The 1,046,684-nt window shown below is 47.4% G+C and overlaps 2 protein-coding genes across 4 annotated transcripts; one reads left to right on the top strand and one right to left on the bottom strand.

Annotated features, from left to right (window-relative positions):
- Positions 1–193,821: 193,821 nt before the first annotated feature.
- TRMT1 (tRNA methyltransferase 1) lies at positions 193,822–492,583 on the top strand. The gene is made up of 16 exons (XM_069604303.1): positions 193,822–194,333; positions 195,591–195,646; positions 196,283–196,407; positions 266,659–266,846; positions 310,079–310,194; positions 310,309–310,421; positions 375,687–375,835; positions 415,478–415,561; positions 417,179–417,248; positions 420,770–420,904; positions 421,210–421,295; positions 421,390–421,498; positions 439,085–439,161; positions 439,887–440,006; positions 440,887–441,001; positions 492,389–492,583. The coding sequence occupies exons 1-16, from the start codon at positions 193,972–193,974 to the stop codon at positions 492,479–492,481; spliced, it is 1,998 nt and encodes a 665-aa protein (XP_069460404.1). The 5' UTR covers positions 193,822–193,971; the 3' UTR covers positions 492,482–492,583.
- A 91-nt stretch (positions 492,584–492,674) lies between these two features.
- Positions 492,675–985,913, bottom strand: LOC138447860 (lysosomal alpha-mannosidase-like). Of its 3 annotated transcripts, XM_069604300.1 has the most exons (24): positions 985,770–985,913; positions 981,843–981,945; positions 936,424–936,597; positions 934,194–934,387; positions 923,691–923,823; positions 913,152–913,297; positions 912,341–912,457; positions 886,405–886,487; positions 886,085–886,205; positions 885,681–885,759; positions 870,163–870,272; positions 854,622–854,729; positions 852,574–852,690; positions 781,062–781,259; positions 779,223–779,320; positions 737,050–737,167; positions 686,591–686,709; positions 677,666–677,767; positions 644,438–644,525; positions 642,404–642,484; positions 555,500–555,736; positions 505,585–505,734; positions 496,210–496,312; positions 492,675–494,125 (listed from the first exon to the last, which is right to left on the bottom strand). In XM_069604300.1, the coding sequence occupies exons 1-24, from the start codon at positions 985,854–985,856 to the stop codon at positions 493,998–494,000; spliced, it is 2,994 nt and encodes a 997-aa protein (XP_069460401.1). In that variant the 5' UTR covers positions 985,857–985,913; the 3' UTR covers positions 492,675–493,997. The 3 variants fall into 3 exon arrangements, with proteins under 3 accessions (XP_069460401.1, XP_069460402.1, XP_069460403.1); XM_069604301.1 differs by lacking the exon at positions 912,341–912,457; XM_069604302.1 differs by lacking the exons at positions 737,050–737,167; positions 779,223–779,320.
- Between the last annotated feature and the right edge of the window lie 60,771 nt (positions 985,914–1,046,684).

Raw genomic sequence — 1,046,684 nt, 5'->3', positions numbered from 1 at the left:
TGCACTTTGTAGGCTTGTTAATAGCGTCTGCCATGTTGAAATGGCACACACTTCCATTCATTCCTGGAAGCCGGAAGCGTCCACATTTAAAAGAATTTCAAACTTTACAATGCGTTCATTTTTCATTACAGTGTAACAAAATTAACAACGGTTAATAAAATATAGATTTACCTGTTATTTTTCCTTTTTGGCCAGCGCTTCTGTTATGTTGGCAGCCCTCGGCCTGCGCGCGCGGGGGCTGGCAGAATGCTGGTAGGCCGCACGGCCTGTTGCGCAGCTCCAGCGGGAGCCGAAGAATCATACACCCACAAAGGTTGCTGGTCGGCCCCAGAACTGCCTCCCGAACGCGGGGGCGGGGCTTTTATTTAGGACGCCCTGCGTCACCACGTAGCGGGACGCAGGGCGGAACTTAACATTCCTCCTTTATTATAAAACAAACAAACATAACGCTAACTACCAACAACGGCGAAGTCCAACATGAACTTACAGTCTTCGACACCCAGCTACCCTGCCATTGGGGTTCATGGCACCGGGGCACTAATTACCACACATAGTCACTTAGCTTGGCTGGCGGTCTCGTCGTTGTTCTCAGCCGGTATCGCCCTTCTCGGGGAGCACTCCCCCTTGCTTCATGCTCTGGTTCACCTTCGCTGTTCGGGCCCTCGAGGCCGGGTGCATCCAACGGCTCCCAGGTTCCATCCACCGCTCCTGTCTCCTCAGGGATGGCCTCCGGCTCTTCTTCGCTGGGCTGAGTATCCTCGCCTTCCCGATGGCCCTCCTTATCGGTCCACAGGGTACGGGGTACGGCCTTGAACCATGACGAATTCCTCGTCACTTGACGGCGTCCTCGTGTCACAGTCACCATGGTTCCATGCCGGTCACTGACGGTCCATGGAAGTTCCTCGTACCTGGTATCAAGTTTTGACTTGGAGGGGTTTCGTTGCATGATGACTTGGTCACCCACTTGATGATGGGACGGCCTCGCTCTCCGCTTGCCACTCATGTGTGCGTTAGCATCCCTTCTCCTTCTTTCTGTGCGTTCCTCGTTGACCGCGTCCGGGGTCCTGCTTGGGTGATGCGGGATCGAAGATCTAATGACAGTGCCAAACATGAGGTCCGCTGGTGGTATGCCGGTTGTGCTATGGGGCGTGACCCGGTAGTTCCGGAGGAATCGGAAGAGGTCAACCTTCCAGGGGCTGGCGTTCGCCTTGGACACACTGAGACCTTGTTGATGGTTCTCATAAACCTTTCTACGTCCCCATTTGCCTGGGGGTGTCTTGGTGTGATATGATGATATTTTACATTGAGGTCCTGTAGATAATTTTTGAAGTCCTCTCCCGTAAACGATGGCCCGTTGTCGCTTTTGATTGAGGTCGGTAGCCCGTGAGTTGCGAACATTTTCTCTAGGGCCGGAATGACCACTTCAGCTGCTGTGGATTCAACTATCTCAACTTCCGGGTATCGGGAGTGATCATCCACGGCCACCAACAGGTGGAGGCCCTCTCGTAGCTTGCAAAAGTCAATGCTGATGGCCTCCCAGCGAGAGCGGCCACGTTCTGCTGATATGATTGGTTCCGGTTCTGGCGGGGCCCCCGTTATCTGACAGGATAGGCACGTGCTAACGAGTGTCTCGACCCGCTCCTCGATCTGGGGAAACCATACTCGGTGCCGAATACGGGCTTTTGTCCTTACCAGTCCTTGGTGTCCTTCATGCGCTAGGGCCACTATCCTGTCTTGTATTTTGAGAGGGATTACGATGCGGTTTCCTCTTAGTATCAGTCCACCTTCTGTGATTGACAAGTCTTGCCAGACTGTGAATATGCCGGACAAAAACCCTTTTGCTTCCGCTGTTCTGTTGTGCGTGTGTCTCATGAAGGTCTTCCAGTCACCTGAGAGGATGGCATCCTTCACTAAGTCACAACACGGGTCCTTGAGCGTTTCCGCCTCGATTTCCTCAATGCTCACCCCCTTGGGTCTCATCGCGTGCACCACTTGACATATGTGTTCCTCCATCTCTGCAGCTACTTGGATCTCTTGTTGGGTGGCCTCTCGCGGATGCCTGGAGAGAAAATCCGCCGGGTTTCCGCTGCCCGGTTGGTAGATGAGATCAAAGTCATATTGCTGGAGGTGTAGTAACCACTTGGTGATTCGTGCCGGAGGGTGTGCTGACGTCCCCATGAAAATGGGTAGTAGGGGCGTGTGGTCCGTGATCGTCGTGAACCGACGCCCATATAAATAGAGGTGAAAATGCCGGCACCCCCACAGCACAGCGATGGCCTCCTTTTCGATGTGTGAGTACCTTTGTTCGGTCTCTGTGAGGGTTCTCGATGCATATGCTATCGGTCTCTTCTCCCCTTCCTTCGTGACTTGCATTAGGATGGCTCTGAGCCCCACGGGGCTTGCATCCACGAACTGTTCTGTGGGCAGCTCGGTGCTATAGTAGGCCATCTTGGTGTCGGCGGACAGGGAGTCCTTGATGCTCTCGAACGCGTCCTGGCATGTCTGCCCCCAATCCCACTTGACGTTGGCCTTGGTGAGTTCCCGCAACGGCTCAGCTAGTGTGGCCAGGTTTCGGATGAACCTCCCGCAGTAGGTGGCCATGCCTAGGAAACTGCGCACTTCTGTGGGGGTCATCGGTGGGCTTGCAGCCTGAATGTCTGCGACCTTCTGCGGGTCAGGGGAGATGCCTGTGCTGCCAGACTTGTACCCGAAAAAAGTGATCTCCGATTTGAGGAACTCACACTTCTCCCGGTGTATTGTGAGCCCAGCATCTTGTAGTCTGCCCAGTAAAGCGTGAAGCCTCTTGATATGTATTTCTTTGTCGGGGGCGTGAATTAAAATATCATCGCTCACGTTGAGGACACCAGGGATGCCTCTGATGACCTCCTGGATGGTTTGCTGGAATACCTCAGCAGCAGACGATATTCCGAAACTTAGGCGTTTGTATCTCCGCAGCCCCAAATGCGTCGAGAACGTTGTAATGTAGCGAGAGTCTCTGTGGAGTTTGAGTTGATGATATCCCGCCTTGAGATCAATCTTTGAGAATACACACGACTCTGTGAGGTCAGCCACGATTTCGTCGATCGTTGGGGTGATGTGGCGTTCTCTTTTAATGGTAGTGTTGGGGAGACGCATGTCTATGCAGATCCGCACCGTTCCAGGCTGCTTAGGCTTCCGTGCCACCACCATTGGAGAGACCCACGGTGTGGGCCCTGTGACCTCCTCAATGATGCCCGCTTCTTCCAATGCCTTGAGTTCCTGCTCCACTTGTTCTCTCATGTGGAATGGCGTTCTCCGGTGCCTAACGGCTTTCGGCTGCACTGTTTCATCAATATGAAGTTTGATGGTTTTCCCTTTTAAACAGCCTATTCCCTCTTGCAAGTCAGGGTATTGGTTCAGCATCTGCTCCACCTCCTTGTCTTCGTTGACATGGCAGATGAATTGGACCACTCCCAGTCTCAGATTCAGTCTGATCCTTGTTATCTCCACCAACCCCCTCCTCACCTGAAGTCTTTATGGCTGAGGTACCGTCTGAATCAGAGTCCCAGGATTCATCCGTTGGTATCTCCTTTCTTCTCTGTCTCCAAGAGTCGCTGGGCTTCTTGGGCGTCCTTACTCCTGGTTTGGTGCGATGGGTATGGGCTCCACTAGAGGCCACTTTGCCTGAGATGCAATTTGCCTGGCAGTGGGGACCCCAGGGAGCCCACCCCAGACCAGGGAAAAAGCCTTGCCGAAAAAACCCTGGTAGGTTGTGATATCTTGCTGGGACTACTGGTCCCAGAATGCACTGAGATACTGAAGGAGTAGGCAAAGTCCACAATGGCTCCAGATATACACCAGCAGCAGCAGCAGGATACTAGGAGTCCGGAGGGCTAGGTTGCAGAAGAATAACAGGTTCCTCGCAAGAACTGCGAGTTAGGAAAGAGGGAGTTCCAAGAAGGTAAGGTAAGCAGTAGACAGCATACAGCGGAACAGCCGTCCGAGAACGGCAGAAACGGAAAGGGGAAGCCGTTCGGAAAGCGGCCAGGAGGAAAAAAGGAAAATAACACACGAGCGCTGGGAAACACTTTCCAAAACACTGGAAGTTGCAACGCAAGTGCGTTAGCAACTTCCGGGAATATAAAGTCAAAAGACTAGGACGCGTATAGCGATTCCAGGGAAGGAGTCCGTCTTCTACCTTCTCTCCAGTCTCCATCTTGGGTATAGTCTTCACGGCGGGCGAGTTGTGACACCCAGGACCTCCGCTGCGTCCCCACTCAGGAGGCTCTCAATTCCTGCCTTCACGACATAGACCTTGGACCATAGTCTATTTTTTCCATGTTCCAGCGTAGTGCGGAACCTGCCAATCACCGGCAGGGGCTTTCGACTGCCGTATGCATACAACAGAGTGTCTGTGCCTTTCAGCTCTGGTGTAGGGTTTAAAGTCTGAGAATGCACTGGTTTTGGATGGTGACCATGCACTTGCGCCTTCGGACGGCTTTTCTTCGTGGTCCCCGACCTTGGCACAGTGCAGACACCAGGTATACCTTCCTCCCTTTTCTCTCGATGTCCTTGGTGGGGTCCTGCTGCATCGCCGAGACATCATCCCCTTCATCCTCCGTGGAAGAGTTGGCCACTGCGACCCTTCAGGCGCTGGCTTGCTTCTTTTTCTTGGTCGCGTTCTTCTCCGGCGGGTTTTGTGGGGGCTGTATGGGGGTGTCCGCTGATCGGCATACCTTTGCGTAATGATCCTTCCGGCCGCATGCTCCACATGTGGTGCCTTGAGCAGGACAGTTGCGACGGCCATGTCGTGGGCCACCGCACCAGCCGCACTCTGTGGGCCCCGGAATGCGCGGTTGCCACCTGTTTTGGCCGTAACCTCCACTGTTGTCGTCTCTCGAGGATTGTCTGTTGGTGATCCGGGCCACCATAGCTGTGTTGAGAGCAGGTTGGAGTCTGTGTAGCGCGGCCTCCATGTTGGCCGCTCTGGTGTGGGCCAGTTCCCTTTGACGTCCTAGTTCAAGGATCCGCTGTAGGGGAATACCCTTTTCGCTAAGTATCAGGCGCCTTAGCTTTTCCGAGTGTATCCCGTTGATGATTTGCCTCCTGATCTCCCTCTCCACGTTCGTGAACTCGCAGGACATGGCTAGCTTTCTCAGACGGGTGTGATATGCATCAAGGGTTTCCTCCGCTGCCTGTAAGGTGGTGCAAAAGAGAAACGTCTCATAGTCTGGATTTAGTTGAGGGAGAAAATGAGCCGTGAGGGCATCTTTCGCGCTTTGGTATGCATCCTGTCCATCATCAACGTTCAGGGAGTTGAAAATGCGCAGTACCTCGTCACCCACGCTGAGTAGTAGGTGTGCCTTCATTTTCCTGGGCGCCGTAATCTCTTTGCACTCCATCGCCATCTCAAATTTCTGAATCCACAGCTGCCATCTGGGTCCGCTCGATGATGGATTCGTGAATGGGTCAAACGGCTGGACCAGTGTCGACGAACTCCCGTGTGTGCGAGGTGGAGGTGACATCATGGACAGGTTCGCCGGAATTCTGGACGGCGTGGTGGGCCCAGGCGTGGACGTGCCGGCCGCCACGTTGGCGTGGACCTGATCGGTGTTGTCGTGAGTTCTTCCGACGACCACCAGCGCCGCGACGTCGGGCCTACCTTGGAGGTGCTGCCGTTCCCAGGCGCTGTGTGGGACAGTTCAGGGCCTGGCGCTCCCGTCACTCCGTGTTGCTGCCCTCTGGTGTTGGATGCCAGATGCCACCAGGTTCTCCAGTGCCCAGAGGAAGAGCTTTGTTCATGGTGGATGGGGCGAAAAACAGAGTGGCAGAGAGAAGGAAGAGAGAACATTTTTTTTTTTTTTTTGGGGTGGGGGTCACGTTGTGATTCCACCCCCACCGGGTGTCCAAAAGTTTCGCTGCGATGGCTGTAGGGCGTTAGGGTGCCTTCAAAACACCGAGTGTGTAGTGGAGTTCATCCCGCCTCGTCGCCATTGTTATGTTGGCAGCCCTCGGCCTGCGCGCCCTGGGGCCGGCAGAATGCTGGTGTGCCGCACGGCCTGTTGCGCAGCTCCAGCGGGAGCCGAAGAATCATACACCCACACAGGTTGCTGGTCGGCCCCGGAACTGCCTCCCGAACGCGGGGCGGGGCTTTTATTTAGGACGCCCTGCGTCACCGCGTAGCGGGACGCAGGGCAGAACTTAACAGCTTCCTTATTAAAAACTGTTTACCAAAAGAATGGCCATGAATGTATCGGATCCCATCTGAGGCATTTTTGAATGGAAAATGGGAGAAATACATTTGTCGATTAAGATGAATTTGTGGGGGCTGTTTTGGGTAAAATACACAGCTAATATGTTTTTGTCTCAAACAAGTCGTGAAAATGTTCCCTCTAAATAAGGAGATTTATGGAGAGGCTCACTGAGACAGTTGAGAAGGTAGTGGTAAAGGTGAACAGTCATTGAGAATCAGGGTGGCTGACGAACCGCCACTGACTCACGCTCCCAAGACCTCTGAAGGGCAGAATGTACTATAATAACAGAACAGGACACATTGTACCCCATAAGGAATAGAAAAGAATAGGGATTACAAACAAAAGAAGCATCCTGGTACAACATAGTCCATAGCTCTTGTGGCGTTGGCCCTTTAAGGGCACGCACGCGACGGGTTGACGTACACTCCGTCGCGTGCGCAGTTAAATAAACGGGGCGTTCCCCGTGATGACACAGTCACCGGGGAGCCCACACTTGCAACACTGCTGTCTCCGTGTCTCTATGTCACGGGGGGTGGGGGGCTCACGGACGGCGGCATCCGGAGACCGCCAACAGTGGCGACGAGTGCCGGGATCACTTCCTGGAACAGGCGGAGACATTTGCTGGGAGCGTAGATGATCCTACGTGAACGCTCCAGCGAATTCTGACCGCGGAGAAGGAAGCGACACACGCGGCCGGCGGCCATTTTGATGAATAGGCCTTGGAGACTCACGGCTTCATAGCGAAGCGTCGGTGAGCCATCCGGACATAATTTTTGGATATTTCAGCGGCGGACAGTCGCTGGAAACAGCACGTGTCAATTTCAGAATGATTCATTGACATTTTCACTGTTTTTCACCAAGTAGATGGGTGAGACTCTATGGGAAGCCTGCTGAATGCACTAGGGGTCTTTCCCCCCTGCTCAATTTTTGGACACTTCATTGTCTGCCTGCTGGCTTGAGCGATACATCTGCGAGGAGCGCGCCTGGTGAGAAGCAGAATTCAATCCAGCTCTGGAGGCTGACTGCTGGTGGTGAGTTGCGGCCCCATCAACTATATCTTCTGGGGTGCCTGTGCGCTATCCACCATGAGCCAAGCTGCTGCTGCTGCCGCTGCTGCTGCGCCTCCGCCTGCTCCCCCGCTGAAACCACCTGGGTCCCTACAGCCAATGCCTGAGTTTGATACCTCGGGTGCTCCATCAAGCCTGGGACAGAGGTGGAAGAGGTGGATGGATAGGCTTGAGATGTACTTCAGGGCCACGATGGAGACAAGCGACGACAGCAAGCTGGCCACTCTCCTGTACTCTGCTGGCCCAGCAGTGCATGAGATATTTCTGTCCCTGCAGCCGGCGGATGGGTCGTTTGCGGCGGCAAAGGATGCACTCCATAATCATTTTCTGCCAATGGCCAACGCAGATTATGAACGTTTTCTCATGGGAAGGGCTCGACAGAAGGATGACGAGACTCTGGATGTGTTCTATGGGCGGCTGCCGAGACTGGCCGCGCCATGTGCGTGGAACGACCCTGAAGTCATGATTCGCAACCAACTCATTCAGGGGTGTGTCTCTGGGAAACTGAGGCGCCAGATATTGCGCGAGCCTGGCATCACCCTTCCTCGCATCCTAGAACTGGGAAGGTGCCACGAGGTGTCGGAATTGCGGGCGACCAGAATGGAAGCTGGTGCCCGCCCAGGCAAGGTGGAGGAGGTCTGCGCGGTCGGAAGAGGTCGTGGAGCGAGGCGCCCCATGAACACTCAGAGCCCGCTCCCGCTTGGGACCACTTCCTCGTGCCCAAAGTGTGGGTACGATCTCCCGCACCCAGCTGAATGCCCTGCGACTGGGGTTAAGTGCGGTAGGTGCGGAGGCGCGGACCACTTCTCCAGGATGTGCAGATCGGCAGCTCCCAAGATAGTGCCTAGGGGGCCTGTTCGAGCTGGTTTCTTCCGACCCCAAAGGACGTCCAACGTCGCTCAGGTGGACCAGGGTGACGAAGGGGCGCCTCAGGAAGAGGAGGAGGAGGAAGAGGACGAGGAAAACGTTTTCTTCGTGTCCAGTGTGAGCATGCTGAAATCCCGCTCCAAGAGACAGCCCAGGTGCAACGTGCTCGTCAATGGTGACTCTGTACCAATGCTAGTGGACACCGGTGCGTCCGTGAATGTGATGGCCAGAAAGCACTATGATACCATGCAGGCCCCGCCCACGCTGACCGCACCGAGAGCAGGCATATTCGCCTTCGGCGGCGATCAGCCCCTCCCTCTGGACGGCGTATTCGTGGCTGATGTTCAATATGGGAACTCACACATCCGGGCCAGATTCTATGTCACCCCGGTGAGCGACAACACCTTGCTTTGCTGTGCTGCGGCTGAGGCGCTGGGAATTGTCACATTTGCATATTCAGTGTACTTAGACGACATTCAGGTACTCCTGGCCAAACACAGCTCCCTGTTTGAAGGCATCGGACAGCTGGTGGGTGAGCCGGTCCGGCTCCACATCGATGAGTCAATCCAACCAGTGGCGCTGAAGCACCGGCGAGTTCCGTTTCATCTCAGGGATCTGGTGGATCGAGAACTGGACAATCTGGTGGGGCTGGACATTATTGAAAAAGTTGAGGGCCCCACCCCGTGGGTGTCTCCCATTGTCATCGCGTGCAAGCCCAAACAGCCGGATGCGGTGAGGATCTGTGTGGACATGCGACTCCCCAATAAGGCCATAAAGGGGGAGCGACACTTGACCCCTACCATCGATGACATCATAGCAGAACTGCAAGGGGCGAGGTTCTTTTCCAAACTGGACCTGAGAGCAGGCTATCATCAGGTGGTCCTGCACCCCGAGTCCCGCTATATCACAACCTTTACCATTCATCGAGGTCTTTACCGATACAGGAGGTTGAGTTTTGGGGTGTCTTCCGCGGCGGAGGTCTTCCAAAACATCATAAGAGGGGCACTAGCAGATTTGGATGGAGTCCTTAATATTAGCGACGACATTTTGGTGTATGCCAGGTCGGAGACGGAGCATCTGGCACGCCTGGCCAAGACCTTTGAACGCCTGCGCTCGCTGGGACTCACCCTGCACAAGGACAAGTGTGAATTTCTGAAAACAACGATCGAATTCTTTGGGTTCGTGTTCAAGGCGGATGGGGTGTCGCCGGACCCCCGCAAAGTGAGGGACATAAAGGAGGCGCGTCCGCCAGAGAATGTTGCGGAGGTGAGCAGCTTCTTGGGGATGGTTACTTACTGTGGCCGTTTCATCAGGAATCTGGCGTCCCGTTCAGAGCCGTTGAGATCGCTCACAAAGAAGGACACCACCTGGCAGTGGGGCCCCCTTGAGCAGGCGGCATTCGATGACATCAGAGGTGCCTTGGCGGTGGACGACACCATGGCGTTCTTCGATCCGAGTCTGCAGACAGAGATCGTTGTGGACGCCAGCCCATATGGACTGGGGGCAGTACTTACACAAGTGGGGAATGACCAGGAGAGTCGACCCATAGCATACGCCAGTAAGGCGCTCTCCGACACCGAGCAAAGGTACTCCCAGATTGAGAGGGAAGCCCTGGCGGTGCTGTGGGGTTGCAGACACTTTCGCCTCTACATTCTGGGGCGCCCCATGACTGTGGTCACGGACCACAAGCCGTTGTTGCCGATCATGGCAGGCTCATCATCCCGTCTACCCGTGAGAATAGAGCGCTGGATGCTCGCCCTGCTCGAGTATGGAGTGTCGTTGACCTATCGTCCAGAGGCTAACAACGCGACAGACTACCTCTCTCGACACCCAAGAGGGGACTCGCAGGAGTCTGCATCAGCGGAGGAGGCCGACGAACATGTCCGCCTGGTTGTGGAGACGGCCACCCCAAACTCCATTCAGGTGGAAGAGCTCGAGGTTGCATCAAAAGGCGACGAATGTTTCGCCATCCTGAGGGAAGCCATGCAGAGGGGTACCTGGAAGACAGTACTAGAGGCCGTGGAACGCAGGACATGTGAAGCCAGAGTGGCCCTCGAGCAGTTATGGAGAGTGAGAGAAGAACTGACATTCTCGGAGTCGGGCTGCTACTGAGGGGTGAGACGATCGTGGTGCCCCAGGCCAAAATTGCACAGGTCATCATCTTGGCGCACCAGGGTCATCAAGGGGCGCCCAAAACCAAAGCTCGCCTCCGCCAGAAGGTGTGGTTTCCGGAACTCGAGCGGAAGGTGGAAGCATTTGTGGCGTTGTGCGTATGGTGCCAGGCTGCGGCTGAAGCAATGCCCAGAGGGACCAGACCATGGGCAGTGGTGCACGCAGACTCCGGGTCCACGTCGAGAGGCACTCACTTCCTAGTTGTGGTGGACGAGTGGTCTCGATACCCGGAGGTCGAGTTCATAGAGTCCGTCACATTTGAGAACGTGGTGGTGGCGCTGGAGAAGATTTTCGCCACCCATGGCCTGTCCTCTGTGCTGTGCTCCGACAACGGGGCACCATTCCAAGGCGAGAGTTTTGCCGAGCTCATGAGGGAGTATGGCATTCAACACCGGCGGGTAACCCCACTGTGGCCCCGGGCCAACGGGGAGGCGGAGCGCATGATGCGCTCCCTCAACAAAGTGTTCAGGATCGCCCATGGAAAGGGCAAGTGCTTGCAGAGGGCCCTGTACGTCTTCCTGCGGGGATATCGGACCACACCTCACTCCTCAACGGGGGTGGCCCCGGCGGAGGCTCTCTTCCAGAGATGCCCGAGAGACGTCATACCGGAGGTGGGGGACAGAGACCCTGCCGTCATTGACAATGGACCGGTCGAAGAGGACAGACGAATCAGGACGCAGATGGAAAACATCCGGAGGGGCCTGAGACTCCCGCACATCGCGCCGGGAGATGAGGTTTTGGTGAGAAATCGCCACCCACAAGGAAAGTTGTCCCTCACGTATGAACCCGCTCCTCTAGATGTCGTGGCGGTCAAGGGCTCTATGGTGACAGCCTCTGACGGGATGTCGTCTGTAACAAGGAATGCTTCATTCTTCAGGAGGATCGGCGACCCGAGAGTGGACAGCCCGGACAACCGAGAGGGTGAGGGTGCCTTGGATGAAGGTGGGGGTGAAAGCCCCGCCGTGGACTCTCCGGCTCGAGGCAGACCAGGTCAAGAGACACCGGCCAGGGACATTGGCAGGAGGTACCCCCTGAGAACAGGGCGTGGGAAACCTGCCCGTCTCACAGACTATGTGACGGACTAAGCTGGGGAGGCTGACCGGGGGTAATGGTCAGGCCGTGACAGGTACCCGCGGGGGATCCAGGGTGGCTGTGAATAAATGGGGGTTTTTGGAGTTGACAGAGTTGTGTGCTTTATAAATGTGTGATAGTTAGTCCCTCCTGTTTCCAATTAGTTGTTATGGAAAAGGATGAGTGTGGCGTTGGCCCTTTAAGGGCACGCACGCGGCGGGGTGACGTTCACTCCGTCGCGTGCGCAGTTAAATAAACGGGGCATTCCCCGTGAAGACACAGTCACCGGGGAGCCCACACTAGCAACACTGCTGTCTCTGTGTCTCTGTGTCACGGGCGGTGGGGGGCTCACGGACGGCGGCATCCGGAGACCGCCAACAGCTCTCAACCATTTCTGTAGGAAAGGTGGGTGAAAACACCCAATTTTGTTTTTGGCGGGTGAGAGCCCATTTAAACTAATGGGCATGCAGGAGGCTTGGCAGGTAGGTCAGCTCTTTACAAGGTGGGTGACATCCGCCAAAAGCGTGTGAGTTCAGAACTATGATAGTCCAACTTAGGTGGCACTCCTTCCCCTTATGCAGCTCCTCAATCAATAGCAATGGCTTCAGGCTCTGTGCTGCTACTTTCAGCACAGGTAGAGACTGACAGGAGGACCGGACCTCTGTGAGGAATCTACACGTTTAACATCACCTCTATGGTCATGCTTCCCTCTAATAATGTCAGTCCTAGGCCACTAGATCCCGTGGCTATTGCAGGTGTTGGGCACTCATACACCCACCCTGCAGTCCCTTTGTCACCATTATCAAGTTTCATGGAATCACCCTTGCACTCCACCACTGCTGGGGACCTCAGAATCTGAGAAGGGCTTTCATCAATTTACCTGGCCTCTTTATATGAACCCATTCTCCCTCCACAATAACATTGGCAGTTTTGACAACCCGTTTCATGTCCGTACAGACTTTGCTGGCCTGTTGCTTCTTCAGAACACTGACACTCAGTTCATGCTGCCTATTGTTCCACTTGAAGGACCACCCCTTGGAGCGCAAAAAGCCCTTGGACTGCAACCACCGTGGACATTGGTCAGTGCCGGGAAGCCTTCCGTTTATGATCTCAAAGCGGTTGATCCCTGTTGAACTGTGTGTTGCAGTAGGGAAAATGAGAAGTTCCACCTTAAAGTTCAGATTTTCAACACTAGCGTTATAGAAAGTCATAATTCTATTAAAGATACAGAGGCAGAGGATTATGCTTTCAACTCTATTTCTCGAGCAGCAAAATATCTGAACAATGATATGTATACAACAAAGCATTAAACTACAAATCCCAATAGAGTTTGAGTCTTTGGTAGTCCATATATTATTGGTGCTTCATAAAACATGTGACTTCATTAACCAGTCCCATAGACTTCAAGTCCAATAAACACTGTATGATCTGTGACCTCACCCTCTTTCTTTCACTGGTCATAACTCTTAACCTTTTCGCCCCAACCGGTTGATGCCAGCTGAATATTAGCTTCTAACCACCACTTCAGTTCCCTGCCGGCTTGCTATCTGCATTGGATCCTACAAAAATAAAACATGTTTCAAAGTCTTGATCCACTTGGGGTGGGCAATCGTGAAACACCATTACATACAGGATCACAAATCATCATTACATACAGGATTATATACATTCCCTATTGCTGGGGTGGGATAATCCCTTGCCTCTGTGTCTTTAATAGAATAATGACTTTCTATAACATTAGTGTTGAAAATCTGAATTCTATGTCAAGACTGTAGGCTCGGATTATGCTTGTTCAAAGCTTACCTACCACCAACGTTGCAAACCTCTCAATTGGTTTGAAGTAAACATTCTTGAAGGCCAAATTCACTTGACTAAATCTGCTGCCTTCATACGCTTTAGAGGCCACTGCCCCCCTCACTGAGGGCGCACCATAGCTTTCCACGTCAATACCCCCCTATTGCATCACCCATCTCGCCAGGGTCACCACCCCAAAGGGCTTACGCAACGCTATGAGCAACGGTGTCACTCCGGCAGGCTACAGGTTCCTTGTCATGCTCTCATAGGCCGTCAAGCATCATACTGGACAAAGCTTAGGCTGGTCCGGGAATGCGTCATAAGACACTGACCTCAAGCCAATCTTTGTTCTTTTCATGATAGTGAACGTCACTCCCATTGGTGATACCAACTTCCTGGTAATCTCGAGTGCTCTGACATCAGATACTCCATTGCACAACGAGAAATAGAGAGCATTGTCACTTTGGCTGAAAGTTCCTTTCTGGCTAGTTCGGTGTTGTCAAGCAATCCTGCTGAAATCGCTGAATGTGCTGTAATGATTGTCCTATATACCTTCCCTTGCGCAGCTAATTGCGCTAGGAAATTTGCTACGTGCACTAGTGGAATGCACATTTCTCTCCATACACCAGCTTTACCACTGTGTCCATGCTGATCTACATGCCTTCCTCGTCCCAGGAGCCCATGGCTCCTAGATGATGTATTCAGCCTCTCTCGATAGTCCCGGCCTAGCCCAGGATCGCCAGAAATTGCACACGCAATCAGGTTGAGGCTGCCCGCCTGTACCAATAGGTGACTAATCCCCATGGGTCCTCACTACATCTTCTCCCATCTTGGGAGAGTTATTGGATTGTTGTACGCCATCTCTAGCAGATGGGGAACCACACTTGGCCCTTCCAATCTGGTCCCACTAACACCAGCAAGGCCTTCTGCCTCTTTGCTTGTGCCAATGTCCTCAATATCAAGAATGGCGGGAATGCATACTCTCTGTCCAGACCCCAGGACTGGAGAAATGCATCCGTCCCTTCCGCTTACAGATCCGGTATCCAACTGAAGAATCGAGGCAACTGGTTGATTAACCTCAAAGCAAACCAATCTGTCCAACAGTGGCCCCTTCGTGCCATTAGCTCCTGGAATGCCTCCACACCCAGCTTTCAATCGCTTTCATCCCTGAGGTACCTGGAGTTCCAGTCTGCAACTTCATTCTACAATCCCGGTAGATATTCTGCTGTGACAGACATGTTTCTCTGTAGGCATAAATGGCAAAAGATCTTTGCTAACTCTGCTAGAATTCTCGATCTCGTTCTGCCCAGCCGGTTGAAGTATCTGACTGCGGCAACGTCCATTTTGAGCACTACGCAACATTGTGCTCTCTCTTGGGTCCAGTATCTCACTGCAAATTACCCTGCTAGTAAATATAGGCAGTTGATGTGTAGATCGAGTTCCCGACCCAACCATCTGCCTCCCGTCATCATATATCTGCAATGGGCTCCTCAGCCCCACCAGCTAGCATCGGGCTCTATTACTAGGTCGGGGGATGAGCCAAATATTGCTCTCCTGTTCCAGGCTTCCATATGCTGGAACCACCACTCCAATTCCACTCTTGCTTCCTGTGATATCAGAATTTTTTATTCGCATGGCATGCCCATTCTGAGATGCTCAATCTTCAGCCTCTGCAGGGCTTTGTAACGGAGTGGAACCAGGAAAATAGCCTGAATAGATGACGCCAGTTGCCCCACTACTCTGGCTAATTCCTATAGAGATATAATTTCCTGTGCCACTGTGGGTTTGATCTCTTTTTTGATAGTGTTCACCTTGCCAAACTGTAAACTGAGAGTCCCTTAGTTTGTGTCTACCACGAAACCCTGAAACTCCACAGCTTGTTCCGGCTGAAGATTTCTCCCAGTTCACTAGGAATACTAGTTGCTGCAGTATATTGACCGTAGTTGTCACCTGATCTCAAAGCAGCTCCTTGTCCTGGCACATTATACATATGTCACCCAGGTAAATAATCAAATGGATGCCCTGCTCTCTTAGTCGGATTACTACAGGCTTCATCAGCTTGGTGAAGCATCAGGGCGCTGACACCAGACCAAATTGCAGCCACACGAACTGTTGCACATTGCGGGAGGTGGTCTCTGTGGGCTCGTAACTGCTTGTGCGGTACGCTTCACAGTACGACTTCCAGGAGTAATGCTCAAGGTGATCTCCGAGCTGAGGTTAGTAGTCTAGTCTTTTCACATCTCCCGGAGACGCTAATGACCGTTCACGTGATCCTTTAGCCGGAACGAGAGCCGACAACTCTTCGCGTCGCTTCTGTTTCTACTGATGCTCCGTGAGTTCGTTACTAGACTTTCTACTACCCACTAGTTCTTCAAACTTCTCCGCTTTACTAACTCTGTACTTTCTTACTTCCCAGATCTTGTCACCAGTTCTCCCCTTCGAATCTAGCTTTTCTAGCGTTCGGATCTACCCGCCAAGCCCTTGTCTCCGTCGGCTATGCAAATGCTCTAGCCCCGGCTTTGTCATTTCTTTGGCACCCGCTAGGAGTAAGTGCTTTTATATCAGGGTCTTTCCCTTCTCTCGACTTTGGCACTTACCTGATTGTGTATTGTAGAGCTCCCGCCTTCCAGTCGTCTCTCTCCTGAGACCAAAGATCGATCATCCAACTCTCGAGTCCCGCTGTCTCTGGTGAGAGAACTCTTTATTCAACTTTCCGCTATACTATTCAGATTCCATCCTTCTCTGAAATACTCTTACCATATTCTTTTGTGCATCCAGAAGAAGCCTTCCCGCCTGCCATCCACTGCCACGAATCGAGGACAGTTCTGCATCCATCCCGATCCACGAAGCTCCCGCACTCGACCAGGGTTTTCTTCCCACTCGAGGGTTTCCCTGGCAGCCCTGTTCTTTCCCCTGGTTACTCCCATTCCGGGCCGGAGATGGCAAGGCAGTTACAAGGGAACTTTCACTGCAGCATTTGATTGTTCCCTAACGGACCATTCGATCTTTCAAGGTGAGATTGTTAAAACATTGTTACTTCAGTTAGGAGAATTAACAGTAATCGACGGCAAAATACTGACAGACAAAATCCTTATGAACAACAAATGCAGCAACTAATGGCCGCCATGCATGCCATGTCCTTAGAGGTGCAGTCATTAGTCACTAGAGCATTCTCGGACACTCCCCCGTCTACTTTACACACAGTCATGTATGATGGCGATCCATATAAGCTCAAAGAATTTCTCGACAGTTGTACGGTCCAATTTACATTCAACCCTCGCTTTTTCCCTACTGACAAAGATAAAGTGGGGTTTGTAATTTCCCATCTATCAGGCCCTGCATTAGCATGGGCTATGCCTTTAGTGAAATCCAACAATGTTATCCTTGATTCTTACCCAGCTTTCACTAATAGTCTAAAGACTATGTTTGGCAGAAAATAATTCTCTGTAGCCACACAGGAAAGGCTCCTCGACCTGAAACAGGGTAATAAGGATTTATTAGGATATATTGCACAGTTTAAACAGTTGTCTTCCGAACTAGGATGGCCAGTTGAGGGTCTTCTCACCCTTTTTCGCAGGGGGTTAACTGACAAACTCAAATACGAGATATCTAAAGTTCCTCGCCCGGCTAATCTGGCCGATATGATAACTCTTACCATGCAAATTGAATACCGTTTACAAGAACGTTCCTATGAAAGAAAGAAGAATAAGGGAACACGACCACATATTGATTACCCTCCGTTAGGGAGTAAACCACACGTCCAAACCAAAGAGCCTATGCAGATCGGGGCAGTAAGGGGACCACTATCCGCTACTGAAAGAGAGAGAAGAAAGACTCTTGGACTCTGCATGTATTGTGGGTCCTCCTTACATGTTTTGAAGGACTGTCATCTTGTTCCCCCACGGCGCACTCCAAACCCGAAGTCGGGAAACTTCAAGGCCCTACCGCAAGGGAAAGAACGGTAGTGGCTCCGAATCCAATTTCCCCATATCGAATGGGAACGTCTCTTGACACTGCAACTAGCCAGACTATGGTGGTGGTGTCTTTATCCATGATACTTCCTGAACAAGTACTGCCAGGCATTCCCGCCTTAATTGATTGTGGAGCAGCAGGGAATTTTCTGGACAATGCTTGGGCTACAAAACATGGGATAACACATGTATCCAAAACCGCCGTTACTCCCATCCGAGTGGATGGAAGTCCTTTGAGTTCTGGTCCTATTAAGGAACAGACCGGGCCGATTACCTGCATGGTTGCCAACCATAAAGAGACTCTGGTGTTCGATCTTATTAAAGCGGCACATTTCCCTATCATCTTGGGTCTTCCGTGGTTACGACCCCACAACCCGTTCATCAATTGGTCAGCTGGAACTCTATTCCTGGGGTCTGAGTACTGCGTTCATCATTGCCTATCGCAGGAGTCAGTAGGCATTCATGTCCCTACGGAAGCAACAAATCTCCCAGCAGTATCCACCATAAATCAACTAGAGATTATTCCTCAATGTCATCGGAAGTTCCAGTCAGTTTTTGAGAACCCCGTTTTTCCTACCTTACCTCCGCATAGGAGGGACGATTGTCATATTGACCTACTTCCTGAACAACCTATTTCTTTTGGTAGAATGTATGTTCTTTCCCAAAGAGAAAAGGCAGTACTGATAGAATACCTCCAAGCCAACTTACGTAATGGTCTGATCTCTGAATCAGTCTCTCCAGCGGGCGCTTCTCTTTTCTTTATTCCCAAAAAGGATTCTGATGAACTCCGTCCCTGTATTGACTACTGGGGTCTTAATAAAATAACTATACCCGACAAGTACCCCATGCCCCTTATAACTGATATCATCGAGGCTGTCCGGGGGGCTTCCCTTTACACGAGACTTGATCTTAGAGGAGCTTACCACCTCATTCGTATAGCTCCAGGGGACGAGTGGAAAACAGCCTTCCGTACACCTTTTGGGCACTATGAATACCACGTTATGCCATTTGGGCTGGTCAATGCACCGGCAGTGTTCCAACGATTCATGGACCATCTGTTTGCCGACATCTTGTTCCATTTTGTCATCATATACTTGGACGATATTCTGGTGTATTCCATCAATCCAGAAGACCATATTAAACATGTTAATACTGTTCTTGATCGCCTCTAGTCTAACCACCTCTACTGTAAAGCCACAAAGTGTGTATTCGATCAGGAGCAAGTAACTTACTTAGGATTTGTACTATCGTCCCAGGCCATATCTATGGATCCAAAGAAAGTGTCAGCAGTTTTGGATTGGCCAACTCCTTCCTGTATTAAAGACATTCAGCGATTTTTAGGATTCACAAACGTCTACCGGAAATGTATTCCCTGCTTTTTGGAAATCATTCTGCCCATTACACGACTACTAAAGAAGAGTGTCTCCTTTTCCTGGAACACATCTGTCCAAAACGCCTTTCAAATTCTGAAAGAGTTGTTTACTTCCGCTTCGATTTTGATCACCCCTAATCAGACCAAACCATTTATCGTGGAGACTGATGCCTCTCAATATGCATTAGGAGCCATACTCTTGCTACTCTTAGATCAGGGGGAAGAAAGACCAGTGGCATATTTGTCTAAAACATTTAACACTGCAGAAAAGAACTATTCAGTTCTTGAGAAGGAACTCTTAGCTATTAAGAGGGCCTTCGAAGAATGGAGACATCTGCTGTTGGGATCTTCCTTTCCAATCAAGATTCGCACCGATCATCAAAATCATAGAGTACTCCAGAATGCCCAAACCACAAACAGTAGGCATGCCCGCTGGGCATACTTTTTTCTTCCCTTCCGGTTCGAATTCACCTTCCTTCCTGGCAAACATAATTTGAGGGCAGATGCTCTTTCCCGAAAGGATTCCCATACATCCAACTTCAGTACAGAAAAGATGTTTCCCAATGGTAGATTTATCGCAGTCCTAACTGATTTTCTCCAAGAAGTACGAACAGCCACTATTCAGAACAAATCATTATGTGAGAATATTGCCTCCAACCATCATCTCACTGAAGAAAAGGACTATTATTTCCATGAAACCCAAGTCCTGATTCCCATTCCTTCATTACAACAAGAAGTTTTACAGATGTGTCACGACTCACGAGCAGCTGGTCATCGGGATTTCTATCAACCATGGAGTTAATACAACGACATTTCTGGTGGCCAGGGATAAGAACTGATGTCCGAGATTATGTTGCAGCATGCAATATTTGTTCCCAAGCTAAGACTCCACGAATGCCCCCTTTAGGATTACTCTCAAAGATGCCTATTCCAGACCAACCATGGCAGATCATATCCACCGATTTTGTGTCGGATTTACCTCCTTCTGAGAATAAGACCACCACCATGGTCACCAACGATTATTTCACCAAACTAGCGCATTTCATCCCGTTAAGTAAACTGCCTGGAGCAGCCATAATGGCCAAAGTCTTTCTCTCAGAAATTTTTTATCGACATGGACTCCCGGAAACTATTGTATCTGATCGAGCTCCTCAATATACTTCACTTTTCTGGCAGAAGGTTTGTCACATCTTGGGAACTAAGCGAGCCCTAAGTTCAGGATACCATCCCCAAACCAACGGTTAAACTGAACGTTTAAGCCAGACTTTGGAAGGCTATTTGAGATGCTTCGTATCGGCTGCCCAGGACAATTGGGTCGAATTGCTCCCATTTGCAGAATTCGCCTACAATAATGCTAGACACTCTGCCCTTCACACCAGTCCTTTTCATTGTTCCTATGGTTATCACCATTCATTTGTACCTACCGTGACTATTCCTGCTTCCAGCTGCCCTCGGGTAGACAGTCTCATCTCAGACATTCAGGAAGGCCAGAAGCTAGCTAAGCTATCTCTGCAAAAGGCTCAAGACCGGGCTAAGAAGAACGCAGATCGACACCGACGAGAAGCCCCAAAACTTACCATAGGAGACTCTGTTTGGTTGGCATCCCGATTCCTTCCTCGTCATCTTGTCCCGTCAAAACTGTCTCCCAAATACTTTGGACCTTTTAAGGTCTTATCTTGGGTAGGGTCAGCCGCTGTCAAACTCGCCCTACCGGCTTCTTGGTCTCGAATACATCCAGTGTTTCATTTATCACAAATCAAGATGGTCATTCCGGATCGTTTTCAGCGGACGAGGGTGACTCCACCGTCTCCTATCCTTACTCATACTGGGTCTGAATTTGAGGTGGCTAATATTTGTGACTCCCGATATAGGAGGGGTAGATTGCAATTCTTGGTTGAATGGAAGGGCTACTCTCCTACAGAAAGATCCTGGGAACCCACCTCTGGGGTTCATGCTCCCAGATTGATTCTGAAGGTTTTTTCGGCTTCATCCGGAGAAACCAGGGTCTCCGTCCAGAAGAAGGGGATATACTGTTACACATTGCGGGAGGTGGTCTCTGCGGGCTCATAACTGCTTGTGCGGTACGCTTCACAGTACGACTTCCAGGAGTAATGCTCAAGGTGATCTCCGAGCGGAGGGTAGCAGTCTAGTCTTTTCACGTCTCCCTGATACGCTCATGACCGCTCACATGATCCTTTATCCGGAACGAGAGACGACAGCTCTTCGCGTCGCTTCTGTTTCTACTGACGCTCCGTGAGTTCGTTACTAGACTTTCTACTACCCACTAGTTCTTCAAACTTCTCCGCTTTACTAACTCTGTACTTTCTTACTTCCCAGATCTCGTCACCAGCTCTCCCCTTCAAATCTAGCTTTTCTAGCGTTCGGATCTACCCGCCAAGCCCTTGTCTCCGTCGGCTATGCAAATGCTCTAGCCTCGGCTTTGTCATTTCTTTGGCACCCCCTCGGAGTAAGTGCTTTTAGATCAGGGTCTATCCCTTCTCTCGACTTTGGCACTTACCTGATTGTGTATTGTAGAGCTCCCGCCTTCCAGTCGTCTCTCTCCTGAGACCAAAGACCAATCATCCAACTCTCGAGTCCTGCCATCTCTGGTGAGAGAACTCTTTATTCAACTTTCCGCTATACTATTCAGATTCCATCCTTCTCTGAAATATTCTTACCATATTATTTTGTGAATCCAGAAGAAGCCTTCCTGCCTGCCATCCACTGCCACGAATCGAGGACAGTTCTGCATCCATCCCGATCCAGGAAGCTCCCGGACTCGACCTGGGTTTTCTTCCCTCTCGAGGATTTCCCTGGCAGCCCTGTTCTTTAGCCCTGGTTACTCCCATTCCGGGTCGGAGAGGGCAGGGCAGTTACAGGGGAGCTTTCACTGCAGCATTTGATTGTTCCCTAACGGACCATTCGATCTGTCAAGGTGAGATTGTTAAGACTTTGTTACTTCAGTTAGGAGAATTAACACAAACTCCCATGTCTGACCTTTCCAGAGAAACTGCATCCACTGTTATGGGTACCGTTAGATAGGCATCCCTGAGATCTATACTGGCAAGTGTAAGGAACTCATGGTGGCAACAGTAAAGACAGACACAAGCGATCACAGTTCAAGGGTGTTTATTGAACAATGAATGCAGGGTGTAAAAACACCTTACCTAAATCTAAGATGGGAGCAAGCGTCGTCCATCAAATGATAAATATGGGAGTCCTAGTGGCGTTGTGTCAAATAAAAGGGCCTATACTACAAAAAAGACGATTGCCAAATCCTTACAACAAATTACAGAAAGAGTGTGGAATAGGATTTTCAATAAAAAAAGAAATGTTCTCAAATCATAAGTCTGAATTGGCTTTAGCCAGTGTTAGGGAGAATTCTCTCTTTAGGCTGAATTTCCTAACCTAGTGAGTCCCCCAGCAGCTTTGCTGGATTTCTGGAGTTTGTTTTTTTCCTCCTGCCAAGAGTGAGACTCTTTTTCTCCCACTCTTGGACATGATTCATGGTATTCCTTTGATTGGTAATGTGTTTTATGGGCTATGGGGTCCTTTACTCCATAGGGTCTCACATGTTTTTCCTATGTGTGTTACACAGCACCCTCCGTGCAGTAACACAGGGGTGTCATAGTGACACCACACCATAGACTCCATACCCTGGGACTGACTACTGTCTCCCAGGGCATGTAAAGTCACCATTGGCTTTACTAGTCCCAATTTATTAGCAGAAACCAGTACAAACCATCATATTGTGGACGTACTGGTCGGGGCAATTCGATTGCCCCGGGGTCTGTTAGTCGAGGGGGCACGTCTCAGTCCCCCCTGATCAAAGTTTGGCTGGTGGCAGTAGAAACTACTTTTTATATTCGACCGCAAATATTTTCCTATGGGATTTTCCCATTGTTCGAGGCTACCAACTTTAATTATTTAATTCTCATAGCCCCGAACATACCACCGGTTTATTTAATTAATATGAATTCTCCGGTTGGTATTTTTTGCCAAGATTCGATTCTAAAATGGCATTTGTGTTCTCTTCTGTGACTCCAACCCAAGTCCAGCCCTTTGTTCCACTTTCTGGCGGGCTTCTCCACAGAAGCCTCCAAAAGTGCTGCCACTCTGTCTGGGTACCACAGAGGGTGTGGGAGGGGGTTTAGGCACCTTGGACCGAGTTACCTTTTCTTGTGTGATTGGCCCAAGTGGTGAGCCGGCCGGCTCACCACTTAGCATGTTTGAGTGACAGCTAGGCTGAGTGAATGGGGGTTTTCTGCATAAAAGCAGGGCTTTGGGGACTGGAACTTCAGAAGTCGCCACAGGAACTGAGAATCCGACGAGTGAGAAGCTGAGCCAACCTACCACGACAACACCATCGGTGGAGCCCTGCAGAACCGACTCACCACTTCCCGACGACAGAGAAGATCTCCCGGCTGGAGAGGCTTCTTCCCCTGACTGGTGGGCACAACCAGTTTTCCTTTCTTTCTTCGCACCCCAGCCCGGTTTGTGGTTGAACTGCCCGTGCCAAGCTCCCCGGCGCTGGATAGCCACTCACCACTGAACCGCGAATCATCGGACCGCTCCTTGTACCTGAGAAACTCTGCGGCTGGTTTCTTCCCTGGCAATGCAACGGACTCCTGTCTTCCTCCACGACGAGATCCTCTCTTCCCCCGGACGAAGCACCGACCTGCACCCGCTGCCAGGAACAACTGCCCCCGCTGAAGCGTTCTCACCACTTTAAGGTACCGTGTCTGCCAGGCCTCCCTTTCTAAAGATTGCTACAAGGTAATAATAACTCCTTAACCTTCTGGACTGGGTTGGCCGCCTTGACCCTCTAACTGCTCCCTTTCTGTGGTCCAACTCCTTTTTGAACCTTTACAAGACCTTTGTGCACTGCAACCGTGTGAACTTGGGCACATTTCGTTTGGATCCTCTGAAGGTGGATCCGGCCTCTTGAACTCTAACTTCACGGTTTTACCTTGCCTTCCTCCCTTGTTATGTTCTTGAAAAAGTGTTGGGATCTGTTTCAGTTTGTTCTCTGCTTTTCTCTCCCTTTATAAAACGAACTATTAGAGTGCCATCTACGTTAAGCGCTCACTGCTGTCTGAAAATAAGTGGGGCTTTACTTAAGACTTGTCTAATATTCTTTTAAGGGAGTGTATATCTTTTAGTGACCGTGTTTCTGAATTGCTTATTATTAGTGCCTGTGTGTTTTTCTAGATGTGGTTTTAAATAAATAATTATATCTCTTTTACACCAAGCCCTGGTCAGCGTTTACTTGTTCTATTGTGTGCTCTTGACCTATTGTGAATACTCTGTATACTGCCTAACTCTTCTTGAGGGAAGTCTGACTGCTCAGCCACAGCTACCAAGTGAATCTGTGTGGTACAGACTGCTACCAAGTGGGTTTACTGCCAAACACCTGTAGTCCTAAATCTTTTGCAGTGGTCCCAGAGGGAAATGCAAAGGTTTCTGCCTAACACTGGTGGCAGCGGTGCGATTTGTATTGAGTATACACTTTAGAGTGCTTGTTGGACACTTTAGGACAACTAACCACAGAGCTTAGCACTAAAAAGCTGTTTTTCTAACTATGTCCGCTATGGAGAGTTATACCCTAGAATCATTGTCTGCCAAAACAGCTGATTGCTTAAAAGTATTGTGTAGACATAAGAACCTCTCTGAGAAGGGCAAGAAAATGGAACTTATAGAAAGATTGTTAGAAAACCACAGTCTGGGTGGTACAGAGGAATCTACCCCCCCCCGGCAAATGTAGAAAAGTAGAAAACAGTGATGGTATTGATCTGAATCAAAGTCTTGAGAATCAGTCAGAAGAGGAAAGTGAACCTAATGAAGTTAGCCACTCTGAGCCTCTGTCTGCCTTACCTACTGTACCTACTGGGCCTATACCAGGTCCCACATGTAACCCTGCTTAATTTGAACTTGAAAAAATGAAGCTTGAATTAGATTACAACATTTTTTAGCTCTATCTGAAAGAAACCAAGAGCTAGAGTTCAGAAGAATGATTGCCCAGGCTGAGCAGAAGCAAGCTGAGTTAAGACTCAGAGAAATAGAGCTTAATCATGAGTTAGAAATGAAAAAGTTGTCTGTGGAAAATGCTTCTCTCTCCTCTGGTTCTTCTAGGAGTTCCAGTCCCAAAAGACCCCGGATGCCTAAGGAATTAGTGGGTATGTATGAACCTAGATTGATGTGTTGGATTGGTTGACAATGTGTTGGATTGGTTGACAATGTTTGAGTATAATCATGGGCTCAAGGACATCACAGGGAATGAGTTACTTCCCTGGTTGTTCTCTAGGCTTCCTCCTGTTGCAACTGATGTGGTAATGGAGTTGGGGGAGGTGGATAAGAAGGATTATGAATGTGTGAAGCTAGCTTTGATAGCTAGATTTGGGAAGACCCCTTCCCAGTACCTTAAGAGGTTTAGGACCCTCAAAAAGCATGATGGTACCCCTTGGGCTACCTGGGTGAGTGAACGTTTGAAAAATCTAGAGGGATGGATTAAGGGTTACAAAGTTAACACTTATGAAGGAATGAAGAATCTTGTAATGTTGGAGTCAATTTATGATGCCCGCTCTCCTGAGCTCAGACAGCACTTGGCTGATTCAAAGCAATTAGATTCCAGGAAGTTAGCTAAGGCTGCTGACTTGTGGGTTGCCAACAGGGCCACTCACAAGGATTCTGGGGCTACTCAGAAAAAGGATGAGGGGAAACAGCCGAAAAAGGACTCCAAAGAGAATGTCAATAATTCCAATTCCAAAGAGGGCCCCAAACAGAACCAAAAGGGTAAGCCACCAGGGAAACCAAATCAGGCTAGTGTACCTCCTGGTACCAAACCAGAAGGAGGTCAGAACAAGCCACCATTCCAGAAAGCATTTGGTAAATGCTTTGTTTGTGGCTCTACTGGCCATGTGAAAGGAGATCCCAGATGTAAGGGTAAACCTTCAGGGGTCCAGCTTGTCTCCTTAGCCTTTTCTCCAGAGGAGGAAGTACAAATGGCAAGTGGAAACCTTCTATTACTAGGTGATGAACCCATTGGAGTTTCAGCTAGTGTTTCTTTAGTGTCTCTGGGTCTGTGGGAACAACAGAACTTAGATGTCTATAATTCTATCCCAGATAATACTAAAGAGTATTATAAGGACAGTGTCCAGGTGAATGGTCAGGTGACATTAGGGACACTGGGGCCAGCATAGCTGTGGTGGACAAATCATTTTTTCAGGCTGAGGATGTTGCTAAGGCACCCAAACGCCTCACCAAGTTAGCTGGAGGGCCTGTGCAGATGCTTCCCCAATTACCAGTTCTCATCCAGTGTAATGACATGACTGTGAAGATACCTGTCAGCATACAAAGTGAGGTGCCAGGAAGGGTTCTGCTGGGTAATGACTTGAAAACTCTTGGAGTAGTGTCACATACCCCCAGACCTCCTAGTAAAAGGTTACAGGAGCTCACCAGACCTGCAAGGGAGAGAACCATGAGAGGTACTCCCAAGGAGATGATTAAGAAAGAGATCACTCCTGCTCCACTAGAGATGTCAGCTGCTGTCTCTAAGAAACCAGAAGCAAAGGGGAAACCTAAGACTTCTAACAAAAAACCAGCAGTCAGCACTCCAGTGCAGCCAACAAGGACTTCCCCTAGGTTTTCCAAAGTTACACCCGTAACTCCCCCTCCAGCTGAGGCTGAGAGGGAGGTACAATCCTGTGTGGTTGAACTAGACTCTGAAGAAGAACTAGTGGAAGGCCAGGAACTCATTGGAGATCTGGATCCTGTTGACCATCCTGAGCTGCAGTCTTTACTGGCAGAAGGTGGACCCAACAGGGCAGACTTCAGTAAGGGACAGAGAGAATGTCCAACTCTGGAAGGTCTTCGCCACCAGGCAGATGCTCAGGCTGAAAGGCAAGAGCCTGGGAAATATAGGTTACACTGGGAAGATGGCCTCTTCTACAGTGAACCAACCGGGTCTGCACCTGGGGACCACAAACGACTTGTAGTACCCCAAGAGAACAGACCACAGTTCTTTCAGTTAGCCCATGAGATTCCTTTGGCTGGTCACTTGAGTTTCAAGATGACTAAGGAAAGGCTCTCACTCTACATCTATTGGCCAAAGATGGGGGCCGAAGTAGATAAATACTGCAGGAGCTGCCACACCTGCCAGACTTCTGGTAAGGTTGGCTCCAAGAATGTGGCACCTTTAGTGCCTCTCCCAGTTGTGGGAGTCCCATTTGAGAGAGTAGGGATTGACATTGTTGGTCCCCTTGATCCTCCAACTTCCTCAGGCAACAGGTTTATACTTGTTGTAGTAGACCATGCTACTAGGTACCCTGAGGCAATTCCTATGAGGACTGTTACAGCGCCGGCTGTGGCTAAGGCCCTCCTTGGTATTTTTTACCAGGGTTGGGTTTCCTAAGGAAGTAATCTCTGACAGGGGGTCACATTTTATGTCCCACTACATGAAAGCCATGTGGAAAACCTGCAGAGTTACTTACAAGTTCTCAACCGCATACCACCCTCAGACAAATGGACTGGTTGAAAGGTTCAACAGAACCATGAAGAGCATGATAGGTGCTTTAGAGGACCCCCTTAAAAGAAAGTGGGACCTTCTACTGCCATGCCTTCTCTTTGCTTATAGAGAAGTCCCTCAGGAGGGAGTAGGTTATTCTCCCTTTGAACTTCTCTATGGTCATCCGGTCAGAGGTCCATTGGCCCTGATCAAGGAGGGGTTGGATAGTGCTCCTTCCCCCAAGCCAGTCAGAGTGACTGACTATGTGATAGGTCTCCGCAGGAGAATGTCACAAATGATGGCAGAAGCAAGTGATAACTTGAAAGCTCGACAAGCATTGGTCAAGCACTGGCATGACCAAAAGGCTAACATGGTTGAGTTTACTCAAGACCAGCTAGTTCTCGTTATGATTCCCACAAGGCAGAGGGCCTTGCAAGACAAATGGATGGGACCCTTCAAAGTTGTGGGTAAACTTGGAGAGGTCAACTATCCGGTGGACTTGGGAAACCCCAAGGAGGCTCCAACAGTCTTCCACACCAACAGACTAAAAGCGTATGTCTCCAGACCTGATGTAGGAGCTTTGCTTCTAGCATCATCAGAGGAAGAAGAAGAGAGTGAAGCTCTTCCTGATCTCCTCAGAGGCTTACCTTTGGACGAAAAGTTTGAAGGAGTAAATCTCTCTTCAAATCTGACACCTGAGCAACAGGAAGAATGCAAATCTATGTTGAATCAGTTTGCCTCTCTGTTCTCACTTTCACCAGGCTTGACCCCTTGGGGACAGCATGACATACTCACTGGTGACTGTCTGCCAGTCAAAAGCAGAGGTTATCGAATGTCAGAAAATGTAAGAACCCATATCAAAGGTGAGGTCAACAAGATGCTTGATCTTGGGGTAACAGAGCCCTCTACTAGTCCATGGTCTAGCCCAGTTGTGTTAGTACCAAAGGCAGGATCTAAAGAACTTAGATTCTGTGTGGACTACAGAGCTCTTAACGCAGTCACCAAGACTGATGCCCACCCTTTGCCAAGGACAGATGAGTTGGTGGATAGACTTGGTGCAGCCAAGTTCCTCAGCACATTTCACTTGACGTCAGGCTATTGGCAAATAGCCCTGACAGACCATGCCAAGGAGAAAACTGCATTTTCTACCCCAGTTGGCTTATACCAATTTAAGGTTATGCCTTTTGGATTGGAAAATGCACCTGCTACGTTTCAAAGGATGGTAAACCAGGTTCTGAATGGGATGGAGGACTTCTGCATGGCATACCTGGATGACATAGCAGTGTTCAGCAATTCCTGGGAGGAACATGTGGACCACCTATGATATCTTTTGCAGGCTATTGGAAAGGCCAATCTGACCATAAAGGCAAGTAAATGCCAGATCGGACAGAGTAAAGTGGTCTACCTTGGACATGAGGTAGGAGGTGGAGAAATATGGCCTTTGCCCAGTAAGATTGAAGATGTGCAAAATTGGACAACACCTACTACTCAGACCCACGTGAGAGCCTTCTTAGGTCTCACTGGGTATTACAGGAATTTCAATGAGAACTATGGGTCCATAGCTTCTCCACTGAATGTCATCTCCTCTCCTAAATTCCCTAAAAAGGTTAGATGGAATGCAATCAGGCCTTTGAAACCCTGAAAAAGGCTCTTTGCCAAGCACCAGTACTCAGAGCTCCTGACTACTACCAAACTTTCATTGTGCAAACAGATGCTTCCAATGTAGGAATAGGTGCAGTCCTCAGTCAACTGGATGGGAAAGGTAGGGAGCACCCCATTTGCTTCATCAGCCGAAAGCTGAAGGATCCTGAGACAAGGTGGGCAACAATCGAAAGAGAATGCTTTGCTATTGTGTGGGCACTGAAGAAGTTTAGACAAACTTGTTTGGATCTACTTTTGTCATTCAGACTGACCACCAACCCTTGAGATGGTTAATGCAAATGAAAGGGGAAAATCCAAAACTATTGAGATGGTCAATCTGCCTTCAAGGGTTTGATTTCACCATTGAGCACAGGTCAGGGTGTCACCATCAAAATGCTGATGGACTCTCTAGGATGTATGTCATCGACTAGAGGTATGAGGTTCATCCAGAAGTGGATTAAATTCTCCTGTCCCTTAGTCTGGGGGAGGGAGGGGCGAGTGTTAGGGAGAATTCTCTCTTTAGGCTGAATTTCCTAACCTAGTGAGTCCCCCAGCAGCTTTGCTGGATTTCTGGAGTTTGTTTTTTTCCTCCTGCCAAGAGTGAGACTCTTTATCTCCCACTCTTGGACATGATTCATGGTATTCCTTTGATTGGTAATGTTTTTTATGGGCTATGGGGTCCTTTACTCCATAGGGTCTCATGTGTTTTTCCTATGTGTGTTACACAGCACCCTCGGTGCAGTAACACAGGGGTGTCATAGTGACACCCCACCATAGACTCCATACCCTGGGACTGACTATTGTCTCCCAGGGCATATAAAGTCACCATTGGCTTTACTAGTCCCAAATTATTAGCAGAAACCAGTACAAACCATCATATTGTGGACGTACTGGTCGGGGCAATTCAATTGCCCCGGTGTCTGTTAGTCGAGGGGGCACGTCTCCGTCCCCACTGATCGAGTTTTGGCTGGTGGCAGTGGAAACTACTTTTTATATTCGACCGCAAATATTTTCCTATGGGATTTTCCCATTGTTCGAGGCTACCTACTTTAATTATTTTATTCTCATAGCCTCGAACATACCGCCGGTTTATTTAATTAATATTAATTCTCCGGTTGGTATTTTTTGCCAAGACTCGATTCTAAAATGGCGTTTGTGTTCTCTTCTGTGACTCCAACCCAAGTCGAGCCATTTGTTCCACTTTTTGGCGGGCTTCTCCACAGAAGCCTCCAAAAGTGGTGCCACTCTGTCTGGGTATCACAGGTGGTGTGGAAGGGGGTTTAGGCACCCTGGACCGAGTTACCTTGGTAACTCAGGTCGCACTCTTGTGTGATTGGCCCAAGTGGTGAGCCGGCCGGCTCACCACTTAGCATGTTTGAGTGACAGCTAGGCTGAGTGAATGGGGGTTTTCTGCATAAAAGCAGGGCTTTGGGGACTGGAACTTCAGAAGTCGCCACAGGACCTGAGAATCCGACGAGGGAGAAGCTGAGCCGACCTACCACGACAACACCATCGGTGGAGCCCTGCAGAACCGACTCACCACTTCCCGACGACAGAGAAGATCCCCCGGCTGGAGAGGCTTCTTCCCCTGACTGGTGGGCACAACCAGTTTTCCTTTCTTTCTTCGCACCCCAGCCCGGTTTGTGGTCGAACTGCCCGTGCCAAGCACCCCGGCAGCCGGATAGCCACTCACCACTGAACCGTGAATCACCGGACCGCTCCTTGTACCTGAGAAACTCTGCGGCTGGTTTCTTCCCTGGCAGTGCAACGGACTCCTGTCTTCCTCCACGACGAGATCCTCTCTTCCCCCGGACGAAGCACTGACTTGCACCCGCTGCCAGGAACAACTGCCCCCGCTGGAGCGTTCTCACCACTTTAAGGTACCGTGTCCGCCAGGCCTCCCTTTCTAAAGATTGCTACAAGGTAATAATAACTCCTTAACCTTCTGGACTGGGTTGGCCGCCTTGACCCTCTAACTGCTCCCTTTCTGTGGTCCAACTCCTTTTTGAACCTTTACAAGACCTTTGTGCACTGCAACCGTGTGACCTTGGACACATTTCGGTTGGACCCTCTGAAGGTGGATCCGGCCTCTTGAACTCTAACTTCACGGTTTTACCTTGCCTTCCTCCATTGTTGTGTTCTTGAAAAAGTGTTGGGATCTGTTTCAATTTGTTCTCTGCTTTTCTCTCCCTTTTTAAAACGAACTATTAGAGTGCCATCTACGTTAAGCGCTCACCGCTGTCTGAAAATAAGTGGGGCTTTACTTAAGACTTGTCTAATATTCTTTTAAGGGAGTGTATATCTTTTAGTGACCGTGTTTTTGAATTGCTTATTATTAGTGCCTGTGTGTTTTTCTAGATGTGGTTTTAAATAAATAATTATATCTCTTTTACACCAAGCCCTAGTCAGTGTTTACTTGTTCTATTGTGTGCTCTTGACCTATTGTGAATACTCTGTATACTGCCTAACTCTTCTTGAGGGAAGTCTGACTGCTCAGCCACAGCTATCAAGTGAATCTGTGTGGTACAGACTGCTACCAAGTTGGTTTACTGCCAAACACCTGTAGTCCTAAATCTTTTGCAGTGGTCCCAGAGGGAACTGCACAGGTTTCTGCCTAACAGCCAGGGATGTTAGAAGGCTCCCAAGGTCCCTCTGGATGAATTTGAAAAGACACTATCGCTGCTATCTAAAACAGAAACCAAAATGGAGCCTGCTTGATTCCATTTCCACGAAGCCTGTGTGCAGGTCTAGTCCTTCTCAAGATGGCGGCAATCAACGTTCCCATTCCTATATAGTCCCTGCAAAGGAACAGGTAGGTGCGTTGCTACTTTGCTCCACTTTGTGAATCTAAACTTTCTGAACTTGTTATTGCTGTTGCTTCCTTGCTATTCCTTCCATCCTTTATTCCTGTTCCCCCTTTTTTCGTTCGGATTTCGGTCCGACTGTCTAGCGCTACATTTCCCCTTTCTTCGTTCTCTGCTATTTTCCTTCTTATCTTATTTAATTCCTTTCATCCTTTACCTTTTCCTTCTTCTACAGCGCTGCAGAAGTTCCATTCTCTTCTGCTTCTGTCTTGCTCTGCGGTGCTGCCGCTTCTTTCTTCACAGCATCGTTTCACTGCGGCTCTGTTTGTCTTTCCGGCACCTGTCCACGCAGTCTTTAGTACCAAACTCACTCCAAGGTACTACATCGCAGTTTCCTGACAGACCAGCGGAGGAGGAGTTCAGCCACTTCACTGACCTCTATCGTTATTGGAACCAACTACGACTCCTTCCAGCTCCTCAGCCTCGTCTTGTATACGGCTGTTACGGAACTACATCACAGTGTCGAACAAGACCATCTCACCTTGACTTTATGTTTTTTTTTCCCCAAAAGGGTTTCCCGAGGGTGCCGCCCGCAGGGTGCACAGAGTCCAGCTGCTGGCCTCCGAGCATCTTGTGGGAGACACACCTATCACTCCAGCCCAGCCAAAGGAAAATCATCTTTGAAGAAATTAGCCACATACAACTTCAACGTTATACATTGCACACTGTTATATTGAGAATGTGATAAGGGGTCTCCCTTCCCCACGTTTTGAGCATGGGATAAGGTGAGCACAGCACACGCTCGAGCTTTCCCAGCACAAGCCGACAATCCTTGTACCAGCTATCAGGTTCTACGATGGTTAAGTCTCTTTTAACAAAAGTCTCTTGTCTTCGAGGGCCTGATGTATTCAACAAACAAAAAGTTCTGTTCCACATATACGTTGGGTGATAGCTTCACCCCTTGGGTCCCCCTCTTCTGGGCGTAGACTCCTCATGAATTGTATTAAATAAATCAAATTAACAGTTTCTTTTCCAATGAACTTTGGGTGATAACTTTCCACCCCGGATCTCCCTCTTGTCATGAACCGCCGAATATGTCCATTCTGGATTTCTTGGTCCATGATGCACCGTAGTCTGAACTCTGTGATCCTTCCAACATGGCCGTCAGTTTCGAAACGCTGCATACCAGCCCTTACGCGTTACGTTCAACTTCCTACTAAACAGCCACGCCCCCGCGGCTCTGCGCGTCTCAACGCTACTGCTTGGGGTAGTTAGACGTGTATTGTCGGAGTACGCTCCGTGCTCTCTTTCGAATCCTAGTTCCCATTCGTTCCCTTTCCTTTCCTTACCTTCTCCCGTGGTTCATTCCTGGATCTTTTCTGTGCTCGGTCCTACTATGCTTCCGAACCTCCGAACCTGGACACTGATTCCTTCCTGGTTCCCCGTCCTGGATGCTGAACGCTACCCAGCAAAGGACACTAGTAAAACTCACGCTGTAGTCCGAAGACCCGCACACGGGCCTGTATAAATCTCGGACAGCACGGAAGAAGGAATCCACTTCCAAGAAGGTCGCAAGTAAACAGAAACAGGTGAGAAGGGGAGAAACTTGTGACAGATTGAGATGCCTCAAACCTGATTCAAAGGCAGATATGAAAGCCGCAGTTCAAGACTTCACACGAGGTATGCAAGATTTAACCACTGAAGTCCAGAACCTCAAGGCTGAGAATGCGGCATTAAAGCAGTTAGTCTTATCTCGTGACTCTGCAGCCAAAGAAAGTGTCCTGTTGTGAGGAGTAGTGGACAAATACGATGAGTCATCAAAAACCATCCGTGCCTTCCTTGATTCTCGTTTAGTACATTTTACCTTCAAACCGTACTATTTTTCCACCCCAAGAGCAAAGGTGGTTTTCATGATATCTCATCTCGCTGGCAATAGCTTAACCTGGGCAACTCCCTTAGTCAATTTGGGTGATGCTCTCCTGGATGATTACAATGGCTTTGTGGTAGCCCTTAAGGCCATGTTTGATCGCCCAGAACTTGTTTACAGTGCACAAGAAAGACTGCTTGAATTCCAGCAAGGAACTCAGGATATGCTCACTTATGTGACTCACTTTAAACAGCTAATAAAAGAAGCCGATTGGTCCCAAGAAGCCAGCTTAACCCTCTTTCGAAGAGGCTTGAATGACAAGATAAAGGATGAATTAGCTAGGGTAGCTCGCCCAAGCTCCTTCCAAGCTCTCATGGACCTCTCCCTACAGATTGATTTCCGGATCCAGGAAAGAAAGGCAGAGAAAAGGAAGTCTAAGTCAACATCCCCAAAGGCAGCCTGTTGCTCACCACTCCGAAATTGGCCGAAGATGCAGAGGAGTGACCTTGGAGATGATGGTGGTACAAGAATCGATATTCAGCCTTCCTTCCCAGCTCCCCTGAGCACAAGACTCAGGCTTCCTCAAAGAGGGGCTCTTTTCTACAATGGACCTCTCTGCTGTTTCAGTTGGGACGGCCAGAGGTGTCAATTGAATAAAAGAGTGGGGAGAACACACACGCCAATACCAATGCTGCAAAGGAATACAAAGATATTAGACAGTGTTGAGGTTAAGGCAAGTAAGTAGAACAGTTGAATTAAATGGGCAACTACCTAGATAGGTATTGGAGTGGAGCTTCCCCGGGGTGGATCTACAAGGAATAACACAAAATGAGTGGAAAGGGTCTAATTAAATATCGGTCCCAACTATATATATAGAATTTGGTAACAACTAACCTGAATAAGGATATTTTGAGGAAAGGAATCCAGGAAACAGAAGACAACGACAGGAGAAAATAACAAACAGGGATGTTAGTATAGGGAAGTAGCCCCGGACGGCACGAGGGTCGCACTAGTGTCAGGTTGGTGCAGTTTCAGGGAAGCGTTTATATGCACTTGAAGACAAGCTCACAAGATAGTCACTCAATGTCCCAGTATCCAACAGAAGACAAATATCCAAACAAGTTGTGGAGATAAATAGTAGCAGAGATGGGGTTTGCCAATTAAGTATGTACCTGAGCACACAAGTATCCAGAGGAGGTGTAGAAAGTTCCAGATAGTTGACAGCAAATCTCTACTTTTGGTTCCGAGTGCAGAAGCAGCAACCTGGAATGAAGAACCGCAAGAGACGGAAGGGAGCCAGATCCAGTAACGTTCCGAGTCAAACAACCAGACGAGCACAACAGGAATAAAGGAGAAAAGGCAATCCAGTAGTCAGGCAAAGGTCAAAACCAGGAGTTCAGATGAGGAATCGTGTAGGAAGACACGAAGAAGTAACGGACGTAACCGCGTGTACCTTGTAACGCTAATTAGCAGCAACGAGCCCCTTGGAAGACGGTGGTTTTATAGTCGTAAGAGGGGCGTGTCTTGCCGTACGTCTTCCATGTACAAGACGTGTCAGCTGACCCGGAGTCCTTCGTAGTTTGTACAGGCGCCATGGCAGCCTGTATCTGGTCCCTAGAGGAGCTTGTAAAGAAGTTGTATTCTGCAAGGAGGCCCGCGGGGAAGCCTGAAGTGTAACAGCATCCTCCCCCAAAGACTCCGGCAACCCCTTGGCGGAATGAAAACTCCTCAGAAGATCCGGACAATGCAAATTGGAGAGAGGCTCCCAAGTCCAAGTATGGTCCTCAGGCCCATACCCCTTCCAATCCACGAGGTAGAACAGTGTACCCCTAGACACCCTGCAGTCCAGGATACGCGAGACCTCATATTCCTCCTCACCATCCACCAAGACTGGCGAAGGACGAGTAGGCAGACGGGTCCCCTGGATGAAAGGCTTGATCAGGGAGACGTGAAAGACAGGATGTATGCGCCATGATCGTGGCAGGGAGAGCTTGACTACCATGGGATTGATAACATCAGTAACGGAATAGGGTCCCACGTATTTGGGCAGAAGCAAGCGTTTGCCCGCAATTCGCAAATTACGGGACGACAACCACACCTTCATGCCACTCCGATAGACTGGTGCAGGTGAACTATGCACATCAGCATACTTCTTGGCACGATCTTGAGCTCGGAGTAAATGACAGCGTACATCCCGATGAATCTTATCGAGATCTCTCATACAATCTCTTGCTGCTGGATTAATGGCCGGTAATACCGGATCAAGTGGGAGTGCCCTAGGATGACCACCATACAGGGCAAAAAAGGGAGAAACCCCAGTTGATGTATGCATAGAGTTGTTATATGCAAACTCTGCATAAGGCAGAGAAGTAAACCAAGACTGTTGGAACTGAAGGCATAGGCAGCGTAGGTACTGTTCGATAGTAGCGTTAGTTCTCTCAGTCTGCCCATCCGTTTGAGGATGGTAAGCCGAGGAGTACCTGTCCTCAATACCCAGAGAAGCTGTAAGAGCCTTCCAGAATCGTGACGTAAATTGGGTGCCACAGTCGGAAACAATAACAGAGGGTAATCCAAAGAAACGAAACACATTCATCAAGAACAGTCTCGCCAATTCCGGAGCCGCAGGCAAACCAGAGCAAGGTATGAACAATGCATATTTTGTGACCTAATCAACAATTACCCAAATGGTGTCATGGCCCTGAACGTCAGGAAGTTCCACAATGAAATCCATTGACAGCATCTGCCAAGGTTTGTACGGAACAGGAAGAGGTTGTAACAAGCCGACTGGTTTGGCTCTAGAGGTTTTACACTGAGTGCATATGGAACAAGTCAAAATGTAGTCCTTTACATCACGAACCATGGAAGGCCACCAAGCCCAACGCCATAAGGCTTCAAGAGTTTTTTGACTTCCTGGATGTGCAGCAATCAAAGAATCGTGAGACCACTGGAGCGCTAAAACTCTAGCTTGACCTGAGGGTATATGGACGCGCCCTTGAATGAATGGCATACCCTGAATTACTTCCAGATTGAAGTCAGTGATCTCTTTTGGATGGGTTGAGACCCAATCAAGGATGAAAGAACGCAAAGAGGGCTGAACCGAACAACCACAAACAACTTTGTTCGGTAGAAGAGGAAGTGCTTCGATCTGTTGAGACTGGCCATTCGCATGTAAGCGAGAGAGAGTAACAGCCAACACTTGAGCTTTAGCAGGACGGGAAGTGATAACAAATTGATACTGTGAAAAGAATAAATGCCACCACGCCTGTCTAGCTGTAAGACATTTCATAGATTTGAAGGCTAACAGACTGCGGTGATCCGAGTATACTGTTACAAGGTGTTTGGCCCCCAGAAGGTGATGTCTCCATTCCAAGAATGCGTCTCTGATGGCTAAAAGTTCGTGTTTGGTGATGGAATAATTTCTTTCGTAAGCTGTCAATTTACGAGAGAAGTAGGCAACAGGATGAATCTCTCCCGAATGTGGACAGGTTTGAGACAACGCCGCCCCAAGAGCATAACCCGAAGCGTCAGCTTCAACAAAAAATGGAAGCTCGGGATCAGGATGTTTGAGGACAGGGGCGGAAGTGAAGGCTGATTTTAATTGATCAAAAGCTTTCTGAGCTTCTGGAGACCATACACATGGCACCTTGGCACTTGTCAGAGAGGTAAGAGGTGCAGAGATTTCAGAAAAACCATTGATGAAGCGTCTATAGAAGTTTGCAAATCCTAGGAATGATTGTAAAGATTTGACTGAATTGGGCACAGGCCATTCCAGGATAGCACTAATTGTGGACGGACTCATGCGCACTCCATTGTTAGTAAGATCATATCCCAAAAATTCCACCTCTGAGGCATGAAATATGCACTTTTCGGCTTTTACAAACAATTTATGATCTCTCAGGCGTTGGAGTACTGTTTTGACATGTTTTTCGTGGTCTTCCTGGTTTTGTGAATAAATCAAAATGTCATCCAGGTAGACAACAAACTGATCAAGGATGTCATAAAACAAATCATTCATGAAAGCCTGAAAGGTGGCCGGGGCATTACATAACCCAAAGGGCATAACAAGGTATTCAAATAGACAGTAATATGTTTTGAATGCGGTCTTCCATTCGTCCCCCTCTCTCATACGAGATTGTAAGCTCCTCTGAGGTCGAGCTTAGTAAATATTTTGGAAGATCCCAATTGATCAAGGAGGACGGAGATCAAAGGAAGAGGGTACTGGTTTTTTATGGTTGCCGCTTTCAAAGCACGATAATCAATACAGGGACGTAAATCCTCTTCCTTCTTAGGAACAAAGAAAAGTGGTGATGCAATTGGTGATTTGGATGGACGAATGAATCCCATGGCCAAGGCCTTGTCTATATAATCTGTAAGGACTTCATCTTCTTTGAGAGTAAGGGAGTACACTCTGCCGGATGGTATCTTTACTCCCAGTATTAGGTCCATTGGGCAATCATAGAGCTATGTGGGGGTAGAGTCTCCGCCATCCCTTTGTCAAAAACATCTGTGTAATCTGCATATTGAGAAGGTATCACAGAGACAACATTTTTAGAAACAGCTCCAATATGCATAGTAGGAGAAACCAGTGCCCTGACCGGACTATCCTGGGTAATACCAAGTAATGTAGTACATCGAGTATTGCATATATTGGAAGGGAACTGAATCTGAGATGTCGACCAATCGATGGCAGGGTTATGAAGCTTCAACCATGGAATACCCAGAATGACTTTATAGGCTGGTGCTTTGATAATATCGAATGATATGTCTTCAGTATGGCCTTCATCGGTACTCATATGTAGTGGAACCGTTTGGTGAGTTACCATTCCTGAGACAAGAATTGAACCATCCACTGCATTCACTGTTTCAGGCATCCACTGCATTCACTGTTTCAGGTATAGCTTTGCGAACCAGTGGTATTCTTGACATAGAGGCAAAGCATTGATCAACATAATTACCTGTTGCACCTGAATCAATCACGGCTGTTGTCTGGAATGAAATACCATGATCTAGAGAAAATGTAACAGGTAGGCGGACTAAATGACTCAGATTCTGTAATGTAGAGTCCAAAGGTGAGTTTCCTGACATAGGGACTCTGTCTACTGTCGGGATTTGGCGTTTCCCGCCTTTCTTTTGGGCTTTTTGGGACATTCAGGAAATAAATGGTCAGAGGCCCCACAGTACATGCAGAGATTGTGTGATCTACAATATTCTCATTGAGCAGGGGTAAGTGGTCCCCTAACCACACCAATCTGCATAGGTTCTGGCGCAGGAAGTGAAGAAGACGAGGCCTCTGCTGAAACCGTGCTGAACAATGCTGGTTTCTTTTCACCACGTCTTTCGGATTTACGGGCATCAATCTGAAGGACTAAATCTAGCAGTTCCCAGAATGCCGTGGGAACTACAGGAACAGTGGAGAGAATGTCCTTTAGTTCATCTGAGAGACCTTGATAGAAGACGGCTGTCTTCTTTTCTTCAGGCCAGTCAGTTTCTGCTGCCAACTGATTGAACCGGGCCAAATAGACCAATAAAGAATTGTTCCCTTGTCGATGCTTTAAGAGTTCCAGGTCAGTAGCTTGAGTAGTATAACGTGTATCAAATACTTTACTCATCATAGCAAGAAGGGCATCACAATTGTAGAGAACATGACTATTGGATTCCAACAATGGGTTAGCCCATGCGGCTGCAGTGCCTCCTAAATGTGACAAGACAAAAGCCGCTTTGGTTGTAGAGGTTGGAAATGAAGCGGGATGGCACAAAAAATACAGTTTGCATTGGTTAATGAATGTTCGGTATTGTTTAGGGTCACCTAGGAAGCGTTCGGGAGGAGCTAGAGGAAACTGGGTTGTAAGCATGCTCGGGTTTGATTCCTGCTGTGGAGGTGGAAACCCTGAACCTGATGCTGTAGCACCAGCACCGGCCATCTGTGATGCTGGTGTGGTAACCAAGGCCTGAATGGCTTCCATACGTTGGCGCAGTGCCTCTTGTGCATTAGTCAAGTCGGTTCGTAGATCCGTGACCATTTGCACGATTTGATTCAAAGCATCACTGGACTCCGTGGACATTTTCGTGGCTGCTAATTCTGTTACTCACCACTCCGAAATTGGCCGAAGATGCAGAGGAGTGACCTTGGAGATGATGGTGGTACAAGAATCGATATTCAGCCTTCCGTCCCAGCTCCCCCGAGCACAAGACTCAGGCTTCCTCAAAGAGGGGCTCTTTTCTACAATGTACCTCTCTGCTGTTTCAGTTGGGACAGACAGAGGTGTCAATTCAATAAAAGAGCGGGGAGAACACACACCGCCAATACCAATGCTGCAAAGGAATACAAAGATATTAGACAGTGTTGAGGTTAAGGCAAGTAAGTAGAACAGTTGAATTAAATGGGCAACTACCTAGATAGGTATTGGAGTGGAGCTTCCCTGGGGTGGATCTACAAGGAATAACACAAAATGGGCCTCATTACGAGTCCGGCGTTAACCGAGGCGGTAAAACCGCCTGGTTAACGCCGGACTCGTATTACCATTCCGCCTCCGTGATTCCCGGAATTCCCGGGGCATTACAACCCCGGTTTTCAGGGTATCATTTAGGCGGAATGGTGTAAATCCCCATTCCCATTGAGTCCTATGGGACTCGATGGAAATGGGGATCATGGAAACACCGGCAGCATCTCGTAATGCTGCCGGTGTTTCCTCGTCTGCCTGCATGTGGGAGGTGTTAAACCCGCCAAGTCAGACCTGGCGGGAACATCACCTCCCGGCTGCAGGGGTCGGACTCAGGCAGTCCGGAAACAACGGTGGCGGCGGGTTTACCGCCACCGTTATTTCCGGACCGCCTGGGTCGTAATGAGGCCCAATGAGTGGAAAGGGTCTAATTAAATATCGGTCCCAACTATATATATATAATTTGGTAACAACTAACCTGAATAAGGATATTTTGAGGAAAGGAATCCAGGAAACAGAAGAAAACGACAGGAGAAAATAACAAACAGGGATGTTAGTATAGGGAAGTAGCCCCGGATGGCACAAGGGTCGCACTAGTGCCAGGTTGGTGCAGTTTTAGGGAAGCGTTTATATGCACTTGAAGACAAACTCACAAGATAGTCACTCAATGTCCCAGAATCCAACAGAAGACAAATATCGAAACAAGTTGTGGAGATAAATAGTAGCAGAGATGGGGTTTGCGAGTGCAGAAGCGGCAACCTGGAATGAAGTACCGCAAGAGATGGAAGGGAGCCAGATCCAGTAACGTTCCGAGTCAAACAACCAGACGAGCACGACAGGAATAAAGGAGGAGACAAGGCAATCCAGTAGTCAGGCAAAGGTCAAAACCAGGAGTTCAGATGAGGAATCGTGTAGGAAGACACGAAGAAGTAACGGACGTAACCGCGTGTAGCTTGTAACGCTAATTAGCAGCAACGAGCCCCTTGGAAGACGGTGGTTTTATAGTCGTAAGAGGGGCGTGTCTTGCCGTACGTCTTCCACGTACAAGACGTGTCAGTTGACCCGGAGTCCGTCGTAGTTTGTACAGGTGCCATGGCAGCCTGTATCTGGTCCATAGAGGAGCTTGTAAAGAAGTCGTATTCTGCAAGGAGGCCCGCGGGGAAGCCTGAAGTGTAACACAGCCACAGGTAATCCCTGCCAAAAAAAAACAACTGAATCACAAGCCTCAGATCCAGAACCCATGCAATTAGGCGCCTTCCAAGGACCAATTTCTCCCCAAGAAAGGATCTGTCGGATTAATACAGGACTGTGCATGTACTGTGCCTCTGATAAACACCTGGTAATAGAGTGTCCTATAGCGCCACCTCGGCGTTTGGGAAACACCGCCTCCCGATCCTAAGTGGAGCACAGTTTCAGGAGAAAAATGTCTGCTTCTCATTTATTCCTTATTTGAAATCACCAGGACAGAACAATCTCGTGATTCTACAGACATTCCTGTCACCTTCCAAAAAAGAATCCTACCCCATCCTGGCCTTGGTGGACTGCGGAGCCATGGGCATTTTTCATAGATCATGATTGGGTTGTCAGCCATCACATTCCCCGGGAAACCATAGAGATAGTGCAACCTGTTGAGGCCACTGATGGCAGACCCTTGTCTTCTGGACCCATATCTCACCAGACCAAGGAGATACTACTTTCAATAAACAACCATCAAGAAATGATTAGATTTGACATCATAGAATCTGCCCACTACCCCATGGGTTTAGGCATGCCTTGGCTACAGAATCACAATCCATACATCAATTGGGCAGCAGGGACCTTGTTTCTCGGTTCAGAACATTGTATGTTCCATTGTTTATCTCTTGCCACATTGCAAAGTCCTTCAGCAGACTTCCAGGAGCCCAAGCAACCAGTCATAACTGTTTCCAACATTATCCAGATTCCTCAGGCATACCAAACTTACTCAGATGTGTTTTCAACAGCCATTGTTCAAGCTCTTCCACCTCATAGACCCGAGGATTGTGCCATTGATACAGACCCAGCTGTGGTAATTCCTTTCGTGAGAATGTTAATTTTGTCTGAACCTGAAAAAAAAGCCCTTCGAGAATATCTGGGCACCAATTTGACAAACGGTACTATCCGACCTTCCAAGTCTCCTGCCGGTGCTTCTCTCTTCTTCATTCCTAAAAAAGACACTAAGGAACTTCGACCTTGTCAATGCACACTCAAGGACCGCTATCCATTACCACTTATTTCAGACATTCTGGAGGCAGTGAGAGGTGCTGTCATTTTCACTAAACTCGATCTCAGGGGTGCTTACCACCTCATTCGCATAAGAGAAGGCGATGAGTGGAAAACTGCCTCCAGAACTCCCTTTGGCCACTTTGGTCTCGCCAATGCCCCTGCAGTATTTCAACGCTTCATGGATCGGGTCTTTTCTGATATGCTGTTCCTTTTTGTCATAGTCTATTTGGACGATATACTAGTTTACTCCAAAGAACCTCAGGCCCATCAAGACCATGTACAAGCAGTTTTACAACACCTATGTGAACACAAGCTCCTGGCCAAGCCTGAAAAATGCCTTTTCCATGTATCAACCGTTCATTATCTTGGCTTCGTGCTTAGTTCCAAAGGTATCGGAATGGACCCATCCAAGGTTGATTCTATCCTGTCTTGGCCCGCCCCCACTTCCGTAAAACAGATCCAATCCTTCCTGGGACTTGCACATTTTTACAGGAAATTCATACCCACGTTTCCTGACTTAGTACATCCCATTGTAACACTCTTAAAGAAAGACACTCCATTCCATTGGTCTGCGACTCAAGAGACGGCCTTGCAACAACTGAAACAGGAATTCACTCGCGCTCCAATCCTAGCTCAACCTGATATAGATCGACTCTTCTTGGTAGAGACAGATGCATCCGACTATGCCATTGGAGCCGTGTTAAAACAAGAACTTTGAAGACAAGATGGAGCATCCTATTGCATACCTATCCCGCACCTTAACTCCCAGTGAGACTCATTATTCCGTCCTGGAGAAGGAACTGTTAGCTATCCGACAAGCCTTCACCGACTGGCGTCATCTTCTTTTGGGTGCCAAACACCCGGTACAAGTTTGCACGGATCACTGAAACTTACAAGTCCTACAGTCCTTGGAATGGAGAAATAGCCATCAGGCCCGTTGGGCCTTCTTTTTAGCCCAATATCAATTTCGAATCCACCACTTTCCTGGAACACATAACATCATAGCTGATGCCTTGTCCTGACGTCCTGATTATGAACCCCTTGAATCTCGGACCCTTCCCAAGATGTTTCCTAACACAGTGTTCGTAGCTCAAGCCATTACTCTCCTGGAGGATATTCGTGCCAAGACACCTTCTTCCGAACTCTGGAAGGAATATAAAGGAGGCAATCTAAGGAACCTCATGATGAAAGATGGATATATCTTCAAGGAAACACGGCTGGCTATTCCCACGCAAGAGCTGAGACAAAAGATCACAAATCTATGCCATGATACCCTCCATTCAGGACACAGAGGGATCACCAACCCCCTCCGTCTTATACAGAGGCAGTTTTGGTGTCCAAGGATGAAAGACGACGTAAGAGCCTATGTCCAATCCTGTGCAGTGTGCAATCAAAATAAATATGATAACAGAAGACCAGCGGATCTCCTATACCAACCAGCAATGCCAACACGACCTTGGGAAATCATTGCCACAGATTTTATCGTGGAATTACCCACCATCCAGAGGGTACATGACCATAATGGTTACCATCGATTTGTTTACACATATGGCTCACTTTACACCCTTGTTCAAGCTACCATCCTCATCTGAATTGGCTGGGATCTTCCTGGAACATATACCTAGGCTTCATGGACTACCTTCCAAAATCATCTCCGACAGAGGGCCCCAATACATATCCAAGTTTTGGAAACAACTATGTCAAATATTGGGAATCCAGCGTGCGTTGTCCTCGGGGTATCATCCACAGACCAATGGAGCAACTGAACGAGTCAACCAGACCCTAGAGCAGTACCTTTGTTGCTTCGCCACCAAAGTCCAGGATGATTGGTCACTCTTGATTCCTGTAGCTGAATTTGCTTACAACAATTCGGATCATTCAGCTATCAAGACCAGTCCATTCTTTTGCAGTCAAGGATTTCACCCTTCATTTCTACCAACCGTTCTTCCACATCCTACCCCAGTTCCTGCGGTCGATTCCTGGATTGAAACACTGATCAACGTATACAAGGACGCCAAGGAACGTCTGGAAAAGGCCAGAAAAGATGTCAAACAATATGCAGACACGAAAAGGAGGCTTAGCCCTTCTTATGAAGAGGGAGTTAGGGTTTGGCTGTCTTCGAAACTCCTTCCTCGAAATCTGCGACCAAATAAACTGGCTCCCAGGAATTGTGGACCCTTCTCCATAAAGGAAATTATTAATCCAGTGGCTTTTCTACTCGAACTTCCAGAGTCGTGGAAAAGGATTCATCCAGTCTTCCACACTTCCTTGTTTAAACCATTTGTACAATCCACTTGAACTGCTCCAAGACCTACTCCAGTAATTGTCAATAATCAACTTGAATTCGAGGTCTCCAGGATATGTGGCTCCAGGTACAGACAAGGTCAACTCCAGTATCTGATGGAATGGAAAGGATATCCTCCCAGCGAGCGCACCTGGGAACCTGTCTCAAACATGAATGCCCCCCGATTGATACAAAGATATCATCGTATCTACCCAGGCAAACCCGGTGGTGCAGGGTTTAGGAGGAGGCATACTGTCATGAACCATCGAATACATCCATTCTGGACTTCTTGGTCCATGATGCACCGTGGTCTGAACTCTGTGATCCTTCCAACATGGCCGTCAGTTTCGAAACGCTGCATACAGCCCTTACGCGTTACGTTCAACTTCCTACTAAACAGCCACGCCCCCGCGGCTCTGCGTGTCTCAACGATACTGCTTGGAGTAGTTAGACGTGTGTTGTCGAAGTCCGCTCCGTGCTCTCTTTCAAATCCTTGTTCCCATCTTCCTATTTCTAGTTCCTGTTTGTTCCCTTTCCTTTCCTTACCTTCTCCCGCGGTTCATTCCTGGATCTTTTCTGTGCTCGGTCCTACTACGCTTCCGAACCTCCAAGCCTGGACACTGATTCCTTCCTGGTTCCCCGTCCTGGATGCTGAACGCTACCCAGCGAAGGACACTCGTAAAACTCACGCTGGAATCCGAATACCCGCACACGGGCCTGAATAAATCTCGGACAGTACGGAAGAAGGAAGCCACTCCAAGAAGGTCGCAAGTAAAGAGAAACAGGTGAGAAGGGGAGAAACTTGTGACACCTCTTTTGGGATCGGACCCCTTCCAGACGTTTGCCTCCCTTCTTGGGTTTCTCTGTGACTTTTCGTACTTTGACAAATCTTATTGTCTTTTTAAACAGTTTTTGGGGATTTAGACCCCTGTATAACTATTTTGACTTCTTTTCGCATCTTCCCAAGGGCTTCTGGTTACAGTAGTTTCTACCATTGGGCAATTGCCCAGAGTTTCCTACTTGAGCACCTACATAGTGCCGGCCTCCTCTGTTTCTGGTTTTCCCCCTCTTTCCTCAATCGTATCTTTAATTCTTTCAATGTTCAAATTAGCCATTGATTACTTTTCGTTCAACACAGTTCGGTTTCTTATCAATTCTCCCCTTGCCTCATTGTCTGTGATGAACTGCTTGCCTTTCTTTATCCTTGGAGTCAAGGTTGGTACCACCAAGACCAGCGTCCTTCCCCGGTTTGGTTATCAGCGGAGGAGGGTCTTGCGTACCGTAGACATCTGCTGCAAGACACGCTGGCTATTGTTTGCGGTCTTATGGTTCCTTCTGTGGAGGATTCACAGGCCTTGGTTTGAAAGGGCAAGGTCGCTTGTCTCCTTGTCACCCTCTCGGTCTGTGCCGTCTTTCTCCTCCTCTTGAACTGCTGTGCTGAGTTAGCTCTCACCTTGTGCGGTCTGCCTTGCTCGTCTTGTGCACTTGTGCTCCACCTTTTATCCCTGTGGGGAAAGGAAAGGGCTGTCAGGTGTGTGTGATTCAGGTCAATTGCCTGACTTTGCCAGACCCTTGGGTTATGTGAGAATGGTGGCAACAAGTAAGACAGACACAAGTGATAACAGTTCAAGGGTGTTTATTGAACAATAAATGATGGATGCAGGTTCGACAAACACCTAATCTAAACCTATATCTAAGATGGGAGCCAGTGTCGACCATCAAATGAAAAATAAGGCAGTCCTATTGGTGTTTTGTCAAAATAAAAAGGGCCTATACTAAGACACCTATTCCAAACCTCAAAATTTATACAAAAAAGGGATGTGGGATAGTTCTCAAGAAAAGAAAGAAGTGTTCTTAAAGAATATGTCAGGATGCGGTAGTCTGGGTTACCCTTCCCCCCGTTTTGGACTCGGGGTAAGATGGGAGCATGGAGCACAGTAGTATCGGGCTTCTCCAGCACGAGATAACCATTTCAATGGCAGTTCTCAGGACCGTCGATGACCAAGTCTCATCTCCTTTGAAAGTCTTTTGCCTTCGGGGCCTGATGTGTTCAAATAACAAAAAACAAAAGTCCCTTCGATAAATGAAAGTTTGTTTCCAATGTTCGCTGTGTGATGTTTTCACCCCTGGGTCCGCCTCTTCTGGGCGCTGGCCCTTCTCAATTCTTATAACCGCAGTTCAGATAGGGTGATGGATTCACACCTGGGTCCCCCTCCTCTGACCCTTCACATATCGTATTCCAAAATATATCACAGTTCCTTTATCAATCAACTTTGGGTGATAGCTTCACCCCTGGATCTCCCTCGGTCGGGCTCGGACTCCTCTTCTCTTTACATTCTTGGGTGATGGCTTCACTTCTGGATCTCCCTCGGTTGGGCTCAGACCCCTCTTGACTTTAGCGGGATTCAGTTCCCTTGGTTTCCCAATGTTTACTCTCACTACAGGATTCACTTCCCTTTCTCTCACACTGCTTGTAGATCAAAGTCTTTTGATCGTACTGGGATTTTGCTTGACCCTCTGCATGACCACTTTGGCCTATTTAGCTGGCCCTCCTATGGCCTTCTGGTATCTGTAGTTTCTCTCATATAAGGCTCGACCAGAGTCTCTTGAGTTAGCACCCATGTGGTGCCAATTTCCCTCGCCAGCTGGTCTCCCCTTAACTCTCTTTACAGTTCATTCAAAGTTCAACAGCTTTGGGTCAAAATTTGCCACTTTGCGATTCTCACTCAACATAGTCTGGTTCTTATCAGTTCTCCCCTCGACTCACCGCTTGGCTTTTGGCTTCTCTGGAGTCAAGGCCGGGACCACAGGCGTGGGAGCTTCCCTCGCTCCTGCCTATCGGCATAGGCTTGCTCCATGCACTGTTGACATCTGCTGCAGGACTCTTGTGCTATTGTTTGCAGTCTTAGGTTCTCTTCCACAAAGGCTCCGCGGGTCTGGGATGAAAAGGGAAAGGTCACTTCTCTCCTCGCCGCCGTCTTGATTCTTGCCGCCTTTCTCCTTCACTTGAACTGCTGCGCCTGCTTAGCCATCTCATGGTACTGTCAGCCGTGTTCGCCTTGCTCATACTGTGCTCTCTGGCTCCACCTTTTATCCCTGTGAGGAAAAGGAAGGGCCCTCAGGTGTGTGTGATTTAAGTCAATTGCCTGACTTTGCTTGACCCTTGTGTCGGGACATGTCAGGTAAGCAGTTTTATTACAAGTCCGTTGTGTAAAGGTGTTTGTGTCGGAAAGGGGGGGGGGGGGGAGTCAGAGAATTCCAAATATCCTACGGGGTAAGATGGGGAAGGTTTGTGAAATGGACGAGAATGACCGGGATGTAGAACAGAACATAGGGAATTGTGGAAATGGTAGGGTTTGCGGGGTAAACGGGAATAGCTGGGATCGAGACATGAACAAAGGGGATTCTGGGAATTGTAGTGTTTTATCTGAGCCTGCTGGGAGTGTGGGAAACAATAATCAGAGGGACGTGCAGAAGGATAGTTGGAATCATACAAGTAGGAATTAGAAAAGCAAGGATTCTGGGATAGGTAGTTTCCGCGAGCAATGGAAATTGAGATCGTAGGGGATTGGTTATATAGGAAGGGGTTGTTGGCTTTTAGAAAAGGACATTTATTGGATTGAAGGGAGGTCGATTTGGTACAGCCTATAAAGGCTTCATAGACTGCGTCTTCCTCGTCCCTCTCTCCTGTATAATACTGCGTCTCACATAGGGTATCCCCCCCCAAGTATGTCCCAGGGTTCCCCAACCCAGGTGATCCTCCCTCGCTCGTTGACCCCCAGGGTTGGGATCTGAGAGCACCAGCCCTTCCCTGGCCACCTGAATAAGGGATTCTCGAGGTCGTATTGGGAGAATTTCCTCAAGTTTCTCACAGCTGGGACATGTCAGATAAACAGTTTTAGGGTATGTCTGTGGTTTTCTACAGTGTGAATAAGTGTTTATATCGGAAAAGGGGGGATTTGGAGTGTCAGTGTATCCTACGGGGTAGGATGGGGAAGAGGTTTTATAGGGAATTACAACCCTTATATCAGGAGGGTTGATGACCTTAGAAGGGGGAGATTGATATGAATGACCGGGATTGTTATTGTGAAAGGATCAGTGGGGATTGTGAAAATGGTAGTGTTTAGTCCAAGTAGAGTGGGTGTTCGGGACAGAATAACCAGAGGGACGTGGAGAAGAATGATTGGGAGTATTTGGATCAGGAACAAGAAATCAAGAATTCTGAGAGAGATGGTTTCTGAATGCAACAGAGTGTTCGATCCTAGGGGATTTGTTATATACACAGGGGTCAGCAGATTTGCGAAGGAGAGATTTAATGGGGCGAATGGGGGTAGATGTGGTAAAGTCCACAATGGCCTCAGGGATCTTACCACCCCCTCCTTCTTCCCCGGCATAATACAGCATCTCACCTGGGCTATTCCCCCAAGCATAACCTAGAGTTCCCTTACCCAGGTGATCCTCTCTCGCTCATCCACCCCCAGGAATGGGATCTGAAAGCACCAGCCGTCCCTGGCCACCTGAATAAGGGATTCTCAAGGTCTGCCTGGGAGAATACCCTCAGGTTTCTCACATGCCCTTCCCCTATGCTGGTTGCACTGCATTGTTTCACTAAGATATTCTACTGTGGAACACCCAGATTGTTGGTTCAAGTATTCCAGCATATGACCTGGATTCTTATTATTGGGCCTTTCAACCCTTTTGCGGTTGATCAGGGTTTGTGTAGGAGATGATTTTAAGAGTTTCCTCACCTCTCTTTCTCTCTCTATTTTCTTCCCCCTTTCTCGAATGCCCATGAATTCTTCTTTTATTTTATCATGGCATATTTCCCTACAACGGCCCCACTCTCCAAAAAATAAGCACTTTTCGAACTGAGAGGTTTGTGACTCATCTGAGAGATTCAGTATATGTTGACCCTCTTCTGGGCTTATTCAGGGGGCTAAAAAGAAATTCCAGGGTGTTATGGTTCTCTAGTTTTTGCTCTTCTCGCATTCTCTCATTTGAGTCTCTTACCTCTTCTCTTATTTGTTCGTCCTCTATTTTCCCCTCTAAATAGTAAAGATGGGATTCCTGGATTTCATTTTCGATAGAAGGGGCTTGAAGACTTCCTCTTGATGTTTCACGATATGGTAATGCCCCCAAGATCTTATACATTGGGTTCTGTGTGTTTTGTTTTGTTTTCTACCTTTCCTTCATCTTCCTTTGCCCTTAAGAAGTTGGGACTTGGTAAATCCTCTACACTTCTTCGTTTCCCCTGGAATTAGTTTGCAAGTAACTTCTCTAGCGACAGGATTTAATATTTCCTATGCCCAGAGATATGGTGCGTTATTAGGGCTTTTAATTCCTGTGTTCCAGGATTTGGGTCATCCGGGGGAGAGGAAGGGATGGTCTATCGGATGTTTATCAAACCCACCTGGGTTTTGAGTGGTCCTTTTAGAGGGAGGGTTCCATAGGTGGTCATATATAAGAGTCAAGAACAAGAACTAGTTCCCAATTAGGGAACTCCCGTCCCCTGCACACTTTCAATGGCTGAAACAAAGCCCAACAGTATAGAATACATTTTATTTGTTTAAGACCAATGTCAAGAATACATTCAAAAATTATTTACAAATAGTACACTTAATCAGTAGGTTCTGAATTCACATGCTGTTTTATTGATATATTGTATAGCCCAATGCGTTTCGAGATGATTCTCTTCTTCAGGGACGGGCAATGCTTTCACATTTTTAATCTACAGAACAAAATTTAGACAAAAAACTACAATTAATCAGGAATCCAGGTATTCTGGATACATGTTATTTACATTACTTTCAAATAGCAATATGTAATTGATTTCTAGCGACAGAAGAGCAATGTGCAGAGAATCCACAATTTTAAATCAGGTGATCCCCTCCTTAATTTGCTTTTTAGTTTTTGTCAGAAACCAATAATATCCAGCAACTGTCAGAATCCGAGTCCTCGGATTCGTGACTCACCTGTTTGCTTCTTGTGGATTTCTTCTTTGAGTTCGCAGGTTTCTTTTTACTGGACGAGCGTGCCTTATAAAGGTAAGCTCTAGAGTCTTCTAAATCCAGTCTGCTGGGCTTTGGTGAGCGCGCAGTTCAGTGACTCCAGGTCGCGGCGGCCCCGGGGCTCGGATAACCTTCAATGTTCCAGGAAGGGTCCAGGACGGAACCAGGATAAGGAAGACAGGGCAACTAGGTTCCGAATAGAGCACGCGAAAGGAATAGTAAGGGTGGACCAGGAAGGATGGATGATGGTTACAAGGATTCACAAAGAAAAGGGGGCTTGGTACTAGAACACAAATTGCCGGGCGAGGCGCAGGCAAGCAAAGCGTTGAGATGCACGGAGACGCAGGGGCATGTCTGTTTTCAAGGGAGCATGTGATCCACACAGACGACTAGACCGCAATGAAGACATGGTGTCGGCCATGTTGAAGGTGAACGGAGTAGTGGCTATTGGCTGAGGGACCAGGCAGACTAGAAGGGTCGATATCGCTGATTCATGACAGCATGCCTTCTCCTAAACTCCAGTCCACCCGGCTTGCCTGGATGAGCCCAATGAAAACGTTGCAATAGGCGTGGTGCATTTCTATTGGAGACTGGTTCCCAAGTTTGTTCGCTAGGTGGATAGCCCTTCCGTTCCACCAAATATTGGAGACAACCTCTTCTGTATCTGGAATCACAGATCTGGGACACTTCAAACTCGATTTGACTGTCAACAAGGGGTGGAGGAGGTCGAGGACTTGGCTTGGTTGACTGGTGGAAGGGTTTCAGCAGTGATGTATGAAAAACAGGGTGGATCCTTTTCCAAGTGGTGGGTAATTGGAGTCGAAAGGCGACTGGGTTGATAATCTCTATTACTGTGAAGGGTCTGTAGAAACGAGGAGCCAACTTGTTGGGTCTCAGATGTCTGGGTAGATAATGCGATGAGAGCCAAACTTTATCTCCGACAGTGAAAGAAGGTCCAGGACGTCTTTTGGTATCCGCAAACCTCTTTATGTCCACCCTGGCCTTTTCAAGATGTTCCTTAACTTGCTGGTGAATGGAGATTAGTTGAGCAATTCAAGCGTCTACTGAAGGAGTCAATATGGGTGGTGACAAGAGTGTGGGTAATACTGAAGGGTGGAACCCTTGGTTACACAAAAACAGACTGATCCTTGTTGTGGAATGATCTGAATTATTGTAGGCAAATTCAGCTATAGGAATCAGGAGCGACCAGTCATCTTGTACCTTAGATGCGAAACAACGTAGATACTGTTCCAGGGTTTGTTTTACTCTCTCAGTAATTCCATTTGTTTGTGGATGGTAGCCTGATGACAATGCACGTTGAATACCCAATTGTCGACAAAGATGCTTTCAGCACCTGGAAACATATTGTGGTCCGCAATCAGAAATTATTTTGGAGGGTAGTCCATGCAACCGGAATATGTGAGTGACAAAGATCCCTGCCATCTCGGGTGCTGAAGGTAGTTTGGTTAAAGGGGTAAAATGAGCCATGTGGGAAAAGAGCTCTATCGTGACCATTATGGTGGCAAATCCTCTGGAGGGAGGAAGGTCCACAATAAAGTCTGTGGCAATGATTTCCCAGGGTCGAGATGGTAATTCTGGTTGATGAAGCAAACCTACTGGCTTCCTGTTGTCGATCTTGTTCTGGTTGCAGACTGAACAGGCTTGTATATAGGCGCATACGTCAGAGCGCATCTGAGGCCACCAGAAGGTTCTTCTGATTGTCTGTTAGATATCGGCCCCGTCCTGCAGTACCTCCCATTTCTTGTGGCCACATGCGGGGGCAAGCGCGTTCCAGAACTTCGTTGTGGCTTCGTTATCGGTTGCCATGGCATCTGGCCGTGCAGCAGAGAACGTCGCATCAGCTGAGACGTCCCGTGCGTAGAGAACACGTAAGGAGGCTCCGCCCCCCTGCACCATAAAAGCCGAAGGGACTCAGCGGCTTGTTGCTGCTAATTGTGGCATAACGTACCTTCGGTTTCATCCCGTTCCGGTGCTCATTCGCTTTTTCTTCTTGATAACTTGACTTCCTGGATCTTTGACCCACCTTTGTCTACTTGGATTGTCCTTGTCTGTTCCTTCAACCTGACTTTGAACTCTGTTGCCGACTTCGGATTGTCCTTGGATTGCTTTTTGCTTTTTCCTCCATTCTGATCATTTAACCTTGCTGCCGACCTCGGACTGTCCCTGGATTTCCACTGTGCTTTCGCCCTGTCTGGTGAGATTACCTTTTCTTGCTGCTCTACGCAATTTGAACTATCTTCCTACGCGGAGTACCACGCTGCACATTACAAGACTGCTTCACCAACTTGGCCTGTGTTTGTGCAATTAAGGTAAAATCCATCCAACTCTCTTGTATTGTTCACTACATGAAAATCATCAGTCTTTCTCATACGTGCGGATTCCTGGAACTATATAATTTATTCTTGCCTTTTCTACCTTAACCGAGTGCATAGTAGTGATGCTTTCCAGTGTATGCACCAACTAGTGCGACCCTCGTGCCGCCCGGGTACATTATTCCTTACTAACCTTCACATTTGTTGTTTTGTACCTGCCGTTGTTTCCTTTCAACTGGTACCCATTTTCCCTAGGAATCCCACTTATCAGGTCTGCTGGGTGTTGTATTAGTCATAGTGAGTTTGCGGTTATCACTTGTGCATACTCATTGTCTTGGGTTTGCATACTCATTGTCTGATTGTCTAAATAAGTCCATATTGTCTGATTGCTTCTAATCATACTGTGTTTTCTTTGCAGCATTGGTTATTGGCGGTGTGTGTTCTCCCGCTCTTTTAGGCGATAGACATCTCTGCTGGTTTTTACTCAAACGGCAGAGAGGTACATCGTAGAAAAGAGCCCCTCTTAGAGGAAGCCTGAATCACAGAATTCAGGGGAGCTGGAATCCTGGAGGCTGAACCTGAACCTGTTAAATCCTACCTCCCTCCGCGAGGTTGTTTTACCTAGGCTCCAATCAGCATACGGAGCGGTAAGTAACAGAATTAGCAGCCCATAAAAATGTCTACAGAGATAACCGATGCCCTGAATCAGATTGTGCAAATGGTCATGGATCTACGTACTGATTTGACCAATGCACAGGAGGCATTGCATCAACGAGTGGACGCTATTCAGTCTTTGGTGACTACTCCAGTCTCACAAGCCAGTGGCACTGCAGCTACGGCTTTGGGGTCAGGGTTCCCAGCTCCCAGTCAGGAATCAGCTCCGGTAATGCTTGCCCCTCAGTTTCCTCTGGCCCCCCCATAACGTTTTATGGATGATCCCAAGCAATACAGAACTTTCGTCAATCAATGCAAATTGCACTTCCTCTGTCGCCTGGCCTCTTTTCCCTCTTCCACCACTAAGTCCACGTTCGTGTTGTCACTCCTAGGTGGTACTGCAGCCGCATGGGCAAATCCATTGTTGGAGTCTAACAGTCATGTGCTCTATAATTGTGATGCCCTTCTCACCATGATGAGTAAAGTATTTGATACGAGATACACCACTCAAGCCACCGATCTGGAATTACTGAAACACCGACAGGGGAATAACACCCTACTGGTTTATTTAGTCCGCTTTAATCAGTTGGCTGCTGAAACCGACTGGCCTGAAGAGAAGAAATCAGCACTCTTCTATCAAGGTCTATCTGACGAACTGAAGGAAATTGTGTCCACTGTTCCAGTCGTTCCCACTGCATTTGGAGAATTACTTGATTTAGTCCTCCAAATTGATGCCCGTAAGGCCGAAAGACGCAAAAAAAGAGAACAACTGTGTTCGCCCCGGCAGCCGCCGAGGCCACGTCCACAAATCTACCTGCCCCTGAACCCATGCAGATAGGAGTGGTTAGGGGTCCGCTGACGCCTGCTCAACGGGAATATCACAGGTCACACAACTTGTGTATGTACTGCGGAGCCTCAGATCATTTGTTACCCGAGTGTCCTAAAAAACCCAAGCGCAAGGCGGGAAACGCCAAATCCCGACAGTAGATAGAGTCCCTACGTCGGGATGTTTTACTCTGGACTCACCTTTGCAGGTTCCTGTTCAGCCATTTCATCTCCCTGTTGATTTTTCCTCGACCCAGAGATTGTCATTAAAAGCTACAGCGATAATAGATTCCGGTGCAACAGGCAATTATATTGATCAAGGTTACGTCTCTGAGTCAGGAATACCCTTACTCCACAAAAAACACCCTGAAACTGTCAATGCCGTAGACAGCTCTATTCTTGCTTCTGGCCAGGCCACCCATCAGACAGTTTGTTTAATTATGAGTACTGAGGATGGACATATGGAAGAAATCTCCTTTGACATTATCAAGGCTCCAGCTTATAAACTCATTCTTGGTATTCCGTAGTTACAATTTCACAACCCTGCCATTGACTGGTCAACGAAACAGATCCAATTCCCGTCAACCATTTGTAATACCCAATGCACTTCATTGCTTGGGATAACCCAAGACGGTCCGGCTAGAGCACTAGCCTCTCCATTCATGCATATTGGGGCCATCACTAAATCTTCCACACTTGTGGTCCCATCTCAATATGCAGAATTCATGGACGTATTCGACAAAGGAATGGCAGAACACTACCCCCACATCGGGTCTATGACTGTCCAATAGATCTTGTACCAGGGGGAAGAATATCAGCTGGAAGAGTGTATTCCATCACTCTCAAAGAAGATGTCGTACTCAAGGAGTACATAGACAAAGCACTTGCTATGGGCTTTATACGGTCATCAAAGTCTCCAGTCGCTTCTCTTCTCTTCTTTGTTCCAAAAAAAGAAGGAGATCTGCGACCTTGTATTGATTACCGCGCCTTGAACGTGGTAACAATAAAGAACCAATATCCCCTTCCGTTGATCTCTGTTCTCCTCGATCAATTGGGTTCATCGCAGGTTTTTACGAAACTTGACCTTAGAGGAGCGTACAATTTGGTACGCATGAGAGAAGGGGACGAATAGAAGACCGCATTTAAAACACGGTATGGTCTATACGAATACCTGGTGATGCCCTTCAGGCTTTGCAATGCCCCGGCCACTTTTCAGGCTTTCATGAATGACATTTTCCACGATGTTCTGGATCAATACGTCATGGTATATTTAGACGACATTCTAATATACTCACAGAATCTCACCGAACATGTCCAACATGTCAAAACTGTACTTCCACGCCTGCGAGACCATAAGTTGTTCGTAAAAGCAGAAACGTGTATCTTTCATGCCTCCGAAGTAGAGTTCTTGGGCTACGATTTAACTAACATGGGGTTCGGATGAGTCAATCCAAAGTGAAGGCTATCTTAGACTGGGCCATACCTAAATCAGTTAAGGCCCTACAGTCTTTCTTAGGTTTTGCTAATTTTTATAGGCATTTTGTGAATGGCTTTTCTGATCTGTCAGCTCCTCTGATCTCCCTGACTAGTGCCAAAGTCTCATATGTATGGTCACCAGAGGCACAGAAAGCATTTGATCAATTGAAATCTGCTTTCACTACCGCTCGTGTACTTATGCATCCAGATCCGGATCCTTCGTTCTTTGTAGAAGCGGATGCCTCAGGTTATGCAGGTGGTGCTGTTTTATCACAACAGTGCTCTCTTTCCGGCGACATACATCCCATCGCTTACTTCTCTCGCAAGTTGACACCATATGAGAGAAATTACTCAATTACAGAATGTGAACTTCTGGCCATCAGGGATGCCTTCTTGGAATGGAGGCATCATCTTCTTGGTGCGCGACATCCTGTAACCGTTTATTCAGACCCTAGGAGTTTATTGGCCTTCAAATCCATGAAATGTCTCACTGCCAGGCAGGCATGTTGGCATTTGTTTTTCTCACAATACCAATTTGTTATTACCTATCGTCCTGCCAAGGCTCAGGTATCAGCTGACGCTCTCTCTCGCTCTTGTGCGGGTGACCGGCTCATACAGGCGGAATCTAAGCTGCTTCTACCGAACAGAGTCATATGTGGCTGTTCTGTTCAACCCTCCTTTCGATCCGTTATTACGGATTGTGCCTCTACTCATCCTAATGAGATTGCAGAACTGAACTTGGATCTGGTGCAAGGTTTACCATTCATTCAGGAACATGTTTTCATTCCGCCTCGTCAAGCTTGCACTCTAGCCCTTCAGTGGTCTCATGATTCACCTGTTGCTGTGCATCCAGGTAACCAGAAAACGTTGGAAACATTACGACATTGGGCTTGGTGGTCGTCCATGGCATGCGATGTACAAGACTACATAACAACATGTGCCATATGTACTCAATGCAAAACTTCCAGAACCAAACCTGAAGGGTTACTACATCCCTTACCAGTTCCATATAAACCCTGGCAGATGTTGTCGATGGATTTCATTGTCGAATTACCAGAGATACAAGGACACGACACAATGTGGGTAGTAGTGGACTACTTTACAAAGTATGCTATATTCGTGCCTTGTTCCGGGTTGCCTTCAGCACCCAAATTGGCCAGGCTGTTCATGTCTAATGTGTTTCGCTACTTTGGGCTACCGTCTGTCATTGTCTCCAACAGAGGAACGCAGTTTACTTCACGCTTCTGGAAAGCTCTTATGGCTTCTCTTGGAATTGATTATAGATACTCTTCATCTTACCATCCACAAACAGATGGGCAAACTGAAAGGGTTAATGCTACTATTGAACAGTATCTACGCTGTCTCTGTCTCCAGTTTCAACAAACCTGGTTTACGGCATTGCCACAAACTGAATTTGCGTACAATAATTCTATGCACACCTCTACTGGAGTTTCTCCTTTCTTTGCCCTTTATGGATGTCATCCCAGAACATTACCAATTGATCCATCATTGCCAGATTCCAATCCGGCTGTGCGTGACTGCGTCCGCAATCTGGATCAAGTGCACAAAGCTGTATGATGTCATCTCCTTAGGGCTTAAGACCGTGCAGAGAAGACAGCTGATGCACATTGTTTGCCAGCACCTACCTATCAGATCGGTATGAAGGTGTGGTTGTCTTCCCATAATTTACGGATTGCCGGCAAACGCTCGTTGTTGCCTTGCTTCATGGGGCCAATAGGAATCCTATAACAACTAGACCGTTCAGAGAGGTGTTCTTTATGCTTTCTGGTGGTGTGTTCTTTAGAAGACTTGAACATTTGATAGTCTTTGTGTCATTGGGCACAGAATGCTTCTAGTTGGTAGTTCCCAGCTTTCTCAATCCTACTTTCCAGGACATTGGTGTCATTAGGACATGTAGATTACAAGGTTGATGTTGCAACATATCCTATTTGACTTAATATATGTTGGTTGAATACGTAACTATATGGAATTTACTTATACAAGAATATCTTTTTTCAATTGTTTATAGAAATGTGAACTAGTCAAGACTCCTGATGAAGAGATGAATTCTCGAAATGCGTTGGGTCACTTGATTCAAATTATTCTTTTGATTACAAATATTTGCTTGAATTGTATTATGTTTGAAATTACTTGGGATTCAATCATGACAAAAAGCTGTATCTGAAATATTCATGTCATTGTACTAAAACTCTCCATTGGAAAATGTCTTGTGATGGAAAGATATTGACAGTTTGGCTATCTTAGCCTGTGAAAGTGTGCAGGGGACGGGAATTCCCGACTTTTAGGAACCCATCTCTTTTATACTATTGTTCAGCCCATGTGCCAGGACTCATTTTCCCCCTGCACCTTACATTCATGAAATATTAAACATCATCTGTTCTATTATTTGAATTACTTACCTGAAGTTCTCATACCAAGGTGTGCACTGTGTAGCATTTTGGTATGGCAAAGGTACATGGAAACACTAGGGAAGGTACTGGTGGGAGGGTGTAGGAAGGACCATGGGGATACCGCGTTCTCCCCATGTCTGTTATGTCATGACTGTCGTGTAGAACGAGGATACCTCCATCCACAAGTGCCGCACAGGGAGATTACAAATGTCACTCTCTGAGCAGCCTTTGAGGCCACAGGTGGGAGATGATCCTCCGGAGCCATGAACTTCTGGGAGCCTCTGGGCCACTGCAAATAAACACTGGTTAAGTAACTAGCCACAACAATAATCACAAATCAAACAACAAGAAAGGAACGGTCTTACCAATCGCTGATGGATGCGGTTCAGTTAAACCTATTGAGGGATTCCAGGACCCACCGATGTCGTGCCTTCGATGCAGATTGTTCCTCCAAATAGGTAGGTGAAGTCCTTGAAGGCACCGGGCCCACCTGTTGATGGAGTCCACCAAGAAGTCCAGAAAAAGCAAAACCAAGGTGAGTACCAGAATGGAAGACCAAAGGCAGTCCGTGATTCATAACCAGAGTTCCAATATCCAAGAGCCAGAACACAGGGCAATCCAAGAAACAATCCGTGAAACTATCCAAAGGTCGAATTCTAAATGAGCCAAAAATGAACGTAGCGCCAAACAGTAGTCACGAGAAGAGCTGTAAAGCACTGAACACTCGTATCCGAGCATTTAAATAGTGGCGCTACGTTTGCTCTCTGGTCATGTGGTCCGCTCCGCATCACGTGATCGTGTTGTTGTTACACGTGAGTGGGAGGTGTCAGCCACGTGATGCGGAAGCAGGAAATGAGGCCGATACTGCAACCGCCACGGAATACGCCAATGGAGCGGGCGTCCGCGGTGGTGGGCTGGCCGTTGGCGCTGCCGCCCTGGAACACGGGAAGAAGGCAGCGGTGGGTCCTGGATCCTAGCCTGCGGATGGGGCATAGTGGAAGTATGGGATCTGGGGCTTTGAGGGGTGACATCTGGGGCAACGGGAACTCCTAGGGACGTGACAATGTCGTCACTAATCCCACAGGGGGCTTCCCTCCCCATGAGATCCAGCGGCTGAGTACCACCCCCAGGGGGACTATCGGGTAGAGGCCTCAGCTCCCTAGCCTCATGGGAAGGGGCTCCCCCTCAGAGAGCAGTGATGGCATCTGAGGATTCGTCACAATAGCCAGGCACAAAGTAAAGTTCTAAATACACATAAAGTACAGGTCCATCATGCTTCATTCCTTCATTCAGAAATCGCTAACGAATAGCCTAAATGACCCTCCACCCATAACTAACTGCCCCTTAGAGATGGACTATCCCTAGACGGAGGTGGTGGGCCAACTATTGAGGGCGAGGGGACAGAAAAGAGACTGTCCCTCCTTCAACTATGGCAACAAGTACAGAAGCATGAATATTTGTATGAAATGTGTCTCAAATAAATATCTGGTGGGGATATCTGGACTGTGAGCACAAGGGGAGGAGAATATGCTTTAATGCTCACATGTCACTGCTCAAAAACAGTGTAAGAACATATTCAAATATTGATTTAATCAAGGGTGTCCAGTCATTGACTGAACATCCCACCTTCCCTGCAGTTAATCAGTTTCAGTAGGTTGTTTTATCTCTTTTATCCCACTTTCTTCAGGACCCAATTGATTGGAATAGATTTAGAAATACCACCCAGCTGGTCACTGGTTCAAAGGCTTGGGCCATTGTGTCTCAATTACGAGTTACCTGGAAGATGCAACCGCACTGGCTCCTCACTAAATGGGCTCTTCTGGCTGCAATGCGAGGATGGCAGCTGTCTGAATTCAGGCTGCTTATTACACTTCGTTATTAAACCATGAAGGACTACGGCCGCGAATGCATCATTTCTTGGTGCCAGTACAGGGGGCTCTGCGGTCAAGGCTGCCACATCTAAAACAGCTTCCCTTCTGGCTACGCTCTGTCTTTACATCCAGAGACGTTTTACTGAATACATTCAGAGTTCTTGTGTTTGCTCTTGTGATGCTGGAAATGCCTTTAGAAGTACAGGCCTCCTCGTCCTTGTCCTACCACTTATCGGTGTTTCTTGTGTTTTACTCTGCACAGGACCCCTGGCAGTTGGGAAGAATCAGAGATGATTCTTCCCAGAAACCTGGTCTAGCACTCTCCTCATGTGGCCAGGTAAGGCAAACGCTCACTGATCTGACCCCTGGGGGTGGTGTACTGTGGGAGGATCACAAGTGGGGGGAAAAGACCAGGAAGACTAGGATAACCCGCCCTCTTTAAATGCCCCCGTAATCCCACACTGTTGGTGGATGTTTGCCAAATAGCAGAAGTTGAAAAACCTAACTTTTTGGAAAAAATGAGAAGTCCCAAAATCTGATGGATTGAGACAAGGAAGAGGGCTGAAGAGGCATGCAGATGTAGTAGTCAGGCTATTAAGCCTAGTTGTCATTGCAGTTGTCAGGCAATTGAGGCTAATAGTCCACTCCTGAAAACTATCGGGTGAACATGAGAGGCATAAAAGGCACCCTCAGGGAGAGAAAGGAGTAAGGAGCTGGAATGATGGCTGTATGGCAGGCTGTGCCAGTGGAAGGAGAAGGAACACACAAGGCTGGCAAACCAAGCAGGAGTGGGAGAACAAGAGGGAAGCTGGAACGAGGAGACAGCAGACTTCACCTGCATGTTCCGAGACAGTCCTGTCCTCCCAAACTCTGAAGTGCAGAGGCTGCGCACCGGAAGACGTGCTGGAGAAATTATTTTCCTCTTGTGAGTCTGATTGGCGTTGTTGCCGAGCTGCTGGCATGTCGAATACTGAGGCAAGAAGCACTTGTGAAGTCGAGGGTCTGGGAAGCAAGGGAAACTCCCAAGACGTGTGGCTGGACCAGAGACACCTGTTCAGGAGAAGGGTGTTGGTCCTGTAAGAAACCTGAGGGAACTCTTCCAAGTAGACCTCGAGAATCCCTTATTCAGGTGGCCAGGGACGGGCTGACACTCTCAGATCCCAACCCTGGGGGTGGACGAGCGAGGGAGGATCACTTGGGTAGAGGAGCCTGGGGTTATGCTTGGGAGAATATCCAAGGTGCGACACAGTATTATACCAGGAAAGAAAGAGAAGAGGACGAGATCCGTGAGGCCTTTGAAGGCTGTACTACATCTGCCTTCCTTCCTCCCATTGAATCTGTTTTGACCAAATCCCATAAAACCGCCATACATAACCAATGCTCTAGAATCCCAAACCCTGTTGTACCCAGAAACTATCTCTCGACAGACTCCCTATTTTCCTGGTCCTTGCCCAAATACTATGTATACAAAAGAGGGACTCCCAAAGGTTCAGGAACTTAATGGAGCACAAAAAATCTTGAAACACAAGGGTGTTCCTGAACGAACTCAAGTAAAGGTATCATTTACATTAGCTATCAGTATTTATTCAACTGATAGCCTAAACAGCACAATAAGTCAAATTGTCAATATTTGATTTTCTGGTATCTCACCAATCAAAGTGACCCTATAAGAAGGGAATAGGTACACTTATTTGAAAATAACATTTCTGTTGTTTTATTGTTTGTAACAAAAATAGACCAATTTAATAACTAACAAACAGAGCGACAGATACACATGAAGAATACAATTTACAGAAAAAAACAAAACTATTTGGTTGATAAGGTTAATGGAAACAAAGTCATACATGAATAAAATTAACAGGAGTAGGAGTACAACCCCACACCGGATTGTACATATGCAGACAACATATGGACACTAACGAAAAAGGGATCAATGATGACAAATAGCAATAGATATTCATACAGTGTAACTAAGTATAGCAAAAGTATGAAAATGATTTAATATAAACAAAAAATGCAGAGATAGCTAATGAGAGTTAAACTATCCCTGGCTGACCCTTACTGTCTAAGGGATAGAATTAATCCAAACATTCGTGGCGAGTCTCCTTGTTAAAAGAGACAGCATCAGTGACACAAATCATACAACAAACAATAAATGCTGAGTATTGAGCCTAATTCCGGCTAAAGAAAACAGCAACATAAACAATATCACACAAATATACATTTGTGAAATTGAAATATACAATTGCTTTTAAGTTTAACAGTTAAATAAGTGCCCAAATACTCCCAACCATTCTTCTTCACGTCCCTATGATTATTCTTTCCCGAACATCCAATCTACCTTGAAAACACACTACCATTCCCACAATCCCCTCTGTTCAGTTCACTATCCCGGCTATTCCCATTTACTCCATAAACCCTCCCAATCTCCTCCCTCTGATTGTCATTTTTCGAACGCCCAGTCGAATGTGACCAACAACTACAGTTCCCACAAACCCTCCTACTCATTTCACAAACCCCACAAAAACCACCCTTCCGAGATCACCACAAACCCTCTAGTACGAGGCTTATAATCCCATGCAACACCTCTTCCTCTCTATACCTCGTAGGATACTCTGACACTCTAACCCCTCCTCTTCCGACACAAATACTTTCTGACAACACGAAAGACAATGGACTAACACCTGAGCCGTTTACCTGACATGTCCCAATACAAGGGTCAGGCAAAGTCAGGCAATTGACCATAATCACACACACCTGATGGCCCATTCCCTTCCCCAGAGGGACAAAAGGTGGAGCACAAGAGCACAGGTGGAGCAAGGCAGACCGCACAATGTCAGAGCTAACTCAGCATGGCAGTTCAAGAGGAGGATAAAGACGGCGCATTCCGAGAGGGTGACAAGGAGAAAAGCAACCTTGCCCTTTCCGACCAAGGTCTATGAAACCTCTGCAGATGGAATCATAAGACCGCAAACAATAGCCAGGGTGTGGTGCAGCAGATGTCAACGGTACTCCGCTGATTACCAAGCCGGGGAGAGATGCTTGTCTCTGTGGTACCAATCTTGACTCCAAAGAGAAAGAAAGGCAATCGGTTCATCACAGCCGGTGAGTCGAGGGGAGAGTCGATAAAAAACCGAACTATGTTGAATGAAAAGTAGCAAACGGCTAATTTGAACTGTGAAAGGCTTAAAGAGCTATTGATGAAAAAGGGTGAAAACCAGCAACAGAGGAGTCTGGCATCACATGGGTACTCAGGAAGGAAACTCTGGGTGACCACCCGATGGTAGAAACTACAGTAACCAGAAGGCCTTTGGAAAAGGTGAAAAGAGGTCTAAGTGGTCATACATGGGTCTTGTAAAATACTCTGTATCATCGAAAGTCTTCGACCGACAGATGATTGTGAAGCAAATGGAAATGAATCCTGCATGGTGAAAATTAGCGCATGAACAGTGTGTCTCAAAGGTTATCAAGAGTGAATCAGGCGGAGGGATGCTAAAAAGAAGGGGTGAAGTCCGAAGTCCCGAAATGGAGTATGTTGGCAAGAGTGTACCCGACCGATGGATGTCCACAGTGAACTGTTGTCATAAGGCGAGGGCATCGTTGGTCAGTTTGGCAGTGTGGCAGCGCTGGAGATGTGTTTCAGTATTGATTCATTGTGTGCATTGGGCCCCACCCCCAGAGCTGCCGGGACTCAAACAGAGCCGCATCCAGAAAATCGATGTGTAGGTACTCTGCTTAGTAAGCCATCGTGAGTTTGTTACCCAGCCTTCCTGCTTTTCATACTTATACTCTATTGCTCTGTCTTTCTATTAACTAGAAATGGTATTGCACATCTCATACTGCCGTATGGCAGGTCCCTCCTTCCAACTCTGCCCTTCATAAACTGCATTTCCGGGTAGGGATTCCGCGTACCCGTTACCTAGGAAACCTGACACTTTTTTTCCCGTTTGACAGAAAGTCTTCTGCGTCCTCTCACCCATGGTGTGAACCATTACATGCCCTGCTTATTGTGTATAGCGGACGGTGTAACCAACACCACTATTCGATCCTCATCACTTCGAGCCATCCGACCTTACAAACCAGACACCCTACGTCAACGGGTAAGCTATGAAGTCCCTTACAAACTAGGGGTTCCCTCTTTCCTTCGCTACTTTCCCGAACACTCATGCTGCTTTCTCTCCTTTCCTCTTTATGAATCACAGACCGTCTACGAGCCAAACCTCTTCTCTCACTCAGTCCCTGGCACTGTTAAGAAACTATCACAGCCCTTACTGTTCCCAGAAGGACTGCACGGTAATGTATTAGTGATTCAGCTTCTCTTATGAAGGTGTGTATCTTATTTAACCCAGGTCCTTCTTCTTGCAGTATCCTGGACCTAGGTAGACTACGTCCCTCCTGCACACGTCGACATAGACATCGCAAGCCTTAATGGACCTCGAAGTTGTAGACATCCAGACTTCTGCGACAAAGGCTTCACATGGCTTTATTCCCCAGAGTGTTTCCCTGGAAACTCTACCCCTTCCTTGCTATTTTCAGCAGGACGGTGCAGGGCAACCAGGAGGATTCTCCACTTTTCATGGGCTGCACCTGTTCAGGTTAGTGCTGTATCCTTTGCTATAATCTCTACTCCATGGTCCTAGCATTACAACTGTTTAGTAAAAGTTGGCAAGAGTGAACCCGGCAGAGGGATGCTAACAAAAGGGGGTAAAGCCTGAAATCCCTATGAACAGTGTGTTGACAGGAGTGAACCCGATCGAGGGATGTCCACATTGAACTGTTTTGCAAGAGGGAGTCCGACAAAAAGGGGTGTAGCGTGAGGAGCTGTTTAAAAAGACATTAAGATTTGTGAGTGAATTATTGTAAGGCCAGGTGAAGTGGATTGTCCCCCTTGGCATTTGGATCCGAGCCCGGCAGAGGGAGATCCCGAAAGAAAGGCCTGAGCCCGATCGAGGGAAGCCTAAAGGTCTGAGCCAGCCATGGGTGAAAAGTCATCACCCAAAGTCTATTTGGAAAGGAACTTGCTGTTTGTTTGTTTTATTGAATACATCAGGCCCTTGAAGGCAAAATACTTTTTCAGTGAAAAGAGACTTTAACTATCAAAGAACCTGATAATTGGTACAGAACTGTCGGCTGGAGCTGGGAAAGCTCGAGAGTGTGCTGTGCTTAGGAGATCCACTTTGTCCCCTGCTCAAAACTTGGGGAAGGGAGACCCCTGGCAATCGCATCCTGACTCATTATTGAACACTTCTATCTTTATTGAAAACCACATCCCACACTCTTTCTGTAATTAGTTGTACAGATTTGGCAATAGTATTTTTTGTATAGGCCTTTTACTGTGACAAGATGCCACAAGGACTGCCTTATTTTTCATTTGATGGTCGAAGCTTGTTCCCATCTTAGATTTAGGTTTAGGTTAGGCTTTTTCCCACGCTGCATTTACAGTTTAATAAACACCCTTGAACACCCTTGAACTGTGATCACTTGTCTCTGTCTTTACTGTTGCCACCATGAGTTCCTTACGGTCCCTAGCGAGCCAGAAGCAGTAGAAGTTGTAGCTGAAGTTGGGGGAAGCAGCCCAACCCGCAGAGGAAACGCTTTAGAAGCAGGTGAGTGAAACACTGCGTTCTAAAGCATTGCACAACCCTTGCCAGAAACAATAATCAGCTCGTTCGCAACTCGTAAGTGGACCACTTTATTCAAAATCCCATGAACAATGGAATTGTAACACATGCAGATAAAGTCAACATTTTCTTGCTCGCATAGGGAGCTAACTCTGTTAAACATGCCTAGAAACACTTGTGTACAGGTGCATTATAAATGCCACATCATATTATATCAAACCCGGTGTTCTAATAACCAAAGACTATAATTGTTCAAAGACTGGTCATGTTTCCTTAATTAAGAGAAAGGAACGCTGCAAAGACCATCACAGAACACTTAATGGTGACAATATTAAAGTTACAATCTTTACCCTGGGAAAACGACATTAATGAAGGGTCGTGTGAGCCTTATTGTGATTCCCCAAGGAAGCCCAAACTCTATCTGTTGCTTCTATAGGAATAAAATTTCACAACCACCTTTAAAGCTTGATAAATAAATCAAAGAGTGGCTGTGTGTGCCTAATTGTGGTTTCACTTGAAATACTGAATGTTATACTTTGTATATAAGTGGCATACCTTTCATTCAAAAGAGTATAACAGACTGAATAAGAGAACAAGCATTGTCTAGAGCCAAGAGGTACCCCATATTAGCTGTGAAGCTGAACCTTTCTCCAAGTTTAAACCAATTTAGCAATACTGTGAAGTTACTAACAGTTCATTGACATATGTAGACAAACACAGGTTACCACTGTTGACAGGCAAGAGAGGCTAAGAGGCTGTCCCTTTGAAGAGTACCATTTGAAGGAAGAGTGCCAAACTTACCTGAAGAGGTTGAAGTATTGTCAAAGTGATCTTGTCAAAGTCTGTCTAAAAGTCATTGAAGTTGGGGGGTGCTCACAAGCCCTGACAGGATGGCTGATGAATCCTGTGCTCATTGAATAACAATATGTCCTTTGCTGCTGCCACCTTCGAAACTCTGTCCCTGTCCCGGGAATCACTGAGTCATAGCAAAAGAGTGGGACGAATAACCGGCATCTGTGCCGCTGCGAATGAGTTTGTTATCAGCCTATGGCATGTGGCCGATGTGGAGCTCTTCGCCGCGGTGTCAGACCTGAACGGAAATGCAGCAGAGGTGCAGGGTCCTGGTGTAGGAAAGACTGCGTAACACACTGTCCTGCTAGTCGAGAGACTGCGGCTGCAATAATGAACCGGTGGGCAGCCTCAGAGCTAAGATAGAAGCCGAGGCACACATGTCTAGGGGCATACTAAGGGCGAAGCGGCTGGAGCGGGGCAAGTCCATTTGGATGCGTGCCTCACGAGTCAGAGGCTTGCAGTGGTATTTCTGGCATGGGGTCCTCTGGGCAAGGATTGGGATACTCGCAAACAGGCACACTCTGCTCTGGTCCGGCGAGCCGCACAGCCCAACCAAGCTGAACAGCCTGTTCTTGCCGCCGCACGAATCAAGCCAGCAATGGGAACATGTGAATTCTGGTGCGCGAGTTGAGCCATATCACTAGGGCTGGAAGAGACAGGAGAGGAACAGACCCTGAATGGTGGCCTTTGGTGCTTGCTGAGAGCTGGTGACATTCCAATTGTGCCCCAGGGGGAGTGCACTCGCCTGTAGGGGCCATCCATGCATATGAATGGGTTCCCCAGTGTGCCTTGGACTGTCCTGAATACGTGCTGACTGTGAATCTCTGCCCTGCTGTGTGCTAGATAGCTGATGTGCATGTTGTCAGAGGGAAGAGGACTTCTCACGCTAAGGAGCATAATTGAGTGCCCATTACCCCATAAACGCGAGGCAGTGATAAGGGGACATGGTGTCTGGAAAGTCCAAGAAGAAACCCAGTGTGGACGACACAGATATATTTGCACCCCGTGGGGGGCAGCATGGTTCCAAGAAACCCCCTCCCCAGTACCCTGTCATGGCGGTATTGGGTCGTATAGAACAGCCCATATCCAGACTGGAGTGCAAATTTGACAAGTTGACAGAGAGGGTGGCATAACTGGAGACAAAGGCATCCACTCTCGAACAGAGGACCAGCGAGCTGGCGCAACAGTGCAGGCAAGCTATACCGCAGATGGAGAAAACCAGGCATGAGGTGGAGTCAATAGTGAGAGGTAATAAAATAGTGGATCACAGATTGGAGTTTCTGGAAAATGCACAGTGTGCTTTGTAACTGCGGATCATAGGTTTTCCTATGGGAGTGGAGGGTGAGGATCCCATAGATTTTGTTTCTACTTGGCTCTCTGAACTTCTTAATCTTGAGGTGGTGGAGGATCTGATCTACATAGACAGATGCCATAGGTTGAAAACAAACGAATCCGCAGTGGCACAGATGCCGGTTATTTGTCCCACTCTTTTGCTATGACTCAGTGATTCCCGGGACAGGGACAGAGTTTCGAAGGTGGCAGCAGCAAAGGACAGCTTGTTATTCAACGAGCACAGGATTCATCTCTTCCCTGATTTTTTCACCAGCCACAGAACAAAAGAGAAGTTCCCGGAACATGATGAGGAAAGGTTTCCTGCACCAAGGGTGCCTCCTCTGTCCTGCCAAGCGTAGGGTGTCATAGCAGAGGAAGGAATACATTTTATGGAAGGGTGAGGGGGCTGAAGAATTGTTGAGATCCATTCTTGGCGACAAACCGCAAACTGAAGAAACCAGACACCTACTTCTGCTACTGCGTGCGCCACCACCGAAGGTTATCCACAGAAACCAAAGAATGTGTCTTTACCTCCCAAGCCTTGTTGAGGTCCACAGCAAGTTTCACCTTCGTAAGACATCCACACTCGTCCTAGCAACCCAACTAAGGAGACCACTGCAACAGACTGCCTTTCCGACACTGCTTGGTTCTTTTTTCCTGCTCATCCCAGCGACTCCTTCTTCCAGAGGCGGTTCATCCTCGAGCGGCATCGTCGAGTAAATCCGAGAAACTCCACCACTTCGCTCCTTGTTGAGGTCCACAGCAAGTTTCACCTTCGTAAGACATCCACACTCGTCCTAGCAACCCAACTAAGGAGACCACTGCAACAGACTGCCTTTCCGACACTGCTTGGTTCTTTTCTCCTGCTCATCCCAGCGACTCCTTCTTCCAGAGGCGGTTCATCCTCGAGCGGCATCGTCGAGTAAATCCGAGAAACTCCACCACTTCGCTCCCAAGGGCCTCCACGGTACTGTGATGAGGAAGATTGTCTTCCATCGTCAGGGTTCATCCATGGGTATCAGATTCATCCTGGATCTGGTTCTCCGGTGGCTTCCCAGGTACTTTGGGTTGGTGGGATCTGTAGAAACAAAAGCACACAATTACTGAGAATAAAAAGACTGGGCATTGTTTTAAAAGCGAAGTGCAACTTACCTTTTCCATACAGTTTGCCCAGGTGGCGGGGGGATGCTAACACAGTATTGCATTTTTATTCTTAAAGAAAGCATTCTGCCAATGTTCTAAATATTGCCTACATTTCTACTTTAATGTCTTTGTGCCTCATTACACGGTAGGCGTTAAGGGAATTCCGTTACCGGTAACGGAATACCGGTAACGGAATTTTCCCAAGCCGATCACGACCCGGACCCACCGCTATTAGCGGACCCGTAAAGTACGCCGCCACCAATAGCGGCGTGGCCGCTTGCGCGCGACCACCACACCGTAAATAGCGCCATGGCGCTAATAGCACGCAATCACAACCCATGCGTACACGGCAATACTGGCATCCCAAAGACCCAAAAAGCATGTACCGGCATGGCGCTAATAACAGCATCGAAAACCACACGTTAAGAGTCCTGAGCAGTGTTCCCATCTGCCCCAGGTGGACACAACCAGCACAGGTGGAGACAATGGAGACAGCCAGCACTAAAGAGCACATCACACCCCTTCCCACACCCCTTCCCACAGCAAGATGGTCCCAACACCAGCAGCATGACATGGGCCTGCGTACATGACTGCAGTGCAGCACCAACAACAACAGGCAGCACCGAAGAGACGTAGGAGGAGGAGGAGGAGGAGGAGGCCGAGACTTGCGCAGCAAGCACCACCGGGGCACCCAGAAACACCACAAGGGCAGCCAACAAACCCCCGGAATGAAGGCGAAGATGACCATGGTATGTGTAAGGCACAACCAAATGTGCATCTGATAGAATGTGCCCATGGCACCATGCAAACACCAGATGAGCATGATGTGGATGTGGATGAGTATTGTCGAAATGGCCAGCCCGGACATGCAAGAGGCGATGGCATGGCGGGACAGGATCCGCGTCAGCATCGGAATCAGGAATAGCATCAGGAACAAAGGTGGAATATCATGCATGGAGAGATGTGCATTGTTGCCCTTGTGGCCGTCTGGAGGCCCACAAAGGGCCCTCTCCCAAAGAAATTCACACATACACAATGATGGAGACCATGCCTGTTTTTCAACTGCAGAAGAGTGTATTTTCAACATAACGTGTACAGAAAGTGCATAACCCCAACTGTGCAAACACCCTCCCTCCCCTCCCCCCACAACACCCCCGAACACACCCTTCCCCCACCTCCCCCCACAACACCCCCAAACACACCCTCCCCCCCCTTCCCCCACAACACTCCCACGTGAGTCCCAAGGCGTGAACATGTCCTTCCCCAAATGTGGCCGATAATCCATGTTGGCCCTATTTGTCCGCTCCTTCTTCGGGTGTTTGAGATGTTGTGCGCCTGAGGTTGCGCATAGAGCGGCGTAGGGGGCTTGTCTGCCGTGAACTCCCAGAGGAGGCTGGGCCTGTTTCCTCCTGGGTAGGGAGTGGACATCTGTGCTCAATCGCATCCGCAATGCGGATCATGGCCTGCCTGAGTTGCCCCATCTCATTGCATATGCGATTGGTGCATGCCTCCATGGCCTCCCTCGTCTGGCGTGCGAATGCACCAATGTCCTCCCTCAGGTGCCCTGTCTCAACCACATGTTGACCTACCAGACCAGCCATTTCGGTCTGCCTCTGGTAGATGGCTGATAGGTCAAGTTCCACGGTGTCTGCCGGTGGAATGGCTGATGTGCCTGGATGAATAGCGCTGGCATCAGGCGTAGGTTCCAGGGGGCTCCATGACACATCATGTGTGTGGGCGGGCGATCCGCCTTGGCTGAACGGACCTGGCGAAAACATTGGGGATGAGAGTAAGTGGCGTGTGGGGATGGGGCTCTGACTCAGATCCTCATTCACCGGTGCTTCCTCCGCATCGGAAAGTGGCCCAGTGGCTGCTGCCTCACCCGTAGAGCTGGTGGCAGCAGAGTGCACTCCCTCCATGCTGCCTTCAATTGATGGGAGACACACTCCCGTGGTTACCACAACAGCGGCAGGCATTGCCTCTGGCTGCGTGGCACTGCTGCTCCTGCTGCCTTTGTCCCGGCCACTACTCTTGGGTCCCCTAGAGGTTGATGCGTGGTCCCCGGTGGCATCCCTCCTGGCTTTCTTCATGGGTGTGGGAGTGGGTGCTGACGTGCGTGGCTCCTCATTTTCCGTGTGTGATCCTGCAGGGGTGATAAGAAGGGTAAATCATCATCTATGGGTCTACCTGCATCATGGCAGATGTATACGTCATGCAGTTTGATGCATTTTGTGGTCATCATTATGGAGGCATGGAATGGGGATGTTGGCTGGCTCATGCATGATTGGCCCAGTGTTGGTGGGTATGTGATGATGCATGCATGTCTGTTTGTGGCTGGATCCACGGCATTCATACACATGATTGTGGGACCCCTCACCCTTCACTGCGCATTTTTGGGTGCATACACTCACCTCCATCCGATGAAACGGCCACGCCATGCTCCATATCGCCGACCCCCTCTATCGACTCGACTCCTATTGTGGAGGCACATATCTCCTCACACTCCTTCATCTTCAAGGGGGACTGTGCCCCACCTCCTGTGGCCATTGCCATGTTTCGGTTCACAGATAGAATGTTGCGCACACGCACCCGGAGGTCGTCCCACCTTTTGCGGCATTCCCTGACACTCCGGGTGGTGGTGCCCACCGCACTGACTTTTAGCGCAACTTCGGCCCAGATGGCCTTCTTCTTCAGGAGGGCCTCCCGCCGCATATCGTTCGCAAATACCACTCCTGCATTTGCAGCAAGTGTGGTGGTCAGCATCATTAGTTCCTAATTGGTGAACTTTTCTTTGCGCTGGCGATCAGCAGTTTTTTTAAGCGCCTTCGGCATCCTCGAGCTCCCCGGTGTGCTTCCTGGTCGGTGTTGCCTGGATATATGTCCTGGATGCAGTGGATGGCAATGGATTGTGTTTTTGAAGATGGCCGCTGTGCTCTTTCCCGTTCCTGTGCGACGACGTAATTTCCGGTTCCGCTTTTTAACGGTGTGCGGTAATGGCGGTGTCCGCTATTTACGGGTAGCGGGAGGGCGGAGGCGCAATCGCTGGTTTTGCGGACGCCGGTAAGGGGCTTTTTGGGGTATTTAGCGGCAGGGCGGAACGGTAATTTACGGCATGGCGCTATGCTCGTGTCCGCGTACTCGTGATGGGACGCTATTAGCGGCCTCTTGCGAGGGCGGACACGCTAATGGCACCATGCCGTAAAATTCCGATTTTTACCGCCTACCGTGTAATGAGGCCCTATGAGGCTAAACATGGCCTAATAATTTTGATCATTTTAATAGCTGTCAGCAGTTATTATTGAATCTAAAGGTAACTGTGGTATCACGTAGAACTGTATATTTTGAGTTAACAATTTGATTAGATTACAAAGTGAGTCTTATTTATTTGTATATACCCACCTGACCTTTTATCCTTTAATCAAAGAACTGTGTTAGAACCTAATTCCCTTATGTGGGGCCTGGGGGATTCGCTGTACCTAAGAACCAGACTGCATCACCTCCCTTGAGTCTCACCCTTGGTTGCTCGCCCACGTTTACCCATTGAGAGCCTTGGCTGGGGTGCCTCTGTGCCTCTACCCAAACCATGAAGTGGGTAGCAGTACTGACACGCCCCTCCAGTCTTACCAGCTCTCCAACACTTCTATGTTTTCTTCTGAAGCTTCAACCGCCAGAGCTATTTCTATTGGATTACTTCCTGTCCACAGTCGCTCCCTTATTTTATTATTGTAGACATGCCTGAGTATTCGATCCATCAAGGATTGCTTGTGTGAGGCTACGTGTGTACTTCCTCCTTGTGTATGGATTTGTTATCCAGATGTATGTACTGTAAAAGGTAAATGTAAACACAAAAACAGCAAACGCCGATTTATCATACTGAATGCAGAGGAAAGATCCATGAAAACAGATGCATTGTATTGTTCAAATAAATGTATTTGGTAATTAAAAAATATAAATACATTTTTAAAAAAAGACTTGCTTTGGTGTAATATGTTCGAAGCCACTCTTGGAAGCCAATGTTCTGAGTGCTCCAAGATATTCCAATGTGCTGCTGTTTCCTCAAATAGAAGTTGAATCTTTTCATTACAATGTTTACCTTATCTGCAAATATTTCCCCCATGTAGAGATCCTGGTCCTCACTGTTGCCCGCCGGGCAATGTTTAACGGCACAAACAGCCTCCTCCCTAATACAGTTTTTTTAACATTGATTTCTTTAAAGCACTAAATAAGTCAACATCATGCAGGTCAAGATAAACTTCAAAAGTTCTCTCCAGAGGTCCTACGTCATACTAGGTGCAGTGCTGCAGCCATGGAGGAACCTCGCTGCTGCTTCACCCCTTCACCTTCTCTATCCCCCATTATGACTCTCTGAAATATGTTAATTTGAAATGAGACACAATGGGCCTCATCACAAGTTTGGCAGTATCCGGGCGCATATACCACAGAGCCGTATTTGCGTTAATGCTGTTGAATTGTGGAGCAAACAATGCCCTATCAGGAGATGGCGGGCACGTGCCCCTGGAAGCCATCCACACCCAAAAAAATTAAATGGAGCATGTGAGGGGCAAGTCTGCCCTGGACAGGGTGCCGAAACCCAAGTTTGCTGACTCAGAACTGTCAATACTGGTGGAGGAGTTTATTTCCCACCAGGATGAGATCTATGGCCCATAACAAAATAAGACGGGCTCACAGCGGCGCACCCAGATCTGGACATCCATCAGCCAGAAGGTCACAGTGGCGGGCCGTGTCCCCAGGGATGGAGAGGACTGCCGCAAGCGATTCAATGACCTGCCGGTCTGTGTCCAGGGCCTCCTGGCCCAGCACAGGAGTGAGTCCAGTGTGATTGACGAAGGGCCACCACCACCACCAGAGCTAACACCATGGGAGGAGCAGTGCACCACCCTCATTGACATGACATCCATTGAGGGAGTGGGAGGAGCGGAGGCAGGCACCGGCACTCAGGAGGCTGCAGGTGAGTCACCCCCCCCTTGCAAATACCATTGTAACTAGACCAACACTCCATTACCGGTGTGAATGGCTGACAGCCGGGCACTGTGAGCGGGTGCACTTGTGTAGCTTATACAGATCAGGAAGATATATCAAGATGCGTGGAAACAATAGTTCAATTCTCTATTATCTGTACTCCGCACGAGTGATGAGGGAAAGCAACAGAGTCCCACAAGATTAATAACAAGTGTGGGGAAGTATTGGTAATGCAGATTTCTGGAAGCGTCCGTGAGGACTTAGAGGCAAGGTAAACTTCCTCCCAAAAGGAATATAAATGAGGGTTATGAATGAGGGATCAGTAGATGCCTGCCTGCTCGGAGAACAGGAATGCTGAACGGCAGGCGACTTTGAAGTATAACATGATACTTTGTAGCAGGATGTATCCGCAGCTTCGGAACAGGAAACAAACAACAATCAGAAGGCGCGAACGCCACCCGACGTGATTCTAAATACATTCGCTGTAACACCACATGACAGCTGGAACGTGGTGACGTGTAATTCATGCACGGGGTCCCTGCTGAAAACGCTGTTTCCCAGGCAACCTGTCATACAGACGCCAGCGCGATTAGAACGGCCTGACAACACGGGCTTAATAGCAGAACCAGGGGGAGACGCTGCGGCAGGCATGACATTAGCTTCCTTGATTCTCGGTGAGTGGACAGAGGGAAATATCTCTGAAATTAGCTGGAAATAAACACAATTCTCAGACATTTCGCTCTGGCCACCCACCGAAACACGCTGCCAACAACACATGGCCTACCGTCCCGCATTCCCACAGGTGTCCGGACCAAAACGGTACCTCACATCTGTGGGTGCACCTACCTGGGCGCAAAGGGGAAAGCCTACAACACGGCTAACCCCAGGTCTTTCGGCCCAGCATAATTTCAGGAATTCTGCGCATGCGCACACCCTACAGATTTGGGCCTAGGGTGTCCAAGCCACCAAGGAAAACAGGGAACGCCATGCATTTCTGAAAAGAGGACACCGGTGGGAATCCGCAGAGGGCTGCCTTGCGCAAATTGCCCCAGTTTTTATTAGCCACAATCCCTGACAAGTGTTATATTTGGTGGGGAAAAAAACACAATTTTCACTTTGTCGGGGGTTCTGGGTAATACATTCTGGGCTGCTTCGCGCAAGTCAGACCTCTGTGCATTCCCACGGTTGTCCTCTTTTCAGAGATGCATGGGGTTCCAACTTTTTGGATCATATCTTTTGCTAGCTGAAATGCTTTCTCTTGCTTCTCACCCCATTCAAAGTCAAATTTCTTTCCTGTCACTTTGTAAAGAGGTGCTAGAATCTGGTCCAAATGTGGTATATGCTGTCTCCAAAATCCAAACAACCCTATGAATTGTTGAGCTTGGTTCTTATTCACAGGTGTAGTGAACTCTAGCATCTTTTGTTTTGCACCATTTCACAATGCTCATTATGCCACTGAATTCCCAGAAAAATCATGGTCTCCACTGGTGTCATGAACCGTCGCCTGTGTCCATTGTTGACTTCGTGGTCCCTGACCCATAGAGGACTGAATGCAGTAATCCTCCCAACATGGCCCCCTGATATGGAACGCAGCCTGCCAGTCTTTGCGCTCCATGCTTTGCACACTACTAAACAGACACGCCCCTGCGGCACTCCGTGTCTCAACACTACTGCTCGCTGTAGTTGGACGTGTGTTGCCGGAGTTCGCTCCGGGCTTTTTCCTCACTCCTGTTTTCCAGTTCCTTGAATCCCCTCCTTCCTTCCTTCCCTCTAACTTACCTCCGAACTTCCTGGATTTTCGCCTGCGCTCGAGTCACAGCGTTCCGTGCCTCCAAGCCCGGACACTATTCCTTCCTGGTTCCGTCGTGGACTTCTGAACGTATCTTGGAGTTGAAACATCTTTCTCACGCTGGAATCCGAAGACCAGCACACAGGCTTATATAAATCCCAGACCGTGCGAAAGAAGTCACCAAAGAAGGTCACAAGCAAACAAGAAAAACAGGTGAGAAGGGGAGAGACTTGTGACAGATTGAGATGCCTAAAGAACCATACAGATACAGAGATGGAAGCCGCGGTCCAAGACCTCATGCGAGGCATGCAGGAACTCACCAAAGAAGTTCAAAATCTTAAGGCAGAGAATGCTGCTTTAAAGCAGCTAGTCCTGTCTCGCGATTCTGCTACTAAGGAAAGTGTCTTGTTGGGTGGAGTAATGGACAAATATGATAGTTCTCCAAAGACCCTTTGTGCCTTCCTTGATTCATGTTTGGTACATTTCACCTTCAAGCCCTACTACTTTTCCACTCCTAGAGCAAAAGTGGGGTTTATGATACCACACCTCACTGGTAACGCCTTGACCTGGGCAACCCCCCTAGTCAATTCGGGCGACGCCCTCCTGGATGATTACAATGGGTTTGTGGAAGCCCTAAAAGCCATGTTTGATCGCCCTGAACAGGTTTACAGCGCTCAAGAACGTCTACTTGATTTCCGACAAGGATCCCAGGATATGCTTACATATGTGACTTGTTTCAAACAACTTATGAAGGAAGCTGATTGGTCCCAAGAGGCCAGCTTCACCCTCGAAGAGGCCTGAATGAAGAAATAAAGGACGAGTTAGCCTGGGTAGCTCGCCCAAATTCCTTTCCCTGCAAATCGACTTTTGAATCCAGGAAAGAAGGGCGGAGAAAAAGAAGTCTAAATCTTCATTCCAAAAAACTGCCATAGACCATCCTTCCAGTCCAGAGCCTGCAGTCTCTCCGACCTCGGATCCAGAACCCATGCAACTAGGGGCCTTCCGTGGACCCATTACCCCTCAAGAAAGGATGCGCCGTATTCACACTGGTCTCTGCATGTATTGTGCCTCTGATAAACATCTTGTGAGAGAGTGCCCTATCGCTCCCCCACGGCGTTCGGGAAACGCCAGCTCCCGATCCTAGATGGGGCACAGTTTTGGGAGAGTGGTGTCTGCTCCACATCAATTCCTTCCTTGAACTCTCCTGGACAAAACAACCTTGTGATTCTACAGGCATTCCTATCGCCTTCCAAGAGAGAATCCTACCCCATCATGGCATTAGTGGATTGTGGAGCCATGGGCATATTCATAGATCATGATTGGGTCACTACTCATCACATTCCATATGAAACACAAGAGGCTATGCAGCCTGTTGAAGCCATCGATGGAAGACCCCTGTCTTCGGACCCATAACCCTTCAAACTAAGGAGCTTCTTCTTTCCATTAACCACCACCAAGAGAGGATTACATTTGATATTATAAGATCTGCCCACTATCCTATGGTTCTAGGCATACCCTGGTTACAGAAGCACAACCCCTACATCAATTGGACAGCAGCCTCTTTGTTTCTTGGTTTGGAACATTGCATGTCCCACTGTTTGTCCCTAAACACCTTACCAAAGCCCCTTGATGACTTCCAAGAAACTCAGCAAGCACCAGTCACCGTCTCTAGCGTCATCCAGATTCCCAGGGCCTAACAGGCTTACGCAGCTGTGTTCTCCACAGCCATTGTTCAAGCCTTACCACCCCACAGACCTGAGGATTGTGCCATCGATACTGAACCTTCGGCAGTTATTCCTTTCGGAAGAATGTTCATTTTGTCAGAACCTGAAAAAAGTGCCCTCCGGGAATACCTGGATACCAATTTGGAAAATTGAACTATTCGCCCATCCAAATCCCCGGCGGGCGCTTCTCTGTTTTTTGTTCCCAAGAAGGATTCCAAGGAGCTTAGGCCATGTCTGGATTACCGCGGCCTTAACCAATGCACTCTCAAGGACCGTTATCCATTGCCTCTCATCTCGGACATCCTGGAAGCGGTCAGAGGTGCAGTCATCTTCACAAAATTAGACCTCAGGGGCGCCTACCATCTTATTCGTATAAAGGAGGGTGACAAATGGAAAACAGCCTTTAGAACACCCTTCGGCCATTTTGAATACCTGGTTATGCCCTTTGGACTTGGTAATGCCCCAGCAGTCTTCCAACGTTTTATGGATCGGGTATTTTCTGACATGCGGTTCCTCTTCGTCATTGTATATCTAGACGACATACTAATCTACTCCCAGGACCATACAAAACATGAAAAGCATGTAAGGGCAGTCTTACAACGTCTACGTGAACACAAACTCCTGGCCAAACCCAGGAAGTGCCTTTTCCATGTATCTACCGTTCACTACCTCGGATTCATTCTTAGCCAAAAGGGGATTGGAATGGACTCTTCGAAGGTTGATTCCATTCTTTCTTGGCCTGTTCCAACTACTGTAAAGCAAATTCAATCCTTCCTGGGGCTTGCTAACTTCTACAGAAAATTAATTCCAACTTGCTCTGAGATCGTGCATCCTATAGTTACATTACTAAAGAAAGACACTCCTTTTCAGTGGACCTCAGCCCAAGATTCGGCGTTTCATCGGTTGAAGTGGGAGTTCACACAAGCTCCTATCCTTGCTCAACCCGACACTCACCGACCCTTCAATGTTGAAACTGATGCCTCCAACTACACCATTGGAGCAGTCCTGAAACAGGAACTTGCTGAAAAGTTAGAACACCCCATCGCCTATCTTTCCCGCACCTTGACTCCCAGTGAAACTCATTATTCCGTCCTGGAGAAGGAATTGTTACCCATCCGTCAGGCCTTCACTGATTGGCGTCATCTCCTTCTAGGAGCCAAACATCCAGTACAAGTCTGCATGGACCATCGGAACCTTCAAGTCCTACAATCCCTAGAATGCAGAAACAGTCGTCCAGCCTGTTGGGCTTTCTTGTTTGCCCAATACCAATTTCAAATCCACCATTTCCCTGGAAAACATAACATTATAGCCAATTGTCCAGACGTCCTGATTATGAAACCCTTGAAGACCAGATCTTTCCTAAGATGTTTCCCAACACTATATTTGTTGCTCAAGCAATTACTCTCCTGGAGGATATCCGAATCCAAACTCAGTCCTCGGAACCTTGGAAGGAGTTTAGGAGAAACAACCGATGGAAACGCAAAACAAAAGATGTATATCTATTCAAGGATAATTGATTGGTTATCCCTACTCCTGGATTGAGACAAAAGATCACAAGCCTATGTCATGATACCTTCCATTCAGGACACCGTGGCATCACCAACACCTTCCATCTAATACAAAGACAGTTTTGGTGGCCAAGGATGAAGGACGATATCAAGATCCACGTCCAGACTTGTGCAGTCTGTAACCAGAACAAACACGACAATAAAATACCAGCAAGTCTCCTGCTCCAACCAGCAATACCAACAAGACCCTGGGAAATCATTGCCATGGATTTCATCGTGGAACTACCGTCTTCCAGAGGCTAAACAACCATAATGATTACCATAGATCTGTTCACACATATGGCTCATTTCACACCTTTAAACAAGCTACCATCCTCATCTGAACTTGCTGGAATTTTCCTAGAACACATATTCCGGCTTCATAGACTACCTTCCAAGATCATTTCTGACAGAGGACCCCAGTACATATCGCAGTTCTGGAAACAGTTATGTCGTATACTGGGAATCCAACGTGCTTTGTCTTCGGGTTATCACCCACAGACCAATGGAGTTACTGAACGAGTAAACCAAACCCTGGACCAATATCTTCATTGCTTCGCCACCAAGGTCCAGGATGATTGGTCACTCCTAATACCTGTGGCCCAGTTTGCATACAACAATTCGGATCATTCAGCTATCAAGACTAGTCCTTTCTTCTGTAGTCAAGGATTTCATCCTTCAGTACTGCCGTCCATTCTTCCTTATTCTACCCCAGTTCCCGCAGTTGATTCCTGGATTGAGACATTAATCAATGTGCACAAGGAAGCTAAAGAACACCTAGAAAAGGCCCAAAGAAACGTTAAACATTATGCCGACTCCAAAAGAAGACCAGGACCTTCCTATTCAATAGGCGATAAGGTCTGGTTATCCTCACAACTCCTACCACGTCACCTACGGCCAAATAAATTGGCTCCCAGGTTTTACAGACCCTTGTCTATAAAAGAAATCGTCAATCCAGTGGCCTATCGACTCTGTCTACCAGAATCATGGAAGAGGATCCATCCAGTCTTCCACACTTCTCTGTTGAAACCATATGTCCAGCCCTCTCGAATTGCTCCAAGATCTACCCCAGTGATTGTCAATGACCAACTCAAATACAAGGACTCCAGAATTTGTGACTCTAGCTACCAACGCAGTCAACTACAATATTTGGTCGAATGGAAAGGGTATCCTACTAGTGAACGCACCTGGAAACCCATGTCAAACATGAATGCCCCCAGGCTGATTCGAAGATACCATCTTATCCATCCAGGCAAACCAGGAGGAGCTGGGCTTCAGAGGAGGCATACTGTCATGAACCGTCGCCTGCGTCCATTCTGGACTTCGTGGTCCCTGACCCATAGAGGACTGAATACAGTAATCCTCCCAACATGGCCGCCTGATACGGAACGCAGCCTGCCAGTCTTTGCGCTCCACGCTTTGCACAATACTAAACAGACACACCCCCACAGCGCTCCATGGCCCTCATTACGACCCTGGCGGAAAGTAACTGACCTGACCGCCATAGCGTAAATAGCGTTTCCGCCATTGCACGACGGAGTAAAGTGCGGCTAATTCTGACCCATCGGGCACGAGCACTACGCCATGGCGGAAGTGCAAAGTCCGCGATGGCGGAAATGTCCCCAAAACGCCCCTCACCGCCGTCGTACGGCGCCCTAGGTGCAATTCTGCCACCCTTCATAGCGGTCACCGTAATGAGCGGTAATCTGAAAATACGGTGACCGTAAATATACGGAAACGGAAGTAAAAACATGGTCCCGGAACGGGAAACATCACGCCGTACACCTATAAAATCAGAATTCCCACACAACCATTAAAAATACTACCCTGAGACACATCCCAACCCGTCATCCACCCTAGTGAAAACAATAAAAATGGGAAAAGTAGCGAAGAAAGCGTGCGACCGCAAGCGGCAGGTCCACTTCTCCCGTGAGGAACTCACCGTGCTCACAGAGACCCTCCAGGAGAATGCTGCCGTCGTCTTCTCAACACAAATGACCAGGACGGCACTTGCGAACAAGAAGGCCATATGGGCCCTGGTGGCACAGCGGGTAAGTGCGGTGGGAACCGCACCCCGCAACCCACAGCAATGCAGAAAGCGATGGGACGACTTGCGGATACGCGTACGGAGCATACTATCCGCCAACCGTAACATTGCCACAGCTACCGGGGAGGATCGGAATCACCCATCAAGTTGACCCCCTGGGAAGAAATCTGTGCCTCCACCATTGGAATGGAGAGTATCGAGGGAGTCGGAGGGATGGAGAAAGGAGTGCAGACATCCGAAGAATCAGGTAGGTGGGCCAAATAAAACAATGCTAAATCCACAATGTCCAATCATGTGAAGTACCATGTGTCCACATAGTGCAACAGAAACACATGTCCAGGAGAACGTCCACATACATTGGCCTGATAGTGCACTTTAAAATTCACATAAAATACATAAATAATTAAAAATCCTAAAAACACCCTCTACACGTGCAGCAGGCACACCCTAACTGCAGGCTGCAAAACAACTGCATCCTCAATCCACACAAAAATGAAACCACCTCCAAGGCCCTGACCCAAATCACCCTCAGGTACCACCCCAATGTATGTGATACATTGCCATTCCAATTTCCACAGACCCATTAATAACGCTCGCCCTCCTTTACTCCACCACAGGGTCCGATTCAAACGACGAGCTCCAGGACACCCCTACCAGCACACCTGCAAAGAGGGCCAAGACCAACGGCCAAAGACCCTCCACCTCAGCTGCACGGATCAAGACACGGCAGCAGCACAAATCGAGTGGCAGCACACAGGAGGGGACTTCAACAGGCACCCCAGCAGCCAGCATGCCCACAACAGCACCACCACAGGTCCCCCCAATGGATGCCACAGAAGGCACTGCTTCTGGTGGCAGCAGCACCATAGGTGACACTGCATTAATGGCAGCATGCTCCGACACAGAAAACGGTGATGTCGATGTAGGATCCATCCATGACCTGTCTCAATCCACCTGTTTGTTTCATCCCGTACACCATGAGGATACCACGCAGGGGCACCCACAAGACGACGACTGGCCATCCCCCACAAGCCCTGTGTCAAGGCAACCTGAGGTGATCAGCCCCTCTGTGACACCACCGCAAATGGCCATGGCCCAGCAGAGGCAACAGTCCCTCGACCAGGTGATCGTGCAACAGCAGCAACTGGCCACGCTCCTCAAGGACCATGCTGATGAATGTGGGGGTACTAAGGCAGCCATAGAAACAGCTACTGAGACACTTAGGGCAGAAATGGAGAGAAGCACCGAGAGCCTGAGAGTACAAATGGAGAGAAGCACCGAGAGCCTGAGAGTACAAATGGAGAGAAGCACCGAGAGCCTGAGAGTACAAATGGAGAGAAGCACCGAGAGCCTGAGGGGGGAACTGCATGCGACGTCCAAAGACGTATGTGCTGAACTTGCCGCTGTGCGCCGTGTGCTCACTGAGCTCTCACAAACCCTTAGGGACATGCATGGACGTGAGCAGGCAGAGACATCATCCGTTGCAAGTTCCGTCCAGGGCAGCCCCCAACGTAGATCTGGGAGGAACCTGCGCTCCACAGGCAGGGGTGCCCCTGATACCCGCAGAGGGGGCTTGCAATAGCGTCTGCCCACTGACAATGAGCATCTTTGGACACTGGTGTTCGGGGGGGAGGTAGGAGGGTGGAGGGGGTGTGTTGGGCTTACTTGGGTGGCGGGTCGATGGGGTGTGTAACATAATTTCACATATGCTATAAACATTTCACAATCATCCAATGAGATGTGTGGACATTGATCTGTGTGTACGAGTCCTTTATAGGCGTACAGTCCATATTGTGCTTGTTCCAGACACACACAGTGCCACAAGTACCGTGTCCATGTATCAGCCACCAGGCGTGAGTGCTAGAAGCATGAATCTATGATAATCTGACGAATTTCACGGCCCTCCTGTGCCTCGCGGACTCCTTGAGGTGCTGCCACATCCCCACCCTCATCATGACCATCTTCAGGTGCTTGCAGTTCTGCGTCAGGGGGCATGGGCACATTTCTACGTACGCACATGTTGTGTAGCATGACACATGCCATGACCATCTTTGCAACCTTCTCATGGCGGTACAGGAGTGCCCTGCCAGACCTGCTGAGGCAGCGGAAACGACCCTTCAGTACCCCGAATGCCTGTTCTATGACTACACGGTTACGTGAGTGGGCATGGTTGTAGTCCTCCTCATGCTGGTTCTGTGGGTTCCAGAGTGGTGTAAGGAGCCATCTCTTCAGTGGATACCCAGCATCACCTGTATGTGGACAATAAAGGATGTTTGTGGAATGACATTGCTACGTACGCATCCCCCCCCCCTTCCTGCCAGGTCATTGCCGCATCACATACACCACATTATCATGCATGAAATGAGACTCACCGAGTAGCCAGGATCTGTTCCCTGCGTGTCGCTCCATGTAGCGTGGTATTGTAGAGTTCCTCAAGACCATAGAATCATGGGTTGATCCAGGAAATCGGGCACAACAATGTGTAATGATCCTGTTGGAGTCACACACCATTTGTACATTAAGAGAATGATATTGTTTTCGGTTGCGGTACTGGGCCTCCATGGCATGTGGGACAACCAATTCCACATGGGTGCAGTCGATGGCACCAATGCAACCCGGTATGCCGGCAAGTGCATGGAATCCCACTTTGGTGTTCGTAATTTCCTGCTCCGAGCGTGGTAGAGAGATGTAGTCGTCTGCGTGCTTCAGGAGGGCATCGAGCACTTGCAATAGTGTCCGTGACAACAGTGGCTGTGAAATGCCATGCAACTGTCCGACTGTGTGCTGGTAGGTGCCTGTGGCCAGGAAGTGGAGTACAGACACCACCTTCAGTAGGGGTGGGATGGCGGTTGGGCTATCTATCATGCTGACAAGGTCAGCGTGTGTCATGTCCACAATGGCGGTTATGGTGTCCCGGTCCAAACGGTAGAGGGTGTGGATCTGCTCATCAGTGAGGTTGAACGGATGTGCTCGGAGGCGTGGGATTGCGGGCTGCCTGCGTGGTGGTAGTGGTTGTGCTGGTGGGCCTTGCTGGCCCTGCCTTGCCCTCCTCCTCCTCCTGCGTCTCCTCTGTGCGGCCGGTTGTTGTAGTAGTTGGTGTTCGTCTTCTTCTTGAAGTTGGAGTACTTGCAGTGCTATCAGGTCCCCCAGGGCCAACATCGCTAGTCCTGCCGGTAGCATTTTGGAGTGGGTGTGGTTGTGGGAGGGGGTTGGGTGTGCAATTTATGTGTTTTCAGGCTGTATAGCCTCCACCTGTGGTGATTCATTCCACCTGGGCAAGCTGCAATCCCCTTTGGGCGAGCACGTCCCGCACACAACGCTGCAATTCGACGCATGGCATCTTGCTATTACAATCATGTATTTAATCCCGATGGCAGTGAAATATTGGTTCATATGTTCATTCTGCTATGGTCCCATTGTTTCACATACTATCTTTGCAGTCGCGAACAAACTTGTGAAGGGTCAGTGGAATGTAGTACTCGATTAACGGTGGACCCTCATGCAGCACTGTACCGCGGTTCACCGACGGGCGGGGCGTCCCATTTGTGAGTGAAGCCAGTTGCCATTTTCACACACTGCCGCACTACATGGATGGATTTGTGATTTCAAGCGGTCACAGATGCCTTTTTCGACGTGATGTTGCAAATGAGGAATTCGAAGGACAGCGCTTTCGGTTTTCAGCTAGCGGCGAGGAGACGCCCACAGGTCTGACTGCAAATATAACGTTCTATTGTTTAATGTCCTTGGGACAGGGGCCATGGCGAGAATGCGATGTTTGATATGAATAGTATGGGATGCGCAATAGCGTAGTGGACGATAAGGCAGGACGTTCCCAAATACATGTTACTTCACAACACTAGAATTCCGGGCTGGAGCACAGTGGATTTTGCAGACTGCATTACGCACAGACTCAATGGAAATTTCAAATGTTATGTGAGTAAATATTCAGGCGTTTTAATACCGGGATGAGGGAATGATGTATGGATGCATGGACAGATGATTTAATAGTGACTTTGCCATGTACATGGCTTTTGGGAATCTATCCCCTTCCCCTGCGCTATGTGATGCAGGGCTGCCATAGTGGGACCATCGTCTATCTGCCCTTGTTGAACCCTCCCTGTCTCGACGCGCCTTCAAACACTTGTGTCTATGCACGTTACTAATCCCATCTAATGGATTCTGTTTTAACAGACGCATGCACACAAACACTCGTTTGTAATAGTGTTTTCACCTCGATTTATATAGTTCTGATTCGCAAGTGATTTTTGGGTGGGGATGATCCTTTTGAGTGGGCTAGCATGCATATGGCTGTAGATTTAGTGTGATCATTAAAGTGAGTAATACAAATGAAGTTCTGATGCCCATACTATTCTTTTTCATTTCATTTGGGTGACAGGTATCTCCTCCCCTTTTGCCGCTGCCATCTGTATGCCACTCCTGCAGATGGCTTTTACTCCCGACACCTGCTGCTTCGTGTTAATCAGAGGAGCACCATTACGATTTTATGGGACGATCGCCAATGGGCCACATGCCCTTACGCAGTACTAGTGGCTAGGAGCAACATATCGACCTTTCAGCTGGACTAGTGCCTACCTAATGGGACGGGCCTGCGGTTCTAGGCGCTTCCATGTTGCCTTTTTGAACATGAATGTAGCCCCTGTGTACCATGAAGGAACAGGGCGTCACACAAGAAGAAGCTGGTCATTTATTGCGGATGCAGCCCACAGTAATGAAAAAGTATTTTGGAGTTCATGGCCTAATAGCTGTATGGGCTTGGTGAATTTGATGTGCATTAAATTTTTATTCTGATATTAACCGTGTAGCGTTATTCTTTGCAAGTAATGTGGCATATTCCTATTTGTGGAGCGATGTATTGTGAGAAGATCTGCATTGGGTTCCGGCTTCTGAGTATAGTTGCGTGGTACTGTACTGGCCGCGTTTGCCTACGAAGCACAGTAAGGTCAGGGATAGGGGCTGCCATTATGACTGTTTTAATGATGTCATGCTCAGGGGCGGGGGATTAGCTTTTGTGTAACAGATGCCGGTCAGCCAGGTTGATTGGTGGAATGATGTGATTATCAGCATATGGATGGTCACAGGTGCCTGTGTTTGCGTGCGTTTCTTGGAGGGAGACTGAGGTCATGTCCGTTGGAATAGCTTCTGTATTCGTGCCATCTGTGCCCTGCAGCTCCCATTGGCCCCTCTTGAGATGAGCCTGGCTGCTCAGTCACTCTGCGAACTTGTGTGGTACATGCTTATGCTGATGGTTGGTTTGTTTACTGGCAGGAGTACAGGGCTGGTGCAGTCTCACTCAGGATACTGCTTTGAATGTTGCCTTACACTGGTGTCAAGCAATGGGGGGCCTGTTTTTGTTTGTCTCGTGTTTCAGTTCATGTTGCTGTACTTGAACCTTCACATGCCTGTGCTGCATCAGTACGGCAATGGTGCGATGGCAAATATGGATGGCCACTCACAAGGCACTTGGAGCCCCGACATTCATTTGTTCGTTGGCATGCATGGGTGACTTGTACATTTCACTGGTTGCATTGTGTGACTTCATTGCACCTACGAGGAGTTGTGCAATGTGGCCAGGGAGTGGTGTACAGGCACTCAGTAGGGCCTTTTACGGTTGGTTCACGATGCCGTACTTCTCACCATGGCGGAATGGTACTTTCCGTCATGCTTGATGGCGTTAGGTAAATGTCCGCTAGGGTCAGAATTCGCGTACCGTTGCGCCATGGTGGTAATTACGGTTTCGCATGGCGCGCGTGCGCGTACTTGGTGCACTTAGCGTTGGCGTTCACTACAGTGTCGTTAATGGCATTGTACTTTACGGTGACGGGTCATAATCGCACCGAGCGCTATTCGATGGCGGTATTGCATTTCCGCCATCGTTTTTCGATTTCCGCTAGGGTCGTAATGAGGGCCCATGTCTCAATGCTACCGCTCACTGTAGTTGGACGTGTGTTGCTGCCGGAGTTCGCTCGGGGCTTTTTCCTCACTCCTGTTTTCCAGTTCCTTGAATCCCCCTCCTTCCTTCCTTCCCTCTAACTTACCTCCGAACTTCCCGAAATTTTCGCCCGCGCTCGAGTCACGGCGTTCCGTGCCTCCGAGCCCGGACACTATTCCTTCCTGGTTCCGTCCTGGACTTCTGAACGTATCCTGGAGTTGAAAAATCTTTCTCACGCTGGAATCCGAAGACCAGCACACAGGCTTATATAAATCCTGGACCGTGCGAAAGAAGTCACCAAAGAAGGCAAGCAAACAAGAAAAACAGGTGAGAAGGGGAGAGACTTGTGACAGCTGGACCTTGAATTTTAGTTTCATTAATTTCCCATCCTTCTTTTCTCAGTCCTTCAATAATTACTTCTAGGTGTGTGTCCGCACAGTCTGTTCATCCTTTCCTTGAATCAAAATGTCATCAATATAGTTTGATATCTGTACATCAGGTTTGCATGGTATCTTATCCAAATGTTTTGCCACCAGCCGGTGACAGATACTCGGACTGTGCACGTATCCCATGGGCAAACATCGAAACGTATACTGCCTCCCATTCCAAGAAAATGCAAACTGCTCTTGACTCTCTTCTGCAATTGGCACAGTGAAAACTGCATTTGCCAAATCTATCACAGCATACCAAGTTCCCTTCGAAATTCTGCACATTTTCAATCAAAGTAACAGCGTCTGGGACTGCGGTATCAATGGAGGAGTGTACTTATTTAACTGACGATAATTCAGAGTTATCATATAGCTCCCATCTGGCTTCTTAACCGTCCAGACCGGGTTGTTCCAAGCTGTGGTTGCAGGACGCAACATGTCTGCTTCAATATATCTGTTGAGAGTATCTGATATTTCCTTATGCCGGCTGGGAATATGATATTGCTTCATCGACACAAGTTTTGTATCCAACGGAACCTGCTCTGGGGGCATCTTCAATATTCCCACAATGGCAGATATACACCTCAATGTACTCACCCCAAACTGATAAGTCTTACCTTCAGGCCCAAACGCCAATCCCCAGAATATCAAAGCCAATAATATATTCAGGAATGGGAACAATCAACACTTGATATTTATTCCTTTTCAAATTTCCAATTTTTATATCAACTTTCGTTTGGACTGCAGAGGTCCTCCCAGCCAAGTTATGGTAAAATGTCTACCATTAAATCTCAAGGGATTACCATGGATCAATGAAGCCTTTGCCCCTTTATCAATCCAAGCTCACACCTCTTGTCTAATCCTTGGTCGCCAGAATAGTTTCACATTCACATGAGGCCACCTGTCTACCTTAATCCGGGTAGACGCTACCAGAGTTTGAACACAATCCTATTCGTATTTTGAATGCCTGTATTTGGACTCTGTCTCCAACATCGCACTCACCACTTTTCGTAAATCAGCATAAGTCGGCTGATATGGGGAATGAGCCCCATGGACTCTTCATCCCTCTCCTCTTCAGTTGGCGCAGAAGGGGTCTTATGCCCAGCTCGCTTGTTTACCTCTTGCCTTCTCACTTGTTTGTACCGTTCTTTCCCTTCAAGCCTTTGCTTTTTACGCAGCTGGTACATTTCACAGGTTTCAATTATTCCATCAATGTCTTCTTGCGGCACTCCATCTTTTAGTAGCGCCAAGAACATGTCTTTTCTTGATACGACGAGAATCTCTGTCGGACCTCTTTCCAGGGGTCCGTTTGTCACTTCGTCCCTCTCTCTTTCACAGGGTCTCTTGTCAGCTTTATCCCATTACCCTAGGTCTGCTAACTGTCTGATAGCATCCACCACCTCATCCGTTAGTTTACTCGTCATTCCCACCAGCAAAGTCATAATTAAATTCTTGTAATCCGGTGGGGCTGTTCGAATGATTGTATTTCGTGCTGAGACCATTAATGCTACCACCCCCATATGATCTGTATCATCAATATGGATGGCCCCTTTCATAGCATGCTCCCCAAGCCTTTGAATTGCCTCTCTCAATGTGTACCGCCTCTTCTCGTTGCTAGGCCAGTCCGACATAATCGGATACTTGCGATTACACCCTTCAGCAGCTAACTGTAACAAAGACACTTGCAAATCTCTCCCTTGACCATCCGGAGGCGGCCCTGAATGCAATACTTGAATATGGGTCTCATTTGAGAATGGCAGAAATCTTGCACAATCTGTCGAATCTGTCGAATCTACAAGAAGGCCTGCCGCACCTCCATCAAATAACCTAACCATCCATGTCAACAGAGACCCACCAGCCCTCTGGTTCAATTGACCGATTATTTCCCCAACCTCTTGTTGAGAATAATCCATCAACATTATCAAATCCACCAGACCACCTCCAGGATTATTCGGATGTGGCTCATCTCGTCTACGCGTAACCGGTTTAACTGTCACATCCTTCCTGTCAGGCTCTGGTTTAGACAGTGTTTCCCTGTCTGAACCACTCTCTGAACTAGTTCTGTCAAATATATCCCAGTCCCGTTGGTCGGGATCCCAATGAACCCCTGCAGAGGCAATCACTGTTGCATCCTTGTGGGAATTCACTCGGCCTCTTCTCTTTTGATATTTATATCGAGCCACTCTTACAGCAGCTCTTTCGGCCACTGCCTGATATTTATCTGCCTTAGCATGATACAATTTCATCTGCAGTGCTGCATTAACGCAATCTGTTTATTAGCAGCCAGATCTTTTTCCAACCTCAAGACACTCGCCTTTAATTCTACATTCCCGATGTGGTTGCCAGACATTTGGTCGAAAACCAAATGGTCGAATTTTTTATTTTTTTTATTTTAACCCTTTTTTTTTTTGGGGGGGTCCCCCCCAACCCCCTTTTTTTCTCTAAACACCCCTTTTTTAATTAAACGAAAACCCGAAAAATAAATATATAAATAAAAAAAAAATTCGACCATTTGGTTTTCGACCAAATTGCGTCGACCAAATTGCAGTCGACCAGTTTTTTTTCGACGAGTTGACTGGACACTGCCGATGCGCCTTTCTGAACACATGCAACGTGCAACTCAGACCTCTTCTGCCCAAAGCTGAGCACTCCTTTCTCTTCTCTATGAGTACTTGTTGGAAGCAAGCTGCCACCTTAGCCGGACTCGCTTCTCCTATACTCGTATACTCGTATCCCGAGGATATCACTCAAACCTGCACCACATGCCCAAGTCTGTGCAAGTTTATCATATGGACTCTTTGTCCACCCTGGAATCACTACTTCGGGACAATCTCCGCCGGCGGAACTTCCCTTTTTCCTAAATAAGGAACTCATGATTTTGATGGATTTTACAAGTCCCCTATCAAAACCTCAATGACAAACACACAATTCACGAATACAAAACTCAAGAAATTGCCTTTCTGTGTCCAAGTTACCTTAGAATTACTCCACCGTATTACACAAACTAAAAGTTCTTCGATACAGGAAAGCAATAATGCACACTTTGACCATTATAGAATAAATGCAACAGGTTATACATGGATACATGAACGAGAACACGTATGATATATATACATCACCGTTAGTGCAGTTGTAGGAGAAAACTTAATCTCGGCCATGACAACACTACCCAGTCCCAAGGCCGGTAGGCCGAGGGATCATGCTTCAACTAACGGGGTCTGGAGCAGAGCGTCCTCCCTCTCAGCGAGACTTTATCACCCGGGTTCCAATACTTTGTCTCCTCTCGGGATACCTCTTTTCTTAAGGGGGACAAATCCCTGCCCCTCATAAATTGCAGACTGCCCCGGGTTGATGGACAGACAGCAAGCATGGGAGGCAAGAGTGGAAAAATCCAGACAGTAGTGGAAAAACCCAGCTCGGCTCTAGTGTGGTCATTCCCAGCACCCCTTATCAATGCACCTGCACATCAGTGACTCCCCTCTGGGCTGGTCCTTGAGCGAACAATGCGAAAACTGTGCTCCGTAGTAAGCCCATCTGCTTCACACTAAAATATTGCAACCGTTGCAGAACTCATGTCTGCCTTCTAAATGAACTCACAGAAATGGAGACTTTCATTGCGGTTTGGACGTGAATGTAAAAAATGGCTGCGCCATGTTTTAGCTAATTTTTCGCACATCCACTCCATCCAAACGCATGCTCCCGAGTTTCTATCACATCACATTCCCCATGAAATTCACCAGGCAGCGTCTCATTGATGCAAGTGCTACCTCGCCTCCCTGCAGCCCATACAAACCGCGCCAGCGTCTCCACGTGCTGTCTTCCTCCTGCCTGCCACTCCTGGGCTCCACCGGTCTGGACTGCATCCCCAGCTCACTAATTTTTGTGTGCATGACTACACCTTTTATAGTGAACCAAACTGTCAAGTGGAGTCAGGTGTGGGTAGTTACTATAGAGCGCCTAACCCTGCCCGACTCTATTAATGGGACAACCTGAGTTCTTTCTAGGGTAGGTCTCCCTTACTTTCCCCATGTTATTCCTATGAGTAATCTTTACTGATCTTAGTTGCCTCCTCCTCGTCTCAGTATTTGTTGGAAATGGGGAGGGGAGATGAGGTGAGATTTTCACAAGATTTAGACTGAGTTCTGATCACCTTATCAGGGTGTTGGCAAGGGGTGTGCGAGGATCTCCTGATTTGCTCTACCCCAAAGGAGAAAGTTGTCCCCTCCTTTATGTCTGCAGATGGTTTATGTGTGTAGGGTTCTAGGTGGCTTTGCCTATGATTTGGAGAGGACGAATAACCCTTGTTCTCAGTGGTCTGCTCTAATCATCTCCTTACCTTCTCACTCTTGGGTCATGACGAATAGAATGAGATCCAAAGATCTTGTTACCAGGACTTGGGTTATGGGAATCAGGATATCCCAAGAATGCATCTAGGACTTCATCCTCCACTGTCCGGTTAGAATACTGCGTCTCTCCTAGGGTATTCTTCTGAGGGGATCCCCGCCCTCCCCTACTCAGGTGATCCTCCCTCGCTTGTCCATCCCCCAGGTTGTTATCCAAAAGCGATGGCCCTTCCCTGACCACCTGAAAGAGGATTCTCGGGGTCTGCCTGGGAGAATCCCCCAGGTTTCTCACACAATCTTCTCAGTATTGACAATATAAGTTTCTTCATAGTGAACTACTGGTGTTATATCACAATAACAAAGAGTAGTGTGTTCTTCTTGGTGTCTTCGCAGGTTGTCTGTTATTAGTGGGTTGTGGTTGAGTAAGTTAGGGAGCTCCTCTTCAAAACGGGTGTCCTTGTACCCAATGGGGGGAATCTCTCCTGGTGAGGTCCTGCTTGCCCCTACCGCTAGGGAGGGTATTGCGTGGCAGACTCACCTCCCTAGCCTCACAATGAATCCCGTGATTCATCACATACCCTTTCCCTAGGAACGTTGGCTTTCCTTGTTCAGAGATGGGGAATCACGGTGAGGAAGTCTACATTCCCTTGCTCTTGTTCGTTCCATTGTTCCACTGTGAAACAAAATGGTTGAAGATCAAGAAACCATCTCATAATTCAGGGGTTTGTGTTTTTCATCAGGCTCAAACCATGTGAGAGCAGAATGGTCTGTGACCAGTCGGTACTTCTTTGCGTTGATATTATATTTGAAGTGTGTTACTGCTCACTTGATGGCAAGGATCCCCAACTCTACAGCAGTGAAGTTTTGCTCCCTTGGGAAGCATTTTCTACGGGTTGCTCTACTCTATCGTACTCCTGTGACAACACTCCCCCAAGTCCTGTTTTGGATGCATCTGTTTGTACAAAGATTTCCATGTTAACGTCAGGGATTGGTTGACTACAAAGAATCCTTTTTAGCCCATCAAAACTGCTCTGTTCTTGAGAGTCACACACCAGTGTGTTGGATTGTGTGTTCTTCAGCTTATCGGTTATACTTGCATCTATGGAGGAGTAGTTTGGAATGAACCTCCGATAGTATCCTGTTAGTCCTAAGAACGCACACAGTTCTTAGTGAGGCCATTTGTTGCAAAGCTGTAACGTTTTCATTGTAAGGTTGTAGTAAACCGTTCTCCACAAAGAACCCCAAGTACTTAACGACCGATTGGGAAATATGACATTTTTTTGGATTGGCCGTTAATCCAGCTTTTCTTAAAACCTGGACAATTTTGTAACGCTGGAATACGTGATCCGGCCATGTCTCACTGTATATTTATTTTATTTAATGTATTTCTGAAGCACTAGAGCCAGGGGACCTGAGGCATAAACGCACTGAAACACGACAAACAACAGAAAGCAGGGATCTTCAACTTCTTTAAGGGTCTTAAATAGTTCCTTTGTATCTGAGTCATCTTCATTAATCCTCTGTTTATAAATTCTTTGTTTAGCTTCACATATAGCCTCTTTATGTTCTTTAGCTGTGAGGCGATAATTGGCCTTCTTTTCAAAAAATTGTTTTTTTTTATTTTTATTGTTGCATTCACAGTTTACAGAAAACCTTACACAACATAAAAGGTACAAAAAGACTAAAACATTCATCACTCATGGAACTATTAAAACTAAAAGAAATAAAGTAAAAATTCAGAATTCACATTTCAAATACACACCACTGCATGACATCACACCCTTTTTTGACTTTTGATTGATGCATCGCTATCACTATACTCTTATACTAAAAACTGCATTGTGAAATTTAGGCCACCCCCACTATGCAGGACTCTCAAATCTAGGTGTGTTGTCCCTTGCAATCTTGTACCCAAACTGCATTGTGAAACTGCATTGTGAAACTTGAACTGCATTGTTAAACTTAGGCCTCTCTCCCACTGTTCATGAACCTCAAACATAGGTGTGTTATACTTTGCAATCTTGAACTTATACTGCATTGTGAAACCTGAACTGCATTGTGAAACTTAGGCATGTCTACCACTATACTCTTCCACTCAAACTGCATTGTGAAAATTTTGCCTCCCACTATACAGGATTCCCAAGTCTAGGTATAGCGTCCCTTGCAATCCTGTATAAAAACTGCATTGTGTAACTTGAACTGCATTGTGAAACTTGAAATGCTTTGTGAAACTTGAACTGCATTGTGAAACTTGAACTGCATTGTGAAACTTAGGCACGTTTACCACTGTGCTCTTGCACTCAAACTGCATTGCGAAACTTAGGCCTCTCTCCCACTATGCAGGACTCTCAAATCTAGGTGTGTTGTCCCTTAAAATCCTGTATACAAACTGCATTGTGAAACTTGAGCTTCTCTCCCACTTTTCATTATCCTCAAACCTAGATGTGTTGTCCCTTCCAATCTTGTACTCAAACTGCATTGTGTAATTTGAACTGCATTGTGAAACCTAGGCACGTCTGCCACTATACTCCTGCACTCAAACTGCATTGTGAAAATTAGGCCTCTCTCCCACTATACAGGAATCCCAAGTCTAGGTATATTGCCCCTTGCAATCCTGTATACAAACTGCATTGTGAAACTTGAACTGCATTGTGAAACTTAAGCCTCTCTCCCACTGTTCATGAGCCTCATGTATTGTCTCTGGCAATCTTGTACTCAAACTGCATTGTGAAACTTGAACTGCATTGTGAAACTTAGGCACGTCTACCACTATACTCTTGCAGTCAAACTGCATTGTCTAGGTATATTGTCCCTTGGAATCCTGTATACATACTGCATTGTGAAATTTAGGCCTCTCTCCCGCTACACAGAATTCCCAAATCTAGGTGTGTTGTCCCTTGCAACCTTGTATTCAAACTGCATTGTGAAACTTGAACTGCATTGTGAAGCTTAGGCCTCTCTCCCACTATATTCTTGCATTCAGACTGCATTGTGAAACCTGGGACTCCCTTCCAACACTTTGGGATTACCAAATCATCTAGGTGTGTTGTCCCTTGCTATCTTGTGCTCAAACTGCATTGTGAAACCTGGACTGCATTTTGGGACATAGGCCTCTCTGCAACTATGCAGGAATCCCAAATTTAGGTTTAGTCTCCTTCTCTGCCTATTACATCGTGAAACTTCCAGCCGAATAACTACCAAACCTACAGTACGTATACACACCAAAAGTGTGGACACAGGAGGCAGGCACGGCCATGCACCCATGCACTGTAGAATACTGCTATGGCTAAGAACATCCGGTCTAGCAACACACATAGCCGTCCAGACTAAAACACCAAACTTACCTCAACACCTCTGCCACTAGCATACAGCGAGTACCATCTGAAAGGAACTCGGTATAGCTGGCACACATCGACTTTCCACACAATAGCAGTCTGTCGCAATCCACCAACAGCACCCACCCACGTGCCTGGCCTCTTTTTGGGCGGCTTAGTCGAGCCTAGCCAGCCACATAAATCCTAGACTGGCAAAATGCACACACGCATCTCCTAAACTAAACCCATTTGAATTTTCACCACAATGACTACGGTCACTGAGGGCGTTCCCACCAGAAAGCGCATTGAGGCCACACAAGTGGGCAAAGAGCGCTATATAAATAACCAAATACAATACAATACAATACAGTTCAGTTGTATCAGACTTTAAGCCTTTAAGGCTACAATCAAAGAGATATTATTACCCCACATACATCTGCACCAAAGGAGGTTCATAGACACATCCGTGTTGTAGCCAATGTTATCCTTGAAACACATTAGCCATTTGTTATCAAAGTAGGAACACACAGTGACTAAGTGTCTCAAAGTTACGGTGGAGTCCTTGACCCCACAAAATCTTCAGATATAGTTACACAGTGCTCCAGATAAGATTTTGAGGTGGGAGTATTTTACTCCCTGTTTTTAAACTTTGAGAGTAAATGGGATTTTAAGAGAGTAAAAAGGACTTTTCTCCTTTGCAAGAGAGTAAAATGTATGTGACATCGACCCGACGCATGCACAAACTGTATGGAAATCATTACCGTAGGGCAGCTTTCTGCATTGTGACAGAATACACCTTTCATTATTTCTTTCAAGGTCTGGCCATTTGATCTCTCCTTTATATATTTATATGTTGAAATCACAAAACCCTAGCCAATTACATAGTAAAGCAAACATGAATTGTATTGTGTGTTTTGAGGTTCGATAGCAGAATTGTCATTTGATGTTTAATGAGTCCTCATTTCCTGGAGCTATTACTACCTAATGGTATGCCAATGTTATGATACAACAGTGCAGCGGGGCAAGGACTCCATGCTAAATTCTACATTTAATCCAATGCTCAAATGGTTATTTATATAGCGCTTTTGGCCAAGTGCTGTACATAGAACATATTTATCACAATTATCACCAAACCAAAGTCGGTACTCCTTTATCGATCTCGAAAGGATGAAAGGCTGAGTTGGACTTGCCGCGATTCGAGCCTGCAACCTACAGATCACGCACAGATTGCAGCAATGAGTGCTCAACCGATGTTGGACGAACTATTTATGAAGCACTACATGAAGTTAAATACCTATCTGGATTATCACAGGGACAGGTTTTGCTGAGTTTCTATTTCAATTACAAATGTAACTTTAATTGGTTTGTTTTTGAACAGAGCTTGCACTTCCTGGAGAGTCAGGTTTTGGATGTTTTAATTGTAGTCTTGAATATTTGAGAGGCTAGAACACCTGTGATTGGTGTAATGACAATCACTCACCCTTGAGCAAAGACTCTGCTGCCACGGACCATTTATAGTAATGTACCCCAAGGTTAAATTGATGTAATCTAGACTGTGCATAGTCATCATTTTACACACTTATAATTAGAATGTAAATTAAATTATAAGTGTAAAAATGATCTGCCTCCGCATGATTATGCACACAGCACCAGAACTCTGAAAAATACAATTGTGCAATACTGGTTTGCTTTCACTGAAAAAAATACATAATTGGTTACAAAATATTAATTTTCAATTGCAACTTAGTTTTCCATCTAATTAATTATACAATCCTAAAATTCTAGGAAATTATGGACAGTGCTTCTAAAGCTGAATGGAAAGAAGCCATTCCTTTTATCACAGTGTGCAGTTTCTTTTTTTGAAAGGCTTCAGAGAAATACATTCTGTTTCAGAGGTGGCTTTCAATTACAAAGCACGTCTCCGGTAAGTGCTCTGTTTGTGATTGTGTGTCGGGTTTGTTTTGCTTTATGTTTGTGTGTGTATGTTGAGATGCGGGGGTGGGGAGGTGTGTCGGATGTGTATGAATGTTTGTATTTGAATGTATTTTGTGTGCTGAGTTGGGGGGTGGGGGGTTTGGAGTTGGGGGGGGTTCGGGTCTTAATGGGTGCATGTTTGTGTGTGTGCTGAGTTGGGGGGTGGGGGGTTTGGAGTTGGGGGGGGTTCGGGTCTTTATGGGTGCATGTTTGTGTGTGTGCTGAGTTGGGGGTGGGGGGTTTGGAGTTGGGGGGGTTCGGGTCTTTATGGGTGCATGTTTGTGTGTGTGCTGAGTTGGGGGGTGGGGGGTTTGGAGTTGGGGGGGTTCGGGTCTTTATGGGTGCATGTTTGAGAGTGTGCTGATTTGGGGGGGTGGGGGTTCGGGTCTGTATGGGTGCATGCTTGAGAGTGTGCTGATTTGGGGGTGTGGGGGGTTTGGAGTTGGGGGGGTGGGGGGTTCGGGTCTTTATGGGTGCATGTTTGTGTGTGTGCTGAGTTGGGGGGTGGGGGTTTGGGTCTGTATGGGTGCTTGTTTGAGAGTGTGTTGATTTGGGGGAGTGGGGGGTTCGGGTCTGTATGGGTGCATGTTTGTGTGTGTGCTGAGTTGGGGGGTGGGGGTTTCGGGTCTGTATGGGTGCATGCTTGAGAGTGTGTGTGCTGAGTTGGGGGTGGGGGGTTTGGAGTAGGGGGGGTGGAGGGTTCAGGTCTTTTTGGGTGCATGTTTGTGTGTGTGCTGAGTTGGGGGGTGGGGGTTCGGGTCTGTATGGGTGCATGCTTGAGAGTGTGTGCTGATTTGGGGGGTGGGGGTTTGGTTGGGGGTGAGGGGGCCATGGGGTGAGGGGTTTGGTTGGGGGTGAGGAGGCCATGGGGCATAGTGTTTGGTTGGGGGTGAGGGGGCCATGGGGCATAGTGTTTGGTTGGGGGTGAGGGACATGGGGCATAGTGTTTGGTTGGGGGTGAGGGGGCCATGGGGCATAGTGTTTGGTTGGGGGTGAGGGGGCCATAGGGCATTGTGTTTGGTCTGGGTGTAAGGGGGCCATGGGGCATAGTGTTTGGTTGGGGGTGAGGGACATGGGGCATAGTGTTTGGTTGGGGGTGAGGGGGCCATGGGGCATAGTGTTTGATTGGGGGTGAGGGGGCCATAGGGCATTGTGTTTGGTTTGGGTGTAAGGGGGCCATGAGGCATAGTGTTTGGTTGGGGGTGAGGGACATGGGGCATAGTGTTTGGTTGGTTGTAAGGGGGCCATGGGGCATAGTGTTTGGTTGGGGGTGAGAGACATGGGGCATTGTTTGGTTGGGTGTAAGGGGGCCATGGGGCATAGTGTTTGGTTGGGGGTGAGGGACATGGGGCATAGTGTTTGGTTGGGGGTGAGGGGGACATGGGGCATAGTGTTTGGTTGGGGGTGAGGGGGACATGGGGCATAGTGTTTGGTTGGGGGTGAGGGGGACATGAGGCATAGTGTTTGGTTGGGGGTGAGTGACATGGGGCATAGTGTTTGGTTGGGGGTGAGTGACATGGGGCATAGTGTTTGGTTGGGGGTGAGGGGGCCATAGGGCATTGTGTTTGGTTTGGGTGTAAGGGGGCCATGAGGCATAGTGTTTGGTTGGGGTGAGGGACATGGGGCATAGTGTTTGGTTGGGGGTGAGGGACATGGGGCATAGTGTTTGGTTGGGGGTGAGGGGGACATGGGGCATAGTGTTTGGTTGGGGGTGAGGGGGACATGGGGCATAGTGTTTGGTTGGGGGTGAGGGGGACATGGGGCATAGTGTTTGGTTGGGGGTGAGGGGGACATGAGGCATAGTGTTTGGTTGGGGGTGAGTGACATGGGGCATAGTGTTTGGTTGGGGGTGAGTGACATGGGGCATAGTGTTTGGTTGGGGGTGAGGGGGCCATAGGGCATTGTGTTTGGTTTGGGTGTAAGGGGGCCATGAGGCATAGTGTTTGGTTGGGGGCGAGGGACATGGGGCATAGTGTTTGGTTGGGTGTAAGGGGGCCATGGGGCATAGTGTTTGGTTGGGGGTGAGGGACATGGGGCATAGTGTTTGGTTGGGGGTGAGGGGGACATGGGGCATAGTGTTTGGTTGGGGGTGAGGGGGACATGGGGCATAGTGTTTGGTTGGGGGTGAGGGGGACATGGGGCATAGTGTTTGGTTGGGGGTGAGTGACATGGGTCATAGTGTTTGGTTGGGGGTGAGTGACATGGGGCATAGTGTTTGGTTGGGGGTGAGGGGGACATGGGGCAAAGTGTTTGGTTGGGGTGAGGGGGCCATGGGGCATAGTGTTTGGTTGGGGGTAAGGGGGCCCTGGGGCATAGTGTTTCGGTTGGGGGTGAGGGGGCCATGGGGCATAGTGTTGCACTCCAAGAATGAACCCAATAATAAAGCTAAAACAGGCACAGTTAGGAGATGTTCATCTTTGGCTTTTTGAGGAAACCTGACTCAACGAAGGCCATACTCCTCTTGGGCAACCCAAATAGCAAACTGTAGCAGTCCAAAATAACGGCATGTCCAATCTAGGGTCAATAAAATATATATAAGTTAATTAAACAGGTGAGATACAATAACTAAATATAAATAAATAACAATGGAAAATGTGTAGTACAAAATGTAAGTTTGAAATGCAAATAAAAATCGTTACCCCTCAAACATTCTTTTTCCATGTGTTAAGTACAACTTGGGGGTTTAAAAAGCCTCCTGCCACGCCCCGCCTACCGCCCCGCCCACATTTACTTTTCGGCCCACTATAGCCCTCATGTAAGGTACTTTCGGCCCTCTGTCAAAATCAGTTGTGCACCCTTGCTCTAGATGAACTGACGGAGATGATCACCCTAGAACAATTTACCAACTCCATACCCCCTTTTTTGGAAAAAGCCGCCCTTCAATTAAATTGGCCTACTCTAGCCATGGCCATTGAGATGGCTAAACATTTTCATCTAGCCCATCAGTGGGAGGATCAAAGCGATCATAAGCCTATCCATCGACCTCAACCCCAAGGAATAGACAAATCAGGGGGCTCATACAAGAGTAAGGAAGGGGTACAGAGAGAAAGATTATAAATCAGGAAAATTGACCCAAAGCCAAAAGAGGAAAGTAGGAGAGAAGAAGCAAAAGGGAGCAAACCATCCCCTCTAGTCTGTTTTTCCTGCAGAGGAATCAGACATCTAGCCAGACACTGTCCCAAGAACATAAAGGAGAAGTCTAAGGAGGCTGTTTGAAAGGACAAGAGTATTAGGAAGCAGAGGAAGTGTTAGAAACCTTTAGTATCTGTTCATGTCAAACCCCTGCTGAATTCATATACGAAAAGGCATGTGTAAATGGGAAAAAGGTACAGGCCCTAATCGACTCGGTAGTAAACAGACCGCTATATGGGCTGATTTAGTTACCACAAAAGACCTAGATTATGTGGCCCTGGTCCGAGTGACTTGTGTACATGGAGACAACAAGGTATACCCAAAAATTCCAGTGTGCATTGAAATCCGGAGTGAATCCTGTGAAATACCATCAGCCATCATTCCAAGGCTTCCTGAGGAAGTTATCCTGGGACGGGATTTTCCCTTCTTCTCTACACTCTTACAAGAGCCTCCACCTCCATTTGGAGATTTTCTACCCCAGAGATCTTGGCAGGAAACCTGCATATCCCCAAATTTGCGTGTGTGGGACTGGGAACATCTAGAACCTACAAAATCCAAAATAATCCCCAACACCCAGTTCACAGGTTATTGCAAAGAGAGTGTTACAACCACTATCCTTTTACCTACGAAATTCAATCAGTGGAATATGTGAGAGTACATGGACATCTCTCATACCTGTTCTTTGCATGCTCCTAACCATAGAAGACCTGACCAAAGAACAGGCATATCCACCTCACATAGGGAAAGGATATGTGAGAAACCTGAAGGTGTCTCCCTGTCTAATCCTTGAGGATCCGTTATCCAGGTGGCCAGGACACGGCCATCACTATTGGATCCAGTTCCTGGAGGTGGGCCAGTGAGGGAAGATCACCTGGATGGGCGGTCCTCGGGGAGTAGGAGTGGGACACCGACGGGTGGCACGCGGTATCCCCTTTCCTTTAACAACTTTACCCCATGCTCTGACGTAGGACTTACCAAACCACTGCCCCCATCCCTTTTCTGGCTCTAACACTTTCACACAACACAAAAGACAATGGACGAACACCAGAGCCTTTTACCTGACATGTCCCAATAAAAGGGTCAGGCAAAGTCGGGCAATTGATCAGAATCACACACACACCTAACAGCCTTTTCCCTTCCCGACAGGGATGAAAGGTGGAGCCAGAGAGCGCAGAGCAAGCAAGGCGAGCACGGCAGACAGCACAATGAGACGGCTAAGCAAGCACGGCAGTTCAAGCGAAGGAGAAAGGCAGCAGGAATCGAGAGGGTGGCGAGGAGAGATGTGACCTTGTCCTTTTTGTCCTGGACCTGCAGAACCTTCGTGGAAGAGAGCCGTGGCCGTGAACAATAGCACAAGTCAAATGGATTCGACCCTCCCACCATGGTTGGCATGGGAGCCTGATGTCAAGACCACAGGTAACCATGTGGCAGCCAATGTGGGGAAGAGGGATTAGGGAGAGGTTGTGGATAGGATGGAGGAAGGTAGGAAAACCGGAACGAGGGTAAGGAAAAACACAGTTGGACAGGTATGGGGGAGTATAGGTAAAAATACATATGCATAACAAATCAGTCATAAGTCTCGTACCCCTGCTCCTACCTTCTACCTACCCCCTACCAAGATCCTAAAATTCCTATACCCTAGACACTCTGCAGTATCATAGTCTCATACCACCTGCATATAATACCCCCCACAGTAGCCTATCCTTTTCTACTGAAGGCGCATCTTGTGAATGACCAGACATATTGTTATGAATATTACCATTCGATAAGTTTAAACAGTGGAAATGACAAGGAGAGAATCCAGGACAAACTCACCATCAGTGAAGGAGGCTAGTATCACTTGAAACTGGAGATCAGGAGTAGCGATGCTGATGTAGATTCCACTGATCCCCCCCTTCCTCCCCGGGGTCAAGCCCCAGGGACGGAGAGAGTGTCCAGGGAAACTCTCAGGGGGAAGAAAACCCTGCGTCTCAGTTGATCGTCTGCTTCTGAATTCTTGAGGAGGGAGAAGATTCGGGATAAGGTTATCTCGTACCATAGGCTACAAGGAAGTAGACAGAACACAATAAGTAATAGTGTGTGTTAGTGTTAGAACAAGTAAGATAAGAGGTATCAGTAAGCACCTTGTTGCGAACTGGGAGATAGAGGTAAGAGATGCCGGAGTCTCTGTTTCTCGAGAACCTCGGAGGACTAAGATGAGAGAAGGGGGTTAGTTAAGATCCAAAAGAGAAATGGGGAACGGGATTAAATGCTCAAGAGGTACCTGAGGTAAGAATTGTCTGCACGCTTAACTGAGGATTAGACGGAGGTTCCGTGGATAGACGGAAGAGTAAGACTGTCTGCAAGATAGGGAGATACAACGTCAGAAAGACCTATAAGTGGAATGAGAATAAGGAACAGTCAGTCCGGCCTGGGTACCTCAGTTGAGATTGAAAGACGACTGTTAAAGAACTTCCGCGGCGGTCCGGTTGTTTTCCTCGGGAGTGAGAGGAAACGAGCAGAGAGCGGGAGCGAGGCGGTAGGCGTACTGCAGACCGTGTATTTCCTGGGAACGAGCGGGAGCTGGTAGTAAAGGAGACAGAAGGTAAGTTAGAAGTACAGGATGTGACAAGGACAGGTAAGAACAAACCCTAGATCCGAACTCACGCAGCATTGGTAGCTAGGAGTAGCAACGCATCCGTCTGTTGTGCTCCGATGTTGATATACAGTGCCCGGCCGGGAGGGAGGAGCCGAGTGGCCATGTTGAAACCAGGCCGCTAGACCGCAGCTGATCACAGCAGCGGCCATCTTGGGTGTCAAAATGGCCGCCGTACTTCTCCGGATCCAACGGTGCCACAAAGACCAGCGATTTCTGAGAGGCGTGACACATATAACATTAAACAAATGAGCATGGGACATGAACAACACTTAGTAAGCAGTATGAAACACACAAGGATACTTTCCCATATGAATGTACGAATGCATGGCCTCAAGGGCAAGCAAAGCAAACATGACACAAACATAAATCAACTGGTAAGCCATTAGCATACATCGTATTAAAATCTACTGAGTAAACTGACACGTGTTATATAAACACACGAGTCAGCATAACCCCAAAGAATACACTACGTCCTACAGCGGCCTCTTAGCCCTTTTGTTATCTTTTCCTGACCCAGGGCGTTTTAGGTTTAAACAAACACACATTCTTTCCCCAGACACACTGTGTTGTAGCAGTTCAAAAGGTAATGTCGGATTTCCGACCAACTCATATGCATGCGATATAAATGAACTATCATGCAATTTAGCTTTCTGTCCGGGAGCTCCACGGGATTACACATACTGGAAGAAGTTGTGCATTAGCATCGGAAAGCCTCCAGTCACCGCAGGCCTACCCGGTTCATTCCTTGGCCCACCAGACATCCGGGGTTCCGCTTTCCTCTCCATGGATCTCCTCCATGCCGTAACTGCCCATGCTGAAACAAAATAATCTGCACCTGGCACGGTCGGCCGGCGGGCTAATAAACTCACTGTAATTACATACAGCTGCTGCCGTGCATGCAGTAAACTACAAAGTTCCCAAGTCCTGCTGGGAAAGGAAGTCGCTTATTCCCCCTTCCATTCCTTTAACAGTTTCCTTGCTGCAAGCGTCCTCGTCTACTCCAGCCCTTAATCCTGACAGTAGCTCCTCTCCCAGGGCCGTTCCCAGGACCTGGTTTCTCGGGGTGTCGCAAATGAAATTGTAGCACCAACTTTGGAGCATGCACAACCCCTTCCAGTTCCCATGAACAGTCTTCAGGCACATAACCGAATCATTGAATGAGATATCACAAACCATGTTGCTTTCTCTTAGAATCCATGATCCGTTTCACCCCGTATTCCAGTTGGCCTTCCTTCAGAATCGCTGGTGGTCGTTGCATAATCATCCCAGGAGCTGCGGGTTTAAGCAAAGACACATGGAACACTGGATGTATCTTTAAAGGCAATCGCAACTTCATAGCAATAGGGAATACGCACTGAATGATCTCATAAGGCCCAATGAATGGGGGGGGGCAAACTTGTGAGGGGCCACCATGGAAAGATTCTGAGTAGACAACCATACTCTATCTCCTGCCTTATACTTGGGAGCTTCTTGACGTTTCTTGTCAGCCTGTGCTTTATACACAATCTTAGCCTGTTCCAAATTCCATCGTGCCTTCTGTCTGATATCTAAAAGCAACTGGTTGCGCTCCTGAAGAACAGGAATCTGTTCCACCTCTGGTAATCTTTCAGGTATCATATTTTGCTCATGCCCATGCAAACATTAATTGGGTGCCATGCTCTGTGACGCGTGCTCTGTATTATTGTATGTAAATTCTGCCAACCACAAGGCTCTCACGCAAGATTCCATACCGTCCCCCAAATAACATTGCAGATATTGTTCTAATGTTTGATTGACTCTTTCCGTCTGGCCATCAGTGTGGGGGTGATAACTGGTCGACAGAGTGCAGTTGATTCCTAACATCCGGCAGAAGGCACGCCAAAACTTAGAGGTGAATGTTGACCCTCTATCAGAGACAATACTCCTAGGGAGACCATGCAGCCTGACAATATGCTGTAAAAACAACTCTGCCAATTGACCTGGCCCCGGAATTCCTACACACGGAATGAAGTGAGCTTGTTTAGACATGTAATCAACTACCACCCAAATAGTGTTGTGCTGGTTGTCTGGGGGGGGAGATCCGTAATGAAGTCTATGGAAATGTGTGTCCATGAACTCTCCAGGATAGGCAAAGGCTGTAACAATCCCAATTTTTTCGTATGGCCCACCTTGTTGCGAACACAGTTTTCACATTTCGGAGTATAGGTAACAATATCCTTCTTTAAATCATGCCACCAAAAGTACTTCTCCAACATGCTTTGGGTCTTTCTTTTCCCTGAATGACCAGTTAAAGGTGATTTGTGGCACCAATACAAGGCTTTGTCTAGTAATTCCCTAGTGGGCAAGAATAACCACCCTGCATAATAAATAAGACCCTCCCTTACCGTTCTTAGCAGGTGACTAGTCCCCCACTCTTGTAAGTCCTTCTGACTCAACCATTTACGTACTTGCCCCAGCACATCCTCTGTAACTGCCCCAATCACTTTCTCTGGAGGAATGATCGCTCTTACTTCAGTCACCACATTTTACAAATTCTGCTGCCTAGTCAAGGCATCTGCCTTCCCATTCCTTTTTCCTGGCTGAAAAGTTACCATGAAGTCAAATTCATTAAAGTATTGGGACCATCGTAATTGCCTAGGACTAAGTGTCTGGGCTGTCTTAAAATACTGTAGATTTTTGTGGTCTGTTAGCACCATCACTTGGTGGTTAGCCCCCAACAAATAATGCCTCCATTACAAAAAAGCAGCGCAAATGGCCATCAACTCTTTGTCAGTGATGGAATAGTTCTGCTCACAACTTGTAAGGGAGTAAAATGCCACAGGATGCCAGATACCTTCTTCATCTTTCTGAGATAGTACTTCCCCTAAAGCGACATTGAATGCATCCGTCTACACCTGAAAAGGCTTACTCGAATCCAGATGTCTCAACACTGTTGCCTGAGTAAAGGCTCCCTTCAGTTCTTGAAATGCCCTCTCCGACCTCCTCACTCCAACTAAAACGAACTGCATTCCTTAGTAACTGGGTGATCAGGGTCACAATTTGAGATAAATTACCAATAAACATCCCAATGAAGTTGGCAAACCCTAAAAAAGACTGAATGTCCTTTATACACTGAGGAGAGGGCCAATCAGTAACCGCCTGCACCTTTTTCCTGTCCATCAAAATGCCAGTAGGTGTTAGAATGAAACCCAAAAGATTCCACCTGTGTAGCGTTAAATACACATTTTTCTAATTTAACATAGAGTTGGAATTTTTGCAAGCGTTGTAGCACCACCTTTACGTGCGCTATATGTTGTTCCTGAGAAGCGGAATATGTCAAAATGTTATCGATATACACATTACCAAAAGCATCAATGAACTCTGTAAGGACTTCTTGCATGAAAAACTGAAATACAGCCGGGGCGTTGCACAACCCAAAGGGCATAACCAGATATTCAAAAAGGCCAAACTTTGTCCTAAAAGCAGTCTTCCACTCATCCCCATCCTCCACTCTTATCAAATGGTAAGCTCCTCTCAAATCCAATTTCGTCTAGACAACTGCCAACTTTACCTGATCTAGTAGTACCAAAGTCAACAGCAAGGGAAACCTATTCTTGATGGTAACCTTGTTTAATGCACGGTAGTCAATGCAGGTTCTTAGTATCCATTCCTTCTTAGGCGCGAAAAACAATGGCGAGGAAACCGGTGATGTAGAGTGCCTGATTAACCCCTTTTCCAGCATCTCATCCAAATACTCCCTCAGATGTTGATTTTCAGTTTCAATGAGGGCCTAAATCCAGCTACAGGGCAACTTGGCTCCTGGTTCTAAGTCAATAACACAATCATAAGATCAATGAGGTGGCAACCTCTCCGCCCTAACCTTGTGAAACACACCTGCAAATTCTAGATATTGCTGTGGGATTCCTGTTACCACTGCCCCCACGATCTGTGATGCCTGATCCTTTTCTGCCAATAAAGTTGCAGGCCCCATGCCCTCCTTCATATGCGCCTGGCACTCATGGGTTTATAGTGACTTTTTCGACAAAGTCTTGAAATACAAAAGTTTCGACAACAAAGCATCGAGAAAATAAAAATGCGAATGCATTTTTTTTATTTTAATGGGGGGGTCCCCCCAAACCCCTGTTTTTTTTTTTTAAAAACACTTATTTTACTATAAGAAACTAAAATAAACCCTTTAACATTAAAAAAATGCATTTGCATTTTTTTTTCTCGAAACTTTGTATTCGAAAGTTTTGTGTTTAGAAACTTTTTTGGGGAAATTATAACTGGATACGCTCTCATGAGTCTCAAAACATACCTCTTCGATACCCAATCAATTCTTGGATTATGCTGCACCAACCGGGGCATCCCTAAAATGAGATCAAACTGAGGAGTCGCTATTAAATCAACAGTAATCTCCTCCTCATGTCCTGAAGTACATACCATTCGCAAAGGTTGGGTTTGTTGCTGAATGGGTCCTCCACCTGCTGTTGTTCTGAAGAGGTAAACCCAGTTGTTCTGCCAGGGTTATGTCAATATAGTTACCCATGGCCCCTGAATCCACTATTGCCAACACTACTTGCTTGGTAAGGGCAAACAAGATAATCACCAGGATATATAAATGAGAGGTCTTATTACCTACTGTATTTGCCCCCCAACTGGGGAACCTTGATTCCATCGGGCCTGTCACCTGAGTTCCCCCTAAGACCGGCCCTGTCATTTTCCTGCCTCCACCTTGCTCTGATCCCCTACTGCACCCTTCTTAGGCGTGTTGGGACAGGTATGAATAAAGTGTCTTGCTTGCCCACAATAAAGGCACAAATTATTTAATTTACGCTGTTCCTTGTCTGCAGAGGACAATGGCCCCCTCATGCTCCCAATCTGTATGGGTTCTCCTTCACTAGTTCTTGCTCCCCTGCTCTTAACAGACCTGACAAACCGTACCAACTTGTGTCTCTTCTTATCCCCCTTACGCTCATTCATGCAGTGATCCATTCGTAAAGCCAAGTCAGTCCTGGTGTTGCAACTAGCCGACTGTGGCTCAACCGAGTCCTTCAACTCCTCCCGTAAACCTTGGTAAAATACAACTATCTGCGTGCACTCTGGCCAGTCTCTTTCTATCACCAATTGATTAAACTGTGTCACATATATCACCAAGTCATGTGCCCCCTGGCGAAGAGCCAATAACTCCTTGTCCTGCACCACTGATACCTCTCGCCTATCGAACAACCTCCCAAACTCAGCCAAAAAACCATCCCAATTATACAATAAAGGATCATCCAACTGGACCAACTGCATAGCCCAGACAACTGCATCCCATGTCAAATAGGATATCACAAAGGCTGTCCTCACCTGGATGGTTTCAAACGCTGCAGGTTTACACAGGAAATGTAACCGACATTGGGTCAAGAACATCATATATTTCCTTGGATCCCCTTAGAACCTTTCAAGGGTGGCCAGCGGAACACTACTTGCTGGCTGAACTATGATGTGGAGCCTCGATTAGTCGCTGCCCCCAAAGAAGGACCAGCCCTAACGCCTTCCAATGGTGTCCCTTGTGCACCCAATCCACGTACCTGGGCCTTCAACACAGTGGATTCCTTTCTTGCATGTGCTAACTCAATTGGAATGTCCTGGAGTGACCTTTAGCACTTCAGCTAGAGGCAGAGTAGTTGTATCCATTTGTCTTGGGTGGTGAACATTTTCCCGTTATGGGGGTGGATTATTATGTTAGACTCACACAAGGAAGAGAGTATCAACACTCTCCCCCGAACCACAGAAGCCAAATGGATTCGACCCTCCCACCATGGTTGGCATGGGCGCCTGATGTCAAGACCACAGGTAACTATGTGGCAGCCAATGGGGGGAAAGAGGGATTAGGGAGAGGTTGTCGATAGGATGGGGGAAGTTAGGAAAACCAGAAAGAGGGTAAGGGAAAACACAGTTGGATAGGTATGGGAGAATGTAGGTAAAAATACATTTACATAACAAATCAGTCACAAGTCTCGTACCCCTGCTCCTACTTCCTACCTATCCCCTACCAAGCTCCTAAAACTCCTGTACCCTAGACACTTTGCAGTATCATAGGGCCTCATTACACGGAAGGCGGTAGCCATGGCGCTATTAGCGCCATGGCTACCCCCTTACTGCCGTCGGAGGCCGGGTTCCCAGAATAGGGACTTACCGGCCTACTCCGACCTTTGCGGGACCGGTAAGTCCCCATTCCAGGAACCATTCCCCATTCCCATTTGAGCCCCCATAGGGCTCAATGGGAATGGGGAAGGAGCAAATAACGGTACCGTTATTTGCACTGAAGTCCCTCAGCGGGTCCTGTCCTTAATGTGTGGTCTGACCACACGTTAAGGACAGGACTCGCTGAGGGACCTCGTAGTAGGGCGGTGGGGATTACCGGCACCAGTGCCCTTACCGGTGCCGGTAATCCCCTACCGCCTTCCGTGTAATGAGGCCCATAGACTCATACCACCTGCACATAATACCCCCCACAGTAGCCTATCCTTTTCTACTGAAGGCGCATCTTGTGAATGATCAGACATATAACATTAAACAAATGAGCATGGGACATGAACAACACTTAGCAAGCAGTATGCAACACACAGGGATTCTTTCCCATATGAATGTACGAACGCATGGCTTCAAGGGCAAGCAAAGCAAACATGACATAAACATAAATCAACTAGTTAGCCAGTTACATACATCGTATTAAAATGTCCTGAGTAAACTGACTTGTGTTATATAAGCACATGAGTCAACATAGCCCCAAAGAATACACTGCGTCCTACAGTGGCCTCTTAGCCCTTTTACCGTCTTTTCCTGACCCAGGGCGTGTTTAAACAAACACACATTCTTTCCCCAGAAACACTGTGCTGTAGCAGTTCAAAAGGTAACGTCGGATTTCCCACCAAATCATATGCATGCGATATTAATGAACTAGCGTGTCACTTAGCTTTCTGTCTGGCTGCCCCACGGGACTACCCGGACTGGAAGAAGTCATGCGTTAGCAGAAGAAAGACTCCAGTCACCACCGCGCTGCCCAGTTCATTCCTTGACCCACCAGACCGGCAGCATTCCGCTTTCATCTCCGTGGACCTCCTCCACGCCATAACTGCCTGTGCTGAAACAAAATAATCTTCACCTGGCACGGGCGGCCGGTGTTCTAATAAACCCACTGTAATTACATACAGATGTCGTCCACGTGCAGTAACAGTAAATTACGAAGTTCCCAAGTCCTGCTGAGAAATTAAGTCTCTTATCCCCCCTTACATTCCTTTAACAGTTTCCTTGCTGCGAGTGTCCTTGTCTACCCCAGCCCTTAATCCTAACAGGAAAAGCCAACAGCCAACCGGTTCATCACAGCTGGTAAATTGAGGGGCATACCGATAAAAACCGGGCTGTGTTGAGCAAGAATCACAAAGTGGCAAGTTTTGAACCAAAGCTGGTTAACTTTGAATGAACTGTAAAAAGTGTGAAGGGGAGACGAGCTGCAGAGGGAAAGCGGCACCACGTAGGTGCTAACTCAAGAGACTCTGGTCGAGCCCCATATGAAAGAAACTACAAATACCAGAAGGCCGTAGGAGGGTCAGCAAAATAGGCCAAAGTGGTCATACAGAGGGTCAAGCAAATCCCTGTACAATCGAAAGACTTTGATCTACAATCACTTTGAAATAAAGGGAGGTGAATCCCGAAAACATTGAACTGTGTAAAAAGGAGAACAATAAAAGTAAAGGGGTATCAGCACCCAAAAGAGGTGGACCCAAGGGTGAGCCAATATAACCCTGATCGAAAGCCACAGTAAAACCAGTGAGGGGAGGCTAAGAATCAAGAGGAATTGGAGCCCGGCACAGGGGGATCCAAGGGTGAAAAAGTTGTTACCCCAAAATTAAGGAAACTGAAAGCAAAAGTTAAGAAACGGCAAGGGTGAATTCGAAGGATGGATGCCAGAGATGAAGCTATCACCCAAGTACTAGCAGTCAAAAGAGATGCGAGAGACCGGCCGTGGGAGATCCAGGGGGGAAGCATCACGCTAGTACTGAGAGTCAAGAGGGGTCCAAGCCTGACCAACGGTGATCCAGGGGGAAAGCTATCATCCAAACATCAAGTAAGAAAAGAACTGACATATAAAGCTAAGAATTTGATAGGTGAAGGGTCAGCGCCCAGAAGAGGGGGAGCCAGGGGTGAATCATTATCACCCAAACAAACTTTCATTTGTTAAAGGAACTTTTGTTTTTGATATTTAAACACATCAGGCCCCGAAGACAAAAGACTTTCTAAGGAAACGAGACTCGGCCATCAACGGTACTGAGAACTGCCATTGGAACCGTTGTCTCGTGCTGAAAAAGTCTGAGACTTTATTGTGCTCCAAGCTCCCATCTTACCCTGTGCTTGAAACGTGGGGAAGGAAGACCCAGGTCACTGCATCCTGACATATTATTTGAGAACACTTCTTTCTTTTCTTGAAAACTATCCCACACCCTCTTTTTGTATTAGTTGGGAGGTTTGGCAATAGGTTTCTTAGTATAGGTCCCTTTTTATTTTGACACGACGCCACTAGGACTGCTTTATTTTCATTTAATGGTCGATGTTTGCTCCCATCTTAGATTTAGAATAGGTGTTTTTCCAACCTGCATACAGCATTCATTGTTCAATAAACACCCTTGAACTGTGAGCACTGGTGTCGGTCTTACTTGTTGTCACCATGAGTTCCTCACACATCCCACACCAAGGAATCAGCTAACCCTACTCCCTTCTCCCCACCCACCTCCACTGGATGCAGGCTGGCACTTCTCAATTCTTCGACCTCTGGCCTTACGGGTTTTCTTCTGTGGCATTCCCTGATAAGAGATTCCAAAGTAGTCTTCAGAGAATTGGCATTTGCTTCCAGACTTCTCTCGTAAGTGTCGCAGGTTTCCCCTCTTCTCACCTGTTGCTGTTGTTTACTGGAGCTCCTTGAAGGAGTTTTCTTGCGTACTGTCCAGGTCTTGTACAGCCCTGTGTGGGCTTCTTCGGGTTCCAGCGTGTGATCGGCGCTTCGACTCCTGGAACGTTCAGTATGTCTGGGAAATCCAGGAAATTATGATGTGTACTTGAGACGGGTACACGGGGGTCCAGGATACAGGAGGTAAGGAAAGGAAGGGACTGAAGGAGGAAGAACAAAGGGTCCAGGAACCGGGAACAGGTAGTCAGCGAGAGCGAACTACGACAACGCACGTCTAGCCACTGCAAGCAGTAGCGTTGAGACGTGCGGTCCCGCAGGGACATGGCTTCTTTATAGAGTGTGCTACGTCCGACGCGGAAGCTGGTAAACAACGTTCCGTGTCTGTCAGCCATGATGGTAGTACTGCTGAGTGCAGGCCTCGATGTGTCAGGGACCAGGAAGTCCAAAAGGGACGCATCCGACGGTTCATGACAGCATGCCTCCTCCGAAGACCCGTCCCTCTGGGCTTGCCCGGGTGTATGAGATGATACCTTCTGAGTAATCTGGGAGCATTTAAATTTGAGATTGGTTCCCAGGTGCGTTCACTAGGAGGGTACCCTTTCCACTCAACCAGGTATTGCAGCTGACCACGTTTGCACCTGGAGTCACATATCCTGGACACTTCGTATTCCAGCTGGTCATTGATGATTATAGGATTAGGCCTGGGGCAGTCAGGGAGGATTGGATGTATGGCTTCATTAAAGACGTATGGAACACTGGGTGGATCTTCTTCCAAGAGTCTGGTAGTTTGAGCCGGAAGGCCACTGGATTAATGATTTCCTTTATGGAAAAAGGGCCATAGTACCGGGGAGCCAGCTTATTAGGTCGTAGGTGGCGAGGCAGTAATTTTGAGGATAGCCAAACTTTATCACCCACTGCGTAGCGATGGTCCTGGTCTTCTTTTGGAATACGCATACTGCTTGGTGTGATTTTGGGCCTTTTCTAGGTGTTCCTTGGCCTCCTTGTGTACATTGATGAGAGTTTCGATCCAGGTGTCGAGTGTGGGTACTGGTGTAGGATGTGGAAGAACGGAAGGTAAGACTGAAGGATGGAATCCATGGCTGCAGAAAAAAGGGCTGGTCTTGACAGCTGAGTGGTCCGAATTGTTGTAGGCAAATTCAGCCAAGGGTATTAGGAGTGACCAATCGTCCTATACCTTAGCAGTGAAGCAACTGTTCTAGAGTTTGGTTCACCCGTTCCGTAGCTCCGTTGGTCTGTGGATGATAACCAGAGGAGAGGGCACGTTGGATCCCTAGTATTCGGCATAAGTGTTTCCAAAACTGAGAAATGTATTGGGGCCCTCTGTCTGAAATAATCTTGGAGTGGAGTCCATGAAGTCAGAATATGTGTTCCAGGAAGATTCCAGCAAGTTCTGATGAAGATGGTAGTTTATACAGTGGAGTAAAATGGGCCATGTGAGTGAATAAATCAATGGTGACCATGATCGTCGTGTATCCCCTGGAAGGTGGTAATTCTACTATGAAATCCATAGCAATGACTTCCCAAGGTCTTGTCGGTAATGAAGGTTGAAGTAGGAGATCCGCCGGCTTCTTATTATCATGTTTATTTTGATTGCAGACTGCACAGGCTTGGATATACAGCTGAACATCAGTCTACATTCTTGGCCACCAGAATTTTCTCTGTATCAGACGGAGGGTATTGGTGACGCCGCGATGTCCTGAGTGAAGGGTATCTTGGCAGAGATTTATGATCCTTTGTTGTAGTTTCTGTGTGCGGATGACCAAGCTGTTATCCTTAAACAGATGCCCGTCCTTAGTTTTTAGACTCCAGCGATTCTTCCCTGTAAATTCCTTCCAGAAGTCAGAGGACTGTGTTTGTATCCGAACATCTTCCAGGAGGCTGATTGCTTGGGCTACAAAAATTGTGTTGGGAAACATCTTTGGGAAGGACCGACCCTCAAGAGTTTCATAGTCTGGACGCCGGGATAAGGCGTCAGCAATTATGTTTTGTGTTCCAGGGACATGGTGGATCTGGAACTGATACTGGGCAAAGAAGAAGGCCCAGCGAGCCTGACGGCTGTTTCTACATTCCAGTGACTGTAAAACTTGAAGATTCCGATGGTCCGTACGGCCTTGTACAGGATGTTTTGCTCCTAGAAGTAGATGATGCCACTCTGTGAAGGCTTGACAGATGGCTAACAATTCCTTTTCCAAAACGGAATAGTGGGTTTCGCTGGGAGTTAGAGTTCGTGAAAGGTAAGCAATGGGATGTTCTGATTTATCCTCGAATTCCTGCTTTAGAAGAGCTCCAATGGCATAGTTAGAGGCATCAGTTTACACTAGGAATGGTCGATTGATGTCAGGTTGAGCCAGGATGGGGGCTTGTGTAAACTCTGTCTTTAACCGTTGGAATGCCTCCTCTTGGGATGTGGTCCAGCAAAAAGGAGTATCTTTCTTCAACAATGTAATGATCGGTTGGACTATCTCGGAAAAGGAGGGTATGAATTTCCGGTAGAAATTGGCAAGCCCCAGGAAGGATTGGATCTGCTTCACAGTAGTCGGAACAGGCCAAGACAGTATAGCCTTTACCTTTGATTGGTCCATTCCGATTCCTTCTGGGCTAAGGACGAATCCTAGATAGTGAACAGTAGAGACGTGAAAAAGGCATTTCTCGGGTTTAGCCAGGAGCTTGTGTTCACGTAACCGCTGTAATACTGCCTTAACATGCCCTTCATGCTGAACATGGTCCTTTGAAAATATTAGGATATCGTCCAGGTACACTATAACGAAGATGAACAGCATATCAGAGAACACCCGATCCATGAAACGTTGGAAGACCGCTGGAACTTTGGCGAGCCCAAAGGGCATGACCAGGTACTCAAAGTGACCAAAGGGCGTTCTAAAGACCGTTTTCCATTCATCTCCTTCCCTAATACAGATCAGATGGTAGGCACCTCTGAGATCCAGTTTTGTAAAGACTACAGCTCCTCTCACTGCTTCCAGGATGTCTGAGATTAAGGGCAAAGGGTAGCGGTCCTTCAGGGTGCACTGATTTAACCCGCAATAATCGAGACAAGGCCTAAGCTCCTTGGTGTCTTTTTTAGGAACGAAAAACGATGCTCCTGCTGGTGATTTGGAGGGTCGTATAGTGCCATTTTCAAGGTTGGTATCCAAGTATTCACGGAGGGCTCTCTTTACCGGTTCGGATAAAATGAACATTCTTCCAAAAGGAATCACGGCGGAGGGTTCTGTATCAATAGCACAATCTTCAGGTCTGTGAGGTGGTAGGGCCTGAACTATAGCAGTTGAAAACACATCGGTGTAGTCCTGATAGGCCCTAGGAACCTGGATGATGTTTGAGACCGTGAATGGCCCTTGCTGTTCTGACGGTGTACCTCCAGAAGATGTCGGCAAGGAATCCAGGGATAGACAATGAGACATACAATGCTCTAAACCCAGGAACAAGGAACCTGCTGCCCAGTTGATGTATGGGTTGTGCTTTTGTAACCAGGGCATACCCAGCACCATTGGGTAGTGAGCAGACTTAATGATGTCAAACTTGATCAACTCTCGATGGTGATTTATCGAGAGTTGCAACTCCTGGATTTGTAGAGTTATGGGTCCAGAAGAAAGGGGTCTTCCGTCAATCGCCTCTACAGGTTGCGTTATGCCTCGAGTTTCATAAGGAATGTGGTGGGCAGTGTCCCAATCTTGATCTATAAATATCCCCATGCCTCCACAATCCACCAATGCCAAAATGGGGTAGGTTTCATTCTTGGATGGCGATAGAAAGGCCTGTAAAACCACAAGATTATTTTGTCCAGGAGAGTTCAAGGATGGAATAGACGTGGAGCAAACATCTCTCTCCCGAAGCTGCGCTCCATCTAGGATCAGGAGCTGGCGTTTCCCGAACGCCGTGGAGGGCTAATGGACACTCTCTCACTAGGTGTTTATCTGAGGCACAATACATGCAAAGCCCGGTATGAATCCGTCGCATTCTTTCTTGAGGGGATATGGGTCCGCGAAAGGCCCCGAGTTGCATGGGTTGAGGTTCGTTAGCGAAGGTAGGAGCCTTCGAGGTAGTTTCCATGGATGTCTTTTGGAAGGACGTTCTGGTCTTCTTCTTCTCTGCCTTCCGTTCCTGGATACGGAAGTACATCTGTAGAGAGAGATCCATGAGAGCCTGGAATGTGCCTGGACGAGCCACTCTGGCTAGCTCATCTTTTATCTCTTCATTTAGTCCTCTTCGAAAAAGGGTAAAGCAGGCTTCTGAGGACCAATCCGCTTTTTTGGCCAATTGCTTAAAGCGTATCACTTATGTCAGCATGTCTTGGGAACCTTGTTGGAAATCTAGTAGGTGTTCCTGGGCACTATAGACCTGTTCTGGGCGGTCAAACATGGTCTTTAGAGCCTGTACGAATCGGTCGTAGTCATCCAGGAGGGCATCCCCAGAATTAACTAAGGGCGTGGCCCAAGTCAAAGCATTCCCAGAGAGATGCGAAATCATGAAGTCCACCTTTGCCCTGGGGGTGGAGAAGTAGTAGGGCTTGAAGGTGAAATGGACTAAACATGAGTCAAGGAATCCGCTGAGGGTTTTTGAAGAACCGTCGTATTTATCAACTATTCCGTCCAACAATACACTTTCCTTGGTCGCGGAATCCCGGGACAAGACTAATTGTTTTAGCGCGGCGTTCTCATCCTTAAGGTTCTGCACTTCCGTTGTTAACTCCTGCATGCCGCGCATAAGATCTTGAAGCGCCGCCTCCATGTCTGTGTCTATTTTGGTTCGTTGGCGTCTCAATCTGTCACAGGTTTCCCCCCTTCTCACCTGTTGCTGTTGTATACTGGAGCTCCTTGAAGGAGTTTTCTTGCGTACTGTCCGGGTCTTGTACAGCCCTGTGTGGGCTTCTTCGGATTCCAGCATGTGATCGGCGCTTCGACTCCTGGAACGTTCAGTACGTCTGGGAAATCCAGGAAATGATGATGTGTACTCGAAACGGGTACACGGGGGTCCAGGATACAGGAGGTAAGGAAAGGAAGGGACTGAAGGAGGAAGAACAAAGGGTCCAGGAACCGGGAACAGGTAGTCAGCGAGAGCAAACTACGGCAACGCACGTCTAGCCACTGCAAGCGGTAGCGTTGAGACGCGCGGGCCCGTGGGGGCGTGGCTTCTTTATAGAGTGTGCTACGTCCGACGCGGAAGCTGATAAACAACGTTCCGTGTCTGTCGGCCATGATGGTAGTATCGCTGAGTGCAGGCCTCGATGTGTCAGGGACCAGGAAGTCCAAAAAGGACGCATCCAACGGTTCATGACAGTAAGAGCCTTGAGCTGCGGTCACAAACCCTTCTATGAAGATCAGCTTTGAGTGCATCATGGCCAGCATAGTTGAGTGGTCTTTTAAGTTGTCATTAAGAACCTCATATAACTTTAGAAACTGAGCCAGAGTTATATTTAAGGTTGACATCATGCCCACATTCAGGCCTCTGCCTCCCTCTTCTCCTCTTTGATTAGGTTTGGGTTGGCTGAAGTTCCTCCTCCTTTTTTTCCTGGTGCGACCAGCCACCGTAGGGGTGTTGTATGCTTCAGAGGATGGCGTGCTCTCAGAAGAAGTTGAGGATGACCGCTGCGGTTACAAACCCTGGACCCAGCTTTCCCTGGAGGATCCAGGTAAATCAGTAGGGGCATGATGCACTTCCATTACGTCCGATGGTAGACACCCCCTATTCCAGGGTATTTGTCCCACTGTAGTGGGCTCAAATAGAGACCCTGGAGATCCACAAATTAGGAGGGGCTCCTCAGTTCTGCTTCCCCCCACCTTGGCAGGAGTCCTCCCTGTGGACTGAGTCTCACTGGTCCCACTGCTCTCCATAGTTACAGTTGCTGCTTCAGATGAGCCTGTTAGGACACTTACCTGGCCTTCTCGTCGCATCCGTTCCCGGACGTGGCAGTTATACCCTTATTACCGGCTTGGGAAGCGTGGCTGTGGGCAGCGGGCCGGCGCTCGCTTGCATGCGCGAGCCTCGCGGGTAACCAGGAACGGGCAGGCAAGCTTGTGTTCCAAGCCTCGTTCTGGTGCCCGCTCGGCCGTCGCGCATGCGCAGTCCCGCTAGCGTTCCACGCCTCGCTTTCGTGCTGGACGCTGTAAATAGCGTCCAGCCCTCTACTGTTCGCGTCTTAACGCGGTTTGTTCCCCACTTACCGTCGCTTGGTGCCTCGCATCAGGTTCCTGCTCCTTGGTTCCTGTTTCTTTGTCCCATCCTACGGGCTGCCTTAGCTCCTGTTGCCCTCCAGTTCCTCTCCCCTTCCTGAGTCCAATTCTATCGGGATTAGCTCCCTTGGCTCTGTGGCTCTTAGGAGGTTGGGGGGTTCCCATCTTGGCCATCTCCCTCTCCTTGGGCCTCCCTGTTCCCTGGGTCCACTCTCTCTTCCTGATCTCCTTGTTTGCCTGGAACTTCTTGTCACATTGGCTCTGGGTGCCAGCCCTCCGGATTATCAACTGCCTTGGTGGATCGTGCCTGGACATCTTTGAAGACCTCTCATCCTCCAGTTGTGACTCTCTACCGGACCGCACTGGCTCAACACCTAGTCACCTCCCTGTCAGTGCTTGCACTGTCCCGACGTCACTTTAATCCGCAGGGAGGTGAGCCAGTGGCGTTGGGAGGTGATTCCAATCCATCCCTGTTCCATTAGGGTTGGGTCGGGGTCGCTTCCTAGCGTTGCGATATCTGCATTCAGTTTGGAGTTTACCAGTCTGGCGTCACCGGCGAGACCAGCAACTGAAACCCCAGGTACGCAGCGCTCCAGAGACGCACAGCTTAACAGATTAAGACGCCTAACAACTAGTTCTGGTTCTGAAATGGAAGATTCTGAAGAATTGAGGAATGAGATCAGGGCACTACGCGCCGAGATGACCGTATTGCATCAGGAGAATGTGGCCTTACGTCAGCTGGTAGCTCAAGGGACTAACCCCAGTACCTCCGCAGAGTCTGTGATGGCTCAGACCACCCCAATAAAGTTTGACGGAGACCCCAGACGGGTGGCAGAATTTTGCAATCATTGTAGAATACATTTTTTGTGCCGTCCTACGCATTTCAACCAGGATAAGGCTAAGATTGGGTATATTTTGGGAAATCTCACCGGAAACGCATTGGCCTGGGCCACTCCTTTGGTAGCTGCCGCCTCTTTTGAGCAACTAAGGAAGGCCTTTAGCTCCGCGCCTATCTTACATCATCCCCAAGAAGACCAGCCATTCATCGTGGAAGCCGACTCTTCGGATTTTGCTGTGGGAGCCGTTCTGCTTCAGATGGATCCGAGCGTTGGAATGGAGTTTCCTGTGGCCTACTATTCCAGAAAACTTACGGCTAGTGAACGGAACTATCCCATTATTGAAAAAGAACTACTGGCCATCAAGACCGCCTTTGAGGAATGGCGCCATCATCTTCTCGGAGGACGCTTTCCAGTGGAGGTTCGCACTGACCATCGAAACCTGCAATTTCTACGCTCCCTGCAGTGTCGGACCTCCCGCCAAGCTCGATGGGCCTTTTTCTTTTCACAGTATGATTCCTAGCGTTGCGATATCTGCATTCAGTTTGGAGTTTACCAGTCTGGCGTCACCGGCGAGACCAGCAACTGAAACCCCAGGTACGCAGCGCTCCAGAGACGCACAGCTTAACAGAGCCAGAAATTGAATGGGACGACAGCCGTTCCTGTGCACTCCCGGCCCTTATTTTAGAGTCGTCAGTCTTGCCCTTTGCACCTTCGCCCCCCCCCACTCTTTCTCTTTCTCTCTCTCTCTCTCTCTCTCTCTCTCTCCCTCTCTCTCCATCTCTCTCTCTTTTGAGAGAGAGAGAGAGAGAGAACACAGAAGGAAGACTCTTCTGCAAAACTAACGTTCTGACCTTAGTTACCTCTCCGTGGCTCCTTGTTGCAACGGTTGGGATGCTCCAGGTCTTTGGCCATTCTCCACAATGGGAATGCTGCTGAAATAAAAGTTAGAAGGTAAAGGGTAGACTTTATTTTTTAATATTTTTTCCCGCAAACCCCAGCCTTTCACCAGGCACTGCAGCACTTCACGTTACACCAACACTGTCGACTCCAAAAGAACACGGTGAGCTATTTCATAACAGTCAGATTCCTCCATGCTTCCAACAGGTTTTTTGTAAAAGAAGCATTTTTTCTACAGTAGATCATTATCCCCCTCTGAGAGCGCTGGCAGCTTTCTCTTCAGCTGGGACGCTAGGCAGTATGGCCATGACTTCTCACTTATACACTTGACGCCTTTGAAGGGTTCTGCCGACCTATCCCTTATGGCTCTGGCAGCCACCTCAGAGGGTCCTCCCCCTCCAGTCTTTTTACAAGTTTCCAAAGCTAAGAGATGTATCGCCGTGTGTCAGTTAATTAATTGTCCGGCTAAAACTCTCGAATCCCTGGAGGTGTCAGTTGGCTTTCCTGTAATCTGATTCCACTTCTCTGTCTCAGGCTGTTGCAGCATAACCTCACACACCGCCACAGAACAGGTTCCCTCCAGAATTACTTCCACTTGTTCCATTGTCTTTTCCTCATCCACCCCCTTTGCAGCGCCCTCCTCGTGCTCCACCCTGCCTCCCGCAACCAACTGGGAGCACACAGACACTGTTCCTAGTAAGTTGTTGGGTTCCACAACCATTACCTCCACATTCCTTTTTTCACAGTCTCTTGCAGCACCTAGTCACTTAGCAGGCAGAGCTTACCCCTCGTGCGGGGAAGGGAGTCCAACTCCATGTTCCAAAATCAGAGGCTCACCAGGAATTTTCAGCTGGCCGCTTTGTAGGGCCTTACAACGGCCCAGCTCCTGGTTCCCCCACGGACCACACTCACTGCACACTCTGCGCGTGCTCCACGCGGGAGTGGTGGTTTTCAGGGGTGTGACCGGATCAGGATCAGCAGAGAGTGTAAACAGACTCTTGGCACCACAGTGTCTCACCTCCACAGCAGACCACACTCACTCCACATTCTGCGCGTGGTCCGTGCGTGAGTGGTGGTTTTAAGGAGTGTGACCGGATCAGGATCAGTAGAGAGTGTAAACAGACACCACAGCGTCTCGCCTCCACAGCAGACCACACTCACTGCACACTCCAATTCAAAGTTAAACAATAATGATTTATTAAGAAAATGTCAGGATGGAGTAAGGCCGATCTTGCCATAAGCTAAGGTGGGATTTCCCTACCTAAAGAAACTAAGGAAAGTCTGTCTCAGAATGTTCAACTGAAAAGTCTTTATGTTTCCAAAACCTATGCTTGCCCTCAAAACGAATACACAACAATGTGTAGGGATGTCAACCATAAACTAAGTAGTGATTCAAACATAAAGTTCTGGGCTTGTTTTGCAGCTCTGGCTTGCTCTTCAGCTTCTTTTTACCCAATGTCCATAAATTCACCACAATGTTACATTTACCTTTGTGTAAACTTCAAGAAATACAGTTCCACACTGTTGCAAAGATCTGGGTGTTCTTCAAGTTCAACACAATTCCAGGGGGACGCAGTTCCAAGGCACCAATATTTAGGGATTCCGTCCCCAAGTGCAATGTTCACATGCAACACATGAAGAAGTATCTTGAAGCTTTATCTGTAGCACAAGATTTTACTACTCAGGGCTCCCTTCTCCAAGTCTGATATTCACTGTTTGCTGTTTTCCTTCTTTCACCAAAGCAAACTTCCTTGTTAGCTTCTGGGGGTCCCCTGGTCTTCATGCAGTTCCAGACCACACTGTCCACCCATTACCGGTCACACAGCCATGAACTTAGCATTTGCTTTCAATAGTTCTCGATTCACCATATATTAGTTCTCTGGTCTTGACCCCGTTTCAGACCACACGGTCCACCCACTACAGGTCACGCATCCGGGAACTTCCAGATTTCTTTCAAAGTTCAATAGTTTAAACAATAGGCAGTTTCTTAGGCCACAGCTTCATCACTTTATCACATCTGTTGTTTCTAAAGCTGGATTCTGCTTCATTCACAGTTTCTTACTTTCAGACAAGCATGTTACGCTCACCTGGCTCCCACAGAGGCGTCGATCTGAACTGGACAGCTGCGGTCTCCACCAATGTGACGCGTAGTGCCGAGATGATGGACTGGACTGGCCCACCTAGCTTCGTTTGCTTGGCCCGTAGGAATATTCTTCTGCAAATGGAGAAAGGGAATTAACCACCCGTGGAGTTGAGCGTTAACCCCCCCCACTCCCGCTGATCTCCCCACTGATCACCTTTGATGTCCCCTCTTAGAGTCTCACCTGATGGTTTGGAAAGATGAGCTCTCCATCCTGCATTGAGCGCAGGATCGCGTAGATAACCAGTTGCTTCACTGGCTCGAAGGAATTGGTGAGTTCCAGAACAATATTGACTCTGAGAGTCCCGGCAAGATGCCGTAAGTATGTAGTTCATAAGAGTTCAAATGTCTGACTTTCACTCTGTCCGATTCCTTGCAGGTTGCAGCTTGACCCTAGCGAAGAGTTCCTCGTGGCAACCGGTAATATTCAGGTAAGGATTTGTATTATCCAACACAGTTCGATAAAATAATGTCCATATGTAACCTGTTGCTTTCTCCCTTATTCAGGCGCTGAGAGAAAGTATGAAGTCTCGGGGAATAATATATTGGATACTGCATTGGAAAACGATTGGATCAGCAGTACAACCAAAGCCTACCTATGGACCCAATACCCTAAAATGCCACACTTATACATCCTGCCAAAGATCCACAAACAACTCATAAACCCCCCTGGGAGACCGATAGTGGTTGCTACCGAAATTATATTGCAACCCTTAGGCACATACATCGACTATTTCTTGCAGCCCATCATTCAGCAAACTTCTACGTATGTCAAGGACACTACACATTTTTTGCAAATCTTGGAAGGAATCGAACTAACAACAGAAGACATTCTCTTTACTATAGATGTTGCAAGTCTCTACACAAGCATACCGCACGACTCAGGACAAAAAGCGGTCGATCAATTGTTACTAGATGCAGGGAACATAGGAGCCAACAAAGAATTCCTCCTGATCTTGCTTAAATTTATTTCAGAAAATTCATGTTTCAAATACAAAGAAACATACTATAAACAACTTACTGGAACAGCAATGGGAGCCACCATGGCACCATCCTACGCCAACACGTTTATGTATGATTTTGAAAGCAGATATATTATCAATCATCCTCAATGGAGTACACATTTGAAAAAGTGGTATCGATATATCGATGATATATTTGGGATCTGGGCAGGTGACAGAGAAGAACTTAGCCATTTTCTACTATATTTAAACAACATTGACAAAAGAATACAATTTACCATGGAAATAGGCAACCCAGATATCCACTACTTGGACGTTCAAACAGCTATCAATGGCACCAGGATCTTAACCAAATTGTATTCCAAACCCACCGACAGGAATAATTTATTACACAGAATGAGCTTCTATCCACCCACCATTCTTCGTAATTTACCATTTGGCCAAATGCTGCATATCAAAAGGATCGTAAGCGACCCAATTGAATGCGACTTGGAACTTAATAAATTACACATGAAACTGAAAGAAAGAGGTTATCCAGAGGACGATCTCTTAGCTGCCAGGACCAAAACAGACGCACAAGATCGTGCCCAACTGCTGTCCAAAAAACCAGAACGCAAAAGCCCAGATTTAGTCTTTGTGACAAAGTATTCCATTCAGAGTCGACAAATTAAAGACAGTGTGCTCAAAAGATGGAGCATTCTGCAAAACAAGCAGAGGACCAAAGAACTGTTTGCACAACCACCGGTGTTTGCTTATCAAAAAAGTAATAATCTTCGTAACCTATTGGTGGACACAGATGGCAAAAAATCCAGACAGCGAATCGCTGAGAAACACCCCGGAACATATCCATGCATGAGTTGTGGAAATTGCAATAACACCATCAAAGGATCCTATATATCACATCCCAGAACAGGAGAGAAAATTCAACTTAAAAACCATGCCACCTGTCTATCTGAAAACGTTGTCTATGCAATAAAATGCCCATGTGCTAAGTATTAGGTCGGTGAGACTGTACGCAAGGTACGCATACGTATCAACGAACACAAATCCTGTATTCGACTTAAAAACCAAGCATCAGCAGTGGCAAGACATTTCACTCAGAACGGCCACACAGTAGCGCAACTAAGATTTGCGGTGCTGGAGGTGATCCCCACCAAAGGACAGAGTGTCAACATGAATAAATTGAGAGCCCAAAAAGAAGCATTATGGATTGAAAAATTGGGGTCCCTAAATCTGGATGGGATGAATGAGGAACTCGATTTGAGTTGTTTTTTGTAAATAATTGATATCATCTGAATTGAAGTGGAACAGTACGCATACATTTTCCACCTACTTCATCTTGACACTAATCACGAAAGAGTTTTCTGTTGTGTTTTGTTTTCTTAACATTCTGGTCCATATCAATATTTTTTGTGCATATATTTTTTCTCATATTTTTATTTATTTTTTTAATTTAGAGTATGATGTTTATTTTTGATCGTACTCAACTATCCATTTCTCTTTCTTCTTTTTTCATACGCATTTTATTTTACATTTTTTACCCTTGGATCATTCGATCTAGCGTTTGTTCGCTGTTTCATATGCAGTACATCATCTATACTTGTATTCTTACACCACCTTAAGATGGCCGCCTTGTTAGCTCAGAATATTAGGCTCATTTCCCCGAACAAGCAAGCATTCTGGTTACCATAGTTACCTCCTTTGACTAAGCTAGTTTCGTTTTGCACGCGCGTGTAGACAGCGTTTAGCCGCCGTTCCGCGCTGCACGATCATCACTCAGGTACTGCCTCCCTTTTAACACGGCTCTTGCCGTTGTTTCCATTCCATCACATCCATTTCCTGATAGTTTCTTCTACCGTTCTATAGATTCGCGCTAAGGCCCAAGACAATCACGGATGCGATTATCCCCATCACAAAAAGCCACCTTAGATAGCAGTGAACACGCGAACAACAGGTCAGTCACCTGCCTCCATACATTTTTTGAGCAGCCAATTTTGTCTAAGCATTCTAGCTTGACCAGTATGGTTTTGCATATATGCACAGTCTCATGTTAGTCTACATCTTTTGTCTTTACTTTTGCTTTTTATTTATGAATTTCCACAATCTGACGAACTTCGTGATGAAAATGACTCGATTACACATGACCCATTTTGATGTCCAATTGGTAACGTACATTTTTTTGTGATACACATATGCATACTTAATTCATTGATTGTTGTTTTCTTTTGCTGTGATTGTATTACTGTTTGATTACATTCTTGCTTATATATTTACTATGCAAGCAGATTTGACCATAAGGCAATTGGAAATCATATGTTTATTACAGGCCCTAACGAAGGGTTCATTACCCGAAATGCATAGGCCTTCAATGTGACATTTTTTCAGCCTCAGAATTTCAACACCCCGTGAGGGTTCCAAGCTTATGCGAATAATAAGCAACGAATAAAACTATATCTGAACTAACTGTTTTTGACCAAAGCGAATAATTCTTACTATTTGAATTCAACCACTTATCAGTGGTCATCGGGTGTGCAGGCCAAGGTCTTTTCTTTTCCATTTCTCGGGGAATAATGCCTCCGGCAGTAAAATCAGGTAAGTCTATTGTGGTGAGGAGGTTTCCCCTTGTTTGTCCCTTTGCTTCACCTTGCTGTCCTTTTGTTTCCCCTTAGGGGCTGGGGTTCGGCGAGGATGCAGTGGAAGCTGCGCCGACCCGTGAAGAGGAATAGTACCCCAGGTGGTAAAATCAGGTAAGTCTATGGGGGGTAACTAATATTGCCTCTGTGTATTCCCTTGGCTCACCTTGCTGTCCTTGTCTTCCCCTTAGGTGCCGGAGTGCGGCGGGAACATGCAGAAGGATGCGGTGGAATGTGAAGATGCTGCGAAGGCCGGTGAGTTCAGCGCGGCGCTGCAGCAGGCGAGACAACGCGCATAAAATAACTTCTTTCTTCCAGCTCGAAGGCGCAATGGATCGGGAATTCAGGTAAGGATCAAAGCTATTGCTCTTGTTCTAACCTTTTCTCCTTCTTTCTCCCTTTTTCTAGGAGCTCCAGACTCGAGGCGGGCGTGGCTGAAGACTGGATGCAGACTTGCAGGCACGGTGAGCGTTATGCTGCTGGATGCAGAATAACGCAAAGCATGTGCTTCTCTTCGGGCGTGTCTTAAATAGCCTCCAAAGTAGTCCCAGGTAAGTATTCCTCCCCAGCCCCACCCGAGTAAAAAAATAGTCCCTAGGTAAAGTAGTCCCTTCTAAGCCTCTTTTGGCTTGGAGCTCTTGCAGCATGGTCTGCATCAGGTGAGTTTGCAGCATGGTCTGCATCAGGTAAGTTTTAATCTATGAGCCTGGCCCTATGGCACCAGGACTGACTCTCCATATGAGCCTGGCGCCATAGGCGCCAGGACTGCACCCAAATAGCCCCTAGCAGGGGTTGTTGGGCTTGCTTAGAATAACTTGATGCCTGCTTCCGTAGTTGCTGGACTTGGTCTGGGTCCCCGGGGGTAGGCATCATGACAAAATGGTCCAGTTTGCCAAAGATGTTACTTTCACTTGTAAATGTGGCTTTCCCTTAATAAAGTATACCTTTGTTTGTTTCTTTTCACTTCAGTAGTCAATGGTTCATGCTGCTTAATTAAGTGCCATCTGGCATGTTTCATTCAGTTTGGAAGTGAATAGGAGTAACTTGGGTTACTTTCACTTGTTTCATGCAGTTCGGTATTCAATATGGGTAACTTGAGCTACTTGCACTTGTTTCATGCAATTCAGTATTAAATAGGAGTAACTTGTGTTACTTTTACTTGTTTCATGCAGTTCGGTATTCAATAGGTTGTAAGTTAATTTGGTTCCATACCCCGCTACTGTATTCACAGGTTTTCGGAGCTTCCTGGTGAGTAAAGTGGCCTTGACACTTACCTGGTGTCAGAAACCTGACGGTATTCTCCCACCTACTCCCTCATGATCTTCCATTCAGGTGGCCAGGGAAGAGCCATCGCTTTTGGATCCCGACTCTGGGGGTAGACAAGCGAGGGAGGATCACCAGATTTAAGGGTCATAAGGGATTAGGAGGAGGATACCCAAGGGTGAGAAATGGTACTCCCCCATTCCCAATAATACCCCAACCCACTCTCCCTCAGCCTTCATGGGGTATTTTCAATTGCACCCCATCGCGCTCTCCCCATTTCCAGCAAATACAGAGACGGGGAAGATGAAACTAGAAGCAGTGAAGATTACCCATAGAAACAACATGGGGAAAGTAAGGGAAACCTACCATAGAAAGAACTCAGGTTGTCCCACTAATAGAGTCAGGCAGGGCCCAGCATTTAATAATGACCACTCACACCTGACTCCACTTGACTGTTTTTTCAACTATACAAGGTGTGGTTTTTCATAAGGGAGAGAGCGAGCTGCGGACACTGTCCAAACCAAAGAAGCCAAGGAGCAGAGAGCAGCAGAAGTTGAAGCCTATAGGAGAACACATGCTGTGATGCTAGCCTGGTGTTTGTGAGGGGCTGCAGCGTGGCAGCGAGCCGTGCCTCCAAGTAGCCGGAGTAAGGCAGCCTGTATCCTGCTGGTGGCGTTCAGTAAAATGCTCATTCCCTTGGGATGTGTACCGGTCCCAACGGTGTCAGAGGGACAGGTGGTGAGACCCTGACCTCAACCCTGTGATCCAGTGAGAACGCTTGTCGAGGCGACGCTACCCGGTGAGTAAGAGAGAGAAACTCAGGAGCATACGTTTGACTGGAGCGCAGAGGGAGAAAGATACAGTTTTAATGCATCACGGAGTGGAAAGAGAGATGAAGTGTGCGAAGGACAGAAAGTGTAAGAAATAATCGGAATAAGAGAAATAGAAAGAAGGGAGTTGCGCCAGCAGCGCAGAAGAAAAGGAAAAGTGAAAGAAAAGCATTTGAAGAGTGCAAAGAAATAAAAGTGGAATAAAGAATTTTGAAAAGTGCAAAGCATGCACGTTAAAGAGAGGACAGTGTGTCAAGTGTGTAGGAAGCACGAGAAAGAAACGGACAAGTGCAAACGTGCACGTTAAGAGAAAGGATGTGTGTAAAGTATGCAAGAGGCATGATAAAAAAGCAAAGGAAGCTGCAAGTGTGCACGGCAGAAAAAAGGGAACAGAAAAGAGAAGGTGCAAGTGGGCACGAGAAAGAAGCAAAGGAAAATAAGAAGGGGTGCAGGAAGCACCTAAATGTGAAAGGTTACAAGGAAGAGCAAGGAATAAAGAGAGTGGTTACAGATCAGGGTGGTCACGCCTAAGAGGAGCAAAGAACCTGGCGGTTTCGAAAGTCTCTGATTGTACCCGTGAGAAACTCATGGTGACAAAAAGTAAGACAGATACACGTGATCACAGTTCAAGGGTGTTTATTGAACAATGAAAGTGGTACGCGGGTTGGAAAACACCTAATCTAAACCTAAATCTAAGATGGGGACAAGTGTCGGCCATCAAATGAAAAATAAGGCAGTCCTAGTGGAGTCAAAGTCAAATAAAAGGGCCTATACTAAGAAAACCTATTTCCAATTCCTTACACTAAATACAAAGGATGTGGGGTTAAGTTTCAAAAAAGAAAGATGTGTTCTCAAATGATAAGGCAGGAGGCGATAGCCTGAGTCTCCCTTCCCCACGGTTTGATCACGGGGTAAGGTTGGAGCTTGGGGCACAGTATAGTCTCTGGCTTCTACAGCACAGGACAACAGTTCCAATGGCAGTTCATCAGGATGCAGTGGCTTGGGTCTCCCTTCCCCACGTTTTAGACATGGGATCGGATGGGTGCCTGGAGTACAGTACAGTCTTGGGCATCTCTAGCACGAGATGCCAGTTCCAATGACTTCTCTCAGGACTGTCGATGGCCAAGTCTTGTTTCCCTAGAAAGTCTCCTGCCTTTAGGCCTGATGGTGTCAAAGTCAAAAACAAAAGTTCCTTTAACAAATGAAAGTTTGTTATCAACGTTCCATATGGGTGATGGTTTCACCCCTGGTCCCCCCTTTTCTGCGCTGACCCTTTTTGTATTGTACTTCACAATTTCTTTAGGGTGACGGCTTCACCCCTGGGTCCCCCTCTTCTGGGCTGACCCCTCTTGACTATCAGTACTTGCTTGCGAGCTTCAACTCTTTCTCAATAGTTTTTCTTATTAACTTTGGGTGATAGCTTACCTTCTTGGGTCTCCCTCGTTTGGGCTTGGACCACTCTCGACTGCCAGCCCTTGGGTGATGATTTCACCCCTGGATCTCCCCTGTTTGGGCTCAGACCTTTTCCCGACTGTCAGTGTTGATTTCAGCTTCACCCCGGATGTCCCTCACCCAACCTCAGACCATTCTTGACTTTAACGGGAGTCAATTCCCTGGGTTTCTCAATGTTCAGTTTCGCTATGAGATTCACTTCCCTTTCTTTCACAGTGCTTGTGGATCAAATTCTTTCGAGTGTACTGGGATTTTGCTTGACCCTCTGTACGACCACTTTGACCTATTTGGCCCACCCTCCTATAGCCTTCTGGTACTTGTAGTTTCTTTCATATGGGGCTTGATCAGAGTCTCTTGACTTAGCACCCACATGGTGCTGCTTTCCTTCTGCAGCTGGTCTCCCCTGCACACTTTTAACAGTTAATTCAAAGTTCAATAGCTTTGGTTCTAAACTTGCCACTTTGCGATTCTCACCCTCTGCATTGCCCACAAGGCTTTCTGGAGCCTGGGACCTATCTACCTGCAACGCTGCCTACTTAAATACTGTCCCTCAAGAGCACTCTGCTCATCTAGCCCCAACCTTCTGCGAGAGAGCTGGTTCTGAAAGAAGAGATTTGTAGGGAGATCCCCATCCTCAGCAGGTGCCTCTCTCTGGAATAGCCTCCCTGCCGCCCTCCATCTTGAGCCTGACCTTCTTAAATTCAAGCAACTCCTCAATACCTTCCTCTTCTCCTCTGCCTTTGCTTTCCCTCTACCCTCCTAACCTTGATCTCTGCTCTCTCCATCTCTCCCTCCTCTTCCTTACAGCTTGCTAACTGGCGGCCTGGTGTACCTCAGAATCTCACAGGGCCCGGGCACCCCAGCAGTCCTCTCTTGCACTTGCCCAGGGCCCTACGCCCACTGACCTTCACAGCACTTAGGAATAACCCAAGAGAGTGGCTCTCTCTGCACTTATCCCAGTCTCCACCGGCTGGGTGCACTTGGACCTCCCCCTCCCTTTTACCGTCTATGCACTTGCACAATCCAAATGAAACATGCCAGATGATCGTCTATCTGTTCTCCCCTGTCTTCTCCCTTTAATTGCACTGGTAAAACTGCAGTGTCAGGCCTATTTGCTGTGTCTCAATTGTTAAACGTATGTTACGCACTTACTCTGCCTGTGCAGACTATTATTGTCTCCGAATTTCAAGGGCTCTGAGCGACTGTTCCCCTTGTTCCCACCCTCCTTGAGCGCTTTGAAACACTTTCCTGTGTATAGGCGCTTTATAAATAAACAATCCAATCCAATACAACACAGCCCAGTGCTTATCGATTCTCCCCTCAACTTACCGGCTGTGTTGCACCGCTCGGCTTTTGGCTTCTTTGGAGTCAAGGCTGGTCCAACGGGCGCGGGAGCTTCCCTCGCTCCTGCTTTTCGGCATAAGCTTGACCTGTGTACCGTTGACGTCTGCTGCAGGACACTTGTGCTATTATTCAAGGCCTTAGACTTTCCTCTACGAAGGTTGAGCAGGCCGGGGACGAAAAGGGCAAGGTTACTTCTTTCCTTGCCACCCTCTCGGTTTCCGCTGCCTTTCTCCATCATTTGAACTGCCGCCTTTTAGCCGTCTTATCGTGCTGCATGGTGTACTCGCCTTCCCCGTACTGCGCTCACCTGCTCCACCTTTTATCTCTGTGGAGAAAGGAAAGGGCCGTCAGGTGTGTATGGTTTAAGTCAATTGCCTGACTTTGCCTGACCCTCGGTCAAGCCTGTTGTCTATCACAGTAACAAAAAGTATTTGTATTGGAAAAAGAGGGTGTTAGAGGTTTTGAGTATCCTATGGGGTAGGATGGGGAAGGTTTGCGAAATGGATGAGAATGATCGGGATGTAGAACGGAACATAGGGGATCGTGGGACCGGTAGTATTCTGTCATGGAAGATTGGGGTTTCAAAAGATGACAATTAGAGGGAAGGGATTGCTAGGGTTTGCAGGGTAAGCGGGAATAGCTGGGGTCATAACATTAACCAAGGGGATTGTGGGAATCGTAGTGTTTTGTTTGATCAAGTTGGGAATGCGGAAAATGATGATCAGAAGAACGGGCAGAAGACAAATAGGGAGTATTTGAATGGAGACAAGGATTCTGGGAGTTACGTATTTTGGATGTAACAGGGTTTACGATGTTAGAGGATGGATGACCCACAGAGGAGTTGTTGGATCTAGGTAAGGGAGATCTTTTAGGTGAAAGGGAGGTTGAGTTGGAGTAACCTATGAACACTTCAGGAAGCTCTACTTCCTCTTCCTTGCCTTCGGCATGATACTGTGTCTCACACTGGATATTCCCCCAAGCAGAACCCTGGGTTCCCCTACACAGATGATCCACCCCCACTGGTCCACCCCCAGGAACTGGATCCAAAAGCGATGGCTGTGTCCTGGCCACCTGAATGAGGGATTTCCGAGGTAGAACTGGGAGAATACCCTCAGGTTTTTCACATACCCCACAAGTGAAGTATGGGTGAAAGAACTGTATATAAAAAGAAAGGCACATCCTGACAAGCTGAACTTGTGTTTGAACCCAAAAGGGGCCTAAGCTTGGGGACGGGAACCCTGAGAGGCCTAACAAAGTGGAATACCTATTATTTTATGATACAGAAGGAATTGAAGCTTGGGGAAGGGAACCCCAAGAATGTGAAAAAACTGTATGAAAAGAAAAGTGCATCCTGACAAAACTGAATTTGTGTTGGAAACTGATCGGGTCTAAACTTGGGGAAGGGAACCTTGAAAGGCCTAGAAAAGTTGGAGACTTATTGTTTTGTAGTGTTGAAAGCATTGAAGCTTGGGGAAGGGAACCCTGAGTAGCTTCAAAAAGAACTTTGTTATATTTCGTGTGTGGTGTTTGGAACTTGGACAAGTTGAAGCTTGGGGAAGGGAATCCCAAGGAACCAAAGATATTGAAAGTATTTGAGAATATTTCAAAGGCCCTGTGGAGAAGGCTTTACAAACAGCCCTTTTTTTAACTCATTTTTGTGACATTGACCAAACTACACCTGGTGGGAAGACCACCTGAAACCAATCTTGGTTTCCTATATTCTGTTAAACCACTATTTGTACTTTTTAAAGACTCCCTAACACATTTTTGTAAAGAGTGAGGGCAAACAAAGGTTTAGACACAGTGGGGGTCATTCCGAGCATGGAGGTAAGGTAAAAACCATGCCGGTAATGATTTACCGGCATGGTTTTCCGCTCCATGCTATTCTGACCCCTCAGACCATTAATTACGGCACAGTAAACTACAATGCCGTAATTATCGGTCTTGGGTCTTGCACGCGCACGACCATGCCGAAAATTAGCAGCATGGCGTAAACGGGGGCTGATCGCAAGTGAGGAGCACACGTAAATAACGGCCTCCCCAATGCCGCAAAGTACCTTACCGGCATGGAGTACATACAGGCATCTCAGAGAAGGAGTAAAAACCCTGAGCAGTGGTTCCCAGAGCCACAGGTGCACACATACATCACAGATGGAGGCTATGGAGTCTGCCACAGCAGAAAAGGAACAAACCCACACACCACCCCCCTCCCACACCAAGATGGCACCAATAGAACAAGCAAGGCCACAACCACACAAACCTCTGCAACAACACCACACCTCCCCACTGAGGAGACACAGGGGTAGAAGGAGGGGGAGACAGGCCCTGCATGCAGCACCAGTGCAGCCTCCGTTACCACCCCAGCAGCCCCCATGCACACGCAGCATGTCCGGCCACTCAAGGAAAAGTCCTACCAGATAGACACCCCTGACCAGCTAGACTGTGACACCGTCACCACCATATTGCGCCACAGACACAAAGAAAAGCGAGCACCATACAAATGTACAGTGCCAACCTGGCACAAGTGACGGTGTTGCCTGTGCCCCACACCCTACCAGCACACAGTGGCACCAATGCATGGCATGTCACAACCGTCCATTAGACGGCCACATATACAAGTGCCGTTACACCTCCCCAAGCACACAAGGGCCTACCAATCCCCAACATGGACCACCCAGGAGATACACAACAGTAAAGCTGGACCCAATGCAAATGGAGGCATGCCAAATGACGATGGTGCCCCTGACAGCACCCACAGCTCGTATGTGGACCAGCATGGCATGCAGGCGGTGGACAGCAACTGCAAACAATACCACTCCCCCTACGTGCAGATGGAATCCAACGCAACCAAGAACCGCACTCATGGGTGGGCCCGACACCAAACAACTACACATGACTCAAAGGGCCAGCAGTTCACCACGCTACCGTGCCACATGGTCCAACATGCAGGATGACCTGCCTGGCTGGCTGTTGAGTCGTCTGACTGTGTCATGCAAGTGCACTGGTGCCATGAGGTGGGTGCCTGCATGAACCAACTGGGTTGAAATGATGAAGCCATCGTACGGTGTTCACCCCAACAACAAACCTGCCACAGAACCAGTGCAACGGCACATACGAACAGCTTCCCACTTTGATTGAATAAGGCACTCACAATACACTACATCTCCACCATCTGACAAGGGCTAATCACACCACACTAGCACCACTCATTGGCGGACCCCACAACCGTAAGCGCATATTGGAAGACATACTGCACATGCACAATGTGGCAGCCCCCAGCATGGCACCACATTGGAGACCCATCCCTGGGAGTGGAATGAACGGAGGGCAGCAGGGATACCACATCACGTCACCGGCATGGCACACCCATAGGAGTGTTGGGAATCACCATAGAATGGATCAGAGCAGGATGATGACCATGATCCACGGACTACAGCCATCACACCCAAATACGATTCTACACAGTACACAGCACCACATGGATCTAACATCAGGACAGCAGCATGCAACAAAGGAACATGTACCACAAGATGTCCATACCATCGTACACGGACCATCTTGTAGAAGCAACCCCCCACTGCATTCCATTGTATTGGACACATATTTGCGTCCATGATTGTGCGCAATACATCCATGGACATGTGCAGATGGCCATCATTGAAACCCTGCCATGACAGCCAAGTACTGTTCTCCACCATGACAGTCCAGACACTCACCTTATTTGGCTACACATGCAGCTGTTGGTGGCTGTCCCTTGACAACAAGCCACTTGACCCCTGTCATGAACCCCCTGAACAGGCCCATGGAGCACTCAAACAATGGCCATACCCGTGCATGCGTGTAGATGAAGCAGTCACCTGGCTTGCTTGAAGCACATATGAGCCGGCGAAGCAGGACTGGTGGGTGACCCATCCACTGATATCTGGTGTCGAATGAGCCCATGTCATATGTGTAGATGAACAAAAAGTGCATCCCTACATGAGCGGCTATCACCCCTGACATGGTACTGCTACAACCACATGACGATGCGGTGAAGGTGTAGAGTGAAGTGGCAACAAAGCTTCATGGAGGCAGTGCACTTGAGGGACATGTAATGCTCTAAACTTACAGTGGACAAGATCTCCAGGACACAAGTCAGTAGAGGGTGGCATGACATGGGCACACAGGGCACTGGACTTGTGTATACTTGTACACCATGCACTGGCAGACATCAATAAACAAATGCACAATGATGAATGTCCACAACGGTTGAAGTTTGCGACACCAATAGTGTATTGTGAGAAAAATAAAATAGTGAAAACATCACCATCACCCCCCTCCCCCCCAACTCCACAACAGACCATCACCCCCCTCCCTTCTCCCCCCAACTCCACAACAAACCATCACCCCCCTCCCCCCACCCCCCCAACTCCACAACAAACCATCACCCCCCTTCCCCCCAACTCCAGAGCAGTCGTCTCATGTAGGATGTGAAGCCCACATGTCGCAGAAATGGCTATTGTTTCTTGCCCCCCTTGTCTGGGGGAGGCATATCCCGGTGACGCATGGAACGCCGAGTGCGTCTCTCCGGGCTGCCTTGTGTGGCCTCACTGTTTGCGGCCGTGTCTGCCTGCTGTGGCTCGGAACTGGAATGGCCTGCCTCAAGGGCATTTGCTATACGTCCAAGGATGTGACATAGACGGGTCGTGCAGTCTGTCAAAGTGTCACACAATTGGGTGGTGCAGTCGGTGAGGGACTGCCGCATTTGTCTGAGTCCTTCATGCCATTCTGCCTTGGCCTGGCGGTTGTCCTCAATGAAATCTTGTATGAGGTCTGTCAGCTGATTCACTCGCTGCTGGCCAAAAGATGGGAAACCATTGGAGATTCCACTTGGTCCAGCATGCTCTGCAGAGGGCGGTACAGGTGGACTGGGGAGATCCGCGTAATACCCCTGCGGGTCGAGTTCCGGACTGTGCACAGGTGCAGGGGCATCCCCAGAGTCACTGCATGAGGCCAGTGGTACAATGCATGGCTCTGGGCGGCTGTGCACTGTGTCTTGGCCCTCCTCCGACAAGGCCCCACAGATGGGTGACGGCTGTGCTCACACTCATCAGGCCCTGTAGCAGCAGCCTCCCCTGAGATGCTCGACTGTGCCGAGTTAGGGGTTGGCATAGTGGCTGCCGCCGATGCTTTGTGGGATGGTGGTTCGGCAGCATCCAGTGGCCTTTCCGTAGGCAGGGGGGTGGTTCTTTTTGGTGCTGGCTTTGGCCTGACCCTGCCACTACCCGTGGAGGTGCTTGGCCGGCTTGATTGGGGCTCTGTGCTGTCATGGTCAGTGCCTGTGGGGGTAGAAGAGAGGGACAACATGAGTGAATGTGCAATGTCCTATTTGCATACATGGCTGCATGGACATTTCGGTCATTTGACGTTTGTTTTGTTTTAGGGGTAGCTATGGCAGTGGTACATGTGCATGGTAATGGCATTTACGCATGTTTGGGAGTGACTCATTGTGACCTGGTTACGTACATTTTGGCTAGTACAATGCCAAACACGCTGGACAGTGTGCATGATGGGCTGTGCAAGTCAAGGCACTATGGTTGATGTGCGTTTTGTGCTCGCACTTGGACCTTCGTTAGGCGGCACTTGCCTCAGCATTTGTTGGATGGGGGGATGCATTGGATGGGGGGAGGGCAACACGAGAGGGTGCCTTCGATGGCCCTTGGGTCAGTTTTCATCATGCAATGGACATTGCCAGTGTACACTGTGGACACTCACCTCCTTCAGCAGAAGTCGTTCCCCCGCACTCCATGGTCCCCACGCCCTCGATGGATTCTGTGCCAATGAGAGCCGCACAGGTCTCCTCCCACGGCTCAAGTTGGACTGCGGTGCTTGGTCCACCTCCCGTCTGCAGGGCCTGGCTGCGGTTGCTTGAGAGGAGGCCCCGCACCCGCAGGTCATCCCACCGCTTGCGGCAGTCCCTGAGGGTGCGGGGGTGTTGCCTACGGCGCTCACCCTCTGTGCCAGTTCGGCCCAGATGTTCTTCTTACGGAGGATTGACTCCCTCCGCATGTCGCTGCTGAATACAACATCGGCATGCTCAGCCAGGAAGTCGACCATGGCCTGGAGTTCCTCGGGGCAGAATCTCCTCTTGCGGATGCGATCCACAGCCCTCTTTGGTGCCTTGGGCATGTTGTGGGTTGTCTAGTCCTGTTCCCGACGTTAGTTGACTCACAAGGGTGCTGGCGGGTGAGGATGGCAATGGATTGTGTTTTTGAAGATGGCCGCCGCTCTCCTTCCCGTTCCTTTACGATGACGTAATTTCCGGTTCCTTTTTTTAGCGGTGTCTCTAATTTACGGTGTCCGTAAATTACGGTCACCGTTATGTACTGACGCAACAGCTTCAAAGGCGGTGTTGTTGTTTACGTGTCGCAGCATGCCGGTAGGGGTTTTTCGGGTCGTTTTGCGGCAGGATGCTCGGTTCTTTTCCAGCATGGCAAAAAGCGCGTGTCCACGAGCTCGTAATGGACCGCAATTAGCGGTCTGGTGCCAGCCCGGTGTCGTACTTTCCGCCATGCCGGAAAGTACCGGTACTTACCGGCATAGCTCGGAATGAGGGCCAAAGACCTTTATTTTGGACTATCAGACATTGACGGCCCTTAGAAACATCAGTTACGGGAACCATCCCTTTAGAGTTAGGGCCAGTGAGGCATTACACCAAACCAGGAACTTTAGTGAATAAAGGTTTTGAAACTAACATCTTTGAGTCTAGCTATGGTGCCCATCAGTAGTTCTTGAGTCCAAAAGAAAAGAAAAATCTCTGTCCAAATCTAATCTACTCTGTTCCTACCTAAAGCACAGGAGAATGACTCCCTTCTCCTGTGTTCTGCTTGTCAGCAAAGTCACTTTGGTAGTTCATTCGAAGGTAGTTCTGGGTAACTACTTTCACTAAACTCATACAGTTCAGAAATAGGATTCTTCAGCTTCTCTGACGTGTCTTTGACTTCGTGCTTTGCCCTTCTGAGGTTCGTTTTCTTTCTTTGTTGGTTTTCTATATTTATTATTCTTTCTTGACTTATTGTCCACTCTCCTCTATTACTGAGACAAGTAGGGAGGTTCCAGTAATGATTCTCAGTTCAGTTGCACTCTTCATTCATACTATAATTTGTCTTTTATGTAGCGCTTTTAATCTAAAGCCCTTTATATAGGACATATGTTCATAAATTACTAATATTACCCAATCGAAATTGGTACTCAGTTATCGACCACGGAAAGAAGAAAGGCTGAGTTGGCCTTGCTGGGATTTGAACCTGCGTCCTGCAGATCAAACACAGATCACAACAAGCGTTTAACTCGCTACGCCATTTTACCAGCATCTTACCGGCTTACTGGGACGAGTATCATTCATATACTCATTATATTAATGATCCCTCTATCACTTTAATACTACTCTTCACTCTTACTGGGACGAGTATGATTGTGCCAGTAATGATTATGACTTGACTTCCACTCTTCATTTTTACTGGGGCAAGTATATTTCATATACTCATTATATTTGTTATCCCTCACGGGTCTCCCGCTGTCTCCATCACCTCCTTTCCTTGGGCAAGCGTTACTGGGTCTGTCTGCAGGACAGGAAACTCTTCTCGCGCTGTCAGGTTGGCTTCCTCTTTAGAATGGGAGTCCTTGTCCCCGAGGGGGGAGTTCCTGCCAGTGAGGTCCAGCTTGCTTCTACCCCAAGGGAGGGTATTGCGTAGCTGTCATGCCGCGGCAGGGTTGGCGGGTGTGGAATCGCTGGCGTTTTTGTCCGCCATAGAGTTTCCCCTCACTGCCATTCACCGCACCGTTCTAGTCATTGCACGCGAACGCGACCGGTAGTATAAATTACTCCGCTTCCGGGTCACGTACGCGTTGCAACGTTTCCGGGTTCCCTCCTGTGTTGCTGCCACTCCCGTTACTGGTGTTTACTCCGCCGTCTACTTCGCCTCTTGTTCCCGTGCTTTTCTGTTTTTCCGCCTTTTCTCCTTGCCCTCGCTCTGTGCCTCTTAGCCTTGTACCTTCTTTCCTCTTCCTTCCCTGTTCGTCTGCATTTTCCCTCTCTCTCCTCTGCCTACGTCTTGCCCTTGTACCTGATTGATCTGCTGCCTTCCAGACCCTTGCCTGCTTACCGGACTGCCTTTGCCTATCCCTGGTACTTATTTGACCTGCTGTCTACCAGACCCGTGCCTGCCAACTGGATTGCTCTCCCATTACCGAACTTCCTCCAGCGCACTCTATCATCTTCGCTTATCCTACAAGAAGGACACCTTCTAGGGGGTTTTTTGTGCCTCTTGGCTTTTTTCCCCTGAGTGGCGCTCCCGGTGGGATAACCCCCGTGCCCCTATTTTTAGGGCCACGGTGGCATCCTATCGAGGGCGTCCTTACCTGCACAAAAAAAAGGAGAAGCCTCCAAGAAGCAAGGAAGGGAAACCCAAGAAGAAAGTGGAAGGTGAGGAGTTGGGCGAAGGGGGAGAATCTGTCTTTTCGTCCGACGAAGAGGCCATCACCAACCTTTGTGACAGTTTGCAACGCCCGCAGGAAACTGAGATGGCAACACCCCAGCAAGTACAGGAACTTGTAGCTGCCGTCCAAAATCTTAACCTGGAGGTCCAGAACCTCAAGGCAGCCAACGCAGTCTTGCAGCTAAGAGTGACTGAACGAGATCGGCCCTCTGCTGACCTACCCTCGCTCCCTTTGGTGTCAGGCAAATTCGATGGATCACCTAAGCGAGTGAAGGAGTTCTTAGACGCATGCAATCTCCACTTTTCCTTCCGCCCACAGACATTCACCTCAGATCATGCCAAGGTAGGATTTATGATTACCCACATGACGGGTAACGCTCTGGCGTGGGCCACACCTCTGGTTAACCAACCTGATCCTGTGCTGCAAAACTACGAGGATTTCAAGACTCTGTTACAGCAGACATTTCTACGCACAGAAAGTACCTTTCTGGCATCTGAGGACCTCTTGGACATCCGACAAGGAAGCACAGACCTACTCACCTACATCACTACCTTCAAACAGATAGCTGAAAAAGCGGGCTGGCAGGAACAGGCTCAATATGCCATTTTCCGTCGAGGATTGAGAGAGGATCTCAAAGATGAGTTGGCACGTATTGACCGTCCTACATCCTTTTCGGATCTCATAACGGCCACTCTTCGGATTGATTTCCGACTCTCGGAACGGCGGTCAGAACGAAAAAAGACCAAATTCTACAGTCCCCCTCCCCTAGAGGCTCAGTCACCTTCCTCTCAACCACCTTCTCGTCAAGGTAAAGAAGAACCGATGCAAATCGGAACAGCTCGCGCACCGCTCACCCCAGAGGAACGTAAGAGACGACGGGATGGCAATATGTGCATGTATTGCGGAGCCTCTAACCACCTGCTTTGGGACTGTCCCGATGTCCCTCCGAGGCGTTCAGGAAACGAGCGCCCTCGGTGAGAATCAGGACGCACTCCCGAGGGGCCGTTCCAAGTCCTTACGCAACTCTATCGGTGTCATCTTCAGGTATACCGGAGGACTCCAGGTTGATGGTTCTCACAGTTACTCTTACTCTGGGCAAGACCGATATCTTAACCCAGGCCTTACTCGACTGCGGCGCAGCCGGCAACTTCATCAATACCCTGTGGGCAGAACAGAAGGGTATCCGTCGTCTGGCTAAACAGGAGGATCAGAAGGTCGAAGGAGTCGATGGAGAGCCTTTGAGCTCCGGTATGATTACCCACACCACCGAAGAACCGAAACTAAGCATTCAGAAGGAATTTCATTTGATATCATTCGAGCAGCCCACTTCCCTATCATACTCGGGATAGGCTGGCTCAGAAAACACAACCCTCACATCGATTGGGCAAAGAATGTGCTCAGTTTTCAGTCCGCCTTTTGTAAGGCAGAATGTTTGCCAGGACCAAGTTTCGAGACAGTTCAGACCACCAGTGTTTTCGATTCCAGACTCATCAATTGTCTACCTCATTATCTTCAGAAATACGCCGAAGTGGTGACAGAAAAGACACATAGCGACCTTCCTCTTCACCGACCAGAAGACTGCTGCCTGGATCTCGTTCCAGGTGCACTAGTACCATTTTGTAGGATGTTCCCTTTTTCTCTCAGGGAGAAACACGTCCTCCGGGAATACCTGGATAATAATCTGGCCAATGGGCTCATAAAACCTTCGAAATCCACGGCTGGGGCTTCCCTGTTTTTTATCCCAAAGAAGGACTCACAAGAGTTGAGACCCTTTATTGACTACAGGGGTTTAAATAAGGTGACCATTAAGGACAGATACCCAATGCCACTTATCACTGAAATCATTCAAGCCGTTCATGGCGCCAAGATTTTTACTAAATTGGATCTTCGGAATGCCTACCATCTTCTCCGGATTCAAAAGGGGGATGAATGGAAGACAGCTTTCAGGACCCCCTATGGGTTATGCGAATACCAGGTGATGCCCTTTGGGCTTGTGAATGCCCCATCTGTATTTCAGCGATTTATGGACCGACTTTTTTCAGACCTGCTATGTCAGACCACAATAGTCTATCTTGACGATATATTGGTGTACTCAAGAACTCCGGAGGAACACGATGTCCATGTAAAAGAAGTTTTCCAGAGACTTAGAGACAACCACCTCTCAGTCAAATTGGACAAATGTGTGTTTTCCGCTACGTCTATCCCTTACCTGGGATTCATACTATCCAGTCGGGGTATAGCCATGGATCCCCGCAAGGTGTCCGCCATCCTAGAATGGCCCTCTCCTAAATCCATCAAAGATGTTCAAAGATTCCTGGGACTGGCGAACTTTTATCGGAAGTTAATTTCCAGTTTCTCCCACCGGATAACCCCCATTACCACCTTACTCAAGAAGTCTTCCAATCCGTTTTTCTGGTCCAACGAAGCTGAAGACAGTTTTCGCAATCTTAAGGAAGCTTTCTGTACCGCTCCCATCCTTCAACAGCCAGATCAAGATCGACCCTTCATTGTCGAAACGGATGCTTCTTCATCGGCCATCGGAGCAGTACTTTTACAAGAACGTCAAGGAGTGGAACATCCTGTCTCATATTTTTCCAAAACCCTCAATACCAGCCAAAAGAACTACTCAGTCATAGAGCGTGAGCTGTTGGCCATGAAGTCAGCCTGTCTGGAGTGGCGCCATCTTCTACAGGGAGGCAAACATCCATTCTCCATAAGAACCGATCACAAGAACCTACAGGTCCTACGACAATTCGAGTGCTACAACACGCGTCAAGCACGTTGGGCCCATTTCTTTGCCCAGTTTGATATCGATGTTACCTACATCCCCGGGCAACAAAATCTTGTTGCGGACTCTCTATCTCGTAGAGGAGACTACATGTCCGGACCAGACGAATCACACGATCTGATGTTTCCATTACCTAGACGAATAGGTGTTCTGTCCACCTTTCTAAAGCAGGTGAAAGAGGCTTCTGAAGGCAGTTTCAAATCCGAGAACCATCCTCAAGACATCTTCTACGACATCAAGGAAGGACTCCATTTTGTGGAAGGCAAGTTGTATCTACCTACCCCTGAGTTCCGGAAATTGGCATTAAACTGGTGTCACGACTCCAAGTTGGCAGGTCATAGAGGCACCAAGGGCACTTTGGACTATCTGCAGAGACACTTCTATTGGCCGGAAATGAAATGAGATGTGGACTGTTATGTACAATCCTGCACTACGTGCCTTCACAGCAAGGGTTCCCGTCTCAGAACATTAGGACTTTTGGAACCAAATTCTGTTCCCGATGGTCCTTGGGAAGTCGTTTCCACAGATTTTATCGTAGATTTACCTCCTTCCCAAGGGTTCATGTGCATAATGGTGGTAATCGATTTCTTCACAAAAATGGCTCACTTCTCTCCGTTACCAGGGGTTCCAACAGCGGCAGGTATGGCCGAGACCTTTATCAAGGACATCTTCCGCATCCACGGAGTTCCTAAGAAAATCATCTCTGATCGAGGTAGTCAATACACCTCTCGATTTTGGAAGAATCTATGCAACCGTCTAGGCATTGAGAGAGCCTTAACGTCCGGGTTTCATCCCCAGTCCAACGGACAGACGGAACGCCTAAATGCCACCTTAGAACAATACCTACGATGCTATGTGAATCTCCAACAGGACAATTGGGTCTCTCTACTTCCCTTGGCTGAGTTCTCTTATAATAATTCCTTTCACTCTACTCTCGGTTTCACCCCTTTTTTCTGTAACTATGGTTACCATGCACGGTCCATACTGCCCGTCTCTGGCCTCACCACCAGCTTACCAACTGTTGATTCCGCTCTCGCCATATTGCGAGACGTTCACCTTCAGGCTAAACAAAACCTTAGCGAAGCACAAATGAGGTACAAGGTTCAGGCTGACAAACATCGCAAGCCAGTCCCTGATTGGGGGGTAGGTTCTAAGGTTATGTTATCCACAAGATACTTACCTCGATGGGCACACCCTTCCAAACTTTCTCCTAGATTTCTGGGACCTTACGAGATCATACAAGCTATCAACCCGGTGGCTTTTCGTTTAAAACTACCCAAAAGTCTTCATAGGGTTCACCCCGTGTTTCATGCTTCACAACTAAAACCTTTCCATGAAGACATCTGGTCCCGCAAAAAGATAAAAGCCCCCTTGCCCGCTACTTCGACCCAGGAGGAATTTGAAGTGGCTCAAATTTGTGATTCCCGATACCGCCGGGGAAGACTGGAATACCTGGTGCGATGGAAGGGATATCACTGGTCGGAAAACTCTTGGGAACCAGCCTCTCATGTCCATGCCCCACTTTTAGTGCGCAGATTCTATCACTTTCACCCTGGCAAACCGTGGGGGGGGCCCCTAGGAGGGGGCATACTGTCATGCCGCGGCAGGGTTGGCGGGTGTGGAATCGCTGGCGTTTTTGTCCGCCATAGAGGTTCCCCTCACTGCCATTCACCGCACCGTTCTAGTCGTTGCACGCGAACGCGACCGGAAGTATAAATTACTCCGCTTCCGGGTCACGTACGCGTTGCAACGTTTCCGGGTTCCCTCCTGTGTTGCTGCCACTCCCGTTACTGGTGTTTACTCCGCCGTCTACTTCGCCTCTTGTTCCCGTTCTTTTCTGTTTTTCCGCTTTTTCTCCTTGCCCTCGCTCTGTGCCTCTTAGCCCTGCACCTTCTTTCCTCTTCCTTCCCTGTTCGTCTGCATTTTCCCTCTCTCTCCTCTGCCTGTGTCTTGCCCTTGTACCTGATTGATCTGCTGCCTTCCAGACTCTTGCCTGCTTACCGGACTGCCTGTGTCTTGACCTTGTACCTGATATATTTTGCTGCATTCCAGACCCTTGCCCGCTTACCGGACTGCCTTTGCCTATCCCTGGTACTTATTTGACCTGCTGTCTACCAGACCCGTGCCTGCCAACTGGATTGCTCTCCCATTACCGAACTTCCTCCAGCACACTCTATCATCTTCGCTTATCCTACAAGAAGGACACCTTCTAGGGTTTTTTTTGTGCCTCCTGGCTTTTTTCCCCTGAGTGGCGCTCCCGGTGGGATAACCCCCGTGCCCCTATTTTTAGGGCCACTGTGGCATCCTATCGAGGGCGTCCTTACCTGCACAAAAAAAAGGAGAAGCCTCCAAGAAGCAAGGAAGGGAAACCCAAGAAGAAAGTGGAAGGTGAGGAGTTGGGGGAAGGGGGAGAATCTGTCTTTTCGTCCGACGAAGAGGACATCACCGACCTTTGTGACAGTAGCAGGCTCACCGCCCAAGCCTCAAAGGGAAAGGCTCCCCCTAGGGGAGAAGTGACTAAATCCCACGATTTGTCGAATCTCACTCCCACTCGGTCACATATGCTCACTCTTTGTTTACTGCTTCCAATTCTTTTTTTTTTTTTACAAACTTTATTTTGTATTTTATTTCAAGAGCTCTGATTACAAACATGCATATCGAATGAAAGCATGGTATAGTTCATTTTGTTTCTTGTGTTCTTACAATTGTCATGCTATTACTTATGCAGTGGAGTTCTTGAGCTTAATAATTAACTAACAATTAACAAATTAACAATGAACAGATATTCCCTCCCCCCTCCCTCTCCCTGCTTGTTCTCATATTAGTAAGGTTCGGTTGAGTTAATATAAAACATGTCCATTTGTGTGTCCATGCGGTTGCTGTCCTCGGGGTGATTCGCCTTGGCCTTCTCAATCATACTATGGAGACTTTACGTAGTGTTCTAGGTTTAAAGTACATTTCTTCTTTGTCTCTAGTGAATTCATGAAGGGGCATCCACGTATTCAGGTATTTCCAATATGAGCCGTATGCCAAGGCTGTTACCTTTTCTATATAATAAAGACCCATAATTTGACCCACCACATAGCTTCTAAAGGGCCTTGTTTGTTTTTCCACATATGTGCCAAGTTAATCCTTGCCATGCTCAACATGTGGGTAATGAGCATGGCATTGTTCCCGGTGTTTGCATAAATATTCTCGATTGCCGCCCCTAACAATATCACCACTTGGTCCATGGGGAGCTGCACTTTCGTTATCTCCTTGATATGACTCACGATTTCCTTCCAATATGTCTGTGCCCGGGGGCAGGGCCACCACATGTGAATCATGTCTCCCTCTTCTCCGCAGCCTCGCCAGCACAACGGGGAATAACTAGGTTTGATAGAGTGTATTCGCTGTGGAGTCATGTATCACCTAAGGCACAGTTTGAATGCTGCCTCTTTGATTGAGGCACATTTAGAGCTCTTCACTGCTCGATGCCATATTTGCCCCCAAGTCTCTATAGGAATAGGCTTGCCCACCTCGTCCTCCCATTTCCTCATATATGTGAGTGTTTCTTCTGGGTCTGCTCCACAGAGCAAGCGGTATATTCGCGATATGCCTTTATCAGGTATCCCCTCTTACATGGTAAGTTCCAGCCCTATAGATTGTCGAGATGCTCCTTCTTTCACCTTTGTGTTTGTGATCCAATGCCTAATTTGAATATAGTGATATCGTTCAGTTTCAGGGACCGAGAACTTTTCATTACATCCTTCAAATGTTAGGGGTACCCCGTCTATGTAGAATTCTCTTAAGGTAAGATTCTCCCCTCCTTCCTAGCAGGACTAGAAGTGTGGTTGTATACCTGGAGAGAAGTCTGGGTTATTGGCCATTGGTGTAAGTGGGCCCCCCCCTAATTTTAGCTTCTTATTCCGTAGGGCTTTATCCCAATACCACATAGTAGCTTATGTTGTTTCCAACAGTGTGCCTCCATTCCCTCTATGTCTCGGGCACAAGAACCCCAGGCTTCCCAGCAGGGTATTTGTTGCTTCTCTTTCTAGATGTACCCATCGATTCTGGTTCTCCCTTGGAGACCATTGTAACATCGGTGCCACCTGTGCTGCCCAAAGGTATCTACGAAATTCCGGCACTCCCAGCCCTTCTATTGCCTGTGTTCGTAAAAGGACTTTTTTGGGAATCATTGGCTTCTTTCCTTTCCAAATGAAAGCCATAACTTTCTTTTGTAGATTCTGGATTGTTGGGGGGGAGGGGATTCTCAGTGGGAGAGCACCCATTACATATAAAAAATCTGGGGATTAGGAACATCTTAACTGCCGCTATCCGCGCCGTCCAGGACAGCTCTTGCATATCCCATCTTTTCAGGTCTTCTATCAAGGTTGTCAATAATCTCAGGATGTTGCCCCATAGAGCTTCCTGTAGGTAGGTGCTAGGTTTATGCCTAAATAGGCTATGGATCCTTGACTCCATTTTAGCAGATATTTCCTCTCCCACCCTGCCACCATCTCTGGGTTTTCTGTGATGTTAAGTGCGCTAGATTTAGGGTAGTTAATATGGAACCCTGACACTTCGCAAATTTCTTTAGCATTCTAATTGCGTGGGGGAGAGAATGCTCTGTGTCCTTTAGAAAGAGAAGGACATTGTCTGCATATAAAGCTATTTTCTGGGTTCCGCAGGTCCCCGTGTCTACCCCCATGAGGCCTTGTTCTGCTTGTATTCCCTGTGCCAGCGGCTCTATGGCCATTGCAAAAATTAACGGTGAAAGGGGATACCCCTGTCTAGTGCCTTTGTGAATTGGGATGCTCTCGGTTAGCTGGCCATTAATCATCAATCTTGTCGGTGGGTGTATGAAATTGGCCAGTACCATGCAAGAGAAAAATCGGACCGGATCCAAATCTCTCCAAGACCAGCTGGAAAAGCTCCAGTCTAGACTATCAAAAGCCCTAGAGGCGTTCAATGCTATTATTGACATAGGCTGGCCTGTTCTTCGTGCCCATTCAATGATATTTATTGCTCTACGAATATTATCGTACGTATGGCATCCTCTTACAAAGCCCGCCTGATCTGGGTGAATTATTTTAGGGAGGACTTTAGCTAACCTTTGTGCTAAAACAGTGGAGTAGATTTTTGCATCGCCATTTAGCAAAGAGATGGGACGATAACTTGCACATTCAGTTGGGTCTTGTAATGGCCACTATGAGCAGGAGTTAGGTTAACAAAAATGTGTCTTTATTGACTTCAAAAAATGGTAACAAAAGAAAATTAAGTTGGGTAAAAACCCCTGTTTAGAGTCCAAAATTCATTACCAGCAGGCTTGGTTAGAGAATAAAGAAAAAAACGTAGTTTAGTCTTCATATGCCCACTGGAACCTCTCTGCTGCTTCCTCACACTCTGCTGACCTCTGCAACAGAAAGGAAACAAATCCATCCGTTTTTCCTTATCTCCTCCCTTATATAGGGGCTTGGACATTTCCACCCAATCAGGATGCTTCCCCGCCCGAAAGCTTGATAGCCCCTCCAAGCCCCGCCCCCTTCCTTGGAGGATCCTGGTCGCCATAATGGAGCCCGCACTGGTGCCTCGTGGAGAACGCTGGTTTTCATTGTAAAAGTACACAGTAAGTTCTGTGATACAATAATGCTGTCTTCTACAATTTTCTGTGGCGCATTCTTTTGTTTACTAACATGCTCGTATGGTTTTCTGTTTCGGTCATTATAACTGCGGTTTGACTTTGAAACGAACTTGCTGCCCTTAATCTGAAAACAGTTTAAACCAGTTTCTCTCTCGGCTGCCTGAGCCGGCGCTGACTTCAGAGGGAACCTGCTGCCTTTGATGTGTAAACTATTTACATGAGTCATGTCTTTTCCCGCGGCTGCCTGAATCAGTGTTTTTATGAAGTCTGTAATCGTACGGCCGCGGCCGTGAATTTCAGGGTATGGGTGTGTATTGTTTTCTTGATCCAGCACTGTTTTATTTTCTGTCTCTTGTCCCCACCAACCCTCCTTTGGGTATTCCGTGCCTGGAGCTTCTGTCAGGTTGTCACAGGTCTCTATCTGGTTTTAAGAGGAGGACCGTGGTGGCTGGACTCATTTCCCCCGTGACTTGGCCAGTGTCTCTTATATAATTGAATAGGTGTGTTAGTGGGCCAACCAATACGTTTTGGAATGTTTTGTAGTAGGCATTACACAGGCCATCGGGGCTAGGGTATCTGTTCCCTTTCAAGGCGTTAATGACTCCCTGCACCTCCTCTTCTGATATAGGTGCTTCTAGCTCTAGTCTATTGCTGTCAGTGATTTGTGGCAGTTCCATTTGTGCCAAGAACTTTGTTTGCGTCTCCCTTTGTAAATTATCCCCTTAGGTGTCTAACGTAGAATGCGTGCATGACCTCTGCTATCCCTTTTTCGTCTTTGGCCACCTTCCCCCCTGCATGTGCTAATTGGGTAATGTAGTTGCGGCTCCTGTGCTTTTTCAGTTTGGCCGCTAATAGCCGTTTGGCTTTATCCCCTTTTATATAGTACATTTGTTTTGTTTTTAGGAGGAGTTGTGCGGATTCATCCGCGTAGTGAGCCTCTAATGCGGCTTTAGTTTGTTTGAGTTCTATCCAAGCTCTTTGGGATTTTTTATCTTTATATTGCGCTTCTGCTGTCTTCACTTTAGTTTCTAGTTCCTGCCTCTCTCTTTCTTTTCTCTTTAGAAAATTCACTGTGTGCGCTATAAATTCCACTCGGACTACTGCCTTGCTAGCATCCCATAACATCCCCCAATGAATGCCTGGAGTGGTGGTTTCCGTGAAATAATTCCTTAGCACCTGTTCAATATCCGTTCTCAAAGCCAGATCTTTCAATAGCAGTTCATTTAGTCACCATGGTTTGCGTGTTTGTGGCTTCGAGCGCGGCATTTCCATGGTCATAGAGACCGCTGTGTGATAAGATATACATCGCACCCCAATCTCCAACCCTGTGACCTGTGGGACAGGTGTATCAGAAATTAGGATCATGTCGATCCGGGAGAACCCTTTATGTACTGCTGAGTAAAAGGTGTAATCCTTCTCTTGAGGACGAAAGAAGCGCCAAGTTTCAATCAACTGTAAGTCTCTGAGGAATTGAGCCAAGGCCCATCTGTTCACATTGTCGCTGGGTGTTGCTGGAAGAGTTTTAACCATTGAGGCGCCCATAACGCAGTTGAGGTGGAATCTCCCCCTATAAGGATTTGTCCTCTTCCCCACTCTGCTATTTTTGGGAGCAGCTCCATCAGGAACCGATCTTGCTTTTCATTGGGAGCATAAATCGCCACCATAGTCACTTGTTGGTTCATTAGAGTTCCCCCCAAGATTAGGTATCTCCCTTCCCGGTCTCTTAACAAATTGCTTCTCAAATTAGACTCCTTTAGCTATGAGAATTCCACCCCTCTCTTTTTTGTCCTGCTCGAGGCTAAGAACTGCGTTGGGAAGGCTCTGTGCCTCAGCCCGTGTTCGTCTTCCGGGAGCAAGTAGGTTTCTTGCACCCATAGCACTGAAGCTTGTTATTCTCCCAGGCGTCTCATAATTGACCTTCTTTTTATAGGGGAGTTTAGCCCTTGAACGTTAAGCATAAGAAATGTTAGGTCAGCCATGTTTGGGGCTAGACATCATTTTGTTACTCGGTCTCCTGTCCCACATGAACTTTGGGCACTGCATTTATGTAGTTTTTGTCCTCAACCATGAGTTGTGTTTTGTATAGAATTCTTTTCCCTCCCCATGTCTCAACTTCCCAAAACCTTACAACAGCAACAGGTAACATAAATTGTCACACAATTACAACAATTCACCAGGAATTAACTTTCCCAGAAGTAAAGGGTTCTGTGTTTCCCTTCCAGACCCTCCTCCCCGCTCTCTCCCCCCCCCACATCGCTCCCATCTCTGCACCAGACATCTTGCCCTCAATGGAGTGCTCCATTAGTAAAAGTTAATCTGCCCTCTTCTCGGTTATTACCTCTACAGGGCTGCCCTTCAAGCTCTCTCGTCCCAAATAGGTGCCCAAAATTCATAGCTTAGAAGCAGCACTTTACTCCTTTGTATGGGATCATAATGCCGGGTTTATCGCCTTATGTTCTTTAATATGACCTCGTAAGCGGGATCGTGCTGGTTTCCAATGTTCTCCCTCCCGGGCCTCACTTTCTTTAGAGTGATCCGACGGAGACCTCCCTTCTGTAGTTCTTTCCTTCCCATCCATGTCTCTCATGAGTTCCTCCCACTCTTCTTCCTTCGTGATTGTGTATCGCTGTCCTTCCCAGTCAAAGCGGGGTCCGTACGGGAAGATCCATCGAGATTGGATAGCCTTATTCCTTAACCAGTCCGTCACCACCCGCAACCGTTTCCGTTTCTGTAGTGTGGCTTGCGCTAGGTCCTGATAGAGCTGAATGGGTGTTGTCCGGAATCGGATGGGTTCTATCTTACAAGCTGCTTTCATGATGTCTTCTTTTAATTGATACAAGTGTACTCTGGTTAACACATCTGGGGTCAAATTTCTGTTGATTTGATAGGTGGAATAGACCCTGTGGCTTCTGTCCAGAATTGTGTCTCTCTCGGCTTCGGGCCCCAGTATTTGTCGAAATAGTTCAATTACTGTTCGTTGAAGCTCAGAGTCTGGGATTGATTTAGGCATGCCTCGAATTTGTATGTTATTGCGCCTCTATCTATTTTCGGCATCCTCTTATTTGTTTTGGACCCGGTCCAGTTGTTGCTCCAGTTCCTGAACTCTTCTGGATAACACATCTTGTTCATGTCCTTGCTCTGCTAATGTCGTTTCTGCTTCATCCATCCGCTTCTCTACTGCTGTGATCCCTTTATTGAGGTCTGATATTGACTTGGCCAGGTCAGAGGCACTATCTCTAATGTCTTTTTTAAGCTCCTGTAGCTTCTCCAGCAGGTCAGACTTGCGTTGCGGTGGGTGCTCTTGTACCAGTTTGTCTCCTTGGGTAGGATAATGTACCTGCGCGGTTGTCTGCTGCAGGGTGCGTTTCTGGGTGTCTGCAGCTTGCATGAGTGCCTTGATATCTCCAGAAGAGGAAAGACCGGAATATTGAGAAACTGAGAGAGTTGTGCATGCGAGATAACACCTGGCAGGATAGTGAACTAGGTTTAAGTAAGAGACATTACAGAGCTGAGAACGAGGTCTGGGACCCACATAACGAGAAGAGAATACCTTGGGGGGAAAAGGGTATCCTTTGGCAAAAGACAGAAGAAGAACAAATGAGAAGAGACAGGCTCTCTAACAAGAGTCCAGAGAAGACATGGGGAAGAGAAAGAGAACCTTTGGCACAAGTTATGAGAAGACCCCAAGAAGGAAGACATATCCTTTGGCAGAAAGATAGACAACATTGATGCGATTGAAAGAGAGTCTGGGAAAGGCATGGGGAAATGAGACATCTTCCCAATCTTGTTTTGGAACTATAAACAAATCACCTGAAAAGGTCTGGGGAAGAGAGATCTCCTCCCCATCTATGTGGAACAATACGGAAAAGCCTAGTGACGGGTAGGGGAAGAAGGATATCCCCCCATCTTTCATGAACTGCCTAAAATATCCCAAAGAAGGGAGTCATCACTATTATTAATGTTATTATTATTATTTTTACTATTACTATTATTATTATTATATTTATTGAGTGCGAACCGAGCTCTGAGAAGCAACAGAGTGCTTTGCAGAGATATACAACAATACAGATACATAACAGAGTGCTTTACAGCGGTATCCAACAGTGCAGATGCATAACAGAGTGCCTTTCAGAGGTAACAACAGAACAGAAATAAAGCGGGGGTAGGATACACAGGGGCACAGAGGAGAGGTACAGCTGTACCGGGTGGAAGGGAGGAGAGGGGCGGGCGGTATCTAGTGACTCGGGAGGCACGAGGGGTGCTCTTTTCTGAATTGTAGGAGTTTGGGGGCGTGTTCTGATGCTGATGGGGAGGAGGTTCCATAGTCTTGGGGTATAGTGAGAGAAGGCTTGTTTTCTGGTGCTTCCCTTTTTGCAACAGCGTATTTCAAGTCTGCACGTCGCCTGGCCTCTGGTGTTGCGCTGTCCACCGGAGATGCTGAGTATCTCTGTGAGGTAGCTGGGTGACTTGAGGGCGACTGCCTTATACATGATGCAGCAAGACCTGAAGTTGTTTTGTGCATGCAGTGGGAGCCAGTGAAGGTCGATGGGGCCGGAGTGATGTGGTTGTATCTGCGTAGACCCTTGATGAGGCATGCAGCTGCATGTAGGACACTTTCCAGGGGCACAAGGGTGGATGACAGGAGGCATTCAATGAGTGCATTGCCCCCATCCAGGTGGGAAAGGACCAGTGCTTGAACACTGGATCTAAAGCTGTCCAGAGGGAGGGCTTGACTTTCTGCAGGAGGGGGAGATGATACCAAGCTGTCTGAGTTTTCTTAGCTATGTGTGTCTTGAAAAAGAGGTATTTGTCAATGTGGAACCCAAGGGACTTGGCGCAGGAGTTGAGCTCGGGTGTGAAGTCCTCAGAGTTCATGATTGATAGCCAGGTCTGAATGACAAGATGTTCAGTGTTGTTGGTGAGGAGTTGGAATTCGATCTTGGAGGGGTTGAACTTCACGTATGCATTGGACATCCAACACTGGATCAGCTAGGCAGGTTTTAAGCCTATGGAGTCCATCTTGAGGTATAGCTGTGTGTCTTTGGTGTATTGGTGGATGTGCTGTGTGGATAGGAGGGCTCCCAGCGGCTCCATCTATAGACTGAAGATCACTAGGTAGAGGATGGAACCCTGCGGGCCTCCACAGGTGACAGGTAGCATTGGCGATCTAGAGGAGCCAATCTGAACAAACTGTTGGCGGTTAGAGAGGTAGGACTTGAGCCGGCGTAGGACAAGGTTGCTGATCCCTTGCGCCGATGTAGGGTGTCTGTGGTGGTCTACTGTGTCAATAGCGGCCGAGAGATCGAGTAGAACCAGGAGGCAAGGGTGGCCGTCGTCAAGGATGTTGAGGGCGTTGTCAACCACCTGTATGGTTGCTGTCTCCGTGCTACATCTGGGTCTGAGCCCGGATTGGTAGTTTTGGAAGAGATTTTTGGTGTCGATGTGTTGCTGCAGTTGTGCGCCTACCACTTTCTCGATGATCTTACCTAGGAAGGGAAGATGGGTGATGGGGCAATAGTTACCTAGGTTGTCAGGATCCAGTGTGGGTTTCTTTAGTAGAGGGAAGATTTGTCCTGTCTTTAGGGTCGATAGGAAGGTGCCTAGACTTCCGGAGCTGTTCATCATCTCCAGGTAGGTAAGGAGAACTTCTGCAGGGAGGGTATCGAAGATGGATGCTGGGGGAATGTCATCTGTATACGATGTGGCTTTGAGGGTGGCCAGGATTTCTACCGAGTTCTCTGTCGAGAGTGTCTCGAATGCTGTCAAGGGTGTGGATATTTTGCAAGGAGGGACTTGAGGTGGGTCTGTGGATGCAGAGCTGGTGTCCATGTGCTGGCAAATCTTGCTGATTTTGTCGATCAAAAAGGTGTTGATGGCAGTGGATTTTTCGATGGAGTGTGGTATGGCAGGGTTAGGTAGTGGGTTAACGCAGTGCTTGACTATTTTGTTGTTGGCTTCTGCTATGGTGTTCTGATAGTAGGAAGACTTGGCTGTGTTGATCAGTTGTCGGCGGGTTGCTCTGAGTGCCTTGAGGGGTGCCAGGTCAGATGCGGTCCTGGAGCGGTGCCAGGTTTTCTCTTGTTTCCTGATGACTCTTTTGCTGAGGTTGAGTTCTTGCGTGTACCAGGGTGCTGACGGCTTGCAGTTAGCAGGTGTGTTGTTTCAGAGGTGAGTGTTGGTTGAGGGAGGCTGAGAGGGTGGTGTTGGGTGCTTCTAGTAGAGAGTCACAGTTCGGTTGTGGGTGCTCGGTCCATGTAAGGTGGAGGTTGGCGAGGTCTTCCGTGTGGGCTTCCAATGGGAAGTCCTTCAAGGACTTGAGGGTTTGTCTGATGGGTATCTGCTGGGAGTGCTTGACTGGGTTGGTGTGCAGGATGTTGAAAGGCACGGCTAGGTGGTCAAACCAGTCAAGCGGGAGAGGGGTGCTGTAGTGGAGGGTGCCTTGATGATTAGGTCGATCTTTCATGTGCTGTGTGAGGCTGAGGGTGTCGTGAAGGCCGAGAGAGCTTTCTTCATCGGTTTGGTGGAGCATGCAAGTCGTGTGAGGCTTGCGCTCCTCCTGCCTCGCGGGGCCTAGTGCGCCTTTCTGATCCCCGGCCGGGATTTCGGTACAGAAGCGCGAAAGGACCTGCACTTAGGACCAGCTCGGCGCAGCCCAGGGCGGAGAGGCCGGAGGGAAGCCCCCGAGGGAACGCCGAGGACAGTGGACTCCCCGCGCCCAGGACCCCATGTGCGCCACACCGGGCTGAGCAATCGCCCCCCCGTGTCCGGAGCGGGGCCAGTGGTACCGGGGACCCTCCCCACACCCATAGGACACTCACGGAGGACCGGCGCGGGTAGCGACACCACTGCGCCCACAGCCACGGACGAGGACCTGCGGGGGCCGGCCACGGGGGGAGTCACCACCCGAGGATAGCAGACTCGCCGCGCCCAGGACCCCATGGCCGTCACATCGGATTGATCAATCGCCCCCCCCCCTTGTGTCTGGAGCAGGGCCCGTGGTGCCGGGACCCTCCCCACACTCATAGGACACTCCCGGAGGCCCACAGCCACGGACGAGGACCTGCGGGGGCCGGCGGCGGGGGGAGGCATCACCCGAGCCCCCCCGCACACAAGACACACAGGAGCAGATGAGGGACAGCTAACCCCAACGACCCCCACAAAAGCTGCCCGCACGAGCGGAGCGGGGGCTCCCCCTGCCTGGTGCCCAGATTTGGGTGGCCCCTGCGGGAGACCCGCGAAGACGCCGGCAACCCGATCTTACGGGTGCGGGGGACACCGGAGACGTTCCGCAACTCAGGGGGATCGCTGCCCACTCCCTTCGCCTGGGCCACACAGCTTTGGGCTAACGACCACAGGAGGACCCCAGCCCCCCGACCCACACTGGAGTGAAGAGGCCAGTGGAGCTACATCCACGTGGTGGCCCCAGTGCAAGGAGAACTCCGGGCCTAGAACACCAGCTGGTCCTGGGAACAGCAAGGAAAGGAGGTGAGGAGGCGGGGAGGCAAGGGGGGCATCTGAGGACACTGGGCTGGGCCTCCCCCACCCCCGGCGGCCCACACCAGGGAAACAACACCCCCCCGGCTTCCCCTGATAGACAAAAAAATAACAAAATAAAAAAAGGGCCACCTCTCCCTAGGCCTATATAGCAGAAGCCCGCAAAAACAAGCAGGCCCCAGCCTCACATCCTGGAGGCCCCACAGGCCCCCCAGCACCAAACCAAGGACTTGGGCTGGACACCGGACTCTCTGGCAATCTAGAGGGGCTGGGGCTGCCCCATCGAGCTCTGAGATCCTTATAGGCCTGCCCCAGCAGAGGCACCACTCCAAAAGGTTATATAAAGAGCGACACCCCGGAGCGTCCCTCAGCCACCGGGGCAATCCCTTCCCTCCAACGCTTTCGCCGCTTACAATCAGCCTCGAGCAAGACCCACGGAGCCATCATGCCCTCGGGCGGAGACCCCCCCTCCGCATTGCTAACGAAGGATGACCTCAAGGACATCCTCCAGGAAATCAAGGCTATCCGCACCGACATACAGGCCTCAATAGTGGACCTCAGAGGAAGAGTGGACACCCTGGAAGAAAAAATGGAGGGAATGGAAAATAACCACCTCCAGACGGATCTGTTGGATATGAAATATGAGGCGAGGCTAACAGATCTTGAAATAAGGGATGAGGATATAACTTTGAAGCTGGATGATTTGGAAAATAGAGAGCGCAGAAATAACCTACGCATAATGGGGGTCACTCAACAGAGGGGAGACGGCGGCTGATGGTTCAGGGCCTGATCAACCAACTCTTCACTCTGGAAGGGGGCAAGGAGGTACAGCTTGAAAGGCCCATCGAGGCGGCAGAGGCAGAGGAGGGGGCCCAAGGTCCATAGTGGTGCGCTTCCTCTGCTACAGAGAAAAAATGGAGGTCCTGGAGAAAGCAAAAATGCTTGAGAGCTTTATCTTCGAAGGGGATACAGTTAGGATCTATCAAGACCTCTCCGCACTCACGCTCACCCACAGAAGGGATTGTCGACCGCTCACCCAGTGGCTCACCAGTCAGGACATAAGGTACAGATGGTCTTTCCCGTTTGCCCTCTCCTTCGAGCGATCTGGTGTAGACTACAGGATGACCAGCGGCAAAGAAGCCACACAAGTCCTCCAGGTGCTCAAGAGCGACACTCCAGAGGGAGGGAACGAAGAAGGCACACAAGTAGGGCCCAAACTCCGTAGACAACCAGAGGGGCCCTGGTCCACAAAAAAGAAGACAAAAGGCAGAAGAAAATTCAGGAAACCAAACACCCCCACATCGGAGGCTGGGGAGGGGTAGGCGAACAAGGTCCTACTCTCAGGAAATGTAGAGACACCAACTTGACTATCCCGGCCGGGGACTTGGAGTTCATTTATAGACCTGCGGGGTATGGACACTCACTCATCCTGGTGGCTTGCCCATTGGCAGGTGTCCCGCATGGGGAAGGGAGGGGGGAGGAGGGTGGGGAGGGTATGGGGGTTGGAGGCCCTCGGGCCCAGACCAAATCCGGCACCAAAGAGGAGCAGGGCAACTCCCATAGGGCCGAGGAAAAGAGGAGCGTAAGGCAAAGAACCAATGATGCACATTGAGAGGAAGGGCCGGGCGGAGTCCCTTAGAATAGGCTCCCTCAACGTCAAGGGGCTTAACTCACCAACAAAGCGCTCCCTTCTGGGAAGGGAAATGAAAAATGCTAGAGCTGATATCCTTTTTGTACAAGAAACCAGAACAATCAGGGGGGAGGAGAGGGTGATCCCGAGATCCCATGTGGGTTAGACATTCTGGGCATCTGGCCACGTTAAGAGGGGGGGGGTGTCGGAATCGTGCAGCACAGGCATCATAACCTAACCGAGGTAGCACGATGGGGCAGGGAAGACGGGAGGGCCATGGTAGTATCAGGGAACCTACATAACTCCAGAATCACACTTGCAGTCATATACTGCCCCAACATGGCACAGATGGGATTTATCCAAGAAGCCCTCGCAGAGGTGTTGACCAGAGCAGAAGGACTCCTCCTCCTGGGGGGTGACTTCAACATGTGGGCGGAACGGGAGTTGGACCATAGTGGTAGGGCTAACCCACCAGACAGTGGAGGGGGACGACCTGGGGGGGGGGGCTCTGGGACTTAATGTGGGAGAAGGGTCTGGTGGATGTGTGCAGGGAGCTCCATCCAACGGAGAGGGGGTACACCTTCTACTCCGCAGCCCATGGTACGAGGCCTCGGAGATCCGCCCTGTTAGTTGGTCAGACCACGATCTGATCTGGTCCGACATTAGCATATTGGGCTTAAAACCTAGGAATTCCCTATGGAGGTGTAACAACTTCCTCCTTAGGGATGTGGTCTTTAAAGAGGAAATGATAGCGGCAATCAAAGAGTACTTTGAGCTAAATGACACTGGTGAAGTCGACCGGGGGATAGTATGGGAAGAGGCAAAGGCAACCTGGAGGGGCAAGCTGACTAGTGAAGGGGCTTCCAAGAAGAGGGAGAGGACACTCGTGGCCCACAGGCTCGAAAGGTCTGAGGGGGAGGTGGAAAGGGAGAGGGACCTGGATATGGCAAGAGGGAAGAGGCAAGACCGGAGGGAACTAGAAATGGGCAGAATTGCGGCAAGTCTCCAATACTTACGCCAAAGATACTATGAAAAAGGCGATAAGGCGGACGCTATGCTGGCAGCCAAGCTCCGAGGTCAACGGGCTGAGAGATGGGTGATTAAAATCATGAGCGGGAGTGAGGGGGAAAGTTCAGACCCCGAAGGCATAGCTGAAAGCTTTGCAGGCTTCTACGAAACCCTGTATGGAAGGGACGGGGGAACAGAGAAGGAAACACTTGATACATACCTCAGGGGGGTTACCCTCCCCGCCCTTCGAAGCCCAGAAGTGGCCGCCCCTGCCCCGATAACAGAGGAGGAGGTACTTAAGGCAATATCAGGCCTAAAGTTGGGAAGGGCCCCGGGAGAAGACGGGTACACGGCAGGCTTTTACAAGGCCTTCGCGGGATACCTAGCGGGATTCCTGGCAAGTCTATTCTCCAACATCATGGCCACAGGGAGGGCACCACCTTCATGTGGCAAAGCCTTGATTACCGTGATCCCAAAGGAGTGGAAGGACCCGACCGACTGTCGATCCTACAGACTGATCTCTCTCCTGAACGTGGATGCAAAACTTTTCACCAGGATCATCGCTACAAGATTAGACGGCCTTATGCCGGGGTTAATTCACTCAGATCAGGTGGGCTTCATTCAGGGGAGGCAGGGGGCGGACACCCTTTGAAAGACTCTGCACGCCATGAGAGAGGCGGCACCGAAGGGGGATAACCCGGTTCTGGTGTCTATTGATGCCGAAAAGGCCTTCGACCGGGTGGACTGGGGGTTCCTGCAGGGGGTACTTGAAAAGTTGGGCTTCGGGATAGGGATTAGACAAGCCATCATGGCCCTATATGCAGCCCCCTCAGCTAGGGTTACGGTGAATGGTCATCTGTCACGCATATTCGCCCTCCAGAGAGGGACGAGACAAGGCTGCCCCCTCTCCCCACTCCTGTTTGCCATGACCATGGAGATTCTGGCAGAATACCTTAGAGGCTCCCGGGCGGTGCAAGGTATAGACATAGGAGACCGCACCTTCAAGCTAGGCCTCTATGCAGATGACATTCTGCTGCATTTGAGGGAACCCGCCAGATCTGTCCCGGCCGCATTGCAGGTCATCGAGCAGTTCGGTTGCTTCTCAGGCTTCAGGCTAAACATAAGCAAATCCATGATTTTTCCCTTTGATCCGGACGGAGAAAGGAATCTTGCCAAACTGACCCCTTTGGGCCTCCAAGTCTGTACCGACGGTATAAAATACCTGGGGATCAATATAGTAAGACCAAATGAAGACCTGAGTCAGGCGAACTACCCCCCTCTGTTCGATAAACTCTTCAGGGACATGGAGGTTTGGGCGAAGGGACAGATCTCATGGATGGGAAGAATAAATGCCATAAAAATGAATCTCCTCCCGAGTGTGTTATAGGTTTTCCAGATGCTCCCGCTGGAGGCCCCTGAATCCTACCTCAGTGAAGCCAAAAAACGAATAACCAAATTAATTTGGCAAGGCCATTGACCCAGAATAGGATATGAGACTCTCACCCTCCCCAAGGAAAGAGGGGAGTAGCCCTCCCAGACCTGCAAACATATCATAGAGTGGCCTAGCTTAGGGCCCTGGCCCCACACCTTAGGGAGACCCCAACAAACAATGGGTTATCTTGAAAACTTCTACCTGCACCCAGTAACGGTGGGGGAATGGCTATGGGTCCCACTGAAGAAGTTGCCAAAAAGAATCAGGGACCATCCCATACTCGGAACAATGTGGAAAGCACTGGCAGGAAAGGGAACGAGAGAGAGGATAACCACCTGGCCCTCGCCACAGAGCCACATCTGGTCCACAACGGTCTTAGAGGAAATCCCAGGCCACGAACACTACCAGTCCTGGTTCGAGGCGGGACTAGCCAGAGTCAGTCAGCTGGTGAGGGAGGATACCTTCATAACCATTCAGGAGCTTGAGGCGGCCCTGGGGATCGGTAGCCTCTCCCCGCTCCTGTATTTACGACTCAAGGGTGTCCTTATGAAACCAAAACTAAAACCCTGCATACAAAGAAGGCTCCCCCCGGTCGAAAAAATTCTTGACTCCCACATAGAAATGAAAGGTCTCATTTCCCTCCTTTATGGCGCCCTCATGATCCCCCGAGAAGGCACAACCAAAACCTTCAGAAGTAAATGGGAAAGGGGCCTGGGCTGTAGGGAGGGGGATGGGCTCTGGGAACGTATCTGCAGTAGGGCTTTTAAGACATCAATCTCATGCCAAGATGCACGCTGTTAAACTTCTCCATAGGTGGCAGTACGACTCAACCACCCTCTCTAGGATGTTCCCGGACGTGGACCCGGAGTTCTGGCATGGATATGGGGAAAAAGCTGTCTATTGGCATATGTGGTGGTCATGCAGGAAGGTTCAAGCCTTCTGGTCCGAGGTCCTGAGCTGGCTTAGGGGGCGGGAGAGGGGGCTTACCCACAAGATCCTATCCTGCTAATGTTTGGCCTTCAGCTACGGGAAGAACACTGGGAAACTCCCGGACCTGACACACTCGTTACTCTTGGCTGCCCAGGCAGCTCGGGCTAGAACTTGGAAGAGGGCCGCCCTACCCACTAAAAGAGAATGGAATGGGTAGCTGTGGCCAAGGATATCTACTTCATGGAAAGACTCACAGCGGCCATACAGGGCTCAAGCACTCAGATAGAGATGGACTGGCTGCAGTTTATGGAGACATTTGGCCACACAGAGAAAATGCCCGGAGAACTAGGGGGTCCCACGACCCGGTCTGAAACCACACCTAGCATATGACACTACGCCTACGTTTTGGGGGAGTCAGCTAACCACTGACGGCCATAAGCCCGGTCGGAGTTGCCCCAGGGGAAGTGCCAGGGACAAGCAATGTTTACGTCCCGAGTCAAAGGTTTTGGGGGTGGGGGCGAAAATTTCAGGGACTTATGTTTTGATTGCGGTGTTATGATGGGCGCCTGCCCAAAAGCTTACATGCTATAAAAACTCTCTGTTACAACTAAATACCAATAAAGATTGATTTTTAAAAAAAAGTCTATAACCAAAAACATGGAGAAAAAAAACGGGGAACCCGTAAATTCACTAGGCTTCGTGACGGAGCTTCTAACCTCACCATTGCCAGTCTACAGGTTTTGATATCTCCAGTAGCCGGCATATAAAGGTAGATCCTGGACAAAGAGAACTTGTTCCTACCTATCTGATACTTATTGCCCCTCCAGGAACATATATCTGTTAGTTTAGAAAGCAGCTTTGGCGTGGAGACATGGTCTAGGCGTAATGGCTAGAGTGGTCGATCCTGATTATATGGGGGTTGTAAAGGTGTTAATTCACAATCATTTTGAACACACTTATCATATAAAGGCAGGAGAGAAGATTGCCCAAGGGGTCCTGGAGAGAGCCCTATTTCCCAAACTCCCTCGAGGTGGAAGAAGAATACCACACTGAACAGGGAAAGAGGGATTTGGAGAGGCTGACCAAGACCCTTAACCTCCCAAAGCATCTGACTTCGAATATACTGAGATCATACCAGATCCAGCTAGCGTTTGCACAGAGGAACAACCATATCCTATCCGAGGCATTCCTAAAGGTGAGGAAGAGGGTATAGGAAAAGAAGGATCATTCTTTTTAATCAAGCAAGGGATACTGTCTAGAGGAGAAGACAACTCTGGGTGAGTTCCTCAGTCTTAAATTGTTTCCAGAAGTCACTGTAGAGTGGTATTAGTGTTTGCCCACTCTCATCTTACCTCCGGACATCTGGGAACCACTAAGACACAAAGGTAAGAGGTGAATATGTTTTATTGGCGTGGGGGTTTATGCAGATGTAACAAGTTTCATTGTATCCTGTTCCATCTGTCAGAAGACTGCCCCAAATTGGCCTTCCCTAGCCCCTTTAGGACCCTTACCTGTCATAGGGATACCTTTTGCTAGGATAGGTATGGATATTATAGGACCACTTGAACCATTGTCAGGAACCCATGGTCTCAAACATTACTGCTTAAACATCCGAACACATGGATAGATATAGTCCATACAAGACACTCTAAGATGGCCAGCAGAGTATCATTGAGGAGAAATCCAACATGGCCATGTTAAGTGCCAGGAGTTGTTTGGTATCAAGACAATGCAGTGTTGCACAATCTTTGGCTTTAAAAACCCTAACCAATAGGGAACAAGTGCTGAACGTGTTTTGCAAGTTTGTTTCATTGAACTTGTCAACGCTTACCGTGAAGTCCTGGATTTGTTCCATGCCTGCAGAATCTGTTAATTAGAGGCTTGCACCTGTCGAAAAGATATAAAGGATTCAGACAGTAAGACAGCCACCAGCGTTCACAAGTCTTGCGCCTTGTCTAGCTTGTGCTTTGGGAAATATTGTGGTTGCTGCCTTGTGCCAACGGTCGTTCTGATGTTAGTAAACCTTGAGGATTTAAGAACACGGCTCCCGTGAGGTCCGTGCAGGTCTTGGGTTAACCTGACACTGAAAAGCTAACGCAGGTGTTAGACTCACGATAAACTTTGGGCGTTTGTTCGGACACTTTGCTTATTGCTGCCGTAGCGGTGTACACATGAATGCTTCCTGCCAACGCACATAACTGCTCCCTGCAAGCGTCCATGACATAATAGACTGTTTTTTTCCAGAGACAGTGAGGTTGCTTAGTTCTTCAGCGATTCTGGTATCTGTGTAGTAAACGGATTACATATTTTCGCCCGTTCGTTTCAGCGCATATGTTTTTCAACCTTGCCAATTACCCGAGTCGCTCCACAGAAGTTACTTTATGTTTTCCCCTGCACATAAACTTACCTGGGAGATTCCTGCGGACGCACAATTTCACTGAAGATTTCATCGACACATCTGAAAAGGAAAAAGACAAATGTGAATCAGTCACACAAGCACAAACTATAGATTCATTGGTAAACAAGAACATTTTATATTTGGACTGCCATTGTTAAACAAGAACATTTTACATAAAAGATACGGATTGAAACAAGGAACTGTATTTTGACTAATTACCAGTGCAAATACACAAGGAAGTGTGAGCGCTACTTTTAAATTCCATATTCTGAGGAAACTGCATTGCAGACTACTAGCCTCTGTAGTCTACTTATGACTACATGAAATAACACCGGTAAGCTTTGTTCTAGTGCTTCAGTTATATCTGAATAGCCAAGAAGGCTTGAGTGATTGCCCCTATATGGAAGTCTAAATATAGTATTTCTCTTATGTGCAAGATGCAGTTCTCGTCCATTACAAGAGCACCGAACACCAGCACCCATATTGCAGTTATCCTCTCACAATACACAAACAATAATCATATCTCTTTGGAGGCAAGTGTGAATGTCATCAGTTTAGTGCCACACACATTTGTTCCATCAAGAGGTGTGGGTATTTATCATCAGTCCAGAATTCGTCAGTGTTCACACAGATCAGGTAGATCTACATCCATCCCTGCGAGACACAAGGTAAGCATTACAACCATCTAGACTGGGGAACAAATATATCCTTGTCATCCTTGATTACGCCACTCGGTACCCTGAGGCTTTCCATATTTGCAACAACACATCCCATTTGATATCAAAACCCCTTATCCCTTTTCTGTCCCGTGTAGGCTTTCCCAAGCAATTTCTAACAGATCAAGGCTCTACTTTTATGAGTAAGATCACAGGAGGAGTAAAAAAGAAATTTCGGCAAATGCAAACCCTACGATCATCCGTAAACTAGCCACAGTTGGATGGCTTAGTAAAATGCTTTAATAAGACTGTTAAGAGCGTCCTAAGAAAACCCATAGAGGCAGACAGTGCAAATTGGGACATGATGATCCCATGGCCCCTATTTGCAAGAGGAAATGCCCCACAGGCCTCCTTAGGATTCTTCCCATTTGAAATCCTGATGTGTTAAGAGAGACAAGGGAGGAGAGAGAGGGGGCTATTGTGCTGTTGTCCCAAACAGCATAAATGATCAAAGAACATATGACCTCAATGAGGGAGATTGTCCATTCCCATTCGTCCAAAGCACAGGAACAAGAAAAGAATCACTATAACAAAAAAGCAGTAGCTTGTTCCTTTTCTGTCTGACAGATGGTCCTTGTGTCCCCTTCCACTTCAGACAATAAAGTTCTATCTCGTTGGCATGGGCCATACGAAGTGATAGGACAAACAGGACCATGTAACTACAGTATTGCCCACCCTGACCCTAGAAATAAGACCCAGATATATTACATTAATTTGTTAAAAGAGCAGAGAGAGGACCCCGCAGAACAAACCTCAGTTGTAATGGCCAGTCTTCTGTCTGAGAAACCCGAGAATTATCCTCCCCTCTTTTCAACCAAAAGACATACAAGATCTGATCAATTGTTTCCCTGATGTCTTTAGCGAAGAACCAGGAAGAGTGCAAGAAGTCTTTAATTACATCAGCACTCCTACTGGAAAGGCTGTTAACTTAAAACCCAAAAGGATTCCTGAAATCTGGAAACAAATAGTAATTCAGGAGGTGGAAAAGATGTTGTCTTCAGATATCATCGAACCCTCTCAAAGTCCCTGGTCATCCCCAATAGTCAATCGTGGAGATTATGCATTGACTTTAGAAAGCTCAATACAATATCTCAGTTCAACAACTATGCCATGTCAAGGATGGATGAGTTTTAAAAAAAAACTTTTATTTAACTTGCACAGGTCACATTATCACAATTATCATTTAGCATTACTCATTGTTACAACTGTCCAATGCCGTACATTATAGGAGCATCTCTTAGTCACATTTTACAGTTCGGCTGAAGTTTCCTCTCTTTCACATTTATCAGCGAGATATTGCCTGTAATAGCCCCATATATCTTTCAGGCGGCTTGTCATAGGTAGTATACCAATATACACCTCTTCACAATCAATCACCAATGTCATATCCTTTTCCCAATCACTCAGCACTAGTGGTTCCTCACATTTCCAACACATTAATATAACACGCTTCTGGTGGGGTTCATCCTGCACACAATGCCAGTACACATGAACTTGGGTACCAATTTATTGGCTGGTCTGACATCTCGTCAAGCGCCCTGCACATATCTGTCCAATATCCGGTTAACCTCGTACATGATCACAGCATATGCAGTATGTCTGCCCCCTTGCTTCCACACTTTGGGCACTTCCCAGTTGCTGTGGCATATAGTTTCTTGAGTTTGGCAGGGGTGTAGTGGACTTTTTGTAATATCTTATAGTGTATAAAACGGTATCACGAGTTGTGCGATATATTCTTCGTCAGTCCACATAGTTTTGCCCAGTGTGTATCAGTAAAGGTGAGACACAGGTAATGTTGCCACTCTCCTCTAACATCTGGAGCTGGCAGCTCCCTGGTTGTCAGTGCAATTTTGTACAGCGTAGCGGATGATTTCTTTATTGTGCTTGGGGTGAGTACATACTCCAGGCCTTGGTGCAGCGTGTCAGGGTTCCATTGTATGCCCCATCGGAGAATCAGAGGAGGAGTTCACGTAATAAACAACTATCTAGTAAACCCAGGGGCTCCTTACCTCGCATCTTGTTTTCTTGGCTTCTTGTATCCCCGGCCCTGTCTTGTTACCTGCATTACCTCCTCCTTGTCATTGTTACCAAGTCTTACCTGCTTGTACCTGACCAGGAACGGCCCCGGACTGCTTTTGTCTGAATCCTCAAGTCTTACCTGCTTGTACCCGACCCGGAACGGCCACGGACTGCATTCGTGTCAGGAACAGCGGGTGGAAGATCTGGAACCGTTGGAGACATTAGCCCTCATTACTGGCACTAAACCATGGTGCTGTTAGCACCATGGTTGGTGCCGGTATCGTAACGAGTCCGCCAATGTTCAATGGGGAATTACTACCCCATTCCAAGGTTGGCCGGGCGGTAATTCCCCATTGAACATTGGCCCTGCCCCATTCCCATTTTTGCCCCATGGGGCTCAATGGGACTGGGGAAGGCGCTAAGTACGGTACGGCAAATTGCGGTACCGTACTTAGCACCAAGGCCCTTTGCGGGTCCCTTCTTTAACGGCTGGTCTAGACCAGCCGTTCAGGTCGGGTCCCGCAAAGGGACCTCGTAGTAAGGCGCTAATGGGTTAACGGCGCCGCAGCCTTTTACGGCGCCGTTAACCCATTACTCAACATGGCGGGTGTTCCTATAAATTCCGACCCCGGCCACGAGCCGGTGCATTGTATCTGTGTTTTCCAGCTTCAACGCTCCGTTGCTTGTGTTGTGTACCTTCTTGTTTCCTCCTGAGGTTTTCCTACTGTGCCGTATACTCTCCCTTGCCTTTTGATCCTTCCCCTATTTCCTCCTCCTCCTCTCTCTCTCTATTGAGCCGCGTTCCGCTTCTTTGCGGCAACTGCTCTACCTCGGCTCGTTTCCTTTTGTCTGCCTTTTCTCGGCGTCGGCCCCCTCTGCCCTAGGCGGACGGCGCCGCCTAGATCGCATACTGCAAACTCCTCCTTCCTCCTTTTATATACTTACCTCATTCCGCAGGATTTCTTCGGCCTCTCTCTTGAGGCGCTTGCCATCTTTTCTTACTGACTTCCCGCTTTGGTCGCGAATGGCTACTCGCTCCTCCAGCGACTTCAATTTCTTCCTTTGCGGCGCCTTCCATTTCGCCGCTCGTATCTTGCTCGTACTTACACTCGTGCGGCAAGTCTTTCCATTCTCTGTATTTTCAGACACACTATTCACTGCTCCTAGGTTACGCACTTTACTTATTTAACTTTTATACCTCTTCTATTTTTTTTGTCATTTACAGTATACTACTCTCTTTCCTCTTTATAGATTTCCCTTTTCTGCCTTCCTGGTGTATATTTTTTCCCTCCTTTCTTTTTTTGCTTACCTTGGAACTTTCTTACTAACTAGGATTGGGAATCTAGTAGTACTGTTATGTTTCATCCGCTGGACTTTTATCTTTGGAAACCTGCACCATCTCATTTGAACCCATCTTATTACCAGGGTTTTTTCTGCCTCTGTGCTTTTTTCCTGGTATTAAGGCTGGCCGCCTGGGGTCCCCCGAGGACAGGTTTCCATCTCTGCCAAGGTGGCCTCCGGAGGGGCCAGACCTTATTTACACAAACGGAAGATTCGGACACCCAAGGCCAAGACTCCTAAGAAGAAGAAGGACCGTAGAAAGACCGAAGCTGCTCTTAAGGAGCTAACCTCCGAAGAATCAGTTGAGGAGAAGGGGGAGATAGATCTGAAGCCTGACAATTCGTCTGAATCCTCAAGTCTTACCTGTTCTTACCCGACCCGGAACGGCCACGGACTGCATTCGTCTGAATCCTCAAGTCTTACCTGGTCATACCAGACCCGGAACGGCCCCGGACTGCATTCGTCTAAACCTCCAAGTCTTACCTGCTCATACCAGACCCGGAACGGCCACGGACTGCATTCGTCTAAACCTCAAAGTCTTACCTGTTCATACTCGACCCGGAATGGCCATGGACTGCATTCGTCTAACCCTCCAAGTCTTACCTGCTCTTACCAAAACCGGAACGTCCACGAATTGCAACTTATTCATCCCACAAGTCTTACCTGTGTTTAATATTCTTTCTGGAACTGTCAAAAGACTTTTTCGGACATTCAAGGATTATCGTGCATCGGCGCAAGGAACAAAGGACATTGGCACATCGGCGCAGGATTTCAGGAACATCAGCGCAACGGCACAAGGATCAATAAACTTTTTAGGCATCCTCGTGCCGGCGGGTATAGGAAAACCAAAGACATTGTGTTTCCCGGACTACCAACTTATTTCCCACATTTTCTGCAGCGACTATCCAGGACACTCATTTGGTAAGCACAGCACTATTATTTCTGCCTTCCTAGTTATTTCTTGTACTCTTGGTAATAGTCCCCTTTTGCTTTCAGGGTACTCACTGATCTAACTTGGAACATTCGGTCCCAGTCTGATTTTCTTGTTTGTGAGTATCAGTTCAGTATTTTGCTTTGGAGTTCTCATTACATTTAGCTTCATGTTAATGCCCCATGTTTATGTACACTTGAGGGGTATATTGTCAGAAAGCCTAAATTGCATCACAACGTGTCAAGCCACCAATACTATATTGCGTTCCTGGCTCCTGACACAGCTGGGGTTCGGCTGCGAAATCTACCCATACGTTCGTCAGCGCTGAGCGCAACCGGAGATATTGCAACTTCTGCATCGGGCTGTCTCCTATGATTGCTTTAATTTAATCACAACTGATGAATTGTTTATTAACGAATAAATACCCAAGGCAGTTTACACCTTTACTTCTCCAGTGTGTAACCAGTGTCGTGTCTTGTGTTGGGGGTAGGTACGAGGCATCCCAAGTCATCATGCTAGGGTTATATAACACAGTATGTCTGGGGATACTCGTCAGCCTATTCCATTCTCTGCATGTCACCAAGGATAGATGAGTTGATCGGTCAACTGGGAAATGCAGTATATCTCTCCATGATTGATCTCACTAACGGGCTATTTGCAGGTGCCAATAAATCCAGCGGACCGGGAGAATAAATCTTTTCCACCCCTAGGGGTCTATTTCATTTTAAAGTCCTCATTTGGAGCCCCGGCCACTTTTCAGAGACTTAAGGACCAGGTTCTTCGTCCCAATTCTCTGAATTTTGTAGCACCTACTTGGATGATATTGGGGAGTACATATCGTCCAGCTACATAAAGTAATTCAGGCATTGAGACAAGCAGGTCTCACAGTAAACCCCAAAAAGGCCCATCTCGCACAGTCTGCATTGTGTTATTTAGAGTTCTTTGTAGGCCCACAACAATCCTGTTAGATGAAAACTGTTCAACCTTGTAAGTTCTTCTGTTACAAAAGTTCCTTCTTTTAACACAAACACTGTTTCTGCTTGACACTCCTTGTAGGTTTGTAATTTGCCTGGTATACTCCCCTGCCAGGACTCTTTATGCACTTCCAACTGCTTGGTATACTCTCCTGCCAGGACTTCTCTTGCACTCATAATTGCCTGGTGTACTCCCCTGCCAGGATTGATCTCGTCTTATAGTTTCTCTTTATATTCAAGTAGCATATGCCTTTCTTGTTGGCTTGGTATATCTACTTGACAATCTTCTTATTACTTTACTTTCTGTAATTTCACAATGTTCAAAATCTTCTGCCTTTTCGATTCATAAACAATCTTCTTGTCAGTTCACGTCTGTAACTTCACAATTTTCTAATTCTCCTTGGCGCAGTCGCCGAAAAGCCCCAGGGTCCCCACTCTGCTCTCGCAGACTCACCGGCTCTCTGTATCATTTTCGGGCATGCTCGCGCTTATGAGGCGTACCTTTATGCTTGCTTCCCACTTTGGGCAACTCAAAAGACTCTCCAGGCTTTCTTGCGGCTCCGCTGCTGCACGCTGACTTCTCCGGTAAGGATAACACTGCTTCCACTGGCTGCCAGACGTCCAGGGACACTCTTACAGTTTCTGGCATCTCCACGGCATGCCTTGCACGCACAACATTCCTTTCCTTCTCTGCCGGTGACCTTCCTCGCTCCTCCAACTTCTGTACAATGATTTGTGCCTCCAGCTTCCGCACACTGGCTCTTGCCTCCAGCCTCCGTCTGCCTTCACTGGAGCAGTCTTCTCCTGAGCTCCTTCTCACCATTCGGTTCACATTTGAAAAGATTCCGTGCACAGGCGCTTTCATCCAACAACTAGCGCACTCATTACGCTTGCTGCTCTGTATCAATTCATTCATCATCCTCGTCTCAGTACTTAGGTTGTTGTGGGAATTGAAGTCCACTGATATTAAATGAGGATTTAGGTGTTTGTGGAAATTCAAGTCCATTGATGGTTTCTGATGCATAATTAATTCTTGGAGGGTCTTTCTCCATGATTCCACATGGAAGATCAGTTCTACATGAAGGAAAACTATAACTGAATGTTTTATTTTTTTCGCTTTTACTCTTCAGGTTATGGATGGGAGTTTGGCCTAAAGGATGTTGGGAAAATATTTCTTTACTTTTCTTATTGTGGGGGAACAGATGTATGGCAATAGGCCATAAGGGTATGGAGTAACAGGGAGTCTTCCTCATGGGGAAATGGGGGATACTGCGTCTTATCCAATGAAGCCATCACATCTACTCCCATGCAAACCTCCCCCATATAGCCACTCCCAGGGTCAGGATCAGGTAGCGGTTGCCGTTCCCTGGCCACATGGAAGGAGGTTACCGCTGGTGAATCCGTTATGACTCCATCGGATTAATCACACCTACTTTATAGATTTCGTTTGAAGTGTAAAGGACAGAAATAGGTTTGGGACATAAGAGAGTGGACTTTTTGTTTTTGACTGACATTCTGACCTTATCCTTAGTTTAGTTTGCGGCAGGGAAACAACCCCTCTTAGTTACAGGGACAGGTAGGGTTCTTCCTTATTTTCTGTTAAATAAAAGCATGCCACCTTTGTGTCCCGCGTCTACTTCTGCACCCGTATACTAAAGAGAGTGAGAACCATTACTGGAATGCTCATACTCGTCCCAGTCAAGATGAAATAACTGAAAAGAGTGAGAATCATTCCAGGAACCTCATATTCTTACCAGTCAAGATAAAGTGCTAAGAATAATTGAAAAGAGTGAAATTCAATACTGGAACACTAAAACGCGTCCCAGTCAGAAAAACAGTCAAGAAAAAGAGTGGACATTGAATAAGGGAAAACCCTTAAATCTGAACGGGAAGAAGGCAATAAATCTATTTTCTAAAATGTTTGGTTGAGCCGCCCTTCCTTTCTGCCCTCTTTTTTCATGTTGTCCCGCCTTCAGAAGTCTCTTATGTCGATGTAGTGCCCTGATGCTCATGGGCTTTGGCGCTCTATAAATAAACAAACAAAATAGTCCATGGAAGACAAGGGACAAACAGAACTAGAGTAAAAGGTGAACAACAAGGCAAGAAAGACTAATCGAGTTAAAGAGATGGTTGAAACCTTGAAGAACCCAGTATCTGAACCATGTGATTTAATAAACGTAGTTATCAAGAACTTCATAAGGATACTTTATTGAACTGAACGTGGTGAAGAACCAGCCCACAGGAGATGGGAGTCATTATCCGGTACTTTTGTTATTCGAATCGTGGTAGGGTTAGGACAGGTTAGTTTGGACACTGGACGGATATTGATTTGGACTCACTCTGACGACTAACGTGCACCCTAGTTAGTTTGTTAGATAGGGAACACCCATAGGTGTTCCCTATCTAAGATAGGAATTGTTTACCGTTCATTTAATAAATATCAACGGTGAGATGGAAAATCAAAGTCAGTGTTGTTCTTCTGACCTGCCACAGCTCATTATTATTGACACCTGAAATATAGCGTCTCCCACCGTGCCTTAGGATACTTCTTCCTTCTCCCGGCTTGGGATGTTTGTTGCTCAACCCATGCCTTGAGGTTCTGCTTCTCGTACCACACCTTGGTGTTTGGCTTCTCAACCCCTGGCTTGGGATCTCCTGTCTCTCAGCCCGCCTAGGGTTTTAGGGGTTGCTGTCTCTCACACCGCCTTGGGCTGCCTTGCCTTTCTCTGGATATCATATATCTAGCCCCATCTTGGGCTACAAATTTCTCAACACTTCTTGGTTTATCATGTTTCTGACCCCCTCTTGGAGTATCTGGTTTCTTATCCAGTCTTTGGCTATTTGATTTCTCATCCCTTCTTGGGATATCTGGATTCCCGCAGCGTCTTGGGCTAACTGGTTTCTTGTCCCTTCTAGGGTTTTCGTATTTCTCAGTCCTTCTTGGGATATCTGGTTTCTCAGCCCATCTTGGGCTATCTGATTTCTCACCCCTTCTTGGGGTATATATTTCCCGCCCCGTCTTTGGCAATGGCTGGGCCTCGCCACCCTTCTCCCGGTTCCCTAGGTGCACCCCGTATCTCGTTCTCTGCTATGGCATTCCTCCGTGAACTTGGTCTCCTCTGCCGGTGCAGAACCGCTATTCCGGTCTTTCTAATTGATTTGTTTGTGATGCTTCTTCCAGTCGGGGCTTGCCGGGACTTCAGCAACGGCTCCAGCAGACACCGGTCAACCACCTTTTGCCCGATTGCATGTCTTCTTCGTTCGGGGGCCTGAGCTCCTCTGGCTCCCGGCCTTGTGGTACTTATCAAAAAATAGAAATCAAATGATTTGAGGATATGCATAGACCCCTACAGCCTAACCAGAAGGTAGTCACTGATAGCTATCCCATACCAAGCATTGGTGAATTAATCTTGATGATGGAGGCACAATTTATTCATTTATTGTGCATTTGTAAGGCGCTTATCCAATAAGTAAATTGTGTTTCAAAGCACCCACAGGGCAACAGGGAGGTGCAAGGGAGGCATGGTACCAAGAATAAACAGACAAGTAATCACAGTTCAAGGGTGTTTATTAAACTGTATAGGTAGGGTGGAAAAATGCCTAATCTAAACCTAAATCTAAGATGGGAGTAAGCTACGACCATCAAGTCAAAATAAGGCAGTGCTAGTAGCGTCTTGTCAAATAAAAGGGCCTATACTAAGAAAAACCTATTGTCAATCTTTACGCTAAATACAAAATAGTGTGAGATAGGGCTCACAAGGAATAAAGAAGTGTTCACAAATAAGTCAGGGTGCGGTAGCTTGGTCCCTCTTCCCCACGTTTTGAGCACAGGAGAAGGCAGGCCTCTGGAGCACAGCACACGCTCGAGCTTTCCCAGTACGAGTAGCTGAAAACGGAACTATCAGGATCTTCAATGGCCAAGTCTCTTGTTCTGTAAAAAGTCTCTTGCCTTCGAGGGCCTGATGCATTAAAAATAACAAAAGTTCCTTTCTGCTTGTACGTTGGGTGGTGCTTTTTCACCCCTGTATCCTCCTGTGTGGTATTCACAAATCTTATTGTCTTTCTAAACAGTTCAAGGTGGACAACCCTCTGCCAGGTTCACTCTTGTCAACACACTGTTCTTTGGGACTTTAGACTTTGCCCCTTTTCATCGGCATCCCTCCTTCGGATTCACTCTTGCCAATCTCACAGCTCCTTCTACTTTCCTACGATGTGGGATTCACTTCCCTTATTCACAATCACCTGCCGGTCAAAGACTTTCGACTGTACAGAGGATTTTACTAGACCCCTGCATTACCACTCTGACCCTCTTTAGCCTTTCCCAAGGCCTTCTGGTAATAGTAGTTTCAACAATCAGGTAATTGCCTAGTGTTTCTTGTTTCTTGAGTGAGCACCCACGTGGTGTCTGGCTCGTCTGCCGTTGGCATTCCCCTTTTACATTTAGAGTTCTTTGTACATTATACAATCAGCCGTTTGGTTTATTTATCGGTACTCCTCTCGACTCACCAGGCTGTGATGAACCGCTTGGCTTTCTTCATATCTGGAGTCAACGCCGGTACCACGGTAGCAGGTGTTTCCCCCTGTCGTCCTTATCAGCGTAGGCACACTCGTGTACAGTTGACATCTACTGCAACCCACTTGGGCTATTGTTTGCAGTCTTACGATTCCTTCCACTGAGGTTTCACAGGCCTTGGTCGGAAAGAGCAAGGTCGCTTCTCTCCTTGTCACCCTATCGGTTCATGCTGTCTTTCGCCTCTTTTTAAACTGCTGTGCCTGGATAGCTGTCTCATAGTGCGGTCTGCCTTGCTCATATGGTGCTCTCGTGCTCCACCTTTTATCCCTGTGGGGAAGAGAAAGAGCCGTCGGGTGTGTGTGATTCTGATCAATTGCCTGACCCTTGTGTTGGAACAGGTAAGGTAAACGGCTCTTGTGTTTGTACGTGTAACGCTCACCTGATTCTCGCAGAGGCGCCGGTCTTGACTGGGCGACTACCGTATCTTCAAAGGTGATGTGTAGCACCCGGTTTGGCTCTTTGGGCTGGACCTCTGTGCCCTGTATGCCTGACGTGCAGAGTAAGATGTCTGCAGATAGAAAATACGGGGTTAATGAACTGGGGTTATTGGGGTGTCCCTATCTCTTTCCTCTTCTCCTCTCCTGTAGACCCCCACAGGTTAACGCTCTCACCTTAGGTAAGTGAATGCCGAGCTCTCCATCTGCCTCGGGGCAGGGTGCTGTAGCCAGTTTCTTCACTGGATAGGTAGCGCAGGCCTCTTGACTTCAGAGGACTGCTGTCCGTCGTTTACTGCACGAACGGTAAGTTTCGAGTAACTCAAATGTCTTTAAAGTCTTTAATAATGATGTCTCTTGTTTTGCAGGGTTCCGGCGATGGCGGATGACGGGCTGAAGTGAGTTGAAGATGGAGCCTGTGTGATGAATAGAAGCGCCTGGAAGCACGTAAGTTTTGCAGGTACAAGTTCGGAGCGGCTGCAGGGTGCCGGGATACCCACTGGGTTAGATGTGGAAAGGAGTAATGGCACGTGAGTATTAAAGTTCCCCAATGTCTTTAAACGCACCTTGTTTTGTCTTTCAGATGCGAGATGCAGCGCCGACGGCCTCCGGAGCGTGCGAAGAGTTGGTAAGCTTTTGTCTTTCAGATGCCGGAATGCAGTGTGAAGACCTCCGGAGCGCACGAAGAGTAGGTAAGCCTTTGCCTTTCAGATGCCGGAATGCTAACCTGTTCTTTCTTGTCTTTATAGGTGTTGCTGAAGACTGGATTCAGGATGGTAAGCCTTTTTCCTTAGGCCCAGGACCGGATGCAGAAGACACGATGAGCGTTCTGCTGCAGAGGGTGCAGAATAACGCAAAGCAAGATTCATCCACCGGGTGTGGTTTAAATAGCCTCCTGTAGTGCTTAGGTGTCTCCTTCCACAGCCACGCCTAAGTAAGAAAAGAGTTCCTGGTAAAAAAAGAGTTCCTGCCTTCCAGAAGAGTTCCAGTGTTCTGAATCTAGGGAGTGGCTCCAGCCCCACCCAACAGGAAAAGTAGTTCCAAACAGAAGAGGATCAGAGGCTCAACTGGCAGGCAAGTAAGCAGCATGGTCTGCTGCAGGTAAGTCCACCCAAGCATTATGAGCCCGGCGCTTCCAGCGCTGGGACTGGGCATATTTATGAGCCTGGTGCCACTGGCGCCAGGACTGGGTCCAAAAGGTCCCAATTGGGACTGGTTGGCACTCGGAACCTGGGTTATGGATCTGCTTGCAAGGGAGTTGGGAAAACCCTGACCTTTTGGAAGCAGAGATCATGACAGTACCCCCCCTCAAGGCCCCTCCCAAACCGGGCTTCTCCGGGGGTTTTGGCTTGTCAGGAAATGTTTGGTGAAATCTTTTGATTAGGCGAGGAGCGTGGACATATTCAGCAGGTTCCCAGGATCTCTCTTGGGGGCCGTAGCCTTTCCAGTCAATTAGGTAGAATAGTTTAGATTTGGAGATCTTGGAGTCCAGAATGCTTTTGACTTCAAACTCGAGTTCTCCATCAACTAGGATAGGTTTTGGAGATTTGGTTAGTCGGGTTTGAGGTTGCACGGGTTTTAATAGAGAGACGTGGAAGACCGGATGTATCTTCATGTGCGGGGGCAAGTCCAACTTGACCGCTACTGGGTTTACTATGGTAGTGATGGAATAGGGACCAAGGTATCTTGGGTTGAATGTGCGTGGCCCTTTTAGAGATAGATATCTGGTGGATAACCAGACTTGATCCCCTACTTGATAGTGAGGGGCTTCCTTCCGATGTTGATCTGCTCCTTTCTTGTATTGTTCTTTAGCCCTTTGAAGGTGAGAAACAGCTTCCTTAAAGGCTTGGGTGATTGTAGAATGCAGGTAGTCTACTGCTGGTGTTTCAAGATCTTGGAGGGGATCCAACTCCGAGGTTCGAGGGTGACTGCCGTACAAAAGAAAAAACGGGGTTTTCCCAGTTCCCGAATGGACAGAGTTATTGTAGGCATACTCGGCTATCCAAAGGATATCTTTCCAAGTTTTTTCAGTTTGTTGCAGCATGCAGCGTAAATACTGTTCCAGAGTTTGATTGGTCCTCTCGGTTTGTCCGTCGGTCTGAGGGTGGTGACTGGTCGATAGTCTCACATCAATTTGAGCCGACCGACAGCAACTTCGCCAAAAATGAGAAATAAATTGACTACCTCGATCCGAAATTAGAACCGAAGGAAAACCGTGCAGTCGGACGATGTTTGCGAGAAATTCTCGGGCCAGAGTTGCTGCTGTTGGCAAGCCTTTGAGCGGAATGAAATGCGCCATCTTGGAGAATAAGTCCACGATTACTAGAATCGTATTGTATCCGGAGCATGGAGGTAGATCGGTGATGAAGTCCATAGAAAGCGTATGCCAAGGGCGAGGTGGGATGTCAATAGGGCGTAAGAGGCCTGCAGGTCTTTCCTTTTGACTCTTGTTTTGGGCGCATACTCCACAGGACATTATAAAGTCTCTGATATCTTTTTTCCAAGACGGCCACCAGAAGTAGCGCTTGATCTTTTCTGAGGTCTTGGCTATACCGGGATCACCTTCCATTAAAGAGTCGTGATAACAAGAGATTACTTTTTTCTGTAAATCTGTGCTGGGTAGGTATAATCGTTCTTGGAAATACAATAAGTTGTCCTTTACTGCAAAGTCCTTTCCCTGCAGATGGCAATTCTGTATGTCTGCTGGAGTTACAAGTTGCCTGGCTTTATCCTTAACTTCCTCTATGGATTCTGTGGTGATTACACCCAGAATTCTTTGTTCGGGAATGATTGGTACAGGTTTAGGGTTGATCAAGTGTTCTTCCACTCCCATCCGAGAAAGGGCATCGGCTTTACCGTTCTTGGTACCAGGTCGATAGGTAATTATGAAGTCAAACTCGGCAAAGAATAATGCCCAACGGAGTTGTCTAGAGGATTGGGCTTTTGCGGTTTTCAAATATTGCAGGTTTCGGTGATCCGTAATCACAGTAACGGTGTGTCTGGCCCCCAGCAGATAATGCCGCCAAGCCTTAAAGGCAGACTTGATAGCCAGAAGTTCCTTGTCAGTAATCGTGTAATTGACTTCAGGAGGCGAGAATTTGCGGGACCAAAATGCCACGGGATGCAACTGATTGGTTACCGGGTCCTTTTGTGATAGAACTGCCCCCATGGCAAGGCTTGAAGCATCAGTTTCCACGATATAGGGGAGTGTCACAACCGCTGGGTTCTGGCGGTTATGGAAGAGGTGGAAACATGGCGGTCGTCAGGCTGTGCCGCCACGTTGTGCTCACTAGCGCTGTTTACGTTCTAGTCCTTTCCAACATGGCCGCCGCTGTGTGTATTTCTCTGTTCAAGCTCAGCGGTTCGGCGCGTTGCAACTTCTGAATTCTTCTTCGTTGCTTGCGCTCCACAGTTCGCTCGCTTAGCGGAGTTCCGCTCCTATCCTTTATTCCTCTTGTTTGTCCTTCCTATATCTACCGGTGCTCCTTCTTGGACTCGGGCATGGTTGCGCTCCTCCCTTCTTCCATCTCTCCTTACTTGTTGTAGTTGCTCTCTCTGGCCTCCCCCCCCCTTGCTCTACCTTGTTTGCCTCTCCATACCGTCAGTTTGCCCGGGATCCGCATTCCAGCTGGCTTTGGATATTCCTCTCGTTCCGCACCATCGGATACCTACACTCCAAAGGGGTTTTTGTGCCGTTAGGCTTTTCCCCTTGCCGCACTTGTCTGTCGCGGGGGGGAGTCCCCGCGAATTCATTCCCAAAGGGTCGCGGTGGCTTCCTCCCGAGGCCGACCCTATCTACACAAGGAGAGAAGGACTTTTACTCGTCGACCTCGTGGAAAGAAGTTGGACTTCCCGTCTTCATCAGGTGAGGAGGAAGGGGAATTGAAAGACTCTCAGGGTTTGAGTGGGGTGGACCACATCACTGACAACCCTGCAGATACACCCACAGCGTCAGACATTGCTGATAGCTTGCAACGCCTAAATACAGACATGGCAACTCCCCAGCAACTTCAAGAATTGGTCGCGGCAGTACAAAACTTAAACCTGGAAGTTCAAGCACTTCAAACGGCAAATACCGCTCTCCAACAGAGAGTCACCGCCAGAGAACAGCAAGTCACTGATTTACCGCCTTTGCCTTTGGTGTCGGGAAAATTCGACGGATCTGAGAAAAAAGTCAAAGAATTCCTGGAGGCTTGCAATATTCATTTTACATTCAGACCGAACACTTTTTCCTCTGATCATGCCAAAGTGGGGTTTATGATCACTCACATGACTGGAAATGCCCTAGCATGGGCTACCCCTCTGGTGTCCCGGTCCGACCCAGTATTACAGGACTACGTAGCATTCAAAGATCTTCTCAAGCAGGCATTTCTTCGCACTGAAAGCGCTCACCAGGCTAGTGAAGACCTGTTGGATGTACGTCAGGGTGGCTCTGACCTACTCACTTATATATCCTCCTTCAAAAGACTAGCTGCTGAAGCCGGCTGGCAAGAAGAGGCTCAATATACCATCTTCAGGAGGGGTTTGCGCGAAGAGCTAAAGGACGAGCTCGCTAGAATCCCTCGCCCTGATTCTTTCTCGGATCTCATAAAAGCAGTGGTACGAATCGACTTCCGCCTGTCTGAAAGAAGAAACGAAAAGAGAAAGAACAGTAACGTCAGTTCCTACCCCGAGACTCACCCATCGACCTCCTCACCTGCTGCTCGTCCATCCACCCGGGAAGAACCTATGCAGATAGGAACAACCAGATCGCCCTTGACTGCTGAAGAAAAGAAAAGGAGAAGAGAAGGCAACCTATGCCTATACTGTGGCTCCTCCACTCATCTCTTGAGAGACTGCCCAGATGTACCTCCCAGACGCTCGGGAAACGAACGCCCTCGGTAGTTGGTAGGACGGACTACCGAGGGGCTTTTCTCAGTTCCTATGTAACACTTTCTGTTACTTCTGCTCAACCCTCGGAGGACCAACGTCTTATGGTGTTATCCGTCCAGCTTCAGTTCAGAGGAAAGGAAATAGAGACCCTGGCCCTGCTGGATTGTGGAGCAGCCGGTAACTTCCTGGACACCCTATGGGCCGACAAGATAGGCCTTCGTAGGATAGCCAAGAAGGTAGACCAGAAGGTAGAGGGTGTAGATGGTACCCCTCTGTGCTCCGGCCTCATCACCCATACCACAGAGGAAGTACGAGTATCCATTCAACAACACACTGAAGTACTGTACTTCGACATAATCCGAGCAGCTCATTTCCCAGTCATCTTGGGGATTGGATGGCTCCGACGACACAACCCTACCATCGATTGGTCGGCAAATCTCCTAAGTTTTCATTCGGCCTTCTGCCAGGAGAAGTGTCTTCCAGGACCCTTGTTCGAAAGTGTCAAGACGGGGTGTGCCCCAGAAAGGAGCACGATCCACTGTATCCCAAACAGTTTCCAGGAGTACGCCACAGTGTTCCAAGACCAACAACCTATGGAACTTCCTCCTCACAGACCGGAGGACTGTAGGATAGACTTAGTCCCTCAGGCTCTGGTTCCGTTTTGTAGGATGTATCCCCTTTCAATGTCGGAAAAAGAAGTCCTTAGACGTTACTTAGATGACAACTTAGCCAATGGGCTTATCCGACCGTCCAGATCACCAGCAGGAGCATCTTTATTCTTCATTCCAAAGAGGGACTCCAAAGACCTAAGACCTTGTATCGATTACCGAGGGCTCAACAAACTTACCATCAAGGACCGGTACCCTATGCCCATCATCGCTGAGATCTTGGAGGCAGTCCAAGGTTCGGTAGTGTTTTCCAAACTCGACCTACGGAATGCCTATCATTTGCTCCGCATAAGAACTGGTGACGAATGGAAGACGGCTTTCCGCACTCCCTATGGACTGTTCGAATATCAAGTAATGCCGTTCGGTTTGGTCAACGCTCCCTCAATCTTTCAAAGGTTTATGGACCGTATATTTTCAGATCTCTTGGGTCAAAACACCGTTGTCTATTTAGACGATATTCTGGTTTACTCCCGGCAACCCAAGGAACATACCCGTCATGTGAAAGAAGTATTACGCAGGCTGCAACAACATCATCTACTAGTCAAGCCGGAAAAGTGTGCTTTCGCTAAGTCCTCTGTCTCCTATTTGGGCTTCATCTTGTCCAGCGAGGGAATCGCCATGGATCCCAAAAAGGTCGAAGCTATACTAGACTGGCCCTCCCCTTCATCGGTTAAAGAGATCCAAAGATTTTTGGGTCTGGCCAACTTCTACCGGAAGTTTATTCCCGAATTCTCCCGACTCACCCTGCCCATCACCTCCTTACTGAAGAAAGCCTCCAGACCATTTCAATGGTCCAGGGAAGCCGAAGAGAGTTTCATCTGCCTGAAAAAAAGGTTCTGTTCAGCCCCTATACTGAGACAGCCGGACCAACTGCTCCCCTTTATTCTGGAGACTGACGCCTCGGCGGGTGCAGTTGGCGCCGTTCTTCTACAAACAAGTCAGGGTCGAGAACATCCCATCGCCTATTACTCTAAAACCCTCAACCCTAGCCAACAGAACTACTCCGTGATAGAAAAAGAACTTTTAGCCATGAAACTGGCTTGTCTTGAATGGAGACATCTTCTCCAAGGAAGCTTACACCCGTTCCTGATACGGACTGATCACAAGAATCTACAGATCCTACGCCAATAAGAGTGCTATAACACCAGACAAGCCCGATGGGCACATTTCTTTGCACAATTCCTTTTTCACATAACATACATACCCGGAACCCAAAATCAGGTCGCTGACGCATTATCTCGCAGAGATGAGGCCTCTCTGGGATACGAGAAAGAACTCATGTTTCCCCATATCAAGATCATTTCCGCCATATCGTCTTTCCTGGAAAAAGAGAGAGAAAGTTCTCTTTCCCCTAAAGAAACACTCATACAAGTGGGGGGGACTCCGGTGGATCTTAGGGACGGTCTATACTTCTCACGAGGAAGGCTTCTCCTTCCTTCACAGGACCTCAGAATACAAGCTCTCCAGTGGTGCCACGACTCAAGGGTAGCCGGACATAGAGGGTTACGAGGGACCCTGGAATTACTGCAGAGATCTTTTTACTGGCCCGGTATGCGAGCCGACACTCAGGCATACATCCAGACCTGTCTCATCTGTATGCAAAACAAGCATTCCACACAAAGTCCCCTTGGCCTGCTTCAACAAGACCCGATTCCTCCAGGACCCTGGAAGCACATATCTACTGATTTCATTGTAGACCTACCTAATTCCCAGGGCTGTACCTGTATTATGGTAACTGTGGACTCCTACTCGAAGTTGGCTCATTTTTCCCCCCTACCCAGAATACCTTCGGCCTCCCTTATGGCGGAAGTCTTCATGAGAGATGTCTTCAGAATACATGGTCTTCCCAATAAGATCGTGTCTGACCGTGGGAGCCAATACACCTCAAAGTTCTGGACAGCCTTGTGCAGACTACTGGGTATCGAAAGGGCTCTATCTTCTGGGTTTCACCCACAGACCAACGGGCAGACAGAAAGGCTAAACGGTACTCTTGAGCAGTATTTGAGGTGTTTCATCAACCAACAACAGGACAACTGGGTCTCCCTCTTACCAACAGCTGAGTTTTCTTATAACAAATCAGTACACAGCGCACTGGGAATCAGCCCTTTCTTTTGTACGTATGGGTACCATCCTAAATCCATAGTACCTACCTTCTGGACTGAGACTCCCATACCATCCTTGGAAAACTCTTTATCCAGATTAAAGGAAGCCCATAACACCGCCCATCAAAGTCTTCTAAAGGCCAATACCCGTAACAAACTACAAGCGGATAAACACCGGAGACCTGTACCGGAGTGGAAAAGAGGATCTAAAGTCATGCTATCCACTAAGTTTTTACCCCGCTGGGTACGCCCTTCTAAACTATCCCCCCGATTTATTGGTCCCTTCGATGTTCTATCCAGGATCAATCCAGTGGCCTATCGCCTCAAACTACCTAACAATCTTAGTCGCATACATCCGACCTTTCATGCCTCTCAATTACGTCCCTTCAATTCAGGGAACAGGAAACAGAATACCCCCAGTTTCCCTACTTTACCTGCTCCTACCTCTGAAGAATACGAGGTCTCCCATATCCGGGATTCACGTTATCGCAGAGGTCGCCTTGAATATCTTATTCATTGGAAGGGGTATCCTTCCTCGGAAGATACCTGGGAACCTAGGATCCATGTACATTCTCCCCGCTTGCTACGTAAGTTTCACAGATTACATCCCGGCAAGCCGGGGGGAACCCGACTTCGAGGGGGGCATACTGTCACAACCGCTGGGTTCTGGCGGTTATGGAAGAGGTGGAAACATGGCGGTCGTCAGGTTGTGCCGCCACGTTGTGCTCACTAGCGCTGTTTACGTTCTAGTCCTTTCCAACATGGCCGCCGCTGTGTGTATTTCTCTGTTCAAGCTCAGCGGTTCGGCGCGTTGCAACTTCTGAATTCTTCTTCGTTGCTTGCGCTCCACAGTTCGCTCGCTTAGCGGAGTTCCGCTCCTATCCTTTATTCCTCTTGTTTGTCCTTCCTATATCTACCGGTGCTCCTTCTTGGACTCGGGCACGGTTGCTCTCCTCCCTTCTTCCATCTCTCCTTACTTGTTGTAGTTGCTCTCTCTGGCCTCCCCCCCCCTTGCTCTACCTTGTTTGCCTCTCCATATCGTCAGTTTGCCCGGGATCCGCATTCCAGCTGGCTTTGGATATTCCTCTCGTTCCGCACCATCGGATACCTACACTCCAAAGGGGTTTTTGTGCCGTTAGGCTTTTCCCCTTGCCGCACTTGTCTGTCGCGGGGGGGAGTCCCCGCGAATTCATTCCCAAAGGGTCGCGGTAGCTTCCTCCCGAGGCCGACCCTATCTACACAAGGAGAGAAGGACTTTTACTCGTCGACCTCGTGGAAAGAAGTTGGACTTCCCGTCTTCATCAGGTGAGGAGGAAGGGGAATTGAAAGACTCTCAGGGTTTGAGTGGGGTGGACCACATCACTGACAACCCTGCAGATACACCCACAGCGTCAGACATTGCTGATAGGGAGTTCTGGGCGAGGGTGTTTTAAGATTGGTGCAGAGATAAATTTAGTCTTCAAATCCTGGAAAGCTTGTTCCGCCTCGGTAGACCATTCAAAACGTTTGTTTATCTTTAACAAGGCAGTGATGGGCTGGACTATTCGAGAGAACTCTGGGATAAACCTGCGGTAAAAGTTAGCGAAGCCTAACATGCTTTGCACACCTTTTACGGAGGATGGTGATGGCCATTTGAGAACTGCATCGACCTTCTTTGAATCCATACACACTCCGCCAGGTGATAATATGAATCCCAAGAATTCAACTTGTCACGTTGAAAACACATTTTTCCAACTTAGCGAAAAGTTTGTGTTGACGCAATCTTTCGAGGACCATTTTCACGTGTTTCCGATGTTCAGATTCCGATGAAGAATAAACGAGAATGTCGTCGATGTAAACAACAACACACACATCTATGAGCTCTCTGAGGACATCGTTCATAAAATATTGAAAGGCGGCCGGGGCATTGCAAAGTCCGAAGGGCATGACCTGATATTCAAATAGCCCATACTTGGTGCGGAAGGCCGTCTTCCATTCATCGCCCTCTTTTACTCGTACCAAGTGGTAAGCTCCTCTAAGATCCAGCTTTGTATATATGCATGCTTTTCTGACTTGGTCCAGGAGTTCAGGGATCAAAGGTAACGGATATCTATTCTTAACGGTGATCTGGTTCAGGGAGCGATAATCGATACAAGTTCTAAGGTCTCCTTCCTTTTTTGGAACGAAGAACAAAGCTGAAGAGGCAGGGGACTTGGAGGGACGAATAAACCCATTTGCCAGGTATTGATCCAGGTATTGTCGAAGGTGAAGGTTCTCAGGCTCGGTGAGGGCATAAATTCTACTACAAGGAGGAGTAGATCCAGGTATCAGGTCTATCTGGCAGTCATAAGACCTATGAGGAGGTAGAGAGTTAGCCTGCTCCTTCCGGAAAACATCTTGGTATTCTAGGTATTCGGGAGGTAACTGGGGAGTCTCTGAAGAAATTGCTGCCAGTGCAACACCAGGTGGCGGGTGACACGTAGAGACACATTCTGGAAACTGGACCGTTCTTGCTCGCCAATCGATCAGAGGATTGTGTTTCTCTAACCAAGGTATTCCTAGAATAATCTGGAACTGAGGGGCCTTGATCACATCGAACACGATCTTCTCATGGTGTCCATCTTGACTTACTAGCGTCACCTCTTGAGTGGTGTGCGTTACTGGCCCGGAGGCTATCTCCGTACCATCCACCGTAGTAATGACGTCCTTTACAGCCTTGGGACAAAGAGTTAGATTCATCCTCAAAACCATTTCATGATCCACATAATTGCCGATGGCACCGCTGTCGACGTAAGCTTCAATTGCATGTAATCGACCCGGATTATCAGGGCTAATGAGGACCATAGGTATCACGAAATGCGAGGTCACGGAACTGGTTTTCACGCTCGGCAAGAGGACCTCTATTCTTGTCGGGCGAGGTCGTTTCCCTGCTCAGTGTTTGTAACTGTGGTAACTGCAGCTCCTACTGCCTTCTTGGCAGGTTTCACCGGACAGTCTCGAAGAAAGTGCCCTGAGTTTCCGCAATATAGGCATAATTGCAACTGTTTTCTCCTTTCCCGCTCCCTTTGTGTTAGAGGACCTTTCAGACCCCCTATTTGCATGGGTTCCCCGGAGTCTACTCCTTTGGAAGGAGTTGGCGGTTTGGAAAATACTCGAGAATCAAACTTGGAACGATCGGCCTTCCTGTTCTGCAGTCTGTGATCTATTTGAACGACCAAGTCTATATAATCCGAACAGTCTTGTGGGGGATTCACTACTTGGGCTAAAACGTCTTTGAGCTCTCCACGTAGACCTCTATAAAACAGCGTAATCCTTTTGTCCTCAGGCCATTGAGTTTCCACTATTAGTCTATTGAAAGATGCAATATAAGCCAAAAGGTCTTGATTACCCTGTCGCAACGAAAGAAGCTCATTGTCCAAGGCCTGCCCCTGTGCATGTCTTGCGAACAGTTTTTCCATACTAAGCTGAAAGGCTTGAAAATCATGGAGAACCGGATCATCTTGATTAACTAGAGGGATCGACCAGTCTGCCGCATTGCCACTAAGGTACGAAAGTACAAAAGCTACTTTAGCTTGATCAGTTGGAAAGGCTGCTGGCCGGCATAAGAAGTGCAACCGGCACTGATTGATAAATACCGCAAACCTCTTTGGGTCACCAGAAAATCGTTCGGGCGGAGCCAGAGGTACATTCCCAGGTAGGTTGATCTGCACTTGATTCATAGAGGATGTTGAAGGAAGATTTGCCCCTGATGCGGGTAGCGGGGTCTGTCCGGCTTGTGACTGTAGCAATTGTCTAGCAAGATCATCTGTTCTCTCCTTGGAAATAATTAGTTTCCTTCTTAGAGCGTTCGTTTCCTGACGAGCTGCATGCACTTCTGCCCTTAGTTCCCCAAATAACCGGGCTAGGTGGTCAGTATCCGAGGTTTCCATAGCGCCTGGGCGAGAGTTTTGCGGTAGGCTTTGCGTTCTGTAACGCTCACCTGATTCTCGCAGAGGCGCCGGTCTTGACTGGGCGACTACCGTATCTTCAAAGGTGATGTGTAGCACCCGATTGGCTCTTTGGGCTGGACCTCTGTGCCCTGTATGCCTGACGTGCAGAGTAAGATGTCTGCAGATAGAAAATACGGGGTTAATGAACTGGGGTTATTGGGGTGTCCCTATCTCTTTCCTCTTCTCCTCTCCTGTAGACCCCCACAGGTTAACGCTCTCACCTTAGGTAAGTGAATGCCGAGCTCTCCATCTGCCTCGGGGCAGGGTGCTGTAGCCAGTTTCTTCACTGGATAGGTAGCGCAGGCCTCTTGACTTCAGAGGACTGCTGTCCGTCGTTTACTGCACGAACGGTAAGTTTCGAGTAACTCAAATGTCTTTAAAGTCTTTAATAATGATGTCTCTTGTTTTGCAGGGTTCCGGCGATGGCGGATGACGGGCTGAAGTGAGTTGAAGATGGAGCCCGTGTGATGAATAGAAGCGCCTGGAAGCACGCAAGTTTTGCAGGTACAAGTTCGGAGCGGCTGCAGGGTGCCGGGATACCCACTGGGTTAGATGTGGAAAGGAGTAATGGCACGTGAGTATTAAAGTTCCCCAATGTCTTTAAACGCACCTTGTTTTGTCTTTCAGATGCGAGATGCAGCGCCGACGGCCTCCGGAGCGTGCAAAGAGTTGGTAAGCTTTTGTCTTTCAGATGCCGGAATGCAGTGTGAAGACCTCCGGAGCGCACGAAGAGTAGGTAAGCCTTTGCCTTTCAGATGCCGGAATGCTAACCTGTTCTTTCTTGTCTTTATAGGTGTTGCTGAAGACTGGATTCAGGATGGTAAGCCTTTTTCCTTAGGCCCAGGACCGGATGCAGAAGACACGATGAGCGTTCTGCTGCAGAGGGTGCAGAATAACGCAAAGCAAGATTCATCCACCGGGTGTGGTTTAAATAGCCTCCTGTAGTGCTTAGGTGTCTCCTTCCACAGCCACGCCTAAGTAAGAAAAGAGTTCCTGGTAAAAAAAGAGTTCCTGCCTTCCAGAAGAGTTCCAGTGTTCTGAATCTAGGGAGTGGCTCCAGCCCCACCCAACAGGAAAAGTAGTTCCAAACAGAAGAGGATCAGAGGCTCAACTGGCAGGCAAGTAAGCAGCATGGTCTGCTGCAGGTAAGTCCACCCAAGCATTATGAGCCCGGCGCTTCCAGCGCTGGGACTGGGCATATTTATGAGCCTGGTGCCACTGGCGCCAGGACTGGGTCCAAAAGGTCCCAATTGGGACTGGTTGGCACTCGGAACCTGGGTTATGGATCTGCTTCCAAGGGAGTTGGGAAAACCCTGACCTTTTGGAAGCAGAGATCATGACAGTACGTCATCTTTCGCGATGTGTGAAAGTGTTAAGAGTAGGAAAAGGGGGTAGAGTGTTAGTATATCCTATGGAGCAGGATGGTGAAAAGGTGTTATGAGAAGGGGAATACCCATCAGTGTCCCCCTTCCACTCCTCGATGACCCCCCATCCAGGTGATCCTCCCTCACTGGTCCACCCCCAGGAAATGGATCCAATGGTGATGGCGGTGTCCTGGCCACCTGGATGACAGATCCCCAGGGACTAGTCAGGGAGACACTATCAGGTTTCTCACAGAGGAAACATAGGAATTAAAGTTAAATATAACAATGAAAGATGGAGGCAGACCTTAGGCCTTGTGAGCATTCAGAACGTGCACGTGCAGAGAGAGAGAAGGGATGAGGGGTTGGGGGTATAAGTGCAAGGTGTACCAGGAGGGAAGTGCTAGGGAGTGAGCAGCTGTGAGATCCTAGGTGAGTGGTCAGCTGCCAATAAATATGTAAGTGCAAACCAGTGGTGGCATAGGCCAGTGGATGCCAAGGCAAGTGCTGGGAGCGGGTGGCGGCTGAGGGCCCAAGAGAACACATAAGGGCATTGGTCACCAATCTCAGCAACCGTGGGGTTTAGCAGAGGAGGGGTGAGGGGAAGAAGGATGTGAAAAGGAAAGTCTTGAGGAGCTTCTGGAATTTGAAGAGATCAGGCTCAAGACGAAGAGGAAGGGGGAGGCTATTCCTGTTTAGCGAAGCGCTTCACACACAGAAAGTTGGTGCCAGAGGAACGTAAAGATGGAGGGAGAGTATTTAGTGAGATCAAGTTGTAGATCGCGTGGTCCCTGGCCCCAGACAGCCTTATGGATAATGCAGAGGGATTTGAATTTGATCCTTACAACAGCCGGGAGCCAGTACAGAGATTTTAAGGCTGGAGAGATGCGGTCCCTGTGCTTGAGGCCTAGGATAAGTCTTGCAGCCCTATTTTGGATTAGCTGGAGGGATCATAGAGAGGAAGAGGGTAGGTTAAGGAAGAGGCTATTGCAGTAGTCTAGCCTAGAGAGGACCAGAGGTCGAGAGACATTGAGCTTCTGGGGGAAAGTGAGGAAAGGAAGAATTCCTTTGAGGAGGTAGAGTTGAAAGTGGGCCTTCTTGGCAAGGTCCAGAACATGAGGGAGAAAGGAAAGGGAAGAGTCGAAGATGACACCAGGTTTCTGGCTTCAGATGAAGGAGAAGGGGAAGAGCCCATAGAAGATGGCCAGCGTGAGGGGAAGGAAGAGGGAGCAACATTCCCAATAAGAAGGATCTCTGTCTTGCTGGCGTTGAGATAGAGATCCTTGGAAGTGCAGCAGGATAGGATGGCAGATAGGCAGTCACAATTGATGGAGGAAGTAAGTGGAGAAGGTGGAGATGATGTGTGCAAGTGGGGCAAGATAGGTGTTAAAGAGCCAGGGAGAGAGGTTGGAGTTCTGGGGGACACCGCAGACAGAGATAGATGTGGGGGAGGAGAAAGAGCTCAACATAACCTGGGAAGGACGGTAGGTGAGGAAGGAGGTCAGCCAGTGCAGTGCTCGCTCCGAGATACCTAGGGTGTCATGGAGCCTTTTTATGAGGATGGAGTGGTTGACCGTATGAAATGCAGAGGAGAGATCAAGTAGAACGAGAACAGCTGAAGAGTTGTCGTGAGATGCAAGCAGTTGCTCACGGATGATCAGAAGAGCAGTTTCCGTGCCTCTGGATGCTCGGAATCCAGATTGATGGTCGTGGAGGCAACCACCTAGTTCAGTGTGCTGGGTGAGTTGGGGGAAGACCAGCTTCTCCAAAAGTTTCACAAGGAAGAGAGTGATAGATATGGGGCGGTAGTTGGCTGGGGAAAGGGATTTGCAGAAGGTTTTTTCGGGAGGGGAGCACAAGGGAGTGCTTGAGGGAGGAGGGGAAATATCTAGTAGCAAAAGAGTGGTTGCAGAAATCAGCAAGTACAGGTGCAAGAGAGCCAATATTGTCCTTAATGGTTCTGGAAGAGAAGGGGAAAACCTGTTTGGAGGAGACCTTCATGGAGTGGACAACTCTGGTGACCTCATCAGGTGTGATAGGAGAGGAGGAAAGGCAGAGGGAGGATGGGAAGCCATAGGAGGCAGGGGGTGGGGAAGGGGACACAAGGGGGCTCAGGATTTCCTGAGTATTTGCAGTGAAGTGTGTGGCCAATGCGTTGCAGAGGGCCTGGGAGGGAAGGTGAGGGGAGACTGCGGAAGGGTTGGCTAGTTCCCTGCAGATTTGAAAGAGTTCAGCCGTGTTGTTGGATGCAGCGGAGACACAGGCCTGGATGTGGACCCTTTTATTGGTGCAGATTGAGAGTCCGTATTGTCTTTGGAGCAAGCAACAGGCCAGTTTGTCAAGAGGGTGAGCCTCAGGTCTGCCACTTCTGTTCCGCAACTCTGCACTTGCGTTTCAAGGCTGCAAGTTCGTACCAGGTGTTATGCTTGGAGGCATGTTTCAGGCGAATCATCATGACTGAATGAGGTTGGCAGGGCTGAGGGAAGTGCTGTCAGAGGGCCAAGATGACCCAGGTGAGAAGAGAAGAGGGAGTGGTCTGACCAGGAGAGTGGGGTGATCAGTGGGGAGGAGAATGAAAGATCAGTGTGGATGAAGGCATTAGTCAAGAGTATGTCCAGCCGTGTGGGTGCGGCCAGATGGGAGAATGGAGAGGAAAAGCAAGGTGAAGTCACGGAAGAGGCTGGATGCCGTGATTGAGGAGTCAAGATAGATGTTAAAATCACCCACGAAAAGGATTTTAGATGTTGTGAGGTGAGAGGAGAAATCAGCCCATTCAGAGAGGAACAGGGTGGCAGAGCTGGGTGTCCTGTAGATGGTGGCAATAGTCAGAGAGGAGGTGGGAGGGACGACCAGCTTGCAGACCAGGCTCTCGAAGGAAGAGTAAGGCTGGATGGGTGGGTATGAGGGAAGCAGTGACTGAGCTGGCCTTGAACCACGTCTCGTTAAGAGCAAGGGTATCGAGGTCAAGATCTTCAATGAGGAGGCCGATGTCCGCAGAGTGTTTGATGGCAGAGCGAGTATTAAGCGTGGCTAGAAGCAAGAGGACTTCACCTTTGAAGGTTTTCCGAGGAGGGGTATAGGGGCGTGGTACACCAGGCAGAGGACTTTTGAAATTAGGTATGAGACATGTACCACCTGTGACGAATCCAGGGAATACATCCACTCTCCCCAAGATGGAGTCACTGACCTTTAGGACTATGGAGGTGAGCCTACTAAACTGAGCACCCCTTAGAGGAGAGGGCAAGCGGGATCCCACTGGGCGTAAACCCCCTTAGAGGACAGGCAATTTTATCCTTCCTTGTCTCAAGAGCCTTATAGTTGTGTTGTTTGTATGGAAATTAAACTGTATTATAGATTCCCACTTCCTACACAAATGCCTGCTATGATTTCTGATCCTTTTCATACATTGTCCTCAATTCAGCAGAAAGACTGGAAGATAAACCCACACCCTCGCTGAGTGAAAGATAAAGACCCAATCAGCACTGTAGCCAAAGAGGAAAGCACCCCACGGAGCTACAGAGGAGAGACTTCCGCCTGGGAGGAGTCGCCGGAAGAGGCAAGTGGCCGCTCTGCATGGTAGATCCAATCTTGAATGAACCAGAGGATGCCGTCAGACATTGAAACTGCATAATCTGCGAAGGAGCCTCGCAACGAGGAAGCAATGCCAAAGCACCGCAGAAGGACAGTGGGAAGGGAGCAACTTCGGAAAAGAGCTGGGAGAGACAACTAGAATCAGTCTACTGGAATGCCTGCGTGGACGACCACCGCACTGTGAAAGACGTTACTTGGGCGGAAAAGGCCAAAACTGATCCCAATGTGGGGTAACAGCAACCCAATCTCAATACGAGGCACAGCAACCATACCCCCAAGACGAGGTAATAGAAACTATGTCATGAAAGCATACCCAGAGTTCTGGGCAAGTCTGCTAAACATCTTGTTCCAGAAAATATTAAAGACAGGTAAAATTCCCTGCTCATGGCAGACGGCAATATTAATACCAGTTTTTAAAAAGGGCGATAGACTCGACGCAAGCAACTATAGGTTGCTTTCCATGCTTGATGCCACTGGAAAGATATTTGCCTCACTTCTGCTTAAGGAGCTACAATCCTGGGCAGAGGGCAGAGGAGTACTGTCCAGATTCCAAAGTGGGTTTAGACAAGGTTACTCCACTGCCCACAACATCTTGATTATGGACATACTGCGAACCAGAGCCTTACGAACTGGATCGGTCGCGCTTTACGCATTATATATAGACTTCACAGCGGCGTTTGACTCCATACCCCGTAGTCGGTTATGGAACAAACTGTATACAATGGGTTGTCCCGATGGCCTAATATACTATTTAAAACTCTTGCATTCAAATAACTCAGTTAAACTGAAATTAGATCAAGATGGCCATACAACTCAAAATGTTATGCAAAACAGGGGTGTCAAGCAAGAATGCGTAACGGCTCCTTTAATTTACAACTTATATACCTACGACATCCCTGAAGCACTAAATAAGGTGAGAAACTGCCCGCCGAAAATTGGGAAAGCTAGCTGCCCAGTACTAGCATACGCTGACGACTTGGTGATATTTGATCACACCATCAGTGGGATGCGAAGATCTGCGGTTGCACTATGGGAATATGCTGAAGAGAATGGCTTAAGCATTAATCTAGGAAAAACAAAGATTATGAGATACACAAGAAAAAAGGTCACCCACGTGCAACTCTCAGTAGGGACAGTGAATATTTCATATGTCCCTCAATACCGTTATTTAGGCATTGACTTTGAAAATACTGGGGATTATTTGGCATGCAAAAAAACACGCTGTATTAAAGCTGCACAGTTGACTGCCTTATTTCATAGATTTACGATCAGCCATAGTGGCTTTACTCTATGGGGTATAAGGCAACTCTATATACAGGTGTTCGCTCCGGCGATAATATATGGCCTGGAAGCACTATTAGAGTCTGATCTTAGATGGCTTCAGATATTAGAGGGTAAATTCTGGCGTCGTGTGCTTGGTCTACCTCCCTCAATTCCGATGGCCATCCTTAGATTAGAATTGGGTTTAACCTCCCTAAAGGCATTGGTGTTAAAGAAGCGAGCCGCGTTATATCTCAGAATGGTTCGAGATACAAGTAACGACATATTACTAGCGGTACACCAGGAAATAATAAAGGAAGGAACAACCTCTTCAATTGTTGATCAGATGAACAATCTGTTCTCCGAAATAGGCTGGCAATCCAGAGATGGTAAATACTCAGATAAAGTAAATAGAGCATTGAGTAAACGTATCGACCTTTGGGATTGGCTGGAGAATTTTGAACATCTTAAGAGTTTGAGCAGCTACCAGTATGTGCAATATAGACTATTTGAATTTAGGAAACCCCAGAGATACCTGAATATCTGTCCATCTATCAAGCTTAGACGGTTTATATTACTGCTTCGCCTAGAACAACTACCTACCCTTAGTAATACGGGGAGAAAAGACTGCATGGCTGCCGAGGAACGTATCTGCCGATTATGTAAAGTGCATAAGCATTTGGAGACTGCAAAACATTTGCTGACTGAGTGCTCGGAGATGGTTGGCACTTTTACCCTCCTTCTCGGCAGTTATGTGCATGAAACTACATATATTGGGGAAGCTCTGTTTTGGCATTATTGCCTCAACTCCAACAGTCTACGTCTCTTAATAGCTCTGTATACTGTTTGGTTGCAAATTGAAACAAGATTGGGTATAACTCTGTAGAGGAATAGGTTTTATGAAATAATTCTCATACAGATGCTATGAAATTTTATATATATCTGAGTATAATGTGAATTATTTGTTCTTTTTAACATAGTATTTTGTATTGCAATTCATGTATATTTAAAAATTGTATTTGAAGTATGTTAGACTTTTTATCATGTTAGTTGTGTTAAATTTGTGTAAAGTTTATATTTTAAACTATAGCACAATAAATATTAAATTAAAATAGAAACTATACCCGCCCAAAGGTGGGATGACGGAAAGCAAACCCCCATGTTGAAGTGACAGAAGCCAGTCCGCAAGGTGGGGTGTCAATCACGAGACCCCAGGGAGGGGTAAAAACCAGGAGGTAACTAACTGGAGCAAATACCAGAAGAGCAGGGCTTTCAATTGACCGGGGCTGAGCCCTGGCAGTCTCCAAAGCCTTCAATCGAGCCATTGTGCTGCCGGGGTTCCCCTGGGTCTCCAACGGCAACAAAATGTGCTTTTTGTATTTGTATTTTGTTATTCAAACCTGAGTCTTGCTAGTGACATGGGATTACAAAATGTAAATTGGTTTTCCTTGGTGCGAGTGGTGGGTGATTAGAAGGGGAAACGGCATACTGTGTGGAGACAACGACACACTAATGGTGGTAATTTAAAGGAATATTCTTTCAGCTCATTCCCCATTTTACACGACTAGTGGGGCTAGCCTGTAAGTGACGGGAGTGCAGAAACACAAAAGAAATAAAAAAAACATGAGTTGGTGTCCAATTCTATCTTCTTACTCTATAAGAAGATAGACTTATCGTCTTACTCTGTAAGAAGATAGACTTAGGTACTAACTTGTTTTTGATGTTTCGAAAGAGCACGAGACTTATGCTATTTTGTTAGTCAATTGTTAATGTGTGCAGATTGGTGCTGGTGAGTATTAACATTATTAAAAATGTGAGTTTCCCCTCGTTACAGCCAACCAAGCTCCAGCTATTGGTGGGGAGCCCAAGAGACTGAGCCAAAGCCTGGTAAGCAAGGGAGAAAAGAGATTAATCAAATATGGATACTCAACTTGAGAGAAAGATGGAAGAGACAATTGGTGTCTTTACTTGAACTGTGTAACGGGGCAAGAACCTGTTTTTTTGATTAAGAGACATTACGTCAAGGTTAGAAACCAGCCACCATTCCTTTGTTTCAGCAAAGGCCATTAGTGTACCTGTGTTAACATTAGGCTCTTTTTTTGTTTTGTTTTTAGAGGTAGGGATAGAAATCAGGTTAGGACGGATGAAGGCCTTTGACTATTTTGTAGGGAATTTTGACAAACACTTTTTTCACTCCTTTTCTTTTACCTAGAGTAAGGGCAACAATCTTAGGAACATCCTAGGTTTTTGGTATCCAAATAAAATACCTAACCCAAAATGCCACCTTGTGTCTCCTGACTCGGACTTACAAAAAAAGTGGCATGTGTACGAGTCAAACCCCGACCAACCTCCATATGTCTAGGCTTATTGAAAAACTACCCCATTGGGCAAGGAGAACAGAAAGAATCGATCATAAGTGAGGAGAAAATAAAGGAGAGAAACTGATGGTTCAGGACCGGTCAGTGAATTTGAGGAGCTGGTACAAGAATGGGGCATCCTCTAACAGGTTTCACAAGAGCAAGAGGGTCCAGAGGAAATGTATTTCAGGGGAGAATGGAGAACTGTGAAACACTTGTGAGCCCGGGACTATAACGGCTGCTCACAAAAAATGAGACAGTGAGAGGAGAGCGAGGGATGGTCGATTGTGTGGCTGGGCTGCAGATCTAGGAATAAAGACAGCACTACTAGTACGTGCACTAGTACTTACCTGTGGTTTATCCTTAAAATGGGTCAAATAAACTTTGTTCACATGGAATAAGCCTTCAATGGCCAGTCCACAACAGCCACTCTCCTTCCCCTTAGCATCCACATCCTATTTCTAAAATAAAATGTATTTTTCTTGCAATTAATCTCTTGGCATATGCACTACAGATTCCGCGTTAAGAAAAACAAGTAGGAAAAGTGATGGCGAAGTGGGTTTGGGGGAAGGCGGTGGGTGAGGGTCCCTGTGAAACCTGGCTGGGGATTGGGAACAGGAAGGAACGTTCTCAATCGCTGGGGAAAAGAGCACAGGGCAAGAGTGAGATGTGCGCACGTCACGCGCACGCACAGAATGCACTTCCGGGTGACGCACGGCTCTTCCTGATTGGCCAGTTGAGGTCAGCCGATTGATCTCCACGCTGGTGAAGATGGCGGCGCCCATGAAGGGGCGGCTGTAGAGACAGGGAAAGGGAGGCCCATGCTGTCAGGCAAGTGCAGCTTGTTTGTGCGCGTTGTTCGAGCCATCGTACCGCAGTGCACCGGTCCTCTACAGCAGCAGAAGTGCCGGGGACCCAAGGCCGTTGGCCATCACTTGGTCAGGAAGGTTCTGGCAATGTCTACCATGGAATGCAACCACTCGAGTGATGTCAACACGAAACACTCCAATTCCCAAAACACGGATGGCATAGATTCTCTCGCCAACAGCACTCCACTAGGCTGCAGTGCACCAGGAGCTGGTGTAGGGGAGACGGTGATCGAAGAGGGGACTGCTAAAATCATATTCCCGAATGCCAACGAAGTCTTCTACAACCCTGTGCAAGAGTTTAACAGAGACCTGACGTAAGTGATCGCTATTGTGTGAGGTGCAGTCCCCGAGCTAAAACGTTCTGGGATAACGCTTTCTTCCGAAACAATTCAACCCCGCTGCTCCATTCCAGGCATCCATCCCTCCTGGAACTTTATTTAGGTCTACTCTTACCGCACGGCTCCCGTTTCAGCACGTGTGTGTTTTCTTCTCGACAGCAATACTACTGTTAATATTCTCTCTCCCATGAAGCTTAAACATTGAGTAAGTCCTGTCATAAGCTTGTAACCAAAGAGTCCCATAGATGGTGTCACGTTACAATCTCTTTTGTTTTCTTGATTTTCGACATACTGTGATCACTGTCCGCTCACTGTCTCCATAAATAATTCCTGGAACTAAAATAAAGTATTGGACTGTCTGCTCTTAACTGCTAAGCTCATTGTAACCAGTAGCAATCTTTGTACCATGTAACTAACGCATTTTGTTGGACCAGCACCTCGATGCCCCAGGGCTGCTAGTGCGCTTTATAAATTAATAAAATAAATACTGTTTATCGGCTAAATTATCCACATGCTGTGGGCTTAAAAGGGCTATGCTGTGTTCACGAGGCCAGGCTTCAGAGACCTTGGTTTATTGGGGACGCAGCTATGCAACTAAGTCAGTTAGACATTGAGGGTTGCAATACAAAAATTGTATCTCTTCACGACTGCATGTATTTCGGTTTTCCTTTCTGTAAATGAATAGATAATTGTGCAAATGTCCATGGAAATGGTGGTACAGAGAGTGGCTGCACCAAGCATATGTGTGGGGGATTGGGGGGGGCGCGGGTTTAGTCATATGGGTGATCTGAAGAGGTGCCTTGACCAAAGACTGCCTGATTTTGAACCATGGTTTATATGATGGTGCAGAGAACTGGCTCCCTGATTCTGTGAGACGTGATATAAGGAGGTGCAGCACCCCAGATTATTGCTCCACCATGGGTTGTAACCTCAACACAAAGAGTTTGGTGGTCTTGTGATAGCTTCTCCCTAAATGGTAGACACCATGGTATGGGAACCCTGATTTAACAAGGTGCAGGGGACAAGTGATCAGCAGCCGCTCGGCATCAGGTGCTCTTGAGACTTGACCTGTGGAGAGATAACGACCAGGAAAGCACCTGAACACCCGAATCTAGGCATGAGGCCGTCCAGGACCACCTATAAGTAGAAATTAGGTGGACTGAGGAACTTATTCTCAGGCCATTGCAATAGTGGATCCAGCAACCTAATCTTATTGGAATTTTTTTCTTCCAGGTGTGCGGTGGTCACAGAGTTTGCTAGGATGCAGCTTGCAGCAAAGGGAATTGAAGGTGAGTTAGGCTTCATTTTTCTGTTGTCTTTCGGATATGGCTCTACTAATGCAAAACAAATCCCACTTTAATTTATGTACTGTAACACAAATAAAGCTTTTCTTATGGAATTCAGTTTATACTGATTTTTGTTCTAATCCAGTAGAAGGGCCCACACTGAGCCTTAATATTGCCCCTACATCCTGGTCCATAAGGTGCAGAGTGAGGGTATCTCTCCTTCTGTCTCTAACTCGGTCACTCCCCAGCTTCCACATTCTTGCTCTTTCTCACCTTTCTCCTTTCTCCTTTCTGCCTGCTCTTCTTCTGTTCCCTCACTCCCCTTTCTCTCTTTCCACCACCCGACTCCCCTCCGGTAATCCTGGTGGTAAATCCTTCTTTGCTACTAGATTCTGTTTTGCTGACTAAACCCATGCACACTTTCCTATGACTTGTTTCGATGGCTTGGTCTCTTGTATATGTGTTCTTTTTTAGAGAGTTCAGCTGGTTAATGTACCTGCTGCAAAATGTGTGTAATATCACGTCTAAATTTGAATGTGACAGATTAGACTAAGCTTATTATCATTCTGATTTTGACTACCTGGTCAGTTTTAAGCACCAAGTTATTTTTACTACATTCTGTTTTTGCTTGCTGTTCAGTTTCAATTCCGGGTGAGAAGCCACTATCTAGGGTTGTGGTGGAACTTGGCGATACCCAAAAGGAACACTCAGTCGCCCAACCTGAAGAAAATCAGCGATTGGTGACAGTCGGAGAGAAATGTGAGGTATGGCTGTAAAAGGACTGTTTACAGAAGTAGTAGAGGTGGCGGACACCCTCTCCATAACCTTTATTTTTTGTGGTTGTGTTTAATTTAGTCTCTATTGGGATGGTTAATGGAACCTTCCATACAGTAATCATTAAACATAAAATTACATCGTTTTACATCTGGTCTACAATTGTTGTACTCTACACCTTCTTTCCTATTCCGTCTATAAAATATTTATCTTTTGACTTTGAATCAATCACTATGCAAGACTAAACATCTGCCACACGGGTAAACCTTGGTGATCCCTCAACACACAAACACCATAGCTCCTCCTCAGATTATGTATTATTATAATGATAAAATTACCTAACAATATGCTCTTCTCCAGTTGCTTGGCCATAAGCAGTAATCTGGTGGGAGATTTCGGAATGCTGGTTGAGCAGGAAACAGCTTGAAATCAGAGCTCCTGTCTCCCTGATCTCCGATATTCAAACGATACAATGAATACCCAAAAAAAGATGAGGCTCAGGAGAATCCTGCTCCCCAAAAAAACCCAAAGCTGATATGGAAGAAACGCCCAGTGCCCAAGACATTTATTCTCTGCGTCTGAAGGTGGCCCAAGATGTAGGTGAGATGAACTCCTCTTATGCTGACTTGAATGTAAAAGTGTCTAACCCGGAGGGAAGGATTGTCCAGGTAGAAAGAGTCAGCAGGTCTTTCAATGGAGATCGATGGGAGCTATGGAGCTTATAATGATTTAAGGAGAGATCTGGATTATATGAAAGGTAAGAACCTGACTCTGGATTGCACAATTTCGGACTCGTGGGTCTACCCGAGTATAGCTAGGGAAGGTCAACTGTAGGATATTTTACAAGAAGTTCTGTTGTGGGATTTATGGTCTGGATGTCATACGCCCGGGAGATCGGGATTATGCTTTTAGAGTTGGAAAACCTGACGGCACTAGACCTAGACAAATTTTAATGGTTTTCACAAAAACAAGTGTAAAGGAATAAGCACTGAAGGCTGCCCGGGAAAATGGTTGTTTTTTTAAATTTTTTTTAATTTTTTTTTTACAGTAAGGCACACATTGCAATATTCCCAGATTTTCCAAAGGCGCTGGAAGAAAAATGGAAGCTATTTAGAGGCAAAGCAACTAGTGAAGGAAAGAAGACTTCATTAGTTAACCCAGCAATTTAAGATAAGTTGGCTAGAGGTTGGGTAGGTCAGGTGTTCCACTCATCTTATTCAACAAACTCAAGTGTTGTCATAATCATGTTCAAGAAAAATGTTCAAGATACAATATTACATTCCAAAATGGATAAAGAGGGACGGATGATTTCAATTTCCGTACATGTCCAAGATATGGTTATGACAATATCTGATATGTATGCTCCCAATATAAAGTGGACCTTTTTCCGAGCAAAGTGGAATGTCATTTACTAGATACAGTTGGTAAAAATCTCCTTCTAGGGGTCGATTTCAATTTGGTCGTGGACCCTTTTCTTGACCGTAGTAGCCATAGTCTCAGACGGTAGGAAAAAGGACAAGGAAGCCCTGGACCTGCTGATGCAGGACTTTGGTTTGTTGGATGTAGGGAATACACTTTCCACTCAGGGGTGCATGATATATACTCAAGAATAGACCACATCTTGTCCTCCGGATTAGTGACCCTGCATTTTAAGTGTTGAGAAATTGAAAGTATTGCGAAAATAGAAAGTATTGTCATCTCAGATCACGCTCCCATTAAGATGTGACTAGCTCTTGATTATTCATCGTATAAAATACATTTGGAGAATGAATACAACCGTATTGAAAGATGATGAAATGAGGGAGGTTTTGGTGACGGAGGCAGAAGAGTACATTAAAAATAATTTGAACTGAGAAGTGGAAATTAACACAGTGTGGGAAAGTTTGAAATGCGTCATGAGGGGGGTGCTCATGAGACTTTCTGGAATTAAGAGTGAAAAAAAGTATGCAGAATGAGTGTCTGTAAAAGAGTTGGGAAATGATGTGATGGGCTCATCTAATTAGGGAAAAAATGGAAGCTCTTGAAAATGAAATGATTTGAATAAACGCTGATAAGGCAGAACATGCACTTTTTTGATGTACCTATTATGAGGGAGGAGAGAATATAGTTGCCTGTTGGCTCATCGTCTGCTAGTGAGGGATGAGAGCAGACCAATCTGTGCGATAAAAAGGGAAAAGGGTGGAGTCACTTATGACCCTAAAGAAATTTAATGAAGAATTTAGAGGCTTTTATGAGAGTCTATATAGTGAGTCCCAGACAGGTGACCCAGATCAGATAGAGATTTTGTTGGCAAATCAATCCCTAGAATGTCTTACAGATGGGGGTGAGGGGGGGTAGTTTGTAAAATGAAATTGCAAGGGTTGAGATTAGGAAAGCAATATATGACTTAAATATAGGAAAATGTCCAGGTTCTTGTAGTGTAGGCTTGCATTGCGTTAGGCAGTGCAAGCGATGGAATGCCGGAGTAGCCTGGAGCCTTGTGTTCCCTCAGAGTTCTAGGAAGGACAGGGACTTCAGGATGGCAGACGCTGCTGGAGAGATGTACACGCTTGTATCTCCCTATTTTTTTCTAGCCTTATCCCTTTAACTAAGAATACAACTCTTACCTTTTTATACCTGCCGGCTCCTACGTCCTCACTGTCTACCTTCCTGGACCTCGGACACTACACGTTTTGGCGACGAGGCTGGGATGTTTCAAGTGAGGCGACTCCAGAGATACCAAAGTGAAGTAATGTGGAGCCTAGATAAAATACTAAGCCTAGATGACAGAAGTTCCCTGAAATGCTGAATTGATGATTACCAATGCTGCTGCTTTGTAAATGGCCGTGCCTCCATTAACACTGGAAAAAGACTGCAACTTTCTACGATGGCTCGTCTGTGTCTGGGAAGAGTCCCCTGGAGTACATGCTGCCTGATTACATTAATGGACAAATAGAGTGATGTGCGGACCGCCGCTGCACTATGGATGGTGAAGCACAGCATCATGGAAAATGTAGTCCATGCAGAACCTGGGCTGATCTTTCTTTAAGGTACTGTACTTTTAAATAAAAAAAACAAGAGGTCGGTCGGTTCCCTGGTGGGCATGGGGTAGTGTGCGCCAGCAGAGCCCCTACGTTTCAGCCATGCCGTTGGTCTGGAACGCATACGAAATGGCACAGTACCATTGCAGGCTTTCCCCGAATGCCGAGGGAGAAATGCTAGAAGAAAGGCCATATACGCGTGTACCAATGTTGTGACGCACATGGAAGCGATTGCTCCGAGCCCAGAATGTCAAATATTTACATATGCGCCAGCCGTGTCCCGCAATGAAGTGAAAGGAAGTTTATCAGTTTCTCAGAAGTTGCTTTCAATTCGCATTCATCCCTATGCATGGATTACAATGAGGATTTGCATTCATCTAATACAGCTTTAGGTGAATTACAGAGAGTTATGAAATGCCATCTGATATCCAGAGGTACTGTCGATCAGGCAAACCATATGGCGCGGCTGCAGAGATTTTTATTTTTTACTGCTTGTTGTGTTTTTTTGTTGTCGATGTAATACTCGCAGTTGCGTTATCATTGTGCGCTAAGTGGCAAAATCCGTTTTGATGCCGGCATTTTAATGAAATGCTTAAAAATGGTTGGTCAGTGAGAGCATGCTTGCGATCTTTGTGATTTACGGTCTAAGTGTTTTATGACTTTGAAAGTTCTACGCCTGGTAGCGTTTGTTTATGTTGCTTCAACTCGTAGCATGCCTGCATCAGCCGTGCGCCTACCTGGTGAGGTGCGGTTGCAACGTCATAATAAGTATGTTCCAGGTTCTTTCAATTTTATTTAAATGAATACTGAACTCTGGCAATTACATCAATTCTGTGTGGTTGGGCACATTCAAAGGTTCATTCAACATCATTTGAAGGTTCATTACCTGAATGTTTTGTTTTTCTTCAGCTCTGCTTAGCTCCTGGAAGCACATAGTGAAATATTGCCAATACATTTTCATTGCTGGTGGACATTTACTGTCAATTCTTAATGGCGGATACATTTTTGGTGTAGGTGGACTTTTATTGTATGTTCATGGTGTGTGATATGTTACATCATAGAAGTTTAAATTTAATTGAAATAGGGCACAGGTCTTGTGTTATGCTGGCAATTTAAACTAGGTGTATCGTAAAGCATGCTCCATCCATGATTTCATTTTACATTAATATTATTTTGGAGGTTACTATGTCAGTGCAAGTCAAAACGTTGAGCTTTATTTTATATGCAAACCTTTGTGCAGCGGGCGATGCTGCCATCAATGTACAATTTCACCTGGTTTAAGGGTAAGGAGAGCCGATTCGGTACTTTACCAAGACAGCGGAGTAGAACGTATACGGGTTTTGGTGCACTGGAGATGAAATAAAAAAAACAAAACAAATGCCAGTACTTTGCATGGTATTTTTTTTTTTTTAAGCTTAATATTGCTGGGGGGAGACGAGCATGTATATCTTTCCAGCAGCGTCTCCCACCCTGAAGTCCATAACTGTCATTCCTAGAACTCTGAGGGAACACAAGGTTCCAGGCTACTCCCATTCCATGGCTTGCACTGCCTAGAGCAATGCAAGCCTACACTACACCCCCCCCTTCCTTATAATGAAACAATCAAACAAACTTGCATCATAAACTTGCACAAAAAAACTTCCATCCTGCACACCCAACGACAACCTCCTGATACAAACCACATTCACAAACAACATAACGTATACCACAATCGCTGATCTAACAATCCAGACCAGCCCACTAACATACCACCAACTGTCCAGGACTGCCACTCCGAGAGCCAAAAAATGCAACCAAAGGCATAATCTACACCGGCCATGAAGAAAGTACCCAGGCCCAGGTTGATTACTCCTGTGGAGTGTACATAGGATGGAATTAAATATTCCATGCAATCAACCAGTAAAATGTTAATAATTATTTTTATAGCGCACAAATGTAGCTGTCCATTGAGCTGAATTTATGAAAACCCTATGGCGGGGCGGACCCGTAATGGGAACATTTCATGTACATTTTTATTTCATCGCAGGACTTGCCAATGTTGTCCGTTGTCACCCATGCTTTTTGTATTTTCAATAGAACCATCGACGGTGGCAATCGGATCTGATAACAGAATTTCCGGAGTTAACTTTTACGGAGCTACACAGAAACTTTGGCTTTATGCAGATGATCATCTTGTTGTACATGATTTAACATTTTCTATCCCTGCATTGATGGATCTGATTGAAACATTCTGCTCAATTTCTAATTAGAATATCAACTGGTGTAAGTCTGAAACTTTAGACAAAAAAATGATGGGTATCCCCTGAACCATGGACCGGGGGAGCAATATACATAGAGAACCAAAGACTAGGGTCACATGGGTGAGTATGAAAATTGTTCAAGTACTGATAGATTCAAATCAATGTGGAGAGAGGAGAGGCTAAGTCAGGTAAGCAGTCATAACTTCATATTTTAATATTAATCAAACCTCATAATAGCATAACAATCATTAATATATTCACACAATAACATCCATAAAAAATCATTCAATTGGCACCTAGCACTTTCTGTGATAGCATTTCAATCATGATTTAATGAAATTAATCACAACATAGATGGTTATGCATCACTTTAAATAGCAATAGAGATGTAATTCCTATTCTTTTTCTAACATTTTTTGATAAAATTACTTTGTAATATTATAGAATTGAATGATTTTTATGGATGTTATTGTGTGAATATATTTATTTTTATGCTATTATGATGATTTGATTAATATTGAAATATGAAGCTATGACTGCTTACCTGACAGCCTCTCCTCTCTCCACATTGATTTGAATCTATCAGTACTTGCACAATTTTCGTACTCGCCCATGTGACTTGTGTCTTTGGTTCTGTAAGTCTGAACCTTTGCCACGCACATATTTGAGTAACGTTTTTTTACAAAAACAATGCTTCCAGTGGTACCCTCAAAAGGTGAAGTTTCTCGGAATATGGCTTACAAGAGTCATTAGTAAAATTATGGAAGTAAACTTGAAATTAACATAAGATGGATATCGGAAGAATTTGAGCGATGGGAATCTCTTCATTAGGAGGCAAAGTAAATGCCATCAAGATGACGACTCCAAAAATAACATGGGTTATGAGCATGATTCAGCTTCCTGCCAAGAAATCTCTATTGAAACAACTAGATGGTCTGATCCAATCATTTTTATGAGAAGAAAATACCTAGATTGAAGTTATGGAAATTACAACTTGAAAATGAAAGAGGAGAGGATTAAATATCCCACATTTTGAAAGAGATCATCCAGCTTTAATGACGAGACACTTTCTACCATTCATATCTGAGAAGTTGGATGAGTGGGCCGTTGCTGAAGCAGGCATGGTGGGTTCACTAAACACGTTGGCAGTTTTGTCAACCACAACAAAGATTGGGGTGAGAGGTCTGCATTGACTGAGTTTCTGACATAGACATGGAGAACCATGGCAACGACAGTATAGATGGTCCCAGGCCTAACTAGCTCTTCCTCAATAGGGTTAAATCTCTTAATCAGAATAAAAAAAATCTTTTTTGGCCGGATTGGTTTCTGGAGGATTGATGACCTATTTGAAGGAGGAAAGTGGCAATCATTTCATGATCTGAAAAGAAAGTGAGAGCTAAATGAATGCACTTAAGGGGAGTATCGGAAACTAAGAAGTGCAGTGAATTTGTCAGTACTTGAATTGTCAGATTTATTGGTTACAGTTAATTATAGGAGGCCAAGACCATATGGCATCCAAGATGTATAATCTGCTGAGCAGAAATACAGGAGGGAATGACCAGATCTTGACGTCTTGGTCGCAATGCCTACAAGTCGAAATGACACACCAGCGTTGGGAGGCACTGTGTAAAAACATTCAGTGAATGTCCTTGAACATTGGTGAAAGAGCATGACAAGTGAAATTGCTGAATAGAGTATTTTGGACTCCGGACCATATGCACAAGCAAGGTTGAGTTTAATAAATGCATGATGTGGTCATTCGCGCGGCTCTCTTGAACATCTGCTTTGGGACTACTACAAGTAAGAGCATTTTGGAAAGGGATCACCAAAGTGATGAATACAGTTCTGAAAGAAGAGAAGGAATTTACTTTTGAAACCTTGATTCTGGCAGAAGACACAGATCTGCATGATCTACGGTACCACCAAGTAACATGGATTTTGGAAATAGACTGCATTCCAACAACAGAATCCTGGATGGAGGAAATGTACTTAATATGTACTCAATATGTTACATTGAAAAAGTTGTAATGTTCCTGCAGAATGAGGATCAAATATGGGCTGGTTTTCTGAGTATGGAACCATATTAAACTGGTAAAGATCGCGAAGAGATGAGGACTTGTTGAATTCTGTAGGTCAATATGTAATCATTTCATGAATCTGCACTAATCTTTATAGATTGCAATATGTATTTGACAACATGTAGTTTGTCGTTTTCCTAAACAGAGAGGATGCCCTAAGTGCTGAAAAATGCAATAAATGTGTTTCAGAAAACGCATGCTGAGGACCAGAGAGTGTGTTCTTATTAAAAATATATCATTTTATTCTGTTACAATTTCATAAAATACATAATTTTAAACAATTATAAGACAATTCATTTCCAATCAACATATTTTTGTGAACAATTTTTTTTTTATGCAAATAGGAGAAATGTCTACACAAAAATGCGCTATGTGTATATCACTAACACACCATTCTACCATTCATCTTCACAATCAAATCTAGTTTGTATAGAGACATTCTAAATAACTTTTACAGTAGTAATATTCCTACTTTGACAGTCCACCATTTATGTATCAACTATAAGTATCCAAGATTATTCTAGTAGTATTCCTCTCATCATTGGATTTCCTTTTGTATAGTTTCGACTTGACATCAATTGGCCAGATTTTACAGAACCATTGGTCAACGTCTTCTTCAGGATTAGTAGACTTATTCAAAGGCTTTATCAGTGCTACAACATATAAAACAACACTACCATGATTTAAAACATTAAATAATGCTTAAAAACATAGACAAACAACATTGTTAAAAAACACAATCGCTGGGCTCCCTCCGTATGCTACCTTTATTTCATAAATGGAACTTCTATTTTGTTATAAACTCAGACCCAAGATGCTCGGGGTTAGATAACCTCCTAATGCAAAAAACAGGGATAAATGACTTGCCATTGTTAAAATTGAGCCACTAAATCCCCAACTGTCTTCAAATAGAAACCAAGAAAACCCCCTTACTGTACATTCCTGTCAGTTTAAGCAATTATAAGCCCCCAAAGGGTGCACCATACAGAGGGCGAGGGTTAAAGATATCTGTAAATCAAGGCAATCTCATTTGTACCTTTTTTAAACGTCCATTTAGAAAAAGTTTTCTATTTTCAGCTTTGCAAAAAGTTCTGATTCCCGTGGTTTTCCCACTGTGTCTTTCCACTAGCGGTCAGTAAGCGAGTGAAATATTTATAGCTCCACCTCAAAGGCATCGTATTCCGCTAAATACAATTCCTGTGAATATAATAGTATAAAATAGATAAATGTTAGCTGAAACATAGTGTGTCTCTAGTTAGCAAAGAAACGGTGTTGTACAGTATCTGATTAACAAGAACGGTATAGTACCATTGTGCTTTTGGTCTTTCCAGTGCTAGTGTTGATTTTTGCATAGGAAAAAAGTAATTTTACCTTCAATAAGTTTCTACCGAGCTGGGGCACACTTGCTTCCCTGCTACCGAATTCGCTCAACAGTAAATAACCAAGAGAAAGAGGAGGGAAGAGAAGGAAGAATAGTCAATGGGCTTATTATTTCTAATGTTTGAAACTACATATCCCATAATTCCCTTTCCATTTGCTTAACATCCAAATTCATGCAAGAAAGGGTACTTTAAGTCTTTCAGTGCTAGTGTAGATTTTTACATGAAAAAGGTCATTTTACCTCCAAAAAGTGTTCTAGCATGCTGGGACACACTTGCTTCCCCGCTGGCAAATTCACCACCAGTATTAGACTAAAAAAAGGGAAGGTGGTGGGAAAGAAGGATAGTCAATAGACTTAGCCCTTTGTTTAGCATCAACATTCGTATGTGTGAAGGGGTCCTAGGTTAGCTTACCTTGAATGCTGGCTTCAAAAACAAGGGCCTCGCCTACTCAGGAACACACAAAAAACGGCAGAGCAACAGACCGGGGGCAGTCAGCTGTTCCGAACTGGACATTAGGTTTACTTCCTGCTTCCTTTTAAAGGGGAACTTGCATTCTAATCTGCCAATTGTGCAATTGCTTCTTCGAACATAAAGGAGATAGAAAGAGGACTAGGCATTGCCTCAGTCTAACCCAAGCTCAGGGTACACTCATAGAAACAAAAAATGGACTATTTCCTCAAGATGAATTTAGAAAAAATGCACTCTAATGCATAAAGGTGGAATACAATAAAGGCTAAAAGATGAGGACAACCCAAGTTAGTCTAAAAATAAGAAGTATAATCATCAATGTAGATTATAAAAAGGAAAAGGAAACAAATAAAAAAAAAATAGAATAAAATAGAAAAACGAAAATAGATTGAATGAAATGAACTGAATAAAGCAGCCCAGCTAGCGGCGATCCTTAACCAGAGTGGAAACCTTAGGTCTTAAGGAAAGGGTCTTATATTTGAAAAAACACCCCCGGGGACAGCCGCCTTACTCCCAGCATGCTGCACAGAGCCAACAACGTTTCATTAAATGGGAAAAAGAAATGGGTATAGAAGGGCTAACTACTGTTGCCTAAGAAAGAGAGAAAGGGACTAACAGCTGTTGCCTAAAGAGAGAGAGCAGCTCCTCTTAATCGTCACTATCTAAGAAGGACTTGCCTAGCATCAAAAGGCAAACAATGTCTATTGTATCATTCGGGAACAACAGGACCGCCAAAACTGGTTCATGATAGTTCGCAGCATTACTAAAGACAGGAGTATAACCATAGCAGATATATTAACTCCATTCCTCCTGCGAATTAAGCCTGTCAGTGTAACATTTGGTATGGTAGATATACCATCGTTTCCTTTGCGAAAGCCTTTTCGCAGTGTTTGCTAGATCTGTGCCTCTTACTTTCTCAATGGCCCACCATTTTAGGGTATCGGGGTTATGATTAAATTCTAGAAAATGTGCCACAAGCGGAACATTAAGCTGTTTATTCCTTAGTTTTGATCTATGTTCAGTGATTCTTAATTTCACTGGCCGCGATGTTTTACCTATGTATGTTTTACCGCAGGAGGCATACAATAGCATAGATAACGTTACTGATATTGCACGTAGTATGATCCCTCGGGGCCCAAGTCCTCTTATTGATAGTGATGCTTTTACAGGATGTGGTGAGGTTACAATTGCAACATCCCCCACAGGGGTAATGGCCTAGAACTACTGGCATACCCCAAAGAGTAGTAATTAATGGTTGTTTGTCCTTTGCAGATCCAACTTTTTATATTCTTTCCTTTCTTAAAGGCAAACATAGGTTTGGCTAGGTTAGGTAGATTTAGTTGAAGCAAATGCCAATGCTTGGCTATAATCTTTTTTATCTTATTTTGATGTGTGTTGAATGTTAATGCACATACAAGTCGATCATTTGATGGTCTTTGTTCATTATCTTTTTCAGATAATAATATCTCCCGGTGTTGGTACCTGGCTCTTTTTTTGGAGTTTCTAAGTAGTTTAGATGGATATCCTCTCTCCTTTTAATCTGTTTTCAATAATATTAGATTGTTTTCCAAAGTCCTCTAATTGGGAACAGTTTTGGCGGGCTCTAAGAAACTGACCATATGGGATATTGGATTAAAGCGCCTGTGAATGGAAACTTACATGATGGAGGATGGTGTTCCTATCTGACTCTTTCCTAATATAAATCCACCAATAAATCAACCAATAGAACACCATTGGCTTCTTTAATCAGTAGATCCAAAAATGGGATCTTCCTGTTATTTGACTGTATTGTGAATTTCAGGTTAGGATTTAACTCATTTATCCACTTAAAGAAGGCAAGATAATCGCCTTCTTTTCGATCCCATATTATAAGGATGTCGTCAATGTATCTCTTGTAGAATTTCAACACTTTTGTGAAAGGATTGTGGTCTGCCAAAATGTTACTCTTCGAAGGCCCACATATATAATGTTGCATAATTAGGGGCAAATGCTGCCCCCATCGCAGTACCTTTTTAATCTGCATAAAATGCAAATTCTTAAAGCGTAAGAGATTTTTTGTCAACGCAATCTCTAAAAGCTCAACTAAGAAGTCACTAGGTACTGTATCTTTGTCTGCCCTTTTCTCTAAGCATTTCTTAATGACTCTTAATGAGTAATTGCGGAATGTTGGAATATAGTCTCGACATCAAGAGTGATCAAAAGGTCACTATCCACCTTAAAAGGTAATAGTTCCACAGCTCTGATCACATTGGTGGAATCTGCTAAGTAGGTAGGTGTTAATCTGGCCAAGGGTTTCATAAAAAAAGTCCAGATATTGGCCAATGGGTTCTAAAATAGACCCACAAAGGGATACGGTGGGCCTTCCTGGGGGGTTTAGTTGTACTCTTATGTACTTGTGCCAAAATATATATTAAAGGAGTCCTCGTCTTGTTAGGAGTTAAGAACAAAAATTCTATTTTGTTTAGAATACCCTTTTCTAGAGCTATGTTGCATAATTTGCTAATGTCCTTCAAAATGGACTCCGTAGGATCACCTTGTAGTTTGACATATATATCAGTATTGTTTAATTGCCTCATCATTTCTTCATCATACTTATGTGCATCCCAAACAACTATTCCTCCTCCCTTGTCGGCCTTTTTAATTACCACAGATTTGTCATTTCTTAAAGATTGCAGGCATTTCAAATCTGTTTTGGAGAAATTGAAGCTATGTTCTGTATTTTTTTTTTTTCACTATTTTTCTTTTCATAGATGGCCCCAAAGTCCTGTAATACGGCTTTTTCAAAGGTTGCTGTCTCCTTTGAAATCATATTCAAAGTGGGGATAAAGGAGGAAGCTGGTTTAAATGGGGTATTAGCCCCTGTCTTTTGACTATTCGTTTCATTAGCACCAAAGAAATCTCTAAGTCTAACTTTACGCAAGAAGGCTTGTAATTCTATTTCTGTCTCCATCTGGCTTGGGTTCTTCATAGGAATAAAGGAGAAGCCCTTTTCAACTTTCTTCTAATGAAAGTGTTCTATTAGAGAGATTAAATACTGAAGGTGAACTTACCTTCTGTAAGACTTTCTTCTTGTTTCGAACACATTTTGTAAGGACGGTGGTCCTACCTGCTGAGGTGGAAAAGGGAGTTCCTGGGGAGGAAAAGGCAAACCTTGACCTTGAATATTGAACCCTTGGGGATAGCCGTACGGGGGGAAAAAGGGGAAGAAATTCTGGAATCCTCTCCTGCTTCCCCTTGCACGCCCTCTATTTCTCTGTCTAGGGTTGTACTGGTTGCCTCTTTGGCCCCTTTGGCTACCATCTCCGTCATCTAAAGACGTGTCAGAGGAGGTCACTCGCTTAATTCTGGTTGGTGCACCCGTGGTGCTATTGTCTTGGTCCTTCCAATATTGTGGTCCTTGATAGTCGGGGCTCAAATAGGGATTTGCTAGCTCCTTGGAGAAATTCTTGATATCCTTAGCCAATTTTTCCACCTCTTTAGTTGTTGTTATTTTGATGAACTCATTCACTTGTTTTTCGATAGTTTCTAATTTTTCTTTGATATTCAATATGGTTTTGTCTGTCGCAAAGGCAAAAGTTTGTTGTTTTCCTTTCAGTGTAGTGTATGGGGTAGGATCTGTTATTTCTTTTTCTCTTTCCATCCTCTTGTTCTCACTCCTTCATTTAACTTCTATGTTTCTGATTGTATTAAATGGGTGCGGGGGGAGAATTATGGTTTGATTTATAGATGGCAATTCTAAAGGTAGGATGTATTAACTTTAAATGTATTCTGATCTATATTTTTACGATGGTAAATTGAATAAACACATTATAAAAAAAAGTAATCAAGTGTTTTAAGATTTTATAGGATTAGGCCATACACATAAATGACAGTTGTGTTTTCAAGGGGAGATTTACTCCAAGCTCCTCTAATTTCTCAATGTTTGCAGTTCATTCAATCTAAATTTCAATTGTAATGTTTTGCATTCCCAATACCAGCCCTGCATTTGGACACAGCATTAATTGTGAATCAAATTGCATTCCTCATCTCCAATTCATGTTTGACTCGTGTTCACATGTATATCCTAGTAAAAACTGATAATTTGCAGCCCATCATAAAATCTTGCATTAATCTCTTCACTTTATTTTTAAATTCCATAAACTTGTTAAAATGTTCCAATTCATCATTACATTCTCTTCCTCTGCCAAGGTCCCACTACCATATTATATAATGCATATGGGTACTTCCCTAGTTTTTGATTTTGGGGTACCTGTTTCTAGATGTGAAGATTTTGGTCACACAATATACAAAGGGGAAACCCGTTACCCCCTTCTTTTGCACTGACCTAGTTCACAGTAGATCTAAAACAAAATGTTTCCCAACAAGAAATGCACTGGAATGAATCCCCATATATTCTAAGGAGGGCATGGTGGTATTTGGGCATTCATTATCCCCAACCTGTCTAATTAGACCCAATTGCATGACGGTCTGCTAATGGAACAAATTCATCTTCTTTACAAGTCTCATAACAACCAAAGAAGATACCTATTTTTATTTTACATTGGTCTGACATACATTCACGGTAGCACACAATCAGCCGAAAGCTACAAAAATCAGCTTTTTAGCACCATAACATTATTTTGTCCAAAAATAAGTATCAAAAAAATCTTTGTATCCTACTGTATAGATTACCTTACAACAATTTGAAAAAACATGGACAACAACTTTTGTGCCAAGGGGTTAGTATCCACAATGTGTTTTGTCTTTACTACAGATATCAATCAATGCCAGACAGATGTTTAAAAAATCTTGAACATAAAATGACCACACATACACAATACATTGGGCAGAATTTAGTCAATGTCACACAACCTCATCCTGCTATGACTTTTCTCTTAATCGGCTCTTAATTTAATGATGTACTTTTGTTAAATGTTGTGGTAAAGAAAAACGATTGTCCTTGGTGAAAATAGGCTAGTCAATCGATGGTGTCTAGTCAGATCTCGGTCATCACGGTGTGTTTTGGTCCTTTTTTTGACATACACCTATCCCCTGCGTTCTCATGTATTTTAGTATCTGGCCTTCACCAGGACAACATTGTTTGCTAGATCAGGGATTAATGGCTGGTGGCAGTAAACCTTTTTACAACCTAACTGAAGTTGGTAATCGGTTACTGACCTCGGAAGGATGAAAGGATGAGTTGGCCTTTTTGGGATTCAAACCTGCGACCTGCATATCACACAAAGATTGCAGCAGTGATCACTGAACCGACAGAGCTGTTTTACTAGCTAACATCCTACAGAGGTCAGTACATCAAACATCAACTGAGGTATAATAATCAGTGTCTAGAAGTTGGACGAACCATGCATGGAGCACTACATAAAGATCTGGATTATCACTACAGGGGCGAGTATTGTAGAGTTTATATTTCAATTACAAATGTGACTCATTTTTGTTTGTTTTTTAAAGGCGCAGGCCTTTTTGGAGAGTCAGGTTTTAGAGGTTTTAATTGTGGTCTTGCAGATTTAACAGAGGCTGTGACTCCTGTGATTGGTGTAAGGACAGTTGCTCGCCCTTGAGCAAGGACTATACTGCCATTGACCATTTATAGTAATTTACCCCATTGACTGCAAGTTAAGTTTGAATGGATGTAAACTAAATGTAACCTTGCATACCATTTTACACAGTTTTTATAATTGGAGTGTAAATTATAACAGCAAACATTATTTGCCCCGACAAGAGTGTAAAAAGTATGCAACAAGCAACCAAAATATGATAAAACTTGAAAAAGAATAGGACCTATTAGAAACAAAACAGTTGTTCAGCAAAAATGTCTGGTTTCAAACTATTTATTACATTGTGGAAAGCCTTCTCCTACAGAACGTGTATAAACCCACCACATAGATGCACCTTGGTAAATGAACACCGCACAGGAACTCTGGAACATACTTTTGTGCAATACCTGTTTGCTTTGACTGAAAGAAGCATCATTTGTTAAAGATAATGCTCGGTTTTCCAACGTATTAATTATATGATCCTATAATGCTAGGAAAATAAATATGCACAATTCTTCTCTTTGTTCCATGAACATCTAGACGACAAACACAGCAGAAGCGAAACATTAAAAAAACATTCCTGATATCATTGTGTTCGGTTTCTTTCTGAAAGGCTTCAGAGCAAAAATGGTCTGTTTCAGAGGCTTTTCTGCATAGCCTGCAATTACATCCATGCAGATAAAAGCAATAGAAGCGTTTTGGTTTCTGTCAAGTAACCTGACCTTTACACTGCCCTCTACTCTAAACTGATGCGTATCATTATGCAGGAAAAGATTAGAGATGTCGTATTTAAAGGATTTTAATGCATAAAACGGCCTGGTATGATTATCTGGAGGCGTGTTGCTAAGTGCTTGTTTCTCTGAAAGTCTTGACTCTAGCATTTGTTCCATTTATTAAAAGCGATTATCTTTTTTAATAACTAATGAGTCATCCCCCAGCGGGTCAATTTAATCTATACTTTTCCTTTGATAACCGTATTAAATGCTGCACTAAGATCTAAAAAAACAGCAGACCGTGAGTGGCCTTTGACTTTCTTTTTATCTGTAATAAAAAGAGTAAGAGCTCTGCAGTTGACTATAGTAGAAGTACCTACCCGAATACCGGTTTGGATGAATGGTAAAATATCACTATTCTTTTCTCATGATGCCAATTCTTATAGCGCTATCTTGATTTAAGATCTTCGCCCGAACATCTACTAAAGCAATTGAATATACTGCTAAATGCTGAAACTTTATCTAATTTTTTAAATATAGGCGTTAGATGAGACTTACAAGAAGTAGGTAAAAATAATGGAAGAAGAATATGCACCCAAAGAGCAGGTGCTTGTGGCATCGTGTGCGCGGTCTATTGTAACTCCTACTTTGTGGTTTATAGGCCTCCAGTTATTTCACTTACTGGCTGGATTTCTTGTAAGATCTTGGGGTTTTATCTTTTTTGTTTCTCAGTTTATTTGTAGCTTCATCTGCTGCTATGCTTTCGTTGATGCCACCGTTCTGTACTTCTCATCCTCCAATCCTTTCTTTCTCGTAATCCTTCCAACACTTATGTTCCTGCTCTGCTTTTCCTCCACCTATCAATCTAGCCTTGTAGAATGTGTGTTCCTTCTAATAAAACGTAGAAACGTTTCTACGCTTTCATCTTGATTTCTTTGCATAGCTGAAATGTGGCTTCTACCATCTAATACTATTACTCCTATCTTTACCTCCAATGCAGCTTTTGTACACGTGCCTCGCCCTTCTGGGGTTGCGGGTATCGCTCATCTTTTATTGTTGCTCTGCCTTTCTCTTCTGTTCCTGCGCTAACTTTGTTTAAATATCCGTATACCTCGTTTCAGAAACCTCATTCTTTGTCTTTTTTTTATCGATTTATCGTCCTCCTGCGCCTATTCGTTCCTATTGTGAGGACCTTTAAAAGTCTTGCACAATGTTTTTAGAAATGTTTGTAGACATAAGATTCACTTGAAGGGCCACACGCTGTGAGGCTTGTGAGGGGCAAAGCTGCAAGCAACTCTGCAAGGGCAACCAAGTCATGTCTCAACTGATAACAAGTAAGGCTACACCAAAATAGGCAAGTCCTCTTAACTTTACAGTACCTTTGTTTAGAAGAAATGGTTCCAGCTGGCTTCTGTTCCTGTACAGCTCTGCATATCCTGGTGTTCCTGGGCCTCGGTCGTGGGGACAAGAGGGAGGACGTCGCAGGACTCCTGCACTGCAATGGGAAGGTCAGCAGCAGCAATGGCCAAACTTCCATTCAGCGGCACTTTGCGGTTTCAGCTCATCGCATCTCCAGCAAATGGCAACACCGCGGTTCTCGGATACCACTTCAGACTTTCCTCGCATCTGGGGTCCAGCACTCTGTTGAGGTGGCTCAGACTTGGTCAGTCCTGCTTCAGGGAAGTCCGGAGGATCTTCCTGGCACCCGGGTCTGACTTAAAATCGATCCACCCAGCTTGGTGTTCCTCTCCCTGGCACTTCGGTTCCAGCAGCAGCAGTGGAAGTACAGCCAGCTCCGAGAGGCTGTCCAAACGAGTTCACTTTGGGGTTGATTGGTCCCACCAACCCAAGTGGAGAAGTGGACCTTGCAGGGCTTCTCTAATGAATTCGGAGCTTCAGCACAGCAGCAGGGCTTCACCGGACAAACCAACAGCCCAGGAGTTTCAGCAGGCGTATCTAGATCTTCTTCGGATTCCTTCGTCCAGTGGTTGACTCTGCCTTCCCAGCCAAAAAGACTCACCTTTTCTGCAGGTTTCTCCCCTTTCCAGCCTAGCCGTCAATCACACAGCAGGGTGGCTGTCAGGACAGCCAGCTGGCCAATCACCTTTTGGGTGCATTCCTGTAACCAAGGGGATTAAGCACAGGGAGTTTTGGGCACCTCCCTCACTTCCAGCCCCTGCCAGACATACTGGAGCCAGAGGTGGGCTTCACTCGTGAATTCTGCCAAAGGCAAAACTTTCACCAAGAGAAGGTAGTTAACACCTTTGGGAAATCTAAGACTTCTCTGTGCCACTGCACTGAAGGTGCTGTGTGACACAATATAAACGATGATGCCTATGGAGTTTGTCAAACTCCAAAGCCCAGTATAAATCACAGAAAAATACATGACAGTGGGGGAAAAAGGTCACTCTCTCCCCAGGTTAGAAATTTTAAAAGTCCTAAAGTCCAGCTTAAGAGCTGGGGGTTTCTAAGGTAGAAGGGGAATTAGCACATTTCTGAGAATTCTCCCTAACACGCCGTCACACTGGAAAATGCTTCCTCATCGCTCTTATTTTTTCCTATTCATCTTCTCTCGAAGGTCATCTCTTGTACTGCAGTCATTTCTTTTGTGACCAATCATATTGTACTGTGAAGTGTTGATTTGTACAGTGCTTTGGCGTATAGCGCTTAATAAATGCAAATAAATACAAATGGAACTACTCAAACCATTTGGGCCAGAGGCACTTGATGATGATCACTGCAAAACGTCTCCCTCGTCTATTGCAGCAATTTCAATTGAATTCATATACCTGCATTCCTTGTTCTCATTATGATTAAGTGTGTCTTCTATGAATGTCATGGGACTCCGGCCTAGTTATTGAACTGAGAGTGCCTGCGAACGACGCCCCCCCCCCCACCCCCTGTAATCAGTTGTGGCCGCCTGCTCTTTACCCAGCCCACCTTCTGTGGGTTTATGTTTGGCTCCTGCTCTGTCAAACTAGTCTTCGGGGACGAGCAACTAACCAGGGAAGGATTGGGAAGTTCTGGGAGTAATGAACGGGTATTCAACAGTGGGATAACAATCGGCACATGTTCCTACCTGGGCTTTGTTGGCCCCCCTGGAACAGCCCCAAATAACAACTATCTGGAGCGAATCTTATACCCCTGGGAAAAAGATCTCCTGGAAACTAATTTGGCCTAAGGCATACATAGTCTGGAATGTTGTCTCATGCTTCTTCAACCCCTTCCTATGATTTGAAAGGATGCCCAACTGTATTTATTAAGCATGTATGTATGTATGTATGTATGTATGTATGTATATGATAATAAATTGCTTTCATGGCTTCTATAGCCGAATAAAGTTAGGTTTGATGATAATGTCTCCTGTCTAGCTTTGAATATTTCTTTTTTTTAAACTGTACTTCATTGAATTTTAAAGCCTAAACAAAACGGACATCCCGTGTATCCCAATCAGACGACCACCACATCTCTTCCCCACTTACCAAAGACTTACAGCTGAGGAGGAAATTAAATGGAAAATATGAAGACCTACATTTTTGTGAGTTCAACGGGTGGAATGATGAACAGACCCTGCCGGTGTACCTCTGCTGAGCGACCATAAGCAAAATATGGGCCCCAAAAGTTCTTCGGCCTCAAGGTCGGGTGCACATAAATTCCAGAGTCCTTTTCTGTTTCAGAACAGTATAACATGTTAGACCTCCACTGTTGGACTGATGGAGAGCCGCTCCTACCCTACCCTACCCCACACCATAGCCACTCTCCTCCTAGCCAGTAGTAGGAAAAGGTCCAATAACCTGTGGTATGCTTGGGTAGATTGAGTGTGAAGCCCAGCAACGCCACCGTTGAAAATGGGGCCACTCGTTCTACTGCAATATCAGTGAGCAGTTCAAACACTTGCCCTCAAAAGGAACTGATTTGTAAGCCAAATGTGTAAAAGAAGCCCGGGCAGGTTCACATCCGCAGCACGAGTCGGGAGCCTCGGGGAAGACTCTATCTGTCCTTTGAGGTCAGATGACTGGTGTAAAGTTTTAACAAAAATAAATAAATAAAAGTAAAAAAATGGAAACTGGACTAATTTACAGGTTACTATTGAAGGCTGAGATTTGAGAGGGATCTGGGCCAGGAGTGAAAACTCATCACCCAACGTACATGTGGAAAGGAACATTGTTTAAAACTCATCCGGTTCGAGCCTTTAAAAAAATGTTAAATTTTTTTTTTAAAAAAAGTGCCTTACCCACTGATCATCCTAAATCTGAGAGCTGAACTGTTGTCTCATGCTTAGCTTGAGCATGTACTATGCACATGAGCCCCACCTTGTCCTGTGCTCAAAACGTGGGGAAGCGAGACCCCTGGCTACCCCATCCTGACTTATCATTTGTGAACACTTTTCTTTCTTGTGATTCCTATCCCACACTCTTTTTGGTATTTAGTTGCAAGTTTTGGCAATATATATATGTATTTCTTTTTAGTATAGGCCCTTTTATTTTGACAAGACGCCACTAAGACTGCCTTATTTTGATTTGATTGTTGTAGCTTGCTCCCATTTTGGATTTAGGATTAGATTAGGCGTTTTTCCAACCTACATAAACTGTTTTAATAAACACCCTTGAACTGTGATCACTTGTCTGTTTATTCTTGATACCATGCCTTCCTTACACCCCTGACATGTCTAGGGAGGGGAGTGCCTCATGACAGCATTAAAGTCCCTCGCCCAGCATAACTTTGCCATTGGGATATTCCTAAAGTGTTCCTCTATTATGAACTCTAAAGCATCAGGGGAGTCAGTATTAGGAAGTTTACAAAGGTAAAACCTCACCTCTGCGCCAGATCTGTAAGGATCAGGACTCCTGTGTCCCTCCCCCACTTTCTTACATCACAACTCCACTATGCCCCTAATAAGAATCACCCCTCGGGAATATCTAAGGTATGGCAAGCAGTACCTGTGGCATCCCCAGGATTTAGCCAACACAGCCTTACGCGCCCCCCCCCTTTCGAGAGATGTGGTTATTGAAGAAAGGCAATGTCCACTCGGTGCCGCTGCATGTAAAGTAGGAACTTCCCTGCTTTCGAAGGCATTTCAGGCCTCGAACGTTCCAAGTCATGCATGCGACATACCCCCCCCCCCCCTCACCCGCCATTGCTCCTGTAAAATGAGAATCACACCTGCTTGGCCATGTCAAGTACTGCGCAGCTCACGCTTGTCTTGGGCCCCCAACCAGTGATACCACCCATACCCCCTGCTCCCAAACCAGGTGAGATATGCTCATTTCACATCCTTCCCGCCAAGACCTTCCCCTTGTGCGTCCTTAATGAAGCTAATGGGGGTCTGAGGACCCTGTGACATCTGAATTAACCCACCCCAATCCCAACCTGCCAGTAAAAACCCTCCCCGCCAAAAAACAAAAACCAGCAGCCGGAGCATGGGAGCCTCTCAAGGCTTAGCCACCCCCACCCTCCATTTCCACCAGAAAAAAGCTAATTGGGAGTGTCGCTGTTAAGTCATAGTTTTAGTCCGGGCCCGTGGGCGATTTCCTCTCTGGGCCAGTCCTGTTTCTCGACAGCCCAGCCCCATTATCCGCAGTGTCTAGAAAGTCGCTCTCCTCTTCCGGGGAGTGAAAGAACAGGGCTTTTTCATTGTGTTAGACACATAGGCGTGCCAGGAACAACACTGCATATTTGAAACACTTGGATTTGAGCTGTTTTTTCACTTCAATTAAACTTTTCTGCAAGGCTCGCACTTTGTTAGAGAAGTCAGGAAAAAGACAGATCTGGTCCCCCTGGTAGTTGAGGGAGTTCAACTCTCTCGACCTCCGTAGAGCGTGGTCTCTGTTCCGGTAGTTCAGGAGCCTGGCGATAATGGGTCTGGGTGGCACCCACCCAAACCCGCTGGCCCCTCTTGATTATGAAGGCCGTCTAAAAATCCAGACTCTCCGAGGACCTCCCGCAACAGCGCCTACATCTGCTCCATGGACGTCCCCCTCCCCAGACTCCGGAATGCCGACTGTCCTTGCAGCTCCTTGACCACCTTCCTGAGTCTAACGATCTCTCTTGATGCGGTGGAGAATATATGCTCCACAGCAGAGATGCATTGCTCAGCTTCATCCAGCTTGTCTCCATGCCTGTTGAGCCGGACCTGAATGTGATCGACCGAGCGTGTCCTCTTTATTATCCAGCGAGCTAATACCAGCCTACAGGAAGTTGTTACTCCATAGCAACAGTATGATTTTGTCTAATCTAGTTGTTAACGCAAAGGGTGATTCCTGCGTTATTCCAGATGACTGCAACATGCCGATTAACATTACAAAATGTGCTTTTAGTCATGAAGCCGCTGCTGGTGCAGAGCGGGGTGTGGATAATGGCTCCAGGGAATAATACTCCTTGTAGGGTTCGGGAAGGCCCTTCCTGTACTAGAAGCAGGATTATGCCAGAATCTGATTTAAGATTTTTGCTGCTAAATCCAATATCACTTGTAAAACATGCAGTGGAGGTAGCAACCCACATTGAAGAAAATAGTATCGACGTACGCGCCATTACAGAAACTTGGGGCCACAGTGCATCGTCCCCCTCCCTGAATCTGGCAATCCCTTAAGGCATGACAGGCGGGATGGGAGGTGGGCGGGGGGGTTGCGCTGATCTTTAGATCATTGCTTACCATTTGGGAAATTGGAGGCCAAATTATGGACCGGACTGAAACCTTATACATCAAATTATGACTCAACGTGGAATCAACCATTAACGTCCTACTGATCAATAGGCCTCCATCAATGTCAGACGACTTTATTCAGGCCATATCAAACTTCCCTTTGCCATTGCTGAAACCAAATACCAGCTTTCTTCTATTGGGAGATTTTAAGTTTTGGTTTGGGTGTGAGGAAGATACTATAGCCACTGATGTTCAGCTGGCCCTGTCCAATCTAGGCTTTGATCAATTGATTTGTGTACCGACTCACTATTTAGGGCACACTCTGGACTGGGTATCCACTCCCAAGGTCGCCTCCAAGGATTTCAAGTATCGCCCTGCCCTTGGTCTGATCACTTTTTTGTGCAATTTATTGTGCAGGCTGGATTTCCCATTAAAGTGAAAAAAAGGAGAGACAAGGGGTTGCTGGCAGACATCTTAATAACTGCACTTTAGAGCGGATTGAACCCCTTTTGAGCCCAAGGGATGACCATTTGGACCATAAATCTTCGGATGAGCTATAAAACTCTTTCCTCTAACCTGGAGCATATTACTAACTTCTCGTTTTCAACTGAATTGAAAATGCTTAAATCCTTCACACACACTTTTCTTTAAGTAAAAATCTAACTCCACCCCTCTAGCATTAGCAGCTTATAAAGGAGCAGCCAAAGGCTATAGGTTAGCTAAATACATTGAAGCTACATTTTTCTTGTTGTTTTTAATACTACAATACAGAATGCCCAGTCAGATGTTTCAGAGCTTTTTAAGATTTTAAAAGAACAAGAAAATACTCACGCTCCAGACTCGGGATTGTTGGTTAAGGATGCAGCCTGGTGCACAGCAATTCAAGATAAACGGTATTAGGGCAGACATTACCCAAAAAAAAGAGAGCCTATCTAGAGTAGCAGAAGAAGATCCTAGTAGGGATACCGTTGGGTGCCTTTCCATTCCTCAATTTAGCTTCTCTGCTATAACGGTAGCCGATGTAGCTATTTTAGTGGAAAAGTTGAAGGCCACAAAATGTAAAAGTGACCCTTGTTCAGCCATTATTATTCAGACTTGCCCTCCTACTCTGTTAGAAGTCATCTGCAAGGATGTGAACCGATCTTTTTGCAGAGGGCTCGGTACCTAAGGACTTAAAAAAAGCATGGATATCCCCAATTCTTAAAAAAACAGCATTATCCGTAGAGACACCGACTAATTACAGGCCCATCACCAATACCCCTTTCCTGTTAAAAATTGTAGATTGGGTGCTGTATTTGCAAATTGCAGAGCTTCTGAATAAATATCCCATTCTCAACTACCACCAATCACGATTCAGACAGGGGTTTGGAACAGAGACAGCGCTGATTGAATTGAAGGCCAGGCTCCTGGATCGCATGGATAAGAATAAAGCGTCCATGCTGATGCTGTTGGATTTGTCAGCGCCCTTCGACCTGGTGGACCATTCCATCTTAGTCACCAGATTGAGGGATCTCCCAAATTTTACACCGGCAGCAGCTCAGTGGATCGCTTTGTTCCTCTGTAACCCGGATAGCAGGGTATACTTCAATGAGTCTGCGGTAATGCATTTAACCTTAAAATTCGGTCTGCGGAAGGCCTCATGTATATGGCCATGACTGTAAAATTCTTTTACAGCAGCCTTCTTTGCTCTTATGGTACAAAAGGGGGTGGTGCTCATAAATTATGCCGATGACATGCATGTCCGGGATCCATGATATTGCTGAAGCTCAATGCTGTAATAGAGAATTGGATGGTCGTAAATAAGCTTAGCTCTGAGCAGAGAACACTGAGCTTCTTATTGTTGGATCTCCTCTTTTGATACAAAAACTTGGGCTGGCTTATGAGAGCTTTCTCATTGGAGACTCTAAAATAGTACCTTTTAAAGAAGGTTAACATTTTAGGTGTTATATATGATGAACACCTTAGCATGAAGGCTCACATGGGGAGCTTGGTGTCGGCTTCAGTGTATTATATTAAACCTTTGGCCCACCTTCTGTCTCTTATTACCCAAGCACATGCAGAGACCATTGCCAGAGCAATTGTGCGGGCCAAGATCCACTATTGCTGTAGCCTGCTTGTGGAGAGCCATCAGACCCTACTTAAGTGAAGCAAATGCGGCTAACATCGCAAGAGCGGTCATTCTATCCCGTCTTGACTATGGAAATGCACTATTAGTGGGGGCCACCAAGAAAGAGTTGCATCGTTGTCAGGTCATCCAAAATGAGGCAGTCCGTATTGTTAAGGAAATCAAATTTGGAAACCATATTTCGGAGGCAAGGAAAGATCTTCACTGGCTCAGAATCGAAGAAAGAGTCCACTTTAAGGCCATGATGATCGTGCATAGATGCCTATTTGGCACGGCGCCAGGATACCTAAAAAAGAAATTCGCACCTTATACACCTAAAAGAAACCTGAGATCAGCCGACACAGGCCTCTTGGCCATCCCCAGGGTGAAACGAGCAGCAGGGGGGGGCCGAGCCTTCCCATTTATGGCAGCCAAATTTTGGAACAACCTCCCAGGGAATCTTAGAGTAGAAGGAAATTACGGCAATTTCAGGAAACTTCTAAAAACATACCTCTTCCAATAACCCCCAGTGATTTCAGAACCTCTCACTGGTATCTCGACCCTTCCGGCGTTCGACAAGACTCCTTTCTCAGATGTTCTCCGCGCCCTGATGCCTGCGGGCTGTCGGCGCGTTATAAACACATAGACATAGACATAGACATGGGTATCAAGAAATCAATCTGTAACAGGCTGCAGGTTGTTCAGAATAGGGCAGTGCAAGCAGTTAGGGGACTTGCTAGGAGAGATCATGTGTCAGTGGCTAGAAGAGCTCTTCACTGGCTCCCTATTGAGTCATGGATCCAGTATCGCCTGTTGGTCATCACGCATACATACATGCAGGCAGGGCAATATGCCTGCCTTCTTTCAGGAACTATTAACAGAAGAATTTCACAGGAGCTCGATTTAGATCTAGTAATTGGGTGCTTTTGGTGCTCCCCAGGTTTAGGACTCTGAAGGCCTCAAAGGGTGCCTTTCACAATGCAGCCCCCAAGGCATGGAATGACTTTCCCCTGGAATTAAGGTGTATAAAATCGACAGACTTGTTTTAAGAAGAAACTAAAAACACTTCTGTTTGCCTAATGTGCCTTTGCATGTTATAACCTGGTCTGATACACTCCTGCTTATTTTATCTGTTTCTATGACTGTTACGCCCTTAAGCCCAAGGGTTCATGGCCTGCGCAATACAAATTCATTAAAGTAAAGCTGGGTCGGAATCCGTTTGTCCGTAGGAGTTTGCACCCTAGCCTCCGCCATCTCCACCTTTTCAGGGGCACCCAGTGTCACGTTCCATGCCTGCAAAGGGGGTGCTTTATGGTAGCTTAGACTGGGTTTTGTCATGTTTCCCCATCGTGATTTCCTATGGGTTTATTCCCCACTGGGGCTGCAGTGGACCGTAACCCTATTGCAGGTGCAGCTTTTCCGCTACCACTCAGTTTACCAGGCCAGGACCACCAGAGAGAATCGGAAGATGTTTGTGTGTGATTGTTTGCTGAAGCACACTGCTCAAACAGCGCCTTGCTTGCTCACGCTGGCCCCCTTGCAAGATCATGTTTTTGACTAGAGTGTAGGCTCCCCCAGCACCAGGAATCGCTACTGTGCGTGACACAGATGGGTTGTTGGGTGCCCCCCGCCACTACATTTTCATATGATTTTGGGCCTACCTGTGAGATAACATCGCTTGCGCCCTGCTTTGGAAGTTTGCCTTGGCTGTCTGTTCTACTAAAGTACTTTAAAGTAGTGTGTAACCCATATGGGTGATTGGGAGTTTATTTTATTTATTACATTTGTTAAACGGCCAGACCCTGGGGTATCACGGTGCTGTTAGACATCTTATGGTAAAAACAAGCAGTAGTACAATTGCATAAACAACATTGTTACAAACATTTCCATAGGTGAACACTAAGCAGGGTAACTTGCAATAATTGGGATTCTAGTGTTGGTCTACCCTAGGGAGGCCTCTGTCAGTACCTGTGGAGGGTGAAGGTTTATAGGCTGTGCGGGATAGCTGGTACTTGTTAAAGAACCAGGTCTTTAGTGATTTTTATTTTTATTTTTTTATTTTAAACATTGAAAGGAGGCTTCATTTTTAATGTTAAATGGAAGCTCATTCCATAGTTTTGGGGCCATGACTAAACGTTCTCGTCAATTCTTTTTTTCTGATCAAGTTATTTAAGTAAATGGGAGCTTTATTGGCAAGGCATTTGTGGGCGATACACAGTGCTTTAAAGATGATTGTTGCCTTGATGGGTAGCCAGTGTGTGTCTCTCTTAATGTTTGAGATGTGGTCAGACTTCTTGATTCCTAGGGCTGCTCGTAGCGCTTTGTTTTGCATTAATTTTATTTTCCCTAAATTGGCATTGGAGGTCCCTACTAGGAGTATGTTACAATAGTCCAACTTGGATATAATTAACGCTCTTGCTAATGTGATGCAGTTAGTCGGCGTGAGGTACTGGCGACTTAATGCAATCAGTTTGGAAGTGTAGGAAGTGGATGCCGATAGGGTGCTTATTTGTCCGGTCATTGTAAGATTAGCATCCAAATAAACGCCTCGGGTTTTGACCTGTTTCAATACAGGGATCAAGGTACCGTCAATATTGATAGCTCGGTAATCCGAGTGGAGTGCGCTGATTTTGTTTTGGGAGCCCACAATGAGAATTTCTGTTTTTCTCATTATTGAGGCAGAGGCTGTTTAGCTCCATCCAGTTTTGGATTATAGCATATATCTTGTTGATGTTCATGGTATCCTGGTCATAGTCACCTGAAATCGGAATGAGGATCTGGGTGTCATCTGCAAAATTTGTGTAGAGGACACCCATAGCATCCAGTGCCGAGAAGAGAAGCTTTAAATATGCTTTATATAGAGCTGGCAAGAGACGGGACCCTTGGGGTACCCCAATGGGGACTGGTATGGGATCGGCCGCCTCTTTACCAATGCTTACTTTAGACGTGCGTTCCGTTAGAAAGGATTTCACTCATAGGGTGGCATCATTAGAAAAACAGAAATCATTGGCTAGCGTGGCGCAAAGTTTGTCATGGTCAACCAAGTCGAACGCTGTGAAAAGATCTAACGGTAGAGCAGAGTTTACCTGAGTCCCTAATGGTGTCTATCTGGATTTTCAGATCCAGGAGAGCCATTTCTGTACTATGGTTGGGCCTGAAGCCAGATTGTCTATCTCCGAGGAGTCGATTATGTTCAAGATGGGCTTGAATTGAAGCTATTTTGTCAGTAATCTTGAGCAGAAACGGTACCGTGGTTATTGGGTGATAGTTGGTTGGTACTGATGCGTCAAGAGATGTTTTTATTTAATAGTGGGGTCAACCATGCTTCTTTTATGCTTGCGGGGACTTAGTATTTAAACGAGGCATTTACAAAGTTTGTAATGATGGGGGTGAGAAGAGGGGCGCAGAGTTTAACTAGGTGGGCAGGAAAGTTGTCTCCTTTGCAGTTTGAGGCTTTCAATTTTGAGCGACCTTATAAAAATCTTAATGATTACACACAAGTACAAATAAAAAATGTTTTAAAAAAAAAAAAGAATTTGGACATAGTGTCTGCCACTATATCTTGTGTCAGTGGGGTAAATTGGAAGCTTAGGTTCGCACTTTCCTTAGTTTTATTGAAGTTTGTATTCAGTGCATATTTTTCAGCTATGTCTTTTCTTTTTGTGAGGATTTTCTTTTGGAGTAGCTCAATTTTGGAGGCGGCGTGTTTTGGATGGTCATGCACCAATCCTTGCTAGAGGTAACAGGCGAGGTGGCTGGGATCAGATTTTCCAATTCTTTAAGGATGGAGAAGAGTTCTTTGGAGTTAGAGGTTGCATTGCTAATACATGTATTATAAGCCTTAGCCTTATGGGTAATAATTGCATTTTTGTATATTTTTATTAGCAGCTCTGAAGGCAATGGCAGAGCCTATTGAGGGGATTTTCTGTTATATGTTCTAGCGATCTTTTAGCTTGTCTCAGCCAGACTAATTCCTCATTAAACCAGAAACTCTTTCGTTTGTCTGCACAGCGAGTTTTGATTGTTAAAGGTGCTACCGTGTCAATAGTGGTGATAAAGCACTTATGGTAGGTCTCTCCTAGGAGACCAGGCTTGTTGCTAATAATCGTCTTGGATGATAGTGCATCAGATATAATGGAAGCTATGTTCTCAATAGTAAGCTTACGGGCATGTGCTAAAGTATTCTTACCTATCTTATGATTTTTTTTAAAGTGTGCCTTAGTGTAGTATTGTAAATGTGAGAAACCTGAAGGCATCCTCACTTCTTTCTCCCCAAAATTCTCTAATAGAGGTGGCCAGGGATTGGGAATGGCCATCGCTTTTGGATACCGACACTGGGAGTGGATATGCTAGGGAGGATCACCTGGGTGGAGGAGACTTTGGGAATGGATAGAGGGCGTCTTTCGGTGAGGCGTGATATTCCCGGTTTCTGTTCCACCATGAGCCTTCCGTCCAGGAAGCCTTCATAGGGTATTGTCAAACTCCTTCACTTTTCTCCTGGAAAAATGGACCCCCAGATAAATCATCTCTATAGAGGGACAAGGAAGAAAACAAGGATCACCCCTCCTTATGTGGACAGACTAGACCCACATTTACCCCCTCTGATAAAATCTAGAAACTGGCAAAATCCATCCTATCCTTCCCCAACCTTCGTAGGTAATTAGCACTCTTCCACACGATCACACACTCCCAACTGTATCCCGTTCAGGTCCCTTTAGACTGAGATGAGGAAGAGGCAACTAGGAGTAATGCACACTTCCACCTGTGAACACCACTTTGGTACTAGGAAGATGACTGTAGAACATAATTCGAAAGGTCAGTCATGTCCCAGTGATGGAGGTAATTGTAGTCAGGCAAAGGACTTTCACTTTCAGCCCCCTGAGACCACAGGTGCATATAAAAAGGAGTGACCCACATGCAGAAGGGAAACTGCCTGAGAAGCCAGGGCACTGTGAACGGAGAGGAGAAGCCGGTGAAAGGACACAGGCTGCTGCAGGAAAGCAGGAAGGACGGTGTTCAGTAATTCTTTTGGAGTACAAAAGTTTCGAAAGGCAAACTTTCAAATCTTTTTTTTTCAAAATACAAATGTTTCGAATGACAATTTATTTGAAAAAATTCGAAAGTTTTCCTTTTGAAACTTGGGTTAGGGTTGGGGGTGGGAGGGTGTCAAGGGGGGTACCCCCCAATATACACTAAAACCTTGAAACGTTAGATGGAGCTGTCCATTGCTGAAATTACAGGACTGGACAGCTCCATGTAACGTTTCAACGTTAAAAAAAGGCATTTTAATGCCAATATACACAAATAACTTTGAAATGTTACATGGAGATGGCCAGTCCTGTAATTTCAGCACTGGACAGTGAAGGCATGCGTCCCCAACCAGCACGATCCTCCCCGCAATGAGAGACAATGATGGACTCTCCCAGAATGGGAATAAAGCCAAGACAAGTGCGGGTGAGCGTAAATGGGAGTTTATCAATCAGAATAGGGCATGCAAAGAACTCTGCAAACTCCGAGAGCGCTCTGTCTGACAATAGCAAAGACAGGCGTATATATTTACAAAAAACGTCATCAAAACCTACACACTATAGGGGGCACAAGTTCAATGGGATTGGGTGGCGACGACTAGCTATAGGTGTTGCTGTGATGTGGTTGGTCTTGGCTGGAGGACGTCACTGGTCAGCCTCGTGGGTTGGGCTGGGCCTGGCGGGTCAGCTGGGTCCATCTGGGCGGTGTTGTTGTGCCATTGTGGCCAGTGTCAGAGATGAATGTCTTTTCCTGACTTCTTTGCCCTAGGCCATGCACACCGCAGTCATTCAGTCATTTGCAATATTATCCTCTTTTTAGTAAATCTCCCAATAGGTTATGCTACAGGTTAATGCAACACAGGAGGAATGCACCTTGAGAGGGGTTTAATGGCAATTCATCAATACATGGTTACCAGTGTCCTGTTGACCGGGTACCATAGGTCTTGGGGCTGGGTCTCAGGGCATGGGACAGACGGTACATGTCCCCCTGTCTTGTTAGAAGTCGTTATGAATGTGTTGCTGTAATGTTGCCATAATATTGGGTGTCCTAATTTTACAGGGGCCATTAACCTAAGGTGATCCGGTGGATTGTGGGGTTTAAGAGAGGCGCCTCTGGATTTGTGTATTCAGGCAGAGGTTTACTGCTGGGCTGTAAATAATGCAGGTGGCGGGCCGTGGCCTTGGGTGCTGCAGAGGGAACTACAAATCTTTGAAGCGGCTCCAGCCTAGTTGGGGGAGGTGGAGCAGCGCGGCGCGGCCCTTTGCTCTCTCGTCTGGCAGGCTTCGCAGGGAGGGAGGGGGAATGGCCTTGCACATAGTCACAAAAGGTATCTTCCTCGTGTGTTGCCGATTTTAGGTGAAAGCATCATAAACATTCGAATACTATACAATACTCATTGAATCATTCCAAAGCTTACATTTTAACTTCGCTAAATACCTCTCAAATATAGCCAGTCCGAGCACATTATTTGTACACTATGTTTTAACAACTACAACATTTTGTTATATGCATATACATTTGCAGTAAGTGAGGTAGTAGTGAGGTTGGTGGAGCACATAGAAAACGACTCGCCACCGTATGTGACGGTAGTGGCACATAAGGGGCTTGGACATACACACATGAGGGGTGCATTCCCGCGCGTCCTTCACATGAGCCCTCAGTATGGTTGCATTTGTCTTTCTTTGCACTCTAGCAGCATTAGTTCGGTTATGGCGCGGGACCGTGGGGTGCAAACTTTTCAATGATACGCATAACAAAATAACCCCCGGGACGCTTCTACTATTTGTACATAACTGTAGTGGTGTGGGTGCTTCATTGCTAATGCCATGTAAACATGCATTCTACCATATTTATACATTTTACAGGTTTTCTTAATCAAAGAGGTTTGTGGAGAAAATGCGCCTATCGCAGGTAGTTTTGGCATTAGTATTTGGGAACTTTTGCTTTTCTCCGAGGGCCATTTTACAATTCTTTTTTCCACCCAGGCTCTGCTGGCCGGGTCATGTTGGGAGCAGTGATACACTGCGGAAGGTGAAATGCTACAGTGTTGGTATCTTACACTAGCTCATGTCCGTCTTGCTCGTGGGAACGGGCTCACAGCGGATCTGCCAGGGAGCTGTGACCACAGGGATAATTGAAACTCTCCAGAGGTGGGGGCCGCGCTGTAGTGCGCCGAGCTCACACCATCTTTATTAGACAAAAATGGTTTCTGAGGCCTAGCTAAATTCAATATGTTTGGGCAATCTCTTCAACAGGTGAGCCATCCACCACCTCGGCCCTGGTGGTAAGGAGGGGACGCCTGATGAGCCATGGCTCTCACCGGGGGAGGGGATGTAGGCAAGGGGGGGGTCCTTTTGGACAAATCCTCCCCTACAACAGCTCCATGTAACGTTTCAACGTTACAAACAAAACCGCATTGAAATGCTACTTTTAACATGTAAAAGTGCATTTCTATTGAAACCAATCCATGACTATTGTCGACGGATTGGTTTTGAAAGAAATGCACTTTTGCATGTTAAAAATAGTATGTCAAGCGTTTTGTTTTTCGACTCTTTTGATTCGAAACTTTGAACATAAACCGGAAGCACGCCAAGGCTAGAGAAAGCCACAAGAGAGTCAAGAGCCCTGCAGAGCTCCGAGCCATGTGTCCCCAGCTGAAGCTGGGGGGGGGACACAGAAATCTTCACTATGCTGCAGGAGGCAGCAAGAATGTCCGAAAGCGGCAAGCGTGGCTCGTCTCGCCGGTGCACCTGATTGTGAGAAAAGGGAGCGGGCGTAAGCAGAAGGATCGCGCAAGCACCCGGAGGAGCTGCTGCACATCACTGAGTGACGGGGAGAGAGCATTCAGACAGGGGCGCTCCGGGGGCTTATGGTCCAAGGAAGTTGCGGAACAAAAAAGAAAGCCTTGCACAATATATGAAAAAACTACACGAGTGGAGAGAAAGTGATGTGTATTTACGAACGGAATGATAATCAGGAAAAATGTGTCCACAATGTGAAAGTGGAATGCCAAGTGAAAACCAGTAATGAAAGTTGGTGAAGCACATGAAAGGCAGATGAGAAGCTCAATTTGGTTGTTTTGCAAGCAAGGTAGTTACGAGGAATAAACCCCACGAAGGGAACTGTATGAAAGTCACATGTTAGCAGAATCAAGAGACTGCCAAGAAGAAACCGGAGTACAGAGGGACTAATGTCACAAGTGCAGAAAGGAAACCTATGGTGACAAATAATGAGTGAACATTATAAATTGCCCAGGGTTATCGTTTGCGTGACCTGTGATGGGTGGACTGTGTGGTCCAACAACTGCGCCTAGACCCAGTGACCCCTACATGCAGTGAGCCAAGGACAATAATATTTTTCTGCATCAGTCCGAAAGTAACTAAAGGGAAGGAAAGCCAGGTGAATGGTTGGAATGCCTCAAAGATTACCATTCATACAGAAAGCCGACAGAGTTGAATTACCTGTGAAGTGTGTTGAACTTTGAGAAGACCTTTTTGTGAAACCGTTTTGAACCTGAGGAAGGAACTGAAAATAAGGCAGGAGCTGGAAGAAGCTCAAAGCTTTCATTTGAACACTGATTGCTGACATCCCTACACATTGTATAGATTTAGTTGCAAGGGCAAACCTAGGTGTTCAACTTTTAAGGTGACTTTATGACACAGACTATGTTATGTTAAAGGACATTTGTACAGTGCACTATCACCACCGGAGTGGTTCCTTGACGCTCTGGTGGCTCTGAAAGAGGAGGGAAGGTTGAGTTAGTGGGAGGAAGCAGGAAAAGTGCAAGAGAGCAGTGATGTGCTTTTGGCGGCCTCCTTAGTTTCTTTAGGTATGGAAATCCCACCTTCGCATAGGGCAAGTTAGGCCTTACTCCATCCTGACATTTGAGAAATAAAGGCTTTATTTTAGAAAGGCGAGTCTGTTGTCTGTGTCTTACTTCATGATGCCTTCACAAAGAGTGTAATCTGATAACTTACCTGTGTGGGTCTTTTACTTAACTGGTCTAAGTGTTAACTGTACTACACTGTGCCTTCTTTCTCCATAGTTCAGCCTTGCTGCTTGGTCATTTTGGGGTTGTAAGAAACTTTGCTAACCCTATGTTGGCTTTCCCAAGTCCTAGTCCAGATAGAAACTTTTGGAGTTGCTGGTCAGAAGTTAGAATTTGAAATTTAGTCACTGATGCAGGACTGTCTTGCATGGAGGATATCATGCCTCACTGTTGTCATCACTCAGGGTTTCCAGGTCGCAGATAAGAGGGTGATAACCAATGGTTGTTTTTTGGCTCCTCTGGATCGGTCCCACAGCAAGGCATATACCTTCACAGATGGATGTCTTGCATTGCTCCCTGGCAGGGTCCATGGCACTTGGCAGTTCTGTGTTTGAATTTCAGGGAACAACGTTAATCTATCTTTTGTTTTCGCTGCCCTTTTTGCTGAAGATTTTTGGACGGGGGGGGGAATATCGGCGGGGGGGAGGTGGGGGGGGGGCGCTGCAGCACAACAAACTGGAGAAGCCCATAGCTGTCACGACCCTCGCCCAAAACCCCCTCTGGCAAACCCATTGGCCAGGTGGAGTCAGGACTCTGGCCTCTAGAACCTGGCATCCTTTTCCAAAACCCTCTTGGGGCCACTCCTGGCACCATAGGCGCCAGGCTCATACACCATGAAAAACATGTGCTTGGGAACTACTTAATGTGTTATCAGCCAACATGGAGGCTTCCACATAGCTTGGTTCCAAAGAACCAAGCTATGCTGTCTAGTGTTTTGGGTGTGGCAGCCTAGGGACTACTTTACCTGGACTATTTTCTTGGGGCTATTTAAACCACACCCGAGCAAGACAACACACTTTGCGTTACTTTGCAGCTTGCAACGTGACACTCACCGTGTCCAGCTATTCCTTCGAACCTCGGAGAAGCCGAACCTGCAAGGAGACAAAAGGAACATCATTAGCAGCAGCATCTTACCTGCAGTCTTCATCTTTAGCCACTCGCAGCTACTGAGAACAGCTTCCTCGAATCTGCACGACTCCCGGACAGAACAACCTGAAAGAGGAAGATAGAGGCAACATTAAAAAAAAGCAGTAGAGACATTTGCAAGTTACGAACTGCTCAAAAGGCTTACCTGGCTGGTTGCCTCTCGGCTGGCACCACTCCGGACATTTCACTCGCGCTGAAGAACACCGTGACCTACAAGGAAGGAAAACACAGGTTAGCAAAGGCAAGACTTCGCAGCGCTGCGCATAGCGCTTACTTACCGCATCATAGCGCTCTTAATACGCCATCATTTACCAGCGGGGCTCAAACAAGGCAGTTCGCCGCGCTGAAGCTCTGCATACCTAAGGGAGAAACAAAGACATTTTTAAACAAAGAAAGGCATGGAGGATAGCAACAAAACTAAAGAACAGCAATAAGACCTACCTGAACAATATCAAACGTGCCGGCGTCAGTGAAGGAACTGGTCCGCACATGCCCATGAAAGACAACGCGCCCCTGCAATGAAGGCAGGACGGAGAGCACGCCTAACTCTACCACAAGGTGAGGAGAGGGTCCCAGAGGGGCTGAAATCATACAGGGGTGGAGGGAGGATACTTACCGCGGTCGGTCAGGCTTGAACACAGTCCTCCTGTATTTTCAGGCAGAACCTTCCCCGCAGACCACATCTGGACAAAGCTGAGAAGCATACCAGCGAGTAACCCGGCTGGGTGGTGTCCCTGTGGATACCAGGTGAGTGTAACAAGAGCATAAGCACGCAAGACCGGCCGGAGCACACGGGCAGCGAAAGGTACAGGGTTTGCTGAGATGTTTGGTGGGGGCACCAGAGAGTCGTGGAAGACTCTTAACCCACAAAGCAGGGGTGAGGAGGAATCATCTTGGGGAGAAGAAACTTTAAGAGCGCAAAAACAAAACTAAAAGACGTTGGGTCTAGGACCCATCCCCCCAAGATCCATATAAGTCCTCATCTTTGTGGCAGTAACTGGCAGGAAAGTGAACCAAATCTACCATATCAAGCCAGTAGAGAAATACGGGTATGGGACCTGCACCCACAAGAAAAGAGGCGTACAAACCATCTTCCTCGGGGCTAGTACTTGGCAGCAGAGTGAACCAAGTCTGCGGCAGTCTGAAGACTGAGGTGCCTGGGTCTGAGACCCTCAAACTGAAAGACTGAAAGTGCTAAACTGTGAAAGAGAGGCAGACGCAAGGGAGTCATTCCCCCTGGTGGTGTTGAACTGTGGAACTGTTATGGAGATTTTTCTTTTTTATGCCAAATCCCCTCATCCTGTCAGACCCCCCAGCCCTTTTTTTTTCTTTTTCTCCTAAATAAGGGGAGCCTTTTCCCCTCATGAATTCTTTTTGCTCTGACTGTGGGTACCCAGTTCATTGTGTTTTTACTTTGGTTTATGGAGTCTTGCTTTCCTCCTTACATTTTAAGGCATCTGTGTTTCACTTTTGCAGCACACAGCACCTTTTGTGCCGTGATGCTGGGAGCCCTTTGGAATCTCCTTATATTCTTTTATTTTCCTTAAGTACTACTGTAGCCCTCTTAGCTTTTCCTTTTGTGAGATCAGCTCACACCACCCTATGTGGAGTGCTGAGGGGGTTACCTTGTATCCCCTTTCTCACTGCTTCTGTAACATTTCTGTTAGTGACAAGCATATGATAAGTCATTTATAACGTGCCTGTACTTAAGTATTTCTAGGCGCGACCAGACAAGCAAGGAAGGAAGGGAGGACAGAAGGACAAAACAAAGATCTTACTAGTCCTTGTGCCATTCAGATCACACAAGTGCGTGGGGGAGGGAATCGAGTGCAGAAGTGGCAGGGGCAGAGGCGTAGCCAGGATTGTCTAACAAGTGGGGCCTTAAGCTAATGTAATTGGGCCCACCACACTGACATTAAAATCTGTGAAAGCCCCAACGGTGCTGCTTAGTGGGCATTTACAGATTTTGGGTGGGTCTTGCCCGCTCAGGCCCTAACCTGTCTATGCCATTGGCCATGGGGGGGAAGGGAGATTGCAAGTAACTAGTAAGTGTAGCTGGGAGGTGGCTCATAAGTGCAGAGAGTCAGGGGACTGTAGGGTTACAGATACAGTCCCTTAAGCGTATGGGAGGCCCGGAGGCAGTGCAAGGGCAACTGGTCGTGCAGAAGCCTGGTCCAGTAAGTTCAGTGGGTAGCCAGGTAACCAGTATCTGCAGCAGACGGGGACATCAGCAACAGGGAGACAGAGGAAGCGAAAAGGAAGGTCTGGAGTTGCTTCCGGCACCTTAGGTGATCGTGCTCAAGTTTGAGAGGGGCTGGAAGGCTGTACCAGAGGCAGGCTCAAGCCTGAGATCTAACCCCACTCTGCCTGGAGAAGCGTCTGACCCTCAGAGAGTTGAAGGTAGATGAGCAGAGGGCTCGAGAAAGAAAGGGCTTGGGAAGAGCAAGTTGGATGTAGTGTGGTTCCCGGCCCCAGAAAGCCTTGTGGACGATGCAGAGGGTCTTGAACTTGATCCTCGCTGCCAGAGGAAGCCAGCGGAGAGAGTTCAGGGCTGGAGATCTACAATCCCTGGGCTGCTGGGCTTGAGGCCAAAGACAAGTCTTGCAGTCCTTTTCTGGATAAGTTGTAGAGGGCGAAGAGTGGAGGTAGGCAGATTTAGAAAGAGGCTGTTGCAGTAGTCCAGCCTAGAGAGGACCAGGAGATGGTGAGGCTCAGGGGGGGGGGGGAGTGAGAAAAGGAAGAATGCATCGGAGGAGGGGCGGCTGATAGTGTGCCTTTTGTAGAGACTTTAGAGATGTGAGGACAGAAGAAGAGGGTGGAGTTGAAAATGGCCCCCAGGTTCTTAGCCTCACTGGAAGGTGTAGGTAGAGGGCCCAGGGTGTGCGGTCAGAGTGAGAGCCAATGAGGCTTATCTCAGTCTTACTGGCATTAAGGCAGAGATTGTTGGCGGCACATCATTCCTGAATTGCGGACAGACACTTCCGTATGAGAGAAGGTGCAGTAGAGACTGAGGGGAGCCTGAAGGAGAGCTGGGTGTCATCTGCATAACACTGAAAGATGGAGCAGAAGGTAGCGATGCGGTGGGCCAGTGGTTCCAGGAATTGGATAAATAGCCAGGGAGAGAGGTTCGACTCCTGGGGAACACCACACATAGAGAGAGAGATGGCAGGGAGGAAAGACCCATGTTGGGCCTGGGTGGGTCCATAAGAAAGAAATTATGTCACCCAGGCAAGGGCCTGACCAGAGATATCCAGTTTGTCTCAGAGACAATGGAGCAGGATGGCATGGTTGACTGTGTCGAAAGCAGAGGATAGATCAAGGAGAATGAGAACAGAAGGAAGGTTAGAGTCACGATTGGAGAGCAAGTCTTGACAGTGTTCAGAAGACCAGTTTCCGTGCTTCTGGCTACTCCAAAGCCAGACTGGTGATCATGGAGCCAACCAACCGATTCAGTGTGCAGATTAAGCTGGGAGATGGCCAGCCTTTCCAGGAGTTTGCCCAGGAAAGGACTGATGGAGATCGGGCGATAGTTCGCCAGAGAGAAAGTATTGGCAGAAGGCTTCTTAAGAAGCGGGTGCACAAGGGAGTGCTTAAGGGGGAGGGGAAGGTTCCAGTGGCAAAAGAGTGTTTGCAGAAATCTGCCTACGCTGGAGCAAGCATGTCATTGTGATCCTTAATGGTTCTGGAGGAGCCGGGTAGCACCTGCTTTGACGAGACTTTCATAGATCGGGCTTGTCTAGAAACCTCATTGGGAGTGAACTGGGGGAAGGAGGAGAAAGGAAGAGAAGCGGCAGGTCAGGGGCCTGGAATGGTAGGGGTAGAGAAAGAGTGGACAGGATGCCCTGAGTTTTAGTGGTGAAATGAGATGCCAAGGTTGTGCAAAGGGACTGGGAGGGAACAGGAGAGCTAGAGACTGCAGCAGGATTGGCCAGCTCCTTGCAGATTTTGAAATGTCGGCTGAGTTGTTAGAGGCCGCAGAGTCGCAGGCTTGGATGTAGGCTCTCTTAGAGAGGACGGAGAGTCTGTGATGCCTTTGGAGCAGGGCGGCAGGCCAGTCTGTCAGCGGATGTGCTTGATGCTCTCCACTTCCTCTCTGCCACCCTACACTTGTGCTTAAGGGTGGCAAGGTCAGAATCATACCAAGGATTGCACTTGGATGGGGGCTGCAAATTGATTCTCATGACGGGGACAAGGACATCAAGAGTGTTAGAGATAGAGAGGTTGGAAAGGCTGTGTCCGAGTGTGAGTCAGCCAAAGGTGTAGGAGGAGGCAAGAAAGTAGAGGCAAAAGCCTCCATTGACACGCTTCATGGGCCAGATGACCGAGAACGTAGGTGGCAGTTTTGGGGACGTCTTAGCACGATGGGCAGAGAGCGACAGATGAGATGAGAGAAGAAAGTGCTCAGTCCAAGAGAGAGGAGTTGTGAAGGGGGGGTTGTAGATGGGGAGGTCTGAGGAGATCCGAACATCAGGGTGTGTCTTGCCGAGTCAGTCGGGCCAGAAGGAGGGAGGGAGGGAGGGAGGGAGAGAGAAAACAAGGGAGGGGGGGAGAAAGCGACCCAGAGGAGGGGCTAGTAGCATCCAAGTGGATGTTAAGGTCTCAGAGCAGGAGAAGGTGAGAGATGGAGGAAGAGAGGTCTGCCTACTCGGAGAGGAAGAGGGGTCCTGGCCAGGCGGCCTGTAGATGGTGGCCACAGTGAGAGGCCAGGAGAGATGGAGAGCCTGCAGACCAGGCATTCAAAGGGGAAGGCCTGCGGAAATGAAATGATATTTTATTTATATCACGCTCATACACAAGTGTTTCAGAGTGTGACCAGGCAAAGGGAGGGGGACAGGGGACAACAAAAAAAAGCAATCTTACTAGGCCCAGTGACATTAAGAACGCGCAAGCGCATGGCATAGGGAAAAGGGTGATGGAAGGGGGAGAAGTGAAAAGTGCGGATCAGAGGAGAGCACAGAATAAATATTCATAAGTAAAATGAATAGGGAGCGTGGCTTGACAGCCATGGCATAGGATGTCTACTTTTGTAGCTCCTGCAGATACGTTATTATCCTGATACACACGCATCCTGTAACGCAACAGAATCGCACCAAAAGCAGATAATTAATTGTGGAGTACATCAGAACAGTGTTTGTGAAAGTCCCAGCAAGTCGGGGGACACGGAAGAGGCGAGAACCCGACAACAGAGGAAGGACGGAAAATGGCGGCACCTACAGAACAAAGGACCGGCGGTGGCTACGTTGTGGCATGATCAGGCACTGAGGTGCAGTGCTGCCCGCGGCCGCGCAATCCCGCGTAAATATAAATAAACTGTAGCGAACCAGCTGATGTATGCTGTAGCGCAGCGCTGGATTGTGCTGCGCGGCCCCACCATCAACGCAGGGGAGGAGGAGCGGCCTGCGGTTTGCGGCTGGGGTGCGACAAGGACGAGGACTGTGTGCCCGCAAGGCCGGTGAGGAGACGCGGGAGCAGCTCCAAGCGAGAACACAGCGGGCAATGCTGGATGGCTGCTGGCCCTACTGATAAGACGAGGAGGTGGCCCAGGGATGGACACCGGAGGGCGTGACTCCAGCACTGGACTGTGGTGGCAGGAGCGGCCTGGAGGCTGGTGCCCCTGCGGCCCTGTCAGCGGGCGTGCCCCCCCATCGGGCAGAGTGGATAGCGCGGTAGTCGGCCCATGCTATTGTGTATGAGCCCCCCAGTGGTGCAGCAGGGAGGGGGCTGGCGGCCGCGATCGGAGGGAACCGAAGCTTTAATGAGAAGAAGCCGGGGGAGGGGCTGAGCCGGGGGGGGGGGGACGAAAAGGAGCCGCAGAAGCAGCTGGACGGCACAAGTTTACTCGTGGTGCAATACAATAAAGGGCTTAGCATCCACATTATAACAAGGAACGCCATTGAAGATTCACAGAAGACATACCCAGTATTTATGCCATAGCGGCCGCCAGGCACACACATGATGCTGCAATGGAAGCACGCCAACCGCAACGGAAGTGGTGATGAGACCCTGTAGGAGCCCACATACTTGGCATAACAAGAAATAATACCTCGAAACATTGGAGATGGGCTCAAGACCAAGCAAGATCAAAGTAGGGATACCTGGGGGACAGGGGGAGGGGACAAAAGAGCTCTGCCACCCAAGGACATAACATTGGCTGAATCTGAAGTCGTCTATGTGGTAGACCACCCGACTACTAGGAATGGGACGGATAGGTGAGTGCCAAGTATAGACCCAAGCGGTCGCAGGTCAAAGGGTTGAAACAGAAGAGGACATCATAATCCTTCCATGAGATGGGCCGAACATAAGTGCATAGTGACAGAAAATAGGGAAAAAACAAGGGTGACACTAAAGGGGCATATCAAAAACCAACGTCGGGACCAGAACCAAGTCAAGCTGAGCCTCCACACCCGTCCTATGTCCCTGTAAGCACACAGAGGACGGTGAGTTCCTTCAGACAGAGTGTGACAGACAGCCCTGTGCCCATAACAGTCCCTGGACAAACCGAATAACCCACAGGGCAGGCCCCAATCAAGGTAAACCAGAACCTTGGGTGCAACTACAATGGCGTCCAAGATGACCAAAACCAAAAGAAAACAGCCAAAGTTCACAAAAACCCCACCAACAGTGGACCATCCCAGGAACAAGGAGAAGAACCCGCCAACAGACCCCATACCGGGGCGTAACAATGAGCAGATCCTAGACACGATTGCTGATCTAAAAAATACATGGGAGACCAAACTGGAGGCAGCCGTGGCGGAGCTCAAAACAAGACTGGACCTTAAAATTGGGGAAGTACAAGAAGACGTCAACTTACTGAGACAGGATGTCAGGAAAATATCAGAGCGCACCGGCGAGCTGGAGAAGAAAGCAACCTCGAATCAAGTGACCAGCACTACACACGCCTCGGAGATCCACATACTCAAGCAGCAAGTGACTAACCTGGAAAACAGGGCAAAGGAGGTGGAAGGGCGGGCCGAAGGAATATTATACACATTGTGGGGCTCCCAGAGGAAGAAGGACCGAACCCAACGGAGTATGTCGAAACCATGCTATTACAGGAAATTGGCAGTGGGGTGCTCACCCAAGAGTTTGCGGTGGAGAGAGCACACAGAGCCCTGACGAGAAGACCTCCGCCGGGCGCTCCTCCGAGGCCCCTGATCGCAAACATTTTGAATTAGCGAGACGGAGAAGATCCTGAAATTTTTCCGGAAAGGGGGCACGATACAGAGAGCATCCGTGTCAATTACGGCGTACCCGGACTATACACTGCTAGTGCAAAGGCGGCGATTGAACTACGTGACAGTGAAAAAGAGGCTGAGGGAGGCGGGCCTCAGGTACATGTTGCTGTATCCGGCGAAACACGAAGTGCTCCATAAAAGTAGAGCATTGTTCTTCAAAACCCCAGAAGAAGCGATGGAGTGGCTAGATGCACAGAATTGCCCATCGGGGAGAGACAAACAAACGGAAGATGGAACATAGAGGATCCATTTACAGATGTGCGGTATTCTTTCAGACACTGGGACTTGAATATAGAATGATATAAAATACATTCAAGACTGATGCGGCAGGGATACAAGGGTGTGCATGATACTATGACATATTTGCCGGAGACACAGAGGACCTAATCCAACACCCCCATAGATGGATAGTTTAGATAGGTTACCGATAGGGTGGTAACTTCCTTCAGTGTACCTAGTACTGGCTTGCCGAGAAAGGCCTAAATGCGGGAGTGCCTGAGATCCAGGGAAGGGAGGGGGGAGGGCAGAGAGTTTGGGGGTTTGAAGTGTTAAAAGTTGGGGAACAAGCCTACAGACACGAGCGATGGCCTTCAGGCAAGACCTGGAGTCCTGCAGAGGGAGGAGTGGGATGTTGATGGATCATGGGGGACCTTAGGGTAATCACTTGGAATGTCAGGGGGCTCAATAGCTACCTAAAAAGGAATAAAGGTATGATGTTTCTGCGCATATATAGATATCTGCGCAAAATAGATACTGCCCTGATACAAGAGACTCACCTCACAAACGAAAGATTAGATGTGGTCCGGAAGAAGTGGAAGGGCACTGTTGTCGGTGCAACATATTCAGCTTACGCTAGAGGGGTGATCACCTGGGTAGCACTGCATGTTCCATTCCAGCTACTACAGTCCACAGTGGAAGCAGATGGGAGGATGGTTGCAATAAGGGGGCTAGTGGAAAATAAAGAGATATGCATCATAAATACATATACCCCCAAACCAGGACACAGTGGCGTATTTCAAGACCCTGTACACCAAAATGAGTATGCATTTGGGGGTGGGGGCGGTGATCTGCAGAGGTGACTGTAACTGCACACTAAACCCGAAAGTAGACAGATCGGATAACAAAATAGACCGACCCACCCCGGCTGCCAGGGCGTTGAAGTTATTTGACGGACTTCAGATTCGAGGATGCATGGAGGGTACACCATCCGCGGGACAGACAGTATTCACATCACTCGGCCCCTCAAAATGTTCACACTACGCTAGATTGTATGTTTGTCACACAGGAGTTAATGGCAGAAATAGTACAGACGGAATACAAAGCGAGGGTCCTATCAGACCACTCGCCATTGGTCCTAATATGGCAATACCGACCCCCAAGAGCAAGGATCCCAACGTGGCGCCTCAGAGCCGAGGCACTAAAAGATGCAATGTTCAGGGAGGGTTTGAGAGAAGAAATGAAAAGTTATTTCAAGACCAATACTGGCAGTGTTGAGTCAGCTGGCTCGCTGTGGGAAGCCTTTAAAGTGGTAGTAAGGGGGATAGCCATAGCTAAGTCCAAGGGACCACAAGGAGGGATATTAATAGATCTACAGGAAGCGGAAAAAGAGCTAGAAACGGCGTTGAGCAGAGAGGGCACCACCAAGGAAGATATTGAAACCATACTCGGGCTGCAACAGAAATGCGTGGGACACTGGGAGAGACTGCAATCTAAACTATAAAAAGTATGTAGAGAGACAACATGCGGGAGGAGATAAACCAGGAAGGGTGCTAGCATGGTTATATAAAAGTGAGACCCCCCAAACCAACAATCGGAACAATAATAGAGGAGGATGAGCGTATAGTGGACACCCAAGAGGGCGTGAACCGTGAATTTCTGAAGTACTATCAGCAAATGTATGGGGATAAAGGGGGAAGCGACTGAAGGGAAATAAGGGAAACGCTGGAAGACCTAGGCATGCCACAAATTAGCGAGGAAAAGCGTGAGAATTTAGATGCCCCGATCACACTGGAGGAATTGGAAGAGGTGGTAGTGCAGCTACCCACCAGCAAGACTCAGGGGCCTGATGGACTCCCTAGTGAATTCTATAAAATGTATAGAAATGAAGTGCTTCCCTCGCTTTTAGCAATGCTAAATGAGGCATACGAAATAGGAAGGTTGTCAGAGTTCCTGAGAGAGGCGATATCATACCGCTCCCTAGACCCAATAAGCCTGGCAAAGATTGCGGAGCATTCAGACTGCTGTCAATGCTTAATCAAGATAGCAAAATGCTCACAGCGGTTCTGGCAAACAGAATGAGACGGATCATTAATAAACTAATGCACCCCGATCAGACCGGATATGAATCTATCCAATAACCTTAGAGGACTTCACCGAGTTATAGAACATACGAAAGGGGATGCGGGCGAAATTGCAATTGTATCGTTGGACGTAATAAAAGCCTTTGATTCAGTCAAATGGCCTTGGCTGATTGCAGCCCCGTCCAATTATGGGATATAGCCTCTGTATCTTAAATGGGTCAAACTGTTATATAGCGCACCACTGGCTAGGGTTAAAACGGGAGCAATTATATTGGAGAGGTGGCAGCTTGGTAGGGGTACTAGACAGGGATGCCCGTGGTCCCCTATGCTGTATATCTTACCTCTAGATCCCCTGACGATAGATCTAAGGCAGCTGTATGACATAATAGGGATTAACATAAAAGGGGAGCCGCACTTAGTCTCCTTGTAGGCTGACGATATGCTGTTGTATGAACGATACCCTGAAGAAAACCTCCAACATGTTTTGGAAGTGATGGAGCGATTTGTATTGCTATCTGGCATAGCGATGAACCCCAAAAAATCATGTATATTTCCGCTGGGTAGGTATGTAGGGATCTCGCAAGATCAATTACCAGCTATACAAATAGCATGGGAGGTCAACACGTCCAGATATCTTGGGATAGACATTTACCATACGGTAGAGGCAGAGCACCAACATAATACTGAGAAAGCGGTCAAGAGCATAGTAAATAGAATGAAGTACTGGGCAAAGCTCCCCTTGGCGATGATGGGTAGAGGGGCAATGCTGAAAATGGTAGTTCTCCCGAGATTGCATTATTTCGGGAACATACCAAGGCGATTTCTTTTCTAGGATACATAGCATATGCAGGGAATTTCTCTGGCATGGGATGAGGAACAGAATTGCACTTTTGGAAGTTACAAAATTAAGAGGGTATAAAACTGCCAAACTACGAGATCTACTATCTAGCGAGCCAACTACAATATGTGGCAAAGTGGCTGTCAGAAGACCCAACCTCAGAATCTAGATTGTTTAGACTCGAATTTTCCCCATTCTTCCTGAGAGAAATGATATGGCTGCCCAAATGAGACGTGAAAGAGCGTTCAGAGATGATGGAAAGTATGGCATAAGGCCTGTCAGGTAATGGAGAACCCATCCCTGTGTTCCCCGCAAGTGCCACTTGTCACATTGACGGGAAAAGAAGGCCAATTAATGAGGATGATCAGGAAGCACTGGGAACTGGTAGGGATTGCAACAGTGGGAGACATATGGCAAGAGGGGAGGATAAAAGAATTTGGGACGTTGGTGTAGGAAACGAGGTTGCACACGGGACAATATATTACATATCATAGGATGGTGAGGCGAATCTAAGAGAAATGGTCCGAAATAGTACTAGAGGAGCAACCAGACGCCGCCATAGAAATGATATACGATACAGCAGAAGGAGGGCACGAGATATCCAGGATATATGAGCTGGTGATGTCCAAAGTGGGGAAGGAAGTGGTACAACTGAGACGGGACTGGGAGGAAGAAGTTGGTGCCCCTATGAGTGATGGGATGTGGGAGCGGGCTTAAGGGTACCACAAGAAAGTATCAAGGAATGCGAGGCTACAGCAAATACAACTGTATATAACAGGGCTTATATGACACCCTAGAGGATAGGTAAATTTAAAAACGCGGAACGACAAACATGCCCCAAATGCGCCGGGATAACGCACATGTTCTGGGCATGCCCGGAAATTGAGAAATTTTGGGGAGAAGTAGCCCACAGATTAGAAGGAAAAGGGATTAAGATAACTGTTGAAATAGATGGGCATGTCTGGTAGGGGGGTTTCCCAGACCACGTAAACTTAAACATGTAAGTAAATTAAAGGACTTGGCATATATACTCGTGAAACGAAAAATTGCCATGGGATGGAAGGCATGCCACAGACCAAGGATAGAAATATGGTGGAAAGACCTTCAGAAATGGGCAGAAGCTGAAACTGCAGTGTAGCAGGAAGCTAGTAATACTGGAGGCAGATGAAGAGGTAGAAACCCTGATAGCCTGGAAACATTTAATAGCCACACTGTTTGGGACCTCTCAGGACTGGTCGAGCGACCAGGACCCAGCAGAGAATACAGGAGAGGGAACGCCTCTGAAAGATGAAGAAGCAGATCGCAAAGTAGTGTAGGCTTGGATGGGGGGAAGGGAATGGGAGACGCAGTAGACATTGTTTGAGTTGCAAAAATTTGAAGTATTGCTAGTTTGGTTGGTTGTTGCTTGTTTGAAATTTAATAAAATTGTTAAAAAAAAAAAAGTAAAAAAAAATAGTTAAGGCGATACAGTGGTAGTGCAGCCGTCAAGTGCTAGGTTAGTCAGATAGGGTATATCTGATAGATGCAGAAGAAAAGTGGATTGGGGACTGTATGGGTACAGATACAGGCCCCAGTGCGTGTAGTGGACCGGAGGCAGTGCAGGAGGGTGGCAGGGTGAGCAGGTACCTGGGCCTGAAGGACCGCGGGTGGCCAAGTGCACAGTGCCGAGAGAGAGGAACGGATCAGCAGGGGAGAAGAGGGGGGGGGGAAGCAGAGCCGAGGAGAAAGGTCTTGAGGAGATGGTAGGAAGGGATTCACTCCGGGAAGATCAGGGCAATGCCCCCACCAGGCCTGTTGGTTCTGGGTTCGGAGAGTATCTTGCACTCATCAGGAAGGAAGTGTCAAAACTCGTGACAGAGCTGGCCGTGAACCAAGTCTCGGTGAGACACAGTACATCCAAATCCAGCTCTTCCAGGAGAAGGCAGATGGCCGATGAGTGTTTGACAGCGGCATTAGTGTTAGTAGTGACGTGGAACAGATTGCCCCGTTTGAAAGCCTTCCGTGGAGGGGTACAAGCATGAGAGATGCCCTGCAGAAGTGTTAGAGGTGCTCGAGAATGCCCCAAGGAGGAAGGATGAGGTGGAAGGGAAGTCCAGAGAGGAAGCGGAGCATGCCGGAGAGGTGGTGGTGGAGGAGGAAAAGGCAGAGCAGCCAGAGAAGCAGCGGAGGTGACAGAAGAGGAAGTCGGCAGAAAAGCCAGTGAGGGGTAGATAGGAGTAGCAGGTTAAGAAAGAAGTTAAGACGCAGGAAGCTTCTATCGAAAAGGAGGAGATTGGCCTGAGGGCCCTGGACCAAGACTGTAACATTTAAGTAGATATTAATGATGGTCTTGGAGGAGTGGAAGGGGTCCAGGAGAGCATCCCACAGGGTGCCACCATTAATGGGAGAAGAGGAAAAAGAGAGAACTGAGTACATACCTTAAGTCATTCGGTTGCTCTTTTGCTGGTGGTGTGCTGATTCTGGTGTTTGGGTGTTTGCCTATACTGTTCGCCCAGACCCAATGCTTGTGCAGCTACAGCATCTTGTAATTGAAGAATCCTCTAGAACTTTGCCTTTTCTGCTACTTTACTTCCAATCTGACTTTGAAAAACTCTTACCAAGATAGGGATGGACTGCTACAGCCTTAAGGCCTCTGAAAAGTAATAAAAGTTTTTAAAGTGTTGCCCTGCAATTCATGGTGTAGTTTAACCTTTTTATGGTTGTATGTGATCGTAAGAAGTGGCACATAAGAGTGTACAAAACATCGAAAAACACTGATTTTCTTTTTTCCCCTCACCTCTGCCCACCTTTTTTCCACTCTTTTTTAAAGCCACCCCATCCCAACCCATTTTAACCCCTAACACCACTACTCTATTATATATTTAAACTTTTCAGTGTTTTTCTGTGTTTGTGTCCACTCTAAAATGTACTACTCTGTTTTGTTTGCGATAAAAGACTGGATACCCTTTTTATTCCTACAACAGAACATTTTCTGAGTTGCTATAATAAGTGAACTGAGTTCATGAATTGTATAATTATTCACTTACGGTTTACTCACCTGAAGTAGTGCATTTGTTTTCTATTGTGTTGATTAGTTTAAATTGTACTTACTCAAATAACCTTACTCTGTGTACATAAAATATCTATTTTACTATAACTATGTGTGTAAGAGTCTCTTTGCGCCTATGTATTTACTGAGTTCATTGTACTTACCTACAACTCCCATCTCCCTCCTAAAATAGGCCTGGCTGCTCTGCCATAATACCAAAACCTTGAAAAGTACAGACATATACTAGAAGTTGGGGCTTTTATACCAAGGGATAGTTTTATAAAATCTTACCACAGGTAGACTTTAGGAAAACTCCCCTAACAAAAACCAAAGTGAAAGAGAGGCCTGTTGTCATGGGTACTAGCATGGGAACACAAACACACGGGGTAAAGCATGAGGCACAAGTAGGGGCTAGATGGGTAAAAGCCTGGCAAGCAAAACATGCACTTAGAAACTGTTAATACGAACACCTTCTTATAGGCCTTGTTTTTCCAGCCACTTCCTGTGCTCCCAACATGGATGCCTGGGGACATCCAGAAACTGTAAAACTGTAAGGCACGCTCTAGTGTTTGGGTGTGGCTGCCTATATAAGCCACACCCAAGAATTGGTCCATGCTTTATGTGCCTTCTGTTGCCTTGTGCACACGTTCACAGCCACCTGGATTCCTGCCTGTTTCAGCCGCTCTGCAGCTTGGAGCGAACCTACCCGTTTCCTCTTTCCCATCGGTCGGATATCCTGGGATCACCGTCGGCTGTTTTCTTCGCGATCAGGTGAATCTCCGCTCTTCTGCGCTTCCAGACACGATCTTCAGTTCTCCAGCGCTCCGGACCCGCTCTGCAGTTCTTCTGTGCTCCGGACAAGTCCTACGGAAGAAAGGAGAAAACTAGTCAGAACAAGTAAGCGCGCACATGCAAAATAAACCTCAGTCTCCAGTGCGACCACAGAACTTATCTTTTGAGGCGAGGCTAGCGGAACTCTTCTCTCTACACTTGCAACCGGCTGGCAGCCCACTTTGAAACCTGTAAAAGACAATAAACATCATTACAGCGCTCAGCTTTTTCCCAATCAACCGCCCACCTTTAAAAAGCTACACGCAATTCAGTGAAACAACTGGTTCAACTTGCCACTCAAAGTTGGACTTACCAGTGGGCTCTTCATTCATTGAACTCACGAACATACCCAGTGCAGTAACTGGACGAACTCTGGAAAGGGCGCCTCACACGCACCTCTGACTGAACTTAGTGAGCAATTAGCTCTGAATCCCAGACTTCAGCGCCCCTGCAGATGCAGGATGGAGAGCGTGCCATTCTAATTGCAAAGTTGAGCCACACCCCATTAAGGGAAGACACACCACAGGGACACAGGGAGGGCGGAGGGAGTTTTAGAAAGCCTATTCACAAAACCCTTCTAAACACCTATTCTCTTGGCAGGTCTGCTTCCCAGTCCCAGGGTTATGAGAGGAAGGATCCGGAGGACTCCATTGCACCTGCAGAGACCCAGGTGAGCGTGACAGAACACGAAGCCTACCGTAAACCACCCTCCTGCGCAATTGAAACCTCGGAAGTGGATCAGTTTTCCCAGCTTCTGGGGGAGTTGCGAGCTGAATTGCATGCAGCCTGCGCTGAGACAAACGCCCTGAGGTGCGAGTTGATAGTCAACAGAGGCAAGACTGATGAGATAGCCCGGCAACTGCTCCAAACCCAGGCAGGGCTGTCATCATTACCCGGAGGAGCTGCTGCTTCCTCAATCCCACAGACTCAATCCGTAACCCCTGTACAGGTGGTACTTCTGGGTAATATCCCATTAGCGCCACCAGAGAGATTCGTGGGAGACCCGAAGAAATTTGGAACCTTTATGAGCCAGTGCTGTTTGCATTTCTTGTGCAAACCCGGGTTGTTCCCCAACGACCAGTCCAGGGTAGCCTTTGTGCTATCATATCTTGGGGGCCATGCAGCGGACTGGTCTGTCCCGTTAGTAAGTAGGGACGATCCCTGATTATGCCGGTTTTCATCATGAGATGGAGAAGCTCTTTGCCCGTTGCACGCAAGGTCAGGCCTTAGACCATGAGCTGTTATCACTCCGACAGGGCAGTCAGGATCTTCTGGCTTATGTGGCCACGTTCAACTGGCTAATTGCGAGACAAATTGGCCAGAAGAAAAACAAGTTACTTGTTTTACAGGGGCTTATGTGGGGAATTGAAAGATGTACTTGCACAGGTGGTAAACCCCCCGGAGGGTTGCGCTAAGTACATAGATCTAGCTCTCCAGTTTGATCATCGGCTACAAAACCGGAGAACGGACCGTGCCCGTTCTGAGAGCAGAACATTCTATGTACGACCTAAGGAGTTGGCCCGGCCCTCTGCAGAGGCGCGTCCTGAACCCATGCAATTAGGCGTAGTAGGGGGCCCTCTCACTAAGTCGGAGCAGGACAGGAGGCGACAAGAGCAGCTATGTCTATACTGTGGTCAATCAGGCCATTTCCTCTGCAATTGCCCAGCAAAACCACCTCGGAAGACGGTAGGTGCCATGGATGGAAACCCAGACACAGAGGAGGTGGAAAACTCCAACGCCCGACAAGACGAGGTTGGTTTGTCGAGCATGGTAAAGACTCCTCAGACCTCCCACTTTGCTATGCCAGTTATCCTGAATCCACCACACTCGCCCACGATGCATGCAATCGAGGCCTTCATCGACAGTGGGGCCGCAGGCAGTTACATGGACCTAGAGACTGCCGACAGGATGGGGTTATCAGTTAGCCCAAAGACCATGGCCGACAATGTAACTGCGGTAGATGGTTCCCAATTACTTTCTGGCCCAGTTACTCATTGCACTACGGATGTCCCGCTCCTCTGCCAAGATGGTCACAGATAAATAATCTCCTTTGATTTAATTAAGGCTCCACAAGTCCAGGTGTATCTGGGTATACCTTGGTTGGAGGCTCACAACCCCCGTATAGACTGGCGAGCAAGAACACTAACCTTCTCAGAGGACTGCAGACGCTGTTATGAAAAATACCAATCCTCAGAATACCCGCTACTCGCGTCCCCTAAATCAGTGCTGGTGTTAGGGATAATTGGAGTCCTACCACAAGAATACCAGGCATTCCAAGATGTGTTCACTAAAGAACAAGCTAATACTCTTCCACCTCATCATTCGTATGACTGCCAAATTGATTTACTACCTGAGGCCCAAGTACCATGCAGTCGAATCTACGTCTTGACCGAAGAAGAGAACACCCATCTAAGGAAGTAAGTATCTGGATCAATATCTAGCAAACGGATTAATCCGTCCATCAGTCACCTGCAGCCTCACCATTATTCTTCGTCCCCAAGAAGGAGGGTGATCTCCGCACATGTATAGACTACAGGGCGTTGAATCAAGTCACCGTAAAAAGTAGGTACCCACTGCCATTAATGCCAGTCCTGTTAGACCAGGTACGACAAGCGCAAGTCTTTACGAAATTAGACCTACGAGGAGCCTATCACCTGGTGCGCGTTAAAAGCGGTGATGAATGGAAGACCTCATTCCGCACCAGGTACGGCTTATATGAATACCAATTAATGCCGTTCGGGATATGTAATGCTCCAGTGGCATTTCAACATTTCATGAATGTTTTACGGGAGTTACTTGATGTGTGTGCTGTAGTGTATATTGACGATATTCTCAGCTACTCGTCCAACCTGCAAGAACACATCACGCATGTGTGAGCGGTACTCCGTAAACTGCGTGAGAACCATCTTAACGCCAACCTTGAAAAATGCTCTTTCCATGTCACGGAGGTGGAATTCTTGGGGTTCGTGTTGTCTCTGCAAGGCATCAGGATGGACAGCAGAAAGGTTGAGGCCATACTTACTTGGCCTTCACCCACATCTCTAAAAGGGGTTCAAAGCTTTTTAGGCTTTTCAAATTTCTATCGATGCTTCATACCCGGCTTTTCACACCTGGTGCATCCGATTACCTCACTTCTCTGTAAACACCGAAGGTTTGAGTGGACGCTAGCTGCCGAAGAAGCCTTCCGTGCATTGAAAGACAAGTCCACCTCAGCCCCTGTATTACAGCACCACCAACCTGTCCAGTGTAGCCATGGGGGCCGTCTTATCTCAGCGGAATCCGGCAACCGGCCACTTACATCCTGTGGCATTTTGGTCAAGGAAATTTTCTCCAGCGGAGCTAAACTATGCCGTTACAGACAAAGAGCTCTTAGCAATCAAGGATGCTCTCAAAGAGTGGAGGCACTATTTACTCGGCGCTAAGCATACCATCACAATCGTAACCCATCATCGGAATCTACAATACCTACGCTCAGCTAAGGCCCAATCATCACGACAGCTTCGCTGGACATTGTTCCTAACTGAATATGACTTCGTAATCACTTATCGGCCAGGAGTCGAGAACGGCAAGGCAGACGCGTTATCTCGCATTGGCAAAGGAGAAGAGGCCTATAACAATCCAGATCCAGTGGACATAATCCCCAGTGAAAAGATCCTAGGCATTTGCGATAGTACTCTCTCACCACTGGATGCGCTCAAGAAAGAAGTGAAGAATAGCATTCCCGCTGAAGAGCTAAGAACTTGGGACCAGAAGGGGACTCACTTTTCCATACAGGACGAACTCCCCTATTTCCATGGGCGCCTATACCTACCTACATGTGCTCTTCAAGATGAGATCCTCACCAGTTACCACAGTTCGCCCCTGGAAGGTCACCCGGGAGGGGCTAAGAAGCTGGCCAAAGTAAAGAGACACTATTGGTGGCCGACCTGGCGGAACGACACACTGAATTTTGTGAACTCATGCGGGATATGCGCTCAAAATAAGGCATCAAGGCGAAGACCAGCTGGTCTGCTACAAACCCATACCTCCTGCTCCTTGGCACACAGTGTCAATGGATTCTGTCACAGATCTACCTTCCTGTTCCGGGTACACCACCATCCTGGTGGTAGTTGACCTCTTTTCTAAAATGGCCCACTTTATACCCTTAAAGGGAATACCTTCGGCTCAAGTTTTAGCCCAGAAATTCCTAGACCACATAGTGAAATTGCATGGGTTTCCATCCGTGGTAATATCTGACAGAGAGAATCAATTTTATATCACAATTCTGGAAGAAATGCTGTGCTTTAGCAGGAGTAGAAATCCGCTTATCCACCAGTCGCCACCCACAGACCGACGGGCAGACGGAATGCACAAACCAAACTCTGGAGCAATACTTTTGCTGTCTGCTACACCAAACAAACCATGCTTGGTTGGAGATCTTATGGATGGCAGAATATGCATACAACAACTCGACACATGCCTCTACTCAACTGACTCCATTCTATACTTTATACAGACGGAACACACAAATTTCAAAATATGATCCACCGGAAACAGTTGAAATGCCTGCGGTCAAGACCTTGCATGAACATATCACCCAGGCCGCCAAGGAGGCAGTGACACATTTACAAGTTGCCAAAGAAATACAAAAAAGGTATGCAGACCAACACCGAGGAAAGGCCCCAAACTATCAGATTGGAGATTCGGTGTGGCTGGCATCAAATTATATAGCGCTAAGAGGCCCAAGGAAATAGCAACCTAAGTTCTTGGGCTTGTTTCCAATCGAAAGCAGTAATCGCCCCAGTCAGTTTGAAACTAACCTTACCACCCCGCATGCACATACATCCAGTGTTTAAAACCTGTGCACCCGGATACACGAGTAGCAACACCTCCAGCTCCAATAGTAGTAGAAGGTGACGAACCAGAATATGAAGTCAAAAGTATTCTGGACTCTTAAGATAACCAAGGGATCTCTATACTATCTAATAGACTGGAAAGGATATGGGCCACAGGATAGATCATGGGAGCCAAGTGAGAACCTTCATGCCCCCCAGTTACTGCGTAGATTCCATCGGGATAACCCCACCAAACCTGGACCAGGGAGAACACCTTTGGGTGGGGCCTTGAGGAGGAGGACTTTCATGGGTACTAGCATGGGAACACAAACACATGGGGTAAAGCCTGAGACAACATAGGGGCTAGATGGGTGAAAGCCTGGCAAGCAAAACATGCACTGAGAAACTGTTAATACAAACACCTTCTTATAGGCCTTGTTTTTCCAGCCACTTCCTGTGCTCCCAACATGGATGCCTTGGGACATCCAGGAACTGTGAGAAACTGTAAGGCACGCTCTAGTGTTTGGCTGTGGCTGCCTATATAAGCCACACCCAAGAATTGGTCCATGCTTTTTGTGCCTTCTGTTGCCTTGTGCACACGTTCACCGCTACCTGGATTCCTGCCTGTTTCAGCCGCTCTGCAGCTTGGAGCGAACCTACCTGCTTCCTCTTTCCCATCGCTCGGATATCCTGGGATCACCGTCAGCTGTTTTCTTCGCGACCAGGTGAATCTCCGCTCTTCTGCCCTTCCGGACCCGGTCTTCAGTTCTCCTGCTCTCCGGACCCGGTCTTCAGTTCTCCAGCGCTCCGGGCCTGCTCTGCAGATCTTCCGTGCTCCGAAAAAGTCCTACAGAAGAAAGAAGAAAACTAGTCCGAACAAGTAAGCGCGCGCATGCAAAATAAACCTCAGTTTCCTGCGCGACCACAGAACTTACCTTTTGAGGCGAAGCTCTTCTCTCTACGCCCGCAACTGGCTGGCAGCCCGCTTTGAAACCTGTAAAAGACAATAAACATTATTACAGTGCTCAGCTTTTTCCCAATCAATCGTCCACCTTTAAAAAGCCACACGCAATCCAGTGAAGCAACTGGTTGAACTTGCCACTCAAAAAGTTGGGCTTACCAGTGGGCTCTTCATTCATTGAACTTTCGGACATACCCAGTGCAGTAACTGGGCGAACTCCGGAAAGGGCGCCTCGCACGCACCTCTGCCTGAACTTAGTGAGCAATTAGCTCTGAATCCCAGACTTCAGCGCCCCTGCAGATGCAGGATGGAGAGCACGCCATTCTAATTCCAAAGGTGAGCCACACCCCAGTAAGGGAAGACACACCACAGGGACACAGGGAGGGCAGAGGGAGGTTTAGAAAGCCTATTCACAAAACCCCTCTAAACACCTATTCTCTTGGCAGGTCTGCTTCCCAGTGACGGGGTTACGAGAGAAAGGATCCGGAGGACTCCATTGCTCCCGCAGAGACCCAGGTGAGCGTGACACCCGTTGAAGGGAGCCATTCCCTCTGGTTGTGTCAAACTCTGAAGCCAAGCTACCTGCAGAAGGGAGTCATTCTCCTGGTAACCTCTATTCAGTGCAATCCTACCGCCTGACTTCCTACTTCCACTGCAACCATCTCTCCTGCTTACTCAAGCAGAGTCCACAGATCAGAACGATTGCATAATGGACGCCCTACCTAACTCCCCTCTCAGCCCTAAAGAATGGATCCATCTCTTTGCATCACCTCCCACATCGTGGACTCCCTGTCCAGTAAAGGTGTGGAACCTAAGAATAAACTGTCGGACACCTCATTGTAGGACACCTCACAGGAGAGACCTCCAACGCCGGCCACATAAGCCCACAGTCAACAGCCCAACTCCTCGCCCACTCATAACTTCTAAAGTACCCGAAAGACTTACCCCAGCTAAACAACCTTTCCTAAGAGGCGCACTCATTAATGCCCGATCCCTAGTCGCCCGTGCGCTAGACATTCCAGACCTCATTTCTAGCAATGACCTGCACTTCCTGGCAATCGGAGACCTGGCTGCATCAGGCAGCAGGCCAAGCATGATCACTAGCCATCCCAGATGGCTACTCCTATAATAAGGAAAGATAGTGATGAGAGCAAAGGAAGCAGAGTAGCATTCATTGCTCAAACGTCCCTAGGCCTTAGAGCCGCCCCCATTGCAAGCCCCCCCTCAACGGAACTAATGTCAGTAAAGATCCCCCCCTCTCAGCATCCCAAACAATCCTTATGCACCTCATCTACTGCCCCCAGGTCATATCTCTTCCTTAGATTAAGATATCTCTGACCTACTGACTAATAACACCAAACCAGGGTCACAAATAATCCTGCTTGGTGACTTTAACTTAGGCTTCCTTGATCCTAATGACTTCAGTGCCACATCCCTGGAAAATTCAAACTCCCAGCTCGGCTTTAACCATAGTGTCACGGCTCCGACACAAAATAAAGGAAAAACACTGGATTGGCTGGCAGACCTCAACTGTTCTACCACCATCCTTCAAAATGAACCTACCACCTGGTCTGGCCATCACTTCATTTCCTTTACCATCCAGGGATATGCACCCACCACTCCAAGTCCCCACATTGCTCCGCAAGTCCTCACCAGAAACATCCGAAACATAACGCTTCAAAGCTTACGCCTCTGATACAGAACATCCTAGGCCTGGCCAACTACAAGGATTAAGACTGAAACAAGCTAGTTGACCTTTACAATGACACACTTGAGGTTGCTGTGAACTGCATCACCCCCATTAAACTATCCAAAGCTAAACCGATGGCACACCTCAACAAATGGTTTACCCCTGTACTAAAAATCCTCTGCAACGCCAAAAAGAGCAGCAGAATCCACATAGAGGAAATCGCCCAACTCCACCAACAATGCGTTATTCACCTCGGCTGCCTCCTCCTAAAAATCCGCTATCCTCGACGCTAAAAAGGAAACCTATGACAACCGAATCCTCAATGCCAAATCCAAAACTAAAGAGCTCTTTAGTATTCTCAAGGAACTTTACTTCCCAGCACCTCCATCGGAAACTTGTGTGAAAGATGCAGATTGTTGCGCTAATATACAGAAAGCTCTTGCAGACAAAATTGCTATGCTCCAATCTAAAATGTAGCAAAAAAAGAACAGCTTGGCCAAGAACGCCAACCCTACTCCCCCTCCTCCTATCCACTGCACCCCTGACTGCCCTTCTTTTTCCTTCTCACTGGTCTCTGCCAAAGAAGTGGGAAAGATCATTAAAAGCCTCAAACCCTCCAGATCTCAAGGAGAACTCTGCCCAGCTGCAATCATTCAGGAAGGCGCAGAGGACTTGGCCCCCTTCATCTCAACATTAATTAACTCTTCCTTCGAGACTAGCACGGTACCTAACGACCTTAAGGAGGCATGGGTCATGGCCCTCTTGAAAAAACCTATCTTAGACCCCAATACCCCACTAACTATAGGTCCATAACCACCGTTCCCTACAGCCTAAGGATTTTAGATGGTGGCCTATCCAGAAACACCTGGAGGATCACATCCTACTGGGCCTCAGACAATCGGGCTTTAGGCTAAGACATGGAAAGGGAACAGCCCTCTTGGACCTAAGAACCCAAATGGATGAGGCCAAGGACAATGGCAAGCTTGCCATTCTCCTGCTGTTAGATTTATCTGCAGCATTCGATATTTGTTGATCATTAGATCCTCACTGATCACTTGTCTACAGCAGCTGCCTTCTCCAGCAACGCCTCTACCTGGATACAATCATTCCTTTCCAATCGCACTACTAGAGTCTTCACACCATCTGCCCCAGCTGACCTAATTCCTATCCACTGTGGCGTACCGCAAGGCTTGTGCGTCTCGCCAACGCTTTACAACATCTTCTCGAAGCTCCTTTTTGACCGTCTTGATAACCTGGGTGTCACATACACAAATTACTCCGATGACACCCAGGTTCTCATCACGCTATCAGGGTGCTATGAAGATGATTCTAAACAGAGATATACTTGGAAATCCAGGCGTGGATGGCAGACCACAGCCTTTGCCTCAACGACGAAAAAATTGAGCTCCTGATCATCTGCTCTTAAACACACCATAACAAATTAGACCTCTGCTATGCATCCATCAACATTGATGGAAACCCAATCAAAGTGGCCAAAGAAATCAAAACCTTGGGGGTATACTTACTCTACTCTCTCTCTCAAGAAGCAAGTGAATGCCACTGCTTCCTCCACTGCCTACACTAACAAGCTAATTAACGCCTGCAAGTCCTACCTCTCGCCTAGTAGCGGCATTACTTTAGCAAGTGCACTAGTGTTTTCCAGAATTGACTACTGCAACACCCTCTTCCTAGGCACCTCTGAACGGAACCTCAACAAACTCCAGGTCCTGCAAAATAATGCCTTAAGATCAGCATTAAGCCTCCCTAGATCTTCTCGCATCACTAGCTTCAGACAGGACGCCCACTGGCTACCAGTATGTGATGGAATCGCCCTCGGCACGCTCGTCATAACCCACAAGTGCCTCTCAAATTCCGCCCCCAAGTACCTGGCAGATAAAGTCAATAAACGCCAACCAGCTAGACCAACTAGAGCTGTGTACTCACACTACATTACCGTTGCCAGATTCCACCTAAAAAGAGCAGGGGGGAGCGAGCTTCCCTGTGTTAGCCGCCAAACAGTGGAACGCTTTACCCCTTAGCCTCTGAATGGAACCTTCTTTTTGGACCTTTAGAGTCAAAGTAAAGAGCTGGCTCTTCGGTAAGAAATATGAGTGACCGGCGATATCACCCTTCAAAATACCCTGCCTGCTTAATCTCAACTTTCTTGTGTAACACTAGCAGCCTGGTATTGTAACTGATTCTCTCGTGTTGTAGCTGTTTCTCTCGACCCCCTCCCCCCCATGTAACCTGCACCTGTTGTTGTTTTTGTAGTTGTTTTAAAGGGTCTGTAACACTTGCATATGTTTTTGGCACGCAGTTACCTGAGGGTTCAATGCCCAGTACAAATAAAGAAACTAAACTAAACAAGATCAGGGGAAGGTAAGTTATTCCACCTGGTTGTGTTGGTCTGTAGAATAAAGATAACAGGAGAACGGAGTCATTCTTCTGTTAACCAAAGTTGTAAAGACTTTCTGATACAAAGTGTTAAACGATAAGCAGTCGGTCTACCAAAGGAAAGTGCTGGAACTTTTTTCTGGTGCAAGACAATTTTGACCCGGGTGAGGGAGACATTCCTCTAAGAAGGGAACTTTAATCCCCAGTCCAGAGGAAGGGAGTGTTGGGCAATATTTTCACAGAACTGGTAAATCTTCCTGACCTGGGTCAACCCCAGAACGTTTTGCTTTACTAGTGGGATATTTTTCCTTAATAGCTCTTGATTTTTATTTTGTTTATTTGTTTTATTATTTATATTGCGCGCCAGACCTGAGGGTATCTGCGCAAAAGGCAATGAGAACATTTTCAGCTTTGGTTGCATTGCTGTGCAATCGTATACAAATATATACAGATTATACAGATCGTGTACACACAGAATAGAGGCAGAGAGCAGGAAAGGTGGCGTAGGTAACAGGCTATTAAGATGTTATCAGTCATTTCCTTGATATAGTGAATGAGATTGTGCCTAAAGTGTGGGTATGGCTGATCTACTCTCGGCGCTGGGGCAAGGGAGTTCCAGTGTTGGGCAGCTTTTACTGGGAAACTGCTTCCTCTGGTTTTGACACAATTGAATCTAGGCACCGTCGGTAGGTTAGGGTTGCCAGTTCTATTAGGGCAGTTGGAGGATTGTCTCTGGAATCTGTCTATGAGGTATTGTGGGGCAGCGTTAAGACGTTTGTGTGTGAGTGAAGCTACTTTAAGTGAGATTTTGTCTTTTGTGGTGAGCCAGTTGTTAGATCTCCTTATGTCGGAGATATGAGCTTTTTTAGGGATGCTCAGTGCTGCTCTAAGAGTATTATTTTGTAGAATCTGGATTTTGTTGGTGATATTTTGTTGCTCCCTAGATAAAGGGTGTTGCAATAATCCAGTTTTGTCAAAATTAATACTCTTGCCAAGGTGGTGCAGCTGTTGGTGGAGAGGAAGGGCTTGGCTACTCTGATTAATTTGCATGTGTAGGGGGTGGAGGAGGCCATGGAGTTGACCTGTCTGTTGAATGCAAGGGTGGCGTCTAGGTAGAAGCCTAAAGTTTTGACTTCTTTGGCTACTTTTATGCTGTTGCCGTCTATGATAAAGTTTGTGTAGTTGTGACCAAGTTTGTTGTTGTTCGAGGTGGTGCCCAGGATTATGAGTTCCGTCTTGTCATCATTCAGGCATAGACCAGGAGAGGCCATCCATGCCTGATGCATGATGACATACACTCCGTTTACCAAGGCCAAATCCTTGTTGTCTCTCGTCAACGGTATGAGGATCTGGGTATCATCGTCATAGTTAGTGTAGGTGATACCAATGCCCTCGAGATCATCAAAAAGGGGCTTCGTGAATATATTGTACAGGGTGGGGGAGACACATGATCCTTGGGGCACTCTGCAAGTTATGTGTATGTGGTTGGCGGACGCTGAGGTTGAGAAGACGTGCATGGTCCTGTTGTTTAGGAATGATTGTATCCAACCTATCGCTTCTTGCGAGAAATGAGCGGGCCGAGTCCAAGTGGTTACAGAAGATTTTGTGGTCTACTAAATCAAACGCCGCTGATAGGTCGAGGAGTAATAGTAGAGCCGCTTTGCCATTGTCTCGGAGTGTGTCAATTTGTGCATTGAGGTAGATTAGTGCTGTCTCAGTCCCGTGTTGGGGTCTGAAACTGGATTGGTGGACTCAAAGGAGGTGATTTTGTTCTAGGTATTGTTGTATTTGTAGGTATGCTACCTTGTCTAGAATTTTAAGTAGGAAGGGGACTGTGGTAATGGGTCTGTAATTAGCGGGTATAGAGGGGTCCAGTGTTTGCTTTTTGAGTAATGGGAAAACCCTGGACTCTTTGAGGTTTGGAGGGCAGCTACTTTATTGGAGAGGGCTTTTTGGATGCTGGTGCACCAAATTTTAGCCTTCACGCAGGTGTCTGGAATTGGGATGGGAGTTTCCAATTCTTTAAGGATAGTGAACAGTTCTTTTATACTTCAGTTCGCTTGGGAGATTCCTTGATTGCAAGAGCCTTGTTTAGCAATTAACATGTCTTTATTATAAAGGGTGGTTAAGCTCTGTGAGTGGGAACCCTTTTCCATACTCGCAGAATCTTTTACTTTTTTTATGGGTGTCCATGTTATTTGACTCCCCATAGTGTCTTTCTAAAGTTATCCTCTTTAACAACTTATTGGCAATAAGTGCTTGTTGTTGCTGGGTTGCCCTAGGGGCCCCCCTTTTAACTTTCTTTTGCTAATCTTTAGAGAACTACAGTTCCCAAGCGTAGAAAGGATCTTTGGCTCCCTTTTACATTTTATTCTGTGAAGCCAGCAGACCCCACCTTATGTGGAGTCCTGGGGAGATGCAATGTATCACCGTTCACATTAAAACTGTATCAATTCTGTTACAGGGACAAGCTTACCTTCAATGGCTGGTGGCAGTGATACCTTGTATTAATTTGGTGCACCTTTACCGGGGGGCTGTGTGCAGAGCTGCAGTAAAGGCCCCTAAGGGTGCTCCTTTAACAAAATGGCCCTCATCTTCTTTTTTCGCCAGTTTAGTGTTTCTTCTTGTTCCTTCCCCTGACATCCAGGGCAGGTTTTGTGTGATTTTTACCTTCTGCGGGAGTCCCTCTGGACTCCCCGCCCAGGCTTCAGTCTGTGAGGGCAGGAAGCGAGGGAGTAGTCCGAAACTTCAGTCCTTTGTCTTCCACCTTGTCTGAATGGGGACAAATCCCAGTAGGGGGCTGGCTGTCCTGATTGGACAACCAGAACACCCCTTGTAAAATGCAGGGAGAGAATGCAGAGGTTGGGCTGTAGTTCCTGATAAATACTGCTAACATGGAAGCTGAAGAGTAGTTGACCACTGGAACCGAAAGCAAAGACGATGATGAAGGAAAAGTGGCTGAAATGATTTCCAGCGACCGGAGAGCCTGCTGTGTAACTGGAGACTGCTGTAGCCCTTCCTTCCAATCGACCTGGGTACTCCAAAAACAATGTCCACGACCCAGACCCACTAGACTCGAGACCTGCATTTTGAGCCATCCCACGCATTGCTGCGACCATGCGTTGCTGCAATACCCCGGGGCCTCAAGCCACTGTGCGTTACACGGTCTTCCGAATTCCGAATCTGGCTGAAACTTCGTGGGCATCCTGGTGGATCTCCAGAGACACGGATAGTCTGAAAAGTCCCCTCAACAGAGTGCTGGACCTTTTGTAACAATGAGAATTCGACTGCGATTTTCTGTCTTCTGTGCTCCTTGAAAAGGCGCCAAATCCGCAGAACCGCATTCAGCCATGAGGAAAACCTAGCCTAGAGCCTTCATCATCGATCCCTGCTGCAAAGTTCCTTCTGAGGTCTTGTTTTCAGTCACCACGACAAGGAATCCACTGACCGGGTATTTGGCTGCAGATTCTGAAGTCCTCCTGCTGCAAAATCTTCAATGCTGAGATACTGTTTTGGCTTGGGTATGTACTTACCCTAAGTCTCTTAGGATTTCTGTGTAGCTGTGGGGTGTTTTCTGTGATGGGGAGGCCTCTCATCCAGTGCACCCACTACCACTGCTAGAATCCTGCTAGGGTGTCTTCTATGAAGCCCCTGGACCCTTTTCACACTCTAAAGTACTCGTCTGTTTACCCGGTTTTCCTAACGAAACTGACTTTTGCTACTAAAGAACCTACTCTGACAATGCCTGTTGGACACTAGATCCTAGTGACCCCCCTTCTGACACTGAGAACACTCATGCTCCAAGAATAAGGGAAAGACTTTGAAGGGATTGGGCCTTTTGCCTAGAAGAGAAAATAAGTGTTGGTTGGTAACTGTAATTTTAAGAACAATTACAAAAGTTCTTACTTACCTTGGATGTGTGAAGCACTATTCTTAAAAGCATGGTTAACGTCTTTTTTTCCTTAGAAACTGTTTTGCAATAGAACGTAGATGTGAAGGTATGTTACTCTCCTGTGATTAGGTTGTGCCTCTTCCCAAAGTAAAGTGTTTTCACCAGATTATTCCTGCAGGGTAATTGTATGAGTGTCCCCCAACTGGGTCTTGCTTCCCCTGACTTGCTGCTAGCCTGTCCAGAATAAGTCTGCCTTAGGTTGTTGCCTACCTAGAATAACTTGGGGTTTTACTTTCCCTGTGCTATGTAACCTATAGTCTGTGGCTCTAACTGTCCCTGATAAGTGATACATCACTTATCTTTACAGCTGGGAAAGATCTAACCTAGAATGCTTGTGAGATATAAAAAAGTATATGGGGTTTACTTACCTTGAGTTGGCTGTGTGCCTTCCCAAAAATAAGTTACAAGAGTTACTGCTTATCTCTCTGTGGTTCACTGATTTTAAAAGCACCTGTAATTGAATATTACATCCTTAGGTTTTACTCACCTCGTATCACAAAAGTAGTTAAAGGGTTTTACTGTACCTGGAATAAGTGTTCCACTATTCACAAAAAGTGTATTGTCCAGTTGATTTGATTATGTGATTTGTACAGAGTCACAGCACAACTGGTAGGGTATGCTGCTCTTGCATTACTGAATATAATTGTGAAAGTAACCATTGGTTTTTACTCCCCAAGAATAGGTGTGACCTATACTGAATGTGTATGAAAAGGTTTTGACTTCCCTAGAATTAGTGTTATGTATTCCAAATAAGGTCTGTACTTTGGTCTGTGTACCTTCAAGTATATTGTGTTTTTATATTGTGATTTCATATAATGTGTTAGTGCTTATTTACCCCTAGATTTATCTGGGACTACCTTTATTTAGATAAATCCTTTATTTTTACATACATAGTGTTTCAGTGTTTCTTTGGATCATTTGTATCACAATTTCATTTGTACAGATTCTACGTTAGGTTTTTCTCTTTATTTTGTTGACTAATACAAGTCCTATATCAATCACCATGCCACCTGTGTGTCCGTCTCCTCCTTCTGCACCCTTAAGGTTACGACGCATAATGACCCACTGCAAGGGGTTTGTGTTCCCTGCCGCACAGAGAGCCTCGCATCCGTGTCAATGGCGGTGGGAGAACACAGTATTTGCTTCCTCCTTTACCATCCCCATTGTCCTTGTACCCCACACTGTCCCCCGCACCTCTGTGCTTTAGTAGAGTAGGGGACTTCATTGGTTATTCTGGGATAAGGAGAAAACGAGGCTTACCCATGGCCGAACTTTCTAATTTTAGTATTTGAGTGCAGCGTACTCCCGAAGGCATAATGGGGCCAGAGCAACCTGCAGGTAGTAAGCAAATGGGGAGTTATTTAAACAGCAAAGTCTTCAAAAGGCGACCGAACGAAAAGTGGTCCTCCAGTAGCGCTTGGCGGCTGTGAAAGCGAGTTCAACAGTTTAGCTGCGGCCACGGAAAAAGCACGGCCGCCCACCTGGTGAGCTGCACCCAAGGCATAAGAGATTGTTGAGATTGCAGGGGGCGGCTCAGCACATGGGGGCAGAATTTGAGCTGAAGGTATTGCGCTCCAGTGCCATAGAAGGCCCAATACACTATGCACACAGATTCAAATTGGATTCTTTGGTTAACAGGGAGCCAGTGCAGTTGTCTCAAGATGAGGGAAATGTGCATGGAGAAGAGAGTTACTGATCTGGCTGCTGCTTTTCGTAGGAGCTGAAGGCGGCCTTCCAGATAAAGAGGCTGGGCCAAGTATAAGGAATTGCAGTTATCAATAGTACTCCGCACTGAACAGTCTACACGATGGGATAAAGGGAACAGCCTTGCGCAAGACCCTTGTGATGCCCAGATTGCCGAGAGGGAGTATGAAAGTTTCACACCTAGGTCTCTCGCTGACGACACAGGTGATGGGAAGGAACCTAAACCACGGAGGAAGCAGAGGGGGGGGGGGCGGGAGGGGCACCACCAGGACCTCCGTCTTGTCCCCATTGAACTTTAACCAGTTGTCGCTCATCTAACAGCCTCAAGGCACCCTTTCAGCTGAGACGCTGGACCATATGTTGAATAGGGTGGTGGACAAGGCAAAGCCTTGAGGAATACAACAAGACACGGGGTGGGAAGAGGAGCGAAAAGTGGGGAGTGACGGAGATCGAGCACGATCCAACAGGAAATATTTAAATCCAAGCAATACATGCCTGGCAAATCCAGCCCCGGCTAGGCGATCAAGCAGGATGGAGTGGTCAATGGTATCAAAGGAAGCTAACCGGTCTAATAATATTAGTGCCCCCACTCCACCCTGATCAGTGGGACGTGTTAGGTCATCTACAACAGATACCAGCGCGCTGTCTGTGGCATGGCCAGGGCGAAAGCCAGATTGAAAAGGGTCAAAGAAATGGGAGGATTCAAGAAATAGACAGAGAATTGGACAAATTAAGGACTAACCGTTTTTATGAAAAAACAAAGTAAGGAGATCGGACGGAAATTAGTCAAGACTGAAGGATCCAGTGAGGGTTTCTACAGGAGGGGTGGGGGTCAACATGGGCGTGCTTGAGATCAGAGGGAATGACACCTGTGCAGCAAGACTGATTGACTGCCTGAGCAACTCACAGGACAATGGAAGGCATTTTTACAGATGGCCAGGGGGATGGGGTCAAGCGGGGAAGATGCTTTTAGTTTTCCAGGAGCCGACAGTATGTCCTCTGTCGAAAAGGAGGGGGAAAGTAACCATGAGGCAGCTGGGGCAGATACTAGAGGAGCAGAGTCCTATTTGCCAATCTTTAGGTTGGACAGGGAGATTTGGTTGCTAATGGATACAACTTAACTTTTTTTGTGGAAAAGGTGGCTAAGGAGTCACACAGCTCCTGGGATGATGCAATCCTTGCCTGCTCAGCTGGGGGAAGAGGAGAGTACACAGATAACCTCACCCAGTTCCCTAGGTTGATTGAGGCCAGATTTAACTACCAGAATAAAACATTTTTTTGCCAAGTTAATTGCAATGTGACATACCAGAGTCGCTGAACAAAGTAGCATACGGTCGAACAGATGGTACGACTTCCTCCACCTCTGCTCAACCTGCCTCAGCTTTAGCCTCAAACATTTTAAATCTTAATCATACCAAGGTTCCGAGTGACGGCCTCGCTGTTTACACCATTTAAGGGGTGCAAGACAGTCCACTCTAGAGGAGAATAATAAGGCAAGAGAGGATAAGGTCGCAGTTTGCAGTCCCTTCTAACTGAGCTGACCGAGCGCCAGTTACGTTTCAAAGGCTTAGGTTTAGGATGGAATACAGCCTTTCAGATCTGAGTTGATCATAAAATGGTCAGTCCGTTCGAGCTTCATAGCCACCAGATTATGAGATGAGAAGTCACAAGTACTTCCCCTAAGGTGGGTAGTCCGTGTAACAATTTGCTGGAGACCCTCTTGGCGGAGATAAACTGAGCAGCAGTAGCGTCATTATCCCTGTTGACCCTTAAATTAAAATCCCTCACTACCGCCAAACCGGTGTATTTAAGTTAGAGCTCTGCGGCCAGTTCAAGAAAAGCATAGCGGAAAGAATCATAAAGAGGAGGCCTATACACCGAACATAAACAGACACAGAAGCCCTTACACGAGGTGGACCAGCAAGGCTTAAATATTTAGTGTGTGCTCGAGGTGTATTACGCCGGCAGGTACATTGAATGTATAAATCAGCGCAACCCCACCCCCGAGGGGAGCAGGTGCCCGATCTGCTCAGATAATAATGTAATTAGCCGGAAGAGCCTGCGCCACCAAAGGGCCGGAATGATTTGCTAACCAAGTTTGTTATGCAAGCCACATCAGGAAGATGATCAGACAGAAGATCATGACCTTCTAGTGAATGTATCGCTAACGAGCGGGCATTAGGCTGAACGCATGATACATTGTTAGTGGGCCGTGCTCCTAGGGAGACTAGGTGTGGGAGCAAAGCATGTGGGCCAGATGGTGTCACTGGGTGTTAACGGTAATAATCGCTCCCATTACTTATCGCTTCAGAACATACTGGATGTACTTGGAGGACCGGGTGGTGAAACCAAAAAGTTAGATCTCCTGTGGACCCCCAGGAGAAAGACGCTGACCAAAATCTTCGCACATCCAGTTTGGGAACGATGAGAGATTTATGGAAAGGGAGGGTGAGCAACAAACTTTTCACTGAATTCTGTTGGGAAAACCGATAGTTTTGGCTACAGTATGGGGAGCAACTTCCCAGTAATTATCGAGTGCAGGCTTAGAGAGAGTTGGTCAACGGTTCCCAAATAGAAACCTAAAGGAATATGAGCAGGTGGCGGAAATGCTGGGACAGGGCAAGACCCAGTGTGCTCCAATACCTGAGGTTCCATTTTAAAAAGGGAATGGAGGACAAGGGAAACCGTGAGTTCTCAAAGCTGAAAACTGTCTGGAATACAGCCTACAGGAGGAAAGGGATAATTTCTCTGCTTTACAAGGCACTATTAACTAGTGAACCAACAGAAACCACCATATTCAAAAGGAAATGAAAATTGGCTTGGGGCTCAAACTCCCAGAACGGCTCTAGAGGATCTTCAACATAACCTTCTGGGATAACCTGTCGATTAACGCAGTGGCCCTCAAGTGCAAAGATGGCACTATGGCCAGGTCAAAATGCAGAAAATGTGCCTGTCATACACCCCAATGTGCCCTAGAGAACGTGGTATGCTACGTAACTATTTCACATGTGGTGGGAATGCCCACTTATGCAGATCTACTGCCGCAAACCTCTGATCTGGATAAAGGATATTGCAGGCGAACTATTGGAAAAAACTGTGACAGTGTTATTTGGGGTTCCCTCAAAAGATTACACGTCCTCAAGATTCCCGGAAATGTTAGAAGACCTGCCCAGAGCAGGAAGCTTCTCTAGCTCAAATATGTTAGTCTCCCATGCTCGTCGTGTAGATCCAAGTGGCTACTTAAGCTACGGGATGTGCTTATAATGGAAAACCTCGCTTATATAACCCATGACAATATGAGCAAATTTGTGGAAGAATGGTGGTTCTTCCTTGGGAAATACTGGAGCTTATACTAATGCATGGAAAATGGCCTTGTTCGCAATTCATTGTTGGCGGTAGCAGAGGTGCGAATTGTGCAACCAGGAAAAAGGGTAGATAATTTAAGAAGGGCAAAAGGTGGACTCTCTCCAGATACCCCTGTCGCATTTAAGAAAGAATGTCGATGCATCCTGCTTTCATATGGGAGAACAAAAGGGGCATTCAGGTGAATACTAATGAACAGCGGACATTCCCAGACACGAGGAGGAAAGAGGAAAGGGAATAAAAGGAAAGAGAATGGGATCAATTAGAAGGGGGACAGAGGTTACTTCCTGTTTGGGTTTGGTTTTACAAAGGACAGGGTTTCAAGTTCATTTGTTTGTCAAACCAGTTTCAGGTGGGGATAAAGGGCAGAGATGGCTTACCGTATGGAGGGAAAACGGGGTACCATGATGGATCCATGCACTCTGGGTCTGGTGAGGGTTGGGGAGAATTCTCTTTTCTGTGCTAATTCCCTTCAACCTTGGAGACCCCCAGCTCTTTTGCTGTACTTTAGGACTTTTTAAACTTAACTTTGGCTGAGAGACCTTTTTCTCACTCATGTGTTTTTACCTGATTTGCATTCTGTGTTTCCTTAGTTTTTGGAGTCTGACAAACCCGCTAGGCATCTACTTTTTGTATTGTGAAGCACAGCACCTTCAATACAGTGTCGCAGAGAAATCCTTTAAATTTCTCATAAGGGTTAAATACCCTTTCTTGTGCGAACTACTGTTCCCAAGAATAGTAAAGTGAAATTGACTTTACTTTTTTTCTCTTTGTAGGTCCAGCAACCTCTGAATCTGCAAAGTATATCTAGTGTGATACATAAACGCCATTACTTTCCTTCTTAATGAAGTCACCTCAGGGTGTAGGACTTGTGTAATAAGCATATCCAAAGATTATCCACTAATTTATTCTGATTCTGCAAAGTGATTTTAAAGTGTATTTACAAGGTTAATACACAAGAATTGCCCTTTTAAAGAATGCTTATTTAAAACTTGATGTTAATTAAATAAATATCTATTTATAACAGACCTTGAGTATAAGTGTTACTTGGTTACTTGTATTTACGGATTTCATTTGTACAGCTCTACAGCTCCCATTTACCCCTCTTGAGATAGGCCTGGCGGCTCAATCACACTACAACTTGTGTAGTGCAGACCTATACCAAAAGGTGGGTTGCCTAATACCAAGCAGAAGTGTTGTCTCACACAGTGTGACTGCATCAGTTCGTACCTAACAGTGATATAATACAGGACGAGGTGACCGATGATGCAACCTGGTTCTTTATCCACGTTCTTTGTGGGATAATGTTAGCTTTCTAACGGTATTTGGATGTGTGTTATGATGATACTCTATTGGGACAGATAATGGTGTTTAGTTTGACTGTTCACAAACTTCCTGTGGAAAAGTAAGTTTAATAAAATGCAAATTGGAAAAGAAATGGTGCCATTTGCACCTTCCGAAGAATTCTGTCCCATTAACTGCCTACCTCTGAAACTCACTCCACCAGTAGGTCTAATCCTGTCCTGTTGATGACCACCTTTCACTCTCACAACCTTTACTTCCTATGCCCCCGATAGGCTGAATGTGTGTTGTGGCATTGGATATGATTTGTAAAGCGCACCACTGCCATGTGCATGACCTTGCAGCACGGATGAGCTTCTCATTTGATCACTGAATTCATGAGCTGTGGTCGGGAGTCAAGCTGCGTACCTGAGTGAGAGGTGAGTGGATGGTGTTGGCAGGGTGTTGGAGGGAGGGGGTGTGGGTTTGTGAATTGTTTGGTGACCTAGAGTAGCCTTAGGATCCTCCTCCTTATTGAGTTGTGATGGTGTGTTAAGGAGGGTTGGCGAGAGGGGATGGGTGACCTGTGGAACTGGAAAATGTGTACCTGTATGGTATGTTTCCTAAGTGCTAGTGAGATAGCGAGGAGGCTGTGTTGGCAGGATATCGGGAACCTAACGGACCTCCATCACCTCCCATTGGTCATTCTTCACATCTACTCTAGATGTCGCTTCTACCACAGCACCCCTAGTTAATGCCACAACAACCCACTTAGCCATTTCTTTCGATATACTGTGTTTTGTCGGTCTGCTGCTGGAGTGGGCTCCACACTTGAATTTAACGGTCAGTTCCACAGTGGGTGCCACCTTCAGCCATCGTTGCCTCCACTCCCTCCAAATTCTGACCAGACAGTTCTCGCTGCAGGAGCCAGTCGACAGAATGGGGTTTATTTAACGGTTTTCCTTAAAAGGACTGGTTGACTTCAGCTTCATACCTCCTCCACCTCCAACAACCTAGCAAACAGCATGTACTTGAAGTCATTAGTACAATTACAAGCTAGGAGAAATATACAAAATAATAAATATTTTTGAAACCGAAGCCCTGTTACCTGGGTAACCGTTCTAGCAGTAGATATTGTGCTCCCACTTCTGTGCTTCTGACTAATCCCTTTGGAGACCTGTTCTGTTCCTGTAGACCTTGCCTCTTAAATGCAGAATGTATTTCTGAGTCATTGCTGTGCATGTCTCTGCCAAGCATAGAATACCCAGTCTCAAGATGGTACAACAAAGCTAATGCTTCTAAGCACTGTAGTAATAGCTATTACCCAATTTCATGGTACGAAGTATGTCAAAAGGATGAAGGACTGAGTAGGCCTTTCCAGATTCGAATTGGCAGAGTGTAGCAGCCCCCATGTCAGATGTGGGTGCTTGCCTCACTGCTCACTGCTATCTTTCTGGATATACTCGTTTAGGTACAACATAAAACTGATTATAACTGTAACACAATGCCTAAGGAAAATACAAATATGTTCTTGATGAAAGCAAAAGGGTGTGTGCAGGTTGCAGCGAATAGAAATGTGTGATATTCCTCCTTCTGAATTTGTAATGAGTCAGTGGCCTTGTATTCCTCTTGCCCTCCTAATTTATTCCCTTAATCTCCCTGCAGGAGGGCCTGCGGATCTTCGAGGGCCTTGCTGCGTCTGGCCTACGCTCCATTCGCTTTGCCAAGGAAGTACCAGGCGTTCACAGTATCGTTGCCAATGACTTCTCATCGAAGGCTGTGGACCTCATCAGAAGGAACGTACTGTTTAACAGTGTGGAGGACCTGGTAACCCCCAGCCACGCAGATGCCAGGTAGGAGCAGGACATTCACGAAATTTCCCTTTTTCTCTGTTTTTCTGTCTTTCTATTTCTCTCCTCTCTCTCTTTCCTGTCACTCTCTGACCCTGGGGCTATGTTGTCCCCAAAACTGCCACCCGCGTTCTCGGTCATCCGGCCCAGGAAGCGTGTCAGTGGAGGCTTTCACAAAATGTTTGTGAGCCTGCAGCATGAGTAATTGCATTGAATGTTTTCAGTTTCAGGGTGCAGCTTATACCCCACCCGCCACCACTTCTCTCTCTCTAAACGGACTGATTTTATTTCTGTGTTGCTAGTCCTCGCTGAGGCGAGCCTAGAGAGGGACAGGGGAATGCTATACCTGGCAATGGCATATGGTGGATCCACAATCAATACTTGAGAGAAGTTCCTGAGTATAACCCACAAGGAAATGTATTAAACGGCGGGTGAATAAAGGTAGCCTGTAGTATGCCCGTCACATGCGCATGGCTTTAGAGGAAGGAAATCGAGAGAAAATGTTTTTACTGGGAACTTGTACCATGTCACATATGATCTCAAGAACACACAAACTCCCGGATGAACTAAAAAAGGTTTTTATTTCTAATTTAGTAATGTGTCTAGTGGCTGTCCCTTGCTCACTAACCTAGGGATGGCGGTCGCAGCCTATTCCAGGCTTCCCTTAACCCCGGACTGGTACCAGTGGTTGGGGGACGACTCCTGTCTGTTTATAGGTGATGGCCTAAAGGCAAAAGCCTTCTCTATCTAGTTGACACCTGTCCGGGGACCGGTTGGATAGTGCCTTCCACTTGGGGCACTCACCTTGTCTTCTACACCCTTCTCCTTTCTTTCAGCGCACCCTCCTCTTTCAAATTGACCCACCATCTTTCATCTCTCCCCCTACTACTTACTGTCCTGTCTCTCCGATAGTCCTCCACGCTCCAATCTTATTTCTTCTCTACTGCCTGTTCTCCCTTCACCCCACCACTACCCTCTCCGTCTCCCTCAACTACTACTCCCACTTCTACACTCGCTCCTCCCACCTTGATGCAAATACTACAATGCTCTACAACTGCCTCCTCCATTTCACCATGCCTCCCCACCTCCGAATTGTTACTGTTTCACTTCCACACCCTTATTTCTCCCTACTCTACTACTCTTCACACCACTACTACTCCACCCCAACCTCTTCTCAATCACCCTCCTTTCAACCCTTCAGTCACTCCCTACTCTACTATCACTTTCACTCACACACCTTACATGCACACTCACAGCAAAGTACCACATTCTTTCATGACCCAATAGCTCAACTTCTCTGTCAACCTACTATACGCTCATTGCCACATTTCTTTTTTTAATAACACATTTTATTGTTTGTTTTTAATCACATTTTACAACAACAAACATTACAATGGGGTCAACGGACCCTTAACAACTAATCGTTCACACCTTTGAATTGGGTCTCGGGAGCAACCCCATCGTTCATATAGGGATCTTCCAGGTCATATCTCACATCGTTTAAATCAAGTTATGTACATGCGGTCACCTGATTCACTGCATATCTTCCCATTTCTGCCATATCTTTTCCACCTTATTCGGGCAGCCTCTGGCTGCGTATACTCTGCGTTCCATCATCGCGCACATGTCCACATCCGCAACCCATTGTTCGTATTGCGGGGGTGACGCTGAACCCCACAGTCTCGCAATGTTCCTTTTGATTAGTGCCGTGGCTGTGGACAGAAACAGTTTTTCGTATCTGGACAGGTCTTCTTCACCCTCCATCCCGAGTAGCAGTACTTTCGGATCTTTGTGAATCTCTTTCCCCATTACTCGTGTGAGTTCATCGCAGCATTGTTGCCAGTATTGTTGGATCTGATCACACACACGAGGCTTCTACCTCAACTCCACTCCCTCCCTTTAAAAAAACAAGCCAATGCCCTTGCCTCATCTACAGCTTACACCTGTAAATTAATTAGATCCTGCAGACCCTACCTCTCCACAACTAATTGTATCACATTAGCCAATGCCCTAGTAATGTCTAAATTAGACTACTGTAACGCCCTCTATGCAGGTGCTAGTAAAACAGTCATAAACAAATTGCAAATACTCCAGAACAATGCGCTGAGAGCAGCCCTGGACATACCCTTTAGAGCCCAGATCTCGAACATTAGGAAAGACTACCAGTGGTTAAAAATCAGCGATAGAATCCTCCTCAAGACGCTATCCCAGTGTGTCCTCTTTCCTTTCCTTCTGCACCCCCTGCAGCAGATTTTCCAGCTCAGTGGCGAGGTTACCACTCTTCAAGACCAACTCGTCGCCAATGAGAAGCAGCTCCCAGCCTCCTTATGTTGACTTGCCAGGTTTATTAACACCTTCATAGACATCTTCACAGGCAATCATTTAAGTTACTTTTAAGTTACATATATAGGACAGAAACACTGGCGGCCCATCACCCAGGCAGAGGGCTAACCAACTCACCCTGGCTAGAACCTTCACTCACACATTCCAGCACTCGGACATCAACACTCCACATGACATCACAACATTCCTGCTTACCCAAGCAAGCCATACACAACACATCATTTAAAGAAAACTCTGTGCAAACCATTCTCAAGAATGCATGGATCACTCCGCTTCTAAAAATAACAGGGTTGTGCCCCATAATGCCAGGTGACTATCGGCCCATAACCAATACATTAGTTTTATAAAAAAGATTGGACCATGTTGCGTATACACAAGTTGCTACCCATTTGAATGACCAGATGATCCTTATTAAATGGCAGTCCGGCTACAGGCAAGGCTATGGGACAGAGACGGCCATGATTGATCTCAAGTCTAGGCTTCTACAGATTATGGACAGGAGGCAAGCCACAATGCGTATGCTCCTGGACCATGTGTGGAGAAGTGGTGGGTTTTTCGGAGAAGTCCGCCCTATGGATAGGCTCTTTTCTGAGCAATTGTTGGTGCAGTGTAAGCGCATCCCACTTTATTGGTATAGGGTGTGCCCCAGGGGGCTTGCTTATCGCTGGCCCTGTACAACATTTTCACTGTACCTTTTTCGATTTGTTGGAAGAACTTGGGGTCGGCTTTATGAAAGATGCGGATGACGCTCAATGTGTCATCCCACTATCGGTTGTTCATCAAGATGATGAAAAAACATCAATAAGATCTACAACCTCATTCAGGACTGGATGATGATGATGATAAACAATGGTCTAGCCTTAAACAAGGAAACAACTGAGCTAATGGTGATCAGCACGAAGACAGAATCCGGAATCTCGGAACAGACTATGGTTTGTTTCAAGTGGCAGGTAAAGGTGTGAAGGTAAATACTTTAGGGTCTATCTGGACCAACATCTTTACGATGAAGACGCAGTGTAAGGAGAGACCCCCAGCTCTTTTCCTGGACTTTAGGTCTTTGAAAGTTGTATCCTTGAGGGAGTGAGACCTTTTTTCTCACTCTCTCATGTATTTTTATCTGATTTGGACTCTGTGTATCTTTTGATTTTTGGAGTATGACAAACTCCATAGGCATCACCTTTTGTATTGTGAAACACAGCACCTTCCTTGCAATTTCACAGAGAAGTCCTTTGGATTTCTCTTAAGGTTTAAATACCTCCTCTTGGGTAAACTACTGTTCCCAAGAGCAGTAAAGTGAAGTTGACTTTACTTACCGGTTTTTCTCTTTTTTTCTTATGTAGGTCCAGTGCAGTTCAACCTATGTGGAAGTACGGGGGGGGGGGGTTAGTAACCCCTTTCCTTACTTACTCATGTAACATTTTATATTGCCATCACTACATTTAATGGCTAGTGGCAGTGGTTTCATTTTCCTACCAGTGTGTGTTTTTACCGCAGGCTGATTCCTCAGCTGCAGTATTGTCCCCATGGGTTCCCATTTTGTCAAAATGGCCCTGGCCTTTCTTTTTTTTCACCATTTCTTGTTTGTGTGGTCCTTTCATGTGTTTTACTCTGTGAGCCAAACCAAGTTCGGTCCCTCTGTTTGTTTTGTCTTTGGCGGGCTTCAGTGCTGAAACCCGCCTCTGGCTCCAGCGTGTCTGGCAGGGCAGGAAAACGAGGGAGGTTCACGAAACTCCCTGTGCTTCGTCTTCCTGGTTACAGGAATGCACCCAAAGGCTGGCTGAGTGACAGCTATGCTGCGAATGAATGGGAGAAACCTGAATAAAAGGAGAAGTCTCTTGGAGAGAAGGCAGAGTCAACCACTGGACGAAACCACCAAAGAAAGAAACTGGAAGAGCAGCTTGTTGCACCTCCTGGACTGTTGGTTTGCCCGGTGAAGCCCTGCTGCAGTGTTGAAGCGCCAATTTTCGTATCGACTAGAGAAGTACGGAATGGACGACTTCTTCCCTGCTGGCTGTATTTCTTTGCTGCTGCTGGAACCGTGTGCCAGGTGTCATGATTCCTGCCCCTCATGTCCCCAGCCCTCCAAGATGTCAGGCTGGAGCCAGGCCACAATCACCTACATGGCCATCAAGGGCCTCTCCATCCCTCCAAAGACCCAATCTGAGTAAGAGTTGGCGCTTGTGGCACCAGACTTACTCACTCCCATAGGATAACATTGGGGATTGGACTTGTAGTGCATTGATGGGGACAAGATGGATGCCCCCACATATTTCGGTTCCCAGAACTGCATGTGCAGTCTAGTCTTTTGGGTGTGGTTCAGCCCAGAGACACCTGGGATACCCAGACACTATTTAAGCCACGCCCAGGCTGAGAAACATGTTTTGTGTGTTCTGCACCTCCTCGTGTTCGGATCGGTCTCCAGTAGGCCTGCATCTTTCTTCTGCGCTCAGCTCCTGCAAGAGCAAGAATACAGTTAGGAACAGCCTTACCTTGCGGCACTTCCGCCTATCATTCATCGCTCCTTCTGTTCTGCGGGCATCTTCAGCGGTGTCATTCCCATCCCGGCACGCCGCTTCCTAAGGAAAAGGGAAAAGAACAAAAAAAAGGCATTAGTAAGCATTCAGCAAATCTTCGCTTATTTTTAAAGACTGTACGAGGTTCAAACGCTTACCTGAATCCCAGCCGCTCTGGGGGAACTCTGTCTCCGGAACTTCTCATCCATCTGCAAGAGGGAAAGACACTCCAGGTTAGCGTGGAAACATCTAGAGGTGCTGCATACTGCGCTTATTCACAGCATTTCTTCTTCATAACCGGCATCCACGCTGAAAACGTCGCAGCACCTAAAAGACACAGAAAAAGAACTCTGTTCAATACAAATACGAAAGGGTCGCATCTCGCATTGCGCTCTCACTCACCTTCAGCACTACTCCTCTCAGCAGCACGTCGCCATCCCCAGACGCCGGCCATCATCTAAGGAAGGAAAGGAACGAAGTTAGAGAACTGTTCAAAAGACTCATTATACTTAGCTGTCGGACTCTTGCCAGTGAAGTAACTAGGCAGCAACGAGCCCGCATCAATCAATGCGCCCCTGCGCTGAAAGCAGGACGGAAAGCACACTTTCCAAGAAAACAAGGTGAGCTGTGGATGAAAGGGAAGAGTTGGACTCCGGGGAAGAAGGGGTTCAAGCACACAGACAATAGGGAGTTAAACTCTACCAATCCTGTGTTTCAGGCCCAGTCTCCAGTCAAGTAGACTCCAGGGAAGGGTTCGAGGTCGTAAGAGGTCAGAACAGGCTGAGGGACGTCCCTGTGGATACCAGGTGAGCGTTACACCAGGAACGAGTGCATCGTCTTTAAGCCAGAACCGAGCTCCAGGAAGATCCTGAGGACCCTCCCAAAGCAGGGTGGCACACTCCTGAACAACCTCAGCAGAGTGCTGGACCTCAGAGGGAGGGGAGCCCACAATGTGTCCAAGAACTGCGGTGGTGCTATTTGCCGGTAACTGAAACCTCGAAGGGCTCTGATCTGGAGTAAGCCCATTGCTGCTGCCGACCTTCAAACTCCAGTGCAGGAGTCCTACAGACGTCCTCCCTCTTGTCCCCACGATGGAGGCCCAGGAACTGCAGGACTGCAACCAGAACAGAAGCCAGCTGGATCCTTTTCTTCAGACCAAAGGTACTGTCTAACTAGGGGTACTTACCTCTTGTTGCTTGTAGCTTGCTTGCTGTCACTGGAGATTTGCATTAGCTGCCTTTTACAGGTTGCTTGCATCTTTGATTTTCACAAGCCTCCCAGCTTGTGGCCCAACAGTGATTCCTTTCTACAAAAACTCTATATAACCTTTTGTGCTATCTACAAGAAGTGGCTCAGCTCCCTTAGACTTTGTTCAATTGACATTGGCTTTCCTGGCTCCCTGCAGACTCTTCTGACCCTTTGACTTTTGTGTTTATCTGTCCCTCATAGGTCATACATAAGTTACTTATATTGCTGGGAAAGGGTTAACCTATACTTCATTGGGGGATTGCAAAGTACTCACCTGTTCAGAAAACTTGTTAACCCTTGTTTCCTTCCCTAACCTTAGTCTTTTTCCACAACCTCACTATTGCATTAAGTGATATATCAATGTCCACAGTGTCCCAGCAATTGAGGTCACCTAAGGGTGTAGGAGGTGTGTGGTTGTGACATCCCAAAAGGTATCTACTTACGTAACTGCAGACTGAGGAAGTGTATTTTTGAAGTGTACTTTGTTGCCGATTTTAAAACACTGTTAAATTAATAAATCATTATTTTACTAGAAAACCTTGAGTATAAGTGTTATTTGAATACTTGTCATTGTGGATCTCTATGTTGCATCTCTACAGCTCACAATTACCCCTCTTAAGATAAGTGTGGTTGCTCAGTCACTCTACCAACTTATGTACAGAGCTATAACGATAGTTGGTTTTCTCTTGCCAAGAGGACAAGGCTGGTGTAGTCTCCTACAGGATTACTACATACAATGTTACCTATCACACATGTGAGTGGCCTAGTCTCCTCCACCTCCTATTACATGAAACTGCTGGCCCAGCTCCGCCCGTACATTTCTCAACCAAATTGTGAAGTCCTGGCAAGAGCGATTATAGGGTAAAAAATGGACTACTGCAGTAGCATATTGGTTGGTATTCCTAAATCAGAATGTGCCAGATTACAAACCTTGCAAAATAGTGAGGTCAGAGTTGTCATGGGCCTCCAGACAAGAGACCATGTGTCTGAGGGAAGACAGTCTACCCTGGTTGCCAAGAGAGGCAAGAATTGAATTTCGACTTCTGCTGATCAGGCATAAGTGTCTTACGGGCCAAGTCCCGTCATATTTGAGTGAAGCTTCGATCAACAGACCCAGCACTAGGTGTCTGATATCCAGCAACAGGAACCAGCTCAAAATCCCAGCCTTTCAATTGACTGTTGCTAAGAATTTTTATTTATTTATTCATTTCATTGGCAGCCCAGAGAACCTTGAATGCAATTCCACTGGACCTGAGGTAAATGCAGTCCACTGCTGTGTTTTGCTAAAAGCTAAAGACATACCTGTTTAGATAGATTTTGTGTTTGATCTCTGGATGTTTCGCTCCTAACCAGTCCCTATATGTTTCATGTATATGTTGTTCTCTATACTTTGTATGTTTGTCAGTGCCCGTAAGTCTCAGGGTCACCTGGTGAGCCTCATAAATATATTAAAGTAAAGTGAAATTAAGAGTGGTACCATTTTACATCACATGGGTACTCCCGATTGCCACCTTCCCTCTATGGGGTAAGACTGGCTCTGACTTCCACCCTGGTAGTCCTCCCACCTCATACTGAAGGGGGTCCCCATCCCTTCTCGACAGGTTCCGGCTACTGACCCTGTCACAACAGTTTGCGTATACTTGGGAAGTCGGTTGCTCACTTTGGGTTCAGACCGCAAGGCCTCTTGGGAAATGGGACTCTGTGGGGGACTGTGCCTCAAAAGCACAAGCCCTCTAATGGATCGGAGCTCGAAGCCAAACGAGAGATCCATCCTTATAAAGACAGGGAAACAAAGTATATATGCATTGCGCAGACAGGTTATCCAAATTGCAGCAAGCTAGAGCAAGTAGCCAAAGCAGCGTAAGCCCCTTGAGTTGTTGTGATGCCGTAGGATGCTCTGTTAAAGTGCTCGTCCTCCAATGCCAAATAAATGAGCCCTCCAGGAAAAAAGGCAGCGCCACTTCGGTAGGAATGGATCCATTAGACCTACACCAATGGCACAAACCCCAACTATACTCCCCAATCCGAGCTCTCAGTGGAACAATTGGCAACCAAGACAGCATATAAAAAGAGCCAAAAACCTTCCGACTTTAGGGCGGTGTTGGGCCAGCAATCTAGTTGTGGTCTCCTTTTGCTAAATTTGGTAGCCCCCTAGATGTTTTGCTAACTCCTTAGTGTCCCGACTCATGTTTGCTGATGGCTGTAAACAGCAGCTGCAGTGTGGCGTGCTGGCTGCCGCAGCCTAAATGTCTTACAAGGCAGGGGTATTATTTATTCCCACATGTTTGTCCCCTCGACCAACAGGCTGGTTACAGCTCTGAACTTTTATTTTAGCTACAGGACTGTATAGCCTTTTAAAAAACCTGTTGAACACCGTTGGTGGACACATGCTGCGGTTCCAAAGTTGTTTTAAGCCCGGCGACCTGGCTTATGTTCACTTTAGCCCTTTGTGTGGTTTTCACTTGGGGAATTGACCTTTTGGGCGTTTTGTATGTGCGATACGAAGAGCTCACGAAGGCTTCTTTGTGTGAATGGAATCCAGTTCTTGACTGGGTGTGGGGCTTTCAGACGCATTTGTGATAGACTCTAGCTGCTTCCCACTTTTTTCCTCCATATCTTACCTGCAGGTGGAAGGGTGCTACCCAAAACGCCCTCCTTTCCCCCACCCCTGCCTCCAACACTCCCCTACACCTTTTCCAACAACTAATTTTTGTTTTGTTGTTAATGTTTAATGTTAATTGCATTTTTCTGGAAATTTACTCTTAAAATGCAATTTGTAAACTTGAAGTCAGGATTTTGACGACATCCCTTAGACGCCTCGGTCTACTTCCTTGTCTCTAAGGTGACACGAGGACTACAGTAGCCCTCAGCCCTCGTGTATGGAGAATTCAAGGCGTTCAACAGAAACTACCTTGAATCAAGTCCTGTGTAGCTGTGTTGCTCAGTCCTGAGGAAAAAATATGCATCTCTTTTGTCCAATGGAATATTGTTGCAAACTGTTCCTCCTTCCGATACAGCAGAAAGAGTTGGATCCTATGGCTCCATAGCCTTACAAGCTCCCATAGAAGATCCTTGTGCCATGTACTCAATGGACGAAAGAAGTGGGAGCCCCTGCAGAAGTGGGACACCCGCTGCTTCCTGGAAACTAAACCACATTTTATTGCTGGTTTTGGGTGTTTGCTACAACAAGGGACAACCTGGGCTGGACCAAAGCAGCTGTCCTTCCTGAAGCGACGCTTCTGCCCCAGAGCATCTTGTGACCTGTTTTAAAAGGTTGCTAGTATGCCTCCTCTCTGCTGCTGCTGTCCAGCTCTCCGTCAATAGCCTTCAAGGGTTCTTCCGACATTGACCAGTGTTTTTGTTCACCCATCTATCCCCAGGGACTTTACTGCAGATCCTGCTACATGAACTGGTGCAATGAAAACACTAAACCCTGACACTGAAATGGACCGCTGCACCTGCAACTCCTGGGATTTGTTGGCTGCTCCCAGCAGCCTAGTCCATGTCCTAGGGCTTTTTCTGATATCCTTTAAATAACTGGCCCTGTTCTGTTGGCTGTTAATCTGATAAATATAAGGGGGCCTGGATATTATCTATGGTCCTCCAGGTAAGCAAACATATAAACAAAAGTAGGATATGGACCACTAGAAAGGAGATGACAGGGATATATTTCAATCTTCCAAAATATAATCTTTATTTTACACATAAGTAATGAATACTTCACATAACATAAGCTACGTGTCCTTGTTGATGATTCTCATATATATTTACTAAAAGGCTCATCCTATGAACAACTCTTCCCATCATACATCATTCATACCTCACTCATGCATAACATCTTCCTATTATCACCTATTTTGAAAAAGGGGTAGTGATTGTCCCCAAATGTCAACACCAATTTTTGAGAAATAAAGTCCCGCACTGTCGTGTTTTTCAAGATGTGCCCCTCTGTATGATTACAGCGGGTTGCTTGTCTACACGTGTTTCGGTTGTAGTTCATAGGCGGCGATTGCCTCACCTCGATATTTGACAGGCTCTCCAGTGCAGTGTCACAGAGAAATCCTTTAGATTTCTCTGAAGGTTTAAATACCTTTTCTTGTGAGAACTACTGTTCCCAAGAATAATAATGTGAAATTGACTTTACTTAACCTTTTTCAGCACACCCCATCTTATGTGGAGTTGCCGGGTGGGTTATTTAGTAGCTCCTTTTTCTACTTACTCATGCAACATTTTTTATGTTACTCTGATGACTTTAAATGGCTGGTGGCAGTGCTTTAATTTTCGTACCATTGTGCTTTTCTACCACAGACTGAATTCTCAGCTGCAGTATAGCACCCATGGGTGACCATTGTGTCAAAATGGCCCTGGGCTTCTTTTTTCACCAATTCTTGTTTGTAAGGTCTTTCTTGGTTTTTACTCTGCCCGCCAAACCAGGTTTACGCCCTTTGTTCGTTTTGCCTTTGGTGGGCTTCAGTACTCAAACACGCCCCTGGCTCCAGTAGGTCTGGCAGGGCAGGAAGTGAGGAAGTCTCCTTGGTTACCTGAATGCTCCCAGTACTGATTGACTGGTTGGCTGTCTTTGCAGGACAGCCACCCTGCTGTGAGTTAAAGCTAGGCTGTGCATGAATGGGAGAAACCTGCATATAAGGCGAGGCTTCTTGGACTGAAGACAGTCGACCACTGGACGAAACATTCCACAAAGGAATTGTGAAGGGAAGCTTGCTACATCCTCCTGGACCGTTGAGCTGCCCAGTGAATCCATGCTTCTGTGTTGAAACTTTTTCAGAATCAACAAGAGAAGGACGGTTTCTCCCCTTGCATTAGTAGGACCAACTAACCCAGAGAATAACTCTGCTGGAAGACCTTTCCCAACTGGCTGTACTTCTTTGCTGCTGCTGGAACGGAGTGCCGGGGGTTCGAGAAATCCGTAGTTTAGTGCAACATCTGTAAGCTGGCCAAAAGCTCCAGGAGTCTCCTGAGGACCCTCCCGAAGCAGGACAACCAATCTCGAGCCACCTCACCAGAGTGCTGGACTCTAAGAGTGAAGGAAGCCCAACCAGTGTGCAAGATCCACAGTGGTGCTGGTTACAGCGCACTGAAACCGTGAAGTGCTGCTGAATTGAAAGAGCCCGTAGCTGCCTCCAGACGTCCTCCCTCTTGTCCCAACGACTGAGGCCCAGGAACACAGGATCTGCATCACTGCAACAGGACAGAATCCAGCTGAACCACTCTTCTTCTAACCAAAGGTACTGTTCTGACTAAGGGGTACTTACCTCTTTGTCTGTAGCTTGCTTTTCTCAGTTGAGATTTGCAGTAGCTACTTTTCTAGACTTGATCTCGGCTCTAACTTTGACAAGTTTAACAGCTCGTGGCCAACAGTGATTTTCTACAACAAACTCTCTAACTTTGTCCAATACTTTTTTATGCTATCTAAGAAGTGCCTCAGCTCCATAGACTTTGCTCCAATTTGCTTTGGCTGTCCTGGCTCCCTGCAGCCTCTTCTATACCATTGACTTTGATTCTAACTGTCCCTCATAGGTGATGCATTGATTTTTAACTAATATTGCTGGGAACGGTTTTATCTAGACTTCATTGGGAGATTTAAAAAGTGCTCACATGCTCTGAGAACCTGTTAACCTTTTTCCTACCCTTAATGTTTCCTTTCTACAAACCTCAGAATTTTACCAAGTGCAAAAGTGATATTTAAATGCCATTACTGTCCTAGTAATTGAAGTCACCTCAGGGTGTAGTAAGTGTGTATGAAGCATCTCTAAAGAGTATCTACTTGCTTGACTTTGATTCTGGGAAAGTGTTTGAATTGTATTTTTATTGTTGCACGTTGCCCTTTTTAAAGAAGGCTTATTTAAAACTGACCGTTAAATAAATTAATAATTATATTACTAGAAAACCTTGAGTGTGTTATTTGGATACTTGTATGTGTGGATGCTACAGCTCTACACATACAAGTATCCAATGCTACAGCTCTACAGCTCATATTTTTTCCCTCTTGAGATGGGTCTGGCTGCTCAGTCACACTACCAACTTGTGTGGTACAGACCTATACCAATAGTTGCGTTTCTCTTGCCAAGGGGACAAAGGTGGTGTATCCCCACCCTATGTGAGTGCTGGGGAGATGTCATATATCCTCATTCTCATTTTAAATGTAACTTTGGTTAACATGTAGTTTTAATGATTTTAGTTTTGCACCAATTATCTTCCTTTTCTTGGCCCGTGTTTTTTTTAAAGGATCTGTTTAAATTTGTGAATTGTTTTGTTAAAGGTTTGTAGTAAACCAATAAAAGAAAAATAAAACATAGAAAAATGTTACTTTTATGTTACAAGGACAAACTTACCTTTAACGGCTGGTGGCAGTGAACCTTTTTATTAAAGCGGTGCACCTTTACCGCGACTGTTTGCGCAGCCCCGGTAAAGGTACCCATAAGTGCAAATTTTACTTAAAGGTCCCCGTCTTCTTTTTTTTTTTTTTTTTCCTTTTTTCTTTTTTTCTTGTGTGTTCAATTTTATTGTTCCTTGTCCTTTCTTGTTCCTTCCCCTGACCTGCAGGACTCCGCTGCCCAGCCGCTGGACGGGGCAGCGAGTCCACAGGTCTCCCACCAAAGATTAAAAAAAAAAAAATCACACAAAGGAATTTCCCACCCTGCAGGTCAGGGGAAGGAACAAGAAAGGACCAGGAACAATAAAATTGCGCACACACAAAAAAAAAGTGTCTGTGAAGGCAGGAAGCTAGGGAAGAGTCCAAAACTCTACAGTCCTTTGTCTTCTAAGCCTGAGTGTGAGAATCAAGTGCGAACTGGGAGGCTGGCTGTCCTGAAAGGATTGCCAATCCCCCCCCAATGAGTGATACAAGGCTGTTTGATTGGCTGGGTTTCTACATAAAAGTCAGATCCTGGACGCTGAAGAGGTAGTCGGCCACTCGAACTAAAACTGAAGAGGAAGATGAAGGAAACGTGACCGACTATTTCCAGCGACTGGAGAGCCTGATGTGTTTCCGGAGCCTGCTGTAGCCCTTCCTTCAACTCGACCTGGGGACTCCGAAGACAACAACCCAGAGCCTGCAGAGACGCACTAGACCCAAGAAGACCTGCATTTTGAGCCATTTCATCCCATGCCATTCTGCGACCTTGTGGGCTGCAATACCCTGGGACCTCGAGCCATCTGGCGGTGCACAGTATTCAGAATTCCGAATCTCCCTGAAACTTTGTGGGAAATCCTACTGGATCTACAGAAGCATGATTCAGGTTTGAAAAATCCCCCCCATCAGACTGCTGGACCTGCACGACTATAATCTGACTGGTGACATTTTGTCTTATTCTGTGCTCTGAAAAAGGGACCAAATCCACAGAGCCGCATCCAGCCATGAGGAAACTGTTGCCTGGATCCTTCTCCTGTGATCCCTGCTGCAAAAGCCCTTCCAAAGTCCTGCCTTCCATCTTCTTGACTAAGGAATCCATCGACTGGGTTTTTGGCTGCATATCCTGAAGTCTTATTGCTGCAACTCTTCTCTGCTGGGGTACTGTGTTGGCTCAGGTAGTTTACCTACTTTTTTTTTTTTTTTTAAACAGTTTTTTATTGATTGTTGAAACAGTCAAACAAAAACCAAACCGTGAACCTCCAACGTATTTTATATACAACATCAAGATATGTCCACCGTTTACCTATTACCCCCCGCTCCCTATCCAAACCTACTCCATCTCATCACCCTCTGCTACTCTATCCGGGGGTACCTCCTCCTACTCCTCTTCCCCCAGGAAATCTTCGTTTTCGTCTTCTAGACTAGTCTGGGCAGGCTCAGACAGTGTAGCTACCAGGTGCCTCCAGGCCATCAATGTCCCTGCCTCTTCATCTCCCCCTCTATTTGCTGCTTCGCTCCACACCACCGTTTCTGCATCCGCCCATTTCTGGAGGTCATGCCACCAAACCTCTACTTTTGGTCTATTGCTTGCTTTCCAGCCCATGGCGATTCTATGCCTGGCAAGTATGTTAGCCAAGTCTTTAAGTTTACTTACATGTTTCATCCAAACCAGCCTAGAACCCCCACCCCCCCCCCACCATGCACGCCCACAAAGATTCCACCTCCAGCTTCACCCCTTTCTCTGCCAGAAGGTGGCTCACCTCACCCCAGAATCTCCCAATTTCCGGGCATGCCCAGAACATATGTACCAGTCCCGCGTTCACCTCCCCACATTTGGGGCATGTTAGAGTTCCTGCATTCTTGAACCGTGCAATCTTCTGAGGGGCCATATACGCTCTATGGATAACATATAACTGGATCTGTTGTAACCTTGCATTCCCAGACACTTTTTTGGGGTATCTCTAAACCATCGCCCACAGCCCGTCACTCATGGGTCCCCCGGCCTCCTCTTCCCACTCCCGTCTTAACTGAAGCACCTCCTTGCCCACCCTTGACATCAACAATTCATAAATTCGGGAGACCTCGTGTCCTCCGTCTAATATATCGTAGGTTTCTATAGCCGTATTGGGCTGACCTTCCAGTATTATGTCTGCTCAAGTGTCTTTTACCTTCCGCAGAAGTTTAGTGTAAGTGATAATCAGAAAAGGTATCCTCACTAATCGCGCTTACTTTCATAAGCAATAGACCAAATTTGTCATATGGGCACCAAATGTGCTGGGTTTATTAAACAAAGAACCAAAAAGAACAACAAAGCACATAAGCAAAAATAGATCACCTGCAAGGGGTAAATAATACATACAATGTATGTTCACATTTGGACCGAACACTAAGATTAGTATTGCAGGTGCAATTGATATTTGGAAGTCGCCACACCAGCACGTGTTTCGGCCCTCTGGCGTCGTCTTCAGGGCGTATGGTAATTATGTTATTACATGTACAATCAGACATACACCAATTGAATACAGGAGAATAATTAGAAAACCTATTTAGTGCATCAGATAGTATAGAGGAGAGAGAGGGAAACAAAAAAGAGAGGAAATTTGAATTAGTTGGTGTTGGCTGATGCCACAAGAGATAAATAAAGCTGTTGAAACATATCAGTTAAAGACTAACTTTAGTTGGTCTTGTAATTCCAAAACTGGCTATTTTACACATCTTTGGTCTGAAGCTGTATTTGAACCCCTAAGGCATAATTATTTCTGCTATCTGTGTTGACCTCTTGGGTGCATAGGACCGAGAAAACAAGGTCACTTGGAGGGAGGCAGATTCGTGTTTTCACATAGACCACAGTTGAATTTAATACCAAAATGGCAGTAGAAAGTAAATACATGCAAATGGTCAAGAAGCGCAGATGGAAAGGAGATTGGAACTTGTCCAGCTCTGTTGCTTGTTGCCTGGCTGTAAACTTTGCTAGCTTTGTTTGTTGGAATCTAATTCCACTGCAAAAATGAATAATGAATTGGGTGTCATTTAATAGTCCACCTTATGTAATTTAAATTGTAGACAGTTAATACATATTTGGTGAATGGGTTTGTTTAGCTGAAGCGCCAAGATAATATTGGCTTACCTGCCATTTAGAAATTGTGAATACTGTGGTTACTGGATTAGTTTTCAGTGCGGTATTTCTGTGACTTATTTCAAAGCAGAATGGTGTTCGGTGAGCCGGTCCTGACATGTCTGTAAAGACATTGAAAAGATAGTGATCTGTGAATTTTTTTCTGATGTGGAGCTCTGGAAGTACGGCCGTGAAAACAATCTTTATTTTTAAAATTTTTCGTGAGGACATTTGTCTGTACTTACCACTTTTGTCGCATTGTTGCTTTGATGCAGAGTAGAGAGAGACGCCGTAGTGAGACAGGGAGCATTGGCTCCCGCTGCAGGTTGCCAAGTGAGTAAGTAGCTCACTTCTGGTCACGTGAGTAGTCACGTGACCAGCGCGTTGCATGGCAACTCTACCGCATCCGGAAAAGATGTTTCCTGAATCATACTGACTTGTCGGGACAGAGGAAAGTGAAATGTTGGAGCACTAAAAGGATCGCTACAGCGCGCTAACGTGCATGATATGCACACATATTGCAAAACAGGTGTAGACAGGGCAAAAGTGTCCTCTATGATTAGATATCGGGATGGCTTGGATCTGTTATCACAAGCAACGTCTCTCTACTCTGCATCAAAGCAGAGTTCATCAAGCGGTGTAGGCCAGTGTCTTCCACCAGTGTGTCAAACTCCACTGCCTTCCCTTCTTGCCAAATATCCCCCAGTGTTGCTATGCTCATTGGTTCCCAATACCTACGGACTATCCTCTTCTGTTGCTTGTCTACTCCCTTCAGTTCCACTAACGGCATCTGTGGGGAACACGGGGTCGGGTTCTCTAAGGCCCTACAAGCCCATCTCCATATCTTCCATCCCAGATCCAACGTTCTTGTCCCCTCACCTTGCTGTGTTTTCGGTAACCATATCCACTCTCTTAGAAAAAACGGGACACATTCAGCCCTCAACAGTCTGGACTCCGATGTAGAGTCCTCCGATAACCACCTAGCCACATATTGTAGCTGGCAGGCCAGATAATAAATCTCGAAATTGGGCAAATTAATGCCCGCTCGGTCATGCGTGTTTTGCAGTTTCCATAGCGCAATTCTGTTTCTAGTGTTGTGCCATATGAATCCCCTGCATATACCCTGGAGCTTTACAAAGAACCGCTTGGGTATCATATATGGTATATTCACAAAGACGTGTAACAACCTAGGTAGCACCACCATCTTCAACAATGCCACTCTCCCCATCATGGTCAAAGGGAGCTTGGCCCAAAACCTCATGCTGTTTTCAATATTGGCTACCGCCTTTTCAGTATTATGTACGTATTCTGCCTCTACAGTGTGATATATATATCAATCCTTTGGTATCTAAAGGTCTCAGTCTCCTAATGTATTTGTAATATCGGCAGTTTCTCTCGTGGTATCCCCTTATATCTACCCAGTGGGAATATGCATGATTTCTTGGGGTTCACTCTTATGCCTCACAGCGTCGTGTATTGCCCCATTACTTCTAATATATATTGTAGGTTTTCCTCAGGATATTTCAAATACAGCAGCATATCATCGGCATACATAGATATCAGGTGTTGCCCACCCTCTCGTGCTGATCACCCCCACCTCTCCATATTGTTGTCTCAGGGATATCGCCAGAGGCTCCAATGCCAGAATAAACACCGGGTACCACAGGCATCCCTGTCTAATACCCTTGCTGAGCTGCCATCTATCTGAGATGGTTGTTCCCGTTTTAACTCGAGCCAATGGCGTGTTGCATAGCAATTGGACCCACCTCAAGTACGTGGGTCCAATCCCATATTCTTTCAAGGCTGCCATCAACCAGGGCCATTTGATGGAGTTGAAGGCCTTTACGGCATCTAATGAAATAATTGCCACTTCTTGTGGGTCCTTTTCTGTTTGTTCTACAACATGATGGAGCCTTCTGAGATTGTCAGATATGTTTCTGATTGGAACATACCCGGTCTGATCGGGATGTACAAGTTTACTTATAAGCGGTTTCAACCTATTCGCCAATACTGCCTTAAGTATTTTGCTATCTTGATTAAGCATGGATAGTGGTCTGTATGACCCGCAGTCCGTGCTTGGTTAATTAGGTTTAAGGAGCGGGATAATAATTCCCTCCCTCAAAGATTCCGGCAATGTCACCTTCTCTAACGCTTCATTGAACACAGCTATTAGCGGGGGGGAGCAACTCTGTCTTATATATCTTATGAAATTCACTAGGGAGTCCATCCGCCCCTGGAGCCTTACTCGTAGGCAAACGCTTAATTACTGCGGCTAATTCCTTCAACGTGATCAGGGCCTCTAGATTATCTCTCTGCTGCCCCTAGCTTGGGAAGGCCAATATCCTCCAATGTTTCCTGTACCTCAATCTCCTCCCCCCTCTTCAACTTCTCTATACAGCTGCTGGTAGAACTCCATGAAACATTTGTTCACTCCTTCTTGGGTGTCTGCTATATGTCCATCACTACCCTGCACTGCTCTTATTGTCGGTCGGGTGCCTCACTCTTATATAACCAAGCCAACAGCCTACCTGGCTTATCCCCCCCCTCTGCATGCTGCCTTTCCACGTATCTTTTATAGTTCAGGTTGCATAGCCTCTCCCAATACTCACTGCAATCCTGTTGTAATTGTCGTATGGTTCTGATCTCCTCAGGGGAATGTGCACCCTTATGCATCCTTGTCTCTAGTTTCTTTTCTGTTTCGTGTAGCTTGTGCGTTATTCCACCCTCTAGACCCCTAGACTTGGATATAGCCGCTCCTCTTACCACTACATTAAACGCCTCCCACAATGTTCCAGCCGATTCTACGCTCCCGGTGTTATGTTTAAAATATTCCACTATGTCCTCCTTCAAGCCGTCTCTGAACGCTATGTCCCTCAAGGCTTCGGCTCTAAGTCTCCACATATCGGGATCCGCTTCTGGGTGGCGAGTACTGCCATACAACGATCAGTGGCGAGTGGTCCAAGAGGATTCTCACTTTATATTCCGAGCTCACTAGTTCCCCTGTCAACTCCGGTGCCGCAAATATATATCCTAACCGCATATACAGGTTGTGTGGGGCCGAAAAATGGGAATAGTGCTCATATAGTGAGTGGGTGGTGTATCCTCCAAACGTCCGCTAATTGGAAATCATTCAAGAAGGTTCATAGGGCTTTAGCCGCTGGGGTAGGCCTTTCCAACTTCTCGTCTGATTTATCAACTCTGTGATCCAATGTGCAATTGAAGTCCCCATCCCATATGACTGCTCCCCCAATGTATGGGCTAATCTTATCATATAGGGTCTTAAAATAGCCTGTGGTATCTTGGCTCGGGGTATAGGTGTTAATAATGCTCAGTTCCCTATTTTCTTTCCACAATCCTTTTATTATCTCCGTCCTCCCATCCGGCTCTATAGTAGACTGTAATAACTGGAACAGAACATGTGGCACTATCCACGTGATAACCCCTCTGGCGTACGCCGAACATGTTGCCGCTATGGTGGTCCCTCTCAATTTCCTCCCCACCACTTCATGCTTTTCCTTTGTTAGGTGAGTTTCTTGTAACAGAGCAATATCTACTCTTTGCCTTTTCAAATACATCATGACCTTGTTCCTCTTCAAATAACTATTAAGCCCCCCTGACATTCCAGGTCACCATCTTGAGATCCCCCATCTTATCCGTACCCTGTTCTGCCCCTGTCCACTCTGGTTCTCCGTTCCAATGCGCAGTGGTGTATAGATGTAGGCTTGTTCCCTAACTATTAACGCCCCATTAAACTCCCCAACTCCCTCCCTCCACTCATCCCCCAACTGATGCCCAGCTCCATCCCTGGATCTCAGGCTATCCCGCATCTAGTCCTACCCGTAGAACCCAGCGGGGGGACCACCACCCTACTGGTATCCTAACTCAACTAACTACTGTGGGTAAAACATGCCGTCTCCGCTTCGCCCGCATTCATGTTACAATTTACTACGCACACTTATTTCTGACACCCACTCATGCATTATGTTTATCAAATTCCAGTTCTGGGGTCACCCCATCGAGCGTACCAGCTGTCAATATCTACTTTCTCCTATATATGCACAGTGGGCCCATTTGGGTGTCGATACAACCATATGACGAAGTCAATACTAGAACCGCTAACTTAACCTCAGTCCCAGAACAAACAATGGGTAGCTGTTTCACTTAACCTCTCCATTCTGATCACGATCGCCTGCATCAGCCGGGCAACCCTGTGCGTCCAACCAATTGGCCGCCTCCTCGGGTGTCTCAAAGAAGAACGCCTTTCCTTTATGTAAGACTTAGTTTTGCCGGATACAAAAGCATGTATTTAAATCCAGATTCCTGCAGCCGTTTCTTGACAGCCACATAGTGTAGTCGCTGCCTTTGTACCAGCATAGTGTAGTCTGGGTACGCTGTAACAGTCGCTGATGCTCTGCTTATCGTTCCACCCTTGCAGAAATATTCTAGGATCTTTTCTCTATATTTATAGTTCAGAATCTTAGCAATGATCGCTCGGGGAGAGAGAGGCTCCTGGTTGGGGCCTTCTAAGCGGAGCCCTGTGTGCTCTCTCGACCATGAACCCTTGGGTGAGCGCACCTGCTCCAATCTCCTGTATCAACATGTTTTCCATGTATTTTGCAGGGTCCATGCCTTCCTCTCGCTCTGGCAGGCTCAACACTCGTATGTTGCGTCGTGCTCGCCCTTCCGCCTCCTCTGCTCGGCTTTCCAAGTTGCGCACTTGTTGCTGTAATATATGCACTTCCATGACATTGGCTGTGCTGACCTCCGCGTTAGGCTTTCACCTTGCTTTCCAGGCCCCTCGCACGCTCCACCAGTGTCCTTACATCCTGTCTTAAGTGGATTCACATCTATGCTGACCGCATCAATTTTGATTTCCAGTGCAGATTTCAGCTCCGCCATGGCCACGTCGATCTTGCTCCCCATGAGGATTTCAGCTCTGCTATGGCCTCTAGGATGTGCTGGTCATCTCGTGGTGGGGCGATTGTCCCTCGAGTGTCCCCATTTGCGGGTGCAGACTCCTCCTGTGACTGACGGTTTGGTAAAGGTGTCCATTGTAGGTTGTTTACTTTTTGACCTTGCTGTTTTTGAACACCATTTTCTATGCCACCTCACTGGCCTTCTCAGCGTTCTGCTATTCTCTCGTGTCTCAGGTTCCCATCCGCTGCTCGTTCAGGAACTTCTTAACAGACTATATATCTGTCTGACAATTAGGAATGTCCTACAACTTCCCCGTGATTGACTGGTGGAGGGTGGGCGAACCATGTGCTCACCTCTCGTAGTGTTGCAGCTTGAGACTGCATGTGCTAGCATTTTGCCTCACGAGTAGTACAATGGGCCGCTGAAGTGGTTGTTCGCTCTGGCAGGGCCCTCGTCGTGCGCACAATCAGACTATCCACTGGCAGCAGTAGCCGTCCCTCGTTTTTTGGCTGGTCTCAGCACTTTTGATCTTGGCTTTCGCGCATCATCCCACGTATCTCCATACCTGCCCTTGGCATCAGCGTCCGGCTGTCATGGTCAGAAGGGTTCAGCTTCCGCATTGGTGCCTTATTGTTCCGCCATGCGTCCTGGACCTTAGATCACACTTCCGCCCCGTGCATATAGGGCAGTATAGTTACTGTAGCTTATCAGCAGTGGGTATAGTGTAGAGCCCTGGGGTGGGGGAATAATCTCAGGTGACTGTTTCCGCGATATGCCAGAAAGCTCCCCACTTTCCTAGTCCATCTCACTACTGCTTCAGTTGACCACATGCAACCTCATGATGGTTACATGCAATGCCTATTGTCCATGTGCTCCTCATTTGACTTTAACACTCTCTCCTTGTCCTGTTGTTGCACATGCAACAGTGCCTGTCCCTTGTACTCCTTGTGGTAGACAGTGTCTCTTCCTTTGCCTGGATCATGCACTAGTGTCTCCCTTGTCCTTTATGCACACCTGCCAATTCTCTGGGTACAACCCTGCTTCATCACCTCTGTACCTTGTTGACTATTGTTCCATTGCGGCTTGTCCATGTGCCTTGTCCTCGTGTGGGTTGTTTGACGTGTTGGGGCTGTGCGCACCTCAGCGGAACTGCAGCCTTTCACAGTTCTGTCCCTTCCCCGTCCAGTGGGGGTTACTTAGTGTCTGGCAATCCACTTATCAATCAATCTGCTGTACGTCTACTGCACCGCAGGCAGGCACTGGTCTTTCCTGATCACTGTTGCCGCCCGCACTTCATCTGAGATCTACTTTTCAGTTTGTTTCTTGGCAGTGATCTGCCACTCCGTGGGGCCCACCGTTCCCATATGACAGCTTGTTGCGTACGCTCTGAGGACTGCCTGCCCTCTGCCCTTGTCTTCACAACAACTCAGCTGGCATATGTGCACTATGGGTCTTCGGTGCCTTCCTTTCACTGTGGCATCCTTTTCTTTTCTTCCCTCAGCGAACCATGCCACCCTTCCATCTTGCCTTCACTCCGTGCGGCGTAGCGCTTGTCGGGGCCACCTATTGTGACCCTGAGCACGCCACCCTGCCCCCTTCTATCGGGCTTGTTTCGTCTCACTGGAGCGCTGTCCGCCATGCGCAACAATGTAACTTTGCGGCGTGTGTGCCTCGGAAAACAACCAAAGGCAATGTAATCCTCGTTGTGGATACAATGTATTCACCCCCGCCAGTTGTATCTGAGCCTCTAGCGCTGTTCCACAGCCAGCGTCTGTGTCCCTGTCACTGATCACATGGATTCCTTTGTCCGAAAGCGTCCGCCATTTTGGTTATGGTTTCAAGGGACCAAGCCTTTTCTTTACAGTTCCACAGCGATAGTTTCATTCAGCAGTTCTGCTCCTTTGGGCGCTCAACGTATGCCCCATGCATTCCGCCTGCTGCACGTCCTTTTATATTTTATGTCCATAGCCTCATTCCTTCATGCCCATCAGGATCACTTCTCAGGTCTGCAGGAGTTCACGGAAAGAGCAGCCTATTCCATGGCTGTTAAACCACGCCCCCGCGTATTTTACCTACCTTAAGCCTTTGTAATTGCTCTATAGCTTTGGGGCGTTTTCTGTGATTGGTAGGCCACTCATCCAGTTCGCCCAGGCCCACTTCTGGAATCCTCCTAGGGTGTCTTCTCTGAAGTCCCTGGACCCTCAACTAACTTTAAAATGAAATACTTGTTGGAACAGTCTTCCTCTGGAACTCTGACTTTGCCTCCAACTGAACCCTATCTCTCACTGCCTACAGCTGGCACCTAGACCCCTAGGGACCCTCTACTGCCTCTGATTGAACTGATGCTATAGAATAAGGGACGTGCTGGATAAGAAAAGGGTTCTGCCTTGAAAAGCATAACAAGTGAGCAAAAGTAACTTGCTTGTAAAAGAAGTTGGTTAGTAACTGTAAATCTGAGAGTGAGCAGTTACAAAAGTTCTTGCTTACCTTGAATGTGTGTTGCATTTATCTGAAATAAGGTATATAAGGTTATATTACTCACCTGTGGATTGGTTGTGCCTCTTCCCCAAAGGTAATGTTGTTGGCTTCACTTTACTGTTCCTGTTAGGATAAATGTATGAGTGTCCCCAATTGGGTCTTGCTTCCCCTGACCTGCTGTTAGCCTGCCCAGAATAAGTCTCCATAAGGTTATACTTCCCTTTCAGTTGCTGATAGCCCCTTCAAAAAGTATATAGGTTTTACTTACCTTGAGTATAACTGTTATTCTAAAAAAAGTTAGTTATTGCTTCCTTTAGTCTGTGAACTGAAAAGCAACTGTAATTGAATACACCCCAAGGTCCAACTACCCTAGAATAACTTTTATCCTGGGTCAGACTTGTAGGTTTATTCTGTCCCTAGAATAAGTGTGACACTATTCAGAAAAGTATATTGTCCCATTGTGATTTCTTGCTGTGCGTCACGCTACAGCTGTTGGGGTCTACTAACCTTGTATTACTGGAAGTAATCTAAAAGTAACTTGGTGTTGACTTCCCTAGAACTACTGTTGGGTTTTCCAAATAAGGTGATATGCTTTGGTATGTGCACCTTCAAGCATAGTGTTGTATTTTTATAATTGTGGTTATATATAATGTGATAGTACTTATTTCCCCCAAGACTTATCTGGGCCTACTTGTATTTAAATAAGCAATTTATTTTTTTCAGTCTTTCTTTGGGCTATTTATATTGCAATTTCTTTGAACTGATTCTACAGTCCTCTCTCCCTCCTAAGAAAGGCCTGGCTGCTCTGTCTACGCTACCCTGAACTCAGGTGGTACAGCCTTATACTAAGAGGAGTCTTCTACTGCCTCAGTTGAATAGTTTTACTAAGCCCTTAGTTGGACTTCAGAGAAACTGTCCTCACAGTTTCCCCACTGTCTTTGAGGGGCTACAGCGTGGCGAGGGAGCAGTGTTTCAAAGGAGCCTGAGTGAAGCTGCCTGCATCCTGCTGGCGGCGTTCAGTGAAATGCTTGTTCCCTTGGGACATGTGCCGGCCCCATGGGTTTCTGAGGGTCAGGTGGTGAGACCCTGCCCTCAATCCCATGTATCCTGAAGGGGCTGCCTGTCGATGCAACGCTGCCCGGTGAGTTTTGTGAAAGTCAATGAGCGAGAAACCCCAGAGCGTGCTTGTGACTGCAGCGGAGTGGGAGAAAGGCACAGACTGTAAAGCAGCATGTAATGAAAAGCAAGCGACATATTGCAATGAGGCATGAAACATAAAGAAAGTGAAGAGTGTAAAGCGACACGAAGCAGGAAAGCGAGAGCAAGTCCTCTTTTTGGAAGGGGCATTGTGGCACTTGTAGTGAGAAGCCACATATATGAGAAAGTTAAAGGGGTCTGGAACGCATGTAATTAAGAAGAAAATGAAGCCAGCGTTGTTTCACGAAAAGGCATAAAGGTGACGGTTAGGCAGGATTGGATGCAGTAACCCTGTGGGAGTCTACACCAGTCGTCTTCTTGGTATTGGGTAACCCATCTATTGGTCTAGGTCTGTACTACACAAGGCGATAGTGACTGAGCAGCCAGACCTGTCTCAAGATGGGTAAATGTGAGCTGTAGAATCGAAATCCACACATACAAGTATCCAAATAACACTTACACTCACAGTTTTGTAGTAAAATAATGATTTAACTGTCAGTTTTGAATAATCATTATTTATAAAGGGCAAAATGCAAAAATATAAATACACTCAAAATCAAGATAAGCAGGTAGATACTAGTTAGAGATGCTTCATACACACTTCCTACTCCCTGAGATGACTTCAATTACAAGGACAGTATTGGCATTCATATATCATTTTTGTACTTGATACAATTCTGAGGTTGTGGATAGGTTGGGTAAGGAAAAAGGTGAACATGTTCTCATAGCATGTGAGCACTTTTCAATCTCCCAAAGAAGTCTAGATAAAACCTTTCTCAGAAATACCTAGCTAAACCAATTTACCACCCATGAGTGACAGTTAGGATCAAAGTCAATGGGTCAGAAGAGTCTGCAGGGAGCCAGGACAGCCCAAGTCAATTTGAACAATCCCTGTGGTGCTTAAGCACATCTTAGATAGCGCAAATGTCTTGCGCAAAGTTAGAGTTTGTAGAAAATCACTTTTGGGCAACAAGCTGTTAGGTTTGTGAAAGTCGGAGCTGAGATCAACTCTTCAAAAAGCAGCTACTGTATGTCTCAAGTGAGATAATGCAAGCTACAGACACAAGAGGTGAGTACCCCTTAGTCAGCACAGTACCTTGGGTCAGAAGAAGAGGATCCAGCTGGCTTCTGTTCTGGTTGCAGAGTTGCAGATCCTGGGTTCCTGGGCCTCCGTCATGAAGACAAGAGGGAGGACGGAGGATTCCTGCACTGCACTTCGAAGCTCGGCGGTTGCTACAAGCTCTTTTCAGTTCAGCAGCACGTTGCGGTTTCAGCTAGCGGCAAATGGCACCACTACGGATCTTGGCTGCTTGATGGGCTTCCTTCACTCCTTGAGTCCAGCACTCTGGTGAGGTGACTCAAGCTTGGGTCGTCATGCTTTGGGAGGGTTCTCAGTATCTTCCTGGAGCTTCCGTCCGGCTTGAAGATGTTGCACTCTACTACAGAGTTCTCGACCCCTGGCACTTGGTTCCAGCAGCAGCAAAGAAGTACAGCCCGAGGGGGAAGGTCTTCCAGCAAAGTTCGTCTTGGGGTTAGTTGGTCCCACCGACCCAAGGGAAAAACTCGTCCTCTCCGGCGTTTCTCTAGTCGATTCGGAAAAGCAGTTTCAGCACAGCAGCAGGGCTTCACCAGGCAGTTCAACGGTCCAGGAGGATGCAGCAAGCTTCTCCTCATGATTCCTTCATCGGATCGGTGGTCGACGCGGTCTTCTTTTCAAGAAGCCTCGCCCTTTATGCAGTTTTCTCCCATTCATACACATCCTAGGCTGTCATTTACACAGCAGGGTGGCTGTCTTGCGAGGAGAGCCATCCAGCCAATCCGCACTTGGTGCATTCGGGTAACCAGGGAGACTAAGGACAGGGAGTTTCGAGCACCCCCCTCGCTTCCTGCCCTGCCAGACACACGTGAGCCATAGGCGGGTTTCAGTACTGAAGCCCGCCAAAGGCAAAACGAACAAAAGGGCTAAATCTGGTTTGGAGCACATAGTAAAACCCAAGAAATACCTCACTAAGAAGAAATGGCAAAAGACCAGGACCATTTTGACACAATGGTCACCCATGGGTGCTATACTGCAGCTGAGGATTCAGCCTGTGGTAGAAAAGCACAATGGTAGAAAATTAAACCACTTCCAACAGCATTAAAAGTAGTGAAGGTAAGATAAAAATGTTACACGAGTAAGTGGAAAGAGGGGCTACTAAGTAACCCCGAGAGAAAAGGCAAGTAAAGTCAATTTCACTTTACTACTCTTGGGAACTGTATTTCACGCAAGGGAAGGTATTTAAACCTTAAGAGAAATCTAAATGACTTCTCTGACACTGCACTGAATGTGCTATGTGCCACCATACAAGAGGTAGATGGCTATGGAGTTTGTCAGACTCCAGAAACAAAGGAAATACAGAATCCAAACTGGTTCAAAATACACGCGAGAGTGAGAAAAAGGGCTCTCTCTCCAGGATGAAATGTCCTAAAGTCTGCAAAAGAGCTGGGGGTTTCTAAGGTTGAAGGGGAATTTGCACAGAAATGAGAATTCTCCCTAACAGTGACTAGAAGGGTGCGAGTGACTCGAAAGGAAGGGTGCAAGAGATAAATAAGTGTGTAAGAATCAGGAAAAGGACAGGTGCAAGGGTGTACAAAAGTAAAGTGAATCTAAGGAAGGTGCCAGGGGCACAACAAGGTGATGGAAGAGAAAGCCCAAGAAGGTGTCGGAGGGCACAGTGAAGGGAAGGATGAAAAAGGGGTGCAGGAAGCACCTGAAGATGAAAGGATATTTTAATTTACTTTAGTCACTTGTATAGCGCACCATAGGACCCGCAGGCGTGTGAGCGCGACAACCAAAGATCATGTACCGAACAGATAGTAGATTGCTAACCTTATTTAAAGAGCAGTGTCTTAATCTTTTTCCTAAATATTGCTATTGAGTCAATATATCTGAGGTTGGGGGCGGGGGAAATATCATTTCATGCTTTGGGAGCAGCCATGAAGAACTCTCATCAAATGACCTGAAAAAGATTGCATTTGGAAATGTGTAACTAATTTGTGTTATTAGACCTCAACGTCCTGGCATTAGATTTTTTGTGAGTGCTCCAATTAAGTAACGTGGACCCAACCCCTTTAGACATTTATGATATGATAGTTTATTTATATAGCGCCTATACACAGTGTTTCAAGGCAAGGGAGGGAACAAGGGAAAATACAACCACATGCTTACAGGCCATGAACAGTAAGGATGTGAAATTAACTATCGTACTCAGCCTGGCGACATTTCAGATAGTGCAAGAGCTAAGACATAGATAAGGAAGGGAGGCGGAGAGTGGGAAGGAAATGGAAGCAGACAGATGACTACCGTACTAGGCCTGACGACATTTCTGGTAGAGTCGGAGAAAAACAAAAGGTGAGGGAGAGGGGTGCAGAAAGGGCGGGGAGGAACAAAACAAGCGACTTTCATACTAGGCCTGACGACATTTCAGATAGTGCTGGAGGCGTGGTGGGGAGGAAAAAAACAGTAATGGGAGGTTGGAGGAAACAGACGAGGTTGCTATCATATTAGGTCCAGGTACAATTCTGATAGAGTAAGTGCATAGAAGAAAGTAAGGGGAGCAGTCATAGTCGGCAGACGAAACTGAATCCTAGTTTCAACGGGGAGCAGTGTAGTCCCTGCCTGGCCTCTGACACCTGGTCTCTCATTTTTAGGCCAACAATGATCCCAACCATACTGTTTTTCAGTGTCTGAAGTCGAAATGTCAGTCTGGCTACTCCAAATAAAAGGCTACTGCAATAGTCCATCTCTGACCCAACAATAGCCCTAGCAGTAGTCTCACAGTTGGTTTGAGAGATGTAGGGTTTAAGTTGGGCCAGCTATTCAATGTGATATGCCATAGACGACATCAAGCTGCCTATTTTTGCTTTCATGTTTAAATTCTCATCCACATCGACGTCTAGGCTCTTCACTTTCTTTTTAGTTTCCATATCACAACCAGCTATTAAAAAGTGTTTAATCTTTGTCCAATTTCTTTATTTTATTGCTTTGTGCCCGTTCTCATCAGCTCAGTTTTTTCTTTGAGCGCCAGTCCATTTTCCATCATCCACGATTCGATGAATTTCATCCGCCTCATGCCGACCTAACATAGGAATGGCACACTGGGTGTCCTCTGCAAAATTAGGGAACCCAATGTTATTTTTTTCCAGCAAGTTGAAGAAATGCACTGTAACATTGTTGTATAAAGATGGAGACAAACATGCTCCCTGCTGAACACTTCAAAATTACAGGAAGAGCCTCTGCCTCCCCACTCGCTACTCTACAACTTCGTTTGCTTAGAAATTACCTGGTCCAAAGGGCCACATTATCTGAAAATCATGCTACCTCCTTTAACCTGGTGACAAATGACCATGGTCCACCAGATCAAAGGTGGCAGACAGATCCAGCAGTATCAATGTCACCATCTGCCCTTAACCATATGCTGTAGCAGCCGTGATTTTAAATCCAGTAAGGCCGTCTCTGTACTGTGTCCCTGTCTGAAACCTGAATGCCGCTTATTCAAGATGTCATGCTCATTCAGGAACAGAGAGAGTTGCATATATGCCACAAGGTCCAAAATCTTCAACAGAAAAAGTGTATTTTTAATAGGACGATAATTTAGAGCAGTTGCTGGACAGAGACAAGGCTTCTTAAGCAGTGGAGTAATGCACACATTCTTTAGCTCTCCTGGAGCGATTCTCCAAGAATGATGTATTTACAAATTTACAAAGTGCGCCTATCAGCTGTTCCGTATTCCTTAATTACCATGAAATTGAATGGGTCTCCCTTGCAATTTGTTGGTGTCAAATTAGTAATAATTGCAGCCAGTTAGATTTCTGTAACAGTTCTAAAAATTAAACCAGTGTTCTTGACTCTCTGGTTGCTGAGTGGGACCATCTGTCAATATTTTATGTATTATATGATGGGATTTTCTGTTGGCTTCAATATTCTCTTTTATCGTATCAATTTTTCCCATCATAGAACCCTGAATAGTGTTACACCATGCAGCATTCTTTATAATAGTGTATGTTGTAACTTTACAATAGAATAGCAAGTGCAGGAAATACAGAGAGGGCCAAACGATCAGAGCGGTCGCGCTTAGGAGGAGCAAAGGAACCTCTCTGATTCTGCCCCATGAGTAGGTTATTTGAGAAAGGAACTGTATAAAGAGGAAAAGGTACATCCTGACAAGTTGAATATTGTGTTTTGAATCTGAGGCAGCCTGAGCTTCGGGGAAGGTAAGACTGAGAGGCCTAATGGAGGTGAACTTTTATTTGGTGAAACAAGACGATATAAGCTTGGTGAAGGTGTTACGGAGAATTCTCATTTCTGTGCTAATTCCCTTCTACCTTAGAGACCCCCAGCTCTCTTGCTGGACCTCAGGATAAAAATTAAAGTCCTGGAGTGAGTGAGACCTTTTTTTCACTCATGTTCTTTTATCTGATTCGGCCTCTGTATTTCTTTTGGTTTTGGAGTCTCACAAACTCCATAGGCATCACCTTTTTTTTTATTGGGACACCCAGCACCCTCTACGCAGTGTCACAGAGAAGTCCTTTAGATTTCTTTAAGGTTGTAAACTACTGTTCCCATGAGTAGTAAAGTGAAGTTGACATTACTCACCTGTTTTTTCCTATGTAGGTCCAGTACAGCCCATTTTATGTGTAAAGGACCGGAGGGGGGTGCCTGTACTTCTGCTCTCTATATGGTAGAGGAGAGGCACAGAGGACCCTAGCTTCTCAGCAGGTGATCCGGGCTGGTTCTTAAGTACAGTGTAGTCCCCAAGCACCCACAAAGGAATGTCCGCACACTGTATTGGTTAAAACAGTCTTTATATGATTAATATTCAAGGTTATATACAATATCACGATAACGCACTTTGTGCTCCGAAAATCAACAATGGTAAATATATACAGTTCTAAAGTGGTACCACAACAATTATTAGATCTCATTAAAGTGCATCAACTATACTGTCAAAATGTCACACAGATCAATAAAGAGGAAACCAGCAGTAGAGAGAGGAAGGAAAGCAAGATGGTTGAACAATTGGCAGAATACTGGTCACTACCGTTAAATACAGCTCTGTGTGGAGATCCCCCCCCCCCCCAGCCCCACCTGGGCAACCTGTAGAATAAAGATACAAGCCCAGTCCATATATTGTTCATACTAGACTTCCCAATAGTTCTGCAACCCCAAAGTACCTGGCGATGTAGTGTTCCTCGGTGGGGAATCGACAGCCCTTTTTGAGTGCCCTCCCTTTAAGGCAGGAGTCGCGGGTCGTCGAACGTCCGAAGGAGAACAGGATGAGCTACGACGGTGAAGTGGCAGCTTTGTTCCTAGCGGTGCTCGTTGACGGGGAAGCGTAAACGTCCTGCAAGGAAGAGGTGTGCGTGGCACCTCGGTGTCGCTAGTTCTGGACCACAAAGAGTTTGAAGAACTGTGGCCCAGCAAGGGCGTAGAGTCGTCTGCGTCTCTGTGGTCTTTGGGTGGTGGGAAACCCACCGGTGGATGCTCCTCGGCGCGTCGACGGTCAGGCCTTCTCCAGCAGGATACAGCGGCGACGATGCGGACGAGAGCGTCCTTGGATTCGAAAGTTCTTAGGCAAACGGGAGACGGTAGCTCCAGTCGGCGATGGCGGTCGTCGACAGTGGCGGACAACAGTCCGGGTGCTTCTCCTTGGCATTCCGCAGCTGTCCCCATATTGGATTGGCAGGCTGTCAAAGGTCTGTCTCCCAGGGAGCTTTGGCAAAGATCTGCTGGTGCACGATGGTCCCTCGTAGCTCGGGAAGAGGGCGCCTTACCTGGTCCTCTCTGGTCCTTGGAGGCACAGCAGCTTTCAGATTGTGAAGGAGAGCAACAGCAATTCTTCTCGTCCAGCAGGACTTCAAGGTCAAGCTTCAGTTGCTCCAGTTACTCGTCGTAGTGGACTTCAGCTTCTGAACACGATTCCTAGCAGTGAGAGGTCCCCAGATATACTGTTGATCTCCCATTCATTCCCCTGGGTCATACTCAAGCATCCAATCACGACTAAGGGCATTCAGGCAGCCAATCAGGCACACAGTGCATTCAGGCCATTCACTTCTCTCCAGACACTCACAACAAGTTATGTGTATTGGGACAAGTACCCAGTCATTCAACACGCCACACTGCATTCGTACCGGTTTCGGGCAGGGCTGTCTCAGTCATTTTGTCAAACACCAGATACTAGACACCCACAACACAGAATGCGTATTCGTCACACACTCCATTCACGCAGGTCCCACCCACAGGCGTGCCCACAACATACGGTCGTTGAGAAGGCTCCAGCCAGTCTGGTCAGCACTTCCCCACACTACCATATATGGAACTTCCACCCAACAGCCAGTCAGGGGGAAGGGACAAAGTCAGGGCTTCCCGGGACTTCGGCAAGATCAAGGTAACAGGCGATGGAAGGCAAGAGGCCATGGGGGCCATTTTGTCTCCATCAGGAATCTACCGATTCCAATGACCGGGTCTGGGCATCCCAAAATGGAGGACGCTCGGGACATTAGTCAATTCAGCACGTAGCTGCCACCAGCCCGTACCCTGCTCTGTGGGTCCCACACGTGCCCAAAAACATACCCTATGTGCACAGGGTTGCACCCCTACCCATGGGTGCCATAAGGGTATCCCATGGATCTGTTCACCAAACCAAGAGAGAGAGCTGCACGAACTCCTGCGCGGAAAACACAACAGGACACACGATAAAAAGCAGTAAAGGACAAGGATACGGAGTCCCTGTCCCTCCGATGCATTTCCAGCATCACACTTATGTGGAAGTACTGGGCGGTTACCTAGTAGCCCCTTTTCCTACTTACTCATGTACCATTTTTTATGTTACCCTCACTACATTTAATGGCTGGTGGCAGTGGTTTAATTTTCCTACCATTGTGTGTTTTTACCGCAGACTGAATCCTCAGCTGCAGTATTGCACCCATCAGTGCCCATTTTGTCAAAATGGCCCTGGTCTTTTTTCACCGTTTCTTGCTTGTGAGGTCTTTATTGGGTTTTACTCTGCGTGCCAAACCATGTTTGGTCCCTATGTTCGTTTTGCCTTTGGCAGGCTTCAATGCTGAAACCTGCCTCTGGCTCCATCGTGTCTGGCAGGCTAGAAAGCGAGGGTGCCAGAAACTCCCTGTTCTTAGTCTCCATGGTAACCTGAATGTACCCAGTGCTGGCTGGCTGGCTGTCCATGGAGGATAGCCACCCTCCTATGTGAGTGACAGCTAGGCTCCGAATGAAAGGGAGAAACCTGCATAAAAGGCGAGGTCTCTTGGAGTGACGGCAGAATCGACCACTGGATGAAGAATCTGAAGAAAAAAACTGGGTGGCTGACAGGGCGAAACACATTGTGTTGACTGTAGGTGATCCCTTTGTCATAGATCTGACATCTGACATCTTTTTCTCTACCTGTGGCGTCCCCCAGGGATCTAACCTCCCTCCCTGGCTTTTCAACCAGTATCTGGCACTCCTTGCCCACCGCATCGCCGCTCTCTGCCCCAACTTTTAGTGCTATGCGGATGATACCCAGTTCATTTTCAGGCTACCCTCGGCCTCCTCCTCTCCTTCCCTCATCTCTGACTGTCTGCTATCCAGGAATGGTGTGCCGCCAATGACCTCTGCCTTAATGCCTGCAAGACTGAGATTCTACTCATCGGCACCCCCACTCCCTCCTTCCCAGCAGCTCTCTGGCCGGCCTCTCTTGGCCCTCTTCCTGCTCCTACCTGCAAGGCAAAACACCTCGGTCATCTTCGACTCCACACGCTCCTTCTCTCCTCACATATCTGACATCTCTAAGAAGTCTCACTACCAGCTGCACCTCCTCAGAGGTATTCTTCCTTTCCTCTCCTTCCCCCAGAAGCTCACCGTCTCCAGAGCCCTAGTTCTCTCTAAGCTGGACTACTGTAACAGCCTCTATCTAAATCTGCCTACCTCTACTCTCCGCCCTCTGCAACTCATCCAGAACAGGACTGCGAGACTTGTCCTTGGACTCAAGCCCAGGGATCGTATCTCTCCAGGTCTGAAATCCCTACACTGGCTCCCAGTGGCTGCGAGGATTAAGTTCAAAACCCTCTGCATTGTACACAAGGCCTTCTGCGGCCTGGGGCCAAAATACCTTCAACTCTCTCTTCCTGAATATCTGCCCTCTTGTGCTCTTCGCTCATCCGCCTCCAACTCCCTCAGGGTCAGCCGCTTCTCCAAGCAACGAGCTGGGGGTAGATCTCTCTCCTCGGCAGGGGCCTCCCTCTGGAACAACCTTCCTGCTTCCCTGAAACTTGAGGAGTACCATCTCTGGTTCCGGAAGCACCCCAAAACCTTCCTCTTTGCTTCTGCTTTCTTTCCCCCTCTCCCCTGCTAAATTCCTGACTGAAATTGCACTGAATCTGCAACTGGGCCACTCTCACCAATCCCGGCCCTTGGCCCAGCCACTCTCCCCTTGCACTGCCTCCCTGGCAACCCCTGCACTGCGGCACTGTCTCTGTATCCCTACAGCCCCCCTTCCCAGCACTTGTCTGCACTTACCTTGCACTTGCCACCAGTTAGCCCTTATTATTATTTATCTTGTTATTCTACTTCCCCCTTTACTGCATTTTCCCCTCTCCCTTTCCCTTGCACTTTTCCCTTCCCCTCTACCCTTGCGCGATCTGAATGACACTTGGCCTAGTAGGATCGTTGTCTGTCTTCCCTTGTTCCCTCCCCCTACCTCGTTGCGCCTTGAAACACTTGTGTATAGGCGCGTTACAAATAACATATCATATAGATCTGCACACCTATGCCCTGCAAAGTCACTGACAGCAATTTTGGTTTGAAAGGAGTGTACACATTGTGGAACGCTGTGTATGAGTTCAATTTCACCGATATGCATGCCCTTTGCTAAGACCTTGCCACTTTTGCAGCAGTAGATATTATCGTCATCCACTATGGTGGCATGCATATGGGTTACCTGGCTTCCTTAGATTTGTTCTGTAGACTGAGGAGATTGCTGGATGTCGTGAGGATGTTTTTTCCCACCCATAATACCAGTAAGAGTATGGGCCACCGCTCATGGATGTTCAGAGACAGACGCAGGAAGGTGTCTCATCAACAGAAGCATGTATACTTTTTTTGTCCACTCGTGGATGTTCTTCTGCAACAATTACCTAATTAGTTGTGGAAATCCAGAGTTTTTCCCAGAAAATGGCATTTTGTTGTCACCCATTGGCAATGCAGTTTTGTTTGCTTGTCTACAGGATGCGGTTAAAGTTTACTGTACTAATGTGAGCACAAGAAAACACAAAAGCTAATAAAAGCCAAAAAAAGGTGTTTCTGTAGAAGCATCTAAAATAAATGAAAAAGGCCCTTACCACGAACTCCCCCTACCCCAGTTGAAAGTTATTCCCCAATGCCCGCACACAGCACGAAAGCCACAACTGGGGATTTTGCGGCTGGCGGCCACGGAAATGGAACTGTGGGGATTGTCCAATCGGATGCTTAGGGTGTGCGGCAATAGGAAGATGGACTGCTGCTTCATTCGGGCCCGGCCCTCAACATACTTTGGGGACCCGCACGTGCCACATTCGGTTCTTCTCACCATGCTGGCCTATGGAAATGGGATTGTAGCGATTATCCTACCAGGTGGTGCACAGGGTGTGTGTCACAGGAAGGCGCGCCAATAGGAAGAAGGACCCCTGCTTTACTGGGGCGTGGCCCTCACGGTACATGGAAAAAGGCACATGCCACAATCTGCGCTTCTCACCATGCTGGCTGTCCGAAACTGGCAAACCCTCCCGAGACTCCTCCTCACCTCTGTCTTGAAGTACTATGTTGAGAGTCCTCTGAGATTCTTGATCGGGACTTTCGATCTTCCTTGGGTTTCCCCTTCGTAACCTTCTTCTTCTTGTCGTGCAAATAAGGACGAGCTCCTCCAGAGGCCACCCTGGTGGGATCTGAGAACCCACACCAAAGGGAACCCTAGGGAGCCCGGCCCAATACTAGGGAATAATCCTCCAAGCACCAAAAAACCCTGGTAGGATGGTGAGTGATTCTCGTGGATAACAATAGGTACATAGTTCTTGAACACTACGATACTGTCCTCTTCCAAAAGGTGATCGTAAGGGCAGAATCCTTTCGTAGCAAGATGTGATTGGCGTGATGCAGAAGGAGTAAGTCTAAAGATTGTCAGCATGTAGCAGGAGAGGGACTGAAGGTAAGACTATGTCAAAGAGATGAGGTGGAAAAAGAAACTGATGCAACGTATTCCGAAAGGACCGGAATCCGAGAGTGAGAGAGAGAGAGTCTGTCAGGTAAGTAACGAGACTTTTGCAGATAGAATGCTGAGAAGGCGGCGAGCACAGACGGGTAAAACAGAATGCAGACGAGAAAGAGATCTCTCGTTGCTGCGATATGGCTAAAGTAAACCACTGCTTCCCCAGAAATGTAAATAAGAGCGCAACGGTAAAGCCCTGCAACCGCAGAATACGGCTACGACAGGAGAGATGACCAGTTCCCCGAGAGGGAGAACCGTAACAGGTAACAAGTGGCAGTTAAGCCAAGAAAAGGGGAAGGAGAAAGCAAACCCAGCGGAAAACACTGGTGGATAAACGGGAAATACGGAGCTTAGGGTGATGGAAACAGCAAAAGCACCGAAAAGACTGAAGGATCTAAAGCGAACCGAGAAGGGGAGAATACAGAGGACACAGAAGGCAGAAGGAATAGGGAGCTCCAGTTGGGGGAAAAACAAGGATGGTCCAGAAGTGGATGCAAGGAATAATGAACACAGTTGCAAAAGCGAAACCAGAACAGCGAGTTTCCAAAGACAGATACAACGCAATGTGCAGACGTCACAGACCGCAGGTAAAGACAGTGGAAGCCATCTTGGGTGAGGACTGGACCGGAGCAGTCCAACACAGGAATCTCCATCTATGCCAATGCTTCCAGGACTGCGGCATGACGCTGGCCAATGGAAATGGGACTATGGCCTTTGGTCAATCAGGTGCTCAGGGTGTACGTCACAGGAAAGGGCACCAATATGGAGGAGTCCTCCTTCACCGGGGTGAGGCCCTTGCAGTAATTGGGGAAAGGCACGTGCCACATTGTGTGCTTCTCACCGTGGTGGCCAGTAAGCACGGGAATATCGGGTGCTCAGGGTGTACGTCACAGGAAAGGACGACAATTATTTGTTACTTTGTGTAGTGCGTCTGGCAAACATGGCAGTACGCACAGTTTTCATCGTGGGTGATGCCTTGGTGGAAGATCTGGTCGTGTATGCCATCCAAGAAGGCTTTTTTGGCAATCGGTTTGGAGGGAATGGAGGCTTTGTGGCGCAGTGTAGAAGCGTGCTGTTTTGGCAGAGTGCTTGTAGAATGTCAGCGCATGGCCAGCACATTTTTCCCACTGCCAAGGGGCTTTTCTCATGTGTACCACTGAGAATAGTGTGGAACTATTCCAATGATTCCTGTCGCCAGCCAGAAGTCTGAAGGGGTCTCATCAACAGAAGCATGTGTGACTTCTTGAGTGCTGCTGGGATGTTCTCCTGTGAGAATGACATTTGTTCTCGCTATATACACCTTTTCAAAGGAAATGCATGTCTTTGTCGACCAGTGGCAATGACATTTTCTTTCACAATCTACAGGCTGCAGTGAAGACCCTATTGTAAAAATGTGAGCTGCCGTAGAAAACACAGAAATATTTATAAAAACTGCACAAAAAGTTGCTTTAAAAAAAAGAACTTTTAAGAGCCACAACTGACAATGTCCCCTATCCTGGTTGAGTTATTCCCCCACTCCCACGCGCGCACAGCACGAAAAGTGCACGAATGTCGCGATAGTTGCAGGGTGGCATGTGTTAGATATGCCCCTTTTGGAGGTGACGGCCATAGAAATGGGCCTGTAGAGGCGACGGGATTGGTCAATAAGGTTTTTCGGTGTGGCGTGTACGCACAGATTGTGGTACACGGTGTATTTGTGGACAGAAATGCAGAGGGTGCGCTTATGGCTGTGGGTATCAGGAGCCACAGCGTGCGGGTTCTATGGGCGTTCGAAATACATTGATTAAAGTGAATGCAAAACACTGTGCAGTGGCTGCTCATTTTGGAATCTATCGTGGATGTGTAGTGCTATGGAGCACCTACAATGAAGTGACTGATTTTGGTTTGTCTGTGAGACACTTTTGGTGGCACGCAATCATGCTGGCATTATTGGTGTTCATTGTGGAGGGAAAATTGCACAGCATGTTACACGCGTTCCAGTGCCATTTGGGATGAAGGCGGCACTTACACAGGACATGTTTGTTTTCGATCTTTTGCATAAGTTTCTATCGCATTATGGAGCCACCGATGTGGCAGCGTTATTTTCTATTTTGTCCGTGAATGCAGACAGCGTGGTACATTGCAAAGAAGTGCATTTGTGCCTTTGTTCGACGTGTGCCAATGTCATACTTTGCCCATGGGAATATGATGTTTCCCAGAACGAATACTTTTCCCCAGCTATAACGTTCATCTTACAATGCCTGCCATCCCGATTTCTGCACACCCCATCTAAATTGGCTTGGTGCCCTTCTTGAAAGTAGTGATTTTTTTTTTTTGTTGTAGTAAGGGTTGCGCACTGACACTCTTCAAAACGCTCTGCAACACATAAAGAAACCTCTTTGTACAGCAACCCCCTTTCTAACCGATTGAACTGCAGTGTTTAGCACACTGCCACGCCTCCCGCTCTGCGTGCGTGCATTGGCTATTCCATTGTTGATCTGTGAAAGGTGCTTTCTTTATTTACCTTTTTTCCTTTCCCAGTTTATTTTCATTTATTATGGTGTTCTCACACATGCCACACAAGGAATGGCAGGAAAGAGGCAGCACCTGCATGGATACTATAGGGGACGTGCCGGGCGATGGAATTATTGGGTGGCCCTAACCTACATAGGCACCAGTCATTGTAATGTTCCTGTAAGGACCGTTCCCACACACTTCCAAGTACCTTCCCAGTATACAGTAGCGCATTTCAGTCCATGCACAATACAATACACTTTGCAGGGTAAGGGTCTGTAGCGCGGCATATGGTTTGCAAAGGTTGTTTTACAGCTCCGCTGCCCTACAGGAGTACCCCTCTTGTTGCCCGCAGCAGATATGGCAAATGCTGTACATGAAAGTACCCTACGTAATTGTTGGAAGGGCGGTAGCCTGCCCACTGGTCCCTTGTGCTTTCATTTCAGTTGTCGTTACATGCAGTACAAACACTACGCCATTAATGTTAAGGGTAGCATTCACGGATGTACTTAAATTGTGGAATACAAGAATGTTTACAACAAGGCGAAATACAGCTTCATTACGTGCAGCAGGAAGCCATTTATTTTGTGCGACCCATGCAGCTATGGCGCTTTTCTAACCACCACTTAGATTGTTTGCGTTCTGCATAGTCTGCTGTTTCCATACTTGCCTTTACATGCACTAGTATGTGCGTAAACATAGTGCACCAGCTTTGCCATTTTGCAGACTTACTACAAACTGTCTGACCTGCAGTTACATGTTTTCTTCAACTGTACGACCGGCAGGCGACCTCTTGATACTTTCCATCACACTGCTGAGTGCAGACACAATGTATCCGTTTCATGGAAAGGCAAGCAGCAGATAAATCGAAGTAATGCAACATTTAACATGCCCACGTGACACTGCAGATTGGTGTTCCTTGTTTACCAGTGGCCGTTATACAGTTAGGAGCGCTTTAGCCACACATTGGTAGGTTTGCAGAGCCACCCACAAAGTCGCATTGGTACTTTAAATGCAGTAGCCTACTGCATGAATCCGAAGGGCTGGCGACAGGTGTTACCAGCATACAGTGGATGACCTATGCATGGGTCTAGGTGTGGAACGGAAACGCGTGTGTGTGAGAAGGTCACTGAGGCAATGGAATCAGTGGAAGCTACAGGTCCAACGATCCGGACCAGGCAGGAGGGGGGTTAACACAGCGGACCAACGTCAAACTCGCGAGGCACCAGTCCTAAAGGGAAGGACTGACGATTTGACCCGTCCAGTAGAGGAAAGCCTGAACCCTAGAGCTGAATCAACCCCTTTACGTACTACATGTCCCAGAAACCACCACGAGGGACAGAACCAGGGAGGCCGGAAAAACTAAATGAAAAGGAGAACCCTACATAGACATAAAACAGCCCTACCGTATAATTGCGGGTCCACACAGAGGCGAGGGGTGGCACATGCCAAAGTTAGAAACAGAACTCTGATCTGGGCGGAAGGGAGGAGGGAAACTCACTTCAGGTGTGAGGAAACGGAGGGAGGGACGGGTGGAGGCTGATTGGATGGGAGGGGTGGAGTTTGGGTTAAAGTCTGTAAACAGGAACTCAAAGGCTGTCTCTCATTTCAGCAGCAGACCTGGCCTGAAACCAGAGTAGTGGAGCGAATCTCCGTGTGATATCCATTGGGCATACTAGGAGACGAAAGGGCAGGCATCGAGGGGCTCTGTACCCTTTTCGCCCACAGAGAGGCGGACCAGCTGAGAAAGGAAGCCATATGTCGTTGGCTGGAGAAAGTGCATTTTTTTTGCGGAATACCAGATTGGACGGCTGACTAAAGAGCAGCTAGCTAGCATCCGCGGCAAAGCATTATTTAGGTGTATTTCTTACTTTACAACTCCAAGAGGTGGGAGTACCTTTAGGGTCCCGGGTAACCACAACGCCGAACTGATTTTCTTTTCTGTATTCATCCTCGCAACTAGAGTACTTCCAGAGTAAGCAGACGCTACCTCCTATGTTTGTTCAGCGGGTCTGTTTCGAGTGATGTGAACGCTGTAATAAAAGTTGATTGTTAACCCGATACCCGACTCCAGCCTACTACATTACAGTGCACTTCCACAACTACTTAAAAGTGCATTCGAAGATGCGGACATGCAGTCACTAATGGAGTCCTGCGGATACTTGCAGTGTGATTGCACATATGCCAACCAGGTGCAGTCTCCCTAGAAAATGTCCATATTGCTCATCTGTAGTCATCTCGGCCAGTAGTGTGAGGCACAGATTTACCATGCACTGTTAACACAAAAATAGAGCCTACTGACCCACTAAATAACATTTACAGTGTACATCTGTCATTGCTACGATACACCAACACTATTCGGAAAAGTAAGGGGTAGCGTAAATGGATACATACACCAGACAATTTGCCCTTTCCACACGTTTATCATGAGGGCAGCCAAGGAATCGGTAACAAACCGTTGTTAACGGGACGTTATGGTCATGTTGCCGTACCAAATACCTATCCTCTTGACAGAAAACGCTATGCTAAAGCAACGTTCTGCTTAAAGTGCCCTACCAAAAACCTATGAACATTGTTAAAGGGACGTTATGGCTAAGTTGCGCTAGCAAAAACCTATGAAATTCAATGGAAAAACGTTGTTACAGGGACGTTATGGTTACAGGTAAAACCAAAAAAAAACCTGAAATTCGACAGTTATGGTAAGCTAAGCAACCATCACTCGTGTAGTTGAGGTAAACTTTAACAATGGTCTTAGAGGAGTGGAAGGGTCCTGGAGAGGGAACAACAAAGAGAATGGTGGTGAGGGTCTGTCTGGAGGAAGCACTGGTGTAGGTATCAGCGATAGGGAGGCCTTGGTTGGAGACCAGGATGTCCCTCTTGACCTTCTTCTTGCCAGACTTGGTGAGAAGGATAGTATAGTCGATAGAAAAGCAGTTGGAAAAGATAGGCGAGACAGAGAGCACCATAGAGGATGCAGGAAGGAAGAGTGGGGTGGGGAGAAGGGAAGTAGGAGGGGGTCACTGGGAAGCAGGCAGGTGGGAGGAAACACTAGGGCAGGGGGGGCGACGCGGAAGGTGGAGGGGCACACAGGACAGAAAATCGGATGTAGTACATAGCCTAGAAGTAAAGAGTGGGCACAGCAGGCGTGGAACAAAAACTTAAGAACAGTAGACAATAGGTCAGGGGAAGGGGGCTAGGAAAGGGGGATGGAGAGGGGCTGCAGGAAATGCGGGGGGTCCAGCGGTCAGGAGGGGTGTGCGCGGCCGAGCAGAGAGCACATGCAGCCTAGAGTTGCGAGGGAGCGCAGGCAGCCTGAGAGCGCCCGTGACCTAGGATGCGAGGGAGCACACGCAATCGAGAAATGCGAGGTAGCGTACACACCCTAGATGGGAGGAAGCGCACGCGACCTAAGATGCGAGCTAAGATGCGAGGGAGCGCAAGTGAGCAGGGAACGAGGGGGGCAGAAAGGACCGGTTGCAGGGGAAAACAACGCCAGTGCAAGAATGAAAAGGGCCACCAGGTCAGGGGGTTGCGTGGAGTGCAGAAAGCTAACTCTCCCTGTAACTTCTTACCTGGTGGCCACAGACAGGAGGGTGAGGTCGTCCACACTTGCTGACTACGCCACAACCCCATTGTCGCCCAACACCTGCATCGCTCAACACCACAGGCTTGTCCTGCGAGGGCTTTGCCGCAGAGGGGCCGTACCTCTGTTCTAATGGGCACGAAGCATGGATGTAGCAGAGTGTGCTACATTAGTCGGGCAGCTTCTCCTATGCACCTGCATTGCTCAACACTGCGGCTTTGTCCTGTGAGGTCCTTCAGGAAGTTCTTTGCTCTCTCCCCACAAATCTCTGGATACATCTAGATCCATATTTAAACAGATTCTTAGACCATTTGGTAAGGATATTCGTGTAAAGAAGTCCTGTATGTCGGAGGTAACTGAACCTATTTTAAAAGGTCTTGTGATGGATCAAAGAAACATTGTTATTATCAATGTAAATAAACCCGAACGAATGGAATTCAGAGAGGTGCTGAAAAACAATTATCTTTTTTGGTTGCGTTCCAAAGTTGGGCATGGCTGTGTTAGAGCCCGGGATCTTGGATTCTCACGAAGGGTGCAAATTAAAGACTGGTGTGCTGGAAATTGGCACTGATTGTATCATCATTGGTTGTGGCCAGACTAATTTGTCTTAATTTCTGAGTCTATATGACCATGTGAATAGTACTTCCCCGGCCACCAATTCAAGACTCATTTTGAACGAATGTTTCTCTTTGTGTATTTTTGCCTTACGTTTTTGGGTTTGCTTAGTTATCAGTGCCTCTATGCGTATGGACTTGTGTGTAGGCGCAATATAAATACATTTAAATGAATAACCTTTCCTCTGAAGATCTTCATCAGAACTGGAACTGTTCATTTGACTGTGGCATTGCTGGTTTCCCAAATGTCCTTTTTCTGATCCTACTGGCTTTGGCAATGTTAGTTCTTCCATAAAGCTTAATTGTGAACACTTTTGTAGTTTGGAAACAGACTGCCTACACCCGTCTGGGAGAGGTTACCTATTAACAGTTGCTAGCTGTGTTCTGTCTGAACTTAACTTTCCCTCCAAACTCAATTTTACAAACGTGATGCACACAAGTGCGGTTACTGACCTTAACGGACGTCACTCTGTGCGCTGGATATGTAAAGCATAGGAAAACTTACTCGCCTGCATTATTGTCCCTTCTATAATTTTCTTCTATTTTTAATTCAATGTTACTGATAGTTGCTGCATTTTAGAGCTGTGTGTGTGTGTGTGTATGTATGTGTATATATATATATATATATATATATATATATATATATCTTTAATTAATTGTTTTCTTGGGTCTATATATGTACTGATTGTACTCCTCTACAGCTCACATTCCTCTCTCCTAAGATAAGCCTTGCTGCTCTGCCACTCCATCGACTTGTGTAGTACAGGCCTATCTGAAGAGTTGGGGCCCTAATACCAAGAGGTAAGTCCTATGAAGTCCCACACCAGTTGGACTTTAGAAGAACTTACCGAACATGTGCTCTGTGGTATCCTGCCATGGCCTCAGCCAATGCTATAGTCTGGTGTTTTTTGTTGTTGGGGGGAAATGGGTTAATGGCTGCACCTGTGCCCGCTTGCTGCAAGGTGCCCACAGCTCACCACATTGGTGCAATGCGATCCTTCACTACTGGTAGTCATTGTGCCCCTTGTTATTGATGTACTCAGGCTTTGCTTCTTCTCAACTGTGGCCTCTCTTCCCCCTTGCAGGATGCTGATGTATGAACACAGAGAGGCCAAGGAGCATTTTGATGTCATCGACCTTGACCCTTACGGCAGTCCCTCGGTCTTCCTTGATGCAGCGGTGCAGGCGCTCAGTGACGGAGGTGCGCGTCCTGTGGTCTTGATCCCTTGTGTTTCCAAATGTACTTGCAGCCCCAATCCTTGTGCCAGTTCAGATGCTCAGCTGCAACAACCCGCTTCTTTTTTGTGTGTTTCAGGTTTGCTGTGTGTCACATGTACAGACATGGCAGTTATGGCCGGCAACAGCGGGGAAACTTGTTACAGCAAGTATGGTGCCATGTCTATCAAGGCCAGGTTCTGCCATGAAATGGTGAGTCACAGCTGCTTCTGTGATATTCTATTGTGCTGTTACTGTTAGAAAGTTGTTGCTTTCCTCCTAGATACTTCAATGGGACACCCTTTCATTTTGCTATGGCTTGCTTGCTGACTAAATATTTTGGAGGCAAGTAAAGCCCTCTGTTTTACTTCCCTTGTTTTTTGCTCACGCTTGTGGGGAAGCTGAATAGTTCCTAAGACTATCGCAGGGTTCGGAATTGAGGGGAGCTTGGAGCGGTTTAGCTCCTGCTTGTGGTGTAGAAGAGCCTGGTTAGCTCGACACCTGTTAAGTATGTTTTTCTTCAGACCAATTGGTTTTGGACTCTACAAAACGTAACCCTTGGTGTTAAAGCCCCCAACTTCTAATACAGGCTGGTACTACCCGAGGTTGGTAGAGTGGCAGAGCAGCCAGGCTTATCTTGGGACAAGGAATGTGAGCTGTAAAAGAGTACAAGGAAATTGAACATGCATGGACACAGAGAAACACACAGTTGCCGTTATATTGAATACTGATTTATTTTATATATACACACAAGGCAGTTATAAACTCAGACATCTTGTATCAACTAACAACATCAAAAGTTCATTTAGAATAGTAAGGAAATAAAGCATGTTAAGTAAGTTGTATACTTTTCTTATCCACACATGGAGTGGCTTCAGTTAAGGTTGGTAAAAGCACTTATTGTAAATCTGCTCTGCAGTACTCAAGTTTATGTAATTTCAATAATGGTAAAGGGCAACAATCACAAGTAAGCAATACTAGTAGCAACTCTTATAAGGTTTAGGTCATCTTTTTCCCTAATAAGAAGGAAGGTATGTTTGGGTTTTGGAGGGAAACCAGCAATGCCTAAGCCAAGAGGTTCAGAGGAATTACTGTTAGGAAACCAACACTGCCCGATTCAATAGGAATACAACAGTTCTGATGCAAATCTTCTTAGCACAATCAGTTAACAAGTTACATTGTCTTGCAAAAAGGTTCATGAGCTTAGAAGCCTTCCTGGAGGGTCATTGGCTGTGAGGCCTGGGCGACTGCAAATGGGTAAACACCCAAACAGTAGAAACTGTGCTCCAAAAGCAAAGGAGCGACTCGAACACCTTCAGGTAAGTTTACCGCACGGCTGCAAAACCCAGCCTCCTAGTCCTTGGTCGTGGTGACGAAAGGGGGGCCTCGGACAGTGCCATCTTAACAGTTTTGGGGGCCCGGGTCACAGACAGCCTTGGGCCCCCGCAAACCATGTCCTACTCCCTCCCCCCGCCAAACCCATGTCGCCGTCGCCCCCCCCCCTGCGACACAACACCCATGCTCCCTCCCAATGCTTACCTTCGAATTGTTACATTATTCAGAAAAGTAATATGGGTGTAACTATCATTCCTGAAAGAAGATATGCATATTGTTAGGGCAAATTTCCCTTTCTGTGCTAATTCCCTTCAACCTTAGAGACCCCCAGCGCTTTTGCTGGACTTAGTACTTTTTAAATTGAACCCTGGAGTGAGTGAGACCCTTTTCTCACTCTGACGTGTTTTACCTGATTTGGATTTTGTGTTTTCACTGTTTTTGGAGTCTGACAACCTCCATAGGCATCTACTTTTTATAAAGTGACACACAGCACCCTCAGTGCAGTGTCACTGAGAAATCCTTTAGATTTCTCTTAATGTTTGAATACCTTTTCTTGGGTGAACTACAGTTCCCAAGAATAGTTAAGTGAAATTTACTTGACTTGCCTTTTCTCTTTGTAGGTCCAGCACACCCCATTTTATGAGGAGTGCTGCGGGGGTTGAGGGGTGGGTTACCTAGTAGCCCCTTCTACTATATTCTCATGTAACATTTTCTGTTACCCTCGCTACTTTAAATGGCTGGTGGCAGTGGTTTAAATGTGCTATCATTGTGCTTTTCTACAGCAGGCTGAACCCTCAGCTGCAGTACAGCACCCACGGGTGACCGTTTTGCAAAATGGCCCCTGACTGATTTTGCCATTTTCTGTTTGTGAGGTGTTTCTTGGGTTTTACTCTGCGTGTTGAGCCAGGTTTGAGCCCTTTGTTCGTTTTGCCTTTTGCAGGCTTCAGCATTGAGGCCCGCCTCTGGCTCCAGTGCGTCTGGAAAGGCAGGATGTAAGGCAGGTTCCCGAAACTCCCCTGTCCTTTGTCTCTAGGAATACCTGAATGCAATCAGTCCTGATTGGCTGACTGTCCTTTCAGGACAGCCACCCTACTGCGTGATTGACAGCCTAGGCTGTACATGAATGGGAGAAAACGTACTTAAAATGCGAGGGTTTTGGGACTACAGGCAGAGTCAACCACTGAGTCGACACCCAATGAAGAGACAATGATCGAAGCTTGCTGCAACCTCCTGGACCTTTGAATTGCCCGGTGAAGCCCTGCTGCTGTGCTGACTTCCTTTTTCACCTTGACAGAGAAGCTACGGACGGAATGACTTCCCTGAGACAAACTCCACTGGATCACCATCCCTGACTTGCTGTGCTTCTCCGTTGCTGCGAGAGCCCAATACCAGGGTCAAGTGTCCGTAGTCGATTGCAACGTATGCTGCAGAATGAATCCGGGTAGAAGCTCCAGGAGTCCCCTAAGGACCCTCCAGAAGCAGGACCTCCATATCCAGAGTCCTCTCACCAGAGTGCAGGAACGAGGGAGTGAAGGAAGTCGCACCAGTGTCCGAGATCCACATCTGTGCTCTTGGCTAAGCGCTGAAACCCTGAAGTCCCGCTGAATCGAAAAAAGCCTGTAGCTGCTGACGACCCCCCCCCCCCCCCCCCCCGAGTACTGCCGCACAAGCCCTCCAGACGTCCTCTCTTTTGTCCGCACGACTGAGGCTCAGTAACCATGGTCTGCACCGCTGTAGCAAGACAGAATCCAGTTGGACCACTCTTCTAACCAGAGGTACTGTTTAGGCTTGAGGGACTCACCTTATTGCCTTTTAGCCTTGCTTTTCTCACTGGGGAATTGTATTGGTGTTAAGATGGATTTCTGAACTCTGACCTTGTGGGCAGAGGTTCAGAAGGCCAGCCTAGTTTCTTGGAACAGGGTAACCTGGACAAGCCATACCAATCAAGGTAGCACTGGCGGCGGTCAAGACTAGGTCTCAGGAGGGGTGAGGGTGACTGAAATACCTCAATGAGCACACAGAGTAAAGGACACTTACAAACCACTCCCAGTCAGGTGTATAAATATCAAAAATACAAATCCATTTATTCCAAGGCCTTTGCAATTCAACACACAGTAAGAAAATCACAGTAATACTATCAAACCAATACAATCCTATCTATAACCATATATACAAGACCAATTTATTTGTATTGCGCCGAACAGCCCGCAGGCATCGGGGCGCAGGCGAGAAGACAAAGGCGGACAATAGACAAACAGCTGTCACAAGACAGTTACAGGTATCAGAGTAGTTAGAGCAGTTCTCGGCCTAATTCTCCATGGAAAAGGAGATTCTCTGCGGGGTCCCTCAGGGAGCCAGCATGTCTCCACTACTTTTCAACCTCTACATTAGATATCTATGCTTCGTCCTAGATCATTCAGATGTATTCTTTACCAACTATGCGGACGATACGCAGCTGGTATTGGAACTTAGTGGAGACCACAAAACTGACAACGACAATCTCCCCAGAATATATAACATCATAGAACAATGGATGGACTCCAACTGGATGTGCCTGAATGGAAGTAAAACCGAGTTGATGGTCTTTGGATCCACCCAAGCCAGAAACTCATTATCCCACGACTACGCAAACTTTAAGATCAAAGACACAAACATCAAAGTACTTGAGAAAGTGAAAACCTTGGGAATGATGATGGAAGCATCCCTAGGAGCAGACGCTCAGACTCAGTACATAAAGGAAACATGTAATTACTATCCGAGACTCCTCAGAGCCATCAGACCCAACCTATCTGAGAATAACTGTGCCACAGTAGTCAGAGCAACTATGCTATACCGACTAGACTATGGGAACGCACTAATGGTAGGAGCCAACAAAAAAAGCCTACAGGCGTACCAGATTATCAAAAACAATACGGTTAGGATAATCAAACGCAAATCTAAATTTGATCACATCAGTAGCTCGAGAAAGGAATTATATTGGCTCAAAGTGGAAAGTAGAATCCACTTCAAGGCTCTTACAATAGCCACAGATGCATCCATGGGAAGGCACCAGGCACTTAAAAACCAAAATACGACCCTATGTCCCAAGCCGTGCCTTAAGATCCACGGATCAAAACAGGATAGCAATAATGCCACACAAACGCATGTCCGGACTGGGGAAATCCTTTCCAGTCATCACAGCAGGTATCTGGAACAGCCTGCCAGTCCTCATAAGGAAAGAATCAAACTACTTACGCTTTCGTAAGCTAGTGAAAACGCACCTATTCAACTGAGATCGCCACCCCTGACCCACTGATCTTGAGATTCTATTAGGAACTGTCCTGCCACATTTATGTTTGTCCTTGTGTCCTTGTTTCTGCGCCCCAAAACTTGTGAGTTACCGACGCAATACAAATAAATAAGAGGAATTTCCTCATGAAGGTTTACTTGAAAAGAAATGTTTTAAGCTTCTTCCGAAAGGTAATGTGGTTAGTCTCCAGCCTAAGGCTGGTCTGAAGTTTGTTCCAGCTTGCCGCTGTGCGGTTTGGGAATGCTCTACCCATGCCGTGTCCTTTCTTATGCATCCTTCCAGTTTTTAGTCCCATTGGATCCAAAGGATGAATGCACCAAATGGGTCCACAGCCTAAACGAGAGAGGAAGCTAGCGGTGCTAATAGTCTTTAGGCCACTTCTGTATCAAACACAATCCTAACTGAAAGGCAGTCAAATCCGTAAGATGAGAGGACCCTAATGCTCAAATGTTCTTGCGATGCTGGCGCACACAGTAGTTCAAATTGGCAAAGCAGGGTCTTTTGTAGGGGCTGTAGTAGCTCGGGACGGTAGGTGAGGTGATGCAGAATAGGTTCCCACCATTCGAGGAGGGCCTCCACTTGAGGGCAGAGTCGATTCCAAGAGATGGGAATAGTTCGCACTAGCAGTGGAAAGGAGAGGGGCCCTCAGGGGCCACTCGTGTGTAAAAATGGATGGATTCACTAGGGGGCCACTTGTTAGGGTGACGATTACTCACCGACCCCTGGCGCACTCTGGACCAACCTACGACCGTCGAGTCCACTTCGGTTGTAGGTTCAAATGCGTCAATCTCGTGGCTCTGCGGCTTTCAGCGACGAAGTTACAGCGTTGATTCCCCTACGGGACAGTGGCGATTTCTCCGCTCCTGGTGGATGGATCAGGCCAGTTCTGCTGTAGCAGACTTCAGGGCGCAGAGGACCACAGCTGCAATGAACTTGCAACGTTCGTCACCATGGCTGGGCGACACGGCAACCGCGTAAACTCCGGTTCAGGCGCTCTCACTTTACTCAAGACCTGGGAACGCCAAGTGTACGAAATTCGGTGTGAGAGTGCCGTGAACACCGAGCTTGCAATGTGCCAAGTTTCAAGGGCCTCCTCGAAACGGAGGTGGCATCAAAGCCCAACGTCTGCGCAAGCTGGTCAGTCCACTGGATGGCCCAGGGACACTTCTGAAAAAGGCTTACTTGCAGGTTAAGATGAAGGTATTTGTATTTTTTTATTTATTTATAACGCGCGAACCAACAGGCATCAGGGCGCAATTTGTACAAGGTTACAGATATGCAGGTATAACAGAGAATCATTACACATGGGTTCCGATATGCAAGTCTAGCAAAGAATCATTATATACATTTGCAAGAGGATATTATATACATATGTACAGTAGTTTCAGTGCTGATAGGTGATAGTAGCGGTCGGCAAGTCAGGGTAGGTCGGGAAGAGGCGCGAAGCCGGCCTTAAAGCTGGTTGAAAAGCCAAGATCTAGTATTGGCTTTGAAGGTATTGAAAGAGTCTTCCGCTCTAATTGAAACAGGGAGGGAGTTCCATAACTTGGAAGCTAAGACGGGGAAACTTGAGCCCCCTGCTTTTTGCAATTTAAATCTGGGGATCGCTAGACAGTGGGATTGGGCTGTTCTTAGAGGTCGTGAGGTAGAGTGGCGCGATAGTCGACTACCAAGGTAGATCGGGGCTTTGTTGGCTAGGCATTTGTGCGTAAGGGCGAGTGTTTTGAGTGAGATTCTCTGTTTGACAGGTAGCCAATTTAACTTACTTCTGGTTTCTGTGATGTGGTGGTGTCGGGGAATGTTTAAAGCAGCACGAATGGCGTTGTTTTGTGTCGTTTGAAGTCTGTTCAGGTTCTCTTGGCTGGTGCCAAGATAAAGAGCACTGCAATAATCAATTTTAGCCATAATGAGGGTTCTCGCTAGCGTAACGCTGTTAGACGTAGTGAGGAATGGTCTGCAAGCTGCGATAAGTTTGCATGTGTATGCAGACGCAGATCTGACAGCATTAGTTTGTCGGGTTAATGAGAGTGTGGCATCAAGGTAGAAGCCTAGCGTTTTGGTATCTTTTGAGACACAAATGATATTACCATCTATGTTGAATGACTGATAGGACGGCTCTAGTCTGCTCAGGCGTTGTGCAGTGCCCAAGATCAGGAGCTCCGTCTTGTCATCATTCAAGCACAACTGATGTTGGGCCATCCAGGCTTGGATGACCAAGTAGACGTCGTTAAGGGCCTTGGTGTCACCTAGATAATCACCAGTGATGGGGATGAGTATCTGGGTGTCGTCCGCATAGTTGGTATAGGAGACACCCAGATAGTCAAGCACATCAAAGAGTGGTTTCGTGAAAATGTTGTAAAGTGTAGGTGACACACAAGATCCCTGAGGAACGCCGCAGTGAATCGGGGAAGGGTCCGCGGCTGCGGATGGGGCAAAGACTCTCATGGATCTGTTGCTCAGGAAAGATTTGATCCAAGCCGCAGCTGAGGAAGAGAAGTTGGCAGCTGAATGGAGGTGCTCGCACAGGATCTGATGGTTGACCAGATCGAATGCGGCTGAAAGGTCGAGAAGTAGTAGCAATGCTAGTTTGCCTTGATCCTTTAGAACCTCGATTTGAGTTTTAAGGTCTAATAATGCGGTCTCTGTCCCGTGTCTGGGGCGGAAACCAGATTGTCGTAGACCTAGCAAGTTATTAGTTTCCAAGTAATTTTGGATCTGAAAGTATGCAGCACGGTCTAGGATCTTGAGCAGAAATGGTACAGTGGTGATAGGTCGAAAGTTAGTGGGAATGTTAGGGTCTAGGGAAGGTTTTTTAAGCAGTGGGATAACCCAAGCGTCCTTCAGATTGTCTGGGACAATACCTGTTTGAAAGGAGGAGTTGATGAAGGCCGTGATGAATGGGGCCAACTCATGCGCTGAGTCCTTGATAGTAGGGGCTGGGCACGGGTCACCTTGGCAGTTAGTTGGCTTAATTCTAAGAATTATATTTTCTACCTCTGCCACGGTAAGTGGAGAGAATGCGAATGGTGTGATATTGGTAGAGTCTGGCAAGGGGGCCTTAGTGAGGGAATGAACGTGGTTGTCGCGCTTCAGGCTGTCCTGTTTATCTTTGATTTTGTCTTGTAGTGTGGAGATTTTATTTAGTAAGGCTGCTTGGATGTTGGCACACCATTTACTATCTTTCACGCATGTGACAGGGGGGGCGACTGGAGTTTCAAGCTCTCTTAGGATTTTAAAGAGTTCCTTGGTGTTCGAGTCGGCTTGAATAATGCGGTTGTTGAAAGATTCCTTTTTAGCCGTGATGATGGCATCTTTGTAGGAGAGTGAGGCTAGAAGGAAACTGTCTTTATGCTCGTCTGAGGGGTGGCTTTTCCATCGATTTTCGGCACAGCGTTTGGCTTTGCGGAGCAATCTTAACTGTGGTGTGAACCATGAGTTAAGATAAGCTTGAGGTTTAGCCTTTCTAAGTTTGAGAGGTGCTATACAGTCAATGGCAGTTCGCATTGTTTGGTTGTAGGTGTGTGCTAGTGAGGTTGGATCAGAGTAAGAGTTGGTGGCTGTGTTAAGGGACGGGAGTAACAATGGGAGGAGTTTCTCCTTGGTTATATCTTTTTTGCTTCGAGTTGGGAGAGCTGGGGCTAATGGTGAGGGGATTCGTGGTGTGGCTTCAATGTTGAAAGTTATAATGTGATGGTCAGACCATAGACAGGGGGTATTGTTAAGGACCTTGATATTGCAATTGGAGCCAGCTACCCAGTCAAGTGTTCTACCTTTAATATGGGTAGGCTCTTGGATGTATAAGGTAAGGCCAAGGTCAGATAGTGCGATCTCCAGGTCAGAGGCCACAGGATCTTTTGAGTCACCAAGACCTAAGTTAAGGTCGCCTAGGATGATTGTTTGCGAATTGATCTTTGTATTGTTGAGGAGGAGAGTGGAGATTTCACTGACAAAGGTTGGTGCGGGTCCTGGGGGTCTATAGATTAGGTGCATGGTGGCTGTTTGGTTAGGTGTGAGTGCTAGTTTAACAGACAGCAATTCGGCTGATGTGAGTTTGGAATCAGGTAACACTCTTAGGTCAAGAGAATTTTTATGGATGAAGGCCACACCGCCGCCTTTGGAAGAGGCGGTGGAGCGGTCACATCGTGTGATGCCGTAGTTTGGCGGTAGGGCTAACGGTAGTAAGGGGCCAGATGCGGCATGAAGCCATGTTTCGGAGATAGCTAAGAAGTCAAGGTCGGACGTGGTGATGAGGTCAGCTATGTCAAGTGCGTGTGCAGTGAGGGATCTGGCATTAATGAGGGCACCTTTGAACATGGGCAGTTTAACCTCGGTGGTGGTGGGTTTGCATGTGGAGGCAATTGACAGAGATCCAGGAGAGAAGGGGGTTTGTTTCCTGGTGGTGTGGCGGGTGTGGCGTAGGCGTAGGCGTAGGCGGAATCTGGTGCCTAGTCTCTTATTTCTAAGAGAAAGGGGGCAGGGTTGGTTAGGTGTAGGTTTCCTAGCAAAGTGGTCCAGCCATAAAGCAGGGTTGTTGAGGTATTGGTTGGTATGGCCTACAGTGGGTGCTGCTGGGCTTATTCTAGGTGATGCGAGAGGTCGTGGGGATGACGTGCTGGTGGAAGGCTGGTCCATTTTAATCCAGAGTGTGGAGGTTGTTACTGTAGGTAGCTGGAGAGCTTGGGCAAGTCGAAGGGATAGTGTGTACAGTAATGGGAGGAGTACACTGATGTGCATGATGAACGTCCTGGATACCAGGGTGAAAGATAAGAGCTGGGTGGCACAACAACCATGTACATAGACAGGGGCCACCTAAGATCAGATTGGCAGTGAGAGGCAAGGGCCAAAGACTAAAGGCGCAACATAAATCAGGGCAGAACACAATCAGTTGTGGTCTATTTGTGTAATGTAAGCAAGCAATGTAAGAGGCAGCTTCAGGGGACAACTTCATAATCTAATCCCAAAGTTCGTATATATCTGCAGTCCATAAAAACTAATTTGAATTGGCATTACCTTCTAATTGTGAAGAACCTGGAGTGGAAAGGGCAGAGGTCCTGGCCCCTGGCTCCTACGGCTCCAAACAGGCACCCAACAGGCCTTAGTATGGCCTTCGTGTGACCGCCGGCGTCCGCCTACCGGCGGATGCAGAATTCGCCTTAATGCTGCTTATCGAGGCTGAGCCTCGTTTTCATGCCGCGTTGCGCCCGGCATATCAGGGTCAGGCAGGGTGGTGAGACAGGGTCAGGCAGGCCCCTGTATGCTGCGGCTGTGGATATGGATGCCGCTTCTGGGAGGGGGAGAGAATAGTTGGTCCCACTATTCCAATGGGTCGAAGCACCTTCGCAGACCTTCTAGGATGATCTGATGCAGAGGGGTCCAGCGGGACGACAGCGGGCTCATGGTGCCAAACCTTCCAGCGGGTCACCAGCGGTTCCTCGACTTGGCTTCTTAGTTTCAGGATACTTGGATCCTATCCTTCGTTCAGTGAGCACTCCAGAGATCGAAATGGTATGGGTGTTTGGGGAATCTCCTTTGCACCAAAAAACGAAGAGGACCCAAACATTGTTGGTATAACTATATTATTCCTGAAACTGAATAAGTAACTGCTTACCGTTGCTTACCGTGAATTACATCCTGTACTTCTAAAAGTCTACTAATGTGGTTTTACTCCATTTACTCACCTTGAATTGCATACTGCTATTCTAAATAATACTTGGGTTTGCATACCATAAGTGTAAGTATTGTGTTGGTTTTTATGATTGTGTTTATGATTTATAATGGTATTTACCTCTCATAAGAATTCTCTTGATTTGTTTATATACAATAAATCATTATTTTTACAATTGGAGGCATCTGGGCGCTGGTTACAAGAAGGCTTAGTTACAGAAAGGTTACGTCATTTATAGTGCAGGTGATACAGGTAAGGCTGGTACCACAGATTGTCGTTTTTGGTACAGTATGTTGCAGGTGCACTGTGGGCAATAAAGGCAGGGTGGAATGGCGTTGTTTCAGGATTGAGTTTGAGGGAAGATATAGAGTCGTTGGTGGTTTTTGATGTCTTGTGAAAAAAAGCCAGGTTTTGAGTCCCTTGCGTAAGGACCAATAGGAGTCATCTGATCTTAAAGCCCAGAGGGAGAGCATTGTAGGATCTGACCGCAAACACCGGGAAGCTATTGCCTCTGGATTTCTGGCACCTATATTGGGGGTGACGAGTAAGTGTGAGTAGGCAACTCGAGTGAGCCTGGTTGATTAGGCCTTCGAGAACCTTTTCGATAGGTAGGTGGGGCAATGTTGGTGATACATTTGTGGGTTAGTGGTAATGTTTGGAAAATGATGCTTTCTCGGATGGTGAGCCAGTGGATGTTGCGTCTTGCTGCGGATATGTGGTCTTTTTTGGCAATATTTAAGGCTGCTTGTACTGCGTTTTGAATGATTTACAATTATGTTGCGGGCATTGGTGCCCGCAAAGAGGGAGTTGCAGTAGTCCATCCTTGGTAGTATGAGGGCTCTGGCGAAAGTCGTGCAGCTGTTGGTAGACAGGAAGGGTATGCAGGCATTGATAAGTTTCGCGGTGTGGGTGTGTGTGCTGCTGCGGATGCTATAGACTATAGAGTGACATGGCTGGTTAGTGATGGGCTGGAGTCTAGATATACTTTGCTTCTTTGGAGACAGTGATGGAGTTCCTGTCAATGGAAAAGGATTTGTATGCAGTATTAAGTAAATTAAGCTGAGATTGGGTGCCAATGAGGAGTAGTTCAGTTTTTTTTCATCTTTGAGGCATAAGTCGTGTTGTGCCATCCAGGCATGGATGGTTGGGTATAGTTTTCTGTGTACATTAGTATATAAGTGTTTCTTTAGACCTTATTGTTAGGTAGAATTCTCAGTAATGTGCTAATTCCCTTCACCTTGGAGACCCCCAGCAACTTTGCTGGATTTTGAGGACTTGATTATTTTTTTTTACCTGGAAAGAGTGCGAGCCTTTTTTCCCCACTTTTTTCATGTGTTTTGATATGTGTTTTACATTTGTGTTCTCGGATTCTGGAGTTTTAGATGCCTCCCATAGGCATCATCTTTTCATGTGTGTTACACAGCGCCCTCAGTGCAGTGACACAGGGATGTCCTTTAGACTTCCCAAAGGTTTAAATACCTTCTCTGGGATAAACTACTGTTGACTTTACTAGTCGTTTGCAAGTTAACAGACCCAGCACACACATCATCTTACAATGGAGTGCTGGAGGGGTTACATAGTATCCCCTGTGTCTAAACACTCATGTAGCAGTCAAATGCTACCCTTTCCTATTGAAAAGGCTGGTGGCAGTGGTTTTACAACTAACTACCAGCCATGTTTTTCAAGATTGTGCTTTAAGCCCCTTTGTTTAAATGGGCCCCGGTCTTCTTTTTTTGCCATTTCTATTTGGAAAGGTCCTTCTAGTGCTTGTCTCTGCGTGCCAAACCAGGTTTGATCCCTTTGTTCATGTGCCTTTGGCCGGCTTCAGGACTGTAGTCCGCCCTTGGCGTCTGTGTGTCTGGGGTGGGCAGGAAGTGAGGGGAGGTGCCCGAAACTCCCTGTGCTTAGTCTCCCAGGAGATCCGAATGCACTCTGGCGTGATTGGCTGGCTGACTGTCTGGCAAGAACAGCCACCCTGCTGACAGCTAGGCTGGAATGAAAGGGAGAAAACTGTTTAAAAGGCGAGTCTTTTGGACTGGAAGGCAGATTCGACCACTGGAACAAAAGAACTAAAGATGAGCTGGAAGAGGACGGCTGCTGCAACCACTGGACCGTTGGTTTACCCGGTGAAGCCCTGCTGGAGGTCCGAATTGCCAAACTCCGTTCGACAGAGAAGCTCCTTCAAGGACGGCTTCTTCCTTTGAGTTGGTGGGACCAATCAACTCATAAAACACCTGGATACCATTCTCAAGGCTGGTTAGGTTTAACCAGGGAGGGGGACATCAGTTCTTGTTCTTGAATCTAGAGCTACTGGAACTGAATTGACTCCATTTTGTTTGCTTTCTTCGATGATCCTGTGCAGTGCAGGATCCCCCGACATCCTCCCTCTTGCCCCCACGACTGAGGCTCAAGAACAGCGAGATCTGCAGGAACTGCCAGGAACCACAACTTCAGCAACATTTGTTTTCTTCATACAAAGGTACTGTGCCAACCCGATTGAGAGAACGCCACTCTCGCTGAGAAAGTTTGTGAAACTTTCCCAACTTGCAGGCTTAATCAGCTTGTGACCCCACAAATGATTCTTTTCCACATAAACTACTTCTGAGAACTTTTGCAAAGACTTTACCGTTTGAGACCAGAACTGCTCTTTCCTGTCCAGAACACTAGCCCATTGACTTTGGCCTGTCCTATTGACTTGAATTGAACTATTCTGGTGAACTGAAACTATTTGCACTGCCTAGAAAGTATACATAATCTATTTTACTTACTTTTGTCCTTTTTGCCCACTGCTAAGTAACTGAAGTGCCACTTGACTCCTTTTTCAGACGAGCTCAAACTGTCTCAAAAACTTGTATTGAAGTGTATTGGTCTATAATATTAAGTTGTCTTCTAGTGAAATGTTTTTATAAATGATTGTGTAAATAAATTGAGTGTTTTTACCAAGAAACCTTGAGTAGAAGTGTCTACTTGAGCCACTGTGATTGAAAGTCCTTTATGTAACTGCTTGTACTGCTCACATTCACTCTTGAGATAGGCCTGGCTGCTCAGCTATCTACCAACAAAACTGTGTGGTACAGACTTATACCAAAGGTTGGTCTTGCTTACAGCTGTAGTCCTAATTGTGTATGGTGGTCCCAGAGGGTACTGCATGCAATTCTGCCTAACACATATGTATTGTGATGAATCTGATGGTGTCATCACTTTCCCAGTGGTGGCCTCTTATGTGGTTGGGGGACGGCAGCTGCTACCTGGTCCTGACACTTTCTGTGCAGAAGCCCGCCAAAACTGGAACAAAGGGCTCGACTTGGGTTGGAGTTACAGAGGCGAACACAAACGCCATTTTAAATCGAGCCCTGGCAAAAAGACTCAACCGGGGAATAAATATTAAATCAATAACCCGGCGGTATCTTTAACATTGCACCAAAATAGTGGTGTGTTTAAAATGAATGGGACAATCCCATAGGAAATATTCTGGTGGAATATTTTGCGTGGTAACCACTGCCACCAGCCAGAAGCTCGACGAGGGGGGACTGCACAGTGCCCCCTCGAAAAACAGACCCAGTGGCAATCTAATAATCCCTTCCAGTACTTCCACAATATGATGGTTTGTATTGGTTCTGTTCACAATTTAAGACTAGTAAAGTCAATGGTGACTTTACATGCCCTGGGAGACAGTAGTCAGTCCCAGGGTATGGAGTCTATGTTCGGGGGCACTATGACACCCCTGTGTTATTGCACTGAGGGTGCTGTGTAACACACATCCCAAAAACACATGAAGCCCTATGGAATAAAAGACCCCATAAAACACAGACACAGTCAAAGGAACACACTCAAATCATGTCTAAGAGTGGGAGGAAACGAGTCTCACTCTTAGCAGGAGAAAAGAATAAACCCCAAAAATCCAGCAAAGCTGCTGGGGGACTCACTAGGTTTGGGAAATTAGCATATACAGAGAATTCTCCCCAACACCCTCCTCCGCCATCCCCCAAATAGTGGTACCTGTATTAACATAGTGGTATTAACGGATCTGTTATTACCGGCACCGGAAGCAACGTCATCGCACCGGAACAGGAAATGCTCCGGCGGCCATCTTCAAAAACACAATCCATTGCCATCTCTACAAACTGAGCCTGTGCAGGCAAAACCCCTAACTCACCTTGGGGAAGATGTAGAAAGCAACCCTGCCTGCTTGCGCAAACCCAGATTCAAGGATGGGGAGCTCAACATGTTAGCTGACACGCTAATGGAGCATGTGGATGTGGTCTTCTGTGCTGACCTGAGGCGTCCAGCACAGCTCAGGAAGCAGATTTGGGAGGACGTAGCGAGGCACCACCGCACGCACCGTGAAGGACTGTAAAAAGCGGTGGGACGACCTGCTCCTACGAGTAAGGAACATCCTCTCGGCCAATCGCAGTCAGGGGTTGGCAACAGGCGGCGGTGCCCACTCACCCATAAAATTGACAAGATGGGAAGAGACGTTCAGCACATTAATTGATCTTGAGTTCATCGAAGGAGTTGGTGGAGCGGAGTTCGGAGTCCCATTATCGGCGGATGAAGGTGAGTGTCCCCACAAACACCTGACATCCAATAATCATAGTTGTCCAACAAATGTGATTGTGATGCGAGCCAATACATGGCCCATTATACACACATTCACATATCCCTGTACAGATGCTGGCCCCACCACTGTCACATCAAAATGCATGCTGCTCCCATACCCAAATAAACACCTGATACACAGATGAACTGCACGTGTCAAACAGATTGCAACACACAACACACCCGTAGGACCCACAGCAGACCCCATGGTGAACATGTGAACAGCTGAGGGATGGCAATACCCCCCCCCCCCCCAATCGTTGCACACACCCTGTCAGCTACAACAACAAGCATGCAACTATCCACATGGCACTAACTGCACAAATACCAATGCATGCATGTTGCAAGTACTAACATCACTGATGCCCTGCCTCTCTCTATCCCCCATAGGAACGTATGCAGACAGCGATGAACCCGATGCAAGTGCACAGGCCAGGACACCTGCCAAAAGGCCCAGGGGCCAGGGTGAAGGCACCTGGCCATCCACGTCGAGGGGAACTGGGATGGTCCAAGTGCCACACAAGTCACTCACCAGTGCCCAACCAGCTCTGCAGCCAACAGAGGACCAGCAGACACCTGCTCCTGCACCCCTTGAGACACAATCCACACAGGGTGAGGCCACATCTGTGGAAACAGCATGACGGCTCACAGTCTGCCGCCAGCTCGGTTGGGGAGACAGCTGCATCCGCACCTCATAGTGGCGATGAGGAAGAGGGCCGTGATGACCACACCCATGTAGGAGACATCTTGTCTGAGTATGTTGGACAAACCACAAGCCCCCAGGTTACCCCAGGGCACCCCTCATGTTTCTGAAGGAGAGGGCATACATGGAGAGTGGTCTCCAATAGAGGACAGCCCCATATTGGCCGCATCCACACCAGCAAGCCAACCATCCACCTCCACTACCACAATAGGGACGTCGAGAGACGTCTGTCAAGGATGGAGGGCTGGCAAGACGAGATGCATGGATTAGTCAAACAATATGTTGCAGATGGTGAGGCAACACGCTGTGCAATGCGTGAGAACACTGCGGCCGTCATCAAGGCCATCAACACAAATTCAAAGCGGGTCCATGATGGATTTGCAGCTGTGGCCCAGATCCTCACGAGAATAGCCAACACTATGTTGCAGCAGCATACAGCGGCATCCAAGCCACAACCATCGACCTCATCATCTACCACGCCTGCCAGTTCTACTCACACCAGCCCTGTGCAGCACGCAGCGCTCGGAGATGCAACCCCCTCCTCCGAAGAGTGGTCCGCAGTAGCAGGGGCACTCTGCACATGTTGATTGGCAGTGCATCCGGACACCTGTTGTGCCATTGATGTTTTGGGTTGAGAGGGGTGTTTGAGTGGGAGGGGGGAGGAAAAGAGGAGTGTGGGGGGTGTTGGGGCGGGTGTGTGGGGGTGGAGGGTTCATTCACATTGTGAATACCATCTGTACAATACACCCGTTGTGTAAAAAAAGAAAAAAAAAAACACATGACTGGACATTGCTTCTTCGGTGTGTGTCAATTTATTGCATGACAGTGCACAGGGCCCATATACCCCCACACCCAGTGCCCAGAGTCCCACATACATAGCACCCTCTGCATCCCAGTGCATCAGAGAATGGTCTGACTGATTGGCACGTCCCTCAAGTGTATCGCGACCTGGCCGATGTCCGACATCTACTTACTCTTCAACTACACCTGGTGGTGGCTGGTGCATCTCAGTTGGCAGAGGTACGTTCCACCGGATGCACATGTTGTGCAGCATGGCACATACCATGATGATCTTGCCCACCTTCTTGGGCCCGTAAATGAGGGCGCCACCCGACCCGCTGAGGCAGCGAAACCGTGCCTTCAACAGGCCTAAGGTCTGTTCTATGACCACACAAGTGCGTGTATGGGCATAATTGAAGTCCTCTTTGTGCCTGTTCTGCGGATTCTTGACAGGGCTGAGGAGCCACGTCTTAAGGGGATAGCCAGCATCCACCTGCATGGGAGCACAAAAAGGTATGTGTAACGGTATTTCTCAATTTCCATTTGTGCTCGGCCTGTACATGGTTCATGCTCACATGCAGTATTTCGTCAATGGCAGAAATTGACTTCACATCTGCACAACTATCTGCCATGTACACTACTTGGCAATCCATGGTGCTGGTCTTGGGTGACGTACACAACTTGGGGGGCCTTGACCTTGGAATCACCAGTCACCCAGATTGAGTGACAAGGTCCATGATGTACACACATGTGAGGGTTGTGTGGCAGGGGATGAGACCAAATGCATGTTGGGCAATGTTTGATGCATTAGGCTGATGGACTACATGATGCTGCTTGTTTAGACAATGATGCATATGGATTATTGTAGACGCCATGCGTCTTCACACTAGTCACAATGGCACAGTGTGATTGTTGGTAATGTCCGCCAGTGTAGGGAAGAGTACCTTAGATGATGCAGGGTGTCGACTTGCATGCTGGTACTCCTGTGCTGTGGGCGATTCCCGCACCAATTGCACCCATGTAGGTGTTGCTCACTACTCGATGGGTTCAATTTGAAGCATCCTTGTCGCATGTGTTCTCCCATTTGTATTTATCTGCACATGTTGACATGGTGTTATGCAGTGTTACGGTCGGGGAGGGCCAGTGACCGGGGATTTCCCTGAGTGGGAATTCATACTGCGCACTCATGGATGGATGACCTGCGAGGTACTTCGATGCGGTCATGTGTATTCAGCTTTGTGACTGCATGATGGTACATTGTGGTGCTGTGGCTACGGTCCGGTGATGTCCAGTGGACAAGTTTAGGGGTGTGCGCTGATTGTGAATCTGACATTTACACATTGGTGTGTGGCTATAGTGCGTCGGCCTCCATTGTCTGTGTCATGCATCTTATTTGGTTGATTATGGGCACAGTGCTTGGCAGCATGGACAGGGTCCAGACACCCCATTGAGAGCACTCCCATGGCCCAGAGGGCTGACTGCTTGCGTATGCATGTACACCCCCCCCCCCAACACTCTCCCACGGCCCAGAGAGCAGACTCACCCAGCAGCCAGCCACGTCGTACAGCCTCTCCTTCCATATAGCGGGGTAGCAAGGAGTTCTGCAGCACCATTGCATCATGCGTGGATCCTGGGTATCTGGCACAGCTATGTGTTATCATCTTGCTGGCATCACACACCAGCTGCACATTGATGGAGTGCAATAGCTTCCGATTACAGTACACCACCTCCACGGCATGTGGGACTACCAACTTCACGTGGGTGCAGTCGAGGGCACCAATGACAATGGGCATGCCTGCCAGTGCATGGAATACTATTTTGGTGTCATTCGCCTCCTGTGGTGTCCGTGGTAGGGATATGTAGGTCCTTGCGTGCTTTAGGAGTGCATCCAGCACTTGGTTTAGCACACCGGAGAAACATGGTTGCGAGGTGCCATGCAGCTGGCCCACTGTGTACTGGTAGGTGCCTGTGGCCAGGAAGTGGAGCACAGAGGCCACCTTCAGCAGAGGGGGGGCCAGAGGGGGAGTGTCAGTGCGGATGTTTATCAGGCTGACCAAGTCTTCATGGGGTTAAGTTGAATGGATTGGCCCTTATACGTGGGATTAGCGGCTGCATGCGGGGAACCACTGCCTGCACTGGTGGGATTTGCTGGGCCAGTCTCGCCCTCCTTCTCCTCCTGCGTCTCCTCTGTGTTGCCTGTGTACTGCTTTCTCAAGGAGTAGCGGTGCAGGGTTTAAAATATTTTACCTAACCCCAAAAGTTTGACTCCCAAAAGTTTGACCCCCAATTTCCTGCACATAAATATATTTGTGGGGGGGGTGGGGGGGTAAAGTATATAAAAAATGTATAGGGGTAAGGTGGGGGACTGTGGGGGGTCTTTGCGGGATTTTTTTTTAAAAAAGTCGAACTTTTGGAAAGTCGAACCTTTGGGTTCGGTAAAATCACTTAGATTTGCAGTGCAGGCATGTCCTCCAGCTACAGTATGGCGACTGCAAGTGGTATCATTTTGGTCTTGGGAGGGGTGTGGTGTGTGCTCCTTTTGTTCAGGGCCAGGCTCCATTGCCTCAACCTGTGCTGATTGTGTGCACCTGTGGCAGTTGGGAACACAGCAGTTTCCTATTAACGGGTGATCTGCGATGCCGGTATAGCTGGCATCATGGTGGCCCTTCTTACCGGCATCTGGATGCCGGTATGTGCATGTCCATGCAACTCGTAATGTCCTCTTCCTTGTGGCATGCTGGTATTACAGGCACGGCTCCTGCGTGCAGGCCCGTACGGTGGTGCACGGCCACAGCGGGTATCTGTCGATGCCGGTAGGAACGGCATTGCAGGTCGTGATGGGCCGATCCCGTAAACTATGCCGGTAATGCCTTACCGGTATCGTTATTACTGGACCGCCAACCATGTAACGAGGCCCGATGTGTTCTATTGTTTCGCTGAGTGTTTTCAGTTTGTGGTTGGATGGTGTGAGACTCTGGTGCAGAGCTTGTGGTGGTGCGTGGGGTATGTAGCCACGGGTATTGAGGTGTGTAGCGACCAGTGGTGGGCTGTAAAAGGTTCCCGGAGATTGTTCGAAGATTACTGTGCCAGCAAAGTGTCAACTGGTTCCCTGACTTACGTTTGGTGGGGATGAAGTGCCAGTTTACCTTGATGGGTGTGAGGCCCCAGGATGAAGCGATTGCCGAGATGGCTTTATTAGTAAAGTGTTTAACTGCTGCAATGTCGTGTTTTGCGACGTTGGGTACTCCAGTGAAGGTGTCGGAGTACCTTGTGGATGGAGGCCTGAGGGAATGATGGAGCGAGACATAGATCGTGTGATCTGGCCTCAGTGAAGGACATGCTCTGCTTTGGTGGCCAGCCGTAGTGACGGTTGGGGCCACAGAGCTCCACTCCATTCCTCTTACTACCCGATACTGGTGACATCAGTGCAGTTGGCTGGGGAGCCGGCGATTACATGGAACGCCATATTCCCGTACTGTTGACGGCTGCAGAGACTGTTGGTGTTATGAGGCTTCAACCGCAAAGATTAGAGGAAAGCACCTAGCAGGACGGGCTAACGGGACCAGGATATAAGCCGTGGTTTTATTGTAGTTACCAAAGGAGCCGAGTGACTAATGATGAGGTGTTGGTCACAGGGTCTCGATTGCGCCGGCAGCAAAAGGAGAATTAATAAATGAAGTCAGCTCTGGAAGTTCGGCTACGTTCTGCACAGTTGACAGAAACTTGTCCCGCGTGTCAGCGTGAAGTAGCCTGCATATCATGCTGCTAGTGGGCATGATTTTTTAACTTTGCTGTGCTTTGTCGGAAGTGCGACATTGGGGAAAGAGGAATGCCTTTACCCATAAAATAAGTGCAGCGCTGAGAAGAAAAGAGGCTAATCCCCTTACACCTTGCTGGTGCGGGAAGCTGCAAGTTGTCTGCGGTTTTGGTTTTGCTCTGCTCACATGGCAAGTCATTTTTGGAGCCAAGTAAATAATGCATATTATGGACGCTATGCTGTTTTGGGAGTCACTGAGTTTGTTGGTTCACTTTTCACTCATGTTTCATTTAGGTGGTAATGGGATGTCAGTGCTTTGATTAGAGTGTGTGGTGAGCGTGTTAGAGGATCTTTGGTATATGTTTTGTCGGCATGTATGTTGCAGTGAAGGTCAAAATGTCTGCATGATAAGTGGGAGGTTAGAGCTAACTTTTTTTTTTGGAGGTTTTGCAGGGTGTCTAGGTTGCAAGTAAGCAACATGGACTCTTAGATTTGGACTCTTAGATTTAATGTTTACAATCTTACCAAGAAGAGTAATCTTATTTGAGGTTTTGCAGAAAATCTTAGGTGGGTATGATTTCCACATGGACTTTTAGGACAGTATATGTATTACTGTGTATTTTCACAGTGACCTTTTGTACAGTTTGTGTATTACTGTGCATTATTGTTTTGGGAATTGGAAGTTGCATTTTCCATTTTTTGTAATGGTGTTCATTATTGTGCAAGTGTGGAGGAGGTGTGGGTAGGGACCTGCCCACACCCCACAGATCAATATGACGATGTGTTATATTGTTGCGCTGAGTGAGTGTTTGCAGTTTGTGGTTGGATGGTGTGAGAGACTCTGGTGCAGAGTTTGTGGTGATGCATGTTGTGTATGCAGCCACGGGAGTTTGATGTGTTTAGTGACCAGTGATGGGCTGGTCGGGAATGGTTCTGGTTGAGGTTACAGCATCCAGTTGTGCATTCATTGGTGCAGTTGGTCATTGGATGGAGTCCTTCTCAGTAGTGGTGTTTCTTTAGGTGGGGTTTTGGGTGGTGGTGTTGGTTACGCACACAGTAGTATTATGCCAGTACCTCATCTAGGAGTTGTTTTGTGTCGATTTTTCAGTGTGTGTGTGTGTGTGGTGTGTAGATGATCCTTTTAGCCTTGGTTTTATGGTCTGTCTTTGTAGGTTAGAGATGTTTACTTATATGTGTTGTAGTGGGCCACGTGTCAGCTCATATTGGTGGCCGTTTGTGCTCAGGTGTGGCAGCCCTGAAGTTCGCCAGTAGCAGTGGTGGACAGGAGGTGTTTAGATTTCCAGGATGGTTTGGGTTTTGTAGTTTGGTAGGCCAGAGGGGCAGGTAGCCCTCGAGTCTGACAGGCTGGTGATCCGCTGGTGGCAGTGGTGGGTGGAAGGTGTCTTGAGTGGTTGTTGAGATGGTAGTGTTTGGTTGCAATGTTGGTGTGGTGGCAGAGGTTTCACAGCTGTGACACGGAGTGTGGTGCTGTCGGTTTGTATGTTTTGTAGCAACGGTAGGAGGTTGCTGTCTGATTGTGACATGTGTATGTTTTGCAGTAACGGAAGGAGGTGTTGAGGCAGTTTTGATTGGGAGGTGTGCTGAGACATACTTTGTCAGTTTGGTTGCTTGTTATGGTAACGGAAGGTGGTGTTGTGATGGACTTTCCTTCCTGTGCCCTGTACCCTGCTTACATGAGGTGTGTGTGTGTGTGTGTGTCTGTGTCTGTGTCTGTGTCTGTGTGTCAGGACTTTGTTTTAAAACCATAATCCTGGGTTGGTGGTGGTGTGCAGGCTCCATTTGCTGATGCCGAGTTAACTCGTATAACCTCTGCTGCATCCTTTTCCTTTATGGCCGGTGTTCGTGGCACCCCAGTGATACCAACAGTCTTCTGCAAATCAGGCTTGGACCCACTATTGGCATTATTAAGGACACCTTTCTGTTTTTATGTGCTTGATTAATATTATTTTCTTGTAGGGATTTATTGATGTGTTATCTTGGAGTATATTTTATATTTTTCTGGAGCTACATTCTGTGCACCTTCCTTTGTGTGTATAAACTGTGCTTTAGGATCAACCCCTCCAGTCCTAGGTAAGAGTAAAGCTGCACTGCTCAGTCACGTTCACAATTGTGACAGTTGGATCGATCCCAAGGGATTCAATAACTAAGACTACAGATTGTATTCTCCAGAGTACTTCTGTCAATTAAGTGAAGGTTGAAGAACCCCCAAGGTTTGACCTTGAAGTCTGTGGGCCCAGGCAGACCAGCAAGCAAGAAGAGGACCGAATCCTGATCATTTGTGACAGGCCAGCAGATGCCTGGTCTGGACTTGGCAATGAGGGATCCCTAGAACAAACAGCAGTTGCACAAGGTTTGGGATGGAGGAGCTCAGGACAGCAGCAACTCTGTCCTTCCAGTAGCTCTGCAGGGGTAACTGCTTCTGTGTCGCCGATGGAAAGGATCTACACGCTTCAGGGGAGCACACCAAGACTGCTGTGGAGGAGGATCACACTATTCCCGCCAGGTCAAGGAAAAGCATTACAAGAGCGGAACAGGGCTCCTTCTGGTGGACAAGGAGGCTAACAGCAACAGAGTGTCCAGCAGGATCCTCAAAGTAGTCTTTTCTCAGCTCCTCCAGGAACAGGTCCAATTCGTCGACTGAAGTTAATAGGGTTTTTATTTTCAATAGTTGATTTCGGAAACCTAAAAGATTTAAAAAAAACAAGACGTGCACGAAAACAAACATTTGCAGAGTATTGTAAATTATGAACATCAATAAAAGCTCAGATGCGGTATCTGTCTATTGCATTCTCGAATTTTGGTTAGATTTACACAAATCTAAGGCTTCCATTACAGTGCGGATTTCAAAGTGCTTACTCATTGTAACCAGCCTAGTTTTGTCGAAGATCATTCAGACAGGGACGCCACAGTATAAAGTGATGTATGTCCCCTGTGCTTCTTTTGACTTTGGAGTCTGACCAACTCCATCGGTATAATCTTTACATTGTGACACACAGCACCTTCAGTGCAGTGGCACAGGGACATCTCTCAGATTTCCCAAAGGTTTAAACACCTTCTCTTGGTGAAACTACTGTTTCCAAGAACAGTGAAGTGAAATTGAATTTACTTTCATTTTGTTCAAAGTGACGTCACTCTAAATAGACGAAACATACTAAAGCTACTGCATAGTATTCCATCACTCCGTTCCATAAGATCAGATGACGTGGCTTTGGTTGAATATATGTCCGAAGATCGGTCTGATTGGGTAACCTTGCATCTTAAATCTCAATCAGTGGTGGAAAATTAGTTGAATGCAAAAGATGATCTGACGTATTTTGGCTTTGACATTTTAGCTGCAGAGGTCGAAACCACAGAGAAAGAAAAATCCTCAAAATGTCCATTTGCCAAAACATCAAACTAACAAAGAAGAGAGGATTTATGGAAACATCTCGCATCAAAGTGTCCCTCATTTGCAAACGACCATCAAAAGTCTACATGTCATCAGCGCGAGGACGCAATCGGTAGCATAATGTGGATGGAAAGGATTTCCTCTACATGTTAACGTCTTGGAACACACAAGGCTTTGTACATCTGCTTCATGATCAATGGGAATTATCAAACCAAAATGCTATTATTTGCCTCCAAGAAACGTGGCTCAGAGACACCCCTGTCTGTGACGGTTATACAGTTCGGCTAAATCCGGCAGGGAAAAACTTGTTTGGACGTCCCTTCTCTGGGCTGATTAAGAATACCTGTAACTGGAAGGTGGTTTCCACAAAAAAAACAAATGTTTGTACAAGGGACCACCTTACTATCGAGTACTCTAGGCTGCTCCAAACAACAACTGCTCCTTATAATCAACGTATGTTGGAATCCAGCCATGATCCTCCCCCCAAGCTAAATTCATTTCAGAGGTAACTGCCCTAATCGATGATTGTTTGTTCTCCTCAGATGACCCTGAAATAATATGTGGTGATTTGAATTACTCCTGGTTCACCAGCTCAAATGAGAAGAAAAACATCAAGAGCACAAATGGCGCCGAACAGACGATGGATAGAGGCGAACGCTGGTCAAATGAACTTTCATTAAGAACATGCTCGATGTTGAACAGTTGTACTAGAGGAGGCACTCCAGCCGCGCCGACATGGCACCGAGGCGATAGCTTTAAAACCCTCTACTATGTTTGGGCATCAAGAAACTTACTGGCTAAAATCTCAAATTTATCTGTATTAAGAACCAGCAAAAGTGACCATGATGCACTGTCTCTCTCATGGTTGGGACCTCTCAAAACGTCCTGTGAAAGATATTCAGATTTCGTATCAATGCTAACCAGCTAAGTAAACTAACATCTGCCTTTTACCATGCTAATGGAGAATCCTCAATTGTCAACTATACGCTCCTGTTGTACTAATTTGTAGTGGGATCTAAGACCTACAAAAGAGATTACATAAAACAAACACATCCCTTAAGTCTCGCAGTGAGGCAAAAAAAGCACTGCGAACAGACCTAAGCCTTCTGAAAAGATCTCAAATCAAAAATGGAAGTGTCCTGAGGAAAAATCGGCGGCTCCGCTACCGCAGTTGGTTAAAATCTTTTAACATTATGTGTGACCAAGAACAAGCGGAAACAATGCTCCAAATAATCACTCAAAAAGACAGCAGACATATTTGGGAAATTATAAATACTGGTTCCCTAAAACACGACTATTCTATGTCAAATAGTGTGAATGGTGTAAAGTGGGTCGAGCACTTTACCTTGGTAGTTGATAATCGCAGTTGTTCTTCAGCCAATTTCTGCCCGTCATTGCAGCAAGTTGGAATGTTGTCGAAACACATGAGGACATCGAATTAGCGATCCACAATTTAAAGAACTTGAGGGTGGCTGGCCCAGATGGGATCTCGAACGTGTTGCTAAAAACACTGCACGCAATGGGCAAGGTTCATCAAGGCCCTCTTCCAAAGAAGAGCGACCATGAAGTCTGTGCCTGAGTCCTGGACCAGTGCAGTTGTAGTTCCAATATTCAAGAAGGGTGATCGGGACGATCCATCCAACTACCCCCCCGATCTCCCTTCTCGATACAATAGGAAAGGTGTTTGCGTTATTTCTTCAAAAACGCCTTACATGTTGGGCTGAAGGTGCTGGAATTGTGGACGAACGGCAAATTGGTTTCACAAAGGGTGTTGGCGTGGAGCTAAATCTGCTCCTCTTGAACATGACCAAATTGAACGCACTGAAGCAGCAAAAAAAGCTCTTTGTCGCTTTTATAGATCTGCAACAGGCTTTTGACTGTATAAATCGGAAACTATTATGGTAAAAACTGCAAGCCTGGTGCTGTCCAAGTGATTTGCTGCAACCACTAATAGCCCTACACACAAACACGACGATCCGTGTTCGGCTGAATGGACTGGGTGATCTATCTGAAGAGATCCCGACAAAAAGAGAGATTAAGCAAGGCTGCCCATTAGCAGCTCTTTTGTTCAAATTGTTCATCTCCGACCTGCCGCTTTCCCTAAAGGAGCCAAGGTCTTTCCCCCCACTATAAAAGGCCAGAAATTAAGTTGCATGATTTACGCCGACGACATTGTGATTCTAGACACAACCCAAATTGGCCTTCAAAGATTGCTCACGGCTTTTCAAAGATACTGTGAGATAAACTATCTACTAATTAACATCACAATGACATTTGGCACCAATAACAACATGCGCAAACACAATTTGTCTGGCGATTAAATAATGATCTCTTGGAGTCAATCAACAGTATCTGATACCTAGGAATACTATTGAATACCTCAGTCCGAGAGTGGGAGTGGACTCAAGACCTATTTGCTCGCATGACGATGTTTGCTTTACAGGGGGCAAAATTGCATGCCTCGTATGGGAAGTTTAACTTGAAACCAGTCTTGACTTTTTATCTTCAAAAGGTGGCTCCAGCGATCTCATTCGGTAGCGAAGCAGGCTGGAACATCTCCCACCATATTTGGTCAAAATTGGACAGGAAATTCTGGCGAAAGGTGCTGAAATGTAAACACCTGAATATCGGCCATTTGCTACGAATTGGGTATAGAGTCGCTATATAGCACTGTTTTGTGGAAAGCTATATCTGCGCTCTGCAAGATCCTACGAAATACTGAACAAAAAATCAAACCATCCAACAGCCGAATTGTTGATTCTTGGGAAGCAAAATTGCTGTTCATAATGAAAGAGGCTGGAGTTTCGTTGGATGTGGTATGGCAAACACCACAGATCGCAACAAAAAAAATGCGCCAGTACAATTGGATCCTAAACGACGAAGCTCGGAAAAAACTAGCCACGATCCAAGATCTAGGACATGTAATGAGTAAGCTTGATGAAACTCCAAAATACCGGAGTAAGTTTCCTTCACGTCATCATCGAGACATGTTTCTAAGGCTACGCCTCAATCTTCATAAGACAAAAGAAATGCTAAAGTTGAAGCAGGATCCGCTTACCCTAGATAACCAATGTCGCTTTTGCATGAACTCAATAGAATCAATCAAACATTGAGTGACTGAATGTACTGTGATTTGCATCCAGCGCTCGCTACACTTGCTGCACCTGGCCCCCAAACTGCCAATATGGAGGAGTGGTGGAGCTACCTGATGGCAGGCACAAACACTTGTTTGACTTGTGCAGTAATTGACTTTTTGGACGCTCTCCTGCCATCTGTCTAAGCAAGGGGGCTTACACAATACTACATGATATTATATGAGACCACAGGATGCTTTCTTTTGTCTTTTTCCTTACGGATAGTGATGTAAAGTTTGTCTTTTTTTCGTACTAAACTAATATTACTTAATAATAAAAATAAAATTGGTCCCCCTGTCTGAGATAACTTCCTTAGGAAAACCAACCCTTGTGAAAATACCAAGGAGGACCTTAGCCACTGCCTGAGCAGTAACAGTTCTCATAGGTATGGCTTCAGGATACCTGGTAGCACGGCCTACAACAACCAATTTAAATCGGTTGCCTGAAGATGTGGGAGGGTCCAGGGGATCAACAATATTGATCCCTGTTCTCTCAAAAGGAAATCCCACCACTGGGAGAGGCACCAAGGGTGCCATGTTCTTGGCTCCACTCTTGCCAGAAGTCGGACAAGTGTGACAACTTCTACAGAATTTATCTACATCAGACCCCATCTTGGGCCAGTAGAAATATAGAGAAATCCTTTCCGTGGTCTTCTTAAAGCTTAAGTGACCAGCCAATGGAATCTCATGGGCTAACTGTAGAAACTGGGGTCTCATCACCTGGGAGCACAAGTCCTAGGGTGGACTATGGGCTTACTGTAAAGGAAGCCATCCTCCAAGTACAGCCTGTGCTTCCCTGGCTCTTGCCCTTCCAGCTGGGAAGCTGCCTGTTAACGAAGTCCTTCAAGAGTAGGATACTTGACCTCTGCTAAAGTCTGCCCTAGAGGGTCCACCTTCTGCAAGTAAAGTCTGCAGCTCCGGAGGGTCTTTAGGATCCAGATCTCCAACAGGGGGTAGGGCTTCTTCCAGCTTTGTTTCAACAGTAGCTTGTTCACCATCTTCTGGTTGGTCCTCCCACTCAGCCTCAGCTGGTGGAGGGGTCCCAGGTGTGACCTTGGACTGTCCTCTCATGGATGTCCTTGTCTTATGTACAGGTGTGATATCTTTCTTCATTCCTGAGACCGTGGGTTTCCCCTTTGTCTCTTGCATTGTCCTGGAATTAGAAGGGTGACCTTCCTGCAGACTGGGAGTTATAGGTATTTCTGTAACTACCCACTGAGAGTCATCTAAAGTTGCCTCTCTTGCCTGTCCAGTCTGCTCCTGCTTCCTTTTACTGGGAGGCCTGGGGGTGCTTGATACAACTCCAAGAGCTTTTAAGTCATTCCCCAATGGGACTCTCCCAGGCACCTCATTTTGTACACTGACCGGTATTATTACAGTCAAGTTGTTGCACTGGATGAGAGCTGGTAGTATTGGAACCATCTAGACAGGGCCCCCAGCAAGCTTAATGTGGCCTTTGGGTGCCTAAGCAACATCCTCAAATTTGAAAAAGGTTTCATCCACCACTGTAAAGCTGGCCCCAGTATCTCTAATGGCAGGGGTCTCCTGACCATTCACAAGAACACTGTCGTTGTAATATTCTTTTGTGTTATCTGCAAAAGTTATACACATCTACATTCTGCAATTCCCACAGACCCAGGGACACTAAAACACTGGCTGAGATGCCAATGGGGTCTTCAGCCAACAGTTGAAAGTTTCCACTTGCCATATGAACTTCTCCCTCAGGGATGAAGGCTAAGTGGACCCCTGAAGGTTTATCCTTGCATCTGGGATCCCATTTCACATGGTCAGTTGACGCACAAGCATAACGTTTGCCAAATGTTTTTTGGAATGGGGGCTTCTGCTGACCTCCCTTTGGTTTGGCACCATGGGTTTCACTAGACTGACCTGGTTTCCCATATGGCTTACCCTTCTTATGTTTGTGGCCCTCTTTTGGGTGGTTGGATTTAGAATTCTCTTTGTCATCTTTCTTATGCTGCTTCCACTCATCCTTTTTGTGAGTGGCCCAGAATCCTTGAGTGGTCCTGCGGGCAACCCACAAGTCGGCAGCTTTTGATAGCTTCTTGGGATCAATCTCATTTGAGTCAGCCAACTGCTGTCTCTGCTCAGGCGAGCAGGCATCAAAAATAGATTCCAACAAAAACAGATTTTCAATTCCTTCAAAGGAGTTCACTCTGCAACCCTAACCCATCCATCTAAGTTTTTCAAACATCACACACCCAGGTAGCCCAAGGGGTACCATCATTCTTTTTGAGGGTCCTAAACCTCTTCAGGTATGGGAAGGAGTTTTCCCAAATCTTGCTATCAAAGCCGCCTTCACATTCTCATACTCCTGTCTTTCAAGTTCACCCACCTCCATTACAGCATCAGTTGCAACCTGGGGAAGCCTAGACAAATGGCCAGGCATCAACGGATTCCCTGTGAAACCCTTAATCCCATGATTGTATTCAAAAGCACCTAACCAATTCAAAATATCACGTTTCACATCATACATACTCATTGCTTCTTTAGGCAGGCGAGGCCTCTTGGGACTCCACATTTTCAAGTGACAACCTTTTCATTTCAAGAGCATGTTGCATTTCCAATTCCCCGAGTTTGTTGTCCTGATGTTTGGCTTCAGCTTGAGCTTGCAACTATTTTGAATTCCAATTCCAGTCTCATTTTCTCAAGAGATACATATTCTGAACTCAGTGATGGACCTTGTGGGGTCCCAGTGGCTATAGATTGAGGCAAAAGGGCCTGCTGAGTCAAAGAGGGGCTCCCTTCCTGGATATCAAATGGAAGCAAGTAAGAAAGTAACAGTCTTAAAAGCTTATTAAGAGTGAAAGCAGAGAAAATCAAAGTGAAACTACAAAATCCAGAATTGAGAGAACTACAAATACCAAGAGCCATTTCCAAATACCTGGCAACTCTCGCCCACTGCATTGCCATTTTCTGCTAAAATTTCCAGTTCTACGCTGACGACACTCAACTCATTTTCAGGCTGCCCTCTGCCACCTCCTCTCCCTCTCTCATCTCTGATTGCCTAATTGCCATTCAAGATTGGTGTGCCGCCAATGATCTTTGTCTGAATGCCAGCAAGACGGAGATCCTCCTCATCGGCACACCTTCACCATCCTTTCCCCTCACTCTCTGACCGTCCTCCCTTGGCCCTCTTCCAACCCCCACCTGCGAGGCTAAGAACCTCGGGGTCATCTTTGACTCCACCCTTTCCTTCTCCGCCCACATCTGAGGTCTCTAAAAAGTCAAATTTCCGACTGCACCTCCTCAGAGGTACTCTGCCTTTCCTCTCCTTCCCCCAGAAGCTCATGGTATCTCAAGTTCTGGTTCTCTCTAGCTTGGACTATTGTAACAGCCTCTATCTAAATCTACCTGCCTCTACTCTCCGCCCTCTGCATCTAATCCAGAACAGGACGGCAAGACTTGTCCTTGGCCTCAAGCCCTGGGATCGTATCTCTCGAGCTCTGAAATCTCTCCACTGGCTCCCAGTGGATGCAAGGATTAAATTCAAAACCCTCTGCATTGTCCACAAGGCTTTCTGGGGCCTGGGTCCAAAATACCTTCAGCTATCCCTCCGCAAAACCTCCCCTCTCGAGCTCTTTGCTCCTCTACCTCCAGCTCACTCGGGGTCAGTCGTTTTTCTAAGAAACAAGCTGGGGGTAGATCACGGTCTTCGGCTGGGGCCTCCCTTTGGAACAGCCTCCCTGCCACTCTGAAACTTGAGGAGAATCATCTCCGGTTCCGGAAGCACCTCAAGACCTTCCTCTCTACTTCTGCCTTCGCTCCCCCTCTCCCCTGCTGATCTGTTCTCTCTTGGCACCGTGCACCTGGCCACCCTCTGTCTTTTGGGCCCCAGGTACCTGCTCATCCTGCCACCCTCCCGCACTGCCTCCGGGCCACTCCTTGCACTGGGGTCTGTATCTGTACCCATACACCCCCCCTTTTTCTTTTGCATTTATCAGACCCACCCTGTCTGCTGCCTTAAACCTAGCACTTGCAAATTGCTGGCTGCATTACCACTGTTTGTTGCCTTTATTATTTATTTATTTATTGTTATCTGTTTCTCTTCTGCTTCGCACTTTCCACCTCTCCCCTTCCATGCACGTTTCCCCTCCCCCCCTCTCCCATGCACTTGCGCGTTCTCAAAGATCGCTGTTTTGTTCTCCCCTGTTCCCCTCCCTTGCCGCGCTCTGAAACACTTGTGTACGAACGCGATAGAAATAAAATATCTATCAATCAATCAAAGGGTGGAGAATCGTGTTAAGAGAGAGAAATACCGAATCTACCTTACCTGAAATGCTCGATCCCAGCGGAGAGAAGCCAGAGAAAGGGGAAAGACTCCAGCCCGACAGTGTGAAGTCTATTTGAACTGATCAATGAACTGCTTTCCAACGGAAGGTTGAAGTGGTCATGAAGAGGTCTGAGTAAAATCCTTGCAGTCTCAAAAGTCTTTGACAACGTTCAAGTGAAGCAGCACGTTTGGGGGAAGGGACTCCAATGAGGTAAAGAAAGTATAACTTGTAAATCAAATCGTAAACTGTGGCATGCTTGAGCCTCGACTGACGGGAGCCTATGTGAAATGATGGCGAGAAAGCTTTGCTGCACGCTAGAGCACGGCAGAGGGAAGCGTGTAGGATCTTGTGTTTTAAAGATATTGCGAAAGATGAACTGTTCATTGATGGCATGGCTAGGGAAGCTTAAAAGACTGATGGACTTATTGAGCTGTCCCAGCAAGCCAGAGTGTGTTAAACCTGATGAGACTGTGCCAGCCACCGGTCCATTTGAACTCTCAAAAACAATGTGCCGCATTCAAGATGGCCGCCGGCAGCAATTAGACGTGCCGACGGCTGCTCCCGCACCCTGAGTCCTTCGATCGGGACCCACCACCCCCGAGGGCACTTGGCAGCTGCGGAGGAGTGGTGCTGCGCTGGGGGAGGCCGTGCGGCACGGGACACCGGGTGCCGCGGACCAGGATTCTTTACAGCGGCGGCAGCGGCGTGTATTGGCTGCCGCAAGCGAGTGTGCCGCCCGCGGCGGTGAGAGCCGGTGACCCGCCCTCGGTGGGCGAGAGGGCTCCTGACATAGGAGGAACGGTGCCCCCCCCGGTGTCTGCCCCCGGTGGGGCGCTCCGCCGCAGAGGGTGGTAGCAGCGAGTGGAAGGCGTCCCCGTGCGAGCGGGGCAGCCCGGCACTGTCCCGCGTCCCGGGAACACACGCTGGAGAGAGTGGGCTGCCCGGGGCCTGGGCCATCCTACCGAGGGGAGTGCTGCTGGATTCGCCGGCGGTTCGGCGGCGCAGCAGCGAGGAGAGGAGCCGGAGGGGATTACCAGACGCCCGAGCAGGTGAGGAGCGGGTGAGGATTGGAGGTGCCCCCCCCCCCAGCCTGCTCTGGACGGCCAGGGGCAGGCGAACCGGTGCGGCCGCCCTCAGGAGAGTAGACGAGGAGGGAGAACGGACTTCTGGAGGCCCTGACCCGGAGCAAGAACTGAGGGGGGGGGGCCTGGGGAGCCACATTCCGGGCGCCACGCCCATCCTGATGTCTATGGAGTCCCGGGGGGAGGGCGGCATTGGTGGAGGAATTGTGCCGGGGTCTGGGATCCCCTGGCTGGGACTGCTGCAGGAGGGGGGGGGGCCCTTATCGACGCCGTTTGCGGTAACTACTGCCCCGACCGGGGAGTCAGCTGTGGAGGGGGGTCTTTCACAACGTGCTGAGAAGGACTTGGGGGTGTGCTGTGACCCGCTTGGGAGAGGGCAGACTTCCTTCTCCCACATCGCCGGGCCCCCCAGGAGCGCAAAGGAGCTAATGCCCTCCAAGCCCAAGAGTAGGGCGCTGCGCTCCAGCCAGCAGTTGGGAGACCCCCTAGGCACCCTCCCCTCCTTGTGGTCGGCGATGGATGACAGGGGTAATGATGGGGTGGCCAATGGACATCACAACATGCACACGGCTCGCGAAGAGGCCGAGAGCCGGGAGCCTCTGACGAGGGGGGACCTCAAGGGTGAGATGCACGCCCTAGGCGAGACTTAAGCTAAAACCTTCCAGGATCAGTTCCAATGGCTGCGATCCGATTTGAATATGGCTCTGGGGGAGCTGAAACAGGAGGTGGCCCACTTGGGTGAAAGAACGGGCATACTGAAGAGGGGCCTGCAGGAAGTGGAAAAGGATGGTATGGCCAACGGGGAAGCTATCGATCGCCTGGACCTAGCGACTCGCAACCTAGAAATCCAACTGGAGGACCTTTGAAAATAGGTCGAGACGGGTCAATGACAGAGTTAAACTCTTGCCAGAGTCGGTAGCGGACAGGGACTTGAAGGGAGAAGTTCAGAGAATTTTCATGGACTTGCTGGGCGAAGAGGACCCCGAGGCAATTGAGCTGGACAGGGTGCACAGAGTGGGCCGGCTCACCCGCGGCCCTGACGCTAGACCCCGGGATGTTCTGGCTGCGTTTGCACGGTATGCCCAAAAGGAGGCGGTGCTGCGAGCTGCAAGGCGTCGTGAACCGGTGCAATATAAGGGTCAGGAGATCACTCTGTTTCAGTATTTGGCAAACAGTACCCTATTGAAAAGGAGGGCCATGCGACCTGTCCTTCGAGAACTCGCTAGGTAAAACGTCAAGTACAGGTGGACTTTCCCGTTTGGGCTGGTGTTTGAGCGGGAGGGTGTTCAAAGGAGGGCCACTACTTTGCGGGAGGCGGGTACTGTCATCCACCTTGACCTTGAGAGAGAGGGGGGGGGGACGCTGGGGGAGCCCACTCGACCCAATCGATTCAAGGAGACAGGGTCAAACCTTGGGCTTGGTCGACCGTAGGGGATAAAGCAAGGAAGAAAATGGCCTGAAAGCGTCCGCAGGAGGGGGGAGGGGAGGCCGCTCGAGGAGGGGAAGAGGGAAGGGAGCCTGGCCTGGGATGATCCTGGAGATATGAACTAGGATGGAATATTAAAAGGTGGTGGTGGGACGACGGCTATTAGTGGAGATGGGAGGGGAGCGGAGGCACATTTCTTGGATCATGCAAGGACAAGTGAGTCTGGGGGAATGTGGGGGGGGATCTCGGTCCGCCCTCCAAGTTGGGGTTGGGAGGGCTAAGGGATGGGCAGGGGAGGGGTGTTTATTGGGCGAAGGGGGTGGGAGGGGGGGGGAAGGTTTGAGGGGTGGTCACAGCACCCAACATGGAAGCGTTGCCCTGCGGTACCGGTAGCGGGGGAGTGGGCGAGTGTGGAGGAGTGGGGGAGGGACCTGGGTCCCGTATTAGACAAAAAGGGGGGGGATATTGGCCGGATGCCTTCTTGATGCTCTGGAAGGTCGACCGGTAACGGCGCAATATGCCCGCTCGATACCTTTAAGTGGCAAACACATAATGTGAGGGGGCTTAACTCCCCCCTTAAGCGCACGAAGCTGGAACAATTTGTTAGGTCTCACAAGCCAGATGTGCTGGCGCTGCAGGAGACTCACCTGAGGAGGCAGGATCAGGCTCGGCTGCATCTCAAGGGTTATCCCCTGATATGGTTCGCGCCTGGCCCTACGAAGAGGGGGGGGGGTGGCCCTTGCCTTTGGAAGGAGTATTGACTTTAAGCTGCAGGAGGTTCTCGGAGATAGTAATGGGAGATACGTTGTGGTAAGGGGGACCATAATGGATTCTTGTTATACCGTTTCGTCTATATACGCACCGAATGTGGGTCAAGACCAGTTCTTACGAGATACCCTGAGCACCATCGAGAATTTCGCCAGGGGCCAGGTGATTCTGATGGGGGACTTTAACCTGGCTTGGGATAGGGCTGGAGACCGCTCTAGACGCGGAGAGGGGTGGGGGGGGGGGGGGGCAGTGTGGCCTCCCCCCAATTGAGGGAAAGATGGGCAGGGGCTGGCCTCCGCGATGTTTGCCGTTCATTGCGGGGGAGCGAGGAGGGCTTCACATTCCTGTCCGATGTTCACAGGACACAATCCCAAATTGACTATATTTGGATATCCGCCAGTCTAATGGGAGGGGTGGAGTCGGTGGAGGTGGGTCCTCTAAGAATTGCCGATCACAGGTTGGTACAAATGGATCTGAGGCGCAAGCCCAGGGTATGGGGGTGGAAATTCCCGGGGGAGCTTCTAAGGGACCCGGTGATATGTAAAGAGCTGGACGACAAGATTCAGGGCTTCTTTGTGCGGAACACGGCCACGGATACAAGTTTGAGTACTAGGTGGGACCTCATTGTCTTGAAGGCGGGGAGGAATAAAAGGTTGAGGGATCTGGAGATCCAGCTTGAGCGGGAGGTGGAGGCGGCTAGAGTCCAACTGCGGGAAACCCCCACGAGGAAGGTCTTTAAGGCGTATAGGCTGGCAGAGGGCCAACTGGGGATTTTGAGAAATAAGAAGGCGGAAGACGCCATGCTGAGGGTGAGGCAAACATTTTACGCCAAAGCCAATAAAGCAGGCTCTCTCCTAGACCGCCTCTTGAGGGGACAAGGGGAACAGAGGGTAATCACGGCCCTTAGAGACCAAGGGGGTGGACGACTAACCCGTGCTAAAGAGATAAAGGAGAGAGTAGTGGAGTTTTACGAGGCCCTTTACTCCTCTCAGGGACCGGCCCCCCTCCCGCAGAGAGTTCTTGGGGAACTTCCCCCTTCCGCAGGTTTCCAGGGAAGTGGCCGAGGAGCTGGGCCGTCCTATCACAGAGGATGAAGTGAGAGCAATTATTGTCTCTCTCCCCCGGAGCCCGAATGGCTACCCCGCCTCTTTTTATAAAGCATTTTCCCACCTTTTGGTCCCGCATCTGACGCAATTATTCAACTCGTTTTGCGCCGAAGGCGGAATTACACAGACGATGGAGGAGGCTAAGATCACCCTCATTCATAAGGTTGGGAAAGATCTGGAGGAATGTACCTCCTATCGCCCTAATCAATACAGAGGCAAAAATCTTCACAAAGATCTTGGCAAGGCGGCTAGAAAGGCACCTTCCCTCTCTGATCCACCAAGATCAGTCGGGTTTTGTAGTAGGACGGCAAACCGCTGACAGCATTAGGAGGGTGGCTCATTTAGTAGAGAAGTCCCGTAAAACAGCCACCCTGGCGATCCTCTTGGCGCTAGACGCCGAGAAGGCGTTCGACCGGGTGGAGTGGTCGTTCCTATTCCAGGTGATGGAGAAAATGGGGCTCGGGGAGGGATTCATTAATCTGGTTGCTGCAAACTATAAAAATCCCACGTCCCGCATCCTAATTAATGGGGAGATGTCCCGGTCTTTTAGGCTTCGGAGAGGGTCAAAACAGGGGTGCCCCCTTTCCCCGTTGCTCTACGCCATCTACCTAGAACCACTTCTGTTGGCGATACGCCAGACGGCAGAAATCAGTGGGATCCCTTTCGGAGGGGGGCAACATAAAGTAGCAGCTTTCGCCGATGACATGCTGCTTGCACTAACCAAGCTGAGAGAATCTCTCCCAGCATGCGTAGCTCTACTAACCACTTTTGGAGAAGTTTCGGGTCTGCGGGTTAACTTCAGAAGTCGGAGCTGATGAATCTCTTTGGGTGGAGGGGAGGCGAGGGAGGTAAGGGAGATGTCCCCATTCAAGTGGAGCCCCTCTGGGTTGCGGTACTTGGGAGTGAGGATCACCCCCTCACTAGCCGGCTGGTATGGCGCAAATTACGAGCCGATGCTCTTAGCCATTAAAAAAGATCTACGGAGGTGGGGTGCCCTTCCTATTTCATGGCTGGGTAGGGGGGCTGTTCCCGGGTGCTCTACCTTTTCCAGGCCATCCCGTTGAGGGTCCCGGAGAGCTTCTTCAAGAGGCTGGACAGGTTGATTAGGGTTTTTGTGTTCGGGGGGGGGGATATCGTGATTATCCAGGCAGCTACTAATGGCTTCTAGGGAGAGAGTGGGCCTGGCCTTCCCCGATTTTCGTCGCTACCATGACGCGGCACAGCTCAGGATAATCAAAGAATGGTTTTCGAAAGATTACCTGAAGCATTGGGTGAAGATGGATAGAGCGGTGGCTCGGCATCATCTGGGGGAAGTTCTTTGGCTCCCGCGACGGTTGCGACCTCCACACCTCTATTTGAGCGATATTACGAAAAGTGTAGCGGATAGCTGGGATCGGGCTGTAGGGAGGTGGGGGACCACGACTTTTCCATCGCCGTTCACCCCTATTTTTCAGAATGGGGATTTCACTCCGGGAATGGAGAGTGGAGCGTTTCTGGACTGGGAGGAGGGGGGGATGTAGGACCTTGAGGGACATGTTCATTGGAGATAGAGTGAAAACATTTCAGGAATGCAAAGTTCAGCTTGGGAGAGAGGGAGAGGCATCGGTATTTCCAAATCAGGCATTGGGTGATGTCTCCGGTCATAAGGCGGGCGGCGACTAGGGATCTAACCCACTTTGAAAAGTTCTTAACATCCCATGAGGGCACTAAGGGGCTTATCTCAGACTTGTACAAGCAGTTAGAGAAAGGTCGCCCGTGCACTGGTTGGGCTTACATGGCCGACTGGGAGCGGCATTCTGGGGTCCGAATGGAGCAGACTGACTGGGAGAGATTGTGGGCACGGATCCCCAGGATCGCGAAGGCAATCCAGGTGCGGGAGGTTTGGTATAAGTGCATGATGGGATGGCATTACACCCCCGCCCGCCTTCATGCAATGTACCCTGCCACCCCGGGGGAGTGTTGGAGGGGGTGCGGGGAGAGGGTTACGGCCTCACAGATCTGGTGGGATTGTCCCATCATCCACCCATTCTGGGACGGAATCACACGGGCTACAGCCCAGGCTCTGGGGGGGTGCCATTCGGGACCCTCGGGAGATCTTGCTGGGGAAGAGTGGGCTGGAGGAGGAAGGCGTAGGACACGGACGCACCAAGGCGTCAGTGATATTCACTTTGGCGGCAATGTCCCTCATTGCGCAGAGGTGGAAGGGGGCCTCGATCCCTACGGAGCAAGATTGGCTGAGGAAAATGTGGGACATCGTTTTGCTAGAGTGGGCCACATATGCTGCGGATAATAAATTGGAGTCTTTCTGCGCAGACTGGGGAGAGACCTTGGAATATTTAAAGGGGGACTTTCGAGAACAATGGTGCCCACAAATACTTAAACTACTGGACATCTTTGGTTAAGAACTCAGTGGGGGGGGGGGGCAGCTGCGAAGTGAGGCCCATGGGTGCTGTGCCACGGGGGTGGGGGTGGGGGTGTTGTTCGACTCATTTCTTTTTCTTCATGTTTTTGTCACTGTTGACTTGTACTTGTTTCTTCCTAGTTAACGCAATAATAATAAAAAAAGAAGTTTAAAAAAAAAACCAATGTGCTATTAAACGTGGGGAAGGGAACGATCATTTAAGCCATTCTGACATTTCTTTTACGGACACATTTCTTTGTTTACTTTCCTACACACACTTGTTGTTTAAGAAGGAGGGCTACTACGTTAGGTTTATTTAGTACAGTCCTTTTTGTTTTGACTAAGACTGGCGGGGACAGGTTTTTCTTTTATTTCATGGTCAAGATTACTCCCATGTTAGGTTTAGGGCCAGTTAGTAATTTCTCCAACACCAACCATTATTTAATAAAGGTTTTGGAACTTGCATCTTTTATCTTGTGTTCTATACTGTTGATACTGTGCCTTCCTCGCATTACCTTGATCCAAGAACTCGCTCCATAGTGTTGCAGTGCACATATAGGTGTCCACTCTTATCTCTGAACCAAGCTGCCAGCTTGTGCCCCTTTTTCGAGTCCTGTAACAGGGTCTACACCATTGAATTATTCTTCTAGTATCCTTACCTAGAGACTGAAAGTATCCACAGGAACCTTTGCTGTTCTGCTGCTTCGTGAGACTTTGAGCCCTCTTCAAACTGACTTTTGCATAGTTAGGGATCAGACTTCTAAACATCTGCTAAAACTGCCTCTAAAACCTTAAGCTCTGCTACTGTTTACTAACCAACTGTTTTCCTTCCAAAAAGACTTTCTTTATGGTTTTGCTAACTAAATACAATTGCTGTATATCTTTGTGTGCGGGTTATCGGTAATACGGTAGAACTCTCATTAGTGTCAAACTCTGTGACAATTGTAATCATAAGCAATAACCAACTAAGCAGTGGCCTTTGAAAAGTATCTAAAAGTATTTCTATGTAAGTTGGTTTAATTATCTAAGCATTTAAACAACATTCCTTGTGTAAATATAATAATATATTGTTATATACATTTATTGGTGTTATTTTGATCTGCTTTACTGAGTTCAGTTTACTTACAGCTCACATCTTCCTCTTATGATAAGCCTGACCGCTTTGCCGCTCTACCCAGGTCCCATGAGTAGTACAGACTTGTACTAAGAGTTGGGGACCTGTTTACTATTGGGATAGTTTTATGAAGTCTTACCTCGAGTGGACTTTAGGAAGACTTCCTTAACACTGATCTACAGCCCTCCCTCCTTCCTAAAATAAACCTGGCTGCTCTGTCTACGCTACCAAATGTTCTCAGGTGGTACAGCCTTATACTAGGAGTGGAGCTTATGTGCTGCCTCTGATACGGTTTTATGAACCCCCTAGTTGGACTTTAGAAAAACTGTCCTAACAGTGGTCACTGGGTTGAGAGACGAGACACTCCCCCATAAGACTACTTGAGGATCTGAGCAGGAGTGCTCTGAAATCCCATGTCAATGTTGCACTTTACAGGAAATATTGATGTGTGTTTTGGGGATTTAAAAGGTGCACACAATTTCTACTTTGTGGGCAACATTGTAAGAAATTCGGCTATTTTCCATGTGTTCATGATTCATCTTCTGCGGAGTGAAGGGCAAATGTTTATGGGGCTGAATAAAATGCCCCTCTTACCCTCCCCCAATTGCTAGTGGCATCCCCCCAGTAACAAAGTCAATTTCAACCACTGGGTGTTGCAAGATATTTATTGAGTGTGGTCCTAGCTTCAGGAAGCAATGGAGCACTTTACAAGTCACAGGTAGAAGTACACATCAAGGGAAGTAGGTCTCAAAGGAATCCATACAAGTGTAGTGGGTGCTAACGATGGAGAGGAGGGCGGGCAATTGGGTAGCAAGGGATCTGCAAGCAACCATGGGAGGAAACCGGGGGGAGCAGATCACCCATTCTCAGTTAGGTGGAGATTGGAATCTGTAGACCTAGGTGTTAAGCAGGGGCTTTTCTTGAAAAGGAGAGGTCTTGATCTCCTTCCTGAAGTGAGAAAGTGCCTCTGGTGGGTATACACGCATTTCGTCGAATGATTTTACATCGTGGGACTTTTCATCGCCAACCCTTTCATTGCCAAAAACTTTTTTTTTAAAACTTTTTTTTTTTATGGGGCGGTGTTTGTTGCGGTTTGGGGTATGATTATTTAAGTAAGGGGGAATTGGGGGGGGTGATGCCCCCCCCCCATAAATAAAAAAAAAGTTTTTGACGATGAAAGGGTGGCGATGAAAAGTCCCATGATGTAAAATAATTCGGCAAAGTAACGTAGAACCCTCTGGTGTTGACTGGGACAAGGTTCCTGAGTCCGGGGCTGTAGACAGACTAGGTCGTATGTAAGGACAGTTTTTCTAAAGTCCTGCCAGACTTCAGAAAAACCATATCTGAGGCAGAACATAAGCGCCACTCTTAGTATAAGGCTGTACCACCCGAGAATGGGGGTAGCATGGACAGAGTAGCCAGAGGGCTGTAGCTTGGTACAAAGAACATTTAACATACGTATGGTGCAAAGAAACACATTATGCTTTGATGAAATAAAGGGTTTATTCAAATACAAGTAGACCAGGATACTTTTTGTGCAAGTAAGTACTATAACATCATATAAACACAATCATAAAAACCAACTCGATGCTTAAGGGATACAACACAAAGTATAACCTATTCAGAATGCAATCTGCTATTCCTGGGAGTACAACTAGGCTAGATATGCTTTAATAGTACAGTAAGCAATTCAAGGGTAGTAGACCCATTCAGTCATGCAGTGACTCGGTTATCAAATCACATAATAAACCAACTCTGTTGCAAGGTGTATACTTGTAACATTACTTTTTAGAACTCTGTTCAGAGCTAGTAAATCAACTCATATACTTTCTTGTGGGACCTTAAGCTACTCAAGGATATGTATGACCACTTAACTATTTTTGAATGTACTAAGCAAATCCCAATTACACTTTAAGAAAGAGACAATGTTTTTCAAGTTAAGTAATTGACCCTATGACTATTTTGTAAATGCTCTAGGCAGTTTCAGGGGAGGGACAGCCCAGTGTTAGAAGTTTAGAAGAGCAGCAGATATACAAGGTAAGTAACCATATACTTTTTAAGACGGGCTTCAAGTAACTCATAAGACAAGTATTAACATCTAGACTGTTTTGGGTCTGTATAAAGCAGATCATGGGGAGCAAACCCCAATTGCACTTAAAGAAGAACACAATTTTATTCAAGGCAGGTAAACCCTATTGGTGATCTTTTACACTCATTCATTTAAGCAATGATAAAACAGTAACAACGCGTATTACTTTTCAGAAGGGGGCAACGCCATTCAAATAAGTAAGCAACCTCTATACTTTTTAGAGGGCACAATGCAACTACACTTCTTTTTACTCAGAGATACAGTTGCCACACTAATTCGATCAGCAAGTGAGCACGTTTACACTTGTTGTACTTTTCAATACAGAAGACTTTTCCTATCCAGCCCTTCCCTAGTCTATGCATGAATCATCTTGGAGGCAGAAGAGGGACCCTAGTGGTCTAGGTGCCAGCTGTAGGAAGGTTGAAATAGGGTTCAGTTTCAGGAAAGTCAAAGTTGCAGAGAAGATCTTCTTAAACAAGTAAGTATTTGTTTACTTTCAGAGTTAGTTAAAGTGTTCAGGGACTTCACAGAAGGCTCTACATGTGCGTTCCAGCATTAGGCCTGGGAAAGTGGTATGGGCAAACTCCCAACCAAACGAATCACCCACTCAGCCTCACAGGATGCACATCAGACTTGAGGTAAGTATTACCCAAGCCCACACCGTACCTTAGGAGAAAAGAAGAGCTTCTGGGTGGATGCCTGGAGACTGGATGGGAACTTGCGTCCGAGGAAGCTTCCACAAATGGTTTCTTCATGGATTCTCACAGCTCTGTGGATTTGGCACCTTTTTGCAGCAGCCAGGCGAAGAACGAATATCGCCAATCACATTCTTCTCACTCTCTCTGTCCTGCACTGAGAGGACTTCAGAATTTCGAATCGTGTCTCTAGAGAGCCAGGAAGAGGCCACCAAAGTTTCAGACGGATTCGGAGTTCATAAGACCATGCACTTCACAATGGCTCGAGGACCCAGTCTATTGGGGTATTGCAACCCAGCAAGGTTGCTGCACACTGTTTGATGGCTCCTCTGGATAGGAGTAGTTACATTCGGGACCCCCGAGTCGATATGAAGGGTTACACCAGGCTCCGGTTACACAGCAGGCTCTCTGGTCGCTGGAAATCCCTACAAATGTTCTTTTTTTCATCTTCCTCTTCAATTTGTAGCTCCAGTGGTCGACTTGTCAGCAGCTTCCAGGTTCAGAGTATTTTCTGGGGAGTACAGCACAGCTTCTGCAACCTCCCCCTGCATTTTATAGAAAGGGGCGGTCTGGCTGTCTAATCAGGGCAGCCAGCCTCCCCCACTGGGAGTTGGTTTCTTTCTGGCAAGGAGGAAGTCAAAGGGCTGCAGAGTTTTGGACTCTTCCCTCGCTTCCTGCCTTCTCGGACACTTCGGAGCCTCCGCAGGGAATGCAAAGAATTCCCTCTGAAGACAACTTCCACTGAGGTCATTCCTCCCTAGAATGGCAGGGGAAGACCTCGGGAACAACAAGCACCCGAGAAATGGCAAAAAACGGAGGAGCCCACCATTTTAACAAAATGGTTGCCCTTCTGTGCATTACTGAGGCTGATTTAACAGCCTATGGGGAATGATGACTAAAAGTCATAAATGTACTTCCACTGCCACCAGCCATTCAAGTAAACTTGCAATTGTAACAGAAATTAAGAAAGGGGGTACATTGTATCCCCCCCACCCAGCACTTCCCTTAAGGTGGGGTGTGCTGACTCACTTAGCCAAAATATTAAGGGGGGGGGGAATCCCTCTTTACTACTTGGGGAACGTTCACTGAAGTACATGAAAGAGAAATTCAGGGTAGCCTAAGCCCAAATGTTATAGGAAACTAACTCCAAAAACATACACTATGGAGAGACTTTAAAAAGGTCACCCTTAAAAAGAGTAAAAGACTAGGTGACGGGGGGGGGGGGGGACGAGATTCCCTTTCACCTAGGGACAAGGGAAAACCAAGTCCAAGCAAAATGTTCCGGGGTTGCTACGGGCCAGGAAGATCTATCACAAACATGACAATCTTTTTTTTTTTTAATCAAAAACTTTATTTGGTTTTGAAAACATGCATATAACATTACAAGTATCCCATCATAACAAAGAAGGGGGAGGGGGGGGGAGGAGAGGGGCTAAATAGCTCCAGGGAAAGGGAAAAGGAAAAGAAAGCAAAGAAAACAAAGAATGGGGCTTTAATTCTCGGGGTCATCAATTCTGCGGTGAGGAGGCTCGTGAGGCAGTTTGTGCGTTCCAGGTTCGCTAGCCTGGCGTCGCCCGCCGATATGTCTCGTTACACTCGTTACACTCGTTACATCTCGTCTGGGACTCAGTCATCCTCTTCCCATCTCTGCCATATCTTGTCTGCTTTCTGCGGGCACCCCCTTGCAGCATACACCCTGCGTTCCATTATCACGCAAATGCCCACATCTGTGACCCACTGGTCATAACAGGGTGTTCTCTCGGATCCCCATAGCTGCGCAATGTTCCTTCTGAGGACTGCTGTTGCGGTCGACCAGAGCAATTTCTCGTAGCGGGTCAGATCACTTTCGTCGGAGATCCCTAACAGGAGTTGTTTTGGTCCCCTTTGCACTGGTTTGCCCATGGCTCTGGATAGCTTGTCACAGCATTTCCTCCAAAATTGCTGTATTTTGTCACATTCCCATATAATGTGGAAGAAGGTGCCCTCTTCCCGTTTACAGCGTAGGCAACGCGCGTCCGGGATTCTGCCCCAGCGGAAAAGTGCCACTCTGGGATAGTAGATGCGGTGTAGGATTTTAAGTTGCACCAGCCGGAGTCTCGATGAGATGGCCACTTCCCGGGGATACATCAGTGCTTCTGTCCAGTCCTCAGGTTGGAGCGAGCCCACGTCGCGCTCCCATCTGGCTTTCAGGCTGAGCAATTCAGGCGTAGCAAAGGATGTGATCACGTTGTACATGGTTGAGGTGACTTTGCGCTGTATACGGTCTTGGACAATGTTTCGTTCTATCGGGGTGCATTCCGGGATATCGCTGATGGTGTGACGGTGGACGTGCAGTGCGTGTTTCAGTTGGGTATAGTGGTATTCCTCAGAAGGAGGGAGGGCGAATTCAGAACATAGTGTTTCAAATGTGACCAGTGTCTCCTCCCTTATTACGTCTCCAATTTTGGTGATACCTCTACTGGCCCATGCGTGCCATTTGGGGAGTTTTAACATTTCGGGGAGAAATTTGTTGTGCCACAGAGGTTGGGCTAGAGTCAGTTTCGCGTCCCATCCTATGTGGCGATGCGCTTCCGACCAGATGCTTGTGATGCTAGTGTCCATATCTAGAGCTGGTCTGCGGCCCCGGCCGCGATACAGAAGTTCCAAGGGGGCAGCTCCACTCTGGGAGTTGATCCTTTTGATGTGCGGCAAATTCCTGTCCCCATGGAGCACGTCGTTCACCACCGCCATCTGGCTGGCCCAGTAATAAGTTTGCAGTCTGGGCAGCCCAATCCCCCCTTCCCAGATGGACCTTTGCAGGGTAGAGAGGGCAATCCGCGGATGACCCCCGCTCCACAACAGCTTTCTGAGGATGCGGTCTATCTTCAGGAATTCCTGGTGTGGGATGTGTAGTGGAGCGTTTTGCAAGATGTACAGAAACTTTGGGAGTGCAATCATCTTGAATAGGGCTGCTCTGCCCATCAGCGTTAGTGGCAGGGAAGACCAGTGGCGAGTGTCCTCCGCAAACCTTGTCACAACCGGGTGTAGGTTCAGCGATGTGTAGTCCATCAGGTTCTTCGTGATGATTACCCCCAGGTATTTAATCTGATCTGTCACGACCTGGTAAGGGCAATCCGCGGGGCTAGCAGCTGCCACGTTGCTGATGGGAAAAAGGGTGGATTTTGACCAGTTTACCCGCAAGCCACTGAAGTCTCCGTATTCCTTCAACATCTGTGTGACGCGGTGGCAGGAGTTGCACGGGTCTTTCAAATATATCAGCAGGTCATCCGCATAGAGAGATACTCTGTCTTCCCATGTCTCCGACCAGCGGAACCCTTCCCAGAGCAGCGTTTCACGTAGGAGGATAGCCAAGGGTTCTATGGCTATTGCGAAGATCATTGCTGACAGGGGGCAGCCCTGTCTTGTGCCTCTGCCCAGACTAAACGGATCAGATTGCCAACCGTTAACCTTAGTCCTGGCCACCGGCCCGCTGTACAGCAACTGCACCCAGCTCATGAAGTTTTCTCCAAACCCCATGCGTCTCATTATGTCCCAGATGGCCTCCCATCTCACTGAATCGAAGGCCTTCTCAAAGTCGATTGATAGTAAGGCCAGCGGCCCTTGAATGCTGTCAGTTTTTTCCAGTGCCGCATGCAGTCTGTGGAGGTTCATGCGCGTCGATCTCTGGGGCATGAACCCACACTGGTCCGGATGGATCAGCGCTGTTATCACCTGCTGTAAACGGTCCGCTAGCAGCTTAGCTAGAATTTTCGCTTCGCTGTTTATGAGTGAAATTGGCCGGTACGAATTGCAGCTGTCCGGGGGCTTGTCCGGTTTGGGCAATACTATTATCGTGGCTTCTCTCAGGTCTGGGGATAGGGTACCCCGTTCTTTTGCATGCTGGTACATTCTCAGGAGATGTGGGGCAATTACGTTGGTCCCCACCTTCCGCCATAGTTCGATCGGAAAGCCATTTGGGCCTGGGGATTTGCCAGATTGGAGGGCGGACATCGCACAAGCCACTTCCTCTTCCGTTATATCCCTGTCCAGTAGTTCTTGTTGGGTCTCGTCCAAAGTGGGAAGGTTAATTTCATCTATTATTGACGTGTTCATGCAGGTTGTGGGCTCTTTGTAGAGATCAGCGTAGTAGTCAGCGAACCCTTGTGAAATGGCTTGATCCGATAATAGTGGCCCTGCACTCCCCCCCTGTAACTGATGCACGTGCCTGCTCCCCTGCTCCTTACGCTCCAGCCACGCTAGCAATTTGCCAGCTTTATCGCCTGTTTCATAAACACGTGCCCTCATTGCTGTGTGTGCTTGTTTGGCGTTGTCAAGTGCTGTGTTCTGGAGCAGCTTCTGTGCTCGGAGTAGGGCTCGGTTCGTCTCAGGCGTGTCCTGGGCAATGTGGGCTTCCTCTGCCAATTTAACTTGTTGTTCTGCCTCGTGTACTTTGAGGAGGTGTTTCTTCTTATGTGCGGAAGTCCATGAAATGAGTTCCCCCCTTAGAACTACTTTATATGCCTCCCACAGTAACCCTGGATCTGCTGCAGACTCCGTGTTTAGCTCAAAATACGTTTCGGTCGCCCCTTGGAGTTTTTCTACCAGGTCTGGGTTTCCCAAATAATAATTATTCAGGCGCCAACTTGGCGGGGGTGTCGGTCTAGAGGTCATAATTTTCAGCACCACTGGGGAGTGGTCAGAGATTCCCCTGGGTAATAGGTAAGCTTCTTGTGCTCTATGAAGGTCTGTTGAAGGAATGAAGAAATAATCCAGTCTGGAGAGCGAGGCATGCGCCCCAGAGTGGAAGGAATATTCCCTGGAGTCGGGGTGGAGCTCTCTCCACACGTCACACAAGCCTAGGGCGTTCGTGAACGTGGCGAGTTTGGTACGTGTCTCAGGGTTTCTATTGCGTAAGTGTGAGCGGTCTAGGGTTGGGTTCATGACTTCATTAAAGTCACCTCCAAGTATCGTGATGTCGGAGTTATCCTCCGTAATCATGGGGGAAATGTCGGTGAGTAGTGGTGTTAGCAAAGTTGGTGGTGCGTAGGCAGCGAGCAATGTGATGGAGTTTCCCCAGAGCGTGCCTGTCGTGTGTATGTACCTGCCTCCGGTGTCTTGAGTCACCGTATTCAGATGGAAGGGGAGGTTTTTATGTATCAGGATCAGGACACCTCGTGAACCCATTGTGAAGCCCGCATGGAGTGCAAGTCTGTAGTTAGTGCGTTTGAAAAAAGAGCATTCTGTGCCTGCGAGGTGTGTTTCTACCAGAAAAACTATATCTGGCGTGTGCCTTTTCAAGTATTGCCCTACCAGTCGGCGTTTGATTACATTGCCGAGTCCGTTGACGTTCCAGGTCATGAGGTTAAGTGACTTGGTCTTGCTGGTCCCAAAGCTATTGGAGGCCATGACTATTTGTAGACGAGAAGGTATATGCCACTGGTGGCGACGCCTGGCGCCGGGATTCCGTGTGTTTGTTTAGTGCTGCCCCTATCTTGAACTTTCGTATCTCCCCTGCTTGTCTGGCCCCATTCATAACTAAACATAACAAACCCATAACTACCCACCCTATACTCCTCCCAACTAGAAGCATCTGTCGCCCGAACATGAGAAACCAAGTTGTCAACTGGACAACTCACATGAAACAAACTACCTTAACGGTACAGGTGTCTACCTGTAACGCGGGTGTGGCTTGACTTTAAGTTTAAGAGAAACTCCAAGAAGGGACCTACCCAGGGGGGCTCTCCTTCTTGTGCCGTATGTTGGTGTTTTGTATGGTGGGGTGTCTCCCGTGGCTCAGTCGTATGCTGCGTTTGAACGCTCTTTCTCTTCGCTGCCGGCTTTGAGCGTTTTCAGTGTGCGTCCTGCTCTGCTTGTTGCTCCGGAGCTTCCTGCTCCCCTCGTTCCGGAGCTCTCCTCGGGGAGATTTGCCGTGACCCGGGTCGGACCCTGCCCCTCTGTCGTCGTGGTCTCGTGGACCAATCCCCTTCAATGTGTGCCTCGGCCCATTTCCAGGCTTCCTGTGGGTCTGTAAAATGCACTGTCGTCCCCTTATGGTGAATCTTTAGTTGGGCCGGAAAGAGAAGGCCGTATTTCACCTTCAACTGCGCCAACTGTCTTTTGAGAGGCTCGAAGGATTGCCTTGCGCGTTGCACCTCTCGGGTGTAGTCTGGGAAAAAGGCTATTCGCGACCCATTATGTGTAATCGACCCTTGGGAGCGGGACAATTGCAGGAGTGCATCTCTGTCACGATAGTTCAGCAGCCTGGCAATTATTGTTCGGGGCGGAGTGCCCGGTATCGGTCTGCCCGAGGGCATTCTGTGTGCCCTCTCTACCGAGAAAAACTTTGAGAAAGAGTAGGGTTCGAAAATGTCAGTGAGCCATTGTTCTAGAAACAGTTCCATGCACTGCCCCTCTTCCCCCTCGGGGAGGCCGAGGATGCGAACATTATTGCGACGAGACCTTCCCTCCCCCTCATCGACCTTGGCCTCTAGGGACTTCAGGCGGGCCAGTGCCTGGGACATCTGCCTGTTGATCCCAGTGACGTTATCTTCTACTGTTGAGATACGGTGCTCGGCCTCACTCGTTCTGGAAGTTAACTTTTGTAGGTCGTGCCGCAGGAAGGAGACATCTGCTGCTATACTATCCATCTTAATCTCCATGGAGGAGCGCGAGCTAGCAATAGCCGCCATAATGTCCCGCAGTGAGAGAGGTTCATCCTCTGGTTGAGGGAGCGCTCGTGTTGTTGACGCCGCGGGAGCCGGGGCCGTGGCTATCGCAAACTGATCCATACTGCTTTGGGTAGATGCTTTTCTCTGCCTGTCCTTCCCCATCGTGCCGTGCGTCGAAGACCGCGTCTCCCACTAGGCCCAACGGCGAAAACCTGGCGGGGCAGGGCGCCGGCGGTGTGCTTCACCTCGGTGATTCTTACCCCAGTTATGCTCTGTTCCGTGGCTCCGCAGGGAAGGGCCAGTGCCCCGGGGGTCCGGCGGAGAGTACTCGGTGTAGTCCCTTCCCCTTTGTTGGCTTGCGAGACCCCAGGCGCTCCCCGGGATAGATGGGGTGGTTGGGGTGGGAAAGTCCCACTTACTTGCTTGCTGCTCCAGAGGGCGCTTTCCGATGCAGGCACACTCCTCACGCGGGGTCCCCTACGTACGGCGTCACCGGGCACCGCAGGCCATCCTGGACCAGGGCCGCCAATTGTCCGCAGTGATTAGCCCTCCAAGTTACGTAAGCACCGGTTGCTGGGGTGCCTGTGTGCAGGAGACCAGCCAGAAGGTGCCTGTTCTAGCTTCTCGTGTGATCTAGCCCCGTGGGTCTTCCTCGCCGGTGCGTGCGGACAGCCCGACCTCCGTCAGTCGAGCGTCCTTCCCGCTCACAAGGCGCCACCGGGCCCCCTCGCTCTCGGGGACAGCTCCGACAGTCTCACAACTCTCCTTTTCCCAGCGACCGGGTGTCGGGACACAGCATGGCACACCGCTCCGGGCTAGGCAGCCGAGGGTTCCTCCCCCTTCAGGAGTTCGGTCTAACACAGGGATCGGGCCGCGGCGGCCATTTTGAAGTCAGCTATTCGCGCCCTGCGCGCCGAATCTTCTCTGCCGTTCTCCTTCGCCCAGAGCAGGGTTCTTAGGGTGAGAATGCACACGGCGCTTCTTCTGGCATTCATGCAGCTAATCCTGAAGTTGCAAATCGTATCGCCCCACCAAACAGGATAATTTCCTCAGGATGTTGTCGGCGGCAAGAGGAGCTCACGGAGCTCACGTCCTCTGCGCTTGCATGTTGGCCACGCCCCTGACAATCTTACCTAACAGCGTGTCTTCTGGCGGAGTTCCAGTCTTCACATGTCCTGGTGGATCCGTAAATGCCCCAGCGCTGTAGCTTGTGGACAGAAAGGAAAAGGCCTTGTAGATGATGCAGCAGGGTTTGTATACGTTTTATATATAATCCCCAAATAGCTGTTTTTCTTCATGCCAGGGAGTAAGTGGCTACCATTGCGGTGAAATAGCTGCACCATGGTGTAAAGGAGCTGCCAACCGACTAATACACTGAATTGCCAGAGTGGGAGTATTATGGTAGCCTTATGGGCATAGAAAATGCAGCCGCCACTGAAGTTTGGATTTAGTCTTATGGAGAGACAAGTGAGCCGGCTCTCACCAGGACGGCGCCAAACCCTCCCAATACTGACCACCCTTTCTTTTGTTGGTTCTACAAGACCATATATACCTGGAAGGTCTGTGCCAGTACTAAATTTGCTTTTTTCTCGCTATCACACCAGGCCTTGTTAGTGTGACGTTTTACAGATGGCCCAGAGATTCAGGGGCTTTTATTTGAGCATTCAGCAGGGCGCTAGGGCCGTTCCCTTTTAAGGTATGCATAGGCTTGTTGAACGGTTGCTGCTCTACGTCAAGTTCCTGAGGGTAGCCACGGCGGTTTTGCTTCGATGCATGCCTGTTAGGCAGAAACCTGTGCAGTTCCCTTAGGGACCACTGCAAAAGATTTAAGACTACAGGTGTTTGGCAGTAAACCCACTTGGTAGCAGTCTGTACCACACAGATTCACTTGGTAGCTTGGTGGCTGAGCAGTCAGACTTCCCTCAAGAAGAGTTAGGCAGTGTGTAGAGTATACACAATAGGTACAGAGATACAGTAGCACAAGCAAACACTGACCAGAGCTTTGGTGTAAAAGTATATCATTATTTATTTAAAGACCCATTTGTAGATTACACTAGCACAAAAAGAGGTAAGTAAATTCAGCACACAGTCACTATTATATATATATTTCTGAGGCTTGTGGAATCTGCTTAGATCACATGCTGTGCATAGGCCGACATCTAGTGGAAGCTGCGGAGTATTACAGTTTGTTTTTCGAAACTCGAAAATGGGCGTCGACTCAGGGCGTGCCAGTAATACTATCCCTAGTATGACGTCCACTGTACCCAAGATCCCTCGCGCGTCTAGGATCCTCAGATTGTTTTTTTCCGCCATACTGGTCGGAAGCATTTTGCGGAGTCCCCTGGCCTTAGCCATACTTTTGCTAAAAATTTAAAAGATTAATCTATTCACATCCTTCCCCACCCCAACTTCAACACTCGACGCAGGCTGGAGAAGAAATCGACCGTCGGCTGCTGCACAACGGATTTGGGCCTCGGAAGGCCTCGGCCCGGGCCTTGGAAGGCCTCTGGCCTCGGCCCTGCAATTAAGGAGAGTGGGGGGTGGTACATACTCTACACTCTTGGTATATAGGTACACCTTATACATTTCCTACACTTAACTGCCCGCTGCCTCAAGGTGCGTATGGAGGGTACCCCTTTTCAATTCTGCCCCAAGTGCAATCGCAAATACCCTTGGGTCGACAGGCACGCCACGTGCAATCTCTGCTTGCCGAGGGACCACCCCAAAGCGAACTGCAGAGCGTGTAGTAGGTTTAAACCTAAGACACTTAAGGACCGTTCGACGAAGCGTTGGGCCCACCACGCCAGGCAGGCGGCCATGGCAGCGGAGGGCACCTTCAGCGACGGCAGCGACGCCGTACTTTCGGACGGCGAGGGCATTACGGCGTTGAAAGACAGCCGAGCGCACGTCCCCGACCTCGGAAGGTCGTCCGGCAGGGCGGCTATGGGGAAGACCCCCGGCGACACAAGCGCTTCACATACTACACACACTAAGTCCAACCGAGACTCGATGACGTCGAGTTCTCGGAAAGAGGCACAAACAGAACGGTCCAATTCGGTGTCCTCTGGGCGCTCTTGATCAAGATTGCCGCATGACTCCAGGCAATCATCCACTCTTGCCAAGAGTGCCTCGCTCCCTAGGCTAACAGAAGTTCGATTGTCGGAAGACGAAGACGACTTCCACCCCCAGGCCGCGCTCCAGGAGTCGGAGCCCGCAGTCAAAGCCAGCGAGGCCCCACGCTCGAAGGACAGGGACACCACCCCCGATCCTCGACAAACTCCGGAGCCACTAAAGGACAGGGAAAACATTTTTCCACGCACGGGGAGGGGGAAAAACAGCAGAAGAAACTACCTGTACATTCTTCCACACCTGTGAAACACTCCACTCCCCCTAAAGACAGACAAAACCAGGTCTGCTGATAGGTCTACAACCAGCAAAGCTACTCAAGATAAATCCCATAGACTTGCTGAGAGAGTCCTTCCCAGTTCCAAAAAATGGTCCAGTGAAGACATAGATAGGGCCATGTCAAGAATGTCTTCTTTGGCTGATTTTTATGATAAAAATCCAGAACATTTCCTCTTGTATGATCCACAAGGGGCCACACCCTCAGGCTCTACTGATCCTATCCCCCCGAGTAAAAAGCCCCGGTTTGAAACTCTGATGAGGTCAGAACCCTTCGAGGTACAGCCTTACGCAAGACCATACTCACGGTATCAAGGAGAGGCTCCCTTTGGTGAGGACCAAGAATTTGGTATGATAGAAGAGCAAACTGGGACGGGCTACTATGGGGATGATGAGGACCAGGAAGAAGAAGAGGAGGACCCTGAAACATACAGAGTAGATTCCCCGGTAGAGAACGAAGCCCCGGTTACCGACTCCCCGGTCGATAACCAACCCCTCCTAAATGAGGTTCTCGCTCGCGCAGCAGAACATTTCCACATCGACACCCACGGTGTCCAGGAGGAAAGGGACTTCGCAGAAGAGTTAGTGGGAGAAAGGAGGCCTGTTGCCCAGACCATCCCTATCCTTAAGTCCATTCAGCGGAGAATAGATCCGTCCCTGGTGAACCCGAACCTCACCAGAGCAGTCAATCCCAGGGTTGGAAAACTTTTCAGGGCGGCCCAATCTGACCCTCTCTATATAAGAGGACATCTGAAGCCAGACTCCCTAGTTGTCACCAACACTCGTAAGAGGGCTGGAACACCCTTGTCATCGTCCGAAGCTCCTCCCGACAAGGAGAGCAAAAAACTATACGGTTTCGGCAGGAAAGTAGCCTCCACGTCCGCCTATCAAGCAAGGATTGCTAACTCCACCACCCTGTTGGCCAGCTACAACTGCCATCAGTGGGAAGAAGTCGCGACACTCATAGCCTCTGCTCCTGAACCTTTAAAGGGCCAGTTAGCTCGAATTTCCGCAGAGGGTAGAGCCGTGTCTGGTTGCATTTTGAAAGCAACCTTCGACGCCGCGGACAACGCAGGCATATTGATAGCGGAGGGCACTGTTATCAAAAGACATGCGTGGTTACGGCAGTCTGGTTTTAAGGCAGAAACCCAGGCATCATTGTTGGACAAACCGGTGGAAACCGATCTGTTGTTTGGTAAGGCGGTCGAAGACGCACTGAAAAATGCCAAGGACGAATACGAAACACTCAAGTCCCTTGGCCAGTTAACCAATAAACCCCCTAACCAGAGAGGGAATAGTAATTTTCCTCGCCCACGCGGCCAAAATTCCCAGAGAGGATCTAACTATTCCCAGGGGCAGGGTACACAGTGGAACAACCACCAACAGTCTACCCAGGGTTACGGCAGGGGTAATAGGAGAGGTCGTGGTAAAGGCAGAGGCAGCCCCAGCAAGGGAGGCGGCACGCCTCCACCAAAGCAGTGACGCTCAGTTCAGGGTCCCTTCTCACGCAACCCGAGTAGGGGGACGCATTTCCAACTTCACCCAGGCTTGGGAAGGGATCACATCAGACAGATGGGTGCTGTCAACAGTATCCACAGGATATTGTATAGAGCTACTGCAGCGTCCCCGGAACCATCCTCCACGACAAAGAGTACACTCCTTAGAACATCAGAAGATTCTCCTCGAGGAGATCGCCATTCTGCTAGAAAAGGACACGATAGAACTCGTCCCGGGACACCAGGTAAACAAGGGTATTTATTCAACTTACTTCCTTGTGCCAAAGAAAGATTTGACAATGCGCCCAGTATTGGACTTGCGGCCAGAATGTCAAGCCCCAAAAATTTCGTATGAACGCGCTACAAGAGGTAATCCCCCTCCTAAAAAAGGGGATTACATGGCAACCTTGGATATGAAAGATGCTTATTTTCATATTTCCATGTTCCCAGCGCACAAAGTACTTGCTCTTCAAGGTGGACAGTCGACACTACCAATTCAAGGTACTGCCCTTCGGGATAGCTTCAGCACCAAGGGTATTTTCCAAGGTACTGGCGGTGGCGGCTGCACACCTACGCAGGGAGACAATCCCAGTGTACCCTTATCTGGACGACTGGCTCATAACGGGGGAAACCCCAGTAATTTGCAGGACAAACATTCAAAGGACTATCGACCTCCTCCACGAGTTAGGCTTCTCAATCAACGAGAAAAAGTCAAGCCTGGTGCCAAGCACCTCAAAACAATTCCTAGGAGCAATCCTAGATACCCAAGAGGGGTTGACCTTTCCTTCAGAAGAAATAATTCGGAATATACTACTGCAAATTCCGCATTATCAGTCCGGTCAACAAATAACGGTACGCAATGCGTTTACTGGGCATGATGGCGTCATGTATTTACCTGGTCCCCCACGCGCGCCTGCGCATGCGTCCCATGCAGGAATGGTTGGCGAAACAGTGGTCTCAGGCAAGTGGTCAGTGGGACGATCTAGTGGTCGTTTCGCCAACACTGGTACAAAGCCTTCACTGGTGGACAAGAGAGAATCTCGCACAGGGGAAACCCTTTTACGATCCCGAGGTACAGGCAGTAGTCACTACAGATGCATGTCTGACGGGGTGGGGAGCTCACCATCTCCACCACACAGCTCAGGGTCTCTGGTCTCACTCAGTGGCCAAGAACCACATCAACCTGCTAGAGCTTCTGGCAGTATTCAGAGCGCTTCAGGCGTTCGAGCCCCACCTACTAAACCTGTCGGTGCAAATCCGGACGGACAGCACAACAGCCATGTTCTACCTGAACAAGCAAGGAGGGACTCGCTCGCCAAATCTGTCCAAGCTTGCCCAGAAAATCTGGATATGGGCACTCAGACGGAACATCTTTCTGTCATCACAACATGTTCCAGGGCAGCTCAATTCCCTAGCGGATGCTCTGAGCAGAGACTCCCTCCCAGAGGAACACGAATGGGTTCTACACAGAGAGGTCGTAGAAGATATCTTCTCTCAGTGGGGTTTCCCCACTATAGACTTATTCGCCACAAGCGAAAACAGACAATGTCCAGGATTTGCATCCAGGTTCCCCCAACCAGACTCCCAGGGGAACGCCCTGTGGATGAACTGGTTAGGGATGTTTGCGTACGCTTTTCCACCAACTCCTCATCAGGAAAGTGGTGAACAAGATGAACAGGGAATCGATGACGCTCGTCCTAGTTGCTCCCATGTGGGCAAGACAACCGTGGTTCCCACACCTATGCAGGATGGCGGTGTGCAAGCCCATCAAACTTCCAGCCTGGTACAACCTACTGTCCCAGCACCAGGGTCAAACAGTGCACCAGCAACCCAACTCATTGAACCTGGCAGCATGGCTCCTGAGGTCATAGAGTTTGGACATCTCTATTTGCCACAGAGGTGTATGGACATCCTAAAGGAATCTAGGAAACCAAACACAAGGCACTGTTACTTTGACAAGTGGAAGAGGTTCGTTATCTGGTGCCAGAGTAGACAAATCAACCCGGTTGATTGCACTCCTTCCACTATTGTTACATACATGCTCCACCTGCTAGATGCAAGATTGGTTTTTAACTCACTGAAAGTACACCTGGCAGCCCTGTCGGCTTACACCACTTCCCATTGCAAGGTTTCATGGTGGAAAGTACCAGTAGTTAAAGCCTTCATGGAAGGAGTAAAGATACTTCACCCTCCTATTTCAAACCCACCACCAGGGTGGGACCTTAATGTGGTGCTAGCCAAGCTCATGGGCCTCCTTTTCGAACCCATGCATAAAAGCAGTCTCAAACACCTGACTTATAAAACGGCCTTCTTAGTAGCTATTACTTCTATAAGAAGGGTCAGTGAAATTCAGGCTCTGTCAGTGCAGGATCCCTTCTTTACTGTCCATAAAGACAAACTGGTTTTACGCACACACCTAAATTTATATCAAAATTCCATGTAAACCAGTCCATCGAGCTTCCGGCTTTCTTCCAGGACCCGCAAAGCTCGGCTGAGGTGAAACTACACACCCTAGATGTGCGTAGGGCGGTCCTCTACTACGTAAATAAAACCAGACCGCTAAGAAAAACAGATCAACTGTTTGTCTCCGTAGCTACAGGCAGAGAGGGGGATCGCGTCTCTAAAGGTGCCATCTCGAAGTGGATTATTAACTGTATCCAGCTGTGTTACTCACTCTCTGAAAGAACTCTGCCTTTCACGCCAAGAGCCCACTCTACTAGAGGCATTGGGGCCACTCTGGCTTTCATTGCAAATGTACCCCTTGACACCATTTGCAAAGCAGCTACTTGGAGCTCTATTCACACTTTTACTCAGCATTACTGCATTGACACCCATTCCAAGGCAGATACACAAGTGGGACAAGCGGTTCTAAGACACTTATTTGCTCATGACCCTTCTCGCATCCCACCTCCTTCAGGTACTGCTCGCTAATCTATGCACAGCATGTGATCTAAGCAGATTCCACAAGCCTCAGAAGGGATACATTACTCACCGTAATCGTATTTCTGATGCTTGTATCTGCTTAGATTCACATGCGACCCATCCTTCCTCCCCTCTGAGCGAAGGCGCATGATTGCTTGTAGTCTTACCTTTCTGTCTATCTGCTTGGATTATCTGTACTCACGCTACGCCTCATGCTACCTCATGTCAGGGAAAATACAATCTGAGGATCCTAGACGCGTGAGGGATCTTGGGTACAGTGGACGTCACACTAGGGATAGTATTACTGGCACGCCCTGTGTCGACGCCCATTTTCGAGTTTCGAATAGCAAACTGTAATACTCCGCAGCTTCCACTAGATGTCGGCCTATGCACAGCATGTGAATCTAAGCAGATACAAGCATCAGAAATACGATTACGGTGAGTAATGTATCCCATATATATACACAACCCTAATTACTTATTAGACAAGTCTTAGTGAGAAACACCACTTATTTTCAGATAGAGGTGAGCTCTTAACATAAGATGGCACTCTAATTAATTATAAAAAAAGGGAGGGAAAAAGGCAGAGTTATGGAAGCACACAGGTTTCAATACTTTTAAAAGAACCACAGTAAGGCAGGATAGGCAGAGTTCTACTGGAGAGCAAGGAAGTCAATTGCAAGGCCCAGCTCTTGGAGAGAGAAAGCAGAAGGGGTCCAGGTTCACAGTGGGGTTATGCCCAAAGAGTCTTGTAGATAGTTTGCACAAAGGATGAAATTAAAGTCAGGAAAAGTTAGCTAGGTTGTCCCAGGCCAGCCCAGGTTAGAAAGTCGAGGCTTTACTGTCACCCCGAACGATCTGTCTCAAGGGAAGCCAGGCGGGACACAGTACCTTAAGTGTGAAGGAAGCTCCAGCGGGGGCAGTTGTTCCTGGCAGCGGGTGCAAGTCAGTGTTTCGTCCAGAGGAAGAGGAGGTCTCGCCGTGGAGGAAAGATGAAGGTTGTTGCCCTGCCAGGGGAGAAACCAGCCGCGGAGTTCTTTGGTTAAAAGGTACTACCCTTCTCTTTGCGGTAGTGGTAAGCCGTGGTATTTCGGTTGCCGGGGTGCTTGGCACGGGCAAGGCGGCCACGAGATGCTCCAGGAAGGTGAAAAGAAGGCAGATCTCCTCTGTCGTCGGGGAAAAGTGGTGAGACGGGTCAGCAGTGCTCCACCGGTGGTGTCGTCGTTGCAGGTTGGCTCAGCTTCTCCCTCCTCGGATTCTTAGGTCCTGTGGCGACTTCTGAAGTTCCAGTCCCCAAAGCCCTGCTTTTATGCAGCAAACCCCCATTAATTCAGCCTAGCTGTCAATCAAACATGCGAAGTGGTGAGCCGGCCGGCTCACCACTTGGGCCAATCACACAAGAGTGTGACTTGAGTTGCCAAGGCAACTCAGTCCAGGGTGCCTAAACCCCCTCCCACATCCCCTGTGGTACCCAGACAGAGTGGCACCACCTTTGAAGGCTTCTGTGGAGAAGCCCGCCAAAAAGTGGAACAAAGGGCTCGACTTGGGTTGGAGTCACAGAAGAGAACACAAACGCCCTTTTAGAATCGAGTTCTGGCAAAAAATACCAACCGGTGAATTAATATTAAATAAATAAACCGGCGGTATGTTCGAGGCTATAGGAATTAAATAAATAATTAAAGTTTGTAGCCTCGAACAATGGGGAATTCCCATAGAGATATATTCGCGGTTGAATATAAAAAGTAGTATCCACTGCCACCAGCCAAAACACGATCAGGGGGGACGGAGAAGTGCCCCCTCGAACAACAGACCCCGGGGCAATCTAATTGCCCTGACCAGTACGTCCACAATATGATGGTTTTTACTGGTTTCTGTTCATAATTTGGGACTAGTAAAGCCAATGGTGACTTTACATGCCCTGGGAGACAGTAGTCAGTCCCAGGGTATGGAGTCTGTTTGGGGGTCGCTACGACCGGGTTACGGCACGGAGGGTGCTGTGAAACACATGAGACCCTATGGAGTAAAAGACCCCATAGCCCATAACGCATGGCAAGACAAAGGAACACCTCAAATCATGTCTAAGAGTGGGAGTAAAAGAGTCTCACTCTTAGCAGGAAAAAAAAAAATAAACCCCAACAATCCAGTAAAGCTGCTGGGGGACTCACTAGGTTTGGGAAATTAGCCTTTACAGAGAATTCTCCCTAACAATGCCGAGCCTGTGCAAGCTCTGGATCCTCTTGTGGATACTTCCTGTTGGGACCGTTTTTCTAAAGAGCACCCAAAGGACGTTTATAAAACTATACCTTGGGCAATACAGAAACTCCAACTCATGGTAACGGCCTGTACTACCCAGTAAAGTGGTAGCTATGGCAGAGCAGACGGGCGTATCTTGGGCAGGAGAGAGGGCTGTAGGAATTTACAAAGAACTTGTAGCGTACATGTGATCCAAAGAAACACTTTTTGTAATACTTTTTCAGAATGGTAGTGAGCAAAGGTAAGTAATACCTTTGTAACACTTGTAACTTTTTATATTTTCACACTATACAGTTACAGCACTAACACATAGCAAGTAAGCACTTTGCCACACTTGCTCTATTTACTAAGCAGAGGCCTTATGCCTTAGATTAGGGAAAGACTGCTAAAGTAGGAGTTTTCTTGGAGGCAGAAGGGGACACTGGTGGTTCAGGGGCCAACAGTAGGCAGGTGAAGATGAGGCACAAACTGTAAGAGTCAGAGTTCCAGTAACAAGTAAGTAACAGACTTTAGAGTTGGTAGTAGTGTTCAGGGATGTTGAGGAGAATTTTCATTTCTGTGCTAATTCCCTTCAACCGTAGAGACCCCCAGCTGTTTTGCTGGACTTTAGGACTTTTTATCCTGGAGTGAGTGAGACCTTTTTCTCTCACCCTCATGTATTTTTGATCTGATAAGGACTCTGTTTCTTTGTTTTTGGAGTCTGGCAAACTCCATAGGCATTTACTTTTGTATTATGACACACAGCACCTTGAGTGCAGTGTCACAGAGAAGTCCCTTGGATATCTCATAAGGTTTAAGTACCTTTTCTTGGGTGAACTAGTGTTCCCAAGAGTAGTAAAGTGAAGTTTACTTTTCCTACCATTGTGCGTTTTTACCGCAGGCTGCAGCTGCAGTATTGCACCCATGGGTGCCCATTTTGTCTTTTTTCAGGTTCTTGCTTGCAAGGTCTTTTTCTTGGGGTTTACTCTGCGCGCCAAACCAGTTTCAACCCATTTGTTCGTTTTGCCTTTGGCGGTCTTCAGTGCTGAAACCCGCCTTCGGCTCCAGTGTCTCTGGCAGGGCAGGAAGCGAGGGAGGTACCCAAAACTCTGTCCTTAGTATCCTTGGTTACATGAATGCACCCAGTGGTGATTGGCTGGCTGGCCGTCCTTGTAGGACACCAACCCTGCTGTGAGTGACAGCTAGGCTGTGCATGAATCTGAGAAACCTGCATAAAAGGTGAGGTTTCATGGACTGGAGGCAGAGTCGACCACTAGACGAAACATCTGATGAAGGAAGGACACTGGAAGAGAAGCTTGCTGCACCCTCCTGGACCGTTGTACTGCCCAGTGAAGTCCTGCTGCAGTGCTGAAGCTCCAACTCTGAATCGACTAGAGAATCCCAGAACGGACAACTTCTTCCCTTGGGTTGGTGGGACCAGCTGACCCCAAGACGAACTGTGCAGTCTTCTGGCTGTTCCTCTTTGCTGCTGCTGGAACCGTGTGCCAGGAGTCAGGAAACCCAGAATCGAATGCATCGTCTTTAAACCGGACCCGAGCTCCAGGAAGATCCTGAGGATCCTCCCAAAGCAGGCGACCCAAGCCAGACCCACCTCACCAGAGTGCTTTGTTTGTTTGTTTATTTTATTTATATAGCGCAGACCAGGCCCAAAGGCAACCGGGCGCATATCTTGGCAGAAAGTTACAGGTATAACATATCATCACATTGGTACCAACCGATTGTGAACAGAATATACAGAATATACAATTGACGTTACAAAGCAGAGCAATAAGCGGAACAGTAGTGCCGGAACAAAGCAGAGCTAGGTCCCAGATGGCCCAACAGAGTCAGAAGGCGGTTGTTAGTGAGATGTAACTAGCCAAAGCTTGGCTTTGTGTTTGAATAGGTTAAATGACGGTAAGGATCTGATAGTGAGTGGTACACTCACTATCAGACCCCAGAAGCAAGGGACCCCAGAAGCAAGGGAAGCCCATCAGGTGTCCAAGAACCGCAGTGGTGCTATTATGCGGTAGCTGAAACCGCGAAGTGCCGCTGATCTCACAAGAGCCCGTAGCTGCCCCCGACCTTGAAACGGCAGTGCAGGAGTCCCCCAGACGTCCTCCCTCTTGTCCCCACGACTGAGACCCAGGATCTGTAAGACTGCAACCAGAACAGAAGCCAGCTGGATCCTCTTCTTCAAACCTAAGGTACTGTGTGGACTAAGGGGTACTTGCCTCTTTTGTCTGTATCTTGTTTGTTCTCACTGGAGACTTGCTGTAGCTGCTTTTTGCAGTGTTGATTCCATCTCTGCCCTTCACAAGCCTAACAGCTTGTGGCCCGACAGTGATTACTTTTCTACAAACTCTTTTAAAACATTGTACGCGACGATTGTGCTATTTGAAAAAGAGCCTCCACACCCTAGACATTACTCAAATTGACTTTGGCTGTCCTGGCTCCCTGCAGACTCTTCTGACCCATTGACTTTGGTTCTAACTGTCCCTCATAGGTGGTGCATAAGTTTAACTTGTATTGCTGGGAACGATCTAATCTAGACTTCATTGGGAGATTGAAAAGTACTCACATACTCTGAGAACCTGTTAACCTTTTTCCTTCCCTAACCTTTTCCTTTTCCACAACCTCAGAATTGCATTAAGTGTAAAAAGTGATATATTGATGTCAAACATTGTCTTAGCAATTGCAGTCACCTCAGGGTGTATGAAGTGTGTGTGAGGTATCCCAAAAGGGTATCTACTGGCTTATCTTAAATCTGAGGAAGTGTTATGAAGTGTATTTTTATTGTTGCATATTTCCCTTTTTAAAGAAGGCTTATTTAAAACTGGCCATTAAATGCATAACTATTTTACTAGAAAACCTTGAGTATAAGTGTTATTTGGATACTTGTGATTGTGAATCTCTACAGCTCACATTGACTCCTCTTGAGATAGGTCTGGCTGCTCAGTCACTCTACCAACTTGTGTAGTACAGACCTATACTAATAGGTGGGTTACCTATTGCCAAGGCTGGTGTAGTCACCCACAGGTTACTGCATCCAATCTCGCCCAACAAGAGACTTCGTCGAAGGCTCCCTAGATGCGTTCCAGCGTTGGCCTTGGGAGAACGATTTTGGTGAACTCCAAACTACACGAATCGCCACCCTAGCCACACAGGAGTGACGCAAAGACTTTAGGTAAATATTACTTCAAGCCACACAGTACCTCAGTAGTGAAGAGCTTGAAGAGGAACGCCTTCACGATGCAGCAGCACAGGATCCGGTCCCTGGATTCTTGGCCGTGGTGATGAAAGAAACGACACTGGATGGGAATTTGAAGCAGCAGTCCAGAGGAAAGGCTCCCAGCAGAGGATTCTTCAGTGCCTCGCGCGGTTCTGTGGATTTGGTGCCCTTTTCAAGCTACTAGATTACTCGGCGGGCTACACAAAGGGTTCCTGCCGAAGACCAAACCAGAACTGCAGAAGGACCAAGAAAGGACAAGCACACTAACAATGGGGAAAGAATACAGCCACCATTTTAGATGAATGGTGACCCTTCTGTGCATTAACTCGACTGAGTTGACAGCCTGTGAGTAAAAATCACACAAGTCGGGAGAGCACGTCCACTGCAACCAGCCATAAAGGTATGCTTGTCACTGTACCATAAATGTTACAGGAGCTGTGAGAAAGGGGATACAGAGTTTCTTCTCTACCCTTGAGAACATGTGTTCTGCAAGGTAAGAAAAGAACTGTGACAGAAATGTTACGGAAACAGTGAAAAAGAAGATACTATTTGTTTATTTTATTGTGCATGTGTTAGGCGCTTATACCGTAAGACATTGCGTTTCCACAGGGCAAGTGAGGGAAGATGGGACAAGGCAATAGAATACAATAATGAACGGGATAGAGGTGGTCCTACTAGGCCTTGCGAGCATTCGGATCATGCAAGTGCAGAGAGAGGGAGGGAGCAGCAGGGGTGGGGGTGTAAGTGCTAAGGAGTTTCCCTAGGGGGAGGAGAGGGTACCAGGTAGTGAGTGAGTTGCCAGATACTATATAACCCTCTCCGCACTCCACTTAAGTTGGCATATACTGTTCTCACAATGGGGATTGTCAGAAAGTATAAAACGTAATAGTTCGGACAAGGATGCCGAGGGATGCCCCAGCAACACTGCACATGTAGTATTATGCGCTACAATAATAAAATGCAGATGCCCAAAATGTTATAGGAAAGTATGATTCCCATGCAGAGAGTAAGAGAAATGGTTGCTGGTGAAGATTTTCATATTGATGATAAATCTTCCTGACTTGTGTCAAGCCCAAAACATTTTGCTGGACTGGTAGATAATTTTACTTATATAACTGTGAGTCGGAACCTTTTTCCACACTCCATCATTTTCTCTTTTAATGGGAGTCATTTTTAATACTCTCCATAGTGTCTTTTAAAAGTTAACCTCTTTGACAACTTTTGGCACATACTGCCTATTGTTACTGGGTCTCTTTTGGGGCTCCCCTTTTTAACTTTCTCTGCTTGACCTTGTGAGAACTACAGTTCCCAAGGGTAGAAAGGATCTTTGGATCCCTTTTACATTTTTATTAGGTGGCACCAGCACCACCCACCTTATGTGGAGTGCTGGGGAGATGCAGAGTATCCCCTTTATCATTTTAACTGTAACATTTATGTTACAGGGACAAGCTTACCTTTAATGGCTGGTGGACTGCAGTACTCCAATACTCTGGGACCTCAAGCCATCTGGTGGTGCACGGTCTTCCGAATTCCGATTCTCACTGAAACTTTGTGGGCATCCTGCTGGATCTCCAGAAGCAAGATTCCTGTCTGAAAGTCCCCCCACCAGAGTGTTGGACCTTGCAAACGACGAGAATCCGACCAGCATTATTGTGCCTTTTTTTCTGTGCTCCTGAAAAGGCACCAAATCCACAGAGCCGCATCCAGCCGCGAGCAAACTCCTGTGATCCCTGCTGCAAATGTCCTTCTAAAGTCTTGTCTTCTTGACAAAGGAATCCATTGACCGGATTTTTGGCTGCAGATCCTGAAGGCTTCTGCTGCAACTCTTCTTCTGTACTGTGTTGGCTGGGGTATTTTACCTTCCTTTAGCCTTTGTGAATTCTGTGTAGCTTTGGGGTGTTTTCTGTGATTGGGAGGCCATTCATCCAGTTCACCCAGTCCCACTGCGGAATCCTCTTAGGGTGTCTTCTCTGAAGTCCCTGGACCCTCAACGTATTTTAAAGTGAAATACTTATTTGTTTGAAAAGTCATCCTTTGGAAAACTCTGAATTTGCCTGCAACTGAACCCCATCTCACCCTGCCTACAGCTGGCACCTAGACCCCTAGGGTCCCTCTACTGCATCTGATTGAACTCATGCTATAGAATAAGGGACGTGCTGGATAAGAAAAGGGTTCTGCCTTGAAAAGAATAACAAGTGTTCAAAAGTTACTTACTTGTAAAAGAAGCTGGTTGGTAATGAACTCTGAGAGTGAACAGATACACACATTCCTACTTACCTTGAATGTGTGTTGCCCTATTCTGAAAAGTATATATAAGGTTATTTTACTCAATTGTGGATTGGCTGTCCAAAAGTAAAAGTAATACTGTTGGTTTCACTTTACTATTCCTGTTAGCATAACTGACCCCAATTGGGTCTTGCTTCCCCTGACTTGCTGTTAGCCTGTTAGGTTATATTTACCTTTTAAGTTGATGATATCCCCTTAGTATATAGGTTTTACCTACCTTGTTAAAGAGTTATTGCTTATCTCAATCTGTGTTCCACTGATCTTAAAAACAACTGCAATAGAATATTACAACATTAGGTCTTATCTGCCTAGAATAGCTGTGTGCTATTCCTGAAAAGTGTTCCTTTAGGTGCAGCTAACCCTGGGTTGCCTGGAGCATCCAAAATTAGTGTAAAGGTCTTGCTTAATTTAGACACTGAGCTGAAAGCAACTGTAATTGTATATTGCACTAAAAAGGTCTTACTCACCAAGTATTAAAGGTAGCAGAGGTATATATACTGTTCCTTGAATCTGTGGTCCACTATTCAGAAAGGTATATTTGCAAGTTGGTTGACTATGGGATTACCTTGAGTGTCACTGCATAACTGACAGGCTATACTATCCTTGTATTACTGTAAAGTAATCTGAAAGTAATTTATGGTTTACTCCCCAGGAAAAGGTGTAACATATACTGAATGTGTATACAAAGGTCTGACTTAACTTGAAATATTGTTAGATTTCTACATACGGTCTATGCTTCAGTCTGTGAACTGTAAAGCATAGTGTTGTTTTTATAATGTGTTTATATGATCTATGATAGTACTTACCCAAGAATCTCTTGGTCTACTTGTATATAACGTAACCCCCTTTTCTTTTTACAACACATAGCGTGTCAGTGTTTCTTTGGACCATATGTATAATACAATTTCTTTGTACTGATTCTACACCCCTCTCCTCCTCATAAAATAAGCCTGGCTGCTCTATCTACACTACCCTGAACTCATCTGGTACAGCCTTATGAGAAAAAGTAAGAGTGGAGTCTTTTACTGTCTCAGTTGAATGGTTTTACTAAGCTCTTAGATGGACTTCAGAAAAACTGTCCTAACGAGGGTGAGCAGGGAAAAAGGTTCCCACTCCCTCAGGAACATAGAAAAAGAATCCACAAGTCCTCCAACACATGCTGGGTGTGTCACAGGCCGAGGGAGATTTAGCACGAGTATGAAAATCTAACCTATCACTTCCTCTCCAGTTTTTAGCATTACACAGATTCTGTAGGACCTTGGAAAAGCTTCATAGGAGCTCAGCTCTCCCTTCTGGGGGCCTCGCTCTCCAGGTCGGATTGCGTGGGGCACTGATAGGTTATTGTCCTGTCCTGAGGGTTGTGTATTTGTTTTGGTTGTTGCTTCTCTGTGAATAGAGAACTTGTTGTAATCGGGTATGGGGTGGTGCTACACATATAAAGACTGGCACTTGAGGAGGGGACAGAAAGTGGGGCTTTCCCAACTAGCACTGTCCCCGTGTGGCGTGGGACTCTCTTGTTTCCACCCTTGTAGGTCTTGCGCATATAATTTACCATTGCAGGGAATGCCCAGGGGACTGGTGTGAGGCTAAACTACAGTGTTTCTTCTTGTTCTACCAGGCGCTGAGGATCATTCTGCACAGTCTGGACCTCCGTGCCAACTGTTACCAGCGCTACATTGTACCGCTACTGGCGATCAGCGCGGACTTCTACATCAGAGTGTTTGTGAGGGTCTTCACCGGACAGGCCAAAGTCAAATCCTCTGCAAGGTGAGTGCATGGCAGTGAGCAGGCTTCTCTCTCTGCTAGAGCTTGACCCAGTATGAATGCGCGTGCCCATCTCCGCTCCTGGTGGGATAACCCTCTACCCAAACCCTTCTAGCCAAGACATTTCAGCCAGTATTCCAGATTCATCATGTCACCCCTGTGACCAATGACTGCTTCCTCTCTGTCCTCCGCAAGCTTTGCTCCTATTGGGTGCATTTTATTTGTTGGGTGCATTTTATTTGTTGGTATTTAATAAAAGATAGGGATGTCATTTTGGGCATAGAATAATCTTACAGGTGATGAGCTGTCTTTACTGTATGTGAATGTGATTAGTTTTAGGGCAAAACAGTGGATGGAAGGGTAGTAACATGACAGTGGCTAGAGAACAGACCTAAATGTATAGAAAGAGGGCACTATATATTTATAGCGTGTATCAGGAGAGGTAACTCGTGGGTCAGTTTGGAAGGGTTAGAGCAACCTTGGGGATCTGCCCTTACTAGTTTGCAAGTGGAGTTTGAGATGGGTTTTGATCAATTGTGCTGATGGGCTGTCTTTTATAGGTGGTGGGAGAACATTCCAGAGAGTGGCATGTAGGGAGGAGGTACAGGGAGGCAGGGTAAAAAGTTTTGAGGTGATGGGACGGATTGTAGCGATTGAGGGGGGAATATACAGTCAGCATCTTATTGAAGGGCGAGACCATTGATCGTTTTGCAGACCAGGAGTAGTAACTTGAAGAGAAAGGGATATGTGAGACAATATGGATAGGCTGCAAAGGATGTGTTGGAGATATTTTTCGGGAGAGAGAAGGGGTAGACCAAGTAGGCTTGAGCAGTAGTCCATTTTAAATGGGTGGAGATCAGAGTTTTAGCTGAGTGATGTGAGATGGGGGCGGTTATCTCTTTTATATGGAGAATGTTTTTCCTAGCAGCAGTGGCCATGGTCATGATAAACTGCTGGAGGCGACAGTCTCTGTTGAAGAGGATCCGAAGGTTTTGAGCCTTGGGTGATGGAGTGTGTTGGGCAAGATTGTATGCAGTACCCTGTGGGAGACTGCACCAGCCTTGTCCTCTTGGCAATAGTTAACCCAACCTTTGGTATAAGCATGTACTACACAAGTTGGTAGAGTTACTGAGCAGCCAGGTTTATCTCAAGAGCGGTCAATGTGAGCTGTAGCGTTGTAACATACTTTCACAGTGTCACGTTTCCAAATAAAACTTGTACTCAAAGTTTCTTGATTAATTAAATACTTGTTTGTCAGTTTGAATAAGCCTTCTTTAGAAGGTAGCAAATATGTAACACTTAAAATATATTTAAAAAAATACACTTTCAGTTTCAATGAATCAGATACCCATTTGGGATGGCGCACACACTTCTACACACTGAGGTGACTTAAATAACTAGGACACTGTGGACATTGATGGATGACTGGTACATTTAGAGCAATACTGAGTTTGGTGTTAAAAGGAAAAGGTTAGAGGGAAGAAACCATGGTTAACACATTTCTAAAACTGGTAAGTACTTTTGGATCCACCCAATGTAATGTAGATTAACCCTTTCCCAGCTGCACAAGTTATAGAATTTGACACTTTTTGGAGGGACAGATCAAAACACAAAGTCCGAGGTGAGAAGAGTTTTCAGGGAGCTAGGACAGCCAATGTCAATTGAGCGAACTCTAGGGGCCACAAGCTGGGACGCTTGTGATGGGCAAAGCTACACGCAACTCTGCAAGGGATAGCAAAAGCAAGTCTTAACTGAGAGCTAGCAATGCTACACAACAAGAGGTAAGTACCACTTAGTTTACAGTACCTTAGGTCTGAAGAAATTGGTTCCAGCTGGCTTCTGTTCCTGGGCCTCAGTCATGGTGACACTACTGCTTGAAGGTCGGCGGCAGCAATGTGCACACTTCAAATCAGCTGCACTTTGTGGTTTCAGCTTCTAACAAATAGCACCATCGTGGTTCTCGGATATCTTATTGACTTTCCTCGCGTCTGAGGGCCAGCACTCTGTTAAGGTGGCTCAGGCTTGGTCAGTACTGCTTCATGGGAGTCTGGAGGATATTCCTGGAGCTTAGGTCTGACTTAGACAACACAGTTGATTCTGGTGTTCCTCTCTGTAACAATTGGTCCCTGCAGCAGCAATGGAAGTTCAGCCAGCTCCCAGAGGATTTCCAGATGAGTTAGTCTTGGTGTTGATTGGTCCCACTGTTAGGCAGATACCTGTGCAGTGTTAGCAGTAAACCCACTTGGTAGCAGTCTGTACCACCCAGATCTACCTGGTAGCTGTGGCTGAGCAGTCAGACTTCCCTCAAGAAGAGTTAGGCAGTATGCAAAGTATACACAATAGGCACTCAGACACAATAATACAAGCAAACACTGACCAGAGCTTTGGTATCAAAGTATATAATTATTTATTTAAAAACACACTATTTGAAACACTGCAGCACTCTTATTGTAAAACACTCTAAACACAGTTACTATTATAATATATACACCCCTTATTCCTTATCAGATAAGTCTTAGTAAAACACCACTTATTTTCATACAAAGGTGAGCGCTTAACTATAGATGGCACTCCAATAAGTTTGTGAAAAAGGGAGGAGAAAAACGCAGAAAGTGAAAGGTACACCACTCTAAGATTTAGGAACACTATTAGCAAGGCAGAAGAGCAAAAGTCACTTGTGAGCCAAAGTCCATAGGCTGGGCCCACTCTTAGAGAGAGCAGAGCACAAATGCGCCCAAGATCACAGTTACACTAGGCTTAGAAAGTCTTGCAGAGAGTTCGAAAAGAGTTTAGAGAGGCTTAGAAAAGTTTAGCCAGGGTGCCCCAGGCTAACCCAGGTTCAAAAGCCGGGGACTAAATCTACCCCGTACAGTCGGTGGCAAGGGAAGCCAGGCGGGACACGGTCCCTTAAGTGGGAAGGATCCTCCAGCGGTGGCAGTTGTTCCTGGCAGTGGATGCAAGTCGCGTCGTCGTCCAGGGGAAGAGAAGATCTCGACTTGGAAGATGAAGGTCGTTGCACTGCCAGGGAAGAAACCAGCCGCGGAGTTTTCCGGTTAAAGGTAGTACCCTTTAATTCGTTGTTGTGGTAAAACGTGGTATCCCGGTTGCCGGGGTGCTTGGCACAGGCAAGGTGGCCACGAGATACGTCGGGAAGGCGAAAAGACGGTGAAACTGGTTATCCCCACCAGTCAAAGGAAGAAGACTCTCCGGCGGGAGATCTCCTCTGTCGTTGGGAAAAGTGGTGAGACGGTCCTGCAGGGCTCCACCGGTGGTGTCGTCGTGGCAGGTCGGCTCAGCTTCTCCCTCGTCGGATTCTTCGGTCCTGTGGCGACTTCTGAAGTTCCAGTCCTCAAAGCCCTGCTTTTATGCAGAAAACCCCCATTCACTCAGCCTAGCTGTCACTCAAACATGCTAAGTGGTGAGCCGGCCGGCTCACCACTAGGGCCAATCAGGACGGAGTGCGACTTGAGTTGCCTAGGCAACTCAGTCCAGGGTGCCTAAATCCCCCTCCACCCCTCCTAAGTACCCCAGACATAGTGGCACCACTTTGGAGGGCTTCTGTGGAGAAGCCCACCAAAACGTGGAACAAAGGGCTCGACTTGGGTTGGAGTCACAGAAGAGAACACAAACGCCATTTTAGAACCGAGTTTTGGCAAAAAATACCAACCGGAGAATTAATATTAATTAAATAAACCGGCGGTATGTTCGAGGCTATTGTAATTAAATAAAGATAGTAGCCTCGAACAATGGGAAAATCCCATAGAGAAATATTCGCGGTTGAATATAAAAAGTAGTATCCACTGCCACCAGCCAAAACTCGATCAGGGGGGACGGAGACGTGCCCCCTCGACTAACAGACCCCGGGGCAATTGAATTGCCCCAGCCAGTACGTCCACAATATGATGGTTTGCACTGGTTCTGTTCAGAATTTAAGACTAGTAAAGTCAATGGTGACTTTACATGCCCTGGGAGACAGTAGTCCGTCCCAGGGTATGGAGTCTATACTGGGGGGTCACTATGCCACCCCTGTGTTACTGCACTGAGGGTGCTGTGTAACACACATCACAAAAACACAATAAGCCCTATGGGGTAAAAGACCCCATAGCCCATTAAACACATCTAGATTCAAAGAAACACACTCAAATCATGCCCAAGAGTGAGGGTAAAAGAGTCTCACTCTTGGCAGGAGAAAAAAATAAACCCCAAAAATCCAGCAAAGCTGCTGGGGGACTCACTAGGTTAGGAAATTCAGCCTAAACAGTCGTATGGCTGTATACTGCCCACACCTGTAGTCTTAAATCTTTTGCAGTGGTCCCTAAGGGAACTGCACAGGTTTCTGCCTAACACCTGGTTTGACGCGCAGAGTAAATTTAAAGAAGGACCTTTTCAACAAGAAATGGTGAAAAAAGAAGACCGGGGCCATTTTGATGAAATGGGCACCAATGGGTGCTTTACTGCAGCTGCAATTGCAGCACGCGGTAGAAACACTCAATGGTAGAAAAAAGGAAACCACTGCCACCAGCCATTAATGTAGAAAGGGTAACATAAGTGTTACATTTGAAATTAGACAAAGGGGATACCAAGTAGCCCCTCCAGCACCCCATTGTAAGCTAGTGTGTGCTTGGGTCTAGAAAGTTACAAATGTAAGTAAATTCCACTTCCCTGCTCTTGGAAACAGTAGTTTATCTCAGAGAAGGTATTTAAACCTTAGCCGAAATCCAAAGTATTTCTATGTGATACTGCAATGAAGGGGCTGTGTCCCAATGTTAAAAGATCATGTTTATGGAGTTTGTCAGACTCCAAAACCAAAGGAAACAGAGTTCAAATCAGAGAATAATACATGAGAGAATGGGAAAAAGGTCTTTCGCTTCAGGCTAAAAATTAAAAGCCCTAAAGTCCAACAAAAGTGCTGGGGGTCTCTAAGGTAGAGGGAATTAGCACATTTCTGAGAATTCTCCCTGACAGAGGAAGAGGGTCAGCAGAGCAGGAGAGGGGAGAGATGGGTTGGCATTTGATGCATGGAGAAGGAGGATTTCTGTTTTGGAAGAGTTTAGCATCAGGCAGCGAAGAGCTATACAGTGCTTTCTAGCTCAGAGCTGGTGATTTGTACCAAGATGGCAGGAATTATTGAGGGACAGTAGGCAAAAGGATCTGGGTGTCTGCAAATAAGCCGTATCGAAGGCCAAAGGACAAGATGAGTTTAACTATGGAGCAGAGGCAGAGGTAGAAGAGAAGTGGTATGAGGACTGATTCCTAAAGGATGCCCACTGGAAGGGGCGTGGTGGAGGAGGCATTGGAGTCCCATGATGTGGAGAAGTGGCCAGAGAGGCCACCCAGTGGGAGACAGGGATGGTCTACAGCACGGGGTAAACATTCAGGTTGCAAGCCATGCACATCTACTGAAAAGCTAAGCTACAGTGCCAAAGGCTGTAGAAGGTCGAGTAGAATCAGGATGGGAAGGAAAGTGAGCATTGTAGGTGGTGGTCAGAAGATTGGAGACTGGGTTGCAGCACCTTCAGTGGCCTGTCTGAAATCCCCTCCAATCTAGATTTTCAATCACTGTTTAACCTCAACTTTGTTGACAGTGGATAGGGTAACCAAGATACAGATCTGCATAAAAGAAAGATTGTTGGGGTCAGCAGTGGATTGTATTGGTATAGAAAACAGTCTGTTTTGTAGCAGACAGGGAAGATGGAGGGAGTGAGGATGATTGCTGCATGCTCTTTACAATATGTTTGGTGCAATGGAGTCAATGGGAGCAAAGGATGGGTATGTGTTCAGTGGGAGGTGGGATTGAATGCGAGTATCTGGAGGAGGAGAGAATGAGGGAGTGGTGGCAGAGCTCAGATGGAAGACAGTGTTGCGTATTTTAGTGTTTGTTGGTGGGAAGTAGGAGGCAAAGCCATTGGCAGATAGTTTGCTTTTGGAGGGGGTGGCTAACAATCACTTGTATGGACATGGATAGTTTGGATTTGTGGAAGGATTGGATGGTTGGTAAAGTAAGAGGTTTTGGCAGAGTTGAGCAGTGATGATGGCAAGGAGAGAGTATTGGCAAGTAGAGGGAAAAGCGGTTGAGATTTTTGTACCAGCTGCAAGTTGGAGGGGCATGGCCATCCTCTGCTGTTGGATGTCTGGGGAGATACATAATTGAGGGCAGGGATGAGGGAGCAAGTGGGATATTGACAGACGAAGGAGGTGGCACGTTCAATAGATTAAGCAAATGAAGGAGAGCAGGTCTTGAAGGGGAGGACATGACTTGGCCCAGGATAGTGGACTATTGAGTTGCGGTTCTATTTTCTTTTGGTAATAAATGAATAAGGGGGAAGAGATTATAAAGTGGATACATGAGTGATCGGGGGTGAGAGAGTGGTAAGTAGCGTAAGTAGAATGTTAAAAGTGGAGGATAAGGAGATGAGAGGGAGTTCTTGGGTGTAAGAAAGTATTTAGGATGACTAGGGAGTGAGAAGCAAGAGTGGAGTCCAGCTGTATTTAATGGGCTTTCATCATGTTGGAGACTTTGAGGTCACCCATTATGGCAATGGGAATACCACCTGGAGTGTTCCGACCAGCAGGTCTAGGCTGGAGAAAATACAAGTGCTGCCAGGTGGGAGGTAGATGTGCAGGATGTTATGAGAGGTAGGAGCAAGACGTTGGGCAAATCCATGTTCAGGTGAGGAAGGAGGAGAGGGGATCATGGTGTGTCCTTGCTGATTATTAGCCCAACATCGCAGCCTTTTTTTTAATAGTTTGTCAAGAGGAATGAGAGAATGTAGCGAAGTCCGAGTGGAGGGCAGGCAGTGTCATGCAGAGGTTGTTGGGGGAGTTTTCCTAAAGTCCCACTTGGAGGTAATAGTTTAGCAAGCTATGCCAGTGGTTTGTAGATCCCCCAACGTAATTGGGGCACTCCAACTGGTGTGGGACTACACAAGCCTCATCTCCTTGGTATTTGAACCACCTTTTTAATATAGGCCTGTACTACACAAGTTGGTAGTGTGACTGAGTGCCAGGCTTATCTAAAGAGGGGTAAAGTGAGCTGTAGAGCTGTGCAATGAAACTGGTAAATACAAGTATCCAATGAAACACTTACACACTTAGTTATAATACATTAATGTATTTAAAAAGCAGTAATTAGCTGTTACATTAATCCCAAGTTACAACTAAATTCAGAAAGTGAACAATAAATTCCACCAGAATACCAGAAATCTAGTAATGACCCACTATGTCTCCTTTATTGAATTTCTTGTATTTTGTAAAGGTGCACACCGTTGGGACAGCTTTTCCAAGAGTTTAGTAAACCCATACAACTGAGACAGTACAAAACTCCACATTTAGTATAAGGCTGTACCACCTGAGTATATGGTAGCGTAGACAGAGCAGCCAGGCTCATTTTAGGAGTGAGAGCACTGTTGGAACGTACAAAGAACTTGTAGTATACCAAGGGTTCAAAAGAAACACTGGCAACCGGAAGTATTCTACAAAATAAAGGTTTATTATGAATGCAAGTTAGGCCAAGATAAGTCTTGGGTGGGTAAGTACTTGGTCGGGTAAGTACTTGGTCATAGAATCATAAACACATTATACAAATACAACACAATGCTTTAAAGTACACATACTAAAGCATAAAACTTGTTCAGAAAAGAAACCGTATTTCTAGGCATGTCAAACTTTATTAAACACATTTAGTATAGGACACACCTTTTCTATTCATGGAGTAAAACCATAAGTTACTTTCTGATTACTTTCAGTAAATACAAGGGTAGTAGACCATAGCAGTTGTGCGGTGACACTCAGTTAAGAAATCACATAGAAAACAAACCGGTACATATACTTTTCTGAATAGTGGAATACTTATTCATGGAACAGTAGAAACCGATAACCACATTCAGGATAAAAAAACTGTTCTAGGCGAGTAAGACCTTTTGGTGTAATATACAATTAGTTGCTTTTCGGCTCAGTGGAACACAGACTAATGTAAGCAATAACTCTAACTTATTTTGGGATGGCACACCTCTTGGTATTAGGTAACCCACCTTTTTAATATAAGCCTGTACTACACAGGTTGGTAGTGTGACTGAGCAGCCAGGCTTATCTTAAGAGGGGTAATGTGAGCTGTAGCAATGAAATCCGTAAATGCAAGTATCCAATCAAACACTTATATGATATGGCATTTATAACGTGCCTATACACAAGTGTTTCAAGGGGCGAAGAGGCAAGGGAGGGGAAACAGAGGGAAGACGGAGACCATGATCCTACTAGGCCAGGTGACATTGAGATTGCGCAAGTGCAGGGGACTGGGGAAAGGGGAGGGGGCAGTGCAGTACATTGGATAACAGTAAAATAAATAAAGACAATAAATAAAAGTGCCGCCAGCTGGTGGCAAGGGTAAGTGCAGAATCTGGTGTCAAGTGCTAGTAGGGGCTTTAGGGATACAGAAACAGTCCCGAATTGCAACGGTTGCCAGGGGGGGCAGTGCAGGTGTGCAACTGGTGGGGAGGGGACCTGGGCCCATGATCAGAAGGTAGCCAGGTAACCAGTGCAGTTTCAGAATCAGCCAGGAGATCAGCAGGGGAGAGGAGGAGAGAAAGCAGAAGCCAAGAGGAAGGTCTTGAGGTGCTTCCGGAGGCTGTGTCAGAGTGAGGCCCCAGCAGAAGAAAGAGATCTACCACCAACGGCTGCTTGGAGAAGCTACTAACCCTGAGGGAGTTGGAGGTGGATGAGTGAAGAGCTTGAGAGGCGAGGTATTGAGGAAGAGAGAGTTGAAGGTATTGAGGTGCCAGGCCCCAGAGGCCTTGAGCATAATGCAGAGGGTTTTAAACTGAATCCTTGGCGCCACTGGGAGTCGGTGCAGAGACTTCAGTCCTGGAGAGATACGATCCCAGGGCTTGAGGCCAAGGACAAGTCTAGCAGTCCTGTTCTGGATGAGTTGCAGAGGGCGGAGAGTAGAAGCAGGCAGATTTAGAAAGAGGCTGTTGCAGTAGTCCAGCCTAGAGAGAACCAGAGCTCTGGCGACAGTGAGCTTCTGGGGAAGGAGAGGAAAAGAAGAATACCTCTGAGGAGGTGCAGCTGGTAGTGTGACTTCTTAGAGACGTCAGAGATGTGAGGAGATAAGGAAAGTGTGGAGTCGAAGATGACACTGAGGTTTTTAGCCTCACAGGTGGGTGCAGGAAGAGGGCCAAGAGAGGCCGGTCAGAGAGTGACAGGAAAGGGGGGAGCAGGTGTGCTGATGAGGAGAATCTCAGTCTTACTGGCATTGAGGCAGAGATCATTGGCGTCACACCACTCCTGGATGTCGGAGATGAGAGAATGGGAGGAGGTGGCTGAAGGGAGCCTGAAAATGAGCAGAGTGTAATCCGCATAGCACTGAAAAGTTTGGGCAGAGAGAGGCAATGCAGTGGGTAAGAAGTGCCAGGTATTGGTTGAACAGCCAGGGAGAGAGGTTAGACCCCTGGGGAACACCACAGGTAGAGGTAGAGATAAAGGAGTGGAAGGCCCTGAGTTGGACCTCGGAGGGTCAATCGGAGAGGAAGGAGGTCGGCCAAGCCAGGGCCTGATCAGTGATACCCAGGTTATCACAGAAACAGTTGAGCCGGATGGCATGGTTGACCATGTCAAAGGCAGAAGAGTGATCAAGTAAGATGAGGACACAAGGGGTGTTGGAATCGAGGTTGGGAGAGCAGGTCTTCACTGATGTTCAGGAGAGCAGATTCCGTATATAACTTAGTTATATAATACATTACTTATACGCACAGATATTTAAAGCCTTCTTTAAAAAGAAGCAGTAATTGGCTGTAATATTAATCACAAGTTAAGATTCAATTAAAAAAGTGAACAATAAAGCAGGGGAGTAATTCATTTGTTACACCTGTTCAGGCCACCGTGTATTGTCTGCAACAGCTTGTATATCGTCGAGATTCGTCCTTGATGTGGGGGGTCTGCTAGTGTCAGTTCTGTAGGGTCCAAATCTCGTGGAGCTGCCAAGCGAATTGATGTATGGGAGCACCAATGTCGTAATTGCGCATATGAAAATCTGTCCGTTTCCCTTAAGCTAAAGGCGCTTTTACATTTTTCAAAGGTAAGTGGCTAACCCCTCTCAAAGAGCTGACCCAAGGAGCCAAGACCTTCCGCGATCCAGTTTTTAAAATTCGCAGGGTGGGCACCTGGTGAGAACGTCAGGTTATGGAACACTGGGGCGGATGGGCCCAGGTCTCTTGGAATGACTCTGTCTACATGTCCATTCCCATGCTTTCAGAGTGTGCTTGGTTGAGGATATAATGGTGGGCCATGTTCTCCGTGAGGCAGGAGGCAGATGTAAGAGGAAGCGGAGGGGAAGGGGTAAGCAGGATTGTTCAATCTCTGCCCATCTTGGTGGATTTGAGCTAATCGTCCATGCCTGAGTGCGGGCTAGTTGAGCCGCTACCTGATATTTCTGGAGATCCGAGACTCCTATGCCACGTAGGTTTGGACTGGTCAGCAATGTTTTCAGTGGGATCCTCGTTTTTTAAAATTGTGTTTTTTTTTTTTTTTTTTTTTTTTTTTTTATACCCCTCCAGATGAAATGTAGCATCTTCCTCTGGAGGCGCTGAAGCGGGGGCCTGGGGATCATAATGGGAAGAGCAGAGCAAACATAAAGGAGTCGCGGGAGGAGGTTCATCTTACATGCCGCTATGCGGCCCAACAACGAGATCTCCTGTGAGCGCCAGCGATCAAGGTCTTCTTCTAGGGACTTAAATAACGGCTGGAAGTTCGCCCGATAGGTGTCTTCAGGACGGGCTGTAATAGGTTATCGCCTTTTCAGTCAGTGGGATTGAGCAGAGGGTTCAGAAGGACACTTTATCTTCCGGTTGCAGTCTCACCCCTAGGGCTGATGATTTCGTGAAGTTTATAGCAAATCCTGACACTCTACCAAAGGAGTGGACTTCTGCCAGGGCGGACCTCAACGATTGGGCGGTATCTGTTATGGTCAACATCACATCATCCACGTATAACGCTATTTTATGCTGTGAGTGGCCTATTTGCGGGCCTTTGATTCTGGGGTTAAGGCAGATTCGTTGGGCCAGGGGTTCGTAGGGCAAAGAGCAGGGGGGATAGAGGACATCCCTGCCTGGTTACACAGGATAGCGGGATCGGGTCAGATAGAAGGCTGTTGACTCGAAGCATGGTTCTTGGAGCTTGATAGTTCGGCAGGATGAATTTCTGGAATGCGGGGCCGAAGTGAAAGGACTCAAGGGTGAGCCGTAGAAACGATCAGTCCACTTTATCGAAGGCCTTAGCTGCATCGAGAGCCAGCACTGCCAATTTTCGAGTGTCTCGTTGTGCAATTTCAACCAAATTCAGGACTCTGCGTACGTTGTCTTTAGCAGATCCATTCATTATAAAACCCGTTTGGTCTGGGTCAATAACGTCTGGGAGCACCTTCGCTAACCGATTAGCCAGGACTTTTGAATATATGGTAGCGTCTAGGTTTAATGGGGAGATCGGTCTATACGCCGAGATATCTCTTGGGTCTTTTCCTGGTTTCAATGCGAGGACTGTAATTGCTTCCTGCATTGATGGGGTAATTGTTTCAGAGACGGCGAAAGAGTTAGTCATCAGAGGAGCTACCAGCTGGGGGCAGAAGATTTTGTGGAAGCGGGTCGTGAACCCGTCTGGGCCTGGGGCCCTTGGTTTGAGACTCTTGATGGCTTTGTCCACCTTCACTTGAGATCGGGGTTTCCAGCTCGTCTCTAATCGCAGGGGAGATCTGGGGAAGAGCTGAGTCTCGGAGGTAAGATTGTTGGTCTCCTAGCGATCTCCGGGACGCCGTAAACGTGTCCGTGAGATGTGTTACTGCTATATGCTGTTTGTCTCCCTCTGCAAATTGGACTCTACCTTGGGGATCACGGAGGCCTAGAATTGCATTTCTCTTCCTGATCTTTGCCAGCTTTTCCACCAGGAATTTGTTAGCCTTGTTTCCTTTGGCATAGAAGCTTTGTTTTGTTCTAGCTAGGATCTGGGCTGTGTCTTCCGCATAGTGTGCTTCCAGCTTCTTTCGGGCTACCTGCAGAGTCTGATGAGTTCTTGGCGTCCAGTTCGTTGCTTCCGCTTTCTCCACTTCTTCCTGTAGGGCCAGGCGGATTTGCCGCTTCTTTTTATGATAAGCTGCTCCTTGCGAGATCAAGACCCCCCTCACCACTGCCTTCATTGCTCCCATGTGGTGGCCGGTGAGGTGCCCTCGTTCTTATTTTCCTTAAAGAAATCTTTGATAACTCTCGCTGTCACGTCCCTCAGCGACATGTCACCCAACATCGGGTCGTATAGCGACCACTTGCGTTTTGGGAGCGGATCAGGGTCATGGGCTCTCATCGTCAAAATGATTGGGGCGTGATCCGACAAGATTCTCGGGTCAATGGTGACATCGTCTGTGAATGCCAATGCTCGGGGAGAAGGCAGAAGCAGGTCAATGCGGGAGTAGGTTCTATGTACATACGAATAGTATGAGTAGTCGCGGGTCTCTGGATGTAGAACTCTCCAGGTGTCCACCACATCCAAGGTTCGGAATAATCTAGGTAGGGCCGTAGCAATGCTGTAGTCTTTACGAGCTGGAGGGTGAGTCTTATCACTAATTGGGTCTGGGACCCCATTGAAATCCCCTCCTATTATCGTCTGGCCTTCTATAAATTGCGGTAAGGCTTCTTCTAGTGATGAGTAGAACTCTTCCTGTTTTTCATTTGGGGCGTAGATCGAAACTTGCGAGTATAGCTGGCCGTAGATCTGGCATTTGATCGCTACGTAGCGGCCCTCCAGACAGTCGGGTGTCTGGGATTTGTGGACGAAGATCCCTGGCGAAGAGTATTGCGCCCCACCTTTCTTGGTGCCATTCGATGCCAGAAACTGCAACGGGAATGGTCTGTCGTGGAGCCTAGTGAAATCTGCTGGAACCAGGTGGGTCTCCTGGAGGAACACCACCGAGGCCCCTTCGTTCTGCAAATGCCGTAGCAGGGACTTTCTCTTCTGCGGCGCATTTAAGCCTCTGACATTTATCGTCAGAAATCTCACTTTCCGGTGTGGTTGTGGGGTTTCATGCTCCTCGCTCATCCTCTGAGGTGACGTTTGAGGGGAGGGACGGTGGGTTTCAGGCGTCATCGATGGACTTGACATCGTTGTGGTTCTCCAATGGTCGAGTTTTATGAACCCTCCCACGGGAGGGTAAACTTGTCATTTTGAGGGAAGCCGTTTTTACCTGTTCGCCGAACCCCCTGGCCAACTGGGCTGGGACCGTCAACCATAACTGAGTATGTCTCCAAGGGTGGGATGATGGCAAACACCTCGGAGTGGGGGGTATGGACTGCGCGGGTCCCGCAGCATCATTATTGACTTCCAGCAATCAGCGGGTGGGTGACCCATGAGCAGAGGTCATCATGGGTCTATCTCATTTTCGGCATCTTTGCATCTTTGACCAAGTCGGTTGTGTCTGCTTCCGGGGAGGCTGGTGTAGGTCGTCAGGAGTGGACGTCGGACTGCGAGAGGGCGAAGTCCTTGGAGAAGCTGGGTGGAGAATCGATTCAGCGTCTTCCAGGTGACTTATCGAGCGCTTAGTCCCTTGATAGGTGAATTGGAGGGCCATGGGGAATAGCCATCGATATCAGATCTTCTGGCTCTGGCGGAATAGGGTCAGGGGCTTGATAGCTCTTCTTTTTTGTAGGGTCATCAGGGAGAGATCCTGGTAGATCTGGAGCGGGGTGCTAATGAAGGACAGTTCGTCTTTGGTACGGCTTATTGCTGCAAGCGCTTCTTTAGTAGTATAAAAATGGACGCTTGTTATCACATCCGGTGGGGCATCTACATCCACCCCCCATCTCGGAGGTAGTCTATGGGTGCGATCAAGGATCAGTTGAGTCTGGTCCATCTGTGGGAGTAGGGTTTGGAAGAAGTTTCCTATGTATTCTGGGAGTACCCCCTCGGATGCGAAGATTGGTTCTTCGGGCCCTATTTTCTAGGTCCTCCTGCTTAAATTCTAACACCTCACTCCTGTTCTGGAGCGCCTGGATCACTCGTTGCATCTCTATCAGGGTGGCATCATGACTCTGGGTTAAGTCCTCGACCTCACCTAGTCTCTGCTCTGCCTCTGTGATCCGTTGGTCCGTTCGTTCTAGTTTCGTGGTGAATTTGGCTATGCAGGATCTAAATTCTTTCTTGATGTCCAGTATAAAGGCCTGAATATCCCCTTTCGTTGCCAACTGTCCCTGTTCCTCTGAGGTCTTCTGAGGGGTGAGTCTCGGAGGGTCCGATTTCTTTGTCTTATCTGTTGCTAACAGCATTGTGGAGATATCCGTGAGTTTGGTTCCCTTAGCGGACTTTGTTATTGCGACGGTCTCGGTGCTCTATATTAAGCGTTCAAAGAGGGGATCTGCAATGTGCCAATCAGTAAGCTCTCAACTAGCTGAAAATCTGGTGGCTAGTAAAGGGATGTGCTTTCACGACAGTCAGCATGTGCCCCTCCAGGCGAGATCCTTCGTGTTGCTTGCCTGATCTCGGCGACAGGGGGAATACTCAGCAACTGTTGATATGGCTTGCTTCCGTGTACGGCCGCCTGGGGGGGAGGAAAATGGGCTGGGGCGCCCCAGGAAGTCGTTGGGCCGTGAGGCCTAGCCCAAGTATCATGGAGTGGGTTCAGGCGATCAAAGGAGCGGGACAGCTCGGGCCAGCTGTAAGATGGGTGACAAGCTGGCCAGGATCCTTCACCTCAGCTGGGAACTCACTGAGAAAGAGGGGGGGGCCAGGCAACTGCTACCACTGGGGTGGCCTGGGCAGCGGGGAGACACCCAGCTCAGAGGCTTCACTGGCACCGGGGTCTCAAGGCGGCGGCCCGCTGCAGGCACACCAATCTCTGTCACTGCTAAGGGAGAAAGTCCAGGGCCTCCCCCAATTCGCTTTGTTGTAGGTCTCCACTTCCGTCCAGGCCATTCAGCGCAATGGCAACCCCTAGGGGGACTTGGAGCGGGGCTCACCGATGCCGAACCCTCACCCCGCCAACAGCAGGAGATCGACCGCAGGCGTAGGCTGAGTAACGCCCCAAAGGCGCCTACCTGGATCCAGAAGCAGCCGCCAGCATCTCATCCAGGCGTCTCATAGTTGTTTCTTTCCGTGCTCCGCGTTGTTGCCGTCTCCCCGGGCCTCAGCACCACACCTCGCTCTTCGGCCGCTCCTTGAGCTGTTCAGGACTATGGCGCCCCGGGGATCTGCCCGAATCAGGTAGGGGAGCAGGGAGGGGGCCAGGCCTCTTCAGTGTCAATCTGTCGTCTGCCCCCAATGCTTCCCCGGCTTCACTGCTGCCCGCTGGGCTCTCGAGGCACGGGTGCGGGGGCTGCAGGGGCCAGGGCTCCACCTCATCCGCACCAGCCGCCCCAGGGCTCTGCCTGCCCCGCCTCCGACGAGGGCCAAATACTGCTTCGGCGGAGTCGGCCGGGACCTCAGTGCGACTCTCGCTGCTTCCCTCTGGAGCCGAGCCGGCCCCGCACAGAGGGTCGCAAGGGTTCCGCCTCTCCTGGATTCACAGCCCCGCTCTATTCTGATTGCAGGCCCGCCTGTGGCGGGGGTCCGTCAGCCCTCGGGGTCTCGCCACTGCTTGCGCTTACGCCGAGCGAGAGAGCGGCAGGGGGCCCGCTTTCTCGCTAGTCAGCCAACTCCTCTCCGACTCTACAGGGACTATTCATTTGGCTCTCCCTCCTCCTACTCCACCATTAGCCAGCGCTGCAGCCTCTTTGCCCGCCACTCTCGTAGTTGGACGTCGGCCATCTTGACAGCATTTTGCTGCTGGACTGCCCCAGGGCAAGACAAAAACTGAGATGTTTGGGATATTTCTCCTCTGTGAAAGATAGTGAGCTAAAGACTTTGGGTAAGGCTCTTGTAACCAGGACTAATGTCTGGCAGAGAGTCTCCCAGGACCCCCCCTTGTTGTTTGTTTTATTTTTTATTTATTGCTTTGGTTTATTTACAAACCTTTACAATATCACAAAATGCAGTGTACAATATCACAATATTTATTAAACAATGATTATACAAAAAGTTTAAAAGAAATGCATAAAAGTACCAAACATAGAGTACAGGTTAATCCTTTTGCATCAAAATTTCCATATCAAATTAAATTTACATTACATTCACAAAGTAAGAGAAAAACACAAATGAGAGAATTATCCTCAGATCCTGATCTACGTAAGTCAAAAACAAGTAAAATCTTTACCCAGGTTAACTCATATCTGCATAAATCAAAACATGTAAAATCTTTACACAGGTTAACTCAAGTCACAAACATTTCTCAAAAAGGTTGTCACAGATATTTTTTTATTTTTTTATTAAAACGTCAGTCTGAAATGTCACAACGTTATCGCTGTGGCATCAGACTTTTATTAAAACATTTGTTTACAGTTGATCACAGTGATCCTCTTAAAAAAAAAAAACCCGACAGAAAACGAAAAAAAGGAAGGGAAACAGCCAGTGCCAACATTCAATCGCTCATCAGCATCTTAGTTAAATATGTTGTAGTTAATAATTTGCCTCCAATTCTAATGAGTCCACAAAGTCAACTATCGCACAGCATAATTTCACGGAATTGCCAGCCATGGCATATGACCACCAGTCTCGAGACTTTGAGCTTGCAGAACTAAAGTTTCCAAGGTGCAGCATTCGTTTTGACGTAAGCTTTGTGCATTTTGTTAAGAGATGTTCTATGGATTCAGTTTTGTTCAGACAAAAGCAACACTTATCATCAGTTACTTTTTTTAGATGACGAAGCCGCAGCGTTGCTCTAGTTTTTATAGTATTTAGGCGAATTCGCAAGAACTGTTCATGGTGATGTCTAGACAGGCAATTTATTAGGTAGCTACATGGAGCACCCAGCTTGTGTTCGCCTATTCCGGAATCCAAAGTCGATGCCATCTTAAGCCGTAGCTCATTGTTCTGTATCCAATTCGCAATTTCAAACTTTTTTTTCACTGATTGCAGTCTCATTATCAGATCATCGATATTCAACTCAGCACAAGCTAAGATCTGTACCAGGCGTTGTTTCCACTCTTCAAGAAGATTTGATTTACCCGGTCCAGGTCTTGTTGAAAAAATCTGATAAGCAGGTGGAATGGGCGTAGTAATCATATTCCGGAGTGCCATCAAGGATTTCCACATGACTCCGGCATGTAAGGAAATTAAGGACAGCTCATATCTTAACTGGATCATTGAGATGTAAGTTGGCAGCTTCAAGACACGCCGCCAGAATATACCTTCCAGTTTCTGCCAAAATGTGACATCAATGCTCCAACCTGCTTCTGATCCGAAAGTGATTGCAGGAACTACTTTTTGAGAGTAGAATGTCAATATCAGGGTTAGAGTAATTTTCCCATAGGATTTATTTAACAACTGAGCTTGAATACTGAATTGAATCATACGATTTGTCAAATCAGTTTTCCAATGATGTTCACATTAAAAGAAATTCCCAAATATCTTATTGAGTCCACTACGTCAAGATGTTTTTTATCAGCTTGCCATGTGAAAGAACGTTGTTTTTTGGGGTTTGTTTTGCCAATGATGATGATCTTTGTTTTTTCAGTGTTTATTGCCAAGTCGTTGTTGTTAAGATATTCATGTAGGTTTGCCAATTGCTGTTGTAGGCCTATCTGGGTCTTATCTAAGAGGACCACATCGTCAGCGTAAATGAGGCATCCAATTTCTGTGTTTAAAATTGGTGGAAAGCATCTCACGTTTTTATGGTGCGCTGGAGTATCAGCAATAAACAGTTTGAATAACTCGGCGGCTAATGGGCAGCCTTGTTTCACACCCATATTCGTAGATATTTGTTTGGATAAGGTCCCTTGATTGTTTAATCTTATACTAATGACTGTATCTGAGTATAGTGCTCGTATTGGCTCAATCAATTTACTTGGACAGTTCCAATTTTTTAGTTTTTGCCATAGTTTTGATCGATTGATACTGTCGAAGGTGCCACATAGATCGATAAACGCTACATACAGTCGTGTTTTGGCCCTTATACTTTCGAGTTTTAAGATGGTCATTATCAGCAAATTTACTTCAACCACAACTCCTTTAGTGAATCCAGTTTGTCGAATGTCGGGAATTTGTTCCACTACTGACCATTGTACTAACCGTTGACGTAAAAAAGACGCAAAGATTTTACCAATGGTGTCCGACAGGGCAATCGGGCGATAGTTGGTTGGATCTGCCCGATTGCCCTTCTTGTAAATGGGAACTATTATTGCTTCGCGCCAAGACGCCGGTATCGTCATTGTTGATGATAATCTTGAGAATAAAGATTCTATGAATATAGCCCATTCGACTTCGTTGTTTTTCAGCATTATATTGGTTATTAAGTTTGGACCGGCGGCGTTTGAATTCTTCAAAGACCGAATGGCCGTTTTTATATCTTCAGCAGATATTTGCATATCCCATGAAGGAAGGTTTTGTTCAACGCAACCTTCCTCTTCGTATTGTGGGTTGCTGAAAAGTTTTGCAAAATGAAGTTCCCATTGCGCTGAATCAATCCAGTTTGTTACGATGGACTGATATTTTGAGTTACCAGTGTGGAGGATTGCCCATATTTCGCGTGTGTTCCGCTGGACTATCTGTTTCATTAGTAACTCTGCCTTGCCTTGTTCTATTATGAATTTCTGAGATTTTAGCCAATTTCGATACAGTTGGCGACGTTTGTGGATTGCGATTTTAATGGAGGTTGTGTTGTTGGCGATCATATGCCACTTCTTCAGGTTCCTCACATTCCGTCGCATCGCTTTTTTGGCTTGCGTCAGTATCATTGATGATAGATGTTTATGTTTTTGACCCATAATAGAGTTTGACGCTCGTACAGTTGCAAAATCTGAAAACAAGAGAACGTACTCAACCGGCGAGTCTTCGTCATTAGTGAAATTCTGATGGATTTTTTGTATTTTTGATCTATCGATCCTAAGACGATTTCCACCAGCATTCACTAAAACAGGAATGTCATGGGATATAGTTTCTGTTGACCATTCCACTGTACAGGTGAGCCGCATAAGATTGTGGTCACTATTTGGCATAGGTAGAATTGATAATGACAATTCTTTTTCAATTAGATTTTGCGAAACCCAAAAGTAGTCAATGATTGAGTGAGCCTTGTTATTCGACCATGTTTGTCTGGGTGGTTGATCTCCTGACACATGTCCATTGACCATTTGACAGTTCCGAATATAAAAACGCCTGACTCCACTTGTGCCCACGACAGACTATTTTGTTGATCGGAGCTAACTTGTATATCTGGTTAGCATGATCGTATTTAAACCATGTACAGTTTAAATCACCGGCGCAAATGATTGAAAGATTCTTGTAGTTCAGTATGGCTTTATCAATGATCTAAATCATTGAATCAAGGAAGGATTTTGTATTTATTCGGGTTCCAATACCCATTTAAAATGAGCAAGTGCTTCCTTGTCCCTGTATTTTGGTTGTTTGATTGCAGTAAGGCTCCTTGCACAAACGGGTTGGGAGTAAATGAGTCTATAAGCTGCCACCATGTGTTTATCCTGATCATCATCAGTAGGCCAGAGGAAAGACGACCCTTTGCATTTTTAATTGCTGGATTTAATAAGATCACAAATCCATCTCTGACCGGGGGCACACTTAACCATGTCTCTTGTAGGCAGATGACAAATACCTTTCCCAATTCCACGTCAAATTGATTGAATAAATGGGTGAACCCTCTGGTATTCCAAGAAAGAAATTCTCGCAAACATTCATTTGCGATGGCTGGTGGCTAATGGCAGTTTACTTTTCCGTTTCGCATGTTGTGTTTTGCGGTCTGATTCGAACGCGGTCTTTGAGAATCCGCGTTATGCAGGTTCCGGCGTAAATCAACACTTCTTTGTTCCGCTTTGTTGAGAGCGACGTGCTCTGGACTGGACTTTGACATGGCGGAGCCGGAACTAGATGGTTCAAGTGAAATGTCGAATCCAAAGCTCAGTAGTTCATCTGCAGCATTCAAGATGGTGTTACGAACTAGAGCTGACGAGATGTGCAGTAGAACTTGGTCGCAGCATCGTTCAGTTGCATACTCCCCAATTCGTATGTCGTCCGACGTGATTGTTCGAAGTGAAGGAATGCAGGTAAGTAGTTTCATCACATTGCTGCGATTCAAGTTCAAGTCGTCGTCGTCCTGATGGAGATTTTGCAATCTCAGTTTACAAGTCGCAAAGTTGTTTCCAGATCCCAATGATGTAGAGGCCCGTGATATGTAGCATGCTGGCTTGTTTCTTTGAGAGCTAGTGTGTTTTGGATTCAGTCGTGATGGCATCTTTTCCTTATTTTCCTGAGACGTCCCTGGCCTATGATCAGGCTTCTTGTTCCTGTTTGACTCAGAGGTGAAAATCAATGGGCGTCGAGCTTGAGGGGCTTCCCGAGCCACACCAGGATTAGATGTAGGTTGTTCATTCGCTATGTCATCGGAATATGTGGAAAGATCACAGATGTCGATCGTAGATCTGGGAGAATTGCTTGTGATACTTTCCAGATCAGAGTCAACTCTTTGACGCTTACTAGGAGGAACTGCATATGAGCCAAGGTCCTTTGTTGGATTTTCTCCATTCTTAATGATGTTCGGGGCGTTCAGATTAGACGTCTCGACCTGGTCAAATAGACCTGACTTGGCGTCTGCAGGTACATTTCGAATAAAATTTCGTGGTTTGAGACAGTGTTCCTTTCCTGATTGCCTGCCCTCCTTTTCCATGTCTTGTTTGAGCCAATGGTCGCTTCGAAAAACTGTCAACCTTCTTTAAAGTTTCCTCTAATGATTTTGCTGGTCCTTTGAAAATTCCAAAGGACACCGTAGACATCATAGATGTGTGTTTTAAAGTTTGTTCATTCATTGGTTGACACGTTGATTGAACTGGACCTAGGTCATTACAAGGTATATCAGAGTTTATTTTGCTTGCAAAAGAACCTAGACCAGAATGAGAAGTTGTTTTAGAAATCACCTTGGATGTTAATTTTATTTTAGGTCTTTTTATAGACTGTTCTTGTCAATTATTTGGGTCCTGAGTCGTGGGTTCAACAGTGAGGGTTGAAGTTACATCAGATCTTCCCTTGCACAATGGGACAGTTGGTCGAGATTCGGTTTTAGAATTCATCACAGCAGACGAATGTCGCATCCACTTCACTGCCTCAAGTAAGCCGTCAGATAAAGAATCGTTTTGACAATGATGGCGTGCGGCAAGATCGCTTAGGCGTTCTTGCCACCGCAATGTTCGTTCAGCTTCCTGCGTCAGCTGAGCTTGTAAGAAGTTTGTGACTGAGTCAAAACTGTCCATCTTTTCTTTTAATGAAATTATAAGTGAGGTCTGATCCTTATGAGCCTCATGAAGGGACTCATACATCTTCAAGAATGGCAAGAGAGCTGCAGATGAAGCGGCCAATACATTATTGTATATATGCATAGCAGCGGCTGATGAAAGACTGGGTTTCGACTCGACACTGAGCTTGTCTGCTGAATTTGAGTGAATGCTGTTAGCTGATTCTGACTGGGGATCAGATGTTAATAATGAATCCCCAGTTGCATTCATTGAAGCGACTTTTGATGAGTGTAATTGAATGGAACGCGTTCCCCTGATTCTCGGTACACACACTGGAGGTGTCTTGTGATGTTGAATGCAAGATTTATGTGACAAGTGGCTTGTTTCCTGGGTTACTCCATCATTGGAGGAACGGTTGTTGCCTGTTGGTTGACCGGTAAGAATGATATTTCCTGTTAAGACGTCCCTCTGCACCCCACAAGATGATTCCGAAATTTCATTGCTGGATTTGAGGTTGCGATGAAGTGAATCAATTTGAGGTCTTTGATCTACACGAACTGATACTGAACCGCTAGTTTGTTTCATAGCGTTGTCTTTCTCAGAAAAATAGGGCCGTGGATATGTGAATATAGCATATGTCGGTGATTCTGTAATTGTTTTTGTTTTAATTTCTCAACGTGGCACTACTCTTAGTTCTTTGTTATCAGAATCCATGTGTTTCTTGGTGTTTAAATTGGTTACTGTTGAACTGCCAGCCAGGATTGTGTCGTCGTTGTCAGCGATGAAAGTTGCAAGTACTGACGAGGCCTTCAGCAATGTTACGGCCGAGTCATTCAGTGATACATTATCCTCCTCATCTTGCGAGGCTTCCATTAACTCTGCATCTGTTAGATCGAATGCAGTGAAAAACTCATCACCCATTTCAGATTGGTTTTGATTAGATGGGGCTGATCTCGCTGCACTCCGTTCAAAAGGTTGTAAATCAAGTAGAGATAATAATGGTCTTTGTCGAGGACTGGCGGGGTGAGCAGCCTCATTGTCCAAGTCTGCCGTTGCAGCTGTGGCCTCGACTTCGCTCTCAGAGGCGAAATCGGACGCACAAGGATCCACAGGATTATTTACCTGACTCTGCCGCACCTCATCGACAACGAGATCGTCGGCAGACGTCGCGTCAATACTTCGGTCAGCGTGGTCATACAGCGACGGACAGTTTGAGGTGTCGGCATTATCGAGTGGAATGGTAAGACTCATTGAGCCTGCAGTTTCGGCCCGATTCTCAAATATGGATGTTTCTGCACTGGCTTCAGGTATGTTAGTAGATAAACCTTCCAAAGTTTTGTTTATTATCACAGGGGGCGTACCGTCTGTGTGCAATTTGTTACAATCAATGGAGGTCAAGTGTGTGCAAGACTCCAAATGTTTCTTTGGCGCACGTTTACGTGACGCAGAGCTTACCTTCAAAGTCTCGAGTGACGAGTCCGCTTTAAGGGCAGTCCAGGGATTCTCCATCCTATGTTGCTGGATGGTCTTTCGTCGGGTTACAGGGCCATCCTGGCCTCCTATGCCTGATTGAGCCGTCATGACAGTCGCAACACTCCGCTGTGGTCAACTTAAATAAGCCGCCTAACAGCCACACAACAGTCGTCGCCCTTTACCCCTGACGGGCTTAACGCCGCAAGGGTGACTGTGGCCGGCTTTTACAGCAGAAAAAAGTCACATGATACAGCACGTGACTGCCAATAGGCTCCGCCCCCTCCTGGGAGCGAGCACAAGGCAGCAAGAGTCTCGGAGACTCACAGTGCTGAGCTGGATTCAGTGAACACTCACACATGTTCCTTCCTGCAGCGTAAGTACAATTAAACAGAACGATATTTTTAAACTTATGCAGTTATCATGCAGCATTCTATACCATATGAAGTCTCTATGCACTTCATATATAGAGACTACAAATTTTGAGAAGTACTTTATCCTCTGAGTCTTTAAAGAAGGGCAAACAAATAAAATATGCTGGAGAGTTTCAACAAAATCATTGTATTTGTTTAGTAGATAAGACGTTAAAGCGAAAGCACATGAAGTCACTGCGCAGCCTCTTGCTCGGGTATTTAATCAGATAACCTTCCATATCAGCTTGCCATTTCCAAGTAGAACAGGCAGATTTGTACAATTTTGAGTCTAGAATTGTAGCTTTCGTTGTTTGCCAATCAAAGCCCATTAAGCTGAACTCTACTTTGCCCGGTTTGTTGCACAGTGAGATCATGTTTGTACAATGTTTCATCCTTGCTAGTTTTACATTTTTACCAAAGGCAAAGTCTCTTCCAAACCGCACAAGAAGCTAGTGAGTGCAGACCTAGTTCATATCTTATTAAAGCTAGTGGTACGCATTTAGGCAGAAACCATAACACAGCTCTCCAGATTCTTCCTTCAATAGCAGTCAGATATGCATGCAGTTCATTGGTAAATAGTTCAATCCCATAAGTTAAGCGTGGTATGACCTTTTTGGTATAAAATTCCCTCAGCGGGACCATCGTAAATCTTCCAAATTTGTTGTCAATAGCCCTCAGCTGTTTTATGGCTATGTCTGCTTTCAGGCTTAACTGACTTTTTATTAGGCTGGAGGAGTCCTGACCAGAAAAGTAAAAACCCAAGTACTTAAATGAGGGTTGTGCCTTAATCCTTTTACCTTCACAAGACCATGTGTAAGCATTCTCCTTTTTGTTATTTTTACCAAACCGAACAATAACTGTTTTTGCAGGGTTTATTTTCAGCTTGAGATCATCTATAAATATTTCAAATGCTAGTAGTAGCCTTTGCAGACCAATTTTGGTTTTGTCCAGAAAAAGAAAATCGTCAGCATAAGCCATCCAGTCAATACACATGTTATTCAATTTAGGACTTACCAGACCTTTACTACCCAGAACGTTTTGGGCACCGCTTACATACAGATTAAAGACCGTAGGGGCCAGCATACAACCCTGCCTTAAGCCGTTCGGAATACTGATGACCTTGGAGAGTAAGCCCTCAGATGTCAAGCGAACGTTCAAACTAGTGTCGGTACATAAAGCAATGATAATCTGCAGTAAATGGGTAGGTATTTCAAGTTCTTGTAGCTTAAACCAAAGGAGTTGCCTATCAACGAGATCAAAGGCTGAACTAAGGTCCATCAACGCCACAAACAGGGGTCTCGTCCTCTTTTTCATGGAGTTAGCTATTAAAGTTTTCAGCACTAGACCTCCACAGTCTGTTCCAATATGTTTTTTAAAACCAATTTGTTTTACATCAAGAATTGATTTTTCTGTAATCCATTCTTGCAGTTCTTTTAGGACCAAAGAGCAGAATATTTTAGACTCGGGGTCTGCAATCGCTATTGGCCTGTAGCTGGTAGGGCACATACGTGCACCCTTCTTGAAAACCGGAATAACTATGGAGACCTTCCAAGAAAGGGGTATAACCTTGGTCTCTAGAATGTTGATATACAGCTTGGACAGGATTTTTCCCCAAATTACCGGGTCCATTTTTAACAATTTATTAGATAAATTGTTCGGTCCCGTTGCTCCCGAATTTTTAGATTTCTTGATAATTTCTGTCACGTCATAGGTAGAGAAATTCAAAGACCAAGACTGGCTTTCAGCAATTATCAATTTATGATTCACCTTATTAGCAGCATATAACTTTGAAAAATGTCCCTGCCATACATCCGCATTAATCACATTCACCGCCATATCCTGTTGAGGTTTTTCAATTTCATTTATCAGATGCCAAAAATTAGTACAGCCATGCCCAGGAAGAGCTTTTAGCATAGGCTCACCATTATGCTGCATACGTGACGCTCTGTATTGGATATGCCAGTTTTTATAGGATTGCTTGATTTTGTTTTTTCTCGTATTGTATTCAACAGGTCGTTGAGTTTCCTTATTTAATTTTCTAAGTTCTCTTCTGTATAAAGTTTTACGTGCATGGACAACTAGGTCCATGGGGTGTCTTATTTTTTATCTTAACTTTAGTAGCCATAGTGGACCGAGGGGCCAGATTAACAATGGTATCTTTTAATATAGTTAGAAAAATTTAAGGATGAATAGCAGTCATCACGATGAAGGTCAGTCATAGAACAATAGTCGTTAATCATTGTCGACGTAAACTTCACATTTTTTTTGTGAGACCACTTTATTCTATTACCTTGCTGATTTATCAACACCCCATGTGTATACATTTCATTAGTTGGGGTAAGGAAATTAAAGGCCATTTTACAGGTGAGAAAACAATGATCAATCTTACTGGAATCAACAACCTCAATGTCATACACACCCCTAAAAATACCAGAAGAGACAAAAATGTAGTCTAAAGTAGATTCAAGGCCTCTGGCTTTCCAAGTATGGTGGCTCCCTCTGAGAAGATCTAGCACCAATGATTCCGCAAAATGCATCCACAGTCTTCCACGTAGAATGCCAGAGCCGCCTACCCGCACAATTTGATCTGCGTTAGCCATCATTTCATCACCCACTAACCGTTCACACAGACAGTTAGCATTCAATCACCGGTCAAAACAATTTGTCCTCCCTGATTTGCTTCACGCCAGGATTCTATTATTGCTCCGTTTGGGAAGTTCATTTCCGAGTTGTAGGTCAGTCAATTCACTGGGATTCCAGTAAATGTTAATAAAAAGAACGGAGAGAGACTCTTTGTTTATTTCTAGTTTGAATGCGGCAGCAAGAAAGTGATGATCTAAACACCATTCCCCCATTTTGGAGAGCAAATTTATTTGTTGACGGCTATCAGTAGTCCGCCTTTAGGGCGACCCTTGTTGGAGCCCTGAGCACAGGTGTTAACCACAGTAAAACCTTCCCAACACAACTGCTCCCTTGACCATGTTTCCTGAAGAAGAACAAAATCAAAATTGTGACAAAAAGCTCATACATTTTTCATTGTTCAAAAGGTTCACACAGCCCCGTGAGTTCCAACTCACCAGTTTAAAGATCGAGCATGAGCTAGAGCGGTTTACCAAGTTTCCTGAGTGAATCGATAGATTCCCTCAGAGTCAAGGCCAACCACCTCCATTCCTGCTTGTTCAGATTCGATTCTTCATCACAAGACTTAGTAATTTGACTAGATTGTACTAGCCCAGCCTTGTGCGCCCTGGGTTTCTGTTGTACAGCCACTTGAGATTTATATTCGTAGATGTCGAACCCCAGTTTTTGAAATAATTCGGATCCCTTCAGCAACACCGATCTTATCAGAGCAGAAGGAATTACAAGTCTAACGTAATCATATCTGAACCCATGAATGAAGTCAACCAGGGTGATATCTGCAGAAGGGATCAAACTGAGTTCAGGTATAGTAGCTAGTAAAGATAAGATGTATGATCTATTTAGTGATATGTGAGCTTGATCTTGAAATAATACTGTCAATATCAGACCCGGGATCTCAGGAGAAACGGGTTGTTTTAGATCAGTACCCATATTGTCAAAGGAGGAGACCCTATTGCCAAATTCTTGTTCACGGAGTTTAACCACATTATCAGTTCTTACATTCCCCTGGTCAGCTCTTACCGACCAATTCCGTACATACCCCTGTGTTGAAACAGAAGCCTCGTCTATAGGTATGCTCGGTAGGTTGGTTCCCAAGGTGCAGTTATTCGTAGGAGCATGGTTCTCCCCCAAAACCTTCAAGATAATACACCTTAGTTCACACTCTTTTTCCTCTTCAGAGGTACCCAAAGACCCTTCATTAGTCTCGTGGGTAACATTAACATTCACATCATAAATCGCGTTTGTATTGCATTCAGTTCTCCAAACTCCCTTGTTTCCACTCCAGTCTACACTGCCCAGACCAGTATTCACTGTGATTTCAGATTTGTTGAGACCAGAGGGAACCATAGGGTGCCTTTCATAGTTCAATTCACTGGTGTAGCCAATAGAATTCATTACAGTGGGGTGCGATAGTTGTGCAACCTTGGGAACACTAATGGTAGTATGCCCTTCTAGATGTTTGGTTCCCCAGACACCCTTGAGGTTTGGGTTTCCTTTACTGAAGTCAAGTGAATGAGGGCCCTTAAAGATTTGATACATGACATCAGAATTCCTTTTTAATTCTTCACTCAAGGTATTTTCCCCTTCTATGAATGTACCCCTTTGAGTACATTCCCCATTAGATGTTTGTCCCGTCCCATTGGCGGTTAACAGAGCGTTATCCCTAGAGTTAGAATGAGTCAAAGTAGGATTCAAAAGCAGTCTTCGTTGACTAGCTATTGAGGATCCACTTTTCTCATAAATGTTTGCAACATTTTGTTTCTAGCCGCGTTATTTTTTTTCTTATTTTGCTTGGCCAATTTCTTACTTTGTCGTTTGGAAATTTTTACCTTGTAGACATCGTTGTTAGAGGTCTGTGAGGAATCATTTTTTTTCTTTGCCAAAATCAGCCTCGGGCTTTGTCTCATTAGTTAGGTTTTCAGAGAGCATGCCACCCCCAATTGTTTGTGTAGATGGAATAATAATTATCTCTTACGACAAAACAGTTTGTCCAGGACAGTGTTAGTGTTGTCCTTTCAATAGTTTTAAAACCTGAGCCATAATACTGGGGGTTTCACCATTTAGTACCTCAGCAAAAGACTTAGTTATATAATGAGGCATTTTTGAGAACTCTTTAGTTAGATTGGTCAGCACCTTTTTCTGTTTTCTCATTTCCGATAGGAGTAGTCTGTTGAATATGCTTAGTGTTTCAATAGAGTCAGAATCTACTCCCCTGTCGGAAACCAGGTTTTTGGGTATCGCATCAGGAGCAGACACATGCCCTATAACTCCATTGATGGACTAAAAGGTAAGTCAGCAAAGTTATCGTAGCAGAAACTGCTTTCCTTTAGCCCATTAGGATCCTCCATAACGACCTCACCCTCAGTGATGTTATCTCTCCCCACAATAAACTCAGGTAATTCCTCTTCTACAAAGAGTGGTTGCGAGGGATCGATGGCATCTTCTATTGTTTTACAATTTGGGGAACAATCCTGCGCACATTGGAGCAAAGCTTCTTCTTCGTCACTAAAAACCGGGAGAGGAAGAGCAGCAGCCCGTGCCAAACCTGCACGACGAGTGCTGACCGCATTGAAAAAATCAGCTCCGATGTCTTTCATTGGAAGGCCTGTTTTCTTTCTCCCCATCTTCGAATACACTTTATAACACACTTAAACAAAAATGACCCTTAGAGTACACTAGTAAGGAGTCAGTTAGGTCTGTCAAGGTAACACACGGGTATAACAGAACTATCAGTGTTACAGCTTTTCCTTACCCATTAAAGGACCACAAGGCATGTATGCTCAACAAGACGTAGTAAGTAGCAAATAATAGTGCTACGACGCACCTCGCACTGTTCACAGTGAACAGTAAAAAGTGCTTTCTGGTGCTTCACGGTGCACGCGCAGGTGCGCTGCACCCTGTGTATTTGTAAACAGAGAAAAGCACTTAGGGAAAGTAGAGGGCGGAGCCAGTGACGCTCGCTGTAAGAGGAAAAGAAAAAGAAAAGAGGTAAGGTACTAAGTTTACCTAGTGCTTTGTAGAGAAGTGCAATCTACAGAGTCCGTACAGAACAAGTCCAACAGAGTTTAGATAGAAACCAAACTCATTCTATTCACCTCCAGGCAGCGTGGTGTCACAGACAAAGACGTCGTCCTGGTGAAAACAATAGCAGCTGCATACAAACGAACAGCACTCCTTGCATACGTTCCTTCCGTCCAGTAAAAAGTGCTTTCTGCTGCTTCACGGTGCGCGCGCAGGTGCGCTGCACCATGGGTATTTGTAAACAGAGAAAAGCACTTAGGGAAAGTAGAGGGCGCAGCCAGTGACGCTCGCAGTGCAATGGGGCAAGTAGCATTCCAAAAATGATGAGTCCATGGCCCGGTCTGCAAACAGAAGAGCACAGGTGGTCGGGACTTAAGCGTGACTTTGGCGCACAAGGTACGCGCCTGCTGCGCATGTCCCCCCTTGTTGTTTGCTTTAGGGTGCCAGGACAGCCAACATCAGTGGACAAAGTCAAAGTTCTGATACTCTTCTTCTTAGAAAAATGTTCTTAAATAGTCAGTGTTATAAAGAGAAATCGCAGCAAATCAAGAGACGTCACCTTTAGAAAGCACAAGCTATAAAGCCAATGCAGGTAAGTTGAGGTCATCTTGGTGTAGGGTTAAATCGCAGTCCCAAAGATAAGAAGCACCCCCAAATGGCATAAGGATGATGTACCGCAAGCTCCACAGTACCTTTGAACTGAAGTTGTTCCAGCTGGATGCCTTCCTGTTGCAGTGCAGCAGATCCTGGTCCTTGGTCATGGTGACGAAAGGGAGGACATCTGGTTGGCCCCTACGGCAGCACTCGAAAGAGGAATTCAGCAGCAATGGATTTCCGTCGATGCAGCGGCTCTTTGTGGTTTTGGGGCCTTCTCCTCTGCGCCAGCGAAGAACGGAAAGCTCCGGTTAGGATTTCCTTGCTCCCTCGGTCCTGGATGTGGATTTCTTGGTTCTGTAGGGTCCTCTGGATGCCCAAGAAGATCTGGCCGGATTCGGACTTCGGAAGACAATGCGCTCACAGATGGTCGAGCTACCCTGGGTATTGGGCTTCTGCAGCCTTGGAAAGTCGCAGCAAGTCAGGGGTTGCACCCAAATAGTTTGTCTCAAGGCTAGTTGGTCCCACTGTTAGGCAAGATTTGATGCAATAACCCTGTGGGAGACTACACTAGCTTTGACCTATTAGTAATAGATAACCCCCCTATTCGAATTGGTCTGTACTACACAAGTTGGAAGAGTGACTCACAGCAGCCAGACCTATCTCAAGAGGGGTAAATGTAGCATCGAAATCCACACGCACAATTATCCAAATAACACTTAAACTCAAGGTTTTCTAGTAAAATAATTGTTTATTTAACGGTCCGTTTTAAATAAGCATTCTTTGAAAAGGGCAAAATGCAACAACACAAATATAATTCAAATGACTTTCTCAGAATTAAGTTAAAGCAAGTAGATACTCTTTAGAGATGCTTCATGCACACATCCTACACCCGGAGGGGACGCCACTAACTAGGACAGTATTGGTATTTATTTATCACTTTTGCACTTTGCAAAATTCTGAGGTTGGTAGAAAGGAAATGTTAAGGTAAATAAGGTATATAAGGTTATATTACTCACCTGTGGATTGTTTGTGCCTCTTCCCCAAAAGTAATGCTGTTGGCTTCACATTATTATTCCTGTTAGGACATGTATGAGTGTCCCCAATTGGGTCGTGCTTCCTCTTACCTGCTGTTAGCCTGCCCAAAATAAGTCTGCATAAGGTTATACTTCCCATTCAGTTGCTGGTAGCCCCTTCAAAAAGTATATAGGTTTTGCTTACCTTGAGTATAACTGTGTTATTCTAAAAAAAGTTAGTTATTGCTTCCCTTAGTCTGTGAACTGAAAAGCAACTGGAATTGAATATGCCCCAAGGTCCAACTACCCTAGAATAACTTTTATCCTGGGTCAGACTTGTAGGTTTATTCTGTCCCTAGAATAAGTGTGACACTATTCAGAAAAGTATATTGTCCCATTGTGATTTCTTGCTGTGCGTCACGCTACAGCTGTTAGGATCTACTAACCTTGTATTACTGTAAGTAATCTAAAAGTAACTATTGGTTTTGACTTCCCTAGAACTACTGTTAGGTGTTCCAAATAAGGTGATATGCTTTGGTATGTGCACCTTCAAGCATAGTGTTGTATTTTTATAATTGTGGTTATATATAATGTGATAGTACTTATTTCCCCCAAGACTTATCTGGGCCTACTTGTATTTAAATAAGCAATTTATTGTTTCAGTCTTTCTTTGGACTTTCTGTATTGCAATTTCTTTGAACTGATTCTACAGCCCTCTCTCCCTCCTAAGATAGGCCTGGCTGCTCTGTCTACGCTACCCTGAACTCAGGTGGTACAGCCTTATACCAAGAGTTGAGTCTTCTACTGCCTCAGTTGAATAGTTTTACTAAGCCCTTAGTTGGACTTCAGAGAAACTGTCCTCACAGTCTTTGAGGGGCTGCAGCGTGGCGAGGGAGCAGTGTTTCAAAGGAGCCGGAGTGAAGCTGCCTACATCCTGCTGGCGGCGTTCAGTGGAATGCTTGTTCCCTTGGGACATGTGCCGGCACCATGGGTGACTGAGGGGCAGGTGGTGAGACCCTGCCCTCAATCCAATGTATCCTGAAGGGGTTGCCTGTCAATGCAACGCTGCCCAGTGAGTTTTGTGAAAGTCAATGAGCGAGAAACCCGGGAGCGTGCTTGTGACTGCAGCGGAGTGGGAGAAAGGCACAAACTGTAAAGTAGCACGTAATGAAAAGCAAGCAACATATTGCAATGAGGCATGAAACATAAAGAAAGTGAAGAGTGTAAAGCGACCCGAAGCAGGAAAGCGAGAGAAAGTCCTCTTTTTGGGAGGGGTATTGTGGCACTTGTAGTGAGAAGCCATATATATGAGAAAGTTAAAGGTGTCTGGAACCCATGTAATAAAGAAGAAAATGAAGCCAGCGTTGTTTCACGAAAAGGCATAAAGGTGACGGTTAGGCAGGATTGGATGCAGTAACCCTGTGGGAGTCTACACCAGTCGTCTTCTTGGTATTGGGTAACCATCTATTGGTCTAGGTCTGTACTACACAAGGCGATAGTGACTGAGCAGCCAGACCTGTCTCAAGATGGGAAAATGTGAGCTGTAGAATCGAAATCCACACATACAAGTATGCAAATAACTCAAGGTTTTCTAGTAAAATAATGATTTATTTAACAGTCAGTTTTAAATAAGCATTCTTAAAGGGAAAAATGCAACACTAAATATACACTTCATAACACATACTCAGAATCAAGATCAGCAAGTAGATACTAGTTAGAGGTGCTTCATACACGCTTCCTACTCCCTGAGATGACTTCAATTACAAGGACAGTATTGGCATTCATATATCATTTTTGTACTTGGTACAATTCTGAGGTTGTGGAAAAGGTTGGGTAAGGAAAAAGGTGAACCTGTTCTCATAGCATGTGAGCACTTTTCAATCTCCCAAAGAAGTTTAGATAAAACCTTTCCCAGAAATACTTAGTGAAACCAATTTACCACCTATGAGGGACAGTTAGGATCAAAGTCAATGGGCTAGAAGAGTCTGCAGGGAGCCAGGACAGCCCAAGTCAATTTGGAACAGTCTATGGAGCTGAGCCACTTCTTCGATAGCAAAAAGTCTTGCACAAAGTTAAAGAATTTGTTTTAGAAAATCACTGTTGGGCCACAAGCTATTAGGCTTGTGAAAGTTAGAGCGGGAATCAACTCTAGAAAAGCAGCTACTGCAAGTCTCAACTGAGAAAAGCAAGCTACAGACAAAGAGGTAAGTACCCCTTAGTCAGAACAGTACCTTAGGTTAGAAGAAGAGGATCCAGCTGGCTCTGTCTTGGTTGCAGTGATGCAGATCCTGGGTTCCTGGGCCTCAGTCGTGGGGAGAAGAGGGAGGACGCCTCGAGGACTCTTGCACAGCAGTTTGTAGGTCGGCGACAGCTACGGCCGCTTTTCAATTCAGCAGCACTTACGTTTTCAGCGTGCGGTAAACCGCACCGCTGCGGATCTTGGACACTGGTAGGGCTTCCTTCACTCCTTGAGTCAGCACTCTGGTGAGGGGACTTGGAGCTGGTTTGTCCTGCTTGGGGAGGGTCATTGGGCGACTCCTCAAGATTTTTGCCGGCTTACAGACATTGCACTCGACTACGGATTTCTCGACCCCTGGCACTCTGCTCCAGCAGCAGCAAAGCAGTACCGCCAGTTGGGGAACGCCTTCCAGCAAAGTTCGTCTCAGGGTTAGTTGGTCCCACTAACCCAAGGGAAGAAGTCGTCCTCTCCAGAGCTTCTCTTATCAATTCGGAAAAGGAATTTCAGCACAGCAGCAGGCCTTCACCTGGCAGCTCAGCGGTCCAGGAGGATGCAGCAAGCTTCTCTTCACGGTGGTACTATTTGCCGGTAGCTGAAACTGCGAAGTGCAGCTGAACTGAAAAGAGCCCGTAGCTGCTGTTGACCTTTGAACTGCAGTGCCAGAGTCCTGCAGACATCCTCCCTCTTGTGCCCACGACTGAGGCCCAGGAACACAGGATCTGCAACAAGGACAGAAGCCAGCTGGATCCTCTACTTCTAACCTAACGTACTGTTATGACTAAGGGGGTACTTACCTCTTTGTAGCTTACTTGAATCAGTTGAGATTTACAGTAGCTTCCTTTCTAGAGTTATTCTAGCTCTAACCTTTCACAAGTGTAACATCTTGTGGCCCAACAGTGATTTTCTACAACAAACTCTGTAACTTTGTGCAAGAAATTTTGCTATCTAAGAAGTGCCTCAGCTCCATAGACTTTGTTGCAAATTGACGTTGGCTGTCCTGGCTCCCTGCAGACTCTTCTAACCCATTGACTTTGATCCCTCATAGGTGATGCATTGGTTTTAATTAATATTGCTGGGAAAGGTTTTATCTAGACTTAATTGGGAGATTGAAAAGTGCTCACATGCTCTGAGAACCAGTTAAACTTTTTCCTTCCCTTAACCTTGCCTTTCCACAACCTCAGAATTTTCCAAGTGCAAAAGTGATCTCTAAATGCCATTACTATCCTAGTAATTGAAGTCACCCCAGGGTGTAGGAACTGTGTATGAAGCATCTCTAAAGAGTATCCACTTCTCTTTATTCTGAGAACGTGTTATGAAGTGTATTTTTATTGTTGCACATGGCCCTTTTAAAGAAGGTTTATTTAAAACTGGCCGTTAAATAATTATTTTACTAGAAAGCCTTGAGTAGAAGTGTTATTTGGATACTTGTATGTGTGGATTTCGATGTTACAGCTCACATTTACCCCTCTTGATCAGTCTAGCTGCTCAGCTCACTCTACCAACTTGTGTAGTACAGACCTATACCAATAGGTGGGTTACCCAATACCAAGAGGACACGGCTGGTGTAGTCTCCTACAGGTTTACTGCATACAATCTTGCCTAACACCGTTTTTTTGACTGCATATCCTGAAGTCTTTCTGCTGTAACTCTTCTTCTGTGCTGAGGTACTGTGTTTGCTGGGGTATTTACTGCCTTAAGCCTTTGTGATTTCTGTAAAGCTTTGGAGTGTGTCTTGTTATTTGAGCCAGGCCCACTTTGGAATCCCTCTAGTGTGCCTTCTCAGAAGTCCCAGGGTCCTAACTAACTCTAAAGTGGTCTACTTGTTTTGCACAGTCTTCCCGAGGAACTCTGACTTTTCCTGCAACTGAACCCTTTCGCACCCTGCCTACAGCTTGCATCTAAACCACTAAGGCCCTTGTTCTGCCTCTGAGAGAACTTGTGCAATAGAATGTGGAAGGGCTGGATATGAAAAGGATTCTGGCTTGAAAAGTATAACACGTGTTTAAAAGTGTCTTACTTGTGAAAGAGTTGGTTGGCAACTGTAACTCTGAGAGTGAATAGCTACAAACGTTCTTACTTGCCTTGAATGTGTGTTGTGCCTTTCTGAAAAGTATACAGAAGGTTGTTTTACTCACCTGTGAATTGGTTGTGCCTCTTCCCAAAAGTAATTGTGTTGGCTTCACTTAATTATGTCTTTCAGAATATTAGTTTGCAAGTTCACCAACTGGTTCTTGCTTCCTCTGACCTGCTGTATAGCCTATCTAAACTAAGTCTGCCTTGGGTTTTACCTACCTTGAATAACATTGGACCATTCTTAGTGTAACATTGGGTTTTACCTGGTCTGTTTTATACAGATGCTAAAACAGTCTTAGGCTTATACCTACTTTTAAGTTGCTGGTAGCTCCATTAAAAAGTATATGGGTTTTACTTGCCGTGAATAGCTGTGTGCAATTCTTAATAAGTTACTGTGGGTTTTACTTACCTTGTGCCATCCCAACGTAAGTTGGAGACGTATTACTTACCTTAGTGTCTGTTCCACTGAGTTGAAAAGTAACTGGAATTGTATGTTACACCAAAAGGTCTTATTCGCCTAGTATAACTGTTTTATCCTGAATGTGGTTATAGGTTTCTACTGTTCCTTGAATGACTGTTCCACTATTCAAAAAAGTAAACTTGCAGGTTTGTGTAGCAAGTGATTTCTTAACCGAGTGTCACTGCACAACTGCTAGGGTCTACTGCCCTTGTGTTTACTGAAAGTAATCAAAGTAACTTATGGTTTTACTCCCCATGAATCGGTGTGTCCTATACTAAATGTGTTTGATAAGGTCTGACTTGCCTTGAAATACTGTTTAGTTTTCTGAACAAGGTTTATGCTTTGGTCTTTGTACTTTAAAGCATTGTCTTGTATTTTTGTGTTTGATTATTTGACCAAGTACTTATTCATCTTGCCCTAACTTGTATTTATAATAAACCTTTATTTTGTACACTGTCAATGTTTCTGTTGAACCCTTAGTATACGACAAGTTCTTTGTACTTTCCTACAGCCCTCTCTCCCTCCTAAGATCAGCCTGGCTGCTCTGTCTACGCTACCATATACTCGGGTGGTACAGCCTAATACTCCAAGTGGAGTCTTGTACTCTCTGTTGTATGGTTTTACTTCAGAAAAACTGTCCTAACAGTGTGCACCTTTACAAAATACAAGAAATTCAATAAATAAGACATAGTGGGGTCATTATATTCTCACGGCAAATCCAGCAAAATACCAGAAAACGGACTTACAAATACCGCCACTCAGTCCGGCGGTATTTCAGTCAGATTACTAGTGGTGGTAAGTCCCCATTTCATGGAGTCCCATTGGACTCCATTGGGGATTTTGCTGTTATTACAGATGGCGGTATTACCAGCACCTGTAATGCCGGCAATTTTTGCCAGTAAATTGGCGGAATAACCTCCAACTCTTAGCTGCATTAGTTTAGTTGAGTTTATTTACTTGTATAGCGCACCCCACCGAAGGGTATCTGGGCGCTTATGCTTGGGTACATGGTAGGTTACAGAAAAACTTTACAGTTAAAAACAACAAGATTCACAGATAATCAGTTTCAACGGATGAGGTGGGTTACAAATCACCTTGCAAGAAAGAACAACAAGATTCATAGAAACGGCTAAGCAGGCAATCATATTTACAAACAATAATACTTCTACAATATAATATCTAAATGTACGAGCTCTGTGCCGAGGTTGCCCATGCTAGATAGCCGTTTGAGCTAGGAGCCATGCTTTGGTCTTGGCTCTGAAGGACCAGAACGATGGCTCTGTTCTGTTGTCAGGGGGGAGGGAGTGCCAGCATTTGGCCGCTAACACTGGGAAGCGCCAGTTGTTTTTAAGTTCTAATTTGGAATAGTAAGTTGGTTGAGGTAGTTAGATCTTTTGGGTCTGTTGGACTGATGTCTCGAGAATTTAACTGTCAAGTAGTAGGGGCCGTGTTCGCCATGCACTTGTGGGTGATGACAAGCAACCATATGTGATTCTGTCGCGAATGGGTAGCCAATGAGCTTCTCTTCTAAAAGATGAGGTGACTGGAATGAGGGATATTTAGGGCCGATCTTAAGGCATTGTTCTGAAGAACTTGAAGTTTCTTTAGGTTCTGTGCGGATGACCCCAGAACTAGAGTATCGCAGTAGTCAAGCTTTGAGAGGATCAGTGCTCTAGCTAGAGTAATGCAGCTGTTGGTAGATGAGAAAGGCTTGCAGGCATTGATAAATTTGTTATTGTAAGCCGTGGAAGAGGCTATGGAGTTAACTTGTTTCTTTAGCGCAAGAGTGGAGTCTAAGTAGATCCCAGTGTTTTGACTTCATTTGAGCCTTTTATGGTGTTCCAATCAATGAAAGATGAAGCATAGCATTTGTCTAATTTGTTTAGTAGTTCGGTTTTATCACAGTTTAAACATAGACTGTGAGTGGCCATCCAGGCTTGGATCTCTAGAGGGATTTTGTTGATCATTTTGGTGTCTTTAGTATAGCATCCAGTGAGTGTGATGAGAATCTGGGTGTCATTGCATAGTTGGTGTAGGTGACACCCAGATAGTCGAGAGGGTCAAAGAGGAGCTTCGTAAATATTTTGTAAAGCGTGGGCGAGACACAAGATCCTTGTGGGACTCCACAATTGATGGGAACTGGAGGCACAGAAGCTGAGTGAGAAGACCCTGGTGGTTCTGTTAGAGAGAAAGGATTGGATCCAATTGGCTGCGCTTGGAGAAAATGCGGCTGCTGAGGTTAGGTGTTGAGTCAGGATTTTATGGTCTACCAAATCGTAGTCTGCTGATGGATCTAAAAGGAGGATGGCCAGCTTGCCTTTGTCTTTAAGTTCGTCCATCTGTATCTTTAGATCTAACAGCGCTGTCTCGGTCTGAACCTGGACTGCCGGAGACCTAGTAAATTGTCTAAGGTGTCTTTGGATTTGGCTGTAGGCTGCGCGGTTGAGAATTTTTAAGAGGAAGGTGACCGCTGTGATGGGCCTATAATTGGTAGGAGTATTAGGGTCTAGATTGGGCTTTTTTAGAAGTGGCATGACCCAGACTTCTTTGAGGTGATCAGGAACTGACAGTTTTTGAAGGATGAGTTTATCAGAGTTGTAATAAACAGGGCTAATTCTCTTGCACTGTCCTTGATGACCCCAGCAGGGCATATGTCACCCTGACAGTTGGAGGCTTTTATCCTAAGGATGCTATTTTCCACGTCTTTGATGGAAACTAGGGAGAATTGGAAGGGTGTTCACAGCGGATCTTCATGGTTGGAGGTCTGTGATATTGGAGCTGAGAGGTAAGTTATTTTTTTGTTTCTATTTTTGTTTGTAAAAGTGCAATTTTATCTTAGAGGGCCGCCTTTATATTGGCACACCATGCCGCATCTTTTGAGCAAGCATCAGTGAATGGACCCGGGGACTCTAGTTCCCTAAGGATTGTAAAAAGTTCCTTAGTGCTTGATTTAGCATTTTGGATTATTTCATTATATATTTCTTTTTTGGTTCTGAGGCTAGCTGCTTTATACGATGACGCAGCAGTTGCATATTTTTCCTTTTGGGTGGTGGAGGGGGTTTTCCTCAAAACAGTTTCAGCTGATATTTTTCTGGAGGTCAATCGCCACCTAACCGGCAAACTCCTAGTTGGCCGGTGCAATAATGTGCCAGTATAGGTTTATACTGTCACATTATTACCGCACCGGCCAACTCGTAATGACCCTCTATAGTCTCCTGGTACTGATAGTCTTGGGGACTGATCCGTTCCCCCTTATATCTGAGTATAAAGCAAGAAAAGTTAAGCTCTGGGCTTTACTTGCCTCCAAATGTTGGGTCAACAGTCACAATAGCAAAAAGAATGGGTGTCCCATAGAAGTCTATGGGAGTACAGTAGCAACACGAAAATATGTCCTCACTATCACGGAGGACCGATGTTCTGTTGCAGATGGATTGGGAGTTCCGGGGGGCCAGAGTGAGATTACTCCAGGGGAGTGGGGGGGGGGGGGGAGAAGTAGATAGTGGAGTGACTGGTAGAACACTGGCAGGATTGAGGAGGTTACAGTGGGGGTGGTGTGAAAGAGAGGATTCTCTAGGGTGCCAGAGAGAGGGGGCGAGCTGTGGGGTGGTGGGGCAAAGCATGGTGATAGTCGGTGGCCCTATGAGAGAGTCGGGGAGATGGAGAGGTAGGATGGGCAAGAACATGGTGAGGTGACGGGAGTAACGGTTTCGATGGGTGGAGGATAAGGACTAGGGATATGCCAGAAGGAGTAACAGGAGGTGGCGCTTAATTTGTTGTCCAATTAAGTAGGCCAGCGATGACCAATAGTACAGCTCTATTATAAATGGGCCAGTTGCCACCAACAGTAGGTTAAATAGGCTGGCCGTCTACCGTCTCGGCTGACTAGGTTGGGATGCAGTCCTACCACATGTGATGAGCTTCCCACACCAGGCACTACACACACATCGGTGTTCGTATTTAAGACTTGATGAGCAGGCACTAAACCCTGCTCCTGGGCATGTGGCATCACCCAGTAGGCAGGAGCTTCCTCTAGGAAGCCAGGAGCGTCTACATAGCATGACACAACCTCATTTCTGCAGGACTTGCAAACTAATTTTGGATTAATTATTTATAATCCATTGTGCTTATTGTCTTCTAAATATGTGCTAATGCTTCTCTGCACACGTTCTGAAAGGGTTGTTACTAAGATACCAGTTAGCCTGGGGAGCTAAAGGTAGCTCCTGGTAGCTTATGGTGTCAAGTGAAACCAGGCTCTCCTAGACTAGAAGCAGGAGCTAAATAGTGCAGTTACGGACCCTGCCCATTGGTATTCGCCTTTCTGCCTTTGCACGTCTTCAGCAAGGGTGCTACTGCTTGCAACTTCCCTGTCAGTCCTCTAATGGTAAAGCTTCCTTACTGCTGCTTTGTCTCCTTACAGTAAACAAGCTTTGGTGTACAACTGCACCGGCTGCGGTACCTTCCACCTGCAAAGAATGGGCAAAATGACCAGCCACGGAAGCAAGTGAGTGAACTCGGCCACCAGGCATTGCATATGTAGCGATCCAGATGTTGGGTGGGGGGGCGGGGGTTGTTTATTATGGCGCGTTTCTTCTTGCCCCACATTGGCAGTCGGCTATCCTTTGCACCAGACCAAGATGGTGAAACCCGTGGCTGCAATCTAGCCTTCTCTGTGCTGTTAAGAAAGGACATGTTTCCCATCGGCTGCACAGCAGGCAGGTAGCTATGGTTTTTACACCAAAATCCAGGCAGAAGCAGATGCTGTGGACATTTCTGTTAAGGTCCATCTGTGGCAATGTGCACCCAATCCCCACTTCAACCTGTGCTCCGATTCCGAGGTTGGAATTCTCAAAAAGGGTCTGTGTGGTTGGTAGATCATAAGTGGGGATGCCCCCCCTCCCTATTCTCTCCTCCACCCACATTATGGCCTCTCCCATTACCTAGATTAATCTGTATTTTGACTTTCAGTAAGGCTCATAGGAAGCACACCTCTTTGCACATGTATGCCAGAGCCGATCCGCTCCACGCCTCTATGGTGAGAATTTAGAGGGTTTGTATCCATGTTGATTCTGTAGAGCTTTGCAACTGACTGTTGCAAAACAAGACTTCTTTTCTCTTTCCCTTCATTTCGCCCCTTATTTGGGTGGAGATTCTTGGCCTAGAGTTGCAGATTCTTTCCACTCCGCAATTATCTGTTGCTTATGCGTTGGTCGTGTCTGGCTATAATGGTGGTTGTTCTTGCAATGAGTTAACTCTGGTCCAATTGGATTAAAATGCTGCCTTAGCAAAGGTCTTGTCATTGCACTTTGCGTCCTTGGCACTCTCTACAGAGAGGCCATGGACTGAGTGGGTATGGAATGGATTCTGGCCTGGCCTTTAACTATAGTACTGAATGTGAGGCAGCACCACTGGGGCCATCAGGCCGGATTCCCAATTGATGAAGCTGGAAGCGCTGCTGGGAATGGAGATGGCCGAGGTGACAGCGTGTAGCAATCTATTTCCCTAAATAGTGTTCAGAATACATCGGGGGCACGGCGTCCAGGTTATACTACACAATAAGAGCTTGATTTTGCAGGGTTGATAAAAATAATTCTGACAGGTCAATGTTCACGTCCTATTTCTGACTTTACATTGTGTGGTCTAGTTTAGTCCTAACTGCATCCCTACATTGCCCCCGGACCCCCTAAATCCCAAGACCGCAATCATATCTGGTTTGTGTTACCTGGTGTCACTCAAACTTCCTCACAATGGCCTGTATAGAGCACCCCATGTTCAAGATGTTCTGCTACTCTGAGTGCAACCACCTGCTCTGAAGCTCGGGGGTATGATAGATCAAACGCATAAAAACACACATCTAATGTTAAAGATAACATTTAAATCATTACTGTGCCACATGACAGGATCGGCTTCATCCAGAGGTCAGATATCGATATCGGATAGTAAGCCATATTAGTCATAGAATCCTCCTTACTGTGCCACATCCAGAGGTCTGATATCGGAGGGTAAGCCACATTAGTCCTAGAATCCTCCTTACTGTGCCACATCCAGATGTCAGATATCGATGGTAAGCCACATTTTTCTTGAATTGTGGCATAATTTTGTCTTCTTCTTTTGTCCAAAGCTACAAGTATTCGGCTGGATCGGGACCCCCGGTGGGAACAAGCTGTGACTACTGCCAGCAGAAGCACCAGGTAAAATTAATATAGGACCCTCACCATCTCGCAAAGATGCCCCAACTGAGCTCCCATCACAACCATTTCATTAATCCAGAGGTTGCTCCGGAATATTTCTACAGCTATGCCAGCTTGTGATTTCAGTCTACAAAGTGAAATGTTGATTGGCTAAGTAGTACTGTTTTCTCAGGGTGGGTTTAATCTCTGCAAATAAACTATACACAGATTCAGTAAACAATGCATTAAAAACTCCATTATCCGGCACCTGTGGAAAACCAGTTCATTCCTCCATAAGAGAACACATCTGGGAATGGTCAGAAGAATGTTCCTACCTCACAGGAAGAGTGTTGCGCACCAAGGGGTGCTGTATATGCACATTCAGACCAAAATCAAATGTTCCACACTTGCAGCATTGCAATGTTTTCTAAAATATATTTCATACATTTCTATTTCCACTGAAAGTTACATTCATCAAATGTATTAAACTGTGTGGATAACCCTAATGAAAAAGCATTTTCAAAGCCAACACTTTGGGCCTTTTGGGTAGGCTTGGGTTAGGCATTTGCCTAGGTAATATTATGCACTACCTGGCCATAAGATTGCAACAGCTGTAAAACATTGTGATTACCTGAACATATGCTAGCAGTGCTTGGCAAATGCTTATTTTTTATTTATTTTTGAGTTTTCGATTATACAACAAAGGAAATCAGAAAATAAATCTGAATAAACAGAATAAACTAGGCTGAGCTCCCGGATCTAGGCGCTTTGGACCAACTTGATGACTTCTGTCCATGGAATGATGGTTTCCTCTTCATTGTTTAATAAATCCTTAAAAACCCCAGTGACTTCCTCTCTCAAAGCAGAGTCTGACACTGTTTCTGGAATGTTCCATATGCGAATATTGGAACGCCTGGATCTGTTTTTCAAATCCTCAAATTGCTGCTCGACATTATAAGTTGTCCGTGCTAGTTGTTCCAGGAGCACCTCTGACTTCGAAGAATCCTGTGCCAGGTCTTGTAATGCCTGCTTGTTTGTATCTGTTCTTTCCTCCAGAGATGAGATATCCTTTCTAATGCCTGCCAAATTGTGTTTGCAAGGAAGCTGCCACCTTTTCCTGAAAAACCTGGAAGCAGCGCTCCATATCTTCTTTTCAGGCCGCCTAATCTTTCTAAAATGTCCTGGTGTGCTTTGTCCGATTCGACTTTGTTCCGATTTCTACACAGGTCCGCCCACCTGAGCCAGCAGCTGCTAATCGAATTAACAGTACAAGTGTGGATGTACATGCTTTTCTTCGGCCCTTAGGTTCTGACATTGACCACAAGCGCACGCAAGATTATCCTGTTACTAATAATGACGACTCTGCAGCATCCTGTATTTCCAAGTTCTCACCTCTCTTATAGCTATGCGCCGATTAGATTACTACCTTACTTGTGTCCCGATAAAAAATGAAGGGATAATACTCCCGTAAGAATTGCACCACTAATTTCTGCCGTTCTGCATTTTCAAACTCTGGTAGCCTAAGTGATTCTCAACTGTTGACAGTCTTGGAGTGGAGCGAGTAACTTATAGAAGTGATCGAAATTCTTCTCAATAAAGCCACTCCTAATACCTGGCTGTCTGTCCCCCTGTCTTTTTTTTTTAACATTCAAATTCTCTCCTCAGAGGTTCAAATTTGGTTCCTGTACAGGCTATACATGGTCTATCCCTTCTGGTGCAGTGTTACATTGATCTATGGACTTGTGCCTAGAGTCTCAGGATGCTTGATGAACTAAGTTCCAGCAAGAAGAGTATTACTTGTTGTGGTCGTTAGTAGAGCGCAGTCGGTCGCTTTATTGTGCTGTGTTGACTCTAGGGAAGAGTCTTTATACCAACAGCTGTGCCGAGAAGTGCATCTGATAAAAAGGATCATGCGCCGGAAGACATAAACAACTTGGGTGGGGGCTTGCCAGTGACAGTAGTGTTCCTCGGTCTGCCAGCACTTAAACAAGTGCACACATGGGTGTTGCCCCTCAGCTCCTCATCTGCAGTCACTGCGCTGTCCCTCGGATCCTTACCGGCGTCCGGTCTGAACAGATGCTGGTATGCTCAGGTGTTGTCCTTCAATCCTGCGTATCTCCAGCACGCGCCGCTCTTCGCTTCAGAACTCCAAACGGTGCCAAAAGCAGGAGAAGGGCATCTGATTCAAAGGTGCTTGTGTTGGGAGACCATCCACATTCTTGTTCCGTCTCGCAGGGAGACGGTTCCCTTTCAGCTCTGCTCAAGTTTTCAGTTGCAACGGACACACGGCTCTCCGTTCATACCCATCTCTGCTCTAGTACGACTGTGTAGCACAGTAGTGTTGTGGCTAAGGTGCTCCTACCTCGCGGAACACTCGGACATCCTGATTCACTTTAAATGCATCGTATGAGGCGCAGAGCCCGATCTGCTGCGTCTTCACAGCTTGGCGGCAATCTTGGATCTCGGCAAATGCTTATTTAATACCTAGGCATAAGCCCCAACTGCTGGATTTCTCAAAACTTGTTTTTAGAGGACTTCAGTATAAGAAATAGTTAATTATAAAGCTTATGATGGCATACTTGGGGGAAGACATGTTTATTGCACCATGTATTTTTGCAACTATGTAAACATATGTAACGTTATCTGCAACTTTTATCTGTAAGAAAAGTGCCCAGATGCCTCTGGGCTTGGCGCGCTATATAAGCAACAAAATAAATAAAAATCAGATGTATTTGCCATTTACTGCTAAAATTAAGCCATGAACTCTCAGCTAACGGCCTAGAAATACCTGCCAGGCTAAAGTCTGATGTTTCGGATTGATGGATTGAGCTCATTGAGATCCCAGGAGGAGGGTCAGGTAGTGAATGGGAATGGCCATAGGGATTAGCATGGTCATGGGCCGTCAAGGTGATTGGTACATACACAACCAAACGCCTACGAGCTGTGAGTCCCTCACACGCCATCTCCCACCTAGCTGTACTCTAGTGCTATTGTTTCTGCTTCTAGTTGGCGCTGAAGCACCAACTAATAGCCCAAATAAAAATAGACCTATTTGCTGAAATTGAGATGGTGTGTCAAAGCCTTCAGACAAAGTATTTTAATTGTGGAAGAAGGTATTGAATTGTGCAGCTGTTTTTAATATTTAAACCCTTTCCTAGAACACCACAGTGGTGTTTCTGCTGGTAGCTGGCTGCAGCTAGGGGATCTGAGAGCCAGCCTGAAAGTTCAGGGATACACTGTGAAAGCTCAGCGTTGTATTGTTGAATAACCTTGTGTGATGGCACTCTATTAATATTGCTGCCAAATCTTCTAAATGTTTTCATTTTTTGGTTCATTCATAAAATGTCAACCTACCTTTTTAGAATGTGAAGCACCTCAATGATCCAGGAATAGTATTTGTGGACTGATTTATGGAGGCGTTTTGGGGGCGGGGGGACTGTGGGGGTTACTAAATGCTAAATGTGGCCGTACCTGCAGAGGTTAATCATTTGGGCTGCCCCACAGTGCACACGTTGCCATCATCTGCTGTTTCTCTCCTCCAGCTGGGCGGGCCCATCTGGGCTGAGTCCATCCATAGCACAGACTTTGTCCAGAAGGTTCTGACGGCCGTGGAATGCAATCCCAAGAGATTTAAGACCACAGGACGGATCCAGGGTATGCTGAGCATGGTGACTGAGGTAAGTCGTGGGTTGGAAAGAGCAACGATTGTCAGCTGTGGTTGTTACTCCCATTAAAGTTAGTGTCTTTTACATCCTACCTTTGGAAGCTGGGAGTAATGGAGCTTTTGTAAAGGGTAAAACATGTATTCTCGTTCTGAATGGGAGCACGCGTAGGTAGGTAAAGGCATGAGACCTAGGAGGCTGCCTCTGGCAGTCTTCAGCAGATGCAACCAATCCCAGCATATAAGTGGAAGAGTGATAGTGTGAGAGTGTGTCGCCCGTACAGCCCTCCTAACTCTTCTCTGGATTTCACGCTGTTACAGGAGCTGTGCGATGTCCCCCTCTACTATGCTCTAGATAACCTCAGCGGCGTCATACACTGCAGTACCCCTTCCTTGCTACAGTTCAGGTGAGCCTCCACTCTTTTCATCTCTACTTTCCCCTTGGTGCAGCATCTTCTGACGTCTCTGATCCCATCCAGTGTCCCTCCATTACATTTCTAGGTCTGCAATCCTGCACGCCGGATACAGGGTGTCCCTGTCACATGCATGCAAAAACGCAATCAAAACGGACGCCCCGCCTACGGTCATCTGGGACATAATGCGCTGCTGGGTAAGTAGGACTTGATGGCAATTCTCCTACTAGTAGTTTCATTGCTGAAAATCATGCTAAAAGTGGGTTTCCACAGCTGAACTGGGGGTGCCACCCTTAAAAATAGTGTCTGATAAATAGATTTCAAAAGCAAAAATCCAAGGTGTTAAAATTGATATTCTGCTCCAAAAGAACTGGTTAGCTTTTCTCCACCCTGTTGGTGGACAGGGAAAAGGGTGCACGTCTAGGTTGTTTGACAGCCAGAGTAGGTATGTCTAGTGACCCATGAACTGTCCACATGAAGGTCTTTCTAGAGATGGTATGTAAAGAACAATAGAAGCAAGAGCTTGACCGCTGTAGATTTCTAGCTCGCCCTATTGGGTTGCTTACCTTGCTCCCCATTCAGCTGACCTTACACTAGTGCGCTCCAACCCCACCCCACACCCCTCCTCCCATATCCCCATACCCCTGTTCCTGGCTCTTCTAGGATGTCTCCAAGATTGCAGATGTTAGGGAGAATGTTCAGTTTAGTGCTTAATTTCTTCTACTGCAGAGACCCCCAGCTCTTTTGCTGAATTTAGGACTTTTTAATTTTAACCCTGGAGTGATACCTTTTCTCACGCTCTCATGTGTTTTGACCTGATTTGGATTATGTGTTTCCACTGTTTTTGGACTCTGACAAACTCAATAGGCATCTACTTTTTTGTATGGTGAAACGCAGAACCTTCAGTGAAGTGTCACAGAGAAATCCTTTTAGATTCCTCATAAGTTTTAAATATCTTTTCTTGTGCAAACTACTGTTCTCAAGAATAGTAAAGTGAAATTTACTTTACTTGCCTTTTCTTTTTGTAGGTCCAGCACACACCATTTTATGTGGAGTGCTGGGGGGTTACCTAGTAGCCCCTTATCTACATTCTCATGTAACATTTTTATGTTACCCTCAATACTTGAAATGGCTAGTGGCTTAATTGTTCCTACCATTGTGTTTTTCTACCGCAGACTGGACCCTCAGCTGCAGTACAGCACCCATGGAGGACCATTTTGTCAAAATGGCCCCTGACTTCTGTTTTTGCCATTTTCTGTTTGTGAGGTCTTCCTTGGGTTTTACTCTGTGCGTCAAACCAGATTCAAGCCCCTGTTTGTCTTGCCTTTGGGGGGCGTCAGCCCTCAAGCCCGCCTCTGGCACCATTGTGTCTGGAAGGACAGGATGTGAGGGAGGGCCCTGAATCTCCCCTGTCCTTTGTCTCTAGGAATGCCTGAATGCAACCAGTGCTGATTGGCTGTCTGGCTGTCCTTTCAGGACAAACGCCCTGTTTTGTGATTGACAGCCTAGGCTGTGCATGATTGGGAGAAACCTGCTTAAAAGGCGAGTGTTAGGCAAGATTGTATGCAGTAACCCTGTGGGAGACTCTACCAGCCTTGTCCTTTTGGCAATATGGACCCAACCTTTGGTATAGGCCTGTACTACACACATTGGTAGAGTGACTGAGCAGCCAGGCTAATTTCAGGAGGGGTCAATGTGAGCTGTAGCAATGAAATCCACAAATACAAGTAGCCAAGTAACACTTACACTCAAGGTTTGGTAAAAGTAATTATTTATTTAAAGGTAGTTTTTTTAAAAAAGAGCCATATATGTGGCAATCAAATACACTTCAAAATACTTTTCCAGAATCAACACAAAGCTAATAGATACTTTTTAGAGATGCTTCTTGCACACTACCTACACCCCGAGGTGACTTCACTAACTAGGACAGTAATGGCATTTATATATCACTTGTACACTTGTAGATTCTGAGGTTTCACAGAAAGGAAAGGTTAAAGGAAGAAAAAAGGTTAAGCAGGTTCTCAGAGCATGTGCGCACTTTAGATCTTCCAATGAAGTCTAGATAAAAAAACTTTCCCAGCAATATTAGTTTAAAACCAATTTATCACCTATGAAGGACAGTAAGTACCAAAGTCAAATGGACTAGAAGAGTCTGCAGGGAGCCAGGATAGCCAAAACCAATTGGAGCAAAGTCTATGGAGCGGAGGTTCTTCTTAGATAGTTAAAGTCTTGCACTAAGTTAGAGAGGTTGTTGAAGAAAAATCACTATAGGGTCACAAGCTATTACACCTGTGAAGGGTAGAGCTGAAATCAAAACTAGAAAAGCAGCTATTGCAAATCTCAACTGAGAAGAGCAAGCCACAGACACTGAGGTAAGTACGCCCAATCAGAACAGTACCTTTGGTTAGAAGAAGTGGTCCAGCTGGCTACTGTCTGGTTGCAGCAATGCAGATCCTGAGTTCCTGGGTCTCAGTCGTGGGGACAAGAGGGAGGACATCTGGGGACTCCTGCTGAAGGAGGTTTGCGGCAGCTACGGCTGTTTTAGGATCCACTTCACTTTGCATTTCAGCGCTTGGTAAACAGCACCACCACATATCCTGGATCCTAGTTGGGCTTCCTTCACTCCTTGAGTCCTGCACTCTGGTGAGGGTACTCTAGCTCTGGTTGTTCTGCTTCTGGAGGATCCTGGTGCGATTCCTGGAGCTTTTGGCTAGATCAGACGTTGCACTCGATTACGGATTTCTTCACCCCTGGCACTCAGTTCCTGCAGCAGTAAAGAAGTACAGCCAGTCTTGGAAGGTGGTCCAGTGGAGTTCGTCTCAGGGTTAGTCGGTCCCACTAACCCAAGGGAAGAAGACGTCCCTTCCGGAGCTTCTCTTGTTGATCAGAAAGAGGAGTTTCAGCACAACAGCAGGCTTCACTGGGCAGTTCAACGGTCCAGGAGGATTCAGCAAGCTTTGGTCACAGTTTCTTCGGGTTGTTCTTCCCAGTGGTCGACTCTGCCTTCAGCCCCAAAACCCTTGCCTTTAAGTGGGTTCCTCCCATTCGTGCACAGCCTGGCTGTCCCTCAAACAGCAGAGTGGCTGTCCTGCAAGGGCAGCCAGCCAGCCAGCCAGCCGGTCAGGGCTGGGTGTATTCAGGCATTCCTAAAGACAAAGGACAGGGGAGTTTCGGGAACCTCCCTTGCTTCCTGCCCTTCCAGACAGAATGGAGCCAGAGGTGTGTTTTAGAACTGAAGCCCGCCAAAGGCAAAATGAACAAAGGGCTCAAATCTGGTTTGGCGCGCAGAGTAAACCCCAAGACAGACCTCAAAAACAGAAAATGGCAAAAAAGAAGACTGGGACATTTTGACAAAATGCTCATCCGTCGGTGCTATACTGCAGCTGAGGATTCAGCCTGTGGTAGAAAAGCACAATGGTAGGAAAATTAAACCACTGCCACCAGCCATTCAAAGTAGTGAAGGTAACATAAAAAATGTTACATGAGTAGGTAGGATAAGGGGCTACTAAGTAACTCCCCAGCACTCCACATAAGAGGGTGTGTGCTGGAACTATAAAGAGAAAAGGTTAGTGTTAGGGAGAATTCACAGAAATGTGCTAATTCCCTCCACCTTAGAGCCCCCCCCCCCCAGCAACTTTGCTGGATTTTGAGGACTTGATTTTTTTTAACATAGGGGGAGTGAGATCCCTTTTTCCCACTCTCTCGTATTTTAATGTGATTTTGTACACTGTTTCTTTTGGTTGTGGAGTCTGACAAACTCCATAGGCATCATCTTGTACATTGTGTCACACAGCACCTTCAGTGCAGTGGCACAGGGAAGTCTTTCAGATTTCCCTAAGGTTTCAATACCTTCTCTTGGATAAACTACTGTTTCCAAGAGTAGTAAAGTAAAATTGACTTTACTTACATTTGTAATTTTCTAGACCCAGCACACACTATCTTACCATAGGGTGTTGGAGGGGTACCTAGCATCCCCTTTGTCTAGCTTCTCATATAAAAATGTGTATGTTACCCTTTACTCACTGAATGGCTGGTGGCAGTGGTTTCGTTTTTACTACCGTGGTTGTGCATTTACCGCGGGCTGCCTTCGCAGCTGCAGTAATGCACTCATGGGTGCCATTTTTGTCAAAATGGCCCGGTCTTCTTTTTTCACCATTTCTTTGTGGAAAGGGCCTTCTTGAGATTTACTCTGCGCGCCAAACCAGGTTTGGTCCCATTGTTTGTTTTGCCTTTGGCGGGATTCACGAGTGAAGCCTGCCTCTGGCTCCAACTCCCTTTGCTTTGTCTCCTAGGAGACCCAAATGAACTCTGTGGTGACTGGCCGGCTGACTGTCCGGCAAGGACAGCCACCCTGTTGGGTGACTGACAGCTAGGCTGGATTGAATGGGAGAGAACTGAATGAAGGGTGAGTCTTTTGGTTTGGATGGCATAGTCAACCACTGGACAAAGGAACCGAAGAAGAACTTGAACTTGCAACTCTCGGACCGTTGGTTTGCCCTGTGAAGCCCCGCTGCAGTACCGAAATGCCAAGTTTGCATCGACAGAGAAGCCCCTGCAAGGACGACTTCTCTTCTTGAGTTGATGGGATCAATCAACTCCAAAGTAAGCCATCTGGACATCCATCTCGGAGCAGGTTGAATTTCCACAGAGTTGCTGCTGGAAACCGCATAGCCATGGAGAGGAACACCAGATTTTGAGCGTTGCTTTTAAGCTGGCCTAGAGCCCCCACAAGAGAATCCGGGACCCCAGAAGCAAGGAAAGTCCATCTCGACAGCCAGGAACTGCAGTGTTGCTATTTGTGGTAGACGCCAGGAGCTGAAACACTGAACAGCCACTGAAAGGGAAGTTTGCCCGTTGTAAGTTTTGACCGTCCCAGTGCATTGCTGGAGTCCCCCGACGTCCTCCCTCTTGTCCCCACGACTGAGGCCCAGGAACAGTGAGATCCGCAGAGCTGCACAGGAGCAGGAGTCATCCACTGCATCTTTTCTTCATTTTAAAGGTACTGTACAAAGTCTGAGAACTTGCCTCTTGCTGTAGAGTTGCTTGCATCTTCTACTACTCACAAGTCTAATCAGCTTGTGGCCCTACATTCTTTCTTCAAAGACTTCTAAAACATTGTGCAAATACTTTCTACTGACCTACCAGAAGTGCTTCATCCTATTTAAGACTTATGCCCATTGACTTTGCCTCTTCCACTGAATGACTCTTATTGGGGGGGGAATCTGAAAGTATTTGCCTGCTTAAGAATATTTGTGGTCTCATATTTGTTCTAAATAATCTTTTCCTTTGACTTATTACTATATGATCCTAAATGCAACAGTGATATATTAATGTCCCCAGCACCCCTAGCAATTGAAGTCACCTGAGGGTGTAGGGCGTGTCTGTGGGCCATCCCAAAAGGGTATCTACTGATTTAGAGATATTAAGAGTGACTATATAGGCTGCGGATTACTGAGGAGGAGTGGGTAGAAATGGTGTAGTGGGAAAAGGAAGAGGAAAGGATTTTGTGCGTTGAGATGGGGATGAAGAAAAGAGGGGTGTCTGTGTGTTGTTGGTGTTTGTGTGTATGTTCTATGTTACATGTTTTTATTGGTTTTTATTGACTGTTGTATTTTGCTCTTTTATTATTTACAAAAATGAATATTTTCTTTGTATGTCAGAGGGATCATTTGATTATGCTGTTTGTTTATTGATATGTTCTTTAATTGAATAATTTTGATTTGTGTTCTCTGGTTCACTATTCCTCTCTGTATTTGATTCTTCTGTGATTTAATTTAATGACATACCAATAAAGAGATTTAAAAAATAAAAAATGTTCTAGTGTCTATTTCATGAAGTGTATTTGAGTGTTACTATTATATTGCTCCCTTTTGAAGAAGGCTTAGTCTAACTCACTGATAAATAAATTAATAATTGTTTATTCAAGAAACCTTGAGTGTACGAGTTTATTTGAATACCCGTAACTGTAAATCTCTGTGTAACTCCACTAAAGCTCACATTGACCACTCTTGAGATAAGCCTGGCTGCTCAACACGGTACCGGAACTGTGTAGTACAAGCTTGTACCAAAGGTTGGGTTTCCTCTACCAGTAGTCAGTGTTTGTATTGTTCCCAGAGGGTACTGCATACAAACTTTGCCTAACAGTAAAGTCAATTTCACTTTACTATCTTGGGAACGTCAGTTCACACAAAAAAAGCTATTTAAACCTTATTGGAAATCTAAAGGATTTCTCTGTGACGAGGCACTGAATGTGCTGTGTGTGTGTCACCATACAAAAAGTAGATGCCTATGGAGTTTGTCAGACTCTAAAAACAAAGCAAACACATAATCCAGATCAGGTCAAAACACATGAGAGAGTGACAAAAAGGGCTCACTCACCCCAGGGTTAAAATTAAAAAGTCTTAAAGTCCAGCAAAAGAGCTGGGGGTCTCTAAGGTGGGAGGAATTGAGCACTAAAAGGAACATTCTCCCGAACAGTGAGCAAGACCTTTTGGTGTAATATACAATTACAGTTGCTTTTCAGATCACTGGAACACAGACTAAGGTAAGCAAGAACCCTTTACATTAATTTAGAATGCACCAGGCAGACCAAGGTCGGCTACACCGAAAGAACACCTTTCAATAATGGCACCCAGTTATTCTAGGCAGGTAAAACCTAATGCTGTAATATACTATTACAGTTGCTTTCCAGGTCAGTGCGACACAGACTTGGGTAAGCAATAACTTTCCAACTTATTTTAGGATGGCCCAATTCAGACAAAGTTAACTAAAACCATATAAACGAGGTACCAGCAACTTAAAGGTATGAATAAACCCAAGACTGTTGTAGTATCTGTATAAAGCAGACCAGGGAAAGCAAAACCCAGTGTTACACTTTTAAGAATGGCTCAATGTTATTCCAGGAAGGTAAAACCTACAGCAGACTTAGTTCAGACAGGCTATACAGCAGGTCGGGGGAAGCAAGACACAGTTGATGAACATGCACACTAATATTCTGAAAGAAATGGTGAAGAGAAGCCAACAGCATTTCTTTTGGGAAGAGGCACAACCAATTCACAGGTGAGTAAAATAACCTTAAATATACTTTTCAGATGGCAAAACATATTCAAGGTAAGTATTGTTTAATTATATAGCGCCAATACACATGAAAGTGTTTCAAAGCGCTGAAGGAGGGTGGGAACAAGGGTTAAAACAGTCGTTCAGAGCCCTTGAAATTCGAGACGATAATAGTCTGCACAGGCGGAGTAAGTGCGTAAAATACATTTAACATTTGAGACACAGCGAATGGGCCTGATGGCGATTCTGCAGTTTTACCAGTGCAAAAGGGGAGAAGAGACAGACTATCACTTGTGTATAGGCGCGTTACAAATGCCATATCATATCATACCTTCGGGCATGTTGCATTTGGCTCGTGCAAGAGCATGGATGGTAACGGAGGTGGGGGTTGACCGGGGAGTGTCAAAGTGCACCCAGTCGCTGGATACTGGGGTAAGTGCAGAGAGATCCACTCTCTTGGGTTATTTCTAAGTGCCGTGAAGGTGGGTGATGTAGGGCCCTGAGGTAAGTGCGAGAGAGGACTGGCGGGAGTTCCCAGGACCAGTGAGACGGAGGTACACCAGGCGGCCAGCCAGCAAGCTGTAGAGAAGAGGAGGGAGAGATGGAGTGAGTAGAGAGCAAGGTTAGCAGGGTAGAGGGAGAGCGAAGGAAGAAGAGAAGATGAAGGTCTCGAGGATTTTCCAGAACTTAAAAGATCAGCCTCAAGAAGGAGGGCGACGGGGTGGCTATTCCAGAGGGAGGCATCTGCTGAAGATAAAGATCTCCCTCCAAATCTCTGCTTGGAGGACCGTCTCACTCGCAGAAGGTTGGAGGTAGATGAGCGGAGGGCTTCTGAGTGACAGTATTTAGGTAGGCAGCGTTGCAGGTAGGTAGGTCTCAGGCTCCAGAAAGCCGTGTGGACAATGCAGGAGGTCTTGAACTTGATCCTTGCAGCCACGGGAAGCCAGTGAAGGGATTTCAGCGCTAGAGAGATGCAGTCCCTGGGCTTGAGGCCAAGGATAAGTCTTGCGGTTCTGTTCTTGATGAGTTGCAGAGGGCACAGGGCCGAAGAAGGTTGAGGAAGAGGATCTTGCAATAGTCCAGCCTAGAGAGAACTGGGGCTCTGGAGACAGTGAAAGTGAGATTTGGTAGAGTACCTAAGAGGATGTGTAGCCGATGTCCGAGGAGAAGAAGAGTAGAGTCGAAGATGACCCACGGGAGGCTAGCCAAAGTGAAAATGGAAAAGCAGGAGCAGGGATCCCAATGCGAACCTTCTCAGTCTTACTGGCGTTGAGGCAGGTCGTTTGCAGCACAACATGACTGAATAGCAGACAAGCAGTCAAATATGAGCAAAGAGGCGGCTGAAGGTAGCCTGAAGGATAGTTGCGTGTCATCTGCGTAACAAGTTAGAGGTGAAAGTGTCAGTCACACGTGCTAAGGCAGCTGTTGGGCAAGATTGTATGCAGTACCCTGTGGGAGACTGCACCAGCCTTGTCCCCTTGACAATAGCTAACCCAACCTTTGGTATAGGCCTGTACTACACAAATTGGTAGAGTGTCTGAGCAGCCAGGCTTATCTCCAGAGGGGTAAATGTGAGCTTTAGGGTTGCAATGTAGAGATTCACAGTGACAGGTATTCAAATAAACACTTAAACTCAAGATTTCTTGATTAAACAATTATTTATTAATTTAACAGTCAGTTGAATAATCCTTCCTTAGAAGGGAGCAAATATGTAACACAAACGTATACTTCAAAAATATACACTCTGTTTGAATAAATCAGTAGATACCCACTTGGGATGGCACACAGACACTTTCTACACCCTCAGGTGACTTAAATAACTTGGACACTCCAGACATTGATATATCACTGGCACATTTAGAGCAATACTGATTTTGGTGTCAAAAGGAAAAGTTTAGGGAATAAAACAATGGTTAACAAATGTTCTTAAGCAGGTAAGTACTTTTAAACCCCCCAATGCAATGAAAATGTACCTTTTCCCAGCTACACAAGTTATAGAATGTGACTTTTTGGAGGGTAGTTAAAGCACAAAGTCAGAGGTTAGAGTCTTTCAGGGAGCCAGGATAGCCAATGTAAACTGAGCAAAAGTCTAGGGAAGCTGAAGCACTTCTTGAAGGCAAGTAAAAAGTATTGCACAACGTTTTAGAAATCCTTTTAGGAAATTAACTCACTGTTGGGTCACAAGCTGGGAGGCTTGTGAAGGGTAAAGCTGCAAGCAACTCTGCAAAGGCAACCAAGGCAGATATCAACTGAGATCTAGAAAGGCTACACAACAAGCGGTAAGCGCCCCTTAGTTTACAGTTCCTTAGATCTGAAGAAATTGGTTCCAGCTGGCTTCTGTTCCAGTTAATAGTATGGCAGATCCTGTTGTTCCTGGGCCTCTGTTGTGGGGACAAGAGGGAGGATGTCTGGAGACTCCTGCACTACGATTCAAAGGTCGGCGGCAGCAATGGGCAAACTTCAGATCAGCTGTACTTTGCGTTTTTAGCTTCTCGCGAATAGCACCACTGCAGTTCTCAGACACCTTGTGGACTTTCCTCTCATCTGGGGTCCAGCAGTCAGTTGAGGTGGCTCAGGCTGGTCAGTCCTGCTTCCTGGGAGTCTGGAGGATCTTCCTGGAGCTCGGGTCTGACTTAAAGACAACACGCTTAATTCTGGTGTTCCTCTCCCCGGCAATCAGTTCCTGCAGCAGCAGCAATAGAAGTACAGCCAGCTCCGAGAGGATGTCCAGACGAGTTCGCTTTGGGGTCGATTGGTCCCACCAACCCAAGGGGAGAACTCGTCCTTCGCAGGGCTTCTCTAGTCGGGGCGAATTCGGAACTTCAGCACTGCAGCAGGGCTTCCCCTGGAAAACCAACGGTCCAGGAGTTGCAGCAGTCTCTTCCAAGTTCTTCTTCGGATTCTTTCATCCAGTGGTCAGCTCTGCCTTCCAAGCAAAAGACCTCGCCTTTTATGCAGGTTTCTCCCATTCATTTGCAGCCTAGCTGCCACTCACACAGCAGGGTGACAGCCAGCATTTCTGTAACCAAGGACACTAAGCAGAGGGAGCTTCGGAAACCTCCCTCGCTTCATGCCCTGCCAGACATGCTGGAGCCAGAGGTGGGCTTCACCAGTGAATGCCACCAAAGACAAAACAAAGGGACCAAACCTGGTTTGGCGCGCAGATTAAATCTCAAGAAGGACCTTGCCAACAAGAAATGGCAAAAAAATAAGACCGGGACCTTTTTGACAAAATGGGCACCGATGGGTGCTTTACTGCAGCTACAATTGCAGCCCGCGGTAGAAACACACAATGGTAGGAAAAAGTAAACTACTGCCACCAGCCATTAATCGTAGAAAGGGTAACATAAAAATGTTACATGAGAAACTAGACAAAGGGGATACGAAGTAACGCCTCCAGCACCCTATTGTAAGATAGTGTGTGCTGAGTCTAGAAAGTTACACATGTAAGTAAAGGCAATTTCACTCCACTGCTCTTGGAAACAGTAGGTTATCCAAGAGAAGGTATTTAAACCTGTTGGAAATCTAAGAGACTTCCCAGTGTCACTGCACTGAAGGTGCTGTGTGATACAATGTAAAAAGATGCCTATGGAGTTTGTCAGACTCCCAAACCAAAAGAAACGGTGTTCTGATTAAAGAATAAATACATGAGAGAGTGGGAAAAAAGTCTCACTCTCCAGGTCAGAAGTCCTAAAGTCCAGCAAAAAGAGCTGGGAGTCTCTAATGTAGAAGGGAATCAGCACATCCTGAGATTTCTCCCCAACACTATGTAACCCCCAGCACTCCACGTAGGGTGGTGTGTGCTGGACCCATAAAGTTAAGTAAGACAGGGGTCATCTCAATATTTTTGGCAACAGCAGTTCACCCAAGAAAATGTAGTTAAACATTAAGAGAAGTCCAAGGGACTTCTCAGTATCACTGCACAAAAGGTGCTGTGTGTCACAATGCAAAAGCAGATGCCTATCGAGTTTACCAGACTCCATAAAACCGTAACAAACAGAAAATCAAAGTCGGAAAACACATGAGTGAGTGAAAAAAAAAAAGTCCCTACTCACGAGTAAAAATTAAAAACCCAGAGTCCAGCAAAAGAGCTGGGGGTCTCGAAGGTTAAAGGGAATTGGCATAGAAATGAAAATTCTCCCCAACGCCTTAGAATTTTCTGGACGGGTTATTCTCTACTCTTCAGCCTGGAGGCATTTCACAGATTTGGCAGTTTAACATGCCTGGGAATCCCAGGTAAACTAGACGGCGAGGGCGGTGTGGATCCGTCTGATACCCGCGTGCAAGCCCCCGAACAGGAAGGCCGGTGGTTCCGCTACGGGGACGACACCCAGCGGCACTAACACGACCAAAGCACACCACACAGAACACACCTCCCATGGCCGAAAGATGACCTTTGCGCCGACCGAAAAGCCACAAACTGAGTGAAGGGGGAGGTTCTGAAAGTTCCCTGTCCTCTGGGCCATCGCGGTCCCCTCACGACAGGCTCCCGAAACAGACAGGCAAGTCAGTTTCTGACACTGTCTAAAGTCACAATGTCCTCGAACGCCGACGACCAGGTGTCGAAAGACACGTCGACCACCCCCTCGCATGCCAAAAAACGACCATCGAAGGACGCGTCGAAGGCCTCTGTGAAAACTACACTGAGCTCGAAGATGAGAGAGCTCATTAAGAACCACGTCCCAGACACGCTATTGTGAGTCAGACATCGAAGAACCATTTGTCTTCTAAAACACAGGGAGAGGGCTCTAGTTTGGGGACTACGACCCAGGGGGAGGGAACCATTTCAGGGGCTATGTTCCATAAAAGACCCCCTGCACCAGAATCAACACCCACCCCACATTCCCCCCAGTAATCCCAAGTTCATCACAATGCACAGCAGAAATGATTTATGATCATGAGACAGATGTCTTCCCTAGCTAATTTCTTTGATGACCACCCCAAGGTCTTGGTAAACCTACAGGGTGCCCCACACAGGGGGCCAGCTACTGCTCAAAGCGGGGCAGCAGTTACCCAGCCCCCCACCAACAGAGCCCACACAGACCCCACACAAGCTTCCACCTCGCATCAGGACCTGGGCAGCTTGCTTATTGCGACACCATGCAAGACTTCCAGGACACTGGAACTTACTGACCTGGAAGACCAAGGGGACATGGGTGATGCCAACCAATTTTACGATGACGACGAGGATGTCTAAATCAGTCACCAGAGCACGCAGACTCGCCAGTGGATAATCAAATACAGTATAATGACTTGCTCTAAAAGCGGCAGAACATTTTAAAATCGATACACAAGTGACATAGGTGGACAAGGACTTTGTTGAGGACATACTGGGTGATAAAAGGTCTGCTACCCAATTCATCCCTCTCATTCAGTACAGAGGTGCACCCAACTCTCTCTAATTACTCCAAATTTAACACATGCAGTTAAGCCGCGCATTGAGAGAGTTTTCCGTCCAGCTCCCTTAGATCGCCTTTACATGAGGGGACAATTGAAACCAGAGTCCTTACCTTAGTGGTAACAACTACTAGAAAGAGAGCAGGAACACCTCTAGCCTCTTCCGAAGCCCCTCCTGATAAAGATAGTAAAAAGATTTACACTTTTGGAAGAAAGGTAGCCTCTTCGACAGCTTTCCAGTCTAGAATCACTAATAACACCACCTTATTATCTAGTTACAACTGTCAGAAGTGGGATGAGATGGCCGAACAAATAGCTTCAGTCCCAGAGCCCCTGAAAACACAACTGCCACTCGCCATTGCAGAGGGTAAACAAATGGCAAACTGCATCCTGAAGTACAACTTGGATGTAGCAAACAATTGCAGGAAGAATAATAGCAGAGGGCACATTGATCAAATGCCACGCGTGGCTATGCCAGCCTGGCTTCAAGCTTGAGACTCCGGCTACCCTCCTTAATATGACCATAGAACCCAGCATGCTGTTTGGCAAAGCATTGGAAGAGGCTCTAAAGAGCGCGAAAGAAGAATACGACACACTAAAATCATCAGGACAAAGAGGAGGCTATAATGTTTGCTGTTTTAGAGGTTAAACTCTCAACGGTTTCCAGCCAGAGTCAAATCTCATCCTGGGGTTCATCACAGGGACAGTCCTTGCAACATGTGTTTCAAAAAGGCCAAAGAAGATCTCCAACCGCCAAGCAGTGACCACCCGCTACAGGTTCCCTCCCATGCTACTCGAGTAGGAGGCCGTATTTCATACTTTACCCACGTATGGGAGGGAATCACCTCGGACAAGTGGGTACCTTCAACCGTGGCGGGTAGTTATTGTATAAAACTGTTACATCAACCCACCAAGACAAAGGAACACCTCCAAGGAAGAACAACGTATCCTGTTAGAAGAGGTGACCGTGCTGCTCTAAAAGGATACCGTAGAAATCGTCCTGGCGAACCAGGTAAACAAGGGTATCTATTCAGTGTACTTCCTTGTGCCAAAAAAAAGACCTCCCAATGCACACTATCTTAGACCTGTGCCCTGCAAACGCCTATGTTCAGCCACAGAAATTCTGCATGACAACGCTACAGGGAGTAATCCCTCTGCTAAAGCAGGGGTATTAGATGGCAACCTTGGATATGAAAGATGCATACTTTCATATTTCAATGTTACCAGCGCAGAGGATTCTTGCGTTTAAAAAAAGTGAACCAGCACTACCAATTCTAGGTGCTACCCTTGGGCATAGCATCCGCTCCAAGTGTATTCACCAGGGTACTGGCGGTGGCGGTGAAGCATCTACGCAGGGAGTTGTTGGGGAGAATTCTCACTTCTGTGCTAATTCCCTTCAACCTTAGAGACCCACAGCTCTTTTGCTGGACTTCAGGACCTTTTAATTTTCACGCTCGAGAGAGTGAACCCTTTTTCTCACTCTAATGTATTTTGATCTGATTTGGATTATGTGTTTCCTTTGTTTTTGGCGTCTCACAAACTCCATAGACATCTACTTTTGTATGGTGACACACCACACCTTCAGTGCAGTGTCACAGAAAAATCCTTTACATTTCTCATAAGGTTTAAATACCTTTTCTTGTGGGAAGTATTGTTCCCAAGAATAGTGAAGTGAAATTGACTTTACTTAACTTTTCCCTCTGTAGATCCAGCTCACCATTCAACTGACTGTTAAATTAATAATTGTTTACTCACGAAACCTTGTGTGTAAGAGTTTATTTTAATACTTGTCACTGTGAATCTGTGTAACTCCCCTACAGCTCCCTTTGACCCCTCTTGAGATAAGCCTGGCTGCTCAATCACACTACCCACCTTGTGTAGTACATGCTGGGTAACTATTGCCAAGAGGACAAGACTGATGCAGTCTCTCACAGGGTACTGCATACAATCTTGCCCAACGCATGGGCTCGCTCGGAGCTCAGCCCTGCACCCTCATTAGTGGGTTGGACTGGGCCTTGTCCTGGTGTGCAGTGATAAAATCGCAGCAGAAATGTCGCCTGTACAAAAAATCGCAGCAAAAATGCTGTGGTTTGACCCGTTAAAGGTGTACCCCATTAGACCATTTAAGGGGAGCGGGGGTTGCAGGGTGTCCCCGCTCACCTTAAATGGTATAATTGGTACAGGGTTGTGGGGGTGTCCCCTGCATCCTTTACATGAATTGCGGCGGCAAAACCACTGCCTTTTTGCCACAATATTTTGTGTCCACGGCCATTTATGCCGCGATTGTAACACATGGAACCTGCCCTAGACTGGCTGGCTTCCAGAACCTTTGTGCAACTACACTTTTGGGTGATTGGAAGGCTGGTTTAGGCCACAGCCTATGAGTGAATTGGTTATCTAGGAGGGACCAGAACACTTTGTTAGAAAAACGTTTCTTTTTTAAGCTCTTCATCCATTGACATCAATTGCACCCCTCAAACTTTTGCTGATGTTGAGGTTAATGCAGCCTTTTCCCTTTCCTTGCTTTTCCTTTTCCTTTCCTTGATTAGCTCATCTGTTTTTGTGACACTTGTCAGCCCCCAAGTCTAGTGCAGGGAAACCTCCCTTTTCAAGATTCCTTGTTGATTTATGTTGCAGACATCACCTTACAGGGTAGTCTGGCTTGGCATACTTTGTTTCCTTTTAGTAACATTTCAGTTACTTTTATGCAGTCTCCAAGGCGGACTGGTACATGGGTATCGTTTTCTACCGTGATTTTGTTTTTTCTCGAGTGCACTGTTGCATTGTATAGCATAATGCCATTTCGTGTAACAAACTCAAAATGGCCGCGTATTGTTGCCCAGCCCTTTTGCAATCTTGTCCTATGGCTGCCTTCCTACTGTCTCAGATAAGGATATGCCATATATGGCAAAACCTTTACTGAGCAAAGTTTCCCGGGAAAAGCAGTGGTGTGAGTATATTGCCAGGTGAGGGGCTGGGACTACCTAGTCCCAATACACATTAAGACAAGCCCAGTAGTATGCCTGTTTTAATTGTAATTGTTTATTTATAAAACACTTATACACAGGGAAGTGCTTCAAAGTGGAAAGGGAGCAAGGGATTAAAGTAGTCATTCTTGGACCTTGATTCCGAATGATCTACCATTAACTAGCAAACTAGGCCCAAGGCATATCTACTAGTCTAAATGTGTGATAGAGGGAGGGACGAAATGGGGGGGGGCAGGGGTGACCGGGGGGGATGGAAAGGAACTTGCAGTGCAGTGCTATACAGTACACTACACTACAGTACTGGGCCAGGCAGGGGAGACAGAGGGAAGATGGGCAGATGTAGGGCAAGGGACTGTCTGATTGGACAGCCCTTGCCAGTATGAATAACGCATATCCTTACCGTTGGTGAGCTGGGGGCACCCGTGGCTCGAATTTGGGACAAAAGGTGTCCGATAGCCATAGCCAAGATCCCTACCAAGAGTTGATGGTCGCTGACGACTACTGGATGATTATTGAACAGTTCCAGCATTCCCTCCAGCCAAGTCCTGGTGATGCCCTGTCTCTGGATCGAGCGCCTCGAGCCCTTTGTCAATGCTCCGACCATTAAACTGATGGGACCAACCAGTCTAGAGCCCCTGCTCGAAGATCCTGCCCCAAGAAGCCTCTGGATGTGTGTTCCCGAACCATCACCTGGGCTAACAAGCTTCATCCAGGGCATCTTCGATGCATCTTCCCTGTTAGGTTTTGGCCTGGCACTTCGCAGCTCACTAACTTGTGGCCCAAAACCATCCTCCTGCAGTTGCTGAGATCTTCTATGAATCGGGGGCCTTGTTGGAGCAGTGCATTTGTTTTCTCCACATGAGTCGCCTGTGGCCCCTGATCTCTGTTCTTCACTGCTGGCTGTGTCCATTGTGTCATGGGGTGTCACCTGTCACCGTGGGACCTGTGGGTGGTATTCACCTCGAGGTGCCTAGATCATCCAGCTGCAAAGCATCAAGAACAGTTTCATCGGTGTGATGAGCAACTGCCTAGCTAGACCCAAAAACGACCACTGCATCTGCGGCCCCTAGACCCTCTACAATGGAACTAATGATCAAGGCAAGTGGCTCCAGCTGTGATTTATTTATTATTATTATTTTAATTTTTTACTCTTTTTTGTGATACTTTTCTCGTTCACTTTTGCATTTACCATGAATGGCTACTAAAAGGGGCTAATACCCTAAAGTGGGCATTCCGCAACATGTTTGCTCGTTCTTTGCCTTACACAGTCAAAATTCTCTGGCACCCAAGTCTGTGATGATGGATGCGATGGCCAGTGGTTGCCCAGCGTGTTTGAATATTGCAGATTCTTACCACTGGTAGACTTGGGCTTGCCCCCGTCTGAATCTTGGAGAAAAGGAGGGCTCCTGCAACTATTTAACAGATCATTGTTGGAACCAAGACTTCTAAGAAGAGCAGCCCGCTGATGACCCGAGGACAACGCCTGCAGCCGACGAGCCCTGCTCCTCTGCCCGATATCAGAACACCCTTGTTGGTGTTTCCAACCTTGGACTAGTGGGAACAACCAGTCGCGACCCCTGTTCAAGGATCTGTGTCTTGGAAGCCTTCTGAGTGTTCCTGGACCCCACCCCAGGGACTAACGAGCTCCCTTCTTGGCTGCATCACTGCAGACATCGTTCCGAGCAGAGCCCTGGGACTTTCCAGATCTTCAGCTTATGCACGGAATCTGCTGTCCTCGTAATGTCAGCCGTCTCGACACAATGGAATCTGTAATGGGGCTGCTTCTGTATTCACCGGTGGGTGATCGCCTGTTGCATTCTACTTGAAGCCGACTGGAACTGTCTGGGGAGCACCGTGACCAGTTACCAACCCTATGGGTCCCCTCACCCGAACCAAGCGCAGAAGATTGTGGCCCCAGCGAATTCCAGTAGACCTGCAGTGTCACCTGGAGGAATCGGAGTCAAGGGGGGTGGTGGGGTAAGTTAACATACCTGTTCCTGTCCTTCATAGGGTAACATTGTATCTACCTGGTTGTATGTATGCCTGCTCTGGCAGACCTAGACTGGAGTTTTCAATTTTTTTCTTATTTTTTTTTCTTCTGAAATGTCCTCCCGTTTGCTTCTTTCCTGAAGCAGATTTGAGAATGTTTGTGTTTTCATTGAGGGATGAAGTTCATTTCAGATCCCTAGACTACAGTTTTGTTCTGAATCCTCTACCACTACATGCATTACTTTATATGGGGGTTAACTGGATATAAAGTCAGCTGGCCTCTGGTCTGCCTCGTGACCACCATGAAGCGCAGGTTGTGTAGTTGCCTTTATCTGTAACGTCTTGTCTTTTTAGGAGAAGAATAACCCTGTCAAGAGGGAGCGGTTATCTGAGACCAGTCCGGCTTACTTCATTCTCAGCACTGAGCCCAGGTAGGTTGATGCATGCATTTATGAGCCTTTCAGCAGCAGTGGGGTAGACCAGAAAGCTGTATGCCTGAAGCAAGGCTGCTCTGTCGTCTCACTCTAAGATCGCTCTGCAGGGTAAAAATCTGCTGCACAATGAGTGTGTAACCTGTAGGTCACGGATTTCAATCCTGTTGGCATGCTTCAGGGGACTGGACACTGGCAGCAGAAATGTGTACGCACGTGAGAATTTTAGTATTCGCACACTGGGATAATGCAGCTACCACAGAAGAAAGTGTGTAATCTGCAGTTCACAGTTTGAAATTCTGGTGGGGAGGACTCCAACTTTAGGGCGCTATGGTGAGAACTCTTGGGCTGGTTGCTTTCATTGTTCTGGGCTTTGCAAAGATTTACGACTGTAGTAGCAACTTTCTTTGTAAAAATCTGGTGTACAAGGCAATATGGTGCATAGCTTTGAGGCTATACTGAACAAGCAAAGGTTGTGATTTTAGAAGGCAGGCCAAGCTGAAAAGTATGGCACATGGCAATCTTTCCATTGAGCAAATGGTTTGCACGGTGTTGATGCCATCTATTTTATCTTGATAAAGGATTTTCTCTGTCACCAAAAAATGCACTTTTCTCCGAGTAGGGAACTGCACTCGCATAAAGTGGCGTTTTGTGCATTCTAGATATCTATTTACAGTTTATGCTCCGGCTGTTGGCATGCTTTAATGACCCTTTGACCATGATAGATTGCAGGCATCCTTTGATGTGAGGGACGATGCCAACCCGAAATCTCGGAAACAGGGCCTCAAGCGCTTCCAGGAGAACCCAGAGGCCAACTGGGGACCCAGAGCACGAGCCAGGATTGGGTAAGAGCAGGATAAGTGTGAAGGGCCTGGTGTATTCTGTGTGCCCCATGACCCTCTTTATTACACCTTCCCTCTGTTGATGTAAATGTTTGTGGTCTATGGGTTACGGTTCGGTACAGTACAGAGAGATGGCCTGCTTTGTTGATTCCAGGTCTAGTTTGGTTGCATCTCTTCCTGGACCTTCGATGTCAATTTGCCTCCCTTCTCACCTGGCGTTTGCCATACTATGTTACATACCTGTAAAATTGTTTGTTCTAGCTTGTGTGCCATTTAATTAACGCACTTTGCACACCCACCCCATTGTTGTAAAATGAGAAACATTGCCACTACAACTTGTTTATTCCTAGTAGTTCCCGAGCCCCATCAGACATTCCTTTAAGGATTTCGATGCCAAGAAGAGAATCCATCACATTAAAAAACTGATAAAACTTGAAACTGTTTAAACAAAGTAAATGACGGGGGTATGATTGAAAAAGGCAGGTTGACATGTCTTTCATTAACATCTTCTCTATAAGGCATAGAAATAGGAGCTATACAAAAAAAGCCTAAGATTTTGTGTCTATAGTATGTGCTGCAGTGGAGTGTTACAAGTTTGTGAGGTGGAAAAAAAGACTGACCTGAAGCGAGCTGGACGTCGTGGGGTAGGATTGCCCTCTTGCATTCTTAGAATACTTCTGTTATATTATTTTCTGCTTGTTCCTCCTGGCTTTTTATTTGGCCCCCAACTGTCACTGGCTGTGGACTCCTTTTGTTGTGCAAGTATCTAGTTGGTGCTGTTCTAAAAACGGCGGCCTACTGCATGACCCCCCTCAATGTTTATGCAGCGGTGGCTGGAGGTTTGTTTTTAGGTGGGTCAATGATGCACCTGCTCCTTTTTCAGGGGAGGAATTGCAACATCTCTGGAGGAAAAGAGGAAACTGCATCAAAACAAGAGGAAAGACCATGGAGACGGAGACACCCGGCTGAAGAACATACCATGCAAGAAATTCAAACCGGTAACGCCAAACAGGAGACTGGGGAGCAAGGCTACTTTTTCAACCACTGATGTGCAAAAGCCCTGCATATACCGAGTTCATGATGGTGACCAGGATCAATAGCCAGGCCAAGATGGAAATGCAGTTACACTAAGTTTCATTATTGCTCAAATAAAATGCAGGGTGACCAAAACAACGAACTGGGCACTATGCATGTAAATTAAGACAACTGAGTGGGTCTTCTTGTGTCCCATGGTCTCTCCGGCTCAACCCACGGAAGAACACAAGCCCTGGTTTAAAGGGACTCCGACACTTTGTTCCCTTTCTGCTCCGGGCGTTTCACTGTACTCTCACCTCAGACTTAGGGTTTCCCACCCCAATCTTCTAGGGTCTTCTCAGGATCTTCTCTATCCATTCTCTCTTGCCTGCTTCCTGAGGATTGGAGAGGGGGGGTGAAAAGTGAAAAAGAATTACTCTGCGGCATCTGATCCGACCCACGTAAAAGGGATGGAACCGATGCCACAGGGTCAGTAGAAGGAAGCGGATGTGCAAAAGGTAAGTCGGGGGATGTATTGGGGGTTGGAGGGGTACAGATTTGCGGAGTTTAGCCACAGCAAAATTGGTTTTGTGGTGAAATGGACTACAGTCAATTCCACCACAAACAATTCTTCCACGGCCAAATCACACAGATCCGATTTTCCCCCAGCACTTTTTGTTGGACCTATGGCTTTTTGGTCTGTTTCTGAGTGAGTGTGAACCTTTTTCCACACTCACCCATTCTTGTATCCTATCTTTTGGGGATACTTTGTATTTCTTTTTATACATTATTTTTGGAGTTCTACTTTCTTCCAAGTTTTATGGCATTTGTCTTATGACCCAGAGTTTGAATGGTGCATGGGGGCCGATTGGTATAATGGCATGGATCCTGAGGCAGAAGACAAACTGGCCCATGGAATAGCACAACCTACAAGGAGGAAGCGGAGAGATGTCGGCAGTCACTTCCAAATTATCAGAGATGCCCTCTGAGTAATCCCTGCTGTCTGACCCCTTCTTCCAAGCATCAGGAGAACTCTGAAGAGGAATACTCTCTCATTTATACAAGTGGTACCGATCAGTCTTCAGACGACCTGCATTTTGAGCCATCCTATGACAAGCTGTGTCCTTTAGATGCTGCAAACCGCCAACACCCTGGGACCACTGTGCGTTGTATGGTCTTCCGAAGATTGAATCCTTCCAAAACTGACCGGGTGTTTCTTCACGGATGTCTTGAAAAGGGCACCAAAATCACAAAGCCCCCAAGAATCCTTTGTGTGTAGCCTCTTCACTCAACTGCTGCTGCAAGATCACTTGTTGTGTCACTTATGTTGTCTGCTGACTGAGAATCTGAAGTCTGGCTCTACTGGTGCTGCTGCATGGTGAGGGCATTGTGATGCATCCGCTTCTTCACTCCTAAGGTACTGTGAGACTTCTTGTATAAGTTGCCTAGAGTTGCTTTGCTGCTACTGTGTTGCTGGAGTGCTGATTTGTGTGTTTGGGAGTTTACCTATATACGTTCCCCCAGGCCTAACGCCTGTGAGTCTACAGGGAGCCTTCTCCGAAGTCCCTGACCCTTTTTCCCCAAATAAGTGTATTTACTTGGAATAAGAACCCCAAAGGTTGTAGCAGGTGCTTCTCCTATTTCAAAGTATGTGCTTAATCTAAATTCACATTGTCAAGATAGCCACAAGGAAAGACTGTATTCTAGCTACTGTTTAACCATTACTGCAGAAGGGATAGAAAGGTATAAATCAAACTCCCCTTCTGGAAGAAGTTATCCAGAGGGAGATGTGCATAGTTTTTAAAGTGAATGTTCTATTCCTTGAAAGCTGCATTTTGATACCAAGAAAAACGCTTTAAGTTGTTCTAAAAATGAGTTACCTTTGAAGCACTTTTCTCTTTTGATATTGAAGAAGTAGACGGGCAGGCGAGTATACCCGTAGGGCAAGATGTGATTGCCCAGAAGAAACCTGTTGAAAGGATAAGCCACGTAGTGTAGAAGGTGCAAGTGCAGAAGAGTGGTACTAACAGAGAATAACATTTTGAGTTGTGACTGTTGCATAAGAGTTGTGAAAGCTGGCTGAAGTAAAGTTACAATTCTCTGTGCAGTTAAAGTTGTGGTAAACTATCCTGATCATATAACTTGTCGCTACTACAAAGGTGAAACAATTCTTATTCCAGGATGAGTTAGAATCTATTACTTTCACAAGAATTGTGGTGCACCATCCTGACCAAATAGCCTATGCCTTTTTCATGGTACTTTATTGAAGCGAAAGAACTATGCGAATTTGAGTACACAAATTTAAGAACTATACTGGCACTTTGTGTTGGCCCGGATTTCCTTATGTTTTGTTTCATTGGAGAAAACCCTTGTTAGGGAAGTACGCCCAGACACCGACAGGAGACCTTGATCAGACTGTCAATCAGGTTGTATGTTAATTGTCGTTGGTTTGAATTGGCATATATTTCAATTTTTCTTTAATTGTTGGGCAAGTGTGAGGGTTAGATATTCCTTGGTTAGAGTGTTACCCTTAGTTCATTATGGGCAGGGCTATCCTCATTAGGGTAGAGATGGTGAGGCGTCTGTTGAACCTGTTTTATTCAATAAAATTGGAAAATATCTATAAAGTTGTCTGCCTCACATTTCTGACCCCCCACAGAAGGCCTCCTAAAATCTGTCCCCTAGGCGATATTCTAGAAATTCATGTCGGGGCCTATGTGGTGGCCAGTGGCTATGCATGGTTGGGTAGCCACTGGTCATTTGAATGGTGCAGATTCTTACCATTGGTGAACCTGGGCCCGCTTCCAGTCCAGATCTTGGATAAAGTGAGCGCTCCTGCAGCCATTCTCCAGATTACCGTTGGAGCCAAGTCCTGTACAAAGAAGAGCAGCCAGTTCACTGAGAACAACCCCTGCAGTTTATAAGCACCAACTCAAGTGAAGCCCTGCTCCTCTGACCGATCTCAAGAAGACAGGGATCGGTGCTTCGAACCCCGGACCAGTGGGAACAACCAGTCTCGACACCCTCCTCAAGGATCCCTGCCTTTTGAGCCTTGAAAGTGTCCCTGGACCAACCAGTGAACTGACGAGCTTTTTCCTAGGCTACCTTGCTGCAGAAGTCTGTTCAAAATGCATCCTTGGAACTTGGAGGATCTTCAACTGTTAGGGGAGTTTTCCTAAAGTCCACTTGAGGCAAGACAGGTCACCACCTCTTAGTAGAAGTCTGTACTACAAAAGGATCTTGGCAGAGCAGCCAGGTTTATTGTAGGATGAAGATGTGGGCTGCAGGTAAGTACACTGAACCAGTGAATACAATAGTCCAAAGAAACACTTCCACATAAAAGGTTATATTAAAATATATATTTATTATATTTACACAAGGAAGGTGGATAAATACTTAGTTCATTTAACCAACACACATAGGAATACTTAATACTTTTCAAAGGCCATTGCTTCAATGGTAGTTCGCAGTAAAATAGTTTGACATCAATGACGCTTCTACCCTATTACCGTTACTACAGCGTACTTGCGTTAAGGCGGATATATAGTCAAGTGTATTTAGTTAGCTAAACCACATGAGATAAAGGGCCTCATTACGAGTCCGGCGGCAACCAGCCGTTTTTTCGGCTCGGTTACCGCCGGACTCGTATTACCATTCCGCCTCCGTGACTCCCGGAATTACCAGGGCATTACGACCCTGGTGTCCCGAGAATTCCGGAGGCGGAATTCGGTAAATCCCCATTCCCATTGAGTCCAATAGGACTCAATGGGGAAGTGGAAACACCAGCACCATCTCGTGATGGTGCTGGTGTTTCTACGTCCGCCTGTGGGCGGTGTTAAACCCGCCAGGTCAGACCTGGCGGGACCACCGACTCCCGCCTGCAGGACTCGAGATCGGGCGGTCCGGAATTAACAGTGGCAGCGGGTTTACCGCCACTGTTATTTCCGGACCGCCCGACCCGTAATGAGGCCCAAAGTCTTTTAGGAAGGAAAAAGGTTGGTTAATCACACAGCAGCAGAGCGAATAATTTTAGAGACACTTTTCGGACAAACTAACACTTTAAAAGTCCAATCCCCAACTATACGAAAGAGTCGGTGTAGGAGTGGATCCAAAGTCTTCAGAAGTATTAGAACAGCAAAGGTTCCTCAAGATACTTCCAGTCTCTAGGAAAACTTACTTGCCAATATTACACAATGAGGGAGACCCTGTAAAAGGTCTCACTAAAGGGACACAGGCTGGTTAGCTTGGGTCAGAGGTAGAGCGGGCACCCTGGACACCTTCACGCACTCAAGTTACTATGGAGAGACTTCTCAGTTCAAGGCAAGTTATACCTTTTACCCCAGAGTACCTTAGGTTAGAAGAAATGCTTGTAGCTGGATTCTCCTCAATGCAGCAGTGATGGACCAAGTCTCCGAATTCCTTGGTCTGGTGATGAAAGGAAGTGCTCTGATTGGGATGTCTCAGCAGCAGTTTCCAGAGAGGACCCTTGGCACAGAATTCTTCAGGCTTCTTGGTTGATTTACGGTTTTGGCACCTTTTTCTCAGCACCAACAAAGGGCGGTATTCGCCCGCTTCTGAAGTCCTGCACTCTGGTGAGCGGACTTGGATGAGTCGGATTGTGCCTCTGGAAGTTCAACTGTAGCTCACCAAAGTTCTGGATGGATTTGGCCTTGCAAAGACGTTGCACTGCAGTGGGTCGGAGGTCTCCTGATATTCGTGGTGTGCAGCTCTGCAGAGGCACAGCACCTCGGGAGATGGCTCGATTTCTAGTTAGTCTCAGGGTTGTTTGGTCCCACCAGCCAAAGGGAAGGAGTTGTCCTATTTATGGCTCCTTCGTCGAGTAGAAAAGGGGGTCAGGACAGCAGTGGTCCCTCCATGGTGCATGGAAAGGTCTGCAGGCGTCTCTGGTAGTCTTCAGCTTCGATTACTTCAGTCCCAGTGGTCGACCTTGACACTTACCTCAGGAACCTCACCTTTTTATTCAGTATTCCCACACACTCCTCTGTAAACCTTCTCAGCATTTTACAGAGAGGGGTGGGTAATGGTCCAATCAGGACAGCCAGCCCCCCAGTTGGAACTGCTTCCATTCCAGCACTCCAGCAGACAAAGAGCAGGGGAGCGAATAGCTCCGCCCCCACTTCCTGCCTGCCTAGACATACTGCAGCCTAGGCAGGGACACCCAAGGGTTCCCGCTGAAAGCAAAACAGACACACAGACCTCCCCCACCTCCTCCCCATCCCCCCACCCATAGGAAGGTAGAAGAAGGGCTAACAAAGAAAAGCCATGATCGAAATGGCGTAAAAAGATAGGAGCCACCATGTTAGGACATAGGTTGACCCTATTGTGCACACCCAAGACTGTAAATATAATCTGCGGTAAACATAATAGCACAATAGTCCTGTCCACTGCCACCAGCCAGAACTAGGTGATTGTCTATGTGACTAAAACGTCCCAGGGGCAGAGAGAAGGCGGATACTAGGTATCCCCTTAACACTCCACATAAGGTGCTGTGTGCTCATCTCTCATAGTATAAAGGTTTAGGAAGAATACAAAGTATCTCTCTAGCCTTAAGAACTGTAGTTACTCGAGGATAGTAAAAGAATCTCAGAGGAGGACCCAAGGGGTTCCCCAGCAACACTGCCCATGGAGTGCTGTGTGCTGCAAAGGTAAAACACTGATGCCTTTAAAGAGATGGAGGAAAGCAGACTCCAAAAGAAAGTTAAAACACAGAGTTCCTAAAGCCAGAGCGAATGACAACCTTCTGTTGGGACGTTCTATAGGCTGAGAGTGCAGCTAAGTAAACGTTCAGGGAATTAAAAAACAGACGAGTCGAATAAGTGAGTCAGGTATAATACAATACGAGTAGGAGAGCGGTCAGTGGGATTGATGCTCTTGGACTTGCACCAGGTGATGAAGCGTTTCCATTTATTTGAGTAGCAATGTCTGGTGTTAGGTTTTCTTGCTTCTCTAAGTATATCCATGCATCTCTGAGGAAGTTGGAGATGCCCCAACTCTATGATCTCAGACACCAGCACGCTAAATTGAGTCTGCAGGCATGGATCAAGTGTTTCCCCCTTGTCCTGAGATAGAATGTTGTATGAGCAAGGTAGTTTTATCGGAGGAGAGAGACCTCGCCATCAGATGGGAGACCCAGGGTTTGCGTGCCCACATTGGGGCCACCAATATAACGGTGACTGGTTCCTGGTGCATCTTGTTGAATAGGAGAGTCGGTGGGGGGTGGAGGAGGGGGGTTGGCGAAGCGTAAACAAATTTCCCTGACCATGTTATCCAGACCCCTTGGATCGGTTCTGAGGATACCTGGAGGTGTAATCTAGGCATTGTGAGTTCTCCAGAGTTGCAAACAAGTCGCTCTCCGGGAAGCCCCATTCTGCAAAAAAGTTGGAGATGTCTTCATGTAGTCGCCATTCATACAAGGGCAATGGGAAGTCTCTACTGAGCACGTCTGCCAGAAGATTGAGTTCCCCTGGAACATGTTGAGACAATAGAAACATCTTATGTTTGAGAGCCCATTTCTAAATGTTCTGTGACAGTTTGAACAGCCCTGGAGATTGAGTGACCCCTTGTTTGTACAGGTAGTACATGGCCGTGGTGCTGTCCGTGAGGATCAGTACTGTTGTTCCCTGTTACTTTGTCTGAAAGGCCTTCAGTGCTTTGAATACCGTTAACCCTCAACAGGTTTGTGGTCGGATGCTACTGCTGGGGACCAAAATCTGTGCACCATCTGTTGAAGGAGGTGAGCCCCCCACCCCATGAGAGATGCGTCCATCATGTGAGTGGCTTCCACTGCGTGGGTGGTGAAGGTTTTCCCCTTCAAGAGTTTTTCCCTCGACCACCACTGCAGAGAGAGAATGCGGGATGCTGGGACAACCACTAGATCGTCCCATTGTCCGCTGGCCTGACACCACTGACTGTTGAGCCACTCTTACATGGGGCGCATGCCCAAACGTGCATGAATAACCAAGTAAATGCAGGATGCCATCATCCCTAACCGTCGCATGGCCTTGCGTACTGTCGCCTCCCGACTGGCTACATACTGGGGGATCTGAAACAGCATGTTTTGAACCCTCTCGTTGTAGGGGAAGACGAGGCCGTCTTCTGTCCGAATTAGAGCCCCCAGAAACTGCTTGACTTGGCTGGGTCGAGGCTGGATTTCTTCTCGTTGATGGAGAATCCCAGACTGAATAAGAGGTCTATCGTCTTGAGTGTTTGACGGGCATGTTCCGTAGGCGTCCCTTGTTAGGAACCAGTCGTCGAGGTAAGGATAAACTGGGATGGATTGCCTGTGCAGGTGAGCTGCTGCAACTGCCAGTACCTTTGTAAATACCATTGGGGCTGAGGCAATGCCGAAGGGAAGGACCTTGAACTGACAGTGTTTGGCCTCTAGCATGAACCTTAGTTATTTCCTGTGTGCCGGCAAAATTGAAATATGAAAGTATGCATCTTTCATGTCCAATGTTTCCATGTAATCCTCCTGCATTAGTAGAGGAATGACTTCTTGCAGCGTTACCATATAAAACTTTTGGGGTTTGACAAATTCGTTTGCTGGACGCAAGTCTAGCACAGGGCGCATGGTGAGATCCTTTTTGGGTAGAAGGAAGTACACTGAATAAATACCCTTGTTTACCTGTAGAACAGGGACAACTTCGATTGCACCCTTTTCCTGCAGGATCTCGATCTCTTGCAGCAGAAGCTTCAGGTGTTCTGGTGTTGGACGCCTGGACTTTTATTTATTTTTAATGCGCTCACACAGCCTCGGGGCATTGTGGCACTGTTACAGAATTGTTTATTGTCGTCTTAGTTGAATATTTATAACGCGCTTAAATACACAGAGGTTTCTAAGCGCGGACCCTGGGATCGAACCTGTGTTGCTTCGTGTTGTCTTGCTTCCAAGGTAAGCATGTTGCCACTGAGCTATCCTCCTCAGACTTTGGTGGTCTGAATCGAGTTGGCCAGCTGAACTCGATACAATAACTGTGGGTGACTGTCTTGAGCACCCACTGGTCTTTGGTAATACCCTCCCAATCATGTAGGAATGCTGTTCAATGTCCCCCGACTGGGGAGGCATGGAAGGGGACCCGAATTTGAGAGACATTTCTGACTGGAGAGCGAGGAGCCTCTGCAGGTGGCATTGCGACTCGTTCCTTTCCCACAGTGTTGTCCTCTGGGTGGATATGGATGAGAGGCAGCAGGCCCCTGTACTGAGGACCAATTGTTAGCCATGCTATATTGGTTATGTGGGGGACGAGAATAGGACTCTTCCGCGAAAGGAGCTGCGAGAACTCCAGTTCCCTCCCTCCCCCGTCCCTCTGAATCAGATCACTCAAAGGCCCTTTCAAAAAAGATTTCAAAGTCTCATGTTCTTTCTTGGCGGTTTCCAGCACCTCATCAACAGCTTGCCAAATAGGTTGGAGTCTTCCACCGGTTTGTTGATTAGCAAAGCTTGTGTCTCCAGTTTGAACCCCGAGTTCTTTAACCAGGCGTGAAGTTTCAAAAGGGTACCCTGGGCTAAGGTTCTTCATGCTGTCTCAGCAGCATCGAAGGTGTTTTTGAGGATGTTACGGTTTACTTGCTTACCCTCTGACACAATTGTAAGCAGGTGAGAACGCACTGGTTCGGGGACCTCCTGCAGGCCCTCCTGCAGCAGGTTCCATTGGACATTGGAATAGCTGGCCAACAGCGTGGTATTGTTGGCTATCCGGGTGGAATATGCTGCTGCAGTAGTGATTCTGTTCCCAAGAGCATACCATTTTTAACATTCCTTGTCCTGCGGCGCCTCGCCTGTGGACAAGGGGACTGCTGCCCTTTTCCTTGTCGCTGTGACCACAAGAGAATCAGGGGTGGCGTGACCTCTAATAAAGAGGGGGTCAGAAGGGGAGGGGCTAAAGTTTTTAACCTGTGGGTTTACAGCCGTAGTTTGTGAAGGAGTTAATAAGGAAGGGGCAATGCGCCTTTTGACTGAATTAAGTAAAGGGATAGCCGGGCTGGCAGGAGGCTTTTCCTTTAAAATGTCCTCTACGAAATCTGAATCTAGCACCACCTCTTGTGTGGCTATCTGGAAGTGTTTGGTTGCTTTTTTCAGAATAGCGTTAAACTCAATCTTGTCATCTACAGGAGATGCCTGACGCCTAGGTAGGGAGGATGGGGGTCCATGCATAAGGCATCAGGATCTGGGGTATGGGTAGGAGACAGCCAAGGCAGGTTATCCACCGGCTTGTTCATCCCCCTAATCCGGGGTCTGATCAGTGGAATCCTCAAAGGGTCATCTTCCTGTGAATAAGGGTCAAGAGGAATTTCTTCTTGATCTGTAAGGTGAAAGACCTCCTCATCAAGTGGGCAAGAGGTTCTTTGGAATTTGGCCACTGTGGAATAAGGGTCTTCTTCACTAGCTCTTGTGAAATTTCTCAGAAAAGTAAAAAAAATGTAGCCAGTCTGTCCATACACCCTTCACATTTCTCCCTGGTCCATGGAGATGAGCCAGAGGGGGAAAGGGCTCCTCTTAGGAATCCCCTTGCCTAGAATGCTGAGATATGTCAAGGAGAGTCTTAGATAGGGACTGGGGACCCTCCAAATAATCCTCCCGGCCTTCTGGGCATTTCGACGTCTTTCGACATGTCTTTACTTTAGACTTGTCTTTTTGTTTACTGGCTGCCGAAAACGATCTTAGCTAGACTTTGGCTGATGTTCGTCATTACCGGGAGGGGTTTAGGCTGTTTAGACAGTTGTGCCGTAGATTTCGACGCAACCGGGGCTTTATGCCTCAGGGCGCTCTTAGGAGGCATCTCAACTGTCTTGTGGCTTTTGGTGCTGGCGCCCTTGCTTGCAGAATGCCCTGACGCATGCCGCCAACATGGTTGTGGGGAGGGCTGCCGATCATGCGTATAGGCGTGTGCTGTCGAACTGTATGTACCCGTTGGCGCCTTGGACCGCTTCGACTGATCCGTCAAGGCGGTACCAGGGATTGTGTGCTTTGTCCTATGAGTAGCGGGTGCGTCCCTGTCGGTGGGGTGTACATCCCCCATAGCAGGACTATCGTCATGCCTGGTGGGGCCAGGGACGGATGTCGTGGAGCCTGAGCGCTCTGATGAGGTCAATGGCATTCGGATCGGAGCCACGGCCGTCGCTTAGATTGTCAACGCTTTCGGCGGCTGTGGCAGTGGGGGAGCTACCCTCGGCCTGTAACATGGCTTAGGCCGCCCACCATTTCACTCAACGCTCCTTGATAGTCTTGACGCAGGAGCTGACAATCGCGATAGGACACTTTGTCGTGATTGAGAGGGAGACACTTCTTGCACAGCCGGTGCTTGTCTTTCCAAGGGTATTTTCACTTACAAGAAGGGCAAATTTAAATGATGTCCTGTCCGTAGCTCAGGTGTATTAAAGCGACAGCAAAACCAAAAGGGCAAAGAAAGGGGAGAAGGAAAGACATTCTTGAAAAGAATAGAAACCCAAAGACACCACTCTCTCTACTGTATTGGCCTGTCAGCAGCCCTGGCCAAGTGGTCGACGGCGTTGATCGGAGCACCAGCCGTGGAAGTCTGTTCTTTTGCTGTCTTTGGCGGTGGTAATTAATAGTCAAAGACGGGACGAATAACATATAAATGACCAGAGGTCAGGAAGTATAACAATTTTGCAGACGCGTGAAGGATTTGTGGGTACAATACACGTCACGTTAGGCATAGTGCTACAGGTACACCCATGTAAACGTTCCCTTTCAAACCTCGAAAGACAAGATGTAATACTCTGCGGTTACCAATAGATGTTGGACTATATGCACAGCATGTGATTCTAAGGAGGTTCACACGCATCAGAAACTAAGATTCTGATACTTGTTAATCTGGTTAGAATCACATGCTGTGCATAATCCGACATCCAGTGGTCACCGCGGAGTATTGCATTTTGATTTTCGTAGTCGAAAAGGGGACGTCAGCAAGCCGTGTCTGTAACACTATCCCTATAGTGACGTGCAATGTACCCACAATCCCTCACGCGTCGAGGTCCCTCATTGTTTTTTCCGCCCAGTTATTGGTCGCCTTTATGCGGAGCTCCTCGAGAGACATTGCGAAATAATTCCTCGACCTTGGTCGTTTACTATATAATACCATATACATAGATGTCCCCCCCCCCCTCGACATTGAAGCGTTCTCCGCCGAGCAAGGTCTTCGACGGAGGGACGATCGGAGGAGATCCTTCAGCGCTGCCGAACACGTGGCCTGGCCTCGCTGGCCTAACACAGTAGGGAGAGCGGGGTTGTGTGGTCATTTCTTTGTTTCACTCTAAGAATGCCTTTCTCTTTCCCCTCCCTCTCTTTCGAGGTCGTAATCACATTTCATATCCTCAGCTATGGAGAGGACGCCCTTTAGGTTTTGCCTGCGCTGCAAGGGCAAATTTACCTGGAAGGACAAGCCCAAACGGTGTAACCGTTGCTTGCCCCTCGATCACAAAGAGGACGGCTGCGCAGCCTGTAAGTTATTGAAACCCAAAACATTAAAAGACCGCAGGGTCAAAAGGTGTGGGCAGCCTATGCGATGTCTAGGTCTGACATCTCGCCAGCTGCTACCGTCGCCGAATGTGACGAGAAAAGTGATTACACGACCTCTGCTACGGAGGTTGTAGACCTCTCGAAGGAGCGTTCCCGCTCCTCGTCGTCGTCCGTCCCCGGCCCGGCTCACACCCCGCTTATGGGGATGAACACCCCGGCGACCAGGACGAACATAGAAAAACACACAAGCACATACCCCACGGCACGCATTCGTCAAAGACAAAGGCAGCCATAGCGTCAACTGAGGCGTCGGGTCCACTGGCGCCTTCCGCCGACCGTAAGGGTCGCATGCCCTCCCCGCCACCGCTTCCGGGACCGGCGACTGGGCTAAAGAAACGCTGAGGACGCCGGAGGGTAGGCTGGGACAGCTCCCACCGTCGACAGAAGACCCTAACCAGCGAGAAGGCTTCTCAGAAGGCGAAGGGACGTTATCTTCGACGCTATGGGACAGAACTAAGCAACTACAAGGAGAGGAAGGAACAAGTTACTTACCTGTAACTGTTGTTCTCCAGCATGGGTCTGGCATGGATTCACATGCTCATGAATATTCCCCGTCGTCAGGCTGGGAATCCTCGGTAAAGAAAAAATCAGAATCAAGTTTCGTTTCTGATCTGACTTTCGTAGTAGTAACCAATCACTGATTTCTGCATCATACTGACCACAGCCAATGATTGCCCTCTCCCTAAGCCCCGTCCCCTGGCAGCCATCCTCAGATTTGGTAGCACGTGAAGTGGCAGTATGACCAAGTGAAGAGGCGCAGAGGGGTAGGAGGGAGGGTTCGCATGTGAATCCATGCCAGACCCATGCTGGAGAACAGTTACAGGTAAGTAACTTGTTCCTTCTCCAGCATGGGGTCTGGCATGGATTCACATGCTCATGAATATAAGAATACATAGCAGTACACACATGCGCAACCACGGGAGGTGGCAACAGGCTCAACATTAAGCAATACAACAACTCAACATTAAGCATCTCTTACCTCCTCACCAGGCTCACCTTAGGCGAACAGGTTGCGCAGCACTGCTTGGCCGACCCTGGACTCCTCCCTGGAATCCCGGTCGATGCATTAGAATTTCGTGAAGGTGTGCGTTGACCTCCATGTAGCAGCCCTGCAGATGTCCAGCAGGGGCACACCAGATATGAACGCTGTGGTAGCTGCGATCGCTCTGGTGGAATGGGCTCTCGGACGGCCGGGCAGCGGTCGGTTTGCCAACCGATGACAGTACATGATACAGCCGGAGAGCCATCTGGAAATGGAAGCCTTTGAGAGAGCCTTCCCCTGATTGACGGGTCCAAAGTTCACAAAAAGTCTTCCGAAAGCTCTTTGTGCGGTCCATGTAGAACTTCAGCGCTCTAGCCACATCCAGCGAGTGCAAAGTCCTTTCAGCCGGCGACGAAGGCGACGGGAAGAAAACAGGCAACACCAAGGGTTCATTGAGGTGGAAGTCAGATGGCACCTTGGGCATGAAGGAGGGGTGCGTCCTGAGCACTACCCTCGTGTCGTGAAAAGTCAAGCACGGGGGCTTGCAGGAAAGGGCCTGGATCTCTCCCACTCGTCGTGCGGAGGTGATGGCCATAAGGAACGCTGTTTTCCACGACAAGAACTTCAACGAAGCTGAGTGCAGAGGCTCGAACGGAGGTCCCATGAGCTTGGTCAGCACCACGTTGAGCTCCCACGCCGGGGCCGGCACCTTCACCGGCAGGAACGATCTGAACAGTCCCTTCATGAATTCCTTCACGCCCTGGCCTTTGCAAGTACCTCTCTGCAGTCGGCCGGTATGTCATAACCTCCAAACTCTAGCGCTGCAGGAGCCAGGCCTGCAAGTTCAGCGACTTCGGGTCGTGATGGAGGATGGCGCCTCCTTCCCTGGAGAGAAGATCCGCGTCCACTGGCAGCTTGATTGACGGGGACATTGACAAGTCCAGAAGGTCCGGTAACCATATTTGCCTCGGCCACGCGGGTGCGACGAGTATCATCCTGCACCGTGACCTCTTGAGCTGGTTGATGAGCCGGATCAGCAACGGCAAAGGAGGGAACGCATACAGGAATAGGCCCTCCCAGGGGAACGAGAAAGCATCTCCCATGCTCCTCGGCTGGGAGAACCTGCTGGCGAACCTCCGGCACTTGGAGTTTGTCGCCGTCAGGAACAGATCGATCTGGGGTGTGCCCCAGCGTCGGAAGAGGCGGTCCACTAGATCCTGTCGTAGTGCCCACTCGTGCACGAGCGCAGCTCTCTGCTGAGCGAGTCGGCGATGGTGTTTTTTATTCCTGCCAGATGAAACGGCACCAGGAACATCCCTTGGGCGACGGCCCAATGCCACAGATCCTGCGCCTCCTTGGACAGGGCTGGGGATCTGGTACCGCCCTGCTTCCTGATGTAGAGCATGGTGGTGGTGTTGTTGGGGAAGATCCTCACCACCTTGCCCTTGAGGGACGGAAGGAAGGACCTGAGGCCCAAAACACTGCACGGAGCTCCAGGACGTTGATATGGAGGGATTTCTCTGTCAGAAGCCAAAGGCCTCTCGCGTGCAGATTTTTGGTGTGCCCTCCCCACCCTTCCAGGGAGGCATCCGTGGTCACTGTCTTCTGGTGGCCCGGGGTCTGGAAGTCCATGCCCGCCGTCAGATGCGCGCGGGTGCCCCACCACCGGATCGCTCGTCGGAAACTCTCGTCGAGTGTGATCCTGTCCTCGAAGCTGCCCGTCGTCTGGACCCAGCGAGCGTCCAGGAACTCCTGCAACGGGCGCACCTGAAGCCTGCACAGGCGGATGAGATAAATGCAAGAAGACATCATTCCGAGGAGGGATTTGATGGACCTCACCTTGGCCGCGTCCACAACCAGCATCCGCTGCACCTTGCCCAAGGTGGCCCTCGTTCTTTCCTCCGACGGTGAGGCCAGAAGCGCCACTGTGTCAAGGTTCGCTCCCAGAAACAGTGCGTCTTGCGCGGGCACCAGGTGGGACTTGGCGTAGTTCATGGAGAATCCCAGCTCCGTGAGTAGTTGGAAGGTCCTCGCCGTGTGTTCCGCGGCGAGCTCCCTTGTCTTTGCTCGGATGAGCCAGTCGTCCAGGTAGGGGTAGACGTGGATCCCCTCCAGGCACAGCCGTGCCGCCACCGGTGCGAGGCACTTGGTGAACACTGTGGGTGCCGACCTCAATCCGAAGGGAAGGGCTCTGAACTGGTAGTGCCGCCCTTGGACCACGAATCTGAGTAACTTTCGGTGTCCCCCTAGGATGGGGATATGGAAGCAAGCGTCCTCCAAATCCAACGACGACAGGAAATCGCCCTCCTCCAGCTGACCCAGGACGTGCTGGAGGGTGACCATCCGTAACTTCTGCTCCTTGATGAATTTGTTCAGTCGTCGTCGGTCCAGGATGGGACGCCATCCTCCTGTCTTCTTCTTCACGAGCAAGTATCTTGAGTAAACTCCAGAGCCCCGAAGCCTCTTTAGGACGAGCTCGATGACGCCTTTCTTGAGCATCGCCTTTACCTCCAAGAGAAGTTGAGGGACGTGATGTTCCTTCCTTGCCACGGGGGGGGGGGGGCGCGCGGGCACTTCTTTAGAAACTCGAGCGCGTGACCCTGGGCGAGGGCGTCCAGCACCCAACGGTCGGTGGAGATGGACTCACACATGCCGACGAAGTTCGCCAGCCGGCCTCCCACGGGGGTGCTTCGGTGGGGGCCCGACCCCACGGCCGGTTCAGTCCTGCTTCGACGAGGCTTTACCGCCTTGTCCTCCCTGGCGACGACGGCGGGGTCCGCCCAACTTGCCTCGTCCCCTGTAGGCTTCCTGTGACGACGAATGGGCCGCTTGACGGTAGGTGGAATATCCGCCGCCTGAACCTTTTGGAGGCACCCTGCTTGCCTCCGGTGCTCCGAAAGGGCGGCCGTCGTTGCTGGAGAACACCAAGAGCCCGGGCCGTCTCCGTGTCCGCCTTGATGGCTTGCAGGGAATCGTCCACTGTTTGCCCAAACAGGTTGTTCCCGTCGAACGGCATGTCAAAAACTCTGGTCTGCATGTCCTGCCGGAAGTCCGTTGCCTTGAGCCATCCACGCTGTCTAAGGCACACGCCGTTGCCCAACTGGCGAAAGCCGGTAACGGCGATGTCCGTCGCTACCGTAATGGCGTGGTCCGACGCCACTTCCCCTTCCTGCAAGATCTCTAGGGCCTCAGCCCTCTTGTCGTCCGGTAGGAAGTCCAGCAGGGGGGGCGATCTTGTACCACAACTCACTGTGGTAGCGTGCTACGATAGCCAAGGCGTTGGCAGCCTTAATCGTCGCTGCTGCCGATGAGATGACTCTCCGTCCCATCGTGTCCAATTTCTTTCCCTCGCCGTCCGGGGAAGAAGTTGACGTGGAGGCCGATTGCCCCCCCCCCTGCTTTCTTCCTGGCCGCCGCGGAGACGACCGAGTCCGGGGTCGGCTGTGCCCGAAGGCACAAGGGGGCCACGTCTGGGACCCCGTACCTCTTCCCGTACCGATCCCTTGTCGCAGGCGTTGTGGATGGGTTCTTGAGGAGGGAGAGACCCTCATCCCAGATATCGTCCAGTAGGGGTACAGCGAGGACCGTCTTCCTCTTGGTCTCGCGCCGTTGATAAAGGAAGCCTTCCTTCTCTTCCGGGCAGAGCTGGAAAAGCTCGGATGCCCTGGCGATCATGGCATGAAACGATCCGATCTCGTCGGGCGGGGAAGCCCGGGGAGGAGGTGACAGAGGATCCTCGCCGTAAACTTCTTTGTCTGTACCCGTCGCGGCCGTGTCCATCCCTGTGTCATCCCCCTGGGTCGTGGACGGGGAGTAGGGCTGAGACGGGCGCGATGGTTGAAAAGGAGGTGGAGGATGAATCCTTCTTCTCTTAGGAGGAGGGCTCCCAGAAGGGCCCGGCTCCGGGGACCCCCGTCGGGAGCGGTTCCTCCGTCGGTGGTAACGGCAATCTCGTCCTTATCTCCGAGCATAAGGACTGTATAGCCAACAAAATGGCCGCCGAGTTGTCTTGCGGCACTGGTTGAGGGGGTTCCGACGGGCCGACAGGAACCTCGTCGGTACCCTCGACGTTCTCGTCGCCCCCCTCGTCGGGCTGGTCTTCCTCCACGTCAATGCCGTTCCTTAAGACTTCGATCAGCTCCTCTTCAGAGGTTGAGGCCGAATCCACGATGGCCTCCTGCCCCCCCTTCTTCTCCGTCGGAGGTTTCACGGGGGTCCTGTCGATGGGCTTGAAAGAGGACTCCCTCCGCGGTGGCAGGGAGACTCTGGGCCCCGAGGTCGCCTCCACTGGTGTAGCCTCCTCAGGCTGAGCCAGGGCCGCCGCGACTGTCTCGATAGAGGCCTTGGCCAGGTGGATCAAGACTTTCGCCACCTTTAGGTGTGCTCACCGCCTTCTCCTTAGGGGGGGGTCACCGCATCGCTCCCCCTCCGAATTGGCCTTCGAGCTCAACCGGGGCCTCTCCAGAAGCTTCGCCGGGTGCTCGGACTTCCTCTTACCTGAGCCAGAGCATTGGCTCGTGGTTGATGGCGCCGGGGAGGCTGCGCCCTGCCTGGCAACCAAAGAGCCCGACTGTTCGGCGCTCCCGTTACCCGCGGCCTCGCGGTGCTTGGCCTTCTGTTGGGCCCCCGTCGCCGGGGCACCCTCAAAGGTCTTAGAAGACCGCTCAGACTTCTTCTCGCCTGACGGGCTCTTCCCTTCCAGCCAGTTGGCGAGACACAGATGGCGGTCCTTTATGGTCCGCTCCGACATGTTCCCGCAAAATGCACAGTCCTTCTCCACGTGCGTCTTGTCCTCATGCAGGCAGTAGAGGCAAAGGGAGTGTTCGTCCTCCTTGAAGACATTCTGAAGCTGGCATGCAGGGCAGACGCTGAACAGTCTCCCGGGCGTCGAGCTTCCCTTCTCCTGGGCCATGTCCGAGATGGGCCTGAGAAAGTTCTGGAGTCCTCCAAAGCGTGGCTCGACGAAATCTTCACCCTTGAGGGGCGTAGAAGAATCCGACACGGGTCCCCGTTGATCGGATATAGAAACGGTGGAGCTTGAGGCTCTTTTGACCGAAAAAGAGAGTAATTGTCCTATGAAAAAAGGCGGGGCTTAGGGAGAGGGCAGTCATTGGCTGTGGTCAGTATGACGCAGAAATCAGTGATTGGTTACTACTACGAAAGTCAGATCAGAAACTAAACTGATACTGTTTTTTTCTTTACCGAGGATTCCCAGCCTGACGAAGGGGAATATTCATGAGCATGTGAATCCATGCCAGACCCCATGCTGGAGAACCTCCCTTTTCACTCCCAGACCGCTCTGGCCTACCTTACTGGACTGTAGAGTGGTTCCAGTCATGTATGGACAAGCTAGACAGGTTCATGGCCATCCCAGATAATAGGACACCCAAGAGGCCAAGGGAGGTACCCCAGGAGGGGCCAAGGACTAAATACCCGAAGCACTTTAACCCTCTACAGGAAGACATGGACTCTTACGACCTCACTGAAGAGGATCCGCACTTCTAGGAAGAGGATGAGTTTGTGTATAATGAAGACCTACAGGAGGAAGAAGGTTTTCATGTAAGTGAAGAGAGCTACGGGGAGGACCCAGGTGAAGGTGGCGCACAGCCCTGGCAGTCACCATCAGGGTCTACAGACACCGAAATGATAGACATTTCTTCTCCTCAGACAACACCGGTTAGGAACCCATCTCCAGTAGACGATCAGCCCACCTTCAATGCGCTACTGAGGAAGGCAGCAGCGCATTTTGAAGTAGAAACTGGGGAGGTCACCCCAGATACTGATTTCATCGTAAAGGATTATTAAGGAAAAAACTCCCACTAGTCAAACCATCCCTATCCTCGCCTCAGTTAAAAGATGACTCACCCCATCGCTGTCCACCCCGCGCTGGTAAGAGGGGTCAATCCAAGAATAGAGAAATTGTTCTCACCCTCTCAGTCAGACCCATTATATATCAGAGGTCCCAGACTCCTTAGTGGTTATTAACACAAGGAAGAGGGCTGGGGTTCCACTGTCAACCAGAGGGGCCCCCCTGACAAGGAGGGGAAAAAACTTTATGCCCTGGGCAAAAGAATTTCCGCCTCGGCAGCGTTTTCAATAAGAATTCCCAATAATAATAAATTGTTGGCAAGCTACGCCGATGCTCAATGGGGAAAACTCAAACAGGACATCGAAGAAGCCCCTGAACCTCTAAGAACACGCCTTTTGGCTACAGTTACAGAAGGAGCTCTGGTCAACCAGAGCATCATTAAAAACACTGTTGATGCAGCAGAAACTGCTGGCTGCTCTTTGGTGCAGGGAATTCTACTGAAGCGTCACGTCTGGCTTCGCAATTCCGGTTTCAAGGCAGAAACACAGGCGTCACTCATTAATAAGCCAATAGAGTCTAATCTCTTCGGAATGGCAGTGAACGACGCGCTGGAAAATGCGAAGAAGGAATTCGACACCATAAAAACCTTAGACCAAATCTCAAAGCCTCCAAACAGACGAGGATTTGGAAACTAGTGCTTTTTTCGTGGCCAACGCCAACAGCTGCAGCAGCAGCAACAGCAATACACCTCGGGCAACTGGCCCTCTAATCAGGGATCCAGTAACCAATATAACCAAAGAGGACAACGCCGCGGCAAGGGAAGAGGCCGGGGCTCTAGCCCAAGAGGCACCCCGGCAAGTAACACCAAATGACCCGTAAATCCCGGTCCCCTCCCATGCGTCTCCGGTTGGGGGCCGGATAACATCATTCCTATCAGCATGGGAGGGAATAACATCAGACCGGTGGGTATTATCAACCGTAGCCCACGGGTACTGTATAGAGTTCAATCGGTCCCCCACCTACAGACCTCCAAGGGGAAGACGCCTGTCTCCAGACCACCTCGTCATCCTCCTGCAAGAAGTAGAACAGCTGCTACAGAAAGGAGCAATAGAAGTCGTGCCCCTATCTCAGGTAATGGAAGGTATTTATTCAGTGTACTTCCTTGTACCCAAAAAGCACCTAACCATGCGCCCTGTACTAGATCTGCGCCCAGCGAACAAATTTGTAAAACCTCCGAAATTTCGTATGGTAACATTACAGGAGGTAATTCCCCTGCTATCTCAGGGGGACTACATGACAACACTAGACATGAAAGATGCATACTTTCATATTTTAATGTTGCCAGCGCACAGAAAATACCTCAGATTCATGATAGAGGGCAAACACTACCAGTTCAGAGTGCTACCCTTCGGCAAAGCATCTGCACCAAGGGTATTCACGAAGGTACTGGCATTGGCAGCGGCCCACCTGCGCAGGTTGTCCATACCGGTATACCCTTACCTCGACGATTGGCTCATAACAGGGGAGACCTACGAGACATGCTTCTCAAACACCCATAAGACAGTAGACCTTTTTGTTCCAACTGGGCTTCTCCATCAACAAGAAAAAGTCCAGCTTAGAGCCCAGCCAAGTCAAACAATTCCTAGGGGCTCTAATTCGAACAAGGGACGGCCTCGTCTTCCCCTCCAACGAGAGGGTCCAAAATATGCTTTTTCAGATCCCTCAATATGTGGCCGGTCGAGAGGTGACGGTACGCAAAGCAATGCGCTTGCTTGGAATGATGGCGTCATGTATGTATTTGGTACCTCGCGCGCGCCGGCGCATGCGCCCAATGCAAGAGTGGCTCAACAGCCAGGGGTGTCAGGCCAGCGGACAATGGGACGATCTAGTGGTGGTCTTGCAGGCCTTGGTTCTCTCGCTACGGTGGTGAAGGAAAACCTGGTAATAGGGAAACCTATCGCCACCCCCGCAGTGGAAGCCACTCTAACCACAGACGCATCCCTCACAGGATGGGGGGCTCACCTATCCCATCAGACTGCTCACGGAGTCTGGACTCCGAGCATAGCGTCCAAACACATAAACTTATTAGAACTACTTGCGGTGTTCAAGGCACTAAAAGCCTTCCAGACACACCTACAAGGGAAGACAGTGATGGTCCTTACAGACAGCACCACAGCCATGTACTACCTCAACAAGCAAGGGGGCACTCACTCTCCAGGACTATCCAAGCTGTCCCAGAACATCTGGAAGTGGGCTCTCAGAGACATGTTCCTATTGTCACATGTACCAGGGGAACTCAATCTGCTAGCAGACGAACTCAGCAGAGACTTTCCTCTGCCCTCAGAGTACGAATGGCGATTACACGAAGACATCGCCTTCGACATCTTCACACAATGGGGCTTCCCAGAAATAGACCTCTTCGCAACTCTGGAGAACTCACAATGCCTAGATTACGCCTCCAGATACCCACAGAACCGCTCCAAGGGGAACGGTCTCTGAATACCATGGTCAGGGAAATTTGTTTACGCTCCCCCCGCCCCCCCCCCCCCCCCGACTACTCTGCTGAACAAAATAGTGCACAGGATGCACCAAGAATCAGTCACCATGATTCTGATAGCCCCGATGTGGGCCCGCCAACCATGGTTTGCGCACCTGATGGAGATGTCCCTATCCCCACCAGTAAAACTGCCCTGCCCGTACAACTTGCTGTCACAGGACAGGGGAAGACACTACACCCATGCCCACAGAACATGAACTTAGCTGCCTGGCTCCTGAGGTCATAGAATTTGGCCATTTACAACTCCCTCAGAGATGCATGGACATTCTCAAAGAAGCTAGAAAACCCAACACTCGTCACTGCTATTCTAGCAAGTGGAAGAGATTTGTCATCTGGTGTAGAGGTAAGAGCATCAACCCAGTCCACTGCTCTCCCACAGAAATTGTCCTTTACCTGACCCATTTACTGGACTCGGGTCTAGTGTTCAATTCTATTAAACTCCATCTAGCGGCACTTTCTGCATGCACCACCTCTCAACTCAAGGTGTCATGGTGGAAAGTCCCAGTTTTCAAAGCCTTTATGGAGGGGGTAAAGAGAATACACCCTCCGATAGCAAAACCAGCTCCAGGCTGGGACCTTAATGTGGTACTTACCAGGCTCATGGGCTCACCCTTTGAACCCATGCACAAGGCAACTCTTAAAGACCTCACTCTTAAGACTGCTTTCCTAATAGCTATCACCTCCATTAGGAGAGTAAGTGAACTACAGGGTCTTTCTATTCTAGACCCCTTCGTAACAGTTCACAAAGATAAGGTGGTTCTACGCACACACCCAAGGTTTGCACCGAACTTCATATCGAAATTCCATGTCAACCAGTCAATAGAACTTTATAATGCAAGGTTCGGGTGGATATGTTGCGCTCAAACCATATATTTTTTAACTTTAGTTGCAGAAATGATTATTTTTACAAGTCCATCCTTTTTATCCATAGATTACTTCCAAATCAATCCAAAAATCAGCTGGCATAATGTATCTCCAAAATGAGTAATTTTATTCTTCGTGTTTGCTTGAAGAATAAAATTACTCATTTGGAAGTAATCTATGGATTGGGTGGCATGGGTGGTTCTTTTGTGATTGGTATGGTTGGGGAGGGGCTGGGACACTACTGTGTGTTCTGAATTACATAATTGACAGGCACACTAAAGCGCAATGAATTGATGCCTCCACGCACTGTTAAAAACAACTTTCAGCAAAGCACACATTGCTAAGAAGATACAAACAGCATTGTACCAGTTTGCACTTCTCCACAAAGTTAAGCCTTTCATCCTACCATTATTTTGAGAACAGTGGTTATCGGCCACCTGGATTTAGGCAACTCTCTACTCTCAGGAGTCCCATATGACGCGTTGATGAGCTCTGCAGGGCACCTCATCACAGGACAAAGAATATTTGACAGCATCACTCTTCCCCCATCATCGAGCTGCACTGGCTTCCCCCTTCAAGAATGCATCTTCCTTCAAAGCTGCCTTACCTAAAACTTGCCTCTTGATGTCCTTGTACAACATCGCCATATCAGAAACAAAGCACTACAAGAGGGGGAAAAAGCAGGAAACAGGCCTTTTCCTACTATGCACCTTTGAAAAAAATGACCAACGCAGATAAGACTGGTCTTCTCCAACCTATACTTTGGCAAGCGACTGAAGACTCAACTCTACTCTTCAAAGAGTATCATGCCAATGGTTCCACCCGGCCCAACCTCGAGCTCCCCCCACCCCATTCCAGCCCTGTCACAAAAGTGACTATTCAGTAAATTTCTAATTTTAGAGCAGGATTGCCTTTCATGTGTTTCAACTTCTCTGAATACTTGCTGTGTACAAGAAACCAGGCTGGCCCCTACTCCTCCACCTGTGTGCATAGTACAGTGTCCCTGCTAGTGGGCCCCTCTTTGAGGTCATGTACGCATCCTCCCTGTGCCTCGCCTGAGAACATTCTGTTGCACTCACTTCTTCAGTCACTTCTCGCTTTTGCCTCATCTACCTCGTTGCATAGTCAAGTGTGGGGTAAGGGTTTAGTTTAGGGTTAGATTTAAATATGGATATATGGAAAGGGGTGGGAGATGTATGGGTAGGTGGAATAATAGGGGGAGGGAGAAAAGGGTTGGTTACAAGGAGAGAGCCCTTGTCATGACAAAGTGACTTTTAGAAGAGCAGAGCGACTACGATCAAGGTGACAGTTGGGGGTTTGGTTTCAATTTAAGGTTGGGGGTAGGTGCAAGGTGATGGGGTGGGAACGAGTAGGATAAGGATGTGGTAGGGGGGGAGAACAGGTTAGTAAAGAAGCAGTGTTTGCAGGGAGTCTTGCCGGTTTTAGCAAAGTGAATTTTATAAGCAGTACAAGAAGAAGCAAAGGTAGGAGGTAAAAGTGACAAAGTAACTGTGTAGCTAGGAGAATGCAGAACAAGTTAAGACATACGCTCTGTGGGCTAGATGGAAGGACATGGCCTATCCTCCCCTTACAATGTCTTTTCCGCCTCTCTGGGTCTCAGGGCTGGGCCTCTTCACTTCCTCGTACCCCCCTTCTGCGCCTTATCTGTACCGCATGATCCTTCTAGGTGTTCCGCAGGCTGCCTGTGGTCTCCACCCACCATGCAGACTGCATGGGCCTTTGGTCTGGCTCCTCCTGCGAGGGAGAAGCTCCCTCCTGTGTACGGCGGGGCATGCCAGCATTTCTCTCTCCGGCTTATCCTCTCTTCTCTTGGCATCCAGGTGAATTTAGACCCATTCTTGGAAGGGAGGGTAGCTTTTTATTGGTTCTGGCTTTCATTAAAAGGTGGTAACAAATACAGGTCAGAATGCAAGCCTTCACAGGGGGGGCACTCGAGTTGCGCCATGATGTCTGCTCTAATGTGAGCTCCTGTTCCATCTGCTGAATATCCTGACATTATCCTAGCCATCGACGTATGGTTGCCCCCGAAACATGTGGGCATTGCTGGTGAAATCGAAGGGCTGTCTGCTTGTTTTTTTCCGCCTCTGCTCATCTGGGAGGTGACAGTGGCAGGCTGGCCTGCGGTGAGGCCTACAGAGAAGGAGACCGTGAGGCGAGCGTGCGCAACTGCGCCTTGGATGAGAGGTTGAGGGGTGGCAGGCACCGTGGGCTGTTGTGACTGAGCCCCTACTGTGGTGATCCGGCCCGTGGTGTGCAGTAAAGAGGACCTCAGGCACTGGCCGAATGTTGTCCTGGTCCCCCTTGCGGGAGGATTATGGCAACATCAGTTGGCGAGCGATAGCCGCGTAAGGGGGCTTAGGCGGCCAAGGTGTCAATCCGTGGAACGAACTGTCCGCCTGGACACCCTCTCGTGGTTGCCCTCTGGGCCTGGTGCCTGCTGCACACATATCCGGTCCCAGCGGTAGAGCAGCAGAGTTTCCATCTGCAGTGGAGCTGGGGCCATGGCAGAGTCCTGCAGAGAAGCTAGAGACGACCCGAGGTGCTGTATGCTTGTCTCGGTTCGATGCTGTGTCTGGGGCAAGACCAGGGCCTGGTGGGTCGTCCACTTGTGCAGGGTGGTGCTCCTGTTTGGGCTTACTTACTCAGCCCTGCAGAGCGAAGGGGGCCCTATTGCTGTGTTGCCGCCTGTCCGGGGTGGACATCTGCCAACCCCGCCTCCTGGGCTGAATATCCTTGGCCCACCTGCAACAAAGCACCATACGGACAGGAGGTGCCAGAGGTCGGGGTGATCTCCTGATACATCTACTGGTGAGGGTGGCAGGCACACACTTGCCCTGCAGACCGGCAGGCAAGCAAAGTGGGTGAGAGCCTTCGGAGAGTCTGGTGGGTGTCTGCTGCCCCGGCTACTTAGGGATTTACATCAGGCAGACCCCAGGGGTGGTGGCCTGGTGGCTGCTTCTCGTATGGAGGACTTTAAGCCCCTGAGGGGCGGCCTCTGGTGCAACGTGGAGGCGTCAACCACTATTCGTGACACAGCCACTATCTATACTGGGGCTAGCCGGCATTCCCTGGGGGCTGGGTGCCACTGTCTGGTGTGGATAGCAGTCACCAGTGGTCCACACGGAGAAGAACTTGTGCAGCAGGTGCTCTGCAACATGCTTAGCCCCAAGAGTACTTGAGTATATTGCCCCAGTGCTTGGCGTGACTAAGCCCATGTACATGAGATTCGGGGCCTGGAGGCAGAGATTTAGTGTTCATCCAATGGTCAGGGCAGAGGATCTGGCTTGGGTGCCAGGGAGTGGGTTGCTGCGCTGGGTTGTTAAATGTCAGACACCTCTTTGAGACGCCAACTGACTCCCCGGGCTGCAGGCAGGCTGGCGAATAACAAAAAGACAGTCCAAGCTCCAGTATGCAACACCCTCTCAGTCAAAACAGACAGCAAAAGGGTTGCATGACATGACGGAGGTGATGGAATCCTAGGCTGAACCTTCATCGGACACTCTGCAAGACATAAAAGGTATCCAGCAAATTGGATACCCTCACCTGCAAAGTTGATCACATGCAGGTCACGCTCAACGGGCACAGCGACCGGCTGGATGAAACAAAGTAGCGCTGTCATGATGCCTGCCCCCGGGAAACCAGACCAGACCAGGCCCAGCAGCTCCGGAAGCAGGCATCACGCCATTTGGAGCATGCCCAAAAGCCCCAGTTAGGGGCTGTTTGGGTGCAGTCCTGGCGCCATAGGCATCATTAATGATAACTTACCTGCTTACTCACCTGATGCAGGCCATGCTGCATGAAGACCTAAGCCAAATGAAGCTTAGGAGGGACTATTTTAATGCAGGGACTATTTTCTTACCTGGGTGGGGCAGTGGAAGAATACTTACCTGGGACTTCTACCAAAGCTATTTAAGCCACGCCCGGACAGCCACACGTGCTTCGCGTTATTCTGCAGCAGCAGCGTAACGCTCACCGTGCCTGCAGCAGCTTCCAGTCTTCAGCCACGCCCGTCTACACTCCGGAGCTCCTGAACCCTGCAAGGAAAGCAGAAGGAAAGGTTAGAGCAAGAGTTTTATTCATACTCACCTGAATCCTGCATCTTCCCGACCTGGAAGAAAGAATCTTGCCGCGCCTCCTGCAACGCCGCGCTGAACTCACCTGTTGCCATTTTCAGCATTCCTTCACGCGCATCTTCAGTTCACGGCCGCTCTTCATCACCTATGGACATAATAACAATAAGGTGAGCAACAGAGAGTTATCTAAGACAGCAAAGGCAAATATTAAGACTTACTTGAGATCACCGGGGATACTCACCTAATCTCGGGTCGGCGCGACCTCTTCCGCATCTCCGCCGCACCCCGGCCCCTATGGGGAAACATTCCGCTACAGACTTACCCGGTTGCGGTAAACGCTTCAATCAACGGATCTTCCTCCGAATGGATGCCTGAAAAGGAAAAGACCACAGGTTAGAGCAAGCCTCCCTCTTTATTCCGAAACAGCTTTTATTTTTATTTTTTTTATTTGTTTATTTATAAAATTTACACATATATAATCAATCAAACAATCAGAACAATAAATACTCAGCAAAAATACACAGAATAACAGAATATTATATGTACATAACTTGCAATAAATCAGTAAATATCCAGAAAGTCATCCCACACCTTTCCGTACAACCTCAACTTCCCTTGTCTCTTGTAAACCACCTTTTCCATGGATGCAAGGGCAGACATGCCCTCCACCCAATCATCAAGAGAAGGCGCATTCCGTGATTTCCAGCCCCTGAGGACCAACGTTTTACCCAAACCAGCTCCACGGAGTAAAAACTTTTTCCGTGACACAGAGAGATCGTCCAGCAAGTCTCCACCTCCCAAAATCATTGTCATAAAATCCAATTCAACATCCAAATTCAAAACACGCAGACAGGCACCACAAACATCGTGCCAAAATCCCCGTACACGCACACATTCCCACAACAGATGTTCCAGACTTCCCTGTTCATTCCCACAACACCAGCATTCATCCGAGTCCATCAGCCCCCTCTTAAACATTCGCTCCGGGCTCCAAAACACTCTGTTGAGGATCTTTATCTGTCTTGACCGTTCCACCATATCAATTGCACAGAGTTTAACATTCGCACACATATTCAACCACATCTCAGGCGAAATCTCACACCCTATCCTCCTTCCCCATTCATCTCTCAGGTTTGAATTTTCCTTATAAGCAGACACAATACAATTATATATCCTGCTGGCGATGGAACAACCACCTGGCTCCCTCTCCATAAGATAGAGATTCACCATTGAACTTCCAAGCTCTGCCACATCACCGATACATCTTTTCAATTTCCTGAAGTCTTCAGTTCTGAAATTATCAATGTGAAACTTTGCTCGTAACTCACGTTCCCCAATCCACCCTCCATCCACCAGAACATCATCAATCCAAAGCATCCCGCCTAGAAACCACTCCGGCCAGAATAAAGACCTTCCCCCGATTGCAATCAATGGGTTCAACCAAATGGATGAGTGAATGGTCTTTGAAGCAACCGAGCCCAACAATTCATGAACCTGTCTCCACGTCTCTCTCAGGAAAACCGTCAAAGGCGATTTATTACATGACTTATTTGTCGCCGCGAGAATAGCCCTTGGAGGGAGCGGACCCAACATACTTGCCTCTGCAATTAACCATTTATCAGGCAAATCCCTCAAAAAAGGCACAATAAAATGACTTGAAAAGGCTAAATGATATGCCTTGAAGTTCGGTACTCCCAGACCACCTTTTTCTACTGGCAACTGTAGTTTCCACAATTTAAGCCTAGGCGGTTTATTATCCCACAGGAATGACTGCAACAAACCATCAATTTTCTTCCAGTAATGTTGACCAATTTTCATCGGAAGCATACCTAGAACAAAATTAATCCTTGGAGCTGCATTCATTTTGATAGCGTTCACCTTGCCCCACATGGACAAATGAAGCAAAGACCACCTCAGGATGCACATTTTCAAATCAGTACATACCTCATTCATGTTCACCACAACCATCTCATCCACCAGTGGGGTTAACCATATACCCAAATATTTCAGTTTCCTTTCACACCATTGAAACCCAATACCAGTAACCAAGTTCTTGTCACAATATCCTGAAATTGGCAACACCTCAGATTTAGACCAATTGACCTTAAATCCAGCCACCGCATAAAATCTTTCCAAAACATTCAGCAAGGCCGGAAGGGACACTGTTAAATCCCGTAACAACAAAAGTAGGTCATCTGCATAAAACCACAACTTTTGGTCAGCACCTTGAAAACTCAGACCCTGTATCCCCACTTCACTCCTTAAGGCGATCGCCAATGGTTCCATGGCCAAAACAAATATCAGGGGGGATAAAGGGCATCCCTGTCTCGTACCCCTCCGTAGCACAAAGTAATCTGACAATTGCCCAATAGTTCTGACAGCGGCCGTCGGGTGAGCATAAAGCAAGGCGATCCAAGAAATAAATTCCTCTCCCAAATTCATGGCACGCAGTACTGAAAAAAAGATAGTCCCAATCAACACGATCAAATGCTTTCTCCGCGTCCAAGGAAATCACCGCAACATCATCATCCATATCCTGTGCATGTCTCATCAATAACAACAGGTTCCTAATATTGCTAGATGTCCTCCGGCCATGAACAAAGCCCGACTGATCGGTGTGCACTAACTTCACAAGAAGATTCTGCAAACGAATGGCCAATAGTTTCGCAAGGATCTTATTATCAGTATTAATCAAACTGATCGGACGGTAATTCGAAGTCAAACAACCATCTTTACCCTTTTTTAGAAAAACTGATATAATGGCCTGACTAGTAGAAGCAGGAAGCAAACCTCCCACCCTGGATTCTACGAACATATCCCGCATAAGTTCTACCACTGAATCAGGTAAGATTTTATAAAATTCAGCTGGCAAACCATCCGGACCCGGAGACTTGCCCGAGTTCAACTTCCCAATCGCAGATTTCAATTCATCCACAGTCAAAGCCTCACTCAGCATTGCATATTCCAAATCATTCACTCTAGGTATCTCCAATCCATCAAAAAAGGAACCATTCAATCCATTGACACCCATCTCATTCTGATATAGCTTCGTATAGTATTCCTTAAATGTCTCATTAATCAGTTTTGGATCACAAGTCACCTGACCATTCTCTCTATTAATAGAAGTGATAGATCTTTCTGACTGCTGTTGCCTTAATCTATAGGCAAGCCAGCGATCGCACTTTTCACCATATTCAAAATACGAACATTTCAATTTAAACAAATCCTTCTCAGACCTTATTTTCAAAGTTTCATTCAATTCTCTCTGTAGTGCCCTCAATCTTCTCTTTTTTTCCATGTTCCCAGAGTCATTAATCCTCTCCAGTGAAAGTTGCTTAATACTTTGTTCCAAATCCATACTTATGTCCACCATACATTTCTTCCTGCTACTGGACAAACCTAGAATTAAGCCCCGCATTGTACATTTAAATGCCTCCCATACTGTCCCAACAGCCATACCATCTGTCCTGTTTTCCACAACAAAATGATCAGCCTCAGATCTGATTTTCTCCACAATCTTTTCATCTCGAAGAATTGAGGTGTTCATTCTCCAACAAAATGATCTTGGAGTACTGAACTGCAAATCTACATTCATAAATACTGGTGCATGGTCAGTGACAGCAATACAACCAATCTCACAGCTTTTCAAATTCAGGGTTGCTGAACCAGCCGAGAAAAACATATCTATACGAGAATGTGAGCCATGAGAACTAGAATAAAATGTATATTCTCTCAAATCCCCATGAAGCAATCTCCAACAGTCTTCTAATGCAAATTCAGAAATAAGTGAGTTAAAGGAACAAAAAGTCGGGTCTCTTCTGATAGCAATATGCGGCCCACTGCGATCCTTGACGTTATCAATAACCAAATTAAAGTTGCCTCCCATAATAACGTTCTGACAAGCAAAATCCTGTAACATTTGAGCCACTATCCCAAAAAATGTGCCATCATCTACTGAAGGGGCATAAACATTGCAAAGAATATACTGTACTCCCTGAACTTCCACCAAGAGCATGATGACCCTACCCTCTTTGTCAGTGCGAGATTTCAAAACCTTAATCGGGGAGTTCTTCCGAATCAAAATAGCAACCCCCCTACTCCTGGATGAATAGCAAGAGACAAAAAAATCCCCAATCCAACCTTTGCTCAGCATATTAGTATCCTCTAGCAGTAAATGGGTCTCTTGGAGAAAATGTACATCACTGTGCATATCTTTCAAACAATTAAAAATGATTTGCCTTTTGAGCGGATTATTTAGACCATTGATATTCCACGAGGAAACAGACAACTGGTCACCCCTCTCAGACGGCATTGCAATGAAAAAGAGAAGACAGCAAAAGACCAAATAAAAAAAACTGTACTTATAAAGATCAAAAACCCTCCCCCACTCCCACCTACAGAAGTATGGATCCAACGTCAACAAGAACTAACAAACCCCAAGCCACCCCCGATACCCCTCCCAATCATTTATAGACATCACCAACCAGAAGACACCAGCCATGTAGACCCTAAGGAGCCTAACATCAGAACAAAACCTGAATCACATTTAAAAGCAACACAAACATTAAAGTAACAGGTGCAATACGAACACCCACCCCCTCTAAAAGAAAAGAAAGAAAGAAAAATATATATGAACAGCAACATAATAGAACAGTAAAACAAATAATAGTGCAGAAACACATAAAACTCAAAATCATATTATAAATCTACAGTCCTATCTAAGTCCAGCCTTTCAATGTAGCCTTGTAGAAATCCATCCCGCCGTTACAGTTGGAATTGAGAACTATCAGTCACAGTACCTGAATAAGTTCGTGGATGCAACTAGTTAGACTGAAATGAATCTACTTCACGTGGCCATTTACCTTCCCTTTGCTGTCCCAAAAAAGGCTGCCCAAAGGGAATACCCTCAAAGCAGTACGCAAGACCACACAAGCACCACTCTGTATGGCAGAGAAGGGGCAAGCGAATTGGGTAGGCTGAACAGAGGCAGATGAAATAGCCCCGGAGTGTTTTTGTGATCGGAGACGGTGCAGCGTGTCGGGAAGGGCAGGACCAAAACATTAGGCCGAACGAGGCGCAGCAGACCTATTTACCGGCCTACCGGCTGCGTTCAACCTACTCCTTACACCTGAGCAACCACCTCTTTAAATTGGCACAGGGGACTCGATGGGCAAACGATCTGGGGGCCGGAGGGATCGCTGGACATCTGCTGTTTGAATGGGGAGCGTTTTCCCTAGCGTACGGGATAGAAAATGGTAGCTCTGTATTTGATCATTTAATCCGTCAGGTTAGTAACCCACATAATGAGCTGCACATGTTGTGAGCTACCGGATGCGGTGAAGGTGACAGCGGTGCTGGGGTTAGTGTTGATCTATCTGTGCTCCCAGTACCATGGTGCATGTGTCCCATTTCCTGACCAACCATATGGTGTGTTTACATCATACTGAACCGAACCCCAGCGATGGTGCACCTCATGACGTCTTCAGTGTTGTGTTTGCATAAAGACGAGGCCCCCTGCAGTCACTTCTCAAGGAAAGAATCTTTCACAGCCAACACTTTAGGTTAATTGTTTGTATATACACCGCCGTCACTTTGGTTGCCTTTTCTCCCATTGTTCAGATCCAACGATAAGTACCTTGATATCTTGAAATCCGTCCGCGGCATTAGTCAGACCATCCAGCCCACCCAAATCCCTGAGTCCGGAGTGCCGAGCCGCAGCACAGCCACTCGCCAGAGGGGGGAGAGCCGATATCTGAAACTCCAATACATACGCCCTTCCCCGGACATGCAATGAAGAGGAGCGTTACACGTCAACGTGCCAAAAATGCAGGTCCTTTACTTCTTTTTACTATGGAGCCCCGGCATGGGAAAACATAAACAAACAGCATCGAATGTAAGTGAATTTTAAACCCGCAACTGAAACCATCATCCGGCGCCATCTTCTTACATTCAATCCAATGTTAGAATAAAAAAAATATAATATTTAATCAAGGCTCCGCAGTTTCAAGTAATACTGGGGATACCTTGGTTGGAAAAACATAAACCTAGTATCGATTGGCGAGAGAAGAGAATTACCTTCCCAGAATGTGCGCACACCTGTTACCCAAGAAAATCTCAGAACACGGTCCCGATTTCAGTAACTCCAGCTACCATACAACTACCTACAGAGTATCTAGAGTTTCAAGACTTCTTCCAAAAAGAACAGGCAAATACCTTGCCCCCACACAGATCATATGACTGTCAAATAGACCTCATACCAGGCGCACAACCTCCCTGCAGCAGGATCTATGCCCTTACGGAGCCCGAAAATCTTCATTTACGTCAATACCTGGACCAATACCTTGCTAACGGTTTTATTCGCCCATCTAAATCCCCAGCATCTTCTGCTTTGTTCTTCGTGCCAAAAAAGGAAGGCGACCTCAGAACGTGCATAGACTATCGCGCACTGAACCAAATAACCATTAAGAATCGGTATCCGTTGCCTTTCATTCCGGAATTACTTGACCAAGTAAAAGAAGCCCGCATATATACTAAACTAGACCTCCGGGGGGCGTATCATTTGGTACGTGTCAAAGAAGGCGACGAGTGGAAAACTGCTTTTCGCACGAAGTATGGATTATTTGAGTACCAAGTGATGCCTTTTTGGATTATGCAACGCGCCGGCAGCCTTCCAGTTCTTCATGAACGATGTCCTCAGAGAACTTATCGATGTTTGTGTCGTCGTTTATATTGATGACATCTTGGTATACTCCTCATCAGAATCTGATCATATAAAGCATGTCCGAGCAGTGTTAGAAAAGCTACGCCGGTACAAACTATATGCCAAATTGGAGAAATGCGTTTTCCACACCACTGAAGTGGAATTTCTAGGATTCATTTTAACCCCGGGAGGAATCAGGATGGATACACAAAGTGGACGCAATTCTCAAATGGCCTTCGCCAAGCTCTGTCAAAGGGGTACAGAGCATGCTTGGTTTTGCCAACTTCTACCGCAGGTTTATTCCAGACTTTTCGCAGATTGTTCATCCCATCACAGCACTCTTGAGAAAAAACAAACGCTTTATATGGACAGACGAAGCTGAAGGCGCCTTTCAAGAATTAAAGGCCAAATTCACATCTGCACCGATCCTAAGACACCCACGTCCTGAACTCCCGTACATAGTGGAGACTGATGCATCCAGTTTAGCAATGGGAGCCGTCCTTTCTCAAAAAGATCCCGAAACAAACCAGATTCACCCAGTGGCCTTTTGGTCAAAGTTCTCGGCTCCTGAATTAAACTATGCCATTACTGATAAGGAGCTGTTAGCTATCAAGTCCGCCTTCAAAGCTTGGCGACACTATCTACTCGGAGCCAGGCACACCATCACGGTTATCACCGATCATCGAAATTTACAATATCTAAAAACAGCCAAAGCCCAGTCTTCACGTCAACTCCGTTGGGCATTGTTTTTTGCCGAATTTGATTTTGTAATAACTTATCGGCCTGGTTGTAAAAATGGGAAAGCGGACGCCTTATCCCGAATAGGAATGGGAGAGACTGAAGTGACCCTGGAACCTGTACCCATAATCCCTGACCAGAGAATTCTTGGTATAACTTCAGTACAGACACTGGAAGACATTCAAGGATTGTCCGGCAGTTCTTTGATCCTCAAGCCTTACAAGATTGGGCCAAGAAAGGCCCAGATTTCTGCATCACCAATGAACTACCATATTACCGAGGACGTCTATTTCTGCCACAAAAAGAACTACAAGAACTAGTCATCTCTCATTATCACGATACGTTACTAGAGGGACACCCCGGTATTACAAAGACCGAAGCTAAAATCAAGAAACCATTCTGGTGGCCCACCTGGCGAAAAGATATTAAGTCATTTGTCCTATCTTGTGGCATCTGCGCCCAAAACAAAAGTCAAAAAAGAAAAGCAGCTGGGCTATTACAGCCTATGGACATCCCACCGATTCCTTGGCACACCTTGTCATTAGACTTTACCATGGATCTACCCCTGTGTAACGGTTTCAATACTCTCCTAGTTATAGTGGACCTTTTTTCTAAAATGGCCCACCTTATTCCCTTAAAAGGGATACCCTCAGCCTCAACCCTGGCCAAGGAATTCCTTGAAAACATTGTTCGTCTACACGGTTTTCCATCTGTGTTAATTTCAGACCGAGGAAGTCAATTCATCTCGCATTTTTTTCAGACCGAGGAAGTCAATTCATCTCGCATTTCTGGAAAAATTGCTGCCAACTGGCACAAATAGATGTCAGGCTTTCCACTAGCCACCACCCCCAGACCGACGGCCAAACAGAGAGAACTAATCAGACTCTCGAACAATATTTACGCTGTATGCTACATCAGTCTGAAGGCAATTGGAAGGACACCCTATGGATCGCTGAATATGCGTACAATAATTCAGTACACTCAGGAATTGGGCACAGTCCCTTTTTTACCATATACGGACATCATCCTCGAACCTCGGATTTGGATTCACCCCAGCATTTCGAGATGCCCGCAGTAGATCATCTTCACACAGTCATTACTCAAACCTTTAAGGAATCAACAGAACATTTACGAAAAGCCAAGGAAAAATACAAGAAAAACGCTGATCAGCTTAGAAGAGAAGCACCACACTACCAGATAGGGGGCCAAGTGTGGTTATCTACTAAGCACATTCCTCTCAAAGGAAAACGGACCTTTAATCCCAGGTATTTGGGGCCTTACTCCATCAAGGCCATTATTAACCCGGTGGCTGTCGAGTTGGAACTACCTGCTCCATATGCGAATCCATCCCGTCTTCCAAGTGTCTTTTTTGAAACCAGTGCAACCGGTAACCAGGCTAACCGACCCACCTGAACCTATCCTCATAGACAGAGAACCCGAATACGAAATCAAGAATATTTTGGACTCAAAAAGAGTGAGATCTAAACTCTTTTACCTAATTGAGTGGAAAGGTTATGGTCCGCAGGAAAGGTCTTGGGAACCTAGTGACCACGTGCATGCACCTCGTTTGGTGAAGAGGTTCCACAGGGAATTTCCAGACAAACCACGGCCAAGGAGAGGAACGACTTTGGGAGGGGCCTTGAGGGGGAGTGCTGTCATGATGCCTGCCCCCGGGAAACCAGACCAGGCCCAGCAGCCTCGGAAGCAGGCATCACACCATTTGGAGCATGCCCAAAAGCCCCAGTTAGGGGCTGTTTGGGTGCAGTCCTGGCGCCTTTGGCGCCAGGCTCATAAGGACAAAGTCAGTCCTGGCGCCAGGCTCATTAATGATAACTTACCTAAAGCAGACCATGCTGCTTACTCACCTGATGCAGACCATGCTGCATGAAGACCTAAGCCAAATGAGGCTTAGGAGGAACTATTTTAATGCAGGGACTATTTTCTTACCTGGGTGGGGCAGTGGAAGAATACTTACCTGGGACTTCTTCCAAAGCTATAAGCCACGCCCGGACAGCCACACGTGCTTTGCGTTATTCTGCAGTAGCAGCGTAACGCTCACCGTGCCTGCAGCAGCTTCCAGTCTTCAGCCACGCCCGTCTACACTCCGGAGCTCTTGAACCCTGCAAGGAAAGCAGAAGGAAAGGTTAGAGCAAGAGTTTTATTCATACTCGCCTGAATCCTGCATCTTCCCGACTTGGACCTGGAAGAAAGAATCCCATTAGACGCTCTTGCCGCACCTCCTGCAACGCCGCGCTGAACTCACCTGTTGCCATTTTCAGCATTCCTTCACGCGCATCTTCAGTTCGCGGCCGCTCTTCATCACCTATGGACATAATAACAATAAAGTGAGCAACAGAGCGTTATCTAAGACAACAAAGGCAAATATTAAGACTTACTTGAGATCACCGGGGATACTCACCTAATCTCGGGTCGGCGCAACCTCTTCCGCATCTCCGCCGCACCCCGGCCCCTATGGGGAAACATTCCGCTACAGACTTACCCGGTTGCGGTAAACGCTTCAATCCATGGATCTTCCTCTGAATGGATGCCTGAAAAGGAAAAGACCACAGGTTAGAGCAAGCTTCCCTCTTTATTCCGAAACAGCTTTTATAAACACTTACCTGCGCATCTCTGGTTGCCACGTGAACTCTTTCCAGATCCATAAGGGCAACCTAGGGGAATTGGACAGAGTGAAGTCCAGACGTTTTGAACTCTTTATAACTATTACCTCTACGGAGTCAACACCGTCTGCAACTCGCCAACTTCCCACACCAGTGAGGCAACTGGTCATCTATGCGCCCCTGCACTTGAGAGCAGGATGGAGAGTTCATCTTTCCAGATTATCAGGTGAGAATCTAAAGGAGTCCCAAAGTAATTCATGGGGAGAAGGTGGGGTTAAGCTTAAACCTCACAGGTGGTTAATTCCCCCTTTCTGCATTACAGAAGAGTATTCATATGAGCCACACAGTCCAAGCTGGGAGGCCCGGTCCACTCCGTCATCTCGGCGCTCCGTGTATCACTGGAAGAAGTAACATCAGGCCGGTCCAGATCAACGCCCCCGTGGACACCAGGTGAGCGTAACAAGCGCCTGTCCACAGTAGAGGATGCATCTGCAGTGACGTCACAGGATGCGGTCCAGCTAAAGAATGTGGCCAAGGAGCAGGACGACTTACAACCCAGGTCCCGGGTGAAATAGCGAGTGCTGGAGGCATTGGATAAGGGGCCCGTGGAGCACTGGGTGGGATTGATGCAGCGCAAAGTGCTTTGGGAAATGGGCTTCTCGTCAGCGTTTGTGGAGGAGGCGGTGCACCCTACCCCAGGTGGATGACCGTCGGTACCGGGGGCGCCACCCAGGCCCATTATCGCCACATTTATCAATTACCACGACAGGGACTATACACTGCAACGTTCAAGGGAATTGGGCATCTCTGTTACAGCAGTGACCAGATTCGGCTCTTCCAGGATTTTTCAATCAGGGTGCAGGTATCAAGGAAGAGTTTCGTAGAGGTGAAGAAGCAGCTCCAAGTGAAGGGGTACAAATACGCTATGTTCTTTCCAGCACACATGCGAGTGGAGCATACTGGTAAAGCCATGTTCTTTCAATCACCTGAGGAGGTGAGTGACGTTTTGACAATGCGGACAGTGGTGCAGGTCCAGCAAGGAACAGAAGGGGCCAGGGCAGACTCGCCCAGAGACCCAGGCTAAAATTCCAGTGGAGGTCCAGCGCCCTCATCTTTGATTATTGTAGTAGGACGGGATGACCTACTGTTGGGGTCTGAAGCTGCGGTTGTGGGGGTGGCTAAGCCTTGAGAGGCTCCCATGCAATGGCTTTATAACTCCCAAGTTGGGGGGAGGTTTAACTGGCAGATTGGGGTTGTCTGTGGGGGTGGAGGGGACAGGGTGGGGTCTGGTTGATTGTTTGCTTGTTGGTATGGTTTGATGGCGCACGGGCCTCCGGCCTCAACAAGGTTTGGGAGAGAGAAACACTGGGAGGGTCCTACGCCTCTGTGAGGCGCTCACTTTTAGTCACAGAGGGGATAGCAAACAGGGGGGTCACGTGTATGACCCAGACCGTCAGAGGCCGACCTGTCCCCTCAAAGAAAGCAAAGTCCTGATTCCATGCAGAGGCACCAGGTGGATATTGCATTTCTACGAGACGCACCTCTCACCGTCTGGTGAGGCTGCTTTTGCCAAAACAAGGGGTTATCACCGGTATGTCTCCTTGAATTCCAATGGGGTGTGCATAGTTATCAAGGGCACATTGGGGTTCAGATGGACCGAGGTGGTGAGGGACACGGAGGGGAGGGTGCCGATTCTCACAGGTCTGGTACAGGGGGGGGGGGATTTTCCTTTTGTGAATTATTATGGCCCTATCACAAACTCTCTAGAGACCCTTGAATTTATTGAGTACATTCGGAAATATCCAGAGAGGACTTCAACGTGGTCATGTGTAACTCTCTGGACAGGTCGGGGGTGGGGAGGTCACAGTAGGGGCGCAACTAAGGCCATCTGCAAATTACTATATATATATATAGAGATTGCCATGGTTCAGAAAATGAGTGCACATTTGGATCCTCGGTGCACGGGTCGGTGTCTAGGCTGGACTATATTTTGGCTTCTGTAACTCGCTCAGGCTGGTTCTCGGAGTGTAAAGGCTTAGGGCTCATGCTTTCTGACCATGCTCCTGTAGTTGCGAGACTCCTAATCCCTCGGAAGTGGCAGGGGGCAGGAGTTGGTACTTTAAGAGTGAGATTCTGCGTGACACTGGAGGAAATATGGGAGGGTGTGCTATGCTTCTTTCAGGTAAATGAGGGCTCTGTGGCATCCCATTCCTCCCTTTGAGAGGCCTTCAAGTGTGTGTCGAACATCGCCAAGGAGGCTGGTGTTGGGACTATTATGGCAGAGCTGGGATCGGGAGCAGGGTTCTTTACAGACATGGGAATGCAGGCTAGATTCCCGACAGGAACTGGGGCTGTTAGGGATGCAGCAGAATGGGAGGTTAGGTTCCTTAACAGGAGCACATCGGTGCAACAGTATGGGAGGATCAAAGGACTGGGACCTTACTTGCCCGTTTAAGACCAAGAACTCAATATCGTGGCGATTGCAGATCGAGCAGTGAAGCTTTTGCAGACAGAGGAGAAGATAATGGGGACACTTGTGGATTTTTATAAGGCTCTGTATTCCTCTAAGATCACTGTAGGACAGGCAGCAATTGATGGATATCTGGGTCAGGTCGTCCTGTTCCAAGTTGCACAGGAGAAAGAGATTGATAGCCTCATGGAGCCTACCCAGCCAAAGTGCTTCATTTTCATAAAGCATATGCGGATATACTGGTACCTCACATGCTGCGCATATATAGCGACAGGCACCGCACAACGTACTGCCTGAGTCAATGCGCAAGGCAGTGGTTGCACTTCTTCTAAAACCAGGGAAGAGCGCGGAGAACTGACCATCCTGTCGATGATCTCCTTGATAAACCTGGACAATAACATTTTAGCTAGGGCGTTGGCTAATCGGCTCACTCTGATAATGCCTAGATGCATACTGGCCGATCAGGCTGGGTTTAATCCCGGGAGGTCCACATCTCACGGGTTATGATGAATATTCGGCCTGCTCTCGGTTCTCGAGCAGCAGTCTTCAGTGGTGGCGGGCCTTTGATGCTGAGAAGGTGTTTGACTCTATTGACTGGCCATTTCTTTATACTGTCTTGCGGCATATGGGCATGGGAGAGGAATTCATGAGAATGGCTTCCCTACTCTGTGGGCCCAGTGGCATGGCTCCGGGTGAAGGGCAGGCTCTCCGCCCCCATTGCAATGGGAAGGGGAATGTGGTAGGGATGCACTCTGTGGAGCTAGTCTGCTCTAGGCACAGACAAAAGTGTAACTGCTCACGCATACACTGGTGAGCTCATTGTATGCAGATGATTTAACCCCGTTTATCTCGATCCCCGCAGTGAACCTGTCGGGAGGGATGTTTTTGTTTTTTGGTCGTTCTCAGGGCTTAATATCAACCCTTCTAAATCGGTGCTGTTTTTTTTGACCAACGGGACCATGAGGTTTGAGGAGTAGTTTAACTTCCAGTGACATTCCGATGACACTCGTTACATCAGGGAGATGGTGGCTAGCTCGCCTGAAGTGCTTTACCAAAATGACTATGGGGAAACGTTGGTACACACCGAGACACTTCTTTGGAGGTGGATGAGCCTGCCGGTGTCCATATTTGGTCGAATATTGGTAATAAAAATGGTAATACTGCCTACATTTCTCTACTCATGCCTCAACATGCCCATACTTACCGCCAAGTTCTTTATATCGCTGAAGTCGTGCAGGCCTGTGTGTGCTGGGATAAGTTAGTGGCACCCCTCGCTCTTCCCGATTCGGAGGCCTATTGGACGGCCTCACAAGCATCCTTTCTGCTGCATTGATATTTGGTTCCAGATAGGGCACATGTACAAATTCAGAGGGCTATGGTCGCTCCTTCTCTCTTGAGGGCAGTCATTCAGAGGGCATTGCATGCGATGAGTTACTTTACTCCATGCTTTTCTCAATTAAACACGTGCCGGGATCCCACTCACAGGGGAGAAGGTTTTATCCAGTGTACGGATAGATTGGGCCTCACGTGCTGGCGGGATCTTTTCCTGAACGGGCAGTTCCTTACGTTGGAAGAATATAAGGCCATGGGGGTGTCGCCACCTGACTATTTTGTGTATTTTCGGCTGCGTGTTGGCCTGAAAGACAGGTCTGCAGATTGCCCCAGGGAGCCCCCATTGCACCTGTTCTGCATGGGATGAGCCGCACAAGGTCCAAACTGATCTGCAGGCTGTATGCTGCTATAATCGATGGGGCCTCGGGGTGGGCTGGGGATTCCTGGGCACAGTGGGAGGTTGCCCTGGGTGCCCCCATATCGGATGACAAAGCTGGCCATCAATAGGAACTTCAAGGTAATTCAGTTCAAGTTCTTACACCAGTATTACCTGACCCCAGTGGGCATATACAAGTTCAAAAAACGATTTGTGCTTGAGATGTAGTGTCTCCCTGGCAACCTTACTACACCTTGCTTTGGGTTTGCCCCTGAAACCACTCTTTTTAGGCACAGGTGTTCAAAATGGTTGAGGGAATTGCGGGTGAAAGGGTGGCTTTGTTGGGTTATACGTACGCGCTGCCTAAGCATGTTAGAAAACTACTGGGGCTGCTGCTGTTTGCCAAAAGGAGAGTGGCTATGCTGTGGGGTAGGGGCCACCGTCCTGCATATGATCAGTGGAGGTCTGAAATGTTATACTTTTACCAACTGGTGCCGAAATATAGATCTTTTGTAAACCCAGCCTCGAGGTCGAAGGACATTTGGGGTCTGTGTTTTGCATACCTGTTGGCGATCAGCAGTAGCGCTTCTGTGGGGTCTGATCGTCAATCTGTTAAATTTGGGACTGATTGGTTTTCTTCTTGATTGCAAGTGTTCCTGAGGGCGCTGGGTGGGGGTGGTGTTGCCATCTGTAGTGAAGTATATGTTGATTTGATTTGTCTGCTCTAAATAATTAATAAACAGTTTTTAAAAATCCACACAAAAATAATGCAGCCTTCCCCTTTAAAGGGGCCCTGTATATGATTGCTCTGTTCGGTTCTCCTATATCCAACCACTTAGGATGTTGCAATAAAGGGAGGTGGAAGGAAATTATCGCTCTGACATACCTTGTCTCCAGAGGCCAGGGGGTTACCCCAGTGGGATCCCGCTGCCCGGACCCCTAGAAAGAATATTGTCTAGCAGGCTCACCTCCCTAGTCCCAAAACAACTGACACCCACTTGGGGGGAGGGAGGGGTCAGGGACACATTCTATGGCTTTGTCACAGGATCTTATGCTGAAGCAGGTGATGTATCATATTAGCATTTCTAAAGTCCATATATCTAGGACTTTATAAGACTGGCTACTTGGCAATACACAATTCCAACTTCTAGTAAAGCATATACCACTCAAGGTAAAGGGTAGCTATGGCAGAGCAGCCTGGGTTATCTTGGGAGGGAGAGAGGGTTATAGGTGGCACAAAGAACCTGTAGCATACATGTGGTCCAAAGAAGCACTTCTACACTCTAGTAGTTCTATACAAATATGTGTTTATTTTATACATACAGAGGCAAAGAGAACTCTTCAGAAAGCACTATTCATAATTGGAAAACACAATAGAAAAACCAATGCACTACTTCTGGTAAGTAAACCACTGTGTAAAAGACTTATAGAAAAGCAGTATGCAATTCAAGGGAAGTAAAAACCACCTTGTAGTAAACTTTGAAGAATATTCTGTTCCAGGAATTCAGTGAAGTTGCAGGACCAAAATAAGCAGGTAAGCACTTCTCAACATTTGTAAAACTTTATTTAGAGAGGCCTTACCCTATAACAGTCCTTCCCTACCCAGGTATGAGATGTCTCAGATTCAGGGGGGCACACTGGGCATCAGTGGCCTCTTGTAGGCACGAGCTGTAGAAAAGTCACAGTTCCAGAGGATTCTTCTGTAACGAGTACTAAGTTTTTTGTAGGTAAAAAGGGTTCAGGGACTTCGTAGAAGACTCCCTGAATGCACACCAGCCTTAGGCCTGGGCGAACAGGTATGGGCGAACACCGAAACGCACACATTACCACCTCCACAGAAGCGGCAGAACGACTCTGGGCAAGTATTAGCTCGAGTCTCGCAGTACCTCAGCAGTGAACATGATGAGGCGGGAGGACACCCTCACGATGCAGCATCTACAGCACCCGGTCACCGAATTCTGCATCTTCTGACGAAAGAAAGGACACTGGAACAGATTTTGCAGCAGGAGTCAAGTGGAAAGGCTCCCAGGAAAGGATTCGGCATGGATTCTCACTGCTCTGTTTGTGGCACCTTTTTCAAGACGCCAGATGAACGGTTTGCCCGGGACTTTAAGGAAAGGAATCTTGCCTCTGGAGGTCGGAAGGAGTCACCAACGGTTCGGGAGGATTAGATCTTCTGAACACTATGCACTGCATGATGGCTGCTGGTCCCAGAGTATTGTCGGCTTGCAACCCAGGAAGGTCGTAGGTCATCGTGGGATGACTCCAAATGCAGATCGTCACAAGGCTGGTAGTTCCCGCCAGCCCAAAGGAAGGAGTCTTCTTATTTTCTTTTTTATTTATTCAGCATTTATTTGGGACCTATCCAACAGAATGGTGTTGCCAGGCACCACAAGGCAAGAGGGGCGGTAACATGTGAGTAAATAACAGTAAATATACAACCGTGGTCCTACTAGGCCTTGTGGCATTCGGACGTGCAAGTGCAGTGAAGAGGAGTGTAGGAGTTGGGGGAGGGAGGAGGGGTGGGCAACATATGGATAAGTGTTGGTGGGAGACAGGGAAGGAAGGGCAGAAGAGTCCCAATGAAGGATGCACAGCTGCCAGGCAGGGGGCCTGTAAGCCTGTAAGGACAGTGCTGACTGGGCAGGGGGAAAGAGTGCTGGTGTTGACTGGGAAGAGGGCCTGGTAACCTATGAGATTCATGCGGGACCAGGCCGCCAGTCTCGGCGGCAGTGGGGCAATTAGCAGGGAAGGGGTAGAGAAAGGCAGGGTTTTGAGAAGTTTCCAGAGCTTAAGGAGGTCTGGCTCAAGTCTGAGAGGGGCAGGGAGGCTGTTCCAAAGAGGCACCAGCCAAAGAGGGAGATCTGTCCCACACACTCTGCTTGTAGAAGCATTTGACAAGCAGAGAGTTGGAGTAGCATAGTGTTCTAGCAGGGAAGTATTTAGGGAGGGAAAGTACGAGATAGCATGGTCCCAGTCCCCAAAAAGCCTTGTGGATAATGCAGGGGGTCTTGAATTTGATCATTGTGGCCACCAGGAGCCAGTGGAGCGATTTTAGGGCTGGAGAGTCCCTGGGCTTGAGGTCAGGGTTATGTCTTGCAGCCCTGTTCTGGATTACCTGGAGGGGGCATAGGGAGGAAAGGGGGTAGATTGAGGAAGAGACTGTTGCAGTAGTCCAGCCTGGAGAGGACCAGAACTCTGGAGACGTTAAGCATCCGGGGAAAGGTGAGGAAAGGGAGAATGCTTCTGAGGAGGTGAAGGTAGAAGTTGACCTTCGTGGCAAGGTCCAAGATGTGAGGGGTGAAGGAGAGGGCAGAGTCGAATATGACCACAGGATTACTGGCCTCACAGGATGGTGGGGTAGAGGGTCCAAAGAGGGTGGCAGATGGTAGGAGGGAAATAGGGTGCTCTGCCTTTGACACAGTCAACCACTCCATCCTCATACAAAGGTTCCACGATACCCTTGGCCAGTCCAGTGCCTGTTCTGAGATACAGACATCCTAACTGACCGCTCGTCTCAAGTCATCCAGGGCACCTTCTCCTCTCCTACTTCCTTTTCCACCTGTGGTGTCCCCCAAGGTTCTATCCTCTCTCCTTAGCTCTTTAACATCTACCCTGCTCTGCTGGCACGCCTCATCTCCTCCTTTTCGCCCAACTTCCAGTGTTATGCAGATGACACACAACTCTTTCTTTTTCAAACTTCCTTCTGAACCCCTTGTACTTTCCATCATCCCTGACTGCTTTCTGCTATCCAGTCCTGGTGCATCTCAAACGATCTCTGCCTCAATACCTGTAAAATGGAGATCCTTCCCATCGGGACCCCTGCTCCCTCTTTCTTCCCTTCACTCTGGGATTCCTCCATTGGCTCTCCCCCTGCTCCTTCTTCTGAAGCCAGAAACATTTCAGTCCTCTTCGACTCTCTTTCTCTTTCCTCCCTCACACGCAGGACATTGCCAAGAAGTCCCCCTTTTAGCTCTTCCTTCTCAAAGGAATTCTCTTTTCTCACCCCCCCCCCCCAACCCCACCCCCCAGAGGGTCATTGTTACCCGAGCCCTGGTTCTCTCTAGGCTTGACTTCTGAATAGTCTCCTCCTGAATCTACCTTCTTCCACTCTGCGACCCCTCCAGCTAATCGAGAATAGGGCAGCAAGATTTATCCTTGGGCTTAAGCGCAGGGACCGTATCTCTCCTGCCCTTAAGTCTTCACTGGCTCCTGGTTGCTACGCAGACTAAATTTAAATCTCTCTGCATCATCCACAAGGATGTCTGGGCCTGGGGACCACATTATCTTCAATTTTATCTTCCTAAATATTCTCCCTCCAGACCACTACATTCCTCAGGCAACAACTCTGGGTGTAAAGCGTTTTGCTAAACAGCGGGCAGGAGGTTGGTTGCTTTCCTCAGCTGGCTCCCTCCTATGGAACAGCCTCCCCCCTCATACGCCTTGAGCAGGACTTTCTTAAATACTGTAAGCTCCTCAAGACTTTCCTCTTTACATCCTCCTTCCCATCGTCTCTTCTCTGCTATTCTTACAGTTGCTGTGATTGGTGTCCTGGGCCCGTATGCATCCTTGGGGTCCCTGACCTCCCATACTCGATCGTCCCAGCTTCTGTCTACCCTCAGCACAGCCTCCGCCCTGGAGGCTCACACTTACACCCAACACGGCTCCAGGCCATGTAGTACTCGCCTTCCCATGCACTTTATCGGTTGCTCACCCACAAACACAGATACTTGAGCACCTACCCCCTCTGCCCTCTCCCTTGCTGCACTTACACGTTCTGAATACTCACAAGGCATAGTAAGTTCGTCCTTTTTCCTTCAACTGTTATTTTTTAAAAATAAATATTGTGTTTTGTCTTTCACCCCCTTGTTTCCACCCTTTGCCCTGTGGGCGCTTTGAAACAATATGTACTTGCTGTATAAGCACCTGCCAAGCGATCAATAAATACATAAAGGCATCCCAATGAGAATGATCTTACTGGCATTAAGACAGAGATTGTAAGCCGCACACCATGTCTGGATGGCGGTCAGACCGTTGTGGATGAGATAGGAAGTCATTGAGGGAAGTTTGAAGGAAAGCTGTGTCATCAACGTAAGACTGGAAATGGGGGGCGAGGGATGAGGTGAGCAAGAGGGGCGATATAGATAAAAGCCATGGCAAAAGGATGGAACCCTGGGGGACACAGTAGATGGAGAGCGAGGTGGAGCAAGGGCCCAGTTGCAACTGTGAAGAGTGGTTAGTGAGGAAAGAGGCCAGACAAGTGCCTGGTCCTTGATGCTGAGGGTATCACAGAGACGTTTGATGAGGATAGAATGGTTGACTGTGTCAAAGGCAGAGGATAGGTCGAGGAGAATGAGAACAGCAGGAGAGTTAGAATAAAGATTTGCAGGCATGTCTTCACTGGTGTTCTGTAGAGCAGTTTCCGTGCCTCTGGATGCCCGAAATGCAGATTGATGGTCATGAAGGCACCCAATTTAGGTATGCTTGTCCGCCCTTTATCTGCCTCCAGAGCCTAACCGGGCCCCTCACAGCCACTGCCACCATCGGATTGGCTGCCTTTTGCTTTTATTTTTTGATTGGGCGGCAGCAGGCGAAGCCGGCCCACCTCACTCAAGGCCCATAGAATCAAGGCTGGCACCTGTTTGCTGCCTGTTTGCGCATGGAAGCGCGGCGCGGCCACCCCCGTTGCCCGACCAAACTGGCCCAACCTATTACCTCTAAAAGAAGCCCCTGCTAACGTTTGACTATCTACATATCATTATACCGAACAACCTGTGTCACCATCCTGCAGCAGGTACATAGATCATCCTGCAGCAGGACGGATGATCTATGTACCGAGAACTACGCGTACCGGGCGAGCTACTGTAAGTACATGGGCCCACTTGCATTACCGCGCCTCCCGCCCGCAATAATCCGATTTAGCACCATTGTACCTATTACGAATACCCTAGCCCCCGCTAAGCAATTACATTTGTATCATGCATATAGCCTGCTTCCGACAATTGCTCCCTTTGTTGCTGTTTGTTTACACTCGAGTCAATACAAGACCTGTTAAACTCAGGTGCCTTTGCAGTAACATGTATGCTCTTCTGCCACTATTGAAACTGTCAAACTTAGATGTTCCATGCTGTACCTCATTTGTATGTTAGTCGCTAATAGGATTGTCACATTTAGATGCCTTTGCGTCATCATGTGTGCGTTTTAGTTATCTATAGGATTGTCAAATTTAGATGACTCTGCGGTTTCATGTATGTTTCTCAGTCACTAACAGGATTGTCAAATTTAGATGACTCTGCGGTTTCATGTATGCTTTTTAGTCATTAAAAGGATTGTCAAATTTAGGTGCCTTTGCGTTATCATGTATGCGTTTTAGTCATCTATAGGATTGTCAAATTCAGATGACTGCGGTTTCATGTATGCTTTTTAGTCATTAATAGGATTGTCAAATTTAGGTGCCTTAGCGTGTATGCTTTTTGACATTAACAAGACTGTCAAATCCAGGTGCCTTGCAGTAGCATGTATGCGCTCTAGTCCCTAACAGGTGTGTCAATTTAGGTGCCCCTTTGCCATTAACACCCAACATGCGCATCACCAAGATCTGCCTTCTATACAAATTCTGCTCCCTACTCTGGACCACTCTAATTATCACCACAACAATGGCCCACTCTAATACTACACCTTGCAACTTGCAACAGAGAAACACGCGACTTAGAGCAAGACTGTCACGATCAACAACCTCAAAAACAAAAGAACTAGACCATCAGGCTTTACATCCACTCCAACTGCCACTAACCCCAACTCTCTTGCCCTAACGGCTGAAAGGTGTCCTAAATCACAATTCGACTCTTTCCACAACCAGAAAAGACGCAACCACCCCAATCCTAGACTTATCCAAGAAACTATCTCAACTCCTACCTTATCAGGAGCCCTCATCAATGCGAGGTCCCTCATAGCACCCAACATGGAAATCGCAGACATACTTGCTATGGATAACCTAGATCTTCTCGCTGGCTCTGAGACCTGGCTCCATGTTGCCACAGGTCCTGCACTCATGATTGCCATACCAGACAACTACAATATACTAAGTCGATCGGCCCAACTCCAGAGGTGGTGGCTTGGCCATTATTGCCAAATCGAAGCTAGCTGTAAGACTTACCACGCCTCCAGCAATTACCTATTGCGAACTTCTTTCTGCTAAAATACCCATCTCCAATAATAATACACTAACTGTTCTTCTAGTGTACAGACCACCAGGCCCACTAGGTAATTTCGGGGGAAGACCTATCCAGTCTCCTCACTAATAACATCAAAGAGTCCACCCAGCTCCTACTACTAGGGGACTTCAACTTGGGATTCAATGATGACGAGGATAAACAGGCCCACTCTATGCAATCAATCTTAGTTGATCATGGTCTTACCCAAAAAGTCTTAGCCCCTACACATATAAAAGGACGTACATTAGACTGGATAGCCAACCGAAACTGTGCCACCACCATCTCTAATATTTTACCACAAACCTGGACCGACCACCACCTTATATGCTTCTCATCCACCATAGAGCCTCCCAAATTAGATAATACTGAAATAGTACCTCCTATGCCAACGAGAAGTAAAAAAAGAAATTACTGCTGAAAAACGACTCCCACTCCTCCTACCAGCTCTCACCGATAGCGCTATTAACTCTGACCCAAATATGCTAGTTGAGACATTTAACAGCACTATGTCCAAAGCCTTGGACATGATCAAACTACGTAGAAGTAAACGAGAATCTCATCTCAACTCATGGTTCACCCCTCACCTCAAAGAACTACGTATCCAAAAATGCAAACTCCAAGCTATTTGGAGCCATACACCCTCAGCCGAGAATAAAACCTTACTCGCCAACCTTGCTAAAAAATATAAGAAGGAAATAATCCAAGCTAAAAAAGACACATTTAATGAGAGAATTAGCAAAGCTAACTCTAATTCCAAAGAACTCTTTTCCATCCTCCGGGAAATGGAAAACCCAATTGCTCCCACAAACAATGTCCCCAAGGACAAACTATGGTGCACCAGCATCCAAAATGCCTTAGCAAATAAAATCACAATGCTACAATCCAAAATTGCAAAGAAGAAAGCCTCTTTGAGCTCTACTGGATCACATACCACCCTCCTGACAGATACACATAGCACATCTACACAAAGCAACTGTAAACTATTCAGGTTTACCAACATATCCATACTGGAAACTGAAAAGGTCATATTATCCCTGAAACCATCGAACTGCCAAGGGGACAGCTGCCCAGCACAAGTTATTAAGGACGCAGCTAGAGATTTAGCACCCGTTATCTCTAAATTAATCAACGCCTCCTTTAGCTCTAGTACTGTACCTACCAATCTCAAAGAATCCTGGGTACTGCCTCCTCAAAAAACAGACCCTTCACCCAGCCATCCCCACTAATTATAGGCCCCTTACCACGGTCCCAATCCTCCTTAAAATTATTGACAGAGTAGCCTATCTCCAGATCCAAAACTATCTGGAGACAAACCAACTACTAGGATCACGACAATCTGGATTCAGACCATTACATGGGACTGAAACAGCCTTAATTGACCTGAAGACACAAATCGACGAGTTGAAGGATAAAGGTAAAACAGCTATGCTCCTAATCCTTGACTTATCGGCGGCCTTTGACCTGGTGGACCATACAGTGTCATGCAACCACCTAGCGTCTGACGCCTGGGTACAATCCTTCCTAGCCAACCGTACGATGAGTGTTCTCCCCCTTAGCCTCAGCGGACTCAATACAAATCACCTGTGGTGTCCCACAAGGTTCATGTGTCTCCCCCACAATGTACAACATCTTCACTAAGCCACTCTTCGACAAACTTTACAGACTGGGGGTAACTTACACTAATTACGCGGACGACACGCAGATCCTCATACCACTATCTGGCAACTTTGTCGAAGACACAGCTATAGTAAATAAGATTTGCCTTCTCATTCAGGCATGGATGGCCTCCCACGGCCTCTGCCTGAATGACAATAAACCAGAGGTACTGATCCTGGGTTCCGACTCTAACCTCAATTGTCTCGCCTTCAACATAGACGGCAATATAATTAAGGTGGCGACCGAGGTAAAAACACTAGGTTTCTACCTTGATTCCACATTATCTGTCAAAAAACAAGTACATTCCTTGGCCTCTTCCACTGCTTACACCTGCAAATTAATCAGGGCCTGCAGACCCTACCTCTCCAAAACCAACTGCATCACACTAGCCAACGCCCTAGTAATGTCTAAATTGGACTACTGCAACGCCTTATATGGAGGCGCCAATAAAACTCATAAACAAACTGCAAATATTGCAGAACAATGCTCTTAGAGCAGCACTGGACATACCTCGCAGAGTACACATTTCTAACATTAGGAAAGACCAACATTGGTTAAAAATTAGTGATGCAGTTCTCCTCAAGACGCTATCTCTCACCCATAAAGGGCTGAACAATACTGCACCCCCATACATCTCGGCTAGATTGACTAGAAAATCCTCTAGTCACCACACTAGAGCTTCTAACCATTTCCTACTACAAATTGCTAGATTCAAACTAACTAAAGCGGGTGGCGCAAGCTTCCCTGTTAGAGCTGCACGGGCCTGGAATGCACTTGCTATTGCCTATAGAGCCAATCTACCCTACTCTAGATTTAGATGCAATGTGAAAAGTTGGCCTTGGACCAATGACAATTAACAATCTGATCCCTGCATTAGGCCATGGATCATTTCACACAACTGTCATGATACTCTTGAAACCTGGTCTATAGACCATCTCATTGCCCTCTGTGTGTTGTGAGGTACCCATATCTTGTATTCTTTGTATATAGTCAAGTATCCCATCCGCACTTGGGAATATGTTCTTACAAGGAAAAAAAAAGGGATGCCCAAGGGGCTCCCCAACAACATTGCATAGAAAGTGCTTTGTGCTGCAAAAGTAAATTACAGATCCCTTAAAAGTTTGAGGAAAGATGGACCGGAAAAATGGAGGCACACAAAAAGTACTCCCATAGGCAGAGTAAAAGTCCAGCAAGAAGTGCTGGGGTCTTGCATGTGAAGGAGATTGGGAATAGAAAATGAAAAAAACCTACCCAACACCATCCTGTTGGAGGCAAATGACTTTATCCAGCATAGTTGTGTTTATTCTTGCTTAAGTCTTTTCATTATGCTTTTGTGATGGATGGCATCAAAAGCTTCTCTGGTGTCCGGAAGGATGACGCTACTTGAAGCGTCATGAATCCTTGTCGTCTTCACATTGTCCTCTATGCAACCAGTTCAGTTCCCCTTACTGAGGTAAATCCTATCCGGGTATAAAAGGCCATCCTCTGGTCACTTTTCCTTACTGCCTGAAGTCGGGTCAGGTTTTATAGTGACCCGAAGATATGCCTCCTTTGACGGAACCTCAGATCTTGATTTTGCCTTGGATGCCTGAAGGACCCCTCCTCCTTCTAATGCTGATCCTTTGGCTTGTTTCCAATTATCTAGAAATGCTGTTCGAATCTTTGGCTTTTTTCTGGTAACTTGTGTCGTTGGATGTCTGCAAGGCCGCTCAGAACGTTTTCTGTAAGCATTGTGTGTTAAGAGACAAGCTCCTGATGAAATGTCTGGTTGAGTCTAACCTTACACATGTACTGGCTTGACTAGATATTAGGTAACATGTTCTTGGTGGCTCACAAAAGGGTGTATTTAATCTTTATGGACAAGTTATCCTACTTTCTGCCTGCCCTAGCTTTTAGTATGGACTGAGTAAAGGAGAAGTGTTCTGGAAGCCTGACTCTCCTCTGTGCGGTGACATCTCCCATTAGTGTGCAGGAACAGGGACTGTGGACTAGGCTTGCAATGGGCACTTTGCTCATGTGGTTTGTACCTTTGATTCTCAGGCAGATACTTAGGAGGGAACTGGACTTTACAATGCATCTATGAAGCATTTGTCCACACTCAGCAGTGCCCGGGCAGGCTGAGCTGTAAGCCGTATACTGCTGCAGTAATTGCGGCTTAAGTGCCGCACCTGCAAATGTAGGATGTTGGCCATCCCACACAGAGCTGACACAGGATGCTGACATCCACACCCTTAGCACAGTTGAAATTAGAACACAATGCTTTCAAAAAAATATATACCTATGCTTTCGCCCCTGTGTCATAAAGACGTGTTGAATCTCCCTATTTAGATTTACTTCATGTAGCCTCATGAACTTAAGGTTTTGTCTCAAACTGATGCCGATTCCCTTTTTGTTCTAGGGGAGCTGCTCATTGGGCGACAGCTGCTGCTACTCTCACCGCCAGGACGAAGAGAAGCCGAAGACTGCCTTGGAGCCCCCACCTGCCCCATAATCTCCTCCCACACACATGGGAGGGAAGACTTTTTTCGATAGACATTTTCACTTTTAATAAACATGCAAGTTCTTCCTAGTCGTGGAAGGCTTTTCTATTTTATGGTTGTCTCTAATTGGAGAATTACACCAGCACTCTGAAGGACCCACTCGACATCCGAAACATGATAACAAAAAAAAAAGAACAAGCCAAATTTGAAAACATTCTGTGTTTATTGAAATGGACGGCAACCCCAGCAAATCCCCTTGAATAGTGCAGAGAGAATGCAAAATGGCAGGAATGGTACATGCAAGCAACTCGCAACATGTGCTGACGTTGTGACATTTAAAGCTTTGGGAAAGAGGGAACATGTTGGAGACTTAAAATGTAGATGAAGGCTCTTGTGCTCGTTTACTAGAGGGTGGTTTGCAGGCTCCACCAAAAGTGGCACCTGACCTCCACAGAACCTCTTTACACAGGTGATAGCAGCGGAGGAGCTCCATCTGCCACTACCATGGCACCCATGCCCATATCTGCCCCGGGAGATGGGTGTTGTGTTTGATCCTGGGCAGGGAGGTGATGAGAAGCGGGGTCAGGGCTATCCCAAGTGGGAAAGGCCCGGCCAGGTGAGCACCAGACAAAAAGCTGCTGACATAAAAATGTCATGCCTTTGAACCAGATAAACGGCACATGTGTAAGCACCGTTGATGCAGAAAAGCTCCATGCTTTACTACATCGATACGAGCCATTGAGGACGTTGCCTTCCCTCGCATGTACTGTACATCTTTGCTCCTGTGAAGCAGTAACAGTCTGCTCAGGGTGGTGCAAAAGAAGGGGAACCGAGATCTCTGGGTCCCGTCAAAGGGGATGTGATCTGCACCCAGTCCGTCCAGGGCACTGCACCCATATCCAGAGAAATACTGGGCCCTGATGAGTACATCCCGGAAGGGGTATGGTACATGGATCGGAGGGCACTCGGTAAGGGGGCAAGGGAGACAGCCAGTGCGGATAATGGCTGCAAACTATTAGTTCATGGATTCCATGTCTGCTGTGCTAAAGAGGCGCATAAACCCCCATGTCTGTGCCTACAGTTCTCCATCCCTGGCTCCATGCCCAGCACTACACTACCTTCGGAAGCTAGGTCTGTGCTCCAGAAATACTGAATAAAAGCTCACACAAAGACCAGGCAATACAGCTCCACCCTGGGCACACAATTCACATGTCAGAATGGACCGTTGTGTGTAGTCTTGGTTCAACCAGGATAGCCATTGCCTGCTATGATGCTGGGCACTTTAGGGGCTCACGCCAGGCACGAATGAGAAGCCACGCAGAAGAGGCACGCTCCAATGAGCAGTTTCCGCACTGCAGCTGGGGGGGTGGTGTGGTGTGGGAGAGAGAGAGAGGGAGAGAGCGAGTGAGAGAGACTACAGCAAATCACTTTACTCTGCAGAGAGAACATATACACAGTGTAGTTTTCATTTTTGGTTCAGACAGTACAGCAGGTGGTTCCTGCACACAGCATCCTATGCGGTGAAGGCTATAGACGATTCGTGTCAGGATTTGTGCATTTCACCGTAGCAAGAAAGGTCCGAATCTCCATGGGCTGCAGGGTGACCGCTGTGGGGTCCAGGTCCACAGCTGGCTTCTGGAATGTTCCACCAGGAGCTAGAGAAAAACGAAAATCCATTGGCTTATTCAACATTTCCTACCAGATCTGTGCAAGAGAGACTGACCCACATGGGAGAGCGACTAGAGGACAGAGTGCCCGACACAAGACTGACAACCTTCACCCGCCTCGTGGGCAGGAGATGGCACCATTATACAGTCCCTTGCCCCCAGGATATCACACCATTATACAGTCCCTTGCCCCCAGGTGATGGCACCATTATACAGTCCCTTGCCCCCAGGAGATGGCACCATTATACGGTCCCTTGCCCCCAGGAGATGGCACCCTTATGCAGTCCCTTGCCCCCAGGAGACGGCACCCTTATACAGTCCCTTGCCCCCAGGAGATGGCACCATTATACAGACCCTTGCCCCCAGGGGATCACACCAGCACCATTATACATTCCCTTGTCCCCAGGAGATGGCACCATTATACAGTCCCTTGCCCCCAGGAGATCGCACTGGCACCATTATACAGTCCCTTGCCCCCAGGAGATGGCACCATTATACAGTCCCTTGCCCCCAGGAGATGAAACCATTATACAGTCCCTTGCCCCCAGGAGATCACACCAGCACCATTATACAGTACCTTGCCCCCAGGAGATGGCACCATTATACAGTCCCTTGCCCCCATGAGATGGCACCATTATACAGTCCCTTGCCCCCAGGAGATCACACCAGCACCATTATACAGTCCCTTACCCCCAGGAAATGGCACCATTATACAGTCCATTGCCCCCAGGAGATGGCACCATTATACAGTCCCTTGCCCCCAGGAGATCACACCAGCACCATTATACAGTCCCTTGCCCCCAGGAGATGGCACCATTATACAGTCCCTTGCCCCCCAGGAGATCACACCAGCACCATTATACAGTCCCTTGCCCCCAGGAGATGGCACCATTATACAGTCCCTTGCCTCCAGGAGATGGCACCATTATAAAATCCTTTGCCCCCAGGAGATGGCACCATTATACAGACCCTTGCCCCCAGGAGATCACACCAGCACCATTATACAGGCCCTTGCCCCCAGGAGATGGCACCATTATACAGACCCTTGCCCCCAGGAGATCACACCAGCACCATTATACAGGCCCTTGCCCCCAGGAGATGGCACCATTATACAGTCCCTTGCCCCGAGGAGATGGCACCATTATACAGTCCCTTGCACCCAGGAGATGGCACCATTATACAGTCCCTTGCCCCCAGAAGATGGCACCATTATACAGACCCTTGCCCCCAGGAGATCACACCAGCACCATTATACAGTCCCTTGCCCCCAGGAAATGGCACCATTATACAGTCCCTTGCCCCCAGGAGATCACACCGGCACCATTATACAGTCGTTTGCCCCCAGGAGATGGCACCATTATACAGTCGCTTGCCCCCAGGAGATGGCACCATTATACAGTCCCTTGCCCCAGGAGATGGCACCATTATACAGTCCCTTGCCCCCAGGAGATCGCACCATTATACAGACCCTTGCCCCCAGGAGATCACACCAGCACCATTATACAGTCCCTTGCCCCCAGGAGATGGCACCATTATACAGTCCCTTGCCCCCAGGAGATCGCACCATTATACAGACCCTTGCCCCCAGGAGATCACGCCAGCACCATTATACAGTCCCTTGCCCCCAGGAGATGGCACCATTATACAGTCCATTGCCCCAAGGAGATGGCACCATTATACAGTCCCTTGCCCCCAAGAGATGGCACCATTATACAGTTCCTTGCCCCGCCACCTTATTCACAGCAGCTTCTTCTAGCATCCCACCCACATCCAGAATTCACAAGTGATGCCCTTACCATATGCCAAAGTACTGTGGTGTGGTGTCAGTACTGGAAGGATGTCAGCTCCCCTACACATATAGTGTCAGTACCTCCCGTCGCCCTGTATACTGGCCGATGGTGGGGAGGTGTAAAGGTGACACTTTTCACATCATCTACTGCAAGTATTGAAAGGATGTCATCTCCCCAGATCACGTAGTGTCAGAACTGCAAGGATGGGTTTGTGTTGAATAAGGTCACCCCCCCTTTTGATGGCATCCATATTATGGATTGGCACCTCCTTGTACATCTTACCTCCCCTTGGCCTCCATTGCAGGCGTTCCATGGACTGCTTGACGTGGTTGGCCCCTAGAGTCATTTCCTGAAGGGTTGTGATGTTGAAGGTTGAAAAGAGACCCTAGGATGGAGAATGGGGGGCAGGGGAGAGAGTAGAGCATTAATCCATTTCTCACGGAATGTACATACCTGAGATGCATCAAAACTCTGTGGATCAAGACGTTCAGAGAGGGAGTCAGGACCTCAAATCTGAGACAACTGAAGGGCACAATGTTGGGGTGAACGTTGGAGCATCAGAAAGAAATGCACTTTCTTCCACCCCAATCTGATTTGTATTGTTTTATTGCAACAAAAAAGTAAATTGGTAAACTATCTTGTCAAACAAATAATTGCAAACATACCATTTTCCAGTTTATCTGCACCATAAGAAAAGGAACAAGCTACTTACCTGTAACTGTTGTTCTCCAGCATGGGTCTGGCATGGATTCACATGCTCATGAATATTCCCCGTCGTCAGGCTGAGAATCCTCGGTAAAAGAAAAAAAATCAGTTTCAGTTTCGTTTCTAAACTGTCTTTCTACTAGTAACCAATCACTGGTCTCTGGGTCATACTGCCCCCAGCCAACGATTGCCCTCTACGTAAGCCCCTCCTCTGGCAGCCATCTTCAGATTTAGTAGCACGTAAAGTGGCAGTAGGACCAAGAGGAGAGCCGCCGATGGGTTGGAGGGAGGGTTTGCATGTGAATACATGCCAGACCCATGCCGGAGAACAACAGTTACAGGTAAGGAACTTGTTCCTTTTCCAGCATGGGGTCTGGCATGGATTCACATGCTCATGAATACAAGAATACATAGCATGCACAACCACGGGATGTGGCAAGGCTCAACATTAAGCATTTCAACAACTCAACATTAAGCATCTCTCACCTCCTCACCAGGCTCACCTTCAAGCGAACAGGTTGCGCAGCACTGCCTGGCCGACTCTGGACTCCTCCCTGGAATCCCGGTCGACGCAGTAGAATCTCGTGAAGGTGTGTCGACCTCCACATGGCAGCCCTGCAGATGTCCAGAAGGGGCACACCAGACAGGAACGCCGTGGTAGCAGCAATCGATCTGGTTGAATGGGCTCTCGGATGGCCGGGCAACGGTCGGTTTGCCAACTGGTGACCGTGCATGATGCAGCCGGAGAGCCATCTGGAAATGAAAGCCTTGGAGATGGCCTTCTCTTGGTTCACAGCACCAAAGTTCACAAACAGCTGTGATGTCTTCCGAAAACTCTTTGTGCGGTCCACGTAGAAGTTCAGCGCTCTAGCTACATCCAGCGAGTGCAAAGTCCTTTCAGCCGGCGATGAAGGCGACGGGAAGAAAACAGTTAACACCAAGGGCTCATTGAGATGGAAGTCTGACGGCACCTTGGGCATAAAGGAGGGGTGCATCCTCGGCACCACCCTCATCTTGTGAAATGTCAGGTATGGAGGTTTACAGGAGAGGGCCTGGATCTCTCCCCCTGGACGTGCAGAGGTGATGGCCACAAGAAACGCTGTCTTCCACGACAGGAACTTCAGAGGCGCCGAATGCAAAGGCTCGAATGGAGGGCCCATGAGCTTGGTTAGCACCACATTGAGCTCCCACGCCGGGGCCGGAACCTTCACCGGCAGGAACGAGCGGAACAGTCCCTTCATGAACTCCTTGACCAGGCGGTGTGACCACAGAGACGACCGCCCCAGAGTTCTGGTGTAGCGGGAAATGGCCGTCAGATGAATTTTGATGGATGCATGCGCCAGCCCCGCCTTGGCCAGCGACGACAAGTACGGCAGCACTTGGGGGGCCGTAATCCATATGGGGTTGATCTTCTGTGCACGGCACCAGACTGAGAACCGCTTCCACTTATGTCCGTAGCACTTAAGAGTCGAGGAAGCCCTGGCCTTGGCAAGTACCTCCTTGCAGTCTGCCGGGATATCATAGCTTCCGAACTTAGTGCTGCAGGAGCCAGGCCTGCAGGTTCAGCGACCCTGGTCGTGGTGTAGGAGCGCGCCTCCTTCCCTGGCGAGAAGATCTGAGTCAGTCGATCTGCATCATTCGGAAGCTTGACTGGAGGGGACGCTGACATGTCCAGAAGGTCCGGGTACCATATCTGCCTCGGCCACGCCGGTGCGACGAGGATCATCCTGCACCGGGACCGTCTGATTGACTAAGTCGCAGAAGCAAAGGCAACGGTGGGAACGCATAGAGGAACAGGCCGCCCAGAGGAAGGAGAATGCATCGCCCATGCTCCCCGGCTGGGGAAACCTGCTGGCGAACCTCCGGCACTTGGTGTTCGTCGCCATCGCAAATAGATCTATCTGGGGATTTCCCCATCATCGGAACTGGAGATCCATTTGATCCTTCCGGAGCTCCCACTCATGGCACGAGCGCAGCTCCCTGCTGAGTGAGTCAGCAATGGTGTTCTTTACTCCTGCCAGGTGGAAGGGTACCAGAAACAGCCACTGGGTGACAGCCCAGTGCCACAGGTCCTGCGCTTCCTTGGACAGAGCTGGGGATCTGGTGCCCCCCTGCTTCCGGATGTAGAACATCGTGGTGGTGGTGGTGTTGTTGAAGACCCGTACCACTTTGCCCTTGAGGGGTGGGAGGAAGGACCTGAGGTCCCAGAACACGCCCGGAGCTCCAGAACGTTGATGTGTAGCGACCTCTCCTCCAAGAGCCATAGGCCTCTTGCGTGGAGATCTCCGGTGTGCGCGCCCCATCCCTCCAGGGAGGTGTCCGTCGTCACCGTTTCCTGATGCGCTAGACTCTGGAAGTCCATGCCCGCCGCGAGATGCGCGCGGGTGCCCCACCATCGGATCGCCTGCCGGAAAGTCTTGTTGAGGGAGATCTTTTCTTCGAAACCTCCCGTCACTTGTACCCAACGGGCGTCGAGGAACACCAGCAGCGGCCGCATCCGCAACCTGCACAGTCGCATGAGGTAGATGCATGACATCATGCCGAGCAGGGACTTGATGGACCTCACCTTGGCAACCTCTGTGCTCAACAGCCGTTGTACCTTGCCCAGGATGTCCTTGATCCTCTCCTCCGACGGTGACGCCAGCCGCGCCACCACGTTGAGTCTGGCTCCCAGGAACAGGGCATCCTGTGAAGGCACCAAGCAGGACTTTGCAAAGTTTATTGAGAACCCCAGTTCCGTGAGCAGGCGGACGGTCCTCGCAGTGTGGTCGACGGTGAGTTCTCTTGACTTCGCTCGGATGAGCCAATCGTCCAGGTAGGGGTAGATGTGGATCCCCTGTAGGCGCAGCCACGCCGCCAGGCACTTTGTGAAGACCCTTGGCGCTGACTTCAAACCGAAGGGCAGTGCCCTGAACTGGTAGTGCCGGCCTTGGACCACGAAGCGGAGAAACTTTCGATGTCCCTTGTCTATGGGGATGTGGAAGTAGGCATCCTCCAAGTCCAGCAACGACAGGAAGTCGCCTTCCGCCAGTTGTCCCAGCACGTGCTGAAGGGTGACCATCCAGAACCTCTGGGATTTTATGAATTTGTTGAGGCGGCGGAGGTTTAGAATGGGCCGCCAGCTGCCGGTCTTCTTTCGGACAAGGAAGTACCGCATGTATACTCCAGAGCCTCTTTGGGATGAGTTCTATCGTGCCCTTTTTCAGCATTGCTCGTACCTCTAGAAGTAGCTGTGGAACGTGGTTTTCCTTTCTGGCCACTGGTGGAACGTGGGGGCACCTTCTTTGGAACTCCAGAGTGTGCCAGGGCATCCAGCACCCAACGGTCGGCGGAGATGGTCTCCCACGTGTCGACGAAGTTCGCCAGCCGGCCTCCCACCGGGGTGCTCTGGTGGGGGCCCAACATCACGGCCGGTTCAGTCTTGCTTTGTAGAGGCCTTGCCCCCTTGGCGACAACGCTGGTGTCCACCGGCCTTGTTGCAGCCTCTGTAGGCTTCCTGCGATGAGGAATGGGCCGCCTGGCGGTACGACGAGGAACTGCCGCCAAATCCTTTGAAGGCACCTTGAGACTTGCCTCCGGAGGTCCGAAAGGACGGCATTCGCTGATTGAGAGTGCCCAAGGCCCGGGCCGTCTCGGTGTCCGCCTTGATGGTCTACAGTGACTCGTCCACTGTCTTGCGGAACAGGTTGTTTCCATCGAAGGGCATGTCCAGTACCCTGGTCTGCACGGCCTGATGGAAATCGGCCCTGGGCCAACCACGAAAGCGAAGGCAAACGCTGTTGCCCATCTGGCGAAAACCGGTGTTGGCGATGTCCGTGGCAACCGTGATGGCGTGGCCCGATGCCACCTCGTCTTCCTGCAGGATTTCAAGGGCTTCCGCACTCTTGTCTGGGAGGAAGTCCAGGAGGGGAGCGCTCTTAAACCACAGCTCCCTGTCGTAGCGGGTCATGATTGCAAGGGCGTTGGCAGCCTTGATGATCGTCGCTGCCGGCGAGATTACCTGTCGTCCCATGGCGTCCAGCTTCTTCCCCTTACCGTCCGGTGGAGAAGTGGAAGTTGATGCCGTCGTCCCTGCCGATTTTCTTCTTGGCTGCCGTGGAGACCACTGAATCCGGTGACGACTGCGCCCTGAGGCACATAGGTGCGGAATCTGGGACCCGGTACTTCTTCTCGTACCAGTCCCTCTTCGCAGGGGCCGTGGCCGGGTTCTTCAGAAGGGACAGTCCTTCGTCCCAGATGTTGTCCAGTAACGGGACTGAGAGGACGGTCTTCCTCTTGGCCTCCCGTTGTTTGTAGAGGAACCCCTCTTTCTTCTGCTCTTCGGGGCATAGCTGTAAGAGCTCCGATGCCCTTGCGATCATAGCGTGAAAAGAGACAATTTCGTCAGAAGGGGATGCCCGGGGAGGGGTTGACGGGAGATCAGTTCCGTCATCACCGCCGTCATTCGTGCCGTCTCCGTTTCATCCCTCGGTGGGGGAGATGGATGTGAAGGCTGGAAGGGTGGAGGAGGAGGGATTCTCTGCTTGGGTGAAAGACTCCCGACGGTCCAGGCGTCGCTGGATGGTCCACCGGAGGTAAGGGTAGCCTCGTCCCCATCTCGGGTTCACAGGGTTTGCAGAGCCATCAAAATGTCATCCTGCCTGTCCGTCAGCGGTTGCGACGGCAGTGGCGTGGTGTCCGGTTCCTCGTCGACCTGCCGTTCTTCCTCAACTCTCGCTCTCTTTGTCTGCCTCATCGGGATCCTTCCCGCAGGCCCTCTCCTCGAACTTCTTGTCGAGGGTTGCTTTGACGATTGACAGCTCGTCCTCAGAAGAGGTATCTGAGTCCGTTAGGGCTTCCTCGTTCCTCCCCTCTTTCCCATCTCAGGGTTTCACAGGGGTCATTTCGACAGGCTGGAAAGACGATTCACTCGGGGACGGCCAGGAAACGCTAGGCCTGGCGGTAGTCTCCACTTGGGTCGCCTCCGCAGGCTTCGCCAGAGCCGCCACAACTCCCTCAATCAAGGCCTTAGCCGGGTGAATCAGGGCCTTCACTGTGGGAGGAGGGCCACCGCCTTGCTCCCCCTTGGCTTTCTCCATCGGGACCTGCTTGGGCTTCTCCCGAAGCTTAGCTAGGTTCTCAGACTTCCTTTTCACCGAGCCGCTGCATTGGCTCGTGGTTGACGGCGTCGGAGACATCGCGTCCTGCCTGGCAGCCGAGGAGCCCGAACCAACGGTGCTCCCGGTGCTCGTGGACTTGCGGTGCTTTGCCTTCTGTTGGGCCCATGTTGCTGCAGCACCCTCAAAAGTCTTAGAAGACCGCTTGGACGACGACTTCTCACCTGCTGCTGGGTTCTTCGCCTCCAGCCAGTTAGCGAGTCGTGTACGACTGTCCTTCATGGTCCGGGTGGTCATGTTCTTGCAGAACGCCCAGTCATCGTCCACGTGCGACTTGTCGGCAGGAAGGCAATAGAGGCAGGGAGTGCTAATCCTCTTTAAAGACATTCTGTAGTCCACATCCTGGGCAGATCCTAAACAGCTTGTATCCAACGGGCGTCAAGTTTCCTTTGTCCTGGGCCATGTCCACGTGGGGTAGGCCTCAAAGGTCTTCCGGAACCCTCCAAGAAGTTAACTTCGATGCGAAAAATCCCCCTTGAGGGGCATAGAAAGGTCCGAAAAACGGGTCCCCGTTAGTTGGTTGATGGATCGATTGAGCTTGAGGCTCGATTGACCTAAAAATAGAGCAAAACTCTTAGAAAAATCGCAAAAACGCAGTAAAAGCTTGAGAGCTATAGCAGGAAGACTCCAACACAGAGCGTGCAGTAAAAATCTGAAGATGGCTACCAGAGGAGGGGCTTAGGTAGAGGGCAGTCATTGGCTTGGGGCAGTATGACCCAGAGACCAGTGATTGGTTACTAGTAGAAAGACAGTTCAGAAATAACAAACTGATTTTTTTCTTTTACCAAGGATTCCCAGCCTGACGACGGGGAATATTCATGAGCATGTGAATCCATGCCTGACCCCATGCTGGAGAACGGGCTCATCTAAACACAACCCTGAATATCCAAACCTACCTTCCACCCCATCCCCATTACACTGAATAGCCAAACCTACCTCCCACACCATCTCCATGACACTGAATACCCAAACCTACCTCCCACACCATCTCCAAGACACTGAATATTCAAACCTACCTCCCACACCATCTCCATGACGCTGAATAATCAAACCTACCTCCCACACATCCCATGACAGTGAATATCCAAACCTACGTCTCACACCAGCCCCATGACACTGAATGTCCAAACCTACCACCCACACCTTCTCCAATGCACTGAATATCCAAACCTACCTCCCACACCATCTCTGAATATCCAAACCTTACCACCCAAACCATCTCCAAGACTCTGACTATCCAAACCTACCTCCCTCACCATCTCCATTGCACGTTTCCATTGTGAAATTTAAACAACGAAACGCCCTCCCTGAGCCTCTAATCGAGAGCATGTTTGCCTTCATGCGTGGTCTTAGAACACACACTTTTTTTTTTTATTTTCTTTTTACTTAAACCTGTACCTTGTCATCTTGTTTCTTCTCCAAAAAGGGATCCATTCTTTTTCATTACTCCTTGGGGACTCGCACACTAGACTAGTTCACTTTTCCATACCATAAAATCTCCCATACCTTCCCTAGCACTTGCTCTTTAGTTGGGGAGGGGGGCGGGTTGGGGGACTACCACTCCCAAACAGAACCCAAAACTCCTCCAGCTCACTATTTATGCCCTTCATCTTCCAAAACTGCTCAACGTATGCCTTCTAACTCACTTATCAAGCTTGCGCTCTTTCCCTATAGGTCTTAGAACATTGTCACCAAACACACCAGAACGACCCAGCCCCTTCCAACAGAGGGGACTCAACCTGGGAAACGTTTGAGGGTGGGTGGGGCACACGGCCATCTGGGGAGCAACTTCTATTGATAGGCCAGTGATGTCTTTAACGTCATAGGCCACAGCCGCTGCCAGAGCTAGTCTAACAGACTCCCAGATCCCTTCCCCCAACAAGATCTTGCATCACGATTTCCATTGTGGTCTTCACGGAACTCAACGTTATATGGGCTCAAGCAACTTCAAAGGAGTCTGGAACATTTTAGAAATTAGTATGTTATCTATTTCCCACTCATTTTGGAGTAGTTAGCATTTCCCTGAGCTGTAAGAAATGAACTGTCATTTTGCAATCATAGTTTATTCTCTGTTTTTAATGGGGTAAGAGACTGACTCTTTACCCCCTGAACCCCACGACTTGTCCAACTCTAGCCACGATTCGTCCCACATTTGACATCTCTGGGAATTAGACAGTCATATTGTCCTTGTGACAGCCACAGGTTCCAGAGTACCACTGTTACGGGATGAGGGAGACTATGTTGGCGGCTCCAGAAATGAGGCCGGATTCTTGGGTGAACCCACTGTGGACACTGACCGTTTCACCCTGAACGGAACGCAGATCCCCCTTTCCGCTTCATGGAGTGTGATGTTTTGATAGGCTAATCTGGCCAGGCACTGGAATGCGAAGTTTGATTTTAAGGCTTGATGAAAGTTGCCTCAAAGATCCCAGGAGGGTGTGTTTTGGGCGGAGAGGGGCCGGAAGTGGGATGGAATGGCCAAAGGGAATAGCATAGACATGGGCATTAAATGGGTGGGTAATGACCAAACACCACCTTCAAGCTGTGTGTCCCTCCTCACATGCCATCTCGCCCCAGCTGTACTCCAATGCATTTATTTTGGCTTATAGGGGGCACTAAAGCGCCACCTTGTATCCAAAACAAAATAATGCCATAGTTTGATAAGGAACATCCAGGAAAGAGAGTATGGTGTCTAGGTACTATGCAGCCACATTGGCACGAGACTTCTTGCCAGTTTTGCCCAAACCATGCAAACTCCCAGTTTGTCAAACCCACTATACTCCGTTAGGGAGATTTTCCTTTTACAAATCTTAACCTCTCTGTCCTGACCACCACTACGTCAGGATTCACTGGGATGTGTCCTATTAACATTGAAGGCGAATGAGGCTCTCACTCAACTTCTGCATTTACTTTTGTTCTGGGACCACTGAACCCTTCTTTAAAGGTTGCAGCGTGTGGAGACCTCTTCCTTAACTTTTGGCTCTCCTGCTTTCCTATGGCAGCACTCGAACCTTATGTGGGCCCCCTTTTGCAATGTAGTTTTGGGTTCACTGGCGAGTCCCTAGACATACCAGTGCAGGAGTCTTCCTTGCCATTTTATGACTGTACTATTTTAAGGTTTGCTGCACAAGCCATCTTCCTGTGGCAACACTTTCTATCCCCTTCACTTTCTGTTCCAAATAGCAAGTTTGCTACTTTCCAGGCATCTTTGGCACAGGCTGGTGGCAGTCATTACTTTTTGACCCATTTTCACAATGCTTATCCCGGATTGACATTTTTAGCCATAACACACTGAAGGGGACTAAATGCTCACAATGGCCTCCAATCATGTTTTACATCCTATTCAAGAGAGCCTGTTCTTTGTTGGCAGTCCTACTCGCCTTTTCTTCATGCATGTCAGCAGGCTTCATGCAAGAAGCTGACCAAGGTGCTAATCTTCGGAAGTGGGGTGGGGAGGGGGGCTGTCTGCCCCCAACGCATATTCCTCCAGGAGCTTTGAAGTAGCTGTGAAGCTGGCAGTCCACTATTGTTTGAAAGCTGCAACGTGTCTTTGTTGGAGAGCTGGTGTTTCCCCCAACCCATTTGCCCATGAATACACAAGGGAATTGCGCAGAATCAAGTGTTTACTGTACCTTACAACCAGCCTCCTGCTGCGTTGCCTCGACTGCTCAGCCAGTGCTACTTGGAGAGCGATGGTAGCTCCGATGTTACCTACTTCTAGAAAAAATGGGTGCTATATCTGGGCCCTAGAAACAAAGCCTAAGCAAAATATCCAACACAGTCCACCAGTACATACCTGCAGGTCGACGACAACTGGCCCAGAGAAATTGCCACTTTCCCCTTTCTCAAACTGGTTCTCCAGCCGAATCAGGATGGAGTTCTTATCCCACCGCGCCAGGGTCAGGATGTGGACATTCGGAGGAAGTTCACCATTCAGAGCCGAGAACTAGTAGGTGGGAGAGAAAGGAGTGTGAGATTGTGAGAACAAAAGCAGAAATGAGAAGCAAATTGGTAGCACGAGATTACACGAGAAGTTGCTTTAAAGAAAGGAGGCACCTAGACAGGTAGAAAGAAACTATGTGAACTAGGGTGCAAGAGAAGGGCGAAGCTACACTAGTTGTCCATTGGCTGGTACAAGTGTGGTTGTATAGCCAATAGCTCCAGGGAGCTCTACTGCATTTCCATGGTACGTGAGCTATGGAAGAAAGTGAAGTAGGTCAGAGGTGCGTTGCCGAAGATGCGTGACTACATGGTGAGTCGGGGTCAGACAGCAAATCGCTCTGCATTGACCTTGCAAAGAGTGTCCTGTCACAGAGGCTCAGGCTTAGCTATCATACTTATATTAATACCAATTTATCACCTCGGAAACTGCCATAAAATATTCCCTTCTCCTTCAGACACTTTAGAATTTACCCTCCTAATTTCATAATTCCCGATTAATGATCTACTCTTGCTGCATGGATATGCACCCAAGACATCAAAAACGCTAAACTCCCTTTAACATGTCGCATCTCAGTTTGAAACCACAGAATTGTTTCATCTGTACCCTCCCTCCACAGATTTCAATCTGGATACTGAATGTGGAGGCAAAATATACTACACTTTGGACAAGCTTTGGTGCCATAAGAGCACTACGGTGTTGATTGCCACATTAAACTGAGTAAAGGAACAAGTTGCGTAGCTGTAACTATTGTTCTCCAGCATGGGTCTGGCATGGATTCACATGCTCATGAATAGTCCCTGTCGTCAGGCCGGGAACCCTCAATAAAAGAAAAAACAGGTTCACTTGCGTTGACAAACTGTCTTTTTCCTATAAACCTGTCACTAAATCACTGTGCTCTGGGTCATACTGCGACCAGCCAAGGACTGCCCTCTCCCTAAGCCCCACCTCTGGCAGCCATCTTCAGATTTGGTAGCACGTAAAGTGGCAGTATGACCAAGAAGATCCGCAGAGGGGCAGGAACTGGGGTTCGCATGTGAATCCATGCCAGACCCATGCTGGAGAACAATAGTTAGTCAAGTTACTTGTACCTTCTCCAGCATATGGTGTGGCATGGATTCACATGCTCATGAATAAAGAATGCATAGCAGTACAACTTTACATAACCACAGGAGGTGGCAAGACTCAACAGAAGCAAATACTCTTACCTCCGTAACGGGCTCACCTTCAAGCGGACAGGTTGCGTAGCCTGCTTGGCTGACCCCGGACTCCTCTCTGGAATCCCTGTCGAAGCAGTAGAATCTTGTGAAGGTGTGCATGGACCCCCACGTAGCAGCCCTGCAAATGTCCAGCAGGGGAAAACCAGACAGGAACGCCGTCGTTGGAGCAATCACTCTGGCGGAATGGGCTCTCGGACAGCCGGGCAGCTGTTGGTTTGCCAACTGGTGACAGTGTGATGCAGCCGGAGAGCCACCTGGAGATGGAAGCCTTGGAAAAGGCCTTCCCATGGTTCACAGGATCAAAGTTCATGAATAGTTGAGATGTCTTCCGGAAACTTTGTGTGTGCCACATACAACTTCAGCGCGTAAGCCACATCCAGTGAGTGCAAAGTCCTTTCAGCTGGTGACAAAGGTTTTGAAAAAAATACAGCCAACACCAAAGGCTCGTTGCGATGGAATTTCTGACTGAACCTTTGACATGAAGGAGGGGTGTGTCCGCAGCACCACCGTCATGAAAAGTCTGATAAGGCTGTTTGCAGGAAAGCAACTGGATGTCACCTACCCGCCTGGCAGAGGTGATGGCCATGAGAAAAGCGGTCTTCCACTAAAGGAACTTGAGAGGGGCCTGATGCATAGCTTCGAAGAGAGCCCCTATGAGCCTCGTCAGCACCACATTGGGTTCCCATGCTGGGGCAGGGGCCTTCACCGGCAGAAACGATCGAAACAGTTCTTTGAGGAACTCCTTCACTAGACGGTGGGACCAAAGCGAAGACCGTCCTGGAGACCTGGTGTACCAGGAGATAGCCGCCAAACGACCCTTTATAGAGGCGTGTGCCTGCCCGCCTTGGCCAAGGACAAGTATGGAACAATCTGCACAGCCGAGACCCTCGGAGGGTTGATCTTCTGCATCCGGCACCATGTTGTGAAATGTTTCCACCAGTGGCCATAGCACTGAAGAGTCACTGACGCTCTGGCCCTGGCAAGGACCTCCCTGCAGTCCGCCGGCAGCTCATGCCGTCTGAAGTCTAAGGCTGCAGGAGCCAAGCGTTCAGGTTCAGCGATCGTGGCTCGTGATGTAGGATTGCGCCTTCTTCTCTGGCAAACAGATCCGCAACCACCACCAGCAGCTTGACCGGGGTGACGCTGACAGGGTGAGAAGATCCAGGTACCAAATCTGCCTCGGCCACGCCGGGGCGACTAGGATCATCCTGCATCTGCACTGTTTCAGTTGATTGGTGACTCGCACCAGTAGAGGCAACAGGCGGAATGCATACAGGAACATGCCTTCCCATGGAAAGGAAAATGTGTCCCCCCCCCCCATGCTACTCGGCTGGTCGAACCTGCTGGCGAATCTCTGGCATTTGGAGTTAGTCGCCGTCGCAAACATATCGATCTGGGGTCTGGCGTTTTTGAGGAAGAGGCCGTCCACTTGATCCTGTCAAATCCCACTTGTGGCAAGAGCGCAGCTCCCTGCTGAGGGAGTCGGCGATGGTGTTCTTGACTCCCACCAGGTGAAAGGGAATGAGGAACATCTCCTGGGTGACAGCCCAGTGCCACAAGTCCTGCGCCTCTCTGGAGAGCACCGGGGTCTGGTACACCCTTGCTTCCTGATGTAGAACATTGTGTTGGTGTTGTCTGTGAAGATCCTCACCACCTTGCCCTTCAGGGGCGAAAGGAACGACTTGAGGGCCCATAACACTGCCCGCAGCTCGAGGACATTGATGTGGAGATCCCTATCCTCCGGTAGCCACAGCCTCTGGCTTTGACACGTCCGGTGTGGGCTCCCCAGCCCTCCAGGGAAGCATCTGTGGTGACGGTCTCCTGGTATGGGAGGGCTCTGGAAATCCATGCCCCCAGCGTTGTTGGAGCGCACACCCCATCACCTTATCACTCGATGGAACTCCTTGTCGAGAACAATCTTGTCTGCGAAGCTTCCGGACACCTGGATCCACAGAGCTTCCAGGAATTCCTGAACGGGCTGCATCCGCAACCTGCAGAGTTGGATCAGGTAAATGCACGACATCATGCTGAGCAGCGATTTGATGGTCGGCACCATGGCAGTCTTCAGTGCCAACAGCTATTGCACCTTGCCCAGCATGGCAGCTATCCTCTCTTTCGAGGGAGCTGCCAGGTAGGAGACAGTGTTGAGCCTGGTCCCCAGAAATAGCACGTTTTGCGATGGTATCAAGCAGGATTTTGGTAGTTGACAGAGAACCCAGATCAGTAGCAGCCAGACGATCCTCTACGGGTGTTCGACAGCTACTTCTGTGGACTTGGCGCAGATGAGCTAGTCGTCGAGGTACGGGTGCACATGTATCCCTTGTAGACGCAGATCGGCCGCCACTGGCGGCAGGCACTTTGTGAACACCCTAGCCGCCGACATCAGTCCGAATACCACAAAGCACAGGAACTTCCAATGCTTCTCGTGAATGGGGACGTGGAAGTATGCGTCCAGCAGATCCAGCGACGACAAGAAGTCCCCTTCCTCCAGTTGGCCGAGTATGTGCTGCAACGTGACCATCCTGGATTTTTGGGACTTGAGGTATTTGTTGCGGCCCCACAAGTCTAGAATAGGTCTCCAGCAACAGGTCTACTTCTTTACCAGGAGGCATGTGGAGTAGATTCCGGAACCCCAGAGTCACTTTGGAACTAGCTCTATTGCCCCCTTTTTTAACATGGCCCACTTCCTGCAGGAGCTGAGGGATGTGCTGCTCCTGCCGGACCACCGGTAGTATCCACGGACATCTCCAGGAACTCTGTGTCCGTAGGCGAGAGCGTCCAGCACCCATCGGTCGGTGGAGATCTTTTCTCAATCGCTGACTAAGCCCGCCAGCTGGCCTCACACCGAGGTGCATGGGTGAGGGCCCTGACGTCCTGGCTGATTCAATCTTGCTTCGGGGCCTGCATGCTTTGGGAACGACAACGTCATCCACCTCCACCGAAAGCCTTGGAGAGGCCCCTGTAGGCCTCTTGGGTCAGGCCGGGAGGGTTGACGGTATGAGGAGGACCCTCTGCCGAACACCTTCTACGATCTGCCTGATTTTCTGCCATAGGCAGGAAAGGATGGACGATGCTGCAGAAGAGTGCCCAGGGCACAGGCCATCTCCGTCTTAATGGCCTGCAACAATTCGTCGACTGCTTTCCCAAAGAGGTCGTCCCAGTTGAAGGGCATGTCCAGCACCCTCGCCTGGACCTCGTGATGGAAGTTGGTGGCGTTCAACCAGCCATGACGACTGAGGCAAACACCATTCCCCATCTGTCGGAACCCCAGGTCCGCGATGTCCAGGGCCACAGTGATGGCATGGTCCGATGCCACCTCGCCTTCCTGCCTCGACCCGCATGTCAGATGGAAATTCCAGCAGCAGAGCCATCTTATACCACAGCTCCCCGTCGTATCTTGCCAGGATTGCAAATGCATTTGCTGCCTTGACTGTTGTCGCTGCTGAGTAGATCACTTTCCTACCCATGGCGTCCAACTTCTTCCCCTTGTTGTCAGGGGGAACAGAGGCTGAAGATGAGGGATTAGAAGACTTCTTCCTCGCTGCAGCTGAGTCCGGGGAAGGCTGTGATGGTAGGCACTTGGGTGCAGACTCCGGCACCCAGTACTTCTCCAACCTATTCCTCTTCGCCCGTGCTGAAGATGGGTTTCTCATCAGCGGCAGGCCCTCATCCCAAACATCATCCAGGAGAGGTACCGCCAGAATGGTCTTCCTTTTGGCCTCACGTCGTTGGTAAAGGAAACCTTCCTTAGTGTCTTCCGGCGTCCGCTGGAAGAGCTCCGATCTTGGGAGACCATGTTGTGGAATTACCCCACTTCATCTGAGGGAAAGAAGCCCTTGGCAGCGGAGAATCGCAGCCGTTGCCGTGTCCGCCCCCGTATCGTTGGGGCGGGAGGGCATGTGCGGCAGTTGATGAGGCGGCGTAGGTGCTGCTTTCTCTTCTTTGCTGCTGGCGGGCCTGGCGCCGGAGCTGCCGTCGGCATCTTCTGAATCTGACACTGGGGTGTGGAGAGTTTAAAGGATGTCCAGCAATACGTCCCTTGGAGGTGTCAGGGACTGGGGGGCAGAGGGGGTAGAGAGGGATGTAGGTAGGCTTGCTGGGCCCAGCGCCCACGTTGTAGTCATTCCTGCCGCTGTCGTCGTCCGCCTCGGTGTACCCGCGGTCGTAGTCATCATCGTTCCCCACATCGCCCGGAACCGCTGTGAACAGACAGCAGGTCCTCCTCATCCGAGGAAGAAATATCTGTGCCCTGGTGCACGGTTGATGCCTCTACCCTCCCCCCCACCCCTTTTATTTACATCCTGAGGTGTCGGTCTCTGGCTTAGGGATGGCATCCACTTCTCTGGCGTTTTCTCCACTGGCTCGGGGGGTGCGGGGGTTCGTATCACTCTGGGTGCTGTCAGGGTCCCCTGGTCAGCCCATTTCACCTTCGAGGGCCGCCACCAGCTCGATCGTCAAGGATGACTTCGGCTGGATCACCTGTGCCTTCGGGGGCAGCTCAGACACCTTTCCCTGCGCCTTGGTCTTCTCCCGCAGCTTCCCTGTGCTAGCCGATTTCCTCTCCAAGGAGGAGCTGGAGCGATGACTGGAGATGGATGCAGATGGCGAAGATGAAAACGCTATGCACATCGTGTGACCCGCTTGCGCAGCGACCCCAACGGAAACGGACTTGCAGTGCTTGGCCTTGTCTTGGGCCCCCACAGATGGAGCTCCCTCAAAGGACTTAGAAGCCGCTCTTCGGACCAGCTGGCTCTTGGTGAGGCATGCCCCTGCTTGCCGCACAGGGTAAACGCCTTGTCGTTGAGCCACACCGCCAACCTACTGTGACGATCCTTGACGGTGCTCTTGAAGAACCCAAGGCAGATTTCACAATCTGCTTCCCTGTGGTCCGGATGGAGACAGTAGAGGCACTGGGAGTGTGTTCTCCACAAACACAAACATGTTCTTCAATCTGCAGCTTGAGCAGAGCTTGAAGAGGGAGCCTCCCTTCCTTCTCCTCTGAAATGGTCTGGCATGCGATGTAGGCCAGATCGCCTTATGGAATCTTCGATGAAACTTTTGACGATTCCTGCCCTTGAGGGGCGTTGAGATGCCGACAAATGGATGCCTGCTTGCCGGTCAAAAGAACGAAAGAGCACACAGGCTCTATTTGACAGATATATAAACTTTCGTTTAAACGAAGAAGCGCAAAAAAGTAGAAAAGCTTTCGGAGCTAAACACAAGGACTCCCAACACTTGAACATGTGATAGAAATATGAAGATGGCTGCCCGAGGAGGGGCTTAGGGAGAGGGCAGTGATTGGCTGGCGGCAGTATGACCCAGAGCTCAGTGATTGGTTTATAGGCGAAAGACAGTTTGTCAGTGAAAGTGAAACTTTTTTCTCTTACAGAGGATTCCCAGCCTGACGACTGGGAATATTCATGAGCATGTGAATCCATGCCAGATCGCATGCTGGAGAATGTACCATATGGTGGCACCACAGCGCAATGCAGAGGTCTAGCCTTGCTGCTTGTGACTGGGCAGGAGGACTCGCAATTCCAGAGGCTTTCATTGAATACAGATACAGACCTACAGCAATAGTTCAGAAACATTGTGTATTCATCCCCGTTATCATCGATGCAGTCTGTTATTCTCTGGGCCTTCATCCGTGAAATACTCTTCCAATACGGACTTGTGATAAGTCATTCTTGGACACAGGTTGCATTGGCTGCCTTTACACTGAATGCTATCCATATAAGATTTTAAAGCATGCGGCCAAAAGATCTTGGCATACCATTAGGGATAATTTACTAGGACCCAGAGAGGGTAGAAACAAGCCCAATGGGTTGGTGTGTGTCACCACTTTCTCGAAACATACCATAGATTAAAAAACATGTTAAAAAATATTGGCGCCAGGTTAGGCTGCACCACTGAAATGCCCCCCTTTTCTTTAAAGATGGGTACACTTTTGAGAGAACGATTGGTCCATTTGTGTAAGCTTGGAACATAACATAGAAGCCGCTTGGGACTCCAAGGAACCCGGTGAGAGGTCACCATCCATGCAGAAATTACAGTACCTGCGCTTGGACTACAAAAACAACGGAGTTGAACTACAGGAAGTGTTGCTGCCTCCGGTCACTGGCGTAGGACCACTTGCAACGCAGCTAGAGACTATTGCTCGCCCCTGCCATCTAGCACTTATAAAAAGCACTGTGCAACAGTAACTTCCACCTGTACTCCTGCCTCCCATGCTGCCTGCTTAGGTCAAACTTTGCCCCCTGCCCCCTTGGTAATTCCACCACCACCCTCCTGCCCCCCCTCAACATGCATGCTCCCAGCGCAGGTCCGCAAATAAGTGTTGTGCCATATAGCGCTACACACAGTAAGGGTATACCTCACATCCCACCCTTCCAACCCCCCCCTCACACACTCCCAAGACAGCAGGCCCATTAGTCACATTAGTCCTTACCAAGCACACCAGCAGTGAGAGACTGCACACTGGGGCTACGACCAACAACTATGCCTCTGCCCTTAAAATCGACCTGCTCCCCTCCCTATCCATTCCTGCCTACATTAAAATGGATTGGTGCTGGCCCACCCCTGCCAGTCCCTTGGGCACCAGATAATAGCTATCCTCCTGATCAAAACTCATCTGTCCACGCATGAAGACCCCCGTCCTGCACTCCAGGCTGGGTCACCAACAGGCCGCCTCATCCGGGTATTACGCCATTGCTTACACTCGGCCTAGCTAATTCTTACATCTCCACTCTGAGTCGCTCCGGATGGCTCTCAACACGCCCTTGGCCTGTGCACCACTGATCAGCCCCATAGATAAAGGACACCCACCACAATTGACTGTGCCCCAGTCCTCTCAGTCCCTTACATGGGGAAACCCTGCCAACTCAGACTTCACTCAAGAACCGACACACAAACAGCACTACCACTCGCTATTCCTCACCCACAGTTCCCAGACCCTCCCCGGGGACCTCAACTAGCCCCCCCCCCTCTAAAGCCCAGAAACCACCTAATATTACTCACAGGAGTTCCCCTTTTACCAAGCAACACACACATTCTCTGAAATGTGCTCTTAACAATGTGTGATCCCTAGGCACCCATGATGTAGAAATCCATGACATCATTCATATACAGTCAGATATTTTAGCCATCGGAGTCCTGGCTAGATGATGCCTCTGGGCCGCTTCTTTCCTTGGCCATTCCACCCAACTATACTATCTATAGATCTGATTGCATTGATGGGCCAGGAGGGGGAGTCGCCCTCATCTCTACGTCTTCACTACAAATCAGAACATGCCCTGGACCCCCTCTCCCACCCCAATACAGGATACAACATACTACTCCTGAAGCTCACCACAGACCCCCCAAATGACTAACATCCTATTATTATATAGACAACCCAGTGGTCCTGGTCCTAGCCTCCCTGACATCAACATTCCGCTCCTAATCACGCCCTTCATGAAACCAGCCACTAAATGTGTTATACTAGGAAATATTAACCTGATTTCAATGATATCTCTGACCCCAAAGCCACTGCACTCCCTCAGTGACATGTGCTTCACCCAACTTATCTCTTCCCCTACCCGCTCTAACGGACACATCCTAGATTCTATATCTGCCTTTGTCCACCTGCTTAATATAGCCCTCTTATCCCAGATTGTGTCCACCAGGTACGCACCTCACCGCACTATTTTTTGCATGCATTTCTGCCCAACTCCCAGCAACAATAAGCAAGCCTTCCAAAGCTTTCTATATACCGGCTATATCCCTTTATATACTATGGTTTAGTTCCCCGCAAAAAGAGGCAAGCATTCCGAAGTATGTTATCTATGTACCTGCCATGGCCATATATGTACTATGATGTAGTTCCCTGTAACAAGTGGTGAGCTTTCCTAAGTATGTATTTTTCGGCACTTTCAAGGCCTGCTCAGTAACTAAGTAATTTACCTTATACTTGCACTTACTGTAACCATATCCTTAAGTTAAAGCGCCTAGATACCCCTGGGTTTTGTGCGCTATATAAATATACCAAATAAATAAAATAAAAATAAAATTAGATTCTTAACGCTAATGTCCAACTCAATATCAATGCCACTTCTCTATCACCAGCTTGATGCTCCACTAAATCACACCTGTACCACTTAGCCCCATCGCGGTCCATAACACTCGCCTACTGCCTTCCCTCCTCGTTGCTCTGAGCTCCTATTTACCAACCACCAGCATTCAGTCCATTATTTCGCTAACCAATATCATGCTGGTCTGCTCCATGCCCTGGCTTACATGCTCCTCTCAAATCCAAAATTCCAAAACCCCATAAAACCAACAACTCCTGGTTCGCAGAGGATCTGGTCCACTTCCATAGAGAAAAAAGATCCATTGAACACTGTTGCAAGAAAAAGCCCTCACCCAAGAATTGACAGGCCCTCGCTACGCAGTCCCTCAGATAAAAAAAAAGCAGTCCTCACTTGCAAATCTAACAGTTATAATGACAGAATTGCCAATGCCTGCTCTAATAGCCTTAGAGAACTGGAAATAGCCATCCGCACCATGGGCATTACTCGTACCGACAAAGCCTGGTGCACCACAATTCAAGATGCCCTCTCCCACAAAACTGAATCATTACTCTCTAAAATCTATGCCAAAAAGCCCTGCATGCCAGTAAGCCACAGGCGCTCGACCCCATCCATCCAGACGCCTACTAGTAACATCCCCACTTTCACGTTTAGGCAAGTTTCAACTGATCAAGTAGCAGCCTCTATCAGAACACTTAAGCCATCTAATTGCAAAGGTGACTCCTGCCCAGCACACATAGTGAAACTCTGCGCCCCCATGCTTGCACCCATCATTACTGACCTTGCCAATGCTTCCTTTGCATAAAAGTACAGAATCTGCTTGGGTAACGCCTCTATTAAAATAAAAACATCACTGCACCCTGCAATCCCTACTAACTACTGTCCCATCACCACCGTGACTTTCTTAATAAAAAAAATCCTTGACCGCCTAGCATACGCTCAAGTCCAGCAATTACTACAAAACAATCAGCTGCTTGGCAAAAGGCAATCTGGCTTCCGCCCTAAGCACAGCACAGAAACTGCGTTACTGAATTTAAAAATACAAATGGACTCTATTCGGCACTTGGGCAATCTAGCAATTCTGCTCCTACTCCATCTTTCTGTAGCCTTCGATTTGGTTGATAACAATAACCTTTTTTTTTTAGTGGCTGCACTGCGCGTGTGTTCTTAGGAGACTGTTGCTGAGGCCATTCTAGCTCTGCTCGGTGTCCCACAAGGGTCCTGACTATCGCCTACCCTTTATAACACCTATACAAAACCCCTGTTTGATCTCCTTGATTCCAGTGGAATCATGTACACCAACTTTGCGGACAACATTCAAAGTCGTAATCCCCAGTGAGCGGGACTAGGATCTGACAACACCCTAATTAATGCCGTTTACAGCACTATCCAAAATTGGAGGGCCACCCACAACCTATGCCTGAATGATGTAAAAAATGAGCTCCTCGTCATTGGCTCCCTACATCGGATCAGACACCTTGATTCCAACTGCTCATCTTTCAGCATAGACGGCTCTGCCATTTCGGTCTTAAAGCATATACACATTTTGGGGGTCTACCTCGAATCCGTCCTTTCTGTGAACATTCATGTTAATGCCCTTGCTTCCTCCACAGCCTACACTGCTAGCCTCATTTCCCTGAGCAGGCAGCTTCTCTCTTCAAGTAACTGCATCACTCTTGCTCCAGCTCTTATCCTCTCTAAACTTAATTACTGCAATGTCCTCCTTATGGTACCTTCAACTCAAACTTGCTGAAATTGCAACTTCTCCAAAACAAAGCTCATTGCTGTGCCCTCAGCCTCAAACATTCGGACCACATTTCTTCCACCAGACGCGAAGCCCACTGGCTCCCTGTCAAAGCTTGTATAGAATTTAAAACATTATCCATCGCGCATCACTGTGTCCATGTTAGGCAAGCTTGAATGCAGTACCCTTTGAGTGCACTAAAACAAACCTGACCTCCTGGCAATAGGAACCCAACCTTCGCTATAAGTCTGTACTACACAGGTTAGTAGCATGTTGAGCAGCCAGGCTTATCTCAAAAGGGGTCAATGTGAGCTGTAGGGGAGTTACACAGAGATTCAGTGACAAGTATTCAAATAAACTCTTACACACAAGATTTCTTGAGCAAACAATTATTAAGTAATGTACCAGTCAGTTATAGTAAGCCTTCTTCAGAAGGGAGCAATATAAAACAACACACAAATACCATCCAAAAATACACACTCCTAGTTATCTAAATCAGCAATTACCCATTTGGGATGACACACAGGCACTACCTACACCCTGAGGTGACCTCAGTAGCCGGGGTGCTGTTGGCATTAATATATCACTGTTGCTTTTAGAATATTCTTAGGTGTAGTGTACAAGAGAAGAGAGTTCAAAATAAAACACGTATTCACACAGTTATTCTTAAGTAGGTAAGTACTTTCAATACACCCCCCCCAAAGCAAAGTCAGTTAACCCTTTCCTGGAAGGAAGGCAAAACACATCAGCAGAAGAGAGAAGAGTCTTTCAGGGAGCCAGGCCAGCCAATGGTAAGTTAGCAAACGTTAAGGTGAACTGAAGCACTTCTTGCAGGTAAGTAGAAAGTATTTTCCAATGTTTAAAAAGTCTTGGTACAATAGAAGAAATCAAAGTAGGGGCACAAGCTGATTAGGCTTGAGAGGTAAAGAAGCTGATAGCAACTCTACACATGCAACCAAGCAAGTCTCCAATGAGGACAAGTGGCTACACAACAAGAGGAAAGTTCTCTTAGACTTTAAAAAAGTGCAGTTCCTGTGCAGCTCTGCAGATCTCACTGTTCCTGGGCTTCAGTCGTGGGGACGAGAGGGAGGGCCTTTAGGGACTCCTGCACTGCAATGGGACGGTCACCGCTCGCAACAGGCAAACTTCAAACAAGTGACTGTTCAGTGTTTCGGCTCCTCGTGTCTACCGCAAATAGCAACACAGCGGTTCCTGGCTGTCGAGGTGAGCTTTCCTTGTGTCTGGGGTCCCGCACTCTGTTGAGGAGGCTCATGCTCGGTCAGTCCTGCTTCCTGGGAGTCTGCAGAATCTTCCTGCAGCTCTTGGCCAGCTTAAAAGCAATGCACACAAACTGGTGTTCCTCTCCCTGGCTATCCGGTTCCAGCAGCGACTGCAGTGGATACTCTACCAGCATTGAGAGGATGTCCAGCTGGCTTACTTTGGCGTTGATTGGTCCCACCAACTCAAAGGGAGAAGTTGTCCTTGCAGGAACTTCCAAGTCGATACGAATTTGGAGTTTCAGCACAGCTGCAGGGCTTCACCGGGCAAACCAATGGTCCAGGAGTTGCAGCAGACGTCCTCTTCAAGTTCTTCTTTGGATACCTTCGTCCAGTGATCGACTCTGACTTCCAAGCCAAAAAGCCTTGCCTTTTATGCAGCTTGCTCCCATTCATTCCAGCCTAGCTGTCAGTCACCCAGCAGGGTGGCTGTCATTGCCGGACAGTCAGCCGGCCAATAACTACAGAGTGCATTCAGGTCTCCTAGGAGACTAAGGACATGAAGTTTCTGGCACCTCCCTTGCTTCCTGCCCCCACCAGACACCATGGAGCCAGAGGCGGGTTTCACTTGTGAAGCCTGCCAAAGACAAAACGAACAAAGGGACCAAACCTGGTTTGGCATGCAGAGTAAATCTCAAGAAGGACCATTCCACAAAGAAATGGCGAAAAAAGACGACCAGGGCCATTTTTAAAAATGGCACCCATGGGTGCTTTACCATGGATGCGAATGCTGCCTGTGGTAAAATCCCATAATGGTAGTAAAAAGTAAACCACTGCCACCAGCCATTCAGTGAGGAAAGGGTAACAAACATGTGACATGAGAAGCTAGACAAAGGGGATACTAGGTAACCCCTCCAGCACCCTAGGGTAAGATAGTGTGTGCTGGGTCTAGAAAGATACAAATGTAAGTAAAGGCAATTTTACTTTACTGCTCTGGGAAACAGTAGATTATCCCAGAGAAGGTATTGAAACCTTTGGGAAATCTGAAAGACTTCCCTGTGTCACTGCACTGAAGGTGCTGTGCGACATAATGTAAAAGATGATGCCTATAGAGTTTGTCAGACTCCACAACCAAAAGAAACCGTGTACAAAATCACATCAAAACACATGAGTGGAAAAAAAGGGTCTCACTCTCTCTAGGTTAAATAAATCAAGTCCTCAAAATCCAGCAAAGTTGCTGGGGGTCTCTAAGGTAGAGGGAATGAGCACATTTCTGAGAATTCTCCCTAACACTGCACCACGTGGAAAAGGAGCTTGCTCTGCCCCAGCCACTCAGCGTGAACACGGATTTCAGAGTTTTTTTTCTCTCTCTCTCTCTCTTTCTCTCTCTCTCTCTCTCTCTCTCTCTCTCTCTCTCTCTTTCTCTTTTTCTCTCTATGATCTGTCATAGTATTAGTTTTATGGCAGTGCGATGGTGTAATGGTATAATGGAGAAATGGTATAATGAGGAGATCAATAAACTAAAATTGGAAAAACGAGTTGCAGAAAGGAAATGGAAAAAAATCCAACACCTGAAAATAAAGACCTCTGGAAATGCGTTCATTACACATATAGGAAAAATATGAGAGAAGCTAAGGCGAACTATTTCAACAGGGAAATGGCATCAGCCCCTAACGCCACAAGCAAGATATTTGAGATACTCAAGGGCATTGAAAAACCTAAAGTGCTCACTCCTTCGTTTGTGCCTACTAAGGAAGACTGTGAGGCAGTACAAGAAGCTTTTGCAGCTAAGATACAGAAGGCAAGAGACAACATCATTGCCTCCAGAGAAGATTCAGGCAAAACGGAGCAGTCAGTCGACCCCCTCACTGTAGATGAAACAGCCAGTTTTCGTTTTTCATCTGTTTCAGAGGTGGAGATGTGTGCTATTTTGGCCAAAGTGAAACCCACGTCGTGCGCGGAGAACATCATGCCGACAAAAGTCATTTTGGACAATAAAGAACTGTTTGCCCCACTCTTAACAAGGATAGTAAATGCCTCATTTAAAGAAGGCATAATACCAAGGGAGATTAAAGAAGTGACCATTACTCCCTTGGTCAAAAAAGCTGGGTTGGATCAAAAAGACCCAGGGAATCTCCACCCAATTACTAATTCTAATTTTATTCTGAAAATCCTAGATAAGATTGCGACCAACCAACCAATTTCAGAAGCACATCGAGGACCAGGGAACGCTGCATGAGCAGCAATCAGGGTTTCGAGCAGCACATAGTACAGAAACCGCTATGCTGGACTTGCAGAACCACATGTTGGAAATAGTGGATAAAGGCAAAGCAGGGATCCTGATGTTACTTTATCTCAGCGCTGCCTTTGACCTAGTGGATCATCAGCTATTGCAAAAAGTCGTAGACCAAACAGCTGGTTGCTCAGCTTTCAGTATCATCTTTCCGACGGGCCCGAATACACTGGGGAGACAAATTCTCAGAGGCTTCGGCCATCATTTTTGGAGTCCCGCAGGGGGCGTGTCTTTCTCCCCTGCTGTTCAACCTTAATATGAGAAGCCTTTGTACTCTTCTGGAAAGTGTTGGCGTGTTCTTTACGAACTACGCTGACAATACCCAGCTAATCTCCACACTAGAAGGTGACTACCAGAAGGATAGTGACAAAATAGCAGAAGTCTATAACATTATCGACCTGGATGAAACAGCATTGGATATGTTTAAATAATATCAAAACTGAGCTGATGATTTTTGGGACACGCCAGGCCAGAGCTAAGCTAGGCAATGAATACAAGGTTTTTGCTATTAGAGGCCAACATTCCAGTAACAACTCCAGTCAAAACTCTAGAGATGATGCAGAAGCATCAGTGGGGTCCGAGATACAGATTAAGTATCTCCATATGAACAACTCCTACTACATGTGACTACTGAGAGCAATTCGACCCTTTTTGAATTCGGAAAATACAGCCACTATCGCTAGGGCTACAATCTTGTCACGACTGGATTATGGTAACACCCTGTTACTTGGAGTTCCCAAGAAGGAAATAGAGAGATGCCAAATAATGGAAAACAATGCAGTTCGTGTAGTTAAGGGGATCCAGAACCGCGATCGTGTAACAGCAGAAAGGAAATCCCTACACTGACTGAGAATTGAGGACAGAATAAAATGTAAGTCCATGACTATAGTGCACAGATGCCTATTTGGAGCAGCACCAAACTATTTTAAGAAATATATTTCGAAGGGATTGTGTCCTCCGACGTATTACTTATCTTTGTTATCCATTCCAGCTTGCTGGCCTCTGAAATTTTTTCAGTAGAAAGCGCTGCGCGTCGATGTCCCTCGAGTTAGTGTCCCTCGACAGCCTCCGTATCGGCGCCAACGTCATTGTGCGTATAAATAGACTTGTGCAGTGTCCGTTGTTCAGTTCCGTTTTTCCCTGCTTCGTGGGCCTCGGAATCGTGTCGCTCAGTTCCTTTCTTCAGGAAGATTCTGTTTATTCTTCGAAGATATCATCTAAATTCGATGGCTTCTTCATCCGAACCATCGACCCCACAGTCGGGTTTCAGAAAGTGTTGACTGTGGGAAGAAAATGTTGACGGATCCTCACAGGATCTGTTTGTGGTGCCTGGGATCGGAGCATCACTGTTCGGAATGCAAGGACTGTATGTCCATGACGGCGAAAGCCTTGAAGGAGCGTAAGGGGAAGCTTGAAAGAGGTAAGACTCTTAAAACTTCTACTCACTCGAAAGTTTCTTCATCAGAGTTGAGCCATTCATCTCCTCATTGTCACAAGAAACATTCCCGTTCAAGGTCTCGAAGCAGTTCCCGTCAGTCTTCGAGAGCAAAATTCTCTAAGAAGAGGCGTCGAAGATCTCCCTCTTCTTCTTACTCTACTTTCCGGAAAGGGTCACCTCCCCCACGAAACACAGCTCTCCAGCTAAGTGGGAGGAATTCCGTAAGAAAATGCTTAGCGTCTTCGAGAAAGCGGCCTCGACCCCAGGGTGAAAAGCCAGAAAAATCAAAACACCGCGAGTCGTTGAACCTGGCGAGAGAAACTGCCCGAGAGCGTCATGAATCCTTGAGTAAAGGCACTAATACTGCGGCATCGACGCCGTCAACAGAGGTTTCTTCGACTGACATATCTGCGTCATCGACGCCTTTGTCGAAGGGCCCTTCGACGCATAAATCGGTTGCATCGATGCCGTCTTCGGCGCCACTGTTGACGCTGATAAAAGACAGACCTACAACTGTCACTCCATCTCAGACAGTGGAGGTGTCGAGGACTTTGACCATTACGTTGAGGATGCCGTCGACAATTTCGACGACACCGAGTAGGATCCCGATCCGATCTCGAGGTCTCTTCAAACTTTTTCGACGCCCTTTTCGGGATTGTCGAAGCCTTTGACTTCCATGTCGACAACCTCGACGTTTTCTCAGCCAGTGACAACCAATTTGGCTCCTTCTGCTCTAGAAATGGGTTTTAAACCTTACCCTAGGTCTGACTACTTTATATAGATATATATATATATAGCAATCTGACCATGAGAGACCCTTTGGTTTACAAAGGACTACAAGACCCATGGCAGAGGAATTAATCTCTGAAGAGAACGGGTTAAAAGACCTTCAGGACTCTCTACATGAGGCAAGTGGTTTAGATACTTCCCCAGAAGTAGAGTTTGCTAAACCAGACCTTGGGGAGCATGCTGAGATCCCTTATAGGGCTCTGATGGCCAGAATAGTGGAATACATGGGGTGGTCTACACCTACACCTTCTTTTCAGCAGGATGACCTCACTGATATTTTAGATAAACGTCCACAGGAGGATCCTTTTGTTCCCTTTCATACTGCTCTGCAGAGAAACATTTCTGCAAATTGGGAAACTCCTGAAGTTATCCCTGCAGTAAACCAGAAACTTTCTGCTAAATACAGGATATCTGCTTCAGATCCAGAATATTTGAGCAAGCATCCAACTCCAGAGAGTTTTTAGTTGTACAGACAGCAATTTCATCAAATAGTAGGCCTGCATACCCTACTATTCCACAGGACAGGGATGATAAAAGATTTGATGCTATGTCAAAGGTGGTCTTTTCGGCATGTAGCATGGCACTTAAATCTATTGATGCCACTTGCACGCTAGCAAGATTCAGCCATACACTTTGGGAGCGTGCGCCATCTGCGGCTGACTGCCTCCTGGAAGGAGAGGAAAGGGAAGCATTCTTGAACATCATCAGGGATGGAAAGGATGCAATGTGCGAATCCCTTCAAACAGGCATTGATTCTGCTGACAGTATCAGCAGGGTCATGGCGGCAAGTGCCACAATCCGCAGATTTGCATGGTTGCGGAAGTCTGGTTTTGCTCCAGATGTACAAGCCAGACTTCTGAACATGCCCGTTGACGACATTTCTCTATTTGGAAAGAAGGCTGATGACAGCCTGGAGAGATTACAAACATCCAAGGCAGCAGCGAAATCTCTCAGGGCTGCAATCTGGCAGACTCCGAATCGCCCCTCAAGAGCCTGCCGGAGGGGTAGGTCCTTTCGCTTTTACTCCGAATTTCGGAAAAGGCAGAGGACAGCCAGCTCAAAGGGGCCAGAAACGATTCACCCGTGGTGGACGGGTCAAAGGTACAAAAGCCGCAGCAGCAGGTGCCACTTTACCCTTGGCATCTGCGTCAGCTGCTCCTAAACCCCTCTGAGGTCTCCCCTCAAAAGACACCTGTAGGGGGCAGGTTAACTCAACATCTGGTGGAATGGCAGGCTATTACGTCAGATGCTTGGACATTTGGAAACAGTTGCCCAATGTTACTGCCTGCCCTTCCTACACACCCCTCAGAGTCATCCACCGGGGAACCACTCTTTGAAGTTTCCAGACCCACTCCTTATGCAGGAGATTGTAGACCTGCTAGAGAAGGGTGCCATAGAGCCGGTACCCGTAGCGGAGAGGCACAAGGGTTGGTATTCCCCCTACTTCCTAGTACCAAAGAAGGACGGAGGACTGAGACCCATCTTGGACTTGCGAGAATTGAACAAATTCCTCAGGAAAGACAAGTTCAAGATGGTAACTCTTTCTCAGATCCTCCAGGCCCTCCAGCTTCAGGACTGGTTGGTATCTCTAGACCTTCAGGATGCTTATTTCCATGTGCCAATCCATCTCAAACACAGGAAATACCTGAGGTTCGCAATTGGCAACTCTCACTATCAATTTAGAGTTCTGCCATTTGGGCTGACCTCCGCCCGAGGGTCTTCACCAAGCTAATGTCGGTAGTGCCTGTAAGTCTAAGGAGGGAAGGGATCCACGTCTACCCCTACCTGGACGAATGGGTGATCAGAGCAGTATCTTCGGAACAGGCTCAGATCCAGCTAGATTATGTCTGCCACTTCCTTCACAAGCTGGGCTTCTCCCTCAACTTAAAGAAGTCACAGATGATACCATCAGAGACTACAGTTTATTGGAGCAGACCTGGACACTTCCCTGGGGAACGCCTCGCCATCAGAGGTGAGGGCTTAAGATATTCTGCAGATGGTCACCAAATTTCAAAATGCCCAACGTCTTCCAGCCTTCGACTTTTTGAGGTTGCTAGGCCTCATGGCAACCTGCATCTTCCTAGTGCCAGAGGCTCGCCTGAGAATGAGATCCCTCCAGTGGGCACTAAGAACCCAGTGGTTACAATTCTCAGGAAGAATGTCAGATCTCCTTCAAGTCCCGGAGAGAGTGGCTCGGGACCTTAAGTGGTGGCCTGTCGGGAGAACATTTTGAAAGGAGAACAGTTTTGGCAACCATGGCCGGAGATCACAATAGTCACGGCAGCCTCACTCACGGAGTGGGGAGCCCATGCCAACTACTTGACCATCAGCGGTCGTTGGTCTTCATCGGAGTCCAGACTACATATCAACCTGTTGGAGCTAAGAGCAATCAGACTAGCGCTGAAAGCTTTTCTGCCATCAGTACAGGGGAAACATTTCCTAATAATGACGGACAACACTGTGGCAATGCACTAACTCAACAAAAGAGGAGGCGTGGGGTCACTGCCACTGTGCAGAGGGGCAATGCAGCTCTGGTTTTGGGCAATTCAAGAAGGCAGTTCACCTAGCCGGAGAGAAGAACTTGACGTCGGATGCTCTGAGCAGGCAGAGCACAGTCTCCCACGAGTGCGAGCTAGCTCAGGAAGTCCTTCAAGAGAGCTTCTCCCTTTGGGGAACCCCTCAAGTGGATCTGTTCGCCACCAGCACCAACAGGAAGTGCGATCAGTTCTGTTCAAGGGAATTTCCCCCGAGGAGCTCTAGGGGACGCGTTCGTAGTAGACTGGGAGTTTCCACTTCTGTACGCGTTTCCTCCAGTCCCTGTCATTCCTCAAATGATCAGGAGGTTGAGAAGATTCCGGAAAACTATGATCCTAATTGCCCCTGATTGGGCCAGGAGAACATGGTACCCGGACCTTCTGGACATGTCCGTCTGCCCTCCAACTCGTCTTCCGCAGAGAGAGGATCTTCTCTCGCAGAAGGGAAGTAGGTTCTCCATCCAGACATCAGAACCCTCAACCTTCACGCTTGGTTTCTGAAAGATTGAAATACAATGATTGGGATCTCCCGGATGACGTCATGGAGGTGTTGCTTTCAGCTAGAAGGCCAGCAACAAAGACTTTATACCGCTGCCGTTGGAACAAATTTTGCATGTGGTGTAGAGAAAAGAATATCATGCAGTACACCAATGGTGTTATCTTTCTTACTCTACTTAGCAAATTCAGGTCTTCAAGTTGCTACGATCAAAGGTTACCTCGCAGCGCTGTCAATCTTTAAGTGCACTGCAGAGGAGCCTTCATATTTCAAATTACCCCTGGTAGTCCAATTCCTTAAAGGGTTAACTAATGTTTTTCCCCCAAAGCCTTTTCAAGTTCCATTGTGGGACCTAAATCTAGGCTTATATTTTCTGATGGGTACTCCTTTTGAACCTCTCCATTCTTGTCCATTAAGGTTTCTCACTCTCAAAACAGTATTCCTAGTGGCTATAACATCTGCCAGAAGAGTTAGCGAATTACAAGCTCTATCTTGCAAACCTCCTCATACAACCTTTCATAAAGACAAGGTTGTTTTACAAGTGAAGCCAAATTTCCTCCCAAAGGTAGTTTCTGAATTTCACATTACGCAGAAAATAACTTTACCTTCATTCTATCCTCCTCCCCACCCAGGGAAAGAGGAAGAGAGGTTAAATAGGCTGGATCCAAGGCGACCCTTGAGTTTTTATATCAGCAGACTTGCTAGGATAAGGCAAGCAGACCAATTGTTTGTAAATTATGCAGGACTCAAATTAGGATTGCCAATCACGAAACAAACCATTTCAAGATGGATTATTTTAACCATTTTAGAATGCTACAAATTGGCAGAGAAAGAACCCCCTCAACATCTTGGGGCTCATTCAACCAGAGGTATCGCAGCCTCTTCGGCTCTCCAAAGAGGGGTTCTGATTCGAGACCTTTGTGCGGCTGCCACATGGTCGTCCGCATATACCTTTAGAAAATTTTACAGCCTGGATTCCTCCTCCTCTAGCCAGGAGACAAGATTTGGGAAAGCTGTGTTACATTCTGTAAATTCTTAAAGGGAAATATTCCAATTTTACTCCCACCTCCTCTTTTACACCACTGCTATGGGAGTCCATCAAAGATAAGGAATACGTCGGAGGACACAATCCCTTCGAAGAACAAGTTACTGCTTACCTTGTAACGTTCTTCCGATGGGATGTTCCTCCGACCTATTCCTTATCGCCCCTCCCATCCGTCCCCGCAGTCAAACCTCCCTTGTAGTTGCAGCTTACGCTCATTCAAGGTCAATAACCAATTCATGCACAGCTAATTTTAAGCTTCAAAACGGAACTGAGCAACGGACGCTGCGCAAGTCTATTTATACGCACGATGACGTTAGGGCCGATACGGAGGCTGTCGAGGGACGTCGATGCGCAGCGCCCTCTACTGAAAACATTTCCAAGGCCAGCAAGCTGGAATGGATAACATCAAAGATAAGGAATACGTCGGAGGAACATCCCATCGAAAGAATGTTACAAGGTAAGAAGTAACTTGTTGTTCCAGGTACGATCCTAGGCACCTGGTCAGATCTGCCGAGCAGGGATTGCTCAACGTGCTGCATTTCGATCGGGCCAATGGTTCAGGCAGATCCTTTCCAGTGCAAGCTGCCACTTATTGGAACAAACTTCCCTCCAAGCTTCGGCTAGAAGAGAACTACCACACTTTCAGGAAACTTTTGAAAACACACTTGTTTTAATAATCAGGGCCTTATGACATCTCAGCATTGCTAGCCTATGGCTCCACGAGTTGTAAAGTATCTACCGGTTTGTTATCTGTACTTGTGCCCTAATGCCCACGGGCTCCGGCGCATTATGAGCACACATAAACATGAATGATAACCTTCTTGCCAGATGATGGTATATCATGGTTATCGCGGTATAGCAGGTGGAGTGAAAAAATCTTAAATATTTTCTTAAAAAGATCATAAATTGTCAGATTTATCATCACAAACAAAACCAGGCACCCAGGGCCAGAATATGGCATTTCAACATACTTTCCACTGAAATGCCACCCCTTGCTTCCACCAAACACACGTGGAGAGGAGTTGGGGGAGCCCTGCTGCGACTGGCAAAGCAAACTTAATAGCTTTTCTTAAGTGGTCATTTAGGCATTTAGCTCCCCCACTGGCTACTGGTGAAGACGAACATGTTGCCATCTTGATAATCTGCATGCCACAGATCAATGGACGCTGATGGTAGTCTTTCTCTCTCCTCTCTCTCTCTCTCTCTCTCTCTCTCTCTCTCTCTCTCTCTCTCTCTCTCTCTCTCTCTCTCTCTCTCTCTCTCTCTCTCTCTCTCTGCCTTTAGTTTACTTGCGGGCCAAAATGTGTTCAGAAATCACGGACATGTTACCCTTTGGTATGGCAGCAGCAGCAGGGAATACCCACAGATATGAGTGAATTTCGCGGTGTGACTTATTTGTAAATTCAACGATAGAACCAGGGAAATCCCCCATTGTCATATGTTTAGGAAATATTATCCATTATAAATATATAAACCCCAAAGCCTCCATCCCAAAGTAAATCCTTTTCCTTCTTGGCACTGTATTTATTCTTCCTATTGCTAACCTATTGCTTTTGTGTCAGGCCCGTGTGGTTTACGGAATGGCATTAAAAACTTCTCCAACTGAAACTACTTGTACCAACAAAAAAAACTTTTTTTTACATTGACTTTTTGCATTTGAAGTTCTTTAACGTACCATTAAGTCAATGCTTTTTAGTTAACTCACCAATACGCAGGCAGGATTTTCCAGCTGTAGCAAGGTAGCATTTTGAAACTTGTGTCTGCACATATTTAGCTGATCCTCCAAGAATCTAAGGCGGCTGCAGAATTGGTCTTTCATGGCGCTCACTCGTTGATCGCCTTGAATGAAAGAGTGACTAGTGGAAGTGTTATAATGCACTTTTTGAGCAATGAGCTTGCTGCTCAGTCACAGGTCATTGCCTTGAAAATTGGCCTCGACTTTCATTGTTTTGGAACCACATGGCATGGGCATCATGACCCCTTGCTGCAACAGTTTGTTTTGATAACTCTTTATCCCATTAAAGGGAGAAAAGTCACTCACGTGAGGTCCGAAAGCCCATGTCATTGTGTTTCTTTGGTCACCGAAAGGTTGCATAGTGAGCTAATCGCTATAGCTTGTTTACCGTCTGCCTGGTGCATTATGAAGGTCTGATGTCGGAGTCACCACTGACTATGTAATCCTAAAGGGACAGCGTTCAGTGGGCGCTATTGATTTCTTTCTTGATTCTTGCAATACATTTTCATTTACCTCCTTAAAGATAGTGGCAAAAATAAAAACTTTGAAAATGCCAGTTAAAATACATATAGGCACAAATATGGCCTAGACCACCACCTCACCAGAGCCCCATCATTACCGTTTTCCTAGGTCTGAGTGCATTAGGACCCTTTTCATGTGAGTTCAGAGGGAGCAATGCGTTCATGGCCGGTGTCACAAATTGAGAATAGCCATAAAAAATATTTCACCCCCATTGCTCTGGATACTTCACATTGAATGTAGAATCTGTCCTGTCTGCTTGAGTCCAGTGCCATGTGCAGAAGGCAGCGAGGTGAAGGATCAAGCAAAGCAACACCTGTGCAAATCTACACAGAGGACCGTGGGGGGATGGGGGCAGAGTTTATTTACTAGCAGAAAGCACTGATAGACCCATTGTTCACACGGTCTACAGCAGGTTCGGACTGGGGCATAAAATTGTCTCAGGCACCAACATAAAAGTGGCCCACAGTTGCAAATGGGAATTCATTCCTTTTGGAACACTGTTTGAATAGTACCCAAGGGGGAGATTTTTGATAAAATGTGATGCAAATTGTACATTTAAAAGAATATTTACTCAGCAATAGTGGCCAAAACTATTAACCGCATAGCAAAGTCACTCATCAAACTGGCCCACTTTGGCCAAAAAAGTGCTCCACTTTGACCCAAAAAACTGGCCCACACAAGCACTTCATGTTATTTGTTCGGCCATGGGCCTATTGCCCTAAAGGCCAGTCCATGCCTGGTCTACAGAGCTAAAGTTGTTTGTGGACATGCATCATAAGGTCATCCAGTTCATTGCCTCCTTTGAATTCGGGCATGTCTAATTCCCCATCTTTCAAATTGGTGGGAAAACCACAAATCCCAGAAATCTAAGCTAAAACAGAACAGGATGGCGATCCGATCCATGACCATGACCATGAGACACTTAAGTTCTTTGAATCTAAACCTTGGGGAGAGTAATTCCATATGGATGACTTCACTGGTTTCCCTTTTTCTTTTTACAATTTGCCTAGCCAGATCAAGAGCTGTTCCAATGTGTGTTTGCTCAGTGCAATAGGACCTTAACTTATTGAACTATTGGCACATGATGCCGGGCCACGCTGAATCGGTACATGTTCTCTCCTGCTGGCTGAGTGGTTGCTAAGCAAAGTGCTCCTGGCTCCACTGTTTTGCAAGTCACTGAACGTTGTATTACATTTGTTTACGTACGAACAAAAGGAAAAAGAAAATGCTCCCTTTCAGTTCAGGCCCTCAGCTCACCCTCGTGATGTCCCTGTGGTCTTGCTAATAGCAAATTGAAAAGCAGGGCAATCACCATAGAAGATCTGACCTGTAGCGCAGAGCAGCATGACTGTGTGAAAACGTTTAAAATCTGTATGCTGCCTTTCAAATAAATAATGCCTGGAACAAAATCATTTTGTTCTAGTTTGCCCATGAAATCCAGGTCTGGCGGAGTCTATGAACTGGAGTCTCCGGTATACTTAGAGTCAAGTCAGCTCATAGTTAGCAGCTTTGCATGGGGAACACAAGATTCAGGCACTAGGCAGCTTGCAACACAATTTGCGCAAAGTCAGCTGATCTTTGACCCGACTCTACTGATCACAGTGAAAGAGCGGTCACAGCAGCAAAGCTGCATTTACTAACGTGGCCTCACTTTCCCTATGCTCTTGTCCACCAAACAAGGCCCCCTTGGCAGACGGCACAAAAGTGCAAGACCAGGACTACGCAGCACTTGCTTATTGCAGCCTTTCCAAATCAGATTGAAAAGCACACTTAACGGTATAAACAGTATGCTGGTATAAACAATGTGACTGTTATTATTGTTCAATTAAGTTGTTCACGGTATCTTTAACTGTATACCGTTATACCATTACATCCCTAAGCACCACTCCCCGCTGCATGGCTTCTGCAGCTCAGAGCTCCTGCTCTGATAACCCTCTCAGGACCGGCTCCACGTACATATCAGTCGTGCTCCCGGTGTTTCCTGCATTCAACAATGGCCGCTCATAGCTCTCACTACTACTCCGCCTCCCACTGCCTCTCTCCTTCTCTATGGCCTGCCCCTGGGGGAGCTTTTTATGCCTCTGTCTCCCTCCGGTGTGGGTCATTATAATAGGCTGCACTTTGCAGTCTCTTGCCTCTACAGCCCTCTCCTTTGTCCCAGTACTTTGGGGATTGTGGCACTTGAAAAGAAGTAATGTTTACAATGTGGACTCCATGGCAATATCATTACTAACTTTATTTCTATCCTTATTTACATTTCAGGATATAAATATTTTGTGTTACAGAGGAATTCATCTTTTGATTCTAGATTGTTAATATTTAGAGTCTCATTCGTAATCCCCTGCAAATCATAGGAGCTTTCACTTCTGTAACTGAGTGGCTTTCACAAGAGGCTCTTACTGCCAATACCCGACTGATTATGATAGTTTTCCTCAACATTGGGATCGTTAGTAATGTTTATGTGCTCATCTTCAATACTGCTTTGGGAATTATGGGGCTTTCATCTCTGTGACTGGGTTTTCTTCTTAATGGTTTATGATTATTCTTAACCACATTGAGATAGTTAGCTTGGGACGTTAACAGCTCTTGCTGACAGCAAGCCATTACATTTGGTAACAATGAACGTTCTTCCCTTGGGGAACATGTATACTGTGTCTCATCCAACCGAGTCCTCCTGTGCAGCCCTTCTCCTCCCCAGGTGACCACCCCCCACCCCCCCAGCTAATACCACCACCAGATTCAAGAAGCGTCTGCCTTTCCCTGGCCACCTGGAAGGAGAGTTCAGGTAGGGTCTTTGTGAGGACTCTGCAGGATTCATGATAGGAACCACTGAGAAAAATATAGTGTGCGACTGTGCAGCCCTGCATAATATCAATGCTCGTTACTCGGGTGTGACGATTCACCAGGTCTCAACACTTCTTCCCAGGGGGGAGCCCGTCCCTATGAGGCTACGGTGGTGAGTCCGCTACCCAATAATAACTGCAAGCTTTTGATACATTAGCACCTATGAGATCTGTAAACCAGAAGAATTCTACTGTATCTAATTCATGGTACACACCAGAAGTCTTAAGTGCTAGAGTGGCCAAACGCAAAGCTGAACGTAACTGGCGAAAACATCCCTCAGATATTAATCTTGCAGTGTATAAATACGCAGCTAAACTTTTTAAATCTACAGTTTTTAAAGCAAAAAAAACTAACTTGAACGCCAGGATAATTGGCAAAATTACATCCCAAAGAATGTTTTGCCATGTTACAGGAATTACAAGGGACTATGGTTAAATCTTCAACGATCACTGACGATGATTACTGTCAGTGCATTCACAACGGGTTCATCCCAAAAACATCAACAATACATCGCTGACCAAGTGAAAGCAATACAGAGCACAGCTGATGTAACCTCTTCCTCTAGTAATATTACAGTCTGAGGCTCCACTGTTTAACTTTAAAGGGGTATCGGAAGAGGAGGATATGGAGGTTGTACACACGTAGAAACCAACATCTTTCCCGCCTCCTTGTTCGATGATTTTTCTCGGACCCTCAGACATTGGGTTACTAGATTCATTAATGGCTATTGAAAAGGCATGGATCACACCATTGTTGAAAAAGAAAAACCTGGACCCAATAGATGCAGCCAATCATAGACCTATCGCGAATGCCCCGTTTGTGCTAAAAATATTGGATAAAATTGCATATAACCAATATCAAATATTTATAGAGCAACAAGGCATTCTTGCTTCGGAACAGTTTGGCTTTCGCCCCAACCATGGCACAAAGACCGCTCTTTTGGACTTAAAATTGGACTTGCAAGTTTTATTGAGAGTGGCAGTATGGCATTACTTCTGCTATTAGATATCGCTACCGCCTTCGATTTAGTCGATCATTCCCTTCTGGTGGACAGATTGATCAAAGTTGGCAAGTGTACACCTTCTGCCGCTTCCTAGTTCAAGTCATTTCTTGGACCACCAACTGTGAACGTGGTCATAGAGAATGCTCAATCATGTGAAAATCTCTTGTTTGTTGCCACTGCTTTTTAATATATATTCCAGACCACTATGTGATCTTCTCTCTTCCTTGGAGATATAGTTCGCAAACTATGCGGATGATTCCCAGATTGTGATGAAGCTCTCTGGATCCTATACAAAGGACTCAGAAAGAATTGATGAAGTCTTTTAACCCATACAATCGTGGGTGGCCATGAACTTGCTAGCCCTGAACAATTCAAAAACCGAGCTGCTTATTAAAAATTCTTAGATAACCTAACACCAATGCAACAAAAACAACTAGCGCTAAAGGCAAAGAAAGGTTTACCCAAGATACAATTTGTTTCCGGAAATAGTGAAGGCTTTCCAACACCCTTCTGATCAGACATCCCCCTCTGGAAACTGATAGCCCCTTTTGTAGAGGCTCATTGTCCTATAGACTCAGAGGACCTTATGAATCTATCTACTCACTCAAAAACGACTTTACGGGATGAACTGCCTCTCCATTTAGACCTATATCTAGTGACCTATCTTTACCCACAGAGATTATCAATAGTGAACACAATAACAACAATGAACATAATATTTTAACACTAGGACAGAAAAAAGCTGGCCAGGGTGTGCAAATGAGTTCTAACCAAATTACTCACAAAGTTAACAATAGAAATCCTAACACATTGCGGAATGTATTGACGCACTCAACAGTATTTCACCACATCACCAAGCTGCCTGTTTGCAGAAAACAGCTAATGGATGCGCTGGCTCCTGTGCACACCAGGACCTCAAAACTGTGTTTTTGCAGCAACAAAAAGATGGCTGCACTGTCCTGCCAAGCACACTTCAGGCAGGATGGAACAAGGGGACACACTGAAGAAGTGTGCCAGTATGTTCTGAAACATATCAATGGAATAAAGTGAAAAGGCAGCACTGCTTTGCTGACAACCCAAAATTCCCCTTCAAAATGTAACTTTCACCCTTTAAAAATGCTGCTTTGATGCTAATTCCAGTTATTTTTGAAACTACTGTGATGAAAAAGGCCCTGCCATGCCCAATATATTTCATTGTGCTTCACCAAACCCAGGCATAATTCCTGAATGACAGGCCCTGTCAAACCAACTCTGAGAGAAATCAACAAGGAACTTTACTTTTACTCGCACTGGAACACAGGTTTATTTCTTTAGAAAAGTATCTAAAGCTCAGCAGTTCAAAGAGACTCTTAACTCTCTGAGCCAGGTCAGTTTCAATATCTCTGTGCTTCAGACAAAACTCCTGCTGTCAAGAAAACGACTATGGCTGCAAAGACAGTGTGGGAATCTGGTGGTGCTGCCAAACCGAATTAAAAGAAAGAAATGCTAGCTTTTCACCACACATGTAAAAACTGGCTTTTTCAAACCAAAGGAAAAAAAATTGCCCGTTTGAAAAGGAAATTGTTGTTACGCTCACCTTGTCTCCGTGGGGGCGTTGAATGGGAGCAGGGTCAATGGTTCGTTTTCCAGCCTGGTTGAACTCCACTCTCTAGCTGTTTTGCTCATGTCCCCTTGTCACTGCTTGAACTGGCCTGGATTCGGCTACTGATGGGGAAAACAGAATAAAGGACTGGCACCTTCCCCGGTGGACCCTTCCCTTGTGTCCCCAGATAGGAGTCCTTCTGGTTACCCAACGCAGTGTTTGCTCACCTTGGAGATTGTTATGAGGCGCGCTCTCCTTCCTGCTCGTCTCGGCAGGGGTGCAATGTTACTCTTCTGAATCGAGTTGCTGCACCGATTCCGGTACAATGGCCTTATGGATCGAGTTACTCCACTGATCCGTCACAAAGGCACTAGGATCGAGTTGCTCCACTGATCCGGTGCTAAAGGTGAGTCTTTCTTTGTTTAAGTAAGCAATTAAACCACTTTTCGTTATTCGCTGTTCCCTTGCCAATGTTCTTTAATTCCTGTCTCTTCTCTTCCAACAGATTCCGGATATAGGATAGCGTGTGAACAGCAGAAGCGCAGAAGATGCTGCCACATGGAGCGTTGGACGCTGCTGAGGGTATATAAGCTGCGGTCGTGTAAGAGCTGTGCTCGCAAGCTTCTCTTCTGCAACTAACCTAGTTTGCTTTTCTTTCTTCCCAGATGTCGCAGCTATGTAGAAGATCGAGCTGAGCGTCGGAAAGGTGCCGGAGGCTGCATCAGCTGTTTTGCGGAAGGAAGGTAGTCGCGGACCGCTTCGGGTGGCGAAGATTCCCAGGTAAGTGTCAGGTAAGCTAGAAACCTTGCGTGCTGCTGGAGTCTAAATTATGGCGGACCGCTGCGGATACCGAAGACCACTGGATAAGCTTCAGGTAAGCTGACTAAGCTTCAGGCAAGCTGGAATCCGCACGTGCTCACAGGATTGCTTCATATGTCAGCGGAGAGCATTCTGCTGCCATGGGCAGTTCAACGCGAAGCATCTGACAAGGCATGGGCGGGTTTTATATAGCCAGGCCTGGCCACACCCAAGATCTTGGAGCACGTTCTGCTGGCCACGCCCATACTTGCCACACCTTATTCTAGAAGATTGTTCAGGCCTGCAGACAACCAGTGTCAATTGTAGAAGACTTCATACTATGAGCCTGGTGCCAAAGCTGCTAGGACAGGGTCCATGTGGACCTCCTTTAATCTTTCCTGTTATAAATCTGGACCAGGTGTCTTCTAAGCCCCAAAGTCCCGAGGGCAGGATCGCATTGTCTCTCGGAGGTGCTGGTCATGACATTGTTGAATTAAAGCTTGCCTTATTTAGCCATGTAACGGGGTTGTGTTGTTGGCGATGACACCCACATGGGCTATTTTATTCAACAGGTTTGTTTTAATTCAGGACCCAAAATAAGAAAATAAAGATTTTAAAACACATGGGCTGAATTTGCAAGCTCACAAAAACCAGTTATTCCAGTTGGCAGCCCTGAAACCTCCCCCTAGGAAGGGAGTCACAACATAAACTCTCAGCAGAGACTAACGCCCCACTGATAATTACAGGGTGGGAAAGAATCTAGGCTGGGCTGAGCCCACTGAGAGGTAGCACCCAGGACCAGGAAGTTTGAAGTGTGAAGGGGCAATAAAACCTTCAATCAAGCTGAGAAACCCCACCTTGCTTTGAAGGAAATGACAGTTGGAAGTAGTTGAAGGAAAGAAAAAAAATTATCACGTGGCAAAGGACTGGCATTTCTTTCTAAAGTTTATTTATGAAATAGTCTTTGAAGACTTTTATCTCTGCAGCAAGACCTTGTAAAAATGTAGAATTTTCGTTGTTCAATAGTGATTTTTTGGACTTTCTTTTAAGACTTGGTAGAATTCATTGACACCTTGGGGACAGAAATGGCAAAATATGGCAGATTACAAGAAAAGCATCCATGATGCAAATGCAAATTTTTGTACATACATCCCTTATGATAATCCACACCCATGTATAAAGTTCTCGAATTTTGAGTAATGTAAATCCCATTGAAAAGCGCGAAAAATAGGTAGAAGGGCGAAACAAGGTCTCACAGACTGGAGGATTGGACTGCAATGTGCTGCACAAAATATGTAACCTGTGTATATAATTTGCTAAGAGATTGCAATGGTATACATGTATGTTTGTGGCAAAATCGTATTTTAGTTAAAGTAACTGTGGGAGGTTTTTGGACATTGTAAAACTCACCTCATAAATATGACATTTTCCTGAAATCCAACCAGCTGAGAGCGAGGCGGAGACTATCACCCTTGTCCAATCCTGTTGTTAGAGCCTTGTTTAGTTAAGCCTGCAACAGTCATACTTTGATGATGTCACTAGGCATTATAAATAAGAGTCCCTGACAAGGCTCTAGACGCACATTCTTGCTGATTTACCTGCACCGGCGTCCTGTTCCATCCATCCAGATTCCAGATCCCAACTACAAGGCCAAAGCATTGCTGACCCTACTCCGGGGCCCACTGCAAAACCCAACCATTGCTGATCCTGCTCCAGCAAGGCTTAAATTCTGATAACCCACCAATCTCCCATTAAAAAAGGAGAAAGCTGTGGTGTTTTAGGGGAAGCATCCTGATACCACTAATTGCATGCATCCTGCAAACCTGCCATCCAGCTGATCTTTAGTATCCAGGGACCAGAATTGCCAGTCCAGAAGTGCCATCCGGTGACCAGAACTGCCCAGCTGTTTGCCCCCAGGCGCCCTTCCGTGTAGTGACCAGAACCATTGATGGTCCAAAATCCCAAGCTAAAGTGGACTGTAAGTATCATCCCTACCTCATAGAAATCCATAGTCTATTTGCCTTGCCTTTGTCCTTATCCTCATCCTTACCCTGCTAACTTGTTCAAACTGTCAGAATCTTTCTTGCAACCCTGCCCTTGATTCTAGTGCTTGCGCCATCTCTTTTGTAATTATGTCTTGTGTAATCCTAAACCATTAGCCCTATTTCGAGTGATAGGACTGGATCCGCCAGGGTTGGGCGCTGGGGTGAGAATGTTGAACTCGCAAATCAACCCTGGAGCTCACTGTGTCCCTCTTTGGTGGCCTAGCCTGAATACTCTAGTGTAAAGTAAAACTGTTCTCGTCACAAATGATTTCCTTTCCTTTTTCATGGCGTCATTTTACTCAAAACGCACCTTTTTATATCTTGTGTAACTAATCCAATTTATCAGCTAGAGACTTCATTTCACTTCCATATTGTAACTGTGATCTATAGCTATTCCCTAACCAAAAATAAAACGCACTCCAAATCAGTGTATTTCACCCGTTTTTATTAAAAATCGTTTGGGTAATTTCTGGTGGGAATTGCAAAGTTTCCAATGTGTCATTTTACTGCAATCTGTTTTAAACTTGCAACTCATTTTCGAACTGTATGCTTTTGGTAATCCATTCTTTCTGATTGTTAGTGTCTTTGCATTGTTGCTCTAGGGAGGAATTGTATTTGCTTCAAGGTTTTTAACACACATTCATTATTTATATGTCAATTTCCGAGTGTCATTTCATAACCTTGCAAGGGGTTTAAAATCATGTTTTCGAGGGGATTGGGTCCTCCAACATATTCCATATCTATGACAGGTAATGTCCACAGCTGTGCTGCTTCGGAAAATCTTTGGCGTCTGCGTCCTGCGTCGATGACGTTGATGCGCCGTCCCCGAGGACCTCCTCCGACGGCCGACGTCACCCGATGTGGTAAGTAGGAGGCACGACGCCCATAGCCTCAGTTCCGTTTTTTCCGCGAATGTGTTCGCTTCGTGAATCTCGGTACGCCTTGACTCGTTGGAGTTTGCTGTTTTCAATTCTCGGTTCGTTGAATCTGTTCGGTTTTTTTGTGAAGACCTGGTCATTGCGATGTCTACTTCGTCTTCAACCCCGCGTCCGGGCTTCAAGAAATGCGGGGACTGTGGGTCCAAGATGTCGGTCACTGACTCGCACAACGCCTGCCTCTGGTGCCTCGGGGAGGCCCACGATACGGACGACTGTGTCGACTGCCAGTCGCTCACGGCAAAGGCCTTGTGGGAACGCAAGAAGAAGCTGTCGGTAGGCCGGGTGTCTAAGCCCCGGAAGTCGAGGTCTGCGGGGCTTTCGACGGATGACTCGAGGGACGACTCTCCGCATCATCGGAAGTCCAGTGGGTCTCCTTCCAGGAGTCGGTCTTGTCACTCCTCTGCCTCTTCAAGGCATTCCCGGAAGCGCCGGCATCGGTCGCCTTCCCCGTCCTCTTCCGAGGACTCCGCTCGTCGGCGGGTTGCTTATCCCTCCATGCAAGCGACACCGGAGGAATGGGCTTCCTTCGGGAAGCAGATGCTAGCGATACTTGAATCGCAGGGCACCGGTCCGTCTGCGCCTCTGAGTGGGGTCGGTCGGCACTGGTCGAGAGACACCGCCAGTACTCCTTCGGGCTCGGGTGGTCGGCACGGCTTGCGGGAGAGGTCCCGCTCGGACAAGGGTAGCCGTTCTCGCCATGCCCGTTCCAGGTCCCAGTCCTCGACGCGCTCGAGACCGCGTGATCCTGTGCCGTCTTCGTCGACGCCTGTGGCGCCGAGGTCGTCGACAGTTTCTCTTGAGGCTCTGCCTCCGAGGGGGTCATCGACGCTGCCGGCACCTAGGTCGTCGAGAGACACGCTCGGAGCTCTGGCTTCGAGGCCTGTGTCGACGCCGCTGGTGCTGCAGCTGACGTCGACGCCGATTTGCTCGATGTCGATGCCTTTTCTGTCGGCGCCGAATCGTTCGGTGCCCTCGCTGCTTTTCGAGGCGCTGGTGTCGGAGGGGCCCCATGGCACGGGGTTTGCCCCTAGAAAGGCTCTGGCTAAGGTCAGGCACTGCTTTGGTCCCCAGAGGTTTTCCTCTCCCCGTCTGTAGTACATTTCAGAGGGTGATGAAGGATCTGATGACGGCTTGGTTCCGGTTCTGGTTCCAGATGAGCTTATCTCGGGCCATAGCCAGTTTGATGACCTGAGGCAGTCACTGCATGATGCCAGTGGACTGGACACCTCTCCGGAGGTGGAGTTTTGTAGGCCGGAGCCTGGCACTCATGCCGATTCTTTACATCGGTGCCTTATGTCTCGGGTCTCCGAGTACTTGGGTTGGTCAGCTCCCCCAGGGGAGTTCGTTCAGGATGATCTCACGGACATCCTTGATCTCGGTCCCCCCACTGACCCGGTTTTGCTGTTTCATATGGCTCTGCAGAGAAGGGTGGCGGCAGCTTGGACTGCTCCGAAGAGTCTCCCGGCAGTGGGCAAGTCTTTGTCGCGTAAATACCATCCAGCGAGTAGCGACCCCTGCTCTACTTGTCTAGCCACCCCACTCCGGAGAGTTTGGTGGTGCAGGCGGCTACGGCCCCGGCAAAGCAGGCGTCGTATCCTACCATCCCTCCGGATAGGGACGACAAACGTTTTGACGGCTGGGCGAAGAAACTCTTTTCTTCAGGGGGTATGGCGCTTCAGGCGGCCAACTCCATATGTGCCTTGTCTCATTTTACACACACTCTGTGGAACTGTGTTGCATTAGAGGCTGAACATATTCCCGATGGGGACGAATGGGATGGTTTCCTTGCTATGGTTCAGGATGGCAAGGATGCCATGTGTGCGGCCGTTCAGTCGGGTTTGGACTTGGCAAATTGTGTCAGCCGGTCCATGGCGAAGAGCACCGTAATGCGCAGGTTTGCGTGGTTTACGGAGGTCTGGGTTCGCTCCTGATGTGCAGTCCCGGCTCCTCAACATGCCCTTTGACGGTGAAAACATTTTTGGCAGCAAGGCTGACGAGAGCCTTGAGAGGTTGCCGACCTCCAAAGCTGCAGAGAAGTCGTTGGGCGCTGCAGTTCGCCAAACTCTGCCTTTTCGTCCTAGGGGACAGCAATGGAGGGGGAGGTTCCTTTCGCTATTACTCGTTCTTCAGTAAAGCGAGGGGAGCTAGCAGTCAAAGAGGCCATCGTAAGAGTGCCAGAGGTGGAAACAAAGGTACTCGAGGTGCCAAGGCCGCTCGGGCAGTTGCCTCTTTGCCCTCAGGCAACGCCGCAGCCGCTACCACTCAGTCATGAGGCCAGGTCCCATGGTTCGCCGGTTGGGAGAAGGCTGGCGCAGCATCTTGTAGAGTGGCAAGCCATTACTTCGGATGTGTGGGTTCTGGAGCTCATAACCCACGGCTACTGTCTTCCTTTTCGGCAGAGGCCTCACGACAATCCACCAGGGAACCTCTCTTTGAAGAGTTGGATCCGCTCCTTGCGCAGGAAATTCAAGCCCTGCTGGAGAAAGCCGCCATAGAACTGGTGCCTGTAGCGGAGAGGAACAAGGGATGGTATTCCCCTTATTTTTTGATTTCGAAGAAAGACCGGGGATTGAGACCCATCATGGACTTGCGCGGTTTGAACAAACTCCTCAGGAAGGACATGTTCAAGATGGTGACTCTTTCTCAAGTCCTCCAGGCCCTTCAACTTCAGGACTGGTTGGTTTCTCTCGACCTCAAGGATGCTTACTTCTGTGTGCCGATTCATCCCAGGCAGAAGAAGTACCTGAGGTTCGCGGTTGGCGACTCGCACTTTCAGTTTCGGGTCCATCCGTTCGGATTGACCTCCGCCCCGAGGGTTTTCACCAAGCTCATGGTGGTGGTGGCAGCGCATCTCAGGAAAGGGGGGATTCACGTCTACCCCTACCTGGACGATTGGTTGATCAGGGGGAGCTCTCCCGAGCAAGTCCTGGATCATCTGTCCGTCACCTGCCACTCCCTTCACAAACTGGGCTTCTCCCTCAATTTAAAGAAGTCCCATTTGACACCAACGCAGCGGCTCCAGTACATCGGAGCAGTGCTCGACACGTCCCTGGGGCAGTATTTTCCTCCTCAGGTGAGGGCTCTTCACATTCAGCAGATGGTGAACAAGTTTCAATTTGCCCAGGATCTCCCAGCGTCCGAGTTCTTGAGACTGCTCGGCCTCATGGCATCCTGCATTCTTCTGGTGCCAGAGGCTCGTCTGTGGATGAGATCTTTGCAGTGGGCACACAAGCTCCAGTGGTCTAAATCCTCCGGCAGGCTGTCGGACCCTGTTCAGGTGCCGCCTTCGGTAGCCCGGGACCTTCTGTGGTGGGCCGTCGATGGCAATCTGATGAAGGGGGCCCCATTTTGGCTGCCCTGGCCGGAGATGACGATCGTGACGGACGCATCCCTCACGGGATGGGGAGCTCATGCCAACGAGTTGACAGCGGTCGTTGGTCTCTGTCGGAGTCCAGACTCCATATCAATCTGTTGGAGCTGAGGGCCGTCAGGCTAGCCCTGAAGGCTTTTCTGCCGACTGTGCGTGGAAAGAGTGTCCTGATTCTAATGGACAACACGGGGCCATGTACTACCTCAACAAAAAGGGGGGGCAGGGTCACTTCCGCTGTGCAGGGAGGCGATGCAGCTCGAGTTCTGGGCCAACCAGCAGGAAGTTTCGATCTCGGCTGTTCATCTGGCCGGAGACGACAACGAGACAGTGGACGCTCTGAGCAGGCAGAGCACGATCTCTCACGAATGGGAGCTGATCCAGGAGATTCTCCTGGAGATCTTCGCCCTTTGGGGGACCCCTCAAGTGGATCTCTCCGCCTCCAGTGTCAACCGGAAGTGCGAAAGGTTCTGCTCGCGGGAATTTCCTCCAATAGAAGCCTTAGGAGACGCGTTCGTGGTGGAGTGGTCATTCCCACTGCTGTATGCGTTTCCTCCAGTCCCCATCATCCCGCAAGTACTGCGGAGGTCACAGAGGTTCGGTTCCCGGATGATCCTCATTGCTCTGGCGTTGGCCCGGAGGACGTGGTACCCGGACCTTCTAGACTTGTCCATCTGCCCTCCATGTCGTCTTCCCTACCGAGACGATCTGCTCTCACGGGAGGGGGGGGTCAGGTTCTCCATCCAGAGGTCAGATCCCTCAATCTTCACGCTTGGCTTCTGAAAGGTTGAGGTATAAGGATTGGGACCTCCCTCAAGACGTGATGGAGGTGTTGCTCTCGGCCAGGCGGCCGGCAACAATGTCTCTGTACCGTTGCCGTTGGAGAAAGTTCTGCAACTAGTGCAGAGTTCAGAATGTGGATCCTTTTGAATGTGACATTCCCATGGTTCTGTCTTTTTTGCTTTCTTTGGCCCACAGGGGCTTGCAAGTGGGGACCGTTAAAGGTTACCTGGCGGCGCTGTCCATATTTAAGTGCTCGTCTGAAGAGTGTTCCTATTTTAAGATTCCTTTAATTTCGCAGTTTTTGAAAGGGCTCACTAATGTGTTCCCTCAGTCACCTTTTCTGGTGCCAGGTTGGGATTTGAACCTTGTTCTTAAGTTTCTTGTGGGTGCTCCGTTTGAGCCTTTACATTCTTGCCCTTTGAGGCCGTTAACTCTCAAAACTGTGTTTTTGGTTGCCGTTACCTCCGCTCGCAGAGTGAGTGAGCTACAGGCACATTTAGTTAAGCCACCCTTCACTGTGTTTCATAAGGACAGGGTTGTCCTTCAAGTTCGTCCTTCTTTTCTTCCGAAGGTGGTTTCGGAATTTCATTTGAGCCAGAAGGTTGTTCTTCCGGCGTTCTATCCTCCTCCACATCCTGGTAAGGAAGAGGAGAGGCTCCATAGGCTTGATCCTAGGAGAGCGTTGAGCTTTTATATTTCGCGCATGTCCCGGGTCAGAGTGGACGATCAACTTTTCATTGGTTACGCTGGAAAGCGTTTGGGACAAGCTGTGACGAAACAGACTGTCTCGTTGGATTATTTTAGCTATCTCCGAGTGTTACTGCTTGGCGGGGTAAGGATCCTCCGGCTGGCTTGCGGGCCCGTTCTACCAGGGGAGTGGCTGCGTCTACTGCCCTGCAGAGGGGAGTTCCTATTCGTCACATCTGTGATACAGCCACCTGGGTTTCAGTACATACTTTTGTACGTCACTACTCCCTCGATTCCATCAGAGGGCAAGATCTGGCCTTTGGCAAGGCAGTTCTCTATTCCGCAATTTGATTGGGCATGCTAAATTTGTATTCTAAATTCTTTCCCACCCCCTTGCTTGGTACTGCTTTGGGAGTCTGTCATAGATATGGAATACGTCGGAGGACCCAATCCCCTCGGAGAACAAGTTACTTTCTTACTTGGTAACGTTCTTTCGATGGGATGGTCCGACGACGTATTCCATATCGCTCTCTCCCTGCCTTCCCCGCTGCAGAATTTCTTTGCGATTGCTGCTTGCGTTCCGCAAGGCTTTGTGTGTCTGACTGGCAGAAAACTGGTGGCACACGTTCTGGGAAAAAAACTATAACTGAGGCTATGGGCGTCGTGCGTCCTACTTGTCACATCGTGTGACGTCGGCCATCGGAGGAGGTCCTTGGGGACGGCGCATCGACGTCATTGACGCAGACGCCAAAGATTTTCTGAAGCAGCACAGCTGTGGACATTACCTGTCATAGATATGGAATAAGTCGTCGGACAATCCCATCGAAAGAACGTTACCAGGTAAGAAAGTAACTTGTTCTTCTCTTATCTGGGGAGGAAAGGTCAGATTTGGATTCTGTTTCCTATTTCTCATTCCTGATTACCTGCTATTTCTGCTTATCCACTCAGAATTGATTATTTGTGGATTGAGGGACATTGCAGGGGGAAATCCTAACTTGGGTGCTATCTTTCCCGAATCAAAAAGTGCTCCTATCCTGCGGTGTTGTGTATCTGTTGCACTAGAAGGTTAAACCCAGTCCATTGCTCACATTCTCACTGTAATTATCACCCCATTGGTGACTGCTGCTCCATATTAAAACGTCTGATTTCTTTTGAATTTTAAAATAAATAAATATTGTATTTTACCAACCAGCATGGTTCATGGTCCATTGTGACCCGGGGTATTTGAAAAGGATGCGTGATAGGAGTGATGTACCATCTCAATATTGAATCAAGATATAAAGATAGGCATTTCAGTTGTGCGCTGCATACTAGGCCGAGACCAAGGTGTGTGACGCCTGATTGAAATCTTTAACAACATCCAAGTCATATTATGACAATAAGCATAATACACACTCACCCAAAGACGATAGCCCTCTGTTAAGATTGGTCGATAGGCAATGACAAGATCCATTTCCAACTAGATCTATTGTACTTGCAGTTTTTTAACTAATCCCAAGCCTAGAGCTGGTACAAATAGAGATATACAATGTTTGATACCGTCTCTAATCATTAAAGAAATAATTTGGAACTCCAAAGGCAAACTTAAAAAATATGGTTTGAAAGTGGATTAAAAAAGTGTCTATCTCTCTGAAAGAAAAAAGATTAGAAGATATTCAGAAGGAGAACCAGAGTTGCCATCTAAGAGATCTCGGTACCAACCACTAACAAATTGTCTAGGGCGCTCAGGCCACCTAAATAGAGAAGTGGTAATAAACCACTAACAAATTGTCTAGGGCGCTCAGGCCACCTAAATAGAGAAGTGGTAATAAAGCCTTGCAAAACATCACCACAAACGTCAAAATGGGCCTGGACATCAAAGCTTTCAAATGAATCAAAGCACTCTGAAGAATGCCTTATGACAAAAAAAACTTTTAATTAGGAGGATGGCTATATGGAACATCAGAGGATTTAAACACCTGATGCAAAAAAAGTGGGAAATCTGTTATCAAATTACGATATATTAGTCTTTCAAGAAAATCGGATGAATATACAACCGATGTGGCCGGGCTATCTGCTGTATCCCTGCCATTAAACACCAGAAAGGAAGAACATCCGCAGGTATGTTAACACTTATCAAATTGTCAACCTGCGCGTCCATGATACTTCTGGATTCCTCTTCTTCCTCCAACTTCTGCCTGAACAACTTTCAAGAAATTGGAAGCCTTATTAATTTCAAAGAGAACCCCAAATCTTAAGGCCTGAAGCGCCAACAAAATGAAGCCTGATCACTGGAAGGAAATATATCATTCATAAAAATACTTGCTACCGAAGATCCACATGTTAAGTGGTGAAACACGTGTTGAGGCTCTCTGCTTTTTTGAATAAGAAACTTGCATCACAATAAAAACAAATTTAAAAATGGAAATCAGAATATTTTTGTCATCCTTTACGCATGAGCAACGAAGATCAATCCTTTCTGTTAATCGATTACTGTTGGGCAAACACAGCAGTGCATCTTTGTTACAAGCGACAAGGAAACCCAACTGAACAAAGAAAACTCGCCTAGAAAGGGAGTGAATGACAGCAAATTTTCTTTAAAACACCATAAAGGAATTGGCCTACAAAAAGAGATAAGATACAAAATGCAGACATTAACATCCCAAGCAAAGATGATCCATAACATATATGGTACATTTTTCTTGCAAGCCAATTATAATGTTTTACAAACAGAAAGTGATTCCCATTGTAACATGGGGCGCAGGTGAAATCTAGATAACCAACCAAATTGGAATTCACTGGAGGGACTTTTTTTTGGAAAGCTTTATTAGATCTCCCTAAAAGTTTCCCGATTCAAATAGTTAGATTTAAATTAGGCATGTCCTCCATTCAAACTATAGTTGCTTGGCAGGCCTTAGCCTTACACATAAAATGCTTATTTGACACTGAAGCTCCCACCCTGCTCCCGGTACTCGCTAAAGCCCTAGTTACTAAACAAGACTCGTCACTAAATATCTGGCGAGAACAGTGCATAAATATCATGCAAGATGCTGACATTGATATCACACTATTAATGGAGAGTCCAGAGCTATCAAAAACGAATTACGTGAACGTGACTGGATAGGGGTGTGGGATACATGTACAAAATACAAAACTTTTAAAGTCGGCGATTTCAGAATGAAATTAATGCATCAAATGCTGACATACCTTCAGCAGTTCCCTGATCAAAAATACACAGCACATATAATGAGGTTACGATTTAACCAACGAGAGATGCAATGGCCCTGCGTTATAAACAGTTAAATGCTATTATCACCTGTAGATTTTATAACCTACCAACTGAAAAGGAAACCTTAGAACACCTCCTCACCAGTTGCACAAAGCTTGGTGTATGGAAGGAACACTTTTACAAACATTTAGGGAAATTCAAAGTACTGAATGTAAAAGACATGTGGTCTATGTTATTTAATGCTCAGCATATTTCCCTGAATATTGTAACAATTAAGTTCCTACTCAACTTAAACTTGAAAGATGTACAACAGTAAATAATCTGAGGAGCGGGATTCTTAATATAGAATATCCAGGGAAGTGTCTCTACAAGAATAAAATGCATATTTTAACTGTGTAAATAGAAGAACAAGTTACTCTCTTACCTGGTAACGTTCTTTCGATGGGATGGTCCGACGACGTATTCCATATCTATGACTGACTCCCAAAGCAGTACCAACGTATGGAGGAGGGAAAAGAAGCCATACCCCTAGTAGAATGGGCCCGTAAGCCTTCCGGAGGGTCCTTACCCGCCAAGCGGTAACATTCAGAAATTGCCAAGATAATCCATCTAGACAAAGTCTGCTTAGTCACAGCTTGTCCCAAACGCCTTCCAGCGTAACCAATAAAGAGCTGATCGTCCACTCTGACCATGACATGCGAGAAATGTAGAAACTTAAAGCTCTCCTAGGATCCAACCTATGGAGCCTTTCCTCGTCCTTACCAGGATGTGGAGGAGGATAAAATGCCGGAAGAATAACCTTCTGGCTCAAATGAAAATCCAACACCACCTTCAGAAGAAAGGAAGGACGAACTCTAAGGACAACCCTGTCCTTATAAAACACAGTGAAGGGTGGCTTAACTGAAAGTGCCTGCAACTCACTCACTCTGCGAGCGGAAGTGACCACAACTAAAAACACAGTCTTAAGGGTTAACAGCCTCAAAGGACAATATTGTAAAGGCTGAAACGGAGCACCCATAAGGAATTTCAGAACACAGTTTAAATCCCAACCAGGCACCTGGAAAGGTGCCGGCGGAAACACATAGTGAGTCCTTTGAGAAACGGAGAAATTAAAGGAATTTTAAAATAACACTCCTCAGACGAGCGCTTAAATATAGACAGCGCCGCCAGGTAACCTTTAACAGTACCCACTTGCAGGGCCCTGTGGGCCAAAGAAAGCAAAAAAGACAGTACTACAGGAATGTCACATGAAAAAGGATCCACATTCTTAACCCTGCACCAGTCGCAGAACTTTCTCCGATGGCAACGGTACAGGGACTTTGTTGCCGGCTGTCTGGCCGAAAGCAACACCTCCATCACGTCTTCAGGGAGGTCCCAATCCTTATACCTCAACCTTTCCGCAACCTGGCCTCTGGCACCAGAAGAATGCAGGATGCCATGAGGCCGAGCAACCTCAAGAACTCGAATGCCGGGAAACTCTGGGCGTGTTGAAACTTGTGCACCATCTGCTGAATGTGATGAGCCCTCACCTAGGGAGGAAAACCCTGCCCCAGGGAAGTGTCGAGCCCTGCTCTGATGTACTGGAGCCTCTGGGTTGGCGTCAAATGGGACTTCTTTAAGTTGAGGGAGAAGCCCAGCCTGTGAAGGGAGTGGCAGGTGACGGACAGATGATCCAGGACTTGCTCGGGAGAACGCGCCCTGATCAACCAATCGTTCAGGTAGGGGTAGACGTGAATCCCCCTTTCCTGAGATAAGCTGCCACCACCACCATGAGCTTGGTGAATACCCTCGGGGCGGAGGTCAATCCGAACGGCAGGACCCGAAACTGAAAGTGCGAGTCGCCAACCGCAAACCTCAGGTACTTCTTGAGCTTTGGATGGATCGGCACATGAAAATAAGTGTTCTTGAGGTCGAGAGACACCAACCAGTCCTGAAGTTGAAGGGCCTGGAGGACTTGAGAAAGAGTAACCATCTTGAACTTGTCCTTCCTGAGGCACTTGTTCAAACTGCGCAAGTCCATGATGGGTCTCAATCTCCCGTCTTTCTTTGAAATCCAAAAATAAGGGGAATAGCATCCCTTGTTCCTCTCCGCTATAGGCGTCAGTTCTATGGCGCCTTTCTCCAGCAGGGATTGAATTTCCTGCCCAAGGAACGGATCAGGACTCTTCAAAGAGAGATTCTCTGGTGGATTGTCGTGAGGCCTCTAAAGGAAGACAGCAGCCATGGGCTATGATCTCCAGAACCCACACATCTGAAGTAATGGCACGCGACTCTACAAGATGCTGCACCAGCCTTCCCCCAACCGGCGAACCATGGGACATGGCCTCATGACTGAGCTGAAGCAGCTGCGCAGTGCCCGAGGGCAAAGAGGCAACTGCCCGAGCGGCTTTGGCACCTCGAGTACCCTATTTTCCACCTCTGGCACTCCTACGGTGGCCCCTTTGATTTGCAGCTCCTCTCGATTTACTAAAGGATGAGTAATATCTAAAGGAACCGCCCCTCCATTACTGTCCTCTAGGACGAAAAGGCGGAGGTTGGCGAACTGCAGCGCTCAACGACTTTGGTGCAGCTTTGGAGGTCTGCAATCTCTGAAGGCTCTCGTCAGCATTGCTGCCAAAAAGATGTTCACCATCAAAGGGCATGTTGAGGAGCCGGGCTTGCACATCAGGAGCAAACCATGACTTCCGCAACCACGCAAATCTGCGTATAACGGTGCTCACCGCCATGGACCGGCTGACACAATCTGCCATGTCCAAACCCGACTGAACGGCCTCACACATGGCATCCTTGCCATCCTGTACAATAGCAAGAAAACCATCCCATTCTTGCCCTTCGGGAATATGTTCAAGGAAATACAGTTCCACAGAATGTGCGTGAAACGTGACAAGGCACACACGGAGTTGGCTGCCTGTAAAGCCATACCCCCTGAAGAAAACACTTTCTTCGCCCAGCCATCAAAACGCTTGTTGTCCCTATCAGGAGGGATGGTAGGGTACGACGCCTGCTTTGCTGGGGCCGTGGCCGCCTGCACCACCAAACTCTCCGGAGTGGGGTGCATGGTCAAGTAGCAGGGGTCACTACTGGCTGGACGGTATTTTCGCGGCAAAGATTTGCTCACTGCCGGGAGACTCTCCGGAGCAGTCCAAGCCGCAGCCACACTTCTTTGCAAAGCCATATGGAATGGCAGTACTGGGTCAGTTGGAGGACCTTGGTTGAGGATGTCCGTCAGGTCATCCTGCAGAAAATCCACGGGTGGCGCAGACCACCCCAAGTAGTCCGTGACCCTCGACATAAGGCGCCGGTATGAGGACTCTGCATGGGTGCCAGGCTCAGGCCGACAGAACTCCACCTCCGGAGAGGTGTCCAGACCACTGGCGTCGTGCAGTGACTGACGCAGGTCTTCAATCTGGCTGTGACCAGACAAAATCTCGTCAGGCACTCGCTCAGGCACCAAACCTTCCTCAGATCGTTCATCCCCCTCAGAAATAAAATCCAGAGGGCGGAAGGAGGGCACAGAAAAAGGGACAAAGACATGCTTAGCCTTGGCCAGAGCCTTTCTGGGGGGTTCCACCGTGCCAAAAGGCGTCAAGGGCGTCGACGGAATCGGCGTCGAGCGAGGCACCGACAACTTCGACGGCGTCGACACAGGCCTCGAGGGCGGAGCCCCGAGCTTGTCCTTCGATGGCCTGGGCGCTGATGGCGTAGATGACTTCCTCGGAGGAGGAGCCTCGAGAGAGTCTCTTGACGACCTCGGCACTGCAGGCGTTGATGTCTTCCTCGAAGACTTCACAGGCTCACGCAGTCTCGAGGGCGTCGAGGACCGGGACCTGGAACGGACATGTCTAGAGCGACCACCCTTGTCCGACCGGTACCTCGAAGACACCCGGTGGTCGCAACAACCGCTCGAGCCCAAAGGCGGACAAGTGGTGTCTCTAGCACGGTCACGGCACGGCCGGCCTCCTTAGATTGAAAAATCGCCATCATCTCCTTTCGGAAGGAATCCCATTCCTCAGGAGTGGAATGCTTATTGGGACAAGCAACCCACCGATGGGCGGAGTCCTCGGACGAGGACTGGGAAGGCGACCTGTGACAGCGCTTCCGTGAGTGCCTCGAAGAGGCAAAGGAATGGCGAGACCGACTCCTGGACCGAGACCCCCTGGACTCACGACGACGATGCAGAGAGTCGCCCCTCGAATCATCAAAAGTCCAGTGGATCGCGACTTCCGGGGCTTGGCCACCTTACCCACCGACAGCTTCTTCTTACGCTCCCGCAAGACCTTCGATGTAAGCGACTGGCAGTCGACACAGTCATCCGTATCATGGTCCTCCCCGAGGCACCAGAGGCAAGCGTTGTGCATGTCTGTCAACAACATCTCGGACCCGCACACCCGACACTTCTTAAAACCCGACTGCGGGGTGGAAGAAGCTGAAGACATCATTTTCAATATACAAATGAACAGGTTTGAAGAACTGAAAGAACAGGATTCAGTAGAACCGAGGCGCGCCGAGATCTCCGAAGCGAACACGTTCACGGAAAAAATGGAACTGAGGCTACGGCGTCGTGCGTCCTACTTATAACATCCGGTGACGTCGGCTTGACGGAGGCCCTCGAGGACAGCGTATCAACGTCATCGACGCAGGACGAACACTCCGAAAATATTCCGAAGCAGCTCAGCTGTGGTGATTACTGTCATAGATATGGAATACGTCAGAGGACCCAATCCCCTCGAATGAGTATGTATGTGTTTTAATATCCTGTGAGCTAATGCAGCCTGTATAGTGAGGTCTGACCCTAGCTCGTAGGTTTAAACATTACGAAACATTTTAATTTCATTTTTTATCTTTTCTTTCTTTTTAACTCATAACATTTTATGTCTAATTATACGTACAGAACTTTGGAGCCCTAATTTAAACGTAACTAAGTGTTCTGTATTTGGATCCATTTGTGTGTATATGTACATGTGTAACTTTATGTGCAATGAAGTTTTTTTTGTAAGGTTGTTCAAGTAACGATACAGTAGAACCTCACAGTAAGACAACATACCACAGTATTTCAGAGTGAAAACAGAAGAACAGAAAATACATTTACTATCAGGGGTAAAATCTTGGGACTCGGAGGAAACCATGGAAAAATGACTGTCCAATTAAGCACCTAGAAGTCTCACTTTGGGAAGAGTTTCAGGTAAGCTTGGAATATTCCATAGGAAATATTGAAGTCAGTAGCCAGTGTGGTTGTTGTGGTAAAAAGCAGGGTAAGTCCCAGTTCCACCCCACGGGTACTGGGATGGTGACAAACACACACCCGGGCACTCCAGAGAAGATCACAGCCAGGTTTGAGACCAGCAGCCACAGGACGAGATGCAAATCAAAGGAGAAATGTGTTTAAAGCCCACCAGCAGAAATCTTCAATCATGGGGACATGTGAGAGTGAGTATCGAGAATAATCTAGCAACCTGGAGCCCAGAGGTGTACTCGTGGTAGTTTTTCTCGAAAATAAGGTTTCAGTAGGTAAAACAACCAGATAGTACTTTTGCAGGGTGAGTAAGGGGATCCGGTCACCCAGGAATTTGAACTTACAACAACCAAGGGCGCCAATTGCCCTTGCTTGGAGTGGGACGCATCAGCCAGCAGGTCGGAAGAAACCAGCAAAGCCGGTTCTGGCAGCACGACAAAGGAAGGCAGGCCCTTCAATTGAAGACTGTCCCGTTGTTGGGTAAGATTATCATATTTATTATAAATCTCCCGGACCTGTGCCAACCCCCGAACCTTTTGCTTAGCCTTGGTAATTATTTTACCTTGTTCCCAGGTGCCTATGTGAGTGGTAATCTTTTTCCCCTGTAACCTAGTCTTTTACTCTTTATGGGTGACCTTTTTTATGTATCTCCATAGTCTGTGCTTGGATTTATAGTACCCTATAACCTTTCAACTTAGGATGGGTTGCCCCTTTGGGCATTCCTTTGTAATTTCTTTTATTACTTCTTGAGTGAACTACTGTTCCCAAGAAGTAAAAGTTTCCCCGCCCCCTTTACATTGACTTTAGTGAGCCAGCAAACCCCATATTATGTGGAGTGCTGGGGAGATGCACTGTATCCCCTTGTTGCTTACTTACCTGGTAAATGTTTTGTTACAATTGCGAGTTTACTTGAATGGATGATGGCAGTGAAACTACTTTCATTATTACTCGCAGGCTGTCAAATCAGCTGCGGTAATGCACAGGAGGGCCACCATTCCGCTAGAATGGTAGGCTCTGTTTTACCCAATTTCTCGTTCGCTTGTATCTGAGGTCTTCTATTCTAGGCAGAAACAACCTTGGTTGAAGTTTTATCTTCCGCAGTAATCCTTTGAACCGCTGGCCGAGGCTCCAGAGTGTCTTGAGAAGGCAGAAAGCGAGGGAAGAGTCCAAAACCCTGCCGTACTGTCTTTCACCTTGCCTGAAAGGAACCAGTTCCCACTGGAGGGCTGGCTGTCCCGATTGGGCAGCTAGTCCGCCCCTTTCTGTAAACTGCAGGGAGAGTTTGCACAAGTTGTGCTATAGTTCCTGATAAGTACTATGATCTTGGAAGCTGCTGACAAGTTACACACTGGAACCAAATCCAAAGAGGAAGATGAAGAAACAACGGCTATAACCATTTCCAGCGACCAGAGAGCCTGCTGTGTAACCAGAGCCTGGTGTAACCCTTCTTCCAAGTGAGCTGGGGGTCCCGAATGCGATGACTCCTACACAGCAGCTGGTGAGATGCACTAGTGCTGGCAAGACCTGCAAACCAAGCCATCCCTTGATGTGTTGTGACCTTGCTGGGCAGAAAAACGCCAATACCAGGGGACCTTGAGCCTGAGTGCAGTGCATGGTCTTCTGAAGTCTGATTTCGTTCGAACCTTTGGACCTTCCGGAGACGCAATTAAAATCTCTGATGTCCTCACCAGAGTGCAGTACCGAGAGTGTTAAGAGAATCCAACTGGCAATATTAGTTCTTCATCTGGCCCCTCTAAAAAGGCGCCAAATCCACAGCCCTGTGAAGCTGCAAATAATCCTTTGTTGGATGCCTCCACTGTTGAGGACTGCTGCCAGTTTTCCTTCAGTGTCCATTTCTTCAGTCGCCAGACGAAGAACCCAAGACCGGATCTTGTGCTGCTGCATCCTGAAGGCATCCACCCAGAAGCTCTTCCTTTCTGCTGAGATACTGTGTGGGCTCGGGGAAAACTACCCTTAAGTCTTGTGTGAATCCTGTGAGGCTGAGTGGGTGATTTGTGTGGTTGGGAGTTTTCCATACCATTCGCCTTTTCGCCCAAGTCGAATGCTGGAACACATATAGTGAGTCTTCTGTAAAGTCCCTAACCACATTTCAACTAACTACATACTTGTCTGAAGAGAAATCCTCTGGAACTCTCCTGCAACTGAACCCTCTCCTGACCTGCCTATAGTTGGCTTCTAGACCAATAGGGTCCCCCTTCTGCCACTGAGAAAACTCGTGCTCGGGAATTAGGGAAGGGCTTTGATGAGAAGGTTTCTGTCTTGAAATATATTTCAAGTGTTAAAAGTACCTACTTGTAAATGTTTGTCGAGTAACTTTGTAACTTATTCTATTACAGAACCAAAGTGTGTAAAAGCTGATACTAACCTTCAGTTTGCTTTTTGCTCCTTTACAAAGTATGGAGGTCAACATACTAGCCTTGAATTGTTTGTCACATTCTAAAAAGTTAAATTGTTCGTAGAGTTTTATCATTTCTAAAGTAAATGAGTGTTTAAGCTGCCCAATAGAATTAAGCCACCCTGAACTGCTTTGTGTCTTTCTAAATGTGTATTATTGGTGTTTGCTTTCCCTGATCTGCTTTAGTGCATTTCTAAAACAGCCTTGGAGTGAATACTTATCTTTGAGTGTTTGTAGGCCCTCTTAGCGGCCTTTACTGACCTGGAATAGCTGCTGCTCTTCTAAACCTGTAACACTGGGTTGTGCTTTCCCTGAATTGCTTTGGGTTAGTGCTCTTGTAAAATAGTTTCACAAGGTTCTTACTTGTCCTTGAGTTGCTTGTAGCCCCTCTGAAAAGTATATTAGGTCACTTGCTTACCTTGATTGGCTGCTGCTCTTCTTAAACTGTAATATTTCAGAAGTTAATTCAAATAAGTGATCTTACTTGCCGAACTGAAGTCTCTCAGAGTGTCGTTAGAAGAGTATATGGTAAATTACTCACCTGTTTGATTGTGCTTTCCCTGAATTGCTCAAGGGCACTTCTAAAACAGGTTACTGTGTCCATACTTATCCTTGAGAAGCCCTAGGCCTCTAGCTAGTACGCAAGTTAGTTTACTCCCTCTGAACTGTGTTCCTATTGGTGTTATAACTGTAGCCATTCTTGATAGAAGAAAGTCATCTATGTCAAGATATCCTTGTAACAGCGTTGGTCTAATCAAGTGTTTCTATAATTGAATAACACTATTTTATGGCCAATAGGGTCTATTGCCCCTGAATTACTTATTGTATTCTGAAAGTATATCTGACCTGGTTGAACTCCCCAAGAATAGCTTAATGTCATTCTGAATGTGTTATAGGTTTGACTCACCTTGACTGCTGATTGTAATCTAAATACTTTGGGTTGTAAACCTTAAGTATTGAAATGGTTTTGTGTTTATACGATATGTGAATAGTACTTACTTCCCCAAGATTTATCTTGGCCTACTGTATTTAAAATAAACCATTCTTTTCACAATACTTAGTGTGTCAGTGTTTCTATGAACCATGTGTATGCTACAATTTCTTTGTACCAAGCTAAAGCCCTCTCACCTTCCTAAGATCATCCTGCCTGCTCTGCCCCCTTTGGCTCCGATGAGGTGGGTGTTCAAGTCCTTCCAGATGATGGCAGCGTCCAACACCAAAGCAGGAGACTCATGCTCCAGAAAACGAGCAGTAAAACAGCCTGGATAACTGTCCCAGCATAGACTGCATGCCCAAGCCAACGTGGATCACCAGTGGCTGGGCAAGGAAAGCCCAGGATGGAAATCCAGCAGCAAATACTCTGAACTGGAGAAATGCCCAGGACACCAGTCTCGCTGAATATGTACCAGAGGGAAGCAGCAGACCCTTACCCCCATCCGCCACCCTCCTGCATGGCCAAGCCAACGTGGAGCACCAGTGGCTAGTGAAGTAAATCCAGCAGCAAATACTCTGAACTGGAGAAAAGTCTAGGACGCAGAGTCAAGTCACTGTCTCACTGCATATGCACTAGACGGAAAGAGCAGACTCTTACCCCCTCCCAATCCCCACTCTCCTCTATATTCTGTTTCCTTTTTTCAGTCAATCACAGGAAACCATCTGCATAGTTTATACATTTCCCAATCTCATTTGGCAATGGCTCAGAAACCCTTACTTGGAAAATGATCCACAAATTACCCCTCACTGTATGGCAGAGGGCTTACGTCCTCACCTGTAGACGGAAGGATTGATTTTCTCTGCAGGGCGATCCTCCTCCAGGTGCCAGGACAATCTGTGGAGCCATGAATTCCTGCTGGGCTTGGGGTCTGTGCAATTCGGCAGATGCCTCCACAGTTTCCAGAAATAGTAGGTGCTTGCCTCGCACCATCAGTCCATCCTTATACTCGCCTGGTTCCATCAGAGGCTCTTCCACCCCACGACCATCATCTGCCAGCAGCCGGCGATGAACCTGAATGAAAATGTGTAGAAAGAGGGTGAGCTGCAGTGTGTTAGGCGCAAGGCATCCAGGAGCAATATGTTTATTTCTGATGTTTGTTAATCTGCTTAGAATCACATGCTGTGCATAGGTCCGACATCCAGTGGTCACTGCGGAGTATTGCATTTTGTTTTTCGTAGTCGAAAAGGGGACGTCGACAAGGCGTGTCTGTAACACTATCCCTAGAGTGACGTGCGTTGTACCCACAATCCCTCACGCGTCGAGGTCCCTCAGATTGTTTTTTTCCGCCCAGCTACTGGTCGCCTTTATACGGAGCTCCTCGAGAGACATTGCCAAATAGTTTCTTTGACCTTTGGTCGTTTGTTATTAATATCAATAACGTAGATCCCTCCCTCGACGCAGAGCCGTTTCTCCGCCGAGCAAGATCTTCGACAGAAGGACGAGCGGAGGGGATCCTTCGGCGCTGCCGAACACGTGGCCTGGCCTCGCCGGCCATACACAGTAGGGAGAGTGGGGTTTTGTGGTCTTTCTTTCTTTTCTTTAAGAATGCCTTTCTCTTTCCCCTCCCTCTCTTTCAAGGTCGTAGTCACATTTATTGCCCTCAGCTATGGAGAGGACGCCATTTAGGTTTTGCCCGCTTTGCAAGGGTAAATATACCTGGAAGGATAAGCACAAACGGTGCAACCGTTGCTTACCCCTCGATCACCAGGAGGACGGTTGTGCGGCCTATAAATTACTAAAGGCCAAAACTCTAAAAGACCACAGGTTCAAGAGTTGGGCGGCCTACGCCATGTCTAGGCCTGACTCCTCGCCAGCTGCCGCCGCCGCCGCCGAGTGTGACGAGGGCAGTGACTACACGGCCCCCGTAACGGAGGCTGTAGACCTCTCAAAGAAGCGTTCACGCTCCTCGTCCGTCCCCGGCCCCGACAAGCCCGGCTCACGCCCAGCTTATGGGGATGAACACCCCGGCGACAAGGACACACACAGAAAAACACCAAAGCACATACCCCCCGGCACACATTCGTCGAAGACGAAGGCAGCCATAGCGCCAATGGGGACGCCGGGCCCACCGGCGTCTTCCGCCGACCGTAAGGGTCGTCAGCCCTCCCCCGCCACCACTTCCGCGACAGGCGACTGGGCACTCTAAAAATAAGGGCGCTAACACCAAAATTTCCGGTGACGCGCATCGCAAGAGCGCTCACGTTGCCAACAAGGACTCGACGAGCAAGGACTCGACAAGCAAAGGCTCGACGTTACATAGCGCGACGGCGACCGATCCCTCGGAAGATAGAATGATCGCCGAAAGCCTCGTGCGCATAGCATCTAAGGACGGCCAAAGACGTACGGCGAGTGAAACGCCGAAAACCGCGCACAAGGCCAAAGATACGCCGAAAGCGCTGGAAAACAGATCAGGCCAGTTCACGACGCCGACAGAAGGCCCTAGCCAGCAAGAAGGCTGCTCAGAAGGCGAAGGCTCTCTTTCTTCGACGTTATGGGACGGAACCAGACAATTACAGGAGGAAGAAACCCACTTTTCTTTCCCAGACCGTCCCGGCCGACCTCAGTGGACCTTTGAAAGGTTCCAGACCTGTATGGACAAACTAGACAGGTTCATGTCCATCCCAGAAGACAGGGCACCCAAGAGACCAAGGGAGGCACCCCTGGAGAGTCCATGGGCTAAATACCAGAAGTTTTATAACCCCATACAGGAGGACATATACTCTTACAATCCCACTGAGGAAGACCCCTTCCAAGAAGATGAGTTCACCTATGTTGAGGACCAACAAGAAGAGGAAGGTTTTCACGAGGAAACTAACCTATGTGAGGAAGGATTCCAGGAAGACACAGGCGAGGGCGACCCAAATCCCTGGCAGTCACCGGCTAGGTCGACTGACACAGGCAGTAGCAGTATAGTCATCAGGTCTACTGAAACTAAACCAGTCAGGAACCCTTCGCCTGTCGATGATCAACCCACCTTCAATGCACTGCTGAAGAAGGCAGCAGCACATTTCGAAATCGAAACTGGAGAGGTCACCCCAGACACCGATTTTGTGGAGAGGATTATCAAAGAAAAAAACCCCACTAGCCAGATTATACCCATCCTCGCCTCAGTTAAGAGACGTATTACACCTTCTCTTTCCACTCCTGGATTGGTGAGAGGGGTCAATCCGAGGATTGAGAAACTGTTCTCTCCCTCTCAATCGGACCCATTATATATTAAGGGTCACTCAATCCCGGACTCCCTGGTCGTGACCAACACCAGGAAAAGGGCAGGAGTCCCACTATCTACTAGCGAGGCACCCCCGGATAAAGAGGGGAAGAAGCAGTATGCCCTAGCCAAGAGAATCACCACCTCTGCAGCATTCTCTACCAGAATCGCCAATAATAATACCCTATTGGCAAGCTACGCCGATGCTCAATGGGCTAAGCTCAAACAGGACATCGAAGAAGTTCCCGAACCCCTAAGGACTCGTTTACTGGCTACAGTTAACGAGGGCTCTCTGGTCAATCAGATCATCGTCAAGAATACCCTCGATGCAGCAGAGACGGCTGGCCGCACCTTGGTACAAGGAATTTTATTGAAGCGTCACATCTGGCTTCACAATTCCGGTTTTAAGGCGGAAATACAAGCGTCCCTTATTAATAAACCCATAGAGGAGTCCAACCTCTTTGGGAGAGCAGTGGATGACGCGCTGGAGAACGCGAAGAAAGATTTTGATACAATAAAGACCTTAGACCAAATTTCAAAACCCCCTAACAGGCGGGGATTTGGTAATAAGCGCTTTTTTCGTGGACAACACCAGCAACAAAACCAACAACAACAGTACTCTGCCAGCAACTACCAGGGTAATAGCGGCCAGTACAATCAGAGGGGTCAATGTCGTGGCAAGGGAAGAGGCCGGGGTTCCACCCCCAGAGGCTCCCAAGCCAACAACACCACCAATTGATGCGAAGATTCGCGTCCCCTCCCATGCAACGCCGGTCGGGGGCCGGTTAACATCCTTTCTTCCAGCATGGGATGGTATAACATCAGACCGCTGGGTACTTTCCACCGTAGCCCGCAGCTACTGTATAGAGTTCAACAGTTCCCCAACATACAGACCCCCGAGGGGATGCCGCATGACACCAGAACACCTCGCCATCCTTCTCCAAGAAGTGGACCAACTGCTGGAAAAAGGAGCCATAGAGGTCGTGCCTCTATCTCAGGTAATGGAAGGTATTTATTCAGTGTACTTCCTTGTACCCAAAATGGATCTAACCATGCGCCCTGTATTAGATCTGCGCCCAGCGAACAAGTTTGTGAAACCCCAAAAGTTTCGTATGGTGACCTTACAGGAAGTGATCCCACTGCTATCACAGGGAGATTACATGACAACACTGGACATGAAAGATGCATACTTTCATATTTTAATGTTGCCAGGGCACAGAAAATACCTCAGGTTCATGATAGAGGGCAAACACTACCAGTTCAGAGTGCTACCCTTCGGCATAGCATCTGCACCAAGGGTATTCACGAAAGTACTGGCAGTGGCAGCGGCCCACCTGCGCAGGTTATCCATCCCAGTATACCCTTACCTCGACGACTGGCTCATAACAGGGGATTCTTACGAGACATGCTTCTCAAACACCGAAAAGACTGTAGACCTTTTGTTCCAACTGGGCTTCTCCATCAACGAGAAGAAGTCCAGCTTAGACCCCAGCCAAGTCAAACAATTCCTAGGGGCTCTAATTCGAACAAAGGACGGCCTCGTCTTCCCCTCCAACGAGAGGGTCCAAAACATGCTGTTTCAGATCCCCCAATATGTGGCAGGTCGAGAGATGACGGTGCGCAAAGCGATGCGATTGCTAGGAATTATGGCGTTGTGTATTTATTTGGTACCTCACGCGCGCCTGCGCATGCGCTCAATGCAAGACTGGCTCAACAGCCAGTGGTGTCAGGCCAGCGGACAATGGGACGATCTAGTGGTGGTCTCGCAAGCCTTGGTTCTCTCGCTACGGTGGTGGACAAAGGAAAACCTGATAATAGGGAAACCCTTTGCCACACCCACGGTGGAGGCCACTCTAACCACGGACACATCCCTCACAGGATGGGTTGCTCACCTATCCCATCAAACTGCTCACGGAGTGTGGACTCCGAACGTAGCATCCAAGCATATAAACCTACTGGAGCTACTGGCGGTGTTCAAAGCACTAAAAGCCTTCCAGGAACACCTACAAGGGAAGACAGTGATGGTCCTTACAGACAGCACCACAGCCATGTACTACATCAACAAGCAGGGGGGCACCCACTCTCCAGGACTGTCCAAGCTGTCCCAGAATATATGGAAGTGGGCTCTCAAACACATGTTCCTACTGTCACATCACGTACCAGGGGAAGTCAATCTGTCTTAGACGTCTTCACGCAATAGGAATTCCCAGAAATAGACCTGTTCGTAACTCTGGAGAACTCACAATGCCAAAGTTACGCCTCCAGGTACCCCCAGAACCAGTCCAAGGGGAACGGTCTGTCGATTCAATGGTCAGGGAAATTTGTTTACGCCTTTCCCCCGACTCCCCTTCTCAACAAAGTGGTGCACCAGATGCACCAGGAGCAGGTTACCATGATACTAGTGGCCCCAATGTGGGCCCGGCAGCCATGGTTCGCTCACTTGATGGAGATGTCCCTATCTTCCCCAGTGAAACTTCCCTACCGTACAACATGCTGTCACAGGACAAGGGCAGGACACTGCATCCATGCCCTCAGACCTTGAACTTAGCAGCCTGGCTCCTGAGATCATAGAATTTGGACATCTACAACTCCCGCAGAGATGTATGGACATCCTCAGGGAAGCCAGAAAACCTAATACTCGCCACTGCTATTCTAGCAAGTGGAAAAGATTTGTCATCTGGTGTAGAGGTAAGAGCATCAACCCGGTTGACTGCTCTCCCACACACATTGTTCTGTACTTGACCCATTTACTGGATTCAGGTCTAGTGTTCAATTCCATTAAAGTCCACCTGGCGGCACTTTCTGCATACATCACTTCCCAACTTAAAGTGTCGTGGTGGAAGATACCAGTTATCAAGGCCTTCATGGAGGGGGTAAAGAGAATACACTCTCCGATAGCTAACCCAGCTCCCGGATGGGACTTAAATGTGGTACTTTCTAGACTCATGGGCCCGCCTTTTGAACCCATGCACAAGGCAACTCTTAAAGACCTCACTCTTAAGACTGCTTTCCTAATAGCTATCACCTCCATTAGGAGAGTAAGTGAACTACAGGCTCTTTCTGTTCTAGACCCCTTCGTAACAGTTCACAAGGATAAGGTGGTTCTACGCACACACCCAAGGTTTGCACCAAAATTCATCTCGAAATTCCATGTAAACCAGTCAATAGAACTACCAACGTTCTTTCAAAACCCTTCCAGCTTGGGAGAAAAAAGTCTGAATACACTAGATGTAAGCAGTGCTGTCATGTTCTACATGGAAAGAACCAGATCACTGAGAAAGACTAATCAGTTCTTTGTCTCGGTGGCAGCAGGAAGAGAGGGAGATGCAGTTTCAAAGTCCACTATATCTAGATGGATTGTTCAATGCATCACTCTCTGTTACACTCTTGCTAAGAGAGAACTACCCTTCAAGCCAAGAGCACATTCTACTCGAGGCACTGGGGCTTCTATAGCGTTCATTGCAAATGTTCCCCTTGAGTCCATCTGCAAAGCGGCTACCTGGAGTTCTGTGCACACCTTTACAAAACACTACTGTCTAGATGCACACTCTAGATCTGACTCCCAGGTGGGACAGGCAGTATAAAGACCACTTTTCTCTACTGTTCCTTCTCATAACCCACCGCCAACTCCGGGGACTGCTCGCTAGTCTATGCACAGCATGTGATTCTAAGCAGATTAACAAACATCAGATGACAATGCATTACTTACCGTAAAAGCATTTCTGATGGTTGTATCTGCTTAGATTCACATGCACCCATCCTTCCTCCCCGCTCGGATGGAAGGAACATAGACACCTTTCTACATCTCTCTCTTTTCTGTACTCACTCACGTATAGAACGCTCCCTCAGGGCAGAAAAAATATAAACAGAGGGACCTCGATGCGTGAGGGATTGTGGGTACAATGCACGTCACTATAGGGATAGTGTTACAGACACGCCTTGTCGACGTCCCCTTTTCGACTACGAAAAACAAAATGCAATACTCCGCAGTGACCACTGGATGTCGGACCTATGCACAGCATGTGAATATAAGCAGATACAACCATCAGAAATGCTTTTACGGTAAGTAATGCATTGTCATCCTCCCATCCCCCAAGATTGTTGCCCAGCATAGTTCCACATAGACACAGATATGTCAGGTACTAGGCAGCAACCCATACCTCCTAGCAACACAGAGGACCATGCAGACAAGAAGTTCAGGAACTATAATTATAATTGTTCTTTTATAACACGCTTAATACCAACGAGTGGTTTCTAAGCGTAGGATATGGATTCAAACCTGTTGTGCTGCGTTGTCTTGCTTCGAAGACAAACGCGTTGCCCCTCAGCTATCCTTCCTCCCCTCCATCAGCAATCCTTCCCGGTTATACTACCAAACCAATACAGAGAGACCCCATCTTGCTAGTTTCTAATATATTTATAGATCCGGCACAGATTCTGCTCGGGAAGGGGCTTGGGATAAACGCCTATGGGGACGGTTTATCTTACCTAAAAAGGCATTCTGGTCTGAGCAATTTAAACTGAAAATGAAAGGAATGAATTGGTTATAGTGCAGGGGGTTGTTTAGTATAGTAAGGACCGGGACTTCCCGTCAATCTCTGTTCTACTCAGTGTAATTGATGTAGCACCCAGCTCGATTCTTTTCCCAAAACTGTCCTGGGGGGTAAAGAACCATAGACCACAATATGCAAGCCACACGGGTTGTGGGGTCTGGCTCTTTTTAGTATATGGCCTTATTCCTAAGGGCTATTTGACCCACCTCTCAGGCCTAGCTGAGTTTCAGGTCTTTTAACCTTGAGACCTAGCAGATTATGACAGGTCCCTTTACAGTTCTTTAGGCTTTTCAGCCTCCCCATGGTTCGAAGCTCCATCTTACTGATCCACTGGTGAAACCTGCTCTTTTCATGCTCTGCCCCTATGGAGTCTGGCTCATCATCCTTGTGCTTCACAGGACTATTGACCCTTCATTTCTATTCTCCAGCCTTAAATAACTCCTCTCCGATCAGCTGGTGTCTGTGCTTCTCATTGGTGTGATGAATCAGGGATGATTCTCCCAGAAAACCTGGCCTGGGACCCTTCTCGCGTGACCAGGGAACGGCAGATGCTTTCAGATCCACACCTTGGGGGTGGTGTTGTAGAGGAGCATGCGGATGCATTTTCCCTGGCTCTCCCCCTCACCGCCGAGCTGTATATGGGACCCCATGTGTTGCCCCTATACCACATTAAGTGTAGGAGAGACGATATGCACTCAGGCAACTATACCCAATGTACCCTTGTACTGAAAAAGTGGAAGGATGTCAGCACGCACCACTGGACCTCATGTCCAGTGAAATATGTCGAGGGTCAAGTGATGTCAGACGCGGTGTTGAGCGATGCAGGTTACACTGCCCGATTGACGCTCAAAACTGGCCTGCTGAACACTCTGTGGCAAAGCACGCGTAGGCCAAGGGTGCAGTGTTGAGCGCTGCAGGTTATGCTGCCTGATCGGCCCTTGCTGTGACTATGACACGCTATACTACACCACAACATTGATGCCAGCAGGCCTATTGAACCCTCTGTGGCACAGCCCTCGAAGGCCAAAGGCACAGTGTTGAGCGACAAAGGGGTGCGGCGCAGAGTGCAAGTATGCAATGCAGTCGTTGACCATCAGCAACTGAAAGATAGGGAAGGTGCAGGAAGGGGGAGCAGCCACAACTGCTCCATACTAAACCACCCGGTCTTTGGGTGTACTTCCCTTAATCCTATTGACATTACTTACTCTGTCTTTGTGCAACCTTAGGCTCTCCTCCCCTTAGTGGTTAGCCATACTGTGTTCATGTGCTTCTCCCGCTCTTTCTTCTGTGTTACTGTTGCTCTGTCAATCTGTGCCCCACTAGGCTTCTCTCCCACCTCTAGGTCCCCTTCTATTGCGTTACTGGTGATCTGTGAATCTCTCCCACTTCTAGGTCCCCTTCTACTGCGTTACTGGTGCTTTGTGAATCTGTGACCCAGTAGACCTGCCCCCACTTCTAGGTCCCCTTCTACTGTGTTACTGGTGCTTTGTGAATCTGTGCCCCCAGTAGACCTGCCCCCACTTCTAGGTCCCCTTCTACTATGTACTGTTTGTTTATTTATTTATTTGCATTTATATAGCGCGCAAGCAGCCCAGGGGCATTGAGGCGCTGTTACTTGCATTAAACTTAGTTACATGTTACAGGCATGGTAGAAGTTGTTGACACATTGTGAATGTTACATATATCGCTTTGGTCGTATAATACATGATACATGGAGGTATTCGTGCTGGTGTGTCTGGCCTTAAGTGAAGAGGGTGGTCTTCAACGTTTTGCGGAAGGTGGTGAGGGAGGCCTCGCCACGGATAGTAGGTGGTAGGGCATTCCAGTGAGAGGGCGAGATAAGGGAAGCTGGATCCGCCTGCTTTTGCTTTTTTTACTCGTGGCACTGAGAGCATGTTGGTACACGGCGATCTGGTTGGCCTAGTGGAGGAGACGAGGTGTATCCTTTGAGAGAGGTATGCAGGAGCAGTGAGGTGGATGCACTTGTGGGTCAGTGTAAGGGCTTTGAATAAGATCCTTTCTTTTATTGGGAGCCAGTGGGCTAGTTTTCTGGCCTCCGAGATGTGTTCTCTTTTTGCAATGCCTTGGGCTGCCCGGAGTGCATTGTTCTGTATTACTTGTAATCTCTCTAAGTTTTTATTGGAGGTTCCTAGGAAGAGTACGTTACAGTAGTCTAGCCTAGTAGTTTAGATGGCTCTGGCTATGTTGGTGCAGTTTTCTTTGGAGAGAAAGGGTCTGACTGCATTGATAAGTTTGGCATGATATGCAGCTGCAGAGGCAATTGCGTTGATTTGTCTGTCGATGGATAGGCTGGAATCCAGGTAGACTCCCAGAGTTTTGACCGAGTCGGAAACTTGAATTTTAATGGAGTCAATGGTGAAGTGGCTGAATTGGGCATCTAGGTTTTTTAGGGTGTCGGGAGAACCTACCAGGAGGAGTTCCGTCTTGTCAGAGTTGAGGCATAGGCCGTTATCTGCCATCCAGGCTTGGATGGTGTTGTAGAGGTTGTTGAGGGTCAGGGAGTCAGTGGTATAGTTACCTGTGAGAGTGAGGAGGATCTGTGTGTCGTCGGCGTAGTTTGTGTAGGAGATGCCCATGGCGTCGAGGATGAGGAAGAGTGGGCGTGTAAAGATGTTGTATAGCGTGGGGGAGAGGCAGGAGCCTTGGGGCACCCCGCAGAGTACGATGGTTGGTGAAGCTGCGGCTAGGTCAGAGAAAACTTGCATGGTTCTGTCTTGTAGGAGGGAGGTGATCCACGCTGTGGCTTCAGGGGAGAATTTGGCGGTGTTGGAGAGATGGTGGCATAGGATGCTATGATCAACAAGATTAAATGCCGCTGCGAGGTCGAGGAGTAGGAGAAGAGCTGGTTTACCCATGTCTCTTACATCGTCCATCTGATTTTTCAGGTCCAGTAGGGCTGTTTCAGTTCCATGTCTGGGGCGGAAGCCAGATTGTCGGAGTCCAAGGAGTTTGTTCTCTTCAATGAAGTGTTGGACCTGCAGGTAGGCTGCTTTGTCCAGTATTTTAAGGAGGAAGGGGACAGTGGTGATGGGTCTGTAGTTGTTGGGGGAGGTGGGATCGAGCAATGGCTTTTTTAGAAGAGGGCGGACCCACGCTTCCTTGAGGGAGGCAGGGACTTTCCCTGTGGAAAAGGAGGCATTTACAAATGCTGTTAGGAAGGGAGCTAGTGTTTCCTTAAAGTCTTTGATAATGGAGGCTGGGCATGCATCACCTTTGCAGTTAGAAGGTTTGATGTTCCTCATTATGTTGATGATGTCTTCTTCCTGAATGGGTTTGAAGGAGAAGGGTAAGGGGGGGATCAGGGGCAGGCGGTGGGACTGGGATGTGTTTGTTCGGAAGGGCTTGTTTAGTGGCTAGTAGTTTGTCTTTGAGGAGGCTAAGTTTGGATTGCATGGCCTTTTGTATTTCGTCACACCAGTCTTTGTCTTTGGTGAAATTCTGGGGGCCGGGAGTGGGTATCTCGAGCTCTCTAAAAATGGCAAATATTTCTTTAGTACTGGATTGGGCTTCCGAGATTCTGGATTCAAAGGATTTGGCCTTGGCTTGGGTGATTGCCTTTTTGTATTTGGTGGAGAGGGATTTAAAGACTGTCTTATCTTTTTCGGAATGGGACTTTTGCCACTGGGGTGGGTTGTGAGCTGAAGGCGGCTTCAAAAGTATGTGCACGCAATCTGCGGAGCCTTAAAGAGGCACATGGATTGGAGAGAAGCTTGCTTGGGTAGTGCTTCTTACCTTGTAGGTGCCGCATGGGCATTGGGCAGACGGCAGGCGAGCAGCGAAGAGCTGCAAAGAGCACTGGAGGCCTTTGCTTACGGTCTTCGCTGCTCGGCTTCTCCTCTCAGCCCTCTCCCCCTCCATATGAAGCGGGAGGGGAGGGGCGGGTGGGAGGGGAGGGGCGGGTGTCTGTTGGGCAAGATTGTATGTAGTACCCTGTGGGAACCTGCATCAGCCTTGCCCTCTTGGCAATAGTTGACCCAACCTTTGGTATAAGCATGTAATGCACAAGTTGGTAGAGTGACTGAGCAGCCAGGCTTACCTCAAGAGGGGTCAACGTGCGCTGTAGGATTACAGCATAGAGATTCACAGTGACATGTATTTAAATAACACTTATACACAAGGTTTCTTGATTAAACAATTATTAATTTATTAAACAGTCAGTTGAATAAGCCTTCTTTAGAAGGGAGAAAAATATTTTACGCAATAACATACTGCAAAATACACACACTTGGTTTCAATACATCAGTAGATACCCATTTGGGATGGCACAGAGACAATTCCTACACCCTAAGGTGACTTAAATAACTAGGACACTGTGGACATTGATCTATCACTGGCACATTTACAGCAATACTGTCAGGAATCTCAGGTGGAAGCTGTGACATAGCTGAAAGCATTAGCCTTACGAAAATTTTTCCCGCTCTAGTCCTCATCCAAGATGGCGGACTTCAGTATTTAAGCAGGCTCCGCCCACCACTCTGTGTGTTGTATCCATTTGTCACCCTACAGTGCTCTGCTGCTTACTTGGTATTCTTACCAGTGACTTCCAACCTTTTTTCATGCTTCTTCCCTTTTTCATCAGGGAATTCCGCTTCTGTGCCCTTGCGGGTTTTCTGCTACTTTATCCCCGCTTCAGTTAGTTTGGTTTGTTTGTTTTTCTTGTTTGATCTTACTTGGCGTCCGTGAGCCGTTATTCGCTCACCTGCGCCTCAGCTTCTTTCTGAATCTTCTGCAGCGCTTACTCATTTCTATTGGGTAAGTGTCCGCCCTGTCGGTTCCGGCGCGGCTTGTTTTGTCTATCTCTTGGCGTTCTACCTCCATTCGTTCTTACCTGACACCTCCCTTGGTTTCGGGTTTCTTCTGCAGCTCTCTGCGGCTCCAATTGTGGAAGGGGTTGTGTATTTTACAGCCCTTCAGGTCACTGTTCTGCCGTTTCGGTTTCTTCCTAGTTTTTCACAATAAGCCTTAGCCATCTTTCTCTCCTATACCTTATATTATTTTTTCTTCTTGTATTTTCACCCATGAAGTTTCTGCTCCTCTTCCCTGGAGGAGTCGACTTTCTACAGCACACAATCATTTCCAGTCTTCTTTCTTATTGACTCCTACTTTCCTCTCACCTCTGTGCTTTCTTTACTTTCATTCATTCTTTTCTATTGCTACTTGAGATTCTTTACCTTCGAAGTGTTCCTGTGCCACAAATCCGTTTCAAACAAGACTAAAGACATCTTTCCAGTGATCTTGGATATCAGGTTTTTTTTCCGCCCATTGGCTTTTTCCCTGACTGGGGGTTTGGCTCCTCGGGGTCCCCCAAGGGCAGGTGCCAATCCCTGCCAAGGTGGCCTCCGAGGGAGCCAGACCCTACTTGCACGACCGAAAGTCTAAGGAGAAATAGCCCTCAGACAAGAGGAAGTCCCGTAAGAAGACGACTTCCACCACCAAGGACAAGTCCTCCGAAGGTTCAGGTGAGGAGGTGGTTTGGGAAGGAGGACAGAGGTCTGACAAATACTGAGTGGAGTGTCCAAAGAGAGAGATAAGGGAATAAACCAATGGTTAACAAATATCCTTAAGCAAGTAAGTACTTATTAAACCTCCAATGCAAAGTAAATTAACCCTTTCCCAGCCCCATAAATTATCTAATGTGTGACGTTTGTTGAGGGATAGTTAAAGCACAAGGTCAGAGGATAAGAAGAGTCTTTCAGGGAGCCATGCCAGCCAATGTTAGTTGAGGAAAAGTCTAGGTGAGCTGAAGCACTTCTTGCAGGTAAATAAAAGTCTTGTAAAATGTTTTAGAAGTCTTTGTAGAAAATTAAATCACTGTAGGGCCACAAGCTGGGAGGCTTGTGAAGGGCAAAGCTGCAAGCAACTCTGCAAAAGCAACCAACACCAGTCTCAACTGAGAGGTAGCAAGGCTACACAACAAGAGGCAAATCGCCTTAACTTTACAGTACCTTTGGTTTGAAGAAATTGGTTCCAGCTGTCTTCTGTTCCCGTGTAGGTCTGCAGATCCTGTGTTCCTGGGCCTCAGTTGTGGGGACAAGAGGGAGGACATCTGGGGACTCCTGCACTACGAATTGAAGGTCAGCGGCAGCAAATAGCACCACTGCAGATCTAGGATACCTTAATGGACTTTCCTCGCATCTGGGGTCCAGAACTCTGTTGAGGTGGCTTAGACTTAGTCCTGCTTCATTCATTGGAGTCCAGAAGATCGTCCTGTAGCTCAGGTCCAACTTTAAAAACGAGACACCCGATTCTGGTGTTCCTCTCCCTGGCAATCGGTTCCTGCAGCAGCAGTGGAAGCACAGCCAGCTCTTAGAGGATGTCCAGACGAGTTTCCTTTTCGGTTGATTCGTCCCACCAACCCAAGGGGAGAATTCGTCCTTGCAGGGCTTCTCTAGTCGAGGCGAATTCGGAGCTTCACCACTGCAGCAGGGCTTCACCGGGCAAACCAGCAGTCCAGGAGTTGCAGCAGGCGGCTTTTCCAAGTTCTTCTTCGCATTCCTTTATCCAGTGGTCGACTCTGCCTTCCAAGCCAAAAGCCTTGCCTTTTATTTATACAGGTTTCTCCCTTTCATTTGCAGCCTAGCTGTCCACCACACAGCAGGGTGGCTGTCCTCCAAGGACAGAGAGCTGGCCAATCACTGTTAGGTGCATTCCTGTAACCAAGGGGATTAAGCACATGGAGTTTTGTTTCACTCACTTCCTGCCCCTGCCAGACATGCTGGGGCCAGAGGCGGCCTTCACCAGTGAAACCCGCCAAAGACAAAACGAACCAAGGGACCAAACCTGGTAAATCTCAAGAAGGACCTTTCCAACAAGATATATGGAAAAAAGACCAGGACCATTTTGACAAAATGGGCACCCATGGTTGCTCTACTGCAATTGCAGCCCACAGTGTAAACACAATGGTAGGAAAAAGTAAACCACTGCCACCAGCCATTAATTGTAGAAAGGGTAACATAAACATGTTTCATGACAAAACTAGACAAAGGGGATACTATGTAACCCCTCCAGCACCCTATGGTAAGACAGTGTGTGCTAGGTCTAGAAAGTTACAAAATGCAAGTAAAGTCAATTTCACTTCACTGCTCTTGGAAACTGTAGTTTCACCAAGAGAAGGTGTTTAAACCTTTGGGAAATCTGAAAGACTTCCCTGTGCCACTGCACTGAAGGTGCTGTGTATCACAATGTAAAGACTATGTCTATGGAGTTTGTCAGACTCCCAAGTCAAAAGAAACAGAGTCCAAATCACAGAAAAATACATGAGTGGGGAAAAAGGTCTCACTCTCTCCAGGTTAGAAAGTATAAGTCCTAAAGTTCAGCAAAAGAGCTGGGGGCCTCTAAGGAAGAACATTTCTGAGAATTTTCCCTAACAGTGTCCCATTAGCTCCATCTCCTAGGTTTCCTTGAACTGTGGTTACTGTTGTGTGCCACCTGTCTGCTCCCTGCTGTGAAATATATCCCCCCTTTGTGTGCTTCCTGTGTTGCGGCGTGGGGCTGTGCATCTCTCCTTTCCCTTCTCACTCCCTCCTCCTCCTCGTCCCACCCTCTACGCTGTTCTCAGTTTCTCCCATCTTCTCTAACCTCTACTCTATCTCCTATCCTATCCCTCTCACTAAGTCTGGAAGGAAGACGTTCAAGAGGGACATCCTGGTCTCCAACCCAGGCTCCCAATCGCTGATACCTACATCAGTGCTTCCTCCAGACGGACTCTCACCGGCATTCTCTTTGTCGTTCCTTCACCAGACCTATGAACCCTTCATATGGTCTCGGCTCTCTCTCCCATCTCTTCCTCCTCCATTAATGGTGACACTTGGTGGGAGGCCCTCTTGACTTCCTTCCACTCCTCCAAGGACATCATTAATGTCTATCTGAATGACACCGTCTTGGTCCAGGGCCCTCAGCCCAATTTTCCCCTGTGGATAGTTGTCTTCCTTCCTTCCTTCTCCCGCTACTCCTACTAGCACATCTCTGGCTCCTCCGCCACCTCCTCCTTCTGCTGTCTCTCTGGCACCTTCCGCCTCCCCTTTGGCTACTATGCAATCCCTTGCCTCCACCTCTGCCCGCCACATCAGTTTCTGATCTCAAGGTATTGAAGAACATTTTGAATGTTGAATCAATAAGCACACAAGTGTATGGAAATCAGAAGGGATATGCATAGTCGGCTGGAGCTAGTAAGGGAGGTTGAAAATAATCGTACAGAGCTTGAATAGGTTAGGATCAAGAAACGCCCTGAAGAAGACCTATTGGGAAGGCCGAAACATGTGTTGGTATACTACCATTAAAAATGATAAACTAATAACTTTCAGATGTGTTGATGAGATGTTTAACTTTTAAAGGATGCAACAATTTGAAGAAACCATTGTTGGTGTATGCGTAATTGCTCAAGGGCACACATGATTTTTGCATTTCTGTTTAGTGGCTGGCGGCTCTAGTCACTTGTCAGTGACCAATGCGGCAATAAACCACCCAAGTGAAATTTCAACTTTGTAAATATAGGTAACAGCTCGATGAGGTAGAGCCTAGCACTTAGCGATACATCATGGATGAGGCCCTGGAGTGGTTGACCTCCTTCCTCTTGTACCGCCCCTCCCAGTCCAACTTCGTTCCTTACTCTCCACCACCTCTCTCCCTCCACCTGTGATGTTTCCCATGGCTCTATCCTCTCACCCTGGATTTTCAACCTCTACCTGGGCCCTTTGGCCCACCTGATCTCTACCTTCTCCTCTAACTTGCAGTGTTATGCGGATGACTGTCCGCTTTCCTTCAGGATCCCCTCAGCCTCCTCTCCTCTCTTGCTCCTTCCTGACTGTCTATCCACAATTACGATTGGTACGCTTCCAACAATCTCTGCCTTAATGCCCGTAAGACGGAGATCCTTCTCATTGGGACCCCTGCTCCTGCTTTCCCTCTCTCACCCTGGCCGCCCTCCTTGGGCCCTCTTCCTTAGCCTTCCTGTGAGGCCATAAAACCTTGGTGTCATCTTCAACTCCACTCCCTCTTTCTCTCCTCACATCTCGGACGTTGCCAAGAAGTCCCACTACCAGCTGCACCTCCTCAAGGTTACTCATCCCTTTCTCACCTTCCCCCAGAAGCTCACTGTCGGCTAGCCCTGGTTCTCTCTAGGCTGCACTACTGCAACAGCGTTTTTCTCAATCTGCCTTCCTCTAGTCTCCGCCCTCTGCAACTAATCCACAACAGGACTGCAAGACTTATCCTTGGCCTCAAGCCCAGGGACTGCATCTCTCCAGCCCTGAAATCACTCCATTGTCTCCCAGTGGCTGCAATGATCAAGTTCAAGACCCTTTGCATTGTCCACAAGGTTTTCTGGGGCCGGGCCTGTACTACATCCAATGCTCTCTTCTAAAATACCTTCCTTCTCAAGCCCTTCACTCAGCTACTTCCAACTCTCAGACGCTACTCCAAGCAGAGAGTGGGGGGGTAGATCTCTCTCCTCTGCAGGTGCCTCCCTCTGAAATGGCCTCCCTGGCCCTCTCAAAACTTGAACCGGACAACCTGAAGTTCCGGAAGCAGCACAAAACCTTCCTCTTCTCCTCTGCATTCTCTCTCTCCTGCTGACCTACCAGTCTGCTGTACCGGCTGGTTGCTTGGCTACGCTCAGAGTCCCCCTAGGTACCAGGCTCTTTCCTGATCAGCCACCCCTGCACTGCCTCCAGGCCTACCACGCACTTAGGGGCTGTGACCACCTACAGCCCCTTGCCTCCTTGCACTTACCCAAAGCTGCATTGCCCTGGCTGCACTCAGAGCAATGCTGCCCTGTTCTCGCCTTCCCTCTATCTGGCACTCCCCCTTTTCCACTTGCGCTTTTGATCTTGTGCTTGCATGATCTGAATGACACAAAGTCTAGTAAGATTGTTTGTCTTGTCCTCCCTCTGTCTTCTTTGTCTTGTCACGCCTAGAAACACTAGTGTACAGGCGCATTATAAATGGTTTATCATATGGGAGATATATGAGGACATACAGAAATGATATGAGAATACTTAAGAATAATGATGTAACTGCAGTAATAAGAGAAACATGTACGAAATGATAAAGTAATCCTATTCAAAGAAGATAAAGTAACTTGCTGACCCATAAGTGTAAATATGTAGTAATGCAAGGTAGATGAGACATATAGAAGCTTGCTATAGAGGAAAAGAGAACATGGCAAGGACGGCCAGGATGGACGTCGGCTTGTATTAAGATTCAATCCAGCTACTTCAGAGACAGTCCAGTGATGCAGAGTCAGGAGACGTTGGAGAAACAGTTTTGTGTGCAGAATAAGTCTATGTTGGCCTGGGATCAAGGGTGCTATTTTTAAGGAATAATTGCAAGGCACAAAGGGAGGCAGACGGATAAGCCATGCACGAGACACATTTCTCTAAATTTTAAAGAAGAAATAATTTGCAAGAGCCAAGTATTTGCAAATTAACAGCGTATACAGCTCCTACAAATGGAGTGAGCAAGTCTCTAGAGGCCAGGAAAAGCAAGAACACCCAGCATAATGAAATCAAATAGGAGGACAAAATTGACAAATTTGTGGTCTCTTCACATGTCGAAAAATGGGATTTTCATTAAGCTTTGGATGAAGATTGTGATTTGCTTACACTACCTCAAACGTTCTAAAACAGAGAGAAGGCTACAAGGTCAACTACAGACTGGATACTTTGGGTTATGGCTGGACGGATGAGAGAGGGACTAATTGGGATAGTGGGGTGTAATCTGACAGGACTTAAGCACCTGGGTTTCCTTATGCTTGCGTGCTGCTAGAGAGCTGAAAGTCCAAGGTTGGATGAGCATGCCAACCAATCAGAGGGTCTATGGGGCAACATACTATACAATGGTGTACAGACCAATCCACTGCCATTTGCGCTGCTATAACCCGTATTATAGGTAGGTAGTTCAAGGCATGCCCTACAGATAAGGTGTACTCCATGAAGGACTAACCCCTATGCATACCATAAGTACATGTTTCCCTAACCAATCCTTCCACTCAATAGGTGTTCTAGTTTGCCATGTAGGACGACGTCATACATGATGCATATTGGGATAATATAGCCTTTGTATAATCAAGTTTGTGAGCATTATTCTATTCATCAGTTTGCACAGCTTTATTAAATTGAGAATAAAGTAGTATTTTGAGTCTGTGCGGTTAGTTGGTCTGAGATCTTATTGGTAATTCCATCTAGCACAAGAGACACTTCAAGGTGCTAGAGCACAGTGTACTGCAGGAGGATCACATGGCGATGGAGGGTCGTGGCAGGAGGAATGGGGAAACCCCCTTTTGCAACTTCTCCTGAGACCCCAATTCCGGATTGGCCCATTGTAAACTAGAACAAATTAGGAAAACAGATTTTTGCATTATGAACTCAAGTCCCATAAGCCCCAAGATACTAGGGCGAAGAGGGCTGAAGAGGAACAGAACTGCAAAGTGCAGCTTGTTAATGAACATGACCCACACCTGAGGAAGACTGGGAGGCTTAAAAGGCCCCCTCAGGTGCAGGCCATGAGAGAGCAGAAGGAGCAGAGTAGTAGTCGTGGGTGGAGGAGTTGTGAACTCTCCACATAGCAGGAGCAGAATCTTTTTTTTGATTTTTTAATTTTTTAAAATTTTATTGTGCTATAAACCAAAACTGTTTTTTTTCTCACAAATACAAAAAGAAAACTTTCAGAAAGAATACATTTACAGATTTACATCTCATTAAAAAAGAAAAACATATTTCTCCAAATTTCTTATCTTGACTACTTCTGTCTAAATGATTAAGTGAACTTTTTAATTTCTAGTGAAACCTAACTGTTGTAAGACTCTAACCACATTTATAGTCGATGCCGTTTCGTGACCTGAAGTCATTCTCACCCAAAAGTCTTCCGATGACAGCCAATCGCTTGAGCAAACAAAACGTTCCAGATGTTTCTTTGGCACCTCCCATGTGCCTTCACAGAATCTTAGTAGATGCTCCAATGACTGGTCTTTTGGGTCCCGACATTTTGGACATAAATGATTACTCCTTTCCCCCCAGCCCCATCGAGCAAGGACAGATCCTGTGCGAATCAAACCCAAACTGAGTCTAAGAAAGTTTTGCCTCCCTTTAGCATCCAGGAATTTTATCAAATAGTTAGCTAAGGAACTAAGTCTCTTGTCCGTTGTGGAAAGTGAGGGTGCCACTATTGAGCATCGTGTGTGATCAATTGTCTTTATCCGGTCTGATAATAGCTCCCTCTTGATCTTCATGGGGTTTGTGGTTAGAGTACCTATGTCACTGTTGCATCTGGCAAGGATCATGCAGTACCCCCACCAAAACACGGCTCAAATGGACTTTTAGCTCTTCATATAGTGTATTTCGCCTTGGATTGATTATCAAATTGAAAAGAGATGGAAGTTTCCAATCTGCTTGAACCCCAAGTGAGGAGAGGCCTAACTCAAACCACAGCTTAGCCATTGGTAAGCTGTTTTGGAGACATAAAGCTTTTTTCCAGATCTTGGCTTCTATTAACTGCCAATCCATCGACCAAGCCAGTGGTTTTGTCTCTAAGCCATATAAGAGGACAGGAATGATCTTTGCTCGATAGAAACGGATAGCGGGAGGGAAAACCTACAGTATTGCTTAATCATTTTTTGCAATTGGGCTGTCAATTGGGTGCACTTTTGTCGCATCTCTGACCATAGCGTACAGGCTCTGGGTGTAGCATACAGAGTGTAGCCCAAGTAAATGACCTCCTCCATCACAGGTATTCGTTTGCCCCCACTGTCCAGCAATATCTGCCTTCTCTGCCACCTTTCTTTCCAAAAATCACAATTTTCGATTTATCCGGGTTTACCTTCAGGTCGTTGTCTTTCATGTATTGATCCAAGGCGTTTAATAGCCTCTGAAGGCCCACTGGTTTCTTGTCCAGTAGGACGATGTTGTCAGCATACATGAGCCACTTTATTGCGTTTGTGCCTAACTTGGCACTGCCCAGTGCTGCGGTCTCCACCTCCTGTCCAAAATCAGCTAAATAGAAGTTAAACAAGAAGGGTGCAACCATGCGCCCCTGTCTCACCCCCCTCTTCACTGGGATATGTGTTGATAAAAATCCATCTAAGTTGAGTTTTACTTGCACCGTATTTCCTTCATGGAGGAAGACCAATATGTCAATGAGGTGGGTCAGAGTGCCTCTAACTTTTAATTTGGACCATAATCTGTCCCGATTCACCAGATCAAAGGCACTTGATAGGCCTATGAAAGCACCATATAGTCATGATGCTTGCCCCCCCCCAACCTTGCTGTTGCAGAGGGTGGAAAGTACTATGCCATTAAGTTAGGTGGAGTGTCCCTTTCGAAAGCCTGTCTGTTGTTTTGGGAGGATGTTGTTTGACTCAGCCCAAGATTCCAAGCCTCTCAGTACTAGGCTGGTGAACAGCTTGCTTTCCACATCGAGGAGAGTAAATGGTCTGTAATTTAAAGGGTCTCTTCGATCCCCCTTTCTGAATATTGGGACGATGATTCCCCATTTCCACGATGACAGGATCTTTTTGATCCTCAATATCCCATGGAATAGTGTGTTTAGGAGGCGGGCCCACCTTTTAGGGTTTCCCTTCAGGACTTGATATGTTTAGCCGCTGGGGCCTCCCGCCCTTGAGGCCGATGATTTCATTAGTAAGGTGTAGATATCCTCTTCCGTTGTATCCAAAGACCACTGGCCGCCAGAGATGAAAAAAAGAGGCTCCCCCTTCGACTGTGCATACTTCTTTGGCAGGAATTCTATCCACTCTGTTTCAATAACCATGTTTGACAAGGCTCCAGCTTGGTCTATAGATTGTTGGTTAATTAGAGACCAAATGTTCTGTGAGTTCTTATTTAGGACGGCCTTGAGCATGGTTTCCCCGTCTTTCTGGGCACGGGACATTCGTTGTTGTTTTGACCATTGTTTGTATTTACTTTTGATGGATTTTATTTTGGCCTCTCTGATAGATTTAACAGCTTCCTCCCTTCTAATGGCACTTATCGACCGCCGCAACTCGCGTTTCTGCTCCCATGTGTGCTCGTCAAATGTGTGCCTATAGGTTTTTCTCCTTTGACCCACCATAAGACGAGGCCTCAAGTGACCACAAGAAGTCATGGAAAACATAAGGGTTGCACATATCTTTCAGTTCTCTATCGCTTAATTCATATTTGCATTTTTCCAGGGCTTTGTTCAGTTTCTCTCTGTCCCTGTTATATTTAACTAAACGATTTTTTTGGTTGTTTACTATTATGTGCTCTGTCAACCTCTTTACGACCCTTAAATTTTGCCATTTCTAGTCGTTTGTGGTCACTTGTGCCTCCTTCTTTTATACTCATAGTTTCACTTTGGTTGAACATACTAGGAGACATGAACATATAGTCCAAAGTGGATTCTGATGCTCCCTGGGACCATGTGCTTGCAGGGGGAATGTCTCCTTCCAGAGATCCATTCCCCATTTTTATGTCCCAATCTTTAAAGAAAGATCCCCAAATGTTTCCATTTGAGGAGATGGCCTTGTATTTCGGTGCTCCTTTCCCTTTACCACTTTCAACACATTGGACCTGCTACATCCAAGATTGCCTTTGCCCCTATTTTAGATGTAAACCCGACTTCCACTAAATGGGTCACCTGTCGGTCTGGGAATGTAACATACTCAGTATCATTTGATGAAAAAAGATATAAATCTGGTATTTTTTTAAAGAGCATCAAAAGTGACCCTCTATTCAAGTATTTGCAATTCATTTGGTCTTTGTGACAAATAAGCCAAAGCCAAATTTCAGTATTTCACCATGCAAAGCCACCTAACATTTTCTCCTTCATTAACCCCTTAAGTGCCAAGGACGAGCTATCTCATCCTTGGCACTGGGGAGGTAATCCCAAGGACGAGATACCTCGTCCTTGGCACTTAAAGGGTTAAAGCGAGTGGCATTACAGGCAAGTAGCAGACTACCCTTTGGCCTTCCTTTCCCCACTGTTGTTGCGGCTTGTGTGGTTATTATGAAGCCCTCTAACTCTGGTGCGTTAACTAACCATGTCTCCTGTAGGAGAATTAGGTCATTCTTGCCAAATACCTCTGATCTCATATTGAGGTTCCTAAAGGGACTGGAGCCTCGCGTGTTCCAATTTACCACCCTCATACTCTCCCGAATAAAAACATGTCTCACCCACACCCAGTTTCTGGCAGACCTGTGTTATGATCTCCGGGAGGAGCGTCCACATTGTCTGTTTATCCCCCTCGATTTTACCATGTGCTACAACTGACATTTCCTTTACTTGGTCATTTTTTGTTTTGCCTCCTTCCTTTGATTCCTCCTCCCTTCCTTCCCCAACCCTGGTTTCTGAGGGCATGGCTTCATGTATGGTTATACCTTGTTTTTGTAAAGGGCCTGCTGCATCCAAGATTGCCTTTGCCCCTATTTTAGATGTAAACCCGACTTCCACTAAATGGGTCGCCTGTCGGTCTGGGAATGTAACATACTCCGTATCATTTGATGAAAAAAGATATAAATCTGGTCTTTTTTTAAAGAGCATCAAAAGTGACCCTCTATTCAAGTATTTGCAATTCATTTTGTCTTTGTGACAAATAAGCCAAAGCCGCGGGGCTTCAAAAAGATGTGTTTTACCAGGTGATAATTCCCTTTCTGTCCTTTTGTTTTGCTCCCCCTCCTTTCTGGATCCAGTGTCTTTGTGATTTACTCGTTCTGGCAGAATATTCTGTGTTGAGTCTTTTACCACTAGGGGCGATATTAACAGCTCTTCTTGGCCCCGGGTTGGTGGTAGGCTCCCGCTAGTTTTTTCAACTCTTTTTACCTGGGCTTCTACTGGTTTTATTATTTTCTTTGTCCTTGAATAAATATTGGAGCTATTTTTAAAACAGGATCTCCAGACTGGGGCAGTTTTGTTGGAGCCAGTTTAGCTCTGGGGAGAACAATTAGGGCCCACTTTATTGATTTCCCTGCAATCAATGGTGGAAGGGTGCCCACCACTCCACTGGGCCTGTTGTGTTCTCCAGATTTTTACTGTTTGTATTCCTACTGTTTTATTAGAGACGTTTTTATTATCAGACCTTAGTTTGGCTTCTTCTTGTTCTTTTCCGACTCCTGCACTTCAGGAGGCTCCATCTCCGTTTCTGAGCAAAGTTTCTCTCCTTTGTCCTTCTTCTCTTTGTTTTGATTTTTTGATGCGTTGGCTATGTTATTAATGAACTTATTTGTATCAGCATTATTTGATTTTTTGTTTTGTGCCTTCATATTTTTGGGTTTCTTTTCTTGTCTGGAGGGCTGTTGGGATTTATGTCTTGCATTTTTTTGTTTCTTTTCTCACCCTCCTCCTCCTTTGAGATGGTTGACCTGCACTTTCCTCTACAGGGCTCCCTTCCTCCTTAACAATGCTATGTTTCCACCAGCTCTCCTCAACGACCTGCTAAACGAAATTACCCCCATCCTGGCATCGGGGCATGCAGACACGATGGTGATAGGAGGAGACTTTAAGGAGGTCATGGACTATACGCTTGATCGCACGCACCTGAGAACCAGAAACCCCGACACCACGACCAAACTGGCCTCCTTTGTGTCAGCGATGGGCCTCTGTGATGCGTGGAGAGTTCTTCACGCTCAGACCCGACAATATTCCTTCAACTCGGGGGCTCACGCCTCGATGTCTAGGATAGATTATTTCTTCCTCCCACACCAAAACAGTCACCAAATAAGCAATGCATCCTTCCTTTCCCGAGGAATCTCTGACCATTCTCCACTGCTACTAGAACTGGAAACAGCTAGGCCACGACCGCCCCCCCATGGCGTTTAAACACCTACTACTTGGGATTCCTTGAATTTCAGGAAATGATAGAGACCGCCACCTCCGATTACTTTGAAATTAATACAGATTCGACTGACAACCCCAATATACTGTGGGAGGCGTACAAGCCAGTTCTGCGCGGAGTAATTATATCATGGACGTCCCATAAGAAGAGGACGCATCGCGAAAAAATCATGGAAGCTGAAACTGAAGTCTTGTCCAAGGAACTGGAACACATTGCTAGTGACACCCCGGAGTCGAATAGAGCCTTACTAATGGCACAGAAGAAACTGCATAACCTATCCTTGGACTGTGCCAGGAAAGCACACGCTGCAATGAAGGCACGTGTATATGAAACGGGAGACAAAGCAAGTAAACTGCTTGCGTGGCTGGAAAAACGAGATGAGGGTCAATCGAAAGTGAAATGCATCAGAACCCTAAACGCAAATCTAGTCCACACCGATGCGGACATCGCTGAACGTTTTGCTGAGTTCTATGAGAACCTCTACGAACCCCCCACCAATGCTATAGACAGTACCATACTAACAGATATTGTCCTCCCAACACTCACTACAGACCAGATCACCGCTCTAGACAGCAAAATCACTACCACTGAGATATCAACTGCCATCGGACAGCTCCAGGCTGGTAAGACCCCAGGCCCGAACGGGTTCCCAATAGACTGGAAAAAACTACACCATCTGGACATACCTGTACACTTACTCAATGTGTTCGAGCACTCCCTAAATCAAGGCGAGCTCCCACCTGATCTCCGCAAAGCCACCATTATAGTAATTCCCAAAAAGGGTAAACCCCCTGAAGACTGCACATCCTATCGACCCATATCCCTCATTAATAGCGAAGCCAAAATACTGGCCAAGGTTCTCGCCAATAGGTTACAACTAGTCATCACATCCCTGATCCACCCGGACCAATGTGGCTTTATGCCCCAGAGGTCGACCAGAATGAATATTCGCAGATTACATCTGGCACTGGAGAGGGCCCCGGCCTTGCAGCAATCACTAGCTCTGTTGGCCATAGACTTCGAGAAAGCATTTGACTCTGTTCATTGGGAGGCGCTATGGGCCATAATGCGCAGGATGCACTTCGGAGAACCGTTTATAAAATGGGTACAACTACTATACAATAACCCAGTAGCCGAGGTTAAAGTAAATGGGTGGCCGTCGCGTACCATCCGACTAGGGAAGGGAACCAGGCAAGGTTGCCCACTTTCGGCAATGGTGTTTGCACTGATAATGGAACCTCCTGAGGGACACTACCACATGGACTGGCTTTAGATGGGGTCCGAACTGCGAAGATAGAGTATCCCTCTATGCAGATGATCTCCTAGTGTACCTGGGCGACCCAGCATCCTCATGCCCCGTAGTCACACAAATCCTAATAGAGTACGGATCCTTTAGCGGACTCAAAGTAAATTGGTCCAAATCTGTGCTGTTCCCAGTTAAAGGGATAGACTGCGTCCCAGCATCGGGTTCCCCATACAAAGTTGTAAGCAGTCAATTCCGATACCTAGGTATTCTAATCGCCAACGAGCTAAATAGCTACGTAAAACAAAATCTGCACCCACTCATTAAAAGATATGACCAAGACGTAGCCCACTGGCAAGCACTACCACTGACACTGTTAGGCAGGGCAGCACTCTTTAAGATGCTAACCTTACCCCGTCTTCTATACATTCTCCAGAATGCCCCCCTCCACATCCCCGCTGTAGAATTCCACAGTATAGATAGCACAACACGTACACTCCTATGGGGTGGGAAACGCCCGAGAATTGCCCTCCAAACTCTTAAACGCTCAGTCTGGGAAGGGGGAATAGGACTCCCAAACATCCAAATCTATTACTGGGCAGCTCAAATGGCAACAGTCAATGATATCCTGCACGGAGACCCGAGCATCCCTCACATAAGAGCCGAATTAGCGGCAAGACATGGTATGTCCCCACTCGAAAGCCTCTACTGTAAGCAGACTTGCCCGCCTGAACGCACAATAGCAGCACACACAGCCTTAGTGTGGAAAGAAATACATAAACACATAGGTTGGGATAACAAAATCACCCCAGTCCAACCCATCTGGAACAATGCTCATCTCCCGAGTCTTGCCAACCTCCCGAAATGGCCAACCTGGGCTGCAGCTAACATACAGACGATCCAGCAGATAGTAGTAAACAATCAACTAATGCAGTTCCCTGAGCTTGCTGCAACACATGGCTTGCTAGAGACTGAACAGTATCACCATGGGCAACTACAGCATGCACTTATCACACATAGGGCCCAACTTGTGGACATGCCGGAATGTACACCTATAGAAAGGAACATAGTAATGGATAAGGTAAACAACAAAGTCACATCTACCATGTACAATGCTATCTCCTCATTTGGCACAAAAGAGCTGCTGTCCTTGAAGACGAAATGGGAAAATTATATTGGTCCCATATTACCTGAAGACTGGATTGAAATCCTGATGTATCCTAGAGAATGTGCAATTTCGGCACGAATTCGGCTGGTGCAATTTAAGATATTACATAGGATATACTATCCCCGAATAACCCTGTACAATTGGGGCAAATCGACCGACCCCAAATGCCTACGCTGCAAACAAGAAGAAGGATCCTTTTACCACATCCTCTGGCAGTGTACACGCATACAACGCTTCTGGCATAAATGCAGCGCGAGGCTCTCCAGGGTCATATGCCGCCCAGTTCCGACGGATCTTAAACTCCTGCTTTTGGGCATTGCAGACACTCTAGAACTGTCACGATTCGAAAAGCTACTGGTTTCAACTTCCACAGGAATTGCGAAGAGGAACATTGCACAACTGTGGGGTTCAGAAAACACCCCGAGATACGATCAGTGGACGTCGGATGTGGATGCAATCATTTTAATAGAACGCCGAGTCTACCAAGCTAGAGGCTGCCCAGGCAAGGCAGATAAGATTTGGGGAAGATGGGAACAGACAATATAAATCTAATGCAATGTTGGCAGTTTGCACTGGCACGCAACCCTACCGAGACTATATTGGCTAACGCCACTCTTTGGGATGCTTGCACATCATAATCACTCATAAACTGCTTGCTGCCTTAACTGCTCATATACTTCACATCATGTGCGTCGCTGCGATTGCATATATTTTAATTTTAAGTATACTCATCCGTGCTACTCTGCCAACTGTATGTAAAGTTTTATGGTTTTGTTAGTAACTTGTTGTTTATCGCATAAAATGTAATAAAATTTGTTATTAAAAAAAAAAACAATGCTATGTTTCTGGGAAGAGTCATCTTCTATGCAGATCACCTCATCTTGTGTAGTAGCGTCCGCCAACTGTGCTAGGCACTGATGAGGATAGTGGAGTATCATCCCACGTGGAGGGGGATCGGTCTTTGGAGGGATCGCCCAATGGGGGCTGCTCACGACCCTTGACATTTCCCTGGGTCTGAATGAAATTTTGTAGCATTAAATTGGTTTCTTTTCTTTCCAAACTTATATTCTGAAGCATAGACTTGATATCAGCTATCTCCGATTTTTGTGAACCTAAAGCTCCTGCCAGTGATGTTATTGATGGTAAAATTGCACTGTACTTGAATGTCTCCCTTTGTTGCCTCAAATACCTCCACCAAGGAATTTAGAACAAAGTTCAAAGCTGTTAAAGTTATCTCGCTAGCCATGAGTTCCTCTGCTGGTGGTCTTCTCAAAGGGGGCTGATCGTGTGTGTTTGGTGGAGGGCTCGAAGCCAAATGAGCCCTTAATTCTCTTCTAGTATTTTCTGTTGCATTCAGAAGAGAGCCAGAATCTGGAACATTATGTGGTAAAATAGCAGACAAATTGCTGCCTCCTGTGAGGTCTAGGTTTTCAATTTGAAGGGTGGCATTTCCCATCTCTTCTACAGATTTGGCTTTATGAAGCAAAGGGGTTTGTAAATCCTCTGACATCGGGAAGATTTCTATGACCTCTTGACTTGAAATATTGGTCTATAGTCCCCTTGATGTTTGGTTGTGAGTGTATAATCCTTTCCGTGTTTAAGCGTAGAGACCAAGGAGGAAACTGTTTCCCGAGTCCTCTTCCATTCTGATATGTGGTAACAGGGTTGTGAATTTGTACGTGTGTAAACCCTGTCTGACCAGCAGGAATATTCGTTTGCAATTCATGGCTGATATCATAATGCTGTAATGAGGCATTATGAATTAGCGAGGTCTGCCCCTCCTGGTCATTATGTGCTTCTACCAATGGTCCACTTCTCAAATTGTATCTCATTGACATGGTAGTTTCACAATTGCTTTAAGTAGAATGATATCAAATGTAAGTGCCTGACGGGATCAAAGAGGTCAAGGCCCCAACAGTCTCCTGTGCTCTCTCAGATGCAAGCAAATTTTATTTTCCAGCACTTGCAGATCTTTTGCCCGATCACAGGCGTATTTCAATATTTCTTTCTTCACCCCTGCCTTTTTGTTTTTTTATTTTTTAATTTTATTGATTTTTTTATTACAGTCCGTAGTATAGTCAATGTACTTTTTGATCATGTAGTATGATATCAAAAGGAACTTACTTGGGTTCTCCACGGACACCACCTTTCTGTCCGGGTATATATCGGTGGCTACGACCCAGGCCCAGCCAAACAGCCTAACGGCACCAGCCCTTCTGCCACCAGGGCTTACGCCGCAAGAGTGGCTGCAGTGCTCTTTTGAAGGCCGTAGTACGATCACGGCACGTGATTTGCTGTAGCCCCCCCTCCCGTTGCCAGCAGGAGCCCAGTGCTCGCAATGCTGCACGGAGCGGGAGCGGGCGCGGGCTGGTAAGTTCAGAAACAAAGTTCAATCCGTGGCTGAAGCACGTTTTCTCCTGCACCTTCTGCTTAACAAAACCAATGAGCTTTTATTCAGGAGCAGAATCTGTAGGAGGAAGACGACCCTGGGACCTGTTGAGTGGCGGGCAATATGGAAGCGTGATCCCGCACTCCTCCGCAGTCGGGGGGAGGGGGTGGAAATCAGTGTCCAGGAGAGGAGTGAGTGCACTGCCCATCTGTACACACCGGATCCTGTCGGAGCCCAAGTGCTGCAGTAAGGACGGTGCGTCCAGAGGGGCGGGTAAGGTTGGTGGGGCTCACGCCGGGCCAGTAATCGAAAGAGGACCAGCCTCCAACTGAGGCCTCACGTATACGCTGAGCGGCTCTCCTTCGGTGGCGAGTGGAGGGAGAGCTCTGCAGCACGGCTCCGTCCCTACGTGGGCCTTCATCAGGATTACAGGCAGAGGGGCGGGGAGATGCTGCAGAGAAGTGCTGTGGAGTACTGGGGCTGGGGGGGGGTGTGGAGTCTTGTACCCCTGCTCAGGGACCTCATGATATCAGCACACATAGGTGGACAGCCCCCTGCCTACTTCTCATCTCTATGGAGGAATTTTATGCTCAGGCCGGATCTGAATTAAGGAACCTCTCGGAATGATAGGAAGGAGATTCTGGGACTCTGCCCTGTTAGATGGAAGGAGCTAGGACAATGAAATAAGCTTGCTGGGCGTCCCCTGCATGTGAATAAATGTCCCCTGCAACATCCGAGCACCATTTGAAGCTGTTAAGAGCGATGGGTGTGACCCCCCTTTGATCCTTGAGCTGTGGACGATGAAGAGGGTGGTGCTTGCAATCAAAAGAGGGGGGTCTTGAGGCTGCCCCATCCAGGAGCAGCACACAAACTTCTGGAGGAGGCGGAATATCCAAAGCTTCACAAGGCCTATCTAGCAAAGACCGCAAAGCAGATCCCTCCAGAATAAAGCATGGCGCTGAAACACCGACTGAGTCCAATGTGCTGCTTCTTATGCCAGAATGTATCACTCTGTCCCTTGACCTGCTCTGAAAAGACATAAAAGACTTGCTGCGCTCTGAAATACCTGAGCTTCAAAAAGAGTCCACCACCGAGATCAGAAGAGAGATAGTGGCACTGGGAGAAAGGGTAGACCACAACGAGCGTTCCCTCACTACCTTCGAAACGGACATGAAAGAGGTCCAGGGGAAAATGCTATCCCTACAGGACTGTAATGAGAGTCTCAAGGCACAATGGGATGACCTAGAGAACAGGGCGAGGTGAGATAATCTGAGAGGGATGTTCCTGAGAGAGTGGGCCGAGGAAAACAGCATCGAGGGCTGCATTTGAGTGCTCTTTTTGCAAGTGAAGGTCATGTCTTGCAACCCCCTCCACCCCCGAGAACATTAAGATGGAAAGGGTGCACACAGTGGGCCCAAAGAGAGACGACAAGACTCGCCTCCCTCAGGGATATTGTGATAAAGTTAAAGTCAAGGAAACAATATTTTGAGAGGCAAGGAAGGTGAATCGCATCTAGTTTTGGGACTCCACACTTCAGATCTCCCAGGACGTCTCTCAAGCCACCCTAGCAAAGAGAAGGCTCCTTAAACCCATCACTGAAGAACTGCTGCGCCAAGAAATACAATACAGACAGACATACCCGTATGGCCTGCAGTTCAAGTTGAAGGACGCAGTGCACACACTAAATGGTGGAAGAGGCAGCCCAACTACTGAAGATCACACTGAACGAAGAGGGCGCAAAGTGTGGCCGCCACTGATGGGGCCAGGGGAAGAGCTCCTGGCATGTGGTGCCACGGAGGACAACAGGAGGAAGAAAGGAGTCGACCGCTGAAAGGGCAGAAAGCGGATCTTGTTTATCTTGAGCAAAGCCCGGAACTTTGCTTTTCATTCTCCGGATACTGGGGGAACAGACAGGCCTGTTGATACAGATAGTACACAAGTCAGAGCATCACCGTTGGGCACGCACAGAACTGGCCTAATAGTCTGGAGAGCACTTGCTCCAAGTTGGTCTTCTTACGAGGTTCTTGCTGTTATTGTTGGGACTAGACTAGTTTGGGGGTTCGAGTCCTGCAATTGGTTTTCGCCATGTATGGAAAGCTATTGACAAGCTGGGGTGGATGGCAAGGGGTGAGGGACTATCTTCAAGGGTGGATATTTTCCTGACTAGCAGATATTTTGTGGGTTACTCAGGAGATACCAAGAGGGGCAGCAAGCAAATGGCAGTAACTGTCATGGGTAATTTATCTGAAGGGACTGTAGTGGCATTATTTCTCAACAGTGGGTCTGACATGAGACCATTGAGAGGGTATGAAATGGGCTATGACGGGCAGAGGGCTGGAGAAGCCCTTGCAACGCACCCTGGTGATTAATCTGGGGACGTTCAACCCCCCGGGCCTGAACACCCCGGGTAAACGTGCACGTTTTTTAGAGAACGGAGTAGACTCCAGTTGCATACAGTAGCACTTTAGGAAACCCACCTCTTAAAAAAAAAAGACCAGGGTCGACTTAGGCATAGATCCTTCCCACACCAATACCATTCCTCGTCAGGCAGTAAACGGGCAGGGGTCTCATTAGTTAAGCAATATGCCCCGGGGCCAATAGTTCTAGGCCAGAGCGAAGCAATGGCCTTAACGAAGGCCCCGGGGCATTACCTGACTCGGTAATGCCCCCGCCGTTCGGGTATATTGCTATTAGTACCCCGGCCCGCAAGACCGGGGTACTAAGCATTTTTGTCTGTCCTGAAACGCTACGCTGAGGGAGGGGGAAAAAAACTACCTGAGAAGTGCCAGGGGGTAGGGGAAGGGGGAAGTGCAGTTAACTCACAAGTGCAGCCAGCGGGTGGCTCATAAGTGCAGAGAGAAGGGACTGTAGGGTTGCAGATACAGGCCCTTAAGTGCTGGGGAGCCCGGAGGCAATGCAAGGGCAACTGGACAAGCAGGAGCCTGGGCCCGAGTTCAGAGGGTGACCAGGTGACCAGTGCGCAGAGCAGTCAGGTGCATCAGCAGGGGAGAGGAAGAGAGAAAGCGGAAGCAAAAAGGAAGGTCTGGAGTTGCTTCTGGAACCAGAGGTATGTCTGTTCACGTTTGCGAGAGGCAGGGAGTCTGTTCCAGGGGGAGACCCCACCCGAGGAGAAAGATGATGCCCCCAACTCTGCTTGGAGAAGCGTCTGACCCTCTGAGAGTTGGATGAGCAAAAGGTTTGAGAAGGAAGATGTTTTGGTAGAGAAAGTTGGAGGTAGAGCGGTCCCAGGCTCCAGAAAGCCTTGTGGACAATGCAGAGGGTCTTGAAGTTGATTGTTGCAACCACGGGGAGCCAGTGAAGAGATGTCAGAGCTGGAGAGATACTATCCCAGGGCTTGAGGCAAAGTACAAGTCTTGCAGTCGTATTCTGGATAAGTTCTAAAGGTCGAAGAGTAGAGGCAGGAAGATTTAGAAAGAGGCTGTTGTAATAGTCTAGCCTTGAGAGGACCAGAGCTCTGGGGAAAGTGAGAAAAGGAAGAATCCCTCTGAGGAGGTGCAGCTGATAGTTTGACTTCTTAGAGATGTCAGAGATGTGAGGAGAGAAGGAGAGGGTGGAGTCAAAGAAGACACCAAGGCTCTTTTCCTCACAGGAAGGAGCAGGAGGAGAGCCCAGAGTGGGCGGCCAGAGAGTGTGAGAGAGAGGTGTCATGACCACTGTGAGGGGGCACAAGTTGTGCCACAAGCAGGCTCCCACCAGAACCCTGAGGGCCTTAAAACCACTGCAAAAGGGCTCCTGGAGCCAGTCCTGGCGCCTTTGGCACCAGGCTTATGTGTAGGAAGGAAGGGCTGTTCAAACTAGATCCCATTTGTGTACATGGGCCTTTACATCCAACATGGAAGCACCCACACAGTCTGGTTCTAAGAACCAAGCCACGCAGTCTAGTGTTTCGGGTGTGGCAGGCCCGGAACTGCTTTCCCTGGTACTACTTCACCTGGGCTATATAAACCACACACTGACTGAAGAACACACTTCGTGTTATACTGCAACCAGCAGCGTGACACTCACCGTGTCCAGCTCCTGCTCTTCAGCATCTTCCTGTAATCCTGCAAGAACAAGAACAAGATTATTTTGTCTTAACTGAGAAAAAAACATCCAGCGCTCAGCACCTCAACTGGGCTGCAATCTGTGGAAACCGAGAGAAGAAGAAACATCACTCACCTGTGAGTACTAGTTTGAGGACTTCCGGCGAACCGCTACCACAGCTGCTGTTCGAACATTGCGACCTGCAATAACGAGAAAGGGAAAAACAATATTAGAACGCATGTTTCCAAAACTTCAAATTCCATCCGTCTTACCTGGATTCCATCGCACGACGGCACGCTTCCATCCTGAGCACTACAGCAACATCTGCAAAGGAAAAGAGACATATTCAGGTTCGCTTTCAATATTAAACAACCGCACAGCGCTGTACTTACCTTAACGGATTCCGTGGGCCTGATGTTCATCGCGCTCTCATCCACTTGCAGCACCACAGCGGCCTGCGAGGAGAAGAAGAAGAAAACACAGGTTCGCTTTAAAAGACAATAAAGGCTCTGCACTTCACGCTTTCTCTTACCTAGAAACGTGCCTCTCCATCCGGCACGCCAGCATCCAGACCTTCGCACCTGAAAAGAAGTAGATAAAGACATTAACGCATTCCCACCATAAACAGAACAAAGACTTACAATTAACAAACCTACCTGCCTACCAGCAGATTTGGGGTCACAGCAGGCCTGGGCCCAACGAAGGCGTACTGCAACAGTGAAGCTACTCGGCAGCTCGCCAACAAAAGTCAAGCGCCCCTGCACAAGAAACGCAAGCCGGATAGCTCACCCTACAAATAACTAAGGTGAGAAAAGAACCCAGTGGGAAGGGAATCTGTTAGAGGGAGGTGGGAGATTCACCCATTAGAGACAATTATCACAAATCCTCCCTTCTCTAATTGCAGATTCATTATTCAGCACTGGGCGACTACGCATCCAGGGTTCTAGATCTCCGTGCCTTCCAGACGCCCCCGGGGATATCAGGTGAGTGTAACAAGAGGAAAGGAGGATCTCAGTCTTACTTGTATTAAGGCAGACATCATTGGCGGCACACCATTCCTGAATTGCCGGCCAGACAGTCTGGTATGCGAGAACAAGCAGAGGTGGCTGAGGGGAGCCCGAAAGAGAGCTGAGCGTGAACCACTTAACATTGAAAATTGGAGCAGAAAGTAGCGATGCTGTGGGCAAGAGGTTTCAGGTAATGGTTGATGAGCCAGGGAGAGAGGTTAGACCCTGGGGAACACCACAAGTAGATTGAGAGATAGAAGAGAGGAAAGACCCCAGTTGGACCTCAGAGGGTGGGTCAGTGAGAAAGGAGGTCAACCAGGCTAGGGCCTGATCAGTAATACCAAGGTTGTCCCGGAGACGACTGAGCAGGATGGCATGGAGGACAGATCAAGGAGAATGAGGACAGAAGATTAGAGTCAAGATTGGATAGCAAGTCTTCACAGGTGCTCAGGAGAGCAGTTTCCGTGCTTCTGACAGCTCTGAAGCCAGACTGATGGCCATGGAGGCAACCAACCTATTCATTATGTAGATTAAGCTGGGAGATGGGCAGCTTTTCCAAGAGTTTGCCCAAGAAAGGAGTGACAGAGATTGTGCGATAGTTAGCCGGAGAGGAAGGATCGGCTGAGGGCTTCTTTAGAAGAGGGTGCTTAAGGGGTTTGCGGGTGTGTGGGGGGAGTTCCAGTGGCAAAGGAGTGATTGCAGAAATTGCCCAAGGCTAGAGCGGGGTATCAATGAGGTCCTTGATAGTTCTGAATGAGAATGGGAAAACCCTGCTTTGATAGATCAGACTTTCCTAGAAACATCGTCAGGGGTGGAAAGGAGGAGGAGAGATGGCCTCAGACAGGCCAGGAGTGGTAGAGGACGAGGAAGAGTAGGTAGAGGAAGAGAGGGTGGACAGGATGTCCTGAGTTTTAGTAGTGAAATGACAGGCCAAGGACGTGCAGAGGATTGGCCAGCTCCTTGCAAATTTTGAGAAGTTTGGCCGAGTTGCTAGATGCCACAGAGATGCAGTGTTGAATGTAGGCTCTCTTCTTGGCGAGGATAGAGAAACTGTACTGCTTTTGGAGCAGGTGGCAGGCCAGTCTGTCAGGGGGTGCGCCGAGGCTCTCCACTTCCTCTCCACCGCCCTACACTTGCGTTTAAGGGCGGCAAGGTCGGAATCCTACCAAGATTTGCACTTGGATTGGGGCTTCAAGCGGATCCTCATGACAGGGGCAAGGACATCCAGAGTGTTAGAGATAGAGATAAAGGTTACAGAGGGCTTTGTCAGGGTGCGAGTCAGCCAAAGGTGCATGAGGAGGAGAAAAAGTCACAGAAAAAACCTCAACTGACACACGCTTCATGGGTCGGATGACCGAGAAAGTAGGTGGTAGTGCTGGAGTTGGCTGGACCTGCGGGGAAGAGAGAGAGGTGGGAAGATAGTGATCACTCCGAGAGAGAGGTGTGGTGAGAGGGTTAGAGAAGGGGAGGTCTGAGGAGATCAGAACATCCAAGGTGTGCCCTGCAGAGTGAGTCGGGCCAGAGGGAAGAATAGAGAGAGAGAGAGGACAGGGAGAAGTGCTCTTAATGGGTAACGTGAATCTTATAATGGACGGCACCAGAGACAGGTCGGTGCGGACAACTTACTCTGTGGGCTCGGCATCTTCACCTCTCAGGAATCGCATAACTGACTTCAATGTGGTAGACACGTGGCAGTGCTTTCATCCCGATGGCCGTGCCTACACATACACTTCGCACTTCTCAGCATCGTAAATCAACTATATATTTATCCTGATGGGTTTGACCCACTGTAATTTTTGCGCAGACATCGAACCCATGACCCAATTGGATAATGACATGGTGATAGTAAGAATGAAATACTAGTCCCAACATTGTAAAACCCATTGGTGGCAGCTTCCACCTGAAGTCCTCCGGGACCCGGTATGCCTGGAGGAGTTAAAAGAGGCTATTCGGGGATACCTCATTAACAACCAACCAGAGCATACCGCAGAAGACATCCACTGGGACACGCTGAAGGCAGTTGCTAAAGGGGTGCTTACAGCAAGCGCAGCTGCATTAAAACGGGCATGTGGTCTGACTGAGGAGGAGCAACTAAGGGGGGGGAGTAAGGTGGGCAAATGAATCCTACACTGTGACTCCCACCAGGCGTCAACTCAACGTGCTGACCGTGGCCAAGAGTCAGTTGAGACTCCTGAGGTGTTACGCTCAACAGGTCTCTGCGGAGGCATTGGGGCACGGTTGCAGCCCTCCCTGAACTTGAATCACCCCCTTCAGGCCTCTCCCTCAGTAGAAAAGCTGTGAGCGGTGGTACGTGGTGATACTGCGCCTGCGTGGAGATAAGTGTGTGAGTGCGCCAATCTGTGATTGTTGTACCTCTCGAACCCTTCACCCCAAAGTACGGTTTCTGTGAGCATACACCGGCCCATAAAGCTCACCTGTGAATTATGGAAGATAAGCTCTCCGTCCTGGGCGCATCGAATGGGATCTAGTTCCTTCACTGATCCCTGATAAGGATTAGTCCAGTCCAGCATTGACTATGCTTCTCCTTCTGATTGTTAAGTCTTTCTTGAGCTCTTGTGATGCTGTTCGTTCTGAATAATCTCTTTATATGTTGCTCCTATTTATGCCCGCAATAATGTCTCTCTCCTGTTTTCTTCCCTTAGATGGAAATGCGGCCTCAATGCAGCTGTGAGACGCGGCCGGATAGAAGATGGATGCTACCGCAATGTTCGACAGCAGGTAAGTGATGGTTTAAGGAAAAGCGCGAAGTAAGGCGAAGCGCAACCTTAAACTGACAGTTTTTTCAATGTCTAACTTGGTCTTCTGTTTTTCCTTGCAGGTGCTGCTGTCGACAATGGAGCATGTTGTGCTGTAGTGCCAAGATGAAGATATCGGCGTTCCGGAAAGTGTAAAGATGAATACTTGGTTTGCCGAAGAGATGTACAGGTAAGAACAGCTTGCCCCAGTTGGAAGCAGGATTTTAAAAGGTAAGTCTGACCTCAGGCGACGGTGAGCGTTACGCTGCTTGCAAGTGCAGAATAACGCGAAGCGTCTGTCTTGAGGATCGGGGCAGCTTATATAGCTGAGATCGTGGGCACGCCCATTAGGGCCGGCTAGCCACACCCTGCCACTCCTAGAGAGTGAGCACGTGCAAAGGCAATCCATTAGCAGCCACACCCAAGAATACACTTGGGGCTGCTTAATGGATGGAATGTTCAAGGTTAATGCATCTGAAGTCCTATGTCCATAATAAAAGCTTTTTGGTGTTAAACGGGTGTTCTTGTTTACTTTTGTTCATGAGCCTGGCACCAAAGGCACCAGGACAGTGTCCACCCAGGTCTCCTGTGCATGTGACCCCTGCATGCCTGTGCACCTGACTTCATGACCATGACATGAGGACTCAATTCTGAGAGAACTATGCTTCGGGTTCGCCATAAATTTAATGAGCAGGGGAATGTCCCGGGAACAATGCTAGCTCACCTCCTCAAGCAACAGACAAGCAGGACATTTATTCACTCCATTGTTGACAACCAGGGAATGGAGCGGGGAGATGAGGCAAAGAAAAGGGAAGCGTTTCTACACATCCAGCAATTTGACCCAGGGGGACATACACACCGGTTTAGAGGGGGTGGACCGGCCTAGTCTGATGGAGCTGGGGAATTCCTAGAGTCACCAATTGACCCGTAAGAGGTTGTACAAGCTATTAAAGCCCAGAAACCGAATAAGGCCCCGGGCCCTCATGGCCTCACAGCGATTATACCGATCTCTGTGTGAGATACTGGACAAACCCCTGGCCGATATGTTTATTGCAGTGAGAAACGGTGGCCACCGCCCAGCATCAATGACAGAGGCCCAGGTGACATTAATAGCCAAGCTGGGCAGGGACTCCAAACATTATAGGACATTGCCATACTAAATTTAGACTCCAAGATATTTACAAAAATCCTCACACCCAGGCTAGAGTGGTTTATGCCAAACCTTATTAACCCTAATCAATCAGGGTTTATCAGAGGACGAGGTACAGCGGACAACAAAAGGCATACACTTAATAGATAAATCGGGAAGAAACCCCAAATCATATGCTTTTGTTGGCTCTAGATGCGGAAACAGCGTTGGACAGGGTCGAATGGAGGTTTTTGATGGAAGTGCGGCGGGAATTTAATCTGGGACCCAAAATGATCCAAATGATTCACTCCAACTACAAGCCCCCTCTGCGAGACTCCTGATCAATGGCGTGACAACTTAACCAAACCGGCTTACTAGAGGCACCAGACAGGGGTGCCCACTATCGCTGCTCCTATTCGCACTCGCTATGGAGCCGCTAGCTGTGCGGTTGGGAACCAACAATCACATTGTGGGCATAAAGTTTGGAGGAACACATTAACGTAATCTCTTCGCAGACGAAGTGATCTTGAGGGTCTCAGATCCATTAGAATCGCTTAGACATGTACAGGAAGAAATTGGAAGATTTGGTGGAGTCTTTGGGTACAAAATAAACAAAACCAACTCAATACAAATCCCACCGCTGTACACCAGTGTTAGTCAGAAACCTGTGCAACTCCCTTTGAGAACACTGTAAAATATATAGGACTTCAGGTGTTAGCAGTAAACCCACTTGGTAGCAGTCTGTACCACCCAGATTTACCTGGTAGCTGTGGCTGAGCAGTCAGACTTCTCTCAAGAAGAGTTAGGCAGTATGCAAAGTATACACAATAGGCACTCGGACACAATAATACAAGCAAACACTGACCAGAGCTTTGGTATCAAAGTATATAATTATTTATTTAAAAACACACTCCAGCACTCTTATTGTAAAACACTCTAAACACAGTTACTATTATAATATATACAACCCTTATTCCTTATCAGATAAGTCTTAGTTAACACCACTTATTTTCATACAGAGGTGAGTGCTCAACTATAGATGGCACTCCAACAAGTTCATGAAGAAGACAGGGAAAAAGACAGAATATTGGAAGGTACACCACTCTAGGCTTTAGGAACACTATTAGCAAGGCAGAAGAGCAAAAGTCACTTGTGAGCCAAAGTCCATAGGCTGGGCCCACTTTTAGAGAGAGTAGAGCACAAATGCGCCCAAGATCACACAGTTACACTAGGCTTAGAAAGTCTTGCAGAGAGTTCAAAAAGAGTTTAGAGAGGCTCAGAAAAGTTTAGCCAGGGTGTCCCAGGCTAACCCAGGTTCGAAAGCCGGGGGATAAATCTACCCCGTACAGTCGGTGGCAAGGGAAGCCGGGCGGGACACGGTACCTTAAATGGGAAGGATCCTTCAGTGGTGGCAGTTGTTCCTGGCAGCGGGTGCAAGTCTTGTCGCCCAGGGGAAGAGAAGATCTCGACTTGGAGGAAAGATGAAGGTTGTTGCACTGCCAGGGAAGAAACCAGCCGCAGAGTTTTCCGGTTAAAGGTATTACCCTTTAATTCGCGGTCGTGGTAAAACGTGGTATCCCGGTTGCCGGGGTGCTTGGCACAGGCAAGGCGGCCACGAGATACGTTGGGAAGGCGAAAAGACGGTGAAACTGGTTATCCCCACCAGTCAAAGGAAGAAGACTCTCCGGCAGGAGATCTCCTCTGTCGTTGGGAAAAGTGGTGAGACGGTCCAGCAGGGCTCCAACGGTGGTGTCGTCGTGGCAGGTCGGCTCAGCTTCTCCCTCGTCGGATTCTTAGGTCCTGTGGCGACTTCTGAAGTTCCAGTCCCCAAAGCCCTGCTTTTATGCAGAAAACCCCCATTCACTCAACCTAGCTGTCACTCAAACATGCTAACTGGTGAGCCGGCTGGCTCACCACTTGGGCCAATCAGGACGGAGTGCGACTTAAGTTGTCTAGGCAACTCAGTTCAGGGTGCCTAAATCCCCCTCCAACCCTCTTAAGTACCACAGACAGAGTGGCACCACTTTGGAGGGCTTCTGTGGAGAAGCCCACCAAAAAAGTGGAACAAAGGGCTCGACTTGGGTTGGAGTCACAGAAGAGAACACAAACGCCATTTTAGAACCGAGTTTTGGCAAAAAATACCAACCGGAGGATTAATATTAATTAAATAAACCAGAGGTATGTTCGAGGCTATCGTAATTAAATAAATAAAGATAGTAGCCTCGAACAATGGGAAAATCCCATAGAGAAATATTTGCGGTTGAATATAAAAAGTAGTATCCATTGCCACCAGCGAAAACTCGAACAGGGGGGACGGAGACGTGCCCCCTCGACTAACAGACCCCGGGGCAATCGAATTGCCCCAGCCAGTACGTCCGCCATATGATGGTTTGTACTGGTTCTGTTCAGAATTTAAGACTAGTAATGTCAATGTTGACTTTACAGACCCTGGGAGACAGTAGTCAGTCCCAGGGTATGGAGTCTATACTGGGGAGTGACTATGACACCCCTGTGTTACTGCACTGAGGGTGCTGTGTAACACACATCACAAAAACGCATGAAGCCCTATGGAGTAAAAGACCCCATAGCCCATTAAACACATCTAGAGTCAAAGAAACACACTCAAATCATGTCCAAGAGTGAGGGTAAAAGAGTCTCACTCTTGGCAGGAGAAAAAAATAAACCCCAAAAATCCAGCAAAGCTGCTGGAGGACTCACTAGGTTAGGAAATTCAGCCTAAACAGAGAATCCTCCCTAACACCAACTCTGAGATTCTGGGTCTAAACACTGCCCCCCCCGGCCCCCGCTTCACATGGGCATCTAAAAGTATCAAATATCTGGGGGGTCAACATAACAAGCAAAATTAATAACTTATTTGGTGTCCATGTCTTGGTGAAAATGATTCGGAAAGACCTAGAACTCTGGGGTGCCCTGTTTCAATCATGGTTGGGGAAAAGGGCAGAAATTAAAATGAACGTTCTCCCATGCTTTCTATACCTCTTTCCGTCAATTCCTGTTCTCAGTGCCAGGGCTACTGTGAGGCCCTGGGAAGCTATGTTGCTACATTTTCTATCGAGTGCAGGCTCTCCTAGGGTTAGCAAGACTATGATATGTGTGGCAAAAGGCTGGGGAACTCATTTCCCAAGCACTTGGACTACTATAGAGCATCAACTGGGTGCAGAGGGACTCACAGAAGCTCTGGGCAGTATGGAACAGGCCATAGCAGGGTTTAATCTGTGGATGCAACCTTCACTTTCCCAGGGAGCCCGGACGCAAAGGCTTTATCTGAACCCTCTCACAAAGGCCTCTTTCCAGGCCTGGGACAGCGTTGTAAGGGAGAAGGGCACCACCACCACCTTCCCCATTTCGTCACAACGACGACGTCAGACCTGGGAAGGCTGACAAGGGATTTTTACAGTGGGCCGACAGAGGGCTGAGTAAGCTGGATGATTTATTCTCTGAGGGGAAAAACTGCACATTCATGAACTATAAGGAGGGAGGCCTTGACGAAACCGACATTGCGAAACATGCACGTAAGGCACTGGGCCCTGCAACCCGTCAGTGGGCCATTAGCAACAAGGGGCTTAACGCAACTCGAGCAGGTGTTCCAGGAGCCTGTAGATGCCAAGGGGCTTATCTCGAGACTCCATAGGTCAATTCAGGCTCACAGGGGATTGGGGGTGTAGTTCATACTGTGATGTTGGGAGCAAGATCTTTGGCGTTCCCATAGAGGTCTGGGAAAGGATCTACAGGGCTATGGCATTACGCTATGTCCACACTTGCGACAAAATAGGTATAAAATATTGACACAGTGGTACAAAAGCCTGGCCTGCCTAAATTATATTAACCCGAGCAATGCAAGTCATAAATTAGTCTTGCAAAATTGATTAGTCGAGACTGCTAAATAAAAATATTTTTATTAGTAATTCAACACATATGATTAGCAAATTTGTATATCCTTACTTTCAATCAGGGCCTATGCAAGACATGTTTTCCCTGTACGGTAGCAGAGGGCCTACGGACCTCACAGGCTTGTTTCACCACTGGTGCTTTAATTAGGATGCCTTTTGTTGGACATGTGACCGGACACCGCTACCCTTGCAAATTCAACAGGGCTTCCCACTAGTGCCTTGCAAATAGTCAACAATTCCCAGAGCTGCCTACGCCAACTGCATCACTCCGACTAAATTCAAGAGGACCAAAGCTGGAGGCTCTAGTTTCCCAGCCACAGCTGCCAAACACTGGAACCTCCTCCCTTCCACCCAACATGCTGAACTCTCCTACTGGACTTTCCGAAGAACTCTAAAAACACTACCTTTTGCCTGAATGCTGGGCACAGGCCCTTACCTGTTCTGAACTTCCAAACTACAGTCACTTTTACTGAATAACTATTACACTGTGCTTATCCCAATGTCTGTACATTTCTGAGTAACTGGTCATGCAACGGTTCCTTGATGCTCTTTGGCTTAATGTTCTATACAAATGTAAAAATAAATAAAATAAACGCACAGATATCTATCGGCAGAACCTTTAAATGTTACGCTCCTTTAGTGGTGGTTCATTGATGAACCATTGTTTCTGATAAGTGTTCACTTTCCCATCAGATGATATGCAGTAGCACGCTTGATTCTGTCAAACAATGACTACAAGAAGGTGACCTTATAATACAATACCTTTTATGTGTATCTAAGTCTTAAACGTACATTTCCCAAACTCATAGAATGCTTTTAGCTTAAAATTACTTTGCGTTCTTGTAATTTTCTATTCAAGAGATAGTAACTAAAGCTTTGTTCTCAACATGGATTTATACATTTTTCAGCTTGGATGATGATTTTTTTTTAAGTTTCAAAGCATCTCTACAAAACAGAGTGTTATTTAAAACCAAAGTACCATTTCTACCAACTAAAGCTGGGATGATATTTGGTTAAGGGCCTTATGTTGGAGACTGGTCTCAAATCCCAGCATCACAATTAACGAACGTGTGTGATCCTAGGCAAATCATTAGATCTCACAGAAGTGCCCACAAGCCATTCAGTGGACATGTGTATGCTACACAAAAGCTCACTCAAGGTACCGCTTCATATATAAGAATGATAATGGCACTTAATCTTCACAGCAAAGTTATTTGTCAGTTGGCTTAATTATAAAAACGTTTTGTAATGCATTTTACCATCATTGCCTTTAGTATCCATGTGCTCATTTTCTGTGGTATCGCTTCCAGCAATGTCAATACATATGCAAATTAGGGGAGGCTTCATGTCCTGCACAGCCACTTCAATTATAAACCTGGCAACATTCAATGGAGAGGAAAGTTCATGTTTGTCATGAGTTTAATGCCAGCATGCATATGAAGTTCGCCAAGGGACAGCGCATGCAGAGTGTCAAAAGAATCAAGTATAAAGAAAGGGGTAAAATGGTTAGATCTAGAGGACCCCAAAGAAAGTACACCAGAATCGACACCATACACTGTGTGACCACAAGCACGATAGTGCAGTGCAGGGGATTAAGGGCACTACCAGGATGGAGACAAACGGGCGAGAATAGCCAAGCCTGGAAAACAAGCAGTGTAGGCAGATAGGTCTATGGACCATGATTTTCACAATTCCCATTATTAGAAAAAGCGGGAGGACGACCATAATATATTCCCTGGCCACAGACGGATAAAATGTAAATTACAGAGTTTAACTTCTGGTACAGGAAAATGGATTTATGAGCTAGAGAGAAAGAGGGAAGAGGATGGAGAACAGTGATAGCCCTCAGTGGAGGATAGGGGTTGACAGATTTGACAGATGAGAAGCTCTTCTGTATTCAGATGATGAATTAGCATTTCATAAGTCTCACTTACTGGATTAAAGTAGAGAATAGAGAATTACCGCAGAGGATGGCGCTGGTAAAGAAAGTTCCAAAGATTTCATGGCCCACCAGCCCATATGCTGTGGGAGGAAGACACATATGAAGACTGGAGGAAACAGCAGTGGGAAGGACCACTCCACTACGAACGCGTCTCCTAAGGCTCCTCTTGGAGGAAATTCCCGCAAGCAGAATCCCTCGCACTTCCGGTTGACAATGGTGGCGGAGAGATCGACTTGTGGGGTTCCCCAAAGGGCGAAGATCTCCAACAGAACTTCCTGAGCCAGCGCCCACTCGTGAGAGACCGTGCTCTGCCTGCTCAGATCGTCCACCGCCGTGTTTTTGTCTCCAGACAGATGAACTTCTGAGATCGAAAGTTCCTGCTGGATGGCCCAGAACCAGAGCTGCATCGCCTGCATAACGGATAGTGAAACTGCCCCCCCATTTTTGTTGAGGTAGTGCAAGGCCACTGTATTGTCCGTCATAATCAGGGCATTCTTCCCCTGCACAGATGGCAGAAAAGCCTTCAGGGCTAGCCTGACAGCCCACAGCTCTAACAGATTGATGTGGAGTCTGGACTCTGGCAGAGACCAACGGCCGCTGGCTGTAAACTCGTTGGCATGAGCTCCCCAACCCGTGAGGGATGCGTCCGTCGTCACCTCCGGTCAAGATTGCCAAAACGTAGGACTCTTCATCAGATTGCCTTTGACGGCCCACAACAGAAGATCCTGTGCGACCGAGGGCGGAATCTGAATGGGATCCGTCATCCTGCTGGAGAACTGCGACCACTGCATCTTGAGAGCCCACTGCAGAGATCTCATCCGCAGCCTGGCCTCTGTCACCAGGAAAATGCAGGATGCCATGAGGCCGAGCAACCTCAAGAACTCGAACGCCGGGAGACTCTGGGTACGGTGAAATTTGTCCACCATCTGCAGAATGTGATGAGCCCTCACCTGGGGAGACGAACACTGCCCCAGGGATGTGTCGAGCACTGCTCTAATGTATTGGAGCCGTTGGGTAGGTGTCAAATGGGACTTCTTTAAATTGAGGGAGAAGCCCAGCTTGTGAAGGGAGTGGCAGATGAATGACAGATGATCTAGGGCTTGCTCGGGAGAGCGCACCATGGTCAACCAATCGTCCAAGTAGGGGTAGACATGAATCCCCTCTTTCCTGAGATACGCTGCCACCACCACCATCACCTTGGTGAAGACCCTCGGAGCGGAGGTCAATCCGAACAGCAGGACCCGAAACTGAAAATGCGAGTCGCCAACCGCAAACCTCAGGTACTTCCTGTGCTTGGGATGAATCGGCACATGAAAGTAAGCATCCTTGAGGTCGAGAGACACCAACCAATCCTGAAGTTGAAGGGCCGGGAGGACTTGAGAAACAGTTACCATCTTGAACATGTCCTTCCTGAGGAGCTTGTTCAACCAACGCAAGTCCATGATGGGTCTCAATCCCCCGTCTTTTTTGGGGATCAGAAAATAAGGGGAATACCATCCCTTGTTCCTTTCTGCTACAGCCACCAGTTCTATGGCGCCTTTTTCCAGCAGGGATAGGATTTCCTGCACAAGGAGAGGATCCGGACGCTTCAAAGAGAGCTTCCCCGGTGGATTGTCGTGAGGCCTCTGCCGGAAGGAAAGACAGTAGCCGTGGGCTATGATCTCCAGAACCCACATATCTGAAGTAATGGTTTGTCATTCTCCAAGATGCTGTGCAAGTCTGACCCCAACCAGCGAATCATGGGACATGGCCTCATGACTGAGCAGATGCGGCTGCAGCAGTGCCTGAGGGCAAAGAGGCAACTGCTCGAGTTGCTTTGGCACCTTCAGTACCTTGCATTCCACCTCTGGTACTCCTACAGTGGCCCCTTTGACTGGCAGCTACTCTCGATCTACCAAAGGTAGAGTAGTACCGAAAGGAACCCCCCCCCCCCATTACTGTCCCCTAGGGCGAAAAGGCGGAGGTTGACATACTGCAGCGCTCAAAGACTTCGCTGCAGCTTTGGAGGTCTCTCAAGGCTCTCGTCAGCCATGCTGCCAAACAAATGGACATCATCAAAGGGCATGTTGAGAAGCTGGGATTGCACATCAGGAGCAAACCCCGACTTCCGCAAACCACGCACACCTGCCTATCATGGTGCTCGCGCCCATGGACCAGCTGACACAGTCTGCTGTGCCCAAACCTGAAAGAACGGATTCACACATGGCATCCTTGTCGTCTTGCACGAGGGCTAGAAAACCATCCCGTTCTTCCCCTTCGGGAATATGCTCAGCCGCCAAAGGTACACAATTACACAGAGTGTGAGTGAATCTCGCCAAGGCACAAAAATCGGAGTTGGCTGCCTTCAAAGCCATAACCGCAGATGAAAATACCTTCTTCGCCCAAACATCAAAGCGCTTATCATCCCTATCAGGAGGGATGGTAGGGTACGCAGCCTGCTTTGCGGGGGCCGTAGCCGCCTACGCCACAAAACTCTCCGGGGTAGGGTGTGTCGACAAGTAGCAGGGATCACTACAGCCTGTGTTAGGCAGAATTATATGTAGTACCCTTTGAGAACACTACACACAATTAAGACTACAAGTGACAGTACAATTATACCTTTGGTACAAGCCTGTACTACACAGTTATAGTGGTAGCAGTAGCGGAGCAGCCAGACCTATCTCAAGAGTAAGTGAGCAGTACAAATAGTTACACAAAGGACAGCAATTACTATGATTCAGGCAAACACTGGCTCAAGGTTTCTAAGTAAAAGAATTTATATTTATTTACTCAACAGTTGTATAAAATTTCACTATTCTAAGCAAGTTAAAAATCACAATCATAAATACACCACACCACTTCCCTTAAATTCCAGACAAGTTAAGCTCACAAAATGAAGTGGGAGCAAAATGGCACTCCAGCAATTTAAAAGGGAGGGAAAGACAAAGTTATTAGAAATCAGGCAAAACCAACAGGCAAGTACTCAGGGCAATTTAACAAGAGAGACTACAGTTAGGAGATCAGATAGAAAAGGCTTAGGGCCAAAGTCAGTGGGTCAAAAGTCCTTTGCTCAAGATCACACAGTTCAGGGTAGTTCGCGGTAAAGTTTGTGGCACAGATTCCGGACGAGGTTGGTTGGTAGAAAAGTTAGTTCAAAGAGAAGAGAAGGACAAGCCCTCTGATTGGAGAAAGATTTCAAACACTTTCACCGCGGCTGACCGAAACGGACAACCGGATTTGCATAGTACCTTAAAACGGAGAGGGAGCTGTAGCTGAGGCGGACGTTCCTGGTGGTTCCTGCAGGCTCACGGTTCCTGAAGCGACTGTCGGACTGACACGAAGTACGAAGACTGGTGGGCCCTGCGCCACCCAGGGAAGAAACCAGCAGCAGAGCAAAACAACGAATAAAAGGTGCGTTCCTTAAAACCCAAGCAGGGTCCGACCTTCCTGGCTATCTGGCCCACTGTAGCTCTGTACAGCGAATTCGACCGGAGGAGGGGTCCTGGCTTATAGTTTGGGCAAACTGGTTGGTCCCACCAGCTCAAGGGAAGAAGTTTCCTGGAGGATCTTCTCTGTCGTCAGATTCAGAGATTCGGACCTGCAGCAGGGCTTCACCGGGCGGTTCAGTCGTGGTAGGGGTCCTCTTCTTCCAGTTCCTCTTTGGTTCTTTCTTTCCAGTGGCGACTGTCTTTCCAGTCCCAGAGACCTGCTTTTTATGCAGTTTTCCCCCATTCATACAGCCTGGCTGTCAATCACACAGCAGGGTGGCTGGCCTGGCAAGGCCAGTCCCCTTAGCCAATCAGACAAGAGTGCAACTTGGGTTACCAAGGGAACCCATGGCAGAGGTCCAAAGATCCCTCCCTCGCATCCTGCCTACCTAGACTATCGGGCGCCTTAAGGAGGGCTTCTGTGCAGAAGCCTGCAAAAAGACAGCGCACAAAGGAGTCGTCCCCGGTTTGGCGCGCAGAGTAAAACACGAGAAAGACTTTAACAAAAAGAAAAGGCGGATAAACCCAGCCGGAACCAAAATAAAATGTATTTGGTCTTGCGGGTTTATGTTCGAGGCTAATATAATAACCTAAAACATTACCACATTTATATAAAATAATCGCGGTAGAAAAGTTAGGGTAGATACCACTGCCAAGTCTTAATGTTAAGGGAGCGAAATAAGGTTCCAAGAGGCACAGACAAAAAGGGATAAGAGTTAACCCTTTCCAATACTCCATGTAAGATGGGGTGTACTGGGTCTGTGGTTTAAAGTGACTATATAAAGTTAATGGCAACTTTACCTGTTTCTGGGGGACAGTAGCCATCCCCAGAAAAATGGAGTCAGTGGGAAGTCTCAAAGACAACCCCGTGTCACTTCACTGAAGGTGCTGTGTAACACACACAAAAAGTGGTGCACATGGAGTAGGTGAGGCTCAAGTGCCCAAGATCACACAAACAGTCAAAATACACCCAGCAAAACACATGTAAAAGTGGGGAAAAGGCTCACACTCTTACCAGGCGAGAAAAATTAATCCTAGAAATCCAGCAAAGCTGCTGGGGGACTCTTTAGGTAAGGGAAATCAGCCATTTATGGGAATTCTCCCTAACAGGCTGGGCGGTATTATTTCAGAAGTGAATTATTCACTGCCAGGAGACTCTCCGGAGCAGTTCAAGCCGCCACCACCCTTCTTTGCAAAGCCATGTGAAATGCTAACACCTGGTCAGTGGGTGGACCTTGGTCCAGGATGTCCGTCAAATAATCCTGATCAAAATCAACAGGCAGAGCAGAGCACCCCAAGTATTCAGTCACCCTTGACATGATACGCCTATAGGAGGATTCGGCATGCGTCCCAGAGAGAGGTGTCAAGACCACTGGCATCATGCAAGGACTGACAGAGTTCCTCCATCTGAGTGTGCCCCGGCAAAATCAGGGACATCAGGAGGCACAACCATCTCCTCATCAGACAGTTCCACAAACTCTGAAATGTCTTGTAAGGGTTGGAAAAATTCCAATCTAGGTGGAGGAACAGAAAAGGGCTCAAACACAGGCCTCAGTCTTACTGAGAGCCTTCCTCAGAGTTTCCACAGCCCTCATGGGCACCTCTGACAAATCCTCCACAAACGGCACAGAGAGCGCCGAGGGAATTGACGTCGACCGAGGTGCTGACGATTTCGACAACTACTTTGAGGCCGGAGCCCCGCGAGTGTCCAGAGACGGCCACGGCGCTGACGACTTCTTTGAAGGCGGAGACTTGAGAGAGCACCTCGAGGGACATGGGGCCGATGGCGTTGACGCCTTCTTCGAAGGCTTCACAGGCTCCGATGGTCTCGACGGCGTCGAGGACCAGGACCTGGATCTGGCACGGCTATGGCGATCTCCCTTGTCCGAACGGGACCTCGACGGCCCCCGATGATCGCGCTGACCGCCTGAGCCGAAGGCGTGCGAGTGGTGGACCGAGCCCGTTCCTTGCCGGCTTCTTTCGAAGGGGTGGACGGAACTGTGCCTTGCGATTTGAAAATCGCCATCATCTGCTGGCGGAATGCATCCCATTTGGCCGGCGACAAAGACTTGGTGGGACAAGTCAACCGTCTGGCAGATTCCTCCTCCGACAAGGACGGGGAAGGCGACCGGTGACGGCGCTTCCTAGAATACCTCGACGAGGCAGAGGAATGGTGGGAACCACTCTTAGACCGAGACCCCCTGGATATCGGTCGAAAGTCTAGTGGACTTCGATTTATGGGGCTTAGACACCCTACCTACATTCAATTTCTTCTAACGCTCCCGCAAGGCCTTAGACCTCAGGGACGGGCAGTCATGGCAGTCGTCGGTGGCGTGGCTTTTGCCGAGGCACCAGAGGTAGATGTCGTGCGGGTCCGTGATGGACATTTTCGAACCGCAGTCCTGACATTTTTTAAAGCCTGACTTCGGGGTCATAAAAGAGGATGAAGACATCGTTCGAAGAGAAGAATCGAGCTCGCCGCGATTCCGAAGCAAACACGTTTGCAGAAAAAACAGAGGCTACTAGCACCGTGCATCTGGTGATGTCGATCCTCGTTGGAGGCCTCGAGGAACAACGTATCGACGTCATTGATGCAGGATGCCTTCTGCCGAAAATGTTCCAAAGCAGCACAGCTCTGGTCATTACCTGTCATAGATGTGGAATACGTCGGAGGACACAATCCTCTCGAATGTGCTGATAAAGCAGACAGTTGTTCAATTGGCGTAGACAGTGGAATCAAAGAGGATTGTGTAGCTGTTGACAAGGTTTTTGTGGTCGTCGACAAGGTATAGTTCTTAATCTTCGTGAACAGGGTTGCTGTTGCAGTCAATGGTGGTGACTATCTCAGCATTGCCGATGATGTCTTTGGCCGCTTATCCTTAGATGACGAAGAGTTTGGCCTACCCTTAGTCAAAGGTGGTGTTAGGCAAAGTTTGAATGCAGTACCCTTTGGGACCACTACACACAACTATGACTACAGGTGTAAGCAAAACCAACCTTTGGTATAAGTCTGTACTACACAGTTTTTGCTAGCGGAGCTGAGCAGCCAGGCTTATCTCATGAGGGAATGTGAACTGTAAGGATGTTACACAGGGGTCTACAATCACAGGAGTTCAAAGGAACAAGTTACTTACCTGTAACTGTTGTTCTCCAGCATGGGTCTGGCATGGATTCACATGCTCATGAATATTCCCCGTCGTCAGGCTGGGAATCCTCAGTAAAGAAAAAATCAGTATCAGTTTCGTTTCTGATCTGTCTTTCGTAGTAGTAACCAATCACTGATCTCTGCGTCATACTGACCACAGCCAATGACTGCCCTCTACCTAAGCCCCGCCTCTGGCAGCCATCTTCAGATTTGGTAGCACGTGAAGTGGCAGTATGACCAAGTGAAGAGCCGCAGAGGGGTAGGCGGGAGGGTTCGCATGTGAATCCATGCCAGACCCATGCTGGAGAACAACAGTTACAGGTAAGTAACTTGTTCCTTCTCCAGCATGGGGTCTGGCATATATTCACATGCTCATGAATATAAGAATAAATAGCAGTACACACATACACAACCACGGGGGGTGGCAAAAGGCTCAACATTAAGCAATACAAAAAACTCAACATTAAGCATCTCTTACCTCCTCACCAGGCTCACCTTAAGCGAACAGGTTGCGCAGCACTGCTTGGCCGACCCTGGACTCCTCCCTGGAATCCCGATTGATGCAGTAGAATGGGGGCCCCATGAGCCTAGTCAGCACCACATTAAGTTCCCACGCCGGGGCCGGGGCCTTCACCGGCGGGAACGACCGGAACAGTCCTTTCATAAACTCTTTCACCAGTCGATGGGACCACAGGGACATCCGTCCTGTGGTTCTGGTATATCTGGAGATCGCCGCCAGATGAATCTTAATGGAGGCATGGGCTAGCCCAGCCTTTGCCAGCGATAGCAGGTACGGCAGCACTTGAGGGGCCGTAATCCGTAGGGGGTGATCTTCTGTGCTCGGCACCAGATAGAGAACCTCTTCCACTTATGACCGTAGCATTTGAGAGTCGAGGACGCCCTGGCCTTTGCAAGAACCTCTCTGCAATCGGCCGGTATATCGTAGCCTCCAAACTCTAGCGCTGCAGGAGCCAAGCCTGCAGGTTCAGCGACGCCGGGTCGTGGTGGAAGATGGCGCCTCCTTCTCTGGAGAGAAGGTCCGCGTCTGCCGACAGCTTGATGGGAGGGGACGTTGACAAGTCCAGAAGGTCTGGGAACCAGATCTGCCTCGGCCACGCCGGTGCGACGAGGATCATCCTGCACCGGGACCTCTTGAGCTGGCTGATGAGTCGAAGCAGCAACGGCAACGGAGGGAACGCATACAGGTATAGACCGTCCCAGGGGAACGAGAACGCATCGCCCATGCTTCTCGGCTGGGGAAACCTGCTGGCGAACCTCTTGCACTTCCGAGTTCGTCGCTGTTGCGAACAGGCCGATTTGGGGTTTGCCCCATCGTCGGAAGAGTTGATCCACCTGATCCTGGTGCAGTTCCCACTCGTGACACGCGCGCAGCCCCCTGCTGAGCGAGTCGGCGATGGTGTTTCTTTCTCCTGCCAGGTGGAAGGGAACCAGGAACATCCCCTGGGCGACCACCCAGTGCCACAGATCCTGTGCCTCCTTGGATAGGGCTGGGGATCTGGTGCCTCCCTGCTTCCGTATGTAAAACACTGTCGTGGTGTTGTCCGTGAAGATCCGCACCACCTTGCCCTTGAGCGACGGGAGGAACGATTTGAGAGCCCAGAACACGGCTCGGAGTTCCAGGACGTTGATGTGCAGGAGCCTCTCCTCCGGGAGCCAGAGGCCTCTTGCATGGAGATCTCCGGTGTGGGCGCCCCAATCTTCCAGGGAGGCGTCCGTCGTCACCGTCTCCTGGTACGCCGGCATCTGAAAGTCCTTGCCCGCCGTGAGGTGCGCTCGAACGCCCCACCACTGAATCGCCCGCCGGAACACCTCGTTGAGGGGGACCCTGTCTTTGAAGGTGCCCGTCCCCTGCATCCAAAGGGCGTCGAGAAATACTTGAAGAGGGCGCATCCGTAGTCTGCAGAGGCGCACCAGGTAGATGCAAGAGGACATCATCCCCAGGAGTGACTTGATGGACCTCACCCTGGCCACGTCCGTGGCTAGCAGGCGCTGCACTTTGCCTAGAATGGTCTTCGTCCGTTCTTCCGACGGGGCCGCCAGGCGCCTCACTGTATCGTGCTTCGCTCCCAGAAACAGGGCCACCTGCGACGGCACCAGGTGGGACTTTGGGTAGTTTATGGCGAATCCCAGGTCTGTGAGTAGCTGGACGGTCCTCACAGTGTGTTCGACGGCGAGTACTCTCGTCCTTGAGCGGATGAGCCAGTCGTCCAGGTAGGGGTAGACGTGAATCCCCTGCAGGCACAGCCACGCCGCCACAGGTGCTAGGCACTTGGTAAAGACCCTAGGGGCCGACTTCAATCCGAACGGCAGTGCTCTGAATTGGTAGTGACGTCCCTGGATGACGAACCTGAGGAACCTTCGGTGACTTTTGAGGATGGGAACGTGGAAGTATGCATCCTCCAGGTCCAAGGGCGATAGAAAGTCGCCTTCCTCCAGCTGTCCCAGTACGTGCTGGAGGGTGACCATCCTGAACTTTTGTGACCTGATGTATTTGTTCAAACGACGAAGGTCCAGGATGGGGCGCCAGCCGCCCGTCTTCTTCCTGACGAGGAAGTACCTGGAGTACACCCCGGAGCCCCGGAGCCTCGGAGCCTCTTTGGGACAAGCTCGATGGCGCCTTTCCTGAGCATCGCCCGTACTTCCAACAGCAGTTGCGGGACGTGATTTTCCTTCCTGGCCACAGGTGGAATGTGAGGGCACTTCTTCAGGAATTCGATAGTGTCCTCTTGCCAGGGTATCCAGCACCCAACGGTCGGTGGAGATGGACTTCCACACGCCGACGAAATTCGTCAGCCGGCCTCCCACCGGGGTGCTTCGGTGGGGGCCCGAGACCACGGCCGGTTCAGTCCTGCTTGGAGGTGGTGGCCTTGCCGCCCTGGCCACCTTGCGGACGGTGGCGAGGCGCTCCCTGCTTGCCGCGACCCCTGTAGGCCTCCTGAGACGAGGAGCGTGCCGCCTGGCGGTATGACGACGAGCCACCGCTGGATCCCTTGGAGGCACCCTGTCTGCTTCCGGAGCTCCGAAAGGGCCGTCGTTGCTGAAGGGCTCCTAGGGCGCGGGCCGTCTCCGTGTCTGTTTTTATGGCTTGGAGGGATTCGTCCACCGCCTTCCCGAACAAATTACTGCCGTCGAACGCCATGTCCAACACCCTGGTCTGGACGTCCTGACGGAAGTCGGTCGCCCGGAGCCAACCCCGTCGTCGTAGGCAAACACTGTTGCCCAGCTGGCGGAATCCGGTATTGGCAATATCGGTTGCCACCGTTATGGAGTGGTCCGACGCCACCTCGCCTTTCTGAAGTATTTCCAGGGCCTCGGACCTCTTGTCGTCCGGCAGGAAGTCCAATATGGGGGCCAGCTTAAACCAGAGCTTCCTGTCGTAACGGGCCACGATCGCCAGGGCGTTGGCCACTTTGATCGTCGTCGCCGCCGACGAAATGACCCGCCGCCCCATGGCGTCCAACTTCTTTCCCTCGCCGTCCGGCGGGGAATTCGACGTCGAGGCTCCTGACCGCGCCGCTTTCTTCTTCGCCGCCGCCGAGACGACCGAGTCTGGCGTTGGTTGGGCCCTGAGGCACAGGGGAGCGGTTTCGGGGACCCGGTACTTCTTCTCGTACCGGTCCCGTTTGGCTGGTGCCGTGGAGGGGTTCTTGAGAACCGACAGGCCCTCCTCCCAGATGTCATCGATTAGAGGCACCACGATGACAGTCTTCCTCTTGGCCTCCCGGCGCTGATAGAGGAAACCTTCCTCTTTCTGCTCCTCCGGGCAGAGCTGGAACAATTCGGACACCTTGGCGATCATGGCGTGGAATGAGCCAATCTCGTAGGGCGGCGAGGCCCGTGCGACGGGAGACCCGTTCCGTCGTCGTCGCCGTCAGAACCCGTCGTCGAGCCCATCGCACCGTCATCTCCCGACTCGTGGGAGGATGGGGAGGGAACTGTAAGCCTTACGGGGGCGAGCGGAGGAGAGGGTTGGGTCCTCCGTCATTTGTTCTGAGGACTTCCCGACGGGCCAGGTTGCGGGTCCTCCGGCCTGGGCCGTGGGAATCTCGTCCTTATCTCAGAGCATAAGGACTGGATCGCAGACAAAATGGCCGCCGAGCCATCCTGAGGCCTAGGTTCCGGCTGTGCCGGAAGGGAAGGCTGCTCTTCCTCGCCATCGTCGTCTTCCTCGTTATCTCCTGAGGATCTTCCTTACGGGATCGAACCTTCTCGAATTGGACTTCGAGGTTCCTCACGGCCTCGGTCAGTTCCTCCTCCGAGGCTGACTCCGAGCTCGAGGAGGCTACCGTGCCCTTCTCGCTTCTTCCATCATGGTGGCCACGACGATGGGCTGAAAAGAGGATTCCCTCCTTGGCGGCAGGGAAACTCTAGTCCCGGAGGCAGTCTCCGCTGGCGGGGTCTCTGCCGGCTTGGCCAGAGTCGCCGTGATCGCCTCGATAGAGGCCTTTGCCTGCTGGGTAGGGGCCTTCATCACCTTAGGTGCGTCCCGGGCCTTCTCCTTCGGGGGAGGGGCGACGCCTCGCTCCCCCTCTTCCGAGATCGGACGGGGCTTCTCCCGAAGCTTACCCGGGGTCTCGGACTTCCTCTTCCCCGAACCGGAGCGCTGGCTCGTGGTTGACGGTGCTGGGGAAGGTGCGCCCTGCCTGGCAACCGAAGAGTCCGACCTTTCGGGGCTCCTGGAGCCAGCGGACTCGCGGCGCTTGGCCTGGTGTTGGGCCCCCGTCGCCGGGGCGCCCACACAGGACTTAGAAGCCCACTCGGACCCTTTCTTCTTCTTCTTCTTCTCACCCGTTGAGCCCTTCTCCAACCAGCTGGCGAGACGGGATCGACGGTCCCTCATGGTCCGCTCCGACAAGTTCTTGCAGAACTGGCAGTCCTTCTCTACATGAGTCTTGTCCCCATGAAGACAGTAGAGGCATCGCAAATGTTCGTTTTCCTTAAACACATTCTGCAGCCTGCATCCAGGGCAGCTGCGAAACAGCTTGGGTCCGGGCGATGAACTCGCATCCTGGGCCATCTCGAAGTAGGCCGCGAATCTTCTGGAATCCTCCAAGAAGTTGATTTGACGAAATCTTCACCCTTGAGGAGCATAGGAAAATCCCGTAACGGGTAGCCGTTAACGAGAGTAGAAACGGTGGAGCTTGAGGCTCCATTAACCGAAAAAATGTGAAAATTCACCTGAAAAAGCACGAAACACGCAGTAAAAGCTCGAGAGCTAAGCAAGAGGACTCCCAACACTTGAACGTGCGGTAAAAATCTGAAGATGGCTGCCAGAGGCGGGGCTTAGGTCGAGGGCAGTCATTGGCTGTGGTCATTATGACGCAGTGATCAGTGATCGGTTACTACTACGAAAGACAGATCAGAAACGAAACTGATACTGATTTTCTCTCTACAGAGGATTCCCAGCCTGACTGGGAATATTCATGAGCATGTGAATCCATGCCAGACCCCATGCTGGAGAATAAACTCTTACACTCAAGGTTTCCTTCTTAAATACTTAATTTAACTGTCAGTTATAAAAATTCATAAGAAGGAGGCAATATAATCATACACAAATATACTTCAGTACTGCACACTCTAAGTTTCCTAGGCATTCAGAATACTTTGAATGAGGAGTAAAAAGGCATAAGTTATCAGAACATAGAAAGAATACAATTATTTCTTAGGCAGTGCAGATATTTTGAGTTCACCGGAAGAGTCAATTCAATTCAATAGGCTAAGCCAAAGTCAATGGGCAAAAGTCTTGGATAGAATAAAGCAGTTCTGGTAGATAAACGGTAAGTCTCTGCAAAAGTTCTTAGGAATAGTTTGTAGCGAGAAGAATCATGCATTGGGTCACAAGCTGATTAGGCCTGTGAGTTGGGGAAAGTTTCAAGCACCTTCACTGTGAGAGGTAAGTACTCTGTCTGCTTTTACAGTACCTTTACAAATGAAGAAAAAGATGCAGCTGGTGACCTCTTGTCCTGGCAGTTCCTACAGATCTCGCTGTTCCTGGGCCTTAGTCGTGGGGATAAGAGGGAGGACGTCGGGGGACTCCTCCTGCACTGCATGGGGACTGGTCAAAAAGCTGGCAACTGGCAAATGTTCATTTCCGGTAGCTGTAGTCAAGCACACAAGCTGGTATCCCTCTCCCTGGTTATTTGGTTTCCTGCAGCACTCTGAGGAAAATACAACCAGCTCCGAGAATGGTATCCAGGTGGCTTAGTGTCGAGTTGATTGGTCCCAACTCAAAGTGGAGAAGTCGTCCTTGCAGGGCTTCTCTGTCGAGATGAACTTAGCGATTCGGACCTGCAGCAGGGCTTCACCGGGCAAACCAACGGTCCAGGAGTTGCAGCAGCCATCCTCTACAAGCTCGTCTTCAGTTCTTTCGTTCCAGTGGTCGACTCTGCCTTCCAAGCCAAGAGACTCGCCTTTTATTCAGTTCTCTCCCATTCATTCCAGCCTTTCTGTCACTCACCCAGCAGGGTGACTGTCCTTGCCGGACAGTCAGCCAGCCAATCACCACAGAGTGCATTTGGGTCTCCTAGGAGACTAAGCACAGGGAGTTTCGGGCACCTCCCTCACTTCCTGCTCACCTCAGACACTCGGGCGCTAGATGCGGTCTTCACTCCTGAACCCTGCCAAAGGCGAATGAACAAAGGAACCAAACCTGGTTTGGCACGCAGAACAAAGCTCTAGCAGGACCTTTCCACAAAGAAATGGCGAAAAAAGACCAGGACCTGTTTTTACAGAGGGGGCTCAGACGCAATCTTGAAAAACATGGCTCCTGCGATTTAACGCTACCGGTGTTCGCGGTCCGGAAGAATCATGGTAGTTTGTTGTAAAACCTCTGCCACCAGCCATTATGCCCCTTCTTCCTGCTCCTGGATGACTCCTTTTGCGATCTAGGCCTATTACCAGATGTGGTTCGCTGGGTAGTTCTACCCTGCCTGAGCAAAGTATGACTGTACGGAAGCAGAGTCAGAGACTGATAGATTTTAAAATACTGGATAACATGGATTTCACAATCCTGGATAACATGAAAATAAAGGCCGTTATCGTAGAGGTCCTCTTGAGGCCAAATCGAGAGCAGGCCTTGAAGAGACTCTTCTTCCTGGCTTCCGCCATTCTTGTAGGCCCAACGCCAAAGAGTCATGAGGACGAGAAGAACCGTAAAGTAGCTTGATTCCACCGAAAAGTCAACTTTGATGTTTTTCTGGATGTTATTTTTGAAATTGTAGAGATTTTCTGAGGACTGCCAACACAAAACATCCAGTAAAAATATGAAGATGGCCTCCGGGGGGTGGAGCGAAGGGGGCCTTTGCTAATGGTTGTGTGCAGCATGACCCAAAATGACTATACTCGAGCACTAAAGATTGTGTAAATTTAAACTACTCTGTTACCGAGGATTCCCAGCCAGACGACTGGTACTATTCACAGCATGTAAATCTATGAAATATCCAATGCTGGAGAATAATTCAATGGCGAAATCTAGATGCTAGTTTGGGATTTCATTTCTAATTGAAGGATCTAACCTTTGTTTGATTTGATTTGATTTGATTTATAAAGCGCAAAAACCAGGCCCAGGGGCAACCGGGCGCATACTCTTAAACATGTTACAAAAAGCAGTAGTTACAGTGAGTTACAAAAATATACAGCATATATACATGTACCGAAGGGTACCATTAACAGCGTATAATACAGGGACAGAGCAGAGAGAAAATGTATAATCAGTCCTGTACCCCACATGGAGTCTGGACTGTGTCAAGGTCTCATGAGTCTTGGGAGAGCAGCCATGTTTTAGCATTGTTCTTGAAGGAGTGGAATGATGGTTCAATTCTAATAGGTGTTGGCAAGATGTTCCAGAGTTTGGAGGCCAGGACGGGGAAGCTCACCCCATCAGCTTTTTGGAGTTTGCATCTAGGCACGATGAGGCTGTGAGTTTGGGCTGCTCTGGTAGGTCGAGTAGAGGTGTGGCGTGAGAAGCGAGCGGACAGGTAAGGTGGGGCGTTGTTGCTCAGACATTTGTGAGTCAAAGCTAGGGTTTTCAGGGCAATTCTCTGTTTTACCGGGAGCCAGCGTAAGTCCGATCTGACGGAGGAGATATGAGAGCGTCTCGGGATGTTTAAGGCTGCCCTTAAGGCATTATTTTGTACAGTTTGCAATTTATTAAGGTTAGACTGACTGGTCCCTAGGTAGAGAGCACTACAGTAGTCGATTTTGGCCATAACAAGAGTTCTGGCGAGTCTGATACAGTTGGTGGAGTTTAGGAAGGGTCTACAGGCAGTGATAAGTTTGCAGGTATAGGCCGAAGCTGACCTAACTGCATTTATGTGTCTGTTCAGAAAGAACGAGGAGTCAAGATAGACCCCTAGCGTCTTAGTATCTTTGGAGACTTTAATGTCATTCTATGACAAGACAGGAGGCTCGCATTATGCTTTACTTTCTTTTAATTCTGCCATACCAGCACTTCAACTTAACTTTAACTTTTTTTTTTTTTCAGAAAAAACAAAGGAATCAAATAAAGTTACAAGATTCATTTCCTTGAACCACTTGAAATGAGTTCCAGAACTACAACTCCCATCCCCCTGAGGCCTTCTGTAGTCCTGACCTCTGTCCTTGCACCAATCAGTGTCCAGCTCAGGGTATAAACTCTCTCACCCCTAGGTCCTTTCCTCTTTCTTTTGGCTGCCATACTACAGATGAGTACCGTTTTATATGTGTGTATTATGGGAATGTAGAACGAAATGTATAGATAGAGATAGATATCCTTTGTAAGCTGTTTTCAATGCGCGCGCACGCGTAGGCATTTGTCCGCCGTACACGGAGTGGAAGCGGGGCGGAGCCACGGGCAAAGCCGCTCGCTTTAGGCAGCCACCCCGTTCTCCTCAAGGTAGCGTTTCGCGCAGTTTTCTTCAGGAGCCCTCACTCGTGGCTGCGCCTGACCCCACGCACGCGCAGGGACGTCTCGCGCCGCCGAATTCAGTGAGCACTAAGACCCAGCAGCGCCGCAGACTCTTCCCGGCATGCACGGCTCCCAACTCTCGTTGCGCATTAAATATTAGCGAAACGGAGCAGCGGGACGTGCGGACACTTGTGGGGCATATTAAAAAAAAAAAAAGAAGAGAATATCGTAATAGCGACTACCGGTCAGTGATACAAAAAAAAAAAAGAAGAAGAAAAAGAGCAGTCGCAGGAGCTAGAAAGGCGCATTAATCTCTTAGAGCCTCCCTGAAGCTGATTCCCAGAAGTCAGCTCTGCTGACACAGTTTTCATGGCTCATTCATCGCACCCTGTGGATTCTCAGTCCACTTCTCCAGAGTGGAGCGAACAAGAGTGGGAGGAGGAGCCCACCTGGCAAGATGCAGACTTATCCCTCAGTTTCAAGAGTGTGCTGGGGGATTCGCTGTCTCAGGTGGTCTCTCTAGGGGTGCAACCTCTAACACAGAGGTTACAATTGCTGGAAGCGTATATGGTCGAGCAGAAAGACCAGCTCACAGCAAGGAAAAGACGGGCAGATAGCCCTGGGGAAGGGGCATCAGCTAGACACCCTCAGACGAGGGTTGAAGATAAGGGGTGTAAGAAGGCCCGTAAGAGCGCAGACTCTTTGACCCCCGCGGGCACAATAGAGAGGGGCAACACCGTTCCCCAAGACCAGAGCGACCCTGTCGCCAGACTGAAGGAAGCCTTTCTAGCCAAATTGGCTGACAGCCGCAACGGACCCCCTGCCCCAGGGGTGAATAATTCAGGGGATTATGAAGAGGGATACGCCCCCGACGATGAAGGTGGCGAAGAAGAAGAAATTCTTCAGCCCATTGAACATTTCCCACAAGCTGCTCCCGATGAGGAAGACAACATTCTTGATATGTTTGATCCGGAGACCATTAGGCACCCAAGGTCTTCCGAATGGGTGCCCTCCCCCAGAGTAGCGCTGTACATGGCGCAACACATCCGGAAACCACTGGACAGGGAAGTTAGATCCCGCATGCGAGCTGAATGTCCAAGACCTGAGCTGACAGGCAAGCTAACGGATACTCCAGAATTGGACCCGAAGATGGTCACTTTCGTAACCAAGTCGGCAAATGACATCCGGAAAGGAGTAGATCGTGCCTGGAAGGGATGCCAGGACAAGCTTCTGGACCTCGCGGGCCCATTAGCCAAGATAATGGACTTGGTTGAAAAGTAAAAGGACACTGGTGTTCCGGTTGATAATGAAGCGCTAGCGAACTGGGCGCAAAGGGCGATTTGCCTACTAGGTAACGTGAACTGCGCCCTCTCTTCGGAGCGAAGGAGGGGGTCCTCCTTAAAATTGACAAGAAGCTCAGTGACCTAGCTACATATGAGGCTGGGGAGGGCGCCAAAGGCCTTCTATTCGGAGAAGCCTTCACGAAAGAGATGGCCCAATTTGTTGGTACATATGCAGCGCTTGAAAGAGCTCAGAGTTCTATAAAAAAGATCTTCCCTGGACGTGTTTTTGTGGGGACCGGACGCTTCAGAGGTCGCTCGTCCGGTCGCTATAGCTATCAGAAACAACCTCAAGGTCCACGCGGAGATCTGGTGGTTCACGTGCCTGCCGTTCGGGCTGGCCTCAGCACCATGGGCCTTCACGAAGGTGATGAAGCCGGTGACTGCCGCTATCAGAGAAAGAGGGATTTGGATGATTATCTATCTAGACGATATTCTAGTAATGGGAACCAGCAAAGAGAATCTCACGAGAGAAGTTCAGTGGATATTCAAACTCCTTGCATCTCTAGGATTTTTGGTGAATTTGGAGAAGTCCCAGTTAGCTCCGGTACAGAGGTTAGAGTTTTTAGGCTTCACAGTGGACATGGTGAGAGCAATTCTAGAGCTTCCAGGACACAAAGTGGGAGCAATAAAGAAGGAGCTCAGGGCAGTGATAGCGAAGCGTTCTATTTCGCTTCGGAATCTAGCTAGGATAGTGGGCCTGTTAGCAGCTTCCATTCAAGCTATTTTTCCCGGTCCCTTGCATTACCGCGCCTTGCAGAGACTGAAGATCAAACATCTGCAAGTAGGCCTGCAGTACCATCAACAAGTCGACTTAGATCAAGAAGCCATGTCAGAGCTACATTGGTGGCTAGAAAACATGGAGGCCTGGAACGGTCGAGCGATCTTCGGGGATGTCCCGGAACTGGTCATAGAATCAGACGCAAGCAGGTCAGGCTGGGGAGCGAGATGCGAACACATTCAGACAGGAGGGAGATGGTCCGACGAGGAGTTACGGCTCCATATAAACTGCCTCGAGCTTCTAGCAGGCTCCTTCGCAGTGCAGGCCTTCACGAAGGACAGAGTAAGATGTGTCCTGCTCAAGATGGACAACATTTCAGCGGTCCGTTACATCAACAAGTTAGGTGGAACGAAATCCAGAATGTTAGCAGAACTCGCAAAAGACTTCTGGCATTTATGCCTCCAGAACAACGTTACAGTGACCGCAGAATACCTTCTTGGGAGCCAGAACTGCATAGCAGACTGGAACTATCGATACCTTGTAGACTCCAGCGACTGGAAGCTGCATCCTCTAGTATTCCAGCGCATCCAGCAGACTTGAGGACCCTTAGATATAGATCTATTTGCGTCCAGACTGAATGCGCAGACGCAGAAGAACTTCAGTTGGAGGATAGACCCGGGAGCAGTGGGTACAGATGCCTTCATGCACCCGTGGCACGGAGCAGTGCACTATGCCTTCCCGTCATTTGCAATGATCGCGAGAGCGCTTGCGAAAGTCCGCAGAGACAGGGCAGAAGTGGTCATAGTATTACCCTGTTGGAGGACGCAGGCTTGGTTTCCAGTAGCGATGGAACTTTCTGCGGATTTTCCGAGGATAGTTCCGAACGCCCCGGACCTTCTACTCGACCCGTCCGGCAGGACCCACCCGCTGATAGAAGCGGGCTCCCTGCAGCTGATTGCCTGCAGGGTTTCAGGAGGAAATGGAACTTGCCAGGAATTTCAGAACTCGCTGCAGACTGCATCCGAGATTCCTGGGCGCCTTCCACCGTCAGGAGCTATAACACAGCTTGGAACTGTTGGGCGAAATGGTGTACAGACCTCAGTTTGGATCCCATTTCAGCACCTCTAGTGAACATCCTAAATTTTTTTGCGTCGAAATTTCAGGAGGGAGGCACATATAGGACTATCGGAGTATACAGATCGGCCATTTCGGCAGGACACAGCACAATGGAAGGGAATCCAGTGGGTGAGCACCCAGCAATACTGCGTCTCCTCAAAGGTTTGAAATTGAGGAGACCGCCAGAGCCAAAATACGCAGTCTTATGGGATGTCAGGGACGTCTTCCAATTGTTTATCAGGTGGCCAGAGAATGACGTCCTGTCCCGTTCCCAGTTGTCGGGCAAATTAGCGATGCTCTTATGCTTGATGGCATGTCGTAGAGTCTCAGACGTGAAAGCGTTGGAGATTGATAGGAAAATATTATATCCGGAGGGAGTGGCGTTTAATATCGCTAAAAGAACTAAAACAGATTCCAGAGTAATTTCCTACCCATATTTTACTGAAAATAAGAAGTTATGAGTCGCGCAGTGTATAAAAGATTATGAAGCAGCAACAGCGCAGTTTAGACCGTGCGGCGTGACCCAGCTACTTATAGCGCATAGGAAGCCTTATCATGCAGTAGCGACAGCAACCATTGCGAGATGGGTGAGAGAAGTTATGCAATGGGCAGGTATAGATGTATCCTTGTTTGGGGCCCATTCCTCTAGAGGGGCAATGGCATCTAGAGCTTTTGTGACGGGCGTCTCATTGCAAGATATTATGAAGTCTGAAGATTGGTCTTCTGAAACGACCTTTAAGACCTTGTATTTCAAACCAATTTCTGATATACCAAGCAGGGTCTTGACAAGCTTTGAACAAGAATAATGCGAGCCTCCTGTCTTGTCATAGAATAAAGATTGCCAACGCTATCAGCTAAGGAAATTCTTCATTCTATTAAAGACAAGGAGGCGAGCATTATATCCCTCCCATTACTCCTAGAATGAACTAATAATTGTGATGCATTTCTAGTATTGATATTTGTTTCTGACCCTCACGTGATATGGAACAAGTTACTTACCTGCAACTGTTGTTCTCCAGCATGGGTCTGGCATGGATTCACATGCTCATGAATATTCCCCGTCGTCAGGCTGGGAATCCTCGGTAAAGAAAAAAATCAGTATCAGTTTTGTTTCTGATCTGTCTTTCGTAGTAGTAACCAATCACTGATCTCTGCGTCATACTGACCACAGCCAATGACTGCCCTCTACCTAAGCCCTGCCTCTGGCAGCCATCTTCAGATTTGGTAGCACGTGAAGTGGCAGTATGACCAAGTGAAGAGCCGCTGAGGGGTAGGCGGGAGGGTTCGCATGTGAATCCATGCCAGACCCATGCTGGAGAACAACCAGTTACAGGTAAGTAACTTGTTCCTTCTCCAGCATGGGGTCTGGCATGGATTCACATGCTCATGAATAAAGAATACATAGCAGTACACACATGCACAACAACGGGAGGTGGCAAAGGCTCAACATTAAGCATTACATCAAACTCAACATTAAGCAATTCTTACCTCCTCACCAGGCTCACCTTAGGCGAACAGGTTGGGCAGCACTGCTTGGCCGACCCTGGACTCCTCCCTGGAATCCCGATCGACGCAGTAGAATTTCGTGAAGGTGTGCGTCGACCTCCACGTAGCAGCCCTGCAGATGTCCAGCAAGGGCACACCAGATAGGAACGCCGTGGTAGCTGCGATCGCTCTGGTGGAATGGGCTCTCGGACGGCCAGGCAGCGGTCGGTTTGCCAACCGATGACAGTACATGATACAGCCGGAGAGCCATCTGGAAATGGAAGCCTTCGAGAGAGCCTTCCCCTGATTGACAGGTCCAAAGTTCACAAAGAGTTGTGACGTCTTCCGAAAACACTTTGTGCGGTCCACGTAGAACTTCAGCGCTCTAGCCACATCCAGCGAGTGCAAAGTCCTTTCAGCCGGCGACGAAGGCGACGGGAAGAAAACAGGCAACACCAAGGGTTCGTTGAGTGGAAGTCCGACGGCACCTTGGGCATGAAGGAGGGGTGCGTCCTGAGCACTACCCTCGTGTCGTGAAAAGTCAAGTACGGGGCCTTGCAGGAAAGGGCCTGGATCTCTCCCACCCGACGTGCGGAGGTGATGGCCACAAGAAACGCTGTTTTCCACGACAAGAACTTCAACGGAGCCGAGTGCAGAGGCTCGAATGGAGGTCCCATGAGCTTGGTCAGCACCACGTTGAGGTCCCACGCCGGGGCCGGAGCCTTCACCGGCGGGAACGATCTGAACAGTCCCTTCATGAACTCTTTCACCAGACGATGAGACCACAAAGACGTCCGCCCCGTGGTTCTGGTGTATCGGGAGATCACAGCAAGATGAATCTTGATGGACGCGTGCGCCAGTCCAGCTTTGGCCAGCGTCAGTAGGTACGGCAGTACTTGGGGAGCCGTAATCCGTAGAGGGTTAATCTTCTGTGCGTGGCACCAGACCGAGAACCGCTTCCATTTGTGTCCGTAGCATTTAAGAGTTGAGGACGCCCTGGCCTTTGCAAGAACCTCTCTGCAGTCGGCCGGTATGTCGTATCCTCCAAACTCTAACGCTGCACGAGCCAGGCCTGCAAGCTCAGCGACTTCGGGTCGTGATGGAGGATGGCGCCTCCTTCCCTGGAGAGAAGATCCGCGTCCACTGGCAGCTTGATTGACGGGGACGCTGACAAGTCCAGAAGGTCCGGGAACCATATCTGCCTCGGCCACGCAGGTGCGACGAGGATCATCCTGCACCGTGACCTCTTGAGCTGGTTGATGAGCCGGATACGCAATGGCAATGGAGGGAACGCGTATAGAAATAGGCCCTCCCAGGGGAACGAGAAAGCATTGCCCATGCTCCCCGGCTGGGGAAACCTGCTGGCGAACCTCCGGCACTTGGAGTGCGTCGCTGTCGCGAACAGATCGATCTGGGTTGTGTCCCACCGTCGGAAGAGGCGGTCCACTAGATCCTGTCATAGTTCCCACTCGTGGCACGAGCGCAGCTCCCTTCTGAGTGAGTCGGCGATGGTGTTTTTTATCCCTGCCAGATGAAATGGCACCAGAAACATCCCTTGGGCGACGGCCCAATGCCACAGATCCTGCGCCTCCATGGACAGGGCTGGGGACCTGGTTCCGCCCTGTTACCTGATGTAGAACATGGTGGTGGTGTTGTCGGTGAAGATCCTCACCACCTTGCCCTTGAGGGACGGAAGAAAGGACCTGAGGGCCCAAAACACTGCACGGAGCTCCAGGACGTTGATATGGAGGGACTTCTCTGTCGGGAGCCAAAGGCCTCTCGCGTGCAGATTTTCGATGTGCGCTCCCCACCCTTCCAGGGAGGCATCCGTGGTCACTGTCTCCTGGTGGCCGGGGGTCTGGAAGTCCATGCCTGCCGTCAGATGCGCGCGGGTGCCCCACCACCGGATCGCTCGTCGGAAACTCTCGTCGAGTGTGATCCTCTCCTCGAAGCTGCCTGTCATCTGGATCCAGCGCGCGTCCAGGAACTCCTGCAACGGGCGCATCCGGAGCCTGCACAGGCGGATGAGGTAAATGCAAGAAGACATAATTCCGAGGAGGGACTTGATGGACCTCACTCTGGCCGCGTCCGCAACCAGCATCCGCTGCACCTTGCCCAAGATGGCCCTCGTCCTTTCCTCCGACGAAGAGGCCAGAAGCGACACTGTATCGAGCTTTGCTCCCAGAAACAGTGCGTCTTGCGCGGGCACCAGGTGGGACTTGGCGTAGTTTATGGAGAATCCCAGGTCCGTGAGAAGTTGGACGGTCCTTGCCGTGTGCTCCACGGCGAGCTCCTTCGTCTTCGCTCGGATGAGCCAGTCGTCCAGGTAGGGGTAGACGTGGATCCCCTCTCGGCGCAGCTGCGCCGCCACCGGTGCGAGGCACTTGGTGAACACCCTGGGTGCCGACCTCAGACCGAAGGGAAGGGCTCTGAACTGGTAGTGACGCCCTTGGACCACGAACCTGAGAAACTTTCGCTGTCCCTTTAGGATGGGAATATGGAAGTAGGCATCGCCCTCCTCCAGCTGACCCAGGAAGTGTTGGAGGGTGACCATCCGGAACTTCTGTGCCTTGATGAATTTGTTCAGTCGTCGTAGGTTCAGGATGGGACGCCATCCTCCCGTCTTCTTCTTCACGAGGAAGTATCTTGAGTAAACTCCGGAGCCCCGAAGCCTCTTTGGGATGAGCTCGATGGCGCCCTTCTTGAGCATCGCCTTTACCTCCAAGAGAAGTTGAGGGACGTGATGTTCTTTGCTGGCCACAGGGGGGGAAACCTCTTTAGAAACTCGAGCGCGTGACCCTGAGCTAGGGCGTCCAGCACCCAATGGTCGGTGGAGATGGACTCCCACACGCTGACGAAGCTCGCCAGCCGGCCTCCCACCGGGGTGCTTCGGTGGGGGCCCGACCCCACGGCCGGTTCAGTCCTGCTTCGACGAGGCTTTGCCGCCTTGTCCTCCTTGGCGACGACGGCGGGGTCCGCCCGACTTGCCTCGTCCCCTGTAAGCTTCCTGCGACGACGAACGGGCCGCTTGACAGTAGGTGGAAAATCCGCCGCCGGAACCTTTGGAGGCACCCTGTTTGCCTCCGCCGCTCCGAAAGGGCAGCCGCCGTTGCTGGAGAACCCCAAGAGCCCGGGCCGTCTCCGTGTCTGCCTTGATGGCTTGAAGGGAATCGTCCACTGTTTTCCCAAACAGGTTGTTTCCGTCGAACGGCATGTCCAAGACTCTGGTCTGCACGTCCTGATGGAAGTCAGTAGCCTTGAGCCATCCACGCCGCCTAAGGCACACGCCGTTGCCCAACTGGCGAAATCCAGTGTCAGCGATATCCGTCACAATCGTAATGGCGTGGTCCGACACCACCTCTCCTTCCTGCAAGATCTCTAGGGCTTCCGCCCTCTTGTCGTCCGGTAGGAAGTCCAGCAGGGGGGCCAGTTTGTACCACAACTCCCTGTCGTAGCGGGCTACGATAGCCAAGGTGTTGGCCGCCTTAATCGTCGTCGCTGCAGACGAGATGACTCTGCGTCCCATCGTATCTAATTTCTTTCCCTCGCCGTCCGGCGGGGAGGTCGACGTAGAGGCCGCGCCCCTCCCGCTTTCTTCCTGGCCACCGCGGAGACGACCGAGTCTGGGGTCGGCTGTGCCCGAAGGCACAAGGGGGCCGCGTCCGGGACCCGGTACTTCTTCTCGTACCGATCCCTTCTAGCCGGCGTCGTGGATGGGTTCTTGAGGAGGGCGAGGCCCTCATCCCAAATATCATCCAGTATAGGTACAGAGAGGACCGTCTTCCTCTTGGCCTCGCGCCGTTGATAAAGGAAACCTTCCTCCTTCTTCTCTTCCGGGCAGAGCTCGAAAAGCACGGATGCCCTGGCGATCATGGAGTGAAACGATCCAATCTCGTCGCACGGGGAAGCCCGGGTGGGAGTTGACGACGGCAGATCCTCGTCGTAAACCTCGTTGTCCGTACCCGTCGCGGCCGTGTCAGTCCCCGTATCATCCCCACGAGTCGTGGACGGGGAGGAGGGCTGAACAGGGCGCGATGGCTGAAAAGGAGGTGGAGGATGAATCCTTCTTCTCTTAGGGGGAGGGCTCCCAGAAGGGCGCGGTTCCTCCGCTGGTGGTAACAGCAGTCTCGTCCTTATCTCCGAGCATAAGGACTGTATAGCCAACAAAATGGCTGCCGAGTTGTCTTGCGGCACTGGTTGAGGGGAGTCAGACGGTCAGTCAGGGGCCCCGTCGGCACCCTCGACGTTATCGTCGTCTCCTACGTCGGGGTCCCTCCCGACGGGCTGGTCTTCTTCCACGCCAACGCCGTGGCTTAAGACTTCGATCAGCTCTTCCTCAGAGGTTGAGGCCGAATCCACGACGACCTCCTGCCCCCCCTTTTTCTTCTCCGTCGGAGGTTTCACGGGGGTCCTGTCGATGGGCATAAAAGAGGACTCCCTCCGCGGTGGCAGGGAGACTCTGAGCCCCGAGGTCGCCACCACTGGTGTAGCCTCCACAGGCTGAGCCAGGGCCGCCGCGACTGTCTCGATAGAGGCCTTGGCCGGATGGATTAAGGCTTTCACCACCTTAGGTGCGCTCACCGCCTTCTCCTTGGGGGAGGGTCACTGCCTCGCTCCCCCTCCGATGGGGCCTTCGAGCTCGACCGGGGTCTCTCCAGGAGCTTCGCCGGGTGCTCGGCCTTCCTCTTACCCGAAACAGAGCGTTGGCTCGTGGTTGATGGCGCCGGGGAGGATGCGCCCTGCCGGGCGCCTGTAGAGCCCGACCGTTCGGCGCTCCCGGTGCCAGCGGACTCGCGGTGCTTGGCCTTGTGTTGGACCCCCGTCGCCGGGGCGTCCTCAAAGGTCTTAGAAGACCGCTCGGACTTCTTCTTCTTCTTCTCGCCTGACGGGCTCTTCCCTTCCAACCAGTTGGCGAGACGTTGATGGCGGTCCTTCATGGTCCGCTCCGACATATTGCCCCAAAACGCACAGTCCTTCTCCACGTGCGTCTTGTCCTCATGTAGGCAGTAAAGACAAAGGGAGTGTTTGTCCTCCTTAAAGACATTCTGAAGCTGGCATCCAGGGCAGACCCTGAACAGCTTTCCGGGCGTCGAGCTTCCCTTCTCCTGGGCCATGTCCGAGATGGGCCTGAGAAACTTTCGGAGTCCTCCAAAAGCGTGGCTCGACAAAATCTTCACCCTTGAGGGGCGTAGACGAATCCGACAGGGGTCCCCGTTGATCGGATGTAGAAACGGTGGAACTTGAGGCTCTTTTGACCGAAAAATAGAAGTTTTTTGAGAAAAAAACGTGAAAAAATAGCACTAACGCTCGAGAGCAATAGCACGAGGATCCCAACACTTGAACGTGCGGTAAAAATCTGAAGATGGCTGCCAGAGGCGGGGCTTAGATAGAGGGCAGTAGAGGGCAGTCATTGGCTGTGGTCAGTATGACGCAGAGATCTGTGATTGGTTACTACTACTACGAAAGACAGATCAGAAACTAAACTGATACTGATTTTTTTCTTTACAGAGGATTCCCAGCCTGACGACGGGGAATATTCATGAGCATGTGAATCCATGCCAGACCCCACGCTGGAGAATCTCTGGTCTCACAGGAGACGAGCAGAAGACGTCATGAGCGAGTTGAGAAGTGCGTCAGTGATTCGTTGGCAAGTTGTCCCCCTTGGACCGTGCGGTTAAGCCGATTCCGGATCAAGCACAGTTGATGATGTAGTTTGGTCACGTTCTGGATGTTTATGGAATGGAGTGATCAGGGCAAAAGAAAGAGGAAAGGACCTAGGGGTGAGAGAGTTTATACCCCGAGCTGGACACTGATTGGTGCAAGGACAGAGGTCAGGACTACAGAAGGCCTCAGGGGGATGGGAGTTGTAGTTCTGGAACTCATTTCAAGTGGTTCAAGGAAATTAATCTTGTAACTTTATTTGATTCCTTTGTTTTTTCTGAAAAAAAAAAAAATAATAGTTAAAGTTAAGTTGAAGTGCTGGTATGGCATAATTAAAAGAAAGTAAAGCATAATGCTCGCCTCCTTGTCTTTAATAGAATGAAGACTTTCCTTAGCTGATAGCGTTGGCAATCTTTATTCCCGTCAATAATGAAGGACTTGTAGGTTTGGTCTAGTTTGTTGAGCCGATGATTTGATGCTAAAAGAGCTCAGTCTTATCATCGTTAAGGCAAAGTTCACGCTGTGCCATCCAGGCGTGGATGACCGAGTAAACATTGTTAAGGGCTTTGGTGTCAGCTGTGTAGTCTCCTGTGATAGCGATGCGTATCTGGGGGTTGTCCGCGTAGTTAGTGTAGGAGACACCCAGATAGTCAAGCACATCGAAGAGAGGCTTGGTGAATACGTTATACAACGTAGGGGATACACACGAGCCTTGAGGAACGCCACAGTGAATAGGGGAGGGATCCGCTGATGCCAGCGGTGAGAAGACCCTCATGGATCTATTGCTCAGGAATGAGTGGATCCAGGCATTGGCAGAGTCGGAGAGTGGGCTGCGGACTTGAGATACTGGCAGAGTATTTGGTGGTTGACCAGATCAAAAGCCGCGTAGAGATTGAGGAGAAGGAGAAGAGCTAGTTTCCCATTGTCCTTCAGTGACTCCATCTGAGTTTTCAAGTCGATCAGAGCTGACTCCGTTCCATGTTTAGGGCGGAACCCTGATTGTCTTAAGCCCAGGAGATTGTTTAGTTCGAGGTAATCCTGAATCTGCAGGTAGGCTGCGCGGTCCAGGATCTTGAGCAGGAATGGGACTGTAGTGATAGGTCTGAAGTTAGTTGGGATATTAGGGTCAAGGGAGGGTTTTTTGAGGAGTGGGATAACCCAGGCATCCTTTAGGTTGTCGGGGACAATACCCGTCTTGAAAGAAGCATTTATGAATGCTGGAATGAACGGGGCTAGCTCATGAGATTCTTCCTTGATAATAGGTACTGGGCACGGGTCGCCTTGGCAATTGGAAGGTTTTAAATTGTTTGATGTTTTGTACTTCGAGAGTAGTGAGTGGGGAGAAGGAGAAAGGTTTATGCGGATAGGTTAAATGTGTATTAAGTGTAGGTGTGGTCGGTAGTTGGCCAAGCTGTAGGGATTTCTGTTTGTCCCTGATTTTAGATTGGAGGGTAGCAATTTTACCCAAGAGTGCTGACTGAATATTGGTGCATCAAGTGTTGTCTTTGGAGCAAGAGTCAGGGGGGGGCTGCAGGTGTCTCGAGTTCCTTAAGGATATTAAAGAGTTCCTTAGTATTGGACTGGGCTGACATAATGCGGTTATTATAAGAATCTTTTTTTGCCTGGAGTACAGCTTCTTTATAGTTAAGGGTGGCTATCAGAAGACTGTCCTTGTGGGCGCCGGAGTGGTGACTTCTCCAGCGTGACTCTGCTGTGCGTTTCTCTTTGCGTAACACTCTAAGCTGGGGAGTAAACCAAGAGTTAAGGTGTGCTAGTTGTTTGGGTTTCCTCAGTTTGAGCGGGGCGATAGAGTTGATGGCTGCAAGCAGTGACTGGTTATACATGTCGGCTAGGTTGGTGGGGTCTGAGCAAGTGTCAGGAGCGTTATTTAGTGTGGGAAGGATAAGGGGGAGTAGTTTTTCTGTCGTAATGTTCTTTTTATTTTAGTGAGGGTGGCTGGGGCGACCAAAGGCCTGAGTGGTGGGGCTGTTTCGATGCTGAAAGTGATGACATGGTGGTCAGACCACAAGCAAGGGGCGCTGGAGATTACGCTAATATTGCAATTGGTGTCACTAAGCCAGTCAAGGGACCGCCCTTTAATGCGGGTGGGTTCCTGTATGTGGTGAGTGAACCTAAATCTGTTAAGGTATTAGCTAGGTCGAGGGCCGCAGGATCATTAGGGTCTTGGTGTCCTAGATTGAGGTCGCCAGGAATGATGGTTTGGGAGTTGGATTTAGCATTGTTGAGTACTCACGTAGAGATATCATCCACAAAGGATGTGGGTGCACCAGGGGGTCTGTATATTAGGTGGATGGTAGCCGTTTGGTTAGCTGAGAGTCCGAGCTTGACAGAGAGTAACTCTGCAGTTTCCACCTTGGTGCTTGGGATGGTTCTAAGTCCTAATGAGTTTCTAGCGATGAAAGCAATTCCTCCACCTCTCGAGGTGCGATCACATCTGATGATGGAGTAATCAGTGGGTATGGCCAATGAGTGTGCCGGGCCGGAAGCCGCGTGCAGCCAGGTCTCGGAGATGGCGATGAAGTCGAGTTCCTGAGTTTTGATAAGATCAGCAATGTCCAGAGCGTGCGCAGCTAGGGATCTTGTGTTAATCAGGGCAGCTTTAATTAAACCAACGTTGCTTGATGAAGCTGTGATGGTTTGAGGGTTATGGGGCATGGGTGAGGTGGCCGTTTGTGGAGGCGGGCTGTGCGTATGAGTTTTGAGGTATGGGCTCAGGTACATGGGGTGTCCCTTCTTAGCCATAAGTCTAGATCTTAATCTTAGGTTTCTAAGAGTGATAGGACATGGTTGGTTGGGTGAGGGTTTTTTGGCGAAATGGTCGAGCCATAGGGCCGGATCGTTGAGGTAGATACTGTGGTATTAAGGTGCAGTACTTTGGTAGGTATCAGGAGATCTGTGAGAGGTGGCCATGGATGAGGTGTGCAAGGAGCTAGGTGCAGCTAAATTGGGAGGTGGTAGGTGTGACGACCTGGTAATTGACCACACTGAGAGTAGTACTTGTAATGAGGAGAGCAGTGACCTTAGGGAGGACCAGCGTGGTAGCATGTTACCGAGATTAGAGAGGAAGGGCCGCCGGGTCTGTGAGGCAGTTATAGGTAAGCGTTATAGGCACTATTTGGCTAGGCAGTGCGTGCTCTGTACGAGCAATGCAGGCTAATGCGTTTAAGACAGGTTAAGTCTACTTATTCAGAGTCAAGCAATGGGGGTGCATCAGATCAGGGTACACAGGCAAAGCAAATACCAAAGCTTGCATATACATTAGCATGTTAGGCAGGGAACAATGCAGAATGCAAGAAGCGTGATCTAATTGTAACGGTGCAACAATTCAGGCAGAGAAGACATTCTAGTGTTGGCAGCAAGTATTGACAGATCAGGTAAATGTCAAGTTGAAAGGCATTGCAGAGTAAGGCAGGTACCCTGGAGTTAGCTTAGATTATGTGGACATGTCTTATGCAGAGCGGTGCAACATATGCAGGCATAGATCAAGGTGTGGCGCAGCAAATTAGGGAATACACAATGAGCGTATCAGGCAGGCAGAGTAGCATATATCATGGAGCTAACAAGTGGGTCCACGTTGCGGTTCTGAGCAAGAGCTCAATCATTTCAAAAGCGAGCATGGGGTTGGCAGCATAGTAATTTCAAGGCAAGCACAGGCGAACAAAGCCGCAAATGAAAGCGGTGCCATGGTCATGCAATGGGAAGGTATGGGCTGGGCGGCAATGAGAACAGACATAGGCAATGCAAGCAAATAAGGCACTGAAATGGTGCGATCACTTGGTGGTAAGCAACCACGAATAGGTAGCGACTAGGGGCTCAAATATGCAGTTGGCTCAGTTGATTCAAGTCAGGACGCTCGTAATAGATATGCAGACTTAGTACAGAGGTGTGCATGGAGCACGTTGCTACATTGCTATAGCTCGTCAAGTGGCGTATGTGATTATATTAGCATAGTAAAGGCATTATCAACATCAGGATAGATAGTATGTCAGCTAGTTCAACAGGCAAGATAAATGCTTGTAGGGCAGTAGACACAGAGCGGACAACTTATATAGCTATACTAGGTAGCAAGCTCGTGGGAATAAGCATAGCATTCGGAAGCGCTGAAATAGTTGATAACGTTACTTAGTTGATAACGTTACTAGTCTTACTTTCAGGATGATGAGAGCGCTAGTCCATAGGTTCACGAGGAGGAGAGTCAGCTGTGTAACCACAAGCAGGGATTAGTGCGAGGTGAAAAAGGGCATAGTGTCCTCTGCTCTCCAATCTCTAGATGTCTGCAGTTTCTCTGAGTTTGTTATTTTGTCCTAAGCCCCTTTCCCCGGAGGAGTTTACAGCGAAACAAGATATTAAGAGTCTGTTCCACACTCGACACTCACAGGGGTCTGTGGTGCGAGCGCCTGCTCCTGCAGAACATTGAGAAAATCCTGAAAATGCCCAACTGATCCATTACTCACTCATCATTAGGTACTCACTCATCATTAGGTAGATTTATCATTTTTAGGCTTCATCCCCTCTCCTAGTGAGACCCCCAGCATGTTTTGCTGAACTTCTGGACCTTTTTCTTTAATCCTGCATTAGTGAAGCCTTTTTCCACTCATTAATTCTCAAGGTATCTGTCATTTGGAACTCTATTATTTGTATTCTACCTGTACTATGGAGCCTGTGTGCTCCATAGCTCTTAAAGGCATCTGTGTTTTTACTACTGCAGCACACAGCTACTTATGGGCAGTGTTACTGGGGACCCTTAGGGTCCTCCTTCAATATTCTTTTTTACTATCCCCAAGTAACTACAGTTCTCAGGGATAGACAGATACATAGAATCTCTTCAAAATCTCCATAGTCCGAGAATGGTACCCACCACCTTCAGTGGAGTGCCAAAGGGATACCTAGTTTCTCCCTTCTCTCTGCTCCTGTGACTTTTTAATCACCTAGTTATGGCTGGTGGCCGTGGACATGTTCTATCAACTATTGTGTATTTTCTATACAGCAGGATATGTCCATAGCCTCGGTAGTGCACAATACGGGCACCCAAGTACCAACTTGGGGCCTCCCTTCTTTTTTTCACCATTACTAGCATGGTTGTTCTTTGTTAGCCCTTCTACCATTCTGGGAGGGGGAGGTCAGTGTGTGTCTGTTTTGCCTTTGGCGGGAACCCATAGGTATCCCCGCCTAGGCTCCAGAGTGTCTGGGCAGGCAGGTAGTGGGGGAGGAGTTTTACACCCCCCTTTCCTTTGTCTGTCAGAGTGCCTGAATAGGTCCAGCCCCCACAGGCAGTCTGGCTGTCCTAACAGGACAGCCAAAAGCCCCTTTCTGTAAAATGCTGAGAGATTGCAGAGGGGTGTGTGCTGGAGCCGTATAAAAGGTGAGGCTTCTGGAGTGAAAAGGAAGTCGACCACTGGAAGTTGAAGTAACCGAAGAAGACGACCAGAGATGCCTGCAGACCCTTTGCAACACTGAAGCGACCACTGCTGTCCTGATCCCGTTTTCTGTGCGACAGAGGAGCTCCGAAGAGGATGACTCCTTCCCTTTGGCTGGTGGGAACAACCAGTCCCAAGACGAACCTTCAAACTCATCATCTCTCGAGTTCGTAGGAGTTTCCAGAGCTGCGGAACCCGAATACCAGGAGACCTGCTGCCCATTTCAAATGTATCGTGGTGGAAAGGCCAAATACGTCCAAATCTTTGCTCAACGCGTAAGGACACTCCAGAGATCTGATCCAACTCGCCCAAGCCCCCTCACCAGAGTGTGGGACTTCAGGAAGTGAAGATTGACTGGGCGATCCATGTCCTTTGTTGGTGCTGCAGAAAAGGTGCCAAAACCTCAGAGTGAACCAAGAAGTTGCTGAAAGTCGTACCACAGATCCTCCCTCGAGACTGCTGCTGAGAGATCCGGTCCATTGTCCTGTCTTCAGTCACCAGACCACGGAATCCGGGGGTCTGGTCCAGAGCTGCAACATCGCTAAGAATCCACCACAAACATTTTTTTCTAACCTAAGGTACTGTGGGGAAAATGTTATTGCTTACCTGATTCCAAGAAGTTGCTCCCGAGCGTTGGAGTACATGTAGAGGTGTCCAAGGCAACCTGCTCTTACCTCAGATCCAAGCCGCTGCTTGTGTCCCCTTCGAGTCAGTTTTAAGTTCTCCTTTGTCAGTTAACTTGCTACTTCAATAACTAAACAATGGAAGAAATCCACAGGAACTCTTCGTAATTTGCTGATTGTGACGACTTCAAGCCCTCGCCGATCTGCCTTTAGTTAGGGTTGCGTTTTTGGACAAAAGACTTACTAGGCGAAGAAACCGTCTCTAGAACCTTGAACTAAACTTATGTTGCACTAACTAACTATTTTCCTCACTTTAAGTGACTTTACTATATGTGTTTCTAGAGTAAATGTATTACTGTATAAACTGTTGAAAACCGCATGAGTACGCGGCAACTGATAAAACAATGTCTTTTCTCTTTCTAATGTTGCTACAAATGTAACCATGAACACACGTAAGTGAAAGTGCCCTTTGAAGTGTATTATCAAGTATTCCTAAGTGTTCCTACGTAAATGTCTGAACTATTTAAAGTGATTATGTTGTAAATATAATAAATATATACCTTTGGTATAATGATAGGTGTAAGTGCTTCTTTGTTGTGCATGTCTAGCTAAGATTCAGTGTACTTATCTACAGCTCACATCTTCCTCTTAAGATGAGCCTGACTGCTCTGCCACTCTACCAAGGTCCTGAGCTGGTACAGGCTGATACGAAGAGTTGGGGATCTGTAAACAACTGGGATAGCTTACTGAAGTCTTACTGCCAGTAGGACTCTAGGAAACCTCTCCCAACACACCTGCCTGTACGTGATCTTTTGTGGGGTTAAAATCCATGGCAGTCATCTTTGGTCCCTGCAGAACTTTTCTCTGTCCATGGCTCCCTAGTGCCTTTCGTACTTCCCACTCCAGGCTCCTATAGAACCTTGGTGTATGTCAGGGCGGGTCCTCTCTGGCATACAGGATCATTACATTACACTGTATTGTTCTCTACTGTGCAAAATTGTAATAATTTTGGGTACTTTCTAGTTCAAACGCATCTCTGGGAGAGTCCCGACTGGCATATGGAATCCATTGGCATGTGGCGATACCTGGCACTGCAATTTTGTGTTGCATGGAGGTTTTATTGCCAAATAACCTGGTTTTCCTGGCTATTAAAAATCAGCCCATGTCACTGGCCTCATAAGTGGGGTAGAAGCGTAAGCTGAGCATTACTATAGCCAGGATTTCCATAGGATTGCAAGGACTGTACGTGGGGCCATGGTTTAGTAGAGCTGGGAGAGCTAGGTGGGGATCAGGCTGGCCCAGGACCTCAATTAAGTTTGGCCCCAGCATGGAGCCAATGGGCCCTCGGAACCAAGCCCAGCCCCCACACCCCACTTGCTCTGCTAAAGTTTAAACCACACATTTCTGTCTCTTGTGTCTGCGGGGAAAACAAGCAGTTTTTAAAGTGGCAATGAGCCGTGACGGTGAATGTATGGTCGTGTTTGGCCTTTTGCAGCTTGGAACACTGTTCATGGTCTCCATAGATGCTAAAGAAGGAATTGTGTTCTGTAACACTTCACTGTGAGTGCACATGTGTAGGGAGTGAATGGGTAAAAAAAAGCACCACGCACCTGGAGAGTCAGCAAGGCAAGGGGGTGAATGTTGGGTTTGAGGGGGTTACAGACAGCGCCAGCTCTTTTTTTAAAAGCTGGGGTGAGGGAGGATGTTTGTGGCCTACATTCACTGTCAGTGAACATCCAGTCCTTTCAACTCCTGATCGTGCCACGCAGGCAGTTTGGGTTCTTTTGTTCGCTCCAGTCAGCCGGGTATGACTGCCCATTAGGAACTCAATACAATTGCAGTGGGTAAACTGCAATAACAGCTGTGTGCCTTTTATGGCACCCGATTGTGAGACAGTCTCTGGGCAACTGATTACAAACCTGTGACAATACCTGCCCGTCAATCACTGTCTTTCAAAGGCAAGAACTTCCAGAATATATGTCTTTGGAGATGCGTTGCAGCACCACATGAAGCAAGAGTACAGCAGAAATGGTATGTTTCAAAAGTAGTCTGACTGCGCACATTAGTAACTTCGATGTGCTTAAGAATTTTAATATATTTATTTCAGTAAATGTGAGTTACAGTTAAATAATCAACTATCCAAACATGTGAACAGAATTATATCAATAAATATGTAAAAGTAAAAAGTTACAGTATCCATTAATTACATATACTCCTATACATGTACCATTAACTATTACAATTTTACTAAAAATGTCTTGGCTACATATCCATAATTTCATCATTGCTAAAATAAGTGACATAAGACCCAGCTAATAATAGGCACTCTCAAAATGAATTCAATTGTATAATGCATACATTATATACATTTAATTGCCAGATACCTATGGTGCAAAACTCGCAGTTTGTGACATTCAGTTAATAAATGTTGAGTGATCTCTTGTATTTGAGAGTTAATACAACACATGTGAATACGCTTCTCAAAAGGGAATTTTAATATTGTTTAAAATTCATGTACATTACTGATATCTGGAGGAGGAGAAAACACCTAGGCCATTTAAGGGGGTTCTTCTCCGGGGTCAGGTACGCATATGGAGATCTGTAGCGATCTTTCTGCAGCCTGTGTGGCACTTTGGGTTTTTATCCTTATGCCATAGCTCTCAACCTTTCTTGGCTCCAGGGTGGGCAAAACCCTTTGTTTTGGGCGGGTGAGCCCATTGAAATGTATGGTAGTGTTTGGCCTTTGGCGAGTGAACGGACGGATGTCAAGGCAGGAGACACCCGCCAAAAGTATGTGAGCCGACTACTGTGCTTATGTAGTCAAAAAAAGGAGTACAATTTAGTTGTACAATAAAATCTCTACTGGCACTCACTCTTATGAGGTGAAGTGTATTGCTTGACAAAGGTCGTCTCTAGACGCCAGTATTGTTCTTCAAGAGGAGGGAGGGATCCCAAGGAGATGGTTGGTTAGAACGTGCTCCCTTCTTGGACCACACTTTTGTGAAACCAGATATTATATGAAGAAGCCTGTTATGTTATCATTAGAAATCCATTACTCATTTATTGAATCATTTAGTAATGCATTACTCATTTAGGAATTCATTTATCCATCATTTCGTTCTGATTGATTATCCATATTATTAAGACATATGTATTGTAGAGACACGCATAAGTGTGCACTTAGAAGTAAGCATTGAGCCAGAGAATAGCGCTTGGGTTTGCGAGAGAAAGTCAACGCTAGAATGCATGAGGCCTATGGCATTCTAAGCCATTGACACACAGAAGAGCAGCGCCACGGTCTGCGGACATTGTTATGATACACTGTGAAAGATTGGAATGCGTAAATAGTTTGGTTGGCAGACAGAGATTAGATGTAACTCTTGCCTTAGTAGAAATGAAGAAGAAGCTGGCTTATCAGGCCTGGCTTGTTTGCAGACGAGAAGGTGGGGGCATGCAGGTAGTGAGTTGCTTTAGACAGAGACATGCACGGACGGATAGAGGGATTGATTTCAGAAGCTAAGAGATGACAGTGAAGGAGAAATATGGGAAATGGGAGGATGGTGTTTTGTAACACAGACAGGAAGGTTATGGAACACAGACAAGATACAATGTACAAATATCACGGTGACAGAACACACAGTGACTGGGGACAGAATAAGAGATAGTCACAGACTTTCAGGCGCTTGGCTAGAGAAATGCTGGTTTGACAGAAATGAGTGAATGCTTAATGTAACCATAGAGATTTATGTACGTCATTGAATAGTATATCCAGGGGTGAGGGTTTGGGAGTTTTTAGATGACTTGGAGAGGCGTTAGGAAGTGATTGGATGTACTTCGGGAAGCGTTTTGGGTGCAGCAGAATCGGATGGCTTTGGCTGACATGCAGAAGGGGAAGCATTCTGATGAGAGCTCAGGCAGATCGATCTAGCAGGGAGACTGGCAGAGCTTTGGCAGCAGATGCAGACCGCTGAGGGGCCAAGGAGAGGCCCTGACTGACTGACTGGTTGGCTGCAAGGGAGCTGGAGAGGAGAGAAAGAGATGAGATTGGGAAGCATGCACATGCATAGGGGAGTATTGCTGATATGAGGCCTAATTGATCTGAATAAGACACGTGCCAATGGGGAATTAGGACAGACACTCACAGAGAGCTTTTGATTTGATAGAAGGGGAAATCAGACAGGGGTTGTCTGAGCGAGAGTGTGTGATGTGTGGTGTGGATTGGAGAGGAATGCTGAATGCTAACACTTGCAAATTGTTATTAGGGTGCATTAGTTGTTATTAGGCTGCATTAGCATTATAGATCCAGCAGGACTGGATACATTGATATTAGATTGCTTGCATTAGAAGCCTGAAAGGCTTACATTTATTGCGTTGAATTATAGTTTACACCCAAGCTTAAGGGGTGCAAATTTGGGTTTTGCATTACAGTAGTGTTTGTATCATGCCTTGCTGTGTATGAATAAATGTATTCCATTGTTCTAATTGAAACTGACTTGAGTGTTTTTATTTGTGTCCATTGTGATCTTATTTCTTGTGTCATTTCTTAGTGTTTGGTTTGTTGTTCATGTTATTTCATTTTGTGTCTATTCTTAGGGTTATGGTATTTGGGTATGTTTGTGTGTCCATAGCATAGTAACTTAGGAGTAACACAGTGCACAATCTCCCTGAGATACATGAGCTGGGGGGGGAGGGGTCAGATTGCACCACCACCCCCAAGGTAGATTTGTTTTCAGACTAACACTTTAGGAGACCAAGATTACCGCACTGCCATGGTAGTTCCTCTCTTGGGTGGCCATCCTCAACTGCATCTATCTCCTTGACAAAAAAAAAAAAACAAATTGTGCTGTGGAAGTGCCACCTGCCCCCACCAGTGTCCATGCCACTGACAGTCAAGGGGTCCTGCCGCCAACGGTTTATAGACATAATTTCGAAATCAAAAATTTCGAAAGTCAAAAAGTCGAAAAAAAAATGTCGAAAAAAATGTCGAATTTATTTTTTATGACGTTTTTTTTTTCGAAATGGGGGGGTTCCCCTCCAACCCCTGTTTTTTCTCTTTTTTTTTGTTTTTACCTATTTTTTTATATAAACTAGAGCCCAAAAAAAATATCGAAAAAAAAAATAATTCGACATTTTTTTTTCGACATTTTTGATTCGACTTTTTTGCCATTCGAAATTTTGTATTCGATATGATGACTGGACACCGCCACCAATGCCATCCAGGCTCCAAGTATGAGGCTTTTATTGTACAGTGTGAGGAGGTAGGACGGTAGGTGTTGCCATTTTATGGCTCAGCTCGTGTTGGGCTCTTAGAGCCAGGCCAGACCACGTGGCTCGGCTCTGGCTTGGCTCCAACAATGAATTCTTAGGTTTGCCCACCTGTATGGTCCAGGAAGGGGGTTCTGAATCCCACCCTATTCCGCCTCCAGGTACCTTACGGCTCGGGCCCAAAGGGCTTGACAGGCCAGCTTTCTGGTTCTCAGAATTCCCTCCACACCTTGAAATGGGGTAAAGGGGGGGCCTGGCCAGCTACGGACCGATGCGGACGTGAGCCTTCGAGCTCCCGAGCCCGCTGCAGACATCCTGTTTAAAAAGCCTGTCAACCGTGTCAATCTGCAAAAATAACTAGATCCACGGAAAGGGGAAACGCTGCCACTGACTACAGGCGGAAATCTCAGCAAATAGTGGAACATTGAGGCGGCGGGAGAACGACGAACTCGCCGAGGCGACCTGGGGAAGTGCTCCCAAGATGCCGCTGTGCTACGCGATGCGGATGTGAGCCCGCCAACGCAGCCGAAACACCAAGTCGGGAGGAGGTCGCTGTGGAGTGGGCGAGAGCTGGGGAGAGAGGACCCGAATCGACTCCAGGCGAGAGGTGGATGCAGGCGGGCCATGGCGTCGGAGAAGCGCGTAGTGGAACTGCGTGGAGGCCGGCTGGGAAAGGAAGGCCGCTTTGCCTCCGACCCCAGGAGCCCATCCTACTGAGCGGACTGGCGTTCTCCCCATTACCCACCAGGTGCTTGTGGGAGGAAAGAGGCGCAGCACCTGAAGTGGACGCATATGAGGACAGGTCCGGTAGAGGGAGCTGCGAACACGGCTGGAAGCCCCCCACGCTCCATCCATGCCAGCGCCGCAATACGGCGGGGCCTTCCTGATCTCTGCGGAGGCCACGGTGGGCACAGAGACCTGGTTGGACCGTGGGGACACCTTCCGGGAGCCGCATGGCTGTACCACCGCACTGTGGTGGGTTGGCAGCCAACATAGGAAGGGGCTGGAAAGTGCCTGAGACCAGCGTTTACACTCAAGCCAAGCTCCGAGCCCCAACCAGCCCAGACTCAGGAGGAAAGACCCACCTGCACAACGACTACACCTCCTAACAGCGAGGGCCGCCGCCAACCTACCACACCGAAGGCCGTGACACCGCTGCAAAGGAGACAGCGATCATAGCCCATAGGACTCGGTGGAAGTGCTGGGAAGGACCGTAAGTACCGGCAGTACATGGTACGCAAAGAACTCCCACGTAAGGCTGCAATATATTAATAATTGCCGGAGACAGGCGACAACAAAGCACGGGATCCCTGTCCGGGCACAAGTGGAAGTACACTCATTGATCGCACTTACAGGCCTCTGACATGGGAAAAGAGAAATCTAAAAAAACGGGAATACAGAGCAAAATCTTCAATTCATAACAACCGCAACGAATGCACGGGTGGAGCACGACCACAGGGAGGCAATGGAAGAGGAAAGAGAAGCGATATCCCTGAAAGACATTATGGCGCCAATCGCTGACTCACAAGCTTTCATGGAACAAAAAATAGACAGAATAAGTGTGGATGTTTCATTGCTACGCAACGATCTCCAAAAGTTAACTTCCCGCACTGGGGAAGCCGAGCAGCGCATATCTGGGACAGAGGATGGGCTGAGGAACCTGGAGCTGCAGCTGAATAGAACCACATCCTGCTTAAAGTTACTAGAAGCGAGGGTGGAGGGCAGATCAGGGCGGAATAATGTGCGGATCCTGGGCTTGCCCGAAAAGGCCGAAGGTGACTGTATGGAATTGTTTCTGGAGCAGTTGCTCACCGACCTTTTCGACCAGAAGAGTTTCTCCAAATTTTTTTCGATAGAAAGGGCTCACCGTGTGCCCACCACCTGGGTCCCCGCCACGCACGGTGGTGGCAAAGTTTCTAAATTATAGAGACCGGGACGCATTGCTGCAAATGGCACGCACGAAAGGCACTTTAACACATAATAGCTCCAGGATTGCCTTCTTCCCAGACTATACAAGAGAAGTGCAAAAGGCAAGACAATCATTCGAGCAAATCAAGAAACAGCTGTGCTCTCTGAACATTAAGTACGGTCTAATCATCCCAGCCCAACTGAAAATCTTCCATAAAGGAACAACGGTCCACTTCACCGACCCTAAAGAGGAATGGAGGTGGGCGGAATCACACATAGAAGGCGATTGGAGACTGAATCGGAGGAACAAAAATGTGCACCTTGGAAATCTACTGGCTAGAGAACCCCCCCGACCAACCACCGGACCGGGATGACATCTTGCCGCGAGCCGAGGGGGAGGGCTAAGATAAGAAACAATGCAGCAGCAACCATCTAGACAGCGGCGCCGACCTGATATGGGACCGGCTACAGATGTAAACAATGCAGCAAGGTATTTGACATGGATGAAAAGACATATAGCGGCTCTTTCAGACAAAAGCACGCCCCCCCAGTTCCGTGGGAACAATTGTAGAAGTTGTAAGTTTGTTAAGTGCAGCCTGAGCGGACCCTAGTCGAGCTCGGGCTGATGTTCGGGCGACAGGTACTTCATGTTGGGGCTGAGTATGGGGAGGAAACAGGGGAGTTTTAATCTGTACTAGAAATTGTTTGCTTAGTTCATTGTTTTAGGATGACCCTTGGTTTTACTCGGGCTCAAATGTTAATGCACACTGTGGGTCAGGGTCTTGCTCCCACCAGGGGGACAAAGATCACCATTGCAGGACACACACAACACAATCCGACACACCCAATTCCCAACCGGTATGATGGAGTCTACTAACAAATGTAACACCAAATCCATTAGGCTGATGACATGGAATGTGAATGGGCTGGGCAGTAGCATCAAGAGGCGCCTTGTACTACAGCAACTGAATCGACAAGCACCAGATGTAGCATTCTTAAGCGAAACACAATTAGCAGGAACGAACTGCAACCTCTTTAAGCGAACCAATTACCGAATAGCACTACACTCAGGCTTCTCCATGGGGGCCCGGGGTGTACTGATCCTAATACACAAGCGTCTACCACTTAATCTTCTAACCGTCGCACAGGACACGGGGGGGCAGATTTGTACACATAACCGGGACACTCTGGGAGCGCAGTGAGGGGTCCCTTCCGCAGGACCTGAGACAAGCCACTATAGTGGTATTACCCAAAGCGGATAAGCCTCCAGAGAGATGCAGCCCATATAGACCTATTCCCCTCATCAACACCGAAACCAAAATCCTAGCAAAAACACTAGCCAACCGGCTTCAGCAAATCATACCCTCCCTAATCCACCCGGTTCAGTGTGAATTTATGCCGCAAAGATCCACACGTATGAACATACATCGGCTGCATACAGCAATAGAAAACGCAACCACTATTCAGGGCCCACTAGCCCTACTGGCGGTGGACTTTGAAAAAGCGTTTGATTCTGTTAACTGGGAAGCGATCTGGGAAATAATCCAAGGAATGGGATTTGGGCCCCAATTCATGTGCTGGGTCAAACTACTGTATAAATCACTGTTAGCAGTTACAAAAGTAAACGGTCATGTATCAAACCCCTTTGAAATAGGAAAAGGGACCAGACAAGGATGCCCACTGTCAGCTATGATATTTGCGATAGCAATCAAACCGCTCGCGATAATACTAAGAAATAATGAGACATGGAAGGGCTTCCGTTGGTCAGAAACCTGGGAAGACAAAGTGTCCTTGTACACAGATGATTTGCTGGTATATCTGTATGACCCGGTAAAATCCTGTCCCATAGTGACTACCTTACTGCAGAAATATGGTGCTTTCAGCGGACTGCGGGTTAACTGGGCAAAATCCACTCTGTTCCCACTAAGGAAGGAAGAGGGATCAATACCGCCCCACTGCCCCTACCAGGTGGTGAGGGAACAATTCAAATATCTAGGTATACTAATAACGAACAACCTGAACAATTATATCCTCAGAAACGTGTGCCAGTGTTGACAAAGCTCGCAGAGGACACCCGACACTGGTCATCCCTTCCTCTGACACTACTAGGTAGAGCAGTGATTTTTAAAATTATGTCCCTGCCCCGACTCTTATATGTATTACAGAATGCCCCACTATATATCCCTCCAAACGTATTTAAAAAGATAGATCAAACGCTCCGGAAGTTGCTATGGAATAACGGCCATCCATGCATAGCACTTGCCATGCTACCAAGAGCCGTTTGGGGGGGCGAATAGGGCTTCCCTGAATGCAGACTTACTACTGGGCCAAGTAATTGACAATAGTGAATGACCAATTGCACGGGGACACAGCTGCGCCGCATAACAGATCACTAGAAGCTGGCACTCCCGAGAAACCGGTCATGCAATACCTCTATAAGAAGAGAGCCCAAACAATCACCTCCAATATGCAAGCACATATAACGCAAATCTGGGCAGATACACATAAATTTGTGGGATGGGGCAATAAGCTATCGCAGGCTCAACCAGCGTGGAATAACAGAAACCTCCCAGGTGTATACACGCTTCCTAATTGGCCGAACTGGGCTCAACATGGAACACTCACATTGGGTGACGTTATGAGAGAAGGTAGCATAATCCCATTCACGGAGCTGGCACTCTGCCTTGCACTCCCCCAAACCGAACAATATCATTACACCCAACTACAGCACGCACTACAAGGCAGCCTCCCCGATGTGACCTCCCTGCCAGAATACACCACGATAAAAAGGAACCTATTCCCTGAACAAATCACTCATAAAGTGACATCGGTCCTGTACAGTGCCATAACTTCCTTTGGCACGACAGAACTGCTGGTGCTACAAACCAAATGGGAGGCTGACGTGGGTGCAATATTACCGGAAGAATGGGTCATGGCACTGATGTTCCCAAGAGAGGTAGCCATATAATCAAGACTCAGGCTGATTCAGTTAAAGGTATTACGCAGAGTATACTATCCTAGGGTAGCCCTCTACAAATGGGGAAAGATAAATGATCCAACTTGTCTGCGATGCAAAACAGAAGAGGGTTCCTTCTTCCATATCCTGTGGAAATGTGCATGCATTCAACAATTTTGGGAGGCATGTTGTAACAAATTATCCAGAGTCATGGGCAAAGCGATTCCTAGGGATCCTAAGCTATTGCTACTGGGAATGGACGACAAAATCGAATTGACAAGATATGAAAAACTGTTTTTGTCCACCACTACCGCACTTATTAAAAGAAACATCGCTCAAAAATGGGGGTCGGATTTGACATCGAGTTATGAACAATGGGTGACAGAAGTGGATATTTGTGTTGCAATGGAGCGCAGGGTATACTCAGCCAGAGGATGCCCGGCTAAGGCGCAGAAAGTATGGCAAAAATGGGAAGACGCCCACTGAAAGCTGACTTTGGATAAATGGACATCAAGCCAAGTTGAGGTAAACCGGGAACCCTATGGTGCTCTCTGGACAGGGAAGAGAGATGTGACTCCTGTGTTGGGGCAAATGGACTCAGCTTCAAACTTCTGTGTGTAATGGGAGGGAGACAATCAGAGACCTTTATCGGCAGTGTACTTGTATTGTTTATGTGTTTAAAAACCCAATAAAATATGTTATCAAAAAAAGAAATGGAGTCAAGGACTGGACCTCACCATCGCACACTAATATAACGACTATTGATGCTGTTCACAGACCTGCCTAACAAAAAGGCCTGCAGGATGTCTCTGAAAGAGACTTCTGGACGGCCAGAGACTGGTTGAAAAATTGTAGGGAGGACCTGGCAGGACTTTCTCAGTGCTATAGGCAAGATAATGGGGACTTCGGAAACAAATTAGGTTGGGGCATCACATTCCAGGCATTTACATGTTAGAAGGGCTAATGTAAACTCAGCCCATTTCGCTACAGTCAATCAGTGCAGTGATCTCCTTGCTGCAGGCATGTGATCCCCGTACGTGGCCACATGCAAGGCAAATCGCACCATTCTGTGCCCTTTCAAATGGCAAAGTAAACTCTGCATATAGCGCATTGGACTAGTCTGGTTTCCTATGAATAGGTTTGTTTACAATTAAGACCTTATGCTTTAAAGATAAGTGGGATTAAGAGACACACACACACCACACCACACACTCTCTATCTCTCTATTCCTCTCTCCCATGTTTACCACGGTAGAAAGACAGGCTATCTAGGCCCCAATCTACCCATCTTCCAAAGTTATACCACACATACAAGCAATTCTAGTGCCACCCCACCTCTTCAAGGATCTATTGCTATACATCTGGCCCAAGACAGTCAAAGTGGGGCAACTCTGTAAATGACCTCTGCACACAACGGACACCATGCCGGACAGTGCTCATGCCTTGCCCAGCGGTTGACTGGTAGGAGCAGGCTTACCATTAGTTCCAAGGATCCATTGGTGAGGCTGGTCCCTCCTTGAGACCTGTCCGTCAGGACTGTTAGCTGTACTTTCTTGTTCTGAAAACAAATAGAGCGTTAAAGAGCGTGTGAGTATTGAAAGAGCAGATCTGACGAATCAACTGTAAACTAATCTGGTCCGATGGTGGTGAATCACTCAATTCAGGGGGGCAGCTTACCTGAAAACCAAACTCGGCTCCAGGGAGGACTGTCTAGTAATACATCCAGCAGAGCTTAACTCCGCCAAGAGAGCCCTCCTCTGCTCCATGGGCCGGACAGGTTTTCTATTGCCATTAACCCTTTGTCATGGGCAGACCTTTAAGAGTGCATAGAAACTCACTAAGATTCACAATGGTTTTACACAGAAATGCCGCATCACAATTTAGGGTAGTGTTTACATAGCTGAGAAAAGTGTTCCCATCATCTCTCAAGTATCCGTATCCTTTGTGCGGTGCTCTGCCCACCACTGCCTTCCAGACCAATCTTAGCTCACCTCCACAATCCTGCCCCCAAGCACTTAAAAGATCTATTTCGGCTTAACAAAATCATGGGATACCACTGGCATCTCATGAGGTTCACACACTTTCTCTGGCTTCACGGGGTGGGAAAATACCGATATTCCAGGGCAGGGCGATGCTGCACTTCACCACACAAATAGCCGTTTACCAAATATAAAGCCAACGCCAAGGTGCGTTACAGATCGTTTAGCTGTCAAATCACTAATGCACCGTAACAAGAATATTCAAAACATAAGGCAATTGAGGCTTTTGATCAATATAGATGGATTGTTTTAGCCTCAATTCACCTCATTAGGTACATAGCAGTCAGAACATTACATCACTTTCTCGAATGTAATCCACGACACCAACAAACATAGCAAATGGTATAGTCTACATACATGTACTGTAAAACATTCTCAACGAAATGCAAACAATATAAAAGGAAGTGTAAAGCCGTGCCGTCTAAGGCTCACATAATGAAATCAAATGCAGACTTTTAAAAAGAAAAATCGCCAGAGCATTAAAGGGCTGTACAGAATCCTAGGCTTTACAACAGTGGAATGTGCACAGGGACCCCAGAGATACATTGGGTGGGAGAAGATAATCTTTCTTCCCAGTTCAGAATAGTACTCTGTGGATTTTTCATGTTAATACTCTAGTGTGAATGTGGAACGCCACTTTTACATGAGCATCAGTGCAGCAAAGTTGACACAGAGTTGTTTAGTTTTCCAAGCGCATTGGAAATATTTCATGGAGCTTCATACTCTTGGTTCACAGCTCCCTAATCTTTGCTTACACTTTGCATACAGATGCGGGACATTATCTTTCAGAACATTTAGTGATGGCTGCCATTTCTCAAAGGGCAGTGGTGCTTGAGATGTCATATATGTCATTTTTCTTTCAACCAGCCCTAAACGATAGGATTGTATTTGTTGTGACTGGTGTGTAGTAAGAGTGCATGCATGGGAGTCATGTCGGGCGGGGACCATGCACCCCATCCATTATTGCTATTCGTGCACCAACCTCATGCAGTGAATGGTATCGTGCTTGAAGATGCTGCATCAAGAGACCACCAGGATGCCTGCGTGGGAGTTCACATAGCTATCTGGAAAGGACAGGTCATGAGTCATGTAACTTTTACAGGTCATGGTTGAAGAGGGGCGTGGAAAGGAATATCTTCGGGGCGTAGACAGGGCAGGGCCTCAAGGAACACCCAAAATCTGTAAAAGCTCACTCAGCAACGTTGAGTGGACATTTGCAGATGTTCATCTCACTGGGCCCAACTACATTAGGCTCAGGTCCCACTTGTTATACAATCGTGGCTACGCTTCTGCATATTTCTGCTCCTTGGAGAAAACATGCACAGAGGCTAGATTTTTAGGATTGAGGTTATTTGGAGGGGCGGGAATGGCCTCAAAAGCCTGGACTTGGATGCAGTAACTCGCAGCAGACCAGGTATTGCTCGGTTCTGGGAGGGGAGGGAATTTTGTGCCAGTAAGAGCAGTCTCCTTACCTTGATGTAGATGCAGCTGGTCACAGGATAGTAGTTTCCAGCCACTGGTTCAATTTTATTCAGCTCCCAAGTTTCACGGTAATCCACCCTGAAATAAAAAGCAGTACTTGTGGGTAACACCGGTAGCCAGCAGAAAACAGCACGCCCCCCCATCCCAACATGTTATCAAACAGACATTATCCATCTCCGCCATCTGTAACATTTGCCACAGCCATTTATATCATAGCATTGAGTGCTGCAGAGAGTCCGTATCTCCTCTTTGCGCAGCAGACACAATGCAGCTGTGCGTTTCTCGGGCAACAAGTAACTTGCATAACCTAAAGCTTGAGAATGTAATGCATTACATATTACAGAGACCATGGAGGCCAGGTGCCACACCCACTAATACTGAACCAGTAAGAGGTAAAGAGAGAGTCCTCAGCCCATCACCACTCTTAGGAGAAGCACCAGCTGGCTAGACCCTGTGTAAGAGAAGGGGACCCCAGCATGAATAAGAACCAACATCAGGACCGGAGGGGGACTGTTGGCCAGTAGGAGGTACACCACCACGTGGAAAAGGGAAAGCCTGCACACCCCTTCCTTTATGAGCAAGGCCCCTAAAACCTGCACAAACTCCTTTATACTCCCAGGTTCCCAAGAACTCTTCCAGATTAGTTCATCCCATTGTCCTAAAGTGTCAGTGCTGTTCCCAAGCCCACCATGCCTACTTGTAAACCCATATAGCAAGAGACTAACTTTCCATCCCGCCCCAAAGTTTGGTGCATTAATTATGCCCTGTGGAAGAAATGGGGTTTAGGACTGCTCAAACTTTGCACGACCAGGAGTTGCTCATCAGACATGTCATGTTCAGGGGAGCCAAGTGGAGGCATCAGGGTCCCATGAAAGAGCACCTCATATATGAAGGCAGGCAGCAGTGACTGGACTGCCAGATAGCAGTGTTAGTCTTCCTGCAAGCCTGCAGAGATTACTGCAGGTGGTGAGGGTATCCACGGCAGCTGGCGGCTGTAAGGGAAGAAACCAGCAGCGAGGTATACAGGAATTACCTGGGACTCTAAAATAGAAAGACATAAAAGAGGTGGCAGAGAGGAAAAAGCAAAGTAATTTAAAGAAGCTTGTTGGGACGGCAAAAAAATGCGGGAGGAGGAAATAGGAGCCAAGGAGGTCAGACAATCGGAGGCCTCGGAAGAAGAAGGGGCAGGAAGAACATTGTAAAAGGAAGAGAAGCTTGTAGGGGATCTTACGAGGGACTGAATGTTGCAGGGTATCTAGAAGGAAAGTAGAGGGAGCAAGAGAGCGGGGACCAGAGGAGAGAAGATGAGGTGGTTAAGGAAGTTTCAGTACCACGCTCTGAGGAGGGCATATTAGGACCACAAGGCCTTACACTCCGAATGGAGGGATCACTGTTGCCCCTGCACTTGGTGGAACCTGTACAACTGCTAAACGGGTCACGCATTGACACCTAGCACCTGTAGCCAAGATGGTGAATCTGGGGACGGAGCCAGGCTCCGAAATGCACTGACGGCACCGGAAAGTACAAGAGAACCTCTGGTCGAACGTGCCAAAAGGCAACAGCGTGCACAGAGCTGTGTCAGATCAACATCCTTCTGCCAGGTCTTGCAACTCCCTCACTGATGAACAGATCACGCCACCAAGGCTCCCAACTGAAGACACATCCTTTTCTGTGAGTATATTACGTAGGCAGGGACAGTTAGGAGATTGATATTAATCTCAGAGTCCCAATCATGTTTCATTGAGAAGCTCAACCTCAACAAGGTCCCTTAATCCAGGTTTTAAATCTGCCAACCCTCTCCTTAAGACAAAATATGCTCCGCTGACACTATATTGCTTTTCTCCATTATTTTGATGCTAGGACCACATTACCAAACTAGTAAGTCATCGCGATTTCAGGGAATAGGGAAATGCATAGCCCTGTTGGTAAAGTTTACATATCAGTTTCTTTGGTATTTTCCAGACTTGTAAGACTGCCCTCACATAGAACAATCTGAATGACTGAGCCTCCAGCTGTCTCCGTAGCTGTGGACTAGACCAGACAGCAACCCTGACAGTATCGCATTAGGAACTCAGGGTCATGCCTCTTCTGGTTCCTGGCATTTGCACCCTACCTGGACTAACTCTTCAGTCACAAAATCTCAGGAACTGACAGGTGTGGAGAATACTGCAGATCCCCCACTAAAACACTGCCTAGAGTCTACTCTCAGGGGACCAGGAAAGGGCAGGTGCTTCTTGATTACAATCCTGGGGTGGTGTATTGCGGGAGGATCACCTGGGTGGAGACCAAGCCCAGGCGGTGAGGAGATTTTACAGGGCGAGACATGGTATAGTTCCTTGGACGATAGATAGTAAGATCATTCCCAGAGAGGTAATAGCGTCTTGTCATTCATATGAATGTCAGTCTAGGGTTAGAAACATACTAGTCAAATTTGGAACAAAAATGTCTAAAGATATTAACTTTCCAGAAAAACACCATATCCTCCACAATATCAAAGGTATGCTGAAAGGAACAGTAAACATGTGACCGTTTCTAAACCTTTTGTCTCTCAAAGAGCTAAATCTTATAATTCCTCTCAATATCATGGGAAGAAAAACCTTTTAACGAATAAGAAACATCTACATTTTTCAAAATAAACTGCAAGTCCCAGAATCTCGCAGGGACTGAAGAAGAGGGCTGAAGAGCAATACAGGCAAGTAAGCCTAATGGCTCTTGGCTAGGTCGGGCAATTAGGCCCAAGGGCCTGTACCTGAGACCATAAGCCCACCTGAGGGGCATAAAAGCTGCAGCAAGGAGGAGCAGTAGAAAGAAGCTGGAGCAGGAGCTGAAAGGTCGGCAGTAGCAGAAGCAGAGCATGAAGCTTGCAGATCACAAGGAAGTGTGACCACAGATGGGACACAAGAGCAGAGGAAGGACAGGTTGCTCCTGTGATCCCAAACCCTGTTTGGCTGTGGCAGCATTGGAAGGGACTGGTAGCAACAGGCAGTCTTTCCAGGTGTGCCCAATTGTTGTGAATGCAGAGCTGAAGTTGTGCATGCTCCCAAGACCAGTGTGCATAAGCAAGCAGAGGAAAACTGGAGAGTGGAAGGCTCTCCCTTGAGGCCGGATTGGAGCCACCCATACAGCAGAGGGGTGTGGATCCCAACAGTGCCCGTAGCAGTAGTATGAGAAGAAACCAAGCTGGGAAGCAGCAGCAGCCACTGTAATCAGGAGTCGGAAAAGGGAGCTCTATGCTCCTGAACAAAAGAAATACCTTGCCGGTAACTGTAGCCAGCTTTAATTGTACATGCACATACATCTAAATGAGTAGAAGTTCATCTCAGAAGTGGGAAGTCTTTCTGAGGAGTGAAATGTAACACGGATAAAACGCTTGCGTGTAGTGAAAGGTCTGAGGGCTGAGGAATCCACTGTTTGGCTGAGGCGAGTGACTCATCCTGCTGGAGAACAGAAGAAAGGAAGAAAGGAAGAAAGGAGAAGGAGGTGCGTGTGCCTGTGTTGTGCCTGTGGCTTTAACAGACCTACCACCTGACCAAGTCACCTGACTGGGTCACCAGACACAAAAGGCCGCCTCGCCCGCCCTTGCGGCGTTAAGCCCTGAGGTCTAAGGAATCCGCTGTTTGGCTGTTTGGCGAGTGGCGCAGCGCTGATGATGGATCCATCGAACTTATCCACATCCCTAAGGACGCAAGCGCAAGTCAAACGCATGGCATTCCAAGATGAGCTGCCAGTGAAAGGTGCACGCAACAAACAGGTGAGCCAATACTTTTCCTGCCGATCTGCATTGGAAAATATGGATCACATTACGGACCATGATATTCCGATCCAAGACATTGTATTTCATCCCCTGCCACACAAAGTTTGTGGGACTACACCTTATGAGGGTGCTCGCCCAAATTCCGACCCCTGTGGAAAAATCCACCCTACGCCCGTGTTAAGTAGCCCTAAACAAGCTGAAGTCATAAATCGGCACATGTCAAATAATGCAAGTTGTCAGAGCGCTACGGGCGATATTTCGCTCATCGTGGTTCAGGACTTACCAGCAGGGGTGGGCGAGCTCCGTTCCTCCATAGAGACAGCTGGTGATGTGCGAGCTTCCGGCCACTCAGGGCCGGCGAGTGATGTGCCGCTGGAGTTCGGAGAGGCAGCGTTGTTGTACGAGGCGGAGGACGCTTTCACTGACGCTGGGGGGCGGAGCCAGTCACAGGAAGCGAAAGCAGTAGGAGGATGCGACGCTGTGGCCGGCGACGCAGAGGCAACACAGCGCCTGTTGGACTTGGCAGAGGCCCGCCGCGTCAGCCCTGCCGCGGCTGCTCGCGCAGAGATATGGCAACCCAAGAGTGCAGTGAATCGTACTGATGTTCCTGAAACTAATCACAAGGTAGGTGCAATAATTCAAAACGATTTTTCTTCCCTAAACAAAATGACAAATGCTGCTGAGCCTATCCCCCTCTTGATATCATTACTGCTGACCGTGGATGAAGCGCTAACAATGGTGCACGCGGATGATTTGGTGTGTGATCCATATTTAGGTAGTGAACAGAGGGGCAATAACGTAGGTCTCTACCGTGCTTCAAAAATTGATTAATCTAAACAAATCCCATTCATTTAAACAGTCTGTGACATCTACCCCCGTGCAGGATGCGATATCTAAAGCACCCCTGAAAAGGAATTGTGTTAAAATTACAAATGTAAACCGTGACATATGGGGATCCGGCAATTATAAAAGAACTAAGGCAGCCACTTCTGTATCCTCAGATGAGACAACATCGTCACATCACATTAATGTAGCAGACTCCCAGAAAAGATTGCCAGTATCAACATCTCTGAGGAGACCCCAAAGTCTGGAAAACAAGGCTACATCTAGTGAAGACTCATTAACTGACTCTCCCACAAGAGAATTGTCGTTAATTGAATGCACTTTTCCTAAAATCAGTCGAGAAAGGAGGTGGCATAGATGGGTACCCCGGCCTTATCAAGAGCGACGAAGTGAGGGTAGTGGAGCCCCCTGTGCTCATGTACCAGCAAATGAACTTTTAATAGCTTTAACATCTGCAATGGCCATTTCTCTAACACCCTTTACTAAGTTGTACGAATCGTTAAATGAAAATGTGAAAGACGTTACAACTCTATTGGCCTTGATGAATTCAAAAGTGTTACATCTGGAAGCATCACACTGTGCCCAAAAGGCTAAACAAGAGGAGCTAACTCAAAAGATATTGGTAGGAATAAACTCCTTAAATAATGTGAAACAGAACGACTTATTCGACAAAAAGCTGTTTGCAGAGGTCGCAAAAGAAGCTTTGTCCCTTTTTCGGAAATCTCTGATCGTTCAAAAAGGAGATATCCATAGTTGCGCTAGCGACTCGAGCGTGACAAGGATGCCAGAGGCGCATTGTTCCGCTAAAGTTGCTTCTAATGCCGTCCAGGGGACTATGAAGATTGCCTTCCAAGTTCATCCGACTCAATCTCAGCACCTGACTGTTACATCTTCAGAAAGTCTTGTAACTGAAGACAATGCACCTGAGCTACCCGGGCGCAATGCTGTACCACCGTCGTCCGAAACTCCATTAGAGAAATCCAGCATCTGTAACACACCACAATGCGGAAATGTTGGGCTCTCTAACCCCCTGGACATATCGTTTAACAGGGCCTTCCATCAAGCTAGAAATGCTGCAAATCCTGCCTTATCAGACTCACAAAAAGCATCCGGCTCAATGCCTCCTGGGAAAGAGGGGATTCAGGTGGGCGAAATGAGAGATAACCCCGCAGCATCCGAGACTCCGGCTGGGATATTTCCCATTTTTGGAAACCAAGACTCACAAAATCAGGCCAAAGTAAACAAGATTACAAAAAAAACTCATCCAAGGATGGTGAAAAAGCAAAAGAATTTTCATTAAAAAACCCAGCAAAAAGGAGCACGGAAATTTGTACGTAATCTGAATATGTTCCAATTGGTGGACAAAGCAATCACCTCAAGCCTGAAACTAGCAGACACAATTAAGGATAAAACATTGGACCAACCGTTAACAGCAGAAAACGTGATGATATCTACTGAAATATTGCCTTGTGGGGAAGATTTGGCAATTGACAAAGAGTTAATAGGCTTATCAACGTATGAAGATCCTGAGACAGAATGTGTTGCCAGTACGAAAAATACTGTGCGTTGACCTACGCTCACAAAAAAGCCCGTCAGTGCTTCCGGCCTCAAACGACCAATGCTCCTAAGAAAGTTGAAAAAGAAACACAAATTGTAAAAAGAGCAACAATCGAAGTGAGCAAGAGCACTTCCTCGATATCAACACGAGACATTAACCAGAGGAGATGTGAGCTGGTGCCCCTGGTCAGAGAAATAGAAGAATCAGATTTTGTATTTAAGAGCCCAGAGTTCATGACACTTCAAGCAAAATGGGAAAGGCAGAGGCTGAACAACAGGAAGATGAAGTTAGATCTCGACAAAGGCAACCATCAAGTAGTAAATGGAGAGAACCACTCAAAAAGAATTGAAGGGTCTGGGATGCCTGTCCTGACTGTTTCACAATTACCACTACCAGAAATCGCCAATAGTCATGTTGCACAGTCTAAAACAAACAATCAGAAGAAAGAGAACCGTTATGAAAACAGGGGTTCGAACGAAGTGCCTAGCTTGATTAAAATAATGCTGGAGAGGTTGGTAGGTGGTGACAAACTAATTTTGAACAGATCAAGCGTGTTGAGATTACTTCATCATATACCTCGGTTGCGCTCACTTGATTGGAAAGACCTGAAAACGGTTGAATTTCCGGACGAGCGGCAAACAGACAAAGTGATTTTGCATATAAATTCTCACATAATTTCAAATGTTATTTTAGAGGCTGCTGAAGATCTGTTATTGTTGGGCTTTGATACCTATAAATTGCTAGAACAAGACACGCAATATTTCATTCAAGACTGCAGGACTATGTGTCTCTCGGCCCTTACGTACAGAAACATCTCCATCTTTGGAACATTCTCAATGCACAAAAGCACTCGGCATGGCTCAGTCGAGCCATTGGGGACAAGACGAGTCAATCAAGAAGAGGCATCACTCCGCGCATATTTGCCAGAACTCTGAGCCCTTGGGAGCATGTCGAGGAAGTCGGAACAAGCACGATGGATAAAATCAAAATAACGATAAATAACGGAGCGTCAGAGGTCATCCCTGTGGAAACTGCACTAAACGGCACGCGAGGGAATGAAGTAACACAGGAATGGAACTTGCTGGCATCAGCCTTAAATAGTAAACAACACAGCTAATGCTCAAAGACCAACATGGCCCAAGAATGTCTGCTTGCCTCCTGGAACACATGTGGTTTTGTCCACTTGTTAAATAACGCATGGGCCCAAGATTTACATCTCATATGCTTGCAAGAAACTTGGCTGCGCGAACTGCCGGTGATCTCTCAATTTGAATGTGCTTTGAACCCTGCTATTAAAGCGGACAAGGGGCGCCTGATAGCAGGGCTGTTAACACTGATCAAACGGTCTTCAGGTTACCGCTTGATAACTTCTAAAAACTATACGCCCTACATTCAAGTATGCAAAATAAGAAAGCTCACAGAGAAGCCATCACCTTCTGATGTATTCCACATACTTAATGTATACTGGAATCATCAAGCCGCCGGGTCCTACCCCTTTATTGACCAAGTTTCCTCCATAATTGAAAATTTGCTTGAATCATCAAGAGGAACAGGTATGATACTCTGTGGTGATCTAAATATCGATTTTTTTAAACCCCAGAGTGTCACTAAAGGTCACCTTGCTCAAACCTGGACAGATGAAATGTCTGTAAGAGGTTTGTCTATGTTAAAAGGCTGTACCCAAGGTGACATTCCACCAAGGGCCACGTAGCAGCGTGAGCTCTGTAGTTCAACCATCGACTACATTTTTGTCTCTGACAGTGTGCACACGAGAACAAAATCTCTGAATGTTCGGGCAATGATAAACAGCGACCACGAAATGCTGGTAGTAAAATTTTACGACACAAAAGGTGCCCTGAGTAAAAAATGGCGCTCACAAATCTCAGCAGAATCGAATCGCCTACGAATAAGACTGGAAGAACACGAAGTGGCCACCATATGCTCCCAATTTAAGCAGATACCTTTGGATATTGAGTATGCTCCCATATTGACGCAATTTAAAAGCTCAAATAATGGAATGAAAAACAGATCATTCAAGAAAAAACACTCCTTTGATCTAACGGTGATGCAACGCAAAAGAGCCATGCGAGCCGAAATTCGGAAAAATAATCTAGGTCCAAAAGAAGAAAGAATGCAATGAAACAAAGTAACTAAACAACACTACAAAAACTGGATTAAAAGTTACCAGTTTATATTACATCAAAATGATGCAGAGGTAATGTTGAAGATTCTTTCCAATAAGAATGGTGGTGAGTTTTGGCGAACAATAAACGCGATGGAATCACCACAAGAGGCATTACTTATAAGTCAGGTGACGGAAGCTGAATGGGTCCAGCACTTCACTGCGCTATATCATAATTCCCTTGTCCCACATGCACACTCACCTATCGAATCAGATTGGAACCTAAACTTCTCAAGAGACGAAATACGAGATGCAATAATGAGAACGAAAAACTCTAGGGCCCCGGGTCCTGACGGCCTATCGAACTTTATGATTAAACAGTTCCCAGACCTGTGGGCTGACTTGTGCTTCGATCTCTTTGCAAGAAGAAACTCGCAAAAGCAAATACCGACATCATGGAAGTCAGGGATAATAGTGCCCATATTTAAGAAAGGGAACAGAGCGTCACTGAAAAATTACAGACCAATTAATTGGGCACAAACAGCAAAAAAAGTGGACGAAAGACAGGCAGGTTTTGTGAAAATGGTGGGTTGCTCACTGAACCTGCTAATCTTAAATCTTCTAAAAATGGAAGCCCTGCGCACAAACACAAAGGTGTATGCAGCTTTTGTTGACTTTTCCATGGCCTTCGATATGATACATCGCAAAGCGCTATGGGTTAAACTGGAAGGGTGGGGGTGTCCGGAAGATCTACAAAAACTGAAATTTTGGTGTTTGAGAACCTAAGATCACGCAAAAACCAGAGGTGCTCAAAACACAGGTGGTCACTAGAGCAAGAGGTCCTTTGCACATCAGAATCTGTAAAATATCTAGGAATGATTTTGAACTCCAGTATTTGTGATGACCCTTGGGTGACTGAATCAAAGAGGAAATGTGGACAGTTGGCACGTCAGGCTCTTGTGATCCATAAAATATATGGGCGATTATCAATGCGACCTGTGAGAAATTTTTATGAACAGAAAGTGGCCCGATTTTAACATATGGCGCTGAAAATGCCTTTGGTTGCCCGTCTACACATTGGGCATCACTGGAACATATGTTCTGGACGAAGGCTCTAAGCCTACCAATAGGAAAATCTACTGCATGCATAAGGTATGAACTTGCGCTGGTCTCATTGCATGCGAGGGTCTGCTGGAACCAACTATCGTTGTTCCGGAAATCCAAAACTGAAGAGGGAATCCTACAATTCAAGATCCTGCATAATGAGTGCAGTGGAGGCTCCGACATTTTGTCCCAATGGGTAAAACAAGGTGAAGATTTATTAACCATCAATAACATTAGTTTACATGCCCTGCACGTAAACCCGACAGCAGCTAAAGTGAAGATCTGGCGCGCTGACTGGATTGACACAGGTAGTGAACGCCAAGCTGCCAGCGCAATGAAAGATGCGCCCGCTGAAGCGAAAAGCTACAACGTACTGCAGCCTTATATGATTTGTTTTCCAAACTCAAAGGCACGTAGACTATTCTTGTTATTCAGGCTGAACTCATTCAAGACAAAGGACCGCATCAGACTTCGAGCAGATGACACTGATTCAAATCCCATTTGTCGTATCTGCCTTAAGGAGCCGGAATCCCTTAAACACCTGGTGTTATTTTGTCACTCTTTAAAAAATGAAAGATCTGTTCATCTGGGACAGTGGTACGCAAACCATCAAACACTGCACGCGGACGAGTGGTGGCAGAAAATGTGGAATGGATCGGATTGGAAACAAATTATGCCCCTGACCTCTTTCCTGGCTGTAATCGAGGAGAGGTTATCTTACAAACCCAAGTGTCTGATCCCCGATTCGTTGAAACGAAAGTATAACAAGTGTGGACTGACCAATGAGCTAAACACCTTGGAGAAAGGTCCGTACACTACTTGTGTAAGGCAGAAGAGACGAACATCTCAGGGGCATAACGTAGAGGAGTAATAACAACATTAAGATGTGAAATGTTTTGTTTTGAATTGTCATATTTTAAAGGTTTGATTTTTAAACCAATAAAATTTAAAAAAAAAAGCCTTTTTTTACCCCAATTTCAGAAATACCTTGTTGCCAGGCGGCCGTGTGGCTTGTATTAACAAAGAGAGAGTTGCTGGTAGCATAACTGAAGTAGAAATTACTTTTCTGTGTGTTGCAAGTACCGTTTAAAGAGACAGTGAATGCAACAATGTTTTCTGATACCTTGGAAGCTAAAGGCTGACCGAAAGTTGTGAACGTGTCTCTTTGAAGTGGTAGTGTATGAGTGAAATGAAATCGTGTGTGCCTAATTTCGTTTTCAGTAAGAAGTCCACAGCTTGCAACATCTTAAAGGCTGAAGCAAAAGTCGTAGAAGTGGTTGAAGCTGAAGCAAGAACACGTATTGCCCATAGAGTCAACTCTATAAAAGTGAATTCCACTCAATTAAGGACTATACACTACTGTTCTGAAGTTGGAAAATCAATTGATATGAGAAATTAAATTTTACTCAAATGCGCCAACCTTAAAAGTTAAATTTATTGCGGTGAGTCTTCAAATTAAAGATCCAATTTTCACTTAGGAAAAAGAAAAAATCTTTATAACTTGTCATTTGTTATGTTCCATAGTGCTTTTTATTTTTAATTCCACATGTTACCATCACATGTTCAATTCCGTTATTTTTTGTTTAAAGTTATTCAGTCCAAGTGTTTTTCCACACACTTAAATATTTGATAAGCAAAGATTCTCAACGAGAAAATATAATTTTTTTCCTCACTCAATTATTGTTGTTCCCACTCGACACGTGTTTCCCCATTGTTGGTCACAATGGTTCATCAGGAGAGCAAATCCTACTCAAAATAACATTATTGTGAGAAAAAAGAAGAAAGAGAAGAAAAGAAAATCAATTTTTTCACAAATATTATTTTCATAATGTAAAATTATTTGTTAAGGCTTGACTCACCCTTTTAATTCCTTCATAAACACATTATTCATTGCGTTCACTTTGTCCAAGTTGGTTTAACTTGTAGTTATTTAAATGCAATGACTATGCTGTTTTTCAGAAATTAATATTTTCAGCTATTTGCTGGTGATTCTTAGTGGATTCTGTTAGGAAGAGAAGGCTTATTTAGAAACCCTGTCTGCTGCCTTAAACCTAGCACTTGCAAATTGCTGGCTGCATTACCACTGTTTGTTGCCTTTATTATTTATTTATTGTTATTTATCTGTTTCTCCTCTGCTTCGCACTTTCCACCTCTCCCCCCTTCCATGCACTTTTCCCCTCCCCCCTCTCCTATGCACTTGCGCATTCTCAATGTCACTGGGCCTAGTAAGATCGCTGTTTTGTTCTCCCCTGTTCCCCTCCCTTGCCTTGTCGCGCTCTGAAACACTTGTGTACGAGCGCGATAGAAATAAAATATCAATCAATCAACTGAGGGGTTTTACCAAATTTTAGTTTTTAGTCATAATATGGCTTGGAATTGTGCTAGGGTTCCAACAAAAAGATAATGCCTGCTAAGAAGGACCTAAGTGATCTTACCTTAAATTGCAATTCGGTCAAATTTCGAGCTTAAAGAAACAGCCTGACAGAGGAGACCCCAAAGAAGTGTTCCAGGGGTCAGAAGGACCCAGTGCCCCCAGAGGAAGAAGCAGGCGAGCAGGAGGACACCCAATAGAATTAATTGCCGTAAAGACTCTCCAAGAAACCTCTACGCCGGACCAAAAGGACATGCGAGGTTGGGTCTATCGAATAATTGCCTACCCCAGGAGTCAAAGGTAGTTCAGCAGAAACTGATCCAGCAGCACTAAACAATGTGAGTAAACAGCTCTTTTTCACATGGATCGTTTCCAGGATTCGGTTCCCAGGGACCTACACCCACAGCCAGCGAAAGGCTCTTCCCAAGATGTCGACCCTCAAGCCTGCATCAGAGACTTTGGCAAAGAGGACTCCCGGAAGATGTAGGAACCTGCGAAGACTGTTCCAGATAGCTCGATGAACTAAAGAGGATTGTAGTACAGAAGCAAACCATCCTAGGATGGGGAGGCACTCTCGGATGCCCCAAGCTGTAGGAATGGTGTAGTAGTTAGCTTCTTTTTTTATTGTATATGGTAAAAAACCTTTACAAATTAGATACAACATTTATATCATAAAAAATACATATTAGAATTCATTGTATACACAAAATTAATTTTCCTAAAAATCAGTTACAAAACAGATAACATAACAAATAAGTGTATAATAATGTTAATACAAATTATTTCTTAATAAATATCAGATTCCTCAAAATTCAGTTCGTTCAGCTTAGAATCTAATAATAAGCTTAACACTGTCTCCATACATACATCTTTGCCATAGAGCCTCGCGGGACAATATTGCGTCTGAATACATAAAGTGACCAAACCTAGATTGACGCAAATCTTCGAAAAATACACAATATATGACCACATGTCTGAGAGTCTCCAAAACCGCAGCATTATTACAAAAGCGGCATGATCCATGAGCAAACTTTAAATCACATTTACACCATTGAGCAACTTTTCATTGATATGAAAGAGATTGAGTTTAAATCGAAGATATATTGTTTGAGCAATGGAAGATGGAAATTGCAAGATATATTTAGATCTAACCCCCTACTTTCTTCTACACTGAGCATACTCATGATAAGAACTGTATAGTCCAATTCTGTCCGCCTGACAGCTCCAATAATATGATTGCAATTTCAATTTGCAGCTAGGTAAACCCAATATTAAGTCCTCCTTCAGAATCCCCAATAATGCCATTAAATCATTAATTTTATCCACATGACCCGTTAGTGATCTCACACACCCTAATTTAATCAGGTCTTGCAGGTGTTCATAGAGGGAGTTACAGGGAGGGTCAAGAATTTTTGCATAATTATTTAATAGCCGCCAGTTCCGTTTCACGGAGAGTGGCAAAAGACGCAGTTCATGTCGAACAATGTCATTCGGAACAGCAAGGGATAAACCAAGTACTTTTTTCCATACTCCACCTTGTACAGTATCCAATATGTCATCCACCTCATATAAACACATATCAGTTATATATATAACAGTTGGCTCGACTTTTAGAAGATAAAACTGAAGGATGGGCAGGAGTGAAAATTCACAATATTTTGCCATAATTATTCGCATTTGTGATACTAAAGGTTTAATTTTTACTTGGATTTTTTCCCTCCACCAGGATTTTGAAAAGGCATCAGATAGGAGATAACCCAGATATTTAATTTCTGAGGCTATTTCGATTCGTGTACCATCAATCGACCAGTTATAGAAACATGTTTTTTTTTTCCCATCAGATAGTATGACAATCAAGGCCTTAGAGTGGTTGTGGGCTACAGCATAGCTACTGAATGCATTGATCTTATTCTGCAACCCAAACGGGGTTTTGTCGAAAATAAGAATATCGTTGGCAAAACCAATATAATTCAGTTTAAGGCAGCCACATTTAATAGGGTAGATAATTTACTTTGCCCAGCATCCCTCCACATCACAGATGTACAAATTGAACAGCACTGCTGCCATCGTGCAGCCTTGTTTTAGCCCAACTGTAGACAGAATCGGGTCAGTAAGCGCGCCTTCGCTGTTAAGTCTTACTCTATAATTAGTATGAGAGTGAAGCGAGGCAATGAGCGATACCAAATGGCCAGGAAATCCCATTGCTAGCATTTTAGCCCATAATAATTCTCTCAACACTGTATCAAATGCTGAACTTAAGTCCAACGCTGCCATGTAGACAGCACCCATATGATGATGTTTGTTATTCAATTGAATATGAGATAACAAGGTAGCGTTGAAAGGACAACCCATACAGCGTCTAAAACCTATCTGAAACCTTGACAATAATGAATTATTTTTCATAAATTCCTGAAGTTCTTCAAGAATTAACTGACGAAAGACCTTCGAGGAAGCGTCTGTTAGGGCAATGGGCCTAAAATTCAAGGGATTGTCTATTGGACCTTTTTTATGAATCGGAATAATGACAGCAGAGCACCATGATTTAGGTACATCTTGCAATAGGAATATAGCATCAAATCTGTATTTTAGAATCTCTGCCCACAACTCGGTATCAGATCTATATAAACATGCGGGAATGCCATCGGGGCCAGTAGCCCTTGAGGGATTTAGCTTCATAATTGCCCTGGATATATCTTCATGACACCAAGAAGAATGCGTAGGTATGACTTTACAAAAGTAAATTCTGGCATAGTTCGAAAATTGGCCCGGCAAATCATAGTTGCACTTGATGAAATTAGCCCATTCATCAGCCGATATGCCATTTTCCTTTAGACCATCCTTAGGATCGTTTAACCTCCTAAGTATAGACCACATTTTCCGTGTATCAGTTAAGTAAGTTATGCATCATATTTTGGTTGTCGTTTAAGTAGAGTTTTGTTCTTAAATTATTCACCTCAGTTTTATAGTTATAAAGGATGTTCTTTTTTAAGGAGTAATAATCAAGCGGTTCAAGAACTAATTAAGAAAGTTGACGAATCTTATAGTTCTTACACTTCTTTATTCAGAAGATTTTTATACAAGGTTAATTTCCTTTTCTTTACCATCTCAATGAGGCGGTAGTCAATCCTCTCAGATATAAGTGTGTCAATTCTACTCAAATCAAAGTATAGATCTGTCACAATTATATTCATTTCCGGATCTGTTTTGATTCGTCTTGTCAACTGATGACAAATGAGGGGTTCCATCTGACTGAAAGACCCACCCGATCATTTTCCACCAATGTCAAAAGCGAGTTAGATTCAAAAGACCAGCAATCTACTTTCACTTTTAGGGAGATTGTATGGTGATCACCAAAACCCAATTTCTTTTATGTGAATTAAATCAAATGAGTTATGTAGTGTCAAGGATTTGAAAAAGTGATCAATATGTGAGTACAATCCTTATTGCTGGGGACTACTTGGATATCTCAATTAAGGAAAAAGTCCACCCATTTTTTACCATTCTTCATAGTATTACTAGCATTTGTTAAATTCCGCCCCATACACATGTCATTATACAAACGAGAAGAATTAAAATCACCCCCAACCACGACATCCAGATGTGGGTGTCGGGTGAATGCACCTTCGAGGATAGCGTCAAGTGTGCCAGTTATTTAATTGAACGTAATTATACTCCTGTTCCAATAGATACGCATAATTAGTAAGGAGTTTGCACATGATATACCTGGGGTTAGTTCAATAGCTATTATAGAGGCATCCTTGAAAAACCATTTTGTGATGAGTTTGCATGCGTTGTTAATTAGAATTGCTAGCCCCCCCAGAGGGTCTACCCTTTTCTCCTCTTGACGCGGGATGAGTATAATAATCAAACCCTTCCACATTGAAGTGGGTTACATGCATAGTTTCTTGTAGTAGTATAACAGCGGGGTAGGCATTAACATCCATAGTACCCCACCATCTGTTAAGGTTAGCCAACCCACAACTATTCCAAGAGAGACATTCAAAAGTTTGATCACACTGCGTATAGCTAGGGTGGTGCTGCGAAGGTGGATGCAGGCGCCACTGTACACAAATTGTTATGCCCAGACAATGTGGCAGCCATGGCTAAAATCTGTTTAACAAACTCTTCATTGATGTGGGGTAGTTGTACAGTCTCCGTATTTTGACTTACTGTGACATAGGGAGTAATGGGTTTTTCCCGAAAACCTTTAGCCTCTAATTCAGAATGTAAAAGAACATATACAAAGTTCTCTTTTTGCTCCCAAACCAATTTCCTAATCAGCCTGGAATATAAACCACAAGTCATCCTATTGTTGTGAATAGAAGCCAGTCTTACCCAATCAGTATCTTCTGAGCCTATTGTTCTTAGACAAGGGATGGTATGAAAGGCTTTTAATAGTGAAGATCGAGTCAAATTGGATTTAGCATTGATTTTGGGATCACTTTCCCATCCCAGTATAAAGGGCTGATCTTCATTGAGGTCAAGATCTTCGGTGGCATCATTTTGCTGAGTAATTAGACCGCATGTCACACCGCCTATAGGAGGGGCTACCGTTTCCACAGGTGACCCAACAGCATTTTCTTTTTGTATCACAACATTCATAGACGGTACAATTACGCCATTAATGATTGGCAACACATTCATGTCGTGCGAGATTCCATTTGATCGCGATGGATCTTTACCCAACACACCCATCATCCATGGCTCGACAGAAGTCAATTTATCAACTCGTTCTTCACCTAATACCTTCAACTTAGTTTCTTTCGTTTCCTTTTCATTAGTTTTACTTTTGTTGCAAGAAGTTTGCTTATGGGAGATGGGATAGAATTGGGAGAGACAACTGTAATCCCCCAGTCATAGTGCCGGGAGGAATCAGACTAGTCGGTGGTGCAATCTTACATTCTTTTTGCCCCCTTTTTTCGATAGAATTAACTCTGCCATTCTTTTTGGGACCTGTCTTATTAGTTATTTTTTTTAATCTTGATTATTGTGTGGAGGATTTAGATCCAATAGGACCCTGGATTCATCATCCAGCTGGGAGAGATCAATGACCGCTTCATTCTCAAAATTGGCAGTCATTGTTTTTGATTGGGCGATTGGCACTGCCCTTGCTTGTTTCTTTGCTAAAGCAATTGCTTTAGCCCTCCTTTTCATTTCCCTCCCAGCAAGCCTTTTTTCTTTACGGGTTAGGACTATCATATGCTGCGGTAGTGAGTCATATTCTTTTTGGTCAGGTTGAGTGGGTTGGCTCTTGTCCAGACACTCTTCAGAAAGATCGATCAGATCGGTCAGAGGGGATGGACTATTCAGTTCATCGGAGTTGTCACTCACCTCCTCTACGGGAATAAGGATCTGACTCAATGGTTGTGCAAGGCAGGGATGGGATCAGCCTTCAATTGCTCCAGATGACGTTTAATTAACACTTTGAATATTTCGTCAATATTTTCATCAGTCTGTGTATAAATCGTTTTTTGGGCAATTAGGGTTAATGTGCTTGCAAAGGATTGCGTTTTTGTTGAAGTTGCACCAAAAATCCCATCAAATTGGTTGGCACTATCGACCATAACCTTCTTAGTAGTATGTCTTTCAGAAAGGGCGGCCACAGCGTCACATGCAAACAAAAGGCCTTCAATTCTGTTCGTTTTATTTGTAAGTTCCCCAATTGCTACTCTCATAATTCCGATCTCATAATGGGAACGCTCATGCCCTTTATCAAGCAAGTCCAGAATTCTTGCCAATACAGGAAAATCAAGACTTAGTGATGGTGCATCAAGGGTAATACTCTCTGAGCGTACTTCATTATTGGAGACTTCCTTATCTCTATCATTCAGACTAGACTGAAACTCCTGAATATCTATGAACATTCTGTCATTAAGTGCAGTTTGAGCACTTTTTGCATTTGAGGAGCTCACCATAGGTTTACTGGGGGAGGCATCAGTAACAAGGTCAGTTTCCCACACCAATTTGGACTTTTCACCACCCAGAATGCCAGAAATAGATTTGGGTATAATATTGTTTTTTTTTGGCATGGTTGCTCATCATAAATACATCCTCTCGCCCGGCCAATCGTTGATGACTGGTGTTGAAGGGCCAAGGGAGAGACGGACACGTTTGCTTAATCCGGCTTCAATTGTAGGGCCCATCAGTGAGCAATCAACCATGTCATCTTTGTAGGATAAATTGGTGAGACTATACATACCGTTATCACAAGTTAGCAATTGATTAGTTTGTAGGGAGCCCATTTGGTTACTATTGTTCAAGTCCTTTAGCTTGAACTTCAAGTTTGTACTAGCAGCATCAGTATCATAATTGGTGCAAAAAATCAAAATGGTCACATTAAATTTAGATGAAATACCAATTTCTTCCAAAATCCTAGGTCTAGCATCTAAGGATGGACTAGTTATAGTTGCGCCCATTACCTCATCATCATCTGATCTTGTAGCCGCTGATGGCGTGGCTAGCATCACGGCTGATGATACAGCTGGTAACACAGGTGGAATTTCACAATCAGTATTAGTATGCATTGTGATTTGTGGGTCAGTAAGTTTCCATCCACTTCATAACCCGTTCACCATTCTGGGGCAATCACGAATATGATATCACGTTGCCTACTTCCAAAGGGAAAAGGAGGCGAGTGTTGAGATAATTCACAAATCGATTGCTAGAAGCAGGAATTCCTATGGCCACTGGCACCACAATTTGTAATTGATTATTCAGCCTAACACACAATTCCGATACATATCATGTTAATGATTTTAACCTCACAACATAGTGCAACAACAAGATTTTACTTGCAAAAATCATGGTCAATGGCCCCTTGCTCCCGCCGCACTGCCAAACAGCCCAACAGCCACACTTCCGGAGCACTTTGGATGCACGCGCAAAATGCGCATGCACCAGTGCTTTTGAGGAAGTGGCTGTAGATGGAGGGCGGGCAGAAGGCGGGACAATTGGGTGGGGCTGAAAAAGAGAAACAAGGAGTGAGTTTCACGTTTGGCGTTGTAAATTTCACTTGCGTGTCAAGAGCAAGACCCGCGGCAAACCCGGAGTCTTGCACAGAAAGTAAAGCAAGTAATCACCTAGATAATGAGTCCAAGGAGTAGTAAGTAGCAGTCATGTATCGGCGTGTTACGCGCATTGAGCAGCAGGACGAACCTCCTCTTGCCGACGCAGTCTAGGAGATGACCACGAGAGCAGAAAAATCCAAACTCCAAACAAACAGTAGAAGCAGAACTCCCAGCCCAACAGCCATACTTCCGGAGCACTTCAAAGTTGGCTTTAATAACTGACTTCGAAAGAGCGTTCATTAGTGTTTACTTTAAGAATAGTAATAAATATGTTTTTTTCTAGCCTGGATACCCAGGCCTTGCTAAAGCAGATATTTCCCTGGCAGTGATCATTAACACCTACTGTCTAATGCCTGCTAGCGATGAGGGCCTAAATTCAAAAAGCCTCATTGTCTGGCTCCATCCGGGGTTCTTCTAAGGGGTCACCTATCTAGCACTCCCCATCCAGGTTTGTTCAATAGAAATGAACTTTTTCATGCCTTTAACAGACACCCTGGACCATTCTCTCAAGCACATGCTCCGCCCCCCCTCTCCTTTACCTGATCACATTAATCCGTCGCCCTTGGCCTCAACTCGCCCCTTTCAGTAGTCTTTCACACCCTCCAGTTTTCTTCCCCCCCTCGCTCTACCCTCCATTGTCCTCACCCCTCTCTACACGCCCTCCTCACCTCTCTCCACACTTGCTCCCCTATTTACGCCTGTCCTCTAATCTTACCACTCTCTCCGCTTAGCTCTTCCAACTACACCCTCTTCCTGCTTGACCACGACTCCAACCAACTTCCTACCATAAACTCCTTCTCTCGCTCTACAAGTCTTCCTCTATATTTCACACTCACCTTTTGCACCCCTCACAACACACTACATTTAACTGGTACCACTCTCCCCCCCAACCAACTTTTATCCCTCTCCCTGTACTCCAGTCTTTGCCACCAGGTACACCATCCTCACTGGTCTCTGTCCTCTTTCTTGCCTCCTGACCTACCCATAGTCTGCCTTCCATTCACTCCCCTTACATACTGTAAGTCTCCTACCTTTAACACCAAACCCCACCCCCAATTGGCTCCATGGCCCACCTGACTGTGGCCCAATCTATGCTGTGTTTTCTCCCCAAGGGCTGGGTTACACAAAGGGAAAGGTTTGGAAAACTGTCTTAGCCCCTGCCTCTTTTAAAGCACAGTTTTGTTTGCAATCTCTGGAGGTCTCTGACTGATGCAGTTCTGGAACTGGGATTTCATTTGGTTTTCTTCCTATGCTGGTTATTTTGGTGTCAGATTCGGTTTGGGGAGGATTTTAGGATATCTTCTCTTCCCCATGCATTCTCTACTCACTCCATTATATGCCTGTTGCCCTCCCATTCTCCTGGGATCTGTTGGAGGTTGACATGTCGGGAGTCTCATTTCCCCAGTCCATTCCCCTTCTTCTGGATTACCTTCTCCTGGCACTGCGTTGTGGAATGACATATAGACAGCACAGCCATTAGGCCTGAAGAACTTGCTTGCTAAGGGTTCATTGATTTTTGAAGTACACATCGAAGGCCTGCAGATTTTCTTCTTTCCTCTAAAATACTTTGCATCAACAGGCACAGGATAGTACTGAGTTCATACTGACCTTGGTCAATTTGATAAGACTTCATACCAGAGCGCTCATCCCCAGGCCGTGTCTAGGGAGGTGGGGCAGGAGTGTGTTGGACACGGATGCAGTACTTTTTCCATCAAAAACGTGTTTGTGCAGAAACTTCTAGAAAGGGTCTACATAATATTTGACAGATCCCGGTACACTCAAAACTTCACACCAACTGGGGGCAAAGCAGGCATTTGCCAGCTGAGCTAGCATCGTGTAGGTGCGGCACGTCCTGAACAAGGCCACAGTGCGACTGTCCCCAAATCTGTATCTGTACCCAAAGGAACATAAGAATTGTGCTCATGTAACCTTATGCATTTTTTTCCTTTCTGTCAATATATATTTCTGTGCAGTTTGTAGTGTTTATTTGCCATCAGATGTACTTGCTTTTGAATAAATGCAAGTTATAAAGCGTTTCCTTTCCATCTGGGGGAGTTTGCTGTTGCAAGCAAATACGAACCTGCAAAGCTATGTGTACGCTCAAGGCCGGTCCCTGCACAGACGCACACCTGTCCCCTTATAGACCACAGTGGTCCAGATTTTATTGGTTGCTACCAGGTGCTTTCTGGCAGTTGCTGCCCTGAAATAGGAGAACCCTGGCCAGACAAGAGATTGTCAGGTATTGGAGAAGGGACAGTGGTTCCAGCATTCATGCACAATGTACACCCAGGAGGAGCAAGGCGTGCCCCACCTCACCTTTGACAGGGTGAAGTCCCTCACAGTGAACTCTCAGCACCCTCTATAGACATCAGCAGTGACCCACAGCCCAGCGGATGATCCTAGCTGAGACAGTGGAAAACGACCAGAAAAATGTTTCCAGAGTGGAGGGCTCAACCCAGAAGATGTGGGGAGTCAGCAGAAGACTTCAGGAATCCTAGCCTGGAATTCCAGAAGCAAAAAAAATCTTGGATATGTACAAGCCACTACACTTAGTACGTTTTGAAGTGAGGGCTTTAAAAATGGCAACAATAGTGGGATGCATGGGAAATGTTCTTCAGCGAAACAGCCACATCCAAGTTGCAAGAACAAAACAGAGTGCGAAGCAGAGGGTGGACAAAGCCTAAATGCCCTTGCACAAAGGGGCTGGCCAAAGACCAGCCAGCCAATCACTGAAGTGGTCTGGGGGGAAATTATCATTCTGGTTTGTCCCTAGAACTGCAATTTAGCCAGAGCCACCCGAACAGGAAATTACCCATCAGGCCTAAACCAGATAGGAGCAATATAGAGGCTGCCATTGTGGGATCAGAAAGAGCACAAATGGTCAGTGCAGCCATGTTACGCCTACCTCGTGCTCCCCCTGAATAAAGGAAGACCTGAAGTACAGACCAATGACTACCAATGCAGTAAAAGGGCTTGCACCTTTGGTGGTAGCTGGAATTTAGCTTCACCAAGCTCATTTCTAAAAACTGTGCAAATAAATGGGGAGCATGAGAGGCACCCTTGGGACCTGGCACCTTGGGGCAACCCAAACCCATATACCATATACAAGGCAAAAAGGAAAGTAATGGCAGGAGGACTTCAGGAGAAGTCCCTCTGACCGCCCAAAATAAACCAGGGACAAGCAAGGAGAAAAAAAGCAAAAAGTTGAGGGGCCCCACAAATTGGCCCAAGAATCCCCAAAATAGGCATTCTGACTTAACAGGAGTCATAGTTGTGAACATCTTGAGTGCCACAGATATCAGACCCATGCCTAGTCCCATTTGGTTTTGATGTGTGCGTTGTATTCATTTAAATGCTATATCCTTTAGAGACAGCATGATTGTGTCTCTTCAGTGTTAGCATTAGGTGCCTCTGTGACCATGTATCCTGTCTGGTAAACTGTCTGGCTTCCCTTTCTTCCCAGCCCTTGTCTATATGTGTTGTGTAAAAATGAAGGAGGGCGAGGCGCGCACTGCAGGTCCTGGTCAATTAAACCTGTTGCAAAAAATATATATCCCATCTGCTGCAAATCCCAAAGATGAACAAGTATTAACAAGGTTAGATCCCTTCTGCTGAAATTCAATTGCTCAGTGTTACCAGGGTTAGATCCCATCAGCTGCAGTTCTGTTGTCTGTAGTTGTTCTCCTCCAAGCGCGTTCTTATCTCAAATAATCATCAGGGGGGCTGTGTTTCATTAACAGGTGTTACTGATTAGACGCAAAGGATTCTGGTATCTGTAGTGAAACGTTTTTTCAGTTCGGTGACCAGGGACCAACACCCCTCCAAAAGCACAAGTCCTTCCCAAGTTTGGGGGAGGGGAGAGAACCATCTTTATTATTCTCTAAAGTGGGGCACAATAACCCCGGACTTGTGCTTTTGGAGGGGTGTCGGTCCCTGGTTACCTGAACTGAAAAAGCTTTTCACAACAGCTACCAGAATCCTTTGGGTCTAATCAGTAACACCTGTTAAAGAAACACAGCCTCCCTGATGATTATTTGAGATAAGAACGCGCTTGGAGGAGAACAACTACAGACAACAGAACTGCAGCTGATGGGATCTAACCCTGTTAATACTGAGCAACTGAATTGCAGAAGAAGGGATCTAACCCTGTTAATACTTGTTCATCTTTGGGATTTGCAGCAGATGTAATTTAACCCTGGTAAATACTTGTCCATTTTGGGATTTAACCCAGATGACATGCATTACTTACCGTAAAAGCATTTCTGATGGTTGTATCTGCTTAGATTCACATGCGCCCACCCTTCCTCCCCGCTCGGATGGAAGAGCCCCTAGGAATTACTTGATTTGGCTGGGGTCTAGACTGGACATCTTTTCGTTGATGGAAAAGCCCAGGTGGAACAAAAGGTCTACAGTCTTTTGGGTATTTGAGAATCATGTTTCGTACAAATCCCCTGTTATGAGCCAATCGTCGAGGTAAGGGTAGACCGGAATGGACAACCTACGCAGGTGGGCCACTGCCAGTATCTTTGTGAATACCCTTGGCGCTGAAGCTATGCCGAAGGGTAGCACATTGAACTGATAGTGTTTGCCTTCTATCATGAAGCTGAGGTATTTTCTGTGCGCTGGCAACCTTGAAATATGAAAGTATGCATCTTTCATGTCCAGTGTTGTCATGTAATCCCCCTGTGTGAGCAGGGGAATTACTTCCTGCAAAGTCACCATATGAAATTTTTGAGGTTTTACAAATTTGTTCGCTGGGCGAAGATCTAGTACAGGGCGCATGGTTAAATCCTTTTTGGGTACAAGGAAGTACACTGAATAAATACCCTTGGTTACCTCTGATAGAGGCACAACCTCTATTGCTCCTTTTTCAAGTAGCAGTTCGACTTCTTGAAGAAGGATGGCGAGGTGCTCCGGTGATAGGCGTCTTCCCCTTGGGGGTCTGAATGTAGGGGACCGACTGAATTCGATGCAGTAACCGCGGGCTATAGTTGACAATACCCAGCAGTCTGTGGTAATTCCTCCCATGCTTGTAGAAATTATGTTAACCGGCCCCGACCGGAGTTGCATGGGAGGGGACCCGAACCTTCGGGTCATTTGGTGTTGGCAGCCGGGGAGCCTCTGGGAGTGGGGCCCCGACCTCTTCCCTTGCCACAACGTTGTCCTCTGTGAGCATATTGTCCACTGGTTCCCTGAGTGGAGGACCAGTTGCCTGCGGAGGAGTATTGTTGTTGTTGTTGGTTTTGTCGTCCACGAAAAAAGCGCCTGTTGCTGTACCCTCGCTTGTTAGGAGGTCTTGTGATCTTGTCTAAAGTCTTTAGGGTATCAAATTCCTTCTTGGCTGTCTCCAGTGCATCGTCCACCGCCTTACCAAACAGGTTTGAGTCCTCGATCGGTTTGTTGATGAGGGACGCCAGGGGTTCTGGCTTAAAACCTGAGTTCCTGAGCCAAACATGACGCTTGAGAAGTACCCCCTGGACTAGTGACCGGCCAGCCGTCTCCGCAGCATCAAGTGTATTTTTAACAATGCTTTGGCTAACCGGAGTACCTTCCGTCACAATGGCTAACAAACGGGTTCGTAAGGGCTCAAGAGCTTCTTCCAGTCCTTCGTGCTATTTACCCCACTGGGCATCAGCGTAGATTGCCAGAAAAGTATTGTTATTGGCAATCCGCGTGGAGAAGGCTGTTGAGGATGTAATCCTTTTTCCCAAGGCATACGGCTTTTTTCCATCTTTGTCTGGGAGTGCTTCGCTAGTAGATAGCGGGAACCCCTGCCCTCTTCCTTGTGGTGGTTACTACCAAGGAATCAGGTATGGAGTGTTAGGCAGAATCCAGGGCAGTTCCCTTAGGGAGCACTACCCCAGATTAGGAGTACAGGTGAGAGCAATAAATCCCCTTTGGTATCAGTCTGTACCACAAAGATTTAGTTGGTAGCTGTGGTTGAACAGTCAGACTTATCCCAAGAGGGAGAGGAGCAGTATTCAGGGTTGACACAACAGTACCATGGAACAAGGAAACACTGACCAAAGTTTTGTATTAAAAAATTGAATATATATTTATTTTATACACTTCTAAGTCAACAGATAAATCACAGTTAATAAAGTAAGTTAAGTTTAGTCAAAAGAAAAGCATATACAACTCCCTATTCAATTGTAGACAAGTTTGCGGTATAGTGAAGACTGAGCAAAACGGCACAGTGAAAACCTACTACAAATGGTACTCTACCAATTCAACGAAAGGGAGAGAAAGTACAAGTTAAACCGAAATATCTTCAGACACCCCCTAGCAACACATCCCAGAAGTTTTGTGAACAAGTAATGCACAGTAATACTTTAACCAAAAGACAAGTGAATAAACACTGAGCAAAATGGCACTCCACAAGTTAAAACAGTAGGAAGGAAGAGGGGTTTAGAAGATTAAGGTGCATCAACACATTTCTCATTGAAAACTAATCTAGTGAGAGCAGATCTAACAAATCAGCCAGAGTCAATAGGCCTGAGCCAGAGTCAGTGGTACAGCACCAAGAGCTTAGAAGCAAAAATTTTCTTGTAGCTGTAGTCAAGTCTTTAGTAGAAAACTTTTGAAGAAGTAGATGCAAGGCGAAAGACAATGTTAAGAGAGAGGACGGCCGACCCCACAAGTAGATAAAGGATTTAAAACACCTTTAGGGCTACCACGGAGAAAGGGCGGCCTGGCGGACCAATCTACCTTAAACATGGAGAGATGGCTCCTGCGGTGGCGGTTGTTCCTGGTAGTTCCTGCAGGTCAAGGGGTCCAACAGAGGAAGAGAGGCTCTCATCGTGGAGGAAGGTTTGAGTCGCTGCACTACCCAGGGATGAAACCAGCCGCAGTGCTGCCAAGCAAAGTTTGAAAGGTACGCTCCTTTTAATCGCGTTCTGGGTCAATAGCTGCCTGGCTATCCGGTCTTCAAGTGCGGGGCACTGTCGAGTCGACCAAGGCAGGTCCGAGGATGCAATAGGTGAACTGGTTGACCCCACCAGCTCAAGGGAAGGAGGCTCCTCCGCTGAAGATCTCCTCTCGTGTGGAAGAAAAGTGGTGAGACGATCCGGCAGAGCTTCACCAGTGGTGTAGATGTTGAAGATGTCTCTGGCTTCTCTTCCCTTCGGTTCCGTAGTTCCAGTGGCGACATCTTGCTCTTGCAGTCCTCAGGACCCTGCTTTATTGCAGAAAGAGACCCATTCATACAGCCTAGCCGTCAATCACACAGTGGAGTGGTCATCTTGGCGGGAGACCCTCCAGCCTATCTGGTTAGAGTGCGACCTGAGTTGCGGTGACAACTCTGTCCGGGGGTTCTACTCCCCCTCCCAAACAACAGACCCACCCCAGACTCAGTGGCGCCGAAAGGAGGGCTTCTTGGCAGAAGCCCGCCAAAAGGACGAACAAAGGATCCCCGACCTGGGTTAGGAAAATGGAGTAAGACTCGAGAAAGAAGTTTTAGCAAAGTTCTGGCAAATAAAACCTACCGGAGTAAAGTTAATAAAAAAAATAGACCGGTGGTATGTTAGAGGCTGTCAGTAAAAGTGGTAGGCTCGAACAATGGGAAAATCCCATAGAGAAATATTTGCGGTTCAATATAAAAAGGTAGTAACCACTGCCACCAGCCAGAAACTTCGTAGAGGGGGGCTTTAAGGTACCCTCTCGAAACGAACATAGGGGAAAAACTATTAACCCCTTCCCGTACTTCCTGTCATGATGCCTACCTCCGGGAACCCAGACATGCTCCAGCAACCCCGGAAGCGGGCATCAAGTCATTTTGAGCAAGCCCAAAAAACCCCTGCTAGGGGCTGTTTGGGTGCGGTCTTGGCGCCTATGGCGCCAGGCTCATATGGAGAGTCAGTCCTGGCGGCATAGGCGCCAGGCTCATAAAGTAGAACTTACCTGATGCAGACCATGCTGCAAACTTACCTGATGCAGACCATGCTGCAAGAGCTCCAAGCCAAATGAGGCTTGGAATTTTACCTAGGGACTATTTTTTACTCGGGTGGGGCTGGGGATGAATACTTACCTGGGAATACTTTGAAGGCTATTTGAACCACGCCCAAAGAGCAGCACACGCTTCACGTTATTCTGCATCCAGCAGCATAACGCTCACCGTGTCTGCAAACCTGCATCCAGTCTTCTGCCACACCCGTCTCGAGTCTGCAGCTCCTAGAAAAAGGGAGGAACAGAAGGAGAAAAGGTTAAAATAAGAGCAATATCTTCAATCCTTACCTGAATTCCGGATCCACTGCGCCTTCGAGATGGAAGAAAGAAGTATTTTACGCGCGCCGCCTCGCCTGCTGCTGCGTTGTGCTGAACTCAGCGGCCTTCGCAGCCCCCTCACGATCCACCGCATCCTTCTGCACTTTCCCGTCGCACTCCGGCACCTACGGGGAATACAAGAACAGCAAAGGTGAGCCAAGGGAATAAACAGAGACAATAGTAACTACCCCCATAGACTTACCTGATTTACCGCCGGGGGTACTATTCCTCTTCACGGGTCGGCGCAGTCTCCATTGCATCCTCGCCGTACCCCAGCCCCTGAGGGGAACAAAAGGACAACAAGGTTAGACAAAGGGACAAACAAGGGGAATTCTTCTCACCACAATAGACTTACCTAATTTTACTGCCGGAGGCATTTTTCCCCGAACTTCATATTTTCTCTCCGCACCTGAATAAGGGAGCAAGCAACAGGTTACATTCTGGCCTTATTTTATTGAACTGTGTTGGATAAGACAAATCCTTACCTGAACTTCGTCAGCTACCACGAGGAACTCTTCGCTGGGGTCAAGCTGCAAACTGCAAGGAATCAGACAAGAGTGAAAGTCAGACATTTGAACTCTTACGAACTACAATGTTCTGAAACTCACCAATTCCTTCTAACCAGTGAAGCAACTGGTTATCTACGCGCCCCTGCGCTCGATGCAGGATGGAGAGCTCATCCTTCCAAACGATCAGGTGAGACTTTAAGAAGGGACATTAGAGGCGATCAGTGGGGAGAACAGCAGGGGGATGTGGGGGGTTAACTCTCAACACCACAGGTGGTTAATTCCCTTTCTCCATTTACAGAAGTATACTTCTACGGGCCAAGCAAACCAAGCTGGGAGGGCCAGTCCAGTCTGTCATCTCGGCACTACACGTCAAATTGGTGGAGACCGCAGCTGTCCAGTTCGGATCGACGCCCTTGTGGGAGCCAGGTGAGCGTAACACTTCCATATTAAGATGGGGTGTGCGGTTACGTTCATAAAAATCGACTAGTAAAGTCAATGGGGACTTTACATGCCCTGGGAGACAGAAGTCAGTCCCAGGGTATGGAGCCTATGTTTGGGGGTCGCTACGACACCCCTGTGTCATGGTACGGAGGGTGCGGTGTGACACATGTGCATAAAGATGGTTCCTATGGATGAGAGAAAAGATCCCATACTCATTAAACACAGAAATAGCCTAGAACACACACAGCAAAAATGCCTAAGAGTGGGAGAAAGAGCCTCACTCTTAGCAGGTGAAAAGAAATAAACCCTTCAAATCCAGCAAAGCTGCTGGGGGACTCTATAGGTAAGGGAAATTAGCCATGAAATGAGAATTCTCCCTAACATGGAGTGACCCCTAATATATAAGGGATCTGACGGTGAGGTGCTAAAACGCTTCTCAATTCTTGGGTTGACCCCTCTAACCAATGCAGGTGTGGATTAAGATGGAATGATTGGTCTCTTGACTGAGGCAAGAAGGGGAATGGCCTGACTAGTAGGTGGTTTCACCTTAATTATCTTTTCCACAAAGTCTACCTCTAGAGTAATCTCCCCTGAGTCAGTTTCAAAATGTGCTGCTGCTCTTCGTAGCAGTGCATTGAAAGTGAGCTGGTCATCTACAGGTGACGGGTTTCTGACAGGTGTGGTCTGAGGAGAGGACAGATCCAAAACGTCAGGGTCTGTTGACGCCCCTGGAGACTGCCAGGGCTGTGATCCACCTATGTCTGGGTCATCTTCAAAGCCACTTCCACCTGTGTCTGGATATTCTTCAACGCCCTCAACAGGGTCTTGTAAATCTTCAGTAGTGAGGAACTCTTCATCTTCGTGAAAATGTGGCTCCTCTTCAGTGAGGTCATATGATTCCATATCCTCTTGAAGTGGGTTAAAGAGTCTTGGATATTTGGCCCTAGGGTCTTCATAAAGTATCTCTCTAGGCCTTTTGGGTGTAATGTGTTCAGGGGTGGACATAAACCTATCCAGTTTGTCCATGCATGATTGGAATCTTTCCAAAGTCCACTGGGAACCCCCTGAACGGTCTAGTGGCGGAAAGGTGTGCTTCTCCGCCTCTACGCGTCGAGATCTCTCCGGTAGCGTGGAGGATATACCCACTCCGCCCTCTGAGAAACCTTCTCACGGGCCAGACACTGGGGATGTGACTTCCCTTCGATGTGGTTGGTCATAAGCAGTTTTCGGCGTTGCTGGAACCTTTTCGCCGAGGGTCGCTCTCTTACGAGGCGTTTCGTCTGACGTTTTGGTGATAGCGCCCTTAGTTGCGGACGGCCCAATCGCTAGTCGCGCATACGGTTGCGGGGAGGGCTGGCGACCCTTACGGTCGGCGGAGGCTGCCGATGGATTCGGTGTCTCCATTGGCGCTGGGGCCTTTTTCGACTTAGTCGATGAAGGGCTTTGGGTTGTGTGTTTAGTTTTTACTTTTTTATGAGCGTCGACGTTGCCAGGGTGTACATCCCAATAAGTAGGGCGTGAACCGAACTTTTCGCGGCCGGGGACAGATGCAGAGGAGCGGGAGCGCTCCTTAGAGAGGTCAACAACCTCCGATACATAGGTAGCGTTATCACTGTCCCACTCGTCACATTCGGCGACAGCGGCGGGTGAGGAATCAGCCTTCGACATAGCGTAGGCTTCCCACCTCTTGACGCTGCGGTCCTTTAAAGTTTTAGGATGAAGGAGTTTACAGGCCGCACAGCCTGCCTCGTTGTGGTCGAGGGGTAAGCAGCGGTTACACCGCTTATGCTTATCGTTCCACGTGAATTTGCCGTTACAATGAGGGCAAAATCTAAAAGGAGTCCTCTCCATAGCTGAGGATGCAATAACAAGTGATAACGACCCTGAAGGAAAGGGGGGGAGAAGAGAAAGGCATTCTAAAAGGAAACAGAAATGTCCCAACAACCCCCACTCTCCCTACTGTGTAGGCCGGCGAGGCCAGGCCACGTGTTCGGCAGCGCCGATTGGATCGCCTCTGTCGAAACCACCGCCGTCGAAGATCTTGACTCAGCGGGGAAGTTGCTTAGCTGTCGAAGAGAGGGCTGCAGGCGTTTGGATTTAACGATAACTGATAAAAAACGACCAAGGGTCGAATAAATGGTAATGGCAATGTCTCTTACAAGCTCTGCATAAGGCGACCAGTATTCTGGGCGGAAAAAAACAATCTGAGGGACCTCGACGCGTGAGGGATTTTGGGTACATTACACATCACTATAGGGATAGTATTACAGACACGCCTATGTCGACGTCCCCTTTTCGACTACGAAAAACAAAATGCAATACTTCGCAGTGACCACTAGATGTCGGACTATGCACAACATGTGATTCTAAGCAGATTAACAAACATCAGAAATACATTTTTTGCAACAGGTTTAATTGACCAGGACCTGGAGTGCGCGCCTCGCCCACCTTCATTTATTCACTATATGTGTTGTGTGCTTACCACCAGGTATCAAGCAAGAGTGTGTTCTGTATTCAGCACATTATACTGTGTTGTGTGGGCACTAGGGATGGTAACACGGTTTTGAATATCTGAGTCCCTCTTACTGCCCTACCCCTTGTCACGATAAATTGCGTGCCTATCTGGGATGCTGGACCCACATTCAAGTATATGGGGGAGAGGAGCATCCACAGAGACATTACTGTTCTGTATTTTTAATCCTGTGTATTAATACTTGTTTGAACTGATAAAGATTTACATGTGCAATATAATCAATGAATATCTTTTTCAATATATCGGTGTAGTGCATTATTTTATGGATAAGCGGGTAGACCAATTGCACGTGTCGGTCAGCTAACCCACTTTGAAAGTTAAGGTTGGTCGCTCTGCCATGCTACTTGTCTCAAAGATAGGTTTGGCTTCTCTTTCTTGGGTGTGTTAGCCCCCGCTTGGGGTTATTGCATTTAGAGCCTCAGAGGGGTGAACAAAAACAGACTTAACACTGCTCATTGTCCGTCCTGGCCACCTGCAGGAGGGGCACCCATGGCTCAGCCCCACACAAAACAAGGCAGACAACAAAAGTTCAAAACACACCCAACAGCCAAGGAACATACAGTAACATTGATCCCAACTGAACAAAAATACTTGTATTAAATGATAATGACGTTCTTGTGCGCTGATTTTCCAGTAGTGTATAGTAAATAAAAGACTGTAACCCTATCCTAGGAGGGGTTCTATTTGAGACAGGGTCTACTAGAATCTAGCAAGGCATTCCACCAGAACAGGGATGCACACAGCCAAAATCCAGGGCCCAGTTAGTATGGCCACACCAGGATCCTCAGCAGAAGGCTTAAGACACGTTCCAATTAAATCGGTAAGCCAGTCTACCATCCACAGGCATGCATAATCATCATTCAGGTTTTGGTGGCTAGTCCATCAAGGCAGGCCTGAAACATACAGCACTCTAGTGTAACCAGATCTATTTGAATTAGGAAGGCTGAAGGACCCTAAACCAGTTTAAGGTGGCTTAATCCCAAACAGAGGATGCCTTTGTGGACTCCGGAACAGCCTACATCGGACATAAAACTGCAGTTTTGGCTGAGCCTTGTGGTCCACAAACAGAAAGAAAACCCACAAAACAAATGTGGCTGGGGGTAGAATTTAAAAGTACATTAGTACTCCTATCACCCACAAATTGGGGCATTGGGCCACTGATGCTGTAGCAAGTGCTATAACCGTGGTGTCGCCAAACCAAAAGTACAGCTGCCATCAGCCTACTGTGCCTATAGCAAAACCAAAGAGGTGATGGCTGGAAGGTTTAGAATGAATCTTAACCTCTGCCATTGCTCTGGGCAACCCTCCTGACCATCGTTCTTTACAAAGCCAGTCTACTGTGCAACATACTTTCAGGGTGGGAGAAACCCCCAGGGACCAGAATGGGCTGCTTAAAAAGCACCCCCTTCGCTAGACATATGGGATGCTATAGGGCAGCTCATTAAAAGGGACATCAGTGAGAAGGACTTCAGCCGGAATTCCGCACAAATAAAAGGATAAAAGGCAGAAAACCAAAAAAGCCAGCAAAATGTTGAAGGCACTCAAGCTAACGCAGAATTTGATTTCAAATAGACTGTGGACCCAGGAGGAGAGTTCAAACAACTGATGCATCAGAGTTTAAAAGAGGAGCATTGAGGTAGGAGGAGTGACGCTGCCAACAAATGACTGTGGTGCAGAAGTAAGGATGATTGACAAGGAGAATGAATGAGAATTCCCTAATTGGTACCATGTGTGTTAAGTGAGGTGCAGGAGTAGTTGTGGGTGTGGGAGAAGTGGGAGACAGGAGTAGTTGTGGGTGTGGGAGGTGATTGCGGAAGACCTGAGGACATCCTAAAATGACCACCGCACAGAGGACTGTCGCACCGGACGCTCTCTCTTCGCAACATTATGCAAACTCTGCAAGGATTAAACCACGATCCCTGGAGGTGCTGGAACACAAAAGAACCCAATGAGCTGAATAAGCCTTACTCTGCACAGTAATCACCAAGGTGTTAACATCATTGGTTTCACAGCCTGGGGTCAGAGTTAGGGGGTCCAAGATCAGAGAGGGCCTTTATTGATGGTCCCTAGGCAGTTAGCACATGTTACAGCCCTTGGAACCATGCATCATTGCTATTCACACCACAGGGGTTGTAACCGCTTTTATTTTCCTTGTCAAAGGGTGCAGTAGCCGTTTCACAATAAAAAATAAAAAAAAAAGAACTATTCAAGAAAATGGTAACCAGGGAAAGAATTAACTGCTGCCCCAAATCCATTTCCCCATTTCACTGGAGGCCAGGTGCCGGGCAAGGGAGTGAATGCAAAAGGTGAAGTGAGGAAGGGAAACGGGTTGGTGGGGAGACAGACAGGAGGTTGTATTATCTGTTAGCATGGGAGGGAGAGGTTGTGGTGTTGAGTGGAAGTTGAACAAGTTTGAGAGGACTGAGGAGCCAATAAACAGCTGGCAGATATGAAGAGCACTCAGTTTATTCCAAGCATGTGCCTATATCAATCGTCTCAGCCACTTTGGGTACAATCTGTTTAATTGTACCTGGGAAGGGGTGCATGATCCAAAGGGAGATGGTTTAGGGGGAGCGGGAGGGGAAATGGTGTTCTATCTCCCTGTGGCCTAGACCCTCTCCTGGCCCACAAAGCCGTTCAAGAAGCCCTCTTACCTCCGTTCTAGGATTTCACGGCCATTGGAGTCGGTGTAGAAGCGCCCATCGGTGTCCAGATCAGTCTCAAACCGGCTCACAACTTCCTTGCCCCATTGGTCGCTGTAAACAGAATACAGAGCATCAATCAGTAGGGCAGCTCAAAGGCAACCTTTTCCTTCATCGAAAAAGCACCCTCTTTCCAGGTGTTGAGGCTCCATAGCAGGGACACTACCTAGTAACCAAGTTGTTGACATGGTTTAAGCTTTCCAATCGAGGCTTAGGTGGTGAAAATAAGGCATTTCAAACCTGGCCCATCAGTCTATTTCTGGCCACCCCCCCAGAATCAGATAGTCTTCCTTCGAACATGTTTGATCAAGATAATAAATGCTACCACATTTCAGTCTCAGTCCGCCTTTACAACCATGCCACCTTGGCACTTTCCCAGTAGCTGCCCCTGGATATTGCCTGCCGATATGAAAACAGCATTGCATCGGCGGGGAATGGCCCAGTGGTAGGTTACAGTGGAGGGACTCAATAGTGTTCTAGTCTGGACTGTGTCAGGTAAGTGGCATTGTCTCGCCTAGGTTCTTTATTTCCATTCCATCATCAAGCTGAATCAGATCAAATACTGGACACCATTTTTAGTCATGGTAGGAGAGAAATGATATACAAGGATGGGGGTTACAGCTTCTGGGTGTTTGCCATTATAACCCACCACCTGCCGCTCCTCGCCCAAACACATCCTTATGAGATCTCGGAGCTCATTCTATCAAGCAGTAACATCAGACTTTAGCATGTCACTGTTATTTCTACACAGTCTCCTGGGAGTTAATGTTTTACGGCTCATGGTTGCTGGTAATAAAAATGTCTTAAAGAAGTGTGTCTTCAGCTACTTGATTTATAGCTCTTCCATGCACCAACGTCCTGTTTAAAGCAAGCAACAGCAAATCCAACAGTTTTGGCTTGAGGTATTACATAAGCATTTGCAAGGTGCTGCCATCATATGCATAGGTAATCGCAACAGCTTGTAAATATATGATTTTATGGCCATTATGCCAGTGCCGGTTCTATGTGACGTTCTTGCACCCCTAAAAGTCATCCCTGAACACATTTTAAGACTGATTTACTACTATAGCCTCCAGCACTAGAATATTTGGGGAAACAGCTTGATTTTCGCCAGAGTTAGAAACTGGGGAAATGTTGCCTCCTGCCAACTTTTTTCTCTGCGCCTTTATTGCTGGAAATCCCAGTGCCTAGACAATGCCTATCCCATGCCCACACAAAAGCCCAAACTGTTGGCATTGCCAATGCTAGTTACACTTGCTCTTGGGTGTCAACACAACACTTCCCATTACAGTCAAGAGTTCTCATGTAATGTTTGATAGTAACAACCAATCCTGGATTATTTGTTGAAATAATTCAACCTCACTCTGTTAAAAACGAAAGTACAAGCCCCAGAAGGCAAAGTGCAGTTGGCTCAAAAACCATAAACCACAAGTATACACTATACATTGGAGCAACCCTACAAGTTGAAGAAGTGTAGCTTGTGCTAAATTGATTGGTGTGTGTCTTAATGTGCAAGTCCTCAACTTGTGTGTCAACCATTCTTAGTCTTCTGTTATTGTGCACATGCATATAAAGTATCAGCTGTCTAGGGTTTTGGAAGTATCTGGTTTGTATTAGGAGGTGTTAGGCAAGATTTGGGTGCAGTTCCCTCTGGGACCACTACACACAATTCTGTCTACAGGTGTAAGCAAAAACAAACCCTTAGTATAAGCCTGTACCACACAATTTTGGTAGCGAGCTGAGCAGCCAGGCTTATCTTAAGAGGGAATGTGAGCAGTAAAAGATGTTACACAGTTGTCTGTAATTACAATCACTCAAATAGACTCTTACGCAAGGTTTCTTGGTAAAACACTTCTTAATTTATTTTACAGTCAGTTCCAAAACATTCACTAGAAGGAGGCAATTAATATCGCACAAATATACTACAGTACTGTACTGAAATAAGGTTCTGAGACGTTTACACTACTTGAAGTAGGAGCAAAAATGGCATTCAGGTTATTTAGATAGAGCAGTAAAAAGGCAAAGGTTATTAAAAAGATGTACAGAAAGGATCACAAATATTCCTTGATAGTTCAGAGTCTGAGTTCACCAGAAGGGTCAATGCAATGCAATAGGATAGGCCAAAGTCAATGTGCTATCAGTCTTGTATAGGATAAAACAGTTCTGGTTTCCGAACGTTAAAGTTTCTCGATCGGGTTTTCAAAGTACCTTTTAAATGAAGAAAAGATGCATCTGAAGATGTTCCTGGCAGTGCCTGCAGATCTCATTGTTCCTTGGCCTCAGTCGTGGTGACAAGAGTGAGGACGTCGGTGGACTCCTGCACTGCACAGGGACGGGTCCACACGCTGGAAAAACTTTGGTTTCAGGTAGCTGTTCCTTAAAGCCCAAAAGCTGGTGTCCTTCTCCCTGGTTAATACTAACCAGCTTTGAGACACTGTCCAGGCGGCTTACAAGTTGATTGGTCCTACCAACCCAAAGGAAGAAGTCGTCCTTGAAAGGGCTTCTCTGTCGAGGGCGTTTCAGGCGATTCGGACCTGCAGCAGGGCTTCACCGGTAAAACCAACAGTCTAGGAGTTGCAGCAGTCGTCTTCCTTCAGCTTGTCTTCGGTTCTTTCGTTCCAGTGGCCAACTGTCTTCCAAGCCTCGAGACTTCCCTTTTTAATCCAGTTTCCTCCCATTCATTCCAGCCCAGCTGCCACTCACCCAGCAGGGTGGCAGTCCTTGCCGGACAGTGAGCCAGCCAATCACACCAGAGTACATTTGGGTCTCCTAGGAGACTAAGCACAGGGAGTTTCTGGCATCTCCCAAACTTCCTGCCCACCCCAGACACACAGGTGCCAGAGGTGGTCTTCAGTACTGAAGCCCGCCAAAGACGATGGAACAAAGGGACCAAACCTGGTTTGGCACGCAGAGACAAACACTAGAAGGACCTTTTCAAAAAGAAATTGTAAAAAAAGAAGAAGACCGGGACCTGTTTTTACAGAGGGGGCTCAGTTGCCATCTTGAAAAACATGGCTCCGGTGGATTTTAGCTACTGGAGCTAACAAATAGTTGGTGGTCAGGAAAATCATGGTAATACCACTGCCACCAGCCATTCTGAGAGGAAAGGGTAGCATTTGACTGCTACATGAGTTTTCTAGATGCAGGGGATCCTAGGGACCCCCTCCAGCACTCTGTTGTAAAACCAGGAGTGCTGGGTCTAGGAATTTAAAAAGACTAGTAAAGTCAATTTAACTTTACATTCTCTGGGAAAGAGTAGTCTATCCCAGAGAAGGTATTTAACCCTTGGGAGAGCCTGTAAGGCTTCCCTGTGTCATTGCACTGACGGTGCTGTGTGACACACAAGAAAAGATGATGCCTATGGAGTTGTCTAAAACTCCATAATCAAAATAACACAAGAGTAAAACGCACACAAAAATACATGAGAGAGTGGGAAGAAAAGGGTCACACTCTCTCCAGGTCGAAAAGTAAACCCTAAAAATCCAACAAAGTTGCTGAGGGACTCTAGGGTGAAGGGAATTAGCACATTTTTTAGAATTCTCCCCAACAGTCCTCTACAAACACATTCCGTAGCCTGCATCTGGTGCAGGGCCTGAAAAAGGATCTTCCTTCCTTCTCCTCCATCATGGCCGGAGGTGCAGAGTAGGCCGGAAGGTCTTCTGAAAGCTTTGAAGAAACTTTGACGATCCTCGCCCTTGAGGGGCACTGAAATTCACCGACAATTGATTCCCCGCTGCTTGTAGATGGAGAGTAGAGCACAAGGGTTATTTTTTGACAAAAAATTGAAACTTTTTCCATCGAAAAGCGAAAAAATGTAGATGTAGCTCACTGAGCAAAACTCAAGAACTTCCAACACTGAAACGTGTGGTAAAAATCTGAAGATGGCTGCCAGAGGAGGGGACTGTCATTGGCTGGGGGCAGTATGACGCAGAGGACAGTGATTGGTTTAGAGGAGAAATACAGTTTGTAAGTGAAAGTGAAACTGTTTTTTCTTTCACTGAGGATTCCCGAGGGAATATTCATGAGCATGTGAATCCATGCCAGACCCCCATGCTGGAGAACCTTTCGTTACACTAACTTAAATGGCTGGTGAGAGTGGTTTCTTTTTACTACCTTTGTGCCATGTATCTGCAGGCTGATTTCTCAGCTTTAGTACAGCACCCATGGGTGACCATTTTACCAACAATGGCCCAGTCTTTTTTTGCCATTTCTCGTACATTAGTTTCTTCTGGGCTTTTATTCTGTTTAGATCAGGTTTGAGTCCATTGTGCATTTTGCCTTTGCGGGCTTCATCCCTGAAGCCCGCTCAGGCTCCACTGTGTCTGGGAATGCAGGAAGTGAGGGAGGAGCCTGAAAGTTCCCTGGCCTTTTTTTCTAGGCATGCCTGGCCGAAACCAGTTCCAACTGGGTGGGTGGCTGTCCTAGAGACGCCCCCACCCCCTAGCTTGGGGAGTGCTCCTTTCTAACTTCCTGAATTACTGCAATTCACTTATGCAGGCCTAACAGCTTGTGCACCTCATGTAGGCTCACTTGAGCTCCTGGACTTTTCTTCAAGGAACTTCTGACTGTTCAACTAACTTGTTCTAAGACTGCACCAGAACTAGAACTGTACTATTCACTTTTGCTGCCCTGTCTCCCTAAAGGCATCCATTCTGAACCCTACTGGCTTTGGCAGTGCTTGTTTACTTACATGTTTTAATGGTTATACACTATTATTGCTGGGATAAAAGACTGCCTACATCCCTCTGTGTATTGTTACAGTGCTACAGAGTTCTATTCCACTCTAACACTGTTTCCCTCCAAACTGAATATTGCATGGTGAACCATATGTCATTCCACGAGCAGGAAATGTTTTAGTGCAAAATGAATGTACTTACCGACATTAATGCTACTTGAATAACTTGATTCAGATATTCTGCCTGATGTTACTATTAGTTGCTGCCTACCAGTGTGATTCATTTGCTTTGTGTATGAATAAATAACTGTAATATAACGTTTAAAGTGTGTAGGTGTACAGCTCATAGTAACCCTTCTAAAATGGGCCTGGCTGCTCTGCCACGCTACCGACTTGTGTAGTGCAGGCCTATGTGAAAGGTTGGCTCACTAATACCAAGCTGATCAGTCGAGTAAAGTCCCACACCAGTTGGACTCTACAACATCTTAGCTAACAAATATTATCTGTGTAAGTGTTTCTTTGGACTATTGCACTTACTGGGTTCAGTGTACTCATCTACAGCTCGCATCTTCCTCCTATGATAAGCCTAGCTGCTCTGCCGCTCTACCCAGGTACCATGAGTAGTGCAGGCCTATACTACGAGTTGGTGACCTTTATGCCAAGGGATAGCTTTATTAATTTGTACCTGAAGTGGACTTTAGGAAAATTCCTGAACACTTCATATTTTGACACACTAATCACTTTGCAACTATTGTTTTTAGGCACGCTGGATTTTGCATTAATGTGGGCCACAAGACCCCCGTCAATGTCAATAGGTTTTCACATTGTATTAAGTGATGACTTTTATCGTCCTGGGAAGAGGCTTTACAATCTTCATACAGGGAGTTGATGGGAGGCGCCAGGAAATTTTTACAAGAAGTACGTTTTGTCAAGGTAGACTTACCCTAGCTCAAACAAATAATAAGCATGTGACAAATTGAGGGAGTTTGGTACAGCCAGAACGTTCCTCCCAATAATAAAAAATAAATCACTCTATGGCTGTCACATACCTTATGATGTGATATGATAGATATGATAGGTTATTTAAAACACGCTTAATACCCAGAGGTTTCGAGGGATCGAACCTGTGGTGCTCTGTGTCGTCTTGCTTCCAAGGCGAGCACGCTGCCCCTGAGCTATCCTCCCGAGATAAAAGATGGTGCGTTTCTAAGCCAAAACTAAGGAGGGTACAGCTTTCCCTTTGTAGAACTTAATTGCTGGTAAAAAGGGAACATTTTCCATATTTATTGTTGATACAATCACTGGCGCAAATTAAATGTATCACTTTTATTTTAGATTAGTTTTTGATTGGTCTAGCCGTAATCCAGAAACCTACGTTTTTAAAATCACTCACTAACTTTAAGATTATTAATCTACTAGGTTTCGAACACGATGTAAAGTGAATGATTTTATCGCTCTTAATCACTAGCTCATTTCTATGTGTGTAATCATGAAATGCTATACGGAGTCTTTGGAGGCCTATTTGTGTAATGTCAAAAAGAAGGACATCTGCACAGGACAACCAAAGTAACTTAATCACATTTATTTTCTGAGCAATAAAGACTCCCTTACCTAATGCCTCACCCATGTCCAATGTATAAGGGGTAAGTATGCAGGGTGCTAGCATATATCCTTTCCAAGCCCACAATGGGCATCTATTTACCTTGAATGATGGCCCTGTAAATTTCATCTAATTCCCAGTATCGTGTCAGTAAGTAACTAAAGTAAAATATTCAACAGCTTATTTGGGAGACCCCAATGTTTGCTCCTAAGCATCATTCCATTAACCTCATCAAAAGCGAGCCACAAATATCAATATCTATCTCGCCCCTCTTGCCCACCTGATCTCCTGCTCTCCTCATTTCCAGTGCTATGCTGACGACACCTTTCCATCAAACCTCCCTCTACTACCTCCTCTTCCTCCTGCTCTCTTATCCCTGATTGCCTAAACGCTATTCAGGCATGGTGTGCAGCTAACGATCTGTCTTAATGCCAGTAAGACGGAGATCCTTCTCATTTGGGACACCTGTGCCTAGTTTCCCTCATACCTTCTGGTCGCCCCTCACCATCCTTTTAGGCCAAAAACCCTGGGGTCATCTTAGACTGTTCTCTCCTTCACCCCTCACATATTGGACCTTGCCAAGGCCCACTTCCAGCTTCACCTCCTTAGAGGCTTTCTCCCTTTCCTCACCTTTCCCCAGAGGCTTAATGTCTACAGAGTTCTGGTCCTCTCTGCAACAGCCTCTTCCTAAATCTCACCTTTCCCCTCTACGCCCTCTTCAGCTAATTCAGAATAGGGCTGCAAGACTTATCCTTGGCCTCATGCTCAGGTACCGTATCTCTCCAGCCCCCAAATTATCTCCACTTACTCCCGGTGGTCGCAAGGATCAAAATCAAGGCCCTTTGCATCATCAACAAGACTTTCTGCGGCCTGGGACCAGGTTATCTCCAACTTTCCCTCCTTAAATACTTCCCTGCTATAGCCCTCCACTTATCTTACTCCAACTCTCTGCTTGTCGAATGCTTCTCCAAGGAGAAAGTGGGGGCCAGGTCTCTCTTCAGCTGGTGCCCCTCATTGGAATAACCTCCCTGCCCCTCTCAGACTTTAGCCGGACCTCCTTAGGTTCCAGAAACTTCTCAAAACTTTGCTTTTCTCTACTTCTTTCCCTCTCTCCCTTCCCTGCTAATCACCCCTCTACCCACTGAGACTGGTGGCCTGGTCCTCAGGAATCCCACAGGAGACCCTCTGCCCAGTCCACACCAACAACCTGTCCCCACCCCCTCAGCACTGCCCTTGCGGGCCCCCCATCTGGTGGCTGTGCAACCCACCCTTGGAATTCCTCCGCCCTAGCACTTAACCAGTGGCTCCTCCCTTGGCTCCCATAGGCGCTTCCCTCCTGGGCTCCCACCAGTGCGTGTCCATACCTTGCTCCTTCCCCCGTCCCATCCCCATCTCCTGCACTTCTCTTCACTGCACTTGCATGTCAGAATGTCACAAGGCCTAGTGGGACCACGATTGTATATTCACTGTTTTTTTTCACTGTTATTTACTCCCCTTGCTGCCTCCCCACTTTGTCTTGTGGTGCCTGTAAACCACATTCTGGTGTATAGTCTCCTAACAAATGCAAAATAAATAAAATAAGTCGATACTCGCCATAAACACCGGGGGGCATTTTCTTCTCTGTGCTGCTTTCTGTATCTGGTGAACGATTTCACTGCTTAAGTTAGCGCCCATTCCCCTTCGGGAATCCAGTTTGGTTTTTTTGAGAATGCCCAATGAATTTGCCCAATGTTCTACTTCTTTCATAATAAGTGCTGAAGAAAAAAACCTTAGACTCTACTTCTAAAAAGCTATTGGTCTGCTAATTCACCTGATCCAATCTGTCACGATTTAAACAAATCGGCACAGCCAAATGCAAGATTCTCCACACACTCTGTAGTCTTTGCTTTCAAAAGTTTAGTAAATAAAATATTTGCCCATAGAAGGGGCCTGTTTTTCAGGAACTTGTTGCATAGCCCATTGAGTCCTGGAGTACATGAATCTTCTCTTTTGCTAATAATACTTAGTATATCATTGAAAGTCGAAGACCAAATGTCCTCACTGGATTCCCATACTAAGCCACTGAGTGGACTAGAATTACGTAACTGTGTAGCGATTAGTACATGCTGATTTGAATATCAGGGTTTCTTGTATTGCTAGGTGGTTGGGATCCAGATTATTTACCATCTTGTAGAAATGTATTTCTGATTTCAATGAAATACACTTCAGCGTGATTTGCCCCATCATTCTGGAGGAGTTTGTTGTAGAGATTATGTACACAATAACAAGATGACTCTCTGTAGGTAGCCAGCACCTTTTCTTTTGCACATCTGCTCTGAACTGGATACATTGGAGCTCATATTTGTAGTCTGCTTGTTATTCGGCGACAGGGACCTGTACGTTTACACTGGTGCAAATGAACGCCCCTCTGCCGAATGTTCTCCTTTGCATGGGGGGGGTGCAAAAGGGGCATGCACGCTTGTATACCGTTCTCTTGCACTACGCCGTGCAAATTGAGTAAACGTTGCCTGCCATGTAAAATATTGCTGACTACGAATTCCCTGTGGTCACCCCTCCCATACCCTACCGCCCTCCTACTAATCGCCACTGCTCTGTGACTCACTCAATTGGGATGGGTCCCACAGTCCACTCCAGCTCCACAAACTTCTGCCCAGGGTAGAGGCGCACAACCTGAGAGCACCACGAAGAGAAATTCTGGTACACTTCAACCACGAGCGGGCCCTGCAAAGCAAACAGAAGAGAATATGTCAGTATTGAGAGGTAGGGAACTAGAGGAAGAGCGCTTGGGGGATAAAACAGGTCAAGGAGTGATAAGGGAGTGGGTGGATGTTAGGTAAGAATTGATGTAGTAACACTGTGTGGGACTGCACAACACCTATCTGCTTGGCATTAGGTAACCCACCTTTTGGTATAGGCCGGTACTACACAAGTTGGTAGTGTGACTGAGCAGCCAGGCTTATCTCAAGAGGGGTAAATGTGAGCTGTAGCAATGAAATTCGCAAATACAAGTAGCCAAGTAACACTTACACTCAAGGTTTCAGTTATAAATATTTATTTAACATCAATTTTTAAATAAGTGTTCTTTAAAAAGGGAAATATATTTAGCAAATATACTTTAAAAATACTTTTCCAGAATCAGCATAAGTTTAGTGGATTCACTTTAGAGATGCTTTTTTTTATTGTGTTACAGTTCCAAAAGAACTTTTCACAAATATACATGTAGAAAATATAAAGCATATAAACATATTAATGTTAGCATTACTTAAAAAATTGATTGTTCGATACATAGAAAAAGAAAATACAACCATAAAATACTATATACACTAAAAGGTCAGACATATTAGACAGCAGATTCAGATACAAAAGACTAGCCGTCGATATTTTCTAAACTAATAAGCAGTTTGACATCATCATCAAATTTACATAGGCGTTCTTTGACCACTTTCCATATCTGAGTGATGGCAACAGTCAGATAATTACTCCTGCCAGAGAGACAGCGCACTCTCAATATCATTAAATTCCCGATCCAATTTGGCAAAATATTTATTATAGATAAAACTCATCGAATAGCAGCAGGTAAGGACATGTCTAATAGTTTCTACTGTATCATTCTTAGCACAAAGTCTGCAAATCCTTTGATCCTTCGGAAGGTCTCTCCACGATCCGCGAACCCCCAGGACATCAAGGCGATTAAGTCTTATGTCCATGAAGATTCTACGATTTAGCTGTGATGGCATGAGAAGGAGGTATCTTTGAGGTTCTTTGAAGCTGAAAGGCATCAATGCGAAGGTATGCAGAGATCTCTAGAAACCTTCTCGTGACTAGATACCCAATCCCACTTTTCAATAACATCTTTTAGGGATTTTAACACCGCACCTTCTCCGTGTTACCATCTGGGTTTCCAGCAGATTTTTCCAAACATTTTCAAATTGGGACTTTTAAATTTGATAAGAGCCTCCATCTTACCCTCCTCCAAGCCTTCCTTTAGAATATAAAGAAGAGTACCAGGCCGTGCAAATTAAATTTTTATGTACAATTTAGCCCTATTATGTTCAATTTGAGTAGCCCTACTTCATGACAAACTGCCTGAATAGGAGTATAGTTATTCAGACCCAGTAGTCTGCGCCATATGATTCCTTCCGTGGTATCAGCCCAATCTGACCATTCCGAAAATGAGGTCTCTAATGTATATAGAAACATAGCCACAAGTTTTTGTTTATAAATATTGATGATTCCCAACAGGCTATATCCAGCTGTCTTTTTTGAGAAAGACATGACAGCAGTAAGAGTGGCCATAACTTTGGCTGTTTTATTCTGTTGAACCAGCTTATTAAGGGTCCCTCTATCCCCACAAAGCTCATAACCCAGATATTTATAGGAGTTGACTTTCCTGATCGCACCCAAGCTGCAAGGAATCACCTGCTTATTGCAGCTATTTTGGCCCACAGCCATGAACTGTGTTTTGCCCAGATTGATAGTGAGCCCATTTGCATCAGCATAGTCACAAAGAGATGCTTTTTACACACTTCCTACACCCGGAGGCGACTTCATTCACAAGGACAGTAATGGCATTTATATATCACTAGTTATACTTTGCAGATTCTGAGGTTGCACAGAGGAAAGGATAAAAGGAAGGAAAAGGTTAAAGAGGTTCTCAGGGCATGTGAGTATACTTAAATCTTCCAATGAAGTCTAGACAAGCCTTTCCCAGCAATAACAGTCTAAAAACAGGTTACCATCTACGAGGGACAGAAATATCAAATTCAATGGACAAGAAGAGTCTACAGGGAGCCAGGACAGCCAAAGTCAATTGGAGCACAGTCCATGGAGCAGAGTCACTTCTTAGTTGATAAAAGTCTTGCACAAAGTTAGAGTTTTGTGGAAATCACTTATAGGGTCACAAGCTGTTTCACTTGTGAAAAGCAGAGTTGGAATCAACTCTAAGGTAAGCCAATGCAAGTCTCAACTGAGAAGAGCACAGCTCAAAAAGACACTGAGGTTATTACCCCAAGTCTAAACATTACCTCTGGTTTGAAGAAGAGTGGTCCAGCTGGATTCTGTCCTGTTGCAGCGATGCAGATCCTGGGTTCCTGAGCCTCAGTCGTGAGCACTGACAAGAGGGAGGACGTCTGGAGGACTACTGCAGCAGCAATTTGGAGGTCGTCGGCAGATACAGGCTCTTTTCGGATCAGCGGCACGTCGCGGTTTCAGCACGCGGTAAACAGCAGCACCGTGGATCTCGGCTACTGGTTGGGCTTCCTTCACTCCTTGAGTCCTGCACTCTGGTGATGGGACTAGAGCTCCGGTCATCCTGCTTCTGGAGGGTCCTAGAACTCTGGTTGTCATGCTTCTGGAGGGTCCTTAGGAGACTCCTGGAGCTTCTGTCCGGACGCAGACATTGCACTAGACTACAGATTTGTCGACCGCTGGCACTCGATTCTTGCAGCAGCGAAGAAGTACAGCCAATAAGGGAGGATGGTCCAGTGGAGTTTGTCTCGGGGTTAGTTGTTCCCACTAACCCAAGGGAAGAAGTCATCCATTCCAGAGCTTCTCTTGGCGATCAGAAAAGCAGTTTCAGCACAGCAGCAGGGCTTCACCAGGCAAGTCAAAGGGCCAGGAGGATGCGGCAAGCTTCGTTCACGGTTTCTTCGTCGGGTGTTTCTCCCAGTGGTCGACTCTGACTCTAGACCCAAAAAGCTCTCCATTTAAGCAGGTTTTTCCCATTCACGCACAGCTTAGGCTGTCACTCAAACAGCAGGGTGGCTGTCCTGAAAGGACAGCCAGCCAGCCAATCAGCACTGCTTGCATTCATGCACTCCTAGAGACAAAGGACAGGGGAGTTTCGGGATCCTCCTTCACATCCTGCCTTTCCAGACACACTGGAGCCAAAGGCAGGATTCAGGACTGAAGCCTGCCAAAGTCACAACAAACAAAGGACTCAAACCTGGCTTAGCGTGCAGAGTAAAAACCAAGCAAGACCTCACAAACAGAAAATGGCAAAAAAAGAAGACTGTGGCCATTTTGACAAAATGGTCACCCATGGGTGCTATACTGCAGCTGGGGATTCAGCCTGTGGTAGAAAAGCACAATGGTAGGAAAATAAACCTCTGCCACCAGCCATTCAAAGTAGTGAGTGTAACAAAAATGTTTACAAGAGTAAGTAGGATACAGGGCTACTAGGTAACCCCCACATAAGATGGTGTGTGCTGGACCTACTAAGAGAAAAGGTAAGTAAAGTCCATTTCACTTTACTATTCTTGGGAACAATAGTTCTCACAAAAAAAGTATTTAAACCTTATGAGAAATCTAAAGGATTTCTCAGTGACACTGCACTGAAGGTGCTGTGCGTCACTATACAAAAGTAGATGCCTATGGAGTTTGTCAGTCTCCATAACCAGAGGAAACACATAATCCAAATCAGGTCAAAACACGAGAGAGTGAGTAAAAGATCTCACTCAATCGAGGAGTGAGTGAGATCTTTTAAAATTAAAAAGTCCTAAAGTCCAGCAAAAGAACTGGGGGTCTCTAAAGTGGGAGGAAAATTCTCCCTCACAGTGGAACCAAGACGCAGGTAACAGTTTGGAATGAGCTATAGACCAGCAGATTAAGGGAAGGTGAAATTAAGAACAAACCATTACAAACTACTTTACCAGCACCAGGGATGACTGACTACAATGTGCCTTGATGCTATGATTTATGGGTTAGGATGAAAGCCCAAAACTAACAGTGAGTCGCCTATAATTTTTGCGACCACACACTACTACCATCCACTAAAGGTTTACTAAACATTACTGCAGCAACTAGTTATTTATTACCCATCCAGTGCTTCGCTGGTGATTAACCCCCCATCCAAGATTGTCTGATTAGGGGACCACAAAGCCACCCCGTAGTCTGTTTTTTCCGAGCAGATCATTCTTTTGGGCTCTTTGTGGTGGCAGTGGTTTGGAATACTATACAAAATGACTGCAACGGCTTACAGCATTTTAATGGGGGGAGCCAAGGTGTGGTACCCACAGGTCCCCATTAAAATGGCATCCCAGGTTTAAGGTCAAGTGGACTGCATAATGAGACAGTGTTTACCTGGTAAGCATGGAAAGTGTGTTCCATACAAAGGCAATGTCTTCCTGAGACTCCCATGCTCTAGGCAGACTTGACAAGATCCAGTCAGATGCAAGGATGGGTGCCTGCCTGTGAGTCACTTCTGAATCAGGAGCATATGCGTTTGCCCACGGGGATTTGAAGGAGGTGAGAACTTGATTGGCTGTCAAACGTCTGAACTGAGCAGTGCGGCAGATATAAGGCTGGATGCGCATGGGAATAGGGCAAATGCACAATTTCATGGTCAACCACTGGGAGGCCACCTGGAGAAGCTGAAAGAAGAAATCGCCTACAAAACACAATGGCTCCATTCCCACACTCTACAAACTGCAAACTACTGCTTGGGCCTGCAAGCTGCAGACATCACCTCAGGAGAGGTAACCACAATGATGTTCCCTTCACATCACTTGGCAGGCACTGACGTGTTACTCCCCTGAGGGATCCGGGTCTCACCAGACTAGCACTAGTTGCCACTTAACAAGCTGACTGTGTCTGGAAAAGATTTCCTGCAGCGCCTAAGCAGTAGGTGGAGACCAAAAGCTGCTCCAGCTTCAGCTAACCTGCTCATGAATCATCATGTCTCCACATGCATTGCTGTTTCCACTGAGAATGCAGTCTCGACATTGGAAAAAGCTGCACTCAGCCCAGGCACCGTGTTCATCTCTGCTCGGTCCAGTGACATCACCTAGGTCCCTTGTGCTGTCCATCATGTCCTGTGGTTGCCACCTGCACATCCTGAACCTTCTTCAGGCATCCCTCCAGACCTAGGGTAAGCAGCCTACCAGAGTGTATGTGTTATGATGCACGTACAGCTCCCATGCCCTCCTCAATGATTCAGGCTCAGAAAAACCTATTTGCGCACAAGAAAGTGACAGTGTGCGGCTGCAGGGGGGTGGAAAGCGCAAATGAGAATAACAAATACGTTTGTTTTATAGTAGTCATACAAGAGTAGGTAGGCACAGGTATAGGGCACGCGTCATATTGTGTAGCAGTAGTGAAATGTGTAATGATGATGATTTAGAACACAGGGCCTTTGTTAGGGAAATACCGAAGCATCATCATATTGGAAGTGACGGCTAGCATTTTGTATTCCCTGTTGAAGGTGTGGCAGCACAGAACAATGAAGAGTTTGAATCATTTTCCCAAGCCCTAGCTGTGAAGCGGAGATTAGTGGCATTTACGCTACATATAATAGTTTAATTGGATCAAGCTGTAGGCCTGTGAAACCAGAATGGAATGTGAACGTCAGAGCAAGGGAGGAGCTGCTCCCCTCCCGAAGGACAAAACCCATGGGAGCCAGCTTAGAGGTGTAAGAAACCTGAAGGTGTCTCCCCCGCCAGTCCTTGGGAATCGGTCATCCAGGTGTCCGGGAGCCGTCCATCGCTTTTGGATCCAGTTCCTGGGTGTGGACTAGTGCGGGAGGAACACTTGGATGTGCGGTCCTCGGGGAATGGAAGTGCGACACCGGAGGGTGAGACGCGCTATCCTCTTCCCAATAACACCTTTTCCCCATCCTACCTGGTAGGATACCTAGGAATTTAACTCCCCTCCCTTTCCCAAGAAACTTTCTCTGGGACAGGTCACCGTGACCGATAATGGACTAACATTCGAGCCGTATACCTGACATGTCCCAACACCAGGGTCAGGCAGTCAGGCAATTGCTGCTAATTACGCACACCAGACTTCATCACATTTCCCCACATAGATAAAAGGCGGAGCACGAAAGCACACTCTGAGTAAGGCAAAACACATGAGAAAACAGCAGTTCCGAGATGGCAGGAGAAAGACGGCGAAACCAGCGAGGGTTGCAAGGAGGGGACTGCCCGTAGCCTTTCAGAGGAAAGAAACTGCTCCTTTCATGAAGCCTCGAAGATAAGAAACATAAGACCCAGAGATAAAGCTGTAGAATGGTGTATTGTGTCGAAGGTACCCGGGGCTTTCCCGTATCGACAACCGAGGCGGGGTGGAGCGATAGCCGCCGTGGTACTGTCCTTGGCTCCGACAAGAAAGCCGCTCTTGTAAAGTCAGCACAGCCGTTGAGTCTGGAAAACTGATAGCAGACCGGTCTGTGTTTTATTTATTTATTTCAAATTCTTGTAAAGCGCTGAATCCCCACAGGCCTCAGAGAGCTACACAAAAACCAAAGAAAGTACAAACATGAACATAATACATAGACAAAATGCAAGGGAACCAACCAAAACACAGCAGGGAGGAACTAAAAAGACAGACATAAGCAAATGATTAAGTCTTAGACTATAAGTCTTAAATTTGAGGATCCCATTGGCACATATTTACAGAAACTTAAAAACCGAGGGAGGTTACTGATTCTGCACCCAACTACAATGCAATCCCTGTTCTTCAAGGTACACCAGCTGTCCATTTTTACTCTGCGTAGAAACTTCAGATCAGGGCTTCTGACTATGTCTGGACCAGTTCTGAGGCGAAGGCAAGCCAGTACTTTGTTACATAAAGCTTCCTGTGGTTCTCTCCCATCAGGTTCCTCGACATTGGTAATTATGAAATTCCTGTGGTCCATGACCAGGTCTCTAGTTGGAGCATCCTTAGGGACAGACATATGAGACTTTAAGCGCAAACTCCGAAGATTAGTTGATTTAGGAGCAATATCCGCAGACCCAGTCCTGCCAGCCAGGCCCGGCACTGCTTTTCTGCTGTGAGTTGGCAGACTGAGGACGTGGAACTATTGGTGGCTGACCCAATGAAAACAGGCTTCGCTGCTGGTGTTGCAGTATAATTCGGACATGCACACAGACCCAAGGTAGCTAGATCCTAATTATCAGAAAACTTAGGCGGCAAATCAGTTTGGCAAAAACTATACACTTTGTTGGTAATGTCAAATGATCCCGAAAGTTCAAGGGAGTCAGACAGGCAGAGATTCACAGTATTAAACAAATGTTGACTCTTCACAAGGTTCTGGACATGTTCCAACCATCCCATGAATTCGCTGGGATTAGCACACTTGCTAAATTCGAGAATAGTTTTAGCCTGAAAGAATTTCCATGTCTTGGGTGTGGGAGTTTACTCAGGAAACAGGCCCGCAGATGGAATGTGATCAGAATTAATAGAAGAACTGTCTATGTCCGAAGAATGTGTTCCCATAACACAGCAGTTTTCTAGATGTTTATCAGGGAAAGAATCCCCAGCCAATGACACAGAGGCCTTATCAGCGGGACTGTCAGGGGCGCTACCCAGATCAAAGGGCAACACCGAATGAAGATCAACAATAGACACCCCAAAGGACTAGGAAATGGCATGCCCGAGGACTTCAATGACATCAAGGGGCAGATCGGCAAGCTTTGCAAGGAGTCTGTCTCGTAAGCAGGCTAGAATCCAAGACTTCAGAGATGCAGTTTTTACAAGACACCAGAGACATTTCTACGGCCTTTAAGGGCACGGTGCCCCGTTTAGACGACATCAAAGCCTGTAAAGCTGACGGCCCTGGATTCATGGGCATATGCGGAGAGAGCTGCGACACTGTAAATACCTGCTTATGCGAAGATAAAGGAAAAACGCCAGACATTGGTAGGAGAAAACACAACGCGTATACTGATAGATTATGTGCAACAGTAAAGGAAAGCTGAACGGCTTACCACCATCCATTAGCCATCCACTGTAGAGGCCGGAGGGGGACCGAGGAGCACCCTTGAATGCCTCCAGGCACGCAAATATCGACAGAAAGAGGCAGCCCGGAGCCTGAAGAGCCTGCTCACCTGCTCACCCAGGCGGTCGAGCGCTACTGCGGCCCCCGGGAAGCTGAAAACCGGCCAGCAGCAACAGGCCTGGAGAATTAGAGGAAGGGACCCACTAACAGGTTAGGGAGACGTCAAGCCGCACTGCTACATGCAGCCGCTTCCAACAGTCTAGAACTAAGGTTGCAAGCGGCAACATTGTATGAAGAAGTTTGCAAAGAATAATTAACAAGGCGCGCGTGGAGAGTAACGCAAATTTAATTTAATATCAAAGGAATACCTGAACTTTTGTAAACCAAGGCAGATACCGTATACAGAGGGGTCCGGTGCCAAGTGGGTGCCCATTCGAAAGCCTCTGTACGGTATCCAACAATAGGGTGTACAAATTGTGACTGAGAAATCAAAGTGGTCCTGCAACGGCACATTCGAAAGTCTTCGATAGTTAAAAGCAAACTGAAATTGGTCCAAGCCCAGCTGAGGGGGATCCAGTCACCATCATATGTGAATATTTGGAAAGGAACGTTGTTCGACACATCCGGCCCTCTGTATCAAGAGACTTTGTTTACGTAAGAGACTTGGGCATAGAAGGCCCTGATGCTTGTAACAGAACTGTGTCCTTGTGCCGAAGAAGCCCAAGAGTGTGCTATGCTCGAGTGAACCGCCTTGTGCTGTGCTATAAACATGGGGCAGGAAGGCCAACGGCCTGAACATCATGACTTATCATTTCGTGTAGACTTCTTTGTTTTTCATGAACATTTCCCTGCACTATTTGTAAATTACCGGTAAGGATTGGCAATCGTTTTTTTTAGTATAGGCCCATTTTATTTTGACAAAGACTCCACTAGGACTGCATTATTATTATTATTATTATTTGATGGCTTTAGCTTGCTGTAACGCTCACCTGATATCCACAGGGACGCTGCTCAGCCCTGGTTGGACCACTCGCACTCTCGAACCTTTCCCTAGGTATTGTTTCAGCTGAGGATTGGGCTTGCAATACAGGAATATCGGATTCAAGACTTAACTGTTTCTTGCTGTTTGGCTCCCGTCTCCCTTGAAAACCAAACCTTCCCTTAGACCTTCTTCTCACCTTGCTTCTTTGTACAATGCGCTCTCCGTCCTGCTTCCCGTTGCAGGGGCGCGTAGCTGGTGCAGGCGTGTTGCGACCTAGTTGCTTCACTGGTGCGGGCCCTGTTCGAGTCCAGACCTGCTGTGACTCCAGCTCGTTAAGGTAGGTTTTGCTGTTTTACAGTCTTGGTATTCTGTCCCTTCTTTCTCCCTTGTCCCGTGTTTCTTTCTTTTTACTAATGTCGCTGCTTCTTTCTCTAGGTGTAGGAAGAGGTTTTTGGCGTTGTCGTGCTGAATGGAGTTGAGCACAAGGCGTTGAGTGAATGCGCAGCGCTATCTTGTCTTTTCTTGTGCTAACCTGTGTCTCCCCTCTTTCTTGTAGGTCGCTGTGATATTCCGGAATGGATGCTGACAGAGAGACAATCGAATCAGGTAAGAGTCTTGTGGTTTTTGCTGTTCTTGAATTGGAATAAGTAAACGCTTACTAATGCTATTTTTGCTTTCTTCTTTCCAGGTTACGGTGTTCCGGAGGAGGATGCGGCGCCAAGATGCTGGTGTTCTCTGGACCGGGTAAGCGATGGATCGAAGACAGGATACTACTCACAGTTAAGTGTTGTATTAATGATGTTCTTGTTCTTTCAGGGGAGCGGTTCCAGGATAAGGCAGGCGAGGAACTCAGGAGACCGAAGCGTGTTCCTCTGTCTGGGCGTGGCTTATATAGCCCCAGGTATCCCATGGCCCGTCCACACCCAAAACACTAGACCGCATAGCACAGTCCTTGGAACTGAGCTATGTGGGAGCCTCCAAGTTGAACAAAAGCCCATTAAGAAGTCCAGGCCCCATGTTATCTTCATGGTGAGTATGAGCCTGGCGCCAAAGGTGCCAGGACTGACTCCAGGAGAGTCAGTGATGAGATGGCAAGGCCTTTGAGGCCATAGTGGGAGGTCGTAACCTGGCTCCAGTGACTTGCCTATGAGGGTTAGGGGTAGGGAACATGACACTTGCTCCCATCTAAGATTTAAGCTTATATAGGTGTTCATCACACCCTTGATAAGGTTCAATAAACACCCTTGAACTATAGTCACTTGTGTCTATCTTACTTTGATACCATGCCTTCCTTACAGAGGTCTCAAGTTGCCAAAATGCTTGGTCTAGACTTAGGGTACCAGCGCCCCCCAGAACTATAGCCATCCCATTTGAACTGCCAGACGGCTGGAAAATAGAGTACCTAAATACATCAAAAGTAGGCCAATTAATGTGGTCCGAGAGAGCCAGGTGGTTTACTGGGGGTGGGCAACTGATAAGGGAGGAGCAAGGAGCAGAACATCCTGTGATTTATGATACGAGGAGCAAGAGCTGATGCCAACAAGTCTACGCCCACGACAGGGAGGCATGATTGGGGTGCCCACATGTATGGTATCAAGAGAAGAGCACTATTGTTTCAAAGGGCCAATTTGTCCACTGAGCTCATGGTAACGACCAGGTGCACGCCATGTGACTAAGCGGAAGGGCCGGGCAACATCCTAGGTAACTCGCCAAATCAATAGCTGGGACAGAATAGGGGAACCACATGTTAGAGGGCTGGGGGTAGATTAGGATGTGACCAATTGGTATAGGGACTTTAGGAGACTGTTATGTTAACATCATTTAGAAAGCGCAAAGGCCACCCAGAGGAATCTTGGTGCTGTAACATTAAGTAGCGCACAGTCAGGCACAAAGATCTGGACAATTAGAATAAAAAGGTTTTCAGAGCACGACGGAAAGGAAGATGACCCTCCATAGCACGGAGGCACAATGGAAGAGAGTGCCATGTCTTTTCCGCAGCCACAGTAAAAGCATGACCGCCGATACTAGAGAACTTTATCCATGGGAATTGAATAGTCAGGGTGGATTGATAGTGCAGTACTCTAGGCAAACATACAGACATAATTTTGTCTGAATATATTCAGCCCCCTGTTTGGAAAAGGCTTTGTGCACAATACACACAGACTTGAACAGCACACGCGTCTCTACTGGAAGCCAGTGAAGCTGCCGAATGAATAGGGGTCATGTGGGAGCCGAAAGAGGGATAAAACACTGCACTAGCTGCCATGTTCTGCAGCAGCTGAGGACAGTGGAGTAAGCAAGCAGGTAAAGCAAGCTAGAGCGCATTACAATAGTCAAGTCCACCTATCACTAGAGAGGCAACAGGAGCATGGAATTTAATAGGAATATAGGGAAGGACCTTATGAAGGGTCGTAAGAATGAAATGTTCCTTTTGACAAGTGGATACCACCTGTTCAGACATAGATAGTGAGGCTGAGATCTTAATTCCTAAGGCAAGCAAGAGAGTAAACAAGAATACACCTGCATTTTGGTAGCCCACCCTCTCGCTCCACCAGCAACAACTCTCCTCCCTGTACCTCTCTTACCCCAACATTCTCTCCGCCCTATCCTTCCCCTGGAAGCAATACATTTCTATATCAATTTCAGATTTTAAGACCAGTTCCTTCCCATGACCTGCTCCCCTTTGTGATCTTGGTGTTTTTCTTGAAAGGCTAGCCATGCACGCCCCAGCATCTTCAGATGTTCCTGTAATAGGGTAATAGGGCTGTAGAAGTTTCCACCAGGAACACTTCTACTGCTTTCCCTACTCATTCACTGTATGTGGGCAATCTAGGTATTTTCCAATGTATCGCAAGTCATGTTGTCGCCGCAAGTAGCACATTCCTGGACATGTGTGGCAGGCATATAAGAACTCCCCCTCTTCTTCCAATCCAAATAGCACCAATATCGGAGATAGGGGTTTGTCCAGTCCAACTACTTCTCTTATCCATCCCAGGACCACTTTTCAGTAGAACTAAGCCATTGGCCATCCCCACCACATATGCCAATAGGTCCCCATTTCTCAAAGGCCTCTCCAGCAGTTGGGATTAACATGTTTGCGAATCTCTGGGGTGCATATTGACACCTTGTCAACGACCTGCATTTATGTAATTTACAAATATGCCCAATGCTGGTCCTACCATCTCATGACTGTATTGTAATTTAACTAGTGCCATGACACATCCCAGTCTGGGCGCCATCAACAAATGTAATAAATACATACTGCATAGATGCCAAGGCTTTCCAAGCAACCCTGTATATGCACCTCCATCTCTGCACCAAATTCCATACCAAAGCCCCTTTCCCATTGTTTTTTCTGGCTTATTTGTTCATTTGTAGGGCACACCTAACCAAAGGTATCTGGGCGCATTACTTAATTACGTCATTGTTACACGCATGCAAGATATTGCATTACATTGATGATAGGACGAATACATTCTTGAACATGGACATTTCTAGTCATTGCATTACATTACAATAATAGTATAAGGAGACATTTTTAAGCAGAGATAAATCATGGCAGTACAGGTAAAGATGAGGAGGACGACAATTAACACTCATGTGCAAAGAGCCAGGTGTTCACATTTTTCCTGAAAGTCCAAAAGGAAGGTTCAGCTCTTAGAGCTGGTGGCATAGAATTCCACAGTTTGGCAGCTAGTACCGCGAAGCTGTTTCCATCTGCTTTTTCTGTTTTTCTCTTTTGTATTCCCCACTGCCATTAGTGGTCTAGCCCTTAAAGCAGATGTTTGTCTAAAACCAATTCAAATGGAGTCAGAGGCCTATCCAAGAAGCCTGCCATTTGGAGTCAGTCATCACTCCCTCCACCTGCATACACATAAAGGGGGACATGGGATTTATCTCCCACGCTGTCTGGAAGCCAAGCCTATGAATTTCCCGTCTTTCCTAAGTTGGCCCGCCCTTATCAGCCCTCTTACATACCATAGCGGGAACTGCAGTGGTTCATGTATCCGATCCCGGTTTGGGGGTGCTGTGAGGGGTTAGAAATGGGAGGGAGGGACGCGTCCGTCACAATCGCCACCTCCGGCCAGGGCAGTCAAAATGGAGCCCCCCTCATCAGATTACCTTCGACGGCCCACTACAGAAGGTCCTGGGCGACCGAGGGCGGCACCTGAATGGGGTCCGACAACCTGCCGGAGGACTGTGACCACTGAAGCTTGAGGGCCCATTGCAGAGATCTCATCAGCAACCTGGCCTCTGGCACCAGAAGAATGCAGGATGCCATGAAGCCGAGCAACCTCAAGCACTCGAACGCCGGGACGTCTGGGCAAGTTGAAACTTGTGCACCATCTGCTGAATGTGAAGAGCCCTTACCTGGGGAGGGAAACACTGCCCCAGGGATGTGTCGAGCACCGCTCCAATGAACTGGAGCCGCTATGTTGGCGTCAAGTGGGACTTCTTTAAGTTGAGGGAGAAGCCCAGCTTGTGGAGGGAGTGGCAGGTGACGGACAGATGATCCAGGACTTGCTCGGGAGAGCACGCCCTGATCAACCAATCGTTCAGGTAGGGGTAGACGTGAATCCCCACTTTCCTGAGATGCGCTGCCACCACCACAATGAGCTTGGTGAAGACCCTCGGGCGGAGGTCAATCCGAACGGCAGGACCCAAAACTGAAAGTGCGAGTCGCCGACCGCGACCCTCAGGTACTTCTTGTGCTTGGGATGGATCGGCACATGAAAATAAGCATCCTTGAGATCGAGAGACCCCAACCAGTCCTGAAGTTGAAGGGCCTGGAGGACTTGAGAAAGAGTAACCATCTTGAACATGTCCTTCCGGAGGAGCTTGTTCAAACTGCGCAAGTCCATGATGGGTCTCAATCCCCCGTCTTTCTTTGAAATCCAAAAATAAGGGGAATACCATCCCTTGTTCCTCTCCGCTATAGGCGTCAGTTCTATGGCATCTTTCTCCAGCAGGGATTGAATTTCCTGCCCAAGGAGTGGATCCAGACTCTTCAAAGAGAGATTCTCTGGTGGATTGTCGTGAGGCCTCTAGCGGAAAGGAAGACAGCACCCGTGGGCTATGATCTCCAGAACCCACACATCTGAAGTAATGGCACGTGACTCTACAAGATGCTGCACCAGCCTTCCCCCAACCGGCGAACCATGGGACATGGCCTCATGACTGAGCTGAAGCGGCTGCAACAGTGCCCGAGGGCAAAGAGGCAACTGCTCGAGCGGCCTTGGCACCTCGAGTACCCTGTTTTCCACCTTTGGCACTCCTACGGTGGCCCCTTTGATTTGCAGCTCCTCTCGATTTACTAAAGGATGAGTAATATTGAAAGGAACCTCCCCTCCATTACTGTCCCCTAGGACGAAAAGGCGGAGGTTGGCGAACTGCAGCGCTCAACGACTTAGTTAAGATTATCTCAGCGCCTAGATGTGTTCTTTGCCTGATCCCTTCTGGGTTATGCATGTTACAAGTTATCAAATCAATCAAAATCAATATGGTTTCTTGCCCTAAAGACTTGTATTGTTACACAACTCCAGCTCATTAGGCTTTTGGGAACTAGGGAGATTTATAACCGCATGCATTTATGGGATAACCACAGGATGTTTGTTACTTTTACCACCACAATGTTCATGGTTGAATTTGTTCCCACTCAGATCGTCTACTTGTGGAATAACAGGAGTATGATGGACAGAAGCCATTACATGCTGTGGTATTGGTTAAACGTCCTCTTGACAAGGTTAAATACTGTGTCTCATCCCATAGATATCCTTCACTCACCTGACCCTTTCCTGCTCTTGGGTGTTCCTCCTGCAGTACACCACCCCAAGGTTAGGATCAGGAAGCGGCTGCCTTTCCTTAGCCACCCGGGAGGATAATTTAGGTAGGGTTTCAGTGAGGGATCCATAGGATTCCTCACACTGTCCATATACAACTATGGGATGAGGACCAGATTGCCACTCTATCCATGTCCCCCCGCTTTCCGCATTGTCCAAATTGCAGTCTTCAAAACTGGGTGAGCGCAGACCCTCCTCAGAACCTCAGTCCCCGACATCCACAACCATTCCCCTATTATGACAGTAGAACATTCTCCAAAGACACCCACTGTTTCTCTGTGTTGCCTCTAAGGTGGTCAACCAGCACACTGATTTACGCTGCTCTATAGTAGTTTTCCAGATGTGGGAGGGCCGCGCCTTCTTCCTCCTTCCCTCGGGTCATGGTGTCGTAAGTCACCCTGCGTTCTAAGCCTACAATAGGAATCTTGTCAGTGCTCTCTTGGCACTGTCAAAGAACTGATACGGAATCCCTCTGGGTAGCATCTGAATTGGAACAACAGTTGCAGTAGTAGGATCATCTTAATAGTAGACAACCTGCCGCCCCACGATAGTATCAATCGGTCCCATCATTTCATGTTGCTTAGAATATGCAACCATTGAGAGGGGTAGTAATATTCACCCCTAGCTAACCAGTGTTATCCTCTTATTCGCAATTGGAACCTGGACTACAGGTCACAAATCCTCTTAGAATCTCAACCGAGAACTACGGCTTTCGAATTTTGTAAATTGATTTTAAATCCAGATGTTCTTCCATAAATATTGAGTGTCACAACACTTCTGGTTTCATGATATACACTAAAATGTCATCAGCAAATACGGCTGGCTTATATTCCTTACGTCCCATAATTAACCCTTTTATCCCTTCCTCTTTTCTGATTGCAATGGCCAGTGGTTACACCGATTGAGAAAATGATAGTGGAGAGAGATGACATCCCTACTGTGTCCCTCTTCCCAGAGAGGAAGATTCCAAAACCACCCCATTACTCAGAGAGCTTTCACTTCCGTCATTCATTTCTGCCAAAAACCCACGTTTTCCATTGTGGAAAATAGGAAGTTCCAAACTACCCTGTTGACTGCTTTCTCTGAGTCCAGGGATAGGAGTAAAGAATCCTCATCATTACCTTTTACGGATGCCATCAGACCAAACGTCTTTCTCATGTTATGTTATCTGCGCCCAGTCTCCCACTAATGAAGCCGACCTGATCCATGTAGGTTAAATTGGGCAACCAACACCCAGCCTGTTGCCAAGATGCTGGTAAAAATGTTTGCATGATCGTTCAACAGTGAAATGGGCCTATAGGAACCACAGTCCTATCTATTGTGTCTTACTTGTGGAATACCATCGCCCTTGCATGCAGAAACGAGCCAGGTATAGCTACCCCTTCTAATATGGAATAAAACATTTCTGGAAAAAGGTGCAAAAACACCAATATATCTTTTGTAAAAGCCTTCAGTAAACCTGTCACTGCATGGGGACTTTCCCACTTTCATGGACCGTATTGCACCGATCGCCTCAAGTAACTCGATGAGTCTCCAGTGATGTTTGACCTTCAATGTCAATTTCGGAATCTCTCATGTCCAGGAAGGTCGTGACTGCACAACCATCTACCTTCTCCTTAGCTTTATCAGTTCTAACAATATCTGCCAAACCTACGCGTCACATTGTTCAGGTTGGTCCTCAACCTACCCTATTCGTCCATAATCTCATCGACCTTCCCCTCTGCTTGTTGCATTCTTAACCCATTTGTCAACATGTCATTGACCTCATCTCCTTCTTCATATAACAATTGTCTACAGTAGCGAAGCTTAGCAATGATCTTATTTAACTATACCTCTCAAGGTTTTACGTTTGTTCAACATGTCTTGTATCAGGGACTCTCCTCCCACCGTGGTTAATCGAATCTTAGCCTCTAGTGCTCAGATCACTCCCTTTAATTTATCTTCCATTAGTGTTAGTTCTCTTTTAGTAGTGGTTTTTAATTTGTTCCCTGAAAAACAGTATCCTTGAATAACATGACGTTGCATATCCAATTCTTTTCTCTCACTATTCTATCCCCATGGCGATAGTTACATTCACCAGGTCATGGTCCGACCAACCCACCACATTTAGGGTGGGATATGCAAGAGGACAGAAATGTGAGGCGGGCAATTTGAGTTTTTTAACAAATTCCATTGTGTTAAATGTAAAAGGTTGGATACACTCCTCACTAACCCTACCCTGATTAGGATTTCCCTGACTAAAATAAACTAAAGGAAAACACTAACAAAAGGTTTCTGTCCCTCACGCTTGTATACACACCAAATCAATGAGGAATTATATGGCAGTATAACAACAAACAAAACAATATAGGTCACATCACAATAGCTTCCGACAACCAGGGTGAATTCCCCTTCCACAGATTGAAGAAGGTTCTTCTTTAAATGTTCAAAAAGGATAAGGAAATCCTGTATCATAACAAAAAGGTTGCATATCAGTTATTTTCCTAATCCAACTTGACAACACAAAGTTCCAACTTGGATTCCAAGGATAGTTCACAATTGTTTAACACTTTCCTCTGTCTGCTTGTAGTCATGGCCTTATTAACTTTAAAGCCAATGTCTTTGCCAGGATGTTTTAGCACCACTTCAACTTCAGTACTGTTTACCAAAACCGACATCCATTAAGCAAAACTTCATTAGTTTAAAAAAATATGTTATTGTCAAGATGTTTTGAAACCACATCAACTTTGTCATACGGTTTACCCCACCACAGAACTTGATGAGCTTTTACCTGGCTTACTCTCATGCCAGTTTTACCACTTCTCGAACAATGGTTAACTTGCTCTCTGTCTGGTATACTTTCCTGCCAGCCAAGACAAACCACTGCAGTTCACTGTACAGGTATACTCTCCTGCCGGCACAGAACCATTTGGCACAAAGTTTCAAGACCGGGTATACTCCCTTGCCAGGCCCAACTATTACTGTCAAGTACTTCTGTTGAAAGAGTCAACTTCAAAAAGGTTTTAACAATGTCTTCTGCTTCACAATCTTAGATTTAGAACTCTCTTCAAGGGACACAAGATTCACACTGGTGCCATTTATCACACCTATATGTTTGCAACACGCAAGACAGGCTATGCTTACTGTCTCCTGAACCTCATATATCAGAAGGGCAGCCCTCCTGCCAATCTTGTTCCAACTTTGTTTGATTAACCAAATGCTGATTACAACTCGTCCTCTTCTTCACATTCCTTTGGCTTTGGCAATGTGGGTTTAAGACACTCTGCATCTGGGCAATCTTCCTCATACACTTTGTTATGTTCATATATCTTCAACTGACTTGGGCAACCCGAGGTTTTATCAAGTGCTTTAGTGTATGTCCAGTTTGACTTTGGCAATGATGGTTTGGGTTCTCTTCTTTATATACTGCCCATTTGTGTGTGGCTGGTTGTTCTCATCACCCACTATATAGTATATAGTAATCACCTACTTCAGATGGAATCTTGGGGGTTTCGGTCTGCCAACTACTTGTGGTTATATGAGCTTGGTATTTGTTAAAGTTAGTTATCTGTTTCACATTAGGTTGATATTCATTAATAAATTAATAAGTCACAACTAGACAGTGAACTAACCGGTGGAGTGCGCGTCTGTGTACCCAGCTGCTCTCAGCCTCTTTCGTTCACTTCTCTGACGCGGGCCGGATACTTCTGCTGCACGGCCTACTGTGTCTCACAAACCTTGCACCTCTCCCAATGTTCTGGTGCTTGCTTGCCACCACTGAACGCTGTGTGTTGGGGAAGGTTTGGCGAGCCTTCCGCTATGTGACCCCTGTAGCTAGAGTCTCCCCAGCGTCTTGGTGCACACCTGCCACCACTGAACGCTGTTCGTTGGGGAAAGTTAGAAAACGAACGGGTGCGTTTCCTGCCAGGCAACCTCTGCAGCTCAAATCTCTATACCGCACGCCTTTCTCAGGACCGGCATCAGCTTCTCTCACCACTCTGGTGAGTGCGAGCGTCCGGGTTCTTACACAATTCTTCTACTGCTTCATGGAGTATGTAAAACCCCTCCATCCACTACTGCTATTACTGCTCTCCGGTAGCTTCAGACCCTTCGCCTTCTTCCACTTTGATTTGGATCTTGATCTGCATCTTCTTCTTAATCTAATGGCCTGCACCCGAGTGGGTCATTAATCCCAAAGGGCAGTACCCTGCAACCCTGTGTGTCTGGAGCCCTCTTCTTCATCCCAGTACTCTGGGAATTCTGGGACTTGAAGTCTCGATCACAAAAGTTAGTTCTTTTAATGAGACTTTCCCCACCAAGTTCCTTTTTCTCCTAAAGCATATTCCTAAAAGGAGTATCAGAAGGATAAAAAGGTATATTTGGTTTCACAGAGGATTCAGTATTACTCAGTTTTCTGCAAGCTTTCCCTGAGACTCATAGGATTTCCTATTTCTGGGAGTGTTACAATTTTGGCAAGAGCCTTCCTTATCCTTAATACATGAGCGGTTACAATTGTCTTCGCTTACAGTGTTATAATTCACTTTACGGAACGCTTGGTCTCTTTGGCAACATGCCATACATATACTGGCATTAATGATATCATTTTTCTGGATGAAAACAAATACTGCGTCTCATCCCATGAAGTCCGTCTGTTTCCCTGCGACCCTTCTCCTCCCTGGTGATCCTCCCCGGCTAACACCGCCCCCAAGATAAAGAAGTGGGTGCCTTTTCCTGGCCACCACAGAGGAGACTTTAGGTAGGGTTTTCGTGAGGACTCCATAGGATTCATCAAACAGCCCTCATGAGATATTCCTGTCCTGCTTCAAGGAATATGAGGTCAATGAGTCTATAGGTTACGTGTGGAATGAAATAGAACGTAGATTCCTTCGCATCAGGGTTTTGCCTCCCTCCAATCATCTAACAAAAAGCAGTTGTTTATAAGCTTCTGTAAAGTGCGCTGCATCCTCTCAACATGTTGCTTGCCCTCTGTAACAGAGTACCATGAACCTTTGCGTCTATGACCATGTTGAAGTCTCCCCCGCTTATCAGACCTTCCTTCCAGCTGAACAATTTATCAAGGGCAGTTGTACAGAATCCGATTTGTGCTGTGTTTGGGTCCTACAAATGGAGCACAACATCAGGATCTGATCCGCTCATACATTTTGCCACCACCCATCTACCTTCCATCCCTCTTGATGCCCAGTACTTCTAACCCTCAGGATTTCTTATACAAAATGCCCACCCCAACTTTCTTATGTGTGCCCGAAGCCCATATGATATCTCCCAACCATTTCCACTTGATGGCAAATTCCTCCCCTTCCTTTTACCTATTTTTGTGTACATAGAGTACATCTAGCGTTTCTTGACAAAACAGTCTCAGCAATATAGCCCACTTTTTCCGGGGAATTCAGGCCCTTCACATTCAACGTGCTGATCTTTACATTATCACTCAGCATAAATCTCAGTGGAAAAACTCCAGTCACTTCTGTAATTCAAACAGTTGTACAATCCAATCCAAACCGTTTTAAGATTGCTTTGTGGTGCAAAACCAAACTCCCCCATTCCCCTCTCTCCCACAATATCTCCACATACTGTAACCACCCTCCACCCCTCCATCTTCTCCCATCACTTCCCTAACTGACATGCCCTGTCTTAACATCAGGGTCACAAAGGTTGAAATCTCCTCCCACTACCAGTTTCCCCCCAAAATCCTACCTACCACTGCAATGTCAAGGATATTGTTTACCAATCGCTCCATGTATACCTGTTTTACTACACCTTAAACATCCCCCCCACTTTCCCCACGCCTATGAAGACGCAAGTCTCAACAGCACTACCCTTATCCCGGCCATCTAATCCACAACTTGCTCTCTCCTTAATTTGGTCAGTAGTGACATTGTCATGTCGTTGGCTCTCTCCGTATGATCGCAGGTCTAGTTCTAAGATCCTTGGAGAGGGGGTGTTCAACCGCCTACATTTCTGCTCTCCTTAGCTTTTTCTCTGCCCCACGAGCCACGTGGCACCAATGGTCTGCAGGAATCGTTCCCTTGCTTTCGGTCCTCCAGAGGGGTATCAGAAAGACGCCAGGGCTCCCTCTGCCACCTCCCTGGTGGGGATGCGGTAGTTTTCGATTACGACCTCAAAACTCAGACCCCATTGATATTTCACTCCTCCCACCATAGCCAGGCCGACAGGGCTCTACACTCCGTTTTGTCAGGGTAAAGGATAACAGGTCTTGATATAAGTTAATCTTCAAGCCTTAATCAGTGTGTATCATGGCCTTGCTAGTATTTCTACCTTCTCTCCTATAGTAATGACACTTCGTCGGAATTGAGCGCGGGCCTCCCGGTGGGTCCCCAGCACAGAGGATCCTACAAAAAATAAGTCTTCACTCTTCCTATCTTCATTAAAGAGGAACTTCAAAAGCAGTTCAACTTTCTGTTCCAGTCCCTTGGGGCTTTTGCCCTCCCCCTGATGTACTCCCCATATGCAGATGTGCGCTCTTCTCTTTCGTAGGTCTTCCAATTTTAAGGCCATGTCATAATTGTTTACTTCTAGATGCTTTATTTGCACATTCAGTCTCATCTCCAAAATGTCCACCGCCAGTTGGTTATTCTCCAAATGCTCAATTTTCTCCTCGGTTTTGTCCACTCGATCCTCTCTCTTCAGGGAGGCGCGGATGTCCACCCTGCATAGATATCATTTCCTTGAATATCGCATTGTTGTTTGCTCTTGTTGCCGGCGCTTTTCCTTGTAGCTGCTATGATGGTGTCCCAGGAACAGTCTCATTGAATGTCCCCTCTATCAGCTCTCTTCTGAATCTTTGGAGGTAAACCACAGAGTGTAGCACATCTGGAGCTGGGTCCACCAACACTGACAGGTCTCAGGCAACCCAGTGCCTCACAGCGCCCAGATGTGTGGACACATGGTGTTACTGTGGTTGATACAACACGCTCGCATGCGCGCTGCAACACAATAGACATACGCGTTTGACAGCACCAGACGCTCTGGTTCCATTCACCGGGAACGCAATCACAAGAGACTGGTGTTCGGGAGAATTCTCAAAATGTGCTAATTACTCTCTAGCTTAGAGACTCCCAGCTCTTTTGCTAAACTTTGGGGCTTTGAACTTTTTTATTCTGTTTGTTTCCTGTGTTTATTTTCTTTGGTTATGGAGTTTTAAACAACTCCATAGACATTATCTTTTTTATTTGTATCACACAGCACCCTGAGTGCAATGACACAGGGAAGCCTTTTAGGCTGTCCAAAGGTTTAAATACCTTCTCTGGGATAAACTACTGTTTGCCAGAGAATGTAAGGTTAAATTGACTTTACTAGTCTTTTTAAATTCCTAGACCCAGCACACACCATCTTCCAATAGAGTGCTGAAGGGGTTACCTGGTATCCCCTGCGTCTGGAAACTCATGTAGCAGTCAAATGCTACCCTTTCCTAATGAAAAGGATGGTGGCAGTGGTTTTACAACGAACTACCATGATTTTTCCCGACCGCGAACACCAGTAGCTAAAAATCACGGGAGCCATGTTTTTCAAGATGGCGACTTAAGCCCTTTGTTTAAACAGGTCCCGGTCTTCTTTTTTCACCATTTCTTTTTGAAAAGGTCCTTCTAGTGTTTGTCTCTGCGTGCCAAACCAGGTTTGGTCCCTTTGTTCGTATGCATTTGGCGGACTTCATGACTGAAGACTGCTTCTGGCGTCTGGGGTGGGCAGAAAGTGAGGGAGGTGCCCAAAACTACCTGTGCTTGTCTCCTAGGAGACCCAAATGCACTCTCACATGATTGGCAGGCTGACTGTCCAGCAAAGACAGCCATCCTGCTGGGTGAGTGACAGCTAGACTGGAATGAAAGGGAGAGAACTGTTTAAAAGGAGAGTCTCTTGGACTGGAGTCCACCACTGGAGCAAAAGAAATGAAGAGCTGGAAGAGGACGGCTGCTGCAACTCCTGGACCGTTGTTTTACCCACTAAAGCCCTGCTGCAGGTCCGAATTGTCAAGTTCATCTCGACAGAGAAGCCCCTTCAAGGATGACTTCTTTCTTTGAGTTGGTGGGACCAATCAACTCGTAAACCAGCTGGATACCATTCTCAAGGCCGGTTACGATTAACCATGGAGTGGGATACCAGCTTGTGTGCTTGAATCTACAGCTACTGGAACTGAAGTGACTCCATCTTGTTTGCTTCAACGACGATCCCGTGCAGTGCAGGTGTCCCCCGACGTCCTCCCTCTTGTCCCCACGACTGAGGCTTCAGGAACAGTGAGATCTGCAGGAACTGCCAGGAACCAACATCTTCAGCTGCATTTTGTTCTTTACACCTTTATACTAAGGTGTAGAGGCGGTCCCAAATAAAGCCTGCACTCCAATCGTCCATTTTGAAGTTCCAGGAACTTTCACACCGAGATATGTGACGTATGATGAGCAAATAAACCAGCAGAGAGCTGCAGTAGGGCTTTGCCCAGTACCTATTAGAAGAACAGAACTTATTGACGTACCAATACCAAGAAAACCATGGACAGTAAGGTATCCATTGAGAAAACCTTACCAACAAATGAAACGAAATGAAGATCATCTGAGTACATTCCCTGAAGAAACCAAAAAGGCCTTAATAGAAGACGAATGGTGACGTCACGAGGGCCCAGACTGACCTGCAGATAGAAGAAGTGATAACCAGAGAATGACACAAAGAGACAAAACGCCATGAATGAGGATATCGTGAACCTAAAGTGAAAGGACGATGTCGAAATGCAAGGAAGTTTAAAGCTGTAAAAAAGATGAAGATATTCGACCAGTTAACACCATATGCTTGGAACCGCAAGAAAGCTAAGAAAACAGTGCGGCTTGCTATGCTTAGTAGAAGAATAGTGCAGCAAATGCCATTATACATAATCTATCTCAAACTAAGCCCAGTATTATAAGTATATTTCTACGTTGCACAAAAAGCAGAATCAACCAAGGTTACTAAAGGCCAAATGAGAAAGTTTCATATTTAGAAAAACGAGAAGAGACAACTGAATCGAAACTCGGCAGAGGCACCTCGTGCCAGGAAAGCCAAGGTCATACTAATAAAAGAAGCGAACAGTAGCTACATATAATTGAAACTGAGAACAGAATATCCTGCCTCTGAAAGGTCGAGTAAGAAGACGTAGGCAGGTGGCGGGCTAAATGAGAATCAAATACACAAATTGAGAGAAAAGAGACAAATTCACGATGCAGGAATAAACGTAAACAGCCGAGCAAGAAGAAGAAAGGGTTCACACCTACGCTTCGAAAAAAGTAAAAGTGGGCACCACAAGGTAATAATGCTTAAAGCAAAGTAAAAAACTGTAAAATAGATGCAGACTAGTCAAAAAATACTTTACAGGAGCTGGCTGTGAAGAGTCTGGAGACACCCTGACTCAAAAATGAAGTGAAGCAGAAGACTAAGTTTTGGCCGACTTAGTCACGCAGCCGCTCTCTGTTGTACCCAACCTGGGTCATGTGATTTAGTGAAATATTCCTCCAGAATGTAATAGTATCAAAAAGAGTAACTAATGTCCAGTTTCAAAATAACGCTCAGAGATAATCCAAGTTTGATATGAGTTGAATAATAATTTATCAACAAGAAAAGTAATGAAAACCAAACACTAATACAATCTTAGTGCGGATACGGCTAACACATCTTATGGTGAGTATCGACTTTAAATGCCAATGCATTTCAGAGTTATGAACTCCTTCGTCAGGGCAAGTCTAGATAGTAACAATGTTATAATTGTAATGTCATCACATAAATAAAAATGCAGAACATAAGCACGATTGCAAAAATATCACAAATAAACATAAAGTAGAAACACATACCAAGATGTAGGGATGTTCAAAATAACGTTGAGATACATAATGGAGAAAAAACAAAAAGAAAATTGCTGTGAGTTGACAGAAAACGAAAATGGGTGGTACAAAGAGAGTGTAAGGCTAAAAAGTACCTCTGTAATGTGTAGCCAAGGGTAGCCGTTTCAATAGCAGGCGTGTTGATGAGGAAAGCACACACAGTCCATTAAAGGACAATGATATGGTGGCGTTCTGAAAGCAATAGGATTTAGTAAATGTATCGCCTGAATGAACTCGAGCTATATTGCATACACCATGCTGTCGCACCTCCTGGACCTCCATTCTGGGACCCAAGGTGGCATTTACCTAATGTCACCACTTGCGACATGTTCAATCTTTATTTCCCTTGCCTCACTTCCTTTCCCATGATTGTTGATTGTCTGCAATCAACAATCAAACCCGCCTCGCGCCTGGGCAAGGGCACGGTGTTTGGCGCCGTCCCCGGAGGGACTCTTCCCACTCCCTGGTTTTGGCCACCCCCCCTGGCTTATCAGCGCCTTCCTAACCCCGCAGCGGTGAAGCCCGCGGCAGGGCAAGGGCGCGGTGTTTGGCGCTGTCCCCGGAGGGACTCTTCCCACTTCCTGGTTTTGGCCACGCCCCCTGGCTTATCAGCGCCTTCCTCACCCAGCAGCAGTGAAGCCCGCGGCGGGGCAAGGGCGCTGTGTTTGGCGCCGTCCCCAGAGGGACTCTTCCCACTTCCTGGTTTTGGCCACGCCCCCTGGCTTACCAGCGCCTTCCTCACCCCGCAGCGGTGAAGCCCGCGGCGGGGCAAGAGCGCGGTGTTTGGCGCAGCTTGGTGTTCGGCGCAGCTGGTGTTGAAGCAGGAAGACTTGTGGTACTGGACTGGTACTGGACATTGAATTTGGAGGTGAGCACGGGAGGTAGATGGTGATGGCGGTGTGTGGTGGGCCCCCCCAAAGATATCTGGAAACAGAAGCCTCACAGGATCTAACCATGGAGCAGCCGACTTCTGATCCCTTATCCCCGTTTCCCCCGCTCCTCTTCTGTCCACTAATCACTTGCCCTGACCCCCCCCTGCAGAAATCCCAGCGCAAGACTCTGGTGCTAAGGAGACAGCGCCCTCAGGGGGTGCCACCTCTAACCACCACTACCACAACCGCTACCACTACTACAGGCACTACTATGGGGTCACTCGCCGGTCTGTTTGCCATTAAGTTCACTGTCAATCAGTCTCCGTCTCTGCCCGATACATCAGAAGGGACACTTTACCTGCCCCCAATAACGGCCCAGCAGCACCTGGGGAGTCAAGATACTCTGCATAATCTTCAGGATGGTCGGTCCAACCTGTCTCGGGTTGCCAGCGTAGCTGCAGGCGGTAAATCGGAATCAAGTCCTTCCCTCACCCAAAGCATGGTTCCGGTCCTGGCCACAACCCTCGATCCTCTTACCCATGGTACCCCCTCAGCTACTGTGACATCCCCCCGGGTTGTGGGGGACAGTTTGTCATTAAGTGCCCAAAGGGGCAAGCCCTCCTCAAGCTCCCACAATAGCTTGTGGAGTGATGTACTCTCGTCTACCAGTTATGGGACTAGCCCCCCCTTCCGTTTGACCCCTCTTCGGATGGTTGAGGCCATCAACCAACTATCCGATGTCAGCAACCATGAGCTCAATTTGACCACCAACCGATCCCCAGAGGAGGCGCCCCGTGATAGGGGGTGCGGGTGTGGGTGTAACAAAGTTCTGGCGGAGCTGGCCATCATCAAGGCTTTTTTACAAACTTTGCTAGAGGACCAAAGGAAGGGAGGTGGAACTGTCCAGGAGGAGGAGCCCATGGTCAACAATTAAGCTGCCGCAGGGCACTAGATCTTACCCCTGGAAAATTCCCTGGAATGTAGACCGGTACTGATCCCCCTGGTATTGCCTGCTCCCAAAGGGTCTGTCGTTCACCGAAACCTGGCACAAGGGGAATCGCCCGCCAATAACTGCCCCTGCGACCCCCATGCCATTATCAGAGAGAATAGCAGGGTCTCCGATACAAGCCCAATGTCTCTGCCAACGGTGGTGTCGGCCTCTTCCTCTATGGGCCTTGATTGCACTGAGTCCAAAGCCCTGGGTCCGTGGAAGTCTGGGTCCCAGCACACGCTATTGGAACAAGGCAAGCTCCAACGCCCTACAGTCTTCCTTCAGGGGGTGCCCAAACTGGCAGTAAACAAGACAGAGCCCAAGGATGCCCTACTTAATAAATGTCTATTTTGGATGAAAACCTCTGGAGGCTGCCCGTCTGTTCGTAGAGAAGCTCTGGCGGGGTGCCGCAGAATTCCCAGTTTGGGCAAGAATACCCTGGACTGTATCAAACTGACATTTTGGGATCGCAGCACAGCGAACAGGGTTTTGGGAGGCTGTGGGCGGGCGGGCCAATCATCCAAGAGTGGGATCTCAATCAGCATGCTCCCTTTTTTCAGCTCTGTTGCCCCACCCAGATCTGCCGTAGCAAATTCTGGGGTCTTCTCGAGTAACTGTCCCCTTACAGGGGCAAATTTGACAACCTTGGGCCCGAGGTGCCATGGGAACTGGTTGAAGTAAGGGGTTGGTGGGACCTGACTACCAGCCCAAAGAACTGTTTAGGGTCTCCTATGGAGGGGATGGCTTGTTTGCATTGCCTTGATTTCTTTCCTGTATTTTTTGTGGACTCTTTGTAATTTTGCATCAGAATTGTATCTTTATCTTTAGAATTGTCTTGTAGGATGTACTTTGATGGTCTTTTTGGGCCGAATAAAGTTGTTTGACTGACTGAGAATTGTCCAAAAACTTGATTTCTCTGAACACCGAAATTAAGGAAATTGAGAAAGAACTTGTAGACTCGTTGGGCAAAGAAGAATATGATATTATTCTAGCAGATATTAACACCAAACTTGAAGATTATAAGACAAAACTAGAGCAGAAGAAAGTGAAAAAATGTAAACGTGATACCTACGATTATATCAATGAAGAGGTATACACATGGATGGAGAAATACGGACCAACAGCTCCCAAAAAACTTTATAAATATCCGTCGGACAATACATCAAGCTCAGATTCAGAAGTACAAAGAGATTCTGATGCCCAAGAAGAACAGACACTGAGCAGTGACCTTATCCGCACGACTGGTCCATCCACACAAAGACCTACAACGTCGGCTTTTTTAGGCGCACGCCCAAAAGAACCCGCAGGGGGAGGAGGAAACCTCAGAAACAAACCACAGACACAACTCCAACTAAGGAAAACATAGTTATCAACATATCCCATAAAACTTTAAGTAAGATGGAAGAAGGCATACTACAGAAGGGCTTAAGTCTTGTGCCCACGTACAGCACGACACTGTTTGACACGAAGATCGAATTGTATAAATTTGTGAGGAAACTCAAACTGAAAGTTTTCTTTGAAGAATTAGAAATCCATGAAAGCGCATCCAATGCCCCTGATTTCCAGGAATTTCGAGCTAAGAGTGGCTTTATACCACCAATCTCTGTACCATCTATTGATATTTTTCAAAAACTTGTAACTAGAGACCTTGAACGCATCAGCTACAGGATTCCACCACATAATAACCTTAAACCCCATGAAATGAAAACTATCAGGAATCTTTACTGCGACAAAAGCATAACAATACGACCAGCAGACAAAGGAGGTGCTTTGGTGATTATGAACACCACTGATTATGATGCTGAATGCATCAGACAACTACAAGACCATACCATCTATGCACCTTTGGATCACGACCCTACTGTGTCAATCAAACAAAACCTCGAAACACTACTTGATAAAGCCATGGAACTTGATTGGATAAACGAGCACACTCTCAAATTCTTGAACAATAAACACCCGAGAATCCCCAATTTGTACATATTACCCAAAATTCATAAAGATGCAACCAAACCACCAGGAAGACCCATTGTCGCAGGCATGGACAGCATTAATCAACCGCTAGGGGTGTACATTGACTTCTTTCTACAACTATTGATTCATAAGACTACTACTTACATCAGAGATACCACACACTTCCTACAGAAGCTCAATACCATCACCTTTCAACCAGAATACCTGCTATTCACTATAGATGTCAAGAGCTTGTACACATGATTTAGGCATGGAATCAGTAGAATGGCTATTATTGGAAACACCAGAGGTCCGTGCACAAATTGCGGAGAATTCATATTTTCAATTCCAAAACAAGTTTTTTCTACAGGTCTCCGGGACATCTATGGGTGCAACCATGGCACCGGTTTATGCAAACTGCTTTATGCATAAATTTGAAATGGACAATATACTTCAAAAGCATGAATGGAGCAAGTACATACACTTGTGGACATCATACATCGATGATGTTTTTGGAATTTGGACAGACAAAGAAGCTACTTTCAATATTTTCTTCGAATATCTGAATACCATAGACCGTCGGATCCAATTTACCAGTGAAATATCCAAAGATATGATCACATTTTTGGACGTCCAAATAACCAAGAGTGAGACCGGTTACAGTACTACACTCTTTCGCAAACCCACGGATCGCAACAATTTATTGCACATATTGAGTTTCCACCAACCAAGTCTTCTAAGGAACTTGCCATATAGCCAATTGCTGCGTGTTAAAAAATTGTGAGTGATCCAGAAGATTGCTTAGCCCAACAATTGATAATGAAGGAGAAATTTCTAGCCCGTGGCTAAAAAGAATCAGAACTAGACTCAGCATACCAGAAAGTGAATGCCCTAGACCGTAGCACCTTGCTATCTAACACTGTTAAATCCCCAAGGGAACTCAAATCACTGGTATATGTTTCAAGATTCTCTGTTCAAAGCAATAAAATTAAAATTCAATCAAAAAACATTGGAACATCTTCAAAAACGACATAAGAATACAGAATTTGTTTGATCAACTACCGGTTTTCGCACACCAGAGGAGCAGGAATTTGCGAGATGAACTTGTTCACACACGACCCTCATTGAAAGAACCTATCACCCAATGGATTGGGACATATCCCTGTCTTCACTGTGTCAACTGTAATCTGGTGTTGAAGGGCAATATGATATACCATCCACGTACTGGGCAAAATATTTTCCTCAAGACATTTGGAACTTGTGATAGTACCAACATTATATATGGTATCAAGTGCCCCTGTAGGAAGTATTACGTAGGCCAATCCACAAGAGCAGCAAAAGTATTATGGAATGAACATCGCTCCTGCATCCGTAATTCTAATCCAAATTCAGCAGTGGCTCGCCATTGGAATGAAAAGAAACACAACCTTACCCAAATCAGATTCCTGATCCTGGAAGTATTGAACAAAGTCAACCCACATGAAGATTTGGGCCAGCGGCTGAACAGGAGAGAAACTTATTGGATAGATAAACTGGGGATCCTGTTTCCAAATGGGCTCAATGAAGAAATCAATTATCATGGCTATATTTGAGTCTGATATCGCGATATCATGTATTGGTTGTACAAACACTCAAGGTTTCAAACACTGTGGACTCATGATGTGGTTTTCCTAAAGTGTTTGTCTTAAGGTTCTGATTTACCATGTCCCAAATAAAAGGATAACAAATAGACTACAACAGCAATTAAAGACACCGTGAAAGGGATACGTTTAAACTCCATGTCGGGGTAACTGTAGAGGCAGAGATACATGTGGCCAGCTGGTGTTTGTCTAGTCTGTTAAATGTCTGTCTTACATGTTGTTTGTTGTGACGTCATAAATTGAACATTTTCTTTAGAAGAACTGGCTTAAATTTTACGCAATTAAATAACTGAGAAATTATACTATATAAATTGATGTTTTTGAGTAAAATAGAAGATATAAAATTTTGTGAGAAAATCTGGATTGGAGCTTGCAGTGATTGGTGCTCGCTCATATTGTGGAAATTGTTTAAGTCACTTGAAGCTTTGACAAAGTGTTATATAAGGAGAAAGGGAACCGATTTAAACATAGAGGACATAACTCCATTAGCACATCTGTGCAAACAGTTGCCGAAACATGCACCTAAACTGAAAGAAATACAGTAAAGAGTGGGTTAAAGGAACCACCCACAAGATGTTTATGCCTTGGCCACATGGGGGGTCCTTATCTAAAGCTGTTTTGCAACACATGACGACATATTTGCACGCCACATACACGATCAAAAAGTTAGACAAACGCTTAGTTGGTCTGGAGCTTTGCAAAATGTATGAAAAGGGAAACGAAGAGGAGCCACCAATAGACTGGATACTTAATGTATGCACAAAGAGGGGTGAGACGACTAACGCGCCACCTGCCCCATCCGAAACGAAGATTGAAGAAAATAAAGACGAAGGGTTATACCCGCTGAGGGAACTTAAAGCAGCTTCAGGGTATAGTAGTGATGAGAATCAAGGTAAAGATAAGGATATCACATCCATAGTCGCAAGGGACAAGGAGAGACCCGATGAGAGAAGGGACCAGACACAGACAAGTGCATCTCTCGATAAGGAGAGAGAAGGCAAAAGATGCAAAAGATGGAAAGGAAGCAAAGATATAACTGATAGGATAGCATTCGCAAAAGACGAATGGATGGGAGGGCACATTTTATTGAAACTCGATGGCAAAGGCATTGATGATGTTAAACAAAAGATATTGCGAAGAGCAAGAAAGACAGCTCGATCGCAAACAGAGTAGCAAATGATCAAGACAGACAGGAGAAACATAAGTTAGAGGAAGAGCAGAAGATCTGAGAGAAAGATATAAAGAGACAAATGAATTAGGAAATCCGAAGGGCAGATGAGCGTAGAAATTAAAAGAAAAAAGGAAGAAGATAGGGTCAGAGAAGAGGCGAGAAAGCGCAGAGAATTCGATGATGATGTAGAACGTAAGCAAAGACAGAGAGCACACATCTTGAATATCTGGAGAGAGAGGTTAAAAAACCTGAGCCAGTAGTAGATTGGGAAGATATAGAATAATTCTTCCCTGCATACGATTCAATACCAGGCACGTCAAAGGCGAATGTCGAGGATGACTTCGACACCAGAAGCATCGTAGAAACGATCAATAGAATATATGACGAAATGGGGTTAGAACAAATTCCCCAAGGGGAGGGGGAAGACGAGCGCCTGGAGAGCACTCAGCTGTACGACACTGAGGATGTGTCCCGAAGTAGTGGGAATAGAGAATTATCCCTGGATAGACTAGAAATAAGTAGGAACAAAGAAGACACAAGAAGTGGCACGAGTTGAGCACAAACAATGTCTGACTTGGAAAGGGAGGAGCGCGAGGAAAATGAGGAAGAGAGAAGGAGCGAAAGATGACTCCCAAGGGAGAGAGGGATAAGGTGGTCAGACACTAGCGAGTCTGCACCAAGGGTTTCAGAGTCAGCCACACAGTCAGACCGATACAAAGAAGTATCTCACGGAGGGGGGTGTCTCCACCACCCTATGTGAACAGGCTTAGGTCATTGCCAGGCAGGCAGTGATGCGGGAATATTACCCCTGCAATAGACAGGAGAACAATGAGAGATGAGAGAGAGAGCTATTCATCCCAATTTCCGATACTCGAGAAAGGGGGGGCAAGACCACAACATATTCCATGGCCACACATGGATCGAGAATATTTGAAAAACAGACTTCCAATGCTAATATCGGGAGCTGGAAAATGGATACACGAGTTAGAAAAAATGACAGGAGGGAACACGTTAGCTATAGGGGATATTAAGGGTCTCCTAATCGCCATAATTGGTGAGAGAGCAGATAACGTGTGGACACGGGCAGGCTACCCTGGTGTGACCACGATTAATACTGCGCATGACGGAGCTCCATTTAACAATTGCAGAGCCGCGGAATGGAAGGCACTACGAGTGCTTTACCCAGACACTTCTGATATGGGAGCTATAATGACGCGTAAAATGAAGGAGTCTGAGTATTCGTTAATTTACTTACAGAACTTTCAAGACGCGTGGGTACTCGAGACTCATGAATCTTGGACGAAATCTATACCTGTGTTCTTCCATATATTGTGCCAAGGGCTGCCAGAGCCGGTACAGAAACAGCTCAAGAAATTGGTAGGAATCAAGGCTAAACCTTGGGCAGAAATACAGCTGACCACTGCACACTATTGCAGGCTACTGCAAGAGAAGAATCTTAAAAAGGAAGCTACACGAAAGGGTGAGGAAGCTAAATTGAAGAAATTGTCAAAATATGCTCTTGAGGGAGCCATGATAACTAGCACAGCTGAATAGAGCATGCAGCAGGTAAATAATCTGCAGCAGAATAATCAGGGCAGTACTGGGTTTTGCCCCAGGTGAAGAGGATTTAGAGGAAGGGTGTTAGGGAGAATTCTCTGTTAAGGCTAATTTCCAAAACCTAGTGAGTCCCCCAGCAGCTTTGCTGGATTTTTGGGGTTCATTTTTTTTCTCCTGCTAAGAGTGAGACTCTTTTTCTCCCACTCTTAGAGATGATTTGAGATATCCTTTGACTTTTTAATGTGTTTTATGGGCTATGGGGTCTTTTACTCCATAGGGTTTCATGTGGTTTTTGGTAAGTGTGTTACACAGCACCCTCAGTGCAGTAACACAGGGGTGTCATAGTGACCCCCAAACATAGACTCCAGACCCTGGGACTGACTACTGTCTCCCAGGGCTTGTAAAGTCCCCATTGACTTTACTAGACCTAAATTGTGAACAGAAACAGTACAAACCATCATATTGTTCAAGTACTGGTAGGGGTAGTTATATTGCCCCTGGGTCTGTTTTTCGAGGGGGCACTGTGCAGTCCCCCCTCGTCGAGTTTCTGGCTAGTGGCAGTGGTTACCACGCAAAATATTCCACCGGAATATTTCCTATGGGATTTTCCCATTCATTTTAAATGCACCACTTTTTTGGTGCAATGTTAAAGATACCGCCGGGTTATTTATTTAATATTTATCCCCGTTTGCGTCTTTTTGCCAGGACTCGGTTTTAAAATGGCATTTGTGTTCACCTCTGTAACTCCAACCCAAGTCGAGCCCTTTGTTCCACTTTTTGGCGGGCTTCTCCACAGAAGCCTCCAAAAGTGGTGCCACTCTGTCTGGGTATACAGGATGTGTGGGAGGGGGGTTTAGGCACCCTGGACTGAGTTGCCTCGGCAACTCAAGTCGCACTCTTGTGTGATTGGCCCAGTGGTCAGCCGCCCGGCTCACCACTTAGCATGTTTGAGTGACAGCTAGGACTGATGAATGGGGGTTTTCTGCATAAAAGCAGGGCTTTGGGGACTGGAACTTGAGAAGTCGCCACAGGACCAAAGAATCCGAAGAGGGAGAAGCTGAGGCGATCTGCAACAACGACACCACCGGTGGAGCCCTGCTGAACCGCCTCACCACTTCCCAACGACAGAGAAGATCTTCATCCCGGAGAGTCTTCTGCCTCTGTACTGGTGGGGATAACCAGTACGCCCTCTTTTCCGCCTTCCTGGATCGTCCCGAGGTCGAATCGCCCATGCCAAGCACCCCGGCGGCAGGATAGCCACGCTTCACCACTACCGCGAATAAAAGGGTAGTACCTTTTTACCGGGAAACTCTGTGGCTGGTTTCTTCCCTGGCAGTGCAACGACCTCCAGCTTTCCTCCACGTCGAGATCTCCTCTTCCCCTGGATGAAGCACCGACTTGCACCCGCTGCCAGGAACAACTGCCCCCGCTGGAGCTTTCTCACCATTTCAGGTACTGAGTCCTGCCTGGTCTCCCTTGCAACAGACTGTTCAAGGTGTCCCGTAAATACTTGACTTTCTATCCTGGGGTGACTTGGGACCTCCTAACTAACTTTTCCTGACTTGATCCAACTCCTTTTGAACTATTTGCAAAGACTCTTTAAAGTACTATTCAACTGTGTGATCTTGGACACATTCCGCCTTGCTCTCTCCAAGAGTGGGCCTGGCCTATGACTTTCTTGCTCCTCAGTAGACTCTGCCTTTTCTGACTTGCTCTGGTTCGCTTTAAGTGTTGGTATTATGAATATTTCCTAATTCTGCCTTTTCCCCTCCCTTTTTAATTAACTTATTGGAGTGCCATCTTAGATTAAGCGCTCACCTCTGTCTGAAAATAAGTGGTGTTTTAACTAAGACTTGTTCAATAAGTCATCAGGGATGTATATATATATTAATAGTGACTGTGTTTGAACTTGCTTGCCATATTAGTGTTAGTGTATATTATAAAGTGTGTTTTTAAATAAATAATGATATACTTTTATACCCAAGTTCTGATCAGTGTTTGCTTGTGCTACTGTATCTTGGTACCTATCTTGTATACTCTATACACTGTGTAACTCTTCTTGAGAGAAGTCTGGCTGCTCAGCCACAGCTACCAGGTAAATCTTGGTGGTACAGACTGCTACCAATTGGGTTTACTGCTAACACCTGTAGTCTTAACCCTTTTGCAGTGGTCCCTAAGGGAAATGCACAGGTTTCTGCCTAACAAAGGGGATGGCAGAGTTACCCGGGAGGTTTTCAGAATAATCAAGGAGGTTTCCAAAACATGCAAAATGGCAATCAAGATATATCAAATGGGCAAATGATCCGACCACCGCCAGTATGTTGGTTGTGTGGCATGACAGGGCATTTAGTGCGCACATGCAGAAACCAAGGCATGATGCAAAACGGCCAAGATATGGGAGCGTGCTTGGTGAATCCTCCTGCAGTTTTACAGCAGGAAGTTGCACAGAATCACACGGTTCAACATCAAATGACAGGAGCTCAGCAAAACCCACAGCCCCAAAATGGAGTGAGTTTTCCACAAGGGCTGTCGCAACAGTCACTGCTGCAATTATCACAAACAACGAGCTCAGGGCAGACCATGAACCCTGGAATGAGAAAAAACATTGCCAATGGGGGAAATCCATCAGCACACGGTGGACCCAAGCTATATATGGATTAGGACAGCTCACTGGGAACCCTGATGTGTTCTATCCTATCAGTGATACCAGACCCTCACCGTGAACCTAGGGTGGATGTCGTTATAGGGGATAAAGAATATTCCTTCTTAGTTGACACGCTTGTGTAAACGTGAAGGCATGTTTCCGGCGAAGCCATAAGTTTCACAGGAGCTACAAGTCATGCTCCCTTTACTCCCTTTACAAACGCGCTTCCAGTCTCTATAGGAGAATGTGAGATGAATGCGCCTCTATTATATTCACGACAGACCCCAGTAAACATTTTGGGACGAAATCTAATGACAAAGTTAAATATGAAAATCTCGTTCATGGAGGAGGGCATAGTATGTTCAACTCCAGGAATGCACTATTCAAACATATGCATTGTGATCAGAGCATACGCAGGACACAGCCATGAGGGCTATACCATTAGAACCAGAAATATTTGCATATGGAATGCGTGTGCTAATGGCAGGGCTGCCAGGCCTTCCAGACAGAATCATGAGAACCCCAGATGAGTTTCTATTTAAACCAAGAATACCTATGCATGAGGAGAAGGGACAAGTATTTCCCTTGGTGGCACACAGCTGCGGTACGAGGGAAAATGGCCTTGATAGATGGTTATGACGACGAAGGCCGACAATAGTGCGCAGTAATCGCTATCGAAGAAGGATACCGATTGACTGACGTCACTGATGACTATCTGTTTGAAGAGCAAGTAGATATGGAAGAGACCATAGTGGAGGTGAGTCTCACTTTTTGGGTGAGAATGATCAAAAGAGAAGTGCCTCAGAAAATGATGTTGGCACGAAACCGTCCAGAGTATTTTGATGACGACATGGCCCAGGTGCCTCTCTCAGTGTGGACCACAGGACCCTATGACGTAGGCCTATTGAAAGGGGTTGGAGAAGTGAAAATGAAGCTAAAACCAGGAGCAATTCTACAAAGAGCCCGACAATATTCCAGAGAGGCAGTTGAAGGGATTTTTAAGACAATTTGGGCTATGATGGAACAGAGCATCTTAGTGACGTCAGAGTCGTCATGCAATACTGCGGTTTATCCGATCAAGAAATCAAAGGGGGGGTCTTGGGAGGCTAATCCAGAATTTACGCCCAATAAATGATATTGTTGAGGCCGAGTTCCCTTTAGTCCCGAACCGGGCTACAATTTTATGTAATATACCTGTTGAGGCAAAATATTTCACGGTGATTGACTTGAAAAATTATTTTTTCTCAATCCCATTGCATCGTGACTCACAAGATCTGACGTCATTCACGTTCAGGCAGATGCGCCTGAAAAGCACAAGACTTCCCCAGGGGTACTGTGTGTCTCCTTCTATTTTTAACAGAGTCCTGCAAATGGGCCTAAGCAATATTGCATTGGAAAGCGTTGTCCTGCAATACGTGGATGACATCTTAATCTGCAGCATGACAGAGGAGCAATGCAGGCGCGATTCTGTTCAACTATTCATTATACTGGCTGAGAAAGGATATAAGGTTGACAAGGAAAAGTTACAATATTGTCAACAAGAAGTGCTGTACATAGGCCAGCTGATCTCACATAAGGGAAAAAGAGTGACCCCAGAAAGGGCTGAAGCCATACTGAACACGGAAAAGCCACACATGATAAAACAGATGCAGAGCTTTTTAAGCCTGTGCAACTATGTCAGGGCATGGGTCTTTGACTATAGCTCATACACTAAGCCTTTACTTCAGGCCCTAAAGATGGCCCAAGTGACGAAAGAAAAAATGGAATGGTCTGAGACCATGGAGGAAGGATTTGCCGAACTCAAAAAAGCTAATTGCACAGCACCACTTTTAGGGATTCCCAATTATGCTGAGGAATTTTACCTGTTCTCACACACGAATGGCAGCTTCATGACGGCAGTGCTCACACAGAGAACCACATTGGGGTACAAGGCCCTGGCATATTACAGTGGGAATTTGGACCCGGTGATGAAAGGCCATTTCCCGTGCGAACAAAGTTTGGCTGCCGGAGCATTCGCCATTGAAAAGGCTACTACCATTGTACTGGGATGCTCAATGAAGTTATACATCGAGCATTCCCTATTTGCTATCCTGGAGAAGCCAAAGGGCACACTGACATCTCAGAGAACTTCTGCTTATGAAGTGATCATGTAGAATCCATCAATTAAGGTAGTCTGATGTAAAATAGTGAACCCAGCTATGTTTATAGCAGAGCCAGTCACTGAAAGAGAACCAATAAATGACTGTGCAAACTATGAAGAATTCTATGATGAAATTCCCAGAGTGAAAGAAAATGCTTTGGCAGAAGGAGAAAGTGTCTTTATTGACGGTTCTTCGAGAATCGATCAAAGCGACGGGCAAATGTAATGAAACACACCGCGAATGGAGAATTTCGAGTACTCCTTAGTGCACAAATACCATCTCACTATTCAGCACAGGCTGCAGAATTATTGGTATTGAAACTCGCCATTGAGAGTCACGCAGACCAGGAAGTTACGGTGTACAGTGACTCTGGCTATGTGACGTCAACAGGGCACGCAGGCTTAATGCGCTGGAAGAGGAGGGGCGTCCTCTGAGCAGACGGCTCGCCAGTGCAGCACGCAGCCTTATTGGACAGGCTGATCAAGGCAATACAGCTCCCACGAAAGGGACAGATTTTATCTCACGCGGAAACCAAGCAGCAGACACGGAAGACAAATGTATGGCATCCAAAAGTGAGACGATCATGGAAGTGGAAGTCACCCGTACCAATGAGAGATTGATGGTTGCACAGACTACACCTGAAAGCTATAACAAACACAGTTAATGGAACTCCAAGGGGAGGCACCACAGGAAGAGAAAAAACTATGGAAACGGCAAGCGTGTGCTTTAAACCCCTCTGACAGTTTGTGGCGACAAGACAGCCCTGGTAAACCGGTGATGCCTATAGCCCTGTTAAATTTAGCGCTGGAGAAGCTACATTATCCGGCACACATGACAAAAGAGAATCTAGCGGCAACACTTGCAGAAGACTGGTTCATACCGAATTTAACCGAGCACGTTGCATTTTTTTTATAGTGAACTGTGTAATCTGCCAACAATTCACAGCTGGGCACACATTAAAAGTAATGAGAGGAGTCATCCCCGGCCAAATAGGCCTTTTCAGCACTTGCACGTTGATTACGTCGACATGATTCAAGTATGTATTGGATACAGATACTTAATTGTTGTGGTGTGTCCATTATCTAGATGGATAGAGGCAGGTCCATGTACACACCCAGACTCTACCTGTGCGGCCAAATTTTTAGTGAGAGAGGTATTTCCCAGGTGGGGGGTGTGTGAAGTCATGAGATCAGACAATTGAGCTCACTTTGTAAACGAGATTTTCAAACAGATTAGTTTGCTGCTTGTTATAAAGCACAAGTTCTCTTCGGCATATCATCCGCAAGGTAACGGGATCTGTGAGGAAAGGATAGCCAAGTTGAAGCTTACTCTAAGAAAGAGATGGTTGCACTGCCTTCCATTCGCACTCAGGAACCAACCCGGCTCCGAGCATCACCTTACGCCACAGGAAGAAGACTATGCACTCCCCTGACACCCTGAGATAGAGCTAGATGTGATGCCCAGTCTACAGGAGAAATCTTAGGGTCTGAAATGCAAAATTACCTGAATTGCATGACCTCTTGCCTTACTGTAATTTCAGACCAGCTGTAGCGACGACAAAAAGGGTGCAGGGCAGCACGGAACGCAGAAAGAGATACTACTACAGACACAGTTCAAGGACTTTGTGAACCATCCGTTTTCCCTGGAGATTACGTCCTTTTAAGGAACCATACGAGGAAAAGGTGGGACGAGCTAAGATTTAACAGTCCCTTTACAGTGGAGGAATGCACTCCCTCTGCAGTGAAACTACAAGGCAGGAGAGAGCTTGGATTTTCCTGGGCGATATCAAACCCTACATCGGAGAAGGCCCCCTGCCTGCACCCCAGCGCGAGGAGACTACGAGCGACAGGGAGGAACCACAGCACGTGCAGACGAGATCCATGATGAAGGAAAAGGATGCATGATCAGCCAGACAAAGAACTTTCTTGCAAATTGTGGCTTAAAATTGGACACTTCCTCTGAGCAAAAAAGGGGATCAGGACATAAACGAAGGACACTCTGTGCATACTAGTTGCAGGGTGAAGAAGAAAATTGCATATATAAGCCACAACATAGTCTGGTGAACTTGAACTTTGGATCGAGACACATTAAAACTGTCACTAGGAAAGAACATGCCAAATTTTGATCGAGGACACGTAAATTGGAAGAAAATACAGTATCCAGACTCATTCCACATCGAGACCCTATTCGGAATCACTTATGGTGTCCCAAAGTAGTGACATCACCAAAGATGTGGTAACATATTTTAATCTCGTGCTAAGATCATACCCTTCATTGGTGGGAAGGTTTACCAGTGTCACTGACTTTCTTCAAGATCCTGAAAACGAAAAGACAATAAGAAGATTGCTTACTGTAATTGCCAAACAATTTCTCCTACTTCCTGAATACAGCACAGAGGAGCCAAATGTCCCAAGCAGAGAAGGAAGTAAATGAGCTTGTCAATACGTTGTTCTTCGAATAATTGAAGACTGTCCAAATCTTATTGGATGAACAACCGATGTACTTCCGTTTCTTCGAGACCCAGCAAATACAGAACATCTAAGCCAACTCCTAAATAAAATTGAGATCTTAATACTTCACGCAAACGGACAGTGCAGACATTGTTTACGTTGACGTGAAAGCATACAGTCCTGAACATCAGCAAAACGGGACAAACGTCCCTGTCACCAGAAGACAGTAGATTGGCACACAACCTTCTTTTTCGTTTAGTCACTGATTTTCCAGAGCTAGTGGGGAGACTGATAGATGTGGACGTCCTCATATTCATCAGACCCAGCTAATGTTGCACAAATGGGCATGCTCTTGCATGGAATAATACTACAAGTGAAACTCTCTAACCATCAACAGAACTATCTGAGGAGATTCTAAAAAGCTTTCCGCCGAGGGACAGATAGAGAGAGCATTGCCAAAGATTTCCTTTCTTACTTTCCATTAACAAAGGCAACATGTCTTCGGGACTGAAGCAGATCAGGGTCACGGATTGGGAGCTGACATACTTTGAACATGCACAATAAAGAGATTTACTGAATAATCAGTTAATTTTGACACTTCCCATATTGTAGTAAAAGAACTGTATCCTAAGATAATAGACAATTCATTATTCACAAGAGGGGGGACAATTGTGTAACACCTGAAACTCACAACAAAGAATCCGAAAGACAATAGTCTTTAAAGGAGTATCGCAAAAAATTAACATTTTGGCGAATGATCGAGATGGGGATCCAGAGCAGCAACCGTGTCCTCCCACTTTTCTCTGGAAGTAAGTGCTGCCGCCTGACATGCAGGGGCATAATGTATTTGTGTATTATATTCATCATTGTTTTACTGTCATTAACGATCAGAACTGCATTTTTCATTGGTGCACAAAGCGTTTCAATTCCAGTGCACCCAACTGATGATGTACGCATCAAACCCACAAAAATACCCAGACCTTACATAGTCATTCCAGTCGCTAGAAGATCTGATGGTGGAATGAATGTCTCTCTCTCTCTCTCTCTCTCTCTCTCTCTCTCTCTCTCTCTCTCTCTCTCTCACAGATGAATCGAAAAGCCAGAGTCGGCAAAGCATGAATGTGACAAGATTACTGACAACGCCAGCCATATGCCGGACCAATGTCAGAATGAATGAGATGGGCATTTATAAGCAGCAGGAAAAAGATGTACGAGGACAAGGAAAGAACTGCCAGACTTGTGTCTACTCAGCTGAGGAGGCCTGCACCATGGACCGGGATACCTGTGAATCCTCCAGCAAGAAAGAGCCCTACAGATGCATTCAGGGATGTAGTGATAGCAAACTACATGAAAACCTTAAGAATCAAGAGAAGCATGCATGGAGACGACAGCGAACTAAACGATTACTTGGACAGCACATTGATGTCCAGGGAGCACACTTTCTTTCACACGTAGCCATGTGCAAGACCAGAGGCCATTTCATGGGTAATGACGCTTCCCTAATATGGGCAACTGAAACAGCCTATCACGATGAAGATGATTATGTTGAAGACATAAAGACAAGAAACAGAGCTCATACTAGGAATCATGTAATCCGGTACGAGAAATCTGGAGTGAAAGGAGCAGAAATCAGATGGGAAGTGAATCAGAAGCTAAATGTCCAAGGAAAAACTCCAGAAGAGGCTCAAAGTTGGAAGAACAGAGGCCAAAGGCAAATTTGGGGAATGGTGCTTTCACCAGACGTATGGGAGAAAGGAGTAGTAATTTGTAGAGCCTGGATGGTCACTGGTCGTTACCAAGGCACCATCGACATCGTACAGAATTAATGCAAGCCATTATGGCCAAAGCTTGCAAAACTACTGACATGGGTCGTAGACAGAGGAGGACCCTTGCAGATACTGCCACTGGAGAGCCCAAAGTTCTGCTTCAGGAATAATGGCACTAGAAAAATGGGGCAGAATCAGAACTGTGGACAATGTTTTTTATGCCCCAGGAATGGTCCATGGAACTGCAGTAATTATGGATCATTATTGGGCATGTGGATCCAAAGCATACATCAGACTACCGAAAAACTGGTGAGGTATAAGCACCATAGTGAACGTCCACGTTCCAGCATTGGTGATCCCGAAAAGTGACCTGAATATTGACCGTTTTCCGAAAGCAGATGCTCTCCTGAGGAAGAAGAGATCTGTAGAACTGAAGACCCGATTGAAAAGGGAAAATTACTTCTCTGCCAAACCAGAAGAAGCCTTTCATGCTATCCGATATGAACACAGGCTGTTCAGCCTCACCTCATCAGTGTTCGTGACAATTTTCATGCCAAGATTCCAAGTTGGAGCAAATACTAAATGGTTACAGATAACCGGATGGGAGTTACTGCAAACCATCAACACGACAATAAAAGGATTCAATGCAATCAAGGAAGAGTTAAGAGCCATCCGAACAGTTATGTGCTTGACATGATCACAGCTATGGATGGAGGCGTTTGTGCAAAAATTGGAGAATCATGTTGCACATTTATGCCTTCTCACAATGAGGAAAATGGAACCCTAACAGAAGCCATAGGTAAGCTGACAAAACTGCAGACCCAGATGATTGATGAAACTGACGAAGTTGATGACAGTTGGTTTAGATCACTATTCTCATGGGTCCCACAATGGATGGCAGATGCATTCAAGTTCCTGGGAGCCCTGCTAGTGATGATATTGCTAGGATTCTGTATTATCAAGATAATAATGTCCCAGTGCCAGAAAACTGCAAAGAAAGCCATAGGGATGAAGATCATGATTGATATCAAGCCAGGATGGAAGCACAAAGACCTGACTGATGAAGAAATAAGAGACTTTGTGAAGGCCAGCATTCACACACCAGAGGGAACAAAGTTTCTCTACCCCAGGAAACATTGAAACTATGTGGGAAGATGGGTTTACTGCAGCCTAAATGGACAGTGTCAACTGATGACATGGAATAAAGACGAACATGCAAGGACAGCAGGAAGCCTGAAAGGAGTAATAAAAATATGGACGCCAAAGAGACACTCATCATGTATAGATCCAGAAGATGAAGAAGGAACGAACTCAGGCAATGAAGTGAAGATGAATGCAGAAGAACCGACTAAAATGAACGCAAAAACAGAAGTGAAAGTGGTCGATGAATCGCCCTTACGGGGGAGTGTAGAGGATGTCCCAAATAAAGACTGCACTCCAATCGTCCATTTTGAAGTTCCAGGTATGTTCACACCGAGATATGCGACGTATGATGAGCAAATAAACCAGCAGAGAGCCGCAGTAGGGCTCTGCCCAGTACCTATTAGAAGAACAGAACTTATTGACGTACCAATACCAAGAAAACCATGGACAGTAAGGTATCCATTGAGAAAACCATACCAAGAAATAAAACGAATTGAAGATCGTCTGAGTACAGTCCCTGAGGAAACCAAAAAGGCCTTAATAGAAGACAAATGTGACTCACAAGGGCCCGGACTGACCTGCAGATAGAAGAAGTGATAACCAGAGAATGACAAAGACGAAATACCATGAATGAACCTAAAGTGAAAGGACGATGTCGAAATGCAAAGAAGTTCAAAGCTGTAAACAAGATGAAGATATTCAACCAGTTGGAACAGCAAGAAAGCTAAGAAAACAGTGTGGCCTGCTATGCTTAGTAGAATAATAGTGGGGCAAGCACCATTATACATAATCTACCTCAAACAAAGCATAGTATTATAAGTATATTTCTACGTTGCACAAAAAGCAGAATCAACCCAGGTTACTTAAGGCCAAATGAGAAAGATTCATATTTAGCAAGACAAGAAGAGACGGCCACAGGTCATACTAATAAAAGAAGCGCACAGTAGCTACATCTAATTAAAACTGAGAACAGAATATCCTGCCTCTGAAAGGTTGAGATAAGAAGACGTAGGCAGGTGGTGGGCTAAATGAGAATCAAATACACAAATTGAGAGAAAAGAGACAAATTCACGGTGCAGGACCAGCCGAACAAGAAGATGCAAGGGTCCACACCTACGCTTGGCACCGGACCAGGCGAAGATATCAGAATCTTCACACAGAAGATGCATTTTCGAGGCCAACCGCAGAGAACTAATTGACACATGGCTACTAAAGTAATTATTGATTGTAACCATAATCGGAGGAAGGCCGGGTAAGGAAGGGGCACCCCGCACCTGGCTGACCATCCTGCGTGCTGCTAAGCGAAGTGGAAAAATATGTATGGGGTTGCTGCCAACCCAATCACAATGGACCAAATAATCTAGGGTCCTATAGTTAATAAAACCAATAGGCCGTCATACTTTTAGTGACGTCTACAGAAGTCATTTTTGAAGGAAGGATGCCCACCTGACAGTGTTTACCCAATCCCCTCACTCCGTTACCATATACAGATATAGTACCTATAGTAAAGTTACCTTTTCCTAACCAATAGAAATGCATATTAACTTTTGAATGTTACATGTCAATGATGACGAGTTTTGAGTATAAATGTTACAACTTGTATGAAGCTCGTTGGAGTTTGAAGCGAGAAGGACGATCGCATATCTGCTGATATCCATGACTCCCCGTTTTCTGTACTTGTCATTAAACAGTCTCCCTTTGCCAAACCATTGAGTTGTCCTTATTGATTGGTGTTGGAGTAATACATCTGCACCCCCACCCATCTCAAGGATGCAGCTATCTTGTCTTAAAGTTCTTCTGAGCAAACCTTGGCTCTATGGGCCGGCCGGGGGTGTCGGAGTACAAAGGTACTGTACCCGGAGTACACAGACACCCTAGAGCCTAGGCAGGGATACCCAAGGGTTCCCACAGAAGGCAAAACACACACACATAGACCTCCCCCTCCCAGAATGGTAGAAGATGGGCTAACAATAAGCAACCACGCTAGTTATGGTGAAAAAAGAAGGGAGGCCCCATGTTGGTTGCCCCTATTGTGCACTACCGATGATATGGACATATCCTGCGGTATAAAAAATAGACAATAGCTTGTAGAACACGTCAACAAACTTTCTCCGCGAGAGTGCCGTTCTCTCAATCGGGTTGGCACAGTACCTTTGTATAAAGAAAACAAATGTTGCTGAAGTCGTGGTTCCAGGCAGTTCCTGCAGATCTCGCTGTTCCTGAGCCTCAGTCGTGGGGACAAGAGGGAGGACGTCGGGGGACTCCTGCACTCCACGGGATCGTTGAAGAATCAAACAAAATGGAGTCACTTCAGTTCCAGTAGCTGTAGATTCAAGAACACGAACTGGTGTCCCTCTCCCTGGTTAAACCTAACCAGCCTTGAGAATGGTATCAAGGTTTCTTTTGAGTGGATTGGTCCCACCAACTAAAAAGGAAGAAGACATCCTTGAAGGAGCTTCTCTGTCGAACGGTCCAGTGGTTGCAGCAGCCGTCCTTTTCCAGCTCGTCTTCGGTTCCTTCTTTCCAGTGGTCGACTCTGCCTTCCAGTCTACGAGACTCACCTTTTAAACAGTTTTCTCCCTTTCATTCCAGCCTATTACACAAAAGGGCCTTCTAGAGTTTTGCTCTACACGCCAAACCAGGTTTGTTTCCTTTGTTCATTCGCCTTTGGCGGGCTTCAGGAGTGAAGCCCGCCTCTGGCGCCCGAGTTTTTGGGATGGGCAGAAAGTGAGGGAAGTGCCCGAAACTCCCTGTGCTTAGTCTCCTAGGAGACCCACATGCACTCTGTGGTGAATGGCTGGCTGACTGTCCGGCAAGGACAGCCAATCTGCTGGGTGAGTGACAGGTAGGCTAGAATGAATGGGAGAGAACTGAATAAAAGAGGAGTCTCTTGGCTTGGAAGGCAGAGTCGACTACTGGAACTAAAGAACCGAAAACGAGCTTGAAGATGACGGCTGCTGTAATTCCTGGACCATTGGTTTGCCCGGTGAAGCCCTGCTGCAGGTCCGAATTGCTAAGTTTATCTCGACAGAGAAGCCCTACAAGGACGACTTCTCCCTTTGAGTTGGTGGGATCAATCAACTCAACACTAAGCCATCTGGATACCATTCTCGGAGCTGGTTGTATTTTCCTCAGAGTGCTGCAGGAAACCGAATAACCAGGGAGAGGGACTCCAGCTTGTGTGCTTGACTACAGCTACCAGAATTGAAGATTTGCGAGTTGCCAGCTTTTTGACCAGTCCGATTGCAGGAGTAGTCCCCTGACGTACTCCCTCTTGTCCCCACAACTGAGGCCCAGGAACAGCGAGATCTGCGGGAACTACCAGGAACAGAGGTCACCAGCTGCATCTATTTCTTCATTTGTAAAGGTACTGTAAAACCAGACTGAGAGTACTTACCTCTCACAGTGAAGGTGCTTGAAACTTTCCCCAACTCACAGGCCTAATCAGCTGGTGACCCAACATATGATTCTTCTTTTTACAAACTATTCCTGACAACTTTGGCAGAGACTTTTCCGTTTATCTACCAGACGGCTTGATCCTATCCACGACTTTAGCCCATTGACTTTGGCCCAGCCTATTGAATTGAATTGACTCTTCTGTTGAACTCAAAATATCTGCAGTGCCTAAGAAATAATTGTATTATTTCTATGTTCTAATAACTTATGCCTTTTTGCTCCTCCTTCAAAGTATTCTGAATGCCTCAGAAACTTAGAGTGTACAGTACTGAAGTATATTTGTGTGTGATTATATTGCCTCCTTCTTATTAATGTTTTATAACTGACAGTAAAATAAATAAGTATTTAACAAAGAAACCTTGAGTGTAAGAGTTTATTTGAACATCTGTGATTGTAGACATCTGTGTAACATCCTTACAGCTCACATTCCCTCTTGAGATAAGCCTGGCTGTTCAGCTCTGCTACTAAAAACCTGCCTCTGGCTCCAGTGTGTCTGGGAGGACAGGATGTGAAAGAGGGTCCCGAAACGTCCCTGTCCTTTGTCTCTAGGAATGCCTGAATGCAATTAGTCCTGATTGTCTGGCTGGCTGCCCTTTTAGGAAAGCCACACTGCTGTGTGATTGACAGCCTAGGCTGTGCATGAATGGGAGAAACATGCTTAAAAGGTTAGGGTTTTGGGACTACAGGCAGAGTCGACCACTGGGAGAAACACCCAACGAAGACACCGTGAACGAAGCTTGCTGCAACCTCCTGGGCCTTTGAATTGCCCGGTGAAGCCCTGCTGCTGTGTAACTCCTTTTTCACCTCGACAGAGAAGCTCTAGACGGAATGACTTCTCCCCTTGGGTTAGTGGGATCAACTAACCCTGAGACGAACTCCACTGGACCACCATCCCCGACTTGTTGTGCCTCTCAGTTTCTTTCGAAGCCCAATGCCAGGAGTTGAGTGTCTGTAGTCAAGTGCAACGTCTGCTGCAGAACAAATCCAGCCTGAAGCTCCAGGAGACTCCTAAGGACCATCCCAAAGCAGGACCTCCAGATCCAGAGTCCCCTCACCAGAGTGCAGGACCGAGGGAGCGAAGAGAGTCCAACCGGTGTCCAAGATTCGCATTGGTGCTGTTTGCTAAGCACTGAAACCGCAAAGTGCTGCTGAACCCAAAAGAGCCTGTAGCTGCTGACGACCTCCCAAGTACCGCTGCAGAAACCCTCCAGACGTCCTCCCAGACGTCCTCCCTCTTGTCCCCACGACTTAGGCTTAGGAACCAGGGTCTGTGCCGCTGTTGCAAGACAGAAACCAGCTGGAACACTCTTCTTCATTTCAGAGGTACGGTTTAGGCTTGGGGTACTTACCTTATTGCCTTTAGCCATGCTCTTTGCACTTGGGAATTGCATTGGCTTATCTTTTACGCGTTGATTTCTTCTCAGAGGCTTAACAGCTTGTGACGCTACAAGTGATTTCCTAAAACTCTAACTTTCTGGAAGACTTTGATCCAGGAAGTGTATCGGATCCATAGACTGTCTCAAATGACCTTGGCTGTCCTGGCTCCCTGAAGGCACTCTTCTAGTCCATTGACTTTTATACTGTTTGCCCCTCATAGGTGGTAACTTGTGTATACGGTTACTGCTGGAAAAGGCTTATCCAGACTTCACTGGAGGATTTCGCTGTCCGCACATGTACTGAGAAACTGTCTAATCCTTTCCTTTCGATAACCTTTCTTTTCTGCAACATCAGAATCTACAAAGTATACTAGTGTGATATATAAAGCCATTACTGTCCTTGTGATTGAAGTCACGTCAGGGTGTAGGAAGTGTGTATGAAGCATATCCAAAGATTACCCACTAACTTGCTTTGATTCTGAAGTTATTTTAAAGTATATTTACATTGTTATGATTGCCTTTTTAAAGAAAGCTTACTTAAAAATGGATGTTAATTACATAAATAACTATTTATAACTGAAACCTTGAGTGCAAGAGTTACTTGGTTACTTGTATTGACAGATTTCATTTGTACAGCTCTACAGCTCACATTTACCCTCTTGAGATAGGCCTGGCTGCTCAGTCACACTACCAACTTGTGCAGTACAGATCTATACCAAGCAGATAAGTGTTGTGTCGCCTCACACAGCGTGACTGCCCCAATTCTTACCCAACAGCCATCATCAATCACTTGAAACCATATGTGTGAACCAGGCATTTTAAAAAAAGGATGCGAAGCACCTATCACTATGTTTCCCCCAATACACCCCACAGACAGCCTTGATATCAAGAGCAAAAAAAATATAAGCCTTCAACATGAAGAAAAAGAAAGCAAAATAAAAGGATTCCTCTCGTCACAAGAACCTGAGGTTTGCAACAAACCCCCCCATAATTACAGCAAAAGAGGAACTTCAGTCCTTTTTAAAAGATGGAAAAATAGTTCTTTCGCGAAACCTGCGAGAAGGAATAAGGTAGAAAAAAGAAAACACCAAGACTCAACATCAGACATAAAAGTGCCCAGAAAGGTGTATCCAACTATACCAGATTTATATCCTGTAATGTCTTCCCTGGCTTGACCTCAAATCCAAACAATATTTGTCACCTTTCTTTTTGTACTACATCCATGTAGACAAACTCAGCACATTTCTGCAGCAAACATTTCTCTTGCACATGTATGGTGCCCACTGCATCTGCGTGGTTTGCCTCGTCACAGCACTTAAAATACCTGTGCCTCCCACGACAACAGGTAGTCCTAGTGTCATATTGTAGTAGGGCATTATACTTTGAATGGCAAGCTAGTTAGGGCTTGATAAAAGCTGTATACTCGTCTAATTAACACCCTATCATTCCAATACTCAGTGCTGTAGTGTTGCCAGTCATGAAAACATTCATGACTTTAAAAATGCTATTCATTTTTGGGAACTGCCAGCTTCGAGGAATGTACAATTACATGTAAAAATGCCTATTTAAAATTAAATTATATTTTTACTTGAACTGATGGTGGGGGTAGAAAAACTATGGCCTAGCACTAGTATGGCAGGAATGAGATGGATGGGCTGCACAGTATTACAAGAAGGCAGCTGTACCCCAGATGACATTCCTTGTATATGACAAAATAGTTCTGTTGTAGCCTTCTGTGCTTCAATGAAATATTCCATTTACAGCCCGTTGCCCAGTGAGTACAAGACATGCTTTAAGGGTGTGCCCAGCAAAGCTCCACTTGGTGAGGATATATTTATGAGCATTTAAATCAGGCCCCCTGTAGCTTTACAGTTTGGAAAAGTAGATCAATAGCAAAACCGGAAATATCAGTCTTAAAAGTCTGGCCCTGATGAAGTTCTTGTAGAGTGAAACATGTGTTAGCTATCAAAACACGTTTTTTAACAAGAATATCGTATATGTACAATGTTTCTTTATCAACAAACGTATTTTAAAAATAACTAAAGGAGGTTTCAAATGTGCATAACAGTAGATCATCACCAACTGAAGCTTTGCAGTGCCTCCCCTTAATTTATGTCTTTTACTCACTGGCCTATAAGGATGTATATAGAATATTTGGTTAAGGCGCAGGAGGTTACAATAGAAATATGTTGTTATATGTTTACTTGCCTTAAAGCACACCTCTCAAGGGGAACTACTATTTTATTCCCTGAAGAATAAATGTAATCCTGCAGGAGGTATCTTACATTCTTGTCTAGAATCCTGATTATTACTAGAAATCTTTTCAAACGCAGGGGAGTGTCAGCAGGTGCCAATATGTTGCATGCCCCCCCCTATCACTAAGGAAGCATTGGGTTCTGTCTAACAGCATCTAAAAACAGGAAATTACAGTCTACAGGAAGGTACGTGCCCACAGCCTCCCCCACATCCACCACACCCGTGTCGATGCTCCAAACATGACCTCACCTTCACCACGTGCGTTGTGGCCTTTGCCGCCATGGGAAACGGGTCAGATTTGTTTGGCCGGAAAATGTATGCACCCGAGACCTGGGGGAAGTCTCCAGTGCCGCGGCTTGCACTGTACCTGTTGAGGATTTGTAGGGCAGAAGGGAGATAAAGTGACACATTATATCAACCCACAGGAAAGACTTGGTCATGAAGCAAATCTGATCACAAATAATTTACTGCTAGACCCACAGGCCCCCACCCCCAAACAAAAGCCCACATCACGCCGCAAACCTATATCTAGTACGCTTTAGGAGCATTCATCCAAGTGTTCTAACCAACGCGGGCAAAGCCTGTCCACCCCTCGCATTATGCACTAAGGTAGATTTAGGCAATGAGGGAATTGGTATGCCTGCTCCTGAAGCCATCCTCCTAACCACAATCTAGGCCCCTGCCCAACAATGGAAAGGAGCTGCACTGTAGGGGGAATTTACCTAAGGTAATACTGGCAGTAAGACTTTAATTAGCTATCCCAGTGGATTGTAGATCCACAACTCTTATCTGTACTAGCTCAGGACCTTGGTAGTGTGGCAGAGCAGTCAGGCTGATCTTAAGAGTAAGATGAGCGCTGTAGGTAAGTACACTGAAACTTAGCAAGTCAGGCACAACAAAGAAGCACTTGCACATATATTTATGTATAAGATGTATATTTGTTATATTTACACCCAAATCACTTTAAATACTTCAGACGTTTATGGCAGAACACTTAGGAATACAAGATAATACACTTCAAAGAGCACTTTCACTTTTGTGTTTGTTCGCGGTTACATGTGCAGCAACGTTAGAAAGGAAAAAGACAAGGTGATCATATTATCGGTAGTTGTGCACTCATGCGGTTTTCAACAGGTCCTACAGTAATGCATTTGCTCCAGTGTCTATATTTATTAAAGCAGCGAGTTAGCAACTAACAAAGGAGACCTAAAACAGACTCGAAAACCAGGCACAAGCAGCACTTAGGTCAGAGGTAAGAGGGGGTTGCCCTGGTCACTTCTACGTGCACTCCAACGCTCTGGAGCGACTTCTTGGAATCAGGTAAGCAATACCTTTTTCCCCCACAGTGCCTTTGGTTTGAAGAGTGTGTGTTGGTTTCTCTGCGATGAGGCAGCTCTGAACCTGACCTCCGGATTCCTTGGTCTGATGACGAAAGGCAGAACAATGGATGGTGTCTGTTAGGCAAATTTGTATGTAGTAACCCTGTGGGAGACTACACCAGCCTTGTCCTCTTGGCAATAAGGAACCCAACCTTTGTTATAGGCCTGTACTACACAAGTTGGTAGAGTGACTGTGCAGCCAGGCTTATCTTAAGAGGGTTCAATGTGAGCTGCAGAGATGCAGCATAGAGATCTAACAGTTCATAGAGATCTAACAGTTCTTGTCACTGTTAATCTAACAGTGACAAGTATTGAAATAACACTTTCTCAAGGTTTCTTATTAAAATTATTTATTAATTTAAGTACTTTTTTTTACGTAAGTCTTCTTTAGAAAGGGCAAGATGCAACAATTAAATGCACTTAAAAAATACACTCCTTCATTTTCAGTTAAGTAAGTAGATACCCTTTTGGAGTGACACAGACACTTCCTACACCCTCAGGTTACTTCAATTGCTAGGACAATGTGGACATTGATATATCATTTTGATACTTAATGCAATACTGGAGTTATGGTAAAAAGGAAAAAGAGGCAAGCACTTTCACAATCCCCCAATGAGATATAGGTTAACCCTTTCTCAGCAATACAAGTAACTTATGTATGACAAAGGGTCAAAAGAGTATGCAGGGAGCCAGGACAGCCAATGTCAATTGAGCAAAGTCTAGGGGAGCTGAGGTACTTCTGGAAGATAGCACAAAAGTCTTGCACAATGTTATATAGAGAGTTTGTAGAAAAATCACTGTTGGGCCACAAGCTGTAAGACTTGAGAAAAGCAAAGCTGCAATCAACTCTGCAGAAAAAGCAGCTACTGTAAGTGTCCAGTGAGACCGACAAGCTACACAGCAAAAAGGTAAGTACCCTTTCAGTTAACACCGTACCTTAGGTTAGAAGAAGAGATTTCAGCTGGCTTCTGTTCCTTTTGCAGTCCTGCAGATTCTGTGTTCCTGGGTTCCAGGGCCTCAGTCGCGGGGACAAGAGGGAGGACGTCTGGGGAATGCTGCACTGCGGTTTGAAGGTCGGCAGCAGCAAAGGGCTCTTTTCAAATCAGAGGCACTTCGTGGTTTCAGCTACCGGTCAACAGCACCACTGCATTTCTTGGACATCTTGTGGGCTCACCTTGCTTCTGGTGTCCAGCACTCTGTTCAGGTGGCTCAAGCTTGGGGTGTCCTGCTTCATGGGCGTCCGGAGCATCTTCCAGGAACTCGGATCCGACTTAAAGATGATGCACTCGTTTCTAGTGTTTCTGACCCATGGCACTGGGTTCCTGCAGCAGCAAGGAAGTACAGCCAGCAGGGAAAGGTCTTCCAGGCAAGTTCGTCTTGAGGTTGATTGGTTCCACCAACCCAAGGGAAAAAGTCTTCCTTTTCGGGCTTATCTAGTCGATTCGAAATTTGGAGCTTCAGCACTGCAGCAGGGCTTCACTGGGCAAACCAACAGTCCAGGAGGGTGCAGCAAGCTTCTCTTCCAGTTTCTTCCTTGGTTCCTTCGTCCAGGGGTTGACTTGCCTTTCACCTCAGGAACCTCACCTTTCATACAGTTCCACCTTCAGGCACACTGGTAGACAAAGGACAGGGGGTGGAAGACTCCTCCCCCACCGCCGCTCTGGCCAGACATGGAGCCTAGGCAGGGATACCTACTGGTACGCACAAAAGGCAAACACACACACAAACCTGCCCTTCCCAGAATGGTAGAAGGGCTAACTAAGAACAACCACACTTGACTCGACCCGGGAGAATAGCTCAAGGGCAACATGCTCGCCTGGGAAGCAAGACGACACAGAGCAACACAGGTTCGATCCCCGGGTCCGCGCTTAGAAACCTCTGGTTATTAAATGCATTATAAATAACCTATCCTATCGTATTGTCATGCATGCTGGACGTGGTCCTACCTCCTACGCTCGTAGAACAGCTAGACCGTTCTATTCCAAATGGCGGTTGTTCGATACGTTGCCGGGAAAACGACGTTTGCACTTTTCACGTCGCTAACTTCACGTGTATTCTGCTTCGTCACGTGAACTACGGCATTACGTATTTAAGCAGCGTGGAATCTTCACTCGCTGCTTCTGATCGAATCATTTGGCGTTGCGTAGCTGAACCTCCGGTCTGCTTCCTTGCAGGTTACTACAGCTACTTTTTGGGCCTTCTATAGCGTGTTTCCGTCACACGCTGATTCCTGGAGCTGTTTGGCTGCGTGTAAATCCACACACGCACGCTATCTTCAAGCGCTGCTGGCCTGGACTGCGTGAATCCTGCTCGCGTGTAAATCCACACGCGCACGCTATCTTCAAGCGCTGCTGGTCTGGACTGCGTGAATCCTAATCGCGTGTAAATCCACACGCACACGCTCTTTTCTTTGCGGCTGTACAGAACCGCGTGAACTTTGTTTATACCTTAAAAGGAGCGTTATTTCCAACTCCTGCACCTGTGATATTAACAGGGGGATTGATTCATTTCTATACTTTACTCTACGTGGGAATGAAGCTTTTCAAGGATAATTGGAAGGTGACAGTGAACAGTACTTTGGACGCTATCCTGTGGTGCATCAACCCGGTATCTAGCGTGAGCCTCGTTCCGTTCGGGATAAGTCTCCCTTACTAATCTTCCCTTCCTTGTCGTTTGTTCTACCTTGGATTCCTCAAGAGACTGCTGGATTCGTCTGCCCTAGACTCAAGGTCAGTGTGTGCATTCATGACATTTTCTATTCCATCATATCCAGGTTGGGGCAGTTATTCATGATACTTTATTTTGTTCTAGGCTGACTTCCTATACCTTACCCACGCCCTTTCCAGTGATCCATCGCTCTGCCTGTTTTACCGGTCAGAGAGTTGTATCATTTGGAAGGTCTTAACTTGACTTCACAACTATCAAAACGCGTGAACAGGGATCCGGAAGAGCCTACCACCTGTATCCTTTTGAGTACCGTATCCTTTTCGGTTAATACTGTGGTGCTTTCTGACAGAATCAGAAGCCATGGAGGGTACGGATCCTTTAGCTGTTTTGACTCAGTTGATCAGCGATTTGAGAAATGAAATGGTTACGGCACAGGATATGTTACGGCACCGTATGGACGTTATGCAAGACGCCATGCACGGTAGTCCTCAGGGAGCACAGGTTCCAATGGCCACTGCATCTGGATCGGGGACTATGACACCCCCACAGGAAACTATTAATGTGGTTATGCCCACTCAGTTTCCCTTGGCCCCTCCGGAACGGTTCACTGGTGATCCCAAAACCTATAGAACCTTCGTTAATCAGTGCCGTCTCCATTTTCTTTGCCGTCCTACATCTTTTCCTGACCTAACCACAAAAGCAGCATTCGTACTTTCCCATTTAGGGGGCACAGCTGCTGCTTGGGCTAACCCTTTGTTGGAAACAAATAGCCCTTTGTTGTACGACTGTGACGATCTCTTGGCTGCTATGAGTAAAGTCTTTGACATGCGTTATGCTACTCAAGCCATGGACCTGGAGTTACTACAATCTACAACAAGGCAATCAGCCTCTTTTGCCTTACATTGCCCGGTTCAATCAACTAACAGCCGAAACTCAATGGCCTGACGGCAAGAAAACGGCTGTTTTCTACAAGGGTCTTTCAGAAGAACTGGACGATGCCTTATCTACAGTTCCGGTGGTTCCTACGGGATTCACAGAGTTGCTCGATTTGGTTTTACAAATTGATGCCCGAAGGAATGCTCAGAAAGGAGAGAAAAAGCCTTTCATGCAAGCCTCGGGGCGTTCAGAAACACCGTCAGTCCTCTCTAACGACCCCGAACCCATGCAGATTGGCGTCGTGAGAGGCCGGTTGTCCAATGCAGAACGAGAGAACCGAAGAAAGAACCATTTATGCTCAGTCTCGGTTTCGGCGCGGCGCGAAACCGAGGCTGAGCCTCGATTACTTCAGCTGGTTCCGCCGGCAGGCGGATTCGCCGGCGGCCAGTCCTAAGGCCATACAAAGGCCTGTTCCTGCGCCCCAGATCCCCCCATTCCATCTTCCTTCGTCGAGGGGTGAGGGCAGGAGCCCCCCCAGCCCAGCAGAGGATCCAGGCTCCTAGCGAGCAACACGGACAGGGCCTGCCTGACCCTGTCCCCATACGGCGCCTGACTCGCCCATGCCGGGCGCGGCACGGCGCGAAACCGAGGCTGAGCCTCGATTACATCAGCTGGTTCCGCCGGCAGGCGGATTCGCCGGCGGCCAGTCCTAAGGCCATACAAAGGCCTGTTCCTGCGCCCCGGATCCCCCCATTCCATCTTCCTTCGTCGAGGGGTGAGGGCAGGAGCCCCCCCAGCCCAGCAGAGGATCCAGGCTCCTAGCGAGCAACACGGACAGGGCCTGCCTGACCCTGTCCCCATACGGCGCCTGACTCGCCCATGCCGGGCGCGGCGCGGCGCAAAACCGAGGCTGAGCCTCGATTACATCAGCTGGTTCCGCCGGCAGGCGGATTCGCCGGCGGCCAGTCCTAAGGCCATACCAAAGGCCTGTTCCTGCGCCCCAGATCCCCCCATTCCATCTTCCTTCGTCGAGGGGTGAGGGCAGGAGCCCCCCCAGCCCAGCAGAGGATCCAGGCTCCTAGCGAGCAACACGGACAGGGCCTGCCTGACCCTGTCCCCATACGGTGCCTGACTCGCCCATGACGGGCGCGGCGCGAAACCGAGGCTGAGCCTCGATTACATCAGCTGGTTCCGCCGGCAGGCGGATTCGCCGGCGGCCAGTCCTAAGGCCATACAAAGGCCTGTTCCTGCGCCTGTTACGCGCATGGAAGCGCGGCGTGGCCACCCCCCCTGCACATTTTTACTATTCTCCAACCGATAGACTACCACTCGGACAATGAAAACGTACTGTAAGTACATGCCAACACTGGAGAAACTACTGTATGTTTGTAATTTTAACCCCTTCTACTGAAATGTGCTCACAGACTCTAATACTGGTCGCCTACAGACCACATTAGACTGCCATATTGTACCTTTTGGTCGCCTACAGACCACATTAGACTGCCATATTGTACCTTTTGGTCGCATACAGACCACATTAGACTGCCATATTGTACCTTGGTCGCCTACAGACCACATTAGACTGCCATATTGTACCTTTTGGTCGCATACAGACCACATTAGACTGCCATATTGTACCTTGGTCGCCTACAGACCACATTAGACTGCCATATTGTACCTTTTGGTCGCCTACAGACCACATTAGACTGCCATATTGTACCTCTTGGTCGCATACAGACCACATTAGACTGCCATATTGTACCTTTTGGTCGCCTACAGACCACATTAGACTGCCGTATTGTACCTTTTGGTCGCCTACAGACCACATTAGGCTGCTGTATTGTGCCCTTTGGTCGCCTACAGACCACATTAGACTGCTGTATTGTGCCCTTTGGTCGCCTACAGACCACATTAGACTGCTGTATTGTGCCCCTTAGTCGCCTACAGGCCACATTAGACTGCTGTATTGTTCCCAGGATCACCTACAGACTACATTAGACTGCCGTATTGCGCCCTTTGGTCGCATACAGACCACTTTGAGGAATTAGTGCTGTGCCTTTGGTCACAGCTTGCCCTGACTTTAATCCAATATGCAAACTTGGTTGCCCCTCATCATGTTCCCGTTCTGCGTTATCCCCAACCACACACCCTGCTTGGCCCACTACTACTGGCCCCATAATAACGGTCTCAGCAAGCCGGCATGCCCCCGGCATCACCCTATCCCTTGTCCTACACCATTCCTTCCCTCTACTCCCCCATTCCCAAACAGCGCAAGTCGTACGCCTAGGACCTATCTGAATACCATCAAGCATCATGCTATCAGCCCTGATCCAATCTCACATGTATTGCCCACAGCAGAGTCACCTCACCACAGCCATACCGAAAAATTCTCTAACCCCGTGACAGGTGCAGCAAGACACTTCCGATTAAGGTCTCGTACCTTCAACCACCCCAACCCAGTCAAATATGAACACACACCTCTCAAACAAATTAGGCCCAGAGTACCTCCCCTTCATCAAAACCATACTCCTAGCCAGAAACCCAACACTACTTCCAAACCAGCTCCGGACTCCCCCAATAAATTACTATCCACCTTTAAAGGAGCGCTTATCAATGCCCGCTCCTTAGGGGCGCATGCTATAGAAGTTCACGACCTCATTATGGACTCACAGCTCGACATACTAGTAGTCACAGAGTCCTGGCTCCATCAAGCATCAGGTCCACTACTAACTCTGGCAATCCCATCCGACTACACCATATTCAGAACAGATAGGACCCACTCACAAGGAGGCGGTGTTGCTATTATAGCCAAGACTAAATTACAGCTTAGATCTTGTCCCATTGAAAGTATTGAAGGGTATGAAACATTACTCGTAAAATTTCCCATAAATGCCAAAACTACTATTAATTTAATAGTAATTTATAGAGCACCTAACCCCAACAACCACCCAGAGACTGAAATTCTGTTGCTATTAGCTCCACTAATAAAACCTAGCTCAAAATACATCATCCTGGGCGACCTTAACCTAGGTTTCAATGACAGCCAAGATGCCAAAGCAGAATCACTGCACTCCGCCCTGAAGGACATGGGTTTCAGCCAACTAGTTAATGCACCCACACATATCAAAGGCAGGACTCTTGATTGGATCCTCTCCCTTAATACCCCCGTAACCATTGAGGTCATCTCCCCTCTTATTTGGACCGATCACCATAACATTGTATTTACAATCAATCCCTCCGAACCCACACAAAAGAAACCTAAAACTATGATTACCTATGAAACTAGAAATGCCCGCAAACCCACGCCAGAAAACTTCACGCCTCCCCTTTCAAAAATCCTAGCTTCTACCTCAATCACCAGTGACAACCCCTGTCTCCTAGCAGACATATATCACAACTGCCTCACTACAACCATTAATGCTATAGCACCGCTCACCACCAAGGCATAACGCACAGACAAGCGATCTAGCTTCTGGTTCAATGATGATCTTATCGCCCTCAGAAGAAACGCGCGTATGAACATGCCTACAGAAAGCATCATACTGCAGAGGCAGAAAAAGCCTACCAAGAAATAAACAAAACCTATAAAACAGCTACTATTACCTACAAATCTAATGCGTATAATAATAGGATCAGCAATGCTACTTCAGATACCAAGGAATTATTTGCCATTCTAAAAGAATTGGAAAACCCCACTCCAGCCATAAACCCAACCATCCCCAGCAAGGAATGGTGCACCACTATACAAGACGCACTAACAGCCAAAATTGAACTACTCCAAATAAAAATCACATCCAAAAAACAATCACTAGCCAACAACCTGCCCTCCTTAACCTAAATCGACCACATCAGGAATTCACCAGCGCCCCATTCCATTTCACACCAGTATCTCAAAATGTAGTGTTTGACACCATCGCCAAACTTAAAGCCTCCAATTGCAAAGGCGATTCTGTCCCCGCATCAGTAGTCAAATCCTGCGCTCACACCCTCACCCCCATTATCACCAACTTCGTCAACGCATCTTTCAATACTAACCTAGTACCAGCTAGCATTAAAGAAGCCTGGGTCACCCCTCTCCTGAAAAAACCTACCCTAGACCCCACTGTGCCCACTAATTACAGGCCAATAACAACTGTCCCATTTCTCCTCAAAATATTGGATAAATTAGCATACAACCAAGTCCAAACTCACCTCGAACTAAACCACCTCCTTGGCACGAGGCAATCAGGCTTCCGCCCCAACCATAGCACAGAAACGGCGCTCCTTGACCTAAAAATCCAGATGGATACCATCAGAGACTCAGGGAAACTCTGCATCCTCCTCCTACTCGATCTCTCCGCAGCGTTTGATTTAGTAGACCATAATAAACTGTGCGCCACACTAGCGAAAGACTTCAACTTCTCCACCGAAGCTACTACCTGGATCAAATCCTTTCTTGCTGACCGCACCTCCAGGGTCGCCATAGGTAAACAAGCCGCCAACCCCATCATAGTACCCATTGTTGTCCCCCAAGGTTCCTGTCTCTCACCAACATTATACAATGCATACACCAAACTCCTCTTCTCAGCGCTAGACGACATGGGTGTCATCTACACCAACTTTGCAGATGACACCCAGATCCTCATCCCTTTATCGGGAGACTACACTCAAGACACCGACACTATCAACAAAATATATGCCATAATCCAAAATTGGATGGCACTAAATAGCCTCTGTCTCAACGATGAGAAGACTGAGATTCTCATTGTGGGCTCCCAATCCAAAATAGAAGCATTACATCCTGATTACTCATCCATCAACATTGATGGCACAAACATATCAGTACTCAAACAAGTGAAAACACTAGGTGTCTACCTTGATGCCAACCTCACCATGACCAAGCACATCAACGCCCTCTCTTCCTCTACATCCTACACCGCAAAACGTATTGCTCTCAGTCGCCAATTCTTGACACCCACCAATTGTATCACGCTGGCAAGAGCTTTAATCTTATCCAGGCTCGACTACTGCAACGTACTCTACCTGGGTACCTCAAAAGCCAATCTAAACAAACTACAGCTCATCCAAAATAAAGCCCTTCGGGCGGCCCTTGGAATAAGGAAGTCAGATCATATCTCAAATATTAGAAGAAACCATCACTGGCTCCCCATCAAAGCCAGGGTCACATTCAAAGCTCTGTGCGTCACATTCAAATGCATCCACTCATGTGTCCCCATCTACCTCAACTACGCCATCACCAGAAAAGTATCTAAGAGGCCCCTCAGATCTAACAGTCAATTACTCCTAGCCATCCCCCGCTACAAGACAACCAAGGCAGGAGGCAGTAGTTTCCAATACCTCGCACCCACATATTGGAACACTCTTCCCCTCCCCATCAAAAATGAGCAAACATTCTCAGGTTTCAAGAAACCCCTGAAAACGTGGCTATTTAACCAAGACTAAAAAATCCCCTTCCATGCTTCAGGAAATATCAGTGTACTGAAACCCTGCATTTAATGTCTTCGTGTATGATTATTTTTGTATTCACATGCACTGCGCCCGATTGGCAAAGTCCAAGAAATGTTTTAACCAAGCTGTCTGTAACATCGCCGTGGTACCCAAGGGTTTGGGCGAGTAATAAATGCAAATAAATAAATAAATAAATAAATGTATTGCGGTTCATCTGAGCATTTATTGGTGACATGTCCTAAAAAACCCATCAAGCGTTCGGGAAACGCCAGAACTCGACAATAGCAGGAGTCCCTATGTCGAGTGTTTCATCGGACTCCAGTACCATTCCTAAACACGCACCCGTAATTGTTGAGGTGACGTTACGTTGTGGTGAACGAGAATTGGTTTCCAAGGCCATGGTTGATTCCGGAGCCACCAACAATTACATAGACATCACATATGCCAAGAACTGTTCCATACCCCTTGTAAACAAGAACAAACCTGAAACGGTTAATACCGTGGCGGATCTGTTTTGACTTCTGGTATGGTAACCCAGGAGATGGTATCTGTTCAGATGACATTATCGAATAACCATTCGGAAGAAATCATCTTCGATGTCATAGCTGCTCCGCAGTACGAGATCATACTTGGTCTTGCATGGTTAACCCTTCATAATCCCGCCGTTGACTGGGTTTCGGGATTGCTCCAGTATCCTTCGATTCATTGCAATGAACATTGCTTTACCAGTCAGGAGGTGTCAAACAAGCAACACATATTGGCCTCTATGGTGGGAGCTTCGACTATCAGCGTGGTTCATCAAAGCGACACTACCATACCATGCGAATACTCTGAGTATGCTGATGTCTTTGACAAGGGCCAGGCAGAACGATTGCCTCCCCATCGACAGTACGACTGTCCTATTGAATTGATTCCTGGTGCCAAAATCCCTACAGGTCGTTTATATTCACTGACCCCAAAAGAAGACGTTGTGTTGAAAGAATACATTGACAAAGCTTTAGCGATGGGTTTCATAAGGCCATCACAATCACCTGCTGCGTCTCCTCTATTCTTTGTTCCGAAGAAAGAGGGAGACCTAAGGCCTTGTATTGATTACAGGGCACTTAACGACATCACCATAAAAAACCAATATCCTTTACCACTGATAAACGTTCTATTGGATCAATTAGGTACTTCCAGTTACTTCACCAAATTGGACTTGCGAGGAGCATACAATTTGGTTCGCATTCGTGAAGGCGACGAATGGAAGACCGCTTTCAAGACACGGTATGGTCTTTACGAGTATTTGGTGATGCCTTTTGGTCTGTGCAACGCTCCCGCCACTTTTCAATTCTTCATGAATGATATATTCAGGGACATAATGGACCAGTTTGTGGTGATTTATCTGGATGACATTCTGATCTATATTTATATTGTATATTTTGTATGTGATGTAATGCAATTTTTTAGTGAATGTTTTTTGATATTTGTGCTGTTTAGCAAATGAATTAAATATGATATTTTAATACTGGATACATGACATTTATTGTACGTGACGCAACTTGCATTTGGTTAGATAGACTGTGTGATCGGGTTTCAGATTGCTGAGGTCAAACATGTTGTGTTAAATAAATATGTCCCTTCTTTTTGATTAAATATTGAGTATATCCCCACTTGGTAGGAGGGTTTATCACCGTCGTGTGGGGCAACCCGCAAATGTATTTATGACATTCTGATCTATTCATCATCTTTTTCAGAACACGTCAAACACGTTTCCACAGTCCTACAAAGACTCAGGGAGAACCTTCTTTATGTGAAAGCCGAGAAATGCGTCTTTCATTCACAGGAAGTGGAATTCCTGGGCTATGACATTACCAATCTAGGTGCTCGAATGAGCCGTTCCAAGGTGAAGGCCATATTGAATTGGCCGATCCCGCACAATGTCAAGTCATTACAGTCTTTCTTAGACTTTGCAAATTTTTATCGCAGATTTATTCATTCCTTCTCCAAGACAGTAGCTCCTTTGACAGCCTTAACTAGTTCTAAAGTTCCTTTCTGTTGGAACCCAAATGCCCAAGCATCATTCGAAAAGTTGAAAGAGGCATTTACCACTGCACCCGTGCTTCAACATCCAGATCCAGATCGCCAGTTTATCGTTGAAGCGGATGCATCCAGTGTCGCTACTGGAGCGGTACTCTCACAAGTTTGCACAGAAACCAAGGAGGAGCACCCAGTGGCTTTCTTCTCTCGCAAACTTACCCCATATGAACGTAACTACACCGTCACTGAACGGGAACTGCTGGCTATCAAGGATGCCTTCAGAGAATGGCGTCATCATCTCCTTGTGGCCAAACATCAGGTGTTAGTGTACTCTGACCATAGAAATCTTCAAGCATTCAAATCCATGAAATGCCTTACGGCCCGACAGGCCAGATGGCATGTCTTTTTTGCCCAATACGATTTCCGGGTCACATACCGTCCTGCCCGAGAACACGTTAAGTCGGACGCGTTGTCCCGTATGAGTGAAGAGGCGAAGGAAGAAGCACAAGTACAGAATCAGTTGTTGGCAGATCATGTAATATGTAGTTGTTCTGTTCAACCATCCTTAAAAACCAAAGTACAAGAGTGGGTGAAAAATCATCCACAAGCTATCCAGGATATGAATCTGGACGTACATAACGGTTTACCATTCACACAAGGAGTGCTCTACCTACCGACGTCTTCAACGCGGAATAAAGCCCTCAAGTGGAATCACGATTCCTTGATCGCAGCCCATCCTGGACGGAAGAAAACACTAGAACTACTCAAAAGATGGTGCTGGTGGCCGTCCATGTTAAAAGATGTCATAGATCATGTATCAACTTGTTCTGTATGCATCCAGTGTAAAAACACCCCTGGTAAACCAGTGGGCTTACTCCAGTCCCTACCTGTCCCTAACAAACCATGGGACATGATATCTATGGACTTTGTGGTAGAACTCCCACCAAACCAGGAGTACGATACCATATGGGTTGTAGTGGATTATTTCACTAAATTGGCTCTTTATATTCCCTGTATCGGTTTACCAACCGCTGCTGTTCTGGCCGACCTATTCATCCACCATGTATTTCGTTTCTTTGGTCTACCGTCAGTAATCATTACGGACAGGGGCTCACAGTTTGCGTCACGCTTTTGGAGAGCACTAACCTCTGCATTACTGATTGATGATAGAATGTCCAGTGCTTACACCCTCAAACTGATGGACAGACCGAAAGAGTCAACTGCACTATGGAACAATATCTGCGGTGTCTGTGTCTGCAGTACCAATCAGATTGGCTCACGGTCCTGCCGGCAGCTGAATTCGCCTATAACAACTCCTATCATAGTGCCATAGGCACTTCACCGTTCTATGCGCTTTATGGACAGCACCCCCGGTCTATACCTTTGGATTCCAGCTTGTCTTTGGATACTCCTGCCGCAGGCCGTACCTTTCGTGATCTGAAGAAATTACAGAGGAAAGTGAAGCAGCAATTAGAGCAGGCTAAAAGACGCGACAAGTTCTACGCTGATGCTCATCGAACACCCGCACCCGTCTACAAGGCTGGTATGAAAGTATGGCTGTATGGATGAAATTATTGCCTAAATACATTGGTCCGTATGTAGTGCTCCAAGTAATTAATCCGGCTGCTGTCCGTCTGGCTTTGCCCCAACGATGGCGAGTGCATCCCGTATTCCACGTGTCACTCATTAAGCCATGTTCTGAAGCTACAAGATTGCCTGTACGGCCTGTTGCTATTTCTGTGCGGGGTTCAGATGAATACGAGGTGCAGGACATACTGGATATGAGACTACGTTCTGGTAGGCCGTTTTATCTGGTGGACTGGAAGGGTTATGGGCCCGAAGACAGGTCCTGGGAACCTCTTTCTAATATTCATGCGCCTGCTTTATTGAAACGTTTTCACACGAGAAGGGGAGAGGTTGCCCCTTTGGGGGATGGCACTGTCATGCATGCTGGACGTGGTCCTACCTCCTACGCTCGTAGAACAGCTAGACCGTTCTATTCCAAATGGCGGTTGTTCGATACGTTGCCGGGAAAACGACGTTTGCACTTTTCACGTCGATAACTTCACGTGTATTCTGCTTCGTCACGTGAACTACGGCATTACGTATTTAAGCAGCGTGGAATCTTCACTCGCTGCTTCTGATCGAATCATTTGGCGTTGTGTAGCTGAACCTCCGGTCTGCTTCCTTGCAGGTTACTACAGCTACTTTTTGGGCCTTCTATAGCGTGTTTCCGTCACACGCTGATTCCTGGAGCTGTTTGGCTACGTGTAAATCCACACGCGTACGCTATCTTCAAGCGCTGCTGGCCTGGACTGCGTGAATCCTGCTCACGTGTAAATCCACACGCGCACGCTATCTTCAAGCTCTGCTGGTCTGGACTGCGTGAATCCTGTTCGCGTGTAAATCCACACGCGCACGCTATCTTCAAGCGCTGCTGGTCTGGACTGCGTGAATCCTGCTCGCGTGTAAATCCACACGCGCACGCTATCTTCAAGCGCTGCTGGTCTGGACTGCGTGAATCCTGTTCGCGTGTAAATCCACACGCGCACGCTATCTTCAAGCGCTGCTGGCCTGGACTGCCTGAATCCTGCTCGCGTGTAAATCCACGCTATCCTGTGGTGCATCAACCCGGTATCTAGCGTGAGCCTCGTTCCGTTCGGGATAAGTCTCCCTTACTAATCTTCCCTTCCTTGTCGTTTGTTCTACCTTGGATTCCTCAAGAGACTGCTGGATTCGTCTGCCCTAGACTCAAGGTCAGTGTGTGCATTCATGACATTTTCTATTCCATCATATCCAGGTTGGGGCAGTTATTCATGATACTTTATTTTGTTCTAGGCTGACTTCCTATACCTTACCCACGCCCTTTCCAGTGATCCATCGCTCTGCCTGTTTTACCGGTCAGAGAGTTGTATCATTTGGAAGGTCTTAACTTGACTTCACAACTATCAAAACGCGTGAACAGGGATCCGGAAGACCCTACCACCTGTATCCTTTTGAGTACTGTATCCTTTTCGGTTAATACTGTGGTGCTTTCTGACACGTATATCATAATGGTGAAAAAAGAAGGGAGGCCCCAAGTTGGTACTTGGGTGCCCCCATTGTGCACTACCGATGCTATGGACATAGCCTGCGGTATAAAAAATACACAATAGTTGGTAGAACACCTGTTAGGGAGATGTATCATTATTGTGCTTCATCCCCTCTCCTAGTGAGACCCAGAGCACTTTTTGCTGGACTTCTGGACTTTTTTCTTTTAATCCTGAATGAGTGAAGCCTTTTTCCACTCTCGTGGGCTCACTCTTTTGGTACTCTTCTTTGTATTCTACCTGTACTATGAAGTCTATCTGCTCCATAGCTCTTAAAGGCATCGGTTTTACTACTGCAGCACACAGCTCCTTATGGGCAGTGTTGCTGGGGCCACTTACTTGAGGATATAGAAAAGATATCAAAAGGAGGACCCTAAGGATAGAGAGATACTTAGTGTCCCTCCCAAAACCCAATAGTCTGAGAGATTAGCACACACCACCTTCAGGGGAGTGCCAAAGGGATACCTAGTATCCCCCTTATCTCTGCTCCATGAACATTTTAGTCACATCGACAATCACCTAGTTATGGCTGGCGGCAGTGGATGTGTTCTACCTACTATTGTGTATATTTTATACCGCAGGCTATGTCCATAGCCTCGGTAATGCACAATAGTACCAACTGGGGGCCCCCCTTCTTTTTTCACCATTACTATCGTGCTTGTTCTGAGTTAGCCCTTCTTTCTACCATTCGAGGAGGAGGAGGGTGTGTGTGTGTGTGTGTGTGTGTGTGTGCGCACGTGCGCGCGCACGCGCTGATTTGACAGCCAAATGCCTCTTTCTGCAAAATGCTGAGAGATTGCAGAGGAGTGTGTCCTGGAACTGTATAACAGGTGAGACTTCTGTGGTGTTAAGCAAGTGGACCACTGGAAACAGAAGTAACTGAAGACGACCAGAGACACCTGCAGACCCTTTGCAAGATTGTAAAGTGACCACTGCTGTCCTGACCCAGTTTTCTATGCAACAGAGGAGCTCCGAAGAGGACGACTCCTTCCCTTTGGCTGGTGGGAACTTTCAGTCCCAAGACAAATTTTGAAAACAAGCCATCTCCCGAAGTCCTAGGAGCTTCCAGAGCTGCAGAACGCCAATAGCAGGAGACACGCTGCCCATTTCGAATGCATCGTTGTGGAAAGGCTGAATCCGTCCAAATCTGTGCTGAGCACGTAAGGACACTCCAGAGATCCGATGCAACTGGCCCAGAACACCTCACCGGAGTGTGGGTCCGCAGGAAGCAAAGAAGATTGACCGGGCGATCCGTGTCCTTTGTTGGTGCTGCTGAAAAGGCACCAAAACCACAGAGTGAACCAAGAAGTTGCTGAAAGTTGTACCACAGATCCTCCCTCGAGACTGCTGCTGGAAGACACCATCGATTTTCCGGCCTTTCGTCACCAAACCAAGGAATCCGGAGGTTGGGTCAAGAGCTGGCACATCACGGAGAAGCCAACACAAACACTTTCTTCAAACCCAAGGTACTGTGTTATGTTATGTACACTTATAAAGCGCACCGGTTGTCAGAAGGCATCATGGCGTTGCACCGAGAAAGTACAATGCCCACTCAATGCAGCTGAATCTGAACAGAAAAGTTTTCAAGGACTGACGAAGCGGCAGGTGGGCCTCGATGGCGCGTAAAGCCCGGGGAAGAGAGTTCCAAACACGTGCAGTGACCACAGAAAAAGCACAGCCACCCCCACCCGAGAGAGCCTAATCCTAGGAATGTAAATGGTGAGTGTCTTGAGAGTGCAATACACTCGAAGGGACATAGGGACTGAACTTCTCTTGGAGATATTCTGCCCCAATTTTATAAAAAGCTCTGTGAACCAAGCACAGAAACTCAAACCTCACCCGTTGCTCGACAGGAAGCAAGTGGAACTGACTGAGAACTGTAAACATGTGGGAGCCGTAGGGTGGATGAGGCACCGCCCTAGCAGCCATGTGATAAATGGCCAGATAAAGCACATTGCAGTAATCAATTCCGCTGATGACTAGGGCAGAAACTACTGAAGCATGAAACTTAGTAGGGATGTAGGGTAAAAAAACTTTCCAAAGGGTGTGCAATTTAAAGTGGCTTTTACGGCAGGTCAATGACCCCTGCTCTGACATGGACAGGGGCCAAAATCTGAATGCCTAAATCCTTAACTGATGAAACCGGTTCAGTAAAGGGGCTAAGACTAGCAGGCCAAAACTCAGGGGTCCAAAACAAAGTGGGGTTTGCAGTGCCAACCACCAGCACCTCAGTTTTCTCACCCAGTTCCTGGCCATCCATTCCGCATGGCCTCGAGGAAACTCATAAGCTGACCTACCGTCTCAGGCTGTGATAGATCGAGACGCAGTAACATTTGAGTGTCGTCGGCGTAAGAGTAGCAACGGAAGCTGTGCGCATGGATGATTCCCAGAAGAGCCTGGATATAGGAGATTGAACAAGGTGGACGATACCGAGGAGCCCTGAGGGACTCCCTATACAAGGGGCATTGGCCGGGATATGAAAGGTGGCAAGAACACAGATGGAGTGCGTCCCGACAAGGAGGAAAACCAGGCCAGTAGCTGACCCGAACTGACCTGTGGGGAAAAAGGTATTGTTTACAATCATCAGAAATGCTATTACAGTGAGTAATGCATGTCATACGGCTCACATTCCCTCTTGAGATAAGACTGGCTGCTCAGCCCTGCTACCACAAACTTCTGATGCTTGTTAATCTGCTTAGAATCACATGCTGTGCATAGACCAGCGAGCAGTACTCGGAGTTGGAGGTGGGTTGTGAGAAGGAACAGTAGTGAAAAGATGTCTTAATACTACTTGTCCCACCTGGGAATCAGACCTAGAATGAGTGTCTAGGCAATAGTGTTTTGTAAAGGTGTGTACACAACTCCAGGTTGCCGCTTTGCAAATGGACTCGAGGGGAACATTTGCAATGGATGCTATGGAAGCCCCAGTGCCCCGAGTAGAGTGTGCTCCATGCTTGAATGGCAGTTCTCTCTTAGCAAGAGTATAACATAATGTGATGCATTTGACAATCCACCTTGAGATAGCTGATTTAGAGCAGGATCCCCTTCTCTACCAGCTGCACCCAAACAAAAACTGGTCTGATCTTCCTCAGTGGTTTCGTTCTTTCCAAGTAAAACAGGACTGTCCTGCGCACATCTAGTGTGTGTAGGCTTCTTTCAGCCATGCTAGTGGGATTCTGGAAGAAAGTGGGTAATTCAATTGATTGGTTCACATGGAACTTTGCGATGAATTTAGGCGCAAAATGGGGATGAGTGCGCAGAACCACCTTATCCCTGTGGACTGTAACAAAAGGGTCAAGAACTGAAAGGGCCTGTAGTTCGCTAACTCTCCTGATACATGTGATAGCCACTAAGAAGGCCGTCTTGTTGGTAAGGTCTTTTAGACTTGCCTTATGCATTGGTTCAAAAGGAGACCCCATGAGTCTGGTCAATACCACGTTTAGATCCCATCAAGGAGCTGGGTTAGAAATGGCAGGATTAATTATTTTAACCTCTTCCATAAAAGCCTTAATAACAGTTATTTTCCACCACGAAACTTTCCCGAAAGGACCTACGGGAACCACCTCCCCTCTGGAGGGTTTCTGTGGTATTTGTTGCAGGGATTTAAGAGTCTCGTGCTCCTTTTTGGCAGTCTCCAGAGCATCGTCGACTGCTTTGCCAAAGAGATTAGACTCTTCAATAGGTTTATTAATAAGAGCGGCCTGTGTTTCGAGCTTAAAGCCAGAGTTACAGAGCCAAGTGTGTCGCTTGAGCAGCCTGCCATTTCTGCAGTGTCCAGAGTATTTTTTATTACCTTTTGGTTCACCTGCCTGGCCTCTGCCACGATAGCGAGTAATCTGGACCTTGCGGGTTCAGGAACCTCCTGGAGACCTTCTTGTACAAGGCTCCACTGTGCGTCAGCATAGCTGGAGAGCAACATAGTGATAGCTATGCGTGTGGTAAACGCAGCTGCCGAGGTAACACATTTACCTATGGCATACACCCTCTTTGATTCCTTATCAGGAATTGCCTCCCCCGTAGCAAGGGGTACTCATGCCCGTTTCCGGGTGGTAGTGACCACAAGGCAATCGGAGGCGGCGTGGCCCATAATATATTGAGGGTCAGTAGGAGATGGGCAAAATAATTTCTCCACCCTTGGATTCACTTCCCTGGTCTGAGCTGGCATTACCAGGGATGGAGCCAATCTTCTTTTAATAGAGTTCAGGAGAGGAATGGCTTGGTTAGTGGGGTTCTTTTCTTTAAGAATGTCCTTCACAAAATCTTGTTCAGGAACAGCCTCCTTGGTGGTGATCGAAAAATGCTCAGCTGCTTTCCTTAAGATGGAATTGAAAGACATTGGATCGTCCACAGGCGATGCCTGGCATGCCAGAGTGGAAGGGGGAATCCAGGCATAGGACATCCATGTCCCCACCGTGAGGAGGGAGTCCCATGGCTCCGTATCAACCTGCTGGGAGTCCTCCCAGTCGTCTGTGGCATCCGCCTGGTCATCAGCAGTGAAGTCTTGTAGGAAAGAAGTGTCCTCTTCTTTACCGGAAATGTCTTGATATGTGTCCATCTGGATTACATCCTCATGTTGGACAGAAGCAAAACGATCTTGAGGATTTGGATCACCAGGAAACTGTGAAGCTGACACAGAAGGAAGGTCTTCCTGAGGCCTCTTGTGGTGTCATGGGTATTACCCCTGGGCCCCTCTCCCATCCAGCACAAACACATGGAGGTAGGTGGAGAAGACAGGTAGGGGTCATTTGGGTGGAGGCCTGGCGCGCAAAACATTCATTCAGGCAGCCATAGGGTGCACTTCACACCCATGGAGTATCAAAATCCTTGTTTTAGGCATCATCTATGCCCCACTTTACTTTCTGCTACTTCAACGTGGGCACCTACATGCCATCCAGGAACTGTGCAGTGTGTTCTAGTCTGAGCGTGGCTGCTTCTATAAACCACGCCCAGGGACTAGTCCGTGCTTCGTGTGCTCCCTGAAGCCTCTGTCACACACTTACACTTATCGCTGCCCAGATTTTCAGCCTTCCGTCTGCAATTCCATCGGATGTTTCACAGTTCTCTGCGACCAATAGTGAGCGCTCCTTCATGCCTCGTCAACGCTCCGAACCTAGAAAAGAGAAGAACAAAGTCAGACAAGCAGTAAGTGCTCGCACATCGTTTCCCCCGTCTCTCGTGTGACTAAGCTGCAGCCACAACTTACTCACCTTCGGTGTTCGAGCTGAATGGGATCCGATACCTCCGTGGCTGCAGCCAGGCAACTGTTTCACGCCTGGGAACTCCTGTAAAGACTAAAGAAAACCTAGTTGAAAGCACAGTCTGTCCTCCTCCCGACGCATGTCTGGCAGCTCTCCGCTTGACAGCACGCACTCGTTCCAAAAGCAGTGATTTAACTGGACCCACAGACTCACGTGTACAGCGGCTGATATCAAGCCCACAGTAGACTTACCTGCATCAGCAGCTACTCGGTCTTCAGCACCCAAGCCCACAAACAACTTACCTGAGCAGCCTACTCCCAGTGCAGTAACTGGGCAGCGGCTGAAACAGCGGAACTCAAAACCAAGTCAACAACCCACCACTTACCAGCAGACTGTATACCAGCAGCCAAACACTATCCAGGACCTAGTGAAGCACCTAGTTCCCTGGGCACCCGGACCACAGCGCCCCTGCGTTCGCAGGATGGAGAGTGCACAAAACTAATCCTAAAGGTGAGCCACGCCCGTAGCAAGGGAGAGACACCATACTTGGGTTAAGGGGTAGAGGGAGGGTTGGAGCAGCTCCCCAGAACAACCCCTAATCTCCCGTTCTTTTGACAGGTCAGCTTTCCAGCCAACCAAGGGTAGCGTGGTAGCAGGGACGGGATGGAGGACTGCATTGCTCCCGCAAAGTCCCAAGTGAGCGTGACATGGGAGTAGGGTGCTCTGAAAGCGAGACAATCCTTTCCAAGCAGTCCATGCATCCTTTGAACATCTCGCTCGTCCATTTAGCCAAGCCAGAAGGGGCCAAAGGCGGGAAAACTTTGTCGTCCTCTCTTTGGTGTCGAAATTTGCTACCAAGAGTGCTGTGGCGTGTCTTTAGATGTGTCCACGGCACGCTCCAAATGTTTTGTCAGCTCTTTAGGCACCAGCCCCACTGCCAAAGTAATCCTCGCAAGACTTTCGTCGATGTCTGCCGAATCGGGGCGTGTCAAAGGGTCATGAGGCCTAGCAGTATATTTTCCACCTAGTGTGAGACTAAAGGGCCTCGCGGTAGATTTTGGGCCTACCGGGGCCTTAGGGGACGCTGGAGCGACAGCTGAGTGCGCTTTGGCGGCCAAATGTGATTTTGATGTAGCGCCCTTAATTTTGGAATACCCAGTCGCAAGACGCTGCTGCGGATGCGGGGAAGGCTATAGATCTTCAAGATCAGAGGATTCCGTCGAAATCTGCACTTTCACCCGTTTTGGTGGAACTGTTGAAACCGGGGACGGGGTTGTGTGTTTAGTGTGGGTTTTCTGTATGCCCCTGTCGCCAGTTGGCCCTGTAGCGTGACTCGCGTGAGGCTTAGAGGGGTCGGGGATTGGAGTGGCGGACATAGAAACGTCCGTCATGAGGTCGATGGCATCCGACACAGATGCCTGGTCATCACTAGTGCCCTTGTCACTTTCGGCGGGTGTGGCGGTGGGGGAAGTAGATCTAGCCTGCGACATGCCGTAGGTGGCCCACCACTTTACACAGTGCTCCTTAAGGGTCTTAGGCCGAATGAGACTACAGGTTGCACACCGCTTCTCACCGTGATCTACGGGTAGACAAGAATTACACTTATCATACTTGTCTTTCTTCGGGTATCTGACCCTACACTTAGGGCAGAACCTAAAGGGTGTCCTTTCCATAGCGAAAGGTATTAATAAAGATGACCAGACCTAGAGGGCAAAGAGGGGGAAAGAGTTTAGACATAGTGGAAGATATGGCCACCCCGACCCCACTCTCCCTACTGTGTAGGCCGGATAGAAGGCCCGTCCACGTGGATGGCTCAGCCGCCGGATCACAGGTGTCAAAATCCACTGCTGTAGAAGTTCCTGCAGTCTTCGCCGAAGTTGCTTGAAGCGCCGAAGTGACTAAGGGGAAAATAACTGACAAGTCGGTAAAAGGATAAACAATGTCTCTTATGAAGAGCTCCACTATAGGGCGACCAATTATCTGGGCGGAAAAAAACAATCTGAGGGACCTCGGCGCGTGAGGGATTTTGGGTACATTACACGTCACGATAGGGATAGTTTTACAGACACGCCTATGCCGATGTCCCCTTTCGGTCCCCGAAAGACAAGATGCAATACTCTGTGGTTACCACTGGATGTCAGACCATATGCACAGCATGTGATTCTAAGCAGATTAACAAGCATCAGAAAGGATGTTACTCAAAGGACTTGCAATCGCAGTGGCTCAAACAGACACTTACTCAAGGTTTCTTGGAAAACAATATTAATGTATTTACACAGTCATTTAGAAAACCATTCATTAGCAATAGGCAATTCATAATCATACTATAATACAGTCTAGTACTTGACCAATTCGTTTCTGAACAAGTTAGGTTTGAGAGCAAAATGGCACTTCAGTAACTTTTAAATGGGAGTAAAAAGACACGATGGTAATACAATTGAGCACAAATATTTTCTTAGGCAAGGCAAATAGTTTCAGTTCACTAGCAGAGGTAGTTCAATTCAATAGGCCTGAGCCAAAGTCAATGGACCAGAGCCTTGGATAGTAAAGAGCAGTTCCTTTAGTAAACGGTTAAGTCTTTTCCAAATTTCTCAGAAGTAGTACGAGAAAGAGTTAGATGTTATGTTACTTTGCATTTATATAGCGCCTTATTTACCATTGGTATGGTCTGAAGGCGCTGGTAGGTTAAACGCCCTTGGAAACCGAAGTTCAAGTCAGTAGAGAGGCATATGTGCGTGTGAGCACCGGATATGTGTACAGCTAGTGTGGCAATCGTGTAATCGCTGCTTCTTAGAGATAGGTGTTGCGGTTGAGAGACCAAGAGTATGTGTTTGTTCTGGCAGGATTTATCCAGACCGATTGTGGCTGCGTTTAGGCCTGAGGAGAACGCCTGGCTGGGGGGGACTCCAATCCATTCAGTGTATTTCAAAGTTGTTTTATGCACTCCATCCACGTATTTCACCCGTACCATCCACATACTTCTCCATTCCTTTCGCATATTATCCTCGTTCATTCCACATACGTCACCCGTTCCATCCACATACGTCACCCGTTCCGTCCGCTCTGGGCACTCATTCGCTCTAGGCATTCATCCGCTCTATATGCTCTGCACACTCATCCGCTCTGCACACTCATCCGCTCTGCACACTCTCATTCACCGCGGCAGAGAGGACTTCTCAACTGCATTTGCACAGTATCTTTTAAATGAAGAAAAGCTGCAGCTGAGGCTGTTGTTTCTGGCATTTCCTGCAGATCTCGCTGTTCCTGGGCCTCAGTCGTGGGGACAAGAGGGAGGACGTCGGGAAGCTCCTGCACTGCAAGGGGACTGATCCACAAGCTTGGCTAAGCGTAGGTTTAAGGTGTGAGTGCCTTAAAGTCCACAAGCTGGTTTCCATCTCACTGGCTAGTCGTTTTCTACAGCACTCTGCAGAAAATTCGACCAGTATGGAGACCGTGTCTTGAGAGTTGGTTGTTCCCACCAGCTCAAGGGAAGTCGTCGTCCTTGAAGGAGCTTCTCTGTCGAGGGAATTTCAGGCAATTCGGACCTGCAGCAGGGCTTCACCGAGCAAACCAACAGTCCAGGAGTTGCAGCAGTCTTCCTTCAGCTAGTCTTCGGTTCTTTTGTTCCAGTGATCGACCTGCCTTTTAAACAGTTTTCTCCCATTCATTCCAGCCTAGCTACCAGTCTCCCAGCAGGGTGGCAGTCCTTGCCGGACAGTCATCCAGCCAATCACGCCAGTGTGCATTCAGGTCTCCTAGGAGACTAAGCACAGGGAGTTTGGGGCACTTCCCTCACTTCCTGTCCACCCCAGACAATCAGGCGCCAAAGGCGGTCTTCAGTACTGAAGCCCGCCAAAGGCAAACGAACAAAGGGGCCAAACCTGGTTTGGCGCGCAGATACAAACACTAGAAGGACCTTTCCAAAAAGAAATGGCGAAAAAAGTCGATCAGAACCTGTTTTTACAGAGGGGGCTCAGATGCCATCTTGAAAAACATGGCTCCCGTGGATTTTGGCTACTGGATCGTTTAAACCATCACGGTCGGGAAAGTCATGGTAATACCACAGCCACCAGCCATTATGAGAGGAAAGGGTAGCATTTGAGTGCTACATGAGTTTTCTAGACGCAGGAGGTCCTAGGGACCCCCTCCCGCACTCTGTTGTAAGACAGGGTGTGCTGGGTCTAGGAATTGAAAAAAAGACTAGTTAAGTCAATTTAACTTTACATTCTCTGGGAGACAGTAGTCTGTCCCAGAGAAGGTATTTAAACCTTGGCAAGCCTGAAAGACATCCCTGTGCCACTGCACTGAGGGTGCTGTGTGACACAAGAAAAGATGATGCATATGGAGTTGTCTAAAACGCCATATTCAAAGAACACAAGTAAAACACACATCAAAATACAGGAAAGAGTGGGAAAAAAGGCTCACACTCTTTCCAGGTAAAGAATCAAGTCCTGAAAATCCAGCAAAGTTGCTGGGGGTCTCCAAGGTAAGGGAAATTAGCACATTTCTGAGAATTCTCTGTAACAAAAATAAATCTTAAAGGAGGACCCCGAGTGTCCCCAGCAACACTGCCCATAAGGAGCTGTGTGCTGCAGTAGTAAAAAGAGATGCCTTTAAGAGCTATGGAGCAGACAGACTCCATAGTACAGGTAGAATACAAAGAATAGAGTTCCAAGGGACAGAGCCCACAAGAATGAATGAGTGGCGAAGGGCTCCACCCATTACACATTAAGGGAAAAAAGTCTAGAAGTCCAGCAAAAGTGCTGGGGGTCTCACTAGGAGAGGGGGTGAAGCACAATAATGATAAATCTCCCCAACAAGCCTTTCTCACTGGGTACTGCCGGACGTTTCATTGAAAATTACGGTAGCATAGCTCTCCCCTCAAAGTCCCCTCCATTCCAAAATATTCTAAGAAGGTCAGATGGAATGAGGAGTGTGCCAAGACATTTGAAGGGCTGAAACATGACCTCTGCAAAGCTCCAGTCTTAAGAGCTCCGGATTATACCCAATCCTTTATTGTACGGACAGATGGTCCAAATACAGGAATAGGAGCAGTCTTGAGCCAACTGAATGAGCAAGGCAGGGAACACTCTATTTGCTTCATTAGTCGAAAACTGAAGGACTGTGAAACAAGGCGGGCAACCATAAACCGTGAGTGTTTTGCCATTGTGTGGTCATTGAAGGTTAGGCCATATTTGTGTGCCTCTACTTTCTTTATTCAGACAGACCACCAACCCTTGCGATGGTTAATGCAAATGAAGGAGGAAAATCCTATATAACTTAGATGGTCTATCAGCCTCCAAGGGTTTGATTTTACCATTGAGCATAGGTCAGGATGCAATCACCAAAATGCTGATGGTCTCTCCAGAAAGTATGAACGAATGGAACAATAGATTCATCCAGGAGTGGATAAAGTCCTCCTGTCCCTTAGTCGGGGGTGGGCGGGCAAGTATTAGGGAGAATGTTCATTTCTGTGCCAATTCCCTTTAACCTTAGATCCCCAGCTCTTTTGCTGGACACCGGGCTTTTTCATTTTTACTCCTGAGTGAGTGGGACTCCACCCCCCCCGTCCCTCATGTTTTTTTCTGACTAGGATTATGGGTTTCTTACTGTTTAATGGAGTCTGGTAAACTACTGTTCCCAAGAATAGTGAGATGACTTTTGTCTTACTTACCTTTTCATTTGTGGGCTCAGCACACACCACCCATAGTAACTCCTTATCCCACTTCTCAGGAACATTTTGTTACACTAACTAACTCGAATGGCTGGTGGCAGTGGTTTCTTTTTTTACTACCTTTGTGCCATGTATCTGCAGGCTGATTTCACAGATGCAGTACAGCTTCTAAGGGTGACAATTTTCCTAATTGGCCCCCTGTATTCTTTTTTCACCATTTCTTGTCATTAGTTCTTTCTGGGCTTTTACTCTGTTTGAATCGGGTTGGAGTCCTTTGTGCATTTTGCCTTTTGCAGGCTTCAACCCTGAAGCCTGCTTGGGCACCAGTGTGTCTGAAAAGGCGGAAAGTGAGGGAGGGTCCCGAAACCCGTTCTGATTGGCCGGCTGGTTGTCTGGGAGGACAGTCACCCTGCTGGGTGTGAATGAATGGAAACTTGCTTAAAAAGGTGAGGTTTTTGGGACTAGAGGCAAAGTCAACCACTGGAGGACAACAGCCAACAAAGACGTGAAGTGACGCCAGAGGACCCTCCTAGACCGGGAAGTGCCCGGTGAAGCCCTGCAGCTATGCTGACCCAGTTTCCATTTTGACTGGGAAGATCCTCAAGGTACTTCCTACCTTTAGTTGGTGGGATCAACTAGCCTTGCTCGCGGTAGGTGAACTAGATATATTATGTGTTACTGAGACATGGTTAACCGATACTACAGCTACTATGTTCCCACAGTTTCTGGTTGACTGCTTTAAGTTTCTGCATGCAGACAGAACTGCAGCTCATCCGGGGGACAAGGGGGCTATCATTTTCAACTCCATGTTTAAAACCAATGTAATACCTTTGTCTCAGACACTGGCGATGGAGTCACTATTAGTTAAGATGACTATCTGCTTTGCAGTCGGTTCACAACCTTTTAGTTTATCGTCCTCCTGGACGTATTCCCTTTTCCTACAGCCATTCCTGGAAATGATGGCCTCACTACAATTAAATTATCCCAACCATATTGTGTTGGAGGATTTCAATATGATAGTCAAACTTACCATTAGTCCCATCTCTCAAGCAGTTTGATGGTTTTTTAGATCTTGGGTTTAAACAATTCATAACTGAAACTACACATCAGTTGGGCGGCATCCTGGACCTTCTATTTTCAGCCATTGCAGATATAGTGGTTTCTGCTGTTATGCCACTCATTTGGATAGACCACTATCTGGACTCTTTTTCACAGGGCCTCTCATGACCCGTCCCCCGCCTCCCATGAAGCCTTCTAATTTTAGGAGGAACTGGCGCAGTATTAACATGTCTCATGTTGCAGCTTCTGTAGCAGCAAGTTGTAGTACTGAGAGTAATGTTGATCTATCAACTCTTTTCCTCATTTTTGCTGCGCTGAAACCGGCTAAAGTTCGTGGTTGCCCCTCCCAACCTTGGTTTTCTGATGACCCGAGAGCTGCCAAGCTTAAGGTTTGTCAAGCCAAGCACAAATAGCATCTGGCATATGATAAGCCATTTTCACCTCGCTGTCTAGAAGTTATCACTCGCTGATTAAGTCCACTGAATAGCAGTTTTTTACTTTTAGGATATAAGGTGCATTAAATCAATCCAAGGAACGCTTTTCAGTTGTGAAATCTTTTCCTTCCACTACACGTTTTCTCCCAATATCTCCACCATCTCAGTCTCAATGTGATGCATTGGCAGACCTTTCAGTCAAAAATGATTGATATTCGGAATATTATTAAGATCGCTCAGTCTGTGACACCAGTGATTGACGTCAGCCATTCAGCTAAGGTTAGTTGGGATACTTTTCCAGTGTTCACTTATGAGGAAGTCTTATCCGCTATCTCCCGTATTAAATCTGCAGCCCCATCGAACCCGGTCCCCCTATCTGTCAGGCAGGATCTCTTGCCCAGGTTTATTCCTGTATTTACCCCAGTTGTGAACCATTCTTGTAGCCATGGGCTTATTCCAGCTTATTCCAGGTGAGCTAAAGCAAGCCACTGTAATCCCTTTGTTTAAAAAGCCTTCTCTGGATGCTTCCATTTTTTCTAATTTGCAACCTATTTCTTTACTGCCTTTTTTTATGAAGCTTCTGATCTCACCTCTTCTTTATTCCTTGCTGGAATCGTCGTCAGTTCTTGATCCTTTTCAGTCTGGCTTTCGGCCAGAAAGGGGTACAGAGAGTGTTTAGTTTGATGATCTGGCTATGCTGTCTGACAGTGGCGGAGTGGGTGCCCTGATTTTACTCTGTCAGCGGATTTTGATACGGTTGATCACCCCCTCCTCCTCTCTAGGGTGGCAGCCTTAGGGATACTGGGCCCGGTGTTGGCCTGGTTCACCTCCTTCCTGGCTGATGATGCCAGTCTGTTTCTCTTCTGTCTTTTCTGTCCTCTGCCTATATTCTGTTCTGTGGTGTCCCCCAGGGCTACGCCCTGTACCCGATGTTATTTAACATCTATATCTGTCCACTGATTGCCCTCATCCACTCCTACGGCTTTAGGTGCTATTCGTACGCAGATGACACACATATCCTGGTCTGCTTACATCTTGAACGGGACAGTGTGTCGTCTCGCTTGTATGAGTGTCTCTTGGCTGTGGGGGAGAGAATGAGTCCCAGCTGGCTCAAGTTGAACGGGGACAAGACAAAGGTCTTGGTGGTGGGATCTTCTGCCACATCTAAATCATGATCCTCTTCCTTCTGGCCTGCTTCTCTGGGTGCTTTTCCTATTCCAGTTACAATGGTGAAAAAAACTGGGGGTTTTACTTATCTTCATCACTGTCTATGGTGGCACATGTTAATGCTGTATGCCAGTCTGGTCACTTTCTGTTGCAAGTTCTTCCCAGAGTTTTCCCCTTTCTTCCGTCCCTTCTGTGCCCTCCGGTGGTGGCTGCACTAGTCCCGTGTAGGATAGACTAATGCAATGCCCTTTTTTTGGCTCAGCTGGCTGGTTTAATCCAAAATTTGCAACTTCTCCAAAATGAAGCTGCCCGAGTTGCGACTGGTACCCTTTATGGCGCCCACATTAGTCTGGTACTGGGTCTGCTGCACTGGGATCACGTTTAAATCGTTATGCAATGTCCACCGTGCAGTTTATCAAGTTGGGCCGAAGATTCCCCAGGATAAGTTCCTGACCTATGTCCCCATCCCGGCCCGTCGCCCTAGTAGTGAGCGATTGGTGGCAGTTCCTAAGTTCTGTCTCCAGAGAGTGGGTGGCAGAGCCTTCTCTGTAGTTGCGAGTAGGCTATGGAATAGTCTCCCTCAAGCTTAAGTCCATTGACAACTACTTGGGCTTCCGCCGTCTTCTCAAGACTACACATTTGTTGATTTTGCTTCTTGCACCTTCTCTGTGGTTCTGCTATGTACTACTCCGCGCCATGGTGCGTACGGGCGTGTAACAAGTATCCATAACATAACAGACAAGCTTCATTTTCGTGCAACACCTGACTTTCCGAGGCTGAAGAATCCCAATGCCCAGGGACTCCTGACCATCATCAAGTGCATCATTTTTGGAAGTGCAAATCCGGCCAAAACCTTGTGAGCATCCAGAAGACACAGAAGCAGGAAATCTTCATCCAAAGTCCAGGACCGAGGGATCAAGTAACTTCCAACCAGAGCTGTTAGTTCTTTTTTGGGGTCGAGAAAAAGGCGAAAAAACCACAAAAGGCTGCTGAATCGAGGAGAATACATTGCTGCAGAGTCCCTCTAACAAGTGCTGCCGCAGGAGCCCACCAGACGTGCTCCCTTTCATCACCACGACCAAGGAACAGGAACAAGGGTCTGCTGCACTGCAACCAGAAGGCATCCAGCTGGAAGAAATTCTTCAGTTCACAGGTACCGTGGTGTTGGGGTACAGCTACCTTTTGCCATTTGTGGCACTTCCTAGCTTGGGGAGTACTATTTTAAACCCTTTTGAATTGACCTCAACTCACCTGCACTGGCCTCCCAGCTTGTGCTTCTTGAAGGTGGCTACTCTTGAGCTTCTGTGATTTTCTACTGAACTACTGACTATTCTAAAACATTTTCTAATAAGAGAGCATCATAACTTTTAACTATCCTGGCTGCCTAAGGGCCCCCTTCAGAACCTATTGGCTTTGGCAGTGCGTGTCCCCTTACACGTTTTAATTGTTGAACACTATTATTGCTGGGATAAAAGACTGCATACATCCTTCTGGGACAATCTAACCGTTTCACTACTTACAAAGTATGTTCTCTTCTAACTTTAACTTTTCCCTCCTTGAAACTCAATATTGTAATGGTGATCACAAAATAATTATGTTATGTTATGTTATTTTGCATTTATATAGCGCCTTATATTCCATTGGTATGGTCTGAAGGCAATGGTAGGTTGAACGCCCTTGGGAACCGAAGTTCAGGTCAGTAGAGAGAGTAGATAGAGTCAAAGGTGCATGTGAGCACCGGGTATGTGTGCAGCTGGTGCGGTATTCGTGTAATAGCTGCTTTTTAGCGGTAGGTGTGGTGGTGGTTGAGAGATCAGGAGTATGTGTTCGTTCTGGCAGGATTTATACAGACCGAATGTGGCTGCGTTAGGCCTGAGGAGAACGCCTGGCTGGGGGGTGCGTAACCAGCAGTGTTTACTTAGAATGATGGGGAGTGATCGGCAGATGTTGGTATGAGAACAGTTATACCGAATGGTGTCATAGTATCTCTGTGTTCTAGTTGAGTGGTGGTGTGAAGAAGAGAGTAAGCGTGGTGGTGTGATATGATGGATTATATGCTCTTTCAAACGGTCCCTGCATTCCAAACCGTACTATCTACGTCACACAATTATATGCGCTCCAGTCCGTTCCATGCACTCTTATTCATTCCATGCGCCCGAGTCTGCTCTACCCCCTCCGGTCTACACGATGCATTCATGCACTCCAGTCTGCCCTACATACTCCAGTCTGCCCCGCGCATGCACTCTTGTCTGCCCCGCGCATGCACTCCTGACTGCCCCAGGCATGCACTCCTGACTGCCCCAGAAATGCACACCTGACCGCCCAGGAATGCACGCCTGTCCGCCACTCGCACGCCTCTACGCCACTCGCACGCCTCTACGCCACTCGCACTCAAATGACGTCACACAATGTCCTGGAAAATATATAAGATACGCAACATTTACTCACCTACTTTATTGCTCTTGTTGAACTGAATTCTAACTTTTATATTAATGTTACTATTGCACATTTTTAAAGATTGTCCAATTATCCTTGTATATATATAAATACATATTTATACTACAACTTTCAGTGTGTAAGAGTTTACTTGGATACCTGTATTTACTGATTTCATTGTACAGCTCTACAAATCACATTACCCCTCTTAAGATGAGCATGGCTGCTCAGTCACTCTACCAACTTGTGTAGTACAGGCCTATATTAAAAGGTGGGTTACCGAATACCAAGAGATAAGTATTGTAAAGTCCCATACCAATTGGACTCTACAGATTCTTACGTAAAAGGAAAAGAACAAGTTACTTACCCCTGTTAACGTTCCTTCGACTGGATGTTCCTCCCACTTATTCTTCATCTTGGATATCTCCAGCTTCAGCTGCTTCGGAATTTATTTTTCAGCAGTGGGCGCTGTGCGTCAAAGCAGTCGACTCGATGTCCCTTGAGGGCCTCTGTCTAGACGATGATGTAATCAAAGGCATATATAGCACGCGCAGTACCCATTGGCTTCAGTTCTTGTTTTTTTCGTGTCATTCTCAAGTGGAACTACCCGCGTCAGCACAGGTTTGACCGTACTAGGCTCTGAAGGAGCAAAAGCTGTAATGCATGGAAAATTCTCCTGAGGGGTAGTCTGGGAGGGCGATGAAGAATACGTGGGAGGAACATCCAGTTGAAAGAACGTTACCAGAGGTAAGTAACTTGTTCTTTGAATGGATTGTGTCCTCCCACTTATTCCTCATCTTTGATAGACTTTCAAAGCAGTGTTTATTTTGGTGAAGGGAGTATGAATTTAGCTATCAATGGTTTCAATTAACAGAATGGAGGACAGCTTTTCCAAAGTTTCCATCCTGACTTAGGGAAGAATAAAGGCAGTAATGCTTTGTGAAAGTGTGCATTGTAGACCACGTAGCTGCCTCAAATGTTTTTGATAGGAACACCTCTTTGAAGAGAAAACGAAGTAGTCATGCCCCTGGTGCAATGGGCCCTCAAGCCTTTCTGAGGATCTTTGCCCGCAAGCCTGTAGCAATTTGAAAATGCAAGAATAATCCATCTGGATAAGGTCTGCTTTGTTACAGCCTGACCCAATCTGTGACCCGTATAGCCTATTAATAGTTGATAATCCAGACGAAGTTTGGAAAATCTAGAAATGTAGAAGCTTAGAGCTCTACGTGGATGAAGCCTGTGCAACCTCTCTTCCTCCTTGCCAGGATGAGGTGGAGGATAGAAAGTGGGTAACAATCTTCTGTCCTACATGAAAATCTGAAATGATTTTAGGCAAACATGAAGACTTAACCCTCAAGGCCACCTTGTCCTTGTGGAATACCGTAAAGGGTGGTTTAGATGATAGTGCCTGCAACTCACTCACTCTACGGGCTGAAGTTAGTGCTACCAACAAGATGCTCTTGAACGTTAGTAACCTTAAGGGACGTGAATGGAGTGGGTCAAATGGTGCACACAAGGAATTTTTAACACCAGATTAAGGTCTCAAATGGGAACCTGAAAAGGAGATGGAGGGAACACATTAGTGATCCCCTTCAGGAATTGTATTACCAGGGGTATCTTAAAGTATGAAGTTTCTTCAGACAAGTGCTTGAAGACGGAAAGAGCTGCCAAATAGCCTTTAATTCTTCCAATCTGGAGCCCCAGATTGGCTGCATACAGCAGAAAGGACAACACCTGTGGTGTTTTACATAGCAAAGGGTCCACATTCTTTTCCCTGCACCAGCTGGATGGGGGGTTCTTCGGGAGTGGGACACCGGCAGGTGAGACGCGGTATCCCTTTTCTTTTTACACATTTTCAACACGACAGACAACGGACCAATAGCCGGGCCATTTACCCAACATGTTCCAATACCAGGATCAGGCATGGCCAGGCAATTGAACAGAATTGCACATGCCTGACGGCCCTTTCCCTTCTCCTCAGGGATAAAAAGGTGGAGCACGAGAGCACAGGACGAGCAAGGCAGACCGCATGACGTGAGAGCTAACTCAGCATGACAGTTCAAGAGGAGGAGAAAGACTGCACATACCGAAGGGGGAAACAAGCTGAGAAGCGACACTGCTCTGCAAGTCTAAAGTCCCGAAATACAGTGTGCTGAAAAGAGTGAACCCGGACAAGGGATGTTGACAGCGAACTGTATGAAAAGACCTTAAGATTCATGAAAGTCACAAAGAAGTTGCATTGAAAGCCAGAGGGAACCCAATCGGGGGAGGCAAGCAGTCAAGTCAGATCTGAGTCCGAAGGAGGGAGATCCAGGCATGGAAAGTAATCACCCCAAAGCTCATTTTGGAAGGGAACTGTTTTGTTTGTTTGTTTGAACCCATTAACCGCTGGATGCCGATCGCTATGCTCCAAAGTCCCACCTTGTCCGGTGCAGAAAACATGGAAAGGGTGACCTCAAGCATTGCATCCGGACTTATTTTGTGAACACTTCTTTCTTTCTCGAAGTACATGATCCCACACACTCTTTGTATTTAGCGTAAGGACTCGATGGGAATGGGGATCATGGAAACACCGGCAGCATCTCGTAATGCTGCCAGTGTTTCCTCATCCGCCTGCAGGCGGGCGGTGTTAAACCCGCCAGGTCAGACCTGGCGGGAACATCACCTCCCGCCTGCAGGAGTTGTGATCGCCCGGCATGGAAACGACGGTGGCGGCGGGTTTACCGCCACCGTTGTTTCCATACCGGGCGATTTGTAATGAGGCCCAATGTCATTCTGAACAGAAGAACGGTTGTCAAATTATTTCAATATATTCTATCGCTTTGTGGGCTAAGGTCTTCCGACCTGAAAATCGTCGACCCAAGTTACCATCATCAGAACGCAGTCTCTCACTTATACATCACTTCCCTAACTGTGAATAATCTCCATAGAGCTGCAACAGAAGATCTACTAAGATTGTACTATGATCTAATTGAGTCCACCAGAAAGATCAGGGAATCTTCATTAAAGGACCAGAAAAGTGACCCGAAAATACAGTATCGGGCTAGTCGACAAAAAACTTCTTGAGGACATCTAAAGACGATAAACAACCGCGCTGAACCTTTGTTTGCTAGGTCCACCACTGACTCCAAAGACCACTGAGAGCAATCTGGAGAAGGTGTTACCGCCGACGTTGGGGTTTCTACAATGTCCTACTCTACCCAAGACAAACCTAAACCTAATTCCAGCACGAATGATGCTGCAAGAGAAATTCCAACCACAAGTAATCAACTTCAAGAAATATCTAAGAAATCTTTTTTGGGGTTAACTAGACAAGTCCAGAATGACCCCCAATTTCAAATGCCAAACACTGAAAGTAGGCGAACACTCCAAACCATGTGGTCATGGCTTCCAAAAGCTTTAAACCTCCAACGACAAAGATAGAATCCCACAACACACTTCTGAGACGGCTACCCGACTTGACACGAACCTACAAATGATCAGGATGTGTTCATGGAACACTAGAGGGTTTCAGCACGTAACCATGTCAAGATACATTCACCTGGGGGATTATGGCATCATATGCCTGCAAGAGACATGGCTCTTGCAAACCCCGACTCTGGACGGCTACGAAATTAGTGCCGCACCAGCCAAAAAATGCATTGCCGGTCGACCCACTTCTGGCCTTCTAACGGCTATCCGAAATGGACGCGGCATCACTCTAGCACAAAAACTTAAGGAAAATCAACTGACGTTATCAGTAAAATTAAACTGGTCGACAATAAACGCTAAGGGGAAGACAAATACCACAATTGAATCCATTATAATAATTAATGTCTATTGGAACCCTGTTGTAATTGAAACGGGGAAATTCCTCGCTATGCTGGAGCATGAAATTGACAAAGCGTTGGTCACCCACCAGGTTGACCACATTATTATATGTGGAGACCTGAATGCTCAGGAACAAAAAACAAGGAGGAGAAGGAAGTACATCGTTTGCCAAGAAAACGCCTTCTGAAATACGGGCCTCACAATGGCTGAAAATGATGAAGTCAAGATGTTTCTTCCATCTTGACTCGGTCTTTCCCAACCCGAGCCGTATCCCCTCTTGGGAAAAAAAAGATTCCTGTTCAACGATTGATCACATCTTTCTGTCACAACCTTTTCTCCAATCATTTCTAACTTTTGAAGTGGTGAGGACATCAGCCAGTGACCATAACCTTCTTCAAACAACTTGGGCCTCAATAAGTGCTCCTTACGTGAAAATGTCCGCTCTCATAGAATCCAATAACCAAGGAACGAGACTAAAACTATCAGAGGGTGCCATAAAACCCTGACAGCTGAATACAATGACTTGGCTGACAAGGAATATCTAACTCGGGTTGATTATACTCCTTTGTCAACAGCCTACAAAGTCCAGTCGCGGAAGCAAAAACAACAAGACATACAAATAAAACACGTCTTTGATAAGCTGGTGGTAGACAGAAAGCGTGAATTAAGGAGGTCCTTGAGATATACCAAGAAACTAGACCCAACACCCGCTTTAATTGCATCTATTGAGGCCAACAAATTATACAAAACATGGCTGCGAGCACATCGAAGTGTATTATATCAACACGACACAGAAAGCATCCTCATAGCCATAAATGGCAACCATGCCAAAGACTTCTGGTCTTTGCTTCGCTCGACATCAACCGGTCCTTTACCTTCTTTATAGAATTGAATTGGTGAACGAACATGGGAGACCTATTTCACAAATCTTTTCTTACCACCTAACACCGAGATTTTAGGACCTAGGAGATAAGATTTGCCCTGGATAGGACTAGACAATAAGGCTGACATTCTCGACTTAATAAAAAAACTAAAAGCCTCAAGGGCCCCGGGTCCCGATGGTATATCTTACCTTGACCTGAAAACTCATCCTAAATCCTGGGCCAGCCTACTGAGCAAGATCTTTGGTCGATGTGCAGACTCGAGAGCGATTCCATCTTCTTGGAACACGGCAAACGTAATTCCCATCTACAAAAAGGGTAATAAGGCAGATCCAGATCATTATCGCCCTATTGCCCTTCTAGACCCGATAGGCAAAGTATTCGGATCTTTGCTTCTTCGCCATTTCACAACTTGGGCATCGAAAGTCGCATGCCAAGACCACCTGCAAACAGGATTCAAAAAGAATATGGGCACGGACGCTAACATCGTTACCCTGAGTACCCTTAAAAATAACGTTTTAGAAATAAGACCTAGACTGTTTGTAGTTTTTGTGGACCTCTCCCAGGCCTTCGATTGAGTGGACAGATCTAGATTATGGTCGAAACTGTCTCTCTCGAAATGTCCGAACAACATCCTGGAGCCAATACGAGCCTTATATTCCAATACCACGATGCAAGTTCATATAAACCATCAGGGGTCCCTCTCAGCAAAGATTAAAACAGCCAGAGGCGTGAAGCAGGGCTGCCTCTGGCCCCAGTCTTATTTTGGAATTATTTAGGTGACTTTCAGGATTGGGAAAAACTAATACGTTCCTTTCCCCCCAAAATATGTGTAGAAAAGATCAGTCGCTTACTCTATGCTGACGGCCTAGTCCTGATAGACCTTACACCAATAGGCCTACAGCGTCAACTGAATAACCTACAGCAATATATGGCGGAGAACAACTTGGACATTAATGAAGGAAAAACCAAAATGATGATATTCGTAAAAACAATCACGAAAAAGGATAAGGTGATCCTTCGCTTGGGTTCAACTACAGTTGAAAGAGTAAGCAACTTTAAATACTACGGGTAACCCTCGACAGTTCTGGGAAAGAAAAAGCCATGCAACACGCCCTATATGATAAAACTAAAAAACTCAGTGCTCAAGTGAAAGCTATTGACATCAAGTATGGCCATTTCTCGACTATCCCAGTTCGTGACTTCTATAAAAAAATATGTGATTACGGTTCTAACTTATGGCGTGGATGCTATGCCTAATTTACCGACTGACATCTGGCCAAAACTGGAAGCAAACTTTTGGGGAACGGTGCTGGGTCTTCCCAAATCTACTCCACTAGCCTTGATCAGACGCAAACTCAGCCTCACATCGCTAACTTGCTGCCGTCTTATGTTATACAGGAAATGCAGATTACCGGAGACTACCTATGTTTATAAGTTGATCAACCAAAAAATGACAGGGTCTTCCAGCGTCATGCTGACTAGATGGAAGACAGAGAACCTAGCTTTCTTAGCGGATGCAGAGAGCTCAGAGGAAGAACTTATAAACAACCCAGTAAAAGCTGTAAAAAAGATAAAAGAACTGGATAGGATATGAACACTTGAAACTGCTAACAAAAACAAACTTACCAAGCATCTCCCTCAGACTTCCAAAACTTGGACGTTTTACAGAACTATATCAAACTATTCGCAAATAGACTAGCTCGAAATAACTATAAGAATTAGGCTGAATTTGCTTGAAACCAAAGAAATCTTGGCAATTAGAGGACTAGCAACAACACATTTCTGCCGTTTTTGCAATCGATCAAAGAAACCATTCGTCATCTGCTCCTGGTATGTCCAGCGACTCAAAGTATCTGTCTAAAATATCTGCTTGGCACCTTATCAAGCTTTTCTCTTAGGGACGAAGACCTATGCTGGCAAAAAACTGATAGGAGGGGACAGAACATCATGGCTATTGGCGACGGTTAACAACATGCAACACATACTTAAGGAGATGTTCCCCTTAACGCTTGCGATGCTGTAGTTATTCAGAAGAACTTCCTTGAATGAACTTCTACAAAATCAATAGAGAACTTTAAAGTCTTTGCAAAGCTCTCTGACTCCAGACAGATAGACTTACAATCTTCAACCTGAATGAATGAATGAATGAATTGTTTATTTTGTATCTTCAGCTTCTTTTTGTAAAAATGTATTTTAGATTATATACAAATAAAACAAAAACAAAAAAAGAAACCTGTTTTGTTTGAACCACTATGATTGAAAGTCCTTTCTGTAACATCTGGTACTGCTCACATCCCTCTTGAGATAAGCCTGGCTGTTCAGCCCTGCTACCAACATACTATGTGGTACAGACTTATAACAAAGGTGAGAAAGGTGGAGGCCTTTATGGAACATGATATAGTTGTCTCAGGAGAGGAGTCATATGTCAAAGTAGGTGATTTATGGTCTCCTCTTCAACTTCATCTACGAGGTGTGGTGGGAGCCACTCCTAGACCTGGACCTCTTAGCCTTCTTTCTTCGAGGAGCATCACCTCTCGCTTCGTGAGGCTTTGACGGGGTAGTCAATGGGGATTACTTATGGGACTCTACCTACCGCCAATTTCCCCTTACGCTCCTTCAGAGCTTTCCCAGTCATCGATTGACAGGCCGAGGTCTTGCAAACCACAGACACCACAAGCATACTGGATGCGGATCGGTCAGCGACATCTTGGCATCGCAGTATTGACACTTTTTAAACGCAGTCTTCGGGGTAGTCCGTGTCGAAGATGAAGACATTTTTGGATATTTTATCAAGGAAATACTGAAGTGCGAAGTAGTTCTCGAAGCGTAAGCTTACTTGAAAAAAATTGAACTGGAGCCAAAGGGCGCTGCGTGTGCTTTATATGCCTTCGAAGACATCATCCTCGAGACGGAGGCCCTCAAGGGACATTGAGTTGACTGCATCTAAGCAGATCACCCTCTGCTGAAAAAGAAGTTCTGAAGCAGCTGAAGCTGGACATTGGAGATATCAAAGATGAGGAATACATGGGAGGACACAATCCATTCGAAATGTGGATTGTGACTAGACAATTCTATTTCCAGCCACACACAGAACTGACTGGGAATCCAAAGGTGGACCTCACAAAATTGCATTCCCTTATTTGGGGGGGTGGGGAGGGGATCCATCCTGAGGGACAGCAACACGCAAGATGGCAAAAGGACTGACGTCTTAAAACACTAAGGAGCAGCCATATTGAGTATATGGTACGGAAAACGGTTAGGAATGCTCCCCATAAGTGTAAAAACAAAAGGTACTATGTCTTCGAGCCTGTCTGGGGCAGTAAAAACAAAGCTGGCACATGGGTCCCAAGGTTTGTAGTAGTGCTATAGAATAGACTTAAATGGGGCAAAGCCCCTCTGAACTGGTAGCCTTAAGGATTCTCCAGAGCCCCGAAAAGGAAAGCTAGTGAGTTGGGTTAAAAAGACCTCGGTCATTAAATTTAGGTCAGGATAACAAACAGTCAGCTGATATATCGGGAGGCCCACTAAAAGATACATCTTATCTAACAGACAGCAAATGGCCCGGAAATCATTATAACACTTAAATGAATTTGCCTTACAAACACCATTCTGACAATAATAAAGATCTTCCCCATTCCAACAACCAAAGAATTAAAACCTCAAACTACGAAACCTTCTTGTGGGCTTCTTTCTCCAGTTCGCACAGGTGCTAGGCTGCAGTTAGCCAGTGGTAGCCCACCTGACAGGAATTTGCATGACTAGGCATACCCCCATATGGTGTAAGGCCTATTTAGTGCACACCAAGTGAGAGATCAAAATGTTTCATCTCCAGCCCACCAGCATCCCTTGAAATGCGGCACTGCTCCCATGGCATCTCCCATTCTGTCCTCACTCACTCAATCTAGGCCTTCACTGACCAGTAGCCTTAACTCTCCCCTTTTTACCCCCAACCTCTAGCCAGTTTTGGGGAGAATTCTCATAAATGTGCGCTTTCCCTTCACCTTAGAGGCCCGCAGCAACTTTGCTGGATTTTCAGGACTTGATTTTTTTACCTGGAAGAGTGTGAACCTTTGTTCCCACTCTTTCAAGTATTTTGATGTGTGTTTTACTCTTGTGTTCCTTGATTATGGTGTTTTAGACAACTCTATAAGCATCATCTTTTCATGTGTGTTACACAGCACCCTCAGTGCAGTGACACAGGGAAGACTTACAGACTCTCCCAAGGTTTAAATACCTTCTCTGAGATGAACTATGTTTCCTAGAGAATGTAAAGTTAAAATGACTTCACTAGTCTTTTTAAATTCCAAGACCCAGCACACCCTGTCTTACAGGAGAGTGCTGGAGGGTATACCTTGTGTCCCCTGCGTCTAGAAAACTGATGTAGCAGTCAAATGCTACCCTTTCCTCTCAGAATGGCTGGTGGCAGTGGTATTATCATGATTTTTCCGACCGCAAACTATTCGTTAGCTCCGGTAGCTAAAATCCACGGGAGCCATGTTTTTCCATATGGTGTCTGAGCCCCCTTTGTTTAAACGGGTCCCAGTCTTTTTTCGCCATTTCTTTTTGGAAAGGTCCTTCTAGTGTTTGTCTCTGCGTGCCAAACCAGGTTTGGTCCCTTTGTTCCATCACCTTTGGAGGGCTTCAGTACTGAAGACCGCCTCTGGCGCCTGATTGTCTGGGGTGGGCAGGAAGTGAGGGAGGTGCCCGAAACTCCCTGTGCTGAGTCTCTTAGGAGACCCGAATGTACTCTATCATGATTGGCTGGCTGACTGTCCGGCAAGAGCCACCCTGCTTGGTGAGTGGCAGCTAGGCTGGAATGAATGGCAGGAAACTAGATAAAAGGCAAGTCTCTGGGCTTGGAAGGCAGAGTGACCACTGGAAAGAAAGAACCGAAGTCGAGCTGAAGGAAGACAACTCCTGCAACTCCTGGACCGTTGGTTTGCCCGGTGAAGCCCTGCTGCAGGTCTGAATCGCCTGAAACTCCTTTGACTGAGAAGCCCCTTCAAGGACGAAGGTTTCCTTTGAGTTGGTAGGACCAATCAACTCGTAAAACACCTGGACACGGTCTCCATACTAGTCGAATTTTCCACAGAGTGCTGAGGAAAACCGGATAGCCAGTGAGAAGGAAACCAGCTTGTGGACTTTAAGGTGCAGCCATTTGAAACCAAAGTTTTGCTAGCTTGTGGAACCGTTCCCGTGCAGTGCAGGAGCCTCCCGACATCCTCTCTCTTGTCCCCACGACTAAGGCCCAGGAACAGCGAGGTCTGCAGGAACAACAGCTTCAGCTACAGCTTTTCTTCATTTTAAAGGTGCTGTGCAAACCCGATCGAGATAAAATTTCTCCCGCAACAAATGTTCGTACAACTTTTGCAACTTTCAGGCCTGATCAGCTTGTGACCCCTCACATGATTATTTTGTTCGCAAATTACTTCTGAGAACTTCTACAGAGACTTTAGCGTTTGGAAACCAGAACTGTTTTATACTATACAAGCCTTTTAGCCCATTGACTTTGGCCTATTTTATTGCAATGCGTTAACCTCCTGGTGAACTCAAAGACTCTGAAATATCTAAGAACATTTGTGATCCTTTCTGTGCCTATTCTAAGAAACCTTTGCCATTTTACTGCTCTAACTGGATAACCTGAATGCCAATTTGCTCCTACTTCAAGTAGTGTAAATGCCTCAGAACCTTATTTGAGTACAGTACTGCATATATTTAAGTGAGATATTAATTGCCTCATTCTAGTGAATGTTTTGGAACTGACTGTAAAATAAATTAAGAAGTGTTTTACCAAGAAACCTTGAGGAAGAGTCTCTGAGTAATTGTAACTGAAAGACATCTGTGTAACATCATTTACTGCTCACATTCCCTCTTAAGATAAGCCTGGCTGCTCAGCTCTCTACCAAAAGTGTGTGGTACAGACTTGTACTAAGGATTGGTGTTTGCTTACACCTGTAGACAGAAGTGTGTGTGGTGGTCCCAGAGGGTCCTGCAGCCTAACACCCTTCACGCCTCCTATGCCCCCCTACCTACTTTTACCAGTAGCCTCCCACAGTTCAAGCTTCTCTGACCAGTATTCACCCACCCTATCCATGGCCTCCCCACACCCAGCCTCCCTCACCACTAGCCCTCCTCCTTCCCAACTGACCCCTTGATTCTCCTGCCTCACCAGCAGTCTCCTTCACCCACCCCTGTGCCTCTCACACCAGTGCCTTAGTACCCCCTCCTCACTTACCAGCCTGATATCAGTGCCATAGCCCCCAAACCCCACACCACACTTACCAAAAGAAGTTCTGCAGTAATGGCAGGCGGATGTCCTTGTCAAGGTTCTCGATCTGGCAGAGAAATCCAGTGTTCGGGTCAAACAGAACTCGTATGTGCTGCAGGGAAAGGAGATCAGCAAGTTTGTCCTTGTCTACAAACACATACTGTACTTGCAAGTTCCTCAGCCATGAGAAGGAGCTGGGACCACAGACTAGAGCGAGACAGGCTTCCTCCCAGTGGAGCTGGGACAGTCTACAGATGCCTTTCTAGTACTGCTAGGTTCGGGGTGGGTAGGCACGGACTGTCCACACTTCAGAGTTTTGGTGAGGCCAGCAGTATTTTCAGTGACACTTTAAAGTAAGACTGCAGATTTCTCCGGAATTGTGCGAACAGACCGAAAAAAAAGTCTGAACACACAAAAAGTCAGAATCATGCTACCACCAAAGGTTCGAACCTTTGGTGGTAGCATGAATCGAAGGTAAGTAAAAACAAGTGTATACAGTATAGTGAGCGGGGGTTGGAGGGGACACCCCCGCTGAACACCCGACATGAAAAAAAGGGGGATGCGGGGGAGTCCCCCGCAACACCCCGCTCACTATACTGTGTGGTATTTTGAGCAGGGTGTTGGCAGGGGACACCCCGCAGCACACCCGAGAAAAAAAAAAAAACAACGGGGGCTGTGGGCGGAGGAAACTCCAGCAGCCTTCCGTATAAAAGAAAAAAAAGAATGAAGTCTTAAAACACTAAGGAGCAGCAAGGAAGTGAAAGGGAACTGGCACTGCAGGGACACAGCGTGAAGAAAAGGTATGTAGGGTTTGTTTATGTTGGGGGTGGGGGGTGTTGTGGGTGTGGCCGAGGGGGTGGTTGTGGGTGTGTGTGTGTTGTGGGTGTGGGTTTGGTTGTGTAGGGGTTTTGAATGTGTGTTTGCATGTGAAATGTACAAACCTTTTGTGGTTCGTACATTTCACATGCAAACTATTCCGTCGCGGGCAAATCAGCCGCGGTCGGATCACTTAGATCTGATTCTTCCAGTTGTGATGCTTGTGGGGAGGAGGAAGTCAGCTCCCATAATAGGCCAGCTCTGTTCACAAGAGCGTCCTCCTAGAGGAGTTATTCATTTATGGTTTCTTTGCCCCATTACAGTATTTTCATGGTCCCCTGGCATATCCTGTAAAGCCCAGAGAAAGTAGTACCCTGGTAAAAGCTCCTTACGTCTGCAGGCACTTAGACGATGAAGCAACACAATTTACAGTCAAGTCAATGTCTTTGAGGGCATGCCGAAGGAAGCAGACCTAGTCAAATCTAAACTGAGTTTTAATATGTGAATAACCTAGTTACCCAAAATAAAGTTTGAGATGTTTATGTGCTTGCATTTTCCTGTATAATCTATAGATTGTTTCATCTGTATAGATCAGGTATATGGATTTTATTATGTTTTGTTTCAATGAACTGTTTGCGCTTAAATGATGGGAGTTGACGAAATGAAGAGTACAAGCACCAACAAAAGTAACCATGGTCTTCTGCAGCAGGAAGTGGACTGCATCAATTAAAAGGGTGAAGGAACGGTCTGTAGCTCTTGCTTCCCATCATCTGGTGGTATGGAAGCAAACTTTCAGAGCCTGCTGGGAGATGAGCAGCGATAGACCACCTCCACTCTGGGCCCCACCTATGCAGTGCCTATCTGAAAGAGGTAAACTAAATACAGCTTCAGTACATTCGAACAATAAACAAAAGTGACTTTTTCGTATAGATTAATATAGATTTACAAACATGGATGTAACCCCCTAAACAAGACATGACACTTGCCAGATAGATGCAGAAAGCTCATGACAACAGGGAACCCTGCATTCTACTTACCTCATTCTCGATTTGCAGGGGTGTGTTCCCCACCCTGTCACTTTTCTGCTCTCTTGGGCTTGAAGCTTGGCCAGAGAGTCTGGTGACATTATAGGTTGTAAAGCCCAGAGGTGGCACGAAAGCCAGGAAGAGGAGTTCGCTAGGAGCAGTGCCCTTGTCCCGTCGGACAGCCCTGGTGAATTCAGACACAGGGATGACCTAACCAGGAAAACAAAAACAACACATGCAGTAAAGTGTGTAGAAAATGGCAGTACAGATGATAATGCCATAATGCACAGAGGTGGCCACCCAGAGCACTTACTAATAACCTTCTAAAGACACCACCGAAACACTCAAACCAATCAATGAAGAAAGGGTATCCAAAGCAACTACTCAAAGGCTGTTACAAGAGCCTGGTCTACAGACTGTTTCCTGCTCTTATCCTGACCCTCTAGGTGGTAGTATGGCTGAGCAGTCCAGGCAAACTCTTCCAAACGAGCAGTTAAGTTAAAAAAGTACAGTAGGCACTTTCAAGTGACACAATAAGGGGCAGGACCACCCAATATATTTATCAAAATAAATTCAGGTGTAAAAAGTCATGCAACAAAGAAAACTACAAAATTACAGGTAAGAGAATACAGTTTTCAGTATGATCAACTAACAGGGTGGGAAAGTGGTAGTCTTGTAAAGTCCAAAAGGACCATCAGAGCGATTCACAGGCCTCTATGGAGCCAAATCGCCTCAACCGCAATACAGTTCTTCCGTCTGGAATAAAGCTTGACCACGAGTGGCAGAAAGGTTCCCAATGCTTTTCAATGGCCTAATCTTAGTATATAGGCAGATACAGGGTCTGCAATCGAAGCCCCCCCCTCCAACTGCAACAGAGGGGCTAAAAGAAGGTGTTAAGCAAGATTGTATGTAGGAACCCTGTCGGAGACTAAATCAGCCTTGTCCTCTTGGCAATAGGTAACCCAACCTTTGGTATACATATGTACTACACAAGTTGGCAGAGTGACTGGACAGCCAGACTTCCAAGAGGGGTCAAAGTGCGCTGTAGGGTGGCAAGTATCCAAATAACACATATACTCAAGGTTTCTTTCTTGATTTAATCATTATTTATTAATTGAACAGTCAATTTTAGAATAAGCCTTCTTTAGAAGGGAGCAAAAATTGGCAACAATATAAATACACTTCTTCTGTTCAATAAAGTAAGTAGATACGCTTTTGGGATGTCACACAGATTTTCGTACACCCTGAGGTGACTTCAATTGCTAGGACACTGTGGACATTTATATGACATGAATTACTCACTGTAATAGCATTTCTGATGATTGTATCTGCTTAGATTCACATGCTGTGCATATGGTCTGACATCCAGTGGTAACCGCGGAGTATTGCATCTTGTCTTTCGGGGACCGAAAGGGGACGTCAGCATAGGCGTGTCTGTAACATTATCCCTATCGTGATGTGTAGTGTACCCAAAATCCCTCACGCGCCGAGGTCCCTCCAATTGTATTTTTTCTCCTATGAGGGAGCACAAGGCTATAGTGAGTGAGTACATTAAGAGAGAGAAGTAATAAGACGTCTATGATTCTTCCACAGAGCGGGGAGGCAGGGTGGGCGCATGTGACTCTAAGCAGATACAATCATCAGAAATGCTATTACAGTGAGTAATGCATGTCTTCTGATGCTTGTTAATCTGCTTAGAATCACATGCTGTGCATAGAGTAGCAAGCAGTACCCGGAGTTGGAGGTGGGTTGTGAGAAGGAACAGTAGTGAAAAGATGTCTTAATACTGCTTGTCCCACCTGAGAATCAGATCTAGAATGAGTGTCTAGGCAATAGTGTTTTGTAAAGGTGTGAACATAACTCTAGGTTGTCGCTTTGCAAATGGACTCAAGGGTTACATTTGCAATGAATGCTATGGAAGCCCCAGTGCCCCAAGTAGAGTTTGCTCTAGGCTTGAAGGGCAACTCTCTCTTAGCAAGAGTGTAGCATAGTGTGATGCATTTAACAATCCATCTTGAGATACCTGACTTAGAGACAGGATCCCCTTCTCTGCCAGCTGCCACTGAAACGAAAAACTGGTTCGTCTTCCTTAGTGGTCTCGTCCTTTCTATGTAAAACATAACTGCCCTGCACACATCTAGTGTCTGAAGGCTTCTTTCCGCCATGCTAGTGGGATTCTGGAAGAACGTTGGTAGTTCAATCGCTTGGTTCACGTGTAACTTCGAAATGAAGTTAGGCGCAAATCGGGGATGAGTGCGCAGAACCACCTTATCCCTGTGGACTAACAAAAGGGTCTAGAATTGAAAGGGCCTGTAGTTTGCTAACTCTGATAGAAGTGATAGCCACCAGGAAGGCCGTCTTAGTAAGGTCTTGCTTTATGCATTGGTTCAAAAGGAGACACCATGAGTCTGTTTACTACCACATTGAGATTCCATCCCGGGAACTGGATTAGAAACAGGGGGATGAGTTCTCTTAACCCCTTCCATAAAGGCCTTAATCACAGGTATTTCCCACCACAACACCTTCTGTTGTGATGTGGTGTAGGCTGAGAGAGCAGCCAGATGAACCTTTAGTGAATTAAAAACCAGACCTGAATTTAACAAGGGGGTCACATACAAAACAATGTGGGTAGGAGAGCAGTCAATGGGATTGACGCCCTTGGTATTACACCAAATGACAAAGCGTTTCCACAAGCTAGAATAGCAATAGCGAGTATTGGGTTTCCTAGCTTCTTTGAGTATGTTCATGCATCTCTGAGGGAGCTGAGGAGCCAGCCCGCTAAGTTCAGAGTTTGCGGGCATGGGTGTAGAGTCTCCGCTCTGTCTTGATACAACATGTTGTACAGGCAGGGTAGTTTCACCGGAGGGGAGAGGGACATTTCCATCAGATGGGAGAACAAGGGTTGGTGGGCCCAAATAGGGGCCACCATTATGATGGTTACTGGTTCGTGGTGCATCTTGTGCACAATCTTGTTAAGCAGGAGAGTCGGGGGGAAAGCGTATACAAATGTCCCTGACCAGGTTATCCAGAGTCCGTTCCCCTTGGAGCAGTTCTGGGGGCATCTGGAGGCGTAGTCTGGGGATGGGGAATTCTCCTGAGTTGCGAACAGGTCGATCTCTGGCAACCCCCATTCTACGAAGACGTTGGAGACGATGTCTTCGTGCAGACTTCATTCATACACTATGGGCAGTGGGAGATCTCTGCTGAGCACATCCGCTAGAAGATGGAGTTCTCCTGGGACGTGTTGGGACAGCAAGAACATTTTGTGTTTGAGAGCCCACATCCAAATGTTCTGGAACAGCTTGGGTAGCCTTGGAGAGTGTGCCCCCTCTTTGTTTAGGTAATACATGGCTGTGGTGCTGTCTGTCAGTACCAAGACTGTCTTCCCCTGTAGCTGTGTCTGAAAGGCCTTCAGTGCTTTGAATACTGCCAATAGCTCTAACAGGTCTACATGGTTGGATGCTACTTGTGGGTCCAGACTCCATGCACTATCTGCTGAAGCAGCTGAGCCCCCCACCCCGTGAGAGATGCATCTGTCGTGAGAGTGGCTTCTACTGCAGGGGTGGTGAAGGTTTTCCCCTTTAAGAGGTTTTCCCTCGTCCACCACTGCAGAAAGAGAACGACGGCTGGCGAAACAACTACCAGATCTTCCCATTGTCCGCTGGCCTGACACTACTGGCTGTTGAGCCACTCTTTCATGGGGTGCATGCGCAGACACGCGTGGGGAACTAAGTATATGCATGACGCCATCATTCCCAGCAGCCGCATGGCTTTGCGTACCATCACCTCCCGAGTGGCCACATATTGAGGGATCTGAAAAAGCATGTTCTGAACCCTTTCATTGGAGGGGATGAGAAGGCTGTCCTTCATCCAAATTAGAGCCCCCAGAAATTGTTTTACTTGACTGGGGACTAGACTGGACTTCCTCTCGTTGATGGAGAATCCCAGGCTGAACAGAAGGTCTACGGTCTTCTAGGTGTTTAAAAAGCATGTGTCGTAAGAGTTCCCTGTTATGAGCCAGTCGTCGAGGTGAGGGTAAACTGGGACAGATAGTCTGCGCAGGTGTGCTGCCACTACTGCCAGGACCTTTGTAAACACCCTTGGTGCCGAGGCAATGCCGAAGGGGAGTACCTTGAAATGGTAGTGTCTGTCCTCTATTATGAACCTTAGATATTTCCTGTCTGCTGGCAACATTGACATATGAAAGTATGCATCTTTCATGTCCAATGTTGCCATGTAGTCCCCCTGTTTCAACAGTGGGATCACCTCCTGCAGCGTTACCATACGAAACTTTTGAGGTTTTACAGATTTGTTTGCTGGGCGCAAGTCTCGAACAGGGCGCATGGTGAGGTCCTTTTTGGGTACAAGGAAGTACACTGAATAAATACCCTTGTTTACCTGCAGAACAGGGACGGCTTCTATGGCGTCCTTTCCCAGAAGCGCTTCCACCTCTTGATTCAGGATCTGCAGATGGTCTGGTGTGATGCGGCGTGATCGTGGCGATCTGAACTGTGGTGGTCAGGCAAATTCCACGCAGTACCCGTGGGCGACCGTCTTCATGACCCACTGGTCTGAAGTTATCCCCTCCCATGCCGCAAGGAAAGATGTTCATCGTCCCCTGACCGGGGTGACATGGGAGGGGACCTGGATTTGTTGGTCATTTCAGACCTGAGGCTGCGGCTTCTCTGGGGTCGCGGCCTCTGCCTCTGCCCTTGCTGCGTCGCTGACCCCTAAGTGGGTAGTTGGCGGTGCTTCCGGATGCTTGTACAGAGTTCGTTTCCTGTGTTGTAGTTGTTCTGACCAGCACGAGATTGGCCCTGAAAGGACTGACGTGAATTGCCTCCCCTTTGGGGGGAAGGCTTCTGTGTTATCTGTTGCAAGGACTTAAGAGTCTTGTGCTCTTTCCTGGCCGTCTCCAAAGCATCGTCGACCGCTTTACCGGAGAGATTGGTCTCTTCTATGGGTTTATTAATAAGAGCGGCCTGTGTTTCAGGCTTGAAGCCCGAGTTTCGGAGCTAAGCGTGCCGCTTGAGCAAGGTGCCATGCGCTAAGGACCTGCCTGCTGTCTCCACAATGTCCAGAGTGTTTTTTTATTATATTTTGATTGACGTGCCTGCCCTCGGCCACGATGGTGAGTATTCTGGACCTAGCGGGTTCAGGAACCTCCTCGAGACCTTCCTGTACAGGGTTCCATTGTCCGTCCGCATAACTGGCAAGCAACGTGGTATTGTTTGCTATGCGTGTTGTGAATGCAGCAGCCGAGGTCTCCCGTTTGCCTAAGGCGTACAACCTCTTCGATTCTTTATCCGGAGGTGCCTCCGCCGTAGCAAGAGGAACCCCTGCCCGTTTGCGGGTGGTAGTGACTACCAATGAATCGGGGGTGGCGTGGCCTTTAATATATTGAGGGTCACCAGGAGATGGCTGAAATAATTTCTCCACTCTTGGATTTACTGCCCAGGTCTGTGCTGGCGTGACCAGGGAGGGGGCCAACCTTTTACTAAAGTTCAGGAGAGGGATGGCTTGGCTTGAGGCGGGTTTCTCCTTGAGAATGTCCTATATGAAATCTTGTTCGGGTACCACCTCCTGAGTGGTGATTTTAAAGTGCTCAGCTGCCTTCCTTAAGATGGCATTGCAAGCCATTTGATCGTCCACAGGCGAGGCATGGCGGGCCAGAGTGGAAGGGGGGAATCCAGGCATAGGACATCTGTGTCCTGATCTTGCGCAGGGAGCGTCCATGGCTTCTTCTCCACTTGCTGGGTTTCCTCCCAGTTGCCCATGGCATCTGCCTGGTCATCAGTGTAATCTTGCAGGAAAGAAGGGTCTTCTTCCTCATTATATATATCTTTGTAAGTGTCCATCTGGACCACATCCTCCTGGTGGACAAAAGCAGAAGGGTTTTGAGAGTCAAGACTTTCAGGGAAACGTGAAGCCGACACTAAGAGAGGGTCTCCATGAGATTTTTTAGGGGAAGGATGTTCTGAACGCGGGACACTCCTTTCTAGGCGGTTCATGCACCCTTCGTACCTTTCCCTGGTCAATTTAGACAGATCGGAAGGGGCAAAAAGTGGAAAAACATTGCCTTCCTGTTGGCATCAAAATGTATCCCCAAGGGTGCTGGAGAAAGACTCCTGACTGTCCTCGTAGGCCTCGCGATCACTGGGTTGCCGTGGCATGTCGTTAGACCTGTCCGCGGTACACTCCATGAGTTGACAGTTCCTTAGGCGTCAGCCCAATCAGCGCGAGAATTTCCTCAATCTCCGCCGAATCGTTGTGAGATAATAGGTCAGGAGGCCTAGCGGCAGATTTACCACCTACCACGGCGCCAGAGGGCCTACCGGTAGATTTTTCACCTGCAGAAAGGCTATGGGGCCTAGGAGTAGGTTTCGGCGGCCAAACCAGATTTAGAGGGATCGCCCTTAATTTTGGAGAGCCCAGTCGCAAAATGCTGCAGTGGATGCAGGGAAGGCTGTTGATCTATCAGATCAGAGGATTCCGTTGAAATTTTCGGCGGCCTGTTCACCCGTTTTGGCTGAATCGTCAAAACCGGTGGTGGGGTTGAGTGCTTAGTGTATCGTTTCTATACACTGTTGTCGCCGGGTGTTGTCCCCAAAGCGAGACTTACATCGGGCCTAGAGGGGTCGGGGACGGGCGTGGCGGACCTAGAAACGTCTGCCTCCAGGTCTATGGCATTCGATACGGACGCCTGGTCATCATCAGTGCCCCTGTCACTTGCGGCGGGTGTGGCGGCGAGGAAAGAGGATTCAGCCGGCAACATACCGTACATGGCTCTCCGCTTTACATGGCGCTCCTTAAGGGTCTTAGGCTGAAGGACCCTACAGGTCGCACACCGCTTTTCATTGTGATCTAGGGGTAGACAAGAATTACCCGAACTGTGCTCATCTTTCCACGGGTACCTGAGCCTGCACTGAGGGCAGAACCTAAATGGTGTTCTTTCCGTAGCGAAAGATATAGACAAAGATGACCAGACCTAGAGGGCAGAGAGGGGGAAGAGGAGAGACATAGCGACAGATATGGCCACCACGACCCCACTGTCCCTACTGTGTAGGCAGGCCAGAGGGCCTGGCCACGTGGATGGCTCAGCCGCCGGATCTTAGGCGCCGAAATCTAGTTACGCAGACTTCGCCGAAGTTGTTGAATTGCTGTCGAGGTGACTTAAGGAAAATTACCGACAAGTCAGTATAAGATAAACAATGTCTCTTATGAGGAGCTCTGCTATAGGGCGACCAGTTATATGGGTGGAAAAAAATAATCTGAGGGGCCTCGGCGTGTGAGGGATTTTGGGTACACTACACGTCACGATAGGGATAGTGTTACAGACACACCTATGCCCACGTCCCCTTTTGATCCCCGAAAGGCAAGATGCAATATTCTGCGGTTACCAGTGGATGTCGGACCATATGCACAGCGTGTGATTCTAAGCAGATTATCAAGCATCAGAAATCACTTCACGTTTAAATAGTAATACTAAAGTTGTGACAAAAAGGAAAAGATTAGAGAAGGAAACAATGGTAAACAAGTTTCTCAAACAGGTGAGCACTTTTGACCCTACCCAATGCAATGTAGATTAACCCTTTCCCAGCTGACTTTTTGGAGGGATAGTTAAATCAAAGTCAGAGGTTAGAAGAGTCTTCAGAGAGCCAGGATGGCCAATGTCACTTGAGCAAAGTCTAAGGGAGCTGAGGCACTTCTTGAAGTAAGTTAACAGTCTTGCACAATTTCATAGAGAGTTTTGTTGAAAAAGAAATCACTGTTGGGCCACAAGCTGGGATGCTTGTGAAAGGCAAAGTTGCAAGCAGCTCTGCTACAGACAGCAAATGCAAGTCTCAACTGAGAGCAAGCAAGCTACACAACAAGCGGTAAGTACCCCTTAGTTCACAGTACCTTAGGTCTGAAGAAATTGGTTCGAGATGGCTTCTGTTCTTGTGGTAGTCCGGCAGATCCTGTTGTTCCTGGGCCTCAGTCGTGGGAACAAGAGGGATGACGTCTGGGGACTCCTGCAATACGGTCCGAAGGTCGGCGGCAGCAAAGGGCAAAGTCCAGATCAGCGTCACTTCGCGGTTTCAACTTCTTGCAAATAGCACCACCGCAGTTCTTGGACTCTTTGTGGGCTTTCCTTGTTCTGGGGTCCAGCACTCTTGAGGTGGCTGAGGCCTGGTCAGCCCTGCTTCGAGGGAGTCCGGAGGATCTTCCTGGAGCTCTGGTCCAGCTTAAAAACGATTTACTCGATTCTGGTGTTCCTGACCCCCGACACTCGATTACTGCAGCAGCAATGGAAGTACAGCCAGCAGAGAAGATTTTCAGCCGAGTTCGTCTTGGGGTCGATTAGTCCCACCAACCCAAGGGGAGACGTCGTCCTTTGCACGGTTTCCCTAGTCGAGACGAATTCAGAGCTTCGGCACTGCAGCAGAGTTTCATCAGGCAAACCAATGGTCCAGGAGTTGCAGCAAGCTTCTCTTCCAAGTTCTTCTTCGGATTCCTTCGTCCAGTGGTCGACTCTGACTTTCTTTGCAAAGACCTCGTCTTTTATGCAAGTCTCTCCCATTCATTCGTAGCTTAGCTGTCACTCACACAGCAGGGTGGCTGTCCTCCAAGGACAGCCAGCCAATCACCTTTGGGTGCATTCCTGTAACCAAGGAGACTAAGCACAGGGAGTTTCAGGCACCTTCCTCGCTTCCTGCCCTGCCAGACACGCTGGAGCCAGAGGCGGGCTTCACCAGTGAACCCAGCCAAAGACAAAAACGAATAAAGGGACCAAACCTGGTTGGGTGCACAGAGTAAATCTCAAGAAGGACCATTACAACAAGAAATGGCAAAAAAGGAAGACCGGGGCCATTTTGACAAAATGGGCACCCATGGGTGAAATACTGCAGCTGAGGATTCAGTCTGTGGTAAAAACACACAATGGCAGGAAAAAGTAAACCACTGAGAAAGTAGACAAAGGGGTTACTAAGTAAACCCTCCAGCACTCTTTATGGGAGGAAGTGTCAAATGGGCCCCCCTCCATGCCAACCCTCGTGCACTGTATGGTTGCGTCACGATTGCCCTGCGGGTGCCGAGGACCCTTGAATACAGCACTCATGAGTGTAACGATTATAAATAATAGCTGATGACAGCCTACCACCAACTCCATTTTGTGTGACCACCGACTCTATTTTGTATTTGTTTGAGAAGGGCCCTGTACCAGAGTTAGCCTGCAGGCCTGCAGCTCTCCCATTCCGCAGTGCACAGTGAACCAGCGATTCCCCCACCTCCTCCTCTCTGTCGCCTCTGGGCGTCCGGTTCTCATGGGAAACTGGGCGCAGAAGTGAAACAAACTTTACACTGTATCTTCTATTTTCTGCCTTACCTCACTGACCCACGAATGACCAAGCTCAAAGCCTGGTATTGGGAAAAGCCACTACAAATCTGCCTGACCATAAACTACATGATCCACACTGCCATCAATCTTGCACGTGAGTTGATGAGAGACCCCCTGTTATGTGCCACCCTGCCTCACCCCAACGTCCACCAGTTGTAAAGTCCTTTCATAAGATAAACTACCTAAGGACTGCCTCATGAAGTACAGCCATGTGTTTTGACCAACAACACATCTGAAAGGATTACAACACAAACGTATTAATACTCATACATCAATGATGTGAGACCCAAGCCTTGTGGAGATGTCTTCATATAATGTCATAGATGTATATGCGATGAAACAAACTATTGAAACCCACTTACTTAACTACCAGTTGGTATATTGTGTATTGTGTCTGGTAAAAGCAGATGATGAAAGATTGCATTATAACTACATTATAAAGATTGGAATAACCGCCCTACGCACTCTAAAGGCCGCACACTGGACTGGGTTGCAGATATTAACTGCGTCTCCCTCATAACAGCAATTGAACCTTGCATATGGACAGATCACTATCTGATTTCATTGACCATTTCAGACCTTCCCCAACCTAAATCTACTAAACCTCATGCTCCTCCTGCCCTCACACGCTGCAAAAAAAACCATAACACTCGCAAATCTTCTCCCCCTGATCCAACCTATCACTAATCACTCTAGCCAGATCTCTAACCATAATGATCTAGTCGACCTGTACAATAACGCCATCAACTCGGCAATTGACGCCATTGCGACGATGAAACTCACTAAATCTAAACCTACTGCCCATTTTAACACCTGGTTCACTCCCATGCTAAAAGCCTTACGCAAAGAGAAACGACACGCAGAAGCCTGTTGGAGAAAAAACCCTTCTCACCAAAACAAAAACCTTCTCACTGCCCTTACTAATAGCTACAAAAAACAAATCATTCAGGCAAAAAAAGAGACCTTTAATGACAGAATCAATAAAGCGAACTCGAATACCAGGGAAATCTTCTCCATTCTGAGAGAATTAGAATCCCAAATTGCACCCATTGACTCTTGTACCAAAGACAAAGCCTGGTGCACTAACATTCAAAAAGCCCTATGCAACAAAATCACTATGTTACAAGACAAAATATTAGTCAAAAAATCCGCCCTCCACACCATTGCCGTCTCTACGCAAGAAACTATCCTCCAGGAACTTGCAGCCAACCAAACTAAACCCCTTAACCAATTTAGCTTTAGAGCCATTTCTATTGTGGAAACTAAGAACATCATCATGTCCTTGAAACCGTCCCGATGCCTTGGTGACACCTGTCCAGCCCCAATTATTAAAGAGGCTGCACACGAACTAGCCCCCTTCGTCACGTCATTTATTAACTCTTCATTTAAATCATGCACTGTGCCAACCAACCTTAAAGATGCCTGGATATTACCTCTGTTAAAAAAGTAAACCTGGACCCCAATGGCCCAACGAACTATAGGCCCATAACAACTGTCCCGTTCCTCCTTAAAATCTTAGATAAAGCTGCATATCTACAGATCCAATCTTATCTGGAGATCAAAAATCTACTAGGGACAAGACAATCAGGATTTAGACTGAGACATGGAACCGAAACGGCTCTCTTTGATCTCAAAAACCAACTAGACGAGCGCAAAGAAAGAGGATACATCTCTATTCTCCTACTCCTAGACCTATCAGCTGCCTTCGACCTGGTAGATCACAAGGTACTTTGTAATCACCTCAAATCGGCAGCCAACTTCTCTACAAAAGCCACGGCATGGATACCTTCATTCCTGGACCAGAGAACCATAAGAGTCTTCTCACCCTCATCAGCAGCAGATCCAGTCCCCATCACCTGTGGAGTCCCTCAAGGGTCATGTGTTTCCCCCACGTTGTACAATATTTTTACAAAGCCTCTCTTTGATATATTGGAAAAACTAGGGGTCTCATATACCAACTACGCCGATGACACCCAGATCCTTATCTCAATCCAGGGTGACTATGAAAAGGACACCAGACTCATAAATAAAATCTACCAAATCATCCAAACCTGGATGGCCACACATGGCCTATGTCTTAATGACGACAAGACTGAGCTCTTAATCATCGGGTCTACCAATAAACTGAATAGATTACCCCAGCTGCACAATTCCATCATGATCGATGGCATCAAAATCAAGGTAGCCAAGGAAGTTAAAACCTTAGGATTCTACTTAGACTCAGCCCTCACCCTCGACAAGCAAGTAAATGCTACAGCCTCAGCAACTAGTTACACCTGCAAACTTATCCACACCTGTAAACCTTACCTATCCTCAGATAGCTGTACCACCATAGCTCGAGCTCTCATCCTCTCCAAATTAGACTACTGTAATGCACTGTACCTAGGCACCAGTAAACATAACATCAACAAACTCCAAACCCTGCAGAACAATGCCCTTAGAACAGCCCTAGGAATTCCCAAAGGGCAACACATATCGGTCCATAGAATAGCCGCCAACTGGCTGGCCATCAATGACTGTATCAAATTTAAAACTCTGAACATTACACACAATTGTCTGAACAACAAAGCACCTGCAAACCTCACAGAAAAATTCACAAAGCACACTTCTACTTCTGAACGACCCATCAGAAAGGCCCTCTCAAACATCATCAAAGTCCCCAACTTTAATCTGAAAAGAACTGGTGGGTCCAGCTTCCCAGTTCTAGCAGCTCATCTCTGGAACTCCATCCCAGATGCACTCAGAGCCACCCCTTCATTCCATGTGTTCAAAGCTAATGTCAAACTGTGGCTTAACAACAACGACTGCTAAAAGCCCTAACTGCACCTAACACTCTGTACATCTATTGTAATATACATGTAACTGTAACATACCCTACATATAAGTCATCCGACATTGTAAAATAAGAAATGCTTGATATATGTAACATAGCTCACTTGTAAGTCTTCCGACACTGTAACATAAGAAATGCTTGATATATGATCCTGTAACATAAGAAATGTAACTTATTTATGTAGCTGTAACCTAGGATTTATTTTCTGCAAGCGCCCAGTTGCTTAACGGCCAGGCGCGCTCTATAAATAAATAAACAATACAAACAATACAATTAAAGGGTGCTAAAGGTGTATGCTATAGAGCTAATGTGACACAACCCCTACCGTGTATTCAAAAGAGATAACTTTTATAATAATTGGTTGTGCAGTAAACGTTACCACTATGACGAAAGTTGATGTGTTTTGAAACCCTAGTTTGAATGATCAAGGAATAAGCACGATATCCAGAACAGAGCCTAATGCAGCGAGCCGCAGGGCCGCCCCTCCCTTTCCATCTCAGTCGCGCTTGAAGCGCACACCGCCCCCTCCTTCCCAGTCGGCAAAAAGATAGAAAAGCACAAGGCCCACATACATTTTTGCACCTTGAAGGAGTGCATGTAACCTTTTGCCCTGTCGTTAAGCTTGACAGTTCACCTTCACCTATCTGTCGAACCTGTACCAAGTATCCGCCCTCCCCCCGAGCCCCTTCACTAATGATGGCACCATAAACTTGCTGCGCACCCCCGGACTCTGCTTAAAGAAATATGGCCGAAAAGCCTCTTATCCCACCATCTTTTTGATGCACCAGTTATGTGACCACTGACCAGGTGGCATGCCAGCTCACCCCACCCCCGAATGGCCAAGGAAGACATGGATTTGGTTTTGTACTAATATACTATAAAGCTGTCCCTTACTAGTTCTAACGCAGAAGAATAATAGAGGTATCCCTGAAACGTACCTCCTGATAAACCGCCTGACCCCATGAAGGAGTCCATTTATTGGATAGCATTTTTATGATGATAAACTATGGACACCTAGAGTTATGTGTTTCTTTTGTGATGTTAGCATAACGACTTAAGGATTTACAGGGCATTATGAATTATAATGAAAATTTAATGAGTATGTGTGGCCACAAGGGCAAATGTTAGTACAGCCAAGATGTATCGATTCAACACCAGCTGACCCCGCGCTCGGCCCCGATGAGCCCAGCTGCTTTGTGAACCCCGAGCTGGCACCACGTGGACTTCCACCAATCAAAGGGCAGCGACACTAAAGAAAGTATAGTAGCCAGTCATTGCCACCCAACCACCACAACTTATGTGCCTCCTATAGATTAGCTCATGATGACTTTTGTTTTGTAATATATATGACTGTCTTTTCATTGTCCGGCAGAGCGCTCTCGGAGTTTGCAGAGTTCTTTCCTCACCCTATTTTTGAACTTAGATAAAGACAACTTAACCTCACCCGCACTTGTTCTTGGTCACATTCCCATCTGGGATGTATCCATTCTTTACTCTCATTGGGTTGTTGTATGCATTTGTGAGGGATGCTCACTTTCAACTCTATGGAAGATGTGTGCTGGGTCTACAAAGTTACACAAGTTAAGTAAAGTCAATTTCACTCTATTGCTCTTGGAAACAGTAGTTTATCCAAGAGAAGGTATCTAAGGGACTTACTTCCCTGTGCCTCTGCACTGAATGTGCTGTGTGTCACAATGTAAAAAGATTATGCCTATGGAGTTTGTCAGCCAATCGGGATGCTTTGTTTTCTAAAACCTATAAGCCTCATTCATTACAGGACCTGGAGCCATTGTGTCGCAACTCCTCTGTAAGTTGCACCAGCGCTGTTCTTGATTCTACCATCTTGCTTAGTTTCTTAGCCCTTGTCTTGAGTCTCCTGCTTGCGTCTCTTTTGTCTCTTCCTCCTGGATCCTAGCGATTCTGTGCCTTCCTAATGCTCTTCCTGTTCTCCATGTCTACGGGTCCTCTAGATCCGTATCTGTTCTCCACATGGCGCTTTCTTCTTTCTCCGTGGAATATCCTGGCTATGGTTCCTGCAGTGCTCTGCAGCTGCCTCAACAAATACACCACTGCTACATTAGACCCAAACACACAATTCCTCTGACAGAAGAGAATTCGTACTTACATCAGAGGGGATTTTCCCCTCTGATTTTCGGATCCACCTTGGTGGTGGCCTGGCTGTTCACCTTGTGGATTACTCTGGGGTGTCAGCCTGGCCACCCCCAGAGATAGACCCTACCTCTTCGAGCAGTAAAGCCACTGTCTCTCTGACAAGAAAGGAGGCCAGAAGCAAGAGTTAAGGCAACAGACCACCTCTTCCTGAACCGGACAGCTTGCGAAGCCCACTACCTCTGGAAGATATGGTGCAAATGCGTAAAGTCATGGAAGCAGTGCAGGGTCGCACTGCAGAAGTCAAGGCTCTTCGTCTTGAGAATCAAACACTCCGACAAGCCTTGGTTTCAAGAGAAGGCCTACCGTTAGATGTGCCTGTCAGTGGCTCTGCTGCCATGTAGTACAATGGTTCCCTACGTAAACTAAGAACATTTCTGCATCACTGTTTCATTCAGTTTACGTTTTGCCCTCAGCACTTTGTCTGACCGAGCCCGAGTAGGTTATGTGGTCACCAATATGGTCGGGAGTGCACTGGCTTCGGTGACTCCTCTGTTTACCACTAGAAATCCTGTTTTGGACACTTTTGATACTTTCCTGGCATTGATTAAGGGAATGTTTGAAAGATCTGAGAAAGCATACACTGCCCAGGAAAATTTGCTCGACTTCGTACAGGGCTCTTTGGACGTGATGGCCTATGTAACCCGGTTTAAACAATTGGCAGACAAAACTGGTTGGCCTGAAGATACACATGTCATGCTTTTCTGTAAGGCTGTGCACGAGGAACTTAAAGAGCTGGCCCATGTTCCTCGACACAATGGTTTCGCAGAATTAGTGACCTTGGTAATAGAGCTGGAATATCGTTTGCAGGCGCGTAAGCCAGAACACAGCAAGCACAAGACATCCCGACCATGTGTCGAAAACCTTCCCTTCTCTCCTTCAATGCAGTATACAACAGAGGCAGAACCAATGCAGATTGGAACAAAAAGAGGCGCTTTGTCAGATGCGGAAAGACATTTAAGGAGTAAGGGGTGTGTATGTATTGTGAGAATAAGAGTCATCTGGTGAAAGACTGTCCTGCCTGTCGCTTCAGTTAGACGTTCGGGAAACGCCAGTTCCTGTCCCTAGTTGGGCAGGAAGAGTACGAAATTCCATTCATGATGTCGAAGATTGAGATCCCTTCCAATGATACCACCCTCCTAGCTCTCAAAGTTCAAATTTCGAACTAGGAGAACAAGGAATGTGTATTTCCGGCCTTATTAGATTGTGGCGCAACCAGCATTTTTATTGACTTCTCTTGGGCCAAAAAACATCTACAATCATAGAAAAAGGGCATTCCGTCCCTTTAGAAGGCGTGGACGGAGTTCCTTTGAGTTTAGGGCCAGTTCTGTATCAGATCAAAGACATACTGTTTTGTATTGGGAACTATCACAAGAAGCTATCCTTCGATCTAATGAAGACAATCCATTACCCGATTATACTGGGTATGCCATGGATAAAAAGACATAACCCTTACATCAATTAGAGGGCCAGTACAGTATCTTTAGCATCAGGGGAGTGTGTTCTGAACTGCTTCAACAACTCAGCAGATTCTAGCATGAACGAGTCTGGGTCCATAGCACTCCATAATCTTAACACTTTGCCACCTGACTACCAGGAATATGATTCGGTCTTTGTAGAGGAAGAGGATGCTCAGCTACCCCCTCACAGGAACGAAGACTGTTCCACTGAATTACTGCCTAACACAATTCCCTTTGGTAGGATGTTGGTTTTGTCAGAAACAGAAAAGAAAGCACTTTTTGACTGAACAAGAACCTCCGAAATGGCTTGATTACACGTTCTAAATCACCTTGTCGTACCTAATTGTTTTTTGTCCCAAAGAGGGGCAAGTCTGAGTTGAAACATTTGGGCTTCAGGGGTTTTAATCAAATCTCTAAGAAAGATAAATACTGCCTACCTTTAATCAAGGGCATTCTGGAGGTGGCTAGAGGACTAACGATGTTTACCAATCTCGATCTTCGGGGGGGGCGGGGTAGTGCTACCATCTCATCAGAATCAAATTTGGAGATGAGTGGAAAACAGCCTTTAGAAACCCTTCATATTATACAAATACCCAGTGATGCTGTTAGGTTCAACAAATGCTCCAGCAGTGTTTCAACGCTTTGTAAACAGGATCTTTAGCGACTTATTGTACACCACCAATATAGTATATCTAGATTATATGACATGCATTACTTACTGTAATAACATTTCTGATGATTGTATCTGCTTAGAATCACATGCTGTGCATATGGTCCGATATCCAGTGGTAACCGCAGAGTATTGCATCTTGTCTTTCGGGGACCGAAAGGGGACATCGGCATAGGTGTGTCTGTAACACTATCCCTATCATGACGTGTAGTGTACCCAAAATCCCTCACACGCCGAGGTCCCTCTGATTGTATTTTTTCTGCCATGAGGGCACCCAAGGCTATTGTGAGTGAGTATGATATGATATACAGCATTTATAATGCGCCTATACACAAGTGTTTCAAGGCGCAACGAGGTAAGGGAGGGGAAACAAAAGGGAGGACAGATAACGATCCTACTGGGCCATGTGTCATTCAGATTGCGCAAGTGCGTGGGAGGGGGGCGGGGACAGTGCAGTACATGGGAAAGATAACAATAAGTAAGTAACAGCCAGCTGGTGGCAAGTGCATGGCTAAGTACACCCTCAGGTGTCAAGGGCTGGTAGGGGGATGGGGGACTGTAGGGATACAGAAACAGTCCCCAAGTGCAGGGGTTGCCAGGTGGGCAGTGCAGGTGTGTGACAATGGCTACTAACCTGTGTTGGATCTGGGCCCAAGATCAGAGGGTGTCCAGGTGGCCAGTGCCGTTCCAGTTACAGCCAGGATGTCAGCAGAGCAGAGGAGAGGAGGAGAAAAAGCAGAAGCAAAGAGAAAGGTTTTGAGGTGCTTCCGGAACCGGAGATGGTTCCCCTCAAGCTTAAGGGAGGCAGGGAGGCTGTTCCAGAGGGAGGTACCAGCCGAAGAAAGATCTACCACCAACTCGTTGCTAGGAGAAGCGACTGACCCTGAGGGAGTTGGAGGCGGCTGAGCGGAGAGCTCGAGAAGGAAGATATTTAGGGAGAGAGAGTTGAAGCTATTGAGGCCCCAGGCCCCAGAAGGCCTTGTGGACGATGCAGAGGGTTTTGAACTTAATCCTCGCAGCCACTGGGAGCCAGTGCAGAGATTTCAGTCCTGGAGAGATATGATCTCTAGGCTTGAGGGATCCCAAGTCTCGCAGTCCTGTTCTGGATAAGTTGCAGACGGCGGAGAGTAGAGGCAGGCAGATTTAGAAAGAGGCTGTTGCAATAGTCCAGCCTAGAGAGAACCAGAGCTCTGGAGACAGTGAGCTTCTGGGGGAAGAAGAGGAAAGGAAGAATACCTCTGAGGTGCAGCTGGTAGTGTGACTTCTTGGTGACGACAGAGATGTGAGGGGAGGAGAGTGTTGGGTCGAAGATGACACCAAGGTTTTTCGCCTTGCAGGTGGGAGCAGGAAGAGGGCCAAGAGAGGCCAGCCAGAGAGCTGGAGGAAAGGAGGGAGCAGGTGTGCCAATGAGGAGAATCTCAGTCTTTCTGGCATTAAGGCAGAGGTCATTGGCTGCACACCATTCCTGGATACATGACATGAAGAAGAGAGAAGGTAGTAAGACGTCTATGTTCCTTCCACCCCGAGCGGGGAGGTAGGGAGGGCGCATGTGAATCTAAGCAGATACTATCATCAGAAATGCTATTATGGTAAGTAATGCATGTCTTCTGATGCTTGTTAATCTGCTTAGAATCACATGCTGTGCATAGACCAGCGAGCAGTACCCGGAGTTGGAGTTGGATTGTGAGAAGGAACAGTAGTGAAAAGATGTCTTAGTACTGGTTGTCCCACCTGAGAATCAGACCTAGAATGAGTGTCTAGGCAATAGTGTTTTGTAAAGGTGTGTACACAACTCCAGGTTGCCGCTTTGCAAATGGACTCTAGGGGAACATTTGCAATAAATGCTATGGATGCCCCAGTGCCTCGAGTAGAATGTGCTCTAGGCTTGAAGGGCAGTTCTCTCTTAGCAAGAGCGTAACATTGGGTGATGCATTTGACAATCCATCTTGAGATGGAACCCCTTCTCTACCAGCTGCCACTGAAACGAAAATCTGGTTTGTTTTCCTCTGTGGTTTCGTTCTTTCCAGGTAGAACATGACTGCCCTGCACACATCCAGTGTGTGTAGGCTTTTTTCGGCCATACTCGTGGGATTCTGGAAAAAGGTAGGTAGTTCAATCGATTGGTTCGCATGGAACTTCGAGATAAACTTAGGCACAAATCTGGGGTGAGTGCGCAGAACTACCTTATCCCTGTGGACTGTAGCAAAGGGGTCTAAAACAGAAAGTACCTGTAGTTCGCTAACCTTTCTAATAAAAGTGATAGCCACTAGCAAAGCCGTTTTATAAGTCAGGTCTTTTAGACTTGCTTTATGCATTGGCTCAAAGGGAGATCCCATGAGCCTGGTTAAAACCACATTTAGATCCCATCTAGGAGTTGGGTGAGAAATGGGAGGATACATTCTTTTAACCCCTTCCAAAAAGGCCTTAATCACTGGTATCTTCCACCACGACACCTTTTGTTGCGACGTGGTGTAGGCTGAAAGAGCAGCCAGATGAACCTTCAAGGAATTGAAGACCAACCCTGTGTCCAACAGATGGGTTAGGTACAGCACAATGTTTGTGGGTGAGCAATCGATGGAATTGACGCCCTTGGTATTACACCAGATAACAAAACGTTTCCATTTGCTGTCATAGCAATAACGGGTGTTAGGTTTCTTAGCTTCCCTGAGTATGTCCATGCACCTCTGAGGGAGCTGTAGGTGTCCAAACTCTATGACCTCAGGAGCCTGGCTGCTAAATTCAGAGTTTGTGGGCATGGGTGTAGGGTCCCCCCGCCACCTGTCCCGAGACAACATGTTGTATGGGCAGCGTAGCTTTACTGGTGGGGAGAGGGATATTTCCATCAGATGAGCGAACCAGGGTTGGCGGGCCCACATGGGGGCCACCAGTATCATGGTAACTGGTTCTGGTTGCATCTTGTTGAGAAGGAGTCGGGGGGAAAGCGTAGACACATTTCCCTGTCCATGTTATCCACAGACCGTTCCCCTTGGAGCGGTTCTGGGGGTACCTGGAGGCATAGTCTTGGCATTGGGCGTTCTCCTGAGTTTCGAACAGGTCGATCTCTGGTAAGCCCCATTCTGCGAAGATGTTGGACACCATGTCTTTGTGCAGACGCCATTCATATTCTATGGTCTGGTAAGCCCCATTCTGCGAAGACGTTGGACACCATGTCTTTGTGCAGACGCCATTCGTATTCTATGGGCAGAGGGATATCTCTGCTGAGCATGTCTGTCAGAAGATTGAGTTCGCCTGGAACATGTTGGGACAATAGAAACATCTTGTCTTTGAGAGCCCATATCCAAATGTTTTGGGACAGCTTGGTATCCCTGCAGAGTGAGTGCCCCCGTTTGTTCAGGTAATACATGGCTGTAGTGCTGTCTGTTTGAATCAGCACTGTCTTCCCTTGTAGTTGCATCTAAAAAGCCTTTAATGCCTTGAACACCGCCAATAGCTCCAGTAAGTTTTTATGGTTGGATGCTACTTGTGGGTCCAGACTCCATGCACTGTCTGCTGAAGCAGGTGAGCCCCCCACCCCGTGAGAGATGTATCTGTTGTGAGAGTGGCTTCCACTGCAGGGGTGGTGAAGGTTTTCCCCTTCCGAAGGTTTTCCCTTGACCACCACTGCAGAGAGAGAATGAGGGCTGGCGAGACAACTACCAGATATTCCCATTGTCCGCTGGCCTGACACCACTGGATGTTGAGCCACTCTTGAATGGGACGCATGCGCAGCCACACGTGGGAACCAAGTATATGCATGACGCCATCATCCTTAGCAAGCGCATTGCTTTGCGCACCGTCGGCTCCCGACTGGATACATATTGAGGGATCTGAAAAAGCATGTTCTAAACCCTCTCGTTGGAGGGGCAGACAAGGCCGTCTTTCGTCCAGATTAGAGCCCCCAGAAATTGTTTTACTTGACTGGGGACTAGACTGGATTTCTTCTTGTTGATAGAGAATCCTAGACTGAATAGAAGGTCTACAGTGTTTTGGGTGTTCAAAAAACATGTGTCGTACGAGTGCCCTGTTATGAGCCAGTCGTCAAGGTAAGGGTAAACCGGGACGGATAGTCTGCGCAGGTGTGCTGCTGCCAGTACCTTGGTAAACACCCTTGGCACTGAGGCGATGCCGAAGGGGAGCACTTTGAATTGGCAATGCCTGTCCTCTTCCATGAACCTTAGATATTTCCTGTGCGCTGGCAACATTGAAATATGAAAGTATGCAGATCTAGCACAAGGCGCATGATGAGGTTCTTTTTGGGTACAAGGAAGTACACTGAATAAATACCCTTGTTTACCTGAAGAATAGGGATGGCTTCTATGGCGTCCTTTCCCAGCAGCGCTTCCACCTCTTGCTTCAGGATCTCCAGATGGTCTGGTGAGAGGTGCTGTGAGCGTGGTGGTCTGAATTGTGGAGGTCGGGCAAATTCCACACAGTACCCATGGGTGACCGTATTTATGACCCACTGGTCTGAAGTTATCCCCTCCCATGCACTGAGGAAAGATGTTAAGTGCCCCCGACCGGGGTGACATGGGAGGGGACCTGGATCTGATTGTCATTTCTGACCAGAGGCTGGGGCTCCTCTAGGGTTGGGGCCTCTATCTCTAGCTTTGCAGCATCGCTGACCCCTTGGTGGGTAGTATGCGGGGATTCCTGAAGTTTGTCCAGCATTAAAGTTTCCCGTTCCATAGTAGTTCTGACTTGCATGGGACTGTCCTCGAAAGGACCAACGAGAATTACCTCCCCTCTGAGGGGAAGCTCTTTGAGTAATTTGTTGTAGCGACTTAAGAGTCTCATGTTCTTTTTTGGATGTTTCTAGGGCTTCATCGATCACCTTTCCGAAGAGGTTAGTTTCTTCAATGGGTTTATTGATGTGAGCAGCCTGTGTTTCAGGCTTAAACCCTGAGGTACGAAGCCAAGCGTGCCTTTTAAGTAAGGTCCCCTGGGCCAGAGGCCTGCCTGCTGTTTCAGCCGTGTCCAGAGTGTTCGTAATCACATTCTGGTTCACTTGCCTGCCTTCGACCACAATAGTGAGAAGCTTGGACCTGATGTGCTCTGGGACCTCCTGGAGACCTTCCTGTACTAGGTTCCATTGAGCGTCCGCGTAACTCGCCAGCAGCGTAGTGTTATTCGCTATGTGCGTGGTATATGCGGCAGCTGAGGTAACCCGCTTACCTACGGCATATAACCTCTTGTATTCTCTATCTGGAGGCGCCTCCCCCATAGCAAGGGGTACTCCTGCCCGTTTCCGGGTGGAAGTCACTACCAGGGAATCGGGGGTGGCGTGACCTTTAATGTATTGAGGGCCTGAAGGAGCTGGCCGAAACAACTTTTCCACTCTTGGGTTCACTGCCCGGGTCTGAGCTGGTGATACAAGGGAGGGGGCCAATCTTCTCTTAACAGAATTAAGGAGGGGAATGGCCTGGCTAGAATGTCTTCTACAAGGTCCTGCTCAGGCACCGCCTCTTGAGTACTGATTTGAAAGTGATTTGCTGCCTTCCTTAACATGGCATTGAAGGCCATTTGGTCATCTACAGATGAGGCCTGGCGAGCCAGGGTAGACGGAGGAGAATCCAGGCACAGAACATCAGTGTCCTGATCTTGTTGGGGGAGTGTCCATGGGTCCGTCCCCACTTGGTGTGTTTCTTCCCAATTGTTCGTGGCATTCTCCTGGTCCTCATTATAGCCCTGCAAGAAGGATGTTTCTTCACCTTCACTGTAAATGTCCTGATAAGTATCCATTTCAATGATGTCTTCATGATGGACGGGGACTGAGGGCTGATCCTGTTGTAACTGTGCAGCAGATTGAAGATTAGGATTCTCCATGAGACCTTTTCGAGGAAGGCTGTTCAGAAAAAGAAAGAATTTTTTCAAGACGATCCATGCACCCTTCAAATTTATCCATTGTCCATTTAGAGGATCTAGAAGGGCCCTACGGGTGGAAAAACGTCGTCTTCCGCCCCTTGATGCCGAAATTTGCACTCAGTATGTTGGAAAGAGGCTCTTGACTGTCCTCGTAGTAATCGCGAGAATCGGGGCACCATGGCGTATCTATAGATTTGTCCGCAGCCTGCCCCATGTTTTTCGACGGAACAGGTATAAGCCCAACCACCAAAGTAATTCTTGCGATACTGTTTTCGATTCCCGTTGAATCGGTGTGAGATAGTGGTTCCGACAGTCTAACGGTAGATTTGACGCCTATCACAGCATTGGAGGCCCTAGCGGTAGGTTTTTCATCTTGAGGCCTATTTGTCGTTTTCGGGCGTACCGGGCCTTTCGGGACCGTCAGAGCATCGAAATTCTGTGTTTCAGTATGTAAACTTGATTTAGGGTTAGCGCCCTTACTTGTTTTGGGATGCCCGTCGTCAAACGCTGCTGCGGATGCGGGGAAGGCTTTGGATCTGACTGATCCGAGGAATCTGCGGATATTTTCGACGGCCCTGTTGGCGCTTTCAACTTTTTCGACATAACCATCGAAATAGGTGGAGGGGTTGTGTGCTTAATGTAATGCATTCTTTGTATGCCCCTAACGCTGGGTGTTGTCCCTGAAGCGAGACTAGAGTCAGGCCTAGAAGGGTCGGGGAGGGGTGTGGCGGTCCTAGAAGTGTCCGCCTCAAGGTCTATCACATCCGCAAAGGATGTTTTGTCATTGGAGGTGCCCCCGTCACTTTCGGCGGGTGTGGCGGTGGGGGAAGAGGGTTCCGCCCGTGACATATGGTATGCGGCCCACCGCTTTACACAGCGCTCCTTAAGGGTCTTAGGCCAAAGGAGTTTATACTATGCTTTGTTAAACCTGTAGCTTATGTTCTGAATTGCTGCCTACAGGGAAGAAAATCCACCTGGTATTCCATACTTTTCTTCTTCGCCTATATCAGGGCAGACCTGCTGATCATTCAGTCCCAGCTCAACCCCCTCCTGTTAATGTTGAAGGTGAAGAAGTGTGAGGTGGATTTCATCTGTGAGTCTAAATTCTGCTGTGGCATTCCACAGTATCTCGTTCACTGGAAGGGTTACAAGCCTGCCATGTTCATGCACCTGCTTTCGTCTGTAGGTTCTATCGGTTGAAGCCTTACAACCCAGCTTTTACCATCTTGTGAAGGGGCATGCGGTCATGAATCGCCACGCACAGCCCTTCCGCTATGCCCTTTGGTACCGACACTTTGTGGGGAAGGCGCGTGTAGCAGTATAGTTATTGTAATTCCATCAGCCAATCAGGATGCCTCGTATCACGAACCCGGAACATTTATATTCATTACAGGAACTGGGGCCCTTGCGTCGCAACTCCTCGCGCTGTTCTTGATCCTCCCGTCTTGCTTGATTTTCTCAACCTGTATCTCGAGTTTCCTGCTTGCACCTCATTAGTCTCTTCCTCCTGGATCCTAGCGATTCTCTGTGCCTTCCTTCTGCTCTTAATCTCTGTGTCTACAGGTCCTCTGACTCCGTATCTGTTCTCTACTTGGCGTTTTCCCCTTTCTCTGTGGAATATCCTGGCTGTGGTTTCTGCCGTGCTCTGCAGCTGCCTCAACGAAAACACCACTTCTACACCCAAACACACGATTCCTGTGACAGAAGAGAGCTCTTACAACATTAGAGGTGTTTTTTCCCCCCGGAGGGTTACCCCTCTGATTTTCAGATCCACCTTCGTGGTGGCCTTGCTGGTTACCTCATGGATTACTCTGGGGTGCCAGTCTGGCCACCCCCCAGAGATAGACCCTACCTCTTCGAAAAGAAAAACTACTGTCTTTCCAACAAGAAAGGGGGCCAAAAGCAAGAGGTAAAGAGACCACCTCTTTGTGAACCTGACAGAGGGGACTGCCGTGAAGTTTGTTCACCTCAGCACCATCTTGGAGATTGCATAATCAGCATCCGGAGGTGTGAAGTTCAAATGTCAGATGGGTAGTGTTAAGCAATCGTATCCCCATCTCCCCACCCACTCATCCATTACAAATTGAGTGAAACAAGACCCCCAAGAGGAGTCAGGAGACCTCAAACAATATCCAGGGACTGAAGAAATTATGTTATGTTACTTGGCATTTATATAGCACTTTATATATCATTGGTAAGACCTCAAAGCGCTGGTAGGTTGAACACCCTCGGGAACCGTAGTTCAGGTCCGTATAGAGAGAGATGGTGTTGTATGGTGCGTGGGTGCACCGGATATGTGTTCAGCCGGTGTAATTGACGGATGATAGCTGCTTCCAAGCGATAGTTGTGACGCTGAAGATATCAGTTGGATGTGTGCAGTCTGGTGGGTGGACACCCAGACTGAGTTCTTGCTGCGTTAGGCCTGAGGAACGCCTATGTGAGCAGCTAGGACAAAATGTGTGTTAGGCAAAAACCTGTGCAGTTCCCTTAGGGACCACTGCAAAAAGTTTAAGACCACAGGAGTAAGCAGTAAACCCAATTGGTAGCAGTCTGTACCACCCAGATTTACCTGGTAGCTGTGGCTGAGCAGTCAGACTTCTCTCAAGAAGAGTTAGGCAGTATATAGAGTATACACAATAGGGCTAAACATACAGTAGCACAAGCAAACACTGGCCAGAGCTTTGGTATAAAAGTATATCATTATTTATTTAAAAACACACTTATGAAAATACACTGGCACTAATACGTCAAGCAAGTTCAAACACAGTCACTATAAGTATATACACCTCCCTAGTTAATTATTCGACAAGTCTAGGTTAAGACACCACTTATTTAGCGAAACAGAGGTGAGCGCGTAATCGTAGATGGCACTCTAATAATTTGTTTAAAAAGGGAGAGAAAGGCAGAGTAGGAAAATAAGATAGTACCAACACTTTTAAGAAACCACAGCAAGTCAAGAAAGGCGGGGTCTACTGTAGAGCAAAAAGTTCATAGGCCAGGCCCACTCTTGGAGAGTGCAAGGCGGAATGTGCCCAAGATCACACAGTGGAAATGTACTCAAAGTCTTTGCAGAAAAGTCAGAAGAGGTTGGATCAGTTCACAAGGCAAAGTTAGCAAGTCTGAGGTCAACCCAGTTAGAACGTCAAGGATTTACGGGACACCTTGGACAATCTGTTGCAAGGGAGACCAGGCGGGACACAGTACCTGAAATGGTGAGAAAGCTCCAGCGGTGGCAGTTGTTCCTGGCAGCGGGTGCAAGTCGTGGCTTCAACCAGAGGAAAAGAAGATCTCGACGAGGAAGAAAGCTGGAGGTCGTTGCACTGCCAGGGAAGAAACCAGCCGCTGAGTTTCCTGATTAAAAGGTAAGACCCTTTTATTCGCGGTAGTGGTGAAGCGTGGCTATCCGGCTGCCTGGGTGCTTGGCACGGGCGATTCGAACCACAAGACGGTCCAGGAAGGTGAAAAAGGCGAACTGGTTGGTCGCACCAGGTCAAAGGGAAGAAGACTCTCCTGGAAGAAGATCTCCTCTGTCGTCAGGGAAGTGGTGAATTCGAACAGCAGGGCTCCACTGGTTATGTCGTCATTGTAGATGGCTCAGCTTCTCCCTTCTTCAGATTCTTTAGGTCCTGTGGCGACTTCTGAAGTTCTAGTCCTCAAAGCCCTGCTTTTATGCAGCAAAACCCCCATTCATCAGCCTAGCTGTCACTCAAACATGCTAAGTGGTGAGCCGGGCGGCTCACCACTGGGCCAATCACACAAGAGTGCGACTTGAGTTGCCAAGGCAACTCAGTCCAGGGGGCCTAATCCCCCTCCCACAGATCCTGTTGACTCCATACAGATTGGCACCATTTGGAGGGTTTCTGTGGAGAAGCCTGCCAAAAAGTGGTACAAAGGGCTCGACTTGGGTTAGAGTTTCAGAGGCGATCACAAATGCCATTTTAAAACCGAGTCCTGGCAAAAAGACCCAAAGGGGAAAAAATATTAAATAAATAACACAGCGGTATTTTTTAACATTGCACCAAAAAGTGGTGCGTTTAAAATGAATGGGAAAATCCCATAGGAAATATTCCGGTGGAATATTTTGCGTGGTATCCACCGCCACCAGCCAGAAACTCGACAAGGGGGGACTGGACAGTTCCCCCTTGGAAAAACAGACCCAGGGGCAATCGAATTACCCCTACCAGTACTTCCACAATATGATGGTTTATACTGATTCTGTTCACAATTTGAGCCTAGTAAAGCCAATGGTGACTTTACATGCCCTGGGAGACAGTAGTCAGTCCCAGGGTATGGAGTCTATGTTTGGGGGTCACTATGACACCCCTGTGTTACTGCACTGAGGGAGCTGTGTAACACACATACCAAAAACACATGAAGCCCTATGGAGTAAAAGACCCCATAGCCCATAAAACACATTCACAGTCAAAGGACATTCTCAAATCATGCCTAAGAGTGGAAAAAAAGAGTCTCACTCTTAGCAGGAGAAAAGAATAAACCCCAAAAATCCAGCAAAGCTGCTGGGGGACTCACTAGGTTTGGGAAATTAGCCTTAACAGAGAATTATCCCTAACAATGTGCTTGGCTAGCTGTGTTTTATTAGGGTGATGAGGCGTCATGGGGTCGTGTTCGTATGTGGAACACTAGGCCGAATTATCAGGGGTATAGCTGTGTTCCAGTTGAATAATGGTGTATAGTAGAGAGTAAGCGTAATGGTGTGATGTGGTGGTTGTCTGTAAAGCGCCCGAGACAAGGCATGTGAACAGGATGGTGGGGAGATGACAAAATACAGATATATAGGGACAGGGTTGATACAGATATATATGGGGATACAGATGTATAAGATATATAGGGGGATACAGATATAAAGCAACAACATGGGGAACAGGGTGCACAGTGATACGCGTGGGGCGAATTCCAACAGGTTCCATTCATTTCATTTTGCCCCATTCATTCCATCCACTCTGTCCATTTCTTCTGCTTCGTCTACTCAATCTGTTCCATCCATGCTATCTATGTCATCTATTCCACTTGTTCTATTCACTCTACTCATTCCATCCATTCTACCTATTCCATCTACTCCAGCCGTTGCATTCACACTAGCCGTTTCATCCGATCTACCCGTTCCATCCATCTATTATCTATTCCATCCATCCTATCCAGTTCATCCATCCTATCCAGTTCATCCATTCTGTCCAATTTATCCATTCTGTCCAATTCATCCATTCTATCTATTCCAGTTCATCTTTTCTATCCATTCCGCCTACTCCATCTGTTCCATCCGCTCCGTCCAGTTGCATCCGCTACATCCGTTCCATCAACTCTATCTGCTCCATCCACTCCATTTGCTCCATCCACTCTATTTGCTCCTTCTACTCTATCTGCTACATCTGTTGTATCCGATCAATCAGTTACATCGACTATCCGTTCCATCTATTCCATCCATTCCATCCACTTAGTCCAATCGCTCCATTCAGTTCCGTTGATTTTATCCACTCCCAGTTCGACTCTATTCATTACATCCGTTCCATACGCTCCACCCACTCTATCCGCTCCATCTAATCCTTCCACTTCAGTCCCCTCATTCAATTGGATCCACTCCATACACTCAATTTCAACCAATTCCATCCACACCATCCAATTCCATCCACTCATCGAGTTCCATCTAGCCACCCACTCCATCCACCCATCTACTCCTTCACTCCGTTCACTCTGTCTATCCACTCCATCTATTCATCCACTCCATCTACTCCTTCACTCCCTCTACCCATCCACTCCCTCTACCCATCCACTCCCTTTACCCATCCACTCCCTCTACTGCTTCACTCTGGCCACTCTGTCCATCTACTCCCCCTACCCATCCACTCCATCTACTCCTTCACTCCCTCTACCCATCTTCTCCTTCACTCCCTCTACCCATCTACTCCTTCACTCCGTCCACTCTCTCCATTCACTCCCTATACCCATCCACTCCATCTACTCCTCCACTCTGTCCATCCACTCCCTCTACCCATCCACTCCCTCTACCCATCCACTCCCTCTACTCCTCCACTCGGTCCATCCACTCCCTCCACCCATCCACTTCATCTACTTCTCCACTCCATCTACTCCTCCGCTCTGTCCATCCGCTCCCTCTACCCATCCACTCCATCTACTCCATCTACTCCTTCACTCCCTCTACCCATCTTCTCCTTCACTCCCTCTACCCATCTACTCCTTCACTCCGTCCACTCTATCCGTCCACTCTGTCCATCCACTCCCTCTACCCATCCACTCCATCTACTCCTCCACTGTCCATCCACTCCCTCTACCCATCCACTCCCTTTACCCATCCACTCCCTCTACTCCTCCACTCCCTCTACTCCTCCGCTCTGTCCATCCGCTCCCTCTACCCATCCACTCCATCTACTCCATCTACTCCTTCACTCCCTCTACCCATCTTCTCCTTCACTCCCTCTACCCATCTACTCCTTCACTCCGTCCACTCTATCCGTCCACTCTGTCCATCCACTCCCTCTACCCATCCACTCCATCTACTCCTGCACTCTGTGCATCCACTCCCTCTACCCATCCACTCCCTCTACCCATCCACTCCCTCTACTCCTCCACTCCCTCTACTCCTCCACTCGGTCCATCCACTCCCTCTACCCATCCACTCCATCTACTCCATCTACTCCTCCACTCACTGGCCATCCACTCCCTCTACCCATCCACTCCATCTACTCCTCCACTCTGTCCAGCCACTCCCTCTACCCATCCACTCCTTCACTCCGTCCACTCTGTCCATCCACTCCCTCTACCCATCCACTCCATCTACTCCTGCACTCTGTGCATCCACTCCCTCTACCCATCCACTCCCTCTACCCATCCACTCCCTCTACTCCTCCACTCCCTCTACTCCTCCGCTCTGTCCATCCGCTCCCTCTACCCATCCACTCCATCTACTCCATCTACTCCTTCACTCCCTCTACCCATCTTCTCCTTCACTCCCTCTACCCATCTACTCCTTCACTCCGTCCACTCTATCCGTCCACTCTGTCCATCCACTCCCTCTACCCATCCACTCCATCTACTCCTGCACTCTGTGCATCCACTCCCTCTACCCATCCACTCCCTCTACCCATCCACTCCCTCTACTCCTCCACTCCCTCTACTCCTCCACTCGGTCCATCCACTCCCTCTACCCATCCACTCCATCTACTCCTCCACTCACTGGCCATCCACTCCCTCTACCCATCCACTCCATCTACTCCTCCACTCTGTCCAGCCACTCCCTCTACCCATCCACTCCCTCTACCCATCCACTCCATCTACTCCTTTACTCTGTCCATCCACTTCATCTACTCCTTCACTCTGTCCTCTCTGTCCATCCGCTCCCTCTACTCATCCACTCCATCTACTCCTTCACTCCCTCTACCCATCCACTCCCTCTACCCATCCACTCCCTCTACTCCTTCACTCCGCCCATCTGTCTATCCACCCTTTCACTCTGTCCTTCGGCCCATCTGTCCATCCAAGCTGTCCATCCGCCCATCTGTCCATCCACCCTTCCACTCTGTCCATCTGTCCACCCCTTCGCCCATCCACCCCATCCTATCCTCTGGGTAGATCTTTGAACACCAGTAGGATAGTCTCATTGTGTGTTTCGTCACTGGGATGTTGGGGGTTTCAGACACATCTTTAGGGTGGTCATTGGTGTTATGGGAAGAGCCATGCTTTTAGTAATTTGCGGAATGAAAAGTAGCCTTCGGTGTGTCGGATGTGAGGGCGCAGCGGGTTCCACAGAGTGGGGGCCAAGGCTGAGAACGAGGATCCTCCCATCCTGACGGAGTTGGTGGTTGGGATCACTAAAAGGAGGGCAGAGCTTGATCTTAGGGTGCAGGGTGGGAGGTAAGGTTTTAGCTTGTCTCGCAGGTATAGAGGGCCAGTCTTGTGCACTGCACGGTGAGTGATGCACAGGGTCTTGAAAAGTGGTCCTTCGTCCAACTGGGAGCCAGTGGGGGGTTCTGAGAGCTGGAGAGGTGTGGTCTCTTGGGCCCAGTGCTAGTAGCATTTTGGCAGCAGCGTTTTGCGCTCATTGCAATTTATTAAGGTGGTATGCCCGGACTCCGAGGTAAAGGGAGTTAGCATAGTCCAGTCTTGACATTATAATAGAAATAACAGCGCCAAGTCTATTCGGGAAGGAGAGGTAAAGAAAAATGGGCCTAAGAATTTTGAGAAGGTAATGACAAGACTTAGATACGTTGTTGATTTGACGAGAGAGGGTTAGGTCAGAGTCCAGCGTGCATCCAAGGTTTTTTTACTGTGGCAGAGGTGGTGGGTGGTTGGCCCATGGATGGCATCAAAGGTAGAGGGCGGGGGAGAAGTGTTGCAGCACACAAGGATTTCAGTTGTGGCGGGGTTTAGGAGGAGGTGGTTTGTAGTCATCCAACGGTCGATGTCATGGAGGCAGGCTGCGAGGTCGGGATGAGAGTTGGAGTCTGAGTTGAGGAGTTTCATGATGATTTGTGTATCATTGGCGTAGTTGTAGCACAGGATATTGATTCCAGGGAGGGTGGACATATAGAGGTTGAATAGGAGGGCAGATAGACATGTGCCTTGCAGTACTCCAGTATTAACTAGGCGAGCGGCCGAAGCAAAAGTGGAGAGGAGGGTTATTCATTTCCTATAGTTGAAGAAGGAGGTGATCCATTTGAGTGCAGTTGCACTGATTCCTAGGGAGTGGAGGCGGTCAAGAAGGATTGAGTGGTTAATTGTGTCAAAAGCGGCAGAGAGGTCTAAGTGGATTAGTGCAGCGCATCCTGCAGAGTCAGCAGTGACCTTAAGATCGTCCCAGATTGAGGCCAGAGTGGTTTCTGTTCCGTGTTGTGGTCTGAAGCCTGATTGGGCGGGGTCAAGTAGGTTGTTGGCTTCGACAAAAGCATGTAGTTGGGAGTATGCGGTTCGGTCGATGAGTTTTGCAAGGAATCGGGTGTTCGAGATGGGGCGGTCATTTTGCAGGTCGAGGGGAATCGAGGAACTTTTTTTTAGAAGAGGCTTGACATGTGCAATTTTAAAGGCCTCGGGGAAGATTCCAGAGCTGAGGGAGCCATTTAGGGTGGTTCTTGCGTACTCTCCTGCACAGGTGGATGAGAATATTTCTTTGAGGACTGAGGCGGGGCAGGATTTAAGGGGGGAGCCATAGGGTTTTCGAGCAGAGAGAAGGTCGAGAAATTAATCTCTGGAGATTGGTTTGAAGGAGTCAAAAGTGGGTGGAGTTGTTGTGGTGGCGGGCGGGGGGTGGTTGATAGGGTGGACGGATTTTGTGACGTGGAGAGGAGGGCCAGTTTGTTGTTCAGAGAAGTTGTTCTACACTACCACTCTCGACAGAAGTGGAGCGAGAGCGAGTCGCAGAGTGATTGAGATGGGGTAGATTGGGCTGAGGTACTGGTTGGTTTGACAAATTCAGATATGATTTTGTGGAGTTCCTTGCTGCGGTTTCCACTGTTGAGAATTTGATTGATGTAGTGGGCTTTTTTGGCTTTTCGGATTTCAGCTTTATAGTTGCGATGGTGCAAGGTGAATCTACTGAGATTGGTTGTTCTTTTTTGCATTTGCATTCCAGGGATTTATTTAGTTGTTTGGCAATCCTCAGCTCAGAATGAAACCATTTGGGTAAAGGACCAAGGCGTGAGGAGGAGCGGCATGAGGGGGTGAGCGGGATTAGTGAGTCATTGAGCCATGAGTCGAAGGAGTCAATGTTTAAGGGTTGATCACGGGGGATAGTTGTGGGGAGTCTGTGAAGCAGGGCTTCGGCTAGGTCAGGGAGGATCTTTAGTTTGTTCCAGCATTTGCGGCAGAGGGGGCGGCTAGTTCAGGGTTCGGCGCAGAAGCAGGGGAGAGGATGGAGAAAGGGACGATGAAGTGATCAGACCAGATGAGTGGTAAGGGGTGGCTAGAATTATCTGGTCGTGGGAGCCGAACATGGCATCAAGGGTGTGTCCTTTAGAATGAGTTGGGCCGTTCATGTTAAGGGAGAGGTTAAGCGCATCAAGGCAGTCGACCAGTGAACGGGTCATTGGGTTGGTGGGAATGTCTATCCAGATAGCAGGAGCAGACCAATTTAAAGTCTGGTGGCTGTACATTGATTTTATAGGTGACTGCCATCATGTAGGGAAGGGACATTTTAGTAAGCAAGTCGCTTGTGGGGTCGGTTCAGGGTATGAATGCCATGGCAGGGGATATTAGGCCGGAAAGCAGCAGCTTCAATTGCTGCTGGCTCTGCAAAGCAAGTGACAATGGATGATAAAAACATAAAGGAACATTAATACTTAATTTCCCTTCAAAACCCTGAAGTAGCCATCAGCAGAATCAGCAAGCTAGAAATATAGCTCAACCAACAGCATGCATTTCTACCATTCCCATCAAGCACTGAACACAAATAACCCTGCCACTGAGTTTTAGTTGCCCAATTCTTCTGGCACTTGGTTGAGCAGTTGAGCAAATACCAAGAAGGTTTTACAAATGCTGTAAGATGATAGTCAATGTTCCACAATGACCCTGGGTGGTAAAGTCACTTTCTGGGGGTTCAGCCCCTTCGGCATTTGAGAGACGTGGGGGGTGCTGTACTGCCATAACCCTGAGCAGTATGGAAAGGTGCAAAGCCATTTCATTTGCTATTTGAAATTAGAAGGAATGGGCTGAGATGCAGCCATGAAGAAATGTTTTGCACCATTTGTTGCGCCAAACCTTGCAACTGAACGCTTTCATCTACATATCAGCAGTTACTCATGCCTTGCTTGTAAAAGCCAGAATTCTATGGGACCCAAAGCACTTTACTTTCAGAAAATCAGCATACAGGGCATTCTCAAGTAACATAAACGCATCGCTCATGCTCAGTGATGTGTGGTGCTCAGAATCCCAATAGTGTAAATCCAACCTTTGCTTTTACATATAAGAAATATATATATTTTAAGGGGGGGGCATACTCTTGAGTCACATCACCACCTCCCTAGTCCACTACTACATCCCACTCTTACCTATACCTCTCCCCTGGCCCTCGTGCCAACTCACCACCACCACCTGGTGTAAAGGTTTGTGTTTTGCTTCAATGCACATTTGAATTATTTTGAAAGTCCAGAGCAGGGATTCTGCTCACTGACCTACAGACAGTGTACCGGTCCCAAACACAGATGTATGCAGTTCTGATATTATCTTAAATCTACGATAGTGCCCCAAAAGGAAATGGCATGAAATTCCTTAAAGTAGGACAAGTGCACGCCCTGCCCCCGCCATTGCCTACAATGGTAAGACATTAAGAGAATGGCAGTGTGCATGGTATAAATCCACGTAACCTAACATTTCCACGTATTGGAAGAGAAAACAGGGTGAGGCCACCTGGCAATCCTGGGACTGGATAAGATGTAAAATGGTGGAATTGGAATTCCATTGATATGTTTAAGGTTTTAAGATGAAAAACCAATAAAACAAAAAAACTAAAATAAAAAAAACTAAAATAATCAAATATGTCAATACTATTTCCCCCCTCATTTGGTTACCAAACATAATGAAAGATGTGATAGCAAAAAAAAAACCCCTTTATAGTACAGACTCAGTGTGCTTTGGGAAGTGCACGTTCCCAGGAAAGCAGCAGAAATCTGGTCGGTCTAACCAGTAAAAGCGAGATCTGGAAGATGCAAAGGTTTCTCACATTAGCGGGCTAAAGTTAGAGAAGGCAAATGACAATATTACATTTAGATAAGGAGCACTGTTTCCATTGTTTTTATTTAAAAAGGCCTTCGTGAATTACTAATTGTGATCCCAAAAATGGATAGCTTTACTTTTAAAAAAGGGCACAAGCATGCACAGCCATCTTGAAAACAATGTAAAAAAAAAGGTAAAAAACGATTGCGAAAAAAAACGGATACCGTTTGTGTGAAAACTCACCTTCAGAACGTGTAGAGGTGCACACTGCATTTTTTCAAATGAGGATGAGGAAACATCCGTAAAAAATAATAATAAAAAAAAGAATAAAATGCACCCATGATTGCAAAGTGAGAGTTTATTTACTTTTAAAAAATAAAAAATTATAAAACGCAACACATCAGGTCAACAGATTGTCATCTAAAATCCCTGCAGTTTATTGAACAGATATATGAAAAATAAAAAAATATTAGAATCGTAAGAAAGGAGAACATGAGCAGCTGCGTCAACACCACTCCTCTCTAAAGGCATGCCACACTAACAGGATGTAGCATCCTCCTGCGCGGATAGCAGCGAAAGACCTGGCTCGGCTGCTTCTCCTCAAATATTTACTTGAGAGGGTGTTGCACAAAACAGGTGAAATAAGCCTGCGCTCTTCTGTCAATATGACAACCTGAGAGAAGGCGAGAGTCAGAAACCCAACACCAGATGTCGAGTATGCGGTAGTTCACGGGCAACCCGCTCACCTTAAAAAGAAGCGCCGTCCTATGTAAACTCCCCCTCACCCCAAAGCCGCTTTTCGGGTCCCCTCTCGGATCCATTACCCCCACCTGTAAATGAATCACCTACTTAGACTCCCTTGCCATGCCAGGTGTCGAGTGGTGTGCAAGCATGTTTAAGGCTGCACATGCATTTCCTCGCCCCAGTGTTGGGGGAGCACTCCACCTCTAACTGCGAATGGCCCAGTTCGCCCATATGCTGCTATAAAACTCCCAGCTGCTGCTAGGATACTACAAGGCTCTGGTACACAATGCTGCTAGGATACTACAAGGCTCTGGTACACAAAGGACCATTGAAATGTAACTGTGCAATACAATGAAAGCCTGAAAGAAGTTGTACCTCAATACAGCACTACCGTACTCTCAGCACAGGTAAAGAGTTCCAGTTGCACGCTACTAGTCGAGCATAAAACGCCACTTGCCCCCACAACTGTCCACCTGCACACAGCACTTCTTACTCGCCAAGAGTCAAATGTCACCAATGGCTACTGAAAAACTTGATTCCCAAAATCAGCAATGTCAACTGGAGTAGGTCAATGAACAAGGTCTCTGTGCTACAACAATCTCAGGGAAGAGGGCCAACAAGGACCCCCGTCAAACCCTTCTGGGGAGGCTACAGTACAGTTACGCCATGTGAAGGGCTGGAGACACCACTGCCTCTTCCAATAAATCTACACTCTAGGTAGCAATAGCGTTGCCCATTTTGGAACCACAATAAATGTGAAGGCATTAGAATTGATCCACTCACACTGGTGCTCAGAATTTCTTGCTGCAAGAGTGTTTTGAACACCTGCCCCGCGAGACTAGCGACAGACTGTTCAGGGACTACAGTTTCTGAAAGATGGGCAGTGAGCACTTCAAAAAGCTACGCTTGAAAGTGGGGGGTGAGCTGAATGCCTTGTGGTAAACCATTAAACAAATCACACTATGTGGAAGACTTTGGATGGTTGTAGTGTCACAGTTGTTATAAATTGGTGATCTGCAGTTCAAGAACAAAGTCGGTGTGGTTGTGAGTGGCTGTAGTGGGCAATCATCAAGGGGCAAAATGAGTGACGGGTAGGCAAATTAAAATCCAATGGATCCTCTAATGGCCCTCAACAAGCAAAACTGGATGAGGATAAAAACAGGACACTTTATGACTGTGGTATCCGAGAGCCATTTAGGATTGGGCAAACGGGAGCGCTTAAACAATCAACAGCTTTCTGGATACAGACAGGGAACTTTTGTACATCTATCACAAAATCAATTCCAATCCTTGCTTCCTTAGTCCTTTTCAGTGTTGTAACTTTTCTGCAACATGTTACCAATGCACAAAGTACCTTACAGTACAGTGCACTTGGGTCTCATTTTCAAAGGCCCTAGATACTCTCAAAGGATTTCTTAGGAGAAGTGTGGATGTGCTTCGGGCAGGGCTGGAGGCAGCTTATCTTTTCATGTATGTTTAAGCCTTTCTTGCCATGCAAACCGCATTAACCGTGTTTGCCACAAATAGGTGGCCTGGCTCCAAAATGGCCATGCCACGAGGTTCTTTGTCCTGTCTTTTGGCCATCTTGCACCTTAACCTTCCCCAGGTCGTGTCAACCTGGGTCAGTTCTGATTTGTGTATGCATTCTCCGGCGAAATGCCAAGCTTTCACAGGCTTTTGCATGCCTTGTGTGTGTGGCTCCAGGATGTGGCTGGACTGTCTAGTTCTAATACACATCCTGGGTGCCAGAGAGTCTGGTGTGCTGTGAATGCCTGGGACCACCGTGATCCACGATTGGTCCACGTATGGTGTTCATGCATGTGAGCAGATCTCCCATTGGGTCCTCTTCATTTTGGCAGGAAGGAGACTTTGCATAAGAAGGCCCAAGACAGCCATGCCATGTCGATCTCTGGAGTTCACTAAACAAAGGATAGAATCCAAGTATCCTGAAACCAAGAAACAGAGAAGCCTAGACGAGGAACCGCTGGTGACCCGCTGTTGTCCCGCTGAACCCCTCTGCTTCTGATCGAACTAGAAAGTCTGCGAAGACGCTTTGACCCATTGGAATAGTGTGATCAACAATTGTCGGCACATTCATCAAACCCTGCAAGTAAGCCTTCTCGGAAGTGTCCCTGGGCCAACCAGTGGGCTGACCAGCTTACACAGGACCTTTGCTCTGTCTCCACCACATTTTTTCGAGGAGAACCTTGAAACTTGGTATCCCGTAAATTTTGTGTTCAAGGCACTCACACCGAATTTCACACACTTGGCGTTCCAAGGTCTGGAGTAAAGAGAGTCTGAATCGGAGTACACGCAGCTACTGTGTCGCCCAGCCATGGTGACAAACTTTGCAGGTGCGCTGCTGCTGTGCCCAGCTTGCCCCTGAAGCCTGCTAAAGTGAAACTGGCCTGATCCATCCACCAGGAGTGTGGAAATCGCAACTGTCCGGTTTGTGAATCACTGTTATAGTTTTGTTGCTGAAAGCCACATAGTTGCAGAAATTGCTGCATTTGAACTTGCAACCGAAGTGGACTCTACTGCCGAAGTTTGGTCCGGAGTGCGCCTAGGGGTGGTGAGTACTAACAACCCTTACCGGTGGCCCCTAGCACATCCATCCATTTTACGCATTAGTGACCCCTGAGGGCCCCTCTTCTTTCCACTAACAAACTATTCCCAACACTTGGAACCTCTCTGCCCTCAAGGGAAGGCCCTCCACGAACAGTGGGAACTTATTCTTCATCACCTCACCCACCTTCCCGAGCTGCTACAGATCCCTGAAGAGACCCTGTTTCGCCCGTCTGCACTACCGCGTGCACCTGCATTGCAAGTACATTTCAGAAATAGGCTCCCCTCATTTTATGGGTTGGACTGCCTTTCAGTTAGGACTGTAATTGATGTCAAACTGCCTAAAGACTCTGCACAACCTGCTTCCTTACCTTTTCAGGTTGTGGACCCATTTTGTAAATTTAACCCTTTAGGCCCCTTGGTCTTGTATATATGTAATATGTATTTTGATAGGATTGTGTTGGTTTATTAGTATTACTGTCATTATTAAAACAGAAATCCTCTCGGTAGGCCCAAAGGAAATCCTCAACAAGCTGGACATGCAGTACAGTTCCTTCAACATTGACAACACCCCAATCAATGTGTCATCAGCAGTCAAAACACTGGGGAGTCTACTTAGACTCCTCCCTCTCCATGATGTGTCAAGTCATCGCCATTTCCTCCTCTGCAGCACTCGCCACCAAAATCATCAATGCGGTCAAACCATATCTCTCACCCAAAAACTGCCTCACCATTGCAAGAACCACCGTTGGGGCCAACTGGACTATTGCAACGTTTTGCTTGCGAGCACATCGCCAAAAATATCAACAGGTTGCAAATCACTCAAAATAATGCTCTAAGAGGGCATTAAGCATCCCCAAAAGGGAACACATCCCAGGCCAGACGTGATGCACACTGGCTTTGAGTCAAAGAGCGCGTTCTGTTTAAAACGTGTGCTTTTACACACGTGCGCCTCTCACTTACGGCACCTCCATACCTTGTAGAGAAAATAATCCGAGCCACCTCATCGAGACGCAAGCGATCACGCCAATCAGCTCCTCATCCCCACTTTTAAAAGAGCCAAAGCAGGAGGCTCTAGCTTCCTATATTTGGCTCCTAAAAACTGGAACGCCCTACGCACCTCTCTCAGAAACGAGACCTCTCACTCAGCCTTTCGTGGAGCTCTTCAAACTAAGCTCTTCCACATCCCCGACGGCCCTATGTCTAAGAGTAAATATGTGAAGCTGTGTTAATTGTTGGCCAAACGTTGTATTCTCCTACAGTGGACTAATGCACAACCCCCTAACAAGGGTCATAGGTCGAGTGATCTGGTGTGGGCAAACGACAAGGAAGAACAATGGATGCACATGCAACCACTCAACTCTCGACCCAAGTGTCAAATAAATGCTGACCAATGTGGCAGAGTGGAGTTCCTGGAGCATGAAGCCAGGTTGCCGCTGAAACAAGGGTGGGCAAGATCAACCAATGAAGTCTCCACATCCGGGGTGAAAGACCAAGAGTCAGGACCCCACAAACAACCAGGGAAAAGGCTACATCACAGTGGCCTTTGTGAAGATATCACAGTGGACCAGTCACAGTTACACAGTCACACTAGACAAAAGCTGCAGGGTCCAATGCTCTACCATTTTGCCCAACCAGGGAGTCCTGTCCTGCTCTCTCCAGGGACAACAGTTATCCCTTTACACCCATGACTAAGGCGGGGGCTAACAAGAAGGTGTCACTAGTAAATATCCTTGCCCAAAGAGTGTTAGGGAGAATTCTCATTTCTGTGCTAATTCCCTTCAGCCTTAGAGACCCCCAGCTCTTCTGCTGGACTTTAGGACTTTACATTTTTATCCTGGAGTGAGTGAGACCTTTTTCTTACTCTCATGTTTTTTTTAACTGACTTGAACTCTGTGCTTCTTTTGTTTTTGGAGACTGACAAACTCCATAGGCATCTACTTTTGTATTGTGACACACAGCACCTTCAGTGCAGTGTTAGAGAGAAGTCGTTTGGATTTCTCATAAGGTTTAAATACCTTCTCGTGGGTGAACTACTGTTCCCCAGAGTAGTAAATAAACTGAAATGGACTTTACTTACCTGTTTTTCCTGTGTAGGTCCAGTACACCCCATTTTATGTGGAAGTACTGTGAGCAGTCCCACAGGGAGTACAAATACTCCAACAGAACATTGGAAAAAGACATGTAGAGTCTTGTGCCCTGCTTTCACCCTCCCAGCTCCATGGATATGCTTGGACCAGAAGTGCATATAGTATCACAGGAAGAAACTACTATAATAACTACCTGAACGGAAGAAGTAAACCCGTTTTTGTTTAATGTGCATGAATAACTAGGTGCAAATAAATAAATATTACAAAAATATTTCAGTTTTTCAGTTAAACATATTTACTAGCTTATAACATACTCCTCTGTGATACGTTTAAATGTCCACATTGTATGGCTTCAGGAGCCAAGCTGCCAAATTCAGTGTTTGAGGGCATGGATGGAGTGCCCGTCCTTGATGTTGGTATAGCAGTTGTAAGGGCACGGTTGTTTGACTGGTGTGCAAAGAGACATTTTGAGCAGTTGAGAAAACCATGATTATCATACTCACATTGGTGCTATCAGGATAAGAGTGACTAGTTCCTGGTGCATCTTGTGGAATCAGCGTTGGGGGAAAAGCATACGCTAATCTCCATGGCCAACTCATTCATAGAGCGTTCCCCTTCGACTGTTTGGGGATACTTGGATGCGTAGTCTGGGTTTTGTGTGTTCTCTTGTGCTGCAAAGAGATCTATGTCTGCTTGCCTCCATTGTCTGAAGATGTTGTGTAAACTATCTGTGGATTTGCCACTCATGCTCTGCGGTCAGCTGTAAACATCTGCTTATGTCGTCTTCCAGAGACTTGTGTTCCCCTGGAATGAGGAGACAGGAGGAATATGTTGTGGCCCAGAGACCAGTTCAAAAATTCTCTGAGCTAACCTGGACAGACTTCAAAAGTGTCCCGCAAAGCTTGTTTATATAGAACATAGCGGTAGTACTGTTAGGTAAAGTTTTTTTGGGGTAGTACCCTTAGGGCGCATTACAACAATCTCAGCCTCCTGGCAATAGGTCCCAACCTTTGGTAAAAGTCTGAACTACACTGGGTGGTAGGGTGGTAGAGCAGTCAGGCTTATCTCAAGAGGGGTCAATGTAAGCTGTAGAGTGGTTACACAAAGAGTCACAGTGACAAGTATTTAAACCAACACTTAGACACAATTATTTATTTACTGGTCATTTGTATAAGCCTTCTTTAGAAGGGAGCAATATAATAGTAAAACACAAATACCTTCAAAATACACACTCCTAGGTTCTAAATCAGCAACCACCCACGTGGGATGCCACACATACACTTTCTACACCCTCAGGTGACAGCAATAGTTAGGACACTGGACATTGATATATTAATGTTAGCATTTGGAATAGTACTGATATGTGTCAAAGAAATTGTTATTAGCACAAACAAGAGATCACAAATATTCCTAAGCAGGCAGATACTTTTCAACCCTCCCCAATGTCAGAGGACAGAAGAGTCTTTCAGTGAAAACAGGCTAAGCCAAAGTCAATGGGCAAAGGTCTACTTAGCTGAAGCACTTCTTGCAGGTCAGTAAGAAAACATTTTAGAAGTCTTTGGTGAAAAAGGAGAATCAATGTAGTGCCACAAGCTGTCAGGCTTGTGAAGAGTAGAAACACATCTACAACAAGAGGTAAGTTCTAAGACTTTACAGTACCTTTAGTTAGAAGAAAAGCAGCAGATAACTTCTGTTCCTGTGCAGCTCTGCAGATCCTGATGTTCCTGGGCCTCAGTCGTGGGGACAAGAGGGAGGACTTCTGGGGACTCCTGGAAATTCAGTGTTTCAGCTCCTCACATCTACCGCACACAGCAACACTGCATTCTTGGCTGTCAAGGTGAAACTTCCTTGCTTCTGGGGTCCTGCACTCTGTTGAGGGGGATCAGGCTCGATCAGTCCTGCTTCCTGGGAGTCCGGAGGATCTTCCTGGAGCTCATGGCCAACGTAAAAGCAACAAACACAAACTGGTGTTCTTCTCCCTGGCTCTACGGTTCCAGCAGCGACTGAAATGGATGTCCAGGTGGCTTACTTTGGAGTTGATTGGTCCCACCAACTCAAAGGGAGAAGTCATCCTTGAAGGGGCTGCTCTGTCGATGTGACTTTGGAGTTTCAGCACAGCAGCAGGGCTTCACCGGGCAAACCAACGGTCTAGGAGTTGCAGCAGGTGTCTTCTTCAGGTTCTTCTTTGGATTCCTTCGTCCAGTGGTCGACTCTGCCTTCCAAGCCAAAAAGCCTTGCCTTTTATGTAGGATCCTCCCATTCATTCCAGCCGGGCTGTCAATCACCCAGCAGGGTGGCTGTCCTTGCCGGACAGCCAGCTGGCCAATCACCAAGGAGTGCATTCCTGTCTCCTATGAGACTAAGCACAGGGAGTTTCGGGCTCCTCCCTCACTTCCTGCCCCTGCCAGACATCCTGGAGCCAGAGGTGGGCTTCACTCGTGAATCTCGCCAAAGAGATAACGAACAAAGGGACCAAACCTGGTTTGGCACACAGAGTAAACCTCAAGAAGGACCTTTCCGCAAAGAAATAGGGAGAAAAGAAGACCAGGGCCATTTTGACAAAAATGGCACCCAAGGGTGCTTTACTGCAGCTGCAAATGCAGCCTGCGGTAAAGACACACCACGGTAGTAAAATGTAAGCAACTGCCACCAGCCATTCATCGTAGAAAGGGTGACATACAATTGTTACATGAGAAGTTAGACAAAAGGGATACTAGGTAACCCCTCCAGCACCCTATTGTAAGATATTGTGCTAGGTTAAAAAAAGTTAGTCGTACAGTAAAGTCATTTTCACTTGACTGCTCTTGGCCACTGTTGTTTATTCAAGAGAAAGATATTTAAACCTTTGGGGAAATCTGGAAGACTTCCTTCTAGCTCTACACTGAAGGTGCTACAATGTAAAAAGATGCCTATGGAGTTTGGCAGGCTCCAAAAACGAAAAGAAACAGAGTTAAAATCACATTAAAATACATGAGAGAGTGGGAAAGAGGGTCTCACTCTCTCCAGGTAAAAATCCTAGAGTCCAGCAAAAGAGCTGGGGGTCTCTAAGGTAGAGAGGAATTAGCACATGTCTGAGAATTCTCCCTAACAAGCGCTGTCTGAGGACTAGAACAGTCTTCCCTGCTAGCTGTTGTTGAAAAGCTTGAAGTGCTTTGAAGACTTCTAGCAACTCCAGTAGGTTGATGTGTTTTTTTATTTTTACATTGACTTGTGTCCACATGCTGTGTGCAGTGTGGTGGAGGCAATATGAGAGTGTAGCGTCTGTTGCAAGAGTAGCTTGCACTGCTGGGGTGCGAAGGGTTTTCCCTTCAACATGTTTATTTCTGACCACCATAGTGCTTTTACTAGCGACTGAAATGTCCACTAGATCGTCCCACTGACCGCTTGCTTGAGACCAATGCTTCGCTAGCCACTCTTGGACTGGACGCATACGCAGATGTGCATGTAGGATAAGGTATATGCATGAAGCCATCATCCTGACGAGGCGCTTTGCTTTTTGCACCGACTCTACATGAGGGAGATAAAATAGCATGTTTTATACTCTTTCGTTGGAGGGGAAGACTAGTCTTTATGCTTGTATCAATGTGTCCAGGAATTGTTTTACTTGGCTGGGGAAGAGTATTTTCTTTCGTTGATTGAGAACCCCATTTGGAACAAAAGGTTGATTGTTGCTTGAGGGTGCTGTTGACACATCTGTGGTTTGTCTCCCGTTATGAGCCAGTCATCTAGTTAAGTGAACACTGGGATGAATTGCCGTCGCCAGTGTGCCGCCACTACGGCTAGTACTTTGGTGAACACCCTTGGCGCTGAGGAAATGCCAAAGGGGAGCAATTTGAACCGGTAGTGAGTGTTCCCTTTCATATCCAACGTTGCCATGTAACCTCCTTCCGTTAGGAGAGGGATTCCGTATTGAACAGTTGACCTTCGAAACCTTTGTGGATTGACATATTTGTTGGCTGGATGCAGGTCTAACACATGGCGCAAGTTTAAGTCCTATCTTGGAAGCAGGAAGTATGCTGAATAGATACCCGTCTTTGCCTCATGAGGTGGAACCAGCTCTATTGTGCCTTTCTGTAGAAGAGACTGGATCTCCGCTTGTAGAATCTGCTGCTATTCCTGCAATAACTTCCTGTGTCTTGATGGATGATGTTGGGGTTTTCTATAAACTCAATGGAGTAATCCTTGGAAACAGTCGACAGCACGCACTGGTCTGAAGTGACCCCCACCCCCTCCCATGCATGCGTGAATAGAGAAATGCATCCCCCTACTGGTGATACATGGAAGAGAACCTGAATGGATGGGTCATTGCTTAGGGGCGGCAGAACTACTTCTACCTCTTCCCCTCTTGTAGCCCCTTTGAAAGGTGGGTTGATAAGGGGTATATTTGTGCTTGGGAGGCCTATCATCGAGTGGAAGGTCTAAGATTATAACCTGCCTCTGATGTACGTGGGTATCCTTGCCCACGAAAGGAGAGGCTTGTGTTGAAACCCTCCCCTTTGAATAAGGGGCTTATAAGAGATTTGCCCCAGGGTTTTAAAAAGGTATTATGCTCTTCTGTAGCATTTTTTTGTGTGTAAATCGCAGTTTATTGATTCTAAACAATACCAAGCATTGAGAAAGACAAACACATGAGGAGCAAACCCTCCTGTACACTACTTCACCCCGCCCGAAACCCCCCAACCCCCCACCACCTCCCCTTAATTTCAAGTAAACTCTTCTTTAGGCAACCGACCATGTCACCATGTCAGACTGTATGCATGTCAAGTGGTCCATAAACGCACATTTCACCTGCCGTTAAGTCTCCCAGGGTCGGGCCGGCACTCTTTGACATCCATTCATCCTATTCATCCTTCTCCTCCTCCTCTCTCTCCTCCTCCTCCTCACCCAAACGCATTACAAAATTGGAGCGATTCAGATTCAATGCCTGCACTTCCCCCATGAATAGCTGCTGTGATCCTCTCCATTGTGTAAATGTCTTTTGCTGTGTTTGACCACACTTTTACCGTGGGGAGGAGACTCCTTTTCCAATATCTATCCTGGCTGGAGAAAGTGCACCAGTGGTGTGAGGGGAAGCCACTGATCCTCTTGCCTCACTAACCCAAAAAACAGCATGGATGGAGGGTACATTTCCCTTCCCCTGCCTCCTGGATCCAGACTAGAACATTTTAAAAGCCCTCCTACACATTAGATGCCATAGGTGCTCCCCCACCTCCATCCCCAGGTCCCACTCCCACCGCGCACGGAGCCCCACTATGACTCCCACCTTTGGTTCCAAAAGTGCCCCATACAGACGTGATAAGGCCCTTCATTTCCGTGTGTCCACCCAGGACCTTTTCTACTGGCATGAGCTCTCTCCGTATATAATCCCTCCATTTCTGTGCTATGAAGGTTCCCTTTAACCTAAGGTACAGGAGCACTGACAGCTTGCCTATTTTCAGCGCTGTTTCCAGGTCTTGAAAGCTTATAATGTCACCTACTCCCCACAACTGACCTACCCTTGCAAGTCCACCTTAAAACCATAACTGGTACCGTTCAACCTCAGGTGTTGCATCTCCAACTGGTGGAGCCCAGATATGGCTCATGGTAGAGGGCCATGTAGTAATCCCCTCCTTGCCACCCATGCCTAACACCTCCCAATAGACACCCAGGGTCGGATGATCGCGGATGCGGTTGGGGATTCTACTTCTCGGGACTGAGATCCATTCCCCCACCGTTGCCGGGAGCATGTGCTGATTTTCCAAAAATACCCATTACCTCTCTGGGTCCTCCCTCAGATGTGGAACCAGGGCCCTAAATTGTGTCGCACTATAATATGTTGACAAGCCAGGGTGTCCCACCCCTCCCCTGTCCTTTGACAATATTAGCGTCCCATATCCTTCCCTTGGCTCCGACCCTTCAAGAGAAACTTCAAAATACGTGACTTTGCTTCCTTCAGGCGTGCCTCAGGGGTCCGGATAGGTAACATTTCAAACAGGTATAGTACCCTCTGGAAGAGGGAACAAGTTACTTACCTGTAACTGTTGTTCTCCAGCATGGGTCTGGCATGGATTCACATGCTCATGAATATTCCCCGTCGTCAGGCAGGGAATCCTCGGTAGAGAACAAATCAGTATCAGATTCGTTTCTGATCTGTCTTTCTTAGCAGTAACCAATCACTGATCTCTGGGTCATACTGCCCCCAGCCAATGACTGCCCTCTACCTAAGCCCCTCCCCTGGCAGCCATCCTCAGATTTGGTAGCACGTAAAGTGGCAGTATGACCAAGTGAAGAACCGCAGAGGGGTAGGCGGGAGGGTTCGCATGTGAATCCATGCCAGACCCATGCTGGAGAACAACAGTTACAGGTAAGTAACTTGTTCCTTCTCCAGCATGGGGTCTGGCATGGATTCACATGCTCATGAATATAAGAATACATAGCAGTATACATGTGCACAACCACGGGAGGTGGCAACAGGCTCAACATTAAGCAATACAACAACTCAACATTAAGCATCTCTTACCTCCTCACCAGGCTCACCTTAAGCGAACAGGTTGCGCAGCACTGCTTGGCCCACCCTGGACTCCTCCCTGGAGTCCCGATCGACGCAGTAGAATCTTGTGAAGGTGTGCGTCGACCTCCATGTAGCAGCCCTGCAGATGTCCAGCAGGGGCACACCAGACAGGAACGCTGTGGTAGCAGCGATCGCTCTGGTCGAATGGGCTCTCGGACGGCCAGGCTGCGGTCGGTTTGCCAACCGGTGACAGTGCATGATGCAGCCGGAGAGCCATCTGGAAATGGAAGCCTTCGAGAGAGCCTTCCCTTGATTCACAGGTCCAAAGTTCACAAACAGCTGTGATGTCTTCCGAAAACTCTCCGTGCGGTCCACGTAGAACTTCAGCGCTCTAGCCACATCCAGTGAGTGCAAAGTCCTCTCAGCCGGAGACGAAGGCGACGGGAAGAAAACTAGTAACACCAAGGGCTCGTTGAGGTGGAAGTCCGACGGCACCTTGGGCATAAAGGAGGGGTTTGTCCTCAGCACCACCCTTGTGTCATGAAAAGTAAAGTATGGAGGCTTGCAAGATAGGGCCTGGATCTCTCCCACTCATCGTGCAGAGGTGATGGCCACAAGGAATGCTGTCTTCCACGACAAGAACTTCAACGGCGCCGAATGCATAGGCTCGATTGGGGCCCCCATGAGCCTGGTCAGCACCACGTTGAGCTCCCACGCCGGGGCAGAGGCCTTCACCGGCGGGAATGATCGGAATAGTCCCTTCATAAATTCCTTCACCAGGCGATGAGACCACAAGGACGCCCGTCCTGTAGTTCTGGTGTATCGGGAAATGGCAGCCAGATGTATCTTGATGGAGGCGTGAGCCAGTCCAGCTTTGGCCAGCGACAGTAGGTACGGCAATACTTGAGGGGCCGTAATCCGTAGATGGTTAATCTTCTGTGCACGGTACCAGACAGAGAACCTCTTCCACTTATGTCCATAGCATTTGAGAGTTGAGAACGCCCTGGCTTTTGCAAGAACCTCTCTGCGGTCAGCCGGGATATCGTATCGTAAACTCTAGTGCTGCAGGAGCCAAGCCTGCAAGTTTAGCGACTCCGGGGCGTGATGGAGAATGGCGCCTCCTTCTCTGGAAAGAAGATCCGCGTCCGTCGCCAGCTTGATAGGTGGGGACGCTGACAAGTCCAGAAGGCCAGGGAACCAGATCTGTCTCGGCCACGCCGGTGCAACGAGGATCATCCTGCACCTGGACCTCTTGAGCTGGTTGATGAGACGGAGCAGCAACGCAACGGAGGAACGCGTACAGGAATATGCCGTCCCAAGGGAAATGGAAAGCATCGCCCATGCTCCTCGGTTGTGCGAACCTGCTGGCGAACCTCTGGCACTTGGAGGTCGTCGTCGTCGCGAACAGGTCGATCTGGGGTTTGCCCCACCGTTGAAAGAGCCGATCCACCTGGTCCTGGCATAGTTCCCACTCGTGGCACGAGCGCAGCTCCCTGCTGAGTGAGTCGGCGATGGTGTTTTTTATTCCTGCCAGGTGGAAGGGAACCAGAAACATCCCCTGGGCGACGGCCCAGTGCCACAGATCCTGGGCCTCCTTGGATAGGTCTGGGGATCTGGTGCCTCCCTGCTTCCAGATGTAGAACATTGTGGTGGTGTTGTCGGTGAAGATCCACACCACTTTGTCCTTGAGGGATGGAGGGAACGATTTGAGCGCCCATAACACGGCTCGTAGCTCCAGGATGTTGATGTGAAGAGACCTCTCCTCGGGAGCCAGAGGCCTCTTGCATGGAGATCTCCGGTGTGGGCCCCCCATCCCTCCAGGGAGGCGTCCGTCGTTACCGTCTCCTGATACGCCTCGGCCTGAAAGTCCATGCCTGCCGCGAGGTGCACCCGGGCACCCCACCATAGAATCGCCCGACGGAACTCCTCGTCGAGCGGGATCCTGTCTTCGAACTCTTGTAGCGGATGCATCCGAAGTCTGCAAAATGGCACAAGGTAGATGCATGAGGACATCATCCCGAGGAGGAACTTGATGGACCTCACTCTGGCCACATCCGTGGCTAACAGGCGCTGCACCTTGCCCAAAATGGCCTTCGTCCTTTCTTACGACAGAGATGCCAGTCGCTTCACTGTATCGAGGTTCGCTCACAGAAACAGTGCCACCTGCGACGGGTCCAGATGGGATTTGGGGTAGTTGATGGTGAATCCCAGCTCTGTGAGCAGGCGGACGGTCCTTGCTGTGTGTTCGACGGCGAGTTCTCTTGACCTTGCACGGATCAGCCAGTCGTCCAGGTAGGGGTAGACGTGGATCCCTTGCAGGCGCAGTCGCGCCGCCACAGGTGCGAGGCACTTGGTGAACACCATGGGTGCCGACTTTAATCCGAACGGCAGGGCTCTGAATTGGTAGTGACGCCCCAGGACTACGAATCTGAGGAACTTTCTGTATCCTTTTAGAATGGGGATGTGGAAGTAAGCATCCTCCAGGTCCAGTGACGATAGGAAGTCGCCTTCCTCCAGCTGTCCCAGCACATGCTAGAGGGTGCCCATTCTGAATTTCTGTGCCTTGATGTACCTGTTCAACCGACGCAGGTCCAGGATGGGGTGCCAACCGCCTGTCTTCTTTTTGACGAGGAAGTATCTTGAGTATACTCCAGAGCCCAGGAGTCTCTTGGGGACGAGCTTGATGGCACCCTTCTTGAGTATCGCCCTTACCTCCAACAGCAGTTGAGGGACGTGATTCTCCTTCCTGGCCGCAGGAGGAATGCGAGGACACTTGTTTTGAAATTCCAGCGAGTGTCCACGGGCCAGGGTGTCCAGCAGCCAACGGTCGGTGGAGATGGACTCCCACACGCTGACAAACTTCGTCAGCCAGCCTCCCACCGGGGTGCTTCGGTGGGGGCCCGACGCTACGGCCGGTTCAGTCCTGCTTGGAAGAGGCCTTGCCGCCTTGGCCTCCTTGCCGATGGCGGCGAGACCCTCCTTGCTTGCCGCGGCCTCTGTAGGCCTCCTGGGACGAGGAGCAGGCCGCCTGGCGGTAAGTAGAAGAGCCGCCGTTGGATCCCTTGGAGGCTCCCTGTCTGCCTCCAGAGTTCCGGAAGGGCCGCCGTTGCAGAAGGACTCCTAGGCTAGGGCACGGGCTGTTTCTGTGTCTGTCTTGATGGCCTGGAGGGACTCATCCACCGTCTTTCCAAACAGGTTGTTGCCGTCGAACGGCATGTCCAATACTCTGGTCTGGACGTCCTGGCGAAAGTCTGTCGCCTTGAGCCATCCTCGTCGTCGGAGGCAAACCCTGTTGCCCAGTTGGCGAAATCCGGTATCGGCAATGTCCGTTGCCACCGTTATGGCGTGATCCGACGCCACCTCTCCTTCCTGCAGAATCTGTAGGGCCTCCGCCCTCTTGTCATCCGGTAGGAAGTCTAGCAGAGGAGCTATCTTGAACCAAAGCTCCCTGTCATAACGGGCCACAATCGCTAAGGCATTATCCGCCTTAATTGTCGTCGCCGCCGACAAGATGACTCGTCGTCCCATGGAGTCCAACTTCTTGCCCTCGCATTCCGACGGGGAAGTAGAAGTTGAAGCTGCCGCACCCGCTGCTTTCTTCTTGGCCGCTGCCGAGACGACAGAGTCCGGCGTGGGCTGGGCCCTGAGGCACAAAGGGGCGGCATCGGGGACCCGGTACTTCTTCTAGTACCTGTCCCTCTTGGTGGGTGTCGTGGAAGGGTTCTTGAGGATAGCCAGCCCCTCGTCCCAGATGTCATCGAGCAACGGCACTGCGAGGACCGTCTTTATCTTGGCCTCTCGTTGTTGGTAAAGAAAACTTTCCTTTTTCTGTTCCTCAGGGCAGAGCTGGAAGAGCTTGGATGCCCTGGCTATCATGGCGTGAAAAGAGCCAATTTCGTCGGGCGGAGAGGCCCGAGGGGGGGGGGGTGATGACGGGATGTCTGTTGTGTCATCGCTGCCATCGTCGTCCGTCGCCGTATCCGTCGCCGTATCCTCCCGAGGGTCCAGCGAGGGGGATGAGGGGTCCACAGGCCTCGCGGGCACGAAGGGCGGAGCGGGGTGGACTCTCCTCCGCTTGTTCGGAGGGCTTCCCGACGGGCCTGGTTCTGGATCCTCCGTCGGGGTGCGTGGTAACCTCGTCCTTATCTCAGTACATAAGGATTGGATCGCCAACAAAATGGCCGCCGATCTATCCTGGGGCTCGGGTAATGGCTGCGACGGATGGGATGGCTGCTCCACTGGGCCCTCGTCGTCGCTATCTTCGATCACATCAGCGGGAACCGTACCCTGGGATCGAACCTTCTCGAACCTCTCGTTGATGCCTATGAACCTCTTGATGAGGCCTTTCATGACTTCCACCGATCCTCCTCGGAGGCTGAATCCGAGTCCGTAATGGCCACCACCCCCCCCTCTTTTTCTGCCGGGGTCTTCACGAGGGTCTTAACGATGGCCTGGAAAGAGGATTCCCTCCGCGGAGGCAGGAAAACTCTGGGATCCGAGGCCGCCTCCACTGGCATAGCCTCTGCCGGCTTCGCCAGGGCCGCTGCGACAACCTCGATAGAGGCCTTTGCCGGGTGGATCAAGGCCCTCACCACCTTAGGTGCGTCCTGGGCCTTCGCTTTGGGGGGAGGGTCATTGCCTCGCTCCCCCTCGGCTCCCTTCGAGATCGACCGGGGCCTCTCCAGAAGCTTACCAGGGTTCTCGGACTTCCTCTTCCCCGAACCAGAGCGCTGGCTCGTGGTTGATCATGCCGGGGAAGTCACGCCCTGCCTGGCAGCCGAGGAGCCCGACCTGAAAATGAGAAAAATCTCCTGAAAAGGCGTGAAAACGCAGTAAAAGCTCGAGAGCTAAAACACGAAGTCTCCCAACACTTGAACGTGCGGTAAAAATGGGAGGATGGCTGCCAGGGGAGGGGCTTAGGTAGAGGGCAGTCATTGGCTGGGGGCAGTATGACCCAGAGATCAGTGATTGGTTACTGCTAAGAAAGACAGATCAGAAACGAAACGGATACTGATTTTTTCTTTACCGAGGATTCCCGGCCTGACGAAGGGGAATATTCATGAGCATGTGAATCCATGCCAGACCCCATGCTGGAGAAGTTAATCTTTACCGCATTGAGCCTCCCCATCCAGGAGAGCTGCCCCTTCCCCCATGAAATAATTTCTGAAAACAGTTTCTCGAAGAGGGAGGCGGGGGTAATTAGCGGTACACAGGTCCTCTCCTAGTCTAACTATATTGCTACCTAGATATTTGAAACCTTTTCTGCAGACCCAAGGGCATGAACGGCGTCTACATCTCTAAAATCATCTGCTGCAAAGGGGAATATTACAGACATCTCTAGTGACCCGGAAACCTGAAAACCTCCCGTACTCCTCAATTATTGCCAGGGCCGCTGGGACAGACCCACAAGGGTTCACCAAATGGAGCATCACATCTGCGTACAGTCCCAATTTAAATTCTCTGCCACTCACCGTGATACCCTCGACCCGTGGAGCCAACCTCAGGTATTCCGCCAGTACCTCCATAGTTAAAGCAAACAAGAGTGGGGAGAAAGAGCAGACCTGTCTCGTACCCCTCTGTAGTTCAAATGACCATGACAGGTGCCCATTAACCATGACCCTGGCCACCGGGGCTGCATAAAGTGGCTGTATACACCTCTGCATCCCTTGCCCAAACCGGAATTTCTTCAACATCCCGTGGAGGAAGCCCCAGTCTATGCGATCAAAAGCCTTCACTGCGTCTAAGGCCACAAGAACCGTAATCCCCTTGTTCCTCGCTGCAGCCCCATTAAGTGTAGCGTCTTGCGGAGGGTGTCGGCGCCCTGCCTACCCTAGATGAACCACCGCTGGTCGGAATGGACCAATTTAGGAATGAGGCTCTCCATGCCCGATGCAAGCACCCTGGTGAAAATGGTAGCGTCATTAAGTAGGGAGATTGGCCGATATTACTTACTCTCCGGGTCCCTGCCTACATTCGGAATAACTGTTATCAATGCCTTCCCAAAGGGAGGGGGAGCCCTCCCCGTAGCCATGATATTATTAAATAGGCTTGCCAAATGCTGAGAGAGTCGCCCGCAAAGGTCTTGTAGAATCCGGCTGTGTACCCGTCCTCACCTGGAACTTCCCCCAGCTTGAGTCTCCCAATTGCCTTCAATACTTCTTCTTGAGTGATCTCCTTCTCCAACTCACTAATTCGGAGGCTTTGCAGGGGAACCCCGGCCATGTATTCATCTAACTCCTCATTCCTCCCCTCACCCTCTATCCCATACAGCTTCTCATAAAACACTGCAAATTCTCAGGCCACCTCCCCTGCCTGGGAACGAAGCTGCCCCCACCCATCTCTCAGCTCTCTGGCCCCGAAGCCTGGCTGCCAACAGTGCATCAGCCTTGTCCCCCTTTTCATAATATCTGTGTTTCAGGAACTGCAGAGTGGCAAGCACCTTGCTCATCTACAGGTCTCTCAGTTCTCTACGCTTCTCCATTGCCGTCTTCAACCCTTTCTCTTTCCCCCCTTCCCTTCTGTCCTCTCCAGCCTATGCATTTCTCCCCGAAGTTTCCCAGCTAACAGAGTTCTAACACTCTTTTGGGAGGTGCCCTCTCGAATGAGGAGATCCCTTCATGTAGCCTTTGCTGTGTCCCAAACCAGCCCCTTCTCCACCACCCCTGTGTCATTAAATGTGAAAAAAGATCCTTGATCACCGCCCTCATCTCTTCTGCAAACACAGTGTCCCTTAACAGAATGTCATTGCAGATCCCGGGGCCTCAATCCTGTCAGGGTCACAGCCATCTCAACCAGATTGTGGTCTGACCAGCTGATCGGGACATGGTTGCACGTGGCAACTCTACAGACACACTGCTGGTCTACAAACCAGTAGTCTATCCTTGTTCAGCAACCAGGGGAGAAAAATTAAAACCCCTCTCCACCAGGTGTAACTCGTGCCACACGTCAACCAGTCCCTGTACCGACATGTGATCCATGAATCCGACTTATGCTAGCCTTTCCCCACTACCCAAGGCTACCTGCCCACCACTATGATCCATCCTCCTGTCTCCCCCACCAGGAGTAACCCCTCGGCTCTGTCAAGTATTGCCTCCACGGCCTCTCTTAGGAAGTGCATGTGTCCCGAGTCCAGGCAGTATATTGTAGCAAAGGTCAGCCTAGAGCCCTCCCGTCGTCTCTTTTCCAAACCACTGAGTCAACCACTCTCATTCTTTGATTGAAAATGCTACCCACACCCCCTTTCTTAGCAGGCCCTGAGGCTCTGAATGTCTGCCCCACGTGTGACCCTGGGATACATCTCTCCTCCCCTCGGGCCATCCTGGTCTCCTGTACCAGCAAAATATCCAGGTCTCGATTTCACAATTTCTCTCCCCAGTAGTGAACGTTTGGTGGGTGAGTTTAGGCCCTTAACGTTCAACGTTCCAATCTTGAGAACCTCCGCCCGACCCCCTTTCTCAGAGTGCACCATATGTGGACATGAAACTCCTTCCTGACCACTTGACCTTAAATAGTACTGAACTCTGTGCAAGCTTTAACTGTGCCTTTAAATGTCAACTTCCCCCTCACCTTGCCCACCCCCTTTTTTGCCGCCCCCCCTGTAACTATCCTACCCTTTGAGACGCCCACCATGTGATGGGCCACCAGGGATGAGTGCTTGCTCAGACCGTCGTTTCCATAATCTCCACACCTCCCCCCTTTGCATATCACACAATACCACAGCTTGCTCATATATATTGGTTTAGCAAACTCTTTCTACTTTTCATTGGTCCCCAGAGGTCGTCTGCAGGGGGTGTTCAGCTTTTTAAACTTTCTGCCCCCCTGCATTTTCTTCTTTATTCTTCTTTATACTTTGCAGCCCATCCGGTCTACACTGTTCCATTGGTTCAACCTCCAACTTCTCCTGTTCCCCTGCGGGTTCTCCTCCTTACTTGTGTAAGTATTCAAAATTGCATTGCAAAACCTAGGCCTTTTTCCCCTTATACGGGACTCTCATACTTGGGTGTGTTTTTCTCCAGTATCTAAACGACATTGTGAAAGTTGTTCCATTCTGTGGTTCTTGACTTAGCAAAGCATTCATCTAGCAAACTTTCTACCATTGTCTGAGCACCTGTCATCTTGTCCAATTGTCTACTATTGTTTCGTCACTCTCCGTCTCGTCTACTTGGTCCCTCCCTGCGTCCTTCCCTAGTGTCTTGCCCTCCCTTACCCCCCCCACTTCCTCTTCTCGCCTCTCCTCTCCTCTCCCCTCCTACTCTATGGTACTCTCTGTCTCTCCTATTTTTTCTAATTGCTTTTCGATCGACTAGCCTGCTCTCCTCACTAAATCTGGTAGAAAGAAGTTTAAAAAGGATATCCTGGTCTCTAACCCAGGCCTCCCTATCGCTAACACCTATACCAGTGCCTCCTCTAGGCAAACCCTCACCAACATCCTCTTTGTCGCTCCCTCACCAGACCTATGGACTCTTCATATGGTCTCAGTGCTCTCTCCTTTCTCTTCTTCTCCCATGAATGGTGGCACCCGGTGGGAGGCCCTCCTGGCCTCCTCCTGCTCCTCTAAGGTCATCATAAATGTTTACCTGAATAGCACTGTCTTGGTCCAAGGACTTCAGGCCAATCTTCTCTTTGATAGATGCTTCCCGCGCCTCATCAACTTCCTTCTCCTGCTGTCCCCTCTCTTCCCTCCATGGCTTCCTTACCTCCCCTGCTGCCTCCTCCTTGGCTACCTTTTCCACTCCTCCTTCCTCTTCTGCCCCCCTCGGGCTTCTTCTACACCTCCGCAGAGCTTACCTCTGATCTGTACTGTTCCCTGGAAGTTTTTAAAGGATGGTAACCTTCTCCATATTGCCACTCAAAACTCTCGCTCAGCTGTCAAACACTCATCTGCCGCCTCCTGGAAGAACTTTACCTCAATCTCACTGAGACATTGCTCACAGCGAGCTCTGTCACAAGCTTTGACACCCTCATCCCTGATGGCTACAAGATCCTCTCCGCGCCCAGGTCCAACCGTTCGAGGGGGTGTAGCCCCGATCTTCCCAGAGTGAATTCCTGCCTCTGTCATTCCTACGCAGGCCTACTCTTTCGAATGCCTCATCTACAGGCTCTCTCTCTCTCCTAGCCATTCCCTTACTGTGGCTACCATCTATTGGCCATCTGGTCAGATATCCTCCTACCTCTCTGAGTGGGCGGACATCTCCTCTTCCCTCCTGGTCTCGACCACTCAACTCCTCCTTCTTGGAGACTTTAACATCCACCTTGATGCTTCCTGTCCTTCCTCTGGACTCTTTCGCGACCCCTGCAACTCTCACTCTCTATCCTCCCCTCCAGCCCGACTCACTCTGCAGGGCACACTCTGGATGTTCTGATCTCTACAGATCTTCCCCTTTCTATCCCTCTCACCACTCCCCTCTCCTGAAGTTATCACTTTCTCCTTTCCTCCAAGCTCACTCTTTCGACCCCTCAGGCCCAGCAAACTCTAGCACTGCCATCTACCTTCTCGGTTATCCGACCCATGAAGTGTGTGTCAGTTGAGGCTTTCGCCACTTTCTCACCCCTCGCCCCCTTTGACTGACTCACACCCAGACACAGCCCTCTCCATGCTCCACTCTGCTATATCTGATACTCTCAATGTTCTTGCCCCTGTTATGAGGAAGCACTTGAAGCCCAAAGCCAAGTGCAACTCCTGGTACGGCTCTTACCTCACCACCCTTAAATGCAAGTGCAGGGTGGCTGAGAGGGACATGGCATGCTTCCGGTACATCCTCTGACAAACTGGCCTGCCGCCTGCTCCAAAGGCAATACTGGTTCTCTGTCCACACCAAGAAGAGAGCCCACATCCAAGTCTGCATCTCTGCGGCATCTAACAACTCGGCCAAACTCTTTAAAATCTGCAAGGAGCTGACTAATCCTGCTGCATTCTCTATCTCTCCTGTCCCCTCCCGGGCCCTCTGCACGGCCCTATTTTCTCATTTCATCTCTAAAACCCAGGACATCCTGTTCTCTCTCTCTTCCTCTCCCCTGGACTCATCTACTCCCTGCTCCTTTGGTGACCCTTCTTCGGCCACCTCTCCTCCCTCCTTCTCTGCCTTTCCCCTGTTTTCCCCTGTTCTCCCCTGATGAAGTTTCTAGACAAATCCGATCTATGAAGGTCTCGTCAAAACAGGCTCACACCTGTTCCTCCAAAACCATCAAGGACCACGACACCTTGGCCCCTGTTCTAGCTGACTTCTGCAACCACTCCTACGCCACTGCCGTCTTCCCTTCCCCCCCTGAAGCACTCCCTTGTGCACCCTCTTAAGAAACCCACAGCCAACCCCTCCTACCCGGCTAACTATCGCCCAATCTCCATCACCCCTTTCCTGGGCAAACTTCTGGAAAAGCTGGACATCTCCCAGCTTATTCTTCACACTGAATCTGTTGGTTGCCTCCATGACCATCAGTCTGGCTTCAGAGTAGCCAGAAGCAAGGAAACTGCTCTCCTGGACATCCGTGAAAACCTGCTCTCGAACCTGGATTCCAACACCCCCCGTGTCCTCAACCATGCCATTCTGCTCAACCGTCTCAGTGATAACATGGGTATCACCGACCACACCCTGGCTTGGCTGACCTCTTTCCTCTCTGATCAACCCTCCCAGGTCCAACTTGGGTCCTTCGTCTCCTCTATCTCCATCTCTAACTGTGGTGTTCCCTAGGGGTCTATCCTCTCTCACCAACTGCTCAACTAATACCTGTCACTTCTTGCCCACTGCATTGCCGCTCTCTGCCCCAACTTTCAGTGCTATGCGGATGACACTCAACTCATCTTCAGGCTCCCTTCCGCCACTTTTTCTCCATCTCTCATGGCCGACTGTCTATTATCCAGGAGTGGTGTGCCGCCAATGATCTCTGCCTTAATGCCAGTAAGACCGAGATTCTCCTCATCGGCACACCTGCTCCCCCTCCTTTCCTGTCACTCTCTGGCCGGCCTCTCTTGGCCCTCTTCCTACTCCCACAAGCTGGCCCTACTTCTCTTATTGTTTTATTTATTCTATTACCCCATGTACTGCACTGTCTCCTCCCCCTCCCACTCCGCACTTTTCCTTTCTGCCCCCTCCCCTGCACTTGCATGATCTGAATGACACTCGGCCTAGGAGGATCGCTGTCTATGTCTTCCCTCTGTTCCCCCTCCCTTGCCGCATCGAGCCTTGAAACACTTGTGTGTAGGCGTGTTATGAATGCCTTTGACACAGTCAACCATGCCATCCTGCTCAACCGTCTCCGTGATAACCTGGGCATCACCGGTCAGGCCCTGGTTTGGCTGACCTCTTTCCTCTCTGATCGTCCCTCCCAGGTCCAACTTGGGTCCTTCATCTCCTCTATCTCTATCTCCATCTCTACCTGTGGTGTTTCCCAGGAGTCTAACATCTCTCCCTGGCTGTTCAACCAATACCTGGCCCTTCTTGCCCACTGCATTGCCACGCTCTGCCCCAACTTCCAGTGCTATGCGGATGACACTCAGCTCATTTTCAGGCTACCTTCAGCCACCTCTTCTCCTTCTCTCATCTCTGACTATCTGTCTGCTATCCAGGAGTGGTGTGCCACCAATGATCTCTTCCTTAATGCCAGTAAGACCGAGATTCTCCTCATCGGCACACCTGCTCCCCCTCCATTCCTGTCACTCTCTGGCCGGCCTCTCTTGGCCTTTTACCTGCTCTCACCTGTGAGGCTAAAAGCCTCGGGGTCATCTTCGACTCCACACTTTCCTTCTCACCTCCCATCGGGGGCGTGGTCTGCACGCATGGAGTGAAGCCGTGAATCCGCCGTGCACCTGCCCAAGATTCTGAAGCTGCTGACACTACGGCGGCAGAATCGAAATAGCAGCTATAAAAAATTAGGAGGCACATAGCGGAACCTTATTGCTCCGCACGGCTGAAATCCCAGTGGAAATTGGAGCTGGCAAAGAGGATAACGGAGCGTTTGAAAAAGCTCCCCTATGGCACCCAAGATGGCGGCTTCCAGCATGGAGGCTGGCGGAGGACTGTGAGGGCTGGACTGGGCAGAAGCAGATGAGATTGTGAACGTTTGCCCTCCGGATCGAGACGCACGGCAGAACCGTGGAGTCCTGGGCTGAGACCCCACGTTTAGAGGGGAGAGCGACCCTCGCCGGCAGACAACACCGAGGGAAGCCTGGAGGCCTGCCGAGAAGCTGGAGCGAAGACGAGACGGACAGAAGAAAAAAATACCCCTTCGGCGCTGTGAGGCAAAGACGATCGAGGTGAGCGGAGTCAGTCGACTGGGGCACCAGGATTGCTGACGGCTGAGGAGCGGAGACGGGCGCCGGGTACCCAGCGGGCAGGAACACAAGCAGTCCCGAATGGCTTGGCACAGCACATGGTTCCCTATCACATACAACTGGGCCCTTACCTCGCACCTGGAGGGCAGACAGCGGTGCTGGGATTAGGATTACAGAGCTAAGGCCTGCAGCCCGCCCTGTCCACCTGGAACTCTCCAACGGGACCATGTCGCCCCCTAAGAACAGATCAAAGGCCGGCACGATGGACGCTTTCACAACTGCATTCCCGAGGCAGCAACTACCGCAGGAAGCAATCCCTGCGGCAGACCACCACCCTCAGCGTTGGACCCCCGAGACGCTCAAATTTTGCAGGCAATTGCAGCGTTACACACATCTATGCAAGGCATGATCGGAGAAATCAGGTCAGATATACAACTGATGAGACAAGATGCCCGCAACCTGACCGAAAGGGTAACTAGAACTGAAACGTCCCTGCAAGAAACCGGCGAAGACACAAGGGAGCTAAAGGCGAAAGTCCAAGAACTGGAACTGACAGTGGCAAGACTAGAATCCCGCTCAGAGGATGCAGAAGGACGGGCCCGACGCAGCACTGTCCGTATCCTCAGGGTCCCGGAGGACATGGAAGGCCCAAACCCCACCGAATTCATCGAAACGCTGCTGCTTCAAGAAACTGGAGCAGGCTCACTTACCCAGGGGTTCTCAGTGGAGCGGGCCCACAGATCCCTCCAGAAAAGACCGCCGCCGGGCTCATACCCACGCCCGATAATTGCAAAAATTCTGAATTTCCGTGACAGGGAAGTGATATTGCGGTTCTCAAGAGAGGGCGGGGTGATAAAGAGGAATGACTCCGTAATAGTTATATACCCAGACTACACCCCCACGGTGCAACGATCGCGGAATTCCTTCATACCTATGAAGGCCAGGTTACGGAAACTCAACCTGAAATACATGTTGTTGTATCCGGCGAGACTTAAGATACTATACAAAGGGAAGGCAGTCTTCCTGGAAACCCCAGCTGCCGCAAATATGTGGCTTGAGCATAATAACCTGGCTGACGACACTGAAGAACCTGAGAAGGGGTCCATATGACTAAGGAATGACTGAATCTACTCATGGAAGAGACCGCACCAACAAGCTGGAGATAAGGTCCGCGACCTTCACGCTGCAACAAGCTGATGTCTTGATTGGGCAGGAGCACGAAGGCCCAAGCGCGAGACCGTAAACGACCCACCCTGCCTAGAACAGTGCAGGCCAAATGCCTACACACCACCCGTACCGAAAGGCCTGGAAAGGCCCCCGAGGCTCGGGAGTCCCTGAGCGTCGCGAGTCCAAAACGACTGCTGGGGGCAGTTACTTGTTTTGTTTTTCGGTTAAAGCATCCTCCACGTTGGAGGATGAGAAGGTTGGTAAGTCTCCGATGGTTAAACCTACGACAATGGACGAGAGGACGGAAACACTGAAGATACTGGACCTAAGCCTACTACAAACGGGAAGAGATGGGGACACAGCCGCATCAACATACAGCCCTTGCAGGAGCGGGATTGCTCCCAGACCCCCTAAGAGACCACCATGGTTGTACAAATTAAGATAATGACGTGGAATGTGCGGGGCCTGGGCACATATCTCCGCAGAAATAGAATCAAGTCCTAACTGCAGCAGAAGAAGGTGGACATTGCTCTACTACAAGAGACACACTGCTCTGCGAGTTGGAGGCGAAGCTCAACAAACACTGGGTGGGAGAGGGTTTTGGGGCCTCCTACTCTGGATTCGCAAGAGGAGTCTACACCTGGATCAACCCCCATGTACCTTTTCAACTCACTAAGATGGACAAGGACCCTGAAGGCAGATATGTGGTACTTTGGGGGACACTTGAACAAAGGGAAGTGTGTATAGTGAACTCATACTTCCCCAATAACAATATCCCAATACACCTTAAAGATCTGAGCTCCAAAATGCTACAGTGCAGAAATGCCTTCTTTTTATGGGGAGGGGACTTTAACTGCGTCCATGATCCAATGCTAGACAGGTCCAGCCCCACAATGAAGGGCCCTTCAGCGGCCACCACATCCCTGAGAACCACGACCAATGAATTAGACCTGGCGGACGTCTGGCGGGAGCTACATCCAGGTGAGAGAGGTTACTCGTTTTACTCGTCTCCACATGCCCTCCATACCCGGCTAGATTACCTCTTTGTGGGCAGGGAGCACTTGCCTCAGATGGGGAGTGCGCAATATCTGGGAAGAACTATTTCAGATCATTCGCCACTATTAATCGAATGGAATCACTCCAGCCCGAGACCACCCATCCCCATGTGGAGGATGCCTGCGGAGGCCTTGGGGGACCAGGCGTTTAAGGAAGAGCTACACGAGTCCATAGACAATTTCATAACCGAAAACACTGGGAGTGTAGAACACGTCAGCACGCTATGGGACGCCCTGAAGGTAGTGGTGCGGTGGGAAGTCATTGCTAAAGCGGGCGGCATTGGGATAGGAAACGTCTGCGCAGTGAGCTAGACAAGGGAGAATTGAAAATCACGGCATTGGAGGCAGCCCCGATAGACACCCCAAAGAGAGAAGAAGATCTTAGAACTTTGAGGGAGAACTGCACCGATGCATGCAACAGGCTATCAAAATTCAATTTTATCACTAGAATCAATAGGGCACACGCCGAGGCAGACAAACCCGGCCGACTATTAGCTTGGCTTTGCAAAAAAGAACACGCCAGACATATAACCACTGTATTGAAAGACAAACTCGATGAAACTCACAATACTCAACAGGGTGTCAATGACACCTTTAAGAATTTCTACGAACAATTATATTCCCATGCGGACCAGATCCCCCCGAGACCAAATACAGGACACTCTAGATGAGATATGCTTACCCAAATTAACCCCAGCACAATCTGAGGCTTTGGATGGGGACATTACATCCGATGACATTTCGGAAGCAATTAGATCCCTGGTGACGTGTAAAACCCCGGGTAGTGATGGGTTGCCCCCGGAGTTCTACAAGGCATTCGAACCTTCCTTGACGCCACTATTGTTTGAAGTCTACCTAGAATCCTATGAATGTGGGACCCTCCCCGTTAGCATGAGGGAAACTTTGGTGGTCCCCATACTTAAACCCGACAAACCCACAGATAGGTGTGACTCTTACCGCCCGATTGCGATGATAAATTATGATGTTAAAATACTTACGACAATCCTAGCCAACCGACTAGCCAGAGTAATTGGAGACTTAGTACATGAGGACCAAAACGGCTTTGTACCCAGTTGTAATACGACCATGAACCTGTGCAGGCTCCAGCATATTATAACCCATACCGACACAAGCAAAGAATGCTATGCACTATTGTCCTTAGATGCTATTAAAGCATTTGATTCAATATATTGGGAGTGGCTAGTGGCGGTCCTGGAGCGGTTTGGTTTCGGTCAGGGGTTCATTAGATGGATTAAAATAATGTACAATGGACCGAGGGCACGAGTAAAATCTGTGAGATATGTGTCAGAGTCGTGGGACATCCGCAGAGGTACCAGACAGGGGTGCCCACTCTCACCCATGCTGCACATACTGGGCCTGGAGCCCATCGCTCTCTTTTTTAGGCAGCAATTCTTTGATGCAGGCATTCAGGTCGGAGGGGTAGACCACATCATCTCCTTATATGCTGATGACGTGCTGATATATGTCAATAATCCCCTTCTCAATGTACCAACAATGCTGGACGTTTTAGACAATTACGCCAAGGTCTCGGACATAAAATTCAGCAGAGCCAAGTCCTGCTTGTTACCGCTAGCGGGACTGAAGGGAAAGGCCTTTACGGAACTTCCTCTGGTGGGCATAACCTGGCAGACCACTTCATTCCGATACCTTGGGATTCAAATTCTACACACCCCAGAACTAATGCACGATTATAACACTAGGGCGAAGATCCCAGCGCTATGTAAATCCATGGGGTTCTGGTCTAAGCTGCCTTTATCCATGATGGGCAGGGCCTCCATAGTCAAAATGATTGTCCTCCCCAGGTTCATGTATGTGTTCCAAAATGTACACTTCTATATTACTAAACCTTTTTTCCGCTTGCTGGATAGAATAATCCGGGATTTCCTATGGGGGAGGTGCAGGCACCGGGTGGCCCTGTCCACATTGGTCTTACCATACAAATCGGGTGGGATCCAACTGCCTAATCTAGAGAAATATAACCTGGCCGCCCAGTTGGGCTTTGAATCAAAATGGTTAGCAGACGAGGTCACTTCAGAGACCCCTCTGTTGCAGTCCATGATCTCCCCATTACGCTTAAAGGAATTGATATGGGGCCCTCAGACCCTGATAAGCAACCCACCCTTCCTGGTGACCCTGGGTAGGAAAATATGGTACAGGACCTCAGTGATTATGAAACTAAAGCAAACATATTCCCCGGAAATGCCACTGCTCTCGGGGTTGAATAAGACTGATACCGAACTAAATAGTGTCAGGCTCTGGGAGGGAAAAGGAGTCTACACGTGGGGAGACCTGTATGAAGGGGGGACCTTTCGGGAGTTCTCCGAGTTACAGGCAGAGTTTGATATTCCCTCCAGTCAATACCTATGGTATCGGAAGATTAGACTGTTTGCCCGAACGAATTGGGAAAAAAGGCCAGAGGAACCAAACATGAACCCCTTTATAACGCTGCTTTATAGTTTGGGAGAGGATGGAAGAGTGGTTTCCCAAATATATGGCCATCTAAGCGATACACCTAACCCCCGAAGCGTGGAACTACGGACCACATGGGAAACTGATATAGGGCGGGAACTAACAGATAGCGAATGGGACAGGGCACTGTCATTCTCTGGAGAGGTCTCTAGAAATCACTGATTTCGACTGATCCAGATCAACGTGTTATACCGCACCTATCTGACCCCGAGTAGATTGGCCAAATTCAACAACAATGTGCCGCCAAACTGCACTTGGTGCGGAGCTGATAACGTGTACTTAATCCACATGCTATGGAAGTGCTCCAAGACCCAGACTTTCTGGTCCAAAATAAAACAAATGTGCGAGGAGGCGGGTCACACTAGGTACAAATGGACCCCACATGAGTGTCTCCTGGGCACCTAGCCTAGGTTAGCTAAACTCAAACATTCAGTCAAACTGATGGATTTGGCATGCATAATGGCAAAAAGGACTATGGCTATGTCATGGAAAAAACCCACAGGTCCGATTTTCACAGTGTGGCGCAAAGAACTTGAGAAATGGGCGAACGCCGAAACAAAGGCTTGGGAAGAAAGCGTAACCAGGTCTACTGAAGACTCGAGTATGGCGCTGGTTGCATGGAAAGATACCATGACAAAACTGTTCCACTCCCCTGATGATAAACCTCCTTGAATAACCCGCAGGAAGCACACCCGACCACGGCAGAAAAAAGACGCCAGCTTCAATAGGTCCATTGTGAGACACAATGACCCCCTGACCCCCTCCCCTTCCCACGACAAGAGCATCCGCCCTATCGGTCACCAGTGAAACTGGACTTGGATTGACACCGGAGACAGTTACTGTTCACTGTTGTTTGAAATTATTGTTTGACATGTTGCTGTATAAGTATGCAAACTTGTTTATTGATACTGAAGTTGGCACCAGAAAGAGGTGCAGTGTTTGCAAATATAACAAAATGCCAATAAACAAATTTTAAAATAAATTCTCTCCTCCCATCTCTGACATCTCTAAGAAGTCACACTACCAGCTGCACCACCTCAGAGGTATTCTTCCTTTCCTCTCCTTCCCCCAGAAGCTCACTGTCTCCAGAGCTCTGGCTCTCTCTAGGCTGGACTACTGCAACAGCCTCTTTCTAAATCTGCCTGCTTCTACTCTCCGTGCTCTACAACTCATCCAGAATACGACTGCAAGACTTGTCCTTGGCCTCAAGCCCAGGGATCGTATCTCTTCAGGACTGAAATCTATGCACTGGCTCCTAGTGGCTGCGAGAATTAAGTTCAAAACCCTCTGCATTGTCCACAAGGCCTTCTGGTGCCAGGGGCCTCAATACCTGTAACTCTCTCTTCCTAAATATCTTCCTTCTCAAGCTCTTCGTTCATCCGCCTCCAGCTCCCTCAAGCAACGAGTTGGTGGTAGATCTCTCTTCGGCTGGGGCCTTCCTCTGGAACAGCCTCCCTGCCTCCCCGAAACGTGAGGAGAACCATCTCCGGTTCCAGAAGCACCTCAAGACCTTCCTCTTTGCTTCTGCTTTCTTTCCTCCTCTCCCCTGCTGAACTCCGGGCTGAAACTGCACTGGTCACCTGTCTACCCTCCGATCTCGGGCCCTGACCCCTCCCCTGCCATTTGCACCCATGCACTGCCTCCCTGGCATCCCCTGCAGTTGGGGACTGTTTTTCTTTATCAGCCCCCTACCAGCACTTGACACCTGATGTCTGCACTTACCCTTGCACTTGCCACCAGCTGGTCATACTTTTACTTATTGCTTTATCTATTCTATTTATTTTACTGTCGTTCCCATGTACTGCACTGCTCCCTTCCCTTCCCTTTCCCCTGCACTTTTCCCCTTACCCTGCACTTACACGATCTCAATGTCACCTGGCCTAGTAAAATCGTCGTCTCTGTCCTCCCTCTGTTCCCCCTCCCTTGCCCCGTCACACATTGAAAGACTTGTGTATAGGCGTGTTATAAATGCCATATCATAACTTGGAGGATTTGGTGCGCCTCCTTCCCGCAGGTCACTCGGTAGTCCGCTTCCCCTTTCTCGAATGATAGTGCAAACGGGAAGGCCCAACAGTAGCATATGCCCCTTTCTGTCAACCATTGTATGATGGGGCAGCAGTCTCTGCGACGAGTTAGGGTGAGTCCCGACAAGTCTTGGAACACCTGATCGTGTCCCCTTCATATTGGAAGCTGCCCAGTCTCTCGGCTTTCTCTATGACCTCCATATATCTCAGCAAGTGGAACACTATTGACCTTGGGCCCTTTGCTCCTCTGCCACCTCCTCTGTGCGCCCTCTCCAGTTGTACTTCCTCCCCCCCACCAGGTGAAAAGTTGATTAATCAGGCCTTGTACTTTCCTCCCAACCTCCAACAGAGACTCTCCCTTTTCTTCTCTGACCCCCAGGATGCATAGATTATTCTGGCACTCTATTTTCCAGGCCGTCCAGCTTTAGGACGGTTTCCTCCTCCCGCATTTCCAGGTCGGTTAAGCAAGCCTCATACTTCAAATCCAGGAGGTCCACCTGTAGATGTTTTTTTTCCATTCCCTCCATCTTGTCCTCTAGTTTATCCACACAACCCTTCAGGTCGCATATCGAGGCTTGATGGTCTGTCCATATCGCCTTAATTTCTTTAAGTATGTCGTTGAGGTTGTCTCTGGTCAAGGCTGGTGCTGGTGTGCACCCCCCGCTGCCATTTCTTCTTAGGCTGAGTGGCTCCCTCTCACGTCTGCCACCCAGTCTCTCCCGAAATGCAGCTGGGCCTGTACTCCTGCCTGCACCCCGCTGCTATGCTTTGGAAATCCTTGGTTCCTCTCCAGTGTAGTCCCAGGCGGTGTGCCTGTTAGGGAGAATTCTCACCAAAGTGCCAATTCCCTCTACCTTAGAGCCCTCCAGCTCTTTTGCTAAACTTTAGGGCTTTGAACTTTTTGAATCTGTTCGTTCTCTCTTGTTTTCTTTGAATATAGTGTTTTAGATAACTCCATAGGCATCATCTTTTGTTATGTGTCACACAGCATCTTCAGTGCAGAGGCACAGGGATGTCTTTCAGACTCCCCAAGACCCAACTACCTTCCCTGGGACTGACTGTCTCCCAGAGACTGTAAAGTTAAATTGACTTTACTCATCTTTTTAAATTTGCTAGACCCAGCACACACTGCCTTACAGCAGAGTGCTGGAAGGATTGCCTAGCATTCCCTATGTCCAGAAAACTCATGTAGCCCTCAAAAGCTACCCTTTCCTCTCAGAATGGCTGGTGGCAGTGGTATTACCAAGATTTTCCTGACCAGGAACCGTTTAAACGCTCTGGTAGCTAAAATCAATGGAAGCCATATTTTTCAAGATGGCATCTGAGCCCCCTTTGTAAAAACAGCTTTTTTCACCATTTCTTTTTGGAAAGGGCCTTCTTGTGTTTGTCTCTAGGCGCCAAACCAGGTTTGGTCCCTTTGTTCGTGTGCCTTTGGCGGGCTTCAGGTTTGAAGCCCTCCCCTGGCGTCTGAGTGTCTGGGGTGGACAGGAAGTGAGGGAGGTGCCCAAACTCCCTGTGCGTAGTCTCCTAGGAGACCTGAATGCACACTGGCGTGAATGGATGGCTGGCTGTCCTGCAGGACAGCCTCCCTGCTGTGTGAGTGGCAGCTAAGCTGCGAATGAATGGTAGCTGACTGTTTAAAAGCAGGTCTCTGGGACTTGGAAGGCAGAGTCAACCACTGTAACAAAAGAACTGAAGCTGAGCTGAAGGAAGACGACTACTGCAACTCCTGGACCGTTGGTTTGCCCGGTGATGCCCTGCTGCAGGTCCGAATCGCCTGAAACTCCCTCGACAGAGAAGCCCCTGCAAGAACGACTTCCCTCGAACTGGTGGGAACAACCTCTCCGAAGCTGTCTGGACACCGTCCCGAAACGGGTCGAATTTTCATCAGAGTGCTGTTGAAAACCGGATAGCCAGTAGGGAAGGAAACTAGATGGTCTTTAAGGCACTCGCAGCTTAAACCGAAGATTTGCGGAGTACTGGACTCGAACCCGAGCAGTGCAGGAACCTCCCGACGTTCTCCCTCTTGTCCCCACGACTGAGGCCCAGGAACAGCGAGATCTGCCAGACTGCCAGGCTCACTAACCTTTGCTGCTGCTTTTTCTTCATTGAACAAGGTACTGTGCAACGCGGTAGAGAAACCCTCTTTGCCGCAGTGAAACTTTGTACAATTTTCCCAACTTTGGAGTCGTGTTCGCTCCTAAACCTACATCAAACTCTTTTATCTGCAAACTACTTCTAAAAACTTTGGCAAAGACTTAACCGTCAGAACTGTGCTGTCCTATCCAAGACAGTGAACTATTGACTTTGGCCCAGGCCTTTTGAATTGAACTGCCTCTCACAGTGAACTGAACTCTTTGCCTATCTACAGAAAGTAATTGTGGTAATTCATATAAACCTTGTCTTTTTACTCCCATTGTTGAAATACTGAAGTGCCATTTTGCTCTCACTTTGGTGCAGCCTAACTTGTTCAGATATTAATGGCTTTAGTATTGGAGTATATTATTGTGTGACATTGAGCTGCTTATTCTAGTGTAATGTTTTCTAACTAAGTGTGTAAATAAATTAATATTGTTTTACCAAGAAACCCTAAGTGTTTGCTTGAATCACTGTATTTGAAAGTCTGTTGTGTAATAACTGGTACTGCTCACATCCCTCTTGAGATGAGCCTGGCTGGCTGCTCTGTCTTGCTACCAACAAACTGTGTGGTACAGACTTATACCAAAAGGTAAGATTGTGCTTACACATGTAGTCTTAATTGTGTGTAGTGTTCCCAAAAGGTACTGCATGTAATTCTGCCTAACAGTGCCCAATGGTCGGTGTGTCCACTGGCTAACACTGGGTCTTTCTTGAGTTAGCTTTCAGCCCTTGGTGACTCCGAGGTGGTCTCCCTTGGTCCCCGGCTGTTAATGTGAGCCGGGGGGCGTACTCGTGCACCTAACAGTGTCCCCCTTGTTCTTTGTAATGTCCATTTGGTGGGCGTTGGGGCAAGTCTTTCACCTCCACGGGCCCGGGTCCAAATAAACTGTCCCTCCGCTGCTCCCCGTGTGCTCCCAGGCCTCTGCCTGCCGTAATATGGCCGTATTATCAGGTGGGGGAGGGCAGGCCACCACAGCACAGCTTCACTTGTGTCCTGCACAGGGCCAAAGTTGAAACAAGGCTCCGGGCTCGGGCAAGTGTCTCATGGCGTCTCCTCCACCCTCCATCTCACCTGCTGCATGCAGTCCGGAGGGCTTCCCGTGTGGCTGTCTTCTTCACTGCGGGGCAGCCGGATCAACGTTGTGGAACCACTGTGCAGCTCCTCCTATCTCTCCGGGTACCTCGTCCCGCTTCACGCCGGCTCTGCCACCTCTTCCATGGTCTGGTCACCACATGACAGGCTGACTCCACGGGTCGCTGGCTCCGGTCCTGCGCACCTCGCTTCTGGTTCCCTCTCGCCTCGGGGGCACCGCAGGACATCCTCTCTGGGCGCCCGTCAGGCCCATGCACTACAGGCCTGCTTCGAGCTGTGCAACAGATCGCCATGCGCACCGCCCGGGTTTTATAGCGCCCTGGCCTCCAGCCCTGTCCAGGACCTCAAGGGGGTGTGCAAAATGTTGGTTGCCACTGATTCTGCCAGGGGTTGGGGGAACCCGAATGCTTCAACAAGACGGGCTCTAGTGGAGCAGAGATCTCACATGGGCATCAGGGACCGCCCCCCCGGGGGTCTCCCCTTTAGCATTTTTAAGAGCATCACCCACGGCCTTACCAAATAAGACATTGGGCATATTTAGCAGTATTTCTAGTTTGAAACCTGACTGCCATAACCAAGAATAGAGTAAAAGTACCCTCGGCTTTGTTTCGACCAGCTGTGTCTACTGCATCTAAATTATTTTTCATAATGCTGTTGGCAACTTGTTTGCCTTCAGACACAGTTTTGCGAATTTGTAAAAGTAGCATTTCTGGAACAGCATCAAGTTGGTCATGGACACTGTCCCAAAGAGAACGGTCGTTGCTGGCTAATAAGCTGTACTGCTAGCGATGCGTACCCGATAAGCTGCTGATCTTGGCACTTTCTTGCCTAGAACATAAAATGTTTTGCTCTCTTTTTTGGGTGATGCCTCAGCTGAATCTAATGAGTGCCTGCCCTTTACCTTGAGACTCTGACTACTAGGGAATCTGGTTTAAGATGTTCCCTAATGTAAAGGGGATCAGTAGGCACAGGTTTAAAAGGTTTTCTAGACATGGGGGATTGACTGCCCTGGTTAGGGAGGGAGTCGACAAAGAAGGCTGAATATGTTTAGCAACTGACTGAAGTAAGGGAATAAACTGGCCATCACACTCCCCCCCCCACCCCAGAAGATGTAATCGACAAAATGTGTCTTTTAAGACTGGATTTTAAGATGATCAGCTGCTTTAATAAGGAGATCATTGTACTGAATCTGGTCATGTATTGGGAAATCTGTAAGAGGCTGGTCTAGATCCTCGGGGGATGGCAACACACGTCAGGATCATCATGATCCTGGGTATCCTGATCATTATCAGTGTAAACGTCATCACCTGCACCTTGGTGTTGATCTTATTCATCATCAGGTATTGAAATGACTGTTATGGGTTGGACAGGAGATTGCAAACTTTGGGATTTAGCAGGAGGTTCTCTCTAATACATCAAATATTTTTGTTTTAATGTAATTGTTCTTTTAGAACTGGTTCTTTTTCCAGAAAGTTTACAAAAAATGACATGTTATCCATAGTCCTCTCAAACCTTTCTTTAGTCCAATAACCTGTACTGGGGCATTTTGGAAATTGAAAGCTATGGAACCATCTTCAGCCTGAAAAGTGTGACGTGAATGTAAAACCTCCGATATATGAGACAAAGCAGATTTATATTGTGTTTGTTTCGGCGTACCTTCGAATGACATGAAAACTTGTTTAGAAACTTGTTTGTGGTGTGTCTTTCGATGTACCGTCAGAGTGCATTAAAGATTTATGTTTCAATGCTTGTCGTTCGGTACGCATATAACCTGTATCTTTATGCACAGTAGTCGATAGATGTCTGTTTAGGGTCTTTGTCTTGTGGCAAACGTGAAGACGAGGGCCAAGAGGACGAAAGATGCTTAGAGCTAAAATCAGTGGTAATGCTTTTATCTGAAACCCATGCTTCGACTTTTTAGCCGATTAACGTCTAAGGATTGGGTTAGTGTGGGATTGTTCATGTGTGCCTTTGTCACCGAGTATGGTCACCATCACAGGACCGCTGGCCTGCTTCTCGGAGGCAGGGTCTGGCACGTGGGATTCGGGAGAACCATAATGTCTTCAGCTTCACTTCATGCACCATAGCTGCCTTGCTCTTCATCAGACTCTTCTGCTTCATCAGACTTTTCCGTGCATGTTGGGTTATCTGCTTTGGCCTGCATTGCTTAGGCCACCCAACGTTTATTAAGTGTCTTTTAAAGTTTTGGTTAGAAACAATTAACAGGCAGACAGCGCTTTTTGGTGTGACCTCCTGGAAGGCAGTGGTTGCACACACGGTGTTTCTTTACACGGATACTGCCTACTGCAGGATGGACAGAACTTAAGTATTTTCCAGGATTCATTTCATAGAGCGACCGACCATGATGGCAGAAATAAAGCAATCTGAGGGACATCGATTCGAAAGACCATGGGTACAGTACACGCCGCACTAGGGAGTATTACAAACACGCCCAGTCGACGTCCTTTTTGGACTTAAAAAACAAGTCATCCAATACTCTGCACCTACCACTAAATGTCGGCCAACACAAAGCATTCCATTCCAAGCAGATCCACAAGCCACAGAAATAATGATTACAAATGACATTTGGTTGTTGACATGAATATTCTTATTTTGTTCATAGAGACTTCCCTAATGAATCTGTTAACTTGGGCCATGGATTATGTGATATTTAGAGCACCAAACTGTATTGCAATGTATATTGTATTTATTTGATTAAAAAAGCCTTTCGACTATATTATAATTTTAAAATTATGTTTTTGAGTGATATACTATGTGCTAAATGTATTTAATTTCTTTTTACAATGCACCTAATACCATACCCGAGTTCGTTTTCTAAGCGCGGATCTGGTATTTAAACCTCTGTTGCTTTGCGCAGTCTTGCTTCCAAGACCAGTGCGTTGCCCCTGTGCTATCCTCTGTTCACACAAATTTCATTTCTTTGTGTGTTCTTAAAAGGCCTAATAAATAGTTGTATTTTTATACATGGACTGTCTAAGCTGAATTAGTGTGTGTGGACTCACTGAGGCCCTAGACTACTCTCCTGGGACCAAACCTGGACTGCTCTCCACACTACTTTGATTGGGTTCTGGCTAAACTCTGAGTCTCCCCGTTCACCATAACTACGGTGCTGTCCTAAAATCTTCCCAAAAGGGATGATTTTAGAAATCAATCTCAACACTCCCCTCCATTGAAATTGGCCTTGAATAGTACACCACTTAAACCAATAAGTCAGGCGGCCATGAGGGACACTCGTCTGCCTAGTTCAGGGTAGGACAGACACCCTGAACATGGGGCTGAAGAAACCCTCCCAATGCTACATAGGATTACCCTAGTCGGCAACATACCTGATTTGTTACGGAGTGGCCAGCGGGGTCTGTGACCTGATATGCAGCTCCACTGACAGGCAAGCGCACATTCCATGTCACTGTCCGTCCCAGGGGGTTGTACAGGTACACAATAAACTGAAAAGCAGAGAAAGAGAGTTACTAGCACAAACTGGTTCTCCAGCATTAGCATCTCCCATACACCCATGTGCAGCATTCCCCATTTTCGAGACAGGCCCTTTGCCACCTGGGAATAGCTCATGTGACGATTTCCCTGGCCCGATTCTGTATGCAGACAGTTCGGTCATCATAGCACCCAGCGGCCAGCCCAAGCTAGAGAATGCAGGGCAAGAAAGAGGTAAACAGGGAATTCCCAGACCTCCCTCCACGAGTTCAAGAATTGGCTTTGGGGGGACCAGACTATAGAAGTAGGCTCAGTCAGTCTCCAGATGTGGAATGTCCAAGCAGAAGTTGGAAGGTGTTTGGAGGAGACCGTCGAGCAAGAAGCTATAGGGAATTGAGGTAATTGGAGGAGGTTTTCCATCTAGTAGGAGTTTATTAAAAAGGAGATTTGGTTGAAAGAGGTTTGCCATCTGAAAAGGTAGTTGCTGCGCAGGAGGTGGACAGAGGAAGTCAGCTGCCATGGGAAGAGAGAGAGAGAGACCAACTGTCTATAGGGGTCAGATTGTCGTCCCCTTAAACCAGAGGAGGGGAGGACCAGGACACCTCCATAGCCCCTGCATGGTTGTGGCGGGACAGACACGCACCTACATGGAGCAATGAGTCAGTGCATATCAAAGGGCTAGGAAACCCTTTGTGCGTTAGGCCCTCATGAGTGGGCTATCCCAGGGACTAAGACCATACATCAGGGATGCGGGCCATTGACTGATATTAGTATCAACCCTTTCTGGAGAGCCTGGAAGTACCCTGGGGGAGGTGGATCTTTCCACCTTGCTGGAGGTCACCACGGTACCAGGCTCCCTTCTGGGGAGAACCACAGACCAGGGGCAGGCAATTGGAAACATTGGACATCTCCCTTGTGCCCAGTCCAGTGCATGAGGGAAGCCCTGGCCCAGAGCAGCATTTAGTATCACCACCCAAGAGGATCAGAAGGAGAGCCAAGCTAAAGGCACACCCTAAAGAGTCCATGGAAAAGAAAATCTCCTGAACTGGGTGTAGGAATTATGAAAACCTACAACCCAAATGCAAAGACTGGTTTCTACAGGACTAGACTCTGCGTTGGAGCTTAGCCTCTAGATGTGCGAAAGGCCTTTTCTTTTGCACAAGTCTGGCACTTGCACTCACTTCCTGGAGACAGTCCCAGGTAGGAAAAAGCAAACACCCAGAGAACACTATTGCTGCTGTGAAGCCATGTTTAGTCCCCTTACCCCCCCAGACCCCTCCCAAATACCATGACTAGAGATACCTACCAGCACTTACTGGACCCAATAAGTTGGGTTTATTGCAATATAACATTTGAAAATCAAAACAAAGGACTGGTCTTGTGTGCACTTGACATTCACCACATACGAAAGTCGCATATGGAGAGAAATTATCACATGAAAGCAAGGATATGAGGCAAGCAAGGAGTGCTGGGGGAGGGGGATTGCTAAAGGGATTGAGGGGTAGTGAAGGGGAGACAGAAGAAGGGTGAAAATGCTACCAGCATCTTGGAGTCTCTAAACCAACAGCATCATATCAGAGAAGGTGTACATCAAACCTGCTGGACTGTCTGGTGTTAAGACCGTTGATATGTCACTTTGCACAAAGTGATCCAGGGTCACCAGTAGGTGCAGGGAGGAAGTGACACAATGTTGTAGAAAGAGCTACAACTGGACAGAAATTGCACAATGGCACAATACGAGTAGATACAGGGGATGTGAGAGGTGAAATGGGGAGAGCACAGGGTAGAGAGGGAAGCACTGACTGTGGGTTCAAGGCCAGTGATTGATAAAGTAGTGGTAGGCTGAACGTCAGAGTGGGTGCCGCAAGGCTTGGTGGAGAGCCTAACACCGAAGCACTAGTGACTGTGGCAGGTTGGAGCCAGTGAATGTTATAGGTGCCATTACCGTTGTCGAGTTCTCGGTCAGAGGACACACACTGATGTTCAGGTAATCGCAAAACACAAAGTTTTCCTTGCTGCCGATTAAACTGGATAATGCATTATTGATCAGCACCTGAGAAGAGGGTAAACAAGAGATCAGGACTGTAATACAAGTCTCAATATTTCACAGGTCACGTGAACGTGAGTGGGTTCAGGGACCCTCAATGAGTCTACAAAGTAATTAAATTTAGACAGTCAAGTATAAAATTGCAGTTATTTATTAAAGGCCTTCTGTACAGACTGGAAAATTAAGCTAACGGGTAGTATTATCAAACAACACTCCATGATGCAAGTATGAACAGTCACCATAGGTTAAAATATAGATACAGTCCATGATGGAACCAGATCTCCAGGCAATAACCTATTTTAAGGAGTCCAACCTTTTGTGCTTTATGCCCAAAAGTCTCAGAAGCCACAATGTTTCTCACCAAAAGGAAGTCTCTGTAGGCAAGTTGTAATAGGCTTGTGTTGATGATTGTTTACAAATTCTACAACAATTTGACCAGAGTTTCTCTCTTCCAGACCCAAGGCTAACCCAGGGGCAGGATACTTGACCCAAGTTGGACGATCCTTAAGGTGCGTGGAATAGAATAAGGAGACAAAGGGACTTGTTCCCAACGTTATCCTTTGGAGGACCGGAGGGTGGGGGGGACGGGGGATGCACTGCATTTACTGACCGCCCGCCCGCCCCCTGACTCAGATTTTCCCCAGATCTTCTGGGCTCTCGATCTTCTGCCATTGGTTCTGGTCAGAGTTGCCCAGGAGTTGCGGGGTCAAGGATCAGGTGCAGCTGGAAGATGCAACCTCCATCGATGAAAAGAATCCAAGAGCCACTGATGCAATTCTCTTCAGGACTTTGCACAGGTTGGGGGAAGGCTAGTACAAGCAACTGCCTCTGCACACAGGGAATGACCGGTGTCCTTCCAGTCGCGATCACAGCAACTGCAGGACAGATTCCCCTAATGCTGGAAAGCTGAAAGTCAGAGAAGGCTACTAGCAGTACAAGCTGGCAACCACCGAAGTTCCAGATTTGAACACGGTTAGGGAGATTTATCATGTTTATGCTTCAACCCTCTCCTAGCGAGACCCCCCTAGTGAGACCCCCAGCATTTTTGCTGGTCTTCTGGTCCTTTTTCTTTCAATCCTGAATGAGTGGAGCCTTTTTCCACTCATTCATTCATGTGGGTTCTGTCTTTTAGAACTCTATTCTGTGTATACTTCCTGTCTGTACTATGGAGTCTGTCTGCTCCATAGCCTTTAAAGACATCTGTGTTTTTACTACTGCAGCACACAGCTCCTTATGCGCACCGTCGCTAGGGAACCTTAGGGTCCTCCAAGATTCTTTTTCTATATCCTCAAGTATATCTCTCCAAAAAGTCTATAGTCTGAGAGATTGGTACACACCTCCTTCAGTAGAGTGCCAAGGCGCTACCTAGTATCTCCCTTCCCTCTGCTCCTGTGACTTTTTACTAACATGGACAATCTCCTAGTTATGGCTAGTGGCAGTGGACACATTCTACCAACTATTGTGTCATTTCTATACCGCAGGCTATGTCCATAACCAGTAGTGCACAATAGGGGCACCCAAGTACCAACTTGGCGACGCCATTACTCGTGTGGCTGTCCTTTATTAGCCCTTCTTCTACCATTCTGTGAGGGGGAGGTCAGTGTGTGCGTTTGTCCTTGGGTATCCCTACCTAGGCTCCAGAGTGTCTGATCAGGCAGGAAGTGGGGGAGGAGTCTTCCGCCCCCCTGTCATTTGTCTGCCAGAGTGTCTGAATAGGACCAGCTCCCACAGGCAGTCTGGCTGTTCCGATTGGACAGCCATGCCCCTTTCTGTAAAATGCGGAGAGAGATTGCAGAGGAGTGTGTGCTGGAACTGTATAAAAAGGTGAGGCTTCCGCAGTGAAAATAGACCACAGGAAACAGAAGTAACCGAAAAAGAAGACGACCAGAGAAGCCTGCAGACCCTTTGCAACACCGTGAAGCAACCACTGCTGTCCTGACCTTGTTTTCTATGCGCCAGAGGAGCTCTGAAGGGGACTCCTTTCCTTTGGCTGGTGGGACCATCCAGTCCCTAGACAAACTTCGAATTGAGCCATCTCCCGAGGTCCTAGGAATTTCCAGAGCTGTAGAACCCCAATACCAGGAGACCTGCTACCTATTTTGAGTGAATCATTGTGGAAAGGCCAAATCCATCCAAATCTTTGCTGAACCTGAAAGGACCATCCAGAGATCTGATCCAACTTGCCCAGAACCCCCTCGGAGTGCGGGACTGCAGGAATCGAAGAAGATTGACCGGACGATCCGTGTCCTTTGTTGGTACTGCAGAAAAGGTCCCGAAACCGCACAGTGAACCAAGATGTCACTGAAAGTCGTGCCTCAGATCCTCCATCAAGACTGTTGCTGAGAGATCCCGCCCATTGTCCTGCCTTCAGTAATCAGACCAAGGAATCCGGAGGTCGGGTCCAGAGCTGCAACATCGCGGAGCATCCAGCACGAACATTTTCTTCAAACCTAAGATACTGTGGGGAAAGACTGGAGGAAATCCTCTGGAACTCTTCGCATTCTGCTACTTGCCAAGACTTTGAGCCCTCTCTGAACTACCTGTAGCTAGGGTTGTGTTTTTGGACTTAAAAGACTTGCTGTGCGAAGAAACCCTCTCTAAAACAGTGAACCAAGCTAATGTTACACTAACTAACCATTTTCCTCCCTTAAAGTAGCTTTACTATATGTGTTTGCAGAGTGAATGTATTTCCGTATAAACTGTTAGCCACTGCAGGTGCACGTAGTAACCAATGGTCTTTAATCCTTTCTAAAGTTGCTATAACCGCGAACAAACACGAAAGTGAAAGTGTCCTTTGAAGCGTATTCTCAAGTACTCCAAAGTGTTCTAGTGTAAACATCTAAAGTATTTAAAGTTATTCTGATGTATTTATAATAAATATATAATTGTATATACATTATAAGTAAGAATTCCTTTGGTGTGCATGTCTAACTAAGGTTCAGTGTACTTATCTACAGCTCACATCTTCCTCTTAAAATAAGCCTGACTGCTCTGCCACTCTACCAAGGTCCTGAGTTAATACAGACTGATACTAAGAGTTGGGGATTTACAAACGACTGGGATAGCTTACTAAAGTCTTACTACCTGTAGGACTTCAGGAAAACTCCCCTAACAAATGCAGAAAGGCAACACTTCGGGAAAGGTAGCCCAGAGGGAGTTGGGCAGTCCAGGGACATTCCGAAAGCTCAGAAGGACAGGATCCTCAAGATGGCGTTGATACTAGTTGGTCCCACTAGTCCAAGGATTAAAGCATCACTCGGGGTCATCAGAGGAACAGCGCTTCACTGAATTGGCTACTGGAAGGGATGCTGGGCCACTTCACAAGGAGTCGTCAAATCCTCACCAAGCTGCTATTCTTTGAGGGATTCATGGCTCCAACGATGATCTGAAGAAATGGCTAATACAGACACACACACTTCTGTGCAAGTGCATGGCCTTATAAGGACTTTCCTGACTTGAGAAGGCAGGAAGAGGGACACACTGCATTATGGCAAAAGAACAAGCGACATTCATGTGGCACTGCCATTTTAGGGCACTAGCCACATTTAATAGCCATAAGCTGCCTACACAAATGTGCACACCAATAATAATACAAAAACATACAGATTTAACTACTGCCACCAGCTTGTCTTTAGGCAAACCTAAAAGTAATCAAAAAGCTTACGTGTACAAAAACCCATTGCATTGCACTGTAAGGTGCTGTGCGCAAAGTTAAAAAGTACAAGAATTAAAAAGGGAAACATTTCCCCAGAGCTGATGGTGAAGAATTTTCCCCATAACCATGAGCAAGCGGTGAGCTTTACTTCCCTTCAAAGAGTCAGAACAGGATCGAACAGAACAATGAGAATGGGCTTCCATAGGAAACCAAGGAGGGAAAGTGGCAAGAAAATACATCTTTCCTAACAGCAGGTTCGAGACCCGCGAAGACGAGAAGTGCAGCAGGATTTGGGCCAATGGAATTCTATGACAAATGTAATTGAATGAGGGGGGGGCTAGAGACACTCTAATCACCAACACAGGACCCAGTGATAAGTACACAGTTGTGGTTCCCAAAAAGTCAAATCATCAATGGTGAAACGAACCAGCGAGTAGAAAGTCTTCTTTTGCAGGGCAGATTACAGTACCCAGTCACCCAGTCACTTGATCTTCAACCCAAAACAATCTGCCCTCCTTGGAGGGGGACCCACCAGCAAGAGTGGCTCCAGGAAGACCCAAGAGCCCAAGCAAGCAGGTTTCCGGGGGCTAAATTAACTTAGGGGCAACCAACCAGCAATAAAACGGTCCAATGACAAAGGCAGAAGGGGAGGTGGTTTAAGACTGCCCAAATGAATGTGAGAGGCAGACTATTGATGTCCCAATACCCTTCTGGGAGACGGCAGCTTCCTGCATTGTCAGGCAGAAACCTGTGCAGTCCCCTCTGGGACCACTGCAAAAGATTTAAGACTACAGGTGTTTGGCAGTAAACCCACTTTGTAGCAGTCTGTACCACACAGATTCACTTGGTAGCTGTGGCTGAGCAGTCAGACTTCCCTCAAGAAGAGTTAGGCAGTATACAGAGTATTCACAATAGGTCAAGAGAGCACAATAGAACAAGTAAACACTGACCAGGGCTTGGTGTAAAAGAGATATAATTATTTATTTAAAACCACATCTAGATAAACACACAGGCACTAACAGTAAGCAATTCAAAAACACGGTCACTAAAAGATATACACTCCCTTAAAAGAATATTAGACAAGTCTTAAGTAAAGCCCCACTTAATTTCAGACAGCGGTGAGCGCTTAACGTAGATGGCACTCTAATAGTTCGTTTTAAAAAGGGAGAGAAAAGCAGAGAACAAATTGAAACAGATCCCAACACTTTTACAAGAACATAACAAGAGAGGACGGCAAAGTAAAACCGTGAATTCAGAGTCAGTAGGCCGGATCCGCTTTAAGAGGATCGAAACGAAATGTGTCCAAGGTCACACGGTTGCAGTGCACAGAAGTCTTGTAATGGTTCAAACAGGAGTTGGACCAAAGAAAGGGACCAGTTAGAGGGCCAAGGCGGGCAGCCCAGTCCAGAAGGTTAAGGGGTTATTATTACCTTGTAGCAATCTTTAGAAAGGGAGGCCTGGTGGACACGGTACCTTAAAGTGGTGAGAACACTCCAGCGGGGGCAGTTGTTCCTGGCAGTGGATGCAAGTCGGTGCTTCGTCCAGGGGAAGAGAGGGTCTCGTCGTGGAGGAAGACAGGAGTTCGTTGCACTGCCAGGGAAGAAACCAGCCGCAGAGTTTCTCAGGTACAAGGAGCGGTCCGTTGATTCGCGGTTCAGTGGTGAGTGGCTATCCGGCCGCCGGGTGCTTGGCACGGGCAGTTCGACCACAAACCGGTCTGGGGTGCGAAGAAAGAAGGTAAAACTGGTTGTGCCCACCAGTCAGGGGAAGAAGCCTCTCCAGCCGGGAGACCTTCTCTGTCGTTGGGAAGTGGTGAGTCGGTTCCGAAGGGCTCCACCGGTGGTGTTGTCGTGGTAGGTCGGCTCAGCTTCTCCCTCGTCGGATTCTCAGGTCCTGTGGCAACTTCTGAAGTTCTAGTCCCCAAAGCCCTGCTTTTATGCAGCATACCCCCATTCACTCAGCCTAGCTGTCAATCAAACATGCTAAGTGGTGAGCCGGCCGATCACACAAGAGTGCGACTTGAGTTACCAAGGTAACTCAGTCCAGGGTGCCTAAACCCCCTCCCACACCCCCTGTAGTACCCAGACAGAGTGGCACCACTTTTGGAGGCTTCTGTGGAGAAGCCCGCCAAAAAGTGGAACGAAGGGCTCGACTTGGGTTGGAGTCACAGAAGAGAACACAAACGCCATTTTAGAATCGAGTCCTGGCAAAAAATACCAACCAGCGAATTAATATTAATTAAATAAACCGGCGGTATGTTCGAGGCTATGAGAATTAAATAATTAAAGTTGGTAGCCTCGAACAATGGGAAAATCCCATAGGAAAATATTGGCATTCGACTATAACAAGTAGTTTCCACTGCCACCAGCCAAAACTCGATCAGGGGGGACGGAGACGTGCCCCTCGACTAACAGACCCTGGGGCAATCGAATTGCCCCGACCAGTACGTCCACAATATGATGGTTTGTACTGGTTTCTGTTAATAATTTGGCACTAGTAAAGCCAATGGTGACTTTACATGCCCTGGGAGACAGTAGTCAGTCCCAAGGTATGGAGTCCATGGTGGGGTGTCACTATGACACCCCTGTCTTACTGCATGGAGGGTGCTGTGTAACACACATAATAAAAACACATGAGACCCTATGGAGTAAAGGACCCCATAGCCCATAAAACATTACCAGTCCAAGGAACACCATAAATCATGTCCAAGAGTGGGAGAAAAAGAGTCTCACTCTTGGCAGGAGGAAAAAACAAACTCCAGAAATCCAGCAAAGCTGCTGGGGGACTCACTAGGTTAGGAAATTCAGCCTAAAGAGATAATTCTCCCTAACATGCATCAAGGCAGTAAAAATGGGAAAGCGATGGTAGCAGTACAATGGTCCAGAGACGGTGCCAGCACAGAAGTCCCAGTCCAGCCAACGAAGACAGGCCTGAACCGACATCCAGCAGCTAAAACTCCAAACCAGAGCAAAGGTAATGAGACAAGCACAGCCAGCATGGACAAACATAATCTCAAAATGCTCCAACAGGTAAGTGTACCAGCAGAGTTCAAGGGAACTGTGACTGAATTAGGGTCTCCCCTAGACATATTCATACACTCACAGCTGTCCTAAGCCAGCCCTCTAATCACACACACCAAGGGCACCTAAACAAAGGTTTTGGGGGCCAGCCAATCAGGTTATCCAAAAAGTTGCTAAACGTTCAGGTCCACCCACACAGTGTGTGGAATTGCTTGTGTGGGGATAGGGACTGGTCTAAACCAGAACCAACCACAAAAGAGGGTACAGGCCTGGGCTCAGAGAACAGGACTTAGACGAGCCATTGAGTTACTAATATTTGTTTAAGATATCACAACTGGTGAAGCCAAACCTAAATTACAGCACCTTACTCCCCAAGACAAGCTCTGGTCAACCATGGGACCTGTGACGAATTGAGGGAATCCGTGGGTTCTTCCCAGGGGGGAGCCTCACCCTTTGAGGCTAGGGAGGCGAGCCTGCTTAGCAAAACCCTGGCTAGGGATTTGTGAAAGCGGGACCTCACAAGGAGTGACTCCCCTTGGGGGGACAAGGACACCAGAGGAACTCCCTGTCACAAATACCCTATCTGCCTATATGGGACTGGAGAAGACTGATGTGGGGTCCCCAAGTTGGAAGTTGCAACATTGCTGGATGAAGGTAATGCTGAATAGCTTAACAGCTGAAAGGAGACGGCATGCCTTCTGGAGGGATGGCATGCCTCCTGGAGGGACGGCGGCTGGTGCAGATAAGCCCCAAAGTAACAAGTCGAAAGCGGTAGAAACCTTGATTTACCTGGTGGTGTGAACAATACAGCAGTTGTGTTGGGCTGGAAGCCAGCAAACGCCAAGAATGGGGAACAATGATGGAACGAATACTCAGTTTCTGGAGAAGACGAAGGCGAGAACAGAAAAGCTGACTGGGGCCCCGCAGCCAATTGCCACTCTCTCAGACGCTGGAGGGAGCAAATAGCGGCCTGGTCGCAAGACGCCACCCTAATGGAGCATACCCGAAAGAAACAAAGTTAATGGAGTTGCCCAGGCTAGAGTGAGGCAAATCGCAGAAACAACAAAAGTGAACAGAGAAGCCAGTGGGCAGAAGCTACCTACGGGTCAATCAGCAGACCGTCAGAGAAAGACTATCCAGTAGGGTTACGGGAACCCTGAAATCCTGTGCACTAGAGATTGGCCCCTGGGACTAAGAAAGACAAAGTCAAAGTCAGAAGGACTGAGTCATGAAGGGTCCAATCAGTTAAAGCAGGAACAAAATAAAGGGACAGTGATGGAGCTCCATTTTTGTAGAAGCAAGAGAAAAGAAAGATACATTTGTGGAGACTGATAAAGGAAAGCATATCTCCAAGAAGAAAAGTTGGGACATTTGGTTTATTAAAAGATCAACTTCTCATTGAGTGGATTGAGAGGGACTTGGGGAAATTTCCTTTGAGAAATTATAACCCAGTTTTGGAAATACCACACAGGATAAAGCTGGGGCCTGAGATCCCAAATGGGTTTTGAAGTAAAGTAGTTGGAGCACAGAACACGCGGGCTCCGACTAACGTTTGGAGTTCTATTTTGTTAAAGTGGTAGGTCCAGTTAGAGGACTATATATTTTTTTTTTAAAACTTTATTTATTGGTATTTATGCCACAACACAAATTCACACCCACATTAGGGTGGACTTTAAACCTTGCGCCACGACCCCAGACCCTCCCGGTAACCCTCCCCTGCCCCTCCAAAACCATGTCACTTAGATAGTGATTCTGCGCTAGCCGATTATGTGTCATTTCCCGCTCCCATTCCGCTGGTATTGTCCCCGCAATTGTTAGTCCTCATCTGGGGGCATTCTCCGAGTCGGAGGAGTCTGAGGGGTGCCCTGCTGCCTCACCCAACAGGAACAGTGTCAGTGGTCCCCATACGTCTGGAGGACGGGCGTGCAGGGGAAGGAGTTTAATGAAATCCGATTCAACGTCTTGGTAATAAAGCAAGTCCTTGCGCCAAGTGGTGAATGCCGGAGGGGGGCCTCGGCCCCAGGCAACGGCAACCCTCCTCCGAGCCAAAGTCAGCAGGATCCCAGCTAGTTTCCTTATCGGGGGTGAAAGCAGCCTGGTCATGCCCAATAGGGATGCTGTGGCACTTGGCTGAATTGGTTCACCCACAATTGCTGCAGTCGTCTCTAGTACCCTTTTCCAGAAGGGGGCCACCTCGGGGCATTCCCACGCCAGGTGAACAAAACCTGCTGAAATTGTCCCGCACCTGAGGCATTTCGCTTCTGCATCAGGGTGGTGTATGTTGGATTTTGCCGGTGTATGGTAGGTCTGATGAAGGAAGTTGAAATGGATGAGTTTTAGGCGTGAGTTAAGCGCCACTTTTTTAGTCTGTTTCAGGCAGTAGTTCCAGTCCTCATCTGATATGCTCATATGCAGTGCTTCTTCCCATCTAGCTTTGGCCCTAGTGATGGCCGGGGTTGTGGCAGGGGTGAGTGCTTTGTAAATCTGTGATACCAGCCTACCCTCGCCTTGAGCTTGAATGACATTATGTAACAATTGCCAGGTTGGTGGCTGACGAGGGAAGTCTGGCAGCAAGGCCTGGAGGGTGTAGCGAGTCCTGAAGTAAAGGAATATGTCCAGAGCCGTGTTGCCCCCTCTGTTTCTGGCTTGTTCTGGAGTTAGGAAGCCTTCTTCTGAGAAAAGATCCCCCAGGGTTCGAATGTTCAGTTTGTCAACCCAGTGGTGGAACACGGTCTCTGAGGTGAGTGGGACTCCGGGAATAAACTTGACAGGTAGGAGTGGGGAGTACCGTGTTATCACTTCTAGTCTTTGGGCCAGGGTCCTCCAGACCTTGTACGTCGTGAGCATCACGTTCATCGTGGAACTGGGAACTGGTGTGTGGCTCAGGATGATTGCGGTCAGAAAGTTTGGTGCTGCAAGGGCTCTTTCCACCTGTACATGTGGTCAGACCGCCTGGGGGGTGTACCAGTGGCTGAGGTACTGTGCCTGAGCTGCCCAAAAGTATCTTTCGAGATCGGGTAGAGCCAAGCCTCCATTTGTGACCGGTAGCGTGAGCGTAGTGTACGCCACTCTAGCTGGTTTATTTGCCCAGAGTAGCTCGAGGACCATGCTCTTTAATTTTTTTAAAAAGGCCTGTTGCAGCAGCAGAGGGATATTGATGAATAAGTAAAGTAATTTTGGTAGGATCACCATCTTCACCAGAGAGACCCTTCCCCAGAGTGTCAAAGGCAGTGACTTCCATCGAGAAATCTTCTCTTGGATCGACTTGACGACCACTTCGTAATTGTCTCGAAACACTTCCTGACAGTTTAGTGATAGATGTATTCCGAGGTATCGGACTCTGGAGGATTTCCATGAGAGTTGGAAGTCGTCTGGAAACTGTTTTGTGTTTGGGGTCAGTGGGAAAACAATGGATTTTGACTGATTAATTTTTAGCCCCGAGGCAGCTCCAAATTTGATGACCTCCCTCATGACTGGATTCAGGTTGTCTACTGGGTCACGGATAAATAGGGCTACGTCATCAGCATAAAGAGAGATAATGAGTTTGTGAGGGCCTATGATGAGACCTCTCTGTTGTCGCTGTTCCCTGAGTCTGGAGGCTAGTGGTTCCATCACCAGGGCGAAAATCAGGGCTGAGAGCGGGCAACCCTGTCTCGTGCCTCTTTGCAGGTCGATCGGAGCTGACTTGGTTGTGCCGACGATGATACTTGCACGTGGTCTGGAGTACAGGAGTGAGACTAGGTTGATGAAACGGGCGCCCAGGCCCATCCTAGTAAGCACTGCAAACAGAAACGGCCACTCCACCGAGTCAAAGGCCTTTTCGGCGTCAAGCAGAACCGCCACCGCCTGCAACGAGGGGTCCAATGCAGCAATGACACCGAACATTCTTCTAATTCCAAAAGTCGTGTTGCGGCCAGGTATGAAGCCGGCTTGATCTGCCAGCACGAGGGTAGGCATCAAAGGCATTAATCTTCCCGCCAGCACCTTGGCGAGTATTTTATTATCGAGATTGAGGAGGGATATCGGTCTGTAGGATGAGCATTCCTCTGGAGGTTTATCTGGTTTGTGCAGCAGAATAATGTTGGCATCACAAGTGGTGGGAGGAAGGTGACCCCTCTCTAGTGCTTCTTCATATACCGCCGCCAGGAGGGGGGCCAGTGTGCCCGCAAAGGACTTGTAGAACTCGCCCGTCAGACCATCCGGGCCTGGCGCTTTGGAGCTGGGGAGGGATTTTATGGCCTCCAGAATCTCCTCTTGGGTGATCAGTTCGTTCAAAGGTTCACGGAGGGAGTGTTCAACCCAATACAGCTCTGTGTCTTCGAGGTACTCCCGTGGGGCGGTCGAGGACTTGCACAATTTGGCGCTGTAGAGTTCTTGGTAGAAGATCCTGAATTCCTCAGCTATCTCCTTGTCAGTATGTACTATATTGCCTTGCTTGGTCCGAATGTGATCTATTTGGGTCAGTTTGGAGTCGGCTTTGATTAGGTTTGCCAAGAGGGCGCCGGGTTTCTGGCCTTCTCCGTACTGCCGGACTTGGCTATTGCGGTTCAGGAATTTGATCTCTCGGTCTGCCGCTTGATTGAATATCAGTAATTCCTCCTTCAGTGCCTTCGCAGTTTGGGGATCCATCCCGTTCGTGGCTTGTCGTTCCAGGTCCTTTAACTTCCCTTCGCTGGTTGTGAGCTCGCGTCTGATGAGTTTAAGGATGCCATTTTCTTTGGCGTGACACACTCCCCTGATGTAGCATTTTAGGGATTCCCAGAGTGTACTTGCTGAGGTGACTGATCTCGCGTTGGCTTCTAGGAACACGCTAATCTCTTCCTTCAGTTCGCTGGCGAACACCTCGTCTCTCAACGAGCCTGTCTTGAAACGCCATCGTAGTAGTGGTGGAGAAGGGGTGGCGTGTGCAACTTCAAGAAAGAGAGGAGAGTGGTCGGAGAGCGTTCTTGGGTATATAATGCAGCGTCTGCTTGACAATGGACCACTCGCTGAGACGAAGAAGTAGTCAATACGGGAACTTGTATTGTGTACCGCTGAGTGGAACGTGAATTCCCGTGCTTCCCCATTCGTGACCCTCCAGATGTCTAGTAGATTGAAGGCCTTGCAGATTTCATTTATTTGGAGTCCTGCTTTAGTTGGTGGGAGTTGCTGAGCTTTCGATCTGTCTCTTGATGAATCAAGTACAGTGTTCATATCCCCTCCCCAGATTATGGTTGCTGGGTCTAACTTGGAGAGCTGGGTAAGCACCCAACCGAAATTATCCGGGCCGTCCATGTTCGGAGCGTAGGAGTTAATAAGGGTCACCTTCTGGCCTGCTATGACTCCACTCACCAGAATCGCTCTCCCCTCTGCATCTCTCGTTGTGTGGATCAAACGGAAGCTCAGCCTCCTATGTATCAGAATAGCGACTCCTCTGGCGTAGGATGAATAAGAAGAGTAGTATCTGTGGCAGCCCCAACTCTTGGCCCACTGATGGTCCTTGCCTGGGAGAAGGTGTGTCTCTTGAATCATGGCCACGTCTACGTTGTGACGTCTCAGGTATTGGAGTATTTTCCTGGTTTTAGCGGGAATATTGCCCCCTCTTATGTTCCATGTCAGAACATTGAATGTGACGGGATGAACTTTCTATGTCGTAGCGTTACGGTGGATGCAGTTGGCCATGTCATGGCCTCAGGGTGAGATATGCAAGCACCGTCGCCTCGGGAGAGGACCCCTGTTGGATAGGGTGGCGTTGGTCCTTGCTTGGCAGGTGGAGAGCTGGGAGGTGGTTGTGGGCTAAAGACGCATAGTTTATTTTTGGATGAACACTGAGGGAACCATCCACGGGCTAACCCCAACTGGCCCGTGGATTTCCTTTCTATTGGGTGGGCAACCCCCAACAAGCCCACCGAGAGGACCCTCAATAACCAACTAGAACGAACTGTGGACACGTGGAAACCATGTCGCTGTGTAACTTGTGCTCCAACTGAGCTCGGCATGATTACCAATTGGTTGCCGAGATAACTTAGGAGACTAAACTGGAGCTGTGCCAGGGGCGTCAGGGGCCGTCCAAGTTCCCCAGTCCCGTGTCGTACTTATAGTAAATCGAGCCTGTACTTATGACAATCTGTCGTGTGGGCGTGGGCCTGCTCAGGACCTGCTGATTTACGGAGGATTTCTGAGGATTCTGTCTCTTTGGGGCCTTGGTCTGTTGGGGTTCGGATCGGGGCAGCCCATCCGGTCAAGGAACACGCCCGCCTCGTCCGGAGATTGGAAGAAATGAACCCTCTCCCCCTGTTGGACTCTGAGTCGTGCTGGAAAGAGCATTGAGTAGGGTAGTTGGTTGGCTCGGAGTCTTTGCTTGATGGCGGTGAAGGATTTCCTCTGGGTTTGAACAGTGGGTGAGAAGTCTGGATAGAAGTGGATTTTATCACCCTCATGAAGAAGTTCGCCCTTCTCCCTGGCCAGTCGTAGGATGGTGTCACGGTCTCTGTAGTTGAGCAGCCGTGCGATGATTGGCCTTGGCGGTGCTCCGGGGACTGGTCTGTTGGATGGGATCCTGTGTGCTCTTTCCACTATGAAGACTGGGGACATAGATTCTCTGCTGAAGAGTGATGTGCAGAGAGATTCTACGAACTCCTCCATTTTACCTTGTAGCCGTTGTTCCCTCACGCCTATAATTCTTATGTTGTTCCTCCTTGAACGACCCTCTAAATCCTCGCATTTGGCGATAGTTGTTTTCATTTGGGATTCCAGTAGTGAGACCTTGGTCGTAAGGGACTCTGTGCTGTCATCTAAGTTCGACACTCTTTGCTCTACCTCATCCAGACGTTCTGAGTGTGTGTCTATGCGGTGTTGTAGGAGGTCCACCTTGGAAGCGAGGCCATCCATTTTATTGTTAAGATTTCCTATGCCAGCTTTCAGTTCCAGAAGGAGTTCTTTGATTTCAGACGGGTTAACCTCCGGTTCCAGCTGAAGCGGGGGGACAGGGGCCGCCGCGTGGTCCTCGCTTTGAGAGGGGGCTTTAGGAGTCGCGCCACCTTCAAACGTTAGTTTCCTCTGCGATTTATCGTTCTTCCCCATTTCTGCGGTGGACCCACTGGTAGACTGTTATGTGACGCAGGGTTCTATTGTTATATTCTTATGGCAGGATTGTTCCGAGAACTCGTTCAGAGATGCCGGTATTATGGGGAATTGCTGCTGCGTTGCAAAGTTAGTAGGCGTTGTAGAGCTGCAATTTTGAGAACCACTGGGGCAGCCCTCGGATGACCAGCTGGGAGAGGATGGTGTTCCACTGTAGCGATCTGCTGTGTAGGTGACCTCCCTCGTGAGTGGCACAGACCCGAGGGGGGGGGGGGGACACTCCGCCGCGTTCTCGCTTGACCACTTGGTGCTGGTGCCCCCGTGGCTTGACAAGGGCACCCGGCTGATGACTTCCGGGGGGCCTCGGGTCTCGCCGCTGCGGTGGGGGGGGGAGGGTGCGATCCCCCCAAGATGGTGCCAGATGTCGCGTTGGGGGGGGGGAAGAGCCCCCTGCTGGTTATGGGCACTCCCCCTGGTGATGGGCGCTGGGGGTTGTTCTCTTCCTCGACCCGCGCCGGGTCCCAATGTCCCCCTCAGCGGCGGCTGGGATCGATCAGCGCTGATGCCCCCTCGGCGATGGGGAGGGGGGGGCCGGCCGCTCCGAGGGCGCCCAGTATCACCACAAGGCCCGACCCCACCTCCCCTCCGTACCTTATCTTCCTGACGTTCCGACCGCTTCCCACTGCCGAAGTCCGCGGCTGTGTCGGGAGTCCCAGGTCTCTCCAGGCGCTGGCGGGCTCCGCCGGGCGGGTGGGGGGAGGGGGGAGGCTCCGGTCGCAGCGAGTCCTCACGGGGCCTCGTTACGCCGGCGGGCGGCGGGCCGGACCTGGATCCGACCCCGGGGGGAAAGGAGCGCCCGATCGCCGCCTCCTCGCCGATCGATCCTCTCGGGCCGCGCCTCGAGCCCGCCTCCAAAGCCCCGGCGCGCGGCACACGGGCCGGCCTGGCAATGCCCCTGTTCAGGCCGCGTCGGTTTTCTTCGCGCAGGATGGCCGATTTTTTCCCCAGTTTTCACTGGCAAGCTGCTGGAGCAGACGGGAGACCAGGAGTCTAGGGTTCGGGCAGAGAAAGTACAGGCAGAAGGAGGATTGTGCAGGATTAATACGGGCAGTGCTGGGAGCTCAGGTCGATGCGGCCATCTTGGATGGCCCTCTAGCGCCCTCTAGAGGACTATATTTTGATTGGTCCTAAGACGAGCACCCTTGGTATAGTTTCATAGAAAGCGAAACCCTCATAGCAATAAGTCTATATAGGCATTCTTTTTATTTTTAAAGCGAATAAACACACTTGAAATATATATGTCAGTGAGTCTGACTCCTTCTGGTTCCCCGAAGATCACATACTAAAACAAAAAGAAAAAAATGTTAAAATAAAAAGCATTGCCATGGTAGGCAGACTTCAGCAGAGGACATGCTGACTTCAAAGATGAGAGTGAAAAACAAAAAGGATAACAAAAAAACAAAATAAAGCTAAATAGTTCATTAAAAGATCAGCTGATTCCCGCCCCGCCCCGCCCCAAAAAATGTAATTCTGCATTAATAATTGAGAACACAAGGTGCCATGTTGGGGAGTGAAATACATCAACAGTCTGTACAGGCACGGCTCGGCGGCAAAAGTTAAAAAGGGATCCACTGACAGACCACAGAACTCAGCTGTTGAGCCCTTCCAAGCACACGTGGTGCGGAAGCTCAATAAGCTTTACCTGACAGGAGCTGCGGCCCTCTGCAAGCCGCTTGGCATAGTCATCCGAAACGTGCTGTTGCGCCGTGCCTGTAATTGCATCATGATGCTGTGCCACACCCATCGCTCTCTCTAGAAGAATAAAAGATCATATAGCCATCAGTTTTTTTTTATTAACTGGTTTAAAAAAATGTTTTCACACATTTAAAAAAAAAGAAAAGTATGAGTACACAAAAATGTGAACGTCATTTTACATATACAAAAATGGGAACAGAATTCAGACATACATTGATTCAATTTCATGCAAAAAACGAACAAGTTCAATAACTAAGGATATGTTGTCGCCCCACATGTGTCATTCGCCGTCCTGTTTGGCGTTTGTATCCGCGTTGGCGGTTACGCGCTTAAGGGCGTGTGGAGGTTCCACTACGTGATTTCTCTGTTACTCGCCCTACGGTCTAGTGGTTTTCCAACATGGCGTCGCTGGTAGTATTTCTTTCCTCCTCTCCCAGCGATCGCGGCGTTGCAACCCCCTTCACTGCGCTAGCTCGCTGCTTTGGGTTTACACGCTAGTTTTCCAGCCTTGACCTCCTCGGTCACTTTCTGTACTTTCGGTCCGCCCTCTCCGGACTATCTCTCTCTCTCTTCCTTCCCTCAGCTCTACGGTGCGCTGTTCTCCACGCCCGCCTCCTCTGCCTTACCTTTCGGCTGCGCTGTCATTCAGCCGCCCTGGTTCCTGTTACTCCGGAGTTGTTTTCTCTGCTGGTACCCTTTCCGGTGGCTATCTTTCTCTCCGGAACCTTCTTTGCTTCGGATGTCCGGCTTTGCCTGCTTCCATCAGCTAACTGCCACAAGAACTCCACTACAACTGCTTGCTCTAGATCCTCTCAAACCGCTGCACTCCTCAGAGGGTTTTTTCTGCCTGAACAGGCTTTTTCCCATCGTACTGTCTCGCCTCGGGAAGGGGGCCCCAGGTTTGCTATACTTTAGCACTCACTGTGGCTTCCTCTCGGGACAGATACTTTCAACACAAAAAGGAGAAGGACTATCTCTCTCACAGGCAACTGCAACCGGAGGACTTTGAATCAGGTGAGGAGAGTGGGGAGGAACGGGAGTTAGCGGAATCGGCCAAATCGGACAGATTGCAACGCCTAGAGATGTCGGCAGAAGAGCAGATACAAGAATTATGGAAGGCCATTCAGGGAATATCCCAAGAGTTACAAACTGTTAAGGCAGAGAATGTAGTCTTGAAACAGATGATTACTGCCCGCGAACCACAATCCCCAGAACTTCCTGTCATGGCTCTTTCGGCAGGGAAGTTCGATGGAACTCCTAAAAAGGTCAAAGAGTTTTTGGAGGCCTGCTTAGTATATTTTACTTTCAGGCCCCGGCTGTTTGCCACCGACCAGACAAAGATCGGGTTCATGGTTTCGAACATGACCGGCAATGCCCTGGCATGGTTCACTCCGCTGGTTACCGGGGCTAATCCCATCTTACACGATTTTGCTGGTTTTCAGACCCTGTTGAAGCAGACCTTTGAGAGACCCGAACTGACTTTCACGGCCTGCGAGGACCTGTTGGATATCCGACAAGGGTCATCGGATGTTCTATCGTACATATCAGAATTCAAGAGATTGGCTTTGGGTGCTGGGTGGTCTGAACAGGCACAATTTGCCATATTTCGGCGAGGCCTTAAGGAGGAAATTAAGGACGAACTCGCCAGGGCTTCCAGGCCCCCATCTTTTTCGGATCTGCTTTCCGCAGCCTTACAAATTGAATACAGACTGCAGGAACGAAGGTCAGAACGCCGAAAACAACGAACAACCGTTCATTTTTCCGATTCCACCGTCTCCTCCTCTCCTTCCCATACTACAGACGAACCCATGCAGATTGGAGCAACTAGAGGACCTCTTACCGCGGCTGAAAGAAGAAGAAGGAAGGAGAAAGGTCTTTGTGCCTATTGTGGATCGGATCAACATCTCCTCAAAGAATGTACTGAACTTCCTCAGAAACGTCAGGGAAACGGTTTCCCTCGGCGCCAGTAGGGACCTGGTTCCGAGGGGCTTCTGATTCATCCACCAGTCCCTATGTCTCTCTCTCTATTTCGGCTCCATACATTCCTGAGGATTCCAGGCTTATGGTTCTACCTGTTATAATAAAGGTCAACGGCAGAACAGTTGCGTGTCTCGCACTCCTGGACTGCGGAGCCGCCGGAAACTTTGTCGATGTCATCTGGACCAAAAGGATGGTCTCCGTACCTTGCCTCGCAAAGAAGATCAAAAGGTAGAAGGGGTTGACGGTTCTCCTCTCTCTTCAGGGCCTATTACTCACACCACCGAGGATCTATCAGTTACCATATTTCAACATTCTGAGACTATCCGGTTCGACATTATTCGAGCTGCCCATTTTCCGGTTATTCTTGGCATCACATGGCTCAGAAAACATAACCCTCATGTCAATTGGGCGGACAATCAACTACAATTTAGTTCCTCCTACTGCAAGCTCAACTGTTTTTCTGACGACGGTATTCCTCAGATTGTTACAGGGTCTACCACACAACTGGCTGGGGTTCATGCTCTTCCTCTGTACTGTTCTCCTTACTCAGAGGTTTTCGTAGAAAGAAAGCCAGCGACCTTACCTCCCCATAGGCCAGAAGATTGTAACATTGACTTAGAACCCAATGCTTGGGTTCCATTCTGTAGGATGTTCTCTTTAACTCAAGCGGAAAGAAAGGTTCTTAAAGAATATCTTGATGCCAATGTTCAGAATGGGCTCATTCAACCTTCCAAGTCTCCTGCCGGAGCTTCTTTGTTCTTTATCAAGAAGAGAGACTCAACTGAATTGCGCCCATGTATCGATTACCGAGGCCTCAACAAGGTGACTATCCGGGATCGGTATCCTATGCCATTAATACATGAGATCATTGAAGCTGTTCAAGGTGCACGTTGGTTCACCAAATTAGACCTCAGAAATGCCTACCATTTGTTACGCATCGCCAAAGGAGATGAATGGAAGACCGCTTTTCGCACTCCTTTCGGTCTATTTGAGTACCGAGTAATGCCCTTTGGTTTGGTGAATGCTCCTGCTGTATTTCAACGGTTTATGGATCAGATGTTTTCAGACTTATTGTCTGTCTCCATGATCATATACCTGGACGACATCCTTATATATTCCAGCACCCTAGAGGACCACAAAAACCATATCCAAAAAGTTTTGGAAAGACTTAAAAACAACCAACTTCTTGTCAAACCAGAGAAGTGTGTTTTTGCTGCTACTTCAGTGCCCTATCTAGGGTATTATCTTTCTGAAAGAGGCATCGCCATGGATCCCAGCAAAGTTTCTGCTATTCTGGACTGGCCTTCTCCGGCTTCGATCAAAGAGGTCCAAAGGTTTCTTGGGCTCTCTAATTTCTATCACTCATTCATCCCAAACTTCTCTAAAGCAGTTCTCCCTATTACTTCTTTACTCAAGAAGGTCAACAATCCCTTTAGCTGGACTTTCGTTGTAGAACAGAGTTTTCACAATCTCAAGATTCTTTTTTGTACTGCTCCCATTTTGCGCCATCCTGACCAGAATAGACAGTTCATCGTCGAAACGGACGCCTCGGCCTTGGCCATTGGAGCTGTTCTGCTACAAGTGTTCGAGGAACGAGAACACCCCATTTGTTACCTTTCCAAGACGTTGTCTCCCAGCCAACTCAACTACTCCGTACTTGAAAAAGAATTGCTGGCTATGAAACACGCATGTGAGACCTGGCGACATCTATTGATGGGAGCAAGGCAGACCGTTATCATCAGAACGGACCATAAGAATCTCAAGGTCCTTCAGAATATGGAGTGTGTCAACTCCAGGCAGGCTCGCTGGGCATATTTCTTTGCCCAATATGATTTGCGAATTACCTACTTGCCTGGTACCAACAATACTCTTGCGGATGCTCTCTCTCGGAAGGGTCCCAAATGTGAGGAGAAAAGACATACCCCAGAGCTGATGTTCCACAGGAATAGGATCTTAACGGTTGCTAATACCTTTTTGGAGGAGGTTCGAGCCGGTGTTGCTTCGGAAGGTACTGTTCCGCTACTCAGAGGAGAGACTTCCAACACCAACAAAGAGGGTTTGCTATTCCTCAACCATCGTCTATACATACCTTCCGGTCCACTACGTCTGAAGATCATAAATTGGTGTCATGATTCACTCACTGCAGGTCATCGTGGGAAGCTAAGTACCACAGAAACTATCACTCGTTCTTTTTTTTGGCCGGAACTCAAAAAGGATGTGGAGGAATACATACTCAGTTGCCCGGTTTGTGCCATGACTAAGTCCATTACCGGCAAGCCCTTGGGTCTTCTCACCCAACCTGAGGTACCCTCTCGCCCTTGGGGTTTGCTTTCTACGGATTTCATTGTAGAACTTCCTGTTTCTAACTCCTGCTCCTGTATTATGGTTACAGTTGACACCTTGACCAAACTGGCTCATTTTTCCCCATTGCATGGTCTTCCTACTGCTACCGAGATGGCTGAGGTTTTCGGCCAGGATATCTTCCGTCTTCATGGTCTCCCTGACAAGATCATCTCGGATCGTGTCAGCCAATTCGTTTTGAAGGTTTGGAAGGCTCTTTGTTCTCGCCTTGGTATGGAACGTGCTCTGTCGTCTGGCTTCCACCCTCAGACCAACGGTCAAACTGAGCGCCTTAACGCCACATTGGAACAGTACCTTAGATGCTACAGCAATCGTCTTCAGGACAATTGGGTTTCTTTGCTTCCTACGGCAGAGTTTACTTATAATAACTCATTTCATACAGCCATTGGACTCTCTCCTTTCTTTTGCACCTATGGGGTGCACCCAAGATCTCTTCTTCCCTACATTCCGTCACCCACCAATTCCCCGACGGCTGAAGAAGTACTGCAGTCTATTTCTGATGCACACGTCACTGCCAGAAGGTGTTTGGAGAAGAGTCGTCAATATAACAAAACCCAAGCGGACAAACATCGTAGGCCTTGCCCTGAATGGAAGGAAGGGGACAAGGTCTGGTTGTCCACCAAGTTCTTGCCGCGATGGGTTCACCCTTCTAAACTCTCTCCTCGCTTTTTGGGTCCTTTTCCCATTCTTTCCAAAATAAATCCTGTTGCCTTTCGACTGAAACTACCTCCTTACCTCTGCCGCATTCATCCTGTCTTCCATGCCTCTCTTCTCAAACCTTTCATCCCGGACGTCCACCAGAGAGCTGTTCCCGACCAGCCTTTTCCTCAGGTGGATTCCTCTAGGGAATATGAGGTCTCTGCTTTACGTGACTCCCGCCACTACCGTGGTAGGTTGGAGTTTTTGGTGTCCTGGAAGGGTTACCCTAGGTCGGAGGACTCGTGGGAACCGGTTTCCAACATTCATGCCCCTCGGTTGTTGGCTCAGTTTCATACCCGCTTCCCCTTTAAGCCGGGGTTCCTACGCTCTAGGAGGGGGCATACTGTCATTCGCCGTCCTGTTTGGCGTTTGTATCCGCGTTGGCGGTTACGCGCTGGAAGGGCGTGCGGAGGTTCCACTACGTGATTTCTCTGTTACTCGCCCTACGGTCTAGTGGTTTTCCAACATGGTGTCGCTGGTAGTATTTATTTCCTCCTCTCCCAGCGATCGCGGCGTTGCAACCCCCTTCACTGCGCTAGCTCGCTGCTTTGGGTTTACACGCTAGTTTTCCAGCCTTGACCTCCTCGGTCACTTTCTGTACTTTCGGTCCGCCCTCTCCGGACTATCTCTCTCTTCCTTCCCTCAGCTCTACGGTGCGCTGTTCTCCACGCCCGCCTCCTCTGCCTTACCTTTCGGCTGCGCTGTCATTCAGCCGCCCTGGTTCCTGTTACTCCGGAGTTGTTTTCTCTGCTGGTACCCTTTCCGGTGGCTATCTTTCTCTCCGGAACCTTCTTTGCTTCGGATGTCCGGCTTTGCCTGCTTCCATCAGCTAACTGCCACAAGAACTCCACTACAACTGCTTGCTCCAGATCCTCTCAAACCGCTGCACTCCTCGGAGGGTTTTTTCTGCCTGAACAGGCTTTTTCCCTTCGTACTGTCTCGCCTCGGGAAGGGGGCCCCAGGTTTGCTATACTTTAGCACTCACTGTGGCTTCCTCTCGGGACAGATACTTTCAACACAAAAAGGAGAAGGACTATCTCTCTCACAGGCAACTGCAACCGGAGGACTTTGAATCAGGTGAGGAGAGTGGGGAGGAACGGGAGTTAGCGGAATCGGCCAAATCGGACAGATTGCAACGCCTAGAGATGTCGGCAGAAGAGCAGATACAAGAATTATGGAAGGCCATTCAGGGAATCTCCCAAGAGTTACAAACTGTTAAGGCAGAGAATGTAGTCTTGAAACAGATGATTACTGCCCGCGAACCACAATCCCCAGAACTTCCTGTCATGGCTCTTTCGGCAGGGAAGTTCGATGGAACTCCTAAAAAGGTCAAAGAGTTTTTGGAGGCCTGCTTAGTATATTTTACTTTCAGGCCCCGGCTGTTTGCCACCGACCAGACAAAGATCGGGTTCATGGTTTCGAACATGACCGGCAATGCCCTGGCATGGTTCACTCCGCTGGTTACCGGGGCTAATCCCATCTTACACGATTTTGCTGGTTTTCAGACCCTGTTGAAGCAGACCTTTGAGAGACCCGAACTGACTTTCACGGCCTGCGAGGACCTGTTGGATATCCGACAAGGGTCATCAGATGTTCTATCGTACATATCAGAATTCAAGAGATTGGCTTTGGGTGCTGGGTGGTCTGAACAGGCACAATTTGCCATATTTCGGCGAGGCCTTAAGGAGGAAATTAAGGACGAACTCGCCAGGGCTTCCAGGCCCCCATCTTTTTCGGATCTGCTTTCCGCAGCCTTACAAATTGAATACAGACTGCAGGAACGAAGGTCAGAACGCCGAAAACAACGAACAACCGTTCATTTTTCCGATTCCACCGTCTCCTCCTCTCCTTCCCATACTACAGACGAACCCATGCAGATTGGAGCAACTAGAGGACCTCTTACCGCGGCTGAAAGAAGAAGAAGGAAGGAGAAAGGTCTTTGTGCCTATTGTGGATCGGATCAACATCTCCTCAAAGAATGTACTGAACTTCCTCAGAAACGTCAGGGAAACGGTTTCCCTCGGCGCCAGTAGAGACCTGGTTCCGAGGGGCTTCTGATTCATCCACCAGTCCCTATGTCTTTCTCTCTATTTCGGCTCCATACATTCCTGAGGATTCCAGGCTTATGGTTCTACCTGTTATAATAAAGGTCAACGGCAGAACAGTTGCGTGTCTCGCACTCCTGGACTGCGGAGCCGCCGGAAACTTTGTCGATGTCATCTGGACCAAAAGGATGGGTCTCCGTACCTTGCCTCGCAAAGAAGATCAAAAGGTAGAAGGGGTCGACGGTTCTCCTCTCTCTTCAGGGCCTATTACTCACACCACCGAGGATCTATCAGTTACCATATTTCAACATTCTGAGACTATCCGGTTCGACATTATTCGAGCTGCCCATTTTCCGGTTATTCTTGGCATCACATGGCTCAGAAAACATAACCCTCATGTCAATTGGGCGGACAATCAACTACAATTTAGTTCCTCCTACTGCAAGCTCAACTGTTTTTCTGACGACGGTATTCCTCAGATTGTTACAGGGTCTACCACACAACTGGCTGGGGTTCATGCTCTACCTCTGTACTGTTCTCCTTACTCAGAGGTTTTCGTCGAAAGAAAGCCAGCGACCTTACCTCCCCATAGGCCAGAAGATTGTAACATTGACTTAGAACCCAATGCTTTGGTTCCATTCTGTAGGATGTTCTCTTTAACTCAAGCGGAAAGAAAGGTTCTTAAAGAATATCTTGATGCCAATGTTCAGAATGGGCTCATTCAACCTTCCAAGTCTCCTGCCGGAGCTTCTTTGTTCTTTATCAAGAAGAGAGACTCAACTGAATTGCGCCCATGTATCGATTACCGAGGCCTCAACAAGGTCACTATACGGGATCGGTATCCTATGCCATTAATACATGAGATCATTGAAGCTGTTCAAGGTGCACGTTGGTTCACCAAATTAGACCTCAGAAATGCCTACCATTTGTTACGCATCGCCAAAGGAGATGAATGGAAGACCGCTTTTCGCACTCCTTTCGGTCTATTTGAGTACCGAGTAATGCCCTTTGGTTTGGTGAATGCTCCTGCTGTATTTCAACGGTTTATGGATCGGATGTTTTCAGACTTATTGTCTGTCTCCATGATCATATACCTGGACGACATCCTTATATATTCCAGCACCCTAGAGGACCACAAAAACCATATCCAAAAAGTTTTGGAAAGACTTAAAAACAACCAACTTCTTGTCAAACCAGAGAAGTGTGTTTTTGCTGCTACTTCAGTGCCCTATCTAGGGTATCATCTTTCTGAAAGAGGCATCGCCATGGATCCCAGCAAAGTTTCTGCTATTCTGGACTGGCCTTCTCCAGCTTTGATCAAAGAGGTCCAAAGGTTTCTTGGGCTCTCTAATTTCTATCGCTCATTCATCCCAAACTTCTCTAAAGCAGTTCTCCCTATTACTTCTTTACTCAAGAAGGTCAACAATCCCTTTAGCTGGACTTCCGAAGTAGAACAGAGTTTTCACAATCTCAAGATTCTTTTTTGTACTGCTCCCATTTTGCGCCATCCTGACCAGAATAGACAGTTCATCGTCGAAACGGACGCCTCGGCCTTGGCCATTGGAGCTGTTCTGCTACAAGTGTTCGAGGAACGAGAACACCCCATTTGTTACCTTTCCAAGACGTTGTCTCCCAGCCAACTCAACTACTCCGTACTTGAAAAAGAATTGCTGGCTATAAAACACGCATGTGAGACCTGGCGACATCTATTGATGGGAGCAAGGCAGACCGTTATCATCAGAACGGACCATAAGAATCTCAAGGTCCTTCAGCATATGGAGTGTGTCAACTCCAGGCAGGCTCGCTGGGCATATTTCTTTGCCCAATATGATTTGCGAATTACCTACTTGCCTGGTACCAACAATACTCTTGCGGATGCTCTCTCTCGGAAGGGTCCCAAATGTGAGGAGAAAAGACATACCCCAGAGCCGATGTTCCACAGGAATAGGATCTTAACGGTTGCTAATACCTTTTTGGAGGAGGTTCGAGCCGGTGTTGCTTCGGAAGGTACTGTTCCGCTACTCAGAGGAGAGACTTCCAACACCAACAAAGAGGGTTTGCTATTCCTCAACCATCGTCTATACATACCTTCCGGTCCACTACGTCTGAAGATCATAAATTGGTGTCATGATTCACTCACTGCAGGTCATCGTGGGAAGCTAAGTACCACAGAAACTATCACTCGTTCTTTTTTTTGGCCGGAACTCAAAAAGGATGTGGAGGAATACATACTCAGTTGCCCGGTTTGTGCCATGACTAAGTCCATTACCGGCAAGCCCTTGGGTCTTCTCACCCAACCTGAGGTACCCTCTTGCCCTTGGGATTTGCTTTCTACGGATTTCATTGTAGAACTTCCTGTTTCTAACTCCTGCTCCTGTATTATGGTTACAGTTGACACCTTGACCAAACTGGCTCATTTTTCCCCATTGCATGGTCTTCCTACTGCTACCGAGATAGCTGAGGTTTTCGCCCAGGATATCTTCCGTCTTCATGGTCTCCCTGACAAGATCATCTCGGATCGTGTCAGCCAATTCGTTTCGAAGTTTTGGAAGGCTCTTTGTTCTCGCCTTGGTATGGAACGTGCTCTGTCGTCTGGCTTCCACTCTCAGACCAACGGTCAAACTGAGCGCCTTAACGCCACATTGGAACAGTACCTTAGATGCTACAGCAATCGTCTTCAGGACAATTGGGTTTCTTTGCTTCCTACGGCAGGGTTTACTTATAATAACTCATTTCATACAGCCATTGGACTCTCTCCTTTCTTTTTCACCTATGGGGTACACCCAAGATCTCTTCTTCCCTACATTCCGTCACCCACCAATTCCCCGACGGCTGAAGAAGTACTGCAGTCTATTTCTGATGCACACGTCACTGCCAGAAGGTGTTTGGAGAAGAGTCGTCAATACAACAAAACCCAAGCGGACAAACATCGTAGGCCTTGCCCTGAATGGAAGGAAGGGGACAAGGTCTGGTTGTCCACCAAGTTCTTGCTGCGATGGGTTCACCCTTCTAAACTCTCTCCTCGCTTTTTGGGTCCTTTTCCCATTCTTTCCAAAATAAATCCTGTTGCCTTTCGACTGAAACTACCTCCTTACCTCTGCCGCATTCATCCTGTCTTCCATGCCTCTCTTCTCAAATCTTTCATCCCGGACGTCCACCAGAGAGCTGTTCCCGACCAGCCTTTTCCTCAGGTGGATTCCTCTAGGGAATATGAGGTCTCTGCTTTACGTGACTCCCGCCACTACCGTGGTAGGTTGGAGTATTTGGTGTCCTGGAAGGGTTACCCTAGGTCGGAGGACTCGTGGTAACCGGTTTCCAACATTCATGCCCCTCGGTTGTTGGCTCAGTTTCATACCCGCTTCCCCTTTAAGCCGGGGGTCCTACGCTCTAGGAGGGGGCATACTGTCATTCGCCGTCCTGTTTGGCGTGTGTATCCGCGTTGGCGGTTACGCGCTGGAAGGGCGTGCGGAGGTTCCACTACGTGATTTCTCTGTTACTCGCCCTACGGTCTAGTGGTTTTCCAACATGGCGTCGCTGGTAGTATTTCTTTCCTCCTCTCCCAGCGATCGCGGCGTTGCAACCCCCTTCACTGCGCTAGCTCGCTGCTTTGGGTTTACACGCTAGTTTTCCAGCCTTGACCTCCTCGGTCACTTTCTGTACTTTCGGTCCGCCCTCTCCGGACTATCTCTCTCTTCCTTCCCTCAGCTCTACGGTGTGCTGTTCTCCACGCCCGCCTCCTCTGCCTTACCTTTCGGCTGCGCTGTCATTCAGCCGCCCTGGTTCCTGTTACTCCGGAGTTGTTTTCTCTGCTGGTACCCTTTCCGGTGGCTATCTTTCTCTCCGGAACCTTCTTTGCTTCGGATGTCCGGCTTTGCCTGCTTCCATCAGCTAACTGCCACAAGAACTCCACTACAACTGCTTGCTCCAGATCCTCTCAAACCGCTGCACTCCTCGGAGGGTTTTTTCTGCCTGAACAGGCTTTTTCCCTTCGCACTGTCTCGCCTCGGGAAGGAGGCCCCAGGTTTGCTATACTTTAGCACTCACTGTGGCTTCCTATCGGGACAGATACTTTCAACACAAAAAGGAGAAGGACTATCTCTCTCACAGGCATGCAGGGGCGCGTAGATACCAGTTACTTCACTGGGTTGAAGGTGCTGGAGGAGTTCTGGAGGAATATTGACTCCAGTGTCTAAAAAGTTCAAAGAGTTCAATATGTCCGATGTTCACTCTTGTTCCATTCCCTCGTTAGGTTGCAGCTGGGTCCAAAAGAATATTGCCTGGAGGCAGCTGATGGTGTTCAGGTAAGAGTCTGTATTACCAAACACTGTCCGGTAAAAGTTGCATGAGTTTAACTTGCTGTTTTCTCTCCCTTTATAGGTGCGGCATAGAAAGATGCAGCGAATCAAAGGACAATACCTCCGGTGGTAAAGCAGGTAAGCCTATGGTGGCAAAGAGATTGTCTTTGTCGGTTTTCTCAGCTCACCTTGTTATTCCTTTTGTTTCCCCCCCAGGTGCTGGGTTTCGACGAAGAAAATGATGGAGGCAGCGGCGAGTTGAAAGATGCGGTGGACTGGTGAGTATTAAGCAGCGCTGCTGCTGGCGAAGCGACGTGTGCTGAAATAATATCCTTTCCAGGCTCGGAGATGTGCTGGGTCCGGAATCAGGTAAGGAATCAAATAATGTCTGTGATCTAACCTCTTCTCCTTTCTTTTCCTTTTGTCTAGGAGCTCCGGATTCGAGGTGGGCGTGGCAGAAGACTGGATGCTGACTTGCAGATATGGTCAGCGTTACGCTGCTGGATGCAGAATAACACGAAGCATGAGCTGCTGTTTGGGCGTGGTTTAAATAGCCTGCAAAGTAGTCCCAGGTAAGAAGGTAAGAAGATCCCCAGAATCACACCCAAGTAAAAAATAGTCCCTGTAATAAAATAGTCCCATCCAGGCCTCACGTTGGCTTGGACTCATTTGTAGCATGGTCTGCATAAGGTAAGTTAAGTCTATGAGCCTGGTGCCTATGGCGCCAGGACTGATTTCTATGATGAGCCTGGCGCCCAAGCGCCAGGACTGAATCCAAACAGCCCCCAGCCGGGGCTGTTGGGGTTTTAATGAGTATCTGGATGCCTGCTTCCGGGGCTGATGGACTCAATCCGGATGCCCGGGGGTAGGCATCATGACAATAGCAACAACTTCGCTCAATGTGTCGATCAGGGCAATTGGGCTATAATTGCCTGCATCAGCCGGATCGCCCTTCTTATACATGGGAATAACTATTGACTGGGATCAGGAAGAGGGAACAATGTGTGTTTTATAGATGGAGACAAAGTGGGGCTTGAGAAAATAAGCCCAAATGGAGGGATCCTTTTTCTGGATAAAACAGTGGGAGACCGTTCGGTCCAGGGAACCTTGACGGTTTGAGTTCATTGATTGCCCACACTAGATCATCTATTTCCCAAGGGCAAGGACTATTAGTGAATCTAGCCGGAGTGCTACATTTCTTAGAAAAGAATAGCACCCAGGCATGTTCTTGGATAGAATCGCCAAGTGAAGAATTGCTAAAACCTGATTTGTTAATACAGGCACAAAATTGCATTCAATAGAGTCCTCAGCATGGACTGGTATCTCTAAAGTAGAGATCATATTTTAAGGATTTAATAATGTTTCTGTGACAGGTGTTACTTTATTGATTTAACTAATCCACTTTGGAAAGGTCCTGACCCCATAGGGACTTGATGTCCTGTCGTCTCTGCCCTTTGGAAAGTTTGATCCTCTGATCCAAGTAATGCGGATGGAATTTGGTGAGTGATCGTACTTTGGTGTCCAGGGATGACTTCTTGATGTTTTCAATGATGCACAGATCTAGAGGTTTATTGTGCAGTTGTACCAAAACCCCACCAACTGCTATTGAGACCACATAACATCCCTAAACAAAATTTATTATACAAGCTTCTGTCCCAGCAACAGCCTCAACCACTCCTGTCTGATATGACTGGAACCAATAAAGGCTGTACCTCATGCTTCATGGTTGTCTTTTTGAAGTAAATGTAACTATGAGGTGGTCACCTGCCAGGAGGTTCGGGGGAGTCAACAAAGGTCAGTTTGCTACACTTGAGTCAAAGGAGGAAGAGACAAAGAAGGGGGAAAAGAGCATATTGGTCAGTACGGGCAAATAAGGTTGATGAGGGTAACACAAGAACGGGTAGGGCAATGGAGCGGAGCCCCGATCCAGGCCAGGGCTGGTGAGAGCAGACATGAGCAATGGGAAGTTGCAAAGAATGCAATGCCATAATCTAGCAAAGTCAGCAGATTACAAACAATGCTTGTGAAGGGCACCATGCATTACACTGCCCCCTCGCGCCCCCCCCTATCTCCAGAACATGGCAGTCTTGCCTACCCATTGCCTCTCGTCAATCTGTCGCTGCCCACCTTCTTGGTGCGCATAGCAATCCCTACCAAAAAGCTCCTGCAAGGCCTTCGTTTCTGGCTACCACTAACCAAACCCATATCATTAAGATCGCAACAAGTACTACATGCCCCTGTTAACACTTACAGGCCTTAACTGCTCATTTTTTGCCACACTTACAGGCCTTAAATGCTAATTTTAAGAGCGAGGTACAAATACTCGGACCGACCCTTGGGGGTATGTTGTACCACACAAATCAATCAACTATTGGCCTTTCACTAATTGTTTTATTGTTTTAAATGAAGGCGCCTCTAATGGCGGTCTGGTTTTCTGCTGTGTAGAGACAGAAAGCCGAACTAGACATGAACACATCTTTACAATAGAAGAGTCCCTTGTTAGATAGAAGACGGGAAATAGGAAATTATCAACACAAAGGTGCACAAAAACCTTTATGTAGATATTTCTGATATTTGCGAGTCCCTTTTCCCACCAAAAAGCATTTTTACAGACTTCTGTGATGCCAAATAAAAGTAAGCAAAACCCTTTAAAGATTCACATTTCTTAATAGAGAGACTAAATACATGAACTATAGAAAACATAATTGTGAAATAGTGTTCATAATATAATCATCTCAAAGAACAATAGAGACTCCTTCATATTGTGGAGGATTGTATTACAAACACAAAGTCACAATTTCAAAATTATTTTTCTCACTTTACAGTACTGGTATTTAAGGATTGTGACTTTATAAAGGATTTTATTTGTTTTTTGAATATGCAATATTTTTCCATCTTAAGTTGGTCTTGGCTTATTGTTACTTAAATAAAAAAATGCCTTCTGTATTCCTGTGCATATGTTAGGTAATTTTGAATCCTTTACAGTAACATTTGTTCGACTAAATGATAGTCTGCTAAGAGAACTGTAAATAGTTCCACTTTTTCTGCCTATGAATATTCCAGTAGGAGCACCTTTCTTTTGATGAACTAGAGAAGAAGAACTCGCGCCCGATCCTAGATTAAGGAGATGCAAGTATACTAGTGCTCCTAGACCCATCAGCGGCTTCCAACACACTGAACCACAGCACCCCTACCCCCCAAAACCAAACTAGAGCATGTGGGGGACTGGCAGAAACCACACACAATTTGTCCACTTCTTTCATGCCAAACAGAGTTGCCAAATTGGACTCCAGAGTCTTCTGCCTGTGAAGTCACGCGTGTTCCCCAGGAGTCATGCCCGTTGCCATTGATTTTTAATGGCAATGCCAATCCCTCACAGCTTCAACACAATCGATTTGTGGATGCAGCAAGGTTTACTAAGCCAGCCAAAGACAGCGCAGAGCTCTCATTACCATTATCAAAATAGGAATATGTCAGGGGTAACCTCACTGATGCTTTGTCCCGTAACATACAAACCTAAAACCATGGGTGTCACCATCGAAGTGACCTGTCCAAGGCTTCACATGCCAGCTCCATAGTAAGATGTACCCTATGATATTACATCAGGCTAGACACTCAGTGTACTACTCCTAGTGCAACTTTGCCTGCACAGGCAAGGTCATGATCGGAGAAGACCATATTACTGCAATGAACTCCACCCCAAGAAAGTCCTTAACCCCTCCACGTCTTGTTTAATACTGCTGGAATAAAAGCAACAAACATTCACAGATGCAATAACATGGCACGGACCAGTGGCTTCCAATAAGATCCCAAAAATATTCAAGATGGTCATATAGACCCATAGTGCCCTGCAAGATCTCACCTAACTGCTTCCTTTCTGATGCAACATTCCTCTTCGAGGCTTCCCTTCTCTATAGATGGTCTGCAGGTTGTAGCAGACCATTTGTTAGCGCCTCAGTAATACATAATTCCTCTAGCCAAGGACCTATGAAGCTAAAAACAGCACCATAGAGTGTGGCGTGATACCCCTAATGGTAAGAAGACTGCATTCTGGCGCTGTAGCAAGTAACATTAAGCCATCATACTCAGTACAGAACTGTCTCCCAGTCCATAGGGGCCATCCGTCGCCTTTGCTTCCGCCAGCACCTCCAGCTGGTTACACACCTGGGGAGAGGGAGAAAAAGCAAAGCTCAAACGACACTCAAAAACACACTAAGACTCCATCTAAAAGTATGCAGCTGCCCAGAGCCTACAAGTGTTCAATTACCCCAGTAAAAGTATGAAAGCAGTGCTCTGGTATCAATGCAGAACCTACAGCCGAAAACCACAGCCATAAATGGTCTTAAGAGCCCCTTCAGATTAACATTGACCATCCGTTAAGATATTTTAAAAAGTAGCTTTTGGCAAATAAAAATGGTGTGGTCTATAACAGCAAATCTGCAAACCCCACCAACTTTCTCAAAGCAACTCAGCCTGGCAGCTACTTGACCTGCAAGAAGTTGTTGGTCATCCGTTCATAGCGCTTGAATGCTGGTCGACTTGTGAAATAGCCGGTCCAGAATTGGTGTGGGCCGTCAGCATAGGGGAAAAAGTCATCTGTTTTCACAGACCTATGCAGAGAAAAGAAAAACAAAATACAAATGCCAGTTCTGTAATAATGCCAGGTTTGAGAACTTGACTGATCAAGAGCAGTCCATGCCCCATCCATGCACTGAATGATGGTGGTCCCCATACATTTGGTGCACTACCCCCAAGGTTCTTAAGCTACGGTGGATCCAGCGTGACGGGTGAAGAAAAGAGCAGCCTTACCAGGTGAGGTTGGACTGATGCAGCCCCCATAGGTAGCAGCTGGGCGTGGAGTACAAGACATTGACTTTACTGCCATTGATTTGCTGAAAAGAAAAGAAGGCCCATCACTCTCAGATGGAAACACCAGCAAAAAACACGAGTAAAAGAGAAAATGCACAGGGGGCTGGTGAGGTGCTGAGAGCACAGCAGATCTGTACCTCCCAAATACAAATCGTTGGGCCCACCTTGACAATAATCTAAAAGAGCAGTGTAGGGCTTCAGAGCAAAGAACCACTCACAGACATTCCCTCGAGGGCTCTGGCATCCCTGGGGCGGTCATGCTCAGAATAATGTCTGTAGGGACATTATTGTGCTTTGGTACAAGGGCTGTGCAGTGGGTTCATGTTTGGCCAATACCGTAAAAGATGGTTCATGGATGGACCCCACACACAGCCATCATTAAGCAGGTGCAGATTCCCAATAACTGGCATGTTGAGTATGCTTGGCTGCAATGGTCTTAACACACCTCCAACCGCTAAGCACGTCAGCCATTTTTAAAACATACCTGGATGAATAAAACAAGAGGATTCATAGGGACAAGAAGGGGCATAGATTATCTATTGCTTTAGAAGTGTTGGGTTTCTGGCCTAGAGCTCTTATTTTCAAAGAGAAATGCAGGAGAGAGTATGAAAATAAGTCACTTACTGCTGCTCAAGCTGGTGTATTTGAGGATTACCAGGCACATTTAAAGCTGGAATCTCTATTCGGGGCACATGTTTTGTGACAGGGGCAGGGACTTGACTGTTATGGGGGGATAGGGACCCCTCTAAACCGGGAAAGAGGGGGGGACATAACCCAGCTGTTTTCCATAAACAGTCCTGCACCACAGGTGGGGTGAGGACGTTGCGAATGCCCCACTCTCTTCTCTCGCTTTTGTGTCTTGTTACAAATGAAAGGAACCACACTCAATCACCCAATGCCTGACGTACACCAAGCAAACGGCCCATTGGACAGAACTGCGGCAACCCGCGTATCATTTTGAAAAACTGAGGGGAACAGTTTCCTGCATGCCAGAAAGTCAGTTATGTCACTGTGGTGAGACCAAGACAACAAACCAGACAAACAACAGGACCCAGAGCCATCAAAGACTGTTACCAGATCTGTGCTGGCAAAGAGGGCAAGTCTCGGGGGATGTTTCAAGCCCTTTGTTCCGTTTCAAAGTGTGTGAGTGAGCATGAAAGGTGGGAGACTGAGTTATTGATAAGGAGACTGGTGGAAACGAAAGGAGGAAGTTTGTGGGAGAAGGTCTGGATGGAGAGGGAAGTAGTAGTAGTAATAGTAGAGTGGAGTGCGGATTCATAGAATGGAGAAGGGAGAGAGAGAGCAAGATCGAGGCTGGAGGTAGGACAAAGAGGAACAGCGGAGGGCCAGAAGTGGGGGCATCAGGGAGAGAAAGGAGAAACGATGGGTGGAGTAGGGGGGATAAAAGTAGTAGCAGTTGAGAGAGTGACAGAAATATATAGGGAGAGGAAGAGTAGAGCGTGGAAGGGTAAGACCAACTGTGGGCTGAGTGTCTGCAAGGCACGAAACCCTTAAATTCCATATTGGGTAATCTTAGGGCAGTGATCCTCTAGCCTGTTCCCCAGGGAGTTTAGATAGATAAGGCATTTGGCCTTTAAGCAATCCTCTGGAGTCAGGTAGATAGTAGGCGTTGGTGATCTCTAGTGACCATCCCAGGGTCGAGAGACACCCAAGTTAGGGAGGGGATGCCCTCCTAAAATAATGATCACCTGGTTGAGGGGCATTGGGAGTGGGATGTCCACGGGTGAATCACGTTATTCCCCTTTCCCTAATTACCAAACATCCTATTCTTTCACAAGCCCAGTAGGATATTGTGAATCTCACCCTGTCTCCCGCTCCCCAATTTCGAAAACCACTGGGATAAAGAAGAGAAACAGAGCTATGACGATTGCCCATAGGAACCAATGTACCATGGATTCCTATGGGCAGTCTCCATCTTGTCCCCTTAACGAGGACAGGCAGAGTCAGGCCTCCCTTTTCAACCACCCACACCTGAAACTGGTTAAACCTCCTCACCAGTATAAGAAGCCGAGCACAGGAGCACACCGAGCGAGCAGGGGATACTGGAGGGTGCAGAGAACCCAGAGGGAGATGAATCAAGCTGGAGAGAACCTGGAAGGCCTGGAGGAGGAAGACCTGCCCAGACACTGGACCTGTGAACGCAGGTGAGGCTGCAGTGTTGAGTGGGAGCTGTGCCTCCAGGGAGCCAAACCAAGATCAGCTGGCATTGGCTGGCAGCTATCCCATCAGACCTCCTTCCCCTAGGGTTGAAAATTGTAGCACAGGCCTTTGAGGGGCTGGTGGTAGGACCCTTGCCTCAGTCAAACATCCCCTTGTGCTCCTGTAGCGCCCAAACCGCACAGATGCAGTTTTCAGTGAGCTTCTGAAGATGGAGAAAAATACAACTGGAAGTCCAAAATCATTTCTTTTTGAAAACTGAAAGGGTTCCAAACCGGGTTGAGGGAGACACTTGTGTGTGAACATTAAGGAAGGGTCCAAGAACCCAAAGATCTTTTGGGAAGAAGCCGAGGGCACTGATAGGACCAGAAAGCCAGAGTGCAGAAAGAAGCCTTGAGAGACCGGAGGGTAACATGGAGCAGAGACGCTGACTCAGTGCTGGAGAGAGGCTGTGGCATGGCTAGTGAAATGTATCTCCAGGAAAACGGGAGAAGGCAGGCTGCAAACTGCTGGTGATGCCCTGAACAAAGTCAAAATACAGAAGAACTATGAACACGGCAAAAAGTGAATTTCCGAGAACGAAAGAAACCTGGTGCGTGGAAGTGTGAAAGGAATTAATGTGAACTACATCAAAGTCATGGAGGTTAAGCAAAGGCCTAGCACAGTCGAAACTCTGATTATCTAAGGGAGAAGGAATTGTGAACTACAGGTCCGAGCTAAGGTGAGGGAGATCTGTAAACGTGTGAATAAGGGGTCCGAGCCCGAACGAGGGAGACCAATTATGAACATTGTGCTTAAGGGGTCTGAGCCTGAACGAGGGAGATTCGTAGTCCGAACCCGATCGAGGGAGACCAAATGCGAATGACAGGTCTGAGCCTGGCTCAGGGAGACCCATTGGAAACAGTGAACTCTTAAACTTGAGAACTTTGAAAAAACCTGAAGGAGATAAGGAACTGTTTTGTATGTGTCCAGGAATCCTGCGAACTTTGTTGCAGAAAGTCCTGACTTATGTCCTGAACTGCATCTTCTTGCCACAGTAGCCAGAGTGTGTTCAAAGCTCAAGTGCGGCACCTTGTCTCATGCTGAAAACGTGGGGAAGTGAACACATTTACTGAGTCATTCTGACCTATTATTTTCTGAACACTGTTTTGCATACATCATTTTCCCACACCATTTGAATTTAGAAGTAAGGATTGGCAATAGATGTATTAGTATAGGCCCTTGTGTATTTTGACAAGACTCCACTCAGACTGCGTTATTTTTACTTTGATGGTTGTAGCTTGCTTCCATCCTTAGATTTAGGGTTAGAATGGCGTTTATCCAACCCTTTGAAGTTCAATAAACACCCTTGAACTGTGATCACTTCTGTCTGTCTGCCCAGTTGGATTGCAAACAAACAGGGTAAATTCGTAAGAGCAAGGAGAGACGGGCAAGCCGTTATTGTCATTAGCCGTTAACTAGATACAATATGGTAGCACAAAACTAACGGTTCAGTAGGAGAGGTTATTCAAAATTACAGTGTATTAAATAATGTAACATGGACACAGTCTGAAAAAAAGGGAGACAACCAAGCTAACATGTAGCCCTGGGGAAGGACACCCTGACCCTATCGGGGGTTCCTCACCCTAGGTGGCGTGTGGTGCAACGCCTATCTAAAAGCAATAGAGAAGAGAGCTGTCCCTAACCTTCTACAGTGGTGGAATATACCTTATCGAACACAGTGTCATACATTCAGAACATTTCCGACTGGCTGATGCAACAAAGGACAGAACTGTGTATTAGATTCTGTCACAGCCAGCTCTAGGTGATGGCAACCTGGAAGACAGGTGAACTAGTTGAATTCCAAACTAAGTGCAAGTTTAATTGTGCCCGTGGGTCTCAGTTAATGGAATACAACGAGTACAGTCGGAATGCCTGCTACAAAGATAAAAGCTAAAATGGCTCTTATAGAAATGCTCACTCCATATCTGTGAGTACGCAATCTGATTAGTCCAACCAGTATCTCTCAATTCCAACGGGAGATAGACAGGTCATGAGAGCCCTCACGACCTTGGGGGTCGACCGGTTTCGATGGCTTTAGATAAGTGAGCCATCTTCGTCAGGACTGTGATTAGAGGAAAAAACAAATTTTACTTATCCAGCATTACTGTACTGGAGGTGCCTATGTTGGGTACATGCATCCCCTCCAAGAGGAATCCGAGGAGACAAGTGGATTTGCTTGTGTTTAATCAAAACATAGTCCAGCAACAGCTCTTGCACGGAGCTGCTGTCTGCGAAAGTGCCGGGCGAATACTGTGGTTCCCGGAACTCCCTGTGCTTAGTCTCTCTGGTTACAGGAATGCCCCCAAAGGTGATTGGCTGGCTGGCTGTCCTTGTAGGACAGCCAGCCTGCTGTGCGATTGACAGCTAGGCTGCGAATTAATGGGAGAGAATTGCATAAAAGGTGAGGTCTTTTGCAAGGAAGGCAGAGTTGACCACTGGACGAAGGAACCGAAGAAAGAGGAAGAGAAGCTTGCTGCACCCTCCTGGACCATTTGTTTACGTGGTGAAGCCCTGCTGCAGTGTTGAAGCTCCGAATTTCTAATCGACTAGAGAAGCCCAGAAAGGAGGACTTCTCCCCTCGGGTTGGTGGGACTAATCAACCCCAATACCAACTTGCCTGGAACCCCTCTCTCTGCTGGCTGTACTTCTTTGCTGCTGCAGGAACTGAGTGCCGGAGAACAGGATCACCAGGACCAGTGCATCGCCTTTAAGCTGGGCCCGAGCTCCAGGAAGATCCTCTGGACTCCCTCGAAGCCGGACTAATCAAGCCTGAGCCACCTCAACAGGGTGCTGGACCCCAGAAGCAAGGAAAGTCCACAAAGTGTCCAAGAACCGCAGTAGCGCTATTTGCGAGTAACCGAAACCATGAAGTGCCGCTGATCTGAAGTGTGCCCATTGCTGCAGCCAACCTTCAAACCGTAGTGCAGGAGTTAATGTTAATGTTAATGTTAATGTTAAAGGTCATTTGTACCGCGCACTATCACCACCGGAGTGGTCCCCTGGCGCTCTGGCGGCTCTGAAAGAGGGAGGGAGGGGTGGGTTAGTGGGTGGAGGCTGGAAAAGTGCAAGATTGCAGTGATGTGCTGTTGGCAGCCTCAGCCCGGTGGTTCCGTCGGCTGGGCCTGGGGTGTATGCGGCCGGTAGTCGTCGTGTGCTGATGTGCGAGTCTATGTGTGTTTTTGTTTTGTTGTTGCAGTGTAGTGAAGTTTGTGCGGTTTGCTGTGCTGGAGGTTTGTGGTTGTGTTTGGTTTGGAGTTTGAGAGGTGTATGCAGAGAAGGAAGTTGTTAGTGGTATTGGTTAGTTGGCATCTCTATCCTGGATTGAGCCGGTTGGGCTCGTGTAATCTTACACGACGGGATGCTTGTACACCCTGTGCCTCAGGAGGTACGTGCTCGTTTTTTTTTTTTTTTTTTTTTTTCTCCATTCGAGGCCGTTTGAGGATTTAGCTGTCCCCTCCGCACGCTCCCTTAATAACTTTGCATGCTCCTCACCCCCCCACATGACTAGCGCAGCTGCTAGTGTCCATACTTCCGTTTGTGTGGTGATTAGTTGTGTCTTGTCCGTTCCACAGCTCGTGGTACCTAGTTGTGGCTGTACGGGTGATGGGGGATGGTGAGGGTTGGCTGGAGTCGTTGCCTCCGTCTCCCTGGGTCTCGCAGGTGGACCCCTGTGTCAAGGTCCTTTTTGTTGAGTCATTTGTCTTATTGTTGTTTCGGTTTTAGTCTCTGGTTTTGAAGAGCCAGGTTTTTAGTAATTTTCTGAATTTGAGGTGATCTTTGGTGTTCCTTATTATTTTTGGGATGCTGTTCCAGGTTTTCGCGGCTAGGTGGTAGAAAGCGGTTCCTCCGAGTTTCTTCTTGATGTAAGGTTTTTGTTCCAGTCGGATTTCATTGGTTGACCTGAGCGGTCTCGTTGGCTTGTAGATTGTTATTTTCTTTTGTAGGAATTCTGCTCCTTGTCCGCTGATTGCCCTGTGCGTTATGCACATTGTTTTGAAGATGATGCGCTGTTTTACTGGGAGCCAGTGTAGTGTTTTTAGGGCCGGGGTGATGTGGTCTCTTCTGGATAGTTTGAGGAGTAGTCTGGCTGCTGTGTTTTGGATCCTTTGTAGCTTCTTCAGTAGGTATTCCGGTATACCGAGGTAGAGGCTGTTTGCATAGTCGATGCTTGACATGATGAGGCCAACGATGGTGAGTGTTTTGTGTGTGAAGGAGAGGAAAGGTAGTATTTTTCTTGCCGTGTGGAGGAGGAAGAAGCATTTCTTGACTGTTGCGTTTATTTGCGGTTCTAAGGTTAGGGTGTTGTCCATCAGGACTCCCAGATTTTTTACTACCTTAGATGGTGATGGTGCAGATCCCATTTCAGTTGGCCACGGGATGGCGGTTTCCTTTTGTTGGTTTTTGGATATGATCATGATTTCGGTTTTACCTGGGTTGATTTTCAGGTTGTTGCATTCATCCAGTTGAAGACTTCTTTTAGACAGTCGGTTAAGTTTGAATGATCGGCTTGGGTGTCTTCGATCTTGTAGATGATTTGAGTGTCGTCTGCGTAGTTGTAGCATTTGATGTTGTGTTTCTTGAAGATTCTGATTACTGGGGTTTGATAGATGTTGAAGTACAGTGGTGATAGTGAGGATCCTTGTGGTACTCCACAGTCGTTGACTTGTGGGGTAGATTTGAATGGTTTGATCCAGACGGTTTCAGTTCTGTCTGCTAGGAATGATTTAGTCCAGCGTAGCGCTGTGTCTGTTATGCCTATGTCTGCTAGTCTTTTGGTTAGGGTGTCATGGCTAACTGTGTCAAAGGCTGCAGAGAGGTCGAGCAGGATAAGGGCAGATGTTGTGTCGGAGTCTGCGTTTGTTTTTAGGTCATCCCAGATGGATAGTAGTGCTGTTTCTGTACCTCTTGTGGGTCTGAAGCCGACTTGAGCTTGGTCTAGCAGGTGGTGTTCTTCAGCGTATTCTTGGGTTAGTTTGTATACGTAGGTTTCGAGGAGTTTGGCTGGGTAGGGGATGTTGGAGATTGGTCTGTAGTTGGAGAGGTTGTCTACGTCCCCGCTTGTGTTTTTCAGAAGTGGTTTGATGAAAGCCGATTTGAAGATCCTTGGTACTGTTCCTGTTGCCAGTGATAGATTTAGAAGGTTTCTGAAGTATTCTGCTGGTGTTCCTTGTGCGAGGATTGATTTGTAGATGTCCGGGGGACAGGGATCCATCGGTGAACCCGCTTTCTTGCTGTGTTTTACCAGCATTGCGAATGCCTCTGCTGATATTTCGGGGTAGTTATTGAGTTTGTGCTGCGGTTCTGATTTGGGTTCGTTTGGTTGTATGTCGCTGCTAGTTGGTCTCTGTTGGATGGTTTGTCGGATGTCGTTGATTTTCTTTTTGAAGTGGTCTGCAAGATTGTTGCATAGTTTCTCCGAGGGGGTTGGGGTGTTGTCACAGCCTGGTGGGTTTCTCATTTCTTTAATGATACAGAACATTTCTTTTTGTGTGTTGGTGGCATTTGTGATTCTGTCATCAAAATGCCTTCTCTTTGCCTTTTGAATTTCCTTCTTGTATGCGCGAATTTGCTTCTGGAACATTGTTTTGTTGTCTGGGTTGTAATCTTTCCTCCATTCCATTTCCATCTTTTTGTTTTCTTTTTTCATGGTGCTTAGTAGTGGGGTAAACCATTTTGCCATTGCTCTCTTTTTTGATGGTGTGAATGGTTTTTCTGGGGCCATCTTGTCAATTGTATCTGCAATCCATTTGTGTAATATCTCAGCTTTCCCGTCTAGGTCAGCTAGGTCTAGTTCTGTTGTTAAGGGCTTGGTTAACTCCAGTTGTTCGAATAGGTTGCCTTTTTTGACGTCTTTCCAGTTTCTTTTTGTGGTGGCTGTGAGTTTGCGAGGTTGGATGTAGACTTGAGTAGGCAGAGTGATTACGAATGGGATGATGAGATGGTCGCTCCACAGTATTTGTATTGGCGGTGCCGTGGTGATGAGTTTTTCCTCTGCGAATATTGCGTCCAGGGTGTGTCCTGCCGAATGAGTTGCCCCTTTTACTAGTTGTCGTAGTTTCATGGTGGCGAGTTGTTCAATCAGTGAGTTTTGGGAGTTGGCATGACTGTCTTCGAACCAGATGTTGAAGTCCCCCAGTATGATTAGGTGTTCGTGGTTGATTGCTATGTTGGTTATGGCTTCTATGAAGTTGTCGACGAAGGATGCATCATAAGTTGGGGGTCTGTACACCAGGATGAATGTGATGTTGGTTTTTGGGCTAGCCGTTAGGTTTATGACCATGGACTCGCAGTTGGGGATGTTGAGAGGTTCGTCTGTTCTTATTTTCAGCTGTTCTTTAAAGGCTATTGCGATGCCTCCTCCTTTTTTATTTTTCCTGTTAATTTGAAGGCATTTAAAGTTTGCTGGAAGGCAGCTTTGGAGTGTGATTTTGTAGTTGTCGCCCAGCCAAGTTTCTGTGATGAAGAGGATGTCGATGCCGTTGTCGTCGAGTAGGTCGAAGATCTCTGCAGAATGTTTTGACATGGATCTTGCGTTTATTAGATTGCAGTGGAGTTTAGAGGTGTAGCTTGGTTTGCCTTTTTTTGTTATGGTCATTTTCTGATCTAGCTCAGGAGCAGGTTTCAGGTTGTCGGCGTCCTCGAGTAGTTCTTCTAGGTTTAATCTAGGGTTTTTGTTTTCATCTGGTTCGTCTTCCAGGGGACGTGGTTGTGGGTTGGGGGTTCTTCTTGCTTTGGTGATGTATGGTGTTATAGCTTCAGTTGTGTGCTTGTTGTATCTGGTCGGGTTCGTCTTTCTTCGTGATGTTGGTAGGTTGTTCAGTGTAGTTGGTTTTGGCGTTGCGTTGGTTCGATCTGGTGAGCAGGTCTCGGCGAGGTATGGAGTTAGGTAGAGGGATTTGTCTCTTCTTTCAGTGTTGGTCCGATCTCTGAACCTGTCTGTGGGGGTGTGTTCTGTTGTTGCTGTTCTTGGTTGAAGTTTCGGGGTGTTTGTTCTTTCTTCTCTTCTTTCCCTCTGGGTGGGCTGTTTGCGCGGCATTGTATGATTCCGAGTTGTTTTAGGCTTGTTGTTGTTTCAGTCGGGGTATAAGGTGGAGTTAAGGGTTGTATAGTTATCTAGTTGGGTTTTAACAGTGGCTTTCTTTAGTCTCGGTCTCCCTTCGCGTGGCTCACTGTGGTGAGCTAACTATGTATGTTTTGGGGCTGTGGGTTTGGGTCGGGCGGCCCTGCTATCAATGCATTTTGGGGAACAGACAGTGCAATTTGAGCACAGCGGCCCTGCTAAGTTTGAGACAACTGTATAGTAGGGAGGGAGGCCTATCAATGCAGTTTGGAGAATGGACAATGCAATTTGGGCACGGCGGCCCTGCTAGGTTAGAGACATCTGTATAATGGGAGAGAGGCCTATCAAAAACAGTCTGGAGAACAGACAATGCAATTTGGGCACGGCGGCCCTGCTATCAATGCAGTTTGGAGAGCAGACAGTGCAATTTGGGCACGGCGGCCCTGCTAGGTTAGAGACACCTGTATAGTGGGAGGGAGGCCTGTCAAAGCAGTTTGGAGAAAAAAATTATGCAATTGGGCCCTGCGGCCCTGCTATCAATGCAGTTTGGAGAGCAGACAGTCCAATTTGGGCACGGCGGCCCCGCTAAGTTTGAGACACCTGTATAGTGGGAGAGAAGCCTATCAGAGCAGTTTGGAGAACAGAAAATGCAATTTGGGCACGGCGGCCCCGCTAAGTTTGAGACACCTGTATAGTGGGAGAGAAGCCTATCAGGGCAGTTTGGAGAACAGACAATGCAATTTGGGCACGGCGGCCCTGCTATCAATGCAATTAGGAGACAGGCTTATCAGTGCAATGTAGACATCAAGCAGTGCAATTAGGAGACAGAACTCCTGCTAAATTTGAGAGACCTGTATAGTGGGAGAGAGGCCTATCAGTGCAACCTGAACATCATATAATGCAATTGGGAGACGGAACCCCTGCTAATTTTGAGAGACCTGTATAGTGGGAGAGAGGCCTATCAGTGCAACCTGAACATCATACAATGCAATTAGGAGACAGGATTATCAGTGGAATGTAGACATCAAGCAGTGCAATTAGGAGACAGAACTCCTGTTAAATTTGAGAGACCTGTATAGCGGGAGAGAGGCCTATCAGTGCAACCCGAACATCATACAATGCAATTGGGAGACGGAACCCCTGCTAATTTTGAGAGACCTGTATAGTGGGAGAGAGGCCTATCAGTGCAACCTGAACATCATACAATGCAATTAGGAGACAGGATTATCAGTGCAATGTAGACATCAAGCAGTGCAATTAGGAGACAGAACTCCTGTTAAATTTGAGAGACCTGTATAGTGGGAGAGAGGCCTATCAGTGCAACCTGAACATCATATAATGCAATTGGGAGACGGAACCCCTGCTAATTTTGAGAGACCTGTATAGTGGGAGAGAGGCCCATCAGTGCAACCTGAACATCATACAATGCAATTAGGAGACAGGATTATCAGTGCAATGTAGACATCAAGCAGTGCAATTAGTAGACAGAACTCCTGTTAAATTTGAGAGACCTGTATAGTGGGAGAGAGGCCTATCAGTGCAACCTGAACATCATATAATGCAATTGGGAGACAGAACCCCTGCTCAACTTGAAAGACCTGTATATTGGGAGAGAGGCCTATCAGTGCAACCTGAACACCATACAATGCAACTGGGAGACAGAACCCCTGCTAAACTCGAGAGACCTGTATAGTGGGAGAGAGGCCCATCAGTGCAACCTGAACATCATACAATGCAATTAGGAGACAGGATTATCAGTGCAATGTAGACATCAAGCAGTGCAATTAGGAGACAGAACTCCTGTTAAATTTGAGAGACCTGTATAGTGGGAGAGAGGCCTATCAGTGCAACCTGAACACCATATAATGCAATTGGGAGACAGAACCCCTGCTAAATTTGAGAGACCTGCATAGTGGGAGAGAGGCCCATCAGTGCAACCTGAACATCATACAATGCAATTAGGAGACAGGATTATCAGTGCAATGTTGACATCAAGCAGTGCAATTAGGAGACAGAACTCCTGCTAAATTTGAGAGACCTGTATAGTGGGAGAGAGGCCCGTCAGTGTAATCTGAACATCATACAATGCAATTAGGAGACAGGCTTATCAGTGCAATGTAGACATCAAGCAGTGCAATTAGGAGACAGAACTCCTGCTAAATTTGAGAGACCTGTATAGTGGGAGAGAGGCCTATCAGCGCAACCCGAACATCAAACAATGCAATTAGGAGACAGGCCTATCAGTGCAATCTAGACATCAAGCAGTGCAAACTAGGAGACAGAACCCCTGCTAAATTTTGGAGATCTGCATAGTGGGAGAGAGGCCCATCAGTGCAACCTGAACATCATACAATGCAATTAGGAGACAGAACCCACCCTATGCAGAGACTGGATATATAGGCGCAATTATGAAGTCCAACAGGGCATGTTAATGGGCACACTTCTAGATTCAACTGTGCACAGAGGGGCTATCTGGGGAAACTCTTTTTAGGTACACTTCTATATGCAGTTAAACTACAGAAGGGTCTTGACTGTGCTGCACTCACCTCGAGGCGTCCAGGTGGAAAGTGGCGCTCGAGGTGAGTTGCAGGGGCCTACTTCCTACACAGGAATGCAAGTGGCCTATCAGGGGAGGGGGCGGGCTGGGAGGCGGGAGGAGGGTCGGGAAGGGGAAGAGAGAGCGCGAGGGCCGGGACAAGCAACGGTGCACGCAGGTGCAGGGGGCCTATGCAGGGGCCGGATGGAGCTAAAATCAGGGCCCAGAAGGGTCTTGACTGTGCTGCACTCACAGGACTCATAGGAGTCCCCAAACATCCTTCCTCTTGTCCCACTACTGAGGCCCAGGAACAACAGGATCTGCAGGACTACAACAGGAACAGAAGCCAGCTGGATCCTTTTCCTCAGACTCAAGGTACTGTATAACTAGGGGTACTTACCTCTTGTGTGTAGCTTGCTTGCTTGCTCTCACTTTTCGGAGTGGCTTGCATTTTTGCCCTTCACAAGACTCCCAGCTTGTGGCCCAACAGTGATTTCATTTACAACAAAACTCTCTTTAACATCGTGCAAGACTTTTGTCCTATCTTCAAGAAGTGCCTCAGCTCTCCTGGACTTTGCTCAATTGACACTGGCTGCCCTGGCTCCCTGGAGACTCTTCTTACCCGTTGACTTTGTGTTGATCTGTCCCTCCAAAAAGTCATACATACCTTACATGTACAGCTGGGAAAGCGTTAACCTATATTTTATTGGGGGACTGAAAAGTGCTTACCTGTTTCCTTCCCTAACCTTTTCCTTTTTGCATTAACTTCAGGAGTGCATTTAAGTGTAAAAAGTGATATATTAATGTCCACAGTGTTCGAACTATTGAAGTCACCTGAGGGTGTAGGAAGTGTCTGTGTGCCATCTCAAAAGGGTATCTACTTACTTAACTGAAGGAGTGTATTTTTGAGGTGTATATTGCCCCCTTCTAAAGAAGGCTCATTTTAAAACTGACTGTTAAATTAATAAATAATTATTTTAATCAAGAAACCTTGAGTAGAAGTGTTATTTGAATACCCGTCACTGAATCTCTACATTACAACCCTACAGCTCACATTGAGCCCTCTTGAGATAATTTTATAAACAAAGGGGTGCCTGGTCAAAATCCCTGGTCCTCCAGGCTAGTAACTAATAAATCACAAAATTGGACCAGTAGGATAGGGAATGGTACATATTCTACATTTATCTTTTTACAAATAAAAATAAATGTCACTCTTTAGATTCAAATTACATTTTATTTATCATACACAAATATAAAATGTCAATTCATAAAACATATCAAAAACATTTCTCAAAATTCATCTCACATGCATTCAATCCTACCATCCATTCACTTACTTAAAAAGTATATAAATCACACCTATCTCGTTGACCACTTGGTGAACATCTATTTCACTGTTAAAATGCCCTCCACCTGACTCTCAGATGGTACTATCTGTGTTTAAAAAATTACAGATTCGAATGTCTACACATGTTTTGGTTGACTAGTTGGACTTCCACAAATTCGTCCACTTGATAACGCAACCTTCGTCAGGACCACAATGGGGAATTGCATCATTCCCATTTAACCAAGTAGGGTGAGTTACACCACTCGAAAACGAGAAACACAATGTTTCTGATATCACTATCCGATAGTTAGGATGTATCATTAATTAGTTGAGAAGGATTCTTCATAGCCCAGTTGAATGTCTGCACTCTATATGGATAGAGCATCTCATGATGTCCCAGTTGGTATCATCTGCAATCATCTTCGTAGGTTCAATTATTTGAAAGTGTCCCCAGTTGGATATCTACTTTCAAAACATATCCTCTGTATCACTATGCCGCTACGATCTCCCTTTGATAGCGCAAGGACTGTCTTCTCAGGCTTCTCTCTCCCTGGACCACGGGCCTTTTCGCACCCGCCGTAGCGTAATCCTTACTTGTACAGCTGGGAAAGGGTTAACCTATATTTCATTCCATACGCGATGGCGGGGCGAAATTCACAGGCCCCAGAATGTGGAAGAAGTCGCTCCCTGCCGAATTTCAGCCTTCCAGCTTCAATGGATCCTGTTCTGGTAGGACATCTGCGACTGGAATGATGCCCACTGTTATCTGTGTGTGGTGGCTGTCCCTGGAACACTTTCTCCCCACTCCCCTGCCCTTTGTGTCCTGAATAGGGTTGCATTGGTGCACTGTGTTGGTGCAACTAAATAACTTACCTGCATCAGATACATTCTTTAAGGGGCTGGGGGAGGGGTGGGAGAAGCATGCTGACTTTTGGGCACAAGTCCCCACTCTTCTTAGGGATTGGACTTCTGAAGCACAGAATATCCATAGTGACTTGGTTGCATCTAACTGCATCACTGTACATGGCTCCTTCGCTGGTTTCAGCCATTGTATGCATTTTAAGAACCTATGGTGACTGTGTATATGTTTATTGAGTGCTGTGAGATATTATCACCTGCTTGCTTCATTTTAAGACCTAGAATAAATGTTGTATTGTTATACATTTCTGTCTAAATTGAATTATTGTTGACTCTTTGTGGACCCCTGACCCCACCCTCACGCTGCTGAGGTTGGCCTTGTCTGCTCTCCATCGCTACCTTGATTGGGTTTTGGCTAACCTCTCTAGAGTTCTCCTGTTCACTATAACTAGGCTGACCTCCTAAAATCTGTCCACGGGCCAGATTTATTAAATCATCTTAATGCTGCATCTGCCTGGGCAGACCGGTTATCGTTCAGAAACTCAAGGGCTCAGAATTGTTATTTTTTCTTCCCTGTTCCCTCCCACCTTGAGCGCCTTGAAACACTGCCTTGTGTAAAGGCGCTATAAAAAATAAACATTACCAATGCTGCCACTGAACTATTTTTACAAAAATTAGATTCAGCTCTCCTTTTGGGCTGAGTGCTCTGTCCCACCTTAAGGTTTGTGGTTGTACAGCCTTCACCAGAAGCTTGTGCAAAAACCCCTTTAAGTGTCCCAATACCCTTCTAGAAGTTGGCAGATTCCAACCCCAATGTGCATGACGACTGTATTATTTTAAAAGAAAGTGCTAACATGGCCCAGAGAACTGTCAGCACAGGGGAGCTTACCCTGGGCAAGGAGGCTTGGGAGGGAGGGGGCTAGTGGGTGGGGAGGAGAGGGAGGGTGAGGAGAAAGATCGAAGGGTATGGGACACATGCCCAGCCTGCATGGCCAAACCGTTCCAACATTGGAGCTGGTTTTTGGTGAAAAATCCCCCAGCAAGTAAGTAAACCTGCAGAGTTCTGCTGGATTATAGCAAAAATCCAGCAGAATTCAGAGTTGGCTTCTCCCCTAGATTAGGCCAGTCCTCCAGTTGCAAAGGGGCACTAAAACAAAGTGTTCACAGTCAGCCAATCAGGATGGCCCCAAAAACTACCAACAGCTAGGCCCACCAAAACAGTATGTGTGTTAGGTTGTCTATTGCCAGACTGGTCTAAACCAGCCTGAACCACTATAGATGGTGCTGGGCTGGATTATTCGCATATTAGCACAGAGGACACTGTAGGCCTGCCTCATACTCGACCTAAACAAGGGAAAGCCTAAAAACAAAATGGTAGAGAGCAGGAATGAGAATTGTTGAGCTTTTAATGCAGTAAATCAGCTTGCACTCTTGGTGAAGCCAAACTTAAATTAGAGCTAGCTGCCATCCACTTCCTCTATAAAATGAGCATTGGGTGATAAGCACCTCTCTTTCGCTCTATGTAGATTTTCAACTAGTACCCCAGTTTTAGGAGCCATGTGGGCTGCCATAGGTCTATCTACTAAAAAGGTTACAGTGGCACTAGAATGCACTCTGGCCACATGTTCAGGGACCTTAAAAAAACAAGAGGGGGGACACAAACCTTTAGGAGTCCCATAAAAGGAACACCAGAGACCGCAAACATAGAATTCTGCTCTAACATCGGCAAATATGCACACACTGACTTCTTCAACCCAGAATGCGCACCCAATGGTCCATTACCTGGATGAGAGGGCATGGCATGGTGTTACTAAGATGTCTATAGAAAATACCTACCATAGCAACAATAGTCACTGCAGGTATCTCTAAGCCATATGATTTGCATACAACAAATCTTGCACTTCAAAAAAAGTTTTATTTTCAAAATGCACTTTCTTTAATTTTTTAAGCGTTGTATATAAAAAATATATTTCACCTTCTTCATAAGACATTATTTCTACATAAAGTTCATTGTATGACTGATTGTGTAGTTAAAACAGATCCACTCTGTGTTAGCAGTGCAACAACACTCCATCAAACTGCTGACCCTAATATCCGGTTTCAAACAAATTTTTCTTTTCTTACTGTAAGTGTTAGATTCCTCATATATACCCTAGTATCCTCCATGTTTCTGTTCATTAACACAATAAATATTGAACATTCATTAGGAGTGTGAAAAATAGCTAAGTATTGACAAAAAGTTCTGCAACGGGCAGATGAAGATTTGGGATTTTTCTTTTGCCAAATGTGATCTTTTGAACTTTATGTAGAAGGGTTGTCTTCTATGAAGGTGACACCTATATTCTATATGGGATTAGTGTATTTTGAAAATATAAAAACATTGAAATTAAAGAGTGCATCTTGAAAATGACTTTTTTAAAAAGAATATTGTAAAATAAATGCATTCTTTTTTTAATGTAAGTCATGTGACTTGGAGATGGCTCCAGTGACTATTTGTCATATGGTGGGTATTTTTCATAGTAGTATGATGCTGATTCGAGTTTACCTACTATGGGGTTTTGATCTCGGGCTCCTGTTTGTTAATAATAGTTTCTTTGGTTTCTCCTGATCTTGTGTTTTAGGGTGTGGATGGGAAGAATCTCCACCCATAGGTGGGTAGACAATCCAGACTTTTTCCTTGGATCACATGGAGGTAGCCATGACTGAGCAGTCTCCTCTGAACAGGGGAGTGTAGTAAACCAGAACACAGTGTAACCAGTATTACTTTATGGAAGGGAATGCCAACTGTGTACACAAGTCTACATTATCTCATTGAAGGTAATTAAAGATGTGTGTACAAGTAATGCAAGTACTGGAAGCCTCTTTGAGCATTCTTTACACACTGTCCACAAGATCATTCCTTCCTGGGGTCGGCTCAGAATTCTTGACATAAGACTTCCACGCAAAGATTGCCGACTTGGCTGTGATAGTTTGCTGGGCTGTGGCTCCATGAGCAACAGTATTTCCAATTGCTGTGGCGACTGGGTTACAGGTAGGTATTGGTCAGTGCTGGCGTCCATAAGGACAGTTAAGCAGATTTCTAGAATCTGGTCTGGTGGACAGGTTCTAGGAGCCCCCCTCCCTAGTAGCTATGGTGAAAGGGAGCTCTGAGCCTAGACAAAACCCAATGAAGGTAGCAATGGGGAGCAGTCAAGGATTAGTCTCGGGAGAGTTGAGCGTGGTCATGGGCCCTCAATGAGTCCACACAAAATGGCATATTCAGCTTAGACAGTTATTTATTTAAGCCTTTAGAACACACCGAAAAATGAAACTACCAGGTAGTGTTAACACACAACACTCTATTATACAAATACACAATCGCCATTAGGTTAACTTAATATCGATAATCAAATAACTTAAAGAAGCCATGCAGGGACATGATGGAAACCAGTCACAAGTACAGTATCCCCTTCATTAGAAGTCAAGCCCAAGGCTAAGATGTATTGGGCCAGTGCCCACATATCTCAGGCTCCAACACAGGGTTTCTCAGAGCTACAGGTTCTCTTAAGAAGGATGCAATGGGCTTGCGGTAGTGATTTAAAAGTATCAGAATAGAGTTAAGTTCTTCTCTTCCAGACCCAAGGCAAGGTGAGTGAGAGGGAGCTAGGAAACAAAGGTGCTTGTTCCCAATGATAGCCTATAAAGGTCAGGCTGGACAGGTACAATTATGCTTACTTTCCCACTTGACTCTGAATGGGATCAAGATGGGTTTGCTGGGAGCTCTGTCTTCCGTCCTTTGTTCCAGTGGGAGATGTGCAGGGGTTCTAGGTTAGAGTATTCTTTTGGTCGGGTGAAACTGCAAGATGCAAACATGTAGTATTCTTGCTCCCACTGGAAGATAGGCATGATCAGATATATCACGGTCTGCCTATCTTCTGTGCGTGGGGAGCGAGCATGGATTCTCTTCTTCACCATGGAGAATCCGAACGCGAGTCAAAGTACAACAGCTGGTGGAGCCGCAGCGGCTGGACGACACTTGCTCCCTCCTGTTTCCCATGTATCTATATATGTATATATTCAATAAACACAAGTGTTAACTCATTGTGGTTTGCCCCATGTTTATATTATTTACCTGGTCCCAACACTACAAATTGGCGACAAGAACTTTACCCACAGCGGCGGTTTTGAGTACCTTGCTGTGTTGCTGTTGAGGCCGCTCCGCTAATGCCAGAGCGTTGCAGCGGCCCCGGGCGTGGTGAATCCTGAGGAGGTAACGTGCTTTCTGTTTTACCAGTGTCGCCGCTCTGCTCTATCCGAGCGTTGTAGCGGCCCCGGGTGCTGTCATTCTGGGTGAAGCAACGGTCCTTTACACTTCATCCTTACATACGCGCATACGCGTTTTGTTTTCTACGTTTGCAACTAAGTCTGTGTACGCAACAAAGCACTGCTGTTAAAGCGGTACGCACATTGTTTATACTGCATAACAGTTGCGTGATTTAACAATGGACTATTGAATGTTGAACGTTCATACACATACATCTCCTCAAATCTTTTCTTGACCACTACAAAGCGAATGCATTATACGTTTGGAAGGAAACACATATAAACATTACAGAGACACGTTATATTTGCTCAGGAAGAATATCAAAAGTAAACAAACAATATAAAGAGTTAAGGCATCGCAGTTGAAATGGCATTCAGCAGTGTTCCTCCACCCATGTTCTTCATGCCTGACACTAATGAACCCAGCATTCCATGGAAGAGGTGGATTAGGCCCTTTGAACATTACGCAGGGGTGGTTTGTGGCCCGAATTGCAGCGCAGAGAGGAGGAAATCATTATTACTACACTGTTTGGGTCCAGCTGGTCAAGAAAAGTATGAAACCTTACCTGAAATCCCAGCTGATGAGGATGTAGATATTAATGAATATCAACGTGCTGTCAAAAAGATTGATAAACATTACGAGAAGAAACTTAGTATCATATTGGAGATGCAAAGGGAAAGGCCATTATTTCAGGTGCTGCATATTTCGCAATACGTCTACTAATTGGATAGGAGGCAACTCTGACAGTGGCCACAGTGATGGAGAGGAAGGTGAAGAATGTGTATTTGTTATAATGGATGATGATGATGAAGAGGTCCTAGAGAGTCCCAAGGCCGCAGTTTCTGATGGTGGAGTAGAGTTGAACATGATGATAGACTCTGGTGCGAAATACACATTGATACCACAACAGCTATGGAATAAAGAGAAACATGAATACCTACACGAAACAGATATCAACCGCAGAGCATGTGGTGGCGTAAAGATTGACACAATAGGATGGTTTTGGGGCAAGTTGAAATTCAAAAATAGGAAAGCTAAAGGGAAAATATACATTACCAGTGTAGGCAAAACGGCCCTATTGAGTTGGACTCAGAGTAAACTACAAGTAAAATTAGACTCTGCTGCGGAAGAATCTGTCTTTGCAATCAACAATGATACGAGCAATTCTGATGATGCGTCTGATACAGTGAGGCGCGACACAATTGATGTCAAGAAGGCAGTATTTCGAGAAGGTATCTGTTGTCTTCGCGGTTACGTGCATGAAATACGATTAAAAACTGATCATATTCCAGTAGCCCAGAAGTTGAGGAACATGCCCTTGTCCATGCGAGATGAAGTCAAGAAGGAAATCAGAATACTGGAAGATCAGGGAATCATTGAAAGTATCGATGCCAGCGAGTGGGTTTCGCCGTTGGTGGTTCTCAGGAAGAAGTCAGGCAAACTCCGGATACACATATTTATTTTTCACAATGAGTAGTTTGGTTGTTTTTTTTTTTCTTGTTGTGATATTATAAAGGAAGGGAGATGTGTAGTATTATTGCTCCCCTTAGGGACCACTACACAAGATTAAGACCACCGGTGGTAGTACAATTTCACCTTTGGTACAAGCCTGTACTACACAGTTAGAGTGGTAGCAGTAGCGGAGCAGCCAGACTTATCTCAAGAGCAAATGAGCAGTAGTAGAGAATACACAAAGGGACCACAATTACAGTGACTCAAGCAAACACTAACTCAAGATCTTTGGTTAAAAAGTAAAAGTACATTTCTTTTTAAACCATCTGTTCGTAAAACACTTCACTTCTATTAATATTAAAATCAAATGTAAAATACACTACACACAACCAATTCACTTTGTGCAGCACAATTCAAGGTAAGTACCTTTGGTTTTGACAGACCGGTGTTGTGAAACAAAGACGTTAATGGGGATACAGATACGTCACTTTTTGACAGTAATGACAGTTCGGTCTTACTAAAGATACGCGTACCCACGGGAAGAAAGCACATGAATCAACACAAGAAAGTTGGGGTTAAAAATCATAGGCAATACTTTTGTCAAGGCAGATAGAATCAGAGGACACTTTCCTACAAGTGAATAAAAGTCAATAGGCCTGTGCCAGTATCAAGTGGAACAGGGTTCCTGTTGTCGAGGATCACACTGTTAGTACAGTTGACGATTCGAGATTGCCAGGAGTACTTAGATATTGTCAAAAGAGGAAGGAAAAGTTATAAGAGGAAAGGAAGATAAGGACAAACCTTTAGTGAGGAGAAAAGGGTTCACCCTAGTTCCTCGAAGTTGGACACAGTAACTTATTCAAGTGAAGAAGAGCTGGTGCTATGGCAGTTTTTCCTGGTAGTTCCTGCAGACTCACGGTTCCTGGAGCTTCAGTCGTGGAGACAAGAAGGAGGACATCTGGAGCGATCTGCACTACCCAGGGATGAAGCCAGCAGCAGCAAAAGCAACCGTGAATAAAAGGTGTGCTCCTTTAAAACAGGAGAGGCTCTTCAGATGGCTATCCGGACCACTACAGCAGTGTGCAGCAATTTAGACCACGAAGAGGATCCTCTAGCTGTGGAAGATGAGCTGGTTGACCCCACCAGGCTCAAGGGAAGAAGACTCCGGACTGGATCGTCTCTGGTTGTTGAAGGGTAGATAACTCAGGACTGCAGCAGGGCTTCACCGGGACTCGGGGTTGCAGCAGCCGTCTTCTTCTCCGCTTCTCTTAGGTTCCTTGCAGTTCCAGTGGCGACTCTGACTTCCAGCCCAAGAGTCCTGCCTTTTTATGCGAAAATCCCCCATTCACACAGCCTGGCTGTCAATCACACAGCAGGGGGGTTGTCTGGCCGGGACAACCACCCCAGCCAATCACGACAAAGTGCGACTTGGGTTTCCAAGGATACCCTGTGCAAAGGGTCACTACACCCCTCCCTCACATTCAGCCCACCTAGACACCCAGGCGTCAAGAGGAGGGCTTCTTTGCAGAAGCCTGCCAAAAGACGGTGAACAAAGAAAGCAAACCTGGTTTGCCACGTAAAGTTAAACAAAAGAAGGACTTTAACAAAAAGAAATGGCGAATAAACCCGACCGGAGCCAAAAGAAAGAGTATTTGGTCAAGCAGGTTTATGTTCGAGGCTAATATAATAGCCTAAAACAGTACCACGTTTATATAGTATAATCATGGTAGAAGAGTTAGGGTAGATACCACTGCCACCAGCCAACTCTAAATGTTAAAAGAGCAAAACAAAGCTCAGAGAGGCACAGACAGAAAGGGATAGGAATTAACCCTTTCCAGTACTCCATGTAAGATGGGGTGTACTGAGTCTGCAGTTTTAAATGACTACATAAAGTAAATGGCAACTTTACCTGTTTCTGGGGGACTCCAAAAACTGAAATTCTACCTCACTTCTCTAGCTTGTTAAGACCACGTTGGATCATCCTCAGTTTCCTACGCAGAACAATTTTCGGGTTGATTGTCTCCCCCTCTTTGTTCACAGAGATGCTGGAACCTGCTTGGTCGGGTTCTTTCATCTTTCTGGAGCCATCTTAACCATTGTTTTTACTACTGGCAGATAGGTTGCACTTCAGGGTACGCTGATGTAACTACTTTGGCCCGTTCAGGTTGCCCTTGGTCCCGAGTACAAGTCCCTTGGTCATTGGATCCTGGAAAATGACCTGCAAGAGAAGCGATTACTCACAAGGTGGTTTTGCCATTCTGTGTTTTTGGGAGCGATCACTGCAAGTGCTTCCCTCTAAGCCCTGGACAAGCACGTTATTCAAGATACTTACCCTAGTGCATTCCTATGATCCATGGTCGGGAGTTTCTGTAGGTCCCCCTATTGTGTTTTGCCATTCACTTGCATTGGCTTGAACCCCTTTTTGCTGCTAGTCTTCCTGGGGCTGCTGAGTCTCGAACCTGCCATTTGATCTCTTCAAGAAGGTCTCCTCTATCTGTTGGCACCAGTCACTGACTTCTCTGCACCTGTGGGTTAGAACTGAGACTGGTCTCCCTTTTCCCTATAATCGCGGCTGGGCCTACTGACTGTCACATTGATTCCGCTGGGGAACTATGCAACCTACCGGAAACTCAACAGTGACTTTGAAGGGCAAAGGTCACCTGCATTTGGACATTCTTCCAGGGTGGCCCTTAGGTCCATGGAGTTTTAGGTGAAGGACTAGAATTTTACCATAAACCCCTGATTTTTAGTTACATTTTTAAAATGTTAGTATTACACCCGTCAGTAGAAATGTTTCTGTTACAGTGTATATGAGTAAATAAAGAGAAGAGAAAACAGTTAACAAAAATATTGGTGACCAATATTTGATAGCATACTCATAAAATGACCATTGGACTGTGTAAAAAAAACCTCAAAAAATCCACCACAAAAAACACAATGTACATAATTCAAAATACGAACACACATTACCAATTAACATTCACCCACAACTGGACAAAAGACCAAATCCGCAATTACCCAATTTGTGCACATAAAAAGTCAGCCCAACATGTTTCTGTCCCTATAACATGTAGTAGGACATTCATCAGGGGCTATCCACTGAGCAGTTGCACATTTTTGATGAGTGGGTGTGCTAGTCTCCACAGTGTTAAAACCAAGTCACAGGATTCCTAATACCAAAAAAACAAAAAACAAAAATAAGGTCACCAAATAAAAATAAATAAATAAACCACATTAATTGATTTAAGCAGACCACAAAGAGAACCACTAATGGAATTAAATCATGTCAGTGCTCGCTTCAGAAAAACAAACACACACAATTGATGAAGGGTACCTGCTCACTGCACATGCCCAATATGAGGGAATATGAGGAATGCATTTCCAGACCTCCTTAGTAGAGCTTCAGATAATACGTTACAGCCTCAAATGGCCAAAGCCAACACTGCAACACAAAAACGCACACGCCACACAAAGGCTTTAACTACTAGGGTCTTTAGTCACCTTTCCCAAAAGCCCCCTTAAATATGTATTTTCTCAAAAAGAAGAATTGGGGAGAATACCATACTTGGCATCTGTATTATTACTCCGCCAGCATCAAGGTTACACAAAGAATCATATTTGCTTCGTAAATGGTTAAAAAAGTCCCCAGGTTTCCTACAGGGGCATGGAACTAAGCAATGACACAAGTATCATAAACAGTTGACATCCTATTACCAATGGCAACTTTCCCTTCTCCAACACCACATGTCCTAATCAAAAACACAATGGCAAGACATGCTGGGACCAGATGCCGGGTGTACTTACCACGCGTGGAATACCCTAACATTCACTCGGTACCCCATAGTAATTAGAGTGCCCCATTGTCAAAAACCACAACCCTATGTATTTTTTCACACCGTACCATAAACATATCTGGTCAAACAAATCGATCTTAAAAAGGACTGTAGCTTGCTCGTTGGGAATACATGCCCAGGTCACAACACAGAGTGTCTGTTCATCTCATAATTAACACTGAACACTGTTACAACATGAGTGCCCCAGTGGAATAAGTACCACATCCCAGTCACGTGTGGCACCTCCGCAAATAGCAAATTTAATACACGCATGCCCCAGTCAAGTAAATCAATAAATTAATATGCCCAAATCGCATGCAGCACCACAACCGTGTGAAACACTCCTCAAATCATCTGGCTTTGGTCATGAAGCAGTATCATGCTGCCGACCGGTATCAGCACTTCCGGAAAGAAAGGCTTGTTGATCATTTACAATATTAAATATGTTACAATGCATAACTTCCACTTATTATTGTGTATGTTTCTAGGCATGTAATATGACCTTATGGGGCTGGTGTGATCAGTCCAATTGTGTCCTACCTAACTCATGTCCTTCCTGTAGGTGCAATATTTAGTGTATGGTGTGTATTTGTATCATTCATGTTACTATGTATTATAGGGCGAGTAAGTGCTGTGTACTGTATGGAAGGTTTTTTACTCTCTGTAGTTGCCTTTGTGTGCAACCCCCTCCCCAGCCATGTGTTGTGCTACCGCTAGTTGGAGGGCATCGCATGTAGTGTAGGAGTGGGTTGGGTCTTAGCAGATCATTAATGCTTTTTCTATGTACAGTAGGTTAAGCTAAAGGACTTAGTGGACTGTATGGTGCGTGTGAGAGATAATTACACATCACTGCAAGCCTTCCTCCCTGGAGTGATGAAGTGACTGCTCTTCCATAGCTACCATACTTTCCCTTTACCCATTGTGCAAAATGCTGGCTAGCATTTTTCTTCTTGTGCCATAGGACTGCATTACCCAGAATGCATGGCAGTGAAGGAAAGAGCAAGCAACCCAAACAGGAGGGATCCATCGATGTACTGCAAGACCACGGAGCGATCTGCACATCAAACCAGCAATCCAGACTCTGTAGTCCTGAATAGAATGGAATACATCTTTAGCGAGCTGCCATTACCAAATGCCAGCAGACATACACCATTACCAAACCCTAGAGGACCCATATACAAAAATGGGGTGGGGCTTATAGCACATGTGCTTGTATACCTTTAACTCAGCCCCTCGGGAGAAGGAATGCAGGGGTTGGCCCGGAGTTACAGCTGATGGAGAGAACCAATGGAAGGCAAAAGGGGGAGGATAAAAAGGGATATGGGAACCAGGGTAGGGGATTTGTTCGGAGTGAGTTCAAGGGAGGAGTAGGAGTACCAAAAGACCAAGCAGAAGTAGGACGATGGAGATGGAGCGTGGAGAGGGGAAAAGTAGTGCATCAGAGTGACCAAGAGAGAGAGAGAGAGAGAGAGAGAGAGAGAGAGAGAAAGAAAGAGGAGGGGGAGGAAGGGACAGAAATATAGTAGAAAGACGGGAGAGGAAAGAGAGAACAGGTGAGGAATACAGGATGCCAGGAAGACAGAGTGAGACCTCAGTGTCTGGAAGGCACTTCATTGTAACATTACAAATTGTGTGGAACCAAGTTAGCATCCACCTAGGAAGTCCAAAGGGAGAGGGAGAGATAGTGTCCATCTTGGGGTCTAGGGATGGCTGGTCTAGGGAGGAAACTGCCTAAGGGAGAGGAGGGTGAGCTAGAGAGATGGCTATAGTGTACCCCTTCTCAATCATTTATGTATAATCCCTTGAAACAGTCTCCAATAGTTTAGGTGTTCTTGAGGCCATCTGACACACAAGACCTAGATGTATCAGGGTGGGCATTTTGTTCAGGAATCTGACCAGAACTTGTTGCACACTCTGGTGCCAATGGTGTATTGCTGTTGTGGCTCGGGCACAAAGTTCGCATCTCATCCTTCCCGGTCTCCCTTTCCCATTCTGCAGGAGCCAGCCCTGTTCAAAACTGATAAGACGCCTGATACTAGCTTCACTATCCATCCTCTTCATTGACAGCTTCCTAACCATTCCAGGCAAGAGACATCAATTCTCAAATGAGCAGAGCAGCTTTCAAAATGTGAATGACATGTAGGATGTTAAATCCGGAGTTAGTCTAGCGTGATCCCCACACCACGTATGACTAGGTGTGCCCTTTAAACACGTGACACAAAGGGTAAGAAAGAAAAACGCCCTCTTCCCCCAGTGTACCGATCTAGCAATGCATGCAACACTTCACCTGTTCGTTGACATATTTGATTAGCAGGTCCAGATTGCTGTACCATAAATTGGCATTCTCGTACTGAAAGTCTGAACCCATCGTCATGATGATGTGATCGCTCCGGTAATGCTGGGACTGCGGAGCAGGAAGGGGAAAAAATAATAATAATAATATTTATTTTTTTAAGTTATATTATCGTGTGGTGCTTCTGGAAAGAAATACCTGCTGAGCACCAGCCTTGTCACAAAAAAAAGAGAATAATATATAACGATTGGAGTAGGTTTCGTTCAAAGCACACTGCCCACAATCGGACCACCCACTTTGCTTTCATTGGTGACTGGTGCAGTAGAAGTGGGTGGGGTATGGGCAATATTATTACTACAACACCAACATTAATGTGTGAGGGTTTTCGATATAAGTGTTCAATGCATATAATTAGTGTTGTGTACAGGGGACAGTAGCTATTAAATATGGTTCCTTTAGGATGATTTAGTTTGAAAGTCAGGTCTACATTTTAACATTTGCCTGCTCCGTTCATGTGCACAATTGAGGCACAATAGGAAATTCTTACTGACACAATGACCCTGATGGGCATGTATGCAATACAGGACTCTCCATTGTAGCTTTCTGTAGAGGCAGTGCCCCTTATCCACAGTTCTCACATAAATACAAAATTAATTAAGTGACAACTTTTATAGAAGAATTGCAACCTTCCTGTGCCTAGAGAAAACCCAATACGTTATACAATAGACCCAGATAATATTGTACCATAAACTGGAAGAAGTTAGGTGACCCTCGGCATGTAGGACTTCCCTTCCTCAATACTCACCTGCAACGCTGCCACGTTTAGGAAATGATCCACCACAAAGTCCACGTTGTAATCCTCGAGATCCTTTACGTCCATAATGGGCTGATCAGTGCATAGCTGGTCCCAGCAGAGCAGCCTAGGTGGGTTATAGCCATTGGGCAGGACACCTGGAGGGGGTGCAAAGGAAAGATGTGAGCTGTGGTAGGGTTTGCAGGAAGGAGGGTAGAATACAATCGGGAGCCATCCAACAAGAGTGAGACTCTACTCACAGGCGGACGCTAAACACACATTAAATCACACTCTGATAAACACACAGAGCAGCGCATCTAACACTGTTCTTCATTAAGTTTGGTCGCATGGAGGGGGCTGTGTGGACGGCGGGCACATCACTGCTGCTCCTTAGTCAATACGTTTGACAAGCCAACTAGTATAGGATTCCTACATGGAACCTCTGGAGAAACTCCTTGCCAGTACTGATAATGAAGTGTAAGGGTGTAGAAGTACGAGTCTGTCAAAGTGGTGGCATATTTATTGGCAAAGACTTATTTTACAAAAGTAAAAGAAAAGAAAAAAAAATATCTTGCCCTTTTTCTATGAGGAGTTGCCCTACCTCAACAAAAATATTAAGGACTGTCAGGATGTCCAGTAAAGTGTCCACCGTCCTGTGTTCAAACCTATTTGCACCCCTTACACTCTAGATGAACTAAAGAAAAACAGGGTATTTTCTTGATCCAGAAGGAGGCTCCTCGCGTTCTGGATACAGACTCAAATGTTCAGTTCCTGATGAGAAAACACAATGAGTGATTCTCCAACTAACAGTTCTTGATCTTAAATGCCCTTCCAAAACGTATATAAAAAACACAGTTCCCTAGTATCGGGGGGAACACTTCCCCTATTTTCTCTGGTTCACAAACGTAGAATCGAGTCTGGTTCACTATCCTGCCAGACTTGACTGTAGATCTTGTTTTCATAAGAACACAGTTTCGAAGTATCCATGGGCGGTGAGGGGGGATAAACACACTTCCCCTGCCCTTTCTCCAGTGGAAATGAGGCATCCAGTCTGGTTCACTATCCCGCCAAACTGGACTGTACAACCTAGAATTCCAGAGAACTTCTTTTGGCAATGGGACCTCGACGCCCCGTTTGAGATTCTTGCATCCCTCTCTCTTAAGTGGGTGCCAGTTCCCTCTGGGCTCGCTCTCTCCCCCCAACTTGTTCTGTAGCTTGTTTCTCTTTTGTGTGGGTCCCAGACCCCTTTATATTATCTCTGGATTTTCCAGACTTGTTCTGGGCCCAACCCCCTTGGCTGTGTGCTTGTTTGGACCTTGACCCCTTTGTGTTGCTTTTGCGGGACTCAAACGATTTCATATGGGTCCCAGACCCTGGTATGCTACTTTTGCAGGCCCTCTGCCCCCGCTTCACTCAATGTCCATTTGAACAGACCTGGTGTACTCTCCTGCCAGGTACAGTTCTTTCGCTATCCCTTTGTGCTTCTCAGGATATTGGTACATGTCTCTTTAATCTATTTGCTGCCCTCTGTGTCCCACCATTCACCCAATGTTTACCTACCTTCTGGGAATGTTGTCTTGGTCTGCGGTCTGTCCTGCGAGTAGAGCACGGCTCTGTACTGCTTCAGCGCTCGGCATCCTGCTCTCTGCGGCTCTGCAACAGTAGGCTCTCTCTCGCGTCCTCCGCTGATCGATTTCACGTTGCTTTGGCTTCGCCGGTCAGGTTTGCGCTTTCCTCATTACCAGACAGACCTCTACTCCATGGAGCTACTGGAGACACTTGTCCCTCCCAGGCAGCATCTTGTTCTCGTCTCCCCGGGTCTCTTGGCATGGAACCAGCGTGTGGTTCCTCGCTCTTCCAGCGTTGACCTGGCAAGATACACAGTCCTTACTTGCTTTTTAATCGCAGAGACTGCCTCTAATAGACTACTTTTATCTCCCTGCTCGATGATCTTCATATAAGTGATTGTATGCACTGCACCTGGGTAAGTCTCACTCTTCCTTGTCCCAATAGGATATGTATGAATGCAGTCCTCCACTCTACAGAGATACAAAGATGTGTGGGGGACCAAAGGGGACCGAGTGTGGTGAGAGGGAAGAGGGGACAGAAATGGAGGGGGGTGAATACCACGTTCTTCCAAGACGACCGTCACTGGTCCCAAGAAGGGCTTCCCTGCCCACGAGATCCACCCACTGAGTACCACCCCCCAGGAGGACTATCGGGTAGCGGTCTTACCTCCCTGGCCTCATGGGGGGGGGCTCCACCATGGGAGCAGTGACAATAGCCTGGGATTCATCATAGAAGATGCACCAGTAGGGAGATGACACAGCTGTCCCCATGGATTAACTGCATCAACGAAAGCCATTGACTCAGGCACGGTCATTCATCCAAAAAGGGCATTCTTGAAAACCCTACAAAGACTGAATGTATTCTCCTAGGTAACCCCACCAAGCATGCACAAGTCCAGAATTGTCTGACTGAGCTGAAGTAACAGATTTGCGTCTCTTTAGGTAGATTTTCTTTTTGCAAATCTTACCCTCTCTGTCTTGAGCCTCCCAGCACTACTGCTTGCCTATGGGATTTTTAGTCCAGAGGTGAGTGAGACCTTTTAATCTCGCCCACCTTTTGCATGCACTTTAGTTTTGGGAAAAGTGGATGCCTTCTTACACGGATCCAGTGGAAGGGAGACCCTCTCCCCTTAGTCTGTGGCTCATCCTTTCCTATGGTACCACCCCCACCATATGTGGTGTTCTGGCAGGGACCCCTAGGGTCTCTGATGTGATGTTGTTTTGGGTTCACTGAAGAGTCCCCTGACTCACCAGTGCAGGAGTAGCTACCTTTTTGCGACTGTAGTATTTTGCCATTTACAGCACAAGCCATCTGCAATGGATTGCTGTGGAGATCCTTTGAGTCCCCTAAAGTACCCGTTTTGCTACTTTCCAGGCATCCTCGGAACAGGCTGTTGGCAGTCGATATTTTGTTAATCTCATTTTTGGGTGCTTCACCCAAGGCTGCTGCTGCTGCAGCCATGATAATGCACTATGGGAGACTATATACTCAATATGGCACCCCTTACTCTTTTAAACCCTGCTCAAGATGGCCTGTCCTTTATTAGCTGCAAATACCTGAGGACTGCTGCAATGACTAGTACTGGCCCAGTTAGAAGTAGCAAGTTCCACATCTCTACCTTCAACGTAACAGAGAATAACTCTGCATGGTGCCTTCCTCCCTAAAACTGGTGGGACCAACCAGTCACCGGTCCTGCTCAAGGTTTGTTGACTGTTTTCCGTCGCTAGAGCATGCACCGTTGCATTTGCTCTGCAAAGCCTGAAACCAGACATCCGTTGTTGCAATCTCTTCCGGCTGAACCAATGGCTGGAAATTATCGTGGGCATCTACAAGGCTCTGCTGGGGTTCTGAAATCCACTCTGCTGCCCTTCACCAGGAGATGTGCATGCAGGACGCCGAAATTTCAACCGCTGGTTTGATGAGGGTCCTGTGACCGAGTGCGGGGTCAATGCAAGAGATGAACCAGTGAAGATCTGCGAGGGTCCCTTCTTCACTGTGGAACCTAGTCTGTGCGTTTCCCTACAGGTGCTCTCCAGAGGATTCTAAAGAAGATCAGGGTTTACCCACACAAACCTGCAACAAGCCAACACAACACAGTGACAACAATGGTGAGCCTTGCTTCCCCTAGGGAGGAATTGTTGCTTGGGCCACTCAACTTGCTAGGGGTTTTCAGGGCCCGGCAGCCCTTATATCACTTGACCTGCCCCCTCCATATATGGATTGCATTGGGCCCAAAATCCACCCCTTTATACTATACGGGATGGTGGTATCCGTGTCAGTACGTCTGGGGGGGTCCTCCTGAAGGTCCGCAGGGGTGTTATTTGCGCCTCTTCACACTGGATCTGAACTTAAACACTTTAAGTCCTCATCTTTGCATTGTTGCAATTGCCCTGCATGAATTGAACTTTGGTACTGTAACTGCACCAACTGAGTGTCCTCCTGGCTACTCCCCTCCATCCCCAGGAACCTTTTGTGACACCTAAGACTTGGGCTGCACTTTCAAAAAGGTATTATATGGTGCTGGGCTTCACTGTGAGAGAACATCACTTGCTCCCTATTTTAAAAGATTGCATCACATGCATGTGCGTTATGCCAAAGTAATTTAAATTGGAGTGTAACCCCTTGAGTTTGACCCGAGTCATCACAGGCGCATTCCTCATTCAGAGAGAAGCTTGAGAGTAACTGGAGCAGTACATCATATCTAACAGTCACTCTTCTCCCACTCATCCGACAACCCACCAAATGCTCTGAAGCATTCAGAGAAGCATAAGAGCTGTGCGAGTCACCAATATAAGCATCTGGAATATTAGATCCATGTGATCCAGGGCTGCCTATACCTGGATTCTGAGGTAAATTCACAAGGAAGAGCAGCAGGTGGGCTGGGTGGTTTGCATGTCATCGCGTGGAACGTTTTAGCTTTTACCCCACTTTACAGTACAGGAGGATTTTAGACAGTCCGACACCATTATGCCCATTTTTCTGAATGTTGTCATGTAACAGAAGGATAAAACTAGTTTCAGTACAAACATACCAAAAGAGGAAACAAGGCAGATATTTAACAGCAGAACTCGCACTCTAACAGCAGTTCCATCCAGAAAAACAAAGCAGAAGTAAGGAACAGGACATAAGTTAAGCCCTTGAGCTAAAAGTGAACAGCTCTACAAGCAAGAAGTTGAACGGGAGCTGGGAAATTCCAGCATTTCGCAAGACACGAAAAGGAGGAGGGATCCTAAATTGGGTTGGATCGTGTGACAGTTGCTGGCGTGTGTCTCTGCCGCCTACGTCTACATAAAACATCTGGGTTACAAAGCTTACCAGGTTTGCGGCAGGGAAAGGAGAAGGGGGGAAGGTAGAGGGGTACCAGTGCTGAGGATCCTAAAAATTCAATGGTACTGCAGCAAAGATGACCAGATCTGAATGAGAAGTGAGGGTTGGTTTTAGAAGAAAAGGGTAATATGTTTAAAAAAAAAAATTCTTTCATGTGTTACAGACAACAAAATTGATTTTTCACAAGCATACACAAAAATGCAGTTTAAAACCGAACAGTGAGCAAAAGAAAAACTGAAACAAACACAAAGCAGTCTTCCTACAAATCAAGCATAATGATGGAGATTTTACCGAGACCAGTCGAGATCAGATTAAGACCGGCAGTTTAACGGACACAATTTAAACCGGTTTACACAGCAGATTAAGCTCTTTCAACACTGCAATTACTTCCTACGTCAGAAGGGTCTCATGACCCGCATTAATGCGTTCCCAAAATTACTGCAAGTCCAACCACCAGTCCTTCTCTACGAATTGTATGAACTTTTTTACTCCCAGATCCTTTGTTCTCACACAATCAGTGAAGACATGTCTCAGACTTTCAACACACTGGTCTTCACAGCGTTTGCAAAGGTTGTTGGAGTATAGGTCCTTATGCCTAGTGTACAGAATCTCTTGTGGGTAAATCTTAGAAAATCAGCTCTGATCATGGAGCTGAGAGAGCGCTTCAGGTAACCAGTTACTGTGCCCTGTGGCTTATCCTGCAATGACAGAAATTGTGATTTTTTCTAGCTGGACTTTTCTGATATAGTTTGAATCCAATCCTTTCTTTTTATGGAATTCTTTGACCCACAATGGATTTTCCACAAGATCCTGCATTGCACAATCAAACGACCCAAGGATTTCTTCTGCCAGCTTCTCCAATTTATTTAGAAACGGATGCCTGGAGGTCTGCATTGATCTCCTCGTAGAGGGAGTTAGGCCATGGAACCCGAATCAATCTATGTTAACACCCTCCATTCAGCATGGGAAAGAAGAGACTGTAGACCTAGGTCATACCCGACAAAGGCTATTGGGAGTAACTGTGGAAGAGATAGAACATTCTACCATAGTTTACCTTCTAACCTTGCCCAGTCGATTGTATTTAGCCTCGGGTTGATATCTGTCCCATAAAGCAAAACTGGGATGACCTTTTCAGTGTAGAATATTATTAAGGACATCACTGAAAACTTCCATAAATCGCATTGTATTTTCTTCATTTGGCAGCCCAATTGGTTAGCTTTTCCAGCCATAGTCACCTTTACATGCTCCTGTGATGGGAAAGAGCGCAGATTGAAACCCATGTACAGTATCTCTTGTCTGACAGGCATGACCTCCCCAACTATTATAGCTTGTAAGGAGGCAGAAGGCCCCAACTTCTTAGCTTTTCCCACAGATGAGCTCTAGTTACTGTGTCAAATGCCTGGGATAGGTCTACCCAGGCTCCAAAGAGCGGATGTCTGGCCTTTATAAGGATTCACTTGATGCAATACTGACTAGCAGGCCATTTAGTGTTGATAGCCCCTATGGAACCTCATTTGATTTTTAGAAAGGATTCCAGACTTCTTAATCCAGGATTCCAGCTCCATCAGTATCAGACTTATTAAAATCTTACTATCTGCATCCAGGAGGGAGATCGGGCGAAAAGAGTATTCTCTTCACAGAAATCAAACTTCCTAGGTTTGGGGCTGCATGAAGCCCAATACACCCTAGACTGTAGCCATCATTTACACTCCAGAATTGAGTAAATGGGAGAACAATGGCAGACACATGACCTGCCCACACCTATACACAGAGACTGGTTGCTCTCCACACACTTGAGACATGGAAAATGTAGAGGCTGGCCCCTTAATCACCTTAACCCAAGCAGACCCACCACCTAAGGAACAAGAGCACATTATGAACATAAAGCAAGTTTATTGTACAATCATCCGGGGAGGAGCTAGATGACGCAGTGGAGTCAAACTAACCTAATTCTCATTGCGCCACATAAGTTGACCCCTTATATATAATTTTGCAACAGTTAAAACACTCCTATATTTTATTACAATCCACACCCCATAAGTGATTGGACAAAAGAAATCTTATCTTTCTCCAGTTCCTACATTCTCATTGGTAGACGTTATCTACGTTAACTACCATCTTCAGCTCACGTGTAGAACACACCTCCTTTCAGGATTTGTCTGAGGTAAGTCATGACATCAAAGTTAAACATTTGTGTGCAAACATAATTAATTAATAGTAACAAGTGGCCTTAGCATTTACCCTAATTGCACATGGTTCGCGTTGATACTTCAAGCGATTTGAAGAAGACTTAATAAATCGTTTCTCTTTGAACTAGCAATAGCTATCTCATCTGCCCGAGCTCACTGGCGCCATTGGAATATTCTAATCTAAATGACTGCCATTTCATCACACATGGCACATCTTGAGAACACAATTGAAACTCCTGGGTTTCGATTACTTTAGCTTTGAGCATCGATTCACCCCATGTTTATTGCTGGTCAAAAACAAATAGTGAAAACCCTTTGTCAAGTGCCCATTCATTCAAGAGATTACATCTGATTTCTGTGAAACTATCAGGCCATAAAAATATGGCAGACTCCTTGAGCTGAGCTGACCATTGCTATGGTCATAGTTATATATTTACCCATCCTCTGGCAAATGAAACTCTGGAGAACTAGTTTCTCAAAGTCAAACCCTGACTGCTGTGTTTTAATCTGTTTATAAAAAGCGCACTACATGTAGATTCATAAATCCCCTTTATGGTTTCTCAGTGTGCATGTATGTTTAATAAATACCATCTTTCCTTTACAGTGGGTCCTTCAGGGCAGGCCCACTTTCTCGCATGCACATTATGAAAACACATTACCTGCTTCTGAGCACATCATGTCTGAATCTTATTCATATTTAATTTTGTGGTTTCAGCATTTTATCATTCTACGCAGTTGTGATCTAATATGTATCGACTTTAACCAAAAAGTAACACTAATGTAACATATCTGTGAAAAAACCTGAAGGCATTTCCAAGGCCATTGCTTCTGGATCCCGACCCTGTGGGTGAGATGCGAGGGAGGATCACCTAGGTGGAGGGGGTTTGGGGAAGAGGACATCCGCAGACAAGAAATGGCACCCCAATTTTCCTTGTAATAACCAACCTTACCCTCCCCCTGACTTTATAGGCTGTTGTATTCATACCACTCTAGTACTCGGGTGAGGCAGAGGCGACTAGTAGTTATACGCACTAACATGCCATTACAAGTACGGAGATGAGGAAGAGGTCTGAAGACTGTTGTGGCGGTCAGACTTGTCAAGAGAACACCAGTAACTATGGTCAGGCAAATGGATTCAGGGCTTGCACCTGCAACCTGTTAAGTGGCCGCAGGTGCATAAAAGGTGGAGCCGAAAGTCAGGGGGGGAGACAAACAGGAGAGAAACGGGGCCTGGTTGTGCAAGCCTGCGAGGAGAGAAATCCTGTCAAGAGGGAGGCTGCTGAGGAGGGTTCTGCCTGGATGTCAGCAATTATCAAGGACGAGCCTCGAGCAGGCCATGAGAGGGTCACAGCTGTTGAAGCCTCCATGGTGGAGCCAGAGCTGTGAGGTACGGAAGAGAGCCCAGTGCTGCAAGCTACTGGCAGCTCCCACGAGTGAAGCAGCCAGCAACCCACAGATTTCCAAAGTGTGAGTGCTGCTCGCAACGCTACAGAGACGTATGCGTGGAGCAAAGAGCAAGGAAAGAAGACACCCAGAGGAGCCGTCAAGGACCGGTGAATGAATCAGAGGGAACATTCGTACCGGGGCGCTCCTGGGGCTACTACAGAGCAAATATAATTGCTGGATGAGCGAAAATCAATGTGCAACTAAAAGCGAACCCCAAATGGGGGGATGTATTGGACAATATGAGCAAGTGGAACTATAAAGTAAGGCTTCCAGTTTTCTGTTTGTTTTCTGATTTTTACATATAAATACAGACGGAAATCAAATCTTTCTGCCTGTATTACTTATAAAAATGGAAAATAAACAGGTCTTTCTGTCCGATTCTCTACAATGTCATGCATACATCGCAGGCCAATCGCATTGCAGATTGGCAGAATGGAGAGTGTAAAAGTTGTATTACAGTTCTTCAAATTGCTGACAGCATATATCTTAATTCAGCAGCAGTCACAGGGTAACCATTTGCTGTTATGGAAAAAAATTGAGCTAGCATTTCTTTCCTATATGGCTGCATGTGTGCTTTAATAAATGCATTTTTGTATGTGCATAAATGCAGGAAAATACAGGTTGCAAAGTATCTTTTTATATGGCAAAAAAATAAATGTGGATAAATACAGACAGAAATGGCAGAAAAATAAATACCATGAATATTTACAGGGAGCCTTGACTATAAGTGAAAGAATTTGAAATAACCCTTATGGAATACTGAAATAAAGGAAACGTCTGATAAGCTTACGAATGGAATGCAACCATGTGTGAACCACACGTAGCAAATAATAAAACACAAATCCCCTCATCACGATCCAGCGGTAATACCGCCGGAGGGTTGGGCGGTAACGCTAATACGGTTGGGCGGAATCCGAGTCGGGATACCGCCCAACTCGTGATGAGGCCCAAAGAAAGAATCTTAGGGAATAAAGTGGAAAGCAACGAAATAAACATTACTTAAGAGTGTGAAAGTAAGGTGGTGAAGGAAAGTGAGCATCACAAAGTGAATTGTATGAAATAACACTGTGGCGAAGCCAAGAGACTGGCAAGGAGGAACCAACGTGAATGTGAACCAGAACACATTGTCCAAAAACCTGTGTGGGCAAGAAAGCCTAGGGTGATCAGCTGCGTGACCTGTAATGGGTGGGCCGTGAGGTCTGACATCTGCGCCTAAACGAGCATACTGTGTCTGTGAAAGCCAAGAAACAATACTGATAAAAAATCTTCACTTATGGAATCGATTACTGAAGTGAACACAGGAGACAGCAATCTGTGTAAACTATTGAAGAATCTGAAGGAGTTAAAAGTGGACCTGGAACTGATTTTGAGTATTAAGAGACTGGAACTGATTGTGAGTTAGAAAGCTGGACAAGCTAACGCCTTTGGAAAGGGAAACCCAAGACCTTGTAAACTTTATTGTTACCTCGCGGAAGGGAACCCCCAGGCACTTCTGAAATTGTATTGTTTTCTCGGGGAAGGTATCCCTGACCCTTTGTGGAACTATTGTTTAACCTTGTGGAAGGGGAGCTGGAAAGTAAGCCAAGAGCTGCAAGAAGCTAAGAACTTTATTTGGAACACTACTTATTTTGTTTTTGACATCCCTACAAATTGTTTAGGTTTAGTTGTGAAGGCAAGCATAGGTTTTGGACACAGACAGACATTTAAGTTGAACTTACTGACTCAGACTATCCTTAGTTTCTTTAGATAGGGAAGCATCTTAGCATAGGGCAAGTTAGGCCTTTACACCATCCTGACATTTAAGTAAAATATTTTTGTTTGAACCCATTGTCTGTGTCTTGCTTCTTGATGCCTTCAAAGATATCCCATTCACAATTAACTACACTGGATACATATGAAATTGCAACATCGTGCTCAGTTTGCTGCATCCCCAGTCACAAATATGGTGTACTCAACATACACGCCTCTTGATTGTGGGGACCTTTTCTGACCACCCGAAAAACCAGGTCCCCTCACTCACCTGTAAAGAGGTCAGCAGCGGGTGGTGCCAGGCTGGCGCTGGCCCTCCAGATCATCTCCATCTCCCGCAGCTTCTCCCGGTTCGCTTTGTCTTGGTAATCCAGACGGCCAAAGAAGTATCCATCGAAGCCCATCTGGAGAGGAGAGAAACACCAAGCAGAGTCTGCATGAATACTGGGCAGAAACCTTAGGCTTCGAATACTTGGGTGCTCTGTGGTATTTCTGATTTTGTCTGTTGCTATTTGTTGTACAATACTTGTGGTGCCATGGGTGTGTCCCATATTCTGTGTTTGTCCAATATTCAGTTTGTGTAACTGCTTTTGACAATCATTTGTTTCAAGTTATTTAGTAGAACGGTTTTATTTGCACATAAATTGGAATCAGAGTGAATGCTAAATACAAGAAAAGCCCAAATCCTTTCAATGTTCACTCTGCAGGTTTACCCTTCAGATGCTGTGATCTGGGACAAGGCTGCCCTTCCCCAGAAGTGTTCCTGAGAAAGGGACAGGCCAATGCAATCTTGAACATGGCAGACAGCAATGTGAGTTAGCCAAGCCGAAGGATCATCTGTGCAAAATCTGTCTGGTTTTGTAGTTACATCTTTTAGGGTGTATTTGTCATCGGCTAACAAGGTATTCAAAGCACATTTTGAGTTGCCTACCACCAATGAGCCTCCATAACATGCATGCCTGTAATGCATGTTACAGTGGCTCGTTGCTGGTAGGTGACTTGGAGGGTCAGGAAACCAAGGATTCGGACGTCTGAGTCAATACGCCTCTTGGTCACGATCCTTTTCTCTGCTCATCACAGGAGCGTGTGTCGCCATTCTCAAACAGGCTGCCCAGACCCCTGCCTGCCCATTATCATCCAATTAGGAGTCTTTTGGCAATAGGCACTTGTGAAAATGGCACTTCTATTAATGCTGACTGCATACCTCTCAGCACACAGGCTTTTGGCGGGTCTGACCTGCCATGAATTCACTTCACTAAACCGCCAAGCCACTTATCTGTCCATTCACTTAAACAGACTCTCACCCGTTAAAAACAATCCTGCATTTCACCCATCTTGGGGACTCAAAAGTTTGAGGCATTTGCCTGTGTACAGAATAAGGCCACGGGAGAGTGAAATCACTCCCCACTGTTATTGGATCTAAAGAGAAAATTGAGCATCCACTTTTGTTGATCAACATCCAGGTTGTAAAAAAATAAGCAACATGTTGGGATGGCGTTCACACGAGCGACAGGTGAAGTAGTCCTACAGATCATCTGACAGGTCTACATGCAAGAGGTAGTGTATGACTAGGCTGTGAAATGGGCCACTCACAATGCGGTTGCTTCTTCCAGCAGATGCTCCTTTGGGAAAAAGGTTTGGTTGTTTTGCTAAGTGAGCAAGGACTCTGCGTCTGCCAGGGGTGTTATGGCTGCACTATGAGCACTGAATGCATTGGAATGGGAATTTAAGGGCAGGGCTAAACACCCAGAAAGTATTGGGATATAAGTGGAAGATCTAACGCTACAAGACCCTGGATGCATCACAAGCAGAGCAGAGACCCGATAAGGTCTGTTAGCCTAGGTTTGTTAGACTTGCGTCAACCTTGATAAAAGGTCATGGACCAGTGCTGTGCATGGTGGGCACAAAACCTTTTTTCCTATGTTTTTATAGGAGGGTCTTCTGACTGTTCGGACAATGCTGACAAAAAGGTTCCATGAGAATGGCAGTAGCTTAAATAGGGAGCAGTTTTCATCGCCAGACATGCCTATGTAGCATTCAAATTAAGGCACTAAAAATGACATGCATTGCTCACCGTAATAGCATTTCTGATGATTGTATCTGCTTAGATTCACCTGCTGTGCATCAGGTCCGACATCCAGTGATAACCACAGAGTATTGCATCTTGTCTTTCGGGGACCGAAAGGGGACGTCGGCATAGTGTCTGTAACACTATCCCTATTGCGTGTAGTGTACCCAAAATCCCTCCGCGCCGAGGTCCCTCTGATTGTTTTTTTTCTGCCATGAGGGAGCCCAAGGCTATAGTGAGTGAATACATAAAGAGAGAAAAAGTAGTAAGACGTTTATGTTTCTTCCAGCGAGCGGGGAGGCAGGGTGGGCGCATGTGAATCTAAGCAGATACAATCATCAGAAATGCTATTATGGTAAGTAATGCATGTCTTCTGATGCTTGTTAATCTGTAAGAATCACATGCTGTGCATAGACTAGCAAGCAGTACCCGGAGCTGGAGGTGAGTTGTGAGAAAGAACAGAAAAGATGTCGTAATACTGCTTGTTCCACCTGAGAATCAGATCTAGAATGAGTGTCTAGGCAATAGTGTTTTGTAAAGGTGTGAACAGAACTCCAGGTTGACGCTTTTCAAATGGACTCAAGGGGGACATTTGCAATGAATGCTATGGAAGCCCCAGTGCCCAGAGTAGAGTTTGCTCTAGGCTTGAAGGGCAGTTCTTTCTTAGCAAGAGTGTAGCATAGTGTGATGCATTTAACAATCCACCTTGAGATAGCCGACTTAGAGACAGGATCCCCTTCTCTGCCAGCTGCCACAAAAACGAAAAACTGGTTTGTTTTCCTTAGTGGTCTCGTCCTTTCCATGTAAAGCATGACTGCCCTACACATATCCAGTGTGTGAAGGCTTCTTTCCGCCATGTTAGTGGGGTTTTGGAAGAACGTAGGTAATTCGATCGGTTGGTTCACGGGGAACTTTGAAATGAAATTAGGCGCAAATCGGGGAAGAGCACGCAGAACCACCTTATCCCTGTGGACTGTAACAAAAGGGTCTAGAATTGAAAGGGCCTGCAGTTAACTAACTCTTCTGATAGAAGAGATAGCCACCAGGTAAGGCCGTCTTATAAGTAAGGTCTTTTAGACTTGCTTTATGCATTGGTTCAAAAGGAGACCCCGTGAGTCTGGTTAGTACCACATTCAGATCCCCTCCGGGGGCTGGATTTGAAACGGGGGGATGAATTCACTTAACCCCTTCCATAAAGGCCTTAATCACAGGTATTTTCTACCACGACACCTTTTGTTGTGATGTGGTGTAGGCTGAGAGAGTGCCAGATGAACCTTTAGTGAATTAAAAACCAGACCTGAGTCCAACAAGTGGGTCAGGTACAACACAATGTGGGTAGGAGAGCAGTCAATGGAATTGACGCCCTTGGTATTACACCAGATGACAAAGCATTTCCACTTGCTAGAATAGCAATAACGAGTTTCGGGTTTTCTAGCTTCCCCGAGTATGTCCATGCATCTCTGAGGGAGCTGAAGATGTCCAAACTCTATGACCTCAGGAGCCAGGTCGCTAAATTCAGAGTATGCGGGCATGGGTGTAGCGTCTCCCCTCCGTCTTGAGACAATATGTTGTACGAACAGGGTAGTTTCACAAGAGGGAAGAGGGACATTTCCATCAAATAGGTGAACCAGGGTTGGCGGGCCCACATAGGGGCTATCATTATCATGGTGACTGGTTCCTGGTGCATCTTGTGCACAATCTTGTTGAGCAGGGGAGTCAAGGGAAAAGCGTAGAAACATTTCCCTGACCAAGTTATCCAGAGGCCGTTCCCCTTGGAGCGGTTCTGGGGGTATCTGGAAGCGTAGTCTGGCATTGGGCGTTCTGCTGAGTTGCGAACAGGTCAATCTCAGGGCACCCCCAATCTGCGAAGACATTGGAGACAATGTCTTTGTGTAGACACCGTTCGTACTATATGGGCAGCGGGAAATCTCTGCCGAGCATGTTCGCTAGAAGATTGTGTTCTCCTGGGACGTGTTGGGACAGCAGGAACATCTTGTGTTTGAGAGCCCACATCCAAATGCTCTGGGAGAAGCTTGGATAGCCCTGGAGAGTGTGTGCCCCCCTCCCCCGTTTATTTAAGTAATACTTGGCTGTGGTGCTGTCAGTATCAGAACTATCTTCCCCTGTGGCTGTGTCTGAAAGGCCATCAGGGCTTTGAATACAGCTAATAGCTCTAACAGGTTTTTATGGTTGGATGCTACTTGTTGGGACCACACTCCATGCGCTGTCTGCTGAAGCAGGTGAACCCCCTACCCCTGAGGGATGCATCTGTGGTGAGAGTGGCTTCCACTGCAGGGGTGGTGAAGGACTTCCCCTTCAAGAGGTTTTCCCTCGACCACCACTGCAGAGAGAGAACAAGGGCTGGCGAGACAACTACCAGATCTTCCCATTGTCCACTGGCTGTTGAGCCACTCTTGCATGGGACGCAGGAGCGCGTGGGGAACTAAGTATATGCATGATGCCATCATACATAGCAGCCGCATGAGAGAGCGTCCTAAGATGCTAGCCCTTGGCAGGAATATATGGCGGCGTGCCTGTCGGATGATGGGTGACCCCTTGCCGTGTATGCCGCAGTTGCCTCTGATCGCCCTGGCAAAGGAGGACGGGCAGTTGAGAACTATTATCCGGACATATTGGGAGTCAGTGGGATTGATCGCTATGGGCGACATCTGGCAGGATGGGACCCTGATGGAGTTCGATGAACTGGAGGCAGGGTCGGGGCTACACAGGGGTCAATATGTAACATATCACAGGGTGGTCCGGGAGGTCCGGAGCACGTGGCCCGAAACTACTTTGGCCGATGAACCGGATGCCACGCTGGAGACAATGTATGACGCATCAGAGGGTGGACACGAGGTCTCTAGGTTGTACGAAATGTTGATGACAAAGGTTGGGAATGATTTCGGGCACTTGAGACTGGAGTGGGAAGCGGAGATGGGGGCCCCGATGTCAGATGGGATGTGGGAGCGCGCCCTGGGGTATCACAAAAAGGTATCGAGGAACGCCAGGTTCAAGCAGATACAGCTCTATATTACGCACAGGGCATACATGACCCCCCTTAGCATTTCCAAATTTCTGGGTAGTGGGCGCCAGGAGTGCCCCAAGTGTAACGAAGAGAATGCTGACATGATACATATGTTCTGGGCGTGCCCAGTGATTGCAACTTACTGGGGTGAAGTGGCGCGGAGGCTGGCAGGGAGGGGTATCACACTTAAGGTGGATTCAGCTTGGGCTTGTCTGCTGGGAGGGTATCCAAGGGCACGTAAGCTTCGACATGTTGAGAAACTTAAAGATCTGGCCTATGTACTTGCCAAACGTAGGATAGCCATGGAGTGGAAGAAATGTCATAAGCCGCGAGTGGAGGTCTGGTGGCGGGATCTCCAAAAATGGGCGGATGCCGAAACGATAGCGTGGCAAGATGGCAGTACGGCAGGGGATGAGGAAGAAATAGGCTCTCTCACGGCATGGAAGTTGTTGTTAGCTGAGCTGTTTGGAGCGGGATCGGCCTCGGCTGGACCTGAGAGCGATGTGGCCCCACCACACGGAACGGACACTGATGGTGGACACTCAACAAGCTCATAGGGGGGTGGGATGGGGATTGCAGTGCCTTATTTTTTGTTTGTTTGGTTTTGTTGTTTGAAGTGTTTTATTTATGTTTCGTTGTAATGTTGTTTGGTTGAGATAAAAAATAAAAATATATTTAAAAAAAAAAAATACATAGCAGCCGCATGGCTTTGCGTACCATCACCTCCCGACTGGCCACATATTGATGGATCTGAAAAAGCATGTTATGAACCCTCTCGTTGGAGGGGAAGACGAGGCTGTCCTTCGTCCGAATTAGGGCCCCCACAAATTGTTTTACTTGACTGGGGACTAGGCTGGATTTCTTCTCGTTGATCGAGAATCCCAGACTGAACAGAAGGTCTACGGTCTTCTGGGTGTTCCAGAAGCATGTGTCATAAGAATCCCCTGTTACGAGCCAGTCGTCAAGGTAAGGGTAAACAGGGACGGATAGTCTGCACAGGTGTGCTGCCACTACTGCCAGGACTTTTGTAAACACCCTTGGCGCCGAGGCAATGCCGAAGGGGAGCACCTTGAATTGGTAGCGTCTATCCTCTATCATGAACCTTAGATATTTCCTGTGTGCTGGCAACATTGAAATATGAAAGTATGCATCTTTCATGTCCAATGTTGCCATGTAGTCCCCCTGTTTCAACAGTGGGATCACTTCCTGCAGCGTTACAATACAAAACTTTTGAAGTTTTACAGATTTGTTCGCTGGGCGCAGGTCTAGAACAGGGCGCATGGTGAGGTCCTTTCTCGGTACAAGGAAGTACACTGAATAAATATCCTTGTTTACCTGCAGAATAGGGACGTCTTCGATGGCGTCCTTTCCCAGAAGTGCTTCCACCTCTTGAATCAGGATCTGCAGATGGTCCGCCGTGAGGCATCGTGATCGTGGCGGTCTGAACTGTGGTGGTCGGGTGAATTCCACGCAGTACCCGTGGGCGACCGTCTTTATGACCCACTGGTCTGAAGTTATCCACTTCCATGCCGCAAGGAAAGATGTTATTTGCCCCCCCGACCAGGGGGGGCATGGGAGGGGACCTGGATCCGTTGGTCATTACTGACCAGAGGCTGAGGCTCCTCTGGGGTTAGGTCCTCTGCCGAGTCGCTGACCCCTAGGTGGGTAGTTGGCAGGGCTTCCGGATGCTTGTCCAGAGTTCCAGTTTCCTGTATTGTAGTTGTTTTGACCAGCAGGGGATTGGCCCTAAAAGGATAGATGGGAACCACCTCCCTTCTGGGGGTGGGAGGACTTCTGTGTTATCAGTTGTAAGGATTTAAGAGTCTTGTGCTCTTTCTTGGCCGTCTCCAGAGCATCGACCGCTTTACCGAAGAGATTGGTCTCTTCTATGGGTTTGTTAATCAGAGCGCCTGTGTCTCCGGTTTGAAGCCCGAGTTTCGGAGCCAATCATGCCTCTTGAGCAGTGTGCCCTGGGCCAGGGACCTGCCTGCCGTCTCTGCAGTGTCCAGAGTGTTTCATTATATTTTGATTGACCGGTCTGCCCTCGGTCACGATGGTGAGTAGTCTGGACCTAGCAGGTTCAGGAACCTCCTAGAGACCTTCTTGAACAAGGTCCCATTGTGCGCCTGCATAACTGGAAAGCAATGTAGTGTTTGCTATGCGTGTGTTGAACGCAGCTGCCGAGGTAACCCATTTGTCTAAGGCATACAACCTTTTAGATTACTAATCTGGAGGGGCCTCCCCCGTAGCAAGGGGAACTCCTGCTAGTTTCCGGGTGGTAGTGACTACCAAGGAGTCGGGGGTGGCGTGGCACTTGATATATTGAGGGTCAGTAGGAGATGGCTGAAATAATTTCTCCACCCTGGGATTCACTGCCCGGGTCTGTGCTGGTGTGACCAGGGAGGGGGCCAACCTTCTTTTAAAAGAGTTCAGGAGAGGAATGGCTTGGCTTGAGGCGGGTTTCTCTTTGAGAACGTCCTCCACAAAATCTTGTTCGGGTACCGCCTCCTGGGTGGTGATCTTAAAGTGCTCAGTTGCCTTCCTTAAGATGGCATTGAAAGCGATTTGATCGTCCACAAGCGAGGCCTGGCGGGCTGGAATGGAAGGAGGGGAATCCAGGCATAGGACATCTGTGTCCTGATCTTGTGTAGGGAGCCCCCATGGCTCCGTCACCACTTGCTGGGTCTCCTCCCAGTTGCCAGTGGCATCTTCCTGGTCATCAGTGTAGTCTTGCAGGAAGGAAGGGTGTTAGGGAGAATTCTCTCTTTAGGCTGAATTTCCTAATCTAGTGAGTCCCCCAGCAGCTTTGCTGGATTTCTGGAGTTTGTTTTTTTCTCCTGCCAAGAGTGAGACTCTTTTTCTCCCACTCTTGGACATGATTTATGGTGTTCCTTTGACTGTTAATGTGTTTTATGGGCTATGGGGTCCTTTACTCCATAGGTTCTCATGTGTTTTTACTATGTGTGTTACACAGCACCCACCGTGCAGTAACACAGGGGTGTCATAGTGACACCCCACCATAGACTCCATACCCTGGGACTGACTACTGTCTCCCAGGGCATGTTAAGTCACCATTGGCTTTACTAGTCCCAAATTATTAAGAGAAACCAGTACAAACCATCATATTGTGGACGTACTGGTCGGGGCAATTCGATTGCCCCGGGGTCTGTTAGTCGAGGGGGCACGTCTCCGTCCCCCCTGATCGAGTTTTGGCTGGTGGCAGTGGATACTACTTTTTATATTCAACAGCAAATATTTTCCTATGGGATTTCCCATTGTTTTAGGCTACTATCTTTATTTAATTATTTACGGTAGCCTCGAACATACCGCCGGTTTATTTAATGAATATTAATTCTCCGGTTGGTATTTTTTGCCAAGACGCGATTCTAAAATGGCTTTTGTGTTCTCTTCTGTGACTCCAACCCAAGTCGAGCTCTTTGTTCCACTTTCTGGTGGGCTTCTCCACAGAAGCCTCCAAAGGTGGTGCCACTCTGTCTGGGTACCACAGGCGGTGTGGGAGGGGTTTAGGCACCCTGGACCGAGTTACCTTTTCTTGTGTGATTGGCCCAAGTGGTGAGCCGTCCGGCTCACCACTTAGCATGTTTGAGTGACAGCTAGGCTGAGTGAATGGGGGTTTTCTGCATAAAAGCAGGGCTTTGGGGACTGGAACTTCAGAAGTTGCCACAGGACCTGAGAATCCGACGAGGGAGAAGCTGAGCCGACCTGCCACGGCGACACCACCGGTGGAGCCCTGCAGGACCGTCTCACCACTTTTCCCAACGACAGAGGAGATCTCCCGCCGGAGAGTTTTCTTCCTTTGACTGGTGGGGATAACCAGTTTCACCGTCTTTTCGCCTTCCCGACGTATCTCGTGGCCACCTTGCCTGTGCCAAGCACCCCGGCAACCGGGATACCACGTTTTACCACGACCGCGAATTAAAGGGTACTACCTTTAACCGGAAAACTCCGCGGCTGGTTTCTACCCTGGCAGTGCAACGACCTTCGTCTTTCCTCCAAGTCGAGATCTTTTCTTCCCCTGGACGACGAGGCGGATTGCATCCTGACTGTCCTCGTAGGCCTTGCAAGCACTGGGGTGCCGTGACGGGTCTTTAGACCTGTCCACGGTACGTTCCATGCTTTGACGGTTCCTTAGGCGCCAGCCCAACCGCCGAAATAATCCTCGCGAGACTGTCTTCAATCTCTGCCGAATCGGTGTGAGACAACAGGTCAGGAGCCCTAGCGGTAGATTTACCGCCTACCGCAGCGCTAGAGGGCCTAGCAGTGGATTCTTCGCCTGCGGAAAGGCTCGGAGGCATAGGAGTAGAGTTCGGGCCTACCGGGGACTTAGGGAGCACCAGAGCGTTGGTTGATCGCAATTCGGTGGCCAAACCAGATTTAGAGGGAGCGCCCTTAACTTTGGAGTGCCCAGTCGCAAGAGGCTGCTGCGGATGTGGGGAAGGCTGTTGATCTACCAGATCAAGGGATTCCGTCAATATTTTCGGCGGTCCTGTTGGCGCTTTCACCCGTTTCGGCAGAACCGTCGAAACCGGTGGTGGGGTTGTGTGCTTAGTGTGTGGCTTCTGTACGCCCCTGTCGCCGGGTGTTGTCCTCAAAGCAAGACTTACGTCAGGCCTAGCGGGATCAAGGACAGGCATGGTGGGCCTACAAGCGTCCTCCTCAAGGGCAATGGCATCCGACACGGATACCTGGTCATCATCAATGCCCCCATCACTTTCAGCAGGTGCGGCGGTGGGGGAAGAGGATTCAGCCCGCGACATACTGTACAAAGCCCACCGGCGCTCCTTAATGGTCTTAGGCCGAAGGAGTCTACAGGGCACACACCGCTTCTCGTAATCTAGGGGTAGACAAGAATTACACATACTGGGCTCATCTTTCCATGGGTACCTGACCCTACACTTAAGGCAGAGCCTAAATGGTGTCCTCACCATAGCGAAAGGTATTGACAAAGGTGACCAGACCTAGAGTGCAAAGAGGGGGACAGAGGAGAGACATAGTGAAAGATTTGGCCACCCGACCCCACTCTCACTATTGTATAGGCCGGTCAGAGGGCCCGGCCACGTAGATGGCTAAGCCAACGGATCTTAGGCGGCGAAATCCACCGCTGTAGAAACTCCCTGCAGTCTTCACCGTCAAAGTGACTTATGGGGAAATAACCAACAAAGTCGGTATAAAGATAAACGTCTCTTATGAAGAGCTCCACTATAGGGCAACCAGTTATCTGAGTGGAAAAAACAATCTGAGGGACCTTGGCGCGTGAGGGATTTTGGGTACACTACACGTCACAAAAGGGATAGTGTTACAGACACACCTATGCCGATGTCCCCTTTTGGTTCCCGAAAGACAAGATGCAACACTCCGCGGTTACCACTGGATGTCGGACCATATGCACAGCATGTGATTCTAAGCAGATTAACAAGCATCAAAAAAACTAAATATTGTAATTGAATCTCCAAGTCAGCCCTTTTGCCGAAATGACCAACGTGACTGTACTCCACTATCTTACCCAGTGACATCCCCGATTCAAAACTGCAACCATTCATTGAGAACACATTGCCAGCTGTATTTTCCATAAAAGGTTAAATGAAGAAGCATTTACATACATTGACAAAACAAAGGAAATCAATTTGGATGCCACCTACAGTGACTCATGCACTTCCTACCTGGGCAAACAGCGAGGCCTGCTCACGGGAGTGGCCAAAAGGATCGATGTGCCATGCTACACGTGGCTTCCCACACTCCCCAAAAGTGTCCTGCAGAAACTGGAAGCCCAGAGTCATCTGGTCGATGATAGCGCTGTAGTGAGTAGAAGCTTCATCATTCATACACCAACCACCATTGATGAACTCCAGTCGACCTGCAGAAAGAAAAAAACTATAGCCAGACTGAGCAATGAAGGAAAGAGAGCCATGCCCCAAAGCTATAGCAGATTTAGGACAGCCCCCTCAGACATTAAAACCAGCCACGGGACAAGCTTGAGCCACAGCTGCGCTCCAAAGCGATAGCATCATACCCTGGGGAGTGAAACATGAAAGACCCACACCACTGGCCAAGAGCGCAGCCAGACCCTGGACCTTAAAAGTACCGTAGTTAATCCCCTTATAAGGGTGTGGAAGGAGGAGACCGACAAACACGGGTGATATTGTTGTGGGTATAAACTTATTTTGTGAAAATAAAGATGGGAAAACCATTAACTGCTAAGAGGGGGTTATCTGCCGCAACTAAATACTAAGTACTCTGTCAGGATGTCTGTCTAAAGCAAATAGTGCACCATCCTGTGTCAAAAAACCTATTTCCACCCTTGACACTCTTAACTAAAGGAAACATGTGCATCTTCTTGGCCGAGGGAAGGCCTCCCTTCCTCAGGTCTGAGGCTTGGTGTTCCCCACCTGGTGACGAAGTGTATTCTCCAAAATGAGCAAAACAAAAGTTCGCAGCACAGAAAAGAATGTCTCTCCAAGCCACTTATCCTGTTGTTCACAATACCAGGGGGATGACTCCCTCCCCCTCTGGTTCTTCTTGTGACTCTGTGTGACAATTCAACAAGTGATGGGGGAATGTCCCCCTTCCCCTGGCCCTTCTCAGGTTTCTTAGGGTGCCAGAGGAAATGACCCTTTCCTCTGGCTCCTGTCCAGCCTCTCATAAAAACCAGGGGGAATGGCTCCCGTGCCGTTTTTTTCTCCGACTTCTCACAATACCAGAGGAAATTACTCCCTTCCCTCTGGTTCTTCTCAGAATTCACTGCTGATCAGGAGGTACACCTGGTACACTATCCAGTCAGGTACATACATTTGATAGAATTCCTTCTCTGTAGTTGAGGTTTCCCAGACCCTCGCTTCAGCTGCAATTACCACAAGGTTTTCTGCACTTGGAGGTCCCAGCTCCCTACTTCATATGCAATTGTTTGCTTCAAGTCTCTTTCACAAGCTCTAATCCCTAACCATCTCTAGGGGGCCCCAAATCTAACTTCTGTCCCCACAGCTAGGCCCGGGAAGCTCCTACCTTCAGGGAGCTTCCGTTACAGGTCCGGGTGGTTCCATAACTCGATTTCTTCCGCCTGCGCTCTCTGCGTGGTTCACCCCAGCCAGAGCGTCTCCGTAGCTGCTGCTCGCCGCTGGTCTGATTTGTCCGCGTGGGCTGCGCTGCCCCTTCTCTCTTTCACCAGTCTCTGCAGTATGCTTCCAGCCGGGCGAAGGGTCCTTCTTCCTTCAGCCCTTTTCGGAGGCTTCAACTTCTCGCCTCACGTCTCCGTTTTCAGTGTTTCCCTTTGCTGCAATGCCGACCTACTTGCGCTTCCACGAGGGAGGCCTGAATGACATTCAGTCCTTCTTCCCTTTTCATTTCCCAGTTACACAGATTATCCATATTGACTAGACTGCTCGTGTTGGTTCCACAGGGTGCACTTTATTACTCCACACTGCTTCTCGTCTTGTTATTCCACTCAACTGGAAAACTTGGGCTCTTCTGCACAGTCTTACGGCCGGGTTCATACAGGTAGTCTGTACTCTCTAATCTCAGTACTTTTCAGGGGGTTTGATGTTCTACCTTATGTTACATGTAAAAGTGTGGAATCATATTATCCTAAATAAAGTAGGAGGATGACGGAGGGTGTGACATTCTCGATATACTTCGTTCTTCCCAGACAGTTGTCTCTAGTCTCACGGTGAGGGGGGGGATCCTCTCCATCAGATCCTCCTGCTGAGTACCACCCACAGGAGAACTATTGGGTAGCAGCCTCACCTCCCTGGCCTCATGGGAAGGGACTCCCCCTAGGGAGGCAGGGACGACAACCAAGGATTCGTCACACCCTGGCACTAGGAGGGTTACAGCCATTTGATGGGCACAATAAAACTAGAAATCGACGTCCCCAGGTTTATAGGGTGCTCTACTTACCCTCGTTTACAAGTCCTTTCACGCTTTCCTTCTTAGACTCGGTCTGCAGTGCCCACCAACGAGCAAAAAAGGCAATCTCCACATAGATGAAGCGCTTGGTAGGGTCAGAGAGCAACTGAGAAATGACAGAGTCCAGGATGTAGCGCACGCCTGCATGCTGCTTAGCATTCCGAGCTACAGGACAGACAAACAAAAGGACTGCTATGAGCATGATTGCAGCCTGTCGCGAAAACTAAACACTCAAGCTACGCGCTGGCAATATGGGGGTCAGACACTTGCATTTCCCCATAAGGGCACAGAAACCTCCCCTAGATGCTACCTGGAGGATTTGGGCAGCATGTTGTGTACAGGCCCGTTTAAGTTAACGCTATTTGAACTTTACGTGCCTCAAGGTGCAGCCAATATCCCACACAAGCCTAAAGATAGTGCAGTATGCTATAGCCCACCATGTGCCCTTTGATTAAAAAACACTACGAAAATAATTTGTATAATGCTTTTCAGGAGACAAACAAATATTGCTACATTCTTAAATTAAAAACAAGCATTTGGTTGCTTATCATTAATTGCAACCTTTGATGGCGAAATATCCAACCAAAGCAAGATATCCACAAACTGTACATAACAAAACATTAACAGATGCAAAACAAGAACCCCCCCCCGCCCATCCAAATATCCAGAGCCTTTTCCAGAGTGCTTCACTGCCAGCATCACGCCCTGCTGTCACAGACACAGGACAACAATACAATGTTGCAGTCAGGGTCACTACAGGACCTTTGTTGCTAGGAAACTAAATCCAGCATTTGCAAATGCTCAGCGCACGCAAGGTGTACAGTTTCAGAGGAGCGATACTCAACTATTGGGCCACAGTAATCCAGACATTTGGTCATGGTGCAAGTCAGATGAAACCTAGCTGCCTCCATCACTTCGTAAAGCTTTCCTCCACCAGGCTGCAATGACCCAGTGAGCAGTGATAGTTACAACTGCGGCCATCATACGTTCCTTGGTACATCCTGTACCATGAGAGTAAGCACACCATTTGTGTAAGGACCTCCTCTCAAGCCATAATTCTCTTACCAGTGATCTGTTACTCCTGAATACATTAAATGCAGCTTGGCTCCAGTTAAATGTTATTTATGTAACATGTTTAACCTTTTTTTGGAAATTGAATGGCAAATCCCTTTGATGTCTTTTCCAAAACTACGACCAGCACTTCACCAGGTAATGAACATTGTAAATCGGTATTCCATTTGAGTTAAAAGGGCCAAGCTGGGTGAATACTCTACTGTTCAATCGCGTATCAACAATCAGGATCACACAAGATATATTAGTGCAAGGACCTAGAAATCTCTAAAAGGAGTTCTAAGGGAGTTGCAAGATTCAATGTAATGAAAATATTAAAAGGAGGTCCAATTCTCGAATAGCAAACTCTTGCTCAAGTTTCTGAAGAGAATGGACCTGGCCTCCTAAATACATATTGCCCATCATGAGACTAATCTCTCAAAAACTTAGTCTGGAAAAAAGGGTTGTAGTGAATCTGCATTAATATAATGGGGTATTTTGTTAAAAATTCATCTTTGTCGAGAGAAGCTACACATTTTCACCATGGTAGCCACTACTCTGCTTGTCCACGTTTGATGGTCCAGACCCTGGGTCCAAAGGGGAGATCAGATGATTGCATGGTCTATCCAATGCGACAAGGTCAGATACTGAAATTAGGAACCCCTCTCTGACTGGGCTGGAAGGCCAACACGTGTGGACGCCAGAGCCAGCCTTAGCCCAGAGAGGGCTGGTGGCAGTCATCAGGGCCCCATTTCCTGTTTATATACGAGTGGTAGCACACTCCACCTGGAGCACCTCACAGAACACCAGATGCTTGCCAATGTCTCGGTTTAATTTCAGAAGGGCTCAAGCTTCAGAGAACAAGACGGTCCAACCAATGAAGATTACCCAGCTGGGCACTCCAGGCAGTGGAGGTACATGTGTTGTCAGAGAGATTCAGTGATCGGAGAAACAGCTAAGCCGTGCAGCCCCAGGGACCACAGCACATTGCCAGAAAGCAGCAGTGGATGCTAGTCTCCAACAGGAAGTGGAGTTCGCTCTCTAAGCGACACAGAGTACAGAGGCATGTACACCAGACCTGTATTCCTTCATGCTTACCTGGGAAGCTTGCTGCTATAAAACATCAGAACATGAACTGGGACATATACAACGAGCGCCTACAACTTTGGGGATCAGGCGTCGGAAGCCGCACGCCAAGTGAAGTTCGTTGGAGAAGTTCATAGTCCCCGGGAATCGTGAGATATACATGTTTTTGTTGGTGCGACTGTGTGGCCGCTTCGGCACCAAGATGGCGGCTAACAAAGGAGAGGCCTCAGAGAAGACACGAAACTGATTCCCCGGAACTGCGGGACATGGCTGCGGTAAATTGCCTGGAGGAATAGTACAATAGGGAGATATGGCGAAGTGTTCGAACTAGCACCATGAGAGCGCCCGGCCTGGCATACGCTAATGGAGCCTCGACGATCTGACGGCAGGAGGAGATAACATTGGATGCTTGGGCGACGAGGCCTACGGAAGTTGAATGGGGAGTGTGAGGCCATAGCCCATCCGTAAGACAATTCGAAGTGCCATCTCGAATGCGAATCAGAAGACCTAGGAGCCAGACCTTTGTCGGACCGAGGACAGTGCAACAGCTGCACTAAGGCGGAGGCGTACAGGAGTGGAGGGAGCGCCATGTCGGCGAAAGGGTTGAGAGCCAAGACTAAGCAACCCACGATGGAGACTTTCACGAAAATGCAACGGACCCCCTCAACATCGGTGCAGAGCATGGTCGTGACCCCTGCGGAAGACGCCCCCAAAGGGGACAAGCACCAGATCCTGGAGGCTATAACGGGACTGAGTGCTAAATGGGACTTGGCAATGGCGGACCTACGCACAGCTCTAGAGAATAAGATCGATGCTGTGGGTACGGAACTCACTCTGCTACGTCAAGATGTTAGGGCACTTGCAGAAAAGACCAGCGGTCTGGAAAGTGAGGTGAAGATTAATACCGATGTTAGCACGAGCAATGCGAAGGAGATTCATGGCCCTCATTACGACCCAGGCGGTAAGTTACCGCCTGGGTCGTACCCTTACCACCAGGGTGTAAACTATGTTTACACCATGGTGGATGGCGGATTTACCGCCCCATTCCAAGGTGAGTGGGGCGGTAAATCCCCATTTCCCATTTAACCCTTCCCCATTCCCATTTCTGCCCCATAGGGCATAATGGGAATGGGGAAAGGCGCTAATTACGCCACCGTAAATTACGGTGGCGTAATTAGCACCAAGGTCCCTTTGCGGCATGGGTTTTAACGCCTGCAAAAAGCAGGCGTTAAAATCACCATCCCGCAAAGAGACCTTGGAATCAGGCGTTAAGGGTCGGCGCCGTTTACGGCGCCGTAAACCCCTTAACGCCTGGGTCCTAATGAGGGCCCATGTCTTAAAACAACAGGTCGCCAACCTGGAAAATCGTGTGGAAGAGGCGGAAGGAAGGGCGGGGAGGAACAACATTTGCGTGGTTGGCCTTCCGGAGGGGGAAGAAGGTCAAGACCCCACAAAACATGATCCTACAAGGGATCGGAGCTGGGAATCTTTCGCAGGGATTTACGGTGGAGAGGGCGCACCGCGCCCTAATGAGGAAACCCCGGCCGGGGGCCCCGCCAAGACCAATCATCGCGAGGATCGTGAATTACAGGGACAGAGAAAAGATCCTCGAATATTTTCGCAAGGGCGGCACGATAGAGAGAGCATCCACCAACATCACAGCATACCCGGACTATACAATACTGGTGCAAAGGCAGAGGTATATGTATGTATGTATGTATGTATTTATTTTTTGTATAGCGCCGATAGCCTGTGGGCATCAGGGCGCTTAGGCAAACAACGAAAAACAAAACAATACAATAGGAACGTCTGCGCTAAGCCATGAGATGGTCATAATCCCCCGTATCCCAGTTCATCATCTGAAAAGATGAGTCTTCAACCCTTTCCTAAAAACAGTAAGGTTGGTAACGGTTCTGAGTGTTTCTGGAACACTGTTCCACAAGCTGGGGGCCTGCACCAAAAAGGAACTGCCCAGCCCAGATTTCAATTTAAACTTGGGGACGATCAACAGACATTTACCCTTTGAACGAAGATTCCTACTGGGGGTATGAAGCACTAAGCCCTTTTTCAGATACTCAGGAGCAGAGCCGTACAGGCATTTATGCACCAGGCAGAGAGCTTTCAATTTAATACGCTCCTCCTCTCTGAGCCAATGCAAGACTATTCTCTCTGCAGTAACATGATCTCTTTTCTTCAGATTTTTTACCAGCCTAACCGCATTGTTCTGAAACACCTGACAACGAGAAACATCCTTAGAGGGGCCCCTAATAACAGGGCATTGCCATAGTCAAGCCTTGATAGTATAATGGCCCTGGCTACGTTGGCCATATTACCCTCATTAAGAAACGGCCTAATGGCTTTCATGAGCCTTAAGTAATATGCCGTATTTTTTTGTAGGTAGCTAGTCTGGGCATGAGAATCCACCTGTGAGTTGACCATTATTCCCAGGGTCTTCACTTTCTGGACCACCTGGATAGTGGCATTCTTGATTTTAAACGATTTATACTCAGCCCCCAAGTTCGCTAGCTGATGACTTGATCCAAACAGCATCAGCTCGGTTTTAGAATCGTTCAGACTCACCCAGTTTGTCTGCATCCAATCGTCGATTATCTTATAAACCCTGGCTATTATTTCACTGTCTGAATCATAGTGGCTGCCACCCAGTTCCAGAATGAGTTGGGTGTCGTCTGCGTAATTAGTAAACGACACCCCCGCATTCACCAGTAGACTGCACAATGTGCGCATGCATATGTTAAACAACATGGGGGACAGACTGGCCCCTTGTGGGACTCCGAATAAGATGTCATACGGATCGGAAAAACTACTGCCCCAATGTACTCTTGCTTGGCGATCCGAGAGGAAAGACAAGAGCCAATCAATGGCTCCTTCCGAGCAACCCACATTCTCTCTAAGCGCCTTGATAAGAAGGCGATGATCCACCAGATCGAATGCGGCACTTAGATCCAAAAGCCTAAGTACTCCCAACTTGCTTTTATCCATTAAGCTGAGCATCTGGTTCTGCAGGTCCAGCATGCCAGTTTCCGTACTATGGGATGCTCTAAATCCAGATTGTTGTTGATGCAGGATCTCCTCATTCTCAACAAACTGCTGCAGTTGTTGTGTAGCTACCTTGTCCAATAACTTAAGAACAAAGTTCGAATTAGTTATTGGACGGAGATTCCCAGGGTCTTTGGGATCCAGACCTGCTTTTTTAACTAGAGGGGTAATAGTAACTTTCTTAAGATCTCTAGGCACTATGCCCTCTTGAAAAGATGAGTTCACTATTCTCTGTAGAATAGGAGCGAAGATGTCTTTATGTTGTAGAATGATGTTTGGAGGCAGGATATTTTCTGCACAAGTGGTTGGCTTCATGTTATTCAGTACCTCTAACATCTCTGACTCTGAGATGGAGCTAAATTTAAAAGACTGCTCTCTGGCAGAATTATCTGTTACTAAAGGCAGGTGTCTAGATTTGCAGAGGATCTAGCTTTGATAATATTCTGTCTTGCTTTTTCTGTTTTTGCTTGGAAGGCATTTAAAACCATATTACAATCCTCCTCAGATGGCGTAAATGGAGGGGTGAGAGAGTCAGGCTTTTCAATATTCTTCAGAATATCAAAAAGCTTGCTTGTCTTGTTTTCTGCAAGCTCAATTTCACAATTGAAAAAGTCGGCCTTTGCTGATTTAATCTTATCTCTATATTCCTTGTCCTTTTTTTTCCAGATAATTTTGCTCTCCGTGGCTTTGTCTGAAATCCATTTCCTTTCTAAGGTCTGTTTTTCCCTCTTCAAAGAATGAAGCTCTGGAGTAAACCATTTTTGGCTGTTGTTATTTTTCCTAATTAATTTCGAGGTAAGCAGAGCTTCTGCCTCCACTAATTCAGTGAGATGCTTATTATATTTATCCAGGAGGATAATGCAGGAATCCTGATCCTGAAAAGAACCCGCTATTTTATCCGTGCAGGCTTTAAGGAGTAGCACATTCAAATTTTTAAAATCTCTCTTGGTTACTTTGATGTGGGGTTTTAGTATATATACATAGTGTGGTAGTTTTAAGTTAGCTGATATCATGTGGTGATCACTCCAAATGCAAGGGGGTGTTCTGCAGTTTAGTAATGATATGTTGTGACCGCACAACCAGTCTAACTGGTTGCCCTGCGGAGTAGTAGGTTCCTTGTTAAGAATGGTAAAATCCAAGTTATTCAGAGCTTTTTCCAAGGCAATGGCACCCTTATCCTTCTTATTGCCTCGCCGAAAATTCACGTCGCCCATAACAACTGTGGATGCATTAGCAGTACTCAGGGTGTTTAAGTAAGAGCAGAGTTCCGACGAGAACTCTGAAACCAACGCAGGTGGTCTGTAAATTGCTACTAGGTTTAAGCAGTTGTTGGGTGAAAACACTAGTTTAAGATGCAATGTTTCGCACCCACTGAGTCCTAATGTCACTTTGAAAAGTTTGAGACTGTTTTCGGCAATGATTGCCACCCCACCTCATCTACCCTGCACTCTGTTTTCAAAATAAATAGTGTAGTCGTTAGGGATAGCCTGTTCGCAAGTAGGCCCCACTGGGTCCTTAAGCCAGGTTTCGGTTATACAAAAAATGTCGAAATTATTGGAGATAATCATCTCTTTAATATTAGAGGCATGTTTAGGTAAGGAGCGTGTGTTAAGTAAACCAATCCGGAGATCAGCAAACTTCTCCACACACTCTCGTGGTAAATCAGTGTCAGTAATTCCCCCCACCTCCTTACTTGTTGCTCTATTGCATTCATGAAGCCCAACTTCGCTTGCTACTTTTAATGCTGCCATTGCGTAGTCTGACCTTACATAAACACGAAACTCCAAAGTGCTCTAAAAGCCAGAGGGATATTCTATCGGACAGAAAATGAAGGGAGGCCAAACCTGACTCTGCCAACGCCAACACGTCCGGCCACGGACCGGCACAGACCGGCTTGCCCCGATTCGCGTCGGCACGTTTGCGCCGGGTTTGAGCTAATGAAGCAGTCACAAACTACAAGGCTGCTGGGAAGTGTATTTTCACTGCCCAGACAGCACGAGTAGGAAAGTAATCGAAATTGCAGTCAAACTGCGCATTAAGTAAAATACACTTTCTCACACTATGTCAGCAAAGCACACAAGGAAGTTACATGCAATTTACTATATGCTAAGTTTGCTATATGCTTTGGTTGCAATTCGAGTCAAATGAGGATAGCACCAATGAATCTCAAAGCAACTTTAAAATGACTTTTAAATGACTTTTAAAATTTAAAATTATAGTTACGTCGCCGTCAAAAGAAGGCTGAGGACGGCCGGAGTCAAATATATGCTACTGTATCCGGCACGATTGAAAGTACTACATAAGAACAAAGCGCTATTTTTTGACACCCCTGAGGATGTTTTCACATGGCTGGACCTGCAGGGCTGCCCGGAACAAGAAGCGGATCGTGACCGGCAGGATCAAACCGAATGAAGACTTCGTAAGGAGGAGGACCCTGATGGTATAAAGAAACTGTAACTAACTGAACTTTGTACACAATCTGAGCCTGGTGCTCGATTTGGACTGGAATATAGTGAGTGTAACTGTAATTGGTAACGGTTTGGCAACTGTAATGTTTTTTGAAAGGAGCAACAGAACGTGGACGACCTACCCCAATAGATTATTAGTTTCAGCGGCCATTAGGGCGGCTTTACCCTACTGAGCCCTGAGTAGAAGCTTGTGCTAGGCAGTGTAACGCTCACCTGATTCCCGCAGAGGCGCCGGTCTTGACTGGGTGAATGCCGTATCTTCAAAGGTGATGTGTAACACACGGTTGGCTCTTTGGGCTGGACCTCTGTGCACTGTATGTCTGACTCGAAGAGTAAGATGTCTGCAGATAGAAAATATGGGATTAATGAACTGGGGTTATTGGGTGCCTCTCTCCTCTTCCCTTTCTCTTCTCCTGTAGAACCCCAAAGGTTAACACCCTCACCTTAGGTAAGTGAACGCCGAGCTCTCCATCTGCCTCGGGGCAGGGTGCTGTAACCAGTTTCTTCACTGGATAAGGGTGCAGGCCTCTTGACCTCAGAGGACTGCTGTCCGTCGTTAACTGCACAAACGGTAAGTTCTGGGCACTTCAAATGTCTTAAAAGTCTTTTGTAATGATATCTCTTGTTTTGCAGGGTTCCAGCGATGGCGGATGGCGGGCTGATGAGAGTTGAGGATCGAACCCGCGTGAGGAATAGAAGCGCCTGGAAGCACGTAAGTAAGCGCTTGTAGCCTGCTTCACGATGCGCACTAACTGTCCCTTTTATCTTGCAGGTACAAGTTCGGAGCTTTAGAGAAGCTGAAGGGTGCTGGAATACCCACTGGATTCGGCGTGGGAAGGAGTAATGGCACGTGAGTAATAAAGTTGCCCAATGGCTTTAAATGCACCTTCTTTTGTCTTTCAGATGCGGGATGCAGCGCCGAAGGCCTCCGGAGCGTGCGAAGAGCTGGTAAGCTTTTGTCTTTCAGATGCCGGAATGCAGTGCGAAGACCTCTGGAGCATGCGAAGAGTAGGTAAGCCTTTGTCTTTCAGATGCCGGAATGCAGCACGAGGCGTTGGTGACAGCCGATGGACCAGGTAAGAGATGCGCTGCCACTGAAGACCGTAGTGCTAACCTGTTCTTTCTTTGTCTTTACAGGTGCTGCTGAAGACTGGATTCCAGGATGGTAAGCTTTTGTTCCCTTAGGCCCAGGATCAGAAGCAGAAGACACGATGAGCGTTCTGCTGCAGAGAATGCAGAATAACGCAAAGCAAGATTCATCCATCGGGTGTGGTTTAAATAGCCTCCTGTGGTGCTTAGGTGTCTCCTTCCACAGCCACGCCTAAGAAAAGAGTTCCTGCTTTCCAGAAGAGTTCCAGTGTTCTGAACCTAGGGAGTGGCTCCTGCCCCACCCAACAGGAAAAGTAGTCCCAAACAGAAGTGGATCAGGGGTTCAACTGGCAGGTAAGTAAGCAGCATGGTCTGCTGCAGGTAAGTCCATCCAAGCATTATGAGCCCGGCGCTTCCAGCGCTGGGACTGGGCATCTTTATGAGCCTGGTGCCACTGGCGCCAGGACAGGGTCCAAAAGGTCCCAATTGGGACTGGCTGGCACTCGGAACCGGGGTTATGGGTCTGCTTCCAAGGGAGTCAGGCAAGTCCTGATCTTTTGGAAGCAGAGATCATGACAGCACCCCCCCTCAAGGCCCCTCCCAAACCGGGCTTCTCCGGGGGTTTGGGCTTTTTAGGAAATGTCCGATGAAATCTTTTGATTAGACGAGGCGCGTGGACATATTCTGCAGGTTCCCAGGATCTTTCTTGGGGACCGTAGCCTTTCCAGTCAATCAGGTAAAATAGTTTAGATTTGGAGATCTTGGAATCCAGGATGCTTTTGACTTCAAACTCGAGTTCTCCATCAACTAGAATAGGTTTTGGAGATGTAGTTAGTCGGGTTTGAGGTTGCACAGGTTTTAATAGAGAGACGTGGAAGACCGGATGTATCTTCATGTGAGGGGGCAAGTCCAACTTGACCGCTACTGGATTTACTATGGTAGTGATGGAATAGGGACCAAGGTATCTTGGGTTGAATGTGCGTGGTCCTTTTAGAGGTAGATATTTGGTGGATAACCAGACTTGATCTCCTACTTGATATTGGGGGGCTTCCTTCCGATATTGGTCTGCTCCTTTCTTGTATTGTTCTTTAGTCCTTTGAAGGTGAGAAACGGCTTCCTTAAAGGCTTGGGTGATTGTAGAATGCAGGTGGTCTACTGCTGGTGTTCCAAGATCTTGGAGTGGATCCAACTCCGAGGTTCGAGGGTGACTACCGTATAAAAGAAAAAAACGGGGTCTTCCCAGTTCCCGAGTGGACAGAGTTATTGTAGGCATATTCGGCTATCCAAAGGATATCTTTCTAAGTTTTTTCAGTTTGTTGTAGCATGCAGCGCAAATACTGTTCCAGAGTTTGATTGGTCCTCTCGGTTTGTCCGTCGGTTTGAGGGTGGTGGCTGGTCGAAAGTCTCACATCAATTTGAGCCGACCGACAGCAACTTCGCCAAAAATGAGAAATAAATTCACTACCTTGATCCGAAATTAGAACTGAAGGAAAACCGTGCAGTCGGACGATGTTTTCGAGAAATTCTCGGGCCAGAGTTGCTGCTGTTGGTAAGCCTTTGAGTGGAATGAAATGCGCCATCTTTAAGAATAGGTCCACGATTACTAGGATCGTATTGTATCCGGAGCATGGAGGTAGATCGGTGATGAAGTCCATAGAAAGCGTATGCCAAGGGCGAGGCGGGATGTCAATAGGGCGTAAGGCCGGCTGGTTTTTCCTTTTGACTCTTGTTTTGGGCGCATACTCCACAGGACATTATAAAGTCTCTGATATCTTTTTTCCAAGACGGCCACCAGAAGTAGCGCTTGATCTTTTCCGAGGTCTTGGTCATACCGGGATGTCCTTCCATTAAAGAATCGTGATAACAAGAGATTACCTTTTTCTGTAAATCTGTGCTGGGCAGGTATAACCGTTCTTGGAAATATAATAGGTTGTCCTTCACCGTAAAGTCCTTTCCCTGCAGATGCCAATTCTGTATGTCTGCTGGAGTTACCAGTAGCCTGGCTTTATCCTTAACTTCCTCTATGGATTGTGTGGCGATTACACCTAGAATTCTTTGTTCGGGAATGATAGGTACAGGTTTAGGATTGATCAAATGTTATTCCACTCCCATCCGAGAAAGGGCATCAGCTTTACCGTTTTTTGTACCAGGTCGATAGGTAAGTAGGTATATGAAGTCAAACTCGGCAAAGAATAGTGCCCAACGGAGTTGCCTAGAGGATTGAGCTTTTGCGGTTTTCAAATATTGCAGGTTTTGGTGATCTGTAATCACAGTAACGGTGTGTCGGGCCCCCAGAAGATAATGCCGCCAAGCCTTAAAGGCGGACTTGATAGCTAGAAGTTCCTTATCAGTAATAGTGTAATTGATTTCAGGAGGGGAGAATTTGCGGGACCAAAATGCCACGGGATGCAACTGATTGGTTACTGGGTCCTTTTGTGATAGAACTGCCCCCATGGCAAGGCTCGAAGCATCAGTTTCAACGATGTAGGGGAGTTCTGGGCGAGGATGTTTTAAGATCGGTGCAGAGATAAATCTAGTCTTCAAATTCTGGAAAGCTTGTTCCGCCTCGGTAGACCATTCAAAACGTTTGTTTTTCTTTAACAAGGCGGTGATGGGCTGGACTATTCGAGAGAATTCGGGGATAAACCTGCGGTAAAAGTTAGCGAAGCCTAACATGCTTTGAACACCTTTTACGGAGGATGGCGATGGCCATTTGAGAATTGCATCGACCTTCTTTGAATCCATACGCACTCCGCTAGGTGATAATATGAATCCCAAGAATTCAACTTCAGTCACGTTGAAAACACATTTTTCCAACTTAGCGAAAAGTTTGTGTTGACGCAATCTCTCGAGGACCATTTTCACGTGTTTCCGATGTTCAGTTTCCGATGAAGAATAAACGAGGATGTCGTCAATGTAAACAACAACACACACATCTATGAGCTCTCTGAGGACATCGTTCATAAAATATTGAAAGGCGGCCGGGGCATTGCAAAGTCCGAAGGGCATGACCTGATATTCAAATAGCCCATACTTGGTGCGGAAGGCTGTCTTCCATTCATCGCCCTCTTTTACTCGTACCAAGTGGTAGGCTCCTCTAAGATCCAGCTTTGTATATATGCATGCTTTTCTGACTTGGTCCAGGAGTTCAGGGATCAAAGGTAACGGATATCTATTCTTAACGGTGATCTGGTTCAGGGCGCGATAATCTATACAAGTTCTAAGGTCCCCTTCTTTTTTTGGAACGAAGAACAAAGCTGAGGAAGCAGGGGACTTGGAAGGACGAATAAACCCATTCGCTAGGTATTGATCCAGGTATTGTTGGAGGTGAAGATTCTCAGGCTCGGTGAGGGCATAAATTCTACTACAAGGAGGAGTAGATCCAGGTATCAGGTCTATCTGGCAGTCATAAGACCTATGAGGAGGTAGAGAGTTAGCCTGATCCTTCCGGAAAACATCTTGGAATTCTAGGTATTCAGGAGGTACCTGAGGAGCCTCCGAGGAAATTGCTGCCAGTGCAACACCAGGTCGAGGGTGACAAGTAGAGACACATTCTGGAAACTGAACCGTTCTTGCTCGCCAATCGATCTGAGGATTGTGCTTCTCTAACCAAGGAATTCCTAGAATAATCTGGAGCTGGGGGGCCTTGATCACATCGAACACGATCTTCTCATGGTGTCCACCTTGACTTACTAGCGTCACTTCTTGGGTGGTATGCGTTACTGGTCCGGAGGCTATCTCCGTACCATCCACCGTAGTAATGACGTCCTTTACAGCCTTTGGACAAAGAGTCAGATTCATCCTCAAAACCATTTCATGATCCACATAATTGCCGATGGCACCGCTGTCGACGTAAGCTTCAATCGCATGTAATCGATCCGGATGTTCAGGGCTAATGAGGACCATAGGTATCACGAAATGCGAGGTCTCTTAACTGGTTTTAACGCTCGGCAAGAGGACCTCTATTCTTGTCGGGCAAGGTTGTTTCCCTGCTCAGAGTCTGTGACCCTGGTAACTGCAGCTCCTACTGCCTTCTTGGCTGGTTTCACTGGACAGTCTCGAAGAAAGTGCCCCGAGTTTCCGCAACAGAGGCATAATTGCAGCTGTTTTCTCCTTTCCCGCTCCTTTTGTGTTAGTGGTCCTTTCAGGCCCCCTATTTGCATGGGTTCCCCGGAGTCTACTCCTTTGGTAGGAGTTGGTGGTTTGGAAAATACTCGAGCATCAAACTTGGAACGATCGGCCTTCCTGTTCTGCAGTCTGTGGTCAATTTGAACGACTAAGTCAATATAGTCCGAACAGTCTTGCGGGGGATTCACTACTTGGGCTAACACATCTTTGAGCTCTCCACGTAGACCTCTATAAAACAGCGTAATCCTTTTGTCCTCAGGCCATCGAGTTTCCACTATCAGTCTGTTGAAAGACGCAATATAAGCCAAAAGGTCTTGATTACCCTGTCGCAATGAAAGGAGCTCATTGTCCAAGGCCTGCCCCTGTGAATGTCTTGCAAACAGTTTTTCCATACTGAGCTGAAAAGCTCGAAAATCATGGAGAACCGGATCATCTTGATTAACTAGAGGGATCGACCAGTCTGCCGCATTGCCACTAAGGTACGAAAGCACGAAAGCTACCTTAGCTTGATCAGTTGGAAAGGCTGCTGGCCGGCATAAGAAGTGCAACCGGCACTGATTAATAAATACTGCAAACCTCTTTGGGTCACCAGAAAATCGTTCGGGCGGAGCCAGAGGTACATTCCCAGGTAGGTTGATCTGCACTGGGTTCGTAGAGGATGTTGAAGGAAGATTTGCCCCTGATGCGGGTAACGGAGTTTGTCCGGCTTGTGACTGTAGCAATTGTCTAGCGAGATCGTCTGTTCGCTCCTTGGAAATAATCAGTTCCCTTCTTAGAGCATTCGTTTCCTGACGGGCTGCATAAACTTCTGCTCTTAGTTCCCCAAGTAACTGGGCTAGCTGGTCAGTATCCGAGGTTTCCATAGCGCCTGGGTGGGAGTTTTGCGATAGGCTTTGCGTTCTGTAACGCTCACCTGATTCCCGCAGAGGCGCGGGTCTTGACTGGGTGAATGCCGTATCTTCAAAGGTGATGTGTAACACACGGTTGGCTCTTTGGGCTGGACCTCTGTGCACTGTATGTCTGACTCGAAGAGTAAGATGTCTGCAGATAGAAAATATGGGATTAATGAACTGGGGTTATTGGGTGCCTCTCTCCTCTTCCCTTTCTCTTCTCCTGTAGAACCCCAAAGGTTAACACCTTCACCTTAGGTAAGTGAACGCCGAGCTCTCCATCTGCCTCGGGGCAGGGTGCTGTAACCAGTTTCTTCACTGGATAAGGGTGCAGGCCTCTTGACCTCAGAGGACTGCTGTCCGTCGTTAACTGCACGAACGGTAAGTTCTGGGCACTTCAAATGTCTTAAAAGTCTTTTGTAATGATATCTCTTGTTTTGCAGGGTTCCGGCGATGGCGGATGGCGGGCTGATGAGAGTTGAGGATCGAACCCACGTGAGGAATAGAAGCGCCTGGAAGCACGTAATCTTTTGGAAGCAGAGATTATGACAGGCAGGGCTAGATGTGGGGCTGCCTGAGATCCAGGAATGGAGCTGGGCAACGGTTGGGGAGGGTATTGTTGGGGGAGGGGTGGGTAGGAAGAAGGTGGGGGGGATGGGAAGTTGAGTGTGTGTGTGTTTATGGAGAGTTTAAGTTTTGTTTTGAGCCTATTTGGAGGAATCAGCATGTTGTACTTGCGGTGCATGAAGGGGCGTAAGCGGCGGAGGATCGGGAGGGTGTTTATTAACGACCTATGGGGGACCTCAGGATAATAACGTGGAACGTCAGGGGCCTTACCAGCTATCTGAAAAGAAATAAAATCATGATGTATCTGAAAAGGCAGAAAATAGATATCGCATTACTACAGGAGACGTACTTGATGCGAGAGAAGTTGGACCTGGTTGAGAGAAAGTGGAGAGGGACCGTAGTGGGCTCGCCATACTCTGCATATGCCCGGGGAGTGTTAATCTGGGTGGCACCGCATGTCCAGTTCAAATCGATACAAGAGGTAGTTGAAACTGATGGAAGGATGGCTATATTGCGAGGGCTTGTGGAGAACAGGGAGGTATGCGTAGTAAACACGTAAGCCCCCAACCAAAACACAGCAGCATATTTCAGAGCCCTGTGTACCAATCTTAGTACGTGTATAGGGAGCGCAGTGATCTGGGGTGGGGACTTTAATTGTGTGTTGGATCCTGTGGTGGACAGATCTGATGGCAGGGTGGGTAAGCCTAGCACAGCGGCGAGAGCGTTGCAGACGCTGCTAACTTATTTTGGCTTTACAGATGCGTGGAGGATGAAACACCCCGCAGAGAGGCAATGCTCGCACTATTCAGCCCTGCACCAACTGCATACAAGGCTCGATTACGTCTTCGCTACAGCAGATGTGATATCTGAGATTACTCAAATTGAATATAAGGCCAGGGTCCTCTGGGATCATTCGCCCCTGATCCTCGGATGGCAATATTGCCCCCCGAGGGCGAAGATCCCTACATGGCGCCTCCGAGCGGAGGCGCTCAAAGATCCAGTCTTTAGAGAAGATATAAGGGAAGAGAGTACTAACTTCTTTGAAGAGAATACTGGGAGTGTTGATTCTGCGGGCATATTATGGGAAGCTTTTAAGGTGGTGATGCGGGGGGCGGCCATTGCTAAGTCAAGAGGGTTACAGGGTGGGGTCTTGGCTGACCTGCAGAGGGCGGAAACTGAGCTAGAAACCGTATTAAAGAGCGGTGACGTAGACACGTAGCTGGTGCTTCAACTACAGCAACAATGTACAGGGCTTTGGGAAAGACTCTGCAACCTCAATTATAGGAAATATGTTGAGAGGCAGCACGCGGGGGGAGACAAGACAGGCCGCCTTTTGGCCTGGCTATACAAAAGCGAGACCCCTAGGCCTCCGATTAGGACCATTATTAGGGAGGACGGAGATGAGGTGGCCACGCAAGAGGGGGTTAACAAAGAATTTGTGGAATATTACACAGTGCTGTACGGAGATGATGAGAGGGGTGACCAGCGCAAGATAATCGAAACGTTAGAAGACATAGGGCTGCCCAAGATAAGTGAAGAAGAGAGGGAGGAGTTAGATGAGCCAATCACGTTGGAGGAGTTAGAAGAGGTTGTGAAGCAGTTGCCGACCTGTAAGACCCCAGGAGCAGATGGGTTCCCCAGCGAATTCTATAAAGTATACAGAGAGGAAATCCTCCCCCCAATGCTGGACATGCTTAATGAAGCGTTTGAGATAGGACGGTTGCCTGAGTCACTCAGAGAGGCGATCATAATACTGCTGCCCAAGCCCAATAAACCGGAGCATAGATGTGGTTCCTACAGTCCTCTGTCGATGCTAAATCAGGACAGCAAGATTCTCACGGCTGCCCTAGCAAATCGATTACAGAAAGTGATTGGTAGACATCCTGATCAAACGGGTTATGTCCCGAGCAGAAACATAACACATAACCATAGGCGACTTCACCGGGTGGTCGAATGGGGTAGTAAGAACGAGGGTGAGATGGCGATAGTGTCTCTAGATGCAGTTAAAGCTTTTGACTCGGTCAAGTGGTCATGGCTATTGGCTGCTTTCGAAGGGTATGGAATGGGGCCGGGCTATATCAGGTGGGCCAAGATGTTGTATAGTGAGCCGCTTGCCAGGGTCCGAACTGGAGCGGTAATATCCGAAAGATGGCAACTTGGCAGAGGCACCAGACAAGGGTGCCCCTGGTCCCCGATGCTTTACATCTTGGCCCTGGAGCCTCTGGCAATATGCCTTAGGGCACAGTATGATGCGATTGGCATTGAGGTAGGAGGGGAACGACACTTGATATCCTTGTACGCGGACGATTTGTTACTGTACTTGCAATACCCAGAAGAAAATCTCTTATACATACTTGAAGTGATGGAAAGGTATGCAGAGTTGTCGGGCATCTCAGTGAACCCCCAAAAGTCTGTCATATTCCCGCTAGGTAGCTATAAGGGGATCCCTGTAGAAGGACTACCGGTGCTACAGGTACCATGGGTAACTAGCTCTTTTCGCTATTTGGGCGTAGATGTATATCACACGGTGCAAGAAGAACATAGACACAATACAGAAGTAGCCGTCGAGAAAATTAGGAACAGCATGCAGTTCTGGGCAAGATTGCCCTTGGCGATGATGGGGCAGGGGGACATGCTTAAGATGGTAGTTCTGCCCAGGTTCCTGCATTACTTTGGACATGACTGCGCCCCGTTTTATTTTAAAGAAATGATTTGGCTGTCCGAAACTGAAATGAGGGGACGTCCTGCGATGTTGAGGCTTGGATGGAAAATTTGGCGTAGGGCTTGTCGTTTGATGGAAGTCCCATGCCCGTGCCTCCCGCAGATACCGCTGGTTGCTTTGACAGGAGGGGATGATCAGCTGAGGGCGATTGTTAGGACCTACTGGGAATCCGTGGGGCTGGCAATGCTAGGGGATGTTTGGCAAGAGGGATCCATTAAGGAGTTTATAGAACTCAACCAAGAGGTGGGGCTACACACGGGCCAATATGTCATGTACATTAGATTGGTGCGGATGATTAAGAACACCTGGCCAGAGACAGTTTTGATAGAAGAACCAGATGCAGTTTTGGAAACAATATATGATATATCCGAAGGAGGTCATGAGATCTCGAGACTGTATGAGATGGCGATGGCTAAGGCGGGGAAAGATTTGACACATCTGAGACTGGACTTGGAGGAGGAAGTGGGGGCCCCGGTGGAGGACGGGGTATGGGAGCGTGCCCTGGGTTACCACAAAAAAGTGTCTAAAAATGCCAGATTAAAACAAATACAGCTGTATGTAACGCATAGGGCATACATGACCCCCTTGAGGATATCCAAGTTCCGAAACGCTGGAATACAACTGTGTCCTAAATGTAACCTGGAAAACGCTGACATGACACATATGTTTTGGTCGTGCCCGATTATTAGGTGCTACTGGGGAGAAGTGGCGCAGAAACTGGCTGATAAAGGGGTTACTCTTGTCACAGACACGGCCTGGGCCTGCTTACTGGGCAGGTTCCCTAGGCCACGGAAACTCAAGCATAGTGAGAAACTGAGAAATCTGGCGTATGTGCTTGCGAAACGTAGGATCGCCATGGGGTGGAAGAAATGCCACAAACCTAAGGTGGATGTATGGTGGAAGGACTTGCAGAAATGGGCGGAGGCTGAAACTGTGGCATGGCAAGAAGCGAGTAGCTGGGCTGATGAAGGGGAGGCGGGCACCCTGTTGGCTTGGAAAACGCTAATAACAGAATTGTTTGGAGTAATATCAGATCCAACAGACTCAGAAGAGAACGAAACCCGGCCGCATGTGCCAAACATTGAAAGGGATTGACAAATAGGCTCCCGGGGGGAGGGAGGGATAATGGGAGCAGTGATTACGATAACTTGATGTGTAATTGAACTATTATGATTATGCTGATTGTTTGGTTTTTGTTGTTTTGTTTGCATAAAATCAATAAAAGAAATTAAAAAAAAAAACCTTTAGTTCTGGAACCACTTCTACTGTTGGTGTTTAGCTGGGTGCAGTGTCTGTTGCCTGCTCCAGTTTACTTAAATAAAATACCTTTATTCCAACCCTTCTGCGTCAGCCGTGATCTCAACACTGGCAACGAGGCATCCTAAAGAGGAAAGGAGATCCCTGCGACCGTGCCAGCTGCTGAGAGCCCTGAGCAGCTGATCTGAGTCGGCGGCCATGAAGAGAGAGGAGGAGAGTTGGCGACAGGCGCTGCGGCCCTCCGCCGCACAGGTCAGCAGGGGGCCGTGTGGAAGTGGGAGGAGCGGAAGGCCTCGTAAAGTGGCAATTTTGCTCACGCTACAGCGTGCTCGCGAGCTGTGCCAAGCCACGAGAGCCTGGAGGTGAGAGGCGGCATCTGCGCAATTGTAGATCTCTAGGGGCGCGTGTTACCAGGCAACACAGAGCATCCCAAGAACTCGCTGTTTCGGAATCCCCAATTGTGACGTGGCTGCCCGGCAACGCAGCACGTCTCCGTGAACAAGATCATCTGGAAGCTGATTTATGAGAGACAATGTGAGATACCGAGTTTAGTTTGTGACGCTGCATAGATAATAAAGACTCACCGTAGCAGAGGAGTTTCACATGTTAAAATAATACGCGTGCTGTGCTGGTGTCTATTATTAGATGCATGCAACTTAAGGACTACAGTTGGCACAAACACAGTCAGTCAAGCACTGTTGGGCCTAATCAATACTGACAATATATACTTTTTGTGAGTCACTGCAGTGGCGATTCCTGCACAAACATCAGGTGCCAACCTTGAGCCTAGGGAAATGGCTGCTGCGATCCCACCACCCACAACTTTCTTGGCAGAGCCTGTCAATCCTCCTGTCAGATGGGAGAGGTGGAGGCGCATGTTCGAGAACTATTTAGTAGCCATAGGAGACGATCGGCAGGAAGGCACTACTACTGCACAATCTAGGTCTCGAAGGACAGAGTGTGTTTGATGGACTGGTAGCTCGTCGGGAGGGAGGCGCAGGTGACATTGATGAATATACTCTGTCAAGCAAATTGAGGAGCACTTCAAACCCAAAAAGAATGTCACCTTTGAGAGACACAAGTTTTTTCAATGTACTCAAGACAGTGCAGAGTCTGTAGAATCCTATGTGGCCTCCTTGAGAACATTAAGCCTCAAATGCGAGTTTGGAGTCCTCACTGACTCATTAATAAGGGACCGGTTGGTGAGATGCACCAACAGTTTAAAAGAGTTCAAGAAAAGTTACTGGCCAAGGACATATCGTTAGAACAGGCGGTGGAGCTCACAAGCAGTATTGAACAGACGCCACAATACATGAAGGAAATAAAAGTGGATAAACAAGTGGCGCTAAGAGTTTGTGCAGTTGGCCCAAAGAAGAAGTCACCAGGCCCAGGTCCAAGAAGAGAATGGTGGAATCAGAAGTGCGCCAAGTACGGGAGCACGAGACACTCTGCAAATAGTGCAACCTGCCCTGCCAGATTTGCGGAATGCTTCAAGTGCAGATGTAAAGGCCATTTCACGAACATGTGCAAGGAGTCCTCCATAAACATGGTGGATCGGAGAGAACACAATGGCGATTCATTAAATGAACCATCCACAAGGGTATCCAATGTGGCTCCGCCCAGTCCAGAAGGATTGCCACAACATGTTTGACATTTCTGCTATGTCAGGTGAAACAAGTGGTCCGATAGATGAATTTATAGTAGATGGGTGCAGTCTAAAGATGAAAGTTGACTCTGCGTCTCCATGGACCATAGTATCGGAGGAGACACTAAAGCACAAGTTATAAAAAGAAGTGCAGGATTTAGCTCCGGCCAAGGTTCAGTCCTGTGGATATGGAGAGTCAGCCATTGGACTGATTGGGGAATCACAGGGCCATGTATGGTATAAAGGAAGAGAATGTATTGCTGATAATTTGGTTGCAAAAAAAAAAAAACGCCTTGCTCATAGGGTGGGAAGAGCAAAGGAAAATGGGGGTGAGGATCCAGGCAAGTGCGTTGAATCCCATCACCATAGCGGAGGAGGACAAGTGGGTGAAGGAATTCCCAAAGGTGTTCACTGAGAATCTAGGAAAACGGAGGGATTTTGACCGCGAAAGCCCAACCATTGGTGCATAGAGCGAGGCCGGTTCCATTGAAAATGAAACAGCAACTTCATGAGGAGTTGGTTAGCTGGTTAGCCTTATCCAGAAAGGAGTTACTGAACGCATTGAGGGGACTGAGTAGCTATCTCCTGTGGTTCTGGTAGCCAAGAGCAATGGCAATTTGAGGTAATGTGTGGACCACAGGGAAGTGAATAGAAACATATTGGTGGAGAGACATCCTTTGCCGATTATCGCAGAGACACTAGCCACGCTTGGAGAATCAAGTTGGTTTTCTGTCATCGATCTCTCGGCAGCTTATCATCATGTGCCATTGTCCAAAAGGAGTCAGCATGTTACAGCTTTGGTCACTCCCGAGGGAACATTTAAGTACTTACGTATGCCATTTGGCTTGGCTTCGGCTGCCTCAGTAATCCAAAAGGTGATGGAAGTAGTGTTGAAAGGTTTGGGGAATGTTGCAGTGCACCAAGATGACATAATGGTGCATGCTGGTAGTGAAAGGGAACATGACGAGGTGTTAAGTGGTGTGCTGGAAAGATTGAGCAAGGCTGGGCTCACAGTACAGAGGAGCAAATGCAGGATTGGTGTGAAGGAAGTGGAGTATTTAGGGCACAACATTTCGGGACAAGGAGTTTCTCCAAAATTTAGTTTGGTAGAAGGCATATTTAAAGCTCCTGCGCCATTGGACAAAGAGCAATTAAGATCTTTCATGGGTATGGCTGAGTTCTACCATAAATTTGTGAACAGGTTTGATATGATATGATATGGTATGGCATTTGTAACGCGCCTATACACAAGTGTTTAAAGGCGCGACGAGGCGGTGGGGGGGGATCAAGGGGAGAACAGACAACGATCCTACTAGGCCAGGTGTCCTTCAGATCGCACAAGTGCAAGGGTAGGGGGACTGGGAAAAGTGCAAGGGGAAGGGGAGAGGGGAAGTGCAGTACATGGTTAGTAGAATACAAGATAAGTAATAGGGCCAGCTGGTGGCAAGTGCAAGGAGAGTGCAGCACATGGTTAGTAGAATACAAGATAAATAATAGGGCCAACTGGTGACAAGTACAAGTTAAGTGCCAGGAGAAGGGGCTGTAGGATACAGAGACAGTCCCTTAGTGCAGGTAGGCAGTGCAGGGAAGAGTGGCTGGGCCAAGGACTGAGATCGGTGAGTGGCCAGTTGCAGATTCAGTGCAGGTTCAGTGATTTTAGCAGGGGAGAATGGGAGAAAAAGCAGAGGCAAAGAGGAAGGTTTTGAGGTGCTTCCGGAACCGGAGATGGTTCCCCTCAAGTTTCAGGGAGGCAGGAAGGCTGTTCCAGAGGGAGGCCCCTGCTGCGGAGAGAGATCTACCCCCAGCTTGTTGCTTGGAGAAGCGGCTGACCCTGAGGTAGTTGGAGGTGGATGAGCGAAGAGCTCGAGAAGGAAGATATTTAGGAAGAGAGAGTTGAAGGTATTTTGGCCCAAGGCCCCAGAAGGCCTTGTGGACAATGCAGAGGGTTTTGAACTTAATCCTCGCAGCCACTGGGAGCCAGTGTAGCGATTTCAGTCCTGGAGATATACGGTCCCTGGCTTGAGGCCAAGGACAAGTCTCGCAGTCCTGTTCTGGATGAGTTGCAAAGGGCGGAGAGTAGAGGCAGGAAGATTTAGATAGAGGCTGTTACAGTAGTCCAGCTTCGAGAGAACCAGGGCTCTGGAGACAGTGAGCTTCTGGGGGAAGGAGAGGAAAGGAAAGATACCTCTGAGGAGGTGTAGCTGGTAGTGTGACTTCTTAGAGACGTCAGATATGTGAGGAGAGAAAGAGTGTGGAGTCGAAGATGACCCCGAGGTTTTTTGCTTGCAGGTAGGAGCTGGAAGAGGGCCAAGGGAGTCCGGCCAGGGAGCTGCAGGGAAGGAGGGAGTGGGTGTGCCGATAAGTAGAATCTCAGTCTTACTGGCATTAAGGCAGAGGTCGTTGGTGGCACACCATTCCTGGATAGCAGACAGACAGTCAGAGATTAGGGAGGGAGGCGAGGAGGCCGAGGGTAGCCTGGAAATGAGCTGGGTATCATCCGCATAGCACTGAAAGTTGGGACAGAGAGCGGCGATGCGGTGAGCAAGAAGTTTGCCTCCATATCTAGTCTGTTGAGGAATTTGCTGAAAAAAGGTGTCAGTTTCAAGGGGTCGGAGGAGTGCCCGTGGCTTTCATGAAAATCAAGGAGGGCATTGGGAATGCGTCGTCCTTGGGAGGTTTTGTGTGTGGAAGAAAGACTGTCTTATCTGCTGATGCAAGTTTGTTAGGTTTGGGGGCTTCACTATTTCAGATTGATTCAGGGAAAGTAGAGCATGTTATCGCTTTCACTCTAGACCCTTCAGGGGTGCTGAGAAAAATTACTCTAACAGAAAGGGAAGCACTAGCCATATATTCGGCGATTGTACATTTCAAGTTTTTTTGTGGGGTCAAGAATTTCTGGTGACGACAGATCATAAACCGCTTGTGCAGTTAGTAGCAGTGGGTGGGCAAATGGCTCACCCAGAATATCGAGATGGAGGGTTGGTTTCAGGATGTGCTATGTACCAGGTAGAGAGAATGTGGCAGCTGATTGTCTCGCCTTCCCGTTGAGGGAATGATCCGATCCGGGAGGAGGACATGATAATTGCCAATGTGGCGGAGAGTGCTGTGAGTAAAATAGAGTGGAGTGAAGCGGATGGAGAGGATGTGACGGTAGCTGAGGTGAAGGAATGGACTGTAGGAGGATGGCCAGGTAAAGAGGTGTTGGATCAGAGGTTTGACCGATTTTATGAGGTAAAACATGAGTTAAGTCTCTGAGGATGGTAGCAGGTTGAGGAGAGGTTCCAAAGTGATTCCCCCTGAAGGGGTCAGGCATAGGTTGATTAATCTAGCTCATCAGGGTCACCCAGGTATGGGGGCACAAAGAGGTTATTGAGGCAATCATTTTGGTGGCCGGGAATGAACAGTGAGATGGAGAGGAAGGTCCGTTTATGCAGGGTTTCCTGGCTCAAATTATTACGGACAGTGGTGTCCAATTTTGCTCGGAGTGGATGAAGGGATTTCTTACGCGTTTTGGGATTAGTCATTTGCACACAGCATTGCAGCCGTTTGTGACAGTGTGGTGATTGTAGAAGGAGGTGAAGTTTGGTCAAAAGGGAGGTTGGTCAAATGTTCTGTTGGGAGGAATGGTGAAGTGGTGTCGGAGAATGTAGAGGTGAATGCAGAGGTGGAAGAGGATGAAGTGCACCATGGGAGAAGTATGGTGGATGATCAGACCATGGTCATGGACATACCTAAAGGCAGCACAAAAAAGATGCCCATTAGTTTCAAGGATTTCTGTTGCGAGCATGTCCTTGAGCATCATTGTTTTGCAATGTATAAGGAGGGAGATGTGTTAAGTTTGGTCCTTGTGGTGACATTCATGTTTTCTTTAGTTCTGGAACCACTTCTACTGGGTGCAGTGGTGTTGCCTGCTCCAGTTTACTTAAATAAAATACCTTTACTCGAAGCCTTCTGTGTCAGCCAAGATATCAACAGTTTTATTACTTTACATGCCATCCCAACACTCACTGGGGCAACCAGCTCATAAGTCATATGTCACTTGCTGCAAACTGCCCAGTACCCTCTGGCCTTTTGTCCCTTGTAAAGATATACATGTCATCAGAGTGTGGTCTACATTGAATGCAACCAGATTTGGGCATGTTTATTAGGGCACAAACCTACTGGCCGTTCCTGCACATTATGGCAAGTCATTCATTGTATGGGGAGAGTACCTTAAAACGGTAGGCATTACCCTTACTTACACTGCAGTCCGGCAGTTGCCGAGTTGATAGAGTTTCCCGCCTGACAATCGCAGTAAACCAGCGTTAATGTATTAGTATTTGTACATCTGATATCCCTATACGCAGATGATATATTACTGTACCTGTGACATCCAGAGGAAAACCTCCAATATATGGGATCATAACAGACTTTGAGGAGCTGGGGGTGGGAACTGGGCTACACAGTGGCCAATATATCACGTATCATGGATTGGTGCGGAAGATCCTGAGAACGTGGCCTGAACTGGTACTGGAAGGGGAACCAGATGCTATCATAGCGGAGGGGGGCCATGAGACATCTAGGATGTATGAGATTTTGAAGACTAAAGTGGGAAAGGAGGTGACGCAGCTGAGACTGGATTGGGAAAACGAGGTGGGAGCCCCGATAGAAGATGGGATGTGGGAACGAGTGCAAGGGTATCACAAGAAGGTGTCGAGGAATGCTAGACTCAAACAGATGCAACTGCATATTACGCATATAGCGTACCTGACACCCCAAAGTATAGCCAAGTTCAAAAATGCAGGACGACAGGCATGCCCTAAATGTAATGAAGAGAACGCGGGCATGGTACATATGTTTTGGTCATGCCCGATTATTGAGAGCTTCTGGGGGGAGATTAAACATAACTTTGCGGAGAAGGGTATCAAGATTGTGGTAGATACAGTATGGGCCTCCCTGTTGGGGGGCTTCCCCAGGTCACGTAAACTTGGGCACATAAGCAAACTGAAAGATCTGGCATTTGCGCTTGTGAAAAGGAGAATAGCTATGGGATGGAAGACATGTCACAAACCACGTTTGGAAGTATGGTGGAAAGACTAACAAAAGTGGGCGAAGGTGGAAACCATGGTATGGCAAGAGGCTAGTAGTGTTGGGGGGGAGGAGGCTGAGACCTTGATGGCCTGGAAACAGTTGATAGCGGAACTATTTGGGTCTGTGCAAGACCTACCAGAATCCTCGGAACTAAATACTCCAACACAAGATGCAAAATAGAAAATTAGTAGAAATAGGCCTGTAACAGGGGGGTGGGATACGGGAAGCAATGCACGCGATTGAAGAATGTATAATTGAAACGTTATTGTATATGCTGCAAGTTTGGTTTGTGTTGGCTGTTAAAATTAATAAAATTGTTTAAAAAATAAATGTATTAGGATTTGTAAGTATTTTAAGCCTGATGAACTAAGTATTAATTCAATGCCCAGGCAAATAGCTCCTCCCAGATCCTACATAGTGATCTGTCTCTAAGAACGTTTAGGGCATGGTGAAGTTGTGGGTCTGATTGGGCTATATATTCTAGAAACACGTTGTAATATACGCGTGGTGTTCTTGGTCTGGAATGTGTGGGTCTTCGTAGAGCGTGAATATACTGGTGAGAGAGAACACATTATGTAGCATACTGTCGTGCTCTGGTTTACCCTTCCGAGTCAGCTCACCTCTTTCCTCGGATGAGCTGTCTCGGGTCTCAGATGATTCCTTTCACCTGCACTTCTTGACTTCCTTGACCTTTTTCTCTTTCTTGTTGTGTAAATGGTTCCATGTAATAATGTCGCCACAAAAATATCGCCATGCAAAAATATCGCAGAAAAATTGTCGTTTTTTGGGGCGACATTATTGCATGGAACATGCGGGGGACACCCCCGCAACCCCAATATTTTTTTTTTTTAAACTTTTTTTTTTTGCCCCTGTCGCCATATATATGGACATCCAAATAATATCGCCACAGCATTTTCCCGGCGATATTATTTACGGCGACCATATATGTGGCGATATTAATACCTGATACCGTGTAAAAAAGGTCGGTCTCCCCTGGAGGCCACCTTGACAGGGATGGAAACCCACGCCAAAGGGAACCCCCGGCGAGCCAGCCCCAAACCAAGGAAAAAGCCTTGAAGCACCAAAAAACCATGATGTGTATGATTCGAAGAGTCTTCAAAGAGACTGGAGATGGAGCGTTCAGATGATAGTTCCATTTCAGTTGTGACAATCCCAGCGATTTAAATGCAGGTAAACTGTTCACAAGTCCTTGAGATGTGTAGAGAACAGCCGGGTAGGATAGCAATACCCAGCACTCCAGAGGATCCTCCAGGAAGCACCTTAGAAGATACCCGCTATGGCTCGGGAAACCACAGCACTGAATGACTCTTGAATGGAGGAGCCGAAAGCCCGTTGGAGCAGAAGACCCGGAACCGGTAAGCAAAGAGAAGGGAGAGCGAGCGGGATTGAAAGCCAGTCGGAGGGAGAGCCCTGAAACAGGTAAGCAGAGAAAAGATAGACTAGAGAACAAATGGAGCAGGAGCGAACAGCGAAGGATAGAGTGAATGCCAGAGAAGCATAAACAGACGTTCAGGGGCATGGACAGACAAGTAAAGTCAGAAAGGCGGTCAACAAAGGACCGCCCGAACACGAAAGTTAAGGCGAGATGAAAGCTGCACCACCCCCACCCCTCCCAACTAACACCATTTCCAAACATCCCAATCATGGATATGGGCTCTTCCTGCTGGGGGTGCTCCTTGGCAACATATCATAGTAGTCTGGCCTGCATCCCCCACCCCATTACAGTCAGACCTGTGCAGCCTGCTTCCTGTGCTGCTTTTGCAGAGTCCTTAACAAGCCCACGCTGTCATTTAGGAGATGGGACTGCCACTTCTAGCTGCAAAGTACTTTGAAAATCCTCTGCAGCCAAGTGCAGAGTTTTTTGCGTGGGGGACCTAGAAGTACTTTGTACGCAGGACATTCCTGCTCATTAGCCTCATCATGAAGAACAGCGGCAGGTTCTGACCCTTGACTTTTCCAACACAATTGCATCGTCCACTGCCTCATCGTGCACTCCTTTGTATCGTTACTCACTCCGACATCTTAGTCATATTGGCCTGGCCCAGACCAGTCTTCCACTCCATGGAACTGTCCGGTGGAAATGCCTCCAAGACGATTGCCAGCATTGGTAGAGGTGGACCTCAAATATGAGGACAAGCATAACAGACTGTACTGTACCCACATACTGTATCAATCCCTCTGATGCAAATACATGAAAAAGATGTAATAGAAAGGAGATAACACTGTACAGGGCAGAGAAGAGTACCTCATTCATCACCGGATCAACTCTTTTCTTAAATGTTGGGGTCAGACCCCCTTGCCTCCCGAGTTCTCTTCAGTTTCATGCCGCAAACTGGTTTAGCAACAAAGGCAATTGTTTTCTTTGTGCAGTCTGCTTCTTGTGGCAGAAACTGTAAGTATGCATTTAGAGACCAGTGCGGTCAGTGAGGTTGGGTTTTGGTAGGTACTGTGCCCTGAAGCACGCACTAGGCAAGTTCTCCCTCATTTTTAAGTGCTGCACAGGGCATGCCCCATCAACATACGTTCTATGATGCAATTAGCTTACTTTTCCGTTCGATGTGCCGCCACACTAAGACAGGGGTTCACGTTGAATTGGTCTATTCACACTCACCAGGGAAGAACCTTGCAGTGACAAAGCACCCTTCATGGCCTGAAAACTGGCCAGGTCTCCACCCTCACGTCTATTGTGAGGAGGTTACAGCAGCTATAGATTAACAGCCCTCCTAGCCACAAACAAGATCGACTCCATCAATGACATCCACAGGCTCAAAACCAACCTCTCACTGATCCGGTCTTGGATGTCCAGTGCATACATGAAGCGCCACCCCTCCAAGACCAAATTCCCACTCCTCACGATCAACACTGAACACCCAGATATACAGACCTGGCTATCAACCATGCACCTCGAGGGCTTCACACCCGAGCTCGCCCCCTACGCCACGACCCTCAGGTTCCACATCAATCACAAGACACACAGCTAAGAAAACTCTGCCCTTCTGTGGAAAGTGAACCCCTTCGTCCCTACAGACAACTTTAGATCCACCGTTCAAGCACTCATCCTATCCCACCTGGATGGGGCCAATGGCCTCCACAAAAGGGTCTAGGCAGATATGACCACATCACCCGGCCCTCGTCGACCTTCCCAGGCTCCCACTGCACGCACTAATCACCTTCAAGTCTTGCTGCATCATCTGTAAGCCAGTCGCCATGAAGTCACACAGCTACCTCGCAGAGAAACTCAGCATCTCCAACGGACAGCACTCCTCCAAAAGCCATGACACGTGCAGACACGAAATCCGCTGCTGCAAAAAGGAGGACCAGAAAGCAAGCCTTCTCTGCCTATGCCCCAAGTCTATGGAACATCCTCCCCATCAGCATCAGACTCAACCCCCACACTACTACAATTCAGAAAAGAACTCAAGGCCCACCTCTTCAAGAAATCTCTCCTCAACACTTAGGCCATCACATCCCCCGGCACTACCCGATGCTGTGTGACCCTCTCCTCTGCACCACCTTGTACTGCTGTACCCCTCCGCTCTCCCCCTATGAATCCAACCCCTCCTCCCCGGTGTATATCTGGTAACTCTGGAAAGCACTCAGTTATGTACCTCAGTTATGTATCTGTATTGTTGTATACCTCTAAAGCTAGGTCCGTGCCCAACAAATACCATAATAATTATCAGCGATTTTAAATGTGTTCCTGTCAGTCACATGGCGGCATGGAGTGGGGGTGGGTTGGGGTGTGTAGTATGCCTTTCCATTTACCGTTGCTAGCTTCATGTGGTTCAGCAAGAGCCCCCAATCTAAAAATGCAAACAAAATATAGTTTGACATGTAGGGTCAAAACTCACAAATATTTAATTGCAGTAGGATGTTAACCTAACAACTACAGTACAGATCAAGTGTGTGGAAAGGTGAGTCGTGCTCAAGCTCTAGAATTGATAACAAGAATCAATTGTAAGCACAGATAACCGTTGGCAGATTCCAACCCTGGTGGATGGGCTGGAGGGTAGCGTGTGGTCGCTGCCATCATTCCTTATTAGCATTTAAGTTTTGTTCCTAATTTGATGAGTGATCAGGTACCGCAAATCGAATCCACCAACTCTTGATCTTTTAACAACTACAGTAGGATGTTTTGTTGTCTGTACAGTCAACATTTGGAATGTTGACCATCATATAACAGAACCTTTACTGGGATAAGAGAGCCTTAGTCTTAGTGAGCAGCCCCCGGGCAATTCACTACCCACCACATCCCTCAATCGAAATTATCAGCCAAGGCTACATACATTATTGGTTAGGAGTAGATTCCAGGAATTTAATGAGACGTGGGAATAGCTCTAGACTCACGAAAAAAACAAATATACCGTACATAAAATCAAAAATAGACAACAATCTATATACAGTAACCAAACCCTGGTTGAGCAGATAAAACATGGTGCCCAATTGAATGGAGGTGCGTGGGACGGATGTAATGTTCAGCAGGATTGCAGCCTGTATGCCAATCGGTTGTGAGTACATCAGGCCAGCGCTCAACCTTGGATTCACCAACATTAGAGGCAGACCGCCATCTAAACACTTGGGAGAACAATCAAGGAAATGTGCCTTTACACTTCTACACATCATGCAACAATTTCAAAGTAGATTGATTCAAAAGTAGCTTTCGAGATTAAGGCAACCATCAATTTGTATTGAACTACATGGCTGACAAGCGTTTCAGCATGTTAAAGACTATCTGCAAAGATTTCCAACAAGATATGTCATTTCAATAAAGCTAGCCCTTATTCTAGCCAAACAAAACAATGAAATGTTAGCATCAAAAATCGAAATTTTTATTCAGTAGAGTAATCGACTTTTGGATAGCAATGAAAAGTGTCAAGAATGTAAGTTTATGCCACACAAGTAAATACTTTTTACCCACTTACTGGTTTTGCAACAAGGCTTTTCAAGCTCAAAACATTTAGAGCACTGGGTCTATACAAGCATTGACGTGACCAAAGGGCAGCATGCAAAATCCCCCCAGAGGCCTCCAACAGTTTTTAATGTGCTTGAAAGAACATCTAGTAGCCATCATTTATATCGTGCCTTTTCCCCCATATGTATGGCCTCAACGCACTTAGTTAGTTTAGTTTGTTTATTTGTATAACGCGGCAGGAACCCTGAGGTAACTGGGTGCATTGAATTAGGAGCAGCAATGTTACAGAGGTTGCACATACAGAGAGTAACATAGTGAAATACAATACAATGGTTAGACAAGATGACCAGGTTACAGTGTGGTCCGACAGGTTTACTTTTGCCGGATAAGCGTGGCAGGTAACATACCAGTTAATATCTATTAGATGCATGTGCTAAGCATAGATCGATACGGCTAAGTGCAGGTAACAGTCTACTGCTGTGTTGTAAGCAATTCTTTAACTTTAGCTCGGAATGACCAGAATGAGGTGTCAGCTCTGATTGTCATGGGTAAGACATTCCAAGATTTGGTTGCTAGTACAGGAAAGCTAGCTCCCCCAACAGTTTTTAGGTTGAAACTTGGGATGATCCGTTGATGTAGGTAGGGGGATCTAGTGGGTCTGATGGATTTCTGTCCCGTGAATTTATATGATAGGTAGTGTGGGGCTATCAGGTGAAGGCATTTGTGAGTAATGACCAGTGCTCGTAGTTGAATTCTCCCCCGTATGGGTAGCCAGTGAGATACCTTTCTGGCAGAGGAGATGTAAGCCTTACAAGGGAGATTAAGGGCGCATCTGAGGGTGTTGTTTGGGAGTATCTGTAGTCTGTTTAAGTTGTGGTTCATGGAGCCGAGGAAGAGTGTGTTACAGTAGTCTAGTTTAGACAATATGAGGGCCCTGGCTATTAGTAGACAGAAAGGGTTTGCATGCATTGATACGTTTATTGGTGTAGGCTGTAGATGAGATGGTGGCATTGATTTGTTTTTTGAGGGAGAGAGTTAAGTCAAGAGACACACCCAGTGTTTTGACTCCTTTTGATACTTTTATGGTGTTGCCGTCAATGACAAAGGATTGGTATCTGGGGTCTAGTTTATTGAGACGGGCCTGTGATCCGACTATCAACAGTTCCGTCTTATCATCGTTTAAGCTGAGGCTATGGGTGGCCATCCATGCTTGGATTTCAAGGTAGATCTCATTTAGTTTAGCAACATCTTCCTCATACCTCCCTGTGAGCGCGAAGAGGACCTGAGTATCGTCGGCATAGTTGGTATATGTGACTTCCAGGTCGTCAAAGCAGTCGAAGAGGAGCTTGGTGAAGATGTTGTAAAGCGTAGGGGAGATGCAAGAACCTTGGGGGACTCCACATTGGATCGGGACAGGGTCCGCTGCGGCTCCGCCTGACGGTGCGAAGACCCTGGTTCTGTCCAAGAGGAAGGACCGAATCCAATTGGTGAAATCCTGAGAGAATGCAGCAGCCAAAGAGAGGTGTTTGGTTAGTATTTGGTGGTCGAAGGCCGCAGACAAATCTAACAAGAGCAGGATGGCCAGGGTATCCTTGTCTTTAGCTTCATCCATTTGGATTTTTAGGTCCAGGAGGGCTGTTTCAGTCCCATGCCAGGGTCTAAAGCCAGATTGTCGCAGACCTAGAAGGTTGTGGTCTTCCAAATGCTGTTGTATTTGGAGGTAAGCTACTCTGTCTATTTTTAGAAGAAATGGGACAGTCGTAATGGGCCTGTAGTTGGTGGGTGTAATGGGGTCAAGGTTGGGTTTTTTGAGTAAAGGTAGGACCCATGCCCCTTTGAGCTTGTGTGGGACTTCCGAGTGTTTTAAACGAGGAGTTGATCAGGGTGGTGATGAAAGGGGCTAGTTCTTTGGCTCCCTCCTTGATGACAGAAGCAGGGCAAAGGTCACCTAGACAGTTAGAATGTTTTAGGCTAGAAATGATCTTAATGACTTCGTCCTCTGTAACTGGTGAGAAATTGAAGGGAGGGCAGTCAATGGGAGATGAATCAAGAGTGTAGCTTGCATAGTTGTTGTTGGCAAGGTTAGCTTTTTTAGATTCTATTTTAGCTTGCAGGAGTGCGATTTTATTGGAGAGTGCTTGTTGGATGTTGTTGCACCAGGTTTTGTCCTTGATGCAGTCATCGGTGGGGGACACGGGAGATTCCAGTTCTCTTAAGATGGAAAATAACTCTTTTGTAACAGACTTGGCGTTGTGGTTTCTAGTGTTAAGATTCTTTTTGTTGCGTTTGTGATAGCGGTTTTGTATGTAGCTGCTGTTGAGGATAATTTCTCTTTAGTGGCAATTGAGGGGGCTTTCCTCCAGCTAGATTCGGCTGTTCTCTTGAGGTTCCGGAGAGCTTTTAATTCTGCTGAAAACCATTTGTTCACATGTGCCGTTGGTTTGATCTTTCTTAGTTTTAGTGGTGCTATTTTGTTTAGGGCTAGTGTGTCGTTGTAGCGTTTGACTAAGGATGTGGGATTAGTGTCAGGTGAGGTGAGTGCATCAATGGTGATAGGGTGCAGAAAGGGTTTGAGATTCTCAATGGTAATGTTGCATTTGTCTCTGGCTAGAGATTGCATTGGGGGGGTAAGGTAAGAGTTTTTTGTGTAGTTATAGGTATGGTAAAGCTAATAAGATGGTGGTCAGAGCACGCAAGGGTGTAATATCTGTCAAGGAGATGTTACCATTGGCATTGGGCAACCGATCTAGAGTTCTGCCTTTAGCATGTGTGGGTGCGTTGATGCGTTGTGTCAATCCTGATTGTGTGATAGTGTTGTTGATCATGCATTCATATCATTGGGGTCTTGAAGGCCCAGGTTAAAGTCGCCCAATAATATAATTTGAGGGCCTGGTTTAGTGTTCGAAGTCAAGAGGTGGGTGATGTCCTCCTCAAAGGAAACGATCGCACCTGGGGGCCTGTATGCAAGGTGAGCAAGTATGGTTTTGGAGTTGGATAGAGGGATTTTAAATGAGAGGAGTTCGGCAGAAGATATGTATAGGTTGGTGACTTCTCTGATATTTAAGTTAGATTTTGTGATGACGGCCACCCCCCACCCCCGATCTATCCCATGTGTTCTGTCTGCTCTGATAATGGAGTAGTTCTCTGGGATGGCAATAAATGGAGATGGTCCGGCAGCGGCATGTAGCCATGTTTCTGTTACTGCGAGGAGGTCTAAATTATTAGATGTGACCCGTGTGCTGCAAACTCTCATCTCAGAACAGGTTATCATGCCATGTTCTTTCTGGAGAGGAGCGCCTGCTACCTTTTTTGTAATATTTGCAAGGAACTTGGGTTTGGTCACCCTGAGTTACCTGGGGGCAACCAGACGTGGCCTCCCTGCTCACTGTGCTCAGGGAGACAAAGCTTCACCTCACTGATGAGGCCCAACAAGGATGAAACACGTGCATGGGGTTGCTGTTGGTACTCTTGTTCAGAGAGGAATTTCCATAGCATTTCGGTGTTGGACTGCCCCTGTGGGCGGGACAAAGACTGATATGTAAATGGATATTTCCTATCTGTGAAAGGTACAGTGAGCAAAAAGCGTGTGCTGCAAACTCTCATCTCAGAACAGATTATCATGCCATGTTCTTTCTGGAGAGGAGTGCCTGCTACCTTTTTTGTAAAATTAGATGTGATTACATCTGCGATATCTAGTGCATGAGCTACTAGTGAGCGTGCGTTGATGAGGGCATCTTGGATTGTGGGGATGGTCGCAGCCACTAGGTTGTTAGGCAAGTGGGCACTGAGTGAGGGAGGGCTGATGTCGTTCGAGTTGTTGGGTGAGGACGCCGTTAAGGCAGTTGATGGCAATTTGGGGATTCTCAAAAGCGTGTGCTTAGAGCTAGTGCGGGATCTTAGTGTAACATTTCTTAGAGGCGCGGGACATGCATGGTTGAGATGGCTCCAAGTGTTAGGCATGTTCAGGCGGGAACCTAGTTTTAAGTTTCTGAGATGGGTGGGACAAGGGATGAGGCTGTAGGTGGAGTGGCAAATTTTGCAATCCACTCTGAGGGTGTCATAACAGGCTGAGGAGATTGCATGTCTCTGGGAGGTATTGCGGGAGTGAATTATCCCATGGGTTGGGTGTGAGGTTAGAGGGTAATATGTTGTTGAATAAAGGAGGATGGAGGCCATAGTGAGTGTCACTGTTGTTAGAGAGGCCATGTTGATAGCAATCGACTTGTAGCAATGGGTCAGTTCAACACTAGTGCAGATTATGCAGCAGTTGCAGACGCAGGCTAGTTCAATTAATGCAGCACATTGGGTAAAATAGGCTGGTTCTATGCAGTACGCTCAGGCAAAGCAGGCTAGTTAAATTAATGCAGTACAATGTAGGGGTAGGCTAGTTCAGTTTATACATTACTTACTTAGAATTAAGCGGAGTTAAGTAGAGCGACACGCTAAAATAAAAGGCGGGAGCTAGGCCGATGCGCATAGCATAGTATAAGGATCAGAAGTGGCCTTGGGAGTGGGTGTCGTACTGGAGATGATAGGCAAGTAGAGTACTGGTCATCTGGTCGAAGAGTATAATGTTATGCCGTTGGACATTAGTATTGACGAGGTTCAGCTGAAAAGGAGGCACGCCATTATTTTGATGGGTTGGTTTGGCGTAAGCATCAACAGGCTTATTGCCCGATGAAAGGGTATGTACAGAGGGCTCAGAGGACCATAAGATGCCAGTTTGAGGATTGAGCTTAGCAATTGCGCTGTTGGAAAGATTGGTCAATCGCTTACCTTTAGGGCTAGTGGTCGTCAGGCAGGGTCAGTAGGGCCTTAGCACGGTTGGCACTGACAGGCACGGACAGGAGCGTGCCTTGAGTTGATGTGCCAGCTCTCGCCCTCTGGCGCCCTGCAGGTCCAGAAATAGCTGCGACTGCCAATGGATGGGTCTCAGCAGCGGGCCTGGTTGCCTAGAAACCAGGATGCTAATGATGAAGCAGCCATTTTGGGCAGGCTTCTCGCATTGAAATCAGCCGGTTTCAAATGTGGAACGAAGAAGGTCCACGTAGGGCTGTATCCCGGCAGGCTGGGTGAGGATTAGCCTTTGGGTGCAGGTGGGGATGCAGTGAGACTGCTTATCAGGCAATGCAAGTACCTGAAGGCCTCGATTGTCGTGTCGGTGGCTGTATCAAGCTACTGAAGATCACGGATGGAGTGGGCTCCTGCCCCTCCTGGATCCTGCAGCTTTCTGTGATGGGAACTTGGGGTGGGAACACCCACATGGTCAAGGTATGGGAACCTTCTCAGAAAGGGCTTAGAATGCCTGTGTGCATTTGACCAAAATTAGGAATTAGGTGGGCTGGCTAGGTAAGCAACCCAAGAGCTCAGGCATGTTTGTGGGTGCTGAGGTCACGAAAGAGCACTAGTGCAGGAGACTCACCGTGTTCAGATAGACCAAAATGTCGCTATAGGTTGGTGCTGGATTCCAATGGCAGAGGCGGTGAGGAAAGTCTGGTGCAAGTAGGCAAACAATATATAAAGGGGGATTCCCAAAATACCACCTAGGTGGCAGCTCTATCTTTTTCTGGGAAGTAGAGACTGATTAAACAAGAGATAGATATCTTAAGTTTACACAACAGTTATAATCATTAAACATCAACTGTTAATTAAGACACATTAAGCATTTAATAAAGACATAAAAAATTACAAGTTCATAATAAATCACTTGATAAAACACTTTAAAAACAGTGACAAATCGTAACGTAATAGGTAGGATTAACAGCTCTATGGTTAATTATACCACCATATGGAGATGAGAAATGTCGAGAGAAGGACAACATTAGATCAGAGAATTAAATGTTAGATACTCTGCATTACTATCGATCAGATTTACATTGATGTTAATCCTACCTATTAGGTTACGATTTGTCACTGTTTTTGTGATAGTGATGAAATGATAAACAGGCACTCAGAATGCTAAATTAAGTGTGCATTAGGTGATACATGGGGCAAAATAGGGGCGAGACGGCAAGTTTGGAAGCTTAAAAATAAAATTAGGGGGAAACAAAATAAAACCACTCAAGCAACAAACTGTAACTCAGCAAAACCTACAGCCCTGCAGCAAAATGATATTAGGAACATGTATCCGACTTCACTGAAAAATGAACACTATCTTCTTTAGCAATGCTTTGGCCAAAAATAGCCGAAACTAAAAATAAGAGACAAAGCAGTGAATCCCCCCCTTCATTTACTTCTACTGTGTATATGACAAGTGCTAAACCACAACCCAAGTCAATACTCCTTGGTTCTCCTCTGCGTCTTGGTTCTACTCTGCATCTAAACATACAAAGTACCCGAGATAACTGGGGTGCTGAAGGTACTCCTTGATAGATGTGCACTTAAGAATTATTCTCAGCACAAGATACCGAGACCCTTTCCTGTTTTTGCCCTTCATCGTCCCACCCCCTCGCACCACCCCTCTCCAGGTTCTTGTGCCCCTGTAGTTAATCTCTGCTGCACCTATGATGGGCAGACCTTGGCTCTGGTGCGCTGTGTTCCCAGTGGTTAATCCTCACTGCGGAGGAGACAAGTGAAAGGGGAGGCTGTAACTGTACAAAGGCAGGATGCAATGACCTTTCTCCATAGAGACAGATTTAAAGCATCACGGATCGAATTCAGCTCAACTCCCTTTGACTCAAAATAGATCAGTAAAAAGGATAGTGCATATTCCCTGGGTAATCAGAATGTCTTCCATTCATCAGGGTGCTTGCGCAATCTCTGACAGAGGGACTGCCAGTAAAGGAGAAGGCACCCACCTACGCAACTGAACAAGATCAAGTGGTCTTCGACTTCTCTTGATGAAGCCCTTCCGTCTCTCTACATCAGATAAGAATATCACTAATAAATGACCAATTTGCACCAAGCGGGTCCCATTTTAAAGATCACTATGGCATGGGATAGAAAATATAAAGTTGTATTCCAGGTGAATGAAGACCTTCTGGCTCTCACTCTCCTCCTCACTCACCACCCCTCTCTCATGGTCAGACCACTCTCTCTCCTCTCACCTGGGTCCCCTCAGGCCGCTGACTGCACCTCTTCCAGCCTTGCAAAACTTGTTCACGAACATCCATCCGATGAAACGTGTGCCAGCTGCTGCTTTTGCATAAACGTTCATCCCCCTGGTCCCCTCTGCACCAACTGCAGACTACCTCTGATTCCGCTCTCAACAACCTCCATCTGGCCATCACTAACACTCTGGACATTCTTGCCCCAGTCATGAGGATCCACCTGAAGCCTGCCTCTAAGCCGAACACCTGGTACAACTCTGAACTAGCAGCCCTGAAATGCAAGTGCAGAGCTTCAGAACGGAAGTGACAGACCTCTGGCTCACCCTCTGACAAACTGGCCTGTCGCTTGCTCCAGAGACAATACAGACTTTCCATCCGCACCAAGAAAAGGGCCAACATCCAGGCGTGGGTGGGTCTCTGGTGCATCAACACGGCTAAACTCTTTAAAATCTGCAGGGAACTAGCCAACCCTTCCGCAGTTTCCTCCTCACCCCTCCCAAGCCTGGTTCTCACCTGGTTCTCAGCAGAACTAAAGGAACTACGAACCAAAAAACACAAAACCCTAAACTTATGGCAAAAAGCGCCCAATGCCTCCTCACTATCGTCCTACAAATCACTGGCCACCCAATACAAAAAAAGCATCACAGCAGCTAAATCTGCATCATATCACGATAGAATCTCTGACGCCACCCCAGAATCCAAAGAGTTCTTCGCCATCTTCAAGGAACTCTCCACACCGGCCACTAAGTCCCAAGAGTTTGTCAAAGACCAAGCCTGGTGCAACACCATACAATCAGCCCTTCTAAAAAAAAAATCGAACTCCTCCAAGCTAAAATCTTAAACCATCACAAAAATCTCACTCAGGAAATCGTAGCTGCATCCCTCAAGGAAACAGTGAATGAGAACAAAAAGATAATTCACATTATACCCTTTAAATTTAGAGAAGTCTCAGATAAAGAGGTAATCGATATCGTCAACAGAATCAAACCCTCCAATTGCAAAGGCGACGCCTGCCCGCCCAAACTAGTCAAAGACTGCGTTGAAACACTAGCACCATTCCTCAAATCCTTCATCAATGCTTCCTTCAACTCAAACTCAGTCCCAACCAGCCTAAAAGAGGCTTGGGTGCGCCCTCTTCCCAAGAAACCCACTCTAGATCCAGAAAACGCCAACAACTATAGACCCATCACAACAGTTCCCTTCCTGCTCAAGATCCTCGACAAAGTCGCCTACTCACAAATGCAGCACTACCTCGAAGAAAATTGCATCTTAGGCAAAAGGCAATCGGGCTTCCGTCCGGGGCATGGGACCGAATCGGCCCCATTAGACCTTAAAATCCAACTTAACAACATCATGGACAGAGGCAAACCGGCTCTCCTCCTACTATTAGACCTATCTGCTGCCTTCGACCTGGTCAAACATGACATCCTAGGCATGCAACTCAAAAATGAAGCTCACTTCTCGCCTGAAGCCGTCTCCTGGGTCAAATCCTTCCTCAAGGGTCGACTTATGAAAGTCTTTTCTGATTCGGCAAACGCTACCCCAACCACTATCCATTGCGGCGTCCCACAGGGATCCTGCACTGCACCCACCTTATACAACATTTTCACCCTCCCACTGTTCAATGACCTCGACCATCGCCACATAGCTTACACCAACTATGCTGACGACACACAAGTCCTGATCCCCCTTACTGGGGTATATGAACAAGACGCCGCAGCACTAACAAAAATATACACAGCCATTCAAACCTGGATGGCAGCCAATGGACTTTGCCTTAACGGGGACAAAACAGAGATCCTACTAGTTGGCACCAAAGAAACACTCAACAAACTCCCGCCTCTATACAAATCCTTTAACGTTGATAACTCCACCATCACAGTCTCCACTGCAGTAAAAACACTAGGAGTATACCTCGACTCCACTCTCTCTATGACACGGCAAGTCAATGCCGTAGCCTCTTCTGCTGCACTCACCACTAAGATAATAAACGCTGTTAAACCCTTGCTATCCTCGAAAAACTGTTTGAATGTAGCCAGAGCCACAGTAGGTACCAAACTGGACTACTGCAACGCCCTCTTCCTGGGCACGTCTGCACAAAACATAAAAAAAGCAAGTCACACAAAACAATGCTCTAAGAGCAGCCCTAAGCATTCCAAAAAGGGAGCACATCTCCCAAGCCAGAAAAGAAGCACACTGGTTACCTATAAAAGAGCGCATACTATTCAAATCCATGGCCATCACCCACAGATGCCTCTCTGCCAATGCCCCACCCTATCCTTCTGAAAGGATCACCCCCCATACTTCCACCAGACCTACCAGGTCACACATGACCAACCAGACCTATGTAACCACCTTTAAAAGAAGCAAAGCCGGAGGGTCCAGCTTTCAACACCTAGCACCCAAAAACTGGAACGCACTCCCCACCGCCTTAAGAAGCGAAAAATCATACCACGCCTTCCGTAGACTACTCAAAACCACGCTGTTCAACTCACCCTGCCTCACCTGTATTCTCACCACTGTATGTATGGAAATAACAGCAAATGTATGAAAATATGCTTCTATGCAAATCTGTGTATCTGTATATTCACCATGTGTGCCTGTAACAAGTAAGACTTATTTAGCGCCACGATGCCCCCGGGCAGATGTGCGCTCTATAAATCCAAATAAATAAATAAATAAAATAAGCCCTCTGCAACGCATTGGCCACACACTTCACTACGTAAACTCAGGACATACTGAGCAACCTTTGCGTCCCCCCCACCCTCCTTCACTCCCTTGCTTCCTATGGCCTCCCACCGTCTTTCCTCCTCCTTGTTCTCCTTCTTCCCTGTCACACCTGAGTAGGTCACCAGAGTTAACCGCTCCATGAAGATCTGCTCCAAACAGGTTTCTCCCTGCTCCTCCAGAATCATCAAGGACAATAGTGTCTCTTTTGCCCCTGCACTTTCTGATTTCTGCAACCCCTCATTTGCCACTGGATCTTTCCCGTCCTCCCTCAAGCACTCCCTTGTGCACCACCCTATCTCCATCACCCCCCTCCTTGGAAAACTCTTGGAGAAGTTCACCATCCCCCAACTTATTTCACACAATGAACTTGTTGGCAGTCTCCACAACCATCAATCTGTATTCCGAGCATCCAGAGGCACGGAAACTGCTCCAGCTGTCCTCGTTCTACTTGATCTCCCCCTCCGCCTCTGACACAGTCAACCAGTCCATCCTCATAAAACGGTTCAATGACACCCTGGGTATCTCAGAGCAGGCACTTGACTGGCTGACCTCCTTCCTAAGTGACTGTCCGTCTCAGGTTACTCTGGGTACGTACTTCTCCCCTACCTCTTTCTCCACATGTGGCATCCCCCAGGGCTCCAACCCCTCTCCCTGGCTCTTTAACAAGTACCTTGCTCCTCTAGCACTCCTCATTTCAACCTTCTTCCTTAACTTACAGTGTTACGCAGATAACAAACAACTCTTCTTCAAACTTCCTGCTGACTTTGACTTCTCCCACTAACCGGGACTGCCTATTTGCCATCCAGTCCTGGTGCACTTCCAACGATCTCTGCCTCAAAGCCAGCAAGACTGAGATCCTTCCTATTGGGACTCCTGCTCTCTTTCATCCCTTCACTCTGGCTATCTTCTATGGGCTCTTCCACTTCTCCATCTGAAGCCAGAAACCTCTGAGTCATCTTAGACTCCTCTCGTTCCTTCCTCCTTCAAATCCGGGACCTTGCCAAGAAGTACCACTTTGAACTCTTCTCAAAGAATATTCTCACTTCCCCCCAGAGCTCAGTGTTACCAGAGCTCTGTTTCTCTCTAGGCAATAGCCTTCTCCTGAATCTACACCCTTCCGCTCTACGACCCCTCGACCTAATCCGGAAAAGGGCAGCGAGACTTATCCTTGGCTTCAAGCTCAGGGTATGCATCTCTCCATCCCAAAAAGCTCTGCATTGGCTCCTGGATGCTGCAAGGATCAAATTCAAATGCCTCTGCATCATCCATAAAGCTGTCTGGGGCCGGAAACCACGCTACCTGCAACAGCCTCCCCCCTTCAACCGGATCTTCTCAAATTCCAGAAGCTCCTCAAGACTGTTCCTTTTCACCACCTCCTTCCCTTCCACCCTTCCCTGCTACTCCCACTGTCGCTCAGCAACAAGGGCCCTTGTGTCCTTCCAGGCCATGGCCCCTCAGACCCAATCGCCTTCAGCCTCCACCCACCCTCAGCACTTACCTTGGCACCTACTGGCCTAAGGTGACTGTAAGGCTGCACTTAACCATTTATTTCATCTGTCCTCTCACTAGCACTTCCTCCACTGGGCACTTACCTCTGCTGCTCACTTACGAGCACGACTCACACCCACCTCTCTGCGCTTGCACATTTTGAATGCTCACAGGGCCTAGTAAGTCCATCTTTATCCTCCAGTGTAGTAATTGTTTCAATCCCTTTTTCCCTCCCTGTTGCCCTTTGGGTTCTTTGAAACACAATTTACATGTTTAAGCGCCTTACAAATGCACAATAAATAAAGGTATACCCCTCTCGGTTCATAAATAATATTTTACGCAACACAAACAGACCTATTTTTAGCACTCGGGAGGGGGGCAGTATGTATTACAACAGCTCAGCACAGCACTGACCGTGCACACATGACAAACTACTGCACTACTTATCAGTGTACTATCCTGGCCATAACAATCTCAGGATAGCCTCCTGGAAGTGAGACCAGATACTCTGAGTGTGACCATACGAGGATCGGGCCACCCCAATGGTTGACTCTGCACCCCCCCCCCAAATAGCCCTAGAAGTCTAATGAGCGATACCAAAATGATGGTTATTGACGCATGGGAGGCGTCGCATTACAAACTGTATTCGCCATAGTAGGTTTTGACTGCTGAGATCAATGAATAACGGACCGCTACCAGTTACCTTCATCAGGGAAGGAGTGGGATGAAACAAGACGAGTTGACTTTACTGGAATACTGTTCCATGGAGACCAAATACTTATAGCTAGATGCCTCCAAGATCTGCTCCCAAGCTGGGGCTCCCAGGCACCAGGAAGCAGTCCAGAATCCAGCTCTGTGCAGACACAGCCCAAACCTCCCATCTATTGAGCGACTGTCCAAAGGAATATATAGGTCTAGTGGTTTACACACATTCTGTTTGGGTGAATTGTGCCGAATAACCAGGGAAGAGACAGAGCGAGAGAGGGAGAGAGAGAGAGAGAGAGAGAGAGAGAGCGAGAGAGAGAGAGATGTCCATTACTTGTCCAGAAGGGTCTCACTCATGCTTGAATGACTCCCTCCCGGCTTCCCTTATCCCCATCTCATCACCCCCAACATCCGCCCATCTCCCTCTCTCCCTGCACTTGCACGATCCGAATGTCACAATGCTTAGTAGGACCGTTATTGGGTTTTTCTCCTCTGCCCCACCCCCTTTTGTCTTGTAGGAGGGTGATTTTTTCTGCTAGAGCTTTTTGAACATTAGTGCACCATAACTGATCTTTGATAGTATGGTCAGGTGGTGGGGCAGCTGACTCAAGCTCACGGAGGTTGGCGAAAAGTTCTTTAGGACGTGATTTGGCGTTCTGGATTCTGGTGTTGTAGAGATTACTTTTAGCTTTGGTGATTGCTTCCTTATAATTAGTGGCAATAGTCTGGAAAACGGCTTTGTTTGAGGGTGTTGGCAATTTCCTCCAGATCTTTTAGTCGCACACAACGTTTGAAGTTCAGTGGTGCACCATGTGTTCTGAGTTTTCGGTTTAATTTTTTCTTAGATTTCAGTGGAGCAATTGGGTCCATGGCAGTCAGCATGGTTTTATCGTATAGCGTGACTAGTGGAGTTGGGTCATCCTCCGAGTAGGTAGCATTTTGTTGCGGCTGATATTTTTAGAACTTCTGATGGAGGTGTAGGTAGTTGGGGGGGGATACTTCAGTAGTTGTGGTGGTGGAGAATATTATAGGTGTTGTGTCAGATCGCAGTGATGGGGTATTAGATATAATATTCATGGCACAGTTGATATCGGCAATCCAATCTAGAATCCGACCTTTTTCATGTGTGGGTGTATGGATGCGATGGGTGAAGCCTTTGGCTTGCATCGAATCTGCCAGGGGGCCGGCATGGGTATCAAAAGGATCGTTCAGGCCAAGGTTAAAATCGCCTAAAATGATAGCTTTAGATTGTGGTTTCATATTGGAAGCTAAAAGAGAGGTGAGGTCGTCTTCAAAAGGAGGATAGTGCTCCTGGGGGTCTGTATACAATGTGTAGAGTGCAGGTACAGGAGTGGGTGAGTTCGATTTTTAAAGTGATCACTTCGGCAGCGGTGATGGCTGGTTCTCCTGAGATTCTGATGTTTAGGGTGTCTTTAGCTATGTCCTTCCTGTATAATGAAAAGGCGGGACTTGAGGCTGTATGGAGCCAGGTTTCTGTGATTGCCAGTAGGTCTAGGTCGTGGACTTTGACAAAGTCTGCTATGTCTAGGGCATGGGCTGTCACAGATCTGGTGTTGATAAGGGCCCCTTTCAAATTTACAGTAGAATCGATATCTTCATGTTGTGTGGTGTGGGAGTTCAAGGGCATAATATTTTGCATTTTGTTTGGAGAGTTAGGCAGTTGAAGTGTGGGGGCTGGGTGTATTGGTTTGGCTGGAGGAGAGGTTCTGCTGAGTTAGGTAGGCCGCACCAGGGCTGGTAAATCTGTAAAGTGGTGTGTAGGTAATGTTTGCTAGCTGGGTGGTCTAGTGGGCACTTTATGGACAGTCCTACTCCTGCGAGTGCAGTTGTAGGCCGCTCAGGATGTTAGTCTGAATTTTCTTATGTGACCAATTATAGGTTGAGCTTTAGTTAAGGCAAACATGCTTAATGTCTCACTGGTGTGTGAAAGATTGGTAGTTTGGGAGGGGTGGGAGTGTAGGTGTAGGGAATGGGCTCACTGTGGGGAGGAATGGAGTTGGACATGGGAGGGGGTGGTGGCGTGCACAAAATATTCTTGCTAGACCGTACTCTATATAGGTGAATGATCCAACTGTGCAAAGCATGTCATTTGGACTGAGTGAAGCCATGATTAGTATTGGAAGGATACTGGTTATGGGCATGGTAGGAAATCATGCGGGCGCAGTTTGGGTGTGTCACACAAGTGGGAAGTACAGTGATTCGCCTAGATAATCAGTTAGGCAGATGTTACGAGATTGTCCAAGTAGGCAGGTGGTATATAGGGTAAGATATTCAATCTAGTCAAACAGTATGCAATAATGAAATTGCAAATGGATACAGTACTCAGTGGTCTCATACAATGGGTTCAATGAGTGATAGGTGCAAAATGTGCAGTATGCCGGTGATAAATAAGATACGTAGTCCCCAGACAGTGGGAACCGAGTACAGCATTCACAGTCAACAAGCAAGGGATACAGGAGGTGCAAGATTCTGCAGGCAATAGGTACTGTACATCAAGGCCTTAGGTAATCAAGCAGGTGTAGAGAGAGTTCACAATTATCGCAGGCAAGATGAATTTCAGGTGTACTGTATTAAGTCAGACATATCAGTTTATGGCAAGTCTATTGGTGTACACTACAGAACACGTATAGCCGGAGACAATGCTAATGGGAGCGAGAGCGGTTACAGCAGGTAGGTAATGCAATACATCAAACGTCATGATCACACAACAGCAGGTATTTCTGTAGTACACTAGGAAATATGCAGCCCTTAGAGTGGGTGCCGGGCAGTGATCTGCTCAGATGAGGATCTGAAGCTGGTCAGAGTGAGGCACTGCCAGAGACTGCGCTCAGTCTCGTTTTCCATCTTTTGAATTTCTTGCCCCCCCCTCCCTGGAATGCCCTTCCACTTTCTCTTTGTTGCATCATTCTCTGGTTCTCTAATATCACATTTATTTCAACACTCGATTGATTGCCCTCTGGACCCAACTGTTTATTCATTCTTATTGTACTGAGTTTCCGCTTTGGCTTAAGGCGCTTAATAAAAGACAAATAAAATACAAATACAAGAGAAACCCTGGTGGCATTGGCCAGTAAAATCAGACCCGAAAAGCCCCCTAGAAAAGAGCCACAGCCTTTAGGTTTCCCTCCCAGATCCGTAAGGGACACCTGGCTGTCGCTAGTCTGGGGAGGGCATATTGGATGCCAGCCCAGGAGAGGGACGCTTTCTAGTTCACCCATTCCCTTCCCCAGTTGAGTGCATAAAGACCCTTGAACCATCCTTCAGAGCCTGAGATTTGGGAAGCCATCTGTGACAGTCAGCACCCGTGATGCAGACGCTGCTATTCGTGTTGTGCAGAGGCAAGCATTGCAGACTAAAGACAGTGAACAGAGCGATATGCAAATGGTGGTACACATCTGGGAAGGAAGGGTGCAGACTCCCACCCACCTCCCCCGCTGTGGGAAAGGTGGTCTCACCTCCATAGAAGTACTGGTCCACGGTTTTCAGCCAGCCGACATCGTCATGTGTGTGGGGCACCAGATGCACGTTCAGGAAGCCAGGCTTGGTGGCTGGGCAGGACTAGGGAAAGCAGAAGCAAGAGGCATGGATCAGCGATAAGCAGAAGTGTCGTCATGGACCCACATCCTTCAGGCCATCAGATAGGGCTACAAAACCACCAACCAATAGTCACGAGGCACGGCCTTGTTCTGCTACCCATGGCAAGCCCGGCGCCCGCTTCTAGCCACTACCTGGCATGAACATCACCCCCCCCCTCCACTCCAGCCCCGCGCAGCCTTCTCAAGCTGCCAAACATACAATCTTCAAGCAAAACCCATGCATGGATCACTACCACTGAAGTCACCCCGAGCAGGATGACTGCACCGCATCTGCACATAGGAATCTCCAAGAGGCACAGTAAAGATCAAGAATCAGACCACTGTTTGACAAGCCCTACTAGTACGTGGGAATGTTGGGCAATTGGATGGGTGCATTGATGCCCCAGACTCAAAACATGACAGTTATCACCCCTCTGGGCCTTCTTCCAAGCCAATTAAACTGAGTGGGGAAAAATAGCATTCGGAAGGTTTACTTTATGTCCATGGTTTCTACTAATTTGACGCGCACTAAACAATGGGCTTGCTTTTTTTGGTGGAGCTTATTTTTTTTTTTTTGCAGCATGCATAAAAAGAAGCTGCCCGCTCAGGTCCATCAAAAAGCATGTCAAATGTTTGTCCACATCAAATCCCAGCACCAAGTGTTTGATCCCGAGCCAACAATTGGAGCACACATGCCATATCTGCCAAAACAAAGTGTTCAGCCTCACTCGTTTACTCATCGAGCTAAATATCATATACAACTTTATATCATGCTCTTAATTAAGAAAGAGTGATGTTGCTTTGTCAGTCCACAAAAACTAAGCACCCGTTGAGGGTCCGGAAATGAATGATAATTGGTTGGCCGAAGACCAACCGCCTCATTTACAGTGTAAGAATATATATTCATTAGTCATTAGTTATTACGTAGCTATTAGGTTAACTAGAGTGAGGCCATTTTAAGATGACCAGAAGCGCCATTTTGTTTTCTCTCTCTGTTCTCTTTAAGCATACCAGGCCTCTCGCAGTAGCCCAGTACATACATGGAACAAACCAAAAGGGGGCCTTGTGACATCAGCATACCTGGCCTCTCGCAGTACCCCAGCACATACATGGAACACGTACCTCTAGGCACATTAATGCATGGGCTCCTCTAGGCACATTAATGCACTGGCACCTCTAGGCAATGCATTGGCACCTCTAGGCACATTAATGCATGGGCTCCTCTAGGCACATTACTGCATGGGCTCCTCTAGGCACATGACTGCATTGGCACCTCAAGGCACATTAATGCATTGGCACCTCTAGGCAATGCATTGGCACCTCTAGGCACATGAATGCATTGGCACCTCTAGGCACATTAATGCATGGGCTCCTCTAGCACATTACTGCATGGGCTCCTCTAGGGACATTACTGCATTCGCCCCTCAAGGCACATTAATGCATTGGCTCCTCTAGGCACATTACTCCATGGGCTCCTCTAGGCACATTAATGCATTTGCACCTCTAGGCACATTAATGCATTGGCATCTCTAGGCACATTAATGCATTGGCTCCTCTAGGCTCATGAATGCATGGGCATCTCTAGGTACATTAATGCATGGGCTCCTCTAGGCACATTAATGCATTGGCACCGCTAGGCACATTAATGCACTGGCACCTCTAGGCAATGCATTGGCACCTCTAGGTACATTAATGCATTGGCACCTCTAGGCACATTAATGCATGGGCTCCTCTAGGCACATTAATGCATTGGCACCTCTAGGCAATGCATTTGCACCTCTAGGCACATTAATGCATTGGCACCTCTAGGCACATTAATGCATGGGCTCCTCTAGGCACATTAATGCATTGCCACCTCTAGGCACATTAATGCATGGGCTCCTCTAGGCACATTACTGCATGGGCTCCTCTAGGCACATTAATGCATGGGCTCCTCTAGGCACATTACTGCATGGGCTCCTCTAGGCACATTAATGCACTGGCACCTCTAGGCACATTAATGCACTGGCACCTCTAGGCAATGTATTGGCACCTCAAGGCACATTAATGCATGGGCACCTCTAGGCACATTCATGCATGGGCTCCTCTAGGCACATTAATGCATTGGCACCTCTAGGCAATGCATTGGTACCTCTAGGCACATTAATGCATTGGCACCTCTAGGCACATTAATGTATGGGCTCCTCTAGGCACATTAATGCATTGGCACCTCTAGGCACATTAATGCATGGGCTCCTCTAGGCACATTAATGCATTGGCACCTCTAGGCACATTAATGCATTGGCACCTCTTGGCAATGCATTGGCACCTCTAGGCACATTAATGCATTGACACCTCTAGACACATTAATTCATGGGCTCCACTAGTCACATTACTGCATGGGCTCCTCTAGGCACATTCATGCATTGGCTCCTCTAGGCACATTAATGCATGGGCTCCTCTAGGCACATTACTGCATGGGCTCCTCTAGGCACATTAATGCATTGGCTCCTCTGGGCACATTAATGCATTGGCACCTCTAGGCACATTGATGTATGGGCTCCTCTAGGCACATTAATGCATTGGCACCTCTAGGCACATTAATGTATGGGCTCATCTAGGCACATTAATGCATTGGCACCTGTAGGCACATTAATGCATGGGATCCTCTAGGCACATTAGTGCATGGGCTCCTCTAGGCACATTAATGCATTGGCACCTCTAGGCACATTATTTGTATGGGCTCTTCTAGGCACATTAATGCATTGGCTCCTCTAGGCACATTAATGCATGGGCATCTCTAGGCACATTAATGCATGGGCACCTCAAGGCACATTAATGCATGGGCACCTCTAGGCACATTAATGCATTGGCACCTCAAGGCACATTAATGTATGGGCTCCTCTAGGCACATTAATGCATTGGCACCTCAATGCACATGAATGCATTGGCTCCTCTAGGCACATTAATGCATTGGCACCTCTAGGCAAAGCATTTGCACCTCTAGGCACATCAATGCATTGGCGCCTCTAGGCACATGAATGCATTGGCACCTCTGGGCAATGCATTGGCACCTCTAGGCACACTAATGCATTGGCACCTCTAGGCACATTAATGCATGGGCTCCTCTAGGCACATTAATGCATGGGCTCCTCTAGGCACATTCATGCATTGGCACCTCTAGGCACATTAATGTATGGGCACCACTAGGCACATTAATGGATTGGCACCTCAAGGCACATGAATGCATGGGCTCCTCTAGGCACATTAATGCATTGGCACATTAATGCATGGGCTCCTCTAGGCACATTAATGCATGGGCTCCTCTAGGCACATTAATGCATGGGCTCCTCTAGGCACATTAATGCATTGGCACCTCAAGGCACATTAATGCATGGGCTCCTCTAGGCACATTAATGCATTGGCACCTCTAGGCACATTAATGCATGGGCTCCCGTACCAGCTAGCGCTTTCTGCAAAGAGGGCTCCCCAGAGGCACAAAGTCCCAGGCCCACAACCCACTATGCGCTCATGTGCCGCCCACCATGTGCAGTGGTGAGCTCGCCTCCTGACCAACAGGCTGGCAATTGGCACAGAACAGCAACTTCCAGAAGTCAAGTGCTGACTTCCATAGCCTTCCAAAAGAGAGTAAGGGCCAGAGGGACTGAGATAAAAACCTGACCTGCCAGCAGTAAAAGTGCACATTAAAGCATCATATGGTGCGGGTAAAGTGCTTCCCCAGGAGTGGCCCCGTCAAGGAAGCCCTGCCAGATGGACCAGTCTTCTTTCTATGCCCAGCGCTACCCTGCCCCGCATGTGTCTCCTCACCTGGTACCCGCACGCGGCGGCCGCGGCAATGCATTGCCTCGCGCCCAGGAGCAGCTGCAGCAGCAGCACGAGACGCCGCGCTGCCATACTCTCTACGAGGTCACGTGACTAAGCGGCACCTGAAGGCTCCCTGATATGGGGCTACCGCTTCCGCCTCCCCGGCCGCCCACGGAATGACGTCAACGCGGGCGACGATGCTGATTGGAGCAGCGGAGGAAGGGGGCGGGGGGCAGAGGCCGAGACACTGGCAGTGGTGAGGAGGCTCCGAGAGGGGAATAAGGAATAGCGCCCCGAAGCCCGCGCTGGATTACAGGGCGCAGGGCCGTATATTTAAGACAAAGGGTCCTGTAGGCAAGGACTCACTTAAGGGCTATCACATGTGCGACTTTAGGGACAAATGTTCCATGTATTGTAAGATATTAACATCAGTAATCCGTTCCTTTTTTTTGTTTTATTGTTGAATTTTTAGCATACAATATATACAACAAAATCAATACAAAATAGTTAACAATCCTTAAAATATCAGTACACTAAAAATGTATTTCTTGCATATAAATCCCATTCAATTACCAAAACAGTCCGGTACACCCCCTCCCCAACATTCTGACAGCATTATAGCCAACCCACCACAAATACAGAACTGCAGGGGTCTCAGTTCAGTTGTTTGGCGGATACGTGTTCTTGAAGAGTATCAGCCGAACAAGAGAACTGAGCCCCCTGCTGTTCTTGTAAGTGTGTTTAAGGACCAACTCAGTATCGTGTAAACTTAAATATCAGTTGGACCCAGGGCCTATTAAAGAATCACCCTGGGCAGGGGGGCACACTTGTGCGGCTACCCCACATTGCACCCTCCAGCGCATCTAGAGTCGGCGCTGGGAATGGGACATATTGGCATGTATGGTGTTGCGTAGTACTCTACCAGTGTGAGCATGCGTTAGCCTCGTTCCGGCTCGCGCATTCGCTTAGTGAATAAAGGATGTCCCGGTCACCAGTTGCCGCCGGGACCCCGTACCAGCAACACGCGTCCCGTGTCTGTCTCTGCCTGAATCCGTGTGCGTGTGTATGTGTGCGCTGGGGCTCTGGGGGTCACACGCCACTTCCAACACTGGCGACGAGGATCCGCGGCTGAGGGGAACGTGACATTGCTCCGGCTGATTTATTGTCGGAGAAAGTGTATCTCCCCACGCGGTCACAGACCTATGCAGTTGGCTGGTGGCCATCTTTAGAGCACGCGGATCACGGCGGTTGCAGCCCACATGGGTGCTCGTGTGCCGGCTGTGATCCAGCCTTCATGAAACAATTTTTGGACACTCCATGGCCCTGTGGAAAACAGGGGCCGTGGTTATTTACCTGGGAAACGCTAAAGGCATCACCTGCTGCAGCTGCAGGCCCACCCCATCATCATCCTGGGCCATCTGATACTGTACACCTCTCACATACAAGAGAAGGTTAGTGGAGAAACCCGCTGGGCTGACCCTGCTGCCACACCCTCACCCCAAACACCACCATGGGTGAGGAGGAAGGAGAGGAGGGGGCCCCCATGCCAATACCATGCAGGATGCAGAGGACCTTGGCACCCATGCCTGAGTTCGACACTTCAGGCCCACCGTCCAAACTGGGGCCAAAGTGGCAACTATGGATGAAGAAACTGGAAATGTTTTTCAGGGCCTCGGGTGAGACTGATGATGATGTGAAGGTGGCCACCATAGTGTACTCAGCTGGCAGGGAAGTCCACAGGATTTTTGACTCACTAAACCTTCAGGTGGTCACCTATGATGCGGTGAAACAGGCCCTCCAGAACCACTTCCTCCCCATGGCGAATGTCGACTTCGACAGATTTGTGATGTGTGCGGAGAAGCAACAAGGGAGGAATCTTTGGACGAGTTTTGTGCAAGGTTGAGGCACCTCGCAAGCACCTGCAGGTGGGTGAATGACGAGGAGATGGTACGGAACCAGTTGATACAGGGGTGCAGCTCCGGGACATTGCGGAGGCAAGTGCTTAGGTAGCCAGGCCTGACGCTGGCGCAATTCCTGGACACTGGTCGAGCATATGAGCTGGCGGAGTCTAGAGGCGCGAAAATGGACGCGGCAGCGCATCCTGGGAAGAGTGAGGATGCCTTTGCCATTGGGCGCTCTGCCCCAGTGAGGTCGCGCTGGGGTCCCAAAAGAGCGGACGGTCCCTCGACGCCCGGAAACCTGCAGTCCTGCCCGTACTGTGGGTACGATCTGCCACATGCTGGAGATTGCCCTGCAAAGACAAGGATCTGCAGAAGGTGTAGTATGCCAGGACACTATGCGAGAGAGTGCAGGGCCACGACCCCAGTAGCTACATCCAGGGGGCCGGCAAGATCAAGCGGGGGCAACCCCAGACGCTTTAGGAGTGTGTCTATGATCGAGCAGGGGGTGCAGGATTTGGACATTGCCGAGGAGGAGGAAGATGAAGAGGAGATCTTTTTCATCTCTAGCATTGCCACTGGAGCAAAGCAGAGTAGGCCACCGACATGCACAGTGAACATTGGCAATGTGCCCACTCCTGTCTTGATCGACACAGGAGCGTCGGTCTGAGTCCTAGCAGCTGAACACTATGAGGCTCTCCCAGGTCCTCCCAAGTTGGAAGAGTCCAAAGCTCGGATATACTCCTTTGGGGGGTCACGCCCCTGCCAATTCAGGGAGTCTTCGTGGCCCCAGTGTCACACGGGCCGAACAAGATCAAGGCCAGGTTTTTTGTGACTTATGTAAGCCTGCATTCCCTGCTGAGCTGCGCTTCCTCCGAAGCCCTAGACATTGTACATTTCACCCTGGCAGTGTACCATACAGACATTGATCGCCTGCTGCATCGGTTTGAAAGCATCTTCCAGGGCGTGGGCAAGTTGAAAGGTGACCCTATCAGGCTCCACATTGATGGGTCCGTGAGGCCGACAGCCCTCAAGCACTGAAGAATTCCATTCCATCTGAGGACGCAGGTGGAAAAGGAACTCCAATTGCTCATTGACTTGGACATCATTGAGAGGGTAGAGGGCCCGACTCCGTGGGTCTCCCCCATAGTGGTGGCACCAAAGCCCAAGCAACCAGGGGCTGTCCGCATCTGTGTGGACATGAGACTGCCGAACGCCGCCATAAAGAGGGAACGTCACCTCACGCCTACGCTGGATGACATAGTGGGCGAGCTGCAGGGGGCCAAAGTCTTTTCCAAGCTCGATCTGAAATCTGAAATCTGGGTATCACCAGCTGAAACTCCACCCGGAGTCATGTTACATAATGACATTTACGACCCACGAAGGGCTATATCAGTTTAAAAGACTCAGCTTTGGTATCTCGTCAGCGGCGGAAGTCTTCCAGAAAGTCATCCGTGGAGCGGGACTAAAAGGTGTCATTAACATGTCTAATGACATTCTAGTCTTTGGCTCGGAAGCTGAACACCTGAAGAGGCTGGAACGGGCGCTGGAAAGACTCAAGAGCCTAGGACTGACACTACACCGAAAGAAATGTGAGTTCCTCAAAGACCGAATAGAATTCTTCGGGTTTGTGTTCCATGCAGGAGGCATCTCTCCTGACCCGGAGAAGGTGAGAGACATAAGCGAGGCGGCCCTCCCAGAGTCACCGGCTGAGATACAAAGCTTTCTTGGCATGGTGAACTATTGTGGGCGGTTCATTCGCGATTTGGCCTCACTGTTAGAGCCCTTGCATGCACTGATGAGGAACGATGTTGCATGGGGATGGACATCCAAGGAACAAAGGGCGTTCGCCGAGATCAAGAATGCACTGTCGGGCCAGGAAATCATGGCATATTTCAGCCCGGACAGGGAATCAGAAATAGTCATCGATGCCAGCCCGGTCGGGCTGGGTGCAGTGCTGATGCAGGCAGACTCACATGGACTCATGCGCCCGATAGCGTATGCCAGCAAAGCGCTCACAGAAACTGAGAAAAGGTGTTCGCAGATTGAGCGGAAGGCCCTGGCCAATCTGTGGGGCTGCAAGCACTTTAGGTTCTACATATTGGGAAAACCTGTTGTGGTGATAACTGATCACAAGCCACTCATTCCGATCATGGCGGGCGCCTCCTCTAAGCCACCTCCACGCATCGAACGGTGGATGCTGTCACTTATAGAGTATGGTGTCAAATTACAATATCGCCCGGGTACCCATAACCCAGCAGATTACCTGTCCAGACATCCAGGGGCCGGGCGCCTCCGAGACACCGCCTAAGTGGGGGACTGCATTGAGATGGTGCACAATGTCGTGGAGGCAGTGGCACTGGCCCACCAGGATAGTGCGGATGCTTTAGGAAAGGATGAAATCTTCCTGGTCATCAAGGAGGCAATGGATAGCGGGGAGTGGAGAGTAGTCCTCACCAACAATGCCAGACGGGAGGCCGGAGCTCAAAAGGACCTCCAAGCACTGTGGAAGGTGCGTAACAAGCTCTCTGTAACGGAAGACGGCCTTCTGTTACGAGGCCGTCAGAGTGTCATCCCGCGAGCCTTGGTGACCAAGGTGCTTCATCTGGCCCACAAGGGACATCAAGGAACTGCCAAGACGAAGGCGCGCCTAAGACTGAAGGTGTGGTTCCCGGACCTGGAGCAAAGGGTGGACGAGTTTGTGCGCAAATGCATTCCGTGCCAAGCAGCCAGTCCGGCGGAGTGAGGACCGCCAATCAGAGCCATGGAGAGGAGTGAGCAGCCGTGGGGCACAGTGCACACGGCATTTGGCTCCACTGGTCGAAGCTTGTACTTTCTGGCGGTTGTGGACCAATGGTCCTGGTACCCTGATGTGGAGCTAGTAGAGTCGACAGCCAGCAACCACACCATCCTGACACTGAAGAAGATGTTTGCCACCCACGGGTTCCCCAAGGAGCTATGCGGCAAGAGACCTCTCGCCATTCATCACCAGACTCATTAACGCCTCCTTCTCCTCAGGTACCGCCCCCAGCAACCTTAAAGAGTCCTGAGTCCTCCCCCTTCTCAAAAAGCCCTCTCTTGACCCCTCCATTCCCACTAACTACAGACCTATTACCACCGTCCCATTCCTGCTCAAGATATTAAACAAGACAGCCTACCAACAAATCCAAAAATACCTTGAAATAAACCATCCCCTAGGTATTCGGAAATCAGGCTTCAGACGCCAACACGGGACAGAAACGGCCCTTATCGACCTGAAGGCTCAAATTGACACCATTAGAGACAATGGGAAAACTGCTTTATTACTTCTCCTGGGCCTCTCCACAGCATTCGATCTAGTTGATCACAAAATCCTATGCAATCACTTGGATTCAGCTGCCCACTACTCCCAAGAAGCCATCGGCTGGATCGAGTCATTCCTCAGCAACAGATCCATGCGTGTCTTCTCCACCTCTGCTGCCGCCGACCCGATCCCCATCACATGTGGAGTCCCCCAAGGTTCATCTGTCTCCCCTACACTGTACAATGTGTTCACGAAGCCCATGTTTGATGATCTAGATGGTCTGGGTATCACCTACACTAATTACGCTGATGATACACAGATCCTCATCCCGTTGATGGGAGATTACAACCATGATTTGGCCTTGGTGAACAAGGTGTACCTCATCATCCAGGCATGGATGGCTTCTCACAGCCTATGCCTGAATGATGACAAGACTGAACTCATCATACTTGGTTCCACCTCAAACCTAACCAAATTGGACCACAACTACACCAGCTTCATTATAGATGGGAACACGATCAAGGTAGCCAAAGAAGTGAAAACTTTAGGAATATACATCGACTCCTCCCTTTCCTTCCATAAACAGGTTAGCTCTATGGCATCCTCTGCGGCCTACACATGTAAGTTTATAAGAGCAGCCAAACCCTTCCTATCCACCCAGAGCTGCATTATGTTAGCCAGAGCCCTTGTATTATCAAAACTGCACTACTGTAATGCCCTCTAAGTAGGAGCTAGCAAGCAGGTCACTAACAAAATACAGACGCTACAAAACAACGCTCTCAGAGCAGCGCTCAGCATCCCCAAGAGAGAACACATCTCTAACATTAGGAGAACCCATAATTGGCTCAACACTACAGATATAATCCTGCTCAAAGTAGCCTCACTAACACACAAATGCCTCAATAATACAGCCCCCACTACTTAGTCGACAGAATAAGCAAATACACCTCCAATAGACCTACCAGAACTTCCAATGCAAACTTGCTCACAGTTCCCAGGTTCAAACACACCAAAATGGGTGGCAAAAGCTTCCAGGTGAAAGCAGCCCAACACTGGAACTCCCTACCACCCTCTCTAAGGACATCCCAAACTTACACACACTTTAGACGCAACTATATCCATTGGATAAAGAACAATGACCACTAATACTATCCAGCCCACTGCACCGCTGTATACCATGTAAATTATGTTTATTTGTAAATTTGTAAACGTTTTGCCTTCCACTGTCCCATTGTAATTATTGTAACCTGTAACCAAGCTGTGAATAACCTTGTAGCTCCTGCGCCCTCATACCCTCGGGTCTGGTGCGCAATACAAATGAATAAACTAAACTAAACTAAACATTGTTTGGGGAAAAAGGAGGGATGTTTCGTAGTACGCTACCATTGTGAGCATGTGCTAGCCTCGTTCCGGCGCGCGCATGCGCTTAGTGAATAAAGGAGGTCCTGGTCGCCAGTTGCCTCCAGGACCCCGTACCAGCAACACGCGTCCCGTGTCTGTCTCTGACTGAATGTGTTTGTGTGTGTATGTGTGCGCGGGGGCCCCGGGGGTCACACTCCACGTCTAACATATGGGACGATGGCAAGTAAACCGTGGCAGAGCCATCATGTTTCCCATGCCATGTTGTGAGAAAAAGCCACTCAGTCCTGTTTTTGCTTGGAATGTGCTGTGTCCTCACCTTGTGGGGGCAGGAGCCACTGGATGGCTTGGGACTGCTCGTTGTGTAAAGGCCATGCAGGCTGTCTGGAGGGACACCCGACTGGTCCAACAGGTGATCGGTTTGCTTGGGGGTCTACTAGTCCCCCATGATCAGGGTCTCGGGGCAAGCAAGCAACGCCTACTAGTAGAGGTAATGATGAGGGAGTAATAACTGAGGGACACTCATTATACTTGCTACTTTGCAGCTCTGAACCCAAACGCAAAGGTCATGCCCTTTTATTGAAGGCGGCGACGCATCCTGCATCCCCGCGTGATTGCGCACCTCCTGCGTATACACCAGTACGACACCACATCCCTCCCCACCATTAACACAAGTGTTCAAAGGTAGCTCCTCTCACCCCATTATGAAGTTCTTGAATTTACACAGTAGACTGATGGTTCTTCATTCCCGTTCACCCTCAGTTCTCCCTGGCCAAGGTTGGTGAGATTGTAATCACTGCAGGGCCTAACTTGCTCAAGACGCTCCTCTGCCGATGCAGTGCCTGTCATAGCTGGGTTATGCTCTTCTTGCTCTAAGTCACCTTCCTGGTGAGTAGGATCCCAACCAGCGTTGCTGGTATTACCACCATTCACCTGTTATTTGAAAAGCAATGAGTATCTCGATCTCGTCATGGATGCATGTCCTTGGGAGGAGGTGATCATGCTGTCCTCCTTTGCAGTCACCATCGGTGGCTGTATCAAAAGGCAGCGTGATTTTGCTTTGTGGCTTCTTGACGAGGACAGTGTCACCCATGCACAGTGCACAGTTCTGGTTCCTTGGCTCTTCTGCGAGTACTTTCAACTTTGTTGTGCTCCTCATTTCATGCTGCACATCCAAAGTTGCAGGCTCCCAGTCAGGTGCTTTAGGAGTTGTGGTGCTCAGGGGAGCTCCCGATTAAGAGGCAAGCCAGGGCCACACCCATTGCTGTATGGGGGTGAACCTGTAATCTCTTAGGAATTAAAAAATAGCTTGTCTGGGATCTTCCTGGCATGCCACTACCATCCATAATGATTTGTTCAGAGTATACATAAAGCGATCCGCATCCCATCCTCCCTGAAGGATGCAAAGATCCTCTCCATGCCCAGGCCCAAGGGATCAGGAGGGGGAGTGTCATTGATCTTCCCAGAATAGATACCTGTGTCCATCATCCCCACTCAGGACTACTCCTCTTTCGAGTGCCTAGTCTGCAGGCTCTCACTGTCTCCTAAATCTTCTCTTCTTATAGCCACATTCTCTCGGCCACCAGGACAGACCACTCCCTTCCTCTCGGAATGGGCTGACATGGCCTCCTCTCTACTCTCCTCCTCCTCTCTCCTCCTGCTGGGTGACCTCAACATCCACCTGGACTCGCCTGACACCTCAGGACCTTTCCGAAACCTATACGATTCTCTCTCCCTCTCACCTTCTGGCTCCACACACACAGCGGGCCACACTTTGGATGCTCTCATCTCTTCCAATATCCCTCTCTCTATCCCTCCCACTACCTCTCTCTCTTGGACGGACCACTCTCTTCTCTCATCACACTTGAAGCTCTCCTCTTGCATCGGTACACCTGGCGCAGCCATTCAGACTAAAAAACACCAGACCCATGAAAAGAGTGATAGCGACTGCCTTTGCCTACACCTAATCTCGGCCTCCTACTCCTGCGGCTGACTCCCACCCTGACACAGCCCTCGCTAACTTCAATCTCTCTATCTCTAACAACCTTGATATTCTTGACCCTCTCATGAGGGCCCAACTGAAGCCGTCTGAAAAGTGCAACTCTTGGTACGACTCCGATCTGTCTGCCCTTAAACACAAGTGTAGGGCAGCTGAGCGGAAATGGAATTCGTCAGGCGCACCCTCTGACAAACTGGCCTGCCTCCTCCTTCAAAGGCAATATCGACTCTGCAACCACACCAATAAAAGAGTCTTTATTCAAAGTCTGTAAGGAAATGGCCAATCCCACAGCAGCTTCATCTTCTGTCACACCCACCCAGGACCTTTGCTCGGCCCTGGCAGTACACTTAACCGCAAAACCTGAGACACCCTTTCCTCTCTCACTTCCACACAACATCATACACCAACACCTCTTGAGCCTTCCTTGCTCCCCCACCGACACCTCTTCCCCTCTCTTCTCTCACTCCCGTCACACCTGATGAGGTCACCAGACAAGTTCGGTCTACGAAGGCTTCATCCAAACAGGTGTATCCCTGCCCCTCCAAAACCATTAAGAATAACATTGACTCACTCGCTCCAGCCTTGGCTAATCTCTACAATCTCTCTTTTGCCAATGGAGTTTTCCCAACTTCTCCTAAGCACTCCCTTGTGCACCCTCTGCTTAAGAAACCCTTTGCCGACCCCTCCATTCCGGTAAACTACCGCCCCATCTCTATCACCCCTTTCCTGGGCAAACTCCTGGAGAAGCTGCCTATCTCTCAGCTCACCCTCCACACTGCCTCTGCAACCATCAATCGGCCTTAGAGCATCCAGAGGCACGGAAACTGTTCTTCTGCACACCTGTGAAGACCTGTTCTCAAATCTTGACACTAACACTCCCTCTGTCCTCATTCTCCTTGACATCTCCTCTGCCTTTGACACAGTACAACACAACAACCTGATCACACGTCTCTGTGACACCTTGGGAGTCACAGGTCAGGCTCTGGCGTGATAAACTTCCTTCCTTTCTGATCACCCATCCCATGTGGAACTTGGGCCTTTTCTCTCTACTATCGCTCGTTCAACCTGTGGCGTTCTCCAGGGTTCCAACCTATCCCCCTGGTTCTTCAATGTCTACATGGCTGCCCTGGCACGTGTGATTGCCACTTTCATCTCTAACTTCCAGTGCTATGCGGATGACACACACCTCTCCTTCAGTCTACCTGTAGCCACCTCCTCTACCTCGCTCATATCTGCTTTTCTGTCTGCAATTCAGTCATGGTGTGCCACAAACGACCCCTGCCTCAACGCCAGTAAGACTGAAATTGTTCGCATTGGGACGCGTGCTCCCGCTTTCTCACTCTCTCTCTGGCCGGCCTCCCTTGGCACTGCGCCCGCACCCACCTGCGAGGCAAAAAATGTTGGGGTCATCTTTGACTCCACTCTCTCCTTCTCCACTCACATTTGGGACATCTCTACAAAGTCCAACTACCGGCTGCACCTCCTCAGAGATACTCTTCCTTTTCTCACCTTCCCCAAGTAGCTCACTGGCTCCAGAGCCCTGGTTCCATCAAGACTGGACTACTGCAACAGCCTCTTTCTCAACCTCGATGCCTCTGTTTTGCGCCCTCTGCAACTCATCCAGAACAGAACCGCAAGACTTATTCTTGGCCTCAAGCCCAGGAACCACATCTCTCTGGCGCTGAAATCCCTCCACTGGTGCCCCGTGGCTGCAAGGATCAGGTTCAAGACCCTCTGCATTGTCCACAAGGCTTTCTGGGGCCTGGGACCTTCCTATCTGCAATGATGCCTACCTAAATACTGTCCTTCCCGAGCCCTCCGCTTATCCACCTCCAACCTTCTGCGTGTGAGCCGGTTCTCCAAGCAGAGATTAGGAGGGAGATCTTTATCCTCAGCAGGCGCCTCCCTCTGGAATAGACTCCCTGCCGCACTCTGTCTTGGGCCTGATCTCCTGAAATTCAGGAAACTCTTTAAGACATTCATTTCTCTCTCCCTCTGCTAACCTCTCTCTCCGCTCTATCCCTCTCTCCCTCCTTTTTCCACACAGCTTGCTAACTGGCCGCCAGGTGTACCACAGAGTCTCACAGGTCCCTGCCACACCCGCCAGTCCTCTCACACTGCCTCCGGGCCTGCAATTGCCTCATTGCTACTGCACTTGGTCAATGACCCATGAGAGCAGTATCTCTCAGCACTTACTACAGTTTTCATACTGGATAGGCAGGACCCCCCTCCCATCTCCTGTATTGTCTGTGCACTTGCAATGATCTGAACGTACCATATATTGAAGATCATCTAATCTATCTTCCCTGTCTCCCCTCCTTGCATAGTGGTGACTCAATGCACTTGGAAAAACTGCAGAATCGTCGTCAGACCTATTTGTTGTTATCTACACCGTTAATCATATTATATGCACTTACTCTGCCTGTGCAGACTTGTATCATTCAGAAATTCAAGGTCTCTGAATGACTGTTGTTTTTCCCCTTGTTCCCTCCCTCCTTGAGCGCTTTGAAACACTCGCCTTGTGTATAGGCGCTTTACAAATAAACATTACCATGCCATACCCTTAGCTTTCGGCCAGCATGTCCTTATTATTCGGTGTTCTATTCCTAGGTCTCTCAGGACGTTGTTTATTTCACTTCCTTGAAACAGTGGCAGGTTGAAGGACTTGAGGCTGATGGGTAGGCTATGGGTAGCAAAGAGCTTTCCAGCATGGGGACTCAGGTTAATGCGACAATTCGTCCATCATTACCAGGGTGTGGGTTCCATCGGTCTTGGAACTGCAGTCTACACAGATGTTTTTCCCATGGCTTTTTGCTTCTGGGCATCGAAGGAGAGGTCCTTGCGGGTGTGCCGCCCCTGGTGTCTGGCATGGTATGCCTCTCGATATCAGGACCAGTAGAAAGACTCCCTTCTCCTGGTATTGGTCCACACATACCAATTTAGTTCACAACAAAACCAGGGGGAATGACTCTCTTGCCCTGGAATCTCTTGAATGTATCAAAAGGCTTTCAGTCATTACAGCAGGAGAATGACTCTTCTCCTGGTGTTTGAGAGTTCTTGTTCATATCTCTCAAATTGATATTTCTTTTGCCCTCTTCTCGTGGAATTAGTAAAGTCCCAACTTCTTCTCAGGGCCTCAGTGGACCTTTGCCTGCTACTGTGACAAGGGTGCTTTCTCGAATGCTTAGTATACTTATGTCGAAGTACCAGATCCTTCTCTGTTGGTCAGTGGGCCTAATGCTGCCACTGTGATGAAGAAGTTCTCCTCCGATGCCTGATGCTCTTGTGTTAGGGTCCTAGACCCTTCTCTGGTGGTCAGTGGACTTGTTACTACCACTATGATGAGGCAGTGCTCCTCAGATGCTCGATTCACTGTTGTCGCCACTGCGACAAGGACATTCTCTTCCGATGCCTGATAGGCTTGCGTTAGGGCCCCAGACCCTTCTCTGGTGGTGAGTGGACTTGTTACTGCCACTGCGACAAGGAAGTTCTCCTCGAATGCTTGGTTCACTGTTGTCGCTACACGAATGAGAACGTTTTTCTTGGATGCTCAGTGAACTTGTGTTGGGGTCCCAGACCCTTCTCTAGTTGGTCAGTGGGCTTGCTTCTGCCACTGCGATGAGGAAATTCTCCTTGAATGCCCAGTCCACCCTTCCCAATGGTTGGACTGTTATTAAAGGGTAGGCGGAAAGCCACTTGAGCCTCTCTCTCTTCCATCCCATGTCCCCTCCGGGTCTCTCATACTTCCCGTTACCTTGTTTGGGACTTCGGTATGCCACCAGAGCTTCATGGGGTCGGGGTGTGTCTCTCCGGCTCTTCAGGCTTCTTTCTGCAGCTCTGTGCTCTATTAGACAGCTCTGCTCCCTCTTCCTGCATCATGTTCGGGTCTGCTCCAGCTGGACCTACAGAGAACTCCCTGAGTGTTTTGCCGGCGTCCCCCGCTCTTCGGCTACCCCAGTCAGCCAACAGGACTTGAAACTCACACTCAGGATGGTTTCCACACCTGCTGCCTCTCCCAGCTGGGCTTGACCAAATCTTCAGTCCTTCTTCTCTTCTTATACTTTGTTGCCAGTCCTGCCCTGGCGGACTGTCAAAGTCCTTCGTTGTTCTTGATAGGTGTTGTGTACTGCGTACACAAGGTATGCATGCGCGAGCCTCTACGGAGCTCGCGCATGCGCGTTAGAATAATAAAGGCGGTGCCCGGCAGTTCGCGCCGGAGACCGGAGCCATCACACGTCTCCGGCGTGTATTCTCTGCATGCATGGGTGCGTGTGGTTGCATGCATGTGTGACGGGCATCGGCCGACCCCGCACAATACAAAATTGGCGACGAGGCAATAGGTTGATCTTCATTCCTCCTCGGGGCCACCTCGTGACAGTACTAGCACAGTCAGTCATCTTCATGTGTTTTGTGCTCCTCCTCGTCCTGGTACTTTCTGTTTTGGCTATTTCTCCTACACTACAGAAATACATGGATTCTCAAGGAAGTCGTTTGCACTGGAGGAGAGGGGGGGGGGTTACGGAAAGTTGGGGTGTGACATTGGCCAATGGTCTGCACCCTAGGTGATCGTCCTTATCCCCATGAGGTCCTCCCGCATTAAACCACCCATAGAAGGACTATTGGGTAGTGGCTGCACCGTCCTAGCCTCATGGGATAGGGAACCCCCTTGGGGAGAAGGGACGATACCTAGCAAATCGTTATGTACGCTTCCCCTAATGCTGCTGGCTCTCCCATCTGAGAGTGTCCAGGGGTCATGATTTTGCCGCTCCTTCTTAGGACCATCTTTAGGGTTTTCGTACCACTTGCAAACAGGGGTATCAGGTTTAAATCCTTCTTCCTCCCAAGTTTCAAAAGCAGAATATGTAACCAGAACATTATTGCTTTCCTCTATTAGCTTACCAAACCGAGGAGAGTCGGTACCAATAATGGTTTCTTCAGGGAGTCCGGGTACCACGGCTGAGTACATAATGGTTTCTGACCCCTGCTGTTAATATGGACACATGTTATCCTATCTGGCTTTCCCATTTGTAGTTCCTCTGGAAATACCAGGTCTGCTCTTACTGCCGTTTGTCAGCTGCCGGTATCAACCAGCAATGACACTGGCACTCCATTGATTATGACAGTCTCGTGGGTTTTAAATGGGGTGGATACACAGAGACAGTTGTTAAGGGTTTCAAAGTTGTTTTCCCTTGTGATTATAAGTCACCCCACTCCTCTAAAGCCATCCAGCTTATTTCCATGGGTTCATCTTTCCGATTTCTTGGACATTGTGTCACACGCTTCAGGCGCATGCCATCCTGGAGACTATGGAGTACTTGGCGGCTTCACCGCCATTGAATTGTGCCATTACTTACTTTTGTTTCCTGTTTCTGCGCTCTAGTCTTTCTGTCTGGGTTTGTTTTTTTTCCTTTTTAACCACGCCCCTTCCATAGCGCTGCGCGTTGCAACCCTACTGCTTTCGCTTCTGGGTTTACACGCTAGTGCTATTGCTTTCCTTTCGTGCCTCTGATTGTTTCTTTCTCACTTTTTGCCTTCCTTCATGGTTCCCCTTTCTTTCCCGGGTCTCGTCCTGATCTATTTTTCTTTCCGCCTTGTTTTTCGTATGGAAGTTCCTTCCGTACACTTTCACTGCCGCCTTCTCCAGTGGTCTTTGCGCTGCTGATCTGTTCTTCCCCGGTCCACCTTTTCCTTCTGTTTTCCCACCGGTAGCGTCCATTTCGGCGGCTCCGACTTTCTTCTCTCTTTCTTTCCTTCTTTCCCATTTCTTTGGCATACCTGTGGCTTCCGGGCGTCCACGGCTTCCTGTCTTCATCCGCCTTGGAGTTCCAGGAGCCATATCCAGTTACCCTTCAGTGCTCCCAACCTGTGAAAGATTCTACAGATCCTATCAGGAAATCGGAATGATCTGCTTCCCCGATAACTATCGGAGTCACAGCTCTGCTTCATCTTGAGATCTATCCAGCTACAAGAGACCCCACACCACACTCCACGAGAGGTTTTTTCTGCCGTTCTGGCTTTTTCCTCTCTAAGGCTCTCTCGGGACGAGGTCCTTTGTTGCCTTCTTTAGTAAGGCATCAGAGTGGCTTCGCTCTGTGAAAGACCATACCTCTTCAGAAAAAAACTGAGAGACCGGAGAAAAAAGGGACGCCTACAAGACAGCTCGTCTGAAGAAGCAGGTGAAGAGGAGGGGGGTGTTCGAAGATAGTAATACTCAAGGTGTGGATGACAGACCTGACACATTGTCTGGCCAGATGTCCCTTCTCCCCACACATGAAACACACTATCATAGCTCCAGTAGTGGATTTCCTTCCTCTGGGTTGAGCATTCCCCTCTCCTTAAAGAGGACATACTTTCTTTCACACTTTATTCTATTTCCTTACACCCGAATTTGATGGTTTTATTAGCTTTTTCCAGAGGCATTTCTCTGAGGTTTGTTTTAAGCTCTCTCCGGGGTAGGTTTCTGCGGTTTATCTTTACGTGCTTATGTCCTTCATCACCTCTATGTAATGCCCTGAGTTGTTTGGCTGCCTCCGCATGGGCTTGTCAGTTTCAATAGCACTATTCAAGGTAGGTTTACTAAGCTGTAAGACTGCCCATTGCAAGGATGGGGGAAAGACTATTAATCATCTGTTCTAATGCCAATGCCTCCATTACTTCTGTTAGGAGCTTCTTGCCCCAACCACTGTGATAAGGTATTCTGTATCCTGGCCCCTAATTCTAGTGGAGTCTCAGTAGGGTTTAGCCTAATCTCCTGGAATTTATGACGGTAGTAGCTTTCAGTTTGTCCTACTCTGTGTAGGAGACTTTGTTTTATTTCATCGAATGACGTAGTTCCCAGAAGATTAAGGGTCTGAAAAGATGCCTGGAGTTCACCCCTTAGTAGGGAAGTGAGGTTGCAGGTCTTAATCTCTTCACTCCAGTAAAACTGTTGTACCAGTCTCTCAAAATTAAAAACAAAATGTCCCAGGTCTATGCCCCCACCCTTACCGATTGGGCTCAAGAATCCCATGCGACAGGACTGGTCGTAGCTGGCAGGATGCCATTTTGTCCAGCCCCTCCTGGAAACCTTTATCAGCCTGGATCTGATGGGTAACCAGGCAGTCAAGTAATATCTCTATCGGATTCATCATAGGTAGATTGGGAATTTGGATGGGGGAGTCTGGTAGTTTCTTGTCTTACTATCTTCCCTTAAGTTTAGGGAGTCGTCTGAGATGATCATGTCCTCCCAAACTCTTGAACTCTCTTTGTCTTCCTTTTCCCTTTCAGAGTCGCCTGACAACTCGGATGGATGGTAAGGAAGGGATGTCAGGGACTCGTTAGAGTTTTCCAAATTGTGGGAGGACAGCTCGGAACATCTACTGGGGTGACTTGCTTGTTTTCCTCTGATTCGTCTGAAGATTCTATACTGTGGGGAGACAGGGATTTCAAATTCTCACTGGAGGTCCTTGAATAATTGATGGGGGGCCTGGGATTTCTGCAGACGGTGGTTCTCCTTTTAATATCTCTGAGGTCTCTTGGGTAGATTTCACAGGGTCCTCTCGACTATCTGAAATACCTGTTAGGGAGGAAGTAAAGAAAGTACTAGTGGTTGGTGGTTTTAAACTGGGTATCATTCCTAGTGATCCTGTGGGTGGTAAATCTTTTCCCGCTCTGGCCATATACTTCTCTGGGTTACTCAATTTATATCAATTTAGTTAGAATCCTATGCCTGACATCATATGTAAGGGTGTCAAAGAAGGATGCTAACACAAGGGTGGCATTTTGGTTGGCAAAAACCTTTATTTATCGAAAAACAAGAAACCTTCACAATCCCTATCTTATTAGAAGGTTTTCCCTGCCTCAAACCTAATACTAAAGGATCTGTCAGAAAGTCAGACGAAATCCATCTCCACCGTCCTGTGTCAAAATCTAGATCAATCTAGAAAAAGACTTAGACAATAGTAAATTCCTTCCACAGGAGAATGACTCACTTCTCCGGATATTTGGTGGGTATTCCCAGAAATGTTCTTTGGCAAAAGGATGCCAGGGGGAATGACTCCCTTCCCCTTGCTGGCAATTCCAACAAGCTTTTGAGCCTGTCAATTTTTGGAACCAAGAAATTGACTCTCTTCTACTGGTATTGGTTCACACACTTCAATATGATTTACTCCAAAGCCAGGGGGAATGACCTCCTTCCCCTGGCATCGCTTGATCAATAGGCTTTCAGTTTTTTCAAGTTCAGGACCAGGAGAATGACTCCCTTCTCCTGGTATTGGTCCACACACACCAATATAGTTCACAACAAAACTAGGGGGGAATGATTCCCCGGGGCGTCTCTTGAGTGTATCAAAAAGGCTTTCAGTCTCTACACCAGGATAATGACACCCTTCTCCTGGTGTTTGAGAGTTCTTGTTCGTATCTCTCAACTTGATATTTCTTTCACCTCCTTCTCATGGAATTAGCAAACTCCCAACTTCTTCTCGGGGCCTTGGTGGACTTTTTCCTGCCACTGCGACGAGGATACCTTCCTCGGATGAATAGTATACTTATGTCGGGGTCTCAGGCCCTTCTCTGGTGGTTGGTGGGCTTGTTGCTGCCACTAGGAAGTTCTCCTCAGATGCTCAGTTCACTGTTGTCGCCACTGTGACAAGGAAGTTCTCATCGGATGCTCGGTGTACTTGTGTTGGGATCCAGACCCTTCTCTGGTGTTCAGTGGGCTTCTTGCTGCCAAAGCAATGAAGTTCTCCTCAGATGCTCAGTTCACACTTCCCAATAGTTTGACTGCTACAAATGGGTAGGCGTAAAGCCTCTTAAGCCTCTCTCTTCATCCCCCTGTTTCCCCGCCACGTCTCTCATACCGCCCGTTTCCTTATTTGAAACTTTGGTACGCCACCCGTGCTTCCTGGGACTGGGGTGTGTCTCTCCGGCTCTTCTGGCTTCTTTCTGCAGCAGCTCTTAAGTCAAGTATATTGAGCATCAGAGGAGAACTTCCTCGTCACAATGGCAGCAACAGCCAAATGACCATCGGAAAAGGGTATAGGACCCCGACAGAAGTATATTAAGTATCTGAGAAAAACATCCTTGTCTTAGTGGCAGGGAAGAGTCCACTTTGGCCTCAAGAAGACCAATATCAGGAAAGGGGAAGTCATTCTCCTGACTCTGAAAATTGAAGGAAACAAAGTCTTTCTGATCAAGAGATGTCAGGGGAAGGGACTCAATCGCCCTGGCTTTTCCATGAACTATATTGGAGTGAGTTATTCCTGCTGGTTTTTGTGTGAACTTTATTGCACTGTTTGAACCAATACCAGGAGAAGGGAGTCATTCTCCTGGTCCCCAAGTTGACTGTTGTAAAGGTTTGTTGGAACCACAGGCCAGGGGAAGGGAGTCCTTCCCCCGGCATCATTTATGCCAAAGAACATTTCTGGGAATACCACCCACCTACCACCAGGAGAAGGGAGTCATTCTCCTGGAGAAGTAACTTTTCTGTTGACATATACTTTAGTTGTTGTGTAAAGGGTAGAGGAACATTGTGACACAGGGCGGTAGGGTTTGATTACAACTGACATTCTGGCAGCCCATTTTAAGTATTAGTTTGAGGCAGGGAAACCCCTCTTAGAAGATAGAGATAGTGAGGGTTTCTTTTCTTACAAATAAAAGTCTTTGCCAACCACCACACCACCTTTGTGTCAGCTTCTTCCTTCGACGCCCTTACAGTAAGTAATGTGTTTTTCGAATGGATTGTGTCCTCCCACTGATTCCTCATCTTTGATAGACTCCCATAGCAGTTAGATAGAAGGAGGTGGGACCAGTGGATTTGTTACTGGTTAATATTGTGCAAAACAGCTTTCCCAAACCTAGCAACCTGATCCAACAAGGTGTCCAGTCATTAATGTTTTGAGAAGGTGTGTATTGAAGACCAAGTCACTGCATTACAAATGTCCTGCACTGGTACACCTCGCTGCAGACCCAAAATGGTTGCCACCCCTTTGGTGGAATGTGCCCTTAGGCTTTCAGGGACATATTTCCCTGACAAAGAATAACATTCAAAAAGGCACAGAATGATCCAGCGTGAGGAGGTCTGTTTAGTCACGGCTTGACCTGGTTTGTGTCCAGTGTAACAAACAAAGAGCTGTCCGTCTTGCCTGGCATTTGCCAATCTGGCAATATAAAACCTCAGAGCCCTTTTTGGGTCAAGTATGTGCAACTTACGTTCCTCCTTGGAAGGATGAGGGGGTGGATAAAATGCTAGCATATTAATCTTTTGTGCCAGATGTATTCTTTATAGATATTATAAATTGGAATGATAATATGTCATTGTTTAGAATGTAGAATGTTGGTGGGTGTTGGAACTTGGAGGACTCAGTTGATATATGAGAATAAAAGGATAAGGTTCATATTAGTAAGTCTCTGGTTAATGCTCACTAGCAACATAAAACAACAATTGGCAACGAGGATAAAAGAAACGTGGACAGGAAAAGAAAAGCAAATTGAAGTTGTCGAGACGTGTAAAGAAAAGCAAATTAAAGTTGTCGAGACATGCAAGGAAATTCAAGCTGTCGCACAACTAAGGACATAAATGAAGATAGAAACGCGCCTAAATAAGCGGTAAGACGCGCTGAAAACAATATATATGCAAGGAAATTATAATTGACACGTTAGTATAAGCACGCACATAATCAGCAAAACTTTGTTTATTTCCAAAAATATAAAACATACACACGTACTGAGGCGTGCGAGGAAAGCAGAGTGCAAGTGCTTTAGGCCGATGAGCTGATGACATAGGGGCGTTATGGACAATATTGAGGAAGGTACCTAAGATTAGAAATAAGCACCTATAAAAATGTTGGAAAACATGACTCCATTTTAAAGTCACTAATGTAAAAGATATGTTGTCATAGCAACACGGCCCGGCACTTAAAGGAAATACTATAACGAAAAGTAAACTGCACTGTGACAACGCAGAGTTTGCACATGACAATAATATGCCACGTTGAGCCTACATAAACCATATTCAAACAGGCAATAGGAAAGAAAGCATATATAAAGAATAATTACATAAATCAATAGTCAACAAAAGAGGGCAGTAAAACAATAAACAACTTATATCTTTATTGTTTTAAAACAAACATGACCTAATTGGATATGTCAATACGAATAACCTACAGATAATAAACAAACAAAAAGGAAAAGGAAAACGCAGTGACATGAAACTGGATAGATAGCTATAGATAAAGAGAAAAGAGAAAATGTCATCTGATAATGCAGTTGAGGATATGAGCACTGCATCTACAAGTAATACATCATAAGTTACACCAGGGGCATCAATTATATCGACAGATCCAACCAATTTATTGAGGAAACCTAACCCTTTTGATCTAGTACCCCAAGAGAATCAAGGACAGAGGTGGCAAGAATGGATTGAAGATTTTGAAGAGTTTTTAAGAGCAGTAGGAAGTCAAAATGCTATCAACAAACTAAATATCTTCACAAATTTAGTAGGAAGAGAAATGAAAAGTGTTATTAAAACAATACCCCCAGAAGAGAAATCAACATAACAACTATCAATAACAGTAATAAATGCAAAGATTATTGCACCACCTAACCGAGACTACAAGCGCTATATTTTTGACCAATGCACTCAAAGCCCAAATGAGACAATCGCACAATTTGCTCTACGATTGCAACGGAAGGCCATGTAATGTGACTTCTCACATTTCAATGATGATGAAGCAATCTGACTGAGAATAATTGAGGGCTGTTTGTCTTCACAATTCCGGAAACATCTGCTAAAAAAGTCACTTTCTTTAAAAGAAGTACTTGAGCTGGCACAAATATATGAGAGGGTGGATACGCAGGCAGCTAAAATAGAAAATCCTAAAGGATTAGACACCATTGCTGTTTTGGGTCAAAGACAAAATACACAATGGCAAAAGAAGAATTTGGGTGAATCTCACTGGTATAATAGTCGTAAAAACAGTGGAGAAAGTCAATGTTACAGGTACGGATTTGAATTCCCACATAAAGGTCAGTGTCCAGCTCTAGGCCACCAGTGTCTACATTGTGGTCAAGAAAACCACTTTCAAAATATAAGCAGAGAAAAAATGCCTTTGACACATGTACAGAAATCAAATGGACAAGTGATCCTAACCGAAGATACGAGAACCAAAGACAATTTAATACAAGAACAAACATAGAAGGAGTGGAACCAAGATCAGGTCAACCAAATTTCCGAATAGGTCATCCGAACTTTCGGCCAGGATTTGTGAGAAGCAAGGATGCTCTAGAAATTGAAGAAACTGAACAAACAGGAGAACTAGGAGCTGAACAAATACCACTAGTGCTGATAAACAAAAGTCAAAAATATATCAAAGAAATATACAGTGATCCTTATGAAAACCCTCCGGTGGAAAGCAGAAGATATATGGATATAGATGTAAACAATGAGTACATAGACTATGACATGTATGGCAAAGAATTTGTAAGGCTAATATACGGAGCATCGGACGAGAACAGAGCCATAAAAGTGACTATAAATTTAGGAAATCTAAACACACCTTTCTTAGTAGACACTGGAGCCACAGTGAATGTGATGAACAACAATGTCTATGAAGAAATAGCACAGTTATACCCGTTACGACCGTCAAGCGCTAACATATTTCAATGGGGAGCTGTACGAGCATTAACTGTGAAAGGAAAATTCACATGTGACCTAATACATAAGAATATTCACATATCCACTGAAATATTCGTCATAGACAGCCCTATTGAAGGAAGGTATCTCATCAGTTGCAAGACTGCAACAGGTCTGAAAATCATCAATGTAAACTATAACAAGAATGAGATGATAAAGGGTATTACACCTCAGAGACAGGATGTACAATACATAAAGGAAGGTGAAATGGATATGGAAATGATCAAGGATAAATTTCCTAATTTATTCAAAGGAGTAGGAAAGCTGAAAGGTGATGCAATACATCTTCACATTGACCCTCAGATTCAGCCAATGCCACAGCATCTGAGGAAGATAGGATTTCATATTCAAGAAAGAGTGTCCAGAGAATTGAAACAGTTAGTTGACAATGATATAATTGAGAAGGTAGAAAGTGGTCCCACGCCATGGGTGTTGCCACTAGTAATGGTTCCGAAAGCTGATGGACGTATTCGCTTATGTGTAGACATGAGGATTCCAAATGTAGCGATACAGAGAGAGAGAGAGAGACACACACACCGGGGACCTAGCATTGAGGATATGATCATCTGATTGAATCGAGCAACGAGATTCACAAAGCTGGATTTAAATCAAGGATATCACAAGCTGGAAATTGATCCTGAGTCCAGATATATAACCACATTTGCAACTCATGAAGGGTTATATAGATATAAGAGGCTAAGTTTTGGGATATCATCAGCAGCCAAAATATTTCAAGAAGCAATTAGGAAAGTCATTGCTCCTATAAAAAATACATTTAATTACAATGATGACATATTGGTGTATGGTGTCACCCAAAGAGAACATGATGAAGCATTGGAAGAAGTCTGTGCAGCGTTACAAAATAGTGGACTGACTTTAAATGAGTCCAAATGTGATGTGAATAGAAAGAGTCTACGTTTTTTTGGACACATATTTTCTGAAAAAGGGTTAAGAGCAGATTCAAGCAAGGTAAACACAATTCTTGATTTTAAACTGCCAAAGAGTGTAACTGAAGTGAGATCATTTTTGGGAATAACAGGATATTGTGCCCGTTATGTTCCTAACTTTGCAATGCTAACAGACCCTTTGCGACAACTGTTAAAAAAGGAAACAGTGTTCACGTGGGATGAGAAGTGCAAAGATAGTTTTGAATTAATAAAAAAGGAGTTTGTTAACAGCAGACAGTTGGTTTATTATAATCCAGATTGGGAAACGGAAGTCACTGTGGATGCAAGCCCTGTAGGATTAGGAGCAATTCTGGCGCAGGTTGAGCCAGGGAACCCGGAGAGGCACATCATAATGTATGCTAGTCAGGCCTTAAACAAAACTGAGCAGGGATATTCACAGGCAGAAAAAGAAAGCATAGCTGCTGTATGGGCCTGTGAAAAATGTCATCATTTCATAATTGGAAGACCTTTTGTACTCATCACAGATCATCAGGCTCTGATATCTCTCTTCGGGAATCCAAGAGTAAGGATGCCTCCACGAATTGAAAGGTGGGGAATACGCCTACAAGAATATGATTACAATATCGTACATAAACCAGGTAAAGAGGCAAACCCAGCTGAGTACTTATCTCGACATCCAACAACAGAAAATGAAGATAAAATGCAAATAGAGGTGGAAAACTATGTGTCATATTTGTCTGCTAATGCCTTACCACCAACGATATCAAGGGTGGTGTTTGCTGAAAAAAGCTAAAGTGATCCGACTATTCAAGCAGCAATACGCTTAACAATAACTGGTCAGTGGAAAAAGGTATCAACAGACCAAGAGATTGACACAGGAGTATATGTAAAAGAATTGCAGAGGTTGGCGAAAATTAGTGGCGAATTGGCCTCAACAGATGATGGTATGCTTTTGAGAGGTAAATAGACTGGTACCACCTAGAAGTTTAAGGAAGATATTGGTAACAATAGCACACGAAGGACATAGAGGAATAACAAACACAAAGAAAATATTAAGAAATCATGTATGGTTCCCATGGATGGATGCAATGGTTGAAGACTTTGTGGATAAACGTTTTGCATGTCAGGTATCTGCTTCTGATAGCAATGCTTGTCCACTTCAAATTGTTCCTCTACCTGAAGCAGAGTATCTATGGATTTCTATGGACCATTGAGAGAAGGAGGATATTTATTAGTAATATTAGATTAATATTCACGATTTACAGTAGTGAAACATGTAGCTTCAACGGCTTTCCATCATGTGGTTGGAGTTCTAGACGAGGATTTCAGTGAGTGGGGAATTCCTAAGACAGTCAAGACGGACAATGGTCCCCCTTTCCAAGGACATCAATTTGAAAGATTTGCAGCATACCTGGGATTCAAACATCAGAAAATTACTCTGCTGTGGCCACAAGCCAATGGCATGGTTGAGAAGTTCATGCTTAATCTAAAGAAAACGAGACAGAAGGCTATAATAGACAACATGGCAATGAACCAAGCAGTGTCACAAATGCTCAGGAGTTATCAAAATCCTCCCAATGAAATAACTGGGTATTCCCAGTCTGAGCTAATGATTCTATATAAACCTCAAACTTGTGTTCCACAATTGAATGATTATACTCTGGAAGAGGATGATGAAATAAGGAAACGGGATGAGGTGAAAAGAAAGAAAATTAAAGAATGGACTGATACTAAAAGGAGAGCCAAAGATAATAAAGTTGGAGTGGGAGAAAATGTGTTGGTTCGCCAAAGATTACGTTCTAAACTGGATTCAAAATATAAGCCAGTGATCTGGAAAGTAAAGAAAATAAAGGGACCTATGATCACTGCAGTTGATGAAGATAACCATGAAATCACACGAAATGCGTCGTTCTTCAGGAAACTGTTTCAAGAAGATCAGTTCGATGTTCAGCCAGCAAGATATGGTTAAGGAAAAATAAGTGAAAATTCAACGTGGGATGACTTTTCTGTGAACTAAGGAGAACTTCAGAGCAGTGAGGAAATCACTGGACATGTGGCAGGTGCTCATGATCAGAGTGATTTGGGTTCTGTAGAAAGGGATGTAGGATGTAGTGGAAAAGTTGAAGCTGGTGATGGAGAATTGGAGGCTGGTGTCGGAGCTACAGTGGTGAGAAGTCGTCCTCTCTGGATAGTACGTAAGCCAGACAGGCTTATTGAGCAAATGTAGGTGTTTGGTCAACTCAACAGACTGTAAGTACAGAATAAACAATCTTGCACATGTATCTGATGAAATTAAGAGTGACCACATATATATTTATGTTGTAGTGGTAAGTTAAATGATAAGTAAGAGGGGGGGGGGATTGTTGAATTGTTTATAGATATTATACATTGGAATGATAATATGTCATTGTTTAGAATGTAGAATGTTGGAGGTGTTTCAACTTGGAGGAGTTTGTTTGTTTGTTTGTTTATTTATTTGGTATGGCGCACAAAACCCAGAGGTAATAGGGCGCAACAGAGAACAGGAAGGTAAGAATACATAAAATCTGAGTTACAGGATAAGGCACAGGTGAGTATAAAGCATAGCATTATATTTTGTACAATTTACATATATACATATACAGTTAATTACATTACGGCAGGTCAGTTTAAGGAATGTACATATATACAGTCAGGTTGGCACAGTCAAGGGGATCATTGGATCGTAACCAGGAGAGAGTTTTTCGCCTAAAGCTGTAGTAGGATTGGTCTGTTCTGATGTTGAGTGGAAGGGCGTTCCAATGTTGAGCAGCCACGACAAGGAAGCTACTGCCGCCCATTTTCTTTTGTCTGAATTTGGGTACCTGAAGGCAGTGAGAGTTAATCATTCTGGTGGGGTGGGTGGAAGTTTTTTTTTACTATTCTGGCTGCGAGATAGGGGGGATGCTGCATTGTTTAAGCATTTGTACGTGAGTGATTTGTGTTCTCTTCTATTGTTGGAGATGTGTTCCTTGGAGGGTAAGTTAAGGGCTGTTCTGAGTGCGTTGTTTTGCAGTGTTTGAAGTTTGTCGGTTATGTATTTGTTGGCTCCTAGGTACATGGCATTGCAGTAGTCAAGTCTGGATAGTATTAGGGCATTAGCGATGATGATACTGAGTGCTTGGGAGAGGAATGCTCTACTTACCCTGATTAGCTTGCACGTGTAGGCGGTAGAGGATGCTAGAGAGTTTACTTGTTTTTTTAGTGACAAGGCTGAGTCAAGGTGAAAGCCTAGAGTTTTCACTGTTTTGGCGACTGTGATGGTGTTACCATCAATGTTGAAAGCCTTGTAGTTGGAGCTGAGTTTTTAAGATTGGTGTTGGAGCCAAGGAGCAGGATTTCAGTTTTATCATCATTCAGGCATAGGCCCTGTGTGGCCATCCATGCCTGAATGATGAGGTATATTTTGTTTACCAAGGCCGTATCTGAATCGAAGTTGCCCGAGAGGGGTATGAGAATCTGGGTGTTATCTGCGTAATTAGTGTATGTGATACCCAGTCTGTTCAACCTGTCAAATAGGGGCTTGGTAAAGATGTTGTAGAGGGTTGGGTAGACGCATGAGTCCTGGGATACACCGCATATTATTTTGATGGGGTCTGCTGAGGCTAGTGAAGAGAAGACTCTCATAGTTCGATTGTCCAAGAATGATTGGATCCAGGCTATGGCATCTTTCGAGAAGTGGGCAGCCGAGGCCGGGTGTTTGCACAGGACTCTGTGATCTACCAGGTCGAAGGCCGCCGACAGGTTGAGGAGGAGCAGCATGGCTGTTTTTCCTTCGTCATTAATCTCATTGATTTGGGTTTTAAGGTCGATTAAGGCTGTCTCAGTGCCGTGCTGCGGCCTGAATCCAGATTGGCGGGCTCCGAGTAGTTTGTGAGTTTCTAGATAATGCTGGATTTGTAGGTATGCTACTCTGTCTATTATCTTTAATAGGAAAGGCACCGTGGTGATTGGCCTGTAATTAGTGGGAATAGCGGGGTCTAAGGTTTGCTTCTTGAGGAGAGGCAGAACCCAGGATTCTTTGAGATTACTTGGTATGGTGTTGGAGGAGAAGGATGCATTGATCAGTTTGGTTATAAAGGGAGCTAAATCCCTGGCAGCATCCTTGATTATCTGAGGTGGGCACTTGTCACCTTTGCAGTTATATGGTTTATGTGAGACAATGACTCTTTCTGTTTCTAGGATGGAGATTTTAGCGAATCTGAAGAGGTTCGTGCTTGATGGGTTGGTTATTTTGGAGTGATTGCTAGGAGATGATTCGTTAGTGGTTAGGGAGTCTTTTTTCAGTGTGATTTTGGTTTGGGGAGTTTTGATTTTGTTGCTTAGGGTGTTTTGGATGCTGGTACACCATTGTTTGCCTTTAGTTATGTTATCTGGTGGGGGTATGGGGATTCTAGTTCCCTTAGGTTAGCAAATAGTTCCCTGGTATTGGAACTGGATTTTTCGATTCTTGCATTAAATAGGTTCTTTTTTGTGAGTAAGATTTTGTTTTTTGTAGTTATTAGCAAAGGGTTTGAGTTGTAGTTTGTTCTCTTCTGTGGGGGTATTGTGCCATAGGGTTTCTAGTTTCCTTTTGCGCATTCTTAGTTCTTTCAGGTGGGGGATGAACCAGGTGTTCCGGTGAGCTTGCTGTTTGCTTTTTTTTCATTTTAAGAGGGGCAATGATGTCTAGTCCTTTCTTCATAGCATTGTTGTAGCTTTCTACTAGGCACTCGGATTTAAGTTGTTGGGGAGAGCATCGAGGGTTGGCAGTAGAAGTGGTAGGAGGTTGTCAGGAGTTCTATATTTTTTCGCTCTAGTGGGCAGTGGTGGTGCCATGATTTTTTCTTTGCTGACTTCTTTATTAAGTGATAATGTGAAGTCAATGAGATAGTGGTCTGTCCAGTGTTGAGGTGTGGTTTTGGTGATGGTGGTATCGCAGTTCAAGGTGGCAATCCAGTCCAAGGTCCTACCTTTATTATGGGTGGGGGTAAGCACTTTTTGGGTTAGGCCGTGTTCAGCTAGCATGTTGGCTATGGCTTGTGCTGGTTTGTCATCAGGGTCGTTCAGACCAAGATTCAGGTCACCTAGTAGTGGTATTTGAGAGGTGTCTTTTGTATTGTTGGCTAGGAGGCTGGATAGGTCTGCCTCGAATGAACCAATGGGGCCAGGTAGTCTATATATTAGGTAGATGGTTAAGGTGTGGCAGTTAGAGATGGGCAATTTGGCTGTGAGGAGCTCGCAAGATTTGAGAGGTGATTGAGTCAATGGTCTTAACCCGAGATTAGTCTTTGCTATGATGGCCAGACCGCCTCCTATGTTATTGGGTCTGTCCATTCGGATTATTTGATAGTTTTCAGGGATGGCTATTGAAAGTGCTGGGCCTGCTGCTTCGTGAAGCTCCGATTTGCTGATTGCTAGTAGGTCGAGGTTGTTGGTGGATAAGATATCTGCTATTTCCGTGGCGTGGGCCATTAAGAATCTAGCGTTGATCAAGGCTCCGGATAGAACAGTTGTGTTGGGTGAGTCCTGGATTGTTATAGGGATATGTTTAGGTTGGATAGAGTTATTACAGGGTTGGTTAGGTTGGGACATACTTTAGGGTGTTGTGAGGTAGATCTGAGAGGAGGATTAGGGGTTTTGTTGTGGCAGGTGGGCTTGTAAAGACGGGGTGATCTGGCGCAAAGCCTGATGTTTCTTTCTGTGGTCGGACAAGGTACATTTTCTGCTGGGTGCATGGTTAATGCAGCAATAAAAGTGATAAGGTACAGTAGGGTGGCCGTTTGACTCTTGCTAACACACATTTTATAAAGAGTGGTTATCTCAAATTACATTTGGTAGAGACAGTAAAGGTATAGCACCTCAAGTAGCATCAGGTAGGATACAGCAACTAGTATAAGGCAGGGCTAGGCTAGTAGTGGCAGCAGTGGTAATCAGCATCAGGTAAGACACAGCAACTAGTATAAGGCAGGGCGAGGCTAGTAGTGGCAGCAGTGGTATGGTACAACAACTAGCATCAGGTAAGACATAGCAACTAGTATAAGGCAGGGCTAGGCTAGTAGTGGCAGCAGTGGTATGGTACAACCACTAGCATCAGGTAAGACACAGCAACTAGTATAATGCAGGGCTAGGCTAGTAGTGGCAGCAGTGGTATGGTACAACAACTAGCATGACTAGTATGTGACAGGCTTAATACATGACAGGACTGATACATAGCAGCAGTGGTGTAGCGTATCGGCTAACATCAGGTAAGACACAGCAATTCATATAGGGTCAGATTGGTGTAGTGGTGGTCACAGTAATGAGGCACAGCGGCTAGCGGCAGTTGTTACACAGCGAATATCAAATTAGCGGGTGGATGGCTGGTGCCGTGGAGTTAGTGCAAGGCAGTGCTGATACGGTAGCAGCAGCAGTTGTGCGGCGCAGCGGTTAGGCAAGGTGTGACAAGCATGGGTTATGACTTGTAAAGTAAGTCGCGTGAAAATAGTATACAGTTTTAGGTGTTCTCGGTCGCAGGTTTGGCAGGTGTGTTTACCGGCTTCACGGTGGGATTTGATGAAGGCAGCGGCGAGCGGATGTTGCGCTGTGTGTCTAGTAGTCCTTCCGCGTGGGGCTGGCGGGTGGGCAAGGTGTAAAATGTGTGGCCCTGGGCACTGACGGCACAGACAGGCGCACGACAGGCTATGTGCCTTTGCAGGAGTGCCTTTGCTGGTAGGACGGCGTTCGCCTGCCGGCTCCGGATAGGTTCCTTGAAAAGGCAAGATTTCCCAATCACGTTGCTTGGCTCGACAAGGGAGGAAGTTAGGCAGCAAATTCGTGTGTGAGACACGGAGCGGCCATTTTGAAATACTGTAGCCTCATGGTAGGCAATGGCGGTGCACGCCAAAATGCAAATATAAATGCAAAATCTTCGTTTTGGGGCAAAGTGAAATCTCGTAGGAGCTACGAGCACACACAGAGATAATTGTGCAGTCGGGTTGCAGATTGTGCGGGGTCCGTGGAAAGAGCTGCAATTCTAAAGTGAGCAGCTGGGTAAGCCTCAAGGCCTATCTTTGGGCTGGATATTGCCCCCAGGACTTCTGCGAGGCATCAGGCACTGCTCCTGCAGTGTAGGAAGGCTCCTGCACCTCCAAAGGCATCCAATCTATGGGCAGGACAGGCGCACGACAGATGCAGTGACAGTATCAGTTGATATATGAGAATAAAAGGATAAGTTTCACATTAGTAAGTCTCTGGTTATTGCTCACTAGCAAGATAAAACACCAGATGAAATTCAGACACCACCTTGGGAAGGAAGGAGGGGCGAACCCTCAAAACTACTTCTCCTTGGAAAATGTTGTAAAAGGAGGTTTACATGAAAGAGCCTGAAGCTCACTCACTCTGCAAGCCGATGGCCACCAGGAAAATTCTCTTGAATGTCAATCTGAGTGGACAGGAATGGTGAGCTACCATCACATCAAAAATGTTAGCACCATGTTCAGATCCCAAGCCACGACTATAAAAGGGACCGGTGGGAAAACATTTGTGAGTCCCTTGAGGAACTGTATGAAAATGGGTATTTTAAAATAAAAGTCTTACTCTGGTGTGCATTTGAAGATGGATAATGCCACCAGGAAGCCTTTGGTTGTAGTCACCTGCATCCCCTGGTGGGCTAGGTGAACCAGAAAAGAAAGCACTGCAGATGTATGACAAGTGAGATGATCAATATCTTTAGTTCTACATCATCTGTAAAACGTATTCCAACGTAGCAGTATAGTGGTTTTGTTACTGGTCTTCTGGCCAAAAGCAACACCTCGATCACCACATTTTCCGGGAGGTTCCAATCTTTGTATCTTAACCTCTCAGAAACTGGACATGAAGGGTGGGTGAAGAAGACGGCCTCCCTGTTGTGAGAGCAGGTCCACTTTCTAGGGAAGACAGAATGGAGGGCAGATGGACATGTCCAGAAGTTCCGGGTACCACGTCTACCTGGCCAAATTAGGATCACAGACTTCCGGAACTTCCTCAACCTCCTAATGACATGAGAAATGATAGGAGCCTGGCAGTACACATACAGGAGTGGAAATTCCCAGTCCACTACTAACACGTTCCCCAGAGTTCCTCTCTGAGGAAATTCCCTGGAGCTGAACAGGTTGTATTTCCCGATTCTGGACACGAACTGATCCACTTGAGGGGTTCCCCAAAGGGCAAAGATCTCTAGAAGGACTTGCTGAGCCAACTTCCACTTGTGGGCACCTATGCCCTTCCTGCTCAGATCGTCCACCGCCATGTTCTCTTTTCCGGCTAGTAGACCAGCCAATGGAGAGATTCCTTCTTGCATTTCCCAAAACCAGAGCTGCCTTGTCTCCCTGCACAGTGGTAGTGACCCTACACCCCCTCTTTTGTTTAGGTAATGCATGCCCACTGTGTTGTGTCTCATTATAAGGATGTTCTTCATCTGTATGGATGTCAAAAAGGCCACCAGCAGCAATCCAATTGCCCTTAGCTCTAAAAGGCTTGTGTTTAGTCTGGATTCTGATGGGGACCAAAGACTGCAATGAGCGGTCATTGTGAGCTCCCCATCCTGTGAGGGAATAATCTGTGACTACAGTCATCTCTGGCCAGGGTTACCAAAGCGATTACCTGATCACATTCTCTTTGCAGACCCACCACAGGAGATCCTGTGCAACCTTGCTCAGGACATGAAGGTCCATCATCCTGCCTGAGAATTGTGACCATTGGGATCTTAGGGTCACTGGAGGGACCTCATCCTTCGACGAGCCTCTACCACCAGGAAAATGCAGGATGCCATGAGACTGAGCAACCTCAGGAAATCGAAAGACAGTAGATGTTGGGCATTCTTTAATGCTGTTACCCCTGCAAGATATTTTGAGCCCTAAACTCGGGAGGCGTAACATTCCCTGAGGAAGAATCCAGGACTGCTCAGATGAATTGAATCTTTTGGGAAGGTGTCATGTGGGACTTCTTGAAGGTGAGGGAGAAGCCCAGTTTCCGGAGAGAGCGGCAGGTGCTGTTGAGATGTTCCAGAGCCTGCTCAGCTGAACGAGCTCTGATCACCCAGTCGTCTAGGTAGGAAAATATGTGAATCCCTCCACTCTTTAGATTTGCTGCCACCAACTTTGCGAAAACCCTAAGCGGGAGGTCTGTCTGAAAGGCAGTATTCGAAACTGAAAGAGAACTGCCAAGGGCGAACCTCAGGTACTTCCTGTGCTTGGGATGTATAGGCAGATGAAAATAAGTATCCTGAAGATCGAGTGACACCATCCAGTCCTGGATCGGTAGAGCCTGGAGGATCTGCGAAAGAGTGACCATCTTGAATCTGTCCTTCCTGAGGAACTTGTTCAAGTGCCTCAGGTCCAAGATGGGTCACAGTCCTCCGTCTTTCCAGTACCAACCCTGGTATTATTCTGCTACAGATACCCTTTCATGGCACCTTCCTTCAGGAGGGAGATGATCTCCTGCAGAAGGAGCAGGTCTGGTTCCCAAAGAGATTGCTCACTCAGGGGGCCATCTGGGGGTCTTTTAAAAAACAGGAGACAGCACCCACGATATTTTCCGTTCCGGGTAGTATTTGAACACTCTTTTTACGTCTATGGGGTGCAATGCTCTCTCTGCTGGGGAGGTGGCATTCTGGAAGAATGTAGGTAGGGTAATACTTGCATTCTTGTGGAATTTAGATTGGTCTTCCGGTATAAAATGAGGATTGTCAGTCAGTCAAACAACTTTATTCGGCCTGGATGGCCATCAAAGTGCATCCTAAAAAACAGTTCTAATACATGAACGCATGAAGAAGAAAAAAAAAAAAAAAAGAAGAACCACAACACACCCATGTAGAGAACCAAACCCTCCATGAGTGCCCCCACACAGATCTCTAGGCCAATAAACAGGAACCCTCAACCACCTTCCCTCAGGTATCTCCCGCAGCGCCTCGGGCCCAGGGCGGTTAGATTTGCCCCTGAAAGAGGACTAAACCCAGAGGAGGCTCTTGCAGGGCACACAAGGGCAGGTATAGGGGGTGCGCTGACAGTGATACCACTTTTCCCTATCAGCCAATGGCCATTGCATTTTTCCAATACGGCCCTTGCCAGATGGGCGCTCCCAAAAACCAGTTTGACGATGTCCGTTTTGGCTGAAGGATTGGACAGTCTGGTGCACTCCAACAAAGAGCCCATGGACACAAACTCACACTCCCCCACAGCCCGCAACCAATGCAGACATTTATTCCGCAGGGCGTCCCTTGGTTCTCTTGTGCCAAAAGTGGGTTTTAGAACACCATGAAGGAGGACCATGGAGCTACTACAGCCTTCATTAGTGTGGCGCCCCAACCTCGGCCTGCCCGGACCGGGGATTGAGGCACTTGCCCTCCTCCCCACAGGGTGCTGCATCAATGGGGGCTTAGTCCTTGAGTCTAGAACAGTGGTTTCACTCCTTCGGGGTGACAGTGGGGGAAAACCTAGCTTTGGTCGGCTCCTCAGGGGCTGAGGAGACCTAGCCACGGAAGTAGCCAGGGACGGACAGGGGATCAGGGGATGTGACCCTTTATCAAAGGCAAGGTTAGGACCCCTAGGGCCGGACCCTACTGCGCTCTCACCTTCCCTACCCGTACCCTCCTCCCCCCAGGTCCCCCGTGTCCCCTTGATCAACACTAACAAAAGATTTTTGATCTCGGCCATCTCTGATAACAGGAGGTTCCAGGGACAGCTAGGGAGGGTTGCAGAATCAGAGGAAGTTTGGGCTGGTAGAAAATGTTCACCATTTGGGATGGATTTAGAGGCCAGGGGAGCGCTAAGACGGGGCAAGAAGCCAACCCCTGGGGGAGCATCTGAGGTTGGCTTAGTACCAGATCTGGACGGATGGCAGGACTTCTCTCCCCTGCTCAAGTCGACTGGACCCAAGGCCTCAGGAGCCACAAACATGGGCACAGTGGAGGCGGCGGGATGGGCTTCAGCTTCAACATGAGTATGAGGAACTATAACCTCATGGTTTCGGCCGGAAAATGGATGAAAAGGGGCCGGCGCCAGAGAAGGCAACAGAGGTGGGACCCTAGATGGGGCCAGCGACACATTCCCTTTGATCAGTTTTGAAAACCCTATTGAGATCCTCTCACATCCGTTGGCCAAAGTATCCAGAAGTCCGGCTGTAGCCACACAGTCAAGACCCCCTCCAGGGGTTAACAGGTTAACAGGGGTCCCAAGGTCATCCAGAAATGGGCTTAAATGTCCAGTTGTGAGAAGAGGGATTGAAACATGATCACAGGAGGTCCCAGAGAGACTAGGTAGGGGCCCCACCTGCAAGCTGGGGGGGCAGGGTGGCTTGTGCAAAGATTCTAACGAGGCTCCCTCTTTGGTGCAAGCAGTGACCGAGGGCAGTTGGACAGGAACTCCTTTCCCACAGAGGCTCCCAATGCCAGTTCCCTTTGCCTGCGAAGCCCCCAGTGCTTTACGCAACATACCTCCCCTCAGCCTTCTGCCCCTAATTGGCTTCCGATTCACCAGCGGGGCCAAGGGTCCCTGTAGACTCGATAGAAGAGAGGATTTAGAGAGGTGAAGTGGGGAAAAAGGAGAGGAAATGTCTCCACCTTCCGTGGCTCCATTGGCGATTTCCTGGGGAAGACCCGCCATAATATGACCTTGAGCGCCTGCAGGGGGAGGGTAGTAGAGGTCTGGCCCTCCACAATACACGCTATAGGCTTTATTGGCTTTGTTGGCCCTCCCCACAGTAAATGCCTCAGTCTCACCTCACAGTCCAGGTGCACCACCACGGGTCCGCAAACACCCTCCGCGGGACGCCAACACCCGCGCCCTTGTCCCCCGCGGGCTTCACCCTGGCGGGCCGAGAGGCGTCGGGAAAGTAGTGGAGGGGGCGTGGCCTGCAGCAATGGAGGCCCTCCTGGGCCAGAACACCCTCCGCGGGACGCCAACACCCGCGCCCTTGTCCCCCGCGGGCTTCACCCTGGCGGGCCGAGAGGCGTCGGGAAAGTAGTGGAGGGGGCGTGGCCTGCAGCAATGGAGGCCCTCCTGGGCCAGAACACCCTCCGCGGGACGCCAACACCCGCGCCCTTGTCCCCCGCGGGCTTCACCCTGGCGGGCCGAGAGGCGTCGGGAAAGTAGTGGAGGGGGCGTGGCCTGCAGCAATGGAGGCCCTCCTGGGCCAGAACACCCTCCGCGGGACGCCAACACCCGCGCCCTTGTCCCCCGCGGGCTTCACCCTGGCGGGCCGAGAGGCGTCGGGAAAGTAGTGGAGGGGGCGTGGCCTGCAGCAATGGAGGCCCTCCTGGGCCAGAACACCCTCCGCGGGACGCCAACACCCGCGCCCTTGTCCCCCGCGGGCTTCACCCTGGCGGGCCGAGAGGCGTCGGGAAAGTAGTGGAGGGGGCGTGGCCTGCAGCAATGGAGGCCCTCCTGGGCCAGAACACCCTCCGCGGGACGCCAACACCCGCGCCCTTGTCCCCCGCGGGCTTCACCCTGGCGGGCCGAGAGGCGTCGGGAAAGTAGTGGAGGGGGCGTGGCCTGCAGCAATGGAGGCCCTCCTGGGCCAGAACACCCTCCGCGGGACGCCAACACCCGCGCCCTTGTCCCCCGCGGGCTTCACCCTGGCGGGCCGAGAGGCGTCGGGAAAGTAGTGGAGGGGGCGTGGCCTGCAGCAATGGAGGCCCTCCTGGGCCAGAACACCCTCCGCGGGACGCCAACACCCGCGCCCTTGTCCCCCGCGGGCTTCACCCTGGCGGGCCGAGAGGCGTCGGGAAAGTAGTGGAGGGGGCGTGGCCTGCAGCAATGGAGGCCCTCCTGGGCCAGAACACCCTCCGCGGGACGCCAACACCCGCGCCCTTGTCCCCCGCGGGCTTCACCCTGGCGGGCCGAGAGGCGTCGGGAAAGTAGTGGAGGGGGCGTGGCCTGCAGCAATGGAGGCCCTCCTGGGCCAGAACACCCTCCGCGGGACGCCAACACCCGCGCCCTTGTCCCCCGCGGGCTTCACCCTGGCGGGCCGAGAGGCGTCGGGAAAGTAGTGGAGGGGGCGTGGCCTGCAGCAATGGAGGCCCTCCTGGGCCAGAACACCCTCCGCGGGACGCCAACACCCGCGCCCTTGTCCCCCGCGGGCTTCACCCTGGCGGGCCGAGAGGCGTCGGGAAAGTAGTGGAGGGGGCGTGGCCTGCAGCAATGGAGGCCCTCCTGGGCCAGAACACCCTCCGCGGGACGCCAACACCCGCGCCCTTGTCCCCCGCGGGCTTCACCCTGGCGGGCCGAGAGGCGTCGGGAAAGTAGTGGAGGGGGCGTGGCCTGCAGCAATGGAGGCCCTCCTGGGCCAGAACACCCTCCGCGGGACGCCAACACCCGCGCCCTTGTCCCCCGCGGGCTTCACCCTGGCGGGCCGAGAGGCGTCGGGAAAGTAGTGGAGGGGGCGTGGCCTGCAGCAATGGAGGCCCTCCTGGGCCAGAACACCCTCCGCGGGACGGATTGTAGAGAGGATTACTCTGTCCTTTGAAAATCAGTGGTACGTAGGGTCCACCAATAAGGCCTGTAGTTCTGAGACTTGTCTGAAGGACGTAATGGCGATCAGGAATGCCACTTTCCAGGTTACAAACTTGATGTGCACCGAAGAGAGAGGCTCAAAAGGGGGTTTCATGAGGCTGGCTAGGACCATATTTAAGCTCCACACCGGTAGAATTCTTTTCTTTGGTGGAAAAATGCAAAAAAGCCCCTTTAGGAAGTGCTTGAGCAGCCTGTTGCTGTAGTGAATAGTGTTCCTCTTTTCCTGGTGAACCTGGAGATTGCTGTCAGGAGTATCTTTATTGGGGGGGTTACAAGACTTTCCTTTGCCAACTTCAATAGATAGGAAGGAACCTGTTGTGGTCGTATCGGCAGTGGCTGTAGGTTGGACTCCTGCAAACACAATGCGCAGAACCTTTTCCACTTCTGGTTGTAGACGTTGTTAGTGGAAGGTGCCCTAGCTGCTGCTAGTATGCTGGGTGGCTGGGTGGCTTAATTCGGTGCGATCAGGAGCCATGCTGTCAGATTGAGCGAGCCTGGGTTATGATGCAGAATTGCACCGTTGTTCTGTGACAAGAGGTCGGCATGAGACCCAAGATGTATTGGTTTGTCTGCCGATAGTTGAAGGAGATCCGAGGACAAGGTTTGTCTGGGCCAGTATGGTACCACCAGGATTATCTTGCAATGGTATCTGCAGATCATCCGGATTGTTTACCTGATCAGCAGGAATGGCGGGACCGCATATCCGAAGATGCTGCTCCATTGGAATGGGAACACATCCCCCTGTGAACTCGGGTGTGGTAACCTGCTTGTGGATTCTTTGCATTGTTTGTTGCACATTGTGGCAAAGAGGTTCAGAGGAGGCTGACCCCACGCTGAGAAGATCATGTTTATATGGTTGTTGAGAAGGCGCCATTCGTGGGACTGCGTAGAGTCCCTGCTGAGGGTGTCTGACTGTTGTGTATGCCCAGAAGATGGAATGCTTGTAAAGCGATTTTGTTGTGAATGGGTAGTGCCAAATTGATTGAGCTTCCTGAGACTGAGACAAGATGTCTGACCTTGTACCTCCCTGCTTGCGCAGGTAAAACACTGTGGTAGTATGTCCGTGAGGATCCACACTACTGAATTTTTGATCAGTAGAAGGAAAGACTTAGGTCCCAATGGACCTAAATTGGGGCCTAAAAGGCCTAAGGCTGTTAGATGTTTGTGAGGCTGTACGTCCTTTATGACGTCTTGTAGTGTGACCATTTTTAACTTTTGTTTCTTGATGTTTGTGTTTTATTTTCTTAAGTCCAGGATTGGACATCACTTCCGCTCCGGCTTCTTTACTATGAAGTATCTTGAGTATACCCCTTATCTCCTCAATGAAGGTGGAACTCATTCTATTGCCCATTTTTTTAACTTGATGGCGAACACCTATCAGGGGGGTTTGTAGCTCTCCCACTCCTTGACGAGCCTGCCTCCGATCACCGGGTATGCCCATAATTTAGCCAAAAAATCAGTCACCGCTTCCTGTCTTTGACGGTTTTCTGAAAGAACCCTTACAGATTTCACATTCTTCAGAGGAATGGTTAAGGTATCGGCAGTATATGTAGTCTACCTGCCCGTCAACTTCATGAAGTTAGTTTTAGGCCGCACACCCCACATGGCCTGAACAAGGATATTTTTAGGTCCAACAGTCTCTGTGTTTGTAGCCGAGACTGTAGAAGATTCGTCGGTTGCTCCGGTTTGAATGTAGTGTGGAAAAATATATTTTTTATGTGCAAAGATAATTTCTTCGTGAAGAGAACGATGTAAGGAATCCCACCAGTTAGAAAGACAGTTGAAATCTGAGGAGAAGCTGCTGGGGCAGAGCTATACACTCAACGTCCTATTGGTGGGGACCAAAAGCACCCACAACGGCATCGATGGGAAACTTAAGGTGTCAACGTTTTTCAATAGGAAAAGTACTAAATCAAAGTAACCGAGGATGACGGGGAATATTCACAGCATGTGAATATATGAAAGATCCAATGCTGGAGAATTATAACGTATGACTTTCACAACTGCCAATAGCTTAAGAGTGAACACGAAAAAATCCAGCATCCCTATCTTAACATCAGCCCAGAAAGGATCCTAAAAAAAAAAGAATTTGTTTGCTACTTGGAAGGCACTAGATTGCCTGTGGTGCAATCAGTTACATACTTAGGTACTCTGATCAATCAGAACGTAAGCGAGAGACCTTGGTACCTAAGGTTCAGAACTAAAATGAAAAGATTGGCTGCCCAGGGCCTGGCCCTTCACAAATGCTATGGAAGTTTCACAACAATTCCGGTGATATCTTTCTATAAACAGAAGGTGGTTCCAGTCCTGACATATGGGGCCAAAGCTATGTTAAATCTTCCCTGGGAAGTTTGGGGGGGCTCCTTGTTTTGGAGGAGCGTACTGATGTTGCCTAAAGGGTTACCTGTTGCCATGTTGCCATGATTAGGTACGAGTCAGGGCTTCAATCCATGGAATCCATAGTAAGACGGAAGATTATTGCGTTCTTCAGGAAGTGTGTTATGTCCAACCAGCTTCCGCCCTTTGACATCCTGAGGAATGCTATCAGAGTGAATCATAATTGGCTCTTGGACCAATGGCAAGAGAAATGCAGAAGTTGGTTAACCTATCTAGTGAGTAGACGAAAGAGGACGTTGTGGGCCAACCTGCTGTCTTCTGGTGACAGGGACATCCACCCTGTCTTGCTGAGTTTCAGGCTTGTATGCTTTCTTTTTAATGTAAGCAAAGTCTGCACTGTCCGTTCGCATGGAGTGCAACTAAGATCACAATTTTATTTAGGAGTTGGATTAGATGCCCTGTATTTGCTGGGTCTCGAAGAAACGTAAGTGTGTCTGTCGTTCTTCCGACAGGACAGTCTTCAATTATACGAAAGAACAATGTATTGACTTCCTTCTCTGCTTGGGACATTTGGCTTTTCCTTGCTGTATTCAGGAAGTAAGAGAAATTGTTCGGCAATTACAGTAAGCAATCTTTTTATTGTCTTTTCGTTTTCAGGATCTTGAAGAAAGTCAGTGACACTGGTGAACCTTCCCACCAATGAAGGGTATGATCTTAGCACTAGATCAAGGTATTTTACCACATCTTTGGTGATGTCACTACTGCGGGACACCATAAGTGATTCCGAATAGGGTCTCGGTGTGGAATGAGTCTGGATACTGTATTTTCTTCCAATTTATGTGTCCTCAAACAAAATTTTACATATTCCTTTTTTTTATCAAGACTTAAAGTGTGCCTCAGTCCAAGGTTCAAAGTCAACAGACTGTGTTGTGGCTTATACGTGCAATTTTCTTCTTCACCCTGCAACGAGGATGCACAGAGTGCCCGTTTTTATGTCCTTATCCCCTTTTTTGCTTAGAGGAAGTGTCCAATTTAAGCCACAATTTACAAAAGGTTCTTTATCTTTGTCTGGCTGGTCATGCGTCCTTCTTCCTTGTCATTGATCTTGTCTGCATGTGCTGTGGTTCTGCCCCATCGCTAGTAGACTCCTCTCGTTGGAGTGCAGGCAGGGGGTCTTCTCCGATGTAGGGTTTGATATCGCCCAGAAAAATCTAAGCTCTTCTGCCTTGTAGTTTTACTGCAGACGGAGTGCAGTCCTCCACTGTGAAGGGACCGTTAAATCTTGGCTCATCCCACTTTTTCGTGTATGGTTCCTTACAAGGACGGTGTCTTCAGGGAAAATGGATGGTACAAAAAGTACTTGAGCTGTGTCTGTAGTAGTATCTCCTTCTGTGTTCCGTGCTGCCCTGCACCCCTTTCGTCGTCGCTGCAGCTGGTCTGAAATTACAGTAAGGCCAGATGTCATGCAATTCAGGTAATTTTGCATTTCAGACCTTAAAAATTCTCCTGTTGACTGGGCATCACATCTAGCTCTATCTCGGGTTGTCAGAGGAGTATGCATTCTTCTTCCTGTCGCTGTCTCATGTGGCGTAAGATGATGGTCGGAACTGGGTTGGTTCCTAAGTGCATACTGTGCCAAATGAAGGCAGTGCAACCATCCCTTTCTTAGAGTAAGCTTCAACTTGGCTATCCTTTCCTTTAATAAGCTGTTGAGCTTCTCACAGATTCCGTTCCCTTGCGGATGATACGCCGACAAGAACTAGTGCTTTATACCAAGCAGCAAGCTAATCTGTTTGAATGTCTTGTTTACAAAGTGAGCTCTGTTATCTGATCTCATGACCTCGCACACCCCCCACCTGGGGAACACTTCTCTCACTAAAAATCTGTCCGCACAGGTAGAGTCTGGGTGCGTACAGGGACCTGCCTCAATCCATCTAGAGAATGGACACACCACAACAATTAAGTATCTGTACCCGTTACATACTTGAATCATGTCGACGTAATCGACATGCAAGTGCTGAAAAGGCCCATTTGACCTGGGGATGACTCCTCTCATTACTTTTAATGTGTGCCCAGCTGTGAATTGTTGGCAGATTATACAGTTTACTATAAAAAATGCAACGTGCTTGGTTAAATCTGGTATGAACCAGTCTTCTGCGAGTGTTGCTGCTAAATTCTCTTTTGTCACGTGTGCCGGATAACTGCTCCAGCATTATTTTTAATAGGGCTACATGCATCACTGGTTTACCAGTGCTGTCTTGTTTCCACAGGCTGTTAGAGGGGTCTAAAGAATACCCTTGCCGTTTACTAAGGTTCTTCTCTTCCTGTGGTGCTTCCTCTTGGAGTTCCATCAAGTGTGTTTGCCCAAGATTGTTATAGCCTCCAGGTATCGTTCGTGCAACCATCATTCTCTCATTGGTATGCATGACTTCCACTTCCATGATCGTCTCACTTTTGGTTGCCATATGTTTGGCTTCCGTGTCTGCTGCTTGATTTCCGTGTGAGATAAAATCTGTCCCTTTCGTGTGGGCGGCGTATTTCATAACCGCTATGCCCACTGGGAGCGGTAGCGCCTTAATCAGCCTGTCCAATAAGGCTGCGTGCTGCACTGGCGTGCCGTCTGTTCAGAGGTAGCCCCTCCTTTTCCAGCGCGCTAGACCTGCGTGCACTGTCGACGTCACATAGGCGGAGTCACTGTACACTGTTATCACCTGGGCTGTGTGGTTCTCAATAGCGAGTATCAATGCCAATAATTCTGCAGCCTGTGCTGAATAATGAGATGGTATTCGTGTACTAATAAGTACTCAGAATTCTCCATTTGCTGTGTGCTTCATCACAGCAACGCCTGTATATCTTTGCCCATCATTTTGATCGATTCTTGAAGAATCATCCATAAAGACACTTTCTCCTTCTGCCAAGGCATTTTCTTTCACCCTGGGAATTTCATCATAGAATTCTTCATAACTTGCACAGTCATGTATTGGCTCTCCTTCAGTGACTGGCTCTGCTACAAACATAGCTGGGTTCACTATCTTACATCGGACTACCTTAATCGATGGATTTGATATGATCACTTCATAAGCAGAAGCTCTCCGAGTTGTCAATCTGCCCTTCAGTTTCTCTAGAATGGCAAAAAGTGAGTGCTCGACGTACAACGTCATTGAGCAATGGTTGTAGCCTTCTCTATGATGAACTCTGCAGCAGCTAAACTCTGTTCACACGGAAAATGACCTCTCATTACTGGGTCTAAATTTCCACTATAGTATGCCAGGGGCTTGTACCCCAATGTGGTTCTCTGTGTGAGCACTGCTGTCATAATGCAGCCATTCGTGTGTGAAAACAGGTAAAATTCCTCTGCATAATTGGGAATCCCTAGAACTGGTGCTGTGCAAATAGCTCTTTTGAGTTCAGCAAATCCTTCCTCCATGGTCTCAGACCATTCAATCTTTTCTTTCATCACTTGGGCCTTCGTAAAGGCTTAGTGTAAGAGCTATAGTCGAAGACCCATGCTCTGACATAGTTGCATAGGCCTAAAAATCTCTGCATCTGTTCTATCGTGTGTGGCTTTGCCGTGTTCAGTATGACTTCAGCCCTTTCTGGGGTCACTCTCTTTCCCTCATGTGAGATCAACTGGCATATGTACAGCACTTCTTGTTGACAATATTGTAGCTTTTCCTTGTCAACCTTATATCCCTTCTCAGCCCGTATAGTCAATAGCTGAACAGAATCGTGTCTGCATTGCTCTTCTGTCATGCTACAAATTAAGATGTCATCCACATATTGAAGGACAACACTTTTTAATACAATATTGCTTAAGTCCATCTGCAGAACTCTGTTAAAAATAGATGGAGACTGACAATACCCCTGAGGTAGCCTCGTGCTTTTCAGACGCATTTGTCTGAATGTGAATTATGTCAGATCTTGTGAGTCACGGTGCAACCGGATTGAGAAAAATGCATTTTTCAAGTCAATTACCGTGAAATATTTTGCCTCAACAGGTATATTACATAGGATTGTAGCCAGGTTAGGAACTAAAAGGAACTCGGCCTCAACAATATCATTTATTGGGCATTAATCCTGAATTAGCCTCCAAGACCCTGCCTTTGATTTCATGATCAGATAAACGGCGTTATTGCATGTCAAATCTGATGTCACTTAGATGCCTTGCTCCATCATAGCTGAAATTGTATTAAAAATCCCCTCATCTGCCTCTCTGGACATGGGATATTGTTAGGCTTTTGGTAGAATTGTTCCTGGTTTCAGTTTATTTTTTTAACATTTTTTTATTAAAAGTTGTTTTTAGTTTATACAAAATATCAAAAATAAATTATCAAACTTAAAATCTCACATTTTTACCAAATAACACATTTTTTTTAAACCATACCTATAAAATTGTCTTCGTTTGGTTGTGATTTGGAAGAAACATACTATCAAAATGTCATCACATAAGTTTCACAAAATTAACATGTATTCATAAAGGTCTATGAGATACAAATATTATCATACAACTTTTCATATTGGACCTCATTTAAATATTATCCAAGGTTATAATACATAACAAGGAATTTAAACCTACATCAATGTTTTTGCCACCTTCCCTATCTTTTTTTCAGATAAACTAAAGTCATACTTCATCTATAGTTCATCATAAACATTAGCCAAGAATGATTTTATACTTTTCTATCCTATTGATCCTTGATATTCATTGGAGTTTTTTGTGTTAGTTTTTGTTCAATGAAAAATATAAAACGTGATAAAGCCACAATAAAAGATACAGTATTTCCAGCTAGACACCTTTCCAAAAAACAAATTCTGGCTATTTCAGATGCCTGTGGATAATACATTCCAATTAGCTTTATTCTTTTTTTCTCAAAGCTAGGACAATAGAGCACTAAATGTTTTAGTGTTTCTTGTTGCGTAATATTTACACAAAAATGACATTTCTTACTGCCCACACACCCAGAAGCATGTTGCCAGCTATAGATGCGTTCCAGGGTTTTAAACTGATTTAATTTAAAACGCATATACATAGCTCTTATTTTATTGCAGGGACCTAGAGTTATGTAAGGTGCTCGCAACTCCCTCTTTCTCATAATCAAAACATAATCAGCATATAATTTATGTTTTGTTACTGTCAAGCGTGTTAGCCCAGTCCAAATCATACAAATTGCGCTTAACTTTAGGTAAGCCCAACTGCAGATCTTCAATCGAGGAATTAATATCATATAAGATTCTATCCATCTGATCTGTACATTTTACCATGGAAGGTAAAGAACGCTCCCTGAGAATTAAATATAGATCAGCATAGAGTGAGTTGTGTGGTGGTGACATGATTTTAACATACCTCGTCAGCTTTCGCCATGTCCATCTCCCAGCCAGATAAGGTGTGCCAATTTCCTGACGTATTATTGAATTGGGCACCGACATAGCCAAGCCTAAAGTCTTCTTCTAAAAGATTCCCTGCACCCTGTTCAATATAATATCAACATCTAACAAACAAATATCCAACCCATACAATCCTATTAGTTCCACTTTAACTGTATACAACTCTATAAGCGGTAACAGTGAGAATTTACAGTATTTCCTTAGGATTAGCTTCATCGTTGATGAAAAGGATCTTACTTTGGTATTTTTCCATGTTTCCCATGATTTTAAGGTGTTTACCTCTGCTAAGTGATACCCAAGGTAGTGAATTCTAGCAGCACGCTCTACTTTTTACCAGCAATATTCCAACTATAAGATTTCAGTCGTTTATTATTGTGGAATATAATAATCTGGGAGTTCAAAGAGTTCGCCACCAAGTTATGCTCCCTTGCATACTCAATAATGCATTTATCTTATTTTGTAACCCATAGGGGGTAGTATCAAACAGGACAATATCACCCGCAAAGTATAGCCCATGTATTTTCAAACCTGCCAATTGTGCAGGGTACATTTTGGATCCACCACATATTCGCTCCATATCACAGAGATATAGATTAAATAAGGTTGCAGCAAGATTGCACCCTTGCTTCACTCCTGTCGCAGTAGTAATTGGAGAAGTAAGAGCCCCAGCTTTGGTGACTCTAACCTGAAAGGTGGTATCAAGATGCAGCAACGCAAGCAATTGCACAATTCTTGGAGGGCACCCTAATTTAAGCATTTTCATCCATAACAGTTCTCTAATTATGAAATCAAACGCACTAGTTAAATCTAGCGCTGCTACATCTATGGGTCAGCTGGTATGCATTCTATATTTAGCAGAGATATGTGCTATAATGATGGCATTTAGCGAGGTCCCCATATATTTACGAAATCCTGTTTAATATTTTGAGAAGATGTCCTGTTCCTGAATGTAGTCTTGGATATGTTTTAATAATATCGCAAACACCTTCACTGAAGAATCCATTAAAGCTATAGGCCAGCAATTGGCTAATTATTAGCGTCCCCTTTTTTAAAAATGGGAATAAACATAGCATTTAGCCATGATTTCGGTATCATGTTAGTAGATGAGATAAACTCAAATTTTGTTTGCAGAATTGCAGCCCAAAACTTAGGGTCACCCTTTAGTATACATGCTGGAAGCCCATCCGGTCCGGCAGCTCTCAATAGTTTAAGTACCTGGATTGCTTGAATAACATCATCCAAGGAAAAGGACATCTTATCATTACAACACAAGACACGGATACCAGATTGAGTTTTCCTAAAGACCTCTGGTATTTTACATTTATTACCAATGTAGTTTTCCCACACCTCCGCAGAGATTGAATTAGCTAAACTCGTAGGAAACATCATCGTTTAATAACGACCATATGGTACGGGTATCTCTTTTAATTATTAAACCTATCATCCTTTGATTTCCCTTCAAGTTATAACTATGACGAGTAGATTTCAACAGATTCCTAAATTTCAGAGAAATCTGGAGTTTCATTTACGCATACTCAACTGCGCAAAGATTTAATTGCTTCAAAGCGTGATTTCTTTCCCGTTTTAATATGAGCAATTTTTTTATTCAACATGGATATCGTTAAGTTATCTTGTGGTACTGAATGTTTTAAAATCGTAAGAATGTGTTTCCTTATTATCTTGGAATTGCAATCCTCCCTCTGATTTGAATCTGGACCATTTGTACTATGTTCACCTACTCGGTACACATCCCAATGTACCAAGTAGGTCAACTCCCTGCATAACCTTGATGCCATCCAATAGAGATATACATTTGGTCAACTTATATAAGTGTTAAAGTAGAATTAACATAAAGCGGCTCAATCCTGTGTCATAGGATCATCTGTATAGGAACATGATCACTAAATGGGGTCTCATGGATCAACACCTTCCAATAGAGTCTCTGACACAAATGTTCACTTCTCCAACCCCTTTCAAGAGGCCTACGTCATAGGGTCCTGTAGTCCATACTGAGACAGGCACCTGGGCCATATCTTCATCAAAATATTCAGGATGGTTTCGTGCCAACATCATTCTTTGAGGCACTTCTCTTGTTGATCATTTTCACCCAAAAGGTGAGACTCACTTCCACCATTGTCTCCCCCATATCTGCTTGTTCTTCAAACAGGTCGTCATCAGTGACGTCAGTCAATCGATATCCTTCTTCAATGGTGATTACTGCGCACCATTGTCGGCCTTCATCTTCATAACCATCAATCAAGGCCTTTCTCCCTCGTACTGCAAATGTGTGTATCATCAAGGGAAATACTTGTCCCATCTCCTCATGCATCAGTATTCTTGGTCTGAATAGGAACATCTGGGGTTCTCATAATTCTGTCTGCAAGGCCTGGCAGCCCTGCCATTAGTATGCACATACCATACGCAAATATTTCTGGCTCTAATGGTATAGCACTCATAGCTGTGTGTCCTGCATATGCTCTGATCATTTCGCATACATTTGAATAGTGCATTTCTGGAGTTGAACATACTATGCCCTCCTCCGTAAATAAGATTATCTTGTTTAACTTTGTCATTAAATCTCGACTCAAAATGTTTACTGGGGTCTGACGTGAATCTAATAAAGGCATATTCATTTCACATTCTCCTATAGAGACTGGAAGTGCGTTTGTGAAGGGAACACAACTTGTAGCTCCTGTGAAACTCTGAGTATTTATGGTCTCGCCGGACAAGGAAAACTTGCCTTCACATATGCACGGCCGTGTTGCACCCGTGTCAACTAAGAAGGAATATTCTTTATCCCCTATAATGACATCCACCTTAGGTTCCCGGTGAGGGTCTGATGTCACTGATAGGATAGAACACATCAGGGTTCCCAGTGAACTGTCCTAGTCCATATACAATTTTGGCCCACTGTGTGCTGGTGGATTTCCCCCATTCCCATTGTTACTTCCCATTCCATGGTTCATGGTCTGTCCTGTGCTCACTGTCTGTGATAGTTGCATCGGTGCGTGTTGGGATTGTCCTTGTGGAAAACTCCCCATATTCTGAGGTTGCCCGCCTGTTTTTTTTATGAATGCAGGTGGATTCTCCCAGCTCCTGTCCCTTGGCCGTTCTGCACCATGCCCTGGTTTCTGCATGTGTGCACTAAATGCCCTGTCATTCCACTTAACTAACATACTGGTGGTGTTCGAACCATTTGCCCATTTGCCCATTTGACATATCTTGATTGCCATGTTGCATATGTTTTTCCTGAACCAATTTCGCTTCCTCACCCTTTCGTGCAGCTTCCTTTTTGCGAGTCTTTTCTTGCAGCAATCTGCAATAGTGAGCGATGGTCAACTGTATTTCTGACCAAGGTTTGGCTTCGATTCCTACCAATTTCTTGAGCTGTTTCTGTACCGGTTCTGGCAGCCCTTGGCACAATATATGGTAGAATACAGGTATAGATTTCCCACAAGATTCATGAGTTTCGAGTACCCAAGCGCCTTGGAAATTCTGTATATAAAGCAACAGATCCTCAGACTCCTTCATTTTTCGTGTCATTATAGCTCCCATATCGGAAGTGTCTGGGTAAAGCACTCGTAGTGCTTCCATACTGCGGCTCTGCAGTTGTTAAATGGAGCTCCGTCATGTGCAGTGTTGATTGTGGTCACAACCGGGTAACCTGCAAGTTTCCACACATTGTCTGCTCTCTCACCAAGTATGGCAATTAGGAGACCCTTGATATCCCCTATAGCTAACGTGTTCCCTCCTGTCATTTTTTCTAACTTGTGTATCCACTTTCCGGCTCCCGATGTCAGCATTGGAAGCTTGTTTTTCAAATTTTCTTGATCCATGTGTGGCCATGGAATATATTGTGGTCTTGTTCCCCCTTTTTCGAGTAACAGAAATTGGGATGTATAGCTCTCTCTCTCTTCCCTCATGGTTCTTCTATCTATGGTAATGTTCCCGCATTGCCGCCTGCCTAGCAGTGACCGAAGTCTGTCTACATAGGGCGGTAGAGACACCCCCCTCTGACCATGAGATACTTCTACTGATGCTGTTGGTCGAGACTCGTTAGTGTCAGACCATCTTATTCCTTTCATTCTTAGGAGTCCTCTTTTGCTCCGTCTCTCTTCCTCATTTTCCTCGCGTTCCTCCCTCTCTGTGTCGGACATTGTCTGTCCCCAATTCATGCAACTTCTTGTGTCCTCTTGGTTCCTACTTATTTCTAATCTGTCCAGGGATAGTTCCCTATTCCCACTACTTTGGGAAACATCCTCAGTGTCGTAAAGTTGAGTGCTCTCCAGATGCTTGTCTTCCCCCTCCCTTTGGGTTGTTTGTTCTAGCCCCATTTCATCATATATTCTATAGATCGTTTCTCCGATGCTTCTGGTGTCGAAGTCATCTTCCATATTTGCCCTAGACGTGCCTGGTACTGAATCGTATGCAGGAAGGAATTCTTCGATGTCTTCCCAATCTATTACTGGAGCTGGTTTTTTAACCTCTCTCCCCAGATATTCAAGATCGCCTGCTCTCTGTCTTCGCTTACGTTCTACATCATCATCCAATTCTTTGTGCTTCCTCGCCTCTTCTCTGATGCTATCTTCTTCCTTTTTCTTCTCATTTCTACGTTCAGCTCCCCTTCAGATTTCCTCATCCCTTCGTCTCTTTATTCTCTTCTCTCATATTCTTTGCTCTTCCTCTGCCCTTTGCTGCTTCTGTCTGTCTTGATTGTTGGCTGCTCTCTGTTTTTGCGATTGAGCGGTCTTTCTTGCTCTTCACGATATAGCTGTTCTCGCCTTTGTCTGTCTTTTTTTCGTATTCTTTCGTCTCTCAATTCCTTCTCTTTCCCCTTTCTCTGTTCCTCGTCTAGCCTCTCTTTTTGTTTTGCATCATCAATGCCTTTGCCATCGAGTTTCAATAGAATTCGCCCTCCCATCCATTTGTTTTTTTGCAAATGCTATCTCGTCAGTTCTCTTTGTTTCCCTTCAATCTTTTTCCTTCTCTCTCCTTCTCAAGAGATGCACTTGTCTGTGCTTGATCCCTTCTTTCGTCATCATGTCTCTTCTTGTCCCTTGGGACCGTGGAGGTGATATACTTATCTTTCCCTTGAATTTCGTCACTACTTTGCGTAGGTGACTCATATGCCAGGTTGCTATACGCCGTGGCTGCCTTTAGTTCTCTCAGTCGGTACAGTCCCTCGTCTTTACTTTCTTCAACCTTCATTTCGGATGGGGCGGGTGGCGCAGTAGGTGTCTCACTCCCTCTGAGCATATATTAAGTACCCAATCTATTGGCGTCTCCTCTCCCTTTTCTTGCTCATACATCTTCCAAAGCTCTAAAATAGCTGGGTGTTTTTCTAACTGTTTGCCCGTGTATGTGGCGTGCAAATATGTCGTCATGTGTTGCAAAACAGCTTTAGATAAGGACCCGCCCTCTGGCCATGGCATAAACATTTTGTGGGCGGTTCCTTTAACTCTTCAGTTTGGGCGCATGTTTCGGCAACTGTTTGCATAGGTGTGTTAATGGTGTTATGTCTTCCAATCTGTTCCCTTTCTCCTTATATAACACTTGTCAAAGCTTTACGTGACTTAAACAGTTCCAACAATATGAGCGAGCACCAAACAATGCAAGCTCCAATCCTGATTTTTTTCACAAAATTTGATATTTTCTTTTATTATCTCGGCTATTCAATCGCGTAAAATTGAAATCAGTTTTCTCAAGGAACATTTTTTGACTTGTGATGTCACCACAAACAACATGTAAGACAGACGTTTAACAGATAAGATGAACACCAGCTGGTCACATGTATCTCTGCCTCTAAATATTACCCCGACATGGAGTTTAAACGTATCCCTTTCACGGCCTCTTTAATTGCCGTGGTAGTCTATTTGTTCCCCTTTAGTTGGGACTATGGATACATGTTTCTTCTAGCCGCTTGTATTAAAAGTGTAGGAATAATGTGAATCCTCTCACTTCTCGGGTGTCCTCCCCGGTAACCTCTCTCTTCTCGGGTGTCCTCCCCGGTTTCTTCTCTCTATTTGCTTAATTATTCCCGAGTCATTATTCCCTTCCCCTTAGATATATACATTCTTCTCTACTTCTAACTTATATTTTGTTTTTCCCGCCTCCCTCCGTTACCTTTTCCCTTTACTTGTTCTAAAGCATGCACTTTTGCCAAAACACTCAGTCTTTTTCACTCACTGTTTGCATGATTTCTCTCTGGACCCTTGGGATCACCGCTTTTGTTACCGCCTTCTTTGGCTTTTCGCCAGCACAGCTGCCTGTAGGAATGGGAAGGGGTTAGGTGGATAACACGGGTTCTTTCAGACCCTGGTCTGCAGATTTCTCTTACACTACCACTGTCTACGGGGAGCTTCACAGTCTACCCAGCCGAATGGCAAAGGACTTGTGATATTGCCGAAGACCTAGAGTTACTTTATGTCGATGGTCAATGGGTGTCTTATTCTGATCAATAATCAATAATCGATAACCATCAATCTCTGCTACCAAGTGTACTCTGAGACCCCCAGCGGGCCCATAGAGCCGAGGTTTGCACTGAAGTACTTTAAGACGAGATAGCTGCACCCTTGAGATGGATGGGGGTGCAGATTTATTACTCCAACACCAATCAATAAGGACAACTCAATGGTTTGGCAAAGAGAGTCAGTTTAATGACAAGTATAAAAAACGGGGAGCCATGGATATCAGCAGTGATGCGATCGTCCGTCTCGCTTCAACTCAAATGAACTTCATACAAGTTGTAACATTTATACTCAAAACCCGTCATAATTGACGTGTAACACTCAAAAGTTAACATGCAATTCTATTGGTTAGGAAAAGGTAACTTTACTATAGGCACTATATCTGTATATGGTAACGGAGAGAGGGGATTGGGTAAACACTGTCAGGTGGGTGTCTAAGCCCTTCCTTCAAAAATGACTACTGTAGATGTTACTAAAAGTACGACGTCTCATTGGTTCCACTAATTATAGGACCCTAGATTATTTGGTCCATTGTGATTGGGTTAACACCAGCCCCATGCTTATTTTTCCACTTCGCTTTAGCAGCACACAGAGTGGTCAGCCAGGTGCGGGTGCCTCTTAGTTACCCGGCCTTCCTCCAATTATGGTTACAATCAATCATTACTTTAGTAACCATATGTCAATTAGTTCACTGTGGTTGGCCTCGAAACTGCATCTTCTGTCTGGAAAAGTTCTGGTATCTCTGCCTGGTCGGGTGCCAAGCGTAGGTGTGAACCCCCGCTTCTTCTTGCTCGGCTGGTCATGTGCTTCCCACACCGTGAATTTGTCTCGTTTCTCTCAATTTGTGTATTTGATTCTTATTTAGCCCGCCACCTGCCTACGTCTTCTTATCTCGACCTTTCAGAGGCAGGATATTCTGTTCTTAGTTTCAATTAAATGTAGCTACTGTTTGTCTCATCTATTGGTATGAACTTGGTTTCCCTGGCACGAGTTGCTTCTGCCGAGTTTCGATTCAGCCGTCTCTTCTCGTTTTGCTAAATATGAATCTCTGCTCACTTGGCCTTTAGTAACCTGGGTTGATTCTGCTTCGTTTGCAAAGTAGAAATATACTTATAATAAAGTACTTTGTTTGAGGTAGATTTATGTATAATGGCGCTTGCCGCACTACTCTTCTACTTAGCATAGCAAGCCGCACTGTTTCCTAAACTTTCTTGCGGTTCCAAGCATATTTACAGGTGTAAACTGGTCGACTCTCTTTGTATTGCTTACAGCTTAATTTTCTTACATTTGGACATTCTTCTTTTGTTTTAAGTTCACAATATCCTAGCTCATGGCGTTTCGTCTTTGTGTCATTCTCGGGTCGTCATTTCTTCTATTTGTGAGTCTGTCCGGGTCCTCGTGACGTCACCATTCGTCTTCCATTAAGACCTTTTTGGTTTCTACCGGTACAGTACTTAGGCAATCTTCATTTCGTTTCATTTGCTGGTAGGGTTTCCTTAATGGATACCTTACTTTCCATGGTTTTCTGGGTATTCGTACTTCAATAGGCGTTGCTCTCCTGATAGGCACTGGCAGAGCCCCACTGCGGCTCTCTCCTGGTTTATTTGCTCATCATACGTCACATATTTTGGTGTGAACGTTCCTGGTACTCCAAAATGGAGGACTGGAGTGCAGGTTTTATTTGGGACCTCCTCTACAAGTTCACTAAATTTCACAGAATGCAATGCTCCATTTTTTCTTTACGCTTTCAACTTATAATATCCACTTTTATCTTTGTCCTGCTTCAACCCCTCACACACCACTAGGTTTCTTTTCCCTTTCACTCACCGAGGTGGCACGAAACTATCATGCAACTCCTCAGGATCGGTGGATTGAGGTCTGGGTCTCACCACCTGCCAATCTGTCTCCCTGGGGACCGGTATCCGCCCCAGGGGAAGCAGCACTGGCCATGACTTGGCCTGCTGGGATCAGCCCTCCTTGCACTAGCTCCCTCTGACACTCTACAAGTCTCCAGCCACACCGAGTCAGCATTCCAGCGTCCTGTTCTCCTTTGGCCCAGGTAGCAAATGGGGGTGGGATTGAGAAAGGATCCCCTGCTGGACTCAGCCACGCAGTCTCCCTGCAGTTCTCCCAACTGCTGCTTGCTGTTCTGCCAGGAACTCCACCTTTTATACACCTGTGCTTCTTTAACAGGTTGCAGGTGTGAGTTCTGGGCTCTGCTGGCCTTACTTGCCTGACCCTTCTTAGTGGGATATTGTTTTTTCTAAAGTCGGTTTCCCTTGCTTGTGTCAGGTTGTTCTTATGGGAAATCTCATACTTCATATTCACCTCTTCCTCGTCCCAGTGTTAGATGGAAGAGGGGAGGGAGAGTTGTGTCTATGATAATAAGTAGGCACTGTTCTCACCTCAGGGATAGTTTTGTGTATAATGGAAAAGGCGTGGTGTTCCTAACTTCCTCTGATGGGGAGTATCAGGGAAAGAAAAATGAATGGGTAGTGGTACCTCTCTTGGTAAATTATTTGGCAAAGACAGTTTGGAAGGAAAGGAAAGGTTGCTTTTACCCTTAGCCGTAGATTTATTTATCTTCCTTCTTTTTTAGAAGAAGTCAAGGGTGGTCAGATGGGGTCTGGATGACAATACCCCAGAAAAGCCTCTGTAACTACACCTTACTCACTTCTCGAGATGTGGGGATACCGCGTCTCACCCAGTTTTCCCTCTTTGATGCAACCCCAGATTTCCTCACCCAGGTGATCCTCCCGCACTGGTCCACCCCCAGGGCCTTGATCCGAAGATGATGGCTGTGCCCTGGCCACCTGAACAGAGGACCTCCAGGGTCCACATGGGAGAGTACCCCTAGGTTTCTCACACAGGGAAGACCAAGTCGTAACGTCAGTCATTTATTTCTCTTTTCTACCTCCAGAGTACCCACAGTGGACCTAGGATCCTGTGTGGCCGGGCGAATGTCCTTTGTGGGGCCCAGAGCCATTCACTGAGCTTTACTGGCCTCAGCCAGTAGTTCTCTATGTGCACCCATTGTCTTTGCCCATCTACCCTCAAATGAGGGACTATCACCCTGAATTGTAATGCTATGAAGTACATACAGATGTCAGGGATCCCAGCCCCCATCCCTCTCTTCTGGCTGCACCAACATCTTATAGGATGCCCTCTGCTTCTGCCCTCCCAAATGAATCTCATAATCCTCCATTTCTCTTCTGCAAAGTGGAGGTCTGGCATCAAAATTGGCAGTGTTTGTATAGGTACAGGATCCGCGGAAACAGGGCCATTTTGACCGCATTCAGTCTGTCAGTTCAAGACAGGGTCAGCCGTGAAAGGCCTCCATGTCATCGAAGAGCCTTTGCATGACTGGGGGGTAATTGATCGAGTTCAGGCCATTTACATTTCTGGCTATCCAAACTCCCAAGTATTTAAGCTTATGTCGCTCAATCGGTATCCCCAGGTCTCTATGATTTTCTCTTGGGTCACCCTCGGTACGACAGAAGGGGAAGAGGGCTGATTTACTGAAATTAACCTTCAATCCTGACACCATTCCATATTTCCCAGCACCCTAATTACTCCCTGTGCAGAGCTAGCGATGTTACCAATATGGAGGAGGATATCATCCGCGTATAGGCTCAACTTGTACTCCTCTTTGCCCACCCTCATGCCCTTTATCTGGACCATTTGCCTGATTTTAATTCCCAGTGGCTCAACAGACAGGGCAAACAGAAGAGGGGACATTGGACAGCTCTGCTTCGTAATCCTTGGAAGGCAGACCTCTCTGGAGGTCGTTCCGTTGAGCACCACCCGTGCCACAGGGTCTGTGCATATTGCCTGAATGGTGCGCATCATCCTGTCCCCAAATCCCAATTTATGGAGCACTGCAAATAAGAAGCCCCACTCCACCCTGTTGAATGCCTTCTCAGCATCCAGGCAGAGGAGGGCGTAATCCCTTCCCTCCCTTTGTGCGGTTGAGGGTTTTACATACAGCATCTGCCCCCTTTCTTCCAGCGATAAAACCAACCTGATCTGGATGTACCAGGCATGGCATGGTATCACCCCTCCATGCAAGTGGCCCATATTGTTGTAAAAATCTACTCTCAATGTTTAATAGCGAGATGAGGAGGTATGAGGGGCACAGCATAGGATCCCCGCAGTCTTTTGGTATTACTGTGATCAATGCCTTGCTGAATGATTTTGGCGCAGTGGCCGTCTCTAAGATATTATTATATAATTTAGTCATATGGCTAAGGAGGGATCCTTAATACCTTTAGAAAAAACAAAATAAACAAGGGTGTATCTGGCCTCCCCTAGTGATTTCACATTGGGGAGCCTGCTCATTGCTGCCTGTACCCCTCCACAGTAGTTGGGCTCTCCAACCTCCCTGATTCCAGACATATCTATAATTACCAGGTCTAGCTCTAAGTCCCTAGTCAACCTGAGGCATTCCGTGTCATACAGATTCTCTTAACATCATACAAAATGAGGAGTAACCCCTTAACGCTCACACCAGCAAAAATACAACCCACTAGGGAAAAAGGCACAGCACACCTGTTGCAAGGAGAACAATGTTTGATCCCTCAAAAGATATAAGTATGTGCCAGCAAAGAACTCTGGCAGATTTTAACGGTACACAGCATCATAAGTGATGTACATTACATGTATTTATTTTTTATTATTCACCCCAATACCATACCTGAGTTTGGTTTCTAAGCGCGGATCTGGGATTCAAACCTCTGTTGCTCTGTGTGGTCTTGCTGCCAAGACCAGCGCGTTGCTCCTTTGCTATCCTCCATTCACATAGGTTACAAATCCAGGTAGCTGGTTGGTGCGACCCTATACACATATAGCCTGTTCCCTACAGGATGCCAGGAGATTGGTCTCAGCATCCTCTGTCCATTAACTTCCATGTGGGGATCTTTGTCTATCGTCATCAGGTGCAACGGCTCTAATTGGCAATTTCAGTCATACAAGTCATTATTTCTTAACTTTTATAGTGCACTTGGTACAAAGGACATGAGTGAGGCGGATACTTTGGAGGTTGTGATAACTTTTTCAGAACTATGTGAAGCAATGCTCCAATCCTGGACATGTTGGCACCCCCACACTTTCCCACATGGCATACATTTGTTACCTTTTCCCCTGGCATCTTGCAGCACAAATCACATGAACTAATGTTGGTGGCAACCCACCACTTCTTGCTTTCTGATCTTCTTGATCAATTGGTCACTTTGCAGTTTTATGACCAGGGGTCTTGGGCTGGTCAGTGTACATAAATGTTTGTGATTGGGGATCTCGGGACGCTATAACTTATAGATCTGGACAGTGAAGGCTTAAAGCCCACATCCCCTTTCAGGTGGGATAACTCTTCAAAGATCCATTCCAGCCCTCCCTTGGCCTTGCGGGGCACATTCATTCTGGCTTGCATACACTACTGATAAGACATAATAAAGACGTGTGTGTGTGTGCGTGTGTTCAAGAAATTAACCTTCTGCGAGGCTACCAGGGCTGCGAGCAAGAAACACATGCACACCCTTCTAACCCTCAGGACTGAATGTACTAAATACTATCTATAAATACATCTAAATACTATACTAAATACTAGTATTAAATACTATATTTAGTACTAATATAAAAATACTAGCATAGGCATGACACTAGGGCCCTCATTACGACCCAGGCGGTAAGTTACCGCCTGGGTCGTACCCTTACCACCATGGCGTAAACCATGTTTACGCCATGGTGGTTGGCGGATTTACCGCCCCATTCCAAGGTGAGTGGGGCGGTAAATCCCCATTTCCCATTTTACCCTTCCCCATTCCCAGTTTCACCCCATAGGGCATAATGGGAATGGGGAAAGGTGATAATTACGGCACCGTAAATTACGGTGCCGTAATTATCGCCAAGGTCCCTTTGCAGCATGGATTTTAACGGCTGCAAAAAAGCAGCAGTTAAAAGCCATCCCGCAAAGGGAACCTTGTAATCTGGCGTTAAGGGTCGGCGCCGTTTACGGCGCCGTAAACCCCTTAACGCCTGAGTCAGAATGAGGGCCTAGGTCTCAATTTCAAAATGGGATCTAACTTCTAAAATGGAGTTTCATTACATACGTGATACTAATATCGAAATCCACCACTACAATCCAGATTCTATAGGTGATCCACTCCCCCCACCATTCTCCGAACTTCCCCAATGTATCTCCCCCTTTAATTGCCTTGTCCTGAGGGGCCTGGAACTTTGCCCCTGCTTCCCAACATTCCCCCCTTTCGTTAATTCTATATTAATAAATTCCCTTGCCATCTTCCAGGCCTCCTCGTACCTCCATGTTCCTTTCTTGGGCACCCATACTCTACATACTGAATGTAAACGTTCTCCCGCTAGGGTGTACTGCTCCGGGGTGCACATAAGATAGATGCAGCCATTATCTCCTTCTAAGTCAACCCAGTGTTCCACATAGTTTTCGGGATCTGGTGGGGCTGTCGTAACTGTTCCAGGGGGATCAATACTTTGTTCTATCCTCACCATGCAGGGTTTGTTTGGATCTTCTGTTTGTACCTGTTTATGTTTTGTATCGCGAGGTGCACTACTTACCCAATTGTACCCATCAGCATTACACTATAAGGGATCGCTTTAGCCCAGCATCGAAGTCCCAACTGCCATGTGCAGAAGATCACCAGCAAGAACACCACCACTAGCACTAGTATCTTCACAACTGCTCTCATCCACGATGGTGCCCACGAGAAGAAATCGTCGAACTAGTCACTTTTATGAATCCCTGCTTCTGTCTGTATATGTTCTCCGAGGGTGTGCATGGCCTCTATGATCTGCGTGAGAGACCCGTTCTCAGCATCGTTTGGGGGTACATAAGTGCAGCAGGATTCTCCTATTTATTTATTTACAAAAGACCGCTTTCATGGCTGTAAGCAGATCGAGCACATACCGGATCTGCAACATCATTAACCGGATGGCTCTCAGTTCGACTTTGATTGCATTGAAGCCTTGTTCTGTATCACTTGCCAGCTGTATCAGTTCCCATCAGACAATTTGCAGCCATTTAGCATTGGTCGCTGCTTGTATTCCTGGCACAAGCAGAGAAGCAACAAATGTCTCTTTGTTGGACAGCCTGTATTGATCAGTTATTTTGTGACGCAATTGAGCGAGTTTTGTGATAGATCTCCTTTTTTCCTGGCAAGATCCGGAAAACAGGGGGCTGTAGTGGCGATGCAGAGTCAGCTGGCCCTAGTGGTGGGATTGGGGTAACCAAGCTCCCTGGTCTCATGATTAGGTGTGCTTCAGGGATCACGAGGAGAGCCAAGTGCAGTGTGGTCAGCGAGCATACTCCCCTCCATGATAGTGGGTGGTACAAGAACGCCTGTTGGCCACAGACCGAGTACATTTCCATCACTGCTGCTGTTCCTTTCTTGAAGTCTGTAATGTTTGTCACATTGCATTTGTCATTGGTACCCACATAGACATCCCCTGCATAACAGCTGATATCCTTCTTGCTGCTGCACCTTCACAGGCTTCTGCTTTGCTTCAATCCATGTTAGCTTTGCTACGTGCTTCCCCCAGTGCTCTTGGCATGCTTAGTTTACCCTCTGGATTACTTCTTTTCTTTGGCCTACAAGTCCTCCTGCCATGCATGTTATCAGTCTCTTCCCACCGATTGGCCACAAACCTCACTTCTTCTAGCTGTGTGGCCTTTGTAAGCACTGTGGGCTTCTGGAATTACGGGCACACTGTTGTTCATCTGAGGCCATTAACACAAGGCATAGGCTGCATGCTTGGAACATGCTTCGCAAACTACATAGTGCTAGATGGACAAGACATTGAGCATCCAAATGCGGAACCTCTTGCAATATCAATACCTTGTGAGCTCCCAACGCTTGTGGTATTAAGGAGCAAATATAACAACTCCCATTTACCCTGTTTCCCCACTGACATCATGTACACGTATCAACTGTTACTCATACCTGGGTGGTGCACATCCTCTATCTCTATCAAACCTGAACCTCTATATTCGTCGCATTTCTTCTTATCTTGTCTTTTAAAATGCTTTTAATATTCTGGCATATGGTACATAGGACTTTGCATCTGATAATACATTTGTATTCATTCTCAGTGTCATCGCATTACCATTTAATGGTGTATTAGTTTGAGTTCCCAATATTGTGCAAGTGTCCCCATGGTGGTATGTACACCCACCCCTGGTACACCCCTCGGGTATCCCCTTTTTTGCATCACACACATATACATGACAGTGTGAGATCTTTTTCCCGCTTTATATTGTACATTTGAAACAGGCGCATCAATAAGCAATTTCATTCACATGGTGAGATAAAAGGAAAAATAACTAAAGATAAGTAAATAAAACAAAATAGGAAAACAACTATTTTACTCAAAATAATAAAAATATATTGAACCATTACCCAAAACATGTTTGAACCCTTTACGAAAATGTATATGTAATTCAAAATCATATATACAGGCTGTAAATCACACTGCAAATCTAAGCACAGTCTCAATAGACACTACTTATGTACTGCTGTTGTGCTCGTTAGTGGGGGGTGCGGCATCGGGAGCCTTTCAGACATCAGAAAGATGTACCTGATATCGAAGCTCCCGGACTATCACCGCAAACGGAGTGGCATAGATGACGGTAGAAGGCCCATTGTATCTAGGTTCACTCCACCTGCGAATGGAAAGGTAGCCCGATTTACAGGGGTACCTCTTAATTACGCTCACACCAGAATGAGTGCACCACTCTAGGGAATTAAGGCCAAGTGTCTTATCTTGCCAGGATAACACGTTTAATCTGTACAGTAATGAGGATGGGGCAAAGAACTCTGATCCATGAATGGTGCATTCTGTCCCTAACCGTTCCCAGCTCCTGCAGAACGATGCCAGCCAGGTAGCTCAAATACTCTTGACTTGGTCGCTGGATACTGGTATGGCTCCGTCCAAAACTGTCCTTCACTTACAAGGGATGCTGCAGTCTTCCTTCCTTAATGGCTGGTTTTCCATTTAGGGCACACTACTTTACATATCACTAGCCTATGCAAAAAATACACTATAGCTTAATTTTCCATCATTTTGCTACCCATGAACATTTATATATAAACATATTTTCCTGTCATGCTCTCCTTACTTCACTCATTATATTCATACTTTTATCTGGTCAAGTAATTCCCCTTAAAACCTTATTTTCCCATAATTCTGCATGTCGTGCATTGATCATGTACACTCCCATTGATGGACAGGAAACAGCTGCTAAGCCACTTTGTGTGCTCTCCCAGAGCTTAGCCTCAGTGACACAACACTGCATTCTCTATGATCCATTTTTAGCGCAGGCCACATTCCTTCTGGGAAGGCAGGGGGGAGTATTTTTGACTCCTACCATGCTTTGAGATTTTAAAACTAAATAGAATACCATTTACAAATGTATTCAGCTAATAGTTATTTACACTTTATATTTAACTACCTTTATTTGATAATGATGTGTTATTTATATAGCGCCTTAATCCAAAGCGCTTTACAAAGCAAATATTTACATACAATATCACCCAATCGAAATTGGTACTAATTTATTGACCTCGGAAGGATGAAAGGCTGAGTTGGCCTCGCTGGGATTTGAACCTGCGACCTGCAGATCACGCTCAGATCACAGCAGCAAGCACTCAACCCGCTTAGCTATCTTACCGGCCGGCCTCTCTCTGGTCTCTTTGTAGTGTCTATAAACAGTCAAAAGAAGTCTTGGCTAATTCTAAACTGCTTGGGAAGCTTGGGAATGAAGGAAGGTGCTAGCTCCTTCCCAACACTCCCCCCTTTCGTTACTTCTACAGTAACAAACTCATCCCCACCCACATATCTACAACCCCAGGAATATTAGTTTGAGTTTTGCTGTTTATTGTATGGAAAGGTGTTTTAGATCCCCTAATTTATACCTTCGTATTTGCACTATTAGGGACTATATGAACACAACAGACCTAATTGGCACATACAGAAGAGGAACAAGAAGAATACGATAACAGGCACCAGTATTTTTACTGCTGCCTCCAGCCATGACAGGACCCAATCAAAGGCAAGCGATAGCCAATCTGTGTTCTGAACTCCACCTTCTTTCTTCGTTTGAACACCTAGCTTGTGCACCACCTTGATGACGTGGGATAAAGACCCAGTCTCAGCATTCTCTGAGGTTATAAAAGTGCAGCAGCTGCTTGTACTCCAGGAGCCAAATAAAATATGAAAAGAAAGTCTCTGCTGACCTAAAAAGTCAATACTAGTCAGGGATTCCTCTGAGCAGCGTGGAAGTCTTTTGACATGTAGTTTGACCTCTTCTTTCTTCCCCGCTGTTGAAATCATCCCTTTTCTGGCAGCATACCAAATTCTTGTGTGATCTGCAAACTTCATTCTGCTTCTTTAGGTGCTGGAGTGGCTGTTGGAACCTTGACATGCATTTCCTCTCCCTTCAGGTGTTCTTTCTGGTTTACTAGTAGCACTGAGTGCAGGGTGACCAGTGAACCCTCGCCCCTCCATGGGGGTGGGAGGTGCAAGTAGGCTTGCTGGCCACAAACCCAGTAGTAATCCATCACCACTGCCGTACTTTCCATCATAACAGGGACACAAGAGGGTGCTTGCACTGTGTGTTTGCACCAACAGGAGCTGTTCCTTCAGAGTCTATGGCTCTATGTATTCGCACTGGCTTCTTCATTGTTGCAATCCATGTCAACCTTGTGATGTGTTGGGACCATATTTGTGCACACATAGTTTTGACTCGGGCTATAGTCTCTTTGCTGCACCGAGTCTATCCCCCGGGGACGTCAATGTGGCGCCCTGCCATTTATCGTTGCCATTTGAGTAACCTCCAAAGGAAAAATATGGTACTTGAAGACACTGGCGCCGTTTCGTATTGCCATTGCATAATGCCGGGTCTAGATCAATGCCCCTCAACTGCACGCTGTGTACCTGGAATGTGCCCTTTATCCTTCATAGTGCAAGATGTACCAGGGATTGTGCATCTGTAATTGGGACTGGATGTGGAACTCATACCTGAGATGCCCATGATGCGTGCGGGATAAGGGCACACAGCTTT

This window comes from Ambystoma mexicanum, chromosome 3q (genome assembly GCF_040938575.1).
Source record: "Ambystoma mexicanum isolate Mex_15411 chromosome 3q, UKY_AmexF1_1, whole genome shotgun sequence".
In the NCBI taxonomy this organism is placed as follows: Eukaryota; Metazoa; Chordata; class Amphibia; order Caudata; family Ambystomatidae; genus Ambystoma; species Ambystoma mexicanum.
The sequence above is the reverse complement of the archived record's forward strand: the minus strand, read 5'-3'. Positions and strand labels throughout refer to the sequence as shown.

Excerpts from the sequence above, each read along its gene's own strand:
- LOC138447860 (XM_069604300.1), bottom strand. The coding sequence starts at position 985,856 with ATGGCAGCGCGGCGTCTCGTGCTGCTGCTGCAGCTGCTCCTGGGCGCG. Across the intron at positions 885,760-886,084 it reads TGACCAACAACTTCTTGCAG|GTGTGTAACCAGCTGGAGGT; the intron begins GTCAAGTAGCTG and ends CCCTCTCCCCAG. Across the intron at positions 496,313-505,584 it reads CAGTTGTCGTCGACCTGCAG|GGTCTCTTTTCAACCTTCAA; the intron begins GTATGTACTGGT and ends TCTCCATCCTAG.
- TRMT1 (XM_069604303.1), top strand. The coding sequence starts at position 193,972 with ATGCTGTCAGGCAAGTGCAGCTTGTTTGTGCGCGTTGTTCGAGCCATC. Across the intron at positions 375,836-415,477 it reads AAAGTCAAATCCTCTGCAAG|TAAACAAGCTTTGGTGTACA; the intron begins GTGAGTGCATGG and ends GTCTCCTTACAG. Across the intron at positions 439,162-439,886 it reads ATTCTCAGCACTGAGCCCAG|ATTGCAGGCATCCTTTGATG; the intron begins GTAGGTTGATGC and ends TGACCATGATAG.